The 1,153,433-nt window shown below is 38.8% G+C and overlaps 2 protein-coding genes, 1 long non-coding RNA gene and 1 pseudogene across 19 annotated transcripts; 3 read left to right on the plus strand and 1 right to left on the minus strand.

The window, feature by feature from the left end:
* Nucleotides 1-36,349: 36,349 nt before the first annotated feature.
* Nucleotides 36,350-57,577, plus strand: PACRGL (parkin coregulated like). 15 transcript variants are annotated; one of them, XR_011464480.1, is made up of 12 exons: nucleotides 36,507-36,644; nucleotides 38,254-38,866; nucleotides 39,712-39,779; nucleotides 39,897-40,051; nucleotides 41,316-41,383; nucleotides 44,105-44,195; nucleotides 47,686-47,820; nucleotides 47,958-48,005; nucleotides 48,286-48,393; nucleotides 52,390-52,470; nucleotides 53,079-53,146; nucleotides 55,983-57,577. XR_011464480.1 is itself a non-coding variant. In XM_070372192.1 (11 exons), exons 3-11 carry the CDS (start codon nucleotides 39,728-39,730, stop codon nucleotides 56,037-56,039), a joined length of 795 nt encoding a protein of 264 aa, XP_070228293.1. In that variant the 5' UTR covers nucleotides 36,350-36,488; nucleotides 38,254-38,866; nucleotides 39,712-39,727; the 3' UTR covers nucleotides 56,040-57,577. The 15 variants fall into 15 exon arrangements, 14 of the variants coding, with proteins under 14 accessions (XP_070228293.1, XP_070228300.1, XP_070228292.1 ...); XM_070372192.1 differs by lacking the exons at nucleotides 36,507-36,644; nucleotides 53,079-53,146 and adding an exon at nucleotides 36,350-36,488; XM_070372199.1 differs by lacking the exons at nucleotides 36,507-36,644; nucleotides 53,079-53,146 and adding an exon at nucleotides 36,350-36,488 and having other exon boundaries at nucleotides 38,254-38,350.
* Nucleotides 57,578-57,684: 107 nt separating this feature from the next.
* Nucleotides 57,685-637,322, minus strand: KCNIP4 (potassium voltage-gated channel interacting protein 4). 2 transcript variants are annotated; one of them, XM_005897072.3, is made up of 8 exons: nucleotides 636,833-637,322; nucleotides 164,515-164,639; nucleotides 79,441-79,510; nucleotides 71,410-71,480; nucleotides 63,218-63,325; nucleotides 61,320-61,424; nucleotides 60,605-60,667; nucleotides 57,685-59,133 (listed from the first exon to the last, which is right to left on the minus strand). In XM_005897072.3, exons 1-8 carry the CDS (start codon nucleotides 636,930-636,932, stop codon nucleotides 59,086-59,088), a joined length of 690 nt encoding a protein of 229 aa, XP_005897134.1. In that variant the 5' UTR covers nucleotides 636,933-637,322; the 3' UTR covers nucleotides 57,685-59,085. The 2 variants fall into 2 exon arrangements, with proteins under 2 accessions (XP_005897134.1, XP_005897133.1); XM_005897071.2 differs by lacking the exon at nucleotides 636,833-637,322 and adding an exon at nucleotides 306,131-306,255.
* Nucleotides 637,323-706,828: 69,506 nt separating this feature from the next.
* On the plus strand, nucleotides 706,829-731,728 carry LOC138988294 (uncharacterized). 2 transcript variants are annotated; one of them, XR_011464608.1, is made up of 5 exons: nucleotides 706,829-707,005; nucleotides 708,560-708,630; nucleotides 709,448-709,495; nucleotides 710,990-711,111; nucleotides 731,439-731,728. It is a non-coding gene; the product is annotated as an uncharacterized lncRNA (long non-coding RNA). The 2 variants fall into 2 exon arrangements; XR_011464607.1 differs by lacking the exon at nucleotides 710,990-711,111.
* Nucleotides 731,729-782,164: 50,436 nt separating this feature from the next.
* On the plus strand, nucleotides 782,165-782,264 carry LOC138988371 (U6 spliceosomal RNA; annotated as a pseudogene).
* Nucleotides 782,265-1,153,433: the final 371,169 nt, after the last annotated feature.

Genomic DNA, 1,153,433 nt, shown 5'->3' on the forward strand with positions numbered 1-1,153,433 from the left:
GTAAGGAAAGCGCCACGTCTGGAAAGACACCCTTGGCCTAAGAGGTTACTTTTTCAAGTTCCTTTTCCTCATCTCAGCTTGGATCGTCCTGCATTCACATTCCAGTTTAACGGAAGTGTGTATCCAACACTTGTCATCAGGATATACCAATATGCCCTCGTCCGTCTCATGTAGACACCATGACAGAGCTGCCAGAAACACTTCAGGACCAAAGGACCTACCCTGCCAGGGCCCTCTGTCATTGGACAGCCCTTAATTATCACACCACTTTGGTCTTACCTAACTTAAGAGAAGGCTGTTTTCCAGGGCTCCATATTCTTTACAGAGTGCGTGCATTTCTACATGCAGTGACTAGAGGGTGAGGGCATATACATGCTTCATCCCCTCTCTTCAACATAGGACGTGGAGGAAGGGCCAGCCCAGCCTCAGAGCTCCCCATGGGATTAGCCAAAGCATTCCTTAAGGCTCCATCACAATGCCACTTCTCCTTCTGCCCAAACCTGCTTCCTTCCCCCCCTTTCCATGGGTGGTGATTCGAAGAGCTCTATTTCATAAGCCTTATGCATACACTGTCAGCTTCCTGGGAATGCAATCAGGAATACACACCATCTCCAGGTCACGTAGTGAACAGGAAGATGCAGTGCAGCAATGGTGAACTTACACTTCAGGGAAATCGGGGAGGTAGTAGTTGTCATTTCTAAAGTGAGGTTCAATGGCAGAGTGGCAACCTGCTTGAGTGAGCCAGTCAGCACTGCTGAACCCCCACGTGCTTAGTGCCCCAGAATAAAGTGGTGTAAGTGAAGGTCTTAGCACTGAGTCAAGGTTACAACAAATACTCAAACAGCATCACAGTTCCCTCCTCCACTTGCTCCTCTATAGTGTTCATCTTAAAATACTATTCATTTCTTGAAACGTCAGTTTCTATATCTGAAATATTGCAGTAATAATAGTACCTACTTCATAGAAATAATGAATAAATCCATTCAGTGTGATCATTCCGTATTCCTTTGCTGAGCATGTACTTTGTGTCAAATACTACACTGATTTCTGGAGATCCAAAGATAATTAGGTGAGTTGACAGCCTGTGGGGACAGGGTAGGAATAAATGAAGTATGGCAAATAAATAAAGTGACCAGCACCATGCCTGTCACACAGAAAGCTTACATTCCAGCTTTCTGGAACGTACTGAAACGTCTTACTGAAAGCTTACTGAAAAGCTTACTGAAACATCTGTCTTCCTTTCCCTTCCCCTGTGGATCAGGCATTGCATCCACCATCAGTAGATTAAATGAGGAGGGAGACACAGGTCTCCAGCTCAGGACTTGGTTTTGAGATGTGGTTAAGAGGATAGGTCTGTAGAGTGAGCTAGGTTCGAATTCTTGTTCCCCGCTTACTAACTATGTAAATTGCTTACTTGCAGTGCCCAAACACAGAAGTTGAGACCAGATTTAAATGCGAGCAGTTTATTTTGGAGGTATGCCCATGAAGCATACGAGGAAAGAGGGGAATGAGAGGAAGAATGACAGAAGACGGTAGAGGATGTGTTCATCACAGGTTACTGCTGTGGACAGTTGCCAGTCGCATGGGGGGGGTGGTCTGCTGACTCTGTGGACTGCATCTCAGATGGGTGCCGTGGATGGATAGAAAGTTCTGGAGAACCACTGACTCTTGCACCCCACACTGATTGGTCTCACTCTGAGACTTTAGCTCTACCAGCTCTCCAGCTCCATCCATCGCTGGAAATCTTTCCCAAAGATTCCAGGAAAGAGCTATAGGAGCGGTCGATAGAGCTTTGTCTGTGGGTGTACACACAGGATGCCCCGTGGTGATTTAATCTCTCTGAGCCTGCCTCACCCCATAAAACTGAGTGAATAACTGTTTACCTGTATTACCTATATTTCCTCTAATGCTTACAATTCCTAGTGTCTGTTGAAGTCAACTCTTTTCTTGACCCATAGAAGAGAATTGTGCCCAGTGAGACTGCACTTCCCAGCTTCCTTTGGTTTTAACTCTGTCCATGAGACTAAGTTCTGACTAATGGAACATAGTGGCAGGATATGAGCCTCTTTCAGACCTAGGAATTAAGATATTGGGCATATCCTGTCCACGCTCTTCATTCCCATGTAGACAGCTGAAATGCAAATATGGCATCGATCCAGCTTTGACCATGCAGATGAGAACAGTACCCTGAGAATGACAGAGAAACCCAGATGCAAGGAACTGGGTCTCTGAATGGCCCACAGGCCAGAGCTGACCCAGCCACTGTGGACCCACTGATCAGGACTATCACAGAAGATGGAAATAAGCTTCTGTGTTGCTTAAGCCACAATGCTCTAGGGTCCTAGGTAACAGCATATTTCCTTGTCTTCATCATGCATTCCTTCATGGTGTGGCTGTAGATTGCAAATGAGACCACCCATAGAAAGTGCTTAGAACAATGTCTGGCACCTGGTAAAGTTCTCGTGAATAATTAGTTCCCATTACTATTACCGTTTGCTGAGGCATGATCTTCTCGGCAAGATCTTAAACTCAGAGTGGGGAGGAAGAAAATTAGAAGTGTTATAAGAACTACTGGAACTGGATTCAATTATAGGAACTAGATTCTGGATAAAGCAAAGCAAATGTTCTTCTCACATAGTAATGATGGCAATGTCTACATTATGGAGGGGCTATTCTATGCTTGGCCCTTCACTAGGAAGTTCACATAATTTTATTCATTCTTATAGCGTTCTAATGGTGTGTTTACCCATATTTTCCTGTTGAGAAACAAAGATCCATGGAGTATCATCCAAAAGGCAATCATCATTTGGGAAAAAGAAAAGAAAACATTCTTCCATAGAGATACTCACTAAACACTCAGATATTTGAAAATGCAACTGACTCTGAAGAGGACACAGCAAATGACAAACACGCAGGGAGTCGCAGAGCCATCTGAGGAAAGGTTAGGTAACATGCAACATTTTAATTCTGTTTTGTCTGGCTCCTCCACAGCTCACTCTTAAGGGATCCTAATCGTTAATCACCCAAAGACTTTGTGTCTACACTCAGGCTGCTGGGAAGTGATATATCTTGAATTTTAAAGTCACAGTAATGGTCCTCAAATGAGACCAGAGTACTGATTTTTACCATTACCCACACAAAGTGTCTAGACCTATGGGACATTAGCAGTCTTCTCTCCTGGGCTATGACTTTGTATAAGGATGCATGCAAACCCAATAGGACTTTGCATGGGAAAAGGTCACAGAATCACTGTACAGACTCTGCATTTTCACTAAGGATATATCCTGGGAGCAGGAAGGCAGATTTCAACTCTAGAGAGAAAATTCCCTGATATTTAGAACTCAGGAAGTGTTTTCTCAGAAAATAAATTATACCACAAGAGCAAATTTCTAGTCAACCTTCCCCTCTCCCTGACCACCATCAACCATCACTTTCCTTCCACTCATCCTTTTTTCTCTGGCCTTCAACCAGCCCAGGACAAACGGAACAGACAGCAAGGAAGTGGTCACTCCAGATTGCAGACTTAGTTTTCAAGAGAAGGGAGTAGGAAAAAGAAGAAAGGTCTCAGGTGGCGAAAAGCAAGGAGAGTTCAGGAGCTGTTCTTACTTCATGGTAGTACCCACGACAAAGACTCCTTCTTTGACCAAACTTCAGTCAAGCTCTTCTGAGTGTTCTTCTTAGCTAAGCCTTGTCTTTTCCAGCTGGTCTCAATTTTAACAAAGAATCCTGCTATGCCAGTTTATCAAGAATCCCTGCCCCTTAGTCAGGATAGCCATCATCAAAAAATCTACAAACAATAAATGCTGGAGGGGATGTGGAGAGAAGAAAATCTTCCTGCACTGTTAGTGAGAATGTAAACTGGTACAGTCACTATGGAGAACAGTGCTGAAGTTCCTTTGAAAAATGAAAAATAGTACCTCTCTAAGACCTAGCAATCCCACTCCTAGGCATATACCCAGTTGTTATTGTTCAGTCACTAAGTCACATCTGATTCTTTGCAATTCCATGAATTGCAGCACTCTGGGCTTCCTTGTCCTTCACTATCTCCCTGAGTTTGCTCAAACTCATGTCCATTGAGTCAGGGATGCCATCATCTCATCCTCAGTCACCCCCTTCTCCTCTGCCCTCACTCTTTCCCAGCATCAGGTCTTTTCCAATGAGTCGGCTCTTTTGCATCAGGTGGGCAAAGTATTGGAGCTTCAGTGTCAGTCCTTCCAGTGAATATTCAAGGTCGATTTCCTTTACAGTTGATTGGTTTGATCTTGCTGTCTAAGGGGCTCTCAAGTCTTCTCCAGCACCACAGTTTGAAAGCATCAATTCTTTGGCGCTCAGCCTTCTTTATGGTTCAAGTCTCACACCCATACAAGACTACTGGAAAACCAGAGCTTTGACTATATGGACTTGCATCAGCAAAGTGATATCTCTGCTTTTTAATATGCTATCTAGGTTTGTCACAGAAATAGAAATTAGTTATTTCTCATAATTCTCAGCTACTCTTATAGCAGTGCCTGTTATACTGCATTAATTAGAGCTGAAAGTTTGTTCTTTTCGTGTTCAGAGCAGTTCTGTGAGAGCAGAGGGTATTTTCTTCTCTGTGATATGTTCAATTCAAACAGAGAGTATAAGAAATAATACTTACCACACTGGGATAAGTGTTCAAAATATTTGTCAATTGTAAGGTCAACATATTTGATAAAAATGGAAATTTAATCAAAGGATCATTTCCTTAGTGGGATTGTGAAGCAGGTCAAAAGCTACCCAGCCAGGGTTCAAATCCCAGGCCTCTCCTTGCTGAAACTGTGATCTTGGGCACTTATCAAGCTCTCTGCACTTTAGTTTTCTCATTTGTAAACCGAAGAAAAGGTTATCAGCTGCCATCAGGGTCATTGTGGGATTACTGATTGAAATACCTAAAGTGCTTAGGTATTTGGTTCCTGGCTTGGATTCCTGGCACCCAAGTAAGTTTTCTTTAAGTGGTGGCTTTGATTTTGTGATATATTTAAGATGCCTGTACTTTCCCAAATCAGAGACACAGAACCTCAAACACGCCCTTGCCATCCGTCTTCCATTCCTAGCCTAGAAGTCTCCCACAGAAACCAAAAGCATAGATGGGAATACAAGGATCCTATGTAATTTCCCAACAGCTTCAATCATTTTCATCTTTCCAGTGCTCTTCGTAATGTAAGAAAAAAAATAAAGGAAATGCTGCCTCTATTTGGAGAGATTCTGGGTTAGTGAACGTGGGAGACTGGAAACAGTGGCAAGCTAGGAGAAGCCACCTGCCCTTTCCCCACACCTTCCTTTTGCTTCTCTTCATCTGACTGCTGATTGCATTCTTTTTTTTTTTCCTTTGTTGTAAGCCAGTAATCTGGTGAACTAATGGTTTTTCCTGAGTTCTGTGAGCCATTCTAGCAAATTAATCAAAGCCGAGGAGGGGGTCATGGGAACCTCTGATTCACAGCCATGTAATCAGTGGCACAGGTGACAACCTGGACTTGCAATGGCATCTGAAGCAGGGTGGTTTGGGGGGCAGCCCAGCGGGGGTCTGAGGCTCCCCCAGTGGCTCAGTGGTAAAGAATCTGCCTGCAGTGCAGGAGATGCAGGAGACACAGGTTCAATCCCTGGGTTGGGAAGATCCCCTGGAAAAGAAAATGGCAGCCCACTCCAGTATTCTTGCCTGGAGAATCCCATGGACAGAGGAGTCTGGTGGTTTACAGTCCACAGAGTTACAAAGAACTGGACACGACTGAAGCGACTGAGCACACATGCATGCGTGGGGTCTTGTGCTATCTCTGGCAGTGTCAGAATCACGTGGAATGGTAAGACCCCCAGCTGGGGTTGCAGAATTGCTTGGTGATGGGGAATCCTTCTTCCCCCTGGTCCCCCTACCCAACCTCTTTCTCCTTTCCCACCCCTGTCCACACTCACATATTGGAATTGGGTGTTAGAATCTTTAAGGTGGCAAAGTGGATGAAGGAGGAATGAGAAAGAGTCTGAAGAAGCAGGCTTCTGGCACACTGCCCCACTCACCAAACTTTAGTGAAGGAAATCTCACTTTTATTTCCTTCCATATCCCTTTATTGACGCTGCATGTGTGTGTAGAAGTCTTTTCCTTAAAAAGAAAAAAAGAATGATAATTATCACTCCACTCCTATTCAATTACCAGTTCAATTAGACAATGTGGTACTTGGGATTCACTTCAAGTCTCCATTGCAGACTGTGTTGACTTTAGGGTATTGTAAGCATTTATTACAGTGGTCCAGATTTATGGGTGACATGTGTTTCCAAAGAGGAACATTCTTAATGAATTCATCATAGACTGTGCATTACAGTTACAGCATAATTTTCAAAAAAGTAAATGCAAATCTTTCATATAAATATAAAATGAACACATGACAAAGATTTTATTTAACATAGTGGTTAATGAGGGAATCTATAAGATATTTTAAATATTCAGAAGCACATTTCAAGTACTCCACAACCACATGTGACTTATGGCTACAATATTGGACAGTGAAGATAAAGAACATTGCTGCCATTATAGAAAATTTTGTTGGAGAGCACTGCCCTAGGTAATGGTAAGTTCTGTGCATAACAGGCTGGTAGCTATGGAGGCTGCTCAGAATCTGGACAGATTGAGGGAACTCTCTGTGGTTTTGAGTGGGAGGAAGGAGCCTTTGGGTTGAATGAAAAAGAGTTCTGTTACCCCAATTTATAGAAAAGGAAGTTGACCACTATAACAACCCCAAATCTCAGAAGCTTTCCAAAAATGAAGTTAATTTCTCATTCAAGTAAAATGAAAAAGGATGTTCTTCCTGGCCAAGGAGTTATCCTCCAGGGGGCAGTTAAGGACCCAGACCCCTTTCCCCTTGTGGCTTTGTCATAGTCAATGGCAATAATCTACATCTTTCTGGAAGGAGGGAAGTGATCATTGCCAGGGAGTTTGAAGTGCCTACTCCTGAAAGCACTGCCAGTCACTTCTGATGACATCCCATGGGCTAGAACGCAGTTTGTGGCCACATCTGACTTCAGTGGGGCTGTGGAAGGAAGACTCACAGTTTCCACCTAAAGAAAAAATGAGTCTGGGCAAACAACAGCTAGTTTCCCCAGCATCAGGCAACTTTCCTTGCATCTGATCTAGGAATGTCAGAGGAGAGACTTGAAATGAGATTTTTTTTTTTGGTTCCTCTGGATTCCAGGATACTGCTTGAACACATATGTTTAACATTTGGGAGTTATTCAGTTTATAGATTTGTTGGTTTATCAGCCTCAGTTTCTAAAATGAACTTGAGGTAGGTTTCTTCACCTACAACAAAAATATGGAGAGAATAGTAGATTTGGAGCAAATAAATCTGTCTTACCTCATCTATAAACTGAGGAGAATAGTAATTTTTACTCTGTCAGTCAGTCAGTCAGTTCAGTCACTCAGTCGTGTCCGACTCTTTGCAACCCCATGAATCACAGCTCGCCAGGCCTCCCTGTCCATCACCAACTCCCACAGTTCACTCAGACTCATGTCCATTGAGTCAGTGATGCCATCCAGCCATCTCATCCTCTGTCATCCCCTTCTCCTCCTGCCCCCAATCCCTCCCAGCATCAGAGTCTTTTCCAACGAGTCAACTCTTCACATGAGGTGGCCAAAGTACTGGAGTTTCAGCTTTAGCATCATTCCTTCCAAAGAAATCCCAGGGCTGATCTCCTTCAGAATGGACTGGTTGGATCTCCTTGTAGTCCAAGGGACTCTCAAGACTCTTCTCCAGCACCACAGTTCAAAAGCATCAATTCTTCAGCACTCAGCCTTCTTCACAGTCCAACTCTCACATCCATACATGACCACTGGAAAACCATAGCCTTGACTAGACAAACCTTTGTTGGCAAAGTAATGTCTCTGCTTTTGAAAATGCTATCTAGGTTGGTCATAACTTTCCTTCCAAGGAGTAAGCTTCTTTTAATTTCATGGCTGCAATCACCATCTGCAATGATTTGGAGCCCCCCAAAATAAAGTCTGACACTGTTTCCACTGTTTCCCCATCTATTTCCCATGAAGTGATGGACCAGATGCCATGATCTTAGTTTTCTGAATGTTGAGCTTTAAGCCAACTTTTTCACTCTCCTCTTTCACTTTGATCACTTTCATTTTACTCTGTAGTAGTTACAAATACAAAATGCACATAAAGCAACCCCCAAATACGCCTGGTATGTAATGCAAATTCAATGAATAGTGGCTTTTCTAATGTGTTTTTCCTAATAAGATGAATACAGTAAGGTGAAATGATGTTTGGCTAACAAAAGAGAGTCAACATATTTAGTACATGAGTGTCTTAAAACTTTGAATAAATTGTAATTAGAGGCTGGAACATTAAATTCTGAGAAAACTAGCGGCCAAAACAGTGAGAAACATGATCACAGCCCACGTGCAGAACACGAATCAGTTGTCTGGAGAAACCCAGAATTTCCTGACACTGAAGCTTAAGAGAAATTTTAGGAAAGGGACAATGGTTTAGAAAGTGGGTCATATTCTCAACCAAAGACCTCAAATGAGTAACAAATGTTCTAAACCATCTCTTATTGTCATAACTTCCCTCAGGGGCATACGTCCAAAACCAAATTTGGGGGGGGGGAAACCCCAAACAGTCAATTTTATCAGAATCAATGAAATAAAATCCAAACAAGCAATATTCTAATGATTTAACTTGACCCAGGAACAACTTTAAGGATCCACAGGGATGAATGAACATATCCTTCCTCTACCCTTTGCTCACCCAAGGGTCTACTAACACTCCAGGATGTGTGCGAAAACCATCCAAGAGGTAAGGGAAGAAAATATGGCAAATTTCAGCTACGTTTATTTTTACCCATCCTATGAAGGGGACGACAGAGGACGAGATGGTTGGATGGCATCACCAACCCAATGGACATGAGTTTGAGCAAGCTTCAGGAGATGGTGAAGGATAGGAAAGCCTGGTGTGCTGCAGTCCATGGGTTCACAAAGACTTGGATATGACTGAGTGACTTAACAATAACAATTCTGGTTTTGTTTCACAAAGTGTATATTTTCTTAGTACTTTATGCATATAATCAATTAATAAATGAAGATACCTATATTTGCCAAATATGCTCAAAATGTTTTTTAACTAAAATCACTTAAAAAAAAACCCTCTGTTTTAGTTGATCATCCATGAATTTTGAATTAATTTTTTTGTCACAGTTCATCTTTTGATGAGAGTTGCCAGGCAGGCTGCTAAGGTTATGAACTCTAACTGATCAGAGTCTGTTAAGTTTCAATTTTCAGTTTCACTGGAATTTGGGAGGTGATAAGTAGAAAGGATGCCGATAATTGAGTAAATTACAGTGTTCACGTTCAAATGCCACCAAGGTCAAACAAATACAGCCGAGCTACAGTTATTAGAAGACGCCATCCCAGTTCTGTTTTCCTTATGGAGTACATGACGTCCCTACTAATATCGCTTGTGGCTACTGCCTTAACCTGGGTGTTTGATGCACAGGGTATGTGTGTGCTAAGTCACTCAGTTGTATCTGACTCTTTGCAACCCCACGGACTGTAGACCACCAGACTCCTCTGTCCATGGGATTATCCAGGCAAGAACTGGAGTGGGATGCCATTTCCTAGGTAGGAGATCCTCCCAACCCAGGGACCCAACCCATATCTCCTGCGCCTCCTGCATTGGCAGGTGAATTCTTTACCAGTGTGCCATCTGGGAAGCCCCTTTGATGCACAGTAGGTACTCTCAGTTGGTTACTTGACTCTCCTCAAAGGTTGTCCTTAAGGGCTCAACTGTTTTGTCCCAGATGCTGTCCCATTTGCTCCAGCTAAAAAGCCTGTTAATGAAAGTGAAAATGGAGAGTGAAAAAGTTGGCTTAAAGCTCAACATTCAGAAAACGAAGATCATGGCATCTGGTCCATCACTTCATGGGAAATAGATGGGGAAACAGTGGAAATAGTGTCAGACTTTATTTTTCTGGGCTCCAAAATCACTGCAGATGATGACTGCAGCCATGAAATTAAAAGACGCTTACTCCTTGGAAGGAAAGTTATGTCCAACCTAGATAGCATATTCAAAAGCAGAGACATTACTTTGCCAACAAAGAAAGGTCCGTCTAGTCAAGGCTATGGTTTTCCAGTGGTCATGTATGGATGTGAGAGTTGGATGGTGAAGAAATCTGAGTGCTGAAGAATTGATGCTTTTGAACTGTGGTGTTGGAGAAGACTCTTGAGAGTCCCTTGGACTGCAAGGAGATCCAACCAGTCCATTCTGAAGGAGATCAGCCCTGGGATTTCTTTGGAAGGAATGATGCTAAAGCTGAAACTCCAGTACTTTAGCCACCTCATGTGAAGAGTTGACTCATTGGAAAAGACTCTGATGCTGGGAGGGATTGGGGGCAGGAGGAGAAGGGGACGACAGAGGATGAGATGGTTGGATGGCATCACTGACTCGATGGATGTGAGTCTGAGTGAACTGTGGGAGTTGGTGATGGACTGGGAGGCCTAGAGTGCTGCGATTCATGGGGTCACAAAGAGTCGGACACAACTGAGCCACTGAACTGTACTGAATCATCCCTGGGGCTGATTGGATCTCCTTGCAGTCCAAGGGACTCTCAAGAGTCAGCTCTGCCACAAGGGAAGCCCAAGAGAGAGCAAATGTTTGGTCAAATTTAGCTAACACAATTCCCTTAAAGCAATCGCAAAGTCATGATATCATATCAGCACTATGCTAAGATCTCTAAGATCTTATCGGTCAATCCTAAAGGAAATCAATCCTGAATCTTCATTGGAAGGACTGATACTAAAGCTAAAGCTCCAATACTTTGGCCACCTGATGTGAAGAGCTGACTTATGGGAAAAGATCCGGATGCTAAGAAAGTTTGAGGGCAGGAGGAGAATGGGGTGACAGAGGATGGATGGTTTGATGGCATCACTGACTCAATGGACACGAGTTTGAACAAACTCAGAAAGATAGGGAAGGATAGGGAAGCTTGATGTGCTACAGTCCATGAGGTGGCGAAGATTGGACAAGACTGAGCAACTGAATAAAGGATCTCTAAAACCAGATAAATAACAAGATCTCTAAAATTTATGTTTCAGAAAAGAGAGGTGACACCAAGGAAAAATTAAGCATTATGACAAAGGATATTCAATTCTCTTCCTCACCCTGGAGTGAAATTCCCCAATCCATTGGAGGGAATTCGACTGAACAGAAACAGTCTGCATACACCACTCATCTACCATGCAGTGCCATCACCCAATATGGTGGCTGGTGGGTGACCTCTGATGTCCAGTGTCTAGTTTTTGAACCCAACACCTGCCATACATCCACTGTGTGACCTTGGGCAACTCAAGTTGACCCCTAGCGCCTGAGAATAGCACCTACCTTAAAGGTTTGTTGTTAAGAGTAAAATGACTTGCACTATAAGGAGTACATAAAATAAGCACTTATTAAACTTTCAGTCGGAGAAGGCAATGGCACCCCACTCCAGTACTCTTGCCTGGAAAATCCCATGGATGGAGGAGTCTGGTGGGCTGCAGTCCATGGGGTCGCTAAGAGTCAGACACAACTGAGCAACTTCACTTTCACTTTTCACTTTCCTGCATTGGAGAAGGAAATGGCAACCCACTCCAGTGTTCTTGCCTGGAGAATCCCAGGGATGGGGGAGCCTGGTGGGCTGCCGTCTATGGGTTGTACAGGGTCGGACATGACTGAAGCGACTTAGCAGCAGCAGCAGCAAACTTTCAGTAAATATTAGCTATTATTAAAAAAAATATAAGCTATTATTATCAGTGATTCTCTCTCGTGCAGTGTTTCTGCTGAAAATGGATTCTCTCTCTCTCTCTTTTCTTTTTTTGCAGATAGCTACTCATAGGGAGATTCCATACCCAACAGAACATGCGAGTGCTTTTATCCAGTGCTTTGGTTACTACATTGAAATCACTTGTGCTCACTGGTTTCTTGTAGAATCATGACCCTAAACCACCCTCCTGTTTTTCAGAGTTCATGGTCAACCAAGTTCTCCCTTTGACCACACAGACGTCTTCTTGCAGTCCATTCAGTACTTCCAATCCTGTTCCCAACCACATGTGCTGTCAATGATGATGTGGTGCGGGGGGTACTCTTCCTCCCTCCAGCTCTCTGGACCGCAGTTCCCAAGCCACAGAGATGCTCTTTTCCTTTCTAAACCTCATCCCAAACTTTCCACTCTGTTCACATGATGATGGTGGCTCAACTCTGCCCACTTGGACTCTGTGTATGTGTTCAGCTTCTTGCCTCTTCTCAGAATTGGACTGAAAGCCTGTTTTACTTTGCTCTTTTATAATTTTTCTTTTGCCTAGTTTGACAGTATTTAGAGCTGATTATTCTTAAAACCTTCTAAGTAGCCCATTGTCTTTTTCTCTGGGGGCCAGCATTAGGAAATACTTTCAATATGAAATAAGAAACTTAGCAGTCTATTAAGTGTGCTGCTGCTGGCTTCATTGGAGACACACCCAAGTCGGAAATCCACTGGGCATTCACATCCAGGTCAAGACCACAGTATTCAGTGAAGTGTCTTTATCTGACAAATTTTGAAAGACCCTTTTTAAAATATGGCTTTTTACTTACTGCTCAAATAGTATTTCCTACATCAAAGTCTTCCCAGTCTGGATTCTCAAGCACCAATATTCTAGCAACGTAATTAATAAAGATCCAGAACTTGGGCGAAAGGGACTTGAGATTCAAATCTACGTTACTAGCTGAGGAAGACAGACGATGAGTCTTTTGTTTTGAATCTGCAGAATGGGGATAAAAATGTCTTTCTCCCAAGACCTGGGAAAGATTAATGATAAGATAAATAAGATGCCCAGTACCATGACTGGCATATAAAAGATGCTTAATAAAGAGTTATGATTATTCTCAGTCCTTCAGGACAGTATAATTTATTTCCCAGCGATGAGTCTGCACTTTATTCCCTTTTGATTGGGAATTTATGAGCTCAGTGTCCTGACACGAGTTAGCTCATGCTGACCAAAAGCTATGATCAGCAGTTATATAGATGTCTGTATTTGAAATCAGGAAAATAAATAACTTGGAAGTGGAGAGTGGAGCAAATCTTTTACACAATGGAGTCCATGGGTGAAAAATTACACAAGTGAGCGATGACAAGTAGGTACTACTAAAGAACTTGGGTTTTGGAGTCAGCTGACCACAAGCAAGCTTTTGAACCACCATGAGGTTTGGGCTCATCCTCTGAGAATGTTGATAATATAGTGTGCCTTCCTGGGGTTATTGTGATGATGAAAATGGAGATAATATGTAAACTTCCTAGCACTGGCCCAGGACACAGTAGGTTCCCCACAAATGATCATTTTCAGCTCTTCCTTTATGGCCAAGCGGTGGGAACCACTGTTTTATTCCCCCATACACTCACCAATGCACACATGCCTGGGAAGAAGTTTTATTCCTAAGAATGACAGCCTCGTATATCATTACTAGCAGGTGATTAGGTTAGACTGCAAGCCTGAGCCTGGGAGATTCAGTGCTGGCTCCCATAGATCTAATTAATCTCACAGCTCTGTCCTGATTTCCTAAACAGGAGGACACTCTCAAAATTCCTTCGGAAAACAGATTTCTTTTTGTTTTATCTCACTCACGTTTTAACTTCTAAAATGGACTCTGTTGTATTCTGGCAGCCTTTGGTGGCCACCACCTCACCTCTCATCCTGATGGGCTCCTTAAAGCCTCGTGCAACTTTTTTTGTGTCCATCAGCATCTCAAATCTCCCCTTTCTGTCCTTGAGAGAAAAGTGCTTCTAAGAGCTGGGGGAGGAGCATGCTGGGGAAAAGCCTCAGAATCATCCTGGCTGAATCTGGTATTTGCTTCAATCTTTGATCTTGGATGCAGTAAAGTGTCAGCCAGACCAAAGTCATTTTATACATAGGCCTGCATAAATGAAGTGGAGGGACTTCATGGTTAATTGATTAAAACGTTCCATAGAAGGTGTGAGATCAAAGGGCTGCTGGCTGGTTTTATATTTCACTGGGGTCCCGCAGGCCATGTGGGTGACACAAATGACCTTGGGTGTGAAAGTATTCAAAGGCTGATGTTTGTTTGTTTTATTCCAAAATGCGATTTGTGTTTCCCAGGGCTGCCTGGTGACAGGTCGTATTGTGGGCTCCCTATAGACCCAGTCTGTGTTTAAGTGAGGGAGGGGCTCCATTGGAACAGCCACCGTAGACAAGAGGGCATGACCCTGTCATGTTGCCACCAGCACCTCTTTCTGCCAAACCCCAAGGAAACAGACTCCATTATGTTACTGGAAGGCAAAGACCACAGTTTCTTCTCTCTTTTTTCTTATTTCCAGTAAGAGTCAAGGAGAGGTTCACGAAGTCCAGGGTCAGTCCATAGACATAAGACAAAAGGGAAACCAGAAATTTTCCCGTTGTCCCAATTGTGCTGGTAAGAGGGTCAGTATCTGCTGGGCAGACATTTTTATTAAAGTCCTCTAGTGACAGGAAATTTAGCAGAGGAAGAAGTCACAGGAGAGGGTCTGCTGTCCAGAGAACCATCATCAACTATGTTTGGTGACATGGAGCCTTAACAATGGAACAGCTATCATTTATCAAGGAGCTGCCCTTTGCCAGACACCAGCTCCAGTGCAGCCTACCACCTGCAAAGTCTCATTCATCCTCCTTCTTAATGGACACAGTGGAGGCCAGAGTGTGGAGGTGACTCCCTGAGAGCACACAGTTTGGGCTGAGATTTGAATTCATGTTGTTTGGTCTCTGCTCTCCACACCTCCTCAGTCACCTGGTGATGGGGTGAATAGTGTCCATCACACAAGATTGATATGGGGAAGTTCTGGCCTCAGAGTGTGACTGTACTCCAGGATAGGTTCTTTAAAGGGGTCATTAAGTGAATGTGAATTTATTTGTTGTTGTGGTTCAGTTCCTCAGTCATGTTCGACTCTTTGCAACCGCACAACTGCAACATGCCAGGCTTCCCTGTCCTTTGCTATCTCCTGGAGTTTGGTCAGACTGATGTCCATTGAGTCAATGATGACATCCGACCATCTCATCCTATGCTGCCCACTTCTCCTCTTGCCCTCAATCTTTCCCAGCATGAGGGTCTTTTGGTGTCCTTATACAAAGCAGAGATTTGGACAAGGACTGTTAAGAGGGAAGACCGTGTGAAAACAGAGAAGAAGGACGCCTCAAGGCCTCAGAAGAAACCAATCCTTTTGACATCTTGATCTTGGACTTTCAGCCTTCTGTAGAACTGTGAAAAAAAAAATAGATTGCTGTTGTTTAAGCCACCCAGTCTATGACACTTGGTTATGGCAGTCCTGATAAATTAATACACACTCCTAGAGTTTGTCTGTTTCCCAAAGGAACAATCCAGGCAGGCAGATGCTAGACACATATCCCTCCAATGTGCTTTGTGTAAGATTTCCGCAGTGAACTTATCAAAGAGTTGCTTTTTAAGGTACTTGAGTATAAGTCCTGTTGAAAGAATATTGGTTCTTGTATAGGGAAGATTTGATCATGGTACAGAAGGTTCTGGATAAAGATTTTACATCCTTTGAGAAGCCTTCCCTAACCCCACACCTCCAGATCATCCCTTTTTTGTACCTGAAGAACTGATGCATACCTCCTTCTCAGCACTTAATATTCTTCTCTATAATTACTAATTTAACTCTGTATCCTACGCCCAAAATATCTTCAAATTCTGAACTTGTATTATTTGGCTTTGTGTTGTCAAGACAAAAAAAAAAAGAAATACTTAGTTCAGGATAATTAAAGGAATCAATGAAGGCAGACAGACACCCCTGAAGGAGGCTACCCTCCACCACGATTACCTTGGCAGGTACACAGTGATGTCAATGGACTCAGGCGAAACTTCTGACTTAGGAACAGAAACAGAAAGGAGGGATTCTCTTTCAAAAATGGAAGAGCCTGTGGCCTCTTGAGCTTGTCAGAAAGAATGCTGATGGAGGTGCTTGACTCCCAGAGAATAGGGAAGCTGGGGGCATGCACAGGATGTGGGCAGAAAGGGAATTGCAGGGGAGAAATCAGGCAAGGTGGGTGCAAAGGGCCCTAGTCCAGTGGACAGGGCCTGGGTGGGGTGGACGGGCTGGCAGAGCCCAGTGGTCTGGCAGGCTGGACCCGAAGCCTATGGGGCGCCCACCATGTGGCCCTGTCTCCAGTGAACTGTGGCTATAGGGACTTTTAAGCAGTTCCTTACTTCTTTTTCCTTTTCCTTTCCTTTACCTCTTAGTCCTGCCTTCTTTCTCACTTTCCTCATCCCTCTCTTTTTCCCTTGAATTTCTTTCCTGCTTGTATCCTTTAAAACTTAGCTGAAATCTGTAGCCTCTTTTACTTATGCAAAGATAATGGTGGGCAGGAGCTGTGTTGACAACATCCTGAGTTCTATACAAGGGCTTCCCCTTAAGGAGGGTGACTATGAGGAGTCCCCTTAAAAAGCAAACATCTTGGGCTTGCTTTTTCAACAACCATAGCCTAAGTTGTACCATTCTTATCAAAACTACAGAGTCTCATGTTTTGTCTTAAGAAAGGTGACTCTGTTCTTTTGTGTGACTCTTAGAGATCAGAATTACAAGCTCTGAAGAATATTATGTTGTTTTTAGTCATTCAGTCATGTCCAACTCTTTGCAATCCCATGGACTGTAGCCTTCCAGGCTCCTCTGTTCATGGGGATTCTCCAGACAAGAAGACTGGATTGGGTTGCCATGCCCTCCTCCAGAGGATCTTCTCAACTCAGAGATCGACCCCAGGTCTCCTGCATTGCATGCGGATTCTTTACCACCAGAGCCACCAGGGAAGCTTAGGAGGGAGCAGAGCTGTCAGCTAAGGGCTGTTGGTAGATGTATAGTAGATATTTGAGTGAGATCTCAACATGGCTCCTCGGATGCTGTTCTTTCTCATTCAACTCTCTCTCCCTGGTCATGCAAACTATAACATTTAAAATGTGCACTCCACCCTGACAGGCTGTTTTCTTCTTTATAGTCCAAGAATCTACCAAGGACGGGTGGCTTAAACAACAGACATTTATTTCTCACTGTTCTGGAATCTAGAAAGTACAAGATCAAGGTGTTAGAAGATCTGGCTTCTGGTGAGGGCTCATTTTCTCACTTGTAGGCAGTCACCTTCCCACTGTGTAGCCAAATGACCATTCCTCTGTGCATTTATGTTAACAGAAAGAGGTAGATACTTCTCTTTCAGTCTATTTTTATAGGGACACTAATCTCTTCATGAAGGCCCCATCATCATGACCTCATCTAATCCTAATTATCGCCCAAGGGCTCTGCTGCAAATATCACATTAGGGGTTAAAGCGTCAACATAGGATTTGGAGGGATGCAAACACTCAACCCAGAAGAGGTAGCAAAATTGAAATGGATTATATAATCTACATCCATACAGAGTAACACAGTGAAAACCTCAATATACTATTATCTATTGATGTTTTACCATAAATGTTAGATTTTCTAAAATAGAACACACAAAATGATATTTTCCTTTTCCCAACATTTTCACTTTTACTTTGTGTCGAAGGCAGCAAAAGCAGTAGAAGCCACCCTAGAGACCTCCTGTCTTGGAAAATGCAGGATCTTTTGGCTCTAAGACAAGTTACACTAGCAAAGAGAGAGTCAGTTGAGACACAGTAGAATAATATCAGTTGAAAAAAGAAGTTTGGCAGGCCAGGAATACATACTCACATCAGATTAAATTTTGACTGGTGTCCTGGGATAATTGTTCAACCCTTTCCAGACTGTGTCTTTGTGGGTAAAAACTTAAACTGAACATTTTAACAAGTGGTTAAAAAATCGGATTTTCAAATCTGTGAAGTCATTGCCTCTTCCCAACAGGAAGAGACTGGGAGGCAGCTCTCCTGTCACAGGCTGGCTGGTGAATTCCTCCGGGTTGATCTTACAGCTCACAGAGCTATTCATCATTTTAGTGAGCATCCTCGGAGGGGGCCCCTGGTGATTTACATGCTCCAGATAAATTATGATGCCTCTCATGATGTTATCATCATTTCGGCTCACGGATTTGAACACTTTCTGGGAGAGGACTTTTTTCACCCTTTCTTAAATGATGAACAACCCCCAGACAGATTATATTGTAGTTGTCAAGAAAAAAGATATAGGTATGTTTTCTTAAAGATAAACAACTTGGCCACCACAGCTAGTTGGCCCAGCAACAGGAAAACGTTGTCCACTGAGAGTTCACTGTTTATCCCACCTGGAAAAGATCATCAAACTTGGTTGGTGTCCTTTATTCCTATTCTATTTAATGATGAATTCTCTCCTGTAGTTTTACCAGGCTATTCCATCTCTAACAGTGGCTATCCTAAATAAAGCAAAATGGAATATGCTTCTCGATTCCAATACATTTACAAGGTGTCAATGTTCAGCTTTGACTTAATTTGACCTTGAGTAGACAGGGCTTTTCATTCTGCTCTGGTCACAAACCAGGTGATGGAAAAGGTATTTTCCTTTTCCTGAGCCTGTCCTGGGCCTTCTAATGGTGGTGTATCTCACCAAAATCTTTTGGTGCTAGACAATAAACTTCCAAGATGAGTGTGATGGGCAGAAAAATACCTGCCTACCCCCCTCCTCCTCAAAGATGTCCATGTCCTAATTCCTGGGACCTATGATTATACTGAAACTTCCCTGGTGACCCAGATGGTGAAAAACCTGTCTGCAGTGCAGGAGATCCAGGTTTGATCCCTGGGTTGGGAAGATCCCCTGGGGAAGGGAATGGCTACCCACTCCAGTATTCTTGGCTGGACAATTCTGTGGACATAGGAACCTGGCCAGCTACAGTCCATGGGGTCACAAAGAGTCAGACACGATTGAGTGGCTAACACTTATGAATGTGTTCCGCTATGTGTTTCTATATATTTTGCATATAAAAATATGCTATGTTTTATTGCTTTGGGAATTAAGGTTGCAGATAAAATTAAGTTTGCTAATTAGCTGATATTGAAATGGGAAAGAGGTCCTGGATTATACAGGTGGGCCCGATAGAATTATGGTGGTCCTTAAAAATGGAAAAAGAAGGCAGTGTTCCGTTTAGAGTGATGCAACCTGAGAGATGGCACTGGTGGTAAAGATCCAAGTGGCACTAGTGGTAAAGAACCCACCTGCCAATGCAGGAGAAATAAAAGACAATGGCTTGATCCCCAGGTCAGGAACAAACCCCTGGAGGAGGGCATGGCAACCCACTCCAGTATTCTTGCCTGGAGAATCCCATGGACAGAGGAGCCTGGTGAGCTACAGTGCATAGGGTAGCATGGAATCAGACACAACTGAAGTGACTTAGCACGCACGAACGTACAACTTGAAGGAAATCTGACTGGCCGTTGCTGGCTTTGAAGATAAGGATGGCAACCACAAACCAAGAAAAGAAGGTGGCCTCTAAAGACTAGAAAAGCAAGAAAATGTATATTTGCCTCAAGCCTTCAGAGAGAAATGCAACCTGCCAACACCTTGATCATAGTCCAGTGGGACACATATGGGCTTCCAACCTTCAGAACTGTGAGTTAATAAATTTGCATTGTCAAAAAATAAATAAATAAATAAATAAATTTGCATTGTCAACATTCACAGTATTTGTTAAAGCATCAATAGGAAACTAATCAAAGGAGACACATTTTAATTTTCTTTTACTTTGAACACCCAGCCCAATGCTGGTACATAACAGCCACTTAATAAATGCCGGGTGAATGAATGAATGATGTCCACATGTTACAAAGCAAACATCCTATCTCTCAAAATCTCTGATCCCACTGAAACGCTCTGAGTTCCTCTCTGTAGACGCCTCTAGTTTTCTCTCACCCGCACAAGAGTTGGGAACCGTTCCTTGGGCTCCAATGAGCCAATCTGCTCCCTTTGATAGCTCAGTCATAGCCCCCGGATACTCTTAGATGGTCCATCATCACTTCAAAGGGAAGGGTCACCGTGTTTCTCATCTCTGTAGCCTCATCCTGTTCTTTTGTTCACCTTGGTGTTCAAACCCCAACACACCTGTAACTTCCCAACGCACCACTGCACTGACACGATGTGACCATATCCACGATATGCAGGGGCTGTTTTGTGTTTTGTCATGTTTCCTGTTTTTTGTTTATCACGGGCATATCCTTATGCTCTTGGTGCAGGTGACAAACCCCTGTTTGCCGTTCAAAAATCACATCATACAGTATTTCCAGGAGACTTCTTTGACCCCTTGGATATAACTATTTAAATCTTCCCACTGGCTTTTCTTTTAAACTTCCTCACTATGGTTGTTGAATCATTTAGTTTTTACTGTAAAACTTGGCTTCCTCCTTTTCTTTCTCATCATTTTAGTATTAACAACCTATGCATAGTAACAGTATCTTATACACAGAAGGTTTTCAATTATTATGTAATAATTAATGAATACGTGGTAGTTAGGAATTTGACCTTTGAAATTTTAAGTAAAAGGATATTTACAGCTAAATTAGGAAAAGCAGACAGAATTTTCACCTAAAAGAGAAGAAGCTTCTATTGTATTATCACTGTGCCTCGAGATTTAGGAAGGCAAACCATTAAACTTTATTTTTTAATAGTATGTTTTTTAACTAATACAAATCACCAGTATATTGTCAGAAGGATTCTGTTTATTTTGGGTTGTGAAGTTGGGGCTGAATTACATAGTGTGTGGTAGTCAATTCAGAGCAGATGTTTTGTATGACTAAAATTTTATACTGTGTATTCTCGCTTAGGGTAAAGAAAAGGAAAAGGAAAAAACAAAAGGATTCCTAAAGCTGGTAAATTGTGTTTAATGGAATCAGTTAAAATTATTGGTTTGTCAGATGGCAAATTTTGAGAAAAGCATTACCTCCAAAACTTTTATTTTTTTCATGTCTGTTGAAATCTCTTTGAAATGAGCATAGATTGAGAGGAGAAGGTTAAGGTCAGGTTTATATAACTGAATCAACTGACTTGATGATTATTTTGGCTGTCCTCATGATTGATTTCTCTGTGTCATTCAGAATTAATCCGGAGAAAACTCAGGTAATCAGATCAGCTGAGCCTGAGTCTCGTTTGATGACCATATGTGACATGGCTAAGGAGTTATTTTCTTCTCATGCCATGACCACTGATCATCAACCAAAAGGGAAGCATTGGGTTTTCCCCATGGAAATGTGATTAAGGAAGGAGAGGGGACTGAGTTTTAGTTGCATTCGAGCATAAAGGAAATAGCAACAATGTTCTTTTCAAATGATCGGTATCATAAAGCCTGTTTTCAGGATATCGTGGGTCCATAATTTGAAACTATAATTCATCACTGCATTATTTTCAGTGATGTAAGCATTCCTATGGACTTTTGAATATTCTTTCATTAGAAGAAGAGTCCGTGAATCGCATAAAAAGGATATGGTCTCACTAACATCACTTAGAATGAATTCTGTATTATAGCAGCTTACAGAGATGTAAGCCCTTGGCAGAGAAGCACTAAGACTGTCAGATTAACAAAGTAAAATACAGGATACCCACTTAAACTTGCATTTCATATAAACCACAAAACTTTTAAAGTGTGTCTCACATATTGCAAGAGACATACTTACATTGAAGAAGAAAAAAAACACAAAAAACTGTGTATCTGATATTTAACCGGACAGTTCTATTTTATCTGGCAGGCTTCACAGGTATGCTCTGGTATATACTATCTTTAATGGCTTTAAACAACTGCAATTGTAGCAGCATGTGTGTGAGCCCAGCTAAATGTCATTTTAATGACCACATTTAATTATCTGATTAGTGGAGTTGTAATTTAAAGGATGATAAATAAGGACGAAGACTCAAATGTGTTTACTAAAAGTTAGTAAGTCTAGTTTGGAAAGAGGATGACACTAAGTAATGACTCTGGGAATTGTGCTGGAAAAATTTATGATAGTCACATAGTACTTTGTATTCCATTTGATATATTAGATGGGATTACTGCCATACATGGAGAAAAAAAATATACCTCTTGGATATTTTGGTAGCTAAGATGATAGAGTGAACTTGTTCAAGGAAGTGTGGGAGTGGAAGAAGCAGCTTAGGATTGGAGTTCATCTGAATAACAATTGCCCATATGGGTCAGTATTTTTAAGAAAATAGATTTTGATTATTGAAGTCCAGGAGGAAACCACATGGTTTATCCAAAATGACCTTCGAAATGCAAATGCCCAAGTGATTTGTGTCACTTTTATACTCTGGAACTCCAGTTAATCGCTACTCACTGGATTATTTGGGGGAAAACAGCTGGCTCTTGTAATTATTATGGGATTGGAATCGATATAAAGAAGACACTCTGTTCTTTTAAACATGTCTTATGCACCTTCATAAACAACCTGCTGCACCCTCCCACCAGCTCACCTCACTATCCCCTTTTAATCATAGGCTCTATCTCTAATAACTCTAAAAAACTCCAGCCAAAGAGACAGTCATCTGGATATTTGAAAAACAAACAAACATTTAGGTCTTTGGCCATGATCAAGCCAATTACATCTTTTTTGAAAATACTTGGCTTTGCATAGATAAATTCACAATACTAAAACGTGCCTAAAAAGATTATCTGAAGAGTCTCTTGCTTCTAAACAGGTTAATGCCTAAACCAGAGTTGCTACATAGCAGTATTCATGACATTTTGGACGGATAATTCGTTGTTTTTGGAGAGCTGTCTTGCACTTTGTTCCATGTGCAGCAGCATCTTTGGCCCCTACCCACAGGATGCAAGAAGGCCCTTCACCTCCCAGCCCTGACAACCTAGAAAGTCTCCAGACATTGCCAGATGTCCCTAGGGGAGGTCAGTTAAGAAACACTGACCTAAACTATCTAGTATTAATAGTTTCATTGTGTACCAACTAGCTGGGAGGGGGGTGGCGGGTGGCAGTGAGAGCTGAATTTAGACTAGGAATTGTAACAGAGTGGCACAGATGGGACGGGCAGGGATAGTAGACAGAAGGAGGGTAAGAGCAGTAGACCGGCAATAGCCATCACCGTTTTGTTCATTCGTGCATGTATGCGTGCATGCGGCATTCTTCATTCATTTATTTGTTCACTCAACAAATGTGTAAGTTGAAGGAACTGTGCCAAGGGCTGGGGATTCAGTAGGAAAGCAAATACAAATTCTCTGCTGTAAAGGAGCTTATATTCAAGTGGAATGTAGCAGAGAATGAATAAGAAAATCACTAATGTATTAGGTGTTAAATCACCAGGGGAGGATGTTAGTCTGTGTCTGGTTAGGAGAACAGAAAACACACCAGCAATTTTGACAGCAAAAATGTCACACAGAGAAAGGGTTGACAGGGTGTGGTGGTGGTGGTGGTTTAGCTGCTAAGTCGTGTCTGACTCTTGCAACCCCATGAATCCGCCAGGTAAAGGAGGACAACAAAGGCTATAAAAATGAAGAGAGGACACTAAGGTTACATAGATATAGAACTTTAGGAAGCCGCTGCTACCCCCAGGGCTGGGGGGGTAAAGGGAACAGGATGGAGTGACTAGAACCTGGAACCTAAGAAAAGGTGGTGGTGGTGGTGGGATCCAGGTCACTGAACAGGTGGTCCCGCTGGCTGCTGTTGATGCCTATGGGGCTGGGGTTAAGTTTAGAGGGAGCCAGGGGTGACTGGCTCATCCCTATCTCTGAGGGATGTGGTAAGGCTGCTTCTGAAAATATGGAACCAATCTGTTCACTGAAACCAGCAGCTGAGCTGGCTTGACATTGACAAGAAGGGCAAACCAACCAAAGGGGCGAGGCAGTGCCTTACCTTAGCAGCTCTCTGGCGCCCCCCTATTGGCAGCGTTTCATAGGGAGTCAACTGTGGCAGCGAAAACGTAGTCTGCAAAGACCCATCTCCAGCGTCACACAGGACGGTGTGGAACAGAAGGTTGAAGCTGAGTCAGAGCCACAAAATCCACGTAGGAAGGCTATTGCTTTACATAGGGGTAGCTTGGAGCCTACTCCACTCTCACCCAGAGACTGCCTTGTGCATGGATGTGCTTCAGAAGAATCATACACTCTACTATGGAATTATCTCCAATACAGGGGCAGCCTAATTACCTTTCTCATCACAAAATGTTTCTTAAGTGAGTAAATGAATGAATTCAATGATGCCTTTATCATAATGCTGTTGTTATTTTCTGAACTACTTCATTTAATCTCAAACTCCAGTTTTAAGTTGTTGTGCTTAAAATTGAACACAAGTGCCCTGAAAATTAAGCAGCTATTAGCTGAAATATTACTTGTCCACACCAGATAAGATTGTAGCATCAGCAACTTTTTCAGCTTATGTTCTTATTACCACGTGTGTGTGTGTGTTTGTATCTGTTTCAATCTGATTAAAAAAATATTAACTAGGTACCCAGTAAGTGCAAATCTGTGTGTCAGATGCTACATAGAACCTGAAAGAATTAAACCAGTCCCTAAAGTACTCAGAGTATTGATTTCTATGAGTGCCATCTGGCACTTATCACTATTTTTAAAAGGTCTTTTCTTTGATTTATTGAGGTACCTTGAATCCTATTCTTTTCTGTTTTTAAAGATATTAACAATGTATGTCCACCCCCACCTCACTTCAGACTCCAGCTTCATCTCTTTTATGAGTAGAATAAAGAGATTTCCTCCCAGAAGTAACCCTTTGGTAGTAATTCTCTAAAGAGAGAAATGAACTCTTTCAGACTCCCAGGGCACCATTGCTAAATGTTCTGTAAAACTCCTTCCTAATTACTACCTGGAGAGAGACTTGGCATCTGGAGAAAAGCACTCAAGGTGTATACACTTATTTCCTTCATTGTGATCTCAAAAAGGGGCATGAGTTCATCACTCTAAAGAGAAGGAAGCCTCAGACATGCTTATTCAAAAATAAGAATATGATGAGTCTATGCACCAGGGTTAATAATCCCCCAACATATTTTGGAAATTTGACTCCTCAGATAACCTGAGTATTTGTTATGGAATTGGTCGACAGGACATTTACCAAGGTTTTAACCTGTCTTGGACAGGAAAGTTCTTTTTCCAATTCACATATGCAATAAAGAAACTAATGATCGGCTTCCCTGGTGGTCCATCGTTTAAGAATCTGTCTTACAATACAAGAGACATCGGTTTGATCCCTGGTCCCGGAAGATTCCACATGCGCAGAGTCCTGCGCCCCACAACTACTGTGCCGACACAATGGCCAAAGAATGGAGACGGGGAGCCTAGTTCACAGGTCAACTTCTCAACCCAAGCTGGGTGGAGAAAGCAAATACACAAGAGGGCGGAAGTGAAAGGGAAGGATTTGGAAAGACTGGGAGGAATATTCATGACTTATCTGAGAACAGGGTGTGGTTTGGACTTGGAACAGATGCAGCTCTCCTTTCCAGTCCTCATATGGGCTTTTCCAGTTAGTGTCGTGGCAATTGTCACAGCCCTGGCACCAGTGGGTGTGTCATTTAGCATATGCTAATGTATTACAATGAGTGTATAATGAGGCTCAAGGTCTGCTGAAAGTTAGATCTCTTACCATCAAACTGAGTCTTGTTTTTTTCTCTCTGCAGCTTTCTCCTGAAACTTAGATAGGAATAGTTGGTTTTTATTTGAGGGAGGGGCACAGAATTGATTCTAGGGCAATAGCCTTGGTAATATATTGACTCCAGCACTGAAAGGATGCAGGGAGAAGGCTGATGGGTTGGGGGCTGCCCTGACTAGGGCTATTAGACTAACTTTGGTTGTTAAAGGTGACCTTCTTTAGCCCGCTCCGAAAAATACTGATACATACTTCAGATGCTGTTACATTTAATCTCATATCTCGCCTTCTTGGAGAAGCATTCTGGGGTTCCCCAGGTGGTTGTGTGGTAAAGAATTGGCCTGCCAGTGCAGGAGACACAGGTTCAGCCCCTGGTTGGGAGAAGCCCTTGGAAGGGGAAATGGCAACCCACTCCAGTATTCTTGCCTGGAGAATCCCAGTGGACAGAGGAGCCTGAGGGCCTACAGTCCATGGGGTCTCAAAGAGTCAGACACGACTGAGCACTCTCAGCACACGGGGCACTTGCTATCACTTCTACAAGGATTCAATTGTGTGCTGCTACTGCTGCCAACCTCCAATACTCCCTGATAGAGTTCAGGCGGAGAGTAGAAATGAGGCACTCTGCTCTGGGGAAAACTCGCAACTGGCAAGTTTTTGGTTTTATTACCCTTCTTTTGAAGTTTAAAACTTTCTTCCCCTGTTGCTTCAACATATTTTGTAGGCCCAATAATATCTTGTTCAACATGTGTGATTTTTCAATATTCTCTGGTTTAGGCTTTCAGGGAGGAAGGCCTACAGTGTTCTTTGTGTTGCTTCATTATTGATATTCTCCAAATCCTCACCACTTATTTTGCCAAAGATCTTTGCATTTTAAATTCAGAATTTTGCTTCTGAAAAGGTTTGAAAAACTAGTAGGTAGTATTATTCATGTCTCATGTGATTCCTCTACTTTGTAATCAGGCCATCACTGAAGGGCCATTATAGACCACAGTGAATGATTTATTCAGGCTAGACAAGTCTAGGGGTAAATATAATCCAAAGGGACAAGCAGAAATACAATTTAAATGCTGGGCCCCAAAGAAAATTTCTTACAGAGACGCTTTTTCTTTACTTTGAGGTAAAATTCTCCAGCAGAGAGAATTTCTCTTGACGTTTGCAAGTCCTACTCATGTTCTTGGGTGCAGGAATGATGAAAATGCAAATGGTCTATTATGTGTGGTCAAAACCAATTTTTCAAAGCAGCTCAGCAGATGTATTATGTTATAGTCATTTCCCTCCACTTGTCGTTTGGTCAAGATAAGCACTCCCATCAATGCTGATTGTATTTAGCCTGACCATATTTTTTGTCCACGTTTCAATGCTGATCCTAGTTCCTGCTTTTAACCGTACAGATATATGATAATAAAGAAAATAATTTTGCTAGCAATTGAATTACAAAATGTGTTCAGTTCTCCATTAATAAAACCTCTGTCTTGTTAAACATCATCAGTAAATAGCTTTTATATTTTTCCTCTTCAATTTACCAACTGACAATAGAAAACATTAGCTGAGGTGGAAGGCTTCGAACCAAAAAAAAATAGAGACACAGAGACAGAGAGAGACAGAGATGGTTAGTCAGCGCCATCTAGTGTCTAAAACTCAAAATTTAATCAGAGTTTTTGAATTTTCATTTCCCTTCCCCATATTAGAGAAATAAATGCTGGTGGTATTTTATCTAACATTTTAAATTAATTCTTTGAAAACTCAAATAAACATTCTAATTTTTAATAAATACATTAAATTTAAATTTATTTTAACTCCAGTATTCATAACTCAACCATAGTAAGTCAGATAAAACCATCTATGTGGAGCAAACAGTAAAAGCAAGAACTGGTAATTACCTGGTGATTTTCTCAGTGAAGACAGCTAATCAAGAAAGTTCCAGCCTAACTGTATTTGATGTTTATTATAAACTATGTAGACATCACTGATGAAGCTAACTTGGCCATTTGCCTTTACTCTATTCTTTGAATTTATTCCAGCACTGACCTTTCTCTAAACTAATGTGGGAACTAGAGAACACGCACAAGTATTTTAGAGACTGTGTGGTTGAAAGCTAGAGATTCGGATTATGTGCTCAGTCCCTTGGTCATGACCCATCTTTGTGACCCTATGGACTGCAGCCTGCCAGGCTCCTCTGCCCATGGGGTTTTCCCAGCAAGAATACTAGAGTAGGTTACCACTTTCTCCTCCAGGGGATCTTCCTGACCCAGGGACTGAACCCATGTCTCCTGTGTCTCCTGCATTGGCAGGCGAGTTCTCTAGACTGAATCACCAGGGAAACCCAGAGATTCAGATTATGGAGTACTTATTTTTATAGAATTTTGATACTGCTTTTCAAGGCTGCCTATTGAACAATTAGAAATTACCCCACAGCTTGGAGATATCTGGTGTATTATTTTACAAATAAATAAATAACCAATAAGATATGTATTTAAGAGACTGGCTGATGCAATTTTGAAAATGAGCAAGATTCACATCTTCAGGGTGGACCAGCGGGCTGAAAACCAGGAGAGAGCCATGTTTCAGTTCGAGTCCAAAGACTGTTACCACAGAATTTCCTTTTGCTCAGGGGAGGGCATTCTTCTATTCTACTAGGGCCTTCAACTGATGGGATGAGGCCCACCCATATTATGTGGAGCAATCTGTTTTATTCAAATTCCACTAATAAAAATATAATCTAAATCACCCTTACAGAAGCATCCAGAATACTGCTTGACCACATTCATAGGTCCTGTGGCCCAGCCAAGTTGACAGGTAAAATAAACCATCATATCAGGTGAAGTATGCAGAGGGAAAATTAAAGAATAAAGGAGAACTTGGGGAAAATTTTAAAACCAGCTTATTTTTTACCTCATAAAAGGACTGCTTTAGGTCAGAGGTTCTAAACACCATCTTTATTTGGCACTGACATCTCAAGTACATTGGATCTTCTGGGCCAAGTTACAGAATGGCCTGCAAAGCAGTCTGGACCCACTGCAGAGCCTTCTCTTGTCTGGGCCCTACTCAAAACTGGCAGCTTTTCAGTTCACTCAGTAAATGGCTTAGAGTAACACACCTTAATGACAAATATGTCGCCTCCACATTGCAAAGAGGCCCAGGAGGCATGGTATGTATTTTTTGGCTGTAGGAGGAGTCAGATACAATTTATTCCACTTTAGAAGGAATATCTTGACATGACCCATGCTACTGAACCCCTAGATATTCCACTGAGGTGGTTGCCTATGAATTTTATTTAGGTTAATTTTCCACAGTCTGACAAACAAATGCCTTACCCATAAGTCTAAAGTAGTTGGTATACTTTGTTCATTAGATCTTATCAGCATGATAATATCAAGGTAATAGAACAGTGCGATATCTTGTGAAAAGGAAAGGTGATCAAAATCCTTGTAGACTAAATTATGATGGAGGGCTAGGAAACTGATATATCTCTGATGTTTGAAAATATCAGTGTATATTGCTGGCCTGGCCAGATGAAAGCAAACTGCTTCTGGTGGGCATTATGGACAAATATGGAGAAAAGAGCTTTTGCCAGATAAATAGCTACAAACCCAGGTGTATGTTCATTTCCCCCAGCAATGAAACCATTTCTTGTCCAGCAGATGCAATAGAAATCACCACCTAGTTGAGTATATGATAATCTACTTTATCCAAGATACCTATGTTTTCCACATAGGGAAACCCCAAGAGCCACTTGGGTGAACTAAATGAGGATGCGGTGAGAACAATCACTGCTACATATAAGTTCTCGATGGTGTTATTAATCTCTACTATTCTACTAGGAACATGGTACTGATTGCACTTTACTATTTTCCTAGGTAGGGCTTGCTGCTGCTGCTGCTAAGTCGCATCAGTCGTGTCCGACTCTGTGTGACCTCATAGACGGCAGCCCACAAGGCTCCGCTGTCCCTGGGATTCTCCTGGCAAGAACACTGGAAAGGGTTGCCATTTCCTTCTCCAATGCATGAAAGTGACTAGTGAAAGTGAAGTCGCTCAGTCGTCAGCGACCCCATGGACTGCAGCCTTCCAGGCTCCTCTGTCAATGGGATTTTCCAGGCAAGAGTACTGGAGTGGGATGCCACTGCCTTCTCCGAGGTAGGGCTTACCTGGTGGCTAAAGAATCTGCCTGCCAATGAGGGAGATACAGGTTCAATCCCTAGGTTGGAAAGATCCCCTGGAGAAGGAAATCGCAACCCATTTCAGTATTCTTGCCAGGGAAATCCCATGGACACAGGAAATTGGTGGGCTACAGTCCATGGAGTCATGAAAGAGTCAGACACCATTTAGCGACTAGACAACAGTTTTCCGAGGTAGAGGCTGTTCTAGTGGCTTCCAATTCTACTACCCGTGGCTTCTCTCCATAGGTTGGAGAGTGAGTGTGTAAATTTTGCCATTGTCTGTCTCTTCTACCTATGCATTCTGGAATTGGAGAAATGACTAGCAATGGTTTGGGAGATTCACTGAGGCCACGATGGGCAGATCTGAAAACTCCATCAATCACCAGACTTTGGTAAGCCTCTATTCTGATTTGGTGGATCACAGTGATCTTTGCGTCTCCTGGAATTCAGTTCAGAGCCAGTGTCCAGTCATCTTTGAGAAGTATGCTTATTTCTTTTTTTCCTAATACACAGTCAGCCTGGAAAAAGGTCAGAGTTCCATTTGGGAAAAGATTTGGAGAAAGATTAACAGTTTAGATTTTTGTGAGTGTGGCAGGGTCTTCAAGATTCATGGATTCTGGGTTTATAAATTTCCTCAAGTTTGGGGATTCATTGAGGGCCTGTCACTCTCTTGGTATTTATGATTTAAGTTAAGCTTCTGTTCACTTGACCTATAGACACTTCCGCTTATACAGAGCTGGTAAGAATTGAACTGCTCATCTATATTCTGCCAGGGACACCATCATTAATAGCTAACTCCATAGATCTCTATGAGACAGACTATTCTCACTGCTGCTTTGATTCCAATGTCAACACAGCAACCATACCTACCTTAGCTTTGGTGGTTAAGTGTGGCCACATAGCCTCTGGCACCCTTAGACCAGTTTGTCCCCAGATACTTTAGGGACCCAACTTCAGTGGCAGCAGTTTCCATGTAATTTCTGACCAACAAGGAGTGACCACAGAGCTCTTCAAGGATTCTGAGACTCCCCTCACACCTTTATTTTTGAGCTGTGGTGTTGGAGAAGGGTCTTGAGTCCCTTAGACTGCCAGGTGATCAAACCAGTCAATCCTAAAGGAAATCAATCCTGAATATTCATTGGAAGGACTGATGCTGAAGCTGAAGCTCCAATACTTTGGCCACCTGATGTGAAGAGCTGACTCATTGGAAAAGACCCTGATGCTGGGAAAGATTGAGGGCGGGAGGAGAAGGGGATGACAGAGGTCAAGATGGTTGGATGGCATCGCTGACTCAATGAACGTAAGTTTGAGCAAGCTCTGGGAGATGGTGAAGGATAGGGAAGCCTGGCATGCTGCAGTCCTTGAGGTTGCAAAAAGTTGGACACGACTGAGTGACTGAATAACAAATGGTGAAAACTACCTTCCACTTGCCCCAGTGGCTTCCACCACCCTCCTAGGCTGGGTGAGCAGATTTCACATGGTAAATTCACTCTAATGTTCCAATATACCCCAGGCTGTGGATACCTTCCTCTACAATTTAGCCAGACAGTTCTGACATTTCAACTAGATTTCCTGTAGGCCACTTTTTTGGTCCATGTTTCAGCCAACCAAACAATTAGAGCCCTTTCTGGCCCCTCAGATTACAACTAGATTCAACAAATAACCCTGCAGTTAAGTGAGCAATGTTTTTTTTTTTTTTTTTTAAATTTTCTTTCCCAGTGAAACTATCAGTTAGCTTATCCAGCAATTATTTATTGGGTAGTTAAATGTGCACTTTGAACATACAGCCTGCTTTTAGGAAGAAACAGCAAAATTTATTCTTGCCTTCTGTTTTGTTTGGATAATGAGATTTTTCTATCACATAATATTTTCCCTCAGAGCCTGTTGTTTTTTGTGTTTTTTTTTCCCCATAATCTGAAATCTATTTCAAAAAAGGCTTACTTTTGAAATATGTAAAGTTCTTAATTGTTATATGCTGTTGGGCTGATTTTAAATGTTATCATAATGATCTAAGCCACCAATCATATTTTATGTTTACATTCTTAAAGTTTATTCGCCCCTTTCCTCTTTTGACAATACTTTAAAAAATTTCCTTTGCTGAATTCAGATCCCATAACCAGAATATAACTATTAGTATGTCTTTTATACCTAACCCAAACTATTTGGGGGGGGGGGCATCTCTTTACATCTCTGGGCAACACCAAGTATTTCCTTTCTCATGTTAGTAAGGAAGATACTAGAAAAAAGTTAGCATCTTCTGATTTTTAATTAGGTCAACCTGAGTATAGAAAATTAACAAAACAGAGTCTCAATTCCTTCTGGATTAATTATTATATATGCATGTAATTCTAAAATGTTGTCAGGATAAATACATTTCCGCAATGTGTCACTCTGAGTCTTCATAAAAGCCAATTTAAGGTCACATGTTCAAAGACTGGCATACACGTCAACAAACGTTGGTTTTATACGTGTCAACAAGTTGATCTGTTTTGTCTGAAAGAAATATTTTGTTTCTAGGTTTGACATATCTCTTCAACAGAAGACAATCATAACACACATTATTGGATGAGTTAGAGGGCTCTGAATGTTTTTCTGTGCTCTTGTATTAGTTTGGCAGGACTGCCATAACAAATCTGGTGGCTCAAAGCAATGGAAACGTACTGTCTCATGGCTCTGGAGGCTTGAAGTCTGGAATTGAGGTGTCAGCATCCTTGGTTCTTTCTGAGACTTCAGAAGGAGAATCTGTTCCCAAGCCTCTCTCCAAGCTTGTAGCAGTTTTCTGGAACTTTTCAATAACTACATCTTCAACAACCGTATTTCTAAATAAGGTCACACTCTGAGGTACTGGGGGTTAGTATTTTAACATATACATTTTGGGAGATAAAATTCAACTCATAGAAACCTGAATGCTGACAAAACGTTCCGTCTCTCAGTATAATATTTCACTGAATCACTATGAAATTATTATGCATGCACCTCAGTGGAGGATTCCATTCTCCTTCACTCCAGTATTATGGGTCTTATGACACTTCAATAGGAAACATTCCTTATCATCAAGAGGCAGTTTCTGTTTCTCCCTCACACATCTTAAGCTGTAAAGTACATTTCCTCATCTGGAGAATCTTGTGTGTGTGGGCACGTGCGTGTGAGTGTTCAGTCTCTCAGACGTGTCCGACTCTTTGCTGCTTCCAGGCTCCTCTGTCCATGGAATTTTCCAGGCAAGAATACAGGAATGGATTGCCATTTCCTTCTCCAGGGGATCTATCTTGGTTAAATGCAGAGTCTGACTCAGTAGACCTAGGTGGGGCTCCTAAATGATGATAATGATCTAAGAACCACTCCATGAATAGCAAGAACATAAAGGTATCTCCACAATCCATGAATTAGAAAGTAAGTCAAATGTCGAAAACAATTTCCTCAGCAAGACTGTACCAGGGAGTCTTAACCATTGATGTTTTATGGAATAGAGTCATTTGAACCTGTTTCCAGTATAACCTGACATCACCACCATGGACACCTGTCACAGTGAAAGTCAAGACATTCCATTTCTTTTAGGCTTGTTGCAAATGATTGTAAAAGAAGACTCATTAACTCAAGATCAGAAAAACAAGAATTAATCACCTAGGATTTAATGAACTGATTTAATTGTGGTTAATTTTCTGCTTTCTAATATTATATCTAATAGATATAAGAAACCCATTCATTTCCTGTCTATTTCTAGCCTTCAATTTAATAGTCTATATTTGAACTAAGTGGAATGAAAAACTCTTTAACTGGTATATCATTCTGACTGGTATCTCAAAACAGAAAAAATCCTATAGAAGATCACCAAATAGATTATAAACTAATACAATAAAAATGTTTCTACAAAAATAATATTTTCTGCTATCCCATGCCACTTCATGCCAACTGCAGCTCCAGCATTTTATTCTAATTCCCTCAGGAAGGGGCATGTCATGATAAAAAGAAACTGATAAGAGTCAAATTTTTGCTTTGAAATTTCAAAAATCATGTTCAGTGGATTAGTCATTATTTGGAAGATTTGGAAGAATAAACCATAACTCAAAGTCAAGGTCCAGATCTGAATAAAGAGACAGTGTCTTTTAATTCGTATTTCGCTTATGACTGTTTCTTAACTACATGCATTTGGTCACCAATATTTTAAAGAAAATACAAAAGATATTATTGGTTTGACGTAATTACTTTAAAGAAACTCTGTTCCTTTTTGTACAAATTACAGACCAACTGATCATCTCCAATCATGCTTGCCTAACCCTCCCTCCATATGGGTCCCAGAGCAATAAATGTCATAGAACTGATTAAGGATCCGGCTACCTCTGATCCCAGCAGGGTGCAAAATCAGAAGAAATGGACACATGGCATGTCCAGGCAAAACTCAAAGGCAGTTTCGCTAGATTTCCATGATCTCCACAGCATGGAACCCAACAGGTGGATTCCTCTCACTTCAGTTGGAAAGAAAAGAATATTTCCTGGGTTCTCGGGAGAAGAAAAAAATTAGCTCTAAATGAGAACCCTGAAGGAGAGATATGCACGTGCTATCCACAAGGATGGCAACTGAAGGACTGAGGACCAGAACGGTGAAAATACAGCTCAGCAGAAGGCAGCACCGGCAGATGACAACAGAGGGCTAGTTGCCCCACTGCCCTAGCATCACTGCCCTTCCACAGTGAGGGAATAAGTTCCTCCTCTAATCCAAGGACAAGATTAAATTTCTTCTACTGACAGAAAGAAAACCTGCAAAAGAAATTAAATTCAACTTTGAATTGAAAAGGGAGTTACATGAACTTATTCTAAAATCAGCAATTCATAATCAATTAACTTTCCTTTTATATTTTGCATTGATTTCCCAACATCTAATGGTATGTTCTACATACAGTGTGTACTTGTTAGGTATCCATTTACATTTTTCTATATTTGTACAACTTTCTTACACTCCAGGCAAAGAGGCTAAAATATCATGAGCTGGGTGCTGCCAAGGCTGCCACTGAAGATGCCAGGAGTGAAGAAAGGGGCGGTGATATAGTAAATCTTTAAGAAGCTAGAGAAGAGAGATGATAAGGTGAAAATAGCTAAGGAATAGGATTTTCTTTTCTTTTTTCTTAAAAAATTACTTAAATATGCATTGGGTTAGATATTGGGGATAGGAAAGTGATGGAAATAATTTCAGTCTGGTGGAGACCATAGGAAATCAATATAATGAATTTTAAAAGTGAAGATAGACTTGCATGCAAGTTTTGCAGAATATTAGAGAGATTAGATATGCATAGAATTCATTCGTTCAGTGCATTTATTTAAAGAGTATTTCCTGAGGCACCATTGTAATGCCCTAGAAATGGAGAAACAGAATGAAAAAAGGCACAGTCTGGTCCTGAAGAAACTCAGAGTCTAGTGAAAATGCTTCTGGGGCAGCCATTAAGAGAACAAGCATGGTGTATCAGGGGTGAGGAAAGATAACACTTCCTGCAGTGTCCAAACAATGTCAACTGTATAGTCAGATATTACCTGAGCAAAAAGTTAAGGCCATGGGTTGACAAAAAAAAAAAAAAAAAAGAGGACGCTAGAAAGGTACACAATAGACAGGGCTGAAAGGGTTTGGGATTTTTACTATGACGCCAAATGCTTTTGTTGTAGTTGCCAGGGGATACGCATTTTCCTGCAGTATTCATTTTATTGAAATAATCTGGGGGTACACAAACACACTTATTTTAAAATTAAAGTGTGGATGTATCATGTGCTAAGTCGCTTCAGTCGCGTCCAACTCTTTGCGACCCTATGGAGGCCACCAGGCTCCTCTGTCCATGAGATTCTTCAGGCAAGAATACTGGAGTGGGTTGCCATTTCCCACTCCAGGGGATCTTCGGGACCCAGGGATTGAACCCGCGTCTCCTACGACTCCTGCACTACAGTTGACTGCAACAGCATATGAATTAGTAAAATATGACAGGAAAGGAAATTCCACAGCTGGGCTGGCAGATGGCCCTGGCCTTAGCGGTAGAACACACTGGGGCGAGAGTTCAGGGTCCTCGGCTATTAGAGGATTTAGGGCAAAGATACACGGAGACCATAAAGCTAAGTGTGTGGGAGAAACGTACGAGTTAAATACATAGACTAGGGTAAGGCTGCGGCGCAGGTAGTACAAGGAACCTGTATTCTCCTTTGCTCCTTGACTCTGCTGCTGCTGCTGCTGCTAAGTCGCTTCAGTAGTGTCCGACTCTGTGCGACCCCATAGACGGCAGCGCACCAGGCTCCCCCGTCCCTGGGATTCTCCAGGCAAGAACACTGGAGTGGGTCGCCATTTCCTTCTCCAATAAGTGAAAAGTGAAAGTGAAGTCGCTCGGTCGTGTCCGAATCCTGGCGACCCCACGGACTGCATCCCACCAGGCTCCTCCGTCCATGGGAGTTTTCAGGCAAGAGTATTGGAGTGGGGTGCCATCGCCTTCTCTGGCTCCTTGACTCTATCATTCCGAAAACACTCTGCTCCTGGTACCCCTTTGTCATTGGAGACTGAGAGCCAAGTTCGCCAGCTGCCCTTTCAATACTGGGCGCCTCGTTGCCAGGGCAACCATTCCTGCCCGGCACAACTCGGCGACCTCCATGCTATTGGCTTGAGGACGCAGGGTGCGTGCTACGTCACTGCGCGGCGCCGCAAGATCCGGGAACCCTGCGAAACCTGATTTTTCCCGGTCCCCAGCGGCCGGCGACGGGACGGGCGGCTAGTGGCCCAACGGGTGCTGGTTGGCTGGTGTGCAGATCGCGGTGGGAGAGAGGAGCGGTAGGAACAGGTCCCTAGAGCGGTGAGCTGTACATGTGCGGGGATCCGCTGTGCCACCCTCATTCTCTCGGCGGAGGCGGCTTCCTGTCTGATCAGTTGCTATGGCCACGGGACCACGTTGCTAAGGAGCCTGGAGATGCTGAACGCCATGAGCGTACCCTTCCTGGTCTGGCTTTGGTTGAGAGTTGCCTTATTTGAAACTGGCACCTTTACCCACTCTTATCTGACCTTCTTTAAAAAAGAAAAAAAAAAAAAAGCAAAACACAACTTTTGTTTTTCTCCATTTTTTCCTCTCCATGTCCTCATTTTCTAACTTTCACAACATGCCGGCCCTGGACTGGTCTTAGGTATTGGGAAATGTGTGGTGTTAGAGGCGAAGAGGCTAGGCAAATGGAAAACAAATAGGAAGACCCTTAATACTGGCCCTTTGGATTTTCTTTACGGTGAAAAGGGTTGGGATAGGTGAATACTGGGCTGTGTCGCTGTTCTTTGAAATTTGAAGGAGCTTTAGAGATGGAGCTCACCTCATTTTGTGGGGCTCCTGTTAACACTTTTGGGACCTTCCAAACACCAGATTAGAGAGTAGGAAAAAAAGTGACCTCTGTCTCTGAGAATTTAGCAGGTAGTTTAGTGCAGTGGTCTCAAAGGCAAGTGCGGGAAGAATAGGTATGTGGAAAAAGAAAGAAGGTATATTGAGCTGGTCAAAACAATGAAAGAAAAGTACTCTTTCCTAGCATAGACCCAGATGCCTGTAACCCCTTGTAGATGATGACCCGCAGCATCTAAGGAAAGTAAGGTGAAAAATGAGGGGTCCACAGTGGGGCCTTGCTTAGTTTGTTTGCTTTCTTGATATTGTGACATAGTTTAGGTGTTGGGGTTAAATGGATTAATAGATTCTAGTGTCTACTTAGAATATATTGTTTTGTAAAAGATTGAAGGGTATTCTTTGTAATATTTATAACACAAAAGAGTTACTTTTTCACTTCTTCCCACCATTAACCCTTTACACCACCCTCACACGTTATTTAATGAAAAAGCTAGTGTAAGATGAATGAACCTTTTTTTCCTTTTACAAACAATTCATGCTCTGGATTTGTTGTCAGTGGTATGCTCCCAGGTGGATATTATCTTTTAAAAATTGAGTACATGCCATTTGTCTGTAAGGTAAAGGGTGATATTTTTAACAGTAACTGAAAAACTGTTTTGGAAAGAAGCTCTAACACAGGTGTTTTGGAAGTGGACAGGGAAATGTTTGCATCATTGTGTGTGTGTGTATGTTTTGGTTTTGTTGCTGAAAATTGCATAATTGTATCACACATAAAAACTGTCCTGTATACTTAAAACCTTTGGAAGCTCCATATTCTAACATGTTTTTCAAATGAAGAGTTTCAGTAGCCTTTGAACTTATTCAAAATCTAATATAGCACTTTCCAGTTAGTACCTTATAGAAACAGCTGTTTGACATAAAGGAACATAGAAATTGTGTCATTCCAACTTGTTGAATAATCACTGAATTGGCAGTATTAGGTTGCACTTTAAATAGGTCATAATTAAAGTCTGTGTTAGCTTAGGATAGGATCTAACAAATTTAATGAGCTAATAATTACCATATTTTTAGAAAATGCCTTGGGGATGAATGTGAACTGTGATATTGGGAAGTAACTCATCTGCTGGTACTAGGCTGAGAAAATTAGGTCAGCATATCAAATTAAGAAAGTTGAAATTTAAAATTACTCTGTTACAGAAATAATCTTACATTTAGTTTATCTTTGCAGGGTACTTTGATCTGGTCACGTGGTATTTAAAATATTTGGAGGCTGAATGGTACTACATGGAACTTTGCCCTCCTTGTGAAGACTTTTAATTTGTCAAGTAAATTAAAATAATCTCATGTTATTACTCATTTAAGAAGGCATCATTGTTTATATTGAAGAAGAGAGAACTAAAGAGTTGTGATTTGTGTCCCCAAATATTTGAAAAGCTGTCATTTACGAGTAGAAGACTACATCTATGTGGCCTTAAAAGAAGATCTTATAGAAAAATGACTATATTAAAGACTTAAAAGGGGAAGTACTCTAACGGAAGAGTATTTGGAGTGTCTTGTAAATGGGGAAATGGAGTAATCAAGGGGAAATAAGAAAGCAAGGCAGAAATCCAAGTGCTGTGGAAACGTGCATTTGAGAAACTGATGATCAGGAAAGCCTGCGTGGAACTTGGAATTGGAGCTAGACCTAGAAATACCAGCGGGCAGTTGAGTGTATAAGTCTGGGTGTGTGGTGGAAGATTCTTTGAAAATAATTTGATTCAGCAGGAAAACAAGGGCTATGAATTAGAGACCTGTTAGCAAAGTGGGAATTACGGGAGAGGCGGAAGTGAACCATTCACTGGGTAAGCTTGACATGTCATCTTCTTTAACCTTCAGTAACAGCTTTGATAGGATTAGTATCTCCCCCATTTTCAAATCTCAAGAAGTCAAGGCTTAGGAAGATTAAACAACCTGCTTCAGTTCATAAACCTGTGATTAGTAAAGAGGAGAGGCAGTCCCAAATCTGAGCCCAGAGCTCCTTCTACTTCATCATGTCACATTGATCATATCTGTAGGGTTGCGTGTGGGAAATGGAAGAAAAGGAGACATTAGAGATCCTAATTTTTCAGCCTGAGAGATCAGAAAACTGGTGGGGCTGTGAACTGACAGGCAGTTCATAACTTCAGTGTGAAAACCTCAGTTTGGGTGATGTTAAGTTTAAGGGGTCTATTTAATAGAGTTCATTACGTCACTGGAAATGTAGGACTTGATATGCAGATGTGAACACTGGGAACTCTGGAAATACAGAGGCCAGAGAAAGTGGAGACAATAGGGGATGTGCCAACCACTTTTCCCAGAAATCTAGTCTATATTTTCTGTATGTGGCCAGAGGATTACAATTGAGCTTCTAAAAGTGTATTTGGACTATTTGGATGTAAAAATGCATATTTTTATACATTTTGCTTACAGATATTTTTAAAAAAATTTTCATTGGAGTGACAGATGGTTTTTAATTTACTGTTATTGGTATTATTAAAGTTGATAATTTTCGTATTTTCTGACTGGCTTTTTAGGCATTTTGCTCCATATCATACCTTTTCTGTGGGACTTTTACTGTATTTCCTACTCTGTTAGGTTTGGTCTTTATATTGTTAATGAATCCTCCTCCCCAGAAACAATGTTGAAATCAAGTTTCATGTAACTGCAGGAGTAAAGGAGAAGCAATGCAGAAATCAGAGTGCCATAGGGGCGTACAGATGAGAAACAGACTGACAGGTACTAAATGTTGCTTTTTAAATGAAGAGGTGTATTTTGTTAATGACATACTGTTTTGTACAGATGAATGCAGGGTGTGCTTTCACTTCTTTTTTGTTGATGTTCTGTTTTTTTCAGATAACTGTGATCAAAGGACATCATCAAGTGCCCAAGTAAAACATGGGACCACAGTTCAACAAAGCAAATCTTCATCATCAACCAGTTCTCCAGAATCTGCAAGAAAACTTCATCCTCGACCAAGTGATAAACTGAACCCTAAAACAATTAACCCGGTAGGTACAAAAGAGATTCCTGACTCAGTAGGTTTTCCAAAGTATTAGACTTTTATATACTGTTGAGCCATTCTGAATGGTGTCCCGTTTCTTTTGTTAGTTTTAAACTAGTTGTGAAGGAAGGCATATGGTAATCATGATGAAGAATGGAGGTAAGAATATGAGTGTGGGAATGAGAAGGTGTAAACTAGAAATCAGTCGGCTTTGGTATGTCATATCACATTCATGGATGAGTAATGTGGAGTGTAAAATACATTGCATATCAACTTTCTTTTTTTAAAAATTTACTGTAATTATTATACTTCCCAATATCAATGAATAACCTTGTAATTCCGTTGCCTAGGATGAATTACGTGCTTTCATAGTTGCATAAAGACCTCTGACCATTTCTTTATGACCTGCAAATTAGCTCCACCAGAATTCCTAACTACAACACTAGCTTTCTTTTGCTTTCTCAAAGCAGATTAATCACATTTAACAAATGTAAGGTTTATATACATAAAAGTACATAATTGTAAGTTTCTAGGTCAGTTTGTCCACAAAGTAAACACACTTGTGCTCCAACACCAGACGGTGTCTGGTCCAGCCTTACATAGATGATGATGGTTTCAGCCTTTAAAGGGGATTATGAGAGTGGTTGAGACACAGTCTTCGATGGCAGGTAGAATCCAGCAGATACTTCAGCAAGGATACAATGAACTATCCAAAGGCAAGAGGAGATTGTCTGACTTTATAAAAGAAAAATGGAAAATAGTTTAAGCTTCTGTGTTTCTTTGCTTCTTTCTGTCATTTGCAGCATCAAGAAATTTTAGGTTCTTTGACCATCCAGACTGTACGTATTTGAATGGAGGACAAGTAGGACATACGTGATATGCAGGAATCTACTTTGCCTGTACACCTTTTCTCCATTTAGCTTTCAATTTGAAAGGTCACAGTGGAGGAGGGGTGGAAAGATATATTATCTTTATTGTATTTGTTTATAATATTTAGATTTAAAAATATTTATCATGGTATGTTTATTTTATATGTGGTTTCAGCTACCTCCAAGCCTCTGAAACAAGGGTTAAAGGAAATACAAAATGTGGAGAGGATTGATCATTTTTCTGAGTAGAGTGATACACTTGATACAAGCTTGGTGGGCTTGAAAGTCAGGGTGTCTGTTTGCCTCAGACCTCAACAGGATTGAAATTGATTAGGTATCACTAAGTGGAGATGATAGTAATAATTATTGTATTCTTGTCTTTTTTTTTTTTTTTAATTTTAGTTTGGTGAACAGTCACGAGCCCCTTCTGCCTTTGCAGCTATTTACTCTAAGGGAGGTATTCCTTGCAGGTAAGATCAATACGAGTTATAACTGACCATATTATTCAAAATAATTGAGTAAAATCAATACAGTTCTCATTTTAAATGTATTGAAAGTTTTATTTACTAGGGAGGTTGAAATAAAGGTGAATTTTTTCTTCATACTTTGTCTTTTGGATTGATATAGATCCTGGGACACTGTTGAAAAAAATAATTTTAATTCCAAAAGAGAATTACTGATAAATCTATAGTAAACCACCAGATAATTGAAGAAATTGACTGAAACAGTTTCTAAAACAGTTTAAGCATTCATAGGCTTGGGAAAATTTCAGGTAAATAATCCTCTTTTGTCTGAACTGGAAGTTGACAATTCAATGAAATTGTTTTGTTATTTTTTAATTATATTTCAGAAATCAGATATTTCAAATTTTATTTGAACTTATATTTCTTAATGAGTAGTATAGCTGTTTTCGTTTTCTTTTGATGTAATTTTTGTATTTCTGGGTAGACGTCAAGCTATTTTAAAGAAAGCAATGCAGGTTACTAATAGAGGGCTATCTTTTTAAGAGTTCACTATTGAGAAACATTAATTTCTTCTAAGTATATCCAGTTTTAGCCCGTTGTAGATGATAGAACATTTTATTTTCATTGTGGAAAGAAATAATCATAGCATTCTTTTTGGTGTTTGAAATTTAAAGAAATGTAGTTTTTAATGGTATTTTCAGATTTGGAGGGCTAGGAGTGAAAAGTAAGCTCAGGAGGCATTTTTTAATTTGTTATTGTTACTATTTTGTATTTACATTCTGAACTGAAACTATTTTAAAGGTCTTATACCTTCTCCCCACTCTGAGAATTTATTATTGCTAAAAATGTAAAAACAGTGCTGCCGAGGCTTCTTGGAATTATGAAAATAACACTTTAGTATTCTTTAGAAGATGCCAAGTTGAGAACATTACAGAAGGAGCGGGAAATAACAGTTGAGTGTAATGAATAAATTCTCTGCCATGAGTGTGGTGATGTTTCCATGGATGTACTCATACATCAAAACTTACCAAATTTTACACTGTATTAGCAGTGTCCATTTATATTTCAAGTTCTGCTTCACTAAAGACAAAAATATTAAAAAAAAAAAAGGCAGCAACAGCAGAAACTTTAATTCAAGGGGCTGACTCATTGGAAAAAGACTGATGTTGGGAGGGATTGGGGCAGGGGGAAGAGGGGATGACAGAGGGTGAGATGGCTGGATGGCATCACCGACTCGATGGACGTGAGTCTGAGTGAACTCTGGGAGTTGGTGATGGACAGGGAGGCCTGGTGATTCATGGGATCACAAAGAGTCGGACACGACTGAGCAACTGAACTGAACTGAATCACTTTTTCACCCTGCATGGGCCATTGCATATTCCTGGCCTTAGTTTTCCTCTCTTTAACAGGGATAAAACCTGGCTTTCCTTTAGATTATTTCTGTTTAGGTTAAATGATATATGAGCTTCCCACGTGTCATTAGTTGTAAAGAACTCACCTGCTAGTGCAGATGTACGAGACGCCAGTTCAGTCTCTGGGCCGGGCCCCTGGAGCAGGGCTTGGCAACCTACTCCAGTATTCTTTTTTTTTAATTAATTATTTTAATTGGAAGCTAATTACAGTATTGTGGTAGTTTTTGCCATACACTGATATGAATCAGCCACGGGTGTACATGTGTCCCCCTGTCCTGAACTGCCCCCCCCCACCTCCCTCCCCATCCCATCCCTCTGGGTCGTCCCAGTGCACCGGCTTTGAGTGCCCTGTTTCATGCGTCAAACTTGGACTGGTCATCTATTTCACATATGGTCATATACATGTTTCAGTGCTATTTTCTCAAATCATCCCACCCTTGCCTTCTCCCACAGAGTCCAAAAGTCTATTCTTTATATCTGTGTCTCTTTTGCTGTCTTGTATATAGGGTCATTGTTATCGTCTTTCTAAATTCCATATATATGCGTTAATATACTGTATTGCTGTTTTTCTTTCTAACTTACTTCACTTTATATAATAGGCTCCAGTTTCATCCACCTCATTAGCACTGACTCAAGTGCATTCTTTTTTAATAGCTGAGTAATATTCCATTGTGTATACATACCACAACTTTCTTATCCATTTGTCTGCCAATGGACATCTAGGTTGCTTCCATGTCCTGGCTATTGTAAATAGTGCTGCAGTGAACATTCACTCCAGTATTCTTGCCTGGAGAATTCCATGGATGGAGGAACCTGGCGGGCTACAGTTCCTAGGGTCGCAGAGTTGGAAACAACTGAAGTGACTTAGCATGCACAAATGATACCTGAAAATTAATATTGCTTATGAAAAAAAATTATTCCTAATTATCACATTTGTTTGCTTATTTTGTGATAGGTTTGCTATTGTTTTGTCTATGGTTTACCTACTTTGTTATAGTTATGACTGAACCATATGAAATATAACATTTGCATTAAGATGCAAATAGCACTCTAAAACTGTAGGCTTAACAAATGTGGAGATGTGTAGTTTAGTCATCAAACAATTTTGTTAAAAGGGTAGGAATTTGTAGGATTGAAGATATGCAGTTATTGCTCTATAAGGTGCCTTTGTAATATCTTTTACAGTCATGAAGTTCCTACATGTTACAAAATAATTCTAATATGGTTATGTTGAAGAAAGAGTATATCATGATTAATCACTGTTTAGTATATAAGTCTCTTGTTCTTATCACATTCACTGACTTTTATGTTTTAGGTTGGTCCATGGTTCAGTAAAACACAGGTTACAGTGGGAATGTCCTCCGGAAAAGCTTCCATTCGATCCTCTTCTTATTACTTTAGCCGAGGTAAATACTCTATCTTTCCTGAGTATTTTTTCTAATTGCATTAAATGTTATTTTTGTAACTCATCAGTAAATCTCATTCTTTACTTTTGAAATAAAAGCCAAGGAACAAATATTAAAACACCACACTTCCTTAGGAACTAATTATGAATGGTGTATGTTTCTTAGAAACTGATTAATCAGCTTTATAAACATGAAATTAATCTGCACAGGGATTTGTAGATAAGTAGATAAAGTATTCATACTTAATTTAAAGTGCTGGGAATCATATTGAACTAGTCCAATCGGGAGGATATCATCATTTAAACTCATACTAGAATCAGTTAACAGTGCCTGTTTGGTCTTTCCTTATAGAACCTTTATTAAGTCACCTTTAATATGATATGTTTCTTAGGGAACTGATATCAACTCCCTAAACGCTCTTTTGGGTAATTTTCAGGGCTTTTGCCTTCTTGTGCATTTTAAGTAAAATATCATAGAGATGGTTTTTGTAAAGGATTTCAGAAAAACTTCTCATATATTCCTTTATATTAACATTTGTGTCAGGAACAAAGTTGGCAGAGTATTAGCCTGAAGTGAGTCAGAGATATCTTTTGTGAATGTTATTATTTATAAATGTGTAGAATTAGAGACAGAAGTTGAGAAATGAATTAACCAGTTGTACTTAACCTTAACTCATCTTCTTTAAGTCTTCAGGATCATTTTTCTTGTTGCTGTTAAAAAGCAAGTCCTTACATTAGGTCCTTGATGGTATTAATCTGAATTGGCAGTGCCTCTGGGATAAGTCATACAGTAGTCAGGAATCCAAAAGATATGACACTGAAAAAATTCAGATTTTTTTTTCTTCACTCAAAGAAACATTTGCTTTTCCTGTAAAACTTGTGGGATGTGCCAGATGTCAGCAGAGCTGAAAAAGTAGACAGTTGTGCTGATTGAGATATCTTAATTATAGTGAATGCCTAGAATTTCTAATTCCTCCTTTAGTTTTCCCAGTTTATTTACTCTTTTAAATGGACATCTTAGTTACTACTGGGGCTTCCCACATGGTGCTAGTGGTAAAGAACCTGCCTGCAAATGCTAGAGATGTAAGAGATGTGAGTCCAGTCCTGGGTTGGGAAGATCCCTTGGAGAAGGAAATGGCAACCCACTCCAGTATTCTTGCCTGCTAAATCCCATGGACAGAGGAGCCTGGCTGGCTACAGTCCATAGTGTCACAGAGAGTCAGACATGACTGAAGCAGCTTAGCACGCAGACATCAATTACTAATGAAGACTACCAAGTTATCTTAGGTCTTAGCTTTTTTTAATTTGTACCTCAGCCTGCAGAATGTGTTTTGGTGTAAGAAGTAGTATATTTTTATGGATAGCCTATTTTGAAATTAAATTTTAATCAGTCTCTTTTAAACTTTGTGTTACAAACTAAAGATGTTCATATTTCATTAGTTCTTTTTTGAGCCTTAAACTTTTTATATATGGTAGCACACAATTTTTTAGATGAATCAAAACTATAGTGATACCTTTGAAAACATACTCTAGCTAATCATAAGACAGGGGCAGTGCTTTGACTTGAGGAATCCTCAAAGGAACTCTGAGTTTAGTTTCAGTTTAGTTCAGTTCAGTCACTTAGTCGTGTCCGACTCTTTGCAACCCCATGAATCACAGCACGCCAGGCCTCCCTGTCTATCACCAACTCCCAGAGTTCACTCAAACTCATGTCCATCGAGTCAGTGATGCCATCCAGCCATCTCATCCTCTGTCGTCCCCTTCTCCTCCTGCCCCCAATCCCTCCCAGCATCAGAGTCTTTTCCAATGAGTCAACTCTTCACAAGAGGTGGCCAAAGTACTGGAGTTTCAGCTTTAGCATCATTCTTTCCAAAGAAATCCCAGGGCTGATCTCCTTCAGAATGGACTGGTTGGATCTCCTTGCAGTCCAAGGGACTCTCAAGAGTCTTCTCCAACACCACAGTTCAAAACCATCCATTCTTCTGCGCTCAGCTTTCTTCACAGTCCAACTCTCACATCCATACATGACCACAGGAAAAACCATAGCCTTGACTAGACGGACCTTTGTTGGCAAAGTAATGTCTCTGCTTTTGAATATGCTATCTAGGTTGGTCATAACTTTTCTTCCAAGGAGTAAGCATCTTTTTCCAAACACCACTGTTTTTATTTCTGTCCTGTGTAAACTTTTCTCTTTCCCCTCTCCTCATGTAATAATGGGGAAGCAGTGACAGAACCACTACTATTGAGTCCATTTCACCTTGACCTAGGGTTCCTCATCTCTAAAATGAACAGGATGGGGTGCTCTGAAGACAATAGAACCTGTGTTCTGTGGTGCCAGTGTGCTTGGCAGCATAGTTTTCAAAAGCATGACGGCATGTAGGAAAAGAAGTGTTTCATCACCATTTAGAAGCAGATAGTTTTGTTTGGGGATTTTTTTTTTTTTTTGCTGCACGGCATGCAGGCATGAAGGATTAATTTCCTAATCAGGGATCAAACATTTGTCCCTTACAGTGGACTAAACAGTGGAAGCATGGAGTCCTAACCACTGGACTGCCAGGGAATTCCCCTGGAAGCAGATGGTTTGATCACAAGGACAAATTGGTTGAAAATTAGTATTTTTAGGCATGACCCTGCAGCTGGTTATACTTAATTCCAGATAATAATTAGTCAAACTGAGGGAGTATTGCTATTACTTTCTTTGTTTTATCTTTTCAAAAAAGATGGCTATTTTATCGTGACTCAAAGTAATAATTAAAAAGAGTGCATGTAATTGTTCCTAGTGCATTTAGGGTGAAAGGCTTTGGTGAGAAATGATTTACACAGGTTTTTTTTTTTTTCTCCCCATATTTTTGTTTGACTTTCTGATGTTAAAGATGGCATTTGAAATCTTACAATGCATTTTAAACATAGTATAAGATTTGTCCTCTAAGTATCTTAGTATTTAAATGTGAAGGAGATATAATATTTTAGAGGCTCATTAAACAGTTGTAAAGTCATCTTTAAGGTAGGGGGTCCAACAATTTTGCGCTTATAAAGTGGGATTTAGTAACATAGATTTTAGATTAATTTGTTGGGATTTCTGGCAGTGTTTAGGAGTATAAGCAACATGTTTTTGGTATCATAGTGAGTTTTTTTCTTCTCTTTCTTTTTATTTACCTTTCCTCTCTTTCATCCTCCTTCCTCTTTTTTTCTCGTTTTTTCATTTATTTTTCCTAGCTTCTCCTTTGCTTTTCCCTGTTCCTTTTATTTTTTCTTATTACTCTTTTTCCTTTCCTTCTTGGTTAAAGATCCTTTTTGTCTCATGCATATCCCGTGTTCCACAATTTCTTAGTTTAATTGAAATTGTAATTATTAAAATTATATTTCAAATAGGAAAATAATACTGAAACTAGATTTCACTTACATGAGTAAGGATTGCATTTTTTTCTATTATCATCACTAAAATGGGTAGTAAATCTCATTTGTGTCTGTTTGTTTGTTTGTTTTGGCAGGGTCTGAGAGAGACTAAACATCCGTACACCTTTGTGTCAAAGGAGGGTTTTAGAGAATTACTTTTGGTCACAGGCGCTCCTGAGAAAGCTGTGCCTTTGCTTCCTAGACTGATTCCTGTGCTGAAGGCAGCTCTGGTATGTCCTTTATTCCTTTAGACTTTCTGCAGTATATTTAGAATATTTTACATCTTTTTTTTCTTTCAAATATTATGCAAATTTGTTCTTTACCTGTGATTTCAATGTGTGTGCAGAATTCGGCCACTGTTTTTCAGGGCCAGATGATTCCTTACTGGAAGATACCTTTAGAAGATGTACTAAAGGTAAAGAGGGACATCTTGAGTAGTTAGAGAAAATAATGAACCTGAAGTCAGTCTTTCTGTAGGCTACAATGTATTTTATTTAATGTTTCCATCAACCCAAATTTAATTTTTGCTTCTAGATGTCCTGTACTAAAGATTATTTTTTAAATCCTGGGTTTGTTTGGTCATTTTCTAATATTGAATGTTCACTTTTTCTCCACCTGCTTACCCTTTCTCCTTATCCATCCTTTTCCCCTTTCCCTCCCTGCCTGTGCACCGTGAACCACCCAACCCTCCCCAGGTCCACGTGGATGATGAAGTGTTTGAAAGAGGATTGAATGCTCTGGTACAGCTAAGTGTCGTCGTTGGTCCTGCTCTAAACGACCACCTGAAACATCTGCTTACCAGTGTAAGTGCTGGAAAGATTGGAGAGGGCTTGTGTATGTGTATCGTTTTCTGATGTAATGGCTTCAAACTAATCATTAAAATGATTCAAAACCTTGAAAAAAACTTCATCATCGTAACCAGAAAGTATGAACATCAGACCTAGTTGTTCTTAAACATTTTTACATTAATGGGCGATATAGTCTCTTCAGTTTTTGTTTGTTTGTTTTTTTAATGGAAAGCATCTGCATGAGCAAATTTAGAGTTGTGATAAAAGTAAACAGAATTGAATGGACAAAAATTAATGAACAGTGTGAGGTCTTCATGCCCATGTGGATTATCTATGAATTCTAAGCAGAGCTTATAAGTATTCTTCCCATGGACGGAGGAGCCTGGAAGGCTGCAGTCCATGGGGTCTCTGAGGGTCAGACACAACTGAGCGACTTAGCTTTCACTTTTCACTTTCATGCATTGGAGAAGGAAATGGCAACCCACTCCAGTGTTCTTGCCTGGAGAATCCCAGGGATGGCGGAGCCTGGTGGGCTGCGTCTATGGGGTCGCACAGAGTTGGGCACGATTGAAGCGACTTAGCAGCAGCAGTAGCAGCAGAGCTGTGTTATTCATCTTTTTTCTTTGTTGTACATTGTAATTTTTTTAGTGAGTCTCTAGGATTCAGGTTGAGACATTTTCCTGTTGTGAGTAGTTTAACCCTGCCACAACCTAAACTGGGGCACTTTGCAGTTCAGGAGGTCCCCAGAACCACCCTTAGGTTTGCTGAAATGACTCATGGAACTTAGAGAAGCTGGTACTCAGTGTTGCAGTTTATTACAGTGAAAGGATACAGGCTGAAATCATCCAAGGGAGGCGCTGCGTAGAGCAGGCCCAGAAGAGACAAGGTGTGGAGCTTCAGGTTCTCTCCCGGTGGAGCTGGGGGGCCAGCGCTTGTTTCCCAGCAGTGGTGCATCACAAGACGCACGGAGCATTGCCAGGGTGGGAAGCTCACTCGAGCCTGAATGTCCAGGGTTCTCCTTAGACGTTTGTCACACAACATCACTGTCTGCCTGCCTAGTTGACCTTGGTCTCCAGCCTCTAGAAGTTGAGCTGGTACTTGGTGCCTGAGTCCCTGACTGTAAATCACATTGTTAGCACTGACTATCTGGTGTGGCCCAAGGCCCCAGGTAAACAAAGTCACTCTTACCTGGCAGGACCTTCCAAGAGTTTAGAGGTTTCCATCCAGGAGGGCAAGGACCAAACCTATATATATGTATCTCCCCTCTTTCTCGAGCCTCCCTCCTCTCCTCCCATCCCACTGCTCTAGGTCGTCACAGAGCTCCAGGCTGCGCTCCCTGTGTAATATAGCAAGTGCCCACTATCTATTTTGCACATGATAGTGTACATATGTCAGTGCTAATTTCTCAGTTTGTCCCATCCTCACTTCCCCTGCTTGTGTACAAGTCCGTTCTCTACTAGGTTCATCAGAGCCATTTTTCTAGATTCCATATATATGCATTAATATACAATATTTGTTTTTTTTTTCTTTCTGACTTACTTGACAATGTATGGCAGGCTCTGGGTTCATCCACCTCACTACAGCTGACTCAAATTCATTCCTTCTTATGGCTAAGTAGTATTCTATTTATATATGTACCACATCTTCTTTGTCCGTTCATCCGTTGATTGACATCTAGGTTGCTTCCGTGTCCTGGCTGTTGTAAATAGTGCTGCAATGAACGTTGGGGTACAGGTGTTATTTAGAATTGTGGTTTTCTCAGGGTATATGCCCAGTAGTGGGAATGCTGGGTCATATGGTAGACTTATTCCTGTTTTTTAAGGAATCTCTGTACTGTTCTCCATAATGGCTGTATCAGTTTACATTCCCACCAACAGTGCAACAGGGTTCCCTTTTCTCTACATCCCCTCCAACAGTTATTGTTTGTAAATTATTTTGATGATGGCCATAAAATCAATCAATGTTAGATTGCTTGGTTGAGACAATCAGCAGTTTCACAGAAATCTGCTGCTCTCTGCCCTCCCGTTTTGTGTCAGGTATTATTTGAGGCACAGGGAATATGATACTAAACAAAACCACACATGCCCCCTGCCCTTTTGGAGGTTGGTTTTGTTTTGGGGGAGAAATACATAGCAATGACATCTGCTGAGAGAACTGGCATGAGGTAAAGAGGAAGTGAGGTGTAAAGAAAAGGATCCTTCCCCTAACTGGAAGTGGAGCTTCCTACCAGCCTCCCAGCCCTGCCCACCATGGTGGAGGGAGGAGACCAGATCAATGGTTAAATTCTCTTAACTGCTTTTAGAGGTACTGTAGCATTTATCTTTAGTCACTCACATACCTCCTCAGAGCTCTGCTTTTCCTAAGACAAGGACTGACTGAAAGGGCCTCTTCCCTTCCTGGGGTGGCAACACTTTGGGGAGACCTAGCTACCACACTGGCCTTCACACCCTCGCGGGATTCTGTAGAGTAGAAGGCCCTGGAAACCGGATATGTAGGGGCTCATCCCTGGTCCGTAAACTACACACAGTGAGGACCACTGAGTTGCTAGACGCTCCTCTCTCCTCTCCCCACTTCACCCATTCAGCCAGAAAGGCTGCACTTTCACATCTCATAGACTTCTACATTAGACATTTATTTGAAGAAAGGGCTCTTCTAGGAAAAATATTTCAAAACCAGTTACTGAACATACATACAACTGATTTTCTTCATATGCGAAATAAGTCATATCCTTTGTGAGCTTCAACTCTGAGAGACTGTTCACTGACCCTGGGACAGTGATCCTCAAACTTGAAGAAATAAGTACGTCACCTAGGAATCTTGCTGGAAATGTAGAACCTGGACCTTTGTCCTGAGAGTCTGCTAAAGTAATTTGTGGAGCCAAGAATCTGTACTTCAGTGGGTATATGTGATGAGATGGTGGTGGTTTGTGGATCGGCCTGTGGTCATCTGTCCAAGGGTAACACGATCTAAAGAAAACAAACCTAAGATCTGTAAGAGGCACTTTTCCTTGTTCATCCCCAGGACATTGATAAGCCCTTCCTGTCCCCCTTTTAGAATTGCTTTTGTCACATTTTTTATCTTACTGGGAGTCTCTTCTGACCCTCCGTAACCTTCGATGACCTGGCTGAAAGAACCGGTTACTCAGTGCTCAGTGGTAGGAATTGTCCTGGTCACTTTCAGACCTGGGAAGATGAAGAACCAGAAACCAGCTCTAGGACAGGGGCTTGCTAAGTGTTTGGTGATGAGGAATTCTTGCCTGGGCTCCAATTATATCCCCAGAAAGTGGAGCCATGAGCAAGTCCTGCTCTGGCTGGAAGGTTCAGGTTTTTGGGTGAGTGTTGCGGACATTTGGTGGGAGAACACAGCAAGGAATTGTGTTGAGGGCCTGAACTGCACTGTTTCCCTCTCTGCTCCTGTTATTCTGACTCCTGTGCTCTCTCTCATCTCAGTCAGAACTCCCCGCTTGTCCAAGCAGGGACCTTCAGGACATAGCTGGGGGCTTTAGGTGATCTTGTGGGTTTTAGCCAGATTCTTCTGCCTGTCACTGTTACTGAATTATTCATGCAAATACTCTGTTCTTTGTTGTCTCTTCCATTTTTGACTGTAGGAAACACACGTGCTTTAGAGGCTTAGCTTTCCATCATTTTCCTCCAGATGGTCTTACAAATTACAGAATGGGAAAAAGTGTAATTTCTTAGAAACCTTACTCTGGAAAACTTACAGTATGGTAATACTGGAGCAGATTCTATAAGTTTGGTACTATATCAAATAATATAAATCCATCTTTTTAAACAGGTTTGGTGACATCTATTCTATGTAAGTTTTGATGAGATATTTCCTAAAAGAAGCCTTGCAATCTGAAACAAAATAAGTAGTGTTTATATACTTACTACATAGTGAAGACTCAATGGAATTATTTCTAGTTAGCCGATTAGTGAATTTTTACTAATGTTTCTGGTGAATAGTGTTACTTTTTCAAATCATTTCATTCTTTTAATCTTATTTTCCAAGCTTTCTAAAAGATTAAGGGACAAGAAATTCAAAGAACCAATCACCACCGCGTTACAGAAGCTGGAGCAGCATGGCGGAAGTGTAAGTGAGCCTTATTCCCCATAAACCATGGTTTCCAAAACTTTTAGTCGTGTTATGAAATTGATCCTATAACATGTTATCTCACTTCAGGCTCGAGTAACCATGTGGAGTTAATATGATTATTCTCTTTTAGAGCTCAGAGTTTCTGTCTTGCCTAGGTCACACAGTTTTTTGTTTTTTTTAAATGAAGTATAGTTGATTTACGATGTCATGTTTCAGGTGTACAGAGCAGTGATTCAGCTATATATCCCATATATATATATATATATATATATATATATATGTATATAAACTTTTTTCAGATGCTCTTCCCTTACAGCTTACTATAAAATGTAGTTCCCTGTGCTGTATATTAATAGTAGGTCACATGGTTTTTAAGCATGAGGATTCAGACCCGGGTTGTATAAAGGTAGGGCCTGTGCACTTTCCCTGTGTTTACCGTGCGGCACTCCTTTGTAGAACAGCTCTCCAGATTTTTTTTTTATTTAAAGTGTTTTGGATGTTTTTGCTTTTACCATTGGGAAGTTTGAAAAAAAAAAAAAGAACTAAGAGGAAGAAAGAGTCGGTTTTTTTTTTCCTTTTATTTGTCATCTTTTCTGTCTGAACAGTTTGAAGTCTGTCCATAATCAAAGGTTGAGATGAGGTTCCCAGATGGCTGGGTTGTTCTGTCTGGAAGGTACGTGTGCTCGCTTGAACCTGTGTACGCACACACAGAGGAGTGATTTAGCTGACTAGTCTACTTGCAGGAAGATACCGGGATGTGGGGGATTTCATTACTCTCTGTGTGTTGTCAAATAACTGGGGTGATTGAATTTTCGTCACTTGAAAGATGTATTCAAATATTTTAGTCTTGGAAATATTTCCATAATGCAGTGAGTCAACCATGTTTTGGATGTTACATTTAATCAGAGTTGCATGGGATTAACATTGCAGAACTCAATTTCGCTCTAGGTACTTGATTATAAAGAAAATTTACATGACCGATAGAATTTTAATATGGCAGGTATTTTAGTTTAAGCATTGCCTAAATTACTTAATTTGACCAATTTCAGTGACTTTTTAAATTGATTTTTTTTTTTTTTCATGACAAAGTTCTAGGGTAAAGTTTATAATGTGAAAGTCAGTCCCCGGGCTACTAGATAATGGGTTTCTTTGTTGTGTGAGTCGAGGCGGAGGGTTAACCCTCAGACACCTTGTTAAAATGCACAGAATCATACCCTAGTCAGTCCAGTATCCCTTCCCAGCACAGAAAGGAATTCTTCTTGCTTATAAATGTGTTTGCTGTTCTAAGAATTACAAATAATTTGCCCCTTCCTCTCTGAAATGCAAATAAACAGATGCTAAATAATGATAGCAAGACTTCAATCTGAAACTCTGCAGATGGTTTTCACACATCCTGTGGCCTGGTATGGGGCCTGGGCAACTAGAAAAGGGCAGCCCAGCACCTTAGATTTCATGGGTGTATGTGTGGAAGAGGGGACAGTTTGTGAGTAAATACAGGTTAGAAATGGGCTTCCCAGGTGGCTCATTGGTAAAGAATCCACCTGCCAATGCAGGAGACATAGGAGATGCAGGTTTGATCCCTGAGTCAGAAAGATCCTCTGGAAGTGGAAATGGCAACCCACTCCAGTATTCTTGTCTGGAAAATTCCATGGACAGAGGAGCCTGGTAGGCTACAGTCCATGGAGTCAAAAAGAGTTGGACATGATTGAGCACACACACAGGTTAGAAATAGCTCACTAGGATTTGGAGGGGGAATTACAGTGCACCTGATTTGAAGCAAGTATTTGACGAACACTGCCTTTAAAAGTCTGTCATTTACAATCTCCTGTTTCTCATACATAAATGTCTTCTTCTCAGGTAAATTTCCATTTGTCTTTTATGCTAACGTTTTTAAAGCAAAGATTTTTAACATTTAGCAAGTATTAGATAAACTTTCGGAGAAGGCGATGGCACCCCACCCCAGTATTCTTGCCTGGAAAATCCTATGGACGGAGGAGCCTGGTGGGCTGCAGTCCATGGGGGGCTCGAGAAGAGTCGGAGACGACTAAGCAACTTCCCTTTCACTTTTCACTTTCATGCATTGGAGAAGGAAATGGCAACCCATTCCAGTGTTCTTGCCTGGAGAATCCCAGGGACGGGGGAGCCTGGTAGGCTGCCATCTATGGGGTCATACAGAGTCGGACATGACTGAAGTGACTTAGCAACAGCAGCAACAGAGGATGTAGGTGACCAATTCAAGGATCCTAGTGACAGCTAGCAGTGTTCTTCTCTTATTGCCACTGAATCTTATTAGATTTTAGTCATGCTAATACAGAATAAAATGATTTTCAAGTTATAAAAACTATTAAGTGTTGTGTATTCCCTCAGACTTTTTCTGTTCTTTTTCCCTCCTTCTAATGTCTTATATAATATTTTAGTAATAGTTAATGTAATTGTAATAGAAAGTTTTGATCACATATCAAAGACTGTCCCATGACAATTATTATTGTACTTGCCTTCAGTTCAGTTCGGTCACTCAGTCGTGTCTGACCCTTTGCAACCCCATGAACCGCAGCACGCCAGGCCTCCCTGTCCATCACCAACTCCCGGAGTCCACCAAAACCCATGTCCATTGAGTCGGTGATGCCATCCAGCCATCTCATCCTCTGTCATCCCCATCTCCTTCCTAGCATCAGGGTCTTTTCAAATGAGTCAGCTCTTCACATCAGGTGGCCAAAGTATTGGAGTTTAGGTAATCATGAAATTAATGATGTTCTTCCTTTTCTAAAAACTTCAATGTTTATATCTTTTCTTTTAATATTGGAGATGGGTCTTTATGAGACAGTCTTCTCAGTATTATAGTTTCTTATTTCTTAGGGCTCGTGTATATTACAGTGATCAGAGGACTCAACTTCTGGGGAAAAAAAATATTACAGACAGCCATGACGGCTTTTTCTTAGAACTAATCAGTTTACTATATGCCTTAAATTGAAACTGGTTCATTCTTAGCCTGATTCAGTTTTCTTTTTAAATGATATATATGTATGTCTTGGGAAAGTACATTACAAATACACGTCCTGATCTTAATCAAGCAGGTAAGAACTTACTGCATGATAGGTACTCTATTGAGTACATTTTACACATTAGATTCATTTAATCTTTCCTACAGCTGTCAGAGGTGGATTTTGTTGTTATCCCCCTTTAAAGAGCTAGAAACTGAGGTATAGAAAAGTAATGAGCCCCAGATTTGATAGGGAAGTGATTGGCTAGAGATCGATTAAAAAACTGGTAGTCTGGTTTCTAACTACTTTTCTAGTTAAATATTTTTAAACCACAAAAAGAGACAACCTATATTTTATTTAACTCAGGAAAAAGGTTCTACTTCTCTTTCTATCATTCTGCTCCCATGCTATTTGGTTTGTTTGTTTGGAGCTTTGAACACTATTTTAGGCACACTCCTGTCAACATAGTACCTATTAGGGGAACCCTGCATGATAACAAATAAAGCTAAAATTTTTTTCTGTTGACAGGGAAGCCTTATCATCATCAAATCTAAAATCCCGACATATTGTTCCATATGCTGTTGAAGATAGGAGCCTGAACGACAGGTGTTAAATGCTGACCATGGATATCTGTAAAACCTGTTCAGAGTCACTTCGGTTTATTCTTTCGTAAATCACAGCCATCCTTCATTATTACTGGCCTTGGATGAGTATATACACAAGTCCACCGAATCATAGTACAAGTTATTCATCAAAAAGAAAGAATGGTTAATAATGGAAAACTATTAAAAATGTTCCATAATACTACAATCTTGTGGGGTTAATTTTTTTCTTTTTTTTGTGATTTGTGTGAACAGCAGTTACTGGGTTTACAGTGGATAGGTTTGTATGTATTTTCTGGTGCCTTTTGTATATAACATTTATACAGTCAGTTTGTACCTGTGTACTTACTTTTAGACATTCTGCTATTTCCTGGGTTTTATATTTATCAAGTCTATGGGAGTTTAAAATAGTGGACAAATATTTGTGAATTCACTGTTAATTATATTGTTTATAAGTATGTATTTTATAATGTAGAATGTTTGGGAAAAATTTATTTCCAGAGTATTCTACTTTAAGAAAAAGATTTTTAATGTGTAAATTCTCTTTTAAGTATGGTTGTTTATTATAACTCTTAAAATTACCTAAATTTAGGTGTTAATTGTATTTAAGTAAATATATGGTTATTTCATAGTCTGAAAATACTGGTATTCAATACATGAAGATATTCAGAAATTAAAATCTTAAAACTCGTACATGTATTCAGTTATTTTGTTGTGCTTGCTTATGTTTAACAATTAGCTTAGTTGAAAAAGCTATTAAAGCATTACTTATAAGTGTAGTTCTGAGTGTTGATGTAATAGAAGCTGATTCTAGATCTTTCTACAGAGAAAGGAGTAGAGGGAGAGAAACAGAAAACAAGAAGACCCTCCACCTTCTGGGCAGGAGGAGAGCCTTAGGGCCCTGAGTAGCCATACCAAGTCCAAGGCTGGCTGAGCCTTCTGAAGAGATGGAGTTTAGAGCAGCAGCTCCATCCCAGAAGGAGCTTCCTTGGTGGCTCAGACAGTAAAGAATCCGCCTGCAATGTGGGAGACCCAGGTTTGATCTCTGGGTTGGGAGGATCCCCTGGAGAAGAGAATGACTACCCACTTCAGTATCCTTGCCTGGAGAGTCCCGTGGACAGAGGAGCCTGGCAGGCAACAGTCTTGGAATCACAAAGAGCTGGACACGATTGAGCATGTTCACAGTTTCACATTCTGTCCCAGAAGGATGTTCACCCTTTCTTTATTCCTCAGATATGTGAGTGATCTCTTTGTGTAGATAGTTCTCATTTCAGGTGCAATCTCACAGATGTAATTTAAAATCTAAGTAACTTCTAAAGAGTTCTAACTGCAGAAATGCTCCTTCCCCCTCAGGTCTCCCGTCCTTCCTGGTCCCCTACCTCACCCAGTCATCCCTCAAGTCTCCTCTCATCGCAGCCTCAGGTCCCATCGGTCACACGCCTACCTGCCCACTGCCCTTGCTCAGACTCTCTTTCCTTGTACTTTAGCACCACCCAGAGACCAAGATCTCTACAGTTTAGAAAATCCCATAGGAAAAACTTCATATGTTTAGTCTAATTATAAAATTTATTGAAATAAAGACCTATAACATAGACAGTAGAGTTATAAACATTTTATTTGCTTTTATTTTTTCTTTTTGAAATACAAAATGTGCACATTGAGTTTACACAAACACGCGATGGCCAAGTTCAGTGTACATGTATTGTACTACTCTTAATTTCTACACTGGTGATAGCAGGGCAGCTTTCAACATCCTATGTCTACACCAGAATAGATACCTGATTTATTGTTGCAGAGACAGTTGCAAATTTCCTCCTACTCTAGCCTCGTGGTCTTGGTGATATTTCTGCAAAACAAGGAAGGTGTGTGTATCTTTAGTAATACTGTGGCAGCTTTACGATTTTGGCTTAAGGTCATTAAAAATAATCTGAATAATTGGAGTTTTATGATGAGCTAAATCATAATACAATCCAGAGGAGTTGCTTAGCATTTATATTCATTTTCTACTAAATTTTGGTATTCTCGTGCTTACTATAATGGAATCAGTGGTGCTTTCAAAATGAATTCTACTTGCTGTTTGTACCTAGTAGGCATTGGGGTAGCCAAGATTTCTTTGTCCCTGAATGGCACATAATGTAAAGGTGCCAGGAGGCAGTCAGAATGGAATAGGCCTTGAATGCGGTTAAGAATGAACTTGCTAAGCACTGCCATGGACTAGAGGACAGATGTCCTGACCCTTTTCATAAGCCTGTGGACATCCTCGCTTTGTTTCACACCTTCTTGGACTTCCACTTAGTGACAGAAAACAGTCAACCTATAGGATTGAACAAATCCAAAATTACATATATCATGTAGGCCTTGGCTATAATATGTATTATGAAAAATTGAGAAGTGCTTATTAAATAAGCTCTATTAGGCATATGCTGACATCTGGGATACACTAATTTGTTTCGTGTTATAAAAAATGCCAGATAAATGAAGGTTTTAACAGAAGGCAGCAAATCCAGAGAAACTGGGACTATGTGTGTGTGTTTTTTTTTCCAATTATAGTAATCTTGTTTTGTTTACTTAAAGTATAACTGGAATTACAGTATTCAAACATGGAAACTAATAGCTGGAAATTCAGTGCAGATGCTACTATTTTAGAAAACCATTTAAAATCCTGGGGCTGAATACATACAAGTGAGTAGCAAAAAACACTGATATTTTAAAATCACCAATAATGTGAAAGCTTCAATAATCACATGGCTAAAGAATGAATAAAACTATATGCCAGATTCTATTCCTTTTGAATATTCACAGGGTATGAAATGACTTAGAACATCCCATGGACTCAGTGGCATTATGAAAAGGATGCAGATTTATAAATGGACAACTCAAATCTTTTGGGGGTTGCTTTATATTAAAACAAAGCTTGTTTGCATAATGTGCCTCATTGTAAAGCTGAGCAATCTATGCTAAAAGTGGTAGCTCCAGCTTTGTGTGATAGAATCGTTCACGTTTGTCTATTTGAGGACGTATTTGACAAGCTAAATCACATTTTCGAAGAGCTGCATGGAGCGCATGATGTTTTCGTCCTGTAAGGGAGAAACAGTGGAATTAAATTCACCATATCTGTAAAGGAAAGTGCACTATTTTGCCTCTAAGGATCGCCAACCCCCACCAACCTCCTGTGCCAAATGTTCAAATACTGTGTCTGCAAATGTAAATACGCTTCTATCCATTTTCCACGCTGATACTGTGGAGAGCCCGTTTTATGTTTTGCTGAGTCCACCAAGCTTTAAAGACCTATTTAACTCTGACTTGGTGTTAAGAGAGGATATTTCTCCAATTAGAATGCCAGTACGGAAACTGGAGAGGTAGCACAGAGCGTATACAAAATGAGCAATGCAAACTGCCATATCTGGTCATCAGAGGCCAAATCACAGGGACTTGTACAAATGGAAGGAGACAGGGTTTATGTGTGAGCAAAGAGTCAACTTCATGAAGATTGGAAGTTGGGATTTAGGAGATGGGTTGGCAGTAATTACACCTGTCCTGAGTCTGTTAGAGATAAATCTCTGTTACCTTTAGGAACATTTAAAAATGAATGGTCTCTCAATGCCAGGGAAAGGATTGTTTGGAAGAAACCATTGCCCAGTATCTGAAGTTTAGTATATTCCTCTGAAACTTAAGGGGACAGATGATGGGGTACTTGGAGATTGTGATCATTTATAGTAATGGAAAATGGTAGCAGAACTGATGACATCCACTGCTGGAGGCCAGGTAACGACACCGCCATTAGCAGGTTGATGTCACCAAGCTAATTCAGGGAGACCGTGACATTGAAATATGAATTGAAAAATAAGCAGGCATCAGGAAAGGGAAAGTATATCAGTTTGAAAATAATGAGAAAGTAAAACGCCAGCAAACTTTTTGTCTCCAAAATTAGTTTTAAAACTCTTTAATTGTTCTACCCACATACCAAGTCAAATAATTCTAGGTATGCTAAATCTGGTCTGCCACCAGACGGCGGACAACCACATGGCCTTTTCCTCAGGATTTTCTGCTGTTTAATTTTGTGACTGACTATTTTGTTGAGCCAAAGACATATCTCGTTCACATACACTGAAGCAATGGTGTTTATATTAGAAATTGGATATAAATTTGGTCAGTGATACACTGCTGGCCATACTGGAATCCTAAATCTTTGGAGGATATGATAGACAAGATATATTCTAGTTCTGGGGAAAGAACAATTCAAATCTCACATATATTTTATCCTCAGTGATGAATATTCTAAAGGATTTGAAGAGCAAAAACACACTCGTACAACCTTCACCTCTCCAGGGCTTCCCTCACAGCCTGCCTCAAGGTGTGTGGACTAATAGAATGTGTAAATCGGTGATTGTTTCCACAGTGGTGGGCTTGTTGCATCTCAGTTGTGTAGAAGTGGTGATTTTAGGCATATGACCTTACACTTTGCTCAGTTCGTGGTGGCTAGCTGATAGTGCTCAGTCCAGCTGTTACAAAAGCAAAAGGGATAGTTCCTGTACTATCATTACTTACTTTTTGACAACTTTCGATGAATTCATCTATGGTGACGACTCCATCTTTGTTTTTGTCCATTTTCTGTTAGGGGATTACAGAACAGAAAACTTGACTCAGACATACCCCTCAGGACCCTCACACCTGAACTGAACAAGCTGAAGCAGATGAAAAGAAAGCCCAGCTGCTTATTTGATGGGGAGGAACTGCTTCAAAACACAAACTAGTAGTTTCTTGGTGATAAGACTCATATGAGGCTGACTGATTTTAGGCTGTTGCCTTTTTAATAGAATGTGGTGCAGATCTAGAGTCTCTCTGTTCTAGGAAAACCCCAGCTACCATAGAGTTCAGGCAACTTGACACAGAACCTTGATTTTCTCATCTTTAACATGGGGCTAATGACGATATAAATAAGCTCATAGAGTCTTACGAGAAATGAGTGAAAACAAACACCCCAAGACACATGAGACATGGCAATTGCTTGCTTAACTTAGTGTTCTATTGAGGATATGGTGAATGAGTTCAATAAGTGGAATTATCAATATTATGATAAATTCAAAACCAAAATTGCTAAATTAATAATGGTACTATTCCATGGTTGAATAGTAAATATTCTATAGTTTTGTCACTTTCAGTAAAAAATTATTTTCCTTCACATTCTTTTGAATTGTCATGATGCTTTGCAAGCATCAGGAAATTTGCTCTTAATTTCACTCCCTCTCTATTGCATTCCTACCTGGAAAAATGTTTCAACATGTTGTCTGGGAGCATCTTCTTTGAGGACAGGATATGTACATTTACCCATCATATCGTATATTGCTTTCATTATATCAAGCATTTCCTGAAAAGGAAAAGGCAGTTACATGAGGTCACAAATGATGTGAAAAGAAACCACTCTGAGAAGCCTTGACAGGTTATTCCTACTCAGTTTTCCAAGTTTCAATCTTGGTTGTCCCAGAGGAATAGCCTTATGCCTTAAAAGCAGCAGAATCAGAATGTAAGAATCAAGTCTGATCTTGGTTTCAAGATGAAGTAAATTCCTGTGTATCTAACATGATCAGAAAACACCCTGGTTTAAGATTTGGATTTCCATACAACTTCATACAAGCTATCTTTGCATTATAGGCTTATTATATAATTTATATGTTGACTATCAATTTCCATTTATTGAGAATAAGATATATTCCACATCATGAGAATTATACTAAAACTGATAAGTCTCAGAGCTTACTAGGGATTTCCATATGTTTTTCCTATTGTGACTTTAAAGTCACATATAGATTAGTCAAAATATTATGCTGGAAATGCTTTGAAATTTTAATTTTTATTAAAACCAAATCTAATTTTTGATTTGTGATTTCCAGTCTTAGTGAAAAAATATCTAGTTAACATAGACACTCAGATTTATTGTTCATACTTGTTTTCTTTTTGAAGTTTCCATGTAAGAGTCTGGATTAAGTCGATAATATGCATGTAATATACTTTTACTTTTGACAGTATTCAATTCCATTTTAAATGATAAAATTTGTAGTTTGTAACCCATAGGTGAACCCCTATGGTTTGAGTGGAAGATTGTTTAATATAGCATTCATGAGATGTATAAGATGTAAGTGCTAAGAACAGCATGTTTGTGTTAAACATAGAAAGGGATTATAAGACCAAGAGATACCTACTATCTTGGAGGCATCTGAGTACTAAATGTTTATTGTATACCAAACATACAGGAGGCACTAAGTATCCAGGAGACATGCTCAATGTACCTGAATACTTAATACTCATGAGGTCTTAATTCAGCCACCCGTTTGTGAGATCCATTCTGGCCCCCTGTGTCCTCTGCTCAACAAACACAAAACCCATGGACATTGATCAGGTTAATTGTTACATTATAACTATGGTCAGGTGAACTTGTCCCTGTATCTTCAACAGAGCCAGTTAATGTTTGTCCCAAGATACCTTCTATTTGAGGAGCCTTATGCTCAAAACACAACTCTGGGGAAAGCTAGTGAGAGAAAGAACAGGTAGACATTGAATCACATCCAGGATTCAGGTAATATGGTCCTTCAACCTACCTTCACTCCATCCTCAATTTGTTATCTTACCCCATCCTTCCCCACTTACTTCTCATTGTGTTTTAAATTAGTTTAATCAGCCATTTGATATGCACATCCTAATTTGGTCTGTGAGCCTTCTTAGATTAGCCCACCTGGAAATGTACTTGGAAACCTACAATTGCCTCAGGCCATTTCCCACATAATACAGGTCACTACATAATTCACACAATGTTAAAACTGCCTCTGTTCCCATGTGGACCATATTATACAGGAGAAAAAAAGGTTACAGGCCAAATATTCTAACATGGTTTGGGTATTTTTCTTCCAATCTCATTCCAACCACTCTCTTTATTCCATGTACAGCATTTATTAAAATGCTATTAGAAATCAAGATGTAATCCAGATTAACAATAAGCTATTTCTACCCATTCCAAATTTTTCATCAGTGTTTCTCCACCACCACAGAAAATACGTTAGATTCCTAAAAAAGTGATTTTAGAATGATAATTGCAATCATTTAGCATCTCAAGTTAAAAAATGAAAATGGTCCAAAGGCTAGCTGTGTTGGTGAGGCATTTCTTACTTCTTTAGTGATGTAGCCATCTTTATTTATGTCATACAAATTAAACGCCCAGTTGAGTTTTTCTTGTACTGTCCCCCGAAGCAAAATAGAAAGACCTTTGATGAAATCCTAAAAAGAAATAAAAATACAATTTGATATAGAATTTCTAAAAAAAACAAACTCTAATAAAATTCTTTGTCAAATGGTACAAATAAAGCTTTCAGACCTCTGGATTTTGAACCATTTACTTAGCAAAATGGTTCATGAATTCCTGATCGTCTTTTCCCAGCATTCTCTGTGGGCATAAGTACTCCTTAGGTTTAAATTTCATTATTTAAAAAATAATTATATTTATTTATGTATATGTTTTCATTGTGCTGGGTCTTCCTTGCTGCACAGGCTTTTCTCTGTTAGTGGCAAGTGGGGGCTATTCCTATTACAGTGCCCAGGCTTCTCATTGCGATGGCTTCTCTTGTTGTGTCTCTAGGGCACACAGGCTTCAGTAGTTGCAGTTCCTGGGCTCTAGAGCACAGGCTCAATAGCTGTGGCTCACGGGCTTAGTTGCTCCAAGGCATATGGGATCTTCTCAGACCAGGGATCGATCCTGTGTCTCCTGAGTTGGCAGATGGATTTTTTACCACTGAGCTACCAGGGAAGCCCAACATTCTCACTTTCTAATTGAAAACTGTGACTTAAGTCAACTGGAAATTGTGTCAGAACAGACACCCAAAAGCAAGACCCATAAGCAAGTGTTTAAGTGGTCTTACTTCCTACTGCTGCTGCTAAGTTGCTTCAGTCGTGTCCGACTCTGTGCGACCCCACAGAGCAGACCCCACAGAGCCCACCAGGCTCCCCCGTCCCTGGGATTCTCCAGGCAAGAACACTGGAGTGGGTTGCCATTTCCTTCTCCAACGCATGAAAGTGAAAAGTGAAAGTGAAGTCGCTCAGTCGTGTTCAACCCTCAGCGACCCCATGGACTGCAGCCCACCAGGCTCCCCCGTCCATGGGATTTTCCAGGAAAGAGTACTGGAGTGGGGTGCCATTGCCCTCTCCGTACTACAAGTGCAAAATATTCTTTTACTGAAAAGAATCTAATGACAATGTATCTTTTAAAATACGAGCACATACATGACACAATTCCCATGGAAAAGATCTGCTAACTAGAGATGTAGATTGTCCTTAAGATATGGGCCAAGTGAAGCCTTTACTTAGAAATCAAGTTGTGGGCAGTGGTTAAGAGAACAGAGCTGGAAGCCAGGCAGCCTGGATTCAGATTCCAGCTGTATCAGCTGATAACTCTGTTCTCTCAGACAACTTGACATCCTTTTATCTCAGTTTTCATGAATGGAGAGATTACCGTATCTAACTTCTCAAAAATTTTTATGAGGATTAAAAGTATTAAGCTGTGTGTAACTGTGTGGCATGGACACTGGCTATGTATTTGTTAAGTAAATGGAACTCTCAGTCAACATCAAGGTTAGGCAGGTTTGATTGAATTGCAGACAATCCAGATTAACTCTGTCAAGTTCATATATATTTGTTGCTCAGTTGGCAGGGTTAACATCACAGTATGGTGGATTCTGAGTTCACATGGAATCGACAATCTGCTGTCAGGCAGGAATGAAAGAGCAGAAGGGAGTTCCAGGAGTGGACTCTGGGCAAAGGTGTATTCTTGCTCTACATTCCAATATTTTGTAGTTGTTTTCCTGTCTCAACTTCTTCACAATTTTTTTTTAATAGATGAGTGACATTCATTTAATTAAAAATGTAAAAATATATAAGATGGTTCATGAAAAATCTTCCTCCCAATTCTGGACCCCATCCACCCTATTTCTTTCCTCTAGACAACTGACTTTAGTATCTTCTTGTGTTTACTTCTGAAGAATTTTTGTGCATATATGAGTATAAGGCATATTTATTTAAATATCTATTTCTTATCCTTTTACAAAAATGGTAGTGTAACAGGCTGCTTTGTGTGTGTGTGTGTTTTAAAAACTTAGCAATAAAACTTGGAAATAATTCCTGTCTTTTCCATTGTTGCATACATATGAATATCTCATAGTTTATTTAGCCAATATCCCATGGATGAATTATTTAAAGATTTCCAGTCTTATTATAAAGAAAGCTGTAGCGTGACTTTATATATACATAATATATATGTTGAATAAGTATGTCTACAGGATGAGTTCCTAGAGGTGGAACCTCTTGGTCAAAAGATTCGAACATTGATAAATTTTATATACTTATTTTCAAATTTCCCTTCCAATTCTCTTCTCAAAATCTATGCTTAAGAATATTATAGCTTGTCAATACTATATGGATCACAGTTCTGATCTTTCTCAATCTTGTAGATTAATATTTCTATCTCAGGTTATTAAAATTTGTATTCATTCTACTGTGAATAAATTTGAGCATTTTTTTGAAATGTCTTGATTTATAGAAACTCTTCACATATTAGTAAAACTATCCCTGGTCTGGAATATATCTTCACATATTGTTTCCCGGTTTGTCATTTCTTTCTTTTTATTATGCTGATTTTCTGTCAAGTAGGCATCTTTTGGTTTTTATATTCTAGAATTTGTCAGCCTTTTACTTCATGTCTCTTTGTTTATGTCATATTCACCATAAGTTTTAGAGCCTTAGGTAGAGCTGGGGTTCAATCCTGGTTCTGCCATTCATTAACTGTATGACTTTGGATAAGTCACTTAACATCTCTTAAGTCTGGAACACCTCATCTCTAACATGTGGCAAGTAATACAGGCCCTAATTTTTTTATCTGCAACTCACCACTCCCATCCAACAATATTTTTTAATAAACTGAAAAAGAAGAACCTTTATTGGGAAGATAGGGGTGGTGGTGAATTTTGGTGCCAGAACTTATTTAATGCCAAAATCTGAACTGAAATGACATGAAACTATTCTAATATCTATTTATCTGTTTATCTCTATCATTAATCAGCTATTATCAGTCACATTAATCAAAAGACATTAAATTCTATTTTAATATTTCCAAGTCATAGTAGCTTGACACAGTATAAGCTTATTTATCACTCACATGCAGTGAAATATGAGTGAGGATGGTGTTCTGTTCTGTGCAGTCATAACAGAGATCCAGGATTCTACTTTGCTTCAAGGCAAACCGAAATATGTAACCTCACAGTTTCCACAGATGGGAAGAGAGAAAGTGTGGTCACTTCCACCAGTCTCCTCCTGTTGGTTGAAATTCAGTCTTGGCCCCACCTATCTGGGTAGGAGGAGAGGCTGGGAATATGGACTGATCATGTGATCTTAAAGCAGAAGGCATGGACATTGGATCAATAGCACTCTCTGCTACATTTATTGTTGAGAGTCTCTTGGACAGCAAGGAGATCTAACCAGTCAATCCTAAAAGAAATAAACCCTGAATATTCATTGGAAGGACTGATGCTAAAGCCGACGCTCCAATACTTTGGCCACCTGATGCGAAGAGTCTTCTCATTGGAAAAGACTCTGATGCTGGAAAAGATTGAAGGGCGGAGGAGAAGGGGGTGACAGAGGATGAGATGGTTGGATGGCATCACTGACTCAATGGACATGAGTTTGAGCAAACTCCAAGAGATGGCTGGCATGTTGCAGTCCATGGGGTTTCAAAGAGTCAGACATATCTTAGTAACTGAACAAAAATAGTTTTACTGTACAAATGTTACACAGTTGATTATAGCATACAGCAGATCCTGCAGGAGACATTAATAATATAGAGTATATGCACAGTGTTGTGTGTCTAAAATCTGCAAGACTCTGAATGACAAATTCAGTTGGCTCTGAGGAATTCGGGTGAGGGACTGGGAATCTATATGTGCCTCGTTGGCTGGGCTGGATGAAGCACAAGCTGGAATCAAGATTGCTGGGAGAATTATCAATAACCTCAGATACGCAGATGACACCACCCTTATGGCAGAAAGTGAAGAGGAACTAAAGAGCCTCTTGATGAAAGTGAAAGAGAAAAGTGAAAAAGCTGGCTTAAAACAACATTCAAAAAGTGAAGATCATGGCATCTGGTCCCATCACTTCATGGCAAATATATGGGGAAACAGTGCAAACAGTGACAGACTATATTTTTGGGCTCCAAAAATCACTGCAGATGGTGACTGCAGCCATGAAATTAAAAGATGCTTGCTCCTTGGAAAAAGAGTTATGACCAACCTAGATAGCATGTTAAAAATCAGAGACATTACTTTGCCAACAAAGGTCCATCTAGTCAAAGCTATGTTTTTACCAGTAATCATGTATGGATGTAAGAGTTGGACTATAAAGAAAACTGAGTGCCAAAGAATTGATGTTTTTGAACTGTGGTGTTGGATAGGAGTCTTGAGAGTCCCTTGGACAGCCAGAAGATCCAACCAGTCCATTCTAAAGAAAATCAGTCCTGAATATTCACTGGAAGGACTGATGCTGAAGCTGAAACTCCAATACTTTGGCCACCTGATGTGAAGAACTGACTCATTGGAAAAGACCCTGACGCTGGGAAAGATTGAAGGCAGGAGGAGAAGGGGACGACAGAGGATGAGATGGTTGGATGGCATCACCGACTCAATGGACATGAGTTTGAGTGAGCTCCAGGAGTTGGTGATAGACAGGGAGGCCTGGTGTGCTGAGTCCGTGGGGTCACAAAGAGTCGGACACGACTGAGTGACTGAACTGAACTGAACTGGCAGGACAGCACAATTGCTAAGAGATGTATGCTGGGCCAGACTGCTTGAGTTTGAATCCTGACTCTCCTACTTTCTAGCTGTGCAACCTTGGGCAGCTTGCTTTAGTTCTCTGTGAATCTGTTTCCTAATTTGCTAAAATGACGATAATCATACCTATGAAGATTAAGTTACTGTATGTAATTCATTCATCATAATGCCTGACTGAGAAAGAGTGCTAAACAAGTCAGCTAGTCTTATTGTATGTAGGTATTATTAATACTATTTTTAATGTTATTTTCATATAGTTAGTACAGTGACTGACACAAAATAAGTGCTTGTTTTATAATCAGATTCAGAACTACCTCTCACAGCATTGCAGACAGAGCGATCATCTGGCCTGTGCTTAAATGTGTTCATTGTAAGATCACTGAGTAATAAGATGACCAATGTCATTGTTAACTGGCTTCCTTGGAAAAAATCTTTTTTGTAGTACCTGCTGTGGTTAATATCTAATAAATATTGAGCACCTATTTGGTGCCAGGCCCTCAGCCAAGCCCTTAAGTGACATCACTTTGTCATCCTTCTATTATCCTGTGAAGTAGCTTTGTTTGCTGATGTTTCACAGAGAGGAACACTAAGGCTCAGAGGGTCTCACAGGGTGTCAACCACATGATGGCAAAGGGATTTTTAGCTCCAGTCATATCTGGATCCAGGGCCCCTCCTGTCTTATCCACTCCACCCTTTGGGTTTAAGCAAATTAAGTAGGAAACTTCCATTTCCCTTAACCTTGCATCAGGATGGTTTCTGCTGTACCTCCCAGGATCTACTGCTACTCAAAATATGTTCATTTCTTAATCATTTCTACTTTCTAGAGACTTTTCACGTAGCTAATCAATTTTGAAAAATAACTACAATAGCCTAGTTTTAAATTTGATTTTGATTTAACCTTTATTAATTCATCCATTAGTTTGTCTTTAAAAAGACATTTTTTTACCACCATGCTTATAGTATATAGCCATTACAACTAATTTCCCAAATTATCATCAGCATTCATCACAATTACTATGATGAATATTACATAAATATTATAATAGCAACATTAGGCATGGTCTCATATCATTAACACCAGACTAAATTTACATGTGAAATTGGATACAATATGCTGTGAGTAATTGACGGTACATTTTTAATATGTAAGTAATTTTAAGTAATGAAATCACTAACAGTCTTTGCCTTACCCGTACCCTAGCTATGAAAGATTTTATTAGGTGAATTGGAACGTTTGATTTCTATGTTATGGCTAAACTAAGGCCATGCCGGAATTAATCTTGTTGGTAAAGTGCAGCAAAGACTAATAAGATATTGTCACAGGTGATCATCGGCTGCCAAAGTGGAAGAAATGTGACAGGGGACGGGTACCTATGATAGACTCATGTCTTCACTAATAGCTGTTGTTGCACTGGGGCCAACCCATGGACCACTGCTGGCTTCTTGGTCCACACCTTTACTGAGCCACTGCCAGGTTCTCCTCTTATTTTGTCAGCGATTTTTCTTGGTTACATTGTGAGATGACACACTGAGTTTCCTGGCCCAGAATAGTCATTTCAGTAGCGCTCAACCTGTGCGAGCATCTAGTGAGTGAGGAGGTACTTTGCTCACTCTGCCCCGGGGCCACTGACCGAATGACCTCTCAGGAGTTTGTGCCCCCTTTTGTCATCCTGGTGCCACAAGTGTTGAGATGTTAGTGTACCAGTTTACTTTTTATACCTCCGGAGCTTGTCACCTCCTCTCCAATGCCTTCCCTGTAGACCCAGCTGACATCAGCCCCTGTCAACTCTTGGGATAAAGAGCTGCTAATTGGACTTTTTGTTTCTAGGAACATACCTTAACTTCCCTGCTGAAAATTCTTCAATTCTTATCTTGTTCCTTTCCTCCTGCAGTTCAGCCTCCTTGGCATCCTGCCTCAGATGTGTGGAGATCTGCCCTTGGCCTCCTGAGCCAGCTCTCCTGTCACTCTCCCCCTTTTGCATTTCATCTTCTGGGTGACCTAACAAATGTTTTCTCTTCATTCCCCTGCCTCTGCCTCACTCTCCACTGCTCCCCATCCTGAGCCCTTATCCTCTTTAGCAGCTCCTGCTTGTCCTTCAGACCTAGTTCCTCAGGTCCATGGGAGGGACTCTCTGATACAGCGCACTAGTACCCTTCCTTGTTGATTCCACACCATCATCTGCTTTCCTTTATTCTGACACTCACTGAAATTTCTGTTCATGTGCAAGATGCACTCTTCCCAGTTTTAAAAAAATGCATACCTTCTAAATGATCTGGTTCCCATGATACATATTAACAATCTTCACACAATTCCAGTGTGTGAGTGGGGATTTCCTCACTCCAACACCAGATGTAATCAAGTAATCTCCAACACCAGATGTCTTACAGTTCAACTTACTTCTGATACTTTCTTCCTGGAGATACAGCCAGATTCTACATGACAGCCCTTTCCTGGCCCCCAGCTTTAGATGCTACTGCAAGAATAGGTTGTCACCCATGCTTCTGACCAATGGGCTACAGATTGGAGTTTCCAACAAACCTTTACTTGGGTTCAAGTAATTTGCTATTACTCAGCTCACAGTATTACAGCTCACAGAACTTCCAGAAACATATACTTACTAGATTACCAGTTTTTAAATAAAAGGATATTTAAGAGCTTTTAATAAAATTCCTAGATAGCTTACCAAGACTAATCATGAAGAAACAGAAAGTATGAACAGATCTACAACTAGGAAATTGATTCAGTAATCACAGACCTCCCAAAAGAGACAAGCCTAGTAGCAGATGGCTTCACTGGTGAATTCTGCCAAATATTTACAGAACTAACTGTTCCAAAAAATTGATGTGGAAGAAACACTTCCAAATTAGGCCAGCCTTACCTGGTGCCAAAACCAGACAAAAAAATCACAAGAAAATTACAGGCCAATATTCCTGATACGCACAGATGCAAAAGTCCTCAACAAAACACTAGCGAACCAAATCCAAGAGCACATTACAATGATTATACTCCATGACAAAGTAGAATTTATCCCCGGGGATGGAAAGGTGAATCAATACATGAAAATCAAGTAATATAATATTCCACATTGACAGAATTAAGGATACAAATCTTATGATCATCACAATAGATGCATAAAAAGCATTTGACAAGTTCAATACCCTTTCAAGATGTATACTGCCAACAAACTGGGAATAGAAGGACAGTACCTCAACATAATAAAGGCGATATATGAAAAGGCCACAGCTAACATCACACTCAGTGGAGAAAATGGAAAACTTTCTCTCGGTATTAGGAGCAAGACAAAGATGTCCACTCTTGTTGAGTATTCTTAATACAACAATAATAATGGAATAAAAGGCTCAAAAAGCCCCAAAAATTATACCACCAAACTCAAATTTTCACCCTAACAGCACTAAATCCCTTTCAGTGTATCCAAAGTCAAAGCATTATTTAAAAACACACACACACACACACACAAGAAACTTAAGACTTACCTCAAAACTTACAGCTCCATTGTGGTCCGTATCGAATGCATTGAACAGAAAATGCGCATATGTTGTAGAGTCTGAAATGTTGGAAATAAAATAATGATAAGTTAGCATTTCAATATTCTACAAAATATTTAGATAGCATGTCCAAGCCTCTTCTACTCAGGAGAATATACTTTGACTTGTGGTTTCTTTGCTTTCTTCCCAGCTGCCCATCCTCTCTCAGTAGAGGGTTGTAATTTGAGGTTCAGAGGCATGAATTACCTACAGAGACCATTGGTGACAGAAGCATCTCTAAGTTTCTGGATGGAATTTCTCTGAATACACGGGAGTCTTGGATGATGCTACTGACACTGGGATGAGTAATGTTACCTTAGGTGGGTGTGAGGCTTAAGCAAGTCAAATCTAGAAATTGATTAGTGCTTGGCAGGGACTATCTCTAAAAGAAGTGAAATAATAACATACTAATAATGAGACACAGATGAATTGCTATTATTGGTGGTGTAATTATTAGTTCATCATTTTACAACCCAGATAGGGATACTGGGATTCAGAGAAGTTGAAAAACTTGCCCGAAACTACACAGTCCATTAGCAGTAGAGTGGAACATCACTTAAGCACTTCTGACCAAAACACCATGCTAGCCCAGAGCCAGTAAGGTTGCCTGATGAAGTGGAAACAGGAGTGATTTGGGAAGCTTCTGTGGCTATGTTGAAATGGATTGTGTGGTCCTAAAGCTTCCCAGGTGCAAGCAGTGGGGTGCTCCTGCTTTGCCTGGGTCCTGGGTGGGATCGAGGCTCTGGGCAATGGCAGACTGCTTGTCCTGGGGTCGCAAGATGCTGCTTAAAGGACACTGAAGTTCTCTGAAATCCAACACTTCCTCTGAGTTTGCTTCTATATGTTATTTCCCTCTAGTTTTTTTCCTTCCTCTTCCCTTTTTTCCTTCGTCTCCGTAATCTCTGAACTTTCTGCCTTTTACTTGAAATGTGTTATATATATATATATTTCTTATTGTTTTCTTTCCTTAGTGCAGTTTTCATTTTTAAGTCCCTCTGTGCTTGACCCTTGATCAAATTTGTGTGATTATTTTAAATGTTTCATCTCATGGGTTTTAGCCTTTTATCTTAACCTTTTTTTATATTAAAAAATAGTAACCTTTTAGATCATTGGCTCTAGCCTTTTATCTTCTGTTTAAAATCTCATCTATTTCTATTTTATAACTTTTATCCTTTATTTTTATTGGGATTTAACAAAACTTCTGTTCGCCTTTACTTTATGAATTGCTTTTTGAAGGCTGTCAAGAGACTAAGTCATAGAAGCAGTGGAGAATTTCTCTCTCCAGATAAAGGAGGTCAGAAGTCGTGCAGACTCCTCTCCTAGCTTGCAGGCATCCATGGCTTTTGTAGGCATTATTTTTCCTGAATGCTTCACCCCGCTGGTTAACTCTCTTGAAGGCCATGTATTTCATGAGGTAAACGGTACACTCAATTTCTCAAAATAATGATGACATTGTTTTTCATCTCTTACCTTTAAATATGATATGGTGGTTTAGTTGCTAAGTCACGTCTGACTCTTGTGACCCCATGGACTGTAGCCTGCCAGGCTCCTTTAACTTTGTCCATGGGATTCTCCAGGAAAGAATATTGGAATGAGTGGCCATTTCCTTCTCCAAAATATGATATGAGGAACCACTTATCTTTAAACATATGAATTAATATGTTTTCAATGAACCAAACAGACACCACAATTGGGCCTAAGTAGTACATTAAAGGACTGTAAGTAGAGTGGATGTCCATCTAGAGTTGACAGGTTGCAGGAAGAAACCCTTTTGGGTATGGAGCCAGGATTTTAATTGCAATCAACTTAGTGCGATTGTTGGGAAGTTCCATTAGAATTATTAAGAATTGCCAGCCTTCTTTTTTTTTTCACGAACATGTTTTGCTCTCAGCAATATTTTCATAGACTTCTTGAACTATATAGTGCCCTATGGAGAAATGAGTTGACAGATGGAATGCTAAACTTATCTTCAGGAGAAAAAAAAAGGGATTTTGCCTATTTTAAAATGAGCTCATTAAGCAGATATTTTGTTACTTTATACAGTCAGGGTAAATGCCTTTACCTTAGCAAGCAGAACTCACCATGAATATAAGGCACAGAACAAACAATACTGGAAATTTTTTAAAATTTAAAACACCAAGATAACATAGGCATATAATAATTACCATTCTTTTTAGATGGGGTTGTTTAGTTTAAACCTTGACCAATGGGACCCACACTCTGAGGGTTTGCCCTAATGTGGTTCAGAGGACATCTTATTCCTCTAAATGTATCTTGGCAAGTTTCCTGGAAATGAAGCCAGTTTTCCAGCCTAGATAGGAGATACCAGGTGGAGAGATGGTATCATCTCTTAGATGGCCCAAATTTGAATCTCAGGTCAACCAACTATTAATCATGTGGCCATGGCAAATTGTTTAAGCTCTCTGTAACTCAGTTTCCTCACCTACAAAATGATAAGTGTACTTCATAGAGTCGTCATGAAGACATTAAATGAGATACTACATGCAAGTTCTTAGAACAGTCTTAGGCAAATGTTAAATGTTCACTAAATATCAGTTATTATTGTTATTCTTTCAGAGACAAGTCACTCTCATTTCAACCACCTCAAATAAATGTGATCATTTTGTTTACAGATTTAATATATTCCATTTGAAAAAGTTCCTATTGTGTGTGTGTGTGTGTGTGTGTGTGTGTGTGTGTATGAAATCTCTATTGTGAAAGGGTCTGAACTTCTAATTTAATGGAACTTTAAACTCTGGGCTTTCCTGGTGACTCAGATGGTAAAGAATCTACCTGTAATGCAGGAGACCCAAATTCAATCCCTGGGTCAGGAAGATTCCCTGGAGGAGGGAATAGCTACTCACTCTTATATTCTTGCCTGGAGAATTCCATAGACTGAAGAGCCTGGTGAGCTCCAGTCCATGGGGTCGCAGAGTCAGACACAACTGAGCAACTAACACTTCATGTTCAGTGAAGACTAGTATCATTATGTCATGAAAAGTATTGAGGTTCTGACAGAGCTTGAATTTCTTCAGCAGGCATTTGGAGATAGCGAAAGTTTTTAAAGGAGAATGATGCTACTAGCTTTAGAGCTAAGGCACTGGAAATGTCTGCTGGGCATAGAAATGGATTCTGCAGAGAAAAAGGAAATTGTCCACAAAAGGATCTCAGTCTGATTTCATCTGACTATGCTCTTCTTAAATACTCAGCAAACATCTGCTAAAAGGATGAGTAACTGGCATTCTGGAGTCTAGATTTCAGTACAGTTCGGGGTTCAAAATATGTAACAATGGTCTTTGTTCTTCCTGTATGACCTGACATGTCTCCTCTGACCACAACTCTTTCCAAACAATGAAAACAGTTACTGAATTTCATATGCTGACTTTGTTCAGTTTCTCATAGTTTTACTTGTGAAACTGAAAATTAAATGTTGAAATTTCACAGATAGGGGACAAAATTTATGGAGCCTTAGACTAGGAAGTGACCTTCCATACCATTTAGCTATTTATCTACATTTAACAAAAGTGGAAAATGGGTGTAGGTAATGTTAGGTACAGTGGCTATGGTCACCTAGTTAGCCAGTGGTAGAGTCAGTAATGAAATCAAGACATTTCAACACTTACTCTTATAAATAAAGATTATTAGGGAATTCCCTGGTGGTCCACTGGATAGGATTTCAGGCTTTCACTGCTGAGGGGCTGGGTTCAATCCCTGGGGGAAATTAAGATCCTGGAAGTCATGTGGCACAGCCCCCCCACCAAAAATAAAAAAAAGAATGTTAGACTAGAAAGAAAACTTGAGGATTCTTCTGTTCCACATTTGGTAAATGAACAACCTGAGGCCCAGAGAAATAAACTATTTAAGTCACACATCTTGGTGCTGGCAAAGTCTATCCATAAACTCAGGACTCTTGACTTAGTCCAGTACCTTTAACCCAACTGTACCCAGACCACAGTGATAATATCAACTGAACCCTTGATTGGAAAGGCCACTGATACACATATTTCAGAATATTTGAACAAATGCACTTGGTTATCATGTTCCAGGTCTGTGGGTTGAAGTCAATCTGGTTGATTTCTTTCTTCCCACCACCACCCCTACTCCCACCTGAATTCATGCACAAGATACAGAATTAGTTCATTGCATTTGGATATACTATTCACGGCACTGTGACTGCAGTAAGGCGGGTTCACTCACTACATGAGTGGTAGTTTCTGCTCACTACGTCCTCTATAAATTACTCTGAAAATTCCTAGAAATAGAAGTGTATTCGGTGGATGCAGTTATTTGGGAAAAAGTACTTAAATCTTTATGTCCATAAAACTCATCTAAATGCCTCAAGTGCCTTACACAGTGGATGTTCAATAAATATTTGTTTAGATTTTTCTGACTGAAACTCATTCCTTCAATAACTGTTGATCAGGTACCTCATATCGTCAAAGTAAGTGCAAAATTCCTACAATACAAGCAGGGGTAAACCAGGAGACTAAGTTTCATGAGCTTTAAAAATGCCTTAAGAGCTTCTAAGCTAAGGCTTCCCTGTAGGTGGCATTGGAAAACACTGCTATAATGATATAGGTAATGCGGTTTCCTCTTGGCTAGTTTTATAGGAGACATACTTTATCCCCTACAAACAGGAAGCCTCTGTTCAGTTCAGCTGTGCTGATATCCAAAACTCCAAACAAGTTGTGCTTGGTAAACCATCCTGCTAAGCCGTAGAGAAAACTCAAGAGCCTGACACAGTATAAATTGCAGGAGATTCTGGCAAAAAGACAAAGTCTCTTCCTGGAGGAAATGGTGAGACATTGTGATTTATGATCCCATCATTGCTACGACTCCTAATGAGAGACATCTGTTGCTTTCAGGCCATCAAACTAAATAAACGACTTCACACAAGTGTGAGGACGTCCTAACAGGGATTTGACTGCCACCAGAGAATACATTCTTTCTTAGGACATTTTCCCTTTTCTAGCGGCACTGCAAGATACAATTTGCATGCATGATATTAATTTTTAAAATTTCAAGTCATCATTCTTAAAAATATTTCATTTTGTTCAGTAATGCCGGATGCTTTTAGATTTATGCATTCAATTAACATGAATATTCAAAGGATTTTTAAGAGAGCAAAAGTGATTTTTCCACAAATCCCTTTGGACTTTGTAAGAAGACTCTCTTGCTAATTATTATGCTTAAGTAGATGTTCTCTAATGTTGAAATGTTATTTTTCAGATAAAAATACATTTTTAATGTGAAGTTGTATCCAATTTGTAGTATGTAATAACTTTCATTTGAGATAATAAAAAAATAGCTAAAAGATTTCCATTTGTGCTAAGGGCTTTGATATTAATGGTTGTAAATATATTGGCAGACAGTTTATAGTAAACATCATTCTTTTAAAAAATTCCATGGTTTTTAATAATTTAGAAATATGTATTAAACAAAAGATATTCTAAATTTGTTATTAATGCAGACAATAGACCCATTACAAGCCTGGCATCAGACCCAATACCTGTCTGTGGGTGGTTAGTAACAAGATGGACTGGGGGAGTTGTCATCCATGACATATGCAAATTCATGTAATAATGGGTCACTGTTTGTTTTCTCAGAATTTTTATTTAATTCTTTGAAAAGTTCATCTTAAGGGAGACTTTCTATTTTCATAATCCATGCACAAAATTGTCTTCAACCTACTGAAATACATAAAGCCAAAAGTGAATCGAGTTTTTGTATGAAATAATTAATATTCAAGTTTGCATCCATTAAAAATGGCTTTTACAGGTGTCACCCCATGATGAGGCCGATGTCATTCACTCATCCACACATTCACTCATTTTTGCAGCATTAGTGTCACTACTTGTCACTCAGTGTTCCATGACCTGTGGATATAGCAGTGAGCAAAACAGACAAAAAAATTCCATTCCCTTAGAAATGATATTCTAGTGGAAAAAGAGACAGTAAGCAACAACAAAAGTAAATAAAATATACATTATTAGATGCTCTTGAGTGCTAAAGAGAAAGCTAAAGCAGGAAAAGGGCATGGGGGATGTTTAAGGGGTTGAGGTTTAAGCCAGGGTGGCCAGAGGAAGCCTCACTGAGAAGGTGGCATTTGTATGAAAGCAGAGGTGATGAGATATTGAGATGGATGTTTGGGAGAAGAGAGATTCCAGACAGAGAGAAAAATGAATTCAAAGGCCCAGAGGCAGGACTTCTGTGGTGGTCCAGTGGTTAGGGCTCTGCCCTTCCACTGCAGGGGGCATGGGTTTGATCCCTGTGGGGAATAAGATCCTATATGCTGGGGCAGTGCAGCCAAAAAGTTTTTTAATGATAATAATAAAAAGCTCAGAGGCAGCAAACGGACTGGTGTGCTGGAGGAAGAGCAACAGGCCAGGGAAGCTGGAATGAGGTGAGCAAAAGGGAGGGTCAGTGAAGGACGAAGCAGAGAGAGAACAGGAGACAGTGACTGTGGCTTTTGCTCTGAATGGGTGGAAGACTCTGGGCAGAGCAGTGATGCAACCTACATTTTACCAGGATAACTCTGGCTCATGTGAGACTAAACCATGGTGGGGAGTAAAAAAGAGGGTGGGATCAGACGGACTACCTAGGAGAACATTGCAGTTATTTTGGCATCAGATGATAGTGAATCTTTTAAGTGGTAAAGAAGTAAAAAGATAATGACTGGGAAATGGATGGATTTCTGTGCACCTTGGTTTCCACGTGTAGGGAAAGGGAGAATCGTAGCTAGGGTTGTTGGAGGGTGATGGGTAACACATGCCATGGCCAGACATGTATTAGATGCCTGATGAATGGTGGCTCCTTCAGCTCAGGTTCGGTTTATCTGGATCGAATCTTTTCTATGTCCTCCCTGTCGTTCAGCTGGTCTAATTGTGCCTACATTGTGTTCTCATAATATTATGTTGTTAACTCCCGTCTTCACGTTTATTTTTCATGCTGGCACTGCCCATCTGCTACACTAGGCTCTACCATTCTTTGGGGCAGTCTCACTCCCTTTACATCATCAGCACCTCACACACTGCTGGAAACATGGAAGGTTGCAGGACAAGTTTGAGCTGGGCATCCTGCCGAGTGATCAAAGGAGAGAATGTAAGTTCCACTGGCAGATGTATCTCTTCACTCATCTCTAATATGTACACATTGTCGTTATGCTCTCTTTGTTTTCTTCCCAGTTAAAATAATGTCTAGAGTGGTATTGGTTTTCTTAGATGTGGGGGGAGGGGTGATAGTGAAGAGTTCCTGAAAGAGAGAGGAAGAACAGAAAGGAGCAGCAGAAAGCCTAGATAAGACTCCAGAAATATCTGGGTTCTAACCTAGTAGTAGTTAGCTGCTCAGTCATGTCTGACGCTTTGCAGTGCCATGGACTGTTGCCCACCAGGCTCATCTGTCCATAGGATTCTCCAGGCAAGAATACTGGAGTGGGTAGCCATTCCCTTCTCTAGAGGATCTTCCCGACTCAGGGGTCAAACCCAAGTCTCCTGCACTGCGGACAGATTCTTTACCATTTGAGCCACAGGGGATTCTAACCTAGATCTGCCATTTTAGTGAGTGTATGACCCTGAGCAAAACATTTAGCTTCTCTAAGCCCCAGATTTCAGATCCAAAAAATTGAGGATAATTACACTTTCTAATTTTGAAAGTTGGGCATTGTAATGCATGTGAAAGCTTTGCAGCTTTCAGGACCCATCCATCATAGTCAGAAAGTGCCATGCCTTTGACGGATGTGGCAACAGGCACTCGGTAATACTACTTGTATTCAGCTGAAGAGTGAACTCTCGGATATTTGATAATTTGTAAGTAGCTCACTTTTACGATGTATTGAGAATCACATGGACAGCATGCTGTGTGTTAATTCTTGGATGTAAAGATGAAAAATGTAGAGTCATGCCATGAAAGATTAAACCAAACTCAAGATTGCAAGCATAATTCTAGTTGAAAGTATGCTCACTGGTCCACATTTGTACCTACCTCCCTGTGGAAAGAACTGCGAGTAAATCTCTTTGAAGGTATCTTCATTAACAACCCCGCTGGGACATTCCTAGAGGAAGTGGGAGAGAAGCAATATGAGAGAAGTGTTCATAAAATGGATTTTTCTGCACATTTTGAAATAGGACTGTCTACTGTGCAAAGCTGAACCAAGAAAGTTATCCATCCATCCATCCATATCACAAAAAGAATAGAAGTGCACTATAAACTTCTCTTTGTTCCAGTTCTCATAGAATGAAAAAAAGTTGATGATGTAAAAATCTTTGCATAGTATCCACATCACAGCTGGTCTGACACATTAAAAAACACAGGGTTGTTTTTAAGAACATGTGTATATGTTATCTATGGGTAGGAGGAAATTTGTTTTTCATTCAGCGAGAACACTGCAAGAGGTTTCTGATATGGTCTTGACTGGACCTTCATGTTGTGTCCTCTGCAGATGTGCTGGACACACATCATCTTTAGTTTAATGTGAAAATGGTGTGCTCCCTTGGGTCTAAGGTGGCCCCACAAGCCTCCAGCAGGAATAGCTACAGATTGCTCCGGACTGCATAATAACAAAGGTAGAAATAAGTCACTTGAGTAAGGAAAGACCCCAAGATTTTTTTTAAGTTCTAAAGAGGAGGGTGTGAAAGGAGGATGCCTGAATATAATGAATTCCCACCTTTGTCCCGTGGTTGGAGTTATTTAAGACTGATGGATACTGACCACAGGAAGGCCACTAATGTTGGATTATTGACTTGATGGGGCCACAGAGCAAAGGTACCCCTCTGAAATGGAAATTTTCTATAAAAGGAACTGAAATCTAAAATGTCATACAAAGTGAAAGTGAAAGTGTTAGTTGCCTAGTTGTAGTCCATCTCTTTGTGACCCCATGGACTGTGGCCCACCAGGCTCCTCTGTCCATGGAATTTTCCAGGCAAGAACACTGGAATAGGTAGCCATTCCCTTCTCCAGGGGGTCTTCCCAACCCAGGGATCGAATCCAGTCTCCTGTATTGCAGGCAGATTCTTTACTGTCTGAGTCACCAGGGAAGCCCAATGCTATATAAGATCAGCCTTTATGCCGAGGTGAGGACTAATCAAGTGGACTCGACACTGATGTAAGGGCAAAAAAATGCTTTCACTCTTTGCAGTTTCAAAAACAATCTGGTCAGGAATCTGAACTGGAGAGGTCCCTGGAACAGTTGAGACTGACAATCACAAAGTAATTTGACATCAAACCACACGTGGGATGCTAACTGCATACTGAAGATGGGGAAGAGATAAGTTCTGTCTGGTCCTTCTGAGTAGCTTTTCAGGAACAGGCCCATTTTCTGTAAGCTCCCTCACTTCAGTTCTCAGAGAACCCCCCTGGTCTACCAGCATCTCCAGGATTCACTGGGGGAGAATCAGAGGTATGCTAATTCCCCTGACTTTAGACATGGATATTCTGTGTACTTTAAATTTGAGGCTATTTCTGGGATCTTCAAAAATCATTTGTGGTCTTTAAAACTCTTAACTCTTTGTCCCCTCCTGAATAAACTTGATGTATCCTTTTTCTAAAACTCAGTTACTCACAACTGTCATGTGCTTCACATGAGGAATTTTCTATTTTCTTCTTTGTTTGTTTGAAAGGTTATATCTTTGATACATTAACACAGCTTCAAATAGTAGTTGCCAATGTGAAGCTTGTGTTACAGGCTTGTCAATGTGTATTTTTCCCATTCGATTATTATAATGACATAGATATCTCCATTCACTGAAGAGGAACTAGGTTCTGTGGTCAAGTGCCCTGTTACTCAGAGATCCAGTGGAAGAGCTGGGATGTGAGCTTGAACCTTTCCAGCTTGTCACAAGGTTTTGTATTAAACAAGCCCTGTGGAAATAATGACCCTGAGGACCTAAGAGAATTGCAGCAAAGGAAAGACAGCCAGAAACAAATTAGGAAAAAAGAACCCAAGCAAGCAAATTATGATGTTTATGATATGTCAATTTGTCTGGGCCATGATGCCCAGTTATTTGGTTAAACATTATTCTGGATCTTTCTATAAAGGTGTTTTTGAATGAGATTTACATTTAAATTGGTGGATTTGGAGTAAAAGCAATTACCCTCTAGCATATGAGTAGGCCTTATCTAATCATTTGAAGACCTGAATGGAACAAAAGGCTAATTTCTCCAGAGCAAAGAGAATTTTCCAGCCTTGGGACTTGATAGGCAACACTGATTTTTCTTGATTCTACAGCAGATTGCCTTTGAACTTGAACTGCAATTCCTTCCTGAGTTCCTGGATCTCTAGCCTGTCTCCCTCTGTCTTCTGTCAGATTCTGGACTGGCTAAGCCTTCACAATCATATGAGCCAACTGCTTAAATAAATCACTTTCTGTATACATACACATCTATTGGCTTTATTTTTTCTGGAATATCCTGACTAGTACATAAATAAATGAACAGTCAAGAGTTACAACTCCAAGAGGAAAGAAGATGGTGTGTATATAGTTCATTACTCAAAAGTTTTGACTAAATGACTTTATCTAGTTGGCAGCAACAGAACCAATTTTAAGAGCAAATAAGCACTTTGTAGTTAGACCCTCTCATGCATGGAAATTGTGATTGATTGGCTATTTATCTCTGAGCCATCTGCTGGGGATAGTAAGGAGAGAGCAAATAGAGGGCTGTCTGCCATCAGGTGGCGAATATATGCAAGGTCAAAACCAGACACTTGCCTCGGAGTTCAGATGACTCTAGCAAGAGACAAAGATGGGAAAGGAAGGGATACCTGCAGTTAGTAAACTGGTCAGCTGTCTTTAGTCTCTAGATGCATTTGATAGATGTATCTTATAATGTGAATTGAAATTCAGAGATTGACAGTCCCATATGTGGTTTAATCATATGTCTGGGTCAGACAAAATCCTTTCTCTGCCAACTGAAAATTCCTGGCCAAGTTCTAGGGTGGTAAGACTCAGCAAGCTAATTGGTCTTTATTCATCCTTTATTTATTACATTAATTTACAGCTTTAGCCCATACATACTGTAGGTCTATTATTCTAGGAACTTTTCTAAGAAATGAGGGAGCAGTCGTAAACAAGTTAAATGTCTTATCTTCATGAGACCTGCATCCAGATGGAAGAAGAAAGGTAAAAAACAATAAATGAGATGATAAAAATAATCCAGGAGTGAAAACTAAGATCATGGCATCTGGTTCCATCACTTCATGGCAAATAGATGGGGAAACAGTGGCTGACTTTATTTTTATGGGTCCAAAATCACTGCAGATGGTGATTGCAGCCATGAAATTAAAAGACACTTACTCCTTGGAAGGAAAGTTATGACTAACCTAGACAGCATATTAAAAAACAGAGACATTTCTTTACCATCAAAGGTCTGTATAGTCACGGCTATGGTTTTTCCAGTAGTCATGTATGGATGTGAGAGTTGGACTATAAAGAAAGCTGAGTGCAGAAGAATTGATGCTTTTGAACTGTGGTGTTGGAGAAAACTCTTGAGGGTCCCTTGGACTGCAAGGAGACCCAACCAGTCCATCCTAAAGGAGATCAGTCCTGGGTGTTCATTGGAGGGACTGATGTTGAAGCTGAAATTCCAGTACTTTGGCCACCTGATGTGAAGAACTGACTCATTTGAAAAGACCCTGATGCTGGGAAAGATTGAGGGCAGGAGGAGAAGGGGACGACAGAGGATGAGATGGTTGGATGGCATCACTGACTCAATGGACACAAGTTTGAGAAGGCTCCGGAAGTTGGTGTTGGACGGGGAGGCCTGGCGTGCTGCAGTTCATGGGGTTGCAAAGAGTCGGATACGACTGAGTGACTGAACTGAACTGAACTGACGATCTATCATTTATTTAAAAGAGTTCTTATGGGAAAGCAATACATTTTACTAACTTCAGGTGAAAAAGATTAATCATATTTTTCAGGATGCTAGTGACTTACAAAGCAGTACAATGGTCTATTTTCTAACTCCTCCCTTACCAGTTTTGTTGAGTCATTTCTGCACAAAAGAGGTATCTCCACCTCTCCATCAAGAAGAGTTTGACCTGCCCATGCATACAGCTAAGTGTAAACCATAAACAATGTGGCTGTATCAGGTTAACTCTTGCTGTAACAAACAAGATCCTAAATACATAACAAATTTAAAAGAATGCAGTATATTTTTGCTTGTCTAACAGCAGTGGTGGTACTGATCTGAGTTATTAAGGGATGCGTGTTCAAACTACTGCACAACTGCACTCATCTCACATGGTAGCAAAGTAATGCTCAGAATTCTCCAAGCCAGGCTTCAACAGCATGTGAACTGAGAATTTCCAGATGTTCAAGCTGGATTTAGAAAAGGCAGAAGAACCAGAAATCACATTGCCAACATCCATTGGATCATCAAAAAAGCAAGAGAAAACCGGAAAAACACCTACTTCTGTTTTATTGATTATGCCAAAGCCTTTGACTGTTTAGATCACAACAAACTATGGAAAATTCTTAAAGAGATGGGAATACCAGACCACCTGACCCATCTCCTGAGAAATCTGTATGCAGGTCAAGAAGGAACAGTTGGAACCTGACATGGAACAACAGACTGGTTTAAAATTGGGAAAGGTGTACGTCAAGGCTGTATATTGGCTGTATATTGTCACCCTGCTTATTTAATTTATATGCAGAGTACATCATGTGAAATGCTGGGCTGGATGAAGCATAAACTGGAATCAAGATTGCCGGGAGAAATATCAGTAATCTCAGATATGCAGATGACACCACCCTTATGGCAGAAAGCAAAGAAGAACTAAAGAGCTTCTTGTTGAAAATGAAAGAGGAGAGTGAAAAAGCTGGCTTAAAACTCAACATTCAAAAAAAGAAGATCATGGCATCCGGCCCTATCAATTCATGGCAAATAGATGGGGAAATAATGGAAACAGTGACACACTTTATTTTTTTGGGTTCCAAAATCACTGAAGATGGTGACTACAGACATGAAATTAAAAGACGCTTGCTCCTTGGAAGAAAAGTTATGACCAACCTAGACAGCATATTAAAAAGCAGAGACATTACTTTGCCAACAAAGGTCCTTCTAGTCAAAGCTATGGTTTTTCCAGTAGTCATGAATGGATGTGAGAGCTGAACTATAAAGAAAGCTGAGTGCAAAAGAATTAGTGCTGTTGAACTGTGGTGTTGGGGAAGACTCTTGAGAGTCCTTTGGACTGCAAGGAGATCAAACCAATCAATCTTAAAGGAAATCAGTCCTGAATATTCACTGAAAGGACCAATGCTGAAGTTGAAACTCCAATACTTTGGCCACCTGATGTGAAGAACTGACTCCTTAGAAAAGACCCTGATGCTGGGAAAGATTGAAGGCAGGAGGAGAAGGGGATGACAGAGGATGAAATGGTTGGATGGCATCACCAACTCGAAGGACATGAGGTTGAGAAAGCTCCAGGAGTGGGTAATGGACAGGGAAGCATTACGTGTTGCAATCTGTGGGCTTGCAAAGCTTTGGACATGACTGAGAGCCTGAACTGAACTGAAGTCACTTCACATGAGATCTTCATTGCGTCTTGCAGGTTCTTTGATTGCAGCTCACAGACTCTGGTTGTGGAGCGGGCTTACTTGCTCTACAGTATGTGGGATCTTAGTTCCCTGACCGGGGATTGAGCCTGCATCTCCTTCACTGAAGGTGGATTCTTAACTACTGGACCACTTCCCCTGATATCATTTTTAAAGGATGATATTTTCAAATAAGTTCAGTAAGGGCTAAACACTGAAGTATGAATTTGTTAATTCGGCTTTCTTCACCATAAGACCAAGAAGCAAAAGAGTTCCCAGCTTTAGAGAAAGTGAGGAAAGCTCACTTATCTATACGGCGAGAAGTTACTATTGACCTTCTATAAGCTTTATGGCTTCTGTATTTTAGTTTCTAATGATATTTCATCTGATTATTAGCAAATGGTCATGTAGTGAAAATATGGTGTCTATAAAAAAAAGTAGATAAAAATCACCTATAATTATATTACTGTAAGAATATTTTGGTCCTTTATCTAACTGTATATTAATATGCTATACATATAAAATTAGAAGTTGGACATGACTTAGTGAATGAACAACAAACAATAATAAAATTAGAATAACACTGTAGCATTGCATCTTATTCTTTTTACCATAAAAAAATGTCCTGACTGTAACAGTTCATTATTATTAAAGGCTGCATAATAATGTGTCTGGTGCATTTACCATACAGTTGGGTATTTAGGGAATTGCAGCACATTTTTGAACTACATAGGAATAGTAATGTAATTAACATTCTAGTGCATACATCTGTGGTTCCACCTTTGGTTCTTTATGACTAATCCCAGAAGGAGGCTCATAAGACCAAAAGCTTTAAACCATGTTACGGCTCTAAACCATGTTAAGGCTCTAAACCATGTTAAGGCTCTTCGTATGCACAGTCACTTTGATTTCCAGAAGGGCTGTACCCACATGTGCTACCACCACTGGTTTATGAGAAAGTTTCACATCGAGAGGTGTTGCTGACCAGAATCATATGGTGATTTGATATTCACCAAATCCCATGAACAAACAACAATAATCTGCTTTCCTCATAAATCTAATCATCATTCTGAAAATTACTAGGGGATATCAAGGTGTGTGTCCAGATCCTCCAAGGGATAAAGTGATGCACAGATTTTCATGCAGACAAGGATGCTTTGATGGCAGGCTGCTGGACCACATCACCACAGTAACAGCTGTTTAATGAGTGTACATTCACTGCCTTCTTACCTACAATATCTCTTTTATTAAATAACATTTTCACTAACCCTGAAAAGTAAGGGTTAGTTAGAGATGAAAATGAAGCTTGGAGAGATGAAAATTATGTAACTTGTTGGAGTCACACAGTTTTTTACAGAGGCATACATGTGTTTCAGTCAGTTCAGTTCAGTCGCTCAGTCGTGTCCGACTCTTTGCAACCCCATGAACCGCAGCACGCCAGGCCTCCCTGTCCATCACCAACTCCCAGAGTCCACCCAAACCCATGTCCATCGTGTCGGTGATGCCATCCAACCATCTCATCCTCTGTTGTCCCCTTCTCCTCCTGCCCTCAATCTTTCCCAGCATCAGGGTCTTTTCCAATGAATCGGCTCTCCACATCAGGTGGCCAAAGTATTGGAGTTTCAGCCTCAGCATCACTCCTTCCAATGAACACCCAGGACTGGTCTCCTTTAGGATGGACTGGTTGGATCTCCTTGCAGTCCAAGGGACCCTCAAGAGTCTTCTCCAATACCACAGTTCAAAAGCATCAATTCCTCTGCACTCAGATTTATTTATAGTCCAACTCTCACATCCATACATGACTACTGGAAAAACCATAGCTTTGACTAGATAGACCTTTGTTTTCAAAGTAATGTCTCTGCTTTTTAATATGCTGTCTAGGTTGGTCATAACTTTCCTTCCAAGGAGCAAGCGTCTTTTAATTTCATGGCTGCAATCACCGTCCGCAGTGATTTTGGAGCCCAGAAAGATAAAGTCAGCCACTGTTTCCACTGCTTCCCATCTATTTGTCATGAAGTGATCGGACCAGATGCCATGATCTTTGTTTTCTGAATGTTGAGCTTTAAGCCAATTTTTTCACTCTCCTTTTTTACTTTCATCAAGAGGTTCTTTAGTTTTTCTTCACTTTCTACCGTAAGGGTGGTGTGATCTGCATATCTGAGGTTATTGATATTTCTCCTGGCAATCTTGATTCCAGCTTGTGCTTCCTCCAGCCCAGCGTTTCTCATGATGTACTCTGCATATAAGTTAAATAAGCAGGGTAAGAATATACAGCCTTGATGTACTCCTTTTCCTATTTGGAACCAGTTTGTTGTTCGGTGTCCAGTTCTAACTGTTGCTTCCTGACCTGTATACAGGAGCCAGAGATCAAATTGTCAACATCCACTGGATCATTGAAAAAACAAGAGCGTTCCAGAAAAACATCTATTACTGCTTTATTGACTATGCCAAAGCCTTTGACTGTGTGGATCACAATAAACTGTGGAAAATTCTGAAAGAGATGGGAATACATGTGTTTACTCTTTAAACAAATTGTCCTTTAGTGTGTTCTATGCATTGAGCACTCTCCTGGGCACCAAGGATACAGAGTGAATTTTTAAATGTTCCATTTTGGCTTTTATGGAATTTGTAGATTAGTGTAATCACCCTTACACCTTCCTGACTTCATTAATTGCAACTTTAACTTGTCTTTTGGATTATAATTTTTTAGGACTGAAAAATAAGCTGGATCTGGAGATCCAGCTATGGAAATACTTCTTTCGGGAAGACACACTACATTTATTTGCTTCCACATCTTCTTCCATTATGGGGGCTGTTTTGGAGAGAGCCACATGCAAAAGGAAGCCTTTCAACCCAAACTGCAGTATTGATTTAAAAATTTTTTAAAAATTAAAAATATATATATATATATATACACACACACACACACACAAAGGTTCATATAGTCAAAGCTATGACTTTTCTAGTAGTCGTGTATGGATGTGAGAGTTGGACCATGAAGAAGGCTGAATGCTGAAGAATTGATGCTTTTGAATTGCGGTGCTGGAGAAAACTCTTGAGAGTCCCTTGGATAACAAGAAGATCAAATCAGTTAATTCTAAAGGAAATCAACCCTAAATATTGGAAGAACCAATGCTAAAGCTGAAGCTGCAATATTTGGTCACCTAACTGACTCATTGGAAAGGACTCTGATGCTGGCAGAGATTGAAGGCATAAGTAGAAGAGGACAACAGAGGCTGAGAAGGTTAGATAGCATCACTGACTCAATGGACATGAATTTGTTGGTATCCCCAAAACACCAACTTTGGGACATGGTAAAGGACAGAGAAGCCTGGTGTGATGCAGTCCATAGGGTGTCAAAGAGTCAGACATGACTCTTTGTTAGTGACTGAATAACAACATATATAATTGTAGTTTGTGAGATTTGGGGAAAATGAAATGTTTTAAATTTCTTTTTTGAGAAATGATTGCCTTTAGTTCAGCAAGGACCTCTCCACCTCCTTCCTTACCACATACACTTTAATCTGAATATGAGTGGCTGGACACTAAAGTGCTTTGGGAAAAGTCCCAGATTTTAGGACAGGTTAAGTAAACTACTCCATCAACTGTTAAGTAGCTAGGATTTCCTGGTGCTGTGCTGGCTGGTACATTAATCTGTTAAGACCAGCGAGTTTCCTTCAGTGCTTCTTAGACCCTTCACAATGATATGATCATAATGTGATAAATGTAGAGTGAGATTTTCTTAGCATGTAACTGCCATGCCATTTTGTCAGTTGGTAAAGAGACACTTGCCTTGGGGCCTTGTGTTCCCTGTTGAGCCTACTCAGCTGCCTTAGGTAGTGTTATGAGACACGTGGCAAGGTCTGTTATAAATGAACTATGACTATTTTGCTACTACTAATATCCATACTAACTACTAATATCTACACTAATAAGTGAGAAACTTTTGTAATAATAATAATTAGCACGATGATGGTGATCATGATAGCGATGATGATGATAAGTTAATACATTGTGTTAAATGCTCTCCCTGGATTTTCTCATGGGAATGGATAGATGCTAGCATTATCTCCATTTTACCAATGAACAAACTGTTAGAGAGAAACTACCCATGTTCTCATAATTAGAATATAGCAGAGCCTAGTCTATTGACCACAGAGTTTGAGGATTTAAGCAACTTTAGAGCTTAAATGGGTTTCTCCTGCTCTTGAAAAGTAGAGTGCTCTTATAAAACCTCCCAAAAGCTGAAATGGCAGAAAACACAGAAGCAGTCACCATAAAGAAGAGATGCTCACAGACACAGTTCAAAGCTATGGGGGCTTGATGCTGAGATGCAGAGGGTAGTTCTTGGGGGAGAGGGCTTGATGGTGCCCGCTGGTGCTTGGGGTGTGCTGCCTCTGTAGCAGCTAAGTGTAAGAGGAATGCTGTATGCTATATTTCATTTTTTGCTTTTCTACATAAAAGTGAAAATCCTCTTCAGATTTCTTTTCATTAGCAAAAATAGGAGCTAATGTAGGTCTTTATCCCTAAAGCAGGGATACCTGTAAACTAGTCTAGTGGCATCATTTTTAAACTGAGGAGACTGAGTTTGAGGTTATAGGAATTGCCCGTAAAGCACATGATGGGCTGCTGAGCCTTACCTTGTGTCTGGCTTTCCTGATGTCTAGCCTGATGTGTGGACATCACAGACACCTTCATGTCCATTTAATAGCTGGTGCCCTTCTCTCGGGAAGCATTTAGAATCAACACTGCAGCAGCAGCAGTGAAATGCTTATGCTCCTGGGCTCTGGAGTGAGACAGAAGAACTGCACTGAACCTCTCTTCTGCTTAAAAGCTGTAGAGCTTCAGACAAACATTTCCTCGAAGTCCCCTTGTTCTCCTCTGTCACACGGGGATAACTATTGACACTAGAGGGCTGCTATGAGGATTAATAAGATAATTCCACATTATGTTCCTATCTTAGAACTCTTCTTTGCACATCATATTTGATCATTAAATATGAGCTGTCAGTACAATATTAATAACCTGGAATTTGGTAAACAGAACTCCATCATACAAACAGTAACCTCAGCATGGCTATCCTAGGGTTAAATGATATCCACCAAAGCAGTTGAACCCAGTACAGTACTGGACTGATATAATGCAATGAGCTTACAAAACAGATATGAGTTATGCCTCCCTGACTAGCTTTATAAATTGAATCTGCTCTCTCTAATATCATCAGAGTTTACCCTCAAAGACAGGGGAACACTGCAATTGTAAATGACAGCTGAGAAGAATAAAAGGCCACGTACTGGAAGTAAATGTCAGAGGAAACTCAGGAGCCTTTAATTCATTAAAGAAAAGTTTTCCCTACTAATGTTTAGGGGAGTACATTAGAGATACAGTAATCCATGAAAAGCGTTGGGAATGGGGCTTTGCAGAGAGATCCATGTATGCATAGGAAAGTGCTAAAGAAATTCTTTTTTTGAGGTGCATTGTGAGTCCTTACACTTTTACCTCTTCAGAAAGTCTTTTAGCATTTCCTGGAAGGTTGTCAGAACTCTGATGGAATTCTCTAGAAATGGTTGTAGTGATATGCAAATCAGATGTATTCTGTAGCTAATATTTGTCCACTCACTGGCTGAAATCTCCTCTTCCCATAAATCATTGTGGATCCAAAAAGAAGAATTAATACAAAAATATCATGGGAAAAATGAAAACTAAAAGTCCTTGTAAGATAAATAATTTCCTGGGGAGCCTTTTATAGCACATCTTTTAAGCATCTGTGGTTTTTCATCAACCCTCACGTCTATTCCTGTTGCCAAAGAAGGCATCCATGTGCTTAAGTTGAAAAGCTTGGGTTTCTACAAATAGAAATGTCATGGCATCCATGTTTTGTCCAAAGACTATTCTTTCAGGTATTCTTTCTGACAAAGGAAGTGGATGACACCTCTTTAATAAGTAGCACAGCATACTATGAGCAAAACAAAGACTGGACACTGGGCATTTGGTCCAGGGAAGAAAAAAGGGAGATTAAGATCACTCCCCCAAATAAGTAGAGCATCTCATCCTTCTAGCAAGAACTGATAACAAGCAAGTTGACAATTCTCAAAGGAAGCTATCTTCTTAAGCAATAAAATTGTCAGAAAGCACACTTAAAGTGAGCCAGCTATGAGTTCATAAGGAGAGACCAGAAAGCATCTAGAACACTTAGAAGAACATGTGGAAATAACCCATGAGATACACAGAAAGGCAATCGATGGATTGAACAAGGCAAGAACAGGTGTCTATAGGGCTATTTATCAACAATTTCTCCCTGCTTCCAAACCCAATGGAAAAGTATATTTCATGGTCCCTAATGGTTTGCTGGGACCAAATAACAAACTACCCAATGAATGGAAAGCAGAAGGGACCCTCTAATACTGTGATTTATAAGGAGAAATATATGTTTCTTCTGAGTCTCCATTTCTAGCACAGAGTTCCTAAAACTATGAGAGAGATAAAGGTATCTCTTGTGATGTTAATAAGGTAATTGTTGGATCCCATGCAAGATCCTCTTGATGAAACTGAAAGAGGAGAGTTAAAAAGTTGGCTTAAAGCTCAACATTCAGAAAATGAAGATCATGGCATCCGGTCCCATCACTTCATGGGAAATAGATGGGGAAACAGTGGCAGACATTATTTTGGGGGGCTCCAAAATCACTGTAGATGGTGACTGCAGCCATGAAATTAAAAAATGCTTACTCCTTGGAAGGAAAGTTATGACTAACCTAGACAACATACTAAAAAGCAGAGACCTTACTTTGCTAACAAAGGTCTGACTAGTCAAGGCTATGGTTTTTCCAGTAGTCATGTATGGGTGTGAGAGTTGGACTATAAAGAAAGCTGAGCACTGAAGAATTGATGCCTTTGAACTGTGGTGTTGCTGAAGATTCTCGAAGAGTCCCTTGGAGTGCAAGGAGATCCAACCAGTCCATCCTAAAGGAAATCAGTCCTGATTATTCATTGGAAAGACTGATGTTGAAGCTGAAACTCCAATACTTTGGCCACCTGATGTGAAGAACTGACTCATTTGAAAAGACCCTGATGCTGGGAAAGACTGAAGGCCGGAGGAGAAGGGAACGACAGAGAATGAGATGGTTGGATGGCATCACCGACTCAATGGACATGAGTTTGAGTAAACCCCGGGAGTTAGTGATGGACAGGGAGGCCTGGAGTGCTGCAGTCCATGGGGTTGCAAAGAGTCGGACAAGACTGAGCGACTGAACTGAACTGTACTGATGCAAGGATGAGGGATGGTTGTCAGGGGAGCCAACCAGGTAGTTAGAGGGTTAGAATTTTCAATCCCAGTCCTCTGATCTCCAGGGAGGGGAGAGGAGCTGGAAGTTCAATTCAATCACCAGTGGATAATGATTTAATCAACCATGCCTATACCATGAAGCCTCCACAAAACCCCAAAAGGACAAGTTCAGAGAGCAACTTCAGTGTTGGTGAACACATTGAGATCTGGAAATAGTGGCAAGGTAAAGATATATTTAAGATTCATCTGAGGACTTAATGTGTATGTAATATGTATATGTATATATTTGTTATAACATAAGTGAATGACAAATCTAGACAGTGTGTTGGAAAGCAGAGACATTACTCTGCCAACAAAAGTCTGTATAGTCAAGGCCATGGTTTTCCCGGTGGTCATGTATGGTTGTGAGAGCTGGACCATAAGGAAGACAGAGAGACAAAGAATTGATGCCTTCGAACTATGGTGATGGAGAAGACTCCTGAGAGTCCCTTGGATAGCCAGGAGATCAAACCAGTCAATCTTAAGGGAAATCAACCCTTGGAAGGATTGATGCTGAAGCTGAAATTCCAGTATTTTGGTCATTTGATGCAAACAGCTAACTCATTGGAAAAATTCTTGATGCTGGGAAAGATGGAGGGCAGAAGGAGAAGAAGAAGGAGAAGAAGGTGACAGAGGATGAGATGGCTGGATGGCATCACCAATGCAATGGATGTGAACCTGAGCAAACTTGGGGAGATGAGAGGGATACAGAACCCTGGGGTGCTGCAGTCCATGGGGTCGCAAAGAGTCAGACACAAATGGGCAACTGAACAGAAACATGAAATGCTTATTTTGAGTATGAATCCAACTGCTTATTAATTATTTACTATATTACAATGTGACTGGAGTGCCCCCAGATCAGATTTAAGGTCTCTTTATGCAAGGATGTTTAAGCAAATTGTATTGTTTGATTGTGTTATATGCTATAGCTGTATCATAATTGTTTGCATATATTTAAATTTAGGAAAGTGACTTTTATCTTCTTAGTTTTCAAGATATGAACATACCAAACTACTTATAGTATGATTACCTCATAACCAAGATAATTTTTTATCCTTTGAGATTCAAAAATATTTCCCATTCATTAATTGATTGAATTGTGAAAACAAAACACCCCACCACCTCCAGTAAGGATGACTTGAAAGATAGATGATGTGAATTTAGTGATACGATAAAGATGATGGATGGAGAGTCTGATTCTCAGAGACATATAATTGGGAAGCCTGACTGTCTTCACCTATTATTCCACCCTGTTTAATATGTAATGCAATTGGAAAAGCATAGGCTTTTGTAAATTAAATTTTCACTCCCCAGTTCTCTGGTTTGAAACTGGGGTTGCTTTGAAAAGTTATTCTCTTAGTTGCCTGACAATTTAAAGATACCTCCATATTCTACGCTAGTAGGAGAATTTTCAAAATTTACATGGTGCCGAGCCATGAACTTGTAGTACTCTTATCACTGGGTTCTGTTTGTGGACTTCTCTGTTGCGTTTAGAGTTGGTAAATACCTCAAAAGCAGGGACTGATTCTTATAGAGCCCAGCATTTTTTCCAACAGAGTATTAAAAACATCTATCCTGACTGGATATACACTCAAACAATTGCTGGCTTTTAAAAGATTAGAAAATAAACTTGCTCTGGCAGTTTCCTCTAAAACTCGTGTGCAAGATTTTAGAACTCCTTGCACTCCAAAACACTTTTTTCCCCTGTAATTCTTCTGCTCTCTTCTATCCAGTTTTGCTGAGGGACATTTTTGATGCCTTGTGCTATATTGTTCAAGGTCACCACTTTCTCTTAAATGCATCTCTGTCCTTGGACTTTCAAGATCAAAATCTTGGCTCTACTTCCCAACCCTTGTGACCATGTATCATTAATTACAATCATAGAAATTAAGGGGAGACCACCAGGGTCAAAAGAAAACACTTCTTAGTTCAATGCAAATTTTAAACACCTTACTGTATTTAACAATTGGATTGTTAAAAACTCATTTAAAAATAATAGGATTAGCCCTTCAGTTTTCATAGTATACAAACTGATCACTAAGAAGTAAAACTAATTTTACTTCTAAATTACTAAAACCAATTTAAATTTTAAATTTCTGTTCTCATATTCCCAGGTGTTTGAACACCTAATGAGTCATTTATTCTCTTTTAGTCTGTTTCATTTGTAAAATAACCTTTAAGAAATACTGATATCACAGGGAAATAAAACAAATGAAAATTAAAATAGATAATGTATGAAAAAGAAAAAAAAAAACCTGGATACAACCAATATATTTGGTATTTTGCTGCTTCCAAAGTTTGCATTAAGAACCTTCTGCATTCCCTGAACATACTCCTTGGAGCTCAAGTGATTAAATATGAATTTCAGATTGGAAAAAGAAGTGGAGAAAGACTTTCCTATGTAATAACTGGAAAAGAGATGAGCGCTGGGTGATACTCAAGATTCAACTCAGCTGCTTAAGTATGGAGATGCAGGCACATTCCCAGCCCCAGAAGGTTGCACCATCACCACAATGAAGGAGAAATACAAGTTATGAGGCACATTTTCTCCTCACCTTTGGCTCCATTCTCTGTTTGGAAGCAGCAAATATTATGTGAGATATATAGCCAAAACAGAAAACCCTAAAAACCAAAAACTAGGCTCAAGTTTCAGCTGTACTAACAGAGAAATCATTGAAATGTCCCAAGACTGTGTGTCTCAATCTATAAAATGTGAAAAGAAATAGCATCTTATAGTGAAGGAATGCTAACTCATTGATATTATGTATATAAAGATCCCAGCACTATTCTAAAAAATTGACAAATGTTGATTTCTTTTAACATTCTCTTTTCAGGTCACTTAGGTTGATTCTGCAAAATGAAGGTCCCCAAATTTTGCAGGAAAAGGCCTCCCAGCATGTAGGGAAGCTAAATAAATGTTATGCTATGTTATTTATTTATTTAGCTGTGTCAGGGCTTAGTTGTGGCACATGGGATTTTAGTTGCTATGGATGGGATCTAGCTCCCTGCTGCTGCTGCTAAGTCGCTTCAGTCGTGTCCGACTCTGTGCGACCCCATAGACGGCAGCCCACCAGGCTCCCCCGTCCCTGGGATTCTCCAGGCAAGAACACTGGAGTGGGTTGCCATTTCCTTCTCCAATGCATGAAAGTGAAAACTGAAAGTGAAGTCGCTCAGTCGTGTTCGACTCTTAGCGACCCCATGGACTGCAGCCTACCAGGCTCCTCTGTCCATGGGACCTTCCAGGCAAGAGTACTGTAGCGGGGTGCCATTGCCTTCTCTGACCAGAGATCAAACCTGGCCTTCTGCATTAGGACCATAGAGTCTTAGCCACTGGACCACCAGGGAAGTCCCCTAGTTATTTGATACAAAAAGTGAGGGTGAAAGTGTTAATCACTCAGTTGTGTCTGACTCTGTGACCCCATGGACTGTAGCCCACCAGGCTCCTCTGTCCATGGAATTCTCCAGGCAAGAATACTGGAGTGGGTAGCCACTCCCTTCTCGAGGGAATCTTCCTGACCTTGGGATTGAACTGGGGTCTCCTGCATTGCAGGAAGATTCTTTACCTTCTGAGTCACCAGGGAAATCCTAAAGAGCCTTTGAAAAGGGATTTTCCCAACTTTATGAAAAAGAGGGTTCATTTAGTTGACTCACTGTGTCAATTACAACACAGTTAAATTCTACAGGTACTCAAAACCATTTGAGGAAAGAAAAACCAAAGTGCCCAGAGAGCAGGCGTGTGTATCAGTTTTCTATTGCTGTATAACAATACCAGAAACTTGGTACTTAAAACAACACAGGCTTATTACCTCACAGCTCTGTAGGGAAAGTCTATCATGGTTTGGCTGTATTCTCCACTCAGGGACTCACATTCAAATGTCGTCTGACTCTGGTTCTCATCGGGACCTCACAATCTTTTTCTAAGCTCATTCAGCTGATTGGCAGAATTTAGCTTCTTTTGGTTGTTAAGACTGAAGTCCTTGTTATCTTGCAGGCTATTAGCCCACGTGGCCTCTGTTCACTTTCTTTTCACGTGTGTTAGTCACTTGGTCATCTCTGACTCTTTGTGAAGCCATGGACTGTGGCCTGCCAAGTTTCATGGGATTCTCCAGGCAAAATACTGGAGTGGGTTGCCAAGCCCTCCTCCAGGGGGTCTTCCCAACCCGGGGATTGAAATTTGGTCTTCTGCATTGCAGGCAGATTCTTTACCGTCTGAGCTATGAGGGAAGCCCTTTTCTTTTCACAGAAGTTCCTGCATCTTCAGGTCATTAAATGCGTGTTAAGTCCTTCTCACACTCTGATTCTCTCTACTTCTCCTATAATTTAAAGGGCTCATGTGAAGAGATCAAACCCAAGAGTGTCTCTGTATTTTAAGTTCAACTGACTTGGAGCTTTAATTACATCTGCAAAATCCCCCCCATGGCAATATCTGGATTGGTATTTGGTTAAATAACCAGGAGACAGGACTCTTGGGTGGGTTATCTTAGATCTCTGCCTACCATGCCTGATTTATCTCAGTATGGGTTGACTTTGGTTTTCTTAGCAGTTTCTGTTTAACAATCTTTTTAATAGTTACATTCACCGTAAATCAAACAATAGAAACTCTTCAGACTTGTACAAATACTGTACTATTTTGACCACAGCTAGCAACTATACTACTTGGAACCTTAGTCTAACTAGATTTGGAAGGAATATATCCTGTCAGGGCTTGCTCAGCAGTGTACAGGACCAGCTAAGACCACAAATCTGCATATCCTTATTACGAATGCTATGAATAGTATTCCATATGCAGAGTTATGCCCTGTCCTTACTTGTTTCTGCTCTATATCACCAAGGTCATTATGCAGATTTTATGAATTGATCAAATCACTTTCAAATTGGCATGCCATCAGCTTAATGATACTGGGGAAAAAACTGAGTTAAAATATTTACTTAAAAGAATCATGTAATTTTTCAACCAGAGAGAGTAAAACACTAAGACAATGATGTACATGTTCAGACAACAACACCATTGTACGATAATACATTTCCTGGAGCTTTGCAATAATTGTATTCTCTCTCAGTCTAATTTTCCCACCTACAAAATTGCCTAGATTCTGGCTCTTTGATAACTTCATTGTGCCTGTCATCTCTTGGCTTCTTATGTGAGAATATTTATTTTCCTCATTTTGTAGGCCCTTTTTATTTATTTGTTTTCAGTTCTTTATAGTTAAAGGCACTTTAACATAAGCAATAACCTGTTGTCATTTTATTACATCTCTCTATAGATTGGGAAAATGAAAATAAGTCCTCTTTACTGCTTGCTGACAAATATGATGGACATTCTACTCTACCCAAAACAAACTATGGATTGCAGTGATATGTGTGTGTGTGTGTAGTTGATTTGATTTGTCTAGGTCCAGATGTTTCAAAAACCCACTCTAAGGTATATCTAAAGAAGCTGTGAAAGACTGTAGAGGTTGGAGGATTAACAAAAGGGATGTTTAATGATCACCTGTGATCTGCTGAGCCTGGTCTTGAGACATGTCATCATTAAATCCTCATAACAAGCAGAGGAGGTAGATATTTTCTCACATGATACAAAAGAAATGAGCAGTTAGAGGAGTTTAAGAAAGTTCCTAAGATCACACAGATATTAAGTAGTAGTAGAGATCTGAACCTGAGTTTGACTATAAAGCTTTATACCTTACAAAGCTGTCATTGTGAAAGGCAAGTGTAACTATAGAAAAGAAAAATAAACCAATAGAGAACTAATTATCCTAATTTTTTAATCACTATTAATTCACCAAAAAATCATTAATCATTGATTCAACAAATATTTCTAAATCACCAAGAACAATTATCATACTAAGTGAAATAAGTCAAAGACAAATACATGATTTCCCTTATATGGGAATTTAAAAAAAAAAAAAAAGGATACAAATGAAGTTATGTACAAAACAGAAGCAGACCCACAGACTTAGAAAACGAACTAATTGGGGGTGGGGAGGGATAGTTGGGGAGTTTGGAATTGACAGAGTACCAAACTGCTATATTTAAAATGGATAACCAACAAGAACCTATTACAGTGCACGGGGAACTCTGCTCAACTCTGTAACAATCTAAATGGGAAAATTATTTGAAGAAAAATAGATACATGTGTGTGTATAACTGAATCACTTTGCTGTGCCCTTGAAATTAACGTTGTTAATTAATTGATACTACAATTGATACTACAAAATAATTTTTTTTAAACAAAGGGAGCAATTAGCCAGAGTCTCAAAAGCTGCCTGAGAGGAGAGTGTGTCTGAACCCACACTGCGTCTAGGCTTTCAAGGCTGGCACGGTGGCCCCTGAGACCCCTCGCCTGGTTACTGTCAGTCATAGCCCTCATCCAGGGCCCTCTGGAGCTCAGAGAGGAGCCGGGTGAGCAGCCTCACTCTCCGCGTATTTTATTACAGTGTTTAGGCACGAGGGGGCAGCAGTGTCCTCCAGGATCGCTAGGAACTCCATCTCTAGTACACTACACTCTGCCAGTTCTTTCCACAAGCTTGGTGCAAGTCTGGTTAGATTTCTTTCCAGAAAGCTATTTTCTCTTTATGAAAGGTGACAGGAGAGCTCCTGTTCCCAAATCAGGTAAAAACAAAATCAACTATTTCAGGGAAAGGTTCCCAGAGAATATCTCTTTTCTGGATATTAACTCCGGGAGTTGGTGATGGACAGGGAGGCCTGGCGTGCTGCGTCCCATGGGGTCTCAAAGAGTCGGACACGAGTGAGTGACTGAACTGAACTGAAGTCAACCTAAAATTGCAATCTCTTTTTTAGCAGTTGGGCCACTCTTAATTTTAGTCATCAAAAATTTGTAGATTGTAGGTCTAAGGAAACAAGTAAGCAAACAAGACAACCACAAAAATTCTCAAATTTGAGTCTGAAAGTCTTATAAATTTGCTTTTAAGTGTATACGGGCTCTGCTTATGGATATTTATTGGGGGAAAGTTTTAAATCCTCCACAAAACAGGAATAATAATAATAACACCTATCTTGAGGTTATTATGAGTCTTAAAAGTATAACCTATATACAGTGTTTAGTGTGGTATCGGGCATTAATTATGATGGGGATTATTTCTATAATGGTAGGAACATTCATTATGAACCTTTTCAGTTTTCGTTGCTTTTTCACTTAATCAAGGATATTAAATTTATCTTATCTTTATTATATGCCATCTGCTTATTTATCTCAAAGGTATCTTATAATCCCAAACCAATCTTTCATTTTCTTCGTTGCTCTAAGATACAGCTTTTGAAATTTGATGTCCCTAGCCTAAAATTCACTCATATCACTTACTAGCTGTGGGACTTTGAGTAAATTACTTAAAAGTTTTCCCATCCTTCATTTATTCATCACATATATTTGAAAATATAGTATACATCAGAGAGTGTAGTAAATGCTGGGGATAAAACAATCAAAAAGACACATGAAGGCCCCCACGGGGAGTTTGCAGTCTGTCAGAGAAGGCACACAGAAAGCCACGAGCTGAACAGACAATCATTTGCGGTTGTGCTAAATGCTACAAAGGGAGTACAGGAAGACCTACTTGAGGAAGTCCTACTTTTCAGCCGGGGTAGAAGCCAAGGACACATACATAGCCTGGGGTATGTTCAAGGACTGCAGTGATGACAAATGAGCCAGAAGGAATAGTCTCAGGCAAAGTTAGTTCATTCAAGGCCTGCCAGATGTGTTAAGGATCTAGGTCTTTGCCATTCATGTGATGGGAATAATATGCCGGTTTACAGACTCTGAAGAGAATTAATATAATTTATATACAATGCCCAGCAAAAGTCCCAATTATATTCTGCTGCTGCTGCTGCTGCCAAGTCACTTCAGTCGTGTCTGACTCTGTGCGACCCCATAGATGGGAGCCCACCAGGCTCCCCCGTCCCGGAGATTCTCCAGGCAAGAACACTGGAGTGGGTTGCCATTTCCTTCTCCAACGCATGAAAGTGAAAAGTGAAAATGAAGTCACTCAGTCATGTCCGACTCTTAGCGACCCCATGGACTGCAGCCTACCAGGCTCCTCCGTCCATGGGATTTTCCAGGCAAGAGTACTGGAGTGGGTTGCCATTTATTCTACATAATCAATATTGCTGTTTTTTTTTTTTTTCTTGTCCTACCAGAGCTGAATTTCTAACTCAGCTATAGTGTCTATTCAGCATATAATTATTTAGTATCTGTACTAGGCTCTCTGCTACAAGCTGAACAAACAGAAGAGGAAAAAGAGACACGGTCTTGTCCTTGCCTTGGGTCTTTCCATTGGTTAGATATTACGTTCCTTGTGTTACGTGACTTTATTTCAGCTGAAAAAGCGTTTCAACATAACTGAGACATGAAATCTCTTGCTCTCATCTCCCAGTACATTGCTGTGGATTACAATATAAATAACTCAGGATTATTCATTGTAAGTAGGAATTATTCCTATGTCTTCCTTCACTTTAGCTAATGATTAACAAAAATGATGATAATTTCTAGACTTCCCCGGTGGTCCATTGGTTAAGACTCTGACTTCCAGTGCAGGGAGTGTGGGTTTGATCCCTAGTTGGGGAACTAAGATCCCACATGCTATGCAGTACAGCCCAAAAAACGATGATAATTTCACAGTGCATACTTGTACATGGTGCAGTTGATTAGGTTGGATCTATATACTATTGAAAGGGCTAACATGGCCTCTGTGATATATTTGAGGTGCTAGCATGGAAGGCAATGGCACCCCACTCCAGTACTCTTGCCTGGAGAATCCCATGGATGGAGGAGCCTGGTGGGCTGCAGTCCATGGGGTCGCTGGGAGTCGGACACGACTGAATGACTTCACTTTCACTTTTCACTTTCATACATTGGAGAAGGAAATGGCAACCTACTCCAGTGTTCTTGCCTTCAGAATCCTGAGGATAGGGGAGCCTGGTGGGCTGCCATCTATGGGGTCGCACAGAGTCGGACACGACTGAAGTGACTTAGCAGCAGCATGCTTCTGGAGGGCTGGAACACTAGCATGCTATTAGATGTAGCTAACGCCTGTGTGGCTTTGTTTACTCTAAAACTGAAGTAGTCTAACTCTTACTCTTCTCTGCTTACCTGTTTTAATATATTTAGTGCATACATATTTATTTATTTAACATATAAAAATCTTGACTTCTCAAAAATATTCCAGATGTAGAAAAGAACCATCAAACCATCAAATCACAAAACTGTACCACTTTTACTCTTCATTTGTATCTACACTCTTTCATTTTTAGAGCTCAAAGATATTTAAGACATTTATTTGCAAATATGGTGAAGCCATTATTCCAATCAGCAAGAGATCCACTTCAAAATTCATGTTATATAAGTTTGTGAAAATTTTTATTCTCTCTAGTGAGGCATAAAGTTACAGGCTTTATGTTCTTGCCACATACTGAAGGAAAAACAAGGCATATTTTTTTCAGCATCTCACAGATATTTTAATTTTCTGGTTCATCAGCCTTAGGGCTTCCCAGAAAGAGATTAATGCTTAAATTTCATTATGATAACTTTACCTCATGTGTTTTGTTATTTTTGTTGAGAAATAAGAAGTCTCGAGGGCTTCCCAGGTGGCTCAGTTGTGAAAGAATCTGCCTGCAATGAAGGAGATGTGGGTTCGAACCATGGGTTGGGAAGATTCCTCTGGAGGAGGAAATGACACCCCACTCCAGCATTCTTGCCTGGAAAATCCTGTGGACAAAGGAATCTGGCAGGCTCCATGGGGACACAAAGAGTCAGACATGACTGAGCCATGGAGCATGGGTAGTCTCAAATGGTCTGGCCTGATACAACCTTTTGAAAACATTCCTGAAATCATTTGCATATTTTGAAGGGTGAAAGAGACTTAAGTTTAGAGGATACAGGGAAGCAGCCAGGAGAGAGAGGATCAGGAAAAATTACAGATACAGACAAAGAGGGAGCAAGATATCAGAGGGAATGGGATTAATAACACAGGGAAAATAGAACATTCTTTTCTTTTGTACTGGAAAGAATAAACCAATAAATAAATCTGAATCAAGTGCCAATGGTTCTCTAGACCCTGAGCTAGGAATTAAGGATGGGTGGTGATTGATAAAGACAGACAAAATACCTCAGTTCATAGCTCTCTGTGGGAGAAAAGATATTTCTCTAGACACATTGATTGATGCAATCAGGAGAGCTTTACAGAATGTGAAGGTATATAACTGAAGTTAAAGGTAGATGAAGAGATATCTCAGGCTTCCTTGGTGGCTCGGATGGTAAAAAATCTGCCTGCAATGTGGGAGACCTGGGTTTGATCCCTGGGTTGGGAAGATCTCCTGGAGGAAGTCATGGCAACCCACTCCAGTATTCTTGCCTGGAGAATCCCCATGGATAGAGGAGCCTGACGGACTACAGTCCATGGGGTCACAAAGAGTTGGACTTGACCGAGCAACTAAGCACAGCACACAGAAGAGATATCTGATCATGGAAAAAAAAATGAGACCGTCAGCTTGTGTGTGAAAATTCTAAATAAGCAGTGACAATTAGGCAAGCAGTCAGTGAGTGAAGAGAGATTATTGGTTAATCCCTGAGTTGGCTTTATGCCAAACGGGTATTGAAATAGGCTATAGGTGAAAAATCTACCCCCGCTCCTACCCAGCGCTGCCGAAGACTTTAATCCCTGGAAACTGCAAATATCACCTTATATTTTGCAGATGTAGTTAATTTAAGAATCTTGAGATAGAGAGATTATCCTGTATTACCCAGGTGGGTCCTAAATGCCATTACAAGTGTCCTCTAAAAGAGAGGCAGAGAGATTTGATACACACATAGGGAGGAGGCAATGTGAAGATGAAGCAGAGAGAGCTTTGAAGATGCTGGTCTTAAAAATCAAGTGGTGCAGTCACAAGCCAAGGAATGCTGGCCCCATCCAGAAACTGGAAGAAGCAAGCAGTATATTTTTTCCCAGAGCCTTTGGAGAAAGCACAGCCCTGCCAAGACTATGATTTTGGCTCAGTGTTACTGATTTCAAAACTGTTGCCCTCAGTCGGTGAGATAAAAATGTCCATTGTTTTAAGTCACACATGTTGTGGTGTTTTGTTACAGCAACTCTAGGAAACTGATACAGTATGATTATAGAGCAAAAGACAAAAGGTAAAGGAGTGGGGATGCTCAAGAGGTGTACTGAATGATGGATGCCAGACAGTCTAAATAATATGAAACTGGGGAGACCACACAGGAGTTGGTAGTAACAAAGCTCTGGTTTGCAAAGTTAATGGGCAGGATGCACTAGGCGATAGGGCCCAAGACAATCGAATAGATGGAAAGTTGTCAAAATGACAAAATTAATTAAAGATTTCAAGAGCTTCACATTTTCAGGTAAAGCTCAAGTTGTACCCATCAAAGTGAAAAGTGGAAGGGAAAAGAAAATAATGGTGTTTAAAAAGTCAAAAAAAAACTGAGGCTCAGGTGTGTGCCTGTTAAGTCAGTGTATCAAGAAGATTTTAAATTCAGAGATCAAAGTCTTGAATGAGTATGATAACAGTGATTCTGAAAGTGATAGCATAGGATACCCTGACTTTGGCTTCCTGTGGTTCTGTTCTATTCTACTGTCTTACTTGCTTTAGGTAGTGTCAATCCCCCATTTCATATGTTGCAGGTGGGGCTGTCTGTCTCAGTACATACCTTTCTCCCTGGCTACAGGGCCAGCTCATTGTTGCAAACTTGTCCAGGAAAAATTCTCCATCCCCCGAGTCACAGTGATTAGTTCAGGTATGTTACTGGACCAAAGTCAGGTCCTTCCTTATCAGGACTGGCAGAGTGCAGAGAAGAGACAGAATCCTAACGATATTATTAGAGCCTTGATCCAGCTTGCCTGATGCTATAATTATTTCTCTATTCCAGTTATATGATCCAACTAGAACTTTTAAAATTTTAATTTAAAATACTTCAAACTGTACCTTAAGGATAAGAAATTATTGAAGAAGACAAGAAAAGGAAATACAGATTGGGAAGGAAGGCATAAAATTATCTTTGTTCTCACATGACATGCTCATCTATGTACTAAAACTGAAAAAAATCAACCAAAAAATTCCTGGAACTAACAAAAAATTAGTTCCAAAGTTGCAGGATGTGAGGTTAATATGTGAAACTCAATTACTTTTCTATATGCCAAAGATGAAAAAGTGAAGACTGAAATTTTAAAAAATGATGTCATTCACATTGGCACCCCTGAACTGAAATATTTAGGTATAAATCTAGCAAAATACATATAATTTCTAAATGAGGGATAATGTAAAACTCTGATGAATAAAATCAAAGAACAGCAAAACAAATGGAGAGACATTCCTTGTTTGTGGAAAGACAAAAATTCAATATTGTCAACATGTCAGTTTTTTTCCAACTCAGTCCACAGATTGAATGCAACCCCAATCAAAATCCCAGCCAAGTTATGTTATGAATTTTGACAAGCTTATTCTAAAGTTAATGTAGAAAGGCAAAGGACCCAGAATAGCCAATAGGAAGGAGAAGAACAAAGTTGAGAGACTGATGCCACCCTACCTCAAGACCTAGTTTGGAGCTACAGCAATCAAATGAGTGTTGTGTTGGTGAAAGAATAGACAAACAGACCAATGGAACAGAATGCTGCTGCTAAGCCGCATCAGTCGTGTCTGACTCTGTGCGACCCCATAGACAGCAGCCCACCAGGTCCCTGGGATTCTCCAGGCAAGAACACTGGAGTGGGTTGCCATTGCCTTCTCCGAATGGAACAGAATAGTGAACCCCAAAATAGGCCCACATAATATAGTCAACTGATCTTTGACAAGGAGCAAGGGAAATAAAATGGAGTGAAAATAGTCACTTTAGCAAATGGGACTATAACAACTTGACATACAAAGGCCAAAAAAAAAAAAAAAAAAAGAATCTAGACACAGATGTTAAATCTTTCAAAAAACTAACTCAAAATGGATCATAGACCCAAATGCAAAACATAAAATTGTAGAACTCCCAGAAAAAGTAGGCAAAAACCTAAATGACCTTAGATATGGTGACATCTTTTTAAGTACAACACCAAAAACAAGAAATATTACATAAGAAATATAAGAAATATTTGATAAGCATACACAACCAGTCAATCTTTTCTAGCTCCCTTTCACTGCTCCTTTCTCTTTTGTGGCATCTTATGAGAACTGTTTCTTGTTTACTTATGTTTATGTATTTGAATTTATCCCTACTTGTGTTTTTATGAAATTAAAAGACACTTCCTCCTTGAAAGGAAAGCTATGATAAACCTAGACAGCATATTAAAAAGCAGAGAAATCACTTTGCTGACAAAATTCATATAGTCAAAGCTATGTTTTTTTCGGTAGCCATGTATGGATGTGAAAGTTGGACCATAAGGAAGGTTGAGCAGTGAAGAATTGATGCTTTCGAAATGTGGTGCTAGAGAAGACACTTGAGAATCCCTTGGACTGCAAGGAGATCAAATCAGTCAACCTTAAAGGAAATCAACCATGAATATTCTTTGGAAGGATTGATGCTGAGGCTGAAGCTCCAATACTTTGGCCACTTGATGTGAAGAGCTGACTCATTGGAAAAGACCCTGATGCTAGGAAAGATGGAGGGCAGGAGAAGAAGGTGGGTAACAGAGGATAAGATGGTTGGATGGCATCACTGGCTCAATAGACATGAGTTTGAACAAACTCCAGGAGATAGTGAAGGACAGGGAAGCCTGGCATTCTGCAGTTCATGAAGTGGCAAAGAGTCAGACATGATTGAGGGATAGAACAACAACAATGTGGAAACAGTAAAATGATCCATAATTGTCAGAGGTGAGGGTGGAAGGTGGATAAATAGGCAGAGTGCAGAAAAATTCTAGGGCAGTGAATATATACCATATGATAGAATGGTGGATATTTTATTATATGTTTGATCAAACACATAGAATATATAATACCAAAAGTGAATCTTCAAATAAGCAATGGACTTTGAGTGATTATGACGTGTCAATGTAAGTGCATCCTTGGGAACAAACGTACCATTCTTGTGAATGATGCTGATAATGGAGGAGGCTGTGCATTGGTGGGGGTGGGATTTATGGGGAATCTCTGTATTTTCTTTTAAATTTTGTTTTGAACCTTAAACTGCTCTAAACAAATTTGATCTTAGAAACTACCCAGAATTAGTTTTTATTACACATATGCCACAATATCCTAATCTATAATATGGTGTCATTTTTCTCCCTGCTTTTTGTTCTTTATAGGAATAAATGTAGTCCCTTGTTTCTCTTGTTGATGTGTTTTGGTGCTTCCGGAGATAACAATCAGATGAATGAGGAAGAGCACATATATTTCTTAGTTATTTCAATCTCTAACCCCAGGCACAAGAAATTATGTATTAGTTTATTTCATGAACTTAGTTTTCACTAACGAGGATTTGAGCTTCATAGAATTATTTCAAAACCCAGCAGGATGCTGATACAATGCAAAAAAATACAATGAAACAAAACAAATTAAAAGAACATTTGAAATTTTAAGAAATTCCAATATCACAGCTGTTCTTATTCATTCAAATCAAATCTATTCAACAAATACCTATTAAACCCCTACTGTAAGTCAGACACATATAAATGAGTAAGATGAACAATTTGAATTGACTTCTTAGTGTGACCTAATATGAACTTCTTTGAGGAGCAAAGTGTGGTAGAACACTGAACTAGATGTTCTAGGTCTACCATGAATTAGAGAGAAACATAGTGGGTATGAGTAAATATTGAAAATTATATGAAAATAAGATTCAGTAAAAATTCCTATTCAGAATTTGCAATTCCATACATTATCTGCTAATTAAGAGTTTGAGTGTTATTATTTGGAAACCATAAAGGATCTATTCCATTAACACTTTTTGAGTTTCTATGATTTATCTGAATCATAGGGCACTGGGGGAATACAGTTGTGAAAAAGATGGGTCCAGCTCTTGTTCCTTGCTCTTTTGTGAATTTCTGGGTACCTGCCAAGGCATCATCATTATAGTTATTATCCACTTCACTCTTGACATTTAGTAGGTGATAAAACTCACATTCAAACACCAGAGTCCTCAAACAGTACAAAGATCTCTCAAATATTTTCATTATTTTTATTTCAGTCATCCCAAAATAGAATTCTTAATTCCTGTCCAATTTGATATCTGAATAACTGATAATTATTCCCAGAACATTAGTTTGCTTGAGTTAGAAAGGCTCATTGTGTTCAAGTGTCTCATTTTTAATCTGGGTAACTTGAGACAAGGGATGCTAAGTGATCTGTTCAAGGTCATGTTTTGACAGAATCACTCTGGGCTCAGATTCATTCCACTAAACCATGCATGTCTGTTAAAAGACAGAAATCAATGAAGAAATACAAGGTTGCCATGTTTAAAATTTTCTTACATACTTCTTCAGTTGTACAAGTGATGATGAGAAATACTATTCTTACTATTTGTGGTTACTATAGTACCTGAGTGGTCAAATTTAGGATGACTTACTCAACAAGATTGGGATTCTCACTCTAGAAGTACTTTGAATTATCAAGAAAAAAATCCCCCCTTTCTTTTTTTCCCTCCCTGTTTGCCTTCATTTATCCTACTTTCCCTTCTTTTTCTGATTCTTTGGCTACAGTCCTTTATTCCACACACAGTTATTCAATGAGTAGGGTGTTTATGCTGGGACATAAACAGGAATAAGGCACACTCCCTGATCTTAATGGGCTCACAATCCAGAGAGAGGGAAGATGCATCAATGAATCATTACGAAACAGCGTGATGTGTGGGTTATGGTTCATCATAGACAGTGTTCACTTTGCTGGGGAGGAAAGGACTGAGAGCTGGAGGGCTGGGAAGGATTTGTAGGGAAAAAATGTCTGAAGACTTATTAGGAATTTACTAGCGTTTGAAATAAGGAAAGGGGATCCAAGGATGAGGAACTACCACCTACAAAGGCAGGAAAGGCTCTTTCCTGCAGGTTTCCCACTTCTTGCTTTGCAGAATCTGAAAGAATGTATCATTATGAAGAGATACACTTGGTAGACAGGAAACAGCATTGGACTACTCTTCTAACTTCTTTTTCTGAACTGTAAAGCAGGACTAGCAAAGCATCTTGCATCAAAAGAGGATTAGGATGGGCGAAGGGGGTGAAGGAAGACAGGGAGGGTGAGAAAGGTTGGTATCAGTTCATGAAGCTGAAGACATAGTCAAGACCAAATCTTAGCTATATAAACACATACCAATTCTTTTCTGGATTAACAACTAGCGCTTTCCTTCTTTGCTTTTTCTGATACCATGCCTCTTTGACCACTGATGCCAACTTGGGAATGGATTTATGATCCACTTGCTCCTCAAAGAGTTGCGTAGAAACCACTTAGGAAGCTTATATTAGTGTTTCCAGATGCAGGAGCAACACTGTTCAAGAATAATTATCTGGGATGATCTCTGCTGATATATCTAGCAATTAACTGAGATCATTAGAAGTTGATTTGATAACACATACAATTCTCAAGAGACCCTGGTTCTGAGTTGAGTGAGACAATTTCAGAGCACAATGAGGGTAATATATTTTATTTATTTAACCTGGCTTTGTATGAGTTTGATAAAAATGACAAGACTTTGGCTGGTCTTTCAAAGAAAATCACAGTAGAGGACAGAATGTAATTAGTGATTTTTAATTTTCTTCGTTATAGTCTTTTATATTTTTCAATCTTTCTGTAATGAACATGAATTAGTATTTTAGTTAGAAACAGATAAAAATGTCATTATAAAAAGAATAAAATCATCACCATCAACAAATTTACTTCAGTAAGTTTCCCTCATGTTCCTTTATGAAAGTCACACACATTAAAAAACATTATTTATTGTTCCTTTAGAATTTGCACAAGTTTCTAATATGTCTCGTCACTGGCAGTTTCTTGCAAGTTTTTTTTTTTATTCCCAGACTAGAGATGTAGTGGATGGGTTGCAACAAGACGTACCATGTGGTGGAGAGTAACAACTACAGGACTAGAAGTCAGGGGACCTAAATTATAGTTCTTTATCTTTTCCTATCTATTACATGGCCTCAGACAATTCCTTTACTATTATAATATCTGTTTTCTTAGCCTAAGGTGGGCCTAATAATACATCCACCATCTACCAGACAGAGGGGCTTAAAAGCAGTATACATAGTTTTCAAGCTGTAAGATGCCATGCCCATGTGAGTTGTTTTTAAGCACAGTTATTCATAGTCATAAATACGGCCTAGGACTTAGCTTAAGGAGTCTGGTTCTTGAGATCTGCTTATTGTACAGCTGGCAAAGAGTTTTTTTGGAAATGTTTATATATAGGTAGACAGTTTAGATATGGGTACTAGAAATGATCAAACTGTAATATCTACCCCCCGTTTTTATATCTGGAGAGGAAGTTTTCATGTTCATAATAATAATGGCATTTACATACATAAATTCTCTTTCAAATGCCTACATCTCCTAATTGATTTGCTGCCCCCAATTTGTATTTTAGTTTTATTCAGATGACAATAGTTTATTTTAACACTTTGGAGTTGCTGTCTTAGAATACTACATAAGAGTATTAAATTCTGTACTATATTTGTGATGCTTTTAAATATTTTCTTTTCTGTCTGTAAGTTAATTTTCTTTTCTTGAATTTTTCTCTTGCTCTTTTCATATTGATTTTATTTTATAGCACCATTAAAAATGTTCAGTGAAAACCCCTTTTGAAGTGAAGGTAGATAACTATATATCCACATGTACAGGCAATTTTCAGTGTGCTTACTTTTAGTGTAAAGCTATTATGTAAAGATTATTTTGCTATCTAAATTTTAATCCTGTTGAATCAATAAGCACATTTTATTGATGTTTGAGCATTTAGGTTATCAGTAGTTTGATGAAGGTTGTTGTAGCTCACGTTTAAGTTTACAGTGGTAAATTTACTTAAAAATCACTTACTTTTGTTTACAGTATAATCAGTTTTTAGTGGAAATTCTCACTTGAGTTTTTTTTTCTTTTACAAGTGATTGTGAGATAATTATCTGAGTATCCAATTATACTTTCTTACTTAAGAAGGTTTTAATATTTAATTATATCTTAAAATGGGCTATTCTGTAATAGCTTTTACCCCTTAGCTATAGGAATTTTTCTTCGTATTTCTTTCCACAGTATTTTATTTTTCCCTTAAACACGTTTCATTCAGTATTGTGATAGCTCATTTGCTTGTATATATTTCACTCACTAGATTGTAAGCTCTGTAGGAAAAGGACTTTCCTGTATATCATGTTAATTTGGTATTCCTACAGGCAGTATATCCCTGATAAGTAACAGACTAGTAAGTGTTCGAAATGAACTAATGAAGGAACCACATACTACATGAGACCAGAGATGTACATATGCATGCATGAATAGATAATCCACATGGTAATGGATGTGTTACATTAAAAATAATACTCTGAAATATATCAGACAACATATTATAAAGTATTACCTGGGCTTCCCTGGTGGCTCAGACAGTAAAGAATCTGCCTGCAATGTGGGAGACCTGGGTTTGATCCCTGGGTTGGGAAGATTCCCTGGAGGAGAGCATGGCAACCCACTCTAGTATTCTTGCCTGGAGAATCTCCATGGACAGAGGAGCCTGGAGAGCTCTAGTCCATGGGTTCTCTAAGAGTCGGACATGACTGAGCGACTAAGCACACACACACCAGAAAAAGTCAAGATTGCTGTTTTTCTACACAATGATGAATGCCCTGGGTCCCAACAAACCAGTGTTTCCACAAAAAGGAGAAGCATTTCATCCAATCTATTACTGTAGTGCATGGTAGAAGATGAGCACAGAACATGCTAGACTTACATCTTCTGGTGGAAACTCAGCTTTGAAAATACAGATGAAGAAGGCAGTCCCAACTCAGTAGGTCATTTTGGAATTCAGCATCTCATAGAGGATGTTGAAGGAAAACAAAGATCCTCAAACAACATATTTACACCTAATCTATGCTTATAGAGAACTTTGAATAAGTATGTAAGCAAAGACTGCAAATCTTTGACAAATTGCATAAAGCACTGATGAGACAAAGGAATACCCCAGTGTAATTATCAAAAAGGGGAGAAAGAGGTACCAGAAGGCAATCCAGTAAGTAGTTGGTGAATTCAGAGCAAACTAAAATGGAAAAATGTATTTTCTCACCCATACAAAACAAATAATTTCTAAGGATTTAAATTAAAAGTTCCCGAGTGAGGGGCTTCCCCAGTGCCTCAGTGGTAAAGAATTGGTAAAGAATCCGCCTGCAATGCAGGAGATGCAGGTTCGATCCCTGGGTCGGGATGATCCCCTGGAGAAGGAAATGGCAACCCACTCCAGTATTCTTGTCTGGGAAATCCCATGGACAGAGGAGCCTGGTGGGCTACAGTCTATGGGATAGCAGAGAGTTGAATGAGACTTTGTGACTAAACAACAACAGCAAGGGTAAAGGAGCAAATGTATGCAACTGATCCTCAAATAGTTCCGAATGAAAAAAAGGAGTTCCCTAGTGACGAGGAAGAGGGGTTGATCTGAGAATCCCTGATCATTGAATAAGATATTTTATTTCTCTAAGGACTTCAGTTAATGAACAAGAAGCCATTTGTTAAGGGCTCCTTCTGGAGTGTGAATTTAGTCCTTCTCAAAGAATCCATTGGATAAGTAAAAATACTTCAAAAATAATTTAAATGTCTTTAAAAGATAATCAATTGTTTAAAGTAAAATTAGTAACAATGTTTTTTAGTTATATTTAAAATAAAATGTATGAATACAAGCCAGGGACAGAGAAATGGGAGTATGCTGTGGTAAGATTTTTTTTTACTATATGTGGAAAAAATGGTATCACTTGATAATAGACTGTGATAAGTTAAAGATATGAACTGTGAACACTAAAGCAACCGCTAAATCATACAACCACTAATAACACAATTAAACTTTATAACTAATGTGATGGTTAATTTTCTGTGTCAACTTAGCTAGGTCACAGAAACCAGATATTTGGTAAACTTTGGTGTTTCTTTTTTAATGGGATTAACATTTAAATCAATAGACTTTGAGAAAGTAGATTGCCTTCCATAATAGGAGGATATGATTCAATCAGTTGAAGACCTTAAGGAAGACTGACTGCCCTTAAGTGAGGGGGAAATTCTGCTAGCAAACTACCTCTGGACTCTTTCCTGGATCCCACTCTGCTTAGCCTAACCTGCAGATTTTGAACTTGCTAGCCTCTATAATCATGTAAGCTAATTCCTTGAAAATATATTTATCTCTCTATCTAGTTGGTCCTGTTTTTCTGGGGAACTTTGACTAGTACACTGAAAAGTCAACAAAGGAGATAAAATTAAATAATAAAATTTACTGAATTAATATAGAAGAGTCATAAAAATGAGAAAAAATTCTTGAATCTTCTGTGAAATGGACATTAACAATTACTCATAGTGTGACTATGAAAATAGAGAGGTTACAGATCTGCTAAAATATGTTTAAACCCCTTTGCACTAAATAATGTAGCAATTCTTAAGAATATTTGCTTCATCACCATCAGTAACTATGTACTGGTTTCCATTCTAATCTTTTTTTTTTTTTTAATTTACTGATTTCCTATTTTTCTTCTCAATAGTGCAGTCTTTCTCTGAGTCATGGCTTTAATGACTTGTTCTTGATCCAGTGACTCAAGCCAGCATGTCTAATTTCTCAAATTTGAGAAGAGTTTTTGCTGCAGAGTGAACAAGAAAGATAGAAATAATTAAGAAATAAGCCCCCTCCCAAATTGAGGGCCCCAAAGAAGTGTTTTCAAGTAACTATATAACTTGCATAATTATACATGGACTAGTGATAGACAGAAGTAATCTGTATTACATGATAAGCTGATTTCCTAAATACCAAATATTTCAAAAAATGGCTATTTTAATAACCCAGCAGTTTGTACAAAAGCAGAATTCTGAAATAACAGCAGTTCTGTATTTTTCGTTTCTCTTAGTAAGTCATGAGATTACTACTACTGCTCTAATCTAGAAGATATGAGGACAGGTTCTTTAACCCTAGCTGGCTCTCAGTGTTTCCTTTTACCAATCCTTAAAATGAATGTAACAATCCAGTTTTAGTGCTACAACTGAGAAGGGCTCCAGAGTCACTGGATTTTTCTAAGGGGATATTTTCTGTTTTTGCCTACATTTATATTCTACTCATTTAATGGAAGGAAGTAATAGAATTTTTCTATCTGCTGTAGAAGCTATTTCAGAAGAACACAGATGCAAGGTTAGAAAATGTATTTTAAAAAACTGAAAAGGGAAAACAAAATGGTTTATTGATTTTGAACCCTGAGGTCTTTCAACATAATAATCAAGCATTCTTAAAATATCAAATAGTGCATTCGGAGAAGTACGGTGGTGTGCCCTGGCGCCACTGAAGTTATCTCCCATGGTATGGTGGAAAGAATTCTAAGATGGCCTCCAAGATTTCCTGCCCCTTGTTGTACACACCCTGTTTGAATTTGACAGAGTTTATTTTGTGATTCGGTAATGTTACCTGGCTCAGTTAATGTGTAAACTGTAAAATTTGTTGTAAAATTCAACTATGTTGAATAGTAGTGGTGAAAGTGGGCACCCTTGTCTTGTTCCTGACTTTAGAGGAAATGCTTTCAATTTTTCACCATTGAGGATAATGTTTGCAGTGGGTTTGTCATATATAGCTTTTATTATGTTGAGGTATGTTCCTTCTATTCCTGCTTTCTGGAGAGTTTTTATCATAAATGGATGTTGAATTTTGTCAAAGGCTTTCTCTGCATCTATTGAGATAATCATATGGTTTTTATTTTCAATTTGTTAATGTGGTGTATTACATTGATTGATTTGCGGATATTGAAGAATCCTTGCATCCCTGGGATAAAGCCCACTTGATCATGGTGTATGATCTTTTTAATGTGTTGTTGGATTCTGATTGCTAGAATTTTGTTAGGATTTTTGCATCTATGTTCATCAGTGATATTGGCCTGTAGTTTTCTTTTTTTGTGGGATCTTTGTCAGGTTTTGGTATTAGGGTGATGGTGGCCTCATAGAATGAGTTTGGGAGTTTACCTTCCTCTGCAATTTTCTGGAAGAGTTTGAGCAGGATAGGTGTTAGCTCTTCTCTAAATTTTTGGTAGAATTCAGCTGTGAAGCCGTCTGGACCAGGGCTTTTGTTTGCTGGAAGATTTTTGATTACAGTTTCAATTTCCATGCTTGTGATGGGTCTGTTAAGATTTTCTATTTCTTCCTGGTCCAGTTTTGGAAAGTTGTACTTTTCTAAGAATTTGTCCATTTCTTCCACGTTGTCCATTTTATTGGCATATAATTGTTGATAGTAGTCTCTTATGATCCTTTGTATTTCTGTGTTGTCTGTTGTGATCTCTCCATTTTCGTTTCTAATTTTGTTGATTTGATTTTTCTCCCTTTGTTTCTTGATGAGTCTGGCTAATGGTTTGTCAATTTTATTTATCCTTTCAAAGAACCAGCTTTTGGTTTTGTTGATTTTTGCTATGGTCTCTTTTGTTTCTTTTGCATTTATTTCTGCTCTAATTTTTAAGATTTCTTTCCTTCTACTAACCCTGGGGTTCTTCATTTCTTCCTTTTCTAGTTGCTTTAGGTGTAGAGTTAGGTTATTTATTTGACTTTTTCTTGTTTCTTGAGGTGTGCCTGTATTGCTATGAACTTTCCCCTTAGGACTGCTTTTACCGTGTCCCACAGGTTTTGGGTTGTTGTGTTTTCATTTTCATTCGTTTCTATGCAAATTTTGATTTCTTTTTGATTTCTTCTGTGATTTGTTGGTTATTCAGCAGTGTGTTGTTCAGCCTCCATATGTTGGAATTTTTAATAGTTTTTCTCCTGTAATTGAGATCTAATCTTACTGCATTGTGGTCAGAAAAAATGCTTGAATGATTTCTATTTTTTTGAATTTACCAAGGCTAGCTTTATGGCCCAGGATGTGATCTATCCTGGAGAAGGTTCCCATGCGCTTGAGAAAAGGTGAAATTCATTGTTTTGGGATGAAATGATCTATAGATATCAATTAGGTCTAACTGGTCTATTGTATCGTTTAAAGTTTGTGTTTCCTTGTTAATTTTCTGTTTAGTTGATCTATCCATAGGTGTGAGTGGGGTATTAAAGTCTCCCACTATTATTGTGTTATTGTTAATTTCTCCTTTCATACTTGTTAGCATTTGTCTTACGTACTGTGGTGCTCCCGTGTTGGGTGCATATATATTTATAATTGTTATATCTTCTTCTTGGATTGATCCTTTGATCATTATGTAGTGACCTTCTTTGTCTCTTTTCACAGCCTTTGTTTTAAAGTCTGACCTAATTACATGGTCCCTTTAAAAGCAGAGAGCTTTCTCTGGCTGACTGAAGAGGAATCAACCAGAAATGGGAAGTAGGAAAATTGGAATCATCTTTGCTGATTTAAGGATAGACAGGAGTAGATGGCAGGGAATGGATGCTGTCTTATGGGAGCTGAGAGCAGTCCTAGCTTGTCATCAGCAAGGAGATGGAAAACTTGGTAATCTAGCCCTAAGGAACTGAAATCTGCCAATAACAAAAATGAGCTTGGAAGTGAATTTTCTCACAGAGTCTCCAGAAAATACCTCAGTCTGACTGACACCTGGATTTTGGCTCTATGATTCCATTGGTAGAGAACCCACTCATTCTGTGCTGGACTTCAAACTCAGCCAACTGTCAGTTAATAAATGGGCATATTTTTAAACCTTAAATTTGTGATAATTCGTTATGCGGTCATAGGAGACTAATACACATAGTTTGGATTGTACCCAGACTGTTTTTGTTCATTATTTTATATTCATTAATTTACTTATACATTCAGTAATTTCCAAATATATTCATTAAATGCATATGGTGTGCCAGACTCTCAGCTTTCTCAGGAGTTTTAAACTTACAAGGCAAGTTCATGACCCAAAGCCTGAAGATGATACTATTAGGACACTGGAATGTAACATCACCCACTCTCTCCAAACATAATCAAATACAGATAATGGAGACACTGCAAGTTAGGAAAACAACAATTCAATATACAGTCTTGTGACTCATCTAGAAAGTTCAGTGGGCTTTGTGAAAAGCTGTAGATACTGTCCATGTTTTAACAAATGAATGCAGTAGATGACAGCATATCAGCCTAATTATTTTGGCCATCTCACAAGTTTTTGTTTGTCTAACAAGTTATTGAAATTTCCCCATAGCTTTTCAGATATCCAGTGACTGTCATGCCTAGAAGTTCCAAACATAGTGTCCCGGGCCACTTTACTTAATTTTTTTCCCCACAGTGGTGGGGAAGCAAACAGGAGCCTGAGTAGGGTTTGCTGTTGGATGATTCTTCCCCACTGTGCCAGTGTTTACCCCATCAGCAAGGCAAATCTCATGACTCTGGGGAAATGCAGTCCCTGGTCTCCTCTGGGTTTTGCTTATTAGACCATGAGAGGGCAACTGAACATACCTCCACTCAACATAAAGCTTTCTTCCTAAATAAGAGAAAAAAATTGGTGGCTAGACATTTCATGGCATCTGCAGGTAATGGAAGATACTAGTTGCAACCCGGTTCCTGCACTTAGGTGTTCATTGCTAATTGATTTGTACCCTATCTCTTCAGAGAAAGATGGAGTGTCTCTCCTTCTTTCTTTCTTCCCCTCATCTTTCCTTTCTCTCTTTTATTCTTTCTCTCTTCACTCCTTTCAATTTATCCTCCATTCCTTCCTTCTCTTTGTGTCCAATTTTCTTCTTTTATAAGGATATCAGTCATATTGAATTAGGCCTACCCTACTCTGATGTAGGGTCTTCCCAGGAGGTGCAGTGGTAAAGACTCTGCCTGCCAAAACAGGAGATGCAGGAGACATGGGTTCAATCCCTGGGTCAGGAAGATCCCCTGGAGTAGGAAATGGCTACCCACTCCAGTATCTTTGCCTGGGAAATCCTGTGGACAGAGGAGCCTGGTGGGCTACAGTCCATGGGGTTGCAAAGAGTCAGACACGACTGAGCAGCTGAGCACACATAAACACTAGTAAAATGTGAACTCATCTTAATTAAATATATCTGCAATTACTTTGTTTCCAAATAAGGTCATGTTCTGAGGTACTTGGGGTTATGACTTTAGTATCTGAAAATTGGGGGACACAATTCAACCCATAACAGTGCATACATATCAATTAATATTGTGAAGATATCATTATGCCAAAAAATGCAAATCACATAAGAATAAAAACAATATGATTCTGTTTACATGGAGTTTAAAATATACAAATCTAAACATATTATTTAGTATATATACATTTGTTGTGAAACTTTAAAGAAAATGAGAGAATTATAACCACAAAGTCTAGAAAGAGTGTTTACTTCTGGTGTGATGAAGGGAGCATGTGACTGGATAAGGGGCAGTTAGGGTGATGCTATCTTTCCTAAGATGGATGGTGGGTAGAGGGTATTTGTTGTATTACTATTCATTAAATTATACCCATGTTGTATACACTTTATGGAAAAGGCAATGGCACCCCACTCCAGTACTCTTGCCTGGCAAATCCTATGGACGGAGGACCCAGGTAGGCTGTAGTCCATTGGGTTGCTAAGAGTCGGGCACGATTGAGCGACTTCACTTTCACTTTTCACTTTCGTGCACTGGAGAAGGAAGTGGCAACCCACTCCAGTGTTCTTGCCTGGAGAATCTCAGGGACGGGGCAGCCTGGTGGGCTGCCGTCTACAGGGTCGCACAGAGTGGGACATGACTGAAGCGACTTAGCATAGCATACGCTTTATAAGATATCTGACATGTTTATGAGGACTGAGGGATGAGGCTTTAAAATGAATGATGGTGGTCAAAAGGTACAATCTTTAAGTGATAATATAACTAAAGCATGGAGATATAATACACAGTCTGGTGACTATAAGTAGTGACACTAAATTGTATATTTGAAAGTTGCTAAGAAAGTAAATCTTAAATTTTCTTATCATAAGAAAAAATATTGTAACTATGCATGGTGATGAGTGTTGACAAATTTATTGTGATAATCATTTCACAATATTTACATGTATCAAATCATTAGGTTTATACCTAAAACTAATGCAATGTTATGCATTAGATATACCTCAATTTTTTTCAAAGTAGGAAAAAAAGTAAATTAAATGAATTCAGGGACCAAAAAATATGACATATTTCATAATAAAATAATCAGAGGGAAGAAAACAACTTGACAGAGATGCTCAAATAAAAATACAGGTTTGCTTTTATGATTTCTTATATGATTCATATATCATAATGAATATATTCTGAAATGTTATTTTTCATTAAATATTTTTGGATCATACATGAATCTATGTAGAGTGCTAGATCATTCATTTTCAAAGTTGTTTATTTATTTATTTCTCTATCCCTGAGCATTCCTAATGTCCATCTTTCCCTATTACAGTTTTCAAGCTTTGATGATAAATTTTCTTTAACAAGTTCTTCTGGTTGCCTGGCAGGGACTTCAGCCAGCCACTGAAGCTAGTTTTCCTTTCGCTCAGTTTCTCTCTTTGAAAATTATTTATATGAACAATGTAGGATTTCAGTAATTAGCTCCCTTATGGCTCAGCTGGTAAAGAATTTGCCTGCAATGTGGGAGACCAACCCCTGGGTTGGGAAGGTCCCCTGGAGAAGGGAAAGGCTACCCATTCCAGTATTCTTGCCTGGACTTTCACTTTTCACTTTCATCTGCTTTGGTAAATATGTTAGATTCTGTTTTCCTCTATTTTAAGGAGAGAAAGAAAGGTCCTACTTGATTTTGTGAGTATACAGTTCAGTTCAGTTCAGTCGCTCAGTTGTGTCCAACTCTGCCACTCCATGGACTGCAGCACACCAGGCTTCCCTGGCCATCACCAACTCCCAGAGCTTACTCAAACTTGTGTCCATCGAGTTGGTGATGCCATCCAACCATCTCATCCTCTGCCATCCCCTTCTCCTCCTGCCTTCAATCTTTCCCAGCATCAGGGTCTTTTCAAATGAATCAGTTCTTCACATCAAGTGGCCAAAGTATTGGAGTTTCACCTTCAGAATCAGTCCTCCAATGAATATTCAGGACTGATTTCCTTTAGGATGGATTGGTTGGATCTCCTTTCTGTCCAAGGGACTCTCAAGAATCTTCTCCAACACCACAGTTCAAAGGCATCAATTCTTCAGTGCTCAGCTTTCTTTATAGTTCAAATCTCACATCCATACATGACTATTGGAAAAAACACAGCTTTAACTAGACGAACTTGTTGGCAAAGTAATGTCTCTGCTTTTTAATATGCTGTCTAGGTTGGCCATAGCTTTTCTTACAAGGAGCAAGTATCTTTTAATATCATGGCTGCAGCAACCATCTGCAGTGATTTTGGAGCCCCCAAAATAAAGTCTCTCACTGTATCCATTATTTCCCCATCTATTTGCCATGGAGTGATGGGACCAGATGCCATGATCTTTGTTTTCTGAATGTTGAGTTTCGCCCCGCCCCCAGCACACACACACTGGTACATTCTTTTGACTCTAGTCAAAAGAGTTTTTATTTTTTTTCTTTTTATTTTAATTGGAGGCTAATTACTTTACAATATTGTAGTGATTTTTGCCATACATTGACATGAATCAGCCATGAGTGTACAGAGTTTTAAGCCAACTTTTTCACTCTCCTCTTTCACTTTCATCAAGTTTTAAGGAATTAATAAGATTATCTTATTCAAAATCTCTCGTGAGTTATCTACAGTTCCATCTGGGCCTATTCTTCTCATTTTCATTTTCTCTCTCATTCACCCGCATGATTTCTGTCCCTTATATTAGAATGACTTTTTAAACTCTATTATTAGTCTAGACGTCTCTCCTTACCTGTCGTTGTTGTTCAGTAGCTAAATACGTCCGACTCTTTGTGACCCTATGGACTGTAGCCTGCTAGGCTCCTCTATCACTGGGATTTTCCAGGCAAGAATGCTGGAGTGGGTTGCCATTTCATTCTCTAGGGGATCTTCCCGACCCAGGGATTGAACCCATATCTGCCGAATTGGCAAGTGGATTCTTTACCACTGAGCCACCTGGGAAGCCCCTTTCCTTACCTACAGATGTGATTATCTGCCTTCTCAGTAGTTCCCCCTTCATGCAACATAATCATGCCAAAACAGTTCCCCAGGGGAAGGCATCATCTTACCTTTAGCAAATATTCTTTTCCCTCCCTCCCCTCCCCACCTCAAAGACTAAATATTGCAGTCAGAATCTGAAATGCAGCCTTGGATCCTTCCATCCTTCAGCTCCTCCTTTTCTACCTGCTTGATACCGAAAGCTGCTTTTTTAAAACCATTTTTACTACCATTTTTCTAATCCAACCTTTTTCAAAGTGTGGTCCCCAGGCAGGAGCATCCACAAACACTGGAAATTTCTGGAAATGCAGATTCTTGGGCTTCACATCAGACTTAATGAGTCAGCTACCCTGGAGGTGGGGCTGTGATCCCGGCCCCCTCCATCTCCTGTCCCACTCAGACCCAGTAAGGGGCGCCACATTGATCTCTCAGGCTCTGGAGTCTGCCTTCTTGTCGAACTACAGTTCTAATTGTACCATTCTCCTGCTTACAATTTGATATTGGCTGACCAGTATGTTCTAGATAAAATTAAAAAAGGCATCACTTCCAGACTACCAGGAATCTGGCTGATGCTTCCACCTCCATTGTATCTTATCTCACCTCTTCTTTCTCCCACCTCTGAGAACACAAGTTCATCCCACTCTCTGGAAGTAAAGTAAGATATGCATTTCCTGAGTGATCCGACTCTCTTGAACCTCTGGGAGCCTTTCAGAAGGCAACTCTCTCTCCTTCCTCTTTCATAGCCACCCTACATCAGGCTTGGGCTGCTCCTCAGGGTCCTCTGGCCCTCCAGGTCATGCCAAAATTCACTGTATTTTTTTAAATTAGCCCACTTGGGTTTTTGAAAGACATAAAGATATTTGGGAATGCAGAAATAAAGTATTTTTGCAAATGGAGCAAAATTTAAGGTTTCTGGAAAGAAGTTTAAGATAATATTCATGGAGTTTTCCTCTGGGGAGGGGATAGGAAACTGGGATTAGCATGATGAGGAGGTCTACCACCTGTACTCTGGATTTATTATCCTGAATGGGCTTTATTTTTATTACCTAAAAGTCAGCTTAAAAATGAACACACGTTTGTCACAGGATACATGGATGTGTGTTGCAGGGATCTGTGTGTGTGTGTGTGTGTGTATGTGTGTATCCTCAGTTGTATCCAAATCTTTGTGACCCCACATACTGGGATTTTCCCAGCAAGAATACTGGAATGGGTTGCCATTTCCCCCAGTGATGCTAAAGGGTAAGAAATCATGCAAATAAATAAATAAATAAATAAAAGCAGGGCTTCAAAAAATAAGAACTCGGAAAGGAGGAGAAATGCATATCCTAATAATTATTTTAGATTTTGTCCACCTTGAGAAATGTATAAAAGCCTTTTCAATGTACATTTTTCTCTTGATTCCCTTCTTAGTGTTTTAACATTCTTTTTATTATTCTTTATTTAATTATATATAGATAAACAAGGGATAGAGTGATGAAAGCATAATCGATTATGAGGATTATACACACACACACACACACACACACATATAATTTGTTAAGCTTAAGTAATTTACACAAAGGTAGGAAGTGGCAGAACTGGGTTTTGAACCAAGGAATCTGATTGTGCAGTCTGCAGTGTTTCTGTACAGTTATAAGACCAAATTAAACTCAATGAGTTAAACATAAACACATTAACAAGTCAGTCAATTTGAAACTAATAACATTGATTTAATAAGTGCTGCTATTTTGCTGAAACAAAATTGCCCCTCACAGTGTGAATATGGAACAGAATTCCACTCCACATGGAGCGAATTCACAGCCCTTGTGTTTGCACGGTTCTGCCACGGCTGTGGACTGTTGAGCTCATTCACTCTCCATCTTTTGAACGACTTGAAATCTTTATCTGTAGATTGACTTTCTGAGGTTTGGCCTTCTCTTAGAACAAACATGCCATTTACAGTTAATTATAGTTAATGCTAGCCTTCTTTATTCCCTCATTACCCCACATCAGTGCAAACAGTACCATTTGGCACCAGCTGAAACATTAGTGCAAACACAATCTGAAGACCCTGCAATTGCATGGCAGTTTTCAGAAATGAGGTCATCCAGTGGTGCTCAAACAGGGGTCAAGAAACTATGGCCTGTGGGCCAAATCTCATATACTGCTATTTTTGTAAGGTCAGTGAGCTAAGAGCTGTTTTTACATGATATTTGTCTTTCTCTGTCTGACTTGCTTCACTTAGTATAGCTTATATTTGGAATCTAAAAAAATGATACAAATGAACTTACAAAACAGAAAGACCCGTAGACATAGAAAACACACTTATGGTTACCAAAAGGGGGGAGGGGAAGGATAAATTAAGAGTTTGGGGTTAGTATATGGACACTACTATATATAAAATAAATAAACAACAAAGACCTACTATGTAGCACAGGGAACTATACTCAGTGTCTTGTAATAACCTATCATGGAAAATAATATAAAAAAGAATACACGCATACACATACATATAGCTGAATCTCCTTGCTGTATGCCTATCTGAAACCAACACAACAATGTAAATCAGCTATATTTCATGCATATTATTTTTTTTTAAAGCGTGGTCTTTATACTTTTAAATGGCTGGCTATATAATGGGGATAGGAAATTGGGATTAGCATGGTGAGGGGATATATCACAACGAACAAAGAACAGAGATTACTGTTGCTGTCAGTAGGTCAAACAGCAACAAAACCGTAGGCTCTGAATGTTCTGCCATCCCAACCCTAACTCTAACCTTACAATTCACCCATGTCATGTATGTCACGTGACAGGGAGGCATGCGGCCCACAAAACCTAAAATATTTACTATTTAGCCTTTTCACAGAAAAAGTTTTCTGATTCCTGTCCTCAAATATCCTTATATCTTAAAAAAAAAAAACATAATTAAGTAAAAACACAAACAGGACAATATTTTTTAGAAGGCTTTAGGACCCTTGGGAATACATTTTCAGAAAACCAGGAGGGAAACCCATTTCTACCTATTGGAAAATGTGATGTTACTCACTGTTGAATCTTTGTGAAATAAAAGTACAAACACACCATTGCCCAGGAGAAACACAGCCATTCTTGATACTTAGACCACACAGATATTACTCCTGGGATTGTGGAAAAGAGGACACAGTGGAATGTAACTATGTTCTCTCTGGCATACTTAACAGATGTAACAATAACAGACGTAACAGTACCAGTAGTTTTATATAACAATCCCATATATAGCCTGGTTGCTGCTGCTGCTGCTGCTAAGTCACTTCAGTCCTGTCCGACTCTGAGCGACCCCACAGATGGCAGCCCACCAGGCTCCACCGTCCCTGGGATTCTCCAAGCAAGACCACTGGAGTGGGTTGCCATTTCCTTCTCCAATGCATGAAAGTGAAAAGTGAAAGTGAAGCCGCTCAGTCGTGTCCTACTCTTAGCAACCCCATGGACTGCAGCCCACCAGGCTCCTCCGTCTGTGGGATTTTCCAGGCAAGAGTACTGGAGGGGTGCCATTGCTTTCTCCAATATAGCCTGGTTGCTGCTGCTAAGTCACTTCAGTCGTGTCCGACTTTGTGTGACCCCATAGACGGCAGCCCACCAGGCTCCCCCATCCCTGGGATTCTCCAGGCAAGAACACCGGAGTGGGTTGCCATTTCCTTCTCCAATGCGGAAAGTGAAAAGTGAAAGTGAAGTCGCTCAGTAGTGTCCGACCCTCAGCGACCCCATGGACTGCAGCCCACCAGGCTCCATAGCCTGGTTACATCATACCAAATGTGATCCAGGAAAGGTACTTATCAAGGGACTTTTGAGTGTGGGTCAGGTATTTGGCTTTCTATTGATGGCTCAGTGTGAGACTAGTTTGAGGCCTCTGGGGATATGGAGAGACTGGATGACCTTGGGGCAGATCTCCCTTGCTACCCTTTCACTTGGAGGAGCTCTTTGACCACAGGAGAAAACACCTTGCCACACAACACCTTGTCTATGTTGCCAGCTGAATTCGTACCTATGTTTTCACTGTGGAGGAAAACGTCATATACCTGAGAGCACTGGCAATGCAAAGTTCTGTGTTAGGATTAAACACATAAATAAAACAGTTAATTATGTCATGAAAGCAATAGATCTGCTGCTTGAAACACCTCTTCTACCTACATATTGTGAAAATGACAGAGGACCTCTGAGTGGTCACAGCCCAGCAGTGACATCCATGTCAACAGGTACTGAGATGAGCTCTCTGGTTTGATTTGGTAAGAAGCAACTATGCTTAGCTCTTTCAACAGACTGATCATTGTGTTTACTAAATTATATACTTTATTATTTTTTTTAATTATATACTTTAAAAGATATAATTATTTACACTTATTTATAAACACGATCATTTATATTTTATTACTAACTGTTGAGTGGCCTGGCTCATCATACTTTATGCCTGTTCGGTCAATATGATAAAGTCAGAGTGCAAACAACCCATGTGCTTCTCTTGAAAAGTGTCCTGAGAAACTCCAGGATAAAGAGTTGCAGTCATATGTGCCTGATAGGTTGATGATGTCGCCATCAGTGATTAAAGTCACCTATACTCTGCGTCTATGAGACAGATCCATATCCAGAGATAATAAAGATGAGCTCATTATAAGAGGATTTCAAATCACCATTTGGAAACACTCCCATCTCCATCTCTGCAGGCAACAATTTATCTTCCGGAAGCTTTATGCAACTTGGATCTTAAAATCAGTTTTCAATGATCTATCTTCCATCAGCTGTTTGCGATCTTGTCCTCTCTCCTGCTGCTGCTGTTAAGTCACTTCAGTCATGTCTGACTCTGTATGACGCCATAGACAGCAGCCCACCAGGCTCCCCCGTCCCTGGGATTCTCCAGGCAAGAACACTGGAGTGGGTTGCCATTTCCTTCTCCTTGTCCTGTCTAGTCCTCAGTAAAGTAAAGTTGATGAGCCCTTTAGGATCAGAGTTATTTGTATTTACAGCAGTCAGCCCATTGATGGAGTAAAGATGCATTCGTTCCCTCACACCTTCTATACTCGAGACACCCTGAGCTAAAAGGACTTATGTCTTTAGTAGCAGTCCTTTGGGGGTGACAAACTCACATTTACTTATTTAATTGTCTGACCTCTCCAGTGACAGGAATAATCTGGAAAATCACTGGGAATTGGGAATCACTTTGAGAGATTTTGGCCAATAACTTTTGTTAATGAGAGGAAAATTAGAACTGAAAACCACACATGTGACCATTCAGTGGGTGAATTGTGAGGTTAGAGTGAATTAGGGTTGGGATGGCGGAACATTTAGCGCCTACATTTTTGTTGCTGTTTGACCTTCTGACAGCAACAGTAATCTCTGTTCTTTGTGAACAGCAATCTCTTCACCCTCTGACTATGAAGTGCAAGGGGAACACTGAAGGAACTTGCACTCTGGCCCCTCTCTGCCTAGATTTGGACTTGGGCTGCTTTCCTTTCCTCTTTTCTCTCTGTTTCTCCCTCTTGCTCTCTTCACTTCTGAAATGAATTGATAAATTCTCATCATTCTGGTTCTGTATTTTCTACCTTTCCTGGCCATCAATTGTATGATCAGGATGAGTGTCAACTGCTGTCATGCTGCAAGTCACAGGGCATAGTATCCACCTTCTTCTTATCTGGAAAGTTTAGTCAGTAAACTACCTTCCAGTGTCATATGGAATTTTCCTTCAACAGACATGTACAAACATAAAACTTTACAAACATGCAGTTGCTCCGTGGAGGTGGCAAGCAGCCGCAACCCATCTCAGGAGTCCGCACGTATACACGCTCTTCATTCTATTCTTCCTGCTCCTCAGCAGGCTGAAACCCAGTCCTCGTTCCCGAATGACATATCCAAAGGCTCCTGCCTGCTGGAGTGCTGTCAAGCCTGCTGCTTAGAGCAGCTACTTAGAAGCCAAATCAGAGAAATCTGATTTCTTCAGCAGTCTTGCTCTGTGTGAACTCGGCATGACTCACTCAGGCCAAGGTGAATACTCTCATGTGTACAGCCAACTGCAGCCTTCAAGAATATTTTCCTCTCTCTGGCACTTGGGGCCAATCTGCTGCTTCCTAGCTCCCAGCATGGATGGTTCATCACTTGAAACAATTTTCTTCATTGTTGTGGTCCTTGGAGAACAAAGACTGCAAAAGCAAACCATTGTTCAAGGTAAAATTCATTTTGTGGAGAAAATGAGGTGCTTGGACCAGTCTCTTTGTCCTTTATTTTATCATCCCCTCTGGCATCCATTTATGGATCTGATTTGATTTCTATTTTCATTTTGAGTCTTTCCTCTATAACCTCAGGTCAGAGACAATATCAAAAGCAGTGTATTTTGGTGGGCTTATTTATCTGGGTCAATGGAAGAAGAGAGGGAACAGAAATGGTAGCTGGGAGAGAGAGTGACCAACTGAGACTAAAGCTACATCTGTATGAAAGGGAGAAATGACTACATTGGATGTGGAACTCTGACCACCTTCCCTGCTAACCCTGATGCTGTTTACAATGTTACAATCTACTTAAATCTTCAACATGGCTACAGTTGTCATAGTCCATCAATATTTTATTCCATTTACATGGTCACCAAAATGAATGGAAAGAGTTGGAGCTAGAAAAGGGAGAATGGGGAGATATCCAGCGTTAAGAAATAACACAATAGATTGTCTTTTTCCATTGAGATGGCAAAGTTTTATAGTAAGTATTTAAGATAACAAATGGCTTTCACAAATATTCTGTATTTGCTTTGTGTAAAATTTCATAAAACTTTCAAATCAGATTTCGACTGGAACCTTGGCATGCTTTCATTAAATGTATCTGTGTGCTCGTGAAATCCCCTAGCTTTCCAGCAATGTAGGAAATGGGCATGTTGGCAGCAAGGCATCAGTAGAGATGGCTGATACACAGAAAGTGAACATAACTCATGTGGGGAGTACACCAAGTGACCACCTGCGGCTTATGTCACATTTGATGCCACCAAACAGCTCAGGAGAAAGACTCCTTCCCTTAAGTTAGAGACGAAAGGTACACCACAGGCTAAAAGTTCTTTTCAAAAAGTGGGCACTCAAACTTCATCATTTCCAAAATATCTAAATGAGCAAACAAATGACCTAGTGAATTTTGTTCAAAGATGGTCAAAACATCTCCTTCAGGTAAATAAAACTGTTGACAAGAAAAAATTTTAATAAGCTTGTTGATGTAGTGATACTTGGTTCAGTTTTCCACTCTATTTCAGAGACTTTCCATTCCCATCCCCATTTACATGAAAAAATTAAATGGATAAATAAATGCTTGTTAACTGCTAAGTCACTTCAGTCGTGTCCGACTCTGTGCGATCCCATAGACGGCAGCCCACCAGGCTCCCCTATCCCTGGGATTCTCCAGGCAAGAACACTGGAGTGGGTTGCCATTTCCTTCTCCAGTGCAGGAAAGTGAAAAGTGAAAGTGATGTCGCTCAGTCGTGTCCAACTCTTCGCGACCCCATGGACTGCAGCCTACCAGGCTCCTCCGTCCATGGGATTTTCCAGGCAAGAGTACTGGAGTGGGGTGCCATTGCCTTAGAAATTAGAAAAGTGGGAGCATTCATATTTAATTGAACCTGTTTTGCTTATTAAGTATGACATAAGGCCATAACTTCAGACTTCAGTAAGTGTTTAGGACTGCCTTGGATGCACGTTGAAAATACACATGCCCAGGCCAGGCCACTTTAATGATTCTGATTCAGTTGGTTCTGAGTTGTTGCTGTTTAGTCCCTAAATCAAGTCCAACTCTTTGCAACCCCATGGACTGAAACCTGCCAGGCTCCTCTGTCCATGGATTTCACAGATAAGAATACTGGAGTGTGTTGCCAATTCCTCCTCCAGGGAATCTTCCCGACCCAGGGGTTGAACCTGCATCTCCTGAGTCTCCTGCATTGGCAGGTGGATTCTTTACCACTAGCACCACCTAGAGAGCCTGAGATCTTGAGTGTGGCTCAGCGCTTTTCTTTTAAAACAAATTTCCCAGGTGATTCTGATGATGGTGGTGCATGGACTTTGAGAAACAGTATTATATGTATGGTTTGTGTGTGTGTGCATATATATGTGTAGAGTGTGAATATAGTGGTAGGACTTCAAGTTAAAAAATTACTTTGGGTTGTCTTGTGAAAGAACTTGGTTGATATGCTAAGTTTATGTTTTTAACAAGGAACTAACGAGATCAAATTTGTCCTTTCAGAAGTGTAACTCTGATAACAATATGGTTTGGAGATGGTGGAGAGAAGAATCAAGGAAACAAGAAGTTTTGCCACAGATGAGCTTTAATCTAGAATTCTGCCCCACACATGATGTAGGTAATAATGATGAATAAGACATGATCACTTCCTCAAGTTACTTAAAATCTGGTGAATGAAGATCCAGTAAATGAGACAGAGGTGGAGAGGTCAAAGAACTGGCTGGCTGGGTGCACAGGCTGGGGATGAACAGACACTGAATTTTGCAGAGCTACAGGGACCAAGGGAGGAGTAAGTTCCTAGATGAGGATAGATCTTGAGAAGTCATTAAATTGGATCAGAGTTTGGTGGTGCTGTGTTCTTTTCACATGTGGGGCCAGAATCATGACTCTAGATTTGCAGGAGTGAATGATGAGAAAATGAAAGCACAGAATATTGATTACTTTTTGAAGATCTGGTTGGCAAAAAGAAAGAACTAAAATTGTAATTTTATGGCATTATAAAGCTAAAGAAGGCAAATTTTTTTTTTCTTTTTGTGCTTTTTTTTTTTTTGCTTTTGTTTGTATTAATTCATATCTGGAGCATTGACATATATTTGAAGGAAAAGGAGAAAGCCAAAACTGGAATGATCATTGATGGAGTAAAGTGAAAAGAATGGAACCAAGAAAAGTGGTGAGGTGGAGAATTTAGCCTTGGAAAGGAAGAAATCAGAAGGTTGAAGGAGATGCATGACTCCACGTGGCACATTGGAGGCAGGGAGGGAGCAGCAGGAGATGGAGGGAAGCCCTGAGGAGGGAAATGAGTTGCACAATATAGGTTTCCACCCAGTAGTGACATTACAGCATCTTTCTTAGTTTATAGGAACCACAAGTGTAAATTTTGTTCTCGTGGCAATGTGCTAAGGGAAGTTTTGTCCTACCTCTCAGTCTTGGAGGATGAATCACAATTGATCTAGACTCAGCATGGCTACCCCATTCCCTTCTGTTGGGAATTGATTTGGGGGTGAACAGAGGACCAAATATATATCAAAGAGATCTCTGCTGAGGAAACTTCCGGAAGTTATTTTGTGTGTGTGTGTATGTGTGTTAGTCACTCAGTGGTGTCCAACTCTTTGCAACCCTATGGACTATAGCCCACCAGGCTCCTCTATCCATGGAGTTCTCCAGGCAAGAATATTGGAGTGAGTTACCATGCCCTCCTCCAGAGGATCTTCCTGACCCAGGGATCAAACCCGGGTCTCCTGCATTGCACATAGATTCTTTACCATCTGAGCCATCAGGAAATTATTTTGCTCCATGATAAATAAGTTTCTTTCCTTGAACTTGGTAGTATGAGGTCATGATACTTGGAATGAGGGCGCCATCTTATAACCACAAGGCAGAACCTAAGGACCAAAAGTTAAACACTCCGATGGAGCAGGAGAAATCTGGGTCTAATGATAACATTTAGCTAGTGTGTTACCTCTGGAGCTGCTTACCTCCAGTTTCCTGTTTGGAGAGAGATTTATAGTCTTCATTGTTTAAATCACAATCACTTGAGTTTTCTGATATTTTAGTCAAAAATACATGTAAGTGACTTTAGAAAAGTTTGTCTCCATCATTACATTAAAGCAAGAGGAAGAGGGATAGAAAGCACCCTTTCTGCTAAGAGATAGAGACACATCTGGGATATGGGTTTAGGATACGTGGAAAATCTCTGGAACTACCATTGAGGAGACTGAAGATCATAGTTAATGAAATAAACCAAAGGAAGGTAGCAAAAATAGTACATCCACAATAAAGGGAGACTGGGTGTAGCCAGAATGGCTTTGCAACATTTCTAGCTTCCGCATGAAGGAGTAAGAGGAAAAAGTCTGTACTGAGGATGGGTTAAAAGTGGATACTGAAACACAGCATCAACCCAAAGTCAGACAGATGGGATGTATATCGGAGAGCAAGGGCAGTGTGGAAACATTCCACACAGGTGTCAGATCAGTTTTAGACAGTGCTGGGTCACCTCGTATAATGTATTCTGGGATCAGTTTCATCATTGCTAAAATGAATATAAAAATAGCGCCTAGCTCATAGATTTTTGTGAAAAAAAAATGGGACAATACATGCCATTGATTTCACATTGTATCTAATATATCTTAAGCACCCAATCAATATGCGGTGGTAATTAGGCTCTAAGCTCCTGTCAAAGCTGGGAAGGGGAGCGCCAAGAGCCTCCCCTTCACCCCATTAGAAGTAATGTTAAGTAATGACTTCTGAGTGCTTTAATTAGCAAGCCATATAAAAATTCCACTCACCATGCTCATTAGTAAGTTTCTCCAAAGTTGAATTAAGGAAAAAGGAAACCATTTCTGGCATAAAACAGCCTGGATAGCTTTACAAGACAAACTCCAAATAAATTGGCTGTTGTAGCCACCCACTGATTATTTGCCAACAATTTTTTTTTTTTTTTTTTTCAGCCAGCACATGCTCTTTATTTAGCTGGGCCAGCAAGCTGCTGTAGGTGTGGTTACTCATCTCATTGCTAGGGTCGGTGGAAATGTGGACACAGAGGAGTGAGCTAGCCAAGGAACCAGCTCTCCATGCAGCTATGCGTTAGATCCAGGAAACTGCAGAATTCTTATGGCTTGAGATCTTTTCATTTTTTTTCCTCTAAAACCTCCTCCATGGTACAGCATCCTCAGCATCGGCATCACCTGAGAATTTGCTGAAGACTTTTGGGCCCCCTCACAGAATAGAAGCAGAATCTGCCCTTTAATAAGACTTCCACATGATTCGTGTGTCTATCAATGTCCAGGAGGACACTGATCTTATGGACTTGTCTGAAGCCACTTTCTGTGATAGGCGAAGAATCAGTTTCTCCCAAAGACCTTTTCACTTCCTTGCTATATTTTCATGATGTTGGATGTGGGTGCTTAACCAAGGGCCAGCCTCACGGAGACCCTTGCTGTTGCATCCCACTGAGGCCAGCCCTGAGTCACCAGTGAGCACTGCCTTGGACTACTTTGATTAGAAAGTAAAAATGGTATGAACTTGGGTGCCACCCAGGCTTGGGTTTATTCTAGTTATTTGATGTGGGACAACTGAACCTCACTCTGTGACTGTGACTACCCCAGCCCAAGAGACTCTGCAGCCCTGCTTGTGACCATTCACTCTTTCCTGGTGGCTGGCACTGACTGGAACAGAAGAGGACACTCAGGGACAGGAGGGGAGGGAATCTAAAGGAAGACTGGCCAGTTAGCTTTGCTCTTGGAATACCTGGATGGGGAAATCAGAGACACCAGTGTCTCTCTCAGTGTTTGAGCAAAGAGGAATCGTAGGAACACTTCCTGAGATTACTTCTCTGATGCGGGTTCAGAGATATAGAAAAAGCAAAGACAGTATGGCTCTAGAAATATGAACCTTAATTACTGATAGTTTTGCAATTTTGGATCCTAATCTCTACTGAAATTCATTGGTACTTTCTGCTTTTGGGTTCCTTGAAATACCTTTTATTTATCCAGTAATCAATCTTTCTCTCTCATGCTCTCTCTTTCTCTCTCTCCCAACACTAAAAAAAAAAAAAAATTCTTAAATTCCCAAGTCCAGACCAAACAATAAATTTTAAAGAAATGAAAATTATTATTATTGCTACTTTAGATTATCAGCATTATTATTATTATTTGAATACCTCCTACACCAGGCTATATTTTCATTCAGAGGTAGTACCTGATAATTTCCAAAACTATAAGAAGGTCAATTATCTGAATATGGGAGAAAATATCACTGATGGATTGATGTTCAAAGAACTAACTAAAAAACCAATGACACCAACCATTAGGGAGCATCATGCCTTTCAAGAGCACATTTAGACATTAACTACTGTACCCGGGAGAGAGGTAGTTGTCTCACCCTTCAGGGCTGTGAGGCGCCAAACTTTTCCTTGGATTTCACAAGCATGCTAACTGAAGCCAGAAAGGTGATCTCAGTGACCTACATAACAAAACTAGCAAATTGTAAGTGAAGACTTGTAGGTTCCACTAGCCACTATTGTGTGTATATAACAGCTTTGTTTCAAGTCTGTAGAACTTTATCCCAGCTGGCAGCCAAATAGGGAAACTCATCTATTACACTAATCTGAATTCCTTCTTGAGTTACCGACTTCTTGAAAACTCCAAACATTCATTGAAAGATTGACCATTGAATGTGTAAAATATTCAGCATTTTCCCATGGAAGATATTCATCATTATCACTGTTAATGATAAAAAATAATAACCCACACTTGGATAGCAGGGCTTACAAGCCTCTTTTCAAAATATAACATTGTGTTAGTCATCTTATGTTTTTGTATGAAGAAGTGTGCCACTTGGAGAAGCAAAATAACTTTCCCAAGATTTCCAGCTCACCCTCTAAAATCACACTGTGTATGCTTAGTCGCTCAGTCATGTACGACTCTTTGCGACTCCGTGGACTGTAGCCTGCCAGACTTCTCTGTCCATGGAGATTCTCCAGGCAATAATACTGGAGTGGGTTGCCATGCCCTCCTTCAGGGGATCTTTTCAACCCAGGGATTGAACCCAGGTATTCTGTACTGCAGGAGGATTCTTTATCAGCTGAGATACCAGTTGAGATTCTTTATCAGCCCAAGAATACTGGAATGGGTAGCCTATCCCTTCTCTAGGGGATCTTCCTGACCCAGGAATTGAATTGGGGTTGCACCATTGCATACAGATTCTTTACCAGCTGAGCTACCAGGAAAGCCCCAAATCACACCATTGTGACAAATACAGATAGTTCTGCTGAGTGAGCTCACTTGGAAATGGTCTTAGAAATCACTGAGTTGAAGGCAGAGCCTTTCTAGAGATGCTGTCCAATTAAAGTTTCACATGCTTCTTTCCTAGAAAGTGGGAAATTGACTTTGGAAGTCTGGAAACTGCCTCTTATTCAGACCTGTGACTGGCCTTTACCTGCTTGAAAGTTTTAAACAAAACTGAAAGGGCTGTGGAGGTTGCACAAACCATTTGGGTTTTTCACAGGTTGGCATAGACCTACCAAAAGGAACTCCAGGATAAATTCTATATTTTCTTGTGAAAGAATCAGTTCAGATTCTGTTAGCCTTTCTCTGTTTCTTTGAGAAACTGAATGTGTTGGCCTGGGGGACTTAGAGGTTGGATTGTGTAATTCTATGGTGAAACAAAATTTCTTGCTCTGATAGGCCAATTTTATAGACAGTAGTAATTTAGAGGCATTCAAAGTCTCTTTCATGGAGAAGGAAACAAGTCAATATTTTATTTATTCTGAACCAACAGCATTAGATCAGAAAATCCTCCTGCTGAGAAAACAATGTCATGGAGGTTCAACCAATCACTAGAAGAGCAAGAAGTCTTCAAAAGAGACTACATGGTTTACATGTGCTGGCGGGAAATTCTGAGCCCTTGTTGAGTGTATGGAATTATCCCTAGCCTTAGGGCTTCCCTAAGGTAGCTCAGCTGGTAAAGAATTCACCTGCAATGCAGGAGACCCCGATTGGATTCCCATGTTGGAAAAATCCACTGGAGAAGGCATAGGCTACCCACTCCAGTATTCTTGGGCTTCCCTGGTGGCTCAGCTGGTAAGGAATTCACCTGCAATGCAGGAGACCCCGATTGGATTCCCATGTTGGAAAAATCCACTGGAGAAGGCATAGGTTACCCACTTCAATATTCTTGGGCTTCCCTGGTAAAGAATCAGCCTGCAATGCAGGAGATCTGGTTTTGATCCCTGGGTTGGGAAGATCCCCTGGAGAAGGGAAAGGCTGCCCACTCCAGTATTCTGGCCTGGAGAATTCCACGGACTTTACAGACCATGGGGGTTGCAAAGAGTCAGACATGCCTGAGTGACTTTCGCTAATGCCTCCTTTCCCCACACTTGACATAAACCCAGCTTCATGCTGCTCCCATCTGCCCATGCTTGGTCACCTGCCCTTCCAATGGCTGAAATGCTCCTTCCCTTCTAAGAAATACTCTGTGGTCTTTCAAGTCTTAATTCAAATTTCACCTTCCCCAGACTCCTTTTTCACTCCTTTTACCCTGCCTTGCAAGCTTAATAATTATCAATTCATTCTACCTTTACTATTGCCTTACTCTGGTTTATCTTGGTAACTCATTTTATTATTTTTCTCTCCCCTTTGAGTACAAGCTCTTTGGGGACTATTTATCTGCCTGGTCAGGGTCCAATAAACACAAAATGCTGGAACAACATAAATATGAATGATGCAATTACTGTGGATCTTAAAATCTAAGACCAAATTATTATGCACACAATATAATCATATGTTATCTTTGAAAAGTTATACTTTTTCTATTCAGTGGCTCCTTGGAGGATTGGTGCCAGGCAATGGGGACAATGGTGGTAAAATCAATCACTGGAATTGTGCAAAAATAAAACAAAACAAGACAGAAGTTACTCTTCAGATCCATGTCCATGCATTCATGCTGAGTTGATATTCACAGAAGTAACTGAAAATGAGTGCTACTTATTGCTGTGTAATACCATGAGTTTTATACAAGTTACGTGGCTTCCACTGTACAAGATGATATTAGGAGTGTAATTTCTAATGATCTCAATGCTGCATGAGACATTTCTTGCTCAGTTTGAGAGATGGGGAATCTGAGGTTTAGAAGTGTTCAAATGATACTTCAGATATCAAATGGCTAAATAAATGGTGAAATTAAAAGGGGAGTCCCTCAAAAAAGATAGCCTATATCTTACACATTTCAGGCTGCTGTCACAGAATACCACAGACAAGGTGGCTTAAACAACAGAAATGTATTTCTTACAGTTCTGGAGGCTGGGAAATCAGAGATCAAAGTGCCAGCTGATTCAATGTCTGGTGAGAACCTGCTTTTTATTTATGGGCTCTCTTGTATCCTCATATATTAGAAAGCAGAGAGAGAAGGTAAACTTTCTCATGTGCCTTCCTTTAAGGGCACTAATCTCATTCCTGATGGCTCCACCCTCATGACCTAATTAACTCCTAAAGGCCTCACCTTCTAATTTCCTTATATTGTTTTGTTGTTAAATCACTAAGTCTTGTCCAACTCTTTTGAAACCCCATGGACTGTAGCCCACCAGGTTCATCTATTCATGGGATTTCCCAGACAAGAATACTGCAATGGGTTGCTTTTTCCTTCTCCAGGGGATCTTCCTGGCCCAGCGATCAAACCTTGGTCTCTTGCACGGCAGATGGATACTTAACTGCTGAGTCACCTGAGAAGCCCTTCCTTACGTTGAGAGTTAGGATTTTAGCATAGGAATTTTAGGGGATACAGGTATTCAGTATCAGAAAGTCAGGGTAGTGGGGTAATTGTGTTAGTATCAATTCCAGTACTTGTAACTGGATATGAAAATGTCTGAAACAAAGTTATTGCAGGCTATTCTAGTAAATGTGCATGATGAGACTTGGGTTCCAAGTTACTGGGAGAAATGCAGTCCTCTTCAGAAGCAGCTGACTAGCCCTTGGTGTGCTTGTCAGTCGATTGGTTCAGCTCTCATAACCGTGGCATTTCATGGAGACACAGTTCTTGAAGGCTGAAATTCTTGTGACATAAGTAGTTGCCCAGGGAAAGCATAGCTTTTCCAAATACTAAGGGCTGATTTTCAAATTTCCCAAATGTAGAGTCTCACCAGAAGAATATCTGTAGCGTTGCAGTGAGGGAAATTATTGCAGTGCCCACCAGGAAGAACTCTTCTTGTGTTTCTGTCAGTTATAACATTAATCCAATAGGCTTGAGGCCTATCAGGAAATTAAATTGAATATAAAATTGGTATGGAGTGGGATTATTGCCCTTATTCAAATTAAGATTCATAATTCTTAAAAATGCATGATGCTTTCATGAACACAATGATGTTAAATGATCCAGAATAATCACAGGAAGATGGTCTGATATTTTTGGATATTTACCATGTGTTAGGTACCTGGATAATCTTTACATATATATTATCTCATTTAAACTTCTCAAAGACTTTGTGATATATGTAGGCACTATCATTGTCTCATTTTATAGGTGAGATGACAAAGCTACGCTGGTAGTAACTGATGGATCTACTGGTCAAACCACAATATAGTGATCTGTGTATTTATCACTGTAAATTCATTGAAGATTGAAGACTCAGAGATGAAGGGACACAGTACCACCCTCACAGTATGGTAAAGAAATGGACAGACTATCTACACAATATAACCATGTCATAAGCTAGGGGCACAGCATGGTCTGGGAGGTTGCTGGCAGACAGAAGGGGCTTCACAGATAACTAAGACTTGGAGTAGTAAATGGAGTACCTGAGTTAAAAGAAGCAGATTATGAAGCTGGCAAGAGAATGTATCACATGCTCTGGGAAGGATGGGTGTTGAGTTCTGTAGGACTAGAATACAAAATATGAGTCAGAGAGGAAAAGGTCAAATCCTAAAGATCTTCAATGTCATGCAAAGTAATTAAAATTTTACTTAACTAAAACATAGAGAGTAATTGAAGAATTTAAGCAGAATTAGCATCAATAGACTGAAAATTCGTTTTAATAAAAGCATAGTGGATGGATTGCTGATGGTGTGACTAGAAATAAGGAAGTTAATTAAGATATTGCAACAGTCAAACCCTTGAAACTGAGTAGGGAGAGTGGAAATGAAAAGCAGATAGCAAATTTGAGAGCATGGAAAACAGAGGGATTGTTGAAGAGCACATATTCTGGGCTGACTGCTTAGCTCAAGCCAAGCTCTGCCTCTTCCTCACTTTGTGTTCTTAGGTAATCCCCAAATCTCTGTGCTTGAGTTTCCTCATCTGTAAAATTGAGATAATAATGGTATGTATTTCATAGTGTTGTTGTGTATATTAGTATAAGGTACTTTGTATTTAATATGACACATTATTGTTGAACATTATTGTACAGTTAATGCCAAGTGCTTCAAATAATGTCTATCTCTAAGACAGGATTATACAAGAGACATTTGGCAACTGGAAGGAATCTATACATATGCTTGTTGCTAACCTTCACAATGGGCAAAATTAGTTATTTTTCCTTTTGTAAAATTGCATCTTAAGACAAATTTAATTTGCTTAAAATGAAATTCAGACAAAGCAAGCACAATAAATCAACCTGGTTTAGAATTGCAAATTTGTACAGAAAGCGAAAACATCATACTTCAGTAGTTTAATGTATGTGGTCCTTTTGTGGTCTTGCAGTTGCCTGTTCTTAGTTGCTCAGTCATGTCTGACTCTTAGTGACCCCATGGACTGTAGCCGACCAGGCTCTTCCATCAAGAACACTGAAGTGAGTTGCTATGTCCTGCTCCAGGGGATCTTCCCAACCCAGGGATGGAACCCAGGTATCCTGCATTGCGGGCAGATTCTTTACTGTCTGAGCCACCAAGGAAGCCTAAGAATACTGAAGAGAGTAGCCTATTCTTTCTCCAGGGGAAATTCTTAACACAGGAATTGAACCAGAGTCTCTTGCATTACAGGCAGATTCCTTACCAGCTGAGCTACCGGGGAAGCCTTTGCAGTTGCATAGTGTAATGAATTTGGAGGTTGAATTTACCAGAATAGGTAGCATTGTCATGTAATTACTTACTGGTTTTCATAATTGCTGTTTTTCTTATTACTACTCAGTGCACAGAAAAATGGCATATAACCACAGACAAGCCAGCTCTCAAGAATTTATATTATATTAATACATAATTAAATATATCATTATTTTTAATTTGGTTAGATCCTGTATTTGAAACTACTGACTTCTGCAGTCCATATACTCTGAGGATTTTAATTGGTTTTAAAGCAAAATATAAAAATCTGTATTAAAGAGTATTTCTCTTCTAACTATATGTTGAACTCAGACTTTCTATCTCATTTCATTCCTCAGGGTAAACTTCAGAAACAGACAAAATGCTTTAGCTCAAGTGCTTGAGAAATTTGGTTTCATTAACAGAAAATAGAGTCAGTAAAGAATTAATTTTGATAATGAATTGCCATGATTGGTTTTCTGTTTTACTTGTAAGATCTGGTGTTGAGATGGAGACTAAATTCTGAATAGAAGATAGAGGCACAAAGATGGATTTAGATTAAATTAGATTAGAACATTTTTTACTGCCTCATAAGACAGATGACATAGACTTGAGCTAAGGCATTCAGGACTGGGCTTGAAAGGAGGGGATACATTTGAGAAAATGAAATCTGACAGAACTTGATGACTAATTGGATATGGGTCATGAAGGACAAGAAAGGATCAAGGAAGATCCCTGATTTCTAGGCTGAGTAATTGGGTGGAAAATCAAGTACCCTAAAAGAAAATACAGGAACATCAAAAAGAGAAGTGAAGCTTAAGAGTATGAAGAATGGCATGCTTAGTTTCAGTTCAGTTGCTCAGTCGTGTCTGACTCTTTGAACCTCATGGATTGCAGCATACCATGCTTCCCTGTCCATCATCAACTCCTAGAGCTTGCTCAAACTCATGTCCATCGAGTTGGTGATCTCTGTCATTCCCTTCTCTTCCTGATTCTAGAGGCCTATGCTACAGCTAGGCAGATGTGACAAGTAGATAATTGGACAGGTTGAGTAAGACATGGGGTAGTGAGATTGATGTGAGATTTATTGGGGCAGGTGGTAGATGGTTCCATGAACATGGATGTGTTCCTCTTAGGAGAATTCTAATTAAAAAGAGCACTTGGTCAAGAACAAAACTCCAAGGAAAAGCAATGTTTAATAGATGTATATTGGAAAAAGAAGCCCTTGAAGGTGAAAGAATGCTGGATTAGAGACATGGAATGAACACAAGAGAAACCAAGAAAGAAGAAAACATTTTCAAGGGGGAGATATCTATTCTATAATAAGATCACCTCTTTAAAGACCGTCTCTGAATATGGTCACATACTGAGATACTGGGAGTTGGAACTTCAACACATGAATGTTGTGGGACACAGTTCAGCACATAACACCAGTCATGCACAGAGGTCATAGAGAGAGAGAAAGAGATGTTCTCAACTATGTCCTGTGGTTCCAAAGTTCCCTGCTGAGGAATCACCTTGTGAGTGAAGAGGCTTTCTCAGATACTCCATGCACAAAAGGATTTCCTGTTGGAGCCCTGTCCAGTTTGAAGAATGATGTGAATCTAAAGTCTAAATCTAGAGCACTCTCTTTATGCTTCCTTGGTGTTTTGATCACCAAATTTCAGGGAAATTTGTTATGTAGCAATAGCTAACTGAAACAAATACCAAAGCTGGCAGGAGCTAAGAAGTCATAGGACTGGTGGACAATGTGAAGATCTATCTGTCACTATTCAGTTGTATTTTCACAAACAAAATCACCCTTCACATGAGGCCATTACTGCATATAGAGTAAAGCTGTGCCAAACTCTTATTAATTTCATGCTGGAGGCACGCCCTTTTGTTTGAAATTCACACACAAACCCCCTTCATCAACATCTCTTGATGGACCTAGATTTGACACGTAAAAAAAATTAAAAAAAAACTCACAGAAACCTGGCTTGTGAGACTGTGCTACTTCACTGAGAATAATAAAATACTTGCTAACATCACTGGCTTCTGATACAGTTGTGCCATACAAGAAAAGTTCACTGAGGATATTTATTTTTCTTTGGATTATTTTAAATAATTTGTGGAATGGCAAGAATTGGAGACTGCAATTTCTCCTGTCTTTATAACATTCTGTACATCCCTTGGAAAGTTCACAAATCTGAAACTTTAAAATCTACAGGAAGTCAAACAATGCCAGTTTAAGTAATTTCATGAAAAGGTCTATATTATTGTAAGGGATTAATATTTAGTGATGTACTTTGGTCCAATATCCAAATAAAATCAGGATCATCTCCATCAAAGGGGAGAAGACTTCAAATTGTCCAGTTTACCCATTTCTCAGCATCCTAATTGAAACTCCAGTAAATGTTTTCCCCAAACCATCACCTGCTCCCTTTAATTCCTTTTGTTTTTCAAGCAACATATGTTCCAGTTTCTTCTGTTTTGTTCATTTTCTCATGCACCTTGTTCATTGAATTGTAACATAAACAAACATGCCCACCCCTACTCCCATCTCTCCACACATAGATTTATGATATATGAATGCTGGACACGAGGAATAAAGAATTATAATTAGGCACTTGGAAGAAGAGAGTGCTTAGCAATAAGAAAGATAGGCTTTTCTAATGCCCACATTTGCTGGAAAGGAGACAATATCCTAAAGACAGTACACATCAGAAATTTCCCTGACTGCCTCTTGTGTTGCTTTCTTTAAGTAGTTATGTTGGTAAGGGCAGGGATGGCGTGAAGGCAAAATCACTATGGGATTATAGTATATGTGCTAAAAAATATGTGAGAGTTCATCTTTAAAAGATAATACAATTTGTCTTTTCTGAGTTATAGGTGAGATCCCAGTCTTCCCCATTTAGCCAGTGGTACAAATTCCAAGAGACAAATTAATCTCTGCCTTCTATGCCTTCCAATCATAGAAATAAGAGGAGGGGCCTGGCCCTTGCAGCATTTTTTTATTTTTTACTATATTTTTACTGTAACTGGTATTATATTCATTTTCAGTACGCTTCCATCACATTACAATTCATTTTTTGTTATTACCATGGTTACTGCTCTCATTTATTTTCCTTGCTGATCTCAAGCTTGAACTACTGCAGCAGGTTTCAAGCTGGCCTAAGAGTGTCTTTTCTCATTCTTCTTACTCTGCTCTGTTGGAGCAACATTTCTAAAACATAAATCTAATCTATCTTGCACTTGTTCCCTTGGTGATCTCATCTAGTCTCATGGAGATAAATATGATTTAGATATTGAGGTCACTGATACTTATTTCCCAGCCTGGACCTCTCCCCTTGAACTCTAGAATCTATACGCTACTGCCTGCCCCATAAATCTCCTCGGATGACTGCAAGACATCCTAAATCCCCAAACAAGATGGGGGTCCTGATCCTCTTCTCCAAGTGTGGTCCTCCTTCAATCTTTTCAAGAGTCAATTCATTCTTCTGATTGCTTAGACAAAGCCTCAGACTCATATTTGAACAGGAACTCAGATACAGTGAGGCTAAATGATATCTTTAAGTTCATGGGTAAGTAAGCAGCGGAATGAGGCTGTGAACCTGGGAGTCTGACTCCAGAGCCCATGCTCTTTACCCTTCCACTAGGCTGCTTCTCTATCTTATCAAATCCTTTGCATGTGGTCTGGAATTTCATATGGCACCTGCATGACAAATATCAACTCTTCACCCCAGGACAGGCTTGCTAGATCAAATTAGAATTACAAATTCTGGTTCTACCTAGTTGTCATACAAAAGAGCTAAAAATTCCCTTTGTTCAGGGCCGAGTTTTTTTTTTTTTTTTTTTTTCCCGCCACTCTATTTTTTTAAAGACATTCTGTGTATTCATTCTTACAGGCTACTAGGCTGGGATTCTGGAATTGAACCTCAAATGTGTCTGTTACAATTCTGTCTCAGTTGCTAATCAGCTGTATGACCTTGGGAAGTTTTTAAATCTCTTGATGGTATGATTGGTCTGCCAAAAAAATGCCACACATGCATTAGATGATTCAGGCTCTGCGGTAATAATGTGGAAAAATAAAGAACAGGATACATGGTCCCTTTACTGGCTGGGGGCAAGAATCGTATCTATTTGCTTACTATCCACTTTCCAAGAGTTTATTGCAATCTGTCTTCTGCAGAAACTCAATAAATATGTGTAAACTGCTGGTTGAGGATCTCATGATTTAGTATGGACAAGGTGACTTAAAATTCCACAGTTAGTTTGGTAGAATGAACCCTGATTCTAAAGACAGAAGACAAGGTCTGAAGGCAAAAAAGGCAGACATTTACTATTTCATTGGCTATTTCACTGATTATTTGACATCAGGACAACCAGTCTTCACCTAGGTAATTTTCAGTATGGTCTCTGCAAAATTTGGAGAAGGTTGGATTAGTTCTTCTCAAAGTTGTATTAACAGAGCTCTGATCGTATAATTCACCTTCACCACAAAACATGGTGTCAGCATGGCACACTTTTGTTTGTGTTGGATCTATGTGGTAGAAGGGCTCAGGAACTCAGCATCAGGACCTATCTAGCACACATAAACATCTCCACTTACACATGATTTGTTTTAGACCCCTCACTGATATTGTGAGTAGATAATATTATCCCCATTTACAAATAAGGAAGCTGAAATCAGGGAGGTTTCCCAGGGTAAAACGACTAGTAAGTGTAATAGGCCGGACTGGAATCCAGGATGAGGAGGCTCTCAATTCTCCTTTTCCTTCCTAATCCTGGTGAGGCCTAATCCTTCTGTGCCTCACCAGTCCTGGTGAGGCACAGAAGAGCGCAGTGCAGGGTGCTCTTGGAGACGGCTTTCAACACCACTTTCATCTGACTCTAGCTGACAGCCCTGTGATCAGCTGAAGGATCTTCTAGTCACAGAAAACTCTAATTAATTAGGAAAATCCTGGTAATTAATTGCACACTCCCATTCTGTTTTCAATAAATGTAATCTATTAAGTCAGTAGCATTTATTCATGATAATACAAAGTGTGTTCAGTAATAGGCTTGCCTTCCATCAGGGAACTAATATGGGGTTTTATGTGGAGTTCCAGGAGAAATCAAGTAGGAATTGTTAACATTCGCTTCATTGCACAGATTACATGGTGCCTTGATTCTGTGGTTGACAAGCAGTAAATTGCTCAGTTGAGTATGGTGTATAAAATGTGTTTAATCTACTATTAGTTCCATGGAAAACAGTATTGCCTCTCCCACTCCCAGTCACCCTGGATAACATCTGGGGACTCAGAGTCTTAATATAATTACAGATCATGAGCTGTAACGATAAACCACAAAGGGACTAATCATATCCTTTTTTTGGAATTTGTTTATTTCAAATAATGTCCGGTTAACTTTTTTCCATAAAGAGCTCTGTATTGGACCACATTTTTGGTAAGATGATGGAAACATGGATTTTAACTACAGAAGTTATGCTATTTATTTTCTTAATGATAAGGCCACTATCTGCTTGGAATATTTTATGTTTTTCCTTTCTGGTAGATATTTCAACAAATATTTTTATGATCTCCTTTTGGGACAAGAAAAGACATAATAATATTTAGAAAGTTAAATGTTTAAACTAAATATCTAGATAACTGCCTAAACTTGAAGTGATATAACCTATGCTGAGGGGTCTTAGAAAGAAAAAAAATAATAAGATAAAGTGTCATTACCTGTTTATTCAGAACCAGTGCAAAAAAAAAAAAAAAAAGCTGAATAATTTGCTTCTGAGAAGTTAAGGACTAAATGTGATGCAAAATAGTACTACCTCTCTTAACCTACGCTTTTGGTAAGTAAGTTTTCTCCTTGGTGCTGTAGAATCTATAATATGTGTTACACCCATCATTTATGTATGTGTTTTATGCAAGTTTCCTTCAGAATTTTTTGGTGATCAGTAGGTATATTAAAATAGAAGTAGATATATTAAAAATGAAAATAGAAATTTGTTTGTACATGATCCTGTCTAGAGGGGTTTAAAATTCATATTGGAAAAAAAAGTTTTGTTTATTTCCTTGTTGAGCTCTTTGAATGCTTAAAATGTAAGATCCATTTATTTTTCTGGAGTTGAGCTGTAGGAGTTGCTTGTATATTTTTGAGATTAGTTGTTTGTCAGTTGCTTCATTTGCTATTATTTTCTCCCATTCTGAAGGCTGCCTTTTCACCTTGCTAATAGTTTCCTTTGATGTGCAGAAGCTTTTAAGTTTAATTAGGTCCCATTTGTTTATTTTTGCTTTTATTTCCAATATTCTGGGAGGTGGGTCATAGAGGATCCTGCTGTGATGTATGTCAGAGAGTGTAAAAAATAAATGACCCAATCAAAAAATGGGCCAAAGAACTAAAGAGACATTTCTCCAAAGAAGACATACAGATGGCTAACAAACACATGAAAAGATGCTCAACATCACTCATTATCAGAGAAATGCAAATCAAAACCACTATGAGGTACCATTTCACACCAGTCAGAATGGCTGCGATCCAAAAGTCTACAAGCAATAAATGCTGGAGAGGGTGTGGAGAAAAGGGAAGCCTCTTACACTGTTGGTGGGAATGCAAACTAGTACAGCCACTATGGAGAACAGTGTGGAGATTCCTTAAAAAACTTGAAATAGAACTGCCTTATGATCCAGCAATCCCACTGCTGGGCATACACACTGAGGAAACCAGAAGGGAAAGAGACACGTGTACCCCAATGTTCATCGCAGCACTGTTTATAATAGCCAGGACATGGAAGCAACCTAGATGTCCATCAGCAGATGAATGGATAAGAAAGCAGTGGTACATATACACAATGGAGTATTACTCAGCCATTAAAAAGAATACATTTGAATTAGTTCTAATGAGGTGGATGAAAGTGGAGCCTATTATACAGAGTGAAGTAAGCCAGAAAGAAAAACACCAATACAGTATACTAACGCATATATATGGAATTTAGAAAAATGGTAACAATAACGCTGTGTATGAGACAGCAAAAGAGACACTGATGTATAGAACAGTATTATGGACTCTGTTGGAGAGGGGAAAGGGTGGGAAGATTTGGGAGAATGGCATTGAAACATGTATAATATCATGTATGAAACGAGTTGCCAGTCCAGGTTTGATGCACGATACTGGATGCTTGGGGCTGGTGCACTGGGACGACCCAGAGGGATGGTATGGGAGGGAGGAGGGAGGAGGGTTCAGGATGGGGAACACAGGTATACCTGTGGCGGATTCATTTCAATATTTGGCAAAACTAATACAATATTGTAAAGTTTAAAAATAAAATAAAATTAAAAAAGAAAAAACAAAAAAAAAGTAAGATCCATCAGCTTAAATGATTCGGTAGGTGTTATTTGTGCTCACGCTGTGCATTTCTGTTTGCTAACCAAAGGTCTTTGAACAGTATTAGGTTAATGCATGGCCAAACCACTACAATATTGTAAAGTAATTACCCTCCAATTAAAATAAATAAATTTTAAAAAAATGAATAGTACTAGGAAGCGGTTCAAGATGCCAATGAGCTAATCTTCTGGAGTACTGTTATCTGTTCTAGTGAAATGGTCCTGTCATCTCCTCATTGGTTTTTAAAGGTGCCCTCTTATTATTTGTAGATGACATTGTTTAAAGTTTTCTTCATGATGAGTAGATGTTGCTCTGACAAAATGAAATTGACAAAAAGCTAAAACTTTAGCTGATCCAGATTCTGTCACCAAACACGTTGTAATTCTGAGTCATTCTTACAAATATGCTGCCCCTTGCTTACTTCCTCTTTCACAAAATGTTAACATTTCTCTTGATGTGGCTTTGAAATGATATGACTTAATGTATGTGAAGGCATTTTAAGATAATGTTTAGTGCATGCTATATATCAAGCTTTATTAACATTAATAACATACCTCATCTGGTGACATGAGTCTCTCTTTTTCCCTTAAGATATTTCAGTGATGGTTCTCAAAATCTTTGTGGGTCATATTTGCCCCCTGATAGTTCTCCAGCTTCTCCCTTCCATTCCTGAAGTTTTCCTATTAACTTGTTAATAGGAAATTAACTTCTTTAACCTATTAACTCTGGTATATTTCCACCCATTTCTGTAACATGGTATTTGGTACCATATAAATTGGGTATTTTTGCAAATTAATTTTATGGTGATTAACTTGATCAGACAAATATTAACTCTTTCCTCAAAGTTGCTGGGCTTCCCTGGTGGCACTAGTGGTAAAGAACCCACCTTCCAATGCAGGAGATGTAAGAGAGGCGGGTTTGATCCTTGGGTTGAGAAGATCCTCCGGAGGAGGGCATGGCAACCCAATCCAGTATTCTTGCCTGGAGAACCCCATGGACAGAGGAGCCTGGCAGGCTACAGTCCATAGGGTTGCACAGAGTCAGATATGACTGAAGAGACTTAGCAGGCAGGCAAACTTGTTAGCCTCAGCTACAATGAAGTTAAAATGTTTACAAATGGTGTTCCTAAAGTATTTTTTTGCAGACAGATCTTAGACTCAAGGTTTATTTTGTAATTAGCTTGTGAAGCATTTAAAGACAGACCATTACTTTCTTAATCTTTGTATGTCTTTGTTCCAAGCCATTTCCCAGAACCACTGAGCGAGAGAAGCACCCCTAAACTAGGTATTTGGTGAAGAAGGGGTATGTCCTGTGAAGGGCTACAGGTCTGGGGACACAAGAATACCTAGAAGGTAACTTGTGAGGGGATCCACAGTCTAGATCTCCACAGAGAGTTCACCTGAAAGGTTGGCAAAGAACCCAGAACCCAGGGATGGAGAACAGAGATACCATAACATGGTGAACAGGTTCTAAAGGGAAGAATTAGCCAAGACGAATCACTGAGGCTGAGACTGGCCCCCGGGGCCCTTCACAGAGTGCCCACAACCCTGCTCAAAGTTAAGGAGGGAGCTGTCTGAGCTGTCTTGAACATATTCATTTATTCAAGCAACACATACCTATTAAAAACCTATTCTGTCCCAGGAAAATTACTGGGTACTGAGTATAAGTGGGTGACCCAAGTGTCAGTGGTCCTGTCCTCATTAATATCCCATCTCATAGGGATTCAGAAAACAAATAAACAAGTTAATTAATTATTGAAGATGATCATAAATACGAGAAAGGAACAAGCTGGGTGCAGTGATAGAATATATTTGGGAGTAGTGATTTGACCTACACAGACCTGTAATATATAGACAGGTAATCAGCGGAGGCAAGATTTGAGATGCTATTGGAAGCATTAGGAGGAACCATCCATACTAAATAATAGGGAAAGTGTGTTTTAGAAAATAACGTGTGAAAAGGCTGCAAGAGCAGGAAAAAATCAGAAGCTCTTTACCACAAGTGATTTTTTCCCTGCAGTAATGTTAAAAAAAGAAATGCAGCCTGTAGACAGGGATTTGGAGAGGAAAGGAGAACACAGCCAAGGGCAGGGTGTGTTTTGTGCTCCCAACTCTTCCAACCAAGCAAAGGTCCGGCCTCCACATTTCTTCCTGCAGGGATCAGAATTTGGTTATTTCTCTGGAAAGAATTTGTACTTAGGAAACTGAAAGGAGTCCAACATGGCTAAAACATAGAAAATGAGTAGTGTTGGGTAGAGATGTAGATGTAGTTGTGGGTCGGTGAACACTGTGGTCACCATCACTACTTCACTCCTGACTACTTCCCTGGAGCTTCCCAAGTGCTTCTCTCTTACAGGGCTTGGGTGCTCGTGTCTTCATTCAATTCTCTGAGCTGCCTTAGATGCTGCCAAAGACTTCTTTTTTTACCCTTCTTCTTAGCCAGGCTAGGTTTCTGTTGCTTACCATCCAAGAGCCTTTACTGATATAGACACTTCCCTGTCTTTATCTTGTTTTCTTTCTTGCCTGCTTGGCATCATTCAACATATTTCCTACTTCCTAGAGGAGTATGGTCTCTAGGCTGATGTGATTCCATATTCTCCTGGCTTCATCCCCATATTTCTGTGCTTCTTCAATTTGTTTTTTTTTTTTTTTTTTTTTTGCTGTCTTTGCCTTGTTCACATCCCAAGCCTGAATTCTCTATTTTCTCTTTTCAGTCATTCCCAGTGGTTAAGAGCATGGGCTCTGAAACCAAAGTGTATTGGTCCAAATTCCAGACTTGTTCATTGCTGGCTGTGTGACCCTAGGAAAGTTACTTAACCATTCTGTGCTTCAGTTTCTTTATTATATCATATATTATAAAGCTTACTTTATAGGGCTATTCAGGGAATGAAGGGAATTAATTACCTCTAAAGTACCAACCTAGATAGCATATTGAAAAGCAGAGACATTACTTCGCCAACAAAGGTCCGTCTAGTCAAGGCTATGCTTTTTTCTGTGGTCATGTATGGATGTGAGAGTTGGACTGTGAAGAAAGCTGAGTGCTGAAAAATTGATGCTTTTGAACTGTGGTGTTGGAGAAGACTCTTGAGAGTCCCTTGGACTGCAAGGAGATCCAACCAGCCCACTCTGAAGGAGATCAGCCCTGGGATTTCTTTGGAAGGAATGATGCTAAAGCTGAAACTCCAATACTTTGGCCACCTCATGCAAAGAGTTGACTCATTGGAAAAGACTGTGATGCTGGAAGGGATTGGGGGCAGGAGGAAAAGGGGACGACAGAGGATGAGATAGCTGTATGGCATCACCAACCTGATGGACATGAGTTTGAGTGAAGTCCAGGAGATGGTGATGGACAGGGAGGCCTGGCGTGGTGCGGTTCATGGGGTCGCAAAGAGTCGGACACGACTGAGCGACTGAACTGAACTGAACTGAAAGTACATTGAAAAGAGTTTTTTCATCAAATGTGCTCAATACATGTTATTTTTGCTATAGTTGCTACTAATCATCTATTCTCATGACCCTATATGCTGGTGACTCTTAACTTTATATCTTCAGTCCCAACTACCAACCATAGTAATTTATAAAACTTTATGAGACAAACTAACTCTGAACTTTTGGTCCCTGACCCACTCAACATATTTATCCCAATTTTCTGTTTCTTAGCAAATCTTTTCCATTTGTGTAAGTCCGAAAACCTGGAATCATCTGTATTGTTACTCTTTTTCTACTGGTCACTTTCAATCCATCATCAAATTCTGTCATTTTTATTTTGAAAATAAAATGGTCAAACACTTTCACTTTTAACCTCCTTTACATCTGAAATACCACAATTTTCAGTCCATTTCACCATCATATTGTGTCTAGACTCCTGCAGTATCTTCCTTACTGCTTTTCTCTTCTTCATCCTTCCCCCTTGATCAAACCCTTTACTGCCAAATAGAGTGTTTTAAAAACACAGGTCATGTCAGTCTCCTACTTAAACCATCAGTGGCTTCCTATCATACTCAGAAACAAATCTAGCCTACAAGACTCTATGTGACCTGCTCTATGCCCACCTGGGGATGGCCTCACCTTATGAATCCCTCTCTCCTTCAACCTCAATCATGTTAACCTCCCCTTTCTTAAGACTTTCACTCTTGCTGTTTCTTCGACTGGAGATAACTCTTTCTTTGCTCTTTTCATGAATGATCTTTTCCTTAGGGCTTACATAAAACACCTAGAGTTAGTAAAGATCTTTTGTATCAGTCAGTGGAGTAGGACAGAGAAGGCAATGGCACCCCACTCCAGTACTCTTGCCTGGAAAATCCCATGGGCAGAGGAGCCTGGTAGGCTGCAGTCCATGGGGTCTCGAAGAGTCGGACACGACTGAGCGACTTCACTTTCACTTTTCACTTTCATGCACTGGATAAGGCAATGGCAACCCACTCCAGTGTTCTTGCCTGGAGAATCCCAGGGACTGGGGAGCCTGGTAGGCTGCCATCTATGGGGTTGCATAGAGTCTGACACGACTGAAGCAACTTAGCAGCAGCAGCAGCAACATTGGAGTAGGAAATGGCAACCCACTCTAGTATTCTTGCCTGGAAAATTCCATGGACAGAGGAGCCTGGCAGGCTACAGTCCATGGGGTCACAAAGAGTTGGACAGGACTGAGTGACTGAGCATGCATCCATGTATCAGTTAGTGCCCTTCATGGAAACAAAATTCAGAGAGTGAGACAGAGGGTGGATTTTAAAGTATTGGTTCATAGGATTGTGGGACTGGTAAGTCAGAAATCTACAGGCAGGCTGGTAGGCTGGAAACTCTGTTACAGTCTTGAGGCAGAATTCCTTCTTCTCTGGGACCCCTTAGATTTTGTTCTTGAGTATTTCAGTTGATTGAGTGATGCTAACCAGATTATCAACTTCCCTGGTGGCTCAGATGGTAAAGCGTCTGTCTACAATGTGGGAGACCTGGGTTCGATCCCTGGGTCGGGAAGATCCCCTGGAGAAGGAAATGGCAATCCACTCCAGTACTATTGCAAGGGTCATCCACTTTAAAGTCAACTGACTGTAGATGTTAATCACACCTACAAAAATAGCTTCACAGCAACATCTAGACTGGTGTTCGAGGAAACAATCAAGCACCTAGGCCTAATCCAGTCAACAAAAAAAAATTAACCATCACACTTTCCAGGTCCCCTATGCCCACATACGAGTCTCACTCACAGAATTCTGTCTGTCTCCTTCATGAAATATACCACAATTTGCCCTTAATTATTTTTTACCTTTCTTATTAACTACATCCTTCTTACACCCAACTCTAGTGTTGAAAACAATTCTCTTTTATTCATAAATACATATCCAATATTAGCAAAGTACCTGGCATATAGTGAGTATCCAGTAAATGATCAGTGCTTCAGACATGTTTATGGAAAGTATTTACAACTGGGAGGAGCTTGAGATGAGAAGTTTTGACTCAATCTCCTAAAATTCTATGGTAGTTGGAATGTCATAAATTAAGCATAATTCATTAGAATGGGCATAGTTAAGGAAATTACTGATTCTGTCTCATTTTCTTTTGACATTCCTTTGTAGTTCTCTCAAGCTAAATTATTCAGCACAGATTTCTGAGAATATATAATCTAACACACTCAACTCAAATGTAGCATTGAAAAGACAAAGTTTGGCAACGTTTTATTTTAATGAAGATTTGAATGCCTGCCAGGATCACTGGAATAATTGCCATTTGGGTTTATATTAATGAACACATTGAAGTGGAATTGTAAAAAATGGAAAAAGATCTGACTTTATGGGGTTGGTTAACCACTAGCAACTTGCAGTGATGAATGGTGCCCTGGATTTGTTGTTAGTTTTAGCCACAAGACACTCAAAGTTGCACAGCAGGCTCTTTAAGGAACATGTACTGAATTTGAAAAAATTATTTATTGGGCTCCCAGTGATTTATTTGTATGAATTAATTAGTTCATCCAAAGAGATGAGAAGGAGTAATACTGTTAAAGTTGATCCACATAGCATCTTACCACCACCGTGTGCTTGGGTTCTGGGTCATGAAGACTGGGTTTCTTGTACAACAAATAGTATTCATAAACCCTTAGAGGAAGCAGCTCCTGAATTTGCTGTGTATTCATTTCTGATACTGTGCTAAGTGAAGTAGCAAGCCTTGACACACTCAGAAGACAATTATTATTATTTTTAAAAATTCTTGATGCCTCAAGGGATATGTGAGTTTGAGGTCAGTAGACACATGACTCCCAGACTAAAAAACTTTATCTCAGGAGGATTAATTAAACTAACTTGAGAAATCTGTAGGGTTCTCTAGAAAAATTCAGTAGAATATTTTATTGATTTTTGCAGAGTACTGGTTGTTCCTCTAAACCAGATTCTCCCTCTATCCACATACACTGCTATCCAGGTAGAGATGACATTTCTTAGCTTCCCCTGACAGTTTATGTGGCTACTGAGCCCATGGGATGTAATGAGAGTGACATACATACACACATATATATACACATATATCTTTTTTGTTACGTCTAACTTGGCACAATCACCTGCCCCTGTCTATGACTCTTTCATCTTCTCTCAGGATAGTAACATGAAAATGACCTAGTTTTACACAATGCAGATGCGGCCAGTAGCCCAGCCAAGGGATGCAGGGCAATGTGCTGGAAGGAACCTGGATCCTTGAATGTCCTGATGAAAGAAAATTTCCCCATCAGCCTGGACCAGCCCTCCTGTGACTTGAGAGAAAAATAAAATTTGATCTTTTGTTATGGTAAAAAATCTAGAAGATTTTGGAAGTGTTTCTAGGAAATATTTGCTTTCTATGAGAGTTGTTCTTATGCAAGTTGTTTTTTAAAATTACGTGCATCTCTAGGTTGCATTTTATGTTTAAAACATTGCAGTTTATGTTACATCTTTTGATTTTTCACAAAATCTCAGTCAGGATGTCATTAGGAGAAATACTATGTCAGTTTCTCCAATAATTCAAAACAGAGTGAAATCAAACAAAAACAAAGTGCACTCTTTCCCAGTGCGTCCTCAGGGCAAGGTGCGGGCAAAGACATCTTACGGAAGAGCTTCTAGACAGTACCATGATTCAGAGAGACAGCAGGAGGACGGTGTTGCTAATGATAGTAATAATGATGGGAGTAATGATCATAAACCTGCTTTTGGATTGTCATCACGTGACAGGTTCTGTCTCTGTGTTTTACTTCCATTATCTTTGCAAAACATCTGTGAAACGATGTTTCTCCAGTTTTGCAGATGACATAAGTGAAGCCCAGAGAGGTCAAGTCTCTTGCCCAGTGGCAACCAGAACTGGCAACCAGAACTAGTCACATTGACATTTTACTCCAGAATACGTGCAGTTTTGTGCAGAGATGAGTTACCTCTCCAGGACTGAGAGTGCTGTCCTTAAGAGAACTTTGCTTGCAAGGTTGACCAGGAGACTGGGAGCCCATATGGTCATGCAGGTGAAAGATGGCAGCTGTGTGTGTGTGAAGAAGCAACCGTGTAGAAGAGAAGAAAGGGGTAGATATGAGATATGAAGACTGGACAACTGACTGAACGTGGAGATGAATCAGAGGCAGGAGCTTCTAAGGGAAGAGTTCAGGAAGATATTTGAGTTTCTAGGTGACCAGACCAATGGAGAGAATATTTATTGAGAAAAGATAGGTTTAGGAGGCAAAGATCAGTTAAATATCATGCATATGTATTTCACTTAATGAAAGCAAAAACTATTATTTAGATATTATATAGATGATACAGAATGAATTTTATCTGTGATTAAGGTCTAATACTTTAATTCCAAAATCAATTTCTGAGTGGTACCATGAGCCAGATGCCTGGAATTATGAGTGGAGAATATTGAGGTGCATCAAGCTCGGGACATGGTCTTTAGGAAGCTCACAGATTAAACAGAAATAAGAGTCTTAAGTCTACTTTTTATTTCTTTTTTTTTCTCGAGTTCTAACTTTGTTTGTTTATTCGTTTGTTTGTTTTGTTTTGTTTGTTTGTTACTTTCATAGAGGGAGAGGGGGAATGCTGGGTAGAGTTGTTATGGCCCTTCAAGGGTGAATCCCTCTTTGAAACAAGGATGGAATATCATGCAATCCATAAACTGCTGCCTTCCCTATGGGGACTCTCAAACAAACAAAGAGGAGCCTGAGAGTTGGAAAGTCAACCCACTAGACTGAAGTGTCCCCAAACAGGGAACTTCTGGTCAACATGGATATAATGGTTACTTGAAAGTAAAATTAAATGTTCATGATTAATTATTCATTGTCAGCTAAAAATAATTAATCTTTAGGATATATGTCAAAAGAATCTACCCCTGCTTCTGCCACACCCACATAAATACATGCCTATAAAAATTACCTAGAAGAATAAAGAAGAAAATTAATAGTTACCCCAGCAAGGTGGAATGGAGAGCTGATTGTAGATAGGATAGTTACATATTTCAATTTACACCCTGTTTGCATGGCATCTTATTAGGTTAAGATAGAAAAGAAACAAACCAGGAAGCATTCAGTTGCCCAAGTATATATGTCACATAAATGCATGTTTAATGCAATATATTTGATATCACAGGTCTACCTTATGAATTTTAGTTACCCTAGTACTTAGAAGAATGAGAGGAAAATACTAAAGGACTTTAATGTCTATTTTTCACATTCTAAATGAAAGGGATTATGCAGAACATTTCTCATTATCTCCTCATTTATATCAGTATTAATGTCCTGAATCTTCAAATTAAAATTTGATGCCCTGAGAGGCTATCTGCTCATGGTGAGAAATGGCAGTTGAAAGGTTTGAGCCCAGAAGAGCACACGGACCATGCCAGATTTGGGAGTCAGAAGGACAGCCATGTTTATCTGCTCAGACCTGTAGACAACCTTCTCCTCAGAAAGCCCTGCTTCTTGGAAGTCTGACAGGAAACTCTGCTAGGGCATAGAAAATAACATTTTCACTGTTCTTATACCTTGAATCTAAAGTACATGAGTAATATTTTGCACTTAAGGAAGAGTTTTATCTCACTCTTTCAAGAGCTGTACAAAACCAAGTATTACCCACCTCCCTTCATGATTGGAAGGGAAGATCTTAATCCCTAATTTGCTAACAGGGAAACAGAAGCTGCCAGGGATGAAGCGATTTGCTGAAGGTCACACAATCAGTCTATAAAAGCCTCAAGACTAACTCTGAGGGCTTGTAACAAAAGAGAAATTGCCTCATACAATTAGCAGCTTATTTTTCTACCCTAATCACCTGATTCCACTCTTTTCCAGGCATGTACAAAACTCCCAGCTTCTCCCTCTCCACCATAAATGGGATTTAGAGCTTTTAATGTTCATGTTCTTTGTAAAAATGTAGATCTCTATAATTTCACCCTCAGTTCCCTTAATCTATTTTTAAAGTGCAGAAGTTCTCAAATCCTTCGAGAAGGGTGGGGATGCCCCTTCAAAGAATTCTCCTCTCCTGCTGGTTCATTTGGCTATTACATCAAATCTTTTGTAGAAATCAGGAGGAAAGGCTAGTGCTACTTTTGGGAAAATACGTAAGATGTCTGGATTGCAGGCATAATATTGAGGGTGGGATTAACTGTGCTTGAAATTTACTTCAGACTGAATTTAGCCATTTTAACCCATAGCGGTTCCTCTTTCCTCACAAACACCACTGTGATGGACACCATGCAAGTGTGACTCCCTACAAATCTTGCCCTTTTTTATCCCTTTGCCTTGAGTTTTGGGATGTGCAAGGGTGATGGGAGATGTTAGGTCCCTGATTATGTTACTTTAAATAAGACTCTGATTTAGTAGAGTAGAGAGACTCTCTTACTGGCTTTGAAGAAGTTAGCTTTCATGTTATGAAAAAGTCTCTGATAGGGCCATTGGTAAGGGACTACAGACAGCTGCTAGGACAGTGGTCCCTAACCTTTTTGGCATCAGGGACTGGTTTTACAGAAGACGATTTTCCCACAGACCAGGGTGGGGGGATGGTTTCAGGATGATTCTCAAAAGAGGTGAGTAACCTAGATCCCTTGCATGTGAAATTCATAGCACGGTTTGAGCTCCTATGAATTTCACATTACTCAGGCAGTAATGTGAGTGAGTGATGGGAAGTGGCTGTAAATACACATGGAACTTCATTCACCTGCCTCCGGCTGTTTAGTCCAGATCCTAACAGGCCATGGACTGGTACCATTCCGTGGCCCAGGGTCATGGACCCCTGCACTAGGAGATGAGTGGTCCCAGGTTGACAGCTAGCACAAGAGTGAGGACCTCAGAAATACAATCACAAGGAAACAAACTCTGCCAACAACCATATGAGCTTAGATGAAGGCTCTTAAATCCGGAAAGAACCGTAGCTTTACCAATAATTGAATTATAGCCTTATGAGGTCCCAAGCAGAGGACCCAATTAAGTCATTTTTGGACTCCTGACCTTCAAAACTGTGACATAATGAATGTGCATTTCTTTAAGTCACTAAATGTGTGATAATTTATTACACACAGTAGAAAACTAATATAGACATCTTGTACTTTTAGACATAAAGAGTATTAACACAACATTTTTAGGGAAGAATGACATTTACAAGTATTAAAGTGATACCTCAAAGATGTATTTGAATTTAAAAGATACTTTGACCTATTAAAATTCAAAATAGAGCAAAGGAAGCAGGGAAAGACTTGGAACAGGAAGTAGCCAGGTGTCCAAAACATATTAAGTCTAACTAGTTGCAAGTATCTTTCATCCTGTGCCTTGAAAAATGGGAAGAATATGCTGCAAATTATTAATTAATGAGAGGAAATGTCCAAAAGTCATAGCCATATGAAAAATTAATGCTCAGAACACCATTCATTATCACCTAGTGCTGACTGAAATTATGCTTGATTTTGAAAGAGAACAGCAAAGCAAGCTTATGAGTTATGTATATAGATTCTTGTATGACCTTCTAGGTCAGTTTTTTTCAAATGCAGCTTTCTGTTAGCAGTCTATTAAAATGGGATCTTTTAAAAATTAAGACTTTAAAAAAAAGATTAGTAAGCATCAGCCGAGATTTAACTGAATCAGAGTCATCTGAGGTAAGACCACTTACACACACCATCCCACACACCAAAGGCTTAAGATTCCAAGTAGTCATTTTAACTACTAATATTTGCCATTATTGGGCTCATCACAAAGAGGTCAATTCAGTGTGTGATAGAAGCAACTTTATGGCTACAATCTTATATACCTTGTTCAGTGGTTCTCAAACTTGGCTGCACATTATAATTACCTGGAGAGCTTTATAAATCCTGATGCTCAAGCTTCTTCTGGGAGCAATTATATCAGAATCACCAAGCATAGTACCAGTTATTTGTAGTTTTTAAAGTTCCCTAGATAATTGTAACATGAGATTGCTGATGTGTAGCTAACACCTTGCATCTTTCCACATACTTTTTAATATATAATTATGTAGCTCAAAACCCAAAACCCTGGTGGGGGATATTTGGGTCAACCATGACTGCCCCACTTTGATGGAACATAAAACTGAAGTTGACTGTTTAGGGCCACACTATAATAATTCTTTTTTGCTGAACTTCATGTTTACGATCTTAATTTATTAAAAAAAACCCTCCAAAACATCAAAACAAGGCAAAGTCCATGTAATGAAGTTACATTATCCCGATTTGTAGAGACGAGGACAGAGAGACCACTGATTCGAAGGGATCTCCCTAGACAAATCAGATATGGACCTGAGTCTGAGTGACACCAATGTTTCTGATGTTTGAACTGTACTTGCGAATCTCAATGTATGGTCCCCATACCAGCAGCATCAGCATTGCTTTGAAACATATGAGAAAGGCAAATTCTCCACTCCAATCTCAGACCAACTAAATCAGACTCTTTTGAACTGGGGTCCAGCAATCTGTTTTAATAAACCCTTTATGTGTTTCCTGGCACAGTAAAGACTGAGAAGCACTGTACTGTATTCTTCATTTCTGTCAGTAGCCTGCTTTTGAAGACCCAGTTTAGCATGTGGTAAGAGAAATTAAAATGTGGGGATAAGATATGGTGAGGGGCTAAGGAATTCTCTCTCACTATCTTCTTTTACTCCGATTTCCCACTTAAATTAACAATATATTTTGGAGAAATGCTATCAGATATATAGGACTGGGAAAAGGCTGGGTGGGGGCACTCGCAATGTTTACTTTCAGGGATGTTCAACTACTTTCATATAAATACAGCTGTTTTAAGATGTTGATGAATAGTTTATCCTTTTAATCAAAATATAAGAGTTTTAAAAGGTTTCATTAAAAGTGAGTATCTTGGGTCTTTACCTTTCTATTCTACACACACTGAGGATGGCACGCTGACCCCCTCAACACCAGGCTCCTAGCCTGGACTGAGGATCATTGGCACTGCATTGGCATCCTGCTGGTGAGAGCCTGATTCTAAGATAGAATGTTTGAGAGCGAGGGGTAGAGATAGGGACAGACACGCAGACAGAGGGAGACATCTATCTTTAGGACTGACCAGGCGAAGCCCATTCCTCACCGTCTGATCCCAGCCTAGGCTGGCTCCAGAGGCCAAGGCTCTCATCACACTTGTTTGCACCATTGTCTTCAGTCTGGGTCCCCGCCCACCCCACCATGAGTTCCTTGAGGACCCTTTTCCCTCATGAAATGTTCCTGTGGGCACAAAGTATGGAAAGCACTGGTCTGGGAGTCTGGTGCCCCACAGGTCCTCAGAACATGTTTACCATCTTATGAGTGATGATAAAGTTGAAGACAGCATGGTCTCAGGGTAAGTTGAGATAATCTGCTATGAAGAACAGTACACAAAGGTACCAGTAGCTACAGAAGGACTTGTGGTAAGACTGTATATTTCTGCCTCCCAACTCCACATATTGCTGAAGCAATACGTGAACTGTGAACTTCCAGTTATTCAAGCTGGTTTTAGAAAAGGCAGAGGCACCAGAGATCAAACTGCCAACATCTGCTGGATCATCGAAAAAGCAAGAGAGTTCCAGAAAGACATCTATTTCTGCTTTATTACCAAAGACTTTTATGCCAAAGCCTTTGACTGTGTGGATCACAATAAACTGGAAAATTCTGAAAGAGATGGGAATACCAGACCACCTGACCTGCCTCTTGAGAAACCTACATGCAGGTCAGGAAGCAACAGTTAGAACTGGACATGGAACAACAGACTGGTTCCAAATAGGAAAAGGAGTACGTCAAGGCTGTATATTGTCACCCTGCTTGTTTAACTTCTACATCATAAGAGTACATCATGTGAGTACATCATGAGAAACGCTGGCCTGGAAGAAGCACAAGCTGGAATCAAGATTGTTGGGAGAAATATCAATAATCTTAGATATGCAGATGACACCACCCTTATGGCAGAAAGTGAAGAGGAACTAAAAAGCCTCTTGATGAAGGTGAAAGAGGAGAGTGAAAATGTTGGCTTAAAGCTCAACAGTCAGAAAACTAAGATCATGGCATCTGGTCCCATCACTTCATGGGAAATAAATGGGGAAACAGTGGAAACAGTGTCAGACTTTATTTTTGGGGGCTCTAAAATCACTGCAGATGGTGATTGCAGCCATGAAATTAAAAGACGCTTACTCCTTGGTAGGAAAGTTATGACCAACCTAGATAGCATATTAAAAAGCAGAGACATTACTTTGCTAACAAAGGTCTGTCTAGTCAAGGCTATGGTTTTTCCAGTAGTCATGTATGGATGTGAGAGTTGGACTGTGAAGAAAGCTGAGCGCCGAAGAATTGATGCTTTCAAACTGTGGTGTTGGAGAAGACTCTTGAGAGTCCCTTGGACTGCAAGGAGATCCAACCAGTCCATTCTGAAGGAGATCAGTCCTGGGATTTCTTTGGAAGGAATGATGCTAAAGCCGAAACTCCAGTACTTTGGCCACCTCACGCAAAGAGTTAACTCATTGGAAAAGACTCTGATGCTGGGAGGGATTGGGGGCAGGAGGAGAAGGGGACGACAGAGGATGAGATGGCTGGATGGCATCACTGACTCGATGGATGTGAGTTTGGGTGAACTCCGGGAGTTGGTGATGGACAGGGAGGCCTGGAGTGCTGCAATTCATGGGATCGCAAAGAGTCGATACAACTGAGTGACTGAACTGAACTCCACATTGGAGAATGTTCTAATATAGAAGGAGTAGCTTATGGTTCAGGGGAGAGGAGTGAAAATTGCAGGAGCAAAGTCCCTGAGAAAGTTTTAATAAAAGGCAGGAGATCCTGAACGGACGTGAGGGACTGAGTGCTGTTAGGATCATGTATGCAGAAGGGATGTTAAAGAATGCCTGGTCAAAGACAGGTAGATTAGGCTTGGAAAGTTCTGAGACATCTAACCTGATTACTTGCAACTTCTTCATGAATTATTGCAGGTTGCTCATTAGAATGCAGGAAGTTTGCTAGTGATTGTGGAGGAGTAATGTAGTAGTATAGGTAGGATGACAGTAAAAGTTGGAAGCAATTCTTTCATAGTCTTTAACTTAAGATAAATAATTTAGCATGATCACTTCATGACAAATAGATGGAGAAATAATGGAGACAGTAAGAGACTTTATTTTCTTGGGCTCCAAAATCACTGCTGATGGTGACTGCAGCCATGAAATTAAAAGACACTTGCTCCTGGGAAGAAAATCTATGACAAACCTAGACAGCCTATTAAAAAGCAGAGACATACTTTGCTAACAAAGATTTGTATAGTCAAGGCTATAGTTTTTCCAGTAGTGGTGTACAGATGTGAGAGTTGGACCATAAAGAAAGCTGAGCAATGAAGAAATGATGCCTTCAGACTGTGGTGTTGGAGAAGACTCTTGAGAGTCCCTTGGACTGCAAGGAGATCCAACCAGTCTATCCTAAAGGAAATCAATTCCAAATATTCATTGGAAGGACTGATTCTGAAGCTGAAGCTCCAAGTACTTTGGCCACCTGATGCAAAGAGATGACTCACTGGAAGACCCTGATGTTGGGAAAGATTGAAGTCAGGAGGAGAAGGGGATGACAGAAGACGAGATGGTTGGATGGCATCACTGACTCAGTGGACATGAATTTGAGCAAACTCCAGGAGACGGTGAAGGACAGGGAAGCTTAGTGTGCTGCAGTCCTTGGGATGGCAAAGAGTCAGACACGACTGAGCGACTTGACAACAACAACCTAGGGTTGGACAACCTCTTGTACTGGGCTATGGGTTGTTGCAGGAATAGAACTTTGACTTACTTTCCTGTGTTATCACACAAGTAATACAGTTATCATCCCTCTACATGACATGCCTACATTTGCAGGACTCATCATTTCCAGAGAAGCTTTGGGATTATTGGAATATTTGACATGGAGCTAAATGTTATGCAATTAATTTATTTACTTATATCAATTTTAACAGCTTTATTGGAATATAATTTACAAATCATACAATAGACTCCTTGAACATGAATATGCCAGTGATATTTAGTATATTCACAAAAGTGTGGCCACCATCAACACAACTTAAGAATTCTTAAGACTGTTTTAATCATCCAAATGAGAAACCCTGCTGCCACACCCCTACAAATGCACTGTCTGTCAATCTTTTCTCAGCATTTTACATAAATGCAATCATACTTTATATTGTTCTTTATGACTGGCTTCTTTGACTTAAAAAATATTTTAAAGGCTCATCCATGATGTATTTCATTTTTTATTATTGTTGAAAAAATTTGTATGAATGTAGCATATTTATTTATTCAGTTTTCAGTTCATAAATATTTCTATTTTTTGCACTTATTGGCAATTATGATTAATGCTACAGTGAACATCATATACAAGTTTTTTTTGAGTATACATAAGTTTTTATTTCTTTGGGAGTATATACCTAGGAGAGGAATTTCTGGGTCATATGGTCACTCTTATTTAACTTCTGAGAACCTGCCATATTGTTTTAGAAAGCAGCTGTACCATTTTATACTCCAGCCAGCATTGTATCTGGCTTCCGACTTCTCCACACTTGTTTTTATCTGTTTTATTGTAGACATCCCAGCGAGTATATAGTGGTATCTAATTGTGACTTTGATTTTCATTTTTTGAAACTAATTATGTTCAGCACCTTCTCATGTGCTCATTGGCTATTTGTATATCTTCTTAGGAGAAAGGTCTATTCAAGTCCTTTGCCCATTTTTAAATTGTGTTTCTTGATTTTGGATTGAGTTGTAAGATTTCTTTATGTAGTATGGATACATAGTCCTTATTATGTATATGATTTACAAATATTTTCTCCCATACTATAGGTTGTCTCTTCAAAAAAATAATGAATATCTCAATTAGTGACATGGAAATGACTTTTTGATCTTAAGGACTTGAGATAATTGGTGTTCAGGAACCCAGTGGTTAATTTCCTTTCTCTGATGCTAAGCTGGTTCAGATTGCTGTCATTCTGTAAAATAAGAGTGTGCTGCTTTAAGGCCTCTCTTGCTGTATATTAGACCACATTTGAGTTGTACTCTGACTATAAGAAAATGAATGAAAATTAAAGGGTCACTCTTCTTTTATTTATCAGAGACATTGATTAGTAATATTTTGAGCAAACTATGAAGCCCATTCATTTAAAGAATTATATAAAATATGCTTTGGGCACATTCAGATATTTTGGATATTTTTCTCATGGGATGGAGTAAGGGAACAAAAAGATAATGAAGAAAGAATAGAAAAATTAAAGACTGGAAGGAAGGGGAAGAAGTGAAAATAAGGAGACAAGAGTTGACATGAAGAAGAGATAAAGGAACTAAAAGAAGGAGAGATTGGAAGAATGACGAAATAGAGAAGGGATCAGGAGGACAGGAAAAGGAGATGAAAAGAGGCCAGGAAAAGAGAGGGAAGGGGAGCAAAGAAAAAGAAGACAGGCAGGCAAAGAAAAAAATAAAACAAAGCAATGAAACAATGCAGACTTCAGAGCCTGGCCAATTTTTCACGAAGGGCCACTTGTAGAGGATAGACTGCAGAGATGCTGGCTCCGAAGGTTGATGATGGCAGTAATCGTGATTCCAATTTGCAACAAATGGTATGAAAGGCAGCAGGACCCCAAATGGAGAGCCCTACACTGAAGGCAGTGAAGTGATAACACAGAAGTAGTGGAGGAATGCAGGGATGCTGAGAGGTTAGTTCTCTACTTGACAACCATTTTGCATCTGATGCGTATTCCACTGTTGCAAAGAAAAAGAAAAAAAAGCTTATTTATCACAAGATCTCTCATCTGGAACAAGGAAGTTTGGATGTTCACAGGAATGCCTTTAAAGTTTTATTCTGTGATGAGCTTTAACTTAGCATTTACTTTTATCCAAGACTTGGTCGTTTTCACCTCTTCTCTTCCTCGTCCTCACCACTCAGTGGGTTGCTGCTGTCAGTGGTCAGTGCAACTGACTCATATCAACTTCTTCCTCTCTCTGGTGTGGCTTCCCTGGTGGCTTAGACAGTAAAACGTCTTTCTGCAATGCTGGAGACCTGGGTTCGATCCCTGGGTTGGGAAGATCCCGTGGAGAAGGAAAGGGCAACCCACTTCAGTACTCTTGCCTGGAAAATCCCATGGACAGAGGCGCCTGGTAGGCTACAGTCCATGGGGTTCCAAAGAGTCAGACACGACTGAGAGACCTTAATTCTTGAGCCTAATTTTCAAAGCCCCTTTCTTTTTATACCTATTTATTTGTGTGCATCATCTTGATAGATTATATATTACAATGTATAATATAAGTCCTGCTTGTGTGGGGTAAGCACCTAGTTCCATTGTATCTTCTTCCTCACCACCCTAGTCAGTCCCCACAAAGGCTGTCAGAAGAACTGCATTTCAGAGAAGCAGTGGAAGGAAACATTTAGGAAGCGCAGGCAAGGAGAGTGGTGAGGAACGGAAATGGGATAAAAAGTCCATGGATTCAGAGAGAATAATGGTGGAAAGTTGCATGCAATATGCATGTTGGATCCTGATAAAAATATTCTGAAAAGGCAACTAGTTTTACAAATTCTCCAGGTAAATTTTTGTATGGATACTGTAGAAGAGGCAGGGTTTTTCATCTGCATGAGGTTGGACAGAGAGAGCATTGAGATGGATAGATTGAAAGAGGCTGGCATCATCAGAAACCTTTGGACGCTATAGATTCCTACAGACCATGGAATGGGGACTGTAAGGGAGAAGATGTGAGGAGGAATCAAGGTAATTTCATCTAGTTCCCAAGGGGCACCTGTAGCATGTGTAACTATGGTTTACATACGTGTAAGAGTGGAATACCTGTTGGGCTGCATATGCCATTTAATATAAGACCATTTACTACTTTGCAGGATGAATTACTTTCAAATAATTTCTTGACAGCAAGTGTTCTCTCCCTATTCATAACCAGCAGTATTTATCTTAATGCTAAGCACATAGCAAGGCATCCCTAAGACTGTGTACTTGGCAGATTGCCCAGTCCACTTCTTGACTCTCACCCTTGCCCTTTGGTGTGCAAGGAAAATCACAGCTCTTGAAGATGTTCCACTCAGGAGGGAGCATGATAGATCCACCTGGATCATAGAGAACCAGAAACAGGGACCTACAGACACCTGTGGTCCAGAGCCATGGTTAACATGGTCTTTCAGAAACTATCAAACTTATCATGACTTTTCTCCAATGCCAGGAACAGAGTTTTTTGATGGGCCCCAATCTACACACAACTAAACTTATAGATGTTAGAGCTTGTTGAAATTATGGCAATATAACTGAAAGGGAAAAAGAAAATCCTAACTAGGAATTGAATTGAGTAAACCTTTCTTCTGTACTCATCCTTGATTGATTGTATGAGAGATAGTGTACCAAAGTGGATCAAAGTCCAAATGGCCATCAACAATTTTCATATGTAGAAAAGATTGATAAGAAGTGTACATATGCTGAGATATCACAGAACTGCACATTTTCTACTTTTCCCTCTCATTTCTCAATGATCCTCTGAGAACTGTGTGAAAGCAGTCAGAAAGAAAGTTCTTACATTCTTAAATCCTCTGTAAAGAATCTGGAGCTCCTTCTTGGTAAATTTGCTCTGGGCTTCCAGAAGCTCGAGAGCCTCGGGCCGATGCCTGACGGTGGCCATTTCCAGTTCATCTTCCACGCTGTCTGTGGAGGAAAACCAAAGTCTTAAGAACAGTCACTGCTCACCAATGGGTATTCACAACAAACAGGAAAATGGAATGAAATGCTTACTGGATGCTTGTGACACTTCCACAGGAAGGATTCTCACACTGCCAATAAAGGTCTTTATATTTCCCAGGATATACAGTATTAAGCTAATTCTACAGAATAGTTTTTCAAACTTTCTAGTCATTAAATATCACAATATGAACATTTTTACAATATAGATTGAAAAGTGTAAAAATTATGAACAATCTTAAAACCTCAAAACACATTTGAGGTTTTTAATATACATATATATACACACACACATATATATAGACTTATATATAGATACATATATACACACTCTTGTGACCCCATGAGCTGTAGCCCACCAGGTTCCTCTGTCTGTGGGATTGCTCAGGCAAGAATACTGGAGTGGGTTGTCATTTCCTTTTCCAGAGGATCGTCCTGACCCAGGGATTGAACCTGGATCTCCGACAATGCAGGCAGGTTTTTTTAACCAACTGAGCCACCAGGGAAGCCCTATATATACTAAGTACTAGTGATAAAAATGGAATTTTGTTTAATAACAGTCAGTACCACACTTGTATCATGCAACTATGAGGCAGGACTCCACTAATACACTCTGAAGATTCCATTAAAATCAAGTATTTTGCCAGGGGCTACAAATAGGTCAATCAGATTAGGTGCTGAATTGAGTAAAGGACTCCATTGCTGGTTTGACTGGCATAAACCCAGCCTTCACATGGGATGGACTGGAGCCAAGGGGAGCTTCTGGCTATACCACACTGTGCAGCCAAGGGAATCCATACTTATGGATAAATGCTAAAATATTGTACTTTGCTTTGTGAAATATATATACATATAATTTCCCAAAGACTCTCTACACAAAAAAAGAATTTTGTGTCCATGTAAACTTGGGAGATTCTGTAAAGTTTAATGCTGTTTCAGAGCAAAGCACTGGAGAATTTTCAACAAAGAGTTCTATTTAACTTCGTTTAACCCATTGACCCCAAAGAGTATTTGTCCATTGAACCCCTTCTCTCCACAAGGAACCTCTGCTAAAATCTTCATATGGAATTAAGGAATAAGTGAATCAAGAAACAAATTATGTTGCCACTAAAGTTTCCCTTCCTCTGGAAAACTTTGAACCTTAGCTGCCTTCTGGAAAATTATTTCTCAAACTGAGGTTAGTGGACAGTTGGTGGATCTTGAATGTCTTGTTTGGAATTACAATGTTCTCTATGCATTTTTCTGAGAAACATAGACTGGGCAAAAGTAGAGGAAATTTTAATTACATTTTCTGAGCAGTCTCTCAATCATAGCATAACCTCCTCTGGACCCAACGACCCTTCCATTGGAAAGAAACAAGACAGAACATTAACTTCTCAACCTTTGCAACCACACAGCAAGCTGAACCACACTATCAACCTGGTTTCTCCCTCCAGCTGATGCAGATTTACAGATGTGCTGAGACTGAGACAAAAGACCCAGAGGATCAGTGTAAGTGCACTAAGTGTGATGATGAGCATCACATGCAGTATTCAAAGCATCACACTTGAAGAGTTTGCCTGCGGACTCTCCTTTACTTAGCTGACTGGTACCTCACTTCTTAATGACTCCTACTTGCCAAAGGGCTGTTTTTATTTCTAGAAGGCTGACAAGCTCTAAAAACATGCCTGAAATCATCAGCAATCACCAGCATATGAGAAGTTATAGCAGCAGCACAACCTAACCTAATCAAGACTCAGATTCCTGGAGGCAAACTCTGCAGAGAGCACAACATGACTCCAGAAAGGACTGGAAAATTCACAGTGTGACTCAGCTACTGTTTGAAAGCATGTGCTTTGGTTTTTTTTTTTTTAAACTCACTGTGCTGTGCTTAGTTGCTCAGTTCTGTCCAACTTTTGTGACCCTATGGACTGTAGCCTGCCAGGCTCCTTTGTCCCTGGGGATTCTCCAGGCAACAATACTAGAGTGGGTTGCCATGACCTTCTCCAGGGGACCTTCCCAACCCAGGGATTGAACCCAGGTCTCCTGCAATGCAGGCAGATTCTTTGCCAGTTGAGCTACCAGGGAAGCCCTTTCATTACACTACTTAGAATTTATTAAGTCCCAAGAGATGGGCTAGGTACTCTGCTGATGTAATTCTAATGCTCATAATAACTCCACAATGAGATAGAACTGTCCGTTTTTTACATAGCTGGATAATGAGTCGCATAGAGGTGAAGAAATGTGTGTCCCAGTGTCACATAGAAGAGGAGACAGGGGTTGAATTTATACCCAAGTTTTCGATGCCAAACCTTTTTTTTTTTTTGCCAAACTCTCTCAATACCAAGAGAAATACCATTGATTAAAAGGAGCATTTTTCTCCTCTCCTTTCCTGCACTGTCAACTGAGAAGTGAACTAAATCCACCAGGTCCGTCTCCTCCCTCCTGTTCTCTTTTTGTTGTTATTCATTCGATAGGTCGTGTCTAACTCTGTGACCCCATAGACTGCAGCACGCCAGGCTTCGCTTTTTAATCTACTGCAATCTGACTTTCTGTTCTTGTTATGGGTTAAATTATGACCCTTCCGATATGACTGAATTTGGAAGTATGACCTTTAAGAACATAATTAAAGTTCAAAGATGTCATAAGGGTGGGGCCCTAATGCACTGTGAACTCTTTCTTTACAAGAAGAGAGAAAGATAGCAGGGATACACAGGCACAGAGGAAAGGCCACGTGAGGACTCGGTGAGAAGGCAGCCATCTACAAATCAAGGAGGGAGGCCTCAGGAGAAACCAACCTGGTTGGCACCTTGATTTTTGGACTTGCAGCCTCCAGAATTGTGAGAAGCTGATTTCTGTTGTTTGAACCACTCAGTCTAAGGCATTTTGTTATGGCAGCTGGAGCTAATATATACACCTAAGTAACTTGTTCAAGTTCACACTGTCTCCAGCACCCTAAAGTCCAATTTTTTAAACATCCTGATGAGATTGTTAAAAAGAACCTTCATCCTCCAGAGAGCTTTTGCTCCAAGCCTGGCATATTTTATGTCATTTGAATACCAACAAAAAATCGTGTGAGACATATATCATTGTCTTTATCTAACACGGAAGAGAAAAGGACTTACAGAGATTTGAACCTGATGTGAACAGCCGACTCATTGGAAAAGACCCTGATGCTGGGAAAGATTGATGGCAAAACAAGAAAAGGGCAGCAGAGGATGAGATGGTGGGTTGGCATCACTGATTCAATGGAAATGAACTGGGGGTGAACTCCAGGAGATGGTGAGGGACAGGGGAGGCCTAGCATGCTGCAGTCAAAGAGTTGGACACGACTGAACGACTGAACAACAACACAGAGATTAACTAACTCAAGATCATGTAGCTACTAAGTGACAGAGCTGGGATTTGATCTCTGACTTTTCAATGTCAAAAGACCATGAGCTTAGTAATATGCTGTTTTAAGAGATAGCAACAGTTATATATATTAGTTAAAAATCTTGGAGACAAAGTATTTTAAATCAGAAACCAAGCAGCCAGGGAAACCCAGTGCTCTGGGAAAACATGCCTGGGTGCCTTGAGGAGATCACTGTGGTGGTGGCTGATGCCTTGTTGATTAGAAACACGTAGAATAAGGTTTGGAAGTGATGCGATCGCAGAGCTGAAAAGAACCCAAAATGTTGTTTGCTTTCCTGTATTTTGTTGTTGTTCAGTTGCTAAGTCAAGTCGGACTCTGCTACCCCATGGACTACAGCCCACCAGGCTCTGGTGGGCTGTCTTCCACGATCTTCCTCTGTCTTCCATTATCTCCTGGAGTTTTATCAAACTGATGTCCGTTGAGCCGATGATGCTATACCATATTTACCAGTGAGAAATCTGGGTTCAGATAGGCTGGGTGGTTTATTTGGGCATAAAACAAGAAGCAGGTGGCACTCTGGTTCCCTAAATCATCTCGAGGCTTCCGCAAAGGTGTAACTATGCAGAAGCCTTGCTGTCAGAGTAGCGCTGCTTATTCAACAGTGCTTTTGCATCCTGACAAATTGAATATAACTAGTGTTTTAACTCACATGTCTTCTAACAGATCTGTTTTTAATCAGATGACAGATTCCCAAACCCAGATACCCTTGAGCTTCTCTGTCTCTTTTTACTTTTTGTTCCTTAGACTTTAGTCTCTTAGGGCCAAGATGTCCTATGTCTGAGCCAACTGTCCCCTCAGGCCATGACACAGTTGGGCTAGAAATTGGAATTCAAATCACCTGGAAACAATAGTGAGTGTGTTAGTCTTTCAGTTGTGTCCAACTGTTTGTGACCCCATGACTGTAGCCTGCCAGGTTCCTCTCTCCATGGAATTCTTCAGGCAAGAATACTAGAGTGGGTAGCCATTTACTTCTCCAGGGAATCATGCCTACCCAGGGGTCAAACCCAAGTCTGCATTACAGGCAGATTCTTTCTTCTTAGCCACCAGGGAACAACAGTATGAGTTTTTAAAAATAGGTCTCTTTCTCTTATATATTTCAACTTCTCTTAAACTACAGTAGAAGCTTATTACAGCCTGATTCATAATTACACAAATTTGACTCTATCCAAGGTTGAACCATATTCCCAGAAACTAACTATAGAACATCTTGCTTTACAAACAAATCTGAGTGTGAAGCCAGCCTTCCTCAGACACACATTTATAAACAAAGCTTATAATGCTGAAATAAAACCTTTTTATGAAGAATAATGTCACTTCTTCCAAGAAGTTGGTTCAGAGATGAGCCCTTGCCTTATCGTAGCAGGGAACACTGTGAGACTGTTGGCATGTTCTTGCACCTGAGACCTGCCGGACTACTGAATAGCCCAACGGCATCTAATTTGGCAGACTGAAAATGCTCCATTTAAAATGATGTGAGATCAATGAATAACTACTTGAAGCATTCTAATCGTAATGGGTCTATCAATAGAAGGTCCATTTTTCAATATAGCGTGACCCTTCTTTAAAAAACGTATCCATTTTTATCATGAAAAATCACAAATACTAAAACTTAAAATTCTGTCTGAGCTGAAATTGATTTGTCTAGCAAAAAATTCAACTGACTTGACTTATATTGCTTTAGCTCATTTATAAAAATACCTTCTGAGTCTTTGCACCTAGTGTTTGTCCTTTATTAAATGAGCTTAAAAGTGATCTGATCTGTATGGCAATAACATGATGATGAGGATGATTACCTTCTAAAATTACATTGTTATTAACTATTTTGAAGCTTCATCCAGTGACACATTGGAAGAGGATTTAACTAATTTTGCTCCAGGTTTTAGCTTTCTACTAAGAGATTCTGGAAGATTCTTTACTATAGCATTGGAAACTGATCCTGAGAACTTCCAGAATAAGAGGGAGATGCTTAGTATTCAAGTCTGACATGTGTGTGCATGCTCAGTCGCTTCAGTTGTATCCGACTCTTTGCAATCCACTGGACTGTAGCTCGCCAGGCTCCTCTGTCCATGGGATTCTCCAGGCAAGAATACTGGAGTGGATTGCCATGCCCTCCTCCAGATCTTCCCCACATAGCGGTCAAACCCATGTCTCCTGAGTCTCCTGCACTGCAGGTGGACTCTGTACTGCTGGGCCACCGGGGAAGCCCATTCAAGTCTGACACATTGGGATAAAGATAAAGCTGCCTGGGAGGAGCTTTCCAAAGCTAATCTTCATGACATCTATGTAATTTCTTTCTTCCCTCTCTCCTTTAAAAACCTGTCCAAGCATAGATAAGATGCCATATATTCAGCATTCCGTTCTGTTCCTTAATTCCACGACTCCCAGTGCTCAAAGTGGTTGGAATTACAACCATTTGAGGAAACTTAGTTTCAGGGTTTCGGAGAAGGCAATGGCAACCCACTCCAGTACTCTTGCCTGGAAAATCCCATGGATGGAGGAGGCTGGTGGGCTGCCATCTATGGGGTCACACAGAGTCGGACACGACTGAAGTGACTTAGCAGCAGCAGCAGCAGCAGCAGTTTCAGGGGTTATGGAATTGGCTTAGGTTTGCACAGCAGGTGATAGCCGGTGAGCTGGGATGACACTTAGCCATCTTCTTTCATGTTTTATCATTTAACTTCTCTGAATAGAGAGTTCAAACCTGGGTCAGGCCCTAAAGCCCCTTTTTACATTTGCCAACTTTAAATGCTTAATCTCAGGAAAGTGAAGGCTTGGGAGCCCTCTGGACTCTTCCTGTCTTCACAACCATTCACCCACTCACCTAGTGGGAGCTATTTTCTGGTGCACAAGGAGAGTATAAACGCAATTATCTCGAAATTAATCATGCACAGCCCACAACAGAAAGCAATCTATCCATCTGAAGCAGTGTGGGGGTCATAGCACTTCCCAGAGCACCCTGAACAATTAGTACCCGCATATTTTTGTTAGTTGGACAAGCATTACTTCAATTCTGACCCTAAAAGCATGTTAGGACACAAAAAGCCCTTTATAATTAGCACTTTATCCTATTCATTATTCATATATCACATGGAAAATGAAAAGTATCGTGAAAACGGTCAATTATGTTGAATGTCCTCTGTTAGAGGTGGTTGTCGGCAATAACATTGCAGTTTCCATTCCAGGAGAACTTGAATTGCCTTGCAATTTCATGACTGAATTCAATCACTTATAAAACATCACTACTCAGAGGAAAATTGCTGGAGCTATTTCTCACAGCACTTATGAATGGATTGTCTCTACCTTATTTATAAACATAAATAACTCTTCAAACAAGCTTAGATTTTAAAATATAATCACCTAATTGGAATGCTTGTTATTAGCATGAACCATAATATTACCTTCAGTCATAAATAGCCCCTTATGATAGGAGCTATTGTTCCATAGGTAAGGTCTGGTTGTTTTTTTTTTTTTGGTAAACAAGGGAAATAAATATTGACAGTCATTATACACAGAGGAAAAAAAGTCTACAATAGAAATCCTGAGGTAGGGGGAAAAGGAACAAGAAATGTGATTGAACTTACACATAAAGGTATACCCAAAAGGTAGATATACCAGTTTGGAAAGTCAACAGCTGAGACAGACTATGATCAAAGAGAAAATTTAAAAAGTAGTGAAACAGAGATAAAAAAAATGATAGCCCATCATAATTCACTAAATTAAAAATGCCCCAATAAGAGTTTCTTCTGAACCTTGATAAACTTTCTCTTGTTTGTCCTAAAGTCTAATAATAATAGCAAACCATTTTTATAGCATTTGTTCTGTGCAAGCACTTTACACACAATAACTTATAAACTCCCCATCAGCATTCTCTGGATGTTATATTCTATTCTATAGATGAAGACACTGTCAGCAAGAGATTAAGTAACTTGCTTCCAATCACACAGAAGCAAAGCCAGGGTATGAACTCTGGAAGGACCTGCTCCAGGATCACATAATTACTAGTCTGCTGTTTTGTCTCCTACAGAAAATGAGGGAAGATGATGCTCTACACATCTACAAATGTCACACCCAACCCAGAATCGGCTTTACACAGAAGATAGAGTTATGTTAGAATTGAAAGTGATCTGGAATCCAGCCCCTCAACTGTATACATTTAAATACAGAGTCTTACATTCAGTGGTTGTAGACTAAGGGCTCTTGGGCACTTCAGTGACAACTGTTCCCATCCGCAGTGCATTCACATTCTAATAACTTTCTGACTCCACCTCAGGAGCAGGCTTGGATGTGGGAGGAGGGCCATTGACTAAAAGGAGCCCTGAGGCAGAGTAATAATATCTGACATCTGATGGCTAGCTCTTTGTAGGAAACAAAGTTATTTTCCTTTGTTACTAAAGCTAAACGTCATGATTATTCTGTGCACAGGTATCATCACCCGGTTTTTATAGATGAAGAAATCAATGTTGGAAGGAATGTTGTAACTTCTGAAGGACATATAACTTCATATATAACTTCTGGGATATATAAATAGGAAGTTATAGAGTCAGGACTTCACCTCAAGTTTACCGACTGTAAAGTCTAGAAGTAATGGCTGATTACCTGAGAACAAAGGAGGGAACATAAAGTTGAAAAGGATCTTGAGTGTATTATAGCAAATCATAATTACAACAAAAGACTCAGGCATCAAATTATGATCTTTAATCATTAGGGAAAAAGCTTTCTTCATTTTATGTCATTTCCAAAGGTAACGTGCAGGTGATACATTTCTAAAAGCTTCTTAATGAAAAATATTACATTTATAATGGGGAATGAACATTTGGAAATTTTATTTATGCCAAATGTAATGCCCAGTTCATAAGATGTTACTGTGTTGTGTGTCACGTTAGAAGGTGGAAGGTAAATAAATTGAATTAATTATCCAGGGGAGTTAAAAGCAGTTTGTATAAGTTTAGTGATGATAAATTCTTGGCAGTATACTAGGAGAATGTTTTCAAGCTAATGTCTGTGATGGTAGTAATATTCTGCCATAAAACATTGATCCATCATGGCTATGTTTAAAACAGAGTACTAGGAAGACTGAGCAGTGACCTAGGTTTTGTTATGTTTCTTCTAGGTTTATGCTATGGATAATTTCTTGGTTCAAAGAAAGTTAGACTGTGTAGTCGACATGCCAGCTGGACATTTGTTGTGTGACAAGGACAAGTTAGTAAAACATTCTGTGCCTGAGAGCTCCCATCTGTTCAGTGCTATAGAAATAAGCATAAAATTGTACCCAATATTAAAGCATAGGGTGACTCAGCATTAACTAAGATTATTTTAGTTACATAGTAACATAGTAAACACTCAATTGTAATGTTATTGTTAGATTTGTGTTAGTATTAATTACAATAACATCTGGTGTCACCCTTCAATGATAAAGCAAAATGGTATCTAGAACCCTTCATTCTAAGAAATTATTCGGTAGCTCTAAGTTTTTGTTTTTTCTTGAGTCTATTTCTCAATTCTGGCATGGACAATGTGTTTTACCACTCCAAGCTTTCACTTAAAAACCTCTAACTAGGCTTAACATTTGTTCCAGTTTCAAAAAATTATTTTGAGAGATTGCTGACATACATTAATCAATCAATAAAGGAGACAATTATGATTATTAATAGTTATTGCATACTTTCTAGTGAGGCCTTATTCTAGAGTCTTAAGGAATGAGGGTTCTGTTACTATACTTCTTCAGTTTGAATTCCTTTTCTGACTCCTGTTAGCCATATGACCTTAGGCACAGTGTATAGTCAGTTCATGCCTCAGTTTCTTCATGCACAAAAGGGGGAAGATAATAGGACTTGACAAAGAACTAGCAAGAGGTTGAAATAAAATAATGTGCAAAGAGCATTTAAAACTAGAGCCTAGCAGATGGTGTTTAAAATATTATTGTTTAATTATTAAAGAGTCTTTTGGGATGAGCATTATTTTGTCCATTTTAGATGGCTGAATTGAGGTATAGGGTCGTTGAAAAACTCATCCAAGAATACACAGCAAGGGTAATTCTATCAGTTGTCAAAGCCCTTGCCCTAAAACTTGCACCGTTTTTTTTTTCTTTTTGCAGAGACTCAGTGCTGAGCAATTGTTAATCATGGGATCCACCAGAAATCACAGCTTCCTTGGGGACCTTTTATCCTCTTCCAGTTGGGTACTGACTAGAGAATAAGGACTATTTTTTTTGGAATGGAATTTGAGGCAATAGCTTAGCTTTATTGCTTGTCATTTCCTCCTACATACAGTATGACCTAATATCTAGGATAATTTACTATTGTGTGGACAAAGCTGCATTATCAGCTTTAATCCTTTTGCTTACACTATCTCCTCTACACGGATCTGCCTTTCTTCCTCCTCAACCTCTCTCTTTTTCTTGAAGGCCCAGCTCAGAGGGTTTCACAGAGAAGAGGCCTCCTCACATTTCCATATAGCATGTGAACTGTCTGTTGTCAGCTCTGATGGTGTTGTATGTCATTGACCTGCTTGAATAGCTGTCATTTCTTCTGTACTATGAACATTTTGAGACAAGAGATCTGTGTTAGTTATTGTGCTACAACAGTGCACACTATTAGTACTATAGTGGTACTAATGCCTAGCATGGTTCTGGATGTTAGCGACAGTTCATTCTCTCATTCACTTAGTATTTACTGAGTGCCTCTTTTAAGCCAAGAACTGTTCAAGGTCTTGTGGAAACTTGAATGAATAAAAAAGACAAAAATCCTTGCTTCCATGGGCCTTAATCTCTAGTGAGTCACAAACAGGACATTGGAACAGAACTGTCAACTGAGCAGATGGATATATATGTCTGGGGGTGAGAAACAAACTCTGAGCTGAAGATGTATATATCAGAGTCATCACCATGCAAGTCATATTTAAGACCATAAGTTCAATGAGAGCATTAAGGAAATGAATGCTGATAGAGAAGAGTACGTCTTTCTTTTAATCACAAAGGAATTAGAATGTCAAGAGAGTAAGTAGGTAAGCCCAGGACAAGTCTAGCCCCGAAATGATCCCAGTTTTTAAGAATTACTTTTGATGGAGGGGGTGGTATTCCCTCCTGGGAGCATCTCTTAGAGCTTCCCACTCATGTTCATCAAAGAATAAAGTAACTGAGTTATATGTATGTTACATGTATGTGTAACATTCACAGAACACAGACCCAGTTTCCCCAATGGCCTTCACATATTTTCCATGTTTTAAAGCATTTATTCATGGTAAAGAGGTGTCTCTCTTTGAGTCTATTTTTCCTCAGCAGCCAAAGACAGCTTGGATGTAATCATGACTCTTAACTGAAGGTGCTTAAACTCATCTTAAGGGAACTGAGATGTAGCAATTGTGGCAAAAATCACAGAATCTCCCATTGCATCACCAAGTGGGAAAAGAGTTGGATGTGACCTCTGAGAACCAGGGAAGAAAGCTATGGAGCAACAATGCATGGGGTCTTGTTGCACAGGCTCTGTTTCATCTTTCCCACTAGAGTGTAAATTCCTGATGGATAGGCTCTATATTTGGCTTATTCGTGGTTGCACCCTCAGCACCTACAATAATGCCTACCATGTGATAGGTATTTATAAAGGTTTGTCAAAATGACTAAATGACCTGGGTTTGAGTTTTAGTTCGGCTGCTTAGTAACTATAGAATTTGGGGAGAGTCACTTAAGATCTCAAATCCTCAGTCTTCTCATCTGTGAAATGGAGATAACAATAGCACTTTAACAAAAACTTTGAAGATTAACTGGAATAATATACAGATTTTGCACAACGTATGATGCATGATAAAAATCCGCATTCATGCTTTTTGCTATTATGATGATGATTTTGCCATTGATTCCTCTAACAATCTGCTTATGTAAAACATTAACTAGTCATTGAGATAAATTAAATTTTTATTTAATTTATTTTTATTACCTCCAGGAACACTCACTGGAGAATGACTATCTACCACCAAGCAGATTCAGAGAACAGTACAAGTTACTTCGAATTGTTTTTCTACCCAAAGTCTCAAATGAGAGTGTTTTGCAAAAAGGTGAATAAGATTTTCCCTGTTAGCACATCTCCAGAACTTGTTTTTCTGTTATTCTTTTTTTTTTTCCCCCTGAAAGCTTACAAGCAAGGATGGTCATCACACTTGCTGCTCTATATCCCCTAGCAAGAAAGCAATTTGAAACTAGAAAAGTTAAACTTTAACCTTGTAATCTAAACAGATAACACAGCAATGCTCTGTATTTTATAGACCTGGTGGAGTGGAAAACGGAGTCTGCTTGAGGTGTTAGGCTCCCATTTTAGTATCTAAAGGGAACCAGCAGAAGCCAGACTGGACTCGTGTTCAGCCCAAGTATTACTTCTAGGTCAGTGCAAATGGAAAATAGGTATTATGACTCCTAATAGAAACTGCACAAGTGACCAATCATGAAGTCATTAATTACAAAAAGAGAAACAAATAGAGAAGACTTTTGTTTATCTAAACTTCTCTGTAGCTTCTTGTAAGTAATCATCACTCTACCCCTTTTGGAACAGATTAACAGCAAGGAAAATCATGGAAAGATCAAGTAGAAAGTAAAAGATTTCATCATATAGGTAATTTGAAAAAAAATACATCAACCAACAATAAAGGTTTTATTCAATAATGGTTTGTGTTCTTCAGACACTTTAAGCCAGTGTGTCTGAAATAAAAGTATCATCATCTTTTCTTAACCTGCTTTCCTGACCTTCTCTGTTTCTTATCTTGCTTACTGCCACCATTATTCATTTGGCAGAAGCATTTTGTCCCTTTGCTGTTTTTCACTTAATACCACCAATTGTTTCCTAATGTTTCCAGCTACACCTTCAAACCCATCCCTTCCCTCCCACCACTGTTGCTTTTGGTGGAAGCCTTTTTCCTCCCCTGGAGGTCTAGTGGTGGGGATTCTAAGCTTTGGCATTCACCCTGTCCAAGGTCAAATCCTTGTTTTGAAACTTGGTGATTGTGAGATCTTGGTTTAGTGATTTAATTTTTTTGTTTAGTTCTCCCATCTAAGTGGGAATTTTAATTGTGCTTTCCTTATAGGTTTGTAGGACGTGTTTACAATACTTGTTTAGGCTTAGAATACTGTTGTGCCCAGTAAGAATTAGCTGTTTATATTGCTTCTTGCATAAGTTTTTAAGCAGTTTCCTAGCTGATCTTCCAGTTTTTTGTTTTTTTTTAATCTCCCTCAACAATTTACCTGTCTTCTGATTTATTTTTGTCCTTTTCTCACTCCAGTGTTTGGTTGGCTCCTTGATTCAGAAACTAATACCCAGTTAGCTCTTGCTGACAGTTTTGAGACCTTATCTGTGTCTTGTCTTCAAATGTTGCTTTGATCCTTTGCTACTTTTTAACTTCAAGTTCACCATCAACCCTTCAGAAGTTGGACTTGTGTCCAGCTCCTTTGACTATTGGCTGCCTTTAGCCATCTCAAAACCTCATCAAGACAAAGAGTCATACTCTGTCTTGATCTAGCAATCCCACTTCTGGGTGTGTACCCAGAAGAAATGAAACTAGGGTCTCCCAGGTTCAATGCAGCATAACTAAGACATGGAAACAACTGAAGTGTCCATCAATGGATAAAGAAGTGAAGTAAGTCAGAAAGAGGAAAACAAATACACAAATTAACACATATATATGTGTCAGGCGAGTGTATGCTCCTCGGTTTTGTCTCATCACAGCAAAGATTTGGAGTGACGGACATTAAAGCCCTTGGTGTGTCACAGCTCTCCGGTCTTGGACAGACCGTGTTATAGCTCTCAGGTCTCGAATGGACCGTGTTATCGCTCTTAGACAAATCAGTGTTACAGCTCCGTGTTACAGCTCTATTTTATTTAGATAATAGCAGGAAAATCCATCTTTGAGGCGTGAGGACATGTCCACACAAAGACGCAAAGAGAAGAGTGCCCCAATGCTTGGGGGAGAGAGAGAGAGAGACAGACCTTTGGCTCCTCTTTTTACATGTTTTTTTCCTCTCCCTGGGCCTGCTCTATGTAAATTGGTTTAGCCAGGAGTGTTGTTTGTTCTACCTGAAGTCCTCACTCCTGGTCCTCAGACCTTCCTTTGTTCTATTTTCACGGGCTTTTCCCTTCCTTGTCTTTTGCTGCTGCTGCTGCTGCTGCTAAGTCGCTTCAGTCGTGTCTGACTCTGTGCAACCCCATAGATGGCAGCCCACCAGGCTCCCCGCCCTGGGATTCTCCAGGCAATAACACTGGAGTGGGTTGCCATTTCCTTCTCCAGTGCATGAAAGTAAAAAGTGAAAGTGAAGTCGCTCAGTTGCGTCCGACTCTTCGCGGGCCCATGGACTGCAGCCTACCAGGCTCCTTCATCCATGGGATTTTCCAGGCAAGAGTACTGGAGTCGGGTGCCATTGCCTTGTCTTTTAGCCACTGCCAATTTGGACTCCTGTTTTCTATTCTAATTACCTAACATATGAAATCTAGAAAGATGATACTGATGAACCTATATGCAGGGTAGCAATGGAAACACAGCAACAGTGAAAGGACTTGTGGACACAGCTGGGGAAGGAGAGGATGGGACAAATTGGGAGAGTAGCATTAAACATGTATATTACCATATGGAGAAAGACAATGGGAGTTTGTTGTATGACACAGGGAGCTCAAATCCAGTACTCTGCGACAATGTAGAGGGCTGAGTCGGAGGGAGGGCACTGGGAGGGGGGTTCAAGAAGGAGGGAACATATGTATACCTATGGCTGATTCATGCTGATGTATGGCAGAAACCAACATAATATTGTAAAGCAATTATGTCCAATTAAAAATAAATGCATTTAAGATTAAAAAGTAAAAATAATAAAAAAGAAGATATAGTATATATATTCAAGGAAATATTCTTGATCCATGAGAAAAAAGGAAACCCTGCCATTTGTGGCAATATAGGTGGACTTCGAGGGCATTATACTAAGTGAAATAAGCCAGGAAGAGAAAGACAAATATTATGTAGTACCACTTATACATGGGAATACTGGAAAGAGTCAAACATAGAAACGGAGAGGAGAACGGTGGTTTCCAGGGTCTAGAGGGTGGGAGAAATAGGGAGAGGTTGTTTAAAGGGTACGAATGTTCCATTATAAGGTGAATGAAGTCTGAGGAGCTCGTGTAAAACATGGTGATTATAGGTGATAACACCATATTATATAATTGAAATTTTATGAGAAAGTAGAACTTAAACAGTCTCACCAAACAGAAGATACCTGTGTTAGGTGACGGATGTGCTGATTAATTAAATGGGAGGGGGGAATCCTTTTACAAAGTTTACAAATATCAAATTACCATGATGTACGCTTTAAATGTCTTGCAACTTTATATGTTCAACTATAACTCAACAAAGCTAAAACAACAACAAAAAATAAATAAATAAAAACCTTGACCGGCTCTCTCTATTTCCTCCCTTTACTGCAGAGTAAAATCCAGCCTGGTGTTGGCTGTACGGACCTTCAAGCTCTGGTCCCAGCTACCTTTTCTGGCTGCTTCTTTTCCCTAGGTCTCATTCCTCTATCTTACCCTTGGTCTTTTCAAGTGCTAGAATATTCCTCCCACTTTTTCTCCCTCCAATGAAATAGTTCTTCTCCAAAGAGCGCTACTAAAATATCACCTCTTTGTGAAAAGCACCTGGGGGATATTCAGGCTCAACTCTGGGGGTGAAGGAAGCCATTGTGAACATCACGAGCAGTGACAGAATAAGAGTATTTGCAGCCAGCACATGAGTAGTCAGTCACTATTGTCAAAACTTCACATGCTCATTTCATCTTTTGATCAAGTGTGTAATACTCACTATTATTACCTCCACCTTGAAGATGGGAGTACAAAACTCAGAAAGGGTAAGCAACTTACTTAAGGTTTGTATAGCTAGTCAGTCGCTGAACCAAGACTTTAACCAAATCAGGTGGTCCCAGAGTTATCATTCTTAACTTCTTGACTCTAAAGCACTCCCTAGTATTGCTTCTCACAGCATTTCACTCGTGTTCACAGTATCCAGGTGATTTTTATACATGTTTATTTATTGCTTTTAGTGTCAGCTTTCAGTGTTCCCCTGTTCCTGGCACTATTACTGTTCAAACAGTTAGTGCTCCATAAATGTCTGCCACATCTAAGGGAAATCTAAACCTGCTAACAGGAAATAGTTGCCCTGAGAATTCTGCCTCTAGCTCTCCTGTATCAAGACTCATTCACAATTTAGTGAAGACTTCAAGTTGATAAAAGATGGACCAGAAAAAGGAATGTGTATCTTCCTATGTGTCGCTAAATACCTATGTAATTTTAGATAAGCCACTTAATCTCCCCATTTTTTAGTTTGTTCAATGGAGACTTTAACCCCTAGAATCTGTCATTCTCCCAGGAGTTCTGTGAGGGTGAAATAAGACACCCAAGAGGAAGAATTCTAAGACCTGTAAAAAGGCCATACAAAGAGAAAGGACACATTCTAATCAGTAAAACACATTGTTTACAGTAAGTAAATGATGTGTGTGGGTGCATGTGTTCAGTTGCTAAGTTGTCTCCAACTCTTTGCAACCCAATGGTCTCTGGCCCTCCAGGCTCCTCTGTCCATGGGATTTTCCATGCAAGAATGCTGGAGTCGGTTGCCATATCCTTCTTTAGGGTATTTTTCTGACCCAGGGATCAAACCTGTGTCTCTTGTGTCTCCTGCTTGGCAGGTGAATTCTTTACCACTGAGCCACCTGGAAAACCCCTAAATGATGGTGCCAATTAATCTTAATTCTTAGTAAGTGAAGTTTCTAACTTTTCCCACTTCCTATTTCTCATGGGCAATGAAGTGTCCTGAAAGAAGAAATTTCTGTGCTAGTTTTGAACATCCACCATTTGTCAAGACAGAAAAGAATCACTGACTCCCATAGCTCTGGAAGGAGACTTGAGACACAACCTGTGCTTCTCATTTGTTGATGAGATTGTCGTTCAGAGAGGGAACAACTCATTTGAGGGGCTACCACATCTTTCTGGACAATATGGACTAAACAAGGGTGTCCTAGATAAGTGAAAAAAGACTCTCTCTCTATTTTTTTTTTAAACTGAACAAAAACAAGGACACAACTAGAGAGCTGGCAAAGCGCAAAGGTTACAGAGCCCCATTTCTGGAGTCAACCTCTCACTCTTCCCCCACACTTACTAGGATGATTTGGGTGATTTAATTAAGCTCTCATCCCTTGGTTTTGTAGTCTATAAAACTGAAATAGTAAAGAGTGTCCATCTTTCAGGATTATTTTTAGGATATGATGAGTTAAACTGTGCAAAATTCTTAGACCTGCACCAACCACAGAGTAAGCCCTAGATGCTTGTTAAATAAATAAAAACAACATCTGAGAATTTAGCATTTTTGGAATTCGTATATATGATGAAATTGAAGGACTGTGTTTTCCACTTGAAAATTAAGTTTACAAAACTTCATGGGTTATGCTTCTGTTCTTCCAAAGATTTTCCTGAGTACATGCCCAGCCAGAGCTTTTAGCTAAGTCACCAGGAGTTACCATGAGATTAATTGTCAGAAGGTTAAATTTTTTTTTTCAATTTCCTGGAGGTTACTGCTGTATTTTTAATTGGCAGTATGTTGGCAGTTCAAGTCACTTTTGAAAACAAATTCTCCAACAGCCAACTGCTGATGGTTTTTCTGCCAAAAAAAGGTATCTAAAACTTTTCATGACCAATATGCTACCAGGAATAACAAATACACTGAAATGTTGTGTTGTATTTGATACTAGGAAACTGAAGTTAAGTTAGGAAATTATGTTTTGCAATTACCCAAGGTAAATGCTGATGGTGGCTTGTTGGTTATGAGTAGTCTGGCCTCAAAATAGCCCTGTTATATTTGCCCTCTTGCTCAAATCCACAATAAAAACTCCTGGATGAAGTTTAATTTAGTGAATCAATTATTTTGATTGAATAAGGGCACTGAGATTTTATTGGGTAGATGTTATTATGAAGTAAATTTAAATGAAAACACACATATAAACACATATAATCAAGTGCTCAATATTTTATCTTTTATATTAATTCCTAACTATTATCTAGTAAGCTTTTTGTCACCATAATGTCTTTCAAATAAATAGGGAAGTGATTACTTTAGGAAAAATTAACTGGGGCATAGAGAGAGAATGTGAATGATTTGGAATTATCTAAGGAAAAGATAACAACTACAGACTTCACAGCATTTATTTTTCAAAGAAAAAGTATTTGTGCTAACATAGAGTATAGTAGCTAGGGATTTCTTTTTATTTTTAATGCAAGTATAGTTGTTACAATATTATACTGGTTTTAGGGCTACAACAGAGTGATTTGATACTTTTGTAGATTGTATTTCATATGTTATTACAAAATATTGGCTATATTCCTTGTGTTCTACATTACATCTTTTACTATAATTTATTTTAAATCTAGAGTTTGTATCTTTGGTTCTTTTCCCATCATCCCCTCTCCATACCCCTCTCACCGCTAGTTTGCTCTCTATATCTATGAGTCTTCTTCTATTTTGTTGTATTTGTTTCTGTTTGTTCATTTGTTTTAATTTTTAGATTTCACATATAAATGAAAAAAGAGTATTTTTCATTCAGACAGAAAGACTGACTGAATTATTTCACTAAATATAATGTTCTCCAGGTCCACACTTGTTGTTGCAAATGGCAAAATTTCATTCTTTTTCAATGGCTGAGTAATATTCCTGTGTGTGTGTGTGTGTGTGTGTGTGTGTGTGTGTGTGTGTATGCACCACATTTTCTTTATTCATTCATCTGTTGATGAACACTTAGGTTGGTTCCATGTTTTGGCTGTTGTTAATAATGCTGCTTGATAGCCCTAGCACAAGAGATAGAAAGAAGTTAATTTAAAAGATATTTCAGAGAGAAATTGACCAGAGTTTAGTGGCCAATTAGATGGGGGCAGGGAACAGAAAGGGGCCAATCATTCTAACTTCAGGAACCTGGTAGCTAGAGATACCAATGAATAAATGATGGTGATCATACCAGTACATTTGGCGGGTGGTTTGATCTACATCCTGGCCTGAGTGTTCAAAGAGCAGTGGGCAACTGGCCAGCTTAGGGGACAGCTAATCCTTAACTCATGGTCCAGGTGTCATCAGCCACAGTTCTTATTTATTTCTCACTTTGATTTGAAAGTTATTAGAGTCAGAGAGAAGACATTCTAACTCCTAAATTAACTCTCAGTAGATCACATCTATCACTTTGATCAGTCAGTCAGGCCGCCCCACGGGAGGCCACTATATTCTTCTGTCACCTCCTTCTTGAAGCCTTATTTGTTATTCCCCAACACCTTTCCAAGGGACTTGGACTGATTTTTGTCTGACAGTCTTCTCAAACATCAAATTCAAGATGTGTGCTTAACAAGATTGGGACTTACTAATTTTACCTTTTGTTAAAAATGAGTAATACATTTGTTTTGCAAAAAAAATGTAATAATGTCTATTGTTTTTTATGCAGAAGACCTTTGTCATGTGCTACTTTTTTTAATGCTGTCATTTGAGGCACAAGCAGCAGAACTAATATTTCAACTCTGCATTTAATAAATGCCTATAAAATACATACAGTTTCCAAATATTGAGGATATTTAGCCTATGTTAAAAAACACTCCAGAGGTAATATGTAATGTGTTTAAATATTTGAAAGACTAACTCAAAAAATGATTTTCTAATATACATGAGGAAGCTTGCATTCACGTAATTTAATTCTTTTATCCAGTAATTTCAAATCTGGGACAAAATAATCTAAATTTGTAGAAAATAATTTAAATGTGTAGATATATATACAGAGATATTTATCTCAGTGCTATTTATATTATAAGTAAAAAAGAGCAAAGGGGGAAAATCTAAATATTCAAAAGCCAGGGAATGCAGTCAAATACAACATACTGTAACTATATAATGTAATATTATGATTGCCATTAAAATGATATTTACATTTTAATAATAAGGTTAGTACATATGAAAGTATTCGATGTAAGAAAAGGATAAATATTTGGCATGGTTGCAATTATTAATGAATGCACCTCTATGAAAAAAGATGTCACTTATTATTTGTTGTTACTTCAAGGTAGTGGAGGAGGAAATGGTAACCCACTCCGGTATTCTTGCCTGGAAAATTCCAGGGACAGAGGAACATGGCAGGCTACAGTGCATGGGGTCACAGAGTCAGACATGACTCAGCAACTGAGCACGCACTTCAAGGTAAAGGAGCATAGTAGGACTGTGTGTTGTGTAGTGTGAATATGTCACGTGTTGTGTGTTGTACTTTCCAGATGGCTGCCATGAACATGAGTGACTTTTATAAATAAAACACTCACCCTGTCAACTCCAAAGGAGAAAGAGGAGGAGGAGGAGGAGAAGGAAGAAGGAGTAGACACGCAGATTACTGTCAAGGGCAGAACCAGGATCCATACTGTTGGAAGTTAAAGGAAGGCTGCCTTTGGGCTCAGTGTGAGGAAGACTGCTCTGCAGCCACCTGCTTCCCTGAAAAAGCAGGAAATACCAAAGAGGTATTTCCTTGAAGAAGCTGCTCCCTGGTAATGACAGAGGGAGTCTGTCAGGGAGCTGGATGAGGCAAGGCTCCCTGCAAACTCTTGGGTTCTCTGGTTTGGGGGATCTAAGTGCTCCGTAACTCAGCAGAAGCTTGTTTCTTTTCCTACAGAAAACATTTTTTTTTCTTATTTTAATTTGCATAATACTGATAAATCTCACATTCCTGCCAAAGGAATGAAAACTCTTTCTTTTCTGCCTTCCTGAGAACATAAAATGAAATTTAGAATGAGTATTGGCCTCTTCCCTGGTGGCTCAGTGGTAAAGAATCCTCCTGCCAGTGTAGGAGATGCAAGTTCGATCCCTAGGTCCTGAAGATACCCTGGAGGAGGTAATGGCAACACTCCAGTATTCTTACCTGGAAAATCCCACGGACGAAGGAGCCTGGCAGGCTACAGTCCATGGGCTTGCAAAGAGCCAGACATGACTGAGTGACAATGTTGACTGAAAAGTGAAAGTGAAAGTCGCTCAGTTGTATCCGACTCTTTGTGATCCCATGGATTATACCATCCATGAAATTCTGCAGTCCAGAATACTGGGGTGGGTAGCCTTTCCCTTCTCCAGGGGATCTTCCCAACCCAGGGATCGGGCCCAGGTCTCCCGCATTGCAGGTGGATTCTTTACCAGCTGAGCCATAAGAGAAGCCCAAGAATACTGGAGTGGGTAGCCTATCCCTTCTCTAGAGGATCTTCCCGACCCAGGAATCAAACTGGGGTCTCCTGCATTGCAGGCAGATTCTTACCACCTGAGCTATCAGCGAAGTCCACAATATTGATTGGCCTCTTATTAAAGTAATTTTCAGCTCTCTAGCTTTGAAGCTGCACGGGATCTGGTGGAGAATATTTCTGCAGCCTCTGTGCAGGTGATTCAAGCCCGGAACTCTCTCAGTCAAGTCAGACTTCATCAAGGGGCTCTCTGTGACCCCCCTTGGAGATGTTTGGTGCCCTTGATTTTCCTCCTGGTGGCCTGGGGTTTGGGTCCTCTGTCACTCTGGTCCTTGTCCACAAGCACCTGCCTCCTGCCTCATGTTTTCATGTCATCTTTTCAGTCCTGTGCCCAACTGCTTAGCGCCCAGATCATGGTTAGGGGTCTAATAATCATATGAGTAAAATTTTTCTAATACAGCAATGAAATGAATGTGGTCTCCTTTTCAAGTCATCTACTTCGACATGCTGGGATTTTCTTTTCTTCGTGGCTAACAGGGAAGGTGGTGCCTGGTGAGGGAGGGAGTTTAAAATCTGCAGACCTTTGTGGATCAACAAATCATAGGCCATATCTCATATGGGTTCAATAAAAGTCAGTTTTATGACATCTCATTTTTATAAAAATATCAGCTTTTAAGTCAGGCTGCTGATTTTTTTTTAATGTCTTTTTTTTTTTTCTTTTTAACAAATGTCCTTTTTCTCACACTTAGCTGAAAATTGCACTGCATCCTCTGCGATCACTTCTTTAGGAATGTGGCTTTCTGCAATACTGGTTCAGGAAGAGTGTTAGCAGGACAGGGTGACTGTGTTCTTTCCTAAAGAATCTGCCTGCAATGCAGGAGACCCTGGTTCAATTCCTGGGTCGGGAAGATTCCCTGGAGAAGGGATAGGCTCCCCACTCCAGTATTTTGGCCTAGAGAATTCCATGGACTATATAGTCCATAGGGTTACATAGAGTCGGACACGACTGAGCGACTTTCACTTCACTTCACTTCAAGTGAATAGAGAGACCCATTGGAAAGTTTCATTTTATTTGTCTACTTTGTACAGATGACTATGTTTTTGGTAAATATCTGATAAATTGGCAATTTTTATTTAAGCTTCCAAGGGGCAAAGCAATGGCTCTAATAACCAACATTCACTGACAAATAGTAGCAATAAAAATGTCCACGGCTTCAATATCATGTAGAATTGAGGTTTTGTCATCATTCTGAATTGTGGCCTTCCAGGGTGCTGATGGCAGATTATGTTTTGTTTGTGAGATGGTGTGTGTGTACACACAATGAAGGAAACAAATCAAAGCAATGTATCTTAGCTATATAGTTTTTGTACATAGGATTATTATTAATAAAAATAATTTCATCCTGCTCACTTTCCCACAGAAGATTGTAGTAGGAAAATGCTTTTTTAAAGGTTGTTTTATTTACTGCTCTATCTCACAGCACAGGAACTGACATATAATAAATATATATTGAGTGAATAAATGAATTAATCAAATTTTTTTATTATGACATATTAACTTGGGTCAGTGCCGCTGAAATAAATTACTATTCTACTCTGGGAAGTTTGACTGCACATATTGGGTTGTTTGAGGTATTTCCATATTTTCTTTATTTGTGTTGTTGAAAATAGTGGAATTCTAGGGCATTCACATTTTAAAATCACTCACTGAGTTCACTATTCATTGAAATCGTGAAGGACAGGGAAGCCTGGCATGCTTCAGCCAGTGTGGTTGCAAAGAGACGGACATGACTTAGGGACTGAACAATAAGAATTGAGTTCATTAGTTCCTACAAAATGATGTGAGGGAAAAGAGAATAGGTGAAGTTATGGGTTATAGCCCTACACCAAGAATATCCCCTCTAGCTTCTTAATGTTTGGCTTCCTCACTGGCAAAGAACGCCACCTTCTCTATCTAATTCTAACACTTGTTTTGTGCTTGAAAAAACTGTGTATGAAAGACTGTAAACATAGAATGCTTGTAAATATTCATTATAAATAACTGGTGGCATATTTATGAAATAAATAGAAGGTATCCCTTTACATATCCTCTATATTTTACTCCTTAAGAATGCCACAAAGTTGGAGGAAAAAGAGGATGGAGAGTTGTCTGATGGTCAACTTGTCTAGCAATAACACCCAGTTATGCAATCAAACACTAATCTAAGTGTTGCTCTGAAGGTATTTTGGAGACCTGGTTAAGAAATTGCCCTGGAAATGTGAGTGGTCTCCATCCAATGAGTTGAAAGGCTTGAAGCAAAAACTGAGTTTTCTTGAAAAGAGAATTCTGCTTCAAGACAGCATCAAATTTGCCTGAGTTTCCAACCTTATCGACTGATCTATAAATATCAGACATGCATATTTATATGTATATGTATATACACATATGGGATTCCTGGTGGCTCAGACAGCAAAGAGTCTGCCTGCAATGCAAGAGACCTGAGTTGGATCCCTGGGTCAGGAAGACTGCCTGGAGAAAGAAATGGCAACCCACTCCAGTATTCTTGCCTGGAAAACCCCATGGACGGAGGAGCCTGGGGGGCTACAGTCCGCAGGGTTGCAAAGAGTCAGACATGATTTACCGACTTCACTTTCACTTTCATGTACACATATGTATGCATGTATGTATGTATGTACACACACATTTATTTGTGTGTGTATGCATATGTGTAGGTATATATGTATACATACATATATCTATCTATCTATCTATATGGCCCAAGACTGGTTTGACTTACAACTTTTAAACTTCACCAATGATGCAAAAATGAAATACATTCAGTAGAAGCTATACTTTGAATTTTGATCTTTTCCCTGGCTGGCAATAGGCCATCTGGTAGATCCTTTTTCGTGATGTGGGGGAGAGCAGCAACTGGTAGAAACCCATAGTCCCCAGTCAGCTATGAGCTCACGAGGCTAATCAATTGATACGCTTACTATTCTGCACCCAGACAACCATTTTGTTTTTCACTTTCAGCACTGTATTTAATAAATTACATGAGATATTCAACACTTTATTATAAAATAAGCTTTATGTTGGATGATTTTGCCCAACTAATGCAAGTGTTCTGAGCACATCTGAGGTAGGCTAGGCTCAGATACAATGTTCAGTAGGTTGGGTGTATTGAATGCATTTTAGACTTAAAATATTTTCAACTTACCCCACTGGTTTTATCAGCATGTAACCCCACTATAAGTTAATAAATGTATATGTATATGTATGAGATGGTTTTGTTTTTCCATGATACTGGGAAAGAATGGACAGAGAAAAGTCACGTTTGTGTAATTATTTTCGACTTTATAGTGTCTTTTCAGACCTAGTAACATTTTTTTATGTTTGCAGTATGACACAACAAATCCATGTATGGTGAATCAGAAAACTGACAAGCAATGCAATTTAAAATGTACAGCTGTTCCACTAACAGTTTTGGCAATGGGAATCCCAAGAGTTATCTGAGCTGAGTCCCTACACCTCAGATCAAGCATAAATTTCCAAATGTTTTGAAGCCAAAGCTCTCGACATTAACACTGGGCTGTCAGTCTGCCAAATGGGAAGTGGTTTGTAATTGCACAGACGTTCCCCTTGGTATTTAGGTAAACAGGAGCACATCAATAGAGTTTGTTTTGCGGAATATAATATATTGATCAATTCTCTTTAGAAGCAGAGAACTGCAATACATTCAGACCTAAACAAACAAAACAAAGAGTTTGAGGGAGAAAAACGAACAAACAAACTTGCTTTGAACAGCAGGAGACGACGTTTTGGCAGCTGAGCAGGGCAAGAGCTTCATGAGCCGCTCTTTAATGCTGCGCTTGGTGCTGTTCTGAGTGTAGAGGAAACCTAGAAGATATGGGATGGGTTCTGTTAATGCCAGCTGCAGAGAGAAACCTGGGGCATGCTGCTCTGGGTGTCAGCAGATGCCATGGCAGGCAGGATCTGGGTGCAGCCATATTTGCTCAGGCAATCACAGGCAGAGGGTTGGCATCCCAGAGGAAAAAAACAAAAACAAAAAAAACGAAACTAACTAAATCCTGGTTTTCCCTTTTAGGTTTATTTTATGTTGCATTAGATCACGATTACCCCATGAGCAAAGAATCATGCAAATAAATCTTTTGAGTAGCAAAAATAAGATTTGCTGACTTTTGGAGGTCTTAAATTGGGAATATAGCAAATATCATAAAAAGAGTGAACTGGATTGAAATTTCAACATTCAAAGCAGTGTTAATGGCCCACGTGACATTTTCTGCACTCATCACTCCCGTCTTTGCTTCCAGGGGAGTGGGTGCTCTGCATAAATCATTCACACCGCAATCACCTGTTAGTACCTTTTTGCCTTCCCTGAAAGTGAGAAAATTGATGTCCTTGATATGCAGCTTCATTAGCATAAGCTGATGTGCCCAGAGATGGGACATCCTTCAAATATGGACATTAATGGATGGGGCTTATTCAAGCAGAGTGATTCTAAAAGACACAAGGAGTATTCACAAAATGTTAACCCAGGAGTAGATGGAGCAGTATCTGTGACTTCAAGTAGTTAGTGAGGACTCAAGGAAAATCAGTAGTGACCCAATGGGCCAGCTAGCAAGTGCTTGAAAACCTGCTGGTGCCAGGAGCCATATCTGTCCAGCTTAGCATCAACTTGCCCATTCTGAGTGACCAGAAGCCTGAATCTTCACGTCACTATATAGATTACTGCCCCAAATCAGTTTGGAAAGTGTAGAATACAAAGCAAAAGCAAAAGGACCAATTTAAATCAAAGTTAGACCACCCTTAAAATATGAACTTGGCACATGGACCCCTTGTTGCTTTTCTACTTTGTAATTCCCTCCTTGGTGTTATAGAAAGTCCTGAGTGCAAGGCTACTGTTCTATTTCCCTTTGGAGCTATTCATCCTACCATTGGCTAAAAAGCCTGATAGATATGATAGATCTTGTGCTGAGATGACAGTAGATGACATAGATCATATTGGATCATTTCCCTACTTAAAAACCCCGCTAAAACTTTCCCATTGTCTTTCAAAAAAAAAAAAACATCCACTTTCTACCATGGACCCCAATCCCTGCACAATCTGGCCCTTCCTCACTCTGACAGCACTGTTCATCATCCTCCCTGCTGCCTGACCACCAGCCATTGGCCACGCCACCCTTCTTTCCTGTTCCCACACCAGGTCCCTCCTCTGCCCTTGACACTTACATGGTGTGAAATATCTTGCTTACTTGATAATGCCAAGTGCTGGTTGAGAGTCTGGCACATAGGAAGAGATCAATAAATGTCTGACAAATGAGTGAACAGAGTCACTTTCCATACCAAGAGAACACCCAATTTCATTTCCTAGATTAGCATCTAAAGAAGCTTTTAAACTTGTAAAATCAATCCGATTTACACACTGCAGACTCTGGCTAGCTTCTTCACACTACATTTCTAAAGGGACACATCTATCTAAGTATACGCTCCTTGTAAACCTGTCTGGGACATGGTGATTTTGCTTTAGCTTTTCAAGCAGGACATTCTGCTTCTTCCATTGGTGTCTTTTAAACTTTCATGCCACTATGTGTATAGTCAGGTGGGTCCTTCAACAATTACCAGCTTCTACCAAGGAGGAGATGGTTGGATGGCATCACTGACTCAATGGACATGAGTTTGAGCAAGCTCCAGGAGTTGGTGAAGGACAGGGAACCCTGGCACGCTGCAGTCCACGGGGTCACAAAGAGTCAAACATGAGTGAACAACAACAACACCTGCTCTTGCAAACTTCCAAACTGTTCAAACACACTCATCTTGATAAAAATTTCTTGTCAGTTTGCAGCCTTCCAGAGAGAGAACCCCCTCCCTCCTCTGCTCTATCTTCTCTGTTGTCCCTGATTCACGGCCCTGCCTCCATTGCTCTGGGCATCACCCCCTCTTGCAGAGACCCTCTGCTGTCAAGGAGTTAGAGAGGAAATGTTCTACTAACCTTCGGCAGTAGGAGACAGACTATTGTTACCTCTTACTCAGCTTCTGTGTTTCAGATTGGACTTCCTGATATCTAGCCAAATTTTTCATACTGTTCATAAGCTTCTCAAGGCAAGAATACTTTGTCCACCTGATGTGAAGAGTCAATTCATTGGAAAAGATCCTGATGCTGGGAAAGATTGAGGGCAAGAGGAGAAGGGGGCGATAGGGGATGAGATGGTTGGATGGCATCACTGACTCGATGGACGTGAGTTTGAGCAAGCTTCTGGAGATAATGAAGGACAGGGGAGCCTGGTGTGCTGCAGCTCAGTGGAGTCACAAAGAGTCAGACAGGACTTAGCAACTGAACAACAACAAGGCAAACTCTACAATCATGCCTGAGACTGGCACATAGCAGACTCTTAAGAAGTATTTGCTGGTTTCTCAGTTTCTTCCTTTTCCTTTAAATTCTGATATCTGTCAAACTCACTCTCTCTTTGACAGGTTCCTAGACCCTCAGGCCTGGGTGTGGAGAAGGGACCTTTATGCTTCTCAAGTACTAAAGTATTAATGTTTATCTCCCTTCCTTCAGCCCCATCCCCAAATTAGTAGTTAATGACATTCTTGCCTGGAGCATCTTTTGCACCCCCACGTGGGACTACAAAGTATACAGGTTTTTGTTTTCAATCAGTAGCTGGAAGTCTTAGTTTCTAGTCCCTGTTTTATTACTTCAAGCCAAGTGATCTTGGGCAGGTTATTAAACTTCTCAGTGTCATTGTCTTTTCTTTACAAAACAAAAGGCTTTATACTAAAAAGATCTTGGTTGTCAAAACATAGTTTTAAAGTCCGTTTTAGGAATATCAGTTCAGTTCAGTTCAGTCGCTCAGTCGTGTCCGAGTCTTTGCAACCCCATGAATCGCATATATTTAACTGTAAATTGTATACGATGACTACTGCTGCTGCTGCTGCTAAGTCACTTCAGTCGTGTCCGACTCTGTGCGACCCTATAGACGGCAGCTTACCAGGCTTCCCCGTCCCTGGGATTCTCCAGGCAAGAACACTGGAGTGGGTTGCCATTTCCTTCTCCAATGCGTGAAAGTGAAGTTGCTCAGTCATGTCCCACTCTTCTCGACCCCATGGACTGCAGCCTACCAGGCTCCTCCGCCCATGGGATTTTCCAGGCAAGAACACTGGAGTGGGTTGCCATTTCCTTCTCCAATGCATGAAAGTGAAAAGTGAAAGTGAAGTCGTTCAGTCGTGTCCGACTCTTTGCGACCCCATGGACTGCAGCCTACCAGGCTCCTCCGCCCATGGGATTTTCCAGGCAAGAGTACTGGAACGGGGTGCCTGCCTTCTCCATATGGTGACTACCTTATTTTTACTGTGTTTCTCCTTAGTGAGAGCTTTAGCTTCCAGCAGGTAGGATGTGGATATCATGGAATCCTCAGGCTCTCTTTCTCACTTTGTCTCTGTCTCTCCCTTCCAGTCTCTCCTTCTCAGCTATCAGATCACTCTGCACTTTTCCCCTTAGAGGGTCTGAGTGTTCAAGCATGGTAGTAAAAGAGCCTAGGTAGATCCTGGCACCATGGTCTTGGGTAACTTTATTTAATCTGAATCTCAGTTTCCTCATCAATAAAATGGATTAGTACTAGTATCTATCTTGTACTGTTGTTAGAATCTAATGAAATAATAGATGAAACATTTAGTATAGTGACTGTTCATAACATCCTTTCAATTAATGTCAGATATTAATTTTTCTCAGTCCTTTGAGCATACATCCCAGTCCTTTCTATATGCTACTATCTTTGTCTGAAATTGTGTTTTACCTTATTGTGGCTTTCTCTTCTGCCATCTTTGAGATTTCAGTTCAATAATCACTTACTAAGGAAAACTTTATCTGACAGACCAAACTAGATTATGAACAGCTTTATCATAAGCTCCTATAGTTTCCTATATTTCTCCTTCATAGCATTATCACAAATATAATTAAAACAATTGATGATGCAATTATGTTTTCGACATGTCTTCCCTACTACAATGTAAGATTGAAGATTTCTACTTCCAGTCTTTAGAGAATAAATAACTTACTGGAAGTATTGTCTCACCATAAACACTTAGCTGGACAAGCATACCTCAGAGATATTGCAGGTTCTGTTCCAGACTGCTGCAATAAAGTGAATACAGCAATAAAATGAGTTACATAAATTTTAGGTCTCTCAGTGCATATAGAAGGGCTTCCCTGGTGGCTCAGAGGGTAAAGCGTCTGCCTGCAATGCAGGAGACCTGGGTACGATCCCTGGGTTAGGAAGATCCCGAACTTACATTTATACTATACTGTAGTTTATTAGGTTTGCCAAAGCATTATGTCTAAAAATCATTGTACAAATCATAATTTTAAAAATATATTATCACTAAGAAATGCTGTCATCTAACAATACAAGGTTGCCACAAATCTTCAATTTGCTAAAAAATGCAGTTATCTATGAAGCACAATGAAGCTAAGTACATTAAAATGAGGTATGTCTGTACATGAGGCAACTGTTCTCAAGCACTGAATAAGCAATGTAGAACTATGGTACTGGAGAGGGAAGAAACCCTGAGATGAGCTCCGTGAATGCCCAGCTCCCTCTGCCTGGAGCATGTTCCTTCCATAGATCAGAGAGATAAGGCACAAGTTCAACATACTGAGGTAGAACTTGCAGGGCATGGTGCTGGAGAAGAGAGAACTGGTATGTGTGTCAGAGGAAAGGACCCATGTAAAGAATTAAATGTGGCCATTGTGATGTTTCATTGTATGTGTCAATGTAACTGGGCTAAACGTTATCTAGAGAGCTGGTGAAATATCATCTCTGTGTATGTCTGTCTGTGAGGATGTTTCTAGAAGAGGTTAGTTATTTAACTGGTAGATTGAATAAAAAAAGAATACTTTCATTAGTGCTGGTGGACATCATCCAAGAGGTTAAGGGGGTTGAAGAGAACAAAATTGTAGAGGAAGACGGATTTGTTCTCTGAGTTCAGACATCCATCTTTCTCACCTTCAGACATTGGTGCTACTGGTTCTCAGGTTTCTGGACTCTGACTGTGACTTACATCATTACCCTGGTTCCCAAGTCTTCAAGTTTGGACTGAAACTATCATCAGCTTTCCTGGGCCTCTAGGTTGCAGATGGCAGGTTGTGGGACTTAGCAGCCTTTGTGATTGTAAGAGCCAATCGTTCATAATAAGTGTCTTTCTGTTTACCTGTCTATATCCTGTTGGTTCGTTTTTCTGGGAAACCCTGACTAAGACAGTCATTGACCAAGGCCTGGGTGATGCATGATCAGGGACATCATAAAACTCAGCAAGTAAGCTGCTGCAAGACTGAGATGCAATCTCAAAAATGACAGAATGATCTCTGTTTGTTTCCAAGGCAAACCATTCAATATCACAATAATCCAAGTCTATGCCCCAACCAGTAACACTGAAGAAGCTGAAGTTGAACGGTTCTATAAAGACCTACAAGACCTTTTAGAACTAACACCCAAAAAAGATGTCCTTTTCATTATAGGGGACTGGAATACAAAAGTAGGAAGTCAAGAAACACCTGGAGTAACAGGCAAATTTGGCATTGGAATACGGAATGAAGCAGGGCAAAGACTAATAGAGTTTTTCCAAGAAAATGCACTGGTCATAGCAAACACCCTCTTCCAACAACACAAGAGAAGACTCTAGACATGGACATCACCAGATGGTCAACACCAAAATCAGATTGATTATATTCTTTGCAGCCAAAGATGGAGAAGCTCTATACAGTCAACAAAAACAAGACCGGGAGCTGACTGTGGCTCAGGTCATGAACTCCTTATTGCCAAATTCAGACTTAAATTGAAGAAAGTAGGGAAAACCACTAGACCATTCAGGTATGACCTAAATCAAATCCCTTATGATTATACACTGGAAGTGAGAAATAGAGTTAAGGGACTAGATACGATAGATAGAGTGCCTGATGAACTGTGGACTGAGGTTTGTGACATTGTACAGGAGACAGGGATCAAGACCATCCCCATGGAAAAGAAATGCAGAAAAGCAAAATGGCTGTCTGAGGAGGCCTTACAAATAGCTGTGAAAAGAAGAGAAGTGAAAAGCAAAGGAGAAAAGGAAAGATATAAGCATCTGAATGTAGAGTTCCAAAGAATAGCAAGAAGAGATAAGAAAGCCTTCTTCAGCGATCAATGCAAAGAAATAGAGGAAAACAACAGAATGGGAAAGACTAGAGATCTCTTCAAGAAAATTAGGGATACCAGGGGAATATTTCATGCAAACATGGGCTCAATAAAGGACAGAAATGGTATGGACCTAACAGAAGCAGAAGATATTAAGAAGAGGTGGCAAGAATACACAGAAGAATTGAACAAAAAAGATCTTCACGACCCAGATAATCATGATGGTGTGATCACTCATCTAGAGCCAGACATCCTGGAATGTGAAGTCAAGTGGGCCTTAGAAAGCATCACTACGAACAAAGCTAGAGGAGGTGATGGAATTCCAGTTGAGCTATTTCAAATCCTGAAAGATGATGCTGTGAAAGTGCTGCACTCAATATGCCAGCAAATTTGGAAAACTCAGCAGTCGCCACAGCACTGGCAAAGGTCAGTTTTAAATCCAATTCCAAAGAAAGGCAATGCCAAAGAATGCTCAAACTACCGCACAATTGCACTCATCTGACATGCTAGTAAAGTAATGCTCAAAATTCTCCAAGCCAGGATTCAGCAATACGTGAACCGTGAACCTCCAGATGTTCAAGCTGGTTTTAGAAAAGGCAGAGGAACCAGACACCAAATTGCCAACATCCGTTGGATCATCGAAAAAGCAAGAGAGTTCCAGAAAAACATCTATTTCTGCTTTATTGACTATGCCAAAGCCTTTGACTGTGTGGATCACAATAAACTGTGGAAAATTCTGAAAGAGATGGGAATACCAGACCACCTGACCTGCCTCTTGAGAAATTTGTATGCAGGTCAGAAAGCAACAGTCAGAACTGGACATGAAACAACAGACTGGTTCCAAATAGGAAAAGGAGTATGTCAAGGCTGTATATTGTCAGCCTGCTTTTTTAACTTCTATGCAGAGTACATCATGAGAAACGCTGGGCTGGAGGAAGCACAGCTGGCATCAAGATTGCCGGGAGAAATATCAGTCACCTCAGATATGCAGATGACCGCACCCTTATAGCAGAAAGTGAAGAGGAACTAAAAAGCCTCTTGATGAAGGTGAAAGTAGAGAGTGAAAAAGTTGGCTTAAAACTCAACATTCAGAAAATGAAGATCATGGCATCTGGTCCCATCACTTCATGTGAAATAGATGGGGAAACAGTGTCAGACTTTATTTTTGGGGGCTCCAAAATCACTGCAGATGGTGACTGCAGCCATGAAATTAAAAGACGCTTACTCCTTGGAAGAAAAGTTATGACCAACCTAGATAGCATATTGAAAAGCAGAGACATTACTTTGCCAACAAAGGTCCGTCTAGTCAAGGCTATGGTTTTTTCAGTGGTCATGTATGGATGTGAGAGTTGGACTGTGAAGAAAGCTGAGCGCCGAAGAATTGATGCTTTTGAACAGTGGTGTTGGAGAAGACTCTTGAGGGTCCCTTGGACTGCAAGGAGATCCAACCAGTCCATTCTAAAGGAGATCAGCCCTGGGATTTCTTTGGAAGGAATGATGCAAAAGCTGAAACTCCAGTACTTTGGCCACCTCATGCGAAGAGTTGACTCATTGGAAAAGACTCTGATGCGGGGAGGGATTGGGGGCAGGAAGAGAAGGGAACAACAGAGGATGAGATGGCTGGATGGCATCACTGACTCGATGGACGTGAGTGAACTCCGGGAGTTGGTGATGGACAGGGAGGCCTGGTGTGCTGCGATTCATGGGTTCCAAAGAGTCAGACATGACTGAGCGACTGAACTGAACTGATTAGAAATCATTCAGTACTATGAGATACTGGAGTTCTTGCCGAGGCCAAAAAAGATAAATACATAAATAAGAAGAAAAAGAAAAGTGAGAAAGAAGGACAGAAAGAAATTGTACTATTGCATTGAACCCTTCTGGCGTGCACTTGAGAGCTCAAATAGACTATGCTTTTAGAGTAGGATCATCACCCAGAGTAAGAACCACATCCTGTAACTAATTATGAAATAAAAATGGACCTATCCTAACATTTAATATAATAGAATTGTAGTTGGCAAGACCAGAAGTGCTAATAACTGTGGAATGCCTTCCAGAACATTACTCAAAACATTCTGAAGGAAGACAACACAATCTAAACTCCCTATGCTTTACTATAACAAAATCAATCTGTGCTAAAAAACATTAGCAGACATGTGAAGGACTAGAAAAATGTGACCCATACTCAAGAATTTTTAAAAAGCAGTCAATAGAAACAGACCCTAGGATGACACAGATGTTGGAATTTCAAGGAAAAAATAGCCATAATAAGTAAACGTGAAATATTTCAGCAGAAAAATTAAACCACAAAAGGAATCAAATGGAAATTTTAGATGAGAAAAGCAAAATATCTAAAAAGAAAAAAAAATTTAGATGGGCTCAATAGCAGATTGGGGACTCCTGAGGAAAGAGTTGAGAGCTTGAATGGAGGTGAAAAAAGACAAATCATCCAATCTGAATAACAGAGAGGAAAAGGGATTAAAAGATAAACAGATCCTTAGTGATTTGTGAGACAATACCAAATAGTCTAACATAAATGTAATTAGAGAACCAAATGAGACAGGAGAGAAAAAATAGAAAAATAAATGGCTAAAACGTTTCAAATTTGTTTACAAACATCAATGTACATATCCAAGAACCTTGAACTTCAATAAAGGAAAATAAAAGATGAATTACATATAGGTATGTTATAGTCAAATTGTTGAAAAAAGTTAAAAAAGTCTCAAGAAAAAGCAGACTAAAAGGACATGCCTTACATATAGTGGTAAAATAATATGATAATGGTTTTTGATCAGAAACAATAGATGACAGAAAATAATGGAATTATGTGCTGGAGAGAATGAAAAGACTTTCAAGCCAGAATTCTATATTCCGTGAAAATAGACTTTTTAGAATAAAGATGAAATAAAGGTATTTTCAGATAAACTAAAGCTAAGAGAAATCACAGATACCAGACCTGCCTTAAAAGCAATACTGAAGGAATTTCTTCAGGCTGAAAAGAAATGACATGATACAAGAACTTAGAGCTACACATAGAAATGAAGAACACCGGAAACTGGAAATATGTGAATAAATATAAAATGTTATCTCATTTTCTTATTTCCTTTGTTTAAAACAACCAAAAATATTGTGAGGTTTATTACATTTGCTGATATTACATTTCTGACAATAATAGCATAAAGTAGGGGGAAAATAAATGAAATTTTACTGTTGTACATTTTACACAAAGTGGGACAATATTAACTTTAAGTAATCTGAATAAGTGAAGGAGACATATTATAATCTCTAGGTGCCAGGAAAACAAATGAAAATAATAAAAGGAGGTGCAGTTAAATATCTAGTTGAGAAATTAAAATGTAATATCAAAAGTATTTGATTAACCCCAAAGTAGTCAGGGACAGAATAGAGAAACCAAGAGACTATATAGGAGAGTAGACTTAACATTCTTCCATATCATGAAAGCAGAAACTAAATTGTTCTTATTCATGACTGTATGCTTATTACTTTCCACAGTGCCTAATATATAAAGTGTTCAATCAATATCTAATGAAAGCATGAAATTAGACTCTTTATCTTACACGATGGTCTCAAAATGTGCACATTGGCGGCATGTCTGTAACTGGCAGATTCATTTGGAATCTGCAGGATATGCTTCCTCTCAGCATGGAAGCAGTGTCCTCTTCACCAGCTGGACACCTGTGTGTGAAGGCAATCTACTAAGGATGCTACTGAGTGCATTCTCCAGCCAATAACCCCAGAAAGAGATAACTGGTGAAGGTAGGTCAACCAGCAAGGTCCCTGAATATGGATGGCATTTTACCCCTATAGAAACCAAACACTCTTGGATAGATTAACTGTATCACATAAATATTTATTTACTCATTTATGTAAAAAGCACTTACAATAAATGCATATGTTGTAAATAATATTTGTTGTAGAATTGTGGATGCACAAGTGGTCATACAAGAAAAAAATCCCTGCTCTCCAGGGTCTAACCATTTACACTGATGGTAACCTCTATTATATCCCATGATGGATAATTCAGTTTCTTTTATTAAGCCTGAATTCTCTGAGGGGAGGACTCTGTTCACTGATTGCTATGCTATGCTATGCTAAGTCGCTTCAGTCGTGTCCGACTCTGTGTGACCCCATAGACGGCAGCCCACCAGGCTCCGTCGTCCCTGGGATTCTCCAGGCAAGAATACTGGAGTGGGTTGCCATGTCCTTCTCCAATGCATGAAAGTGAAAAGTGAAAGTGAAGTCGCTCAGTCGTGTTCGACTCTTAGCGAACCCATGGACTGCAGCCTACCAGGCTCCTCCGTCCATGGGATTTTCCGGGCAAGAGTACTGGAGTGGGGTGCCATTGCCTTCTCCAGTTCACTGATTAATACATTATTAAAAAAATTTATTGAATGTCTTCAGCGTGCTTTGTACTATCCCAGGTACTAGGAATAATTCCCGCTTTAATTGATCTTATAGTCAGGGAAGAAAAAGTAATAAAAATAAGTAGCAAAAACTAAAGTTTGCCAGATAGAAAGCAGGACTGAGACCTATTGGTGAACAGGTTGAGAGGTGGAGTGGGAAAGACATAATTTTCAGTGTGGTGGCCAGGGAGGTTTCACTGGAGTTACATATCAGCAAAAATACCTGATGAGCTGAGGAAGTTTCTTATCCTACTTTGATTATTAGCAACCAGCACATGTTAGGCACTAACACATATATTAGTGATTCATCTTACTCATTTATTAATTTACTCAATATTTTTTGACACAATGGACAGGTTAATACCTTAAATTAATTGGCTACATAAACTGCTGAATCCAATAATCTATAATAAATTTATTGCCTTACAAATAAAAATTAAGCCAACTCCCTTATCCCTGCAACTAGAAGTTAAATCAATGTGCCAGGGTACTAGTATTTCAAAAATCAGGAAAAAAGATAATACAGAAAAGAGAATAAGAAGTAAGTGTGCAAGTAGGCTACTTTAAATTGTGATATAACTGAATGAAAATTCATTCATGTTTATCAATCAATGTAAGGTTTCATCTTACAAAGCCTGACACTACTAAGTGAAGTGAAGTCGCTCCGTCGTGTCCGACTCTTTTCGACCCCGTGGATTGTAGCCCACCAGGCTCCTCCGCCCGTGGGATTCTCCAGGCAAGAATACTAGAGTGGGTTGCCATTTCCTTCTCCAGGGGATCTTCCCAACCCAGGCATCAAACCCAGGTCTCCTGCATTGCAAGCAGATGCTTTAACCTCTGAGCCACCAGGGAAGCCCTGACACTACTAAGAACACCACCATCACCTCAGTTGCTCTGTATTTCTGACCCCTCTTCATCTCAACAGTGTATAAACAAGTGGTCATTTTCACAGACTGCTTTCCAGTTACACACACAAAAATGCAATTACATGTAAATGGCAGGCTTCCGGGTGAGTGATGGGCCATGAATTATGAATTCAACAAGTAATGATGATAGTAATAGAAGTGGTAATTTCACCATAATGAGAATTACCCTTATCTTTCTCCTTTATCTAGGAGAGCTGATAGCAAGAACGAATATTTCCTGTGGCTTTGCATGGGAATAAAGGCTTCTGCTCCATAATTCACATCCCTGTTTAAGCTTCCATCTTGTGCTTCCAAATTATGACCAATGTTTTTCTTCCTAGATCCTAAACATCTTGATGTCTGTTGGAGAAAAATGGCTGATAATGTTTCCACAGACATGGTGTCTTCCATGAATCAATAACTATGACAAAATCAGTAGGCATTGCAGTGGTCCTGTGATCCTGTCTGGATCTCCTTTGAGTCTGTGACAAGCTGCCTTGTGGGCAGTGACTTGGTGCTGGAGTGACTGCAAATAGGAACTTACCACCAGCAGGTCAATTTTTATTTTTTTTTTCCTTTTTTTTTAAATTTTATTTTATTTTTAAACTTTACAATATTGTATTTGTTTTGCCAAATATCGAAATGAATCCGCCACAGGTATACCTGTGTTCCCCATCCTGAACCCTCCTCCCTCCTCCCTCCCCATACCCTCCCTCTGGGTTGTCACTATAAAACACTGGTGAAAGAAATCAAAGAGGACACTAATAGATGGAGAAATATACCATGTTCATGAATTGGAAGAATCTATATAGTGAAAATGAGTATACTACCCAAAGCAATTTATAGATTCAATGCAATCCCTATCAAGCTACCAACAGTATTCTTCACAGAGCTAGTCAATAGCCAAAGCTATCTTGAGAAAGAAGAATGGAACTGGAGGAAACCTGACTTCAGGCTCTATTACAAAGCCACAGTTATCAAGACAGTATGGTACTGGCACAAAGACAGAAATATTGATCAATGGAACAAAATAGAAAGCCCAGAGATAAATCCACTTCCTGGACACCTTATCTTTGACAAAGGAGGCAAGAATATACAATGGATTAAAGACAATCTCTTTAACAAGTGGTGCTGGGAAAAACTGGTCAACCGCTTGTAAAAGAATGAAACTAGACACAAAAATAAACTCAAAATGGATTAAAGATCTAAATGTAAGACCAGAAACTATAAAACTCCTAGAGGAGAACATAGGCAAAACACTCTCCGACATACATCACAGCAGGATCCTCTATGACCCACCTCCCAGAATATTGGAAATAAAAGCAAAAATAAACAAATGGGACCTAATTAAACTTAAAAGCTTCTGCACAACAAAGGAAACTATCAGCAGGTCAGTTTTTAAAATGGGCTTAGAACTGGGGCTTCCCAGGTAGCACGTGGTAAAGAATCTGTCTACCAAGGCAGGAGATATAAGAGACACAGGTTTGATCCTTGGTTTGGGAAGATCTCCTGGAGAAGGAAATGGCCACCCACTCCAGTATTCTTGCCTGGGAAATCCTGTGGACAGATGAGCCTGGTGAGCTACAGTCCATGGGGTCTTGAAGAGTTAGACACAACTGAGCAACTGAGTGCACACACACACAGGGCTGATAAATACACACACACACACACACACAGTTCATTTTACATTTTCAAATTTATTCTTGAAGAAACAGGACTCCAGATAATTTGGAGTATGTACTCTGATGATAATTCTTGCTGAACATTGCTATCAAACCACATCAATTGTTACTGGATGCTGCAGTCAGCCCCGAATTATAATGACTCATTTTGAAGGAGGGCACCAGCAGAATTAGTGGCCAAAAATCAAGGGAAAATGCCTACATTTAATTTTGCAGCTATGAATGTTGGAGCCATCACACTGACCTTCCTGTTTTGTTTTGTCTGATTGTAAACCAAGTTACCTCTTGATTAGTTAATCTAAAAGGAGGGAGCCAGAAAGTGCTTGAATTTGCTTGAAAGAATCTACAGACTCTAAATGCAAATAGAATAAATTTGACTCTCTTGAGAGTTGCCACTTGAAGACACCTGTTTCATGTAAACGAATGCTGGTCTGTCAGCCTCTCTGTGTCTTTCCTGTGTTTCTCTCTGCCTTTGTGTCTTTAGCTGTTTCTCTCACTTTCTTCAATCTTTCTCACTTCCTTACCTCTGTGTCCCTCTCCCTCTCTGTCTCTCTGTTTCTCTGGCTCCATGTCTGTCTGTCTTTCCCTTCTTTGTGTCTATTTGTGTCTCTCATTTTCCTGTCTTTCTCTGCTCTCTGTCTCTCTACCTCTGTCTCAGTCTCTCTCTCAAACAAGACAGGGTCCCATTTGATTTTCTTGACCTTTGTGTTGACTGCATACCTCATGAAACATTTAGAGAGAGCCTTAGTCAGCTTCCCTGGTGGCTCAGAGGTTAAAGCGTCTGCCTCTAATGTGGGAGACATGGGTTCAATCCCTGGGTCGGGAAGATCCCCTGGAGAAGGAAATGGCAACCTACTCCAGTATTCTTGCCTGGAGAATCCCGTGGATGGAGGAGCCTGGCGGGCTACAGTCCATGGGGTCACAAAGAGTCGGACACAACTGAGCAACTTAACTAACTAACTAACTAACTTTAGTCAGCTTAGGTATGGGATAATCACTGTAAACTACTGCTAGGTGAATGTAGGTAAATGGCTAGACTGTCAAAAGCTACAGTGCTTTCCAAACCAGTACTGAGTGCTCCTGTTCGTCCACATTTCTGCCCTGCTCTATTGGTAAAGCTCACAAGAGCATGTTAACAGAGAACAACAACACAGCAAAGGTGTCCGCTTTCTTTGGGATCCTTTAAGATTCATCATTGACAACAACACTGTAAAGCAATTTTCCTCCAATTAAAAAACAAACTTAAAAAAAAGAAAAGAAAGAAAATATTCATCACTGAAGTCTAATTTTCCTTTGCTCCTCTGTACGGATTGCCCAAACTACTTACGATACCTTTTGTGTGGGGTTGGGAAATTGTTTGGAGCTCCCTATAGGTATGGTGACAAGGTCTCCTGTTGGTCCAGGACAGTGCCAGTTTATGCGTTGTCCCAACATTCAGTTTGTTAGCACTCCCTTTTTGTGTTCAAAATGTTCTGGTTTGGATGGCAAATGATCTAGTCATGCTGTATTAGCAACTGGTAGGGTCCCTTCCCACAGAGTAATGTGCAGTCGTTGACTCCATTCAACTATCAGCAATGTAAATTGTACAACTTCATTTTAAAAATGGTATTTAAAAATAGCTATAATTAGTAGGCAAGATGAAATAAGGGTGAAAATATATGTATTTGCATAGGATGGAATATTATTCAGCTTTAACAAAAAGGGAAATCCTGCCATATGTGAGAACATGGATGAACCTAGAGGGCATTAAGCTAACTGAAATAAGTCAGTCACAGAAAGATGGAATTCTACTGAGAGGAAGCCTCCAGAACAGTCAAATTCATAGAAGCAGTGTTCCCCTGTATAAAGTTCAATTACATGAGATGGATTAGGTCTGGAGATCTGTTGTATGCAATACAACACAGCACTTCTAGTTAAGCAGACACTGCTGTGCACTCAAAATTTTAAGGGGGTAGATTTCATCTTATGCAACAAAACAATGTAAGTAATATAGCGACATAAAAAAATGCAATGTAACTTGGGTACATTTGTAGTGGAATGACTTACAGCTTTGGAGTCAGTCAGTACTGGTTTGAAAAAGTTCTGCCACTTTTTGTTCATGAGATTTTGGGAAAGTAACTTAAGCTCATTAAGCCTCTTTGATCTCAGCTGTATCACAGGAATGATAATAATTCAGCCTTTGCTATGTCCTGAGGTGTTAGGAGGTTCAAGTGAGTTTACATATACATAGCTCCTGGCGAGATAAATGTTCTCCTCCTGAAATGTGGTTAAGGCTTAGCACCCAACTCAAAAAAGAGTATTTCAAAATAGATAGCAATATCTTTTTTTTTTTTGATATAGTAGCAATTAAAGCATCCCCCAAATCTCTATCTTGCATGCTACTGCTAAGTCACTTCAGTCGTGTCCGATTCTGTGTGACCCCATAGATGGCGGCCCACCAGGCTCCCCTGTCCCTGGGATTCTCCAGGCAAGAACACTGGAGTGGGTTGCCATTTCCTTCTCCAATGCATGAAAGGGAAAAGTGAAAGTGAAGTCGCTCAGTTGTGTCCGACTCTTCGAGACCCCATGGTCTGCAGCCTACCAGGCTCCTTGGTCCATGGGATTTTCCAGGCAAGAGTACTGGAGTGGGGTGCCATTGCCTTCTCCACTATCTTGCGTATTGTCCCTTTAATAATAATTATATAATTATATTATAAATATGAATTAAAACTAAACCCAACTGCAGTATTCCTCCAAACTAAATACAAATAACCCATTAAAAATATATATATATATCACATTTTAAAATATATATTGTTTTAAGTGCTTTTAATAATTACCTATTTTATAATTTAAAATTTTCCTTTGGAATTAGTCAATCATGTATTTGAAAGTAGGAAGATAGTTATAATTGAGTAAGGTTGAGTCAATTACTTTGCCAACAGAGGTCTGTCTAGTCAAGGCTCTGGTTTTTTCTGTGGTCATGTATGGATGTGAGAGTTGGACTGTGAAGAAAGTTGAGCGCCGAAGAATTGATGCTTTTGAACTGTGGTGTTGGAGAAGACTCTTGAGAGTCCCTTGGACTGCAAGGAGATCCAACCAGTCCATTCTGAAGGAGATCAGTCCTGGGATTTCTTTGGAAGGAATGATGCTAAAGCTGAAACTCCAGGACTTTGGCCACCTCATGTGAAGAGTTGACTCATTGGAAAAGACTCATGCTGGGAGGGATTGGGGGCAGGAGGAGAAGGGTATGACAGAGGATGAGATGGCTGGATGGCATCACTGACTCTGTGGATGTGAGTCTGAGTGAACTCTGGGAGTTGGTGATAGACAGAGAGGCCTGGTGTGCTGTGATTCATGGGGTCGCAAGGAGTCTTTCTGCCCCTCCACTACCCCAGTCATATTCATTTTAGTATAATCTAGGCTATCCTGTTCACTTTATGATTGGCCAGTTACCCGACTACTCCCCTTTAATAACATGCTTGAAAAAATGAAAAAAAAAAAAGTTTCCCTTTATTCATTCTACTCAGCTCCTTTTAGTATAAAATCCTATAGAGTATCATAGTCTGTTATAAGAACTTTGGCTTTTACTTTGGCAGAAAGTGAAAGATTTTGAGCAAAAGAGTGAGGTAATCTAAGTTTCATTCTAAAAATATTCATTGCATACCTACTAAGAAGTGGCAAACAGAAACCTACTTTTTGCTCTCATTAAACTTTGAGGAGGATAAATATGAATAAAGAATTAAAAAATAAAACAGAAAATTTCTCTAAATTACACTTGAATATGACTTTGCCCTAAGAAATAATAGAGATAAATAATGCCTAAAATTCAGGCTTCTAACAATGACAGTAATAAGAACTTTCTATGTGCCAAGTACTTTAAAAGCACTGTATCATTTAACCTTTATAAGAACTCCATGTGGCAGATAATATTATGATAGACAAATCGCAGGTGAGGAAATTAAGCATACACAGATGTAGGCAGCTTATGAGGGGCAGTACCTGGATGTAACCACATGTCCGTCTGTTTGCTTTCTGGGTCTGACATTCTGACTTCCTTACTGTACTCATAATGGCTCCAATAAGTACCTAGACTACTTCGCTTACTGAATGTGTATAATTGTGTAACCTTCAGCTACAGGATATTTGTTTCACTTCGTAGAGTGATTTTTATTTCCTTCTATGCCCCTTCAGTTAGGTTTCTTAAAACTCATCTTATCTTGATGAGTATATATGTATATAGTACTGAAAACTTGGTGACCTGCATTCTTCTACCAGAAATATTGCCTCTAATTCCATTTTTTACAGGACATCCATCAAATTCCCAGTGGTATTAAAAAATAATAATGCAGTTGAAGAGAAAGCTGCTCTAGGAGATCCAATTTCTTCATCTGAAAAATAGGGGTAATAATATGTGACACTCACTAATCTCAAGGAAGTTAGGAGATGAATGAAATAATTGTCTCTGCAAAATTTCTCAAATGTAGAAGAAATAACATATAATCCATTATAACTTCCAATGTGAAACAGTACTTCCCTATCCTTTTGGGCCTCTGTGTTCAATCTTAATCTTTCACCAATGTATTTATTCTACAGAACTATTTGCTTATTAGTCTAACAAATAGTATTTGTTGAGTACATTGTAAGTAAGACCCTGTACTAGGCACTTGGGATAAAAATAAAATATGAAGTGAAGCTCATGTTTACTATTTTTTGAATAGCAATTACTTGGTCTTGGCTGCTCATGAGAATCAAGAGGATAGCCTAGAATAATTATCCCAGCCTGATCACTCCAGACTATCTAAATTGGGTAACTCCAATATGAAGCCAAATTTAAGAACCATTTTTCTGTTCTTAGCTGATTCCATACCAGAGAGATTTAGTTGTACATTCCTGATATCACAAACTAGCTCTTTCTACATGGACATTGTTCCAGGTTGAGAAGGGTCTCTCAGAAATTCATGCTCACTCTGAACCTCACAATGTGAGGCTTATTTGGAAAGAGAGTTTTCTCAGATGTAATTAGCTAAGATGAGGTCATACTGAATTAGGGTGGGCTTTAAATTGAATGCCTGGTGTCTTTATAAGAGAAAGAGCACACACACACACCACAGAAGAAACCATATAAAGATGGAGGCAGAGACTGGAGTGATGCAGCTATAAGCCAAGGAAAGCCAGTGATTGCTGTCAGCCACCAGAAACTAAGAAACAGGCATGAAACAATCTCCTTCAGAGCCTTCAGAAGAAACCACCCATGCTGATGCCTTAATTTCAGACTTCTGGTCTTCTAAACTGTCAGAGAATAAAATTTTGGTTGGTTAAAACCATTTACTTTATAGTTGACTTCTCTATAGCTCAAACGGTAAAGAATCTGCCTGTGATGCGGGAGACCAGGGTTCCATCCCTGGGTCAGGAATATCCTCTGGAGAAGGGAATGGCAATCCACTCCAGTATTTTTACTTAGAGAATTCCACGGACAGAGAAGCTTGGCGGGCTTCAGTTAGTGGGGTCGAAAAGAGTGGGACATGACTGAGTGACTAACACCCACACACTTCACAGTTATTTAATCCAGATGCTCTAGGAAAACTAATACAGACATCAATTAACAGTTTTTTAATTATGCCAGAAAAAAATCAAATTATACCATAGCTCTGTATTCATTCTCAACATTATATATGGAGTCCCTCAAAATATAAGAGGGAATCCTTGTCACTTGTGACATATTCTTAATAGTACTGATAGGTTGTGCAAATTGCTGCTAATCATATTCATTCTAGGTAAATTAATTCATTTCACACTACAATTGAGTGACTTTCTAACTGTGTGAGGGTGCCATGTTCTTTATTCTGTAGTTAGGGTTAGGTACATCTGTGTTGAATATAGGCATTCACAAAGAACTAACCCAGAAGTAAGGGTCTTCTCAACTTTGTATTTATTGAGTATCAGATGACTTTCCTCATCACTGAGACTATTGACCAGATTCCCTACAATAGCCTACAAAGTGGGTACAAGCCTCCCACAAAAATTCGTCAGCCTGTTTTATCTATTTCACTCTACTCATTCTGTCTGTGCCATCTGCTAGCACTGGTGTCTGAAATATCTTATCTCAAGTATCTTCAAGGTCACTTCCTCACCGCTTTCAGGTCTTTAATCCAACTTTACCATCTCAGCGAGAATTCCTCTGACCATCTTTCCTCACCACTCCCTGGTATTTCTTTCCTGCTTTATTTTACCTCATAAATTGCTTTATCTTGTTAGCTGGATTGTGTATTCTTTCCCCCAGATTCATATATAGAAGCCTTGGCCCCCAGTTCCTCAGAATATTTGACAATATCGGAGACATTATTGGAGCTTTTAAAGCAGCAACTAAGTTAAAACGATGCTATTAGGATGGTCCCTAATTCAGTGGTGTCCTAGTAAGAAGAGGAGGAGAGACACTGCAAATGTGTGAACACAAGGAAGGGCCACGTGAGGAGGTCACAGTGAGAAGGTGGCTGTTTGCCAAGGAGAGAAATCAAACTTCTAAGACCTTGATCTTGAACTTCTAGCCTCCAGAGCTGAGAAATTACATTTATGTTGTTTACATCACTCAGTGTTTTGTTAGAGCAGAGGAAACTAACACGGTCAGCCATAAAATTTATTTTCCAATCTGGAACACTACTGAGACAGGAAAGGGGGCACTATTAATATCAATACAAGGACAATTGGCATAAGCTATGACTTCCAGCGGTAGCAAGACTTTTGGTAGCCCTATCCAAAGAACTGGTCCCTATTATCATGTGACGTACTGTGTGTGTGTGTGTGTGTGTGTGTGTGCATGTGTGCTAAGTCACTTCAGTCATGTCCGACTCTTCCTGACCCTATGGACTGCAGCCTACCAGGCTCCTCTGTCCATGGGGATTCTCTAGGCAAGAATACAGGAGTGGGTTGCCATGCCCTCCTCTAGGGGAGCTTCCCAATCCTGAGATTGAACCCGCATCTCCTGTGTATCCTGCATTGGCAGGCAGATTCTTTACCGCTGAACCACCTGGGAAGCCCATCACACACACAAGTACCTCTTAATGCAAAAAAGATGCTACACAATCTACTGCTGCTGCTGTTAAGTTGCTTTAGTCGTGTCCGACTCTGTGCGACCCCATAGATGGCAGCCCACTAGGCTCCTCTGTCCCTGGGATTCTCCAGGCAAGAACATTGGAGTGGGTTCCCATTTCCTTCTCTAATGCATGAAAAGTGAAAAGTGAAAGTGAAGTCGCTCAGTTGTGCCTGACTCTTAGCGACCCCATGGACTGGAGCCCACAAGGCTCCTCCATCCATGGGATTTTCCAGGCAAGAGTACTGGAGTGGGGTGCCATTGCCTTCTCCGTACACAATCTAAGCAGTTAGCAAAAACATAAATGCAGAGTTTTAACTCATTAAATTCATTGAAATGATTAATACTAGTCACAATATTGTACATGTTGAGGTACAAATGATTCCCACAAATCATGTCAACATGGGTCCATAATGTCATATTTAACTAAACGGTATAGTTGGAAAGATCCATAACACTTTAATCCTAAATTTTCTAACAGCACTATAGAAAAATCAAGGACAGCAAATCAATGTCCCTAAGATAGATACAAGTAGCTCTTCCTTCTAATTTGACTTTTAGTAACTAACGCTTTAGGCTGACACACAATGTGAAATACTGGCCTTGAAGACAGGCAACTCTGTCTGCCTCTGGACATTTTTATTTATTAGAAACTGAGTCAGGAAAATCTGAAGTTAAAATTTATCACAACAGCTGAAGGGCTACATCTTGCTAAAGGAAATTAATTTTATGACAGTCTGGTAGGCATTGTCTGATACCTTTCCATAAATAACTAAACTGACCACATCAAAATATTGCCTAAGAGAATTTTTTGAGTTGCATAAAGTTATATTTTGAATGCAAATACAAAATAGTATCATATAAATAATAAAGTCTCATACCATGTGGCAATTTGAAAGTAATGCAATAGTCAAATGTTTGTTACATTTGTCAAGAAATTCATAACTTAGAAGCTGGCAGGCTGAATGAATGGCAAGATATGTAAAATATTGCTTTAAGGCAAATATCCCTTGAAGTTTGTAACAAAAACTCCAGCCATCCTTTTCAACATTACAGAAACATCCAATTAAGAACTTAAATTACTTGAGGTCGTCAAGAACATGTTCTTCAAATAAAACATAATCTCTCTATAACTCACACTAACTAGGCTTCACCCCAAATACAGTGGGACTAAAATTTTAATCCTGAAAATCCTTAACATCACTCATTTCAATGTCATAAATGTCTGTTGATGCTTTAGTTTGATCCTTGATGCCTTCTCTTCCCAGGGATCTTAGAGTTTTATTGCAGAGAGAGTGAACTTTTAAGAGATAAAAGTGAAAAAAAAAATAGAAAAACAAAACAAAACAAAACAAACCCCAAAACGCTTTATTCAAAGGCTGATTCTGTGTCCTCCTCTATCATTCAGAACTCCTTACACTGTATTGAAGTTATTAGCTTCTCTTGCTCTTCCAGGTCTCCATGAAATGAAATAGAGGGCTATTTAGGAAACCCCAACCATCCTATTTCAGACATCTGCTATGACTAAATATTATAAAAGGCACATTATAAATACTGTCTTGTATAAATTCCTTAAGAATCATTTTTCAAGGAAGAAACTGAACTTAGAAATGTTTTAGTGCACTCAAGGTCTGAAGTCTAAAAACTAATGAATGGAATGTGTCTGTGAACCTGGTCTGTCTGAACAGCAAGGCCACAATACACTATTTATATTTCATTCATCTCTGTCTCTCCAGCATCATACTTGATGCGTAGCATTGGCTGTTTAATACATATTTGTTAAATGAATGAATCAATCAATGTTGGTTGAATTCCAAAGGAGAAGGGAAGACTCCTTGTTAATGAATAAATCATGACTTTTTCAAGGTTTCCAAAACCAATTAGCATTTCCTTGGGACAATCTGAAATGCCAGATCCTAGCAAACCTATCTATCAATTGGACAAAAGGACGTTTGGAAAACTGAGCCTTGAAAACTTGTTGAGCCATTATTTCCTTATTCAGTGGCCTTCGGTGTTAGGCTGCTGATTACTGGGAGTTGTGGAAGCAGTAGGGAACCCAACATTGTCAACAAACTTTAATAGCCTGAAGTAACAGTGCCATTAAAGTATATTCAGTTTGTAAAAAGGAACAGATTAAAGTTATGAAATTGAGATAAGATATCCTTACAGAGAGAACACAATATTGTGTTCTCAGGCTAAAATTTCATAGGAAGCTTGTGCAAATGGTTTTCTGGTAAGAGAAACTGTTGTTGTATAGTCATTAAGTCATGTCTGACTCTTTTGAGACTCCATGGACTGTAGCAAGCCAGGCTCCTCTGTCCATGGGCAGAATACTGGAGTGGGTTGCCATTTCCTTCCCCATCGGATCTTTCTGACCCAGAGATCTAACCTATGTTTCCTGCATTGTAGGCAGATTCTTTACCGCTGAGCTGCCAGGGAAGTCCAAGGGAAATTATGGATCCTATTTTATACTCTGTATGAGCAAAGCTACTGATTTCAGCATGACCTCAGAATCGCATGTGTATAGAGCCAAACACGACAATTTGTCTAATGAATGTTTTTTAATAACCAAGATAGATCTGAGGTTCATGTAGGCTTCTGGGGACACTGAACTGAAAGAGTTTGAACTTCTTGTTAATGATGATAGTAACACATGCCTTTTTGGGAGTACTTTACAAAGCACAACCCAATTTGATCATCAAAACAGACCTTGTAAAATAAGCTAAAAGGGTATACTGCAGCACAGGGAACATAGCCAATATTTTATAAGTGTAAATGGAGTATAACCTTCAAAAAATGCGAATCACTGTCGTACACCTGAAACTTATATAACATTATACACCAACTATATCTCAATTTTTAAAAAAAATTTGAAAAGTAAAACAAAATCCAGTCCTGAGATATATATGTTTGGTATTATATTTTGCAAATGAGAACATTTAAGAAAGTTTAGGGAATGTATCGCTCAATTGCCATCTAGCTGAGACTCTATTCCAAGGCTTCTCACACTGGTTCCTCTTCTCTGTTCTAGCTACTTAAAATGGTACTCAGACTATCAGCCTCATCTGGGAGCTTGTTAGGAATGCAGACTCTTGGGAACCACCTATGAGCTACTGAATCATAATTTGCATTTTAATAAGATCTTCAGGTGATTTGTATGCACATTAAATTGTGAAAATCACAGTATACATCATGTCACATTAGTCATCTAGAATGCCTCGACTTTGAAAATCTCATCTGGAGTCGATATGAAGGAGGGGTTAGGGGAGGGCACTATCATTAAAAATAAGCTGGCAATCTCTGAATCTTCTCAAAACATAACCAGGTTTAAATACTGATTGCACCAATAATGTAGATATATTTAGTTTGGATGCATTCATGCTGAGTCACTTCAGTCATGTCTGGCTCTTTGTGACCCTATGGACTATAGCCTGCCAGGCTCCTCTGTCCATGGGCTTTTTCAGGCGAGAATACTGTAGGGGGTTGCCATGCCCTTCTCTAGGGGATCCTCCCCACCCAGGGATCAAATCTGCATCTCTTATGTCTCCTGAATTGGCACGTGCGTTCTTTACCGCTAGTACCACCTGGGAAGCCCATATTTAGTAATGGTTAAGATAATAGACTGTGAGTCCTGTTTTACCATTTCCTGTGTGGCTTTGGGAACACTCCCTAACTCTTGAGGCTTCAGTTTCTCGTCTGGAAATGAGGATAATAAGCACACCACTCTCAGGAGGCTGTTGTGAAGGTCAAAGGAGCTGAGGACTCTGAGCTGGTGCATGCTGAGCATGCAGCAATGCTCATTATTTTAAGGGTGATTCACAACAGAGATTTACTCCATATTACCAAGGAAAACTTTAAAATAGGTTCTCTTGGTTTTTCATTAAGTTAATCCTTTGAACTCTCCCAGAGACTCACTTTGTGTTAACTCTGACCTATAGAATTCTGTCAGGGGCACAAGGTCATCGTGAGTTTCAAAAAATTATCCCAGAAAAAACCCTTGACACATTTCCTAGACTTTTCCTCTCAAGGAGTATTCATTTTATCTATATTCTGATCCTAAGAGGCCAAAATCATTAGGTAATGGAAAGATTTGAGCTCCCACTTTTGTGGGGGACCTGCAAGTCTGGCCCTTAGAGAACTTTATAAACTTTAAAAAATTGTTTTTCTTTAAATCTGTGGAACAGCTGAAAGGAAGTTCAGATGAGTTCTCTTCTCTAGGGGTCTGCATAGAAGAGGATGAAGGAGAATAGTCACTGCTGAGCTGCTGGAAGACAGAGGGAAGCTGCAGAAATTGAGTTTTAGGGAAAGGAGCCGTTCACAGCAGGGTTAGCTGAAAATGAGGAACCATGGGGTCCTCAGTTCAGTCCCCTAGCCCCACCCTGCTGGTGCATTGGAGCATTTTAAATAAAGGAATTAATTTATCTTAAATTAATTGGATCTGTCCCCTCTGGTATGTGTAGAGGTAATATAAATACCGAACTTCCATTCCAATGAGCCAATGAATATGAAAAATGCTTTATCAAAACATATTGAATAGCAGTGTTATTAAAATAACGAACAAGGACTTACTGTAAAGCACAGGAAAATATACTCAGTATCTTGTAATAACTTATAATGGAAGAGAATGAAAAAAAGTATATTTACATATGTTTTGTAAAAAAGTATATATTTTATTTGTAAAAAGTACATATTTACATATGTTTGTATAGCTGAATCGGAGAAGGCAATGGCACCCCACTCCAGTACTTTTGCCTAGAAAATCCCATGGACGGAAGAGCCTGGTAGGCTGCAGTCCATGAGGTCGCTAGAGTCGGACACGACTGAGCGACTTCACTTTCACTTTTCACTTTCATGCGTTGGAGAAGGAAATGGCAACCCACTCCAGTGTTCTTGTCTGGAGAATCCCAGGGATGGGGAAGCCTGGTGGGCTGCCGTCTCTGGGGTCGCACGGAGTCGGACACTACTGAAGCGACTTAGCAGCAGCAGCAGCACTATAGCTGAATAACTTTGCTGTATATCTAAAACTAAGACAACTTGTAAATCAACTATATTTCAACAAAATTTTTAAAAATAAAAAAGAAGTGAGTTGGTGTTAGTTAACATTAGCTAACATTGTTTCTCACATGTGAAGAATTTCCTAGCTTCAGTATGTGTGGTATGTGATTTAAAATTAGGTATCGTAAACCACTAGGGTAAAGGTATATGAGGCTATGAGGCTAATAGCACTCTGCTGTTCCTGGATGCAGAATCATCGGTCTTTAAGGACTAACAAATCCATAAAAGGCAGATTGAAAACAAGGACCCCAAAACACTGCAAACTGTCAAGGGCATACAATGAACTTAACAAAGCAAAATGAAATGAATGATGTATCCTTATTCTTACTTCTCCTACTGAAGAACAATCCTATATCTTTCTCTGATTGTTATTTTGCACCATTATTTGACTTGACACTTCCAATACCTCACTGATTTCCACTGGGCAAATATTAAGGGGAGACTGGCCAGGATTAAAGCTGGTCTTCTCATCTTAAACGATCATTCAGTCCGCCTTCTATTCCTCCTGTTACAGGAAAGAAGCAATTTTTTTCTTCATGTAGACTTAAAGACATAAGTAAAAAATCATGGGTTACAGATTTTTACCAGCTCTCCGAAGTTAATTTTTTAAAAAATTTTCAAATGTAAAATAACTACTTTTCTTTAAAATATGAAGTAAAACCACATCAATCTTTAAACACATTTCCATATATATATATATATATTTTTTTTTAACTCTCTATTTTTTTCTGCGGACTCTGTGATGCCCGCCTGGTGTTCTTTTTTCCTTTTTTTATTAAACTTTTTATTTTGTTTTGGAGTACAGCCTATTAACAATATTGTGATAGTTTCAGGTGGACAGAAAAAGGACTCAGCAATACATATACATATATCTATTCTCCCCCAAACTCCCCTCCCATCCAGGCTGCCACATAACATTGAGCAGAGTTCCCTGTGCTATACAGTAGGTCCTTGGTGGTTATCCATTTTAAATAGAGCAGTGTGTTCATATCAATCTCAAATTTCCTAACCATCCCTTCCCCCATCCCTCCCCCACTACTTCCCACACCTCACAACTATAAATTCTTTCTCTGTGAGTCTCTTTCTGTTTTGTAAATAAGTTCATCCATATCATGTCTTTTTAAATTACACATGTAGGGGATGTCATTTGACATTTCTGCTTCTCATATTTTGAAGGAACTGGGAATCATCTTCAAATTATTTTAAATTAGTTGATGCCTAGTTTTACCTACACTATCATTCATTCACTTGTGGCTTCTTTAGCTAAATTTGAAAGATTTGCCTCTGTTTTTCATTAACTTCTTAAACTTTATTTATCTCTTCAACCTCATTGAGCTCTTTCTTTTGAATTTTGTCTTTTTTCTTTTTACTGATGAGTGAGTGCCTTTATTTTATCATATTTTATTTTTTCTTTTATTGTTTTATATGAGTATTTCTTTTGTCCAGTTTCTCACAAATTTTCAACATGTTTCATTCTGTTTGAAAAGTTTTGGCTCATTATTTTATTATTTCTTCAGTTTTTATAACTTGTAATCATCAATACTTTTTAATTCCACCTTGATTTTATTTTTTCTGTTAAGACCAGGCTTTTAGCCAGTTAAATTGTTCTCATTTTTATTGTGTTTTGGCTTGTTTATACCAGTTTAAATCAGTTTTCATCATACTAAAAAACTTTAAGTTAATCTTGTTTTGCCCACTGTTGTGTTTACTTTTAACTCTTAATTTACAACAGTAGTCAGAGAAAGTGGTCATAAGAGAGGCCTCTGGCCGTGGAACCTATGATCTAAACAATGGAGCTTATAATGGGGCAACATTACCTCCATTCTTTGGTTTGTTTTCCTTCCAGAATACAAGCTTTGTGAAAGTAGTGGCCCATATCTGTTTTGATCTTGTTGTATCTCCATTGTTGGGCTCATCAGAGATACTTAATGAAAATTTGTGAACAGTAATAATGATTCATAAGGATTACTAAGGATTATGTGAATCTATTCACAACAACAACAATTTATTAGCACTATGTATCAGACATTCTCCTGAGAACTTTCCACCCATTAACTCACTTAATCTTCACAACAACCATGAGGAAATCCTGCCCTGGTTAGTAAGTGGTAGAGTTCAAGTCTTGGACTTGAACCCTTGTACTCTATTGCTGGGTTTCTCAGGCGGCACAATGGTAAAGACTCCACCTGCCAATGGAGGAGACTCCAGAGACAAGAGTTCAAACCCTGGGTCAGGAAGATCCTCTGGAGTAGGAAATTGCAACTCACTCCAGTATTCTTGCCTGGAAAATTCCATGGACAGAGGAGACTTTGGGGCTACAGTCCATGGGGTCACAAAGAGTAGGACACGACTGAGTGACTGAGTACATACATACACACAATCTATTGCCAGCTCACAGTCCTTAAGATCACTTGCTCATCTGGCCCATCATGGGCCAACTGGTCAGTGAGAGGCAGGTACTATGGAAAAGGATACCCTTAAACAGACCTTTCTGCAGTTATACCTAAGACATAACTAAGGTATGCATCCTCTCATAAATCAATGTAGGTTAGCTCAAAAAAGAAAGAAAAGCCTGGAACTTATCTAGAAAATTCATGACAAGCTGGCAGTACTGTCATTGCCTGAGCAAACTGCTTTGAGTAGGTTCTCAACTCCTTCCTGCTCTGAGGCAGTCCTTGCAGTCTCACTCTATTAGATTATCAATTTTAAATCAAACACCGCAGGTGGGGCTGGGCTGTCCTTGATGGGCTCCTCTCAGTTTGCCAAAGATTTATGGAAGCAGTATTTTAAAGAATTGCATTTGCCCACTGAGCTAATTTTCTTCTCAGTTAGAATTCCATCATTCTTTAGCCCTAAGAGTAAAAATGGAATGAAAAACTGAATCAACTTAGAACTTTCTACATTTCTGTATGTGATATATTACCCTTCTCTAGCAGAATAATTCCCAGCTCTTATAGTCAAGCTGTTCACCCAGACTTGAGATTCAAGAGTTGAGAGAAAGTTTTCATATATGCTTAATTTTATAGGGTGTTATTGGTTTATTGATTTTCTAGGGTACTGCTGGTTTAAGACTACACTATTTGAAATCCTAGCCCAATCTTACAGACGTCAAAGCTTTGAAACTGTTTGTCAATTATGCAATGATGACTCAGAAGTTGTCTGTAATTTTCTGGGGGAAAAAAAAAAAAAAACAACAGTGTGGCTTTCATATTATCTTTTAAGGCAGGTGCTTATATTTTATTATTTATAAAGTTATATATTTCTAAAATTAATATAAAAGTATCTAGCTAATGCATGGCATTGAAACAACTCATCTATTTCTCTACACTCTTTCTTGATTACAGAGCCCTTAACAAAAACATTTTTAATTAAGCCTCAATTGTTTTTTTAAATCCTGATTAGAAAATGTTGAACTAATAATACACTCTTAAATGATCAAATTTCAAAATATATGAACTTTATGCAAGAACTCTTGCTTCAAATTCAATTTCACTTCTGTCTAAACAAATCTATGAGGTTGTAATTCTCCTCATGATTATCTTCTAGGCATTGGATTTAGCAACAGACAGTAGTCAGAGGGTGTTTTAGGAAGAAGGAGGAGAAGCGGGGAGAGGGGAGGAGGAGGAAGGAGTTCTCTTTGGAAGAATGTGTTTAAGGAAGACATTTTTTCAGCACAGCTCTAATATATTGGGTGATGTCATTAGAATTTAAAAATAAAAATATTCCCTTGGCTGACACAGCATTCTACATATAGGAGGCGTATTTGTTGACTAGGGGTGTTATAACAAAATAACAGACTGGGTGTTTTAAAGAATAGAAATATATTTTCTCACAAATCTGGAGGTTTGAGGTATGAGATCAAAGGGTTAACTTTTTTTTTTTTCCCTGAGCCTCTCTCTTTGGCTTGCAGATGGATGCCTTCTTACTGTGTCATCACATTGCCTTCCTCTGTGATGGAAAATCTCTGTGTCTCTTTCCCTTCTTACAAACACACATATCATATTGGATTAGGACTCCATCTTAATAGACTTTTCCCTTAATCATGGCTTAAAGTAACTCATTTCCAAATACAAATTTGGAAATGAGTTACATTACTTTCACATTCTGAGAAAGGGATGGAAATGTGGTTAAAGGATTTAACTTAACAAATTTTGCAGAGGATTTAACACAGCCAATTAAAAGGGGGCTTTTCATAAATGTTTGCTGATTCCAAGAGGTAAATGACTATCAACTGGGCATGAAAGTGATCATGAAGACTGCTATTCAACATTCTGCTGAGGTGGTGGCAAATGGAGCTTGTTAATGTTCTTCTGGCCATCTGAAGCTTCATGTCCCCCTTCAATTATTACAATAATGTTATAACTGGTGACCCAGACTCATCTATATTTCACACTTCCATGAGACCAGTCTTTCTACAACATAATTTCAACATAACAAGACAACATTCATTGACTAACCCATGCTTCAGAGTGTGTGAACTCCACTAAAACAGGAGATACTAGAGTGAAATCTTTCCATTGTTCTCATTGCTTACCATATAAATTCCAAATTCCATAATATGATATTCAAAGTCATTCAGTATCTAGACCTTATCTACTTTTCAGTGTCCCTTCCACAAATATCCCTATTATTGTATTCATATAAGGCTATTTTTTCCTCTTCTAAACATATTTTGCACTTTACAACCACACATCCTATACTCTAGCTTTTCATCTTCTCTCTTACCTGTAAGAAACCTACACATCCTTCCATTCTAGCTTTAGATCTTTACCACTGCATGCTGTAATGAGGCTTTGGGAATCCATAAGTTGAAGGAAAAGGATAATTTAACTGTTTCTAGATTGTGTGTCTGTGGGGAATGATGGAGGGCTCATTCACTGGAGACGGTAAGGCAAAAGACAGGGTTTGTTATTTTGGGGATGTTGAGTTCAGCTTTGGAAGCTCCATGGAAACATATGGATCTGATTTGTTTACTGCTGAATCTTTGGTGCCTAGAACAGTTTTCACCACACAGAAAAACTCATTTGACTGAATGAGTATATGCTTATAGACCATGGTAAGAAAGAAAATGATGCCACCTTAGAAATTATTAAGATTTAGTAAGAATCCATTTATTCCAATATAACAAAGTCCCAGAACCACAAAAAGAATAAAGCTTACTCTGGAGATTCATTATAATGAAGACTGGGTTGTAAATATTAACATAGGCTAAAATTAAGGTGATTTATTTTCTCATTATGTAAATTAAAAGAATTTTTAATATATTTTTGGTCAATTAACATAAAATAGTCAAGAATTTTGACTGAAAATTTGGAAGCCCTAAGTTTGACTGTTGATCCACTAGATTTGCAACTTTGGTTAAGTTACTAAAGAGATATCCTCAAATCTATATAAAATGCAGTCAAATAATACACCTACCCCATGTGATTACTGATTATGAAAAATCAAATAATAAACATTGAAACACATTAAAAACTGAAAATGTCATTGGATATTAAATATAGCCATGATAACCATGATAACATAGTTTTGCTGAGTAAACTCTATTGACAAATTCAAGTAGGAAACACATATTTAAAAGTATATTCATTGAGAATTTAAGAGAGATTGTTAGTTTGATAATTCAGAGATATGACTATCCACTTTGGTTTTTCTCTTTGTGATGTTAGAATTTAAGGAATTAAAAATAAATGAAATTTCTTTGAATAAGCAACTATTACCAAAATATCAACATTATTAAACTAGTTCCTCAAGTATATTTACTCATAGCTACTTTTTCTCACACATGAGACTCCTATTTAAAACATCATACATTTTATAATACTCCCAAGGACCTACTGTAGGGTATTAATCTAATTAATGAAATTATATAAATTGCTTCTTTATATCTATCGGGCATTTTGTCATTTTTTCTGAAAGTCTAATTGTTTGAATGCTACATATTGTCATTATGGTCTTTCCAGGCTGTTAATTGTGCTGAAAATTGATTAAGGTTTGTTTCTGCACATGGTTTGAAGCTCCCATCTAATATTTATTTATTGTAAATCTGGTAAGAATTCCCCTCAAATAGATAGATTAAAATTTATATTCAGCCATCTGTTTTCAACAGAGAATAGATCAGGGGTAATTTTGCAACTGTGACTAGGTTCTACGGACATTTCCTCAATGAATTTTTCCTTCATACCTTCTTTTGCAGAACTGACAGCTGCCGTTTGTGATACTCTTCATATACATGTGTGTGGCATGCAGATCTGTGTTTCTTGGGCAAGTTGCTTAAAATGCTAAGGCTCAGTTTCCTCATAAGTAGAGATAATATATATCTTAGGCAGAGATATTAACAGTGTTTGCCTCATTCAGTTCTTTGAAAGCTTAAGTGATACCATTAATAAAAAGTGCTTATTATAGTGCCTGCTACTTAGTAAATAGCTCACAAATATTTGGTATTGTTATTATTGGGATAGCTTTAACCGCAGCAAATTATGATAGTTGATAAGTGGAGACAATCTCATGCCCACAATCAGGGATTGAGTAAATTAATTATGATAACTCCAGATGACAAAAATGATATGTAGCAATTAAACGTTGTTATAGGAGAACAGGAAAATATGAATGTGCTCTAGATCCACTGAGAAGTGAAACAGTAGGCTACAAACAGTATGCTTGTAGAATATACTAGAAGACATCCACCCGAACATTACTAGTGGTTACCTTTGGATTCTTGCCTTTTATTTTTTGTTTGTCTTATTTTACTTTTGTATTTTTCTGCTTTCTTCCTAGTTTTTCCTAGAGTGCTATTTATGTACTAAAGAAAACTGCTTACAAGAAATCTATAGTCCTTATCACTCAGTGTACAATACTTCCCATTATTAGGTACTCACACAGTGACTGAACTGGCTATTCATCTCACTGTTGGCTCACCACACCAGCAGAGTGAGATTTTATAATGCATACAACCCTCCACCAAGTTCCTTACGCACAAGTACAGTGGACGCAGACCATCATCCCATTTAGGCAGCCCAGTAGGCTCTCCCGCTCAAGGGGCTGGGACTCACGAATGCCAGAAACATGCTCCCATGCTCTCCTTAGTAATTTTGTCAAGTAGGACACATTGAATTGGTCACATTTACACGTACTAATTCCAGCCTTCTTTTCCCTTGCCTGCCTCCACTGTAAAGACTGAAAAAAATTTATTCACTTCACTCGTTTTCTTTCCATTCACGGTGGAAGAGGAAGTACAATTTGGGCAATGAGATGTTTACCAATGTCTATTTTGTTGTTTCCATGGGTGGGTGGCAGTTTGTGCCTTAGGATAAGTTGACAGTTATGACTAACACATCATTTCCCTCCCACTTGCCTGAGAGTAGGTACCACTGGGCCATTGTACTTATTTTACACCATGAATGAAAGTCTAAATTGTTCCCTAAATGATGCTAGCCCTGACATTACTGAGGTACTAAATTCATACCAACAAAAACTCTCTGCTTCCAGTCTTCTCATAAAGTGAAGAAATAAACTCCTCTAGTCCTAAGCACCCACTAAGTTTTCCAATGATTGTAACCTTGAATTATCCCTAGTCAATACGTCATTTCTACGTAGTCCCACTGAGATCCAGATCCTGTTGGGTTTGCTGTTTTTTCAATTATTATTTTGTTATAATCATGTTTTTGTCTCTTTTTATTCAGATTTCCTGCACTGACTCACTTTCACTTTAAAATAGTAAACTTATCCCCCATCCCTCAAAGACTATTTCTCATTCAAAGAAGACAGAAAGAGTGTGTGTATGTGTGGGTGTGTGATTGTGTGACTGCATGTGTAATTGTGTGTTTATGCGTGTGTAGTATGTTAAGGGGAGGGGTTTTTGAAAATCACATACACTTTTTGTCAAAAGGATATGGCCAAGTAAAACTACCTTTGTAAGGCATCATCACCTTTCAGATCTACTTCACTTGGCCTAGTTCACTTCTTTCTCCTCTTCTTTATTTTAAATTGGAGGATAATTGTTTTACAATATTGTATTGGTTTCTGTCATACAACATTGCAAATCAGTCATAACTATATATACATCTCCTCCCTCTTGGGCTCTGCCTGGACTACCTCCCGCAACCATCATGCCCCTCTAGGTCATCACAGAGTGCCAGTCTGGGCTCCCTATGTTATATGGCAGCTTCCCACTGCTGCTGCTGCTGCTAAGTCGCTTCAGTCGTGTCTGACTCTGTGCGACCCCATAGATGGCAGCCCACCAGGCTCCCCGTCCTTGGGATTCTCCAGGCAAGAACACTGGAGTGGGTTGCCATTGCCTTTTCCAATGCATGAAAGTGAAAAGTAAAAGTGAAGTCGCTCATTCGTGTCTGACTCTTAGCGACCCCGTGGACTGCAGCCTACCAGGCTCCTCAGCCCATGGGATTTTCCAGGCAAGAGTACTGGAGTGGGTTGCCATTGCCTTCTCTGAGCTTTCCACTAGTAATCTATTTTATACATGCTAATCTATATATGTCAGTGCTACTTTCTCAATTCATCCCACTCTCTCCTTCCCCTATTGTGTCCACAACTTCTCTTCTTCCCTGCCTCCTTCAACACCACCCCAGGGTTAGGAAAGTAAGAAAAAGGGCTAAATTTGACAAGAATTGTGACCATAATCCAGGTCTCAAAGAAGAACTGAAGCAGAACAAATCTAAAGAAAATTTCAGGAGAAAGTGTTTTCCTTCTTTTTTCCCACTCCCATATTCTAACTTCTCTCTAGTCCTTTCCTTTAGAAGTTTAGAGATCTAAGAGTAGCCTCTGGTTTACTAAAACTTGGAGTATCTTACCCCAGTTATTGATATCCATGGTGTAACTCTTTAGTCCAATATAATTATCTCTTCTGATCTGATCTCTCCAATAAAACTCCCCTCCTCCTCTATTAGAGAAGCTGTCTGATGACACTGAAGACACAGTTGTTTTAGTTCTTGTTTTGAGCCCCTGCCTGGCTCAGACTCTTCTGAATGTGACATAGTTCCCAGGGGAAGCCTTTGGCCTCCTTTCTAAGAAAAGCTTTGCCTCCTACTTTAGCTGAGACTTTGGTTTTTTTCCTAGAAAATGAAATCATAGCTGTCTGAATCTTTTGATATCCTGAGAACCTCACAATGAAGACTTCTACTCGAAAAGAAAAAACGAGCTACAGTGCAAACTGTATTTCTAATTTGAGACAATCATATCAGATTCATTAGGAGAAAAACTTAGACTTCTTGTAGCAGGAGTTTTCTGTCAGTTTCTCACAGGGCTACCCTTTCCTCTGGTTAAACAAAGAAATGGCTTGTTTGATTATGAAAATGACAAATTATTCTTGTTTATAAAAATGACCTTATTTTATGACTAAGTTTGCGGTAGAGCACAATGATCATTATGAATATTATTAAACAAGTGTCCAATACTTGTTAAATCAGTAAAACAGGTTTACTTATTTTACATACTTATATAATGTCCTTTACTGTAATATGCATTTTGATTACTTACTCTGTGCCTTAACTCTGCATGTTTTCAGTTTCCATGGTTCATCATTCAAGAGCCATGTACTTTTGGCTTAAAATTTTGATAGACTACAGGGAACATTAACAAAATATGAGCAGAAATAGGTTTACTTTATTTTACTATTCCTGCTGCTTTGAGGTGGGATTAATTAGTTTTAAAAGATTATGCATGAAGAAGAGGAGGGTGGGTAATAGTTCATAACTTGAGTGTTTTCAGCTCCCATGACTCATTGTAAAGGTTAAGGGCAGTGAGGTTGAATCACATTGTTGTTCCATCCACCTGACATTTTAATGACCTGGGCTGGCAGTGATTAACTGAGGCTTTGCTCCTAAGACTTTTCTTTTTCTCTATTAAAAATAAATCAGTGTAGAAATGGCCTTCATATATTGCATTCACAGCCTTCTTTGACTTACAAAATAAATTCTAACCTTTTTTTTACTTTCAACTATTTATAAACAAGTTTATAAGCCTATCAAACAGATTTGTGAATGACTCTATTATCACCCCAGTTGCAGAAGCCAGAAAATCAGGAATCTTATAGAGGACTTTTGCCTTCAATTAATTGTCCAGGTAGACAGACACCAGATTGAATTTCTGAAGTGATAATCTGATCACATTCCAATCCAGATCACAATGCATCAATGCCTGCTTAGTACTCCTCTGCTTGATAACAAGCTCTTTCCTAGTTTCACCACCTGGTTACTTACTAAATCTCATCTTCTCCCACACCCTTGCCCAGACTGCTGCTGCTACTGCTGCTAAGTCACTTCAGTCGTCTGACTCTGTGTGAGCCCATAGACTGCTGCCCATCAGGCTCCCCTATCCCTGGGATTCTCTAGGCAAGGACACTGGAGTGGGTTGCCATTTCCTTCTCCAATGCATGAAAGTGAAAAGTGAAAGGGAAGTCACTCAGTTGTGTCTGACTCTTAGTGACCCCATGGACTGCAGCCTACCAGGCTCCTCCGTCCATGGGATTTTCCAGGCAAGAATACTGGAGTGGGGTGCCATTGCCTTCTCTGCTTGCCCAGACTAGGGCTTTCTTAATCTGGTACTATGGTTACAAGAAGGCAGATTATTTCATATTGGTGGCAGGGGGTGGGAGGAGGGGTGCAATTAGAGTCACTTCTCTGACTATCCTCCAGGTTAAGTCCTACATATATTTCAAAGTGAAAGAAAGTTAAAGTGAAGTCACTCAGTCATGTCCGACTCTTTGCGACCCTGTGGACTGTAGCCTACCAGGTTCCTCCGTCCATGGGATTTTCCAGGCACGAGTACTGGAGTAGGTTGCCATTTCCTTCTCCAGGGGGTATTCCAGACCCAGGAATCAAACCCAGGTCTCCCACATTGTAGGCAGACACTTTACTGTCTGATCTACCAGGGAAGTCACATATATTTCAAAACTCAGATTAAAGTATAACTTTAATCTGAAGTAAACTATCTCTGTATTTTCAGATGACATTATCTCACAGAAAAAATCTGAAGGAATTCACCCAAAAACACAGTTAATAAATGAGATCAGCAAGGTCATAGTATATGAAATCAAGATACAAAATTCAATTCTATTTCTCTAAAGTAGATATGAACAAGTCAAAAGGAAATTAGGAGAACAATTTCATTTACAGACTCAAAAAGAGTATCATGATTAGAAATAAATTTAACAAAAGAAGAAATTTTTACACTAGAAACTATGAAATGTTGAAAGAAATTTAAAAATACCAAAATAAATGAAATATTACCCATGTTTATGGATTACAAAACTATTTTTCAAGATAGTAATAACTCCAAATTGATTAGCAGATTCAATATAATCCTTATCAAAATCCCAAACAAAGAAGATTTTGTTTTAGGTATTGACAGGTTAATTATAAAATACAAATGGAAATATGAGGGACTCAGAAGCCCTGATAAAAATCTTGAAAAATGAGAACAAACTTGGAAGCCTCACGTTTCTTGATTCAAAACTTCAAAGTTATATAAATCAAGGCTGTGTGGTATTGGCCTGAAGACAGGCATTTAGAAGAGTCCAGAAATAAACCTACACAGTTATTTATGTTAGGTATAGCTTTTTGTTTTGTTTGTTTTTTAACAAGGATGCCAAGACAATTTAATGGGAAAAGAATCAGATCAGATCAGATCAGTCTCTCAGTCGTGTCCGACTCTGCGACGCCATGAATCGCAGCACGCCAGGCCTCCCCGTCCATCACCAACTCCCGGAGTTCACCCAGACTCACGTCCATCGAGTCAGTGATGCCATCCAGCCATCTCATTCTCTGTCGTCCGCTTAATATGTAAAAGATTGGATATTCATATATAAAAGAATGAATTTGGGCCCATAATGCATATCATAAGTAAAAATTAACTCAAGATAGGTCCAAAACTTAAATGTCAGAGCTATAATGATGAAATTCTTATAAGAAAATATAGCTGTAAATCTTCCTGACCTTGAATTAGGTTTCTTATATATAAAACTTAAGCATAGGCAATCAAAGAAAAAATAAATTGAACACCATCAAAACTAAAAACTTTTTTGAAGGATATCATCAAGAAAAAACAGCCCTCAGAATAAAAGAATCTTTTTTCAAATCATGTATCTGGTAAGGATCTACTATCCAGAATGTATAAAAAACTCTTATATCTTAACAATAACAATCTTAAGATAACCAGATTTTAAAATGGGAAAGAGATTTTGATAGAAATTTGTGCAAAGAAGATATACAAATGGCCAATAAGCATGTGAAAAAGATGTTTAAATCATTAGCTATTAGGGAAATATAAATAAAAACCATAATGAGATACCATTTTATGGATATTGCTGCTGCTGCTGCTGCTAAGTCGCTTCAGTCGTGTCCGACTCTGTTCGACCCCATAGACGGCAGCCCACCAGGCTTTCCCGTCCCTGGGATTCTCCAGGCAAGAACCTTGGAGTGGGTTGCCATTTCCTTCTCCAATGCATGAAAATGAAAAGTGAAAGTGAAGTCGCTCAGTCATGTCCGACTCTTAGCGACTCCATGGACTGTAGCCCACCAGGCTCCTCCATCCATGGGATTTTCCAGGCAAGAGTACTGGAGTGGGGTGCCATTGCCTTCTCCGTTTATGGATATTAGGATGGCTATAATCTAAAAGGTGGACAATAATGATTGTTGGAGAAGATGTAGAGATATTTGAACACTTATTTCTGATGGCAGGAATATAAAGCAGTGGAGCCACTTTGAAAAATGGTTTAGAAGTTCCTCAAAAATTAAACATAAAGTTATCCTACTGGCCAGCCATTCCAATCCTAGGTATATACCCAAAAGAGTTGAAAATATGCTTACAGAAAAACTTAGACAGAAACGTTCAAAGCAGCACTGTTCATAACTGACTGAAAGTGGAAACAATAAAAATATCAACAGCTAAATGGGTAAACAAAAGGTGATATATTCATTCAATGGAATATAACTCAGCCGAAAGAAAGAATGAAAGAGTAATACCTGCTACAACATGAATGGATCTTGAAGACATCATACCATGTGGAAGAAGTCAGACACAAATGTCACATGTTACATGAATCTTCTTATATGAAATGTCTTGAATAGACAAATCCATGAAGATAAGAAGTAGATTAGTAGCTAACAGGAGTCAAGGGGAAGAGAGAATGAGGTGTGAGTATTAATGGGTGATGGGTTTCATTTGAGGATGATGAAAATGTCCCAGAATTAGCTGGTGGTGATGATTGCACAACCTGGTTTATATACTAAAACTCACTGAATTATATATTTTTAAATGGTGGAATTTATGATAGGGAAATTATATCTCGATTAAAATAGAAACTCAGTTTAGCTACTTTTGCTATGCAAATCTACCTAACCTGTAAGTCCAATTCCTGCAATCTTTTCCCAACTAAACCAGGGCAGTTTGCAATTATAGGCAATCATGTGTAGTGGTTAAACAGGTAGGGAGCTGCCCCACGCCCAAGACCAGGGGCGGCGGCCGGGAAGAGCAATCCCATGTCCAAGGAGTGGTGGCTGCACAGGCGCTGGAGGGCCTAGAGGAGTTATTCCATATTCAAGGTCGGGAGGGCAGTGGTGAGGAGATACCCCTTGTCCAAGGTAAGGAGCAGTGGCTGCGCTTTGCTGGAGCAGCCGTGAAGAGATAGCCCACATCCAAGGTAAGAGAAACCCAAGTAAGATGGTAGGTGTTGCAAGAGGGCATCAGAGGGCAGACACACTGAAACCATAATCACAGAAAACTAGTCAATCTAATCACACCAGGACCACAGCCTTGTCTAACTCAATGAAACTAAGCCATGCCCTATGGGACCACCCAAGACAGGAAGGCATGGTGGAGAGGTCTGACAGAATGTGGTCCACTGGAGAGGGGAATGGCAAACCACTTCAGTATTCTTGCCTTGAGAACCCCATGAACAGTATGAAAAGGCAAAATGATAGGATACTGAAAGAAGAAATCCCCAGGTCAGTAGGGGCCCAATATGCTACTGGAGATCAGTGGAGAAATAACTCCAGAAAGAATGAAGGGATGAAGCCAAAGCAAAAACAATACCCACTTGTGGATGTGACTGATGATAGAAGCAAGGTCCGATGCTGTAAAGAGCAATATTGCATAGGAACCTGGAATGTCAGGTCCATGAATCAAGGCAAATTGGAAGTGGTCAAACAGGAGATAGCAAGAGTGTACGTCGACATTCTAGGAATCAGTGAACTAAAATGGACTGGAATGGGTGAATTTAACTCAGATGACCATTATATCTACTACTGTTGGCAGGAATCCCTTAGAAGAAATGGAGTAGACATCATGGTCAACAAAAGAGTCTGAAATGCAGTATTTGGATGCAATCTCAAAAATGAAAGAATAATCTCTGTTCGTTTCCAAGGCAAAACATTCAATTATCACAGTTATCCAGGTCTATGCCCCAACCAGTAACGCTGAAGAAGCTGAAGTTGAACAGTTCTATGAAGACCTACAAGACCTTTTAGAACTAACACCCAAAAAAGATGTCCTTTTCATTATAGGGGACTGGAATGCAAAAGTAGGAAGTCAAGAAACACCTGGAATAACAGGCAAATTTGGCCTTGGAATACAGAATGAAGCAGGGCAAAGACTGATAGAGTTTTGCCAAGAAAATGCGCTGGTCATAGCAAACACCCTCTTCCAACAACACAAGAGAAGACTCTACACATGGACATCACCAGATGGTCAACACTGAAATCAGATTGATTGTATTCTTTGCAGCCAAAGATGGAGAAGCTCTACACAGTCAACAAAAACAAGACCAGGAGCTGACTGTGTCTCAGATCATGAACTCCTTATTGCCAAATTCAGACTGAAATTGAAGAAAGTAGGGAAAACCACTAGACCATTCAGGTATGACCTAAATCAAATCCCTTATGATTATACAGTAGAAGTGAGAAACAGATTTAAGGGACTATATCTGATAGATAAAGTGCCTGATGAACTATGGATGGAGGTTCATGACATTGTACAGGAGACAGGGATCAAGACCATCCCCATGGAAAAGAAATGCAAAAAAGCAAAATGGCTGTCTGGGGAGGCCTTACAAATAGCTGCGAAAAGAAGAGAAGTGAAAAGCAAAGGAGAGAAGGAAAGATATAAACATCTGAATGCAGAGTTCCAAAGAATAGCAAGGAGAAATAAGAAAGCCTTCCTCAGTGATCAATGCAAAGAAACAGAGGAAAACAACAGAATGGGAAAGACTAGAGATCTCTTCAAGAAAATTAGAGATACCAAGGGAACATTTCATGCAAAGATGGGCTCGATAAAGGACAGAAATGGTATGGACCTAACAGAAGCAGAAGATATTAAGAAGAGGTGGCAGGAATACACAGAAGAACTGTACAAAAAAGATCTTCATGACCCAGATAATCATGATGGTGTGATCACTGACCTAGAGCCAGACACATCCTGGAATGTGAAGTCAAGTGGGCCTTAGGAAGCATCACTATGAACAAAGCTAGAGGAGGGGATGGAATTCCAGTGGATCTATTTCAAATCCTGAAAGATGATGCTGTGAAAGTGCTGCACTCAATATGCCAGCAAATTTGGAAAACTCAGCAGTGGCCATAGCACTGGCAAATGTCAGTTTTCATTGCAATCCCAAAGAAAGGCAATGCCAAAGAATGCTCAAACTACTGCACAATTACACTCATCTCACACGCTAGTAAAGTAATGCTCAAAATTCTCCAAGCCAGGCTTCAGCAACACCTGAACCGTGAACTTCCTGATGTTCAAGCTGGTTTTAAAAAAGGCAGAGGAACCAGACACCAAATTGCCAACATCCGCTGGATCATCGAAAAAGCAAGAGAGTTCCAGAAAAACATCTATTTCTGCTTTATTGACTATGCCAAAGCCTTTGACTGTGTGGATCACAATAAACTGTGGAAAATTCTGAAAGAGATGGGAATACCAGACCACCTGACCTGCCTCTTGAGAAATTTGTATGCAGGTCAGGAAGCAACAGTTAGAACTGGACATGGAACAACAGACTGGTTCCAAATAGGAAAAGGAGTTCGTCAAGGCTGTATATTGTCACCCTGCTTATGTAACTTCTATGCAGAGTACATCATGAGAAACGCTGGACTGGAAGAAACACAAGCTGGAATCAAGATTGCTGGGAGAAATATCAATCACCTCAGATATGCAGATGCAGATATGCAGATAACACCACCATTATGGCAGAAAGTGAAGAGGAACTAAAAAGCCTCTTGATGAAAGTGAAAGAGGAGAGTGAAAAAGTTGGCTTAAAGATCAACATTCAGAAAATGAAGATCATGGCATCTGATCCCATCACTTCATGGCAAATAGATGGGGAAACAGTGGAAACAGTGTCAGACTTTATTTTGGGGGGCTCCAAAATCACTGCAGATGGTGACTGCAGCCATGAAATTAAAAGACGCTTACTCCTTGGAAAGAAAGTTATGACCAACCTAGATAGCATATTGAAAAGCAGAGATATTACTTTGCCAACAAAGGTCCGTCTGGTCAAGGCTATGGTTTTTCCAGTGGTCATGTATGGACGTGAGAGTTGGACTGTGAAGAAATCTGAGTGCCAAAGAATTGATGCTTTTGAACTGTGGTGCTGGAGAAGACTCTTGAGAGTCCCTTGGACTGCAAGGAGATCCAACCAGTCCATTCTGAAGGAGATCAGCCCTGGGATTTCTTTGGAAGGAATGATGCTAAAGCTGAAACTCCAGTACTTTGGCCACCTCATGTGAAGAGTTGACTCATTGCAAAAGACTCTGATGCTGGGAAGGATTGGGGACAGGAGGAGAAGGGGACGACAGAGGATGAGATGGCTGGATGGCATCACTGACTCGATGGACGTGAGTTTGAGTGAACTCCGGGAGTTGGTGATGGACAGGGAGGCCTGGTATGCTTCGATTCATGGGGTCACAAAGAGTCGGATACGACTGAGTGACTGAACTGAACTGAACTGATAGAGATAGTGCCTTTCTTAAAATTCCTCTCTAATTTTATGATTCTGGGCAAGTTGCTTAATCTCCCTGGGCCTCAATTTCCTCATATGTAAAATATTGATATTAATACACCTAGTTCACAGGGTTTGATGAGGATCATCTGATTTAATATTGCAAAACACTTGGAGAAGTACCAAGCATTCAGTCATTCAATATGTACTCAATAAATTAAGTATTAATATTAAGGCAATTGTTATATATCTATTATTATTATTTAGCTTCCATTATTGCTGTTATTGTTATTATTAATATATGCTGAATGGCAGGTTGGAAACCTCATTCGAAAAACTCTGAGTCCATAGACAAGGTGGGCTCCATCTTTCCTCTCTGTGAACTAGAAGCATTAAAAACACACATAGTGATGTGCTACAAATAATTTTTGCTACACAAAAGGTTTCCCCCATTACTAAGTTAATGGTAGTAGGCAAGGACTGTGTATCCTGCCCGTGGCAATCCCTGTGGGAAGGGGTTCATTTGTTAAGCATCAGGGCCTCAAAACATTGCTGGTGCATTTGCAATGAACACAGTCTTTCTAAAGAATGCCTTAGTCATATGCATCACAGTTTTAAGTACATATACCCTTTGACACAGTGTTACTATTCCATTTTTAGGAATGTACTCAAGGAAACAACTGGATGAATATAAAAAGCCTAACTCATAGCAGTCCTAAAATATTGGTTGATGAACTCTGAGTTTATGACTATACAGTTAATATCCTTTGTTATTTTAATATGGAGAATTATACTGATTGATCTTCAAATGTTAAACCAAGCTTGCATACCAGAAATTAACCCCATTGATCATGCTGTATTATCCTTTTTACATAAAACTGCATTCAACTTGCTAATATTCTCTTAAGGATTTGTATACCTGTGTTCATGAGAGATATCGGTCTGTGGTTTTCTTGTCCTGTAATGTCAAGTTTGGTTTAGTTTTTGTGTCAGAGTAGCATTGATCTCATAAAATTAACTGAGAAGTGTTCTACCTTCCTATATTTTCTGAAAATGTTTGGTAAGATTAACATTATTTTTGTCTTTAAATATTTAATAGAATTCACTATGAAGGAGTTTTCTTTATGGGAATATTTTTAATTACAAATGTAGTGTAATAAACTTGTGCTGTGCTGCACTCAGTCCCTCAGTCACGTCTGGCTCTTTGTGACCCCGTGGACTGTAGCCCCCAGGCTCCTCTGTCCATGGGGATTCTCCAGGCAAGAATATTGGAATGGGTTGCCATGCCCTCCTCAAGAGGATATTCTCAACCCAGGGATTGAACCTAAGTCTCCGGCACTGTAGGCAGATTCTTTACCAGCTGAGCCACCAAAGAAGCCCAAGAATACTGAAATGGGTAGCTTATCGCTTCTCCAGGGAATCTTCCTGACCCACAAATCAAGCTGGGGACTCCTGCATTGCAGGCGGATTCTTTACCAGTTTGAGCTACCAGGGAACTTATTCAGATTTTCTATTTTTGTTCTGTCAATTTTAATAATTTTTGACTTTTAAGAAATTTATCCATTGCATCTAAGTTGCCAAATTTACTGCTTAGGGTTGTTCTTGGTACTTCTTTATTTTACCTTTATTGTGTGTAGCATCTATAGTAATGCATCCTTTTTCATTCAGACTATTAATATTTTGTGTTTTCTCTCATTTGTTTATCAGTCAGACTAACTATAGGTTTATTATTTTATTGATCTATGCAGACAGCCAGATTTTATTATTTTCCTCTATTTATAAATTGCTTTTCTATTTCCCATTTCATTGATTTCGCATTTTACCATCACTTTTTCATACTTTGGTTTTCATTGGCTTTATTTTTTCTGGCTTCTCAAAGTAAAAGTCTAGATCACCTTTAAATCTTTGTTGATACGTAATTACATTTATTAATTTAAAATATAAATATTACATGTTTTATTGTTATAAATTATATATTTTATTGTTACAATCAGTAATAGCTATTGTCTCTTCTGCACTTTGCCCAACGGTATCACTATAGACATTCAGATATTTGTTGTTTCCCAGTAACTGGTCCCAGGATTTATTTGGAGTCATACAATGCCTCTTTAGAGTCCATAGCTCAAATGCAGTCTGGTAATGATATCTTTGGCCAAACTGTGTAAAAATATTCAAGACAGTGACCAGCCTACTTAAGTTGGATGACGTACTAAGCATAGTGTAATCTGCTTCTAAAAACCGTGTTTGCCTGTGTGACCACAGAAAGAAAGACCTGCCTCTTTAGTAGAGTCTTTAGGAATCAAGAGACAGATCTGAGAGGTAATAATTCCCTGAGAAGTCCTGGATATTTTGGTTCCCTAAGAGACTGCTCGTACATACTAGAGAGTCAAAGAAAATTTTCTATGGTGGTTTATATTCCCTATCTAGTAGGGTTTTTTCTCTCTCCAAATGGTGACTTTACTCATCAGTTGATAACCTTCCAGCATGACATTTATTTCTTTTAAAGTGCCAAAATATTTATTCTTTACATGAATATTTGTTTTATATCTCCCAGGAAATAAAAATTACACTAAGTTTCTTGTCCTATACACCAGCCCTTGCAACCGAGCCTTAAGCAATGCTTTTTCAAGTTCATCTTCAGATCTACTCAGCACGAGTGCAAACAAGATGAGAAAATGGTTCATTACTTATTTTTAGGAAGGATGAGTTCCAGAAAGATAACTACGAAGATAGTTGCCTTGTGGTATATATTTTCAGATTGGGCAAAAGGAACAAAAGGAGATATTTTAATTTATGTATGCTTAACAGGCAGCATATTAATACACATCAATTAATACAAATTGATTTTCTGTCTGCAAAATTTAGAAAATACCTATATAGTCAGTAGGTTTTTTTCTAAAATAGCATTCCATTAAAATTAGCTTCAAGCCACTCTGGGAGACAATCACTTTTGTTGTTTGTCAGGCAAAAGATTTAATGTTTGTATACATACAAATACATTTGTTTGTATACATACAAATACAATTGTTTGTATACATACAAATACATTTGTATGTATACAAGTAAATGTACACAGAACAAACATGTAAAGGATTCAAAACGGAATAGTATCTAATCTACCAGTCAGTGAAGAAGTAAACATTTTGTGATTTTAGACGCAATATTTAGCACAGGTTTGGCATTGCCAACATGACTTTACTCTCATCTTCACACAGAAGCATGATAAAAGTGTTTCCCCTCAGTTTAACATTGCAAGGGATGAATAAGATTGAATGTTTCTTAATGCCAGAGAAGAAATATTTTTTCCTCTGGATACACTGGTGTGGAAAAGTCTTTTCAAACTGAATTTTTAAATTTCCATTTTTTAATTCTTCGATCATATGGCTGAATAATGGGGGGAAAATTGTTATGGCTCAAATATAAATATTATATATATATATTTCTGAGTTCATTTGTGAGAGGAACAGTTCAGGTGAACGGATGAATGAGTTCAGTTTTCGGTGTTTCTCAGTCCTGCCATCCATGAGGTTACTCCGTGATCCTACCACAATCAGCTCTGTTCTCCTCAGTTCAGAATCAACTCTCTTATCAAATGTTCTCTTCACTCCCTCAAGTCTTTTTCACCCCCAAAAGCTCTCTTCTCTGACATGCACTAACTTTTCCTGTCTACATGGCCCCAAAGTGGCTCTTTAGAAACTCTTTTTGTGGTCGTCATGATACACTTGGTTTATCTTATTAAAAATAGTAATTATATTGCTTATTTCTCTCATGAAATTTTCTGTAGATTTATCTACTAATAGAAAATACATATGTGGTCTCCATGTGCAACTCAAGGGAAAAATAGTAATATAAAATAGATGAGAAAAACAGCAGGGAAGGGAAAATGAATTTCCCATGAACTAAGTTCAAGAGATTTTAGAAGTTCACTTAATTGATAGTCCTTAGCATCCATTCAAGAAAAAAATCAGAAAGAATATTACTTATCATCATAGAATGTTCTGGATGCAGTTTATGTTAGCTAAACTGAAATCTAGTTTAAAATTTCTCCCCGTTCACCCAAACTCTGGAGCAAAGCCTTGCTCACAGAGTATACCACTGATCAGTTTTCAAACCATTTGTTTTGAATCTTAACTGTCCTGCAGCAACGGTTAGGCCAAATGCATAATCTGCTAACCTTTTTCTAATAATCTCTAATATGATTAGCTGCTCTAATGTTCTAAGCTAGACTGTTTTTGCTTAACCGCAGTCATCTTTATTTCCCTTCTCTTCTTTCCCTCCCTCCCTCACTCTTTTTTATTTTTTGGCTCTTCTACCATTAAAAAATGTTATGCTTATCACATATTTTTTTTAATTTAATTTTATTTTTAAACTTTACAATATTGTATTAGTTTTGCCAAATATTTGAAGGAATCTTGCCTCAGTTCTTTTCTCTAGAGGGGGCAAACATGTAATTATTTACATTTCTCCCCATTGTCTTAAGAAATCGCTGTCAAATACCTTCTGTACCAAACTCTGCTTTGCCCTGGAATGCAATGGTGAGCAAAGACTAAGTCTGGTCCTGCCTTCAGGAAGCTTATAGTCTAGTAGGAATGGGTGACTTAGTCACACTAATGTCTATATAACCACAAATGACTCAGTGTCCTGAAAGAAAGGAAATTGAGTTTCTAAAAAAGAATAAGAATGAAAGGGAGGAATAAGAATGAAATGGGATGTTGGGAAAGGGCAAAAGGACAGCTGGTGATGACATCTCAGGGATGAGCAAATTATGCTTGTAACACAAATCTGATTAAATTCTACCCTTACCTCAAATTCAATCTAACCCTTTCAGTGGCTTCCCATTGCTCTTGAGATTATATTCACAAGCTCTGCTTATTGTGAAAGGTTCTCTTGTTGCAATACCTCCTTCTTCTACATACTGGTCTCTTTAGCACTCTTTAGCACTCTAAGTATTGGATGTTTTATCTCCCCTCCTGACACAGGGCATTGCACCTGCTCTTACATCTTTAGTTCCTTCTTTCTCTTCATGTTCTGCTTCCTAAAGAGGTTTTTGTGGGCACAGTTTTAGGGCCTTATTGCTCTCAAAGACTGCCTCCAATCATTCTTTATCAGACTGTTTTGACTTATTTACTTCATAAAACTTTTCATGTAAAATTACACTTCTCTTTGGCTAACTTGTTTACTCTCTCATCCACTGGAATATGAACTGCGAGAGAGGCTACTTTGTGGGGTTTTACTTATCTCTTGGGGCTTTCCAAGATGGTAAAGAATCTGCCTCCAATGCAGGAGACCTCGGTTCAATCTCTGGATCAGGAAGATCCCCTGGAGAAGGGAATGGCTACCCATTCCAGTATTCTTGCCTGGAGAGTCCTGTGGACAGAGGAGACTGGCAGGGGTCGCAGAGAGTTGAACACGACCGAGCCACTAATGCTTTTGCTTATCCTCAATTTTAGGACTTGGAACAGTGCCTGGAAATGAATGAATGAATCAAAAAAAGATCTGTTTTTCCAATTATACCTAGACATTTAAATGACTGCATCTGAATCTGTGTTGTTACATAATATCTCATAAATCGGCTGTTAAAACATTTACTTCAATTCAACAAACATTTACTGAATACCTCTTATATTCCAGGCATGTGTCAAGCACTGGTGAGAAGGTTTGGCAGGAAAGTCACAGTTTGGTGAGAAAGAAAACCTGACAAATGCTTCCATATATTTTACAAGAGAGAAATGCCAAGACTTGCTGGATCTTTGCTATAACTGACCATGTGACCTTAAGGAAGGGGAATCATCCCAGGCAAAGCCTTACCTCCCTGAATCTCAATATAGAGTTTCAGCTCTAGAAAATGCATAAAATTACATTATACAATTAATTTTCAGGTAACATGACAAGAATAAGAAAACATTTGGAAAATTGAAAGATCTAGTCTTCCAGAAGGTATTTGCAGTCTTTGACAGAGGAGTGATGGGAGATGAAGGGGGAAACTTACTTACTGATCACATTGGGAAAAATTTTGCCTGTCAAGTCTGTAATTTAGAACTTAACCACTAGCAATAAAGGACTCTGGAAGATTGTAATAGGGCCAAGGTATGATTAGCCATGTGGTTTAGAATGCTCACTTTCGTAGCCATGCCCAAGATAGACGAGACAGAGTTACTAGTTGCTAGATTTTAGAAGGCACATGCTGTGGCTTCAATTGTGCCTAATACTCATGTCTCCATAAATTGAAGTACTAAAGTCCTAATACCCAATAGTTCAGAGAGTGACCTTATTTGAAGATAGGATCTTTACAGAGGTAATCAAGTTACAGTGAGGTCATTAGGATGGGCCCTCATCCAGTATGACTGGTCTGCTTATATAAAGAAGAAAGTTGGGTGCAGAGATATACACAGAGGGAAGATTATATGAACAAATACGGGAGAAGACCCCCATCAATAACAATCCAGAAGAGATGCATAGAAAACAGTCTTCTTGCTCTTTAACAGGAAATAAGTCTGTTGATACTTTGCTTTTGGACTTTAGCCTCGAGAACTGTGATGATAAATTTCTGTTTCTTAGGCCACCTAGGCTGTACTTTGTTACACAGTCATAATTAACTAATAGCGGGGTGAGTGAGGGTCTAACTAGCTTAGGAAAAATGAAACTTGCAGAGTCTGAAGAGGCAGAATGGTCCAGTGGAGATCATATACATTCTAAGCTGGAGTTTGAACCTTGGCACTGATACGTTCAGCACTTTGAAGAAGATAGGTAGTCTCTCTGAGTCCTGGTTTTTCAACCAGGGATAATGCCTATTTTGTAGGTTTGTTGTGACAATTTGAGGCAGTATTTAAATATCAATCACAATGCTTAGCATATAAGAGATGTTATGTAAATATTGTTGCTGCTGTTGATGGTGATGATGGTAGTATTATTAAAAATTATTACTTGACAGTTATGAGAAGGTACTGGAGAGTCTAGAGATATTAACCAATCTCCCAATCACTTGAGTGATTAAAAGGACATTACCAGGTGGGAAGTTTGTTAGCATGGAGGAACACTGGCTTTCACTTGGAAAAATGTCTCAAAATATTAAAGCTAAAAGTTGTTTCTTCTATAATCTCTAGGAATGAAGACACTCTTATAATCATTCTTTTCTGTGAACCAAACAGATTTGTCACTGAATGAGCTTATATTTGTTTATTTGAGTATGTCCTTTCCTAGACTAGTTGTTCCTGGAGGGCAAAAACCATGATTTGGTCTTTTTATCCCTGGAGGACCTAGCATAGTACATGTAGCTCTAAGTTCTCAGAAATATTTGATGGCTGTATAAAAAATGAACTAATGTAGAAGTCCATCTTTGTTTTCCATTAGGCACAAGAAAACTTGCAATGTCTGGGGAAGAAATTGAAGGAGGGGAGTGGTACACTGCTCAACAGATCACCTCCCTGAGTTCAAACAATCCTACACAAATTATAAACACTGTCCCTTAAGAAAACAATTAGCAATAAAGTGTGATTCTTCCATAAAAATCTGTTTTAGCCAGCTGGCTCATCTGAGTACAATCTAATAAATTGTAGGTACAGGGAAAAGACTACCATTTTGGGGCCCTTTTGTCTTAATACAACTGATACAACTTGTCCTCCTGTAACATGACATAGATCTAATTTTCTGCAGGTAAAATTTAGTTTTAGTTTTCCTCCTTTCTGAGAAAGTTCTCAGGCATTATTACAGGCAAAAGTACTGATAGATGTTTGGTACAAGTTTTCTTTTTTGTAGATTATTTATTTTTGGGTGAATTATTCAAAGTCACCAAGTCGCGGAGTCAAGAGCAATGGTAAACAAGTTCATCTCTGTTGTTGCCTACTCCTCTGCTCAGCCATCACACAGAGGGGAGGCTGATCTCAGAGAGGCATCTTCTGTCAAATATTTCAGGGCTTCACAGCCTCTCTGCTGAAAACAATTTGACATCTTACTTCTTTTTTGCAGTGTAAGTCTATATTCTTCTTTAAGTGCAGACGAAGAACCCTACACATTCTTGATAGTAATTGGTTTCTATGATATTAAAAGAATTCATAGGTACGTCTATGGGGTTGCACAGAGTCAGACACGACTGAAGCGACTTAGCAGCAGCAGCAGTTATAGCAGTGGTGCATCCCAGGTGGCTCAGTGGTAAAGAATTCTGCATGTGAATGCAGGAGACACAGGAGACACGAGTTGAATCTGTGGGCCGGGAAGATCCCCCCAGAGGAGAAAATGGCAACCGACTCCAGTATTCTTGCCTGGGAAATCCCATGGACAGAGGAGCCTGGCAGGCTACTCCATGGGGTTGCAAAGAGTTGGACATCACTGAGCGACTGAGTGCACACACACACACCTATCATCTCTGACTCCCTTCTTCTGTCACCAAACTTTAGTGAAACTGGCCTCCAAAACCTAATCTCAGGCTTGCACATCACTATATATGTGGTAAAAGGTATTCTTTACTTTCAAAGATCTTGCTTTAAAGTCTCGAGGAACTGTTCTCTACTTATTTCTATCATAGAAATGTTTTTTAAAGGGCTTTAGGCATTTTGAATAAAAGAATTACAAGAAATGAAAATTACAATGTCATTGTGCCATTCTTAACTAATTAAATTAATTCAGAATGTACTTTTCACACACTGAAATTTATAATATCAAATTATGTGCAATTATATGCAATGTCGAAGAGATATTAGAGAGAAGCCTATTTGAATTTTCTATTTTACCAAACTTATTTGGTTTTAAAAGCACTCATTTTGTAATATCTTTTCATTCTGATGGGCTAAATGGCATACTAGACTATTCCTTGACAGTTTTATAGATGGTTATTGGAAAAGATTGATTGTCATTGTATTTCCAGTGTAAGATTTATTAATATTATTAAGATTTGTACAATAACATTAATGATTTTATAGTGCAGTACTCCTCAACTTTAAATGCTTTCATTTCTATCTTTACATAGTCCTGTCACATTGAGAACATTCTGTATGGAAAGGATAACCCAGCATAGGCTTAAAATCATAAACAGGCATATTTGTGGAATAGCATGAAATCCAAAGTGGCTAAAGCAAAGGATGTGCAGCGGGTGAGGGAAGGTGTAGCTGGAATTAAGTTCAGCAGATTTTGATGGGACATGCATGATACACGGAGGAGTCAGTCCTTATTACTATGGAAAGTTGGGAGTTATAGAGAATGACAATGACGTATTTGTATTTTTAAAAAGAACTCTGTAGAAACTAATGCAACATTGTAAAGCAACTGTATTCTAGTAAAAATTAATTTTAAAATAAAAGCAAATGAAAATTTTTAAAAAATAAATAAAAAGAACCCTTGCATCAGGGTAGAGGGTGGATTTGAATTAAAAACAAAAAAAGAAACAGAAATGTTATACAAGATGTTGTTTCTATAGTTCCAAAAAGAGTAGATGAAAAGCTGAACATAGATATTAATTAGCAGTGGAAAAATACGGAGATATCAGATTCAAGAGACATTCCTGAGGCAAACTGATGAGATTGGAGGGAGAGGAATTGAAGACAAAACATAGCTGTAAGACATGGTTGATGAGAGTGCAATTGAGAGCACGGAGAGCATGGTTGCTTTGGCTCCAATTTACATTTTTTGAACAAAAAGAGATACACCATGGATTTATAATGACCACTGGTAAAAAGTCTAGATCCCTATAGTGCTTTAAGTTGTGTATATAATATTTTCAAACACATTGTCTTATATTAGAGCCATCTAATAACTCTGTGAAATAGGTAACTACACAGATAAGGAAACAAAAACCCAGAGAAGTGGATTTTGTTGGTAAGATAACCTGATAACAAGTGAAAGACTCTTATTTGTTTACCATGTTATTTTTTATTAAATACATCCAATGAAATACAGAAAGTTATATGTAGAAACAGAACTATTTCAGATTTTAAAACTTAAGACATATTTGGATGCTTTATATCTGCTATTTATTTTAAAAAGTGGAAATTTAGAATTGAAATTATTAAAGACTCTGGTGAAAAAATAAATTCAGTAGCTAGCTACACAATATTCTTTTTTATGTGTAAAGTTTTATGTGGAACATGTTATTCTTTTGAAATAAAGGCAATAATGAGTAAGTTTTGTTGAGTTGTTAGAAATAATTATTGATCAGTCAGTTAACAGCTGAATATTAATGAATGGCTATTTCTATCATATTTGTTCATGGAAACTTTTGATATCTTTTTGAGCCAAGAGTTACAGTATCAATAAATAGCCATCAGAATCCCAAAGACAATTACCACCATATATCCTGAGTCATCAGTGAGTAGTTCTACTAATAAGTTTATCTTTCTTTTGACATATTTATATACAAACCACATATTCTCCATGTGTCCATTAGAAGAAGAATTACTGTAAAACATCTTATTCTATTTCCTTACTTTTCAACTATTAGAATAATAGTCTGAGTATTTTTGACTGTAAGGAGATCAAATCAGAAAATCCTAAAGGAAATCAACCTTGAATATTCACTGGAAAAATTGTGGCTGAAGCTGAAGCCACCTGATATGAGGAGCCAATTCATTGGAAAAGATCCTGATGCTAGGAAATATTGAAGGCGAAAGAAGAGGGTAGCAGAGGATGAGATGGTTAGAGAGCATCACTGACTCAATGGATATGAATTTGAGCAAATTCTGGGAGACAGTGGAGGACAGAGGAACCTGGTGTGTTACAGTCCATGGGTTTCAAAGAGTGAGACACGACTTAGCAACTGAACAACAACAACGTCCTAAGTATTAAAATAGAATACTATGGTGAAACCCAAACCAGATGACTTATTCGAAATGGAGTATATTTGGCTATTAACTTTGTTTTAATACACAATTAATTTTCCTCAAATGTTGGACTGTGTGTTTGGACATCAGTCTTTGAAATTACTCCTTGTCTATTCTCAGAGAACTTCCAGATGTATAAGCTGGATTTAGAAAAGGCAGAGGAATCAGAGATTAAATTAGCAACATCTGCTGGATCACAGAAAAAGCAAAGGAATTACAGAAAAAACATCTGCTGCTGCTTCACTGACTATGCTAAACTCTGAGTTTGTGGATCACAATAAATTGTGGAAAATTCTTAGAGATGGGAATATCAGACCACCTTACCTGCCTCCTGAAAAATCTGTATACAGGTCAAGAAGCAACAGTTAAAACTGGCCATGGAACAATGAACTGGTTCCAAATTGGGAAAGGAGTACATCAAGGCTGTATATTGTCACCCTGCTTATTTAACTTATACGCAGAGTCTGTCATGCAAAAGCCCAGGCTGGATGAATCACAAGCAGGAATCAAGATTGCCAGAAGAAATATTAACAACCTCAGATATGCAGATGATACCACTCTAATGGCAGAAAGTGAAGAGGAACTAGAGTCTCTTGATGAGGGTGAAAGAGAAGAGTGAAAAGCTGTATTAAAACTCAACATTCAAAAAACTAAGATTATGGCACCTGGTACCATCACTTCATGGTAAATAGATGGAGAAAAAGTGCAAATAGTGACAGTTTTTCTTTTCTTGGGCTCCAAAGTCATTGCAGATGCTAAGTGCAGCCATGAAATTAAAAGACACTTGCTCCTTGGAAGAAAAGCTATGACAAACCTAGACAGTGTATTAAAAAGCAGAGACATTAAAAAACAGGTAAAGAATTTGCCTGCAATGCAGGAGACCTGGGTCTGATCCATGGGTTGGGAAGATCCCCTGGAGAAGGAAATGGCAACTCACTCCAGGATTGTTGCCTGGAGAATTCCATGGACAGAGGTGGGTTATAGTCCATGGGATCACAAAGAGTCAAACACCACTGAGCGACTAACACAGACCTAGGTACTTCAGATATATAATTTAGATATATAATACACGAAACACTATAATTCTGAGGGTTAAGTAATGTTATTATCCCATTTTATATATAGAAACTGAAACTCAGGGACATAAAAATGGTAAATATAAATGTAAATATTTTTAAATTGCAAAATTTAAAAATTATACAAAGAGAATATGAATACTACTTACTTCCTAGGGCCCCATGCTGAGGATCAAATGAGCTAAATAAAATGTCAAGCATCTGGACCCAAAAAACACAATGTGAGTTTAGATGTCATTATTGTTTAAGGCAACAAAATTTTCTGCACTTAAATACATACAAATGTAAAGGAAAAATGTGATTGATGTTGAGCCCATTCTTATTCTGGTAGCTAATATGAGTCTTCCATGGAAATGTGAACCACGGTACAACATTCCAATGAAACTTTGTTTTGTTTAAATTATTTTCAAAATTTGAAATGAAGTTTTTGATAAATAGTATACTATTAATGATTATCATACATCTAAATAGAATTTTTTAATTGAATTCCTAAAGCACAGACAATTAAAAAAACGAAATTGCAATTCATACACATACTTTTTTGTAGAGATATATGATGAGGTGATGAATAAAAGGCATATATATGATATGCCATAAAAAACATATATATTATAGTTAATTTTCTCTGGAAAAAGTAAAAAAAAGACGAACACTTTTGCCTCTTAAGAAAAATAATGAATATATGATGGGCATCAATTTTCTATAGCAGTTAGATGCAACTTAATACATTTAAAAGATGGATGAAGTAATTTATTTTAAAATATCTGTACTCAAAAATATACAAGCAACTCCTACAGCTCAACTCCAGAAAAATAAACGACCCAATCAAAAAATGGGCCAAAGAACTAAATAGACATTTCTCCAAAGAAGACATACAGATGGCTAACAAACACATGAAAAGATGCTCAACATCACTCATTATCAGAGAAATGCAAATCAAAACCACTATGAGGTACCATTTCACACCAGTCAGAATGGCTGCGATCCAAAAGTCTACAAATAATAAATGCTGGAGAGGGTGTGGAGAAAAGGGAACCCTCTTACACTGCTGGTGGGAATGCAAACTAGTACAGCCACTATGGAGAATAGTGTGGAGATTCCTTAAAAACTGGAAATAGAACTGCCTTATGATCCAGCAATCCCACTGCTGGGCATACACACTGAGGAAACCAGAAGGGAAAGAGACACGTGTACCCCAATGTTCATCGCAGCACTGTTTATAATAGCCAGGACATGGAAGCAACCTAGATGTCCATCAGCAGATGAATGGATAAGAAAGCTGTGGTACATATACACAATGGAGTATTACTCAGCCATTAAAAAGAATACATTTGAATCAGTTCTAATGAGGTGGATGAAACTGGAGCCTATTATACAGAGTGAAGTAAGCCAGAAGGAAAAACACCAATACAGTATACTAACACATATATATGGAATTTAGAAAGATGGTAACAATAACTCTGTATCTGAGACAGCAAAAAAGAGACACTGATGTATAGAACAGTCTTATGGACTCTGGGAGAGGGAGAGGGTGGGAAGATTTGGGAGAATGGCAATGAAACATGTAAAATATCATGTAGGAAACAAGTTGCCAGTGGATGCTGGCATGCTGGATGCTTGGGGCTGGTGCACTGGGACGGCCCAGAGGGATGGTATGGGGAGGGAGGAGGGGAGGAGGGTTCGGGATGGGGAACACATGTATACCTGTATGGATTCATTTTGATATTTGGCAAAATTAATACAATTATGTAAAGTTTAAAAATAAAATAAAATTAGAAAAAAAAATCTGTACTCACAGTATGTTGGGAATTACAACATTCAGAAGTCAGTCATTAAACTTGTGATGAAAACATTCTAATTTCAATTAAAAATATGCAACAGTGTAAATAGTTACTCAAAATTATTTTAGAAAGTATGAGCCAAAAAAAAGAAAGACTGTTTAAAGAACAGTATACTTAGATGCAGAAGACCCACATATCAGGCCTGGTTTAGTAACTTACTAGTTTTAGAATCTTAGGAAATTTACCTAATGACTCTGAACTTCAATTTTTTTTAACTGCAAAATGAGATTAGTTATGAAATTTAAATAAAAATATATGGAAAATTCTTAAAAACCCTAGACTACTCTGTAAGTATTAAAATATGGAAAAGGTCTTCCCTGGTGTGGCTCAGATGGTAAAGAATCCTCCTGCAATTCAGACCTGGCTTCAATCCATGGGTTGGGAAGATCCCCTGGGGAAGGAAATGGTTACCCACTCCACTATTCTTGCCTGGAGAATTCCATGGATAGAGGAGCCTGGGGGGCTACAGTCCCTGGGGTCGCAAAGACAACTGAGCAACTAACAACACACACACACACAGAAAAGCCAACCATGAAAAATACCTGGAAATGTTTCTTGCAAGATTCTTACAGCCTAAGATGTGGAATGCTTTCAAATGTGTTAAATGTTTTTTACAAATTTTGTGTATAGAAATTATTTTACAAGTTTGTTCTCCTGGTGTACAAAATGTGCCCTAAGTTATCTCTGAAAAACGTAAATATATATAATATTTTATGGTCCATAGTTGAACTTGTGCAATTTTTGTTAAGTTTGACCCCAAAGCAAGAGATAGATATTCCTCCTTAGATTGTAAACTGGCTCTGTAGATAGTTTCAAAAGGATAATTTATCAAAAGATTCTATCAGTATCATCAGAATCAGAGAACGGTTTTTTAAGGTCATTTCATTAAAAGCTAACAATCATCTGCGTGTATAAATCTGGGGTGTTTGCTAAAATTTGTCTTTACCTTACAGTTTTACAAGTTTTATGTTTTTTTTTCTTTTTACAAGTTGTATTTTTATATTCTCATTTACTTGCACAAAAAACACGTCAAGTCACACTTGGCATGAAATTAACACCATGAGCAGAACAGCTACATGATGATATTAGAAACAAATTTGAAATTTACTCAGGAAACTTAACTATTGTGTCAGCTTGTGAATTTCCACATCACTCTTGTTATTTCCTCCTGATTTGGAAATGGGATCTCTGCAGTGAATATTAAATCATTAGTATTTTCTTGATAGCATGTTGTCTAGATTCTTCATTGTACAGAAACATCACAATAACACAAATAGTCCATAATTTGTCAGAGTGACTCTAAAATGGCTTCAGTGAGAGACATTCACAGAATAGCAATTTGAAAGAATGGAAGGATTACACACGAGGGAACTACCATTCCATGAGTTAGTATTGGTTTTCAGCTCCACGTGGACCATAGCAACATAATCAAATAACTGTTTATTTCTACAAAGCAAAAGTGTAGAAATAGGAAGTTCAATTTAAACCTTCTTCTGAATTTGGTTCATTTAATCCATGGCTTGCTTTCTCATGCTTAAAGATGGCTGCTATAAATGTCTCTAGACATTCCATTTATTAGTACATTCCAATTAGAAAGAAGGTTGAAGGGCAAAAGGCAAGTGTCAATTGAGCCTGTTCCGCTTTCTCCTCTTCCTCTTTCCCCTCCTCCTCCTCTTCCTCTTTCCCCTCCTCCTCCTCTTCCTCCTCTTCTTTTAATCAGGAAGACTATAGTTTGTCTGGAAGTTCTACCCACTAGATCAGTAGATTTCCACTTGTAGCTCATTGTTTGCAATTGCATTATATGGCTATTTCAAATGCAAAGAAACCTGAATGATTGTGTATTTTATCTTGGCTCCTTGTTGCCCCAGTTAAACCTGGTGTTCTGTAAGTGAGGAAGAAAAGAGAATGCACAAAAGTAGTGTCTAGTCTTGTCTAACTCAGTTTTAACGATGCATTTTAAAAAAAGTTCTTGCAAAGGTTCACAAAATTCACTCCAATTAAACTCAAATAATTTCTTTGTATTTGTAGTTTTCCGACATCTTGTCATGTACTCAATTGCATATCCCTCCTCAAGATCGAATATTGTATTTTATTCTTCATTGTGTAGCTACTATAGTACCTAGCGGGTACTTGTGTGTATGTGTGCTTAGTCGTTTCAGCCGTGTCTGACTCTTTGCAACTCTATGAACTCTAGCCCACCTTGCTCTTCTGTCCATGGGATTCTCCAGGCAAGAATACTGGAGCGGGTTGCCATTTCCTTCTTCAGGGGATCTTCCCCACTCAGGGATCGAACCTGGGTCTCCTGCATTATAGGTAGATTCTTTACTGTCTGAGTCACCAAGGGAGTCCAGTGGGTACTTACCCATGACTTTTCTTATATTAGGATTGTATCATTCCAACTCTGGGATATATTAAAATGCCTGATACATTCCTAATAAGTTTTGAGTATATAATAGCTAAAACTGGGACTTCTCTGGTGACTCAGACAGTAATCTGCCTGTAATGCAGGAGCCAAGGATTTGATCTCTGGATCGGGAAGATCCCCCGGAGAAGGGAATGACAATCCACTCCAGCATTCTTTTCTGGAGAAGTCCGTGGACAGAGGGGTCTGGCGGGCTATAATCTGTGGGGTTGCAAAGAGTCGGACATAACTTAGCGACTAATGCTTTCATTTTTGTTTTTTTTTCAATAGCTTAAATTACTGGGGTATTAAGTGATGACCGCTAGGTAAACTGTCTCGAAGCTTCTGTACTTTGAGCCTAATTACCTTGATTTGATTGCAAGTATGGGATAGTCCATGTTATGTCTGTAATCAAATGAAAGTTTCTTTAAATTCTACAGTACTTCACAATTTTCAAAGGTTTTACACACAGGATTTCATATAATCTAATAATAACCCTTTTTTGTTTCTTATTTTGCCCTCCCCTTCTCCCTCTCCCCACTGGTAACCACCAGTCTGTTGTCTATCCGTGAATCTGCTTATTTTTTGTTTTATTCACTAGTCTGTGGTATTTTTTAGAATCCACATATAAGTGATATAATTCATTATTTGTCTTTGTCTGACTTAGCATATGCCCTCCAATCCATGTTGCTGCAAATGGCAAAATTTCATTATTTTTAATAGCTGAGCAATATTCCATTCTCTCATCTCTCTCTCTCTCTCTCTATATGTGTGTGTATATATATACACACACACATATATATATACATATATATATGTGTGTGTGTGTCTGTGTGAAAAATTAACTTTTTAATTAATTCATTCAAATAACAGAGGCTGCTCTAGACACTGGAAACATAAGTAGAAAAAAAAAGAATCTATTTTCTAGTAGATCATAGTCTAGTGTGAAAGACAGAGAATAGTATATGATAAATGCTTTAAGTCTGTCTCCTTACCTTTCAATTGGGTTAGGGCTGTCTGCTTCCCATCATTATTATACAAGTTCAGTCAATATGTATCCAAACCCACCATGTTTTAAAATGTTAATAGCCCAGAACAGTGTTGGCTGGGAGCAATCACTCAGCAAGTCTTTTCTCTCTCTTACCAATTCTCTTTAGAGGAAAACTGTACATATTCTTGAAGTTTTTTCTATAAGGAGATTCATGCATGCTCAGTCACTTCAGTCATGTCTGACTGTTTGGGACCCTGTGGACTCTGGGGGCCCACCAGGTTCCTCTGTCCATGGGGATTCTCCAGGCAAGTATACTGGAGTGGGTTGCCATGCCCTCTTCCAGGAAATCCTCCCGACCCAGGGACTGAACTCAGATCCTTTACATCTCTAGCATTGGCAGATGGGTTCTTTACCACTAGCACCACCTGGGAAGCCCCATCCATGAGGATGATGTAGAGACAATTTGGGGCTTCCCTGGTAGCTCAGCTGTTAAAGAAAATGTCTGCAATGCAGTGCTGCTGCTGCTAAGTCACTTCAGTCGTGTCCGACTCTGTGCAACCCCATAGATAGCAGCCCATCAGGCTCCCCCGTCCCTGGGATTCTCTAGACAAGAACACTGGAGTGGGTTGCCATTTCCTTCTCCAATGCATGAAAGTGAAAAGTGAAAGTGAAAAGTGAAAGTGAAAAGTGAAAGTGAAGTCGCTCAGTCATGTCCGACTCTTCGAGACCCCATGGACTGCAGCCTACCAGGCTCCTCTGTCCATGGGATTTTCCAGGCAAGAGTACTGGAGTGGGTTGCCATTGCCGTCTCCCTGCAGTGCAGTATCCTGGTTCAATTCCTGGGTTGGGAAAATCCCCTAAAGAAGGGAAAGGCTACCCACTCCACTATTCTTGGGCTTCCCTGGGTGGTAAAGAATCTGCCTGCAATGAGGGAGACCTAAGTTCGATCCCTGGGTTGGGAAGATCCCCTGGAGGAGGGCATGGCAACCCACTCCAGTAATCTAGCCTGGAGAATTCCAAGGACAGAGGAGCCTAACAGGCTACAGTCCATGCGGTCACAAAGAGTCAGACACAACTGAGTGACTAAGCACAGCAAAGCACAGCACAGGGACATTTCGGGAAGCTATAGCATGCAGAATCTTTCTCTGCCAGGCTTCTTCATCAGAACCATGGAACACAAAACAATGATCTGTGTGACTATTTTCTCATTTCTTCCTGGAAAGGAATAGAGCTAGTACTATGCTAGATGCACAGGAGAGAGTCTAATTCATTATATATTATATAAACACAGTTTGCATAACAAGTGCTTGTTTTGGAAGTACCAAAGATACCCCTGGATTTGATGATTCACTTTTGGAGAGGACACAGGACTCAGAATATGATTCTACTCATGGCTGAGACTTATTACAATGAAAGCATACAAAACAAAATCAAAGAAGGGGACAGGTGTATTAGGCAAAGTTAGGAAAGCAGGTGCACTCATCCAACAGTTCTCTCCCAGTGGAGTCTTATTCAGTTCAGTTCAGGCCCTCAGTCATGTTAGACTCTTTGTGACCCCAGGGACCGCAGCACACCAAGCTTCCCTGTCCATCAACAACTCCCAGAGCTTGCTCCAACTCATGTCCATTGAGTTGGTGATGCCATCCAACTATCTCATCCTCTGTTATCCCTTTCTCCTCATGCCTTCAATCTTTCCCAGCACCAGGGTCTTTTCCAATGAATCAGTTCTTCGCATCAGGTGGCCAAAGTATTGGAATTTCAGCTTCAGCATCAGTCCTTCCAATGAATATTCCGGACTGATTTCCTTTAGGATGGACTGGTTGGATCGCCTTGCAATCCAAGGGACTCTCAAGAGTCTTCTCCAATACCACAGTTCAAAAGCATCAATTCTTCAGTGCTCAGCTTTCTTTATAGTGGAGTCTTATGGGATACACTATTTCTCCAGCAAGAGTTATGACAACATGTTCAATTGTTGTCCACCATGAATGTTTATTAAATACACAGCACCCAAGGTTTCTATTGGGGTCAGGTTACATAGACATTCTCTGCCTAGAATGTACCATGGTTTCATATTCTCAGAAGGAAATAAGGTACTCACTATAAACCATAGGTTTTGAGCAAATAGTTTAGGAACAGTGAGCCACTCTTACCTGTTATGGAATACAGGGAATCCTCCCAAAATCCAAGTGCCCTGATTCCACACAAAGGTCCACCTTGCAGGCAGCCCTTTCTATGGATATCTGATTTAGTTGAGAAAGTTGCTTGGCCTTTTACAGGCTTGCTATGCTTGGCAAGCAAGTCACTTCAGGTGGTGACTGCAACCATAAAATTAAAAGGTGCTTACTCCTCGGAAGAAAAGTTATGACCAACCTAGATAGCATATTGAAAAACAGAGACATTACTTTGCCAACAAAGGTCTGTCTAGTCAAGGCTATGGTTTTTCCAGTGGTCATGTATGAATGTGAGAGTTGGACTGTGAAGAAATCTGAGCACCAAAGAATTGATGCTTTTGAACTGTGGTGTTGGAGAAGACTCTTGAGAGTCCCTTGGACTGCAAGGAGATCCAACCAGTCCATTCTAAAGGAGATCAGCCCTGGGATTTCTTTGGAAGGACTGATGCTAAAGCTGAAACTCCAGTACTTTGGCCACCTCATGCAAAGAGTTGACTCATTGGAAAAGAGTCTGATAATGGGAGGGATTGGGGGCAGGAGGAGAAGGGGATGACAGAGGATGAGATGGTTGGATGGCATCACTGACTTGATGGACGTGAGTCTGAGTGAACTCCAGGAATTGGTGATGGACAGGGAGGCCTGGCGTGCTGCGATTCATGGGGTCGCAGAGTCGGACACGGCTGAGCGACTGAACTGAACTGAACTGTGTTCCTGGGTCTTGTTGTGCATTGGAGTTTACAATGTAAAGTCAACCTCTGAAGAACAATTTGGCAAAGTGAGAAATTTATTTATAAGGCTCACTTCTTAAGTTGTTCATCCTATAAATTCAGAATTTAGTGTTTTGAGATTGTATAAAGTAAAGGCACAGTTACGTGACTTTTTTTTTTTCATGGCTGAGTTTCTATATGAATCAGTCCAACATACTAAACTTCTTTGAAGTTACTTAACTTAGAAGAGCTTCTCCTGGATTTCTTGCTGTGATATGGGATTTGTGCTTTCAACTTGATTTCTCGCTCAAATAATTTAGCTTTTGGCCACTGGAAATAATTGTACAGCCAAAAATAAAACCTTATATCTCTCTAAACAAAGCTAGAAATTATAAAATCAACAATTAGTATCAAAATATAATCCTTTTGTATTTTTCTTTTTTTTAATTTTATTTTATTTTTAAACTTTACATAATTGTATTAGTTTTGCCAAATATCAAAATGAATCCGCTGCAGTGTATTTTTCTTAAGATATTCTTGCTGGTATTATTTTGGAACTGTTGTTAGATGGCCTTTTTCCAAGAAAGTGAGTGATTATTTTAGGGAGCAGAAAAGGAGAAAGAAGTGTGTGGGAATAAAATATTTAAATTGCTGTTTTCTTTGTAGCTGTAATAGTGCCTTTAACTTGTGTGACTACAATATTTAGAACTCAATGGTATTTATCCCTATCTTAAAATATTTTGAGAAACATAATATTTTTCAGTTGTATTTCTTTGAAATACGATAACAATCGATTAAAAAAAAAAAAAAAAAAAAAAGCTTTTTCCTTGATGCAATATTAATATCTTCGTGGAATAGCTTTACTCAAGAAAGAGAAAATGGAAGATAAAAATATTTCTTTTATGCTAACATTTTAACTTTTGGAGGAGGATTTGAGACTGAATCCTAGTTGTTTGTTTTCAGTATTTATTACAGCTTAAATTAAAATGTGTGGGATTTAGTCATAATGTCTTAATACCATTTCAGTTTATACAGCTGAGCAGTTTCAGTGCCTTCAATACAACATTTATCTATATTTTTAAAAGGGTATTTTTAAAGCTAGAAAACAATACAACAGCATATACTTTTAAACTGTTATTTGTCTAAGCAGTATTATATTAAAACGTCTACTGTTTCTAGTGCTTCTTAATAATTGAAGACATGACTTATTTCCAGGAGACTAGCTTATTAAATCGGAGAAGGCAATGACAACCCACCCCAGAACTCTTGCCTGGAAAATCCCACGGGCAGAGGAGCCTGGTGGGCTGAAGTCCATGGGGTCCCTAGGAGTCGGACACGACTGAGCCACTTCACTTTCACTTTTCACTTTCATACATTGGAGAAGGAAATGGCAACCCACTCCAGTGTTCTTGCCTGGAGAATCCCAGGGACGGGGGAGCCTGGCGGGCTGCTGTCTATGGGGTCGCACAGAGTCGGACACGACTGAAGTGACTTAGCAGCAGCAGCAGCAGCTTATTAAATTCTAAGAGGAACAATAGAAAGAAGTATAAAAAGAAAAACTAAGAACAGTGTGTGTGTGTGTGTGTGTGTGTGTGTGTGTGTATAATTGGGCACAGAGAAGAATAATGAAAGTGATAAAATAAATTCAAAGACATGCATTTTTCAACGTACACTCTAATGTTTGGTATCAAGTAAAACTATATAAAAACTGTAGATTATATTATGTTTAGAAAATACCAGATTTCTAAGATTGTTCCAATTTTATCACATTTTATTCTTTTCTATCACAACTGACTTACCAAAATGTGCTTAAGTGCATATTTAATTTTAAGCTTTTAAATATTTTTAAATAAATTAGTTTTTAACATTTTGCTATGGCATACATTAATCTAAAGAAACAGAGAAAAATTGCCAAGTCATTATATGTTTGATTAATATTGTTGTTGTTTTAGTCTCTAGGTTGTGTCTGACTCTTTTGTGACTCCATGAACTGTAGCCCATTAGGCTCCTCTGTCCATGGGATTCTCCAGGCGATGCTACTGGAGTGGGTAGTCATTTCCTTCCTCAGGGGATCTTCCCAGACTAGGGATTGAACCCATGCCTCCTGCATTGGCAGGCAGGTCCTTTACCACTGAACCACCAGGGAACTGATTTCAAAAATCACGCACTTGAATCACTAAAATTTAGAGAAATTCTCAAATTCTCATAACTTAAGTATTCTCTGCTACCTTTGGAACTATTATTTATAAAAATACAGAGTAGAAGGACTTCCTTGGTGGTTCAGTGGTTAAGAATTTGCCTTGCAATGAAAGGACACCGGTTTGATCCCTGGTCCAAGAACTAGGATCCCACATGCTGAGGGACAACTGAGCCCTAGCGCCATAACTAGAGAGAATTCCAGGCACCACAGTGAAAGATCCTGTATGCTGCAACTAAGACCTGAAACAGCCAAATAAATACATAAATATATATATTTAAAAATATAGAGTAAAATCTAGCTAATTCTATCAGTATTTATTAAGTGACTAGGGATTCCTTGGTGGTGCTTGTGGCGAAGAACCTTCGTGCCAATGCAGGAGATGTAAGAGATGTGGGTTCAATCCCTGGGTCAGGAAAATCCCCTGGAGCAGAGCATGGCAACCCACTCCAGTATTCTTGCCTGGAGAATCCCCATGGACGGTGGTTGGTTGAATCTACCTACATGGATGAACTGAGGATATGGAGGAACTTAGTATTCAGAGCACCAACCATATATTACGTGTAGATTTCTTCTTCTTCTTCTTCTTTTTTTTTTTTTTTTTTTTTTACAGCTTGGAGGGTAAGATACAGCAACTTCCCATTGTTCGAGGGTCAACTGTACAAGGTATGACTGACATTACAGTGGATTAAAAAATAAAGACAAAAATCTCCACCATCATGGTGTTTAAATTCTAGTGAGGAGAGATGGACAATCTCCACAGTAAAAATAATACAAATAGATTATCAGGTGGCCCCAAGTACCACAGAGAAAATTAAAGCTTGGAAGAGGGCTGTATTATTTCTCTAAGGTTACTGTAAAAAATCACTTCAAGTTCAGTGGCTTAAAACAACAAAAATTAATTTTCTCACAGTTCTGGAGGTCAGAAGCCTGAAACCAAGATGTCTGCAAGGCTGTCCTCGCTTCTAGGACTCTAGGAGAGAATCGTTTCTTGCCTTTTCTGGTGGCTCTAGGCATTCACTGGTTTGTAGGAACATTACCTCAATCCCTGCCTCTGTGCTCACATGGTGTTTTACCCTGTGTTTCTGTCTCTTCCATATCTCTGTGATTCCAATTCTCCCCTATCCTTATAAGGATACCCATGGATAGATTTAGGATCCATCCAAATCTAATATGATTTCATCTTAACTTGATAACGTCTTCAAAGACTCAATTTCCAAATAAGGTCCCATTCACAGGTTCCAGGTAAACCTGGACTTTTGGGGAGACACTACTGCACTCACTATGGAGGCTAAGGAATGCTGACTGCAGAGATAGAGGGAGAAAATGAATAAATTATTAAGATTCATGGAAAGCTTGAGATTGGACCTCAAATCCAACATATCCAAAATGGAAGTCATTGTAATTCTCTCTTAAAACCAGCTTTGGAACTCTTGCAAATACTGATTCTGGTTCTCACCTAGAAAACAAGAAATCATCTTAGACTCTTAGGTCTTGCTCAGCCTACCTCCATTGCCTAACAATCTCTAAACCTGTTAATCTTCCTAAAATCTACCAAGATATCTCTATTCCTACTCTACTGTCTTTATTTAGGCCATGCTTCTGTCCAAGTTCCCCACTCTTATTCTCTACACTGCCTTAGAGGAAATTTCAATGAGAACAATGTTTTCATGTCACCCTCTTGCATAGTTTCCTTTAATAGCACTCCAACATTTGAGATAAACTATGGTCTCTCCTACAAGTACACAGACATTTCACCAAAACTCTAAATCTTTGAGACCCCATGGACTGTAGCCTACCATGTTCCTCGGTCCATGGAATTCTCCAGGAAAGAATACTGAAGTGGGTTGCCATTTCCTTCTCCAGGGGATCTTCCTGATCCAGGGATCAAACCTGGGTCTCCTTACTCACTCACTCACATGACTCAAAAACACTTTCTGTGATTTCCAAAGACTTTCTCATCTTGTATCAACCAACAACCCCCATTCCTCACCGACCACAATCAATCAAACAATGTGTAAACCAGTCATTCTCAACTAGTGGCTACCTGCTAGACAGCCATGGCTGTCACCATCATGCCCACCACTGAGTGAACAGCACCAGTGTATGTGACAGAGGTAGGTGATATGATTCATATTATAAACTAGAAAGTGGAAATATGAGAGCTTAATGTTTTTGCCGGGTCCTTTGTCATACACAGGATACAGTTTTGTTACATTATAAACTAGAGTTAATAATTTTTGCCTCTCAGAACTGTCATTTGGTGGATCATCTTAATTTAAAAAGATATTTAGTACAGACACTGGCACCCTAGCAGGTATTCAAGAAATGATAATAATGATGACATGCCTTATAATGTTCTGACAGAAAAGAAGGAGGTGTTCATAGGAAAGGTTTTGCCCAAGATAAATTTGGTCCTGAGCCTGTAACAGCACTGAAGAGTACTCTTTCCATCCTGACAGATATCTACCACCTAGACTCAGGGAGGATTACCTAACACAACCACAAGATAGGAAGAGTTTTAGAGTTGTTGTTGTTTTAATCATTAAGTTGTGTCCAACTCTTTTGCAACCACATGGACTGAGGATTCTTTACCATTGAGCCATCTGGGAGGCCTAGTATAAAGAGGATTGTCCCAATCAGTCATTAAACAAACTTGCTTTCAGGATCTTTTATGCCAGATTCTAAGTTTACATAGATTTATTTATTTTTAAAAATCCTATTCTAAAAAAATTTATCACACAAAAAGACATTGGTCTATGTATATATCTATATATGAATCAATAGTAATTTTCATTTCTCAACAAATATTTATTGAACACTTACTCCATACTCATGATCTAATCAGTATGAAAAATATCCCAATGTTCCAATCTACAAGGTAGAGGTTTAAAATGTCAGTACTATCGATGCCTACACTCTCCACCAAACAACAAAAAAAGTCAGTATTCAGGCTGCATAAAATATTGCCCAGATCCCACCTGTATCCACTCTTCTCTTAATCCTCCCACATTATTTGCATATGTCTCTATCATGAACTAGTTCATGAGCAATTATAGAAAAAAAAAATGTGTGTCTGGTTTATTTTTAATCCCTCACTGCTTCCTACTCAGTGAAAAGCAAAATAGTTAAAATTTAGCCCCAGGCTAGTACCTGAAAAATGGCTAGTAATAAAACCACAGTTATTAAAAACGGTGCAGATCACAAACATGAAATAATAGCTGTCCTTTCAAGCCTTCGCTGTGGATACTCTGGGACCTTTACTGTCTAGGGCTTGCTTTCAGGCAGGCAGGCCGGCCAGTGGACTCATCTGTCAGCTGAAGGAAAATGTCCTTTTCTCAGTGTCAGCTCCACTCCCTTGCATAACTTTGCTGCTATAAAAGAAGAGGGATAAAAGCCTTCTTGGGGGCAAGGGCTGGCTTGGTGTTGAAACAACCAACAGCACCTCGAGTGTGGGGTCACTTGTATGACTTGCATGGAATTTCTTTGCTTGGTTCTGGATATTCTCAAGCATCTAAACACATGCTTGTTATTCTTCAGTTGCTCAGCTGTGTCTGACTCTTTGCGACCCCATGGACTGTAGCCCACCAGGCTCCTCTCTCTGTGGGATTTCCCAGGCAAGAGTACTGGAGTGGGTTGCAATTTTCCCATTTCCTTCTCCAGGGGATCGATCTTCCTGACCAGAGATCAAACCTGCATCTCCTGCTTGGCAGGCGGATTCTTTGGGAAGCCCAAAGAACTACCAAAAGGTGATCCCAAAGTGTTTTTTTTGTAAGAATTTCATATTTGAAATTGGAAAAAAAAGCGTTTATGAAATCATAACAAAACTAGAATACAGTTTGATTTTCTTGTCTTTATTTGATCATTTGGAATTTAGTTTCAATACATTCAGTTCAGTTCAGTCTCTCAGTTATGTCCAAATCTTTGCAACCCCATGGACTGCAGCATGCCAGGCTTCTCTGTCCATCACCAACTCCCAGAGCTTACTCAAACTCATGTCCATGGAGTCAGTGATGCCATCCAACCATCTCATCCTCTGTCGTCCCCTTCTCCTCCTGCCTTCAATCTTTCCCAGCATCAGGGTCTTTTCCAATGAATCAGTTCTTCGCATCAAGAGGCCAAAGTGTTGGAGCTTCCGCTTCAGCTTCAGTCCTTCCAATGAATATTGAGGACTGCTTTCCTTTAGGATGGACTGGTTTGATTTCCTTGCAGTCCAAGGGACTCTCGAGAGTCTTCTCTAACACTACCAAGCATCAGTTCTTCAGTACTCAGCTTTATTTAGGGTCCACCTCTCACAACCATACATGACTTCTGGAAAAACCATAGCTTTGACTAGATGAGCCTTTGTTGGCAAAGTAATATCTCTACTTCTTAATGTGTTGTCTAGGTGGGTCATAGCTTTTCTTCCAAGGAGCAAGTCTCTTTTATTTTTTATTTTTTAGTTTCAATGCATAAGGGGAAATTACCAAAGAATTTTCAATTTTTAATGCCTCAGGAAATTTTCACCTGCCCGTGACTGGATTAAAGGTGGGATCTATTTTAGACAAGGCCACTCACACAACAAGACTCTTCCCTATTTATAGCCTACGTTTGGTCTGTCCAGGGTATTTCATAAATAAATAACTAGGTCACTGTTATTTATGCAAATTAGTAAAGTCAAGTCAAAGGTATATTTCTTCAGTTCACAGTCTTAACCACAATTTTTAATGTAATTATATTTTTCCCAATGATACCACACAAAAATTAAGCAGTCATTTAATATGAAGTACATGTTCTTTGTTTTTCATTTCTTAGGAAAATCAAATTTTTTAGATTTTTACCTAATCAAAACTTCCTTTTAACCAAGTATTTCATCCATATCATAACTCTTCATCCAGGAAGTATACTTATTACTATTTATTTGATTCATCTTTGACCTGTCTTTATCCATGTTGTCCTGCTTCCATCAAAGGCTAAACTTTAGAAGAAAAGATGGACGTGGACTAAATAAATGCCTGTTGTGGGAAGGCAGAGCAAGACTGTGGAAAAAACATGGGCTGAGACACAGGCTCACTGGATTGTATCATAAGCATTTAATGACTTGACTGCACCGAACAAGTTTCTCAACCACTTGGTTCTCATTTCGTCTCCTTTTGAAAGAGGAATAACAATACTAATCTACCTGAATTTTGTGAGATTATGAGTTGATGCCTTTAAAATATGTGGCACAAAAATTTGATTTTCTCTTTCACTATCTAGAGATGTTATGGAAGGACTAGATAGAAAAGTTTAAAAGAGATAAATAAATGTTTGAATATTCTGACTATTTGCATGCTCTCTATTCATATTAACATGCTGCTGTTGCTAAGTCCCTTCAGTCGTGTCCGACTCTGTGTGACCCCATAGATGGCAGCCCATCAGGCTCCACCGTCCCTGGAATTCTCCAGGCAAGAACACTGGAGTGGGTTGCCATTTCCTTCTCCAATGCATGAAAGTGAAAAGTGAAAGTGAAGTCACTCAGTCGTGCCCAACTCTTAGCGACCCCATGGACTGCAGCCTACCAGGCTCCTCCGTCCATGGGATTTTCCAGGCAAGAGTACTGGAGTGGGGTGCCATTGCCTTCTCCATCATATTAACATGCATAGTGAAAACAGGGCTTCTGGCAAGTACGATTATCAGTAAAATAAAATGAAAGTGAGTATGATATGAATTTTTTTTCTTTATGGATAATGAACTTATTTCTGTTTTGCTTCCTGGTTGACAAAGCTTTTTTCTTGACGATATGAAAGCAGAAATTGGGATGAACTTTTCTTAATTGGCCAATAAAAAAAGACAAAACCCTACCTCAAAGCAAAAGTTATGACAGAGAGATATTCTTAATAGAATGCTTAGCATAGACAGAAAGTTGCAAATAGAATGTTCTGGTGTCAAAAGGATGGAGAATGAAGAACAAAAAGAGACAAATTTTTAAAGATAGAAATGCTCTCATTATGAAGATTGATTATTTAAGCAAAGTTAGTTTTTTGAAGCTTATAGACCTGTTATGTTTAAGATGGCAAACAACAAAATGTTACTGCTAATTAGACATCCAATGAAATGTCACATGGAAAGGTTAACTATTTTAAAGAATGTTATGTATTCTTGTAGTTAAAATGTCATTGTTATTAGTTTCAAAACAGAGTTCACTCACAAAACAGGAAAGAGTACATGATCCAGAGAGGGAGACAGAGATATTTTACATTTTGCCCAGTATAGAAAAATATGAGAAAAAAAGATATATCCATCATTTGAAACATTCACACTTGACCATTTCTATAGTGACTTCGACCCAGAATTATTTTGGTTCATGCAGATCTGACCCCAGGCTTCCTTGGTGGCTCAGATGGTAAAGAATCTGCCTGCAATGCAGGAGACCCAGGTTCAATCCCTGGGTCAGGAAGATCCCCTGGAATAGTGAATGGCTACCCACTCCAGTATTCTTGCCTAGAGAATTTCATGGAGAGAGGAGTCTAGTGGGCTACAGTCCATAGTATTTCAAAGAGTCAGACATAACTGAGCGACTAACACTTTCACTTTCAGCTCTGACCCCAGGCAGACTTGCAAACAACAAAAAGTATATGTGTGGAGGATCTATTATTTGCCAAGTATTGCCCTAGACACTGAAGAAAGAGAATGAACAAAACTAGTGAGGTTCCTGGCCCCATGGAGGTTATATTCTAGTGGAGGACGACTTACAATAGGGAAATCATCACATACTCTAGAAAGAAAGTAGGGTTCAGACACTGCTATTTCCCTGACTGCCCACTACAGTAATGATGGGTGGTTAAATTTTCTCTGAGGAGAGGGAGTAAGCATGTGGCTATCTCACGCAAGTGTCTTGCATACACAGGTGACATTTGGCCATGGTGCCTGATCTTGCCTCCCCTCACTGCCATCTTTGGCCATCGCTGCTGTGGGCACGTGACTGGAAAGAGAATTAGGAATTATGTTCTGGGCACTGAGCAAACCACCTGAGGAAAGCCATCACATTTCTCCCTCCTAATCAGCCTGTGAGACAGCAGAGCTACCACCATCCTCCAGATAAAGCAAGAGGGATTCAGGAAACTGATGAACGCACATGGGTCTCTCAGCTAATAAACTCTTAATAATTCAGTCCCCAATCCAATCCCTGAGGATTCCCAAAGCTAATGATTTGCAGAAGTAACTGTAACACTTACCCTTTAGCGAGAGCGTGCTCAGCACCAGCGATTTTCTATGTATGAACTCATTTGGTCTCCACCACAGCTCTATGAAATAGAACTGTTCTCCATAGTGCTCATCAAGGAAACTGAGGCTACAGAAGGTTAAATAACATGTCCAAAATGTTGATGGTTCCATAATAAAAGTGAATCCTTGATATTTCCTTCTCTCTCAGGAGCTTGTATATTTTGCCTGAGGTTATTGATTTCAATCATGAGTCAGAATCAATATGCTTGATTAAGAAACGTATTTATGAAAGTAACAGAAATGTACAGATGAAATAAAGATGAAACAACACAGATGTAGAATGTATAAAGACAGACATTGCATTCATTTTTTGGATTTACCTTAGAATTTTTGTTTAGACATTTTATGCTGACATTTATTATAACATTGCCTTTCAAATAGAACCCACTGAATACAAGTGGTGAGAAATTCAGTGGTGTCATACTGGTCTCTATTCTTCAGAAAACAAGAGGCTATTGAGACATTGGTTTGTGGAGCCTCAGTGACAAATGCTCTTAGAAAGCAGCAGTGTGCTTGCCAACCGGTGCATATTCTGTAAGGCCTTTGTCTCTTAGGGATATTGAGCATCTATTAATAGCCTACACTTGCAATTTGTGGCAGAGGCAATATTTTAGTGATTAAAAGCTGAGGTTGCAATGCCTGCTCTGCAATTTACTACAACTGATGTGCTGCCTACTACAGCTGTTTTTGTTAATTGCTCATTAGGTTGCTGAGTGCTTATTATGGGTCAGGGACTATTCCAGGCACTTTGCATTTAATCCCCTTAATGGTTCCAAGATGGATTATTGATCCCATTTTATGGAGGGGAAAACTGAGCTCAGAGAGGAAAAACAAATTGTTAATGGCCATGCAATTAATAAGCTGCAAAACTCACATTTGAAGCCCAGATGTCCAATTTAACAGCCAGTGTTTCCTCCCCAATGTGACTCTGTAGAACTGAAGATGGATGGTAATGTGACCATGCAAGAGCTGGTATCAGCTTTGTCGTGAGGGCTAGGTTGGTAGATCCTATACAAGCTCCACGAGGCACTATTACCTCAGTCCTATCAAATTCTTAGAGGTTTAGATGAGTAGCCCAGCCTAAGACCGAATGTGCAAGGACATATTCTGGGGTATGTGAGAAAGACTGTGGATATCAGAGACAAGGGTGGAAAGGTTGATTCTGATAGATGGAATGGGGACTGAATTACAAGGTGGGTCAAGGTCATCAGGGGATGCCTTGGCCAGTTGCTTCACCTGAGGCTATGTTTCCTCCCTGTTCTATGAAATGGGAATGATCATACCTAACTCTCTGGGTGGTTACGATCAAACATGTGACTATAAGTCCAGCACCCAACTCCATTCCTGCGCATACACCAGACACTCCATCTAACACTCTCCTGGCATTCTCCATGGCAGTGGCCCTGGAGGGCCTTCTATCCAGGCCATGGTGTTAGGGAGAATAACAGACACACCTTGACATGATGGCAACAGTACTTCCATAGACCCAGGACTTACTTGCCACTGGAAACAACCCTGTCCATCTCACTCACTGTGACTGGTGGACAATTATGACAGATTAGGTCCTGACAAGGCACAATGGAAACTCCACCAGTGCCTCACTTGGTGGTGGTGGTGTTTAATCACTAAGCCGTGTCCGACTCTTTGGACCCCATGGACTGTAACTCACCGGACTCCTCTGTGCTTGGGATTTCCCAGGCAAAATAACGGAGTGGATCACCATTCCTTTCTCCAGGGAATCTTCCCGAGCCAAGGATCAAACCCATGGCTCCTGCATTGGCAGGCGGTATCCTTACCACTGAATCACCAGGGGAGCCCCTGTGCTTCACTAGATGATGGAAAAGCACTAAAATATAAAAATTCATGTTCTCTTTATAAGCCTAGATGTTTTCTTCTCAAATGAAATTCCCCAGAGCCTGTTCTACTATAACAATGCTCCTGACTCTTCATGGCCGAGACAAAGAAGGCCTCTGGTTGGCCCTGGGTGCTTCCCCCAGGCTTTGAGTGGCTCCAGGAAATCCAGGAGCCTGTCTAAGCCTCAGACTACTCATTTACGGCCAGGTAACCCTTCCTCTGTTTTCCCCCAAGATAAAACAGGATAAAGTTAAGCCAGGAATGTATGGGGACTATATCCAGTCACTCACTCATATGTAAAAATGCCTCCTATTTTGGGGGAACTCAAAATTGTTCCCAAAGCCTTTGTTTGCCAAATACCCCACTTCCTTGCTAAGCTTAAATTATATATTGCCTCTTTTAGACCGAGTTAGATCCCTACGAACCAGCTCAGTCAGACTAAGTGACTTTTCTGAAGATCACAGCTCAAACAGGGATGCACCTGAGGAGAATCTTGGTCTCAGAACAGCAGCTCATTAGAGAATGCTTCTCCAATTCTTCTCCAGGGCTTCCCTGATAGCTCAGTTGGTAAAGAATTCAACTGCAACACAGGAGACCCTGGTTTGATTCCTGGGTCAGGAAGATCCTCTGGAGAAGGGATAGACTACCCACTCCACTATTCTTGGGCTTCCCTTGTGGCTCAACTGGTAAAGAATCCACCTGCAATGGGAGAGACCGAGGTTTGATCCCTGGGTTGGGAAGATCCCTGGAGAAGGGAAAGGCTACCCACTGGCCTGGAGAATGCCATGGAGTCCATGCAGTCGCAAAGAGTCAGACATGACTGAGCAACCTTCTCTTCACTTCACTTTCCTCCTCACTTCTCCAGTTCTACCATGGGCCTGCAAATCCCAGGGGATCTCCATTCACCAAAAGTCTGATTAGCTCTAATGCCTCATTCTTTGGAGTGTAGTCCGTGAACCGGCCTTATTTGGAGATAGTTAATATTCATGAAAAATGCAGAGTGGCAAACCCTATTCAGACCTGCTGATTCAAGACAGAGATTCAACAAGAGCCCCAGGTGATCCACCGACACAATGAAGTTAGAAAGACCTACCATGGAGGACTCCTTTCATTTTCCAGGGAGGGAAACTCAGCTTCAGCCAAATGACTTTCCAGTGCATCCCACAACAGAATCCATTTTAGATTCCAGGATTCCAATTCAGCAGTTTAACTTCGGGCACTGTTGTGAACCTCTCAAAAGTAGGGGAACACATGTATACGTGTGGCGGATTCATTTTGATATTTGGCAAAACTAATACAATTATGTAAAGTTTAAAAATAAAATAAAATTAAAAAAAAAAAAGAAACACCTGGAGTAACAGGCAAATTTGGCCTTGGAGTACAGAATGAAGCAGGGCAAAGGCTAATAGTGTTCTGCCAAGAGAACACACTGATCATAGCAAACACCCTCTTCCAACAACACAAGAGAAGACTCTACACATGGACATCACCAGATGGTTGACACCGAAATCAGGTTGATTATATTCTTTGCAGCCAAAGGTGGAGAAGCTCTATACAGTCAGCAAAAACAAGACCAGGAGCTGACAGTGGCTCAGGTCATGAACTCCTTATTGCCAAATTCAGACTGAAATTGAAGTAGGGAAAACCACTAGACCATTCAGGTATGACCTAAATCAAATCCCTTATGAGTATACAGTGGAAGTGAGAAATTAATTTAAGGGACTATATCTGATAGATAGAGTGCCTGATGAACTATGGATGGAGGTTCATGACATTGTACAGGAGACAGGAATCAAGACCATCCCCAAGAAAGGAAATGCAAAAAAGCAAATTGGCTGTCTGAGGAGGCCTTACAAATAGCTATGAAAAGAAGGGAAGTGAAAAGCAAAGGGGAAAAGGAAAGATATACCTATTTGAATGCAGAGTTCCAAAGAATAGCAAGGAGAGATAAGAAAGCCTTCCTTAGCGATCAATGCAAAGAAATAGAGGAAAACAATAGAATGGGAAAGACTAGAGATCTCTTCAAGAAAATTAGAGATATCAAGGGAAAATTTTATGCAAAGATGGGCTCAAAAAAAGACAGAAATGGTAGGGACCTAACAGAAGCAGAAGATATTAAGAGGTGTCAACGATACAAAGAAGAACTGTACAAAAAAGATCTTCACCACCCAGATAATCACAATGGTGTGATCACTCACCTAGAGCCAGACATCCTGGAATGTGAAGTCAAGTGGGCCTTAGGAAGCATCACTACAAACAAGGCTAGTGGAGGTGATGGAATTCCAGGTGAGCTATTCCAAATCCTGAAAGATGATGCTGTGAAAGTGCTGCACTCAATATGCCAGCAAATTTGGAAAACTCAGCAGTGGCACAGCACTGGAAAAGGTCAGTTTTCATTGCAATCCCAAAGAAAGGCAATGCCAAAGAATGCTCAAACTACAGCACAATTGCACTATCTCACATGCTAGTAAAGTAATGCTCAGAATTCTCCAAGCCAGGCTTCAGCAATACGTGAACCGTGAACTTTCAGATGTTCAAGCTGGTTTTAGAAAAGGAAGAGGAACCAGAGATCAAATTGCCAACATCCGCTGGATCATCAAAAAAGCAAGAGAGTTGCAGAAAAACATCTATTTCTGCTTTATTGACTATGCCAAAGCCTTTGACTGTGTGGATCACAATAAACTATGTAAGATTCTGAAAGAGGTGGGAATACCAGACCACCTGACCTGCCTCCTGAGAAATTGTATGCAGGTCAGGAAGCAACATTTAGAACTGGACATGGAACATCAGACTGGTTCCAAATAGGAAAAGGAGTACTTCAACACTGTATGTTGTCACCCTACTTATTTAACTTATATGCAGAGTACATCATGAGAAACACTGGGCTGGAAGAAGCACAAGCTGGAATCAAGATTGTTGGGAGAAATATCAATCACCTCAGATATGCAGATGACACCACCATTATGGCAGAAAGTGAAGAGGAACTAAAAAGCCTCTTGATGAAAGTGAAAGAGGAGAGTGAAAAACTTGGCTTAAAGCTCAACATTCAGAAAACTAAGATCATGGCATCCGGTCCCATCACTTCATGGCAAATAGATGGGGAAACAGGGGAAACAGTGTCCACCTGTATTTTTCTGGCCTCCCAAATCACTGCAGATGGTGATTGCAGCCATGAAATTAAAAGACACTTACTCCTTGGAAGGAAAGTTATGACCAACCTAGATAGCATATTCAAAAGCAGAGACATTACTTTGCCAACAAAGGTCTGTCTAGTCAAGGCTATTGTTTTTCCAGTGGTCAAGTATGGATGTGAGAGTTGGACTATAAAGAAAGCTAATAAGGTGGACTATAAAGAATACATTTGAATAACTTCTAATGAGGTGGATGAAACTGGAGTCGATTATACAGAGTGAAGTAAGCCAGAAAGAAAAACACCAATACACTATACTAATGCATATATATGGAATTTAGAAAAATGGTAATGATAACCCTGTATGCGAGACAGCAAAAGAGACACAGATGCGTGGAACAGTCTTTTGGACTCTGTGGGAGAGGGAGGCGGGGGATGATTTGGGAGAATGGCATTGAAACATGTATAATATCATATAAGAAATGAATTGCCAGTCCAGGTTAGATGCAGGATACAGGATGCTTGGGGCTGGTGCACTGGGATGACCCAGAGGGATGGTATGGGGAGCGAGGTGGGAGGGGGCTTCAGGATTGGGAACATGTGTGCACCCGTGGCAGATTCATGTTGATGCATGGTGAAACCAATACAATATTGTAAAGTAATTAGCCTCTAATTAAAATAAATAAAAAAAAAGAAAGCTAAGCACAGAATGCTTTTGATGCTTTTGAACTGTGGTGTTGGAGAAGACTCTTGAGAGTCCCTTGGACTGTGAGGGGATCCAACCAGTCCATCCTACAGGAGATCAGTCCTGGGTGTTCATTGGAAGGGCTGGTGTTGAAGCTGGAACTCCAATACTTTGGCCACCTGATGTGAACAGCTGACTCATTGGAAAAGACCCCAATGCTGGGAAAGATTGAGGGCGGGAGGAGAAGGGGACGACAGAGGTTGAGATGGTTGGATGGCATCACCGACTCAAGGGACATGGGTTTGGGTGGACTCCGAGAGTTGGTGATGGACAGGGAGACCCGGCATTCTGCAGTTCATGGGGTCGCAAAGAGTCAGACACGACTGAGCGACTGAAATGAACTGAACTGAACTGTGAACCTCTCTGGGCCTTTGCTTCCACGTCAGTGAAATGAGGGTATTCACAACTGCTTACTTCCTTCTAAGTATAAAATATGATGATATCTGTGAAAGCATCTGATTAATGTCAAAGGCTAATGCAAAAAAATGTGTGTGCCATTATAGCCAATGAAACTATTTTGAATCTTCAAATATTGTGTGTGTGTGCGTGTGAGTGCGCACTTGTGTGCTCATGAGTTCTCAGAGCAGAACTGGGCCATGTATGACAATTTTTGCCCTACTTAATTGACAATGTAACCTAATTCTCAGACTAGTTCCCCAAAAAAGAATCCTTTCTCTTTTGAATCTCAGAAGGGCTCTTAAAATGGATGGGCCCTCTGGGACTCACGGATGTGTTTCCACTGCCACATAGTCAAAGAAGCCTAAAATCACAGGGATTTATATCAAATGGCATTAGATTTGGGAGCATGAGCTCAGGTGGGTGGCCTTTTATTTTTCTAATTCCTAAGAGCCACCCAAATCGAGTGCAGTGTAGAGGGGAGAGAGAAAGAACAGGAAAATAAAAAGTTGGGAGAAGAGAAAAAAGACAAAGCGGGGGAGGGTTCTGTTGACAGTATCCATCCATTCACTAAACAAATATTTACTGATCAGTTTCTATATGGCAGACATTGTTCTAGGTATCTTAGACACAGTCATGATCAAGGTCAGCAAAGATCCCGCCCTTAGATTGTCTCGTGGTAGTGGAGAAGGAGTCACCTGTAAAAGCAAACAAACGACCAGGACAACTCAGGATCATAAAATGTGTGCGAGGGGGACTTCTCTGGCTGTCCAGTGGTTAAGACTTGCACTTCCACTATGGAGGTCAGGGAACCAAGATCCTCAGTTCTGTGTGGTGTGACCAAAAAAAAAAAGGAGAAAAAAATAGTATTACATATTAAAAAAACCCAAAAACACTGCTTTGAGGTACATGGGGTAGAGATGGAGTTCTGCTTTTGATTGGGGGACAGCACCTTTTGGGTCACGGTCAGGAGTGTGGGCATCAGTCTGAGTGTGGTAGGGTGTCGCTGCTGGTCCAACTCATATTCTAAGAGCAGAAATTACAGTCTCAGGATCCCAGCACAGCAGCTCAGGTTCATAGACACAAAGCAAGGGGACAGCAGTGTCTTTCTTACTTTTTTCTAACTTTCATCCCCTTTTCCTTTGAGATGTTTATTAAACACTTACTACACATCAGTCAGGCTTCCCAGGTGTTGCTAGTGGTAAAGATGCTGTCTGCCAATGCAGGAGACATAAGAGAAGCAGGTTTGATCTCTGGGTTGGGAAGATCCCCTGGAGGAAGGCATGGCAGCTCACTCCAGTATTCTTGTCTGGAGAATCCCATGGACAGAGGAGCCTGGCGGGCTACAGTCCATAGGGTGGAAAGAGTAGGGCATGACGGAAGTGACTTAGTGCACATGTGTGTGCGTGCATGCACACACATGCATGCATGTGTGCACACACACACATCAGTTACTGTCTCTGAGAGTATGAACATTTGGTTCGCTTTCTTTTTTTTTTTAATTTTATTTTATTTTTAAACTTCATATAATTGTATTAGTTTTGCCAAATATCAAAATGAATCCGCCACAGGTATACATGTGTTCCCCATCCTGGACCCTCCTCCCTCCTCCCTCCCCATACCATCCCTCTGGGTCGTCCCAGTGCACTAGCCCCAAGCATCCAGTATCGTGCATTGAACCTGGACTGGCATCTTTCTTATCAAGTTTGATTCATCTCTGTGAATTAGTACCAGATACCTAATCAAGAGCAATCAGTGATCCCCATTGCCAAGAGCAACTCCGGTTTGCTGTACTGCAGAACCTATAACATGTAAAACTAAGATTCCATCCAGCTGTATGGAATCAGAATCTTTAGGGGTGGGCCTGCCCATGGGTGACAAATGATGCTGAGAACCAGGCAAGCCTCTTCTCTGGGGCTCTTTCTGTGGTACCAGCATCTCATCTCTGCTTCCTCAGTTGCCCTTAGTGTCTAGGGATCAGATCAAAGCCCCTCTCCTATACCAAGTCTCCTGAGCATCTGTAACTCACATTACTCTGAGTGCTATTCCTGGACTTAATCCTCATTGCCCCTCCCAGATGAAGGATACTGCCTTGAGGACTTGAGCTGATCCTTTAGCATTTTGCCCTCCCAGGATCTTGCCTCCCACTCAACAGAAATGTAACAAATGGTTATTGCTGATGATAAAAATAACCTCACTACAGAGAAACCTCAAGGGGCAAAGATGTCTCCACTATATTTCAGGATGGGAAGAAATCATCGTAAGGATAACAATGAATCAATGACACTGATAATGGTTAGTTTGTACTGAACAAACTGTGTGCTAGACACTGGGCCAGCTATTTGCACCACCTCATAATCTAAATTATTCTCTATCTAGTCTTTACCTTCATGACTCAGAATTTGATCCTAAAATTCAGGAAATTCCATTTCCTGGTGGGAAATTCTCTTAGTAAACCTGGATTCCTAGAGTAACACCGTGGTCCTTTTCAATCTCTCTGAACCTCAGTTTATATATTTGGAAAAATGGAATGATAAATCCTTGACTTTTCTCAAGGTTGTTGTGAGGATCAAATGTGACAAGTGCTCTGTAAACATAATAAGGAAGGCTAGACATAAAAATGAAGAAAAATATTATTTGTTTCTGGCGCAACACCAGAATTCCAAAAGAAATTGATTGTTTACTTCTGTGCTCCCGAATTGGATCTTATTTATTTGCAACACTGCCACTTTACTGGTTAAATCTGGACTTATCTCAGAAACAGGTCATAAGTGAAACAGAGTTTGATTCAATGTAATATTGGAAGGCTGAAAAGCCCAGGGAAACAAAAATTCAATAAGTATCGACCAAGGTCCGTCATTCGGAGCTCACTTTGACAATAACCTTTATTTTTCAATTAATTAAACCAGCATTTCTCCTACTCAAATAACAGGCTGGACTTGGCAGAGCCTGGTGCTCAGCTCTTGCCTCTGCTTCTCTCTCCATGCTAGCTCTGAGTGCCCTCTTCCATCCTGGAGTGGAAGGTGTCACCCACCCCACCTGGCAGGAAGGAGAATGTTCACCATGCTTCCGCAGCGTGATGGCCACCAAGGGAAAGAATTTCTCTTGGAAACAGCCTTTCTGCCTGGTGCAGCTGTGCCTGAACTCAGAGCTCAGGATGTGGCTCTGTGGGAGATAGGCTTGAGGTTCCCCAAGGAGAAATGGAGGCATATTAATTGAGTGGAAACAGGAAACCCTTTTGTCTCCCTGATAATATGAGCACTAGTATTGGAGATGGTTCATTTTTTTTCCTCTGGAGTTTTTTTTTTTTTTTTAAACACTGGTAATATTCCCAAGAATGGTCATCTATAAAGTATTAATACCTCAGTGTCAATTTGTCTATTAGATGTCTTTTCTGACAGGAAGGAAGTTCTGGGTTCATAGAATACATATTTACACATTTCAGGCTGTGTGTAAGGCCTTTTAACTGCAGCATCTGACTCTTCACCATGCCTCCGTATGGTTAAGAACTGAAGGTCAGAAGAAGACAGCAACTCCCACAGGTCGCACAGTTGGCAGGTGGCAGTGATGTTTTGAGCACATATAAATGTGGCCTTTATTCTGTTATTCCTCATAGCTGTATCAAACTGTATCAAATAAGGGAGAGTAGGTAGAGGAACCAGAGATCAAATTGCCAACATCCCCTGGATCATCGAAAAAGAAAGAGAGTTCCAGAAAAACATCTATTTCTGCTTTATTGACTATGCCAAAGCCTTTGACTGTGTGGATCACAATAAACTGTGGAAAATTCTGAAAGAGATGGGAATACCAGACCACCTGACTTGCCTCTTGAGAAATTTGTATGCAGGTCAGGAAGCAACAGTTAGAACTGGACATGGAACAACAGACTGGTTCCAAATAGGAAAAGGAGTACATCAAGGCTGTATATTGTCACCCTGTTTATTTAACTTCTATGCAGAGTACATCATGAGAAACGCTGGACAGGAAGAAACACAAGCTGGAATCAAGATTGTTGGGAGAAATATCAATCACCTCAGATATGCAGATCACACCACCCTTATGGCAGCAAGTGAAGAAGAACTAAAGAGCCTCTTGATGAAAGTGAAAATGGAGAGTGAAAAAGTTGGCTTAAAGCTCAACATTCAGAAAACGAAGATCATGGCATCTGGTCCCATCACTTCATGGGAAATAGATGGGGAAACAGTGGAAACAGTGTCAGACTTTATTTTTCTGGGCTCCAAAATCACTGCAGATGGTAATTGCAGCCATGAAATTAAAAGACGCTTACTCCTTGGAAGGAAAGTTATGACCAACCTAGATAGCATATTCAAAAGCAGAGACATTACTTTGCCAACAAATGTCTGTCTAGTCAAGGCTATGGTTTTTCCAGTGGTCAGGTATGGACGTGAGAGTTGGACTGTGAAGAAAACTGAGCACCAAAGAATTGATGCTTTTGAACTGTGGTGTTGGGGAGGACTCTTGAGAGTCCCTTGGACTGCAAGGAGATCCAACCAGTCCATTCTAAAGACCAGTCCTGGATATTCATTGGAAGGACTGATGTTGAAGCTGAAACTCCAGTACTTTGGCCACCTCATGCGAAGAGTTGACTCACTGGAAAAGACTCTGATGCTGGGAGGGATTGGGGGCAGGAGGAGAAGGGGACGACAGAGGATGAGATGGCTGGATGGCATCACCGACTTGATGGACATGAGTTTGAGTGAACTCTGGGAGTTGGTGATGGATAGGGAGGCCTGACGTGCTGCAATTCATAGGGTTGCAAAAAGAGTCGGGCACAACTGAGCGACTGAAGTGGAACTGAATAGTAATAGTAATAGTAGTGTTAGTCGCTTAGTTGTGTCCGACTCTATGCGACCCCACAGACTGTATCCCGCCAGGCTCCTCTGTCCATGGGATTCTCGGCAAGAATACTGGAGTGGGTTGCCATTCCCTTCTCCAGGGGATCCTCCTGACTCAGAACCTGGGTCTCCAGCATTGTATACTCTCAGATGGTCTCTTTACAATCAGAGCCACCAGGGAAACCCAGAGGAGAGTACACTCATTCTTGAAAGAGTGAGGAGGAACCCTGAAATCGCAGTGTCTCTTTTGTAGCACCTCAAAGTCCTCAATGGAAAATATTATGTTTGCACTAGTTTTAAAAATAGCACCAGTCCCCTTACACATTATTCTAACACACTTTTTCTGGCTCTGGGGTTTTTCCTTTGGGCTTTCTGTCCATGAGGTTTGCTAACTGGGTGAAGCAGATTTCCTCTGCCACCATTTGAAATATGCATTCTTCCTCCATCAGGGAAGGAGATTTCCAGGGACATGGTTTTTACCTGGAAGATCTATAGCCATTAATTAGCCTGCCTCCCTGTTATCTCAGCTCCTTGCCTTCTTACCTTTTGCTTTTTCTCTTGATTCTGAGCTATTATGTTGAGTAGAAAGTGAGAAACTAGCCCAAAGTTTCATTTGGTTCCTTTGCTGTGGATATTCTCTTTTGCCCATATTTTCTGGCTAGAATGAATAAACCTGGGTTCCTTTACAACTACATTGTTTTTCTCTGATATTGAAAAATATGCCACTGAACCATTCTGCAGTAAAAATTCCCAATCCATTGAGGAGAGATCTAACTATATTTTTGGTGGTAATTTAACTCCAAGTTAATGCCATCAATACTCAGTGCAACTGAGTGTGATGCCATTAGAAGCTTTCCTCCCTTTGTAGGTTCACAGATTTAGCTTTTCTAAGCATGTGGTGTTGATGCTAATGAGATTATGCCCCTGAATCAAATACTGCAGTTATTGATGCAATCATATATTTTTATCCAAGATTCACAAAACCCACTTGATCTCCCCAGATCAGTTTGATGCCTCAGTGCTTAAGAAGAAAACTAATATCAAATGGAAGGGGCACAACTTTGCTACTATATTCTTTGATGTTTTTGCTCTACTTTCTTTCTGTTACTCATTTCAAAATACTCACACTCATTTATCGAATACATTCCTAAAGTGATACAAGCTCTATTTGTTAGGGATTGAATATTTGTGTCTCCTAAAACTCACATGTTGAGGCCCTCTAACCCCCAATGTGTATTTGAAGACAGAGTCTCAAAGTGGGACAGAGTACAGAGACAAAGTAGGTAATTAAACAGTTAACCCCACTAGGGGACTCCAGGTGGTCCTAGTGGTAAAGAATACAATCCGCTTGTCAATGTAGGAGACATGAGATGCAAGTTCCTGGGTCGGGAAGATGTCCTGGAGGATAAAATGGCAATCCGCTCCAGTATTCTTGCCTGGAGGATCCTGTGGACAGAGGAGCCTGGCAGGCTACAGTCCATAGGGTTTCAAAGAGTCAACATGACTGAAGCAACCTAGCACATATCGCTAGGGGATTGTAAGTAAAGAAAAAAGTATGAGACCCTGTAAGTTAATGATCACTGAAGAAAGCAGGTTTGCTTAACCACAAAACCAAGCAGGCTTGCTTAGTAACAAAAGCATTCAACAGAAGTATGAGATATGCCCGAGGACAATAAAAGAATAACGGCATGAGACCCACATCCTGTCCAGTGAGCTCAGTAAGTCAACGGCCCTTAGGACATGCTCTCTGCATACATAAAATAATAATAACTTATGGAAAGGTGACATTATACTGAAACCTGAGATGATTCACCATTTTTAACACATATTACCACTTTTTAGCATATATTATCACTTTTGCCAGAGAAGGCAATGGCACCCTACTCCAGTACTCTTGCCTGGAAAATCCTATGGATGGAGGAGCCTGGTAGGCTGCAGTCCACGGGGTCGTGAAGAGTCAGATATGACTGAGTGACTTCACTTTCACTTTTCACTTTCATGCATTGGAGAAGGAAATGGCAACCCACTCCAGTGTTCTTGCCTGGAGAATCCGAGGGACGGGGGAGCCTGGTGGGCTGCCGTCTATGGGGTCACACAGAGTCGGACACGACTGAAGCGACTTGGCACCAGCAGCAGCAGCATCACTTTTGTGCCAGGACAGTCCTGGCTTGACCATGTAGGGACAAGAGGAGCCTGTCAGGCTACAGTCCATGTGGTCCCAACGAGTCAGACACAACTTAGCAACTAACACTTTCACTTTCACACAGTATATAATAATAATCCAATTTACTGAATGAATGGATAGAGTTAATGAGATTCATTTCTGTATTCCACAGTCACACATACTCTAATTTTTTCCATGTTCCCCCAAATTTGGTCTTATTCAATGAAGAGTTATCAAAACAGAATAATTATCAATGACTAAGAATGGATCAGCCCAGAATCATCTTCTTCTAGAAATGTGATTCAGACTTTGCTTTACTTAGGTCATACAGGTTAGCAAGTACAGTCACATGGAACACTTCCCTGTGTTTTTCTCAAGGAACAGACAGCCTTTCTGTACAGAAATATAAATCAACATCCTCATTTCAAAAGTCTATGCACATCGATTCTACTTGATATTCGTCTGCATACTCTTGGAGCAAAGCTATCTTTATGAACAAATATCAGCTCAAGTGAACACAGGAGCTCAAAAAAGTGATAAAAAGAACATAAAAATTTGATGGGTTTCAAGTAATAAACTGAGTCCACAGTCCATAAACAGGTGCACCTTCTATGGTGCTCCAAATTGACTTCTAAAGATTCTGTTAGTTGCTCAGTCATGTCTGACTCTTTGCAACCCCAAGGTCTATTCATGGGATTCTCCAGGCAAGAATACTGGAGTGGGTTGCCATTCTCCAGGGGATCTTCCTGAACCAGGGATTAAACCCTGGTTTCCAGCAATGCTGGAAGATTCTTCACCATCTGAGCTACCAATGATTCTGTACATATGGACAAAATAAGGTCTTTTTCTAAATGAGGCTTGGCAAGGATGCGTTTCAACCCCCTTAAAAACATGGGTTTTAGTAAGCCTGAGACTTTGACATATAATATTTTGTGCAAACTGAATCCTAAATGAATGTCTTTTGATGGAATGATTGAGATTTTAAAAATCAAAGCAATAGATACAAATTTAATATATATCAAGTTCTGTGCAGGGTGTAGAAATTATTAAATCCTCAAATAATTTATAGTTTGCTTTTATTCAATAAAGTATGATGATCATGATCATGCAAATAAGTCAATCAAGATATAATTAAACAGTGGCAACAACAACATCAAGAGTGCCACAGGCTTTATGGAATAACCTTCCAACTAAGCTGGTCAGGCAGCAGCTGACTTATGGGAAGTATGTGCTTTCACAGAGCTCTGATCACTTCATGCCCAAACTGCTGGCAGACATCACTAATCAGCCACCAGACTTTATCCTGCTGGGCCAAGATGCATCCCTCAAATCTTTCCCAATGCAGTGTTCTTGGCAGACAATTAGCTAGAGCTGGCTGGCAAGATGAAATCTGTTTGTTAACCCTGTCTTATATTATTCTTCACATGATATGGTTTGGGCCCCCTGATCTTATTTATCACACTCTCTTGGATTCTTGGCAGATGGTCTGGATTTTTCTCATTTAACATCTATGTCAAGCTCCTTCTGGAAAGTCACTCTTTGCTGTAGAAAAAAGAAAGTTAAATACTACTTAACCCAGACTCCCTTGCAGCTAGAGATCTATATTTTAGTTCCACTTGAATTTGGAACAGAGAAAGAGAGAGGCAGGGCTGGGCCAGAGTTCTGAGATCACAGCTCCTGAACATAGGGTCCCATATTGCAGTGGTCAGCTATGCTGACCATGGCAGAGGTGGGCTGAGGCTGGGAGTCAAGAGTTGTTCCCAGAACCCCCTCCTAGAGCTTTGTCTTTAAGTCCTTCCAACTAGTTTGTAAGCCACCAAATACTTGGCACCAAAATCTTTTTCTTTTAAATCTAGTAAAATGCTCCTGTTGTCTATAACTGAACCCTAATCTGTAGAGAATTTGTCCCTTAAAATAGCTATTAATATAAAGTCTGCCCTAAACCAAGTAGAATAGCTTTCTATTTTTGCCCTTATCCAGAAAACAGATTTCTGTGAATGGATACTGGTATCATGACAAGTACTGAAAAACTTGAGCCACCAGATGAGTAGCTAATAGTCTGTACAATTCTCTCAATTCCTCTGAGCCACAGGTTCCTCATCTGTGAAATGAGAGAAATGCCAGCCACTTCTATCTCTAGCAATCTTTACGCTTGATAAAATTATTTTCTACCATGGCTCTTTAAATAGCTAGTTATCCATGAAATTTTAAAAATCTACTGATCATCTACTCTGCATCTTTCTTGCATAAAGTGTTTTTTGTTTTATTTTGTTTTTTAGTAAATTATTGATCACTGTAGAGAGAGGTGACCTGAAGTTACTTCTAAGATAAGCACCTCATAGCTTAAGGAAATTTGGGGGTTCCTATTTCCATTTTACAGATAAAGAAACTTAGGATCATGAAGAAGAAATTACCTAAATTCAGATATCTATGGGATGACACTTGTTTCTTATTCTACAAACAGTAACATCCTCCTTTCATTATTTCAGTTTTACCAAAGAGAAAAGGAGAAGAACATAATGCAAAATTGGGTGCTTATTCTTTGAATGGAATGAAGGAGGTAAACTAATGTTTACATTTTTATTTCTCAGCAAAGCTCATTTAGTACATGACTAGCTCCTGAGTCATCTTTTTGATACTTATTCCACTTCAAACATCTAACATTTCATGTCTATACATTCTTGCATGCATGCTAATTCACTTCAGTCATGTCCAACTCTTTGTGACCCTATGGGCAGTAACTCACCAGGCTCCTCTGTCCATGGGATTCTCCAGGCAAGAATACTGGAGTGGGTTGCCATGCCTCCCTTCAGGGGATCTTTCTGACCCAGGGATCAAACCCCCATCTCTTAGGTCTCCTGCATTGGCAGGCAGGTTCTTTACCATTAGTGCCACCTCAGAAGCCCCTATACATGTTTATTCACGTCTAAATTTGATTGTAAGCTTTTTGATAAGTATCTGATTTTAACATTTTCAGTGAACTTTGATGCACCTTGTATCAGATAGAATTCAATAAATGTTTTTTTATTATTTACTTAAATTATATTTAAAAGCAAATAAACTTTTAGCTCCATAAGGAGTCAAGTGGATAAAAATTTAGGGTACTTTTTTTTAAAAGTCTGCTCTGACTCCATCATTATTATTATGTAGCTGTTGTGTTTGTTATTTTTACCCACTTCATTCAAGGTAATGTTCAAAATGTATATTCACTGTAGAAGAATAAAGTAACAGATTTAAAACATGAGACATGATTAAAAAATATAAAGATACGCATTATAATTCTTTTAGTCAATGTGAGTTTTAAACCAGATATTGAGCTTCCTAGTAGCAAAAGCAAGAAGTAGACCATAACATTTGACCCAAAAAACACTGAATACTACACATAAATTTATAAGGTGCTTAAGATGACAGGTTTTCCTAGAACTGAGTGGAAAAGACCACTTAACACAAGTCAGAATAACATAAACAATTACAAAAATTTGCATAACATCTATAATATAGAAACTATGTTATCTACATTACAGTTCACCTAAGCCACACAAAAATTCTGATGTATGTTTATGTTTACTAGTAGTGTTTCAATTTTTAAATGAAAGGAAGAGAAAGAGGAAGAAAGGATTGAAGAGAAAGGAGGGATGAGAGAGAAAGAGTGTGAGAGACTGAATCAGGTTTGTCTGGATTCAAAGCCCATGTTTTGCTGCTGAACCAGTCACCTCCTTGCCAACCAACATATGACCTGGAGCAGGTTTCTTACACTTTTCCCCATGACATTCATTGATCATGATCTTCAGATATGGAATAATGACCCTATCTTTCCTGCTATAAAGGGTCATGGAGACAAATAATGAAGTGCATGTGGAAGCCCTCTGAGGTACTATTATAGCTATTGAAAATCTGCTAATTGCACTACTAATAATATTAACAACTATTATTAAATTACCAAAAAGAATATAGAATTATCTAAAATCAATGGTTTGATTTGCACATGGTATAAGAGATATTGTTGATTATTCTCAAATTCTCATGGTGTTCTCTGATTTCTGGCTTCCTTTCCTTTCAGAGGTGTAGCCAGCATGGGGTGAAAAGAGGAAGGGAGGAGTTTGCCTAGTGACTCTGTTAAGAGAATACTTGCAAAATATGTCTCAGTGTTATCTTCTGAGGAAATTAGGAGTCTAGTCTTGCCTTGGGGCAGGCTAGGATTACAGTTGTACATGTCGTCGCCCTGTCACAAACAGCCACTACCTGGGCCTGCGGTTGCCTTAGTAACCTTTCTCAGTAAGCGTTTAAGGAAAGTGTCCTAATGTAAGTGTTGTAGAAAGAATCTATGTGACATTTACCAGACTAAGGAGATTCACTTTCATGGCCCAAAGAATGTGCTAGGTGGGGTTCCTAATGGCCAGTGAATGTCTTCCTTAGAAGAACACTAATCCAGTGTAACATCTACAAAACCTACCACCATGCTCATTTCCATGGAAAATAGGGTGCTTAATGGAGAAATGCATGGAAAATAAAGATTTCTACAAAATTCAAAGGGCAAAAGAAACCCACTGTACTACCTAATATCACACTATTGAGTAAGCCAAGAAAGTTACAAATTCCTCTGGAGGCAAGAATAAGGACAGACTTTTTATGTCTAACTCCAATATGCTACTGGAGATCGGTGGAGAAATAACTCCAGAAAGAATGAAGGGATGGAGCCAAAGCAAAAAGAATACCCAGCTGTGGATGTGACTGGTGATAGAAGCAAGGTCCGATGCTGTAAAGAGCAATATTGCATAGGAACCTGGAATGTTAGGTCCATGAATCAAGGCAAGTTGGAAGTGGTCAAACAAGAGATGGCAAGAGTGAATGTCGACATTCTAGGAATCAGCGAACTGAAATGGACTGGAATGGGTGAATTTAACTCAGATGACCATTATATCTACTACTGCGGGCAGGAATCCCTCAGAAGAAATGGAGTAGCCATCATGGTCAACAAAAGAGTCCGAAATGCACTACTTGGATGCAATCTCACAAATGACAGAATGATCTCTGTTCGTTTCCAAGGCAAACCATTCAATATCACAGTAATCCAACTCTATGCCCCAACCAGTAACGCTGATGAAGCTGAAGTTGAATAGTTCTATGAAGACCTACAAGACCTTTTAGAACTAACACCCAAAAAAGATGTCCTTTTCATTATAGGGGACTGGAATGCAAAAGTAGGAAGTCAAGAAACACCTGGAATAACAGGCAAATTTGGCCTTGGAATACGGAATGAAGCAGGGCAAAGACTAATAGAGTTTTGCCAAGATAATGCACTGGTCATAACAAACACCCTCTTCCAACAACACAAGAGAAGACTCTATACATGGACATCACCAGATGGTCAACACTGAAATCAGGTTGATTATATTCTTTGCAGCCAAAGATGAAGAAGCTCTATACAGTCAGCAAAAAGAAGACCAGGAACTGACTGTGGCTCAGACCATGAACTCCTTATTGCCAAATTCAGACTGAAATTGAAGAAAGTAGGGAAAACCACTAGACCATTCAGTATGACCTAAATCAAATCCTTTTTGATTATACAGTGGAAGTGAGAAATAGATTTAAGGGCCTAGATCTGATAGATAGAGTGTCTGATGAACTATGGAATGAGGATTGTGACATTGTACAGGAGACAGGGATCAAGACCATCCCCATGGAAAAGAAAGGCAAAAAAGCAAAATGGCTGTCTGGGGAGGCCTTACAAATAGCTGTGAAAGGAAGAGAAGTGAAAAGCAAAGGAGAAAAGGAAAGATATAAACATCTGAATGCAGAGTTCCAAAGAATAGCAAGAAGACATAAGAAAGCCTTCTTCAGCGCTCAATGCAAAGAAATAGAGGAAAACAACAGAATGGGAAAGACTAGAGATCTCTTCAAGAAAATCAGAGATACCAAAGGAACATTTCATGCAAAGATGGGCTTGATAAAGGACAGAAATGGTATGGACCTAACAGAAGCAGAAGATATTAAGAAGAGATGGCAAGAATACACAGAAGAACTATACAAAAAAGATCTTCACGACCCAGATAATCACGATGGTGTGATCACTGACCTAGTACCAGACATCCTGGAATGTGAAGTCAAGTGGGCCTTAGGAAGCATCACTATGAACAAAGCTAGTGGAGGTGATGGAATTCCAGTTGAGCTATTTCAAATCCTGAAAGATGATGCTGTGAAAGTGCTGCACTCAATATGCCAGCAAATTTGGAAAACTCAGCAGTGGCCACAGAACTGGAAAAGGTCAGTTTTCATTCCAATCCCAAAGAAAGGCAATGCCAAAGAATGCTCAAACTACGGCACAATTGCACTCATCTCACACGCTAGTAAAGTAATGATCAAAATTCTCCAAGCCAGGCTTCAGCAATATGTGAACCGTGAACTTCCTGATGTTCAAGCTGGTTTTAGAAAAGGCAGAGGAACCAGATATCAAATTGTCAACATCTGCTGGATCATCAAAAAAGCAAGAGAGTTCCAAAAAAATATCTATTTCTGCTTTATTGACTATGCCAAAGACTTTGACTGTGTGGATCACAATAAACTGTGGGAAATCCTGAAAGAGATGGGAATACCAGACCACCTGATCTGCCTCTTGAGAAATTTGTATGCAGGTCAGGAAGCAACAGTTAGAACTGGACACGTAACAACAGACTGGTTCCAAATAGGAAAAGGAGTACGTCAAGGCTGTATATTGTCACCCTGCTTATTTAACTTATATGCAGAGTACATCATGAGAAACGCTGGACTGGAAGAAACACAAGCTGGAATCAAGATTGCCGGGAGAAATATCAATAACCTCAGATATGCAGATGACACCACCCTTATGGCAGAAAGTGAAGAGGAACTAAAAACCTCTTGATGAAAGTCAAAATGGAGAGTGAAAAAGTTGGCTTAAAGCTCAACATTCAGAAAACAAAGATCATGGCATCCGGTCCCATCACTTCATGGGAAATAGATAGGGAAACAGTGGAAACAGTGTCAGACTTTATTTTTCTGGGCTCCAAAATCACTGCAGATGGTGACTGAAGCCATGAAATTAAAAGACGCTTACTCCTTGGAAGGAAAGTCATGACCAACCTAGATAGCATATTGAAAAGCAGAGACATTACTTTGCCAACAAAGGTCCATCTAGTCAAGGCTATGGTTTTTCCTGTGGTCATGTATGGATGTGAGAGGTGGACTGTGAAGAAGGCTGAGTGCCGAAGAATTGATGCTTTTGAACTGTGGTGTTGGAGAAGACTCTTGAGAGTCCCTTGGACTGTAAGGAGATCCAGGAGATCCAACCAGTCCATTCTGAAGGAGATCAGCCCTGGGATTTCTTTGGAAGGAATGATGGTAAAGCTGAAACTCCAGTACTTTGGCCACCTCATGCGAAGAGTTGACTCATTGGAAAAACTCTGATGCTGGGAGGGACTGGGGGCAAAAGGAAAAGCGGACGACAGAGGATAAGATGGCTGGATGGCATCACTGACTTGATGGTTGTGAGTCTGAGTGAACTCCGGGAGTTGGTGATGGACAGGGAGGCCTGGCGTGCTGCAATTCATGGGGTCGCACAGAGTCGGACACGACTGAGCAACTGATCTGATCTGATCTGATAACAAAAACTGATGAAGAGGACACAGGAAGTGCAGTTTCCTTTTAAGAAGATCTCAGTGAATGTATCAACTAAACTGAGAGAGAAAGGACGATTTTTGGGCCAATCATCTGTTTCCCTTGCTTTCACAATGTTTTATTGACATCATAGGTTGTTAGGGTTAAAAGCAGGGAGGCTTGTCTCCAGGCAACCATTCAGAGAACAAGGATGATGGCAGCTCTTTTATGTTTAATCTGTGATTTTAAAGGTTTCCCTGGGGATCATTATTCCAACAGCAGGAAGGGGAAATCATGAAGGAACCCACAGGAAGAATTTATGGCTGTGTTTAGAAGTGACCTCATCCATTTCTGTTCTCATTTATTGGCTGAAATTCAGGCACATGGGCAAATCTAAAGGCAAGGCAGGTTGGGAAATGTAGTTTAGCTGTGCATTCAGAAAAGGGAAAGAAGATGGAAATGGATTTTTCTCCGACACCTTAGGTTTCTTGCTACTAATATAATCTTAATTTTTTGGTAATTAAACTTCTCTTCTCACTTTAGGGATTGTCCTAGAGGTTTGACATTCCTTTGAAATGACACTTTAGAATAAATATTTTTTATAAAGGTCTCATCTATACTCATGCAAGATTTTCTGGATATTTGCAGATTTCTTAAGCCCACTATTTAATCATATAATTTTTCAATGGCACCTTGGGATCAGGAACCAATCATTTTCTAAATGCCACTTATTTGCAGAAGTAAGCAACAGCATCTTTCTTAGCAGTTCATTATAAGACCACTTCAATAAAGCTATTGGGAAGACAGGCACACCTCTAAAGTAATCTAAGCCAAATTAGCCGATACCTGCAGCTGACAAGAAGGATAAGAGTACTCAGTCCTGCTCTGTGTCTCTGACATCACACAGCGTCTGGAAGAGGCATGTTGATTTTCACCAGCATGAATATCAGCAGTTGCAGACACCTTATTAGAGGAGGAAAGTGATGGACAAGCAGGGCCTATAAAGAGATTGACATTGCTGGGCACGGTGCTGAGGATTAATCCTTCAAAACTGTGGGATGCCAAGCAAAACCGAAATCCAACCATCACGGAACACGTTAAAATCAGTAGGTCTATACACATCTCTAAATGATTACTTTGAGCAGAGGGGAAGTGTTCCATTTACTACCTGCTGTAGAGAGTTTAGTTGTTAACAGTGAAGAGGGAAGAAAAGTTTAAAATAAGCTGTTTTTAGTATGCTTTAAGACCATTATTCAAGAATAACATAAGAGGATAGTTGTAAAACCAAATGGATGACATGCTCCATTTCTTGTCTTCTGACAATAAATGACCAAAGTGACTTCTGTACTTAGAAGTAATTCTATTTAGCAGTGTGTGTTCACTGTCTTCTCTTATTACAACAACCATCCAATAATGTACACTTAGGCTTTAACTTGTTTCAGCCAGTGACTTTCAGGTTTCTTTACAGATGAGCACAGGTTAGGTTTGATCACTGGTTTCATAATGCTCAGTGCTCAGACTGTATCTGAAAGAAAGAGTATGGATAGGAACCGTTAAAAACTAGTATAAACTTATTCAAAAGGAGATTAATAAAATTCTTTATCCTCTTTTTTTTTCAGTCTTTGTCTTCTTCCTCCACCTGCAAATTCCTAGTCTTCCCTCATAGCCCATGATGCTCTCTCTCTGAAGCTTTTCCCAACTCCAGTAAAAAGAGTATGCTCCTCTGTCTTTTGTTTTTATCACACTACTTTCATTACATTTTATGATGTATCTCTTCTCATCTTGAATTCTTTAGGAAGGAAACCATGTCATTAATGGAATCAGCATATGGCTGTTAAAAACAGGGTCTTCAACCAGACAGCCTATTATCAAACACTGGTTCCACCTCTGTGCCACCATGAGTATAATCTTAGTATCATCTGTAAAATGAGGAAAATGGGAATACCTGCTTTGTTGTGTCATTGCAAGCATTAAGTGAGATAGTAATATACAAAATGCTTTGAATAGTACCAGATTCAGTTAAACATTAGCCATTATTTCTTTTTAATATCACCATGTCTTTAATGTCAAGTACAAAGTAGATGTACTCGGATTTGTATAAAAAAAGAAATTCTATAACAATTAAATACTCTAAGGTATTTACTTTTGCATGGTTCTTCAAATACTTGTGAGGAAATGGGAACACATGTGTTCAGGAACTGAGCTTGAATGCCCCCTTATTCCAAATCTTAGTTTCTTCAATAAGCTTCCACTTATTTTCCTAAAATATCTTATAAGAAATCAAGAGTATTTGTAAACATATTTATATTTTACGGAGTTCTAAAAGAGAATTCAGGCACAGAGCAGGGCTGTGGTTGGCTAGATTTATATTAGATGACTTTCTTCATTTTGACAAAATTAGGTATAACGTAGGAAGCAATAAAGAATCTGCTCTTCTCATTCACTTTCCATTAGCTGGCCCTCCTGTGGAGACATTAGGTGCTAATTCCTGTTCTGCCTCCTATGTGCACGTGTCTGACAGTGAATTTTTATCCATAAAAAATTTTTGCCATCTGAACAGGCAGTGGGAACTCAGGTATATGTGCAGGGCATGGGGATTCATGCAACGCAACGTCCATGTCCTGAGAACTCCATCTAGCAGCCTGAAGCGCTGCTCGAAATGCATTCATTCATTCAGCTAGTACTGAGAACGACGACATTATGGCATAATTTTAGGGGCTAGGAATCCAGTGGTGACTAACCTAAGAGTATAAACAACAGACAGACCATAAGCCAAATAAAGTCCATTGGAAATAATGATGCACTATGGGGATAAATGAAACAGAAAAGGGGGTCAGATAAGGTAGGGGGCATGCAGTTTCAAATGGGAGGATCAGGAAAGGCCCCATGGAGGCGTCTGAGATTTCTGATCACGTGTGCAATGGACTGAATAACTGTAACGTTGTCCCCACCTCCAGTTTATGTCAAAACTGTAACCCCAGTGTGATAGTATTTTAATATGGGCCTTTAGGAATAATTAGGTCATGACGGTAGAACCCTCCTGAGTGAGACTGGCGTAAGAAGAGGGCAGAAAGCCAGTTGGCTTTTTCCCACCACATAAGCGACTTAGCAGCAGCAGCAGCAAGGATACACTGAAAAGCTGTCAGTGTGTGACCTAGAAAGGGGTTCCTACCAGAACCTGACCCTGCTGGCACCCTCATCTCAGAATTCAGCCTCCAGAACTGTAAGAAGTGTTCGTAGTTTAAGCCACCCAGTCTATGGTAATTTGTTATAGTGGCCAAACGGACTAAGACAACGTTTACAAAGCACATATATGGAAGAGCTTTCATCTTTTTGAAAATAGAGTCTGTTCTTTTATGGTGTAACTTATTTCATGGAAAAGAAATGTTTTTAAACATTTGCCTATCTAATACATTTTGAATACTGAGGAAAGTGTTTTCATTGCCTTTTCCCTGTATAAATAGCAATGGATTTCTCAGGCAAAGAAAGAGCTCAAGAAAAAATAAAATAGAATTTTAAGAGGTCAGTAAAACTTAAGGTTATATTTATTAGCGTTCAATAACAATTCCCAAGACAAATTACAAAATTCAAAATAACAAATTGGCTTAACGTTTGGGATCATCTAATAAGCAAAAGGAATATTTTCTTAAAATTCTGTGATAGCTCAAATTAAAAATAACTTAAAGGTATTCAGCTCCATCAAGGCTCTGTCTCCATGTTGTACTACAGATGATGCAAAATTCTCTTTGTGCATAAAGACTCAACTTCTGGGACTTTGGAAGACACTTAGGGTTTTGAGAAATTAATACATTTATCTCCAGTGAAAAATAAGAGTCCTCAAACTCATCAGAAGCAACAATTCAAATTATTACTGAATATGAGCATAAAATGCACATTTGGAATATGCATGGAGTATTTTAAAAGATGGAAATTGATTTCAATAACTCAGATTTACATTAGTGCTTCATAAACGTAAGCTGCCTTGCAATCACTTGGGTGCCTGTTAGAAGTACAAAGCGTCAGGTCTGATCCCAAGATGTGAATGTGAAAGCAGAACCAGAGAATCTGCATGAGAATCAAGCACCCTAGATATTCGGGCCCCAGGGATCCCCAGATTGAAAACAGTGGTCCTGGATGCGATGAAAACAAAGAAACAAAAATCCACTTCTAATAAGGAAATATTAAAGCACTGTACATACATTTCTGAATATTTTCACACACTTTGATTAGTGGCTCAGCAATAAAGAATCTGTCTGCAATGCAGGAGACGTTGGTTTGATTCCTGGGTCAGGCAGATTTCCTAGAGGAGGGCATGGAAACCCAATCCAGCATTCATGCTTGGAAAATCTCATGGACAGAGGAGCCTGGCAGGCTGTGGTCCATGGGGTTGCAAAGTGTTGGACACTACTGAAGTGACTGACCATGCACACAATTTTATAATTAATGATCCATGTGTGCTTTGACTCATAAAATGAGCACTTTCTATTTGGAAATTATCAAAATATCAGTGTAAGGCTAAAGTATTCCATTCTCACCTTTCTGTCTTCCCTAAAGCATCCTGGCATCACTGGATCCTCACTTCTTTCCTTGGGGATGACTTAACTGATGGGTAAATATGAAAAGGATAACTTCCCTGTTCTGCTTAATTTCTCTCCATTTTCACTCTGGAAGCAAACTGCCCAATGAGAGCAGGTCTCTCCTGTGCTCCTCCAAGCCTAAGTCTCCCCAGGCAGCACCACCTTACCCAGGCTATGTGCGAGGGTCCATCCAGGGCAGCATTGCCTCTGACTGAGAGGTTCCCTAATTCTGGAGCAGTCAGCAGGACCACGTGGCTCTCATACCACACTGAAGCTTCTGACCTGGTTTCTATCATTAACAGACCACATTAACACACCACACTCCCACTTCTTTATATTAGTTCTTATTCCTTTAGAACAAGGTGTGGGTAAGAGGGGGTGATGCTTATCCTGCTCCTTTCAGAACCTTGAGAGTCAGAGTCAGAAGGGCTGTTGTCAGATACACATGTCAATATCACAGTAGGAATTTGGTCGTTGACCCAAAGATTGAAACCAACAAGCCATGTCTGTACCATTTTATTTAAAAAGAAGCCTATAGTGTTGTATTTCTTTTATCCTTTTATTTATTCCATACTATAAAAAGAAAGAAACTGAAGGTAAAAATTCATACTATCCAAATCACACGTTGAGGTGTTGAAAAATACTTAAAAATTTATAGGCAGCAATAACACAGGTTTATGACTAACTCTCAGTCTCAGCTTTAGGATGTTTACTTAAATCTCTAAAGTGTCATTCAACTCATCTATTATCTATCTGATTTGCACTTACAACAGGCATAAACATTTAGTTAGAATATACTGACAGAACAATATTGGAAAGTCATTTCATTTCTCTAACTTTCAGTTTCTTCATCTGTAAAAATTTTTTTCTCTTCATATATATTTTTGCAGTTTTTTTAAGTTTTATTTTTTGGGTACACTGTACAGCATGTGGGATCCTACTTCCCAGACCAGAAATCAAATCCATGTACCCTGCATTGGAAGCATGGAGTTTTAACCACTGAACTGCCAGGGCAGTCTCTTCTCTTTGCAAATTTGTGGCAAAAATATAATGGGAGTACCTATCATAGTGATTTATAAGTAATAAAAATCATTATGAATTATTACTTTTATGAATTAGTATTCCTATTACTCAGGAATTTTTCTTTTTTTTTCTCAAGGAATCAGGTAACTCTGCTCTATGCATGCAGTGTGCTCAGTCATATCTGACTCTCTGTGACCCCAGACAGTAGTCCACAAGGCTCCTCTGTCCATGGGATTCTCCAGGCAAGAATACTGGAATGGGTTGCCATTCCCTTCTCCAGGGGATTTTACTAATCCAGGATCAAACTCACATCTCCTGTTTCCTGCATTGACAAGCAGGTTCTTTACCACTAGCACCAACTGGAAAGCCTAAGGAAATCCTAGGTGCCCTGGGACAGGTGCTCTATATGCTGTGCCATGCTTAGTCACTCAGTTATGTCCAACTCTTTGTGACCCCATGGACTGTAGCCCACGAGGCTCCTCTGTTCATGAGGATCCTCCAGGAAAGAATACTGGAATGGGTTGCCATGCCCTCCTCCAGGGGATCTTCCCAACCCATGGATGGAACCCAGGTTTCCTGCCTTGCAGACAGATTCTTCACCAGCTGAGCTAACTGGGAAGCCTGCTCTATATGCTGCTGCTGCTCCTAAGTCGCTTCAGTCGTGTCCGACTCTGTGCGACCCCATAGACAGCAGCCGACCAGGCTCCCCTGTCCCTGGGATTCTCCAGGCAAGAACACTGGAGTGGGTTGCCACTTCCTTCTCCAATGCATGAAAGTGAAAAGTGAAAGTGAAGTCGCTCAGTCATGTCTGACTCCTAGTGACCCCATGGACTGTACCCCACCAGGCCCCTCCATCCATGGGATTCTCCAGGCAAGAGCACTGGAGTGGGGTGCCATTGCCTTCTCCAGTGCGACCCCATAGACAGCAGCAAAAACACACACACAAATATAAACTCATGTTTCCTGTGCTCAAGAAGCTTTTACTTAAAAGAAGAGATGCAAGAAACAGTGGAAGCAAAAAATAGTGAGAAAAAGAGAGAGGATAGGAGAGTGGATTTTGTGCAGTAAGAGTTACAAGGAAAAAGGAGATTAAAGACATGAGAGGAGAATGGGTTCAATATATATAAAGATATCCTAGACTTGCATGGATGGAAGGGGCAGGCAGGTAATTTCAGGAAGGCAGACACATGGGCAGAATCAGACAGGAGCAAACGTGCTGTGAGCGCTCCAGTAGTCAGGCAAGATGATTTCCTGTCCCTTGGCAAGAAGCTCACTAAGGATTGTTCTTCTCTTCAAGGTAACTTGGATGCATACCAACCTTTTAATTATGATTTTTGATAAGAATCAAATATGGCAAACATATGGTTTTTAAAGATCTCTGTAAAAAAGTCTCTGGATTATCTTTAGCCAACTTTTCTAGCTTTTGAAGGATAAGCAGAACTAACATGGACCAACTGGTGGTGAGACAGGACAAGAGCAAGTCCGATTTTAAGGTTCAGAATTCTCTCCTACAAAGTACACTTGTCATCAAGTTAGAAAATATTTGGAGAACATTATTTTAATTAGGAGGCATAGTACATAAATGGGCTTCCCCAGTGACTCAGTGGTAAAGAATCCACCTGCAATGCAGGAGACACAAGAGACATGGGTTGGATCTCTGGGTCAGGAAGATCCCCTGGAGGAGGAAATTGCAACCCACTCCAGTATTCTTGCCTGCAGAATCCCAGGGACAGAGGAGCCTGGTGGGCTACAGTCCATGGGGTCGCACAGAGTCCGACTCAACTGGGGGACTGAGTGCGAGCACAAGCACAAGCATTACATAAATGTTCTCTAGCCTCCTGAGGACTCCAGGGGAGAGAGGAATCTCTCATTTGTTTACTTTGTTTCAACTTTAAGTAATCTTATTTAGTCAAAGAGACAAAGCAGAGAAGGAAATAAGAATGTCATTAACTTTGTTGTACCTCTCTACCTGGGATTTGCTTTCACTCTTTTCCAGCATAGTTATGATATGGTCAGCACTCATCCACATTTTGGAGAAGGCATACAAAGAAGGAAATCAGTCCTGAATATTCATTGGAAGGACTGATGCTGAAGCTGAAACTGCAATTTGGCCACCTGATGTGAAGAATTGACTCATTGGAAAAGACCCTGACTCTGGGAAAGACTGAAGGCAGGAGGAGAAGGGGACGACAGAGATGAGATGGCTGGATGGCATCGCTGACTCAATGGACATGAGTTTGAGTAAGCTCTGAGAGTTGGTGATGGACAGGGAAGCCTGGCATGCTGCAGTCCATGGGGTCGCAAAGAGTCGGACACGACTGAGCGACAACAGAGCTGAACTGATGCGAAGAAGCAAAGCAAGGAAAGGATGGCTAATTAGTCAATTCCTATCCTACATCCTTGTGTATATCTGGAATTGTACTCCAGCCAATAATGGTACATCTGTGCCTTTATGATGCAAAACATAAAGCACATCCCAGAGTGAAGAAGATAGCACTGCAAGGAAGCACCACTAATGACATCATTTATAATGAAATGAGTGAAAGTTCTTTAAAAGGAGGTGACATGCTATAGATGGCATTGCATAAGATCTCAAGCAATTCCTGTTCACTTCAAAAATCTCCCTCCTTTCCTAGCCTGAGGAAATTCTTTTAAATGAGCTGACAGAATTTCCTTAAGTAATTATTCCAGCACTTAAACTGTTCCCTAAAGAACAGTCCTTCTGGAATTGTACTAGGGTGAGATTTGTTTCAAGCAAACATTTCTAGACTCACCTTAGATAGCCACTGGCAAGAATGGTTCTTATTGTTGTAAAATGTGTGCATTTGAAATATATTAGCTAGGCAGGTCACTTGAGAGGTTTACAAAGATTTTGCAACTATAGAGTTTCTTTGCTGATTCTGCATCTTCATTGAATATACCTAAAAAATACCAATAAAGTGCTAAGCTATTCGTTCATTTTACCATTGATGTATTCTAGGAGAGATATATAACAATACTGAAGCCAGTGTACTATTCTGATCATTATATTTTTAGTCTAAAATCTTGTTAGGGACCTACAGCTTATGTACAAATTTGTAATGGAGATATATTTTCTAAAAGATTTTAGCTTTGCAAATTTTGTTGTCATAAAGGAAGGCATTCGGGTCATTCCCCCTGTCTCTGTGAACATTTTCAATAACAGGAAGGAGTTAATTCTGCTTTTCACTGAGGTGATGTTTAAAAGGCTCTGCTAATTTCTCCTTCAATGCACCAGTGATATTTAGGAATTGCTGAATATAGTGAAGACAGATGTGGGATTTGGGTGTTTGTTCAGGTGCTTCTGGTTTCTAATTATTTTATCATTATCCATTTCCCCCCTGTAATTTGTTTAAATTTGGAATCACATCACCAATATATCTCATTGCTGCCAGGTCTTCAATATTCTCCTGTTTATTCATTACAGAGTTTCTGTTACCAAGTCATTAATAACCATGAATTTACTGAGATATAAAGTCACTCACGTACTTAGTTCTATTCAAATAGATGTCTGGAAAAGCACTTATTCCAAATATACTACCTTGACCTTTCTAATCCGGGAATCTTAAGAGTATTTCTTCAGTTGTAGAAACTTAAGGGAAAAAGGCTTCCCTGGTGGCGCTAGTGGTAAAGAACCTGCCTGCCAATGCAGGAGATGTGGTTTTATCCCTGGGTGGGGAAGATCCCCTGGAGGGCATGGCATTCCACTCCAGTATTCTTGCCTGGAGAATCCCATGGGCAGCGGAACCTGGTGGGCTACCATCCATAGGGTCACAAAGAGTCAGACACAACTGAAGTGACTTAGCACAGAGGAAAGAAAGAAAAACAACCTAGCACTTACAAGGAAGGTTGGAGAGAAAAAAACATGAGTTCTAGCTTCTGAAGTCTGTGGTTCATTCCGGTTCTGCTATTTGGTTGCTCAGAAATGAGACAAGTTCCTTAGCCGCTTTGAACAAATGTTTTCGCCTATAAAAGTGGTTATTGAAAATAACCTATGCACTCTCCGATATGTGGCAGAACCCGGTCTAGTATAAATTGCAACACAAAGTACTCAGAATCAGCATAAGGAAAATTATGTTTTTAGCAGTTCTGCTCTCAATGTTTAAGAGGATTTCTACCAGAAGTTTTGTTAAGAAGGGAGAGTGAAGCAGTCATTAAAAAATCTGAGTTACAAAAGGGTATGTGCCTTGTCTCAAAATTATTCCATGATTCAAAACCACTGTATGATTTTGAAGATCTACGAAGTTGACATTTTGATTACCTCGATCTTATGGATGAGGAAACTGAGGTTCAAGAACTTTGGTGACTTGCATAAAGCACACAGCCAGCATGTTTCAGGGGTAGCATTTGACCAGTGTGTGTCTGTTTTCAAGGTTCAGTGTCTCCTAGACTCAATATTGTCCTGCCCCTACAACCAAGTTCTACCATTAAGTCACAAAGGAACTCTGTGGAGCTCATTACTTCTTCACGACCTGTAATAGGGGGTTTGACTGGATGGGATTTCGTATTTGCCTACTCACAGTATCTCTGATTCTTGGTCTCAGACTTCGTCACATACACAGAATAGCCCACATTTCTACTTTAGATGGACACAGGCATACCTCTCAAAAGAGACATTATGTTCCCTCCCTACTATGTAAATGTGTCTCAGTAAAATGCATATATTAGTAACGCTCAGGAAATATTTATTAATAATAGTCATAATTTTATGTATTCTAATTTTTCTCCTCAATGCATACAGGCCCAGGAATTACTTCATCTAGGGAAAAAAGGTTTTTGTTCAATAAATAATCATATGCCTACTAAACGCCAGTCTTGATGGTTCAAAATGGTCATGATGATAGATAAGAGGTGGAAATCATTTCATAAAGGAAGTGCATCTTGATTGACAAAAAAGCAGAACAGAAAGAGCATCATCAAGCCACAATGAGGACTTCTTATCTGTAATTATGAGTCCTCATGTTAGATTACAAGGCCTTAGCAATTCAGCCCTAAGGCAGGGCTTCGTAACATTAAGCTTGCTAACATGATCTTTAGTGTCCACCTTCAGAATGTCCCCTAGTCCACAGCACACGGTGGCAGTGCAATGATCACAATGCAGAGAGCCCTGGGCACTCCTATGTTACCGCAGGGCAGGCAAACTTGTGCCATCACTTTGAAAACCAATTTGATCTCAAATACATATAAAGATACTCCAAAGAGTCCATTGTCTTGTTCCAATCATTTTTCTTCTAAGATCCCATCCTAAGAACATAATTCAAAATATATAAGTAATTTCACACCCAAAGATTTTATTACAGAATTTTTCAAATACTGGACAAATGCAAATAATTTGCATGTCCTAAAATCAGGGTAAGTAAATTATGTTACACACATTTATAGAATATAATGTAGGTATTAAAATATTTATGAAAGATCTATAATCTAATTAAAAAAACTTTACTCCATTGTTGAATTTAAAGCTACATCAAATTTTTTACATGCAGTATTATTAAGTTTAAAGAAACAAATCTATGTGTATAAAAATCTGAAAGTAAATAAGTGAAAATATTACCAATGGTTATTCTTTGAATGGTGAGATTATTGGCATTTTATTCATGTTTTTTCCTTTTGTGTATTTATAAACTTCTTATAGCAATTGTTTATTACTTTTGTAATGAAAAAACATTCCCCTTCAGGTTTGATTTCCAATGCTATAATCTTTTCATACTTAAATGCACTCTGCTGCTGCTGCTGCTAAGTCACTTCAGTCGTGTCCGACTCTGTGCAACCCCATAGACGGCAGCCCACCAGGCTCCCCTGTCCCTGGGATTCTCCAGGCAAGAACACTGGAGTGGGTTGCCATTTCCCTCTCCAATGCGTGAAAGTGAAAAGTGAAAGTGAAGTCACTCAGTTGTGTCCGACCCTCAGCAACCCCATGGGCTGCAGCCCACCAGGCTCCTCCGTCCATGGGATTTTCCAGGCAAGAGTACTGGAGTGGGGTGCCATTGCCTTTTTGACTTACAAATATATGTAAATAAAAAGACTTTATATGTATATAAAAACACAAATTGTGTTTGATTGTACCTCAACCCAATGGTTCTCAGTATGGTGGGAGGTGATTTTGCCTACCTTTCTTCCCCTCGGGGGATTCAACAGTGGTAGTGTGAGTCTCGGGACATGTGCTACTGGCATTTAGTAGGTAAAGGCCTAGGATGCTGCCAATAGCCCTATCTTGCAGAGGACAGTGTCCTCCACAAAAAGTCACGCAGCCAACAAATGCCAATAGTGAAGTTCAGAAACCCTGCCTTTTATACAAAATGGTTAAAAATTCAATTAGTTCAATACTATGATGGGAAATCTGAGTTTATTACCAGAACCTTTGAATAAACTTGCCTATCTATCACCTATCCATCCATCTACTCGCTCCCAGACACAGACAGTATGTAGATAAGTGCTCCTCTTATGTGGGGCTTGAAGTTTAGTGAAAGAGAAAGGCAGAGAAATCAAGGGCTTAATGTAGTTTGAAGTGCTAAGATGGAGTGCTTTGGAATAATAGGATATTATTAGGAACTCCATAGTTCCTAACTCCATAGGAACTCCATAGTAGGAACTCCATCCAGCTAGGCAGTTCAAGGGAGGTTTTCTAGAAGAGATGGTTCCTTAGTAGAGCTTAAAGAAGGAGTTAATCAGGTCAGGTGGTACTAGAGGTACGGAATTCACCTGTCAATGCAGGAATTACAAGAGACACAGGTTTGATCTTCCTGAATCAGGAAGATCTCCTGGAGGAGGAAATGGCAACCCACTCCCAGTATTCTTGTCTGGAAAACTCCATGGACAGATGAGCCTAGCAGGCTAGAGTCCATGGGGACACAGAGTCGGACATGACCGAGCGAGCGAGCACAAGTACAATCAGGTAAGGACCAGTAATGGGCGTTTTATTTTAGAAGGAGGGACCATCATAGAACAGGCAAAGGCATGATGCATGAAATAGCACAGGGTGCTTGGGAAATAATGAGGTGGGTGGTATTGCAACATAAAAGTAACGGTGGGAAAGAGGCAGAGAAGCCACAGGGCTGGAGTATCTTTTCTGCCTCAGGAAGTCAAGGAACATTTTTCAAAGAAGGTAGACTATGAGCTAAGAGTTGAAGGTTTAAAAGATGTTTTCAGGAATATGAGGAAGGAAAGGCATTCTAGGAGAGAGAATTGCAAAATTATGGTAGCTGGAGACAACACAAAATGCTCAGGGAAAGTCAGTATAGTGTTGCTGAAACATGAAGTTGAGAAGAAAGAGGAAAAGAAAAAGGAGAAATGGCCAGAGATGAGGTTGAACAGGAAGCATTGGTCTGATAGAGACTTTACTTTATAAACGAAATAGAAGAATCTTGAGCATCAGCTCAGTCACCAGGTCTAGAAAAACTTCCCTCTTGAGAATGTGAAGTCAGATTGGAATAAAGCGGGATGGGGGAGGAGTTCAGATGAGACAAGTGTACTGATTTAAAGGGACAAGCCATTAAAGATGCGGTGAGAAACCCACGGATGCATATTTGTTGTGCCTCCATGATATACTTTGTCTTTCTCTGGATCCTGTGGAAACACAGGGAAAATTCACTCTATGCTGGGGTGGCATTTCTCCTCTTCTCCAGCTGAGGAGAAATATAAATGAACACAAAGTTAAGACTTGGGGAAGGATTACTATTATCAAGGGTACATTGTATGACATACATCAGAACTGACAGAATTCAGATTAAGGAGGAAATGTGGTATTAGAGAGAGGGTAGGTTTTGATCTGGGCTGAAATGGGAAGATATGGGTGGCATTTGAATAAGAGAAGGTATTGTGGGAGAAAAGGAAAGAATACGAGGCAGAACTTAGAAACTGGGATCAACACGAAGCGTTCTTGAATATTCGAAACTAGATTATATCAAATGTCAGTGGTTCCCAAGGATGTACGATGCTGAATGCTTCCAAGTATCACTCAGATTCAGCTCAAAGGTCACTTCTGTGAGTCCTTTCTGATATTCCCCAGCTTCTGAATAGTACTGGTCAGTCTTTTCTAATGTCTCCCTATACCTTGTAAACATTTGAGACCAGGAAAATTTACTCAACTAATTTGTCTGTGTGTAAACCTCTTTAGCCAAAATTATGCCCTTAAGTTCCCAATTACCAATATCTTTAAGTTTCCAGTACACTGCCTGGTACACAGATCACTTAAAAAAACCTTTGTTTCATGGATGATTGAATGAACGATCATATTTAGTAATAGGTACAATGGAAGTTAAGCATAAAGGCAGCAATGATACTAACTCTTTAAGTCATACAATGTATTTGGTGATAATTTTAAGAAATATCAATTAATTTACCTCTCACAATAATCCTATTTAGTAGCTACTATTATTCTCCCCATCTTTGAAAGAATTGATGTTCAAGGTGGTTATAAATCTTGCCCAAGACCATATGGACCATCAAAATCAGAGCTGTGAACTGACTTCAGGTCTGTCACACTTCAAAGAACATGAAATTACCCACTATTTATATATTTTCCATTTTCAAGAGAATTCAAACTTATGGTGATTTTACTTAAAAAAAAAATTGTTGATTCAATGTATTTGTCCTCGACTCAAAAGACTCAGTATGTTAATAATATGAGGACCAGTTTACTTTAAAGAGTTGAAATGTGTTTTTTAACAGACCTACAAGATAAGGGTTTATAAACTCAATGAAAAAAGCAAAATGCCTTCTGTATCCAAGAGGCAATGAAACCTAAACAAAAATCAGTAAGAAGAGGGGACCCTAACTGTCTAGCCCCAGCATTGACTCATTGTGTAACACGATCATGTGGATGGCTTCATTTATATTATAGTCGTCAAAATTATCCTAGAAATTGGGAAATTAGGGGAAGGGAAAACATTGCACAAGCACATACATCCTATTTTAAATCACTTGCTAATTTGGCAGATAACTTCATCAACAGCAACCCCAAACAAAGGACTAGATATACATCTACTCAGTGAGACCAAAGGGCTCAAAAAACCTAGACAAGTTTCCCAAAGACAAGATCTCATCAACCTGAGATCATTTCTCAACCAGCTCTTTCATTGCCAACTCTCAGTGCAGGGGTTGGCACCTTAGAGCAAAAGGTCAAATTCACCCTGCTACCTGCTTTTGACCTTTCAGCTATGTTGTTTAACATTTACAATGAATAAAAAAAATATTTTATGACATGAAAATTATATGAAATTTGGATATGTGTCCATAAATATTTATTGGAAGACAGCCACACCCATTTATTTTTATACCTTTTGTGCTGCAACAACAAAGTTGAATAGTTAAATAGACCGCATGACCCACAAATACTACGATACTTACCATACAAAAAGTTGACTGGCAACTGTTCTAGAATAAAGCTTGCTGCTGCTGCTAAGTTGCTTCAGTCGTGTCCGACTCTGTACAACCCCAGAGACGGCAGCCCACCAGGCTCCCCCGTCCCTGGAATTCTCCAGGCAAAAACACTGGAATGGGTTGCCATTTCCTTCTCCAATGCATAAAAGTGAAAAGTGAAAGTGAAGTCGCTGAGTCATGCCCGACTCTTAGCAACCCTATGGACTGCAGCCTACCAGGCTCCTCTGTCCATAGAATTTTCCAGGCAAGAGTACTGGAGTGGGGTGCCATTGCCTTCTCCAAGAATAAAGCTTGGCAGGTGCCAAAGATCTCAGTGAAGAAATCATTGCAAACATCACGGATTTGGCTTTTTAGATTTATTGCTTAACCAAGTGGTTCTCAAAGTGTGCCCTGGATCCTCAGCATCCACTGCTGCTGCTAAGTCGCTTCAGTCGTGTCCGACTCTGTGCGACCCCATAGATGGCAGCCCACCAGGCTCCCTTGTCCCTGGGATTCTCCAGGCAAGAACACTGGAGTGGGTTGCCATTTCCTTCTCCAATGCAGGAAAGTGAAAAGTCAAAGTGAAGTCGCTCAGTCGTGTCCAACTCTTAGCGACCTCATGGACTGCAGCCCACCAGGCTCCTCCATCCATGGGATTTTCCAGGCAAGAGTATTGTAGTTGGGTGCCATTGACTAGGAAATGCCAATTCCCCAACTTCTCTGGTTGGTGCGGTTCCATCTCTGGTCCAGGAATTTCCATGTGCCACATGATGCAGCCAAAAAAATGAAAGAGATGTCAGTTCCCAGATGCTAACCAAGATCCACTGAATTTGAAAATCTTAGGGTGGGGACTGCTGCTGCTGCTGCTGCTGCTGCTGCTGCTACTGCTGCTAAGTCGCTTCAGTCGTGTCCGACTTTGTGCAACCTCATAGACGGCAGCCCACCAGGCTCCCCTGTCCCTGGGATTCTCCAGGCAAGAACACTGGAGTGGCTTGCCATTTCCTTCTCCAATGCATGAAAGTGAAAAGTGAAAGTGAAGTCGCTCAGTTGTGTCTGACTCTTCGTGACCCCATGGACTGCTAGCAATCTTTTATTCTAACACATCATCTTGGTGATTCTTATATGTGTGAAGTTTGAGAACTGTTGATACAATGCAGGAATATGAACATGTTATCCTATCATAATAACAAGAAAGGCATATCTTGGTTTCTATTTGTATCCCAAGCACAGAGCTAGATATTTCACTTATGTTTGAATTTCCTACTACAATCCTGAAATGTTGGGCTTATTAGCCTCATTTTACAGAAGGAACTCAAGCTCAGGAAGGTTAAGTAACTTGCCCTTCACTTTACTCTGCCCTCTCCCTTATCATGTGAGAGAAAGCAGCTCCTGAGAACCCTGGGAGGGGCCCTGGTTCACCAGCTAGGCTTTAGCATTCTCTTGCTGAATATAAAATGTCACAGAGTATCAATGTCAGAAAAGACTACTCTCTACCTGTGATTAATCAAGATAAAAATTAGACCACTCTAATCATAGCTGAGAAGAGGAAAAACATGAACTTTGTTTAAACCACAAATATAACCAAATATCCACCATCCTAGCTAATGTAGCTTGCTTTTTGCCAATTATAGTTTCAGCCTCTGTCTAGGGTTTACTACTTGTATGTAAGATTTACTAAGCCAATTACACTGGCTTTTTGACTTTATTTAACCCGGAACAAAGCCCTACTTCCTAAATCAGAGTCCCTTAACACAAGCTCAAATCCCATAAGTCATTTTGAACACTCTGTTTTGAGATGCCCCACAGTTCTCCATGTTGTGTGTTCTTGGCGGAAAAGAATGTGCTGTGTGCTAAGTCGCTTCAGTTGTGTCTGACTGTTTGTGATCCTTGGACTCTAGCCTGCCAGGCTCCTCTGTCCATGGGATTTTCCCAGAAAGAATATTGGAGTGGGTTTCCATTTCCTCCTCCAGTTGATCTTCCCAACTCAGGGATCAAATCTGCATCCCTTAGGTCTCCTTCACTGGCAGAGGGGTTCTTTACCCCTAGTACCACCAAAGTTTTTGGACCACAGGTGTGTTCCTGGTGACCTTTGGCTGGAAGTCATTGAAATGTACAACTCCTTCACCCCCATCCCTCTTCACTAAGATTCCAGCTCTCTGCTCCATAATGGAGTAGGAAATGGGTTCCCAATGTAAGCAAAACTAAAATAAATAGAATCCCCAAACCCATCAGTACCAAGCACATTGCCAGGTTCAGAGCAATAATTGACACAGATTGATTATATCTTAAGTGGATTAATGGGCTTTTTAGAGTCAACCTGATGACAAATAATGACTTTGGGAAACTGCCATTTTTCTTTTGAATTACAGTTTATATTCCTATTTTTAGCTTCCAGTCTTTATCAAAGTCTTTTGATCCCTCAACTCATCAGATTTCAAATGCCACCATCTTTGTGTAGCCTTCCCTGTATGAGATGGCTCTTCTGCTTGTGTTTTCTAAAGTCCTTGCTCCCTCCCACCAGACAATTTTTAAACTTGGGTTATTCAGGAGCTATTTGGTCTTTAAAATGAAAACTTTTTAAGGACAGTACAATGCCCCAGGTTGTCTATGGCTCTTCACACAGTAGGTGCCTAATAGATATTTGTTCAATTTCATTTAGAAATCCAAGGTCCTCCCCGCACCCAACACGCCTGTTATGGAATTGAAAGGGCTACTTTCCCAGCCATATCAAAGCCCATCTAAGCTGCGCTTTTTTATCTCTCTGCTGAATGTCTCATTTGAAATTATTTCCCAGGGCCATAAAATTCTAATGAACAGCTGCCTCTGATGCCTTTGGTGTGTGGCTATCTCTGCTTTGCAGGGTAATTCTGATGTGAAATCTTAATAGTAGAAAAAAAAGAAAGAGTTAAAAAAAGTCATAATCAACTAATCAATAGTTTCCAAGCTATTTTGGAGACTTGAAAGAGTCACTAGACGCTCTCGGTTACGTAGCACAAGGAGAAGTGCATTCGCACTATTACTGTATGGGAATAAATTGCACTCAGGCTCTCATTTTTTTTTTTTTTTTAGTATGTTCTACATATCAAGAATTGTGCTGGGGCAGGAAGTTTAATTATATAACTAAGGAGAGGAAATAAAACTATGTTAATTCTGTTACATTTACATTTTATCTGTTGTTGTCCCAGGACTTCTGCATTTTATACCATGTTCCTATGTTGATATTACCTCACCCAGTACCCCTCATACAGAACTTGTGCAAACACTTTTCTGGCATATGAATTTGACAAACTTCCCTTCATCCATAAAATCCCAGCTTTCACCTCCTCTGGGGAGTCATCTCTGATCATTTCTATCTCTTTCACTTGGGCTTAATTACTTTCCATTCTTCCTCTGTATCTTGGACTCATTTGTACTGATTTATCTACCATAATATATTGCATTTTCCTTGATTATATTCCCCATCCCTTTATATAACTTGAGAATTCCTTGAGGGTAGCAACTGAGTCTAATTAATCATTGTATCTTGGCCCTACCAGAGTACCTGGTATATTAAAGACAACTGAGAAACATCTGTAAATGTAAGCCATTGCTGAAATACAAATAACAATGTTGGTAATTATTGAATGTGAATGATGGATACATCAAAGTTTAATGCTTTTCTCTGCATTTTTGTGTGTAAAGTTTTCCAAAATAAAATGTTCAAAATAATTGAAGACCTTTTAAAATGTCAGGTACATCTTTAGGAACTTTAAAATTCCCACCATAAATGAAGATACTATATCAGTATCTTCAGGATTTCTCAGCTACAACCTCTGTGTGCCCTAGATTTCCTTCTTATCTCATCAGAAAAACATCTGAAGCCAAACAACATTGTCCTGAAATAAGAAAACAATTATGCCATTGCAGAATAGGTGCAGGTTAAGGATATTATATTAAACATGAGTTTCTAGAAAATCTGGAAATTGACAATTCACCTTAAATATTTTATTGATGAGGGCAATCAATGGATTCCTGCCTTTGTGGTTTCCCACCTGAATTGTCCCTGGTACCTCTACCTACACTCTCTTACCTCTGAACTCATCTTCACCTACTTCCAAACTGACCTATCTGAAACATGAATCTGCCATCCTGCTCATTGGTTCCCTAAAGCTGAAGACTTTGGGTCAATGGCTTTTTCTCATTGAGAAAGTATATGTGCCCTCTCGACATTCACCTCAATGGACTCCTTCAGACACATCTCATTTCAACATTCTGATGCCCACCTTCTATAAGCCACAGCTCTTGTCCATCAAAGCTACTTTCTGTCAGTGCTCAGGATCACAATTCAAACTCTTTGCTCAGCCTGGAATGTTATTTCCTCATTCTGAACCCCTTCTCACACTGCTAAGTCCTGTATAACAGTCTTTTTCTCAATGAAACCTTCCCTTTAGCCCTTTCCAGAATGTTCCACTCCATTTGTGCTTCTGCTGCCCATTTCTTGGGGCGTTTATGTTCTTCTGTCTTGTTAAGTGATTAGTTTCCCTTTTCAGAATGTAAGCTTACCGAAGGTTCATTCCTTCAACGTTTATCTTGTCCCTTTCCACCATCTCAATCAATGCCTAACAAAGGACGCTGCCTATACTTAGAATCCAATACCAAGTATTACATGAGACACTGTGAAATGAGATTATTCTTGTAAGTGTTCTTCCTTGTTCCCTTTATTAATGAAGGGAATATGTGAAACCTCAAATCATTATATTAAAATCCCATTAGTCATTTTAATCCTTCTTACAAATTGCTTTTGCTACCTAAACCTTAAATTTCAACTGAAAGAGAATTATTTTTTAACATAGGGCTTTACTGAAATAAGAATCTAATTTATGTGGGAGCAGAAATGTTTCCCTTTCCCTTTTCCTATTCTTGGCAAATTCTCATTAACCATTGTAGATGATAATAGTAAGGCAACACTGCTTTATCTTGAAACTAATACAGAAGGTCTCATCCATATAGACTCAAAATGACTTTCTAAGTTAATCAATGCAGAGTCACACTAGAGAAAATACTACAATGGTACCAGAGAAGAATCATTGCCCCACGAGGACGATATGAAGCTCCATGTTACCCAAAAGAAGCTCATGGTTCTGCTCTGGGCCTCAGCTTTACTTCTCAACCAAAATAAATGGCTAATTCTCTGGCCTTTTCCTGAGCTATATTTTCTAAGTGGTCAATCACAGGGAAATGTTTAGCAATTTATATTGGGAAAGCTCCTTTTGGCCTTTCTATCATTTGCTGGTAGAAAGGATGAAGGACTTGATAATCTAATATTTTGTGACTTGCTCTGTAAATGCTTTTTTCTTATATCTCCATTTGATTGGTGATCACAAAGCCTAAGTTCTGTTTCTTCTTGGACACTGCCACAATCTGAGAAAACACAGACAGGAGGCCTAGGCTAGATTTCTTATGACTTCATTGGGTCTCATTGTTTGATTGTACTTGGACTAGCCATTCATGGACACTGAATATGTCACAGATACATTCAAAATTCAGTGAGGATTTTAGAGTGAGGGGACTCAGGAGACCATTTGGCTTCCTTTTGTTCAGATCCTGCCTCTAAGGTATGATAGGGTATGTAGTTTGATTTAGCTTGCTTATAAACCATAATTGGGTCCTAGCCTTGGGTTGAAAAATTGTGTATATATTTTGTAATCTTATTTCCTATGAATGCATTTCCCTCAGATATCTCATCGGAGAAGGCAATGGCACCCCACTCCAGTACTCTTGCCTGGAAAATCCCACGGGCAGAGGAGCCTGGTAGGCTGAAGTCCATGGGGTCATTAAGAGTCAGACACGACTGAGCGAATTCACTTTCACTTTTCACTTTCATGCACTGGAGACGGCAATGGCAACCTATTCCAGTGTTCTTGCCTGGAGAATCCCAGGGACGGGGGAGCCTGGTGGGCTGCTGTCTATGGGGGACACGACTGAAGTGACTTAGCAGCAGTAGCAGCAGATATCTCATAGGGTGTTAGTGGACAGTTCCTCTAACCAGTCCATCCAAAAGGAAATAAGTCCTGAATATTCACTGGAAGGACTGATGCTGAAGCTGAAACTCCAATACTTTGGCCACCTGATGCAAAGAACTGACTCTTTTGAAAAGACCCTGATGCTGGGAAAGATTGAAGGTGGGAGGAGAAAGGGATGACAGAGGATGAGACGGTTGGACGGCATCACAGACTCAAGGATATGAATTTGAGTAAGCTCCAGGAGTTGGTGATGGACAGGGAAGCCTGGCATGCTGTAGTCCATGGGGTCACAAAGAGTTGGACCTGACTGAATGACTGAACTGAGTGAACAGTTCAGGACAAGATTCAGGAATTCAGGAAATTTCCCACCTATGTTTTTGTTCATTCTCTTCCCAATATTAGAAAACAGAAATAAGTGAAAATTGTTTGTAATAGGAAAAAGCACCGTATAGGATTCGGAGCTCTTTGGATTTGGTTCTGTCTCCATTCCCAATTAGTGTTGTCTTCTAATAAATCAGTTACCCTCTCTGGGTTGCAGTTGTCTCCCATGTAAACTGAGTCAGTTGGACTAGATCAGTATTTTTTAACATATACTTTGGAACAAAAAAGGAAATTTTCCCCTATATTTTTCCACTTGTCAAGGAAATATACCACCTGTATGGTGGTAACCTGCATCTTTGTTATCTTAGCACAACCAAGACTTACATATTGAACCCAAAGTTTGCCCAGTTTATTGGACATTTTGGGCTTCCCAGGTGGTGCTAGTGGTAAAGAATTTGCCTGCCAGTGCAGGAGATGAGGAGACGTGCATTCAATCCTGGGTTGGGAATATCCCTTGGAGTAGGAACTGGCAAACACTCCAATATTCTTGATAGGAAAATTCCATGGACTGAGGAGCCTACTGGGCTACAGTCCATGGAGTACAAAGAGTTGGACATGACAGAGAAACTAAGCACAGCACACTGGACATTTTACACAATATTTTAAATGTGTAGGCACATCATCTATATATGTGTGTACATAGAAACAAAGTGTGTATTGAACTGTGGAGTTGGAGAAGACTCTTAGAGTCCCTTGGATAGCAAGGAGATCCAACCAGTCAATCCTAAAGGAAATCAATCCTGAATATTCATTGGAAGGACTGCTGTTTAGGCTGAAGCTCCAATACTTTGGCCACCTGATGCAAAGAGCTGAATCATTAGAAAAGACCATATGCTGGGAAAGATTGAAATCAGGAGAAGGGGATACAGAGGACGAGATGGTTGGATGGCATCACCAACTCTATGGACATGAGTTTGAGTAAGCTCTGGGAGACGATAAAGGACAGGGAAGTCTGGCATGCTGCAGTCCATGGGGTTGTAACTGAGGGACTGAACAACAACAAAATTAGAAATAAAGATTCATATATGGACATGGGTATTATTATTTGGGTATGGATATGGATACCTACCCCAAGAAAGATGTTTCAGACTATCTCAAAATTCTCTGATTCTGGTTGGAAGAGTTAAGTTTACAATTTTACTTTTTGTATTGTTGGAACTCAAATTTGAAGATTTTGTCTGAAAATCTTTACGTGACATAAGAAAGAACTTAAAGAATAAAAGCTGAGTCATTTGCAAACTTGTGACTTTTGACTTTAAAAGTCTGTATTACCAACACTTGGAATAAAAGAACTGCGTGCTATCTTATAACCACTATAGGGCTGTGAGAGTCAACTTTCTCAAATATCTCTGTGGTGTTTTTCCTTTGTGCTTCATCTAGATCTGAAACAAGACCATCTTGAGTATAGCGCACTAAAACTGAGGGCTATGGCTCAACGGATTCCAGAAAACAAAAACTAATATGGCGAAGAAATGAAACAGAAGCAAACTATTCCAATCACATAAACTAAAATGATCTTATCTGTATTTTGTCACGACACCACTAGAAAGGGTTGAGGCCGACATCTCAAAATAATGCAAGATTGTTGTGCAGCACTTGGAGAAAAGTTTGTTCCTGTATTGCTTTCCTCTCAGGAGAAATGTGAGGTTAAATAAAATTATTCCCACAGTTAAATAAAATTACTGTGTAATATGAGGAAAAAAAAAACCAGAAATTCTATTTTCTGAGGGTTTATTTAATCCTATTACAATATTATTCTTATGTGTGCCTGAGCAGAACTTGTTACAGATTGAGAAGACTTAAAAAAAAAAAAAAAGATATGAAAATTGCATGAGAACTTCTGATGTTCTTACACTGGTCTAAACAGTAGAATCTAATGGACCCACTTGTAGAAGGAAAGACTTTCTAAAGATAAGATACACTGACCATTATTAACATATTAACAGCAACAACCTGTATACCGGATGTAGTTTGGGATGCTGTCATCTTAGCTAAGCTCCTGAACTCCGTCAGGAAGATTAGAAACACAGGCAGGCTTAAATATTTTCATCATCTTCCCACATTACACACAATATGAGAAGTGAATATGCATAAATAACTCGGCAGTAAAAGATCTTATCCTTATCCGGAAGGTATTAGCAAATGTCTCAGGAACACCATTTTTTCACTTGAGAATAAAGAATGGCTTGGATGTAGAACTGACATCAATAATTAGGTTTTAAATCATTCAAAGCATGTTATTTCAATGAAAAATAATATATACATATGTAAATATATATATATATATATATCACTATTAAAAAGAAGTTACAACGTTTTTTAACTTGCCAATCTTTGAATAGTAGAACTGATTTTTGGTAGTAAAATTCAGGAGGATAAAATATTAATTGATAGCAGCAATGCTGTCCTGGGCTTATATGGGTTTTCACTCAAGAGACAAATGAGCGAAGTGGCTCACTGGGAAATGTAAATGAAACACTTTTGCAAATTAAGTGTTCAAAGCACATTTTTGCTAAGCATTCATTAACTCAATTTTAAATCAAAAGCTTACCCGTTTTTTATCATAATCAATAACTCAGCTCCACCCGCACATCTCCTAACTAATGAGGCATGTACATATTTCTCTCACAAATCAGGGTACTCCTCCAGAGGATGGAATTACTAATGACATTAAGGCGTGGTAAACTTGACAACCAAAACAGCAACCTGTATTATCACCCTGGAGTAAAGAGAGCCCTAATTTCCCACCTTAGAAGTACATTTAACCCATAATATCACCCTAAACTCAAATAAATTTCAGATAGAAAGATAATGGCACAATATCCCTTCCTTTCCAATGTCAAATATCTGGGTACACAGAAATGAACTGTTCAGTGCTAGGGTGCTCCATGTCAAGCATGCATATTTTAAAACTTTTTGCGTATTTTAAGCCTCCTCAACTCTGCAGCGTCTGTATCCAGTTCTGAACCAGACCTGACCAACGGCACAGATGGGAGCGACCACTTTACCTTCTGAAAAATCAATCAGTCCCAGCAAATGAAGCAGCTTCAGAGATGCACATATAATCACAACAATACCCACTGTTTGCAGTCCTTCCGACTCCCACTCAAGAGTCAACATCCTTCAAGCAGGTAGAGGCATCCCAGCCTCCGAACTCCTTCGGAATGGAGGGAGTTAATTAGAGAATCCGAGTAATATCTCGCTTGAAACAAAGACTCGCAAGGGGGGAAAGTGAGCAGCTCCTCAAAGATGCACCGGGCAAAGCAGCGGCCCCCCGGGGTGAGGACCGACCTGGGCTGAAGTCCAGGCTCTCATACTGATGCTGGCATTTGCCTGGTGGGGTCCCTCCACCACAGCCCGCCGGCCCCGGGACTCTGCGCTGCAGCCAGCGAGAATTTGGACTTCAAAGCTGCGAGGGGAAGATCTGTTGGAGAACTGGAGACTTTGCAGTGTCCGTGGAGAGAAGGGACACTCCTAGGAAACTTGCCCGGGAGAGCACAGCGGCGCTCCGTGCGCTGACGCTGCAACCCCGGGCTGGGTGGGTAGAGCTGTCTGCGCGCTAGTTTGCTGCCTAGGAAGCTTGCGAATGTCCCCTTTTCCCCAGAGCAGCTGCTCTCTCTTCCCTGAGCTTGCTCGGCGAGGCAGCTCGACCCGCTCACTCTCGGGATGCTAGGAAAAATTCAATTTTGGTGGCTGGTGTCTATAGCCTCTTTAAAAAGCCCCATGGAAGCCCAGGGGCAGCTTTTCTAGAGAGAAAAGTGCAGAGGCAAAAATATTCATAATTCAGTGGCTTTTTTCAAGCGGGAGCATCCAAGCCGCCGCCCACCTGCCACTCCACTGGGGCTGTTCTGGTCCCTGCTGACACATGATTGAGAGCATTATTAGGGAGATTGATTTAGTCCTCATATTTACAAAAGTGGATGGGGGTGGGGTGGGGTGCGGCAGAGCAGGACCTGGGAAGAACACTGCTGTTCAGTAACTGTCCCCTGGAGGGTGAGCGCTACTATCATCCTTAAATTTTTGCTTTAGCCTGTCTCAGAGCAAAGTTTCACAAACTTCCCTGATGATAAACGTTACTCGGGTGCTTGTTAAAAGAATCTTTTGTGGAGACTCTGATTCCGAAGATTCTGGAGCTTATGTTCTTAAACTAGGAGTTAGGTGATTCTTAGCATCAGGTAAGCGTGGGTCGCGCTTGTCCTGAAAAATCCCACAGGGCGTTCTATTCCGAACCACACCTAGCAGCCTAGGGAGCTTTGGGGGCATGGATTCTGGGCCATGTCAGAACCACACCAGCTTAGTCATTCTGTGGGTTATCTCCTTTGTGCTGAAACCCAGCCCAAGAGTGGTGGTGAAAGGAATCAACTGGGACTCTGTATGTGAAAGGATTTTTAGCCTCTGAAACTCACTAGGAGACATAAGGGGTTTATCAGTAATGTCTGAGGCCCCAGGAAACATTTCCTGGTTCTGCCACTTCTTGCTGTGTGATATTTTGCAAGACATTTAACCACTCTGAAAACAGTTCTTGTTCTGTGAAGTTGTGCTTATGATACTTCAGTGCTTTATTTAAAGTTTTCTATTTAAAGGGAACTCTGGGAACTTAGAATGGTCATAATAATAATACTACTACTTACTGAGCATTTATTATGTGTTCATCCATATTGCTGCTGTAGGATCTTAGTTCTCCGAGCAGGGATTAAACCCATGCCCCCTGCAGTGGAAGCTCAGAAATGTAACCACTGGACCACCAGGGAAATCCCAATCCATATTAGTCCATTAACTCATCCCTACATCTCTATGTGGGCTTTTCAAGTGGTGTTAGTGGTAAAGAACCCACCTGCCAGTGTAGGTAGTTGTAGGAGACATGGGTTTGATTCCTGGGTGGGGAAGATTCCTTGGAAGAGGGCATGGCAACTCACTCTAGTATTCTTGCCTGGAGAATCCCATGGATGCAGGAGCCTGGCCAGCTCTGGTCCATAGGGTTGCAATGAGTCAGACATGACTGAAGTGACTTCATGCACACACGCACAGCTCTGTGTGGTAGGTATTATGGTCATCTTCATTTTACAGGCGAGGAACTGGAAGCGTAAAGAGGTCAACTTGCCAAACCTGGGGGTGCACTGTTTGGTAGGCAATAAGCATTCATTCTTTCATTCAGTTATTCTTTAACATTTATTAAGCTGCTACTCTGAGCTATGAAGAGGTCATGACAACTTACTCCAGTATTCTGGCCTGGAGAATTCCCATGGACAGGGGAGTCTGGTGGGCTGCAGTCCATGTGGTTGCCAAGAATCGGACATGGCTGAGCGACTAAGGACAGCACTGAGCTATGGATGATATGTGAATAATAAAATGAGAAATAACGTCTAATCCTATTCTTTGGGGACTTACAGGTTAACAGAGGAGCCAGACATGAAATGTGATCCATAAATGTTCTCTCCTTTGAGTAGATATCTTTGAAGATACAGTGGGAGCACAAGAAGGGAAAGTCAGCTCCACCTGGGGAAAGGTGGGTGGTAGTAACAGGACAAAGACTTTATGGAGGAGGTAAGGATCAATGATGGTAGCTTTCATCAGTATTGGAAATAATAGATCATATACAAGCTTCAGGGTAAGTAGGCTTGGGTTAAATCCTGATTCTGTCGCTTGCTTGCTCTGTGAGTTGGGGGAAACTGCTCCATCTCTGAGTCTCGGTTTTCTAAATCCAAGTTGGGGATGCAGCTGCCTCCTTGTCATGGCTGACACGAGAGTTAACAGAACATGGCGAGCTGAGCCTAGCTGCTGGTGCTCCCCTGCTCAGCACAGGGTAGTTGTGGGATTATGACAGACGTGCCAGCTCTTTAGAGGCTCTGCTGGGTCTAGATGGATAAGATGACTTTGCTCTTCTCTGGTCCTGCTGCTCCTAAGTCTAGTTCCAGTCTTTTTCCTATAAAGACTTTTGAACATCCCAGCCCACAGGGCTATTTTTCTCCTCTGGATTCCAAGAATATAACTGGTACACACAACTTTAGGTCATTAAAACTGGCTCTGAAAACAGTGCTTTTTGTTATGCATAATATGCTTATAGGAGATATTCTTTCTATCAATCTGCCTAACCATTTATCCATCTAAACAGGTTATTTACAGTTGTGTCACCAAGCCAGTGAAGCAGCAGTTCTCAGAAGTTGATGAGAAAATAAATGTTTTAAGTAACCATTCTCTGAAATTCCTGGCAACATATAGCTAGCTATAGGAAGTCAAAAGTTAAAAAAAGCTGCAAAAATTAATTAGGTCAGTCAAACTATAACTGTAATTTTTAATCCTACACAATACTATATTACAGTTGAAAAAAACTGAGGTACAGAGAGGTTAAATGATTTAGTCAAGACCACACAGCTAGAAAGTAATTGATCTAGAGTTTGAATATCTTTTTGTCTGACCTGCATGCATGCTCAGTCATTCAGTTGTGTCTGACTCTTTGCAACCCCATGGATTGTAGCCCACCAACCTCCTCTGTCCATGGAATTTCCTAGAGAATATTGGAATGAGTTGCCATTTCTTCTTCTAGGGGATCTTCCCAACCCAGGGATTAAACTCGAGTCTCCTGCATCTCCTGCCTTGGCAGGTGGATTCTTTATCACCGAGCCACTTGGGAATCCCTTAGTCTGACACTCAAATTTATTATTCTCCCTTTACACCCTTCAGTAGATTTCAACAAATATTTGTCAATTGACCTTTTGATTTTTAAAAAAAATTTGTTTTATTTTTAAACTTTACAATATTGTATTAGTTTTGCCAAATATCGAAATGAATCCACCACAGGTATACATGTGTTGACCTTTTGATTTATAGAGTTAGGCAAAGTATTTTAAAATTGCCATATCTCATTTTCTAGGAAAGAAATCCCAACCTTGCTTGAAATTCAGATAAAGCACCATGGGTTTGATTTTGTTAATTTCAGGCAGTGTTTCCCTTTAGGACAATGACATTCCTAGTGTAGGATTCACCAGCTGAGAGTCTTGGGGGCCCATCCCTTTCCTCTCTACATTGATTGCATTTGTCACTTGGTTTTCTGAACTCTTTTTGTTGGTTCCAGCTGTAGGATCCTGCAGCTCTCAAAGAATACAATGGTTCTTTCACATGCAGCCCCCAATGCAGGATTTGTAAGCTAACACCATTGAAGAGTTTCATTCTTCATCTGAGAAATCTAGGGAAATGGGGAACACTTGGAGAAGAGTTCAAAACGCCCCTTCTCCAAGGGGCGTTTTGGAAAAGAATAGTTGATTGCATATTATTAAAAAAAAAAAAAAAACAACTCCAGATTAGGGTCTATCATTTTGTTGCAGTAATTTTTCAGCCCCAACCCATGTTATTATATTAAAATATGCTCTGGCTTTTCCCCTCCATTCCCAGGCTCACTCCTTTCTTTACATTGTGAGGAGTATCTAGCATGGACATCCCTGGTGGCTCATCTGTAAAGAATCCGTCTGCCAATGCAGGAGACGTAGGTTTGATCCCTGGGTTTGGAAAGACCTCCTGGAGAATGAAACAGCTACCCACTCAAGTATTCTTGCCTGGAAAATTCCATAGACAAAGGAGCCTGGCAGGCTATAGTCCATGGGGTCGCAAGAGTTGGACATTAGCAACTAAACCACCACCACCACATCCAGAATAGGAAAGGTATATCAAAGGATTAAACTAACATTTCACACCCAGTTTCTCTAAGCTGGGCACCATACTATGTACTTTACATGTATAAATTAATTTATTCTTACCACAAACCAGAGTTAGATATTGTATCCCTATTTCAAAGAAAAATAAAAACCAAGGCTTGTTGAGATTATGGTATTTCCACAAAGTCACATTTAAAAAGGGGGATATTGAGGATTTATATTTGATATACTCCAAAAACTAATAGCCACTAGCATTTATGGATAACTTATAAATGTTAGACACTATTCTAAAATTTTTACACACATTAACCAATATAATTCTTTCATAATTCCCTGAGATTAATATTATTACTTTGGTTTCAAGGAGACAGAAGAGTTGAGATTTGAATTTAGGCATCCTGGGTTCCAGATTCTATGCACCTCACCATTCATCACTGCTCCAGTCTCAGTCCTCGTTGCACCATGTTGAAGGGTTCTTTCACTGAGGCTCCGGCAAGGGATTCTGAACAATTGCCAGAAACTTTTAGGAAAAGTAAAATGTACTCAAGGAGGCATGACCAAACCAATTAACTAGTCTGAAGAAGAGAGAGGATCAGGGAGTACATTTTTAATTTCCTTGCATCAATTCATCCTTTCAGTAATCTTGATTGAGTTAATTTCCCTGAAACATGAAATTGATCATTTCCTTTTCTTTTTTGTAGCTTCAGTTTGAAGTTTCATCAAGTGATATTCCTTAGGTAAGAAATGATCCTTGTACTATTGATATGCAAATATAAAAATAAATATAGCAAAGTTGAGAAAAATGTTAAAGTGAAAGTGTTAGTCATTGATTCGTGTCCTACTCTTTGCCAACCCATGGACTGTAGCGCATGGAATTCTCCAGGCAAGAATTCCGGAATGGATAGGTATTTCCTTCTGCAGGGGATCTTCCTGACCCAGGGATCAAATATGGGTCTCCTGCATTTCAGGCAGATTCTTTACCATCTGAGCCACCAGGGAAAGCTGTAAAAATGTTAAAGTTGGATAGATTTATTTACCTACCTATTTTATCTTCAAAAATACAGGTAGAATGACAATGCACATAGGAACAAGTGAAGTCAAATTTAAATTTAAAAATATTAATTTATATTTGTGTAAATATCTAGACAGCATATTAAACAACCTAGACAGCCTAGACAACCTAGACAGCGTATTAAAAAGCAGAGACATTACTTTGCCGACAAAGGTCTGGTCAAAGCTATGGCTTTTCCAGAGTCGTGTATGGATGTGAGAGTCGGACTATAAAGAAAGCTGAGTGCCGAAGAATTGATGCTTTTGAACTATGGTATTGGAGAAGACTCTTAAGAGTCCCTTGGACTGCAAGGAGGTCCAACCAGTCCATCCTAAAGGAAATCAGTCTTGAATATTCATTGGAAAGACTGATGCTGAAGCTGAAGCTCTAACACTTTGGCTGCCTGATGTGAAGAACTGACTCATTTGAAAAGACCCTGATGCTGGGAAAGATTGAAGGCAGGAGGAGAAGGGGACGACAGAGGATGAGATGGTTGAATGGCATCAGCGACTCGATGAACATGAGTTTGAGTAAGCTCAGGGCATTGGTAATGGACAATGAAGCCTGGTGTGTCCATGGGGTCAAAAAGAGTTGGATAGGACTGAGAGACTGAACTGAACTGAACTGAACTGAAATATCTGGAAATCATTTAGATATAAAATAATCTAATCTTTTTATCTTTTACAGGTTTAAAATTGAGGTGCTGAGAGCAGAATTAACTTGTTCAAGGTCAAAGGATTTAGGAAGTGGACAAAACTGGCTTAAAACAGCCCATATTTCATGATTCTGAAACTGTTAATGACAGGCAATATCAGAATGAGAAGTTTAAAAGAGAAGTTAAAAAGCAATTAAATTCTATTGGAAAATTTTTCTATTCTCAGTCAATAGGAGTTAAGAGAAGCAAGGCATCAGTGTGGTTAGCATCACTGAGAAAGTTCCATTGAAGAGAAAAACTAATCTAGGTCTCTAAAAATAAGTGAGAGAGGAGGAATGACTTTCCCAGAAGTGTAAATGGACACACACTAGGGCAACACTCATGATGGTGGTGTGGCTAAACTGAGGCCTCCTCAGAAGGCAGAAGAGAAAAATGGTCCTGGGAAGTTGTTGAAAAGACCCCTTAACTTAAAGGATCTTTTAGGGCAGATAATGAAGACAAGGTTGTTGTATGACCTTTAGAGTCTCTTCTAATTTTAAGATTTTCTCAGTGAAATAATGAAAACTATTAACCTTCTGATGTCATCTATTCTATTCCAATCCTTATTTCCACCCTTAGTATATCATATACCTCATTGATAGGTTTCCCAATTACTTGCAAAGATCTGTAAATGTTCTCTGGACAAACTTCCACTCAAACATGACAGAACTCAAGCTATTTTATTTAGCTGCAGGGCTTCTTCTGAAGGTTAGTAAATGTACCTAGAATGCTTTTCTTAAAAATATGTATGCAGCTACCCATTAAGCAATTAAATATCTAGTCTCCTGGTTTGAGTGTCCCATTGAATCCATGAATTGGCAGTAGAAGTGAAGAATGCTCACTTTGAAGATGCAGATCATTGCCTATCTTCCTGTTATGCCAATATTAATACTTTCTGTCCCCTTGCCAGATACCAGGATCATACTGCCCCACTGCTGCTGCTGCTGCTGCTACTGCTGCTGCTAAGTTGCTTCAGTCGTGTCCAACTCTGTGTGACCCCATAGATGGCAGCCCACCAGGCTCTGCCGTCCCTGGGATTCTCCAGGCAGGAACACTGGAGTGGGTTGCCATTTCCTTTTCCAATGCATGCGTGCATGCTAAGTCACTGTAGTCATGTCCGACTCTGTGTGACCCTATGGACAGCAGCCCACCAACCTCCTCTGTCCACAGGATTCTCTTGATAAGAATACTGAAGTGGGTTGCCATTTCCTGTTCCACACTGCCCCACTGTGTAGTGCTAATCTGTAACTATACTTCTCTGTTGAACTTTTGAAATAATAATCCCCTGCCAAGTTTGATGTTCTAGTAAGGTATAATACTATGCTAAAGCCATGTTTCAATGAAACATTTCTCAGAGCTGAGAGACTGTCTCCTGGGCTATACCTTCAGCTTGACTTGAATAAAACTTTTTCTTCACCTGAGTTATAGACTGGTTATTGCTTTTCCACCTGCACTGCTTGGCAGAGTTGACAGGGTATCAGAGAAACCCACTTGAGGTCACCTGGAGTCTTCTTTGAACTGATAACCAACACAGGCCCCTTGAGCCCCTCTGGCTTCCCATCATTCTCCCAGTGCTTTGGTGAGTTCTCCTGATATCCAGACCTCATTGATTTAAAAAAGTGGCAGTTCTGAGTTTTGCCTAAACCATTAAAATTTTAAGACTTGAAATCTTATGGGGTACCAGTATATTTCCTAGGTGGAAGGATTCTATAGGGAAGTTGCTAGACAGAGAAAGCAGAAGGAACTTTTGAATGGACACATGTATTTGTATGGCTGAGTCCCTTTGCTGTTCCTCTGAAACTATCGCAACATTGTTTGTTAACCAGCTATAACCCAATACAAAATAAGAAGTTTAAAATACACAAACAAAAGAGAAAGCAGAAGGAAATTCTGAGTCAACTGTGTTGGTTCAACTTTTTTAAAAAAATGTAGCTTTAAGTTGGAAAGATTTGTAGTTTATGGTAAAATGAAACAAAAAGGAGGAGGGGATTGTGCTGCTAAACCCTACCAGCTCCTGGATGCACAGCCACAGGTGGGAATGCCAGACAGCTTCATGTACAATGGATACAGTCAATACTTGCAAGTATTTATCTTGCCCCCAAATCACCAGGAGGGGGCTCTTTTGACATTCCAAAACTATTTTCTTACATACTCAGAGAAACTAACTTGATAAAACATCTTTTCACAATTCTGACTCTAAGAGAACAAAAACTGTTCCTGGAGAACAGCTTGAAATTATAACTCTTACCATGTCCTTGAAATGAAAACATAGCCAACACCACTTGAGACTACAGTCTTGGCTCAATTAGTGGGACCCAAAACTGAGAAGAAAAAGGAAACAAGGCCTTTTTAAATTTCAGCAAGAAAACCATGCAATCTCTGCATCTATCTGGATATATATATGTCTGTGTGTATATTAAAAATATAGTATGTCTCTACCTCTGGAATGTATTATCAAAATTATTCTGTAAAAGAGCTCTATTTAACTGATTTAAAAGTAAGCACTTACAAATAATTATTTCTAAATATAACATAAATTGGCCCCAAATTTAAAGGATCACATGATTAGGATTAATCTTGAATGAATAAAAAGAAGTTTGTGTTGCTGATTTAATTAAACAGATATGTCTTTAGAGTCATAAATGTTAAATATACTTTTATTGTACCTAGGGCTTCCCTGGGGGCTCAGATGGTAAAGAATCTACCTGTAATGCAGGCCAGCCAGGTTCAAACCCTGGGTCAGGAAGATCCCCTGGAAAAGAAAATGGCTACCCACTCCAGTATTCTTATCTGGAGAATTCTATGGACAGAGAAACCTAGCAGGCTACAGTCCATAGGATTTCAAAGAGTTGGACAAAACTGAGCGACTAACACTATGATCAGTTCAGTTCAGTTCAGTCCCTCAGTCGTGTTGAATTCTTTGCAACCCCATGAATCGCAGCACGCCAGGCCTCCCTGTCCATCACCAACTCCGGGAGTTCACTCAAACTCATGTGCATCGAGTTGGTGATGCCAACACTATGATACACCTACCTAAAAATAATTTTCCAATTTTTGGTAATTTGAAACTTTAAAGTTTCATTGAATCAATTTAAATGATGGAAATTCATTGAATTCTAGTTCACTTTTAAATAAGATAAAATACTGAAACTTTAATTGCTAAGGAAGTCTATATTTACCTACTTTTGACCACTTATTACAGCAATGTTAAATATATTTGAGACTATTAGTAAATACATTTTATGCTTGACTGAAATATACTATGAAGAGGAATATTTTCCTAAAAATAAATTTTTATAAAGGACTGTATGAATAGAGGAAGATGTATGATGTTGGTAAGAGAAAGTATAAAACATTGTTTTTTTTTGTTTTGTTTATTTTTTAAGGACAAAGAAAGTGATTTTGTCCTGAAACTGGCTATTTCTAAATGGAAAACAAAAGAAGGGACAAACTAATAAGAGTATAAAAATTTATGGAAAAGGAACCTTGAAAAAAGAGTTTTATGTGACATTAAATTGAATTTACTTGAGTTAGTGAATTTTAATACAATATTAAAGGTAAAATGGTAGAAAACTAGAATTTGCTCTTTGCCAAGCATAAAAAGGGATTTCCTGGTGGCTCAGGTAGTAAAAAGTCTGCCTACAATGCAGGAGACTTGGGTTTGATCTCTGGGTCAGGAAGGTCCCCTGGAGAAGGCAATTGCATCCCACTCCAGTATTCCTGCCTGGAGAATCCCATGGCTGGAGGAGCCTGGCATACTATAGTTCATGGGGACATGACTGAGTGATGTCACAAGAAGACAAAGTTTTCTTGAAATATTGATCTGCTGTTTTGACAACTGATTGTAAAGCTTCTTAATCTCTTATAACTTTCTGTATTTGCCTTTGACTATATTATCATCACTTTGGTTAAGTGAAACACTGCTTATGATCCTACTTCACTGAATGTTTAAAATCTTTTGGTATCTTGGACAAACTTCCTGAAGTCAAACTCTAAACAAAGTTCTTTTAGCTAGGGCGTAGCAGCCAGGATTTATAGCCTGATCTTTAGACCCTTAATTCACTGTACTTTCTACTGTAACAGGGAACCTAAGATGTCTACATAATCAGTAAGATATAAGCAAGGAAGGACAAAGCACTGTAGAAGAAAGAGATTCCTCCCAGTGAGATCAGACAAATCCTCAATAAACAGAAGCCATTTTAATTGGCCATGAAGGTCACAGATATCACTTCCCAGGTAATGCTAGTAGTAAAAAACTTGCCTGACAATTCAGAAGACCTAAGAGATATGGTTTCAATCTCTGGGTCAGGAAGATCCCCTGGAGGACATGGCAACCCATTCCAGTATTCTTACCTGGAAAATCCTATGGACAGAGTAGCCTGGCAGGCTACAGTCCACAGGATTGCACAGAGTCAGACATGATTGATGTGACTTAGCATGCATGTAGGCACAAATACCATTCATGAGTGCTAGCTGTTGCTAGGACCCCAAATCAGACAAACTGATGGCTAGTGCCAAGATCTGCTTCAAGTAGCAGCAAGTGATCCTGAGGGCTGTGTCTGAGTACATCTGTTAAGCAAAAAGACTAAGCCTGATTTTTTTAAAAAAAAGAGGTAAAGTAAATATCCCTGTAGTTTAAATGGTAAAGAATCTGCCTGCAATGCAGGAGACCAAGGTTCAATCCCTGGGTCGGGAAAATCCTCTGGAGAAGGGAATGGCAATCTACTCTAGTATTCTTGCCTGGAAAATCCCATGGACAGAGAAGCCTGGCAGGCTACAGTCCATGGGTTCACAAAGAGTCGGATATGACTGAGTGACTAACACACACACCTCAGCTCCATAAACAGAGGCCTGGAGAGTTAGAAAGGGAATCATTTCTCTTCTGAGAAGTACATGTTTCCCAGAACTCCTAGTCAATCAGTGTGGTAGCTCATCACCGCTGGAGATTGCTTGAGTTTTTAAATTTTTTTAAAAATCATTGTACTCATGTAATGCCAAAATAAGTCTGTAGTAGTTTCCTATTGCTACGGTAACAAACTATCAGAAAATGGGTGGCTTGAAACAACACAGATTTGTTATCTTACAACACTTGGAGGTCAGAAGTCTGAAATGGGTCTTACTGGGTTAACGTCCAGGTGTCAACAGGGTTATGCTCCTTTAGAAGGCTCTAGGTAAGAATTTGTTCTCTTCGTGTTTTTAGGTTCTAGAGTCTGCACACATTCCCTCTAACTGGCCACCTCTAACTTCAGTGCCAGCAATGGAGAGTTGAGTCTTTCTCAGGTAGCATCATCCTGAATCAGACTCTTTTGTCTCTTTCTTTCATTTATTCTTGTGAATCCATTAGCCTTGTCTGAATAACAAGGAAAATCCTTCTTTGTTAAGGTCAACTAATTGGCATTGCCCTGTTACCCTTTAATTACCCTGTCATACAACCTAGCATATCCATGGGTTTTGGAGATTCGGATGTGGATGCCCTTGGGGGAGCATTACTCTGGCTATCATACAGTTACAATATATAAATTACTTTTAACAGAAACACCCCTTTAAATAACAAGGGAAATGCTAACCCTAAACTGAAATCCACAAAAATAAACTGTATTTAACCAGGAGCAAGCCAACTGAGACATGTGTATGTATGTGTGTGTGTGTGTGTGTGTGTGTGCACGTGCATGTCTGTTTAATATACATAAAAAGAACCTTGTCTTTGAGAAGCAAAGAGAAGCTATAATTAGCATTTCTGTCTTTGAACTCCTAATTTTCACTAAGAAAAGACTCTGAAGAAAGTATATTTGAAAATATTAACAAGGAACAGCAAACAATTTAGAAAATTTAAGCTAATACTCAGACCAAGGGACATTCTACTCTCATGTTAGTGTCAGAAGCAATTAGATGCGGAGCAGGTGTTCTCTGTGAGCCCAGAGCTAACCTAGGAGGCACAGGAGATAGATCCTTAGAGTAGCAGAACTGGGATAGTGTTCCCCCTTTATAGAATTTCTAGGAGGATAACAGAAGATAGTAGAGGAAGAGGCACTTCTTAACAGGGAAAAGGCACTCACATGTAACACTCTAATTAATTTGTCCAGACACCCTGGATGGATAAGGCTAGAAATGAGCTAAGATCTGCATCTATGGAAGTTTTCATTTTTACTTAAAGCTGTCAGTCCTCTGGACATGAGCAAGTCACAAATCTTTAGGAAAGACTTTTCACTGCGATAACAAAGCTGTGGTAAATGAAGGGCTTTCTTCTTTGAAGATCTGTTTCATGCTTTCTCCTGAGGACACTGAATTTACAAGGATTGGTTCTTACACACTTGAGCTAAAAATCAATTCTAACTTTTTCCAAAAATCTACACATATCCAGGACTTCATTATAATTTTATGTGGACTTTCACAGACTTTGTCTCATTTATTCTTTTTATCAGTCCACTTTAAAAAGGAGAGCACTGAGGTTATGAGGGTCTGGCATATCCAAGGTCAAAAACAAGCACGAAAACTGGGTTTTAAAACTTAGTGTTTGGCTCCATATCCATATTTTTTCTCTAGTATTTACAGAATGTTTTCTCTGTGTTGGAAAGGTGAGAGCTTTTCAGTGATTTATATTATTTTTTAGTGATTTATAAAAGTGGAATAAAAGTGTATACCTCCCAGTATTGTCAGGAGCAATAAATGGCTTAGTACACAGAACAATTAAAGCATTCAGGACATTGCAGAGAATACAGCGACTGCTCTATTTATAAGAGTAATTATTAGTAATTTTTCACAAGCCATCTCTGACGTGTTGCTATTATTATATGCATTATATGGAGAAACTGCAATTTAAAGTGGTTATGACACTTAATCACTTTATCTGTTATGTGACCAAGTGAGCCTTGAGACTCCTCTCTCACATAAGCTAGCTTCATGTTGACTTTCTGGGCTTGGTTTTCGGAAACAGCCAGTCTCAATCACTCAGCTAGTCCTGGGCTTCCAAGTGAGGCAGAGCCTCAACTAGCCAAGCTCCACAACTGTTCAGTCTATCTGGAAAGGTTCTCAGATTTCAGATGCCTATAGCTCGGTGATAACTTCTGCACTTGAGAAATTTGACCTTCACATTATTCCGATTTCATATCATTCGTGTGTTTTTCTTCATGTAGTCTTCAAAAGAGCTGACACTAATTGTGTGCCATGCAAAATAAAAAAAGGAACTGTAGGGGGCAAATGCTACTAAGAACCTTACAGTCCAGAAGGGGAGGTAAGAAACACACATAAGTCACTAAATCCAAGCAAGAATATTAGTGAGAAAGTGTGCAAAAGAGGAGTGGGAGTTTAGAGGAAGAAAAGGAACAAGGAAGTAGGAGGGTGAGGTCCATTAGAGAATGCTTCATGAAGTCTGAATTTGAGGGTTCATCATTTTTTTCAATGAGTCAGTCAACAGCATTCATTGCTGCTGCTGCTGCTGCTGCTAAGTCTCTTCAGTCATGTCCGACTCTGTGCAACCCCATAGACGGCAGCCCACCAGGCTCCCTCATCCCTGGGATTCTCCAGGCGAGAACACTGGAGTGGGTTGCCATTTCCTTCTCCAATGCATGAAAGTGAAAAGTGAAAGGGAAGTCGCTCAGTCGTGTCTGACTCTAGCGACCCCATGGACTGCAGCCTACCAGGCTCCTCCATCCATGGGATTCTCCAGGCAAAAGTACTGGAGTGGGGTGCCATTGCCTTCTCGGATTCATTGTCTACTGCTTGCTAAAATATATAAAACCCATCAATTTAATCCAATCAACAAACCCTGTGTCTCCACTATAAAAAATATGTATAAATATAGCTTCCTTGTACAGCAGAAACTAACATAACATTGTAAAGCAACTATATGCTACTTAAAAAGAAACATTTAAAAAATATAACCTTTCTCTAATTCTCACTAATTCTGCTAACATAGCCCTAGACTCAAGCCACTATGTGACATATCCCCATCTGATTTTCCTGCTTTTATTTTCACACCTCTACAATCTATTTTAACACAGCAGCCAAATTAGTGTGTATTTTCATGTAACTTTCTGGCTTATCATATTCCAGTGGAGAGTTGTCCATTACATTGGGGATAACATTCAAACTCACCATGTTTAGGTCTCTCTTTGATCCTGAGACTAATCTCATTTGGCCCTCACCCTAGATCATACATGCTAGCAAAGTAATGCTCAAAATTCTCCAAGCTAGGCTTCAACAGTCCTTGAACGTCCAGATGTTCAAGCTGGATTTTAAAAAGGCAGAGGAACCAGAGATCTAATTGCCAGCATCAGCTGGATCATAGAAAAGGCAAGAGAATTCCAGAAAAATGCCTACTTCTGCTTCATTGACTATGCTAAAGCCTTTGACTCTGGATCACAACAAACTGGAAAATTCTTAAACAGATCAGAATACCAGACCACCTTACCTGCCTCCCGAGAAATCTGTATACAGGTCAAGAAGCAACAGTTAGAACCAGATGTGAAACAGTGAACTGCTTTCAAATTGGGAAAGGAGTACATCAAGGCTGTATACTGTCACCCTGCTTACTTAACTTATATGCAGAGTACATCATGCAAAATGCCAGGCTGGATGAAGCACAAGCTGGAATCAAGATTGAAGGGAGAAATATCAATAAACTCAGATGCATATGACATGAGATGACACCACCCTTATGGCAGAAAGCTAAGAGGAACTAAAGAGCCCCTTGATAAGAGTGAAAGAGGAGAGTGAAAAAGCTGGCCTAAAACTCAACATTCAAAAAAAAGAAGATCATGGCATCTGGTTCCATAACTTCATGACAAATAGATGGGGAAACAATGGAAACAGTGACAGACTTTCTTTTCTTGGGCTCCCAAATCACTGCAGATGGTGACTGCAGCCATAAAATTAAAAGACACTTGCTCCTTGGAAGAAAAGCTATGATCAACCTAGACAGCATATTAAAAAGAGACATTTGCCAACAAATGTCCATCTAGTCAAAGCTATGATTTTTCCAGTAGTCATGTCTGAATGTGAGAGTTGGACCACAGAAAAAGCTGAGTGCTGAAGATCTTTTGAACTGTAGTTTTAGAGAAGACTCTTGAGAGTCCCTTTTACTGCAAGGAGATCAAACCAGTCCATCCTAAAGGCAATCAGTCCTGAATATTCATTGGAATGACTGATGCTGAAGCTGAAGCTCCAAGACTTTGGCCACCTGATGTGAAGAGCTGACTCATTTGAAAAGACCCTGATGCTGGGAAAGATTGAAGGTAGGAGGAGAAAGGGATGACAGCGGATGAGATGGTTGGATGGCATCACCTACTCAATGGACATGAGTTTGAGCAAGCTCCAGGAATTGGTGATGGACAGGGAAGCCTGACGTGCTGCATGCAGTCCATGGGGTCGCAGAGTCAGTCGCAAAAGAGTGACTGAACTGAGCTGAACTGGACCATAATTCTCCTCTCATATAGTCTTTCAATTCTTTGAATAAACTAAGATTATTCCCAGCTAAAGGCTTTGGTGTTTCAGGACCCTCAGTGTGGAGTACTCACTCCTCCAAGGCTGTCTCCTTATTTCTTGCTCTTTCTCATCACTCATTTCTAGGCTCAAATGCTGTTTTCTCAGTATTGATAAGCTGTGTCTCCTGTCACTACTGCCAATCACGCTAGTAAATTGCTGTTTTATTTTCTCGATAGCACTCATCACCTTCCCTGAACTATTTTTTTTTTAACATGTTTGTTTGCTCATTCATTTCCTGTCTCTTTGCACTTGTATAGAATACTTCCAGTATGACCTAGGAGAGTGCTTGGTGACTCTAGGCTTTTCACAACTATTTTTTGCATGAATAAATAAGTGGCATAAGACAGTGCTCTTCACTCATGCAGGCATTTGGAACCACATGGATTGCCTCAGCAATAATCATAATCAGAGATTAGCAAGTAGACTTCATTTTATAGTACACTGAGTTCAAGAGAGAATTCATCAGACTGGAAATGTGGGGGTGTTCAGACTATGAAGAGTCATGAGTATCTATAAGAGAGTTGAATGATGAGGCTCTAATAAATTTTTCTGGGCAGTAGAGTGGCATGATTACAGAAGCCTGTAATCATGTTTGTTTCTGGTCATAATTAAAACAAAAGCAATCACAGCAGTGAGAGAAGAAGACATTTGAGTAGGCTACTGCAAGGGTCTAATTCAGAGGTCACATCAGTAGGTGGAAAGGGGACAGGGATGAGCACAGGCACTAGGAAAGGTGCAGAGATGAACCTGGAAGAACAGTGTGGAACAGATACTGAGAAGAGGAGGCATCAAAAGTGATCGGAACTGATTGTAAAACATGGAGATTTATTTGCTAACATTTTACTGAAACTGACTAGTGAGGGGGAAAAAAAGGTAGTGGAAATGTATTAAAAAGATGCAAGACTACTACGTGAACTTGAAGTCAAAACTAAACAACCAAAACTTAGGAAGGGACAGAAAGAAGGCAGCTTTAGGTGGGCCCACAGCAGCAGTAACTAGACTCTACTTGAGGAGGTAACGTTTAACTAATCTCATTTCCAGGCACCCTTGAGCATGGTATTTATCTATCTCTAAATTTCATATTTAAAAAGGAAAATCCTGCTTGGCTCACTTGGGTCAGGAAAATACCCATGGATCAGTCAGTTATAACCAGAAGGCACATCACCTAGGGCAGAAGAGCACTCTCCTGGTTGGTGGTATTTTTAGGAGACAGGAAACTCTTGAGTGTTCAGCTGGCCACACCAAGTCATCCCTGGGTGAAAATGGAAATGAGAACATGCAGGGAGATAAAGATAACTGAAGTTTTGATAGAGTTATGCTTGTGTAATGAGCAGGGTAGCCAAGGAGAGCTTTGAGTTGATAACTTAAAATGTGAAAGTATACCTTGGGAGAGAGGATAGAGCTAGAGATAAAAATCTGGGATTCATCCATTAAAGGTAATTGTTGAAGTGACAAGCGTGAATAAGATATTCAAGGAAGAGGGACATATATAGAGAGAAATAAGAGCAAAGAATCAACATTTTATAAGAAAGAGCAGCGAAGTGTACCAGAACAAAAATAGAGGAATCTAAGAAGATTTTGGAAAGTAATATTTTCATAAGAGTCAAGAGATGAGAGAGTTCCAAGGAGAGAATTGACCACCGTATTAAATGTGGAAACCCAGCCATTCTCCAGGTTAAAGTGTAGTCCTGTTTTGTTAAGTTGCTAAGTCGTGCCAAAGCCTTTGACAGTGTGGATCATAACAAACTGTGGAAAGTTCTTAAAGAGGTAAGAATACCAGATCACCTGACCAGCCTCCTGAGAAATCTGGATGCAGGTCAAGAAGCAACAGTTAGAACTGAACATGGAACAACAGACTGGTTGCAAATTAGGAAAGGAGTACATCAGGGCTGTATATTGTCACCCTGCTCATTTAACTTATATGCAGAGTACATCATGAGAAATGCTGGACTGGATGAAGCATAAGCTGGAATCAAGATTGCAGGGAGAAACATCAATAACCTCAGAAATGCAGATGACACCACCTTTATGGCAGAAAGCAAAGAAGAACTAAAGAGCCTCTTGATGAAATTGAAAGAGGAGAGTGAAAAAGTTGGCTTAAAGCTCAACATTCATAAAACTAAGATCATGGCATCTGGTCCCATCACTTCATGGCAAATAGATGGGGAAACAATGGAAACAGTGACAGACTTTATTTTATTTATTTATTTTTTTGGGCTCCTAACTTGCTGCAGATGGTGACTGCAGCCATTAAATTAAAATACGCTTACTCCTTGGAAGGAAAGTAATGACTAACCTAGACAGCATATTAAAAAGCAGAGACATTATTTTGCCATCAAAGGCCCATCTAGTCAAAGCTATGGGTTTTCCAGTAGTCATGTATGGATGTGAGAGTTGGACTATAAAGAAAGCTGAGTGCCAAAGAATTGATGCTTTTGAACTGTGGTGTTGGAGAAGAGTTTTGAGAGTCCCTTGGACTACAGGGAGATCCAACCAGTCCATCCTAAAGGAAATCAGTCCTGAATATTCATTAGAAGGACTGATGCTGAAGCTGAAACTCCAATACTTTGGCCACCTGATGCGAAGAAGTGACTTATTTGAAGAGACCCTGATGCTGGGAAAGGTTGAAGGAAGGAGGAGAAGGGGACGACAGAGGATGAGATGGTCGGATGGCATCACTGACTCAGTGGACATGAGTTTGAGTAAACTTTGGAGGTTGGTGATGGACAGCGAAGCCTGGTGTGCTGCAGTCCATAGGGTCGCAAAGAGTCGGACATGACTGAGGGACTGAACTGAACTGACTGAACTGATGCCGTGTCCAACTCTTTGTGATGCCATGGACTCCAGCATGCCATGTAATCCACCATGATTACAGAAGTGTCCTGTTCACTTTGTGTCCTTGATTACAAGTGTCCTCTGTCCTCCACTATCTCCCGGAGTTTGCTCAGATTAATGTCAATTGAACCAGTGAGGCTACCTAACCATCTCACCCTCTGTTGCTGCCTTCTCCTCCTGCCCTCAATCTTTCCCAGCAAGAGGGTCTTTTCTAGCGAGTCAGCTCTTCACATCAGATGGCCAAGGTATTGGAGCTACAGCTTCAGCTTCAGCATCAGTCCTTCCAATGAATATTCAGGTTTGATTCCCTTTAGGATTGACTGGTGTGATCCTGGCACAAATTGGTTTGTGGTTGGTCACAGTGCAAACATGCAAATATGTGTATATATGGGGAGGGGTATTTGTTAGTGTGTGTACATGTACAGAGGACTGGGGTGCAGGGGAGAAAGGAGAGAGATATTGCTTTAAAGGACTTTCAGCTATGATTATTATGTTTTTCCATTCAGTCCAAGACAATTTTATAAGTATAATTGGCCATTCAGTATATGCCCAACTTTGACACACGTGCAGGGGATACCATCTGCACAAATAAGCTAGGCTCTGCTCTCTTGGAGCCTACAGTCCAATGTCAAATGCAGAGAAGTAAGCAAGCAGTTATTAAATACTATAATGGGAGCAAGGGCTTCCCTGGTGGCTCAGCGTTAAAGAATCCACCTGCCAATTCAGGAGATGCAGGTTTGATCCCTGGATTGGGAAGATTGCCTGGAGAAGGCAATGCAAACAACTCCAATATTCTTGCCTAGGAAATCTCATGGAGAGAGGAGCCTGGCAGGCTACAGTCCACAGGGTCGCAAAAGAGTTGGAAATGACTTAGAGACTAAACACAGCAACACTGAGTCTTTTATGTAAGTTCCTAATCTCATCTCTCATTACTTCCCCCTTCCTCATTCACTCCAGGCACTCTGGTTTCAATGCACCTTGATCATCAAAGGCTGCTCCTGCCTCAAGGTCTTTGCATCAGGGGTTTCCTCTCAGTGGACCAATCTTTCCCCAGTTTTCTACATGATTCACTCCTTTGGCAATATCAGGTCAATATCCCACAATCCCCTTTAAAAGTATTCCCAATCCCTGCCCTGAGAACACACTTGACATGTAGTAGGTGCTAGATAATGCACTGATGAATGTTGCCGAATTCTGTACTCAAAGCAGCAAACATTCATCCATAAACACACACAGTTTTCCTCTTAACACAAATAGATGTAACATATCATCTTTAAATGTTTCATATTTAAATGTAACATTTAAATAGAGTAAATAGAGAAAAAAATACATATTTCCTCTAGAAGAAAATACCATGAAATTGTTTGAGACACTGCTTATGAAGACACTAAAAATGTAACAGGCACCTGAAGTTCAAAAAATGTTTGAGTGATATGAAAAGGTCACTAATCTGCCTTTTGAGTCCTGAAATGGAGAATGCTTAATGGTTTTTCTTTTGAGTGCCGAGACAGATCCAGGTATAAAGTTTGGGATTTGAACTGGCCTAGTGGAATTGCTCTACTTCATTGAGAAAGGTGGGATTTGAAGGGCAATCCTTCCTCCTGTTTCCAAGCTCTTTCATGCCTATGGTTCTGTGTGTGAAGAAAGGCATGGAAGTGAAGAGGTAGAGACAGAGCCTGCAGGCTCCTTAAGAAACAACCGTCATTTATTGAGTGCCTACTTTGTTCAAGATATGGGAGCAGAGAGGCCGAAAATATATCATCACCATTTAATTTTCAGAAGGGCTCTGTGAGCTGTATATTATCTGCTCTCAGCAGACAAGGAAACTGAGAGAGGTTTAAAGGGCTTTCATTTTTGCACCAAATTTGTTGGGCTGAGATTGAACCTAATCTACTGTAACACCTCTTTCTCCAAGAAGCGCTGCTTGTTTGTGCTTTGAACCACTCATTCCTTCTTGCTGCAAAAGTAGGAGACATTTTTTTTTTCCCTTAGAAATTGTTTTACAAATGGTAATTTGGTTTCTAGGTAAGTTCATTAAAACCCTTTGTAATGTATAATGCAGCCAGAAGAACATGATTGTTTCTATGGAAATATGTGCCAGGAGTGCTAAACTGCCAACTTAACAAATGAACTTTGGGGATGTAATCTGTTTTCTTTTTCTCGGAGGAGATAAATAGGCGGAAATGTTCCATTCCTCAACACACTCTGTATCCTCTTTGCAGGTACCTTTTGGTTGTGTTGCATTTTCTCCCACCACCGAAGTACAAAATCTGCAAGGTTTTCTATTGCACAGAAGTAAATGCTGAGCCCCAGAGCCAATTTCTCATTTCAGACACTGCAGATCTCAGTGTGCAATTGTAAGCTCCAAAAATGACTCTAAACACGTCAGCCAAAACAAACTGTAATTTGTATAAAATAAATCTTGGAAGTACGTTTTTCTGAACACTAATGCTCCTGTCTAAGAGTGTAGTTGGGGAAGTCAACAACGGGGGGACAGGGAGCTCAGACTCCATTCAGCAGCAGTGCTGTATCCATACAAAATACTAGTAGGGAATAATCAAGATAAACGGTCTCATCTTTCTCTCTTTGCCACTTCTAAGAGTGAGGTGTTAAAGAAAGCTAAGAACTCCTCCTAGCCAATTCAGAACAGAGTTATCTATTGCAGTGCTACTCAAAGTAAAGCATTGGCAGTACCTAGGAGCTTGTTAAAATGCAAATTCTCCAGCCCAACAAGTCTACTGAATCAGGACCTCTGGGGAGGGGTGCAGCAATCTGTGTTTTATAAGCTCTCTGGGTGATAGCAATAAAACTAAATTTTCAGAAACCTTAACTAAAAAGAATAGCTTAAACTATGACTCACAGAAGAGGGTTAAGTCCCTGTAGCATCACTTGATAGAGAATTCTTTTGGGATAAGTCATACAACCACTCTGAGTTTCATGTTCCTTATCTGTAAAATAAAGGATTGAACTAATTGATGTGATAGCCCTAATATCAGAGAAACTTGGGTTACCATTACACGAATCTCTCTTAGAGCTAATGTGATAATGATGATGACGATGATAAAACAATAATATCTTTGCCATGTGTGTGCCATGCACTTTGTGAATAGTCACTTTTGTTGACCTATGCCCTTTACTGGTAATTCTTTTGATTTTAGTACTAACAAAACCTAGAGAGGTTATGTAACTTCCCTAAGGTCACAAACAAAGTAAGTGACAGTGCCAGGATTTATCTGTCTTCCCAGAACTGGTATATTTCACTAGTGGAAGGAAAACCAAAAAATCACTGCAACCCACAAGATTGGGCTAGCTGGACCAGACAGTTTGTTTCCTTTAAGGTTATAATGCAATTACTTTGGATACAGTTAACACATATATTGACTTCCTATAAAAGCCACTTTACCTAAGAGTGATGAATAAACAAGGCTGCAGTTGTACTAAGCTGCTGATTTATCGACAACTCTGAGATGTATTGTTCCTGGTGAAAAGATGCAGAAAAATGGTAGCTGGAGAGAACTTTGGAAAGATTATAACTTTAAAAGGTTATTATAGGCAAAAGGAATTTAGGAGCAAAGCAGTTAAATAATATGTCAGAGGTCACATAGCTGCTTAGTGACAGAGATGTGACTGAAATATGTCTATCTGAGCTGGTGCTTTTGCTGTTGCTGTTTTATTAAATCAAACTGAATATTCCTTATTTTAGGAGTAGCCACATACTATGCACCCATGTTCAAGGGAAGTGTATAAGGAAAATGGGGTGCAACAGTCTTCAATGATAAGCATGGATTATTAAAACTAATAAGGTCAGAATGATAATTCTGGGCAAAGACAACATAAGCAAAGGTATGGGGTTCTGGAACCAAATGCTGTGTTTGAGGAGCTACTGGAACTCTTAGAAGACTCCACCCTACTAAAAATTACAAAGAATAAATTGGGAAGCAGTTGGAAATGAGGCTGGAGAGGTATAGAGTGACCAGGTCATGAAGGGCTATATATGTTATTCTAATGCATGTGAAATACATAAAAAGTTACTAAAGACTTCATGTAGGAAAATGACAGTCAGATTTGTATCTTAGCTCCCTCTGGCTGCAGTGTGGACTATGAGACATGTGGGGAAAGGAGGGAGGAAGGGGAATCTGAGACTTAAAATAGTGAAACTGGTTATACTTACAATATTCTAGGTAAAAAAAAAGGTAAACCTTGTGCAAGGTCAATTCTAGTAGAACTTAGTACTGGAGGAAGATTTAAATGATTTTTTCTTTTGAAAGGTAAAATGACCATGATTTAGTGCTTGATTAAATAAGAAGGTATAAGATGACTCCCAGATTTGTAGGTTGGGTAACTGATAGATAATGATGAGATGGAGAACAAAAAGGGATGCATTTGGTCATGTGGAAATAGTAAACCCAGCATTGAGGTCACTGTCATTAGCTCATCACTACAGGGATATCCTGGAGAGATAGTCAACATATATGCTGCAAAACATTGTAATGAATGATTCTGCTTAAAGCAAGGGGGTAGCATGGTCAAGGTCAGTATCCTGGAGCATATTCCAGAAGAGAAGCCTCAACAATTGCTATGTAGAGGGAATAGAAAAGTTGGAAGGAGAAAGGGAAGGCCTTGTAAAAAAAAAGAAAAAAAAAGTTTTCACACTTAGTGAGTGATAATTAAATGCATAGAAGCTGCCTGCAGAGCAGGAGACAAGGGTTTGATCCTTGGGTCAGGAAGATCTCTTGGAGTAGGAAATGGCAACTCACTCCAGTATTCTTGCTTGGAGAATTCCTTGGACAGATGAGCCTGGTGGGCTATAGTCAATGGGATCCCAAAGAGTTGAACACAACTGAGTGATTAACACTTTCACACTTCCATTAAAGTAAAAACAATTTCATCTTTTCTCAACATAGGTCATTCGTCCAGAAGAGCAATATGGATGGAAACTCAATCGAATGGGGATGTTGGATATGGAATTAAGAAAAGGAGTGTTTCTGTTTTAAGGGTTTAAAAAAATATTAAAGGGAGAATGTGGAATGGAATGACATTAGCCATAACTTATAAACATATTGAAGGGCCAGCAAAGTAAAGGAAGGTAAAGTCGAGAGAGAACAGTTGATGGGGTATCTCTGAAAGTGGAGGAATCAACAAATGTTATCTGGAAATGGCTTAGAGAAATTTTAACTCATATGAATAACTAAAGTATAGACCTTTTCATATCAAATGCTACTTTTATGGGAGTTAATTCCATACTACAGCTGGAGTCTCCTTGTAGAATACCAGGGATTTCAAGATGATAATAGTCACTGAAGATTGGATGTCTGGAAAGGCTTAAAATTTTTTTTCTGACACTCATATGGTGACATGGAGTGTCTCACTAACATCCAGAGGCACAATTAGTCTGATTTCACAAGCACATTGCATATCTCTCTAATAACCAGGAGAATATACCCTGGCAATACAGGTATGACAGATAAGACTAACAGTGATTATTGGGCTTTCCCATTTTCCTTCACTTATTAAAATGTTTTTTAAAAAAATATCAAAGGGCCTAATTGTAGAAGGCTTTGTTTAAACTCTGACTTAACAGATGGTTAAGAGAATTTATAGTTAATATTTATTTATTACATAAACTTCCTTGAAACATAGTGTGTATATGTTTGTATGTATAAGTAAATCCATACATTTCTATTATATATGTATAAACCTTTTTTTTCAATATTTAACTTGCCTGGAAGCTCAGACCAAATGGATTTCCAAATTGTGCTGACAGTGGAAAAAGTTCGATGAATTTCATGATGAATATGGTTTGGCAGAAATTTGTTTGCAAATATAGCAATCAAATTTGAGGCAGCTGGTCTCCAGCTTCCTTGCATGGTTTGAATATAGAATGACTTTGGATATACAGTGAAAGACCAGATCCTTGCCAGGTATCACCCTTCCAGGGAAGTTCTGTCCGATTATTGTGAACAGTTAGTGAATTAGTGTGATTCTAGAATATACAATTTCCCCTGACATTTTAATTTCTGAAATTTGCATGTAACTTTTGGTTAATCTGCTCATTGAAAATATTTATTTTTTTCCCTTAAAGGTGGTTATAGGAGAGCAATAAAAGCTTTAGAATGGAGGAGATTGAGGCATAGAGAGATTATGTATCTTGGCCATGGGTACAAACTGGGATGAATCTGTATTTAAATTTGTTTAATACAATTTATTAAAGGGACTTAAACCCAGGTCTATCTTACTTGAAAGCTGGTCAAGAACACATGTTTATTCACTATCCACCATGCTGATGGAGACAGTATTCTAAGTGCTAGCATATAACAGTAGTTAGAATAGACAGGTATCTGCTTTCAAGAAGCTTGCATTCCAAAAGAGGGAAATGGACACTAATCAAGTAGATTAAGGAAATTTAGATGCTATAAATGTCATAAAGCAGATGAAATACGGCAAGGTGGTAGAGACAGACTGGGGAGTTGCTTCTTTCATGTTTCTTCTAGAAGGTAACATTTGAATTTCTTCCTACCCTTGAGTGGCAACAACACATAATGTGTGAAGAAAGAGCAACTGCAAAGGCCCTGAGAGTTGAAGAAACTTGCTCTTGACCAATTTTCAAATCAGACACCTACTATTATTAACCCTAAGTGTCTCCCTTCAAATTGCCAACATCTGCTGGATCATGGAAAAAGCAAGAGAGTTCCAGAAAAACATCTATTTCTGCTTTATTGACTATGCCAAAGCCTTTGACTGTGTGGATCACAATATACTGTGGACAATTCTGAAAGAGATGGGAATACCAGAACACCTGATCTGCCTCTTGAGAAATCTGTATGCAGGTCAGGAAGCAACAGTTAGAACTGGACATGGAACAACAGACTGTTCCAAATAGGAAAAGGAGTACGTCAAGGCTGTATATTGTCACCCTGTTTATTTAACTTATATGCAGAGTACATCATGAGAAATGCTGGACAGGAAGAAACACAAGCTGGAATCAAGACTGCCGGGAGAAATATCAATAACCTCAGATATGCAGATGACACCACCCTTATGGCAGAAAGTGAAGAGGAACTAAAAACCTCTTGATGAAAGTGAAAGTGGAGAGTGAAAAAGTTGGCTTGAAGCTCAACATTCAGAAAATGAAGATCATGGCATCCGGTCCCACCACTTCATGGGAAATAGATGGGGAAACAGTGGAAACAGTGTCAGACTTTATTTTTCTGGGCTCCAAAATCACTACAGATGGTGACTGCAGCCATGAAATTAAAAGACGCTTACTCCTTGGAAGGAAAGTTATGACCAACCTAGATAGCATATTCAAAAGCAGAGATATTACTTTGCCAACAAAGGTCTGTCTAGTTAAGGCTATGGTTTTTCCTGTGGTCATGTATGGATGTGAGAGTTGGACTGTGAAGAAGGCTGAGCACTGAAGAATTGATGCTTTTGAACTGTGGTGTGGGAGACGACTCTTGAGAGTCCCTTGGACTGCAAGGAGATCCAACCAGTCCATTCTGAAGGAGATCAGCCCTGGGATTTCTTTGGAAGGAATGATGCTAAAGCTGAAACTCCAGTACTTTGGCCACCTCATGTGAAGAGTTGTCTCATTGGAAAAGACTCTGATGCTGGGAGGGATTGGGGGCAAGAGGAGAAGGGGATAACAGAGGATGAGATGGCTGGATGGCATCGCTGACTCGATGGACGTGAGTCTGCGTGAACTCTGGGAGTTGGTGATGGACAGGGAGGCCTGGCGTGCTGCGATTCATGGGGTTGCAAAGAGTCGGACACGACTGAGTGACTGATCTGATCTGATCTGTCTCCCTTCAAGAGCCCATGATCTAATTCTGTCACATGATAAATGATGGTGTTAGAGATCAAGAGCTGTGATGGAGATGTGTTCAAGATTCTACAAAGGAATGGAAGAGTGGAAGTTGTGGTTAGAGTTAAGGGTGCCAGGGAAGGAGATGTGGGTTCATCTGGGTCCCGAAGGAAAAGTAGGATTTTTCCTGGGATGCAGGACAGGGAGTGGATGTGCCTAGAAAGAACAGCATGTGAAACAGCAGTGAGGTATGAAGGAACATGAGGCTTCCCAGGTGGCTCAGTGGTGAAAAATCTGCCTACCAATGCAGGAGACACAGGTTCAGGTCCTAGGTCAGGAAGAGTCCCTGGAGAAGGAAATGGCAACCCACTCCAGTATTATTGCCTGGGAAATCCCATGGATAGAGGAGCCTGGTGGGTTACAGTCCATGGGGTTGCAGAGTCAGACACAACTGAGCAACTGAGCATGTATGAGGGTGCATGAGGAACATGGGGTATTCTGTACATAGTCAGATGAGCTAACTTGGGCTTCAAAAGGGAGAGTGGCAGGGGATAGGTCAACAAAACGCAGCACCTGGAAATTATTTAGCTTGACAAGGTCTTGCAACAAGTTCTTCTCTCAGTTTTTAAGGATAATGTCACTAAAAATGCTCTAAGTGAATTTCCTGGCAGTGACTGGCTTTCCAAGCTCTCTTAATGACTGAGATGAAAGATACTGTTAAAGTCAGTAGTTCTCAGCCCTGGATGCCCATAAGAATCACTAGTTAAATTTATAGTAAATATAAATTAAAATAATTTTTAATCCCTGAACAATTAAAATCAGAAGATCTGGAAGTGGAGTTTAGACTTTGGTGGTTTTCTAGGCTCCCCAGGTAAAACTAATGGGTAATTGGTGTTGAGACTCTGAAAGATCAGCAGAGAAACTGAGTTTTCCTAAAGACACTGGGCGTCTAGTGTGTTACAGAATCTATACAGAAAAAAGTCACCCACAAAAGAAGGAACCGGCAAGGATTGATTTGAGGACTTATAGTGTTCCAGGGTTTAAGGAAAGTCATTTTGAAAATTCAGCAAGTGAAAGAAGTGTAATCATTATGCAACCAGGCTCTGAAATGTAATGGAGAGATGTGAACTTAATGGTGCCCCCTAACACTCCTCGGTAATTATCTCAGAAGGAAACAATGATGCCAAAGGGAGACCCTGACTCTCCCAAACCTCAGTAAATGAGAAGTAATCTGACTGAGAAAGTGATTGTGAATCATGCCTTGACTTGCTTTTCCATAATGACACCTGAAGCAGGCTTGTTTGTTCTATAAACCTTAGTTAAGCAAAGTTACCCTCCAAGACACCAGGGGTTTTCCAGAGAACACTTACTTTAATTGGAACTCATCTGTTTTTGTTCCTAATGAGTCTCCCATTTTATACCCTGCTCCTAGTTTCAAATAAAATGCCCCTCGCCCCATCTGGGATGATTAAAAACCCATTTAAGCCTACAATATATGGTAGCTGCCAAAATGTTTCTACCAAGCAATGCTGCTCAGAACTGAGGCCTGCAGGCAGGATGGGAATACAGAAAAAAACTTGATTGCTCTAGCTTATAAAATTCACATCCAATTATCCCTGGTTTTTGTTGTTTAAAAAAAATCTTAGAATTATATTCACTTTCTAAGATTTGCTATCATACTCTACCTCCATCTCATCCTCTTTTTGTCTTCCAGTTGGTTTCTCATTAGGAAAGTATGATAAACAGTTTTGGGAGTCCATACCATTAAGTCTTATCAGTGTTTATGGCTAAAACTTGGTTGTCTATTCTGCTTGTCATAAGGCTGCTATGCTACAAAATTATTTCATTAAAAGTAAAGCTCTTATTTATGAAATTAGTCATTCTTATGGGTCAGAATTAAGGCAAGTTCTTCTTGTAGCTCTGGGCATTTTCTTTTTAAGAAATTGTAAGGTGCTAATCAGTTTCTTTAGGAGGAACATTTAAGTAATATAGTGTCAAGAACCTTTGTTCTCAGGCTTATAAATCTCTTTCATTCTCCTCCATAGTGTGGGATCTCAGGATTTCTGCTGTCTGTTTTGTACATTTTGAACACTGTTGGACTAGTGTACTAGGAAAAACATTCACAACTAATAGAGAAGCAGATGTTTCTTGGATCATAATAATCAACTAGAGTGAGCTAATTTGCTCATTGATCTGTGGTTCTTAATCATTTGAAAATCTGATTAAAGGTGTGAAACTCTTTGGAAAGGGCCAACACACTCATCCTATTTCACACATCAGGAACATAAATGGTGGGCTCCATGACATATGTACCTGCACCTGGCTCAGTGAATGGCACAAGGCTGATACTCAATAAATATTTGTTCAACAAGTAAATGAATAGTGAATGAATGTGTAAGCAGTTTTGGCAGGAAAGTCTTCTTTACATAAAGGATGTCACTTAATAAAGCTATATTTTAACTAAACTTAGACCAGGTACCCTCATGCTCTACTTGTTTCTGCTTCAAGCACACCTTTCAGAACTTTTGATCACACAATTACCTTTCCAGCTGGTTGGTTATTTGCAAGATCAAAGAAGTAGAAATGAAGAATAAATAATTAGCAGATAACCAGATCTCTACCCTAGCTTACGCTTCAGTAACTTTGCAAACAAACTGTGTGAACAGATAGCATCCAACAAGATCACGAGGCACCAACAAGCCTGCACACAGAGGGAGATGGCTACAGTCCAATCCCCTAGCTCAATGATTAACTGCAATTACTTCCCCCTTTCCATTTAAAAAAAATCATGGCTGAACAAAATCTTCAGAGTTGGTTTTGGGACATGAGTCTGTCTTCTCTCCATATTGTCGGCTTTTCTGATTAAAGCATCTTTCCTTTCTATAATGCTAATACTTGCCTCTAGATCATGGGCTTTTGAGTGGCAAGCAGCCGAATCTGAGTTAGATAATAAATGAAATTTCAGGATAAGTTTGGATGGCCATGAAGGCTAGTTTCAATAAATTCTGAATTAGGAGACTCCACTATGAATGAAAAGCCCTGGAGACTTTCTGGCCCTGGAGACTCTCTTTCCTTTTCTGTGTCAAGAGTTGATCATCTCCTCCTGGCAACACAATTTAAATCTAGAAAGAGCACGCATGTGTGATTAGGTTTCTAGGTAGAGAATATAATCATTTCCAGACTCTTTCATAGAAATTAACCCACATTTCCTGGATGGAATCTTCCATTGTTCCCAAATTCCTCTGTAATGCATTTAATTACCATCTCTTGTTTTTCTCCCCACATTATCTATTGCAATGCATTTTAATTTATCTTTATTCTCAGAAGACATTGTTTTTCCTCTATTTCCAAGTTCCTAGGGCATGTTAGTCATATCCTGCCAAAGGCAGCCGGAAAACATTGGCTCAGCTTCCTCTCTATGGCTGAGGCAGGCTGCCTGCTCTGAACTTCTTCAGACACATGCTCTGAAAAGGGTCTATTTATAGGAAAAAAAGTTCTGCCCACCTCCCCCTTCCCACTCAGTTGTCCTAACTGTGTCTATGCAATTTTAAAAGTCTTGTTTACCAACATCTTAGTCTGCTTGGGCTGCTATAATAAAATACCATAAACCGAGTGGCTTAAACAGCAGAGATGTATTTTTTAGAGTTGACTGTTTAGTCTGTTTAGAGTAGTCCCAAATCAAGGTGCTGGCTGATTTTGTTCCTGGTGAGAGCTCTCTTTCTAGCTAGCAGATGGTTGACTTCTTCGTAAGCTCTCACATGGCCTTCCTTGGTATGTGCACACACCATACACACACAGAGAGACAAAATCTTCATCATCTTATAAAGCCACTAAACTCATTATGAGGGCCCTGCCCTCATAATCTAACCTAATCCCAAAGACCCCATCCCCAAATACCATCACACTGAGGTTAGGCTTTGATATGAATCTTAGTATTACATTCAGTCAACAGTAAGTTTATAACACCTACTGACTGAGGAGAAGAGTAGTGCTGAAAGAAGAGGAAATAGGAATTCTTCTGAGAACCTATTGTGCACCAGATATAGGTCATGTGTAATTTGTTAAACCCTAACAACATTATTGGGTAGCAATATACACTTCAATTTTATAAATGAGGACCTTGAGGTTCAGAGAGGTTAAGTAACTTGTGCCTGGTCATGTATTAGGGAACAGTGATACAGGGACCCTCCCCTAGGTCTCATCACACTAGCCTTAGATGGATACAAACACCAATCTGAAGACTGGATGTGTTAGTCTCACATATGGGAATTTTCAAATAACACCAACATCTAAGACCCACCCTCCATTATAAAGATTCATCTAGACTGAGGATAGGATATCTCCACAGGAGATTCTGACTCACGGTCTGTTTAGAAAGCAATTTACCTCAACTCACTCCTTCCCAGGATTACTAAATACTTAGGTTGTCTTTCAGGTATGACAAGGACCTTTGACGTTCTAAGACAGATGGAATTTCAGGGATTATCCCTGCCTCCCTGGGAAGTAACAAGATTATACAGACCACAGAAGTTCTCTGTGAAAGTAATTATAGTCACATACCTACTGTTTCTTGGACATGTCTCTGTCACTAATTAAGTACGGAGGGTCTTGAAGATACTAGAGAAGCAATAGGAGACATAGATATCACCATCAACAGCAGCAAGGAAAAGCACCAGGCATTTTCTCTAATTCCTTCTGCAGAAATAACATTCACACTTCTTTTCTCCTCTACAGGCTATGGGGTCACAGAGTCAGATATGACTGAGCAACTAACACACACAAAGAAAGAATACTAGATATGACTATAAAGTCTTGTGTTTGATTTTAAAATTAAAACAACAACAAAAGGGTACAAGGAAAGTTTTGGAGGTGATGGATATATTTATTACCTTGATTGTGATGGTGCTAATGTACAGATTCTTTACCACTGGGCCACCAGGGAAGATCTTATATTAAGTATGTAGAATAGATGAAAATTTTGTAAGACAAGATACATTTGAAAATGAAAACTATGATTTTTTTCTGTACACAAAGGTCTGAATAATTCATCAAATTGTATGGGTTAATTATGTGTAGCTTTTTCCACACCAATTATACCTCAATAAAGCTGAAAAAAATCTGCAAACAGAATTATACATCTAAATCAAACATTGTACCATCTCTAGAGATAGCTTGGGGAGACATGTGTTTACTTTAATGGTGTAACTGAGGCTTGAACACCTTTTTAAATTCCCCATGCAAATGCTTACAGAATTTGTGGCATATTCTTTGAATATCCTTTGCCAGGAAAACCTCTGATCTTCATGCTATGGATTTGATTTTTGGAAATAGCAAAATTGTATTTGGAGACAAGTTCTGCAATCAAGTTAAATGATCACACCAGGGAATTCTGCTTTGAGAACAAAACTGGGACAAACCATCGACTAATAAGAATACCTTTACTACTAGGTTTGCAAAACTTATTTTGAGACGAATTAGAGTATGGGTATTTTCCAACTGGTTTTTAGCAAAAATGGCATAGTATATTGTGTGAAGGTGTTGTTGTTTAGTCACTAAGTCATATCTGACTCTCTGCCACCCCAAGGACTATAGTCCACCAGGTTCCTCTGTCTATGGGATTTCATAAGAAAGACTACTGGAGTGGGTAGCTGTTTCCTTCTCCAGGTTATCTTCCTGACTCAGGGATCAAACTCACATCTCCTGCATTGGCAGGCAGATTCTTTACCACTGGGCCACCAGGGAAGATCTTATATTAAGTATGTAGAATAGATAAAAATTTTGTAAGACAAGATACATTTGAAAATGAAAACTATGATTTTTTTCCTTTTAGTTTTTTAAGATTTTCTTTGTACACTTTGATTTTTATTTGCCATAAGATCAATTTCAGTTGATGTTAGGTAATTTGATGCTATCAGGTCAAAGTCTGATGAAACCAAACAGTTTTAGAGTTACTTTGGGCTGAACCAGCCTGTCCCACAATTCATCTTTCAGGAAAAACAATCTGGGCATATATCTCATTATTCTACTCAATATCTCCAGATATTGTAGCAGAACTTATGCATAATAGGGAAATAATTGGGCAAAAGATGAATAATAATTTTGATTATAATTAAAGCAGCAAGAGAGAGGAAATAAAATGCAGTCATATTAGATAAACAACTGGAAATAATAGGCATCTTTACCCTCTGGTGAAATAGCACACTAACCCAGCATCATGGTTTTTCCTCATTAACTTTGGAAGTGCTCCTTCTACCGTATTCACTTCCCCTGTGCATTGCAGGGGATCTGTATGCACTCTGACTGACTCAAGATTTCATACAATCCTCGTTTCTGAAATGTCTTCTGATCATTGAATCGTAAGGTTAGCCATCTTCAACTTGTCATCATTCTGATCTTTTAAGGGCCTGGGATTCTTGAACAAAGCTATTATTTCCCTCAGTACTTTTCCATCTTCTTGTTCATGGTATTATTTACAGTCAGCTTTGGAAAAATAGCACCAATCATCATAACAGCTTTGCATACTTACATTGCACCTGTTTCTGCACTATAAATGATTATTTATAATTTAGATTTATAGAAAATATTCATGGTAACCAGATCTCTGGGCACATATGTGCCTACTGAATGCTTCTATTTCCCAGATAGAACAACACATTTATAACAAAAAGCTCTTTTTAACTTTAAGCCAACAAATATTAAGGCTCTTTTATATTGGCTGTATAGATGATACATGGCTCTTTTACTGGCTGTAAAGATGACACTCTCAACTTTGGCCTTAATGAAGCATAACCAAGCCCATTAAAATCCTATTTCCAAAGTGCCTTTAGAAAAAGTTCCTTACTTTCTCAGTATCCCCAGATTCAACAGATGTCTTTTTGGATGTACGTAATGTTTTTGTTTGTTCATTTTAGAATCTAATTTCATCACGTAGCTTCTGTGGTATAATCGAAGCAAGCTGGATAAATTATCTCCTAACTGGTTCATCGTGAAAGAAGCCCAAACTGATCTCAAAATATTTTTGATATTTGGAGTCTTTCATAAAGAAAGAAAGAAGAATCAAACAGAAGCATGATAAGAATTTTCTAAGCTAATTTGTAAGTGAGCCAACTGTGGCATAACTGAACAAGGATTTCACATATTGATGCTACACAAAACTCCAACATCTCAACAGAACATGAGCTGATAGAGGGCAGAGATCAAGAGGCCTCATGGCTCTTGATGTGCTAAGCTCTTAGTATTATGCTCGGCATAGAGTAGGTATTAAGTAATTGTTTGTTGAATATAACTTAATCTTAGCATTTCTGTGTGTGTGAAGTTGCTAGGTCGTGTCCGACTCTTTGCGACCCCGTGGACTGTAGCCCGTCAGGCTCCTCTCTCCATGGGATTCTCCAGGCAAGAATACTGGAGTGGGTTGCCATTTCCTTCTCCAGCATTTCTAGGGAGAAAAAAATGGTCTGAAGTTTAGGGTGAAGACTCATCACTGGACTCTCCAAATACACAGGTGTTTTGCACGTTTGGCATTCCTTATCATAGAACAAGAACCTGGAGAACCAGATTAGGGTTTTAAAGTAGGGGTTTGGTTATCACACAGAAAGTAAGACTAAATCATGTCCACCTTCCATATTGGAAATGAAGTAGTCCTTGAAAGTACATCTGTCCTGTGTCCCTCAAGATGTCACTTGGTGATGGAAAAGTAACCAGTTTGTTATATAGTGTGATGTTAACAGGCAATGGCAGCTTAATGTGTTGGCTTTTCTAGGTAACACGTTCACCTTACAACAGACTTCTTTAATCTAAGGGCATGACTCATTCTACTCGTGGGAATTACAGCAACTTGGGGGTAGAATCTCATGGTCCAGGGCAATGTCTTGACTTCTCATTTTTCTTCAAACTTCATCATGTCTAGTCTCTCAAGTTCTGTTCATGTTGCTTCCACACTTTTTATGGATTGGGTCTCACATCTTCTCTCTCTCTCCTGGACTGTTGAATTGGTCTTTCTCTTGCCCTTCCTGCCCCAGTCATCTCCATAAACCCAGCATTCACATTCTATCCAAGGTGATTTTTTTAAATACAAATATACTTCTACCCCTGAATCACAGGAAAGCAATGGCTGCAACAATCAATGTCTGCAGGTTCCTCAAAAAATAGTGTCCGAAACTTCATGTCCTTCATTAGGGAAATGCAAATCAAAACAACGAGACACCACTTCATACCCACTAGGTCAGTTATTAGTTTAAAAAATGGAAAGTAACAAGTGTTGGTGAGGATGTGGGAATAAAATCCTACTTGTGCATTGCTGGTAGGAATGTAAAACAGGGCAGCTCCTGTGGAAAACCTTTGGTGATTCTTCAAAAAGTTGAACAGAATTACCATATAATCCAGCAAGTCTACTTTTAGATATGTACCCCAAAGAACTCAAAGAAGATACTGAACAGATATTTGTAGATCAATTACCCCAGTTGTGTGATTTACATGATAGCAAAATTGTGGAAACAATTCAAATGTCCATCAATAGATGAATGGATAAACAAAATGTAGTATAATATATATATATATATATATATATAAATATATATATATAATGGAATGTTATTGAGATTTTCAAAGAAATGAAATTCTGAAAACATTATGCTAAGTGAAATGTAAGACATACAAATGTTTGATTCCACTTATTTGAGGTACCTGGAACAGGCAAATTCATGGATATAGAAAGTAGAATAGTAGTTATCACTGACTATGGGGAGGGACTATTGAGAACCATTGTTTAATGGATATAAAGTTTCAGTTTGAGATGCTAAATACGTTCTGGAGGTGGACAGTGATGATGGATGCATATCACACATTTAATGCCACTGAATTTTAGAATTAAAATGTTGAAAATGGTAAGTTTAATGTTACATATTTTATCAGAATAAAAATAAAATTAATTGAATGAAAGTTCCTGCTTCACCCTTGGTCTTCAGCAGCTCTACAGTCACTAAAACAATCTTCCTTCGCACCATACACCCTGTCTGTGTTAACCTGACACTTGATCAACTCTCCGTGACTCCTTCCCTGCTCTCTCACAAGTTAGATGTGGGGCTCAGCTTCCTTGGCTTGGGTAACCTGCAATGCTCTACACATCCTTTATCCCAAGCAGAGTACACTGGAATGGTATGTTCTTGACTGCCACAAAGATAAAGAGCTTCTTATTGGAAAGAACTAAGTCTTTTAGATTCTGAGTGTTTTGAATAAAACATCTGATATGAAGTTGGTTCTCAATAAATACTAAGAGAACAAGCTTGGGAGAAAGCAGCTAATTTTCAAAAACATAAAATGTCAAGATTAAAAGAAATCTTAAAACTTATTTAGTCTAAAGTCCTTAAGAAAATAATTAAATGCTAATGACATAGGAGAAGGCAATGGCACCCCACTCCAGTACTCTTGCCTGGAAAATCCCATGGATGGAGGAGCCTGGTAGGCTGCAGTCCATGGGGTTGCTAGGAGTCTGACACGACTGAGCGACTTCACTAACACTTTTCACTTTCATGCATTGGAGAAGGAAATGGCAACCCACTCTAGTGTTCTTGCCTGGAAAATCCCAGGGACAGGGGAATCTGGTGGGCTTCTGTTTGTGGGGTCGCACAGAGTCGGACACGACTGAAGCGACTTAGCAGCAGCAATGACATAGTAGCTAAAATGTTGCCTTCCAGAGGTCTAATTTTCACTTGAAATTCAATAGCATTTTTTAATTTTATCATTGATTTTACTATTTAATAACTCATATCTGAATTATATATTCATCATGTCTATGTCTTCTAAACTTTAATGAGTCTTACAACATCTTCATAGGGTTTTCCCTTCCCATGGACTAGTTGTCCTACTGTCTAATTAAGTTCATGTTTAGCTTAAGCAATATTGTCAATTACATAGCAGTTTTATGTGTGGTTTCTTTTTTTCTACTATGTTAAATAAGTAATTAACTATAAACTAAAAAATCACCCACAGGCCACCTAAAGTCATCTTGCTACTTTTTATGTGCACCCAGCCTATAAATATTCAACCTGTACAAGCATCTTAAAAATAAATTCAAACTCATTTTTCATATTATGTAGCCCCCAGGCAAATTCAACTTCATCTGAGACTACTTAAAAAAATTGGTAGTGCAGAATGACAAAGCCATATAGATTGTGGAGGGGAAAGTCAGAGGTTAACATTTAAAATATTTTCAAGATAATTTTGATTGTTTTGACTATATATTCAGTGGTACTTTTCACTGACTTTGGCATCACCTAGCATAAAATGAACAGAGAAGGCAATGGCACCCTACTCCAGTACTCTTGCCTGGAAAATCCCATGGATGGAGGAGCCTGGTGGGCTGCAGTCCATGGGTTCACTAAGAGTCGGACACGACTGAGTGACTTCACTTTCACTTTTCACTTTCATACATTGGAGAAGGAAATGGCAACCCACTCCAGTGTTCTTGCCTGGAGAATCCCAGGGAAGGGGGAGCCTGATGGGCTGCCGTCTATGGGGTCGCACATAGTTGGACGTGACTAAAGTGATTTAGCAGCAGCAGCAACAGCAGCAGCAACATAAAATGAAAATCCACAGGAATTTAAACCTGGAATTAGATCAGCTGATCAAGAAAATTTGATTATTTTTTCTTTGATGCATGTCAGAAATAGCACATTTATAGTAATACAATAAATAAAATTCTAAAGTGTGTTAGTTGCTCAGTAGTGTCCGACTCTTTGCGACCCCATGGACTATAGCCCACCAGGCTCCTCTGTCCATGGCATTTTCCAGGCTAGAATACTGAAGTGGGTTGCCATTTCCTTCTCCAGGGGATCTTCCCAACTCAGGCATCAAATCCAGGTCTCCTGAGAGTTCCAGAAAAACATCTATTTCTGCTGTATTGACTATGCCAAAGCCTTTGACTGTGTGGATCACAATAAACTGTGGAAAATTCTTCAAGAGATGGGAATACCAGAACACCTGATCTGCCTCTTGAGAAACCTATGTGCAGGTCAGGAAGTAACAGTTAGAACAGGACATGGAACAACAGACTGGTTCCAAATAGGAAAAGGAGTTTGTCAAGGCTGTATATTGTCACCCTGTTTATTTAACTTATATGCAGAGTACATCATGAGAAACGCTGGACTGGAAGAAACACAAGCTGGAATCAAGATTGCCGGGAGAAATCTCAATCACCTCAGATATGCAGATGACACCACCCTTATGGCAGAAAGTGAAGAGGAACTAAAAAGCCTCTTGATGAAAGTGAAAGTGGAGAGTGAAAAAGTTGGCTTAAAGCTCAACATTCAGAAAATGAAGATCATGGCATCCGGTCCCACCACTTCATGGCAAATAGATGGGGAAACAGTGGAAACAATGTCACATTTTATTTTTCTGGGCTCCAAAATCACTACAGATGGTGACTGCAGCCATGAAATTAAAAGACGCTTACTCCTTGGAAGGAAAGTTATGACCAACCTAGATAGCATATTCAAAAGCAGAGACATTACTTTGCCAACAAAGGTTTGTCTAGTCAAGGCTATGGTTTTTCCTGTGGTTATGTATGGATGTTAGAGTTGGACTGTGAAGAAGGCTGAGGGCCGAAGAATGGATGCTTTTGAACTGTGGTGTTGGAGACGACTTTTGAGAGTCTCTTGGACTGCAAGGAGATCCAACCAGTCCATTCTGAAGGAGATCAGCCCTGGGATTTCTTTGGAAGGAATGATGCTAAAGCTGAAACTCAGTACTTTGGCCACCTCATGCAAAGAGTTGACTCATTGGAAAAGACTCTGATGCTGGGAGGGATTGGGGGCAGGAGGAGAAGGGGACAACAGAGGATGAGATGGCTGAATGGCATCACTGACTCGATGGACGTGAGTCTCAGTGAACTCCAGGTGTTGGTGCTGGACAGGGAGGCATGGCGTGCTGCAATTCATGGGGGTCGCAAAGAGTTGGACATGACTGAGCGACTAATCTGATCTGATCTGATCTGCACTGCAGGCAGACTCTTCACCATTTGAGCTGCCAGGGAAGCTGGGCAAAATTCTAAAGGTATTTTTCTAACCCTTGCTAGAACTGTCACAAAATAGGTCTAGAGTTTTTTCCCTCAAAAAACATCACAAATTATGGGGCCTAATGACTCTAAGGAGAAGGCAATGGCAACCCACTCCAGTACTCTTGCCTGGAAAATCCCATGGATGGAGGAGCCTTGTAGGCTGCCGTCTATGGGGTTGCACAGAGTCGGACACGACTGAAGTGACTTAGCAGCAGCAGCAGCAATGACTCTAAATTATGGGGTTTAAGTGACTAAATGATCTAATGGTCATTTAATATGTCTTATCCTGTTATTCCATAATTTTATTTCATATATACCCCCAAAAAGTAAATAAGAAAATTAATGCCTCAAGAAAGAAAACATCAAGACAATGATGAAGACATTAAGTATCAGTCATTAAAAAACATTCAAAGACCTAAAGGAAATCATGATCATAGAAGTAATGGAAGCTGTAATGACAATGTCTCATCAAAGAGAGTGTATCAATAAGGATATAGAAATTATTTTAAAAAAGACCAAATGGAAATGCTTTAATTAAGAAGTAACATAACCAAAATAAGTGAAAGTGAAAGTCATTCAGTCATATCTGACTCTTTGTGATCCCATAGTCCATGGAATTCTCCAGGCCAGGATACTGGAATGGGTAGCCTTTCCCTTCTCCAGGGGATCTTCCCAACCCAGCGATTGAACCCAGGTCTCCCACATGGCAGAAAGATTCTTTACCAACTGAGCTATCAGGGAAGCCCCAGTGAAGAAGAACTAAAAAGGCTTTTGATGAAAGTAAAATAGGAAAGTGAAAAAGTTGGCTTAAAACTCAACATCTTGTCCCATCACTTCATGGCAAATAGATGGGGAAACAATGGAAACAGTGAGAGACTTTACTTTTGGGGGCTCCAAAATCACTGCATATGGTGACTGCAACCATGAAGTTAAAAGATGCTTGCTCCTTGAAAGAAAAGTTATGACTGATCTAGACAGCATATTAAAAAGCAGAGACATTACTTTGCCAACAAAGATCTGTCTTGTCAAAGCTATGGTTTTTCCAGTAGTCATGTGTGGATGTGAGAACTGGACTGTAAAGAAAATTGAGTGCCGAATAATTGATGCTTTTGAACTGTGTTGTTGGAGAAGACTCTTGAGAGTCCCTTGAATAGCAAGGAGATCCAAACAGTCCATCCTAAAGGAAATCAGTCCTGAATGTTCATTGGAAAGACTGATGCTGAAGCTGAAGCTCCAATACTTTGGCTACCTGATGCAAAGAAGTGACTCATTTGAAAAGACCATGATGCTGGGAAAGATTGAAGGTGGGAGGAGAAGGGTACAACAGAGGATGATATGGCTCGATGGCATCACTGACTCAATGGACATGAGTTTGAGTAAGCTCCAGGAGTTGGTGATGGACAGGGAAGCCTGGCATGCTGCAGTTCATGGGGTCACAAAGAGTTGGACATGACTGAGTAATTGAACTGAATTGAACCAAAATAAAACGTTCATTATTAGACAGTGAAATGATTGGGAGAAAAATTTTGTAGATCACATATCTGATAAGGGACTTGTTCTAGAATAGGTAAAGAATTTCTAAAACTCAATAATCAAAAGAAAAAAAATTCTATTTAAAAATGAGGAACAGATCTGAATAGACATTTATTCCAAGAAGATATACAAATGATCAATAAGCACATGAAAAGATACTGCACATCTTTAAGTCACTAGGGAAATGAAAATCAAAATTACAATAAGATACAGTTTCACACCCATTAGTAAGGCTATAATCAAAAAGACAGATAAGAACAAGTTCTAGTGAGGTGTCTAAAAACTGGAATCTTCATACACTGATGGTGGAAGGTAAATTGTGTAGCCTCCTTAGAATGCAGTCTGATATTTCCGTAGTTAAACACAGAGTTACCTCATGATTTAGCAAGTAACTATAATTTTATATCATGGTTTCTGTTGTTCACTTTTAATTAATTCATTTTACAGATAAAATTTAATTTATTATACTAATAAAATCACATCTACATTTTTTCAATTTAATATGGTTTGAAATTAAGTAAGTTAATGCTTTTTTCCCTGTAACATTATTACCTGGTGTAATGAGTCTTTAAATACCAATTGGTATTATTCATCAACAGAGTCCTCTCTTTAACAGATTCTCTGGTTCAAGATGATTATGTGACTGACTCATGTGACTGACATGAAAGTTCAGCATAATTATGAGTTTTCTTCTGAACCATGAGCAAAAACACTGAATTATATTCAGTACCGTGTTTTTTCATTTTATTTTTGGAAAACTGGCAAGCCTTGAATAGAATGTATAGTTATTCTCTGACAACTAAAAGTCTGATTAAACCTATCAGATAGTAGAGTTTACAGTAGGATTTTCAAAGCTTGAATTTCATCTGAATATATTTCCAAAGAAATACCTATGTGTTGATACCTTTTCTAAAGTCTTCACTAAATACCAGACAATAAATCGATTATTATCTGTACTAATTGGCTATACTTAGACTGAGTAGAAAGGTTTCCTTAATGATTCCTTTAAAATTTCATCCCTACTGCTGGCATTTAGTGAATGTCAGAATACTTAATTCAAGAGTGAACTTTCTGTTTTTTTTTTTTTTTTTCAGTAAGATTCTATTGTTACTGACTTTATCTTGATAAAAATAATTACCTCATATCTTAGAAAATACATTTCTGGATCCAGTAAGTGTGTTACTTTCTTAAAGTGACAAATCCCTCATGGGACTTTTTTACGTTTGTTTGCTTTTTTGTTTTCAAAATTTTAAGAAGGGGGGACGGTCCTAAGATGGCAGAGCAATAGGAAGAGGAGACCACTTTCTCCCCTACAAATTCATTGAAAGATCATTTGAACGCTGAGCAAATTCCACAAAACAACTTCTGAATGCTAGTGGAGGGCACCAGGCACCCAGAAACTCAGCCCATTCTCTTCGAAAGGAGGTAGGACAAAATATAAAAGATAAAAAGAGAGACCAAAGAGTTAGGAACGGAGACCCATCCTGGGGAGGGAATCATGGAGGAGGAGAAGCTTCCAAACACCAGGAAACCCTCTCACTGGTGGGTCTGTGAATCTCAGAGGGCAACATAACCAGGAGGGGGAAAAAAAAAAAAAACAACTCTCAGATTACGTGCCTAACTGCAACTCCCAGTTGAGAAGTAGCCCAGGCACTCTTGCCCGCCACCAGCAAGTGGGAGCTGAACAGGGAGGCTTGGGCTACATGCTTAGGGTAAGGACCAGACCTGAATGCCCTGAGGACAATCTGAGAGACCTAACATGAGATAACAACCCAAACTGTGGGATAGCTACAGAGAGAGAAAAAAAGAGAGAGAGAACTTTCCCATGAAAAGCTTTAAGGCACAGCCTGGCCCGCTCACAGAACAAAGGATTGAGTGAATACCTGCTGTGGACCCCCACCCCCACCGCCCACCCACCCCTTACCCCCAGCCAGGGGAAGAAAGGCGGGCCACAGCCAGAGCTGCAAGGTGAGGGGCAATCTCGGCCCCAGAGACCGCATCCTTCACCAAACTGTGCGCAGGCTCTCAGTTGCTAACCAGGTCTTCTTGGGATCCTGGATGGTTGACATCCACCAGAGGGTCGCAGTCAGAGATCAGCTCTCCAGAGGAGACACATGGCACACTTGAGAGGGCGCTCTCACGGCTCACCCAGGAAACTGAGTGGCTGGGACCAGGGTGGTGATAAGATGCACCACCCACCTGGGAGAGTGCACTCACCAAGCACCTGATCACTTGAGCTGCTCGGACCTGGGAAAGGCACAAAACACAGGCCCAACTGAGTCTGTGCCTTTGTGGAGTACCTGAGAACCTGAACCTGAGTGGCTTAGACCTGGGAAGTACATGCAACCCAGGGCCTGCTTTAGACAGTTCCCTTGCAGAGCAACCTGGAGCCTGAGCAGTGTAGACCAGGAAAGCACACATTCTATGAGTGGAGGCAAACCCAGTGTGGCCCAGACACTGCAAGCACTCCCCACACACACCAGTGATATCTGTTTGCAGTGTTCCTCCCTCCCCACAGCACAATTGAACAAGTGAGCCTAAATAAATGACCACCTTCACCTCCTTGTGCGAGGGCGGAAGTTAGATACTGAAGAGACTTGCAAACAGAGGAAGCCAAAATAAACAAAGAGGTAACCACTTTGGAAGTGACAGGTGCAAGAGATTAAAATCCTGTAGTTAGCACTGGCTACATTGGAAGGGACCTGTAGACCTTGAGAAGAAGTATAAGCTGGAACAAGGAACTATCTGAAACTGAATTTGACCCCACACTGCCCTCAACAGCTCCAGAGAAACTCCTAGATATATTTTACTACTATTGTTTTTTACTTTTTTTACTTTTTAAATAACTTTAAGTTCTTTATTACTCCTTTAATTTTCATTTTTAAAACCTACTATTACCTTGTAAAAAAAAAGACCATATTTTTAAAGCAAATTTCATATTTTTAATAACTTTTGCGATTTTGTTTTGTTTTTTAATATTGTATTTTTGAAAGTCTAACCTCTACTCGATTTTTAATCTTTGATTTTGGTATTTGTTATCAATTTTGTACCTTTAAGAATCCAATCTTTAGTACTCATTTTTACTTATGAGTGTGATTACTGACTTGATTGCTTTCTCCCCTTTTGAGTCTCCTTTTTCTCCCCCAGGTCACCTCTATCTCCTCCCTCCCCCTCTCTTCTCTACCCAACTCTGTGAATCTCTTTGGGTGATCTGAGCTGTGGAGAACACTTAGGGAACTGATTACTGGCTAGATCTGTCTCTCTCCTTTTGACTCCCCCTCATCTCCTCCTGGTCACCTCTATCTCCTTCCTCCCTCTTCTATTCTCTATGTAACTCCATGAACCTCTCTGAGTGTTCCAGAGTGTGGAGAGCACATAGGGAATTGATTACTGGCTAGATTGCTCTCCCCGCTTTTGATTACCCCTCTTCTCCTCCTGGTCACCTCTATCCCTCTTCTCCCTCTTCTCTTCTCCATGTAACTCTGTGAACCTCTCTGGGTGTCTCTAACTGTGGAGAATCTTTTCACCATTAACCTACATGTTTTATCATCAGTGCTGTATGGATGGAGAAGTCTTGAGGCTACTGTAAGACTAAGACTGAAAACCAGAGGCAGGAGGCTTAAATCCAAAACTTGAGAACACCAGAAAACTCCTGACTCCAGGGAACATTAAACGACAAGAGCTCATCCAAAAGCCTCCATACCTACACTGAAGCCAGGCTCCACCCAAGAGCCAACAAGTTTCAGAGCAAGACACACCAAGCTAATTCTCCAAGAATGGAGGAACAAAACACTGAGTATTAAAATACAGGTGGCCAAATGTCACACCAAACCCACAGACACCTCAAAACTCACTACTGGACACTTCATTGCACTCCAGAGAGAAGAGATCCAGCTCCACCCACCAGAACACTGATGCAAGCTTCCCTAACCAGGAAAACTGGACAAGCCATTCGTCCAACCCCATCCACAGGGAGGAACCTCCATAATAAGAGGAACCACAAACTTCCAGCATACAGAAAGGCCACCCCAAACACACCAATCTAAACAAGATGAAAAGGCAGAGAAATACCCAGCAGGTAAAGGAACATGATAAATGCCCACCAAACCAAACAAAAGAGGAGATAGGGAGTCTACCTGAAAAAGAATTCAGAATAATGATAGTAAAAATGATCCAAAATCTTGAAACAAAATGGAGTTACAGATAAATCGTCTGGAGACAGGATTGAGAAGTAGCAAGAAAAGTTTAACAAGGACCTAGAAGAAATAAAAAAGAGTCAATAAATAATGAATAATGCAATAACTGAGATCAAAAGCACTCTGGAGGCAACTAACAGTAGAATAATGGAGGCAGAAGATAGGATAAGTGAGGTGGAAGATAGAATCATGGAAATAAATGAAGCAGAGAGGAAAAAAGAAAAAAAAAAAAAAGAATTAAAAGAAATGAAGACAACCTCAGGGACCTCTGGGACAATGTTAAACTACCCAACATTCAAATCATGGGAGTCCCAGAAGAAGACAAAAAGAAAGGCCATGAGAAAATACTTGAGGAGATAATAGTTGAAAACTTCCCTAAAATGGGGAAGGAAATAGCCACCCAAGTCCAAGAAACCCAGAAATCCCCAAACAGGATAAACCCAAGGCAAAACACCCCAAGACACATATTAATCAAATTAACAAAGCTCAAACACAAAGAACAAGTATTAAAAGCGGCAAGGGAAAAACAACAAATAACACACAAGGGGATTCCCCTAAGGATACCAGCTGATCTTTCAATAGAAACTCTTTAGGCCAGAAGGGAATGGCAGGCCATATTTAAAGTGATGAAAGAGAAAAGTCTACAACCCAGATTACTGTACCCAGCAAGGATCTCATTCAAATATGAAGGAGAAATCAAAAGCTTTACAGATAAGCAAAAGCTGAGAGAATTCAGCACCACCAAACCAGCTCTCCAACAAATGCTAAAGGATCTTCTATAGATAGGAAACACAGAAAAGGTTTATAAACTCGAACCCCAAACAACAAAGTAAATGGCAATGGGATTATACTTATCAATAATTACCTTAAATGTAAATGGGTTGAATGCCCCAACCAAAAGACAAATGGATACAAAAATGAGACCCCTATATATGCTGTTTATAAGAGACCCACCTCAATACAAGGGACACATACAGACTGAAAGTGAAGGGCTGGAAAAAGATATTTCATGCAAATGGAGACCAAAAGAAAGCAGGAGTAGCAATATTCATATTTGATAAAATAGACTTTGAAATAAGGCTGTGAAAAGAGACAATGAAGGACACTACATAATGATCAAAGGATCAATCCAAGAAGAAGATATAACAATTATAAATATATATGCAACCAACATACGAGCACTGCAATATATAAGGCAAATGCTAACAAGTATGAAAGGGAAAATAAACAGTAACACAATAATAGTGGGAGGCTTTACCATTCACAGAAAATTAGCAAGGAAACACAAACTTTAAATGATACAATGGAACAGTTAGACCTAATTTATATCTATAGGACATCACCCACAAAACAATGAATTTCACCTTTTCCTCAAGTGCACATGGAACCTTCTCCAGGATAGATCACATCCTGATCTATCCAGGATAGATCACAGCCTTGGTAAATTAAAAAAAAAAATGAAATCATCTCAAGCATCTTTTCTGATCACAATGCAGTAAGATTAGATGTCAACTACAGGAAAAAAAATAACTATTAAAAATACAAACATATGGAAGCTAAAAAACACACTTCTGAATAACTAAAAAATCACAGAAGAAATAATAAAAGAAATCAAATATGCATAGAAACAAATGAAAATGAAAACATAAAAACCCAAACCTATGGGATTCAGTAAAAGCAGTTCAAAGGGGAAGGTTCATAGCAATACAAGCTTACCTCAAGAAACAAGAGAAAAGTCAAATAACCCAACTCAACACCTAACAAAACTAGAAAAAGAAGAAATGAAGAACCCCAGGGTTAGTAGAAGGAAAGAAATCATAAAGATTAGGGCAGAGATGAATGAAAAAGAAACAAAGGAGACCATAGCAAAAATTGACAAAGCTAAAAGCTGGTTCTTTGAGAAGATAAATAAAATAGACAAACCATTAGCCAGACTCATCAAAAAAAAAAGGGGGTGGGGAGGGGGGGAAGAATCAAATCAACAAAATTAGAAATGAAAATGGAGAAATCACAACAGACAACACAGAAATACAAAGGATCATAAGAGACTACTACCAGCAGTTATATGCCAATAAAATGGATAACTTGGATGAAATGGGCAAATTCTTAGAAAAGTATAACTTTCCCAAACTGGACCAGGACGAAATAGAAAATCTTAACAGACCCATCACAAGCACAGAAATCAAAACTGTAATCAGAAATCTTCCAACATACAAAAGCCCAGGACTAGATGGCTTCACAGCTGAATTCTACCAAAAATTTAGAGAAGAGCTAACACCTATCCTACTCAAACTCATCCAGAAAATTGCAGAGGAAGGTAAACTTCCAAACTCATTCTATTAGGCCACCATCACCCTAATACCAAAACTTGACAAAGAAGCCACAAAAAAAGAAAACTATAGGCCAATATCACTGATGAACATAGATGCAAAAATCCTTAACAAAATTCTAGCAAACAGAATCCAACAACATATTAAAAATATCAAATATCATGACCAAGTGGACTTTATCCCAGGGATGCAAGGATTCTTCAATATTCACAAATCAATCAATGTGATACACCACATTAACAAATTGAAAGATAAAAACCATATGATTATCTCAATAGATAGAGAGAAAGCCTTTGACAAAATTCAACATCCATTTATGATAAAAAAAAAAACACTCCAGAAAGCAGGCATAGAAGGAACAAACACCAACATAATAAAAGCCATAGATGATAAACCCACAGCAAACATTATCCTCAATGGTGAAAAAATTGAAACCATTTCCCCTAAAGTCAGGAACAAGACAAGGGTGCCCACTCTCATCACTACTATTCAACATAGTTTTGGAAGATTTAGCCACAGCAATCAGAGAATAAAAAGAAATAAAAGGAATCCAGATTGGAAAAGAAGAAATAAAACTCTTACTGTTTTCAGATGGCATAATCCTCTACATAGAAAACTCTAAAGACCCCACCAGATAATTATTAGAGCTAATCAATAAACATAGTAAAGTTGCAGGATATAAAATTAACACACAGAAATCCCTTTCATTCTTATACACTAACAGTGAGAAAACAGAAAGAGAAATTATGGAAATAACTTCATTCACCATTGCAATGAAAAGAATAAAATACTTGGGAATAAATCTACCTAAAGAAACAAAAGACCTATCTATAGAAAACTATAAAACACTGATGAAAGAAATCAAAGATGACACAAATAGATGGAGAAATAGACCATGTTCTTGGATCATAAGAATCAATATAGTGAAAATGAGTATACTACCCAAAGCAATCTATAGATTCAATGCAATCCCTATCAAGCTACCAACGGTATTTTTCACAGAGCTACAACAAATAATTTCACAATTTGTATGGAAATACAAAAAACCTCGAATAGCCAAAGCAATCTTGAGAAAGAAGAATGGAACTGGAGGAATCAACCTGCCTTATTTCAGACTAGACTACAAAGCTACAGTCATCAAGACAGTATGGTACTGGCACAAAGACAGAAACATAGATCAATGGAACAAAATAGAAAGCCCAGAGATAAATCCACGCACCTATGGATATCATATCTTTGACAAAGGAGGCAAGAATATAAAATGGAGAAAAGACAATCTCTTTAACAAGTGGTGCTGGGAAAACTAGTCAACCACTTGTAAAAGAATGAAACTAGAACATTTTCTGACATCATACACAAAAATAAACTCAAAATGGATTAAAGATCTAAATGTAAGACAAGAAACTATAAAACTCCTAAAGGAAAGCATAGGCAAAACACTCTCTGACATAAATCACAGCAGGATCCTCTATGACCCACCTCCTAGAGTAATGGAAATAAAAGCAAAAATAAACAAATGGGACCTAATTAAACTTAAAAGCTTCTGCACAACGAAGGAAACTATAAGCGAGGTGAAAAGACAGCCTTCAGAATGGGAGAAAATAATAGCAAACAAAGCAACTGACAAAGAATTAATCTCAAAAATATACAAGCAGTTTCCAGAAAAATAAATGAACCAATCAAAAAATGGGCCAAAGAACTAAACAGACATTTCTCCAAAGAAGACATACAGATTGCTAAAAAACACATGAAAAAATGCTCAACATCACTCATTATCAGAGAAATGCAAATCAAAATCACAATGAGCTACCATCTCACCCTGGACAGAATGGCTGCTATCAAAATGTTTACAAACAATAAATGCTGGAGAGGGTGTGGAGAAAAGGGAACTCTCTTACACTGTTGGTGGGAATGCAAACTAGTATAGCCACTATGGAGAAAAGCGTAGAGATTCCTTAAAAACATGAAAATAGAACTTCCATACAACCCAGAAATCCCACAGCTTGGCATACACACTGAGGAAACCAGAACTGAAAGAGACACATGTACCCCAGTGTTCATCGTAGCACTGTTTACAATAGCCAGGACATGGAAGCAACCTAGATGCCCATCAGCAGATGAATGCATAAGAAAGCTGTGGTACATATACACAATGGAATATTAATTCAGCTATTAAAAAGAATGCATTTGAATCAGTTCTAATGAGGTGGATGAAACTGGAGCCTATTATACAGAGTGGAGTAAGTCAGAAAGAAAAATACCAATACTGTATATCAATGCATATATATGGAATTTAGAAAGATGGTAATGATGACCCTATATGCGAGACAGCAGTAGAGACACAGATGTAAAGAACAGAATTTTGGACTCTGTGGGAGAAGGCGAGGGTGGGATGATTTGAGAGAATAGCATTGAAACATGTATATTATCATATGCGAAATAGATCATCCATCCAGATTTGATCCATGAGACAGGGTGCTCAAGGCTGGTGCACTGGGATGACCCTGAGGGATGGGATAGGGACGGAGGTGGGAGGGGGGATTCAGGATGGGGAACACACGTACACCCATGGCTGATTCATGTTAATGTATGGCAAAAACCAGTACAATATTGTAAAGTAATTAGCCTCCAGTTAAAATAAGTAAATAAAATTTTTAAAAATTTTAAGAAGAAATAGAGAAGTGAAACATTGTTTAAATATACAAATTTCATTGAACTCCCTGAAAAGAGAAAGAGAATGTGAGATGGTACCAAGTAGAATCTGAGAGGAGATCTACAGGAAAGGCCAAAAAGAGCTTTGACCTTGACTTATGATTATGAACAATTTCCTCAGGAAATAAAAGCACAAGAATTTAGTGTGTTAATAGTTATATGAAAGTGAAAGTGAAGTCACTCAGTCATGTCCGACTCTTTTCGACCCCATGGACTGTAGCCTACCAGGCTCCTCCGTCGATGGGATTTTCCAGGCAAGAATACTGGAGTGGGTTGCCATTTCATAGTCACCATCATTTAATTTGCTGTCAATTGTCATAATTCATCATTTGTCATATAGGGTTTGTCTGATCTCTACACAGGAGGGGGAGGCAGGGGAGAAGAGAAAGGGCGGGTCCGTCTCTGGTGCCTGCTTAGCTGGTCAAAGCTTAGGAAGTGAAGGAGAACTAAGTGGCCAGTGGAGTTAGAAATCTTATCCTAGGATGAGCCAATTGTCATAGCAGTTGGAGTCAACTTTTGTTCTCAACTCAAAGAATTTAGCAAAGGACTTAGACACAGACAGAACTTGCCAGATGCCAAGCAGACACCAGTGTGGAGCATGGAATGAGAACAACTAAGGGAGAGAGTAAACTGAAAAAAGTTGATTTATTTTTTTTCTCTCAAATATTTAATAACTATTTATTGAATATCTTCAATATGCCAGGTCTACAGTAGAATTTGGTAATATAATTATAAGTAACACTGGCACAATCTTTGATATCATGTGGAATAGATTCTAGGAGAAAGAAAAATATTAATCTAATAGTTCTGAAAATAAAATCAAATTACAATTATAAAGAGTGACAAAGGAAAAAGTTGCTATAAGAACATATAAAGAGGAGATATGACTTCTACGTACTGCATCTCTAAGGATCCCTTTCCTTCTGGTTTTCAGTTAGATTCAATCAATGGTTGGTGCCGGTTCTAGGTAGCAATTTGTTATGGCAACAAGAGGAAATTAATACAGGAATCACTGGCTTGTAGGCAGCACGAGGCACCAAGGTAATTTTCCAGTAGTGGGAATGGTATGCCAAAGGATTGTTTTCATTGGAAGAGTGATATCTGTAGAGTAGATTTTTATAAATATTGTGTTTGATGCAGTCACTTATTCAGAGATGGTTTTGACAGTTGTGCTGATATTTCAGACAGGATCCCTCATCATTTTGAGTTCTAATCTTCTTGAATTTAGCACCAAATCATTCCAATGCCGAATAAGACTCCATTGCTCTTTTGTTAGTTTAATGGGAAATTTTAAAATAAATTCAGATTCTCCTTTGAAGAACAGTATCAGAGCTCTTTGCTGCTAAGTCGCTTCAGTCGTGTCCGACTCTGTGCAACCCCATAGATGGCAGCCCATCAGGCTCCACCGTCCCTGGGATTCTCCAGGCAAGAACACTGGAGCAGGTTTAATTTGATATAAAAAAAGGCCTTTTTATATACTCACTCCTTTTTTATCTTATCCAACCTCATGGATATAAGTAACTTGTATATGGAGAAGATTCACCTTTTACATTTCTAGCTCTAAGCCCTTAAGCTTTAGACTTATAACTAACTGCCTATTGGATATTCTCATTTGAATATTTAGTAGACGTCTCATAATCAACATGTGCTAAACTGAATTCCTGACCTCCCTCCTCCCTAACCAGCTCCTCCCAAGGCTTTCTCCTTTCCATTAATGAAATGCTTGAATACTTTTAGTCTTTTAAGTCAACAACACTGGAGTCCTCCTTAGGAACCCTGATGTCTCTACCTTCAGATCAGCTATCCCTACCTTTACCACTTCCCATCACCTCCACTGCTGCTACTCTGATCTGAAATCCTATCTTCTCCAGCTGGAGTTTCTGTAATAGCTTTCTAATAGGTATACTTGCTTCTATCTCTACTCTCTAGATGTTCTGTTTCCAAAGCAGCAGAATAAGCCTTTTAGCATGGAGTCAGAACATGTCACTTAGCTGTATAAAACTATGCAAGAGCCTCCAATTTCAGTTACTTAGCCAAAGTCCTTAAAATTGTCCATAAAGCCTGATGTAACCTGGCCACCACTTGTCCCTCTGATCCTTTATTCCACTGCATTCATGAGAACCTCCTTGAATGAATATGTTCCTACTTCAGATATACTGTAATACAGGAGTGGAAGTACATGCAACCCCCAGAGAGGGACTAGTGAGATGGCTAGAGGTGTCTCTCCTCCCTCTCTCCCTCCTTCCTTCCTTCATAACTTCCTTGCATAATTCATATGGTAAAACATTTGGTACCTTCTCATACATGTTATGTAGCTGATAGAAGCTAGAGATAGGAAAATCAATAAAATACCAGCATTCACAATTCAGAAGGGAAAACTCTTATGTAAACCAACCAATACAAAGCAATGTAATAAATGCAGACATAGAATTGTAGGGTGCAATTAAAGAACAGCATGTCAAAGTTGGGGACAATAATTCTTTACCATATAAGATCATTCTAACCAGTGTAGTGTGGAAGTACCCAAATATTCTACATTATTCAGTGATCTGAATGAAGCTCTACATGGTAAACATATTTCCCCAGTAGCCATGTCAGTGTTCTCTCACAAGGCATGAGTTAACCACTGAATTTTGTTTGTTTTGTCACAATGCTAGAACATTATAATTTCCTATATTTTTTTCTTTTCATGAGTTAGGGATGATGATGGTTATAGGGAGCACTGCCATTCTGAAATCATACTGAGACTAGAAGTCTGAGAACAGTTTTAATTAACACCTCTCTAAAATGCTTTGCTGAATAATGATAACTTGAGAACCAAATTGTAATCAAATTTTGATGACTTTCTCTATAAGGCAAAGTTCCCAAGAAAATGGAAAATGAAAGGCGTGTATACAGTATATTCCCTTCACAAACAACAAGATTTTTTCCTAACTCTTAGCATCTATGATAAAAGAGTGTTAAACATTTTATCTTTCTAGAGAATTGATGTCTAATATTCTGACATTAAAATCTGAATATTTTGTAAATTTTTTTAAAAAACAGGCTTCAAACAAATTTTGAGTGACTCTGTATATATTTCAAAGTATATCTCTAAATTATCTTTTCAGCAAAATTCATTCATATATAATTAGTCATATACCTGCGTGTGTGCTAAATCACTTCAGTCATGTCCAGCTCTTTGTGACTCTATGGACTGTAGCCTGCTAGATTCCTCTGGCCATGGTGATTCTTCAGGAAATAATACAAGAGTGAGTTGCCATGCCCTCCTCCAGGAGATCTTCCCAACCTAGGAATTGAACCCAAGTCTCCTATGTCTACTGCATTGGCAGATGGGTTCTTTACCACTAGCACCACCTGGGAAGCCCAGTCATATACCTACTCCATAGTAATAACTAAGGATGTGATGCATGAAGGCAAGCAAACACAGCCGATAAAAGTAGATACTGTAAATCCAAGAAGACTGAAATCATATCAAGTATCTTTTTACAAGAAGAAAACTGGAAAATTCACAAATATGTGGGGGTTAAATAAAATACTACTGAACAACCAATGGGTCAAACAAGAATCAAAAGAGAAGTCAAAATATATCTTGAGACAAATGAAAATAGAAATACAATATACTGAAAAATGGGTGGACTTAAGCACATTATACTAAATGAAACAAGCTAGACAGAGAAAATAAATACTGTATGGTGTCACACATGCGATATTTAAAAAGGTCAAACTCATAGAAACAGAAAGTATAAAAGTGGTTGCAAGGGCCTAGGAGTTAAGGAAATAGGGAGAGTTTGTAAAAGGGTACCAGCTTTCAGTTTATAAGATGAATAGGGTCTGAGAATCTAATGCATAGAATGCTTGTTATAGGTAATAACACTGTATTGTATAATTGAAATTTTTCAAAGAATAGAACTTGAATGTTCTCACTGAAAAACCAAAGAAAATGATAAATATGTGAGGTGATGGATATATTAATTAAATATATGAGGAAATCTTTTCACAATGTGTGTGTGTGTGTGTAAATATATATATATATATATAAAATCATCATGATATACACTTAAAATATATTATACCTTTGTCAATCATAATTTAACAAAGCCAAAATAAACAGATTAATGGAGAAAATATCAGAATGTCCTGCACATGGTAATAGTAAACACTGTTTTTTAAAAACTTGTTTTAGCTATATGAGAACACAGGCATATACATAGATGCTCACTGAATTTCCTTGTCAAATGTATTCTTATTGTGAGTTGAGACAAAAGAACTTAGAAAAAATATTTTTAGGCCCTGGTTTCCTCCACAATGCTACAAAGTCACCATTTCTCCAATAAATCCATACTTTGAGCTTCTTATTAATATGCAGAAATGTCTCGTGTTTATTAATCGGCAATAACAAAACACATGTAGTATCCTATATGGTATATGTATTAGCCACTCAGAAGGGGCACTGAAATAGAGAACCAGAGGTCTCCATCTCTACCAAATGCTAAAAGATAAATCAATGAATATAAATAAAAAAGATATAAAATTAGAATCATATGCCCAGATATTTGCATGTGGTAACAATGAGCTGAGATAAACAGGGCTAAACGACCTTTCAGAATTTGTCCTGCCCCTTTTAGTCCTTGGTTCTAAAATATATTCCTCATCTTAAGTCACAAACATTCCTCTAAGAGTATATTTGACTTAATTACCTATACCTTTAAAATGTAAATGCAGCCTTTCCAAGAGAAGCCTACATTTTAGTTAAATTATTCTATCAGATTGCCTTCCTTCTAAGATGAGGGTAAGTCTAATGTTGAAGTGAAGATGGTAGAGATGGTAAGGAATCTGCCCTAGGGCACACAAATGATGAGGGACCCTCACTTAATCTTTTTAAATGTTTGGTTTACTGAGTATTAATTTATTACATTTATTCCTACTTCAGAGGATTGTTTTGAGAACTAAATGTGATAATATCTGAAACATGTAGGACACTTTCTATGATGTATTAGTGACTCAGAAAAAGTTAGTCTCTCCCATGCCCCACAGCCAATCTGTTCTTTGCTGTAAATTCAAAGTTAGAGATTCTGCTTAAAATAAAATACATTTATCTATTTTTGGTTGCACTGGGTCTTTGTTGCTGTACATGGGCTTTCTCTAGTCGCAGAGCAGGGGCTACTGTCTAGGGTGGGGCTCAGGCTTCTTACTGTGGTGGCTTCTCTACTTGTAGACCATGGACTCTAGGCACCTGGGCTCAGTAGTTCTGGCTCACAGGCTTAGTTTCCCCATGGCATGTGGAATCTACCTGGGCCAGGGATACAACCTGTATTCTCTGCATTGGTAGGCGGATTCTTATCCAATGTACCACTAGATTCTTAAACAACCCACTCAAAACTGGACATAACTAATGATGCACTTGGAAATTTCCTTAGGGTTCTGAAGAGCAGAAACAGAAGTTTCTGTGTCCCACTGGGTGGATTGAAATGCTTTCCTTCTCTGTTAAGGTTGAGGTTTGCTAACCATGGAAACCAGATTGGAGGGAAACCAGTGAATCTCGTTCCTGCTGCTGAGCCTCCATTGTTAGGATCCTTCAGGAAGGTCACTGTCAAATATGCATCTAATTACACTGGTTGGTGAGCATCCGTAGGGAACATGAATGGGCCACCCTTCCCCACTTTCACACTTTTATTAACATATTGATGTGGGAGCCTTGAATTGCAGAGAGACCTCTCACTGGATGTAAATGATGACTTTTTCAGTCAGATTCACTCATTGTTATTTTACTTGAACTTACATCATATGAAAATTTTAGTCCTAATAGTTTACACAACTTCTATACCCAACACATTCATTATTCAGTTCTTTCTGTAGAATTAAAACTTAAACTTTGTTTTTGTTAAATGATCTGGTGGGAGATGTCATCTAATACCCAAGATTTAACAGTCTGTTTTTAGTCCAACCACACATGAATTGACTGACTTGCAAATGCTCTAACTGGAAGATTTCAGAACTTTGGTAGTTTGCTTTTATCATTATCATTTTTAATCTACTACTCTTGTTTTTTGGGGCTCCAGAATCACTGCAGATGGTAATTGCAGCCATGAAATTAAAAGACGCTTACTCCTTGGAAGGAAAGTTATAACCAACCTAGATAGCATATTTAAAAGCAGAGACATTACTTTACCAACAAAGGTCTGTCTATTCAAGGCTATGGTTTTTCCAGTAGTCATGTATGGATGTGAGAGTTGGACAGTGAAGAAAGCTGAGCACTGAAGAACTGATACTTTGAATTGTGTTGGAGAAGACTGTTGACAGTCCCTTGGACTGCAAGAAGATCCAACCAGTATATCCTAAAGGAGATCAGCCCTGGGTGTTCATTGGAAGGACTGATGTTGAAGCTGAAATTCCAATACTTTGGCCACCTCATGCGAAGAGTTGACTCACTGGAAAAGATCCTAATGCTGGGAAGGATTAGGGGCAGGAGGAGAAGGGGACGACAGAGGATGAGATGGCTGGATGGCATCACCGACTCAATGGACATGGGTTTGGGTGGACTCCAGGAGTTGGTGATGGACAGGGAGGCCTGGCGTGCTGCAATTCATGGGGTCGCAAAGAACTGGACACCACTGAGTGACTGAAATGAACTGAGCTGAACTATTAAATTACATATATAAATTGTATATAGTTATAATAAATGTGACAACTACTTCAGCTCAATAAAATGCATAGTTAATAATTGCATCTAGATTAAAATATTTGTTGACTAGAATTTATGTAACTGAACTAGGATAAAAGGAACTTACTTGTCTGTTCATTTACTATAACAAATACAGCCAATGTGTTAGCCATATTCCCTTGACTTATTCTGTAAGTCATCTAAGACACTACAGCTGCCTGAGGGTGCTCCTTCCTGGAACCCAGCAAAATGCCTACCCGGGAGGTAACGGCATGGGAGCAACAGTAACTCACAATCACCCAACAAGATATAGCACTGTCCTACTGGGCAGTCTCTGAGAGGTTCTCTGTGAGACTGAGCCCCACGCGCCCATTACCCTCTACTAATCTTCCCTTCTTCCTTGTCTCCCTGTGTCATTCCTTAAGATGGCTTCCTGGGGTGACTTCCCAAACAAACTCCTTGTACCCACATGCTTGTCTTGGCATCTGATTCAGGGGACCTGAACCAAGACATTTACTTGTTAATTTTTTTTGAGATTTATTGAATCCTTGTTCTGTGCCAAACGTCTTTCATTTATTATATCTGAAACCTCAGCAACAGTAGTTCTATTATTTTAATACTCATTTTACAGAGGATAAATGGAAATTTAAAGAGATTAAGATAACATATAAATCATAGTAGGTGGCAAAGCGTAGAATCAGTTTCTATTCTTCCACTGCTTCTATTGTTCCGTTGCCATCCTTTGCTTTTATGCTGTGATTGCTGATTCATAAAGTGAACATGGACTACATTGTTACACACTTGCATTCTCTAAAGCTCAAATTTCTGAGTGGGCTTTGATCTAAATGACACAAAGTTGTGTCTTTTTGCTGTGACACAAGCATAGAAGGCTCCTCTTGGCTGGACAAGCTTCCATTAAACTCTGTACCTCACATACTCACTGCTCATGGCTTCATTTTCATCAGATGGGGAACGAAAAGCCTTGATCTAAATGATCTTTGGGATCCATTAAAGAGTCAGTGTTATACAAACCTGAGTGATGTGTAGTTTAGTCCCTCTAGCCAATCCTACTGCTCTAGGTTTTTTTGTTTTTTGTTTTTTTTTTTTATGTTGAATTATCTTTAAAAACACGTCTAAAGTAGAGATCAGCAACACTTTCTGTGAGGTGCCAGACAGAAGGTATTTTAGGCATTGTGGTCCTTAAGGGGCCTGCTGCAATGACTCAATCCAGCAGCTGTAGTTGGAAAGCCTCAAAAGACAATAGGCAAACAAATGCGTTCCAAAGAAACTATACTAAAACAGGCAGCCAAGCCTCTGGACAGTCTCCATATAGCACACAGAAAACACTTCCCTGAGGCCTTCATGTCAAAAGATGCAGATGAGAGATGGCAGGAACATTCCAAATGTGGCTTTTATTTTCTGTCTTCCTGGTCTCCTAGAAAGTTTGGAGAGCCTTCTCATAGAGCTCCTCAGAGAAACAAAGGAAAAAGAATGCTTTTCTTCCTCGTCTGCGCCTATCTGAGTGGCTTTTATTTGACGGGGCGTGTTTTGTGTTTGTGTTTGTGCTAGGCTTAAAGGCTGAGAACAGTCAATATTCAATGTCGCTGTCATCTGGAGAACACATAAATACTGCATTTGGGATGTACTTTTCTTTTGAACAAAGTTTCTGAACAGGTTTGCTTGCTATGGGTCTATTATTGGCATTTTCATTATAACCCCTCTAACACCAAGCTGTGTCAAAGGACTGATGACTCAGAACAAACATTTTCTTGAGTTTGAATGTGGCATACTTAATGTTTTTCAAGAGATACATTTCTTTGTAGAAACTTTCCATGAAAAACTCCCTAAGCCTTTTTTAGGGAACCCATAGGACCCTATTAAAGAAATTGCTGCCTTTTAGTCAGCTCTCTGAGCTGACAATGAGTAAACATAGTCCAAAATTATTTCTGATCCAATGAGTATTGAGAATGTCTTCTAGACTAGTGACTTATAATTAATGATAGTTCAGGAAACCTATGTAAGTATCTTAGGACTATGGAACAATGAAACAGGCTTCCTTTTGAAGCCATGAGTTCCTTGTCATTAGATGTAATCAAGGAGAAGTTAAATATGAATGCACCAATGATTTTGTTTAGAGATTTTTCACTAGGTGAGGGTTTGAGCAAATAGGCTCCCAAGGCCCCACCTACTCACCTGTTAGGGAGATCTGAGGGAGGGGCCAGAAAAATCTGTCTGGACTACACACCTTGCCTTCCCTCCCATTTCCTCCTTGAATTGGAGAAGCTTTGCTTTTACACAATTTACATTTGGGGCATTTAGGATGTTTCCTTTGGAGAAGGAAATGGCAACTGACTCCAGTATTCTTGCCTGGAGAATTCCACAGAGAGAAGAGCCTGGTGGGCTATAGTCCATGGAGTCGCAAAGAGATGGACACGACTGAGCAATACTCACTCACTCACTATACTAATAATATTGTTTTTAAATAAAGAAAATACATTTTAAAGCAGAAGAGATTTCAAGTTCTTCTAACTCTTAAGATTTTAAATTTCCTACAAGTAGGCTTTGACACAGAGTAAACTTGAACTCTTCCCTTTCTGTCTTTCCCTGAAATGTCCCCTGATGTACACTTGGAAAGTATGAAATCTGTTTACTTTTGGTAAATTTTATAGTTGACTTCCAATGAAAGAGCAAGAAATTCCCTATAGGTCTTGCATTCATAGGAAATAACAGTCAGGTTTAAGGTTTTGACCATCATTAATAAGTAAACTCTTCAAAAGTCAAGCAGAGCTGTGTTCATAGAGAACACAGTCCTTTAGGAACAAAAGGAAACCTTTAGTTAATAACCAAGGCCTACCGCAGCCTTAGGGACACAGTATTTGTGGTATTTCCTCACCTGACTTTTAAATGTTTCTCCGTCTTGAAAGCTGAGATTCTCCCAAATAAAAATAGAATCGGCAAAAAGTCATGAGAGACTCTTCTCTTTTTTCTTTAAATGACAGCGATTTATTTCTCTCTTAGGTAAAAAAAATAAAATCAATTAAAAGTAGGAAGGTATTAGCATAAAGTGAAAAAACCCAAAATATTACCATCAAACATATATCAAGTAGGGTAGGAACTCAATAAAAATTTACTGAATTAATGAATGACTAAGGTCACTATTAAAGACTATTTATATTAAATCCTTTATAAAAAGAAACAATCTGAAACAAACATCTTCTAATTTAAATTTTGGGACTGTGTGTGTGTGTGTGTGTGTGTGTGTGTCTAATAGTAATTTGGGTAAACTGCTTCTACTGGTAAACTTTAAAGCAATAAGCAGGCATTCTGCTTATGTGGAAGCCAATACTGATGAAAAATATTGACTTACTTATTATGCAGGCTCTGAAGGAAACTACGGATGTTTTTCTGGCAAAAGCTTGTGAATTTATGGTGAAAAGAAATTTGCTTTGTATGGCAAGTGTCATAAACACATAGCTACATGGTAAACAAATATAATTCCATTTTTTTGAGTAATTAATGTTTTAAATGTTTGCACAGGGCCATAAGAACAACAACAAAAAGAAATCTGTGTTTGCCATGTAAAACCTAAACAGTTGGCAGGCGGGAAAGGGAGATATTTTTCACAAATCATCTCTAGGATTCAGTTCACACTTATAAAGGCGTCCCTTTGTTGAACCCTAGAGCTCTGGCATAGAATAGAACCAAACCTAATTATTACCACCCTAGAGCTTCAGCAGGAGAATCACTTATATTTCTTTACTGATCAGTATTAAAAACAAATCGGCCAGAGGCTTTAGTTGTCCTGGATGGAGACTGACTCTTCAATAACACAAACTGTGTTGAGTGTTCTCTCTGGGCTCTGTATGCTCTTTTGCTTTGTTTCCACTTCCAAATGCAGATTGAATAAAATTAGAATGACTTCTAGCTTCCGCCAAAGTCTCCAATGCCCTAAGATCAAGGGGTATCCCTGTCTTTACCCTGGTCATCTGGAGCACGGTAGCCTGTGATGCTTCTCAAAGTTGAGTTCTGGGTGGCTGGCACAGCCTTAGGGATCCTTAGTTCTAGCTATGGCTTCCCTGTGTCAGTCCACCAGCAGAGGGACACATTCATTTTCAAGGCAGGGTGTAAGTTCCATCTGTTATCCTAAGTGTTAGTGGGGATTACACGCCAGACAAAAGAGTTACTGAATGAATTAAAAGTAAATGTCACTTCCCCAAACTCAGATGAGTCAACACAGCTTGGGGAAATATTTCTTTTCGCCTGAGTTACAGCATTGGAGTTGGGCAACATGGCACTTTCAGACCTGGTTCACAGCTGGAGAACCTCACAGCTGCCCTGCCCCAGATGCTAAGGATCATTGGATGGTCATTTCTCACTGAAAAGTGAAAGTGAAGTCACGTCCGACTCTTAGTGACCCCATGGACTGTAGCTTACCAGGCTCCTCCGTCCATGGGATTTTCCAGGCAAGACTACTGGAGCAGGCTGCCATTTCTTTCTCCAGGGGATCTTCCCAACCCAGGGATGGAACCCAGGTCTCCCGCATTGCAGACACCCACTTGACCATCTGAGCGACCAGGGAAGCCCATTTCTCACTACCAGTTTACAGAGTATATAACGGGAAGCCTACACGAGATCCACATACAGCACGACACAGTCCAACACAATCAATAGGACAACCTCGTAATGGCCCAATGCAATTCCCTGCTTTTATCTTCGACTCCAGTTACATTAGCTTTTAATGGACATGAAACCGGGCTGGCAGTTGCTGAAAGTTTCTCAGATGCAACTTTTCATGTGAGTGCCTCAAGCTTCATTTCCCATCTCAGTGGCTAGTCGATTCCTCTCCTCATCTTTTATACACTGAAGAAAATTTGCCTCTCTGATAAACTTGTCAGAACTGCTAGTTTCTCAAATACTGAATATTTTACCTGGCCTGCAATTATTAAAGCTAATTTCAATATGTATCAAAATTTCCATATTTCCAAAGTTTCCATATTTCCAAAGTATCCATATTTCCAAAGTTGGAAATATGATATTCCATTGATCATTCAAATATAGAAAGCACAATGGTTGGAATTGCCATATTCTCTGTAACAACTACCAACAAGCAGTGATCATCTTTGTCGACCATCCCCATGTACCTCTGAGATTTACAGCAAAGCAGAAATGAATGATGACCTTAGTTTCACAGTTTATGCCTCATGTTCATACTCCTGTGGGCCCACCACTACTTAGTGCTGGTGATAGAGAGTCACTGGAAAGCCAAAAAATATACAATCTCTGACCCCAAAGCTTCATTAACTAGGAGGCTAGTTATGGTAGAAGTGGAGACTGTTTAGGAAGAAGAACATTTACTGATGCAACATTCAGAAAACGAAGATCATGGCATCTGGTCCCATCACTTCATGGGAAATAGATGGGGAAACAGTGGAAACAGTGTCAGACTTTATTTTGGGAGGGCTTCAAAATCACTGCAGATGGTGACTGCAGCCATGAAATTAAAAGACACTTACTCCTTGGAAGAAAAGTTATGATCAACCTAGACAGCATATTAAAAAGCAGAGACATTACTTTGCCAACAAAGATCTGTCTAGTCAAGGCTATGGTTTTTCCAGTAGTCATGTGTGGATGTGAGAGTTGGACTGTGAAGAAAGCTGAGCGCCAAAGAATTGATGCTTTTGAACTGTGGTGTTGGAGAAGGCTCTTGAGAGTCCCTTGGACTGCAAGGAGAACAACCAGTCCATCCTAAAGGAGATCAGTCCTGGGTGTTCATTGGAAGGAATGATGCTAAAGCTGAAACTCCAATACTTTGGCCACCTCATGCGAACAGATGAATCATTTGAAGAGACCCTGATGCTGGGAGGGATTGAGGGCAGGAGGACAAGGGGATGACAGAGGATGAGATGGTTGGGTGGCATCACCGACTCAGTGGACATGGGTTTGTGTAGACTGCGGCAGTTGGTGATGGACAGCGAGGCCTGGCGTGCTGCGGTTCATGGGGTCACAAAGATTCAGATATGACTGAGAGACTGAACTGACTGACTGACTGAGACTAGACTGTGTGTTATTGTAGTGGGCACCTTTTCTGCTCTGCCTAGATCCCCGGGGGTCCCTGTAACTGCCTTTTAGAGCCTCCAGCTGCCTCAGTACTTTCACTTCCTCTACTGGCTTGCATCTGTGACTCATCTTGGGTGAATGGCCCTTGGGTTGCTGGAGCCCTTGTGTCCACAGGGGCAGACAGTAAGAAGTGCCTTAGGTTGATGGCTCCACTGTACCCTGTAGCCACACTGATTAGTGAAGGAGAAAGGAGGCCCAGCTTTTTTTTAGGTCATGGCAAGCTCTGATGCATAATTTGCACAATAGAGTAACTCTCTACAGGGTCATGCTGAGAATGGGACTTTGACTGGAATCATATCCTTGCTTGAGTTTCCCTTCCCAACTTTCCCTCCCCCAACCTCCCTTCTCCTTTCCCTGGGGAGCACTTACTTTCTGAAGAAATCACTTGTCTCAGAACCCTTGTCTCAGGTTCTGCTTGAAATATACTCTGCAGGACATTTTACTTGTGTTCTAATACATGTTATGCTTTTTGTGTATATTACATATATGCCAGCAAATTTGGAAAACTCAGCAGTGGCCACAGGACTGGAAAAGGTCAGTTTTCATTCCAATCCCAAAGAAAGGCAATGCCAAATAATGCTCAGACTACCGCAAATTGCACTCATCTCACACGCTAGTAAAGTAATGCTCAAAATTCTCCAAGACAGGCTTCAGCAATATGTGAGCCATGAACTCCCAGATGTTCAAGCTGGTTTTAGAAAAGGCAGAGGAACCAGAGATCAAATTGTCAACATCCACTGGATCATGGAAAAAGCGAGAGACTTCCAGAAAAACATCTATTTCTGCTTTATTGACTATGCCAAAACCTTTGACTGTGTGGCTCACAATAAACTGTGGAAAATTCTTCAAGAGATGGGAATACCAGCCCACCTGACCTGCCTCTTGAGAAACCTATATGCAGGTCAGGAGGCAACAGTTAGAACTGGACATGGAACAATAGACTGGTTCCAAATAGGAAAAGGAGTACATCAAGGCTGTATATTGTCATCCTGCTTATTTAACTTCTATGCAGAGTACATCATGAGAAACCCTGGGCTGGAAGAAGCACAGCTGGAATCAAGATTGCCAGGAGAAATATCGATAACCTCAGAAATGCAGATAACACCACCCTTATGGCAGAAAGTGAAGAGGAACTCAAAAGCCTCTTGATGAAAGTGAAAGAGGAGACTGAAAAAGTTGGCTTAAAGCTCAACATTCAGAAAACGAAGATCATGGCATCTGGTCCCATCACTTCATGGGAAATAGATGGGGAAACAGTGGAAACAGTGTCAGACTTTATTTTTCTGGGCTCCAAAATCACTGCAGATGGTGACTGCAGCCATGAAATTAAAATACACTTACTCCTTGGAAGGAAAGTTATGACCAACCTAGATAGCATATTGAAAAGCAGAGACATTACTTTGCTAACCATGGTACGTCTAGTCAAGGCTATGGTTTTTCCTGTGGTCATGTATGGATGTGAGAGTTGGACTGTGAAGAAAGCTGAGCACCGAAGAATTGATGCTTTTGAACGGTGGTGTTGGAGAAGACTCTTGAGAGTCCCTTGGACTGCAAGGAGATCCAACCAGTCCATTCTGAAGGAGATCAGCCCTGGGAGTTCTTTGGAAGGATTGATGCTAAAGCTGAAACTCCAGTACTTTGGCCATCTCATGCGAAGAGTTGACTCATTGGAAAAGACCGATGCTGGGAGGGATTGGGGGCAGGAGGAAGAGGGGACGACAGAGGATGAGATGTCTGGATGGCATCACCGACTTGATGGATGTGAGTTTGAGTGAACTTCGGGAGATGGTGATGGGCAGGGAGGTCTGGAGTGCTGGGATTCAGGGGGTCGCAAAGAGTTGGACACAACTGAGTGACTGAACTGAACTGATGCCTTTTTATATTCAGTATTTTAATCTGCACAGTTCTAGGAGGAAATTGAGGATCAGTGATTTTATTTAACCTGTCCAATATCACAGAGCTATAAGATATTAGAGTATGTGTCTCCTGAACCTTAGTCTTATCTCTTTTTTTATTGCATTGCCTCAGCATGGCAAAGTGTATGGAATGCATAAAGGCTACTTTGGGAATAAGTGCATTTGGAGATAGATGGCTTCCTTGAACAGGGCCTGATAAAAATGCTAACTGTTTACCAAGAAGATATCATTTGAGAAGCAAAGGATAAGCACCAGTTTTGCATTCTGTGTTTGCTGAAAAAGCATCACACATATCTCTTGGCACTGGAAGCAAAATGAATCTTAAAAACTGCTACTCAAGTTGTTTCATGCCTACTTTTAAAAATAAAGTGCTTGAGATACAAGTTGCTGGATCCACTGTAACATGGTCTTTACTGGAGACAAATCTTTGCAAAAATTAGATCAATAATGTCGCCCTTTGCTCCATACCAAGGAAGTTAATAAGCTTGGCAGAAAATGATGAAGATCTAGAAAACCTTCATGTTGGATTTTTTTTATAGCAAATTAGTGCAAATTAATGACCTCAAATGGGTAGAATTATAGCTCCCATTCAGCTTGATCTTTCTCATTAATTACTTCCACTGTGTCTGCCACAATCAGTTTTACAAAATAGCCCTGAAAGCAAACAAAAGAGTTGCTTTCCACAACTTTCACAATAAAACATTCCTCTTCTACTGTCATTAAATGTACCCTAAAGATTCCACTGTCTTTTGCTTCCTTTTCTTCCTCAAATTTGGTTCTTGGGGAATTTAGAGATGCCTCAAATGCAGGGTAGCTGATGACTCACATGAGAAGCCCTGCCTACAGTCTCAGGGCTATGACTTTGAGCCTGGCCTCCTCCTCCCACTTTCTGGGAGCTTCCAGGCCAGACAAATAAACAGGCCCACTTTACCTTCCGTTGAAGGGCTTTGAACACCTTCACCAATGTTAGGTGATGGCAATGGGTGAGGGGTGGGGGGACACTAAGAGTTCTGAAGTCAGAGTCCTAATACACAGTAAAAGAGATGACTTATAAGTCATGAAACTCTCAGAAAATGGGTTGATAATCTCTAAAGGTTGATTGCACAAATGCAGATTCAACTAATAGACATGAAGTGCTAAGGATTTTATAAGCAGCTTTGTGAGGAAAGTGTGATTACTTTACAGGTGAGTAGTCTGAGGTTGAAAACTTGCTCACTCCAAATAGCAGAAGAGCTGAGACTCGAAGCCATAAATCTCCAGTCTGAACTCAAGACCCCAGCTCTTTCAGGATGTACCGTTGGCCTTGACTGTCCTAAATGGGAAAGGCTGCCTCAGGTGAGGCCGTGGGGAATTCTCCAGGTCACCATCCCATGTTTACCTGGGTGAGTTGAGGCAATTTTGCCAACTGCCTTAAAGTGAAGCTGAAAGTGGCAGACATGGGGGCAGATATATCTGCATAAACAAGCTTCAAGAGAGAGTGTAGCAGAAAATATTTTATAGGCATCAATAGGTTTATCATTTCTGGATCCTAGAATCCTCTATAAGAATCCAGTATTCCAATTTATACTATTCTATTTATTAAGCTCATTCTTTTGGGTGTTTCCACCTCTTTGCAATCCCATGGGCTGTAGCCTGCCAGGCTCGTCACTCCATGGAATTCTCTAGGCAAGAATACTGGAGTGGGTTGTCATTCCCTTCTTCAGGGGATCTTTCCAACCCAGGGATTGAACCAAGGTCTCTTGCATTGCAGACAGATTCTTTACCTTCTGAGCCACCTGGGAAGCCTATAAGCCAGATCTCTGACTTCAGAGCATCTACATTCTAATAGGAAAGAATAAACTAGATTATTTTAGGTAGTTATAACTGTTATTTTAAGGAATTAATGATACAATGGGGCATAACATTTCATGTCTCATATTTATTTTCAAGTCTGTTTTCACTAATAGACTGTGAACTCCTGGGAGTGGTTCTTTCATTTTTTATTCATCTTTATATACCTGATAGGCTTCCCAGGTGGTGTTAGTGGTAAAGCACCCACCTGCCAATGCAGGACAAATAATGAAATGCAGGTTCGATCCCTGGGTCAGGAAGATCTCCTGGAGGAGTGTATAGCAACCCACTCCAGTACTGTTGCCTGGAGAATTCCATGGACAGAGGAGCCTGGTGGGGTACAGTCCATAGGGTCACAAAGAGTTGAACACAACTGAAGCAACTTAGCATGCACACACATGCCTAATATCTAGCATGATTTTAGATACTTAGTAAGTGATCATTTAATGAATGGACAGACTAGTGAGCATAGGAAGCAGGCTATTCATACAATTCTCCAAAAGTTTGTTGGAGGAGGAAGAATAAGTAGCTCAAAGGAAGGCCTATTCTCTCCATTGAATTGAAGCCAAATGCTTTCAGACTTTCTGTCTTTGAAATGGTTGGTGTTCCCATAATATTAATAAAAGGAAGACTTGACTATCACGTTTTCCACTAGTGATCACTGTCCATGAACACTTTAAGGGGAACAAGGTCAAAACTGGCTATTAGACAGCAATGATTTAAAAATAATTATAAAGGAATATTGATTTAGGGCTTCTGGACCTAGGGGATTGGAGTTTCTTTGTTGGGTTTAGAAGGCAAGCTTACTGTAAAAATGTTGCAGCTGATTCTCTTACAAAAGGGAAAACAGTCACATTTTAAAAGTGCATTTTAACTTCTACCTACCACTTATCTTTTAAAAATTGTGTGAGACCTAAAATCAAAGCACTGCTTTCACAGTGTAACCATACTCTTCTTTACTACAAAGCTGCTTTAGGCAGGATCTGTATGAAAGACAAGTTAAAGAAAACATAGAATCTGCACTTCAGCTTAGCCTTGACCAAGTCAAAATTTGAAGTTACTAAGGACTAATGCATCAGATCTCAGGCACCTTGAAAATTCACACACAGGACTGCAGGTGTGTGGATGGAAATGGCTAGAGAATCTTTCAAATGCCTTGTTCAAAATGTATGGAGTCTTTTTTTTTTTAATAGCATGCATTTTCCTTTTTATCTATGTTACTATTATGATTAGTTTTCTTCATATGATAAAATAATTGCATTTTTTTCTTGAAATAAGACTGAGATTTGAAGAACTTAAAACATCCTATAAGGCCAGGCCAAACAATATCCTACATATCTTTATTTTCTCAGCTTGTCTTCTTCAACCTTTAACTACAAATATGCTTTTAGCGTCAACCCTAAAGTTTTATACAAAGGATACCTGATAATGTCTATGAATATCTACAGATACAAAAGAGTGACAGATGATATTGTAGAGTCAGGTAGTGAGGATTTAGGTTTTGTATACGAACAGCTGACACATTCGACATACATTGTTGATTCTTGGTGAACTGAAGCCTTTTTTTAATTTTTTTTAACTTCTCTCAGGCCTGTATATTTCATGAAAAATTGGCCCATTAGTGAGAATTAGCAATTATTATGTGTCCCCTCTCCACTTTCCTTGCCCAATGAAGTATTCTATCAGAGATTTCTCAGGCAGCCTCAAACTTAAAGATTTAACTTCACATTTCCAAAAATTAACCATGCAAAGCAATTTCATATTAAAGTAATTGAATTTGGATTATGGAGCAAGCAAGCCAGAAGAAGGGCCTTCTAAAATAAGTGACTATTCCTATTTTAAAAATCACACATCTGGGAAAGACACAAATACAATTTTACTCCCTGCGCTCTATTTGCTATTGACCACAATTTTGTTTCAACCAGCTAGAAACTCATCCTGCTGCTGCTGCTGCTGCTGCTAAGTCACTTCAGTCGTATCCAACTCTGTGCAACCTCATAGACAGCAGCCCACCAGGCTCCCCCGTCCCTGGGATTCTCCAGGCAAGAACACTGGAGTGGGTTGCCATTTCCTTCTCCAATGCATGAAAGTGAAAAGTGAAAGTGAAGTGGCTCAGTTGTACCCGACTCCTAGTGACCCCATGGACTGCAGCCCACCAGGCCCCTCCGTCCATGGGATTTTCCAGGCAAGAGTACTGGAGTGGGTTGCCATAGCTTTTTCTGAGGAACTCATCCTAGGGAAATGCAAAAAAGCCAGAAATGATAAAGTTTTTTGGTCTTCACCGTAACTAGAAAGAAAACAACTTCGGAGAAAACAAGGGAGCATAAGTAGACAGCATGTATACATATCTGGAAGGCAAACATTATTTATCTAAATGAAACATATTGTGGATTTGGCAGCCAACAGCTTCTGTGATGAAATCAGCATAAAGCAAAGGAAGTTGGGATCAGGAGAACAGGGTTTGACATTATCCCTGCCACTTGCCTCTGTGCCCTTACCTATAAAATACAGGCAAGATACCTAATCTTCTTGGGGAGCAGGTGAAAGGATTAGGTTAGATTATCCAAGTGCAAACAACCAGCACAGTACTGTGTAAGGCCACACTCTCAGTCTACATCCATGTCCATTCTCTGCCTCCCTCCTCCTATCTTTGGACTGCTTCAGAGCTGTCTTCACACCTGTGAAATGGGAACAGTTTTACAGGTCTTCTTTGTTGTCCTATGACTCTAAAATGAGGGTCAGAATGTGACTTCACAATGCTACTATTGTGCTTGGGAGAAAATAGAAAAGATAGAGATAGGTCTTATGACCGTAAAAAGAAGAGGGGAAGAATTTTCCTTAAGAAGAGAAATCAGAATTCTAACTGGCATAAATATATTTATAACCATGCAGAATTTACTATCTAGGCAGATTCATTCATTTCATACTCTATGTTTAAAGGCTTCATTAGGCTACCTGGAGGAACATTCAATGTATTTCTCTAGTCTGTTTACTTTGCAGAGATTATTTGGGAAGTAGTTACTGGAGGTATTTCGAAGCACCAAGAAAGAGCCGTATTATCAGGAAAGAAAGTTATCTTGGCCTGTGACAGTACAGTAGTCTCTCATCCTCAGATTTACCTAATGGGGGAAGAGATTCTTAACTAGTTCGATTAAAATAAAATAATACAAATGAATCATGACAGAGATAAACAATAGTTTTTAGTGGTATGTTTTACTTTGTACCTGTGTTTTTGCTTTACAGAATAGGAGAAAATAGAACCAACTTTTTTTGAAGACTGATAAGGAGAGGCAATGGCACCCCACTCTAGTACTCTTGCCTGGAAAATCCCATGGACAGAGGAGCCTGGTGGGCTGCAGTCCATGGGGTCCTTAAGAGTCGGGTACAACTGAGCCACTTCACTTTCACTTTTCACTTTCATGCATTGGAGAAGGCAATGGCAACCCATTCCAATGTTCTTGCCTGGAGAATCCCAGGGATGGGGGAGCCTGGTGGGCTGCCGTCTATGGGGTCACACAGAGTCGGAAACGACTGAAGTGACTTAGCAGCAGCAGCAGGTACTATAAACTGCTAAACTTTTTTCAGATTAACAATATAAAAATGATCATTTATGTATCAGGTACTGTGCCCTGTGTTTTGCATGTGTTGTGTCCCTTCATCCTCATATGCAGAGGAAGAAACTGAGGCACAGAAAGGGACATTTGCTAAGGGTAGCCAAAACTCAAATCCAAAGACACAAAACATACTACATCTCACTACTGTACTATGTTGTCCAGAACACTTATTAAAACTTTGAGCAAAATGTCATTGATCTCTATTGGATGAATTAAGATTATAGCTGGGTTAGATCATCCCATGTTTTATAATCCTGGAGCAGAAGTTCTTCACTGTGGTCCTGGCAGATATGACCTCTACAAACATCTGCAGATAACTTTATGACTGGCCCTGCTCACAGTTGGATGATCCTAATAGAGTTACAGAATCCGTAGCATCTCCTGGAAGGGGCAATTGGCATCTTCTTATTCATTTAACTCACTTCTATCTCCCCAACAATCTTTCTCCACATCATTGTTGTAAGATTCTTATTTGAATTCTCCAGTAAATGATCTTATTGCCTCTGTTTTCTCATCAATAACCTGCACCTGTGTTCCATCTCATCTCTTGTTGAAAGAAATGCAGACTTGCCCCCAAATGTCCCCATAGCAAGAACTCTAACCCCCTAAACTGCCAATATTTATCTCCAAATTCACTTGCCAGGATACATCTTGTCCTCCTTCTGGGACATTTTCTCTGCCCTCTTGCTCACACCTTTCTCTATCATCTAAGTCACTTTGATGAGTTTGTAGATTTCTCTTGCCCTGGGTATTCTCCCACTCCTCAATACTATTAAGTGATCCTTACATAGCTAAGGATTAGATATGGGACCATCATCTCTTTGACTTGGCTAATATTCATCTTGAAAACATTGGGATGATCATCACAACCCATACTTTCCAGGTTTTTGCTGAGGATAAATGAAATCATGCATTTGGAAGCGCCTTTGAAGGGTTATTAAACAAATATAAGACATCCTCATTGTTTATTTTGGGTCTTTTGTATTTTCCAATGAAGGGGATGCATAATTTTTGCTTTCAGTTTTATTCTGAGACTAGCACTTTATTTTACTTCATGCTCCTTTATGAATAAGAGCGCTATAGTGTATTCTTGAGGGACACAGAAATCCTGTTCTATTTTTCAAACTAGTAAGTTTTGGATTGAGCTGCAAAGAAGCAGCTGAGGATAGCAGAATATGCTCCCCCCAGATATCCCACTTTGGCATAAGGATTATTTTGAGCTGAAGGCAGTTGAGAATAAGCAGATACTAGTTATGATCTTGGGTTACCCTGATGGCTCAGCAGTAAAGAATCTGTCTGCAATGCAGGACACATGGGTTCAATCCCTGAACTGGGAAATCCTCTGGAGAAGGGAATGGCAACCCACTCCAGTATTCTTGCCTGGAGAATCCCATGGACAGAGGAGCCTGGCTGGCTGCAGTCTACAGGGTTGTATAGAGTCGGGCATGACTGAAGGGACTAAGCAGCGGCAGCAACAGTAAAGATCTCTGCCCTTTTCCTATTTACCTAAAAGCAGGACATACAGTTTTCAAGTGTCCTTCTCTACCAGGAAGAACAAAAGTTAATCACTGGAGACAACTTTTTACCCTACCAGCCAGGAGACTGCACCAGAGGTATGTATAAAACACATTTTACTAACTAGCCTTTGTCCTGCTCTTGGAAGCCTAAAACTGCTTTCCTCTGCCCTGTCATCTCTCTGAAAATTTATTGTTCTTTGATAAAGATGCTATACAAGCCAGAGTTCTAAACTACTTCTTTGACTTCATTTTTCCCTGGGTATCTCCACTGCATACATGAGGTATATATTATAAAATTCTGCTTGCTTTTGTCTGATTAATTTATCTTTTCATATAGAGATCTCAGATAATAACTTAGATTGGTAAAAGGAAAATTATTTTATCCTCTCCTACAGAAGTGTCTCTGTCTCTGAGTGGGGTTTTCCAGGCTTTCCAGAATTGTGCGCCCACCATGTCTATCTGCCTCTTATTCCCACTAATTTTTATTATACACAGATATCCTACTCTTATTATCCCTCTGAATGTCCTCTGTACAACTCCAGAGCATGCCATCTTTGGTCTTGGTAAGTTTTCCTGTTTCCCATGTGTAAATTTTGTGACTTCTTCCTCATTAACTAAGACAACTCTACTTTCTCATCAGTGTCTGGTTTAAATTCTACCTCCACTGAAGAGACTTTTATGATGACTCCAGACATCACTGATCAGGCAACTCAACAGGATTATTTATTATTCTGTCCTGAACACTAATTGCCTGTATTACATAATGAAGTATCATATGCATATCACATCATTAAATTCAACTGTCATTTCCAGGGGAAAATTATGCCTGAAAATGCTCTTGATAGGTTTAATAGTTCATGAAAAAAAAATAATGTATGGAGAGTACCTGTATATATGAGGGGTTTCCCTCATAGCTCAATCAGTAAACAATCTGCCTGCAATACAGGAGACCCAGATTCAATACCTGGGTCAGGAAGATACCCTGGAGAAGGAAATGGAAACCCACATTAATATTCTTGCCTAGAGAATCCCATGGACAGAGGAGCCTGGCAGGCTACAGTCCATGGGGTTGCAAGAGTGGGACACAACTTAGCCACTAAACCACCAGCTAAAAATGGCACAGAAAGGTGACTGAAAGATAAAATGACATTGTATATTTCTAACAACAAGAAAAAGTACAAAAAGTCAATTCTCATTATTTGCAGTAGCTATGTTCTATAAAATTGCTGTGAACACTGAATTAGAAAATATTGAACCACTGCTCTAGGGGAAATACAGGGTTAGGTTCCTGTGAGCCTCTGGTCACAAGATTTTCATCAACCCATCAATACATAACCTTATTTTATATGTATTTCTATTTAAGGTTACATTATTTCATATACATTGTTAATTCATTAATATTGAGTTCATAGCAACAACACTATAACTCATACCTGAACAAAACTTGTCTGCCATATGTATTTTCTCCAGAAGGTAACTCACAACCTTCTAAAGTGTAGAAAACTACTCAGCACTCTAACACTGTGTGAAGACCATCTAAAAGAGTGGAATCACCAAAAAAAAGCACAAAAATGTGAAAAACATGAAATTAAACAGATGGTGAAAAGGATATTTGTTGACAGTGTGAGAATGTAAACAAGAGCATTTCCATGTTCAACCTCAGCTAGGAATGCACGCATCAGACTCAAAGTTTTCCATGCTCTATGGATGTCCACAATGACCACAAAAGTGCCATGAATATCGATGGGGTTACAAAGAAACTTCAGTGAGCTGATGAGTTTGAAAATGTACACTATATGAAGACTGAGCATTAGATGTATGTATAAAGAAAAAAAATGGAAGGGATTGTGTAATTTCTTTAAAAATAACTTTTAGGGTCTTTTAAATTGCTATTCTTAAATAGAAAGTGAAAGTCGCTCAGTCATGTCCGACTCTTTTTGACCCCATGGAGTGTATAGTCCATGGAATTCTCCAGGCCAGAATACTGGATTGGGTAGCTTTTCCCTTATCCAGGGGATCTTCCCAACCCAGGGATTGAACCCAGGTCTCCTGCATTGCGGGTGGCTTCTTTACCAGCTGAGCCACCAGGGAAATCCAAGAATACTGGAGTGGGTAGCCTATCCTTTCTCCAGCAGATCTTCCCGACCCAGGAATTGAACCAGGGTCTCTTTCATTGCAGGTGAATTCTTTACCAACTGAGCTGTGAGAGAAGTCCATTCTTATATAGGCATTGCTTTAATACCCAGGAGAAATGTATGTTTAAAAAGTTTAAGTCAGGCACATTAGTTTCATTAACTAAATTTCAAAAGAAGAGAAAGAAAAACCTGCTCACAGGGATTATCAATACAATTATTTTCCAAGGTGAGATAGGTCAAAGGTCAAAGTGAGCTCAGGTCTGCATTCACATCCTACTTCCACCACTTAACAACCATCTAACTTTGGCAAGCCACACAGCTAGCCAGGTTCTAGTTTCCTTACCTTTGTGTGAAATCTTTCTCCTTGAGTTGTCCCTCAATACAGAGCACTTCCTCTCTATTTTATAACAGAGTTTTTGAAGTTTATGGTTGATGTTTGCATCTTTGGATATAGTGCTTCTCATGTTTAACAGGCACACAAATCCCCTGGGAATCTTGATACGATGTAGACTAATTCAGTAGGTCTGGGTAGGGCCTGAGATTCTCCATTTCCAACAAGCTCCCAGATGCTGCTGATGCTGCTGACTCATGGACCACACTTTGTGTAGCAAAAACAGAACAGTTCCAATGACTTCTAATATCCACGATCTACTTTGCTTTGAAATATTTCCTTTCTTCCATTTTTCAGTAGCCCTTATTTATTGGCAAAACTCGGAATCCTAAACCTAACAGGCTTCATGCAATTAAAGGAAGAATCACAGCCAAAAACTGCTAACAACTCTCTGGGTTTCTCTATGCTACTCTCCTCTCAGATCCACTGAGCATAGATTGTAGGTAAGTTTGAATGAAGGGCACATTTAAGATGTGTTCTTAGATAAGATAGCTGATGTGAAATCATAGCTCTCAAATGCATATTTTAACTATTAGGAAAATGGAATTGTGGAAAAATGAACAGAGAAATCGGAAGAGGAAAATAATATGAATAACAAATTAAAAATACAATTTGCCTTCCAAATATAAATAATATCTGCCATTTATTAAGCACTTCCCATGTGCCTGGCATATCATTACATGAGTAATGAAATTCTCTAGAAATGAGTGATTGATTATCTGAGTAATTTGATAAGCTCAGGCAGCTATTGCCTTTGTTTTGTGCTGTATGACATTGTTGAATTTTTTTTTTTTTCATGCCTGCAAAGTGGCAGGCATTTAAATAGGAGAATGGGGAATTTTAATTTGATGTGGTTGACAAGATGTTTGATGGGGCTGTCACAATGACAGCAAATTTTCAGTGCATTTATTGAGATTACCTGTGTTGACTGAAATTCAAAAAGCAGTCAAAAAGGTTTTCATTCACACTGACCTACTTTGAGTATAAAGCGAAGGAAAAGAATAACATAACGTGGAATTATCATGATTCCTAGTAAGAAAACTCTTGTACAACTTGTGTTGAGGAATGAGGAGAATCTCAAATAGAAGATGACTGGGCATATTTAAGAGATCCGAAATGGACCTCCTAAAGGAGCAAAGCCCCGGACATCAGTAGAGAGAGGGGCTGAACCTTTGGAATCTCTTAAAGTTCTTATTATTTTGCCGAAACATATCATAAAATATGGATCTTCACTTCTCCATTTTTGTCCTGGCTGTGAAGATGTTAGTTCTTTATACTTTGACATTTCTGTTCTGGGTTTCAAACACAGAGTAGTAAACAGCAGAAGAAGGTAGGATCTGGACTTTTAAATCAAGTCAGGATATTCTGTTTGAAAAATGAGAGATCTTTGAGGGAGAGAGTTCCTGGCTAATTTATTAAAGATAAAATATACATTTGATACATTTTTACTAAAACCTGACGAGATCCATTGTACCCTACCACTGTAAGAGCATGAGCCCTAAAAGAACAAAACATAAAAGGCACAATCTTAGGACTATCACTTTCTGTACCTGAGAAAGTATCTAGAATGGTTCTTATTAATAATACAAGAAGTGAAGTGAAGAGAAAGTCGCTCAGTCACGCCCATCTCTTTGTGACCCCATGGACTTACAGTCCATGGAATTCTCCAGGCCAGAATACTGGAGTGGGTAGCCATTCCCTTCTCCAGGGGATCTTTCTGACCCTGGGATCAAACCCAGGCTTCCACCATCACAGGCACATTCTTTACCAGCTGAGCCACAAGGGAAGCCCTATTAGTAATAATATATTTAAAATTAATAACATGAAGTTCCACTGGCTTTAGAATAGATTATCTTCTCACTGACAAAGTACATATTATCTCTATCATTATATTAAAATTTATTTAGAGCATCATGGCATCTCTTTTTCTAAGACTTTTCTTACCACTGCATTAACTTATATAAACATGGTTTTTTCTCTTATCATCTGTAACAAGACTTTGAGCATAAGGGTAAGGACTATGTCATGACTTTCTTGGGCTCGTGCAAAGTCTCATGAATGCCAAGCTACATTATTAGTTATAATAAAATGAGAGCTACCATTGTACTGAAAATCTCTATATGAAAGACATTCTGATAAATTTTGTACACATATAATTGATATTTCTTACAATAACCCATCTGAGACAGCTTTATTATTTGTTTTTGACATGTGAGTAAATTGAGTCTCAGAGAACTTAATGATGAGTCTCATGTCACAGAAATACTGAGCAAAAGACCTGGATTTTCTCTGACTCCAAACAGATCCATCATCACCATCAGTGCTGGACAAGCATTTATCGAAGAAAATAGTATTTGAGAAAATTTTATAGTGCTGACTATCTGCCATTTTTAGTCTGCTGTTTTGTCAATCAATTCTAATTCCACATGCCAAAGTCATTGCCAGATGTTATTGTAAAGGTACCCCCACATCCAGAATTGTGGGGTAGTTTCCAAATTAATTTGCTAAAAAATCCTGGACTAGGTAGTCTGGTTTTCAAGATCTTCCTCCATTAGGTAATTCCAACATTATATTTATTATTATCCTTTAAAAATTCAACAGACCAGTTTTTGTTTTTTTTTTAATACTAGTATCATGTGTATTCAAATATTCAAGGACATTTGCCACTCTCCAATGTATAAGGCAGGCAGTGTGGTGGGGTGGAAACAGTCTGGAACTGGGTTTGAAAGTTCTAGGACATTTTAATAACAACATGTCTTAATTCTTGTCTTGATCATCTGTCTACAACTGTACTCCTATGTCCACAGTCATTCAGTATCCCCTTACTTTAGATTTTTTTTTTCCTTTATAGCACTAAATATATGCATCCACCAGGTTAAGTAATGCTACATTATTCTATGGTAATATACAAACTCCAAACCTCAGTGGATTGTCAAAACAAAGATTTTTCTTGCTTCCTTCAGAGATTGATGTGGGTTAAAGGTCGCTTTTCTATCTTGTTGTCAAATGATCTAGCACATGTAAACTCTAAAGACAAAAAAGTGAAAGAGGTATATCACCTCGTAACTGGCTTGGCCTGATAGTGACATGCCTCGCTTTTGCTCAGTCCACAGACCAGAACTAGTCAGATGGCCCTAAAAAATTGCAGACAAAGCTGGGAAATGTAGAGGAGCTCATGTGTATTTCGTGAACACTATCACTGCCATACTACCTTACAATCAAACTTACATTTATTTGCTTTTCTCTTCTCTTCATCATAAGAAAATTTCATCCTATAGTCATAGATTTTATTTGCTATGGTAACAAGATCAAATAGAACAGTAGGTGCTATACAGTGGACACTCAATAAGTAGTTGTTAGATAATACTTATGATTGATTAAAGATGGCCACAAATTACTTGATTTTCTTTCATTGAGAAGTGGGTCTATGTTCCCTTTCCTTGACTCTGGACTGACTTATGATAACTTTGAGCATAAAACTATGGTAGACATATACTATGCCAGCCGCAGGCCTAGACTCTAAGACAGCTGACAGTTTTTACTTTTTTTCTAGTTGAGCCCTACAAAATAATGAAAGATGTCCGCTTATACTGCGGCAGTCATGCTGTCAGGAGGCAAAAGCTAGTCATTTGTGGAGGATGCATGAAGAAGAGAGAAAGATGTTCAAACAGCCTCCCCAGCTATTTCAGCACCCTTTTCTTCACTTCACTTCTTCTTAGCTAAGGTCACAGGCATTGCGAAACAAAAACACATCATCCCTGTCTAAATATTTTATCTACAAAATAAGATGTATAATGATAAATTACTTTTTTAAACTACCAGTTTGGGGGTTGGTTTATTATGCTGCTGTTGCTGCTGCTAAGTCACTTCAGTCGTGTCCGACTCTGTGTGACCCCATAGACGGCAGCCCATCAGGCTCCCCTGTCCCTGAGATTCTCCAGGCAAGAACACTGGAGTGGGTTGCCATTTCCTTCTCCAATGCATGAAAGTGAAAAGTGAAAGCAAAGTCGCTCAGTCGTATCTGACTCTTAGCGACCCCATAGACTGCAGCCTTCCAGGCTCCTCCGCCCATGGGATTTTCCAGGCAAGAGTACTGGAGTGGGGTGCCATTGCCTTCTCCGGGTTTATTATGCTACAGTAAGTAATTGCACTAATCTTTCACAATGACTGACTTTGCCTGTTCAGTCTCAATACCCACAGTCTCAGCCCTAATGCATGCATTCTCTCTCAGGACCTAGGGCCCAGCCTTTTAAAAAGATGCTATCTTTTGTATGTTAATGTACAAATAATTCTTTACTAAGACATCTTTACTTTCTCTCTGGTCTGATTTTGAGGACTGTCTTCTCTGAGATACTCTGAGAGCTCTGTATGAAAGTTGTGTATGTGAGCATCTCTCATAGCACTCAGGACATCTGATTACTTCCATAGGTCTGTTATTTATTTGCTATGATCTGCATAGCTGTGCTCACCATGTGACATTCCAGTGCACATTCTCAGTGCACAGAGCCCCTCCTTATTCCCCATCCCTTGTCTTCTATCCAAGGAGACAACTTGAAACACAAGCAAATGAGACTGATACTTTTTGAAGGGTAATTTTTAATCCATTCTCATGTATTAGAGGCAATGTTAAAAGCCAATCATTAACATTTGCTTTTATTAGTTAAAGTTTACTTGTGGGCACAATTTACAACTGAACATCATTTATCTCAGAGCTCATCCTGACATACCCACCTATCCAGCAGCCAGAGGTGATAGTAGCTGCTTTCTATGTGCATATGTTCAAAAACATTTCTGTTCCTATTGCTTCAAACCTTTAAGGATTTGACTCAATCTTTATGATTTATCCCTGAGTCACAGATACCCAGTTGAGATAACCAGCAAAACTAATATTTAAGCTTAAAAGTGAATAAATGCAAATAAAATTGGCAATGACATAAAAGCTGAAAATAATATTTTGGAGGTATTCTTAAATCTCTTTTTTAACTTTCAAGCCATTTGAAGCTATAATACAATCAAAATATCATTATTCTGGCAGTACAAAAGAATTGAATTATGGGGGCATTGTATTTTTTAAGTTTCTTTTTTTATGTGGACCATTATCAAAGTCTGTATTGAACTTGTTATGGTATTGCTTCTGTTTTCTGTTTTGGTTTTCTGGCCACAAGGCATGTGGGATCTTAGTTCCCTGACCAAGAATTGAACTCACACCCCCTGCATTGGAAGACAAAGTGCTAATCACTTGACCATCAGTCTCATATTTGGTACTATTTTAAATCTCATTTAAATATAAGAAAATATTATTATACATGGTCATAATTGCAATTTGATGGAAACTAACATGAAAAAATTAGGAAGAACATTTCTCTTCCCTCTCCCAAGTCAATGGCTCTGTGGCTTTTTGGTGGCAAGATAAAAAGAAGGTACACATTTGTCTAGCATTTTAGATATTAAGATATAAAGTAAATTTGGAAAAGTTAAATCAAAGTTCCCATAGGAAGGGAATAAAGCAAAAAGAGATCATTTCAAGCAAGAATCATACATTTCCTGGAATATTCTCAAAAAAAAAAAAATAGCAATCTATCTTAAAAACTAAGTGGATCATCAGTTCAGTTCAGTCACTCAGTTGTGGCTGACTCTGGGATCCCATGGACTGCAGCACTCCAGGCTTCCCTGTCCATCACCAACTCCTGGTGCCTACTCAAACTCATGTCCATTGTGTTGGTGATACCATCCAACCATCTCATCCTCTGTCGTCCCCTTCTCCTCCTGCCTTCAAACTTTCCCAACGTCAGGGTCCTTTCCAAAGTGTCAAATCTTCACATCAGGTTGCCAAAGTATTGGAGTTTCAGCTTCAGCACCAGTCCTCCCAATGAATATTTAGGACTGATTTCCTTTAGGACTGACTGCTTGGATCTCCTTGCTGTCCAAGGGACTCTCAAGAGTCTTCTCCAAGACCACAGTTCAAAAGCATCAGTTCTTCGGCACTCAGCTTTCTTTATAGTCCAACTCTTACATCCATACATAACTACTAGAAAAAGCACAGCTTTGACTAGATGGACCTTTGTTGGTAAAGTAATGTCTTTGCTTTTTAATATGGTGTCTAGGTTGGTCATAGCTTTTCTTCCAGGGTGCAAGGGTCTTTTAACTTCATGGCTGCAGTCACCATCTGCAGTGATTCTAGAGCCCCCCAAAATAAAGTCTGTCACTGTTTCCATTGTTTCCCCATCTATTTGCCATAAAGTGATGGGACTAGATGCCATGATCTTCGTTTTCTGAATGTTGAGCTTTAAGCCAACTTTTTCACTTTCGTCTTTCACTTTCATCAAGAGGCTTTTAGTTCTTTAATTTCTATCATAAGGGTGTTGTTATCTGCATATCTGAGGTTATTGATATTTCTCCTGGCAATCTTGATTCCAGATTGTGCTTCATCCAGCCCGGCATTTCACATGATATACTTTGTGGGAATGCAAACTAGTACAGCCACTATGGAGAACAGTGTGGAGATTCCTTAAAAAATTGGAAATAGAACTGCCTTATGATCCAGCAATCCCACTGCTGGGCATACACACTGAGGAAACCAGAAGGGAAAGAGACACGTGTACCCCAATGTTCATCGCAGCACTGTTTATAATAGCCAGGACATGGAAGCAACCTAGATGTCCATCAGCAGATGAATGGATAAGAAAGCTGTGGTACATACACACAATGGAGTATTACTCAGCCATTAAAAAGAATACATTTGAATCAGTTCTAATGAGGTGGATGAAACTGGAGCCTATTATACAGAGTGAAGTAAGCCAGAAGGAAAAACACCAATACAGTATACTAACGCATATATATGGAATTTAGAAAGATGGTAACAATAACCCGGTGTATGAGACAGCAAAAGAGACACTGATGTATAGAACAGTCTTATGGACTCTGTGGGAGAGGGAGAGGGTGGGAAGATATGGGAGAATGGCATTGAAACATGTAAAATATCATGTAAGAAACGAGTTGCCAGTCCAGGTTCGATGCACGATACTGGATGCTTGGGGCTAGTGCACTGGGACGACCCAGAGGGATGGTATCAGGAGGGAGGAGGGAGGAGGGTTCAGGATGGGGAACACATGTATACCTGTGGCAGATTCATTTTGATATTTGGCAAAACTAATACAATTATGTAAAGTTTAAAAATAAAATAAAATAAAATAAAAAATAAATAAATTTGTATAGAGAAGAAAAAAAAAATAAATAGAGTAAGCAGGGTAACTATATACAGCCTTGACGTACTCCTTTCCCAATTTGGAACCAGTCTATTGTTCCATGTCCGGGTCTAACTGTTGCTTTTTGACTTGCATACAGATTTCTCAGGAGGCAGGTCAGGTGGTCTGGTATTCCCATCTCTTTAAGAATTTTCCACAGTTTATTGTGATCCACACAGTCAAAGGCTTTGGTGTAGTCAATAAAGCAAAAGTAGATGTTTTTCTGGAACTCTCTTGCTTTTTTGATGATCCAATGGATGTTGGCAATTTGATCTCTTCCTCTGCCTTTTCTAAATCCAGCTTGAACATCTGGATGTTCACAGTTCACAAACATACTGTCGAAGCCTGGCCTGGAGAATTTTGAGCATTACTTTCTTAGTGTGTGAGACGAGTGCAATTGTGCAATAGTTTGAACATTCTTTGGCATTGCCTTTCTTTGGGATTGGAATGAAAACTGACCTTTTCCAGTCCTGTGGCCACTGTTGAGTTTTCCAGATTTTCTGGCATATTGAGTGCAGCACTTTCACAGCATCATCTTTTAGGATTGAAATAGCTCAACTGGAATTCCATCACCTCTGCTAGCTTTGTTCGTAGTGATGCTTCTAAGGCCCACTTGACTTTACATTCCAAGATGTCTGACTCTAGGTACATGATCACACCATCGTGATTATGAGTCATGAAGACTTTTTTTTTCTATAGCTGTGTGTATTCTTGCTACCTCTTCTTAATATCTTCTGCTTCTGTTTGGTCCATACCATTTCTGTCCTTTATTGTGCTCATCTTTTCATGAAATATTCCCTTGGTATCTCTAATTTTCTTGAAGAGATCTCTAGTCTTTCCCATTCTATTGTTTTCCTCTATTTCTTTGCATTAATCTCTGAGGAAGGCTTTATCTCTCCTTGCTGTTCTTTGGAACTCTGCATTCAAATGGGTATATCTTTCCTTTTCTCCTTTAGCTTCAAACATCTATAATCCTTTTACAAATATATGGCAATATAGCATTACAGAAAATATGGTAGGTCAACCCAGCCACGTAAACACTGAATAAGAATTAGGGGTGATGACAGTGATATTTTCCTTTGGCTTATCACACAGATTCAAAAATACCCAATTTATCTCGAGACATTCTAATTGAACAAAACTATTAATACTTGGTGCAGTGAGTGGTTGGAGATCAGAAGTATGCAGCCAATTAAAAATATCATTGAATGTTTTTAATTTATTGGCCTCTTCTGTTTTCTATAATTCAGTTCAGATTCAGCAGCTCACTGAAGGGCATCACATCCAGACTCAATTTATTCTCTAAAACCTGCTTATATGCCACCTACTTCAGAAATGGCTCCTGGGGTTCCTTCCTAGAACCACTCTTCTCTTCTCCTAAACTGCCATACAGAGCATGCATCAGGAATTCTATATTTTCCCCTCTGAATTGCAATTATTTCTGGGCATTAGTTTGTCTGCTAGCCTAGAAGCTCTTCAAGGAGCAAAGCACATGTTTTATTCACATTCGATCCTCTGTGGGGCACAGCACTTGGGCAGTGCTTATTTGAACACCAAAAGCAAAAAGTGCTATTTTCCTTTCACTTATTTTTCACATCCATGTCCTTTTCTAGATTAGATCTTTGCAAGGCATTTTGTTGTGTTAAAGAGAAAATGTTAAATTCTGATAGAGAAGTGAGATAAATGACAAGTCCAAGAGTAAACAGGCAACATTCTTTTCTGCTGAAGTATCTGTTGTATATTTCAGTTACTTGAATTTTCAAGTCCATTCAGTTTCATGATTGACAGATTTTTTAAAAAAGAATTAAAAATGGTAATTGTTTTCCCTAATGAAATATTACTACCGCGTACTTGTCACTAGATGATATAGCCAAGAAGTCAGATTGTAGAGAAAAAATACTCATTGCTTTGAATCATAAAGTGCAGGTGTAGAGTAGATGTTATCCAAATATTATTTAGTTCCTTTTCTTTTATATTATACATAGTGGAAAATGTTTGACCAGTTTCAGAAAAGCAGTAGGAACTGCAATTCCTCTACTGAGTTTTGAAATCCTTTTGACTCCAAAACATAATTTTAATTACAGTCTTTAACTTATTAAAGTATTGAGTTTCTGAACAACAATTAAGTTTCTACTAAAATGTGAGAGTGTATAAACGTGTAGTGCTGAAAACGCATGAAGATGATGATTCTCAGTTGCCAAGTCATACCCAGCTCTTTGCAAGCCCTTGGACTGCAGCATGCCAGGATCCTTTGTTCTCCACTATCACCTGGAGTTTGCTAATTGCCCTATGTATCCTATGCTCTGCCCAGTAGCATATTGGACATCTTCTAACCTGTTGGTGGTGGGAGGCGGGGACTCATTTTCTAGTGTCATATCTTTTTGCCTTTTCATCCTGTTCATGGGGTTCTCAGGGCAAGAGTACTGGAATGGGTTGCCATTTCCTCCTCCAGTGGACCATGTGTCATCAGAATTCTTCACTATGACCTGTCCATCTTGGGTGGCCCTGCATGGCATGGCTCATAGCTTCACTGAGTTATGCAAGTCCCTTTGCCATGAAGAGGTTGTGATCCATGAAAAGGGATTCATGGAAGTTTAAGACTGATTTTGCTCCCAAACTCTTCCAGTTTAATACCAATGGTAAGGGGTTTGAGAAAGGTACACTACATCTGCTTTACAACATGCAGTAAGATTTAGGTCACAAAAGAGCAGCGAGTTTCAAACAGAAAATGAGTTCATCTGCAGGAAAGACTGGCTCCAGAGCATATTAGAGTTGCTGGGATTCTAGACTATCTTGGATACTACATGATAGAGCTACAACTTAAATACATTGGGATTTGAATTTAGAGGGAACATCAGTCAAATTCTATTTCCTTCATATGTCTTGTCCCCATTTTTTCCTTTCTATTTTCCCTGTTTCCTTCCTAGTGTACCAACTTGTTATCATATTTCCTTCCATCAATAACCCTTATATTTTAGATAAATTTTCTCATACTTTCCAAGTTTTAGAATTCAGAATCATGCTCATATCTTTTGCTAAGAATTTCGAATGTCTTCACTTTAACCTTTAAATCCTCTTTTGATAATATCTTTGAACAAAATGCCTTTAATCTAGAATTTATACATGCAACTAAAATGCCAATGGACAGTCTTTCCAAGAAACCTTTGGAGCTTCTGAAATTACATACAAAATTTGTATGAATTTTTCTTTGATTAGTGTCCATGGCTTTTGTAAAATGCTCAAAGGGAGTCCTTGTTCTACTGCACTGGAAATTCTATTGCTTCTAGACCACTGTGAATAATGGTCTAATAATGTTTTAATGCTGTGAGAATATCTTTTTTTAATGCTGTGAAAAAGCAGCATTTAATGTTTGCAAATTTCCTGAAGGTATTTAGTTGGTGACCCAAAACAGGGACCATAGAATCACTCCTTTTATAAAGCTTTAACTAGTGAATAACTCCCTATCCCTTACCAGAATTTCAGCATTGAGTGAAAGTCTAACTTCCCCAAATTGTTATGCTTTCTGTACCTCCTTTGTCTTTCTCAGGCTTAAGAGAACCTTCTGTTGACTTAAATCAGAGTCACGTTCAGAGGTGTGATCATTGCTGACTTGACACTGCCACTTGTGAGTTGCCAGGACAGTTGCAAACTTCTAGGGCTGGGAGAGGTAAGGTCCACGGTGATTCATGTGTGTAGGTGACAGAGACAGATAGAGAAGAACAGAGACATACAGAGAGAGAGGCAGACAGAGAGAGATACAATCTCAAACGACATTCTCATCAGACTTCTCAAACAGGGGACCATGCAAATAAGCATAACTGAGTGAGACATCTAGTGGGGCCATTGGTAAACAAGAGGGAGGTCTAGCAGCTGCTTCTTCATTTCCACTGATCTCAATGATTGGACAAGAGATTAATGTTAAGTTACATACTTTCTGTGAAAAGCTGAGAGTATGAATTTGTGTGTGAAATTTTCTAAGATGTGTGCCTTGACAACTAATTAGAAACATTTAAAAGAACAAAGATAAGACATACCTTAGCTAATGCAAACTCTACAGGCCCAGGTTTATGAAATTTGGGGTAAAGTTAATCCTTTCAATTATTTTCTTCAACCATACTTGTAGTAAATTTGGCTATTTAGTATCCCCGGCAAGCACCTTGAGATTCCTTATTTTGTGGCTTATTTTCAAAGTTTCCTCAGTTAATAATTCATCATCTTCCCTTACCCATATCTTTACTCTACCAAGCCCAAGTAATTTACCTTCGTGAGAGAAATTTTCCTTCTAGAACCAATAAATATGCTGTTTTTACCACATCCGTGACTAAGTGTCATATATTTGCCAATAAGTTTTTTTTTTGATGTGGCTGTTATTTTTCCATGTTCACGTGTTTGTCTCATCTCTCTTCATTATTCATTTATTCACCCTACAAACACCTGTTCCCCACTTTGTATTATTGTATTTGGCACTGAAGATGAAACAGGGAATCATATGCTTTCTGCTCTTCCAGAACTCATCATAAATGTATGTCTAATATCCTGATATTTCATCAGAGGATTATTATAAACTATAGGGTGAGTGGAATTCTCAGGCTTTTTGTACTGACCTACATTATTGACTGACTGGTTGTGTCTCCTCAAAGTTCCTGCGTTGAAGCTCTAACCCCTATTAATGGTATTAGGAGGTGGGGCCTTTGGAAAGTCATTAGGCTGTGATGAGGACATGACCCTCTCTGGTCTATGGTATTTTGTTATAAGAGCCTGGGTTAATTAAGACAAACAGTATGTAGAGACTAATTTTTTATACTTGGTGAATACTCAGAAATATTTATTGTTTGGCTACTCTTTTTCACATGTAATCATTATAACTCATTAACAATATATTCTTGCATTTCACAGTATGAATGTTATTGCCACTGGGTATCTGTGTAGGGAACCAGGGACCAGTGATGATTTGTTCATTTGCCTACATTGCCACCATCCATGTAGAATATTCTTAGTGATTCAAAAGAAGCACATAGTTCTGCTGTGAAGTCGATTTTCAATCATTTTTTATTTGCATTTATTTGGGAGAGCTCTTGCAATGCCTTTCATAGTTTGTCATTTGTGAAAGAAACCTTTGTTAGCCTAAAATGTAGCTGTAACAATTATTTCTCAAAAAAAAGAAAGAAAGAAACCCTCAACACAAGGCTTTTAAACCTTATTTGATTACCTCAAAAATTTTCCCAAAGAGTGAATATGGACTGAAATCCACTTTTCACAAAAAAAAGATTAACCATTGTTTCTTATAATCTTAGTCAGTGAGAGTCGAACAATAGCATCTCCATTTGAAAGAGACTTTTGCTACGAGGTTGAAATTAACTTTAACTTCTTTTTAAATGCTTCAAAAATAACTCAGCATAGTGGTTATCTTAGAGGTGAGAATTATCTGTTTTATTAGCTCTCTTAGGCTGTATTTCACAGAAAAATTCTCATGACTCACTAATGTATTTCAAACCATTGTTTGGAAAGCACTGGATAAGAATTGCAATGATAACAGCTAAAATATATGAGGACATTGAAAACTGAGGTCCTCATTATTGTAGCATGTTGGTTATCTGTATCTCATTCAAACAGCATATTTTAAAAGTGTCACATTGACATCCAAACAAGAAAGAACAATTTGAAGAGTTTCAGACATTACATACTGTTTAAACCTATTGTGATAATGTTTTATATTCACAGACATTGAAAAGATAACCTAAGGAACAGAAAAGAGATAAAAGTGTGCATAAAGGTAGTCAGTGCTTGATAGATATATAGCTTAGGGCAATGACCTGAGTTCAAATAATAAAAACCTGTGTGTGTGTGTTTGTGTGTGTGTGTGTTTTGTCACTTAGTCACGTCTGACTCTTTGTGACCCCATGGACTTCAGCCCACCAGGCTCCTCTGTCCATGGGGATTCTCTAGGCAAGATTACTGGAGTGGATTGCCATGCCTTCCTCTAGGGGATCTTCCCAACCCAGGGATTGAACCCAGGTCTCCAACCCAGGTCTCCCACATTGCAGGCAGATTCTTTATCATCTGAGTCACCAAGGAAGCCCAAAAACCTACCTAGATCATCTGAATTTCTTTCTGACTGTTTAGAGGTTAGCTAGGTAATAAAGAGGAAAGAACAAAACTTCCAGTGTCCAATCAAGAAGCATAACTTGGAGCAGTAGGTATTGAGTCTAAAGACTGGTGTCCTAGAACAATAGAGAAAGAAGAAACCAAACTGGACAAGAAGGAAATGGATCCTCATTGCTCAGAATCCTATCTCTTTTACAAGTTATGGACACAAAGGAAGATAAATCTGTGAATGTTCAGAAATTAAATAGGTAACACATCAGAGTCACTAGGGTCAATCTCTAGAGTGGACCCATATGGGTTTCTAACACTGCTGCATAGGATATTAGTTTTGTCCACAGGCATAGGGCTTCCCTGGTAGTTCAGAAGGTAAAGAATATGCCTGCAATATGGCAGACCTGGGTTTGATCCCTAAGTCAAGATGATCCCCTGGAGAAGGGAATGGTTACCCACTCCAATATTCTTGCCTGGAGAATTCCAAGGACAGAGGAGCCTGGCAGTCTACAGTCCTTGGGGTCACAAAGAGTTGCAACATGACTTTAACACCCCTTCCTTGGGCTTCCCAGATGGTGCTATGGTAAACAACTTGCAGGCCAATACAGGAGACTTTAGCAAAGTAGGTTCTTTTCCTGAGTCAGGAAGGTCCCCTGGAGGAGGGCATAGCAACCTGGCCTATTGGGCTACAGTGCATAGGGTTGCAATGAGTTGGACAAGACTGAAGTGACTTAGCAAACATAGCACTCCTTTGTAACTCATTTCATCACCTGTAATGGGAGAATAATGGTACCTGCCACATAACACTAGCGGTATTTAACAAAATACTAAAGATACAATGCCTGGCATTTTCCAAGCCCTCATGCAATCCAATCATAATGCCCAATTATATTACTAATTAAATATATACAAAGGATTTTATCCATCTTTTGATGGTCAGTAAACCCCCAATTTTTTTTTTTTTTTCTGTAGCAAACTCTTTTCCTACCACTATCTATATGGATAACACCATCTATGTGGAGGGCCTGGGTTTATCAGAAGCTGGGAGAGTGGCATGAAACAGATTCTTTTTCACAGCTCTAAGAAGGAGCCACCCTGCTGACAGACCAACCTGCTTCCAGAACCACAAGACAATAAATCTCTATTGTTTAAGCTACCCAGTTTGTGAAACTTTGGAATGTCATTATGGCAGCTGTAGCAAAATTATGCATCATCTGTTCCACAATAAAAGTTGTGTTTTAAATTCTGGAGTGAGTAAACAAATCCTGCTACTCGATTAGAGCCAGGAGAGTAAGTTGTGCCAGTATTACATCAGTTTTTTCATCTGCCATTCAGCGATGTACCCCCTGTTCTTTCAACCAATGCTTATTGAGTAATATCTTCATCCATATTCTTTATATTGTGTCATAGAAAGTATGATAAATACCACTGAGCAGGAAATGCCAACCTCCGATTTTAATATGTGGTAATTCTTAGGGAGACACGGAACAATTACCTGAAACTAATTTATTTTCCTAAATGAAATTTCATATATTCCACCAAAAGGTAATGATTTCACTTTTAAGTACTCATTGAGGGACAAGAAGACCAAAAAGGCCAGATAGGCTATGTTAACTTAAATCACAAAATAAAGTAGATACCTGTGGGAGAGAAAATAGAAAATACAGTTTCTGATTATTTTAGAGTGCTTGGGAAAATGAAGAGAAGAGAGAATGGAAAAGGTTTTATTTATTTATTTTTTGTTTTGTTTTGTCCAGATTTTCTCTGAATAACTCCTGGATATATAATAAACAGTGATAGAAAAAGAGATATCAAACTTTTATGGACTTATCCTGTGAGTTAAGAATACCCTACTCCTTTTATCTCCTGCTGCTGCTGCTAAGTCGCTTCAGTCGTGTCCGACTCTGTGCGACCCCATAGACGGCAGCCCACCAGGCTCCCCCATCCCTGGGATTCTCCAGGCAAGAATACTGGAGTGGGTGGCCATGCCCTCCTCCAGGGGATCTTCCCCACCCAAGGATTAAACCTGAGTCTCTTATGTCTCCTGCATTGGCAGATGGGTTCTTTACCATTAGTGCCACCCGGGGAGCCCCAGTATTCAGGTATGATGTTCTTATTCACATGACCCTTGAGTCTATAGTAATGCGAAATATATTTAATTTTCATACAAACTGAACACATGTATCCAGATGTCAGTGTCAAGGAAACTACTCTGAGTTAAATTTCTACAAGTTTAAAGAGTTATACTACCATCTCAGAATTAGAAAACTGTAATTGAATAGAAGCTTGGACATAATTAATTTTTAAACCATAAAATTTTTCACTTTCCATTTCAAAGATTGTCACTAAAATAGTAAGTTTTTTTCCTTTCTTGCTAATCCAACAATTTCATATTGACAGCCTGTCATCATGGGAATTTACTATCACATTACAGCTTTACACACTTTAATACAAATACTTCCAAGCCAAAATTAGATACACTGACAAGAAATATGGCTTTTAATGATTTACGTTTCTGCTTTGGAAAAAGAACAGTTCTCTTAAATATATCATACTGTCAAGTGGCTTCTGAACTTTTTGTTGAAGCATTCAAATGGACTGCTTTATGATTTCTGATCAATAAAAATAGTTCTTTGACATTTTTATATCATTCTCCCCACAAAAATGAAAGAAAATACTAAAATATTTGGTCATAGCAATTAACAGTATGTGAATTGGAAACTGGTAGACCAGGATGTAAATCTTGGATTTTCTGTTAACTAGCTCTGTGGTTTAGGTCCATGGTTTACCTTCTTATGCCCTAGCTGTTTCAGCTCTAAAATGGGGTCCTGGAAGAGTTTCAAAAGAATAAACAATACAATCCATGGGAAACTAAGATGAAGAGTTCAATAATTGTTGAACTATGGGTTCAATAATTGAAAATATGGGTTGAAAATATGGGTTCAATAATTGTTATTTGAGGTTATGATCATTACTTATTGAGTACTACTGAAGAGCCAGGTACTGGGCTAGAGTGTGAGGCTATAAAGATGAAGAATTTACATTTCTCTTGAGACACTCACAAATTATGTTGTGAAGCAAAAAAGAGGGGGCATACGTGAAAGCACATCGAAAAATAGGAAACTCAACATAAATGAAAAAATTATTTGTCAATACAAGTGATTACCAATGTCCTCGGAAATAACTTAATACCCAAATGTGGGTCATCAGCTCACTTATGGTAGCCTGGATGGGAGGGGAGTTTGGAGGAGAATGGATACACGGCTGAGTCCTTTTGTTGTTCACCTGAAATTACCATAACAATTGTTAATCAGCTATACTCCAGTATAAAATAAAAAGATTTTACAAATGTTATGGCTTTTGCGTTAAAAAAAACATACTGTCAATAGTTTAATCTTAAATACATTGAGCTCTTGCTCATTAATTCAATAGTGCATTCAATTCATGCACTTAGCAAACATTTACAAGTGTCCACTCTATTCTGGGCACTCACTTTCTGGCCTTTATGTTTTTATAGCAGCCTCACGTTTTTCTTTTGGAGTACATAGTCACATATTTCTTCCCTTTTAATGTCAGTTTACTCCTTATTTCATGTTTGACCTTCTGGGGAGGGTTTATGAAGCATTCTGAGCAGAATGGTCTGTCGGTAACTTACAAATATTTTTCAAAAGATTAAGCTTCCCTAAGTCATCAAAGCACCAGTTCTAACTGAAGAGGCTGCCATGAAAATGAAAATAGGACATGGTTTTGGCTAGGCTTGAGAAAACAACCACTTGAGAGCCTAGATTTTGATAAATAATTACATCAAGATCTATTGGAATTGCTCTCAAATATTTCATACACATGGTAAGACCCATCATCCATCGAAATTGGTTTGATTTACAGCTCAAGATAACAGAGTTTCTCATGTTTAAATGCTAAAACACCTTGTTTAAAATTTTAATTCACTACTAATCAATTTTCTTAATGCTCCACTAAAGAAAACTTCTTCCCAATTTCCACAAGTGTGAGTAACACAACCATATTATTTTTCCAACTTACTGACTGTACAATATTGTGAAAGTTAAAGTATAACGAAAGGTTTAATGTTACCACTGAAATGAGAAATTATGTGTTCGTATTATTTGTAAAATCTCTATAACTCAAAAATTTTATTTTTTTTTAAAGTAAATGCAAACATCAAATGAGTTAAAGTAGATTTTATAATTTACTGTTTTAAAATAATATTAAAATGTAAATATAGATGAGATCTTTTTAGCATGACCCTGGAATAATAATAGTATATTTCAATATTTGTGACTTTCAGCATTTAGAAAGTCCCTACTTGCCAAGGTGCTTAAGAATATGGAAGGAAAATAGTATAATTTAGGAAAAATACATTAAAAGTTAATAATTAAAAACCTTTTCACTTTTATAGGATCTATGGGTTAGAAGAACCCTATTCTTGGCTTCATTTATTGTTTCTGTGGATTGCTTATAGGATAAACTATAATGAAGGGGAACATCCAAGAATTCATTTTATTGTGGACAACTCTAATGGTCCCAAGATTTTTCCTTCTGCTGAGCAGAAACTTATCTGTAGCTTCCATTCATTAAATTTTAGTCTTCATTTTGATGCTAAAGGAAAGAATCCTATTTTCCTTGTGCTTCTTAGTCCTTTAGCCACTGGAAGGCAGATACTTAGTCCCATTTTTCTCCTTATCAGCATAAACACTCAATTTCATCAACTTTTCTTTGTTAAACATGGTTGTGACTCATTATCTAGGTGCATCTCCTCTGAACATGGCCTAGTTTGATTTTTCTCAAAATTTTTTCATAATATGGCTCATCAGTATAATTTATCAAGCTTTATTTCCTATAGTTTTCATTATGAAAGAGGGGACTTTGGTTGTTGTTCAGGTAAAGAGAAACATTTTTAATGTTAAATTTATTAAATGTTAATATTTTATATTAAAATATAAATTATTTGTTAAAATATTTAAAATGTGATAGTATATATACAGAAAGTTCTCTGGCTGTTCTAACAGGCTCTCATCCTCACCCTATCCTGTCACTATCCTTCATGTAAATGATGCTAAGAATTGAATACATTGCTCTGAATGTAATTTGATCAGCAAAGAACTGAGCAGAACTGACAGCTACTTCCTTCTGTACCCAACTTCTCTCCATATCCTCTGGCACAATTCCTGTCCATGTCACAATTATCTCTCTGGACAACCTGCACAAGCTCCTATCTGGTCATCTCTTCCCCTCACGGTAGCGGTGGTGGTTTAGTCGCTAAGTCATGTCTGATCCTTGTGATTCCATGGACTATAGCTCCCCAGTCTCCTCTGTCTATGGGATTTCCCGGGCAAGAATACTGGAGAGGGTTGCCATTTCCTATTCCAGGGGATCTTCCCAACCCAGGAATCGAATTCACATCTCTTGCATCTCCTGCATTGGCAGGAGGGTTCTTTAGCACGAATGCCACCTGGGAAGCCCCTTCCCTTCATACATGCCTACAATTTGTTCCCCACTAAGTAGCCAAAGGACTCTTTTGAAAGTATAAAATAGATAAAGTCATCATCTGTTTGAAACACTCAAGAGACTTTCCATTTTAATAGAATGAAATCTAACTCCTTGCTCTCTGTTGTCTACATAATCTCACCTAGCTCAGTCTCTGTCCACCACTTACAGTGCTCTGGTCTAGTTATATTTTCCTCATGTCTCAATCAGGCCAAGCTGATTCTACCTCAGAGCATTTGCACTGCCTGTTCTCACATGGAATCTCTTTCACCACAAATTTGGATTGCTGCCTCCTTGCCATTCAGGTCTTAGTTTACCTGTGCCCTCCTCAGGAGGCTTTGCTTGGCCACTGAACACAGAATAGCTTCCCTCATTACTTTCTATCATGTCACCCTATGTTAATGATATAAATCTTGCCACCATTCACATATTATTGTTTGCTTACTGTCTATTTCTCTATGAATAAGACCCATGATAGCAGGAATCTTAGCTTCCCAGGTGGCAGTAGTGGTAAAAAGCCCGCCTGGCAATGCAGGAGACCCAAGAAACACGGGTTCAATCCCTGTGTCTGGAAGATCCCCTGAAGAAGGAAATGCCAACCCACTTCAATATTCTTTCCTGGAGAATGGACAAGGCTCCATGCACAGAGGAGCCTGGTGGGCTACATACAGTCCATGGAGTCACAAAGAGTCAGACACAACTGAAGTGACTTAGCACACATATATAGCAAACAGCAGGAATCTTAATCATTTTATTCCAAGCAATTCTTGGTACATAAGTATTGTTGAAGGGATGCATGTATGACTAAAGGATAGCAGATTTATGGCTGTGGATAAATCAAGTGTTTAAGATCTAAGAGTTTGGGTTTGAATTGCTGATCCATACTTATTAGAGGTGAGACACAGAATAAACAACTTAACATTTCTGTGTCTGAAGTTATATATCCAAAAAAATTGAAGATAAAAATGCTATTTTCCTCTTAAGTTTATTGCAAGGATTAAATAAACTGACTTTGTGTGAAATGCATATATAACTACTATATACATTTAATAATTAATAGTAATGCAGCCTAATTTTTAGTGTTTGACAGCTATGCTGCTGTTCACGTTATATTTGAAATATAATATAAAATTCTATGAGTCTTTTTGGTGTTGTTGTTGTTCAGTCACCCAGTCATGTCTGACTCTTTGAGACCCCATGGACTGTAGCCCACCAGGCTCCTCTGTTCATGGGATTTCCTACATTGCCATTTCCTCCTCCAGGATATCTTCCCAACCCAGGGATCGAAATTGTGTCTCCTGCATTGGCAGGAATATTCTTTAGCACTGAGCCACCAGGGAAGCCCCCTTTTTTCTGTGTACTGCTGTGTAATATCATCTCTACCTTTCTGGGCTCATGCTGTTGCCTTTTGGGGTCCAAAATATGAGATCGGTCCTGGGTGTTCTTTGGAAGGAATGATGCTAAAGCTGAAACTCTAGTGCTTTGGCCACCTCATGCAAAGAGTTGACTCATTGGAAAAGACTCTGATGGTGGGAGGGATTGGGGGCAGGAGGAAAAGGGGATGACAGAGGATGAGATAGCTGGATGGCATCACCGACTCGATGGACGTGAGTCTGGGTGAACTCCGGGAGTTGGTATGGACAAGGAGGCCTGGCATGCTGCAATTCATGGGGTCACAAAGAGTCGGACACAACTGAGCAACTGAACCAAACTGACTGAACTGATAGGATTTTGTATGGATTGGCTTTATTTTGTCTTATTATGTTATCTGAACCTGTTGAATGGAGAAGAAAATAGCAACCTACTCCAGTATTCTTGCCTGGAAAATTCTATGGACAAAGGAGCCTGTGGGGTTCTGGTCTATGAGGATGCAAGGAGCTGGACACGACTGAAAACTGTTGAAAATGCTGACGACAATTTTGTTATTCATTAAATGTCATTTTGGATATTTGGAACCAGGGCCTTCATCTAAAATCCAAGATACTCAATACCCTTTTGCAGTTTTCTTTCTCTTATCACTAGCAGAGGCCTGTGAATGCCCGACCTGGGTCTGCAAAGTATGTTGGAGGAAGGACAAGGGCTACAGGGAATTGGGCCAGAAGCAGACAAATGAAGCAATAAGGACACCTCAGCTGGCAAGGATCAGGCTTATGGGAGAGATGTGGAAAAACGGAACAGAGTTACTTAGCAACTTTTTTTTTAATGTCTCATTTTGAAATATTTGTAAATTCATAGGAAGTTGCAAAGATAGTGCAAAGAATATCCTTCCCCAGTTTTCTTCTTGATAAGGACTTTCACAGAGCAAATTTGTTTAACTTTGATGAAGTTTATTTGCTGGTTATTTTTTTTTAATGGATCATATCTAAGAACTTGTAGGTTTTAAAGATTTTCTCCAATGCTGACTCCTAAGAGTTTCATGTTTTACTTTTAAATCTATAGTCTATTTTAAATTAATTTTTTAAGATGTGAAGTTTATGCTGAGGTTCTTTCTCCTTGTTTTTTTTTTTTTTTTTTTTTTGCTTATTGTTGTGTGATTTCTCCAATATATTTGAAGAGATGATTCTTTCTCTATAAAAATTGCTTTTGCCCTTTTGTGAAAAATCACTTGAGTATAGGTCTATTTTGGGGTTCTTTATTCTGTTACATTGATTTGTGTGTCTATCTTTCTGCCTGTACCACAGATTCTTGATTACTGCTGCTATAAATCTTGATGTCAGGTAGAAAAATTGCAGCTACTTTACTCTTCTTTTGCAAAATGATCTTAGCCATTGTAGTTTCTTTGGTTTCCTATACAAACTTTAGAATGATCTTGCCTATGTGTACAAATATCTTGCTAGTATTTTAATAGAAATTGTGTTAAGCCTATATCAATTTGGAAAGAATTGACATTTTTGCTATGTTGAGTCCTGCCAGTTTACATGTTTCTCCATTTGTTTAGATCTTAGTTTCTTTTATCAGCATTTTTTTAGTTGTAGAGCCAAGTGGCACAGGGTGCCCAGGTTCCCTGTGTTATCTCCACTGTTACTGTTCGAGTTGGGGATTTCTGCTGGGCCTTCTGTAACATCACCCTGGTGTACTGGGGTGACTCGTTACAGCCAGGTGAGTAGAAGTCTAGACTGTCCACTAGTCCTTTGCTGTCAGGGCTGGGAATAGGGTCATAGTGGTTTTGGTGATGTTTGGCTGGAGTAGAACTATTATCTGAAATTCTGTTTTGCTTGGGTGCCCTGTCCTGGTCCTTTGGCTAAAGGGAGCAAGCTTTGCTTTGGGCTTCTTTTGTCTGCACCTATTGGTGGTTCCAAGTTGCTGGGTTCCTCATTTACCTGTGGTCCTGGGTTGCTTTCTACTCTACATCTATTAGAACATCTTACTTTTGTTTTATATATATATAAAATCTTCCAGAGTTTTTAGCTATGCCTAGCAGGAGGAATCGGAGAAGGCAATGGCAACCCACTCCAGTACTCTTGCCTGGAAAATCCCGTGGACGGAGGAGCCTGGTGGGCTGCAGTCCATGGGGTCGCTAAGAGTTGGATATGACTGAGCGACTTCACTTTCACTTTTCACTTTCATGCATTGGAGAAGGAAATGGCAACCCACTCCAGTGTTCTTACCTGGAGAATCCCAGGGATGGGGGAGCCTGGTGGGCTGCTGTCTATGGGGTCGCACAGAGTCAGACACGACTGAAGTGACTTAGCAGCAGCAGCAGCAGCAGCAGGAGGAATAGGGGAAAGTACAGGTAATCCATCTCTTTGGAAACAGAACTTAGAAATTATAGAACAAATATTATCTCTCTGCAATATGTGCTTCTGTTCTCTGCTTTACTGGGTTATTAGAAAAGGCTGGTATTAACCCCACTGCACTTCTGAGGAAGTGGGACAAGGAAGTACCCTATCCAGTTGCATCTGGTCAGTGTGTGTGTGTCCATAAAATGTGCACAGTTTTAAAGACTGAACTTTCTTCATGTGAATACAATAGTCATTGTTATTAAAAATCCCGCAAATGCCTGGGTTATACTGAATCCAGGTAGAAGTTAGAAAATATGCTAAGTTTGGTTTTACTGTCCATATAGCAATATTGCATGAAAATATGCCAGTTGGAGTCATGTTCCTGAGTTCTGACAGAATATTTAAGAGCCCTGGTTCTCCTAATGTCTTGCTATTTTTCTTAGAACTATGGCACTTGATTTTTCTGGATGTTAGTTTACAAACCTGCTCATGAGAGAAGTGATATATATATGTATGTGTGTGTGTGTTTATATGTGTATGTATATACTTGTGGCTGATGGGTGTGTTGTAAAGCAAAAACCAACACAATATTGTAAAGCAATTATCCTCTCCAATTAAAAATTTAAAAAGGAGGGAACATGTGTACGCCCGTGGCGGATTCATGTTGATGTGTGGCAGAACCAATATAATATTGTAAAGTAATTAGCCTCCAATTAAAATAAATAAATTTAAATTTTTTTAAAAAAAGTGCTGATAACACCTTCTTTGCTTATTTCTCAAGGTTATTGTAAAGATCTAACAAGATAACATATATGCAAATATTTTATAAATTTTTAAGCTATTTATAAATATAAAATGTTATTTTCATTTTCATCATTATTACTCAAATGGCTGTAAATATTCTCCTTATCCAGCAGAAGGGAAAGCAATAAAAATATGCTTTAGGATGGAAATATGAGCAATCACAAGTATAGGCAATGTACATATAATATATTCAATAAATTTGAGCTTATTTTGTAAGAATATGATATATACACAAAGATATAAAGAATTACATGTATTATATAAAACAATGAAATTAGTTATGAGATTAATTTTCCTGGAAATATAAAAATTAGATTTGTTGTCCAATGGAGTTTAAAGACACACCATGAAGAAGGAAAATTGTTCACTTTAATCCCCATTTCATTCCAACATAAGACATCTATTCCTATGAGGCCAGTCTCTTTAAATATACACTGTGCTTCCTACTCCATTATTCCCCTTCATTCCCTCCTACCCATTCTTCAGGATGCTACCAATATCCTCACCCCCTTCATGAACTTTCTCTGACAATTCCAGCCCACATTACTCATCCTTTTCTGAAATCTTATTGCTCTTATAGCCAGTATCACAAATTTAAGCATTTAATTATATATTGTCTTGCATTATTTTCTAATTGTGTCATGAGTATTTTTCTCCTATGCTAGCTTGTAACTTCTTAGCAAAGGACCAAGTCTCATGTATTTCTGTTTCTCCTTCAGCATTTAGAAAATACAGCATATAACAGGTGCTCAAGGAATAATTGTTAATTGACTAAATGACTTTTATAGGCGCATTATAAATCTTTAGCTCTACCATATTAAAGAAATACAGAGAACAAGACCACCGATGCCCTATTATGACCCCAAATGATGAAGTCATTCAATATATCTGGACTCTGACAGCTACTGAGATATCTTGTTGATAGAGTAAACAGTACTGGTGAATTAAAGGGCCATCCAAAATAGCTCCCATATATTTGAACTTGAGAGAGTTATCACAATCTACTGAGCAGACTAGTTTAAGAAAAATATTTGAATTCTATCCTACCATTTACTTATGTTAGCATCAACCTTTCAATATCTATTGCCTCAAAGTAAACCAAGAAGACCAGAAGGGTTAATTTGTAATGGAGTGTTATCCTGTTTCACACATGGATTGAATCCCTGGGAAATAGGACAAAAGAATTTTATTAGGAAGTTTCTGATTCTTGGAAAAATCTGTAATGTTCTTTTATTTCATTTCAAGAAAAAAAATGCACATCTTTGAGGAAGTTACTACCGGGATCTTGGAAATCATTTAATCTAGTCTTCTCACTTATAGACCAGAAGCCCTGGAATTAACACAACAATGTTTAATGTCACAACGTCCTTTTATCAGTTATAAAACATTCAAAAAACATTTTTTTTTTTACTATTTTTTCTTTTATCTACTAGATTTTCAGTAAGCACCTCAAAGTCAAAGGCCATATATTTTGTAATCAGAGTGTTGAGTCTAAATTCCAGATTTCTTACTTAGTAGATATGTGACTCAAATTAAATGTAATGGTTTCAGTTTTCTCCTGGGTAAAATGGACAAAGCAATATTTAGTTTTCAGGATTCTTGCTGAGAATTCATTGTCTCCTTTAAGAAATGGGCTTAGCACTATTCAAGAAAACACATAAAAGTATAAATAATAAGTAACTCTCTATATTGAGGCTTCCCAAGTGGCACTCGTGGTAAAGAATCCACCTGCCAAAGCAGGAGAAACAAGAGATGAGGGTTCGAAATGTGAGCTTGATCCTGGAGTAGGGACGATCCCCTAGAGTAGGAAATGGTAACCCACTCCAGTATTCTTGCCTGGAAAACTCCATGGATATAGGAGCCTGGTGGGCTACAGTCCGTGGAGCTGCAAAGAGTTGGACACAACTGAGCACACACACACACATATGAGAGCCATTCTTTTTTATCATAATATTGTAATAATCACTATTGTTTACCTCATCTTTAGAGGAGGGCACATATTATTTATTAAAATGTAAAAAATCATCAAATTTTAGAACTAGACTAAGATGCCTTAGTAGCATAGAAGAGGGAGCCTCACAAAACTCAATTATCAGAAAGTATACTTGAAGACACGCCTGGAAGAGGAAATAGCAACCCACTCCAGTATTCTTGCCTGGAGAATCCCATGGACAGAGGAGCCTGGTGGGATATAGTCCATAAGGCTGCAAAGAGTCAGACATGACTGAGCAACCTCGCATGCATACACATACTTGGAATAGAGAATTCTTGTTATGAGTGTTAGAGTTTAAAAAAAGTCACTCTTGGGGGCTCTGGAGACAAGGTGGTTGGGTATATTTAGATGTTAGATACATTTATCAGGAGGGAATATGGTGGCGAGAAGAGTATGACATTAGAACGTCACTGAAAGTTATTTCAGTAAAATAATGATGTATGTTAGGAGATATAGGGCAGATGGAATTCATATGAGAAAACGTCGGCCTTTATGTCCTTATTGACTGAAATGAGTCAGTTACTGAGGATGAGGAGTCAAGGATGATTCTCAAATGTCTAGTCTTGGAAACTCAGTACATAGTGAAATGATGAGTTTATGTTGAGCCAGGATGAACTTGAGATGCATTATGGGGAGATGTTTCTTGCTACTTCTCATATGTCCTGCCAGGAAGAGAAAATTCCTCTAGTATGATACTTCTGACTTTCTCTCTTTTTACACATTCTGCTCTTGGGGAGGAATGATTTCTTTGATTGGAAAACTGGGAAAAGACACATGGGCCAAGTTACTCCTCCATTATGAAGAAATCTGCCTCTGGATAGCATGATCTCTCCTGTTTTACTCCTTACTGTAGATTTGTAGGTTGTGTAGGAGCCTGACCTTTGGAGAACAAACTGCCTAGTCCAGATCAATCTGTGGTTCATATTAGCAGTCCCACTTACCCAGATTTGTAAGCTGTGTGTTATAACCTAGTCATGGCTTGACTTTCATCTTTACTCCTTGTTTGTTAGATTTATTAGTGCTGAGGCAGGAAGGAAATGTGTATCTTATTGAAGATTCTTCGGACACCACACGACAAAGCCATCTTCCTGAAACTTATCATGATTTTAAGTGCACATCTGACACCCTCTTGGGCATCTCAAACAACTGACTCATTTAAATTTGTAAATGTTGAACCAATTATAAGCACGCTGTATGTTTTATATTCCTCCAAAGTACATAATGAGTGCTTAATAGGTATCTATAGAGTTTACATATTTCACATTAAGAGAGAAAGTAATTATCCTGACTGAAAAGATACTTTTAGAGAAACTTAAAGATATTAATTTATTGAATTAGTAGTTTGTGAATTTCCCCCTTTCAAATTTTGACAAACTAGATTGGCTTTCTGTTATTAGATTTTTCTCTTTTTTGTCAAGGAACTTAAGCTCATGCTTTATATGGTAGGTGGGATAATTGATCTCTAAAGATTGTGCTGCTGTGCTGTGCTATCTCATTTCAGCTATCTCACTTCAGACTCTTCGTGAACCTAGGGACTGTAGCCTGCTAGGCTCCTTCCTGTCTGTGGGATTCTTCAGGCAAGAATGCTGGAGTGGTTTGCCATTTCCTTCTCCAGGGGATCTACCAGACCCAGGGTTCGAACCCACATCTCTTATGTCTCTTGCATTGGCAGGCAGGTTCTAAGCTCATGCTGTATGTTGTAGGTGGGATAATTAACCTCCAAAGATTACCACACCTTAATTCCCACACCATGTGATTATGTTGTTATATGGGAATTAAGGTTGCAGATGGAATTACAGTTGGTAATCAGCTGACTATAAATTAAGGAGACTTTTCTGGATTCCTTAAAGAAGAAGGCAGGAGAGTTAGAGTCAGAGAAGATGTGCTAACAGAAGCAGAAAGCAAAATGATGCAGTGACTTTGAATGTAGAAAGGAGGCAGAAGTAAGCGATGGGGTCAGGCTCTAGAAGTTGGAAAAGTAGCAGAAACAGATTCATCCACAGAGCTTTCTGAAGGAAATGCACATCAGTGATATCTGATTTTATAGCCCATGAGACCCATTTCGGACTTCTGAACTGTAGAACTGTAAGATAATAAATTTGTGTTGTTTTAAGCTGCTAAATCTGTAGTGGTTTGTTATAGCAGCAATAGAAAACTAATATACCCTGCAACTCACCCTACAAGTTCTTCTTCTCTGAGTGACAGTTTATAAATTGATTGACTCCCATCCAGACTGCCAGAGATGAACCTTGGCTCCTCCACTTCTCCACTTGCTCGTTCTGTGACCACAGGCAAGTTGTTCAATTTTGTGCCACTATTTCCTTTTTTCCTCATTATAGAATGGGGATTATAATAATACCTTCCTTGAGTAGATTAAATGTGTTAATACATGTGAAAGCATTTAGAACAGTAAGCACATAGTCAACACTATAAAGGGCTTCCCTGGTGGCTCAAAGGGTAAAGAATCCTCCTGCAATGTGGGAGACTGGGTTCGATCCTGGGTTGGGAAGATCTCCTAGAGGAGGGCATGGCAACCCACTCCAGTATTCTTGCCTGGAGAATCCCATGGACAGAGGAGCCTGGCAGGCTATAGTCCATAGGTCGCAGAGTCAGACATGACTGAGTGACTAAACACACACACACAGACTATAAAAGTGTGTTATTATGCAGTATTATATCTATCCATACAAATTATTTTATAGCCAGTTCAAGTCTCTCTTCTTCCATAAAAAAATGACTATCTCTTCTCTTCCTTAAATCCAGAGAAGTCTTTATATTTACAAGTTTTAGTTGAACTTGGCACTTTAATTTTTACTTAATCACTTTTGTACATATTGAACTCTCTCTCCTAAGATACAAGAGCCTACAAAAAGTCACTGATATGTGTTTTTGTTCATTTTACTTTAAATCAATCTTGTTATCCCATAGTTTCTGAGCTAGCATTTTGCATATCACAGATACTCAATAAACATATTATGAGCTGTGTGTTCATTGTTCAGTTGTATCCGACTCTTTGTGACCTCTTGGGCTGTAACCCACCAGGCTCTTCTGTCCATGGAATTCTCCAGGAAAGAATACTGGAATGGGTAGCCATTCCCTTCTCCAGGGGATCTTCCCAACCCAGGAATCGAACCTGGGTCTCCCTCATTGCAGGCAGATTCTTTACCATATTTTGAGCTACCAATGGTATTTTCCAATTGTACCAATTTCAAGAAGCAAACTAAATCACCCATTATTCAGCCAAGCAACACTCATATAAAGTATTAATCAAAGCCTGGATGTGTCACACAATTAATACAAAACATTATCTGCAGTTATTTGGTGGGGAGTGCAGAGTTTTGATGAGTTTACTCTAGATCTTCAGCTTTAATTTAAACCACATGTTGGAGCAAGTTTTTTTTTTAATTATTTGCCCATAAAGTCTGTTCTCTATAGTCCACTCTGAAGGCTATTTCTTTGATAAGCAAGTATGATGTACTGTGAGGGCTGAATTTAATTCTGTGCAAAGACATGCCTAAATTTAGCATTTCTGAAATTCTAGCATCTCTCCATTAAGACTGGAGTGTGTTGTTATAAAGTTGACTACAGAGGGTTTTCTGGTGGCAATGGTCAGCTGATTAGTGTTTCAAAAACAGAATTAAAAAAGTGCAAATGTTATTGCCACAGGTATCAATATTTTAAGTCCTAAAATGAAAATTCATATTAATGGCTGTGTTCATTTTCTTGGATTTATCAACAGTTAATCTCAAAACATTAATAATTATTGTAGGGTTATTAAATTCTGTCATGACATAAGAAATGAAATTCAACTGAGGTCAACTTGTCATTAACCTTGATGGTATTTTTTTATAATACCAAACAAGCACTCTTTAAACAGTTCTAAATTTTGTTAAAACTGGTGAAGAAAAAATTACTTATTGAGTGGAAGGAAAATTAAATCTTCTAAACACTATAAACTCTTATTTAGAAACTCTAATAAAAATGCCAGTTCACATGGTTCTGCTTTCGTATCATTACTTTAATTTTCCAATATAATATTTGAAAAAGTAATATAGATATCTATAAGGCAAAACTAAGTCTTTTTTACATACTTATGCTATGCTGAGGATAGAACATTCATTCACATGAAGAACTCACTGACTTTTGAGAAGGTACTTGGGCAACTTTTTATATAAAACAAAAAGATGGCAATGGGTCATACATTAAGATATTGAAGACAATATTTGAAACTTGCATACTTTATAAATGAAGGAACTGTGCCTTCAGTTTGCAAGCTTTTCAAAGCTCTGTGTCAAATGAAGAGATGCATCTTTACTTCTGATGCCACTAATTTCACACTCAAAAATTAGTTTTCCTTTCAGAAGGCAGACCACTGATGATGTCATGGATATGAAATCTACTCTTTTTGTTGTTGTTGTTGTTATTGAAGTATGATTGACTTACAGTATTGTATTAGTTTAAGATATACAACACAGTGGTTTGATATTCTTATATATTATGAAATGATCACCACTATCGATCTAGTTACCATATATCTCCATGTCACAATATTATTGACTATACTCCCTATGCCATACATTACATCTATCCCCATGACTTACTATTTAAGTCTACTCTTTTTAGTGGGTCTGAATTGATCTACTAATGCAGAGGCTGACTTTCTCAGATTTGTTTAGCCTTTGATGTGAGCAAATTTGTTTCAATTTCTCTTTTACTCTTTTAGAAATAACCATAATGATTTCTTCTCATGCTGACTTTTTAAGTGTTTAAAGGAAAACAAGGGTTGATAGCTCATCAAGGCACAGGAGACTCCCCTAAGAGTTGACAACCTCCACTTGGAGAATGCATTAGCCAAACACTTCCATTTTCACTGGAGGCTGTTATTAGATGCACTTAAGCAAAGAAAGCTACTAAGAGCAAAAAACACCCAGAGTTTTTTTTTTTTTTCTCCTGTAAAGGCATTGTTATACCTTTTGCCCCACCTTTCAAAACAATGTATCACTCAGAGACCAACTCTATTAACAGGTCATTTAGATTATGATGAGTTATGATGAACTCAAGCCTCTAATATTCTAGCCCAACAATGTGCTTTATCACAGCAATATCACAAACATATGCCCTAAAGAGTAGTCTTACTTCCTCTTCTCTTGGATACCACTAGGATTTACAGCATCTGGAGCAAGAGGCAGAAGTAATAAAGTCTTATAGGAAAAAAAAAAAATTGTTACATAAAGTCATTAACAGAGATGAAGAAATGATGAGCAGTGGGTGAAGCCAAGATTACTAGTTCAATTAGACCTGAAGAAGATGGCTCTAAATCTGGTGTCCCCTGGTGGAAAATTTGCTTAGAACTAATGTGCACTGAATAAATAAAGGACTGTGGAGTTCCTGTTGGCCACGTTTTTGTTCCCATTGATAAATAAGTAAAAATTAAAATTATAGATGTAGATGATTTCATGTAAGTGCTAAAGTAACGATGTTTAGACATTGTCACTGCCACTTGAAAAACTCCCCCAGAATAGTTTAGCTAGTAAGTCATATAGGTGGGATTTGAATGCAGTTCTCATTGGTTTCAAAATCTGTGGTCTTTATTCTACATCATATTGGTCAACCTTTTGTTCTCCTCTCTCTCTCTTTCTTATCCAGGGAAAGGTAAGAATTGATAACAGGTGAAGACTTTTTGCTTCATTAAATATTTTTATCCCCATGGAAGATTCAGATTCATTCTTTCTCTCAATCTCTTTCCCCTTACTTCTCCCTCTAAGTAGCTGGCCTTTGATTGAATCATGGCTTACCCAAAACACACACCGGAATCTTAACCCCAGAAGCTGTGGTTACCTTGATTCAGAAAATGGGTCTTTGCATATGTAATTAAGTTGAAGACCTAAAGAGGAAGAGCTTATAGTGAAATATCTAGACAGTCCCTATACGTAACCACATATACTCCTATAAGAGAGAGATCTGTCTCCCTCTGGGTTTCTTGGTCTAGAAGGGTGACATACACAGAAGATGGGGAGGTGATGCAACCAGAGAGGCAGAGCCTGGTGTAAGGCAGTCACAAGTCAAGAAGCACCTGAAGCCACTATGAGCTGGAAGGGAAAGGATGGATTGTCCCCAGGAGCCCCTGGAGGGAGTGTGGCCCTGCTAATACCTTGATTTCAGGCTTCTGGCTTCCACATCTGGTGAACAAATGTTTCTGTTGTTGTAAGCCAGCAAGTTCGTAGTAATTTGTTATGACAATCACAGAAACTAATATAACTCCCCTCTTTTCAAATTCTGAAATTGGTGGCAGGGGAAATTGAAGTGTAAACACAGCACAATGCTGACTTCTAGCCTGTGAAGAAATAGTAAAAACAGATAACTTTAGGAAATATAGGCACACTTTAGGAAATATAGGCACACTTTACCTCTGCATAAGCCTATAAAGCTCCTGACAGTTAGCCTGTCTTTTTCCACCTTCTGTCCCCCAAGGTAATCTTCTGATTGTTGGAACATAGCCCGTGATCAATAGGTATTTGTTGAGCAAATCAGCCTGACTTTGCAGTGGCTCCAGCAGAGCTGGAACATTTCAAGAAGGCATAAAAGGTCATTTATCCTGAGAGAAGAGTTAATTCTCATCTGAATTCTCTTGGATACACTAACGACTGCTCTGACTGGTACCGGCATGTTAGAACTAGCCAACCTTTGTAACTCGAAGAAAAGAAAAGGTAAGTGAGAGATGTAACACTGAATTTGGAGAGTCAGTTATGACTTAGTCATCAAAGGTAAACATATTTTAATATATTAAGTAACTCTTTAAAATATAACAAAGTAGATATTTCAGAAATCTTTAAAATGTGAGAGAAATGGGAATGGCAGGGCATATATAAATCTAGATGGTATTACATGGGAAAATTCTCCCACGGTATTTCTAAAGTTAGGAGAAACCAAATCAGATCCAGAAACAGACTGGGCGATTTTTAGTGTGGATCCTCCACACCCAGGAAGCTCGTTGGCCAGAATGCACCAGGTCCACCACCCTGGGACTTTATAGTCAAAGTCCACTCTTTCTAGTGGGTGCTGGCAAGACCAGCTGCCAAATGTTTTTAACATCATTTCCATTAATTTACTTTCTCTAGAACAGATATTCTCTTCTTTCCATCCCCAGTGTTGTGGCTCCAGTCCCTGCCTCTGTTTGGATATTTGCTTCCCACTTGGATGCCCAAAGGGCTTCCCTTGTGACTCAGCTGGTAAAGAATCTGCCTGCAATGTGGGAGATGTGGGTTTGATCCCTGGGTTGGGAAGATACCCTGGAGAAGGAAAAGGCTACCCTTTCCAGTATTTTGGCCTTAAGAATTCCATGACTGTATTCCATGCAAAGAGTCGGACATGACTGAGAGACTTTCACTTGGATGGCCAAAACAGCTTCTTCAGAGACCCCTCTTCCTACAGACATTCTCAGGACAAAATTTCTGGAAAATCAATCCAAACATATAACTCCTCTATTAAAATGTGTATATACATAAAGGTAACACAGGAAAACTGGGCATCCCAGGTAGCACTACTGGTAAAGAATCCTCCTGCCAATGCAGGAGATGCAAGAGATGCGTGTTCAATACCTGGGTTGGGAAGATCCCTGGAGTAGGAAATGGCAACCTGCTCCAGTATTCTTACCTGGAAAATTCCATGGACAGAGGAACTTGGTTGGCTACAGTCCATGGGGTTGCAAAGAGTCAGACACAACTGAGCACACATACAGAACAAAGGAAAAGTTATTTCTTGCAGTTTCCTATCACTCACAAGATTAAATATAGATCTCATTTTTATGTATGCAAAAATATGCAAAATTACACATCAGTTCAGTTCAGTTCAGTTCAGTCGCTCAGTCGTACATTCACATGTGTGTGTGCTTAGTTGCTCAGACATGTCTGACTTTTTGCAGCCCCATGGACTGTAGCCCTCCAGGCTCCTCAGTCCACAAAGATTCTCTAGGCAAGAATACTGGAGTGGGTGGCTGTGCCCTCCTCCAGGGTATTTTCCAACCCACAGATCGAACCCAGGTTTCCCTCATCGTGGGCAGATTCCTCACCATCTGAGCCACCAGGGAAGCCCTATATCTATATTAAATAAAGAATAATAATGTCAATATTATAACCATATAATCTATATATTAATTTGAACCCCATCTGCCTCTGCTGCTACCTCTGACTTGCCTTTGGAGTCTATTTTGTAGCCATACACACTTCTCATGTCTTTTTGAAATTACCAATTTCCTGACACTATAGCAAGATTTTTATATAAACTTATTCCAACCCTTCTCATTGTCCATAAGATAAGAAAGTGAATGTGTTAGTCACTCAGTCGTGTCTGACTCTTTGCGATCCCATGGACTGTAGCCCGCCAGGTTCCTCTGTCCATGGAATTCTCAGGCAAGAGTATTAAAGTGGGTTGCCACTTCCTTCTTCAGAGGATCTTCCTTACCCAGGGATTGAACCCCAGTCTCCTGCATTGCAGGCAGATTCTTTACCAGCTGAGCCACCAGGAAAGCCTATCTGTAAGATAAGACCCAGTACTATCTGGCCCCACTTATCTCACACCTTTGTATTTCATCACTCGCTCCCTCTCTGTGTTCCAACATTACTAACCTGTCCATTACTTAAAGATATCAGGAAATAGACTAAGTGTGTTCTGTATGGACACATTGGTGAGGCCAAACCTACAAACATATATTCTGATGGATCAGGGCATCTGCTCTATCTGATTGATGGGTTTGGGCTCCCCAAAAGGCAAAGTCTGAGATAAGGAATTGGAAACAACAAGTTTACTGGGGAGGTGACCCCAGGAAGCAGGAGTGAAGAATCAGGAAGAGTGATACATGGATGGAGAGAAACAGACATCAGTGTGCCTTGCCAAGATTGCTGCTGAGGAAGCAGGAGCTCACAGATGCTAAGACTTCTGAGATGCCTATGGAAAGCTCCCAGGTGTATCCAGGAAAATCAAGCTTTGGTCCTTCTATCAATGACTGAGTTGTGTAGACAAGCTAAGGGAGTCCCAGCGACATTACTGTACGCCAAGAGTAAGAGAAGACCCACTGGTTTCTGGCCCCATGCATCTGGCAGCCTCAACTTTCATCCCTGACTCTCCCTCTCTGTGTTCCAGCCCTGCTAACCTTCCCATTACTCAAATATGTCAGAAGACAGGCATAGAATGATTCTTTCTCCTCCATCTTCCACATTAACTCCTCATCTTACAGGTCTCAGATTCAATGTCATTTCCTCAAGACACTTTTCCTATTTTACCCAGACGTGATCATCAGGCACATATTTTTCTCCCCGCTATTGCAAGCTACTCTTATTCCCAGAACTCAGCAGCATTTATTATTTGTTCAATGTTTATCTTGCCAGCGAAACGAGAAGCTCCAAGAAGGTCACGTTCTGTTGTATCCCCAAGGGCCCTCTCAGTGCTGGGGATACAGCAAATATTTGTGAAATAAATGAATACATATTTGAAAACAGAAAGAATTTTGGACATTGTCACATCCTATTGTAACAGATATCTTGGTTAAAAATGAAACCATACAAAGGAAGGAAATTAAAGTCAATGTCCCTCATAAACTTTTAGCAAGGTTTACCATATTTTATTGAATAAGATTTCAATGATTGTAACAGTTCACATTATTTTAAGTACAACTAGAAAGAAAAATAATATTTGAAAATAAACCATGAAATGCCATGGACTAAAAGACACATCCAGTTTCCAGATGTTAAAACCAAAAAAATGGGGAAGACCACAAGGCAACACATACCAAACATATCTTAAATCTTCATAATTCTTTCCATATTCACCTCTCCCTCCTTGGTTCACAGAGCCACCATATCATCCCTGAGCTATTGAGGCTGCAGTTGGCTAACTGGTATCTTTTTTTTTTTTTTTTTTCCTAATTTTATTTTATTTTTAAACTTTACATAATTGTATTAGTTTTGCCAAATATCAAAATGAATCCGCCACAGGTATACATGTGTTCCCCATCCCGAACCCTCCTCCCTCCTCCCTCCCCATACCATCCCTCTGGGCCGTCCCAGTGCACCAGCCCCAAGCATCCAGCATCGTGCATCGAACCTGGACTGGCAACTCGTTTCCTACATGATATTTTACATGTTTCGTTACCATTCTCCCAAATCTTCCCACCCTCTCCCTCTCCCACAGAGTCCATAAGACTGTGTATCTTCCCTTGCATTTTTCAACTTCCAGCTCATTCTCCACTCAGTCAGAGTGATCATTTCAAATTGAAAACTTGATTATATAACACAAATACTGCATGAACATATGCTACTGTTACTTAGTCACTCAGTCATGTCTGACTCTGCAACCCTATGGACTGTAGCCCACCAGGCTCGTCTATCCATGGGATTCTCCAGGCAAGGATATTGAAGTGGGTTTCCATGCCCTCCTTCAGGGGATCTTTCCAACCCAGGGATCAAACCTGGGTCTTCTGCACTGCAAGCAGATTCTTTACCCCTGAGATACGAAGAAAGCCCGCATGAACTCATACCTGCTATTAAATATTTTTTCTCTGTTATATCACACACATTTCCTCTTACTTTATATTCCTCTGATAGGGTTTCTAAAATATGCCACCTCTTTCATTTACCTTCAACTCACTGTCCTCAATCTTTCTCCACTTCCTCATCTCACTGGTTTTAGTATAAATGTACCTTCCCCAGAAAGACATTGTGTGATCCTGCCACTGTAAATCAGCAACCCCCTTCCTCCACTCCTGACATTATTTTTTTTTCCAAACACATACCTCATTCTTTTCCTGTGTGGCACTCATCTCAAGCTTCAGTCTATACATACAAGTGTTTTAATGTATATAATGTCTATCCCTTTCACTGAAATTTGAGCTTCATAAGAAAAGCCACCGTGATGTCATTTGGCATCACATTCTAGAACATGACAGAAATCAAAGTGCTAAATGATTATTTGTTGAGTGAATGAGGCAATGGGATAGACACATTTTGCCAAAACAAGGACAAAAGGAAATCCAGTACATCATTTGAGACATTGAATGCTGCTTGAAAAGAGCAACATATTTTCCAAAAATTAGGCAGGGGTCAAACATAAACTTGCCTTCCAAAGGCTTTGTTTAAGGTTAATGCATATTGTACTATTTCAGGTAAATTTGGACCTTCCATTTAAGAAAAAGAAAGAAAGAAAGCAGTTTTTATTGTTTTAGTTTTCTCCAAGATGTTTTCTTTTTTAAAAAATTATTTATTTGGTTGTGTCGAGTCTTAATTGTGGTGCACAGGCTCAGTAATTTTGGCATGGGAGCTGAGTTGCTCTCTGACATGTGGGATCTTCCTGGACCAGGGATCAAACCCACATCTCCTGCATGGCAAAGCAGAATCTTAAACACTGGGCTACTAGGGAAGTCCCCCAGACAATTTCAAATTATTTTAATCATAGTTTTACTGTAATAATTTTATCTATTCTTATAAAAATATTAAAAAAACAAACACATTCATAGACCTCAGTATCATTTGTTATGTTTTATTTTGAAAACTAATCAGATTCAAAATAAAATGTGAATTATGAGACTAGAACATTACAAATAACATTTTTTCTCAACTGTGTTTGTGAAAATATTGGGTGAATGACTAATGAGAAAACATCACTATGCTAGATTTACAAAAATTATAGAGCAAAACCAGACTGATTTTAATAGAATCAGTGCCAATTACATCTTACGCGTCAATGGCAGTGAAAGTAAACTTGATTTTGACACATGTAATTGTGTTAGGAATAATTTCATATAGAGGAAAATGTTATTCATCTTTAATATCCTTGCGGACATATTGCTCAACCATCGTCCAATTTTCTAAGGCCTAGCTGCAGCTTGCATGAAATGAGGGCAGTCGTTCTATCCTTGAATATTGCTAATGCATTATTCCTACAAAAATATATGTATGCTTCTACCCATGCATTCATTCATCCCTTTATTCTTTCGGCATTCATTGGGCATCTTTTATATGGCAGGCACAGTTCTAGGCTTTGGATATGCAAAGATGAATAACTCTAAGGGTTATAGCCAAAAAACACATTAACAAGCAATTTATTTTTTAAAGGCAAGCACCAATAAAAAAGGAGTAAGTGGTAAACATATGTATAAATATTGGATACCATTTCATCTTGCTTTTCAGTTTCCAGAAAATGACACTAAGGCTTAAGGGAATAAAAAAGTTTTCTGAAGATTTCATAGCTAATGAATACAAAGACTGGGGCTTGAATTCAGGTCTTGCAATTCCTGTAAGGAGGAATTCCCTTTTCTGAGTTGTCTCTGGTACCATGCCATCCATTTTCTATAAATCTGATTACATAAACCTCATTTAATCTTCATGACCATGAAAATGAGTAATCACTTTTTTTTTTTTTACTTTTCACTTTATATTGGAGTATAGCTGATTAAAAATGTGTTAGTTTCAGATATACAGCAAAACAATTCAGTCATACACATACATTATCTATTTTCCAAATTCTTTTCCTATTTAAGTTGTTATATAATATTAAGCAGAGTTCCCTGTGCTGTCTAGATAGCCCTTGTTGGTTTTTCTATTTTCATTATGTGTTGAGGAAACTGAGATTCAGATAGTTTCAGCAACTGTTCAAGTCACAGAGTTAGTAAACAACAAAGCCAGTATTCAAACTCCAGTATTTCTCATCCCAAAACCTATGCAGTGTCTCTAATCACTAACTTCCTATCTATTCCAGTCCACTCAATCCCATGTATTTGTGGAATAATTTAATTATCATAACTAACTCAAATATTTGTACCAAGCACTCCTGAAAGAGATTTCCTATGAGTTAATTTAAAGGTACTCCCATGAATCAACTTATTTAACCCTCATAGAAACAATAGGTAGGTATTACCTGGGGCTTCCCAGATGGTGCAGTGGTAAAGAATCCACCTGCCAATGCAGGAGACATAAGAGTTGTAGGTTTGATCCCTGGGTTGGGAAGATCCCCTGGAGAAGGAAATGGCAATCTGCTTCAGAATTCTTGCCTAGGAAATTCTGTGGGCAGAGGAACCTAGTGGGCACAGTCCATAGGGTCACAAAGAATTGAGCACAACTGAATGACCGAGCACACACACACACATACACACACACAGGATTCCAATAGCATCCTGAGCACTATCTGCTCTCCTAAAGACGGCAAATTCAAGGACTAAGCTCTCTGTATTACTCAACAGAGGTCAGTCTAAAAAGCAGAGTCATCTATGTGTAATTACTGATCAGCCAAAAAAGTAATGCCATTTTCAAATCACATATACAATTCATTACCTGTTCCAAATCCAGAGCAGTTGACATTATTTTTCTTTTTTATCCACTTTGTTATGCAAATATTTATTATTGCAAAGAATGAATTTGAGTAACTGGAATCAGAACCATCTATTTAAATTTCCGCTGTGACTTCTCCCCTCTCATGGCCACCCTCAACCACCTGTAGAGATTTCTGGCAGAAGGAGAAAGAGCCAATGAGGGAGGAAGAAATGTGGTTTCTTTCCCTCAGCGTTAGGCCTCAAGATTCCACACGGCAAGTAGAGGCAGAGAGCATGGCTTCACAATAGAAATAAACAGCAAGGTTGCTCAAGTAATGACTAGCTAGGTCTCTGAAAACTTCTCAGGTAAGCATCAACTTGAAGCTTTGTCTGGAAACAGAGGTATAAATGACTAAATATAGTGTGACTTATGGGCTGAAATCATCTGAAAGCACTAGGAAAGAACTTATCATGTAGACATGTAGGATAGAGGTTAAAACTCATCAGTTAAAGGCATGAAAGCACCTTGCCACCAGAAAACACCTCAAAAACGGTAAAGGTTTTGAGATAATATTATAAGCAAAGTTAAGTGTTAGTCGCTCAGTCATGCCGGACTCTTTGCGACCCCATGGACTGCAGCCCACCAGGCTCCTCTGTCCATGGGATTTTCCAGGCAAGAATGCTGGAGTGAGTTGCCATTTGAAAAGCCTGTATGTACGTATGCATAGATGTTTGTCCCTGCACAAATCATTTGCTTTGTACTACACAGGCTGATTTTGAGGCTTTCTCCAGTAAAATTTTAAGATTGAGCAGACAGCACTATTTAAGAAAAACAATTTTGTGTTGTTTATGACATATCATCAGAGAAGACATTACTCTACATAATTCATGGGTGATACTGTGGTGCTTCCAAGGCCAGACATAACTGATATCAGATTTTCAGGAAAATGAGTTATTTTCCTAATGGCCTTTAATTAAAATCAGAATGTGACTTAACTTGTATTCTAACAATAAAAGTGTTGACTCTCATTTTCCTCCTGATTTAAAGGAAAACATAACCTGAATACAAAATGTGCTCCAAAATTAGAAAAGCAGTTAAACAAATGGTAGGCACTGTGCCCCAGGATGACATGCAGGAAATTTCATCACAACTAATATATCAGAATATACAGCAGAACCCTTCTGACTTCAAGATTTGTGAACTAACTAAGGGACAGGTGGGGAAAAAGAAAAAAGAACTCAGTCACTTGACCAAACTCAATCAAATACACATTTATAAACAGTGTTTACATTTTTTAGAGTTACTGAGTTAGACACACTATGTGCTAATCAGAAAGAAGATAATAGCACAAAGATGGGAGTATCATGCTGCCTGATGGCAAAAGTATAGTATTGGCACAAAAACAGACATAGAGATCAGTGGGACAGAATAGAGACTAGAAATAAACCCATGCGCACATGATCAATTAATCTATGACAAGGAGAAAAGAATATAATGGGTAAAAAGGTCTATTCAATATATAGTGTTGGGAAAACTGGAAAACTACATGTAAAGGGATGAAAATTTAGAATATTTTCTTACACCATACACAAAATACACTGAAAATGGATGAAATAGTTAAATATAAGAACTGAAAGCATAAAACTCCTAAAGGGAAGCTAGGCAGTACACTCCTTGACATTGGTCTTAGTGATATTTTCCTGGATCTATCTCCTTAGGCAAGGAAATAAAAGCAAAGGTAAACAAATGGGATTGTGTTTGTGCTAAGTCAGTTCAGTCGTGTCCGACGCTATGGAACCCTATATAGACTGTAGCCCTCTAGGCTCCTCTGTCCATGGGATTCTCTAGGCAAGAATACTGGCCTGGATCACCATGCCCTCTTCCAGGGAATCTTCCCAACTCAGGGATTAAATCCACATCTCTTACATCTTCTACATTGGCAGGAGGTTCTTTACCACTAGTGCCACCTGGGAAGCCCAAACAAATGGGATTATATCAAACTAAAATTGATCAGGAAAAGCTCTGGTGATGGCTAGAAGATTTCTGGAGCTCTTAGAGGCATAAAGACCTGCTCAGTTGGATGCACCCTGCAAGAGGAAAGGAAAGGAAAGCCAGATTTGGAGTGAGAGCACCACTGATAGGAACAGCTACCTGGGCTCTGCAGCTGCTCCAAGGAGCCTCACCTTCTGTTAATCACACCTTTGTGGGAGAAGTCCCACACTGACCTACAGAGCCAACAGGTTATTACATAGATGGCACTCTCTGACTTCTGAGGCTAGGTTAGAAAAGATACTGTGGCTTCTGTCTTATACTTTTATGATCACTTGCTCCGGAGGAAACCAGTTGCCATGTTGTGAGAAAAATCAAGCAGTCCCATGGAAAGGCCCATGTGGAAATGAAAGGAAACTTCCTGCCAACAGTTTACTCATTGCACAGAAGAAGGAACTGCGACACAGAGGATAAGAGTCTTGCCCAAGTTTACACAACTAGGAAGTGACAGGTCTAGAATTAGAAACCCAGAGTCTGTGTCCTTATCCGCTACATGATACTGCCTCTAAAGTGGAGAAAATGGAAGGAAAAGCGCCAGCAATTGTATGAATGTGACAACCGCAACAAAAAAGAATAATAAAATTCAGAAAACATTTGGATATGAGGGCTTTAGAGAGGTTGGGGGGAAGGTTAAAAATGAGTCTAATTTTTACATACGCGTAACAGGGACAATAGCAGGGTAATTAAGATGTGTTTCAGGTGCTAGCAGCTTCGGAAGTGGTGTGTGTTTACGAATGTATACAGGTATTTATTCACCAAGTCTAGAGAGTAATGTAGTGAGTGGAGTAGTCAGACAAGAAGAATTAAAAAGAGGTTTCACACCACTAACATATGATTAAAAGGTGGCTTCTCTCAAATGAAAATATTCATACTAAAGGCATTTCCTCATGCCACTTCTTTTTGACCATATCTTATCTTTACTAATCAGTCTAGGTGTGGACAAAATCTAAAATTTTTCAGAAAACTGACCCTTTAAAAAGAAATATTAAGTAAAATCCAATTAAACTAGGTCAGTGAAATAAAAATAATTGGACTGGTTGCTTTGCAATAGCTGGAATACAAACGAGTATTCCAAATGTATATCCCGTGCTTCATTAGTGTGTGAGAAAAAATATTCTAGTTGGAGAATTAATGTCATCTCCATGCTTCTCTCATAGCTAATAACCACGAAGAGAAATGTTAGCTTTTTATTTTTTGTGTTTTTTTCCACAAATGTATGTGACTTTATTTCATTTTAATGTGTCATTCACATTAATAAATAAGATGCTCTCTTTGGGGAGCTGTGAAAAGTAGATGTCACAGGTGTTATTTTTGAAGAGTTCTGTGTGTATTCATAGCTGCTTAGCTGAAATGCACCGCTGCAGGTAATAGCCAAGAAAATTCAGCACAGATGCTACAACAAAAATTCCCAAGAAACCAGCAAAAACAAAATCGGACAAATCCTAATACATAATGTATAACACGACAATATCCTATTTAATGTGTTTGCAAATTTGAATATGTCACTTGGCTTATCTTTGTATTTTACTAAAACAAAATTAAAAACTCAAAGATTCTCTGGGGAGATTTACATTTACTATACACAAAAACAAAATGCTCAAGGAAAGTTGAATTCCTTTTATGATAGAGGAACAAAATTTACTAAACAATGGCCTGAACAATGCACTTTACTGAACTATTGGTAAATGAATGGATACTCTTATTCTACTATCCTGTCTTGATTTACTGCCAATCTCATGATTTAATCTCATTTCTTACTGCCATGCCATTTTTGTTCCCATTTCACTTGCATAGGAGAAAAAAATTAGATTCTAAAAATCAATATGTTGATAAATCCTGAGTTAATCTTCAGTCACTGCTGTTTACTGTTTCCATATTTTATTAATAGTCACATTTTATTTCTAAATGTATCCTGCTGCTGCTGCTGCTAAGTCGCTTCAGTCGTGTCCGACTCTGTGCGACCCCATAGACGGCAGCCCACCAGGCTCCCCTGTCCCTGGGATTCTTCAGGCAAGAACACTGGAGTGGGTTGCCATTTCCTTCTCCAATGCATGAAAGTGAAAAGTGATAGTGAAGTCTCTCAGTCGTGTCCGACTCTTAGCGACCCCATGGACTGCAGCCTACCAGGCTCCTCCGCCCATGGGATTTTCCAGGCAAGAGTACTGGAGTGGGGTGCCATTGCCTTCTCCAAATGGATCCTAATGCTCACTATTATAATGCTCACTTATTATAGCTGTTTAATAAGCTATACTCATTTTAATCTTATTAAACTTTTATGCTATTTGTTACTATGTGTTGTCTTAATCAGGTATCTCCTCATCTGGACACCAAACTTAATAATTTTCATTAGAGAAACCACTAAGTATCATGATCAAAAGCACAGATGCTGGTTCTTCAAGAGTTAATCTGAAAATAGTTATTTTGAATATAAAAAACAAATTTCTTTGTATTTTATATTTTAGACATTAAATATATATACATTTATAAATATGTATTTAATTTTCTGTTGATATTCTCATCTAATTCTCAACTCAGAATAATTTCAACTTAAAAAGAAGACAATTTTTATTTGTTTAATAAAGCTTCTTACAGTTTTTACATTGTACAATAAATAAATAGCTATGAAACCTGACTGGAAAGTCTCATGAACAGGAATGAATGAAAGTCCTCAAAGGATGCTCTGTCTGTGCACCTGGCCAGTCTCAAGAACACACAGCCAATTCAAAGTTGAACAAACTACATGACAAAGTTCCAATTTTCTGTAAAGCTTTTGTCAATGTCCATTCAGGCATCAAACTCTGATTGCCTCAAAAGAAAAACAGAAAAATATACAATTCTACCAAAAAAAAAAAAAAGCAAATAGCATGTCTTAAAAAGTTAAACATAGACTTAACATAAAACCGTATGATGATTCAACAACTTCACTTCTACGTATCTTCTCAAAAGAAATGAAAACACACATCGAAATGAAGACACTTATGCAAAGTTCATAACAGCTTTATTCTGAGTGGTAAAAATGTGGAAACAACCCAAATGCCCATCAACAGGTGAATAGATAAACAAAATGTCCTACATCTACACAAGAAAACATAATTCGACAATGAATAAAGCAAAATCTTAATACCTGTTTTAACACAAATGAACCTCAACAATATTATGCTGGGTGAAAAGAAACCAGGAACAAAAGACTACATATTTATGATTCCATTTATATGAAATGTCAAAAAAAAAGGGCAAATACATAGAGACAGAAAGTAGACTCATGGTTGTTTGGAGCTGGGAAAGATCGAGGAGTAGATGTAGCTAAATACACATGAGGTTTCCTTTGTAGGTGATAAAAATGTCCTGTTTGTAGTGATAACTAGATAAATATAATAAAAATCCATTGAATTATACACTTAAATATGTGAACGTTAAAGTATATACATTATAACTCAGCAAAGTTATTGAAAACATATAGTATAAACATAAAACTAACATTACTATGGTTATAAAAATTCTATTAATATAATCTGAATATGGCTCAGATCATAGAGAGAGGTGGCCGAAACATAGAAACTGTGGTTTATGCTGATCTTTAAGTGACTGAAGTTAGGCTCTCTTTAAAGATGTTTGGTAAAAGAAAATGAAAGAAAATCTTTCCCTTTGAAAGGTAAGGGAGGTCAAAAGGTGGGGGGCACAAAAGAAGACCAGGGTCAAGAGTCCCAAGTGTACCTAAATCATAAGAATGAGCTTCATGACTCTTGGGGACCATTGCCTGTGTATACCCTCGTGAATAGCAGTTAGAAAATCTCTTTAGGAGGGAGGTTTACAAACGTTAATGTTATACTATATGGGGTTTGTTTGAAATATGTAGTAGGAGATAATGAGGTTAGTTTTGGATATGCTGAATCTAAGAGGACCTCATCCCATAGAATTGAATTTGCTTAGCATGCATCTCTATGTAGCATTCTGGAGTGCAAATACAAATTTGGAAGTTTTCGGTGTAGTTTAACTCATGGGTGTCCATGACTTAAAAATCAATAACAAATCAAATTCTTTTAAGTGTTACACAAAATATTCCCAAGCAGTTTGTTCAGTCTGGGGCTCTGATTTTAAATCTGAATCAAAGCCTACCAAAACATAATGCATCTCCTTTAAGAACATAGTATCTGTAAACAAAGCTGTCTTTGTTGACTTGAGACTATTTGCTGTTCTCTCCAATTACCTTCAACCATGTGAAAATTCCTTTGAGACACAGCCTCACCCTGCAGTTATTAGTTTCTCCTTGGTTACCTTTCTACAATACACTCCTTTTAAGATACCCAGAATCTGAAAAAATTGAGTCAATTTACAGATGAACTTGTAGGAAAAAAGAAAAATAGTATAACTATTCTCCTTTATTAAATGTTCATTCAATGTAAATTCACTCAATCCTGTTTTGTAGTATTTGAATATTCATCTAATTTGTAGGGCTGTTAAAATATTATCAAACAGGGGTAGAGAGATTATGAGGGGATAAAACCATGATTTGGGGTCAAGTGAACTTTGACTTAACAGCTTTTTCATTTACCAACTTTATGATTTTAAATTTAAATTACAGAATTTCTCTGAGATCCAGTTTCTTCATCCATTTAAATATATTTATGTCCTCAGTATGGTTTTGGTGAGAGCTATGTGAGATAATATATATAAACCCAAGTAAATTGGTTGCTGACTATATACTTAGTATATGGTAGACAGGATGATTATGGTGATTTCTTTTAATTACACCATTGTTTTCGACATCTAATGAGATCCTAAATCAAATAAGACATTATTCAGATAGATTTAAAATTTCAATATAGCTAAGTTTTTTGGAGCAACTCGAAATGTGTTTTTTCCCTACCATCCTCTCTGTGTTATTTCCTTCTAGTCTTCTCTTCTTTGATCTCAGCTGCTTTTGGAAACACTGCTTACTTATTTGAAACTACTCTTATTCAAAGTAAGCAAGAATTTAATTTTTTAAGAAAAAAGTATATAAGGAAAACAGATATTGTTCATATCTCTGTATTGGTATTTAAAATACACATTCATCATTTATGGAAAACACCAAACATTCTTGAACCTAATGAGGTCTTCCAGACATAGCTTCAGCTCTACCGATAACTATGTAGTTTGGGGTCCTTTTTGTGTATGTGTGTGTGTGTTTCATAATGACCTTTATCACAGGCTTTCTTAAAAACTGAAGTATAGTTGATTTACAGTGTTTCAGGTATATAGCAAAGTGATTGAGTTATGCATATACATATTTGTATATATATGTATTCTTTTTCAGATTCTTTTCTATTATAGATGATTACAAAATATTGAATATGGTTCCCTGTGCTATGCAGTTGGTCTTCATTGTTTATATATTTTATATACACATATAGTAGTGTGTATCTGTTAATCTTACATTCCTAATTTATCTCTCCCCCTCTCATCCCCTTTGGTAACCATAAGTTTGTTTTCTATCTGTGAGTCTATCTCTGCTTTGTAAATAAATTCATTTATATTCTTATTTTTATGATTCCAGATATGTGATACTGTATGATAATTATCTGATTTACTTTACTTAGCATGATAATCTCTAGGTTCAATCATGTTGATGCAAATGGCATTATTTTGTTCTTTTGTATGGCTGAGTAATATTCTCTCTCTATATATATACCTTATTTATCCATATATACATTCAGTTTAGTTCAGTTCAGTCGCTCAGTCATGTCCAACTCTTTGTGACCCCATGAACCGCAGCATGCCAGGCCTCCCTGTCCATCGCCAACTGCCAGAGTCCACCCAAACCCATGTCCACTGAGTTGGGGATGCCATCCAACCATCTCATCCTCTGCTGTCTCCTTCTCCTCCTGCTCTCAGTCTTTCCCAGCATCGGGGTCTTTTCAAATGAGTCAGCTCTTCACATCAGGTGGCCAAAGTATTGTATATATATAAAAATATATATCTTTCATCCGTTTATCTATCAGATCAGATCAGATCAGTAGCTCAGTCGTATCCGACTCTTTGCGACCCCATGAATCACAGCACGCCAGGCCTCCCTGTCCATCACCAACTCCCGGAGTTCACTCTGACTCACGTCCATCGAGTCGGTGATGCCATCCAGCCATCTCATCCTCTGTCCTCCCCTTCTCCTCCTGCCCCCAATCCCTTCCAGCATCAGAGTCTTTTCCAATGAGTCAACTCTTCGCATGAGGTGGCCAAAGTACTGGAGTTTCAGCTTTAGCATCATTCCTTCCAAAGAAATCCCAGGGCTGATCTCCTTCAGAATGGACTGGTTGGATCTCCTTGCAGTCCAAGGGACTCTCAAAAGTCTTCTCCAACACCACAGTTCAAAAGCATCAATTCTTTGGCGCTCAGCCTTCTTCATAGTCCAACTCTCACATCCATACATAACCACAGGAAAAACCATAGCCTTGACTAGACGAACCTTTGTTGGCAAAGTAATGTCTCTGCTTTTGAATATGCTATCTAGGTTGGTCATAACTTTCCTTCCAAGGAGTAAGCGTCTTTTAATTTCATGGCTGCAGTCACCATCTGTAGTGATTTTGGAGCCCAGAAAATAAGGTCTGACACTGTTTCCACTGTTTCCCCATCTATTTCCCATGAAGTGGTGAGACCGGATGCCATGATCTTCATTTTCTAAATGTTGAGCTTTAAGCCAACTTTTTCACTCTCCACTTTCACTTTCATCAAGAGGCTTTTGAGTACTTTCTGCCATAAGGGTGGTGTCATCTGCATATCTGAGATTATTGATATTTCTCCTGGCAATCTTGATTCCAGCTTGTGTTTCTTCCAGTCCAGCGTTTCTCATAATGTACTCTGCATATAAGTTAAATAAACAGGGTGACAATATACAGCCTTGATGAACTCCTTTTCCTATTTTGAACCAGTCTGCTGTTCCATGTCCAGTTCTAACTGTTGCTTCCTGACCTGCATACAAATTTCTCAAGAGGCAGATCAGGTGGTCTGGTATTCCCATCTCTTGAAGAATTTTCCACAGTTTATTGTGTTTATCTATATATCTATATGTATCTTCTTTATCCATTCATCTGTTGATGGACATTTAAGTTGTTTCTATGTTTTGGCTACTGTAACTAGTACTGCTGTGAACACTGGCATGCATGTGTATTTTTTGTCTTTTCCTGATGTATAGCCAGTAGTGAGATTGCTGTGTCAAATGGTAACTTTATTTTTAGCTTTTGAGGAACCTCCTTGCTGTTTTCTATGCTGGCTGCACCAATTTACATGTCCACCAACAGTGTAGAAGGGATCCCTTTAGATTATTACAGATTATTGAGCAGAGTTCCATGTACTATCCAGTAGTCCTTTTTGGTTATCTATTTTAAATATAGCAATATGTACTTGTCAAAACAGAATTTTAGACCTGGGGCTTTAATTTTGATGACTGTGCCCAAAAATTATAAACCTAATATGTATCATCAGAATGACCACTTGAATATGGTCATCTGATATCAATCTTTATGACCACCTTGGTAATGCTACTTCCCTTAATGGGGGCTACTATGGAATGAAAGAAAACAGACACATATAAATAATGTATCAAAACAAGGAAGCTTAAATATCATCACAGCTCCCTGTATCACTGAAAGTTTCATTGGAGTTTGTGTTGCATGTCAGTCGCTCAGTTGTGTCTGACTCTTTGCGACCCCATGGACTGTAGCCTGCCAGGCTCCTCTGTCCCTGGAATTTTCCAGGCAAGGATACCGGAGTGGGTTGCCATTTCCATTTGTGAGAAGAAAAATGATAGAGGAATTGAGTTAAAATACGACCTATAGCAATAAACACGTCAAACTTGAACCTGCTCTTGGCAGTCAGTACCATAACCTTCTGTCTCATTAATGCCAGTTACTTCAGGTTTCTCTGGCCTTGCAGTTTTGCTTACATCATTTCATTTATAAATGATTTTAGGTTTGTGGGATGTTTGAGATCTGTCAATATAAAGAGTTTTGTTTTCTCTCTCTACAAACTTAAATAACATTTTGTTAGGTATAATCTCATATTTGCCTTTCTAGAGGACTTTAAAAGGAAGTTTGTACTTTGCTGAAGATTGAGAAACACTCAACTAAAAAAATTTCAAGATTCCTTTCACCTCTAAGTAGCAACTCCCTTTAGGTGCAATGATTTTCTTGCCTTTTTCTAAATAATTCACAAAAGACTCGGGAACCACATAATCTTGTTTTCTTGTGACTCCTGCCTCATATCTTGTTGGTGAAATAGTAGATACCAACTTTGACCTAAAAATATAGCACAGCTGTTAGAAAATTACAGGAAAATATTACAAGGTGCTCAGAATATAAGTACATTTTTAATAATATAGCTAATATTATATTAAATGTGTTCTAGAAACTTTTGACAATGCATATATTTCATGGCTTCACAGCTCTTAGGCTCCACACACTCCCTTACTTCTTTCTGCTTAGTGAGCTCTGTTGTTCAAGAGAGATCAATACTAACCTCTTCTGCAGAGAGTTCTCTGTGCCCCTCCCACCCCATTCACATGAAGCGTCAGATCAATTTCTCTTTGCTTACAAACTTTTACCACTAGTGGCACTGATCATAGCTCCATACATTTATCCTTCCCATGTCATCTCTGTCACTCTTTTATCAGTTTTCTCATGGCAAGCATGGTGTGTTATAACTATCTTCCTTCTCATTACCTGACGTAATGCTATGCACATAATAATGTCCAATAAATACTAGTTCACAAAATGACATACAACCCCATCTTAAAAGTTATTTGCAACTGCTTCAAATATAACTTCCCCAATTGAAATGGATATAACTTAGTCATTTACTCATTGTGGTACCAGGGAATGAGCTCAGACTGTAAAGCCAGGTTGACAGATCTGAAATTTAATTCCATGTCTAATGCTCTTAGTAGTATGATCCATGATGGCTCAGTGTTTAAAGAATCTGCCTGCAATGCTGGAGACAAAGGAGATGTGGGTTCGATCCCTGGGTTGGGAAGATCCCCTGGAAGGGTGTGGCAACCCACTCTAGTATTCTTGCCTGAAGAATCCCATGGACAGAGAAGCCTGGCGGGCTACAGTCCAAAAGATAGCAGAGAGTAGGACACGACTGAAGCAACTGAGCACACATGCATGCAGTGTGACCTGAAGTGAACTACTTCCTGTTTGGTGTCTCAAGTATGCCATCTCTGAATTGGGAACAATAGTTAGAAACCTTGCAAGTTTGTTCTGAAGGTTAAGAGAAATCATTAACAGATTTTAATTTCTTTACACAGTACACATCATAAGGCAAAGTAATCATAAGGAAGTGTTAGTTCTTTTGTTCCTTTGAGTCTGATGGACTTTTTCTGTTAAAATGATTCCAATCATCAGAATTTTCAAATCTCTTTTATTTGCTGGTATCTTAGTAATTACCACAGAGGGAGGATATCTTGATTTATGAATCAATTCTGTTTTTCATTCCCAGCATTTCACTATCCCTAGATGTTTCCCCACTTCCAGCAGCAGCCAGAGAAGAAAGAACACAGGAGATAGAAAAAAAGAATCAATCGATTCCTGGCTTTGAGTTTCGAATAGCTAAGCTCCAACATAGACAAAAGACTTAGCAGAATATATGATTAGAGAAATGTTTACCTGCACTCTCGTCCCATCCTCAGATAAGACCAAGATTCCACAGGGCTGAATTCAAAGGTGGGAAGTAAGGGAGAGAGTATAAATCCCTGACAGATTTAGGGAATGAGCTTTAGGGGCAGTGTGACCTTCACCTTCAAGTCAAGCCCAGGGAACTGGCAATCCCCTGGAGGTCTTTTCATCTAGCACAGGCGGGAACAGGCACAGGTGGGCACAGAAACAGGCTCCTGCCCTGGGTTTGCCCGGGGACTGGACTGAATCAGTTTCTCAGAGTCTGTGGCACCAGAAGAGTTATCTGATGTCTGAAAGGGGCTCAAGGAAGGGTTTATTACAGCCCACCATGGAGTCAGGTGCAGTAGAGTGTTTCCTGTCTACTCTGCAGTGGGGTGATGTGGGGAAGTGGCTTAGAGAACTGTGGTCCTGAAGAGCTCCTACAGGCAGGAATGAGGCAGGACAGAGTAGGGACAGTGCAGAAAGGTAATTAAGGCCCAGACATGATCCACACCCCATCCCATACCCACAAGCCCCCACCAGGTCCTTACACAACATAAGCTCCATATAAAAAGAAAGAGGGGGGGTGTGCTGATTCAATGCAATCACATTTCTAATACCTAGTGGGATGAGAAATTAAAGCAGAAATAAAGTTTCTTACAAAAAACAAAGTAAATATGCTGTCCTAGGTCAGGTGTCACTAGAAGCTGAGTCTAAAAATGGAATTTTGGTGCATATGATTTCTTAAGGGAGTATTCTCAAGAAAAGGGGAGTGAAGAAAAAGAAATGATACAAATGGACTTACTTACAAAACAGACTAATAAACTTAGAAAATGAACTTACAGTTGCCGTAGGGGAGGGACAGTTAGGGAGTTTGGGATGTTCATGTACACACTGCTATATTTAAAATGGATAACCAACAAGAACCTATCATATAGCACATGAACTCTGCTCAGTGTTATGTGGCAGCCTGTATGGGAGGGGGATTTGAGAGAGAAGGGATACTTTATATTTATGGCTGAGTTCCTTATTTGTTAACCTGATACTATCACATTGTTAATTGGCTATACCCCAATACAAAATAAAATGTTAAGAAAGTAAAAACAAACAACAACTCTATCTCTTTTTCTATCCATATATCAGAAGTTGTGATGGACCAAGAATTACGAGGAAATTAAGCCTGGACTGGAGTTTAAGATACTAATTTTCTTTTAGAATGGGAGAGGAAAGGATAAAATGAACAAGGAAAGAAGCAGCTTTTAGAGGGATCCAAAGATCAACATCTTTAAATCTATCTTGCCCTAACTATCTCCAAATTTTCTACAGTGTTCAACTTTTGGGCTTTAATCCTGATAATACTGAAGAGTCATCATGTTGGAGTTCTCATGAAGAAACACAGGTGCACTGGTTCACTGCTCACAGCTTTGATCATGGATAGTTAGAGGGGATAAACAGAGAGCCAGGAATGGGAGGTCCAGATTTCCAGTATCTCTAAATAAGGAGAAGCATTTGTGTCACTTAGAGAAAGTAATATATGAAGATGAACTGCCAGAAACAAGAAGGAAAGGGAGAAGGCTTTGTTTATAATCAAGAGATCTCCAAGTAAGGAAACAATGCTGGGATTCTTGATACTGTCTGTCTGCTGGTGGGTGGTTCCTGAATTACTGAGGTTAGAATCAGAGCCAGCTGAATTTAACCAGGTCTATATACTTCTCAGTTATCTAGAGACACTGAGACTATCCACTAGACCCTAAATGCAACCTACAGTCTTCAGTTCGGTTTCGTTGCTCAGTCGTGTCCAACTCTTTGTGACCCCATGAACCGCAGCACGTCAGGCTTCCCTGTCCTTCACCAACTCCTGGAGCTTATGCAAACTCATGTAGCTTTGAGTCAGTGATGCCATCCAACCATCTCATCTTCTGTCATCCCCTTCTCCTCCCTTCTTCAATCTTTCCCAGCATCCGGGTCTTTTCAAATGAGTCAGTTCTTCACATCAGGTGGCCAAAGTATTGGAGTTTCAGCTTCAACATCAGTCCTTCCAATGATTATTCAGGACTGATTTCCTTTAGCATGGACTGGTTGAATCTCTTTGCAGTCCAAGGGACTCTCTAGAGTCTTCTCCAACACTACAGTTCAAAATCATGAATTGTTCAGTGCTCAAAATTTTTTTATAATCCAACTCTCACATCCATACATGACTACTGGAAAAACCATAGCTTTGACTAAATGGACCTTTGTTGGTAAAGTAATGTCTCTGCTTTTTAATAAGCTCTCTAGCTTAGTCATAGCTTTTCTTCCAAGGAGCAAGTGTCTTTTAATTTCATAGCTGCAGTCACCATCTGCAGTGGTTTCAGAGCCCCAAAATATAAAATCTCTCACTGTTTCCATTGTTTCTCCATCCACTTGCCATGAAGTGATGGGACCATATGCTATGACCGTAGCTTTCCAAATACTGAGCTTTAAGCCAACTTTTTCACTCTCCTCTTTCACTTTCATCAAGAGGCTTTTTAGTTCCTCTTCACTTTCTGCCATAAGGGTGCTGTCATCTGCATATCTGAGGTTATCGATATTTCTCCTGGCAATCTTGATTCCAGCTTGTGCTTCTTCCAGCCCAGCATTTCTCATGACGTACTCTGCATATAAGTTAAATAAGCAGGGTGACAATATACAGCCTTGACATACTCCTTTCCCAATTTGGAACCAGTCTGTTGTTCCATGTCTGGTTCTAACTGTTGCTTCTTGACCTGCATGTAGATTTCTCAGGAGGCAAGTCAGGTGGTTTGGTATTCCCATTTCTTGAAGAATTTCCCACAGTTTGTTGTGATCCACACAGTCAAAGGCTTTGGCATAGTCAATAAAGCAAAAGTAGATGTTTTTCTGGAACTCTCTTGCTATTTTGATGATCCAGAAGATGACGCCAATTTTACCTCTGGTTTATTTGCCTTTTTCTAAATCCAGCTTGAACATCTGGAAGTTCACAGTTCATGTACTGTTGAAGCCTGGCTTGGAGAATTTTGAGCATTACTTCACTAGCATGTGAGATCAGTGCAATTGTATAGTAGTTTGAACATTCTTTGGCATTGCCTCTCTTTGGGATTGGAATGAAAACGGATATTTTCCAGTCCTGTGACCACTGCTGAGTTTTCCAAATTTGCTGGCATATTGAGTGCAGCACTTTCACAGCATCATCTTTCAGGATTTGAAATAGCTCAACTGGAATTCCATCATCTCCACTAGCTTTGTTTGTAGTGATGCTTCCTAAGGCCCTATAGTCTACTTGCCTCAAACTGATTAGGAAAACAGAAAAGGGAAGCTTGTTTCCATACTCCTTTGACCCCTAGGTGTTGATATAAATGTTCTTCCCCTTCTTTTCTTTTTCTCCAACAGCCATGGAAGAAAACCAGAATCTCATCCTACTGATAGTAAAATAACCAATCTGCTGCCATTTTTGAGATCTGTGTTTGCTTTTCTAATGTTTCTCTGATTGTAACCCTTCCATGCTTAATGTTATTCTGTAAATGTTATCAATACTTAAAACATAAAAATAAAGATTTTTGACATACTTGACAGTATCTCTTCCACTGAGTCTAAATTCAAGGGAAATATATATCTGGTAATGTACAAAGGAGCTGCAAAAGGAACATGGAAAATGAGGCTTGCTGACCACACGTGGGGATAAGAAACTTTGCGGATGGCAACAGCACAATCTAGTTCTAAGTAGGACTCTCAAGAAACAGGTTCTTTCAGCACCAGTGACAAAGAAAATCTCATCAAGTTGGATTTCACACAGACACAGGTCTGTAATTCAGCTGAGGCAAACAGCAGGGAAAGTCATTTCCCTGCCTACTTCAGCTGACAAAATGATGCCTCTTTTCTTGTTTATGGTTTGATGTTTCTCTTTTGCTTTTAAAGGCTGAATGAAATACAGAGATTGCATCTATCTCTAAAGAAAGGGAAAGATGTGTTTGGTTGGAGAGACTGGAAGAAACACTTCAGTTAGCTTCTCTGGGTCCTAATCTAGACTAGGTTCTAATATCACAATTTGCTCTATTGTTGAGGGAGAGATTGTTCAACATGTCTCCTGTAAGTAGTAAAAACGATTACACAGCTTCAGCCCACATGTGGGCCCGTGGAATGCCCTAGGGTTGAATTCAAACACGTGTTAAGACATGAGAATTTTCAGTAATGCTCAATATTTGTACAGGCAACATCTAATTACTGGAGTTTTTCATTGTTATTGTTGTTTTAAGTAAAAAGTTTGCAAAATCTAATACACAAGGTAACATCCTAAACCTTAACTGGATTTTCAGTCTTATAACTTGAGCAATCAAATCAATATTAAATCATTCTTATATGATTTTTCCCCTATTCTGAAACCTTAGATGGTTTGAAGATTCTAATTCTCACAGTTTTTTTGCTTTTTTAGTTTGATGCTGGTGGATTTTTCTAATCAGAACCTCTTATGCTATGCTACAACACTTTGGCTTATTCTTGACTCTACTTTGGTTATGTTCCTCCTATCTCACCTATTACCGATTTATCCAGTTCAAATAAGATGTAAGGGCAAGCCAAACTCCACAGTAATATTTTATCTCTTATCAGAGTCACTGAGCTGGTCAATAATTTCTAGGTTCTTAAGCATTAATCTATTCCTACTAAATTAATAGCTGAGGTTTGTCCCCAAAATCTGCGTTTTTAAGAAACTCTGAAGTTCTACATACATGAAAAAATCTGAGAAGCCCTGCTTGTAAGCTCTTTAGAGAATTTATCTTGTACTGCTGGAATGTGCCTGGCTACTGAATGTTTGATTAATACTTGCATAAAATGAAATAAAGTCACACACTAATTCATTTAAACAAACACCAAATAGACACACTATCATGTATAAAATAGGTAAACAAGGACCTGCCATATAGCATAGGGAACTGTAATCAATACCTTGTAATAGCCTACAATAGAAAAGAATTTGAAAAAGTATATGCACACACAAGTGGCTGAACCATGCTAAGAGATTGCATCTATTTTTTCCTTCATCAAAAAATCGAAGTTAGTCCATTTTGATCTAACTCTAGACTTGAGATTGCTTTCTGACTTTCTTTTGGCTAGTCATACAAATCAGGATAAAATGGGGAAGCCAGACAGTTTGATATGGTCCAGAATCATCTGTAGTCTGTTTCCTATCCCCGCTTCGACCTTGTCAGATCTCTGTCCATAATCTGTAAAACTACCTTCTCACCTTCAGAATATGAAAGTACTTGGACAGAAGTGCTGTGTCCAACGTATAATCTCCTTCTTTGTCTTTCTTAGCATAGATTATGCTATTCTCTGAGCTAATGTGATCATCCAGATGACTTATCTTAAATTAAAAGGCACAATTCATCTGTGTTTTCTAAGTTGCAAGCAAAAGTACAAATTGTGACCAAGATTAATTTGCCAAGTGTTAAATTCCTTATTTCCCTTTCATGTGTATATACAACATGCAAATCTATTGTACCACAGAGTAGTCTGGATTGTGTGTGTGTGTGTGTGTGTGTGTACGTGTGCACGCGCTCAGCCATGTTTGATTCTGTGACCCCATGGACTGTAGCTTGCTAGGCTTCTCTGTCCATGGGATTTGCCAAACAGGAATACTGGAGTGGGCTGCCATTTCCTCTCCAGGGGATGTTTCTGACCCAGGGAAGATCAAACTCACATCTTTTGCATCTCCTGCATTGGCAGATGAATTATTTACCACTGCACCACTGGGAAGCCCAGGACCTAAATAAAATAATGTGACTTTAAAAATGTATATATTGCTTTTATTGACGATATCTAATTCCACAATTTTATTTTTATCTTAAACTCAATATATTTTAAAAACAAAAACAAACTCTTCACTGTCTCCCCTTTTAGGTGATGATCAGCACTGAAATATTAACCACAGTAGATTTCTAACTTAGTAGTTATAACAAAAGTTATACTGATATAACAAAAGTTATGTCATATACTGAGTATTTCCTATGTCCCCAGATACAAATACTAAATATTTACTAGTTGTTATTTTATTAAAAACTCAATTCTACAGAATACTGAACCATTAATACCACCATTTACATATGAAGATAATCAGGTTTAGGAAGGTAAAGGAACTTGCCCAAAGTTACACAGCTAACAATTCTCAGAGACATGAATTGAACACAACTCTGACACTAAATTCAGAGCTATTAAACCTTGGAAACATAGCAAAATCATTCCTCCAATCAAGAATCATCAATGGGGATAAAACTTAATATTAGTCAGAATCAACATGTCAAAAACAATCTGAAATAAATGAGATTTTGGACCTTCTGAAATTAAACTAAAACAGAATGTTAAAATTTTAAAAAGTCACACATTTATGGTTGTGTACTTTGATGGGTTGGAGAAGGCAGTGGCACCCCACTCCAGTACTCTTGCCTGGAAAATCCCATGGAGCCTGGTGGGCTGCAGTCCATGGGGTCGCTAAGAGTCAGACACGACTGAGTGACTTCACTTTGCCTTTTCACTTTCATGCATTGGAGAAGGAAATGGCAACCCACTCCAGTGTTCTTGCCTGGAGAATCCCAGGGACCACGGAGCCTGGTAGGCTGCCCTCTCTGGGGTCGCACAGAGTCGGACACAACTGAAGCGACTAAGCAGCAGCAGCAACTTTGATGGGTATGTGATATATTTAATAATGAAAAGATGTATAAGAGAGAAATACATTTGCACCATCTTTTATATATTCTACAATAATTAAGTTCATATATACAACTGAAAAAAAAATCATGAAATAATTTTAAAAAATCATCAATGATTTCATGTCCTATGTCAGGGGAACAAAAAACCCTTAAGATTTAGTGATCTGGCTGCTTCTTGTTAATTTAACCCTTATTTTCACCAGTCTCTCACAGGGCTCCCCACACTCCCAGGCCATTGTCCCTAAAGTTGCTACCACAGCTCAGTGAGCTTCTGTCACCTTCCTTCACGTGGTTTTCTGCAGAATGCTCTCCTGAAAAGCATTTCCTGTCTCTCTTCCCGTAATCCCACTACTACTTCACCCTCATGATACCTTCCATATCCTGACTCTAACCACACACAGTTTAATATAGTTGCAGAATTAATATCCATACTTTAGTTCCTATAGGTAATAGTTTCTCGTTGGGTGGACTCCGGGAGTTGGTGATGGACAGGGAGGCCTGGCATGCTGCGGTTCATGGGGTCACAAAGAGTCGGACACGACTGAGCAACTGAACTGAACTGAACTGAAGTTTGCATTCATATTTTATCTAAAGTAAACTTATTCATTGAAAACAGGGTCTGTGGGTTCACAATTTGTCTTTTACCTGAAAACAGAATATAAAACTCATAGAAAGCTCTGAATAAATTCTTTTCATATAAGTGATAATAAATGAGAACTAATTTTAAGCATAAAAAATGACTACATGAATTTTTAGAAATTTCATATTGGTTTAAGTTACTTCAAAATAGTAGAAAAGGGATCAAACACATATTTTTCCAATAGTTATTGAGATGTTTGACAATTCAGCTTCAGTAGGAGTTTAATTATAAAACGAAAGTAATAAAAGATGAAAAAAATCTAAAGCAAAAGATTTCTGCACTATACTGAAAGACAGATCAATAATAATAAATTGGGTTTTTAGCCTTTGGGAATACATGGGTACCAAAAAGAAAAAGCAAACCTTAGAAAAGATATTCTGGGCTATCTCTAGTGAATGAACAACATTAGTTTAAAATCAATGTTATATTTCACTGGAATGAAATAAGATGTATTAGAACCTCAGCAAGATAAACAAATGCTTGATGTCTAATAATAACTCTAATAGATAAAAGTTTTTTAAGGGCACATGTGTGACCAAAATATTGGAAGGAGGGCCAATTCAATGGTTAATGTCATTAAGTTATTTAGAATCACTGACAAAAATATAACACTTCCCAAACTCTTGGCCAGGGTCAAGCCTAGGTGAACGATGAAAGAGATGACATATGAATACTTCATTTTCCTTTTCACTCTCTTCCCTCCACTTTATACCACAGTCATCATGAAGCTAGTGAAGCCAAGCTTTGTTGTAGTTTAATCACTAACTTGTGACCAACTCTTTTGGGACCCCATGGACTGTAGCCCATCAGACTCCTCTGTCTATGGGATTTCCAAGGCAAGAATACTGGGGTGGGTTGTCATTTCATTTTCCAGAGGATCATCCCATCCCAGGGATTAAACCTGAATCTCCTGAGTTGGCAGGAGTATTCTTTACCACTGCACCACCTGGGAAGTCAAGCTTTAGGATCTCCATTTGACTCAGGCCCCATCTAATTCTCTACATTTGTATCCAGTAGGTCAGTGTATTTAAATTCCTTTTCTTATGGAGGGCCCTCCAAACTGTTTAAACTTCAGGTCTCACAATCCTTGGTTAGTCCCTTGACCATAAGCAAACACTCTCTTGGAATGTAAGAAACTTTTAAGATTCTGTTTGGCAAAGATTTCCTTTATTCTGATTATCTGAAGGTCATTTATTTATGTTCCAAAGAACAGAGACAAATTCTCCTTATCTCCTGTTATGTGGGGAGGAGGAAGGACATTTGAGGGAACATGGAAATAAACAAGACAGTCTCAGGCAGTAAAGGTTCAGGTTGCATTGGAATATCTGTAGAGTTTTCAGGGTATCGACCTAACTGGAAGTTGAAAGACTGAAAAGGGAAGCTTTAGGCATCAAAATATTTAATTTCTTCCTTGGCAGTAGAAATATTGATCTTTTACTTCTAGAATGACTGTAACTTCCTATCTCTTGTTCTATGACTTCTGTCACTAATAACTGAATATATCACACTTTCCTTTGGGTATTTTTTCATTACCTATTTCTTGCAACTTTGTGGTTCCCTACATTCATCTTACAATTTTTGCTGTAAGTAGTTCATTCTATCTCGGGTTTACCATTCCCAAGATAAGCAAGTGATTGGTTCTAACTGATGTTATTCCTGTTGAGTCAAAGCTTGCAGAGTAAATCATCTGGGAAATCATTTTCTAGCCATAAATTGGCTGCCCATGGATAACATGTCCTGCCCTAGCCAAATGGATATCTGGGTGTGAAGAGATGAGGACAGAACCAGACTACTTGTGCAGAAAATGTCATTGGCAATTATAACTCCCTTGGCAGGGACTGTGGATAGAAGAGTTTCCTTCAGAAAAAAAAAACTAGATATGGCAGTCCTTGAGCTAGTCAATATAGTCTTTCATCTTTACTTAGGAAGCTAGCACATTAGGAACTTAACCAATTTTGCTTTTCTCTTCCGGGATTTTCCAAAAGTATAATAGAATCCAAGATTTCAATATATCCTCACCTGCCCATTTATGCCCCACTCACCAAGGATAAAACTGTATTCACAAACAAAATAAAACAAAACTAGTTAGTTCTTTTTGGTCTGTTTAAAGTTGTTTTCAACTCAGTTATTCACAAATAAAGTTTTCTTCTTCCTAGATATCAAATAGCTTACCTGGTGGCTCAGATGGTAAAGAATCTGTCTGCAATGCCAGAGACCTTGGTTCAATCCCTAGGTTGGGAAGATCCCCTGGAGAAAGAAATGGCAACCCACTCCAGCATTCCTGCCTGAGAAATCCCTGAGACAGAAGAGCCTTGCAGGCTACAGTCCATGGGGTCACAAAGAGTCACACACGACTGAGTGACTAACACTAGATATTGAATCATCAGAAGAAAAGACTTGAGACCCTATTTCAAGTCTTTGAAACATCTATTTGATGTTGATGAAATCATCAAAGATTTGATGAAACTTGAGACATCTATTTCAAGGATGCCTTACATAGATCTACTTTTACATTTTTCTTTTTTTCTCATAGCACATGATTTTATCCTTATATCTACATAAAATGTAATTCTTCTCAGTAATATAAACAGTTGAAAACATATTTTCTTATATTTTCTTATTTTTTTAATTTTCATAGGCTTAATGATAATAGAAATAACAATATTTTGTGATTTATTAAACTAATAATAATGCAAGTATACAACTTGCTATTTGTGTCAGAAACTGTACTAGCATTCCCATGTATTATCTCTCTTGCTGCTGCTAAGTCACTTCAGTTGTATTCGACTCTGTGTGACCCCATAGATGGCAGCCCACCAGGCTCCGCCATCCCTGGGATTCTCCAGGCAAGAACACTGGAGTGGGTTGCCATTTCCTTCTCCAATGCATGATAGTGAAAAGTGAAACTGAAGTCGCTCAGTCATGTCCGACTCTTTGCAACCCCATGGATTGCAGCCTCTAGGCTCCTCCATCCATGGGATCTTCCAGGCAAGAATACTGGAGTGGGGTACCATTGCCTTCTCCGATTATCTCCCTTAATCCTCCCTAAAACCTCTGAGGTAGATTCTATTCATTTTATCATATTACAGATGAGGAAATGGAGACTCAGGGCTATTAAGCAATTTGCTCAGTTAATAGGCAGAGTTGTTGTGATTTAAACCAGGACGCCTCATTCTATAGCAGCAACTTTCAAATCTGGCTAGACACTGGAATTACCTGAGGAGCTTTAATACCCTGGGTCCCTCCCCCAGAGTTTCTGATTTATTGATCTTACAAGTATTTTTTTTTTTTCCCTCTCCCTAGGTGATTCTAATATGCATCCAAGCATGTAACTACTGCTCTACAGCCTAAGTTATTAAACACTAGGCAATAAATGAGTTAATGAACAAGCTATCTCCTCATTGTCCATTTTTTAAAATAAGTATGGACTGACAGTTCCATTTAAATAAAAATAACAATAATATTTAATTGGCCACTCAGAGAAAATAATGAAACCAATTTCGTCAAAATTGATTTACCCTGACTAGACCACTTGTCAAAGAGTTAATGCTATTTCCCAAAGAGAGGCAGGGAGTGGATTCTGTAAATGGCCAGGTCAGTCTCATTCACTTTTTCATGTGGACAGGGACTGAACAGGGAAGCTACAGACGGCATCAAACTGACTTTAGCTGTTCAAATGGGCCCCTTGGTCCATTTCTTTGTTTTATGCTTTCCAGTTCCCTCACCCTATTACCCATAATGCCTCGTTCCTCCTTGCTTTGTCTCTGCTGCAGAGTGGGAGCCGCACTGCTTTCAACAATTAACAGAGTAGGCTCTGGAGCCAAATCTTTTCTATTAGTCACAGTCAATCTGAAGATACAGATAAAAGAACCTAGACAAAATTGTAAATACTAATCAGGCACTAATTCTCTACGTGTTAGTCACTAAACTGATAGTAGAAAATGAGTAAGAGAAATTTCAAAGCACTAATAACCTTGGAGGGAAAATGTGAAGACAAATGGGGAAGGATGAGTTGTAAAGTTTTAACTTGTTTCTTGGTGTGTGTGTGTGTGTGTGTGTGTGTCTATCTCCTAGTGTTTGTAATTCAGTATGATCAAGCTAAAGTTTGAGAACCACTGCCTTCTTCAACTAGTCCTACCTGTTCCTCAGAGGGCTGAGAAATAATGCATAAACAGACAATGGTGAGACCACGGGTGGTGATGAAACTGACCCACACATAATGCAGCCGCAAGTATAGGCAGCCAAAAAACAACCTCTGCAGCAATCAACCTAGAGGCAGGACTTGGAAAATGACTGTCAGTTTCCCTAACTTTTATCCCTCAAAATTTGGTTTGCAACTCAGAACGAACTAGAAAAAAGATAAATATGCTTCTTGAAACAGTCACGGGAGATAATCTGCTTCTACTTGGCCCACCCTCAACTTTCCCATACCAACAACATGCAACCAGAGCATATCTCAAGTTTTACGCCTTCTCACTGTAAAGCTTTCCCACTCTGCCTGCTTTTGAGTCACCGTCAAACACAAGTGGGGTGGTTGACACCTTTACAGCAAGATCTGAATAAATAACCTCTATTTGTTCTTCCTGACGAGTCTTCACTTATTTCCACAGAGCAAGAGGAGGAGGCATCTGTGCTGTGCTGGAAATTTGAGCCCATCCTCTCCAGACAGGTGAGCTTTCCTGTATATGTTTCCTTGAATCCCCTTGTCTCTCCCCATTAAGATGTCTTCAGGGAGGCAGCAGCCATGACTACAGAAGGGGTGATTGAAACCTGCATCGAGTTTGGAAAGATCAGCTTGATCTTCTGCCAATGTCACAGTGGTGTTTGAGTAAGAACCTCAGACCTCAGCAACAGTCTCAAAAGAGGGATGAACTCCTGAATTTAATCACCTTTACACCTGACATAAGAAAAACCATATCATCCATAGAATTGACCTGGAAATTATGAGTCATTTTTTTCTTCTTCTTAGCATCATGCAGAAGGAGGCTTCAAGATAGAAACCAAGTTCAGCTAGGGGAAAATAAAGTTTTATTTTGATCTAGTTCACCACTTAAGTGGTGCTAACTTGAGTTGGCTACTCAAAAATTTGGAGGAAAGGGCATATTTGCTCTGATAGAGGGAAAATCCCACACCTGATTCATGGAGAAGACTATATTTTAAGCAAGAAATTTGAGAAGAGGTTTGATATATGCACGTTTGCTGCTGCTAAGTCGCTTCAGTCGTGTCCGACTCTGTGCGACCCCTGAGATGGCAGCCCACCAGGCTCCCTCGTCCCTGGGATTCTCCAGGCAAGAACACCGGGGTGGGCCCCCATTTCCTTCTCCAATGCATGGAAGTGAAAAGTGAAAGTGACCTTTACCTTCCCTCTAAACCCCAGAGCTATTAGCACAAACACCTTGTTAAGTTAACCGCAGAAGATAAGACAACAATAATACAGAAATCACCATGGTGACCATGCCCCAAGCCTTCACTGGCTGAACCAGCTCAGTGGTGAGAATATGATATTATGATATAATGCACCCCAGTCATTTCATACCAACCCCGAGACATCACTTCACTCATAACTTCCTAGATGTGAAGATGAGCTTCTTTTGGATTTCTACAATTATTAAATATGTGTCTGAACAATTTTAAAAGGGCATAACCAAATACCAAAAGAAACTATTTCTTATTAAGGCTGACTAATAAAAAAATGTCTTTTCCTACTACCTAACCTACATTTCTTGAACAGAAACTGGGTCTTTTACTGAATTCATTGTTCCTCTTCATCTACAAAACTGATGTTTTAAAGATTTTTTTTTTTTCTAGAAGAATGAAGCAGAATTAGCACAAGTAATTAGCAGGTTTAGTTAGAATTTAGAAACTGAGAGGCAAACGAAATTAAAGTTGGGCAAATAAACTAGTAAAAGGTGCTAGAGTAGTGTGTGCTTGTTAATTAAGTGTTGTTATTCAATGTGTCAGCAATACCAACCCAACACTTTGTGTAGTTTAGAAACACAGAGGAGGAAAGGCTGATGCCCAAGGGAGCAGAATGGGAAGGTGTTGAGTGTGGTGTGAACTTCCTGGGACGGCATGAAGAAGCAGGCATCTCTGGGATTGTTCCAGCCTTCCCTTACAGTGACCTGCCTTTCCTTTCAGTGAAAGCCCCAAGGTGGCATGGGAGAGGGAGTCTGAACTGCTTCTAGACTTTGGCAAAGCTATGCTTGGGAGCCTTAGATGTCAATATCCGGTTATAAGAGGTTATCTTAGCCTGTTTGGACTCTAGGATAAAGTACCACCGAGTGGGTGGTTTATCAACAACAGATATTTATTTCTCACAATTCTTGAGGCTGGAGATCTGAGATCGGGGTCCCGGTATTGTTGGGATGAATGAAGGCTCTCTTCCAGGTTGCAGACTTCACTGTGTCCCCATATGGAGGAAGAGCTAACTTCCTAGGGCCTCTTTTATAAGGACATTGATCCCATTCAAAAGCACTCTGCTCTCATCACCTAATCACCTCTCAAGACCTGACCTCCTGACACCATCATTGTGGGCATTTGGTTTTCAGCATAGAAATTTTGAAGGCACACGCACTCTGACCATAGCAGAGGCCAAAGTGTTCATAAAAAAGCTAAGCTTATTGATTAGTGTGCCATAACAGCTGCCGTAAGTGCCCCGAACAGGGTGGCTTAAGCAACTGAAATTTCTCACAGTTCTAGTGGCTGGAAAACAGACCTAGGTGCTGGCAGGGTGGTTTCCTCTGAGGCTTCTCTCCCTGGCTTAGAGACAGCGTCTTCTCCCTGTAACCTTCACATGGTCTTCCTTCTGTATGTGTCCTGATCTCACACTATAAGGACATCAGTCATATTGGATGAAGGACCATCCCAATGACCTCACTGAACTTTAATAACCTCCTTAAGACTTGATTTTATTTTTTTAAAGTCTTATTTGAATTTGTTAAAATATTGCTTTGGTTTTATATTTTGGTCTTTTGGCTGTGAGGAGTCTGGGATCTTAGCTCTTCAGCCAGGGATTGAACCCACATTCCCTGCACTGAGGGCAAAGTCTTAACCACTGAACCATCAGGGAAGTCCTGAAACTCAATTTTAAATACAGTTACATTCTGAGTTACTGGGGGGTAGGCCTTAAACACATGACTTTTGGGGCACAGAATTATGCCCATTCAGCCTGCTGGAGAATTTTGTATTTTTAAATAAATGGAGAAGGAAACCATTTATTTAAAAATAATAAACTAGCTTCTCATGAATACACATGTCATCTTTCCTGGAATTGTTCAGATGCTTTTATAACCCCCACTTTCTAGCAAAACTGGTCAATGAAGGCAAGAGAAATTACAATCACTAAAGTGATTAAATCTGTATTCAACCCAGGTATCCCCTGCTCACAATTTTTCCTCTGTTCCACTCTTCTCTTGCCCTGTCCACAGAAGATAGAATAGAAATGCAGAAATTTGTGGTGTCTATACTCAGAGATTGCATTCTAATGATTCTTTTTCTTAAATTTTTAAAAATTTATTTATTTTTGACTGCACTGGGTCTTCACTGACGCTAGGACTTTTTTCTAGTTTCAGCAAACAGAGGCTGCTCTCTACTTGTAGTGTGCAGGCTTCTCACTGCAGTGGCTACTCTTGTGGAGCAAGGGCTCTGGGGCACATGGGCTTCAGAAGCTGTGGCACATGGGTTCAGTAGTTGCAGTTCCTGGGCTCTACAGCACGGGCTTGATAGTTGGGGCACACGGGCTTAGTTGTTCCACAGCATGTGGGATCCTCCCGGATCAGGGATCAAAGCCGTGGTTCCTGCATTGACAGGTGGATTCTTTACCACTAAGCCACCAGGGAAGCCCTCTAGTGATTCTTACTGTGTGTTAAATACTAATTTTCTTGATTGGTGGATGATTTAATTACTTAAATGTTTGAAATCATTCTTAGTTTTTCTTTATTTCATTATTTGATGCTGGGTAATCATGCACCCAAGTTTAAATCACTGTCTTCTTGTATGTGTATGTGTGTGTGTGTGTGTGTGTATATATATATATATATATATATATATATGTATGTATGTATGTACAGGAGTGGATTGCCATTTTCTTCCCCAGGAGATCTTCCCAACCCAGGGATTGAACCCAGATCTCCCGCCTTGTAGGCAGAAGCTTTACCATCTGAGCCACCGGGGAAGTCGTATATATATATAGAAGAATTTTATACCTGGAAAGGTAATATTCCTTTTGAAGGTATTCATCATTTTGAAGGTACTATCTTGTAATGGAATCCACAAAGAAAGAGAATATATCTTAATAAAACACTGTGTGACCTAATTCTAATTCTGGCTGTGTGACCTTTGGCAAGTCACTTAATGTCTCTGAACTGCACATTCCTTGTTGGTTAAAATGTGATAATGTAAGAGAAGAAGTAAATGAGATACTGTATGTAAATCAAAAAGCATGCTGCCCAGTATATTGCTTTTCTCTACTCTAGGTTAATTATGCAAGTGAAATGAAACAAAATTTGTAGCCTAAGGAAAATAGAACAGGGTGTAATTTTTACAAATCTGTATTTTCCCCAGTTGTGCAGGGTCATCTGATAACTCTGAGCACAATAAAAATGGAAATGGGGCCAGAACTTCATATTTCCTAAATTATAATTTTCCAGGTCACCTCTCTGCATCTTAAGATAAACCTGGTACTCAAAACAGAATTGTGTGGAAGATGGGGAGGCACAGGGAAGCAGAGACAGGAACGCAGGTGAAGAGAGGCCCTAGCACACCATCTTGGGACTTCGTGCTTTATGCTGACTTTGGCATATCAGGATGTAAACTGAACTTGAGGTATCTGCCACCAATTCTAGCTTTTACTTCCAAGACTAGATGTGGGGCAGTTTCTATGAAAGAATTTTCTCTCTGAATTATTTTAAAACTATGTTGAATACTTACTGTTGATTTTGTGTAAAATATATTTTCTTTTATTTATTTTTTGAATGCCAGGCACTTTAGATTTAAGGACTTGGGAAACAGTTCTAAGCAGATAAAGACAAATATGCCTGCCCTCACAAAGCTTATAATTTCAAAATTGTCTTTTTCGAACTGTGTTAAGATTCAGTCATTTGTTTTTAATGCCATGGTAGAGTGTAGCTGCTCTTAAACATTATGACCTCTTAGCACTCTTAAAAATTTTAAGAACCACAAAGAAATTTTGTTTATATAGGTAGGTATTTTAACTATTAGGGTTTACTATATTAAAAATTGAAACTAAAGATTTTAATATATTATTAATTTATAAAACAAACCTAAACCCATTATGTACCCCAAATAACATATTTTATGAAAAAGAAATATATTTTCTAAAACAAAGAAATAGTGAGAAGAGTCACATTAGTTTGCATTTTTGCAAATCTCTTTTCTGTCTGGTTTAACACAATGACTGGATTTTTATGTTTGCTTCTTTAATCTGTTGTATCTATAGAATGCAGTCTTTGGAAAAACTTCTCTGTATTTGAGATTTTGAGAAAAAAAAAAAGGCAAATCACAATACTGTATGGCTGATTCCTTAATTTGAACAATTCCTTTTCAGTAATTGCAGTTCAGTACAGTATTAGGAGTGAATATGTGGCTTCTGTTCATGATTCAGACTCTTTGAGTTTATAAATTCCCTGCAATTGTCTTGAGCAGATGAGCCTGTAGCCTTTCCAGTCTAGGTTAACTTCAGTTTTCCATGACCTTTCACCAAGCATAAACACATCAAAGATGCTAATGATTAAAATAAATGTGGCCTGTTATGTTATCTAAACAGTGTTCTTTCTTTGGAAGCCCAGGATGGCAGTCAAAGCACTTCCTGGAGACCATCATGGCCTTGAGGTAAGCTTTCACTGGCCTTATAAGGCCAAAGATGGGTTGCTAATAAATCAGGTAAGTGCTGGGTGTTGGAGTAAGTGGTTTCATATATAGTATTTCATGTCATGCTAGTGATTTTTGTTAAGAGAAGCACTGCCTCCAGTTCTTTGTTGCAAGGCTTGCATTTGTACCAACCCAAACATACAGTCATTGTCATGACTCTCTTTATGTTTTCATAGCACTTTTTTCTATCTAAAATTACCTTATTCATACTTTGTGTCATCAAATGTTCAAATTACCACACAATTGCACTCATCTCACATGCTAGCAAAGTAATGCTCAAAATTCTCCAAGCCAAGCTTCAACAGTATGTGAACTGTGAACTTCCAGATGTCCAAGCTGGATTTAGAAAAGGCAGAGAAACCAGAGATCACATTGCCAACATCCACTGGATCATCAAAAAAGCAAGAGAGTTTCAGAAAAACATCTACTTCTGCTTTATTGACTATGCCAAAGCCTTTGTGTGGATCACAACAAACTGGGGAAAATTATGAAAGAGATGGGAATACCAGACCATCTGACCTGTCTCCTGAGAAATCTGTAATGCCGGGCTGGATAATGCACAAGCTGGAATCAAGATTGCTGGGAGAAATATCAATAACCTCAGATATGCAGATAACATCACCCTTACGGCAGAAAGCAAAGAAGAACTAAGGAGCCTCTTGACGAAAGTGAAAGAGGAGAGTGAAAAAGTTGACTTAAAACTCAACATTCAGAAAACTAAGATCATGGCATTGGGTCCCATCACTTCATGGCAAATAGATGAGGAAACAATGGAAACAGTGAGAGACTTTATCTTTTTGGGCTCCAAAATCACTGCAGATGGTGACTGCAGCCATGAAATTAAAAGACACTCACTCTTTGAAAGAAAAGTTATGACCAATCTAGGCAGCATATTAAAAAGCAGAGACATTACTTTGCCAACAAAGGTCCATCTAGTCAAGGCTATGGTTTTTCCAGTGGTCATGTATGGATGTGAGAGTTGGACCATAAAGCTGAGCACAAAAGAATTGATGCTTTTGAACTGTGGTGTTGGAGAAGACTCTTGAGAGCCCCTTGGACTTTAAGGAGATCCAACCAGTCCATCCTAAAGGAAATCAGTGCTGAATTCTCATTAAAAGGACTGATGCTGAAGCTGAAACTCCAATACTTTGGCAACCTGATGTGAAGAATTGACTCATCTGAAAAGACACTGATGCTGGAAATGATTGAAGGTAGGAGGAGAAGGGGATGACAGAGGATGAGATGGTTGGATGGCATCACCGACTCAATGGACATGAGTTTGAGTAAGCTCCAGGAGTTGGTGAAGGACAGGGAAGTCTGGCATGCTGCAATCCATGGGTTCACAAAAAGTCAAACTGAACTGAACTGATACTTTATTTATCATCTGCACAGCCATCTTATCTGACCCTCCACCTTCTCCCCAACATTCTCCACACCACCAGAGGTCCAGGAGTTCTGTTCCCTGAAGCATTCCCAGAAATTAGGATATCTCCCAGCAGAATAGGTGCCCAACATATGTTTGTTGAATAAGTGAAGTGGTTAATTAAGATGCTGAATATAAGGGACTCTCCAACTTGTCATTGTAGGGAAACTCTGGCCTACAGGTTATATTCTTTAATTACCAAATCATTGGCACTCTGCTTTGGTGTTATTCCCATTTTTGTAGCCTCTCCTTGATCAATTACTTTTTGTTAAATGAGATGTCCTGCATAATGAACATTTTACAAAGTTACATAAAGATTAAGGGTTTCCCAGGCAGCTCAATGGTAAAGACTGTGTTTGCCAAACAGGAGGTGCTGGTTTGATCCCTGGGTCAGGAAGACTCCTGGAGGAGGAAAGGGAAGACCCCCATTACAGTGTTCTTGCCTGAGAAATCCTATGCACAGAGGAGCGTGGAGGACTTACAGCCCATGGTGTTGCAAAGAGTCAGACACGACTGAGTGACTAAACAACAGTAAAGCTCATTCCAGGCTTTGGAGGCCTAGAAATTCATCATCGACCTCAATCTATATTTATAAGAGTATGCTGAAGACCACCTAAACAGACGTTTCTGTTCCTTTGGCTCCCATCACATATGCCTTGCATAACCATCTATGTTTATTGAAAGAACTCCTGGTCTGTTTTTGTTAAACACTGACCTTCAAGTGTTTGATTTAATAAGCTGGGGAATTAGAATAAATTGTATTGGCTTGTTCCATCATCTATATTACAAAGAGCTTTAAGGAGTGGCTAGAACAACATAAAAACTCAGGGCTCCAAACATCTATCATAGAGATGAAGAGGGAAAGTCAAGGGAAAAGATTCCAGTCTTAGAGATCTGCATGTGGAATGAAGAGAACAGAAGCCCATGACTTTTAGGATCTTTCCCCCGAGTTTTAAAAAAAAAAAAAAATTGTCAAAGGAAAAATCAACTTAGTACTTGCTTTAAAAGCAGGCAATGTTTCAAAACATGATGAAGTATACTTATGTTAACAATTTTTATAAATACCACCCAAGAAAGAAAAGAGCATTTGTGGCAGTCTTTTTCCCTCTGCTGCTGCTGAGGGTGCTAAGTCGCTTCAGTCACGTCCGACTCTGTGCAACCCCATAGACGGCAGCCCAACATGCTCCCCCGTCCCTGGGATTCTCCAGGAAGGAACACTGGAGTGGGTTGCCATTTCCTTCTCCAATGCATGAAAGTGGAAAGTGAAAGTGAAGTCGCTCAGTCATGTCCGACTCTTTGCGACCCCATGGACTGCAGCCTACTAGGCTCCTCCGTCCATGGGATTTTCCAGGCAAGAGTAGTCGAGTGGGGTGCCATCGCCTTCTCCGTTTTTCCCTCTACCAGGTCATATAGAAAGCTGGATGGAGGATAAAGACCCTATTTCCTGAAATGTCCTGCCCTCCAAAGAGACTACAGTGTACTGAATATGGGTATTTCCCCACCCCTTCTCATACACATGCCTAGAAGTGGACCTGGCACACAGTAGGTGCAGACATAATCATTGACATTGTTTCTGGGAGAAATAATTCTCACCAGCCACATTCTCAAACCAGTGTAGCCCATCTTTTGCTTATATCATGATCAGCAAGGGGCACTATGACTGAGGGCTGTTTTTTACATATCCTGTTGCCTCCAAAGAAACAGAGAATATGCCATTTCTTGATATATTTTGTGTTAAGAAGAGAGCACTATGCGGTAAGTAAAAAAGTCAGGATTTGGAGTCAGTCACTTAAGTTTTAAGCTTCCTTTTCCTGATATGTAAAATGGCTATCAAAGCTAATTACTTCATAGTAAAAGCAAATTTAAAGAATCATGCCTGGGACAATGCTGCAAAGCTTGACAGATGCAGGGGCCCTGGTAGAACATGGCTTTCTTCAAAGGGCTGCCCTCTTTTCAACCTATTCCAGAACTAGAAAGCTACCTGCTTGTGTGGGAATCTATCTAGTAGGAACTCTACTTTCTATTCATTTGGGAAACCTACAAACCCTCAGGTCTCTCTTGCTTCCTAGTGATGCAGAAGCAGGGGAATGAAAATGGCAGGGGCAGGAGTCGGGCAGCAGGCACTGCATAGCTAGTCTATAGGGGAAATTCATTCATTAGGGGATCATATAATGTGCTTGTTGAAAGCATATGTGCAATGTTTGGGAGAGAGTTCACACTCAGTAAAGTATCTGTTACCTTTTCATTTTGCAGATGAGAAAATGTTGGTTCCATAGGATCACATAACTGTCTCCAGGCTCACCTCTCTGGGAACTGATGAAAGTGCGATTTCGGAAAACAAGAAGTCAGAGCTCTCTAACCACAGAAACCCTAGTTTTTCTCCACACTCCACTGCTTCTGGTGCAAGGAGCATAATTCAAGTATAAACTTGGCATATCTTCACTCTGACTCACTCACACATGGCAGCTGCTGATGTTCAAGCAGTGAGCAGGCTGTTGTTGACCTTGGAAATAGCAGTGAATTTACAGAAATTCTCAACACTGGAGAATTTTCCCACTACACAGACCTGGGGTTATTATAAATGCAAAATATTTAGGGGCAGATTCTCTTAAGTTTGCTATTTTAAAATGTGTTTGTTTGGTACAAGTTGATGTTCTTGGGACAAATGTGTCAAAAAATGTGAGATAATGCAACTTGTGTTGAAGCAGAAATGCTAATTAAATCAGTGCGAATGTAAATGATGTTTTACACACTACTGACTTGGAGACTTTGTAAACACCACTCCCCTACCTATTCTCTGTGCTGTGTTACATAAAATGCCAATGTTGTATTGATAGCCTGCTCATTGATCCTCAGTTCTAAGATTTTTTACTACTATTTCCTGCCTCCTACTATGCATAAGCTGTATAAAACAACTTGAAGTATTGTAAAGCCACTAAACCAGTGATTGTCAATCATGACCTTACATTAGAGTCACCTGGCAAGATTGTAAAAAATTACAGATATCCTGGCCTTACCTGCAGAGGTAATTAATTCATCTTCGATGGATACCAAGCATCATATTTTTAAAAACCTCATAGATGATTCTAATGTGCAACTAGGTTTGAGAATCGCTGCACTGTTTTTCTGCCTCTGAGCCATTGCTCAGCTAAAATTGCTTTCTTTCTCATCTATGAAACTCCTGGTAATTCTTCAAAATGTAAAATTTGGAAGCAGCAGTTCCAAGAAGCTCTCCATTGGGTAATGTAGGTCCTCATCCTTTTATTTAAAAATTGCCTTATGTACTAATGAACTTGTCTATGGAACAGAAGCAGGCTCACAGACACAGAGAACAGACTTGTGGTTCCCAAGGGGGAGGGATGGTGGGAAACGGATGGAGTGAGAGTTCAGGGTTAGCAGATGCAAACTAGTATATATAGGATAAAAAACAACAAGAGCCTATTGTACAGCATTGGGAACTATCTTCAATATCCTATGATAAACCATAATGGGAAATAATGTGAAAATAAATGTATATATATATATATTTGAATCAATTTCCTGTATAGCAGAAATGAACACAACATTGTAAATCAATTATATACTTCAACTAAAAAATTACTCTGTGGTTCATCCTAATCCTTAATAGATTTCACCCTACTGTTAATTCCTTGAAAGTGAAGATAGGGGACGAAAGTTATTTTTTATTTATATCTATGGTGCCTCGGAGAAGGCAATGGCACCCCGCTCCAGTACTCTTGCCTGGAAAATCCCATGGGCAGAGGAGCCTAGTGGGCTGCAGTCCATGGGGTCTCGAAGAGTCAGACACGACTGAGCGACTTCACTTTCAATTTTCACTTTTATGCATTGGAGAAGGAAATGGCAACCCACTCCAGTGTTCTTCCCTGGAGAATCCCAGGGACGGGGGAGCATGTTGGGCTGCCGTCTATGGGGTCCCACAGAGTCGGACACGACTGAAGTGATTTACCTTACCTTACCTTACCTTATGGTGCCTAGATTATCCATATAAGAGCTATATATAAATATGTTAAAGAATGAATGCTGCTGCTGCTGCTAAGTCGCCTTAGTCATATCCGACTCTGTGCGACCCCATAGACAGCAGCCCACCAGGCTCCCCCATCCCTGGGATTCTCCAGGCAAGAACACTGGAGTGGGTTGCCATTTCCTTCTCCAATGCATGAAAGTGAAAAGTGAAAGTGAAGTCACTCAGTTGTGTCCGACTCTTAGTGATCCCATGGACTACAGCCTACCAGGCTCCTACATCCGTGGGATTTTCCAGGCAAGAGTACTGGAGTGGGGTGCCATTGCCTTCTCTGAAAGAATGAATGAGTGAATGATAAAAAGATTAATAGAATGGAATTAATACTCTGGGTTAAGGTTAGATTTGATGCTTTTAAACTGTGGTGTTGGAGAAGACTCTTGAGAGTCCCTTGGACTGCAAGGAGATCCATCCAGTCCATCCTAAAGGAGATCAGCCCTGGGATTTCTTTGGAAGGACTGATGCTGAAGAGGAAACTCCAATATTTTGGCCACCTCATGCGAAGAGTTGACTCATTGGAAAAGACCATAATGCTGGGAGGGATTGGATGCTGGGAGGGATTGGGGGCAGGAGAAGAAGGGGACAACAGAGGATGAGATGGCTGGATGGCATCCTGACTCGATGGACATGAGTTTGAGTGAATTCCGGGAGTTGGTGATGGACAGGGAGGCCTGGCATGCTGCGATTCATGGGGTTACAAAAAGTCGGACATGACTGAGAGACTGAACTGAACTGAATACTCTGGGTACTTGTCCTGATTCTGCTATTTGTAGATTTTTAGTATAAATGATGTCATATCAACTGTAAATAGATTTAAAAGGCCATAGTATATAAAGTTGAACACATGCGTTTTTGACCCACTAGCATCACTCATATTTATGTGTCCCACAGAAATGCATATGCATGTTCACAGCAGCACATTTTCATAGCCACAAGCCAGAAATAACCCAAATGACAACCAATAGTAGAAAAATTAAATAGCATAGATAACAGACTAGCTAAAATGATTATGACCTAGAGTTCACACATAGAATACCATGATGCAACAATGTGGATGAATGCATAAAGATAATTTTGAGCTGATGAAGCCAACAACAAAGGAATACACAGTGTATGTTTTACATTTACATAGAGAACCAAAAGTAAAAATGTCATCTCTGCTGTTAGAAATTAGGAAAGTAGTTGCCATAGAGGGAGGGCATAATGAATGGAATTGAGCATGAGGGTCATTTCTGGGGTGCTGGTTATATTCTCAGTCTACTCAATGGTTACACAAATGTGGCCAGTTTGTAAAAACCCATCAAATTGTAAATTCCTGACATGGGTATTTTGATGAACATAGATTATGCTTTAATTTTAAAAAGTTAAAAGGTACTTTGGCATAAATGATATGATGTATATACTTATACATTAAGTAACTTCTGTCTAAAACTCAGGAACATTTGGTTCATATGTTGGGCAATCTACTTTCCAGATATGGTTTCTTAGATGGAGTCACTGGATTACATGGCAGTGTGGATCAATGTTTATTTGTGATTCAAAAAGTGGGAGGGAAAAAGAGAGAGGAGGAGGGAGGAAAGGAGAGAATAAGAAAGGAAGGAGGAGAAGAGGACCATAAAGAAGGCTGAGCACCGAAGAACTGATGCTTTTGAACTGTGGTGCTGGAGAAGACTGTTGAAAGTCCCCTGGGCTGCAAGGAGATCAAATCAGTTAATCCTAAAGGAAATCAATTCTGAATATTCATTGGAAGGACTGATGCTGAAACTGAAGCTCCAATACTTTGGCTACCTGATGGGAAGAGTTGACTCTAGAAAAAACCCTGATGCTGGGAAAGATTGAAGGCAGGAGGAGAAGGGGACAACAAAGAACAGGAGTTTTGGATGGCATCACCGACTCAATGCACATGAGTTTGAGCAAACTCCAGGAATTGGTGAAGGACAGGGAAGCCTGGCGTGCTGCAGGTCATGGGGTCACCAAGAGTCAGACATGACCAAGCAACTGAATAACAACAATGGGGAAGATAAGTGAAATAAAGGATGACTTTATGCTGTTATGGTAGTCTCTCTAAGTTTGAAAAGATTTAAAAATAAATCATTTAAAATATAAAATGAGAGCATTTTGTTGCATGTGCTTTTAGGACTTTCACACAAAATGTTTATCAAGATGGATAAAAGGCCAAGAGCAGGAACTTCACCAGGAGTATAAGGACAGCTTGTATTCCCTCCCCTTGTTCTTACAGCACTTGCTATTAGATGCCTGTACATGTGGCAGAAGTGGATTTGCCTCTTGCTTTTGTAACCATCCGAGACTTCCAGTGTTTACCCGTATCCTCTCACTTGTGGACTAGAGACACTGGATTAGGATAACCCTCTTACCCTCTCCGAGCTTTCATTTCTCTTCCATAGAACAAAGGGTTGTACTAGATGACATTCCCAGTCTTTAACTGAAATCTGCTTAATAATTGAGAGTGTTCCCTTCCTCTTTCAAAGGTGTTGTGGTTTGGAAAGCAAATGAAACACTGCTCACTGCTCCCAAGGACTCTCCCAGCATTAGCTTTCTAGACCTCAGTAGCTCTGAAGATGTGAGGCTGGACTCCACAGGACTCGAAACTACACAGCAGAGGCAACTGACAGGATGGTAGAATAGAGTTGTTTAAAATGTCAAGATAATCCCTTTTTAGGGATGGGAATTCATTAATAGCCTCATTGGTAATTATTACTTTTCTCTTTGGGTGGTGGCTGGGAGTGGGGCAGAAGGGAAATGTGGTTAAGCTATTTCAATTTTAAATGTCTCTAGGTTTTTCCTTGGAGAAGGTGATGGCACCCCACTCCAGTACTCTTGTCTGGAAAATCCCATGGACGGAGGAGCCTGGTAGGCTGTAGTCCATGGGGTCGCAAAGAGTCGGACACAACTGAGCGACTTCACTTTCACTTTTCACTTTCATGCATTGGAGAAGGAAATGGGAACCCACTCCAGTGTTCTTAGAGAATCCCAGAGACGGGGGAGCCTGGTGGGCTGCCATCTATGGGGTCGCACAGAGTCGGACACGACTGAAGCGACTTAGCAGCAGCAGCAGCAGCAGGTTTTTCCTCAAAGGTGCTTATTTTCTGGCATATACAAATTTAATATTTTATTTTAAAAATGGTCTGTGTTTAACAGTAATTATCAACTTATGTAGCAATATGTATTATCTTCTATGTGCCAAGAACTAAAAATTATCAAGGCAGATTTGTGAAACAAGTAGAAAAGGACAATATCTTCAATCCTTCTGCTTCCCATAATCTTACGGATCCCAATGGGACTCTCATTCTCTCATACTCGTATTCCGCAGTACATCATGGTGCCTCACTTATTCTTGCTTTGTATTCTGCCTAACCTCCCAGGTTATGCAATTCAACCATTCTTTCCTTGGATCCATTTACCTCCTTGATCTTCCACCATCCTGATCAATGCTACTGACTCAGTAAATCTTACCACCTACTATCTTCTGAATAACAGAAGTCTCAAGTAATTAAGGTAGTATTATTACATTTTTTTTCTGATTCTACAATAACCTTATTTTACATGATCTCAGCTAAACTCATGGGACTTTTCATCATTATTTTTAATAAGTGGTACTTCATTTTCTATCTACTACTCTCATGCCACCAACAAAGAATCAAACTAACATACACAGGAAAGCTATGGCTTTTTCCTTTAATAAACAGATCGATGCCATTCATGTCCTTTCCCATTTAAAGTCTCTGTATCATTTTTCATACCTTTCTACTTCCCTCCTACAGTGGAGGGGAAAAAAAAAAACCAAAAAAACATCTTTCTTCTTTCCCAAGTTGCTTTAACACCAACTTGCTTCTGTGCAATTTTTCCTTAAACCATTCCCTTCAACACCATGTAATCTAGCTGGCGTCCTCAAAATGAAACCAAAGGTACCCGAGGTTCCCCCAAACCATGTGTTCCCAAAGTCAATAACTTGTCTAAGTGCACTTTCACTATCACCAAAGGGAATTAAAAACTGGACAGCTTGTTCTTGAAATTACCTTTCTTCTTGGCTTCTACTCACAAATTCTTCCTTTTTTATAGGTTCCTATTCTATCTCCTCTACTCTCGTTTTCTGAAAATATATACCCCTGAGCTTAGGTTCTCCGTCTACTCCCTTCTCAAGATGATCACTTCCATTATCCTCAAAATCCATAACAGCCTTTTTCACAGGAAGGCCACATTCTGACTCAACATAGAGTACTGTACAACTCCGTGAAGCACCGCAACATCTGGCCTTGAACATAGCTGGGCTATACAAACAGAAACTACATCATGGATGAGACTTCCTGACCCAGGCATCTGGCCCCTGCTGGCAGCACCAGCAGGCAAAGCTGTAAGCAGATGCTGATGCTTCTCAAGGCACCAGTAGGACTATGGGATGGAGACCTAGGCCAGCAGGAACAACCTCATACACTGAGTTCAGGGACTCTCCAGGATCTTTTAACAATAAACTACTCAAGACAGAATCTGTGTTGATCTTACAAGGTGGACCATTTAGAAAAGATGGTCAGGTTCCCCAGACTTACTCTTATAAAGTATATCATTGCTGCTCTCTGCTGGTCAAAAGCATTATTCTTCTCAATTAAAATTAGCAGAGATGTTATGGGTCAAAGAGGGAAGAAGTAGTGCTTTCAAAATGATATGGATGGGTGCTAGATAACTACTGTCATTGAGATGACTTTATAGGCTATGATACACATTCTCATGTAGAAAAACTAATTCAGTGAGGATCTATTGAGCCACTATGGCAAGGATGTTCAATTAATCACCACTTTTCTCATTGTGGTAAGAACAGTTAACATGAGATTACCATCTTGACAAACATTTAAGTGCATAAGACAGCATTGTTGACTACAGGCACAGTACTGCACAGCAGATCCCTCGAATGTGCTCATCCTCTATAAAGGAGCTACATCCTCATTAGGCACAGCTTTCCTCTTCCTCTCCCCACATCCCCTGGCAACCACAATTCTACTCTTTGTCTCTATGAGTTTATTTTTGATTCCTCATATAAGCTCAAATCATGCATTTGTCCTGTGACTGGCTAGTTTCACTAAGTAATATTTATATTTATAGATCTTTAATTACTTAAGCATATGACCTATATCACATATTTCAAGCAATTAGTCACCATTTTTTAGTGCCAAACTTTCTATTAACCATCATATTTGCATTTTTGCAGGATCATTAACAAGGAAGATTATTATCTTGATATAGGGAAAAATCCTAAAATGTTCTCTGAATCCTGAAATAAGATTAAATTTAATTATATATATTTGTACAATTTTTTAATTGAAAACTTACTTTTGAAAGTATACCAGTAATTGCTTTTGCTTACTCAAGAATATTTGCATAATAAATGGACTGCACAGTGAGTGACAAGGTTCAAAAGCCCTAACACAACAGGTTTTGCCTGGGCTTCTGTCCCTTATTAGCCTTGGATGAATTACTGACTATCAGTGACCTCAAATTTCTCTTTTGTCATATAGGAAAAGCAATAATACCTGTCTCATGTTGTTTATAAATAGTTATTAAAATATCCCATATTAAGTGCTTGATAGTCCTTGGCACAAAGTAAATGGTCAGTAAATCTTCACTGTTATTGTTAATTTTACAATTCAAACTAAGTAGAAGAATTTATTATATTTTCAAAAAGAAAGTTGTTTTACCACAGGTTTAAAATATACTCTGTAAGTATCTGGAGAAAGTTGTTTTTAGAGAACAGCCTTAGCTCTGACACTAACTGTGTAATTTAAAGAAATGTCTTAAATTTTCTAAGCCTTGAAAATGTTTGAAGATGCTTGCTTTGCCCCAAGGTCCCAAGATATCTCTGGGGTTTAATTTTATTTACAACTGTTTAATGGCCTATGGTACAAAGTGTTTTGTCTTCTGACCTTCTGTACCCCACCTAATAACTTGCCTGAAGAACAAATAACCACTGGAGGAAGAGAGTAATCTTTTGGGAAAATGAGCAAAGAATAATTTTTGGAAGGAACAATGGGAGCAGAAAAATACACAGACTCAAGCACGCATCTTCTTTTCAAGCATCACCACACTGAAATTAGTATTAGTTCAGTAAACAGGGGTTGGGCCATCACGGGGTTTGTGAGCTGGAAGTTCAGTGTGCTGAGTCTTGAGAAGACTGTCCAGCCACTAGAGATGGGTTCTAACCAGAATGTTTCACTTAGTTTCTCTCCTTCCCTCCCTCCCTCTCTTAGAAAGTATCTTAGAAATGCTAGTCTGATGTTTAACCACCTAGTCTGATTACAGTTCTCCTGGGATGCAGTTCAGTGAACCAAACATCTAAGAGACATGCTAGGGACTCATTCCAATGCAAGCTAACTCATGAAGTTCTGTGCCATTGCTGGAGGGTTCCAGCAGTTTGGAATCTATAGTAGATTCTATAGAGAAAGCAGCTTCAGTCAAACCCCTGAGTCCTGATACCACTCAGGGAGGAGTGGTTCAGGCCTAACTCATAATTTGGCAAAATTGTGTCTTCAGCAGTGACTGCTCCTTCTTTTTGAGCACATTTTCCAAGAATCCTCCTAACTTCGTTCTGTTCATCTATAGAACCTCAGCTATATCCATGCTCTGCCCAGACCCATCTTCCTTAGCTGACTCCCTGTGAACCTCTCATCCCTTCTCAAAACTGACTCTATGTTCCATCCTGTTGACCATCCTATTAAACTATCAAATACATTAGGTTAATGTCTCCTGTTTCTGTCCTGTTTTCTTGGTGAAATAGTCTAGCAGTAAGGATCAAGGTGGAACATGGTAAAGGATCAACTCTCACGGTTAATTTTCAAGGGCAGAAAGACATCTGAGTCCCTTTAAAATTTTGGTATCTGAATACTCACTGGTACACTAGAAGATCCAACTATCACAATTGCAAATCACTGTATCTTCATAGCGGAGAAGACAGTGACACCCACTCCAGTACTCTTGCCTGGCAAATTCCGTGGACGGAGGAGCCTGGTGGGCTGCAGTCGATGGGGTCTCTAGGAGTCGGACTCAAGAAATAACCCTTTTGGCCAAAAGAGAGCAGCAGTGAGTGCCTTTTCCTGATGTGATAAATAGCCTAAGCCCTTAATGCCTATAAGAGGCATCTCTCAGCTCTCAACAGTTGACTCTTCAAGCTTTCTAATCAGGAGAGTCAGAAGGGATTCTTTTTCTTTCCTCTCAATTTTTTTTCTTTCATTTATTTTTAATGCAGAATTACAAATTTGAAGATACCATATCTTTAGGGGGAAAAAGAGCCTTCTTTTGATTCTGTATTTTATCAAATTGGCAAGCTATTAATTTCTTATATAGTCTTATAAATTATTTTTAAAGAAATATCTTGTATCTCTCTTTGTGTAATTTAAAGTAATGCTTTATTATGTCACACCCTCTGTTCTTCATCTGTTCAATGGGGATAACAATTCCTAACTTAGCACTGAATGCTATATTGGTAGTGTAAGAACTCTTTCAGTTCAGTTCATTTCAGTCCTTCAGTCATGTCCGACTCTTTGTGACCCCGTGAACCACAGCATTCCAGGCCTCCCTGTCCATCACCAACTCCTGGAGCTTACTCAAACTCATGTCCATTGACTCAGTGATGCCATCCAACCATCTCATCCTCTGTCCCCCTTCTCCTCCTGCCTTCAGTCTTTCCCAGCATCAGGGTCTTTTCACCTGAGTCAGCTCTTTGCATCAGGTGGCCAAAATATTGGAGTTTCAGCTTCCACATCAGTCCTTCCATTGAATACCCATGACTGATCTCCTTTAGGATGGACTGGTTGGGTCTCCTTGCAGTCCAACGGACTCTCAAGAGTCTTCTCCAACACCACAGTTCAAAAGCATCAATTCTTCTGTGCTCAGATTTCTATATAGTCCAACTCTCACATACATACATGACTACTGGAAAAACCATAGCCTTGACTAGACGGACCTTTGTTGGCAAAGTAATGTCTCTGCTTTTTAATATGCTATCTAGGTTCATCATAAGTTTCCTTCCAAGGAGTAAGCGTCTTTAATTTCATGGCTACAATCACCATCTGCAGTGATTTTAGAGCCCCCAAAAATAAAGTCAGCCACTGTTTCCAATGTTTGACCATCTATTTGCCATAAAGTGATGGGACCAGATGCCATAATCTTAGTTTTCTGAATGCTGAGCTTTAAGCCAACTCTTTAAAGGATAATTATTATTGGATTATTGACGTTGTTTTGGTCACTATGAACTATATAGCATGCCAGGTTTCTCCATCTATAGAATTTCCCAGGCAAGAATACTGAAGCAGGTTTCCACTTCCTTCTCCAGGGGATCTTCCCGACCTAGGGACTGAACCTGAGTCTCCTGCGTTGCAGGCGAATTCTTTACCACTGAGCCTGCAGGAAAGCCCACGATTATTGACATAATAATGGGAAAAAGTAGTGAAAAACTTAGTAACAGGAAAAATTTTCCATATTAATGGGAAAATTTCAAAGTTGGTATGAACATGTTCAGAAACAATACTTAGAGAAAAGTGTATTTTCCCCAAATGAGTCTTTTCTTCTATCTTACCTTTTTGTTTTTGAATCCTGAAGCATCAACTTTGAGACTAATAGAAACTCTGGATGACCTTATTTCCTAGTACATTATTTGCGTTCCCTAGGATGGAGTCAAAATGAATATGCCCAGTCATTTCTATTTCCATGACTCTGCTGGTAGTGTTTCTGCCACCTCCTGGAATTCTCTCTTTATTTCCAATTTCCTCTAACTTCTGCTTCCTTTGGATCCCATTCCAATTGTTTAAATATTACTATTCCCTCAGAACTCAGTTCAGATGCCCTCTTTTCCATCTGATTTTCCCATCTAATTTTTTCTTATTGTACTTATATCTTGCTTTGAATGACAAAAGTAATATATTTCTGTATTTCTCCAGACACACATGATACTTTTTCATGCTGTGGTCTTTCTGTTGAGAAAGTCTGTCTTCATTTGTATTACCCCTAGGAATCACTCACTAATCCTAAAAGCTCAAATCCTGAAGTCTTTCCCAATACTTCCCCAGGCAGAGGTAAATCACTTCTGTTTTGTTCTCTCACAATTGGTTTGCATCCCTCTGGCAAGTAGAATAATTGCCTACTAAAGACATCCAATCCCTAAGGCCTGTGACTCTGTAACCTAACACCACAAAAGGGACTTTGCACATGTGATTAAATTAAGAATCTAGAGTTGGAGAGATTATTCTGGATTGTCTGGGTGGGGTCATCAAATTCCTGAGGGTCACATGTGAAAGAAGAAGGCAGGAGATTATCAGAGTCATTGCAGGTTTAATTAGTTAAGATGAGTTTACTAGAGTAAAGTGGTCTCTAATCCTATACAACTGGTGTCTTTACCAAAGTCGACATTTGGACAAAGACATGCAAACCCAGGTAGAATGCTATATTAAGGTGAAGGCAGAAATCAGGTCTATGATGTGTTTATGAACCAGGGAATGATAAAGATTGCCAGTAAACCACCAGAACCTCGAACAGAGGCAAGGAGTAGCTTCTCCATCACTGCCTCAGAAGGATCCAGCCCTGCCAACACCTTGGTCTTGGTCTTGTAGCCTCCAGGCTGTGAGACAATACATTTCTTTTGTTTAAATCCCCTGGTTGGTGTACTTTGTTATAGCAGTTCTAGGAAATAATAGAACCACTAGGGTCTGACTCATTCACTTTTCCAGTCTTCTTTCTGACTTTCCCCACAGCAATGTTCACTAACCTAGCCAGTTTAACATATGCCTTCCAGCAAGAATGCATTAGCTCAAGTTAGTTTGGTGAGAAAGTTCCTCTTTAGCCTCAATCACTTTTAGCCCCTTGGAGTTCCAATTTTCTCCAGGAAGCCTTTCCTGCCCTCCGGAGCCAGCTTCCCTCTCTGCCCCCACCAGCATGTATTATCTGGAACAATCATTTGTTTCTTGCTTCTAAAAACTGCATAACGCTATTGATCTTTTTGGTCAAGTGAAGTATGTATGTCAATTAACTCTGAATGCCTTAGGGACAAGAGGTCTGGTTTTTGCCCCTTTCCCATAGCAAGGAGTATGTAATTATTCTTATCATACACATTCAATGTGCTAAGTCATTTCGGGCATATCTGACTCTGTGACACTATGGACTGTAGCCCACCAGGCTCCTCTGTCCATGGAGATTCTTCAGGCAGGAATACTGAAGAGGATTGTCATGCCCTTCTCCAGGGGATCTTCCCAACCCAGGGATCAAACCCAGGTCTCCTGCATTGCAGGAAGATTCTTTAGCATCTGAGCCATCAGAGAAGCCCCAATACATTCCATAACTAGATATTAATTTTCATTGAATGGTAGTACTTACGTAATGATATTTTATAGTAAAGAATCCACCTGCAATACAGGAGGCCAGGGATTGAAGTCTGGGTCAGGAGATCCCCTGGAGAAAGGCATGATTACCCACTCCAGTATTCTTGTCTGGAGAATTCCATGGACAGAGGAGATGGGGGCTACAGAATTGGACACATCTGAGTGACTAACACTTTAGGTGAAACCTTGAGTTTTCTTTGTAAAACCCTAAGCAGAGAAGCTAGTTGCGCCATGCTGGATTTCTGACTGATAGAACTATGAGCGACAAATGGCTATGTTTTAAGCCACAAAGTTTGTGGTAATTTAATACACAGCAGTAGAAAACTAATACACTGCATATCATCTTCTGGATTTTTTTTTATTATTATTCTATAGGGTATCTGTGCCTTTCATTTTCTTTGAATTATTTTACAGCTCTGTAAGTCATAGATAACTGATAATCACACAGATGATTTTTGTCCAGTTACATGCAAATGAATTTTATTCATCGGAAATACAATCTCCCTCTACCCCATGGCATAACAAGTATTGCATCTACTTGTAAATTCATTACAGCATTCTTGATATGCCTGTACGTGGGTGGTATTTAAAATTCTTTTTTGATCCAGTTGTAACATCCTGCTGGTTTTCATATTTATTAATGAGTTTAATAAAATATTTGACATGTGTTCATTTTATATCTGTATAAAAGTTATGTTTTTACCCTCTTTTGGAAATGTTAGTCTCTCAGTCTTTTCCAACTCTTTGCAACCCCATGGACTATAGCCCACAAGTCTCCTCAGTCCATGGGATTCTCCAGGCAGGAATACTGGAGTGGGTAGCCATTCCCTTCTCCAGGGTATCTTCCTCACCCAGAAATCAAACCCAGGCTCCAGCATTACTATCTGAGTCTTTACCATTTGAGCCCTGAGGGAAGCCTTTATCCTCGTCTAAAAGGTATCATTTAACAGAGATCCATTCAGGGATATCCAGAAGATACAGGGCAGGAACAAATATCTATCTCATAACTTAGGTCAAGAAGAGAGTTAAATGCCATACTCAAATTCTCATCTATTCCTCACACCAAACTCCTGGTCCTGGTAAAAGGCATTCCCATTTAAAATAAGGAAATGAAGACTCAAACGTATCACAACTTTTATTGAAGGACACAGTGTTTGGAATCTTGAAGCTGAGACTTCAACATAATATAATTTTGGTTACTTCTCATTCCCTTTTACCATATAGTTTTCCAGTCTAACAGGCTCACCTGCTTTTACCTAATCCCATACCCCTTCCCTATTTCCTTAGTCCATACTTGATGTCAACATTTTCCTGATCACTCAAGCTTCACAACATAGAACTAGTCTGTCCTTTCATTTCCCTTTATCTCTGTATCCAACTGGTTATCAAATGCTGTGAATTCAGCATCTGCCATCTCTTCTGTAGCTACCTCCACTTTCTATTTCTGCTTCCAATCATCCTCATTCTTTCTCACACTAACAACGGCCCAGACCCAACTGTTGGTGCTTGACACTTCTACTATTTGAAGGGCCATCTTCAGGGAAAATATAGTCATGTGTTATGAATATAAAGTTAGATATTTCTTTAGAATGAGAAAAGAACCATAGCAACTATTGCTTATTCTTCGTTTTATTTCTATTGGACTACAATTGCTTTAGAGTGATGTGTTAGTTTCTGCTACACAATGGAGTGAATCAGTTACATGAACTTCCCTCCCATCACCACCATCCCACCCCTCTAGGACATCACAGAGCACTGAGCTGAACTCCCTGTGCTATAAAGCAGTTTTCCACTAGCTATCTATTCTAAACATGGTGATGTGCCTATGTATACTAATGGTCCAATTCATCCCACCCTCTCCTTCCCTCTGTGTCCACACATCCATTCTCCACACCTATTCCTGCTTGGAAATAGGTTCATGTGTACTATTTTTCTAGATTCCACATATATGTATTAACATATGATATTTGTTTTTCTCTTTCTGACACCTCACTCTATATGACAGACTCTAGGTCCATCCACATCTCCACAAATGACCCACTTTTGTACCTTTGTTTTGAGATCTCTTATGGCAATTACCAACCTAGACAGCATATTAAAAAGCATTACTTTGCCAACAAAGGTCTGTCTAGTCAAAGCTATGGTTTTTCCAGTAGTCATGTATGTATGTGAGAATTGGACTATAAAGAAAGCTGAGTGCCAAAGAACTGATGCTTTTGAACTGTGGTATTAGAGAAGACTCTTGAGAGTCCCTTGGACTGTAAGGAGATCCAACCAGTCCATCCTAAAGGAGACCAGTCCTGAATATTCATTGAAAGTATTGATACTTAAGCTGAAGCTCCAGTACTTTGGCCACCTGATGCGAAGAGCTGACTCATTTGAAAAGACCCTGATACTGGGAAAGATTGAAGGCAGGAGGAGAAGGGGATGACAGAGGATGAGATGATTGGAGGGCATCACCGACTCAATGGATATGAGTTTGAGCAAGCTCTGGGAGTTCATGATGGACAGGGAAGTCTGGTGTGCTGCAGTCCATGGGGTCACAAAAAGTCAGCCACGACTGAGTGACTGAACTGACTGATGGCAGTTTACCAGTAATGTTCACATAGTAATGGTTTCTGATTGTAACCTGGCCCCTCCCCACTCCAACCTTCCTGCAACCTGAGAAGTCACTGGGGCCAAGAAAATGACGGTCCCTAAAACTTCACACTTCCTTCCAGCCTACTGTCAATTCTTCCCCCATTCTTAGTAAAGGAAATAAGTTATGCAATAAGAGATCCAGAGAATTATCTGGGCTTCATGGAGATGGGGAGAGGTTACAAACCCAGGAAATTTTAAACACTCAGATTCCTGAACTACAGCCCAATCTCCTGAATAAAACTTCAGAGCATCTGTGTTTTTCTACAGGTAAAATGGATGCAGCTGGCCTATGAATTAAGAGTTTAAAAACCACTTCTCTAGCTCACCTGAAAAGTGACCCTATGTCCACTAGGGCTAAGTTCTCCAAGGGCAACGGGATCCTCCAACATTTCCTGGGCACAGTAGGGAATGCAGAAGCCATAAAAAATGCAGGCGAAAAGGGTTCTGATTAAAATCTGAAATTGAAGCAACTGTTTTTTTCTTTCTGAAGTAACTACATATGCTTTGATTCCAGTAAAGTAATGTGCTTGACGAGGATCATCACAGCACAGAAAATACCCTGGTACTCAGAGATGAGCAATGAGTCTCAAGTACAAGGGAAATCAGATAGGACCCCCAAAAATGTTTCCAATAGTGATACCCAACTAAAGATTTCACGGGGCTGGAAGAGATTGGACCATACTGCAAATATGTCTGTATATTATTTACAATTTTAATATCACTATGCTTAAATTATGCTGTTTAATTCAGTACATATAATCCATTTTAAATTGTGAATTTATCCTCAGTTATACATTGGCTTTATAAAATTCATTATTAAAAGAATTATTTCAGGAACTGTAAAAGAGAAAATTCCTTAAAAGTGGGACAGTGAAATGAAGACTCAAGACTCTGTTATATAGAGAGGGATTACCTGTTACCAGTACTATATTTACATTCCCATCACATATGCCCACCCCAAATGAAATACAGGTTGGAGAGTCCTCTATATTTCTACAATGATGAAAATAAATCTTCCTATACTTTATGTCATAGTCTCAGAATCCCTGAATAACCACCCACAGATAGAAAACCAAGCAAATTTTTTAGCAGAGATGTGTGTCTACACATGGCAAATCTCTGAGAAGTAAAAAAAAAGAAAGAAAATGTTGTTAGTGAAAGAATGATTTTCCTTCCAGAAACTAATAAAAGATTTTAAAACATAGTAGAATTTTTAAAATGTATTGAATATATTGAATAAATGCAAAACAAGCCAGGCAGTGGTTTAATAGTAAGCACAATGGAAGTGAAAGTGAAAGTTGCTCAGTTGTGTCCGACTCTTTGACCCCATGGACTCCATACAGTCTGTGGAATTCTTCAGGCCAGGATACTGAAGTGGTAGCCTTTTCCTTCTCCAGGGGATCTTTCCAACCCAGGAATCAAACTCAGGCCTCCCACATTGTAGGTGGATTCTTGACCAGCTGAGTCACAAGTGAAGCCCAAGCATACTGGAGAGGGTAGCCTATCCCTTCTCCAGCGGATCTTTCTGACCCAGGAATTGAAGTGGGGTCTCCTGCATTGCAGGCGGATTCTTTACCAACTGAACTATTGGGGAGGGCCACAATGGAAATGGTTGTAAGTAAATATTTTTTTGTTCATTTACTCTATTGAAACGCATTCCGTTGTTTCTCGTGGTTACTGGGAAGTTCATCTCTGTTTGCCCCTCCCTGCTCTCTGTTTCAGGAAGTAGACTGAAGTATTAAATGTTCCTACGCCCTCTGGTTTCTGGTTGGGTTCAGCCCCTGAGGTGCCCAGGCCTGATTTGATAGGAAGGAGGAGCCGGAGATGGGGTGTTTTAGGCTCCTTCCCTGAATCCTAGCTGCAGGTGGGTGTACTTCTTGCCTGGAGGTCACCGTTCCATCTGTTGTCCTCTGCAGACAACCCCTACTTCACCACCCACCAGCTTCCAGCAGCTGCTCCTCCTCACTTCTCCGGGTCTCAGGCTAACCACTTGGTCCTGCTGTCACAAGCCTAAGAGACTAAACTATTTCTTGTGGCTTCCATATATGCTTTAGAAGTAGTTCCTTTATTAAGCTCCTCTCAAATTACCCACTGCCTGTGTTACTCCCCTCCCTGACTTTTTGATTGATATATTTACTCCCTGATTGATATATTTACTGAATATTATAGTCACCAAAAGCCTTTCGCTTATGAACTGCCTGAAAATTAACTGCCCACATGAAGGTTTTCTTCTATTATCGAAGTTTTTAAAGATGTACTTATTCCTAATTTGTTCCAAAATAGATTTATGGGGGGATTCTTTTTTGAGGTTATAGACTGAATCATTAAAAAAAAAGAGGAAAGGGAAAATCAAGTAATATTTCTATGAATCTGTTATTTTAAGTAGATTTATGCCCATACAAGGAGAAGGCAATGGCACCCCACTCCAGTACTCTTGCCTGGAAAATCCCATGGACGGAGGAGCCTGGGTAGGCTGCAGTCCGTAGGGTCGCAAAGAGTCGGACACGACTGAGTGACTTCACTTTGACTTTTCACTTTCATGCATTGGAGAAGGAAATGACAACCCACTCCAGTGTGCTTGCCTGGAGAATCCCAGGGACGGGGGAGCCTGTTACGCTGCAATCCATGGGGTCGCAGAGTCAGACACGACTGTAGTGACTTAGCATAGCATAGCATCCCAAAATAACCTTCAGAGAGCAAAAATAGAATATATTTGCATCAACAATTTGAGATATTGGGCAAGAAGGTGAGTAGTGGAGCTAATAACCTGGAAATATGGAATACTGATACTACCAAAACCACCTTTGGATGATTAATAACACACTTTTCTTCTGCTTGTATAATGTGTATATGTTTACTGATGTAGTTGTGTTTATTTAATATTAAGGCATGCTTACACTATTCTTCCATATAATGATTTTACCAAATGCTAATTATCTTCCTAATTTTTAACATATTTAAATTCAAACAATAAACTTCTGTCAAGATGTATTGTTCATAGCCTTTTCCTTTTTTCGGTAAAATGTGTTTTTCCTAAAAGAGAACTGGACCAAATTCAAAATGTGATACTCTGGGGGAAAAAAAGTATCTGAAGTAAACAACATTAAGAAAGGCCAAGTAAAGTGACAAATCACAGCAAACAATAGACAATTTATCCCTACTGAGAAAGATAGCACAATTCAATTTGCTAAATTATTTTTTCTCTGAGCAGTAATATGAATGATCTATCTGTTTTGATGAACAGTCAAACTTTGCTGAATGGAAAATTGCACCGCTTCTAACCTGTCAAATTTGGATACAATAAAAGAAGATGTGAATTGAATTGGCTTTGAGCATGCTGCATTAAAAGATGAATTGTTAGCTTAGAAATATCTTTCCAGTAGTTTTATTTGAACCAAAATACTTTGCTTAAGAGGAATTACATAAGTGCGAAAACTAAAATAGTAATTGATTATGTCTTGGTCCCTATATTTGAAATGTTCTTGAAATTCTAAATACAGTAAAAAGAAAAGAAGATTATATAAAGAGAAAGATCCAGTTTGATCAAAGACATTGACAGTGAATTAGAAAAGGTTTTAGAATTTCAGACTAAACAATTTAGCAAAACTTTGAATTTCAGTGTCTTCATGCATTTATGCATTTTACTGTTTATTGAAGTACTCTTATGTGCAAAGTTTGTTCAAGGAAGTGGGAATTAGATATTGAAACCTCCCTGTCTTCAAAGAAAAGTATTTGGAGTGTTCCATCTAGTAATTGGAAGTGCCATGTATTTGAACGTGCTTTAAGTGACTACTTCAGAAACACATATTTCTGCCTTAATTTTTTTTTTTTTGGGTCCACATCCCATGATATATGAGATCTTAGCTCCCTGACTAGGGATTGAATCCTTGCCCTCTGCACTGGAGTCATAGAGTCTTGACCACTGGACTGCCAGGGAAGTCTCTGTCTCATTCTTGTGGAACCTGAGAGATGAATTCTAAGTTGAGACCTGAAAGATGAGGAGGAATGATTTAGGTGACAAAAGAAAGGTCACAAGGGAAGGAGTTTCCAAGGAAACATAGCAACATTTTCAAAAGTCTAGAGACGAGAGCACCCTGGACCATTCCAGAAATTTCAAGCAGTTCAGTTTGACAGGAACAAAGATATGAAAAAAGTTGTGAAAGAAGACATTGTTTATGTAAACTAAGATTAGGAAAGAAGTTTTAGAAAGCTAAGGTGAAAAAAATATATATATATCTTATTACTATTTGGCCCCAGAGTCTCTGTTAAGATTTGTTTATGAACATATTCAAGTTTTGGATTGGGATATAAGAATCTGAAGAAAGCTGGTAGCAAACAATGAAATCAAGAAAACAGAGAGCTAATTGACCTGCACTGGAAATGAACAGAATTTTATGGTTTGAGGATATGAGAAAGATAAGAAGGAGAAAATAAAAGAGTAGGACTAGAAATATTAAAGGAGGACAAAGTAGGAGAGTGGGGATTTTAATTTGGTTATTTCACTGTTCTGAAAATGACCTTTTATCACCCCTCACTCCAAACATTCACTATTGTTTTCTACAAAGACAAAGGACATGTTTAGGTTGTAGTGTTTTGTTCTGTAGTTAGGGAATTCAAAGAAAGAATCCAAGTTCCATATGGGTTGTGATATCAGGGAAGAGAGAGATTAATGGAATTGCTTGTTAGAATCAGTACATAGACTAAGTAGTGTTTTTAGTGGACGGAGAACTCAGGAGTGAGAGATGACTCTGGGACCTGCAGAAACCTTGGAGAAGGCAAGAGACTTTCCACAAGGCAGAACTGGAGGCCAGTACCATAGGTTTCAAGGAGAACCAAGCTCCAGTCAATACCTAGGATATGTAAAACTTAGGGATTTATGATGCAAGGATGATAGAAGTGTTAGGTGGGGGTAGTGCTTGAGTCTATTTGTGCTCTGCATATACTGTGGAAATGGGTTTGGAGGCAGGCATGACTGTAAGAAGGGAGGCTGGTTAAGGAGGTATCTAGCTGGGTCACTTGCAAAGCTACTCTCTCTGGGAGGGCTTTCTGAACTATAATTTCAGCTAGCCTAATGGCACCCCACTCCAGTACTCTTGCCTGGAGAATCCCAGGGATGGGGGAGCCTGGTGGGCTGCCGTCTATGGGGTCGCACAGAGTTGGACATGACTGAAGCGACTTAGCAGCAGCCTAATCCCAACCAGGGTACTCAGACCAGGTACTAGACCTTCATAAAATACGTTATTCCTTGTCTTGGAGTAATGTGCAATATAGTTAGATGATTCTGTGTGTGTGTGTGTGTGTGTGTGTGTGTGTGTGTGTGTGTAAGCACTGGGGAGGAAATAATTATAAAGAAAGCAAAAAATAACAATACAATTAAGCTGCTTATTATGCCAAAATAATTTGTGAGTATAAAATTGTGTTATTTACCCATTTAGAAAGAGAATTGTCAAGAGTTCAATTGAATCATATCAGAAACTTATTTTCTGATAAATTTTTTTAATTCTTGTAATTCTGTTCTGTTAGAAAATTAGAAGTAAATCCAGAGACTATCAGTCTTAATAAACAGTTAATGAAGGAGTTTGAAATAAAGGCAATCTGTTGAATTGGTGCTTTGCAAAGATGGGCCCTGAGCTAGCCATTACTTCTTGTTAATCGACACAGAAGCTAGTGAATATAAAATTTATATCCCTGTTATCAAAATGTTTAAGTTACATCTCTCCATTCATTCTGTATCTTGTCATCACAGAGTTATGTTTCTATATAAAAATGTACCTCCTAAAAGGACAGAGAGCCTTCCTGTAATATTGAAAAGTTTCTTTTTAAATAGTTGCAAGGACTATGGACTTCAAGACTAGTAGTGTGTGTTAATGTGCTTTTATTAGAACAATTGCAGTGGAAATCTGTGTTCCTTAAAGGCTTACTTGTAGTTTGGCATGGGAGATTGATTTTAATATGAATCCTAATGACATTGACATTATTGATCAAACTCTCAGTAATTTAATTAGTATGAAAAAACTATGAAGATTTTAGTAAAATTAGAACTATAACTAATGACTTCAACAGGCTTCCACAATCACATCTGGCCCTTAGCTCTCTGTCTTAGTCTACTCAGGCTGCCAATACAAAATAACATAGTCTGGGTGGCTTAAACAACTGAAATTTGTCTTCATAGTTCTGGAGGCTGGGAAGTCTGAGATCAGCGTAGCAGCATGGTCAGGTTTCGGTGAGGACTCTCTTTCCAGCTTGCGGACAGCTGTCTTCCAGTTGTCCTCAATGATGTAGAAATAGGGAGGAAGATCTCTCTGTATTTCTTTATAAGGGCACTAATTCCATCATGACGGGATCATCCTCATGACTTCATCTAAACCTAATCATCTCCAGATGGCGCCATCTCTAAATACCATCACAGTTGGAGTCAGGACTTCTATGACATAGGAATTGGTCAGGGTGTGGGGGTGGGGCACAATTCAGCCGGAAGCAGTCCTGCTGTGCTTGTTTGACAGCCTTCCCTTCCTGCCCATGAACAGTGAGGGCTCCTGTCTAAGGCTACACACACCCCTCTGTGCCCTGGCTCTCGGGAGCTCTTCTTGCACAAGGACATCCCTCCAAGGATTCACACCCTTTCTCTTCTACATCCTTAATATCCCCCTTCCTGCTGGATCAGTATACATAATACTATGTTGTTCCTTTAAATATGAAAATAAAATAAAAATTCAAGACCTTTTGACTATATCCTCCTCTGGTTTACTGATTCATTCCTTTACTCCCCAATTCAACAAATCATGCCAGTTAATATGCTTAACTCACTATCTCTAGCTTCTCTCTTTCCATTTTCTCATTTCTAAAGAGAAATAACTCCATGGCTCAAAATTCAAGAAAGGTAGAAAGCTATGTATCTACAATCTAACATTTCTCACCACTAGCCTCTCTACCACCTTCCCCCTGCCACTAGAGACTCTTCTCATTCTATTGATCTCCCTGAACCTCCTCTGTGTTCTCACTATAACAACCAGAGTGAATCTTCTGAAACACCAGCAACATTATGTTATTCTTCTGTACAAAACCTTCCAGTGGTTTCCCTTGAAACTCAGAATAGAATTCAAAGTGTTAATAGTAGCTTACAAGGTTTCACATCACCTGCTAACTTTTCACTATATTCTTTCTCTCTTCTTTTGCTTTAAACATGCCAGCAGTCATCTTGCTCGTCCTCCAACGTGTCATCATGTTGAGAGACTTACACTGGAAGTCTTTGCTGTCCTGAGTACTCCTCCTCCAGCTGTCCACAGGGCTTTTGTCCTTCCTCCTTTGCCTCTTTCATATCATACCTTATCCTTAAGGCCTTCCCTGAACATCTCTTTAAAATCATTAATCCTCTGTCCCCCACCCCTACTGAAAATTTCCTATCCTGCATTAGTTTGTTCTGCTTTAGTATTGTGATAACATTTGTCTTCTAACGCAATATTTATTTAATTATTTATATATGTATTGTTTCTCTCATTGCAGTAGGATGTAAGTTCCAAGACAGTGGCAATTTTTGTCTGTTGTATTTTCCGCTGTACCCCCTGGGTACATTAATCATTAATCGTTTCTTAATGAACAGTCACATTCTTCCTTATGGTATAGATTTTAAAGTAAGGTGACTCGGTGGATTTACTTTAAAACAAAAATCCAGAGCTCAACTTTGTCTCTACAATAGTTGTAGTACACTAGAGATGCTATGATAGATGAGATATGACCTTGCCTTTAAAGGAATTCAGAGTACAGTGGGACTGTTGAACAAGAGTAAATGAATATTTATACATGAACATTAAAAATTCTGATTTCCCAGATGAATCAGTGTAAAGAATCCACCTGCCAAGCAGAAGACTCAGGTTCCATCCCTGGATCGGGAAGATCCCCTGGAAAAGAAAATGGCAACCCACTCCAGTATTCTTACCTGAAAAATCCCATGGACAGAGGAGTCTGGTGGGCTGCAGTCCATGGGGTCACAAAGAGTCAGACACGGCTTAGCAACTAAACAAGAGCTAAGAAATTCAAAGTAAGTTGGATCTCAAAGGATATGCTGAACCATCATTATGCTTTCAACTCATTTCGGAATTGTGATCAACCTGTTAAATTAGAGTTTACATTAACAGCACAAGCACTGTATGATTCATTACTGCTACAACTCTTAATTAACATTGAAACAGCAACCTAGAGAATTTAAATGAGTTATTCTCAGATCTGCAACAGAGATAGGTATCTGCTTATCCAATAGCAATCTTTGTTAATAAGACAATGTTGATGTTCTTAGTAGTGATAGCATTCTCAGCTGAAAGAATCTGTTTCCGCATTTTATGCAGCTTGATCTGACCACATAGTAAAGTTTAGTCTCGTGTGGTAGTAAAATGTGATGTGTAAGAACTACAGGGCTGCTCCTTCCTCTCTGCCTTCCATTCTACGGAAGGCATGCTCTTCTTGTCACTTACTCTTTTATCCTTTCTGCTGTTTGGAATGAGAGAATGATGGCTGAAATTCCAACAGCTATATTTGACAATGAGGTGAGCATATAAATGAAAATTATGCTCTATGGCAGGAGTTATCAAACTCTGTAAATGGACAAGAGAAATTTTAGGCTTTATGGGATACATCTGGTCTTCACTGCATATTTTTCTTTATTGTTTGTTTGCTTTTTGTTTTATATTCCTTTAAAATATAACAACCAGTTTTAGTTTACAAGCCATACAGAAACATTCTGTGGGCTAGATCTGCCTGTGGGTGGTAATTTGCTGAGCCCTGCTCTAGGCTGGGGAAAGAGAAGGACTGAGGGTTCCTCTCAATGGTGGAGCCATCATGCCAGACATTTTTTACCTGCTTCAAAGTTCCCTTTACATGAGAGAGAAATTAATATCCAACCATTTGAGCTACTGTTGAGTTTTCAATAATATGCAGCCAAAAAAATTCTAACTGATAGATCTCCCTTGAAGAAATGTTCATACTACTTCTGCCTAGCAACCTTAGAAGACCTTCTTTTGGGGAGAAACTCTGTATACAAAACATGTTGTTGGGAGCAAACTACAAGGAAACATTTAGGAGAGAAGGTTGAAGTGAAGAATTGGCTGTGGAGGTTACAGAAAGACATTTTGATGCATATTTTTTCATTGATAATATCAAGCAGAGACAGTTGATTGCAGTCCTGAAAGTCAGGCTGAATAGTTTGAACTTGATTCAATAGGTACTAAAGAGTAATTGTAGGACATCAGCAAGCCATGTTTCAGAGGGAGTCATTTGGTAGTGATGTATTCTAGGGCTGGAATATTGAAATGCCATGCTGATGATTCTGGAAAACTAAGGTTTAAAAGTTTAAAATGACAATGGGAAGTAAAAGTTGATTTTGAGAGAAGTAGCATGGAGAGGGACAGAATATGCAGACCAGTATTTGTTAAATAAGTGTATGTAAGCTTTAGGTCAGGACTCCAATACACCTACTGGTAAAAATTCTGATCTTATATCTCCTATAACTATTTTTGGCTGCCGTGTTCACTTATATGTTATTTCCTATATTTAGTCATTTCAACAGAATAATTATTGCAAAACCCAGAAAATCAGGTGACCTGACATAAGTTTATATATTTTAGTTGAATTTCCTAATCTCTTTCAATAAATAGTTTAAGAAAACTCAGTTTCTGCCTAAATTTTATTATATCCAGATCAATAGATTCATTCAATAATACTTCCCAAATTTTTAAGAGGATTGTTGTTATTTAGTCACTAAGTCATGTCCGACTCTTTGTGACCCCCTGAACTATATAGCCCACCAGGCTCCTCTGTCCATGGGATTTCCCTGTCCACTCAAGAATACCTGAGTGGGTTGCCAATTCCTTCTCCTGGGGATCTTTCCAATTCAGGTATAGAACCCGCATCCCCCACACTGGCCAGCAGATTTTGATCACTGAGCCACCAGGGAAGCCCTTTAAGAGGATAATATATGCCAAATGCTAAGATCTCTACATATTATTCTTTCTTCAGTTGTCATAACAATCCCATGAAAAATGTGTGAAAGAGAAGATTAGCTTCTCACAAAAGATTCAACTTCACCTTCAATAGTGTAAAGTGGTTACTGGAGAAAACCTAGCTAGGAACTGTATTTCCCATACATATAGCATTTTAGTGATGCTTTGTGGCTGGATTTTACCAATGAATGTCAGCAAGTCACTGATATCAACATCACTTCCTGGTCAAAATGGTCAGGAAAATGCAGAAGATATTTTTTGAATTTTCTTTGATAACTAGGGGGCTTCCCAAGTGGCTCAGTGGTAAGAGAATCTGCCTGCCAATCCAGATGTGGATTTGATGCCTGGGTAGGAAAGATATCCTGGAGAAGGAAATGGCAACTCACTCCAGTATTCTTGCCTGGAAAATCCCATGGACAGGGGAGCCTGGTGGGCTACATCCCAAGGGGTCACAAAGAGTTGGACACAATTTAGCAACTAAACAACAACAACAACAATAGCTGAATCTAAGATGCCCTGGAGGTAGACTCCAAAGCTATTCTAGGGGATGATGAAGCAATTAGTTGGGGACATAGTACTTCCCTGAAAGATTACACAGGAAAGAGCTACTCAGGAGAGCTACCTGATACACCCCAATCATGACAAAAATGAGAAATATACATTCATTTTCTCAAGCCACTGATACTTTTGAATCAAGTTCAAAAGTATGAACAGTTTGGTCTGTTCAAACTGACAGAGACGGTCTTATTAACATTACCATTTATACTCATGGAAATAAGATTTGAGAAGATTGAGTACCTTACCTAAGATATTAAATGGCAGAATTGAGATTAGATCATGGGTTATATCATTTCAGAGTCCATGCTGTTAACCGTAACTCAATTTCACCACCATTTTATATAAATTTATGAACATTCCATCCTATTTTTTTTGTAAGCTAGAAATAAATTACAAAACCCTGCATTTTAAGGTGTGCAGTCCGTGTTCACAAGCCCCACAGCCAGATAATATGATAATATGTATTCCTAATGGTAAGACACATTTCACTTAAAAAGTAATCTTTTCTTTGAGGGACTGAATTATCTGGGATTTGACATTTTGCTCCGTATTTTTTATAATTGCTCTCCAAGTTTTTCTCACTGCTGGTATAATATGACTTTGAGGAAAGTATAAGAGCTAAGTAGTTAGAACTAACCAGACCAGAACATGACTTATATGATCTTGAGCAAGACAAATAACCTCTCTGAGCCTTAGTATTTCCTCTGAAAAATCAGCTTTGTAGGATGATTCTAACTATTAGAAATAAATGATGTAAATCCTAATGAATTACTCAGTGCACACTAGATGGCTATTTAATTTAATCAACAACTATTTATATAAAGCCAACTATATTGAATTAGAGCTTCCCTGGTGGTTCAGTCAGTAAAGAATCCACCTGCAATGTGGGAGACCTGGGTTCTATTCCTGAGTTGGGAAGATCCCCTGGAGGAGGGCATGGAAACCCACTCTAGTATACTTGCCTGGAGAATCCTCATGGACAGAGGAGCCTGGCGAGCTGCAGCCCATGGGGTCACAAAAGGTCTGACATGACTGAGCAACTCAGTACCACACAACACACATAAGACAGTATTTCAAGCACTAAGACTAATGGAAAAAACAGGCCAAAATATCTGCCTCTCTGCTTGCAATATATTGCATTTCGTTATATATTTTTTTCTAGCAGTTCATAATAAAGAAGTCACCATTTAACAATTCAATGACCAAGATGGAATAATAAGCTAAGATTTACACTCCAATCTAAAATAAGGAGCAACAATATAGAAACAGGCAAAACATACTCCACAACATTTTAGAAAACATTTGTTATGTTGTTAGTTTTCCCAAAGATGACCTATCAATTCAACACAATCAAAATCAAATTCCCAGAGATTTTTTTTTTTTGGTAGAAAGGAAAAAGCTATTTCCAGATTCATATGAAAATTCAAAGAATCTATAATATCCAGGAAAATTTTAAAATAATAAAGTTGGAAGAATAACAGTATCTAATTTCAAAACTTACTATATAGATACATTTCTTGGTACTGTGTGGCATGGGAATAACAGCAGACAGATTAATGGAATAATAAGAGATCATTGAATAAATAAAATTTGATTTTTAATAACAATGCAGGCAAATCAATTTAAAAAGATAGTGTTTTTGACCAATGACATTAAAAAATTAGCTATCCATAAGAAAAACAATATCTTTAATTTTTACCTCACAATAGATAAATATCTAAAATTATAACATTTCTAGAGGGAAAAAAATCTTAGTGATGATAGATTCAGCAAAGATTTTCTAGATATCAAAACAGAAACATAACCCATTATAGAAAAAATGTTAATTTGGACTTCATAAAATCAGAAACTTTTGCTCTTTGAAAAATATTGACAAAAGAAAATATATCTGAAGCTTATACAGGGGGGAACAAAGAAATTGTGCCCAGAAATGTAAGGAACTCTCAAAACATAATAATAATACAACAAACAACCCATTAAAGAATGATAAAAAGCTTTGAGCAGGTACTTTACCAAAGAGATAACACAGATGGCATAAAAGCACAGGTAAGATGCTCAATATTCTTAACCATTAGGAAAATGCAATTTCACACCACAATGAGATACATTTACATTCCCAGCAAGCAGGCTAAAACTAAAACTCTGATCATACCAAGTGTTGGTGAGGAGGTAGAGAAACTAGAATTCTCATAATTTGCAAGAAAAACTGTCAGAGAACAGTTGGAAAACACTTTAGCTGTTTTTTGTTTTGTTTTGTTTTTAATAGGTTGAACATATACCTACAACATGATCCATCCATCCCAGTCCTAGAGATTTACCCAAAAGAAAACATGGGCATACAAGGGTTGGTACACAAATATTCATATTGGCATTATTCCTTACAGCACCAAATTGGAACAATCCAAATATTCAACAAGAAGTGGAGGGATAAAATGTTGTTTATCTATACTCAGCATTAAAAAGAAATGACCAACTGATACATACAACAAGGAATCTCAAAATAATCACACAGAATATAAGAAGCCAGAGAAGTGTACATACTTCATAATGCCATTTATTTAACATTACACAAAAATGAACTGGTATAGTGTATATGGAAAACTGACCTGTAGTTGCTTAGGGAAGGTGGTGAGGAGGCTGGGAGTAAGAAATTACAAAGATATATGAGAAATCATTTGAGGTGATAGATGTACACGTTCACTATTTTGATTGAAATTATTTCATGGGTATTTATCATATTATAAAGATGCAAGAAAATTTATCATATTATACACTTTGAAGATGTTCAGTTTATTGTATGTCAATATGCTTTAATGTAAAAGTATAAAACAAAAAGAATTATTATTTAGGATATTTTCCTGATTCAAAATATATCACAGTTTCCTCGCTTCCCACCATTCACCACTCACTTGCACGAGGGCTAGAGATCACCTTGATGATCAGTAACAGGCAGTGTCCCTCTACTTCCCAGCGCTAAAAATTCTCTTTGTAACATAAACAGATATGTTAAATGTTTATCTGCTGATTTTTACTTCCATGTTGACATTCAAAGCATTAATGCCCCTCAAAGATTAGTGCATCACAGTAATCACTTTGGTTCAAGCATATTTACAAAATTATAAGTTGATCACATGCTCATGACGAAGAAAAACTCAAATTATACCCAAGAGTACAGAATGCAAAATGAAAATCCTCTTGCTTACCTCCTACTTCTAAGTACCTCTTTAAGATTCACAGTGAGGCCAACAGTGACAAAGATGATGACCTGCCATTTCCAGTTCTAACTGACAATTGCATTCACTTATTTTCTTTTGTGAACAGGAAAGTACTTAGATGGAAATTATGCGGTGATTGATGGTACCATGGAAGACTGCTGTTACTTTGATGAGGCCACCTCTTCATCCTCAGGAAATCAGTGTCCTGTCACTGTGTAGCTATTATCATCACACAGCTGGGCTGCTTTAAACCACTTTGCCTTTCAGGAAGTAAATGCTCATTTTGTTTTGCTTTGTTTTGTTTTAACAAAGGGTGTTCTTCTAAGGGATGCTTTGGCCATTTGCTTGATCAGAAGAACATAATTTTCTTCCAGAAAAAGAGAAAGAATAGAGAGAGAGAAAGAGAGGAAGGAAGGAAACAATGAAGAAAGGGAGAGAAAGAACAAAGGGAAGAAAAGGAGGGAGGAAGGAAGGAAGAAAGAAAGAGAAAGGAAGGAACACTAGCTTCACATTCTAGAGCAGTTTGCATTTAAGCATGCCTTTATCCCAGTCATGTCTGGTAATGGAATGGTACAGACTGGGAAGCCTTTATCTATGGGGACAGACTATAAAGAGAGTCTTAGAAGCAGTGTCAGAGAATCAAGAGTTTCGGGCCTTAGTAGCCCTCCAGGAAGGAGTGTTGAATTCTATCTGACACCTCCTGAAGGTTGATGGCTGTGGTGGGCTCTCAGGTGCCCCAGAGAGAGATGCCCATACCTTGAAAAGGCTATGCAAAGGTAGGCGGGGTTTCTGGGCTGGCCAGGCTATAGAAATGGCTATGCAAGGAGAGGAAAGCCAGCTTCACAGAGACCATCTCAATGTTTCTCCTGTATCCTGAGGTCTATTGTCCTAAAAGAGATGGAGGCTTAATTTCCAACATTTGCAAAAAATAACTGAACAGCTTCTGACAGATTAGAAAGATAACAGTTTTTATTGAGTTCCCATTATCTATTTTCCCTAGTTCCTACTGTCTAAAATCCCTAATTCTAAAACAATTAGGAAGTTTATATTTGTAAGCATTATATCTCAGGACCACATTAACCTGAAAAGAAAAAGAAAGAAAGTTGAGTCAAGGCAAGAATTATCAAACAGCCTATCTGCCTCAGCCTTCATTGTCTTTTGTAGGAACTCAACACCACCACTTTTAAATATGAATTTCTAGTATTCATGACATTGTACGGAAGGCAGTGATCAAGACCATCCCCAGCAAAAAGAAAACCAAAAAGGCAAAATGGCTGTCTGAGGAGGTCTTACAAACAACTGAGAAAAGAAGAGAAGCTAAAGGCAAAGGATAAAAGGAAAAATATACCCATCTGAATGCAGAGTTCCAAAGAACAGCAAGGAGAGATAAGAGTCTTCCTCAGCGATCAATGCAAAGAAATAGAGGAAATCAATAGAATGGGAAAGACTAGAGATCTCTTCAAGAAAATTAGAGATACAAAGGGAACATTTCATGCAAAGATGGGCCCAATAAAGGACAGAAATGGTATGGACCTAACAGAAGCAGAATATATTAAGAGATGGCAAGAAAACCCAGAAGAACTATACAAAAAAGATCTTTATGACCCAGATAACCATGATGGTGTGATCACCCATCTAGAGTCAGACATTCTGGAATGTGAAGTCAAGTGAGCCTTAGGAAGCATCACTATGAACAAAGCTAATGGAGGTGATGGAATTCCAGTTGAGCCATTTCAAATCCTGAAAGATGATGCTGTGAGAGTGCTCCACTCAATATGCCAGCAAATCTGGAAAACTCAGCAGTGGCCACAGGACTGGAAAAGTTCAGTTTTCATTCCAATCCCAAAGAAAGGCAATGCCAAAGAATGCTCAAACTACTGCACATTGCACTCATCTCACACACTAGCGAAGTAATGCTCAAAATTCTCCAAGCCAGGTTTCAACAGTACTTGAACTGTGAATTTCCAGATGTTCAAGCTGGATTTAGAAAAGGTAGAGGAACCAGAGATCAAATTGCCAACATCCATTGGATCATTGAAAAAGTGAGAGAGTTCCAGAAAAACATTTACTTCTGCTTTATTGACTATGCCAATTGCTTTGATTGTGTGGATCAGAACAAACTATGGAAAATTCTGAAAGAGATGGGAATACCAGACAACCTGATTTGCCTCCTGAGAAATCTGTATGCAGGTCAAGAAGCAACAGTTAGACCCGGACATGGGACAGCAAACTGGTTCCAAATAGGAAAAGGAGTACGTCAAGGCTGTATATTGTCACTCTGCTTATTTAACTTCTATGTAGAGTGCATCATGTGAAATGCCAGGCTGGATGAAGCGCAAGCTGGAATCAAGATTGCTGGGAGAAATATCAATAACCTGAGATATGCCGATGACATAACCCTTATGGCAGAAATTGAAGAAGAAATAAAGAGCCTATTGATGAAATTGAAAAAGGAGAGTGAAAAAGGTGGCTTAAAACTCTTCATTCAGAAAACTAATTTCTGTGGCATCCAGTCCCATCATTTCATGGCAAATGAATGGGGAAACAATGCAAACTGTGACATACTTTATTTTGTTGGGCTCCAAAATCACTGTAGACGGTGACTGCAGCCATAAAATAAAAAGACACTTGCTCCTTGGTAGAAAAGCTATCACCAACCTATACAGCATATTGAAAAGCAGAGACAGTACTTTGCTGACAAAGGTCCGTCTAGTCAAAGCTATGGTTTTTCCAGTAGTCATGTATAGATGTGAGAGTTGGACTATAAAGAAAGCTGAACAGTGAAGAATTGATGCTTTTGAACTGTGGTGTTGGAGAAGACTCTTAGGAGTCCCTTGGACTGAAAGATCATTCAATCCTAAAGGAAATCAGTCCTGAACATTCTTTGGAAGTACTGATGTTGAAGCTGAAACTCCAATACTTTGGCTACCTGGTGGGAAGAGTTGACTCTTTGGAAAATACCCTGATGCAGGGAAAGATCGAAGGCAGGAGGAGAAGGGGACGACAGAGGATGAGATGGTTGGATGGCATCATCGACTCGATGGACATGATTTTGAGCAAGGTCTGGGAGTTGGCGATGGAGTGGGAAGCCTGGTGTGCTACAGTCCATGGAGTCGCAAAGAGTCAGACATGACTGAGTGACTGAAATGAACTGAACTGCCAGTATTCTGGGGGTTTTCTAAGAACAATACAAAAGAGATTTTAATGACCCAGATAAACACAATGGTGTCATCACTCAAAGTTTCCTGGTGTATCACATATGCTCACAAATATAATCCTCTCAGATGCCAGGAAGCACCTGACAGTTTCTTACTTGTAGCTCAGGTTCCCTTTCAACCATGACTGTTATTAGAGCTGGTGACAGGAAACACAGCTAAACCACTTCTATCCTGCCAATAGCATCAGGAATGTTGGATGCACAAGTAAATTTATGTAAAAGTTCTTCTTTACATAAAGTGATGTATGGATGTGTAAGTCAAATTGTATCTATAGTTTTGAACACCTATGGCACTCTAATAAGGAATTAAAACCCCAGAGGTAATGACTTACGCTATTCATATACTGTTATCAAACTCTATACCAGATCGTTTATATGCAAAATAGATATTAGAAAAAAATTTCCATTCCATATATGCTAGCTTAATGCTACCAAGGGCTTCCCAGGTGGCGCTAGTGGAAAAGAATCTACCTGCCAATGCAGGAGACTTAAGAGACACGTGTTTGATCCCTGGGTTGGGAAGATCCCCTAGAGAAGTAAATGGTAATCCACTCCAGTATTCTTGGCTGAGAATCCCATGGACAGAGGAGCCTGGTGGGCTGTCGTCCATGGGGTTGGAAGAGTTGGACATGACTAAAGTGACTTTGCACAATGCTACCAAATTTGGTCACAGACTTGAAAGGTTTTTGTTTGGTTCTATTTATTTTTCATGGTATTGTCTTATACTTGCTTTTTTACTGCAGTGTTCTTTTCATTGGCTTCTGATACAGGAACTTTGTTCTAAACTGAAAGACCAGAATGGCTGCCCCAATGTGATACTCAAACACTCTCTCAGTCTCTGGCCCTGATTTTTCAGATTCAAAGTTTCTTGTGTATCTCTATGCTTTCTTAATTTAAGAGTTATTTTCTAGAAGAATCCTTGTTGTCTTAAGGAATTAGACAGGTAGGCCTATTCCATAATGCCGGCAAATATTCTACCACATACCAGAGAAGAATATACCTACTCTATTTCTATAGAAAGAAAAATAGAACTTGTCTTTATTTAGAGTCTAAGTGACGAGGAGTTCAAATAGAATGTTTGTAGGAAAAGAAGGAATATTGAGACTTAAACACCTTCAAGGAAATAGTAAATTATATTTAGGAGGGCTTTACCACTGAGATTTATTTTTACTAACTGCCCTGATTGCCCATTCATGGAGTTGTGTGTGGAGACATCGACAATCATAGGTTAAACATGGTAAGTTTTTCTTTAGCAGCAATTTATCAGCTACTTCTGGCAGGATAAAGGGAAAATTTTTGTTTCATTTTGTTTTGTTTTTAATAAATATAACCATGAGTATACTATGGAATAAAATACATAATTTGCTTGAGATGTCTTTGAAGATATTTTGCATATGTGGTCAGTCACTAGTGTAAGCCCCTAGGCTTCTCTGGAAAGTTTAGATAAGCATGAAAATGTCATATTTGGGATTGTCAGGATGCATAAGAGCATTTTACCCAAATGTAAATTTTCTATATTTTAATTTTTAAACATTATACCCTGGGACTCAAGGCAGAGTTGGAGCAGGGGAAACAAAGAGCATCGGTTTCAAAGACTAAACAGGCTACGCTGTTATTATTATAAAACAATATTATAATAAGCGCAGTTTAGACATCCAATGAAATCTGAAATTGACTTCACTATGATCACTTGGTCTGTATTGTAGCTATGTGTGTTTTAAACTTAATTGCCAAGATCTTATTTCACACATGAAAAAAATAAAACACAAAAATATAATTTAAAATATATTTCTAATATTTATGATAATACATCTATGGCTTATATATAATGTTTTCTCTACTTAAAAGATAAATTTCCCCTTTTATGCATAGGAAAATTTGATTTGTCGTTCTAATTCTTCAACTCCCTTTGTCAGATATTTCTTGTATCTCCAACTGCTATATTAAATTGAGAGTAGATTTTATATCTAAGTGGAAAAATGGTTTGAAGTAGAAATAAGTTTTGATTTAATATGCCAACTATTTTGCTTTCTTTACCTTTAACTTGCAATTCTGAGAGATGGTAATATTTTTCAATTCAATTGCCCTTAACAACAGAGATAACAAGTAGTCTAGATTTAAGTTACACATAAATCTACATAAATGCTTCCATATCATTTATTGATTCTTTTTTGCAAACTTCTAATTGTGCTTTCAGGTAGCTAACTGGCCAAATCCAACTGCATGTACTGCAAAGTGAGTTTTGCTAAACCACTGGGGTAAAGGGGTCCTATCTGAGGAAATAGTCAATGTTTTCCTAAAACAACTTCTTAACAAGCTCCTAGACAAATGGTGACCTATGTAGACTCAATAAAAGCAAATTTTGCAAAACAGCACAGTACTCTGTGCTGACAAAAGGATTCTTTCTCTTTGTTAGAGACACTTAGAGAGCCGTAAAGCTGGAACACTCTTGAGTAACTAACTATAGCCAAGCAGGAATCCTCTTAGTGGGCAGTTTCCAAACCATTAAACTTTCTAAAATAATTAGTATGAACATGTGTCCATATACTATATAAAGCTAAATGCATTTTTAGAAGGGTTGAGAGGATCAAAATTCACTCAGAATCACTTATAAGGAGAATCCAGGACCCTCACAAAATTTAAGTGTAGTGATTAAGAACATGGATTTAAGGTCAGAAAACCAGAACTTGAGTCCTGATCCTTCATCTTTCTAGCTTGGCACCTTTGGCCAGGTTACCAGCAATGGCTTATTTGTAGAGTAGGAACAGCCAGTGTGAGCTCCATGATTCCTGGGAGGAATAAATGCACTAATGCACGTGCAAAGGGCTTAGAGTGCTTGACTTTCTGTACATGCTCAGCGGTAGCTCTCACAAGTTTCTGAGACTCCAGGAACTAGCTGAATTCCTACAAGGTCTTGTCTCAGTTCTTTGGGCAGTGGGGAACTTGTGCTCTGCAAACTTTGATCATGTAGTCAATATAACTTCACTTAAAATTACTATATAACTTTCCTAAGAGTGAATATCTTGTGAGCACTTACCATGTACCAGGCTCTATTGAGAATGTTTTAATTAACTCATTTAATAGTCACATTAACCATTATAAGGGTGGAACTGACACTCATTTTACAGAGAAAAACAACACAGGTATAGAATTGCCTTGTATTGCAAAACTAGTGGGAGATCCAAGAGCTCCAAAAGATGGGATTGGAATACAGATAATCTAACACAGGAGCACATGTTCTACTATCTCTCCTACTGAGATGTTAGGTCCTTAAGGGAAAGATTATTATAATGTTTCTTTGAAGCCCCCTAAGCACTCAACATGGTACGCTAGTATAGCATACATATTGGTCTTTAAGAAGCTCTCCATTTCTTTGAGGAGACTGAATATTCAAAGATAATAAAGCACAATACCATTCACAAGGGTTTTACTGATGGCTCAGTAGGTAAAGAATCCACGTGCAATGTGGGAGATCTGGGTTTGATCCCTGGGTTGGGAAGATCCCCAGGAGGAAGGCATGGCAACCCACTCCAGTACTCTTGCCTGGAGAATTTCATGAACAGAGGAGCCTGGCAGACTGCAGTCCATGGGGTCACAAAGAGTCAGACATGACCGAGCAACTAAGCACAACACACAGCACATACCATTCATAAAGATGCCACTTTGATGCAGGTATTAGGTTCAGTGCAATGCTGACCTTGTTTACTCTTCAAACTGACTTTACACCAAAGGTGTTCTAACATACAACACTCAGTGTTTTTAGTATAAAACATAGACCCTGTCCTCGTACTGAGTTAGAGCAAAATGGAATTCATTAGAAGATATTCATTCATTAGCTCTGAGAATTTCTGAAAGTAGAAACATCATTCTAGAGTGATTGTTGGTCAGACTCAGTGCCCATCCACACCTCCAGGACTGTTGATGGGAGCAGCAGGACAGCTTGCTCACCTAACACTGGGCATCTAAAAACCCAACGCTTCTCTCCTTGGAACTTAAGTGACTCTACCACCACCCTTAACATAAAGGCACTCTTAGCAGTCCCTGTTTCCTCACATTTAAATCAAAGCCTTGTGATGGTGCATGATTGATGGCCAGAGGATTAGGCTGGATGTCTGAGCCCTAGCTGCAAGGGAAGCTGAAAAGTGAGTTTGTGGATTAAATTTGGAGAGGGATACTCATAATGTGGGGGTTCTCCAATTACTGGAACAGTATTTTAAAAAGTGATAGGCAAGGGGAAAAAAAAGACACATAGAAAATATCTACTACACCTCCATTTTACAGATGAGGAGGAGACTGTGGTGGAGGTTAGACCATTTATCCTACATCACACAGATAGCAAGCAGCAGACTGAGCATACAAGTGTAGATCTGCCTGTCTCTGACTGTTGTTCCACTGCACCAGGCTGTCTCCCACACAAAGAACTAACTGTATATCTGAGAGGTCTAAACAGTCAGCAGGGTGGGGCTTCAGAGAAGGAAGGCTCTCTTCCGGCTAACAAGTATTAGTTGCTCAGTCATGTCCAACTCTTTGCAACCGCATGGACTGTAGCTCACCAGGCTCCTCTTTCCATGGGGATTCTCCAGGCAAGAATACTGGAGTGGGTTGCCATGCCTTTCTCCAGAGGATCTTCCTGACCCAGGGATCAAACCCAGGTCTTCCAGATAGGGTGATCCTAAAAGACTCCTGGAAAGAAACATCATTTGAACAGTTTTCTAGAATCCTAATTACAAGATAGTAAGAAACCAGTTTTAGGAATGATTTAGTTTACATTCTTCAGTGAAGGAGGTAACTGAGGCTTGGGGAGAGGGGTGGTGGAAACTGTTCTGTCCATGGTCATAAGTTCTTACTGAAAGTAACTTAAAACCCAACCCTGTGACAGTACGTTCAGTACTCTCCTCAGAGAGCTGCTGACCTCAGCTGGGTGAGATCACTTGCTAAGTCACATCTCCAGCAGAATTGTTGAATAAACTTCCCTTGAATTGATAGGCAGAGTGGGAGAGAAGAGAAAGTCATATGCTGTGATCTTAGCAAAAAAAGAAGAAAGAAAGAAAAACTTCTATTTTGTTTGTGGCTCCTCAAACACTTCTTTCCTAACTGTGCATTAGAAGGTAAAAGGTTCTTGCTTATGACAAAGAAGTGTCCTTGTGTCTGCACTCTCCACTTCTTTCCTGCTAATGCCAAGAAGGCAGGGAAAGAAATTGTCACCTGACATCTACTTAATGGGGCACTGATGTCCTTGAGTGCCCACATGGCCTGTCCCAGAAAATGTCAGATTGTACCCTTAATACTCTTAGTTGGCAGTTAGTTGAATAGCTCTATTGTCTGGTCAATGGGTCCACTCAGTCTTTTGCCTCTCAACAAACTTGGGAACAAAATAATGGAAAGGTTGACCATTCTGTTTTCTCAACAGGGTGACTATATAAAAGGTGTGTCTTCTTTGGCCTTAGGCATGATGAAGTTCCTGAGAAGTTTAGTCCTTTAGAAGAAAACAAAGGCTTGGAGTTTAGACAGTACTGTGGTCAGATCACAGCTCTGCTGCTGCTATGTGACCTTGAACAAAAGATTTAGAGTCTCTGAGACTTAATTTGTTTCTCTGCAAAATTAAAATAATGATAAATTTGTAGGAGATTAAATAAATGTAGATAGTTGACATTTATTAGGGACTTGTTATACATGAGAAATGACCCATCTTACCCTTTTTCATTTAGTCTTTTAACCAAAGCTGGTCTCCTCTAATAAACTCTCATTTGCTCCCTGGTATTTATTTGTGTGGTATTAAATTCTATGTGTAAAATGCATTGGTAATATTAACCCATGTAATTTTCATAAACTTTCTTAAGAGATAGCTTTGTTACCTTCTCTTTGCAATGAATATCCCCTCAGTTATACTAAATTTTAGACAAATGTCTTCCTGACGACAGGCTCCTGACCTCCCTTTTCTTAGAGTACTGGTACTATACAAAACTTAAGATTGTAAATTTTCTCTTTCACTCTTTGAGATGTAAATCTTCTACAACCCAGAAATGTCTTTCTCAAGGACTTGATTATATTTTCTCTGAAATGTAATCAGCAACAAAGAGAAGGCTTCTATTTCCAATCTCTGCGGGAGAGGAGGAGCCTGACTTCCATCAGCAACAATTACCAAACACAGATGGCTTAATAATACTGACCAACTACTCCCTCTAATATCCTGTAGTACTTTTCCATTAGCTCACTCCAACTTTTAAAAATCCTTCCGCCTTTTATCTCAGAGGAGTTGCGTTTAATCTCTCTCCTCTGTTGCAGTAGTCTTGACCCTTGTTGCAATAGTCTTGGATAAAACTTACCTTGACTGTTTAATTTGTCTGGTGAAATTTCCCTTTTACACTGGCCCAGAGTCACCCAACTAGACAAGGCAAAGCTGGGATTTATATCAAATCATTTGTGCCCCTTTCATATGGACTTGAGAGAGGATTCAAGTTTAAGATGGTAGCCTGAAGTCTTATCCTAAGAGGAGCGCTATGTTGCAAACATAATCTAACTCAGATGGCTTTGAATTTTGCTTTTCTAAAAACTGAGAAAATTGGACTACATTCCTGGCTGCACAGCTGAACCTGGCAGATGTCTCATAAGCCTCCAAGCACAAGAGAAAGGGGGTCCATGAGCAGCCTACATGGGGGTTTCAAGGTCATCTATATTTAACAAACAAAAAAGTGGAGTTCTGTTCTGACCTTATTAGAAAGAGATGGGTACTGCTGCAACCAAAAACAAGTGAAATTACTGCATTCTGACATTTTTAAGAGCTTTCAGTTCTAATATTTTCAGGTTCTCTCTAAACTTCAAGCCCCCTTCTAAGATATTAAATTCAGCATTTCTCTCCTTCTCTCAGGGTCTGCTTTCAAAACTCTGCTGTCTTATATCTTAATCTAACAGTATGGCTGATAAACAGTTATCCAGTGAGCAGATACCCTAAGACAATACATAGTTACGTTTTAATAGACTCCACTTTGAATATAATTTTCAAGTCTATAAAAGAAAATGATTTCATGGTAATAATTCCAGATCCCTGGACCAGAATGACTGGTGCAATTAACCTTATTATTCAAGTTACTGATTGCCTACTATATGCATTTCAGTGCAGAGTAAAAATAAATTAACCCTTGATCTCCTGGGCTTATACCTAGAGAAAACTGTAATTCCAAAAAAATACATGCACCCACAATGTGCATTGCAGCACTACTTACAATAGCTAGGGCATGGAAGCAACCTAAATGTCCATCAACAGGAGAATGGATAAAGAAGACATGATACATATATGCAACAGAATATTACCCAGCCATAAAAAAAGGAATGGAATTGTGCCATTTGCAGAGACTTGAATGGACCTCAAGACTGTCATACAGGGTGAAGTAAATCAAAATGAGAAAAAAAAATATTGTATAATATTGCTTTTATGTGGAATCTAGAAAAATGATACAGGTGAACTTATTTGTGAAGCAGAAATAGAGACACAAACCTAGAGAATGGACGTATAGATACTGGGATTGAAAAAAGATGAATTGGAAGACTTGGATTGACATTTATATACTACTATGCATAAAATAGATAACAATAAGAATCTACCATATAGTGCAGGGAAGGCTACTCAATGTCTCTGGTGCCCTAAATGGGAAGGAAATCCACAGAAGAGGATATATGTGTATGTATAACGGATTCACTTTGCTGTACAGCAGAAACTAACACAATATTATAAAGCAACTATACTCCAATAAAATTTTTAAAAAGTATACAATCTAGTAGAAGATATTTGCCATTCTTCAGAATCCTTAGAATTCTAAATTTTAAAATGCAGAACTGCTGGTTGGGTTCCTTGGAGTTCTAGTTCATTAGGAATGCTTTAAGCATAAAGTGTGTGAATGGTGTCTTACCATATCATATATTATGGGTAACTTGTGATTATGGGATTCCCAAGGTCAGGGGAGCTATCACTCAACTTTATATCTCTTCTCTCTGACCCTCCACCTTACAGGCAGCTTGAACATATTAGGGTTTAAAACATGGCTAAAAACATTACTAAAACTACTTCCTGTGTTAGCATTATAGCACATTTAAAAGGGCAAACTTTAAACAAGGTTTCCAATAATTCTGCCATATTTCATAAGTTATCACAATTTTTCAAATTAAATTCAGCATTCAACTGTTAAACTCAGCTTGAACAAGTCCTGTCTATTAGCAATACAGGGAGGTTTATCAAAAACATCTTTTCACTATTAAAGCTTCAATCTAGTTCAGCTACAAATCCCTGAGGACTTATTTAGCATAATAAACTATCATTTCTATCTTCATTACAACATATTTTAATTATCTTCCTTAGAAATAAGGTCTTACCTCTTAATGAAAGTTGTTAGTCTGGGGGCTCCAAAGGGCATAAGCCAGTTTCAAGACTTACTTTTGATTATATATGCAATTATAAGTTAGAAAATATGTTTCAAAGTCAATGTAAGTTTTTCATCATTTTCTCTAGTTGAAAAATAAATATGACAGAATGAAGATTTATTGTTTCAATTTCACCTCTTGTCCAGAGCAGTGTTTTTCAAACTTGATGATGTCATCTCCACATGTTACCTAGTGTCCTCTGGTGTCAGTTCCATTACTGCTACTAGCGTTTGTATGAGGGCAGTAGATTCATAGACCTAAGTTTATTTTCAGGTATAGTAACCATTTGTCTTTTATAGTTACCCAAGTTCTAGGAGCTTAATTTCTTCATCTATGGTCCTATTTGGGGGAGTTGGTGAGGCAATTAAATAACAATACAATTAAAGTCCCAGCCCCATTCCTGGCCCGTGATTGGTATTCAGAAAGTGTCAGTATTTTTACTGCATTGTTTACTTTCCCTTTCAAACACGGATTATTCTAAAATTTTCTTTAAGTCTTTGCATTTCCAACTTCTCATTCTCATGAGTGTATTTCCTGTGTCGCTGAAAAGAGGGATTATGAAAAGAGTAGGAGAAGAGGACTTTCTCTACTTTCCTTCTTCCAACATCAAACATCTATATTTTCCACCATTTTCCCCTCTTCTTTTCTATCTTAGAGGAAGTAGATCATGGAGACTTTTAAAGACCCATTTTTCATGTCAAGGTTTACCCATGTCATTTGATCTTCCACCAGATGTTGCTGCATTATTTACTCTCTTCTTCTAGTGAAATTTCTAAGTTTCTGTTCACCCTAGTTTATTTCCTTCAACCCTGAAAGTAGTTTTAGTTTTATTCAATGTACAAATCATACTTGCATTAAATCTACCCTAAGGAAATAATAGAGATGTGTCTAAATATTTTTTTGCTCAAGGATAGCCATTGTGGAAATATAGTAGCAAACACTGAAAAATGCCTAAATGGCCAAGAATACAGGTTGGTTAAATAAATTAGGAGATAAAGAGATAGAATGGGGGAGGGAATAATGTAATGTTTTAGATAGATAACTAATGACATGGGAAAATGTTGAGTCATGAGTAAATATCTCAAATTTGTTTTTAAGAATCATATAAATTAGTATGTGTGTGTGTGGGCATGTGGGTATATACAACAAGAAAAGATTAGAATTATCATAGAAATGATAATTCTTGAGAGATAAGGGGTGCTTTAATTTTCTGTGAGTTTCTTTGAATTTTCTATAACAAATTCATGCTGCTTTTATAATAGATGAGAAAACAATGGTACTTATAAATGCTTTTTTTGGGGGGCGGGGACCATGTCCTCTTCTAAATGACATCTCATTTTTTTTTTTTTTTTTTTTTTTTTTTCCTTTTAGCTATCCACCGCCTTGAAGCAAGGGCTTCCCAGGTGGTGCTAGTGCTGAAGAGCTTGCCTGCCAGTGCAGGAGACTTAAGAGACGATCCCTGGGTCTGGAAGATCCCCTGGAGGAGGACATGGCAATCCACTCCAGTATTCTTGCCTGGAGAATCCACTGGACAGAGGAGCATGGCTGGCTACAGTCCATAGGGTTGCAAAGAGTAGGCCATGACTGAAGTGACTTAGCACTCACACACACACCCCTTAGAGTCTACAACATCCACCTTCACTTCTTTCAGCTCATTTAATATTCATGCCAATACCAATTCATGAAGCCCCCTCTTGAGTCACACACTGCACAGTACAGAGCAGGTCACTGAAGTGATAATGATGTCAGTGGCTGAGGATACAATTGAGACAATAAATAGTTTTGTTCCATCAAGGACTTGTAACAGGCTGCTAGGACACCAAGTACTCTTTCTATTATACCTAATTACTCAAGCAGGAAGTCCACAAAGAACATAAACACACTGAAATGTTTATGATGACAACATTTTAAATAAGTGCCTAAAAACACAATTGCCTAAGGCCTTATAAATCTGTCTTCTGTATCCTTCCAGAATCCATAAACAAATACTTAAAATGCTCTTAAAGTAATTCCAGATTAATTATGTGAATAAGACTTCCAGTTCCAGAGTTTATGACTAGAATTCCAACACCATATTTTCAAATTTGTGTTGCTTAAAAATAAGCAAATCTGATTGATACAAAATAACAGCAAGCAGTAAGACAGCTGTGTACTTAGAGTTCTACTTTAGAAACATTAAAATATAATTTTTTCTAATGTTTCAAGTTGCAATGGTTTCTCTCCTTCAAGTGTTCTCCCATATCGCTCCCACTCTGAATGTGTTCACACATGCTAAGTTGCTTCATGCATGTCTGACTCTTTGCAGCTCAATGGATCATAGCCCACAGGCTTTTCTGTCCACGGGATTCTCCAGGCAAGAATACTGGAGCGGGTTGTCATGCCCTCCTCCAGGGGTTCTTCCTGACCCAGGGATCAAAACCGCATTTCTTACGTCTCCTGCATTGGCAGTCAGGTTCTTTACCACTAACATCACCTGGGAAGCCCCACACAATGACTACTTCCAGGCAAATACAAAAAAGAAGGACTATATTATGTCTTCACAGATATCCTCTGTCAATTAAAATGCAAATGTCTATCTATCTGCTTGTCTACCTATTTATCCATCTGTATATTTACAGTATCTTATGTGGTAAATACAATGCTGACCACAAAGTGATTACAGCAACAATTTAATCTCCTGATTACAGGGATACATTTAAAGGTTTATGGTGGAAGAAAGGGATCTGTTTTATGTTTGAATTACAACTAAACTGACTTCTTCCACTAAGAAGCAACCTCTTTGCTAATTTTAGCATACACTAGGTTTCAACCACTGAGGTTGTAACTTGAAATAATGTGGTGTAACATTTACATAGAAATTACAGTATATTCCTGTACCATAGAGGGACTTGGATAGGCATGCAAAATGCCTGGGAGCTTAGGAATATATTGCTGAAAAACATGACCTAAAGAAATCTTATCTGAGACAGACAGAGTTAGCCAGTCTAAAAGAGAATCAGGATAGATTTCAAGTTTTGTCAATATCATTTGATTAAATGTCCTTGACTTGCCTGGCTCCACTCTTGGAAACAGTAGTGATAAAAATCAGCTTTTCTCTTGATATTAAAGTTGATACTTGTCTAAAACTGATAATTGGTAATTTTTCAGGTTATATGTTATCTCATCCAGTTTGATCATTACCAAGTTTCCCTTGTTTGTACAGGGACCATCCTTAGACTGTGCTCTGACTCTCAAGATCTTTGAATTCTCATTTATCTATTCACCCACCCATACATCCAAACCAATCACATGTATCTTGTAAATTACAAGTCATCAAGCTTGATGTGGTGGAATAAAAAGCTGTAAAGCTACTCTATTTATGGAGTTTTCAGTCTAATAGGTAAGCCTAAGATAAAGGTACAGGCAGAATGCTGAGGAAGTTCAGACTGCATGTATTTGAAGAAGCTTGTGTCTTGCCTCCTTCTGAAAACTACACAGTTGGCTTCTGTTCTCACTGCATTCATTATATACATTACTACAGACAACATAATTCTTTTCTTTGGGCCTTTAACATTCATTGTGGGAACATTATTCATTAGATAGTAAAGTCCTGAAACTTAATAAAACAAACATAGAAGAGATTCATGACTAACAGTGGCACACTAGTGCCCTTGGGTCAAACATTTGCTTTACTAAATGCCAAACAGTCTCCAGTTTCTAGCAATAAAACATGATTTCATTTGCTTTCAGCACTGCTAGAATGCATCTACTGTAGTTCTTAGTCAGAGGAGATACAATTATGGCTATGCCTTCACTGATATTGGATACTGTAAGTGGACATTTAGACCAATTAGAAAGAAGAATGTCTGGATAATAATACTCAAGAGAGAAAAAGTTGTTGGTCTTTCAACAAGAAAATAAGCTAAGGACAGTTGGAATATTAGACACAGCTCACCTACGTACCTGGTGAGATATCCAGGTAGAAGCTATGAATAGAGAAAACATTTTTAGCAGAAATGATCTGGATAATGGAAGGGTTTGTATCATTTCTTTGTTCAAAGCCACCCAGTGACTTCTTGTTGTTATTAGAATTTCAGAGGGCCTGGCAGAGACGTGGCAGTACCAGATGACACATTTTCTTACTTTTTGCCTTCAGATTTAAGACTCTGCAGGATCAGGGGCCTGCTACTTCTGCAGCTTCTTCCCCTCTAAATCCCTTTCTCTACACTCCAACTGCAAGAGCTATCTTTCTTCTCCCTGAACCTTCTCAAGCATCCCTCTTGCCTTTGCACTTACCATTCCTTCTACCTGTTAGGCTCTTCCCCGCTGATCTTCGCAGAATGGATTCTTTCACATTCTTCAGATCTCAGCTCCTCAGAGACCTCTCTGACTACCCAATCTGTAGAAGCCCCTCTATCATCCTCCCTTTTCTCTTCCCAGAACACTACACCCTATCCATACTGTTACATTTGACTTTCCTTATGGCTCATTTTGTAGAGTAGAGTGATGCTGCAGAAGCATGCTGGACCCATAACCCAGAGGCTGATGGATTGAAACCATCATTTGCTTAGTTCAGCTTTTGGGGCTTCCCAGTTGGCACAGTGGTAAAGAATATACCTGTCAATGCAGGAGATCCAGGGGTTGTGGGTTCAATTCCCTGGGTTGGGAAGATCCCCTGGAGGAGGAAATGGCAACCCACTCTAGTATTCTTGCCTGGAAAATTCCATGGACAGAGGAGCCTGGCAGGCTACAGTTCATGGGGTGGCAAAGAGTTGGACACGATTGAATTACTGAGAACAGCAGCATGGCTCATTTTGCTACTGTAAACTGTTTTACAATGATAGTAAATTGGAAAGCAATTATTTTTCATTGTAAATTACTATAAATCTAGTTATTAGTAGGCTTGTTTATTGTTTGTTTTCTTGTTTTTTGAGAGGTGATGGAAAGCAGTGGTGAAGAGCAGACTCTGGAGTAGGCTTGGGTTTTGAATCTCATCTCTATCACTTACTGTTTGGATGATCATGGGCAAGTTACTTAATTTCCCTGTGCTTCAATTCCTTCATTAATAAGTTGGGCTAAAAATAGTACTCCCTCATAGGGCTGTTGTGAGAATTAAATGAATCAATCAAAATAAATAACTGGGAACAGAGCCTGGCATAAAACAGTGCTAAATAAATTAATATTAGTAGTAGTAGCAATAGTAGAAGTAGTAATATTAGTGAAAGTAGTTGTCTCCTTCAATTAGAACAAAAAAAGAGTTGAAATTTAGCCCTTTAGCTCAGTGTTAAATCCATAGAATCTAGAATAGCATTTGGCAATAGTGTATACTCAGTCAATAATATTTGAATAAATGTTTTATAGGAGGGTGCCTTGAGGAAGATAAGAAATTTTCAGGGAACTAGATCTAAAAACCAATTTAAGCCAGTAATGAGAAAAAGAGTCATTGTTACATAACGATGGGGGAGAGACTGGAAAGTGTTGTTAGCACAATTAAGTGTAACCTGGTATTAACGAGGCCAAGGTGATAAGTTTGACACCTTTGCATTTGTTTGGTTCTCTGCTATGCTCGCTCATTCACTCGGCATTCCTACTGCTAGTCTATTGTCTGATGCATCAATGCCTGAAATCAAGGAGAAGGGGAGTGAAAAAGTAAACATCTATGCATTATGGCTAAATAAAATTCCTCAGAAAACACTTCTTTATAAACAGTGGGGAGACTCTTGGCATTGGCAACATGACAAGACACGTCAGTACTAACTCTCCAGTGAATTCAAACCACTGAGCACACATTACCCCATACAAGTAATATTTCTAGGACTTAGCATCTCCCTCCTGAGACTGCAATTGGAATTTGAGAAACTAGGAATTAGTTTTCTCCTTTCCTGAAATATTTTTAGCTGCCACCAGGTGGTACTAGGTAAGCACATCCAAATAGGAAAATGCAATTTTATTATACACAAAATTGCTAAGAGTTGCAAAAAATTGTTTTTCTTTAGTGTCTAGAAACATAAATTTTGTGTAACTCAGAGTACACATTATCCTTGGTTTGGACTTTTAAAACAATGTTTGGTTTGGTTTTCTCTAAAATTCAAATTGTACTCAGATTTCAGGGAAAAACTTCATCTTCCTGTGACTCAGACTCTCATTTTAAGAAAGCTTCTGTTTTCCTCCGTAAGTCACACAGATTTCTGGGCTCCCAAAAAATCTTTACATTTTCCCTTGGACATTTCCCTGGCTTTTCCTTCTGCTTTTCCTCCCTGATTCACAGCTTCATGCTTTTGCCTGCCTCAGTTTACTCAACACCAGTAAAAAAGAGGATAGAAATACATACATTACCAATTTCTACAAACGTGACAGCTTGTCAAATCTCTGAGTAAAAGGTAGGTAATCATGATCATGAACACCCTCGCAGACCTTCCCAACTAATCCTTAGTGGCAAAATACTTCCAGTCCATTTTTACTATCTGAGAGGAGTTTATTCTTTCCCTTCATTTTCTCAAGGCAAATGGGTCCACGCTAGCCATCTGTGACACCAGCTGACAGCAATGAGAAGCATCATAGAAAGAATAATTTCTACGGGTTGAATACAAACTTTTTGTCACTTTTCTTCACTGTCTTTATTTCTGATCCTTTAGCTGCACTGCTAATTGCTCAGAGCTCAGTAGATCTTTGAATGCAGGCTCAAAATACAGATTTTCTTTCTTGTCTAGAGTATTAAGAGATGCCGTTTCCCCTGGATTTCAAACACAAATAGCCTCTTATCTCCAAATGCATAACTATCTACCACTACTTGCTTTCCTGCTCACATGTCCCTTTTATCAAGTATAACTTTAATGCCTTTTGAAAATATTTATTTCCTCTTTCCTTTTTCTCTGCTATTTTCTTGAAAAGTGAAGTCACTCAGTCACGTCCAACTCTTTGTGGCCCCAAAGACTGCCAGGCTCCTCCATCCATGGGATTTTCCAGGCAAGAGTACTGGAGTGGGTTGGCATTTCCTTACCCTTTCAGTAATTTTCTGCTCTAAACTTTCATTATCCTAAAGATGACAGCCACATTATTATAAAGAATCAATGGTTTTTATGAAGGAAGAATATACCTAACCCAGCTTGCACTGAAATAGACCTAGCAACATCTTCAAATATTACTATTTCCAGCAAAGCTTCCTACTGTGGTCAGAGAACCATTGCAGTATATTGGCAGATCTTTAACATCCATCACTCTGGGGAAGTGGGTAATGGGCCCAAGATAGAGATAAGGGAGAGATGCGTGAGTCTGTGCTCAGTCGTGTTCGACTCTTTGTGACCCCATGGACTGTAGCCCACCAGGCTCCTCTGTCCATAGAATTCTCCAGGCAAGAATACTGGAGTGGGTTGCCATTCCCTTCTCCAGGAGATCTTCCCGACCCAGGGATTGAACCCACATGTCCTACGTCTCCTTCATTGGCAGGCAGATATAACGTATATAAAATTGATTCTCCTGAAAAACACACATCACCTATCAAGCATAAAATACAATTAGCTCAAATCCTAATCTTGCTTAAACATTCATTTATTAAAGCAAGATTTAGATAATATTCAAACCAGCACCACTTGAGGCACTTAGATGAAACATAATTTTCCTTCCTGCCTTTCTTAACCCATTTTTTTTTTTTAATAGCCCAACTCAGGTTTTGGAAAAAAACAGCCACCAAGCATCATATTTTATGGTAGCATGGGCTTTTAATTTTCTTTCCAGACACCATATGTTTGACTTAAGGCAACATAGGTATTTTCTCATTTCAGTTTCTTCTGGGCAATATGGCAATAAATAGTTCATTTCTTTTGTTATATCTCTAAGGGATAGCTCAGCTGGAGCCAATAAAAGTCAAAGTTATCATTTACATGGGTGTATGGTCCATTTCTGACAATCCTTAACCATAGGATTATATTTGTTTAATTTTTAAATAGTGATCTTATATATTTATTTATACAAACATTCAAATTTCTCATTCCAAACTAAGCAAACATGAAATTCCAGGAAAGGTAACCATGTGTGACTGCAGACAGTAGAATTCAAATGGATCGTCTAACGGCAGAGGTAGTAAGTATATAATAAGATCATTGATATTTATTAAGGGCAAAGAAACACCCAAGAGACTGTTGCAAGTTGCAAAGGGCACAACCTCTAAGAGTAAGACCTACTCATTCATCCGCATGGAGAAGATATCTATTTTATTGAAATGCATTTTATATTTAAGTATGTGCGCTTGCCCTTTGCTAGGGACAGAGAAAACGGAGTGAGAAATGTTATAGGGTATTGATTACTTAAAGAACAAAAGAGAATCATTTTTCAGGAGCACATCGCCTGCAGGTCAATCTTTACCAGCAACCTGATGACCCTAACATTAGAACAGGTAGATCTTCCTTACTCTTTCTCTCACATTTCCTTCCTCTTCAGGTTTTTAGCTCTGTTTTCAGGTCATGCACTCTCTATGCTTGATATACCCCGACAATATACTGCTCCTATTTTAATTGCCCTGAGACAAAATGACAACAAATATGGAATAACCTCCTGACTAGGGTAAAACAGAGGAAACTGGCAGGCTACAGCCCATGGGGTCGCAAAGAGTCAGACATGACCGAGCAACTAAGCACAGCACAGCACAGGGCAAAATGAGACAGGCTCTATAGCCAACAGCCCCGGAAGCAAAATCTGACCTTGCACCTTCTAGCCTTTGACTTTGGGAATTTCACTCAATTCTTCTTAGTTTCAGTGTTCTTATCGGTCAAATTGGCCCAACAATATTGGCAACAGTCAATGGCACTGATTCTGGTTCATCAGGTTGGTGTGACAGTAATGTAAGAAAATATTACAAGTCATGTGGCACTTAGCACTTGGTTAACAGCCTTGAAATATGAACATTACCACTATAGCTGGAGGAAAGGATCGTCATATTCAACAGCTCTGTCAGGTGTTTATCTTCACGATGAATTTTGAGTGGCAACAACACTGTTCCAAAAAATTCCTGCTGCAATTGCCTTATAGACTCAGTTTTTAACAGGGGACAATTTTTGTTGGATGGAAGGAAAATCCGGGGAAAAGCAAATCTACCAAGCAAAATCTTTTTGACTAACTGATCCTGCTTTTACTCACTCAAACTGCTAAATCCACAGCAGAAAGCAACCACAGAGATTCCAAACAAGCATTTGACTCAAGTAAGACACTGGGTCCCAGGATGGCTTTTTTCTCTCTTCTCAATTGGTATGGAAATATGTTGAAGGTGATAACAATAATAATATTTCATATTAAACAGTTATGTTATTTCTGGACATCACCAGATGGTCAACACCGAAATCAGATTGATTATATTCTTTGCAGCCAAAGATGGAGAAGCTCTATACAGTCAGAAAAAACAAGATCAGGAGCTGACTGTGGCTCAGACCATGAACTCCTTATTGCCAAATTCAGACTTAAATTGAAGAAAGTAGGGAAAACCACTAGATCATTCAGGTATGACCTAAATCAAATCCCTTATGATTATATAGTGGAAGTGAGAAATAGATTTAAGGGCCTAGATCTGATAGATAGAGTGCCTGATGAACTATGGAATGAGGTTCGTGACATTGTACAGGAGACAGGGATCAAGACCATTCCCATAGAAAAGAAATGCCAAAAAGCAAAGTGGCTGTCTGGGGAGGCCTTACAAATAGCTATGAAAAGAAGAGAAGCAAAAAGCAAAGGAGAAAAGGAAAGATATAAACATCTGAATGCAGAGTTCCAAAGAATAGCAAGAAGAGATAAGAAAGCCTTCCTCAACGATCAATGCAAAGAAATAGAGGAAAACAGCAGAATGGGAAAGACTAGGGATCTCTTCAAGAAAATCAGAGATACCAAAGGAACATTTCATGCAAAGATGGGCTCGATAAAGGACAGAAATGGTATGGACCTAACAGAAGCAGAAGATATTAAGAAGAGGTGGCAAGAATACACAGAAGAACTGTACAAAAAAGATCTTCATGACCCAGATAATCACGATGGTGTGATCACTGACCTACAGCCAGACATCCTGGAATGTGAAGTCAAGCAGGCCTTAGAAAGCATCACTACGAACAAAGCTAGTGGAGGTGATGGAATTCCAGGTGAGCTATTTCAAATCCTGAAAGATGATGCTGTGAAAGTGCTGCACTCAATATGCCAGCAAATTTGAAAAACTCAGCAGTGGCCACAGGACTGGAAAAGGTCAGTTTTCATTCCAATCCCTAAGAAAGGCAATGCCAAAGAATGCTTAAACTACCGCACAATTGCACTCATCTCATACGCTAGTAAAGTAATGCTCAAAATTCTCCAAGCCAGGCTTCAGCAATATGTGAACCGTGAACTTCCTGATGTTCAAGCTGGTTTTAGAAAAGGCAGAGGAACCAGAGATCAAATTGCCAACATCTGCTGGATCATGGAAAAAGCAAGAGAGTTCCAGAAAAACATCTATTTCTGCTTTATTGACTATGCCAAGGCCTTTGACTGTGTGGATCACAATAAACTGTGGGAAATTCTGAAAGAGATGGGAATACCAGACCACCTGATCTGCCTCTTGAGAAATTGTATGCAGGTCAGGAAGCAACAGTTAGAACTGGACATGGAACAACAGACTGGTTCCAAATAGGAAAAGGAGTTTGTCAAGGCTGTATATTGTCACCCTGTTTATTTAACTTATATGCAGAGTACATCATGAGAAACGCTGGACTGGAAGAAACACAAGCTGGAATCAAGATTTTTGGGAGAAATATCAATCACCTCAGATATGCAGATGACACCACCCTTATGGCAGAAAGTGAAGAGGAACTCAAAAGCCTCTTGATGAAAGTGAAAGTGGAGAGTGAAAAAGTTGGCTTAAAGCTCAACATTCAGAAAATGAAGATCATGGCATCCGGTCCCATCACTTCATGGGAAATAGATGGGGAAGCAGTGGAAACAGTGTCAGACTTTATTTTTTTGGGCTCCAAAATCACTGCAGATGGTGACTGCAGCCATGAAATTAAAAGACGCTTACTCCTTGGAAGGAAAGTTATGACTAACCTAGATAGCATATTCAAAAGCAGAGACATTAATTTGCCAACAAAGGTTCGTCTAGTCAAGGCTATGGTTTTTCCAGTGGTCATGTATGGATGTGAGAGTTGGACTGAGAAGAAGGCTGAGAAACAAAGAATTGATGCTTTTGAACTGTGGTGTTGGAGAAGACTCTTGAGAGTCCCTTGGACTGCAAGGAGATCCAACTGGTCCATTCTAAAGGAGATCAGCCCTGGGATTTCTTTGGAAGAAATGATGCTAAAGCTGAAACTCCAGTACTGTGGCCACCTCATGCGAAGAGTTGACTCATTGGAAAAGACTCTGATGCTGGAAGGGATTGGGGGCAGGAGGAGAAGAGGATGACAGAGGATGAGATGGCTGGATGGCATCACTGACTCGATGGACGTGAGTCTGAGTGAACTCCGGGAGTTGGTGATGGACAGGAAGGCCTGGAGTGCTGCAATTCATGGGGTCGCAGAGTTGGACACAACTGTGTGACTGATCTGATCTGATCTGATATTATTTCTAAAAATTGTGACTATGTTATCTATCAAAGACTGCTAAGAAATTTAATTCAGTCCTTGGCAAGTCAAACGTACAATATTGAAAGAATATTTTGAATTGATGATTTTTGAAATTAAGTTTTTTAAAAAAATTTCTGACATATATAATGCTCATCCCTCTATATGTATATTAAAGGCAAGTCGCTCAGTCGTGTTTGACTCTTTTCGACCCCATGGACTGTAGCCCACCAGGCTCCTCCATCCATGGGATTCTCTAGGCAAGAGTACTGGGGTGGGTTGCCATTTCCTTCTCCACCATATGTATATTAGGAGTTCTTTATTTTGATCACTATCTCCCTGCCTATAATAGCAGCCTGGACTTTCCCTTCATAGCATTAACCATTGGTAATGAGTAAAGTACTAACATAATTTGAGATCTAACTCACTAACTAAAGAGGAATATCGCTAAAACCAGGAGTCATAGCTCTTCACTACTTTGTCCCTGAAATCTGGAAAGAAATTGAGCATGCAGTAGACCCTCAAGAAAAATTTTGAGAGGCAGAATGGGCCAGGGGTTGAGGAGACAGCTTTAGACTTAGACCTAGATTTGAATCTGGATATAACCCTACCCTCTGCATATTTGGGGAAAATTGTTAAGTTTCCTAATCAGTTCCTATTTAATAAAATGAAGAGAATAATTCTTATGCTGTAGAACTATTGTAAAGAGTAAAAGGAAACATGCGTCAAACACACAGGATTGTACTTGATACAATCAGTGTGTGTGTGTTAGTCTCTCAATCGTGTCTGACTCTTTGCGACCCCACGGACTGCAGTCTGTCAGGCTCATCAGTCCATGGAATTCTCCAGGCAAGAGCACTGGAGTGGGTTGCCATTCCCTTCTCCAGGGGATCTTCCTGACCCAGGGATCGAACCCTGGTCTCCACATTGCAGGCCACTTCTTTACCCAAATGTTTCATACATAATTGCTGTCAATATCATGACTATTACGTAGTTAATACATGTAAAAGCAATTATTTAATGTAATGATGAGGACCAGGCTTTCAAAGGTATCATCCCCTCCCCACCACCCCCTGTACAACTCTATCCATATGCCTTTTTAAAATGTACATTCCGCTTCCTGGTCCCTTTTACTCTTCAGCAGAAAGAAGCACCAACATAATGTCAATGAAATACAATATTACTAAGTCTGTTTGTTTAAGACTACATCCCTGTTATCAATTAATATTTTGATGAACAGAATATACTGTTGCTTGTAGCAGTTCATGTCCTTTAGAAACATGAAAATGCTTTTCATAATATTGTATGCAAAATGTACTTATGTTTTAAAAGCCCAGTGATAATTCACTAAGGACAGCACTGTCTTCAGTAAGAAGTTGTCAGCTGATAGTTACATAGAAAAGCAAAGCACACAAATACTTGTCGTGTAAAGTGAAAATGTCCCTTCAGAAAGCCAATTAATTCAGCTCTTCCATTCTCTTTCGTTTTTTTTTTTTTTTTTTACAACCACTTGAGAGAGAAATATTATGTTCACAGAAGTTATGCTTTTTAGAAATTATTTAGGTTTATAAAAAGTTTATTCAAATACCAGAAGTCTAATAAAACACAAAATTCAGAGATTTCATTTTCCCCTTCATTTTCTTTCTAAAATTTGCATTTCTTTTTGCGCTTTATGCCCTCAACTATACCAATGATGATTCGAACATGTTCATCACCAAACTATTGGTGTGCCTGAGTATCTATAATTGTGCAATTCAAGTCCATTCCCATTGTTAAATACTAAGGAAGAAGGGGGAAAATAAAAGTCCAATATGATCTGTGTGAGGAAACATGATTCACAAGAAGTATGAGAAGAGTGTCAAAGATTTCAAAATTTCCATGTCAGTGTTAACAACTTTGACCATTTCAGATTTTCAATTCTAGGGCTTTTTCATAGTGCTTTAAATCAGTTATATTGTTGTGGTTTCTTTTACTAAGAACCATCTCCTAAACAACCTTGGGACCTGTCAATAACAGTGCTCATGAGCTATATCCTTCAAGTAGCTAATCTCTCTTTAGCCCTTTTGCAACATAGGAAACATGACTTCAGGTCTATGGGAAGGCTCTGCCCAACCAGAATGTGGTCTTTGTGATACTTATCTTACCATTGTAAATTAAGTACAACTTCTCTTTGTTTCTTTTTTAGGGGACTGGGGGCGGGGGTAGACAATTATGTTTCAGACATGGGAGCAGGTGCTCAAAATTCAGTGATAAACCAAGAAAGAGGAACAGTAATCTGAAGAGAAAGGTTAGCAAATAGTTACAAGCAAGGTCCTAAACTTCACAGGCTTTAAAAATAAACCTAGGCACATTTGTACCTTATATGGTATCCTTAATAAAAAAAAAAAAAAAAACTAGAGAAAAGAAATCCTACTGGTCGATGGAGTTGTGAATCTATTTACATATTCTTCTACCTACCAAGTCTCATGCAAATTAATATGTGGTTACATTTAGATGGCACAGCTGCTCTGGGCCTCTTTCCTCACAGCATTTAATTGTGCATTTCAAAGGTTTCATAAGGAAACCTTGAAAGAAAAAAAGTAAATATTTTGAAAAGGAGTTACAATTTGTCAGCAGTAATCCTTCCCTGGGTAGGGAAAGAAAGGCAAATCCTAGTAAATCAGAGAATTGTGGCTTTCAAAAGTAATAGCATTACCCTGAAATTCAATCTGCTAGTATCATTTTTCCAAGCAATCCCTCTATACATTCAATTTTTTTGTCATTTATTACAGTAAGAAACAAAATGATTCAAAAGAGAATTGCTTGCAGTAAGCACAGAGATATTCTGAACAAAGAATTTGATATCAGGCACAAACATGGGGGAAAAATAACACTTTACTTATCTGGCATGCTTAGTCACCTTCTCATCAGAGAGCTTTGTGTATTTGACAGCAGAGGAAGAAGAAATCATGTTTATTGAATGTTAAAATGTGTGATAAGGTGCACTTGATATTTTAAAGAGATCTTATGCTCCTATACAGGAAGCCTGGAAAGAACTCATAAATGATCAGTTACATACAGCTTAATGATGGAAGGTGGACACAGGTCTTCTAGAGCTTTTTAAACTATCAGGAAACCACGTACTGGGGGCTGGCATAGGCTACTTTGTTTTACTGGTGCCATATAATCTCTGAGCACTCTGGGAGATGTTCTCTAGCGCTAAAAGATGGTGGTTGCATGTGTGATAACAGGATGCTAGTTAACTAGGAAATGAAGATCAAGGATCCACATTGCCACGGCCAGTGCACCCCATAATGAAACACAGCTGTATCACTCTTGGAAGATGAACAATCCCTCATGGATAGGAGGCAGATTTTCCCAGAGATCAGTTAAGGTTTTTAAATGATGGATGGAACCAATTTAAGAGTGGCAGACTTAGTCTCAAATAATAAAGCTTAAAATATTTAAAAGGAAGCAATGTTTTTATTCCTGATTTATTGGTTTCTTTATACCCTCTTCCTTGATTATTTGGGCACTTCTAAAGCAGAGTGTACACACCCTGGCACACAGTAGGAAAACAGTAAATGGTAGAAATTTTCACTTCTGTTACTGTTATGATTATTTTTCTTACTAGAAAGACGTGGCTTAAACACAATTAATTTTATGTTTTTTGTATAGAGATCTTAATTATAACTCTTCCTAACATTCATCCATTACACACTTTTATATTATCCTTAAGGACATGAATGGATTTTGAATCCTTTTTTCTATACTTACAACTTACAAGCAGCCATCCAATTATATTCAGAGGTAAAATTTATCATAACTTAGGAGAGGAATTTAACTGGAAGCTATCCCCCCAGTGTGGGCTTTTCAGGTGGCTCAATGGTAAAGATCCATCTGTCAATGCAGGAAATGGTGGTTCAATCCCTTGGTCGGGAAGATCCCCTGGAGAAGGAAATGGCAATCCACTCCAGTATTCTTCCCTGGGAAATCCTATGGACAGAGGAACCTGGTGGGCTACAGTCCATGGGGTAAGAAGAGTCACACATGACTTAGTGACTAAACAACAGCAACATTCCACCAGTATATAATGTCAGCATTTTCTTACCAGTAAATAGTTTCATCAAAATGTTATATTGCTTTAATTCTATGATGATGTAAGTTTTGATCACATCATTGCTTTAGTTTCAACTTTTTTCTCTTCTGAGAAAAACACGCTACTGAATGTACAGATTAATTATAAATAATACCTTGATTTTAGAAACATTCTAAGATAATAAATTGCTTCTTTTCCACTGAGGAAAATGATATAGTAACTTGTGAGCAGCAATGAAATGTATAGAACCTTACATACTTTTATGTTCTGTTTATGTAACTTAAAATTATAGTACAAAAGAAAAATTAACATTAAGCCTAATTACATCTATTTTATTAATGACATCTCTCATCTTATTCAATCTCCAGTTGTCTCTTGGTCTGTTCAAGTTGCTGTAACAAAACATACCCTGGGTATCATAAACAATTAACATTTCTTCCTTAGAGATCTGGAGGCTGAAAGTCCAAAATCAGGATGCCAATATTGCTGGGTTCTTGGTCAAGGCCCTCTTTCTGATTTCCAAGGATGGTCTTCTCATTTACATTACAAAGAGAAAAGAAGAGCCAGTTCTCTTCCTCCTTTATAAGGACACTAATTTCACCATGGGGGCCCCACCCTCTTGACCTAATTACCTCCTGTGTTCCACCTCCAATTACCATCACATTAGCACTTCAACATATGAATTTGTGTGTGGGGGGCGGGGTAGGGGTACAAAAATTTTATCCATAACATTCTGGTGAAATGCTGTGGATACTCCTTACTCCCTGAAAACCCATGTCTTTTTCACATGTAATATTCATTCCAACCTAATAGTCCTAAAATCTTAACTTTTTCCAGCATCAACCCTAAGTGTAAAGTCCATAGTCTTACTTCAGTATCATCTAAATCAGATATAGGTGAGACTGCAGGTACAGTTGATCTCAGGTAGAATTCTTCTCTAACTGTGAGCCTATGAAATCAAACAAATCATGTGCTCCCAAAACACACTGACAGGAACAGCTCAGGATAGAGATCCATTTCAAAAGGGAGACATAGGAAGGAAGAAAGGAAACAGGAAAGAAGGAATAGGAAAGACAGGCCCCAAGAAAGTTTAAAATTCCATGAGATATTATAGTTGGAAAAAATCCTCTTTGACTTGATGCTTTGCCTTCTAAACTCACTGGGGTGGCAATGCCCCCCTTACAGCTTGGAAGGATCCTGCTGCTCTCTTCCTAGTAGGAATGACGCCCTGATGGTTCTAAGTGACTCTTCCCCCACCACTACTGTTGCAGCCAGCTTGGCCTGTTGAAACCTAGGCTATGACCCTGACGATCTCTGGATCACCTTATAGGTCCTTCTTTTCTTTCCTTGAAGGATTGACAGCACATGTTCCAGCCTCCCTTCATCAGGTCCCACCAACCTCCCTTTCAGTTCATACCAGCCAGTTTCCTGCTGGAGTGGCTGATTAGTTCTGTGGTTCACACCCACATGAATATCCTTATCAAAAAGTCAGTCTTCCATACCTTGGGTCTTGTCTTCTGAACACACTTCCTCATTTTTTGGTAATGTGGACAGTCTGAGATCTTTAAGTTCTGTTTCCTTTCACTTAACAATTCTGTCTTCAATTTATTTCTCTCATACTGTATTTTGCTATAAGCAGTCAGGAGGAACAAAGCCATTCCTTCAACACTTTGCTTAGAAATCTTCCCACTTAATATCCAGTTTTATCACTCATGAGTCCTACGTTTTACATCAAATGTGACCTCTGCTTCTCCATAAGCATTTGTCTCAGGTTCTAAGGAAATCAACCCTGAATATTCATTGGAAGGATTGATGCTGAACCTGAAACTCCAATACATCGGCCACCTGATGCAAAGAACTGACTCCTTGGAAAAGACCTTGATGCTGGAAAATATTGCAGGAGAAGAAGGGGATGACAGAGGATGAGATGGTTGGATGGCATCACTGACTCAATGGACATGAATTTGAGCAAGCTCTGGGAGATGGTGAAGGACCGGGAAGCCTAGCGTGCTGCAGTCCATTGGGTCACAGAGTCGGACACACTGTGCAAATGAACAACAAAAGTAATACAAATGACAGGGCTGAGAACAGGGTTGGCTTCACGGGCAGGCAATCTGTTCAGTTGTTCAGGGTCCCATGCTCAGTAGGCCTCCAGGCTTAATATACCGCTCCAAAGTTGCCATTTTTAGATTCTTAATAGTTTTTTTTTTTTTTTTAACATGGATTCTGCATTTTCATTTTTCAATGGGTACACAGATGATTTAACTGGTTCTAGCTATGATAGGGGAATAATGGGAGGCTATGGAAGCCCAGAACAAAAGTCTAAATGGATTCTTTGAAAGGCAGAAGAGGTGGTATGGGAATATTTTTCATGAGGGAATAATGGGTAATCTGTTTATTGATATTGGGAGGACTGCACAGAGGAGCAGGTCCAGGTAGATGGAACAAGAAAAGGAACACAGTTAAGATATAACAGCTTAAAGAAGGCCCAAATGATCCAAGTACCAATGAAAATTTGAAAATTTCTTTTTTGTCTAGTTGTTTGTAACAAAAAGTAACAATAAAGACCCATACATGATTATAGCATTGCTCCAAAAAATGGCTGCAATTATGCTATTGGTGTTGGGTAAGTACTTTTGGCCATCTCATGCGAAGAGTTGACTCATTGGAAAAGACACTGATGCTGGGAGGGATTGGGGATAAGCCATCTCATCCTCTGTCATCCCCTTCTCCTCCTGCGCCCTCATACTTAGGAAAGTGTGTTATCAGCCAACTGACCCCAAATAATCAAGAAAATATGGAGGAAAATCTCACATTTACCCCTACTTGGGTAACTTGTGAATCTGCAAATCCCTCTCTAGTAGACATTCAATACTGATCATATACTGCGGCTTAAATATTTATTTCAAATCTATAAGAAAGGACAAGCAAAGTTATTACATGTTTCTTAACATTTTATTTAGCAATTTTAGTAAACTTTTGAGCTTTTCAGAGCATAAAGGGGTGGTTTATGTACGGTAATTTGAATGACTATTCCTGGGGCATCTAGTAGCACAGAAAAAAATTAAAAGAATGGAGCAATGGAAAGGCATTAAAGACACTTTTACAAATTTTAGTTGAAAAGTGCCTCTTTCAAGAAAAATAATAAACTCCCTACTATAAACTTTCTCCCTAATTCTACCCATTCTGCATTGATAAGAATTTAAGCACCAATGAGCAATGACATTTTTCTCCTTAAATGATTACTGAATATATGAAATTAAAAGTTTTCCCATGTTTCATTTCGATATTTCTTTTTGGAACCTTGTTCACACTATTAATTTCTGCGTGAAAATAAGGTTTATTGACTACTTGGTATGGCACAGCATACATATCTGATAAATGTCCCAAGAATAAATGGATAAAAGAGTGAACAAATGAGTAAAGGAATGAGCAGATATTTCAGCTCAGCCACAAGTGATAAACCATCTTGGATTCTAAAGGTCTCAATTATAATCTATAAAAAGTTTCTAAACTCTGCATTATTTGCTTAAAATTGCAGTTCCTCTGTAGATTTGGCCATCCTTTGTGGGCAGTTTTTATTCCAATCCCAAAGAGAGGCAGTGCCAAAGAATGCTCAAACTGCTGCACATTTGCACTCATCTCACACGCTAGCAAAGTAATGCTCAAAATTCTCCAAGCCAGACTTCAACAGTACATGAACAGTGAATTTCCAGATGTTCATGCTGGATCTAGAAAAGGCAGAGGAACCAGAGATCAAATTGCCAACATCCATTGGATCATAGAAAAAGCAAAAGAGTTCCAGAAAAACATCTACTTCTGCTTTATTGACTATGCCAAAGCCTTTGACTGTGTGGATCACAATAAACTGTGGAAAATTCTGAAAGAGATAGGAATACCAGACCACCTGACTTGCCTCTTGAGAAATCTGTATGCAGGTCAAGAAGCAACAGTTAGAACTGGACATGGAACAACAGACTGGTTCCAACAGGAAAAGGAGTACATCAAGGCTGTATATTGTCACCCTGCTTATTTAACTTATATTCAGAGTACATCATGAGAAATGCTGGACTGGATGAAGCGCAAGCTGGAATCAAATTTGCAGGGAGAAATATCAATCACCTCAGATATGCAGATGACACCACCCTTATGGCAGAAAGTGAAGAAGAACTAAAGAGCCTCTTGATGAAAGTGAAAGAGGAAAGTGAAAAAGTTGGCTTAAAACTCAACATTCAGAAAACTAAGATCATGGCATCTGGTCCCATCACTTCATGGGAAGTAGATGGGGAAACAATGGAAACAGTGGCAGACCTTTTTTGGGCTCCAAAATCACTGCAGATGGTGACTGCAGCCATGAAATTAAAAGATGCTTGCTCCTTGGAAGAAAAGTTATGACCAATCTAGATGGCATATTAAAAAACAGAGACATTACTTTGCCAACAAAAGTCCATCTAGTCAAAGCTATGGTTTTTCCAGTAGTCATGTATGGATGTGAGAGTTGGACTATAAAGAAAGCTGAGCACAGAAGAATTGATGCTTTTGAACTGTGGTGTTGGAGAAGACTCTTGAGAGTCCCTTGGACTGCAAGGAGATCCAACCAGTCCATCCTAAAGGAAATCAGTCCTAAATATTCATTGGAAGGACTGATGCTGAAGCTGAAGCTCCAATACTTTGGCCACCTGATACAAAGAATTGACTCATTTGAAAAGACCCTAATACTGGGAAAGATTGAAGGTGGGAGGAGAAGGGGATGACAGAGGATGAGATGGTTGAATGGCATCACCAACACAATGGACATGAGTTTGAGTAAACTCTGGGAATTGGTGACAGACAGAGAGGCCTGGCATGCTGCAGTCCATGGGGTCACAGAGTCGGACACGACTGCGTGACTGAACCGAACTTGTGGTCACATTCCTGTGATACGAGTGGGAGAGTTATATTCCCTTTCCAGACCTGGCTCCAAAGAACTCCCCTTACTATCCCCCTTGCTCTTTCTCTTCCCTCTGCAGCGGGACTGTCAACACACAAATGGACATAGCAGCTCAAGCCCTGATGATCGTGGAACTTCAGTCAGCCATGGTTCCTGAATGACTATGCGATGCAGTGCTCCCTGTTGCAGTTTTGGACTGTGAAAGTGAAAAATAAGCAGCTACTATGTTAATGACACTGGTATTTCAGGGGGGTTGTTTTGTTTTCTGCTCTTATAGCAGCCATTTTGTTTTCTTTAACATATTCCCCTGTCCACACCAAGCTCCCTTCCATGAAAGGCTTTTCCTCCTCTTGTTCTGATGTCACCTTGTTAATTCCCACATATCCTTTAGATCTCAGTGTAAGTGTTGCTTCTTAAGGGGATATTTTCCCCTCCCTGCCTGGGGCATATCTCTTCTACATTCTTCTTAGTATGTGGCTCTCCCATTTGGCACTTATCCAGGGAATTTTCAATAACACAATGTCTCCTTCCCCAAGGTCACTGATAAGACGCAGACTTCAAAGTGGCCTCAGGATCTGTGGGCATGCAGCCAGGGGCCAGGGCAGAAAGGCAGGTGAGTGTATGTCTTAGGAGAGAGACTGAGCATAGTCGCTTCTGCTGCTGCTGCTGCTAAGTCGCGTCAGTCGTGTCCGACTCTGTGCGACCCCATAGACGGCAGCCCACCAGGCTCCCCCATCCCTGGGATTCTCCAGGCAAGAATACTGGAGTGGGTTGCCATTTCCTTCTCCAATGCATGAAAGTGAAACGTGAAAGTGAAGTAGCTCAGTCGTGTCCGACTGCAGCCTACCAGGCTCCTCTGTCCATGGGATTTTCCAGGCAAGAGTACTGGAGTGGGTTGCCAGTGCCTTCTCCATCAGTCACTTCAGTCATGTCTAACTCTAAAACCCTACAGACTGTAACCTGCCAGGCTCCTCTGTCCATGAGATTCTCGAGGCAAGAATATTGAAGTGGGTTGCCATGCCCTCCTCCAGGGAATCTTTCTGACTCAGGGATGGAATGCACATGCACATCTCTTATGTCTCCTGCATTGGCAGGCAGATTCTTTACCACTAGCGCCACCTGGGAAGCCCGAGAATATGTCTTAGGACACCCAGAGATAACAGGGAGATGATTGCCAGTACAATGCAGGTGAGGATAAATTCAAATGCTAGTATATATAAAGCCTCGTTTATGTGGGCAGCCTTCTAATTCCTTGGAAAGTTCATGCTACAAATGTTTGCTGAATGGAAAACTTTACTGTCAGTACAGCCAACCATTAAGGAACAGTGAAGAGATTTACTAAAAATCTTAAGGTCCACATTCACTTCTGTATCCAAGCAGCTCAGAGTCATCACACTTTAATTTTAGCAGTGTGCTTGCTTTGTGCTACTGGATCTTCAAAAAGTTCTTATGAATCAACTACGCAGAAAAAAAGAGGCACTGATATACATGTGAATATTAGTTACCATTCAAGACTCTGAAGTAATAAATTAATAATAGTTTTTAGTTTAGATTTGATTAGTTTAGTTTTGTTATGCTTTCTTTCTCAAAGCTAATAGTCATTCGTCATCTACAAATCAACTTCCTTCACTTGGATTCCAACAGAGAATAGCCAGCTTGCAATGGCTTTTCAAGGATGATGTGACTTTCTTCAGCTCAGGTATCCTCTCATTCTCTCCCACTGGAGGAGGGAATGGTAAACCACCCCAGTATATTTGCTGTGAGAACCTCATGAACTGTATAAAAGGACAAAGAGATAAGACACTGAAAGATGAGTCCCCCAAGCCTAAATGTCCAATATGCTACTGGGGAAGAGTGGAGGAGAATTACCAATAGCCCCAGAATGAATGAAGAGGTTGGGCCAAACCTGATACGACACTCAGTTGTGGATGTGTCTGGTGATGAAAGTAAAATCTGATGCTGCAAAGAACAGTATTGTATAGGAACCTGGAATGTTAGGCCTATGAATCAAGGGAAATTGGATGTGGTCAAGTAGGAGATGGTAAGAATAAACATTGGTATCTTAGGAATCAGTGAACTAAAATGGATGGGAATGGGCAAATTTAACACAGATGACCATTATATCCACTACTGTGGGCAAGAGTCTCTTGGAAGAAATGGAGTTGCTCTCATAATCAACAAGAGTCCAAAATGCAGTACTTGGGTGCAACCTCAAAAATGACACAATGTTCATTTCCAAGGCAAGTGATTCAACATCATAGTAATCTAGATCTGCGCCACTTGATACCAAAGAAGATACTGAAGTTGATCAGTTCTATGAAGACCTAGAAGACCTCCTAGAACTAACACCAAAAAAAAAAAAAAAAAAAAGATGTTCTGTTTATCATTGGGGATTGGAATGCAAAAGTAGGAAGTCAAGAGATATCTGGAATGACAGGCAAGTTTGGCCTTGGAGAACAAAATGAAGCGAGTCAAAGGCTAACTGAATTCTGCCAAGAGAACACATGGGTCATAGCAGATACCCTTTTCCAGCAACACAAGAGATGACTTTACACATGAACATCACCAAATGGCCAATGCCAAAATCAAACTGATTATATTCTTTGTAGCCAAAGATGGAGAAGCCGTATACAGTCAGCAAAAGCAAGACCTGGAGCTGATTGTGGCTCAGATCATCAGCTTCTCATAGCAAAACTCAGGCTTAAACTAAAGAAAGTGAGGAAAACCACAAGGCCAGCCAGGTACAATTTAAATCAAATCCCCTATGAATATGCAGTGGAGGTAATGAATAGATTCAAGGCATTAGAACTTGAAAACGGTGTGGCTGAAGAACAATGGGCAGAGATCTGTAATACTGTACATGGAGCAGTGAACAAAACCATCCCAAAGAAAAAGAAAAGCAAGAGGCAAAGTGGTTATCTGGGGCAGCCTTACAAATAGCTAAAGAAAGAAGAGAAGACGATAGCAAGAGATAAAGGGAAAGATATATCCAACTAAACAGAGATTTCCAAAGAACAGCACAGTGAGACAAGAAGGCTTTCTTCAGCGAACAGTGTATAAAACTAGAAGAAAACAACAGAAGCAGAAAGACTAGAGATCTCTTCAGGAAGATTGGAGATATCAAGGGAACATTTTGCCCAAAGATGGGGACAATAAAGGACATAAATGGTAGAGACCTAGTAGACGCTGAAGAGACCAAGAAGAGATGGAAAGAATACACGGAAGAACGGTACAAAAAAGATACAAATGAACTGGGTTACTATGATGGTGTGGTCAGCCACCCAGAGACAGACATTCTGGAGAACGAAGTCCAGTGGGCCTTAGGAAGCACTGCTGCTGCTGCTAACAAAGCTAGTGGATATGACGGAATTCCAGTAGAACTATTCAAAACCCTGAAGGACGATGCCATCAAGGTGCTGCATTTAATATGTCAGCAAATCTGGAAGACCAGAAGCAGTGGCCACAGGACTGGAAAAGGTCAATCCTCATCCCAATTCACAAAAAGCGTAGTACTAAAGAATGTGCTAACCATCAGACAATTGCACTCATCTCCCATACTAGTGTGGTAATGCTTAAAATCTTGCATGCTAGGCTTTAGCATTATGTGAACCAAGAACTTCCTGATGTAGAAGCTGGCTTTAGAAAATGAAGAGGAGCCAGAGATCAAATTGCCAATATTCACTGGATCATAGAGAAAACTAGGGAATTCCAGAAAAACATCTACCTCTGTTTCATTGACTACACTAAAGTGTTTGACTGTGTGGATCATAATAAAATTGTAGAAAGTTCTTAAAGAGATGGGAATACCCGTCTCCTGAGAAACTGGTATGTGGGTCAAGAAACAACAGTTAGAGCCCTGTATGGGACGACTGATTGGTTCAAGACTGAAAAAGGAGTATAACAGGGCTGTCTGCTGTCACCCCATTGTTTTAACCTATATGCTGAGCACATCATGAGAAATGCCAGACTGGATGATTTACAAGCCGGAATCAAGATAGCGGGGAGAAACATCAACAACCTCAGATATGCAGATGATACCACTCTACTGGCACAAAGTGAGGAGGAACTAAAGAGCTTCTTGATGAGGGTGAAGGACGAGAGTGAAAGAGCTGGCTTAAAACTAAATATTATTTTTGAGATTTTTATTTCCAAAAATAATATTTAGTTTTAAGCCAGCTCTTTCACTCTCGTCCTTCACCCTCATCAAGAAGCTCTAACATAAATACAGTATACTAACGCATATATATGGAATTTAGAAAGATGGTAACAATAACCCGGTGTACGAGACAGCAAAAGAGACACTGATGTATAGAACAGTCTTATGGACTCTGTGGGAGAGGGAGAGGGTGGGAAGATTTGGGAAAATGACATTGAAACATGTAAAATATCATGTAAGAAACGAGTTGCCAGTCCAGGTTCAATGCACGATACTGGATGCTTGGGGCTAGTGCACTGGGACGACCCAGAGGGATGGTATGGGGAGGGAGGAGGGAGGAGGGTTCAGGATGGGGAACACATGTATACCTGTGGCGGATTCATTTTGATATTTGGCAAAACTAATACAATTATGTAAAGTTTAAAAATAAAATAAAACTAAAAAAAAAAAAAAACCTAAATATTAAAAAAAACAGCAACCCTAAGATCATGGTATTCAGCCCCATTCAGTTCAGTCGCTCAGTCCTGTCCAACTCTGCAACCCCATGAGTTTCAGTTCGCCAGGCCTCCCTGTCCATCACCATCTCCCAGAGTTCACTCAAACTCACATCCATTGAGTCGGTGATGCCATCCAGCCATCTCATCCTCTGTCATTCGTCCCCTTCTCCTCCTGCCCCCAATCCCTCCCAGCATCAGAGTCTTTTCCAATGAGTCAACTCTTCGCATGAGGTGGCCACAGTACTAGAGTTTCAGCTTTAGCATCATTCCTTCCAAAGAAATCCCAGGGCTGATCTCCTTTAGAATGGACCGGTTGGATCTCCTTGCAGTCCAAGGGACTCTCAAGAGTCTTCTCCAACACCACAGTTCAAAAGCATCAATTCTTTGCTCAGCTTTCTTTATAGTCCAACTCTCACATCCATACATGACCACTGGAAAAACCATAGCCTTGACTAGACGGACCTTTGTAGGCAATGTAATGTCTCTGCTTTTCAATATGCTATCTAGGTTGGTCATAACTTTTCTTCCAAGGAGTAAGCATCTTTTAATTTCATGGCTGCATTTGGCCCCATTACTTCATGGCAAATAGAAGGGGAAAAGTTGGAAGTAGTGACTAATTTCCTCTTCTTGGCTTCTAAAATCGTTGTGGATGGTGACTGCAGCCATGAAATCAGAAGACATGATTATTGGAAGTAAAGCTTTGACAAACTTGGACAGTGTGTTGCAAAGCAGAGATGTTACTGTAGTGACCAAGGTCCATTTAGTCAAGGCTATGATCTTCCCGGTGGTCAGGTATGGTTGTGAGAGCTGGACCATAAAGAAGGCAGAGCACTGAAGAATTGATGCCTTTGAACTGTGGTGCTAGAGGAGACTTCTGAGAGTCCCTTGGACAGCAAGGAGATCAAATCAGTCAATGTTAAGGGAAATCAATCCTGAATACCTGTTGGAAGGACTGATACTGAAGCTGAAACTCCAGTATTTTGGTTATCTGAGGTGAACAGCTGACTCATTGGAAAAGTCCCTGATGCTGGGAAAGATTGAGGGCAGAAGAAGAGAGCATCAGAAGATGAGATGGCTGAATGGCATCACCGACGCAATGGACGTGAACTTAGGCAAACTTTGGGAGATGGTGAGGGATAGGGAGGTCTGGTGCGTTGAAGTCCATGGGGTCGCAAAGAGTCAGACACAACTGGGCAACTGAACAACAACAGACTCTCTCATTCTCTGAATCCCCTATACTCTAGGTACCTGTTTCTGAAAGGCAGGGCACTGTATCATCATGCCTGCTGGTTGGCTCTCATTCAGTGGGGAGTAAGCATCACTCCTATAAGGAAACAAAGTCAGTAACTGGCTACCTGGGCATTCCCAAGCCTCTCTGCTTCCTGTACTTTGTTTTCACTATCTCTTAATCTCACTGCCTAATGTCATATACTTCACCTTGGAGGCACGAATTTTTCAAAGAATTTCAGTATATTTATTGATTGTTATTGCTCTTTAGTTACTAAGTCATGTCCAACTCTTTACAACCCCATGGAGCAAAGCCTGCCAGGCTCCTCTTTCCATGGGATTTTCCAGGCAAGAATACTGGCGCGGGTTGACATTTTCTTCTCCAGGTGATATTCCTCTCCCAGGGATTGAACCTGCAGCTTCTGCATTGGCAGGCAGATTCTTTACCACTGAGCCACCAGGGAAGCCCCTATTTTATGATTAAAGTAATATAAATACAGTAATAAAAATTTCAATCAGAGAACAATAGTTATTACTAATATACATGCTAGTCAAAGCTATTCCTTTTCCAGTAGTCATGTATGGATGTGAGAGTTGGACTATAAAGAAGACTGAGAGTGGAAAAATTGATGCTTTAGAATTGAGGTGCTGGAGAAGACTCTTGAGAGTTCCTTGGATGGCAAGGAGATCAAACCACTCAGTCCTAAAGGAAATAAATCCTGAATATTCATTGGAAGGATTGACGCTGAAGCTCAAATACTTTGGCCACTTGATGTGAAGAGCTGACTCAATGGAAAAGTCCCTAACGCTAGGAAAGATTGAAGGCAAAAGGAGAAGGGGGTGGCAGAGGACGAGCTGGTCAGATAGCATCACCAACTCAATGAACATGAATGTGAGCAAACTCTGGGAGACAGTGAAAGACTGGAAGCCTGGCATGCCGCAGTCCATGAGGTCACAAAGAGTCAGACATGACTGAGAGACTGAACAACAACAATACACATGCTTTTCTATCTTATTATCACTGTACCATTTCCATGTTTCTTTCCTGGCATGGAGAGCACTACACTTTTCATTTTAATAGAACACACGTTTTCTATTCAGAAGCCTCACATAAATTTTTCCCGCTTAAGGCATCCTATGTAATCTCAGTTTTCGTGTATTTTCCATAGTAAATATTTATCCTATTGCCTTTTCAATAGAGTAGAACCACACCTTGGTCATCTAGCCCAATAAGACAAGACCCTTTTAACTCAAAACTATGCTTTCCTGGAAAAATGAGTAATCTCTAACATTCATTTTATCTCATGCAGATGCCAGATCTTAGCAAGCCTTTCTTGCTTTTCAGGATAATTTCTGAGTTATCTCTGTGCTGGGCTGGCCTCGTGGGCATGCATTATGGCTCAAGCTTAGATGATTCCTACACTTGGCTTAATGTTCTGCTCTTGCCATCATGAAATTCTTAATAATATTTGAGTAAAGGAATTGTATTTTTATTTTACACCAGGCTCTATATTTATGCAAATATTGATACTTAATGCAAAGCAAAGACACAGGCCCAAATTTTACATTGTGCTCATTATTCAGTGAAGATAGATATAGTCTTGTCTGTGTTTAATTTAATATTGAGGCAGAAAAGATATAAAGAAAGCAAAGCTTAAGTAGACATTTTGATGAATTTTTATACACACACACACACAAAACTACCAGCTATTTCAAGATAATGAAGATTTTCAACTCATTGTATGACTACCTTATACTTCTTCCTAGTTAATATCTGCCCATATCAAGGGTAATCACCATTCTGACATATAACCAAAAATTAGTTTTGCTTGCTTTTGAACATCATATTAATGGAATCACACATAAAGTTGTTTAACGTGCTTGGGATTTATTGTTTGCCCTTTGCATTTTTCAATCTCATAACCTTTTGAGTTAATAAATAACTCTCCATGTTTACATATATTTTCCCATATTGTGATTTAGAGAATTTACAAACAGACCAAGGTCTCAGAGTTAGTAAATGGCATTGAATCTAGTTCTGATACTAGTTTAGTTTCTGTTGATATGCAACCTATCTGTGTTTGTTGAACTTACATATTAAAGAGCAGTCATGGAACAGAAGTCATAGAAAGGTTCAATAGAACATTGATTCAAATGTCTGGTATATACTAATTGTTTAATAAATATTCCATAAATATATATTGAACTGTGAGTATCCTATTAGTTAGAAACAAAAAACCTATAGCAAACCATACAGCAAAAAATATAGCAAACTATATTTTTCTATACATTTTTATTAAAGTTATTTATTATTTATTGTTCCAAGAATAGCTTTGGATTCGGTTAGAATCATCATCCCAGGAGCACAAATATGCTTGCGTTTCACTAGTAAGTAAAGAAAACATAGTTATAAATATATTGCTTCAAATATTAGAGTGAGAAATCACAATTTCAACAACTTCAATGAAAAAGTCAAGATACTCTTGTAAGACATTTTTAAAAGAAGTATTAAATGATATATGGAACTCTACAGAGACCTCTCTCTCCTATATATGTATACATAAATATATGTGTGTGTGTGTGTGTGTGTGTGTGTGTGTGCACTCATATGTATATGGCTACGCATTCTAGTACTCTTGCCTAGAGAATCACATGGAGAGAGGAGCCTGGCGGGCTACAGTCCATAGGGTCACAAAGAGTCCATAAGGTCGCAAAGAGTCAGACATGACTAAAGCAACTTAGCACGAATACTTGCATGCTTCCCTGGTGGCTCACAGGTTAAGAATCTGCCTGCAGTGTGGGAAACCCAGGTTTGATCCCTGGGTTGGGAAGATACCCTGGAGAAAGAATTGGCAACCCATTCCAGTATTCTTGCCTGGAGAATTCCATGAACAGAGGAGCCTGGCAGGCTACAGTCCATGGGGCTGCAAAGAGTCAGATAGAACTGAGTGATTAACATATATCATCATCAAAATAGTATTTTATTTTACTTTTCATATATATATATATATATATACACATACACACACACACATACATATATATATATATATATATATATATATATATATATATATACTTTTTCTTTTCTCCAGAAAATCCAAGTAAGCATGGGAAAATCATTCAGTCGTGTTGTGTTTGACTTTTTGTGATCCCATGGATGGTAGACCTCCAGGCTCCTCTGTCCATGGGATTTCCCTGGCAAGAATACTGGAGTGGGTTGCCATTTCCTTCTCCAGGGGATCCTTCTGACTGAGGGATCAAACCCGCATTTCTTGCATTGCAGAAAGATTCTTTACCATCTGAGCCACCAGGAAAGTGGGCAAGTAAGCATATTAAGGTCAAATTACTGCATAAAAGAGACATTTAGCATTCCAAGAGTAAAATTTTCCAATAATGTTGTCCTTACTTTTCAAACTAACTTCAGGTTGGCAAGTTTCTTCAACCTCCCTCAGAGTCCCACTCATGTGGTTAACAGAAGGAATTAATCACTGAGGGCTTTAACCGGAATAGCCACTTCTATTATGAACACTCCTTTCTATCCACAATTGATGAGAACATAGAGCTCAAACTTAATCAGAAAAAATTCTCAAAATTGCTAATTATTAGACAAATATTAATTAAAACCACAGTGAGGCATCAATTCACTCCAGTCAGAATGGCCACCAACAAAAAGTGTAAGTAATAAATGCTAGAGAGGGTATAGAGAAAAGGGAGCACTCTTGAACTGGAAAGAGGGTTGCTGGAAATGTAAACTGATATGTAAAATCAATAAATTGATACAGCCACTGTGGAGAACAGTACGGAGGTTCCTTAAAAAAACTAAAAATATAGCTAACATATGAGCCAGCAACCCCACTCCTGGGCATATATCCAAAGGAAACTATCATTACAAAGGTTGCATGCACCCCAATCTTCATTGCAGCACTATTTACATTAGCCAGGACATGGAAACAACCTAAATGCTCATTGACAGATGAACACATAAAGAGGTCATACGTATATACAATGAAATATGATTCACCCATAAGAATAATGAAATAATGCCATTTGCAGCAACATGGAGGGAACTAGGGATTAACTTACTAAGGTAGATTAGACAAAGACAAGTATCATATGATATTACACAAATGTGGAATTTGAAAAAAAAAAAAACAAACTAAAGATCTTATTTACAAAACAAACATCGACCCACAGACATAGAAAACAAACTTATGGTTACCAAGTGGAAAGAGGTGAGGGGGGATAAATTAGGAGGATGGGATTAACATATATACACTACTATACATAAAATAAATAAACAACAAGGACCTACTGTATAGCATGGGGGACTATATTCAATGTTTTATAATTCATAAGGGAAAATAAAAATAATCTGAAAAGTACATATATACATATGCATATATATAGTACATAAAAGTACATATATACATATATATATATTGAAAACACATATATGTATTATATATAATTATAATATATATAATTACATATTATAATTACAAATATAATAAAAATAAAAATATAGATATATATATATATATATATATTGAATATATATATGGGCTTCCCAGGTGGCCCAAGTTGTAAAGAACTCACTTGCCAATGCAGGATACATAAGAGATGCAGGATACATAAGAGATGCAGGTTGACTTGGATACCTAACTTGGAAAGATCCCCTGGAGAAGGAAATGGGAACCCACTCCAGTAGTTTTGCCTGGAGAATCCCACGGACAGAGGAGCCTAGTGGGCTATAGACCCACGGGTCACAAAGAGTCAGACACAACTGAAGCAACTTAGCACGTGTGTAATTATATATATATATATATATATAATATTCATATATATATGAATTGAATCACTTTGCTATGCACTCAAAACTATCATGACATTGTGAATCAATTATACATCAAAAAAAATACAGGCAAGTGGAATTGCAGAATATTTGGGGATATATGAATGCTTATTTATTCAGGGTAACCATATTGAGGGCTTTCTCACTGTTCCAGATATGATGTTTAGCACTTTATAAACATTTAAAAAAATTAATCTTCACAACACATCTATGTGCCCACTTTACAAAAGAGGAAACTGAGTTAAAAAGTGGTTAAGCAACTTGTCCAAGATCACTAGTGAGAGAAGGGCTCATACACAATATGTTGCTGCTGCTAAGTCACTTCAGTCGTGTCCGACTCTGTGCGACCCCATAGATGGAAGCCCACCAGGCTCCCCCGTCCCTGGGATTCTCCAGGCAAGAACACTAGAGTGGATTGCCATTTCCTTCTCCAATGCATGAAAGTGAAAAGTGAAAGTGAAGTCGCTCAGTCGTGTCTGACTCTTAGCAACCCCGTGGACTGTAGCCTACCAGGCTCCTCCATCCATGGGATTTTCCAGGCAAGGGTACTGGAGTGGGGTGCCATCGCCTTCTCCACATGTTAGATCTTTCTCATTCCAAATCTGGGTTTTTCCACATACTCTTCTCCTACAAACTTCTGTTACATAACATCATTTTACTAGAGAATGTACTTTGAGGATTTATTGAAGATTGCAGATGCTGATGCAACAGTATCCAATATGAGGTTGCACAATTCTTTGTGCAACCCTCTGTCTTAGCAATTATCTGTTATTGACCAAGTGCTTTTAAGTTGAGGCACTAATGCAGTATAAAGCTAACTCAAATCTTTTAATTATTGTGGAACAGAGGTTGACGGGCTTTGAAAACCTTCATGTTAAAAGGACAGTGAAGGATAACGAAAGAGAAAAATATGAAAATGAGAACTAAAACATGATTAAAAGTCAGGAAAGGTTCAGAAGTGGCATCTACAGGACTCCTAAGTGCTCACAAAATTTCATTAATTATACAGTTGCCCAATATTGTGAATTGTGAGCATCTACTGCTCATTTATTATAGTCTTTTTAAAAAGAGGAAACTGCTTTTTGCTACTGCTAAGTCTCTTCAGTCGTGTCCATCTCTGTGAGACCCCACAGACGGCAGCCCACTAGGCTCCTCTGTCCCTGGGATTCTCCAGGCAAGAATACTGGAGTGGGTTGCCATTTCCTTCTCCAATGCATGAAAGCGAAAAGTGAAAGTGAAGTCGCTCAGTTGTGCCCAACTCTTAGTGACCCCATGGACTGGAGCCTACCAGGCTCCTCCGTCCATGGGATTTTCCAGGCAAGAGTACTGGAGTGGGGTGTCATTGCCTTCTCCAACTGCTTTTTAGTTGCATTAAGAAATTAAGCAAATTAGTTTTCTCAAAACAGAAATATCTCCTCTGTTAGACAGTCAGTGGATGTCACCTTCCAATTAATCTTGACCTTTCTGAGGTCAATAGTCGCCACTTCATCCTAGGTTCATTTCTATGTTGTAACTTCTATTAATGCTTCCTCATTACCCTGAACATTGGTAAAATAACTACCTTTATAAAATGCCTACTGTGTGGGTGAAGTATCTCAGTGCACGTTATTGCTGTTGTGGTTAAGTTGCTCAGTTGTGTCTGACTCTCTGCAACCCCAAGGACTGTGACACACCAGGCTCCTCTGTCCTCCACTATCTCCTGAAGTTTGCACAGATTCACATCCATTGAGTCAGTGATGCTATATAACCATCTCACACTCTGCCGCCCTCTTATTTTGCCTTTAATCTTTCCCAGCATCAGGATATTTTCCAATGAGTTGGCTCTTTGCATCAGATGGCCAAAGTATTGGAGCTTCAGTTTCAGCATCAGTCCTTCCAATGAGTAGATATGGTTAGTTTCCTTTAGGATTGACCAGTTTGACCTTCTTGCTGTCCAAGGGACTCTCAAGAGTCTTCTCCAGCACCACAATTCGATAGCATCAATTCTTTGGCACTCAGTCATCCATACATGACTATTGGAAAAACCATAGCTTTGACTATACAGACCTTTGTCATCTAAGTGATGTCTCTGCTTTTTAATATGTTGTCTAGATTTGTCATAGCTTTCCTTCCAAGGAGAAGACATCTTTTTATTTCATGGCTGCAGTCACTGTCCACAGTAATTTTGGAGCCCAAGAAAAGAAAATCTCATTGCTTGCACTTTATCCCTTCTATTTGCCATGAAGTGATGGGACCAAATGCCATGATCTGAGTTTTTTTTCAATGTTGAGTTTCAAACCAGCTTTTTCATTCTCCTCTTTCACTCTCATCAAGAGGCTCTTTGGTTCCTTTTTGCTTTCTATTCTGCCATTAGAGTAATATTATCTGTGTATCTGAGGTTGTTGATATTTTCCCAGGCAATCCTGATTTCAGCTTGTGATTCATCCAGTCTGATATTTCACATGGTGTTCTCTGCATAGAAGTTAGATAAGCAGCCTTGTACTTCTTTCCCAATTTTGAACCACTCAGATGTTCCATGTCTGGTTCTAACTATTGCTTCTTGAACTGCATACAGGTTTCTCAGGAGACAGGTAAGGTAGTCTGGTCCTCCCATCTCTTTAAGAATTTTCCAGTTTATTGTGATCCACCCATTCAAAAGCTTTACCATAATCAAGGAAGCAGAAATAGATGTTTTTCTGGAACTTCCTTTGCCTTCTCTATGATCCAACAAACGGCAGTTTGATCTCTGGTTCCTCTGACTCTTAGGAATTCAGCTTGTGCATCTGGAAGTTCTTGGTTCACACATTGTTGAAACCTAGTTTGAAGGATTTTGAGTATTACCTTGCTAGCATGTGAAATGAACACAACTGTAGGGTACTTTGAACATTCTTTGGCATTGCCTTCTTTTTGATTGAAATGAAAACTAACCTTTTCCAGTCCTGTGGCCACTTCTGAGTTTTCCAAATTTGCTGACATATTGAGTGCAGCACTTTAACAGCATGATCTTTTAGGATTTTAAATAGCTCAGCTGGAATTACATCACCTCCATTAGCTTTGTTTGTAGTAATGCTTCTAAAGCCCACATGGCTTCATACTCCAGAATGTCTGGCTCTAGGTGAGTGACCACACCATCATGGTTATCCAATTCATTAAGACCTTTCTTTTATAGTTATTCTGTGTATTCTTGCCACCTCTTCTTAATCTCCCCTGCTTCTCTTAGGCCTTTACCGTTTCTGTTCTTTAGCATGCCCAGCCATGCATGAAATGTTTCTTGGTATCTCCAAGTTTCCTGAAGAGTCTCTAGTCTTTCCCACTCTATTGTTTTCCTCTGTGTCTTTGCATTGTTCACTTAAGAAGGTTTTCTGATTTCTCCTTGCTACTCTCTGGAACTCTGCATTCAGTTGGGTGTATCACTCACTCCCTTTCTCCCTTGCCTTTTGTGCATGTTACTCACATCTATACCCTTCCACTATAATTCTGCAAGGCAGGTAAGAATTTAAGCCTTATTTTGGAGGCATGATTTTAGACAGGTTCAGTTCTTTGTACAAGTTCCCAGATCTAAGAAGTGTCAGGTCAGGGTCTGGTGCTAGATATGTCTCACTCAACCGCTGCTCTTCCCACTGGTTTACATTGCTGCTTCTATCATATTCGTTCACGCTCCAGGATTTTAATAGATTTCTATGCATTTGCTGATAAATATAGTGAGCCAAGTAAGTGCCCTGCTGCTACGTCACTAAATAGAAAACAAAAGGCCAACAACTCAAGAAGCTGCTGGGCCTGCTCTTTACCTTTGTGAACCATGACAAGAAGGTACACTGAAGCTCTCAGAGGATGACCTATACTCTGTCTCACTGCTTTCTCAATTCTGCGCAATAAGTAGCCTTGTATGCTTAGGTAGGGACACTCCGGGTAGTATGTACAAGTTCACTCCATACCCTCCACAAACAACACTTGGCTATTCTTCCAGGCTAGAATTACACATACTTGTGTACAGTCCATCATTCAGAAGTTAGACTTGGTAAAGTGGTTACTGCAGGCCCTGAAAGCTGACTTGAGCCACTTGGGTAAGAGATGCTGGGACCCTGGGTACATAGAATGTGGAATAAAAGGGCAGAACATGGAGTACAAGTGGTCAGGTCTCCTTAGCCCTGTGGATAAGGGCATGGCTGGAATAGATTCATAATAAACCTCTCAAAATCCTATTACCCATGAGTCTTATGAAAGTGGGTTCTGACTGGACTGTTGGCAGGAAAGAGGACCATCGTGCTAAGTGGGATCATTCCAAGAATCGAAGAAAGAGCTATAATCATCATTTTTATTTTTCTCTTTGGAGTTGCTAATTATTCACCATCTACAAGACAACTTCAGCTTACTCTACTGTGATTCCAACTGAGAACAGCCAAGTTGCAATGCCTCATTAAGAATGTTATGATTTTTTTCTGCCTGGGTAAACACACTTCTCCAGCTTGCTGAACCTGAGTACCAGCCCGAGAGCTCCTGCCTCTGCAAGGCAGACTGCTGCCCTGTCCACACCCTTGCTGGCTCTCACTCTGTGGGGAGTGGGCCCTACTTCTACAGGGAAGAAAGGTAAGTAATCATGCCTCCTCCTAAGAACCTTATGTCAGATAGTCTATCCACGAATCAACCTCATATATCATCCTTCTGAATTTCCAAAAGAATTTTTCTATATTTTAATAATGCAAGTGAGATGAAGATAGTAGGAGATGAAAAATGGTGTACTAATGTAAATTTTCTAAGATAGATCTCAGTTTTTGGTAGGAAAAATTATCCAAAGTTCAATTTCCTGCAATATCTGGTTCTCTTTTTCCTATTCTTCACCCCTAACACTCGCTAGATAGAGGAAGATGTTATTTTTCTCATGAATTAAGTGAAGGGGAAACTTGCTTTGTGCTCATCCTGTTTGATAAGAGGAGACCATAAGAAATCCTTTTGACTCTGACTATCACCACTCACTTGGTTGGGATACATTTCATTCTTCGCATTTTTTAAAGTATCTCCATTTTTATGTACCTTTTCTTAGTGGTCCACTGGAAAGAAAAAAAGAAGTGAATTGAATCTGAGGACCTGGATTCTCTTTCAACTTTATCATTCTCCTGATGCAGGGTGTCCCTGAGCCTCTTTGAGCCTTTGTTTCTCTCTATAAAACATGACAACATGATGCTTATTCTTACAATAAATATTTAATGACCAAAAAGCTCTGTCTTTTGTAACTTAAAGGAGCTTTGTAAGTAATTCTCTGTCCGGTGGTTAGGACTTGGTGCTTTCATTGTCATGGCCTGGGTTCAATTTCTGGATCTCTGGTCAGGGAACTAAAATCCTACAAGCCATGCAGCACAGCCCAAAAAGAGCTCTGTAAATTGTAAAGGGCTTGCAGAATGGGGCAGTGGAAGTAATGTGATATTAATTAAGTCAAGCAGTCCCAGCCTTAAGACCAGGCTTGCTGAAGATTGGTTTTGGATTCCCACTATGTAAAATGACTATACAATTTTTACTTTCTTTAGAGGTTCATTAAATTAAAATGTCAACTATTTAAAAACAATCTAAGTTCAACTCCGAGCCAGGAAATGAAAACTGATCTCTTTAGATTTTAAAATTTAAGATATAATAATTTATATGTAAATAGAAGGAAAGATTGAAGGGAGGGGATGTTTTATTTAAAATAAGCTATATTCTCAGGAAGGAAATGTACCTTATCATTTAGGAGATCGTTAATCATTTAATTCATTTGCTCAATAAATACTTACCGAGCATCTACTAGGAGCATAGATATACTTCACGTGGAATTGGGAGATACAAATATGAGTAAGTTAGTGATTTTTTACCTATTACTGACTTACCATTCAGTAATGGAGACAGGCTCAAGAACAACCACAGTAAGTGGGATTTTTAGTAGTATTACCTATTTTAAAAGTGATCTACTTAATGTGACATCTATTCTTAAAAGTTCCACTGGAATATAAGAGAAAAAAGAATATATTTACTCCAAGAAAGACTTAATTGTGGATTGTTGGAAGTTTCAATGAAAGGCTAATGACTATCTGTCAAGGATGCAAAGAGAATATTACTGTGTTGGTAACTACTAAATTGAACTTAATTTTTTCACAGTTTTCTGAGTCTAATTTGTCATATCTTGTACATCTTAGCAGATGTCCATGTGAAACTCCAGTACTTTGGCTACCTCATGCGAAGAGTTGACTCATTGGAAAAGACTCTGATGCTGGGAGGGATTGGGGGCAGGAGGAGAAGGGGACGACAGAGGATGAGATGGCTGGATGGCATCACTGACTCGATGGACGTGAGTCTCAGTGAACTCCGGGAGTTAGTGATGGACAGGGAGGCCTGGAGTGCTGCGATTCATGGGGTCGCAAAGAGTCGGACATGACTGAGTGACTGATCTGATCTAATGTGATTCTTTTCTGAGGACACGTCCTAAGTTTGAACATGAATGACTCTGTGCTACATGTACATAGAGTATTTTATCAGTGTTTTTCTATCTTTTTGCTCTTTTACACACATTAATACAGAAAGTCCAGAGGTGGACCCAGGGAACAAGATAGAGCAAGGCAGACCCAGAGAACAAGATAGAGCGTTTACTTCAGGGAGCTTCTGGTCTGGTTGATGAAGTAAATACCAAGATATGAATTATGTAACTTCTAAATGCTTTGCATGCATCATCCCATTCAACTTTCACAATTTTGTAAAGCAGTTCCACGTTTAGACCCATTTCTCAGATAAGGAGCCCAAGGCTTAAGAGGCTAAGTAACTTCTATTAAGAGTGTAGCAAGTAAGTGATTCTTCTGGGAGGCAGGACTGTAGTTAACAAATACTTAAACAACACTTACCATGTGTTTCACAAATAGTAACTCCTTTGCTCCATCTTCCTAACTACTATATGAATAGTTACTAGCATCATTCCCCTTTTACCGAAGGAAAGATACAGAGGCCCAGTGACTTGTCTGAAGGCATGCTTTTAGTAAACTGTCCATAGCTGTGTTTGAAGCCAGGCAGTCTGCTTCCCAAACACAGGTGATGACCAGTCCCTGAGCTGCTTCTCAAGGCCAGCTAGATCTGACATCAGAGTCCTTCCAGTTACCGCTGCACTGAATGGCCCCTTCCACGGTGTGCTCTCTCCTGAGGACAAATAGCTGTAATACAACTTCCCTGACACCAAGAGCCGATAATTCAACTGTTTATATATATATATTTTGCCCTTTTGTGCTCACCCAACTTTCTTAAAGCACCAATACACCCTTCTCTCCACTGTCGACATACACTTTGCCATTCTTTTCCTGTGTCTTTAATTAAATGTTAACATTCATTTGCCCTTTTCCATTGTATTAAAGATGATAACCTTTGCTTCCTGTGGCATCTAGATAAGCTTCACTCAGGAACAGGAACCACACAGGTCATTGTGATAAAAAGTAAAGAATGGGAGCTCTGATCCATTCCACTGACATATTTTAAAACAGCAGTTTGAATGTTTGTTTTGCACTTACTTCTTTTATGTAATGTCAGGATAATAAATTATTTCTGAATACTGTGATAATGAAAAGATTTGAGTTCAAATTAGTCAGACTAAGTAGCTGTGACCCCTCCCAAGAGTCAAACAGAGTGTGTTGAGAAGTGGTTTGTTTGTTTATTTCTCCTTTAAATAGTTTTGAGTACATTATAGAGAGGGGTCCTGGTTGGGAGTTAGATACTCATAGTTCATTGATTTGGGGGAATGGCATAAGGAGATTGACTGTTTTCCTGCAAAATCCATCTACTGGGAATGGAATGGTTTCTTGCTAAACTGGGAGGATCCTGGACTGAGAACCAGGCCTTGATTCAAGTCTCATTTTTGCACAGATGCATTACGTGACCTTGAGCAAGTCTCTTATGTTCTCAGAATCTCTGTTGCTTTATTGTTTTAAGGGTTGTCATGCATTAACATGGCACTGCTGTTCTGATATAAATGAAGGACGATGTTGTGACAGGTACTTTATATAAATTATCTGATTTACTCTTGAAAACAAATTTCTGAAGTCTATGTTTTTATTTACATTTTAGAGAAGAGAAAACTGATCCTTAGAGAGGCTAAGTAACATGCTCACCCTCATGACGCAGTTGGTAAGTCAGACTGAGGGCTATCCATCTGGGAAAGCTGCACCCTTAACCATTCTGGGTTCCTTCCAGTGCTGTTCAGCTCTGCACTTTAATATCGTACTCACTGTTCCTTTTGACCTGGTTCATTTTGTTGTTGCTACATTTCCCATTTATCTCCTAAACATGTCAAGTGGGCATGGTTTTTAGCAGCCCATTGCAACCTGAGTGACTCTTTCTCAGACAACACTTGCTTTCCCAGACTCTGGAAATTAGACATATTCCTGGTTAGCCAGATTGTGTGGCTGTGTCTATAAGCATCTCTTGAATTGTTGTAGAAAGTAGGGAATTCTCTATGTTTTTATACTGTGGAACTAACTGAAATGTTATGATTTTATTTTTAGAGGTTATGATGTGTTAGAATAAGTGTATTTAAAAATAAAAAAATGCAAAGAGAAAACAAGAGTTAAAAATAAGCCAGGGGAGGGAGAGATGGTAGAAGGAAGATTACCCTTAGAAATGCTTATGAAACCCTTAGAAATGTTATAAAGAAATATTTCTTTATAACAAGTAATAAAATTGAGGATCTAGAAGAACAAAATACTTCAAAATGCTAACACTATTCATGGATGGTGGGATTTCAGGATTTCTCATTTCTTTTGAAACTTTGTTAATTTTTCCCAAATAAATATTCATTATTAGTATGCTAAAAAATTAATATATACACAGAGCACACTCTGGGAAATAGTGAAGGACAGGGAAGCCTAGCATGCTACAGTCCATGGTGTCACAAAGAGTCAGACATGACTTAGCGACTGAACAACAGCAAAAATATATAGACCTGAAAGGCAAGTGAAAGTGAAAGGCACTCAGTTCTGTTCCAACTCTTTGTGATCCCATTGACTGTACAGTCTATGTAATTCTCCAGGCCAGAAGACTGGAGTGGGTAGCCTTTCCCTTCACCAGGGGATCTTCCCAACTCAGGAATCGAACCCAAATCTCCCATATTACAGGTGGATTCTTTACCAGCTGAGTCACCAGGGAAGCCCAAGAATACTGAAATGGGTAGCCTATCCCTTTTCCGGGAATCTTCCTGACCCAGAAATTGCAATGCAGAGTCTCCTGCATTGCAGGCATATTCTTTACCAACTGAGCTATCAGGGAAGATACATACAGACCTATAGTAAGAAATCACAAATCATCAAGTAATCTTTGGCTAGCTAACATCCTAGATAGTAATTTGTGTGCAAGCGTGCTGAGTCACTTCAGTTGTGTCCGATTCTTTGCAATCCTATGGACAATAGCCCACCAGTCTACACTGTCTATGGGATTCTCCAGGCAAGAATACTGGAGTGGGTTGCCATGCCCTCCTGCAGGGGATCTTCCTGACTCAGGGATGAAACGTGCAAATCTTATGTCTCCTGCATTGCCAGGCATGTTCTTTACCACTAGCGCCACCTAGGAAGCCCACAGATAGCAATTTGGGGCGAATTTCTAAACTAGGCTAACTTCCCAGGCAGTGGTGACATCAAAAAAATATATGTCCCTTTGTTAATATCTCTGGTGTTGTTCATTATTTTCTGCCTCGTTTCGCATTAAATCATCACTGTAACATTTTCCTAAAGTAATGTAACTCCTAAGTAACTATATGACAGGAAGTGTTTGGGGGAAGAGACTATTTCAATGTTAGCTATTTCCATTTTTTAAAACTGTATTTACTTCCTATCAATTAAAATAGATCATTTAAAAACATGCAATTCATGAATTGCATCCTCCTTTATTATTCTTATTTTGTCCTCCATTCCGGATCCCTAGACTTCTCCAAATTTCTGATTTATTACAGCTTCTCAGATTCCCTTCTTTCTTCTCATTATTTTTAGCCATAGACTTAATGCCACCAGACTAGTTAGTCCCTCAGTTTTGAGTACATACAGTAATTTCCATTACCTATAGGGTCTTTCCAAGATAGTTACAAAATAATCTCTTCTCCTATCTGGTTCTTTTACTTTCATATCAAACCACGTTTCCTTGGAGTCTTGCCCCGACTTTCTGCCCCATGTTCATGCCTTGCTCAGCCTCTGGTCTTGTGCTTTGATTCTTATCTTTTTCTGGTCCTTGACAGTCTCCTTCTTCTCTTCTGCTTATCTTCTTTCTTGTGGGATCTCTTTCTAATACCTTCTCCAATTACCATGCATATTGAATGCATTATTTTAAATTATCTTTTAATAATGCAAATCCTTAGCACTTATCTTGTTACTTAGAAGACTTTTAAAATTATTCTCTAGGATATATATATATATGTAGCTCCTCAATAGGAGTATAAGATTTTGAAAGGAAGAAATGTGTGTATTTCCTTTATATCTCTATCAGTATTTTATACAGTGTTGAGAATATAGCAGATATTTGACAAAATTTCTCTAAATCATATTTAGGTTCATGATAACTAATTGAATTGAATTTTCCACCAAATAAATGCAATCCCATCATTTGTAAATCAAATTTTAAGCACGAGATTTTTCTAATTAAACAAACTTTAATAATTAATGTTTCATCTATTTTATGTTTTTATCTCTAAATGGAGCAGTGCTCATGCTCAAATGCTGAACTAGTTGAAAGGAGCTCTTCCTCTGACAACTTCCTGTCAAGTGGTTATTTAAAAACTCTGAGGTGTGTTGCTTTAGGAGACTGACACATTGGTGATTTAATATGGAGTGAAGCCTAAATAATGGATGACAGGGGAGCTATTAATAAAGGAACCTATATTGTGGTGCCCTCAAAGACTTGTGAATAATGGGAGAGTTATCTTAAGTAGACTAACTGTCTGCTAGAGATTATGGACTCATAAAGAATCATTGCCCTTTTTTTTCTTTTAGTGCTCTAACTATTTCTGGGAAGTTTTGTACTTAGCTGCTGTTCTTATTAAAGTGCCGAATCCAATATGGAAGGCGGGGTTGTGCTTTTGTAATTTAGTATTCTGATCTGCATCCCCTCTTTCTGAGTTTTTTTACCATCAAAATAATCCAGAGAATTAATATGCAGATTTAAAATAAGCTCTGAATGCTATCAAAAAGCTAAAAGTCTATTATTTGCAGAAATCCAGGCATAAAAATGAAGACACTCTATATAATTACTGGTTATATTCCTATTAGCATTATCCTTTAAAGTAAAATTATTTTAAAATGGTATTTGCAGAAAAATGGCTAGAGGTAGGCTTCATCTAATAACTTAGGTTATAAAAACAAAAAAAATCAATTTTATCACTATTGCCCAATATTGCATCTTGTGTGCAAAACTTTGTATTATTATAAAAGTTTCTTTCAGTATTCCTTCCAAGTACCTGCCAAAAAGGCTAAAATTTTCAGTCTTTCCACATTGCTGCTACTGCTGCTAAGTCACTTCAGTCATGTCCAACTCTGTGCGACCCCATAGACGGCAGCCCACCAGGCTCCCCTGTCCCTGGGATTCTCCAGTCAAGAACACTGGAGTGGGTTGCCATTTCTTTCTCCAATGCAGGAAAGTGAAAAGTGAAAGTGAAGTCGCTCAGTCGTGTCCGACTGTTAGCAACCCCATGGACTGCAGCCTACCACCTTAAGCTGATAGAAAAAAAAAAAACCGTTTTCTTCAATCCTTTGTTCAATGCAGAATTAAACGGAATTTCAAGCATTATTCAAAGACCTAAAGAGATCTCAGCAACCCACTCCAGTATTTTTGCCTGGAGAATCCCAGGGACAGGGGAGCCTGGTGGGCTGCCATCTATGGGGTCGCACAGAGTTGGACACGACTGAAGCAACTTAGCAGCAGCAGCAGCAAAGAGATCTCAATGAAAGTTAGGTACAGCAAAATAAAATGCACAAAATTTAAACTTTACCAATGGAAAGTTAACAAAATTGAAACAAAATGAATCCTACTTACATATTTTTAAGAACCTTAAAAATTCAGTAGATGTTATTGCTTGAAAAGTAGGATTTATAAGCAATATTAAGCAATTGTGGAGTTGAGCTGTATTTAGAATCAGAGAAATTGGATTTGAATTCCAGCTATACAATCTATTGCTATGTGACCTTGGGTTGGTCATGTGATATCTGAGTTTTCTGACTTTTATATAAAATAAGGATAATAATGGGTTTCCCTAGTGGCCCAGCAGGAAACAATCTGCCTGCTATGTAGGTAGACCCAGGTTTGATCCCTGGGTGGGGAAGATTCCCTGGAGAAGGGAATGGCTACCCATTCCAGTATTCTTGTATGGATAATAACGGGAACAGAGGAGCCTAGTGGGCTACAGTTTATGGGGTCACAGAGTCAGATACAACTGAGTGACTAACACACACACACACAGAGATAATAATGTCATTCCTACCTATTTCACCAGTGGTCTTACAGAATAGGAATGTGAAAATATTTCACAATTATCAAATACTCCCAAAATATAAGTTATTATACCCTCACATTTTCTGCTATGCAAAGTATGCATGTTTTGAATGATGCTAAAGCTGAAACTCCAGTACTTTGGCCACCTCATGTGAAGAGTTGACTCATTGGAAAAGACTCTGATGCTGGGAGGGATTGGGGGCAGGAGGAGAAGGGGACGACAGAGGATGAGATGGCTGGATGGCATCACTGACTCGATGGACGTGAGTCTCAGTGAACTCCGGGAGTTGGTGATGGACAGGGAGGCCTGGCATGCTGCAATTCATGGGGTCGCAAAGAGTCGGACATGACTGAGCGACTGATTTGATCTGATCTGATCTGTGTATGGAATAATTGTACTCTGTGACATTTCAGAGAATAAAGCTGCTTAAAGAGTAACTTACATTGGATACAATGCGCTAGACATTTATACAGACATTGATTTAATTTTCAAAATAAGCCTCTAATGTATGTTTGTTTTAAATCCAGTATACAGATGAGGAAACAGCTTAGATGGGTTAAATACTTGTCTAGGTCAGAGCATAAATAGTAGAGTTAGCCTGATCCTAGAGTCTCTCCAAATACTGTCCTCTTCTCCTCCACTGGGCATTGAAGATCTCTTCCACCCAGGACTGATAAAAGTGAGAGTCCACTTCTGGTTGGCATCTACCCCCATGATAAAGACTTGGGTATTTCCTTTATTCGTGTAGACAAAGGATAGAGGATGCTGACTCATTAGACAACCCAGGCAGTATACCCATTCCATAAGTTTTCCCAACACGATGTATTGCTATTTTACCGTGTATTCAATCTTTTCTGTGGTTACTCTGCCTTCTTCCTTGTATCTTCTCAGACAAGGGAGCAAATGGGAAGATGAAAAACAAACTATAAAGGCTGAGTTTGAAAGAAACTACACCACAAAAACAGAAGAAAGTCATATTCTCTAAGTTCCTATTATGTCTTTGCGTCTAGGTTATCTGTTCATAGGACTTCCTGAGGTATATATTATTATCACCGTTTCTTTAACAGAATAAATTTGCATGCAGTCAGTTTAGGTAACTTATCTTAGAAGCTAGTTTGGTTCCAAAGTGTTTCCACAATTCCCCATTTTCCTTTTACAACAGAGGAAACTAGAGAATGTGGCATAACGTAAGCTCATCACTGTCACTGGGGCTGCACACAGTCCCAAGGGAAACAAAACTAGTTCACGGTGAAAAGATTTATCCTTTTTATGTGTAAAGCAAAGATACATGTATGGTATATAAACAAATATACAATATATCTGGGGTATTAAAATTCCATCAATGGTGATTAGGAAATAAAAAAGGCTACTTAGGACAACAATATTATATTTACACTGGCTGGTTCTTGTCAGTGTCAGAACCAGGTCAAAATCATTTCTCAATTGCTTCAACCATGGATCTGAATGCATTATATATTATTCTAGAATACATGGAATAGAGTAGGTGTACTTTTCAACCTCTGGACTGGAGTGCTGAAATGACATCCAGTACAACAAAAGTCCAGAAGAATCAGCAAGATCAAACTGCCATGATTCTAAACCATCAGAGGATCAGAGGGAGACGTGAGAGCAAATCGTCTTTGATGTGCTCACCTCTCCACAAAAAGTTTCCTACCATCATCTCCTGGAATCCTGCCCTCTATCCATCTTCCAGGGGTCAGTCCTACCACCACTCTTTCAAGAAATCTTTGCTTTATCCAGGTTACATCTTCTTTTTCCTCAGGAACAGTCTAATGTTCCTGTACAGGGTGCCTTACAACCAGATGCTGCATTTACCAAGATTCAGATTTGAATCCAGACCCTGCAACTTATGACTGGTACAACTGACTCATCCTCTTTGTGTGTCTCAGTTTTTCCATCTGGAAAATGAGAATACTGATGCGTACCCACCTTACAGCCAGGAGGAGAAAATATTTAAAATATTTAGCCCTGTGCCAGGCTGGCAGAAATATTTACTTGATGAGAATAGTTAATACTTTCAACAACTAACTCAGTCTCTCCTTAGATTTGTGATATTACATAGTATGTGCCCAATAAAAATCGTGACTCACAATTCAGATGTCATCTGCAAAAGTCCCAGCTGTACCCTTCCTCTTCCCATCTAACTCTGTCCCTGGTTCATGCTTCTTTCGTTGTGCTATTTATACAAAGATTTTTGATAGATTTCTGTTAACCGATGAGTATAGATAATATCTACAAGTTCAATTACTTGTGTTGTATGAACATAGCCCCTTTTCCCATCTATATATGCAAAGAGAAACAGCATTGTGTTGACATATCTGGAAGCTAAGACAAAAATCCTTACCATTGTAGACAAATTTATTTTTTATTCATTTAAACTTGAATGCCCTGCAAACATTTTGATATGAAATCTACCTTAAAAATTAAAATCCTATGCCAGGCTCTGTTTTCCACAGTCTACACTTGTTGCTTTTTTTCATACTGTTTTCTCATTTGTTATCAGCCTTTCTCACACACTGAGACTGAGCTCTTGGGACAGTCAAGCAGGAGGCGATGCATTTACAGTCTTTCCAGTGCTCCAGGGCTAATTTTCAGCAAATGTCCTGCGCAGACTTTTTGAAAAGATTGATAGTGATTATCGTGTAACCTTGTATTATGAGTCCCAAGAGCACCAGATTCCAAATAACAGTGAGAATAATATGCACTGATAGCCACGCAGTGTGCTCTGGCGGCCCTTATCTACAGAAGTGTGATAGTGCTTAATCTTATAAGCACATATTGACAGCCAATTTATCTAATTACTCACATTCACAAATTAACTGAAGTGATAACAGAATGTATTATCTTCACTTTGACATATTTTTGGAGATCTTCAGGGAGACCTCTTTGATCATTTCAAGGATGAGCTTGAAACAAAGGAGCTTCTCAGAGTTGTTTAAAAGGATCTGATTTATAAAAGCCTGGCTTATAAAGCATCTTCATTCCCTTGGTGTATTTTTTTTTCAATTAAGGTATGTACTTCAATTAGCAAGTGAGGCATCTTTGTTGTCATGAAAAATGTGAGCTTTTTTATGGTTAAGTTCAATAGCCGATGCTATCATCTACATTTCTTTGAGATTTAACTAAAAGACACATTCATTGATGCAACCTAATGAGTATTCTTTTCTTAGTAACACTTTCTTCTCCTTTATCTTTTGAAATTCGGTGCATGCATCAATTCATCAGAAAGCCTCTCTGGGCTCCTTACATCAGTAGAGGGCTCCTTACATCTGTTGGCGGGGAGGGGATGCTCCTCCTCTGCTTGCCTGAACTCCACACACGCTTTGGTCATTACAAGTCACCACGATCTTCCATCTCCTCAGTTCTTGGAGGACCACGGCCTAATGTTGGCACATTTCTGCAGGCAAGGTGCTGTGTCAGAGACTAGGAGTAGAAGATGAGCAAGAGGGGAGTCTCTCCTTGAGGGGATTCCATTTAATAGGAAATGCGGAAAAGTAAAGAAACAATTATAACTCAAGGGTTAAAGTTTATGAGCAGGGTATCTTCAAAGTATGAGGAATAGACTAGTGAGAAATCACTTCACAGCGGTGAGGAATTCACAAAGATTAATCATCCACACTAGCTGTTTGTAAGTGATATTGTAAGAGATAACCCGAGGTATAATTCTGATATGCAGTTATTAATTCATAATAAAAATAATGCTATAGCAGCCACAAATGCAGCTAATAGATTTATACTGCAATGTGTCCTTGTTGTTTATATGGCCATTTGTTATCACTGGATGTAGCAGCAATTTAATTTGACTCAATACTTTCTAAGCACTGCATATTTGTAACAGAGTGTGCTAACTTCTGTGAAGAATACGAAGTAGAGTAAATCTGTCTTCCTGGAGAGAATGAAGAGGAGAAATTTATCCTGCCTCTAGACCCTGCCTACATGCCAGGCACTGTTATTAGGTGCTCTTTCTATACCAGAGTATTACATTTTCATCAACAACCCAGAAGAAAACTATTATTGCTCCCATTTTAGAGATTAGAAAACTGAGGACCAGAGAGGTTGAATAATTTGCTGCATGTCACACAGCTGATAATCTGTGTTCAAAATCGGGTCCTTTTACCCTATGCCTTGCTTTTTTTTCCTGTCTATAATACATTGTTTCCAAAACTATCCAATTCAAGAAGATAAAGTCCATTTTTAATATCCCTATTAAATATCCCTATTTAATATCCTAGGATGAAGAACAAATAAGAAAAATGATATTTAAAAGGGGGAATCAATTAAAGACTTCCTGGAGAAGGTTCCAAGGAATCTTCATAATTTCTGATATAATGAAGTGAGATGCAGACTATCTAACAAAAGAATAGATAGTATCTACCCTTCTGGTAAATCTCACACAGAAATACAAATAATGATAACTATTTTGAATACCTGTTATGAATTTTAATGATAATATTAATGATCAACATTCACTGAGTGATTTCTGCACATCAGGCAGGCAAGAAGATACATTACCTTATATACTCCTCCCTACAACCTATGGAGTGAGTTTATTGTATCTTATTCAATATCCCAGAAAACTGAGGTGTAGAATTTAAATAACTTGCCCAAGTCTCACAGCTAAATAGGTTGCAGAGCTGACATTCAAAACCCACACTCTTAGTATTGTGTTGCATGACCTGCCATTCATAATTGGAAAGTGCTTAACCCAGTTCCAGAACCACAATAAATGCTCAATAATAATTATACAGGCTGCTATCACTTATCAGTCAGCTTATTTCCGAAGACATATAGTGAGACTACCAAGAATGACTTTAGGGAAGCCTTCATGGTGTTTAGTGCTGTGGTGGTTGGAGGTATGTATGCACAGGAAAGTTGTGAGCACTAAGTGTGCACACATCAAGGTCAGAAGGAGTCTGACCTGGGTTTAAGAAGTGATCATTAAACAATAAAGCTTTTGTAGCAGACCAATAACCTAATTACAACCCAACTTTTAAAATGCACATTTAAAATTCATGTTTCGTAATGAGAGATCATTGAGCTAGACTCGGTAAATGATTGACTTGGAAATTTGTGTGCCTGAGCCTAGCCCTTCAGACGAAAAATAAATTAATAAAGGATTATTAGGATTAATAAATAATAAAGGTTATGGAATGATCCAGAATTGCATAATACAAAATCATTTGATGTTTACTCAGTGTATCTAAAGTAGCTTCTGGCTACTACAACTTTATATAGATTGATTGTGTGATGGGTGGAATTTTCAGTAAGTGAAATTATGTATGCCATGTACAGTCAGCTTAATCTTGATTACCAATATCCTTCACTCCATGACGATGGGGAATTTGTTCAACTGGTTCACTGCTGTCTTCCTAGGTTTCAGAGTAACGTGCAGCATGTAGAAGGCACGCAATGCATATTGCTCATATGAATGAATGCATCAACGAAGAAAAGTGTCTCAGTTTTTATATCCATATTGAAAAACTTGTTCTTTAATAGGGCATTGACACTTCTAGGAAACTGAGGAAATTTGTGAATTATCTGCTTAGAAAAAGGCACACACACTGCAATGTCTCATACAACTATGAAAGAATTCACAGATGTCCTGAGAGCCATGGATTAGACTCCATAGAATCTGGGATAAAATGTGTGTACTCTGTCAATGTTTTTCTCACTGAAAATTTAGGGTTTCTGCTATATTTCTTATAATTGATTTTTAAATATCTCAATAAAATATCTCATATATATGTGTGAAAGCTAACTCTGATTTACACCCTAGAGAGGTTAATGTTTGAAGTACCCAAATCAAGAGTTCAAATTCCAGAGATGGCCATTGCATATCTTGACAGTGTTTTTAGGTGTCCTGCCCGGAGAAGGCAATGGCACCCCACTCCAGTACTCTTGCCTGGAAAATCCCATGGATGGAGGAGCCTGGTGGGCTGCAGTCCATGGGGTCGCTGGAAGTCGGACACGACTGAGCGACTTCCCTTTCACTTTTCACTTTCATGCTTTGGAGAAGGAAATGGCAGCCCACTCCAGTGTTCTTGCCTGGAGAATCCTGGGGACGGGGGAGCCTGGTGGGCTGCCGTCTCTGGGGTCGCACAGAGTTGGACACGACTGAAGTGACTTAGCAGCAGCAGTAGCAGTCCTGGAAGCACTTTTTTCATTGACATGATAAATTGGTTTCAAAAATTGTAGTTGGATTGACACCAGCAAATGCTGGTGAATGTAGAACAATGGGAATTTTCATTCACTGCTGGTAGGAATGCAAAAGGGCACAACCACTTTGCAAAACTGTCCAGTAGTTTCTTGCAAAATTAAACTTACTGTTTCTATATGTCAGCAATATTTTCCTTGGTATTTACCTAAAGGGACTGAAAATTTTATGTGTATATGAAAACCTGCACCTAGATGTTTATAGCTGCTTTATTCATAATTGTCAGAACTTGGAAGCAACTAAGATGTCCTTCAGCACATGCGTGGATAAATATAGTATGGTATATCCATCCAATGGAGTGTTATTCAGTGCCGAAAAGAAGTGAGCTAAAAAGAAGTAAAGCCATGAAAAGACAAGGGAAAAACTTTGGTTTTAAAATTAGAACACTGGTGACTTTCAAGAAAAAACAAAACAGAATGGTGAAGTGGAAATTTTTGGAATAAGTAATGATAAAAACTTACTGAACGTTTGTTTTATGTAAAATGTTATGCAATAAACTCAAAAGGTTTTGTTGAGAAAAATACAGTATTTGACAGACTTTCTAAGTTTAAACAATGTTTGAGTTGGAGATTCTTGCAACTGCCTAAGAAGATATTATGGCAAAATACTGTCCAAGAATGATGAGGCTAAAACAAGTGATTAATTATTTATCTGGTTTTTAATTCTTTCATTCACTTCTTACTGTCCAGTATATTCATTCTTCGTTTGGTAAAACAGTAAGAAGTTCTTCCTTTAAGTAAGTACTCTTCCCCAATTTTCACTATCAGCTAGTAGATGACACCACCATCAACTCTAGGTATGGGTCCAAATTAAGTTAGGACAATTGATACAATGTTCCAGAGACAATAACTGATTCATGAAGCAGGGTATGGCTCAACTCAAGTCAATGAAAATAAGGTTCAGGAACTGTGTTAGCCTTTTAGGGAATTGTTTGCTTTTTTGCAGATGACAGTAATAGGTGAGGTCCTAACTAAGCCCTCTTGCTGCTACTTGAGACTAAACCTAGAATAGCCAGGAAGGCAAACTGGTTATAGAATAAATCAGACTGGAAGGCATAGAAAAGAAGGAAATCAGGACTCAGGTGTGATAACATCTTAACTGGTAGATTAAGCCTCACCTGAAGCTTTACTTTTAGATCATTGCCAAAAGTTTAGAAGTATTTCTGAATGAGTTAATATATTCCCATTACTATTTTTACTGGAATCATGTGAATTTTACAAACTTGCCTTTCAAAAAAGTCCTAATGGAGAAGTCTCTAGTAGCTTGTAAAAAAAAAGGGCAGAGATGTAAGTTTATGAATGCAGAGAATGGGCTAAATCTAGAAAGACTGAAACCGGAAACAAAGGCTCTTCAGAGGTACTTTATTTAGCTAGAGCTTGGGCTCTTAAATAATTAATTCTTTATTCCTCTGTGCTCTAGAAGCTGGTTTCTTAGACTCCAGTTGACACTGATGTCATCCAACCCTGTATTAGAACTCATTGTTCAAATGTTTCTTTTTTCCAACTAGATTTGTAAAAGGAAAACTTTCCAGCCCTTGCTGAATGCCTGTCACATAGTAAATACTTATAGATAGCATTATGTTGACTTCTTGAGCAGGGAGGGGTGTGGTGAGAGCATTATTTGGCAGATTACTTTGGCAGCAGTGGGTTGAAAAGACTGGGATGGGTTAAGGAGGAACAGAGAGGGAGCCCAATTAGGTATGCATTTCAGTACGCCAGGGGAGAATGCATAAGGGCTCCGAGAAATAAATCATCAAAATGTTAAGATCTAAGTCTAGACAGCCATATGAATAAAATGGACAAAGCCACACAGACAAATGTTCAGTATTTTTTATCCTGTTCTCTTTTATTCATATAAAGTTCTTAAAACTGTTGCCCATGGTAACATTCAGTGGAGAACTGACCGGCATTTGGAGGCATCTATCAGATCAAACATTGATGAAAGAGCCTGTTTCCTTTTTCTACCCAGTCAATTGTTCTAAATATAGACTAGGATGTTTCTCAGAGCAATAGCAGTGGCTAGAACTGGATTCCAGTAAGGCAGTGTCATTCCCATACACAAAATATAAGCAAGCTTGAAATTAACGAGTATAATCTGAAAAGGTTAAATATTTAGAACATTCCAAGTATTTTCCAATTTTTGTATTTTAGAGTGTTGACTTTGCACTTTCTGACATGGTAGCATGATGCTGAATAATAAGAGGAATTTGTAATCTAAGGAAGTACTGGTTGTAGAGAAAACTTTAATGCATTTGAACGAGAGACACTGTCTTCTAGAACAAACTTCAGAAACAGGTCTGGCATCCATTTTGCAGCCGATTGAGGAAACTTTCTACGGATTCAATCTTAAAGGCCAACACACACACCACTCCTTTCATAAAACACTGTTTCTTTCATTTTTCTAATTTAAAGTAATAGTTCATCATTTAGAAAATTAAGAGAAGAAACAGAAAGAATGATGGAACTACCCCATGATTTAATCTCTTATCAGAGCCACTATCAATACCCTTTTAAAATCATGTCAAATATTGGATGAACACACTATATACTTTTTTCGTCATTTGGGTTTTTGTTTAAATGCTACTTCCTTAGAGAAGTCTTCCTTGAACTCTAATTTGTAATTTTCTTCTCTGTCTTTCCTGTTTGTTTCCATAGTTCACTGTTTTTTGCTTTGTGATTATGTATATGTCAGTACCAGTACTGCACATGAGCTTAGGATCATAGATGTTTTGTGCAGTATCATATGCCCAACATGAGGCAAATTCTTGGCATATAGCACACACTCAGGTAAAATATATGTTGAAATGTTTTCAGCTACTATGGTTCAGTAGTTTACAGCAGTATCTTCTGCAGCCACACTTAGGCATGGACCCTGCTGTGGAAGACAGAATACTATATGTCAATTTACACAGTGAAAGGAAGTTTACAGGTATGACTAAATTACTTATCATGAGATGGGATAATAATCCTGGATTATTCAGTGGGCTCAATGGAAGCAACAGCAGCAGCAGGTGACATGACGACAGAAAACCAAAGAGAGAGAGATTGGAGGGTGCTCTGCTACTACTGGCTTTGAAGTTGGAGAAGAAAACCATAAGCCAAGGATTGTAGGTGGCCTCTAAAATCTAGACAGGACAAGGAAACATATTCTTCCTGGAGCCTGTTTCCATAAGGAAACAGCCCTGCCAGACGTCTAAGTCATCTTAGATGTCTGATCTCCTGAACTATATATAAGAGAATAAATGTATTGCTTTGTGCGTGCCTGCTAAGTTGCTTCAGTTGGGTCTGACTCTTTGTGACCCTATGGACTATAGCCTGCCAGGCTTCTCTGTTCATGGGGATTCTCCAGGCAAGAAGAGTGGAGTGGGTCGCCATGCCCTCCTCCAGGGGAACTTCCTGACCCAGGGATCAAACCTGTGTCTTTTATGTCTCCTGCATTGGCAGAGGGGTTCTTTACCACCAGTGCCACCTCAAGTCACTCTTTTTATGGTCATTTGATTCATCAGCTGTGGGAAACCAATCTGCCCACTCTGCAGGAAAAAGAAAAAGTCTCAGACAAGTTAATCATCATCTCTAGACCTCACTTTCCTAGTCTGTAAAATGGAAAACAAAGCAGAACCTGCCTCACAGAACAGTTTAATTCTGTAGATATATACAGAACATGGAGAGCAGTATTTGGCATGTCCTATGGCTTCACCAAATATTAACCGTTGGGAAAGTACAAATGACCAAGCAAATGCAATGAATATTACTGATCCCTTTCTTATTTTTACATTTGCAAATACAATCTATTGGTGATACATTTCCCAGAATTACTTAGTTGACCAAAATCAGGTATGAATATGTCCTTTCTTTTTATAAGTTTTCATTTTGCTGTTGGGTTAGCTTACTTGCTGGGAGAAGGGACAGTCCCTAGACATCTTTATTCTCTGGTTTATATTTAGGTGCCTATTAGGTTATCTATATCTCCCCCCACCTCTCTCTTTCTCTCTCTCTGTCTCTCAGACTTGCCTTTCAGTTGCCTTGTCCTCAGTTTTAAAGATCTCCCTAGGCCTTTATAGTCACGCCTTAGTAATTGGTCTTGTCTTAGTTTGTGCTGCCATAACAAAATACCACAGACTGGATGGATTGATCAACGTAAATTTCTGACAGTTCTGGAGGTGAGGAAATCCAAAACCAAAGTGCAGAAAGTTTGAGTGTCTTTTGGAAAGCCTGCTTCTTGTGGAGACTCACCTTTTCCCTGCGGCTCACATGACTTGATTGTGGTGCTTGCAGGAAGATAGAGGGAGAGGTGTCATGTCTCCTCCTCTTTTATAAGGACATTTACCCCGCCATGAGGATCCTACCCTCACAATCTAATACGAACCTAATTACCTCCCCAAAGCACCACCTCCAACTACCATTATAGTGGGTGCCAGTGCTTCAACATATGTATTTGGGGGACACAAGCAACATTCAGCATATAACACCTTTCTTGATTCTATAGAAGCTCCAGAGGACATCGATGCCCTGACCACTGTATCCACTTCAGGTTACTAGATTCTCACAGTACTATCCCAGTTTTCACTTGTATTTGGGTTCTAACCACCAGCCCAGCATAATACAATCATAACAGGGAAGATCTTTTTTCCCATCATTGTAGTTAAACACAGGACTTAGGGGATGTGTTGTGTTTGGGATCTGGCCCCATAACTTCTTTTTGGCCACAAGGAAAGTGGCCATATGCCCCTGATCTTTATCTGAAACAGTTCTAATTTATAACTATTGATCTAGAATAATTATTTATTTTTTAAGTTTCGGTTTAATGGCTGCGAGGCATGTGGAATCTTAGCTCCCTGACCTGGAATCAAACCCATACCCCCTGCACTGGAAGGTGAAGTCTTAGCCACTGAACTGCCAGGAAGTTCCCCTGCCAGAATAATTCATAACAATGCCCCCTTTTTACTCTGGAAAGTGTCCTGGTTTGTACAATAAATTGCATGCTCACTCTGACTGGGTCTTTTGATGAGTCAAAATCTCTGAGGATTTATTCCTCATCTATAAAACGCAATGACACTATCCCCCCTCATAGACTGCCGGATAGACCATGTAACGTGACTGATGATCATGGCATACAATACATACTCCCTCTGGGTTAGTTTCTTTCCTTTTCAATAATGACTGAGCACCTTTTAAAACCAAGGCAAGAAATGCAATCAGACCGGGGTCCACTGATTAATTAGGTTTGAAAGAAGGTATTTAAAAATAGCATTTTTCTGGAGATAGAGACACAGGCTTAGTTAACTTGCAAATGGCCTAATGATAGGAAGGACCATCAAAGTAAAAAAAAAAAAAAAATCAGAAACAGAAAAGATCTTATTCATCATCAAGTCTAATCTTCCCTCTTATATACTGAAAACTCCTTGCAGGACTATCTGTTAATTATTGTCAGTGGTTAACATTTGTAGATTTCATACCATGTCTAGAACATCACGTCAGCCACCTTACAATTGTTACCTTGAATGATCTCTATAAGAACTCTAGGAGGTAGGTACTATGAACACCTCACTGTGTTCACACCATCACTGTGAAGATGAGATTTGCATATTCATGTAGTCAAAATCCAGTCTCTTGCCTTCTAATGTACTTTTGGTGGCCATGTGGACTTTTGGTGAAACAATTAAAATCCTAAAATTTGCATCTGGGAAGCAGAGAGCTCAAAATGTCAAAAATTTCTAAATAATTTACAGGTGTTTCTTCATTGTAAAGGTAGCTTTATTTTATGAACTTTATTCTGCAAATGTTAAATCCTGTTTGTTAGCGGTTCTGTCCTTAATCATCATGGAATGCTATAGTATCTTGAAACACAGTGAGGTCCTCCAAGTTCCTGGGGAGTAGCAAAAACCACACAGAAATTTTTTTCCAACCATCAACTGATTTCAACGTTTGGGAGTTTTGTTATTGTTGTTTTAACCAATGGTAAAATCATGATGTGATAACTGAATAGTTGACAGAGAAGCACTGAAGCATACTAGAAATTGTTCAGGGTCTTGCAGATAGGAAAACTTCATTCTGCTTTATCTGAAATAATTCATTATGTAAGCTTGAACTAGTTATTTTATTACTTTGTGAGTAATACTTCTATTACTACAAAATAGAAGCTTAGCTAGACTGTCACTATCATCCTTTCAAGTTTGACCAGGCTCTCTGGTCAGACCAGATTCTCTGAAATATGGCCTAGATTCCATGCAAACTGTTACTTTGGCAACACAGCCTGGTGCTTAGAAAGAGTTCAGGGCATTCAGAAGGATTCGATTTTGTATTTTGCAGATGGAAACTAATTGAAATTCTGTAGGTAGATCAAGTGAAACAACGAAAGCATGCACAGACACCTGTAGCAGACCCTGAGCCCAGAACGACTTCAATCTGTCCACAGCACCACACATGTTGCTGTGCGCCGAGTAATCATCTGTCTTTCTTCAGGAAAGTCATCACCAAAAGCAGAGATTTGTTGGGTCAAGGACACTGGGCTGCTTATTTTGGGATGGATCATGTTCAGGACCTTGGAAACTGGAGCACTTTTCCCATTCTGCACTAATAGATTTTTAACTTGATCCAGAGCAGAGGCAACAGTCTCAGAAGGAAAGTGTGTTCATCAGTCGGATCTCACTGTGCCCTGCGATTCTGAGGACAGTTTCAGCCTCTCCTCTCTGTTCCCATCTTTGGCCCATTCTTTTCCAAGGGTTTCTTCCCCAAAGTTTGAAGCACACACAACTGGTCAAACTTTTCTAGCTCCTTTTCACTGCTCTTTTTTGCCGGGAGCCAGCATGAGGAACTCCGCCCGTGGCAAAGGTCATGAGAAAGGAGGCTCGGCACACGCAAAGGTGGGATCGAGCCTCAGGAGTCCTCCTGGAAATTCTCGAGCATCTACCCCCAAAACCAGAGTCTGCCTATTTTACGGCTTTGTGCTCTCACCTACACCTCTGACTTTACGGGGGCTGTCCCCCACCACCTCTCTCTGACAAAGAGTTAACTTACAGCTCCAGTTAATAGTAATTCCTGGGCATGACAGGAGTGTTTCAATCTACAAACTCCTCTGAAGGTTTTCTAGCCTGCCTGACAGGTTTGTGCGGCCACATGTGATTGTTCACAGCCTCCCAACCGTGAGAGGCACGAGATGCTTTAAACCTTCTAAAAACAGATTCTTTTGAAAAGTTAGGAAATTATTAGTGTAGTATAGTGGGCTGATTAAAAATTTTATTGGTGAAGGGTTTTTCATTTGTTGAGCCAATGTTTGCTGCTAAGTCTCCACATCCCCTGCCCTTATACACATTGATGAATATATAGAAGAAATAAGTATTAACCTTTGATATTAATCACGTTAGACCTTAGGCTAAGCAGATTATTTCCTTAATTAAAACCCACTGCACCTTCACCCTATAGGAATGTAACTTTATCTGGTGCCTTCAGAAGGTGGTGTCTGTTTTAAGAATAATCACTCCTGGAGAAATAAGTGTTCTGGTTGACTGACCGCTGTCACAAGGAGAGGGTCATAAATTGTCAGCAGGCCCCCTGACCAGAAGATGATGTAACAGCCCTAAGACCTTTGTATACATCTGTATGAAGCACCTGATTTTGATAAAAGTCAGGACTTCTGACCCCACGTGACTTTTGTATTACATCTATGTGTATAAAAGTGGACCCTGGAAAATAAAGAATGGGATCAGTTCCTAGAAAGACTGGTCTCCTCATGTCGTTCTTTCTCTCACTTTCTGGCTGAATTCCCATCTGGAGCATGGAGGATCGTCAAGCCTACTAATTATGCCTGGGCTTCTAAGATCTGACTGGGGAGGCCTTAGTGTCTCCTCTCCTTTGGGAGAATGGAAGGATGCCTGTGGCCTACTTAGGTGACGCAAATTTCTTGTCTTGAAATTTTATTGGCTTTCCACATAAACCAAGTTACTCAGCCTCTTTTCTCCACTAAATTTTCTCGCTGAGCTATCCTTATTCAACCACTCTTTATATCTTTAATTCTATCATATCCTGATCGCCGAAGCCATCCCCCCTTCGAATTCCCTGGATCCACATGGGCTGGACCCCAGCACTTTTTCTTTCTGTGGCATCTTATGAGAACTATCTCTTGCTTACTTATATTTTTGTATTTGAATTTATCACTACTTATGTTTTGATAAAAGTAAAAGACACTTGCTCCTTGGAAGGAAAGCTATTACAAACCTAGACAGGGTGTTAAAAAGCAAAGACATCACTTTGCTGGCAAAGGTCGATACAGTCGAACTATGGTTCTTCCAGTAGTCATGTATGGATGTGTGAGCTGGACTATAAGAATGTCCATCGTTGAATAACTGATGCTTTCAAACTGTGGCAAATACACTCGAGAGTCCCTTGGACTGCAGGGAGATCAAAGCATTCACAATCCTAAAGGAAATCAACCCTGAATATTCATTGGAAGGATTGATACTGAAGCTGAAGGTCGAATACTTCGATCACCTGATCTGAAGAGCTGACTCATTGGAAAAGACCCTGAGGCTGGGAAAGGTTGAGGGCGGGAGGAGAAGGGGGCCACAGAGGATGAGGTGGTTGGAGAGCATCACTAATGCAGTGGACATGAGTTTGAGCAAACTCTGTGAGATAGTGAAGGACAGGGAAACCTGGCATGCTGCAGTTCATGGGGTCACAAAGAGTCAGGCACAACTTAGCAATGAACAACAACAATTGTCTGTGTCTATTTGTGTCTCCTAAGTTTCATTTCTATAACTTCTACCCCACACAATCAACCTGGACCTGTTCTCTCAACAGGAAAAAACGATTAACTCGCTATCAAGATCAATTCCATTCTATTTATTGAAGATGTGTGTTGTGCTTTCACTCATGCTTGAAAACTGAGGTTTACAAAGGATGCAAACATATTGCTTCTTCTCCACTGAACTGGCAAGCTACTGGAGAAATGGACAGATAAATTATGCTTTATTTCAGTGAAGTTGGTTTTACAAAACAAGAGCTTCTCAAACAGCCTATGGCAAAGGATCAGTTTTTGTTTTGTTTTCCCCAGTCCATAGTATACAGATACAGTATTAAAATACAAAACAATAGTTATGGATATTGTGACAATATCAGATTGCCACCAGTTTCTATAAGTTTGTGCTCAATTTCTATATTTTATCCTTGCAAATGGGCAGCTAATAGTTTACAAAATAGCCTTCTCCCACAGACTACAGTTTGTGTAGCATTTAGTTAGAAAAGCTGAAAGAAAATACTGTTGGAATACAGATGAGTGTGCAGTTCATCCTGGCTAGGGCATGGGAACAGTCTCACAGAATCACTGGGATCCACTTTTTAGTTCTCTTCTTCCTCCCTCTTTGCTTTTTAAAGACGAATGAGTACATCTGTCTTACAAGTCCAGTTTCCCTTTACTTTTTTCTAGATCTTGTAATGTATACCTTTAAAATGACTCTTCTGCTCTTCATTTATAACAATTTTCCCCTGCCCCTCATCCAGAAGCATCCTATTCCTCAGCAGTGTGCCATCTTTACACTCTACATTGACTCCCGCATGTGCTTCTTCTGTATATGTCTACAGATTTGGGCAGTTAGGGTTCACAAAAGCAGACAGAGCTCTGAACACACCCTTCTTCCCTTATACTCCTGTAACATCTCTCTGTACTGTCACTTAAATCCTCTGTGATCTAGCTCTCATCTAATTTCCAGTTGTTTTCATCACAACTATCTAATTATGTTTGCAGCCCTGCATCACAGCTGAATTATTTACTGGTTTTCAATGGATCCTAGATGTATACATCTTCATGCCCTCAATCATGTTTTCTTTTCCCTTCTGCCTTAAAGTTCTCCTACCTTTCATGATTCCCCAGTAGCCTCACCTGCCCCACCAGACCACCTCCACAAGAAAGAGCTATTCCTCAATGCTTAGCTTGATTCCCACACCTATCCTGAAATCTCCAGAGACTGTACTACAGTTAGTTAGAATAAAGGCCCAATTTGCTAATTTTCTGATGTATTCCATTTTGCTTTCTTTCTGGTGTTAGAGACTGTCTCCTCAAAATATGGTGATATGCAGGCACATCACCCATCATCCATGCAAGCTTGCCAAGGGCAGAATTTATACCTTGATCACTCTCAAATAGGGACCTACAACTGTGCCTTGGTTTGTCCCTATGTCAATTATTTACTTATTCATTTGTCTACATGGAATTTTCTGAACCATCTCAGCCTTCCATGAATGCACAGTGTATCGGGAGAAAGCAGATACATTAACAGGTAATTACCATGCTATTTGGTAAATGCAAAGAGAATGTTTTGCACTGAGCAATATAGTAGATGGAGAGGGGATGTCCAGTTCAGGATAAAGATAAGAACAGTGTCTGGGGAATCATTCTTTAGGAAGTATCATGTGAGATGAGAAAAAAAAAAAAGCCCAAAGGAAACATGCAGGAAGGGGCCCAGAGGGAAGTATCCAGTCTGAAAGGACAGCCTGGACAAAGGTTCTAAGGAAGGAAACAGCTATATAATGTACACAGGAAGTAAAAACAAGAAATCTATAGAGAATGAAGCTTAAGAGGGGTGGCTACTCAGGAAGCGGGCACATAAAATTTACAAATGTAAAGAAGCAAAACACTTCTTGCAAACAAAACTGTTTGATAAGCCAACATAAACACTAACAATATTGAAAAGTAAATGATGACTGATCTATAATGCTAATATTCAAAAAATCGATTTCATGTACTGATACTTTATACCTCCCTGGGTCGGGAAGATCCCCTGAAGGAGGGTATGGCAATCCACTCCAGTATTTTTGCCTGGAGAATCCCATGGACAGAGGAGCCTGGTAGGCTGTAGTCCTGAGGGTCACAAAGAGTCAGAAACGACTGAAACACCTTAGCATGCACATATGCACTTTACACCTATCTGATTGTTTTTCCCTTTTGATTCTGCTACTTGACACAGTTCCAAGAGTGGAACTGTGGCTTCTTCTCTTGGGCAGCTGAGGTCTACTTGTTGTGCATGGTTAAGAATCATTTAACCAACCATTATTTCAAATAAAACAATCTAGCAACTGTACCAGAATGAATTAAGTCCAACCAAAATTTATGCCCATCTGGACCTTAGAATGTGATCCTATTTGGAAATAGGGTCTTTTAAGATGAAATCAGCTAAGATGAGCTCATACAGGAGCTTCCATGGTGGCTCAGTGGTAAGGAATTGGCCTGCCAATGCAGGAGATGAAAGTTTGATCCCTGGGTCGGGAAGATCCCCTGGAGAGGGAAATGGCAAACTACTCTAGTATTCTTCCCTGGGAAATTCCATACATAGTGGAGTCTGGCAGGTTACCTCTCCATGGGGTCACAAAAGAGTCAGACATGACTTAGTGACTGAGCATGCTTGAATTTACACACGAGCTCATGCTGGATTGGAATTGACCCCAAATCCATCTGGTGTCCTTACAAGGAGAAAATTTGAAGGCAGAGGTGAACACAGAGAGAAAGAGAAGATAGCCATGTGAAGATGGAAGCAGAAACTGGGGTGATGCAGCCACAAGCAAAGAAATGCCAAGGATTTCCAACAACTGCCAGAAGATAGGAAGCAATGGGAGAACTCTACGTGGGAGTGTTCAGAGAAACCATGACCCTGCTGACACCTTGATTTCAGACTTGTAGCTTACAGAACTCTGAAATAGCAGATTTTTATTGTTTTAGGCCACCCAATTTGTGGTCATTTATTGCAGTAGCCCTAGGAAACTTATATAACAATCTAAATAGATGAGACATACACACTCTTTCTTAGTTTGGCCTAATCTTCTCAGAAATGTCTTCTCCCTTACTGTCCTAGACAATTTCATTTCCACACAGTGTTATGCTGAATTTCACAAACTGATGTATGACCAGATTCTCTTAAAGGTCTATAAATTTATTCTTGCTCTTTGAATGCACTAAAATTTGCTAAATGAATCTCATTTAATTTTAAATAAACTTGAACTTCCTCATATTTTCCATGTACAAAACTTTTAAGTTCCTTGTATAATAGTATCTTTCTCATATAAAGTCACTCCAGGTTCAAAGCATATTTGTTAAATGTTTCTCAAAGTACTATTTCCCAAGGCATATTGTTTATCTAATCAAGGAATGCTACTTATGTAGGAAAAACATCTAAGTCTGTGAATAGGTATGATATGCATTTTACTAGTGTGTAAGCTTTGATAAAGATGAAGGCTCTAGGGTTCCAACATGTCTTGGAAGGGTATCTCAATATTGAGTTGGCTCGGTAAAAAACACTGTTATTACTCCTCTTTCTGATAATGACAGGCAGCCAGTGAGTTCTACTTAAAGGGCTAACCATGTGTATTTACAGGAAGATTTGCAATGATTATACTTCCCCTTAGATGTCTCTGCCCAGACTTGAGAGTGCCACTTGAGCATTCATTTCGTTTGATAAAGATGGGAAGCCATTTGTCGGGAGGTGAGAGAAAGGGTGGCATGGCACTTGAAGCTGCAATAACATCAATAATTTGTGGGATCTCAAGTCTATTTATCTCTAATGTCCAAACCTTGTGCACAGATGCCTGACTTTCCCAATTGTGGTCAATGTCAAGACACAGATAAGCGTACGCACTCAATCAAAGGAAAGAAGGAAGCTGCTGATAGACAAGGGCACGCATGAAGAATATGAGCAAGTTAATGATGTTTTCCTCAATGAGGGGAAATTACCTGTTCTTTACCCCAATGCTTGCATTTGACAAGGGGACCTTGATTCACTGCTGCTGATAAATTGCTTGGTAGCATGAATACCTCTGTGCTCAGACTCTGTCATCTGTTGGAGATACAGTTTTTGTTCTTTCTCCTGGTAAGCTAAGGTACAAATTCCCTAGCAACTTCAGTGGTGTAAAGCATAAGTGTCACTCTGAGCATAGTATTGTGTGCACAGAAGAGCAATGAGATATACTTGTTGAATTACAAATTTGGACTTACACATATAATGCTTTGATTAAGACTTATTTTAACCTGTTTATAAAACAGTTCTTTATCCATGACTATATTATAGATAAATAAGGAAGAATTTAATAAAAAAAGAATTGGGTAACAAGAATTGGTTATAACAACTGGCTACTGGGCGTATGTCTAACAGTCAATGTATATATAAACTTAAAAATTATTTCCTATATATCATTCAATAGTTTTTATGTCTATTTATTTGAATTAAAGATATTTTATTCATTAAATTATTATTGAGAACTTACTATGTCTTAGGCACAGCTGAAGATCTGGGGTTTAATTCATTGTTGAAGGAATAGTAGAAGAATTTAACTAGTTCACTCATTCATTTATATATTCACTCATCCATACATTCACTCATGAACATTCTCAAGAGTACACATCCTCTGCAAAGCATTGTGTTAAGAGTTATTACTTATCTTCATGGAAACTCCCCATTCTAGTATAGAAGGTGGATAAAAAAATAATTGCTTGAAATGCAATGTGTGTTATATATATATACACATATATATGTATTATATATTGTATATACCTATATATATGTAATGTATGTTGCATATATATATATGTATATATGAACACATGAGGTTTGGTAATAGAGATAATGAGGTGGTCACTTAGCTTAGGAGGAACGATGTAGGGATGAGTGAAAGGGGCAGATGAGGCAGAGAGCTTACTGAGGAGGAAGCACTTAATCCAGAATTTGAAAGTTGATTAGATTTTTGCTAGAACATCTGAGAGAAAAGGCATTCCAGGGAGGGGTGAGGGGATGTGAGAAGTGAAAGAGGGAAAGGAAACAGAAAATTGTGGTATGTTATCACTGATAGGAAGGTATGAGCCTAACAGGTGTGGAAAACAGAAAGAGAGAGAGAGAGAGAAGAGTCAAGTAAATTGAAGACTAAAAATGTTCCTTGAGTTTGGGATTTAGAAAGTCACTGGTGACATGATAAAAGCTATTTCTGTGAAATGAGGGCAACGATGCTGGATTATAATTAGTTGTAAGACTGCCCCAGGAGACCAGGCGTTAGCTCATGACGCCTGAACACAGATGGTGCCTAGTAAATATTTCCTGACTATTGAATGGATACATTCATAATATTTTAATATAAATACAAGAAAGAAAACAGTACAAGGCTTCAGGAAAGAGGGTCATGATTTGAGGGAGAATCAAAAGTATATTTATAGACTCATTGACAGGGAAGAAGCAGAGACTCAAGATTCAGAAAAGAGAGAGATGAATACCAGAGAACAAAGCCCAGTGGAAGAAGGGGAGACAGAAGGAATCAGACGCACTGGAGAGGGTCAGCCTTGAAGCAGAAAGAACAAACTTCCTCTTAGCTCAGTTCATCAAGAAACCTGTATGGGGCACTTCTATGTTGCAGGGACTAGAGTTTCACAAATGTATCCAGAATCATCTTACCTTTTGTCAACGTTGTTCCATCTAATCTGTTAACCTTCAACATTTTTTATTATGATCCACAGAAAGAAACAGATCTTATGCTATGACTCCCGAAACACTCATATACACATAGATAACTTATACAAAAGTTTCACAAAACTTATTCCTAACATATGTTTATATTATGTGTCATGCCCTGAGATAGATTGCATTTTATTCCATTTTATTTAAAAATTTTCTGATTAAGACTACAATACCTATTTCACTGCTGTAAGAATTCTTAACTGTTTTTGTACTCTGGACATCTTTAATAGTCTGCTCGAGCCTGTGGACAACTCAGAAGCATTTTTTTATTATTATTATATAAATAGAAACATATGTGGTTACAAAGAAAATCAATTCTATTTCAATGCAGTTATCAAAACATTAAAATGACATTAACAATGGGTCTAATTACTATAATTTCAAAGTAGTGAAGAACACAAAGAGTATTTGAGATATCTATTATGTGATATGAAAATATTTTAAAGTCTGCTGCTACTGCTGCTGCTAAGTCACTTCAGTCGTGTCCAACCCTGTGCGACCCCATAGACAGCACTGGTTATGAAGTCACAAAAACTACAACTAATAATGTAACTTTGTTGTTTCCTCTTATAACTAAACAAAATGCTAAATTTCTCTTAGGGTTAATGAAAATAGAGATGAAGTGTCCTTTGTATCCAGTTTCATAGACCCCCTGAGTGTTCTGGCCCACCTACCCCAGGGTAAGATCTTTGTGCTAATAGTGGTTTGAGGTCTGACTCCTGGTTCTCCGCATCACTTCCTACATGCTTATCCTCACACACTCTGCTCTTGGTCATAGCAGTCTCCTCACCTTTTGTTAGGCTCATGGGGCATGCTTTGCCTCAGGGCCTTTGCATTTGCTGTGGCCTCCTCTGGGCTTCCCAGGCGGTGCAGTGGTAAAAAAAAAAACCCACCTGCCAATTCAGTAGACACAAGAGATGCGGGTTTGATTTCTGGGTAGGGAAGATGTCCTGGAGTAAGAAATGACAACCTACTCCAGTATTCTTGCCTGGAAAATTACACTGACAGAAGAGCCTGGCGGGCTACAGCCCATGGGGTTGCAGAGTCAGACACTGCTGAGCATGCACACATAACCCTGCATGCTCACATAACCCTGCATGCTCACATAACCGAGCACGCACACATAACCCAGCACACACACATAACCCAGCACGCACACATAACTGAGCACTCACACATAACCGAGCATGCTCACATACATGCCTCTATCCGCAATGTTCTGCCTAGTGCTCTTCATCTCAGGTCTCTGATCAAATGAGACCTCCTCAGAGATCTCACCCTGACTGAAGGCCCTAGAATGCTGCCCTCACCCTATCAATTCTATATTCCTTTACCCTGTTTTATTTTTCTTTACAGTATTCATTTATTTAGCAGTGTATCATAGAACTATTTGGTTAGTGACACCTCTCTGTAAGTTCTCTGATGCAAGGATTTCATTTTTTTTTAATGTTTTTGTGTTGTAAAATGCACATAATATGAAGCATACTATTTTGACCATATTTAACTGTACAGTTCACCAGCATCAAGTATATTCACACCACTGTGCAACTTTCACCATCAGCAGGAATTTCTTTGGTTTAACCACATCACAGTGTCTGCCATGTAGCAAGTGCTCAGTTAATACTTGTTGAAAAAAATCATCTCATTAGGCTGATAGGTGCTTAAATATCAGGCATATCCAATGTGCAGGGGGCTCCAAGAGAAGAGAAGGCTCCCAGGGGGAGGTGTTGTCTGGTTACAGTCAATGTCATCAAAGACTGGAGGAAAGGAGAAAATCAAGCACTTGGAGAGATGCTTAGGTTTCTATCTAGATAGTCTGAAACCATGTTTATTGAAAATAAATTATTTTTTCAGTCATACATTAATGGCCTTCTTTCAAGACTATTTTTTGCATTCTGTCTTTACTCTCTAAGCTCTGCATTAATTAAGGATTTGAGTAAGAAGCAACTCAAAGTAGGCTTATAGAAATAACACATATGGCAAGGTAAATATCATGCAAGTGTTTGGAAAGATGCATTCCATTAACAAAGAATGGGGCAGGTAGGATCAGCATAGCATTTCTATTGATATAACCATGTTACTTTCCATAAGGAAGATTAATTTTTTATTAAATATAGTACAATGATTTAAATCCATCAAGAGGGAAATGTGACATTTGTCTTAGCCTGCCACTCATTGATTTTACTGACTTTTTCCTTATTCAAATGTTTTTTCTCCTCATGCAAATTTTTATATTAACCAGGCTTGAGATAGGCATGATTTTATGATGATTGAAAGAGTATTTCAAGACAAAATGTCACCAAGTCTTATCTGAAAATGCCAGATCCAGTAAGTTATAGTATCTGATACTGAAATCAGAAATTGACTTTTTTTTTTTGGCCCTGCTGTGCAGCATCCTTGATCTTAGTTCCCTGACTAGGGATCAAACCTGTGCCCCCTGCTGTGGAAGTGCAGAGGTATTTTTGCTTTTTTTTTTTTTTTTTGGCTGCATCACCCAGCTTGTGGAATCTATTCCTGGTGGTCCAGCAGTTAAGATTCTGTGCTTCGGCTGCAGAGGGCACAAGTACATCCCTGGTTGAGGAACTAAGATCCCATCTTCCACCTTCCAGGCTGCTGCACAGCTTGGCCAAAAAATTAAATAAATAAAATATAAAAGGAAACAGAGTCTTAAACACTGGACCACCATGGAAGTCCAACATAATTTTAGCCTCCAGTTTAGTGAACAAATATTTGATAAATGTCATTTAGTTGGTGCAAATTCCCCTCTACATTATGTCCCTTAGTCCTTCAAGAGCATCCTATAAAGCTATAAAGAAAATGTACATATGTGGTGAAATTACCTGATGCCATATGCAAAACAAAAAATAATTAGTAAATAATTTATTATATACTAAAAATAAGAACATTCAAAGGGTGAGAAAAATTCTTTCACTCATTTATCCTGCCAATATTGAGTTCAAAATAGTGCTCTCTGCTGGGCTTGGTGCTGAACATACAAAGGGAAGAAGTTAGACAGGTTTATCTTCTTGGCAACAGACAATGAATAAGGAGATAATGACAAGTTCACAAAATCAGTGAGTTTTCAACTACTTACAAGTGTTATGAAGACAATAAGATAGAGAACAGGATTTGGTACACATAGATTTTCAAAGTCCCTTAGAGTAAAGGCAATCTAATCTAATTCTTGGCCCTACCAAGCCCTCATACTTCTAAAGAAGCTTCCCAGAGAAGCAAGGAGAATTCCTACATTTCTTTACATATTCAGGCTATCTGTAGCAGACAACAGATCCCATGGAGCAAACATTACTTTCTGAAATCCAGTCTCTACCAGGAAGTTACTCATGCCAATAACATTCCTCACAAGCAGGATTTCCCAAAGGTCATTCATCCCCTTTTGTCTGTTGCTATTGCTTCCCGATGCCTAGCCTCAAGCCCTTTCTATTTACTTAGAGATACCAGGTGTGATATGATCTGTAAGAAAAAGCCTCCTGGCTTCCATGTAAGTCAAGAAGGTACTGGTTAATTACACTGGAGGATAGTATAGCTGAAAGGGAAGAACGGAGGGAATGAAAGGGAAGTGAGTGAATGAAAAATCACTTCCAAGTGGTTGCCACTTCCAAACTACCGTCCCCATTATTCCTCACAGTGCAAGAATGCCACTTCATAGATAGCCATTCCTTGAACATTACTGAGACCCTTTTCTCTTAAAAGTGTATATTTGCTTGAATGTAGCAATTTTTCTTGTCAAAGCCTACCCTAAGGATAGAACAAGAGATGTAACCAAATATTTATTCAGGGGATGTTCAATTCATTGTTATTTATAGTATTAAAACACTGTAAGTAAGAATCTAAATAGGTCAAAATAAGGAGCTGGTTAGACAAGTTACTGCATATACCTACATATTTATGTGTGTGAAATCCTCCAGAGCTATTACAAATGATATTGCAGAATATTTAATGAGAGTAGGTGGGCATAAGAGCAATTTACATACAGCATATACAGTGTGATCCACATTGTATGTGTGTTCAGAGAAAGATTACTTAGCATATGTATCACCAAAAGTTAATAGCAGTGCAGGCATGGATGTTTAGTTGCTCACTTGTGTCTGACTCTTTGCGACCCCATGGACTGTAGCCCACCAGGTTCCTTTGTCCATGGGATTTCCAGGCAAGAATATTGGAGTGGGTTGCCATTTCCTCCTCCAGGGGATTTTCCTGACCCAGGGATGGAACCCAGTTCTTCTGCATTTCAGGGGGATTCTTTACTGTCTGAGCCATCAGGGAAGCTCTCAATAGTAGTATATTGGGTAATTTTCAAAAATTGAATTATGCTTTCCCAAAGATTTTTCAAAATTTTCTGAAACCAACATGAGTTAGCTTTTATAATCAAGAAAACGTGCTACTTTGTCAAAGCCTCTCCTTCTGAGTGGTGAACACCGCTTGAAGAAGCCACAGGTTCATCCTCTGACACTTTCAGGATGTTAGAGTCAAGTCAGAGGTTACGGCTGGGTCTATAGGTGAAAAGTGTACAGACTAAAGGCAGAGCAAAGAATGGAGCTTATAGCAAACTTTGGTCTTTGCAGACACATGATCCAGATGTTGTGAGAGGGTCTCTGTTAAGAAATAACAGGAATGAATCAGAATCACAGCGGCCTTGGAAACCAGCTAATGGGGCTTTTATTATACTGTGAGGAAACTGTGCAGCACGTGTCACTCTCTGAGATGGACTCAGGCTTTATGTGTGTTTTGCATTGTTTTGGTTTAAGTTCCACAGTAGGCCTTGAGGTACCAACTAGGGCTGCAGGTACTGAGCTCTAGGTTTCCTACCAGGGATACAATACAAGATGTGGTGCTGTGCATCTAGCCACGAAAACTGCAATGTGTCAATTGGTATCATGGGCAGGATGTAGGGGTGGCTCCCCTACAGTCTCTTATGGTTTTTGGAAGGGACAGAGAAATGTGAAGTGCTCTTCTCAATCTATATCACACATCACAAATACAAACAACTAACATCACTTCCCTGGGTAAGGAAAAATTTTTGCAATTTGTAAATATTTCACTTAGGTGAGAACTTGAGCCAATATTATACTGTTTTTGAGACTCTGTGATATTATCTGTAAAGTGAGGATAATAGTCACTGCCTCACAGATTGGTACAATGATTGAATGTGTCTGTGTATATAAAACACTAAGCAGAGCGTCTAGTATATGTTAGTGCTTATGGTTAGTCATTAGTAGTAGTAGCAGTATTACTGTTATGAGGCTTCCTTGATGGCTCAGCGGTAAAATTCCACCAGCAGTAAGGAGACACAGTGATGCAGGTTCGATCCCTGGGTTGGGAAGATCTCCTGGAGGAGGAAATGGCAACCCACTCTGGTATTCTTGCCTGAAAAATCTCACAGACAGAGGAGCCTGGTAGGCAATAGTCTAAAGGGTAGCCAAGAGTCAGACATGACTGAGTGACTAAGCACAGCACACATTACTGTTATCAACATCAATATTACAGCCTTTACTCTGTGCATTTGTCACTGTTCTCAGGGTGATTCATAGAACTGTATTTACTGCCTCAGTGTATTTATTCTCTGAACAAAAATAACTACTTCATAATAGAGACCACTCTTTATAAGATAGTTTTACTAATTTATGGTGACAATCGAAAGTACAATGATGATTTAAAAATAGAGAGCCCTTAGTCATGTCAATGGCACCCCACTCCAGTGCTCTTGCCTGGAAAATCCCATGGACGGAAGAGCCTGGTAGGCTGCAGTCCATGGGGTTGCATAGAGTCGGACATGACTGAGCGACTTCACTTTCACTTTTCACTTTCATGCACTGGAGAAGGAAATGGCAACCCACTCCAGTGTTCTTGCCTGGAGAATTCCAGGGACGGAGGAGCCTGTTGGGCTGCCATCTATGGGGTCGCGCAGAGTCGGACACGACTGAAGCGACTTGGCAGAAGCAGTCATGTCAGGACCTTTCATTTCAGGACCTATAGAATAGCTTTGCATGTGGACAAAACGGATATTTTTACAGAACAAAATCTGTAAAAACAGAGACAGAAACAATGAAAGAAATTTATATTTATGTGGAAATGTCTTTAATTACAATTACTAAGCAAAAGGTATTATACATTAAAGCTGCAAACAAATCTGTGAAGAGTGTAGGTTGGCACCCCGTAATGGGGTCTGTCCCAACGCATCACAGAGTGGTCAGAACCTGCAAGTCTCAGGGTGAGAGTGGGCCATGGAAGTCATCTGCAAGCTTGTAAGAGCTGTGTATGGAATCATTGCAAGAACTAGAAACTCTCCACCTGTAATTATTTGCCTTAAATATTTTCTGCAATACGAGAAATTACACACAAGCAAAAACAATGAAACCCCTTTCTTATTCTGGTCCTTCAGTAACTGGTTTAATAAACCTGTCCATTATCTTGTTATTGTCTGAACATGGAATCACTGATGATTACAAAATCAAAATCAGAACACTGTTCTTTAGAGTGATTATTGTGTGAATTGCTAGAGGCCTTATTGGTTGGAGAATATCAGCGGTCAGTTTATTGGAGAAAATTACATGTGCCAAGCCCTTCAGGCAAGAAGTGTAACTTTTCCTGCAGGATCACTAAATTCATTGAGTTAGGGAGAGCTTTAGCGAATTGTAACAAACATGGATGAATTGTTACTGAGGCAACCATTTGCTGAAATGGCTTTCCAGACAAGGGAAAAACAATACTGGCCCATTTAGTTAGCTTAATTATTTTAATAAACAGTTCATTTTAATTTTCATTCACTTTCTTTAATTATGGAAGATTAACAAATACTGGTGAATAGTTTCTCTCTATACCACTTTCCACCAAAACCAGGCTGTGGATAGCTAAAGATCAAAGTCATTCCTCAAATAGCTTCCTCATAAATTGTTCAGTAATTTGAATACTTAATTTTTGCTTTTTGAATAGACAAATGTTTACTAGCCATAATGCTATACCACAATGACATATATCCTATGTTTATACCAGTAGAAAAATATAATTTTGGAAAAAGCCATTTGCAATTGGCTATGGATCTATTCTATTTATAATATTGAATATAAACACAAAAATCCAACAGAGAGGAAAATGTCTTTCCAGTTGAATTCTCTATCAAACTGAGACATAGAATGCTAATTCTGCACCAGTGTTGATGAGTTCAAATTCTAAAAATATTCCTTTTAATGCATCACCAAATACTTAAGTTTGAGGTTAGTTGAAACTATTAGAATATTTTTCAAATTTTAGAATAAATGCTTTATTAAAATGCACATTTAAATGAGACACATCTCCGAGACCTGATTCCTTAAGTTGCTAAGTCCTCAATAACAATAATTAAAGCTTCCATCTCATTACTAATAAAATGAAAAATTGAATATTGTTTATGTACTACTAAAATTAAGATTTATTTTTGAAAAAATCTTGAATATTACTGAATCAAAAGTCAACATAGAATGATACTTTACTTAAATCTATTTCATCTATTACATTTATTTCCAAAATAAAGAGAAAATAGACAAAGTAACAAATTCCTTTCTATCCTGTATGAATAACATTCTAGAGCACTGCTATGTGTGGGGTGAAGATCTGGTCACAAATCTTACATTTATGGCTTACAATCTATTTGACCTATGACTGCTTTATTTAACTCAGCTTCCTTTCTTTATTAAATGTGGCCATGAATACTAACTTATTAGTTTTCTGGCAGTTACAATGAGAAGACAAATGTCTTTCCCTTGCCTTTTCTGGGGAATGAGGGGTGGATTGGTTTTCCAGAGATTCATTCTGCTCCCAGGTCCCCACTGACTGCCCTACTATATCACATCTCTTTATTGTACACATCTTATAGAACCAGAAAGAATTATATTTGCTCTTTTGATTATATTCATCTATTACTTGGATAAGCAGATAGGTATCCCAAATTAAAGAAACTCCAAATGTGAGTTCTATGAATGTAGTATTTTCATAGCTTTCATCTTTGCTTTGTTGTATTATTTTTGCTCCTTTCTGTGTATTCCATGTTTTTGCTATAACTAAGACCTTTTAAAACTAACACCCAAAAAAGATGTCCTTTTCATTATAGGGGACTGGAATGCAAAAGTAGGAAGTCAAGAAACACCTGGAGTAACAGGCAAATTTGGCCTTGGAGTACTGAATGAAGCAGGGCAAAGGCTACTAGAGTTTTGCCAAGAGAACACACTGGTCATAGCAAACACCCTCTTCCAACAACACAAGAGAACACTCTATACATGGACATCACCAGATGGTCAATATTGAAATAAGATTGCTTATATTCTTCGCAGCCAAAGATGGAGACAATCTATACAGTCAGCAAAAACAAGACCAGAAGTTGACTGTGGCTCAAATTCAGACTGAAATTGAAGAAAGTAGGGAAAACCACTAGACCATTCAGGTATGACCTAAAGCAAATCCCTTATGATTATACAGAGGAAGTGTGAAATAGATTTAAGGGACTAGATCTGATAGAGTGCCTGATGAACTATGGATGGAGGTTTGTGACATTGTACAGTAGACAGGGATCAAGACCATCCCCATGGAAAAGAAATGCAAAAAAGCAAAATGGCTGTCTGAGGAGGCCTTACAAATAGCTGTGAAAGAAGAGAAGTGAAAAGCAAAGGAGAAAAGGAAATATATAAGCATCTGAATGCAGAGTTCCAAAGAAAAGCAAGGAGAGATAAGAAAGCCTTCCTCAACGATCAATGCAAAGAATTAGAGGAAAACAACAGAATGGGAAAGACTAGAGATCTCTTCAAGAAAATTAGAGATACAAGGGAACATTTCATGCAAAGATGGGCTTGATAAAGGACAGAAATGGTATGGACTTAATAAACAGTTGTTAAGTAGACAAACATAAAATTCCTATAGAACATGTGTGATAAGGTTTTGAGTGAGGAATACTATTTAAAACTAATAACCAGGGTCAGAGGAGAAAAAGTAGATTATGTCAGATTTGGAACTGGAAATTCAAGAAGAATAAGTTCTGCGTGCTATGTGGCTTCAGTCGTGTCCAACTCTTTGTGACCCTATGGATCGTAGCTTACCAGACTCCTCTGTTCATAGGATTCTCCAGGCAGGAATACTGGAGTAGGTTGCCATGCTGTCCTCCAGGGGATCTTTCTTACCTGGGGATGGAACCTGCAATCTTATGTCTCCTGCATTGGCAGATGTGTTTTTTACCACTAGCGCCATCTGGGAAGCCCAAGAAGAATAACTAAGGCCAGAATATAACAGCAAGTGAAGTAACAATGAGGCAGATACTTGCTTCAGGTGGTGACTATCCATGACTCCCACCTGCTGAAGTTCATGTCTTCATGTAATCCTCTCCCCTGAGCGTAGGCAGGATGCATTTTTTTGATTCTACCACAGAATATGGCAAAGGTGATGCAATGCACATGATTCCATTACATAAGACTGCAATGTCTGTGTTGCTAGAGTATGTCTCTCTTTCTCTCACTGGCTTTGAAGAAGCCAGCTGCCATGAATGCTATAGTTACAAGGAACTGAATGTTGCCAACAACCATATGAACAGTGAAACAGATTCTTCCCTCATCACATCTCCAGATGAGAACCCTTCCTAGCCAACATCTTGATTCCTACCTCGTGAGAACCTAAGCATAGGACCCCTCAAACTGTGCCCAGACTCCTGACCCACAAAAACTCTGTCATAATAAATGTGCATTGGTTTAAGTCAGCAAGTTTGTGTTACTTCATTATACAGCATTAGAAAACTAATAAGGTTAAGATATAGAAGCAAAGAAGAAACAAAACTAAAGTTTCAAAGATGTGTAGGTACAGAAAACGACATTCATGTCAGATTTTTCTTAAGTCATAAAGTATTCATGAAGTGATGTCTTCATAAGATCAGCTCCAACTTGTCTCAAAGGGGCCAGACCTAGGGGCCATAGGTAACGATAACACAACAGCAAGTGCAATCTTCTTGTGAACCACATAACACAATTCTGTTTCAGAGTCACAGCCTTCTACTCACTGCCCAAACAAATGTATTAAAATGTATGTTTGATCACAAGAGGTGAACAAAGATTAGTGCAAATCCTTCATCACTAATGACTAAAGTTTTAATACATATAACATCACTTTGAGATCTAAAAATAATACATAGCTTGGATGTCATAAGCAAGTAGGAGTATTTTCTCTACTCATATTGTGAATTATTACATAGAATCAGCAAAAGGGACACAAGGATAGAGGTTTTTCAAGTATCTTGAGGAGTTTTCTTCATGAAGAGGAAGGGTATTTACATATGGCAGAAATCTCATATGAGATGGAGGTATCATTTAAAGTGGAAGGATTCTAGCTTAGGGAGTTACAGCTCTGTGGGACACGGTACCTAATTCTACCGCACATGAGACAGCCTGGGAATTTTGAGTTTTCCAGTCTATATGTGGGTCATAGTCACCTTTGCAGGTGTCTGTCAACCAGAGTTGCAGACTTAGAGCAACAGCTGAGGGAGACCCTACAGGTGGCAGGAATTTGCAACCCTGACTTTCTGGAAGTTCTCAGTCTTCAGACATCCTCGTGTCCTCTCTCCCAGAAGGTCCAGATGGCAGGCTGCCTGGCAGCTTTGATCTTAGCTTCCACCATCTCAGTCCAAAGTGGAAGAAATGAATACCCCTTCCTCCAAATACTTCCAAGCTGAAGTGCATTCTGTTAACTAGGGTTTAGTTTTGGAGCATTTGTCATTTGAGGCATCCTGTAAAATTCTTACAAGAGCTAAATCAAAATGTGTGAAGACATAACAGCTAAAATTATAAGAGGTCCATCATCAATTTAGGCCACATAGTTGCCACGAGTTGTCTTCTGTTGATACAATTTTTGCTTTTCTTCCTTCACTCAAGTGCAGGCAACTTTGATGCACTTGTGCATGCTAAGTCACTTCAGTCGTGTCCAACTCTTTGTGACCCCATGGACTGTAGCCCGCCAGGCTCCTCTGTCCATGGGGTTCTCCAGGCAAGAATACTGGAGTGGGCTGCTATTTCCTACTCCAGGGGATCTTCCCAAACTCAGGATCAAACCCGCATTTCTTATCTCTCCTGCACTGGCAGGCAGGTTCTTTACCAGTGCACCAACTAGGAAGTCCAACTCCTCGTCAGGTACTGTTAGCCTTTGGGAAACTAGGAGGGATAAGAATATTACATACCCTTTATTCTCATGAAATAAGAATGCAGCGTTCAGAGATTGACTGTAACAAATCCATTGGTTATAAAAAAAAATTATTGTAAAAGATGAAAAAATTAAAAGAAAGGAAAATTACTTCTTCAGGGAAAAGGGAATGTAAAACTAAAACTAATTTTTTATAAGCACTAATTGCTTAATTCTGTTATTAAGTGAAACACAGATCCACAATTATTACCATTTAAAATGCAATTATGAAAATATAATAAGTTCCCATTTCTTTTTTATCTTTAATCTTCTCCACATTATTTATTAATTAGTTCTTGCAGTAATCCCAAGAGATAAGGGTAATATTACTAACATCCCAGTAGTACAGACTTCAGTAGCTTACCCCAAATCAGTAAAATTGAGCTTAAAATAGAAACAAAATGAACAAGGGAGATTAGGTATTTCATTGGATCCAAGAACTGAAGAATTGGAAGATGCCTAATCCAACTTTATATTATATATAAAGTGAGACCTGAGGGGATGAATGACTTCCTATAAGGTCTCACAGCTGTCACCAATAGGTCCAGTTTCTAAACCACCTGCACTCTATTTCCCATTCCTTCCCTTAGCCATTCCATATCAATTATGCCCGAACTGTGCAGAACTAAGTACCGGGCAAAATGCTGTGGTTCTGTGAGCCAGAGCTATGGTTCTTGCTCATTAGGACTCTTTGGTCTATTAGTGGGTGTACTAAAGGGTTAAAGATGCTGAAACAGAAGTGAAGGGACCTACAGGTACTAAAGGAGGTTTGGTATAATTCTGGCATTCTCTAGAAATTGGGTCCAACATGCATGGAGAGCAAAGGTATGGGCCAAAAGACATTTACAGCAGGGCTCAGTGGTGAACAATCAGCCTGCCAATGCAGGAGACACGCATTCGACCCTGGGTTAGGCAGATCTCCTGGAGAAGGGACTATCAACCCACTCTAGTATTCTTGCCTGGAGAATTCCTTGGACAGAGGAGCCTGGTGGGTTACAGTCCATGGGCTAGCAGAGTCAGACACAGCTGAGAGACTGAACTGGCACCATGCACACATGAACTCTAAGGGGGTTCAACACACAAATGTCTGCATGGGCTGAGAATTTCCAACCAAAGGGTGAGTCCAGCATGGTGTGGGTACACATGCAACACTGTGAGTGGGGAGGGCTGTGATCTCTGGAGGTTGGGTCCCACTTAAAAGGGGCAGCCGTACTCAGACCTGCTTCAATATTCCTTGTTTATGTGAGCCCAGTGCTGCTAGAGTCACTCTTTTTTTTTTTTCTTTTTCCCCCTCAAAGACATCACAGCATAGATTTTGTGAAATTTCCTGAAGCTCCTAACTTGGCTACTGGCCTCATAGGAGCAGAGCTAGAATAAATTGTCCAGCCAATTAGCAAACATATAACATATGAAGGACATCTTTAAAATGATTTGTGCTTTAATTCACTCCTTTGCCCTTGAGATCTTTGTATAGTCTTGTTACGTTAGTTTTTTTCTGAATATCTGGTTGTGCACTAGTAATGGTTTAGACTGCTCAAATCCTTGAAAACTGAGGAATTTCCAAATGCTGCATTTTTTAAAAATCCAGCCAAATGCCATGGTATGGTAAATGTGAACTTATGGTCCCTTTTGTAGCAGTGCTTGAGTATCTAATATACCTTCTGGGATTAATCTATCCCTATTACAGGTGTTAAAAGAGCCCATTTCTACAAGTAGGATATTCAGCAGTTCTTGATGCCATGTACCATTTTAACAGGTTTAATGCAGGTCAGACACAGTTGCAAAGGCTTTGTATAGAGTATCTCATTTATCCAAATAAGCAGTCTATGGCATGGGTACTATTACTGTTGAAATTCATCTGCGAAACTGAGGCTCAAACAGTTTAAACAACTTTCAAAGTCACACATCCATTCCGTAGTTCAGTGTCATTCAGTTCAGTTCAGTTTAGTCGCTCAGTCGTGTCTGACTTTTTGTGACCCCATGAATCGCAGCACGCCAGCTAGATAATAATAATAATCTTAAAGTCAATGCTTTCGTTATCTCCCTATAATGCCAGCACAAGAGTTCAACTAGTGAAAAACTTAGTAAGTACCCAATACTTTCTCTATACAACAGTGAACAATCTAGAGCACATATTTTGTTCTGAGTTTAGGCTGCAAATCATATTTTCTTTTGAGTCTAGAGTAGAAGTGTTTAGATTTTCTGATACTCTGTATGCAGAGGTTAACACAACAGAAGGAAAAAGGCTGAGTTTTCAGCCTCTTTACAGGCACCATAAATTCCTTGGGGTAATTACTATTATAATGAGTATCCCACCATTATGGTTCTATATATGTGTGTGTGTGTGTGTGTGTGTGTGTGGAGAAGGCAATGGCACCCCACTCCAGTACTGTTGCCTGGAAAATCCCATGGATGGAGGAGCCTGGTAGGCTGCAGTCCATGGGGTCACACAGAGTTGGACATGACTGAAGCGACTTAGCAGCAGGAGCAGCAGCAGTGTGTGTGTGTATGTGTGTGTGAGTTAGTGTGTTAGTCACTCAGTAGTGAGTGAGACCTTTATACATATATATGTATATATGTGTATATACACACACACACACACACACACACACATAAAGCAGATCAGCACAGTAAAAAACTAACAGGGAAAAAAAGCCCATAGTTTTAAATGGAAGGACAGTTCCTTTCACTACCAATTTGTGATGGTGTTGGAGATGCATTGGGTTGGAGCAGAGTAAAGTCAATTGTATGTGAATACTGAGACTTTCCTTCCAACCTTGCAGCCAGCCTAAGTTTCAAATACTTGCTCCATACCCTGTTAACTTCATGAACTTTGGCAAATAATAACCTGTTATAAGCCTTATTTTCTTGGCCTTGTAATGTCAGGTGAAAGATTACATGAAATGCTTATTAAGTTCCTAGTGGAGTGTTTAAAACATAGTTCAGTTCAGTTCAGTTCAGTCGCGCTCAGTCGTGTCCGACTCTGAGACCCCATGAATGGCAGCACGCCAGGCCTCCCTGTCCATCACCAACTCCCAGAGTTCACTCAGAGTCACGTCCATCGAGTCAGTGATGCCATCCAGCCATCTCATCCTCTATCATCTCCCTCTTCTTCCCCCAATCCCTCCCAGCATCAGAGTCTTTTCCAGTGAGTCAACTCTTCGCATGAAGTGGCCAAAGTACTGGAGTTTCAGCTTTAGCATCATTCCTTCCAAAGAAATCCCAGATAACCATAAATACCACTTTTTCCCTTTATTGTTTGTTTTCTCATATTGTTTCTCTTCCTTGTTTCAGAGACAGGGGCTGGGGACAATTCTCTTAGAGTTAACTAACCACATCGTGCCCAAGGATGGATCCAATTGGTGAGAATAATGATGAATGTTTCCTAGTATTAGATATTGTGCCAAGTCCTATAATGGACTTGCATTAACTTGTCTAATAAATTGTAGCATTTGAACATGAACTTGTTTCTGTGCTAAGAAGCCCAGACTTGGGCACGGTCATAAAAAACAACAGTAGCTGGCCACTTAACCTCAGTCAAAGTAACTAGAAGCACCATAAACTCTTTTTTTTTTTTTTTTAAATACACATTTATTTATTATCTCACTGTTTCCATGGGTCATAAGTTCAGACATAGGTAGGTTCTTTTCTCAGGGTCTCACAAAACAGCAATCAAAGTACTGGCTGGGGTTGTGATCTCACCTGTGACTCTGGGTTGTCTTCCAAGCCCACTGGTTGTTGATGGGATTCAGGTTCTTGCAACTATAGAGCTCATGGCAGCTTGCTTCTCTGAAACCATTAGGAAAAGGTCTCTGAACTCAGGGAAGGTCCATGTTCTTTTTAAAAAGTGTCAACTAATTAGGTCAGGCTCACCTTGAATAATTTCCCTTTTAAAGAACTCAATGTCAAACTGACTACATCTTGATCAATGTGCAAAATCCCTTCACTTGTGCCATAGAACATAACCTGATCATGAGAAAGACATCCATAATGATTACAGAATTCATCCACATCTGGGAGAAAGGAGATTACATAGGATTTATGTTAGGACCCTGTAGTAAACAGAATTCTACCATAAATTCCTGATTTTGTGTCCTCATTTTTTGACAGTGAAACATGAAATAATACAGGATTCCTTCTCAGATGATAGTCATTTTTCCCCTTTGCTCCAATATTGCACCCCTAAATATTTTTTCTTTAATATAGTATTCATGAAATAATGTTTAATTTAATATATGTTAACATATTAATATAATAGGATTATATGAAAATGTCCATTTAGAATATGCACACATGTTTTTATTTAAATATGAATGCTCTTTAACTTCATGGTGTTCCAAAGTGTAGCAACATTTTGGGAATGAAAAAACTGAATATGCCAGTAGCATGAATTATGTTAAGGCTTGTGCAATATTTTTGTATGAAATGATTTTTTTCTTCCAAGTATTCAGTAAGCTCATAGTCAGCAGTTTAATTATTCTTTGCAAGCATAATAACTTCCTGAGAACCAAGAGCACTATCTTGTGACAAAGCTGGTTTCCACATTTTTTTTTAATAAGGAAGGGTTCAGAGTGGTGATTTCTTGATATCCCTGAAGGTTTTTTAGGAGCGATCTTATCCAAGCAGTACATTTTCTAAAGATATAAAGGGAGCCGTAAACTGTTCAGAAAGGCTGAAGCATCTCATTTCTTTCTTACATTTCCTTTTTCTAGGGATAGTTCTCTGCAAGACCACAGGTAGTCATAAAAGCATCCAGACAACCTCCTGCTCCAAATCCCAGGCCTGTTAAGAAATATTCATATCTGCACAAAATTGCTGATGATAATAAAAATAATGAAAATAAATTCTACAGACTTGGAAAGTCCCATGAAAATTCCTCCCTGTAGTTTTAGCACTGTCTTTGCATATTCAGCTTTGAAACTTCCATCTGCAGTAATGCTGAGTGCTCTGCTTGAGTGAATACCTAATCCTTCCAATAAGTTATAGTCACTAAAAAGTGCCTGTCCCATGAAGCAGAAACTGACTATTTTGCTGAATTTTATTGCTGGTTATCAGGAGCAGTGTGCAGGACAAAACAATTTCATACTGACCTCTCTACTGTATCAAATATATACAAATAGATCTGTTCCTTATGATTTTTAAAAGTTAGATTTTTACACTGATTAGAGACTGGAAAGAGACCTTTATGATTTTGGCTGATACTCCTATAGGATGGAGAATTTAATCTGTAATTCAGAATTAATTATTTGGTTTTAAAAAGAAAAAAAAATTATATTCAGGGAACATCCTAGGAGATTCTGATCTAGTAGCTACTTTATGCTGGGGCTTAAAAGGCTGTGTTTCTGTTTTTAATATCCTCAGGAAAAAAAGAAGCAATATATATCTAGCATATGTTAAAGTATATGACTATATTGAATATATAATATGAATCTTAAATATATATTTAGTCATATTATATCTATATGTTATGAATATGTACATATTTTAAAAGATATAAATATAAACTCTAGCTACATTTTATCCTAGAAATTCCTTATCAACAAATGTTTTGACACATTCTCTGTTTTGACACATAGAATTGCTTCATGTTCAAGACTGTTCAGTACCTACAGCTTTTTCTTTTTTTTTTTAATTATTGAATAACTAGAAATAACTTAAATGTCCACACTAGGAAAATGAAGGTGAAAGTGTTAGTCACTCAGTCGTGTTCAACTCTGCAACTTCATGGACTGTAGCCCACCAGGCTCCTCTGTCCATGGGATTTTCCAGGCAAGAATACTGGAATGAGTTGTGATGCCCTCCTCCAGGGGATCTTTCCAACCCAGGGATCAAACCTGGGTCTCCAGCATTGCAGACAGATTCTGAGCCATCATCTGAGCCACCAGGGAAGCCCTAAGAACACTAGGGGATTTGATTGAATAAATTATTAATATTATATAGCCATACAATGGAATACCATGTAATAGAAACAAATGTTAGATTTACACAGTTGAAATTGACTAATGATAAATTATCCAAGATATACTGTTAGAATATGGTGTATTTGTAGTATAATCCTGAAAATTTAGCAAAATTTTATAGAGAAGAGGGTGTTTACTTTTCATCTTAAGTTCTCTCTAAGCTAAAAACCTCTACACACAAAATTCTTTTCATTTCGTATTTGCATGTATTAATTTTATAATTTAAATGATAAAACAAATTAAGAATACACACAACAATTCTGATGTTCTGATATTTGTCCTGTGTTAAGAACACTCTAGTTCTCATATGATATTGATGTCCTACAATAAGTTTTAATGACTAGAGTGCTGAACAATCAAATCAATATTACTATTTAAAATTTTGCCCTATGGGAAAAGTATTTATTTTGCACTCAAAAATAATCACACCTCAGTTATCCTTTAAATAGACTACATGCACGATGTTGCTTTATAATACCCTTTCTGTGACAGTGAAATAAAATATGATAAAATATACCAGATATACCAGATGCTCAGGAGTGCAATCAATGGGTCACATGGTAATGTTATTTTTAGTTTTTAAGGAACCTCCCTACTGTTCTCCATAGTGGTTGCAACAATATATCCAGAGAAAACTATAATTAGAAAAGACGCATGCACCCCATGTTCATAGCAGCACTCTTTACAATTGCCAAGACATGGAAACAACATATGTGTGTGTGTCTGTGTGTGTGTGTAATATTACTCAGCCAAAAAGAAGAATGAAATAATGTCATTTTCAGCAACATGGATGGATATAGAGATTATTATATTAAATGAAGTAAGTCAGAGAAAGACAAATGCCATATGATATCACTTATACGTAGAATCTAACAAAATGACACAAATGTACTTATTCACAAAACAGAAATAGACTCACAAACAGAAAACAAACTTACAGTTATGAAAGGGGAAGGGGGAAGGAATAAATTAGGAGTTTAGGATTAACATATATACACTATTAAATAAAAATAGATAACGAAGAGGGACCTACTCTACAGCACAGGGAACTATACTTAAAATCTTGTAATAATTTCTAACAGAAAAGAATTTGAAAAAGAAAAAAAAGTATATATATATATAAAATCACTTTGCTGTACACCTGAAAGCAGCACATCATTGTAAACCAACTATACTTCAATTTAAAAAAAGGAAAATAAAGTCAGAGGAAAGAGGTGTCCAGAGCATTAAAAGAAAAAAAAAAAGTGTACTATTTCACACCACCGCTTAAAGATAACACCTGATGGTATCTGATGACATACTGATGATGATAATGCAACTGTATTATTTTCAACAAATAATAATAATAATAAATAAATGTGAAAATTTTGCCCACTTGGTGAATCAATAATGATATCACAACCCTGATAGAAGGCTCAATTCAGGCAGTTGACAGTACTAAATTGAAAATATCCATCTTCTACATTGGCAGATTTTTTTTTCTTTTAGTACTATTATACGTTAACCTTGTGATGAAAAGGCAGGGAGGTGACAGGGCCAATTGTGAGGACTCTGGAAGTTAGGAGCCTTGAGTTTCATCCTAGAAGACGGAAGGACAAACTTGACCACACTATTTAACCTCTCTGCATTTCAACTTTCCTATCCTCTGTGAGGTGAGAAGAACACTTGCCATCCACCCCATAAATGGGTTGAAAGGACTGTGAGGGAGTTCATGGAAAGCACTTTGAACTGCTCAGAAGTAAGCTTTTACAGAAGTACAAAGCCTCACATCAAAGGACTCGTTCTTACCTTTCTGAGGCAATAGGGAGCAGTTCCTAGAAAGGATAATGTATAGGCCTGACAGTGAGTGTTCCTTTTCATTCAAATAATTGCCATGGCAATTTCTTTTCTTTCTTACATGGACATTGTTCACGTGCAGCCTTGACAAAACCCGACGTCCCTTCTCAGATCACTGTGAGGGGTCTCTGAGGCTCTTTTTTTGGCTCATTCAGCTGCGTTATTCAGCCGACAGGTATAAAACATGCTACCCTCTATCTCTTTCTTTAAGCGTTGCTAGAAATCAGTCTTCTGGGGGAAAAAAAGTAGAATACATTCCAGGAGGTTATTTATGCCTCCACTTGCTGTGGCCATATTTGAGGCAGGACAGAGCTAATTCACTCATGCTGATTGTTCACCCCGACTTGTTCTAGAATCACAGCTCTTTCTCCAGCTATCCATCCTGCATTCTTGGGTACCATTTGTGCACTGAGGCCAATAGAAAAATGTTACATCGGTCCTAGAAAAGGAATTTGCCTGCTAAATAGTGCTGAAATTACACAGCAATTTAAATCTTTCTTCAGATCAACACCTTGTGCAGTTTACAGTACTGTACTGGTCCCACATTAAAATTACCTGGATGATTTTAACAAGATGAGTTAAATTAGAGTCTCTGAGGCTGCTGCTAAAGCCTCCGCAGAGAGATGTTTTAAGACTGGTGAATATACATTGCAAGTGTAAATGAATGTAAATGAATGAATGGATGAATAAATTGTTTTCCAGGTATTTCCTGAGGAAGAACCCTGATCTAGAGAGTCAAACATGGCTAGGATACCAGTACCCCTGTAACTGTGAAATACTGGCTCTGTTCTATGCAACTCCATCAATGACCACTGCATTTCTCAAGGGTCTTCTCAGAGTGACTCATGGATGGCTTATAAGAGTATCAACTAGAGGGATGGCTTATTAAAAATTCGTATTCTGAGGCCCAACCGCTGAACTGCAGACTCAGAACCTTATAGGGGGTAGATAGGTCACGTTTAGGCATGTAAAATCATTTTCTCAAGTGACTGGTCCTTGCATATTAAGTTTTAAAACAAGAACTAAAACTCTCTCTGGACCTTTCCTTTTGTATCTTTTTTTGAGCTTTCTCAGGACCCAGATCCTCTGCTAAGTGTTTAGGGCACATTACCTCTATTTTATCTTCACAAATGACAGCAATTCTTACTCAGAGAAGAGGAAATTAAGGCCAAAAGGAGAGAAATGACTTGCTCAAAATTTCATGCTTAGACACAGGTAAAAGCAGTAACCAAACTGATGTTCATTTTTTCTCAAAAACTCAGTAACACTTTCATCCTTGACACTTAACATTATTCCCTCCAGTCATCAGGTCCTGGCCTCTCCTTATCCCATTGCTCTACCTTTTAACATAGTCTCTGATATGCCAAACACTCATTTCATACTCAGAGGTTCATCTTTACTTGTTTCTGGACTCATCAACAAATGAGCCGCTATTTTCAATGGTTCTTTTCTGAAGGTTCTAGGCCTTCTGATGGCCCTTCAACTTTGCTCATCACATCTCACTGAAATCAGGTCGGCCTTGTTGGATGAGCTCCTCTAATTCTGCCCTATTGGCTACATTACCTTCTCCTGCCTGCGTCTCTCCATCTTTGCCACAACTGTAGAGGGAGAGACAGCCTTTGCTGGGACCTCTACCTCTTCCCACCTCCTGAACTCTCTCCTGCCCAAACTCAGCCCCACCCTGGACTCCCCCTCTCCACTGGCTTTAATCTCACCTTTGTTTAAATATGTTTAAATTCCCACTATTTTCAAGTAATAAAAGTTTGTGAGTTTGAAAAGAGTTTTCTTTCTGTTTTCCCATGCAATCTCTCCTACACCTCTCCTCTGTTTTCTCAGTACTACTTTCCTCCTTAACTCCACTCTCCCCTTGATGTGGTTCTCTTCAAAGTTATCAAAATCCATCTTCAGGCCGAATCCATTTGTCAATGTTCAGTTCCCTACTCAGCATCTGCTCACCTGACATTTAATCTTCTTTAACTCTCCCCACCCTCACCCTCAGCCTCTGGGATGATCAGTCTTTGTCGTTTTATTTTGATTTTTCTTCTTCTTTGCCTCTACTTAAACAAGTCTCTTAAACTTTTTTGAACCTCAGAATCTTTACCTCTAAAACAGAAAACAAAATATTGGACTCAATATGTCATACAGAGGCACAAGAAAGTGAAATGTCTATTTTATTTATTGACTTATTCAATAAACATTTATTAAGCATCTACTATATGTATATGACTAAACACTGGAGTGTAAAGATGAAATTGGCGTGGCCATTAATGTCAAGGAATACCAAAATGAAGACCTTGACAATTAATCACAGTGCTTCATTTATTCATTCACTTATTTATTCAATTAATTTTAACTGAGTATCTATGATATGTCAAGCAGTTGTCTAGGCACTAGAGACATAACAATAACAAGTCTGAAAAAGCACTGCCCTCATGAAGCTTGGGGGAATCACCCATACAGCTAGCTAGCTAGGTAGTATCAGTGAGAAGTAACAGATATGAAGGGAAAAATGAGTAATAAATAATTGTGGCAATAAAGTGTGCTAGAACCATGGTCAGAAACTACTTCTTTGTGGAGGTCACATTTTGGTCTAAGGCCTAAATGATGAAAGGAGAATCAGATATTTAGAAAGAGCATATGGAGATGGTGCTGCAAGTACAAAGGGCCTGAAATTTGAATGAACTTAGTATGCCAGAGAGGCATAAAGAAGGCCAGGAGACTTTATGAAGGTGAAGAGAGTTTGGAGAGGTCTTATATGCCGTGTTAATTAAAGCATCTAATTTTAACACTACATGCCAAAGAAAGTCACCAAGAGGTTTCAGGTAGGAGAATGCCATAATCTAATAAACATTTTAAAGAATCATGTGAAAACTGTGAGAATAATTGATTGGGCTTGGGAAACAGTGGAAGCTGGAGAAGTAGTTATGAGTTCATCTCAGTAGATCAGGCAAGAGATTAGTTGAGATGGTATAGGTAGTGGCAATGATGATGGTATGACGTGGTCATATTTTGGTTATAGTACATGCTTTATACTAATATTCATTTGCTTGGTGTTTTATATTTTACCTACCAGAATTTTAGTTCTTTGAGCACACAGATGTCGTTTCAGGCATTGTTCTACCCTCCAGCCTCTGGAACATTTCCTGACATACAGAAGGGGCTTAAAAAAAGTAATCATGTGTTGAGTAAATGAGTAAATAACTTGGGTGTGGGTGATGAGATAAACCCATCAAAGTTTACACTTTCAGCATTTGGGCTGAGAGTGTGTTCTCAACCAAGGACTGGGAGAAAGAAGAGGTTTGTGGGTGGAAAGTAAGAGTTCCATTTTAGGAGCTCAGGGCTAGGATTTTTTTGTTTTTTAATTCATTCAAGTTTTATCTCCCCATTTGGTTTACAACTCAGCAAGAGCAGGTGTTCCCTTCAATTCTCCAAGGGTGCTCTCCGGGACCAGCAGTATCAACTTAACCTAGACTTGTTAGAAATTGCCAATTCTTGGGGCCCAGACCAACTGAATCAGAAGCCTAGGGGGAGTCCAGTGATTTGTATTTTAACAAACCTTCCTCCAGATTCCGATGCACTCAGGTTTGAGAAACACTGGTCTAAAACACTGTTAGGTATATACAGTTACCAGGAAGAATTAAACAGCAAATGGATAGTTTGAGGTAACTGTTCAAATTAGCACACTTCAGATATTTTTTTCTTGCCTCTAGTAAAATTTCCTTTTATCAGTCAGCCTTCCTTAGCTGCTTTAATTAGTTTGTCCACAGAATCCAGTGTTTTCCTATTTTAAAAGATTACATAGCAATAGTAACAATAAAGCTTCCCAGAAACACTCATTGAGCATTTAATTTTAGCTTCAGAGGAGCTATGGAACAGCAGAGATGAGAGTTCATATCACATATGGACATATTTAGCCAAAGTTCTGTTAGATGATTTATTGATGATCACATGATGAGGTTAGGCAGATCTGAGACTGTATTCTTTGGTAAATATGAGAATAAGCCTCAATTTCAAGTTTTCCTCATAATATTCTGGTACTATCTATGTCATAGAAGCTCAATAAATATTTGTTGGCTAAATGAATAATTCCTGAAATATTCTGTATGTTGCAAGAAAACACAGACAAACCTTAGCAAGACAAAATCAAGCAGGAGAGAATGAGAGAAACAGAGAGACTGAGCCAGACACACACACGCACACACACACACACATACACATGCACACACAAGAATAATATATAATCCTGTTTCCTTTAATTGGAAACTCACTAAGCATCTGGCAACTCACTCACATCTGGCAACACTATCCAGACCCACTATCCAACAACATGGGAATTTTGGAGGAGATATAAATTATAATTTGACATTGACTATCATTTTCTTCCTTATCTCTTTAAGACTATAGTTGATATTAACATGATATAATTTTTGATGCTCTTTTCTTCTCATACTATCAGTTAATTGTGCATTTGGAAGTGTTTCATTATTCCTGTATTTTGACCTCTGTTTTGAATTACCCAAGCAGTGCAAAAAACTGGCAACATCTCCATCTCACTGAGATTGCTTCTTGCCAACATTACCCATCTCTCTTTATTTTAAATCTAAAACACATTCCTTCTCTCACTAGAATGCTTTCAGTCTATCAGACAGATGATGATAATGAAACATTCCTATATTTGCATAAAGATGTAGAATTTTAAATGTGCTTTCAAAATAGGTTGTCTGACTTAGCCTAGTTTAGAACACTCTAGACACAATTGTTTGGTTTTTATCCTAAAAGATATTTTAAACCTAAGAAGGAGCATTATTGCATTCATAGTTACATTCATTCAGTACATCCATTTAGTAACTTACTGAAAATTAATGATGCTGATAATGATACCACTAGTAACAGCAAGCATTTTTTGAGTGTCTACTGTGTACCAAGCACGTGGCTATGTTTTAACACGGCTGGTAACATTTATCCACTCCATGAGCAGTACTGCTGTCCATACTTTACAGGTAGTCAAACTACAGCTCAGAGTATAAATGACCTCTCAAATCATACTCATAATTAGTAGTTTGAGATTTGAGCCCAGAAATTTCAGACTCTAAAGCCTGTGGTATTAATCCCTTTTCCACTCCCATCCCCTTAACACAATTACCACCACACCCTGAAGCCTGTATTCAAAGTTAATGGTTCAGGTAATGACAAAACCCATTTTAGTTCACATAGTCAAATGCAATGGGTCTATCTGAATTAAATCGATGCTTTGTTGGGCCATCAGGGCATAAATACACCTGGTTGAAAAGTGAAAAATCCCTTCGATTTCCAGGTTCCAAAGTTAGTCACAGCCATGCCACACTTCTTCCATAAAGTGTGTTGACAATCTCAAATTTTCACACCATTTAATCACATCTCTAATTTTCACCACTGCTGTCTTCCCCCACATCATTTTCTGCCTTTCGCTACTGGTTTTGACGTTGGAACTCTTGTTATTTCAGAAAACATGTGTTCAGCTCCTATTACACAGCAAGCCCATTTTAAGCATGAGAAATACAGAGACGAAGGAAAGCAGTCCTTTCCCTAAAGTTTCTTACAGTCAGGTGGGGAAGGGAGCATGTAAATAAATAAGGCATTTGTTCTTTTTATATTTTGTTCTCAGCTCTTTGCAACTTGTCTTAGCTGTCATCCTGGGTGTCAGTTGCCGTGGTTCTTTCTGGGGAGAAAAAAAAGAAAGTCTCCTGCTTCTACTTCTAGTTAAGGGAATACCATCCTGATGATCAGACATTTGGCAGAGTGCTTAAAGAAAGACAAATGTGTGTGTGTGCATGCACATGTGTGCAAACTATGTAGAATTGCTTCTTTCCTACTAGATCTCAGTATAAGCAACCAATCTGAAGCTATGAAGCAGAAAAAAAGACCTATGGTGATTATGTATAATTTAAATCAAGAAGATAAGAGGCCATGAATTTAGTGCTGAGATTTTGACCTCGCCTTCAATAAGGGTTAGCTTGTGTGGATCCCATTCCCGTTTAAGGATTCTCTTGTTTTAAGAAGCTGTGCCTAACTGTGCTTAATTAGAAGGTCTATTTGAAATATTCTGGAGCTTCAAAGTATTGCTTAATTATAACAAAAAGCCTCTATCTTAAAACTATGAAATCAAGATTACATTTTTACTTTTTTAGGACAGCTTGTAGAGGCAAGGCCTTCTCTAAAGGACCACATATAGCTATCGATAAAGTAGATGGTGTGGATTGCTTTATGCTATAATACATTGATTTAGACCAGGCATTTTAGTTATCATCAGTTTAACATTTAATACTTTTGAACAGCATGTACAATATTCAGTTTCTGAGAAAAGTCAAACGTTAGATGTAAGGACTGAAATGAACTTCAGAAACTTCTAGCTGTCACATGCTCTTCTGAATGCCCATGGTAAATAGAGCTTATTTACAAGGATAAATTATTTTTCAGAATCCAGAAGTGGTCTAAGAATCCTTCTCTACACAGTGCTTCAGGCATTCACTGATAACGGGTATGAGTGGGCTCATGACATTGGACCTACTTGCCAATATCACTGTAAATCAAGCTCTTTCATTTACAGAGGACTACAGTCCATAGGGTTGCAGAGAGCCGGACCCTACTGAAGCGACTTAGCATGCATACACACATGCAAAACTGATTTTCAGAATGGTACTGTGACTTATCCAAGGCCAAGCAGGTCAGTAGCCAAGTTGCTTCTATTTCTAAGATTACATGCTACCTCTACTCATTAACCCAACTACTTGGTATGGAGATTGTGTAAGGCAAGGGGATGATTTTTGATTGAGTTCCCAGTTGCCTTCTCATCAACATTAAAATCAACAGGTTTCTACTGACAGGGCTCCTTCCCACCCCCACAGTGTTTCTAGAATTTAACTGCCAATAGTCCAGTTCCCTGTGTTTAAAATTGTCTGCTCCTATTTCTTTTCTTGCAGAGACTATTCTTTCCTTCTGTTTCTATGTAAGACTTGATTATAATATCAAACAAAGGAAAAGAAAATGTTAAAATGCTTCAATGAATACCCCGAGGGACTCTGGCTTTAAATCAATGCTTATATTTAAGTGGGGAATTAAATGATATTGCATTAAAAGAAACTGAAATATGACCCATTGTTGAGAGAAAAGAGAAACATTTTTCAAAAAGGATTTGTTCAAGATGATGTTTAATATGGATCTGCTTACATATCACATAGAGATTTAGAATAGCTCCATCAGTGTCCTTTCAGAGGCAGATTAGAGTAGATGTCAAGAAGAAATCCCTTGTGTTCAGGTCACCACCTTCCACTGAACCAATTACACTCCTTTGTCATGAAATCACTAAGATTTAATACAGCATTGTCACAAAGCTTGAAGGTCATTCAATGACCTTAGCATTATCTCCGTCTGACTTGTCATATTGGTTCTTATTCTTCGCAGTCTTAGTAAGCAACCACCTCATCCTCCCAGTTACTACACCCAGAAACTTAAGAATTATGCTAACCCCTTTTCATGTTCTCACTTGCACATCCCATGCATGAGCAAGGCCTACTGGCTTCAAGTTCGCAACATACGCTACCTCCATCCATCTCTCCTTGTCTTCACTCCTCCCAGCCTAGTTTATGCTGCTCTCCCCTCTCACATCAACTACAATAGTAAACAACAGAATCGTGGCCCTGCGTCTGCTCTACTTCCCCCACTACAGTCTATATTCCATATGTGGTCAGGGAGATTTTCCTATCACTAGAACCACATAATGCTACTCCAAGCCTTGAAACCTTCCAACAGAAATCAACATAGAATAAATCCTAACTCCTTTACACGGCCTGCAAATTTCTGGAGCCTGCATTTTTCCTCAGTCTTATCTTGTAATCTTCTTTTCACTCATTATGCTCCGGAATTCAAGTCCTTTCAATTCATTAAAAATGCTTTTCTCTTCCCTATCTCATTGTCTTTCCACAAGCAAGTCCTTTTTCTGGAAAATGCATTTCCCTGTTCTTCACAAGGCTGAATTCGTCTTATCTTTCTGGTCTTGGTTTAAACATTTTCTTAGCACAAAACACCCCCGAAGCACAGTCTGTTAGTACTCTTCCCACATCACCTTGGGTCTCCCTTTTATCTTCATGAACATGAACCCCCATGTACTTTTCACTCCCAAATGCCGGCACCTGTGTCTCTTTGTCAGAGGATGAATTTCAGGCTGCCAAAATGGCTTTGGCTATACTTGGAGAGCTGAAAGTGCCTATTGATTTATATTCTTCTCCACCCTAGAGTACAGCCTTAGCCAATGCCTGATGGATGAGGAGTATAAATGCTCCAGCTCCCTCGATTCATGACTGGTCCAACTTCGAAGCTGAACTTCCATTCCATTACAGCTCTCTTGCAGGACTGAGCCAAAGTTGTCCTCTGAGAGTCTTTGCTTCATATTGCTGCCTTCCTTTCCTGGACTTATTTCCATTTCTCAACCACATTTCCCTGGAATCACCTTCTGATATTTCACATTGACACAAAATTGAATCTGAAGATCTGCTTCAGGAAAGGAAAGCAAAGAGACTACCCCAACTTTTACCCAATTGTTCTCCAATAATTCATTTTCTCTGTAGCATGTGTCAAAAGCTATTCTTATAGATTGAGTCACTTGTTCAGTTGTTTATTATCTTTATCTCTGATAGACTGTGAACAAATTGAAGGCAGGACTGTATCTCTCTCTTTAGCTAGTATATCCCCAGCACCTAGAACAGTGTTTGGCTCACGGTGGTGGTGGTTTAGTCACTATGTCATATCCAACTGTGACCCCATGGACTTCAGTTCACCAAGCTCCTCTGTCCATGGGATTTCCTAGGCAAGAATACTAGAGTTTGGCCCATTCTAGCTGCCTAATTAATATTTTTAATGATGAATAAATAACAAAACCTTTACCAATCCTCCTCTTCATTCAGGCTGAATTACACCTGTCTCCTCTCTGGTTTCCATAGCTTCCATCAAATAGCTTATTATTAGGCTCCAGGTTTTCATGGAGCTTGACTAAAGGGTAACGTGTCTTAGTCCTGTTAACATAAGTACTCTATGTGTAATTCTAGTTGTTATAACATACCATTATCTTTTAAGAATTTATGATGTGCCAGGCAGAACTAAGGTAGAGACATATTTTATTAAATGTTAGCAAACACCTTTGTAAGGAAGATGCATTATCTATGGGTTTCAGAAGAGAAAACTAAAGTTTATAACTAAAGAATGTGCCCAAGGTCACCCAGCTCATCAGTGATAAAGGTGCTATTAGAACCCAGCGTGAAGTGTCAGTACTCAGTCATGTTTGATTCTGCAACCCCATGGACTGTAGCCCAACAGGCTCCTCTGTCCTTGAAATTCTTCAGGCAAGAATACTGGAGTGGATAGCTATTCCATTCTCCAGGGGATCTTCCAAACCCAGGGATCAAATCTGGGTCTTCCTGCATTGCAGGCAGATTCTTTACCATCTGAATAACCAGGGAAGCCCATTAGAACCCAAGTTGACTGCAAATTACATTCCCTTAACTCTTATCATGCTGTCTCTGTGGGGTTTGCTTAGCTTCAGCCATCTTGTTGGGTATTAATCAAGTGAAAAGACTGAGGTTCTGGGCCTTCAGAGTAGACACCAAATCCCAGAAGGCCATGACTTATTCCAACAACTATTCAGCTCCAGCTGGCCTCGATGCCTAAAATGCCACTGCCATTTTCTGCTCTCAGCAGAGCAAGTACTCTAGCATAGGATTGTTTGACCCCAAAATTATAGCCCATTTCCTGCCAAAGATAAGGGGTGTTAAAGATAGGGAACTTCTTTGCTTTCTATGCCCTAAGTAAAATGGTAAAGGCTCAGAGCCTAGAGAGGAAGAGTATGAGTAGAGGGGAGTTTTGGAAGAGCTGTTGTAAAATTGAACCACTTCACAAAATAAAGTTTGGTCTTGTTGTCCAAGGAGATAATCTGGAAGAATTGAAAAGCCCAGGGAATGATGTAGAAGTAGCATTGAATTATTTAATGTATTCAACTACTTCTATGTATCCAATGTGTACATATAGCTAGTATGCACTTCATATGAGAAAGACACACCAAAATAGGAACCAAAAAGAGTCCTTCCAACACCAGTGTGGGAATAGAGATGGTTAGCATTGTGGTTGAGAATGTAATGCAGAAGTTAATGCTTATGCTTAGGCGGTTTATGCTAAACTTAAATTCTGGCTTTATGTCTCACTTATTAGCTGTGTTTTTTAATCTCTCTGTGCCTGAGTTTCTTCATGTATAAAGTGAGGGTAAAAATGCTATACCTACCTCAGCATTTGCCTGAAGATTCAATGAATTAGTATTTCTAAATTTCTTTGAACAATGCCTGACACACAGTAAGCACCACTGAAGTTTGTTCAATAAAGAGATAAGAGCTAGAATAAAACAGATACAAGCTATTATAAGCATACAGAAGGGAATTCTTAACTCATCTTGGAGTGAAGCTACAAGGACAAGAAAAGGATCACAGAGATGTAAGATGTGAGGTAAGTCTTAAGCAATGATTTAGAATTCACCAATGAAAGAAATGAAGGCAAGAGAAAGGGGGCAGACAGGCAGAGGAACAGCCCAGGCCAAGTCTGGGAGATGAGAAGCTGCTTGTTATATACCTGATATATACCTGAGTGTGTTTGAACAGGTAATAAGAAAAGAGGAGTGGTGAGATATAATAATATTAAGAGGAATCAAGCCAGCAAAAGCCTTATAGGATAAAAAGGGAGTTCTGACTTATGTCATTCATGAAGTATTTTTAGAGAACACTAAGCAAGAATTTCACAATCAGATTTGTAGTCTACAAAGATCACTTTGACTACAGTGTGGAGGATGGATTTTATTGAGTGGAGCCGGGAACATGGAAACCACTTACTGACCTGCAGGAGTGAGCCAGGCAAGAGTGGCAAGAACTGAAAATAATAAATTATTATGGGAAAGGTGATTTCTGGGAAATGATAGCAAAAGAAAAACCAATCTTGCTTGTGATGGTCAAGCTTGTAGTAGTTTTTTTTGAGTGAAGACATTGACCTCTGAGGCAAAGAGACAGAAGCACAATGTAAAATAACCTTCACAGTGAGAAATCAATGCTCCAAATTAAAAGCCAACAGTCTTCACCCATTTGATGGGTGGAAGGGCAGTTAAGCACATGCCATTTGCTTCTGACTTTTGAACACTTGGAATAAGCCATCACCTTTTATGCTGCCTGGAACATGGAAGAAACCACTATATATTTTAAAGGGCTGAGGAACTGTATAAAGTGTCTATAAGTAAGTATTGATGAATTACTTCAGTAACATTGTAATAGGAATTTCATGACCACTTGGTCATTTCCACTATGCTAGCAAATTACATATATTATCTCAGTCCTCTCAATAATTCAATAAGATAGGTATTATGAGTACCATTTCACAGATGAGAAATAGAGGTTTGCTGCTGCTGCTAAGTCACTTCAGTCGTGTCCGACTCTGTGCGACCCCATAGACGGCAGCCCACCAGGCTCCCCCGTCCCTGGGATTCTCCAAGCAAGAACACTGGAGTGGGTTGCCATTTCCTTCTCCAATGCATGAAAGTGAAAAGTTAAAGTGAAGTCGCTCAGCCGTGTCTGACTCTTAGCGACCCCATGGACTGCAGCCTACCAGGCTCCTCCATCCATGGGATTTTCCAGGCAAGAGTACTGGAGTGGGGTGCCATCACCTTCTCCGAATAGAGGTTTAAAGAAACTTAAATATTTGTTTAAAGCCATAGGAATATCAAGTGGCAGGGCAGAGAATTCACATTTTCAAAGGTTAGGGAGTTCATACTGATTACGTTTGTGGGGTTAGCTTCTGTCATATATGTATTGAACTTAGGCATCCTTTTTAGGGAAATAAACATACAACTTAATAATGCATGCTGCCAACAAAAAAGACTGCTTTTCCTATTTCAGTCTCTTTTTATATACATTATTCCTTGGTTTTCAAATAATATTTTTTTTCAGTTAAGGCTCAGCATCTGACTTACACACAAATGAGTTATGCCAAACAAGCAAAAATCTGAAAAAAAAAAAAAAAAAATTGGGAGTAACCCAGACTGACCATCTGATAAGAGTTCCTTGTTAATAGAAAGAGACATAATACAGTTATGACAGGTTGGATGATGTGGAGTCAGTCAGGATGGAATTCAAATCCGAGTTCTGTCTGAGCCACCAGGGAATCCCTATCATTTACTACTGGTGAGATATTAAACAAGTCACATAGTCTCTCTAAGCCTCAGTTTCCTTATCTGTAAAATGGGGATGATGGCTATTGTAACACAGGTTATGAGATTAAAAGAGGTAATATAGGCAAAGTGCCGAGTTCAGCTAGATGTTACAGATCAGATAACACAATGATGATGAAAATAATGAATATTGGCTCATTTGGTTATTTTTTCCCAAATATAACAAACTCAAAAATTTTGTATTATTGGATTTGTCTAGGTAGAATAATATTCATAGTGTCAGTTTCTCATTGTTTTGTGTGTGTTTGTATGTGTACTTTTAATTGAATTTGTTCTTCATTGAAGAGTGCATTAAGCTGCCTTTTAATTCTCTCATGAGGATAATGTCATGCCCTATCTTTGGCTAATCTCAGGCCGTGAATGGGAAAGGTGAATGTTTAAAATCTCTACTAGAGTTATTTTTATACCATGTGCCCTGTGTACAACACAACAGTCCTGCAACTAAATCTCACAACACATTTTAAAAGGTCACTTTTAATGAATTGGGCTTTTCATGTATCAATCTTTCTACATTTACATTTTCTGAAACTTCAGCTGCAGAGTTTTCTTAAACTAACTGAATAAATATTCAAGTCTCAGTGTGTATTTTGAAATGACTATTTGCATAATAATGTTTTTAGATGAAAACAGAGTCTCTGGCTGCACATAAACAGGTTTTACTGATCTTTTAATGGGACCAATTGAAACACACAGGCCTTTAACATCAAACAGTGCTCTCAATGTTTATGAATGCTTGTATAGAGATGCCATTTTCCCTTCTAACCTTTTCTTCCTTTAATACAAATGCTACTATGTTTTTTTTTCACTAATTAGCCATTAATGTTCCACAAAATTAATTTGGAAGACATAGATCACTTGAAAGAGTTCTAAATTAATGAGCTTGACTTTATCTTGAGGGAAGTAGGGGAGAATAGAAAGTTATAGACATGTGTTGACTTCTGCTTCCATTAAGAAGAGTGTTTCTTACAATATCTTTGAGCCTGTGGGCTATTTGAACTAAGGAGCAACTCACTCACCAATGATTTCTTAACACCAGTTTTATGTTAGGCAGTGTTTTAGGCATGCAGTGGGGATGGGAAAGCATGAAATGAAGAGAATGCATAAGATAACACTTGACTTGAAGGGATTTACATTGTAGTTGAGGAGTCTGAACAGGAAACAGGTGGTTAAAGTCTGGTTAGGGTTCCATGGGAGGACAACCAAGAATCACTTTGTCAAGTCTTGAGATTGGTAGTCAGGGAGAGCTTCCTGGAAAAAGTCATGGCTAGAGCTAAGATGTGAAAAATGAGAAAGATAGTCTTAGGGAATGGGAGGAGGAGGTGATGAATCGTGTCTACCAAGCAAGAGAAACTATCTAGAAATGCTCCTGTTCTGACAAACAAAAGAAACAATGGCTACAAATGCCTCAGTTCTGGTGCATTTTATCTTGATTAGTAATCTACTAGTATTTCAGTATGGCTAGAAAGTAGAGTTCACAAGGTGGTGTATCAAAAGGTAAATCAAACAATGAGCAGGGGACTGGCGTGCTCTGTTAAAGAGCCTGGCTATGGTTTTATAGAGAAAGGTGGTATAGTCGTAAATTGGCTACTGTGAGGAAGGAGGACTAGAAAGCTGCTAAGAAGAAGATGGAGAAACATCTTAGAAGGTGGACTTAATGATCTAAGTGCAACATGGCTTTCTAGTGATGGAAGATGTATTGGATCCAAAGATAATTTGTATAACTGATAGAAAGTGTTTGGTGATTGACAAGGTATCACAAATTTCACAAAATTAGGGGACTGCCTCTGAACAAATTCAGTGTATCCATCTATAACTTTTTCACTGACTTCTTCAGTCCCATTCATTTTTAAGGGTGGCTTGGGTGAACATTGCCATGAATCACAATAAACTAAATTAGAAAATTTCAAGAAGGGAAGAGAAAATAGATGGATCAAAAGTTGGAGGAAGGAAAAAGACAGAAGAGGCCTGGAAAGACCTGGGACTCTGGGAGTCAAAGCCCAAATTAGACACCACCTGGAGCAGCTGCATAACATTCAGAATTATCCTGGGTTTTGCATGGGACCTAAACAGAAATAGTTTGGCAAGAGAAACTAAAAATTAAATGCACCTTAGTTCTGCCTATTGTTGTTTAGTCTCTAAGTCATATCTGACTCGTTGGCGACTCCATGGACTGTAGCCAGCCCAGGCTCCTCTGTCAATGGGATTTCCCAGGCAAGAATACTGGATTGGGTTGCCAGTTCCTTTTCCAGAGGATCTTCCTGACTCAAGGATCTCCTGAATTGGCAGATAAGATTCTTTACCACTGAACCACCAAGGAAACCCATGAGGTCATAAACTACTGTTTATTTTTTCATCCACAATGTCAGGAGGTCATAGCCAGACACTAATGGCTCAGAGTCTATGAGATTCATGGCATAGCATTTCATTCTTGCTTTGAAAAATCAGATGAATCTGAGACATTTTGATGAGCTCCCATTCTGCTCTTGTCTTTCCAGGTAAAATGGAAACCATCAGCTAAGAAAGAATTGCTTTTTATTTCTAAATATTGAGCTTGCCATCTAGACAAAGCAAAAGCTGTTGGTAGTAAGTCAAAAACACTGATTCATACTTTGAGACACAGAATCTCAGAGGATATGACATTACTTGTGTTCATACACTCTGAACACATGTTATTTATGATTTACAGGGTGCCAGTGCTTATAAATAGTTCTTGGAAGCAACTATACTAACATCATCTGAAGGACTTTTGGAGCCAAAAGGAGAGACTTGAAAGGGGCTTTTTGTCTTTGATAGGGGTAGAAGGGGTAGAAGCAGGAGGTATAAACGTGTAAGTGGTCTTGGCCTCATGATCACTGCATGATGCTTTTAAGCAGTATCTCTGGAAGCCTAAGATCAATAGGAGAAATAAAATCCTTCCGTAAATAAAGCAGCAGGTTGCTAAAAGACTCACAATTAAAGAAAACAGGACAGAAACTATTGATAAAAACAGGAAAGGAAAAGAAATCATGTAGTTTGGCAGTAATTTATTGAGAATGGGAAAGCAAATTATTTAGCAATCAAAAATGCTCTTAAGATAGGGTGAGACAGAGAGGTAAAACTCTTAGAAGCACTCACAGAGAGTATTTAGTGTTCATGCTCTTTCTCCACCAGCACTCCATACATTTGCCTTACTTTACTATTCTTTAAAGAACCATCATTACCTAACTGTAGAATATGAAGAATGCCTCTTCTTAGTCAAATAACATTACTAAATTACTAGCAATTTATCTTGAGGCAGTTATCATATAGTGGTCAGGCACATAGTCTCAAAAGCAGACTGCTAAGTTCCATTGCCAACTAGATACTTTTTGACATTTTTCTTAAGCTTTCTGTGCCTTTTTTTCATCACGTATAATTCAGGATAACAGTAATACTCACTGCATAGGTTGCTGGAAGAGTAATTGAGTTATTACATGAAAAATACTGAGAATAGTATCTGGCATATTATAAATACTGTATTAGATTTGGCTTTTATTATTTATTCATATGTAAAAAGAACACTGAACTATGATAATAACTAATATTTCTGAGTGCTCTCTGATTCAGATATCTTGCTGAGGATTCTGTATGCAATATACCTCATGGCAACCTTTTAGATAGAATTATGATCATTATTATTATTTTTTGGCCATGCCCTGCAGCTTTCAGGATCTTAGTTTCCCAGCCAGGGATCAAACTTCGGCCCTGGCAGTGAAGGCTCTGAGTCTCAACCACTGAACCACCAGGGAATTCCCTAGATAGAATGATTATTAACCCCAGTTTCCAGATTAAGAAATGCAGCAACAAAATTCAAGCTGGAAGCTCTTTCTTACAAGCACAAATTTTGTATACCCTTTTCTAATAATTTCAAATATTTTCTTCATCTTGAAGAACAATTAAGTAAATGAATATATTTTTTGAAAAGGGCTATACCAAGGAAAGAAGAATTAAGGCAGGCTCTTCTTATTTAGTTCAGTTCAACAATTCATATTGCCATAAGCCATGACACTGCCCTCATTGTATTTCACTTTAATGTCACTATCTTACTAGGCAACTTGTATGTATAAATATTTTATACAGATTCTTCTTTTATACCATTAGAACGATGAAGCATATATATGCTAATGGAATTCCAAGGTCCTCTGGTTTTTCCTCTAGGGCCAATTATCAATTATCTACAGCACAGTTATTGTAAGATTAAGCAAGTCTCAATTCCATATTTTCTTAACAGTATCACCTTTTTTAGATGAAGCATTTTAGTGGCAATAGCCTTATGAATAACCTGGATAGATAACAGCGTCTCATCACATTGTGACATTGCCAAGGACAACATGGGAAGATTCTTATGGTGCTGCTTTGTTGACAATACAGTTGCCACTATTTTCACTCTTAATTATTAATGATAGTACAACAAATGTTGAAAAGAATAATTGAATAAGCACTCTCCTTATTGATCTGACCTCTTCTAAAAAGCACACGATCCCTTCGACTTCATTTCATGTAAGCGTCTGCCTTACTACACCCTAAGAGTCTGCTTAATCACCCCATTTATAGAGCTACTTCTAGAGAAATTTATTTCTACTGTGGATTGATACTAATGGAAAGTATGTTGGCTGGAAGCAACATGATGCAATGGAGGGATTACGTATCTTCAATGGGAAGGAATGCAGTAGGATTCTGTCTTTCTTTCCTCCCTTCCTCCTTTTATTCCTTGCTTTCTGTATTACCCTATCTGTATTACCTACAAGGTGTTACTTCCTTACTGTGTTACTCTATATTGGTGAAAGCCATTTCCATCCAACCAGTCACTCAAGCCAGGATCTTACAGTCATCTTCTGTCAGTGACAGTGAGAATGGATGTTTAGTTGCATCAGCATACTCTCCATATTCTGTGACTTGGATAACTGACATTTCCCCAATCCTACATGGAATTCTTTTCTAACAGATTTAAGACAAAAAAGAAATGTAGCATCCAAATCTATCCAAATTGCAGAGCAACTAAGCTCCACCTTTACTGAAAAGCTAAGGCTGCTACAGATCTTATAACTTTTTCTCATAATAAATCCAAACCCACATGGAAAGTGGATTATCATTTCTGTATTCTACAGCTGTGCCTTGTACATACTTCTACTGTTAGTCCCCACACTGTCTGTATGTATATGTGTATGTATGCATGCATGTAGTGTATGTGCATATGTGTGTATATGTGTTTCTGTTAGACTGGAGCTCTCCACAGGCAAGGTCTTATTTATATATGAATTGCAAGTGTATAGCAAAGTTCCTGGTATGTGGTAGGACAGAAGGTGCTGAATAAAGCCTTGTGGAGTAAAGAGGTGATGGGTAACCTTGGAGATAGATTTAAGGGACTAGATCTGATAGACAGAGTGCCTGATGAACTATGGACGGAGGTTCGTGACATTGTACAAGAGACAGGAATCAAGACCATCCCAAGAAAAAGAAATGCAAAAAAGTAAAATGGCTATTTGAGGAGGCCTTACAAATAGCTGTGAAAAGAAGAGGAGTGAAAAGCAAAGGAGAAAAAGAAAGATATACCCATTTAAATGAAGAGTTCCAAAGAATAGCAAGGAGAGATATGAAAGCCTTCCTCAGTGATCAGTGCAAAGAAAGAGAGGAAAACAACAGGCTGGGAAAGACTACAGATCTCGTCAAGAAAATTAGAGATACCAAGGGAACATTTCATGCAAACATGGGCACGATAAAGGACAGAAATGGTATGGACCGAACAGAAGCAGAAGATATTAAGAAGAGATGACAAGAATACACAGAAAAGAACTGTACAATAAAGATCTTCATGACCCAGATAATTATGATGGTGTGATCACGCACACTCACCTAGAGCCAGACATCGTGGAATGTGAAGTCAAGTGGGCCTTAGGAAGCATCACTACAAACAAAGCTAGTGGAGGTGATGGAATTCCAGCCAATCGATTTCAAATCCTGAAAGATGATGCTGTGAAAATGCTGCACTCAATATGCCAGCACATTTGCAAAATTCAGCAGTGGCCACAGGAAAGGAAAACGTCTGTTTTCATTCCAATCCCAAAGAAAGGCAATGCCAAAGAATGCTCAAACTACTGCACAATTGCACTCATCTCACAAGGCAATGGCACCCCACTCCAGTACTCTTGCCTGGAAAAATCCCATGGACGGAGGAGCCTGGTAGGCTGCAGTCCATGGGGTTGCTAGGAGTCAGACACGACTGAGCGACTTCACTTTCAAATTTTCACTTTCATGCATTGGAGAAGGAAATGGCAACCCACTCCAGTGTTCTTGCCTGGAGAGTCCCAGGGATAGGGAGCCTGGTGGGCTGCTGTCTCTGGGGTAGCACAGAGTCGGACATGACTGAAGCAACTTAGCAGCAGCAACAGCACACGCTAGTAAAGTAATGCTCAAAATTCTCCAAGTCAGGCTTCAGCAATACATGAACCATGAACTTCCAGATGTTCAAGCTGGTTTTAGAAAAGGCAGAGGAACCAGAGATCAAATTGTCAACATCCACTGGATCATCAAAAAAGCAAGAGAGTTCCATACAAAACATCTACTTCTGCTTTATTGACTATGCCAAAGCCTTTGACTGTGTGGATCACAATAAACTGTGGAATATTCTGAAAGAGACGGGAATACCAGACCACCTGAACTGCCTCTTAAGAAACCTGTATGCAGGTCAGGAAGTAATAGTTAGAACTGGACATGGAACAACAGACTGGTTCCAAATAGGAAAAGGAATACATCAAGGTTGTATATTGTCATCCTTCCTATTTAACTTCTATGCAGAGTACATCATGAGAAATGCTGGGCTGGAGGAAGCACAAGCTGGAATCAAGATTGCCAGGGGAAGTATCAATAACCTCAGATAAGCGGATGACAACACCTTTATGGCAGAAAGTGAAGAACTAAAGAGCCTCTTGATGAAAGTGAAAGAGGAGAGTTACAAAGTTGGCTTAAAGCTCAACATTCAGAAAACTAAGATCATGGCATTCGGTCCCATCACTTCATGGGAAATAGATGGGGAAACAGTGGAAACAGTGGCCGACTTTTTTTTTCTGGGCTCCAAAACCACTGCAAATGGTGATTGCCACCATGAAATTAAAAGACACTTACTCCTTGGAAGGAAAGTTATGACCAACCTAGAGCATATTAAAAAGCAGAGACATGACTTTGTCAACAAAGGTCCATCTAGTCAAGGCTATGGTTTTTCCAGTGGTCATGTATGGATGTGAGAGTTGGATTGTGAAGAAAGCTGAACGCTGAAGAATTGATGCTTTTGAACTATAGTGTTGGAGAATAGTCTTGCGAGTCCCTTGGACTGCAAGGAGATCCAACCAGTCCATCCTAAAGGAGATCAGTCTTGGGTGTTCATTGGAAGGAATGATGTTGAAGCTGAAACTCCAATACTTTGGCCACCTGATGCAAAGAGCTGACTCATTTGAAAAGACCCTGATGCAGGGAAATAATGAGGGCAGGAGGAGAAGGGGACGACAGAGGATGAGATGGTTGGATGGCCTCACTGACTCAATGGATATGGGTTTGGGTAGACTCTGGCAGTTGGTGATGGATAGGGAGGCCTGGCGTGTTGCAGTTCCTGGGGTCACAAAAAGTCAGACACAATTGAGCGACTGAACTGAACTGAACCTTAGAGAAATCACCTAACTTCTCTCTGCTATTTAAGCATTCTTAAATGTATTCTTTCATTAAAAAATGAACATTTATAATAATGCATGCTCTGTGTAACAAATGGTCTTGTAAAAATAAAACTACTTGTTAAATTTTTCTATATACTGGGAAGCACCATGCCAATGTGTGAAAGATTAATAATATATTGAAGATCTAATTAAGGAGGAAGAAGGAAGGAAAAACTATACCCTTGAAAACTCTCCGAGATGTGTACTTCAGGGAAACCATGTCTGTTAACAATCAACAATTTGAGGGAAAGTTTAGGAATATAATCACAAGAAGAATCTTTGTTTCTCCCTTTGGGATATGACATTTAACAAATTAATTTAGAATACTTTAAAACCAACAGAGCTAAGAGGAAATTGAGAACACTTGTTCTAATCACTTCCAACTTCAATGTGGAAGGCTATATATCTAAAGGTTACTACAATGGAAAAATTCAATTACTAGAGACTCCTAATGGTCTTTACTTAAAGTAGCACAGAGCTCTAACGTCTTCAGTTACTAATGAAAATCATTATATTTCCTCAAATACTGTGAATGATTTAGTAAATACATATAGTCTCTCTAAACACAATTTCCCAGTATCTGCAGAACTCAGGAGCCCCAAGTTTAAACACTCAAACATCACATCATGAGTTTCACATTTGTTATCCCAGAAAGTTCACTCACCTGTGGTTTCTGTTCTTAGATATCTCATTTCTGTTTAATTTCTAGAAAACAGGGAGAAGATTTTGCTTCACAGTCACTCTGAAGATTGTTAATTTTCTTTTTTCCTTCTTTTAACAAATGAATTTTTTAGGAACTTTTGAAAAAATAAGTGTGACAGTCTAGATCCATTGAATGCCAAAATTTGAAAGAAACTGATCATCACATCCCATTGCACTCAATCCTAGAGCATTTACTAAAATAAAGTTAGTCTGGCCCCTACCATTAATATTCAGAGTCTGTTGGTCTAGGATGAAGCCCAGGATTTTGTATGCTTAACGTGCAAAGATTTCAGGCTCATGGATCAGCATTTGTGTCTACAAATTTCTAATTTATATATGAGAACATTTGGGATCCTAATAAGAAAAATGCTTTCCCCAGATTCACCTCCCACCCTGTCCCCAGATTCTCACAGTTGGCTTATGGTAGAGTCATGATCATAATCTAAGTCTTTTGACATCCAGTCTTGTGCTCTTTATTTTATGAGATACTGCATCCTAGATGATCATACTCTTGGGCATGCATATTCAACATACAATTTTTTGAGACCTTAATAATCCCCAATTGACCACATTAGATCACAGTTATGAACAAATGCATAAAATAGGAAATCTGAACTCACAGAATTCAGCCAAGTAGAATAGAATGAACAAATGGGCACTCAAATCCTACAAGTATTCATATTTAGACTTAGGAAAGTTGTCCCATATATCAATGATCTTAGTATAGGCCAGGTCCAAATGAAACACAGGAATTCACACAACCCTCCCAACAATCCTGTGAGTGGTCATAGTTGTTATTCTCATTTAAATATAAGAGGGGGTCTGAGCAGGTAACTCTAACATAACTTGCAAATAATACATGGCTGGGGCAGAATTCAAACTCTATTCTCTCTGATGTTTTTACCATCCACCTTGTTTCCTTCTCCCTCCTATTATAAAACAACAAAAACAGAAGCAGATAATTCATAGCTGGGCATCTTTCATGAACTTTGTAGAATGCCAAGTGCTTAAGCCTTCTATTAATGCACAAGGGAGCAGTTTGTGACTAATGATCTCCTCCATCATCTGTGAGTGGTGCCACTACACTTAGCCCAACTGGGCAGTACAATTCCCCAGGAAAGTAGTCATCACTATTAGCAGCACATAGCCACTCCCCGCCATGATGCTCGGGAAGCCAGAGAGTGCTGGCGTACTGCCTCACATCGGTCCCTTAGCTCTTCTGGAGACCAGCAGTGAAGAAAGAGTGAGGAGTACACAAGGTTGTGATATCTTATGGTACCAGGGAAGAATTTTCTGTTTAAGTTGGAATTATAAAACAGAATGAACCTGGCATTTACAAGTGAACATATATTGGTAGGTCTTCATCCTAACCCAACAATCCTATGAGTGAAAAATTTTTTTTCCTATCCAGAGAAAGTAAAAGATGTTTATGTTTCTTCTCCAAATGTTATTTCAAGTAAGAACAAATCAGATCTGAAAGGAAGGCTGGAAGAAGCACAAAACAGGGGCTGAGAGCTGAGCTTGCTCCAGGTAGTGGTGAGACCTTGAGTTTGATGGCCTTGGGGAAGGCTCTGAGGGCAAGCAACTTCTCTCATCCCATCCCACTGCTCCCCTTCCAACACCTGCTCTGGAAGATTTCCTGGCCTGGAGCCACATGGACCTGGATCTCAGTCCTTAATAGCCTTGGGCAAGTCTCTAGAACATGTACCATAGGGTTGTTATAAGGATTAAACAAAATGTAAACAGTTTATTATGCATTTACTCCTGAAAGTCTGTATTATACCTTTCATTATCATGTTATAATTATTATGTATCTGAAATCACAATTAATTATACTCTATGAAAATACTTCTTTTTGTTAACATATGAATTAAGATTTTAAATATAAAATATGTCAGTGATTATAAAAATATTTAGCAGTTCTTCAAAAGCAAGTGTAAAATTTATTCCCTAAATTCATAGGAGAGAAATATTTAGACATAAATAAACATCAAATAAATGACATGGTAGAAAATATGGGTCTCATGTTGTATCAAGCACAGCTGTTCTGATTTTGTAGATGTGAACACTGAGGCACAGAGAGGATAAATTAACTTGTCCAACTCTCTCTACTAGCAGGTGCCAGAGTCATGGTTTGCATGCAGGCAGTCACACTTAAAGGTCCATACTCATGGCCACTCTACTGCACAACTCTTCTGAAGAGAAATGCTGTCTACTGCACAGGGTTTCCTCAAAATATTGCTGGCCAATGGCATCAGACGTGTCATTAACTAGACATTATAAATATCAGGCTAAATGGATAAAAAAACCTCAGGCATTAAAAAAAAAATTGTTAAGAATTCTTTCTTCAAAATTGAGTTCCACTCAATGGAAGAGGTAAATATCAATGTTGGATTAATATCAATAAAACTGACTAATTCCAATCAATTAATTCATTCAAATAGAGTGATTAATATCCATAGATATCTCTTACTGTGGAATAACAAAGTGCCTGGCACTGTGTAGTAATGCATGGTAACTAGCTTCAGTCGTGTCTGACTCTTTGCGATCCTATGGACTGTAGCCTGTCAGGCTCCTCTGTCCATGGGATTCTCCTGGCAAGAATACTGGAGTGGGTTGCCATTTCTTCCTCCAGAGGATATTCCCCACCCAGCGATCGAACCAGCGTCTCTTGCATCTCCTGCATTGGCCAGTGGGTTCTTTACCACTAGAGCTATCTGGGAAGCCAGGCACTGTAGTATGTGCCAATTTAATCTTCTCACTCTCATGAAACAGGTAATATATTTTTTTCTCATTTCACAAGTAAGGAAAGCAAAGACAGACAGAGATCATAACTTATCCAGAGTCATTCTGGAAATAAGTGATGGATCTGGGATTTAGGTCCAGTTTGGCCTAAGTACAAAAAAGATCTTCATGACCCACATAATCACGATGGTGTGATCACTCACCTAGAGCCAGACATCCTGGAATGTGAAGTCAAGTGGGCCTTAGGAAGCATCACTATGAACAAAGCTAGTGGAGGTGATGGAATTTCAGTTGAGCTATTTCAAATCCTAAAAGATAATGCTGTGAGAATGCTGCACTCAATATGCCAGCACATTTGGAAAACTCAGCAGTGGCCACAGGAAAGGAAAAGGTCCATTTTCATTCCAATCACAAAGAGAGGCAATGCCAAAGAATGCTCAAACTACCGCACAATTGAACTCATCTCACACGTTAGTAAAGTAATGCTCAAAATTCTCCAAGCCAGGCTTCAGCAATACTTGAACTGTGAACTTCCAGATGTTCAAGCTGGCTTTAGAAAAGGCAGAGGAACCAGAGATCAAATTGCCAACATCTTCTGGATCATCGAAAAAGCAAGAGAGTTCCAGAAAAACATCTATTTCTGCTTTATTGACTATGCCAAAGCCTTTGACTGTGTGGATCACAACAAACTGTGGAAAATTCTGAAAGAGATGGGAATACCAGACCACCTGACCTGCCTCTTGAGAAACCTGTATGCAGGTCAGGAAGCAACAGTTAGAACTGGACATGGAACAACAGACTGGTTCCAAATAGGAAAAGGAGTACGTCAAGGCTGTATATTGTCACCCTGCTTATTTATCTTATATGCAGAGTACATCACGAGAAACGCTGGGCTGGAGGAAGCACAAGCTGGAATCAAGATTGCCAGGAGAAATATCAATCACCTCAGATATGCAGATGACACCACCCTTATGGCAGAAAGTGAAGAAGAACTAAAAAGCCTCTTGATGAAAGTGAAAGAGGAGAGTGACAAAATTGGCCTAAGGCTCAACATTCAGAAAACTAAGATCATGGCATCCAGTACCATCACTTCATGGGAAATAGATGGGGAAACAGTGGAAACAGTGTCAGACTTTATTTTTCTGGGCTCGAAAATCACTGCAGATGGTGATTGCAGCCATGAAATTAAAAGATGCTTATTCCTTGGAAGGAAAGTTATGACCAACCTAGATAGCATATTGAAAAGCAGAGACATTACTTTGCCAACAAAGGTCTGTCTAGTCAAGGTTATGGTTTTTCCAGTAGTCATGTATGGATGTGAGAGTTGGACTGTGAAGAAAGCTGAGCACCGAAGAATTGATGCTTTTGGACTGTGGTGTTGGAGAAGACTTTTGAGAGTCGCTTGGACTGCAAGGAGATCCAACCAGTCCTCTCTAAAGGAGATCAGTCCTGGGTGTTCATTGGAGGGACTGATGTTGAAGCTGAAAGTCCAATACTTTGGCCATCTGATGTGAAGAGCTGACTCATTTGAAAAGACCCTGCTGCTGGGAAAGTTTGAGGGCAGGAGGAGAAGGGGACGACATAGTGTGAGACGGTTGGACATGGGTTTGGGTGGACTCTGGGAGTTGGTGATGAACAGGGAGGCCTGGCGTGCTGTGGTTCATGGGGTCGCAAAGAGTTGGACATGACTGACTGAGTGACCAAGTCCCAGAGTTTGCTCAAACCCATGTCCATCAAGTCGGTGATGCCACCTAACCATCTCATCCTCTGTCATCCCCTTTTCCTCCTGCCTTCAATCTTTCCCAGAATCAGGGTGTTTTTCAGTGAGTCAGTTCTTCACATCAGGTGGCCAAAGTATTGGAGTTTCAGCTTCAGCATCAGTCCTTCCAATGAATATTCAGGACTGATTTTGTTTAGGATTTACTGGTTGGATCTCCTTGCAATCCAATGGACTGTCAAGAGTCTTCTCCAATAACACAGTTCAAAAGCATCAATTCTTCAGCACTCAACTTTCTTTAGAGCCCAACTCTCATATCCACACAAATCATAGCTTTGACTATATGGACATTTGTTGGCAAAGTAATGTCTCTGCTTTTTAATGTGCTGTCTAGGTTGATCATAACTTTTCTTTTAACAAGCAAGCGTCTTTTAATTTCATGGCTGCAGTCACCATCTGCAATGATTTTGGAGCCCCAAAATATGAAGTCTGTCATTGTTTCCCCATCTTTTTGCCATGAAGGGGTAGGACTGGATGCCATGATATCAGTTTTATGAATGTTGAATTTTAAGCCAGCTTTTTCACTCTCATCTTTCACCTTCATCTAGAGGCTCTTTAGTTCTTCTTCACTTTTTGCCATAAGGGTGGTGTCATCTGAGTATCTGAGGTTATGGATATTTCTCCCAGCAATCTTGATTCCATCTTGTGCTTCATCCAGCCTGGCATTTTGCATGATGTACTTTGCATATAAGTTAATTAAGCAGGATAATAATATACAGCCTTGATATACTCCTTTTGAGACTTGGAACCTATCTGTTTCTCCACGTCCAGTTCTAAGTGTTGTCTCTTGACCTGCAGGAGATCAAGATTTCTCAGGAGGCAGGTAAGGTGGTCTGGTATTCCTATCTCTTAAAAATTTTTCCACAGTTTGTTGTGATCTACACAGCCAAAGGCTTTGGGATAGTCAATAAAGCTGAAGTAGATGTTTTTCTGGAACTCTCTTGCTTTTTTGATGATCTAACAAATATTGGTAATTTGATGTCTGGTTCCTCTGCCTTTTCTAAATTCAGCTTGAACATCTGGAAGTTCACGGTTCACATACTATTGAAGCCTGGCTTGGAGAATTTTGGGCATTATTTGCTAGCATGTGAAATGAGTGTAATTGTGTGGTAGTTTGAACAGTCTTTGGCATTGCATCTCTTTGGGATTGGAATGAAAACGGACCTTTTCCTTTCCTGCAGCTACTGCTGAGTTTTTCAAATTTGCTGGCAAAATTGAGTGCATCACTTTCACAGCATCATCTTTTAGGATTTGAAATAACTCAACTGGAATTCCATCACCTCCACTAGCTTTGTTCATAGTGATGCTTCCTAAGCCCCACTTGATTTCACATTCCAGGATGTCTGGCTCTAGGTGAGTGATCACACCATCATGATCATCTGGATCATGAAGATCTTTATTGTACAGTTCTTCTGTGTATTCTTGCCACCTCTTCTTAATATTTTCTGCTTCTGTTAGGTCCATACCATTTCTGTCCTTTTTTGTGCCTATCTTTGCATGAAATGCTCCCTTTGTATCTCTAATTTTCTTGAAGAGATCTCTAGTCTTTTCCAGTCTATTGTTTTCCTCTATTTCTTTGTATTGATCACCAAGGAAGGCTTTCTTATCTCTCCTTGCTATTCTTTGGAACTCTTCATTCAAATGGGTCTATCTTGCCTTTTCTCCTTTGCCTTTAGCTTCTCTTGTTTTCTCAGCTATTTGTAAGGCCTCCTCAGACAGCCATTTTGCCTTTTTGCATTCCTTTTTCTTGGGGATGGTCTTGGTCACTGCCTCCTGTACAATGTCACAAACCTCTGTTCATAGCTTTTCAGGCACTCTATCAGATCTAGTCCTTTGAATCTATTTATCATTTCCATTGTTTAATCATGAGGGTTTTGATTTAAGTCATACCTGAATGGTCTTGTGGTTTTCCCTACTTTCTTCAATTTAATCTGAATTTTGCAATAAGGAGTTCATGATCTGAGCCACAGTCAGTTCCCTGTCTTGATTTTGCTACACAGTCAGCTCCTGGTCTTGTTTTTGGAGGTATCTTCATTACCTCCACCATAGTTTGGTCTCAGGTCAAACAAAAGGGAGGGAACACAGCCACACCCATCAACAGAAAATTGGATTGAAGATTTACTGAGCATGGTGCCCATCAGAACATGATCCAGTTTCTAGTCAGTCTCTCCCATCAGGAAGCTTCCATAAGCCTCTTACCCTTATCTTTCAGAGGACAGACAGAAAGAAAACCACAATCACAGAAAACTAATCATACTTATCACATGGACCATAGCCTTGTCTAATTCAGTAAGCCATGCCATGTAGGACCACCCAAGATTGATGGGTCATTGTGGAGAGTTCTGACAAAACATGGTCCACTGGAGAAGGGAATGGCAAACCACTTCAATATTCTTGCCTTGAGAACCCCATGAACAGTATGAAAAGGCAAAAAGATAGGGCACTGAATGGTGAAATCCCCAGGTTAGTAGGTGCCCAATATGCTGGAGAAGAGTGGAGAAATAACTCCAGAAAGAAAGAAGAGATGGAGCCAACATGAAAACAACAACCAGTTGTGGATATGACAGGTAATAGAAATAAAGTCTGATGCTGTAAACAATATTGCATAGGAACCTAGAATGTTAAGTACAAGAATCGAGGCAAATTGGAATGTTAAATGTTAAGTACAAGAATCGAGGTCAAACAGAAGATGGCAAGAGTGAATACTGACATTTTAGGAATCAGTGAACTAAAATGGACTGGAATGGGTGAATTTAATTCAGGTGACCATTATATCTACTACTGTAGGCAAGAATCCCTTAGAAGAAATGGAGTAGCCCTTATAGTCAACAAGAGTCCAAAGTGCAGTACTTGAGGGCAATCTCAAAAACACCAGAATGATCTCTGTTCGTTTCCAATGCAAACCATTTAATATCACAGTAATCCAAGTCTATGCCCCAACCAGTAATGATGAATAAGCTGAAGTTGAATGGTTCTATGAAGACTTACAAAGACCTTCTAGAACTAATACCCAAAAAAGATGTCTTTTCATTATAGGGGATAATTAGTTTTTATTTTCTTAAAAGAATAAAAGATCCCATTAGATATTTTCTGAGAATAAAATCACATTTTTCACTCAAAAGAAACCTAATCATCAACAAAAATTAATATTATTTTCAGGAGCTGAGGATCCTTCACTTTGTGTTTTTTAGGAACCCATGGTGCTAAACAGTCTAAGGACAGTCTATGGATTCTTAGTAACTGGGTGCAAATCCCAGCTCGCTTACTAGCTGTATGACTGTGAGCAAGTTAAGATTCTTGTGAGGAGTGAGGGGGGTAAACTTTTCTCATACTTAAGAAAAATCACTGAGTAACTGTAACATAAAAATAACTATAAAATACATTTACTTATTATTTTATATATCTCTGTGAAATCTTATAATTCCAAATCCAGCATTCCTCTTCTTCCACTCCATTCTGTTGTGGAATATTTTTTCTTTCTAATTTTTCCACCTATTTCATATTTTTCATCTCCCTCTGTGGAAGAAAATGACATGTTACACCAACTTTTCATGAATGAAAATATCATAGTTTCCAGGGGGTGGTTGTATATAAATTTTGGACCAAGGAATCAGAGAGAAGTAAAATTTTCTGCCTAAAAGCGGAGAAAAGAGCTGGATACTTGGGGATAGAATTGGTGAAAATCTAGGAGTGAGGATAGACTAAGAAAAAAATTCCCTCAGGTACAAGGTTGATGCTGGGAAAGATCGAAGGCAGGAGGAGAAGGGGATGACAGAGGGTGAGGTAGCTGGATGGCATCACTAACTCCATGGACATGAGTTTGAGCAAGCTCTGGGAGTTGGTGATGGACAGGGAAGCCTAGCTTGCTGCAGTCCATGGTGTCTCAAAGAGTTGGACATGACTGAGCAACTGAACTGAACTGACTGAACAGGGTCTGAAGAACTTTTAGTAAAGTCTTCACAAGTTATGTCCTGGGAACTGTATGTTGTGTATTAAAAATTCTCCCTACTCTTGAAAAATTTTTCAGTGGAGCCATCATTGTTCACTGCTATTTTTTGTGTTGGTGGATCATTTTTGAGGACCTGATGAGTTTCACATCTGTGTCAGTGAGGCACAGTAAAGCTCACAAGGACACAGTGGTCTGAGATCAGCAGAGCCAAAAGAACAAAAGCGAGTAGGAATCCACAGGTGTCATTCTGCGCTTAGGACTTACCAACTCCATGCACTGCTCAAAGGCTACGAGGCACCAGCTGACATCTGGGTTGCATGCAGATTTAGTGAAAATATTAGCTATGGCTTCATCTAAGTCATGCTTCTTATATCTTGAATCCCTTCCCTCAATAAACACACATCATTATATTGAAGGTCTAACCCCCAGTACTCGTGAATGTGACCCTATCTGGAAATAGAACCTTTGCTAGGATCAAGTTAAGATGAAGTCGCTTCAATCATGTCTGACCGTTTGTGACCCTATGGACCATAGCCCACCAGGCTCCTCTGTCCCTGGGATTCCCCAGGCAAGTATATTGGAGTGGGTTGCTGTGCGTTCCTCCAGGGGATCTTCCCAAACCAAGGATCAAACCCCGCATCTCATATGTCTCCTGCATTGGCAGGCAGGTTCTTTATCACTAGCGCTGCCTGGGAAGCCCACAAGACTTAACACACATGCGCTTGCAAATGTCACCTTGTTTGGAAATAGTCTTTGGTAGGAGCAAGTTAAGATGGGGTCTTTCAGGTGGGCACTAATCCAACAAAACTGATGTCCGTATAAAAAGAGAACATTTGAGCATAGGGACAGACATGGAGAGGGAAAGCGATGTGGAAAACACTTGTGTCCTGGAGACACAAGTCCAGGAATCCCTGAGTCTACCAGAGACACTAGAAGCAGATCCTCCCAGAGTCCTCAGACGTGAATAAGCTCTTTAATACATTAATTTAAGTCACCCAGTGACTTAATTTAATAACCACACACCCAGTGTGTGGTCTGTGGTTATGGCAGATTCAGAAAACTATAAATCAATGTTTTGATACATATGAAAACAATACCTGAGGGAATATAGGGCCCACTGGGACTCAATTACAGCTGATAATCATGCAAATTATCCCTTTTTGTATATAGTTGTTAAATTTCTTATTGAGTAATCTCATTGCAATATTCTTTGTATCCATATTTTTAAAAAATAGCTAACTTTTATCATTTGGCTTTCTTGGTGGCTCAGATGGTAAAGAAGCTGCCTGCAATGCAGGAAGCCCAAGTTCTATCCCAGTCTGGGTTGGGAAGATCTCTTGAGAAGGGAATGGCAACCCACTCCAGTATTCTTGCTTGGAGAATTCCATGGACAGAGGAGCCTGGCAGGCTACAGCCCACAGGGTAGCAAAGAGTTGGACACAACTTTGTTGAGTGAGTAACACTTGCACTTTTCAGTTTCTACTTTTATCAAATGCTTACTGACCAAAGATACTTATATATGTGGGCAAGTCATTTAATCCACACAACTGCGTGAGCCAGGAATTATTACTATTCCCATTTTACAGGTGAGAAAACAAAGAGATAAGAATATTAAGCAATTTGCCTAAGGTTGCAGAACTAGCAAGTAGAACAACTGGGGTTGTACCCGGGCAGATTGATATCAGAGTGTGTAAACTCACACAGTACAGGATGCTGTTTCAGCAGGAGATGAATCAACTCCTCCATTGCATTTCTCTTAACTTTAATTCTAATGGCCTTTCAACTGAAGACTATGGGATGTTAAGATTTCCTTTTTAAAATAAAACCATGTTGGCTGCTAGTGATCAAAATTTTCTTACTTCCTTTGTCTTCTTTTCTTCTCTTTCATTTTATTCTCTTCCTTCCTTGCCTCCTTCCTTTCCCCCCTTCCTCTTTAAATGCTCAATGTAAACAAAAAAATGAATGATCATTTACACAATAAAAAATTTAGTCATATAGCAATACCATCAGAGAAGGCAATGGTACCCCACTCCAGTACTCTTGCCTGGAAAATCCCATGGATGGAGGAGCCTGGTAGGCTGTAGTCCATGGGGTTGCTAAGAGTCAGACACGACTGAGCAACTTCCCTTTCACTTTTCACTTTCATGCATTGAAGAAGGAAATGGCAACCCACTCCAGTATTCTTGCCTGGAGAATCCCAAGGACGGGGGAGCCTGGTGGGCTTCCGTCTATGGGGTTGCACAGAGTTGGACACGACTGAAGCAACTTAGCAGCAATACCATATTTTGATGCGTTCATTTTACTTACCAAATAATCTTGGCCAGAAAAAAAGTATTAGATGCTAAATTTATAATTATGAACAGATTTTATATTTAAAGATATTAACAGTTTAGTTATAGTATAATCTGCTAACTCTAAGGAGAGCTGGGAAGCACAATGGCGCACCTAACAGAAGCTTGCCTGGATAAATGCTTCCTAGTCTTACTATTAGAGTAAGCACACAAATACACTCATGTCCTTTAAATCTTATCTTGTATCATTTGATTTTAAGATAATAATGCACACACAGTGTATTGAGTGTGAAGCTCTTTAATTTACCTTGGACAGTGTGTTTTATCTGTCTTCTTTTACACAGTGAATACTGCTAGTTTTCCTATTCAATATCCATCCTTTATTTTTCCCAGTAGAAGCCTGACTGTGTTCAGGATAATAGTGGTCCAGCCATAAGCCTTAACTTCCCAGACTCTTTTTCATCCAGAAATGGATTTATGGTATAGTTTTGACCAAAGATATCTGCTAGGAACATCAGGTATATTTATTCACTCATTCATTCATGTATTTTAATATAGGTGCTACTTTTCCCTTCTTCAATGTTTCTTCTCCTTCCTCTCCAAAATATGAACATGAGGTTGAAACTGGAACAACCATGTTGAAACTATGAGTGAGAAATGTGGATGATCAAAGCCATAAGCTGTGTGGTGATGGTTAAAGATACAGCTTGATCAGGCCTTTAGCCTTTTATTGAGAGGGAAGGGAAAGAAGTCTCATAGGATTAAGCCGCTGAAGTTATATTTCTGTTCCCTAAGCCTAATCCAATTATTCAACTGATAAATGATAGGAAATCAGCTCTAGCCCCAGAGAAAAGACCCACAGATGGGAACATGTCAGGATCCTCTGATGAAATGGCTGGATTTTAAACTGAGAAGCTGAAAACAAAACCACTAACATACAAAGTCTGCTCAGTCACACAGGTGATGCAATCAGCATGTTATTATCTCACTCTGGAATATTCACAGCAGACCAGGATGGCAAGACAGAGGCCAATCCAGTGATAAAAGGGATTCAGAAGAAACATTCAGTACAGGGAGAAAAATAAAAATAAATTTTTAAAATATATTTGATAGCGTCAGATAAAATTTTTTTAATGGTCACAAAAATGGAACAAGCAGACATTGTAAAAGAGGCGATAATTAGAATAATAATGAACTCTGGGAAACTTTTAAAAAGGATTAGCATACATAAAAAGAAATATTAAAAAGAGTGATAAATTTGAGAGATTCTTACATAGAGATATGGGGGAAAGGTGCTGGGAAATAAGAGAGAAACAATTTAAAAATTACAAAGTCAATTCAGAAGACCCAATATCTGACTAATAAAAGTTGCAAAAAGACAAAAAGAGAATCACTTGTGGATAAATACATTTCAAACCAATAGAATGAAAAGATTCTCCAGAACTGACATCTTAGATTTTCAGATTGCAAAGGCCTAAAGAAGGCACAAAACAGCGAGAGGCAAGGAAGCCACACAGAGACACATGATTTGTAATTTCAAGATAACATGCTAACAACATCCGGAAGTGGAAAAAGAAACTATTTAGATTAAAGAATGACAGTGGGCTTTTAAACAGGATGCTGGAAATGTGAAAAAGTAAAACTCTTAAAAATCCTGAGGGAAGTTTTTCTTCACTCTACAATTCCAACAAAAACTATAGGTCACATGGATAGCAAAGCTTATCAGAAAATTGAGGATGAAAAATCTCTGAAAAATCTCTAAAAGAATCTCTTCCTTCTGACCTAGGAAGGGACGGAAGGCACACTCCACTAACTGGAGGAAGTGAGTGCTCAGTCACTTCAGTCGTGTCCAACTCTTTGTGACCCTATGGACTGTAGCCCACTGGGCTCCTCTGTCCATGGGGATTCTCCAGGCAAGAATACTGGAGTGGGTTGTCATTCCCTTCTCCAGGGAATCTTCCTGACCAAGGGATCGAACCTGCATCTCTTATGTCTCCTGCACTGGCAGACAGGTTCTTTACCACTAGCAAGGAGACTCCATAGGATGCAACCCTAGAGAAAGCAAAGAAAATTCTAAGTGAGTCTCCAGAGGAGGCTTAAACAGCAGACCTAGAGAACAAGAGCTGTAAACTGGAGCAAGCGGAGAGGATCAAGGAGGGATTTCCCAAGGGGGAAAAAATGGATTTAGGAGATCTTTGAACATGTCGAACTGTACTGACAAAAGAATTACAGTTTGAGACTGAGATTAGGAAATCACTCCTGCATAGAATGTTTAGTAAATTAGAAAGAAGACATTATTAACTCCAGGGAAAATGAGAAAGTAAAGCAATTGCTGCTGCTGCTGCTGCTGCTGCTAAGTCGCTTCAGTCATGTCCAACTCTGTGCGACCCCGTAGCAGCAGCCCACCAGGCTCCGCCGTCCCTGGGATTCTCCAGGCAAGAACACTGGAGTGGGTTGCCATTTCCTTCTCCAATGCATGAAAGTGAAAAGTGAAAGTGAAGTCACTCAGTCGTGTCGGACTCTTCGAGACCCCATGGACTGCGGCCCACCAGGCTCCTCTGTCCATGGGATTTTCCAGGCAAGGGTACTGGAGTGGGTTGCCATACTGCTATCTTGAAGAGCTTTGAACAGTATTACATGGCAAGCCCTTCCATATGGAGTGATGACTCCAAGAGAATGGAGGGGACTCGCATGTAGAAAAAGGGATGTTATAAGAAATGGTCATCCTCATTTTCTAAACAAGGAAGACTATAGGTAAATGTCTGAAGTTGAAAAGTCAAGAAATGTAAGAACAAATTTATTATAAAAGTTTTTAGTAGAAAAAACCATTCAAGGGTTCAAAGAGGTTGCAGCCAGGGAGAGGAATTCAGAAGTAAAGTGTCTCAAGTGGGCAATTTTTGGCTTTCATCTTGTGTTTTTCTATTATGAGAGAGGGCCATAACTTTAAGGTACACTTTTATGATATTTTAGTTCATTTACCACTTTGATGAAAATGAATATGAAACTATTTGACTTTAAATTCACCTTTTGAAAACTGAAAACTTGATATGGTCTATTGTTTTACCATACAGAATTTTTTAAAAATGTGATATGTATTAACTACTAGGTCCCTTGTGGCTCAGATGGTAAAGAATCTGCCTGCAATGTAGGAGACCTGGGTTTGATTCCTGGATTGGGAGGATCCTCTGGAGAAGGGAATGGCTGTCCACACTAGTATTCTGGCCTGGAGAATCTCATGAACAAAGGAATTTGTCAGGCTACAGTTCATGTGGCCAGAGTCAGACACGAGCAAGCGATGAAGCATACACATATTAATTACTATTTCTAGTGTTTCACCACTATGGATATGTGCAGAACATATTTTCTATACCTTTACCAAGTTACTACCCTTCTAGTATTTTAAGTTAGGTCTTTATTATAATCTTGGTGCTGTGACTTGCATTTACCTACTCTTTTCAGTCAGTTGCTCTTGAAATACTTACTCAGCCAGCACAAGTCTAAGCACCAGGGATACAACAGTGAACATAATAGACAAAGCTCTGCTGATGTCAAGCTTTTGTTCTGAATGTGTCGGGATTGTGTGACCTTAGCCAAGTCACAAAATTTGTTTGTGCTCTGGGTTCCTCCTTGGAAAAATTAGCATATTTCTTGCCCATTCTTTCAAAAGTGAATTTTGAGGACGTGTTGACATTAAAATTTTGCTATGCTAAAGAAATTATCTCCAAAAGTACCATTTTAATACTCAGAGTTAATTTCACAATTATTTCTAGCACCAACAAACTGAAACTTTTAGGGATAAGGCCATCAATAGCACAGAATGACTACACATTGTCTTTAGTGCTACCAGGCAGATTGCTGAATTCTGCGTCTAGTCACTTGGTTTTGTCTAAATATTGCAGGTTTCTGACAGTGTTATTAGCTGAACATGCAGTCCATATCCATTCCACTCTTTTTCTCTGCCTATATTAAAATCTAATGAAATTATTCAAAATAAAAATGTTCCCAACTGCATATGATGCAAAAGTATGATTCTGCTGAACACAGCAACTACATAATGTACCCCATTCCCTACCCATCAGCTTGAATATTGAGACGGCTTTGTAAATATGCAGAGACAAGCCTTTTTATATTTATTGGTCAGTCAAGAGCTTGGAAAGTGTGGAGGTATAGGCATATAGGAATATAGTATCATTCATTTATTAAACAGTACATTGAAAACAGAAACATACCAGGCATGTTGCAAAATATAAAACCAGCACCTGTGATCTCTACCACCTAGTTTATGCCACCATGACTTCTCCCATCTTAGTTACTGAAAAATCCTCCAAACTGATTTTCCCTACTTCTAATGTATCCTATCTCCATGAAGACATCGTCTAGAGTGATTCAGTATAAGCCACATCATACCATCTGCCCAAACCTTTATCATCTTCAAAAGGCCAAAGTCCCTGCAATAAACTACAAAAGGTATGCACTGAATAAAAGAATCAATCAATCAATCATCAGTTAGACTTAGGTCACACATATGACTCAATTTTTGCCCTCACTGATTTGTTAGGTGTTAAAATTGACATAAAAAGCAATCAGGGCATTGTAAAAAAAAGTCTATTCCTGGGATCTAGGACAAATGGCATGAATGAGGACTTTGGGGGAAGTTAGGAGGAGGATTTTATTTTGGCCATAGTGGTTTGGATTCCTTGTACAGCAAACACTTAAACATGAATTAAAGACAAGGATGCCCTGGTAATTATGTACCTAGTTAAACACAAGACTGAAAATTCATCCATAATTCTAAAGTCATACCTATCATCTCCTTGACTCTATAAGATCCAATTTACATTTTCTGGAATATCCTAAACTATCACTCTAATCACAAACCAGTTACTTATGCTGATGTAGTAGGAGCCCCAGGATGTAGACAGATATAAAGGACACACACTTGGCACTGAATTAACATACTGACTTGAGGTATCAAATTTAGAGCAGTGACAGGCCCATCTCAAAAGTGGTAGACACCCTCATGCTCGGATAAACTCTTGCCTTACATCCAGTAAACTGCAACTTGATTGAGTGGTGGTATCTTTGCACACATATGTGCTTTCCAGGTGGTGCTAGTGGTAAGGAACCTGCCTGCCAATGCAGGAGATGTAACAGATGTGGGTTCGATCCCATGCACATATGTGGTATAAATCCAACTGATACTGTCCATAGTCTTTAGACCCTGAATTCAATTATGATTTAAAAAGGAGAGATCAAATTATGCTTATCATCAGGAGTGCATTGAATCTATTTTTATTACATTTTAATTACTTGAAAATTGGTAGTCTGTGTACATATGGCAACATCCCATTGATCTGAATATTGGATTAAGTGAAACACCCTGGCATTGCCAACTAACTGAGTTAATTACATCTAATGAGACAGAGATGTGGAGACAGCTATGGGTCCTTCATCACAGGCTGCAATCTTTCTGTAGATTCTTTGGCAAAGAAAGAAGAAAAACAAATGTTATAAAAGAGTGGTTTTCAAGTCAAGCCTGTCTCTCTCACCTCTCACCTCAAACCTTCAGTTCTACACCAATGCATATTATTTATTTAGCTTACTTCTAAATTAGACTGGTTGATTCCCAGGTAACAGAATATGATCATCACAAAGACATGAAACAATTAAAAATGTTTTAAATATCAGGGGAGTTCTCATAAAGAAAAGATAGTCTCAGGATAGGTAGAGGTTAGAACTGTATTTCCCAAATTTCAGTTATTCACAAGCATCTTTAATATCTCTACCAATATCCATAGTTCACTTATACTATTGTTATTTTTCTTAAAGTGATTCACTTAAATATATATTTTAAAGGAAGTATTACATCACTACCAGATTGCAAATACATATCAGTTGCCATAACGCGGCAACTATTACAAATATATATATGATGTAACAACGTATTTACAGGTTTTAGATCTGAGCTCAGAACTTTCATCTCTTCAAAAAAGATGCAAACAATTGTTGTTTTAAAGACCTGTACCAAAAGGAGACTGTCTCATTTCTATAATCAAAGGATTGAACAAGGATGAGGAAGTGTATTAATACAATATTTATGTATTGTCCATACGTCACCTAAAAGCATCTTGCATCATCATGATGCTTTCCTTAAACTTTGGAAAGTATGATCTAGGGAATGATTTTCTGCAACTCACTAACCATATATTGGGATGACACAGAGACAGGCACAAGTACACACACAACTGAAACAAAATGTTATGAAACAATAGTTACCTTAACCACATCGGGAACTTTTTTCTACTTCATTGTAAATGCTGATAAGGCCCCACAAAAATTATTTCTCAGTCAATAATGGCATATGACCATTAGTGTATAAAACACTGTCTTGGAGGAATGGGATAGAGTGATGTTATCCTCATTTTAGTAGCTGAAGTACTAAAATAATGCAATTTGCCTTAACAGAAGTGTGAATTACAGGTTGGAGACTAATCAAAGAGCTACAGTAATTTCAGAAATGTCTCTATTATCTTTTCTATAAAGTAGTTTTTAAATAATTCCTATCCTGTAGCCTTCAAGGCAGAACCTTGTATGCATCTGTTTTATATGCATTAACAAAAGTATATTCACAGAAAATGAGGCTAATTATTAAAAACAGAATCGGAGCTTAATTGTGTGTGTGTGCGTGTATATGTGTGCATGTGTGAAATGCCAGGTTAAATGAAATTTAGATGTTTTTAAATATATTTTAAAAATTGATGTTTTTGCTACAGAACTTCTAAGAACCATTAAAATGCTAATAAACACTTCCCAGAGGGGCATATGTTAGACAGTGTTTTGCAAAATGTTTTGAGCATGAAATATTTTCTGGGCAGGATATATTGGAAGATACATTTCTCTTGATGTATGTTGGTAAGTTGTGTTGTTGCTTTCACTGCTTTTCATAGTCCTCCACGCCTCCGAGATGCTCTTTGCTTCTACTAAATGAGTACTCACCCTGGTGACCACAACACAAATTTTCGTCTCTATTCCTACCCATAGCATTTCCTTCACTGCTTGCTCATATCCAGCTGTTAAAACGCATTTATCCTCCAGACAGACTTGCACAAAAAAGTAGACAGAAAGTGGAAACAATCTAAATGCTCATCAACAAGAGAATGGTTAAACAAAATGCACTACATCCACACAACAGAATACTATGTAACAATAAAAAAGAATGAATTATTGATATATGCTATATCAATAAATCTCAAACATTAAACAAAAAGCCAGATACAAAAAGCCACATATTCTATGAACGCATTTCTATGAAATTATCACCAAAGGAAAACCTATAAAGACAGAAGTAGATTAGTGGTTGCCTGGAGCTATGGATGGAATAGAAATTAACGGTAAATGGGCAGGAGGGATCCTGTTGGGATGATGGAAATGCTCTAAAACTGGATGGGTACAATAGTTGCACAACATGGTGAATATACTAAATTTTGTTGATTTGTGTATGTGAATTGGGTAAATTTTGTACAATATAAATTATCCCTCAATCAAATTATTAAAAATTTAGTTGCTCGGCCAGCCAATAATCCATTTGCTCCCCCAACCTTCTTCCTTTAAGTGTCTTTTTCTTCTGCCTCAATCTGAACATGGTCTGTCCTTGTTTTGAAAGAATATACCATTTTGTTTTTAAATATGTTGGACTCTTGGCATTTGCCCTTGAACCTGTCCTTGTATTAATTTGAATACTTGTCCAATATCCTTATTAGACTGAAAGTTCTTGTGAACACTAACCACTTTGGACCATGTAAAATACCTATTGTTGAATCTAAGTACAAGAAGCAAATTTTACATAAGGAAGGTTAATCATAAAACAAACACATGTGGACATGCCCAGTAGTGGCTATTATTAAATTGGCTGCTTTGAAATCTGAAATGTACCTTTATTACTTAACTTTATATACTAGTTTAATATCACAACATAACAGCTACTAATTCAAGGAATAATAGCAGCAGCAAAGCCAGCACCATCAGGAGCAACTACCTTCAGTGAACAGTTACTTTGGGTTGGTGATGGTGCTAGGTGCTTATCATTCTGTGGCTATTATTGCAGAGAAAGAAATGAGGCATAATGAAGTTAAGCCACTTTCTTAGGTCTTGTGACCTGGAAGCAGAGCCTGAGGCAGATATCCCCTATAAGTGGCTTATTTATGGAGGGAGTTCCTTTAAGAGAATCTAGAAATGAGATGTAGAAAACAAGAAAGGAAAGAGGAAGGAGCTAGGGTATCTCTGGGGAAATACCTGCTATAGTCTAATCCAGGGGGAGCTCAAGGAGATAAACAGGAGAGCAGAGTCTATCCTGTCTTGAGGATAAGGGGTATTTATCAACAGTAGGTAAATACACCTACTCTCTTAGTGTGTGTGTGTGTGTGTGTGTGTGTGTGTGTCTGTGTGTGTGTGTGTGTGTAAAACTCCCAGGCACCTTGGGTGCCCCCAGAGAAGGTCACAGGTGTGAGCCCTCAGTGAGTGCTCACAGCTGGGGGATGGACATGCCCACCGGGAAGAGGGTTCCAAGAGACCTGAGCAGACACCAACAGCATTTGCTATAGCTCTTGACCCAAATCACACCCCTAGAAAGAGAATACCTCAGCTTAAAACCCCCAAATTCTGTCTGACTTACTTCGCTGTTTGTGACAGGTTCTAGGTCCATCCATGTCTTTACAAATAAGCCTGTTTCATTCCTTTTTATGGCTGTGAAATATTCCACTATGCATATGTATCACATATTCTTTATCCATTCATCTATCAGTGTACATTTAGGTTGTATTCATGTCTTGGCTATTGTACATAGTGCTGCAATGAACAGTGAGGTGCATGAGCCTTTTTAAATTATGGTTTTCTCTGGGTATATGCCCAGTAGTAGGATTCCTGGGTCACATGGTAGCTCTATTTTTAATTTTTTAAAGGAACCTCTCTACTGTTCTCCAGAATGGCTGTATCAATTTAGAAAAATGATGCAGATGAACCTATTTTCAGGGCAGGAATAGAGATGCAGATGGAACAGAGGGAATAGACATGTAGATATCAGCTAGGTAGAGGGTGATGGGACGAACTGGGATTGGGATTTACATATACACACTTCAGTTCAGTTCAGTTGTTCAGTCGTGTCCGACTCTTTGCGATCCCATGAATCACAGCACGCCAGGCCTCCCTGTCCATCACCAACTCCCGGAGTTCACTCAGACTCACGTCCACCGAGTCAGTGATGCCATCCAGCCATCTCATCTTCTGTCGTCCCCTTCTCCTCCTGCCCCCAATCCCTCCCAGCATCAGAGTCTTTTCCAATGAGTCAACTCTTCCCATGAGGTGGCCAAAGTACTGGAGTTTCAGCTTTAGCATCATTCCTTCCAAAGAAATCCCAGGGCTGATCTCCTTCAGAATGGACTGGTTGGATCTCCTTGCAGTCCAAGGGACTCTCAAGAGTCTTCTCCAACACCACAGTTCAAAAGCATCAATTCTTCGGCGCTCAGCCTTCTTCACAGTCCAACTCTCACATCCATACATGACCACAGGAAAAACCATAGCCTTGACTAGATGGACCTTTGTTGGCAAAGCAATGTCTCTGCTTTTCAATATGCTATCTAGGTTGGACATAACTTTCCTTCCAAGGAGTAAGCGTCTTTTAATTTCATGGCTGCTGTCACCATCTGCAGTGATTTTGGAGCCCCCCAAAATAAAGTCTGACACTGTTTCCACATCTATTTCCCATGAAGTGATGGGACCGGATGCCATGATCTTCGTTTTCTGAATGTTGAGCCTTAAGTCAACTTTTTCACTCTCCACTTTCACTTTCATCAAGAGGATTTTGAGTTCCTCTTCACTTTCTGCCATAAGGGTGGTGTCATCTGCATATCTGAGGTTATTGATATTTCTCCCGGCAATCTTGATTCCAGCTTGTGTTTCTTCCAGTCCAACATTTCTCATGATGTACTCTGCATATAAATTAAATAAGCAGGGCGACAATATACAGCCTTGACATACTCCCTTTCCTATTTGGAACCAGTCTGTTGTTCCTAGTATATACACACTACCATGTGTAAAATAGATAACTAGTGGGGACCTATTGTATAGCACAGGGGTTCAGCTTGGTGCTCTATGATGACCTAGACGGATAGGATGGGGGTGGGAGCATGGGAGGGAGGTTCAAGAAGGAGGGGATATAAGTACACATATAGCTGATTCCCTTTGTTGTTAGCAAAAGCTAACACAAACTTGTAAAGCAACTGCTGCTGCTGCTGCTAAGTTGCTTCAGTCGTGTCCGACTCTGTGCGACCCCATAGATGGCAGCCCACCAGGCTTCCGCATCCTTGGGATTCTCCAGGCAAGAACACTGGAGTGGGTTGCCATTTCCTTCCCCAATGCGTGAAAGTGAAAAGTGAAAGTGAAGTCACTCAGTTGTGTCCAACCCTCAGCAACCCCATGGACCGCAGCCTTCCAGGCTCCTCCATCCATGGGATTTTCCAGGCAACAGATAACCCCTCAAAATCCCTCCCCTCCAACCAAATCCAATTATTCTGATTTCTATATCAGTGCTTCACTCTCCACATTTTTTCTTCAGTATCACATTGTGTTATGTTTTGCCCTTAAAGCACGCACACACACACAAATGCACAAATGCCTCTGTTATGGTTCAGGCTGATCCATTAGCATCTATTTTTAAATTAAGTATTAATTTAAACTAGGATAACAAAGTCAAGCCTATTTGACACCCTTCTTTAATCTTGCCTTTGATGAATAGATAAAAATAATTTTTAACTACATGCATTATTTAAATAGCATCTGAGGAACTTGGAGGTTGCATGAAAACAGTTGACTTCTTCCAACATTTTAAATATTCTCCATCCCAAATCTTTGTTAGACTAACGCATTTGCATTCTCTATGAATAAAAATTTGCTTAGAACCTCAGTTCAGACAGTGCTCCATTCACTACACGTTCCAAATGACTCAGTCTGAATTTTGGAGAAATTACTATGCAGCTTCAATTTTCCTTTTATCAGAGATAAAATCATACAGGCAAGTGGAACTTGATGTTAGAAATTACAACCTAAAAATCAAACAAACAAACCAAAGCATAACATGATGCCTGCCATCTAGCACTGCACAAAAGAGCTGGCTTCGTTCCAATGATTGCGTGACTTATTGCAATAATACAAAGTGCTGTTTATAGGGAAAGACAAACTCTAAATGAAAATTGCTTGTCTGAGCCCCAGGAGCTCATCCATTTCTCTCCTTCCCCTCAATTCAGCATCCCTTCCATTTAAACACAGATATACAGGGGATTTCTACATCCTCCACTCATCTTGCATCCCTCTCTTTTCCTCATATCTCTCCTATTTTACCTATTCTTAAAGCCAGTTTCAGAGCTCTCAACTTTGGAATAAGTAGCAGAGACTGCCATGGACGGAGTTCCTCACGCTGGCTCCCGGCATCCAGTGTGAGGAACTCCGCCCGTGGCAAGAGAGGTCAGGACATTTGGAGTAAGAAGAACGTTTGATTGGATGACACTGTGTATAAGCATTTCATGTAGAAGAAAATGCTATGGTAGAGGGCTGCCTATGATAAGGCCACCATGCCCTGTGACAATGACACAATAATTGATTGAGCAGGTGAAAATTAACACGGCTTGGGCATATTATGTGATAAATGGTATCCCAAACTGGCTACATTTTAAGCCTTGGGAGTGACAAAATAGGGAAATAAGGTATATTGCTTTGGGGTACAGGAAGTATGAGTCAGAGACCAAGTTCCTGGAAGTATTTTCTCTGAAAAGGGAATCACATAAGAGTGAGGCATCTCATATCTTATTTTAAACCATACCCAGAAACATTTCTCCTCAATGAGCAATTTGCAAAACACTTCTCTAGGGATTTCTGATGTCTGTCAGAAACATCTCTGTACATTTCTTTTTGCTCCTTGGAGAGAAAGGAAGGGAGGTAATATTTGTGACATATGTTATGCCCTTCATCTGTTATTTAGTTTTCACAAAGAATTTTGAGGAGAAAATGTTACTCTTCTTTGCTGACAAGAAAACTGACAAAGAAGCTAAAAAGAAAGCAAAAGGAAATGAAAAACAATAACACAGATTCACTAAAAGAAAGAGCTTGGATTTCAATCCCAACATTTTTGAGCCAGATGTTCACACTCTTTCTACTCTTTCATGCTGCCCAGAGCTTATTACATTTCCTAAATGTGTTCTGTTGGATGTTAATAGGAGTAAGCTTCACTTAAGGTGTAGTAAAAGCAGGCCAGTCTGCTTACAAGACTTGTCAACACTTCTAATACATCCAAGTATGTTCTGAGTCTCCAAACTGACCGACAGCAGTGTTTCCAAAATTCCATGGTCATTGGGGCCTTTTCTTACCTGACCTTTGACTCTACCGAAAACACTTCCTTGGCGGCTCAGACAGTAACAAATCTGCCTGCGATGGAGGAGACCTGGTTTCAACCCCTGGGTCAGGAAGATCCCCTGGAGAAGGGAATGGCTACCTACTCTAGTGTTCTTGCCTGGAGAATCCCATGGACAGAGGAGGCTGGTGGGCTCCGTGGGGTCACAAAGAGTGGACATGACTGAGCAACTAGCATACTTGGTTGCAAGATTTCTCAACACTTCTAATATGTCCAAATATGTTCTGAGTCTCCAAAGGGACCTACAGTACAGTGTTTCCAAAATTCCATGATCAGACAGGCCTTTTCTTGCCTGACTTTTAACTCTACTGAAAACACTTTATAAACTAGTGTTACTCTGGTACTGCTGTTACTCTGGCACTTATGTTATTCTGGTATTACTGTTACTCTGGTAGTACTCTACAACAGGAGATGGGAGAGAAGAGCAAGCTAAGGGGCTTAAGTTTTTTTTAATTTCTCAGACTTCTGCATTGCCTGAAATTTTATGAGCTTGCATTAATTTGGGAAAGAAAAAAACAACTTTTTTTCACATTCATTTTAATTTATATGAATTAAAATAATACTATAATAATAATACCAATAATATTATGAATGCTCCCATTAGAAAGTGTTCATAAATACATGAAAATAAATGCGTTCTAATCAAAGTACCATAACTCTTCTAATCACTATGTAAAAGAAAAAACTAGACTCTATTCATTTAATACCTGATGAGTGTTTCAGCTGGCCCTCCACATCTTTGGGTTCAGCATCCATGAATTCAACAAACTGTTGATGGAAAGTGGTTGAAATCTCAGATGCAGAACCTAAGGGTAAACTGGACTAGTGTGATTTTATATAACGGATTTGAGCATCCTCAGATTTTGCCATCCAAGAGGATCCTAGAACAAATTCCCAGAGGTTACCAAGGGAAGACTGTATAATGGTAAGTCAATAATAAACACAGTTATGTATGGCCAGATATTGTTCTAAGTGCCTTATACACATATACTAATTCATTTAATCATAACAATCCCCTGACATAAATATTATTATCTCCACATGATAGATGAGGTACAAAGAATGTGGACATTTTAATTTACTTCTCAAAAGACCTACTAGTGCCCAAGCAAGTGTGTGGCAGAATCTGGTACCAGATATGTTTTATTAATTCCATACTGCTTCTTCTTGTTCAGTCGCCAAGTTGTGTCCATGACCCCAGGGACTGCAGCATTCCAGGCTTCTCTGTCTTTCACCAACTCCCAGAGTTTGCCCAAGTTCATATCCATACTTATCAGATCAGATCAGTTGCTCAGTCGTGTCCGACTCTTTGCAACCCCATGAATCGCAGCACGTCAGGCCTCCCTGTCCATCACCAACTCCTGGAGTTCACTCAGACTCACGTCCATCGAGTCAGTGATGCCGTCCCGCCATCTCATCCTCTGTTGTCCTCTTCTCCTTCTGCCCCCAATCCCTCCCAGCATCAGAGTCTTTTCCAATGAGGCAACACTTCGCATGAGGTGGCCAAAGTGCTGGAGTTTCAGCTTTAGCATCATTCCTTCCAAAGAAATCCCAGGGCTGATCTCCTTCAGAATGGACTGGTTGGATGTCCTTGCAGTCCAAGGGACTCTCAAGAGTCTTCTCCAACACCACAGTTCAAAAGCATCAATTCTTTGGCACTCAGCCTTCTTCACAGTCCAACTCTCACATCCATATATGACCACAGGAAAAACCATAGCCTTGACTAGACGAATCTTTGTTGGCAAAGTAATGTCTCTGCTTTTCAATATGCTATCTAGGTTGGACATAACTTTCCTTCCAAGGAGTGCATCTTTTAATTTCATTTTGCAAAGGAGTCTATATGCCGTTAGAGGGTTTCTATGGCTTATGTAAAAACTAATAAGGGCTCCTACCATTTTGAGTGCATGCTCAGTTACTCAGACATGTTCGACTCTTTGAGAGGCCATGTGACCCCATGGACTGGAACCTGCCAAGCTCCTCTGTCCATGGGATTTCCCAGGCAAGAGTACTGGAGTAGGTTGCCATTTCCTCCCCCAGGGGATCTTCCCAACCCAAGGATCAAACCCTCATCTCTTGTGTCTTCTGCACTGGCAGGCAGATTCTTTCCCATTGAGCAACCTGGGAAGCCTCCTACCATTTGACTTCCTCTCTTTAACTTTTCACCCCCACCTACTCCTCCTTTTGAGTTTTGGGGAAATACAATATGTACATAATATCAAAAATATTTTAGAATCAAAAAAACTATAAAATTTGATTTAGCAAAGTAAAAGTAGTAGTATTTTACAGTTATTTGACTCCCTTATTCATAGCCACTTGCTGAGTTCATATTAAGTACTGCTGCAGGGGATATAAGCATGAGTTACAAACTCTTTCTCTCTGAAGCGCTGCTTGGCTTTACCGAGGAGGAAAGATGTTTAACTGCCAGAAGTTGGGCTTGTTCCTCCAGTGGCAGGGTTATGTTTTGATTCATGCACAGCCTCTCCTCATGAGGTCTTCCTTATTACCAGGGGCACATGAACCACAATATGATGACCAGTCCAGGGGAACTGCAAACTCAACACTGGCTCACAGCACAGCTATCCCCCAAGGTGCTAACCGTCCAATGCAAAGTGTGAGAGACTTGAGCTAAAACAGAAGCCACTATCACTATTACCAAAAAAAAAAATTAACAGAAAGAGAAAATGGACAAACTCCCTAGACTAGGCTGGAAAAAAAATCAATAACTATTGAAAATAAGAAGGAAAAAAAAAGGAAATAAGAAGAGATGCTTATACGGTGCTTACCTTGGGCCAGGCACCGCAAGTGCTTTACATATTTTAGCTCATTTATCCTCAAAGTTCTATGATATCAACACCATTATTACCTCCTTTATACTGATGAGGACACTGGAGCAAAAGTGTATAGTAGTGATAAATAGTGCGCGAGAATCCAAAGCAGGTAAGACCCAAGCTAGGGTTCAAACTCAAGTTGTCGGACTCCAGAGTACAAGCTCTTAATACCACCTGACCAACCATGATACAATGTGTAACAAGTACTGAGTGGATGACCGCACTTGTTGACTAGTGCCATTAATGTTGTCACAAGAATGCTAAGGGGTCAGGATTATCCCCACTTGTCAGAGAAGGAAAAGTAACATCGGATAACTTGCTAGTGACTGAGTCTAGACAAAAAATAAGAGTGTTTGAAACCAACTTAGTGTTCTTTCCATGATACTACTGTTTCAGAGGAGTTGTTTTGGGACTTAAGTTCTTCCAAAGTGCAAATCATGTATCACTTATATTGTATCCCCAGATCATAGCCTAGAATTGTAATGTAGAGTTTTATCCTACCCCAAATTGCATTGATTTGAAAAGTTAACCTATTGCTCTTCACATTCATTATTTAAGAAAAAAATCTAGTAATGAAAAAGGAAAATTATGTGGATCACATGTGTGTGCATGTGTACTCAGTTGCTGACCCCATGGCCTGTAGCCCACCAGGCTCCTCTGTCCTTGGAATTTTCTAGGTAAGAATACAGAAGTGGGTTACGATGCCCTCCTCCGGGGGATCTTCCCAACCCAGGGATCAAACCTGTATCTCCTGCATCTCTTGCATTGCAGGCAGATTCTTTATACACTGAGCCACCTGGAAAGTCCTATATGGATCATTTCTACAGTCAAATTTTATAAAGGACTTTTGAAAAGAAAAAATGTATGTGAGGTATTTAGGGATTTCCTGGTGCCGGATGGTAAAGAGTCTGCCTGCAATGCAGACTGGGGTTCAATCCTTGGGTCAGGAAGGCCCTCTGGAGAAGGAAACAGCAATCCACTCCAGTATCCCTGCCTGGAAAATCCCATGGCTGGAGGACCTTGATGAACTACAGTCCATGGGGTCACAAAGAGTTGGACACGACCTCACAAGAAGACAAGAAATATGAGGTTTTTAGAATTCCTTGCTCAGGAGCCATTCAAAGGGATCTTTGCAATGGTCTTTAAACACTTCCTTCTAATGCTGAAAGCCCCTTTCTATCCCCCTTTCCCTTTCAAACTGCCCCCAGAATTAAATAATTTGTACCTAGGTTTTCTCGTGAATGGTGCCCACTCTGATGCAGGCAAGGTGCTGTTTGAGAAAGAAAATGATTGAAGCTCAGAAGTCAAGGAAGCCAAGAACTGCCAAGAAGGAGACAATTTCCCTCTGTACTCTCCTTTCTCACCCCACACTTTCCTCACATATCACACTCCCAGGCTGATTTTCCCTTTCAGAGGAAATGAAGCAAAACACATAAATGGAGTGAAATGGTTTATTCCTCAGAGTTGTAAAACCACAGTTCCTTGTAAAAGGTGAAGAAAATGAGCTCCTCTTATAGATAAGTGAGGCTTTTAGGTAAAATGTCAATATCCCAGGCCCTCGATAACTTCCTAACATATGACTTTCTATAGAGACAGCTTTTTGTCAACCACCATGGAAACTGTTTGACTTGAAGCAGAAAAATGACTTCAAATTATGAAAATCTGACCTTCAAGTATGGAGATGCTTCCTCTGAATGATCTTATTTTGAAGATAAACAAACATAGACCTGCTCAATTTTAAATATGTGTTCTGGATCAAAAAAAAGTTTTTCATTTTTTAAATTGATAAATGACTATGTTTCAATGGGTACTGCATTTTCTCCTATTGGAAAAAATACTGTGCATTTCATATTAATATTCTTTTCCTTTTAAAAGTAACCTCTAAGATGTTGTATAAACACATGCCGAAAATGGACAAGTTCAAAGGAGAAGTGAAAAATGCTGGTGTTTGTTCTCTCTGCACTCTGTGTGTACTTTTTAAAATGGGATCATCATTTTGCATACTGCTTTGAAACTTGTTCTTTTAACTTAGGAAATATATTCTAAACACCTTTTCAACACAGTGGTATTTGACAGTCTCAGAGGACATATGCTAGGCAAACGCAGGGATTGATCAGTATGAAAATGAAATAGGGCTCTTGCCCAAACTGAATGAATTCAGAATTGAAGCATGGCCAGGAGAGATGACACTGATCAGGAAGGAATCCAAGCTTAAGAAGGGCAGCAGGTTGGACCCAGAAGAGGCATCCAGGAAACCACAAGATAGGGCCTTTCTTCAAGGAGGGAGGTGTAAGATCTGATGAGCAAGAACCAGGAAAGCTAAGAACACATACATATTGGACACTTATTAGCTGTCAGAACTAGTCATTCCAAGCACTTTATGTCCATTAAAAATGTTTTGCTTTCAGATAGTATTCTGTGAGCTAGATGCAGTAGAGAATTTTATAGAATACATGGAGGATCAGGAAGCTTAAATAATTTTCCTGAGATCACATAGCTAGAGTACAGATTGCAGTCAGAATGGTTTTAATCCAGACATATAGCATATTCCGCTTCAGTCAGTCAGTCAGTCCAGTCGCTCAGTCGTGTCTGACTCTTTGCGACACCATGACTCGCAACACACCAGGCCTCCCTGTCCATCACCAACTCCCGGAGTTCACTCAGACTCACAACCATGGAGTCGGTGATGCCATCCAGCCATCTCATCCTCTGTCGTCCCCTTCTCCTCCTGCCCCCAGTTCCTCCCAGCATCAGAGTCTTTTCCAATGAGTCAACTCTTCTCATGAGGTGGCCAAAGTACTGGAGTTTCAGCTTTAGCATCATTCAACCCACAGTCAAATTTCATTCTCTCTCCAGTGCTCTTTGCACTGTGCCTTTGTTCTTACATATATGGTTAAATATAAGTTCACCTCCCAAAGAATCTTCACAGATCTTGATGCAAAAGAATTAAGAATCAGGTTCTTTAAACTGACAAAGAGTTTATCAAATTAACTGATGAAGTTCATCGTTTATGTTGCTGGAGACTATGTGCATGTGATGTATCTAAGTGTGGGCCCTCATGAGTCTAATGTATGCTTATACAAATACATATTTGCACACAAGTTTGTACATGTGGAGAGACATACAAAATTGCATACCTCATTGTTTTAAATAGTCCTTGAATCACAGTTTTGAAGACAGGTCACAGATTAGTAACTACTAGGTATTGATTTGGAGAAGGCAATGGCACCCCACTCCAGTACTCTTGCCTGGAAAATCCCATAGATGGAGGAGCCTGGTAGGCTTCAGTCCATGGGGTTGCACAGAGTCAGACACAACTGAAGTGACTTAGCAGCAGCAGCAGCAGCAGGTATTGATTAGTAACTGCTAGGAATTGATTAGTAACTACTAGATACAGATTAATAACAACTAGATACAGAATTGAGAAATAAAATTTTCAATCACTGATCCCTGCCTCATCACACAGCTGGAGGACATAATGCCCACCTAGTTCCATGTCAAATCTTCTGTAGTTGGACCTCTATAGTCTGAGTCACTATATCTGTTTTTGCATATTTGGAGGTTGTATTAACCATATTCTCTCTAATATTTCCCAGCTACTTTTCTCATTCTTCCAACTTCCTACCCAATTTTTCCCTTCTCTTTGAATATTTCTGGAAAGAATGATCTAGCAGTAATGTACTTAAGAAAGTGCTTACTTTATCCCAGTCAGGGAGAGTCTTCTTTTATTTTATTTATTTTTTATTTTTTAAAGATTAGATATATTTATTTTTGTTTTTGTTTTTAGTTTAGTATTTTTTATTTTATTTTATTTAACTTTACAATATTGTATTGGTTTTGCCATATATCAAAATGAATCTGCCACAGGTATACATGTGTTCCCCATCCTGAACCCTCCTCCCTCCTCCCTCCCCATACCATCCCTCTGGGTTGTCCCAGTGCACCAGCCCCAAGCATCCAGTATCGTGCATCGAACCTGGACTGCCGACTCTTTTAAAATGATGATCCCATACCTCAAATGGGCACTAAAGCGGTGCCTAGCAATGGTCTCACATTTGCTCAGTAAATTCACTCCCCCAAGTTCTAAAAAGGCTAAACTGTACTTTCTCTCTCTTTAAAACATCCATTACTCCCTACTCCACAAATGCTTTTCACCTCCATTTCATAGTAACAGAAGAAGAGAGCAATCACACATGGTGTCTCTCAACTTCCTGTTATGAATGTACCAACATTTACACTGGTATCCTCTGCCATCTGTAGCTTATAATACAGGGAGAGAAAGTCTCCACTGCAACCAAGGCCAACTCCTCTGTAACAGCAGGGACCTCAGTGTTTTTGTCCTTGTATAGCCCCTAGAACAGCATACAGTAAAACTTTGGTTAAGTATAGGTTAAATGAAAGTATGTATGATGAATAAATACCCATGAACATGGAAACGTTCATCTGTCATAGACGAAGACAAGGGAAAAGGTGAACACAAAGATTTCTATGGTGGTGCTCCAAATTTATAGCGTACAGCTGTAATAGGTAATCATAAATAAAACAAATTATAAATAAATGATAAATTCATTATTTATGTTCACCCATGCCTCATTTTCTCAGTCTTTGTCCTACCTGGATTTTACACTGTATGTACAATAAATGGCCACATTTATTCCAATAGTCATGTACAGATGTGAGAGCTGGGCCATAAAGAATACCAAGCACTGAAGAACTGATGCTTTTGAACTGTGGTGCTGGAGAGGACTCTTGAGAGTCCTTTGGACTGCAAGGAGGTCAAACCAGTCAATCCAAAAGGAAATCAACCCTTAATATTCATTGGAAGGACTGCTGAAGCTCCAATACTTTGGCCACCTGATGTGAAGAGCCAGCTCATTAGAAAAGACCCTGATGCTGGGAAAGATTGAAGGCAGGAGGAGAAGGGGAAGACAGAGGATGAGATGGTTGGATGGCATGACTGGCTCAATGGACATGAGTTTGAGAATACTCCAGGAGATGGTGATGGACAGGGAAGCCTGGCATGCTGCAGTCCATGGGGTCACAAAGAGTTGGACATGACTGAGTGACTGAACAACAAAAACAAATGGGGATCCCTAATGGGAACTTTGTATCCAGCTTTCTGTTTTGGAGGATAGACCTTGATTTCTGTGTCCCCAGCCATAGACTTCACAATGCCAAAAAATGCAAGATTTTCTAAGCTCACAGTAGGAACAGATCTTGGTTAAGTCAGGCCTGAATCTTATATAATTTGAAATATGTGCTAGGTCGTTTCAGCCATGTCAACCCCATGGACTGTAGCCTGCTAGGCTCCTCAGTCCATGGGATCCTCCAGGCAAGAATACTGTAGGGGTTGCCATGCCCTCCTCCATGGGATCTTCCTGACCCAATGATCGAACCTTTGTCTCTATGTCTCCTGCATTGGCAGATGGGTTCTTTACGACTAGAACCACCTGGGAAACCTGATTTGGAATATAAGAACCTGTTTAAAAAAAAAAGAGGGAAAAAACACCTATACAAGATTTGGTGTGGAAGTTAACATTTATTTTGAATGGGAATCGGAGGAGGTCCACACTCAAGGGAATTTGCAGTTTAACCTTTATTTACCTCAAATAAATAATCCTGACCATGACTCAGCCCTACTTGAGAAGCAGACAGGGTGGGAACATGATGGTTTCAATGTCAATGGTATGAATTTTAATCCCAGCTAGACCACCTCTATGTACCTCCAAGTGACTGAAACTTCCAGAGCATATACTTTCTCATTTCTTTAATCTTCAGTTATATAACTGGTTCATAAAAATTGTCAACAAGTCTAATTCATAGACAATGCTGACTGCGGTGCCTGGCATAGACTCAACAAATTTCTTATTCAGGTGTTATGGTGTTACTAGCATGTGATGGTACCTTTTTGCTCACCAGCTCTGGGACCTCCCTGCTTGAGGCCTTACTTCCGTATTCATTTGATGTCTTCACCACTGTGGGTCATATTTTGGCATAATTCATTAGTTTTTTAATGAGCTTTGTTTCTGCCTGTGCACCAGAGACCTCCTCCTACCCCCTATCTTCCTGAGCATAAGCCTAAACACTAGAAAATAGCAATATAAAAAAAATACTCATATTAAGTAAATAAGGAGCCAGAATTCCTACAGTTGTGGCTAATACAATTATTCTTACAGGGTTCTGTAAAAATTAGATACTATGAAATGTAAAATTATTAGCTTCTCACTCAGAATGTAATTTATCACACCGTCATAGATGGTGTACTTATTATGGTATCTACTGCTACCGGTTAGTTTTATAAATTTTAACAAGTCAATTAACCTTCCTGGGCTTCAATTTTGTCATAAAATGAGGGGGTGGGACTAAAGTCTCTTTATTTCTTGTTAGCTCCAAAATAATGCTATTAGTACAAATATCTGGTATATTATTCTCATCTCAACTTGGAACATGCCCAATTTGAATATTTATCTTTGGAGTTAATATGTGGGGGAGGAGGAGTTACTCAAAGGATAACAACACGGCTTTCCTTTTTGTGAAATTCTCCTCTTTGCCTCCACTGTCTTAATACTTTCACTATAGTAGGTGCTCAGGAAATATTATTAAATTTTTAAAATATCTTCTCTAGTAAAGTCTTACTAAGACAGTTTACATTGCTCCTGTAGATACAATTAAGAGCAGGCTTTGTATCCTAGGATTTTGAAGTAGCCTGGTAAGGAGAAAGGAAGACTAGACCTGCTTACCTACTAACCCTCTTGGGCTAGTAGAATGGTAGATCTAGCTTAGCAAAGGGAAATTAATATTGAGGCCTGAACACATGCTAAAGATGGGTCATGGGAAGTAGAGGGAATTCTTCCATGTAAGGGAGGTCTGGCAAAAGGTAATGAGTCAATGTCCTGGTGGTTGTCCAGGGTAAGGCAAAGATGTGTCTGCCCTTGCTGAGACTGGAGCAGGCAGACATGGTATGAAAAATGATATCAGAGCCAATAAAAGAATCTGGAATATGGGATTCATAGAGACTTCCAGCAGAGAATTCACCTCCCAATGCAGGACACATGGGTTTGACCCCTGGGTCAGGAAGATCCCCTAGAGAAGGAAATGGCAACTCACTCCAGCATTCTTACCTAGGAAATCTCACGGATAGAGGAGACTGGTTGGCTATAATCCATGGGGTTGCAAAAAGTCAGACACAACTTAGCGACTAAATAATAAAAAGAGACTTCCTAGTCTAATCTTTTAGTGGCTTTCAAGTATACAAAGAACAAAACCCAAAGTTGTGGCTATGATCCTGGAAGGTGTGCCCTTGACCATCCCTCTGCTATTACCATCACCCTTCCAGCTTACTCTGCTCCACTTCCACCAGCCTCCCTCTGTTCGTTGGACACAAGAAACAAACTTTCAACCAAAGGCCCTTGTACTTTCTTATCACTTTGCTTGGAATTCTCTTGTTCCAGACTTTACAATGTTATACACACTCATTTCTTAAAAAGTATTGGCAGAAGTCACTTCTTCAGAAAGGCCTTTTCTGATCACTCTATTATAACATCCCTGATTCTCTCCTCTTGTTGTATTTTGTGTCTGCCTCTATTAAATATCAGATTATATATTCCTTTGTTACTATAGCTTTTTGTCTTGCCTCCCTGATAGGATGTAAATTCCACAAGGACTTGGACTGCACTCATTACTGTGCCTAGAACTGTGTGTGAAACATAGTAGAGACACATATTTAGTGAATGAATGAATGATACTACAACTACTCTGTCTCCCATACATTTCTGTGGCATTTATAGTATTTTCATCTCAAAATTTAGCATATCAGCTTACAAGAGCAAAGGTTTTGTTGCTTTCCTTAAGTCTGAATCTCCAGTGTCTAGAACAGTGGCTGATATTTGGGAGGTGCTCAACAAATAATCCTCAATGTTGTTCACTGTGAAAATAAAAAGTTCCTGTACTGTAGATTCACAAAGGGAAATGAATGATCATTTTTCGAATATAGTAACAAGTAGCCACAGAACCAGTTTTAAACCCAACCCAATTGTTCAATGACAACTTCCCATTAATAGTAACCACTCTTTGGAAAGCCTCAAATTGCATAAAACATTAGCAGTGTTTTCCTCTGAACAACTGTATCCTAGAAGCTCAGCTCCCACTTGCTTAGCAAGCAATAAATTCAGTTTTTATTTCAGATATTGAGTGGTGGCCTCCTTTTTTTAAGAAAGAAAGATGATGGTGCCTAACCATAATGGCAAAACACAGAAATTATTTATGATATTCTAGAGCTGGCTCTAAGCAAACATAAATACTAACTCATTTCAATCTGTACAACAAACGAAGGTGGCAGGTACTAGGATTATTCCTATTTAAGATATAAAGAAACTGAGGCACAGAAGACTGGGGTGCTTATCCAGAGTCATACAACTAATACATATTACATATAGGATTTGATTGTTGTCCAGTTACTTTGGCTTAGAGGGTATTCTTAGCATCTATATGCTATGTCCTCTCTGTAAGAACTGATCCATACGATTGGTGTATTTTTAGCAATGAGATTCATCTTGATGATGTTCAATGCTTTTCGAATAATTGCTTCCAACAGCCTGGACAGTGGGGGTAAATTTCAAACAGAGAGGTCAAGGTAGGCCTCTGTGAGATGATGCAAGTAATGAACAAGGTGCTTCTTGCTATTAATAATCAGTGTGATGAACAATTAGGATAAATACCCTTGTGATTTGTAAATGTATCCACTGGCTACTAATCCTGGACCTTCCAAATATCCATCCATTGGCACCACTGAATGGCTGCCAGGGGGTAATGACTCTCTACCACTAATATGCAGACAAGTCATCAAGGTGGAAACCATATCAATTTATGCACAAGTCCCTCAGCCTGAGGATATTTTGTAAACAGATTTCATCATCTACATCTTAGAATTCTTGAACTTTAGAGTGATTGGTCCAGCAGCAAAATATTTAAGGAGTGCTATAATTTAGATAAATATTTGCCAGAACTTAGATTATGTTTGAAGTTTATTGTCTGGGCACAATAAATTAGATTTTTTCTCTGCAGAGAACAGTGTCAAGATCAAGTCATTGAGTAAGTAATTTACTCTTTCTGGGACTCAGTTTGTTCAACTATGAAATGATTGATTTGGAATTGGTAATTTCTAAAGGATTTCCCATTTTATGAAGCCTTGATAAATCAGAGCTTCAATTACGTGATTTACAGATGTATCTTTCCTTCTTTTTCCCTCTTCCTCATTTTCTTTTTGTTCATTATCATAGCTGTGATTTTACGTAGAATGCCTCTACAAAGTAGAACTAAAACAAAAGATAAAAGTCAAGTGCTTAAAAAGCAACTATTTTTAGGCATAGTTGTAAGGAGATTTACTTTATGTTATGGCCTTTATCTGTGTAAACTTTATCTCATTTCTAAATATTTATCTTCTATAGTCATTTTGAATGTCATTTGGATCAATGCCACTATGAAGGTATTGGAACTAATCCAGGTTCCTTCCTTATTCCTCTGTGACCTTGAGCAAATTATTAATCACTCTGAATCTCCATTTTCTTCCATCTGCAAAACAGAAATAACACCTACAATCTCAATTGGTTGATAAGATAATTCAGGGCACAGAATATGTAATACTCCTCTCACCCTGTTTGTCCAACAGTGAATTCTCAACTCAGTTAAGCTTTCTTCTTTCCCTTGAACTCTGATCCACATAGCTAGAACTATTTGGGTTCCTTCATGCTTTACACCTTCTGATAAAGGCTGGAGTATGTATTTTTGTTGATGACCATCTTATCAAGCCTAAAACCTCACTGAAGCTTGTGCTACACTAGAAATCAATGCTAGATGCACTCGATCCAAAATTCTAGTGTGGATCATCTTACTACCTTTGTCTATGCTCCAATTCTTAGACCCCTTTATAAAGACAAAATAAAACAAACAAAAAGAACCCTTCTTGGATTCAGAGTTTCATCTCTATACTATAACACCAGATATACAGTTTTCTCCCTCACCACCCCTCCTCTGTCCCATCTATTTCCAGATTTCCCACCTGTCACCTTCAGACAAACTAGACAGAAATGGGGCTCTGTCTGAGGATGAACACATATATCTACTTTCTTAATTTTTATCCCAGAGTTCACCTGAAGACTATCTTTGATTTGACTGAAATTTAATGCAGATTCATTTACAGTAAAACATTTTGCCTAGTTTATAAGATAGAGGATTTATACTCTTCTCTCTGCTGTACTTAGAATAGTATAGACAGCATGTCAGTACAAATATTTTTGATTATTAAACAATGTTAGTGATTGAGAGTGTCTCACACAGAGAATGTGGTCCAAAAAGTCTTATAGAAAGAGTTAGTGGATACTTGACTTAACACTTTCTCCTCTTCACCAAATATTTGCCATTGCATCATGCTGTAATGTCTGGGAGATGAAAATTATAGAATAGGATATAGAACCTGATGGCCTGAGTTTGAATTCCAGCTCTATGACCTACTGGCTGAGTAACCTTGAGCCAAGTTAGTCTCTGAAGCTCTATTTTTTCATCTTTAAACCGAGAACAGGACCAGGGTAAAGATTAAATAAGACTATTACCTACCTCAGGCCTAGTGTGAGGATTAAATAAGATTGTTAGTATACTAATAGTGATACTATTTATATGCTAAACTATAGAACACTTTAGTACACAGCTTAATAGTATACTATGTCCAACACAGGCCTTGCACTTTGGTAACCCTTAATAAGTAAGATATTAACATCATTTATCATTATTTCATTGTATGGATAAAATATGGATTATAGACGTAAAGTAATATCCCAGAATCAAATGACTATTAAGAGGTGAAACAGTGATTAGAATCCAAGCAAAATAATTCTATATCCTCTGAGAAATCTCTGAACATAATAAATCTCTTCTTCTAATAGTCCCTTTGTAGACATTAATGTTTTTGAAATATTAACTATAAAAGATCCTAAATAAGATCAAATTGTCTAAGTATTCTCTTTATTCCACTCCTAGATAAAAAAATTATTTACACTTTCTAATATCTCCATAAATGATTTTATCTTTCTTAAACATTTCAGTTTAGAAAGACCTTTCTGATAGTTCAAATACACACAGCTTTAACATTCTATTGCATTTGGAGAAGCAAAAATGCTAAGAGAATTTTAAAAGAGTCTGCTTTGTAAATTTCAATTAAGCTATTTGAGATAGAAATTATAGGTCCTTCCCTATCAAGTCCTCATTAAAGATCACAGAATGGTCACAAAGTCAGTAGAGTTTTCCAACTGGCCCAATTTATTGACAGACCCAGCAAACCTACACTTCTGTCAACAACAAAGGAAAATTAAGAAGTTGGGTTCTGAACATTCATGTTTGAGTATATGGCTAAAGTCTTGTTTAGCTCTCATGGGAAAGCTGTATTACAGTATCATAGATATCTGCTAAATAAAGTGAGCACCAGAAGTGCTAAAGAAATCCTAGTGCATACTCTACAAAGGGCTTAGCAGTTGGTTTCCTTTTTGTCTTTTTATGAACAGGATTATAAATAAAAGATACTGTTTTTCAAGTCATGTGTGTTATTGCACTTTTGTAAAATTTTGCCTTTTATCAAGGTTAGTAGTAGGAAGAAGGATGATTCTTTCTTAATTCAGTAACTACTTCAACATGATTTAATACATATTTGTGTGAAAAGTGGATATTTTCACAGCCCAGTGTTGCATACTGAGATAATGAAATAGCTTTGCCATTGAAATTTTGATTCAATTTCTCCTTGGAACCTGTTAACAGAAAACCACTTTCATTTTTATAGCTGGAAAATAGATAATTTACTCTTGTGAGGTTTTAGGAATATTACAGACCAGCATAACTCTTGAGCTTCCCAAATTCCTCACTATGTAGAGAGAACCTGTGAATTCAAAACCCTGGCCATGTGTGTTATCCTCAAAACTTTGCTCAAGGTAAAAATATTATTTGCATGCACCCTGCTCGTGCTCGTGCTCAATTACTTCAGTCATGTCCAATTCTTTCCAACCCTATGCTTGCATACTCACCTGGTATTAATATTTCTTTTTTTAAAAAAAGAAACACTGAACTTTGAATTGCAAAAAAAAGAAAAAGAACCGGACTATGAAACATTAATAAATTATAACATGATGTATTTATCTGTTGTTGCAAACCCATATAAGTTTTGAGAAACTCTATCACAAGGATGCCTAAAATAGCAGCCCCAAATGTCAAATTCTAAAGCTACAGGGAAGGACATTTCTCTCTTCTCCTGAAATGCAACGAAAATCTCCTTGAGGTTTGATGAATTAGCCCACTATGGAAGAGAAGGAAAGATGAGCCGAGTAGCAGCACTGTCTGTCAGTCCCAAAGTGGGACATTAATACCCATTTCCTAAGAAAGAATACATGCTATATAAATGATTGAATCTGGATTACCTGACAGACTTATAGAACTTTTGAAATGGAAATTCCCGTGTAGATTATCAAGTCCAATTTTTTCATTTTAGACAACTGAAGAGGTAAAGTGGCTTACCCAAATTTAGAAAGCAAGGGAGTGGCAAAATGGAAGTACAAGTCTGTAGTCCTACTACTGTTTCATTTTCTCTTGCCAAAGAACCTTACCTGCTAAATGCCACTTTTTTATTTATAAATACATGCCATGCAGGAGATGAAAGTGATGTGGGTTCAATCCCGGGGTCAGGAAGATCCCCTGGAGTAGGAAATGGCAACCCACTCCAGTATTCTTGCTTGTAGAATCCCAAGGACAGAGGAACCCAGCGGGCTACAGTCTATAGGGTCACAAAGAGTTGGACATGGTTGAAGCAATTTAGCACATGCCATGGATCTATGTGTATATGTGTTTCTGCATATCATCCATAGACTGGAAGAGGAGGACCCAGGACATCCTGGACCCATTCTACAGGCTTGTGCAAAGAAAGGGAGCTCAAAGTACTCAAAGATAAGCAAATACAAATATTTCATATTTTAATGTTATCAATTTATTTTGAAGTACATTTTTTCCCATACATACTGAGAGCAAGATAACTACATTATGCAAACACAGTATTGCACATGCCCTTGAGAACATACTGCATACTGCATATACAATAAAACAAAAAACTACATTCCGGATGATGACTACACTATAAAACATTTGTAAGTTTAGATGAAAAGGTTTAATTGCTTAGGGAAAAAGAAATTTCAAAATCATCCTCATAGGGGTTTAACCCAAGTTCAAATTTTTCTGTCTAATATTCAAATTTCTTTACTAGGTCACTTGAGCAGACAGGAATAAGAAAGGTGAAGGAATCATTATCCCCGGCTTAGATATGTTAAATGATGGGGAGAAAGAGAACTCTTGTTTGAAAATGAAATGAGCATCAGTGTTTGCTTTGAAAACAGCTTTAGAAAAATCTATGAAGATACTATTTTAAATGCTGTTGATCCTTTTTATTCACTAAAACTAGGTTGTAACTTAAAAGTGTGCACATTCGGAGCTACATATTCAAACTATATACAATGAAATATAGCATATTAGTGTGTTTATTTGTTCTATATCTCCAGTAAGCAAACTATGCGGCCAACTTAAATACTGTTGAAGGTTTTCTGACTCTAGCTTTGACTTTGGAGATAAGTCTTAAACTTCACAATGGAAAGCACTACTGCTCTCTTTCTCGGTCAACTTATACATATTGAGTATAATCTGCCTTGATATGGTCATTAACATTTTACTATCTCAAAATACTTTCTAAAATCTGGAATGAAGATATGGGCTTACGTTGAAGTTTATGAGAAAGCACATTCTCTCCACAGTATTAGTACAATGTTGCTCTGGAAAATGCTGATATTGTAAACTATAAAATACAAGATTGAAACTGTTTATACAAATTAGTACAGTTTGAAATATAACAAAGAATAGGGAAACAGTTTCATAAAGGGTAGCAGTCCTTAGCGGAAGGAAATGCATGTTATCATCTGGTTTGTACTCCTGAAACAAAAGCAGTCCTAGAGAGGTATCATCACAAAATGCCGAGTAACAGCTCTCAAAAAAAAGTGTTTTAAGAATGACCACAAATCATCCATGAAATCAGATAAAAAAGAAAGTACCTCAACAGAGCTAGAAATACTGGCACTACTCTAAGGAACTGTCAGTCTTAGAGAGAATAAAAACCAGGGCATTAAAATGGGAGGTCCCAATCACATTTGCCAGGAAAATAACACACACCAAAAGGCAGAGAAGCCAAACCAAGTTATTGGTGTCACAACAATGCATAAGGCAAAGTCAATTTTAAACAGCAGTTACTACTTCCAGATTTTACGGTTTTATCCTCTTCTTCAAATGGTAAATATTGCCACCAGAGAGGGCTTTCAAAAAGCATTCCGTAAACTTTAAAATCTCCGTAGCAATCCCTGCTTTATACCATCTCCCCCCACAAGCAGTTACAGATGTAGGCTTCTGTAACCTACATCAGAGTGACACACTTGCTATAATTTGACGTTTGCTGTTTGTCAAGGCAGCTTTATTTATGTCACATGTGGCAGTCATTCTCTGGGGGACTGGATTAGTTATGAATGTAAATACATTTACAAATACCTGCATTTTTTATTCGAGTTTAAAATTTGAAGCAAAAAGCATATCAAGCACAAATACGTCAACCGTCACCTAGGGATGCTTTTAAAAATTGCTCTGACAACTTTATAGAAACAATAACTGGCTGTATGCAAAAAACTCTGTGTGTTCTGCACAGTAAGCAAATAATAATCTGAATTTACTCGGATTCTCAAAGAAACATCAAATTAAGGAAAAGATGCAGGCAAGTACACACCTTAGTTTTTTAAAGCAACGAGTCGATTGTTAAGGAAAATAGGGGAATGAGCGTCTGATGAACATAAACAGCAACACTTGGAAAACAATTGGCTCTTCGGAATCTATGTTAAAGTCTGTCATATGAGTTGGGGACTCTGCCCCTTAGAGTCTCCGTTGGGATGTAAAATAGGTAATGTTATAAATACTGCTTGAGACAACCTTATAAAAACCTTGTCATTCTTAGGCTCCAAACTTAAACCGTAAGAAATTATAATCAATGTATAACCATCTCCATTTGATGAATGCATTTACACAGCAAGAAACAAGTGGACCACACAATATATCCAAATAAAATTTGCTTATACAATAAAAGGGGATATTAGATAAAGTGAAATAACATCAATATGGACTAAATGCTCTCAATACAAGCAGATATACCGGTTATAAACATTTTATCTCAGTTTAAGTGCTAACATTCGGACTCAAAGTGTTTCTCATAGTTTTAACGTTCTTTTGCTCTGAAAACGTTACTGAAACTTACCAAAAAAGTTTATTTTATTAATCTTTCCTACCCTGAAAAACCCACCTCTCCTGAAGTCCACCCCGGAGTAACATTTCTCTGATCTCATTCCAGGTGCCTCTTACGCTCCCTCAAGAAATTTTTATTGCAAAACAGAGAATTTTTAGAAGTCACTAAAAAGCACTCCCTTACCTTCTAAACCTGCTTCAATCAGCCCAAACTGTTCCAATAATTTAACAAAAAGCACAATGACGATCAGAACTGCTATCATCTCAAGCCCTTCCAAGTTCATGGTCAGCTAGGTCATGGTCCGACCACAGCTACTGGAAAGTGCTCCTCTGCCTGGCTCTCTTTGTAAAGCCATTAAACTACATTAAGAAGGCTACTGCCAGAGAAGGGGAGGAGGAGAGCTAGAGAGAGAGGGAGAGAGAGAGGGAGAGAGAGCGCAAGGAGACGACGAGATGGAGAGAGGGCGTGAATGAGAGAAAATGCATTCATCCTGTCTACTGTAGCAGAGGCCAGAAGTGGCAGCCGGATAAAGTCGGGCCTGTCGGAATTATCGGCTTCCTCTTTATCACTCTTACACAGAAAGACAGCCACGCATGAAGTAAGGCGCAGATCAATCGAAGACTCGGGAGGTTACCAGGAAGGTCCCCAGAAAACAGGACGCCCGGCAGTGATGGCTCCGCAGCCCCGGGACCAGCGCGCCCCGCGCCGCCGCTGCCGCCAGTGGCTTTGTTGGGCTGGTCAGTTGCCTTGGAAACGGAAACTAACCAGGGGCTGGACTCCCGCTGCAGACAGGGACCAGAGCATCGAATTTGAAATAAGAACAATCTGAAAATGCCGAAAGGCGAAGTGACAGCTTAGATTCAGCTGCTTCAGAAAGCCTGTTTACAAGTCAGGAAAAGCGAAGTGTGTATTTTGTCCCAACTAGCTGAGCGCAGAGAGAAATGAGGCTTAAGGGACTCTCGTGCAATATTGACTTTATTTTTTCAGTGAGTTGCCTTATCCTGGAGCTCTGTGTGAGTCATTGTGAACTAATATTCCGGTTTGAGTGGTAATCATCACATCGTTTCAAAGCATGGGTATGATAAACTAGTAAGTATTCTTAATATTTGTAAATCTTAGAGTTTAGAGTTACCTTATGCATTAGCTCATTGCCGTTCAAAACACCAAAATATATAGTTAGGTATATTCTTTCATTGTGTACTTTCTATGCTTGTTTGTATGTTTTTAATTGATTTGAGTAAATCTGGAGCCAGAGAAAGTTTAAGAACAGTCAATCAGAAACAAAATTTTTTGGAGTTTCTGTCTCTAACTTACACAACCATTTCACGTTTGTGTCTCCCCTATTACTGACCAAATAGATCAAGCTCACATTAAAATACAGAATTAAAAAAAAAAAAAAAAAAAAAACAAGAGTTAGAAAGCATCTCATAAGCAAAATTCAAGTCTCCTGTTTCAGAGGTGAGCAAACTTAGGAGCAAGAAGGAAGAGGAAACATCAGGCAAAGGCAGGGCAGGGTAGCTTTTGAAGAAATAGAGCAAAATGATTTGGAGGAGGGACTCCAGAGCCTGACTTTCTGTATTCAGGTCTGACTACTTACTAGCTGTGTGATCTTGGGAAAGTTACTTAACATCTCCATGCTTTAATATCCTCATCTGTAAAAGGGGACATGGTAATAGCACTTAGTTCATTGGACCTTTGAGGGAATTAATGAGTAATACTGTTAGGACAGATTAAGAGCTCAGTCACTACTAGCTCTTGTTTTTATTACACGTCTCTCCATGCTTATGCATACCACTCAGAGCTGGCAGGGAAATTACCCTGAGATACAACGCTCATCTTATCATATGTGTGTGTGTGTGCTAAGTCACTTCAGTTGGGCCTGACTCTTTGAGAGCCCATGATCAGTAGCCTGTCAGGCTTCTCTGTTCATGGGATTCTCCAGGTAAGAATATTGGAGTCAGTTACTTATTACCTTCCTCAGGGGATCTTCCAGACTCAGGAATCAAACTCACATCTCATTATGTCTTCTTCATTGGCAGGCAGGGTTTTTACTGCTGAGCTACATGGGAAGCTCCAAACCTTCCATGGCTCCCCATCTGCCTACTGAATAAAGTCTATGCTCCTTGGAGCACCATCTTGGTTTCTACATGATCTGGTACCAGCTTGAGGATTGTATCTCGTTAGCCTTCTGTTTATTCACTATACCTGACAGCTCAGCTTCCTTCCTCCAAACTCATTCTGTGCTTCTCCATCATATAGACTTCGTTAAAAAAAAAAAAAAAAAAAAAAAAAGCATGTATTTTGAAAATCCTTTCCACACCAACTCAGCCTGTCAGGCTCATAAAACTTTTCCATGAAACTTCTCCAAGCAGAACTGAAACAACTCTATCCCTTTTTTTGTGTTTTTGTAGTACTTTTTTTTTTTCTGTCTTACAGTATATTATAGCCACTTGGGTGAACATCTTCACAAATTAAGGGTAAGTTTCTGGAAGGCATAAATCATTTCTTTTTTATCTTTAAGCTCCCCACATGCCTCCACGGAGGGCAAATCATACTTCATTGATGTGCAGTATAGGTACTTGTTGGATAACAATAGTCACTACTAATTATGTAATTACCACATACCAGATGCTTTATGTGTTCTGCTTTTCCCTGTTAGTCACTCTGAAAACAGATATAATCAGAGGAAATTTACAGAGGAACACTGCACCTCCTAAAATTTAAATAACAGGCTCAAGGTCATGCTGCTGTTGAGTGATGGGACCAAGATTCAAACTCTGATTTGTTCAACCCTAAGTCCCTTATTTCTTCTCATTATTCCACACAGTTTTAAATGAATTAAAAAGCCAAGCATTGGCACAAGTACTTATCAGCCTAGGAATGAATGTTACACCCAAAATGATCCTCCCAAAATGTTTTGTGGCATTCTAACTAATCCATTAATCCCTATAACTTTGCAACATGAGAAGTTTTCAAACTAGTAGTTAACTGAATCCATGGCGCTTCCTTCCTGCTCATTCACAGGATTCTTATCACTTACTTAAACACACATAACCTGTGGTCTCCAGATGGGGTTTTTCTTTGTTTTTCTGCCCTAGGTAACTCAGTGCAGCCCTTCAATTTGCCCTATAAATAAAATTCAATGATTACTTTTTTATGTTCACAATTAAAATTGATATCTTGGCCATAAAAGCAAAAATAAATAAGTGTAACTACATCAATCTGAAAATCTTCTGGGTAATAAAAAAAGAAGTCAACAAAATAAAAAGGCAACTTATGGGATGCGAAAAGTATTTGCAAACTATATATCTAATTCTGGGTGGAAATGTCACCCTGTTGACTTGTGAGCTATAAATGTTCACCTTTTAAAAATATAACTTAAAAATATATCTAATAAAGGGTTAATATCCAAAATATATGAGGAACTCATGCAACTCAATAGCAGAAAAAGGCAAATAACTTGATTAAAAAATGTGCATAGGTCCTGAATAGACACTTTTCCAACATGACATACAAGTGGCCAGCAGGTTATGAACAGGTGCTCAACATCATTAATCATGAGGGAAATGCAAATCAAAACCTTAATGAGATACCACTTCACACCTGTTAGTATAGCCATTATCAAAAAATAAAAGATAAATATTAGCAAGGATAAGGAGAAAGGGTAATTTTTTGTGCTGTAAATTGGTACCATCATTGGGGAAACATTATGAAGGTTGTTCAAAAAATTAAAAGTAGAGTTATCACCTAATTTAGAAATATATACTGAGTATATATATATGAAGTAAATGAATTCAGTACTTTGAAAAGTTTCCTGCACTTTCATGTTCATTACTCATAACAGCCAAGATATGGAAACAACCCAAGTGCCTGTCAGTGGATAAATGGATAAAGAAATTGTGATACACACACACACACACACACAGGAATATCATTCTGCCTTGAGAAAGAAGGTAATCCTGACATTTGGGACAACATGGATGAACCTACAGGACATTATGTTAAGAAAAATAAGCTAGACTCAGAAAGACAAATACTGCATGATCTCATTCAAATGTGGAATCTAAGAAAGTTGAGTTTGCAGAAGCTAATTGTAGTTACCAGGGGTGGGGAGGTGGGGCAGATGTTGGTCAAAGCATATGAAGTTGCAGTTATGTAGGATGAATAAATTCCAGATATTTAATGCATAGCATGATGATTATAGTTAATTATATTATATTGTGTACTTAAAATTTGCTAAGACAGTAGATTTCTGGTGCTATCACGACAAAAAAGGGTTACTCTATAAGGACACATATATGATAATTAGCTTGACTGCAGTAATCATTGCACTATGTATATCAAAATATCATATTGCACATTTTAAATATATATAATTTTATGAAAATAAAATTGATGTTCCTGGACTGAGAACTGTGTATAGGTACTATGCTAGTGAAAAGTGCTAGAATAAGGATCTGTCCACTAGGTCTGGGTGTTACAGTGATGGGTTCCTTTGGACCTGAATTGTTCTTCCCAGTGCAGATGTTTGGAAGATTCTCTTGTAGCTCAGTCAATAAAGAATTCACCTGCAATGTAGGAGTCTGCCTGCAATGCAGGAGATGCAGATTGGATCCCTGGGTTGGGAAGATCCCCTGGAGAAGGCAATGGCAACCCACTCCAGTATTCTTGCCAGGGAAATCCCATGGGCAGAGGAGCCTGATGGGCAACAGTCCTTGGGGTTGCAAAAGAGTCAGACAAGACTTAGTGACTAAACCACCACCCCTGACCCCAGGGGCAAAGAATAAAGTGCAGATGTTTACCACAGACTATTTGGCTCATAAGCTCAGGCCTTTGCCCTTGCTGTTCCCTTTAATAATGCTTATTCCCAGAATGCTCTGTGAATAAGCGACTTTTTTTAGGTCTTAGCTTTTAAGCCCCAAGACAGAGAGGCCCTTGTTAACCACAACATCCCCTGGAATCACTACTCCTTGAACAAGTGCTCTTTTCCTCCAAAGCATCATCACCACTTGATAGGTATATCTGTCTAACTATTTATAGAGTATCTCCTCCTGTTAGAATACAACCTCCTACCTATGAAGGCAGAGATTTTTATCCATCTTGTTCACTGGGATATCCCTTGAACTTAACATTGTGCCTGGCACATAAGAGGCATGCATGTATGCTAAGTCACTTCAGTTGTGTCTGATTCTTCATGGACTGTAGGCTGCCAGGTTCTTCTGTTCATGGGATTCTCCAGGCAAGAATACTGGAGTGGGTTACCATGCCCTCTTCCAGGGATCTTCCCATCCCAGGAATCAAAGCCATGTTTCTTACATCTCCTGCACTGGGAGGCAGATTCTTTACCACTAGAGCCACCTGGGAAGCCCTCATAAGAGGCAATGACTAACTTTTGAGTGAATACTGTAGCTAACATTCTCACCTTCCCTAAAAGCCACCTGCTCTCTCACTGATCTTCCAAAGCCCCACTCCCTGTTATCTAAAGAGTAAAGTCCACCTGGGGATCCTTGCAAGGTTTCTGCATGCTCCCTCTCAATGCTATCACAGCATGGTGTTCCTGGTATCTCTCCTTAAGGGGAGCCATAAGCTTGCACATTCAAATGTCTTGGCTGTGTTCTTTTCTCAGTAAGATTTGCATTTCCTGATGATGTGACCAAGGAAAGCAATACAAGGAAGGCATCAGAGAAGGTCTCTCTGTCCAAAATACCGGAACACCATTGGTATGGAGGGTGAGAAGACCCTGGTATGGCTTCCACTCCCATCCTTGGATTGCAGTTGGAAGGACACTGAAGTCTAAATGGGAGAAGTGACCTTGTCAATAACTCTTAACTTTGAGTCATGGCTTGGACTCAAATTAAAACATTAATGCGATGTCTTTTCTTCCAATAGAGCCTGGCCTTCTCTTAAAAGAGAAATACTAATCAGGTGATGCTAGTGGTAAAGGACACGTCTGCCAATGCGGGAGACATGAGAGACATGGGTTCAATCCCTGGATTGGGAAGATCCCCAGGAGGAGGGCATGGAAACCCATTCCAGTTTTCTTGCATGGAGAATCCCATTGACAGAGGAGCCTGGTGGGTTAGAGTCCATATGGTTGCAGAGAGTTGAACATGACTAAAAAGACCACGCACCCATGCAGAGTAATCAGTATAAAGAAGGGACCTGGGCACAGACTCCAGAACTTCTACCCCATTCAAGTGACTTCAACTTTCTAAGCCTCCGTTTGCTGGTCTTCAAAATGGAGCCAATATACCTTTCTTGGGGGTATTATGATGATTAGGTACAATAATATTTGTGAATGATACTTACGCTCCTGGAGCATATAATTTGCTAAACACAGGGCTAAGCACAATGACTGTCCCACCCTCCAAACCACTCTGAAGAAGATAAAGATTTTTATTCTCACCATACAGATGAAAAAGTGGAGGCCTGGGAGAAGTAAGTAAATTGCCTGATGTCCCAAAGCATCAGAGGCCAGTCAGGCTGCCAGCTGTCACTGACAGTGGCCAAATATACACTAATCACTTGATACATGCTTTCCTTCATTAACATACAAGCTCCACAGGGAAAAGTAACCAACGCTTCATTGTGACTTTTTAAAGATGGCTTATCCTTTCTGGCTCGATGTGACTTTAGATGCAGGAAAGTTCCATCCCCCACCCTGGGGGTGGGTGGAAAGGAAGGATGAGCATGAGGTAGTGGTGAAAGAAAGGGGGTGCTGTTATGGTTATTTACCAAAGCTTTACATGAAGTACTTTTAAGAAGCTAATGAGGAGGGTTAGAGGCAGGTCTGGGTTTCTGCTTAAAAGAAGCATCAACAAAGAAACTTTGGGGAGTCGCTCAGGCTCTGCTGCCACTAGGTCTCCTTGGCCTGTTCCCAGAAAAAGGAGCGCACTTAATTAGAGACACTCTGACTCTTGCACTTCAGGGCATATCCCTAAAGTGCTGTTTATTCAAAATCACCAGTTACTGGCAGGAATAAACCCATTTCTGCTTCGTTTTCAGCAATAGGGCTTTTGGAAGGAAAACAATGTTTCCTTCCAAAATGAGAGATGAGCCTGCCCTTTGATGAACTGAGGCAGGGGGGCAGGGAACAAAAGGATTCTAGTTATGTGTATCTGTGCATTTTTGATTCCAAGTTGGGGATGATATTAAATAGGGTGAGGTGGGAGGAGTGGAGGAACTTTCTCCAGATCCTACTCTTAGAGTCTCAGTTAGTTAGCCTGGTCAAAAACTAAACTTCATCTCAACTATTTCTGATTATTCATCATTTATTCACGTGTTAGCTTTATGGTCCAGGTACTGTGCAAGGTGGTATGGGTAATAAACACCTTTCTTCAGTCTTTGCAAAGCTTTAAATCTATTAAAATGAAATTTATCTGATAGTAGCTAATATTTTTAGGATAATCAGTATTTGACAGATAAGCACTTTATATGAATTCTTTCACTGCATCCTCATGTAAACCCTATGAGGCAGATGCCATTATCTCCATTGTACAAGGTGAAGCTGAGGAACAGAGGGCTTAGTAGATGACATCAGGAAATAGCCAACCCAGGATTTAAAACCAGGTCTGACTCCAGAGATCATGATCAGATAGTATTTTAGATGCACAGCTGCATCTGGTGATAGCCTTTAAGCAAAGTACCATAAGAGTGGAAAGTCCCACTTAGGTTGGATGGCAGAGGTAGGAAGGAGAATGCAACCAAGATCAACTTCATTGCATTGGGCTTATACCATATAAACATTAAGTAAGAGGCTTTCTTTTCTTCATAGCAAGGGCAGTCTGCATTATATGATTGGTGGAGAAGGAGGCTAGTCTTCCCAGAGAATTTGACCGGTGCCTGGAAAATACTCTAAGCCAGCTAAATCAGTTGCACTGACACCTCCATTAAGTGTCTTCCTTATTTTCAGGCCATCTCCCATTGTGACACATAAAATGAGCCTCAGTTGCCTGCTTCTTCTAGTTCCTCCCTCTTCTTTGATAATTACTTATACCAAAAGAATCTTGCCTGAATCCCATGATTGAGTGAACAAAGGAGGATATTTGGCCCTTAAAAATGAATTGAAATATAACTAAGCAGCAATGCATCACATGAGAAATGTGTCTTGGTATAACGTGAAAAAATAAACACACTTATGGAAGTGGCAGGATAATGCAGACATTAGGAACATACTCGGGTTCAAATCACCCTTCTGCTACATTAAAGCTTCCTGGCTTTGGGCAGGTTCCTCAAATGATTCATTGTAAAGCACTCAAAACAAACTGTCACATAGTAGATGCTCAATGACTGGTACCTGTTACTGTAATTAATTATTGAGCCCATTGCTATACATCAAGTGCTGTGCTCATTGCTTTACATGAATTATCTCAATAAATCCAAATAACTCAATTAGTTAAATACTGTTATTATTCCCAGTCACCATGTGGATAAGAAAGAGTAGGGTATCTTCAACTGATTTGGGATTCTAAAATGGATACATTGCTCATACCCACCCATCAAATTTACCATCATCTTCACCACAAGTGACACGAGAATAATTTATTTATAATGACCTGACTTTTAAATCATTCTTTTAAAAAAAAAACAAAACAGAAATCTAGCTCTCCCTGTTGCAAAGAAAAATACAGGTAAATAGCATTAAAGTAACTTTTCTGGGCACTGGTTTTTGAGAACATGTTAGTCACTTTCTATTCTAGAACATTCCACAGAATGAAAAGATATGATGAGGTGTTAATGTGGCATCAGACTACACAGACTCAGGTTCAACTGGATTGTCAGAGTCCCGCATCTGCCAAGGAAATTCATCTTCAAGGACATATTCCGCTGTCCCACCAGTCTCATAGCCTGACCTATGCATCACATTCACATCCCATGAACAGACAATGTCCTGATGGTAAGAGACTTCCCTGGTGGCTCACTCGGTAAAGAATCCACCTACAGTGTGGGAGATTGAACATTGGTTCAATCCCTGGGCTGGGAAGATCCCCTGGAGGAGGGCATGACAACCCACTCCAGTATTCCTTCTGGAGAATCCCCATAAACAGAGGTGCCTTGTGGGCTACAGTCCATGGGGTTGCAGAGTCAGACACGACTAGGAGACTAAACACAGCACAACACAAGAGACCAACACTGCACCAGGCTTCACCAGGCAACCTTGTCCTTGGGATAAATAGCAAAGGCAATCTGCTCAGTGGATGAAGGTAGTTAAACAGAGGAACAATAGGCAGTGACTCAGACACACTTTGAAGCTGTATTTTAGTGCATCCTTACAGGACTGAAGATAAATGGGAAGAACTGTAAATAGTAGCAATATTATCCAGGACTGGCAAGAGAGAACAGAAAACTGTTATACATATATATTAACTGGCAGTGCTTAAAGTTTAGACTGCATCAGAATTACCTTGAGATCTTCTTCAAAGTGAATCCTCAGACCTCCCCAGAGATTCTGATTTAGTAGGTCTCAGATAGAGCTCATGAATCTCCATTTTTTTATCAAACATTTCATGATTCTAATGCAGGACTTCTCTGGACCACACCATGAGAAACACTGCATTAATCTGCTCAGTCTTATCCAGTAAGTAACATAGCCTTCAGGGAGACATTTCCCCAGCTTATTAAAAACTAGCTGAGAGTCACACATTTTATAAACTTGACAGGGTTAAGAATAGATAGGGGCTCCATCAGTTTCTCAAACTTCTCTAGAAAGCCTTTTTTTTTCCTACTAGAAGTAAGATATTTTTAAATCATTTGTGACTAGATACAAGTTTCCATACCATATTGTCAAAGTATTTTTTGGTGACTTATCCCCAGCCTCCATCACAACTTCTTTCACTAAGAAGCTTCAGATGCAAACTTCAGTGGAGACACTTCTCTTCATTGCTACATATCCTAGTTTCCATCTTGAATCTATCTCTGTAGCATCGTCTTTTTAGCTCTAAATGTAGTCACTTAAATGAGGGACAACACTGATATGCAGCCATCTCAATAACCAAGCAAAGTGAAGTAAATAGCAACTGATGGATGCCAATGTTCAGAAGTGTGAAGCTGATTTAGATAAAGTAGGCATTTCAGTTTGAGATCTAATAAAAAACAAAACAGCAGTCACAAGGAGCCTTTTCCCATTACTCTGCTGGGGATAATCTTTATCTAAATCAATATTGTAAAAGTAACAAAAGGCACAAAGTTGTCTGCTGCATAACTCATTTATTATGAAATTATATAAGACTCAAACAATTGAAACAGGATTATTTATGTGATCATTAAACCCAGGGCAATTTCTACAGATTTTTCATCTTGTTAATGGAAATCTTAGTCACAGATATATATTTAGCCAGGTTTCATTACAAATATTGTTACTTCCAACTAAGTATTCCTTATTACAGTTGACATGCTGTACTTCCTTACTGTGAACCAGTGAAGTAGCTCAGTCATGTCTGACTCTTTGAGACCCCATGGACTGTAGCCTACCAGGCGCCTCCATCCATGGAATTTTCCAGGAAAGAGTAATGGAGTGGGTTGCCATTTCCTTCTCCAGGGTATCTTCCCGACCCAGGGACTGAACCCAGGTCTCCAACATTGCAGGCAGACGCTTTACTGTCTGAGCCACCAAGGAAGCCCTTACTGTAGCAGAGTTTAAAAATTGTTTATTCTTTTATTTTACTGAACCAAAGAAGTAAAAAATATGAAAAGTAATATAGAATAATCCCCTTGACAACTTTTCATGCTACTCATATGTTGTAGTTTAATTACTAACAACTCTAACTTAATCACTTTTTAATAACTCTACTTTTCAACAGGAATATTTCAACTATCATAGCCATGATACTCATATCATGCTAGAATCAAATTTTGCATAATAACTAAGCTTATATTTTATGTGAAACACACATACCAGACTTACATTTAGGAGGACCACACTGACAAGAAAAAATGATTACCAGCACAATGGTATTATAACTCGTTAAATAACAGAAAGTGGCCTCAAAGAGGTAAAAGATAAACTTTTATACAAATTGAGGTATAATATGTTAAATTTAGCTATGGAAGCCATGAACAGCTTAAAACATTTTTGGAGGGTCATGAGAACCAGCTAGTCCAGTATGACCTGCTGGTTTGATAATCGAGGGTGTCACCTCTCTGCACTCTGGCATCACTGTAGTTATTATCTACTGCTACATAGCAAATTATCACAAGCTGAGGGACTTAGAAAAACACGAATTTCATATTTAGCAGCTTCCATGAATGAAGAGTCTGGTTATGGGTTAGCTGAGTCCTCCACTCAGGCTTAATCAAAGTGTAGCATCAGACCACAATCACTTCTGAAGCACTGGGTCTGATTCAGCAAACACTGGTTGCTCACAGAATGCATTTTCTTGTGGCTGTATGACTAAGGTCCCTATTTTCTTATTAGCTGTTGGATAGGGATCACTCCCAATTCCTAGAACTTGTTTTTAGTTCTTTGCCCTCTCTACAGAAGAAGGCAATGGTAACCCACTCCAGTACTCTTGCCTGGAGAATCCCAGGGACAGAGGAGCCTAGTGAGCTGCCGTCTATGGGGTTGCACAGAGTCGGACAGGACTGAAGCGACTTAGCAGCAGCAGCAGCAGCCCTCTCTACAACATGGTAGTTTGTTCCTTCAATGCCAGTGGGAAAACATCTCTTATGTTTCAGATCTCTCTGACCTCTTTTCAGGAGTGACTTGATTTGGTCAGAATCACCCAGGATTGTCTACTTTTGATGAACTCAAAGACAACTGATGGGGAACTTTAATTATGTTTGCAAAATCATTTCCACCATATACAGTCCCATAATTATGACATATCAGAATGATAAATCCTACTTAGAATTTATAGTTACCACAGATCACTACCACAGTTACAAATCAAATCTTACATACACTCAAGGGAAAGGAATTATACAGGGAAGGTACACCAGAGTGTGGAATCTAACGGCCATCTTAGAATTCTGCCTACCACAATGTATTCCTACTCTAATTGCTGAGTTGCCAGGGGTCCCATGGTTATGGGTCACTGAAAGATAATTTTTATTTCATTATTTTGATTCAAACTAAATTTGGGAGGATACTCGGCAGAGAGCTACAAGGCATTTGGCTGCTGAATGTACAGGAACAGACAGACAGATCTGAAGTCCTGGAGCGAAGCTGCCCACCAGCCACTCACAGCAGCAAGAGGAGAAAATGGCTAGAGAAAACCACAGCTGCACTATGGTTGTCCACTCTGGCACGGACTGCATATTGACCAGCTGTCTTCATCCACCTATGTGTAGAAAGCAAGAGAATAATATAGGAAAGGGTGAAGGGTAGCATGTTTGGTGCCATACCACGATAGCTTCCAGACTGCATTCATTATAGATTAGATTCTCTAGAGAGTAGATTTTGTCTCCTGCTTCTTATTACAATAGCAACTGCAGCCTAGCCCTCTTCTCACTATGGTCATGACCAATTTTACGGACATCTGTTTTACTCCCATCACAACAGATCACAGTGAAATCATTGTCTGAGTACAAATCCTAATTCCTTAACCTTAGTTACCTCGCCTATAAAATATACATGGAAATAACGTCTCAGAGTTCCTGAGTTGAACTTTCAACAAGTGAAGCAACCCAGATGAGTGCCAAGTAAAAAGAAAATAAATGTTATTGGTATTGGTATTTATAATTAGAATGGGTGGGTGTTATAGTTACTTTGCTCTCAACGTATACCCAGCTGTGTCAGAATTACAGCATCCACTCAATGAGTGCCTGCTAAAACTCTGTTAAGCCAGGTTCCCCCGTCTGATGTACCTTCAGTCTACACTATTGTTGGAGTGATAGGAACATGCCATTCACCATCTTCAACTCTCAGTGGTATCTTGCTGACTCCAGAATGGAATTCCCAAACCATATCAAGGCATAAAAATTTCCTTCCAGTCAAGGAGATCTCTAGCCTCATTACCCAAGAATCTGTCTTCAAGTCATGCTGAACTACTGCTGTAGTCAAAATATCAGGTTTATTTTTCCAACTGCTTCCTTTTACTTCTGAGAAGTCAACTTAAATATTTTCACTTGGGTGGGATATTTCACAAAACCCTTTCTCCAACCATACAATATTGACCTCCTTCTTTCTGCTTTATATTCATCTCACCTATGATCCTTTTAAGATTTATTAACTGGTTGGCATAACTAACTGCTCTATGAAACTATGAGTCCTTGAAAGAATCATATCTTATTTATCTTTCCAACATCAGGAATTATCCACGTGCATTAGTTGATCAGTAAATGTTGTGGTAAATGAAGAAGGGTTGGAAGAAAGGTCACAAGGGGAACTTAAGGCAGATGAAAAACCCTTCATGCGTTCATATCACCATGCCTAGAATCCCACCATTATTTCATTTTTCATTCCTGTAAATAACTTGAAAGGCAGAAAACATTAATCACTGACACCTTGGTGTGAAAGAGTTTTGTTTATCACTTTTGTGCAGGAAAAGTGGGACCCCTGGCAACCTGGCTATTTGACACCTGATTATACTATGCATAAAGGAGATATTCCTAAGAGCCAGTTTGTTAGCAGGTAAAAAAGCTCATCCAATAGAATAGTTGAACTGGAAAATCTAGAGTGATTCTAAGACAATCCAGTATATTCTAAGACAGTCCAGTGTTTCTAAGACAATCTCCAGTCTGCAAAATTGTGCCTCCCTTCTTTCCTATTAACGTTTTACTATATTGAACATTCACATTTTTGGGGGTTGGGGAAATAATAAGTAATGGTGGTTCAGATGATAAAGAACCTGCCTGCAATGTAGGAGACCTGGGTTCGATCCCTGGATCAGGAAGCTCCCCTGGAGAAGGGAACAGCTACCCACTTCAGTATTCTTGCCTGGGAAATTTTAGGGGCAGAGGAGACTGGCAGGCTATAGTCCACAGGGCTGCAAAGGATTGAACATGTCTGAATGACTGATCGCACACATACATTTTTGTTAGATGGAAATGCTTGTCATTAACAAGAGGAAAAAAATCATCATTTGCTCAGGGGAACCACGTGTGTCAATTTGCTTTTACAACATCTTGGACTTGATCAAACTCTCAATTCACATGTCAACTGTTCCTTTTTCATAATTTATAAACCCTAATGATTTTAGCATAATGTTAATCAACACATTTGCATTAATGAACATACAAATGATTTTGATTAATTAACATAAAATTGTGAAAATTTGCTTGTTACTCAGTGTCCAAAAACATTTTCCATCATTTTTCTATGACTCTCTACACTTTGAGGGGTTGGAAATGCAATAAAATTCATGGAGAAATCAAAAGGGCAAATGTATTTATATCAACTGCATTTTTTAACAATTCCATTTCAAAAATATGATAAAAATATCCATTCCTATAATATATATATATGTATATATATATGAAGTCACAAGGTATAGAGAGGTATATAGAGTATGTGTATGTAAGAATATTCACTGTCAGAACTTATGTATCCAAATGGGTCTTTTACCCTTTAAAGCTGTGTATGGAAGTTATGCAGTTGTTCCAATGGTGCTGCCCTTGCTCAAACATTTTCAAGCTCCCCTTTTGGGAATTCCCTTTAGATTCTGGCTACTATCAAGTTCAAACCTTCCACTCCTCTGCAGCAGTGAAAATGAAAATGAATGAGACTTTCATAACTGTCTCCTCATTGGTAAGCATTTCTGAAAATATTTAATGTTTTAAATATTTAATAATAACAAATTGAAAATATTTAATAGAATATATTTAATATTATATTAGAATACATTTATTAATATATTTATAATTTATATAAATATATTATGATATATTTCTAACAATAGAAAACATTTAATAATAGTAAATGACTCCCATGGCAGATGCCTTGTGAACCCTGCTGATGTGATGAGTACCTTGGTAACTGCTTGAGCTTCCCATGGTTGCATCTCTCTCTCAGCAGGAGTGTCATATCTAGCTAACCAGCAAATGTGGGCTCCTGAAGCTTGACATGGCTGGCCAAGATTCCACCTGCATATGGATTCCTCATGAAGTTAATAGAACCTAAAGCTTGCCTGAAGCCCGTCTGTGTCCTCACTGTCATTAGCATGAAAAATAATTCAAGCTTTATCCAACTCATAGAAAGGCACAGCCTCTTCTCATCATGTTTTAACTACTTTGTCTTATAAACTGCATCACTGAAAAGGGAGATACTCAAAGAAGGGAGTAACGTGGCTATTTTTTATTGACTTATGGCTACCCACTCCAGTATTCTTGCCTGGAGATTTCCATGGACAGAGGACCCTGGGAGGCTACAGTTCATGGGGTCTCAAAGAGTAAGACATGACTGAGAAACTAACCCTTTCTATGCACAGGTTTGCTAGGAAAGGAGGTTTGAAATCCAAGATTAGAATAAGCCTTTCATGTTTTCATTGAATTTCAATATATACTATCCTTGTCTACATTTCCAGGATAATTAGAAGTTCACAGCATCATTATCAGTCACAGTAATCCTAATAATTTCTTGCTACGCAGGATAGAAATGAGTCTCAACGATTCTATTCCATTTGGAAAAAAACATCTTGGATTCACCATTCCCTTAAGCTCCTGACGTTGAAAGTTTGAATTAGGATTTTGAAAAGGTCATTTTTCTATATATTATATCAGTTATTTACTTTTATATTTTGAGACTTATGCACTGTGTATCAAAGTACTTTTTTTTACTATTGTACCACTAAATAGCAGGAAAGAAAATGATACAGTAGTCTGTGCTTTCTTTTCATTCTAAAATCCTGTTATTTGTGTAGTGCTCACTGATATATGCCCCTAATAAGTGCAAGTTTCTACGTGAACTTCGGATTCATTTTATTAAAGAGCCTAGGCATAAAAAGAAGCTTATTTTTCTCCTTGTGGACTTAATCTTGTAATTTTACAAGGTTAGCACAAACCCTCTTGAGCTTATATTTTTCCCAGACATCAGAAACATGCAGTCATTCAATCAGTAATTGTTTAAGAAAACAATATATTTAAGCCTTAAATAAGCTATGGAGAAAAGTCAACATAATTCTTCCTGTTAAAAAATGAACTCTGCTCAATGTTATGTGGCAGATTGGATGGGACAGGAGTTTGTGGACAATGGAAACATGTATATGTATGGCTGAATTCCTTCGCTTTTCACTTGACACTATCACAACACTGTTAATCAGCTATATCCCAATACAAAATAAAAAGTGTTTTAAAAGTGAACTCTGGAACATTGCTATTAATAATTTGACAAGGGCTGTGCACACCTGTGAAGAATGAGGTGCTACACTAAGTAGATAATAAACCTGACATATTTGAAGAGAGAACTTATGAAGTAAGTGCAAATTCTAATATGGTACTTAGAGCTCACGCTCTTCCCAGGCAAAAAAAGGGAAATGCCAAAGATAAGTTTAAAGGGGGCCAAGGCCCTTCTTTCTGCTTGCCAAGATCTACCAGTCTGTCCATTCTTTCCATCTTCAGACAGGCTTTGCTAGCAGCTATGATCCTCTGGTCCCATTTACATGTTGTTGGATCAACCATACGTGAAGTAGGAATAGACTTAAGTAGCAACAGATACATTAATGTAGCATGGAATGAACCTTGCCTGAAGCCCTGCAGTGAACTTAGGATCCAGTGCGTAACCAGTTTTTGCCTTACATTTAAATCCACTGTTTACCTCTACTGCCTGCCTACCAATTACCAGAATGTCTCTTTTTGCTTATAAAGTCCTGGATCTCTGGAGATTGTCTTCTCCTCAGTGACTCACTGTGGTAATCTAACTTTTCACCCACTATGAGTCTACTACATCTTGCTGAATTTGTCTGATCCTTGAGTCACCTAGTCACCTCTTAAATATCAGTACACACGAGATAATGATAGCCCATCAAAGTTAACACCCTTCTACCCACGGTGAAGTCAGACAAACTTTGTCTTCTAACACCCTACACAGAAATACACATGTATGCACACAATCATATACACAATCAGTTAAAATTCTGCTCCCCAGCAATCCACTGAGTTCCACTGTATAATAATCCTTTTGAGGGTTTTATTATTGAAATATATTTGATTTACAATGTTAGTTTTGGGTTTATAGAAAATTATACACATATAATGCATATTTTAAAAGTTATATATATCAGAGAAGGCAATGGCAACCCACTCCAATACTCTTGCCTGGAAAATTCCATGATGGAGGAGCCTGGTAGGCTGCAGTCCATGGGGTCTCTAGGAGTCGGATACAACTGAGCGACTTCACTTTCACTTTTCACTTTCATGCATTGGAGAAGGAAATGACAACCCACTCCAGTGTTCTTGCCTGGAGAATCCCAGGGACAGGGGAGCCTGGTGGGCTGCCGTCTATGGGGTCGCACAGAGTCGGACACAACTGAAGTGACTTAGCAGCAGTATATATATATAGATAGATATAGATATAGATATATATACACACATACACACACACATATACATATATATATATACATACACACACATATTCTTTTTCAGATTCTTTTCCATTATAGGTTATTACAAGACAGTGAACATAGTTCCCTGTTCTATATAGTAGGTTCTTGTTTTTTATCTATTCTATACATAATAGTGTGTATCTGTTAATTCTAAACTTCTAATTTATCTCTCACTCCTCCTTTCCTCTTTGGTAACCATAATATTGTTTTCTAAGTCTTTATTTTTTTTGTTAATTATTGTGTCATAATAGCAACATCAACTTAATAGTTTCATAGTCAACAATTTTTTAAAAATAGAAAAACTAATGTAGAATTGAGGACACTAGAAAAAATGGAATAGAAGTCATTCTTTAGGATAAGAGAAGAGAATAGGTGAATGCTCAGCAAATAGAAAAGGTCAGTAGTATTTGGTGGAATTATTTCCTAATTATGTTTATGTGTGTTTTTGTGTGTGATCTAGGTTATGACAAAACATATATTTCTTATTGCAGTTCATGATCAAATACTTTTATAAACTATATATTAGAGCACCTGGAGAGTAAGGCATCATATCTACAAAATACCTAAAAGAAATTGTAAATTTGTCACCTTCATGGATTGCACATTAAGTTGGTACTTCCCTCTAGATGCAACAACAAATGCAATTTCATCTGATAAACTTTTGTTATTTTCAAGAAAGCAGATAAGCAAATCTCTGAGGAAATGGGAATGCAGACAAGTAACTTTTGATGGCAGAATAAAGAAATAGTAAGTCCTGTGTATGAAGAGTATAGTGGGTGAGTTCTGGGCTGGAAGTGCCTCGGTAGATAGGATCCAGTGTAATCAGAGCAGCCCCGTGAATTTGGACAAGTGAACAAGCGACACTAGAGAGAAGGGGGCTCCATGTGTGTAACTGGGCTCCACATGTGTAATTATTCCACTTTTAACAAGTTGTGGTGAGCTGAACTGGTTGTGTTGAGGTGAAGAACAGTGATGGTGATACCTGATACCTGTTTATATCTTTACAGTTTTCAGAGCATTTTCTCACCTATTATATTATTTTATCATCATAAGAAGAGCTGGAATTAAGAGGAAGCAAGTGAGGCACCAAGGGGGCAAACTTTAAGGAGGTGCTCATTCTTGGTGTCTTGTAAATGTCCTGAGCACTTCGTTCACAGCACCCTGGTCTTGGCTGTCGTCATGAGAAGAGATTTCATTAACTCTGTGTTATTAGATATCAGTAAAGTTAGGTACACAGAACTTAAGTGCAAGTGTCACTAACAGTGTTGAATCTTTAAATACTTTTCCTCCTGACTCCTGGGGAAAAAAATGCAATTTTCATCTACTTCAGACAACCTCAGTAAGGATTTATACTGCTTGAATTTGCAAAATCATAAATTTGCAAGATAAAAAACCATAATATCTTTATTTGCTATGAAATGATTGTTCAGGAAGAATGGCAAACTGAAGCCAGTAAGATTTCAGCTTTGGATCCCTGAATTATGTTTGAGACACATCCATTTCAGAAAGACGCAGACAAATTGGAAACCATTTAGGGAACGATTTAAAAAATGATTAGAGAAAAGAAAGATTTGATTTATGAGGCCAGATTAAAGCAGATAAATGCCTTGGCTAAGTGACAACCAGGAATATGGTAAGAATCTACAAATATTCAGTTCAAATATTAGGAGACTGTAAATATATGTACTGGAAAGGGCTTTTAAGTGTGCTATATGATAGAACTAGGAATAAAATGTAAAATTGTAGACAATAAGAAGAGGACTTTGGGAAAGGGGATTCATTAAGTTGAAAGGTAAAACATAAACTAAGTAGGGGAGAGGGGATAAAGAGGGGAAAAGAAAAAAAAAAAAGAACGGGAGCATGAAGAATGAGAAAGAAAGAAAAGAAAAGGGAAGGATGAAGAAAAGAGAGAGATAAAGGGAAAGTGGTGGGGGAGAAGGAGAGAGAGAGAGAAAGATAGGGAGGAAGGGAAGGATCTACTCCCTTTTTCTATAAACTACACCAGAGATATTAATATTGATCTCTGAATAGAATTTTAAAATATGAAAGGCATGAATCTTTATCATAACTTTAATAAATAAATGCTCATTGGTCCCTTACTAAAATATAGAATCCAGAAATTGTAAGGAATGCTTCTGTAAAATGACTCTGTTTTACAAAAGAAATTACCAAAAAGAAAGAAAAAAAGAAATAGGAAACCATATCTTATTCCACCACATCTAATAATAGGAAATATCAGAAATAAATTTCTGGCAGGTCTCAGGAGGCATAAATATCTCTCCAGAAACCTGAGCCAGTCAACGAGATGGCATCAACACCCTACCTCAGGGGAGAAGCCCCCTGGTAAATCAAAAGGAGACAGTAATAGAGAGCTGATGAAGCTGCTCTGAAATTCAGGGCCTGGGCACAGGGCACTTGCCAACCTTTGGCTAGCTTGCTACACATAAGTTACCATAATTGAAAGTGAATTATAAACCTGCCCTGGCACACATTCTACTTCAAAATCCAACAACAGATAATAATGCTATTAAAATAAAGACAACTGGAAATAGCCTATAGTCCCATTTTCTCTCTATAACTGTCATCTGCCTTCTTAAGGTGTCCTTCATGTTTCCTCTCCTATAAACAGCCAAGTGGTGAAACAGGCACTCCTTTCAGGTGAATTACAAGGTCAACATGGGTTGAGCACTAACTAGGCTCCAAACACTGTGCCAGCCATGTCTCTTTTATAAGCTCCTATGCCACTGAAACCCTTACCCTCCATTTCACAGATTAAAAATCTGAGGTCAAAGAAGTTAAGTAATTTGCCCTAAATCACTTATATAGTAAGAGAAAGAGTCAGGAAGGAACAGAATTCCAGACTGCATATAGCCAACACTCAGCAAGTTGCCCAGCGCATAACACATAGTAAGCATTTCTATTATACCCAACACTCAGCAAGCTGCCCAGTGCATAACACACAGCAAGCACTCAGTTAATAGTATTAATTTGAAGAGAATTGATAATATAATTGAGATGTGAAAAGAATCTCCAACAAGTTTGGCCATGACTTGTTGAATTATATATGAGCCAATTACAGCCATATCTGTAAATGAAAGTCACTCCGTCATGTCCGACTCTTAGTGACCCCATGGACTATACACTCCATGGAATTCTCCAGGCCAGAATACTGGAATGGGTAGCCTTTCCCTTCTCCAAGGGATCTTCCCAACCCAGGGATTGAATCCAGGTCTCCAACATTGCAGGTGGACTCTTTACCAGCTGAGTCACAAGGGAAGACCAAGAATACTGGAGTGGGTAGCCTATCCCTTCTCCAGCACATCTTCCCAACCCAGGAATTGAACCGGGGTCTCCTGCATTGCAGGCAGATTCTTTACTAACTCAGCTATGAGGGAAGCTCTCACATCTATAAAATGGCATCTTTTAAGGACAAAGTATCTTTTGCCTTCTTTGGTACTGATATCACCACAAATATACCAGATTTCCTCTGTATCAAATAAACAGAAAATGGACCTAACATCTAGATTAGCCTTTCAATAAATGCTAAACTTTTATAAAACAACATATATGATCACGTCATTCTTTGTATGGTATTAGACTGACAAAAATAAGACTGATAATATGTAGTATTGATTACAAATAAATTTAAAACAGTATAGCTTATGGGTTCCCAAGATCATATAGAAAAATAGAGAAACCCAGTCTATACTTAGAGATCTTATAATTCCACTGGAAGACAAGATATAAATGCATGGAAAGGAAATTAAATTGAGCTTTCAATAGCCATTTGAGATTTTTTCCAATAATTTCCATTCAACTAATATTTAGGAAATGCCTACTATGAACCAGAATGTGCTTTAGGCATCAGCCTACAAAGAAAGACTAAGATGGGATCATTGGTCTCAAGAATCCTGTGGTCCACTTGAGGAGAAAACTTGCACAGTTTTAAAACAAAATGATTAGCACTTTAGAGAAAGGCATATGGTGCTAAGGAATACAGATGAAGAAAGGTTTAATTCTGGTGACAGTGAGCTTTATGGTTTTATCGAGGAAGACTTCCCAAAGGAGGTGAGGCCCAAGCTGGGTCCTGATGAAAAAGTAGGAGTTTTGTAGGCCAACAAGGGAGAACACCCCAAGAAGAGGAAACATCATACAACAGTCTATGCAGGTATAAAAATTATCGAAGACTATGGCAGATATGGATAGGGAAGTCTTACTAGCAAAATTACTAATATTTGGTGGGGGAGGATTTTACTTAAAACTATTCAATTTCAGTTTTTTTTTGTTGTTGTTGTTCCCCAGGTCCACTTGAATGCTGACAAATACTGAGATGAGTTCAAGGCCATCTCAGTTAGGACCTTAGCATCCTGACCAGCATATTGGAACGTTTCCCTCCTTCACTATATTCAGACTACATAAGCTAAGGCATTATCTATTGTTTAACTTAGCATATCTAATATATGAGGACCATCATTAACATTTTATAAATCATCTATTATATAATTTCAATGTTCAAATAGTGTTCAAGAGTATATCCACTTTTTGGAAACTAAACAGAATTGCAGAAGAGACATCATGAAATACATGATTAGTTAAAACCTAAGAAGTGAGAGTCATTTCTTTTAAATGCAAAATTACAAAAGTGTATACATTGATCAACATGGATATGTTAGATATTTTGGAATCTAAGTAAGTCTTAGAATCTCATGAATACTGCTATGAGACATTCTTTTGAAGCACGGACTGTAAGGAGCACAGTGCAATCAAAGTTGTAAAAATTATAGACAATAACATTTACAGTTACAGAATTCTGATGAGAATTCCAGGAATTAAACAGTTGCACTCTTCACTTTCATACAAAAATAAACTTGAAAACTGAGTGATGACATTCACCTTGCCCATTTCTAAGGTTAAGGAAAGCTTTATGTATTAATTCTCTCCAAGTGAAAACAAGGAATAAGTTCACATATAATCCTGGAGAAATTTAATTGAAACCTCATAAAACATTCTGCATGAATGGTTTTCAACAAAAATGTGATGTCCTTAAAGAATAATGAGCTCCAGAACTTCCTCTTCAAACATAATCAACATTGTCGTTGAACTTGGTCACTCCTTCCTCCTGTGAATGATTGCCTTTTGCAAATGAATTTTAACAGAATCTCCCCTCTTAATTTTGCTGCTTCTGGAAAACAGTCTACTTTTTTCTTAGCCATGTCTCACCCATCACTTTTGCCAGGAATTAATTGCACCTTGAAGACATTGAGATGTTCCTTCAGAAAGCTAAGACCTACCCCTTCCAAATCAGACCTCTATCAGGCACTGAATTAAATTAGATTAACTCCTGATTTAATACTTTAGCCACCTGATGCAAAGAATCAACTCCTTGGAAAAGACTCTGATGATGGGAAAGATTGAAGGCAAAAGGAGAAGGGGGCGGCAAAGGATGAGATGGTTAGACAGCCTCACCGACTCAATGCAGATGAATCTGAGCAAACTCCAGGAGATGGTGAAGGACAGGGAAGCCTGGCATGCTGCAGTCCATGGGTTCACGAAGGATCAGATATGACTTAGCAACTGAACAATAACAAATGTGGCTCCAGGCCACAGCTTCCTACTGACTACTGTTTTTCCAGTTCTGATAATTCGGCCTGATTCATGTATAAGACTGTATCCTACTCTTCCTTGGTTGATAGATTCTCTCATTTTTGACTTCCTACCACAAGCTTTGACTGTAGTCTTTGACTGTCTTGATCCCTTGATGTGGTCTTATGAGGCCTTTCTCTAATCTCCTCCAGCCATTAACAAGTCTTACGGAGTCTTCATCCAAAATAAACTCTTCTGTCTCCTGTAATGTACTGTACTAGTAATAATCCCAATTACTTCTTTTTTTTATCCATGAAATTATTTTCAATTTTTTGTTCAATTTTTATAATGTTGTGTTGGTTTCTGCCATACAACAACACAAATCAGCCATACTTCTGACTTCAGTACTGAAACAACTTCTCATTTGTCCTCCCTACTTCTTCTCTTATTCCTTCCAATCAAAGGGGTTTCTTAAAATATATATATATATTGGATCCCCTTATCATGCACACACACAACCATTCAGTGGCTTCCCATTTTATCAGAATAACATTCCAAATGCTTTTTATGACCTATTAAGTATTGCCTCCCTCTCTAATCATTCTATAAGGGCTCAGAATTTTGCACCTGTTTTTCCTTCTTCCTGAAATGTTCCTCCCTATTACTCTTTTAATTGTTGGTTTCTTCTGAGACTTCTGACCTCTGTTCAAATATTACTTTCTTACAGAGACCTTCCCTGACCATGTTATTTAAATAGCTTTCCCCTCAGCTCCATAGAAACATGTAATTTAAAACCTTCTCAACATCTTGTTTGATTCTTTAACTCTTGACACAGTGGGTAACTGTAAAAATACTTCTCTTTATGAGGGTCTTGTCTTTCTCCCAGGAATATAAATTCTTTGAGGCAAAGATTCTAACTTTTTGACATTTTATTTCCAGGGACTAGTATCAAACAAAATACCTAAAATAAAATAAACAAATGCAGTAAAATAATTAAAAATAAATAAACTCAACAGACCTAGTTGAGAACGAACTCAGAACACAGGTGTATTCACACATTCACATACCTTTAATATACACAATAGCACTAGAAGAAAAGTAAGTTTCTCCAAGTATTTGTATCATTATCAGATTTTAACAGAAATTCCCGAATCTAAACCCAGTGCTTTGCTTTTTTCATGATCTACATTAGCAAAATCACTGTTTCACTTAAAAGTTTGCCTCTTGCTGACATTTCACCATGCAATTTTCTTCTACCATGTAAGTTATTTTTTAAAAGTCAAGCAAAAAATATAACCACACACATTGGCTTTATGTCCCTAAAATCAGAACAAAGCACTCATTAATAAAAATCTCTTCCTCAAAACTTGTCACATTAAATTAAAGATGGGTTAAAGAAAAAGAATGGATCTTTCTAGTGATAATACCAATGGTTAGAGGCCAAAAGGCAATTATCTGCTTGTTTTTTGATAACTTAGTCCCAAAACCTTAGGGATCTTTATGCCACTACTTCATTATATCACATTAGAAATAAATTGCAGCACACGGTAAAGGCATTATTTTCCTAAATGTACTAAAAACTGTGCCATAAGGAGTTTGCAACACAAGTGATAACTATCAGTTGCAAAGCTAGTGCAGGAAGGCAGCCAAAACTCATCTTTCTTTCATCCAATAACCTTTCATAGAACATCTGACAGTCATAGTGACTGAGATCAGGATCTGAGGATGAAGGGTTCAAGACTTCAGCTTTGTACAAGCATGTGGCATTGAACCACTCAGTTCATTTATCCTTAAAATCCGGTTAATATAACATCTATCCCATAAGGTTGTGGTGAGAAATAAGAAGAAAAAATGAGTAAAATTTCCACTACATAGTAAGATCTCAAGAACAATCTTAGTTTTGCCACAGAATAATGTATCCTGACGGGCATACATTTAAGATATCCTGCATCCTTCAGGAAGGATGAAAGGGTACTTGGTGGAATGGTTGGAGTTAAATAACTTTAGGTTTTTTAAGAACAAACTGTGCCCCTTCCCCATTTTTAAAACAGCATTACTGAGGTATAATTTGCATGGCTTTGAATTTACTGATTTAAGTGTACAATTGAATGACTTTTAGCAAATTTCATAGTTGCATGCGCATGCTCAATTGCTTAAGTCATGTCCAACTCTTTGCAAACCTCTGCTCTCTAAGGTATTCCCCGGGTAAGAATACTAGAGAGTTGCCATTCCCCTCTCCAGGGATTCTTCCCTACTCAGGGATTGAATCCATGTCTCCAGTCTCTTCTGTGTTGTAGGTGGATTCTTACCACTGAGCCACTGGAGAAGCCCTCATAGTTATACAACCATTGCCAAATTCCAAAGTTAGAATATTTTTGTCACCCCCCACTCCACCAAAGATCCCTCATGCCCAATTATAACTGCTCCTCTTCACACACCCAGCCCCAGGCAACCTTTAGCTTAGTTTCTGTCTCTGTAGATTTAACTTTTCCTGAAATGTCATATAAATGGAATTATACAATATGTTGTCTTTAGTTTCTGTCTTTATCATGTCACATAAGGTGAAAGTCAGCCTTGTGGTACCCTGCATCAATAGTTAGTCTATTTGTTAATAGTATGCCATTCCATGAATATGCAGTGCTGTTCTATTCACCAGTTGACTGACATTTGAATTGTTTACAGTTTTTGAATACTACCAAATGCCAGGCTGAATGAAGCACAAGCTGGAATCAAGATTGCCGGGAGAAATATTAATAACCTCAGATATGCAGAAGATACCACACTTATAGCAGAAAGCAAAGAGGAACTAGAAAGCCTATTGATGACAGTGAAAGAGGAGAGTGAAAAAGCTGGCTCAAAATTCAACATTCAAAAAACTAAGATCATGGCATCTGGTTCCTCACTTCATGACAAATAGATGGGGAAACAATGGAACAGTGATCGACTCTATTTGCTTTGGCTCCAAAATCACTGCAGATGGTGACTTCAGCCATGAAATTAAAAGATGCTTGCTCCTTGGAAGAAAAGCTATGACCAGCCTAGACAGCATACTAAAAGGCAGAGACATTAGTTTGCCAACAAAGGTCTGTCTAGTCAAAGCATTGGTTTTTCCAGTGGTCATGTATGGATGTAGAGTTGGACTATAAAGAAAACTGAGTGCCAAAGAATCGATGCTTTTGAACTGTGGTGTTGGAGAAGACTCTTGAGAGTCCCTTGGACTGCAAGGAGATCAAACCAGTCAATCCTAGGGGAAATCAGTCCTGAATATTAATTGGAAGGACTGAAGCTGAAACTCTAGTACTTTGGCCACCTAATGGGATGACCTGACTCATTAGAAAAGACTCTGATGCTGGGAAAGATTGAAGGCAGGAGAAGGAGACAACAGAGGATGAGATGGTTGGATGTCATCACCCACTCGATGGACATGAGTTTGAGCAAGCTCAAGGAGTTGGTGCTGGACAGGGAAGCCTGGCATGCTGCAATCCATGGGGTCTCAAAGAGTCAGGCATGATGGAGTGACTGAATTGAACTGAATAATGCTACCATAAACATTCTCTCCCTGGAGAAGGAAATGGCAACCCACTCCAGTGTTCTTGCCTGGAGAATCCCATGGACGGAGGAGCCTGCCAGACTACAGTCCATGGGGTCACAAGAGTCGGACATGACTTAGCGACTAAACTAAACATTTTCTTACAAGTCTTTTTGTAGACACATTTTCATTTCTTCTGGCATGTTCCTAAAAGCCTTCCTTCCCCCATTTTAAGTGAAGGATCTGCCCCTGACTGTCTTCTGTGCACCTTGGGGAGAGTAATGGAGTTCTGATACCAGCTTGTAACTTGTAATTACTGAGGCAGCTCATGTGACAATATGGAGAAAGGACAACAACTCTTGTTTCTGCCCCTTTTCCTATAAATTTCCTTGTGACCTAGGGAGAGAAGCAGCATGCCTCTCAGCACCGAAGTACTAACCAAAGGCAGGAACTAGATGTTCTCTGAAGTATCTTCTACCTTGAAAAGTGTAGAATATTTTCAGTTACTAAAGAATTTAAAAGCAAACCACAAATACAATCGCTGAATCATCTCCCTTGCCTCTGGCATTTTGGGGATTGGCGTTATGTGGGAGGCCAGCACTAGTTCCAGAAGAATGATACAGAAAGTGAATGAGAGAATATGGGTATACTCTCCCACAGCATGCAGAACCCAGGATTCACAAATTGGTGCTCTAAATAGACCTCTTATGCTTTTGAGGTTCCTCTTGCATCTCACTATCTTTTTCTGACCATATTTTCTAAGTTGGTCATTTCATTCAAAGTTACCTGGGCACACACACAACATGGACCTAACATCTGGATTAGCATTTCAATAAATGCTAAAGTTTTTTAAAACAACATATATGATCACTTCATTATTTGTATGGTATTAGACTGACAGAAATAAGACTGACAATATGTAGTATTGATTACAAATAAATATAAAAATAAATATAAAAATACAACTTACAGGTTCCCAAGAGCATATAGAAAAATAAAGAGACCCAGTCTATACTTGGAGATCTTATAATTCCACTGGAAGGCAAGATATAAACACATGGAAAAGAAAATAAATTGAGTTTAAATAGTCATTTGAGATTTTTTTCCCAATAGTTTTCATTCAACTAATATTTAGGAAATGCCTACTATGTACCAGCATGTAGGCATCAGCCTACAAAGAAAGACTAAGATGGGATCATTGGTCTCATGATCCAGTTGGGGAGAAAACTTGCAAATGCACAGTTTTAAAACAAAATGACTAACACTTTAGAGAAAGGCATATAGTGCTAAGGAATATAGATGAGGAAAAGTTTAATTCTGGGGACAGTGAGCTTTATGGTTTTATCAAGGAAGACTTCCCAAAGGAGGCTGAGGCCCAGGTTGGGTCCTGATGAATAAGTAGGAGTTTTGTAGGCCAACAAGGGAGAACACCCCAAGAAGAGAAAACATCATACAACAGCTATGCAGGTATAAAAATAATAGAAGACTATGGCAAATAGGGATAAGGAAATCTTACTAGCAAAATTACTAATATCTGATAGGGAGGATTTTACTTAGAACTATTCAATTTCTGGCTACAACAGAACAGATAACTTATTTTATCAAACCCTTTTAAAAATTATAAATCTAAGTAACAATCATTACCTTCAAAGCTGTTATCTCAATGATTAGGCTTTTCTTTTGTTGTTTGTTTATTCTGACATTTCTCAGAGCGCACTGAGATATTTCACTTTGGAATTGCCCTCCAAGATTGTGGCAGAGACAATTTTCAAAATTCATTTTTAAAACTTATTAAATTTGTAACATATAGCAAAACTTATAAAGAGTTTAGTGAACATGCACGTACCAATCACAAAGCTTTAAAAAGTTCACTGTCAATGCAATGGAGACTCTTTGTACCTCTCCTCAATCACATATACCTCCTGTGGACCCCTCTATCCTTACCCTGCGTTTGATCATGGCTATTCCCACATATATTTATGCTTTCCTACATATGTATGTTGTCCTAAGTAATATATGACGTTGTTTTTCACATGTAAATATTTACATAAAAACATTTATATGATGATATTACACTATATGTATTCCTTATCAATTTTCAATTTTCACTCAATATTTTTGTTAGATTTATCTATAGATATTTATCTACATGATATGTGAGTTCTTCACCAATATTCACAGTGTAGAATATCACATTATTTTAAACATTATTTTAAATAAGCCTTAATTATTTATCCTATTTCCTACTAAGGTATAGTTAGGTGGTATCCAATTCTTTCCTTTATCAATAAACATCTGTTTATCTCTTTTGTGAACATATCAATGTATTTCTGCAGGGTAGAAACCTAGGAATGTTATTTCTATATTGTGACAAATGGAGTATTTGTTCATATGTACTATTTGTTACTATGGAACTTCAGAAAACTAAGATCATGGCATCTGGTCTCATCATATCATGGCAAATAGATGGGGAAATAATGGAAACAGTGACGGACATTTTTTGGTGGGGGGGGGGAGGGTTCCAAAATCACTACAGATAGTGACTGCAGCCATGAAATTAAAAGATGCTTGCTCCTTGGAAGAAAAGTTATGAGTAACCTACACAGCATATTAAAAAGCAGAGACATTACATTGCCAACAAAGGTCCATATAGTCAAAGCTATGGTTTTTCCAGTAGTCATGTATGGATGTGAGAGTTGGACTATAAAGAAAGCTGAGTGCTGAAAAATTGATGCTTTTGAACTGTGGTGTTGGAGAAGACTCTTGAGAGTCCCTTGGATTGCAAGGAGATCCAACCAATAAGTCCTGAATATTCATTGGAAGGACTGATGCTGAAGGTGAAACTCCAGTACTTTGGCCATCTGATGCGAAGAACTGACACATTTGAAAAGACCCTGATGCTGGAATGATTGAAGGCGGGAGGAGAAGGGGATGACAGAGGATGAGATGGTTGGATGGCATCACCGACTCAATGGACATGAGTTTGGGTAAACTCCGGGAGTTGGTGATGAATAAGGAGGCCTGGCATGCTGCAGTCCTTGAGGTGGCAAAGAGTCAGACACTACTGAGAGACTGAACTGAACTGATGGGATTCCCAGGTGGCTCTGTAGTAAAGAGCCTGCCAATGAAGGAGATGAGGCTTCAGTCCCTTTGTTGGGAAGATTCCCTGGAGGAGGAAATGGCAACTCACTCCAATATTCTTGCCTTGGAAGTACAAGGGACAGAGGAACTTGGTGGGCTACAGTCCATGGAGTTACAAAGAGTTGAACACGACTGAGAGAATGAGCACACATGCAGTATTTGTTACTAAATTTTCTCCAAAGGATTTGTACCAACTTCCATCCTTCCCATCAGAGTATAAAGTTCTCCTTTCTCCACAACCACCCCAAACCTTCTGTTGCATATTTTAATTTTTCAAAATTACCAATTTGATTTTTAAAAATCAAATTTAATGATCATTGAGTATCTACTCTGAAGAGATCTCTGTGCTTGGTTCTGGATCAAATGGCAAAGCAAGATGTAATAGAATTGAAGGAACCTAACATACAGCCTTCACTCCTGCCACCTGTGAAAAGCAAGGCAATCACTTAACCCTCTCAACCCTAAGTTTCTTCATCTGTAGTATTAAGGGCTGGACAAGAAAATTTCTCAGGTCCCTTTCATCCTGATCTTGACTCTATGGTGCTCCATGGGGGCATACAAACCCATAGGAGAAACAGCATATACATGCAGCTAAGTTGCTTCAGTCATGTCTGACTCTATGTGATCCCATAGATGGCAGCCCACCGGGCTCCCCCATCCCTGGGATTCTCCAGGCAAGAACACTGGAGTGGGTTGCCATTTCCTTCTCCAATGCATGAAAGTGAAAAGTGAAAGTGAAGTCGCTCAGTCGTGTCCAACTCTTAGCGACCCCATGAGCTGTAGCCCACCAGGCTCCTCCATCCATGGGATTTTCCAGGTAAGAGTACTGGAGTGGGGTGTCATTACCTTCTCCTGCATATACATGAGAAACAGTAATACCAACAAACTATACAAATAAGGCATACAGAGAGTACAGAAGATGGGACCCAAACAAGAAAGAAGGGAGGGACTGGGAAGATTTTATCAAGGAGATTGAAAAAGATGTATCAAAGATGGCATGGAAAACACACTCAAGAATAATGGAGGAAAGGAAATTCAGAGAGAGGAAAGAGCCTGGTTGGAAGACTCAAGATGAGAGAGTGAAGGGAGCAAAGATAGATGGATGGTGAGGTTATGGCACAGGAATGAGTGCTGGGGGGATGAGGCCATGCACAGGGAATTTTTATTATGCCAAAATGTAATAAATCTTCATCATTTCATTGATGATTTTATTTTTAAACCCCCCAAAGCAATTTGGAATCAAGTCTGTAACTAAGGCAGATGGTCAATTTATTTTCATTTGAAAATAAAGCCATAAAACTAATTTCTGTGAGGCTAATCAACTGACTGGATAGTCACTTCTCCAAGATTGTCCAAGGGTTTTGAAAAACAGGAAGAAGCATTGGAGAAATAAGAATGTAGCCTCTTTAACTTACTACTCTGAGTAAACATGTTCCTTTGGATTTTTGAATTCTGGTGGGTTTGTTTAAAAGAGTCAATTGTTTATAGTTATATCTGACTAAGAAAATTCTCATACCTTATGGGATTCTTAGCATTCCCAGACAAAATTTTTAAAGTACAAAATAAATTTTATTCCCAAGAGGAAAAAAAAAAAATCCCTTCTAAGGAGCTATACTTTTTATACTAGAATGGTGGAGAACTTCACTTTGAAAAGTAACCCATGTATCTGATTCTGAATAAACTAAGTTATCATTGGCTAAGAACATGGACACAACAGGTAAAATACATAGGTACAAAGTTTGACTCTCCCATTATAAACTAGGATATTTATTTAAGCAAGCTATTTAAACTCTGTTTCCTAGTCTTAGAATTGTCTTAGAATTGCATTTAGCTGCTTCCCGGGTAGCTCAGCTGGTAAAGAATCTGCCTGCAATGCCGGAGACCCTGGTTCTATCCCTGGGTCAGGAAGGTCACCTAGAGTAGGGATATATAGGCTACCCACTCCAGAACTCTTGGGCTTCCCTTGTGGCTCAGATGGTAAAGAATCCACCTGCAAAGAGGGAGTCCTGGGTTCAGTCCCTGGGTGGAGAAGATCCCCTGGAGGAGGGCATAGAAACCCACTCCAATATTCTTGCCTGGAGAATGCCATGGACAGAGGAGCCTGGTGGGATATAGTCCATGAGGTTACAAAGAGTGGGACACAGCTGAGTGACCAAGCACAGCACATGTGGAGTAAGAAATGGTAACCCACTTCAGTATTCCTGCCTGGAGAATCCCATGGACAGAGGAGCCTGGCGGGCTACAGTCCATGGGGTCACAAAGAGTCGGACACAACTGAAGTGACTTAGCATGCATCTGTAACAAAATACCTGCATCGATCTCCATGTGTTTATGTCACTACTATTTTTCCCATACAGTGAGAAATCAGAGGCTGGCAGCTCAAGGCTTGTACAGTGGCTCCATTTTGTCATCAATAAGCCAATAGCATTGCCTAGCTTTCTGACTCAACATTATATTTTCTTCTCTTTTAAAAATACTTCACTTTGTAGAGCAATGTTAGGTTCACAGCAAAATTGAAAGAAGGTGCAGAGATTTCTCATATACTTCCTACATCCATACCATACAGCCTCCCCAACTATCAACACTGCTTCAATGGGAGTGGTGCATTTGTTACCAAGAATGGAACTGAAAAGACACATAATAATCACTCAAACACCACAGTTTACCTTAAGTTTCACTCTTAGTGTTGTATATCCATGAGTTTTGACAAATGTATAGTGATGCATATTTATCCTCTTAATACATACTCTTTTATAGACCTAAAATCCTGTGTTCTGCCCACTTATCCCTCCTCTACCCAAGAAACCATTGATTTTTCACCATCTCCATAGTTTTGTTTTTTCCAGAATGTCAGATAGTTGGAATCATACAGTATGTAACCTTTTCAGATTGACTTCCCTCTGTTAGCAATATGCATTTAAGTTTCCTTCATGTCTTTTCACAGCTTGAAAGCTCATTTCTTTTTTACCTTGAATAATATTCTGCTATTTAGATACAGCATAGTATGTTTATTTATTCACCTACTGAGGGACTTCCTGGTTGTTCCAAGTTTTGCCAATTTTGAACAAAGCATCTGTAAACATCCCAATGCAGGTTTTTGTGTGGACACAGGTTTCAACTCATTTTAGTAAATTCTAGGGAGCATGATTGCTGGGTGGTATCTAAGAGTTTATTTAGTTTTGTAAGAAATGCCAGTCTCCAAAGTGGCTGTATCATTTTGAATTCCTACCAGGAATATATGGGAGTAACTATCGTTCTATATCCTCACTAGGATTTGGTGTTGCCAGTATTCTAGATTTTGACCATTCTAATAGAATTGTAGTGGTATCTCAGTGTTGTTTTACTTTGGGTTTTCCTTATGACATATGATGCAAACATTATTTTCGTATGTTTGTTTGCCATCTGTATATCATCTGTTTTTTTGTTTTTTGTTTTTCATTTTGGCAACAGTAGAAAGTTATACTATCTTGGCAAGCTTGAATTATACAAAACAGTATCATCAACTATATCCACTACGTAATACATATGATCTTTGGCCATTATTCATTTTATAACTGAAAGTTTATGCCCTTTCGCCAAACTTTCCCCATATTCCCCATTCCTATGGACCATAGCAACCGCCATTCTACTTTCTGTTTCTATGAGTACAGCTTTTTCTTTAGAGTCATCATGCAGCGTTTGCTTCTGTGTCTTATATCACTTAGCATTCTGCTCTCCAGATTTATCTATATTGTCACAAACGGCAGGAGATTCTTTAAGGCTGAATATTAGTCCATCATAGTCTACATTTTCTCTATCCATTCATTAACTAATATACACTTAGGTTGTTTCTGTACCTTGACTATTGTGAATAATGATGCAATGAACTTGAGAGTGCAGCTATCACTACAAGATAATGATTTCATTTTCTTTAGACAGCCAGAAGTGAGATTGCTAGATCATGTGGTAGTTCTGTTTTCAGTTTTTATTGAGGACACTCCATACTGTTTTCCATAGACTCTACAGAGTTTACATTCCCACCAACAGTGTAGAATGTTTCCCTTTTCTTCACATTCTCACCAGCATCTTTTATCTTTTGTTGTTTTGATAGTAAACACCTTAACAGGTGTGCAGGAATCTCACTCTGGTTTTGCTTTGCATTTCCCTCATGATTAGGGATGTTGACACTTTTTAATGTACCTGTTGCCCATTTGTAGGTTTTTTTAGGGAAAAAATGTCTGTAAAAAAACTGAGTATATTTGTCTACATCAAATTAAAAAAGCAAAACTTCACAGCAAAAGAAACCATCAACAAAATGAAAAAGCAACCTATTGAATGAGAAAATATTTCTAAGCCACATATCTAATATGGGGTTAATCCAAAATATACAAGAAATGCATGCAACTCAATAGCAAAGAAATGAGCAAAGGATCTGAATGGACATTTTTAAATCATTCTTGATATGCGGCAGCTCAAGGGAAAAGGGCACAAAATATTTCCCTTTGCATTTTTATTCAGAAGGACACTCTATTCAAGACCCTGTTCCTATTGGCTAAAACTTAGAAACATGGTCACACCTTGTTGCATGAAAAACCAAATACTTTTACTGAAAACATGGTTATCCTAAACAAAATCAGTGATTTTTTAGTGAGAAAAATGTCAAAATAAAATTTTTGTAGGCAACTAACAGAGCTTGCTAATGCCATCATTAAAGAGTTACTTTAGTGAAAGTTAAAAAAGGAATGAATGTAAGTCTTGACATACAGTAAATATCTAATAACTCTTGCCCCAAAATAATTATATTAATGTATGATTGATAATGTTATATCTGTTTTTTCAAGGGCACGTTAATCCTTCATGGCACAGATCAAAGGCCACAGCTACTAAGATCCTTCTCTTATTCTGCTCCTTAGATGTTTTTCATTATACTCAATGAAACAAACTAATACGACAAACAAGTAGAAAAGGAATTCATTGAAACTGTAGAACTGAGAAGGTAGCTAGGGAACTAGTTTTGGCAAAACTCAGGAACCTAAGGCAACTTCATGGAAGTAAATACCACGAAAGGTGTATTTTAAGCTCCATGAACTATTATAGGAGGGAGTAGCCCTTTGCTTTCCACCAGGGTCTATTTAGGAATGATTGTTCCTAAATAGGTAAAGTGTTTCACTGATAGATGGATAAAGCATGATTGCTGTGCGTTATGAAGTCAGAAGCACATACGTTGTTGACTTTGGCCAAATGACAGTATGATAGCTCAGTGTTACTTAATTACAAAATAGATATTTGTTCACGTTAATGATGCTGAGTATCCATAGTAAGAATGAGAGGGAAATTACTTGAGAGTAAATGGGGTGAATCAATATAGAAGCAGTAATGCATGGTTCTAATTCATAGAATGACAGGTAGAATGCTTTAGTTTGGACATAGTATATGGAAAGGCAGTTACTAGCAGCTTAGGAAGCAGGAAACTAAGAAGCATTATCGAGAGATGAATATATTTAAGTATTAACATGACAAAGTCAAAACCATGCATCTGGGAGTCTAATCTGGTATGTTGAATGAAAAGGAATGCAGAAAGACTGACTTCTTGTATATATGGGTAATATATCTAAATATGGGATCTGAAGTGAAGATGGACAGAAAGGGAATAGGTGAGAGAATTAGGGAGGCATAAAGCTCAACATTCAGAAAACGAAGATCATGGCATCCGGTCCCATCACTTCATGGGAAATAGATGGGGAAACAGTGGAAACAGTGTCAGACTTTATTTTTCTGGGCTCCAAAATCACTACAGATGGTGACTGCAGCCATGAAATTAAAAGACGCTTGCTCCTTAGAAGGAAAGTTATGACCAACCTAGATAGCATATTCAAGAGCAGAGACATTACTTTGCCAACAAAGGTTTGTCTAGTCAAGGCTATGGTTTTTCCAGTGGTCATGTATGGATGTGAGAGTTGGACCACAAAGAAAGCTGAGCACCGAAGAATTGATGCTTTTGAACTGTGGTGTTGGAGAAGACTCTTGAGAGTCCCTTGGACTTCAAGGAGATCCAACCAGTCCATTCTGAAGGAGATCAGCCCTGGGATTTCTTTGGAAGGAATGATGCTAAAGCTGAAACTCTAGTACTTTGGCCACCTCATGTGAAGAGTTGACTCATTGGAAAAGACTCTGATGCTGGGAGGGATTGGAGGCAAGAGCAGAAGGGGACGACAGAGGATGAGATGGCTGGATGGCATCACTGACTCGATGGATGTGAGTCTGAGTGAACTCTGGGAGTTGGTGATGGACAGGGAGGCCTGGCATGCTGCGATTCATGGGGTTGCAAAGAGTCGGACACGACTGAGCAACTGATCTGATCTGATCTGAGTAGAGAGGAAATGTCAACCGAAATTATTTTTAGAAAGCCAGATAGAAGTATTCAAGATCCCCTGTGAATTCAACCTTGACTGAATTGTTGCTTCCGAAAAGTAGTAAGATGATGAAAAGTAGTAAGATGATAAGAGGCAATACAGCCATAAGAAATAAGATAAAAAGTTGTGTTTTATATAGTATGAAATGACAATAGAATATCTCTTAGAAAATATTCAGAATTTGGAATTATATATCGGGTGCCAATGAGAGAACAGAGCTGATGGCATAGAAAGTCCTTTGTCATTTTTCATCATATTCTATACCTTCCTCTAGTCTTTTCATACACCATAGTCTCATGTTTATCAATTAGTCAATTACTTTGTGTATGTCTAATTCTATGAACTTTCTATGCCCTTCTGTATAATGCCATCTCACATGACCTTTTTAACCACAAATCATTCTACACTTTAGGCAGTATTTTTCCTATTTTAAAAAAGGAAACTGAATTTCAGAGACAGCCTACATCCTTTCCTAACTTTTTCCTTTACTTATGAATAAAGGAAACAGTTATTATTGCATTTTTGTTCCTATTCAGTGAGTTATGGATAAGACCATTTTGGGTCCATGCAAAATCATTACTTTTTTTAACTGTAATTCTTTTTACAGATTTATGACCTGCTAAAATTTTCCAAGATCTATTATCTCACGTGTTGGCAGATTTTTTTTTTTTAAATGAATGACTTCTCATTTGAAAACAGTCCATTCACATTTCAAAAATCTTATCAGTATTACCAGATTATTCCTTCTAATTATTCTGGTAGGACTGATCTCAGAAAACTATTTGAATCCATCTGTTATTTAAATTCAAATTTGTTGCACATGAAAGGGCAGAACTTGATTTATATTATCTCTGGTTAGTTCCACTATGTATAGAATAATAAATTGGCAGGCTCTCACACAGCAGCAATAGTAGGTACAAGTCTACAAAATAACTGTCACTGAGATTCAAGATCACACACCTTTACTAAGGGCATCTAAAGGGCATAAACATTTCAGAATTCTAATCAGTACACAATCTGCTAATATACAACCAGTAAAACATTCTTTACTCTTTGGGAAAAAGAAAATATGTATCTCTGCTTTACATACAGTGTAAATGTACAGACAAGGGTCCAATCCAGCATGAGACAGTAGCCAAGTTTGTGGGAACTGAAGCTTCAGTAGAAAAATATTTCCGTGTATTCATCAGGTTTGCCTCAACCTGGGTAGCTCCATGTATTGCACTGGGTACATTACATGTACACAGTGCAGATAAAAGGGTGCCTGTTGGGCTGGGTAAAGTGTTAGTCACTCAGTTGTGTCTGACTCTTTGTGACCCCATGGAGTGTAGCCTCCTAGGCTCCTCTGTCCACAGGATTCTCCAGGCAAAAATAGTGGAATGAGTAACCATTCTCTTCTCCAGGGAATCTTCCTGGTGCAGGGATTGAACTCGTGTCTCCTGCATTGCAGGCAGATTCTTTACTATCTGAGACACCTGGGATAATATCCCCCCAAATTCATGTCTATCCAGAACTCGTTAAGATGAAGTCATCTGGATTAGGGTGGGCACAAACTTCAATGACTGGTATAATTTTAAGAATATATGAAGACACGAAGAGGGAACGAGGCCATATGACAGTAACAATATAGTTATGAGCCAAGGAACGGGAAAGATTCCTGGCAACTACTAGAAGCTAGAAAGAGGCAAGATAATATTCTTTCCTAGAGCCTGTAGAAGGAACATGACCCTGAAAACCTGTTGATTTCAGACTTCTTGCCTCCAGGACTGTGAGAGAATAAATTTCTGATTTTTTAGGCCACCCAGTGAGTGAGGGTATTCTAAGGAACTGACATAGGCTCTCGGTGACACAATGACCACTCTGACTTGATTTGTTTCCCTTACATAAGCAGAGACTTACTTAGAGTTGCACCACCTTCACACTGACCTCTGCCCATAGACTTGATAAGTAATTGTATAAGGCCAGGATAAAGTACATGCATTTTGTTATTCCTAGGCAAAAGTGTTTCCAAATGAAAAATAATTCAAAGGAAATAGTAATCAAGTTTAAAAGGCCATTTTAAACAGTTTCTTTTAATTCACAATTCTTATTGCATCCCCAGATGTGCAAATTTTCAGCACCCAAGGGATCAGTAAGAAGACATGCTGACACTATTTCCTTCTTAAAACACTTAATTTAATTCTAACACTGAAATCTTCTGCTGCTTTTGGTCCACTCCTCTCCCTCAGTGCACTTCCGCAGTGGCTCAGTGGTAGAGTCCGCCTGCAATGCTGAAGATGCAGGAGACGTGGGTTTGATCTGTGGGTTGGAAGATCCCCTGGAGGAGGGCATGGCAACCCACTCCAGTATTCTTGCTGGAAGAATCCGATGGATAGAGGAGCCTGGTGGGTTCCACTCCATGGGATCACAAAGAGTCAGACAGGACTGAAGTGACTTAGCACACATGCATGGACTCCCTCAGTGCTTCTAGTTCCTACCTGCTCTGGGGTATAAACCTTTCTCTAATTCAGTTCTTGGTTCTCGGCTTTTTGAGCTTTCTTGGGTGGGCTTGCCTCCCATGTGGTTTCCACTAATACCACAGTTCTGGTGGCAACAAATTCACAATTTTCTTTGATGCTTGATCTGATCTGTAGTCTGATATCTTCACTTGGCTTTAGTCAATGGCTGACATGTTAGCTCAAACTTAACTTTGGGAAGAATGCAAGGTCTACATTCAATAAGCTACATTTCATAGTATTAGATAAGATTGTTTACATTGTGCTTTTGCTATCTGTCACCAATATTCAAGGACACGTTTTCCTCCTCTGCCTCATGCCCATCAAAGACAAGAATTCAGAGAAACCATCTAAGTGAAATCTTGGAGGCATGCTTGCAAAGCTGGTATTTTCCCTTACAAAAAAACCCAAAAAACAAAAAAAAAACCCTAGCTAAGACTATATAGCAGAAAGAGAAAAGGAGGCAAGAGTGGTGACTCCAAAGAGTAGAAGGATCAACCAAAGAGACAGACCTAGGAGGGTGTAGTCCTCAACAAGTTAGTAGCATTCAATCTCAGGAGAGATCCAGTAATATGGGAGTCAGAGGACTGACCCATCACTTCAGTTCAGTTCAGTTCAGTCGCTCAGTCTCGTGTCCGACTCTTTGTGACCCCATGAATTGCAGCACGCCAGGTATCCCTGTCCTAGACATAAATAAATGATTTGTTTCACATTTTTCTATATATAGGAGAAAGCATTATTTTAGCATATACAAAGGTGCCTTCCCCTTATTTCACTGAATTCTCGAAACAACTTATGAACAGAGCAATGACACTATTTCTTACTTGAAGAAATTGAAAGCTTAAATAACAGGCCCAAGGACACACAACTACTAACTGCTACTGTTAGAACTAGAACACACTTCCTCTGACTATAAATCCATTATTCTTTTTTCAATTTGCTTTTACATGTGAGCCTTGGTTTATTTTTTTTTTTTCTGCCCTCTGAGCACTTGATGAGTAAAATCACAAACACCTTACCAACCACTCAATGGTTTATGTGTGCTAAGTCACTTCAGTCATCTCCAACTCGTTGAGACCCTATGGACTGTAGCCTGCCAGGCTCCTCTGTCCATGGGGATTCTCCAGGCAAGAATACTAGAGTGGGTTGCCATTTCCTCCTTCAGGGAATCTTCTCAACCCAGGTCTCCTGCATTGGCAGGCGAGTTCTTTACCACAAGCACCACTGATTTATAATATGAGCTAAGATTTTTATTCTTTTGTATTCTCTACTAATCGCATATATGAAACATCTAACCATGTTTTTAGATGCTGAAGAAATATTCTGAGCCTTCTCTGAGCCTTGAATATTCCTCTTAAGGTCTAGTTCTTTCCATTACTTTAATAAGGCAATGCTTTAGCCAGCTTGGAACCAGCAAAAGGTGAATAAGAGAAAGAAAAGGTTTGTGTGAAAGATGGACCCAATTATAGCAGTCTGCATTTTCCTATAATCCTGGTGACAGCAGGGAAGTTGAGAAGCTGCCTTTAAGTCTATGATAAATAGACTTAAATAAAAGCATTTTGCAGGTCCAAAGTCAATAACAATGTATATAATGTACTTGGAATTAAGATGGTAAATGAGGTCACAAATACACTGAAAGCAGAAGTATTGAAAAGTCAATGGCATATTTAGGTAGACACTCCTAAAAAAAGTAGAAAGAGAGGCCAGAGAAATTTCAGAAAGAAAGAAAAATCCATGTACTTGATATACCTCTAATTTGAACAGGGAATGCAGCTCTTCAGGGAGTTACACATCCCCTAATTCTATTATCTCCCTTAAGTTGGTAAAATGGCTTGGTCTTTCCTTACTTTCCACCACTTCAGGGTCTCTCTCCGCACAATCTATGCACAGTCATCAGCAATATTTCCTTGGTGAGTAACGGTGACCCTTGGATTTATGTCTTGCAACAGCAGTATGGGCTACAACAACAAACAGCACTCGTCACCCAGGATGCAACCTGGAACTCATGTTACCCACAAAAACCTCCCACAGGCACCAAGCCCACCCCTTCAAGGAGGGGATTTTTGCAGTGTCCAAGGTCCACCCACACGGTTACACTTTTCTAAATCTGAGGACACAGCCTTTACAGTACATGGTCCTAAACCTATAGCACAGGACACAGCCTTTACAGTTCAGTTCAGGCAGTTCAGTCGCTCAGTTGTGTCCAACTCTTTGTGATCCCATGGACTGCAGCACACCAGGCCTCCCTGTCCATCACCAACTCCCAGAGTCCACTCAAACTTATGTCTATGGAGTCGGTGATGCCATCCAACCATCTCAAACACTGTTCTAAATCTTTAAGAGAGGACACAGCCTGTACAGTAAAATCTCCATACAAGTCAGCCCACATTTGCATTCACTTTTACCTGGATGAGACTTGGTCCCTCTTTGGGATCTTCACAGTCCTGACACCTTTTGCCCACCACTGCCCCTCTAACCACCATCAAGGTCACTTCATAGATGGGGTGCTCCACATACAGCACAAGAATAACAATCAGGGGTTCAGAAGTGGTAGACAGGGCATTGTTCAAAATGGCATAGCACATGCCACCCATAAAATGCTTATCATCTGGGCCTCAGGTAATTTGGGCTAAATATTGATGGTTTTATGCCCAATTCTCTCACAACTTGAGTCAACTTGCCATAGGTATACCATTTAATCACAGTATCTGGGAACTCTCCAGAATTTGCTCACACTGTGTGGATGGCAGCATTAATCCATTCCATCAGGGTGTGTGTCTGATTAGGCATCCCCTCTATGAGTCACCTAGTGTTCTGCAACCTTTGTCTCAATGAGGGTTCAGTGGTTATAGACACCAATCATTCTGTTTTGTTCCCAGAACAAATTATACCATCCACCCCTCTGTCCCAGAGTTGCAAAAGCCCATGCTGCCAAAGGTTCCCCTTGCTTTTGCCAGAATTGCTTACCTGAGTTGATCAACTCCGCCTGAGTATGTGGTCTGTATGTCGTGGACCCAGTCACACTGGGGGCCCCTTGAGGATGCCCCACCGCACAGTTTTAGGCTGCTGATCCTTCACTTCCTGCTGTACAATGGGCTTCACTGCCAAGTGGGGACCCGCAGTCTCACAGTGTTCCTCATCACTGTCCTTATTACCTCACTTTCAAGGCACTGGGTTCATCAAGGCCACACATTTCTTGCTCCAGCCTATGCGGTTCTAACTCTTCCTCCCATCTCTGCAGTTCATGTACTTGCACACCATCACGCAGGGCACTCTCCATATCAGCTTTCAGGGCAATCAGAAAAATCCACCCCCTGGTGCCAGTGGCAGTACATGCCACTTTGTCTGGCAAGCGGGAACTCACCACTTGTAATGCCTTTTCAGTGCTATCCAGTGACCCATCTACTGCCTCCCAGTCTTCTACTGGGACCCACACAGAGAGGGCACGGCTACCAGGTACCACATACTATGTGGTGGTCCCTGGCTTCCTCCTTCCATTGGAGCCTCAGGGTCCTCTACCTGCTGGGTATCCTGCAGACTATGCCAATTGTCTTGCTGTTCACACTGTGCACATTGTTCTCTGAACCCAGCAAAAGCAAGGCATGAGCAGGGAAGCTGGAAGAAAACTCAAGGAGTCATAGGAACTGCAGACATGTTTATTCTCTCCGGGTGGGTGCAGCAGCTGTATTGCAGCCTTACTATATTCTCTTGTAGTTGACCCAGGGGACGTAGCAATGATGCAGCTATAACACAGCTGCAAGGGCTTTTCAGGTGGGGTTTATGTGTTTACAGAACAAAAGTGGCCCGTGGCCAAGCAGGTACATCATGACACACAAGCACAGTACTGTAAGTGATCTCAGCTGTTACACAACCATGTATTTACAAAACGTGGGGTGAGAGAGAGAGAGGCGGTAGAGTGAGAGAGCCTGACCACTACCATCTGAGCTAATTTGCTCTTTCCCTACAGGAAGCATGAAACCACTTCTTAGAACATGCATTGACAAAGGACCAGAAGTTGCAGTCAGTGAGAATAAGAAGAAAACTTTCCCACAATCACAGAACCTAGTAAGTCTAAAGGATCAGTCTAAGTCAGGAGGATCAACCTACAAATGGAAGCTGGGTGATGAGTAAGCACCTTATTATTAGAATCCTCACATGGACTATTGAACGGAACATTAAGTTGCCAAGAAGAAGACTAAGTATGGCTTTTCACTATGGAAAAATGAAAGGTCAAAAGAACTATGTCAAAGTGTAAGAAGCAAAGTAAGCCCTGAAGCCATCTGGCATGTGGCATTAGATCCATAAATATATTCCTTACTAGGATTTCAATAGCTTAAGGTCTTGGGCTACAAACTGTAAAAATTGGAAGTTTTTAAAAATAGTGGAACAGCAAAACTATGGAGACACTAAACATGTCTGTGGTTGCCAGGGGTGGAAAGTGAAAAATAATAGGCATAGAAGAGAGGATTTTTAGGGGAGTGAAAATACTCTGTATGATATTGAATGATGGATATATGTATACATTTGTCCAAACTCATAGACTGTTTAGCATGAAGAGTGAACCCTAAAGTAAACTATGGGTTCAGGTGATTATGATGTCAATGTAGGTACACCCTTTATTATAAATGCAACATTCTGTTAAATAATGTTATGTATGAGAGAGGATAGAGGATATGTGGGAAATCTCTATACTTTTCTCTCCACTGTGTTGTGAAACTTAAAATGCTCTTCAAAAGGAAAAAAAAAAAGAGAGAGAGAGAGAGAGAGAGACTTGGGAAAAACAAAACAGTGAGACAGGAAGGTTTTGTTTATTGAAACTTAAAGGAGAAGCCACTAATCAAAAGGATAAAATAGGCAATTTACTAAGCCTCGCTAATCCTGAGATATAGTTATGACTCAAAAAAGCAGAGAAGATGAAGTAAAACAACCCCAGAACTGATGCTGACCTGCCATATTCTAAAGTATGTTCAAATCCACTTTCTCATTAGAGCATCACAAAGTTACTGATGTGTAGGCAAATTAGGCATCAATACCTCCAATTTCCAGAAAAGGGAATAAGAATAACATCTTCTTTAACTCCAAAAGAAAATGGGTAATTTTTAAAATCATATTGCTGGTAAAGTTAGTATGTGGGACTAACTGCAGGTCCTGATTCCTATGACAGTGCTGTATCCAAATATCAACACAGTAGAGGCACAAATGCTAAAGAATTCAAAATCTGGTAGAAACATCTGGTCACTGAATTCAATTATTATGTAAGTGTGTTGGTTTTAAACATATATCCACACATTTTTTGATACTCCTGTCCTTAAGAGATGCAACTTAATTCTTCTCCCCTTGAGTGTGGGCTTGATTTAGTTACTTGCTTGTAGAAAGTGGAATATTAAGAGAAATGATGAGATATCACTTCTGAGGTTAGGTTATAAAAAGACTGTGGCCTCCATGACAGGGCCCTGTTTCTTGGTCACTCTCTCTTGACTCCTGGCTCTGAGAGAATCTGGCTGCCATGTCATGAATCAGCCTTTGAAAGACAGAAGCAAAAATCCTTAACAAAATTCTAGCAAACAGAATCCAACAACATATTAAAAAGATCATACTTCATGACCAAGTGGGCTTTATCCCAGGGATGCAAGGATTCTTCAAATTCCACAAATCAATCAATGTAATACACCACATTAACAAATTGAAAAATAAAAACCATATGATTATCTAAATATACGCAGAGGAAGCCTTTGACAAAATTCAACATCCATTTATGATAAAAAACCCTCCAGAAAGCAGGAATAGAAGGAACATACCTCAACATAATAAAAGCTATATTTGACAAACCCACTGCAAACATCCTCAATGGTGAAAAATTGAAAGCATTTCCTCTAAAGTCAGGAAAAAGACATGGGTGCCTACTCTCACAACTACTATTCAACATAGTTTTGGAAATTTTCGCCACAGCAATCAGAGCAGAAAAAGAAATAAAAGGAATCCAGATTGGAAAAGAAGAAGTAAAATTCTCACTGTTTGCAGATGACATGATCCTCTCCATAAGAAAACCCTAAAGACTCCACCAGAAAATTACTAGAGCTAATCAATGAATATAGTAAAGTTGCAGGATATAAAATTAACACACAGAAATCCCTTGCATTCCTATACACTAACAATGAGAAAACAGAAAGAGAAATTAATGAAACAATTCCATTCACCATTGCAATGAAAAGAATAAAATACTCAGGAATATATCTACCTAAAGAAACAAAAGACCTATATATAGAAAACTATAAAACATTGGTGAAAGAAATAAAAGAGGACACAAATAGATGGAGAAACATACCATGTTCACGGATTGGAAGAATCAGTATAGTTAATATGAGTATACTACCCAAAGTAATCTATAGATTCAATGCAATCCCTATCAAGCTACCAATGGTATTTTTTTACAGAGCTAGAACAAATAATTTCACAGTTTGTATGGAAATACAAAAAACCTTGAATAGCCAAAGCAATCTTGAGAAAGAAGAATGGCACTGGAGAAATCAACCTCCCTAACTTCAGGCTCTACTACAAAGCCACAGTAATCAAGACAGTATGGTACTGGCACAAAGACAGAACTATAGATCAATGGAACAAAATAGAAAGCCCAGAGATAAATCCATGCACCTATGGACACCTTATCTTTGACAAAGGAGGCAAAAATATACAACAGAGAAAAGACAATCTCTTTAACAAGTGGTGCTGGGAAAACTGGTCAACCACTTGTAAAAGAATGAAACTAGAACACTTTCTAACACTATACATAAAAATAAACTCAAAATGGATTAAAGATCTAAACATAAGACCAGAAACTATAAAACTCCTAGAGGAAAACATAGGCAAAGCACTCTCTGACATAAATCACAGCAGGATCCTCTATGACCCACCTCCAAGAGTAATGGAAATAAAAGAAAAAATAAACAAATGGGATCTAATTAACCTTAAAAGCTTTTGCACAACAAAGGAAACTATAAGCAAGGTGAAAAGACAGCCTTCAGAATGGGGGAAAATAATAGCAAAGGAAGCAACTGACAGAATTAATCTCAGAAATATACAAGCAACACCTGCAGGTCAATTCCAGAAAAATAATCGACCCAATCAAAAAGAGAGCCAAAGAACTAAACAGGCATTTCTCCAAAGAAGACATACATATGGCTAACAAACACATGAAAAGATGCTCAACACCACTCACTATCAGAGAAATGCAAATCAAAACCACAATGAGGTATCATTTCATGCCAGTCAGAATGGCTGCGATCCAAAAGTCTACAAGCAATAAATGCTGGAGAGGGTGTGAAGAAAAGGGAACCCTCTTACACTGTTGGTGGGAATGCAAACTAGTACAGCCACTATGGAGAACAATGTGGAGATTCCTTAAAAAAACTGGAAATAGAACTGCCGTATGACCCAGCAATCCCACTATTGGGCATACACACTGAGGAAACCAGAATTGAAAGAGACATGTATACTCCAATGTTCATCGCAGCACTGTTTATAATAGCCAGGACATGGAAGCAACCTAGATGTCCATCAGCAGATGAATGGATAAGAAAGCTGTGGTACATATACACAATGGAATATTACTCAGCCATTAAAAAGAATGCATTTGAATCAGTTCTAATGAAGTGGATGAAACTGGAGCCTATTATACAGAGTGAAGTAAGCCAGAAATAAAAGCACCAATACAGTAAACTAATGCATATATATGGAATTTAGAAAGATGGTAATGATAACCCTTGGAGAAGGCAATGGCACCCCACTCCAGTACTCTTGCCTGGAAAATCCCAGGGATGGAGGAGCCTGTTAGGCTACAGTCCATGGGGTCACTAAGGGTCGGACATGACTGAGCAACTTCACTTTCACTTTTCACTTTCATTCATTGGAGAAGGAAATGGCAACCCACTCCAGTGTTCTTGCCTGGAGAATCCCAGGGATGGGGGAGCCTGGTGGGCTGCCGTCTATGGGGTTGCACAGAGTCGGACACGGCTGAAGTGACTTAGCAGCAGCAGCAGCAACGGTAACCCTATATGTGAGACAGCCAAAGAGACACAGATGTATAGAACAGTCTTTTGGACTCCGTGGGAGAGGGCGAGGGTGGGATGATTTGGGAGATGGCATTGAAACATGTATATTATCATATGTGAAATGAATTGCTAGTCCAGGTTCGATGCATGAGACAGGGTGCTCGGGACTCGTGCACTGGGATGACCTAGAGGGATGGGATGGGGAGGGACGTGGGAATGGGGTTCAGGATGGGGAACGCATGTACACCTGTGGCAGATTCATGTCAATGTATGGCAAAATCACTACAATATTGTAAAGTAACTATCCTCCAATTAAAATAAATAAATTTATATTAAAAAATAGATTCCAGGTGAATTAAACACATAAGAAACAAAAATTAAAAAAGAAAAAAAGGAAGACAGAAGTGAGAGACCATGTGTGAGAAGGTTCAGGCAAACTCTGAAGAGGTCATGTGGTAAGGAACTGGGGCATACCAGCAACTTCAAGTGAACATCAAAGTGAATCCTCCCTAAGTCAAGAATTAGAAGAACTAAATTAACTGCTGATCCAGGCAGCAGCTTTACAGCTGCTTCTTGAGGGACACTGAGTCAGAACCAATCAGCTAATTCACAAAATCTGTAAGATAAGAGAGGTTTGTGGTTTTAAGCCATGGATTTGGGGGTATTTTGTTACAGGGATGGATAACGAATAGAGTATGGAACAAATCGATTGACCTTTGCATTACAGATAATCTTGAATTGTAAGCAAATCACATATTTAGATAGGAAATCTTTGTCCTATACCTTGGGACCACTGTCAAAAGAAAAGCAATGGCAACAATGAAGTTAGAGTAGATGAAGGAAAAACGTGGTGTGTATCAAGGAAAGTTAATGGGGCAGTTCTCAAGGGTGTGCTCCCAAGGAAAGTTGGTCCCTCACCAAGTCACTTCCATGTCTTGAACTTTTTTTCATTCCATTTATTCAGTCAGTTCAGTTCAGTCACTCAGTCGTGTCCAGCTCTTTGTGACCCCATGAATCACACCATGTGAGGCCTCCCTGTCCATCACCAACTCCCGGAGTTCACCCAAACTCATGTGCATCAAGTCAGTGATGCCATCCAGCCATCTCATTCTCTGTCGTCCCCTTCTCCTCCTGCCCCCAATCTCTCCCAGCATCAGGGTCTTTTCCAATGAGTCAACTCTTCACATGAGGTGGCCAAAGTATTGGAGTTTCACCTTCAGCATCTGTCCTTCCAATGAACACCCAGGACTGATCTCCTTCAGAATGAACTGGTTGGATCTCCTTGCAGCCCAAGGGACTCTCAAGTCTTCTCCAATACCACAGTCCAAAAGCATCAATTCTTCAGTGGTCACCTTTCTTCACAGTCCAACTCTCACATCTATACATGACCACTGGAAAAACCATAGTCTTGACTAAATGGACCTTTGTTAGCAAAGTAATGTCTCTGCTTTTGAATATGCTATCTAGGTTGGTCATAACTTTCCTTCCAAGGAGTAAGCATCTTTTAATTTCATGGCTGCAATCACCATCTGCACTAGACTTAACTGAGCTAATGACTACTCCATTATAAATATGTAAATTCCTCTGAGGGTGTTTAACTAGTTATCCACCCATTAGTTTGAATTGAAGTTCATTACTTTCATAATAACTCTTTGCTAATGCAACCTGTGTTGATAAATGAAGGGACTGATTAAGGTGACATGGTGTAGCTTCATTTGGAGTACTTTGGGGACATAGGGAGTCTGGGTAAGGGCCATTGAGGGCTATACCTGGTAGAGGAATTATCAAGTGGGAAAACAGTACCCTGGATGGAGTAGAATGATGCCAAAGCATATAACACAAACAAAAAACTTCATAGGCAAGAAAAAAGAGATTTTACTTTTATTCCCTGTTAAAATAAACCTGATACTCACCACAATATGATTTAACCTAAGATCTAATGGACCAGCCTGTATACCTAATTAAGATCCATAATGCAGTTCTTATGAGGAAATGATTCCCAACATTGTACCAACAACTAGAATGTAGAACATAACTCATCTGTAAGCTGGGATAAAGGCTAGAACATAGTGGCTCTTAAATTTGGAAAAACAAAGACAACTTTTTAATGGTATCAGCCTTTAAATTTTAAGGATGCTTTTGTTTTATTCTTTACCCATATCACATGCTTTTAGTAGTTTCTCAAACTTTATTGTGTATATAAATCACCTGGGGATCTTGTTAAAACACAGACTGTGATGAGACCCAGCATTCTGCATTTTTCTAAAAAGCTCCCAGGTGATATTAATCCTGCTGGAACTAAGACCACACTTTGAGTAGCAAAACTTTCTCCCTCACAATTTAAGAAAGCAACTGTAGATTTCTATGCTGCAAAAGATGACTCAACACTGAACCTCAGGGCTTTGGGTTTTAGCTACAATTAAACCTCACCAAATTAGGATGATATTTAATAGTAAAATTCATACATCTAGGCCTAACAGCTAAATACTATTTTACTTATTTTTAAATATAAGTTCCAGGAGATAAGTAAGTGGGCTAAGAACATAGGTATGAATTAGACACACATGGATTTGAATTCTAGCTTTGTAATCTTCTAGCTGTGTGACCTGGGACAAGTGCATCAGACAGAGGCCAATAAAGAAAAGAAAACATTTGGTATTTTAAACCAAAAATATTTAACATAAGGAATTTATTATACATGTTAATTGCTGTGCTGTTCTTAGTCACTCAGTCATGTCCGACTCTTTGTGACCCTAGGCTCCTCTGTCCAGGGAGGTTCTCCAGGCAAGAATACTGGAGTGGATGGCCACTCCAGTATTCCCAACCCAAGGATTGAACCAGGGTCTTACACATTGCAGGCAGATTATTTACCATCTGAACCACCAGGAAACCCCGAGAATACTGGAGTGGGTAGCCTATCCCTTCTCCAGGGGATCTTCCCATTCCAGGAATCAAACCAGGGTCTCCTGAATTACAGGTGGATTCTTTACTAGCTGAGCTACCAGGGAAGCTAATCAGCATTTTTAACACTAATGTTGATGTTTAGGAGCCCAACAGTGAATATCAGGGCTAGGGAGAGGAGAGCAACAACTGGAGGGAGAAAGTCAGTCTTCCTTATGACCTGGCACCCCAGAGGGAGGGACTGCCCAAGGGGAGCTGGAGCCACACAGAAGATGCCACTGCCAGAAACACTGCTTAGCAGGAGTGGGGAGGTACACTGACTACATCTTCCCATTGTCCAGTCCCTTCCAATATGTTCCACAAGCTGAACTTATCCATAGGCTGCCAGCAAAACATCTGCTGAAATGCAGATGTAGGTCAGAGTAAGGGAAGAGAAAAAAATGGATCTGACAAATTGGCCAAGCACCAGCACAACAAATTACTGAGGCTCTAATACTCCATCTAATGTTCAAACACACATCTGTAACATAGGTGTGTTATTTAAATGAGATATGTTACATACAGAGCTCTTAAGTAGGGGCTTGGTACTTCATTTTTACAATCATCATCTTCATCATCATTTTGTGATTTGACAACATTCTCTTCATCCCTTTCTTTCCTATCACTGATTTCTCATTGGCATGTGGAGTCTTAGAGAGATTAAAAACAATATTAGTAATACAATAATAATCCAAATTATGCTATTAAAAATTGTCCGTATTAAGTGGAGAAATATCTATTTGTTTCATTTACATGGTAGACTCAGAAAAGCTTACAATTTTCTACCAAGCATGCTGAAGGACCCAACATTTCTCAGTGAAGTGGACTCTAGAACATTTTGAGGACCATATTTTGGATTAGGCTCAAGACATGAGATGTGGGGTTGAAAAAAATGGAAGGTTTAGGGGAGAAGGAGGAAGAAGGAGGGAGATGAAAAGAAAGCTGCTCTCATCCCCCCCATGAAGGTCAGCTGTGAGTGACTATGAGGTTAACCAGTGGAATTTACAGATACATGTGTTATCCTTATCTGGATTTCAGGAGTGTTGATATGGACTGCTAATTTAGTTGTGTTGTTCTCTCAACTGGGACCGACCCTGCCTGCCTTTCCAGATGCTGAGGCCCTAACTGTGAGGTTACATTATCGAGGCACTAGCAATGCTCAGTGATGAAAAGAACAGTAGACCTCAGTAGACCTGTTCCCCAAGTGAAGTTATCAAAAGCTTACAAAACAGACGCAGATGTGTCTGCTAGGTTATATTGCAAAGAAATCAGAGTGTTAATGAATAGCCCCTCTTGTGGAAGAAAACAGCCAAACCCATTTATATTCTGGTCTATGTTTTTGTGGTGTAGAAAATGCAACAGTCTGTCTAGTGCTTCTCTCCTGGCTCATCTTGTTTGGGAGTCAGCAAGCCAAGCCTATGCTGAACACAGTCTCTCCCTGCTAACAACCAGCACTGCCTTAGCTAATTCAGTCCAACCTTAAGTTAATTCATTTGAAGATGGAGCTGTTTGAACAGCAAAGGCTATATAGAAAAACACATTAAGGTATTTATAAATGAGAAGCCAACATGTATACTTCTGGGATATATCAGTGCTGCATTGTAATGTTTTATTTATTCATTCCACATTTATTGAGTTAAAACATAGTACAAAGCAATGATCTAAAGACTTTACCATCTGTCGTATGCTGGGGTCCAAAAGAATCGATGCAGAAAATGAGTGACTTCTGGGGAAGGAGGGTTAGCTGGGGGTTGAAGAATTCAAGATGTCTCCATGGTAGAGTAGGGATAAAGCTGGGTTTTGATAGGCTGGTTGGAGTTGGCCAAGTGGAATGAACAAGTATTTCCTGCTGAGATAGTAGCTTCCACAAGGCATTGCGGTAGGATTGGAGAAGTTGGCTGAGCACCAGGAGAGTAAGTATAAGAGAGTGTTCAAGAGCCTTACTCTACAGGTAGTGTGACAAAGTTAGAGCCTTGGCTTTGAAACTTGTTAACTTAATAAATAATATTAACTATTGGACTATTGGCCAGGTCACTTAATCTGTTTTATTAAGTGCAAAATAGGAATAATAATACTACCTGACACATGAGTTTATTGCAAGTCTCAAAAACACAGAAACTGCCTAACATATAATAAACATTCAGTCAATATTTGTTGCTCTGTTTTATCATTGAAGAATAGAATGTCTTTATTCTTTCTGTAGATATTTAATGAGTATCTGCTGTACAGAAGGCAGAAGAGTAAACTGAGTCAGAATATGAAATGCTTTGATGGTAGGCCAAGGTGCAGACATTGTCTGGCTGAAATAGGAGAGTTGTTGGAGGGACTGGGGCTGGGGAGGGGCAAAATAAGTGCTGTTTTTAAGGATTAATCTAGAAGTATAGTGCATGCAATGTGTCGTCCAGCAACTCCTTTTATGAACATTTAATGAAGCAGTGAATGTGAAGAAAGCTGAGTGCCGAAGAATTGATGCTTTTGAACTGTGGTGTTGGAGAAGACTCTTGAGAGTCCCATGGACTGCAAGGAGATCCAACCAGTCCATTCTGAAGGAGATCAGTCCTGGGTGTTCTTTGGAAGGAATGATGCTAAGGCTGAAACTCCAGTACTTTGGCCACCTCATGAGAAGAGTTGACTCATTGGAAAAGACTCTGATGCTGGGAGGGATTGGGGGCAGGAGGAGAAGGGGATGACAGAGGATGAGATGGCTGGATGGCATCACCGACTCAATGGACATGAGTTTGAGTGAACTCTGGGAATTGGTGATGGACAGGGAGGCCTGGCATGCTGCAATTCATGGGGTTGCAAAGAGTCGGACATGACTGAGCAACTGAACTGAACTGAACTGAATGAAGCAGTAGATAAAATTGCAAAGAGGAATGTCTTGGCACCAGAAAATGCATTTAATTCCCCAGCAATAAATATGGAAGTTCTAACATGTAACTGAGACTCTCATCAATGACTGACTGCACCATGTGGAATGTATGGACTGCTAACATGGCCAGCCACCAGACCTTGGGGACCTCTGGGTTCCTAAGGATGAAGGGGGAAGGGGTAGGTTACCCATAATCCTCCCCTGACTCAAAATGGCAGAGGGTGATGGGGCAATAGATTGCAATGACAAGTAGCTGACACCACGGGAAACATTTCTATTAGTTCTCCAAGGTCATAAAGTGTGAGGGAAGCAAGTACAAGGGATGGAATTCTCAGGGACATTAACTTTGCTCTAAAGAGCCAGAGCAGCGGTTCTCAACCTGATGTTTCTGTGCTAATTTACATAATGAAAGAGTTTCTCCTCTAGGAAATACTCCCATGGGTGTGTCAGGGTTATGTACAATACCCAGCAAGGTGCCTATAACTCCACCTCCTTCTCTCTCTCAATAACATTTATCAAAATGAAAGTGTATTGTGGTTAGAGAAGTAAACACTCTTATTTATGTAAGAAAGTAAACTATTCATCAACTTTGGTGTTTTATTATTAGTAGAAAACTCTTGTGGGGAACTTAGAGAACTGATATGAACATACCAGGTTATTAGTAACATTTTAGTAAAGAAATATAAGTTAAAGACTACTTGAGTTATCTTCTATCATTTCTTCTCTATTACCTACAAACCAGATGTCCTTGTCCCATGCTCCAAACCAGTTATTTATCTAAAAAAAGTATAAGTAATAAAACAGATTTTTAACCTCTGCCCTCTTTGAACATGACAAATATAAATGGTGAATGTAATTAAATGTTCCAGAAAAACTCAGAGCTGTAGAAAGATTATTAGAACCAGCATATGCCCACTGGTAGAAGTGGTACATCCCACTTGGCCTGAGGGACAACCTTTGCTGTTGTTGTTCAGTCACTAAGTCATATCCACCTCTTTAGGACCCGATGGACTGCAGCACATCAGGCTTCCCTGTCCTTCACCATTTCCAGTAGTTTTCTCAAACTACTGAGTACTTTGAATAGTTTTCTCAAACTCATGGGAGAATGCTCTGTTGCTCCCTTTCCCTCCTGCCCTCAATCTTTCCCAGCATCAGAGTCTTTTCCAATGAGTCCATTCTTTGCATCAGGTGGCCAGGGTACTGGTGCTTCAGCTTCAACATCAGTCCTTCCAATGAATATTCAGGGTTGCTTTCCTCTAGGATTGACTAGTTTGAGCTCCTTGCTGTCCAAGGGACTCTCAAGAGTCTTCCCCAGGACCACAGTTTGAAAGCATCAATTGTCCAGCACTCAGACTTTTTTATGGTCCAGCTCTCACATATGTGCATGACTACTGGAAGAATCATAGATTTGACTTAGTTGGCAAAGTGATGTCTCTGCTTTTTAATATGATGACTAGGTTGGTCATGGCTTTTCTTCCAAGAGGCAGTGAAAGTGAAATTCTCATAGCCATGTCTGACTCTTTGCAACCCCATGTGGACTGTACAATCCATGGAGTTCTCCAGGTCAGAACACTAGAGTGGGTAGCCTTTCCCTTTTCCAGGGGATCTTCCCAAACTAGGGATCAAACCCCAGTCTCCTGCACTGCAGGCAGATTCTTTACCAGCTGAGCCACCAGGGATGCCCTCCAAGAAGCAGTTCAGTTTAGTTCAGTTCAGCCACTCAGTCATCTCTGACTCTTTGCGACCCCATGGACTGCAGCATGCCAGGCTTCCATGTCCATCACCTACTCCTGGAGCTTACTCAAACTCATGTCCATCAAGTCTGTGATGCTATACAACCATCTCATTCTCTGTTGTCCCCTTCTCCCACCTTCAATCATTCCCAGCATCAGGGTCTTTTCCTGATGAATTTGTTCTTCGAATCAGGTGGCCAGAGTATTGGAGCTTAAGCTTCAGCATCAATCCTTCCAATGAATATTCAGGACTGATTTCCTTTAGGATGGACTGGTTGGATCTCCTTGCAGTCCAGGGGACTCTCAAGAGTCTTCTCCAACACCACAGTTCAAAAACAGCAATCCTTCAGCACTCAGCTTTCTTTATAGTCCACCTCTCATATTCATACATGACTACTGGAAAAAACAAAGCTTTTTTGACTATACGGACCTTTGTTGGCAAAGTAATGTCTCTGCTTTTTAACATGATATCTAGGTTGGTCATAACATTTCTTCCAAGGAGCAAGTGTCTATTAATTTCATGGCTGCAGTCACCATCTGCAGTGATTTTGGAGCCCCCCAAAATAAAGTCTGCTACTGTTTCCATTGTTTCCCTACCTATTTGTCATGAAGTGATGGGACATGATGGATGATCTTATTTTTCTGAATGTTGAGTTTTAAGCCAACTTTTTCACTCTCCTCTTTCACTTTCATCAAGAAGTTCTTTAGTTCTTCTTTGCTTTCTGCCATAAGTGTGGTGTCATCTGCATATCTGAGGTTATTGATATTTCTCCCGGCAATCTTGATTCCAGCTTGTGCTTCATCCAGTCCAGTGTTTCTCGTGATGTACTTTGCATATAAGTTAAATAGGCAGGGTGACTATATACAGCCTTGACATACTCCTTTCCCAATTTGGAACCAGTCTGTTGTTCCATGTCCAGTTCTAACTGTTGCTTCTTGACCCGCTGGGTGCTGAAGTTGGTTTCTTGACCTGCTGGGTGTTGAACTTGGGCAGATGATGGCAGCAAACTGACTCAGTTAGATAACGGCACTCAGCCCTGGACGCTTGGACCCATTGGTACACTGCCCAAACCTCCAGGCGACTGGAAGAACTTGAATTTTCTGGGCAACCCAACACATGACATGACAAGTTTTCAGATTTTCATTGACTGTTCTGCCATTTGCCAGAGTAAACTTTTGAGATTTCCCAAAATAAATGATATTGAAAGGAAATAGGCAAGTCGATGAAGGTCCTCCAGAGCATTAGTTGAAGTTTCTCAGCAGAATGAAATCAAGTCACAGGCTTTTAAGGAACTTCTGATTGGCTGTTGAAATACAATGGTTATAATTCAAGAGCCCTGGCATTACATTAAATAGACACAACCCAGGGGAAATTATGACATAAATGAAATGAGCAGCTCCTGGTGGCTGCAAGGCGCTGAAGTGACTGAGGAGATAGCACATGTCCAAGGACAGAGAAGCCCCAGCAAGACTGTAGGAGGGGCGAAATTGCATTTAGAATCAAATCCCACAACCACCAGAGATGCTCAGACAGCTCAAACAAAGCTTGTGTGTACCAGGACCCAGGAGAAAGGAGCAGTGACCCCAAAAGAGACTGACCCAGACTTTCCTGTGAGTGTCCAGGACTCTCTGGTGGAGAATTGGGTCAGTGGTGGGCTGTTGCAGGGTTGAGGGCACTGAGTGCATCAGTGTTTGCATGGGATCTTTTGAAGGAGGTCACCATTATCTTCATTACTTCCACCATGGTTTGACTTCAGGTCAAACAACAGGGAGGGAACACAGCCCCGCTCTTCAACAGAAAATTGGATTAAAATTTACTGACCATGGTCCTGCCCATCAGAACAAGACCCAGTATCCCCCTCAGTCTCTCACATCAGGAAGCTTCCATAAGCCTCTTATCCTTCTGCATCAGAGGGCAGACAGAATGAAAACCACAATCACAGAAAACTAACCAACCTGATCACATGGACCACAGCCTTGTCTAACTCAATGAAACTATGAGCCATGCTGTGTAGGGCCACCCAAGACAGATGGGTCACGGTAGAAAGTTCTGACAAAACATGGCCTACTGGAGAAGGGAATGGTAAACCACTTCAGTATTCTTGACTTGAGAACCCCCTGAACAGTATGAAAAGACAAAAAGATAGGACTCTGAAAGATGAACTCCCCAGGTCAGTAGGTACCCAATATGCTACTGCTGCTGCTAAGTCGCTTCAGTTGTGTCCGACTCTGTGCGACCCCATAGACAGAAGCCCACCAGGCTCCCCCATCCCTGGGATTCTCCAGGCAAGAACACTGGAGTGGGTTGCCATTTCCTTCTCTAATGCATGAAAGTGAAAAGTGAAAGTGAAGTCACTCAGTTGTGTCTGACTCTTAGCGACACCATGGACTGCAGCCTACTAGGCTCCTCCATCCATAGGATTTTCCAGGCAAGTGTACTAGAGTGGGGCCCAATATGCTACTGGAGATCAATGGAGAAATAACTCTAGAATGAATGAACAGACATAGCCAAAGCAAAAAAAAAAAAAAAAAACAAACACCTAGTTGTGGATGTGACTGGTATGGAAGTAAAGTCTAATGTTGTAAAGAGCAATATTGCATGGGAACCTGGAAAGTTAGGTCCATGAATCAAGGCAAATTGGAAGTGGTCAAACAGGAGATGGCAAGAGTAAACATCAACATTTTAGGTATCAGTGAACTAAAATGGACTGGAATGGGTGAATTCAACTCAGATAACCATTATATCTACTACTGTGGGCGAGAATCCCTTAGAAGAAATGGAGTAGCCATCATAGTCAACAAAAGAGTCCAAAATGCAGTACTTGGATGCAATCTCAAAAATGACAAAATGATCTCTGTTCATTTTCAAGGCAAACCATTCAATATCACAGTAATCCAAGTCTATGTATGCCCCAACCAGTAACGCTGAAGAAATTGAAGTTGCACGGTTGCATGAAGACCTACAAGACCTTGTAGAACTAACACCTAAAAAAGATGTCCTTTTCATTAAAGGGGACTGGAATGCAAAAGTAGGAAATCAAGAAATACCTGGAGTAACAGGCAAATTTGGCTTTGGAGCATGGAATGAAACAGGGCAAAGGCTAATAGAGTTTTGCCAAGAGAACGCACTGGTCATAGCAAACAGCCTCTTCCAAAAACACAAGAGAAGACTCTACACATGGACATTACCAGATGGTCAACACTGAAATCAGATTGATTATATTCTTTGCAGCCAAAGATGGAGAAGCTATATACAGTCAGCAAAAACAGGAATGGAAACTGACTGTGGCTTAGATCACGAACTCCTTATTGTCAAATTCAGACTTAAATTGAAGAAAGTAGGGAAAATCACTAGACCATTCAGGTATGACCTAAATCAAATCCCTTATGATTATACACTGAAGTGAGAAATACATTCAAGGAATTAGATCTGATAGACAGAGTGCATGAAGAACTATGAATGGAAGTTCATCACATTGTACAGGAGGCAGTAATCAAGACAAACCCCAAGAAAAAGAAATGCAAAAAGGTTGTCTGAGGAGATCTTACAAATAGCTATGAAAATAAGAGAAGCAAAAGGCAAAGGAGAAAAGGAAAGATGTACCCATTTGAATGCAGAGTACCAAAGAATAGGAAGGAGAGGTAAGAAAGCCTTCCTCAGTGATCAATGCAAAGAAATAGAGGAAAACAACAGGCTGGGAAAGACTAGAGATCTCTTCAAGATAATTGGAGATACCAAGAGAACATTTCATGCAAAGATGAGCACAATAAAGGGCAGAAATGGTATGAACCTAACAGAAGCAGAAGATATTAAGAAGAGGTGGCAAAAATACTCCGAAGAACTGTACAAAATCTTCATGACCCAGATAATCATGATGGTGTGATCACTCACCTAGAGCCAGACATCCTGGAATGTGAAGTCAAGTGGGCCTTAGGAAGCATCACTACGAGCAAAGCTAGTGGAGGTGATAGAATTCCAGTTGAGCTATTTCAAATCCTAAAAGATGACACTGTGAAAATGCTGCACTCAATATGCCAGCAAATGGAAGACTCAGCAGTGGCCACAGGACTGGAAAAGGTCAGTTTTCATTCCAATCCCAAAGAAAGGCAATGCCAAAGAATACTCAAACTATTCCACAGTTGCACTCATCTCATATGCTAGCAAAGTAATGCTTAAAATTCTCCAAGCCAGGCTTCAACAATATGTGAACTGTAAACTTCCAGATGTTCAAGCTGGATTTAGAATAGGCAGAGGAACCAGAGATCAAATTGCCAACATCCACTGGTTCATCAAAAAAGTGAGAGAGTTTCAGAAAATCATCTACTTCTGCTTTATTGACTAGGCCAAAGCCTTTGACTGTGTGGATCATAACAAACTGTGGAAAATTCTGAAAGACATGGGAATACCAGATCACCTGACCTGCACCTTGAGAAATCCGTATGCAGGTTAAGAAGCAACAGTTAAAACTGGACATGGAACAACAGATTGGTTCCCAGAGGCAAGCATCCCTTAATTTCCTGGCTGCAGTCACTATCTGCAGTGATTTTGGAGCCCAAGAAAATAAAATCTATCACTGTTTCCACTTTTCCCCATCTATTTGCCATGAAATGATGGGACCGGATGCCATGATCTTAGTTTTTTGAATGTTGAGTTTTGAGCCAGCTTTTTCACTCTCGTTTTCACCCTCATCAATCTTTGTCAGTTACTTTCCCTCAAGTGAAGGGATTAAAGTCTCTTCCTCTTTGAGATGACTTCTAAACCCTCCAGCTGAGGCAATGCCACTTCATCACAATGCGTTAACGATAGTCTCTAAATGTTCGTAACATGAGAGAAACGAATTCACACTTTCTCTGTCAGCTTCATGCACTTTTAGAGTGAATGCATATTGCCATATTTCACATATAGCTAGTGTTTAACAACAAGCATTTTCATACAACATGACCCCAATGAAGAAACAGTGATATATTTTAATGCAAGGAAATCTGGTTGTGGAGCAACCACTGAAGAAATAGCATAAGCGCATTATGTTTTATAGGTGATTTTAAAGGATTTTCCAAGATTATTTTGACTATAGGTAAAATAGTCATGTAATTTGCCACACAAAACGGAAAGCTTTTGAGTAAGACAGGAAATGAATGAAAATTACACTGAGACAACAGGCGTAAAGGAAGACTGTCCTGGTGAATCAAAATGGAATGTCATCTTAATTGTTATGAGCTAAATTTCAAGGCTCCTCAAATTCTTATTTTGAAATCTTTGCTCCCAGTACCTCAGGGCTTGATTGCATTTGGAGACAGAGGCTTTAGAGAGGTAATTTTACCTTTATTTATTGAGGGTATAGATATGGTTGGCCCTAATCCAGTATGACTGATGCCATTAAAAGAAAAGGAGATTAGGACACAGACACATACATGCACGGGGAAAGACCATGTGAGGACACAGCAAGAAGAGAGTCATCTGCCATTCTAGGAAAGAGATCTCAGGAGAAATCAAATTTGCTGACACTTGACGTCTTGACCTTGATCTTTTCTAGCCTCCAGACTGTGATAAAGTGGCTAAGCCACCCAGTCTGTGGTATTTCGTTATGTCAACGCCACCAACAAGTATATTAACTCTAATGATTTCATTAAATATTGGCCTCATATGCTAGCAAGGTTATGCACAAATTCCTTCAAGACAGGCTTCAACAGGGTGTGTACCAGTAACATCCAGATGTACAAGATGGATGTAGAAAAGGCAGAGGAATCAGAGATCAAATTGCCAACATCTATTGAATCATACAAAAGAACAAGGGAATTAAAAAAAAAAATTACTTCTGCTTCATTGACTATGCCAAAGACTTTGACTCTGTGGATCACAACAAACTGTGGAAAATTCTTAAAGATGTGAGACTGCTAGACCACTGTACCTGTCTCCTAAAACCTGTATGCTGGTCGAGAAGCAACAGTTAGAACTGGACATGGAAGAAAGGACTGGTGCAGACTGGGAAAGGAGTATGTCAAAGCTGTATATTGTCACCCTGATTACTGAACTTATATGCAGAGTACAGCATGCGAAATACCAGCCTCAGTGAAGCACAAGCTGGAATCAAAGATTGCCAGGAGAAATATCAATAACCTCAGATATGCATACCACCATATGATACCACCCTTATGGCAGAAAGTGAGGAGGAACTAAAGAGCCTCCTGATGAAGGTGAAAGAGGAGAGTGAAAAAGCTGGCTTAAAATCCAACATTCAAAAAATGAAGATCATGGCATTCAGTCCCATCATTTCATGGCAAATAGGTGGGGAAACAAAGGAAACAGTGACAGACTCTATTTTCTTGGGCTCCAAAATCTCTGCAAATGGTGACTGCAGCCATGAAATAAAAAGATATTTTCTCCTTGGAAGAAAAGCTATACCTAGACAGCATATTAAAAGTCAGAGACATTACTTTGTCAACAAAGGTTTGTATAGTCAAAGCTATGTTTTTTCCAGTAGCAATGTATGGATGTGAGAGTTGGACCATAAAGTCTGAGGCCAAAGAATTGATGCTTTCGAACTGTGCTGTTGGAGAAGACTCTTGAGAGTCCCTTGAATTGCAAAAAGATCAAACCAGTCAATCTTGAAGTAAATCAACCCTGAATATTCACTGAAAGGACTGATCCTGAAGCTGAAGCTCCAATACTTTGGCCACCTGATGTGAAGAGGACTCATTAGAAAAGACTCCAATGCTGGGAAAGATTGAAGGCAGGAGGAGAAGGGGACGACAGAGGATGAGATGGTTGGATGGCATCACCGAATCAATGGACATGAGTTTCAGCAGACTCTGGGAGATGGTGAAGGACAGGGAATCCTGGCATGCTGCGATACATGGATTCTGAAATAGTCAATCATGACTGAGTGACTGAACAACAACTTTTTTATAAAATAACTTCAAATGGAAAAAAAAAAAGTAACTTTGTATCTGAATAAAGTGTGCCAGCAAAAGTAATACCAGACATGATACCCACTAGGATCATTAAGAAAAGTAACCCCTCCAACTTACATGGTGGTCCACAGCTAAGCCTGTGTGCCACAACTACTGAAACCCAGGCACCTAGAACCCCGTGCTCTGCAATAAGGGATGCCCCCAGATTGCTGCAAGTACAGAAAGCTCAAGCCCAGCAAGAAAGACCCAGCACAGTCAAAATAAAAATATAAGCACATTTTTCTAAAAAAATAAAAGTAACTCCTCATCTCTAAAAATGACCTAACTTCATTTCTTTTTATAACTAAGTAATATTCCACTGCATATACGTACCGTGGCACATCATCGTCTTTATTCATTCATCTATTGATGGACATTTAGGTTTCTTCCATGTCCTGTCTATTGTGAACTGTGCCGAAGTGAGTTGCTCAGTCGTGTCCATCTCTTTGCAAACTCATAGACCATAGCGCACAGGCTCCTCTGTTCCTGGGGGCTCTCCAGGTGAAAATACCAGAATGGGTTGCAATGCCCTCCTCCAGGGGAATCTTCTCAACCCAGGGATCGAACCCAAGTCTCCCGCATTGCAGGCAGATTCTTTACCATCTGAGCTACCAGGGAAGCCTGAACATTGAGGTACATGTGTCTTTTTGAATTATAGCTTTCTCATGATATAGGTCCAGTCATGGGATTTCTGGGTCACATGGTAGTTTTGTTTATAGTTTTTTAAGAAACTGCCATACTGTCCCCATATGTAAAATAGAAAGCTAATAGGAGCCTGTTGTATAGCACAGGGAGCAGCTGGGTGATCACCCAGATGGGGTCGGGGAATGGGGTTGTGGAAGGGAGAGTCAAGAAGCAGGAGATATATGTATACATATTTTGTATTCACTTCATTGAACTGCAGAAACTAACACAATATTGTAAAGAAGCTATATTCCAGTAAAAAAATATAACACTTAAAATCTGGACCACAAAAAGAAAGTAAATCATACCTTTTCATATTCATTCTTTCATTCTCAACCTCATTATTACTGCTACAAAGCATTTCCATAGACATATTTATAATATTTATATCATTGCCAGCTCTTTTATCCAATGATTTTTCTTCAAATATTTCTGTTAAAGTCTACCAGATATTGGCTTCAGTTTTTCAATATGATTTATATATTTTAATTTTCATATCATTAATATCCATCTCAGACTAAAAGAATATTTTATTGTTTTCATATTTATAGCAACTTCCTCTATCTTCAAGGTGAGTTTGACCTTGTTTTGCATTTTTTCCAGTGCACTCATCACTGGACAAGGAAATTATGCCAACTAAATTCAAGAGCAGGCATTTACTATTGGTTCTCTATTTCAAAGTAATATTCACGTATGTGGTACACAAGATCTCTGACATAGCCTAACCACTGAAACCATGATTGTCTGGCTGGATTTTTGTAGCGTGAGGATCACATATTTGGTAAAGGCTATATTTCCATCAGAAAGTGTGTGTGTGTGTGTGTGTGTGTATTTTAAAATATAGTGTATTATATACACCTCTTCTGATAGGAGCCAGTGATTGAGGGTCTTATAGAAAATAAAGACTCTCCACATTTAAAACTGATTGATGATGGTATGTGATGACATTTTTCATTTTGTGGGAAGGCCACATATTAGACAGGTTTCCATTACTGTACAAGCATCAGAACCCTCACTTTCCTTCCATCTTACACTGAGGAATACACTTGTGAATAAGTCAGTTAACTTTTCTTATTTATTTGCTCAACAAATGTTTATTTGTGAATGAATTCTGTGCCAGGCACTGTTTTAAGTGCTGGAAATATAACAGTGAATTATTATATGAAAAGCCATGCTCATGTGGGCTATATTCTGTAAAGACAGGGTAGTGTAAAAGCATATAGATTTTCGGCCTGGATTTCAATCTTGGTCCTTCACTAGTGGGTGTGTTTATCCTAATTATTTGATTTTTCTCAACTCCACATTTCTTATTTGTTGAAATGGAGATGACTGCTACCTTATCAGGTTGTCAAAGGATTGAGTATAATAACCTAAAGTGCCTGGTATATGATGAGCATTGTTCTTTCTGTACTATCTTTAGGCATATCCCTTTAAAGGGTGTATTAAGTTAAATTGTGTCTTTTCCAAAAAAGACGTGTTGAAGTTCTACCCTCTAATACCTCTGAATGTGACTTTATTTGAAGATAGGAATTATTTTTTTGAATTTTTGAATCTCGCAGTTTTAATATCAGTATTAAGTCTGCAACACTGACTAAATTATTTAAGTGGGAAGTATTGTCTGGGCATGATTTTTGACTGTGAAAGATCATGGGAAGATAGGAATTTTATATAAGTAATCAAGTTAAGATGAAGTTATTAGGGTGAGCTTCAGATGGTCAACACCAAAATCAGATTGATTATATTCTTTGCAACCAAAGATGGAGAAGCTATATAGAGTCAGCAAAAACAAGACCGGGAGCTGACTGTGGCTCAGATCATGAACTCCTTATATTGCCAAATTCAGACTTAAATTGAAGAAAGTAGGGAAAACCACTAGACCATTCAGGTATGACCTAAATCAAATTCTTTATGATTATACAGTGGAAGTGAGAAATAGATTTAAGGGACTAAATCTGATAGGTAGAGTGACTGATGAACTATGGACGGAGGTTAATGACATTGTACAGGAGACAGGGATCAAGACCATCCCCATGGAAAAGAAATGCAAAAAAAGCAAAATGGCTGTCTGGGGAGGCCTTACAAATAGCTGTGAAAAGAAGAGAAGCAAAAAGCAAAGGAGAAAAGGAAATATATAAGCATCTGAATGCAGAGTTCCAAAGAATAGCAAGGAGAGATAAGAAAGCCTTCCTCAGCGATCAATGCAAAGAAATAGAGGAAAACAACAGAATGGGAAAGACTAGAGATCTCTTCAAGATAATTGGAGATACCAAGGGAACATTTCATGCAAAGATGGGCTCGATAAAGGACAGAAATGGTATGGACCTAACAGAAGCAGAAGATATTAAGAAGAGGTGGCAAGAATACACAGAAGAACTGTACAAAAAAGATCTTCATGAGCAACATAATCACGATGGTGTGATCACTCACCTAGAGCCAGACATCTTGGAATGTGAAGTCAAGTGGGCCTTAGAAAGCATCACTACAAACAAAGCTAGTGGAGGTGATGGAATTCCAGGTGAGGTATTTCAAAAGCTGAAAGATGATGCTGTGAAAGTGCTGCACTCAATATGCCAGCAAATTTGGAAAACTCAGCAGTGGCCACAGGACTGGAAAAGGTCAGTTTTCATTCCAATCCCAAAGAAAGGCAATGCCAAAGAATGCTCAAACTACTGCACAATTGCACTCATCTCACATGTTAGTAAAGTAATGCTCAAAATTCTCCAAGCCAGGCTTCAGCAATACGTGAACCATGAACCTCCAGATGTTCAAGCTGGTTTTAGAAAAGGCAGAGGAACAAGAGTTCAAATTGCCAACATCCGCTGGATCATGGAAAAAGCAAGAGAGTTCCAGAAAAACATCTATTTCTGCTTTATTGACTATGCCAAAGCCTTTGACTGTGTGGATCACAATCAACTGCGGAAAATTCTGGAAGAGATGGGAATACCAGACCACCCAACCTGCCTCTTGAGAAACCTATATACAGGTCAGGAAGCAACAGTTAGAACTGGACATGGAACAACAGACTGGTTCCAAATAGGAAAAGGAGTACATCAAGGCTGTATATTGTCACCCTGCTTATTTAACTTCTATGCAGGGTACGTCATGAGAAATGCTGGGCTGGAAGGAGCATAAGCTGGAATCAAGATTGCTGGGAGAAATATCAATAACCTCAGATACGCAGATGACACCACCCTTATGGCAGAAAGTGAAGAGGAACTAAAAAGCCTCTTGATAAAAGTGAAAGAGGAGAGTGACAAAGTTGGCTTAAAGCTCAACATTCAGAAAACGAAGATCATGGCATCTGGTCCCATCACTTCATGGGAAATAGATGGGGAAACAGTGGAAACAGTGTCAGACTTTTTTTTGGGGGGGCTCCAAAATCACTGCAGATGGTGATGGTAGCCATGAAATTAAAAGACGTTTACTCCTTGGAAGGAAAGCTATGACCAACCTAGATAGCATATTCAAAAGCAGAGACATTACTTTGCCAACAAAGGTCCGTCTAGTCAAGGCTATGGTTTTTCCAGTAGTCATGTATGGATGTGAGAGTTGGACTGTGAGGAAAGCTGAGCGAGGAAGAATTGATGCTTTTGAACTGTGGTGCTGGAGAAGGCTCTTGAGAGTCCCTTGGACTGCAAGGAGATCTAACCAGTCCATTCTAAAGGAGATCAGTCCTGGGTGTTCTTTGGAAGGAATGATGCTAAAGATGAACCTCCAGTATTTCGGCCATCTCATGCGAAGAGCTGACTCATTGGAGAAGACTGATACTGGGAGGGATTGGGGGCAGGAGGAGAAGGGGACGACAGAGGATGAGATGGCTGGATGGCATCACCTACTCGATGGAGGTGAGCTTCAGTGAACTCCAGGAGTTGGTGATCGACAGGGAGGCCTGGCGTGCTGCAGTTCCTGGGGTCGCAAAGAGTTGGACACGAGTGAGCAACTGAACTGAACTGAACTGAACTTAATCCATTATGACTGGGGTGTGTGTATTCAGATGTGTTATGTGTGTGTGCTCAGTCATGTCCAACTGTTTATGATTCCATTGACTGTAGCCCGTCAGGCATCTCTGTCCATGGATTTTCCAGGCAAGAACTGGAGTGGGTTGCCTTTACCTTTTCCAGGTGATCTTCCCAACCCAGGGATGGAATCCACATCTGCATTAAGAGGCATATTCTTTACCACTAGCACCACCTGGGAAGCCCATTATGGCCAGGGTCTTTATAAAAAGGGGAAATTTGGACACAGAGACACATATAGGGAGAATCACATGTGAAGAAAAACCAAAGAATCGGTGTGATGCTTCTATAAAGCTAGTACAGTTCTATATTGCCAGTAAACTACCAGCCAAGGAAGAGGCATGGAACAGATTTTCCCTCACAGCCCCCCAAGGAGCCAACCCTGCTGACACTGATCTCAGACTTCCAGCCCCCAGAGCTGTGAGACAATACATTTCTGTTTAAAGCCTCCATGGTATGGTACTTTGTTAAGCAGCAATGCAAATTAACATAAATTGCTTTGCCTTTAGGTGTGAGTTCAAAAAGCACTTTTTATTCTATTTTCTTAAAGATAATAGATAATGTGATAATGTGATAATCTTAATCACTACAAATAAGGTGAACACACTACAGATAAGGTGAACAAATTGAAGGTCAGAGAAGGCATGCTGTTGTGTATGTACGCTCAGTCGCTTCAGTCATGTCCGACTCCTTGAGACCCTATGGACTGTAGCCGACCAGGCTCCTCAGTCCAGGGGATTCTCCAGGCAAGAATACTGGAGTGGGTTTCCTTGCCTTCCTTCAGGAAATCTTCCCAGTCTCAGGGATTGAACCCATGTCTCTTACACCTTCCGCTTTGGCAGGCAGATTCTTTACCACCAGTGCCACCTGGGAAGCCCCCAGAAAGGGCATAAGTATTTATAAACTTTTCAGGAGAATTATTATTCTGCAAGCACTGTGCCCTGGCTCTCTCTTCAGATAATAAATAAATCAGGAAAGCATATAAAATACCACTGTAAACATTCAAGAACCTTTAAAGTGTCCATTGTGTTGAAGGAAATTGACCTGTGAAACATCTGCACAGACTGTTTCCAGTGATATAAATTTATTCTTGTGATTTTTAACAACATCATCAGCTCATGACACACACATATATAGCCAAACTATGAAATAGTGTTCTTGGCAATCAAACTGGTCCTAGGGTTCAAACATTTCCTGAAGGATACCATGATGAAATCAGATGAGTGAATCACTTCTGTTTTATGCAATTTACTTTAGATGAAGGGATAAAAGTTGGAAAATTGGTCATTCTTCTACTAGTCACCAACACTGGGTTATCAAGAAAATAAAGACAATGAGATTTTATTCTGCAAAAAAGGCTCAGATTTAATTCATAACCTAATTTATACAGGAACACGAATTTGCAAATAGTTTGCATTATAGATTCATTCACTCATTCAACCATCTCAACCATTCAACTATCAACCACTCATTTAAAAATATTTATTTAGCCCTACTCTGGTAACCTCTGTCTCAAAATGTAAACTGATATTTCTTCAGAATTAATTTTTTAAGGAGTTTGATTCAATGAGCATTTTGTTGATACATACCATATCAGTCCTATCAAGGGTACAGGTAAGATTCCTGCTCTGAGGAATTTAGAAGGATGAATAACACCATGGCAGGTGCACACACACACACACACACACACACACCTACAAGGTGTTTGGGTTTGGGGAGGAGGATCAGGAAAAACACTACAAGTAGGTGGTATGTAAGCTGAGCTTTGAGGATCCCATAAAATTCCAGGTAAACTGAGAAGGAAAGGCACTGCAGAGGAAGAAAACAGTAACAGAGGCAGGGGAGCACAGGGATGCTGAAAAAATTGTCTCCTGGCTCAGAGAAGCAATACAGAGTCAAAAGCAGAGAGGCTATATTTAAGCCTTGAAATACAAAGCCTTGAAAGCCATTCTAATAAGTTTGGCTTTTATGAGGAAGGCAATAACATAATTTGACCTCTGTTTTAAGATGAGAAGTCTAGACTTGTAAAACCTAGATATTTATGGCAGGTAAACCAGTTAGGAGGCTGTGGTGGTCCTTTAGGTCACAGAGGTCCCCATCCTTTTTGGCACCAGGGACTGGTTTCAAGGAAGACAAGTTTTCCATGGACCAGTGTGGTGGCGATGGCTTTGGAATGATTCAAGCATATTGCATTACTGTGACATTATTTCTATTAACACATCAGCTCTACCTTAGATTATCAGGCATTACGTCCTGGAGGTTGTTTGGCACCAGGGACTGGTTTCAAGGAAGACAAGTTTTCCATGGACCAGTGTGGTGGCGATGGCTTTGGAATGATTCAAGCATATTGCATTACTGTGACATTATTTCTATTAACATATCAGCTCTACCTTAGATTATCAGGCATTACGTCCCGGAGGTTGGGCAAACCTGTTTTGTGTGCTTAGTTGCTCAGTCCTGTCTGACTCTTTGCGACCCCACGTACTGTAGCCCACCAGGTTCCTCTGTCCATGCAATTCAGGCAAGAATATTGGAGTGCGTAATCATTCCCTTCTCCAGGGCATCTTCCTGACCCAGGGGTCAAACCCGGATCTCCTGCACTGCAGGCAGATTCTTTACCATCTGAGCTTCCAGGGAAGGAGGCTTGATGTAAATGGATGAAACAAGAGAGTCACTGAAATTCAGGTAGGATATAGCAAAGTATGGATGTATCTTTTTAAAATACATTTCTGAATATTAAATTTCATAATTAATGAAGCTGACATTATATCATATTTGTAAATACCAGTTAAACATTTAGTTATTTATATTTTGCAATTATCTTGTTTTCTGCAGCAAAAATATTGTTTCAGATTTCAAGTTTCAAATATCTTAACAAGTTTTTGAAAAGTTCTTCAGTCCAAGGCCTGTGATTATGTTTACTGAATAAAATAGCCTGGGTACTTCTACACTTGATATGAAACCCAGATGCCATAAAGAAAATTACTGATAAATATGATTATATAGAAACATAAAACTGATAGATTTGAACACATAAAAATTTAAAACAGCTATAATACACACACAAAAATACTCTATACAAAAGTAAACCGTAAACTGGGAAACATACTCACCTACCTAGCACAGATAAGAGCTAGCATTCTTAATATTTAAAACAAACAAAAGAGTTAATAAATCAATCCAAAAGAGCACAGGCAAAAGAATTAGAAGAATCAAATATGTTGCCTATGTTTCTAGTCTGGGACAACACATACATGTTGGTGATATTATTTCTAAAATAAGGAACCAGAAGAAGGAAGAGCAGGAGTTTTTGGAGGGGAACAAGAACAGAAAACTATAGAAGGGTAGAAATAATATTTGTTTGGGAGATGATAAATATGTGGTGCTGGGATTATCTATACTGATAAGGTCACCAGGGAAGTAAAATTGGAATCTGAAAAAAAACATGCCATACACATTCCTATCTTCATTTTTACTGTATTATGTGACTTTTTGAAGACATATATTTTGGGTTTGATATTTTTAGCAATTTTTCTGGATACTCTGTTAAATATATTTATACCACAGGACTACCCAAAAAGCCTAAGGTAGTCTCCATTACCATGCTGGAGAAATATGTTTGAAAGAGACATACAGATTATTGAAAATTCCTAATTGTGTCCTTACCAGTAAACACATTTATGTTGCTGTGAAATAAGCCACTGAACAGAACTGAAGAGGCAAAAATTGTTAACGTCTGCTATTAAATTTCCACTTGTATTTTTTACTACAATTTATATTCATCCACTTTGTTTTTGTTGTTATTATTGATCACTGAGCATGTTTTATTAATTACTGTTTTACATAATCTGTACTGGGGTTTCCTCTCCCTATAAACAGGCTTTTATCCTTCCACATAGCTCTTTTAAAAGCACCGTTATCAAGTCTGCTTATAATGACTGTCCTTTGCCACACCTGCCTTATCTCTTCACCAAACTTTCGATAAACTACTGCAGAGAGCCTGCATCAGAATTACCTGGAGGGCTTGTTAGAACACATACTGCAAGGTGCCACCCCCACAGGAGTGATTGGTAGTTTGGGAGCAATCGAGGCTGGGAATCTAAATTTCCTAACAGGTTCCCAGGTGATGCTGATACTGCTGATCTAGGACCTCACTTTGAAACTCAGGGCTCTACCAGAGTGCTGTGTGTCTCGTGCCTCGAACCGATTGCATATGTTCACAGCTAGAGGCACTTAACTCACATGTGTTGATTTTGCGCCCTGTAAGTAGGCAGGAATACAGGCCTTTCATTGGTTCACGGTCCGTATGTGTCACGTGACGTAAACGTAACAGAGCAATTTGGTGTGGGTAGCAGAGCTGAGCCTTTGCTGAGTTTTCCAACTCCCAATACATCCTGCTTTCCTAGATTCCTTGCGGGACGTGCTATTTCCTGTGGAACCAGGACACGGACTTCCCTTGCTAAGGTTCCTTCTGGAAGCTGAAGATGAGCAGGTAAGTTCACTTCCCATATCTAGGAATCTGCTTGGTTGCCGTCTGGACATTTGTGACAGAGTTGGTTTTCCTGCGCTGACTTCTTTCGTTGCCCCTTGTTAAGGACCTTGAAGTTTGCCTTTTTGTGCAGGTGAGTCTAATGTCCTGGGCCTGGCATTCCCCAGACTGACTTCAAGCACCCCAGGTTACCTTCTCTGCTTTTCAAACATGGATTATTTATTCAGTTGAACAATGTTGTTGCTATTTCTATGACTGCTGCCCATTTGTTCCCTCTCTTGATTTCTGTATGAGTTTCCAGACCCCTCAACCCCCAGCTCTGTCTCCCACATGCTCTGAGACTCAGAGTGAGCATTCTGTTTTGGTCTTTTTCCTCCGTGAATGATTGTTTTTTTCTGGTAAAATCGTGCACCTTGGCTGGAAGGTTCTAATGCCACCTACACGCATGATTTAGATCTAAGTAAGTCAACTATATCATTTTTCCGTTTTGAACCTGGGTCAACATGGTCTGTGGGCTTGCTAGGCAAAGTGTAGTCTGAGGATCAGGCTTTCAGGCTGTTAGGGAAGCTTGTTAGAAATGCAGAGCCTCGTGCCCCACTTCCTATGTGTTGAGTTAGAATCCAAGGTGTAACAAGAGCCCCAGGTGATTGTCATGCGCATTGAAAAGAACTGATTTATAGGATGAACTCCTCCTACCTGTGACTAATTGTGACTCTCAGCATTACCAATCACTATATTTTCCGACTTGGTCACGCCACAGATGTAAGTTTACAAAACCATGCTCGGTGAGTTTCCCACTGACAGTGTGAACTACCACCAATAACCTATGATTCTGCAGAAATCCAAAATGTCTCTGTGTACATCTCACACTTGTTGTTTCTTGGTGTATCTTTTGCACAAGGCCTTTTCAACTATGTCAGTAAATTCCTTCATGCTTTTGGCCATGATTTGATGTGGGTGTGGATGACAGGCAGCCCAAGGGTCCCGGGTGCTTGAGTACCACTCCAGTTCAACAATACATTTTAGGTTCTTAATGTAATGCTGGCCCACAGTAGGTGACCATCCAGACCTCTCTCATCAGCATTTATTATGAAGAAGGTGTTGAAAATAGATCAGGCTGGGTGGACTTAGGTTGTGGTGTTCACCAGAGCTTCTGTGGTGGGTGAGGCCAGCAGTGCTGGGGCTGTCGGGTAAGTCTGGTTCAGGTACCTATGAAGTCAGTGCTTCTGCTCTGGGTGCTGATGTGCATGTGGTCTTGTGTGTGTCCTCCAAGAGTAGAATCTCGATTGCCCCATCCTATGGAGTTCCTGAAGTCAAGCCCTGCTGGTCTTCAAAACCAAATACTCTGGGGAATTCTCCTCCTGAGGCCAGACTCCTAGGCTGGGGAGCTTAACATGGGAATCAGAGCTCTCTCACCCTGTGGGAGAACTTCTGCAATATAATTGGTCTCCAGTTTGTGGGTCACCCAACTGTTTGGTATGGGAATTTATTATATAAGTGCGTCTCTCCTACTGTTTTGTTGTGGTTTGTGCCTTTACACACACACTTTTTTGCTAGGTATCTGTGTGTGTGTGTATAAAATCGATGGTTGTTCAGCAGTTGTGATTTTCCTGTGCTCATGAGAGGAGGTAAGTTCAAAATCCTTCTACTCTGCCATTTAGTCCCTTCTCTTTTTTCAGAATTTAGAATTAAAATATATCTAATCTTTACAGTTGGTGGACACAATCATATTTATTTCACTTTACTACAAAATATAAGCAATAAAATGATTTTGATTAATTACTCTATATCCTGAGTATATTCAGAAATTAGAACAGTTTCATAATAAGTTTGTTTATGTCTCACCTGGTTTCAAAAAGGGATGTGAAAAGGCTTATCTAGCCAAGGAAAAGTCATTTGAAGCTTTAAAAGAATATTGACTTTGGCATTTGTTTTCTTGAGGCCTTCTTTTTGAAGAATTGACATGCTATGAAGAAAATTTTGTTAGTTTTTTGTTTGTGTGGTTTTTTTTTTGTCCAGAAAATATTCCTAGTCAGTGCATAATTACCTTTCAAAAGTACAAGAATACATTGTAAACTAATGGATTTCCTTAACAATGAACCCTCTCTATGTACTTTGTTGTGTTTTCCATCACAGCCTTTAAGAAAAAGAAGATAGCTATTTCTAAAAATTCCTCACAGTATAAACCCCATTTCCTTTCTATGTTAAAAATATAGTCAAAATAATATTGTTAATCATATAAATATACATGAAGCAGTCTAAAAATGAATCCGAATTTTTGAATTGAATTTATGAGTCTCTGCCTATAAGGTTTTGGTTAATAAAAAAAAAAAAGAAAGGCAATTATCCTCACATTCTGTCAAGTCGAGGGCCAAGTTTCAGTATTCTCCAGGATCAGTCTCAAGTTTCAGGTCCATAAATCTTTTAAATTTTGCTTTAAATCAGCATCCGTTGCTGGATCTTGGCAGCCCAGAGGTGGAAACTGGCTCAAAGGTATGTTTTTCTTGGCTATCACACCTTTCTTCTTCATCCTCCTCCTCATCTTACTTGCTTTAGGGAGATGTATACTCTGCAGTTCACACTTACTAAATTACTTATTTCCATGTTTCTCCTGGATACTTTGGACAGGAAGAAGGGAAAGCTTAATGTTGAAGTCAAAGACGCTTGGGTCAGATGTCGTAGTTTGCAACCTTCCTCCAGTACTGGTTAACTGTTTCACTCACTTTTGAATGCTCCAGTTTCTCCATCTATAAAATTAGTATAATAGTCCTGGCTTCAGTTGCATATAGGTAGGACTGGGTGCAGTGCTCCTTACAAATGCCTCAAACATTATCTGGCATGTAAAGATGCTCAAGAAGTGTTAGCCATTATTCTTATCTGCTCCCTGAAATTTGCATCTATAAACCATCCTACAGAGGACTTTACCCAGAGAGGGCCAATAAGACCGTTAATATTAGAAAATGTTAACTCTTTTTATGGTCTGGCTCCTAAAAAGATTTGAGTTGTAATTGCACCAAAGTTTACTTTATCAAAAGAACTAAGTACAGCTTTTAAAGTGGCTGTGACCTCAAACACTGAAGTCTCTCGAATTGTGTTATTCTACTTCTCTTTCCTTTTGTCCCACTTGTAAGTGATTCATGTTCTAAAAATCACAAAAGTATTAAAGAATGAACTATATTAATAAGTAAAATGTATAAGAAAGTATAAGAAATAATTCTTGTATATGTTATTTACCCTCACCTACTTTATTGTAATGGATAATAGTAATAATAGCAAGCATTTATTGAGCTAAAGTGCTAAACACTATATGTGTGTGTGTGTGAAATCTCACTGAATCTTCTCAGTTGCTCTTTGATTCTTTGACATTTGTTCTCTTTCCTTTTTAATCTGCTTTTTGAAAATTAAATAGAGACTAAGAGAAGCAACTTGCTCAAGACCACACAGTACTTGGTGAGAACTTGCTTACTAGCTAGTGAGTGGTGAAGCCCTTGTTTTGATGCTTGTCCATCTGATTCCATGTTTTCTCCTCTTATACTCATGTTTCCAGTCCCTCTGATCCTTGGGTGTTGCACTCTGAAGACTGTCCCATCCCTGCAGCCCTCCCTAATCCATTTACTACCCAGTTGGATACACTCAAGTTGTAGCTCTGAGCCCTCTCCTGAGCATTATGTCAGGCTTGCTTTCTGGTCCAAAGTCCCCACCACTGTGAATAAAAACAGTGCTTCTCAAGCCTTGCCCTAGCCATGGGGGCCTGACTTTTCAGGATAAATGTATCTACAGTGAACCAGGAGTGTTTGTCACCCTGCTTTTATCACCAACAGCACTAGCATTAGGAAATTCACCAGGTGCCTACATTTTTCATCTGTAAAATAAAAATCCACATTATGCTTACAAGTTATATAGCTCTTCTGGAAATGAGAAAATTGAACTTTTCAAATTCTTGGTTGCAAGCTGTGCTGTAAAACATCATTACTGATTTTTTGATAGGTACTTTCTGGTCTTTGCAATTCAAAGGTGATGGTTTTGACTGTCATCACTCTCCATGTGAACAGCAGGCGCACAGAGGGACCAAAGTTTGAGGTAGCCCTGTCTCTCACCTGAGGGCTGAGGTAAAATGTTTTCTTTGGGAGCAGAAGTGCATAATTAGGAATTGTCTCCATTCTGTCTTCATATTATTTAGGAACCTGTAAGGATATAGTGACAGAGACCCTAAATGCTGTTACACTGGTTTCCCAAATCAGAAAGTACTCATGGCTCAAAGTACTCTCCTGTTGGCCACCATTTTGAGACCAGAGACTAGATACCTGATGAGATGTGAGTGGTTTTGGTTGTGGTGGCTGGGAGGATGAGGTGGGGCTAGGTTTGCATGGCAGGAGTTACTCATCTTTAGACCAAAAAAATGTGACCCCCATTAGACTTCTATGTCTTGATGATGCTTCTTTTGCAATTCTCATTGTTAACATTAATTTAAATAACATTATAAGTATTATACCCTTAATTGGACTTTTGCCTCCAAACACGTTACATCCATAGTTACTTATACATGAAATTTTTTTTTATGTATTCATTTTTCTACCTATCAATGCATTCAACCTTATGTTATTAAATAGACATTTATCTAGAGCCTGTTAAGTGCTAGGTGCTGGGAGATTAAAGCCGCATGGTTTCTGTCAAAAGATATATATTACTAATTCATGAAAGGCAGAATACTATTATATAATGTGATGAGAGTTATAACAGTGATGGGTAGAAATTGTTCTGAGAAAAACCATTTGGACAGAGTACTCATGTGTGTGTGTTAGTCACTCAGTCATGTTCAACTCTCTGTGACGCCATGGTCTGTAGCTTTCCAGGCTTCCCTGTCCATGGAATTCTCTAGGTAAGAATACTGAAGCGGGTAGCCATTCCCTTCTCCAGGGGATCTTCCTGACCCAGGGATCGAACCTGGGTCTCCTGCACTACAAGCAGATTCTTTACTGTCTGACCCACCAGGGAAGCACTTTCACTCATATATAGGAACCATCAATAACATGTGTTGGCTTCAACAACATATAATCCACAGGTTGTAGATGGAAGGATTTTAAGATAGTACCTATTATAAACTTAATTTTCACAATATAACATGTATTTTATATGATAGGAATGAATGAATACATGAATAACAAGCAAATGCATCCATGTTATGGGAAAGGAAGATACCAGAGAAAACTAAAGAGAATCTCAATAATTGTATAAGCAAGTAGATTGTGAAGTGTGAAGGGACACTAACCAAATTAACTGCAATAAAAAATAACGAGGGAGGGGACATGTGTATCAGTTCAGTCAGTTCAGTCAGTCGTGTCTGACTCTTTGCAACCCCATGAATCACAGCACGCCAGGCCTCCCTGTCCCTCACCAACTCCCGGAGTTCACTCAAACTCATGTCCATCGAGTTGGTGATGCCATCCAGCCATCTCATCCTCTGTCGTCCCCTTCTCCTCCTGCCCCCAATCCCTCCCAGCATCAGGGTCTTTTCCAATGAGTCAACTCTTTGCATGAGGTGGCCAAAGTACTGGACTTTCAGCTTTAGCATCAGTCCTTCCAAAGAACACCCAGGACTGATCTCCTTTAGAATGGACTGGTTGGATCTCCTTGCAGTCCAAGGGACTCTCAAGAGTCTTCTCCAACACCACAGTTCAAAAGCATCAATTCTTTGGCACTCAGCTCTCTCCACAGTCCAACTCTCACATCCATACATGACCACTGGAAAAACCATAGCCTTGACTAGACAGACCTTTCTTGGTAAAGTAATGTCTCTGCTTTTGAATATGCTATCTAGGTTGGTCTTAACTTTCCTTCCAAGGAGTAAGTGTCTTAATTTCATGGCTGCAGTCACCATCTGCAGTGATTTTGGAGCCCCCCCAAAAAGTTTGACACTGTTTCCACTGTTTCACCATCTATTTCCCGTGAAGTGATGGGACCGGATGCCATGATCTTCATTTTCTGAATGTTGAGCTTTAAGCCAACTTTTTAACTCTCCTCTCTTACTTTCTTCAAGAGCCTTTTTAGTTCCTCTTCACTTTCTGCCATAATTTGATATATGGCAAAAACCAACATGATACTGTAAAGTAATTATCCTTCGATACAAATAAATTTTTAAAAGTTTTTGTTGAATTAAATAACATTAGACAATGAGAATCATATAAATTAAAGGTGGATGATTTTATAGTATGAAGAGTGCTATTGGTCAGGGGCATTTATCTTGGGAGGTGGGAAAAATGTATGTGTTGGACTTTGAGGGTGTGAAGCTTTTGCAAAGGACCAAGTCAGGAAAGGACATTGTGAGTGGATGTAAGATAGCACAGCAAAGGAAGATGGTGGGTAATTAATTATACACTGAATTTGGCAGAAGTGCCAGGATGAAGGGAGCTGGAAGGTAGTTTGTACCAAAGGAGAAAGGACTGTTCTCCCAAGGGTTTGGACTTTATGGTGAGTAACAGGAGAAAGTTCAAGTGCTTGGGGCCAAGAACCATCATGACTCTCTCTAAAGTTCAAATACACCAATAAATACTATGTTTATTTTCCACATTATATTGAGAAAAATTAAACCCTTTCCTCAAGCAGTTGTATTTTCTCAATCATATTTAGGTTTGACTGATTTGAAACGATCTGCAATTTGTTTCTTACTCTATTTTGTTCTTTCACCCAACAGCTATTTATTCTGTTTTTGTTGGTGTTATTAACCTTGGCAGTGAACATTTATCTAAAACACCTTCAGAATATAAATTACTCAGATTAGCAATAATTTGAAGCCTGGAGATCTGGATAATGTATTTGTGTTCATTAAGGAAATACTCATACCTCAGTTTTAACTAGCTCATATCCATCATACTCAAGAAGACCCACATTCTGAAATATCTGAAATTACAGATGTTAATTTTTATGCAGATTATCCTGTTATTTTTCTCATGTTGACCATTCTGCCCGAGCCTAGCCTCAGTGATTGGTGTAAAATACCTAACTATATTCGTGTTCTCAAAGGTTGCTTGACCATTCTATCATGAATAGACAGTCCTTTGATATAAGCAATAAATTTGAGGCTTAGGAATTAAATTTTCCACACATAGCAAGAGAAATGTAGTCACCATCTCTCTCAATGCTTAAATGCACCTTCAAAGTACAAGGTTTAAATGTGTTGGTGAATACTTTATGCTCAGCCAGCTAACGCAGAGGTGACAAGGAAGGAACATGGTCTGGCAAAGAGTCACCCCTTTCTCAACGTGTTAAAGCACTCCAGCTCACAACTGGCAGGGGATGCTACATTACAATGCAATTATCATGAATCCTTCCATATTTCAGCCATTCATGCAACTGTGTCTACCTCATATGGAAATCTCCCTTGTAGCCTTGTCTTTAGAAGAGAAAGCAAAGCCAGAGGGAAAACAAGGAACTCCTTGAGGTTTGAGAGCTCAAGCTTCTGAGAGTCATGGCCAGGGCACTACAATGAGAGAGAGTTTATAAGTACGTGGGCTGGGTAGCTCAAGAAAAGTGATGTAAGGTATGTTACATAGCTAGCCCTTGAACTACAAAAGATTGATTTTATCATGAGGTTGAGGAAAATCCCACTTTTGCTCTCCAGTACATAAGCCTTAACTCTAGAGGTGAGGAGGGGAAAAGATCAGTCCCAATTCCACTGTCCCTGGTATTTACCCGAGGGTGGGGGAATGAGAATTAGAGAGAGGGGAGAGATGGTTACAGTTGACTCTATCTCAATCATTTCTCAGATAAAACACACATACAAATATTCAGTCTTACTTTGGCTGAGTGACCCTAAAGTGGACTGGGGAAGGGGATTCATCACCTGGCTTTTTATACCAATTTTATCCTCCTGGTACCTTGTATACCCACTCTATCCTACCTTGTTTTGTTTTAACTACATCATTTAATTATCTGCCTATATCTGTTTTATTCTTTTTGTCAGGGTCTTAGCCAAGCATTGTTCTGTATACTAGAAACCTCATAAAATCGGACATATTTCTTGCCCTTTCAAAAGAGCTCAAAAGAAAGTAGTAACGAAAGATGGTGATACTCAAAGTCAAGGCTGGGCCAGGATATTCATTTCTAGAAAAGTCAGGCATTTTATATTCAGAAGCATTTTATAACTTGCAGAGTATTTACCATTACTAAAAGGTTGTCATGAAAACATCCCCCAACCAGGGCCAGCTGTATGAGAAACTAGACACATCATGAAAATACTGGGCTCCAGAAAGAGCTTGCAGTACTGGAAACACACCTCTGTAGGAATTCATTTCAAAAGAAGACGCAGAGCTACATTTTACCTGTCAGGAAAATTTTAAGTCTACATATGCAAAGTCAAGGCTGTTAGCCGCCTGTAAACACCGAGTCTACTGGGAACATTCACAATCCTGACATCTTTCCATGTCTGCTGCATTTGATCTGAGATAGCAAAAATGCCAGCAAGTCCCCAAAGACTCCATATATAAGCAGGCTTGTAGCTATTGTTTGTAATTGGCAGAGATCTGAAATCAAAACATTTTTAACCCTAAACACCTCCTCCGGGGCTGAGATAAAATGCCATTTCAAACTGGTCAGCCTGGGTGTTGTAAAGAAGGCCAGATTTGAATTCAGAAAGATGTGAGTTTGAATCCAGGCTCCTTTACTGCCAGTATGAGAATGTGTAAGGCCCACTTTGATTGGGGTAGCGGTACCTGCTGAGCTTAGGGTGATGAATGGAAACAGTATATAAGAGAGTATTATTAGAATAACTAGAATTTTAGAAGTTTTCAGTAAAGAAAAAACATGGTGAATTACAGTAGCAGTGGTCTGACTAAACAATACAAAAGAATAAAGCTCATATTTGTGGTTAAAGCTGCTTCTCCTAGTGATATCTAAAATTATTTGTAATTAAATAAAGCATGTCTAATATACATGCATTAACGAAATGTATCCAAAGGAAGATTAGGCAAAATATATAATAAGACACATACTGTACGCCAGGACCTGTTCTAAATAATTTACATGTATTAACCATTTTTATTAAGTCTAATTATTATTTTCATAAGACACATACTATAAGCCAGGATCTGGCCTAAATAATTTACATATGTTAATTCAACCATTTTTACTAAGTCCATTATTATTTAAATATTATCTTCACTTTGCAGCTGCGGATACTAACCCTCAGTAAGGTTAAATAATTGGATCAACATTACACAGGTAGTCAATGCTGTGGTCAAGTAGACTGAAACAGTCTAGTACTAGAGCCTGTGCATTTACTAATGGTATTATACTTCCTTTACCATTCCTAAATAAGGTGACAACTTCTTCTAAAGAAGAAAGGAGCACTATATAGGGTCAATTTAATTATGATCCTTATCCTGTCGTTTTAAGATGAAACGAAAAACTGATAAAATACTCTAGTGTCTGTGTGGTTAATTGGTGAAATACTGTAGGATAATCTGTATGTGGGAGAAGGCAATGGCACCCCACTCCAGTACTCTTGCCTGGAAAATCCCATGGACGGAGGAGCCTGGTAGGCTGCAGTCCATGGGGTCACACAGAGTCGGACACGACTGAAGTGACTTAGCAGCAGCAATCTGTATGTGCTCCAGATTATATATTAAGATAAGAGTGTAAACTTGGAATGTTTAAGAACAGTCTTCATTTGCCTATCCACCCACTCATCCATCAATCCATCCATTCTGGTTGTAGAAAAATGATGCAGAACAAAGTTTTAAGCTGGTTAGACTTCACTTCTAGTTCCACTTTTACCACTCACTAATTGTTTGACCTTGAGAAAGCAAGATTATCTGATTGAGTCTTTCCTAAAGTATTCTTCAATGGGGTATTATGAGAATCAATGATACAATGTTTTAGCCCTCTAAGCACAGTATATGGTACAAAATTAAACTCAATAAATGATGGTTATTAATATTAGTATTCAGAATTTTATATGTTCTGAGCCTATAAAGATGAATAAAACACACTTCTTACCCTCTACAAGATCTAGTGTTTTAATAGGGACATGACATAAGTGTGATAAATGTGGAATGGTAAATTCTATGAGGGTTTAGGTACAGAGGAGTTAGGAATGGAAAAAATGATTAATAATTTGAAATTTTATAATGTGTCAAGCATTGAGATAAGTGCATAGGCCGTTCACTTGCCATCTTCTTTAATTCTCTTGATGACCCTAAGAAATAAGAACTATTATCTCTGTTCTACAAATGAAGAAAATAAGTTTAGAGAAATGAAGTTATCTGCCCAGAGTATATACTCAGGAGAAAAGAGTGGAGACCTTAACCCAAGTTATCTCTAACATGAAAAATGAAGCCTTTAAGCTGAGTCTTCAATGATGGCCAGGTATTCTTGAGCACACAGGTATTCTTGAGCACACCAGTAGCAAAGGATATTCAAGGCACTGGAAGCAGTAAGAAAAATGGCGAAAGGAAATCAAACTGTGTGATGTATTTAGAAACTTTGGGTAATTCAGTGTTCACTTGAGGACTACTTATTAAGGGTCTGTGATGTGCCAGGGGCTGTTTTAGATGCTGGATATATGAAGCCTAAGAGACACAGGCTGAAATTCCTATTTGGACTTTATTCCTTTGGAGAAAGATACCCAAAGTAACACGTACTCACATAAGTTCTTTACAAAGTAAAATATAAAAATACAGTAAACTGTAAAACCTCTGTTCTAATTACTGTTGAGAAAAATGAAGCAGGAAAGAGGTCCAAGTATGCTGACAGCAGGAAATATTTCTGATTTTCAGGAGACAGGGAAGGCTTAGTGAAGCAGAGATATGAGTGTTGCAGGAACCAAATCATGAAGGATCTTCTACACCAGGCTCAGAGGTTTGGACTTTGTCCTTTTGAAATGGGTGTCTTTAAAAAAAAAAAAAAAAGGGACTGGAATGAGCTTCACGATGGTGAGAATGTGGCTGAATTTGAGGCGTTTATAGGGTTGGAAGAAATGAGAGGGTGAAGGAGAGAATATTCCAAGGAAGAATGTCAACACGTCACGGTTTCATGAATTTATTGGAGATGAGCTGAAATGAGAATGAGTTTGGTGTATGAGAAACCAGTAGATAACAGGCCATTCTGGGGAAAGCCTGGATCAGAGGAACTACATCTGGAGGACTCTGCAGTTAGCTTCCTGGGAAACTGAGCATGATACCTAACTTCTCTTCCTCTAGTCACCCCTTACAAAAGTTAGGGATAATACAGCCCCTCCCTCATAAAAAGAGTTACACTAAATAATACAGATGAAATATTACTTTTGTGCCTGCTGCTGCTACTGTTGCTAAGTCACTTCAGTCGTGTCTGACTTGGTGTGACCCCATAGACGGCAGCCCACCAGGCTTCCCCGTCCCTGGGATTCTCCAGGCAAAAATACTGGAGTGGGTTGCCATTTCCTTCTCCAACACATGAAAGTGAAAAGTGAAAGCGAAGCCGCTCAGTCGTGTCCAACCCTCAGCGACCCCATGGACTGCAGCCTTCCAGGCTCCTCCATTCATAGGATTTTCCAGGCAAGAGTACTGGAGTGGGGTGCCATTGCCTTCTCCGACTTTTGTGCCTGGTACACAGTAAATTTTCACAAAAGGTTAGCTGTTACTATATGCAGTATCTTGGGAGCTGGGAGGGTATAGCAGAGATTGGCCCCAGGTTTAGGGATTGTTATGGAAGGAAATATGATTGAAAGTACTGTGATTTCAGGAGGCTGATTATATTACATAAATCTAAATATTCATCTCTAATATGAAAATTCATAATCTAAAAGGCCAAGGCTTATAACAGTTTAATGTAGACTAACCCTTGAGATAATACAAAGGTCAAAATAGCTCTAATAAAATTTAATAATTAGGAAGTTTGAGCTTTGGAAATGGAAAGATATATGAGTAACTCAAAAAAAGTGTCATTTTAAATAAATGCAATGTCTATCTCCATACTGCTGCCAAATTTTCATTTTTTTATGAATTCAAATAGGCTAGGAACAAACTTCAGTGCTTCAGAAGAATGTCTGATTGATGGTCATTTCTCTGTAATGAGAGTTATTTGAATGTGACAGCAGGCACCAATGTGTTGGATTCAGCAAGAAGAACATGCATTGTACCATCACCTGTCTTGGAAGGGGTCTTCACATTTGCCAGAAACCCAAATGATAAATAGAATCTTAGTCTCACCTATCACAACAATAAATTGCTACCTACGTGTATCTTAATTTTATCTTAAAATTACGTTTCTTTAAAGTCAATGTCTGCTTAATGAATCAAATTGGACAGAGTTCTTTTTTTTTTTTTTTTTTTTGAGATTTCCAGCTCAGTAGAAATAAATACCTTGCTTTCCCCAGAAACTGCCTCAGATATCACTCAGTTCTGGTTATGCATTAAAGATCACAGCAAGTAGGCTTTTAAAATGTAATCATAAAGTTCTGTTTAGGGCTACTTGTCTGCCACTAAAAGTAGGAAGAGAAACTGATTTGGTTTTATGATAACAGATTTAACTCTCAGTATTAAGAATTTTTGTCAAAAGTGATGTTGGATTGTAGTAAATTCATGAAATGTCACCCTTTGATCACAAAGAAAACTACAAGGAATTTGAACTAAACAAATCTTAAGGGGCCACCAGAGGAACAACTAGATGGCAGTTATCAGGCAGAGATCAGCTTTTATGTTCAGTTCTCAAAATAAATACCAGCTCTCCCAAAATGTTAAGGAGTAAATATGACAGCTTTAATCAAGTTTGCAAAATAAATTTCATTCTCAAGTTGACAGGTTCCTGGGTATAAGGGACACTTAACTTCTGAAAATTGTACTTTGTATGGTTGTGTTGAGAAGACTCAGTTTAAGTGAATTCAAGCCTACCAGATTATTGGGCATAACAAGTAATTTAAACATAATTTCTCCATTAATTAGTCTTAATGTATTGAATAAAATGGTTCATTAAACAGATTATATTGAAGAGCAATTCTCTTGGTAGCAAATACATCTGTGAGAACATCCTTAAAATACAAAGATGTGATATAAGAAATTTTTGGTGAAATTTTAGAAAGTAGAGATAGAACAGCTGGTTTAATACAACTTGTAGTCAGAATGGTCTGGGGAACCTAGACGCTTGTATGATGAACATCTAGTGTTTGGTTCTTTTCAGCATATATATACTTTTCTTTTGAGAACAGATGCTGGGTTATCCTTTGGGGAACTGCCTCAATCCCATGACATTGCACACTCATGTTATCTTGGTATCAGTGTGACTTAAGAGAAAGATCAAGGGATACAAGGCCAGAAGACTGAGATCCATGGCCAGGCTCTGGTTCAGTGTAACTCTGGGCAAGTCATGTAATCTTTATGAGGGTCTGGTTTCTCATTTTTAGCATGAAACCAATACTATTAATAGTACTGATATAAATACTTTTCAGGATTATGTTAAGGATTACATAAGTCAGTCATGAAAAAGCATTGCTGCACAGATATTAAAAATACCCAGGGGGTGCTTGCTAATGTAGTTCAGTGTGACCAACCTTGACTGGCAAGCTTATTACAAGGTTAAAAAAATACGAAAGCAACAATTAGTGCATTTTACAGTATGTACATGATACCTTAATCGATTGTTGTGTAAACAGCTTATTTTCATCTGGGAGTTGCCTTTTCATTATTGACATGAGGATAATAAATGTATCTTATGTAAAATGAGGCATCCCATTCATGCCCATTTGTCATTCCCCACAAATCAGATTGACACTTGGGAGACATCGGTCACCCCAGGTGTACTGTGTTGGCTTTCGCTTCTTTGGAGTGGAGTGCAGCCTGGTGAGGGGCTTGAGCAGAGAGCCCCAGGCTGCTCACCATGAAGGTCTAGTGAGCACGATCATGGATATTTTTGTGGAGTTATTTATGCCATCAAGGCTAATTCTGTTTTCCTTTTGTAAGTGAGATAGAACCACTTGCCCATGACGTGTTTACCTCAGGATTGTACAGTACCCTAATGACAGAAGAAATACTGCTTATTTTATATTCATTTTTTTCCCCTTAAACATCGTACATACAAAAGAAGTGGCACAGAATTCAGAGGTAATGGGGAACCAGAAGCACTTAGTGTGTTAATTTAAGGAGTGTGTATAAACTTCATGCAGATTGAAATGTCCCAACAGCTTGCAAATGGGTTGTTCATGTATTCAAGGCAGCAGTTCTGAAGGTACATTAGTCATAAAGACCACAGAATGTAGCTTTTTATGTTTGTTGTTCGCTTTCACAGTCTGTCCCACCCTGAGTCTCATAGTCTAAAAGGGTGGTACACGGGTGCCTGATTGCCTCCAAGAATGTCTGTGGGAACTGAGCCCCTCCGAGTGGAATAAGAATAGGGCTTCGAAGTAAAAATAGCCTGCGCTGAAATACCAGTTCACCACTTCTGAACTAGGGTGGCCTATTGCTCTTTGGCCATTACTTTTTATTTTCTGATCCTGAGTTTCTTATCTGTAAGCTGAAGGACTAACAATGCTCTCAGCACAGCGGTAAAAATAACATGGGAAATGTATGCAAAGGGCTTCTTTGGTCCAGTGTAGAGAATTTTATTAACTGAATTAAATAAGAGTTATTAGTATTGACCTTCACAATAAGAGTGCGGGGCAGTTGAAAAAGTCTCGCATTCCAAAGGTATTTCACCCGCTGAGTCATATCTCCCCCTGAGAGAGAAAGGATTCTAAAACCAAGAAGTTTACCACAGTGTCTCATCTCCTGGTTGTTCAGTTGCTCAGTCGTGTCTGACTTTTTGTGACCCCACGGACTGCAGCACACCAGGCTCCCCTGTCTATCACCAACTCTTGGAGCTTACTCAAACTCATGTCCATCGAGTCTGTGATGCCATCCAACCATCTCATCCTCTGTCGTCCCCTTCTCCTCCTGCCTTCAATCTTTCCCAACATCAGGGTCTTTTCCAATGAGTCAGCTCTTCACATCAGGTGGCCAAAGTATTGGAGCTTCAGCTTCAGCATCAGTCCTTCCAATGACTATTCAGGACCGATTTCCTTTAGGATTGACTGGTTGGATCTCCTTGCAGTCCAAGGGACTCCAAAAGAGTCTTCTCCAACACCAGAATTGAAAAGCATCAATTCTTCGGCACTCAGGTTTATTTAAGGTCCAACTCTCACATCCATACATGACTACTGGAAAACCCACAGCTTTGACTAGACAAACCTTTGTCAGCGTTTTAATACACTGTCTAGGTTTGTCATAGTTTTTCTTCCAAGGAGCAAGCTCTTTTACTTTCATGGCTGGAAATCATCTCCTGGAAATCAGTCTGATTCTTCATGCTTCTGTTCAGGAATATCTTAATACCTCAGGGAAAAAATTTTGTGTACTTTTCACTAAAAGTACAGATATATCTTCTCTCCAAATTATTGTACCATTTATTTTTTCTTCTTTCAAAACTTTTGTTATAGGTAAAAATTCATTTTAAAGGACTTTGAGATAATGAAAAGGAGGCTTCCCTAGTGGTTCAGATGGTAAATAATCTGAGCCAGCAGTTCACATTCTTTACCATCTGGTAAAGACCTGGGTTTTACTATCTGCAGGAGACCAGGGTTCCATCCCTGGGTTGGGAAGATCCCCTGGAGATGGGAATGGCAACCCATTCCAGGAGTTTGAGATAATGACATTGCCAAAAAATCTCCACTTGCACAATTTTGCTAAAACTAGATTACTTCTTCCCACACAGCAACATGTTACTTTTCCCTAAGGTAGAAATGCTTCCCTACCTTCAAAATGAAACTGAGGATCTGAGGACAGGATTATGCAAGTTTTTTCAGATTCATGTCCAGCTTGGATGCTAGATCATACAAAGCATTTCTCCAATCCTTTCCACCTATCTATCTGTAGTTTCTCAAACACAGCCTGGTCTTTCAGGAATCCCTGCCTTTTCAAACAGTTTTCCTTCTGGCCATTTGTCCTTCCACCACCTCACCTGGCTCGCCAGTTACGGCCTGTCCTTCAAAATCACTTCCTCAGTAAACTGTGTTCTGAGTGTCCCCGCCTGCCTCATCTTGCTGGACTTCTGGCTCTTCCTCTCTTTCCCTAAGCCTTCCCTGCAGACCTGCACCATTCAGCTTATTTCTGTGTTAGATTTGCCTCTTTGCCTCCCTCCCCTCAGTGTGTTCATTCATGCCTAAAGAACAGGTGTGTGTCTTTATCTCCTCACAGGGCCAGGAGCACAGTGAGACTCAGTAATTATTCCTGTTTGGCCCTGTGGTTTACATCCAAGCAAAGCTGTTGTAGGCAACATTAACACTGAGAAATGCCGGAGTAACTGAATAAACGCATACAGCAGATTACTATATCCACAGCAGAAGAGGTTATTTTAAGAACCACTGCTTGTTTTGCGTCTAAGATGGAATAGCAAACGTAATTTCTTTACCATCAAAAGAAGCTACCTTCCAAGATAGGAGAGCCTCTATTTTTTAAAGAAAGGAATTAAATTAGAGGAAGCATTTGCATTTGCACATTAGTCTTCTCTGAATATGCATGGCTGGTTGAATTCTGTCTGACACCTTCACAGAACTCCCTCAAGTAAGCTTTCCATTACTAAATAAATTGCATCCATTCTAATTAAAGATATGCAGAATACTACCCAGACAGAAGAAGTAAGATAGACTGGAAAGCTAGAGCTTCCATGGTAACCCTGCCAGGGACAATGTAATTGATTCATATGGTCCCTTTGCCACGTATTGATTCCATGCCAACGAGCCTTAAAAACTGTCCATCATTTCACAGAGCTATTTATAGATGAAGTCCACCTGTGACAAATGTGACAGAAATACAGGGATAATTACTAAAAGGAATAATTAAAAAATTCCTGCTTTCTAGCTCCCCTCTCCATTAATTATCAACAAGGTTTAAGTAATCATATAGTAAGTATAAGGATACTTTATGGAAATAAAATATTTGTATTAGATCCTTTTGTACAAAGAATCTGCTGAAGGAGGAAAAGAAATAAAAACTCAAGTCTGATGTTACAAGCACCACATCACTGCACAGAATTGGTACCTCATTCTGCCTTATTGTTGGTTGTTAGCATTCAGGTTTATCAAGCAACTTGTCAGAATATTAACCACACATAAAAGGAAGTGATAAATTAATGCCACATGGACACAAAGATTCAGAAACTGAGACAAAGCTACAGTGGCACGATCAGTTTTCATGCCCTTGAAAGCACATCACGACTCCTCTGGTTGGGGTCCTGGTGAGAGAGAGAAGTGAGTTGTGCACTGTCCATTTATTTCTATAAACCAGACTTCTAAATTATAATACCTCACAGTCCCAGAATTCAGTGTGATGGCTGAACTTGCCAATAGCACCCAAGGCTGAGCAATTGGTTTTCACTCCCATCACTGAGAGATGGGAGTTTGTGGTGGTAGCGATGGAGTGGTGATGATATTTGTTGTTTGAACAGGAAAACACTGGTATCAATAGCCTGGTTTAACTAGCTTGTTCAGACATTTGCTCCAAGTATTCAACATGCTTTAAACTTGATCTTGAATTGCTGCCTGGGTTATACTTGCTAGTAATAGTAAATTCCTAAAGATGATTGCCAAATTACCACATAATTATTTTACCTTAAACCTAGTAGAAACTCAGATTGAGCTCTTTCAGCTGTTTTTTGAAAATTTTCTTAAGATTTCAGACTTTCATATATTTTACTCCTTGGTTAATGAAAAAAGTTAGTGCTATTTATTTTATTTTTTTATTTTTGCTTTTTTTTATTGGAGTATATTTGCTTTACAGTGTTAGTTTCTGCAGTACAATAAAGTGAATCAACTGTATATACACATAGACCCCCTCCTCTTGAATCTCTCTCCCGTTCCCACCATCCACCTCTCTAGGTTATCACAGAGCATGGAGCTGAGCCCCTGTGCTATAGCTTCCTACTAGCTATCTGTTTTACACATGGTAGAGTATATGTGTCAATAGTACTCTCCCAATTTGTCTGATCTTCCCTTTCCCCTCAAGTGTCCACATGTCTATTCTATGTCTGTGTGTCTATTCCTGCCCTGCGAATGGGTTCATCTGTACCATTTTTTTCTAGATTCCATATATATATATGTTAATATATGATTATTTGTTTTTCTGTTTGACTTCATTCTGTATGGAACCCACTCTGTATGACAGACTCTAGGTCCATCCACATCAAATGACCTAACATCCACTGCAAATGACCTTACTTTGTTCCTTTTTATGGCTGAGTAATATTCCATGGGATTCCGTGGTGGCTCAGCTGGTTAAGAATCCACCTGCAATGCAGGAGACCTGGATTTGATCCCTGGGTTGGGAAGATCCCCTGGAGAAGGGAAAGGCTACCCATTCCAGTATTGTGGCCTGGAGAATTCCATGGGCTGTATAATCCATGGGGTTGCAAAGACTCAGACACGACTGAGTAACTTTCACCATTCTCTCCCTCTCTCTCTCTCTGTCTCTATCTAGTTTTATACAAATAGCCGGGACATGGAAGCAACCTAATGGACATTTAGGTTGCTTCCATGTCCCGGCTATTGTAAATAGTGCTGCAGTGAACACTGAGGTACATGTGTCTTTTTGAATTATGATTTTTTCAGGGTAGATACCTAGTAGTGGGATTGCTGAGTCATATGGTACTTCTATTTTTAGTTTTTTAAGGAACCTCCATACTGTTCTCCATAGTGGCTGTATCAATTTACATTCCTACCAACAATACAAGAGTGTTCCTTCTTCTCCACACTCTCTCCAGCATTTATTGTTTGTAGATTTTTTGATAATGGCCATCTGACCAGTGTGAGGTGATACCTCATGGTATTTTTGATTTGCATTTATCTCTAACAGTGAGCAATGTTGAGCATCTTTTCATGTGTTTGTTGGCCATCTATATGTCTTCTTTGGAGAAATGTCTGTTTAGATCTTCTGCCCATTTTTTGATTGAGTTATTTTTTTGTTATTGAGCTGCATGAGCTGCATATATATTTTGGAGGTTAATCCTTTGTCAGTTGCTTCATTTGCAAATATTTTCTCCCATTCTGAGGGTTGTCTTTTCTTCTTGTTTATATTTTTCTTTGCTGTGCAAAAACTTTAAAGTTTAGGTTCCATTTATTTGTTTTTGTGTTTTCTTTTATTTTCATTATTCTAGAAGGTGGGCCACTTTTGATGCCTTATTTTCTAGTATATCTGGGTATCTACAGCCATAATAAATTCCTCTAATAAAAATACTCCAAAGGATGCATTAAAAAAATTATTGTACAATATTATCTCTTAGTGGCAGTGATGGAAGTCAGTTCTCTCCTTTTAGAGGATGTGGGTATAGAGTCTGCATCAGTTGAGTCTAGATTCTATAAACTGAAAGTCAAGGCTCTTTCCAAAAGTTGGCCTGTGATTTCCTGTCTTTCCTCTTATTTTTGTTTGACAGAATGGCTCTTTTGCATTTTTACCTTTTGAAATACTACCAAGTATTTATTAATCACCTGAAACCATCTGTCCTTGCCCCTCTAGATTACATTTGATCAGGTCACATCTTCAACCCTCATAGCATTTAGAAATAATTTCCAGATATCTCTTCAGATGAATTGCCTTGTATTATCCTTAAGAGTTTATAAAGATTTAGCCTTATTGATCTCTATAGTCTTTAAATTTTCTTAAATTTAGAAATGTAGCAAACTACTTGTGTACATACTACACAGCTGCCCATGTAATATTTATTAACAATTTTTTAATCTTTTTCAAGATATAAAACAATACGTATAGTTGAAATCATTCTTTTTTCCTTTCCTCCTGTCTAATTTCTTCCCCCTTTCTACTCTTCCCATAGGTAAGACCACTCGATGAATTTATGGTTTATCCTTATAATCCATTTTTCATCTGTATAGATATGTGTCTATGAATATATAGTACTTTGAGAGGTTTCTTGATTCATAGAGATTCTATCAGATTAGTAATAGTGTATATATTATTTTTGGTGTTCAACTTTGAGATTTCTAGAATCTTTAGATTATCAGTCTGCCACATTCTTTTTAACTGCTGAATAGTGTCATTGTATGAATTTTAGGAATTTTCCACAGTATCATTGGCTCTATCTTCAAAATGTATATACAGAATCCATCTACTTCTCGCCATCTCTACTGTTATCACACTGGACCAATCTAATCTGCATTATTAAACATTCTTTTAACTAGTCTATCTGTGACCTCCTTGGAAGACTCAGCGAAACCTACTCTCAAGGTAGTCAGAGGTATTCTTTTAAAACGTAAGTCATATTGTGTCACTCACCTATTCAAAATCCTCAAGTGACTTTGCCTTTCACTGACACTTCAGCAGCAGACACTTCAAAAAATGCTGCATTGAGTCTCCTTTTATTGTTATCTAGGGTCAAATTCCAATAGAGGAAATTCTGCTTATTGACACTGAGTCACACATTTTTTCAATATTACTACATTCGTCCTTGCTAATTTCTAAGTGGTTATACCAATTTATGATCACACCAACAATACATAAACCATTTTTATGCTTTCGTAACACCCTGGCATACAGCCTTGTACACAGCAGATGTAAATACTTAACTATTTCCTCCTTTAAGGGACAGTTCTTCAACACCCACCCAACCTTAACTCTTCTTCTATAATCCACTCAGAAGGATCATACTTGAGCTTCTGTGAAAATTTTGTAAATACTTTTACTATTGCATCTGCATTTCATATCATAATATGTATTTCTACTTCCTCTTCCCCCTCCTACGTATAGATCTATTTGACCACAGGGACAGGGTCTTCATTGCATCATAGTACCTAAGAAGAGAGAAAGAAAAGTCTCTAATTGCGGATCATCTATGGCCAAGCACAGGGAACTTTCCTTGTACACATAATGCTTTCATATTTATAGTTATTACTGATAACAGATACTGTTATTATTCCCATTGTACAGATGAGACAATGGAGGGCCATGATTTTCTCACTGTTAACAGAATTAGAAGAAGGCAGAGCCTGTGTCGTAAAATTGCCTGACTCTACAACCTAAACTCATCCCATCACACTATGTGCTTCTTATATCTCCTTGTCCAGTATACAGGAGGTGCTTCAGATATAGTTGCTGAATAAATTCCTTAGATGATACTATAAAAATACTGACGGATTCTGTTCTGTTTGCTAAGTCACTTCAGTCGTGTCCAACTCTGTGCGACTCCATAGACAGCAGCCCACCAGGCTCCCCCATCCCTGGGATTCTCCAGGCAAGAACACTGGAGTGGGTTGCCATTTCCTTCTCCAATGCATGAAAGTGAAAAGTGAAAGTGAAGTCGCTCAGTTGTGTCCGACTCTTAGAGACCCCATGGATTGCAGCCTAACAGGCTCCTCCGTCCATGGGATTTTCCAAGCAAGAGTACTGGAGTGGGGTGCCATTGCCTTCTCCATCTGTTCTGTTTAGCCAATATCAAATTTTGTGAATGTTTTATTTACTTTGATCTTAAGTACTTTATTGAGATAGCCTCAACAACTAGAAAAAAATTAGTTTTTCTGTCAGCTCTTCTGTGTGTGTGTGGGGCGGGCGGGCGGTGGTATTGAGGGATTCTGAATATTGCTTCTACATCTAAGGTAAAGTATAGATCACTTTTAATTTGAGGATTTCTTTGATGATTATTGATGAACTGCTTTCCAAGAATGATTCACTGAAATGCTAAGATGGAACATCTTAAAATTTACTCTGACCAAGTTGTTACGAGTGAAGACATTTTTTAACTTGAATTAACAGTTAACGTTTTAGATATAGATTAACCACATATTGTTTACCATACTGGACATATCGATTTCATTCGTATATAATCTCTAAAATCCACTTTTTCCCATCATTCAGTGCCTTCCCCCACTAGTCACATATGTACCATATTCCTGTTTTTGTTGCTGATACACAGATAACATTGATTGACTGGAGGGACAGCCCACTGATTTTTACAGTGCAGAAAGAGGCATTTGATAGACTTGGCAAAAGGCGCCTGTTCTAACCTCAGCCCTCTTAAGCTTTGGATGCAAGCTCGGTGTGTTTGCTCTTCTGCTTCTTTAAGTCTGAGGGTCAAAGCTCTTGTTTACTGGTAGTGAAAGGGGGCTGTGGGTGAGATCTGCCATGTCAGTGTCTACAGATTTGGCAGTGAATTTAAGTAAACAACTAAGAGGTGTTCTGAACATTCATTAATAACTAAATGTCAGCTTGGGGGAAGGTACACGATGTCATTTCTCCCAGCTATCCCACTGGCTTTATTGAAAACCCAGCTTTAAACAATAATTCTCTGCTCTTTTCACTGTCACCCAATTAAGCTTGAAGCTTTTATTTCACTTTTTCAAGATCTCTGTATCTCTTCAGGAGGAAAGAAACACGAAATGGATAGTTTTCATAGCATCACAGGCAGAGAATAGATTTGTAATGATCAGCAATGACACGTGCTATTTTGGGGCTAGATTTGTCATTCATATACATGTGCACTCCAAGTAGAATTTTTCCTTAGCTTTTAAAAGTCCTTAGGATTCTTGGGTGATTCATGTACATAGAAAAGAAATTTACATTATTCTCACTAAGATATTTTAAAGTTACTTAAATTTGTCACTGAAATCACTAAGAATTTTAATTTCATTCATCTTATTTCCCCACCCGACAAAATAAGGAAAAATGTAAACCTAGGGGAAAATCATGTGTCATGTGTAGTAGAGCTTTCTTCTTGAGGATTAGTGCAGGTAAGTTAAATTTTTGAATTCACTAAAGTTGATTTATTCTTAGTTTTAAAATCTTACTTAGATTTCATACTCTCTCCCAAATTAACTACTTATAACCATATCAGAGGGTGCAATGGAATTGAGAGATTGGAGTTTCAATCTTCTTACCATTTTGGAATTACCAATGAGTAAGTTAATGTTTCCATGTCTGCCAGATTTATTTTCTGTTAATAGCTGTTCATTGAGTACCAACTAATTGTTCAAATAGATAAGTCCTAAAGATACAGCAGTGAACAAAAAGAGACCCAGAAACTCCCATGTGGTGTTGACCATCTAGCATGGAGGCATGATTAGTCAAGCACTGACAATTATTAAACATTAATAAGTCAGTTAATAATTGAAAGAATCACAGTGTGTAAAGGGTGAAGGAGAATTAGCTGGAGCTAAGGTAGCCCAGACCAGATGGCACAGCAGTAGTTTGAGGGAAGGGGCGATATTTCAAAAAGTTACCTTAAGGAAATGTTGTGTAACCTTAGATGAATGTAGGATGAGAACATTCCAGGTTCCCATGCAATATTGCTCTTTAGAACATTGGACTTTACTTCCATAACCAGTCGTATCCACAACTAGGTGGTGTTTTGCTTTGGCTATGTCTGTTCATCCTTTCTGGAGTTATTTCTCCATTGATATCCAGTAGCATATTGGGCCCCACTCTAGTACACTTGCCTGGAAAATCCTATGGATGGAGGAGCTTAGTAGGCTGCAGTTCATCGGGTCACTAAGAGTCGGACACAACTGAGTGACTTCACTTTCACTTTTCACTTTCATGCATTGGAGAAGGAAATGGCAACCCACTCCAGTATTCTTACCTGGAGAATTCCATGAACAGAGGAGCCTGACATGCTACAGTCCATGGGGTTGCAAAGACTAAGATACGGCTGAGTGACTAACACTGTAGTTTGTATTGGGCTTCCCTGGTGGGTCAGATGGTGAAGAATCTGCCTGCAATGCAGGAGACCTCCATTCAATCCCTGGGTTGGGAAGATTCCCTGGAGAAGGGAATGATTCCCCATCCCAGTATTCTTGCCTGGAGAGTCTAATGAACAGAGGACCCAGATGGGCTATAGTCTGTGGGGTTGAAAGAGTCAGACAAGACTGAGCAGCTAAGCATGCATGCATAGCTTATACTGACAGATTCAAAGGATGAGTATAATGACTGAAAAGGACCATATGAATAAATTCAACTGAATTCAAAGTAAAAATTAAAATCATAGTGTATCTAGTAGAGTTAATGGGTACATTCTCAGGGTGTGACTAACTGTGAGAGTATATGGTTCAGTCTATTATTCAAAATATAGACCAATGCTCAAACTTTAGAAACCTGCTCTAAAAATGGAGCTAATGGAAGACTTCCGGATTTAGTAACATCTTCACCCACAAGAATCCTTGAATCTTGGTAATAAAAAAGCTTATTGCCACTTAATGTTTATTGAAAAGGAAGCTGAACCTATGGTTCAAACCCCAGATCATCCAGGAATGAATATTCTTGGAGTATATTACCATATACCCTTTGATATAATTATTATTAAGATAATGAAAAAATAAGATAAAATTCATCAACATATACTTATTAAGTACCTACAATGTCCCAGATACTGAGAATACAACAATGACTAGTATGGGCTGAACTGTATCTCCCCAAAACTCATATATTGAAATCTTCACTCCCAGGATCTCCGAATGTGGACTGAATTTGGAGATAGGATGTTAAAAGAGGTAAATAAAGTAAAAGGAGGTTATAAAGGTGGGGCCTAATCCAATGACAGATGTCCTTTTAAGAAGAGGAAATTTGGACACCAAAATAAACACCAGAAACAAATATGACAAGAGAAAGGCCAGTGAAGCTACAAGAAGGCGACCATCCACAATCCAAAGAGAGAGGCCTGAGAAGAAATGAAACCTGCAGACACCTTGATCTTGAACTTCCAGTCTCAGAACGTGATGAAATAAAATTCTATTGTTTAAACCTCCCAATCTGTGCTATCTCATTATGACAGCTTGAGTAAACTAATTACAGTGACAAAGCTGTGGATCTTTCTTCATGCAGTTTACAGTTTCATGGGGAACAGATAAACAAAGACACAGAGAGTAAGTTTCATGATAAGGGGGGGTGCAGGTTGCTATGAAATAACTCATCTTAATTTGGGAGTTAGGGAAGGATCCCTGGATAAACTGATACCCAGGGTGAAGGCTAAGTAGAAGTAACAAAGGCAAGAAAGAGGGTAGCGGTGTGTTTCAGAAAAAGAATACAGACAAGAATGTGTGCAGAGCCCAGAGGACAAGTGGAACACCCGGCATTGCTCCAAGTCCCTCTGTGCGTATTTGCTGATTCTTTTATAGGCTTATCTACTGTACTGTGGTTAAAATATCCTCATACTTCATCCAGATTGATGCAAGTTCCTAAAGTTTGTTTTCACTGATTTCATTCCTGCTCTATATTACCCTGTCCCACCACACCAACCAGAAGAGCCTTCAAAAACCCCAATTAGGTAAGGTCTGCCCTTTTTAAAGAGAGTTGGGGACTTCTCACATTACTCAGAAGTAAATAAATAAATGACTTCTTACCTGTGAAGCTCCTTGTGATCTAGTACATGCCTACCTCTCACACTTTCTTTAATTCCAGTCTCCATCCCTCTTTCCCATCCCAGGCCACACTGGCTTCCTGTCTCTCCACAAGAGCTTGCTGGATTTACTCCTGCCTTAGGAATAAACTTGCTCTTCCCTTTATCTGGAATCCTCTTCCATCAGGTTTTTGCATGTTTATCTCATCTTTCAGGTCTCACCTGAAACATTACACCCTCAGAAAAGTCATCTCTAACTTAACTAACTGCACTTCCCTCCTGCTCTTCCACGGTGATATCCACCATATGACTCTTGTTTATTTCTTTTTTATAGAACTTATATTAAACCATGATAAGTGCTTCCCCTGACTTTCCACTGTCCCTTCTCCCCACACTATAAAACTTCATGGAAAAGGAGACTCATCTATTTATCCACTCCTCTCCTCAGCATAGTTACTGGCACACTGTAATTATTTTTTGAAAATTTTTGAACATTTTTATCGGGGTATAGCTGATTAACAATGTTGTGATAGTTTCAGGTGAACAGTGAAGGAACTCAGCCATGTATATACATGTATCCACTCTCCCCTAAACCCCTCTCCCATCTAGGCTACCACATAACAGAGCAGAGTTCCATGTGCTACACAGTAGGTTCTTGTTGGTTATCCATTTTAAATACAGCAATGGCACACTGTAATTATTAAATACGTGCTTAATGAATAATGTCATTCAAACTCACTCTGATCGTAAATTCACATCATCTGTCTTTAAAATAAAACAGCAAAAAGTGGGAAAATTTTGAACCACACCTAGAGAGTAGAGACACATTTAATCCCCGGGTATAAGAAGATAGAAGCATCAGTAATACCCAGATTGACATGTAATAACATATGGTAGATTGTTAAGTCTATGCCTGTTATAATGCATTGACCATTTCTTGTCTGTCCACAAATCATAGTGATCCAAAGGGACAGGGATTGATCCAAAGGATTTGCCAACTGGCATTGTCATTTGACTCTGAGAAAGGCATGTAACCATATAAAGTAATCTGTGAATTATAGATGACAATAACTGGCCATGTCCCTGTCACATAGAAATAGTTTCAGGGGTAATAGAATTTTTGTTTTAAGTAGCTGAGCTCCCTGAGTAAAGGTGGGAAGAAGAGGTGAAATAGACTGCAGTCAAATTGTTAGCTCTATATATCTGCAACATAATTTACACTGATTTACTGGGTTATTCCTAGCACTAGGAGGGGTGCTTTGGCTCCCTCCTGAAGATAAACTTCATATATTTTCAATGCCATAATAAAGCAGAGCTTGCTGGGACATCATTGATAGATACCCAGACCCTCCAGGTTAAAAGACAGTACTGGGAGCAACTGGATGGAATGGTGTAGGAGTTGGGTAAACAGTGTTCCACCAGTGTCTGAGGCTCCCTAAAGGATACTGGGTCTAGAGGAAATAAGACCACCAGAATGAAGGGCATGTAGTGCAGTGGTAAGAAGGGTGGGCCCTTGTACCAGAATGCCTGCATTTGAATTTCCGTTTCATAGGGAGCAACCTCAAGCAACTGACTTGATTTCTTTGAGACTCAGTTTCTCCATCAGGGACCAATGCTGGAACATATAGGATGGTTGTGAAGATTAAAATGATTCACATACTTAATGTATCTAGATTGGTTTCAAACTTATAACAAGTGCTCAGTAAATGTTTTTCATTATCATCATCAAGTACTGGATTGATATGGTGGAGATTAGAGAGGGTGCTTAGATGGGTCAAGGGCTGGATAACACTAACCAGAAATGTTGCAATCAGATGCCACAGGATTTATGTGTGGAATGTTAGATTTAAAGAATCTGCTGGAGAAATGATTTCATTCCAAATATCACTAAACAATTTTCCCCATTCCCTCATAATTTTCCTGGACACATCAAAATTGGCTCAAATAAGGAATAAAGTATATACACCTTTGGGAGAACTGGAACAAACCATGCCAGCGGAACTTGATGATCTAGTACTTGTCAACCAAGGAAAGAATATACTCTAATTTCCTTCTCAAACTGTATTTTAGTTTATAATAGATGGCATAAATTTTGGGGAATGACTTTTTAATAGCAGATGCTCTAGAAACAACAAAGAAGCTGACTATGAACTTTTCAGAACCTGGCGGTTTGTATGTAATTGCATTTTTTTCATTATGGTTTTGTATCCTCCTTCATTCTTGAAATGGAATCGACTCCCCTCTTAGACAATAATGGGAAATTGAACAACTGCTGAGACAATGAATTTCCCCCCATAACAGACATGAAGCTCCTCAAAGAGTACATGAGAGAGATGCTCTCTTTTCCACTGCTTGCTCTCAATCACCTGGTCCCTAAATTGGACTACAGTTAGGACTACAATTTGACTGCTATTTATATTCCTACCAGATTTATGAGTGATTTTCTTAAAAAATGAGGGGAAGTACTCTCCATATCTTCTATATTACTTGTTGGGAAACCACACAATTCCGTCTGGTGAGATATACCTTGACATAGAAACTCATTAATCTATTCCTTAATTAATATGTCTAAGCATTCCTAATAATAAAATGTGTCTAAGCACACTGTTATGCAATTCCAAGGCTGCAGGCTGCAGTGATTAGAAATACTTAGTCTCTACCTTCATGAATCCTACTTTTTTAATAGCTTCAACACAGAGTACCGAGTTCTATGTACTTCTTTCACCCTTCAGGTGAGGAAGGGGAGATAGATTATCACTTCTTGAACATTTATTGAGCTAGACATCATGCTACATACTCTACATATCTTTGGAGGGACCTTACCTTCTGACAAGTATACCCAGGCAACTAGTTTGCTACTGTGGCTGTCCATCCGGTCTCATTATCTTCAAAAAATAATTTATACAAACTTTAAAAAGAAACGAATATTCAGCAAACTCATTTCCTAGACACTACCCCTGGAGGAGGAAATGGCAACCTACTCCGGTATTCTTGCCTGGAAAATTCCATGGACAGAAGAGCCTGGCAGCTATCGTCCATAGGGTCCCAAAAGAGTAGGACACAACTGAACACACACACACCCACACACACACCCACCCCTCTCTTACACATCTTAAACTTTAAATTCTCATTTTAGTGGAGAACCCCAAAAAGAAATAACTTCTCTTTGGTATGAGATGTAGGAATTGCATTTTGGAGACAAGAGCCTGAAGATTAATTTCATACCAAGACTCAGACTATGTTATCTTTAAATAGAGCAGGCAAGAGAGGAAGGGAAGGAATATCAATTGATGCCACTGCTTTCTCAAGTCCTTTATGGACAGCTCAGTAGGAACTAAATAATTGGTAATAGCTATTGTGTTTTCCTGTATCACTAAACCAGAAATGAGTGTTCATGGAAATGTCACTCTATATCCAAGAGAAAAATAAGGAACAATGATCAGTTTGACATTTTAAACAGGAGACATTTTTCTTTGGTTCAATATAAAAGTTTCTATGGAATGTGTAATTATAGTTTATACCAGATTTCAGGTGTGCTTAATTACTCTATCAACTCTTTTGTTGATGTATCCTAAAATACACTCGGTTACTATTCAGAGAATGTCTTTAGCCTCTCTTCATGAAGCTTGGTAATCCAATCAACAAATGATATGTCATCAGAAATAACTTGTAAATGGGGTAAGAATTAGAGGTTGCACTTTCATTTTGTTTTTGAAGAAGAACAGTGCACACTGTCAAATTCCTTGTTGAGAAGGTTAGTCCATGTGAATCCTCTCTCCGGGATGACCAAGCATTTTGGTTTGCCTGGCACTAAAGCAGTTCTGGGGCCGTGGCTTTTCAGTACTAAAATGAGAAAGTCCCCAGCAAACCAGGATAAGTTGGTCACCTTACCTCTCTCTTCATCAATTTGTTGTAATGATTAAGTAAAACAATGCTTAGTAAATGCATATTGTTTAAAAAAATGCTTAGTATTTATAAGCATTAAAAAGGCCAGCTATTGTTAAAGGGCTTCCTATAGACAGGTGTTATATGTTAAACAGTTATTTTTGCATGAAGTTTCTCTGCTCCTGAATATCTCAGCTAGCATAACTGACGTTAGAGACAACTCAGAAAGTGAAATGAGTAGAGGTCAGTATATCCCTTTCTCTGAGGTGAGGATGGGGGTCTTTACATACACAAAAGAAGTGGAAGGGAGGGTTAGAGAGGCCATTTGTTGTCTGAAAATAGGTTCCTGAGCAAGAACAAGGGGAGCTAGGAGGTTAGCCACAGGTGAGAAAACTATGATGATGACAACTATATAAAAAAATATTTTTACAATATATTTTTAGTATAGTAGCATATTATATGGAGAAGGCAATGGCACCCCACTCCAGTACTCTTTCTTGGAAAATCCCATGGATGGAGGAGCCTGGCGGGCTGCAGTCCATGGGGTTGCTAAGAGTCGTCGACGACTGAGCGACTTCACTTTCACTTTTCACTTTCATGCACTGGAGAAGTAAATGGCAACCCACTCCAGTGTTCTTGCCTGGAGAATCCCAGGGATGGGGGAGCCTGGTGGGCTGCAATCTATGGGGTCGCACAGAGTCGGACAGGACTGAAGCGACTTAGCAGCAGCAGCAGCATCAGTGGGTGTGAAGTGGCATCTCCATGTGGTTCTGATTTTCCTAATAGTGATGTTGAGCATCTATTCATGTTTACACTGGCCATTTTATATCTTCTTTGGAAAAATGTCCTTTCAGATTCTTTGCCTTTTTTAAACTTAGAATATTTATGTGTCAACTCTTACTAAAATGAATTCATTCCTATTCTCTCTCAGTATTTAAAGAGCGCTTACTATGTTTCACGTACTTTACAGTCTCTAATCTCATCACTTCGTGGCAAATAGATGGGAAAACAGTGGCTAACTTTATTTTGGGGGGCTTCACTGCAGATGGTGATTGCAGCCATGAATTTAAAAGACACTCCTTGGAAGGAAAGTTATGACCAACCAAGACAGCATATTAAAAAGCAGAGACATTACTTTGTCAAAAAAGGTCCATCTGGTCAAGGCTATGGTTTTTCCATTGGTCATGTATGGATGTGAGAGTTGGACTATAAAGAAAGCTAAGCCCCAAAGAATTGATGTTTTTGGACTGTGGTGTTGGAGAAGACTCTTGAGAGTCCCTTGGACTGCGAGGAGATCCAACCAATCCTTCCTAAAGGAGATCGGTCCTGGGTGTTCATTGGAAGGACTGATGTTGAAGCTGAAACTCCAATACTTTGGCCACCTCATGTGAAGAGTTGACTCATTGGAAAAGACCCTGATGCTGGGAAAGATTGAGAGCAGGAGGAGAAGGGGACAACAGAGGAGATGGTTGGATGGCATCACTGACTGACTAATGGACATGAGTTTGGGTAAACTCCAGGAATTGGTGATGGACAGGGAGGCCTGGCGTGCTGCGGTTCATGGGGTCACAAAGAGTTTGACATGACTGAGCGACTGAACCCCTCAAATTAGTATTGTAATCCCTTTAGGTTAGGATACTAAAGATCAGAGAATGGAGTATTTATCCAGCTAAAACTGTGGCAGATTTGGATTTAGCTAACATGAAGCCTGCATGCTTATTTTTCTGAGGCTAGGTGGCCACCTGAGCCTTTTGAGGTATGTGAGCTTGTCCTCTGTTCTGCTACCTTCTCTGGTCCTTCTGTTTCTATTAGGAATGTGCCCTGAAAGTACAATTTTGATGGCTTCTGCAACACAGCGAATAACACTTGAACTCCTTATCATGCCACTCAAAAGCCTTCACATTCTTGGCAACCCCATCATCCCAGCCTCATTCTATGCCATCCCTTAGCCCTGCACATAATACATCTGGAAAACCACAAGATTCCTAGTTTCCTAATGGAGATTTGCACTCTTATTTCCTAGAAAGACTCTACTCATTCTGTGGGCTCAAAACGTGTCCTTCATTTTGACCCTGCAGTCACATTACTCTCCCTCCTTTGGGCATGTATCTCTTCTTAATCCAGACAACACCGCTTGTGTAGCTGGTATGTTCTTGATGTATGCAAAGCAGTGGAAATATCATAGTGGACATGATCCAGTCCCTGACCCTAGAAAGCTTAAAGTCTGATCTGTGTCTGTTTTCACCACTATCCTACAAATGATCCGAGCCCAGGGACTGTACCATTAATCTCACCACCAAACACAGTCCCTGAAAAATTTGGATTTTAAGGAAAATAATTCCAATATTTTACTGGAACTACTAATCCTCATATATTGCATATGAAGAAAGACTCTGGCTAATGACAGTAAATGGGGAGAGAATCCAGCATTATATTGCTGAGAGCTGCACATCAACACTTCCAACTATTTGCTATGTGAGTTTTAGGACAAAACAATGTAACCCAAATGTGAAGGTGTGAGTGCACAATGAATATGCAAAGCTGTAAACTAAGTGATAATTTTTGCCTTGATTGTGTGAGCTAACTACTAAGGTCATAATTAGGGTGCATTTCTTATAGTACCAACAAGCATCTTAATCAACCTCTATAGCATTAACTCCAATTACAATTAGTAAACTATGAGGATTCTGTTTTAAATTGCAATGAGTCAGTAAATTCCAGATGGCATTTTGGGAGTAAATGTTAACAAAACCTTATCATTTTCCTGAGCGGTCCTTTAAGACATGGGTGGGGGCTGCATTGAGGCCGAAGCAATAATGGGAGGCTGAAGAGTTATTCGATTTCACAAGTGGTATTTGTACTCTGATGTGAAACACACAGTTATCCTTAAGAACTGTTAATGATTATTTTATAGATGAATTTTAGCTTTATAGCTTTAAAGAAAGACATTTTGTTTAGCTGAACAAACTAATAGACTAATAAACTCAAAATAAAATCTGATAAACAGGGTCCTTTGAAACTCTCATCATTAAATTACAATATTTGCATAAATTTGAACAAAGATGGATGGCTTTAAATGACTGTCAGTAATTAAGAGACAGAAACAAACAAAAAAAACTAATAAAACATTATATACAAAGACAGGGACATTAGCATATTCTATCCATATCTCCATTGCAGTGACATGAAGACAAATATTCCTGATTACACCTGAAGCAATAATGTAACTGAGGCAATAAATCATTTAAAGAAAACTAAGGGGGCTTCTTTTTAAACACATTGATTTAGGTATTAAGCCTGTCACTGAAATATAAATATAAAAGGAAATCAAATTTGTTGTGATGATATATTATTCAAAGATTTGTCTCTCCTTCCTGGAAAAATTTAATCAGTAGGTGGACATATGACTGTATCCCAGATGTATTTGTTAGAAAAGATTGTCAGATCATTATCAGAAAACTTCTTTCAAATGTCCGTTAGTATAGATATATATCATTGGCAGGGCACATCACAAGGTCTAAAATCAAGACAAAAGTAGTTTACCTTGAGTGTTGCATTCTTTATTTCTTTCTTTCCCCCCCCCTTAAAGAAGGTTTAGAAAATACTTTTCCAATTAATGTAACTCTGAAGTCTTATCTTCAAAATGTATAACAAAGTTCACATTACAGAAGAAAATTCAAGTACAGAGAGGCAAAGGAAGGAAGGGCAGAGTCATGCTGTAACAATATGAGATGCTCTACTTGTTTTTATTTATTTTTTAATTTGGAGTATAGTTGATTAACAATGATGTGTTAGTTTCATGTATACAACAAAGAGATTCAGTTATACAAAATATACATATATCCATTTTTTTTCAGATTATTTTCCCATTTAGGTTATTACAGAATATTGAGCAGAGATCCCTGTTCTATACAATAGGTCCTTGCGGGTTATCTATATTAAATATAGCACTGTGTACCTGCCCATCCCAAATTCCCCATTTATTCACCATTCACCCCAGTAAGTAACCATAACTTCATTCTCTAAGTTTGTGAATCTGTTTCTATTTTGTAAATAAGTGCATTTGTATAACTTTGTTTAGATTTCTCATATGCTGTGCTGTGCTTGGTTGTGTCTGACTCTCTGCAACCCCATAAACTGTATCTTGCCAGGCTCCTCTATCCATGGGGATTCTCCAGGCAAGTACACTGGACTGGGTGCCATTTCCTCCTCCAGAGGATCTTCCCAACCCAGGGACTGAACCCAGCCCTCCCACATTGCAGGTGGATTCTTTACCATCTGAGCCACCAGGGAAGCCCAGATTCCTCATATAAGTGATATCATATCATATATTTGTCTTTTTTCTGTCATTTCATACTGAATGACTTACTTCATTCAGTATGATAATCTCCACGCCCACGCATGTTGCTGCAAATGACATTATTTAATTCTTTTTAATGCTGAGTAATATTTCATTGTGTGTGTGTGTATATATATACACACACACATATATATATATATATACACACATCAATCACATCTTCTTTACCCATTCATCTGTCAATGGATATTTAGGTTGCTTCCATGTCTTAGCTATAGTAAACAGCACTGCAAAGAATGTAGGGGGCATGAATCCTTTTGAACCATGTTTTTCTCTGGATATATGCCCAGGAGTGGGATTGTTGGATCATGTGGTAGCTCTATTTTAGTTTCTTAAGGAATCTCCATACTGTTCTCCATAATAACTGTACCAACTTACATGCCTATCAGCAGTGTAGGAGGGTTCTCTTTTCTCCATACCCTCCCTAGCATTTATTGTTTGTAGATCTTTTTTATTATGGCCATTCTGACTGATGTGAGGTGATACCTCATTGTAGTTTTGACTTGCATATCTCTAATAATTTGTGACTCTGAGCATCTTTTCCTGTGCCTTTTGGCCACCTGTATGTCTTCTTTGGAGAAATGTCCATTTAGGTCTTTTGATTGATTTTTTTTTTTTAATTGAGCTGTAAGAGTTTGTAAATTTTGGAGATTAATCCCTTGTCTGTTGTATTGTTTGCAAACATTTCCTCCCATTCTGTGGGTTGTCTTTTCATTTTGTTTATGCTTTCCTTTGCTATGCAGAAGCTTTTGAGTTTAATTATGTCCCATTTGTTTATTTTTATTTCCATTACTCTGGGAGATGGATTGAAAAAGGTATTGCTGAGATTTATGTCAAACATTCTGCCTATGTTTTCCTCTAAGTGCCACATAGTATCTGGTCTTACAATAAAGGTCTCTAATCCATTTTGAGTTTATTTTTTGGTAGGATGTTAAAGAATGTTCCAAAGACAGTATCTTCAATAAATGGTGCTGTGAAAACTGGACAGCTACATGCAAAATATGATACTAGAACATTGTAATGTTTTTTTAAAACTCCATCACAAAGAGTGAAGAAGGCCCTTTATCCAGTAAGCCCCTGAATCCTATGCTTTATTGATATACAAAACAGAGTGGTCCTGTAGACCAATGATGACTATTGATTTGAACCCCAAGAAGTTCAACTTATTAAGAATTGATAGTTTTATCAAAATCTTGTTTTAACTTTTGAAACTATTTGACTCATGCTGTAATGTTATCTTTAGAGTGTTTTCGGATTTTTTAGTTGAAATTATCATGTTCCCTACTGCCATAATTGAATTTTTCCACTGAATTAATGCATAATCTCTTTTACAGTTCAGTGCCTAATTTTAAAGGCATCTTACTCCAGTACTCTTGCCTGGAAAATCCCATGGATGGAGGAGCCTGGTGGGCTGCAGTCTATGGGGTCGCTAAGAGTCGGACACGACTGAGCAACTTCCCTTTCATTTTTCACTTTCATGCATTGGAGAAGGAAATGGCAACCCACTCCAGTGTTCTTGCCTGGAGAATCCCAGGGATGGGGGAGCCTGGTGGGCTGCCGTCTATGGGGTCGCACAGAGTTGGACACGACTGAAGCGACTTAGCAACAGCAGCAGTAGTATAGTGTTGAACTGAATTAGTCATTATATTACCAGAATCTACAGAATCTATATGAAAACTTATGGCCCCACATCCGCTGATGAAGATGTCTGGGTAATCCATTTAATCACCAAATAATGAAATTTTGGTTGCCTACTCTGTGAAGTGCGATTAATTTATCTTAAATTTCTAGTTTTTGTTTATCTACTGAGCAGTTTTTGGAGGAATAATTATGAACCTATAGACAGTCTCAGATTCTTTGAACAAATTTAGGAAAAAGAAAATAAAGATCTGTGGTCCCTTAGAGACAGTGGATTATTTCAGCATTACCACTATTTGCATAAAGCAATGTCTCTTTTATTATATGAAAAGGAAAAATATATCTTAAATTTAAAAAACATTGCTAGTCCTTAACTCTTATAAAAGACCATAGTAACTAGTGCATTCGGAGAAGGTAATGGCACCCCTCTCCAGTACTCTTGCCTGGAAAATCCCATGGATGGAGGAGCCTGGTGGGCTGCAGTCCATGGGGTCGCTAGGAGTTGGACACGACTGAGTGACTTCACTTTCACTTTTCACTTGCATGCATTGGAGAAGGAAATGGCAACCCACTCCAGTGTTCTTGCTTGGAGAAGCCCAGGGACGGGGGAGCCTGGTGGGCTGCCGTCTATGGGGTCGTGCAGAGTCGGACACGACTGAAGCGACTTAGCAGCAGCAGCAGCAACCAGTGTATTATTTTTTCTTTCCATTTCCTCTTTTCTTTTGGAGACAATTCTACTGTAATTCTTCAACTTCTCCCTATCTCAACATACACAGCTGTAGAAATCATGTGACCCAGAAATGACCAGAGGATTCCATTTTCCTTATATCAGTGATTCACAAAAAGAAATGAACATATTTAAAAATCATGTTCAATCAGTGTTTTTCTTTGGGATTACTCATATGGACCCCCAAGTAAATATCCTTTCTTATTCTGTAAGGATGCTAACTGGGGAATATAGGATTTCTCTGTACAATACTACTAAAGAAGGCTAACTAGAGTAGTCTAGGGTGATACCAAAATGCAATGGGAAGCAGATAAAACAAAAGATAAGAGACTGATGGAAAGAATCCTGCTGTTTCTGAGTCCCAATTCTAGTGTCTAGATTCCTCATCTATGTAGACCATCCTTGGATGTGAACTAGCCACAGTGTGCTTCCTAGTAGTATAGGCCAATCAGTCTCCTTTGTTTCAGTGATTTATTTTTCCCCTATAACTGAAAAAATAGTCCTGGCTTGCACTTCTTTAATGTTGCTGAATAGACTTGTCAGGGGAAGCACACTGACTGAAACCAGCTACCGTGGCCAGGCACTGTAGTAACCATTTGCATGAGTTGCTTTATGACAGGAGGTCCTGGTAAGAAACCTGGAACTAATAAGCCACCACCAACCGAAAGAGTTCAGGAAAGGTCAAAAGGAGATGCCACATGTCCAACCACCTCCTAGAATCCTTCTCTCTGGCATCCATCTTGGCTGAAGAAGGCTTGCACCACCGGGAAGGACTCTGAGTCAGATGATTGGCTAAAGACAACCCAGAAACTAATCCCATCACCATAAAACTCAAGACTACAAGCCACGTGGCAGAGCTGTTCTCCTGGGTTCCCTTACCCTACTTCTCTCCACCTGGATGCCCTTTCCCAATAAAATCTCTTGCTTTGTCAGTAGATGTGTCTCCTCAGACAATTCATTTCCCAGTGTTAGACAAGAGCCCAGTTTCAGGCCCTTGGAAGGGGGTCCCCTTTCCTGCAACTGGTTTGTGTGCTATAACACTCTTATTAAAATTACATTTATTGAGCATCTACTATATGCCAAGCACTAGCCTCACAAAAACTAAAGCCACAATCCTTATATTTAGGAAGTTCTCATTCTGTGAGAAACTTACGACACATAAAACATTAACTGTAATAAAAACTTCTGTGTTCTACTAAAATATATACAGTATGCTCTCTGAACATAGAGAATTGCTTTGCATTTTTAGTCTGTAAATGAGAGTTAGAAACTGTACAGAAAAAACGTCTACAGAGAGTCATAGACACATCTATAGAGGAGGTCATATACACATATGTTGTCGCCATCATCATCATCATCAAAGAATCTCATTGTAAATGCCACGAGGGTGGAAGTGACCTTCAAAGCATTTGAATTTCACACTTAAAGTCATTTCAAAGCTCTAAACTACCTATTCAGTCTAAAGTTTATTTTGCGCAAACTGTCACTTCAGTTCCTCCTTATCTAAAACTTCTCAAAGTGGAAAAATGCTTTTATATTTTGATATTTTGTCTTATGTTGATAGCTAATATATATATATATATATATTCCACATTCCCTCCATGGAAAAGACTGGTGATAAATACTGTCTGTCTGTGATTGCACATCTTTCCCAAACCATATGAGACACATTCTTATTATCCTAATCTCAAAAGTGAGGATTCTGATACAAAGTTGATTCAGCACCCCATTGAAAGTTGTATCGATAGTAAAGTGTAGAGCCGGGTCTTGTCAGATTCACCAGTGACCCTGTATGGATCAGCTTGATGGGTCCAAGCAATCACATGGTTCTGACAGGAGGGATGCAGAGGGGCTTAGGGTCAGAGAAGGAACTGGAATGTTGGAACAGGGTTTGGAGTAATGAGGGGTGTAAGCTAAGGGATGTGGGAGGTCATTAGAAGCTGAAAAGAGACAGTACCAGATTCTCCCCTGGAGAATTCAGAAGGAGCCTCGTCTGACAGACAATTTGATTTTAGTCCAGTGAAACAAATTTGAACTTCTGATGCGCAGAACTATAAAAAATAATTTTGTGTTGTTTTAAGCCACTCAGTTTGAGGTAATGTATTACCATGACAATAGGTAACGAATACAGCTTCACATGTTTTCCCAGCAAGGGAACTAAAACAATATTTACATGGCATCTGCCTCTGCATCTGTGAGGTGTTCTTTTAGAATCTTTAGCTGAGGCAACTAAATAAAATATGCACATATTAAAGGAATGTAGAAGACAAAGCCAAGTGTTCATAGTCAGGAATCATTAAAAATTAAATCTGAAACAAAAGACTTTACACTTGATGTGTGTATGTATGTATGGTCTGTTGTGTCTGACTCCTTGCAACCCTGTGGACTGTAGTCTTCCAGGCTCCTCTGTCCATGCGATTTCCCAGGCAAGAATAATGGAGTGGGTTGCCATTTCCTCCTCCAGGGGATCTTCCCAACCCTGGGAAGATCAAACCCACATCTCATGCGTTGTGAGTGGATTCTTTACCTGCTGAGCCCTTGGTGATACTTGATACTCTGTTTAATAAGTTATATCCAGGTAGCTAGGGGACAACTTCTGGAAAACAGCAACCTATCTGGCTCTGCAGTATCTATTTCAAAGTCTCCCTTGGCGTTTCAATCATTACAAAGGATCTTGGGAACATTTGAAATGAAAGAAACATTGAGATTCACATTTCTATCATGAAATCATATCATCAGAGTTCATAAATAGTTTATTTAAAATACAACATTGCCTCTGCCTTACCCAATGATCTAGAGTTACTTTAATGAATTTGATGCTCTTAACGAAAAGCTAAAGATGGCAGTAGATCGATGTTAACTTTAACTCTTAAAGAATAGAGGCTGTCAGTCTAAATAGAAGTGGGAGCTCCTATTTTCCATCGCTCTCTGCCCTTGGGCATGTCATTCTTCCAAAAAGGGGGCTGTGCTTTGCACCCGTCCATTGAAGGGAGGCATTGGACTACGTGAGTAAGTCACAAAAATAACATGTTATTCAAGATGGCTGGGTACAGAAAAGCCCGTCAGCTCTTACTTAAGCTACTTTTCAAAAATTGGAAGCAAACACAATCACACACACCATGGGGTCACTCCCCACAGGGATGATTTGGGAAGTTAGAGGAAGGGAGGCTGAAAAACCAGGCCTCACAAGTTTATTACAGGCAGCTGCAATTTTAACTGAGGCCCGGGCCTCTCGGACTCAATTTTTTTTTTTTTTTGTTGAGGTTAAGTCCGGCCAAGTCTATTCAGGTCTGTTTTTCCAGAGTTTAAGCCAAAGTGATGAAAACTGCCTTTGAACTTGAAGGCTCTGTGGTAAGAGAACAAATTAAAAGACATCTGAAGACAGGAAAGAGGAAAACTGACTTTTTTCTTCAATTGACTGTTCAGAAAAACCAGTAATTAGATTTGTTATTTTAAAATCTGACTTAATTTCTTTAATCTGAACATTTCAAAGGGCTTTCAAAAGCTCACAAATCACTATTAATCCCATAACACAAAAATGATCTATGTCATTTTAATGGTATGCTATGTTGTAATAAAATCACAAGTTTTGATCGTTCTTCTGACATTTCAGTTTCTTTTCCCCTTTTTTAATAAATTAATCTGGAGAGAAAAACCAACTTAGTGTCAGTGATTGAACAGTAATTTTAATGCATACACACATCACATGCAGATTTTCATAGAGTTAAATTTATTTTTTTAATTGCCACAAAAAGCAGAGGATAGTCTAGAGTAAATAGTAAAAACTTATATTCTGTTTATACTGACTATCCCACCAGCACTTTGATCCTAAACACATAAAATGCACAGGGATTCCTCTTTCTGTATATTTTTCTCTCACAATCTTCTTGTTACCATTCATGGTACAGGGAAATAGACTAGAAAAAATTTCAGAAATCACCTACTCCTATCAGCTCCTCCTTTTACATATGTGAAAATTGATCCACAAAATTAAAGCAACTTGAATGGGTTAGTACAATAACTAGAATTCATGGTCAGAGCTTCTGCTGTTGTCTCTTGTTTCAAAATTTCTTCAAAAAATAATTATGTGGCTTAGGAATATATAATGAATGAGGTGAGTGGGTTTTTGTGTTTGTTTTTATTTTGCTTCTGTCACCCAGCATCCATTTTCCTTCAAAAAAAAAAGAGAAAACTTAGTCACCACAATTTACTTTGTAAAAAATGACTCCCACTGTCAGCCCAGGCACACCCAGTAGGGCTTAAGGGTGGGGCATGTGGCCCAAGTCTGAACAACTGGAGTAGGCTGTTGCCCTCACCAGAGTGTAGATTCAGGATGGGGCATGTGATCAAGAGTGGGCATGAGGAATCTTCTTCTGGGTCTGCCCAGTGGGCAGGAAGCAGCTGCTCTTACCCACTTCGATTGGCCCTAGCAGGATATAAGGCAAGCATTGTTAGAAATCACCTAGCACCATGGAAAGCCAGAAAATAAAGCCATTAGGGTAGAAGCCAAAGCTGAGAGATTAAATGGATTTCTGATGACATATTAAATTAAGTGCCACCTGAAGCCCAGAATTACCACCTGGGCTTCAGTTATGTGCACCAATAAATTGTTGTTGGGAAGGCATGTGGAGCTGGGTTTTAGGCCACTTGAGTCTTATCTAAGAGTGCTAGATAAAATACAGGTGGTCTCATTAAATTTGAATTTCAGAAAACAGCAAATAACTTTTCATTATAATTATGTCCCATGCAATATTTAGGAAATCAGACAACTTTAATCCTAACTCCTGGAGCAAGCTATTTCTAGACATGGAGCAAGGCCAGAGAAGAAAGGAAAGACATCTGCGACCACAGCACAAAGACAAATAACTGCAAGGCGAGGTAGTGTACACTTCTCTTTAGAGGAATAGGAGTTAAGAGAAGGCAAGGTATTTATCAGGCTGATGTTCCAAATGCTTTCTTTCCCATCCTATCTCTCTGTTGGTTTCAAGCCAAGGTCCTGGAATTCAGCCATTAAAGAAGGAGGCACTAAGTTATTTTAAATAGGACTTTTCTCGGAGTTCAGTTTCACTCACTCTGTTTCACCAGTCACTCACAGAGGATTGCCTGTGCCTCAGATATGCAAGGCATTGTTGGAGAAAGTGGGTAAGAAGATCTCAAAACTTCCATTTCAAAGGCCTTAATCTGTCCGAAGGAACAGACAGAGGTGGAAACATGATAACATTGGTACAGAGAGAATAAGAAGGTCAATTTTGCAGGAGATTGCATTTGAACTGGACTTTGGTGGAGAGGTATTATGTATTGAGGAAAGGGGTACTGCTCATCTGGAAAAGAAAAATGCCCTCTTAACAATTCCTATCTTCTTCCTTCTCCTTCTGTTCCCCCCCCAACCCACCCCCCGCCCCACGCTTTCCTTCTGCTTTTCTAATAATAATGATGTTGTTTAGCAAATTAGCACTGTCAAGGGCAAAGCTAAACACTAGGGAGGAGTCTAGTGGGCTCAAGTGGTTCTGGCTTGGTTAGGGCTCATGAATAATCCTGCAGCCCTCAAATCCATAGAATTTAAGAGCTGGAAAAGGCCTTTACAAAATCCTGATTGTATAGGTGAGAGAACACATGGGAAATCAGACAACTGATGACAGTTGTGGATCTGGGACTATCACTAGAACTCAGTGAGGTTGACTCTCAAATCCAGGCTTGTCCTGCCTTACATGAGGGCATTTAACCAGTAGGTTCTGTGCTCCAATAAGAGTGCCTCTCAAAGATTACCAAGTGAAGATATATACCTGAGCTTTATTTTCTAACAACTTAGAATGATCTCATTTAGAGCTTTAAAAAATCAGGAAAAGCATGGACTTTCTCTTTAAGGAATAAAGATGTGTGAGGACTGGCCCATTTTACAAATCTCCTATGCCCGTGCTCAAAGGGAAACCCAAGGGGCTCCCCAAACACATCCACTTCTCTTTTTCTGGGGCAGACCTATTAAGGTGTCACTGTTCAAAAAACTCGGCAGCAAGTGAACTTGCCTGTATTGAATATGGGTCTGCTGAACTTGAGACAAACCATTTGCCCATTTCAGATGTGAGGGTAGCAAGAAAAGTAATCATTTTAAGTTTCTTAAAACTAGACTAATGTACTTAAGAAAGGTTGGCAGCAGAGTAGTGAGGCACACAGCATCCTGCCTGCTTTTACTTATGGCAATAAGATGCACACTGTAAAACCAGGTTACCAGTGAAAATGAGTCTGATGTGCTAATTCATAGCTCATTCTCTATACTTATGTCATGGGTTCGTTATATAATTTAGCAAGATTCTGGGGCCTTTCTCTAGGGAGGGCAAGTTCCAGAACATAAAGGTGCTAGACAGGCATGAGGATAGTCCTTTGATGAAGGGAGATTTTAGGTCTTTGTTTTTCAGAAGCTCATGCTATATATACCTCCAGCCTCTGATACCTTAATAATGAAAGAATGGTGCAGATTTTTACTGTCCTCAAAGTATACACTTCCACATGCATGGAAAGGATCCTGTAGCATGTCATGGATGAAAAGGCAAGAAATGACCTATTAATTTAAAATGAGGCATTAAAGGGTCTTTGATGTAATTCATCTTTTAAAAAGCATATACTTTATCCTCCAGGTTACAGTGGAAAACTTTTTAACTGCTCTGGAATGCAGAATGAGGAGGAAAAAAAGATTCGTCGTCGTCATGTTCACTGGCTAGATGAATTCTCTGGGTTTACTTCAGTTTCCCCAAATCTGAAGGCTACATTTTTTAAGAAAGCAGAGTTATTCAAAAAAGATAGTTTTCTCATGGTTGCAAATTCATATTTCTTCAATGGAAGCACATGTGGTTATTTCTTCCCTGAAAAGTAAATGAATCACAGCAAATTCTCATCTACTGCTCTGTCTCTTCTTATTACCATAGTCATGAATATGATATGGTCATATCAAACAGGAATATCTCATCATGGAATTCTGTTCATAGAGAAAACCAAAGCAGTAAATGGCTAATAGGCCTTGTCAATCCTCCAGCGCCTCCTGGTAGGTGGGCTGACTACCTTCTTATGCTGGTTTCCTAACAAAGCTCGTTGAGACAGAAACAAAACTCTCTTCCTCTTCTTTTACTGCTGTTTCTAAAAGTTTTTAGCCCTGCAATGGAACCTTCATAATGAAATGCACACATAGTCCCACCTGCCAGTCTCTCCCCTGCATCCACTTGTGCAGGGTTCTCTTTAGTTTCAGATAAAACACAACCAGGCTCAGATCTTAGAGCTACTCTTCTACTCATTCTGTGGATCCCCTTAGCTCTCCAGGAAGTACCTATTCTCTCTTACATCATCATTTCCCCTCTTCACTAGATTATTAGTATATGAGCATTCTATAACATATCCTAGGGCTTCTGTGGTGGATTAGGTGGTAAAGAATCTGCCTGCAATGTAGGAGACCCAGGTTCGATCCCTGGGTCAGGAAGATCCCCTGGAGACAAGAATGGAGACCCACCTCAGTATTTTTGCCTGGAGAATTCCATGGGCAGAGGTGCCTGGTGGGCTACAATCCATGGGGTCGCAGAGAGTCAGACATGACTAAGCAACTAATGCTTTCACTTTTCATAACAAATCCTACTTTTAATAAAGCCTTCCTTAGGCCCCTCATTGATTTTAGGGGTTTCCTGTGCCCCTTTGAAATGAAACCCTTTGCTTCAATATCCATTGTTACTCATTCATGAATCCATAGGCCCATTCCAATCAGAATTTAGTCTGTACCACTCCATTGCTATGGTTATGCACAAAACCCCTTTGTGAAATCCAGTCGTCTTTTCTAGTTCTCACCTTGATGGATCAGCAGCATTTGACACAATTGGTGATTTTCTCCTCCTCGAAACATTTTCTTGCCTTGGCTTCAGTAAGATGTTCTTGACTCTGCCTCCAGGCTGTTCCTTCTCAGGCTCCATTTTTAAACAGTTTATTGATCTTTAGACACTGGAAGGCCCCAGGATTCTGTCCTCCAATCTGTCATTGTCTATGTACATTCCACCAGAATTATGTTGGCTCTGCATTTACGATATACCCAGGAGCTGACTATGACTCAGGATTTTCACTGTCGTCACTCTAGTCCATATCCTTGTCTTCTCACCTCTGTACAACTGAAGTGTTGTTCTAAGAAGTCACCAAGCTGCCACTTTCTTAAGAATGCCACCGCCTTCTTAATGGTCCAACTCTTACATCTGTACATGATTACTGGGAAAACCATAGCTTTGAGTATATGGATCTTTGTTGGTAAAATGATGTCTTTGATTTTTAATATGCTATGGAGGTTTGTCATAGATTTCCTTGCAAGGAGCAAGTGTCTTTTAATTTCATAGCTGCAGTCACCATCTTCAGAGATTTTGGAGCCCAAGAAAATAAAGTCTGTCACTTTTTCTGCTTCTATTTGCCATGAAATGATGGGACCAGATAACTCAGATATCACCCAATAAATTTATACCTCTTGCCCCATCACTCTCTATTCCCTTCAACCTTCTTTATTTTTTTTAAAGTACTTACTATAACAAAAAATTGTTTATTACTGTTTTCTGCCTCCATAGAGATTATAAGCTCCTTGATTACAGGAATTTGTTTATTCTCTTCTGTTCCCACAGAGTCTAGAACAGTGCTTGTCACCTAGCAGCTACTTAGTAAATATCTCTGGTTGAATGACTCTGTATCCCTGCTGTATAATATCATTTGTATCTGTCTCACTTCCTAACCCAAAATACTTGTGAATCTCATTCAGATTTTGAGTAATTATTTTATTTCCAAATATCCTAATCTCAAACACAATTGAACAAATAAATGTTGGTTTACATACATGCACACATATATAAAATATAAACAATTTTCTAGTGATCAAACCAATATCTAATATGAAAGGTTTTACAGATATATTTTTAAAATGTTAAAGCAATTTCTAGCTATTGTGTATGGACCAAACAATAAATGAATTATACACATTGTTTGAAGGGAAAACATTTTTAGATTTAGTGTAAAACATTAGATCAGTATGTATGGTAATTGCAGTTGATTTATCAAACATCAGAACTCACTGGTAACTAAACTATGAAATAATTTTTAAGGTATCAAATTTTTGGTATAATTTCATAAATAAAAATAGAAACTTCTGATATTATATCCTCTAAACTAGAACTTTTTAATGAAACACCAGTATTTATTTCTTTTCTAATACTGGAGCCCAATGTCTTAGGCAAGGAAGTGCTTGGGGTGGTGGGGTAAAGCAGTTTCTGAAGCTGCACAAACACAAATTCAGATCTTTACTTTGCCACCTTCTAGCTCAGCAACTTCTTTCTTTTCTGTGCTTCAAGAGAATTAAAATGAAATAATGTATGTAAATCACTATGCATCATGTATAACACATGAAAAGAGCCAGTAAATGTCAGTCACTATCTTTATTATTCTAATTACTCTCAGTCCAAGTATTAGCTGTAAATGTGTAAACTGCTTATAGTTTGTTGTTTCAGCCCCAGATCCTATCACCTAATTATCAGGGAAGTCGCAGACCATCACAGCTACTGCCTGTCCTCTTTTAAGTCTTAAAGATAGAAAGCCTTGCTCTCTATGCAAAAGTCAACATTTCTCAACCTCTCTTGCAGGTAAGTGGCTGAGGAGATGAAAACTTAGAGAACTTTGTGAAGATACTTTATTTGGTTAGAAAAACTTCCATAAAAGGGCACACTGAGACCTTCTTTTGCCTTTTCCTCCTAATCCAAGGTACTGAATATGTAAATATTATCATTGACAAAATAGACAAAAATGTTTTTGTAGTTATGCTAAATGTTCCTGGCTTTTTTCCACTGAGTTGATGTTTGTACTAATAGTAGAAAGTCAGAGGTGGGTAAAACAACTAATGTTTTAGCTGTGGCGTCAAGCATTTTAGTAGCCACTGTGTTCTCCATCACACACTGGCAGAGAACTAATAGGCCAGTTTCGGTTTATAATGTACTGAATGAGCGATAAGTACACTTATTAAATCTCAACTCTTGAGCACACGTCTGTTCAATCTCTGGGTTAGGAAGATCCTGTGAAGAGGAAATGGCAACCCACTCCAGTGTTCTTGCCTGGAAAATTCCATGCACAGAGGAGCCTGGTGGGCTATATAGTCCATAGTATCGGACATGACTGTGTAGACACACACACACTGTACTTCTGTTGCCTACCTAAGCATATTTATCACAAGAAATGGTACTTGTATAATTGAACTGTGAGCTCAATTAGTCACCTTTTTACAAGGGCCAGTGTTTTTACTTGAGAGAACAACTGAGAAACTATCATTATTCTTGGGAATGATCAGTGGGCCTACTCCTTCAGGAAACAACTGACTGTATTTGAAGTTAATGATAAAATCTGAATTTTCAAGCAGAAATTAGAATTTCAGAAAACTCCAATCTTCCATCCTGAGCTTGGAAGTTCTGCAATACTTCTATCTTTTCTGATGAGATTGGTGGTAATATTAATGAATGTGATTTTTATATTGTATAATAAATGTGACAACTTTTGAAAAATGAGCATAACTCTTATGATCCAGTATTTTCCAAATGACCAATGCATGATGTTACAATACCATGCATGAGTAAAAGATCCATGGTTCATGGTGCATCTAGTAGATTTTTAGAGTGACTGCAATTCTACACAGTTGTGACACATCTCTCCTCTCATGTACTCTTTGTTCACTGCTTTCCAACAAGGCTGAACTCTTTTTTTTTTTTTTTCATTAACATGTCTCTGGGCTCTGCTCATGGTACATCCTCTGTCTGGAGAACAGAGTTACATAGCAGATCTTAACTTTATTTAGTTGTTCAGTTGCTGAGTCATGTCTGACTCTTTGCATCCCCATGGACTGCAGAACCAGGCTTCCCTCTCCTTTCCCATCTTTCAGAGTTTGCTCAAACTTATGTCCATGTGACTTAGTGATGCCATCCAACCATCTTATCCTCTGTCATAACCTTCTCCTGCCCTCAATCTTTCCCATTATCAGGGTCTTTTCCAGTGACTCAGCTCTTCGCATCAAGTAGCTATTGGAGCTTTAGCATCAGTCCTTCCAATGAATATTCAGGGTTGATTCCCTTTAGGGTTGACTGGCTTGATCATCCAAGGGACTCTCAAGAATCTTCTCCAACACCACAGTTCAAAAGCATCAATTCTTTGGCACTCAGCCTTATTTATGGTCCAGTTTGCACATCTGTACATGACTACTGGAAAAACCATAGCTTTGACTATTCAGAATTTTTTCAGAAAAGTGATGTCTCTGCTTTTTAATATTCTGTTTAGATTTGTCATAGTTTTTCTTCCAAGGATCAAGCATATTTTAATTTTATGACTGCAGTCACCATCCACAGTAATTTTGGAGCTCAAGAAAATAAAGCCTGCCACTGTTTCCATTTTTTCCCCATTTATTTGACATGAAATGATGGGACCAGATGCCATGATCTAAGTTTTTTGAATGTTGAGTTTTAAGCCAGCTTTTTCACTCTTCTCTTTCACCTTTATCAAGAGGCTCCTTAGTTTCTCTTCCTTCTTTGCCATTAGGTGGTATCATCTACATGCCTGAGGTTATTGACATTTCTCCTGGCAATCTTGATTTCAGCTTGTGATTCGTCCAGCCCGGCATTTTGCATGACGTGTCCTGCATGTAAGTTAAATAAGGAGGGTGACAGTATACAGCCTTAACACACTCCTTTCCCAACTTTGAAACCATCCTTTGTTCCATGTCCAGTTCTAACTGTGGCTTCTTGACCTGATACATGTTTCCTAGAAGACAGGTAAGGTTGTTTGGTATTCTCAACTCTTTTAAAATTTTCCACATCTTTTTGTGATCCACACAGTCAAAGGCTTTAGTGTAGTCAGTGAAGCAGAAGTTTTTCTGGAATTCCCTTGGTTTTTCTATGATCCAATGGGTGTTGGCAATTTGATCTCTGGTTCCTCTCCCTTATCTAAATCCAGCTTGTACATAGGAAGTACTTGTTTTACATACTGTTGAAGTCTAGCTTGAAGGAATTTGAGCATTGCCTTGCTAGCATGTGAAATAAGCACAATTATACAGTAGTTTTAACATTTTTGGCATTGCCCTTCTTTGGTATTGGAATGAGAACTGATCTTTTCCAGTCCTGTGGCCACTGGTAAGTTTTTCAAATTTTGCTGGCCTTTTGAGTGGAGCACTTTAACAGCAGCATCTTTTAGAATTTGAAATAGCTCAGCTGGAACTTTATTTCAGATCTTTCCACAATTGCCCCTTTTTATAAAGAAACCATCTATAATAGCCCTATTCAAATCAGCTTCCCTCCCCTATGTTCAGATTTCCTCACTGTAATAGTTAATAACTACTAGCCACTCCCTAACAAATTAACCAAGTGTTTCCAGTCTTGTCCAAGGGAATGCAAGCTCTAAGGAGCAGCAAACTTGTCTTTTTCACTAATGTTAGCCAGAGACTTGAACAATAACAATGTCTAGGGTAAATTATGTACTCAATAACTGTTGGTTAAATGAATGGATCAATGAGTGAATAAACATTTTAAAGTTTTTTATTCTCAGGGTCAGAAGAGTAAATACCTGGAATAGACTCACATAGATTTTTGGTGACAAAGCTAGAATTTATATCAGCTTAATGCCAGAATTGAAGGTCTTAAATAGTACCATTTTCTACATTTTGAGTTCTCTAAATTTACAAGTACTTATCTCTCCATTTCCCTTGCAGCCATTTATTTTAGACAATATAATACAACTTAATTTAAAAATACCATATTTTTTGGTTAGGAAGTTTTTCCTCTTTCAAGTAATTTAATTAAGGAGAGAAAGAGTAAGATGTATAGTCAGTTATAAGAAGACTTTCAGACTATACATACATAGGCCATCCAGAATGTTGGAATAAAGCTATTTAATAGATGAAAACTTGCAAAACTGATCAATATTCACAGGGAAAAAAAAACAACACAATCTCCCTGGGATATGATTTTGGTTTTCTATGGATAATTTACAGAATTTTAAAATACTCAAAACACAGAGACACAGAAACTTCATAGAATCAAAAAACAAAACAAAATAAGACAACATCTTTAGACATCAAAGATATCCAGTAATTGTTTTGATCCATTTCAAAATCTTTTGCAATTTTTAATAACAGATTTTTCATTAAAGGGCAATGAGTGTCTTTCAGACCTAATAACAACATGTTAGGATGTGCCTTGTATACTAATATGATAGTGTAAAACTATTGCCGTTCAGAGACTTCCCAAATCCTTTGTCTTGATTTCTGTCTTCCCTATCCAGATAGAATTGAATGCTGATCTGCTCAGGTTTGGGGAAATAGCTTGTTTTGCTAACCATGAGAATGTGTGAAGAGACCAAGTGCAAGAATGGTATTTGGATTGACTTACTTTATAAAGCATCTGGAAGAGAGCAGAGAGGAGGATAAACTGGCAGAGTATACGCTGAGGATTTTTGAGGAGGGCTTCAGGAGGAGACTTTGGGTATAGCTCTCATGATGTGCAGGTTTGTAGTTCTCATCTCTCTCATGGAAAGAGATGTTTAAAGGTATCTGGAAGAGATGTTTTGCTGTGTTCATTGCAACATAATTGTTTGGGTGCAATTGTTTCAATTCATTTGTTTCCATACAATATAATTTAATCCTTTAAATCCTTTTTTGAGAAATGTTATGAAAGCCAAATTACTTTGCTATTCTATTTTGCACCTGGAATTATTATATTTTATTTTATATGTAACAAACAAGATATGGATCTTTGCATAAGGAAACTCAGTCTAATTATTGCTATAGGAATTTGCTAACCAAATTTAATTTTTGGAGTTTGGTCATATAAAGTGTTGATATGAGCTATATTTCTTTTCACTTTTTCACTTACAGGTATTGCTTTAAGTAAGGATTAGTTTACAGCCCACAAACATGCCAAATTTGCTTCTTTCTTCTCTGATTTTAGAGTTGCACTGCCCAATATGGTAGTCATTTGTCCTATACTACTATTTACCACCTTAAATATGGTTATTGAAATTGAGAAGCTTAATTTTTATGTTACTTCACTTAAACTTTAAAATGGATACTAAATTTAGTTCTTGGAAAACTTTTAAGTATTTTTACAATAATGTGTATGTGGATCTACTTTTTTAACCTATATATTTTATGAATTCCATATACAGATCAGGTATTTCTGATGAAAATTTAGCATATGAATAACAGACATATAAAAGACACAGGATTTTGGAAAACTTAGTACAAAAATAATGTAAAATATCTTTTTTATATTGATTACAAGTTGATAAAATATTGAATAATGATTAAAGTCTTTTAATCTAATATTGATTGGTTCATTCAACAAATATTTAATGAGTATTTGCTATGAACAGACATTGTTATAGAAAGAGATGTGGCAAAGATAGTCATAGGAAAAATGAGACTCGAATTTGTCATAAGAGGGTTTAAAGGACAGAACAGAGGAAGGAGGAATAGTCTCAGTAAAACCCTGAAGGCAGCAATAAAAGTCACAAGCACCGGAGGAGTGAGAAGACCAACCTGGTTGAACTGGAATATATTTTTCAGGAGTGAAAGAAAAGGTAATGAAGCACACTTTTAAATGTGGTTGATGTGACTCCTTTTATTGGAGTACATTAAATACACTATGTGTGTTACTCGCTCAGTCGTGTCCAACTCTCTGCAACCCCATGGAATGTAGCCCTCCAGGCTCCTCTGTTCATAAAGTTCTTCAGGCAACCATACTGGAGTGGATTGCCATTTCCTTCTCCAGGGGATCTTCCCAAGTCAGGGATTGAACTGGGTCTCCTGCATTGCAGGCAGATGCTTTACCATCTGAGTTTCTGGGGAAGCCCAAAATACACTAAATATACTATAGCACGTTCAACAAGCCAGGAAACATGAAGAAAATAGTACATTTACTATACTTTGTTCAGATTAACAATGGAACTTATTTCTTTACATTTACAGGTATTTTACCTAAAAAGGTATGCTGGAGATTGAAGAGAATTATATTGAACGTATTCCTGGTAGTGGTTTTAAAAGAGGTCTGCAAATTCTTTGACAGTTCTCCCTTCCAAAGGCAATACTTAATTCCTTTCCCTGGGAATGTAGGTTGGACTTAATGATTCCTTTCTAACCACAGAATGTAGAAATGACTTGCTATGTGACTTGCAAAGTCATCAAAAGGATACAGCTTCTGCCTATCTCTCTTTTGCATCCATCTCTCTGAGGGAAGCTGGCTTTCATGTTGTAAAGACACACAAGTTGCTCCATGGAGAAGTCACATGGAGAGGAACTGGGCCCTGCTGATCAAAGCCAGTACTACCTTACCAGCCACATAAGTAAACTATCTTCAAAGTGGGTCATCTATTCATAGTTAAGCCTTTAGGTGACAGAAGCCTGAACCAACATTTTGACCACAACCTCATGAAATATTGAACCAGAATCATTCAGCCAAGCTGCTTTCAAATTCTTGACACCAGGAAACTGAATTATAATTAATGTTGACAATTATAAACCAATAAGTTGTGTGCAGGAGAAGGGGGTGACAGAGAATGAGATGGTTGAATGGCATCATCAACTCAATGGACATGAGTTTGGGCAAACTCCAAGAGATGATGAGGGCAGGGAAGCCTGGCATGCTGCAGTCCATAGGGTCTGAAAGAGTCAGACACAACTGAGTGCCTGAACAACAAAGTTTTGTGGTACTTACTTAAGTAGCACTAAATAACCAATGAAAGCATACTGTTTATAAATAGATTCTGTGTTTTCTGACCTTTCAGATACTCTGTAGGTATGTGCAATAGGGAATGTCACGATGATGGTGTCATCTTGGCTGTACCAGTTTGGTAACATTGACAAAAAGATTAGATGGCCAAGAGACAGACAGCACTGAAAGGTGACTGGGTCTATTTTAGTCTCCCAGAGTAGAGGTGACCTCGAGAAGGGCAGCAGTAGAAGAGAGAGAGAAATGAAAGGTGGAACCTACAAATGTCAGAAATTATTCATTCAAAGATGACACCACATTTTTGAGCTAGAGTACCTTAGTGATTGACACTTCCTTAGGTTAAAAGCCATAGGTGTTTAGGGAGATGGGTTCAGTTTTGGACAGAGTAAAATTCAGGGTTACAGATGACTTGAGGCTGGAAGAGGGTAAAGAGTCTATGGTAGTGAAAAGTGAACTTTAATAGAACTGTCAATTTAAAAAAAAGCAGAAAAGTTAACTTTTAGAAGTGAGGAAAATCTATCAATATTTGAGTAGTTAAGTCCTGTCTCTATTAATTCATTGTCATCATGGGCCTCCTCCTCCTTTTCATCTTCATTAGAGGAGAAATCAGAAGAGCTCTGTATGTTGATCACAAATTACCTCTGTGTATAGAGAATTTGTATGGGGGCTTCCTTTATGGCTCAGCTGGTAATGAATCCTCCTGCAATGCGGGAGACCTAGGTTTGATCCCTGGGTTGGGAAGATCCCCTGGAGAAGGGAAAGGCTACCCACTCCAGTATTCTAGCCTGGAGAATTCCATAGACTGTATAGTTCACGGAGTTTCAAAGAGTCAGACACAACTGAACGACTTTCACTTCACTTCACTTCATGGAGCATTTGATATACTCAGCTTTTCTTAGCTCTTAATCATGTGACTGTCAAAGAAGAAAATGCTTGTTATCATGTGCAAATGAGATAATTGAGTATTAAAGAAACTAAGTGTCCAGAGCCTGGGCTGAAGATACTAAAGCCCTTGGTCTTACCATTCTATAGCTCTTAAATGGTTGCTCATTATATACACTGGAGAAGGCAATGGCAACCCACTCCAGTACTCTTGCCTGGAAAATCCCATGGATGGAGGAGCCTGGTAGGCTGCAGTCCATGGGGTTGCTAAGAGTTGGACACGACTGAGCAACTTCACTTTCACTTTTCACTTTCATGCATTGGAGAAGGAAATGGCAACCCACCCCAGTGTTCTTGCCTGGAGAATTCCAGGGACGGGGGAGACCGGTTGGCTGCCATCTATGGGGTCACACAGAGTCAGACACGACTGAAGCGACTTAGCAGCAGCAGCAGCAGCATTATATACACAACCAGCACCTTTTCTCTTCTGTTCATAAAATGTTCTTACCTAACCTTCTCTCCTGAATATCCTGATACACTCTCACAAAGAATGTCTTCTGCTCTTTTCCACTTATTCCACACGGACTCATTTTCCATAGTTTCTCCACATTCTTGCCTCTTCCTTGAAATCTTCCTCTATATGCCAGTTCCTAAAGAACTTTATCTGACCTCTATATGAGAGTTAGTGCCCTATGGCTTGACAATGAAGCACTTCACTTTTTTTTTTTTATTGAAGTATGGATGATTTACAATGTTGTTAATTTCTGCTGTACAGCAATGTGAATCATATGTATATGTACACACACATTCTTTTGCTATTCTTTTCCACTACAGTTTATCCCAGGATATTGACTGCAGTTGCTTGTGCAATGAAGCACTTCAGACTCCTGTTAACAACTTGATTGTCTCCATGGCTTTTGGAGAATAGGGGGTATAATTTCTGCTTCTGTGACTGCCTCCATATCTTGTTGATTATTGGTAATCAATCATTTTCATATATTTATTTGATTTTAAAAGTCACAAAGGAGCCATTCTGATCTGTCTATAGCCTCATTTTTGGTTTTTCCAAAATTCCCAGACACTTCATCTTCCCTTACATCCAGCACAGTTTTCCCATAATGGCACGTCCTGTTTTCTATTTTCATCATTTTTCATATGATGATTCTGTTCCTTCTAACTTTAACATTATTTTTCTCCATCTCCCTGGAAAGTCCTTACTCATCCTTTAAGATCATAGGGCATGTTGAAGTTGCTATGCAAGGTTTCTGCTTTGTGTAGCTGCTCCGAGTTGGGGTAGCAACAGCTGCAACACTCTGCTTCAAAGATAGATCTTCATTGTCAAAAGCCAGAGACCCTAGTTTATCCCTGCTCTAACAGTGGGTATAGGGCTGGGCAGGGAATTCATACATAGGTCAGTTAATCCATGACATTTCCTGGGTACAATAATTGGGGAAACAGTGGGCAGTGGCTTTAGATGAACCAGGTAGATTAACTGCTGCAGTTTTATTCCGCAGTTGGGGAAGAACCAACTATTGATGTGGATAACATGGGGAGAGGGTAGGCAGATATGAAATGTGGTGCTGGTAGTATCATTTTCAACTGGTGAGAGAAGCCAGCCTGGGGCTGAAGCTGCCACAGGGAAAAGACCAGACCTGAGGAACAGAGAGATGGCCGTGGAGATCTGATCTGTAGCTCTGAATCCTCTCTACCTCTGGCTCTTTTTAACTACTTGAGTCAAGATATTTCTTTAATTGCTTAAGCCTAATTGAGTTTCCCATTACTTATAAATGAAAGTATCCTAAACAAAAACTAGATAAAACTTTAGCTTCCTTTGTAAGGCTTTCCCAAATCTCTATAGGCAGGTCAACTTATCAACCCTTTTCTTTCCCAGAACTTTGCTTATACAGCACTCATATTATTGAAAGTGTTGAATTGTAATGAACTGTTTTATTACCTGTTTCCTGGGTACACTATGAGCTCATTAAGAACAGAGACCAGATCCTATTCAGCATGATATCCACAGAGCCTTGCATACTGCCCCGTTTCTTGCCTTAGAAGTTATCAATATGTGAATGAATGAACCTTTGGCTCCTTTTCCTTGTTCCTTATGTCAGCTTCTGAAAAAAACCAGTATGTTCAATAGTTGGGGAAAATTAGAATGTTAAGTTAAGTGTATGGACTAGCAAAATGCAGTCTGCAGTGATTCAACCTATTTATCACAGAGTTATTAGTCTCTGCCCCAAGTCACCTTTATACCAATCCCGTTAAGCTCAATTTCATTTTGAAAGTACTTACAGCTTCTGCAGAACAGATTGCTTTCATGTACATTCATTCATTTATTCAACAAGTGTTTATTTCAAGCTTACCTTGTATTGGTCACTGGTCTGGGGATGCAATAGTAAACAAAGTAATTTCCCTTAGAATTCTAGCATAGGGAAGCAAACTATAAAAAAGTGTATGAATACAATGTAGTATGTTAGATGGTGAGAAGGTCTGTAGAGAAAAGGCGAGGGAAATGGGACAGGGAATGGTGAAGGTAGTTGGATCTCAGTTTTAAACAGAGTGATCAGAATAGCCTCACTGAGATGGTGACAACAGAGGCGAGGGAGATGCATGCACATCTCACAGAAAAGTGTTCAAGGGCAGGAAATGTTAAGTATGAAGATTTCAAGTGGATACCTGGTATATGAGAGGAAAAACCAGGAAGCCAGGGAGATGGGGGCAGAATGAACCCAAAGGAAATCACTAAGGAATGGAGGGAATGATAATATCAGAGAAATCATGCAGGTTGGTAAAGCTACTGAACTTGTCTGACTGGCTTTTTAATCAAAGTAAATTGAGAAGCTTCCGGAAGGATTTAACAAACAACACAGGATGACAGCATCACCATTAGAAGGCTGGAAGGCATAGCCATGAGGATTATTCTGAGGCTCAAAGAAGCATCTGCCTAGCTCCATGTAGGGAGGCTTTATCTAATTAGTATCTGAATTTGGTATCAAGTTGCTCTGTTTCCTTCTAACGAAGCACAGCATATTTAATTCTTATTAAATATTTTAGCTAACATGTCAGTCATACACTTTTTAATATAAGGGTGGTGGCATATAAGTGGAAATGAAATACACAGAGTTTCAAATTATGTGTAACGTGATAGAGGGATTAGAAGGCATCTTGTAAAGAGATAGTGTCTAATATTTCACTTTGTTTTTCCTGGGAGAGGACAGCATAATAGAACCACCTTTCTATTTTCTCCTCTTGCAGGCCTGCTGCCTGTGATTGATAGCTATTAAATTAGGTTTTACCTCCCCAGTTTGGTCGAGATTAAATACATTTATAGCACAGCAAGCCACTGAGAGACAAAGGAACAAGTGGCAATTACTTTGTCTATTTTGGTCTTCTTCATAGTTAACCATCATTTAAATATGCAAAGGAAAATGTTTTGAAGACAGGAAAAAGGGAAAATGAATGAAGTGCACTGAGCATTAAACACATTTAAAGCTCCCCAAATCTACAAATATAAGCTAACATGAGCATTTATTTCTTTTTTCCTTTTTTTAAATAATAAAAAACATTCTTGTCTTTTTTACTTATTTTTAAATATGTATTTATTTGGCTACACTCAGTCTCTTAGTTGAGCATGTGGAATCTAGTTCCCTGCGCGCGTGTGTGTGTGTGTGTGTGTGTGTGTGTGTAAGTCGCTTCAGTCATGTCTGACTCTTTGCAACCCCATGGACTGCAGCCTACCAGGCTCCTCTCTCCATGGGATTCTTCAGGCAAGTATTCAGGAGTAGGCTGTCATTTCTTTCTCCATATAGTTCCCTGAATGTGGATCAAACCCAGGTCCCTGCATTGGGAGCATGGAGTCTCAGCCGCTGGACCACCAGGGAAGGCCCGTAGCTAACTTCAAATTCAGGAGCAAGGGAGGAATCCTGCAGAATGTGTAAGTTCACCGAGACTGATTTGCAGTATATAGTCCTCTTTCCCACCCCCTCAGGGGAATATATGTCAATCCTATTTGAGGAGAGTTGATTTGGGAAGAATTCCACATCTGCTGTATAAAGGACAAAATCACATGTTCTTTAAACAGTGATGCCAAGGTTACTACTTTGAAACGAGTAGGTCAAAGTCATACTAATAGGAATTTGTTTTCCCATGTGAAATTGTGTTGCCTTTAGAAAAATGAACCATATTTGCTATAGTGAAGTGCTTTTGCCTTTGGTATTTCATAAGGAAACAGATGGCGGCTTCCACTCTTTAAAAGTCTGAGCTCAGAGCGTAGCACCCATTATGACTTTGTCCCTCAAGAGATCGGGCCCGCACTCCCTCTCACCAAAGTCTATATGCAAGGAAACCTTGTCTGACATCCTGCCTAAACATTTAGGGAAGCACTTGCAAAGTGCGAGAAAGTTGAGAGACTGAGACCTGCATTAGAGTTCCTTAAAATGTAGCAGAAGGAGGGGACACCAGACAAGGGACTTGAGCAGAGATTGTGGTAAGATAAAATGCTGGGACTGTCTCTAAAGATTTGAAATGTGTGCCTTGCTTCTTAGTTTTGTGGGATTAAGAAATAAATTAAATATAATAGCATTCTCAAGTCCTTCTTCTCTCTTCTGTGTTAAAAAGGGGACATAGAAGAGCTCTTGATCTCCTGAGGGACCCAATCAGAGCAGGATCTAGTCAGGTCACACTGACCCATTCTATGTGACACAGCCACAGAACAGCAAGTCCTTCCTTAGCAAGAGAGGTCATGAAGCAGCTTTCCAGTTTTTCTTCTGTCTTTAGGGAGGCAAGTAAGTTCTTTCTGTATCTGCTCACAGATTATAATGGAGCCATTGGACCAGGACATATATTTCAGGGATTTTCTCTCCTTTCCAGAAAATTGTTTCTCAGTGTGACCTAAGTTAGACATTAGAACAGATGATGGAAGTGAATATTTAAAAGTGAAGGCAGAGGCAGGAACCAATACCCTTTAAAGGCAGAGTTAGCTCTTGTTTAGTTGCTAAGTCATGTCTGACTCTCTCCAACCCTGTGTACTGTAGCCCACCTGGCTCCTCTGTCCATGGGATTTCCCAGGCAAGAATTGTGGAGCAGGTTGCCAATTCCTACTCCAAGGATTCTTCCTGACCCAGGGATCAAACCCATGTCTCCTATGTCTCCTGCATTGGCAGGCAGACTATTTACTGATGAACCACCAGGGAAGCCCCAAGAGTTAGCCCCTGTAATTTTTGAACCTCCATACAGAAACTCAAAGACTAGGAGAACAAAGGAATTCCTCTAGAATATAGTAATAAGAACATGTTTTTTAGCCAAGAATTATCTGGATAGTTGTTAAAACTATGAGGGGTCTGTGATGTTATGATCTGCATCTTTCTAAGAGTACATGCACACACACACACACACACACACACACACACACACACACAGTAGGAACACTGGACCACTGGATCAGGAATTGGGCTTTTTTATTTACTCACAGAGCAGCTTACATCAGTTCTTCATGCCCATGTATTGCAGTGAGAGCCGGGTGTGCCCTGTGCTTATGTTGGGGTTTGTAACTTGAAAAAGGAAGCCTAAAATTATGAACTTATAGCTCATATAGGGTGGCTTTCTCATCTGTCCCTCTGCCCTCTGGTGACAGAAAAAGCAACTTTTGCTCTGCAATGTAAACATTGATATTTGTGGAGGAAAGGGGAAGGTCCCTACTTCAGCATCCTGGGATGTAATCAAATGTCTCCAGGGAGAGAGCAGTTTTATTTCTCTCTGGAGTGCTCCACCTTGAGGGCTGCTAGTCAATCATCCTTTAGCCCATGTGCCAGGGTTCTTTGTTCAGAAAGCCCCAGTTGTTCAGAAACATGAAAATACTCATGGAGAGTTGTTTCCCCACAAGAGTGGGGATAATAAGAATTCTTTTCTTCCGAGGATGGTTTGAAGCTAGAATGAGATTATATAGATATAGAGACAAAAAACAAAGGGAAAAAGGGCAAGCCAGGAAAGAGATGGAGACAGTGTGTGCTTCCTTCAGTGTCTGAGGGGGAAAGCCGTGCCCATGCAGGCAGGGCCTTCCACTGGGAAGTTTTCCTGTACTCCACATTGTACCTTCCAAGACTGGGAACCAAGCTGATGCAAATTGCTGTACTTATATTCTGCCATGGTAGTTTTCCTCTTTTCCACTCTATTTTATAATGAGATAGAGACTTGTTCATAATGGTATTTCTAGGTTTAGTACCAGATACAGTACCTGTAAATGTGAAAAGTATTGAAAAGTTAGTGACCCAGCGTACTATACCTTTTCATCCCAAGAAACAGCTTCCTGTAGCATATTCCTGATTTCAAGGTATGATACACACACACACACACGCGCGCACACACACACACACACATACACACATACATATATAGTAAGATGACAATTTTGGTGGAAAAGAATGAAGAGCATAGGTGTACAATCAGTTACACTGAGTCAAAGAGGGCTGTGTTTAATACTGTTTCCATCACTTATTTTTTTTAGAAGCCTTTGTTTGTTCATCTACATAGTAGGAACAATGATAACGATAAGAACATCTATTGTATCCAAATGAGTGTATCTATCTTAGGATACCTAAATGAAATGGTGTATATACAGTCCTTAACATTGTGTCAAACACTTAGCAGGGCTCAAAAATATTACTATTATTAATTATCATTACTGATTTATTTTTTAAAGGCAATAAAGAGCATAGGAAGGCAAGCAAGCAAAAAAGTAAATGAAATTTTTTGATTTGATTCTATTTGGCTTTGCTCCCTGCCAAGTCATTGTTACAACCAATCTGAAAAAGAGATGGGTTGTGCAGAAGAGATTTAGAAAAAACTGAGACCAAACAACTCTCAGTTCAAGCAGAAATTACATTGCCTACAGCTATTAGATTTGGGCAGAGACGAATGAATAATTATAAAGGAACTGTAATTTTGATTTTCCTTCTGAATTTGTACAGGGGTCATTCTGACATCAAAGTAATTATAAGCAACGAGCCTTCAGTTGTAGCTTTGACATTATGCACAAGCTGGGTCAGACCTTGCACAAGTGCCACAGACTCACTTTTTTCTATCACGTCTTTATCATGTCTGCAAATGTAGCTTTTTTCCTCATCGATTTTTCAGTTTATATTAGACTTTTGAGGGTGGGGATAAAAAACAAGTCCTGGTTTTACAGTCGTAGCCTCCCATAGTCTCCCATACCATTTTTGCATTTTAGTTACCTTTGTTTCCCTAGCTCTAAGCATATGGATACCTATTGTTATTTAGTCGCCAAGTCATGTCCGGCGCTTTGCAACCCCATGGACTGTAGCCCTCCAGGCTCCTCTGTCCATGGGATTTTCCATGGCAAAAATACTAGAGTGGGTTCCCATTTCCTCCTCTAGGGCATCTTCCCAGTCCAGGGATCGAACCTGCGTCTCCTGCATTGGCAGGTGGATTCTTTACAAAACACTGAGTCACTAGAGAAGTCCATGCCTTACTATACTATACTATACTATACTATACTATACTCTACATTATACTATACACTATACAATACACTGTACTATACTATACACTGTACACTATAATGTACTGTACTATATACTGTACTGCACTATCCGTCTGAGCCACAAGGGAAGCCAGTCGTACTGTACTATACTACAACTTTATTGAATTCATTAATTAGCTCTAGTAGTTTTCTGGTGGCATCTTTAGGATTGTCTATCTATAGTATCTTGCCAGCTGCAAACAATGATAGTTTTACATATTATTTTCCAATCTGGATTCATTTTATTTCTTCTCCGATTGTCATGGCTAGGACTTGCACAACTGTGTTGAATAATAGTGGCAAGAGTGTGCATCCTTGTCTTTTTCCTGATCTTAGAGGGAATGCTTTAACTTTTTCACCATTGATAATAATGTTTGCTATAGGTTTGTCATATGTCAATAAATATACCTTTACTATGTTGAGGTATGGAGAAGGAAATGGCAACCCACTCCAGTATTCCTGCCTGGATAATTCCATGGACAGAGGAGCCTGGAAGGCTACAGTCTATGGGATTGCAAGGAGTAGGTCACTACTGAGTGACTAACACACACACAACATGTTGAGGTATGTTCCCTCCATTCCCACTTTCTGGAGAGTTTCTTCTTTTTCTATCATAAATGGATGTTGAATTTTGTCAAAAGCTTTTTATGCATCTACTGAGATTACCATATGGTTTTAATCCTTCAATTTGTTAATATCGTGTATCACACTGATTGATTTGCGTATATTGAAGAATCCTTGGATCCCTAGGTTCAGTTCAGTTCAGTCGCTCAGTCGTGTCCAACTCTTTGTGACCCCGTGAATCGCAGCATGCCAGGCCTCCCTGTCCATCACCAACTCACTCAGACTCACATCCATAGAGTCAGTGATGCCATCCAGCCATCTCATCCTCTGTTGTCCCCTTCTCCTCCTGCCCCCAATCCCTCCCAGCATCAGAGTCTTTTCCAATGAGTCAGCTCTTCACATGAGGTGGCCAAAGTACTGGAGTTTCAGCTTTAGCATCATTCCTTCCACAGAAATCCCAGGGCTGATCTCCTTCAGAATGGACTGGTTGGATCTCCTTGCAGTCCAAGGGACTCTCAAGAGTCTTCTCCAACACCACGGTTCAAAAGCATCAATTCTTCGGCACTCAGCCTTCTTCACAGTCCAACTCTCACATCCATACATGACCACTGGAAAAACCATAGCCTTGACTAGACGAACCTTTGTTGGCAAAGTAATGTCTCTGCTTTTGAAAATGCTATCTAGCTTGATCATAACTTTTCTTCCAAGGAGTAAGTGTCTTTTAATTTCATGGCTGTAGTCACCATCTGCAGTGATTTTGGAGCCCAAAAAATAAAGTCAGCCACTGTTTCCCCATCTATTTCCTGTTAAGTGATGGGACCAGATGCCATGATCTTCATTTTCTGAATGTTGAGCTTTAAGCCAACTTTTTCACTCTCCATTTTCACTTTCATCAAGAGGCTTTTTAGTTCCTCTTCACTTTCTGCCATAAGGATGACCCCACTTAATCATGGTGCATGATCCTTTTAACATGTTGTTGGATTATACTTGTCAGTGTTTTGTTGAGGAATGTTGCATCTATGTTTGTCAGTAATATTGTCCTATAATTTTCTTTTTCTGTCCTATCTTTGTCTGGTTTTGGTATCAGGGTGATGGTGGCCTCAAAGAGTGAGTTTGGGAGAATACCTCCCTCTGCAATTTTTTGGAAGACTATATGGGCTTCCCTTGTGGCTCAGCTGGTAAAAAAATCTGCCTGTAATGCAAGAGACCTGGGTTTTATCCCTGGGTTGGGAAGATCCCCTGGAGAAGGGAATGGCTACCGACCCCAGTATTTTGGCCTGGAGAATACCATGGACTCTATAGTCCATGGGGTTGCAAAGAGTCGGACACAACTGAGTGATTTTCACTTTCACTTTTCACTTTCATGAGAAGGATAGATGTTAGCTCTTCTCTAAACATTTGATAGAATTTGCCTATGAAACCATCTGATCCTGGGCTTTTGTTTGTTGGAAGATTTTTAATACCGTATCACTCTTTACATTGTGTTATTTGTGTAGCTTGGGTAGTCTCTGACAGACCCTGTGAAAGACCATATAATAGTATCAATTCTTTGAACCTAACCTCCATCATTAAACAGAGAGGTTAATCCTATAGGTAAGACTAGAAGGCATAAAATGAAATTTTTGGTTTTACAAACACTAATTTGAAACTCAGAGCCTGAACACAATCATGAAAGCCATGGTACTGAAATTATGGGAAGGTTTTTTTTTTTTTTTTAAATTTCTCCAGTATATTTTTATAATAATGTTTTATTATAAGCCAAAGTTTGGAGAGAATTGGCAGGATTTAAGAGAAGGTCCCATAAGACCAAAAGAAGAATTAGAGTCACCTGCTATCAAAAGAGAAGCTATGTAGGATACAGGAAATTAAGTTATTTTTCCCCCTTGGGGTTAATGCACCAAGTGAAAACAATATGAACTCAGTTGTATGTAGTTTCTAAATTTTCATTTTGCTCAACTTACAGAAGCTGTGGCTCTATGCCTCATTTTTTTCCTTGCATATTTAACACTGTGCCTACCACCAAAGACCTTTTGTAAACATGTGTTGAATGACAAAGTAACTTGGTAATGCTAATTTAGTGATTAATTTCTAATATGTTTCCTTAACTGTTTCCCACATCACTCTTTCTGTACACTTTTCCATCCCTGCACTTCATGTCCAAATCACATTTTTTACCTAATTGATTTTTTTTTTAAGTTTCACAGACTAAAGTTATACTGTTAGCTTTGCACTTTATTTGAATGTATAGCATCCTATATTTGAGCCATGGGATTTGTGTTTTTTTGTTTTTTGGTTTTTTTTATTCAGTGCTTCCTTGCTTTGCCAAAGCTGGATGGAAGACAGGTAAAGGGATATGTAAAAGTACATTTATCTTTTGCATAAGGAAAGGAATGGAGTCTCTACATTTGGATTATTTAATTATAGTAGATATTCAGTAAAAATAGTGAAGGAAGTTTCTTTTTTAGACCCATCTCACAAATTTCTGCTAAAAATTCACCTAAGATTTCTAAAATATAAGAGAGAAACACAAGTATGTAAAAAAAAAAAATAGAACATTAGGATATTATAGATTTTCCATTTTTCCCCTATTGCATAATTTTTAATTTGTCAACATTGCATGTATTCCAGATAGGATACCCAGTACCATATTTTAGGGGACACAAAAGCTGGATAGACTAGATCTAGCCCTCAAATGTGCATAGGATCTCTTATTTTTTAACTACTCTTCATAAATACCCTGCCTTTCATAACAAAGTTTCTTTGTTTTGATTTGTTGGTAAAATATAAAAGAGAAATTTATCCAGGTCTAAGATGAGACATAAAAAATTTTTTAATGTGGAAAGAGATACTGAATAAGAGAAGAATGAAAACTCAGGAGAGATAAATGAAATATAAGAATCCTCAGCAATGTGTTTTCACTTGACCTTTGAAGGATTCTGATTATATCTGGCCTTTTCTCTGTCTTGCTCTAACTCTTTTACATTATTAACGAAATAAAATGAATTTACATAAAATGCTTCCTTTTTCTAACATAAGTGTAAGTTCAATGTTATAGGATTAAAAAATGGCTAATTTTTCCAGGCCATCATTTCTCAGTTAAGCACTATCATTAGTCTGTCTTGTCAAGAGACAAGTAAAACTTCTGTGATAATAACACTGCAGTTTCTTTTTGCTTTATATGAGTTAGTAAGATAAAACTTAACTCATCCATATCTTTCTATCACTCATATCAGAAGTGTTTATGTGTATTAAGTTCAGAGGAGAATTTAAGTAACAGTAATATTTTTTAAAGTAATATTTAAGGAATTAATTATGAATGGGTTAAATAAATACACAAGATTTAGGAAGGTTTTGCCATATATTCAGATTTTATGCATATATAATTTATGGATTATTAACATTTACTATAATTATTTCATAAGTTATGACATAAATTACATTAAAAACTAGAATTTAGTTAAAACACATTTGCCTTTAGTGATGTATTTCATGTTAATATATATTGAAGGCAGTGTATGGAAATACCACTCAATTTTTAAAACATGCAGTATTAATACATGATAAAGCATGGATGAACTTCCAAAACATTATGCTAAGTGAAGTAAATAGGCATAAAAGATACACGTTGTGTGATTCAATATATATTAAATCTCTAGAAAAAGCAAAGACAGAAAATATTTTAAGGGTTGTCAGTGTTGGCCCAGCAGTGAAGACGAGAGATTGCAAATGGACACTAGTGATCTCTTGGGTATGATGGAAATGTTCTAAAATCAGATGGTTTTAATGGTTGCACACCTTTATAAATTTAATGAAAAGTATTATACACTTAAAATGACTTAATCATATTATATGTAAATTACCCATTAATAAAGCTATTAAAAGTCTGTACTTCATTCTTGGAAGAAGTAGTCAAATATTTAGACTAGCACAGAAAGAAAAGTGTATGACAAGATTTTAAAAGTCTAGAAATACTCATTGTTGTATTATTCTTTTAGAACAGACTCTTTTTTTTGTTTATTTTTATGAATTTCCTATGAGTTATTTTAAAATGCAAATCCTTTTGGTTAATATATGGAAAAAACATATCATTTGATAAAAATAAATCAACATACTTTAAGACATGAACTGGGTTTATTTTCTGTAAAATCCAAAGTATTTTTAAAAAAAGAAACATTTTAATTGAGCATTTAAATTCATTTTTTCTTTTTTCCTCAATATGTTTTACATCAAGTTACATCCTTAATACCTTTCATATTGATCATTATCTTTGTGTTCTCACAAATGCAGTCTAATTCATTCTGAGAGCAAGACCAACTCTTTTTTTGCTTAGGGATTAGGGTTTTCCTAAACTGGGGTTGAAATTTCCAGTAGCTAAGAAAATGTCTGGCTTAGAAGCCAGACTAAGAAAAGTGGGCCTTAATATAAGGACTTTATGCTAGGAAACAAGTATGCCCATGAGGAAATTTTAGGTAAAGACATAGTTTATTTCCCTGGAATAGTTGTATTTGACATTTACTGATTTAACAAATGTTTACTGAGTACCTACTATGAGACACCTGGGAAGCCTTACCTGGGTCAGGCAATGCTTTAGGCGCAGAGGATAAAACTGAACAAAAAATTTAAGGTTTTTATCTTCAATTCATTAATTCCATATTTTCAGTAAATAATTATTTAGTGGCTTCTTAAGAAATGGAGATAAAACTGACAGATAACATCATATTAGTTTTCAATGTACAACATAATGATTTGATTTATGTTTATGTTGCAAAATGATTACCACAATAAGTTATCATCCATCACCACATGTAAATACTGAGTGACTAACACTTTCACGCTTTTAAGGTCTCTCTCTTAGCAACTTTCTCAGTGTTTTTTTTTCAGTTTTATTTTTTATCAAAGTATAGTTGATTTTAAAAGTTGTGTCAATTTCATTGTACAGCAGTGATTCAATTGTATATATTTTTCAGGTTCTCTTCTCTTATAGGTTATTATAAAATATTGAGTATAGTTCCCTGTGTTATCTATTGTTGATTATCTATTTTATATATAGTAGTGTGTATATGTTAATCCCAAACTCATAATTTATCCCATTTCACCCCACTTTCCCCTTTGATAATCCTAAGTTTTGTTTTCTATGTTTGTAGGTCTGTGTCAGTCTTGTATATAAGTTCATTTGTATCATATTTTTTAGATTCCACCTGTAACCCATATATTTGTCTTTCTCTGTCTGGTTTACTTCACTTAGTATGATAATCTCTAAATCCATCAATGTTGTTTTGAATGTTGCAGGAAGGGGAGCCCCTTTTAGGGCTGAAAATGGGTTCTTGTCTAACACTCTGAATTGTCTGAGAAAACACATATGCTGTGTATCTGAAGAGACACACTTCCCATCTGGAGTGCCAGAATTGATGCTGAAAGCTCAGCTCCTCCGGTGCCAAATTAAATCTCGGAGACAAGAGTTTTGGGTGAGGCAGAAACGGGTAGCTTTATTACTTTGTCAGCCAAAGGGGGCCACAGCAGGCTAATGCCTTCAGAACCATGTGTCCCAATTCGAAGAGGATAGTGAGAAATTTTATAGAAATTGTTCAAAGAGGGCCTGATCAGCTCGTGGACATTCTTCTAATGGATTGGTGGTGAGGTAAGTAGGAGTCTGCATCACCGACCTTCAGGTCCATCTGGTCTGGGGTCTATGTGCTTATGGGCAGCCTACCATTGTTAATTGTTAACTTCTCCCACCTGGGAGGGTGTTTATCTGCAAAATAACTCAAAGGTATTGTTGTGTGTATCCATCGATGGGGAACCAGGACCTTGTCCCGAGGCTGCACTACTGTTTCTCTTGACTATTTCCCCCTGGTCTCACGTCCCTCCTCTTCCCTAATTAACAACTGTTGAATCTGTCATTGGAACTCAGGGAAGGTCACGGAGGCTGAATGAGGGCTATTTTCTGTCATCAAAGAAATAGGAGACACAAGCTTGTGCCCAGGAGCTCCACAGGCCCTTGCTCAGTATCATGAATGGCATTACTTCATTCTTTTTTTATGACTGAGTAGTATTTCACTATGTAAATATACCACTTCTTTTTTTATCCATTCATCTGTCAATGGACATTTACACTGCTACCATGTGGGCAATTAGAAAACCTATGCTTGGCAAACATCAGTGAAGCAAAACACAGCCTTCCCTACAGTGTGCCTCCTCTGTGGTTCTCCTCAGTTGAGGAGTACAGCAGTCTAACAAGAGAGTACAGTCATCAGGAATTTCTAGGGGATTCTCTGCAGGGCAACAAGCTTGGTCTTTAGCTGGAGTCCAAGCTTTGAATAAGAGTAACTCAAGGGAAGTCTCACTGAAGAGCAACGGTTCTCAAATCTGGTGTCTGTAAAAAAGCAACTGCAGGTTCACCAAAATAAAGATTCCTGGAAATCCTGAGGCATATGGCTGGGGAAATGTTACTTTAGGGTTTATAAGGAACTAGAGAGTCCCTTGTACAGCAAGGAGATCCAACCAGTCCATCCTAAAGGAAATAAATCCTGAGTGTTCATTGGAAGGACTGATGTTGAAGCTGAAACTCCAATACTTTGGCCACCTGATGCATAGAACTGACTCATTAGAAAACACCCTGATTCTGGGAAAGATTGAAGGCAGGAGAAGGGGATGACAGAGGATGAGATGGTTGGATGTTATCATCGACTCAATGGACATGAGTTTGGGTAAGCTCCAAGAGCTGGTGATAGACAGGGAAGCCTGGTGTGCTGCAGTCCATGGGGTTGCAGAGTTGGACACGACTGAGCAACTGAACTGAAGAGGAAGGTGAATGCACTAGGAGTAAGCTAAGTCTTGCCCTTATGTGGATAAGAATTATCCAGGAAGGACAGAAACAGGAAAGAATTTTCAACAAAGAGTTTGAAATTCTTTAGGAAACTTACAGCCTGACACTAGCCATAGCCAACGTTAATTCTCATTCTAATGTAAGCATAAAACAAACTAAGGTATGGGGAATAATAATAATTTTCCATTTTCATGGTAAATTGGTTACCATGCTTGAGCAGTAATGGATATGGTAAGCTACGGCAAGAGACTGGTGCTGGGAAGTGTTTGAGTGAGGCTTTCTATGTGTAGGACTCAGACAAATGGGTGTCCAAAACAATTACAAGCACAAGGCTGTCTCTATTATTTTCTCATGCTACTGCTTCTGAATCAGAGAAGGGCATTGTAATATCATTTTTAAAGAGGATATACCAGAGGGTTCTGATTTTACTTGTGTACATTCCTTTTTAAGTGTAATATTCTATTTTGCCAGTCACATAGTTGTCCAGTAGTGACATTAGGCCACTGTGATACTAATAAGTTACAGTGAGATAAGGCATAACGTCAATGAAATAAAAGTTGATATTTTTTCATCAGGAGAATTCATGTAACTTATGCTTACTTTGCCCAGCATTAAAATCAGCCTGTAGCCTCAAAAACCACCATAGCTGACATGAACAAATGAAACGCATAATTATATTTAGTGGTGGAAGGAAGCCATCATGGAATCCACAGTATTATTTAGACAATTTACACATGAGATCCCTATAAAAATAATTCAAACTGACAGCATCTAAGTATCATGTAAAGTGGTAAATGCCTTAAATGTCTGCTGGCTAATTGGCCAAGATAAAAGGTAGAAATGGTGGGAATTAAAGCACGCATTTTCTAGCATGAATTTAAACTCAGCCTCTGAAATAAGGTAGACTAGAATCACTGCTAAGATCCCTTTTTTATTTTGATCATTTATAATTCTATAAATTTATTTGCTTAACCCACAAACTGGAAAAAAATATTTTTAAAAAATTCATATCTCTTATTATTTGACCATTCTTCTTAACAAAACAATATTTCTAACATTTCTTCCAATCCAGCTACCTCCAAAGTAACATTGATTAAGCCTTTTCCATTTGATCTATCATTCATTCAACCCAAAATGCACTCAACAGCCATCCTTTTTCAGTCACTGTGAGGGCTAGGAAAGGAACTTCCATTTCAATGAGACTTTCTCCTGACAAAAATTGTCATTCTTGACAGTCCTGAAACACTTTGGTACCACTAACAAACCTAAAACAGCATCCTGCACAGAATTTGCTCTCAGTAAGTCTTGGTAGAGTTAACTTTTTCTTTTCTTTTTTTCTGCTTTTCTCATCTCTCCTTTCAGGCTTCCTTTTTTACTTAGTACAAATTATCTCCCTTTTGAAACATGTTTTATCCTAATGAACTTAAGTAAAAATGACTTCATAGTAGCCACTTCTTGCATCACAATGCATCCTTAGTAGCATATATTTTAATGATTTGCACAAATATTTCAAAGTGGTAAAGGCTCTTATGAATGGCTTTTCTTTAAAGGGAAGGTATCCAGAAGAGCTCAATAGGGAAAAGGCTATCAGCAATATTCTATTATAGAAATAGAAAGAGATCAGCATGGTATGAAGGAGGTCTTGCTTTTACTTTCAGGGAAGCGTGCCACATCATCATTAGCAGCATAGTGCAAAGACGTTAAAGAGAGCATCAATTAAATCAATTTACCCCAGATTAATTCTGTGGGTAATGACTCAGAATTTTCTGAGTATCTTTCAAGCAGATGTCAGCATCATTTAACCATTGTTTACAAAGGGTATACCATTTGTCAGGTATTTTTCTTTATCCTCACAACAGCCTGTGAGGGTTAAAGGCAATGCAAAGGAAACCAGAAGGCAAGTTACCCAAGGTCACATAGATAGTTAAGTGGCTGACCTAGGATTCAAAACCTTAGACTGAGTATATCCAGCTCTTTATAATACACCATACTGCTTCTAAATTGGATCATGAAATATAAGTGGAGTCAAAGATAAAAATAGTCATGCTATTCCAAATAGATTCAAAGACCTTCAAAAGAAAGGCATTGATTTAAGATATTATTTACAGAATAAATTTAAACAAAGCATCAAAGCAATGTAAAAGATGGAATGGAATGTGCTTCTCGTGTTCACTTCTTACAAGAACAACCTCATTAGATGTAAGGAAATGTGAAGGATGAGGCAGATTGTTGTCAACTTTCCATGAGCATCTCTTTAATAAAATATATTAAAGAACAGAGGATAAGAGCCACGATACCCAATAAATTCAAAGAAAGGAAGGGCAAAGAATTCAGAACTGTATGTAAGAAGATGCAGAAGAATATCAGAGAGAACTATGAAAAATTCAGTAAAAAGTTGAGTGCAGAACAAAAAATTCTAAATAAATGAAAGATCTATCTTAGAATATTCCAATCACTAAAGTGTAAAATTAGAAACAAATAATAAATACAAGAGGATATGGATGAAATACTGATCTTTTTAACCCCATAGTACCAACCAGAGAGTACCAGTTCTCTGGTTTGCTTTGACTCTGATTTTTCCCAGACTAAAGGTTTTGAATGTATATGTACTATACAATGATATTGAAATGCACTCATAAGATGTCAAAAAATGATATTCAGACATATATGAATTCATAGCTGGTCCCTAAAGGTAATTTTGTTATAGATTATGTACTGTATGCTACTCAGACAGCAACCAGGAAAGAGTGATAGAGTCCCAGAGAAGTACAGAGCAAGAATCATCACAAAGATGATACAGAATGGAAATGTTCAAGAAAATATAGGGGAATGCTTTAACTAGAGATCAAATCTCAAGATAGATTAATATTTTGTATATGTTCATTTGATTAACATAATTAAAAATTGAACTATAAGCTGCTAGGACAGATTAGTGCCTACAAGCCACTTTCTCAGAGTAGTAAGAAATACAATAGGAAAACTTATAGACAAAAATAGAGTGACTAATGTTTGAAGTCTTGATCATATAAAGTTTATTCATTGTGGTTTTGGGTGCACCATAACAGTCATTTCATAAAATGTTATTTTACTGTAAGTACTGGGCACATATGAATAAATGCTTTGTACCTACCATATTATTCTCATAAGTTAATTAGGGAACTGAGATAAAAGAATATTCATAATTCATTCACAGTGATATAAAAGTGTACACACACACACACACACATATTTTGTTTAGTTGCTAAGTTGTGTCAGATTCTTTGCTACCCCATGTACTGTAGTCCACCATGTCCCTCTGTCTATGGGATTTTCCAGGCAAGAATACTGGAGTTGGTTGCCATTTCCTTCTCCAGGAAACCTTCCTGATTCAGGGATTGAACCCGCGTCTCCTGGCCTTCTGCATTGGCAGGCAGATTCTTTACCTCTGAGCCACCTGAGAAGCCCATGTTTCAGTTCAGTTCAGTCACTCAGTCATGTCCGACTCTTTGCAACCCCATGGACTGCAGCATGCCAGGCTTCCCTGTCCATCACCAACTCCCGGAGCTTACTCAAACTCTTGTCCATTGAGTTGGTGATGCCATCCACCATCTCATCCTCTGTCGTCCCCTTCTCCCCCTGCCTTCAATCTTTCCCAGCATCAGGGGCTTTTCAAATGAGTCAGTTCTTCGCATCAGGTGGCCAAAGTATTGGCATTTCAGCTTCAGCATCAGTCCTTCCAATGAATATTCAGGACTGATTTCCTTTAGGATGGACTGGTTGGATGTTTATTACATACATATATTTATAATAAGGGAGCACAGAAATCTGAAAGCAGGGAGGTTGTCCTCAGTTACTGCTGGAGAAAACTATATGAAGGCATTATGCTGGGTGAGACTGCATAACTCTAAGCAAACTCAGAAGAAGTCTAGATTAGGCTCAAGCTACACAATGAAATAATCACAGTCATTTCTCCCGAGAGCCAGCAGAAGTTCCCAGCAAAATTTAGTCTAAGTTGCTTCTCATGCTTTGACCATAAGAAAACATCTCAATTTAACAAACATAATGGTACCTGAAAAACACTTAAATCAGAATTGATTCCACATATATTGATTTTGGGGGAAGATATGCACTGTAAATGTATATCAAGGGATGATATTTTAAAGCTCTAAAGAGCACATCAATTCATAAGCACAAAACAAGGAGATAAAATCTTATCGAATCTTCATTATCACTGTTCAAATTAATCAGTTGGGAAAAAGCCCAGGACAGTGGTGAAGCAACTGGTTTTTTCTGCATTCTGTACAAATGCAACTCAAGAAATGGAAAATAAATAGTTAGACATGAAATTCCTGGAGAAAACAAATTAGGAAAGCAAATAGATACGTAATCAATAGCTCTATTAATGTGTACCAGCATCCTTGATAAAAGCAAACAAATGAAACCTTAAGAACCAAAGCAAAGCATTTGAGAGTGGGGCATACCACAAACAGAAAATTACATGGATCAGGTCAAAGACTTCAACCACAGTCACAATCAGGCTGATTTGTTCTTTTACTCATGTAATTTTCATCCAGTTTCCAGAATTGACAACTCCCAAACCAGTCTGAAGTTTCAGGTCTAAATTCTAGAACAAGTCTGCAAAGCAGGCTGGAGAATCTCTGGATGAATAGCTGAAAGGTTTAGCAATTTCTCAGTTTTGTATGTTAGATTAATTTACTGATTGTAGTTTTTCATTCCCCTGTAATAAAATTGTCTGTCCATATTATTTATTGTCTGATGGTGAGTTGAATATAACTCACTATATGAAACCATGTAATTTGCTTTAGCCAAACTAGATATTAGAAGATCTGATGAAAGTTGAAGCTTAAAATGTACCTGTATAAATGAGCTTTTCCTGTTATGACTTAGTGATTTCCTATGAAAAAGAAAACATTCTCTAAAAACTGTTACCTTTTCAGCCTGAGCATCAGAACAAAAATTCATGGAATGGATCTAAACTGAATCTTCAGTCTTTAGGCAAGATAGGCTGACCCACGTTATGAAGCAGAGATATAGCTGAGCCCATTTTAGATAAGACAAAATGAGTGTGAGAATAATTATTCTTGTAAGCATTGTATTTTGGAGTTGTTTTTCAGCATTATAGTGGCAATAGCTGACTGATACAAATGCTTTTGAGTGTTAGTAATTGCTGTCTTAATTACCTTGCTCTTTTCAATCAAGCTCAGCCTTCTACTTTATCTCCAGTAACCAGATTAATGCTCTACTACAATCAATTTCCTTTCTAATCGGAGTCTCTCTGGTTGGATTTTTGTTACAGGCTATACTATGTCCTTGCCTGGAGAGTCCCAGGGGCTGGGGAGCCTTGTGGGCTGCCATCTCTGGGGTTGCACAGAGTCGGACACGACTAAAGCGACTTAGCAGCAGCAGCATACTATGTCTGGATACTCTGCCTAACTGAAACCTACTGTCCACCTGCTTCTGTATAAAAATATCATTATATGCTTTACACATGTGAGACACATAAATGATAATAATTAATACCACCATTTATTAAGAAACAGTTACAGGTCAGGCACATTTAGAAATATATTTCAGTTGATTCTTTAAAAATTTTTTTTAAATGCAAGGTAAATTTTATATTTGCCATTTTCTGGGTTAAATTCACTCATTTTTATTATTTCTATATCCCAAAGGCCTTAAACTCAGAAAAGGTAAGTAACCTGCTTAAGACACCTCAGTTCAGTTCAGTTGCTCAGTCATGTCCGACTCTTGGCAACCCATGAATTGCAGCACGCCAGGCCTCCCTGTCCATCACCAACTCCCGGAATTCACTCAGACCCACGTCCATCAAGTCAGTGATGCCATCCAGCCATCTCATCCTCTGTCGTCCCCTTCTCCTCCTGCCTCCAATCCCTCTCAGCATCAGGGTCTTTTCCAATGAGTCAACTCTTCACATCAGGTAGCCAAAGTATTAGAGTTTCAGCTTCAGCATCAGTCCTTACAATGAACACCCAGGACTGATTTTCTTTAGAATGGACTGGTTGGATCTCCTTGCAGTCCAAGGGACTCTCAAGAGTCTTCTCCAATACCACAGTTCAAAAGCATCAATTCTTTGGTGCTCAGCTTTCTTTACAGTCCAACTCTAACATCCATACATGACCACAGGAAAAACCATAGCCTTGACTAGATGGACCTTTGTTGGCAAAGTAATATCCTGCTTTTTAATATGCTATCTAGGTTAGTCATAACTTTCCTTCTAAGGAGTAAGTGTCTTTTAATTTCATGGCTGCAATCACCATCTGCAGTGATTTTGGAGCCCAGAAAAATAAAGTCTGACACTGTTTCCACTGTTTCCCCATCTATTTGCCATGAAGTGATGGGTCCGGATGCCATGATCTTAGTTTTCTGAATGTCGAGCTTTAAGCCAACTCTTTCACTCTCCTCTTTCACTTTCATCAAGAGGCTTTTGAGTTCCTCTTCACTTTCTGCCATAAGGGTGGTGTCATCTGCATATCTGAGGTTATTGATATTTCTCCTGGCAATCTTGATTCCAGCTTGTGCTTCTTCCAGCCCAGCGTTTCTCATGATGTACTCTGCATAGAAGTTAAATAAGCAGGGTGACAATATACAGCCTTGACGTACTCCTTTTCCTATTTGGAACCAGTCTTTTGTTCCATGTCCAGTTCTAACTGTTGCTTCCTGACCTGCATATAAGGTTTCTCAAGAGGCAGGTCAGGTGGTCTGGTATTCCCATCTCTTTCAGAATGTTCCACAGTTTATTGTGATCTACACAGTCAAAGGCTTTAGCATAGTCGATAAAGCAGAAATAGATGTTCTTCTGGAACTCTTACTTTTTCCATGATCCAGCGGATGTTGGCAATTTGATCTCTGGTTCCTCTGCCTTTTCTAAAACCAGCTTGAACATCTGGAAGTTCACGGTTCACGTATTGCTGAAGCCTGGCTTGGAGAACTTTGAGCATTACTTTACTAGCATGTGAGATGAGTTCAATTGTGTGGTAGTTTGAGCACTCTTTGGCATTGCCTTTTTTTGGGATTGGAATGAAAACTGACTTTTTCAGTCCTGTGGCCACTGCTGAGTTTTCTAAATTTGCTGGCATATTGAGTGCAGCACTTTCACAGCATCATCTTTCAGGATTTGAAATAGCTCAGCTGGAATTCCATCACCTCCACTAGCTTTGTTCGTAGTGGTGCTTTCTAAGGCCCATTTGACTTCACATTCCAGGATGTCTGGCTCTAGGTGAGTGACCACACCATCGTGGTTATCTGGGTCATGAAAATCTTTTTTGTACAGTTCTTCTGTGTATTCTTGCCACCTCTTCTTAATATCTTCTGCTGCTGTTAGGTCCATACCATTTCTGTCCTTTATCGAGCCCATCTTTGCGTGAAATGTTCCCTAGGTATCTCTAATTTTCTTGAAGAGATCTCTAGTCTTTCCCATTCTCTTGTTTTCCTCTATTTCTTTGCAGTTGATCACTGAGGAAGGCTAAGACACCTCAGACAGTAAATATTACAACCATGATCCAAATTCAGCTTTGCTTTTTAGGCTGTTTCCTGTCACACATTTAAAACAGAGGAATCATGAAGTTTTGAAGTGATAAGATACATGCCCATGTTATGTCTGAATAGTTTCCAAGGGATAAAAATTGCTTACTGTTGTGCTTGCTTCGCTAGCAGATATACCAAAATTGGAATGATAAAGAGATTAGCATGGCCCCTATACAAGGGTGACACACAGATTCACGGAGCATTCCAAAGTTTTTGTAAATCAACTATACTTTAAAAAAACTGTCTACTGTGTAGACCTTAGAGTACTGATAAAATTTCCTTGGCTTGTCTAAAAGATGGTGTGTACTATGTCACTTGGCAATATGGTCAGAGAAGTGAGGATGGGTTGGATTAGGTGATGCAATTTTTATTAAAAAAAAAAACAAACACAATACTATTCACTGTAGCCATTCTAAGAAAGATTAATGGTAAAATTTTAGTGTTTGGACATTTTCCAAAAGTTTTAGTGTTTGGACATTTTCCAACTGAGTGTCCTGATTCTGTTTTTAAGTATAGACCAGCGCAAGTCTGAACATAAGAGTTCATGCTTGAGCTCTAGAACAATATAGAACTGAGTTTACATCCTGAGTCTAACTTTTTCTGGCTTATTAAAGTTACTTATATTCCTGAAATCTCAGTTTTATCATCCGTAAAATGGGGCTAACAGTAATAATGATGTCATAGAATTGTTGAGGGAATTAAAAGTATCTTATGAAAATAATTTAACACTATATCCGGATAAATATATTGTGGTTGCCTGAAACTATATATATTGAACTTCTATATCAGGCTTCCCTGGTGGCTCAGATGGTAAAAAACAAGCCTGCAATGCGGGAGACCCTTGGCTTGATCCCTGGGTTGGAAAGATCCCCTGGAGAACGGAATGGCTACCCACTCTGGTATTCTTGCCTGGAGAATTTCATGGACAGAGGCTACAGTCCATGGGGTTGCAAAGAGTCAGACACGACTGAACGACTAGCACTGTCACTTTTCTATAATATCACTGGGAATGGGAATTATTCTTTGCTAATGGAGAATGGATTTTTGTAAGGGCAGAGAAAGGCAGGAAAATAGGCACACAGAAGGGGAGGTGGAAAAGGAAAGTGCAAGAAATTTAAACTGATTTGGTAGCTGGTGTAGAAAACTCTAAACCAGGGCATGATGGAGAATACCTGGACAAACACAAATGCTGTCCGAAGCAGCATAGAGGGTAAAAATCTTTGAAAGGTATGACTATAGATTACATTTCACATAAGCTACCTAATGCCGGTATAGTCAGTAGGACCAGGAAATGCCATTGTTTAGAGCTGAATAGAAGCAATTTAAAGTGCAGCCCCTTCCACTTTGTACTGGTGAGATTAATCCATGTTTTGAGCTGCTGTTTTCACCTCTTCATTGTTTATCGGCTTTGAGTCTAATTGGCCTTGATTGGAATCATGGGAAGCCACTAATTAAAATGATTAACAATATCAATAATGGCAAAGGGGATAGAAAAGGAAGCCTCCTATTTTTAACGGGCTGAACACAATTTCTTGCGGGCAGAATGAATAGAAGTTAATTGAAGAGTGACAGTGGATAGCAAATTTCTAAAATGTCTGTTTTCATGTTGTAACAAAGGGCACATTTTCTAGAAGCTATACCACAATCACAAATACGGACAAGATTTTTCTCCTCCCCCACTAGCGAAATTAAACCCAATTTCTAACCTCAGATGCTTTCAGGCACATTATTATGGAGGATGTCTTCTTTTGAGTTCTGTGTTTAACACTGCAAATAGTTCAGCTTTGCCATTGACCTTTAAGTTATTCTAATCTGCTTCTGTTTACAAACACAATTTCTGCAAATAGGCTTTGACTAGAACAGATTTTAGATGCAATAGCGGGACAAAATCTAGACTCAAGCAGAAACGGGAAAGGCCTAGCCCTCAAGCATCTTTTTGCTACTGGATCTCGACAATGCCCAGTGGCTTGTTTCTAGAACATAAGTGAAACCATTTGGATAGTACATTTTCACCCTCTACCTCAAAGGGGTAGTTTCCTTGCTGATACCCAGCTCCACTTCTTCCTTGGCACGGGTGAACTCGATGTCATGAAAATCATATGCAGCTACATCTGGATTGTCTTGCTGGCTGGGAGGATGAGATTTACATAGTCAGAGCCTGAGAAATACCCAGCTCTTAATTTCCTTCCTACCAGTATTTAATCCAGGATGGACTCTGATGGCTCAGGAACACTTCATAAGAAATTACTTATATTCTAGAAGCCAGGGGTGGTTCTTCTTAATAACCCTGTATTTCTTTGCATCTTTACATTTTGGGTGAGGGAAACACTTCCAGTTGTGACTTATTTAACTTTTAAAAGATTGTATTCTTTATTTTTGGCGGTGCTGGGCCTTTGTTGCTGTGTGGGGACTTCTCTCGTTGTGGTGAGTGGGGGCTACTTTCTAGCTGTGGTGTGTTGGCTTCGCATTGTGGTGGTTTCTCTTTTTGTGGAGCACAGGCTTTAGGGCACATGGGCTTCGGTAGCTGTGGTGCGTGGGCTCATGACTTACTGAACTTTTAATTCATTTATCTTTCCTTGATTTAATAATTACTCACACTTGTACAGAACACTGCTTCCAAAATGCACTCACAAAACCACTACTATTTCCTTCTTGATCTACTACATTCAGAGTTTACAAAAGAATTCCAAGAACTAAGCTCAGAGACATCTCTGCACTTTGAGGGCAAGTTATAGAACTGATAGATGCCTCATTTCCATACCTATAAGATGGGAATCCACATATTATGTACCTAGTGAGATTGCCATGAAGATGTAAAAACTAATCCTTATAAAAGTGCTTGGAACATTGCTGGGCCCAGAACAAGTACCTAATAAATGTTTCCTGATTTACTGTTCAGTGACTACTACTGTTCTGTGAGTTCTTTCGGGGCAGGACAGCAGATATCACACTTAAAGTAAAAGTCATTCAGTCGTGTCCGACTCCTTGCGACCCCATGGACTGTAGTCCATTGAATTCTCCAGGCCAGAATACTGGAGTGGGTAGCCTTTCCTTTCTCCAGGCGATCTTCCCAACCCAAGGATCAAACCCAGGTCTCCTGCATTGCAGGCGGATTCTTTACCAGCTGAGCCATAAGGGAAGCCCAATCACATTTAACTTACTGTTGAATCCTCAGGACATGCAGAGTACCTGGCACATAGCAGATGCTCAACAGTAACTGTGACAAGTCACTTCTAAGACAAGTGACTGTGGCCTCCAATCCTTCAGGTGGAGTCAGTAGAGAAAACCAAATTTCCGATTTAAGTGCACTGTTCTTCCTACCTCAGTCCCTTCATAAATTACTTATTTTGTCTCATTCCCTGAACATACTAGTGTTAGGCAGTGGAGATGCTTAGTCATAACTTGCTGGACTGAATTTTCTCTTTTAGGTGATGTTTTCTTGTATTTTAAAATAAAGCATAGGATAATGGGTGGTTTCACTATGTCTCACAATAGTTTCTCAGGCCTTTTTTTTCTTTTTCTTCTATCTGTTTTCCCTTGGCACAATTGTTTTCAACAACAGACAAACATTTTAAAACAAAACACACTTTCTTCAAACAAAATCTTTTATAGAAACCAAATTAGACAACACAGTTCTGAAAGAGATCTCCAGGGAATTCAAAAGCAAGAATTCTGGAACCTTGGCCTCACCAGGCAGTTGTTCCTCTTCCTAGTTTCTCTCTCCCTTCTCCTAAGTCCTGGAGGCAGTTTTGCTTAACCTTTAGGATTTCGGGGAGCACCACCTTAAATCTACTTCCTGTGGCTCAGTAATCGTGGATGGTGGCTCAGAGGTTAAAGCGTCTGCCTGGAATGCGGGAGACCTGGGTTCAATCCCTGGATCAGGAAGATCCCCTGGAGAAGTAAATGGCACTCCAGTACTCTAGCCTGGAGAATCCCATGGAGGGAGGAGCCTGATAGGCTACAGTCCATGGGGTCTCAAAGAGTCTGACAAGACTCAGCGACTTGACTTTCACTTTCAGCTCCCATTAACCTAACTTCCTTCTGTTTCCAGCTATAGGGCTATACATAAGGACATAAGGGTATTGTGGATCTTCCAAAGTGGCTTAACTAAACTCTCAGCAATAGGGTTGCTAGCAAGACAGCAAAGAAATGCTAACTCCTTTGTAACAAAAAGGGCTGATAAAGCTTTCATTACTTTCAATCTTCTTTTAATTAAAGATTCTGTGGCTAACGTGATTAGTCAACATGAAGTAAATGAAACTGAAGCTTTTATGTCTTTTTATTTTACAAATGGCTCTGTGTGTGTGTGTGTGTGTGTATTTGTTTGGTTAGTGGTCTGAAGAAGAGCACTGATTAAATTTTATGCTCTTGTTATTTTTGTTCATACTTGTTAACTCTGTTATCTGACAATAGGCTTCTAGAGTCTTTTTTATGATGATGAAACATTCTGCTCTCGGGCTGCTCTTAATAGACAGTCCTCCTTGCCAGAAATTTTCAAAGTGTTTGTTCACCTAAAAGCAAAGTTTTTTCTATCTTAAACTTATCTGTTTAGCCCTCTGATTGAAGATGACCTGCCAAAAGCAGGTTACTTACACCTCAAAGTTCAAATAAGGCCCAAGGAGATATGACGAGGCCATTTTGGTGCTGGTGAAGGCAGTATTTCTTTTCTCGAGCAAAAGTTCTCTAAGTATTCCAAACGTACTTTTATGTAATATGCTGTTGTTTAGTGAGTGTAAAGTTAGCTTTATGTAATGTGTAGAGACATGATTTTTTTAAACTTAAATCAAGGCAGAATTTTTGTCATTTCTATAAAGCATTTAGCATAAAAATTGCATATAATAATTTCTGTGCAAAAGTATGACTCAAATATTTTTTGGGGTACTTTCTGTTTTGAAGAATGGCTAGTTGTAAATGTGAGTGAGCTGGTATATGCACAATTGAGTTACCAATATTGTATATGAAAAAAACCAGGGGATTTTCATAAAGGACCTAGATGGTTATATGAAAAAATGAGAAAGGTAGTTATAAACTATTAGTGAAATATCATAAGTAGATATTTAAACTAATGTGGACATGGGAATAATATAAATTCAAATTGGGGTTCATTTATGTAGGAATTTTATTAATTATAGGTGTTTCACATGTTTATGCTAATTTTAAATACGCATTTGAGGTTATAACTTAGAGAACGTTGCTTTTTAAAACAAAAACATGGTTTCAGGAGAACTCCAGGGATACAGCTAAGTTATGTGAAATACTAGAAATGATCAAAAGAGGAGAAAGAAACCAAAAGAGGGAAGTCTGCACCCTGACCTGACCTAGACTTGTTGGTGGCTCTTATATCTTGTAGGGGAGTAGCTACTACTTCAAGGCCATGTTCACAGATATCCCTTGATAACTGCATTAATAAATCTATTCTTAAGTCCTAGAGGAATCTTAAACAGAATTAGGTATAGCAGACCAATGAAACCCTGGGTTCGAAATTCTTTCATCTAATCCACTAATTGTCCCAGACATGGTTGGCTGACTAGTTAAGGAATGCTCATTCCCAAACTCACTTCCTTGCCTGCCTCTGCTAGAAAAACTGTGAAAATGACATCTTCCCAGACACCCTTGCAGGTTGGGATGGTCACGTGACACAGTTCAAGCCAATGGGGTATAATCTGCAGTCTGCTGGATTACTGGTAAATTTAGTGCTTTCTGATAGATGGGACTGACAAGCTCAGTGCTGACGTGCCCCTTCTTCTCCTTGCCTTGAGCTTGGATATTATGCCTGGACTTGAGGCATTTGTCTTGTGAGTATGAATAAAAGATATAAGAGATACCAAATCATGGCTCAACATGGTTGATCCACAAAACTACTTCCAAACTTCTTGGTGTGAGAGGAATTTAAGGTCTACTTGATTAAGGGAGCATTTGTTTGGTGTTTCATTAGAGAGGGAGCATGTATCTAATAGACTTGGTGACAGGGTATTCATTTCACAGTACATCCATTTCACTTTATAAGCAAGTATCTTGACTACTTCTAACTCTAACATGTTTCTCTTTAGAAAATCAGAATCCACACTTAGACTTTTCAAACACTCAGTTTGGAAAATCCAGTGAACTTACTTATTTCTCTACTGAAATTACAGAGAAAAATGAAAGCATTAAATTCAGAACCCTAGCCAAGACAACTAGAGTAGAAGAAAATAAAGCTTCCAAATTCACTAATATTCAACATAATATTGTTGCAGTAGTGTTAACAGTACAAGCGATAGAATTTCCTATATGGGTAATACATTTAGATCATAAATTTGAAATCATAAAATAGGTATATTTATAAGTACAACCTTTGCATGTGTTCATTATTATGAGAATAACCTTCTCTCAGGTAACCTGAATAGAAGTACAGATCAATAATCTTAATGCAGAAACCATTTCAGGAACTAACAGAAGCTACCAATTGTCAACTAATTGGGATATTGTTTTTGTAAGTGAATATATATAAAATTCCAACTACTCAAATCACTGTAATCATTTTATTTGTCTTATTCTCTAGAGGAATTTCAAACAAAGCCTGCAGTGATTGCTTTGTTATTTCAAATCTGCCCAGTAATTTTCCGGTGTATTAAAAGACATTCAGTGTTGACTCTGGTAGGGGAAAAAAATTCGGTGTCTGCCTGATGGAACTGCTCATTTTCAGTCAACATAATTATTCTGTATTAACACATCTGCAATTTAAACAATATCACACTTTCATTTTTTTTCTTTCTTGCTAATAATTAACTTGATGGAATCATACATCTCTATTTAACTTGACTAAATACCCAAATCATTTCTATATTGTGAAAATTATGCTGAGCCAAATGAGATAATTGGGTTTAAGCTAATAAGTATCAGTCACATAACTCAATTGCATGACCTCCTGAAACAAAGCAAAACAAATCAAAACAAAGAGTCTGATTCCTAGAATATATAGCAATTTATGTAATAGTAGAAATTTTTTTTTAATCAAGGGATATAAAATATATTCCCCAAGGCCTCAAAAACTGTTTTAAAAATATGAAATTTCAGATCAGTACCAAAGGCTGTCAAAATAATCTTCCGTGCTCATAGTTTTGACTGCATGTTTCCATTTCTCAAACCTCCAGGGCTGCCTGTCACCTTCTGTATCAAATTTAAATTATTCTCAGTGCTTCGGGGGCTTCCATCTGCCCTTGTTTACAAGGCCTTTCTCAATTTCCCTTTCCCCATTGTCCATTCACTAGAGTCCATCTAATTCACAGGACTTTCCATACTGCAGTATAATTGATTAAAAGAATGATACACTGAGAATCAGAAAGCACAGAACTTGAGCAAATAAATTATATAACCCCCCTGAATCTTTTTTGTTATCCCCTCCCCCCAAACAAAAACAGATCAAGGGCTACTAACAAGTTGGTTTTCCCTTCTCTGTCTTTCTGTTATGAACATTCATCCTTCTATGATGACTTTCAAATCTACCACACATTCCTCTTCATTTCAAATATTTTGTCAGATATACTGGAGACAAAGGATCTGAGGGAGAATGTAGGTGCAGAGGTCCTGGAAAAAGATATATTTATTGAACATCTAATATACTGACAACTTTACTTCATTACTTCATTTAAGAAGTACCTACAGATATCTACAGAGAAAAGTAAGATACTCAAAACAAGTTTTACTTTCCGTCACTCATTAACTTATATTTTACTTTTGTGCATTATAATTCATGGGGTCGCAAAAAGCTGGACGCGACTGAACTGATTATAAGTCTACTTGCTCTCAGGTTTTCATCTTTAGCCCCTCTCCCCACTTTTTTCTTTTCCATTATTGCAGAGATCAAGAAATTACTCTCTGTAATACTGTCTTCAACTCCAGGCCCTGCCAATGAGAGATTATAACTGACAAGTTAGAGGCAGCTATGGATACCTTATCCTCCAGGGCTTACAGAGATTTCCCCAGGAGAGAAAAGTGATGCCTTTAATAATTCTCCCTTCCTAGCACTTGTGGTTCACATCATCAGTGATACCAAAATCCCTGACTGATTTTATCCACTGAGGACTAACAGATCAGTTAAGCTTCAAGTAAAGAGCAAAGACTCCTTAGACTTAGTCTTTAGACCCTTAGTCTCCACCCTTTATTTTACAGTAGAATTGTTTATATTTGTTGTGTCCAGTTCCTCTCCTTCCATACTCTCTTGAATTTATTCTAATCTAAAACTTCTCTTAGTAAAGTCCATAATGACTGCTGCATCACCATATATAAGATGTAAATTTCAGTCCTTATCTTAATTGGCATATTGTATCAGCTGACCACATCTTTTCCTTATAAACTTTTTCCTATCTTTCAGGATACAATTTACTATTTTTCCACTCAATACCTCTGAGTATTCTTCTTTGCTGGTTCTTTGTTATTTTCCTACCTCTGAATGTTGGAGTGCCTCAGGGTTCAGTTCATCTCTCATTCTTTTTCTGTCTTTACTTATCCTCTTGATGACCTCATCCAGGCTTATAGCTTTAAATCCATCAATATCCTAAAAACTCCCAATTTCATCTCAATGCCCTGGGCATCTAAGGATTTATATAAAACTCCTCTTAGATATCTAATAGGCACCTATAACTTTATACGGCCACTGTCAAATTCTCAATTTTTCCTCTAAATCACATTTCCATTTGATTTTTCCACTCTGATACCTGATAGCTGAATGGATTTGAATAAGTCACTTCTCATATCTGTGCTTCTACTCAGCATCTATAAATCGAGCTTAAAAAATATTTCCCTTGCCTACTCATAGGAGTATTATAGGGATTAAATAAAAGCACATGACAATACTTTACAAATTTTAATTGCTTTCAATGTAAGTTATTTTTCATGAAGATGTTTTATTGTGATTCTACTACATGTGATCATTATTTTCAGTAATTTCAAAGTCATAAAGTCTGGAATTTGCAAAAGTGAGAATTCAGGGCATTAAACTTTGTATATTCTCCTTACAGATATGAGGACAAATGGGTGGGTTTAAACACAGAGCAAAAATGACATAAAATTGAATGTAATTGGCACAAGAAGTATTCCATACATTGAAAAGAATACTCTGTTTTTGATCATGGAAATTCAATATCCTATTCACAGGCAGTAGGATAAATCCTTAGACCTGTAATAAGAGCTACTGGTTGTTTGTAATCTGAAGCTAGTTTTCATTCCATAGTTATTGCTGTTCCTGAGTAATGAGTTAACAAGATCACTTTTCCATCTGGCATTCTGTAGCTGAAAATAGCAGTAGCATAAGGTGAAATGTCAGTGGTAACAAAGAGTGGTTTATGTCATTTGTAAAATATGATCACAGACCCAAACATCAATGGTGGTATAAAATCCCAGAAAATATCCTAATGCTAGTGAAGCCAAGCCTGTGGCATAGCAAAAGAGATTAAACTCAGAAAAAAATGGTTTTGAGTCCTGGTTCCAGGACTCAAATGTCACTTAATCTCTTATTCCTGATTTTATTTATAAAACAAAATGATAATCCCTATTTTGCAAGATTGTTTGAAGAATCAAAAGCATGTGAATGCCCTTTAAATTCTACTAGACTATGGTTATCACCATTTCTGTTGCAGGGAAGATAACTCAAGAGTAATTTTTTCCCCATCAATGACAAATGAAGGATTCCTTAATGAAGCCACATCATGCAGTCACAAGGTTATCAAATATATCAGTGGTGTGGTAACAGTAATCAAAATGTGGTCTTGGTAATTTTCACCAAAAGACATGTGAGAAAATGTGCAAACATCTTTACTAGTTACAGTGTACTGAAATTTCAAGTCCATTTTCTGGTCCAAAGTTAAGAGAAGATTGAAGGAAAAGGAAACTAGAAGAGAGCAATTCTTAGGGCATCTGAACAGTTAAGATGGTTGAGGACTGTCACTCACTTAAAATACGATTCCTTATAAAAACTAAGCTAACTGAAATAACAGTTTAATATGTTAACAGCTAAATAAAAAGAAAAAAGTATTTCTCCTTTTACTAACCTTCCAGAAAGCTAGCAGGGAGAATCTACCTCCTGAACTACCACTGGGGATTTAGACATTGAGCAAATCTGTGATAACTGCACAGGTTGGGGAATAAACCAGAGAATTTCAAAATTTAACATTCTGAGAGAAGAAAGTAAAAAGCATAATTCTACGAATTAATGCCACGGCATTGGAAATATTTTTTTTTTTAATTCTCTAGTAAGCAGCTAGGAGTCCTTATCTAAGATCCAGCCTACATGGAAAGAGAGGAAGGAAGTCAGAAGCTATTGAGAGAGGAGAATCCTGGAGAGTAGAGGGTAGAAATTTCTGGACTGGACCGAGTCTGTCTTATGTGAGCTGGCACTGCTCTGTAATTAGGGGTTTGGGCTCTGTCATCACTCTATCTAGGTTCCCATCCTGGCTTACTCATTTACCAACTACCTGGTCTTGGGCAATTTTATTTAACCTGAATGAGGAAAACAGTAATAACATTTCCCTCATGGGGTGGTCTTAACAAATACTTAAAGCAATAAAGTATTCAAAAGAGCACCTAACACAAAATAAGCACATGATAAATATTAGTCACCATTACTGTAACTACTACCCAGATGACAGATGCTATAATTATCATTATCATTGTCCTCATTAGAACTATCATTTGTCCTGCATGTGGAATTGTGTTTGCATGTGGAATTGTGCATGAAAAGAAAGCCAAAGCTTCTGCTATCTTGGCAGGTAGGAAGAAGGAAACCATTTTGCAAGGCCTTTTAAAACCTGATTCCCTGTTGGCTCAGGCAGTAAAGAATCTGTCTGCAGTACTGGAGATCTAGGTTCAATCCCTGGGTCAGAAAGATCCCTTGGAGAAGGGAATGGCAACCCACCTGCTCCAGTATTCTTGCCTGGGAAATCCCATGGACAGAGGAGCCTGGTGGGCTACAGTCCATAGGGTCGCAGAGTCAGACTTGACTGGGAGGTTAACGTTACTTTTAAAAAAAGTACCATGAAAATTTTTAGTGTAAAGAGAGTCTGTATGCCTTAACAAAGAGAATATACACTTCCGTTGTTATTTGTGTGCTTTGCTTAGTCACTCAGTCATGTCCGACTCTTTGTGATCTCATTTTATAGGTGAGGAAAATGAGATACAGTTTGATCAGCAGAACTGGAATTCCCATCCAGGTTTCTCAGACTAAAAAAGCTCACTTTCCACACTGTGAAACTTCCCTGCATCCTCAACCATTCTAGTCCCACCCTCAGCCCTGCCCTTTGCTGCAACAGCGCTATGAGGTAAGGTGTAGCATCCACAGGTCATAGGTAAGGGGCCTGAGGCAACACAGAATGCATACATCAGAATGCATTTCCCCAGAAAGCATATGTCACTCAGCAGCAGCAGTACACAGTAAATGAAGCCTTTTAGCTTTTGATTTTTAGGCTTTGTAGACTATCTTCCCTAAACTGCTAATTAAACACAGTTCCCATCTCCTTTCACCTTTGCAAACCTGTTTGCCTTGGTCCACAATGTATGTTATTGCTTAGCTGCTGCTGCTGTTTAGTTGCTGAGTCATGTCTGACTCTGCCACCCCATGGACTGTGGCCCACCAAGACCACCTGCCTTTGAAGCCAGGTCCCAGTCACTCACCTGCTGGTGAACTGGGGAACTTCTTTTTTTTAGAGCCTCCATTTCCTCATCTAAAAATAAGGACCTCTAGGAGTTCATTAGGAGGATTAACCAAGCTAAGCCACAGTAAAGCACTAGAATAATCCATGGGGCATAATTAGCACTCAAATACATTAACTTTTGCTGTTGACATTATTCTTGGACCACTGCCTCAGAATCTTCTAGGCCAGGATGGCTCAAACCTTATGCTATTTATTAACAGTAGGTCTAGTGTGGGGTCCCTGGGACTGCAAGGAGATCCAACCAGTCCATCCTAAAGGAAATCAGTCCTGAGTGTTCATTGGAAGGACCGATGCTGAAGCTGAAACTCCAATACTTTGGCCACCTCTTGCAAAGAACTGACTCATTTGAAAAGACCCTGATGCTGGGAAAGATTGAAGGCAGGAGGAGAAAGGGATGACAGAGGACGAGATGGTTGGATGGCATCACTGACTCGGACATGAGTTTGAGTAAACTCTGAGAGTTGGTGACAGACAGGGAGGCCTGGCGTGCTGCAGCCCATGGGGGTCACAAAGAGTTGGACACGACTGAGCAACTGAACTGAACTGAGTATGGGGTCTGTGATTTCACTTTTTTCAGAGATGTCCAGGTAGTGCCAGTGTTGCTGGGCCAGTTCATACTTTGATTAGCAAGGAACTAGTGCATGCTCGGTCATGTATGACTCTTTCCGACCCTATGGACTGTAGCCCAACAGGCTCCTCTCTCCATGGGATTTTCCAGGCAAAAATACTGGAATGGATTGCCATTTCCTACTCCAGGAGATCTTCCTGACCCAGGGATTGAACCTGTGTCTCCTGCATTGGCTATTTACCACTGAGCCCCCTGGGAAGCCCAGCAAGGAATTAGAGTACAGTTTCAGGGGCTCTGCCTCAGACTCTGGGGAGGAGGTCCAAGAGACTAAGTGTTTACCTTGCTCTCAAAGAGATTCTAAGGCACTAAAACTTGAGAATGCCGTGAGCAAGGTTTCAGTTGGTTCTATTAACATTATTTGACAGTGCAATTCACTGGAGACACAGCCTGATTGAATTCCTGATTCATCATCATGACTTCAGGGTAAAATGCTTCTGATTCTAAGACACCCTCATCCCTTTCTGTAACAGAGGTAATGAGTCAATTTTCCAAACAGAATAAGTAGATAATCCTTCTCAGTTTACTAACATAATTCCCCAAATATTAAGGAGCATTAGAAAAGGCATCCTTTTTGCAAGCTCAACTAAGCAGTAGTTTTCTAGCACACATATTTGGGGGAAATAAAGACTTCTGTTCAAGGTTGACAGCTTGAGTTAACAGATTCTATTTTACATTGACATTCTCTTCTTTTTCCTGTTCTTTCGATATTTTTTCTTTTTCACATAGCAGTTTCTTAAAAGACTCTTTTGGTTCAATTCTGGGGTAGAAATTCAAGGGAGATTTGAACAAATCAATCTTTAAATAGGGTAGTGACCAAGGCAGCTCATAGGGTGACCAAGCACCCTAGTTTATCCAGGACGGTTGTATTGTTAGCATGAGAGTCTCCAGGTCTGAAGAATTCCCTCAGTTCCAGACAAACTATGACAGTTAGTCACAGCTAATGCAGTTAATGTGAATCTGATTCAATTTTTCCTATTCTTTGTCTTTCAACAAATTGGATTGGCTTGGGTCAGGTGCATCATTTTGTAAATTCAAATAATTTAAAGAAGAAAGTTTGCTTGGTCTAGGGGAACTTGATATTTACTGCTTTAATTTTTAAGTCACTCTTGGGATATGTTTGAATCATCAGTTTCCAAGAGAGGGAGGTAAGCTCAGTACATTCCTTTGTGGATCAGCTAGTCTGATCCATCCATCGAACTCCATGTAGATTTGCTGCTCATTGATTACTCCTGTGTAGCCCTCATCGCGTCCTGATAACCAGAGCAATCATTCCTTTACAGAGTTACATTTAGTTCCTTTCAGAGGGTGGATTACAGAATATGATGCTATTCATGAATTTTCAGACTCCGAAAGAGCTCAAGATATGCTATGTAAGAACTCCAACGGACATCTCTTCCTATGACACTCTTTGCTTATCCAGAAGATCCAGGCTGTCCTGAGCATTTCCTACATCCTCCTCTGATGAAGCATTGTGAATAAGTCAAATTCTGAATCTGGTGATCTTTTTGTGGCATTTGTACATTTCCTCTTCAGGCATGTGAAACACCATTGTGTCTATTGTATCTATAGATAAAATAAAAAATAACATTTTTATTCTCCCTCTCTGTCCATGTTACTAAGGTTGCCTTATAAAATAAATCTTTCATTTAGTGAGGTCCAGGTTTCTTCCTTTGCTTCCATCTTCACTTCCCACTGAATGAATCAGGTTTCAGCTTATGATCATTTGTTATGTGCTGCTGCTTCTGCTGGACCACCCCTAGCAGCCTGACAGAGCTCTGGGCTGTATTCCATGATCTCCTTTAATTCCTTGTTGGCAGCTTGCTGGCCCTTTCTCTACCTTCCTACCAGGTTTAATGCCTTTTAGCATGCCAGCTATGTTTTTTTAGAATTTTTCCAAAATGAGACCAAAAAAAAAAAAAAAGAAAGAAAATCAAATCTCCAGCTCCCAATTTTCAGTGAGCAACTTTTTTCAGACAGTATTTCACCATCATTTACTATCTTAATTCTTCATCTTCTAAGCTTCTCCCTCTAGAAAACAATTGGTAATGCCTTCATTTTAATGAGAAAGTTCTTCTGATACTGCAGAGTTATGGGGCTAGAAAACAGTAGAAGGTAAGCAAGACATACTAGTTCGTTCATGCAAATAAAAATCACCCAACCTGGCCAGCATCTCTCTTTCCTATAGACCTGCCTCTTGCAGAGAGTAAAGGCAGGTGGATGATGCTGTGGTCTGCAGAGTTGGCATATGGCAGTCCCAGAACAAGGTTAATCAAAAACACATGCCAAAACCATCTTATATACAGGACTGTTGGGAATGTACTCCTTCATTGCTCTGTGGAAAAAGAGAATACCTTCTTAAATATGACATTCTCTGAATCATATATATACACAGACAAAAGAATCTCTACTAATCCTCAATTCCTGCCTGACTGTCTCAATAGCCTATTACCTAAATTTTTCACCTCCATCTTATCCCCTAGGAATCCATCCTACATACTGATGCCATGTTGACCCTCTACTATGTAAATTTGATCATTTTTATATCCTGCCTAAAACTGTTCACCTATGACCTAGAGTAGCATTTCAGCTGATTGGCAAGAGGCATTGCATGAAAAAGGGTGGTGTACTTCAATTACCCAGCCACACTGACAGGTCTCACATTACGACAATGGTCACTAACCTAAGTGTCCTCAAGGCTGCCTAGCCAATAAACCACATTATTATGGACCATTACTTCCTCACTCTCCTGACAACTGGTTCATGTTGACTCTCACCTTTTTTGTATCTGCCCTATCCTCATTCTCAGCTTAAAGTCTCCTGAAAAATACAATCAATCAGAAAAAGAATTACCCACCACTATAGTCACCTACCTAGATTTATCTACATTCATATACCTCCCTCCTTTCTTTAATTTTTATGTTATACTGGAGTATAGTTGATTAACAATATTGTGTTAGTTTCAGGTGTACACAGTGATTCAGTTATACATATATGTTTATCTATTCTTTTTCAAATTCAGGATATTACATAATATTGAGCAGACTTCCCTGTGCTATACAATATGTCCTTATTGGTTATTTTAGATATAGCAGTGTATATGTGTCAATCCCAAACTCCCAATTTATCTCTCTCTTTCCCCCCATGGTAACCATAAATGTTCTTTCAACAAATCTGTGATGCTATTTCTGTTTTATAAATAAGTTCATTTATATCATTTTTTTGATTCCACATATAAGCAATATCATATACTTGTCTTTCTCTGACTTCCTTCACTTAGTATGATAATCTCCAGGTCCGTCGATATTGCTGCAAATGGCATTATTTCATTCTTTCTATGGCTGAGTAATATTCCATTTTATATATATGCTACATCTTCTTTATCCATTCAGCAGTCTATGGACATTTAGATTGCTTCCATGACTTGACTATATAATCAGCACTGCAGTGAACATGAGGTACATGTACCCTTCAAACCATGTTTTTCTGTAGATATATGCCCAGGAGTGGAACTGCTGGATCATATGGTAGCTCTATTTAGTTTTTTAAGGAGCTTCCATACTGTTCTCCATAGCAGCTGCACCAATTTCCTTTGCCACCAACACTGTCCATTTTCTCCACACTCTTCAGCATTTACTGTTTGTAGACTTTTTGATGATTAACATGCTGGATGTAATTTTTATTTGTATTTCTCTAACAATTAGGGATGCTGAGCATCTTTTCATGTGCCTCTTGGCCATTTGTGTGTCTCCGGAGAAATGTCTATTCAGGTCATCTGCCAATTTTTTGATTTTCTGAGCTGCATGAACTGTAAATTTTGGAGAAAAATCCCTTGTTGGTCTCATCATTTGCAAATATTTTCCCCCATTCTGTGGGCTGCCTTTTCATTTTGTTTATGGTTAATTTTACTGTGCAAAAGCTTTTGAGTTTCACTAGGTCCCATTTGTTTGTTTTGATATCCATTACAGTAGGAGATGAATTGAAAAAGACATTACTTTGATTTATGTCAAAGAATGTTCCATGTGTTCCTCTAAGAGTTTTATAGTATCCAGTCTTACATTTAGGTCATTAATCCATTTTGAGTTTACTTTTGTGTATGGTGTTAAAGAATTTTTTTTTTTTTTTTTACACATAGTTGTCCAGTTTTCCCAGCACTATTTATTGAAGAGACTGTCTTTCCTCCATTAATGGCACCCCACTCCAGTGTTCTTGCCTGGAGAATCCCAGGGACGGCGGAGCCTGCAGGGCTGCCGTCTATGGGGTCACACAGAGTCGGACACGACTGAAGTGACTTAGCATAGCGTAGCATAGCATAGTCTTTCCTCTTTTATGGTAGATCAGTTGACCATAGGTGTGTGAGTTTATTTCTGTGAGTTCTATCCTGTTCCATTAATCAGTATTTCTATTTTTGTGCCAGTATCATACTGTTTTGATGACCTTTTAGTATGATCTGAAGTCTGGAACCCTGATTCCTCCAGTTCTGGGTTTTTGTTTTTCCCGCAAAATTGCTTGGCTGTTTGGGTCTTTTTTGTCTCTATATAAATTTTAAGAGTTTTGTTGTTGTCCTAATTCTATGAAAAATGCCATTGGTAATTTGATTGGGATTACATTGAATCTGTAGATTGCCTTGGGCAGTATAGTTGTTTTGACAAGGTTGATTTTTCCAATCCAAGAACATGGTATATCTTACTGTCTGTCGGTGTCATCTTTGATTTGCTTCATCAGTGTCTTATAGTCTTTGGAGTATAGGTCTTGCATCTCATTAGGCATATTCCAAGGAATATTACTCTTTTTGAGATGATGGTAAATGAGACTGTTACTTTAACTTCTATTTCTGATCTTCCATTGTTAGTGTATAAAAACACAACAGATTTCTGTGTCTTAATTTTGTACCCTTCAACTTTACCAGATTCATTGCTGAGCTCTAGTAGTTTTCTGGTAGCATCTTTAGGATTTTCTACATATAGTGTCATGTCATCTGCAAATAATGACAGTTTAACTTGCTTTCCAATTTGGATTCATTTTTTCTTCTCTGATTACCATGGCTAGAACTTCCAAAACTATATTGAATTAAATTGGTGAGAGCAGACATCCTTGTCTTTTTCCCGATCTTAGAAGAAATGCTTTCAGCTTTTCACCATTGAGAATGTTACCTGCAGGTTTGTTGTATATCGTCTTTATGATGTTGAGGTATGTTTCCCTTATGCCGCTTTCTGGGGAGTTTTTATCATAAATGTGTATTGGATCTTGTCAAAAATTTTCGGCATCCATTGAATTGATAATATGGTTTTTAATTTGTTGATGTGATGCATCATGCTGATTTGAAGATATTGAAAAACACTTGCATTTCTGAAATAAATCTCACTTGATCTTTATGTATAATCTTTTTAATATATTGTTGGATTCTGATTGCTAGTATTTTGTTGATGATTTTTGCATCTATATTCATCACTGATAATGGCCTGTAATTTTCTTTTTTTGTGGTATCTTTGTCAGGTTTTGGTATTAGGGTGATGGTGGCTTCATAGAATAAATTTGGGAGTATTCCTTCCTCTGCAGTTTTTTTTGAAATAGTTTCTGAAGGCTATGTGTTAACTCTTATCTAAATGTTTGACAGAATTTGCCTGTGAAGCCATCTGGTCCTGGACTTTTGTTTGGGAGTTTTTGAATCATAGGTTCAATCTTAGTACTTGTAGTTGGTCTGTTCATATTTTCTATTTCTTCCTGATTCAGTCCACTTTCTAAGAACGTGTCCATTTCTTCCAGGTTGTCCATTTTAAAGGCATATAGTTGCTTGTAGTAGTTTCTTATGATCCTTTGTATTTCTTACCTCTCCCCTTTGAAAGTTGTTCCTAGATAAGACCAATTAATTGCTCCACCTCTGCAAAAGACTACATTTCCTCTTACCTGATCAAACACATTGTTCTGCTTCCCCTACATTGTCACTTTTTTCATCAGCATATGAACATGTTGTTATTACTTTCTCATAACCACCATCACCATCATCAGCATCATCAAAACCCCACTTACACTCCTTTCCCATCAAGGAACTATCCCAACTACTCAAGAGTTTCTGTAGTATCTCTTCAGTTATTTTACTCCAAATCCTTCTTTAACACACTTCAATCAGACTTTCATTTCTAAAATCACCAAAACTTCTCTTGCTAAAGTCATTGATGATGTCCATTTTGCTAAGCCTCACAACCTCTTCTCAGTCTTAGACTTACCAGATCATCAATAGTATTTGATAGAGTTTAACACTCCTTTCTCCTAAAAACATCTTCTTTAGTTGGTTTCTAAGACATCAGACTGTATTGGTCTTCTTATTTCTTCTCTAGCTTCTCTTCCTACCTAATTTGCTATTTCTCCTCACTTCTTAAGCTTTAATGAGGCAATACAGCAGGGAAGACTTTGTATTTCTATTCTCTATACTCATATCCATGGCAGTCTCATCCAGTCTTATGGCTTTAAATACCATGTAAAATGTTGTTAACTCTAAAAAGTATATCTTCCTCTCAGACCTCTGCCTTACCCTCCAGACTCATATGTTTAATGGCCTACATGGTACCTCTACCTGACTGTCTACCAGTCATCTCAAAATTATCACATTGAAAACTGAGCTCCTGATAGTCCTAATTTCGAATCTCCTCCTCCTCCTCCAGTCTTCCTGCAGTTCAGTACAGGTTGTTGTTCTGTTGCTAGGTTGTGTCTGACTCTGTGACCCCAAGAAAAGCATGCCAGGCTTCCCTGTCCTTCACTATCTCTGTGAGTTTGCTCAAACTCATGTCCACTAAGTCAGTGATGCCATCCAACAACCTCATCCTCTGTCATCCCCTTCTCCTCCTTTCCTCAATCTTTCCCAGCATAAGGGTCTTTTCTAATAAGTTGGCTCTTCCCATCAGGTAGCCAAAGTATTGGAGCTTCAACTTCATCATTAGTCCTTTCAACAAATATTCAGGGTTGATTTTCTTTAAGACTGACTAGTTTGATCTCCTTGCTGTATAAGGGACACCCAAGACTATTCTCCAGAACCATAATTTTATTTTTCTTATTTTTTAATGCCAAAAATATTTGTATTGTGATATAGCCTAATAACAATGTTCCAGACCACAGTTTAAAAGCATCGATTCTTTGTCTCTCAGCCTTTATGGTCCAGCTCTCACATCCATACATGACTACTGGAAAAACTACAGCTTTGACTATACGGACCTTTGTCAGCAAAGAGAGGTCTCTGCTTTTTAATACTGTCTAGTTTTGTCATAGCTTTTCTTCCAAGGAGCAAGCAGCTTTTAATTTCACAGCAGCAGTCACTGTTTGAAGTGATTTTGGAGCCGAAGAAAATAAAGGCTGTCATTGTCTCCATTGTTTTCCCATTATTTGCCATGCAGTGATGGTACTGGATGCCATGATCTTCATTTTTTGTATGTTGGGTTTTAAGTCAGTCTTTTCACTCTCTTCTTTCACCCTCATCAAGAGTCTCTTTATTTCCTCTTTCTTTCTGCCATTAAAGTGGTATCATCTGCATATCTGAGGTTGTTAATATTTTTTCCAGCAATCTTGATTCCAGCTTGTAATTTATCCAGCCTGGCATTTTGCCTGATATACTCTGCATGTAAGTTAACTAAACAGGGTGACAATACACAGCCTTGACATACTCCTTTCCTGATTTGGAACCAGTCTGTTGTTCCATGTCCAGTTCTAACTGTTGCTTCTTAACTTGCATACAGATTTCTCAAGAGGCAGGTATGGTGGACTAGTATTCCCATCTCTTTAAGAATTTTCCACTGTCGTGATCCACACAGTCAAAGGCTTTAGCATAGTCAACAAAACAGAAGTAGATGTTTTTTTGAAATTCCCTTGCTTTTTCTCTGATCCAATGGATGTTGGCATTTTGATCTCTGATTTCTCTGCCTTTCCTATATCCAGCTTGTACATCTGAAAGTTCCTGATTCCTGTACTATTGAAACCTAGCTTGAAGGATTTTGAGCATTACCTTGCTAACATGTGAAATGAGTGTGGTTGTGTGGTGGTAGTTTGAACATTCTTTGGGATTGGAATGAAAACTGACCTTTTCTAGTCCTGTGGCCACTTCTGAGTTTTCCAAATTTTCTGGAATATTGAGTGCAGTCAGTACTTTAGTTAGCAGTATCTTTTAAGATTCAAAATAGCTCAAATGGAATTCCACCACCTCTACTAGCTTTGTTCATAGTAATCCTTTCTAAGGCTCACTTGACTTCAGAAGGCAGAATGTCTGACTCTAAGTGAGTGACCACACCATTGTGGTATTCTGTGTCATTAATTAAATTTGTCTACTTACTGAGGTTGAACACTTTAGTAGCAATATTTTCTTGTCTTATCTCACACTGCACATCCAATCTATGAGCTAATCCTGTTAGAACTACCTTATAATATGTAATACTATATTCACAATCCAATCACTTTAACCACCTCCATTTCTTATACTTCACCCTAAACTTTGTCCATCTTAAGCTTGTGTTTAGTCACTCAGTGTCCAGCTCTGTGTGACCCACTGGACTGTACCCTGCCAGGCTCCCCTGTCCATGGGATTTTTCAGACAAAAATACTGGAGTGGCTTGCCATTTTCTTCCCAGAGGTTCTTCGCAACCCAGGGATTAAGCCTGAGTCTCCTGTGTCTCCTGCATAGCAGGCAAATTCTCTACCTACTGAGCGATCAGTCTTGAATTACTGCAATTTTTGGAGATAATCTCCCTGCTTAAAGCTTTGTTCCTTTAATACCTTCTCTACAGAAGAGCCAGAATTGGTCCTATGAAAACACGAGTTGGATGATATCACTCGTCTGATCCAACCCTCCAATGGCTTCCAATCCTAATCAGAGTAAAAGCTATGACCTTACAAAGGCATACAATGTCTTGCATGATCTGGCCCCCTCTTACCTTCTGACACCCTCCAATCTCTCTTCCCACACATTTTGTTCCAGGTCTTGCTAAAATTTATAGTAATCCACCTGCATCAGGGCTTTTGTACATAATTCTCTCTTTTTAATCACTCTCCTTTTCACATCTACAGAGCTTCCTTTCTCACCGTTGGTTTTTACCCACATGTCATCTCTTCAGTGAGAACATATTTAACTGCAACACCCCTTCTTGGACACTGTTTTTGCCTCATTTGTCACCCCAGGATTTATCACAACCAAATTCACTCTAATCTTCTTTATTAGTTTACTGTCAGTCTCTCTACTGGGACATAAAGTACATGAGAGCAATGACTTTTGTCTGTATCCTCAGTGCCTAGAATGTTTCTGGGCAAAGAGTAGGCACTCAACAAACATCCAATTAATGAAAGATAAAATGAATGTATTCATGAACAAATTAAAACATGAAAAAATTGTAATGCCAGTTTAAGCAAATTTAAGTCAGTCTATTTACTGCAAGATTTCTTAGGGCTTTCAAATTCAATAATGCAGTTTATGCATCTCCTGGGGGAAGATGTAGCAGATAAAATTCCTGATGATTTTTATACACATTTGATCACTGGTCTCTCAGGATATCTTTTGAGATATGTTTCTTAGACCTGTGCCGCTCAAAATGTACTTTGTATACCAGTGCTCATTCAGAATAAATTACTTATATGCAATGAGAAAAATACAAAAATTAAGAGTAAAGATTTAGAAAATTTTGTTGTTTGTGTGTGTTTTTTCCCTCAGTTCATTTTTCTAGTAAATCATCATCTTGGTTTTTTAAAAATTATTTTTAATAGAGTAATTGTTTTACAATGCTATGTCAGTTTCTGCCATACAATAATGTGAATCAGCCACAAGTACCCACATGTCACTTCCCTCCTGAACTTCCTTCTCACCCTCCCTATTCCACCCCTCTAGATCGTCACAGAGCACTAGGTTGAGCTCCCAGTGTCATATCCAGCAGCTTCCCATATCTGTCTTACATATGATAATGTATATGTTTCCATGCTGTTCTCTCAATTTGTCCCATCCTCTCCCTCCCCTGCTGTGTCCACAAATCTGTTCTCTATGTCTACAGAGAAAAACAAATATTGTATAATCATACATATGGAATCTAGAAAAATGGTGCTGATGAATCTATTTACAAGGCAGGAATCGAAACATAGATATTACTATATTTTTTAAACACTATCCATTCATGACAGATTGAAGTGAAGAGAACTGAAAGTCATTCAGTTGTGTCCAACTCTTTGTGACCCCATGGACTATAGAGTCCATGGAATTCTTCAGGCCAGAATACTGGAGTGGGTGGCCTTTCCCTTCTCCAGGGGATCTTCCCAACCCAGGGATTGAACCCAGGTCTCCCGCATTGCAGGCAGATTCTTTACCAGATGCGCCACGAGGGAAGCCCATGATAGATTAAATATAACAATAAAAAGAAAAAGCCTGGTCCTTACCACAGACATTTGAGAAGCAATTTCTTAAAGTACACATTGGGAAACATGTTCATGTCTAAAAGTGTTTTTATAAAAAGCTCTTTGAGATCCAGCTGCCACTTTTGTTTCTGGGCTACTTTCTTGCCACTTCTCCAGTTGCATCCTGTATGTCAACTGAGTCAACTTGCTTCTCTGTGCCTCACATTTATCCAGGCTGTTTATTTGCATAATAAGCCTTTGTCCTCCTTACCTGCCTGGTGCACTTTTCTTTATCCTTCCAAACCCAGCTCCAAAGGCTGGTTCTATAAAAGAAATCCTCAGGTTCCCATAAACACATCTGTGTTGCCTCTCTCTGCTTCCATGACATTCTGGTAAGCTTATCACAAAGTTGATTCCACTCTCTTGAATTATTTTCTTTCCCACAGACATGCACTGATCACCTGCAGTGTGCGGTCTATAGCAGCGTTCCCCAAACTCTGAGGATGCCAGATGATCTGAGGTGGAGCTGATGTAATAATAGAAAGAGTGCACTAAGTGTAATGTGCTTGCATCATCCCTATACCCGGAGAAGGCAATGGCACCCCACTCCGGTAACCTTTTGCCTGGAAGATCCCATGGACGGAGGAGCCTGGCAGGCTTCAGTCCATGGGGTCGCTAAGAGTCCAACACGACTGAGCAACTTCACTTTCACTTTTCACTTTCATGCACTGGAGAAGGAAATGGCAACCCACTCCAGTGTTCTTGCTTGGAGAATCCCAGGGACGGGGAAGACTGGCCGGCTGCCGTCTTTGGGGTCACACAGATTCGGACACGACTGAAGCGACTTAGCAGCAGCAGCATCCCTACACCATCCCCCCACCCAGTCTGTAGAAAAATCATCTTCCATAAAACCAGTCTCTGGTACCAAAAAAATTGCGGACTGCTGATCTATAGTCTCACTGGTAGAAATAAATCCAAATTCTTGCTCTTGGGAATTCACTCTCTAGCAAACACGACATCATCTACTAAGTAAGTATTCAAAATTTATTGTTTAACAGATTTAGTAAGATATAATTCTCATACAATTCACCTGACTAATTCCGTGGTCTTTAAAGTATTCCCAGAGTTGTATAACCATCACCACAATCAATTTTAGAGCATTTCATCATCCTCTAAACGTGGACCCATTAGTAGTCTATTCCTTTCCCTCCCACCACACACCCCCTCCCTGGAGGTCCACTAATCCACTTTCTGTTTCTATAGGATGTTCTGGACTTCCCTATAAATTGAATTATACAATATATTTTTTTGTGCCTGTCTTATTTCACTTAGAATAATATTTTCCAATATTCAACCACATTGTAGCATGTATCAGTACTTTATTCCTTCCTACTGCCAAATAATACTCCATTGCATGTGTATGCCATATTTTATTTATTCATTAATGAATTGATGAACATTTAGTGTTTCTAATTCTTGGCTAGTAAAAATAATACTATTGTGAACACTCACATACAAAGTTTTGCCTGGAAATGTGTTCTCATTTCTCTGGAGTATATACCTAGGAGGGGAATCGCTGGGTCACATGATGTAATGTCCCCCTGCCAAGATATATTGATGGCTAACTCTTGGAATCTATGAATGGGAATTTATCACAGATGTAATTAAGTTAAGGATCTTGAGATGAGCTCATCTTTTAACTGGATGGGCCCTAAATCCAATGACAAGTGTTCTTCTGAGACAGGAAAAAATGTTGATGAAAAGGCCATGTGAAGATGAAAACAGAGACGGTAGTTATGTAACTAAAAACTATGAAACACTTGGAGTCACCAAAAATGCGGAGGCAAAGAAGTCTCACCTAGAGACTTCAGAGGAAGTGTATCCCTATCAATGGATTTTATTTAGTCTTCTGAAATCCAGAACTGTATAAAGGTACATTGCTGTTTTTTAGGCTACCAAGTTTGCAGTCATTTATTATGGCACCCCTAGAAAACTCTTGCCTGGAAACTCCCATGGACGGAGGAGCCTGGTATGCTGCAGTCCATGGGGTCGCTAAGAGTCAAACACGACTGAACGACTTCACTTTCACCTTTCACTTTCCTGCATTGGAGAAGGAAATGGCAACCCACTCCAGTGTTCTTGCCTGGAGAATCCCAGGGACGGGGGAGCCTGGTGGGCTGCCGTCTATGGGGTCGCACAGAGTCGGACACGACTGAAGCGACTTAGCAGCAGTAGCAGAAAACTAATATATACTGCAAGGCTATTTTAATGCTTTGAGGAACTTCCAGACTGTTTTTGAAGGCAGTCTGTACCATTTTACATTCCCATTAGCAATGCATGGAGTTCCAGTTTTTCCATATCCTCGTCAATACTTCGTGTTATCTGTCTTTTTTTTTATTACAGCCATAGTATTGAGTGTGGAGTAGTATCTCTATTTTTTAAATTGAAATATAAGTGACATACAATAGTATGCTAGTTTCAAATGTACTAAGTAGTGATTTGACATGGGCACACATTAAGTAGTTGGATAAACGTAGTAACCATCTGTACCCGTACAAAGTTTTTACAGTATTCCTCATCATATTCCTTATCTTGTATATTATATCCCTGTGGTTTATTTTATAACTGGAGGTTGTACGTCTTAACCTCCTTCACCAATTTTGCCTCCCAGCCTTCTCCTCTGACAGGCACTTGTTTGTCCTCTGTATCCACGAGCCTGTTTTATTTGTTTTGTTTGTTTTGTAATTTCAGTTAGTTCAGTTCAGTTGCTCAGTCATGTCCTACTCTTTGCGACCCCATGAACTGCAGCTCTAGGCTTCCCTGTTCATCACCAACTCCCAGAGCTTGCTCAAACTCATGTCCTTTGAATCGGTGATGCCATCCAACCATCTCATCCTCTGTCCCCTTTTCCTTCTGCCTTTAGTCTTTCCCAGCATCAGGCTCTTTTCCAAGGAGTCAGTTCTTTGCATCAGGTGGCCAAAGTATTGGAGTTTCAGCTTCAGCATCGGTCCTTCCAATGAATATTCAGGACTGATTTCCTTTAGGATTGACTGGTTTGATCTCTTTGCAGTCCAGGGGACTCTCAAGAGTTTTCTCCAACACTACAGAGTTCAAAAACATCCATTCTTTGGTGTTCAGCTTTCTTTATAGTCCAACTCTCACATCCATACATGACCACTGGAAAAAGCATAGCTTTGACTAGACAGACCTTTGTCAGCAAAGTGATGTCTCTGCCTTTTAATATGCTATCTAGTTTGATCATAGCTTTTTTCCAAGGAGCAAGTGTCTTTTAATTTCATGACTGCAGTCACTATCTGCAGTGATTTTGGAGCCCAAGAAAATAAAGTCTGTCACTGTTTCCATTGCTTCCCGACCTATTTGCCATGAAGTGATGAGACAGATGTCATGATCTTAGTTTTCTGAATGTTGAGTTTTAAGCCAGCTTTTTCACTCTCCTCTTTAACTTTCATCAAGAGGCTCTTTAGTTTTGTAATTTAGATTCCAAATATAAGTGAAATCACACAGTAAAATTTGTCTCTCTCTGACTAATTTCACTTAGATAATACTCTCTAGGTCCATCCATGGTATCACTAATGGCAATATTTCATTTTCATTTTTTTATGTCTAATATTCCATTGTGTGTATATGTATGTATATATGCCACATCTTTAACCATTCATCTATCAGTGGACACTTAGGTTGCTTACCATAGCTACTGTAAATAATGCTATAATAAACATTAATGTGCATATATATTTCTGAATTAGTGTTTGCTTTATTCAGGTAAATAACTAGAAATGAATTGCTGGCAATTCTGGTTTTTAATTTTTTGGAACCTTCACACTCACACTGTTTTCCATAGTGACTGCACCAACATACAGTCCCATAAACAATGCACAGGGGTCTCATCTACATCCCCACCACTTGTTGTTTGTTGTCAACTAAGTTTTGGTTTGTATTCCTCTCATGGGTAATCATGTTTAGCATCTTTTTCATGTGTTTATTGGCCATTTATATATCCTTGGAGATATGTCTATACAGATCTTTTGCCCATTTTTCAAATTAGACTGTTTTCAGTATTGGTTTATGATTATTTTGTCATCTATACAAATTGTCCTGATCTTATATAATAATGTGCAAATATTTTCTCCCATTCTGTGCGTAATGTTTGCACTTTTTGATGTTGCCCTTTGAAGCAGAAACGCTTGTGGTTCTAATGCAGACCTAATTTATCTTTTTTTGTCACTTGAGCTTTTGGTGTCCTGTCTAAGAACCTCTCATCTAACCAAGGTCGTGAAGATATACTCTGTTTTCTTATGAATTTCATTTAGGAATATAATCCACTTGAGTTCATTTTTATGTGCATTATAAAGAAGAGATCCAATTTTATTCTTTGCAGGTTGATGTCCAGTTTTCTGGCACCCTTTGTTTTGACGCTCTTGTCAAAAATCACTGACCATAAATCTGAAGGTCTATTCACTGCACTTTTTACCTATATGTTTATCCTTATTTTAGTTGTGTCCTTTCTTATCATATACTTTTTTGATTACTGTAGCATTTTAGGAAGCTTTAAAATTGAGGAATATGATTTCTCTAACTTTGTCCTTTTATAAGATTGCTCTATTAGTCTCTAATTTCCACGTGAATTTTAAGGCCAGCTTGTCAATTTCTGTCAAAAAAAAAAAAAAAAATGCCAGCTGGGATTATGATAGAAAGTGAACAGTGACAGCGTTAGTCACTTATTCATGTCCGACTCTTTGCAACCCCATGGACTGTAGTCCATCAGTTTCCTCTGTCCATGGGATTCTCCAGGCAGAATACTAGAGTGGGTTGCCATCCCCTTCTCCAGGGGATCTTCCTGACCCAGGGATCGAACCTGTGTCTCCTGCATTGCAGACAGAATCTTGACTATGTGAGTCACTAGCAAAGCAGGGATTGTGGTAAATCTGTAGATTGCTTTGATAAGGATATCATTTTAATAATATTAAGTCTGCTGATCCAAGAACATGAAATATCTTTCAATTTAGTCTTTCACAATATTTTGGAGTTTCAGAGTATAAGCTTTCATTTTTTTTCTTAAACTTATTCTTAAGAGAATTCCATTTATGACAAAATAAAAAAATATATATTACTTAATTTCATTTTCTGATTATACATTGGTAGTACATAAAAATACAATTGATAGGGACTTTGCTTTTCAATGCAGGGGGTGTGGGTTTGATCCCTGATCAGGGAGCTAAGATCTCACATACCTTGCCTCACTACCAAAAAAAAAAAAAACCATAAATGCAATACTGTAAAAAATTCAATAAAGATGAGAAAAGATGAGAAAAAATACAACTGATAGTTGTATATTGATATTTATACTTCAAGCTTTCTGGACTTGTTTATTAGCTCTGATAGTTGTGTGTGTGTGTGTGGATTCCTCAGGATTTTCTAAATATAAAATGACATTATCTACAAAAAAGAGATAATTTTATAAAATGACATTATCTACAAAAAAGAGATAATTTTATTTCTTCCTATTCAGTCTGGATGTATTTCTATTTTTTTCCTTGCCTAACTGCCCTGGTTAAAACTTCTTTAAAATATCACGTTAAAATGGCAGCAGTAGACATCCTTGATTTTCCTTATCCTAGAGGGAAAACATTCTGTCTTCCATCTATAAGTATGATGTTAGCTATAGGTTTTTTGTCTATATAATCTATTCTTAGCTTCTTCCATAGATTATGCATTATAAACAAATGGGATTTTTATCATGAAAAGGTGTTGTGTTTTGCCAAATGCTTTTTCTGTATTTACTGAGAGGATCATATGGCTTTTATTCTTTATTCTATAGAGTTTTAAAATTATGTTAATTGATTTTTGTATGTTAAAATAACCTTACATTCCCGGGACAAATCTCATTTGTTCATAGTGTATAATTCTTTTTATATGTTGCTGTCTTCAGTTTGCTAATATATTTCTGGCAGTTTTTCTCAATATATAAGAGATATTGGTCTTTTGCAATGTCTTCATCAGATTTTGGTATCAGGTAATAATACTGGCCTCCTAAAATGAGTTGGAGTTTGTTTCCTCACCTTCTAATTCTTTAAATATCTGGCAGAACTCACCAAAGAAGCCATTTGACCTGGAGCCATAATAAATTATTTTAAAATTACTTATTAAATATCATTTCATGTTACAGATCTATTTAGATTTTCTATTTCATTTTGAGTCAATATGGGTAGTTCATTTTTCTAAAAATTTGTTATGTCATCTAATCTGATATTTAATTTTGTAGAATGCAGATTTTACAGTGTTCCCCTTATTTCCGTAAACTCTAGTGATGTCTCCTCTCTCACTCCTATTAATTTCAGCCTTTTTTTCTTGATCAATGTAGATAATTTTTTTTCTTTTGCAAAACATTTCATTGATTTTGTTTTCCTATTTGACTTATTTCTAAATTTCTTATTTACTTTCTTCTGCTTTGGAGGGTTTAACTTGCTCTTTATACATGCTGCTGCTGCTAAGTCGCTTCAGTCGTGTCCGACTGTGTGTGACCTCACAGATGGCAGCCCACCAGGCTCCCCGATCCCTGGGATTCTCCAGGCAAGAACACTGGAGTGGGTTGCCATTTCCTTCTCCAATGCATGAAAGTGAAAAGTGAAAGTGAAGTTGCTCAGTCATGTCCAACTCTTAGCAACCCCATGGACTGTGGCCTTATATATATACATATTTAATTTTTTTTAAGTTGGCAAGTCGTGTCATTAATTTGAGATTCTTCTTTTTTATAATATGGACACTTATAAATTTCCTTCTAAGCACTGCTTTAGCTGCATCCAGTAAGTTTTAGTATTCATTTTATCTCAAAGTACTTTCTAATTTTGCTGGTAATTTTTTGACCCATTTATTATTTGTTTTGTGCCTAATTTCCCATAATTATAGATTTCTAAGTGTCTTTTTGTTATATATTTCTAATTTCATTCCATTGTAATCTAAGACTATGCTTTGTATGATCTCAATCCTTTTAAATTTATTGTGGTTTATGTGCTAACATATGGTTTATCCTGGAGAATGTTCCATGTGCTCTTGAAGAATGTATATTCTCTTATTTATAGTGGTGTTTAAGTCTTCTATTTTCATGATCTTTTGACTAGTTGAGAATTTATTTTTAATTTTAATAAATACATTTAAACTATAATACATTAATTCTGTTTTTCCATTTCTCATAAAAACAGTAAAATAAGAAATAATTTGGCAAAGTCAACAGGTGGATGACTTTCCCTTTTCCAGATTAAAGCTGGACTAATGGCTGCTTTCTACTCACAGGATTCACCACATATCCCTTCCCTTGCCTCAGTCAATCAGTTCTAGGTCTAAGCACAAAGGACTGCTTAACTGAATACCCCAGTGTACAAGTCAGTGGGAATCAGAACTCAGTTTACTTACTTTTCATCAGCAATCTAGGTTAATGTCCAGTGTCCTGGGGGGCTTAATTGACATTTATAGAACATTCCATTGAAAAGCAACAGAATACACATTCTTTTAAAGTGTACATGAAACATTCTCCAGGATAGATCACATTCTGGGCCATAAAGCAAGTCTTAGCAAATTTAAGAAAACTGAAGTCATAAACAAGCATCTTTTTCCAACTACAATGCTATGAGATTAGAAATCAACTACAAGAGAAAAAACTAAAAAAATAAAAACACACGGAGGCTAAACAGTATGCTACTAAATATCCAATGGACCAAAGACAAAATCACAAAAAAGCCTAGAGACAAATGAAAGTGAAAGCATGATGATCCAAAATCTGTGCGATGCAGCAAAAACAGCTCTAAGAGGGAAGAGAGCAATATAATCTTACCTCAGTAAATAAGAAAAATTCCAAATAAACAACCTAATCTTATACCTAAAGCAACTAGAGGAAGAAGAGCAAGCAAAACCCAGTTAGCAGAAGGAAAAAAAAAAAAAATCACAAAGCTCAGAGCAGAAATAAATGAAAGAGATATGAAGAGAATAGAAAAGATCAATGAAACTGAAAACTCGTTTTTTGAAAAGATAGAGAGAGCTTGAATTAATAAAATTAGAACTGGAGAAAAAAAGTTACAACTTACACCACAGAAATACAAAGAATCATGAGACTATTACAAGTAACTATATGCAATAAAATGGACAACCTGGAAGAAATGGACAAATTCTTAGAAAGTGACAATCTCTCAAAACTGAACCAGAAAGAAACAGAATATATGAACAGGCCAATCTCAATTACTGAAATTGAAACTGTGATTTAAAAATTCCCAACAAACAAAAATCAAAGACCAGATTCACAGGTGAACTCTATCAAATATTTAGAAGAGTTAACACTTAGCCTTCTGAAACTATTCCAAAAAAAACTTCAGAGGAAGGAACACTCCCAAATTTACTCTATGAGACCACCATCACCCTGATACTAAAATCATAAAAATTACAGGCTGACATCACTGATGAACATAAATGCAAAAATCTTCAACAAAATATTAGCAAACCAAATACAATACATTAAAAGGATCATACACCATGACTGAGATTTATCCCAGGGAAGTAAGTACTTTTCAGTATCTACAATCAGTGTTATACACCACATTACCAATTTGAAGAATGAAAACCATTTGATCATCTCAATAGATTCAGGAAAAGCTTTTCACAAAATTCAACACCCATTTATGATAAAAACTGGACTTTAGAACGTACAAGTTATGTGATATTGAACAATTTGCTTACCTTCTTTGTTCCTCTTTCAATCTGGAAGTCAGGCATGAAAACAAATCTTATAGGATTGTAATAAATGTTAAACTATATGGCATATAGTGGCACTCTCCTCGAATAGTAGATTACAATGTACAAATAACAATCCTTACCTTCTTACTCTGATTTCTTTTTACTGTCAAACTCTCAGAAGAAAGAATTTGAGCTCATTCTGAAGCCCAAATTGCTGACTTTGTCTTCTCAACCTGTCCAGTACCTGCAAACAACTGGTACTCTTTTGGTAGGCAAGGATGGGTAAGGATGGAGTCGAACATCTTCCTGTTTCTTTGGCTATCAGCTAGAATTCCACCATGAATGAACTGATCACCTGGTCCCATACAGCTGCTCGACATTAGCATCTTATCCCTGTAACACTCAAGTTCTCCATGATGTTTTGTATTCTAAGCACCCCCTCTGCATGTACTGCTACTTGAAGCCAGGCTCACTCTCCTGCCTCTTTCTGTTGCTGCCGTACTTCTTCCATTTATTCAGGTTACTGAAATCCCCAAATCCTTAGGATTCACCCAGCTAAATCATGTACAGTAAACGCTGAATTCCAGGGTCATATTGACAGTGTTAATAATATGCAATAGATATATCTGACACTTCAGGGAACTTCGTTTCTCAACGGTGACCCAGACAGTTCCTTAATCTAGGTCAGATAACAGATCGATCATTAACCTAATTCTTATGGACTTGTTCTTCCCCAAAATGAGCTATTATAAATAATTATCTGGCATTTTATCAACAAATACCATCCATTAACTAACATGTTCACTGCTAGTTCAATGATAATTATCATAGTGATAACCCATATCACTAAAAGATCTTGAAATTACTTCAGAATAAAAAGTGGGAGAAAGTAAGAGTTTAAAAAAAAAGTATGAGAGACAGTGAAATAGATCAAATAATACTCAGCATGTTTTAATAATAAAGGTACAACACATTTCTGCAATGTCCTCAAAACTCCATCCCACTTACAGAAAATACCCCATGTAATATTTCCAAATGGAGCTCCTATATTACATCAGGAAAATCAAAATACTTGAGAGTTGGCTGGGTCTTCCCAAAATGTATGCTGTCAACCCACCCTCAAGTCATAATGTGGAACCATCCAGAGCATTGATCAGTAGAAGTGGAACAGATTTATCTAATCCTGAAAGAGAGAACATGTCAGTGTCTATTATTATATTTACCACCCTACACGTTAAGGAAACAACCCCCCTTTCCTTGACCCTGAGACTTTTCATAGTCAGAAATCTTTTCTGACACACAGCATGGCAAAGATCTAAACATAAAATAAAAGAAAACTGATACAGTAACTTTTCATTTGGGCTTGATATTATTTTTCTTGTTTAAAGATGATTCCACAACAGAATTGCTGCTCTATTGGGCACACAGTATACATTTTGGTTTGATTAAAAAGGCTGAGGAAATGTGACAGATGCCTGAAAGAAATATCTGTTCAACCTGACAACTTTCTCTGCCTTTCTCTCTCTTTAGATTTTCTGTGGGAGCTTATATGTCTATAGACACTCTGCCTTAATATGTGCAGCTTCCCATGAGAACTGGTACCCCTTCCCTAGTAATGGTGGAACCACTTGCAAGTTACTGCACTAGAATGAATGGGTTGCAAAACCATGACCATCTTATTCCCCAAAATGATACGTGAAAAGAAGCAACACGAGATGTTTATCTTCATGAGCCTGTGCTCAAATGGAGGACCACATAGAACTCATAGGAGACATGCCTGAGGAAGATATCAGAATATACAATGAAAATTGTGGAACTGGTTTTCTGCCAATACGGTACTGGCACAAAGACATATAGATCAATGGAACTGGATAGATAGCCCAGAAATAAACCCACACACGTATAGTCAATCTACGACAAAGGAGGTGACAATACACAATGGAAAAAAAGATAGTCTCTTCAAGAAGTGGTGCTGGGAAAACTGGACAGCTACATATAAAAGAATAAAACTAGAACATTCTCTAACACCACATACAAAAATAAATTCAAACTAGATTAAAGAATGCAAGAGCAGGTACTATAAAACTCCTAGAGGAAAACATAGGTAGAACTTTCTTTTACATAAATTACAGCAATATTTTTTCAGATACATCTCCCAAAACAACAGAAATAAAAACAAAAATTTTTAAATGTGGCCTAATTAAACTTAAATTTAAAACTTAAATTTTTAAATGTGGCCTAATTAAACAATGGCAACCCACTCCAGTACTCTTGAGCTTTTTCATAGTAAAGTGAAAGAGAAATCGCTCAGTTGTGTCCAACTCTTTGTGACCCCATGGATTGTAACCTACCAGTCTCCTCAGTCTATGGGATTTTCCAGGCAAGAATACTGGAGTGGGTTGCCATTTCCTTCTCCAAGGGATCTTCCTGACCCAGGGATCGAACCCGGGTCTCCCACATTGTAGGCAGATGCTTTACCATCTGAGCCACCAAGGAAACTATAAATAAAATGAAAACACAACATACAAACTGGAGAAAATATTTGCAAACAGTGTGACCAACAAGGGATTAATTTCCAAAATATACAAACAGCATATACAGCTCAATTAAAAAAATAAATCATAAAATGGGCAGATCTAAACAGATAATCCTCCAGAGAAGACAAATAGATGGCCAACAGGCACATGAAAAGATGCTCAATATCACTAATTATTAGAGAACTGCAAATCAAATCTATAATGCGGTATTACTTCACACTGGTTAGAAGTAAAAGTGAAGTCACTCAGTCGTATCCAACTCTTTGCAACCCCATGGACTGTAGCCTGTGAGGCGCCTCCATCCATGGAATTTTCCAGGCAAGAGTACTGGAATGGGTTGCCATTTCCTTCTTCAGTGGATCTTCCTGACCCAGGGATCAAACCCGGGTCTCCTGCGTTGCAGGCAGCCGCTTTACCATCTGAGCTGCCTGGGAAGCCCCCAAATATCTATTTGGCTGTGCTGGGTCTTAGTTGTGGCATGTGGGATCTTAGTTGCTCAACTAGGGATCAAACCTGGGCTCCCTGCCTTGGAAGCACAGGGGTCTCAGCCACTGGACCACCAGGGAAGTCCCTGGCTGGAATGACCATCAAAATGTTTACAAATAATAAATGTTGGAGAGGGTACGGAGAAAAGGAACCCTCCTGCACTGTCAGAGGGAATGTATTAAAAAATCGGTGCATCCACTTTGGAGAACAGTATGGAGGTTCCTTAAAAACAACTAAAAATTGAGTTATCATATGATCCAGTGATTCCACTCTTGGGCCTATGTGGAAAAGTTGAAAACTATAATTCAAAAAGAAACACGTACCCTTATGTTCATGCAGTACTATTAGCCAAGACATGAAAGGATTGAGACTGCCATTTACAGCAACATGGACGGACCGAAATTATCATTCTAAATGAAGTCAGAGAAAGACAAATATCATATGATGTCACTTATTTGTGGATCTAAAAAATGACACACAAGAACTTATTTACAAAGCAGAAATAGACTCATAGACATAGAAAATAAATGTATGGTTACCAAAGGGGAAAGGGAGAGGGGGGATAAATTAGGAGTCTGAGATTAAAATATGTTGTTGTTGTATAGTCGCTAATTCGTGTCTGACTCTTTGTGACCCCAGGGACTGACTGTAGCCTCCTCTGTCCATGGGATTTCTCAGGCAAGAATACTGGAGTGGGTTGCCATTTCCTTCTCGAGATTAAAATATACACACTACCATATATAAAATAGATAACCAACAAGGACTACTGTAATCACATAGAACTGTATTCAGTACTTGTAATAACTTATAATGAAAAAGAATCTAAGGAATCTAAAAAAGAATCTAATAAGCTATAATGAAAAAGATTACACATAAATAATTGAATCACTTTGCTGTACACTTCCAGGTGTACAGCAGGTGGCGCTAGTGGTAAAGAACCCGCCTGCCAACGCAGGTTAGACATAAGACATGCTGGTTTGATCCCTGGGTCAGGAAGATCCCCCTGAAGAAGGGAATGGCAACCCACTCCAGTATTCTTGCCCGGAGAATTCCATGGACAGAGCAGCCTGGCGGGCTACAGTCCACAGGGTCGCACAGAGTCGGACACGACTGAAGCGACTTATCACTGCAGCTGTACACCTAAAACTTACACATTATAAATCAGCTATATTTCAATAGAATTTTTTTTTAAACGAAAATTTTGGAATTGAAATTTTGGGACTCCTGGAATCCTTCTGTGTTATAATTACTATGATTTTTGAATAAAAGGAGCATGGCATTTTTTGAAAATTAGAAGACCACCGTGATGAATTTTTGACGTTTCTGAGGACCTCTTCCACTTTGTTGTGTCAAATGGGCACGCTACACTGGTCGGGTCATATTCTGAAAGCTAGGTGGCTCAGGGTCACTGAGGGTGTGGCCATACTGACAAACGAGAGACATAAAACTTTAGGAAACCTCCTGATATCTGCGTGGGCAGAGAGGCTTGGGTAGCATCAGCAGATCTGGAAAGATCCTGCTATTTTTACAGATGGTACTGATGGTAACAAACCCAGAAAATCTGCTCCAGAGGATCCCCTGTGAGAGTTATGAATAGGACAGATTGATGAGCTTCCAGTTAGTTTACTGGAGAAAGTACAGGGCTACATAATCACATGCCTGATTTCTTAAACCCAGGTTCTAAAGAGGTAGAGAAGATAGATTCCAAGATGAACAGCCAAAAAGGACAAGAAAGCCAGAAGACAAGGATTATCAGACAGTTACTAAAACCATTAAAATGTACTAGGAAGGACAATATGGCAGAGCCTGGTAGGCTGCAGTCCATGGGGTCGCTAGAGTCGGACACAACTGAGCGACTTCCCTTTCACTTTTCACTTTCACTCATTGGAGAAGGAAATGGCAACCCACTCCAGTGTTCTTGCCTGGAGAATCCCAGGGACAGGGGAGCCTGGTGGGCTGCCATCTATGGGGTCTCACAGAGTCGGAGACAACTGAGTGACTTCACTTTCACTTTTCACTTTGATGCATTGGAGAAGGAAATGGCAACCCACTCCAGGGTTCTTGCCTGGAGAATCCTAGGGACGGGGGAGCCTGGTGGGCTTCCGTCTATGGGGTCACACAGAGTGGGACACAACTGAAGCGACTTAGCAGCAGCAGCAGGAAGGACAATAAACATCAGAAAGGCCAAGTGTGCGAGCAAATCCTGAGCTTACACTCTTGTGTAGCAATGGGATATAATCTGGGCAAACAAGGAACAAGCCTATTGCAAAGTGCAAGCTCTGGGCTTCCACTGCAAGCACACTAGCTCTGAGCAACACCCGCTGTCACCAGTGCAGAGAGGGCAAGAAAGACCCAATCCCCAAAGGAAACATCACAGATCAAGAGAAAGCTCGGTAGGCTCTGCCTTGACCACTCATCCCACACAGTGCATTCTTGTTCTCCTGCATCGGAGACTTGCAGTGATTCATACCTGGAACTGTCTAGGTTGTGAATGTGGCTCTTCACACCTAACAGTGTCCCTCTTTATGGGAACTGGAATCACAGTGGTGGCTGTGTGCCTGTGGATCTGGGGTCACCCAGAAAGCAAAAGGAAATCCAGGCTGAGCATCATTTCTGGCTTAAGAAAGACCTTGGAAAGTGCTTTTTAAATAATTTTGCTTTCAACTGTATGATGGCTGAATTCAGATATTGTGAGTCTCAAGGTTTGGACAAAATTTGATTTAGTTAAGTGAACTCTAACTTTCCAACCAAAAAAAGTAAGTCCTGTTTAAGGTGTTTAACGTTTTTAAATTCTTAAAGCAAAATAGTTTTCTTATTACCTTTGAAATTCATATTTTTGAACACATTGTTCAATATTAACTCTTTACACACAGCCACCAGTTTCCAAAACTATTTTTGTCCTACTAAACTTATATTGTAAAATATGCACAGAATAAAACATTTTAAAAATAAACTCTATATCATTTTGTTATAGTCAATAATTCCTTTTTAAAATGTTTTGAATTTTTTCACAATAATTTTTTCAGAGAAAATAAATGTCTCATATATGAAATATACTACAATTCAGTCTCTTCTTTAAAAAAATAGACTACAAGCACATTTTAAAATATAATCCTTTACTTTTCTTATAAAGATAAAGCTTCATAGAAGTAACACGGGAAAGCAAAATGTTTTTCCTGGTCAGCTAGGGATTCTTCATACAGTTCCTCTACTGCCCTCTAAAGTTCAACAACAACATGACAACTCTCCTTGGAAGGCAGTAATTCATTTATTTGAATACCAGAATTATTGAGACCCCAATGAGAATCAGGTCCATTAGTTCCCAGTCTCAGTGCAGTGTGGCGAGGCACATCTGCTTAAATGCAAGGTCTACAGCTGAGAAGACTTGATACAGAAGAGAGAACTTAGAAGATAGGCTGTCTTATCCCTGATGCCAGCGTTATTAAATGGGTCCCTATTTTTCATATTTTAATACATGACCTCATCACACGAGTAGCCAGACATGTGCATTTTTAAAACATTCAGTTCTTTGGGATGTTTCTAAGTTGTGTTTTTGTGCTTTTATGTAACTTATGCCATAATTATGACAGTGTTGCATTACAAGGAAAGAATTAGAGACAGTGCAGGTAATACTGAGAATGTACATAAAACATAGTTCATAAAACTATGTTTCAGAACATGTTCTATGTTGCTTCACAGGGTCATCTTACTAGTGTATGCTGGGACATGTGAAGTCTGGGGTCTTTAAGTGCGGTCAGACTCCAGAGACGGAAAACAAGATGTGGGCAAAAAGAAGGCCTTGTAGAACCATCTGGGAGAGGTAGGAAAAGGGGGGAATCTCCCTCTTGTTTGTTGTTTTTTTTTCACACTGAAAGTGTGGCAGGGAGTAAAGGAAGAAAGACAGGAATAAAGGAAGGGAAGAAAAAGGGGAAAGCAACAATTCAGGGAGTATAAGCAATATAGAACATTTATTGTGCTCCCACTTTTCACTCCGACCTTCTGTTTGTTCACATAAACATGTAAGGTGTTACTTATACTTTAAGAGATGAAAGCTAGTTTGTTCCAGTCGTATGGGTGTTAAGTGGCAGAGCCAAGTGCCGAAAGGAAAGGCAACTGGATGTGGCTTATCTTGCATCTCTCAATGCTTTGACCAGATAGCCTCCTGGGTCCCAGAGAGCAAGGGTAATTACGAACTCAGAGAGTCTTTGTTGACACACTGAAAAGTCACAGGGAGGAAGTGTGTTACAAGAGAATTCTTGGCCAGATTCCTGATTCAAGCCCCAGGTACTAATAAAAAAGATTAACAAATAGATTGCCCTCTCTGGAAGCCTGTACTTGTTGGGATATTAACAAATCTAGCTGTCTATCAGCAGGTTGACACAGATGAATAGCTAGGGCTGAGTATCAATGCTTTCAGTTCTGTGATTCTCAAAATGTGGTCCCTGGACCAGCAGCATCAGCATCACATGGGAATTATTATAAATATAAATGTCAGCACTTCTCCACTCTCAGATCCATTAAGTAATAATTTTTGAAGTGAGGCCCAGAAACCTGTGTTTTAGCGAGTGCTGCAGGGGACTTAGGGGCATGCTCAAGTTTGAGAATCAGGTTTGGACAAGTCCTTTACTTTGTGTAGCTCATGCTCTGGGTTCCTTTTACCATCAGTCCTGCTGTAGGTACTGAGGGAAAACTTTCACCTTTCAGTTCAGTCGCTCAGTCGTGTTCGACTCTTTGCGACCCCATGAATCGCAGCACGCCAGGCCTCCCTGTCCATCACCAACTCCCAGAGTTCACTCAGACTCACGTCCATCGAGTCAGTGATGCCATCCAGCCATCTCATCCTCTGTCGTTCTCTTCTCCTCCTGCCCCCAATCCCTCCCAGCATCAGAGTCTTTTCCAATGAGTCAACTCTTCGCATGAGGTGGCCAAAGTATTGGAGTTTCAGCTTTAGCATCAGTCCATCCAAAGAATACCCAGGACTGATCTCCTTTAGAATGGACTGGTTGGATCTCCTTGCAGTCCAAGAGACTCTCGAGAGTCTTCTCCAACACCACAGTTCAAAAGCATCAATTCTTCAGTGCTCAGTTTTATTCGCAGTCCAACTCTCACATTCATACATGACCACTGGAAAAACCATAGCCTTGACTAAACGGACCTTTGTTGGCAAAGTAATGTCTCTGCTTTTGAATATGCTGTCTAGGTTGGTCATAACTTTTCATAGGCCTAATAAAATGTTCTGTTCTCCTGGAGAAAGGTAACTCAAATACCCTTTCCTCGTGTTAGCTGTGGGCTGATTGAAATTAGGACAGTAAACTACCATTTCTAAGGTCCTAATTGATTTCTTAATTGGGTAGAGGAAAGAGATTAGGCAGTTAGGGAATTACAAAGAAATGGAAAGATATCCCATGTTCTTGGATTGGAACAATCAATGTTGTTTATATGGCCATACTACCTAAAGCAATCTATAGATTTAATGTGATCCCTATCAAATTACCCATGGCATTTTCCACAGAACTAGAACAAATCATCCTAAAGTTTATATGGAAACATGAAAGACCCAGAATTGCTAAAGCAATCCTGAGGAAAAAGAATAAAGCAGGAGACATAACCCTCCCAGATGTCAGATTATATTACAAAGCTACAGTAATCAAAGGGCTTCCCATGTGGTACTAGTGGTAAAGAAACTGCCTACCAATACAGGAGATTCAAGAGATATCGGTTCGATTCCTGGGTGGGGGAGATCCCCTGGAGGAGGGCGTGGCAACCCACTCCAGTATTCTTGCCAGGAGAATCTCATGGACTGAGAAGCCTGGCAGGCTATAGTCCATAGAGTCACAAAAAGTCAGACACGACTGAAGTGACTTAGCATGCACGCACAGTGATCAAAACAGTGTGGTGCTGGCACAAAAACCATCACATGGATTGATGGAACAGAATCGAGAGCTCAGAAATAAACCCACACTCCTACAGTCAACTAATCTTCAACAAAGAAGGCAAGAATACACAACGGGAGAAAGTCTCTTCTCCAAGGGACTATGGGAACGTTGTAAATCAATGAAATTAGAACGCACTCTCACACCATACAAGAAAGAAATAAAGAAAGAAACTCAAAATGACTTATAGACTTAAACATAAGATAGGACACCAAAAACTCCTGGAAGAGAACACAGGAAAACATTCTCTGACATAAATCATACCAGTGTTTTCTTAGGGCAGTTTTCCAAGGCAATATAAATAAAAGCAAAAATAGCAAATAGGGTGCAATTAAACTTAAAAGCTTTTGCACAGCAAATGAAAGTATAAACAGAATGAAAAGACTACCTATGGAATATTTGCAAACAATGTGGCTGACAAGGGCTTAATCTTCAAAGAGCTCATACAGCTCAACAACAACAAACACCCAGTTGAAAAATGGGCAGAAAAACTAAACAGACATGTCTCCAAAGAAGATGCATGAAAAAGATATTCAGCATTGCCAATTATTATAAAAATGCAAATCAAAACTATAATGAGAAGCCACCTCACACTAGTCAGAATGGCCATCATCAAAACATGAACGATAGATGCCCATTGACAGATGAATGGGTAAAGACGTTGAGGTACATATAGACAATGGAATACTACTCAACCATAAAAGGGAACAAATTTGAGTCTGTTGAAATGAGGTGGATTAACCTGGTCATATAGAGTGAAGTTAAGTCAGGAAAAAAAAAAAAAACCATCACGTCAATGCATATATAAAGTGAAGTTATATAGAGTGGTCATATAGAGTGAAGTTATATAGAGTGAAGTTAAGTCATATACAGTGAAGTTAAGTCATATAGAGTGAAGTTAAGTCATATAGAGTGAAGTCAGGAAAAAAAAAACATCATGTCAATGCATATATACGGAATCTAAAAAAATGATACTGATGAATCTTTCTGCATGGCAGGAACAGAAACACAGATGAAGAGGATGCTCTGTGGACACAGCAGGTGGACAAACCAAGAGTGAAGCTTTGGCATACATATACCACCATCTGTCAAACAGAAAGCTAGTGGGAAGCTGCTGAACAACACGGGGAGCCCAGCCCAGCATTCTGTGACAACCCCGAGGGAGTAGGATGAGGGGGTAGGAGGAAGGTTCAAGAGGGAGGGGATACACACACACACACACACACACACACACATATACATACTTATGGTTGATTCACGTTATATGGCAAAACCAACACAGCATTGTTAAATAATTATCCACCAATTAAAAACGGGAAAAAAGTATACAAATGATAAATGCTGGAGAGGGTATAGTGAAAGCAAACCCTCCTACACTGTTGGTGGGACTGTAAATTGGTACAAGCACTATGGAGAATAGTATAGAGGTGCCTTAACAAAATAAAAATAGAGCTACCATATGATCCAGCAATCCCAATCCTGGGCGTATACTCAGACAAAACTGTAATTCAGAAAGATACATGCACCTCAATTTTCACTGCAGCACTATTTACAATAAACAAGCTATGAAAGCAACAGATCACCATCAACAGAGGAGTGACTAAAGAAGATGTAGTACGTATATACAGTGAAATACTACTCACCTATAAAAATAATGAAGTGATGCCATTTGTAGAAATGTGGATGAACCTAGAGATTATTAAAAGTGAAGTAAGTCAGAAAGAGAAAGAGAAAGACAAATCCCGTGTGATATCACTTATCTGTGGAGTCTAAAATATGACACTAATGAACTTATCTTGAAACAGAAACAGACTCATAGACACAGACACCACACTTGTGGTTGCTGTGGTGGACGGGGTGGGAGAGGGATGGAGTGGGAGTTCGGGATTAGTAGATGCAAACTATTATATATAAAATGGATAACAATAAGACCCGAGAGTCCCTTGGACTGCAAGGAGATCCAACCAGTCCATTCTGAAGGAGATCAGCCCTGGGATTTCTTTGGAAGGAATGATGCTAAAGCTGAAACTTCAGTACTTCGGCCACCTCATGCGAAGAGTTGACTCATTGGGAAAAGACTCTGATGCTGGGAGGGAATGGGGGCAGGAGGAGAAGGGGACGACAGAGGATGAGATGGCTGGATGGCATCACTGACTCAATGGACCTGAGTCTGAGTGAACTCCGGGAGTTGGTGATGGACAGGGAGGCCTGGCGTGCTGCGATTCATGGGGTCGCAAAGAGTTGGACACGACTGAGCGACTGATCTGATCTGATATAGAATAGGGAACTATATTAAATATCCTGTGAAAACCAAAAATGTCTAACTGAATAACTTTGCTGCATAGAAGAAATTAACACATTATACAACTATAAGTACTTCAATTTTAAAAATTTATTGTGAGCACAGGTGATGTTTTCCCATATGGTGACAGAGATGGAAAATTTAGAGCTTAAACTAGTATTTTAAATTTACTGTTAACACTTTTGTATTATGTGCTTAATTGAATTTTTAATTCTCTGAAGTATTCTAAATTGATAAGCCATGTAATATACCTTTAAATAAAATATTAATTAAAACATACAAAAAATTTAAGGAATTAGGTAAAAATAATGAGAAAATTACTGATGGCCTTTATCTCTAAAGTTTTAGAAGTTAGGCATTTTATATATTGTCATGATTATATTAATGGAGCTTTCCTTGTATTTTCACTTTGTGCTCAGAAACATTTGTATAAACTAGTTTCTACAGGTTGTGGAAGAGGGACACTCAATCCGCTTGATTTGCTTTTTCACAAAGGCATTATGATCACTACATAATTTTAATCCCATATTATATTTGCCAGACAGGTATGTCATTGTTTCCATTTCACATGTGAGGACATAGGTTCTTACAGCTACTGGCTCAGCTGTGGGATGAGATTCAAGCATTCAAATGGGAGAAGTCCATGACATCATTTTGGAGGCAGACAATGTATCATACTTGGTTTTATATCCCTAGAAATATCTAGTAAAGCATCTGATTACCTGATATGGAAGATCATTAAACAGATTTCCTGACAAAAAACATGTATATTTACTATTATAGTTTGCATTTAGAGAAAGGAAATAGAAAACACAAACCAACCAGTTACATGAATGAGAAAACCAATTTTGTTGTGTTCATCTGCTTAAATTTGTGGGTTTGTATGAGCTTCCCAGGTGGTGCTAGTGGTAAAGAATCCACCTGCCAATGCAGGAGACACAAGAGGTGGGGGTTCCATTCATGGGTTGGGAATATCCCTTGGAGGAGGAAATGGCACCTTGCTCCAGCATTCTTGCCTGGAGAATCCCATGGACAGAAGAGCCTGGAGGGCTACAGTCCATAGGGTCGCAAAAGAGTCCGACAAGACTGAGTGTATGCATGCAAGCCCACACACACAATTAATACCCTTATTAATGCACTTAATTTCCTCTCTGAGATAATTTTACTGAGAATAATTTCTATGTTTGGAAAAATGTGGATTATATAGTTTCAAGAGCTGCATTCTTTCCTCATTGGTTTTGAGACTGAAGGGTTTTCCCCCTCTTTGTTCCTCTTCAAGGAGAGTACACTATATGAGATGTGACTCAGACAGATCTGGATCTAATTAGGCTCTTCCACTAAATGTATGAACCTAGGCAAAATGATGAGCTTTTCTCCACTCCTGGCAAAGTAAGGATTACAAATCCCTATACTCTGATTATTACAAATATTAGAATTAATGTCTGTTAATGCCTAGTGTAATGCCTGTCTTACAGCTAGTATTAAAACAATTGATGGCAGAGTTTGTTCCTTCCCATGGGAGAATTAAACTTTTCTGCTCCATTATCCTTGGGTTTAGCCATATGTCTTGCTTTGGTTAATGAAATATAAGTGGAAAAGATGTGTCACTTAGAAGTTTAAACTTGGCCTCTCTTCTTTGTGACATGATGACTGACACTATTCTAATTAGAAATTGCTGCATAACTCTGAATCCTGAAATGAAGATGACACGGAGCAAAGCCAGACATGCCTGACAATGGAACAAATGACAAACCTTTGATGCTGTAAGACATGAGGATGTGGGGGCCATCTGTTACCACAGCATCCCAAACTTTTATGACAAATGCATGTGTCTCAACCAGAGAATATGGGAATTCTTATAAAAATTTTCTAACTCCCCACCAAGAACCAGGATATCTAGCATTTTCCTTGTCCCTCCTTCTATGGATAAGTATTTTACAATAAAAACAATGTAGGCTCTGCCCTGTAAGAGGCTGTATGATTTACAGAGAATGAAGTATTTTCTGACAGTAGAAGAAACGTTAAACATTTTCAGAAAATGAAGATGAGATCTGATTTCTGTGATGTCCTTTGGAAGTTCATATTTAATAAATAGAAATGAGGTCTTTACAGAAATTCAAATTATACTATCTTATTAGACTGTGTAACTTTAGGGAGTACAAATGAAACCTTGGATAAGACCATCATACTTTACACTGTGGCAAAGTCACTGCTTGGGGAATAACACAAAAGACTTGGAATTCTTAACAGGGCTGTGGAGTAACAGAACTTGATAGAAAATTGACATCTCTCTAGAATACTTCTGTATCGCTTACTCAAATGGCAAGAAGCCCAGGATTTATATATATAGCCAGGGACGGGGGAGCCTGGTGGGCTGCCATCTATGGGGTCGCACAGAGTCGGACACGACTGAAGCGACTTAGCAGCAGCAGCAGCAGCATAGCCTTTAATTATTTCTATCAGGAGTTATACTGAAGAGAAATAGCTTAAATTCTACTTAAGAGCAGGCAAAATGAAAAAAAAAAGTGTTGCTTATTGAGCATTTTGTCGATAATTATACATTCCTCATTACTTTTATTGTCATTAAGTTTTGGAGGGTTGGGGGGAACTACCAGTGTAAACCTGGCAATTTGCTATTCCACAGTCCTCTTAACTCAGAGTCTGCAGATGGGGAAAAAAAAAGTGTTTTCATGTTGATATTTCTGTACTAATAGTGAAATATAGAAGATAAGTTCCCTGAACTCCTGTGGGCAATGCATGCCACAGGCTATGTTCTTACTTTATGGGATGGGCCATTCTTTGGAAAACCAAAGAGCTGGTTCAGAACTCCAGTGTTGTGGAAGCCACACCCCTCTTTCTCCTTCAGTTGCTAAGATTCCTTAAAAACAGGGCATTTTTCAAATAACATCATCTATAATATTCATACCTTTATGCAAAGGTATGGATCAGGTAAGGGTAAAGGAAAGGACAGGGCAAGAAAAGCAGCAGAGCCTGTGTGTAAGGAGGAAACAAGCATATTTTTTAAAAGCTCTGCCCTATGCTGTCTTACTTATGTTTTTCAGAGCTTTCCTTTCGCACTCTATCATTACAGAAATCATTAGGGGCTTAACTGACAGAAGGGCCAACCTCTTCTCTCTCAAATATTATAGAAAGGCACACTATAGAATACATACTTCTGTATGCTTATTTTAAAGATACTTTATAATTTTCCAAGTGTTAAGGGTATCAGATTGCACTTTAATCCAAATCATCACGGAGTTGCATTCATAACTTCAGCATTTGGTTGATGTTTACTCTCATCTTGCATCTGGAAGGAAGCTTGGAGAAGACATAGCAGATGTGACATGGACCTCAAGCCACTGCATCCCAGCCCATAACATGCTGGGAAGGGCATTAGCTACATATGCAACCAACTGAAAGCTTGATGAGTCTCAGTACTCTGCTAACTGCCCTTTCCTAACAAATACAAGTTATGGGGTAAAATGATTAGAACAAAAACATAATTTAATAAATTTTCCAACAATCAAGAAACACTTAGACCATATATTGAATACTGACCACCCTTGGTATATTTTTCAGAGACATTTTGGGTGATAAAAAATAAGTTTCAGGGCTTGCAAAACTATACCCCAGTATATTCTGTGAAATGAGAATTCTATATTGCAACTACACAGATGAAAGCTCTGTGAAATGCTGATATTACAGCTAAGGAACTATTAATCTCCATTTCACCAGTGATTTCTGACATTGACATGTAAAAATTACATGCATATTTTTACCCAGTTTTAGAAGATTAGGAATCTAGATGATGTAGCCATGTTATTTAATTTTTAATTTCTATAAACTCAATTTAAAATGCATAAACCATTTTATCATGAAGAACATATTTCTCTTCAATGCTATGCTATTAAATTCTTATTCCTGCAGCATCTTCTCATAGATTAATTTCTAGAGGGGGAATATATATATACATATATATATATATATATATATATAATCTACTTTCTTTTCATATGAGGACCCAGAATCCTGCCTTCTACATTAATGGAGCATAGTTCAAATCTGGTATTAATAAATAAACATCTCCAACCCAAAAGCAAAAGGAAAGAAAGGTTCACCTCAGGTGTTTTAATCTTCACTTGAGAGCCAACAACATTCTATATTTCAAGGAGGTAAAATGAGAGGAAAGATTCAAAATTATCTGTCATTTATCTAAATTTCTTATAACGTCATGAAAGTAGAGTGTATTAGCCCTATTTTTAAAAGTTTCTGAAACACAGAGATGAGTTTGCATAGCCTATGTGTTAGAACCCAGAAAACGAAGAATCAAACTGGAGTTTCAGCCTCTTGCACTTGAATACTCTTGTGTTTTCCACTAGACTCTAGGACCAAGTTCTTCCCTCTTTCTGAAGGAGTTCTGCCCTTAGAGTACAGGGCAATGTTTCATTCTCTGTGTTCCTACTGCCAGGCAGGACTCTGCACCAGGCATTGCTCTAGGGGCTCAGGATGCAACAGCAGCAGCCTGAACACAGCCCCTGAACCCCAGGGGCTGTACTAACAGTGCTTCTCACCAGCAGTTTCTCACTTGAATAATATGTGCTGAATACATTTTTAAAAATCAGTGTGTGTTTTTAAAAGTCCAGTGCTACAGCTCTGATCTATAGTCAGAATATAATGAATTAGAGTCCTATTATTTATTTTGACTGTATCCCTAGAGCCAATTACTCTTTAGCTTGTCTATTCAGGTTCCTTTTCTTTTGCAAACAACTATCTTTAAACTTTCTGCAGCTCCCTAGGGCAGCTGCATTGCCAAGCTATTTTTCAAGGTTGTACCTGACACCACCAACTTAGTGTCAGAAGCAAATGTAATGAGCACATATTATAGTCTCTCCTCTAGGTCTTGATGAAAATATTAAATCTAGGCACCAAGAATTATTTTCACTGAATGCCACTGAATTTTCTCACATTCTGAATTAAAAAAATAAAATAAAAACAGCCACTCTCTAGGTAGAACGTCCCAGTTCAGCAATATATCAACTAATCCATGTATCTTTGGGACCACAGTTCCACAGCTTACTGAAGCATGCCATGGGACAAAACCAGCAGCCTTGCTGTGAAGGAAGGTGAACATTAATAAGGCTTTCCTTGACACTCCAAACTTGCTCATTCATGACAGTAAGAGGCTGTGCTATTTGAAAAAACCATTAAGTTAGTTCTCATCAGGATCTCTCAAAACATTAGTAAATCCATGTTGTGATTAATATCCTATGAGTACACTGTGTATAGAAGTTTAGTAAATCCCACTGGGACTCATTCCAGGTGCCAAGGCAATCTGAAGTATCTCCTAAGTGTCAAAATAACCACAGTATTTTTGTCCAAGGAATACAAGCCTGCAGGTGTATTACTACATAATTTATTATAAACTCCATTCACATTTTATTTACTTATTTTTCCATATTTGAAATGTTATAAACAAACTCATTAAACAACACCTGTCTTCAGTGTCTCTAACCTTTTAGTATCAATTTATCAACACATCCTCCTAGCATTCAAATATCCCATTTTAATGTAAGTTGATGCAGCCACAATGGAAAACAGTATGGATATTCCTCAGAAAACTAAAAATAGAATGACCATATGATCCAACAACCCCACTCCTGGGCACAGATCCAGACAAGACTGTAATTCAAAAAGATATACGCACCCCTATGTTCATAGTAGCACTATTCCCAATAGCCAAGACATGGAGACAATCTAAATGTCCATCAACAGATGAATTGATGGAGAAGATGTGGTTAAGTATATCCAGTGGAACACTACTCAGCCATAAAAAGGATGAAGGTACATCATTCGCAGCCACATGAATGCAACTAGAGATTATCATACTAAGTCAGAAAGACAAGTACCATATGATGCCACTTATATCTAAAATACGACACAAACGAACCTGTCACCTAAACAGAGACAGACTCACAAACCTAGAAAACAGACTTGTAGTTGCCAAGGGGAAGGAGATGGAGTGTGACATTGGGTTAGCAGATGAAAGCTACTAGATAGAGAAAAGATAAACAAGGTCCTACTATATACAGCACAGGGAACTATATTCAATGGTAAAATAATGGAAAAGAATATTAAAAAGAATGTATATATATGCATAATTGAATCACCTTGCTGTACAGCAGAAATTAACATTATAAATTAACTATACTTCAATAAAATGTATTAAAAAGATAAAAAATATCCCACTCTTCTTAGAAAAACCTTTGCATTGTCCTCTTTGTAAGTGATATTTGGTTTACTATTTTTTTTCTTTTATTATTTCTATTTGATGTGTCTTTTTGTAAATTCCATAATCTGGTTAACTTTCCATTTATGAACCATTTCAAATCATCATCAAGAGACTCAGGGCCCTAGGTGTGTCTCACTGTTTATTTACTTATTGAGTCCTTTGTTATTTCTTAGGCAGTCTTTGTCTCAATAGAGATTCCATGACCTCTTTCTACTTAGCACTTGAACCTTCAGAAATCTCAAAGGTGGTTCTCCTCTTGATGTATCCCAGTCTGACACACATTACTTTTGCTTCATCATCCCAACTAAGACCTAAATAACTACTTCCAGCTTTCTGCTCCATTAATAAAATAGGATGAAATAGTTTCATAGTATGAAATAATAAAATAGTTTCTCTAAAACCTAGAAGTACAGTTTTCTCCAGTGTCTTCTACAGTTGTAGGACCACAAAAATCTATATTGTGTAGAAAAAACAATTATCTGTAAAGCAGTAAAATTCTCCTCAATAGAAAGAAAACTAACAAAGCAAACCAAACCAAAACCACATCAAAGGGTTTGCAATAAAAGTATGTTTCAGAGTCATTGAAGGAGTGAAGATAGAAAGAGCAGCTGGCTCCTCAAGTTGCTACCACTCAGATTCCAATTGCACAGTTATTTTGCCCCTTTAAATACTGTGTGTTCAGTAGCCTCAGTCATGCCCCACTCTTTGTGACCCTGTGGACTGTAGCCTGCCAGGCTCCTCTTGTCCATGGAATTATCCAGACAAGAATACTTGAGTAGGTTGCCCTGCCCTCCTCCAAGGGGTCTTCTGACCCAGGGATCAGACCCGCATCTCCTGTATTGCAGAGGCAGTTTCTTTACTGCTGGGCGACCAGGGAAGCCGTCTAAAACCCTGACGCAGGGAATGACCTTGATTTTAGTCATCTCTCATTCCCTTTTAAAGAATAGGAATGTCCAGGAGAAAGCAGGACAGTGAATGCAATAATAATAAACAATATCTCTTTCAGCACGTGTTTCTGATCTCTCTAGGTTGATCAATCTAGGATTTATCAGTTCAATCATAATCCTTACATATTTCTGAAGGAGAGCTTTTCATTAGTATGTTCAGCAGAATTGATCTAGATGGCAATATCCTATAGGAAAAAAAAAATGGATTTCAGAGTTAGGTAAGTTTCCACTTACCCTGCTCAGTTTTCTAATTTTAAAGTGAAATTTTAATTAATTACAAATACATAGTGACTACAATATGCAGGTCACCTTGTTACATGCAGTAGATGATCTTTTAGGTGCAATGGATAAACTTTAATGCCTCTTGCCATTTCCTTTTAGAGGCTGTTGAACCAGACCTCTGAACCTTTACATAAGTTTCTGTGATTAAAAAGGAACAGAGATGTGGAAAAGCCCGTTTCCATAGGGCTCAGGTTGGCCAGAAGCCAACGCCTGCTCTTTACATTATCCAGTCAATTTCATCCTGCCACCACCACAAAAGAACAAAAAGTGAAGCGAAATATAAAATACCTGAAGGTAAGGCTGATACGAGACACCATAGTAAATCATGACAATAAATCAAATAATTTGCTGAGTATTGGCCATGTGTTTAACTCTGTGTAAAGGCAAATGTGTCTGGCATATCTCTTGTTCTCAATAACAATATTCCACTACTCACATGGAATCAGTAATGCATGTTAAAGGGGACAAAGGATTGATTATAAGTAGTGTGGCTAAGGGGTAGGGCGTGCTTCCCAGGTAGAGCTAGTGGTAAAGAACCTGCCTGGAAATGCAGGAGACCTGGGTTTGATCCCTGGATTGGGATGATCCCCTGGAGAAGGGAATGACAACCCACTCCAGTATTATTGCCTGGAGAATCCCATGGACAGAGGAGCCCGGAGGGGTCACAGTCCATGGGGTCACCAAGAGTTGGACATGACTGAAGCAACTTAGCAGCAGCAGCAGCAGCATAGCTAAGACTCTAAAATGGTAAGATTTAAGAACAGAGGACCACATGAACCAGGGTTGATTCATAAAAAAAGACTATTTGTACAAATTCTCAAGCATAGGATTAGTCTATAAAACATATACACACATGCATATATCTACATGTACATATATATGCATATGTAGATTTATGTAACCTAAATATGGTCATCATATAAAATGAAAAAAAATATGAAAATATTAAATAGGGCAGTGAGTAAAACAATTCAGAGTGAAAGATACAGTTTCACACACATTCGTAGAAAACAATATTGAAATGTGTTTAAATAACAGACAACATTTACAAAAGAAGAATATTTTAAAATATTGTTAATAATATAGAAAATAAAATAAATTCAGAAAAGTTTAATTATATAAAAAGCCAGTTATTTGAAATTATCAATAAAAAACACAAATATTTAATATTAGCAATAAGAAAGCATACATAAAGAGAACTTGGACATAGACTGAACAAATTTTATAATAAATATACAAACTTAAATAGTTAAATTTGAAGATGTAGATTAAATTATTTGTTTTTTAGGAACAAAATGACTCAAAACTTTAGGAAACCAAAACAGGCTAAGAATCACAGAAGAAATTTTAAAGTAGTCATACAGTCACATCCTGCTGCATCCTAAACACCTGGGTAAAATATTTTTAAGAGGAAAACAAAATCAAATTTTCCAAACTCTACTATTTCCTAGGTTTCCTATTCATTTTATCCTGCTGCTGCTGCTAAGTCGCTTCAGTCGTGTCCGACTCTGTGTGACCCCAGAGACGGCAGCCCACCAGGCTCCCCCGTCCCTGGGATTCTCCAGGCAAGAACACTGGAGTGGGTTGCCATTTCCTTCTCCAATGCAGGAAAGTGAAAAGTGAAAGTGAAGTCGCTCAGTCGTGTCCGACTCTTAGCGACCCCATGGACTGCAGCCTACCAGGCTCTTCCGTCCATGGGATTTTCTAGGCAAGAATACTGGAGTGGGGTGCCATACCAACTACTAATTCTGACACTAAAAATAAAAATAAACCCAAATAAAAAAAGGATAGTTAAAACAACAAATAAGTAGAAAACCAAGTATTTTTACTATAGATAAAAACTCTATGTAAAATAGAAAAAAAAATCTTAGTGGGGTTATGAAATAAGGAATCTTCTTTAACTTGATAAAACGGTAATTAAAGAACCTCATCAAAACATCATACTTTACAATGAGTCACCACAAGCAGTCAGTTCCACTAAAATATGACAAGAATACTTGCTTACATCAAACCAGGCAAATAAAAAACTTAGAACTAATAAAGCTGGATAAGGTAGTAAGGTACAAAATAATCATTCAAAAAGTTATAATTTTGTGTACCTCAGCAATAATCAGAGAACATATAAAATCAGAGAATATATAAAAATGTCCAGCTTGCAAAATAACAAAATCTATAAAGCATGTAATATAAGCTTATTTAAAATAAAGACCCATATGCAGAAATCTGTAAGACATAAATGGAGAACATTAAAGAAGACCCAAGTAAGTGGAAATACATGAATTATTCCTATTGTGGAGATTCAATGTTATAGAGATATTACCTCCAACCTAGTAACTTATAAAATTTTTCACAAACCCAAAATCCCATGGGATCTGTATCATTGCATAAGACATGTCAATTTAAAAATAGGACTTATAGAATAAAGTGAAAAGCAAGAGAAATTTAATAATAACTGGCAAAAACCTATACTACCAGCTATCAAAATAATATTTTCAGCAGTGGGATACTGGTACAAACACAGATAACTTGATCACTGGAACAGATTTAAAAGTTCTGAAATAGAACAATAAGTATTTGGAAATCAAAATTATTGTAGAAAGTATAAACTTCTCAATATATATCATTGGGAAACTGGCTATTCAAATTAAATTTTAAAATATTAGATCCTGTAGAGAGTTGAAGAGATTTAAGGGGAGGTCAAAGAAAGATAAGACTAGGAAGTGGTGCTGTGCTGTGCTCAGCTGCTCAGTCATGTACAACTCTTTGTGACCCCATGGACTGCAGCCCACCAGGCTCCTCTGTTCATGGAATTTTCCAGGCAAGAATACTGGAGATGGTTGTCATGCCCTCCTCCAGGGGATCTTCCCAACCCAGGAATCAAAAACCCAGGTCTCCAACATTGCGGGTGGATTCTTTACCATCTGAGTCACCAGAGAAACCTGTAGAAGCATACAACATTACTCGGGGCAGTGCTTTGACTAGATTTGCAGGAAGGAGTGTTCCTACCAGCATGAGATTTTCCTGAGGTAGTGATGTAAAGTCACAGCTCAAGAAGGCAGGAGGGCAGGGGAACTTTCTGGAAGGAGAAGTGGGAGAGTGGTTTGCCAACATAATATTGCTGAGCAGCACTGGGGGTCTCACTAAGCTGAAGGACTGCATGGTTTCATGTCCTGTAGCTCTGCGGTTTGTCTTATTTATGTCTCACAGAGGTGGGTGCAGTTTTGTGGGGTCTGCAAAGCAAACCACCATTAAATGGCTAAAATCTGCTCACTGGGGTTAGGTTTGAAACAATTGGATGTGTAAAAATTTGGTGCTGGTGAGATTTTGAGCTGATGAGTCTCAGCTACTGGAGTAAAAAAATATTGGGGCCAATCTAAAGAGAAATGATACAAATGAACTTACAAAACAGAAACCGACTTCAATAATGAACTTACCATTTGCAGGGGGTAAGGATGGGGATAAAGGATAGTTAGGGAGTTTAGGATGGACATGACACACTGCTGTATTTAAAATGGATAACCAACAAGGACCAACTGCTATATTTAAAGTGGATAACCGACTGTATAATAGCACATGGAGCTCTGCTCCATATTGTGTGGCAGCCTGGATGGAAGCAGAGTTTATGGGAGAATGGATACATGTATACGTATGGTTGAGTCCCTTTGCTGTTCACATGAAGCTGTCACAACATTGTTCATCAGCTATACCCCAATGCAAAATAAAGTTTAAAAAATTCTCAGTGCCAATCTGTAAGAGCCATCTCTACCATACTTTTTTCACATATCTATGTATTTATGCACACCTCTTAGACAGAATTGATATACATGAAAAAAATTAGAAATATAGGAGAATAAATTTATAATATTGAACTGGATAAAGCATAAACCTAGAAGACATATTTTCAAAAACTAAAGTTGAATTTTATGTATAATATATTTAAATATTTAAATATGTTTAAATATCTATATGGGGATAGATAATAACTGATATTTATATAGCATTTATCCTTTATTGTGCCCATCTTTGCATGAAATAGATGGGAACAATAAAGGATAAATTCCAGTTGAGCTATTTCAAATCCTAAAAGATGATGCTGTGAAAGTGATGCACTCAATATGCCAGCAAATCTGGAAAACTAAGCAACGGCCACAGGACTGGAAAAGATTAATTTTCATTCCAGTCCCAAAAAAAAGGCAATGCCAAAGAATGTTCAAACTACCGCATACTTACACTCATCTCACATGCTAGCAAAGTAATGCTCAAAATCCTCCAAGCCAGGCTTCAACAGGACATGAACCATGAACTTCCAGATGTTCAAGCTGGATTTAGAAAAGGCAGAGGAACCAGAGATCAAATTGCCAACCTCTGTTGAACCATCAAAAAAGCAAAAGAGTTCCAGAAAAACATCTACTTCTGCTTTATTGACTGCACCAAATCCTTTGATTTTGGATCACAACAAACTGTGGAAAATTTTTAAAGAGATGGGAATACCAGATCACCTTATCTGCCTCCTGAGCAATCTGTATGCGGGTAAAGAAGCAACAGTTAGAATCAGACATGGAAAAACAGACAGGTTCCAAATTAGGAAAGGAGTATGTCAAGGCTGTATATTGTCACCCTGCTTATGTAACGTACGTGCAGAGTACATCATACAAAATGCCAGGCTGGATGAACACAAGTTGGAATCAAGATCGCTGGGAGAAATATCAATACCTCAAATATGCAGATGACACCTCCCTTATGGTAGAAAGCAAGGAAGAACTAAAGAGCTTATTGATGAAAGTGAAAAAGGAGAGTGAAAAAGTTGGCTTAAAACTCAACATTCAAAAAATGAACATCATGGTATCCAGTTGCATCACTTCATGGCAAATAGATAGGAAACAATGGAAACAGTGAGAGACTTTTTTTGGGAGGCTGGGGTGGGAGGGGCTCCAAATCACTGCAGATGGTGACTGCAGCCATGAAATTAAAGGACGCTTGCTCCTTGGAAGGAAAGTTATGACCAACCTAGACAGCATATTAAAAAGCAGAGGCATTACTTTACCAACAAAGTTGCATCTAGTCAAGCCTATGGTTTTTCCAGTGGTCATGTATGGATGTGAGAGTTGGACCACAAAGAAAGCTGAGCCCTGAAGAATTGATGCTTTTGTACTGTGGTGTTGGAGAAGACTCTTGAGAGTCCCTTGGACTGGAAGGAGATCACACCAGTCAATGCTAATGAAAATCAGTCCTCAATATTCATTGAAAAGATTGACTTTGAAGCTGAAACTCCAATACTTGGGCCACATATTGCTAAGAACTGACTCCTTGGAAAATACTCTGATGCTGGGAAAGATTGAAGGCAGAAGGAGAAGGGGATGACAGAGGATGAGATGGTTGGATGGCATCACCAACTTGATGGACATGAGTTTGAGCAAGCTCCAGGAGTTGGTGATGGACAGGGAAGCCTGGTGTGCTGCAGTCCATGCGGTTGTAAAGAGTTGGACACAACTGAGTGACTGAACTGAACTGATCTAGCATTTATAATATTGCTTCTATATATTGACTCATTTAATTTTCACTCCAACTTATGAGCTAGCTGTTGTTATTCCTATTTCACAGTTAATCACTTAATTATATAACACACTAACATTAAATTGATATGCATGATGGCCATGTAAAGTTGTATAGTTTGTATACTGAACAGCTTCACTGGCATGAATTTTTTTCGGGGGGAGGAGTGGCATTCTCACAGACTTGGATGTGAGTCATACCCTCCAGGGTGGTACTGCACATCAGCTGTATAACTGAACTTGGTAGCTTTCCAGAGTTCCTAAATTCATTGAGGTCCTGCCACCTTCACCCTTAATATACTACAGTCCCTAAAGAACTGTGTTCCCACATCAACATCATGAACAGGTGCTTAGCGTTCAAGATCAATTCAAAGGCACTTTCTCTAAAAGGTCTTTCCTGGTCCAGTCCTGGCATTTAGAACAAGGTGATTCTGACCTCTGTCTTGTCTATCCTCCCATCATTCCTTCAACATACAACTCTTACCATAATGATGATTCTTCATTCATCTTGATTATCTATTTACCCTCTTGGTCTCCCTACTAAATTGTAAGCTGCTTGAGATCAGGAATTCTTACTTATCTTTTTATAAATGGTTCCTGGCACTGGATTGGGTACATGGTAAGTATTTCATAAATCTGTTGAATACATAACAAAGTCCAGAGATAGTCTACCACTGCTGCTGCTAAGTCGCTTCAGTCGTGTCCAACTCTGTGCGACCCCATAGACCGCAGCCCACCAGGCTCCCCCATCCCTGGGATTCTCCAGGCAAGAACACTGGAGTGGCTTGCCATTTCCTTCTCCAATGCAGGAAAGTGAAAGTGAAAGTGAAGTCATGTCCAATTTTTAGTGACCCCATGGACTGCAGCCTACCAGGCTCCTCCATCCATGGGACTTTCCAGGCAAAGTACTGGAGAGTCCCATGGATGGAGGATACTGGATGGCAAACTGCAAGATATCATTTTTTTTGCTTCTATTTGGAGGTATTATCAAACATTTCCTTGAGGGCATATAGTTGTCTTATCACACATTAATTAGCAAAGAGGCAGTTCTTGGCTATGAAATCTTTACAGTTAGGAAAACACCCCTATCAGCACTTACTATTAAACATTATAGATAAATACTGCAACATTATGTTTTGTGGCAGTGCAAATAAAAGTGTTAGCAAGTAACATAATTATCACTATGTTTTTTTTTAATTATTCAATGCTAATATGTACTCCATTTAAACCCTTCAAATACTCCTCCCTGGGTAACACCCAAAATTCTTAATATGGCCCAGAACACTATTTATAACCTGGTCCTTTTCTCTCTGAGTTTCTCTCCTCCTATCCCCTCCACTCTCATGATTGCCACACCGTACATGTGACACACAGTCAGACACTTTGCAACTTGAAATTGCCCTGATCCAATCTCAGCTCCTTAAATCATCTCTCAACTTCATGCCCTGTCATATCCTGTCACCTCAGCCAGGAATATCCTTCCTACTCTTGTTAGACTTAATGCTGTTACTCATTGTTAGTTTCGGCTTAAATGCCACATCAAATCCTCTGTGAAACCTCCTCCCACAAAACCAGTGGAATCATGGACGCCTCGCCTGCAATTGTTCTGGTTCTGGGAAATAAAACTCCACGGTATTTACCACAGTATTTGTAATTGTCTATTTGTCATATTTCTTGGCTATCTTCTACCTCTTTGAAAGCAAGAATTGAAATTTGCTTATCTGTGAATCCGCAGTATCCAAGATAAGTACTGATGGCAATCTCATAATAGCTACTTAACCAGTGAGTGGTGAAGGAACAAACAGGAGAATCTGGTTTAGGTCTGTCCCCAGTTTTTTTCCCTTTGGAAAAAGCTCACTGCTGCCTTCCTCTGCTGGGCCAGGTGGGGATTTGATTTTTACCTTATTGTTTGTTTGTTTGTTTGTTTTTTAATCTCTGACATAGGGAGGAAACTCACAGAAAGAATTCCAGAAAAATTAACTTTTCTCTATTTTCTCCATGCCTGTGTATCACACAGCTGACCATCTCAGAGCAGCTTCCTGGAAACTCAGCAGCAGAAATGAGCTGCAATTATTTATCTTTCTTTTTTTTTTTTCCTTTCCTGTATTAGTTCTGAGGATTTTGATTATTACAAAGAACCTTCTGGACAGTATAGCACTGGAATGGCCCGATGTGTGTCTCCTACTCTTGTTTACAGTGAATTATTCAGTTCCTTTCTGAATTCTGTGGCTGGGCATTGCAGGCAGAGGCTTAGAAGTATGCTTTGGGCTTGGATTAGGACACACACTTAATAATTCCACAACTCAAAAGCAACCTCCAAGATAAAAGCTGAATTTATAAATTGAAAGATGCTCTGAACATAGGAGATAAGAAATAAGTAACGTATGTTAGATAGTTTCAGTGTTTTATCTCTCTATCCCCCAAGATCAAAGGAAATCGAAGGATTCATCTCAAGAATCATCAGCAGAACTATGAATTTGGCTCATATTTGTCTTTTGTATAATTCTAGCTCTACCTGAATTTATTGACTGAAAAATTAAGAGACAATAAAAAAGACTTTTTTTTTTTTTTCCTTTTTAAGAACTCTACTTCACTTAGGACAGAACTTCTCAATATTGTCAATCAAGCTCTCATTCTAAATATTATCCCCAAACGTTACTTTCTTCCCATATGTCATTTCCTATCAGCTATGCCATTTTTAAGTAAAATTTTTTAAAAAATTTAGAAGTTTTATATTTATATAAAAAGTTGTGAAGATGTACAGAGAGAGCCCATAGACATGCACTCAATTTACCCGATTACTTTAGCACATTTGTTCCAACATTTAACATTCATGCTTTACTCAAATTTTTTACTTCTCTAAAGCCTTTTTCTGTTTCAGAATCCCCTGTAGGATACCAATTCATGTGTACTTGTCATGTCCATTGAAGTTCCTCTTGTGACAGTTTCTCAGAATTTCCCTGTTTTGGATACTTGGAGGAGTACTGATCTGGTTATTTTATACAAACTTTCTCAGTCAAGATTTGTTATCTGTCTGATAATTAGTCTAGGGTTATATATTTTCATCACATCGTATCAAGGGTGCATACTGTCCACATGCTTATCACTGTAGATGTTAACCTAATCACCTGGCTGAGGTAGCGTCTGTCAGGGTGCTTCACTGTACAATTATACTTTTCCTCCTTTCTCTATGCTGTGTGCTTTGAAAGGAAGTCACGATGTACAGTCCAAACTTAAGGAATAGGGAGATATGGTCCATCTCTCTGAGGGCAGAGTATCTATAAAATGTATTTGGAAATTTTCTGCATGGAGATGTATCTATTACCTCCATTAATTTATTTACTCATTTATTTACTTCAACATGGAAATTCATATGTTAAGTTCTAATAAAACATCACATGATTTTGTTGCTCAAATTACTCCAGCTTTGGCCCTTGTGAGATAATATAGTTGGTTTTTGTGCCTTTCTTAAAGCACTGTGGTTTGTTTATTTGTTTGTTTAATTCAGCATTTTCTTACTGTCTGTCATGACAAAGTGATCCAGCCTCATTTTGTATATGTTCTGCTCAGTCTTAGCATCAACTCTTTCTCCAAGGAGCCCTGGTTCCTTTTATTGAAGAATGGTATTAATAACCAAAGTCTAGGCAGTAAGTGTGCTCATTGCTACTGGGGTGCTGCTGCATCTCGGCCCAGTCAGTTGACAGAGCAACGAAATATATGTCTGAATACTAGTCCAAATATATATACACACCCATATCTATAGAGGTTTCTATATTTAATTACCTGTACCTATATTAGGGTAAATATGAGTTCATACTAGTACATCTGACTGTAATCCTTTACCACATGGATTTTTCTAGCCTCCTCTGTTCATGTAATTGCTCAATTCCAGTGTGTGTACACACACACACACACACACACACACACACACACATACATGTTGCTAACCCATATCCCATATTTTTTTCAAACTACATTTCATTTCTAATTTTTATTTTTTTGGACCTTGAAAGAAATTGTGTAAGAAAAAGAGGGAGCTAACGTTAAGACAAGTTAAATGAAGCAAAACCAAAGTATTTCAATGTGGTAAAGAAGCGCTATATTAAGGCAGTTGCAGAATCAGGAAACTTGATTAAAAATAAGGAAGAAGGTACTTGAATTACTGTTATTTTAAGGTACGTTTTAACAGTAAAATAAAACCAATAAAGCACAGTCATATAGCAAGCAGGAATTAAGATATACATAAAGAGAAGAGCATGAGTGTTGGCAGTGGGCGAATGAACTCATACCAGGAGAATACAGGTTCCAGAGAGCTGAGAAAAGTAAAATTGTAATGATCAGTTAAATAGACAGTGGCTAGGAGAAATACTGAAAGTAAAGAAGTAGAGCGAAAGGGTTGGAATATCAGAATGCAGTTATCAGTAACAAGGGAAGAACTGTTGATATGTGGAGAAACAATCCCATTACTTTGTTTCAGGGACTTTACATGGGTCAAATGAGGAAAAGTCTAAGTATGGATGAATTAAAGCTTATAAAAAAAGAAATGCAGAGCATTTGGCTAAACTTAAGCACTGAATAATATCCTTTAGGACCCTATATAGTCTCGGAGAAGGCAATGGCAACCCACTCCAGTACTCTTGCCTGGAAAATCCCATGGACAGAGGAGCCTGGTAGGCTGCAGTCCATGGGGTCGCTAAGAGTTGGACACAACTGAGCGACTTCACTTTCACTTTTCCCTTTCATGCATTGGAGAAGGAAATGGCAACTCACTCCAGTGTTCTTGCCTGGAGAATCCCAGGGACAGGGGAGCCTGGTGGGCCTCCGTCTATGGGGTCGCACAGAGTCAGACACGACTGAAGCAACTTAGCAGTATAGTCTTCCTAAGAAGCATTCTGAGGCTCGTGGATAAGGGTTCCTCATTTATATCACACAATAGAATGTTCATGCTCTTATAGTTCTCATCACATATTGTAATGATTTGCTTATGTTTGTGAGCTAGAGATTGAAGTCTGTAAGGACAAGGTCAATGCCTTAGTTCCCTTTGATCATCATCACTTGGCACTGTGCTTGGCAACAAGCAGTAACTCAGTACGTGTTGAAGAAATAGAACAAAGAGAAAGTGAGGATCCCAGACACTGAGGGTTTATGAACAAAGAGTTCAAGTAAACTCCCTCCAGCACTAAGTCAGTGCCCTTCCAGTTGATTAAGGAGGTGGGCCCTTGGCATGATGACTTTTTCAATGACATTTTAAAAAATCTTTTTTTATAATGCAATGAGAGGTAATTCAATAATTTGTTTGAAATGACTAAAATATGATGAAAATAAATTATATTAGCACATTTCATCAATCCTATTATTTAGCAGTCCCTTTAATGGGTAGCTCACTAGAGTCCTACATCTTTCTTTTTCAGGAAATAGAGCTAAGATATTATACTATATCAGGCATTTCAGTTGTATTCTAATTTCCACTTGATGCATTGAGAATGTATTTCATTGCAATATCCTTTACTGCAGACAATTCCATTTTTAGAAATTTCTTTGGTGAGGCAAAGGACTGGAGGGTAGATATTCTGAGTTTGTCCTCTAATTAAAAGATGTCACAAGTTTTCTGTACTCTCAGAACATGGGCAACTTTTATCACTGGGAGCTTTTATTCTCAGGCTGCTCACAGAATGAGCTAGTATAAACACTGAGATTTTGACATTCTTCCAGACTGAATGAAGAAAAATATGACATCCCAAAGTTCTTTGATTGGGAGAAAAGGGGAACTTTGATAAGTTTAGTAAGACTTGCAATTTCTTGGCTGACTACAGTTTATTTCTCAAACAATTTAACTTGTATAATCTCCTGTGAAATATCTGAGGGTGTAGAATACATGGGAAAATGGTCTGTTTTGCTTAGAAATATGTTTTTAAATTTTAAGTGGGTAGGTAATGTACATAAAACTTCTGAAGTATTTCCATTCTCATAAACTTACAGGTTTTGGGTTGGTAACATTGGAAAAGTCATTTTGCTCCCTGGGCTTTTGCCAGCTCATCTGTGAATAGTGGATAATGTTAAAATGACTATATTCTTTATTTGCAGAAAGAAAGGTTTGAACAGCAGCTGAGATTTCTTCGAGCACTTAAATTTGATAGGAGAAAAATCAGCTAATGAAACACATTTATTTACTTTCCTGAAGCACAAATACACCTGTGCTTACAGTCTCCACAAATATCCATGCTTACCCCATTATCACCCCCAAAACTCATAAAGAGTTTTTCTCTCTGAAGAGATTAAAAATCCTACCAAAGCAGTAAGGCTGAAGGAAAAAAAAAATGGAAACAACTATGGATATAGTTGAAAATATTACAAACATGAATTACCCAATACTCATGTTATACATCTCATTTAGGAAACAGAATTCCTAACAAATAGATTAATTCATTTGCAGTCATTAAAAAAAAAAAAAACACTACAAAAGTCAGTAGTATACACTTTATCCATTTAATATTTGAAAAGTTCTTTGTAAGAAAATATTTTTACTTAACCTAAAACATATTGTTCTTAGCTTTGGCGAGAAATAAATTCCAGTTTACAGTCTGAGGCAAATATAAGGAACTGGCATTTATCACAGGCTTCTCATTTCCTACATCAGATCAGATCAGATCAGATCAGTCGCTCAGTCGTGTCCGACTCTTTGCGACCCCATGAATCGCAGCACACCAGGCCTCCCTGTCCATCACCAACTCCCGAAGTTCACTCAGACTCACGTCCATCAAGTCAGTGATGCCATCCAGCCATCTCATCCTCTGTCGTCCCCTTCTCTTCTTGCCCCCAATCCTTCCCAGCATCAGAGTCTTTTCCAATGAGTCAACTCTTCGCATGAGGTGGCCAAAGTACTGGAGTTTCAGCTTTAGCATCATTCCTTCCAAAGAACACCCAGGGCTGATCTCCTTTAGATGGACTGGTTGGATCTCCTTGCAGTCCAAGGGGCTCTCAAGAGTCTTCTCCAACACCACAGTTCAAAAGCATCAATTCTTTGGTGCTCAGCCTTCTTCACAGTCCAACTCTCACATCCATACATGACAACAGGAAAAACCATAGTCTTGACTACATGCTCTACATATATATTTAAGATGAAGGAAAAATAGAGTGTGTATTAATGTGTGTCTGAGTACGTGGGAAGTTTGATCAACCTGAAATTTTAGGAAAAGGCCTCTCTGAACCAGTAACAATTGAATTGAGACCTAAGGATCCACAGAAAGGTTATTTAAAACAAAGAAAATAGCAGGTGCAAAGGCCTTAAAAGGGGAAAATATCCCCCAATACTCCCCAATTTATAGTGATGTTTATTTTAAAAAAGTGATTACAAAAAGGATGGTTTGAATGGAGACAGAATATGCCAAGTGTGGCAGAGACTGGCTAGCTACGGACCAAGCTCTTTCTGTTCTTCCTCCTGGCACATGTTAAGTAAGACAAGGCAGCACATCTCAGGTACTCAGGTGGTCAAGAGTCTGGCCTTGTGAATAAATGATGACCAGTGGATTCTGGCAGAAGTGATGACAGCCAGACCTGGACTATGAAAACTTCCCAGCATGATCCTCCATGCTTTTCCTCCTTTGGTGACAATTTTGGAAGCCATGTGTTAAAGACCACAGAGTCCCATGATGAAAGAAAGCCAGGTCCCTGGAACAGAGCTCTATACTGATCAGAAACACCTAACAGGACATTACAAAGGACTAGAAATAAACTTTTGTTCTGACTGTCCACCTCTGTTTGCTTTTGGATTTGCTTGTCCTAACAATGTTGCCTCAACTAATATGCTAAGTGCTACCTTAACTAATATACTAAGATGCACTGGCTAGAGGTTTGGGTGCTACTTCAAATAATATAGGCGTAGTTAAACTGCTAGCAATTCCAAAATTAAAAACCCAGGGAGAAATAGTAAATGCAGGGCAATAACTGATCAAATAAAAAAATAAAGATTATGTAATTTAGGAGAGTCATAGAATCATAGATTCACTGGGTAAAAGTTAATTTTTTCTAACTCCCTGCCACAGGGAGAAGTAATATAACCTGAGAAGTAGCCATTTTACCTCCAAGGATAGATTACCTACTAAGGACAACAAATTGTGTTTTGAAAAAGACTGTGATAGAAAGTTTGCTTTAACAATTGAAATCTGATTACTATAATTTCCAACCTAAGTAGATGGCTATTAAAAAAAAAAAAAGGATTGAAATGGAAGTATTAGTACAGATAGTTCCTGATTTATGATGATTCTACTTATAATATTTTTTTTCAATTTTATGGTAGTACAAAAACAATAAGTATCCAGTAGAAATTATACTTCAAAAAAAAAAAGAAATTATACTTCAAATCTTTTATCTTTTTAGGGGCTAATTATATTCTCTTATGATCCTAAGCAGTGGCTGTGAGCCAGAGCTCCCAGTCATACAACCATAAAGGTAAAGAACTCATACACAAACAACAATTCTGCACCCAGGCAACCATTCTGCTTTTCACTTTCAGTATTGTATTTAATAAATTACATAAGATATTCAATACTTTATTATAAAATAGGCTTTGTGATTATGCCCAACTATAGGCTAATGTAAGTATTCTGAATGTATTTAAGGAGGACCAGGTTATGATGTTTGGGAAGTTAGGTATATTGAATGCATTTTCAACTTATGATATCAGGGGGTAACTGTAAGTCAAGGGAGGTCTGTAAATATAATGTATTCATTGATGTATCATTTTTATTCATTCCTCAAGGATTTCTTTGAGCAGATATTAAAAACATCATTATTGATGATATGCTACCAGTCCTTCGGCCAGGATTCCACTTTGTGAATTCTCAGCATTGAGTGGATACATGTGGGACTGGTTAATTAAATGGTCTTAACTTCATGAGGTATAACAGGAAATCAATTGATTTTTCTTCAAGGACTGCCTTTAAATAAATGTTCTGTAGAATATCTCTTCCCTATCTTTGGATAATATCTGGGAATCATTCCCAGCTCTAGAGTCACTTACTCCTGAGGAAAAGTTTAAGGTCTCCAAAGCACTGTATCAGCAGACCTAACACTACCACCGTAGTAACAAATTCCATCTCCCAAAGGCTTTGGCTTGTTTTTAATAGGGTAGAGTGTATGTGTGATAGTCACGCGTCGTGTCTGACTCTTTGTGACCTAAGGACTGTAGCCCATCAGGTTCCTCTGTCCCTGGAATTCTCCAGGCAAGAACACTGGAGTGGGTGGCCATTCCTTTCTCCAGGGCATCTTCCTGGCCCAGGGATCGAATCCAGGTCTTCCACATTGCAGATTCTTTACCATTTGAGTCAACAGATGGCAGTTCAAATGATCGCTTATAAAACGTCTTAGCAAGTTTTGGGGAGGGGTTGTCTGGCAGCTACAGCCAAAGCCCCAGTATAAAGATTAACAGAAAAAAGGTTCATTCTACTTCCTATTAAATATTTTAAAGAGAACACTTATTATATCCTCTGTATGAAGGATTTTGCAATCATTATCACCTTTAATCCTTATAACAATTTTATGAGGTAGAGAGAGTTACTCCCCAATGTCACAGATGATGAAATAGTAGAGTAGTAAATTGGTCCAGATCATCAAATACCTTGTAAGTGACCAAGCCAGAACTCTGCTCCACAGCTGGGTGGTACCATTTTAACTGCCTCAGTGTTCAAAGATTCATAAGAATATGAATAGGAGAGACAGTTATTTCTCATTAGTGAGTGCTGGCCTTAAAAATCTTGGCCAATTAATTAGAAGCCTATTAGAAGTCATAAGGGATGAACTTCAAAAATCGATAATCTTCTAAATACCAATGACAACAAAATAGAAAATAAAATAGGGGGAAAGATCTAATGCAAAACTACCACTAATAATATACTAATAATGTACTATCACCAATATTAATAATACAACTTAAAATATTTAGGAATACATCTAACTAAAAATCTGAAATTCTTTTATAAAAAAGTAAATCCCAATAAAAGTTTAGTAAGACATACAATGGCTTCCCTAGTGGTTCAGTTGGTAAAGAATCCACCTCAAATGCACGAGACCCAGGTGTGATCCCTGGGTAGAGAAGATCCCCCGGAGAAGGGAATGACAACCCACTCCACTATTCTTGCCTTATTAAATCTATTAAAGAGAGAGAGGTTATATATTTATTTGCCAAGTCTGAAAAAGGCAAGGTTAACACATTTTTCCATATTAGTTTATAGATTTAACACAATTCAACATTAAAGTATTCTAGGGGAAAATAATTTTGATCCTGACACAATAATGAATTCCGGAAGAAAATGTGAATTAAAAAAAATCAAAAAGATAACCAACGTGAGACATTTGCAAAAATATGAAAGCAAGTTATAAATCTTTAATACATTAAAAATATAAATGTGTATGTGTGCTGGTTATTGATTTATTGACTTTCAACTCCATATCTTTTTTTCTTTAGCGTTATTTGAAAACAAAGCTAATCCTCTTAAATATTGTTTGTTTGCCAGTTGGTTGGATGATAAGTTTAGTCACTAGAGGGCTGAGTAGGCATTACAGAAGGAAGGTCTTTCCATTCCAGTTCTGGTGTGCTTGCTTGATGGAATACTACAGTACACATGGTTTCTCCAGAACCATCTCTCTTTGGGCACAGCAGCCAGCAGCTCCTCCTGATAATCAAACACCTTATAAGTGATCAAGGTGGGACTCTGCCCCACAGCTGGGTGATGCCATTTTAACTGCCTCATCATTTAAAAAGTCATGAGAAGACAGATAGAAGAAACAATTATTTTAGGCGGTTTTAGTGAAGAGGAACTAAAAAGCCTCTTGATGAAAGAGGAGAGTGAAAAAGTGGGCTTGAAGCTCAACATTCAGAAAACGAAGATCATGGCATCTGGTCCCATCACTTCATGGGAAATAGATGGGGAAACAGTGGAAACAGTGTCAGACTTTATTTTTGGGGGCTCCAAAATCACTGCAGATGGTGACTAAGGCCTTGAAATTAAAAGACGCTTACTTCTTGGAAGGAAAGTTATGACCAACCTAGATAGCATATTGAAAAGCAGAGACACTACTTTGCCAACAAAGGTCCGTCTAGTCAAGGCTATGGTTTTTCCTGTGGTCATGCATGGATGTGAAAGTTGGACTGTGAAGAAAGCTGAGCGCCGAAGAATTGATGCTTTTGAACTGTGGTGTTGGAGAAGACTCTTGAGAGTCCCTTGGACTGCAAGGAGATCCAACCAGTCCATCTAAAGGAGATCAGCCCTGGGATTTCTTTGGAAGGAATGATGCTAAAGCTGAAACTCCAGTACTTTGGCCACCTCATGCAAAGAGTTGACTCATTGGAAAAGACTCTGATGCTGGGAGGGATTGGGGGCAGGAGGAAAAGGGGACAACAGAGGATGAGATGGCTGGATGGCATCACTGACTTGATGGACGTGAGTCTGAGTGAACTCCGGGAGTTGGTGACGGACACAGAGGCCTGGAGTGCTGCAATTCATAGGGTCGCAGAGTCGGACATGACTGAGCAACTGAACTGAACTGATAGTAGAGTGTCTCTAGTAATTGCCTCTAGTGTCTCATCAGTGGCTTTCCCTAGAATCACTGCAGTGCCCTCTTCAATAAGGTCAGGACCCAATACTTGTGGTAGGGGCACTCATTTAGTAAGTATCTCAGAGCAGCCGGGGTTTTTCTGGAAGGAGAGAGACAAACTTTGAAAGTAGCAGTCAAGGTGAAGGAAGACACTCCACTGGTTCTGTGGTTTTGATGGAGAGGGCTGGAGAGTAGCACCATTTGACAAGACTGGAGGAGAAGCTGAAAGGAACATTAGGAGGTGTAGTCTTACCGGATTTTGCCAAGGACAGGCTCTGCAATCCAGTGGATGCAGTGGAAGACTCTGTAAGGTTGGAGAAGAGCAGGAGATAGGATCAAATCAGAATATGGAACCAACCCCTCACAACCAACCAGAATGTGAGGTTAAGACTGAAGATGATAATGAATGATGGGGATACTTAGGAACCTGGAATGGGTATGATGAGTGGCAACAGTGTAAAACACTGATTTTTGTTGTTGGTGGTGGTGGTTGTGGCACAGCCTGGATCCCTATGCAATCCACAAATCAGTACAACCTTTGCATTTCCCTGTACAGAAACTTCATTCTCCACCAGTTCTGATTATGACTAGTACTGGAGGCTGCTGAAACAAATAGATGTAATTTATTTCCTGTTTCTTCCATAAGAGGAAATGTGTGCTACACAGAGTTAGAGTTTAAATAAATTGTTGTTAACAAAATAGTGTTTCAGTACTGCTAGGCCCAAGGTTAGTCTTTTTCAAAGTAGAGCCTGTTGACTGCCAACACTGGAAATAACTGGGGATGCCAGTTAAAAGCAAATTCCCACTTATATCCAGAGGTCTGTACACCGTTTAAACCCTCAGCTGACTTTGATGCACATGGTCCAAGGGCCACTCTTTTGAGAACTACTTCTAAGATAAATTATTGTTTTCATATGTTACAAGCTAAACCAAAAAGATGTTACAAGCCAAAATAAAATGAACAAACAAGGAGAGAATTTTTTATGCTCTCACACTATCCAAAACCTTTGGATTATACTTCAAATGGAAGTTTATGTCTGTAGAAGGAGCCAGGATATTGGGAGTAAGACTACAGATAATCAGAGAAACAGGGAAGGGATGTCTTGGTGCTGGATATAGGCTGACACATGTTGCTAAGAATCAACAAAGAAAAATCATAGGAACATAGGAAAAAAGCAAGATTTGTGACAGGAGTAAATCAACAGCTTTCTTTCCTTGTTTAAGGATCCAGTGGGACAGCTCAGCCTGGGGATACAGACTCAGAGCCTGGATTCTTAAACCCTAAGGAAACAAAAGGACCTATCCCAACTCTGGCAATTGACAAACACCCAATGCACTCCCAACCAGTGCTGCCATCTTGATCATGGTTTGACCTTCATCTGCTCTTGACTGAACCAACATCACTGGTCTCTTGCCTCCAGGCTCACCCCAATTCAGTCCTCTCAACACAGCTTAGCCAGATATGACTTTCTTTGTATCTAGTCACTGTAGTCCATATCAAAATATTTCAGTTCCCATTGCCAAGAGAATAATATCCAGTTTCCCTTTAATGGCCATGTAGAAAGGATCTTCTGTCTTTTACCTAAAGTAAACTCGTTGAGGTCAAACCTGGACTTCATACTTATAAATATGCAATACTGGACAAGTTATTTAACTGCCTTGTGCTGAAGTCTTGTCATCTATAGAACAAATGTATTAAATTACATAGCACATCATTCAAACAAACTGTGATGTAAAAATCACCCCCTGGAGCAGGACAATGGAGCAGTCTGAAGATACATACCTCACATAATTAATTGTCAGAAAGATGAATAATTTGATGCATAGGAAGTATGGGCCTTTAGGAAGAACAGTTTCTATTTTACCCTTCTGTCATTTCTCCACATGTCTCTCATTTTCCAACATTATCAAGTTTTTTATCATTTTATAATCAGTACAGGTGCATACCTCATGCTTTAGCACAATTACCTTTCAGCCCAAATGCATCCCCTCGCCCAAGTGATGAACAGGTCTGTCACGTCCTGGCTTAGATGTCTCCTTTCTCCCAAACTGCACCCGGTTTTTACTCCCAACCTTTCATTAAACCCTACATCAAGCCCACGCCTCCACTGTTATAGTAAATCCTTCCACTGTCATGAGTCTTTCACATTTATAGTCCCAGGTGGCGCAGTGGTAAAGAATCTACCTGCCAATCAAAGCAGGAGATACAAGAGATACGGGTTTGATTCCTGGGTGTCTGGAAGATCCCGTGGAGTAGGAAGTGGCAACCCATTCTGGTATTCTTGCCTGAAAAACTCCATGAACAGAGGAGCCTGGTGGGCTACAGTCCATGGGGTCACAAAGATTCAAGCGACTGAGCACAGCACGGCTACAAGAAGAATATGCCCTCAAGTGATGCCAGGAATTATACCATTTCCAAAACTGATGCCACACCCTCCTAAACCTTTACCATAATTGAATACCTTTCTCTAAATCAACTTGCAATTTCACTCACATACATTTATTTCAAAGGAAACGTTTTATGACTATCATAAATGAGAAAACCAGTGCAGAGATTATGCTACAATAAATAATAATTGCAACAACAACAAAAAATCCTTGTCTGTCCATCGCCAGCAAAGCAACCATTAATCTCCAGAAAAGAGAGATTCTCAGTAATAAAATAAAGTCTAATCTCTTTTTCTTTTCCTTTGTGCTTACTCTAGTGTCACTTCCTCCCAGGGGTCATGGAAAGAGATTGTGCACCGGGCAGTTTAGACCAGACTTTTCAGCGCCAAAAGGCTGAGCCAAGGCCGACACCTCAGCTTCATGAGGACTTTTGCAGAAGCAAAGCTCGACGTCCAGCACCTTAATTCAAGATGAAGGCTGCAGGCCTTGCATCAGAGATGCTATGCCTGGCACTACGATCTGAAGCTGTGAGCAAGCACAGTGGTGCCACGGCTTAAGAAGCCCACCCCCTCCCCGCTAACAGGTTCCAATAAGGCGGCCCCACCCACAGCCTGTCCAGAGCGAGTTCAAATCTCTCCATTCTTTGATCAAAGTGTAAGCTTTCCTGGACCTCTGTGGTGGCACAGTGGATGAAAGTATACCTGCCGATGCAGGGGACAGAGGTTTGATCCCTGGTCCTGGAAGATCCCACATGCCACAGAGCAACTAAGCTCCTGCATCACAACTATTGAGCCTGTGCTTTAGAGCTCAGGAACAGCAACTACTGAGCCCATACACCCTAGAGCCTGTGCTGCTCAACAAAACAAGCCACCACAATGAGAAGCTCGTGCGCTGTGGCTACAGAGTAGCCCTCACTCGCTGCCACAACTAGAAAAAGACTGTGCAAAGCAATGAAGATCTAGCACAACCAAAAATAAACAAAAAAAAAAAAAATAGAGAAGAATACCTTTAAAAAGAATTAAGCTTTCCTATGCTTCTAAGTCAAACTCAGAGTCCCTTAATTGGCACAGGTTAATTGATCCAGGCAGTAGGACCCTTGTTTGGGGCCACTCAAAAGGGTAGGTAACATAACTACCAATGGCACCCCACTCCAGTACTCTTGCCTGGAAAATCCCATGGATGGAGGAGCCTGGTAAGCTGTAGTCCATGGGGTCGCTAAGAGTCAGACACAACTGAGCGACTTCCCTTTCACTTTTCACTTTCATGCATTGGGGAAGGAAATGGCAACCCACTCCAGTGTTCTTGCTTGGAGAATCCCAGGGACGGGGGAGCCTGGTGGGCTTCCGTCTGTGGGGTCACACAGAGTCGGATACGACTGAAGCAACTTAGCAGCAGCAGCAGCAACCCATCTGATCCCAGCACTCTGGTGGGAAATTCTGTACTAATATAGAACAACTCTTTGGATGTGGCAAGCTCTCTCTTGATATCCCTAGCGTCTATTATAATGCTGGGCAAACAGCATGATCCAAGCACATGATTCGTGAATTGCTACAATCTTTCAGAAAGCCCTGGCTTGAATCTTGACATTAAAAAGGAGGGTGAGGACTACAGATTTTTATAAATTTAATTTACTAGTAGAGTGAGGCTTTGTGGGAACAAATTTATCTGAATATTACTTGCCAATGGAATCAGAATTTTCAAATCTAAGGAAATGGCAACCCACTCCAGTCTTCCTGCCTGGAGAGTCCCATGGACAGAGGAGTGGGGCGGGCTGCAGTCCATGGGGTCACAGAGAGTCGGACACGACTGAGTGACTCACAACAACAACAGTTGAAGGTACAGGTTGTCTATATGAAGGTAATGAGATGAAAAAAAAAAAATCAATGGATTAAGTATTAAAAGAAATGTTGGTTACCCCTAAGGAATTACTACTTTTTCCTTCTGGATATGAACAACTGTGAAATTATCTTTGGCTAGAAGATATCATCAGAGAAAAATGTGTGCACAGGCCCTAAGAATACCCCAGAGACTTATACTGCACTACTTCTACATTCTTTTTATGTTAGTGTTATTTCCCTTTTGATTTTCTCTTGTCCCTATTTCAGGTTTTGTTTTATTATTTTAACATATTTTTCTTATAAGTTATCTAACATTTCTATTGAAACAGATAAACAATTACATTAATTAAATAATCAAATTAATGGATAAATGAACTGCTGGACAACAAAACAAGATCCTGATCCATAGTGAGACATCCTTTTATGTTTAACTAGTTCAACTGGAGCACAATTAGTAAAGAGAGTGACAATTGGGTAAGACACAAATTAAAAAGCCCCTCAATGGACAGTGTTTTTCTTTCCACTTAGTCTCTTGTTTGAAGGCAGAGACTCTTGGCACCAGTCAAGGAAAAACAGCTATGCAAAAGAGAGGTGCTAGAGGTGGGCTGGGTGTTTTAGTCATTCAGTCCTGTGTGTTTTGCAACCCCATGAACTGGAGCTCACCAGGCTCCTCTGCGCATGGGATTTCCCAGGCAAGAAGACTGGAGTGGGTTGTCATTCCCTTCTCCAGGGGTTCTTCCTGACCCAGGAACCAAATCCAGGTCTCCTGCACTGCAGGCAGATTATTTACCATCTGAGCCATGGGGGAAGCCCTAGAGATGTGCAGTAGGTATGGAATAAAGTAGACCCCACATCCTGTCTCACAATGAAGTTCAAAGTACATCGAATCACTAAAGAGTAAACAGTGACTCTGATGAACAAGGAAACAAGAAACCATAACCTAGCTGGCAGACCCACAGCCAGGAAAGGAGCAATTGGTTTTCTCTGCTGCTTAAAACAGTAAAATCACTGTTCCTGTGGGGAACTGGCTTACTTATGAGGCTACATAATATTATAATTACCTTTCTTAAAATATCTTCCACATATATCAATTACAAGTCAAGGGCATATTGTACAGCAATGTATGTATTGTACATACCTAACAGAATATGTTATGATAACTTTGAATGGAGTATAATCTATAATAATATTACATCACCATGTTGTATACCCAAAACTAATAATATACTATATAATATACTAATAATAAATAACTATATTTAAATATTTAAAGTCTTTAAAAACACTATATAAGCATTGGTAATTCAAAACTAATGGAATTATGTTATAACATAAATGGTATACTTTAAAGATCAAACAAATTATTGGCCAAAAAAAACTTGAATAAAGTAGTTTCTATTTTCCTTCCTAGAAATCTCTTAATAGATTATATTTATTTGACAAATATATGGAATATATCTTTATATAAAGTAAAAAATAATTTGAATATAGCATAATAAATCATATCTTTGAGGATACAGAAGGATTCTAGTAGCATATGTGATAGAGTTATTTCATTTTCAGAAAGCTTATTTAAAATGACAAGTATACAAGCAATTTGAAATAGAATATTATAATGTATGCAAAGACTTTGATTTCAGAGTTGATGAATATAATCATTATTGTAAGAAGTTGACTGTTTTCCAAGTACTTTATGTTAGGCTGTTTCTTGAATTTCTCTCTTTGCCACCCCCCTCCCTTACACACACACACACACACACACACACAAACAAACACAAATCAATGTTTACAAAGAAGGTTTTATCCCTGAAATTTTGGAAAATGAAGTATCCAGGAACACAGACAGTAATCTACAGTTTGGTTAAACGTATTTGACATAATCAGAAATTCAAGTTCCTACCTGGAGTCTTTTAGAAACCCTAACAGGTAGGTAGCACACTAAAAGAGGTACCACAACTACAAAGACAGCAAATAAAACCAACTAGAAGGCATTTAAGCATTCAGTCCCTGTAGTCCTAACATTTCTATGTCTTTCATCTTGGAAATTCTTGCTTTTAAAAGACTGTCATGGAAACTGCCAAGACACCATTTCACTTAACTCTTAACTTGCACCACCTTAATCTGAGGTGTCACAGGTGATAGAACTGGCTGGGGAGCCAAGTGACCAGGGTGTCAGTAGTGTCTGAAATTTACCACTCATTAGCTTACTTCATGTTTAGCAACTCCAACTTAAAGACTTAAAGAAATCCCTTAGTTAGTTCCTAAAAAAAAAAAAGAGAGAGAGAGAGAGACGTACCTCACCACTTCTAGAGAGAGAAGGGACTTCTTTGTGGAATTCCCCCTGCTGAATAGCCTGGACACAGACTCAGAGTCCTCAGTATACTGAGAGTTAAATGACTTAAATAAGATATTCAACCCTACTGACAGAAAGGACCACCTAACTGAAGGAGCCATAAAGATCAATACCCCTGACTTAGCTCAAAGACAGAGCAGTATCTGCAACTCCATCCAACAAGGAGTCTGTCTTGAAGTTCCCTCCCAGAATGGCCTCTCAGGGTCAACAAGAGAGTCACCTATTGCTAATCCGACCTGATTATTATATTGCTGATCTGCACATTTTTAAGAAGCACATCCAGGAACACTGATTCCTATAAACTAACATGGGTTGTGTCTTCTATCATACCCTATTATCTCACAGATTCGCATCGATGCTCTTTGTCGAAATATAAAAGACAATAAACTCACATTAAACATTGGGTCAAAATAAAACACAACAATCAAAAAACTTTAACAATGATCTTTGTTTCAGAGGGATTAAATTAGACATACTATATTGAATGTGCTTCCCTTGTGGCTCAGCTGGTAAAGAATCGGCCTGCAATGCGGGAGACCTGAATTCGATCCCTGAGTTGGGAAGATTCCTTGGAGAAGGGAAAGGCTACCTACTCCAGTTTTCTGGCTTGGAGAATTCCATGCACTGTATAGTCCATGGGGTCGCAAAGAGTCGGACACAACGGAGTGACTTTCACTTCACTATATTGAATGGATATAGAATTGATTCATTATTCTGGTAACTAAAAAGTATAAGCAAGTATAAGGGAATTGATTTACTAGAGATTTATAAGTTTATCACAGTATTAAATCCTGTTTTAATGTATGGAAAAATAAATTCAGGAAATGAACAAGTGAGTATTTCTTTTAGTTCAGACTCAGCAATAAAATTACTCTAATGGGTCCTATGTAAAATGCCTGTAAGTCTTCATCTGAGCTTATTCTTGAGGCTAAAAATTTTACTTGAGACTTGGTCAAATTAAAACTATTGACTGTGAACAGTTGAAAATTATATCATGACTCCCAAATGATGACCCTAGTCACATTTTTGCCCCATTCTCAATGTGCATAGTGGTTCTCATTTTTTCTTTGCTTCATCTTTTTAACTCCTATGTTTCAAGCTTTGTCAATACAGAAAGGTCTTTAAGGCAAAAATTTAGGTAAGGTCTCTAAACTTTAACTTCTCAATTTCTTATAATTCAAGGTATTTTGGGATTCTTTACTGTCTTGCCACACAACCTCATGTTCTCTTGCCTTCCCAAGATGTTAGGACTCTATAGTTAATCGTGGGATTATGTCTAGTCAGTGACAATATTTAAGTTTAAAAATACTAAGTTTGAAACTGCTTTACTGCCATAATTCAGTGTCCATGGATACTGATGGCAGAATTTATTACTAGATTTCTCTTGCTCTAGCATATCTACCCCATACACACCCCTTGCCCTAACTTGAGCAAATCACAGTTTCAAGAATCTGCAAACAAATAACTTTTCATGACTTTGCACATGTAAGGAAAAAAGTTACAGAAATCACAGTTGGAAAGGAACATAGCACTATACCCTTACCTTTGCTTAGTTTTATTTGGATGAAAACAGTCACCATCATATCCACAATCTTCTCATTCATGTCTGAGATGTCTCCATTTGCCCTGTGAGCCTTATATTAAGCTTTACCTAATTTCCCATTTGGAAAAAAAAAAAACAGCCTGGCAAAATGAATGGGAAGGTTTTGCACCTTTCAGAGGTCTTCAGCAGTGCTCCTAGTCCTGGATGGCCATGATCTTCAACTTTGCTGCAACTAAGTGCTCTGCTTTTCAAATTTCACATTTTGGAAATGCAAAAATATGCTTTTCTGGAAGAGGCAGTCTACACAATACCTTGTAGACCTATTGTCTGTAAGCACTAGATTAAGCAAGCTCAAACACTGCTGTCAGCACTGCCCCAGTATTTGCAATGCAATGTACCTCCTTCCTTTATATTAGGTTCAGATTTTCCCTTGCTGAAATTTAAAAAAAAAAAAATTCTGTCTCTGTCACTTTGTCTCCCTAGATAGATACACAAATAGATGAGAGAGAATTTTATATAACACACACACACACACACACACACACACACACACTATAGCCTAAGGCAGATCACTTGCTGAAGATTATAATTCTAAGTATGGTATCTATCCATTTCTTTCTGGATCCCCAAACTAAGATTCAAAATAATGAAGGCAGCATAAAAGAGACATTTTCTTTATGAAAATTATAACATTGTAGTAACCCAAATCCCTTTACTATCAAAATGAAGCTGAAAACAGGGCAAGCACATTCATCTCTATTTCAAGGTCTGATACATGTTCAAATTGGAAGTGGAAATTAGCATTTTTTCCCTAATTAACAGCCTGGTCTAGAATGAGAAAACTGGAGTGAAGGGGGAGTTCTCTTTTTATAAAGGACTTAACCACCAGACATAAAATAGGTTAGATCTTATCTAAATGAATTGATACTGAACAATTATCATAAATGAGAAATTTTCAAACAATTCTTTGTCATTGCCAGTTTTTTTCCCAAGAACCTATAAACACCAGGATCTCAGTTTTTGAGTGAGAAGATTTATTTTCAATTTTACAATTTTTTTTTTACTCAAGTTCAGCATTGCCTCTTCTATGTTCTCTAAATCCATGATAATCTTTCCTTCTGCCAAAATTTTCTCTAAAGTTTATCTTTATATCTGAAATTTTATTACTTCTTTTCTCTAATAATGTCTCTTTCGGGAATAAATTATTAAGCTAGAAATGTGATTTTTATCTTTAATGAAGGGATTCATTTATTTTTATTAAAAAGCCTTGAAATTTGGCATAGTTTAGACTAAAAGGTACAAACCAGATCATACTTTTCACATCATATATGGCTCAGTATAAGCCTTGGTTTGTCCTAAGAGCATTTTCACATCTTTATGTAAAATGACATAGTTTCTAATACATTGTAATTTTTTTATAAGAAATATATACCCAGTATTAGCTTGTGGAATCTAATATTGACCAGTTCTTCTTGATAAACACCTTTTCTTTATTATTAAAAGTGATTTTACAATCATATACATCAGTTGTATCATTCTGTAGGCATGAAATTAATGTGGTCTGGAAAATTGGGACTTATTTAGTATAATAAAATTCTAGCCCACTGTCTTAGCTTGGGTTTATTACAACACCTTAAAAAGTACAGTGCATCTATATTTCATTTCTTTAAAGAATATTATATTTGATGGGAATGAAAATTAAAGCAAAACATAAACTGAGCTGTAACATTTCATCCATTTTACTCCAGTAGTCTTGTCCTGTATTTTCTTGCCTCTAATACTAGTCTTTTAGACACATTCTCCCAAATATTCCTTTCTCCATGTATACAGCAGTCTTGGAGGGCAGGGTGAAGATGGAGAGAGGCATTCAAAATAAACAATCAAATACCTAACATAACCTAAAGTTCCTTGAGGTAGATACGCAAGCAAAACTGTAATTATATACTTCAACCATCTCAATAAATTATAAATTACATAGCAATTATTGTTATAATAAGAAACATAATCTGCTACACTTTACATTGAAAATATCAGGAATGCAGAATGGATCTATCTAATTATTGGTCAAACAGGAAACTTTAGATGAAGTATTCATTTCAGATCATGTATTGAAATCATATATTTTTTTTTCCAGAAAACAGTATTTATACTGAGGGACTGAAAAGCCTTTTACTTTTTCTTTTTTATTTAGATATAACTGATATATAACATTATATTAGTTTCAGGTGTACAGTATGACTCAAGGTTATCTTCCCAACCCATGGATCAAACCCATTGCAGGTGGATTCTTTACTGTCTGAGCCACCAGGGAAATCCCAATAAACTTATATATCACAAAATAATCACCAAAATAAGTCTAGTTAATATCCAGTAACACACAGTTACAATTTTTTTCTTTGAATGAGAACTTCTAAGACTCTCAGTATTTTTTTTTTTTTCCTTCATGGCAAGAAAATGACTGATGGAAGGCTTTCCAGGATGGCAATGGAGCAAGTCACCAGACAGACGGTGTAGCTTTAATTCCCTAGAATGCTGAATGAAATCAGACTGAATGAACAGCATTGACCAAGCTAGGCTTCAAATTTCACGTTAGCAGTGTTTCAGAGTTTGCTAAGGGAGAAGCTATATTAGCAATAGCTCTCAGCGCTTGATTTTTGGAAAAGTAATCAGTGAGCATCCCATGGAACTATGACTTGTACTCAATCACACAGACCATCTATAAATCACAATCTGATTCTAAGCTTCTCAAACCTTCAGTTCAATTCAGTCTCTCAGTTGTGTCCGACTCTGCGACCTCATGAACTGCAGCACGTCAGGCCTCCCTATCCATCACCAACTCCCAGAGTCCACCCAAACCCACGTCCATTGAGTCAGTGATGCCATCCAACCATCTCATCCTCTGTTGTCCCCTTATCCTCCTGCCCTCAATCTTTCCCAGCATCAGGGTCTTTTCCAGTGAGTCAGCTCTTCACATCAGGTGGCCAAAGTATTGGAGTTTCAGCTTCAACATCAGTCTGTCCAATGAACACCCAGGACTGATCTCCTTTAGGAGGAACTTTAGAAAGCACTAAAGTCATCTAGGACTTTTGTTAAAAATACTAATTCCCATGCCCTACCCCACTGACTTGCATTATCTGGTTCTATAGGGCTCAAAGATCTGCATTTTAAATATCACTGGGGTGATTCAACCTGCCTATCATCAGATATTATACCTGTTTGTACCCAGCCCTGGGCCAATGCCATTAGGACGACAGAATTGCCTCTGTGTTGCTGATCTACATGAGAGGGCTTTTTCTTTTTTTCTCTTTTTTTGGCTGTACCACAAAACATGTGTGATCTTAGAACCCTGACTAAGGATCAAACCCACATCCCTTATAGTGAAGTGTGGAGTCTTAATCTCTGGACCTCCAGGGAAGTCCTGGGGCTATTCTTTAGGGAGGCAAATTTACCTATCATCCAGTTGGAAGGAAGTCTATGCTGTCTTTCAAGTTCCTCAAGTTGATATTAAAATGATTGCTGAGGTTCAGCTTGCATATTGTATATATGCATAGGTGATATATGTGATACTTAAGGTCCTTTTAAAAATGTCATGAACAAGACCAAACTGTGATTATTTTTAGTCTTGTCTGCACACATACATATGCATTTTGACCATTTTAACAAATTTGCTTTTCATTTTAGTCAAAATCAAAGTAGCAATTTGTCGTGACCTCAAAAATCCTCAAAGAAAACCTATCACTGTTAGAGTAATGTAGTCAATAAAAATTTTTTAAATATTCACTATAGTCACCTAATAAAATGAATATCCAAAACTTCTATTTTAAAAATAATGGTCCCTAGATCTTCAAGTGACTTCATTGATTCAACTCCCAGATGATGATAACCATAAAACCTACACCTATGTGGCACTGTTTCCATTGTTTCCCCATCTCTTTGCCATGAAGAGATAGAACAGAATGCCATTATATTAGTTTTCTGAATGTTGAGTTTTAAGCCAACTTTTTCACTTTCTTCTTTAACTTTCATCAAGAGACTCTTTAGTTCTTTGCTTTCTGCCATAACGGTGGTGTCATCTGCATATCTGAGGTTATTGATATTTCTCCCGGCAATCTTGATGGAAACAGTGAGAGACTTTGTTTTTCAGTTCAGTTCAGTTGCTCAGTCATGTCCAACTCTTTGCGACCCCATGAATTGCAGCACATCAGGCTTCCCTGTCCATCACCAACTCCCAGAGTTCACTCAAACTCATGTCCATCTCCAAAATCACTACAGATGGTGACTGCAGCAATGAAATTAAAAGACACTTTTTCCTTGGAAGAAAAGCTATGACCAACCTAGACAGCATTTTCAAAAGCAGAGACATTACTTTGCCAACAAAGTTTCATCTAGTCAAATCTATGGTTTTTCCAGTAGTCATGGATGTAAGAGTTGGACTATAAAGAAAACTGAGAGCTGAAAAATTGATGCTTTTGAACTATGGTGTTGGAGAAGACTCTTGAGAGTCATTTGGACTGCAAGGAGATCCAACCAGTCCATTCTAAAGGAATTCAGTCCTGAATATTCATTGGAAGGACCGATGCTGAAGCTGAAGCTCCAGTACTTTGGTCACCTGATGCAAAGAATTGACTCATTGGAAAAGACCCTGATGCTGGGAAAGATTGAAGGCAAGAGGAGAAGAGGATGACAGAGGATGAGATGGTTGGATGGCATCACTGACTTTATGGACATGAGTTTGAGTAAGTTCTGAGAGTTAGTGATGGACAGGGAAGCCTTGTGTGCTGCAGTCCATGGGGTCGCAAAGAGTCAGACACGACTGAGCGACTGAACTGAACTGATGTGGTACTGGGCTGTTTTCAAAGTGATGTCAAATACATGAGTTCATTTGATCTTCACAAGGCCTAGAAAGCATTCAAAGTTTAGAGAGACGTGTTCTTGAACTACTTCTGTGACTTCAGTTTCATAGGTTTTTTCCCCCCAAGGCACTCATCTCATCACATAGAAATTGCAATATTAAAGTGAAAAAATTAGATCAAACCAAAGTCAGAACTTATCATCTTCCCTACAAAATCATTTCTTCTGCTCAGGTTGGCAGGCTGCCATACTTCTGAGTTCAGTCTGGGGGTGAAAAACACCTTCACATCTGGCCTAGTAGAAGAACACTTAACTTCTCTCTACAATGGTAAACACAAGGAATATGGAACCATTTCTAGTTTGCCACTTGTGTCACACTGCTTCATGATCATATAACTGTGCCCAAAAGGTCCCTTCTGCATGGGAACCCTGGATTCTGTCTTCCTTTCTGCCTGACAAATCCTAGTTTTCCTCCAAACTCTGCCTAAGTGCCATCTCTCTTGGGGACCTTCTTTTTGCATACCTCATCTATGTTATTTATTTATCGATGCAATTTCCTCCAAGTCTAAATGCCTGAAAGGTAAATCATGGGTCTTAAACATTTTAGGATCCTCATGCCATCTCTCAATTGCAGTGGCTGCTAAATAATTCATGGGCTACCTGAAACATAGTATTTAAAATTACTACATTCCTAACTAAATCTATTGGACTTTTATTAATAAGAATACAATAACTGGGCTTCCCAGGTGGTGCCCAGATTCTAGTGGTAAAGAATCTGCCTCCAATGCAGGAGATGTAAGAGAAGTGAATTCGATCCCTGGGTTGGAAAGATCCCCTGGAGAAGGGAATGGCAGCCCACTCCAGTATTCTTGCCTGGAGAATCCCTTGGACAGAGGAGCCTGGTGGGCTATAGTCCATAGGATTGCAAAGAGTTGGATGTGACTAAAATGGCTTAGCAGTAACTAAAAATTTGGCAGCAGTCATGAATGACTACTTTTAATGTTGGGGTAAATGTGCTGAAAGCAATTTCCTACAGCCGGCGTCATTTTTATTTTTCATCCACATTTTGTCTTCAGCAAGAGGATAGTAGAGCAGTTAGATATGTAGACTATAGAGCCAGACAGATTGTCAAATCCAGTCTCTACCTCTTCACAGCCATGTGACAATGACCAAGGCATTTCCATCCAGGGCCTCACTCTATTGTGTATAAAACTAGAAATATAACAGTAATTGCCTCACAGAATTTCTGTGGGGATTCAGGGAGCAAATGCATTCAGAATTCTTAAAACAATGCCTGGAACCAAGTGAATTCTCAATACAGGCACTTTAAGAGTCATTAAATCTAATAGCATGATTAATTCCCTGGATCAGAATTATACATACAAAGCAAAGCTAGATATATTTATTCCTATCTCCTCTGTTCATGGTTTTTTTTTTTTTTTTGAGTAAATTCGATGGTTTACCTCCATACTTCTGCCAAATGTCCTCTTTGAACAAAATTACCCAATTAAGTCTCTAAGTAAGCACTGTATCATGGAAATATAATGCGAACTATGAGTGTAATTTTAAAATTTCTAAGTATCACATAAAAATATTAAAAATATAAAAGTGAACTATGTTTTTTCTTTAAACAACTATGTCTAAATATTTTCATTTTAACACACAATCAGTATAAAAATTATTCATGGCATCCAATGTGTATTTATACTTACAGCAAATCTCAATTAGAACTAGTCATGTTTTAAGCACATGATCAATGACCAGTGTGTCAGAAAAATGTCTAAGATGCCATCCAACTCAATAACATGCAGTTCTTAGATTTGTCACTGGGTGGTGCTGGAGCCAAATACTGTTCTTGAATAAAGTAAAGGTTCTTAAAAAGATGTGGTTTAGTCTCACTAAACTTCATTGCTTAGTGCCTTGCTCCATTGTTATACAGATTTTAAATCCTACAAAGATAGACATGATGAACTAATGAGATAAAAATCATCACAAGAAACCATCAATGCTAAAAATCAGGCAAATCCCAATTCTCTTCAAACAGATATTGTGAGGTTTGCCAGACTCATTTTATGGGCAAGGTTATGAGATTTTAAAATTTCTGAGGAACTACTTTCTATAATATACTCATTTTTATCAGATATATCACATATAATGGGATCTCTTTTTATCCCTATAAGCTTAGAACCACAGTTTAGAGCCATGGTTCATGTAGCCAAATTTATTTTTCAGTTAAAATCTTGAACAACAGTTAACATAGCACCTCAACATTTTCACAGCTGTCCTGGAGAGTAGAGTTGATGAAATTTAATTTGTTGTCAAAAAAAACTTGGATTAGGAACAATGTGATAGTTTTACTTAAGGATGTAGGCATTTGAAAATGCATGTATTATTTTTCTAACATCTACAGCAGAAATGGTTTGCAAGGGAACTATTATTTAAAGCAAATTTCTTACTCCATCCCTTTAATTCAAAATTCTCTCAGTCTCCATCTATCCTATTATACTCTTTGACTCTCAGTCCAAAAACACATGCAAAAATAATTTAAGTTCCCAAGCTCACTGTTAATGCCATCATGCTTACTATGCTACAAAGTTCCTATACCTTTAATTGAGACTAGTCCCCAGCTCTGAGAATTGCACTGTGACAGGTACTACTAGCTACCCATGTGCTAGATGCTAAGTTGATTCAGTTGTGTTGACTCTCTGCGACCCTCTGGACTATAGCCCGATAAGCTCCTTTGTCCATGGGATTCTCCAGGCAAGAATACTGGAGTGGGTTCCCATGCCCTCCTCCAGGGGATTTTCCTGACCCAGGGATTGAACCTGCAGCTCTTATGTTTCCTGCATTGGCAGGTGGCTTCTTTACCACTTGTGCCAGCTGGGATTCTTCACATGTTCCTTGTTGACAGAACTCAGATTTCTGCTAGGAGTAGCCACATGCCTCATTAAATATGCATTTTGTTAGTGTTGATTGCAGCCAAGAGTGGTCATCTGATATACTCTGCCCTTTGAGATACAATAAAAAGTTTGCCAGGGATTCTGGGAAAGCTTTTTGTTTCTTTGTAAGCTGAGCGCTGAAGAATTGATGCTTTTGAACTGTGGTGTTGGAGAAGACTCTTGAGAGTCCCTTGGACTGCAAGGAGATCCAACCAGCCCATTCTAAAGGAGATCAGCCCAGGGTGTTCTTTGGAAGAAATGGTGCTAAAGCTGAAACTCCAGTACTTTGGCCACCTCATGTGGAAGAGCTGACTCATTGGAAAATACTCTGATGCCGGGAGAGATTGGGGGGCAGGAGGAGAAGGGGACGACAGAGGAAGAGATGGCTGGATGGCATCACTGACTCGATGGATGTGAGTTTGAGTGAACTCTTGGAGTTGGTGATGGACAGGGAGGCCTGGCGTGCAGCGATTCATGGAGTCACAAAGAGTTGGACATGACTGAGCTACTGAACTGAACTGAACTGAAGGGACAAATTGGGCTGGTACCACTCCTTTCACCTGCTTCCTGCCTTGACTGTGGATAATGGAGTTGATGAAGCTATCTGCTGCCACAAGGCAATGACCATGTGGATGAAAACTATGAGCAGAGAATCAGAGAGATTCTCGTTCTCAGAAGGCAATGCTACCAGCTGATCCAAAACCAGGAGACTACCTCCCTTTAAACTTACTATATGAGAAAACTAGTTCATTCATTTAATTGACTGTTAGTTGAATGCTGTGTTATTTGTAGCCAAATAGATTCAAGGCTATGGTTTTTCCAGTGGTCATGTATGGATGTGAGAGTTGGACTGTGAAGAAAGCTGAGCGCTGAAGAACTGATGCTTTTAAACTGTGGTGCTGGAGAAGACTCTTGAGAGTCCCTTGGACTGCAAGGAGATCCAGCAAGTCCATTCTAAAGGAGATCAGCCCTGAGTGTTCTTTGGAAGGAATGATGCTAAAGCTGAAACTCCAGTACTCTGGCCACCTCATGCAAAAAGTTGACTCAATGGAAAAGACTCTGATGCTGGGAGGGATTGGGGGCAGGAGGAGAAGGGGATGACAGAGGATGAGATGGCTGGATGGCATCACCAACTCAATGGATGTGAGTTTGAGTGAACTCCGGGAGATGGTGATGGACAGGGAGGCCTGGTGTGCTGCGATTCATGGGGTCTCAAAGAGTCGGACACGACTGAGTGACTGGACTGAACTGAACTGAACTGAGATTCCTAATATAAGCACTTTCCCTGTTTCTGCTCCCTAACCTTCATTTTCCTCTCATCCAATCAATATGAATCTTTCTCTTTGTCCTCCCCTCCAAGCCCAAGTTGTCACCTGGCTAATTTCAGAGTTTTTTCCCCTCATAGTTCAGTATTCACGGAGGAGAGCTAGAAAGTTAATCCCAGCTAGTAAGTATATTTTATATTATTGTGTTATTAAGATTATTATTACCATGAATCTGACTCATTAACAACCTTAAAGATGAGACGTCTATGAAAACCAGAAAGGAATAGAAAGAGATAATGATTACCAGCATTTGAGTAATTCTTTATAGAGGGCTTTCACAAATACTCTTTCATTTGACCACAAAACAGCTTGTCACCATAGGTGTGATTAATATTCCATTTTTATAGGTATGGAAGTTGAACCTAATAATTTATTCTTAAAGGTGACATGCCCCTTATGATTTAAACTTCTTCCTGGAGGCCTAGTATGACAATATCATGGCTTAGATCATGCCTGCTTAACACCACTATCTGTAGGGACATGATGATAAAGATGAACATTTATCAAGTAGGTGCTCTGTGCTAACGGCACTGTTGCATCAAGAGTTTTACATATATTGGCTTGTTCAGTGCTCACAGTGATGTTATGGCCTTGCGCTGTTATCATTTTCATAACATGTGAGGAAAGTGAGGTTCTGTCCAGGGACAATCCACCAGCCTTACCCTTGTATCAAGCTGTTCTCATCTTAATCACTATGCATAACATATTCCTACCCTTCTATCCAAGGAGATTGGATTTTTATCTTTGAGCCCAAATCAAGCCATTAGACCCTCCCCACCTACTGCATTTGTTTGTTTTTTCCATTGCCACTGGATTAGAAATTTCACTTGTATTTAAGAATGGCAACCATCTGTCTCACACCATGAAAAAATTCAGCATTAAATTATTTGACTTGATTTTCCCATTGAATTAATGTTAATGAATTTTGGCTCTGAAAACCTGTGCTTCAAAAGAACTCCATGGATCCCTAACTTTTAAATTAGCTTAGAGTTTCCTTTCACTTCCAAGAAGAAGGCTTTATTTAAAATGTACTTAATAAAAATGTGTGCACTTCAAAGATAAGCAAATATATTTTCATATGGCTTAAAACAAGGCCTTTGTACTTCATCTCATGATATCATTGATACCATATTACTCTTAAAAAGTAAACTCAGACAATTTAGATAATGCACATTTTCACTTGGACATAGATTTATAAATGCTGTTTTTGTTTCTGATAGTGGAATGGGACATCATGGATCTGGTTTTATCCAAAGTTCTGTCAGTTACTAATTATTAGACCTTGAGCAAGTTTCTCATATTCTCTAAACCTCAGTTTCCTAAGCTCTGAAATGGAGCTAGCATATCAGGCTCCTTTTTCTGTGTGTGTGTGTGTGTATGCGTTTTTTTTTTTTTTTTCTCTTTTGAGTATTTAAATAAATAAGTAGATATAAATTGGCATATGTCTTTGCATAATATACACTTAACCAATATTAATTCACATTCTTTCTTCCTTTAGCCTCTCCAACATGGACATTTTAATCTTGCTCACCAGGTTTGTTAAGCCTTAAATCAGATGTGGGTATTTCTTGGCACTTGAAACTGAGAAATAGTATATTAAGGAAACAATAAATAAAGGTAATTTTTAGGATAAAGCTACAACTTTCATGACCCAAAGGAAAAGTTGAAACTGAATATCGTAAAACCATATTCTATGTTCTTTGAAGTAAGACTTTATTGACTTGCATTTTATCTTTAAACCCTGGTGTATTTCCTTATTCTTAGGTGTTGCTTCCTTGAAATGCTTAGACCTACATAAATAGTGATACTGCATTATGTAGATGATAAAATACATGTGTACAAAAAGCAGCATATTTCTGTGCTGCTCTACCTTTAGGAGCTTTACCTTCCTATCTAAAAGCTCTTTCAATTATTTTGAAATGACACTGATTAAGTTATAGAGAAAGGCTTTGTTTGATGATACCCTGCCTTAATCCCTATCCATTCCAATTGCCTTCCACCAAAGATGGCAGCCTGGAGGAGGGCATGGCAGTCCACTCCAGTACACTTGCGTGGAGAATCCCATGGACAGAGGAGCCTGGTGGGCTACAGCCCATAGGATGGCAAAGAGTCGGGACATAACTGAAACAACTTAACATACATAAACACAGAGAGGGCAAACAATCGCTCTCATTGTAAGGAGGCTAACAGGAGCTCACGGTATCTGCAGATAGTAGTTGACACAGTCATTGGATGATACGATTTCTGACTCTCAGAAGAGAAAGTGTCAGAATTTTGCTGCAAATAATTCAAACTGTGGCTTTGGAGGCTGCTTTTTTTATAGTCTCATGACATCTTGTTCATAACTCTCTAAAGTTGTTTTTATATTCTAAATTTTCATTTTATACATGTAAAGCATGTCCCTATTGAGATTTTGGGACAATGCCTAATTTGATTTTATATATGTCTGGAAGAGACTAGTAGATTCTCAATAAATTTTAGTGGAAGAAGGAAAGGGGAAAAAAGGATGGGAAGAAGAAAAATTGCAAGTATAAGAAAAAGGAAGCCTATGTCATTAATATAATTAGAACCAAAAATTCGTATTTGTTTCACTACACCAAACAACCTCTCTTAAAGTAACTACATTTTGAACTGAGCTCATTACCCAAGTAGTCAATAAAGCAACTCTATTGATAATAGTACCATCAATCCCCCACTCTGTAATGACTTTAGTTAACATCATCCTTTATCTGAAAGTTCTTTTTAGCTTTTATGCTATTTTTCAAACTGAATTTGAGGCACTGTAAATGACCATGGCTCCTTGGTAAAAAGATGACAAAAATATGTAAGCTAATGTATTGTTCTGTGTTTCCCCACAGTGTGGCAGCAGAGACTTAAGAAGTGGGAAAAGCCACCAGTGTTTGGGGGAATATTCATGCAAGAGTCTGGTTCAGGGAGACCCAGCTCACAGAGCAGTTCTCAGCTAGGATATGCATGGGGATCAAAATGCCAATCAATTTTTAGTGCTTCAAACTCTAACAAAAGAAACTATTGGTTAGTGAGCTTCATATGTTTACTGTAACATACTCAATGACTTCACGGAGGGATCAAATCCCTTTTCAGTTTTTAGCAGGTAAAATTTGTTGGAAATGTTACTATTAGTGTTGGAATAAGTAAAGGTAAACACAGTAGGCTGACTTACATTATATAAATCTATTGAAAGAAGATCTAATTAATTGTAATTAGACAATGAAGCACCCTCTATGACAGATTAGTGAAATGAAAATAGAAGCAATTCAGAAAGTGTGCTGTGGTTCATCTGGCAAGTGGGAAGTGAATGGTAGATAAAAAACAGTATAGTATTACCATTCATTCCACAACCATCACCTTCCCACCTCCACTGCTATGGCAGTACTCTATTCCAGGTAGAGAAATGCAAATGGCTAGGAGGGAGCCCTGATGTGGAAGAGTTCATTCTTTAGCTGTAGAGGTGAGCAGGTAATTAAATCACCTGGTTAGTATGTGAAATGAGACCAAAACCATTCAACTGTGTATGTAGGTTGTACACTGAGGACTGAAATTACTTCTTCCCCTGTAGATACACTGTTTATGTTGCACTGACTTACTATTCTGCTGTCTTCATTAGTGTATCTTTACTATGCAAGAAATTCTTCCAGGCAAATAACTTGATAGTTAGAGGAAATTCAAGAAATTAAAGGAATTCCCAGAAATACCCACCATGCTGGCCATATCATCTTGCCTTGGGGAGTTTAGAGAGCTGGCATAGGATAAATAAGTACTATAAAATAGCATGTATATAAAATGAGGAATAATTGTCCTTGCAATGTCTTTATTTTCAGATTTGTGAAAGCATTTCTACATTTGTATCTCTCTCATTGGAATAGATATCTTATGCTCAAATCTTGTAATAAGATAAATGACAATAACTTGAGGACATCATTATGAATACAGTTCTGTATTTTTCTTTGTAATTCCAAAAGTAATAATCTTCACATTAATGAAATAAATTGCTGTGTAAATATACTTACCAATTAATGATGTTATTTTTAAAGATTCATTTCTTTTACAAAGAGACATTCGAGCCCTTAATGCTTTCAGAAGAGGAAGTGAGACTCAGAGGGTTTATATGCTCTATTCAGTACCTCACAGAGAGCAGGAGAAAGATCAGGTCTACAATTCTGGTGTAAGAAGTAGCATAGTATAAGCATTTTTTCAAACTTAAGTAGTACATACTGTTGTTTTAGTCACAAAGTCGTGTCTGACTCTTTTGCAGCCTAATGGACTGTAGCTTGCCAGGCTCCTCTGTCCATGGAATTCTCCAGGCAAGAATACTGGAGTGGGTTGCCATTCCCTTTTCCAGGGATCTTCTCAACTTAGGGATTGAACCAGAGTCTCCTGCGCTGCAGACAAATTCTTTACTGTCTGAGCCACCAGGAAAGGCCATAGATCTTATTTAAATGAAAAAAATGTTGAGGGGTCTTTATGATACACCTGTGAATCCATAATCACTTATATAATAGAGTCAGAAAAACATGGGCTTGAATCTTAGATATTTCTCCTAACATCTGTGGGATTTTGTTCCGTTTATTAAACACATTCAATCCCATTTCTTCATTCACTAATAGTATTCATCACAACAGTATGTTGTGAGAATTGAATATCAGAACATAGGCAGATCATTTAGCCTTTATGGGGCATGCACTAAATGTCCAATATGTTTTTATTATCACCTTAATCATTTCTATCTGCTAACTACTTGTTAGCTAACAACTTGTTCAGCTTTGCTACTTGGTTGTTCTCAGTTAGATCTCATTTAGATATCCACAAAAGGAATAAAAAGAAGCAAAACCTTTGGCTTGAACAAGGATACAGGAAAACTTTGATTTATTCTGCCAGATCTATCTATCAGTCAGACCTGAAGGTAGGAAAAAGATTTAGGAGAGCTAGATTTACTAATAAGTTTAACTGAGGTGCAAAAGTGGCACCTCATATCCAAGAAAACAGGTTAAAAATTGTAAACAGATCCAAGTATGATTTCCTCTCATGAAATAAACATAGTAGGTCCTCTCAAAAAGATACTTCATAAATCATTGAGGATAATGAAGTCCCTGAGAAATTGAGGACATTAGCCTTGTGTTGTCACTCAGTATTTCTAATGTGAGACAGTCAAACCTGGGAAACCAGAAAAATCTGAACTGTAAGATGCATCTTTACCTTTTAAAGATAATGAGATTTCCTTGAAATAACCTTAAAAACAAACCATGAGTGATTTGCATATTCTGATACTGTTCCTAAGTTGTATTTATGCTTTCAAAAATGACAGTAACATGATATCTTCAGTTATATTTCCCAAGGCAAAAACATCTTCAGTTCAGCAGAGAAAAGCATGTTGTCACTAACTCAAGGCAATTGGATCCCTACAAACCTGATGTTTTTTCCACATGGCACACAGAGGAAAAGGACAGATATTTTAGAAAAGACATCATCAGATTATTGATTTCCACACAATAAAACATAACAACTTCAAGCCAAGTGTATATTTCCATGGAGAATGTAGAGCCTACAAACACAGCCCTAATGGGAAAAATAGTAACTAAATGACTGTGGCTTTTATTTCTTAAAAAGAATTAAAATTACATTTGTGGGTAAACAAACCCAATCAGCCCAGGGTCATTGGAGGGTTAGAGAAGGGAATCAGACACAAGGACAAAAAGAAAGAAATATTAAAGTAAAAGGAGGTAACAGAATGCTAGCAAACAGAATCCAATAACATATTAAAAAGATCATACATCATGACCAAGTGGGCTTTATCCCAGGGATGCAAGGATTCTTCAATATTTACGAATCAATCAGTGTGATACACCACATTAACAAATTGAAAGATAAAAACCATATGATTATCTCAATAGATGCAGAGAAAGCCTTTGACAAAATTCAACACCCACTTATGATAAAAACCCTCCAGAAAGCAGGAATAGAAGGAACATACCTCAACATAATAAAAGGCATATATGTTAAACCCACAGCAAATGTTCTCCTCAATGGTGAAAAATTGAAAGCATTTCCCCTAAAGTCAAGAATCAGACAAGGATGCCCACTCTCACCACTGCTATTCAACGTAGTTTTGGAAGTTTTAGCTAGAGCAGTCAGAGAAGAAAAAGAAATAAAAGGAATCCAGATTGGAAAAGAAGAAGTAAAACTCTCATTGTTTGCAGATGACATGATCCTCTACATAGAAAACCCTAAAGACACCACCAGAAAATTACTAGAGCTAATCAATGAATATAGTAAAGTGGCAGGATATAAAATTAACACACGGAAATCTCTTGCATTCCTTTACACTGACAATGAGAAAACAGAAAGAGAAATTAAGGAAACAATTCCATTCACCATTGCAATGAAAAGAATAAAATACTTAGGAATAAATCTACCTAAAGAAACAAAAGACCTATCTATAGAAAACTATAAAACACTGACGAAAGAAATCAAAGATGATACAAATAGATGGAGAAATATACAATGTTCTTGGATCAAAAGAATCAATATAGTGAAAATGAGTATACTACCCAAAGCAATCTATAGATTCAATGTAATCCCTATCAATCTACCAACAGTATTTTTCAGAGAACTAGAATAAATAATTTCTCAATTTGTATGGAAATATGAAAACACTTGAATAGCCAAAGCAATCTTGAGAAAGAAGAATGGAACTGGAGGAATCAACCTGACTGACTTCAGACTATACTATAAAGCTACAGTCATCAAGACAGTATGGTACTGGCACAAAGACAGAAAAATAGATCAATGGAATAAAATAGAAAGCCCAGAGATAAATCCACACACCTATGGATACCTTACCTTTGACAAAGGAGGCAAGAATATACAATGGAGAAAAGACAATCTCTTTAACAAGTGATGCTGGGAAAACTGGTCAACCACTTGTAAAAGAATGAAACTAGAACACTTTCTAACACCATACACAAAAATAAACTCAAAATGGATTAAAGATCTAAATGTAAGACCAGAAACTATAAAACTCCTAGAGGAAAACATAGGCAAAACACTCTCTGAGATAAATCACAGTAGGATCCTCTATGACCCACCTCCGAGAGTAATGGAAATAAAAGCAAAAATAAACAAATGGGACCTAATTAAACTTAAAAGTTTTTGCACAATGAAGGAAACTCTAAACAAGGTGAAAAGACAGCGTTCAGAATGGGAGAAAATAATAGCAAATGAAGCAACTCAAAAGAATTGATCTCAAAAATATACAAGCAGCTCATGCAGCTCAATTCCAGAAAAATAAATGACCCAATCAAAAAATGGGCCAAAGAACTAAATAGACATTTCTCCAAAGAAGACATACAGATGGCTAATAAACATATGAAAAGATGCTCAACATCACTTATTATCAGAGAAATGCAAATCAAAACCACAATGAGGTACCATCTCACACCAGTCAGATTGGCTGCTATCCAAAAGTCTACAAGCAATAAGTGCTGGAGAGGGTGTTGGAGAAAAGGGAACCCTCTTACACTGTTGGTGGGAATGCAAACTAGTACAGCCGCTATGGAGAACAGTGTGGAGATTCCTTAAAAAACTGGAAATAGAACTGCCATATGACCCAGCAATCCCACTGCTGGGCATACATACTGAGGAAACCAGAACTGAAAGAGACACGTGTACCCCAATATTCATCACAGAACTGTTTATAATAGCCAGGACATGGAAGCAACCTAGATGCCCACTGGCAGATGAATGGATAAGAAAGCTATGGAACATATACACAATGGAATATTACTCAGCTATTAAGAAAAATGAATTTGAATCAGTTCTAATGAGGTGGATGAAACTGGAGCCTATTATACACAGTGAAGTAAGTCAGAAAGAAAAACACCAGTACAGTATATTAACACATATATATGGAATATAGAAAGGTGGTAATAATGACCCTATATGTGAGATAGCAAAAGAGACACAGATGTGAAGAACAGATTTTTCGACTCTGGGAGAAGGCAATGGTGGGATGATTTGAGAGAATAACATTGAAACATGTATATTATCATATGTGAAACAGATCACCAGTCCAGTTCTGATGCATGAGACAGAGTGCTCAGGGCTGGTGTACTGGAATGACCCTGAGAGATGGGATGGGGACAGATGTGGGAAGATGGTTCAGGATGGGGAACATGTACACCCATGGCTGATTCATATCAATGTATGTCAAAAACCACTACAATAAAAAATAAAGTAAAAAGAGGGATAGATATAGAAAGTGAACATTAAATTATAACTTAAAAAAAAAACACTAAAGAAAAGGCTTTCTCCTCATCAGAGTCTTTTCATTTATCTATTCCCAAATGTCCATCCCCACGTCCTACATGGAGAATGGAGGAGAAAGTAGGGTGATTTTACTCTTTCCCACTGGAAGCATCACTATCTAAGCCTGATCTATCCATTCTTTTGGGGAAGATTTGTTCTTGAAATAAGATTGTTCACTCATTTTCTACCCTTTCAATCACTCATTCATTCATTTTTACTTCCATTCTAAACATGATCTATGAAGTCTATTTATTCAGTACTAACTTCCCAATATTACCTAACACAACTCATTCTCTATACTATTCCATCCATCTTAAATCTCTTTCAGTGGCTTGAACATGTACCTTGTTTTGTCAGAAACTGTTCCCTTCTTTGTCTCACAGAAAATCTTTCTGATGCAGGGATTGAATTCAACCAGGTCTCCCCTCATTGCAGGAAGACTCTTTATCATCTGAGCCACCACCAGGGAGCTCCCTTTACCTCACTAGCTTTCACTTATCCTTTGGGTCCCTGCTTAAACCATCACTTTCTCTAAAGAAGATTTCCAGAAACTCATCAACTTGGCTTGCTCTTAGTGACAGGTACCCCTGCTCTGGAAGAACCCTCTTCATTTCTAGTATCATACTCACTGCAGAGGTAAGTGTCTCCTTCAGTGAGCTGTATCTGTCCTATTCTCTAGCATGCTGTGCTGTCATCTTCTTGCAGACCAGTTGCACAGAGTAGCAGCTCAACAGATGATTGTTGCATGAGAGAATAAACAAATCAAGACTCTGAATGTTGACAAAAATATCAAGCATAAAGACCTACAACAAGCTGTAAGTTTGAGCAAGGTGCTATGTGAAGCAAGGGAGTATTTATAGGAGGAACTAAGGATCTATGTATCTTCAGAGAAATTAGTTACTTTTACCCTTCATTGCCATAAAGAATGATACTTGTATCTGCTCTATGATGTTGAGGGCAGGCAGTTTGTAGCTCAGCTGGTAAAGAATCTGCTTGCAATGCAGGAGACCCTGGTTCAATTCCTGGGTCAGGAAGATTCCCTGGAGAAATGATAGGCTACACACTTCAGTATTCTTGGGCTTCACTGGTGGCTCTGTTGGTAAAGAATCCACCTGCAATGAAGCACAAGCTGGAGTCAAGATTTCCAGGAGAAATATCAATAACCTCAAATATGAAGATGACACCACTCTTATGGCAGAAAGCAAAGAGGAACTGAAGAGCCTCTTGAAGAAATTGAAAGAGAAGAGTGAAAAAGTTGGCTTAAAACTCAACATTCAAAAAACTAAGATCATGGCATTCGATCCCATCTCTTCATGGCAAATAGATGGGAAACAATGGAAACAGTAACAGACTTATTTTCTTGGGCTCCAAAATCACTGCAGATGGTGACTACAGCCATAAAATTAGAAGATGCTTGCTCCTTGGAAGAAAAGCTATGACCAACCTAGACAGCATATTAAAAGCAGAGACATTACTTTGCCAAAAAAGCTCCATCTAGTCAAAGCTGTGGTTTTTCCAGTAGTCACGTGAGAGTCATGTATGTGAGAGTTGGACCATAAAGAAAGTTGAGCACTGAAGAACTGATGCTTTTGAACTGTGGTGTTGGAGAAGACTCTTGGGAGTCCCCTGGACTGCACGGAGATCCAACAAGTCCATCCTAAAGGAAATCAGTCCTGAATATTCATTGGAAGGACTGATGCTGAAGCTGAAGCTCCAATACTTTGGCCACCTGATGGGAAAAATGGACTTATTGGAAAAAGACCCTGATTCTGGGAAAGACTGAAGGTGGAAGGAGAAGGAGATGGCAGAGGGTGAGATGGTTGGATGGCATCACTTACTCAATGGACATGAGTTTGAGCAAGCTCTGGGAGTTGGTGATGGACAGCAAAACCTGGTGTGCTGCAGTCCATGGGGCCACAAAGAGTAGGACATGACTGAGCAACTGAACCGATGATGTTGAGACTGTTTCTTCTAATAGCCCAAAACTGAGTCAAAGTGCTAACTAACTTTGACTTCTCCTTCTCCAGGGGATCTTCCTGGACCAGGGATCAAACCTGTGTCCTTGGCACTGGTAGGTGGGTTCTTTACCACTGAGCCCCTGGGAATTCAATTCTAATGAATTATCTAAAACCGAGGTCCAGTGCCACTCCAAGTGCAGATCAGAAGAGCTGGACAGGTCCTACTGACAACAATCCCTCCTTCACTTTTATCCATAGAAAACTGATGAGATGACTTGGAGAAAACAGCAGAGATGAGATTGGTAGAATTTCATCCCTCTTTTCTCTCAGAACCCTCTAAACTAAACTGGTTGGTAACACCCATGAGTCACTTGTAAACATCTGGGCTGCCCATAAGAAGGAAAGAATTGCATTGATTTCTTCTGCTATATTCTGCTTAGACACAGAACACTCAGGTCCTCCTTAGCACAACCAGCAAATCAGACAAGAACCTGGTTATTTGTGCCTGGGAAGATCTACAGCTTAGGAACATATGCGTTAATATAGACTGATGCCTAGTTACAGTCTAAAGAAAAATGAAAACTGGAGATTGCTGGAACAGTCCAGCTGTGCAAAGAATGTGGTGTAGTGTCCTTAGGGAAAATAGTTTCAACTTTTCCTAGTCCATGAGGCACTAATAGGATGTAAGAGAAGATCCCAATGATGTCTATGCCTCCATGTGGAGGATAATGATGGAACTGGGGCTGCCTGAACAGATAGTAAGTCTAATATAGCTAAAGAGTTCTCAGTGGAGGCAAGACCATGGAAGTTGAATAACAACACCCAGGAAAACCATGAGCACCACACACTCAGAAAGAGATATATTACAGTGGAATCAGGGACTTTCTCCCCATAAACAGTCATTAACATAGGAATCATGTAACTTTCTTTCCCCTTCACTCTGCCTCATGTACTAGAAGAGCTTGGTCATAAATGAAAGGGGAAGGGAGGTAGAAAGTTTTGAACCAAACATGCAATAAGAATTTCAAGGTACTAAACTTTAATATCTGAAATTAATTAAGAAATTCTAGAAGATTCCCAAGATGTCATTAAGGGGCAGAAAGGAGGATGAATATTAAAATGAGGTGGCTATCGAAAGAAATAAAAGCATCTCACATTTTTGTTCTGAAGAGCTGAGATTTTTTTCAATCAACAAGCTATGTTTCTATCTATTCCAGAACTTTATCTTACCCAGTATAAATTACTCTGTTCCTACCCACCTTCATAGTCAAGGACTTTTATCTAATTTCTTTACCTACAGCACTTAACCCCTGTTGCTGATACATTGATTAACAATCAGAAAGCACTTGTTGAAATGAAGAACACTTCACATCAACTCAAATTCCATTTAACAGAAGGATGAGGAAATACCCAGTGATGTGATACAATGCCGCCACCAGTGCACTTCACTTCACAGTTACACTCTCTGCATCCACGGGCTTCTGTGACCCACCATAGAAGACTCAAACTACAAGACTTCTGTACCAACCACTACCATTTATTGTGGGGTTTGTTATCTACTCAATTACCGTTTATTCCACATAAGATTCCATTTATTCCACATAAGATTCCATGCCTAGGTATTACTATTCCCATCTCACACAGAGAAAAACTAAAACTTTGAGAAGTTAGAAGCCTGTCCCATGGACATGTAGCCAACAAGATATGAAATGAGATTTCTCAACTCAGGGCTTTTTTTCTTCCAAACCTTGTGCCTATTCCACTCTCCCACATATTTCTACAGTGTCTCTTCTCTGAACTTTCATTACAATCAAATATAGCACACCCACTCACTCTATCAAATATTCAGTGACTTTCCACAGAACCAATTAAGTGGCTTGAGCAAATGTATAAACAATTGTGAACATACAATTCAAGTTCAATACTACTGTGAAGAATAAGTCAAAAGAAAATATGATCCCCCATTTATTCTTTCTTTTTCTCAGCAATTAGTTCTAAGACATTAAGATAAACCACTGCATTTTCTTTATAATGGGAGGAGACATTAATCTTCCCTTATCATCAAGAAAACACAAATAGGCTTAACAGAAACTTTGATGGGAGACACAGCTGAGGTGGTAGGGAATCCCTGGGTGGTGGGTAGCAGGTAAGGGTGAGCAGAAAGAAGAGGGCAGAAGAATGAAAAGATTGAACCCAACAGTTCTCAGTTCATGTTCAGCTCTCAATCTCTCAACTCAGTGAGGTGTCGGGATGTAGAAAGGACCTGAAAAGATGTACCCCAACCATATAGGGTGGGAAGAGAGACCACCAGAGGAACCTGTCAATAGACAGTATTTCCAATGGGGCCATCAGCAATGTGCCTGACCAGATTCTATAATGTATGGGAGTGTTCCTACTTCTTGTGAGACAGATATGATTTCCTTTGTAGAGCATAGGTCCTTAAGGGCTAAGCTTGACAAAATACCAGAGCACTTCTTTATATATATGAAGCACTTCTTCATAAATAATGACAGCACTTCTTTACCTCCAAGAAGAGATTCTTAAAATCCTTATAGGTTCTACAAAGTTTTTTGCAGAAAGTATAGTGGTCATTTGTCTAGATCATCAAGAAGGTTCTAATAGGCTCGTATCTGAAATTACACAATAGAATCCCCTTAAAGTTGTCGAAGTGGACAGAGTAGACCAGCCAGTCCCAAGTGATCTCTCAGGGTATATTTGGAGACACTAAAACAGATACCTAAAAACCTCTTAACTTGCTTGGAGCCCAGGAAGAAAGACTATGAACCCTGGCCAAAATCAGATATAATTTCTTTTATATCATTGAGTGCCTCTTATGGACCATGCCCTGTTCTGAACACTTGACATATTTATTAATACACTTAATACACAAGACCATAAGAAAATACCATTACTGCATTTAACCTACTGAGGAAAGTAGAGGACAGAGAGACTGAATAATTTGTCCAAGGTCACAGATCTACAAATTACTGGGGCTTGAATATGAACCCAAGGCACCTCAAGCTCTCACTTTAAAAACATTTTTTAAAACAATTTAAAATGTCTATTTATTTATTTGGTTGTGCCAAGTCTTAGTTGCAGCATGCAGAATCTTTAGGTGCAGCATGTGGGATCTAGTTCCCTGTCCAGGGATCGAACCCAGGCCCCCTGCATGGGGAGCATGACGTCTTAGCCACTAGACCAGTAGGGAAATCCCCCATCATATTCTACTAAAGAAAATAGTGTTTCTGCTCTTATAGATCCAATATGGAACTGACAGAATCTTTACCTTCTATGGGGCACTTGGTTTGAAGTCTTAGCAAGATACTTGCCACTCAGTAAATAATATTTTAAGAAAGTCAAAAAAGGAAATTTTACAAGGCAATTCATTCATGTTTTTATCTTTAACTCAGTTCATTTTTTAAATGAGAAATGTTGTTTACCTATCTGAGAAAATACCTTGGAAAAATATTTCCACCAACTTTGTTTCAATATACTTTATCTCAAATGTGTGATATTTATAGACTGCTTCAATTTGGGTAAGAAAGATTCCTGGGTTGACTTTTATGAGGTGAAAATGTAAGCTCTTGAGGCATACAAAGATACTGGAGCATTCTTAATTTATTCCATTATCTTTTAATTAAATTGCCCTCTATTATCATTTTGTGAAGTGGAATTGTGAGCTTGTTGGACCGTAGAATTTGGCATCCGGTTCTTTTGTCATAATCACTGCATCTTCTTCAATTAATTTGTCTTTCTGAGCTTTATCTATTCTGTGCCTCTAATTACCATCTACAATTGCACCCAGGTTTGAAACACACTGTTTGAAACACTTTTTCAACAAGTAGGCATCCAGCAGCATCCAAAATATTATCAGTGATTGCTCTAAATAAGAAACTTATTGCATATATTTTTCTGAGAATTTTCTTAGTGCCTATCACTGATCTTTGTACTTTAACATAGATTATTTAATTTTATTCTATGAGAAACTACCTTCACAAGTATAATGGGAATAACAATAATCCCTCTAATGACCACATATGGACCTTGTAAGGGTTAGATGAGTTCACAATACAAACTCTACGAACAGACTTGGAACATAGTGTGTTCTATGCAATGTCAGCTCTTATTCTTTTTCTTTGTTTTTTACTTTGAAGTCACACAAGGATCTCAAAATTATTGTATCTAAAGCTAGTGAAGTGAAGTGAAGTGAAGTGAAGTGAAAGTCGCTCAGTCATGTCCGACTCTTTGCAACCCCATGGACTATTCAATCCATGGAATTCTCTAGGCCAGAGTACTGGAGTGGGTAGCCTTTCCCTTCTCCAGGGGATCTTTCCAACCCAGGTCTCCTGTGTTGCAGGCAGATTGTTTACCAGCTGAGCCACAAGGGAAGCCCATCTAAAGCTAAAATCATCCTATTTCCCAAGGTTATTTGCCACAGCCCCCACTCCTATCTTCCTTTACTCAAATATGGTATTACCATCATCATCTACCTCATATCAAAAACTTGAGTGTAGGCTGGGAATGTAAGTTGGTGCTGCCACTGTGTAAAATAGTATGGAGGTTCCCCAGAAAACTAGAAATAGAATCCAGCAATTCTACTCCTCTGCATATATTCAGACAAAACTGTGATTCAAAAAAAAAAAAAAGAAAAATAGATGCACCCCTATGTTCTTAGTAGCACTATCTACAATAGCCAAGCCATGGAAACAACCTAAGTGTCCGTCAACAGATGAACAGATAAAGGAGATGTGGTCCATACATACAATAAAACACTACTCAGCCATAAAAAGAGTGATATAATGCCACTTGTAGCAACATAGACACAACTGGAGGCTTCTGGCACTAGTGGTAAAGAACCTGCCTGACAAGGCAGGAGACATAGGAGACGCAGATTTGATCCCCAGATGGGGAAGGTCCCCTGGAAGAAGGCTTGGCAACCCATTCCAGTACTCTTGCCTGGACAATCCCATGGACAGAGGAGCCTGGCAGGCTATGGTCCATAGGGTCCCAAACAGTCAGACACGACTGAAGCAACTTAGCAGCAGCAGTAGACACAACTAGAGGTTATCATACTAAGGGAAGTAAATCAGATAAAGACAAATACCATATATCACTTATACGTGGAATCTAAACTATGACACAAATGAATCTATTTATGAAACAGAAGCAGAATCGTGGACATAGAGAACAGACCGCTGCTGCTGCTGCTAAGTCACTTCAGTCGTGTCCAACTCTGTGCGACCCCATAGACGGCAGCCCACCAGGCTCCCCCGTCCCTGGGCTTCTCCAGGCAAGAACACTGGAGTGGGTTGCCATTTCCTTCTCCAATGCAGGAAAGTGAAAAGTGAAAGTGAAGTCGATCAGTCATGTCCGATTCTTAGCAACCCCATGGACTGCAGCCTACCAGGCTCCTCCGTCCATGGGATTTTCCAGGCAAGAGTACTGGAGTGGGGTGCCATTGCCTTCTCTGAGAGAACAGACTGGTGGTTTCCAAAGGGGAAGATGTTGGAAGAATGACCGAATGGGAAGTTGGGGTTAGCAAATTAAGCTTTTATATATAGAATGGCTAAACAACAAGATCCTACTATATAGCACAGACAAATATATTCAATATCCTATGATAAACCATCTAGAAATGAATATAAAAAGAAAAGAATACAAAAAAGAATATATATGTATAATTGAATCACTTTGCTGTACAGCAGTAATTAATACAACATTGTAAATTAACTATACGTCAATTAAAAAAAAAACTGAGTATAGGGATGCCTTCTAATTCTTCCATTCTTGCATTGACCAATCTATCAACAAGTTTCAGAGTGCCTATTAAAAATATATCTTTACTCACTCTCTTCAGCACCATTACTCATGTCTGAAGTACTGACATAGTTTAAGCAAGTGCACCCTCTACTTTCGATCTTAATTAACTTCTACTCTTCTCTTTAGAGCAGCCAAAGTAATTTCTACTCATGAAGTGGATGGAAGTTGTTTCAATGATATGTCTTTCTTAAAAGTTCCAGACAATCTGGAAAACATATGTGAATTGCAAAGAGGAAAATAAAAAGACACACCTATAAGGAACATTACAATAAAAAAAAAAAAAAAGGCCATTTAAATAGCTCTTAGAAGCCTGCTATCTATCAAGACAATGTATAAACACATCTACCTCCTCTAGGGGATGATGGGGAAATGTAGCACAATTTTGAGAGACATTTTAAACACTAATTATTTCACCCTGTGTCTGTCATCCTTAAAGTTCCATTAATAGAGGCAAATGAGTTGACAGGTGATTGCAAAATAAAAGACTATCTTAACATAATATGAATTAAGATATTTTACTTCAGTCTGCATATTATACCCCAAGCCAACTGACTTGAGTCGTGTTTAACCCTTCAAAAACTCCAGGAAAGAAGTAAGAGTAAGCACTGCATTTAAAAATCTCTTCATAAATGTTTTCTCAATGAATAGTACTGTGATACAATTTTTTTAAGCAATTTATGAATAAAGCAAAATACATTTTCACTTGTCATGGTATTTTCTTGTTATGACTAGTTCTTTCTACCCACGACTGCTGCTGCTGCTGCTGCTAAGTCGCTTTAGTCGTGTCCAACTCTGTGCGACCCCATAGACGGCAGCCCACCAGGCTCCCCCATCCCTGGTATTCTCCAGGCAAGAACACTGGAGCGGGTTGCCATTTCCTTCTCCCATGCATGAAAGTGAAAAGTGAAAGTGAAGTCACTCAGTCGTGTCCGACTCTTCGCAACCCCATGGACTGCAGCCTACCAGACTCCTCCATCCATGGGGTTTTCCAGGCAAGAGTACTGGAGTGGGGTGCCATCGCCTTCTGCATACCCATGGCAGCGAAGCGAAAAGTAAAGACCAGGAAAATACAAACAATTCTTTAAATTCTCTCACCTCCACCCTATTCATCTATAGCAGAATGGTTAAAATCAAATCCTGTCTTTACTAGTTACTACCTGCTTGATCGACTAAACTTCCAAATCTTTTAATGTGAGATCTTTTAATCTTTTAATCTCTAAAGTGAAGATGAAAAATCATAATTCTTACTTCATTAGGTTATTAAAGTTCATTGAGTTAATATATGTAAAGAACCTGGAATATTGCCTAGCACACAGGAAAAGATATCTTGCTTTTTATATTTACTTCTATGATCTTTTTTTGCAATGTGTCAGTACCTCTGATGTTAGAGATGATTAATTATCTAATTCTATAGGGCTTTTTTCTTTACTCTTTCCTCTGTCAGATGCTACATTAAATGTGAAATTGCATTGGTAATGGTGATCTGATATGATTAGTTCTAAATAATATTTATGATCTTTCTCTAACACAATTATATCAAGCCCCTGAGGGACAGTTGACCGTTGAAAAACACAAGTTTGAACTGCATGGGTTCACTTATATGCAGATTTTTGTCAATAATAATGCAAAATTACACAGTCTGTCATAAGATGGAGGAACCATGGATATGGAGGGACAACTATAAGCTACATTCAGGTTTTCAACTGCTGAACTGTCAGTGCCCATAACCCCTGCATTGTTCAAGGGTCATCTTTACTCTTTTAACAACATAGACTGACCGGATCATGTATATCTTCTTTAAAATCTTAAAGTGGACTGAGCATCCATGTTGCATAATATTCCTGCCTTACTTCTTTGCCAGCATGATGTTTCCTTCCTGTGAAGGACTCAGGTTTGGTGTGGGTCACCTCCTGCACTGCTCCTTAATTCATGCCACCCTCAAGAAGGTGAAGTGTGCAAAGAAATAGTTGGCATGCTCTGCCATGCTTAGTCCTCTTTTTATCTGTCCCCCAGCTAGGCCTGCCTTGGTCCAGTCATTCTAATGAATGGGTTGGAAGTGTTCATCATTTTGTCTTCCATACGTGAACCAATTTGGCTCCCACACTAGGCTGATCCCAGGTAACTCAGTGGGAAAGAATCCTCCTGCCAACGCAGGAGATGCAAGTGATCCTTAGAGGAGGAAACGGCAACTCACTCTGATATTCTTTCCCTGAAAAATCCCATGGGCAGGGGAGCTTGGCAGGCTGCAGTTATTGGGGTCGCAAAGAACTGGACATGATGGAGCACTCCTAGGCAGATGGTTTGGCTTCCATGTTTACCCTGGCATTCTATCACTTTGTCCACATTCAGATAGGAATAGGTGCCGGTTGATAAGCCCTTTGAGATCCCCCCAAATGTTTACCTAACTGTAAAATACACTGTGCACTTGAATTTTTCACAAACTTTGTCTAATGCTCCTTTCTGACTTATGCTATAGCCACTACAATTTAGTTCAGTTCAGTCACTCAGTCATGTCCGACTCTTTGCGACCCCATGAATTGCAGCACGCCAGGCCTCCCTGTCCATCACCAACTCCCGGAGTTCACCAGACTCACGTCCTCTTCCAATTTTGTGAATACATCACATTCTTTTTCATTTTTGGCTTTTATATGTTTTATTCCTCTGTCTTCCTATTCTTCACATACTTAACAATTTTTTATTCTTTGGATTTTATTTCAAATACCACCTTTTGAGAGAAACCCTCTAAGTAAGTTCCTTGTTATTCTCTCATAGCATCTCATGTTTTTCTATCACTTATGTTTTGAACTGTTTGCTGTGTGTCTCCCTCACAAGATTGCAAGCTTCATGAAAACAAAGATGTTGGTTTTCCTGCCAGTGGATTATTTGGCATCATGTACTGGGCCTAACAGGGGCTTCCTAGGTAGCACAGTGGTAAAGAATCTGCTTGCCCATGCAGGAGACGTAGGAGACACAGGTTTGACTCCTGAGTCAGGAAGATCCTCTGGAGGAAGAAATGACAATCCACTCTAGTATTCTTGCCTGAAAAATCCCATGGACAAAGGAGCCTGGTAGGCTACAGTCCACAGGGTCACAAAGAGCTGGACATGACTGAGCGACTGAGTACACACACACACACACACACACGGGGCCTTATATATAATAAAGTCAATACACACTTGTTGAATCCATAAATGACTTCTGTCTTAACTAAACAACCATGAATTCATCACATACTATGTGAAAAAATGCATTTTACTAAGTTAATCATGTACCCTTGCCCTCCGGAGTACTGTTTTCCAATATAGCCAGTAGCTATCCAGCTTGAAACTATTAAATATCCATGTTTTCCTTTCATTAGCTTTGTGAATTTCCATGCCCCATTTGACAAATAACAACTAACAAAAAGAACATCAGAAAGAACTGCTTATTAAAAGAAGGAGCAATTTAACTCCACAAAATATCTCAAAGGAGACTTCTCTGCCTAATTATAACTGCATGTAAATCTTACAAAGCATATGGAAAAACACTTATGCTGTTATACTAATTTGTTTTGTGTATCTTGTCTTTCAAATGATACAGAAAGATTCTGGAAGTCAAATGTTCTAACTTTTGCTCTGTATTCTTTAAAATGCCAAGTAGTAGTTGGACACTTTATAGGTATTCCATAAATAAATGCTGAATTAATTTTTGAGTTCTTATATTCCTCTTACATTATGTATAATACGATCTTAGATGCTGGCAAAGTAAAATATGTATGTTCTAGTACTTATGAAGTCAAATGTGAAGGAAAAGTAGAAAGGCTTACATTTTTTACTTCAGAGAAAATATTCAATCACTTCTCAAATCCCTATAACAATTTTTAAAAATGAAAGACGCTTGATAAAGTAACTAGTATCATAGTACTCACTGACATAGAAGTGCTTCATTCCCCAGGACGCAGAAGACCATTCTTCTTTCCTTTAGGCAGTAAGGATACAACAGTGTTCATATTATCACTCAAATAATGATTGTTGTTGAGAAAAGCACACTTCTATGTTTGTGGCTGCCCTAAATCAGGGATTTAGAAGTGTCCAAGGCATCAGAGAATATGATTCTGTGCTTAAGCAAGAGCAACAATATACAACTGAATTAATTAATAGCAATTCAATCCTCAAGTTATTGTGACATATTTTAGTAAATCAACAGTTAATTATTTCCTGTATAATCTTTATAATCATTAGTAATCAGGAAAGGGCTGTACTTGATTTGAAAATTAAATTATATTAAGCTTATAAATGATATTGAAACAAAGAAAAGTAAGGCTATCATAATATTGCTAAATCAAGAAATTAACAAGTGGTTTTTTTTTTTTACTGACATATTTCTTGGATGTCAGATATATAGAATAGATGTGCTGTGCTTCTTGTTCAGTCATGTCCGACTCTTTGCAACCATATGGACTGTAGCCCGCCAGGCTCCTCTGTCCATGGGGATTCTCCAGGCAAGATTACTGGATTGGGTTGCCATTCCCTCCCTCCAGGGGATCTTCCCAACCCAGAGATTGAACCCAGGTCACCGGCATTACAGGCGGATTCTTTACCATTTGAGCCACCAGGGAAGACAAATACATAAATAAGTATCGGAACATAAGAAAATGGAAACTATGTGCCTTTCCTCAATCTGAACATATAATTTCAGTTCATTTTAACAGTTATGAATCACCGATTGTCCCAAGCATCATGGCACATGGGGCACAAATATAAATAAGACTTCTATGACATCTGAGGCTCATATGTTAGCGTCAGTCAGTTCAGTTCAGTTCAGTCGCTCCATCGTGCCCGACTCTTTGCCACCCCATGAATCGCACCACGCCAGGCCTCCCTGTCCATCACCAACTCCCGGAGTTCACTCAGACTCACGTCCATCGAGTCAGTGATGCCATCCAGCCATCTCATCCTCTGTCATCCCCTTCTCCTCCTGCCCCCAATCCCTCCCAACATCAGGGTCTTTTCCAATGAGTCAGCTCTTCACATGAGGTGGCCAAAGTGCTGGAGTTTCAGCTGTAGCATCATTCCTTCCAAAGAACACTCAGGACTGATCTCCTTTAGAATGGACTGGCTAGATCTCCTTGCAGTCCAAGGGACTCTCAAGAGTCCTCTCCAACACCACAGTTCAAAAGCATCAATTCTTTGGGGCTCAGCCTTCTTCACAGTCCAACTCTCACATCCATACATGACCACTGGAAAAACCATAGCCTTGACTAGACGAACCTTTGTTGGTAATAGTGGAGGTCACATTTACAGAGATTAAACTTACAGCCTGATTCTCAACTCTACGAATTTTTTACAAACATTAAAATTTTACAAAGAAATGTTACTAAAGGATGCACAGAGGACTCCAAGTGCCTAAAAATGTTAGCAACTCACTCTTCTACTATTAGATGCATTTCAGTAAAATGATGGAGCTACTTGGGAGATGCTTTTTTTTTTTTTTTTCCTTATACTGATTATAACCCACAACAAATCACAAAGGGTTCTTTTTAATGTGTTTTCAGGGGACAGGGTGATGTTGCTTTATGCTTTTCCTACATGCATCTGTGTATCTTAGAACTTGGTCTACAGCATTTTGAACCTCATTAATTAGGATATCACTCTTCAGAGGACTGTGGTATTCAGCAAATGCCTAGGCTGCAGTTTCCTTCCAAGTAAAATTTCCATCAATGGCAGTAAATGAGTATATATTTCCCAAGGCAGTGATAAATACGTGTAACATGATATGCTGAGTATACTAAAATTAAATACAAAACTGAAAAAATCTTTCTAAGATAGTTTGGAAGGACTGATGCTAAAGCTGAAACTCCAGTACTTTGGCCATCTTATGTGAAGAGTTGACTCATTGGAAAAGACTCTGATGCTGGGAGGGATTTGGGGCAGGAGGAGAAGGGGACGACAGAGGATGAGATGGCTGGATGGCATCACTGACTCGATGGACATGAGTTTGAATGAACTCCGGGAGTTGGTGATGGACAGGGAGGCCTGGCGTGGTGCGATTCATGGGGTGGCAAAGAGTCGGACACGACTGAGCGACTGAACTGAACTGAAGACAGTCCCTCACTTATTCTGATATTCCTCTATCCTATTCATCTTCTCACCCTGATATTAAAAAGAAAAGAAAGGGGCTTCCCTGGTGGCTCAGTGGTGAAGAATCTACCTGACTATGCAGGAGACACAGGTTCTATCTTGGGCTGGGAGGATACCACATTACCACGGAGCAACTGAGCCCGTGTGCCTCAACTATTGAGCCTGTGCTCTAGAGCCTGGGAGCCATAACTGCTGAAGCCAGAGCACCCTAGAGTCCATGCCCCACAACGAGAGAAGCCACCACAGTGAGAAGCCCTTACACTGCAACTCGAGAGTGGCCCCCACTTGCCACAACTAGAGAAAAGCCTGCACAACAAGATCCAGCACAGTCAAAGGTAAATAAATAAATGAAATTATACAAAAAGAACAACAAGAAATAAGAGAAAGACAAGAGAATCAGTGCTTCCTACCACTTGAAGTCATGGACTCCCTGACATATATTACACTCCAGCTCATAGAAGCTAATACAGTGCAATGAAGGTATGGACTTGAGCAGCAGAGAACTGGTTCAAATCCTAGCCCTGATAATACTAGGAGGGTAACCTTGTAAGGTTAACATTGTAATGTTAAGTTTTTTAATGGTAAACTTGAGATAAAACCTAACTCAAAGGATTATAATGAATGTGAAATGAGATGGATACAAAGAGACTACCACAGTAGTTGTCATACAGTAAGTGATCAAAAGTGTTAAATTACTTTTACATCACATCAGTGGTAGAGAACATTTGTAATGAATAGAAAATATTCATTATGCTTCGAAAATGTCTACCATGTCAGATTTTAAAACCAAATTTGTATAGTCATAATATGTGAAAGCAGGATAATACATTAAATATTACACATCTTGACTTCTCAAAATCAATCTGTGCTTGTCACTAATTAGTCAAAATTAGGGAGACTACATTGCATTTAATCCCAGTACCACAGGGTCCAGACATTTCCTGCTTCTATTTATGTGTGTGTTTTTCCATGAAGATATCTTCCCAGGTATAAGTTACATCAGTGGGGCTAAAAATTGCCTAAAGAATAACATTTTAAAAACTTGCTAAAGAAACTGCTATGGGGTCAGTCCTAATCAGAACTTAATTTTAATACATTATCATCAAGTGTGAAGGATTAATTTTATAATGATTAATGAAAGCACTTAATTGAATAGCACTCTCTGCTGTCTCCAGCTATATGGGGCATTGCTGTCACTGATTCCAGATCAATGGTTCTTCAGATTAAACCAGCAGCTCTGCATTTCTCTTTCATTTAGAAACTCATCTGTGGCTCAAATCAAATGTTTTGGGAATGATTATACAGTCTTTGTTGACTATTCAGAATCTGTGTTTTGCTCCTCCATCGAATCCAAAGCTCAGTTTGGGGGGTGTGGCAAAGATGTCAGTGACACTGCATGTTTGTTCCAGCTGCTCTCTCAGGAGGTCATGTGACACACTGCTCAAGCCAATGAGTACTAGACCCTGCTTAGGATTTCTGCAAAAATTATGCTCCATTTTCAGAGGTTTTGTTCCTTCCTCCATATGGCTTTTGTTCCTCCCTTCTGTCTAGAATTGGAAGGGAGGTGCAAGTGCAGTGACCATTTGTACACTTTATGGATAAAAACCAAAGAGACTGGGACAGGATGAAGAATCAGAGGCTCACAAGCATTGACTAGTGATATTGCAGACAAATGGGTTAGATTTAGGTCACAATCGGTCTTGGAAAGGGAAGGGAAGTGACAAAACTCTGTAAGCACAGCAGAAAGGGAAAGGGTACACTGAAGCTTCTTAGAACTCCAGCATCCACTGGTCCAAAGATGGGACACAGAGCATCAGGAATATATACAAGTTCAAGACAGTGGTTAAAGCACACTTCTTCAAGTTAAGATTAGTTCAGAAACTAAAAAATGTCACACCATAACTGAGACAACTTGTGAGATGACAGGAGTGACTGAAAGTCCAAACTAGAGAATGAGCTACATAATTTTATAGGAATCAATATTCCTAGTCTTCATTTTCTTATATTCTCTTGAAGAAGGTTTATTACGATGAAATATTCTCAGTTCTCCTTCAAGGCTTGTCACACTATTGAATGTTACCCTGGGAAGTAGTAATACCTTAGATTCTTTTGCAGGGTTCTAAGCGGAAAGAGTTGGGAACAACTGTCAAGAGAGACATTATCATCCACATTATAGTCTCAGATGCATGATCCCAGGTGTTATGAGATAAAAGACAAGACTGTTAGAGCTTTGTGAATCTGAGGGTGCCTTGTCTTTCTAGACATTAAATGCATCATGGCATGTGCTAGAAACTTACATTTTGATCATCTTCAATGAGTAGAAACTATTGAGCTTTTGCTCAATGCACAATTCACAATAGTCAGGTAACTCCAAAGGCTTTTCTTTTAGTCATCATTCCACTATGCAATAATGAATAACTAGCACATATTGATCATTTATTGGCTATCAGGCAATGTGAAATGAAATGTCTACAGTTGAGCTCATTTAATCCTCCCAAGTCCAATATGAGGTTTCATTACCATCTTTATTTCTCAGACATATGGAATCATATGCGGCAAAGGCTAAGTTCCTTAACCTCTTTTAGACTCAGTTTGGGTGAGACACTGAGATATCTAAAAGAGTACTCATTTTTCTCACTGTAATTTTTGGTATAAAAAAATCTGCTGGCAAATATATAATGTACCTTGGGCTTTGAGGTCATATACCCTATGTGCAAGTATGAAAAGTGAAACAAAGTGAAGTCACTCAGTCGTGTCCGACTCTTTGTGACCCCATGGACTGTAGCCTATCAGGCTCCTCCATCCATGGGATTTTCCAGGCAAGAGTGCTGGAGTGGATTGCCATTTCCTTCTCCAAGGTATCTTCCCAACCCAGGAATTGAACCCGGGTCTCCCACATTCCAGGCAGACTCTGTACCATCTGAACCACCAGGGAAGCCAACTACACAAATCTGAAATTGAGAGCAAGCAATGCCACAAATATGACTGCATTATTCTTTAAAATATATTATTTACATTTCATTTTTGGTTTCATTTAAGTTCAATTCAGTGGCTCACTTGTGTCTGACTCTCTGCGACCCCATGGACTGCAGCACGCCAGGCCCCTCTGTCCATCATCAACTCCCAGAGCTTACTCAAACTCATGTCCATTGAATCAGTGATGCCATCCAACCATCTTATCCTCTATCATCCCCTTCTCCTCCCACCTTCAATCTTTTCCAGCATCAGGGCCTTTTCTAATGAATCAGTTCTTCGCATCACATGGCCAAAGTATTGGAGTTTCAGCTTTAGCATCCGTCCTTCCACTGAATATTCAGGACTGATTTCCTTTAGGATGGACCAGTTGGATTTCCTTGCAGTCCAAGGGACTCTCAAGAGTCTTCTCCAACACCACATTTTTAGTTAGTAACTACTTCTAAAGATGTTATTCTTTTAATGTTTGTTTTTTTATTTATATATTGTGATACATCAATGTCTAGGATTAAGTAACTACTGTCTGAATGAAAATAGCTTTGAGAAAATGTTTTGAGAGACTGGCAAAAATTTTGGTAACAATTTGATAAAATTATTATTGGTGCTATAATGAATGAACACATAGGGGAGGGGTACATGGAACATAAGATCTCTCATCTTTTTATAAATGTCTTAAAAACTGCAGAGGATTCATTGTGTAGGCTATTTCTAGATCATTGAATAAATGGTTATAAAAGCTTCTAAGGGAATTAAAATATCATGGTAAGATGAGTAGATTCATGAATTTGTTCTCCATTCAATAAATATTTATTGATAATTTTTAAGGACCATGCTAAACAAGACAGAAATCGAGACTCCACTTTCTTGGCAGTTTTACAACTGTAGAAGTTGTGTCCACATTCAACAAATTAAAGACAGCCATAGAGGTCACCAGAGGAAAGCAAAGGCATGAGATACACTCAGAGGGAAGAAACATGCCTTGTGGGCTGGACAAAAACAAAGACCCCAGAGATGGCTTCCCAGAGACTGCCACGTAAGTATACATTCATGTCTAAATTCTAAAGGTTGGGGTTAAAACCCTTAAAATGTGATTTGAGGGTTCACTTAAAAGTATATCATATTGGGGTATAAAACCACTGGCAGAAAAAAATAAAATCTGATCCAATTCAATGGTTTTGACAGAGCCTGGAGACTCTACCTGCTCTTTGAGCTCCTTATCCTAGGTTTCCAAGTGAATACCAACCTGCTTGCCTTGCTTCATCTAGAAATAGAGGCTAAAGAGAAGGGGTATTGGAAGTGGTTTTTGAAAACGGCAATTTTTAAAATTTGTTTTTGCTGTAAAGTTAAAAGAGGGCAGAGTCTTGCATCTGAAAAAATAATTATCTCATGTTGTGGTGAGCTTCACAACATTTACAGTGATGTGATTTTTCCCATTGTTAAAGTTCATACAATTCTGTTACTACAAAATATTATTTTAATAAAAATAATGTTATTTAAAAATGAATGGATTCCTTTTTCATGCAGGCCATAAATGTAACTGGGAAACACATGAGGAGGGAAATATTTGAAATAGAAACTAGATATCAGATACAGCAGTAGCATTCTATTCTCATAAGTCAGTAGATGCATTCTCTACTAGAAATTTATTTCAATAATTAATATAACTTCTTTTTTGAAAACTTCTAAACTTGAGAAGTTAAAATCAATCTCTGTGTATTAACTTGCTAACAGCTAATTTAGCACTTTGTCCTTATGTGGTGTTGTTTCTTTTTTTCCCCCAGTTATTGATGGGCAATCAACAATATTAAGACTGCTGAGTAATTGAAACATTTTCTAAATTACATGGATCTCTGGAGATGATGTATTCTATTTAACCTTGGCATTTGATTTAAATTACAGGAATATACCAGATTATGTTATTGAAGATTTAAAAATCAGCTTTTATTTATCTAATTTGTATCTCAAGATTGTTAGGTGTCCCATTAAAAAACTAACCAATTAAAGAAAAAGAATTCTCCTCTATACCTGCCAGCCAGAACCAACAATAATATTTAAACCATCTTCTTAAGGAGTTTAAAATCCCTTTAGATTACTAATCATTGATGTTTAAAGTCCTGGAAATCACAGAGATAGCTAGGCATCTAATATCAAAACAGAAGCCATGTAGTAGTGGCATATTGTGAATGTGAAAGTGAAAAGTGTGAAAGTATTAGTCACTCAGTCATGTCCAGCTCGGCAACCCCATGGACTGTAGCCAGGCTCCTCTGTCCATGGAATTCTCTAGGCAAGCATATTGAAGTGGGTAGCCATTTCCTTCTCCAGGGGAATTTTCCAACCCAAGGATCAAACTGCAGGTAGTTCTTTACCATCTGAGCCACCAGGGAATGTGGGTTCCTTCATTTAAACTGGTTGCTAGAATGTTCTCTAAGGAAACTCCTGAGTAGTGCTGGTAGACCTGGTGGCACGTCCTCAGACCCCCTTCACTGGTGGCACACCTCTGCTCCCGGGCACAGTGATGCTTTTATCAGTGCACAGACATGCCCCTCTCCCAAGAAAGGCCCTTGGTTAGAAATGCCCAACTTGGGGAGGAGGGGCTGAAGCCAATGCCTGAATAATGCAACATACAAACGGCCAGACTCATCCCAAAGTGTGATAATTACATGGTGCCATAAAAGGCCAGAATTTTCTACATAATCAAGCTGAGGCTAAACTTCAGCCAAACTGATCTCAGTTCTAGTGCTGTCCTCTCTGCTTCCCTCCCTCTCTCATGTGTCTGTCTGAGCACATTCACCATAAACTACCTGCACATGAATCTGACTCTGTGAAATCTAACCTAAAATAGAATGTTTCCATCACAATATCATTAATATTTAAATGTCTTCAAAGCCCAGTTTACAGGCACTTTACATTGTCATCTCACTAAAGTCTTACAATTTTGCAGGGTGATCAACTATCACTGCATGGGGCTGAGGGGTTCTCTGGGATATAGGACTTTCAGTGATAAAACCAGAAAAGACTCAAGCAAATCAGGAAACATTGGTCACCCTATCCTGTCCTCAAGTCTCCCCTTTGCCCTTTTCTGATGAGCTGAAGCTAGCAAAGATGAAAAATGAGCAAAGTCTCAAAACAGCATAAGTGAGACCCAGGACCCCAACTCAACTGTGTCTGATTCCAAAGATAATGCTTATCCCAATGCATTAGATGGTTGCCTACTGTTTGCCCTACTCCCTGCAGTCTTGTTTGCACTCCGAAGTCTTCCTCTTTAATAAAGTGCTATAAAAGCAAATTGTGTGTTTGCTTGACAGATTAACTGACTTTAAAGAACAAAAGAGGCAAACAGAGAAAGAAATCAAAATGTGGTCCAAACCAATAGCTTGTCTTGCTTGATAACTGACTTAATTGCCTTATCCTATTTTAGACTATTTTCATTTGTTATATTCAAGCACAAATTTAATATCCGATAGGAAGATATCATGATCAGTAATGACTTTCTACAGATAGCCATGTTGATTTTACTGAAACTGATTTGGAGTTTACTAGGGATAGATAATAAAGAGAAATCAGAAAAAAAAATTTTAATAAGTGCCTCATTTATTACAGGTACTTTGTGAGCTAGGTATTTGATTTTCTCTTTCTCAGTGAATCTTATACAACTAACATCTTATGAAATTGAGGTTGGACAGACAAAAGTGGTGTAAAAGAAATACAATCTGGAATGATTTTCACAAGCACTGGGAAGTTAACAAGAAAAAGACTCAAAGTAAAACAAATGCTCTGGAGAGCCACTGAGCTTTGGAAAGTCATGAAAGTGGACACATAGGACATAAGATAGATGACTCCTGTAGAAGGCTTCAGGCTTCAAAAAAGCCTGCTGCTGCTGCCGCTAAGTCACTTCAGTCGTGTCCGACTCTTTGTGACCCCATAGACGGCAGCCCACCAGGCTCCCCCGTCCCTGGGATTCTCCAGGCAAGAACACTGGAGTGGGTTGCCATTTCCCTCTCCAATGCAGGAAAGTGAAAAGTGAAAGTGAAGTCGCTCAGTTGTGTCCGACTCTTTGCGACCCCATGGGCTGCAGCGTACCAGGCTCCTCCATCCACGGGATTTTCCAGGCAAGAGTACTGGAGTGGGGTGCCATTGCCTTCTCCGCAAAAAAGCCTAAAGCTCCTTAAATGACATTCACAGTTATATATAAAAGTATTTGAATATGATCTTTGAGTCTAAACTGATGAGTTTGAATTACAACTTAGCCACACACTAAGTATGCGACTCTATATAAGTTATTTACTATCTCTGTTCCTCAGCTGCTTTATCTATAAAATGGGAATGTTACCTACTAGATAGAATCTATGAAAATTAATGACTAAATGCATGTAAAGCACTTAGCATAGCCCTATGTTTACAGTAAGCATGTATACAATGTTGTGTTCAGTCACCGTGTCTTGTCCATTCTTTGCGACCCCACAGACTGCAGCACACCAGGCTTCCCTGTCCTTCACTGACTCCTGGAGTTTGCTCAAACTCATGTCCATTGAATCAGTGATGCCATCCTACCATCTCATTGTAGCTGCAATTATTTCTGTGAAGACAGATTCCTTGTCGTTTTGTAGTTTAAAGAGGAGATCTATATTGTCTTTAGAGATGGAGAAGGTGGGATGATTTGGGATAATGGCACTGAAACATGTATAATATCATATATGAAACGAGTCGCCAGTCCAGGTTCGATGCACAGTACTGGATGCTTGGGGCTGGTGTACTGGGATGACCCAGAGGGATGGTACGGAGAGGGAGGAGGGAGGAGGGTTCAGGATGGGGAACACGTGTATTCGTGTTGATATATGGCAAAACCAATACAATATTGTAAAGTTAAAAAATAAAATAAAATAATAAATAAAAAAAGAGACACTAAAGTACATTGGAATATCACATCAGCAACATTTGACCCTTAAATAATTATTAACATAGGATTTAGTAGGAAAAGGGATTTTGCTAAGGGCTTTGCATGGATTTTATTTTCATTTAATTTTAACAACATTTTGATGTAGAGAGCTGTTATAACCATTTTACAAGCGAGGAAATAAAGGTTCAATGAACTTTAAGAACTTACCTCAGATCACAGCTGTAGTGTAAGAGCCTATATTAAAAATGAGATATTCTGGGGCTTTCCTGGTGGTACAGTGGTTAAGAATCTGCCTTGCATTGCTGGGAGCACCAGTTTGATCTCTGTTCCAGGAAGACCCCATGTGCTGTGGGGCACTGAGCCTGTGAGCCACAATTACTGAAGCCCATGAGCTCTAGAGCCTGTGCTCAGAAACAAGAGAAGCCCATACACCACAAACAGAGTCACCCCCGCTCGATGCAACTGGGCAAAGCCTGTGCACAGCAGTGAAGATCTGGCATGGTCAAAAATAAAAATAAATAAATAAAAATTAAAAAAACACACACACACATGTATCAACATGTTAAGTTTATACTCCTGACAATCACATAACGGTGCCTTTTTAGGGAATAATGTCAACAGGTATAGAATGATGACAATGATAACTGCAACTTTGCTGTGCACTTCCAGCTCTTACAGTGCTTGATAGTGTTCCAGTAGCTAAAGTGACTGCTGAATGCCTGCCTGTTGGGAGTATCAGCCCACAGCACATTTCTTAGCAGAGCACAGACCAGAAGAGCCAGGGGGCCAACTGAGCTTCTTCCCAGCTGAAATATCAGAGACAGCTCAGGATCAGCAAGTGTGGTGCTGTACTGTAGGCAGGGTCCCAAATGAGGACAGAAGTTGAGTGAAGTATCCCTGAGTAGAGTCAGGTCCTTATCTTTATGTCCCTGGGACATAATGCCATCAATTCATCCAGAGTTGATCCTAGTCAAAACTCAGGTACATCCAATGTTCTGCATGCGGCTTACTCCCTTCCATACCATTCCATATTCCATCCAATCCATCCTTTTCTATACCATTCCATTCTGTTCCTTTATATTCCACACTACTCTATTCCAGTCCATTCCATTTCAATGTATTGATTACTTATTCCAAGTTACATTCTAAAAAAGAAGTAGTTATTGCTACAAAGGTGAAAGTGATTAGGTTTTTCTCTCAAGGAGCCCTCAGGCTGACCATGTTTCATTCAATACATAGGTTCATAAAACCAAACACTTACGTAGTAACTTACAGCATATCTCAATCTGTGAAATGGAATACATGATAAAATAATCTGGATATTTTTTAATACTTCTGGCTTCTAATATAAGATTCAGTCACATGGTTCTTCCTATTCCTAGACAAGTCTACTTAGAAGATTTCATTCTTGGGAACTTCATTGTGAGAGTAAAAGAAGTCATTTTCAAGATATATTTCCAGTGAACTGTGAAAACTGGAAAGGCAATTTTCACTATTCTGGAACCATTTCCAACTAAGACCCAGAGTCTACAATCCTAAAGTTCTCTTTTCTTTTGAACCTGCTAAAACATCACTGCTAGATTTTATACAGATCACACTTTTCTGTGATTTTTGCCAATCCCTCCTTTTTGTAAAGCAGCATGACCACAGGTAGCTAGAACAAATAGAGTGTAGGTGTCATTTTATTTGCAGGAATTCTAGACTCTATTTTTGAAACAGTCTGCTTAATTTCTGCAGAGATTTGAAAATCCCCCTCGTTTCATTAACTCTATGTTTAAAAACTGTATTTCTATATAAATTGACTGGAGAAAGAAAATGCATTCAACACTTTATGTATTGCTTTGGGGGACAGAGTTTAATCTTTGGGTTCCTCATTCTCTGCTACATGTTACTCTTGCTTTTATTCTAGAGTTTTTCAAAGATAAGCCTATGTACTATCTAAATCAGCAATCCCTGGGGTGCTTTTTAAACATCTACTTTTGGATTCTACCTTATTCCTAAAACCTTGGCTCTTGGAAACTAGTATGCCAAAGTCTCCAAATACTCCCTCGTTGCATCTTAGCCTCTATAGGCTTTCCAATCCACTGGAATAGTTATTAGGTCCAGTGATTGTGCCATGGCCTTTCCTTAATCTATCTGATGGAGGCTCCTGGCAGCTCACCCTTACAAACTCATGCAATTAGGCAACATGAGAGCAAGGAAGGCTCAGGTGGGGACATTCCACTGGCTCCAGCATGCTTCATTTACTTCCAGGAAGTCAATAAGAGAAAACAGGGCTGACAGAGCATAAATGCTAACACCCAGGGGCCCAGCTGATGTTCTGCGAATATTTGAGATTTTGCAAGTTAAGCAATGTTACAAGTTAACATGCTATACAGATTCTGATGTATAGCTGCATTTGTTAATCCTGCTTTCTTAGTGTGGTTTTATTTGTTTTACTCTGTAGTTTATGTTTCATCTCAATAAACGACAACAATAACCAAGAGGTAAAAGAAAGGAATGTTGTCTATGCGCCTGCTAAGTTATTACCTCATTAATCTGCACAGCACTCCAAGGACAGGATACTTCTGTGTTTATAATAAAATAAAGCAAATAAAACAAAAAGAGGCTATTTATTCAAATTTAAGAACACTCAACACTGGATGTGAAGCCCTATTACACCCAGTGAAAAAGTCTATGTTCTCTTCTGCTGCACCATATACTTCTATTCCTTCCCCTCATATATGTACCACTTAAAGAGAATGACTATGAAATTACACTGAGGGTATATAGTATTGAGACAGAAATTTCTATAAAGTTACCCAAGAATCTCATTTCCTCATGGTCACACTCCATATCCATTTAGTGAAGAATCAGGGTCTACTCTGGGTACCACTCATTGAGGATTAAATTGGCAAAGATATTCCAGATAACCTTTTATTCCCCAAACTCTACAGTAGATGAAGGTTCTAGCCATTGTAAACACTACTCAAAGTTTTTATTGGCATTTTCGAATTTGTATTTTGGACCTCAAAGTTCACTGTTGAAGGTTGCTTTTAATGTGGCACTTACTAGCAGCTTATGAACAGTACTGCACATCCCTGAATATCGTTTATGTGCTGAAGTCCATGGTACAAAAAGAACAGTAGGAAAATTTTAAACATGAATCGCCATGGGATCCTCCAGGAAAGAAAACCGAAGTGGGTTGCCATTTCCTTCTCCAGGGGATCTTCCTGACCGGGGATCGAACCTGGGTCTCCCACATTGCAGGTAGATTCTTTACTATCTGAACCACCAGGGAAGCCCCATATTCTAAAGCACAGAAACTTATCAACTTTGTGTGTTAGATACAGCTCTTGGCACAGTACAGAAACAAACAAATTACCATCTGAACTGGGTTGAATAGTGTTGCCTAAAAATTTCACATCCGCCTAAGACAGAGTTAATGTGACCTCATTTGGAAGTAGGGTCTTTAGAGATGTAATCAACATAGAATGGGCTCATTCTGGGTTACAGTGGGCTCTAAATCTAGTAAGTCTGGAGTCCTTATAGGAAGAGGGAAATCTGGACAAGAAAGAAACAAAGAAAAGAAGGTTGGGAGAAGCCAGAGGCAGAGACTGAAGTGTTGCATTTATAAGTCAAAGAATGACAATGATTGCCCTCCATCACCAGAAGCTGGAAGTGGCAAGGAAATATTCATTCCTAGAGCCTGCAAAGGCAGTATGACTGTGGGATTTCTAGCTTCCAGAATAGTGAGACAATACATTTCTGTCTTTTTAAGCCACCCAGTTTACAGTATCTGTTTTACAGCAGCCCTAGGAAATGAATATGTCATCCATAAATATCCACCTATGACATGCAAGCCACAATGCTCAGTGTTGAAAGTATTGTTTCAGTCGCTAAGTCGTACTCAACTCTTTGCGACTCTATGGACTGTCGCCAACCAGGTTCCTCTGTCTGTGGGATTTCCCAGGCAAGAATACTAAAGTGGGTTACCATTTCCTTCTCCAGTTGAGAGTATGGACCAGTGGAAAAATGAGCCTGACTCATGAAGCCCATATCTGTGCCTGTAGGTGTAGAGGAAGAAAGCAAATGAGTTTCTCTTTCTTTTAGCTCTAGCCTATCACTTCTAAAGAGCCAAAGACCATTATTTCTCTTCCTCTTCCTCATTCTTCAGCTCACAAACTGCTACCTACACAGTAGAGTTCCTAGTATTTTCTTCTCTCTCCAATATGTTATGCCTTGTGCTTATGTTTTCCCTGCAATATAATAAAAGGGTACAATGTATAATACACACTCCACAGGGAACACATATTAATGTCAGCTTTATCAAGCCTTGGGTCCCAGCACACCTGAGCTAGGTCCTAGCACACCTGAGCTAGGTCCTAGCACACCTCAAGCTTCTACACACAGGTGTGTGCCTGTGAGTGTGGCAGGACCCAAAGCACAAAAACATTATTATAAAACTGTGACGTCCACTGCAAAACAAACAGCTTTACAATCCATACAGTGCATGAAGAGGCATTGGACTCCTGCAAATGCATCAGACCTCCCAGGCTTTCCTATTTCAGCTCTCCCATCACATCAGCTAAACTGTCTTTTGTCAAACTTGAAGACCATCTTTTATAAGGTGATCTTTATAAAATGTAGTTCTCCCTAAATTAAAGGAATCAGCAGATAATGCTCCATTTAGAGAAACAAAGGGAGGGAAGTGAGAGAGACAGGGAGGGAAAGAGGAAAGGGAGAAAGGAAGAAAGAGGGGGAAGAAAGAAAGGAGAGATGATAAAAATGGAAGGGAAACAAAAATAATGAGTGAATTTCAATGGCTCTTCAAATTCTTAACATTGGTTTCCTTGGTGTCAAAAATCTTTTTAACTGTGACTTTGTTTATAGATTTATAAAAGACTTTATAAAAAATGGAAAGACCACTGAAATATTCATGTCTGAACTGAGCTAACATTCATCGAGAACCTACTCAGTTTCAAATGCTGCACTAGACACACTTTTAAAGAACCCTATTGGCATTTTGAAATTTATATATGATAAAATCAAGGCTCACAAATTGTTATAATTTGTGTACAGCCATACACTATCATAAGGGTAGAGATATCCGGCTGTAAACTTAATCAGGTTTTCCTGTTTGAAAATCTAAATGCTCTTTCCACCAAACCATATGGCCTTCCCAAATATATTTTTTGCATGAATCCTAGGGCACATGTTATCATGAGAGGAAATATTTTTTTAGCTTTTATAGAACAAGCACATGGCCAAATAAGATAAGAAGTCTTCCATTTTATAGTTAAAAATCACACTGCCACATGATGACCCTTAATAACAAAAATAGACAATCTCACAGGAACACAGCATTTGAGCAGCACTTTCCCAACAATGAGCAACAGCTAAAATTGTAATTCAACATGAAGACTCACATCAGGTGAGTATGTGCAAGAGAGTGGTTGCTCTCCATTAGGGATCATCAGAAGTCTAAAGCTATGTAAAGAAGTAGCATCCACCAGAAGTTCCCCATAGAAATTAAGGCCTTTCTGATATAAATACAATATAAACAAAGCACTGACCTTCAGGAGAAGCTTGGAACACAGAAGAGACCCTGAAGGTAGTGGGGTTGAAGGGTGCAAGAGAGGTACCTGGACAGTAACTGGATGACCACCTCAGATCTGCCTGCCTCAAGAGTGCTCTGGGAAACCTAGGGTCAAAGGCTAAGGAGCTAGTTGTGTACATCTGATTCCTCCTCAACAGAAAATCACTGTGGTCAAATAAATTTTAGAAACTGCCTTCTCTATCATTCTATCAGAAATTCACAACATTCTTTAGCTGAATAAAGGCTTTGAAAAGCCATGGATTAAAGGAAACAAAGAGCTTCCAATAGTAATTTAGCCAAAGATTCTGTTCTATTTATTTGCTTTAACATTAATTAGCATATCTGATGGAAAAAGACAGATTTGAGTAACACTGATCTAAGGTAAAATCAGTTGATACTAAAGAACATTGGATAACTCTGCCCCCAGGGGCAAGCTTAGCTTAAAGTGATCATTTCCCTCAAAGTTATCAAAAAATATGTTTACATTCTAGAACCACAAAGCTTCCAACTACAAAATTATTTGCAGGTGGATTTAAAATGTACTTTGTCAATGGAACAGGAAAGGATTTTAATTAATGCTGTTTCTAATCTGTATTAAATCGTCCACTTTCTGGAAGCAAGAATAATGCTTCTTTCTGAACTGCTGAGTCCCAGGACCTGAACAAATTTCCAATACATGGGAGGAGCCCAATAAATACTCACCGAGTAGTTGAGTGAATGATTAAGTGAATACATAAATGCAATTCAGTTATACTGTCGATTCTCATGATTCATAGTTTCTGTATTTGTAAATGAGACTGCTTGCTAAAATTTGCCTATAATTCCCCAAATTGATCCTTGTGATTGCCATGTGGTCATTTACAGATGTGTGTATGTGAAAGCATCCAAAATTTAAGTCACCTGATAGTCACATTCTTAGCTGACTTGAAACAAGGTGACATTGTGTCTTACTTCCTTAAAAAAAAACAAAATCCTCCCTAACTTTTCTATGTCACACTTTCTGTCATGTCTCTCAAACTTAGGAGCTGAGGACATTTTTAGAATCCAGGAAATGGAAAGTCCAGATTCATTTATGTGATTCATAATCCCTTTTTATGTACAGTCAAGTTATGGATGGCTGTCCTTGGGGAGGAATGGCTTCCACAGATGTGACTATTACCTAAAATAACTCACTTGGTATCATGATTTTTTTTTAAGGTGACCCATGAATATCTCAGGCAGTCCCCAACCCTGACAGTATATGGATAGAGGATGGATGGACTTCTGTTTATAAAACTTTTCAAATCTGTAACTTGAGGTCAAAGATACCTTAGGTATAAAAAACATATATCCAGGGACTTCCCTGGTTGGCCCAGTGGCTAAGACTCCTTGACTGAATTCCTTGTGGAGGGTCTCAGAAAGCTGGAACTCAAGTGTCAGCTGACTGGGCTGGAAATTCTAGAGATGAATCCATATCCAACTTCATTCAGGTTGTTGGAAGAATCCAGTTCCTTATGGCTGTCAGTCTGAGTGCCCAACTCTGCTTGTTGCTCTTGTCCCCTCAGGCTGCCCTTTTCTCCCAGAGCATGTTCTGCATTCCTTCTCCTATGACTACCTCTGTCTTCAAATTGTTAATAATACACTGAATCCTTTTCATACTTCAAATCTCGCTGCCTTGTTCTTCTGTCCCTAGTTGAAGGATCATGTGATTAGCTTAGGTTCACACAGATAATTGCCTAACCTTAAGGTCAACTTTAATATGTAATAATTGCTGGAAGGATATTTCAAAATATTAAAAGATTCTATCAACACTCAAAGAGGAGAGGATTACACAGGATGAAGGATCACTGAAGGCCATTCTTAGAATTCTGCCTACCACATTGTCTTGTGGTAACATGATTTCATTTTGCATGTGCAGTCCAAGTCAAGAGGAGTCAAAGTTGACAATTTTCCCCAGCTTAAACCCTGGTCTATATAATGCTAAAGAAGTAAGGCAGAGAGAGTAAGAGCAAGAGATAGAGAGAAAAAAAATTCAATAGAGCAGAAGAGAAAGAAATAGAGAAACAAGCTTACCAGGACCCCATATATTGACCATATTCTTTTTCCTCTCTGATTTGCTAATGTATGTTCTCTAAAAGAAGACATGAAACATATAAAATGTTTGTTTTTCTCAAGTTATCTGCATCTCCTAATTGGTATGTCATTTCATAATTACACTCTGGTACCAAATCTGAAGTTCTGAGCTATTCTTATGTCTTCCTTCCTGTTAAATTGTTTATGCTGTGCAATGTTTGAGTCTGTAATTAAATTATTGTCTAAAACAAATTAACCATATCCATGCATACATTAGCATATCATTAAGTGTGGGAAAACATAGACATGCCATAGAACGTCTGGCTGAACAGTGCTCTGCACATCTGGGCTTGAGTTTCTAATAATTGGCCTCGATTCTGGAGATAGGAGGAGGCAGAGAACATAATCCCAGGAAAAAGAGACAACACTCCCTTACCTGAAATAAGGTGAAGGTGTAATAGTTGGAAATATTTTCAAGCAAATATCAACTCCAATCCCCCTTCTTTTCTCACTATGGGAAAAAATACATTTTTAGTTTCTTAATGTTGGACTTGGCCACATGTCATGCTTTAGCCAACAGAACTCTAGTGAATATGATGTGACAAGAGGCCTTAAATATATTTGAGGTTTGGCATGCCTACCATGCTCTGTGACCCACTATGACAAAACTAAGCCCCTTGCAACTGCATACTGCTGCTGCTGCTGCTGCTGCTGCTGCTGCTGCTGCTAAGTCACTTCAGTCGTGTCCGACTCTGAGAGACCCCATAGACGGCAGCCCATCAGGCTCCCCCATTCCTGGGATTCTCCAGGCAAGAACACTGGAGTGGGTTGCCATTTCCTTCTCCAATGCATGAAAATGAAAAGTGAAGCTGAAGTCGCTCAGTCGTGTCCGACCCTCAGCGACCCCACGGACTGCAACCTACCAGGCTCCTCCATGCATGGGATTTTCCAGGCAAGAGTACTGGAGTGGGGTGCCATTGCCTTCTCCGAACTACACACTAGGATACATAAATACCAAGCAGAACTGACAAAGCCTGCTGATCAACTGAGTCTCCCAGTTGAATCTGGTCTTGATTTTTTGAACCAAAGTCACCTGCAGACCTGTAAGTTTCAAGACAAAGACTTGCTATTGCAAGTCTATTGATTTTGGGGATGGTTTGTTATACAGCATTACTCTAGAAATAGCTAATAGAAAAGAGAAAGGGAGGGAAAAACCTAGAGATACACATTTTATTTAAAATCTAATTCAGTTAAATATATTCCCTCTCTCCCTCTCCCTAAACACACACACACACATATATGTATATTTCAGAGAAAGAGGGAGGGAGAGAGACAGCACATGCCTATATATATGTGTGTAGTGTTTTCTTAACAGTGTACAACACCTATGAAAGTACTCTGGTTGGTAGATAATTTATACTAAAATTTATATTTAAAGAGGTCCTTATATAGTAATACGGAGAAGGCAATGGCACCCCACTCCAGTACTCTTGCTTGGAAAATCCCATGGGTGGAGGAGCCTGGTAGGCTGCAATCCATGGGGTCGCTAAGAGTCGGACATGACTGAGCGACTTCACTTTCACTTTTCACTTTCATGCATTGGAGAAGGAAATGGCAACCCACTCCAGTGTTCTTGCCTGGAGAATCCCAGGGACAGGGGAGCCTGGTGGGCTGCCGTCTATGGGGTCCCACAGAGTCAGACACGACTGAAGTGACTTAGCATTAGCATATAGTAATACTGTTCAGAATGAAATGTAACAACAGTACAGTTTGAACTGTTATTCCTGCTTGTTAGACTTATCAGCCACTGTATCTTCCTATTCATTCACAATTTTAAAGGGATATCTTATAATTCTATAAATGCAGGCATATGTAGAAAACTTCCATTTGATTACTAGAAAGCTAGAACCTTCTAAATGCTCCAAATATATATTACATCTAATTTTTTGAGATGTTTGATTTTTATATGTAACAGAAAAATATTTGCAGATTAAAGGTCACAACCATTACCCTTACATTCCCTTGCATCAAAGTAATATCAGAAGAAAAACAATAATAGGGCAGAAAGAACACTTCAAAAACACTGTTGAAATAAATTTAAAAGGATGGGAGAGCACATTACTGGCTATAAAGACTTCTGACCATAAGATTTCCTACTCAAGATGAAAATCAAAACAATGATGCATGATACAGGATGCTTGGGGCTGGTGCACTGGGATGACCCAGAGGGATGGTATGGGGAGGGAGGTGGGAGGAGGATTCAGGATGGGGAACACATGTACACCTGTGGCAGATTCATGTCAATGTATGGCAAACCAATATTGTAAAGTAATTAGCCTCCAATTAAAATAAATAAATTTATATTTAAAAAAACAATGAGCAGCAATACTACATAATCCCAGGGACTAAACAATAGGGAAAGTGTGAAATGTATACATTCTTGTAGACTTTTGTGTTTAAAATATTTGGGATGGTTTCACATTGCTGAAGTCATAAAAACCAATTGCTGGAGCAGAATGAAGGGTGCTGGCAATGAATAAGTACATCTTACATTTGGTCCTTCGACGGTAGGGACAGCACAGTATGCAATGACATGTGGCTGAAACTAGGAAATCTTCTTTCATTTATAAAATTATCATTTAGACACCATCATTTTTAAACTCCATTTTAATTCATATTCCAGATTCAAATGTTATATCTTCGGTTTTAGAACAGGGCTTCTGAACCTCAGCATTACAGACATTTTTTGCTAGCTAATTCTTTGCTGTGGGGGTAGACCTGCTCACTAGCTGTTCAGCAGCATCCTTGACTTCTACATATTAGACGCCAGTGTGTGAGTGTTAGTCACTCAGTCATATCCACCTCTTTGCGACCCCCATGGACTGTAGCCCACCAGGCTCCTCCGTCCATGGAATTCTCCAGGCAAGAATACTGAAGTGGGTTACTATAAGCACCATTTATTCTGGAGCTCTGACAATCCAAGATGTTCTCCATACACAGCCACGTGTCCCCTGGGGACAAAATCACCCTTAGTAGAAACGTAATGCAGTTTGCTCCTTCTTCTAATACTGGATGTTAATCATAAGCACTGAAATATCCACAATTTTTGTGATATTTACTCTTTGTCAGATGCATAGTAACTCATTTTGCTCCTCACAAGAGTGAAATGCCTTCTATATTATTATTATCTCCATATTATTAATGATAAACTGAAGCATAAAGAAGTGACTTGATCAGGTAGTATCTGAGCCTGGATTTGTACACAGGAATTTCTCCCCTTATGCAGAGAAAGTCCTATAGGAAATGGGCTTCAGGATATCAGGATTCCAGCAAGACCTTGGACACATGAGCAGTGTCCCCTAGGAGCTATTTTGCTCATCTGTTATATATGGGAGCTGAGCTAGATGACCTCAGAGGATCTGTGCGTCCCTAAATTATAGTCAGATCTATTTGGCTGGATTTATTTCAATAAAGGCAAGCTAACCACACGTTAGATAATGTGCAGCTACAGCAGCTCACTTCCTAATGGCATCCATCCATCTTCATTGATTGAAATCCACAATGCTTTAGTACATACATTTCCTAAAACCTGTCTGCTAGGAGAAAACTCTGTAGGGAAGAGAGACTGCTCACAAAACAGTCTTCAAATTTCTCCATGGATCTCTTCACAAAGTTGTCAAGGTCACAACCAATCACAGACATGGTTGGAAAGAATACACTTAAGTTTTTCCTGCATAGTCAATGGGAGAAAGGAGTTAACTGCTGGCCAGATGACAGTGAAGATTAACATTTCAATTAAGTGCCAGAAAATGTGATCAGCCTGAAAGTGTCAATTAAATTAATAATGAATACTGAAAGAAGCCAGTTTCCTCATCTGAGATGACTACTGTTAAATGCCATTCTCAAAACATTCTGGAAGACTACCCAGCATGTTCAGTTCAGTTCACTTGCTCAGTCGTGTCTGACTCTTAGTGACCCCATGAACCACAGCATGCCAGGCCTCCCTATCACCAACCCCTGGAGTCCACTCAAACCCATGTCCATCAAGTCGGTGATGCCATCCAACCATCTTATCCTCTGTTGTCCCCTTCTCCTCCTGCCCTCAATCTTTCCCAGCATCAGGGTCTTTTCAAATGAGTCAGCTCTTCACATTAGGTGGCCAAAGTATTGGAGTTTCAGCTTCAGTATCAGTACTTCCAATGAATATCCAGGACTGATATCCTTTAGGATGGACTTATTGGATCTCCTTGCAGTCCAAGGGACTCTCAAGAGTCTTCTCCAACACCACAGTTCAAAAGCATCAATTCTTCGGCACTGAGCTTTCTTTATAGTCCAACTCTCTCATCCATACATGACTACTGGAAAAACCATAGCTTGGACTAGATGGACCTTTGTTGGCAAAGTAATGTCTCTGCTTTTCTATATGCTATCTAGGTTGGTCATAACTTTCCTTCCAAGGAATAAGCATCTTTTAATTTCATGGCTGCAATCACCATCCACAGTGATTTTGGAGCCCAGAAAAATTAAGTCAGCCACTGTTTCCACTGTTTCCCCATCTATTTGCCATGAAGTGATGGGACCAGATGCCATGATCTTAGTTTTCTGAATGTTGAGCTTTAAGCCAACTTTTTCACTCTCCTCTTTCACTTTCATCAAGAGGCTCTTTAATTCTTCACTTTCTGCCATAAGGGTGGTGTCATCTGCATATCTGAGGTTATTGATATCTCTCCTGGCAATCTTGATTTCAGCTTGTGCTTCTTCCAGCCCAGTGTTTCTCATGATGTACTCTGCATATAAGTTAAATAAGCAGGGTGACAAGATACAGCCTTGACATACTCCTTTTCCTATTTGGAACCAGTCCATTGTTCCATGTCCAGTTCTAACTATTGCTTCCTGACCTGCATATAGGTTTCTCAAGAGGCAGGTCAGGTGGTCTGGTATTCCTACCTCTTTCAGAATTTTCAACAGTTTATTGTGATCCACACAGTCAAAAGCTTTGGCATAGTCAGTAAAGCAGAAATAGATGTTTTTCTGGAACTCTCTTGCTTTTTCCATGATCCAGCGGATGTTGGCAATTTGATCTCTGGTTCCTCTGCCTTTTCTTAAACCAGCTTGAACATTTGGAAGTTCATGGTTCACATATTGCTGAAGCCTGGCTTGGAGAATTTTGAGCATTACTTTACTAGCATGTGAGATGAGTGCAATTGTGCAGTAGTTTGAGCATTCTTTTGCATTGCCTTTCTTTGGGATTGGAATGAAATCTGACCTTTTCCAGTCCTGTGGCCACTGCTGAGTTTTACAAATTTGCTGGCATATTGAGTGCAACACTTTTACAGCATCATCATTCAGGATTTGAAATAGCTCAACTGGAATTCCAACACCTCCACTAGCTTTGTTCATAGTGATGCTTTCTAAGGCCCACTTGACTTCACATTCCAGGATGTCTGGCTCTAGGTGAGTGATCACATCATCATGATTATCTGGGTCATGAAGATCTTTTTTGTACAGTTCTTCTGTGTATTCTTGCCACCTCTTCTTAATATCTTCTGCTTCTGTTAGATCTATACAATTTCTGTCCTTTATTGAGCCCACCTTTGGCATGAAATGTTCCCTTGGTATCTCTAATTTTCTTGAAGAGATCTCTAGTCTTTCCCATTCTGTTGTTTTCCTCTATTTCTTTGCACTGATCGCTGAGGAAGGCTTTATCTCTCCTTGCTATTCTTTGGAACTCTGCATTCAGATGGGTATATCTTTCCTTTTCTCCTTTGCTTTTCTCTTCTCTTCTTTCAACAGCTATTTGTAAGGCCTCCTCAGAGAGCCATTTTGCTTTTTTGCATTTCTTTTCCATGGGGATGGTCTTGACCCCTGTCTCCTGTACAATGTCTCAAACCTCCGTCCATAGTTCATCAGGTACTCTATCAGATCTAGTCCCTTAAATCTATTTCTCACTTCCTCTGTATAATCATAAGGGGTTTGATTTAGGTCATACCTGAATGGTCTAGTGGTTTTCCCTGCTTTCTTCAATTTAAGTCTGAATTTGGCAAAAAGGAGTTCATGATCTGAGCCACAGTCACCTTCCAGTCTTGTTTTTCCTGACTGTATAGAGCTTCTCCATCTTTGGCTGCAAAGAATATAATCAATCTGATTTCAGTGTTGACCACCTGGTGATATATATATGCATATATACATGAATAAATGTATTTAAGAGTAAATTGTTATGTATATAATGTATCCTTTAATTGACATGTGTAGATATGCTCAGTCACGTCTGACTCTTTGCGACTCATGGACAATAGCCCACCAGGCTCCTCTGTCCATGGAATTTTCCAGGCAAGAATACTGGAGCAGGTTGCCATTTCCTACTCCAGGGGATCTTCCCAACCCAGGGATTGAACCCTTGTCTCTTGCATCTCCTGCCTTGGCAGGTGGATTCTTTACCACTAGCACCACATTTAATTGTTACACAAACCAAAAAATGCTTTTTACATCTTTACTTCAAACCCTGAAAATTTTTCCTCAGGGCATGATTATATTTGGAAAACGTATAAACATATTTAGCTTATTCAAGAGGAATCCAATGAGGCAGATGATACGGTTGACAGATGTCTCATTAGCACTCTTTGGTTCTTCCAGCTTTTAATGATAAATCTTTCCATATTGAATAATTTTAATTTCTACCTGAACCAAATCCACAGCCAGTCACAGTGCCTTACTGTTATGATACTAACAACTTTCCATACTTAATTATTAAATGATCTTTAGAGTTGGCTACAGTTCATAAAAATGTGACAGTCCAATGTGTCTTAGTGCTGTGAACTGTTACCAAAAGACTAAACATCCTTGACAGCCTGATAAAAAATTAATTATTATTCTTTCAATGGAAAGGATGCAACTCTGCCAAAAGCTATTAATTGTGGAGATTTTAGAGTTCTCAATTTCTCTCTTGGAGAAGACACATTGGCAGGCTGGTTCATGAGGACTGAATAGCATATACAAAATATCTAGCCTTGCCTGGCACACACTGTTTTTTTTTATACCTTAGTTTCTTTCACTGGTCCTAAATTTTTTTTGTCTTCCTTCCTCCCTCAATAGCAATTCATCTTTAAAGAACAGAGGTCATATGGCAGTTCTATTTCCAGATTTTTAAGGAATCTCCACACTGTTCTCCATAGTGGCTGTACTAGTTTGCATTCCCACCAACAGTGTAAGAGGGTTCCCTTTTCTCCATGTCCTCTCCAGCATTTATTGCTTGTAGACTTCTGGATCGCAGCCATTCTGACTGGCATGGAATAGTACCTCATTGTGGTTTTGATTTGCATTTCTCTGATAATAAGTGATGTTGAGCATCTTTTCATGTGTTTGTTAACCACCTGTATGTCTTATTTGGGGCGTTATAACATGGATATTATCAGATGTGAAATGGATCACCAGTCCAGGTTCGATGCATGAGACAGGGTGCTCAGGGCTGGTGCACTGGGATGACCCAGAGGGATGGGATGGGGAGGGAGGTGGGAGGGGAGTTCAGGATGGGGAACACGTGTACACCCATGGCAGATTCATGTCAATGTATGGCAAAACCACTGCAATATTGTAGAGTAAATAGCCTCCAATTAAAATAAATAAATTTATATTAAAATATATCAAAAATAAAGAAAAGAGGTAACAGTGAAAATCAAAGAATGGAAGAAATATTGGATTGTGAGATATGAACTAAGAGATACTTAGATACAGTTAAAGTATTCAGGTATTCCAGGCAAGTTCAAATGGCTTAAGTATTTCCAGTTTCAGCTGCTCATTGGGTTACTGTGTAGGTTGACAGGGGAGAGCTTTCTGAAAAGCCTATTTGTTGCAAAATAAAGGTATTCTTATTCTTACAGCTAATAAATATGGACTTCATGTGGTAAAACTTTATTAGTGAACTGTGTGATTAGGAAAATGTCCATTAAAATACTTATTTCCCAAATCCCACTCATTTGAAGAAAAACAAGCTTTTAATGTTACAGTTTAGTGATAATCCCTTCAAACCACAAACACAAGGTGCTGCAGTCAAAGTACTGAGTAAATTAATTAAGTTAGGATACAGTACTGGATAGAGCAGAAACGTAGGTACAAATTTAAAAAAAAATACTAATAAAATACCTTACTCTTCTTCCTTTGAAGTCAACTTAGAGGATTGATGTTGTTTGCCAATTTTGCATTAGATGAATTATTTTAAGCATCTAAAATTGATCACTCCAAGACTGAATAAGTATACTGTGCAGAGATCACTTTGCTGTTTTCTTCTGTTATTATAAAGCATAAGAAATCCCTACCTATGGAATATTTCTTCCCCATACCCTGATCAAATGTAACTACGGAGTCTGAAAATCTCTAGGACTGTTAATACTTTCATTTTCAAAGGGGGTAGAGGTTGAGGAGGATGTGGAGGACAGAGTGTTATCTGTACTTGCCGAAGCAAAGCCTATTTTTAAAAATATCTCATTTTCTAGACTTCTTTTGGCAGACTGACCTTTCTGTAGAGTAGCTTATCTTGCTGTGATGCACTATTCCCAGGCCTCCTGGCATTCACACAGCTATGAAGAAGCGGAGTCAGAAAATAAAGGGATTGTAGGAAAAAATGTATACAATTAAAATAAAGTTTCTGCTTAGAGTAGGATGTTGAAGAAACTCTGAAACATCAAAGGTGGTTTTTCAGCTTCCTAACTCACATCCTACACAGCTGTCTTGAGAAAAGAAAGTCACAAGAAGCTCAGCCTCCTGCGAAATAAGCACGAGGGGCTGACTGATGGGAAAAAATAAAATCTTTCCTACAAGGGCAGAGAGCACTGATGAAAAAGGCCAATCAATGCAGTATAGTTGCAGAACTGTAGAAAATAACCCCTGGAAGCTTAAAATGGGGCATAAAACAGTTGAAATAATTTGTGGCAAGCACAGGTATGTGTGGCCTAAAACTTGTTTATTGTAGAAAGATTGGGAACTTGAGTCAGCCACTGCAGCTTCAAAATGCCATCCATCTCTCTCCAGCTGTGTGCCAGTCTCCACTAGCATATCTGTAAACTGAAGCCAATAACAGCAGTCTTGCAGAAGTGTGGAGAGGACTGACTGAGATAATGTGTATGAAAGTAGCTTTTGTAATATTTGCATATCTTACACCTGCACAGAAGTTTGTTTCTTTTTCCTAGGACTAATGTCAGTGCTAGAAGACATAGCTCTACAAGGAACACAGAAACAAAGCCGGGGACATCGGAGATGCAGGTGCCCCACCTGAGACCCCTATTCTGATTGAGAAAGCACCTAAGTAGGTATGTGATCTCAGGGCATGCTATTGAGATTTTTCTGAGCTTCAATTTAGTCAGCTATAAAATGGGACCACAGCAATTCCCCATCTCATGTGGTGGTTATGAGCATTAAGGCAGGAAATGAAGGCAAATTTCTTTGTGTGTTAAGTTCAGCCTCCATTATTATTTCCATCATCATTAATATGGGGCTCTATCTTCTCCCTTTCTCTTATAAGGACACTTGTCACTGGATTTAGGGCCCACCCTAAAGCAGGATGATTTCATCCCAAGATCCTAACCTCAATTACAGTTGCAAAAACTCCTTTTCCCAATAAGATTACATTCATAGGCTCCCCAGGGTTAAGAGGTGGTCATATCTTTGGGGGAACCCCAACTCAACCCAAACGTGAAGAATATAAACTGACATATTATGTAATGCCAAGTAATGACAGTGCTCCAGAGAACAAAGGTTAAGGATGAATGGGGGATGATTTTTGGAAAAAGCAATGAGTAAAATCCTTCTAAAGGTGATATCTGAGCCAAGAGCTGAGTGATATCACAAAAGAGTAAGACATGGAAATACACGGAGAACATATGCCCTAGGCAGAGTGAGCAGCGAATGCACAGGGAGACAGGAAAACCAAGAAAGTTGGGGAGGCTGGAAGCACAGCAAGGGAGCAAGGCAGTAGGCAAAGATATGAGGAGAGTGGTTAGGAACTAAATGTGTCCCCCAAATCCATATGCTGAAGTCCTAATCCCCAGTGTGGTAGTATTAGAAGGCTTTGGGGAGGTAATGAGTTCAGGAGGGTGGAGCCCTCAGTCATGAGGTTAGTGCCCTTATAAGAAGAGCCATGAGAGAGCTTCCTTCTCGATTCTGCTCTCCACATGAGAGGACGCAATGGAAGACAGGCATCTGCAACTAGGAAGACTGTCACCAGAACCCGGCCATGCTGGTGCCCTGACCTTAGACTTCTAGCCTCCAGAGCTGTAAGTAATAAATTCCTGTTGTTGACCAGCCACCCTGTCCATGGTATCTTGCTACAGCAGCCTGAACTAGAAAGCATACAGCTCATAAGGGGGATTTTGCATTTTATCCCAGGTTTGATGGGGTGCCAAGGCAAGGCTGACAGCAGCAGAGCTGCTTCATCTTTAAGGCAGACATTCTATTTTAAGCCAAACCTGTGGCCTAGCCCTAAACATTTAAATAGTATGTTCTCAAATATTAGCTCTAATAAGGAGCCAATACTCCAACAGCAATTCTTTGCTAATATTAAAACTAAATTTGAGATTTCCTACCATTTCTTTCACCATCTTGCGCTTCACTGAACATTTCGTGCGCCCACATAAAGGATTCCTTCTGCCTGTCTGCCCTTCCCCTGAGTGCCTCCTCCCTCTGCTCTGGTTGGTCAGAGGTCACTTACCGTCCATTCCACGCTCCAGGGCACCTATTCCCCGGGCACTGCCTTCACTGCACTCTCACTATCTGTTTATAAGCCTAACTCCCCCGCTGCACTGTGCAGTGCTTTATGGTCACATGAATGTCTTACTCATCCTTGGAGTCCCAGAAACTAGCACATTGCACGATGGGTGCCTAATAAATGTCTATTAATTATGTGACTGAATCTTGGTCTTATTTAATTTGATTCTGCCTGGATTTATTTAGTCCATCCACCATTTAATTAAACGTAGACTCTCTTTTGGTATTTAATGATCTTGCAGAGGGTACGTGCCAGGACACAATCTAAACATTTTTCTAAAGGTTCACTAGAATTGCTCTCAGGTATGGCCTATTGTTCTCGACTTGCAAATGCCTCAAAAAGCAGATGCACTGTAGATACTTTCCCTACATTAAGTTTGAGATAAAAGGCAAAGAAGGATGAATTCATCTGTCTGTGTCCACCCACCAAATCCCTGCCACAGAGAAGCCAATTATGTGATTCAAGGAGCTGCTTTCTTCCATTCCTGTTGTGTACTGAGCTCACTGAGCTGTGCTGTATTTTCAGGCACTGAATTCTAAAAAATCAACGGAATCTGAGAACCATACACTCTCCCCAAATACACACACAGTAAAGCGGTGAAAAGAGTCTGCTCCCTTCAATTACTCGATCATGAATGGACCCACCAGCCATGGCCTTCATGGTACTGCACTTTGGAAACCTTTGTTTTTTGATGAATCAAATTCTCCAAATTGAGTGAATTTTCTCTAATGAAATCTTCAAAGTGAGTAGGTACAGTTGTGTTAAAGCATGAGAGCTGTGGAAATAACACAGAACCATAATGGGTACATCTTACAGAAGAAAAAGACACCTGAACCATTTGAGAAAACATAGGTTCTCAACTATCAGTGAGAGTAAGAAATATTTCATATAGATTTCTCTTTCATGTTTGAAAATGTCTTTCTTCACATAAATATTGAAAGTATCCACTTAGCCTGAGCATCTAAACAGAGAGGCCAACCCAATACATCTAGGCGAAAATAGAATCACTGTGACCAGCCTCCCCTATTATTCCCACGGTTGTCGGAGTTCATATTTCAATTCCAGACCCAGGTCTAGTTCTAGTCAGTCTATCAGAGGCTAGAAGCATGCTGACCCAGGTGTGCCTGTGGACACAGCTGTAAAAACACATGCTTAGTTAACCATGGAATGACTTCAGATCTCAAATGTTGCAGGGAAACAGTATCTTTTTTGGTTTGTTGCATCACAATATACTACTGATATAAATGAATTTTGCTCAAAAAGTTTGTAAAGTCACCAGATTTTGTTGTTGTTGTTGTTTTGTTTTTTCCCATAGGGACAAGAAACATTTTAAAATGAATTTTGAGAACATTGAGAAATGTTCATAGATTAATGGCTTTCAAGTTGGGGAGCCTTCAAGGGAGCTTTCAATGATGCTGATAGATGGTAATTCTTTTTTACATAATTCTTTCATTTTATGGAGTGTTTTCTCAACAAATGTGTTAAGTACATGGTTCAGCTATCACTATATTCATATTTAGAAGTTAGGACCATCTAGTCTAGAGGAGTTAAATAATTTGCCCCAGTTCTCCCAGTCGACTTGTGTCAGAGATGGGACACAACTCAAGTCTTTCATCTCCTAACTTACATAGGAATAAACAGTCAAATCTCCTGAGAAGGGTTAGCCTTCTCAAGGATGGAATGGTGTGTTTTCTTTCTTCCAAGTGATTTCAGAAATGGTTGCCATTACTGACTTCTCAAACTGCCAGTTACTTTGAAATAAGGCTTGGACAGTTTACTGCAAAAGATCTTCTGGGGAATACTAATTCCAAAATGAGTCAGTAGACATTACTGAAAACAACATTAAAAAGTTGTCAAGGAAAATTCTGGGTTAAGCTATGTGAAACAGATTTCTTTGTGCAACACTTACTGCCACCTTAAATAAAAACATGTGCATCATAAACCTTCCAGCAGTGGGTACACAGCACTTTCCAAATATGCTTGACCACATGACTGCTTTATTATTTTAACCCTAGATAAATATTAAGGAATACTCTGCTGATGGAAACTTTAGTGCCATATAGTAACAGACTTTTACAGATTTAATATATACCACAGAAAATGCTCACAGGGTAAATTATAGAGTGACAACACTGATGTAATTACCTTGGCTATTTTCACCATGGATATTACTAGAATTGCATCTTTCACAGTCATTAAAATAGAAAGATCAGAAGAGTAAAATATACTCTTGTGTAAAAAAAAGAAATATAATGAAAATTGCCCCATATATTCTTGATCTTTAACATGGTTATAGAAAAATGTCCTGTACAAAGAAAAAACTTTTTACTCTAATAATATTTCATTGGGTTTGCATTGGTGATTTTATGAAAAATTTGAGCTTTAAACTCCCTGATAATCAATATTTTGCATCTTAATGTCAGAAAAATAGACAGAACAATGTGTCCTGTCCAGGTGACATGGAATGGGGAGTAGGAAACTGGTTCCAAGAGGATTCAAATCTACCACTCAGGTCTCATCAGCATCATTTGCTGATCCAGAGTAGTACTAGGCAGTGCTGTAAGTGTATCCTTGACATCACTGCACATCCTATTTTTCAATTTTGAATCCAAAGTCAAATGTTTCCCAATTAGCTTAAAAGTAACAAATTTAGGTCATAGTGAGCTCACTTTCTTTCCTGGATTTTGTAACCATAGAAAAACAAGGGGGAAATGAGTAAAGGTGTCAAAAGGTACAAATATGTAGTTATAAGTTCTGGAGATGCAACGTACAGCACAGTATAGTTAACATTGAAAAGAAAACAGTGAAAGTGTTAGTTTCTCACTCTGTGACCCTATGGACTGTAGCCTGCGAGGCTTCTCTGTCTGTGGAATTTTCCAGGCAAGGATACTGGAGTGGGTAGCCATTCCACTCTCCAGGGGATCTTCACAATACTGTATTGCATATCTGAATGTTGCTTAGAGGGAAAATTTTAAAAGTCCTCACCACAAGTAAAGCGAACTTTAACTATGTGAGTGATGAATGTAAATTAAACTTACTTTGCAATTATTTTGCATTATACACATGTATCAAATCATTATGATGTATACCTTAAACTAATCCAATATGATATGTCAATTATATATCAATAAAACTAGGGAAAAATGAGAAAAAAATAAGGTACACAAAAATAAGGAAGGAATGGGATTCTTCTACAAGTGGTCAGGTGCTAGACTAGCAATGAAGAGATGCACATGGGCCTTACAGATGAGGAGAAAGGGGAAAGGTTGTGGATGTCCATGATGAAGGTTCTGGCTGAAAGCCTGAATAGAAGCTATTGTAAAGGGATCTGGTTCTGATGCTTTCTGATTTCAAAAGTAGCTAGGGAGGTGTGCTGTGGCCAGAAACTTACCATAAACCAGAGTGCATCACTTCCAAGGGCTTGGCTACAAATCAGCTTTAATTTGGATATCTGTAGGCATCATGCCTGTTACCTTAAATGAGGTGCAGTCCGTGTACCAAAGCAATACAAACCATACACTGCTAGCCCCATTAGAGAGTTCTGCCATATTGAGTGACATTAAAAAGCTCTGTCTAGGTACACAAACTAAGCACATCAACACCATTTATTTAGAGAATACAATCAAAAGTGAATAAAGAAAAACAGTGATCTCTCACCTATTTAGAGCCATGCCATGATAATAAATTAATTGGAACATGAAGCAAAAATTTTACTGATCATGCTTTACCAGATGCTATGATGTTAAGACTGTGGAGATTAAAAAGAAGTAAGCAGCTTGCGAGGTTATAAGCAATTCTTACTCTGGCCATTTACTCTTTGATGATGTGACTTCCTAATCCTTCTCAATCTGTTCAATGTACTTCACTGAGTCACTAAGTTAACCCATATGCATAAGGATCTTCTCCTATACCTTTTTACCTAGTGGATGAGAGAACAGGCTTTGGAATCAGAGGGACCTTAATTTACATAGAAGCTCTGCCATCTGTTTTGAACAAAACAATAAAGTTTTCTAAGCCTCTGCTTTCTCATGTGTAAAAATCAGGATAATAAAAGCCATCTAAATGGATCTATTTATGACCAAATGGAATAAATATAAAGCTTTAGAACAGCAGGTAGCACATAATCATCAGTAAATAAAGGGTGGAAATAATTATAATAATAATTATCACCTACTTTTAAGGGTGATAAAAGGGAACTCAGAGTTCATTCAATCCAAATCTTTCACTATTTGGATGAGGACACATTGAATTGCTTAGTTATAAATAGTCTCAAAGAAGCTTTTTAATGTATTTGGCAATATAGTGTAGACCCACCATGTGTTAAGCTCTGTGGCAGGCACTGGAAATCCAAAGTGCATACATTTTCCATGAGTGCACAGATACTACTTGTCCATACCAGATTTATTCAAGAAATAACTGATGGCAGCTGCCTCTTCAGAGGGGAATGATGCACATGATGCTTGATGGAGGTCTCAACAGTGTTGATGAAAGAAAAGAAGCGATGACTCTGCCATAAAAGTCAAAGGTGGCAACTTATTGGGTCCTGAAGAAAGAAAAGGAGCAGGGTGGACCATATCCTTGTAGGGTGAGAGTATCAGCTCCATTTTATTAATTTGAAAACCAAGAACTTGAAACAAAACTACATCAGTTGTCCATGGTCACCTAACGGATTAGGGGCAGAATTGGAACTGAAATTCAGATCCTATGACCCATATCTACTAATACTTCCATGCTTTATAATTCAATTTCTCCTATTTTCCCAAACAAGTAATATGTTTTCAGGAAGAAGTAATTTCAGCATTTTAGTTCTACTGTGATACCTTTTTATTTAATTTGTTCATTTTTCATGGAATTGTTTTCTCTTACTTGACTTATACTTGCTTTTATTTCATTTCACTTTGACTTTTTCCTTCTTAATCAGGTGCTTCTCATTTGAGAGTATTTCATTCTTTGTATACAGCAATCTGCTCCCCAGCCTGGGAGTTAATTAATGTATATTCTAAAAATAAGCAAATAATGTAAATGCAAAGAGCTTTCAATGATACTTCATTGATACTTTGCTTCACTTGGTGTGGCCTTACTTACAATGTCCTGAACTTAAGGGCATGTTCCCATAGGTTATTTGTAAAACCAACTCTGCATTTGATTTTCTGATTTCTCTATGGTCCTGTTTACCATAACTCTGATTAGAGGCCGCTGCAGCAAATGGACCATAGCTGTTTTTGCAATCGAGCCTTATTAAAATTTAAAGTGTATCCATAAATACATAAGTGCCTATTATAGATAAAAGTTCTAAAAATTAAATATTCACAGATCAGCTCGGTTTACAAAACCACAGACTCAAAATTACTGAAAGCCAAATAATATTAGTACTTAGTATCAAATTATCTTAGTTATGTGTACCATAAGTATACTCTATTGATGTTAAGCAACTTCTTTGGTAGCTTGAGAAGCCATTTTATTTTATTTGGGTAACTCAGCATATATAGCTCTCATTCTTGGGACACTGTTGAAATGTTAATGTCTAAACAATGATAAGATATCATCTAATATTATATTATTAATGCATTTGCAAAGATACTATTTTAGGCTTATGTACTTCACTGATTGACTTTATTCTGATGGACTTTAACCTTTGAAAAGGTTAGCAAATGTGGGCATATTTCTTTTTATGACTATTCACAGATGATAGCAAGCTTTAATTTCTATAACTCTCTAGGAAGGCTCAGCCAGAAAGTACAAAACCGTTTGCCGCTGTGAAGTGTCTAGGTGGATGCCCCCACAAATGAACGATGAAGCCTTGTTCTCACTGATACTAAGATTGTACTATATAATTAAAATGGAAAAATCAATGCTTGAAAAAGAAAACAAATGATACAATTAGAACCACATTTTGATTTGTCTTGGAAACATTTTTTGGGGGTATTAAAGTTACTGGTCTATTAAATTGCATGGGAAAAAATAATAGAGCTCATTGCATGGAGCGTTTCACTCTGCCATAGTTGGAGTTGCACACTTATTAGTTAGGTGCACTGGAACAAGTTGAGGAAAGACAGATTAGTAAGGAAATAACCTTTCCCATTAGTAGAGCTTCAATGTCCTTAGGACCTTTTGGAGAATCAATGGGGCTATAAAGAAGAGTGAAGTAACCATTTGCTACCCATTTTCCAAAGTGAACACCAAGAACTAGAAAATGATGGTTTTCCTTTCTGCACCCTTTTCTGACTAGGAAAGAATGAAAGAGGGAGTGACAGGGAGAAACCAGTCAGGACGAAAAACTGAAGGGATAGAACCGCAATGTCCTTACACAACACAGACAGGAAAGCCTGTTTGATCATTTCCTCAGACCAAAGCCTAAACAGAACTTCAAATCTCCCCTTATCCCTCAAAAGTGATATCAGAAACAACTCATAGGACTTGTCCTCTTAATTTTGATCATTTAAACTTTGATGAACAGCGATGATTTCACTGGTTTTCCTCATTTGGAGAAATATGCCAGTTTGATGCACATTATATATCATCAGAAACATCAGACCAAAAGAGTTAGAGAAGCCAAAGTTAAGACAATTGTATTACTTACTACCATTATGAAGGGAAGGATTATAATAGATGCCGTGAATTAAACATGTACTATTTACTAGGAACAGTATGTTGTGTTTCAAATACTTAATACAACTGAATCATATATGTCAGTCTGCCTCAAATCAGTTTTTTGGTAACAGAGACCATCGCTTTTTGCAATATCTTGCTGCCTTCCACTCTCCATTTATAAGGAAGATTTCATCCCTTGGTTCATGGGTGAGCATACAATCCAAGGCTGGTTAATGAGAACTCTATAATGATGATTAGTTTAGGAGTAAACACATGATGACAAGTGTCTGACCAGAGTGACAGAATCCTGGGACTTTTCCTAAAAGTATCCAGTTTTGTGAAAAACCTCTGGTCATCTATTGCAGATCTATGACTAGTAAAATATTTCCTTTACTTTCTTTCTTCCCATTTGTCCTCTCCTGTCCTTCTTAGTCAAATTAGTAGTAAGATCATTCACCATGAAAACTACTATGGAAAGGTAATTTTTATATGCAAAAGAAATAAAATGAAGCTTTAACATACTCATTGAAAAGCTGCTAAACCCTGGGATATGTAAGACTATCAAAGTATTATTGAAGCATATAAGTAATTCTAGAATAGTCAGAATGAATGATTAGAGTTTAAGTGGCTATCATTAACATTTAATTTACAGCGGTGGATAAGCCTTTCACCATGATATTAAAGAGCCATTAGCAAGAATAAACATATGTGCACATTATATCCAAATGATTCCTCCACTTCTTGGGATAGTTTGGGTTCACTTTTCACTAAGACAGCATTCATTGTTTATGTCTAATAAACATTCATGCTTAAACTCCTCAAATCAAATGACATGTAATATTTGGAGATTTAATAATGGCTTGATGACTTAATATCAGAACCAATAATGAATTACATGTTTATTGTGTATGGAATAGAAATGAGAAAATTTTTTCTAACAAACACAAAAAGAAAATATTAAAAAAGCATTTGGTGAACTTCATATTTTATACAAGGTGAATAATAACAACAAACCAAGTTTAACCAGAATTTTGTTTGAAAATATTAGACTATGTGCATAGATGAGATTGCAGCAATAAATTTCAGATTTTACCTCAGCAAGAAAAAATGTTGTAGTCAAAAAATTATTTTAAGCTCAAGATACCAAAGTGAACAAAAATACTCTCACATTTATATTCCACCTTTCAACACTTGCGCAAATACACAGAACCCAAAATATCTTGCAATTATCTTAATTACCATTACCTTTGATTTATCTTACAAGGGTAATGCATTTGAAATTGTAATTTCTCATCAATGTCAGCTAGATTTTACTGGATTTTTAAAATATTACTTCTTTGTTGGTTGGTCTGGTATTTTAACTATGTTTAATTCAATGAATACAGATAGTAAAATAACCAGTTTTCACTTCAAAGGAATAATTTTTGTAGGGCTGTAATTTTACAGTGCTAATCATCATTAGATTCTATTAAAGACAGATATGTTTTGCCACAAATATATTTGTATTCTTTGGTAGAAAGAATTGGTATATTAAATACTGATCCAAACTCATGATGACTTCTATCCACCTAGGGCTTTGTAGTTTCCTGTGTTTGAAGCATGTCTCCAGATAGGACAAAAAACATAATGAAATGTACACTGGAAAAAGAATCTGAAAAAAATCATATATTTATTTCAGGTTTGTAACTAGTTGGCTATGTGACTTTAGGCCTATTGCTTAACCTCTCTGTACCTTATCCAAATTGAGAGGGCTTTTACTTGCATTACAGATGTCCCAGAATTAAGATGAGAAGTAAATGGGATGGTAAATATAAAAGGCAATGAAAGTTACAAAATGCCAAATTAACAGCTGGCCCTGTCAGTCCTTGACTAATCAAATACTTAATAAGAAACTACCATAGAGAAGATTCAGAAAAAAAATTACTCAAATTGGATAATGAGAGAAAAACATAAATTATAATCAACCACTATAAGAAAAGATCCATTCAAATGCTATGGGACTTCAGAGGAGGGGAAAGATGACTAAGAGGGAAAAGGAGAAAAGAATAGAATGACGCTACTAAAGTGGGTTTTGGGAAATACAAGGACCTAGATTTTAAATAAGATATGTGGCACGTGGGGGAGGAGGTTATGGGTTTGATAGGATTTGGATTTGATTTGATAGGAGGATATGTGTTTGATAGCTAGAATAGGATTATCTATGGCAAGTTTTGATCATATACATGAATGTCAACTCTTTAGTTAACTGAGGGGATCCCCTAAGGCTTTTGAAAGAAAAGGAGGATAAGAAATAATATAACCAAATACCTTTTACTGAACAATCAATATATCTAAGATATTAAGGTTTTTATCTAGTACCTCAATATTGTGATATAATTATTACTGTTAAGCTCACTTATAGATTAGAAAATTGAAAGTAAGCCAAGAATTATCTGAATATAAAATCCTATCTTTCCATTACATCCTACTCATTATACTCTTTTGAAAATAGATGATGGTTCATTTTATTTCATAATTTAAATATTTGTACATTGATGTTTCCAATTGTTGAGTACATAAATATGGTGCTTGCTCCCAAATAAGAAGTAGCTCCTTCTCCAGTAGACTTCATCAGAAATCAGAGACCAGAAATAAGCACACACATATGAACTGGCTCAGCCTTTCAAAGAACTACTGCTTAAAATGCTAAATATTAATATTTAACTTAGATGGAAAACCACACATCTTTGAGAAGGATGAGCGTTGACTCCCCTTCCACATGGCCCCAAATCATAGGTACTTGAGTCCTCCATCTGCCCCTCTCACACGTAGGCACCTGCTCATTTCCACACCTGTTCAGGGTTTAATAAGTGAGGCATCAGAGTATATTCATTAACAGGGTGAGCTTTAATTCAGACAGCTGTAGAGGAAAGCCATAATTCTATCTGCTAGCTGTGGGACCTGAGGCAAGTCACACAGAAAATGGAGATAAAAATATCATAGAATAGTTTGAAGCTTTCATAAATATAAGTATGTGAACTCTCTAGCCTCAAACCTGGAATTTTGGCACTCCAAAATGGGCACGATTTGTGTTATACAACTACTTATGTTTTATGTCCACATCAGTACCATCCCCCACCATATGCACTAAAGTCTTTGATTTGTATATCAATAGCATTCATTACAGTTTCATAGCTATTCAGTAATCATTTAGAGAGAGCTCTATGTATCAGGCACTGTACTGCATACTGGAGAGAAAAAAGGATATACAATAGGTGTGAGGTGAAGCCCCTATTCTTGAGAAGCTCTTAATAGAGTGAGGAGTACACAGAATTCTAAAGAGATTACTGGAAAATAAGATAGGATAAGAACACGGGGAAATTTGTGACTAATTCTGTCCAGGCAAATTATTAAAAGCTTCAAAGAGGAGGGAAATTTCAAGTGAATCTGGGTATCCAAGTAAAATTTCTCTACCAGCTAACACAAAGGGGTTAGGGTTAGAATTGGGATGCTGCAGGTAGAGAGAATACTAGCTGATGTGGGGGAAAGCAAAATAATTTAAGGAAACTAAAAGACATTAGAGGTGACTGAAGCATCCGTCACATGAAAGGAAAGGTAAAGAAATGAAATGATAGAGAGAGTTGATCTTTAGACTGTGGGAGGTCTCTTGGACCACATAAACAGACTGGAAAAACCAAACAATATTTTTCAGTTAATGCTGGCAACAGTGGGAGGGATGGATTGGTGTCGGGAGAGAGTGGGCGCAAGAAGACCAGTTAGAAGACAAGTATCACAGTCTCCATACAAAAGATGGTGGACGGATTGATCCAAGACCATGGGGGTAAAAAGGAAGAGGCAACAGTAATAGCATCTGGGGGCAGAAGCAGCACAGGTGACTGAATATGAGGCAAGATAAAGAAGAAGATGATACGATTTCTAGCTTTAAAAAGTAAGCATGTTAATGAAATAAAAGATGGAACCAAGAAATACAAAGGTATAATTATTTACAGTTATATTAGCCTTCTTCTCATTTTTCTCTGACCCCTAGCCCAATCCATACTAGCAAAAAGAAATTGGACTTTTTTGTTATACTTTTATTACACGTAAATTATGCCTGTCTAATTCAAACTTGCAGAATTCTAAGTTATGCTAGGATTTAATTTTCCACAATTAAATATGTGATGGCTCTTACAACTCAACTCTAAATTTAAATAGTCATTCAGATAGTGGTATTAACACATATCTAGCAAGATTTATATATATATATATTTTAGCAAGATTTATATAATAAAACTTGTCTACAGAAAGATCTTGAATCCATTTCCTTGATGATCCTCTCAATAAACTAGTGAATTGCATAAGCAGACCTAAAAGCCCCCATTTTTAGGTAGATTAAGAGATTTAAATCTAATGAGAAAACAGGCAGACACTGGTTGCTAGGGTAGAGTCAGATTTTTTTAATATAACATCAGAGAATCCACAAATGTAGCCCTACAGATATATAAGACATGAATAACTGCAAAAGATCATGCATCAAAATATCTCCATATTATGTAATATCAGATTTGTGCATATCAATAAGGAACTGCCTAACTTACCAACTACCTCCATGATGACTATCAGTATAAGAAACTAGCATTCCCAATTATAATGTTCAAAAAATTTAATTATGAAAGTGAAAGTGGAGAGTGAAAATGTTGGCTTAAAACTCAAAATTCAGAAAATGAAGATCATGGCATCCAGTCCCATCACTTCATGGGAAATAGATGGGGAAACAGTGGGAACAGTGTCAGACTTTATTTTTTGGGCTCCAAAATCACTGCAGATGGTGACTGCAGCCATGAAATTAAAAGACACTTACTCCTTGGAAGGAAAGTTATGACCAACCTAGATAGCATATTCAAAAGCAGAGACATTACTTTTCCAACAAAGGTCTGTCTAGTCAAGGCTATGGTTTTTCCAGTGGTCATGTATGGATGTGAGAGTTGGACTATGAAGAAGGCTGAGCACCGAAGAATTGATGCTTTTGAACTGTGGTGTTGGAGAAGACTCTTGAGAGTCCCTTGGACTGCAAGGAGATCCAACCGGTCCATTCTGAAGGAGATCAGCCCTGGGATTTCTTTGGAAGGAATGATGCTAAAGCTGAAACTCCAGTACTTTGGCCATCTCATGCGAAAGTTGACTCATTGGAAAAGACTCTGACGCTGGGAGGGATTGGGGGCAGGAGGAGAAGGGGACGACAGAGGATGAGATGGTTGGATGGCATCACTGACTCGATGGACTTGAGTCTGAGTGAACTCCAGGAGTTGGTGATGGACAGGGAGGCCTGGCGTGCTGTGATTCATGGGGTCGCAAAGAGTCGGACACGACTGAGTGACTGAACTGAACTGATGGACACTTATTATATTTGAAAATCATTGTGACATAAATAGTGAATTGCCTACTCCATACTTATTCTTGCTTCTATTTTAAGAACAGAACATTGATTTTCTTAAGACAGGAAAAATACCCTTTTTTTTTCCCTTCTTTATTCTCTAAAGAAACTAGAAGTGGTCATTGAGATACAAATGGAAGTCACTGGTGGGCCATCTGGGGAGATATTTTAATGGGAGTTAGACTTATGTGGAAATCGAGCCCTCTGCCCTTGCCCCATTCCTTTTTTTTCCTGTTTTTTTTTTTATTTTTTTGGATTATATCTGTAAGGGCCATAGCTCAAGAATCAAAATACATACAAATCCTTGTAGAACAAAAAGGAAGTGCTCACCTCTTCCATATCAGCCCAGCTCAGCCTACAGCTGATCTTACTGTGCACAATAAAAAATAACACTAATTTCTACAGTGTTATGTGGATTTTCTGATATGTGCAACCAGAACTGATTAATATGTGGTACAGATAGCTATGCTTAGAGCTAGGGAAAGCAAAGATAAGAAAAATGCATAAGTGGTATGAGAGACTATTATAGGATGATATAACCCTAAAACCAGTACTTTTTTACCCCCACCCCAATAGTCTAATATAAATTGAAAAACTGATGAGGAAAAAAGTTACATTTTCAGTCATGGTAATCTTGAGTGTTATGAGGAGAGGAATGAACACTCGATCACATGAATTCTAGTGATCAGTCATGCGGTAGCTTGAAACCGTATATTTTTCTAGGTACCAGTGGGGAAGAAAGATAGGATTCTTACTTCCAAACAGTTTATAAACCAGAAGGAGAGATGAAGTAGTACTTGACGATAAACAACATATATTATAGCCCCAGAAAGTGCTACTGAGCAGCTTTCAACTCAACAAATATTCTTCCATGAAGAGATGCCCTGGGGAGAGATGTGAGTGAGAAATGATGTTACAGTAATTTAAATCCTAGCTTCCTAGGGGGAGGAGAAACATAATTCAAGGAGTATTAGAGTGTGAAGACTTGTGTGAATTCAACAGTCATGGTTTTTCAACTTTCCAGAAGTAGCATTTTATCAGAGAAGGCAATGGCATCCCACTCCAGTACTCTTGCCTGGAAAATCCCATGGGCGGAGGAGCCTGGTGGGCTGTAGTCCATTGGGTGGCTAAGAGTTGGATACGACTGAGTGACTTCATTTTCACTTTTCACTTTCATGCACTGGAGAAAGAAATGGCAACCCACTCCAGTGTTCTTGCCTGGAGAATCCCAGGGACGGGAAGCCTGGTGGGCTGCCGTCTATGGGGTCGCACAGAGTCGGACACAACTGAAGCGACTTAGCAGCAGCAGCAGGATTCCCCTAAAATTCATCTGTTAAAGTCCTAACCCTAATCTAACCTTGTTTGGAAATATTATCATTTCATATATAATTAATTAAGATGAGATTATTCTGGAGTGGAGTGAGCCCCTAAATCAAAACAATTGGTGTCTCTCTACAAAGGAGAAACTGGCCACACTTGTGCACACAAGAATGCCAGAGGAGAGAGGCTGAGATATGGGAGATGCTTCTACATGTCAAGAAATGTCAAAGTCTGCAAGCACACCACCAGAGGAGACATGGAACACATTCTTCCTTACAGCCCACAGAGGGATCCAAACTTGTTGGCACCTTGATTTCAGACTTCTAGCCTCCAAAACCATGAGATGATTTTTGTTGCTGAAGCCAAACACTGTGTGGTACTTTGTTATGGCAGACTTAGCAAATAAATACAAATCTCAACGGTATCTACCACTTTCTTGAGAGACATTTCTGAACCACATGTATTAAGAGACTGATGTTCTCGGCAACTTCAGTCATGAGTAAACCCATCTTGTTAAATATTTCAACATGACACTTGAGAGAAAATAGGGGAAAACTTTGCTTTTTGAAGAGCCAACAGCCCTCTTCAGAAATTGCTTATAGTGAATGCAGAGAAGGAACTGAACAGAAAAGAAAGAAGTTTAATATACTGGCAGTACAGTAGTACAGTATTGGGGGATTTGGGAATTCATTATCAGGACACATTTTCAAAAACTGAGAAAGGGCTTTTGTACAAAGCAAATAAGATAAAGTTCAGGGGTTAAAGGTGGAAAGAATCCTTGTGGGGCCAGAGAAGGAGCTAGCATTAGAGAACTTAAAGATATTCTATCCATCAGGGTCCAGTCAGGAAAACAGAAACCATGACGAGTGTTTCAGACAGAGGAGGTTTAATAGTGGGCAGTGGTTACTCAGGTGCTGAGATGGCTAAAGCAGAACATGAGGTCTTTCACAGTGTGTTGCAGCAACCCAAAGCTCAACAGGGTTTCCTTATGAAATAGCTACCATTCCTCAGGCTGATTAAAAAAAAAAAAAGTCTGGAAGAAGGGCATACCAACAGTTGGTGCTCAGATCTCTCAGAGGATGGGGGTCACTGGACCACTGAGGGGGCCTGGTTGCTTTCTCAGACCATCCTGAGGGCCATGGCTGGGTACTGGAGGGAGTGGGGTGGAACTGTCTGGTACCTTCTCCTGCTTCAAGTGGAGTAAGGTTTGATCTGGAAGTTTCCACACTGGTTGGAAGCTGGAGCCATAGCTCTCTGCCTCTAATGGAGAGCCAGACCCAACCTAGAAGCCAGAAAAAAGTTCTTCCTCCAACCTGTCTCCTCCTACCCCCCTGCCAGAATACACCCAGAAATTGGCTGGCAATAAAGTCTGGGAAATTGAGTTTTAGGTGTTTTAATCCCAGCTTCTCAGAAAAGAGAAGATAAGGAAGTGGCTTGGAGCTAGGAGTCCACAGGCAATAGATGCAGATATGTAAATGTTTTGATTTTTAAAAAGTATGGTAAAACGGGGTACTTGAAGTACCTGGGCACAGAGAATGAATCTAAAATGTATGGGAAGGTCAGTCAATGATTGTGATCCCCTGATATGTGCAAGGAATGGATCTAGATGCTAGAGATAGTGAAGTGAGCAAAAAAGACAGTAGTTATTTAAAGACTATTTAACTTGAGTAATGAGTGTATATGAGGGAACAGTAGGAAATTAGACTAAAGAGAGAATAGAGGTCTAGAACAGTATCCTAGGTCACATGGGACACCAATAAGAAGGAAGTACAGATAATCCAATAAACCATGTTTAATCTTCAGTGTTTTTGAAAATGGGTCTGCATATCTGTCAGTGGGTTAGTAGCATTAATTTAGAGTGCTTCATAGAATATATCTAATTTTCCTAATAGTCAAAACTTGTTTAGTTGCTCAGTCATGTCCAACTCCTCGCAACCCCATGGACTGCAGCACACCAGGCTTCCCTGTCCTTCACTATCTCCCAGAGTTGCTCAAACTCATATGTCCATTGAGTCAGTGATGCCATCTGACCATCTCATCCTCCATCATCCACTTCTCCTGTTGCCTTCAATCTTTCCCAGCATCAGAGTCTCCTCCAATGATGACTCTTTGCATCAGGTGGCCAAAGTATTGGAGCTTCAGTTTTAGCATCAGTCCTTCCAATGAGTATTTAGGGCTGAAACTTATTCAAACTTATTACTTTATCATTATTAACATCAACATTATCACTATTATTGATATACTATTTATCAGGTGCTGCTCTGTGGCAAGAATTGATCAGTTTTCTTACATCATATCAAACCCTCAGACAACACTATGGAGTGTGTATTATGACCCCTGTTTTATGTAGGAAGAAACTGAAGATCAGATTTAATGCTATTTGGTCAATGTCATGTGGAACCTAGATAGGAGAAGCAAGTCTGACTCCAAATCCATTTCTCTTAAGCACTGAATTCTACAACATCTCAGAAAAGTCACCAGACACACACATTCCTTCAAGACATTCATCAGCAAGGTCACTTCAAGACTCAAGTAGTACCTGGCAGCTTGAGTCACTTCCCCAAGTTCTTAACTCAGCTCATTTATAATCCCCTCTGAGTATTACTTCCCCTCCTTCTCACTTCTTAAGTTTGTCACAGTCCTCTGAGATGACAGGCTGAATGATGGTGATGAGAATGTGGTAATGTAAAGTCCATAAACAGGAGCGGCTGCCAGGAGTGGGCAAGAAGAGGTTCACAGAGGACACATCTGAGACAGAGCAGCCCCAGCTGTTTTAACATTTGTGCAAATTACCACTGGTGCGCCTGCATGCCCATGCAGACCTGATTGCAGTTTTCAGAAGAAAAGACAGTTAAACTCAGAAATGGAAACGTTATGGCCAAGAATTGCTCTATTTCCTCTATTTCCTTAATGGCTTGGCTCTTTATCTTACACATATAAACACCATAGACAAAACCTCCACGTAAATAAGCAGCAGGTGCACTGGCATTTTCTTGCCAAGATATTATGCGAGTATTAAGCCAAGCTGATCAGCAGAAGCACACATCCATCGGTTTCACTGCAGAATATAGCTGGGTAGACGGGAGCACTGAGCAGGCAGGTTAAATTAAACCTCATCTGGCTTATCGAAGGGCCACTTACTGCCCAAAGCTGGAAGGTGTCCAGGGGTACAAGAGGTGTAATTGCACTGAAGGAAAATCCAGAGCTTGTGAAATTCTGTAATGTTTAAGACTTAATGGAAATGCAAAATGATTTAGGATAAGACATGGAATTGTAAGGATCCTAATAACATTTATCTAGCACTGTGCTGACTGTTTTGCTTATATTAACAATATAAGTTAAATATTATTAACTCATTATTGCCTCAAACATATACAATATGTATGGTGGACTATTTTATTGATATAGAAACTGAATCCTGGAGATGTAAAGTTACTTTCCTAAAATAAAGATATTTTAGATATATAGGGATACATACATATTATAGATATAGAAAACAAGATGTAGAAAGAGAATTTTAATCTAAAACTGCCTAAGTTAGTAACTATGATAACAAATTGCTATAACTCACATCTTAATTGCTGGAAATTCTTCTATTTGAAACAGCCAGATTACTTAAAAGCACACACTTGTACTCAAAAATAATTTCATCTATTGCTAAAAGAGTCTATGCATTGTGAAAATTTCTGACAAGTGTGTGTTTGGGGGCTATGATGGGGTATGTTTTGGGGCTATGACCAGTTTGACCTCTCCTTTTTTAACAAAATTTGATGCTTATGTGTTTATTTTTTTTTAATAGATCAGCAAACCTTGGTTTGTTCTGCCTGAAGAGTTTAAAGTAAATTTACCATGGTCTTTTTTATTTATCCTATAATGTATGCAAATTCTAGGGTAAAAGAAATTTAAAGCATGCAGCCAGGCCAAATCGTTTTCAAATTCTGTATAGAATATCATGTAGATAAGCCCAAAAAACCCATAATAAGATAATTTTGCCAAAATGAGTCTTAATATTTTAATATATATGCATCTCAATTCATGCATTCACTTCATTTCTTATCATCCTCCTTTTAAGCCTGCATGCATATTTTATAAAACAACAGTATTGAAAAATGTATGAATTCACCAAGATTTCTTATTCTAATGTGACTTTATGTATTTGCTTTTCTCATTTCATTCCCTCCATTTCTTAGCTGCACTTCAAAACTCAATTTGGTCCTCTTCTCTCTAGCAAACCTTTCCTGACGTCTCCAGCTGGGTCAGGTATCCACCTCAAATGTTCCAAGAACATCCTGGACAAATGATTATCATCACCATTGTTTAGCTGGGCAATAATACTATGGACAGTCAACAGTAGTAATAAATACAAACAGTTACTAGCAATAGGAGCAGTAGAACAGTGATGCTGACATCAGAATTTACATCTCCAGCAGCAGCAGTATTTGCTATGATCTGAATGCTTCTTATGTGCCAGGCACAGGATCACCAGCTTTAAATATATTAACTCTAATCCACTGAAGTCCCATGGATTAGCATTAATTAATTAAACTGAATTTCTTTTAATTTCTCCTTTATCTTTTACTATTGCTCCCTTATTACTTTTTATTTTCTGCCTTAATGCCACCCTTTTCCCTTCCTTAAGTAGTTTATATAACATATATATATTTTTTTTTTGCAAGGAATTATCTTTTGTATTTATATCTGTTCTGTTTTTCTGATTTCTTTTTTTTAATTTTATTTTATTTTAAAACTTTACATAATTGTATTATTTTTGCCAAATATCAAAAAGCATTGATTTCTGAGTTTTCCTATTAAATTCCATCTTTCTTTTCTTAAAGTTCATTTTTTTTAACAGTTTGAGCCTAGATACTTAATAGATATAAAAATTAAATGAATTAAGTATTTAAGTCTATGAACTTACCTGGTGCATTGCCTTAGTTGGGCCCCATAATACCTAAATCTACTCTCATCAATCCTGAGACATACTTTTCAGGTTATTTCAATTTGTAACACTTCTTAGAATCAAGAGAAGCCTTCACCAAAGGATGTATATATGCATATATTAGTACACTAAGCTCCGCTTTGATCAGATTCCATTGGATATCAGCCAGGCTGCAGTTTTGAAACAGTGGCTACTCTCAGAGCCTACACAGTGTGGGGAATGATGTTCCTCCTGGAATCACTCTAGTTGAGTTATCTGCTTTACTGGTGTGTAAGAACTGAGTTTAGTTCCTGTTTTGAATATCTTCTTCTTTTTTTTTTTTTTCAATTGAAAATATTCTACAAACACTTTCTGGGAAGATCAAGGAAGCAGTACTGTAAAATATAACAATGAATCAGAAGACAATTCTAAAGAAAACCATGGACCACTCTCCTAGTGGATCAGATGGTAAAGAATCTGCCTGCAGTGTAGGAGACCTGGGTTCGCTCCATGGGTCGGGAAGATCCCCTGGAGGAGAGTATGGCAACCCACTCCAGTATTCTTGCCTGGAGAAACCCCAGGGACAGAGGACCCTGGTGGGCTACAGTTGAGGGGTTGCAAAGAGTCAAACAGGACTTAATGACTAACACGTACACTTATTTTCACTTCATTTTTCTCTTAAGTAATGTACTTGGTGTAGAGTGGAAGATATTTTAAAGCATAAAAAAAAAGAGTTGTCATAATCTATTGACAGAAACTTTCTTAATGATCATAAAATATGAATACCACAATGGATATTGTCTTACATTTGATGAAAAATTTCATTTAGTGTCTTTCAGTCAGTTCAGTCCAGGTGCTCAGTCATGTCCAACTCTTTGCGAGCCCATGGACTGCAGCACACCAGGCCTCCCTGTCCATCACCAACTTCCGCAGTTTACCCAAACTCATGTCCATTGAGTTGGTGATGCCATCCAACCATCTCATCCTCTGCCATCCCCTTCTCCTCCTGCCCTCAATCTTTCCCAGCATCAGAGTCTTTTCAAATGAGTCAGCTTTTTGCATCAGGTGGCCAAAGTGCTGGAGTTCCAGCTTCAACATCAGTCCTTCCAATGAACACTCAGGAATGATCTTTAGGATGGATTAGTTTGATCTCCTTGTAGTCCAAGGGACTCTCAAGAGTCTTCTAAATACCACAGTTCAAGGGCATCAATTCTTCAGTGCTCAGCTTTCTTTATAGTCCAACTCTCACATCCATACATGACTACCTGAAAAACCATAGCCTTGACTAGACAGAAGTCGGTTGGCAAAGTAATGTCTCTGCTTTTTAATATGCTGTCTAGGTTGGTCATAGATTTTCTTCCAAAGAGTAAGCATCTTTTAATTTCATGGCTGCAGTCACCATCTACAGTGATTTTGGAGCCAAAAAAATAAATAAAGTCTCTCACTGTCTCCACTGGTTCCCCATTTATTTGCCATGAAGTGATGGGACTGGATGCCAAGATCTTAGTTTTCTGAATGTTGAGCTTTAAGCCAACTTTGTCACTCTCCTCTTTCACTTTCATCAAGAGGCTGTTTAGTTCTTCTTCACTTTCTGCCATAAGGGTGGTGTCATCTGCATATCTGAGGTTATTGATATTTCCCTTGGCAATCTTGATTTCACCAGGCAAGCGTTTCTCATGATGTACTCTGCATATAAGTTAAATAAGCAGGGTAACAATATACAGCATTGACATACTCCTTTTCCTAATTGGAACCAGTCCGTCATTCCATGTCCAGTTCTAACTGTTGCTTCCTGACCTGCATACAGGTTTCTCAAGAGGCAGGTCAGGTGGTTGGTATTCCCATCTTTCAGAATTTTCAACAGTTTATTGTGATCCACACAGTCAAAGGCTTTGGCATAGTCAATAAAGCAGAAATAGATGTTTTTCTGGAACTCTCTTGCTTTTTCAATGATCCAACAGATGTTGGCAATTTGATCTCTGGTTCCTCTGCCTTTTCTGAAACCAGCTTGAACATCTGAAAGTTCACAGTTCATATACTGCTGAAGCTTGGCTTGGAGAATTTTGAGCATTACTTTACTAGTGTGTGAGATGAGTGCAATTGTGTGGTGGTTTGATCATTCTTTGACATTGCCTTTCTTTACGATTGGAATGAAATCTGACCTTTTCCAGCCCTGTGGCCACTGCTGAGTTTTCCAAATTTGCTGGCATATTGAGTAAGCACTTTCACAGCATCATCTTTTAGGATTTAAAGGAGCTCAACTGGTTTACAAGTGTTACCGGGAAAACTGGTCAACCACTTATAAAAGAATGAAACTAGAACACTTTCTAACACCATACACAAAATAAACTCAAAATGGATTAAAGATCTAAATGTAAGACCAGAAACTATAAAACTCCTAGAGGAAAACATAGGCAAAACACTCTCTGACATAAATCACAGCAAGACCCTCTATGATCCACCTCTCAGAGTAATGGAAATAAAAGCAAAAATAAACAAATGCAACCTAATTAAAATTAAAAGCTTTTGCACAACGAAGGAAACTATAATCAAAGTGAGAAGACAGCCTTCAGAATGGGAGAAAATAATAGCAAATGAAGCAACAGACAAATAATTGATCTCAAAAATATACAAGCAACTATGGCAGCTCAATTCCAGAAAAATAAATGACCCAATCAAAAAATGGACCAAAGAACTAAACACACAGTTCTCCAAAGAAGACATACAGATGGCTAACAAACACATGATATGATGCTCAACATCACTCATTATCAGAGAAATGCAAATCGAATCCATAATGAGGTACCAGCTCACCCTGGTCAGAATGGCCGCGATCCAAAAGTCTACAAGCAATAAATGCTGGAGAGGGTGTGGAGAAAAGGGAACCCTCTTACACTGTTGGTGGGAATGCAAACTAGTACAGCCACTATGGAGAACAGTGTGGAGATTCCTTAAAAATCTGGAAATAGAACTGGCATATGATCCAGCAATCCCACTGCTGGGCGTACACCCAAAGGAAACCAGAACTGAAAGAGACACATGTACCCCAATGTTCATCGCAGCACTGTTTATAATAGCCAAGACATGGAAGCAACCTAGATGTCCATCAGCAGACGAATGGATAAGAAAGCAGTGGTACATATACACAATGGAGTATTACTCAGCCATTAAAAAGAATACATTTGAATCAGTTCTAACGAGGTGGATGAAACTGAGCCTATTATACACAGTGAAGTAAGTCAGAAAGAAAAACACCAATACAGTATACTAACGCATATATATGGAATTTAGAAAGATGGTAACGATAACCCTATATGCGAGACAGCAAAAGAGACACAGATGTATAGAACCGTCTTTTGGATTCTGTGGGGGAAGGCGAGGGTGGGATGATCTGAGAGAATAACATTGAAACATGTATATTATCATATGTGAAACAGATTGCCAGTCCAGGTTCGATGCATAACACAGGGTGCTCAGGGCTGGTGCACTGGGATGACCCAGAGGGATGGGATGGGGAGGAAGAAGGGAGGGGGTTTCCCATGGCTGATTCATGTCAATGTATGGCAAAAAACCACTACAATATTGTAAAGTAATTAGCCTTCAACTAAAATAAATAAATTTTAAAAAGAGAAAGAAAGAAAAAAAATAAAGTAGCTCAACTGGAATTCCATCACCTCCACTAAAATCATGATTTACTAGAAGTTTATACTTCTGTTTTCATTTCCATTTTGATCAATGTGTCTTTTAAAAGGATTTTGAAATATCTAAGTTATACTGACATTTTGCTTTCCAGTTTCATTTTAATTTCTATCTTTATGACATGGAGACCAGAGAATGGTCTCTATATTATTTATATGCTTAAATAATTGACTAAGGTTTTATAGTAGCTCTCAAAATGGTTGGTATTGCCTATGTTTCATGGTCATTTGAAAATAACGTAGTTTTACTTCTTTTGAGGGAACAGAACACTTATACACTTGGTAGAATTTAATTTAAATTGGCCTATAAATGAAATAAAATTCTGTAATCATAGTCAGAGTTGAAAAATTAAAGAAGCAATATGATTTGAAGGAGAGTATCTTTAGTTATTGAAGGTGAACACTCAAACCAGGAGTCTAAAGGCAGAAAATGTACTTGAGGAAGTAAATAAAATAAATGGTGAATAATGGATGAGACTAGATTTGAGGATGGAATCAGAAAAAATTGTCTCTAAAGCAGAATGAAGACTTAGGCCCATTCCATCCTTTCTCTTCTCTCTGTGTTTGCCTTATTTCAGCATTTTTGGTATTTCTGTCTTAAATGTTTGTCATTTCTGAGACTTTTGTGAATTATCTCTAGAATTATTAACCTAAAAACTTTCTTTAAATCTATTTTGTATTAATTCACTCTATATACCATTGCTTTAAGTAACACTATCCATGAACTAATGGAATGATACAATGTATGGCATTAAATATGACAATTGAAAGAGTTTGCCTACATATGTTCCAGAATAATTTCACTTATTCTTTGCACACAAGACTTTAATAACACTCAGTCTTACACTGCTGGTAGGGCTGGTATTGCCCTCAAACTGACTGCAGGAGGTAAGTCATGGAGGTGACGCTTTGGCAGCCAGGGGGCTTAAATTAGGAGTCACATGGACAAGTAGATGACAGGTCAGAAACCTAACACTGAATTAAGAGTCCAAGATGATTTGGAAGTCTTAGGAAAGTTTGGGATAACGTCACTTATTTTGTCTTGAGTTAAAGTCAATACTTTCTATATTACAGGTTAGATTTTCAAGAACCTAAGAAGGAAAACATATCTCCTTATAGTTTCTTATACCCTCCAAATAATCCGTCTATTGAAAGAGAATAATGTCCAATACCTTGCTTTATCTTTTCTTTCCTTTTTTTCCCTACAGCTTACTTCTTAGTAGATATGTAGGCATACATTAAGTTTTCTGTGATACACACGACTTGTCATTTCCAAAAGGGATTACAGTTGAAGAGTTCCTAGATTTGTTGTTCTGCCTTTTCTTCCTTTTGTGCATGAAGCTAGCATTCATTTACCAGTCTTCTAAAAGTGACCACATTACTGAATTCTGGCTGAAGGCATATGCATAGATGTGATGTATGCCACTTTCAGAAAGGCTCATGAGAGTCTCCTGCATGAGATCTTCCAGTGCAGGTTACCTGTAGAATGGCCTTGGCAATTCACCTTCTGAAGATGGTGGAGCCACAAGACAGAAGCTGGAATCCCTGAGCTACCACGTGGAGGAAAGCTGTTTAATTATGTAAACTTTTTATCCATAAACAAGCAAGAAAATAAACTTATATTTGGTTAAACCCATTGACATTTTTTAGTTTATCTCTTACAAGAACTGGCCTACTAGTGTTAAGTTTTGGATGTCCTCTGATTGGAAATAATCTAAAATCCTTGAAAAATTGTGAATACCAAAGTAGAAACATTAGACTGGGCTTACACACTGACTAAAACCAAAGTTGTAAAAATGTATTAATGCACTCAGAATTATTTGAAATTTTGCTGAAAGTTATTTCTGAAAATATATGTCAGAGATATACTAATCTCTGACTAGTAATTAATAAAATTTTAAAATTCTTATGTTATTTAATTTTTATTATTCATTTTATTGAATTCTTACTTTCCTCAATAATACATTTTCTCTAGCTCTTAAATAATAACAATTGTGCTATGAAGATAATTATCTTACATTAATATGCTAATTTCTTCAGAGATTATACTCAATTGAAACACTTCAGGTTTTAACCACTGAAGATTTAATTAGGTTAATTAAAATATCATTGTATTTTATTTTTACTTTAAGACTGTTCTATTATCATTTAATGATCTTGATAATAGCAATGGAATTTATTATTTATTGAGCGTACTTTCCCTCTAAAATATTAACAACAGACTGGTTCCAAATAGGAAAAGGAGTACATCAAGGCTGTATATTATCACCCTGCTTATTTAACTTATATGCAGAATACCTCATGAGAAATGCTGGACTGGAAGAAACACAAGCTGGAATCAAGATTGCCAGGAGAAATATCAATAACCTCAGATATGCAGATGACACCACTCTTATGGCAGAAAGTGAAGAGGAACTAAAAAGCCTCTTGATGAAAGTGAAGGAGGAGAGTGAAAAAGTTGGCTTAAAGCTCAACATTCAGAAAACGAAGATCATGGCATCCGGTCCCATCACTTCATGGGAAATAGATGGGGAAACAGTGGAAACAGTGTCAGACTTTATTTTGGGGGCTCCAAAATCACTGCAGATGGTGACTGCAGCCATGAAATTAAAAGACGCTTACTCCTTGGAAGGAAAGTTATGACCAACCTAGATAGCATATTCAAAAGCAGAGACATTACTTTGCCAACAAAGGTCCATCTAGTCAAGGCTATGGTCTTTCCTGTGGTCGTATGGATGTGAGAGTTGGACTGTGAAGAAGGCTGAATGCCGAAGAATTGATGCTTTTTAACTGTGGTGTTGGAGAAGACTCTTGAGAATCTCTTGGACTGCAAGGAGATCCAACCAGTCCATTCTGAAGGAGATCAGCCCTGGGATTTCTTTGGGGGGAATGATGCTGAAGCTGAAACTCCAGTACTTTGGCCACCTCATGCGAAGAGTTGACTCACTGGAAAAGACTCTGATGCTGGGAGGGATTGGGGGCAGGAGGAGAAGGGGATGACAGAGGATGACATGGTTGGATGGCATCACTGACTCGATGGACGTGAGTCTCAGTGAACTCCGGGAGTTGGTGATGGACAGGGAGGCCTGGTGTGCTGCGATTCATGGGGTCGCAAAGAGTCGGACATGACTGAGTGACTGAACTGAACTGAACTGATGTTTAACTTCATTAAAAAATTAATCAGCTACATACCTGCTGTGTTTCTTCGTGTTTTTTCTTTAGGTTGATAAATTCTACACCATAACTAATGTCAACTTATTCTAGTCATAACCTGCATCACACACAAGCAAAACCACTTTAGCTAGAAGGTGTTAACTTGTTCCTTGTATGTGCTTTGCTGGTTGTTACCTTAGGACTTCAAGCAGTTGGCCACATCTGGAAAACTCTTGACTCTGAGCAGGAAAGTCAAATGTCAATTCATAAAGAATGTGTAGACTTCAAGACCCTTAATGATATGAGGTCATGCAATTTATATATATATTTGTATGTGTGTGTGTATATATTATATGTAAATATTTACACACTCATACACATACATACATATACATATATGAGCAAGAAAGTCAAAGAGGAAAGAAAGAAAAGAGGAAGAGCCAGAAACTAAGACAGCAAAATGAAAGGATTTAAATATGGCAGATGCTTCAACACACCATCCTTCTCATTAGATGAATGATCAAGAGTAATTGAACAAGAGAGAGGGAGGTGACTCTACTTCTTGCTCATGTCAACTTCTGGAACCTCACAGAATGTGTCTTCCAGTTTTAAGTATGCTTCTAGTCTTTAATCCTTTCTTCCCCTAACTCTTGTCACTGAAGGTCAAGCCAATGACTTCACCTTGTATCAACCAAAGAAACAGTAGCTAGCTTTATCCAGCATTGGGATGATACAATCCACAATTAATTAATTCAAAGGTGATCTCTGTGTCTGTAATGTTGCACCTTCTTAAATTATGTTTACCTTGAACACTGACTTGAGAATATTACTATTTTGCCTATTGCAGGTGCTCAGTAAATTGTAGAATGACTTACTGAGTCAATAAATAAATGCTACTACTTATTAACATTTGTCTCTGCTCCTAGAAGGCTACATATTTTTAGCATTTCTTCCTTCTCCAACTTAAACAGATCTATATCAGAGATCCTGAGGGATGAACTGATTTAAGGCTATTTCATATAAAATCTATTTACGAGATGGAAACCCAAGACACATGAAAATCCAGTGCTCTGCTTTGCTGCTTATGACAGCTTCCCCACTAAGCCAGAACACAATGTCTTATATTTTCAGAGAATACAGAAAAACACACTTAAAGCTACAGTGCCATCTGAGCATCACACAAACACATGATGAGTTGGCAATGTGTCCAAAAGAAATAAAACTACCTCAGATGAAAGTTGACACATTAAATTGATTTCATCCCCAAAGAATATATTAAGAATATCATTTGCATCCTTCCCATGCCTTACTCTCATTCAGATTCCTTTGTGCCACATTAAATATTGATTTAAGCTTATTTATTCATATATTTGTAAATTGCTTGCTATACAGCCTATTAATTTCTTTTGTGATTGAATTACATATATTCATTCATGTATTTGTTTATCATTCAATGGTTATTTTTTATCATATATTCCACATTCAAAATTCCAGATGCAGTAACCTACTCGGATTAACTACACTGAACAACCCTGCTTTTCATTGCTGAAAACCCTTGAAACATATTGAGTGCAAATTCTATTGATACTTCCTATATTCTCAAAGTCCATAGATAAATCAATGCATGTTGAATACAATGGCATTCTATTATTATTATCCATAAATTGCTTTTTGGTCTAGAGATAAAAATTTAATTTAACTAAATGTTTCCATCAATCGTGACTCATGTAGCAGAACAAGAATATATAGCACAGTAAAATTACTTTTGAAAAATAATTTTTTTAGTTAACTGGGACACCATCCAATAAAACCATAGTTTTTGATACAGGAGCACTTAGATAAGTTGAAAGCCATTACATTTTACCATAAGAACTATCAAACTGACCTCAACTATTACACTACTAAATATATCACTCCCAATTATAATAGCAAGAGCCCCAATCTATGCAATAATAATATATTTTTATTGATGTAATAAAGTGGCAGTATCTTTTTATCATGGAATTTTACCTAGGTAACTTAAAAACTGCAAGAGTTTTCAATATATTAGTTCATAATGTTTGAAAAGAAAAGGTAATGAATCTTTATTGAGGCTTGATCTTGAGCCAGGAACTCTTTTAGGCCTTATTTATCTCACTTAACATCCACAGTACTGCCTTTAAGTATTATTCCCTATGTTGCAAGTAAAGAAACTTCAGTTCAGAAAATTTAAATACTACATCCAAGATTATACAATTTACAGGCAAGAAAACCTACATTTAACTCTAGATGTCTTATTCCAAAACCAGCCTCTATTGAATAAGGAAGTTTTGTTCAAGATATTTTTTAAAGTCATTCTCTATGAAATGAAGAATTATTTCTTGATGGGAATGTTTAATATTAGCTAGAGCTTATTTTTTAAAGATAAACTAATAAGTGTTACTGAATAAAAATGACATTTAGCCTAGCTTGGCATCAAATAGGCACTCTCCTCTGGGTAATTATGTAAAATGCCTCATGTAAAATATAAACAAATGTTTAAAAAGTGATCATTCTCAGTATTTCCACAAACTCATCATCTCACAATTGCCAAGTATACATTTAAAAAAATATTATTCTATAAAGGATGGTAAACTCCCAACATGCGTTTCCTTTCCTCTAGAAAATCAACTCAGCCACTGTGTCAGCAAGGGGCCATTTATACACTGTCAGGAGGGGCCATTAAAGATATGGTACACAGAAATTTGATTTCCTTTCCTGAGTATGGAAGGAGAGAGAAAAGGAAACCTGGTAACATTTATGCTTTTGTAAGGACATGTCACCCGTTTCAGGAGCAAATGACCAAGTTCAATGAGTATGCTGGGAGTTTATCCATGGCAACTGACACTCAACTGGAGCTCAATTTAGAAACCCTAGAACATGTTCAATTTATTTTATTTTCTGCGCTGTCACCTTGCATGATGACATTAAGTATATACCTGCAGAGAAAATAATACCTGTTTGTGAAATGTTTAAGTGAAACATTATTATATTTCTAAACAAACAGAAATAAGCACCTTGGTAGAATGGCATAATACAAGGCTTACAGGAGGTTTATTCTGTGATTTGACAGCCTGAATCGACAACTTGACTAATTCACAGTTCTAAATTTGAAATACCTTTCTTGTTAGAAAAATTCCATGACCCGTCTCCTGAGAAATCTGGAAGAGACTTCAAACATTTCTTTGGGTGTACATCATTTATCCATAACAAAATGTACTGAACTCTGCACAATAAAATACAAAATATTTTTGAGAGGAAAGGATATAGGAATGAAACGTATAAGAGCTTGGGCCTAGTCATGTAAACCTACAATCAAATTCTGGCTTTGCCAAACACAAACTATAAGTACTTGAGAACATTTTCAAAGTCTCAGCTCTTAAATCTGTAAAACAGTAATAATAAATAACATAACAAATAAAAATATTTGTTTAAGGATTTAACTGGAAAATAATAGAATGCACTCAAATCTAGCTTTTCATAGGGCACTCAACAAGAAATGCTTCAATAAATGTTAACTCTCATTATTAATTGTATTGGTTGGTTCAGACTCTCATCATCTCTCTTGGAGAGCTGCCTCCTTCAGTTCAGTCTGTCCATCTTAAATGCTTGGCCAGACTTTCATGATCATATCATTCTCCTGTTTATTTACCTCTTAGAATTGCCCACCATTTACAAATAGTGTTTTTTAAACTTCAGGTCCTGATCCATTAATGCATCATGAAATCATTTTAATGATGAGTCAGGATGAGAATTAAAAAGAAAAAGAGTGGAATTAGAATGTAATGGGATAGACCAGATACTAATAGAGCACATTACGCAAAGGATAAAGGTTATTTTTGAAAAATTTTAGACGGTAAAGCGTCTGTCTACAATGCGGAAGACCCTGGTTCGATCCCTGGGTTGGGAAGATCCCGTGGAGAAGGAAATGGCAATCCACTCCAGTACTATTGCCTGGAAAATCCCATGGACAGAGAAACCTGGTAGGCTACAGTCCATGGGATCACAAAGAGTCAGACACGACTGAGTGACTTCACTTGAAAAATTTTATTACAGTTAAGTGTATATATGTGTGTATGTCTGTCTATTTGTGATTGTATGTGCATACATAGGCTGCTGCTGCTGCTAAGTCGCTTCAGTCGTGTCCAACTCTGTGCGACCCCATAGACGGCAGCCCACCAGGCTCCCCCGTCCCTGGGATTCTCCAGGCAAGAACACTGGAGTGGGTTGCCATTTCCTTCTGCAATGCATGAAAGTGAAAAGTGAAAGTGAAGTCGCTCAGTCATGTCCGACTCTTTGCAACCCCATGGACTGCAGCCTACCAGGCTCCTCCATCCATGGGATTTTCCAGGCAAGAGTACTAGAGTGGGGTGCCATTGCCTTCTCCAATACATAGGCTAGATTATAGTGAAATATATTCCCTGGTGGCTCTGTTGGTAAAGAATCCACCTGCAGTGTGGGAGACCTGGGTTTGAACCCTGGGTTGGGACGATCCCATGGAGAAGGGAACAGCTACTCACTCCGGCATGCTGGCCTGGAGAATTCCATGCACCATATAGTCCGTGGGGTCACAAAGAGTCAGACACGATTGCGAGACTTTCACTTTCTTGTCCTATTAGATGATAATCAAAAATGTCTAAGAAGCACTGGGTAATATGACACCCAAACTCTGGAGCTCTACTGCCCACATGGTGACTAGCCTTGGTCACTCTCCACAGTCACTCTGTTTATGACCCAGTGACCAGAAAGTAAATACCACGTATTTCGCCTCTTTTATAGTTCTGAAGTGGAATGAGTAATATAATAAGATGGGAACTTGATTATATAATATGTAGGATTGAATAAGTTGGTGATTTTTTACATTTATTTATTTTAAAATTTTACTGGAGTACAGTTGATGTACAATGCTGCATTCATTTCAGATGTTTAGTAGGTTACCAGAGGGGAAAGTTGCTGATTTTGGTAACTAAATTTACTGGTTCACTAAATGGAAATTTACATGATTTAGACTACAAATGGTAAGAGTATCATATCATGGCCTTTCCCACTCTAACTGTACAGAAAAATGAATATAATTTACTCATTGCTGAATATATTATATACCAAAAATAGCACAAAAATAGTAGTCTGAAATTTTCTGTTGCCTGGAATTGTATAAATATTAGAATAATAATTTTCCTTTTGTTTGATAAAAATATTTCTCTACAGATGAATTTTCAAAGAAAAGATTTCCAACACAAATCCATGTATCCACCTTATAAATAAACAATGAATACATGATACAAAGAATGCAAACAGGGCACCTGGTACATAATGCCCCTGAGATAACTGAGAAGTCTCCAATTTACATTTAGACAGCCACTCAAACGTGATGACAATGGTCTTTGGGGAAGGATGAGAAGAAAAAGGATCATATACTTTAAAATTAATGTGTGCATCCTTCCCCAGATAACAGTATTCTTAGTTTCAAAGATCCTCATTGGCCTTTCTCCATAATTTCAGAGAAACCAGAGTAATGTTGAGGACTATTTACAACACTAGACATTTCCCTAAGTAAGGCCCTTAACTAAAAATCTATAACTGATCCAGTTCTAAGTAGGAAAAGAAAACTCACCTGTGAAATCAGACTCATGTACATGTCAGTGGTATTTTCTTTATACCTTTGAAGACCTTTCCCTTTGAAGAAAAACTGCCCTCAGAACAGCCAAAAGTGAATTTGTAATGCATACCCATCATCTTTAAAAACTGAGTTCACAAATCAAACACTGTGAACAATTTATAAGCATGCTCATTAAAGGCTGTACAGCAGCAAGAATGGCCAACAATTTCAGAATTTAATAAATTGCAGTGTCAAAGTCTGAGTTCAAATGCCAACTCAACTATTTTCTAGCTTTGTGACTTTGGAAAATTTTACTTAGGCTTTCTGTGCCTCAGTATCCTCATGGGTAAAATAAGGTAAAATATTGACTTTATACAGTAGAAGAGATGCTTAAATAAGGCAATATATATAAAATGGTTATGCCGGGACCTGACCTATAATAAGTACTCAATAACTGGTAGCTATTAAGGTGAGAATAGTCATAATCACAGGAACTAGTATGCAGTACAATGCCAGGGATATATCCTTGGCCTTTCATAAAATAAATTATATTAAGGAAACCATTTTAACATTAGCATTTAAAGTTATGGTGTACTATTTTAATGCCGTTCTAATATGAACTTATATATAAAAGATAAATGTTCATGGCTAAAATCTGAACAAAGCCCATCATAAAAATGGTTTTTATTTTACCCATTTCTTCTGAGTTCCAAACAGAGAAGAAATGAGGAAGGAATAGAATGAGTGAACAATTTGACTTTATGAACTTTAGAGAGACAGACATTGTGCTGGCATGACACTGAAGAGTTACTTAAGTATTTCATTGTAAGATGATTTTTGTGGTGTTAAATTTCTTTTTCTTCACTGGAGCAGTAACAAACACAAAATATTTCTCAGTCATCCTCCTATCACCAGAATATCCATGATGCCTGGCAGATAGCTGGCCAGTCATTAGACTTACAATGAATGATAATGATACATGACTTATACAAATAAATAAATAAGGGTTTACCACTGAGCAATCTACCTAGCCCATGGTTAGTAGACTACTACTACTACTACTACTACTACTACTACTACTAAGTCGCTTCAGTCTTGTCCGACTCTGCGACCCCACAGACGGCAGCCCACCAGGCTCCCCTGTCCCTGGGATTCTCCAGGCAAGAACACTGGAGTGGGTTGCCATTTCCTTCTGCAATGCATGAAAGTGAAAAGTGAAAGTGAAGTCGCTCAGTCGTGTCCGACTCTTAGCGACCCCATGGACTGCAGCCTACCAGGCTCCTCTGTCCATGGGATTTTCCAGGCAAGAGTACTGGAGTGGGGTGCCATTGCCTTCTCCAGTTGGAGAATAAATCATTACTTTCACTTTTTTATCTTCTCTTCCCTTATCACTTAGACTTCAGTAAGAGTAAATTTAAATGAGTGTACTTTTCCGTCTGGGCTTCCCAGGTAGCTCAGTAGTAAGGAATCTGTCTGCAAATGCAGGAACTGCAGGAGCCTCAGGTTCAATCCCTAGATCTGGAAGGTCCTCTAGAGAAGGAAAGGTAACCCATCCCAATATTATTACCAGGATAAACTCATGGACAGAGGAGTCTGGCAGGCTACAGTCCATGGGATTGCAGAGTCGGACACAACTGAGCACGCATGCACTACTTTTCCTTCTAGAATGTTTAGATGTTAGGCCTAAAAAGTTTGCTTTCCTTTAAAAATAAAATAAATTTTAAAAGACATAATAGGCTTTTATTTTATTTTTTCTAAATTCACTGAGGACAAACAGTCACCCCAAATTATTCTAGTCATGAAGAATTCACATGCCATAATGGAAACTTAAAATCCAAACCATTATACATACATGAAGAGATTCTCATAAAATGACAGGGCAGAATGTGTTGAAGTGACAATTTATATAATTTAGACAGCAAATTACCTGAATTAACAATAAACACCATTTATCGAGCACCTACCATTATTACTGATCCACAAAATGAGCAATTATCTAACCTTCTGCTCAATTTAGAAAATACAAGGCTTAGGCTCCAGACCACACACTACTGAAGGGAGAATCCTAGATTCAATTATAGGACTGTCAGCCTTCAAAGCTTGATTTCTTTCCATTACACTTCACTGCGGGGATAACAAGTTGGAAGGAATAAAATAAAAACTTTTAGAAAAGGAAAGAATGCCAGTGAGACAGAGAGGCAGGATTTCAAGGAAAGATAAAATAATGTATCGAGCGGTCTGAACTTTTGTAGCAGAGCAAGATGCATTACTTTTTCCAAGCAAGTCTGACCATTTCCTATGATTGACTGAGTTTCATTTTATTTCATTTTTAAGGAGAAAACAAAAGGGCATGGAGAAGGAAAGTAGCTCAAGGGTAGAAGCAGCTATTGTTAAAAAAAAAAAAAAAAAAAAACTTAACATAGTGATTCCTTACATTTAGCAAGGACTTGGCAAATATAGGTGCTTCATAAATATTTCTGGAATACACAAATGTGCACTGATTGCTTACCATGTACCATGTGTTAGGGACAGAATAGGAAAATTATACAGGTGGTTGTAGAATTCCTGGTAGGGGATTATAGAGAGGGAAACCCAGGAAACTTTGGGAGACCACTGCAAGTTAATAATGGCTCATTTCATCCTGAAATGAAGCAGGTTTGCTTAACAATAAAGCCAAAAATAACAGCATGAGATAAGCCTCAGGTTATTAAGTGAAAGAGAAAAATGCTACCACCCTTCTATTGATTTAAATAAGAGCTATGATAGTCCTAGCTTTGACCTCGTACGGTCAGATACCATCCTGCTCTATACGAAGGAGGAGCTCGTGATGTAAGTCTGACACCTATTGAAGAATGAGGAAGAAGACAGTCTTTTCCTCCTCCCACACTTTCCTCTGATTATAAACAAGTAGCCCACTTAATCCTTGGGGCAGAGCCCCCTCACCTGCCAGCTTTCATCTCTATATTAATAAATCTACTTCTTGCCTATTACTTTGCCTCTTGTTGAATTCCTTCTCTGCTGAGACACAAAGAGTCTGAGCCTCAGCAAATCAAGTCACCAGGTGAATAATTCTAATTTAAAACTGTGGGTTCAAGTCCCAGTGTGGTTTCAGGCTGAGTCTGAGTTCCAGCGCATGGGCTCAAGTGCCACGCAGAGGTACACGGGTTCACAGTCACTAGGCAAGTAGTCTCCTCATATTACCTGACATGTCACAACAAGCCTGCAGGGTAGTTGCTATTCTCATCTACATCCCTTGTGAGGGATGCAGAAACCGATGTGTGGAGAGAGTATGCTTTGTGCTCACCTCCAAGTCAGAGGAGAACCTTGCCTCACCCAGGAACAGATCTTACCCACTGGGCTTCTTGAATGACTGGAATAATCAGGGCTTTCTTAGCTGATTCCAATTCCAGCATATGAAACTAATTTTCAGTTTAAAAGTTGATTATCAAGACAGAAACTGCCCTAATAACATAAATAACACTTATACTACTGAAATGAAGTATACACAATAGAAATGAATTGTACTATATTTCACTGTATTATAAGAATGGGAACCGATGACCCCAATAGATCTGAAGCTTCCTCTTCGCTCGTTACAAATCATGCTAGTTAGGCTGTCAGGAAAAATGGAAAATGCACTTGAAAACTCATCAGTACCCACATATTACAGGAAGCCTTTTCCATAAAAACAACTGTGCTTGAATACATAATAAAAGTCTGTAGAGTCCATTATTCCCCAAATCATAAAAGGAACTTTCAAGAGGCTTAATTTACTGACTGTTATTTTTATGAAATGAGGGTGTTGGAGAGAGAGCAAAACTTTGAAACAATGGAATAGAAACTCATAAGGAAGAAATATGACGAAAGAATGTCACTATGAAATAATGCAATGGACCATGATTTTGATTTAATCAAATGATTACCAATGAATACTTACTGGTAAATTTAACATTTAATCTTAAAGAGGGTCTTCAGCTTTTTGGTGAAGCAGAGAAACTGCTTCTTAAATTCATGGATAACAAAAGCATTGATTAAAGATAATGCACATTTGTGACACTGTACTAGTATTCATTCACATTTCATAATTCACTCACATTTTGTCACATCTCTGCAGTGAGGTGAGTATCAATGTCTCCCTTGTGTAAAAGATGGGACTAAGATGGGGAAGGTAAGAACTTGGTCTATTCTATCAGCATTCTGTCATATTTATTTGTAGTGAAACCCAGCAGGACCATGTGGGGCCCTCCTGGGCACAAAAGCCTCTGTGTAGCATTATTGCTGCTGCTAAGTCGCTTCAGTCATGTCTGACTCTGTGCAACCCCATAGACGGCAGCCCACCAGGCTCCCCCGTCCCCAGGATTCTCCAGGCAAGAACATTGCAGTGGGTTGCCATTTTCTTCTCCAATGCATGAAAGTGAAGAGTGAAAGTGAAGTCACTCAGTCGTGCCCGACTCTTAGCAACGATGCTGCTGCTAAGTTGCTTCAGTTGTGTCCGACTCTGTGCGACCCCATAGACGGCAGCCCACCAGGCTCCCCCGTCCCTGGGATTCTCTGGGCAAGAACACTGGAGTGGGTTGCCATTTCCTTCTCCAATGCAGGAAAGTGAAAGTGAAGTCGCTCAGTCGTGTCCGACTCTTAGCGACCCCATGGACTGCAGCCCACCAGGCTCCTCCATCCATGGGATTTTCCAGACAAGAGTACTGGAGTGGGGTGCCATTGCCTTCTCCTAGCAACAATGGCTTGTAGCAAATAAGCTTCATTCAGCCTCATTGACTTTCCCTGGGAAATTCAAATTCAAAGGGTAGATTCAAATAGTTGTTAATCAGGGTAGGGAGCCAACACACAAACAAGGGAGGAGCAGTTAAGAAACAATAGTGCAGCCTTTGGAACCAGGGTCCTGGTTCCTCCTGAAGAAATATATACAACAATGTCTTTGAGTTCTGCAGGAACTAAGGTTCCCACCTCAGCAGGTGCTGAGGCTGAACTTCAGGCTGAACACAGGATTCCTGGAGCACCTCCCTGTTAGCTCAGTTCAGTTCAGTTCATCACTCAGTCGTGTCCAACTCTTTGTGACCCCATAGACTGCAGCACGCCAGGCCTCCCTGTCCATCACCAACTCTAGGAGCTTACTCAAACTCATGTCAATCATGTCAGTGAGGCCTTCCAACCATTTCGTCTGTCGTCCGCTTCTCCTCCCACCTTCAATCTTTCCCATTATCTTTCATTATTTCCCTTCAATCTTTACAGTGAGTCAGTTCTTCACATCAGGTGGCCAAATGCAGAACTTCAGCTTCAGCATCAGTCCTTCCAGTGAATATTCAGGACTGGTTTCCTTTAGGATGGACTGGTTTGATCTCCTTGCAGGCCAAGGGATTCTTGAGTCTTCTCCAGCACCACAGAGTTCAAAAGCATCAATTCTTCGGCACTCAGCTTTCTTCACAGTCCAACTCTCAAATCCATACATGACCACAGGAAAAACCATAGCTTTGACTAGACGGACCTTTGTCGGCAAAGTAATGTCTCTGCTTTTTAATATGCTGTCTAGGTTGGTCATAGCTTTTCTTCCAAGGAGCAAGCATCTTTTAATTTCATGGCTGCATCACCATCTGCAGTGCCAGCCAGTCAAGAAAGTCACATACCCTGCAGCCGTCACTCCAAATTTTGCCTGTAAAAGTTCTCCCTCAAAACCATCTGGGAGTTTGGTGGTTTTGAGCATGACCCATTCTCCTTACTTGGCCTTGCAATCAACCTTTCGCTGCTCCAAACTCCAACATTTTGGTTTGTCTGGGCACATCAAATTTTGAACTTTCATTCAGTAATAGTTAAAACAAATTTCCAATTGTTAATATTTAAATATTTATTTGTATAAAGTCTTTATTCATTTTCGATTATGTGTACCATGAGAAGAGGAATAGTGGCTTTCATTTATCTCTATACATCTGGTGTCTGACTCATTAGAGGTGTTAACTCAAGTTAATGTTCCCAAGGCAGAGTGAGGCCAAATGAACTGAAACACAGGAGTTTGAAGCAGAGAAAGGTTCTTGCAAGGTCATACAAAGATGACCTTGATGGCTCCTGCCCTCAAAAGCCTCGTGCTCCCCAAAGCATTTTTGCAAAACATTTTTAAAGGGCTGGTTACATGGGGATGGAGGTTGCAGAGCCTCTGATCAGCTTGTGCTCCATTCTCTAATTATCTGATGGTGAGGCATCAGGGTGGTATCACAGGGGTTATCAGGGCTCCAGGAGGTCTGGGGCTATGTGCTCATGGCCACCAAGTAATTCTTCCAGGTGGAAGGTTGGGGTTGGTGGTGGGGTTCACATCTGCAAAACAACTCAGGACATTTGCATCAAATAATATTATTAATATCCATATAAGTATTTTAGAGAGGAGCTAAAGCAGAGGATATGGGGGAAGGCCTGTCCTGGGAGACCCCATAGGGTCCTGCTTGGTTACACAGGTGCTCAGAACATAAATGTCAAATAAATAAATGAAGAAAAGAGGGAAAGCAGAAGTTCCAAAATGCATCATATATGCATAAATCATTCTAGGCTCTTACATCTCCTGGTGTCTCGCTTTGAGTGAGTATGTGAGTTAGAAGGTGATAAGAGTTAGAAACAGCATTGAGATAACAGAACTGATAGGGAGAGATGAAAAAAAAGTCTAAAGAAGGTGTGACAGGAACTAATTAAATGGCCTCTAAAAAGAAAACCTTCAAGATATGAGATCTCGCCTTTGATACTAATCAACTTATTGGAAATGCTTAACAGAAAAACAGAGAGAAGGCTAAAAAAAACCTGATACTATGGAGCTTTCTAAAGCATTAGCCACTTTGGTAACATTTCTTTAGGATTGAAGAGAAAATACACCTAGCTTTAAAGTCACCATATAAAAATGTGATTCTCCTGATTTTAAAATAATCCTTGGATTCTTCCTTAATATAGAAAACCATCATTTACGCAAGCTATTTGTTAGTTAGTATAAGCTATCAAGTCTCAGTATCATTATTTTCAAGTAGTAGTTCCCAAGAGACATTGTTTACAACATCATTGTTTACAACAAAAAGCAAAAGCTGCAGACTTATTCTCGCTAATCAGGAATCCAATATTATTTACTCATCAACAAATTTATCCTTGGGCTCAACTTGAAACTGTCACTGTGATATAGTGATTTACAATAAGAAGTATATAGTTGGTCTTTGTGCCCTTTTCCCCATAGGCAAGAGCTCCTAAAACCCTCGAATCCCACAAATGGTGAGAGCAATCGAGGTGTCTTTTGTTATGTTAACGAGGTTACCTGGGGACTGCACTTAAGATTGAGGGCGGTTGCCAGGAGGACAAATCACATGATTAGAGGACTGACAATTTCAGACTCAGTCCTCAACTTTAAAGAAGGGAGAAAGGATGAAGCTGATTTAATCACTAATGCCCACAGATTTAATCTACCATGAATATGTAATGAAGTCTTCACAAAACCCCAAAAGGACAAGGTTCAAAAAGCTTCTGGGTTGGTGAACACATGAAGGTTGGGGCCTAGCGGTGCTCTGGAGAAGCACAGGAGCCCCATGACCCTTTTCATGTACTTTGCCTTGTGGTTGCTGTTCAGACCCTGAGTTATGTCTGACTCTTTGCCACCACGGACTGCAGTACAGCAGACTCCTCTGTCTTCCACTGTCTCCCAGAGTTTGCTCAGATTCACGTCCACTTAGTCAGTGATACTGTCTAACCATCTCATCCTCCACCACCCCTTCTCCTTTTGCCTTCAGTCTTTCCCAGGATCAGGGCCTTTTCCAATAAGTCGGCTCTTACATATCAGGTGCCTTCTATCCCTGGTGGCTCAGATGGTAAAGGAGATACAGGTTGATCCCTGGGTGGGGAAGATCCCTGGGTGGGGAAGATCCCCTGGAGAAGGAAAGGGCAACCCAGTCCAATATTCTTGCCTGGAGAATTCCACGGATAGAGGAACCTAGTGGGTTACAGTCCATGGGTGGCAAAGAGTCGGACACTACTGAGTGACTTTCACTTTCACTATGTATCAGGTGGTCATTGGTTCACTCAACTGAGTTGACTGATTGAATCAACTCAGGGCTGATTCCCTTTAGGATTGACTAGTTTGACCTCCTGGCAGTCCAAGAGACTCTCAAGAGTCTCCTCTAGCACAATTCAAAAGCATCGGCCTTTTGACTCTCAGCATTTTGAGCGCTTTGGCACTCAGCCTTTTTTATCATCCAATTCTCACATCTGTACATGACTACTGGAAAAACCATAGTTTTGCCTATACAGACTTTGTTGACAAACTAACGTCTCTGCTTTTTAATATGCTGTCTAGATTTGTCACAGCTTTCCTTCCAAGGACCAAGCATCTTTTACTTTCATGGCTGCAGTCACCATCCACAGTGATTTTGGAGCCCAAGAAAATAAAGTCACTGTTTCCATTTTTTCCCCATCTATTTGCCTTGAAGTGATGGGGTCAGATGCCATGATTTTAGTTTTTTTAAACTTTGCCGTATACATCTTTTCTATCTAGCTCTGCTGCTGCTGCTAAGTCACTTGAGTTGTGTCCAACTCTATGCAACCCCATAGATGACAGCCTACCAGGCTCCTCCATCCCTGGGATTCTCCAGGCAAGAACATTGGAGTGGGTTGCTATTTCCTTCTCCAATCTAGCTCTGAGTTATATCCTTTTCTAATGAACTGGTGATCTAGTAAGTAAAATGTTTCTCTGCCTTCTCTGAGCTGCTTTAAAAATTTTATCAAAACCAAGAAGGGAGTAGGGCTTCATAGGTGGTTCAGTGGTAAAGAATCTGCCTGCAGTGCAGGAAACCTGGGTTCAATCCCTGGGTCAGGAACATCTCCTTGGAGAAGGAAATGGCAACCCACTCCAGTATTCTTGCCTGGGAAATTCCGTGGACAGAAGAGCCTGTCAGGCTACAATCCATGGGATTGCCAAGAGTCAGACACAACTTAGCATCTGAGCATGCACTAATACTATATCTTAAAGTAGCTGCGGCTGCTGCTGCTAAGTTGCTTCAGTCGTGTCCCACTCTTAGCGACCCCATGGACTGCAGCCTACCAGGCCTCTCCGTCCATGGGATTTTCCAGGCAAGAGTAGTGGAGTGGGGTGCCATTGCCTTCTCCAATCTTAAGGTAGACCATGTCATCCAGCTGGTAGGACATCCAGCTGGTATCACAGAATTGCACAGATGTGTGGGGATGTTGGAATTGGTGCCAAGACCTTTACCCACCAAGCATTATTTTGTATCTGCATTAAGCAACTAAGGCATTTACTCCAATTAAAGATAGTACAATATGGCTTGTCTTGTTGCTACCTAAACTGTTAAATCTTAGAATAAGCCTGGGATTTACCCACTAAGTACAGAGGACTTTAAACCTTGCACTATTTGTTATGAGTGACCTTGTAAATTCCACAAAAGCACCCGGATTCTCAGTTTTTTCAGATTAAACCGGATAATTCCTAACCTATCTCATGGGGCTGTTAGAAGGACCATAACTATAACATAAAAACACACTTAAACCATAAAGTGCACTTTTAGAATCAACCAGTTCTCTTTTTTTTAAATCATCCCACCTCATTCCTACATCCAAGTATCAATCTGGGAGCTAGAAAGACACTTTTCCTCAGTGGGGGCAGCAGACCCAGCTGAGGAACTGGAGAGTTAGACCTTTGGGGAGCAATATCTGCCCTAAAAATAACAACAAAAAACACAACTTTAATAATGGCTAACAAATAAGAGTGGTTATGCTCCATCAGAGATTTCCAAACCATCACACGTAATCTGTACTAAGACAAACCTATCTTGTTCCAGGTCTAGTATTGACTACTACAGAAACGATCTAGAGCATCATTCTGCTTGACAGGCTCACAGAAACAACAACCTCACTAATTTGAGAAACTGTACAAAAGCCATTATGTACTAGGGTGTGAGGAAATGTTATTAAACAGTAACAACACATGCTTTTCCCAAAGAGTGTACATCTAACCCAAGTAAAAGTTCACATAACCAATATTTGAAACCTTTCAGTATGGGGCAACTTCAGTTAAGTTCAGTCACTCAGTCGTGTCCGACTCTTTGTGACCCCATGCACTGCAGCACGCCAGGCCTCCCTGTCCATCACCAACTCCCGGAGTTCACTGAGACTCACGTCCATCTAGTCAGTGATGCCATCCAGCCATCTCATCCTCTGTCGTCCCCTTCTCATCCTACCTTCAATCTTTCCCAGCTTCAGGGTCTTCTCAAATGAATCAGCTTTTCACATCAGGTGGCAAAGTATTGGAATTTCAGCTTCAACATCAGTCCTTCCAATGAATATTCAGGACTGATTTCCTTTAGGATGGAATGGTTGGCTCTCCTTGTAGTCCAAGGGGCTCTCAAGAGTCTTATCTAACACCACAGTTCAAAAGCATCAATTCTTCAGTGCTCAGCTTTCTTTATAGTACTACTCTCACATTCATACATGACCACTGGAAAAACCATAGCCTAGACTACATGGACCTTTGTTGGCAAACTAATGTCTCTGCTTTTTAATATGCTGTCTAGGTTGGTCATAGCTTTTCTTTCAAGGAGTAAGCGTCTTTTATATTCATGGCTACAGTCACCATCTGCAGTGATTTTGGAGCCTCAAAAAATAAAGCTTCTCACTGTTTCCCCATCTATTTCCCGTGAAGTGATGGGACCGGATGTCATGATCTTCGTTTTCTGAATATTGAGCCTTAAGCCCACTTTTTCACTCTCCTCTTTCACTTTCATCAAGAGGCCCTTTAGTTCTTCACTTTCTGCCATAAGGGTGGTGTCATCTGCATATCTGAGGTTATTGATATTTCTCCCAGCAATCTTGATTCCAGCTTGTGCTTCATCCAGCCCAGCATTTCTTATGATGTACTCTGCATATCAGTTAAATAAACAGGGTGACAATATATAGCCTTGATGTACTCCTTTTCCTATTTGGAACCAGTCTGTTGTTCCATGTCCAGTCCAACTGTTGCTTCCTGACCTGCATACAGATTTCTGAAGAGGCAGATAAGGTGGTCTGGTATTCCCATCTCTCAGAATTTTCCACAGTTTATTGTGATCCACACAGTCAAAGGCTTTGGCATAGTCAATAAAGCAGAAATAGATGTTTTTCTGTAACTCTCTTGCTTTTTCAATGATCCAGCAGATGTTGGCAATTTGATCTTTGATTCCTTTTCTAAAACCTTTTCTAAATAAATGCCTTTTCTAAAACCATTGAATATCTGTAAGTTCATGGTTCATGTACTACTGAAGCCTGGCTTGGAGAATTTTGAGCATTACTTTACTAGTGTGTGAGATGAATGCAATTGTGTGGTAGTTTGAGCATTCTTTAGCATTGCCTTTCTTACTACTTTGTCAGTCAACTACATTCTATTTTTGTGGTTTTGACTTCTAAAATGCCATTTTTTGCATTGTCTTGAAGTCTAGTTTCCTGTTTTCTCTATTCATTAATCAGTCTTCCCTTTTGAGGTCAAACTGTATAAGTCAAATTACTATTCCTTGTGACTGCCCTTAAATGTTTAGAGATAGCTAGTATATCTTAGCTAAGAGTTTTTTTCCTCATTCAAATGAGCAACTATCACCATTATTTCTATTTTCTGATATAAAAAGAATACAAAATAGAATTCACGCAGATAACTGCCAATCTCTACCAACAAAAAATTACTGATTATCTATTGGGTTGGCCAAAAAGTTTGCTTGGGTTTTTCCATAAAATGTTACAGAAAAGCTTGAATGAACTTTTTGGCCAATCAATATTTAATTTTAAGGAAACTAAGAACCCTCTCTCTACACCACTCTCCTAAAGTCTTATTTATCTACAGTGTTTATCTACCATGCTAAGGGTGCAGGTAATTATCATATCAAAGTCAGGTAAAATCTTATTTATCTACAGTGTGTATCTACCATGCTAAGGGTGCAGGTAATTACCATATCAAAGTCAGGCATGGTGAAGCAAATTCTCTAATAACATTTAATTCCCAATAAGTTGTCCTAACCTTCCTTCCTCTCTCAGTCATGGCAACTCTCAAATCATAGAGTGAAGAGGAGAATTTCTGAGGCTGATTGGGTATTAGGGCTTTGTCTTCTTTTTCCCTGATATTCTATGATATGTAAAACCCACCCAGATAAGGCAGAAAAAGAACACTAAATATCTCAAGCCTTATATTAGACAATGAATTTCAAATATGCAGAATATTTCAAATTTTTATAGCTTCACTTCAGAGAGCTGTAATCTTAAATGTAACCACCTACCAAAGCAGCTTTAGAAGAGGTACTCTAGAAAAATAATCTGGTAATGAAAGAAAATTAAAATACATTATGCAATAATTATCATTGAAACTCCCCTAGTTCCTAGGAAATATTGTCAAATATCTAGCCAAAAATGATGTTTTATACTTATGGGGATACTCTTACTTTTTGTTTGTAAGTTATAGTACCAGATACCTGAAATATCAAAATTTGGCAATCATAATTTGGAATATTCCTAAACTTTAAGTTCATAATAAGCATAGAAGACTTAATAGAACTAATCATTTTTTCATCCATGCAGAAGCTGTTGAGCATCTCTTTATCCAATCAGAGCTGTTGGATTTAGTGCTATGCCAGCACTGAGAATGAGACTAAAAATGGTCTCCAGTAGAATTAATGCACAAACATACAGCATTCAGGGTGGCAAGGAAAGCTAGGCAAGGGTTCCAGAGAAGGTAATAGCTGGTCTGAGTCTTGAAGGACCAAGAAGCACATGAGGCTTAATCTAAACCACATACTAATTGAGGAAAGAAGAAATAAAATATTAATGAAAAGGGATTGAACTAGACAAGCAGACTGTACATACAGTAAGCCAGGGAGAGAAGTAACAAGAAGCTACATGCAAGAAGTAGCCATTTATCTGGATTTTGAACTATGTATGAGACTTTAATCATTGAAGGAAAGAAGGCAATTATGTTCCCTTTAATTTTCTCCCATAATTCCTAATTATTTCATGTCAAGCTTTCTTCAACAAGTAGGTAATTACTTACTAAATATCTCTATCCTGTTCTAAACTGTGAATTACATGAGGATAGAGGCCAAGGATATTTTATTCTGTTTCTTTGCTGCCATTTCTAGAACATTAGATGATGTTGGTCACTCAGTAGTGCCTGACTCTTTGAGACCCCATGGACTATAGCCAGCCAGGCTCTTCTGTCCAAGGAATTCTCCAAGCAAGAATGCTGGAGTGGGTAGCCTTTCCATTCTCCATGGGATCTTTCTGACCTAGGGATCGAACCCAGGTCTCCTGTATTGCAGGCAGACTCTACCATCTGAGCCACCAGGGAAGTACTTGTCAAAGTCTGTGTGTTTAATAAATATTTGTTAAACAGCTGACAAATTAATAAGTTGATTTCTTAAAAATTATAAAAATGTATGATATTTTATAACATATTCATGTTTTAGTGAATTGATAATGCTCCACTGACTAGAAATAAAACTAGGAAGAGCAGCAGGAATTAAGAAAGGATTAATCAGAATGTAGCAACAGATAGATTACTGTTTGCTGATCATGCAAAATTTAAACTCAATATTATTGAGATTTTCTGAGTATGAAAGTGATAAAAAAATATATATATATATATATATATTAAGAATTTGCTCAGGTTCCATGTGCCAAATGAGTTAAAGGAGAAGTAACTGTAGTCAATCTACTTGGAAAGAAACAAAACCCTGTTCTAATGTATTTCACTGACGGGTGGAGTGGGAGAAAAGGAATGGCTACCAAGTAAACAGCTGTTTGTCAATAAGAGGGTTCAAACTTGTTTGGTAAGCAGAAGTAGCTACAGAACTTGCTGGGCCCATGACAGAATGAAATTGCAGGGAACCATGTTTAAAAAGCACTTATAATTTCCAGACAGCAACAACAGTACATTAAAACAAGTACTAGCCTCTTCTAAGCTTGGACAAGGACTGCACATCCATGAGGCTGGCCCTGTTGACAAACATCCCATATTAAGGAAGGAAAGAAAAAATAAAAGAAGGAAAGAAAAGAGGGATGGAAGAGAAAAGGTTTTGAGAATTTATGTGACCATATACTCAAGTTGCACTACACAGAAATGCATAAATTCAAAACAACCTTAAATTGCATGGTCTGCCATAGCCTTCAAGTTCTACTAATATGTAATCCCAATAGGATATGGCTCTCTTCAATGCATCTAGTGATGTTATTAGTTTATTGTTTTGTAGAGAAGGGAACTACATAACATCTTTGGACTACTGTATCAGTAAAACTACACTTACAAAGAAAATTGGTCCCGCACAATTGCACTCATCTCACACGCTAGTAAAGTAATGCTTAAAATTCTCCAAGCCAGGCATCAGCAATATGTGAACCGTGAACTTCCTGATGTTCAAGCTGGTTTTAGAAAAGGCAGAGCAACCAGAGATCAAATTGCCAACATCCACTGGATCATGGAAAAAGCAAGAGAGTTCCAGAAAAGCATCTATTTCTGCTTTATTGACTATGCCAAAGCCTTTGACTGTGTGGATCACAAGAAACTGTGGAAAATTCTGAAAGAGATGGGAATACCAGACCACCTGATCTGCCTCTTAAGAAATTTGTATGCAGGTCAGGAAGCAAGTTATAACTGGACATGGAACAACAGACTGGTTCCAAATAGGAAAAGGAGTACATCAAGGTTGTATACTGTCACCCTGCTTCTTTAACTTATATGCAGAGTACATCATGAGAAACGCTGGACTGGAAGAAACACAAGCTGGAATCAAGATTGCCAGGAGAAATATCAATAACCTCAGATATGCAGATGACACCACCCTTATGGCAGAAAGTGAAGAGGAACTCAAAAGCCTCTTGATGAAAGTGAAAGTGGAGAGTGAAAAAAGTTGGCTTAAAGCTCAACATTCAGAAAACAAAGATCATGGCATCCGGTCCCATCACTTTAGGGGAAATAGATGGGGAAACAGTGGAAACAGTGTCAGACTTTATTTTGGGGGCTCCAAAATCACTGCAGATGGTGACTGCAGCCATGAAATTAAAAGACACTTACTCCTTGGAAGGAAAGTTATGACCAACCTAGATAGCATATTAAAAAGCAGAGACATTACTTTGCCAACAAAGGTTTGTCTAGTCAAGGCTATGGTTTTTCCTGTGGTCATGTGAGAGTTGGACTGTGAAGAAGGCTGAGCACCGAAGAATTGATGCTTTTGAACTGTGGTGTTGGAGAAGACTCTTGAGAGTCCCTTGGACTGCAAGGAGATCCAACCAGTCCATTCTGAAGGAGATCAGCCCTGGGATTTCTTTGGAAGGAATGATGCTAAAGCTGAAACTCCAGGACTTTGGCCACCTCATGCGAAGAGTTGACTCATTGGAAAAGACTCTGATGCTGGGAGGGATTGGGGGCAGGAGGAGAAGGGGACGACAGAGGATGAGATGGCTGGATGGCATCATTGACTCGATGGACATGAGTCTGAGTGAACTCCGGGAGTTGGTGATGGACAGGGAGGCCTGGCATGCTGCAATTCATGGGGTCTCAGAGTCAGACACGACTGAGCGAGTGATCTGATCTGATCTGATCCTTATTTCAGCAGCAGGACATAACATCTGATGCTACATAAAGAGAAATAGCATTCAATAAAATAATTATCCCACTATCCTATTGAATATTGCTTAGCTCAGAACCACTGTGGCCAGGTACTGTATTCTACTGTAAAACACGCCAAGTTTTAGTTTTTCATTTTAGCTTCAATGGTTTTCCTCAGACAATGGAGGATAATGATTGATTGATTGACTGGAATTTTAAAAGGGCTGGATATATGTTAGGATTGATAATCACTACTGGCAAAAAAGAAATAGAACTTAGGTTTGTTGACTTCTGTTGAACAGAGCTCTCAATAACTTTGTTTTTTTTTTTTTATTATTAGTAACCTGTTAACATTTTAATTGAAGTTTTTGGCCTTGGATCTTTCTAAATGCAGGCAGTGTGTGTTTGAATTCTAGATCTTCAGGAGAGCAGAATTAAGATTACAAATTATTAATGATAATCATTATTATTTTTCCCATTTGCAACAGGAGAAAAAAGACACATTTCTTTGTGGGCAACTATTTTTCAGTCAGAATGGGCTATATAATGCTGCGTAACAAATGACTCCAAGTGATTTATACCACACTCACAGTGACTTAGACTAAAAGAGTTAATTTCTTGTACAAAGTCTGATTGGGTCCAAAAAGCTCTTTAGGGAAGTTGTCTTCCATGCAGTGGTTTAGAACATATACTACTAAAAAACAAATAAAACACATACACTAGTTTAACTGTGATTTTTCCAACTTAACGTGATACATCAGAATTTACTAAAGCAGTAGAAAAGAGCTTGGGGGAGTTAAGCACCAAGAGTTCTACATGAAATGACAAATGTCACTTTCATCTACAACTAATATCTACCACTCTTTTAATTGGCATTGGATTCTTTTTCATCGATTTACATTGTCCTAGCTTAATGCAGAAGACTCAGATGTAGCTCCCTGACTTTGTAGAATATTCCCAGGTGGCACTAAGGATAAAGAACCTGCCTACCAATGCAGGGGATGTAAGAAACACAAGGTTTGATCTCTGGATCAGGAAGATCCCCTGGAGGAGGGCATGGCAAACAGCTCCAATAGTCTTGCCTGGAGAATCCCCAGGGACAGAGGAGCCTGGGGGCATTACCATCCATAAGGTTGCAAAGAGTCAGACATGACTGAAGTGAATGGAGAAACAAAGTAGCAAGCAATGCTGCTGCTGCCAAGTCGCTTCAGTCGTGTCCGACTCTGTGAGACCCCATAGACGGCAGCCCACCAGGCCCCGCCGTCCCTGGGATTCTCCAGGCAAGAACACTGGAGTGGGTTGCCACTCACTACAAAAATAAAGACTTCCCTGAGCCAAATACTGATATGAAGAACATAGAATTTAGGAAATTAAAATTTGCGTGCCACAAATAGATTAAGCTATAGGATTCTACAAGGTTGTGCTAAGTCACTTCAGTCTCAATAACTTTGTTCATGATTATCTGCATTCCAGGAATTCCTGAATCTGAATTCCTGGAATTCCTCATCCCTTGAGTTCCTCTTTTTTATAAGGCACAGAGCTGAATCTTCAATTTTACATTTCACTGAAAAATGTATAATTATAGCAAAACAAACATTCAGGCACAATTAATAGTTATCATGTCTGTTTAAGGATCCTGAAAAGAGAAACTACTGAAAGAGCTGACTGAAAGTCAGAGTTTTTTTTTTTTTCAGTATTTGGGATGGAGAAGGAAGGTAAGATAATCCATGGCTATGGAGCTTCTAAATTTCTTTTCAAAGAGACAATCTCATGATTGCATGCAATGGCAACTGAAATGAAATGAATAGGAAGGAAAAATACTTGAGTTTCTTGAAATCTTCATATCATAAGATCCCAGAAGTTCTGAGAAGTCATGCCCAATCCCTCTTGAATACTTTTCAATCCTTTTCTAAAATGCTGCTGCTGCTGCTAAGTCGCTTCAGTCGTGTCCGACTCTGTGCGACCCCAGAGACGGCAGCCCACCAGGCTCCCCCATCCCTGGGATTCTCCAGGCAAGAACACTGGAGTGGGTTGCCATTTCCTTCTCCAAAGCGTGAAAGTGAAAAGTGAAAGTGAAGTCGATCAGTCGTGTCTGACTCTTAGCGACCCTATGGACTACAGCCTACCAGGCTCTGCCGTTCATAGGATTTTCCAGGCAAGAGTACTGGAGTGGGGTGCCATTGCCTTCTCCGCTCTAAAATGCTACACTGCCTATATTCATCTTGCAATTGAAATAATTTTTGCTACTTTTATAAAGTTAAAAAAAAAAAAAAAAGCCCTGCCATTCTATAGTTACTGGGGCAAGGAACAAATGAGTGTTTGTATAATCACGTTGGAACTATAAACTCAAGAACAGAATTTTTAACTCATGCAGCCATCATTAGGCTGGATGCCCATATTCATTAACTTTATCCTAAAATTGCAGGAATTAAAGACATGATGCATTTATTACCTATCAAAGGGCAAAGGAAGAGTGGGAGCCTTCAGTGGTTTTGCGGTCTGGGCTCCAGGTTTGTATGCTGACAATCTGTCAGTGTCCTATTCTTTTCTTAACCTTAATTAGAATTCTCCATTCAGAGGTTGCAGTTCTGTAGTGCTCTTGACAGTATGGGCTCCAGAACTGGCACAAACATGGCTAACCTCATCCTCATAAAAGGATCATTACATTCTCCTGCTGTTCGCTTCAGCACTGCCGATCTGCTTCAATCCCCATGCCAGGTCATATTTCCCACTGCCCCACAGCACACTTGAGACAGCTGGTGAAAGTTTGCAAGCCTGGCTGAAGAGGTTATTTTTTGACAGATCAAGGCAGACACATGTCCTTAAGTGGAACTATGCCAAGACCTGAAACAGGGCAATTTGTGCAATTCTCTGAGTCGTGAAGATTTTGAAAATTCTTATTTCATAGCAGCATTAATACCATATTAACAAAAAGAGAAACAATGCAAGGAATTTTCACCAAGTGAGCCATGACTGAGGCTGCTCTTTCAAGGTGAAGAATCATTTTCTTCTATTGTTGTCAAGGTAACATAGGAGGTTTTTATTTTATTTTATTTTTTTATTGGAGGATAGTTGCTTTACCATGTTGTTAGTTTCTACTGTACAGCAAAGTGAATCAGCTATACGTGTACATATATCCCCTCTTTTTTAAATTTCCTTTCCATATAGGCCATCACAGAACATTGAGTTCCCTGTGCTATACAGCAGGTTCTCATTAGTTACCTATTTTATATGCAGTATCAATAGTGCATATATATCAACCCCAGGATTTGTATTTAAAAACACTTTAAAAAATTTATCACCCAACAATTTTCTGACTTGATATATCTTGTAGCCTACAGATGCCTGCTCTGTTGAAGGATAGGAAACAAGGCTTATGGGCCAGTTGAAAGAGAAATAACACAAGTAAGTTGAAAGAGAGGAAGCCAAGTTTCTTGTGATCTAAAGTGAGTTCATAGACATAATGTGAAGGCAGTTACATTTGCTCTATGAACAAAACTATTCTGTGCTGTGTGTGTGCTGCATTATGGAATCCTCACAGCTACACCATGTGTTAGGATGCTACCACACTACATACTACTCTACAGATGTGGGAAAAAACAATTCAATATCGTTTTAATGAGCTATCAGTCAAGGTTGCAAGATAATTCCATTGACAACAGTAAAAACAACAAACAAGAAAAACATCATAATTGCTTTGAGCAAAAGTTTTGGATTGGGAAACATCTGATTAATTACTTCATGACCTTGAGCAAAGTTTAACCTTTATGAGAATGATACTTATATCAACTGCAGAGCTGGTGAGCAGACTATACAAGACACAATATGCTGAGGGCCATATCTGGCAGGGAGTGAAGCTTGAGTAAATGCAAACCAGTGTTAGAAATTATAATGAGGAGATCAGGAGAATTAAGGAGGAGAAGGAGGAAGAGTAAAATGCAATCAATCAATTTGAACAGCACAAAATAATGGGTGAATATTTTATTTGACCATAGGAATGAAATACGCTACATAAGCTTAAAAGTATTGATAATAGAAGAAATCATAAGTGATTAAAAATCAACAGAAGTGTCTGGATACAAATTTAAAATTTTGCTCATAAGGATTAACCATAAACAGAATTAAAAGGCATGGTGCCAGTTATTTGAAGAGGAAAGGAGAGTAATTAGAACAATAAAGTATACCATTTCTGCTCCCATGGTGTTCAGAATTTAACTGGAAATTGGGATCACATTCACATAAAATAACGTATAATTTTGGAACATCATAAATATGCAAATATTAGAAGGAGTTAATCATATGTATACATCTGGGAAAATAATGAGACAAAGAAACAAGCTTCACCAGATGCGATCAATGCTGAGTGGCTTCCAGAATTGAGTACATCTCATTATAACATCCACTTAGGTACAAGGAAACTTGTAGGTTATTGATCCATGTATATTGCACAGAATTCCTTATTGTCCTACCAGACTGGGCTTTATAATGTCATAGTGAGGTCTTAAATTTAGAGTTCTTCTTCCTCTTCTATTCAAGGTTGGTTAGCTAGTTTTTCAATGTTCTAAATGACATACCTACATTTAATGAAGATTTGGGCTTGAAAATGCCTAAAGTCACAGACCTATAATTATACCTGATCTCTCTTTACACACTTAGAGGTAGTAGTACATTAGAACACAAATGCACAATTCTAAGTGTCTCTAGGGCAAGACAGTATTTATAACAAGTAGATTGCTTTTACTAACATACTTTAAAAACTCTTCAATGCATTTTTGCCTACACAACACTTTGTGCTTTTTAAACTAATTTTCTAAATTTACAGTCTGATCTACCTGACAGTTCTTCCTAAATGGTAAATAGTTTACAGTCTCACGGTTCCTTGCTGGAATTATATTCATGTCCAGGTCTTCATTATGTCCCCACTTCCAAATTTGTTTTTGCTCCTCTAGCTCTGACTTATGAAGCAGGTTCTCATATTTGGACGGGTTTACTATTTTAAGACTATATATATCTCAATGTTTCACTTAATTAAGAGAATTTTGTTACCAGTAACATTCAGACCTAAGCATTCTGCAGACTTTAAGCTATAAAGCTTTCATGGCAGAGTACCTCTCAGTGTACATACTACAAGTACAGCTTCAGAATAAGGATGTGCATGATCATGAACCTGCCATGTGGCTTATGCGTCTCCTTGAGACCAGTGAATGATAAGATATTGTGATCTTAAATTGAAACATAAATCATAGCTGTAAGAAGTTGCCCATACTAAAATAATTGTGCTGATATCTCTGAAAACTGATTAGCAAAACTAACAGTAAATGTTTAATAAGAAGGCAATGGCATCCCACTCCAGTACTCTTGCCTGGAAAATCCCATGGATGGAGGAGCCTGGTGGGCTGCAGTCCACGGGGTCTCTAAGAGTCGGACATGACTGAGCGACTTCACTTTCACTCTTCACTTTCATGCATTGGAGAAGGAAATGGCAACCCACTCCAGTGTTCTTGCCTGGAGAATCCCAGGGATGGGGGAGCCTGGTGGGCTGCCATCTATGGGGTCACACAGAGTTGGACACGACTGAAGTGACTTAGCAGTAGCAGTGCCATAGGTAGCATGCCTACAGATTAGTGGTGCCCATTGTTCGATGCTACTAGCATCCCACAGGTGAGATTTTAAAACAATACTGGTGTCCTGGTTGCAAGCCAATTCTAAGGGGTGACTAGTGTTGGATATCACTAACTCAATATATGAAAGAGAAAGGGCCAATATGAGGAGATAAATACAACATATCCTTATCACTCTGACAATCACTGCTCACAAATGGCTTCGGCAAGAACTATGTGGTAACAGTCATGAGATTCTCCTTAGCTGAAAGGAAGCTGCAATGGAAATGGTGAATTTGTCCTTGGAAAGTAAATTCTAGGTCCAAACAGGAAGGTCAGCAAAATCATACTGCACAGTATCACCATGATCATGACTCAATACTTCATTCCCTGATGAGTACCCCATACCCTTGGCACACTGTTTACTGTTAATAGAGAAGGAGCTCTTTTGGTTTTTTTTCCCAACACTCCTGGCAGCAGAATAGAGACTTTTTGGGGAACTCAAATAGGGTAGAGGTTGAACTTTAGGGAAAATGAAAAGGGGCTTCTTGGCTTCCCTCTTCCACAGAGTAACAATACATGCTTTCATCTAAAAGTTCTTAGCCTATTCCCAATTTCTCCCTGGAGTATCTTGTTATGGGAGCCTCATTGACTCAGAATAATTTGATATGGCCTGTTTTGTAATGAGTTGGCTGCTACCATGATCACCATGGCATAAATGCCTAATGAAATGAGAACTGTCTGTCTCCTCTATGCCCAGCCAGGCTAGCCAGGAGACTATCCTGGAGGAAACTGTCCAGACAGAATGTCTTCTGCAAGAGTTTATGTTAATAGAGTTTAAACTAAGAATATATATATTTTTTTCAGTCTCAAGAACTATGGCATTAACAAGGATGCCTACTTTTGTCTAGTATTCTGCTAATGAAACACTCATTAGCTATGTCCTTCAGGGTTTATCACTTATAAAACTATTTCACCAGCTGGGCAACTAGAATAAAATCAAAGGCTGAATGCAGAAAAATATCTCTATAGTAACACAAAAATTGGAGTCCATTGTTTTTGGTCAAATGCTCCACACTGAAGTCTTCTATTCAGCAAGTGTGGCAACTGTCAGATATCTTCTAAGGAGATTAGTTCTCCTCTAAAATACAGACAGATTGCAATGTGATATTTCACATGCCTTTCAGCAGGTGACTTTACTTGCACACCACAGTAACAGACTGGCTATCTAACTAGAAAAGAAATTGACTGTTTGCATTTTGTATAGTACACTGGTTTGATGGGAAGATCGGCTTGTAAACAAAAGGTAGGAGTTAAGGCAAGAATGAGAGTGAAAGTACCATAAACCACTGGATAAACTTGTCAGATGCCACCACTGGAATAAACGAGCTCAAGTATGTTTCTCCCTCTCACTTCATGGTGGCAAGTTGACTGTGGCAGCTTTAAACTTATATTCTCCCAGTTCAAGTTCAGCAGGAAACAGAACCTGTTTTCCTGACACCATTAATGTAAGTTTCGTCATGTGTCATTGACTGCAAGAGGCAAGTGTCTATTCCTGAAGTAATTACTGTGATCAGAGGACTGAGTCCTCTGATTGGCCAGGCTTCTCTTTTTTGCTCACTTCCAGAATAGGGGAAGAGACCTAATCAACTCCAACTGACACCTGGAATTGTTGAGAAGGTATGTTTCTCCCCCCAGGAAGTTTTCAGAGTACTGTTACGAAAGAGCAGTACATAAATGCTAGAAAGCCACAAAAATGTGCACTGTCCCACAAAAGATAGCCTCCACAAAGGTTTGGAAGTAGAATTTTAAAATAATAAAAGGCAAAAGGGTACATGGAAAGATGTTCTACATCCTATGGCATTAGGGAAAGTGTGTATTAGTCAGTTGTGTCTGACTCTTGCAATCCCATGGATTGTAGCCCACCAGACTCCTCTCTCCATGGAATTCTCCAGGCAAGAATACTGGAGTGGGTAGCCATTCCCTTCTGCAGGGGATCTTCTTGATCTGGGGATTGAACCCAAGTCTCCCACATTGCAGACAGATTCTCTAGTATCTAAGTTACCAGGAAAGCCCTGTCATTAGGGAATTATTAATTAAAACAAAAATGAGATATTACTACACATCAATTAGCACAGTCAAAATCTAAAACACAGACAACACCAAATACAAAACACAGACAACACAATGGCAAAGTCTTAGAGCAACAGAAACTCACATTCATTGCTGTTGGGAATGCAAAATGGTACAGCCACTTTGGAAGAGAGTTTGGCAGCTTCTTACAAAACTAAACATTTTCTTATCATATGACCCAGTAAACTGAAAATTTATGTCCACTTGCACATGGATGTTTATATCCGTTTTATTCATATTTGCCCAGACTTGGAAGCAACCAAGATGTCCTTCAGTAGATGAATGGATAAATAGACTGGTACATTTAGACAATGAAATATTTTCAGTGCTAAGAAGAAATGAGTTATTATACCGCAAAAAGACATGAAAGAAATGAAAATACATATTACTAAGGGAAAGAAGACAACTTGATAAGGCTACTACTGTATAAGCTTCCAACTATATGACACTCTGGAAAAGGAAAACTACCCAGTAAAAAATTAAATTAAGAAACGAGTGGTTGCCAGTGATTGCTGGGGGGTGGGAGATGAGTATTTAGAGCACAGAGGACTTTTAGGGCAGTGAAAATACCCTGTATGACATCATAATGATGTATACACGTCATTATACATTTGTCCAGACTCATAGAGTGTATGGAGCCTAGAGTGAAGCATAATGTAAACTATGGACTTTGGGTGACAAGGATGTGTTGATGCGGGTTCATCAGTTGTAACAAACATACTACTCTGGTGGGGGGTTTTGATAGTAGAGGAAGTTTATGTGTGTGGAGGTAAAGGATCTATGCTCTCTGTACCTCCCCCTCAATTTTGCTGTAACCTAAATCTATTCTAAAACTAGTTTACCTAAAAAAAGGATAAGGTTCCAGAAGCCAATACTCCTGACTTCATTCTCGCCCTTCTTAGCACCAAGGTCCCTGGCAGATCAGAAGGAACCAAGGTTTTGGAATTGACACAGGGTTTTAATCCTGCCAATCACATTTTCAAAACAGTTTGATCTTGAGTCAAATGCCCAGTCTTCAAAATCTGGATTAAAAAATGTAATAATCTGTATAAACCACATGGTTAAGCATCCAGTAATCTTAGCAAACACTGATCACTATGTACCAGAAGCTGAAATAAACACTCTCGATATTATAACTTATTGAACCATTATTTAACACTCAGATAAGCACTATTGCTTCCCCTATTTTAGAGATAAATAAACTGAGCCAGAAAGTGCCTAGGGAAGCTGCATAGGGTAACATGGCTGTTAAGCACAAAAATTTGAACACAAATCCAGGTAATTTCGATCAAGCAGCTTTGTTTTCACCAATATCCCTTTATGTACCATATCCATACACAGTAGGGTTTATAACTCTTAATTCCCTTTTTTCCTTCTATCTATTCTCTGCCTACGCTTCTATCTACATTGGATAGTAGGTGTTCCACCAACTATATGACAGTTTCCTAAGTTTACAAATAAGTGGGCAAGGGAAATAAAGTCAAATGAGAAATTATAGATTCTAAATAATTTCATTTTGACTATGTTCTAACTTTGAATAGATTTTAGTTTCTGAGTAAGGAGCTACCTAGCTCAGCTAACATATCTGAGATTCATATCAGACCAGTATTTCACTTCCTATTTAATTCCCTCCATCTCTCCATTTTTGCTCATCTTCTCTTACAAAAGTAAGACGGGAAGAGTAAAAATAATATCTAACTCAGGCTTTTTGTATGAGACAATTTCAGGTTTTGAAGGGTGATCCATTTATGGAACAAAAGAGTCTTAAGTGAAATAGAACAAAAACAGAAAGAAAAATAATACAACATTAATCTGAAAGTAATGAATATTCAGAGGATGATCTTTAGCTTCAATTACAGAAAAAAATAAAGTAAAACAGTGCTCTTCTCATCTGCTTCTAGATGCATCTTGGTTGATGGAATAAATTATTCCTGAGTCAAGCACATCAAATGTTGGTTAACAGTATTCACCCTCTGAGTTTTCACCTTAGATAAGGTGAGCCCATTTTATAAGATCAATCAATTCTTCTAAAAGGTGCAGGGTTTTTCTGTTGTTATTATTTTTTTTTTTTTTAGAACTCATTTAATGAAAATAGTATCTGTCGTTAAAAAAAAAAAAAAATCCAAAGGAAGTATTACAAATCGCAAAGTTAAGACCCGAGCAGGACTGTGAAGATGCTGAGCCGTCTATGCTGGAGACGGCGGCCGAGTCCCCGGCGAGCGCACTTCCGGTGCCCGGCTGGCTTCTCAGCACAATGTACCTTTCAGGTGCTTATTCTCCCTCCGCAGGGCCTCCTGGCTCATGGTACCCTCCTCGTAGCTGTGCCTGAGCTCCAGGAGCTGGATGCTGAGGGCGCGGGCCTCCTTTTTTGAGGCATCCAGCATCGCCTGGGACTCCTCGTGCTTCCGCCTCCAGTCGTCCAGGCTCTTGTCAAAATGCTGCTGCTTCTGGTTGAGTGCTGCAGCCGCAGACCGCGCCTGCCAGAGATCAGACAGGGTGTCCCCGAGCTCAAGCTGCAGTCGGAGCCTGGCCCTCTCCAGGGAGGCGTTTCTGGCATTGGACACCCCCATGGCTTCCGCAGCCTCCTGCAACCGAAGTGCCAGCTTCTTCTTGGCATCCTCCAAGTCCTCGGCACGCTGGATGGTGTTATCCTCGTACTTGGTTCTCCACTTCACCATTTCAGCATTGCCTTTGAGCAGGGCCTGCAGCAGGGCCTGTTGTTATTTTTTTTGTTGTTTGTTTTACGATTTCCTAGCTATTGCACAGAGCTTCTTTCAGCTGCTGAATTCTCAAAGATTCAACATGACTCCTTCTCTTCCTTCTTTCACTAACATTTTTTGAGCACCTATTGTGAACAGTACTTAGGCCTTGTAGATATAAAGGTGAAAAAGACATGATTCTTAAGAGATCATAAATAGATCTAAACATAGTAACATTAGGGAGTTTATTCACTGCACCAATGATATTGACCAGTGTGCTCAATGAATATTCATAAGGGTGCCCAGTTCAACTCTGGCCATCAGGCTGTGAGCGGAAGTAAGACAGGCCAAAGTATTTAATTACTGGTTTGAGACTTTTCAGCAAACTTCTTGTCTAGATGAGAAGAAGCAACATGGTCTAAATTGTACTGTTTCAAAGTGGGTAAACAGTCATCAGCCTGGGTTCACAGGAGATTGTATAGAAATCAGATCCCCACTGAGAATTTCTGTTGCTGTAAGAAACTTCAGGGCTAATTTGGGGCATGGTAAAACCTATCCTATTCTGATTAATACCTTCATAATGTGGGTTAGAGACAGGACATAATGACATCATTTCGGGTCTTACTATGGGGGCTTCCCTGATGGCTCAGCCAGTAAATAATCCACCTGCAATGCAGGAGATCTGGGTTTGATCCCTGGGTTGGGAAGATACCCTGGAGAAGGGAATAGCTTACCCACTCCAGTATTCTGTCCATAGAGGAAAATCTCATGGAGATAGGAGCCTGGTGGGCTACAGTCCATGGTGTCACAGAGAGTTGGACATGACTGAGAGACTGACACTTTCACTTTCAAGGGTTCAAAACTATTTTTAAGTATTTACCACATACCATCTCATTACCTCTTCACAACAATCCCATGGTGTACATATTATAGTTATCCTCATTTTACAGATGTGTCAACTGAAGCACAAGTAGGTAATCAACTTTTCCCTGAATAACGATAAATGTTGGGATAGGAATTAGGCCTAGATCATGTGTCTTCAAGGTTCATGTCTTTGAAAGTGAAAATGTTAGTTGCTCAGTCGTGTTTGACTCTTTGCAACCCCATGGACTGCAATCCACCAGGCTCCTCTGTCCAGGGGATTCTCCAGGCAAGAATACTGGAGTGGGTAGCCATTTCCTTCTCCAGGGGATCTTCCTGACCCAGGGATCTAACCCAGGTCTCCTGCATTGCAGGCAAATTCTTTACTGTCTAAGCCACCATGGAAGCCCACATGACTTTAAGGACTATGCAACTGAAAATTTAAATATGTGTACAATTGTACAACGGAAGTAAAAGACTTCAAGGTTTCAATTTTGAATATTTGTATTGCCTATCCCTTAAGAAAATACTTATTGAGAACCCACTATGTGCTGGCCACTGTATTCAGTGATGAATTTCAATCCTGGCCAGAATCCTCAAGAACCCATGGGAAATGAGGCAGCTGCAGGGACCACTCTAAACCTCCTGCTTTCCAGAACAATCTGGGCTGAGGCACCGAGGAGGTACCCCAGAATGCTTGCTGGCTCAACAAATCCCCAAATATAAAATTGTCATTAGAAAACGGCAACAGTTTGTCGTTTGGTTCTGCCAACATGTTGCTTCACTGTCGCTACTTTCCTAACAGTCCAGCTCTCATTTTCTGCTCACTGTTTAACACAATGGTCTATACCTCACAGAGTTTCAAATGATGATAGGCTGTTTTGTTATACTGTAAGTCCATCTATGATCACAGTAGTGCAATTGATATTTATATTTTATAGTATAATACTAAAACTTTCCAAGTGTTTAGATTAATTCTAATGGGCAAATATTTTAGTAAACCATAATTGTCTCAAAATTAATTTTACTAACACTTCCTGTATATATAACAGAAGACATCTACTGACTCAATAAATGGTGACAGCTATTAAAATTACATTTTTATTTCTACTATTGCTTTCAAGAGTTGTCCATTTTCTGAGATAAAGATTGTCTCATTTAACTTGAAATGTTGCTAAAGTCTTAGCTACATCAAATATGTGTGAAGGTTTTGAAATCCTCCCATTCCTATTACCTACCCCTCCGGGAAGAAGAAAAGAAAAACAAACAACAAAAAAAAGAAAGCCCAACAAAGCTGCCTCTACCTGGGTTTAAGCCAGGAAAGAAGAACAAAGCTTTGGTTATTATGATTACCTATAGCCCTGAATTACTCTGTTAGAAAGATGGACCCTAATCAGGGGACAGTCTTTTGTTTGCTTAGAAAAACATCTTCACCCTCAATGGAGTCCTTACTTATGACAATACTAAGGAGAAGCTGGAGGTATGAGGTAAGGATCTACAAGATGGGAAAAGACCAAGATATTGTAAAGAAATGAAGAATGACTGAGCTCCAGGCTGATTCAGAAGCAGGAAATGGCAGCTGAGGAGGTAAAGAGACTGTGTTTGGCGAAGGTCTTCTAGCACCAGGAGCCTGCAGACTGGGTCTGAGGAGTCTGAGGGGAAAAGAAGTGTCTAATGACACATTGCATCAAGTGACTCATGATGAGGGCTAAGTGTAAAGCCATTCCACCTACACTATCTTTATAAAATATTGCTCATGAGTGCCTCAGTGCACCTTTCTAGGAAGAGACCCTGCTTCCTGACACAGCACAGGATGAAAGCCAGGCTTCTCTCGGAAAGTTGAGGTGAGGGCTATGCCAACAAACCCTGCCATCAGAGGCCACTTCCCTTCAGCCTATAGTCTTTATCAAAGGATGCAAACTTTCCTTTGGATTGGTTCCTTCATAATCCACACCTCACCTGGGCTCTGTCCAGTTCTACTGTATTCATCCAGCTAGAGTTTTCCTTTTCTGAGCAGATTGGGAAGGGGGGAAGTGAGCAAAAATAAAAGTTTGAGGGAATTTTCTTCAAAAAAAAAAAAAACCCACTGTTATTTCCACTGCTTCAACAGCAAGACATCTAGATATTACATACTTTTATGACATTGTGTCTTTCAGAAGAAATGAATTAGACTCTTTTGTGCTCAGTTGCTCAGTTGTATCCAGCTCTTTTCAACCCCATGGACTGAAGACTGCCAGGCTCCTCACTCCATGGGATTTTCCAGGCAGGAATACGGGAGTGGGTTGCAACTTTCTTCTTCAGGGGATATTGCTGACCCAGGGACTGAACCCACGTTTCCTGCATTGCAGATGGATTGTTTACCACTGAGCCACCTGGGAAGTCCTAGACTCGATGTGGTAAATATAAAAATAAGACATATGATATATGGGAAAACAAACATTTAGCTTAAAAGGAGAGAAAGAAATAGGGCAAGAAAAAAAGAAAAAATGCATCTTGATTCAGGACAGTCATAGATAATTATAAACCATTGATTCAGTTGGGAGAGTAAATTATTTCTGTATGGCTGAAAATCTAGAAAGCTGTCAAACTAGCAGTTAGCATGCCACTGACTATTCTAGATTAAAACAGCACCTGCCACCATTAAGTGAAGGCATAGGAGGAGGAAGAATGAAACACTATTTTTATCCATAAACCATATTCTAAACAGCATATTAGAAGAGACAAAAATTTCCTAGGGTGGGTATAATTATGTCCATTTTAGCATTGAGGAAAACTGGGTCTTAGGGAGATGAAACCAGCTTGCCTAAGGAAAGCAGCTAGTTACTTTTCAAGAGTTACTGAACTCTTACTCTACGCCAGGCTATATACAAGATCGGGGTCAGAAAACTTTCACTAGAAGGTGCTGGATAATAAATATTTTAAGCTTTGCAAGTCATACCGTCTCTGTTGCAACTACTCAACTTTGCAGCTATAGAGTGAAACCAGCTGTAGGCAATACATTAAAGAATGAGAGTGGCTGGCTCCAATAAAACTTTATTTAGAAAAGCAGGCAGCAAGTCAGATTTGACCAGGGGCTTATCAATGTACTAGAGGATGGGGACACAACAGTGAGCAAGTCACCTCACTAATGTGTCAGAGTCTGTTTCTTAAAGGCACTGTTTTTCTTCTCTCTGCTTTGCTTAGACAATGCCTCCTCTCCCTTCCACCCCCTCAAAGAAGAGCTGAGATTTTTTTTATTTAGAAAGGTTTAACTGAACACATTAAATATTTGTAAAATCTCCCCATCTCCCCATCTGGTTCTTTTTCATTCACGCACCACTGGAGCCCTGTAACTCATCCAATTTATGGATTTTCACTTTCTCTCTGTCTCTTCTCACAGTTTCCCATCCAAGTGCAAATATCCTCCTAGACCATTTTCTATTAACCAGAGCCATATTACAGCTCCTGGAAGACACATTACAGTGCATTTATTAGACGTCTCTTCAGGGGACAGTGATCTCAGAACACATCAGAATTTATGAGGTTGATGTATTTGATTAAACTGTACCACACTTGCAGCCCCAGGCCTGGATTATCATTTCACTGTCAACATTCTTCAAGTCTTGATTTCGACATCCCTGTCACATAATTGCCCATCTTTGAGCTCAGCTTCTCTGTGAGGATAGGGACACCTTAGGGAATTTTCTGGTATCTCTGAGGTCCTATTTTGAATATTTATTCCTTTCCCCATGTTAAAACATATAAAACATTTTGAAATTAATATACTTTTTTTTTAGGAAAATTATGTTTCAGTGCTCTACAATCTTTTATCTATAATTTCCTTTCTTAGAAAGGGAAACATAATCAAGAGGGATTTTTTATGAAGTTTCTATTATAACTATGATTTATTATTTGTATGATACTTTAATTTCAGAGGTTTCTTAACTTACTTCCCAATTTCACAACTTCCCCTGAGGTGGGGGTGGAAACACAAATAACAATAACAATATGAAGGAATTGATGAAAGAATTGATGAAATAACAATATGAAAGAAGTGATGGCAGCTACCATGTATTAAGTATTTAATAGATGCTACAGACTATATTTAGTACCATAAATATACTGATTTTTTTTAACATGCAAACAAAAACAGTAGAAAATTCATGAGCAAAATATAAGAACAATAACCAGCTTGGATGGCAGAGCTGTGGAGTAGGACAGCACAGACTTCTCCACTGCCTTCCACAGGTGCTTCTCACATAAAGTAATACCTAGGGTTTGGATTTTACTAGCATGGTTCTTGTTTTTAGGTGTGGGGTCAGTAACTATTTTGAGCAGACTTTGTCTGGCCACACTGACTGCTATGCTAACTTTCCTCATTTACCTATGAAAGGTGAATTGTTTATCCAAGTCTCCCAAGGATCCACTTCTATTTCTTGGTTTATCTTTTTGATTTAGTCCTTGGGTCCAGTTTCTTCTTATGCCACTTGTTTTTCTAGGATACCAGAGATTATGGATAGAAAACTGTAGGAAATACAGATAACATTTTCTTCTACTAATAAAGCTAATACTTCTTGCAAAATTAAAAAAAAAAAGGTGTATTGTTTCAGATGCCAGGACACTTGACTTTTAGAAATCAGAATTTTGAGCTAACCTATTAAAACTGGGGGCAAACTCAAAGCAGGTTCTAGAAGAGAATACTAAATATATGACTTGATTACAAAGGAAATAAAACTTCATTCCTAGAGATTTTGAATAGATGTGGGTGGGATTCAGGAGCATACTTTTTTTTCCGTTGTTTTTTTTTTAAACAGAAATTTCTAGTGATTCTGTTTTAGGTGGTCCTTGACATCACATTAAAAAATATGAATCTAAACAGAACTACTGAAACTGCCTTTCTTCATTCTTTTACTCTCTGCTAACCAGGTCCTCTGATTCAGTCCACTGGGAGGGCTTGTCCTGGTCGTGTCAAGGTACCGCTTCCTTCCTGAAGCTGGTTAACAACATAAAAGATATCAGGTTGAGACAAGAGGCTGACTCAATATCAACATACAACAACCTTTTGTATTTTTGTACTTGGACTGGAACCATCTAAGTTTTGACCGATCTTAATGCTTCCTAAACTTTCTGAACTATCGACTTTTAAGGTTCATCTTTTTTCCAGTCTTGCCTACATTCTTGCCCAAATACTGGAGCAACACTTATACCTTGCATGTTCTCATACTATTGGGTTGGCCAAAAAGTTCATTTGAATTTTTCCATAAGATGCAATGGAAAAATCCAAACAAATGTTTTGGGCAACTCAATACTTTTATTTTTACAGGATTGTGAGTTATTCTTTACAATTTGGTATCTGAGTAGACTCCCTCCAGACTACCATATGCTCCATCCATTCCCAATGACAGCATTGTTCACAGGTTCCTTCTCAAATCTAGAAATAGCCCTTATTCCCAGCCTTGAATTATGTTTCCTTGCTTGTCTACTGGCTAATGGATATCTTCCCTTGGAAGTCCCAAGAGATCTCAAACTCATCATATCAATACCTCAGACCTGAGCCCCTTTCTGAGTTTTTTTTTCAATTCTATTTAATTTTGCTGTCACTGATTCAATTAGCAATATTAACCAAACAGAACAAATACCAGGTTCCATCACATAGTTCTTATTTTTTCTTTTGCCCAGCATCCACTCACTCACCAAACAACACTGATTCTATATTATTTTAAAGCTAACCCTTCTACTTTATGCTTACCACAGATGCCTCAGTTCAAGCTCTCAATATTTCTCAGGTTCCAGTGTCAAAGTGTTCTCTCTGGTCTTTCTCTCTGGCTCCAGTCTCCCTCCTTACAATTCTTTCTTTACATTGCAGCCTGAATGATGTTATAAAACCCAAACCTCATCATGCTGTGCTCTCATTTTCTCCTTAAGACACATTATGTTTTTATACTGTGAAAAGAATAAATTTCAATATCCATACCATTCAAAAAAATAAATATATGGCCTAGACTCTGGCAGTTTATCCAAACTGACCTTCATCTCCACATATATCTAATATACAAAAATCCGGTTATAATAAGCACTTAAAGTAACCAAAATGTTTCTAGCCTCTACCAGTCCAACTCAAACTACCATTGTATTTTTCTAACCCTAAGCAAGATCCTCTTCTTTCTTCCTTCTCACTTCCTAGTAGAGATATTCTCCACTTGATTCCCCTCAAAGTGAATTTTAAAAGCATAATTATCATGCCAATCCTTTGCACGATTCACCAGTGGCTGAACCAGGAATTTAAAAAAAAAAAAAAAATCCATACTCCATCTTTGGTCTGTAAAGCTCCATATGATCTGACTCTCACCCACTCTCTGTCCTCCTCTTTCCAATCTCCCATTCAAATAATGCCAATCAAACTGATATTCTTTCTGATCCTCAAACGAACCAAGCTCATTTCTGCTTTAGGGACTCTGCACTTGGAACCTTCTTGTAGCTTTCCCTTCATGTATATGCATGGCTGGTTTCCATTTATAGAGGTTTTGATTGTCACTCTATTAGAGAAGCTTTCCTTGACCATACCAGCATATGTTGGCTGTGCTCACAGTAACTTCATATTACATTATTTTGTTTATGGCATTTCTCACTATAGAAAATCACCATTAATTAATTAGCTTACTAATTTATTTATGCCCCTCCTCCCACCCAACTATAAGCTTATCACAGACAAGGCACTAGCTCTATATTTTTTGTAGAATGTCTCAACAATTTTGTATATATTACTTTTCTGTTTGGAATATGATTCTCCAACCTGTCCACTGATCACTTGACAGGCTCTTTCTTGGTCACACTTCAGTCCTTGGTTTCAACAGCTCTTCTGTAAAGAAGTCCACTCTTTACCCTAAACAGAGTGGCTCTCACCCAGCACTGACTCTGCTATATATAGCCCATGCCTTTGTAACAGCACTAAACTGCTTCATAATTGCATGCATGCCCTTCTTTCTAACTAGATCTCCCTGATAACTGTATCTTGTTCACCATAGTATTCTCTGCATAGTACAATAAATTTGTTGCCATAATCTATACCATAGTGTAGAAAGACTTTGTGACACTGTGATAATCAGAGTGACACAGGCTTAAAATTAAAAAATAAGGTGAGTTCAGTCTTACTCTGTATGTATGTGTTTATGTACATATTGGTATGTGTTTCTACTTTTAATATAAAGATGCACAGATATGTAAAACATGGACAATCCTCAAGTACAATCATTTAAAGAAATTCTGTATAATTGTTTTCATTATTTAGAATATATTTTTAAACATATCTGATCATTTACTGCTGATTCTAAAATTGGTTGTAATTTATTCATCTTGCTGAATTTGATTTGTGAATGTATATACTCTTCTAAATTGATATATTTAGTATGAAGAAGGAAGAGTAAGAATCAATTAATATATAATACCTAGTTCATATAAGGGGCTTTAAAATACTTCCTAATTGAATAAATGAATAAAAAGATTCAGTGGGGAACTAATCACTGGATTTCAATTATTTCAATGTTTATGAAACCTATTAATGGATAAAAAATAATGTCTGTCTATAAGCATTTATATAAATGTTAAGTGTACCCTTGTATCTACATATCTATTAAGCTTCAATTACCTTTTATTTTTGGGAATTGCATTTAATATATTTATTTTTGGGAAAAAACAACTTTAACAATCCTTAAGAGGCTCATGATCAAGTCTCTCTGTTGGTGACGCCAAAGAGCTGTAAAAAATCTTTTATCACCTCTCATTATAAGGATGAATAAACTTATTTCGACATTTATTTACTAACATTTACAGTTTCTTTAGTTTTCCAAATTCTGTTTTGAATCCCTCCACTGTGTCAGCAAAATGACCTTGGAGTGGAGTTGCATCTGCAAGTTTGATAAAGCCATAGAGATTACTGCAGTTCATTCAGGTATTTTGAATATCTTTAAGAATATTTGGTAGAAAAAGAAGAGAACAATAAAGAAGAAGAAATGTAAGACTTCAAGAAAGAAGAAAATGAAAAATCCAATCAAATTGTTTACTGGTTGGAGACTGAGAATAGATCGGGAATTACATTACATAAACAAAGAGGCCAACCCTCTTCTTAAAAATTTTGCAGCCCATGACCTCTGCTGCTCCAGCACCCTGTCAGTTGAGCTAAAATCACTGGATACAACCAAAATTAATGGAAAAGAAATTGGTTGAGTGGCCATTTATGGTCCAACTCTAAGTAAATTAGAATTAAGTAGTAATGATTGAAAAGAGTCCCAGATTATATACATGACAATGGTGTCTCTGACTAGGAATGCAACTTTCAATCTCAAAGAAGACATAATTCAAGAGTAAAAGGACTTAATAAAATCAAAATTATAGTAGTTGTAATTATCCCAATAGATTCTAAGAATTTGCACATTTGCAATTTGTGTCCCTGAAATGCTGAAAAGAACTTAGTCTATTTATGTGATAGTCTTGTATAACTTCAAAACTGAAATTAAGTAATTTACATGTGATTTTAGGCTGAAACTTGAGACTTATGTGCAGTTATAGGAGTCCAAAGAGCATATTTTGGTTCACTGATCATCAATGTCTAGTTTTTCAGCTTCACAGTAATTATTTTGTGCAAAGAAAATTTTAGTTAAGTCAGTGATCTAAAAATGAAGTCAACTGTATTACTTTTATAATTATATATCTTCTATGACACTGCATAATTGTGGCTAATGAAATTATCTATTCCTACAGTACAGCAGTGGAGTCCTTCTTTGCCTCAAGTCAAATAACTTGCCCAGAAACTTAAGAGTGTAAGTGCTTACCTACTTTTCATTCCAATTTTAGGTGATAATGACATTGACTATAGCTAATTTTTAATGCTCTTATTCTATGCTAGACAGTGTTTCAAGTGATTTTATATATATGTGTGTATATATATATATACACACACACACACATATATATACACACGTTCACACACACACTCATCCTATAAGATAGAATGCCTCTATTTATAGTCATTCTTGCTGCCTCTATTTCTAAATGAAGAAACCAGAGGAAAAAGGAGGTCAAGTAATCTGCTCAAGTTTACACATCTAACTAATCATTTTGGGAACTGGAAATTTTACTCAATAGTTTTGTGATTTCAGAGTAAAATGCGTATCCTTTGCAATCCAACAATAAATGGTAATGCCCCTCAATCTTGTTTATCACAAAAGCATTTCTCTTCAAATATCAGAAAGAAATGGAATTTAGCAAATCAAATTAAACTGAAGATCTATTTGCTATTGGACTTCTTTTTTAACAGTGAATAATAGCCCTCTTTTATCTTTTATTTCAATACAGATTTTCATATGTTAGCTGTGGTTAAAATAAACCCAACATGGAATGCCTTTGAAAAATAGAAACTGTTATTTGGTCTTAAAAAATTAAGATATACTTTGATATTCCTTTTGCCATACTAAATTTAGACAAATTCATGCAATTCCTTTGCAAATCACTAAGGGACAAAGAGATTGGAAGATAAACTCAAGAAAAGTAAAGGAGTTGAGTGGAAACAGCTTTCACTTCAATCAGTTACTCCCAAAGCCTCAAAGCTGTCCAATTACATCTCTCCAGATCTCCAGTTGTGTCAGAACATTCCCAGTGCAAATGAACATCACAATCCAGTTAGCATAGTTTTAAGTGTTGTGCCTTGAGCATTCTCTAAATTTGAAAGGACACAAGAATGTTTCTGGGGACAGAATATTAAGACTTCTTTGGTGGGTTTTCAGGTGGGCTGATCCCTGGAAGGCAAATGTAGTTCTGATTGAAATGAGGAAACATTGTCTGCCTATGGCTCAGAACCTCAAGAGAGCAAGGAACCAGGCATGTCATAAACACAAACACCAACCCCTCCAGGGGACAAGGCCATCTGGTTTACCGCAGACGCATTTGTCAGAAATTACAGATTCCACAAGTTCTCATTTACTCTGTTGGTCTGTGCTGTGTTTAGAATGTCATACTGTTCAAGGCTCGCAATATGGCTCAGAGGGTCAGTAAGCTTTCCTAGGGCGCTCCAGGCTCTTTCCCAAAGTCAATGAGTAAAAGGCAGTAAATGAGGCAAGTGAATTTTAGAACAGAGTCCTTATGTGATTCAGTCCCACATCCTGGGCTGCCCTGGGCCATGGCCAAAAGCTTCATGGTGTGATCAATACACCTGGTCTTAAAACGCTCTATTTTTAAGACTCCCTTTAAAATGCTTATTTTACCGACTTTAAAAACCACTACAAATTAGTTTCCACATGGAAACAGAGATACCCACTTCCCCACCAAAAATATAACAAGTTTGTTTTTGTAGGTAAACAAAGATAGTTACCTAACCCCTGCCTCCATCACCATCAACTCACAAGGGTCAGAGGACAGTGGCCATGGGTGGGTGAAGGGGAGTGAGGCCTCTCCCAGCCAGATGATGCTACCCCTCTGCTGACCTAGAAATGCTGCCCAGTACGTTTCCCACTTTCCATTATCTTCTCTTTTGGCAGGAAACTACATACAAAGAATAAGACATGCTTTCAATATTAAAACCAGCACTTTGGACAAGTTTAGGGGGGAATTAAAGCCATGCATGAATAGCTAAAGAAAGTATTATTTGAATGGTGGACTGGGGCCTTGGTCATCCAGATGTGGGAACTCAGAGAAAGGAAATCCCAAGATGTAACAACTTCATAATTTCCAAATCATGGTACTTGATTTGAGAGTGCAATACAACATTAATCTTGAAACTCCATGTATACAGGACACACTTTTAACACAGCCCTGAGGACTGGTGCTGATTAAGGGAGTTTTCTTTTTGAGAAACACATAACTTGAGAACAGTAATTAGTAGATGTATTAGTTTTCTATTACTGCTGTACCTAAACCTAATTATCACAACTTCAATGGTCTCAGTCAACACAAATCTGTTTCTTAGGATGCTATAGGTCAGAAGTCTAATGTGGGTTTCACTAGACTGAAATTAAGGTGTCAACAGGACTACATTCTTTTCTGGAGGCTCCATGGGAGAATCCCTTTCTTTGATTTTCTTGCTTTCAGTGGCTGGCTGTCTTTTTTGGATTGCTATCTGCTGCCATCTTTGAAGCCAGAAATGGTGGTGTGAGTTCTTCCTATATCACATCATGCCAACATTTTCTTTGGTCTCCCTCTTTCACTTTTTAGGACTCTTGTGATGACACTGGACCCACACAGATGTTCCAGGAAAATATCCTTATTTTAAGGTCAGCTGGTGAGCAACCCAAATTCTTTTTTGCCATGTAACATAACACATTCATATAATATGTTCCAGTCCATTAAGTCTGCATATATCTTATCTACTTGGTGCTAATACATTCCCACAGAGTCCCTGATTCTCAAAGAACACCAAGGCATATGACTGGGAATCTTTCCGCATTTCTAAATAGTATGTGACAGCTAAAATACAGTCCAAGAAGGTATCAATTGAAGTTGGTTCACTGCAGAACATGTAGACTGGTAGTGGGTGGTGCTTTCTGACAATCAAAATTTAGCCTCACCACAGACTTTGCCAAAGGCTATCTGTTTTATCCATATTAAGAGATACACAAAGTACTGGAAAGACAGATGAGAGATAAACTGGTTTTCTTGGATTTTCTTGAATTAAAGGAAAAACTTCTACAAGATTATGTTTAATTTAAGCTTTGAGATATGTAGGAAGCTCAGCAAGATGAAAAGGAATGGGTAGGAGAAAATCATTAAATAAAAGAGAAATACCCAACTCTCAATGTTGAGAAAAATACATTTTGATCAAAAACATACTTAAAAATATCTGAGGTATTTATGCTTGAATCAGGCACATTGATATTATCAACTGGGTGGTCTCAATAGAGTGAAATAAATAGAGATGTATCCTTTTGGTTTTCCCCATAGAGTTACAGATAGCCCTCCCTTTGCACAGCACCAGCACTATATTAAATGAAATATATTCACTTTGACCAATTCCTAATTTTACATGAGTTTCAGTTAACATGGTTCTGTACAAAATAAAGATTGCCTGTATGTCCATTTTTAATCAAATATTAAAATAATGACTAAAGAATATACTCATTAATTCAGAATTGTTTGAAGACCAGAAAATTTATGAATAGTAAATAAAAGAGGATTAGATTTAAAAGTGATCCTGAAAAACTAGAGCAATATATAATCAAAGGAAGATGATTTTCCTAACAAAATATGTGTGTGCATGTGCTCAATTGCTCAGTTGTGTCTGACTCTTTGCAAACCTACGGACTGTAGCCTGCCAGGCTCCTCTGTTTATGAGATTCCCCAGGCAAGAATACTGGAGTGGGGTGTCATTTCCTTCTCCAGGGTCTCTTCCCCACCCAGGGATTGAACCTAGGTCTCCTGCATTGACAAACAGATTTCTTACCACTAGCACTACCTGGGGGGCATGGTGGTAATCAAAAGTAAGATGATATTTCTTAACAAGATACCCTCAGGGTAAAATAGGGATAGGAAAACACTATCACATCAAAATACAGACTCTGATCAGTTAGGGATAATAATAGAAAAATGATAGATGAATTTTACTGTCCTACACACAGACACAAGAACAAGGAAGACATGCAGTGAGCACCCTACTATGTGCCCAAACTGAGCTAATCTAAATACACTTGTGGTCATCACACTTAATACCTGAAAAATCTCTACATGATAGGTTTTACCATGCTCATTATTTACATTTGAAAAACTTGAAATCCAAAGGAGTTAGATAAATATCTTGGTGCTATTGGAGATGGGCTTTGCATCTAAAACTCTCTGACCTGAAAGATTATCCCATGCCTATAATTTCCCACTTCATACCAAGAACACTGACACGCATAGAGTATGATGTACAGTAGCCAGGCAGAAACTGTTACACCCTGCAGATAAAATATATTGAGTAGATACCACCATTGCCATATTACAGATTTCCTTTAGATTATAAAACCATTTGGACTACAAACTACTTTTCTGCTAAAAGTTATGATTGGTCATACTCTTTGGAAAATTTGCGAGTTTTGGAGACTGGGTTTCCCTGTCTTAACACTGCAAATACAAGAATGGTAAAAATGTGTGAGACAAAGATTGGTAAAGATGCTTGCATAAGGAGGCAGATGAATCTGAAGAATGTACTAAATACACTAGAATTTTTGTCTGAGAGAATGCAGAGGTTTAAAAACACAGTACATTTTTTTATTAGGGCTACCATGACAAAGTATCAAAACTGTCATGATGAAGCCACACACTGAGTGGCTTAACCAACAGAAATTTATTTCCCCACAGTTCTGGAGGCTAGAAGATCAAGATCAAAGCAACAGTACAGTTAGTTCCTTCTGAGGACCATGAGAGAAGATGATGCTCCAGACCTCTCTCTCCTTGGCTTACAGATTGCCATCCTCAACCTGAGTCTTCAAACTTTCCCTCTAGACATGTCTGTGTCAACATTTCTTCTTCTTATACGGACACCACTATCCTGGCTTGGGGCCTATCCAAATGACCTATTTTAACTTAATGACCTCTATAAAGATCCTATCTCCAAATACAGTTCCATTCTGCAGTATTGAGGGTTAGAGCTTCAACATATGAGTTTTGGAGTGAGAACACAATCCAATCTATGACACAGAGGGGAAAGAAATCATATTAGGGACTTTATCCCTATGAAATCAAATGTGCATATAATACACAAAATACCAGCAGGAATATAAAGTCATTTATATAAACAAGCAATCAAGGAATTAACAGGGTACTGTTATAGCCTATTAACATTATTGATGAAGATAAATCTGTAGCCCCTAATATCTGTATCTTTACAGATTTACACGGTTTATGCTCCCCTACCCCACATTAAGACGTGCTCTAACTTTTCATTCTATAATCTCAAGAATAGGCATGTAGGTGTACCACACATATTTATTGGGAAATAACATTCTTCAAGGTCATGTGACTTTGGTGGGATCCCTTCATGCCTAGGCATATTGTTAGGGAGATTGGAAAATCAAGAACAGAAGAATCTAATGCCTCCAAGCATTAAATCTAAGATAAAGACCAAGATCACTGTTTGCTTTCTTAGAAAACTAAACTAGAGAAACTGCATGCTTTGCATTTTCTCAATGTTTTAAATTCTCCTCATTCAACAGCCTTCACAAAGGCCACTCATGCAGTAGAGTGGTGACATTATTGCTTTTTTAAAAATAACTCCTCAAAATGTATGATTCAGACCTGTCAACTCAAAGTTAGAATTGAACATTCCACTTTCCTTCCATATATTTTGTGAGAGAAAGAAGATTGATTTTTTTTTTAAAGCAGCCATTTTCTCTGTTTTGTTTTAGGCTGAAATTGGTTGTCAGGATTGAGCATGGTTGAAATATTATGTTCACTAAATGAATGGAACTGGGTTGTATTCCATAGTATGCCCTAAAAGTGAAAACAAAACAAATTGTTTTTGTGCAGAAAACTAGCATACTGATAATGGGCTGATTTGAGCCGAACCCCTGAATCATTGAAGCATTAACTTTCAAAGCTGGAGGCTGACTTTTTGGGTTGTCTGTAGTGGGCACTTAATTTAACTAAAGAGACAGTATCAGATGGAAACAATTAAGCTCTATTGGTATATTTTAGATTGACATCTTATACACCATTGCTTTTTAATGAAAAGCTCAGTATTATGTTTGACAGATCAGTTGTTCATTGTGTATAGATGGGGCAGAAAGGGACATGCAATATCAAAGCTGATTAACTCAGCAAAGTAGTCAATGATACTGTTGCCTTTTATCAAAGCCAATGGCTTCAGGTATGCCGGCTTGATAGAGGTAAGTGCAACCACAACACAATCATAATAAATGGTAACTGCAAATCATAATAAGCACTATCAAAGGGTATTATTAAAAAAAAACACCGAGGGAGTATATTTTGCTTTGGTGATACCATGAAAGTCTCCTAACAGACCTAATACTGTTCTTAATTTTTAAAAATGGCAAGCAAAGAACATATAAGTCATCTGTTCAAAGATCTGCAGGAGAAAAAAGGTTCATTTCAGTGTCACAGGTCCTGTTTCCATCAGTTTAATTTTGAAAGCCTTCCAGCTCAGGGACTACTCTACCATGCTGTAAAATAAAGGCTAATTGAGATTTCTTCCTCAATCTAGTATATCTTATAACTACATAGGTAGACAGTTGCAGTCAGTGAGTCACCCACCTTATACTCATGTCCTTGGTTAGGCCTCTGCCACCTTGAATAGGGATGATATAGGCTAACTAACAGTATATTACAGAAATGAGTGTGTGGTGTCAGAGGTAAGGTTATACGAGAAACTGCAGCCTCAGGCGTGCTTTTCTCTTGGCTCACCCTCTCTGGGTGAAGCTAGTAACCATATAAGCGGGCATTTAAGCAGCCCCGTGGAGAGCTCCACAGAGAGGAACTGAGGCCTCCTGCCAAAAACCAGCACCATTCACTTACCATATGAATGAGCTACCTTGTTAGAGGATGCTCCAGGCCCTGTGAGTGCTTGAAATGACTGTTAACTTGAGAAATCTCAGCTAGAAAACAGTTCAGCTGCTGGATTCTTCATCAACAAAAGCTATGAAATAACAAATGCTTATATTTTAAAATTTTAAGATTATATATTATGCACTAATCGATTAACTGATACACTAATAAACTCTAACTCTGAAATAATCTCTTAGAATCCCTCAGTGTTGCCCAAGTATTACAAGTAAATATGGGCTGGGTGAGGCCACCATTTCCATAAATGGTGAGGAGTGTTCCATGGACATATTTACAGGAGAGAATGGTCCATAGGGAAGCAATTCATCCATTTGTCAGTGGATCCAGCTAGGACCCCAATGACACTTTCATTCCTCCTGCTGTTCAGAGAAAATTAATTCAGCCTTGAGCTGAATAGAATAAATACAAACTAAAAAGATTATCAGAGTGTGACTCTGTATTCATGCAGACAGCACTCTCCTTGACATGAAGGATGAAAACTGTTAAGGCATATGATATACAACCTGCCAGGGTATAAAACCACACCAGCAAAACATATTCTGGTCAAATAACCTCACCAGCTTAAAAGCAACTCTTCTACAGTTGACATAAAATAGATGTACCTTCATTAGTGACTATTTTTACCCTTCCACATAGAGAGATATGGGGTAGGGGGACACTTAACTATCTAAAATCATCTCTATATACATCAGATCAGATCAGTCGCTCAGTCGTGTCCGACTCTTTGTGACCCCATGAATCACAGCATGCCAGGCCTCCCTGTCCATCACCAACTCCCGGAGTTCACTCAGACTCACGTCCATTGAGTCAGTGATGCCATCCAGCCATCTCATCCTCTGTCGTCCCCTTCTCCTCCTGCCCCCAATCCCTCCCAGCATCAGAGTCTTTTCCAATGAGTCAACTCTTTGTATGAGGTGGCCAAAATACTGGAGTTTCAGCTTTAGCATCATTCCTTCCAAAGAAATCCCAGGGCTGATCTCCTTCAGAATGGACTGGTTAGATAGACATATACAATATTAAAGCCCATCAAAACAGCTAATATGTTATAATTAATTTTAGGTCAGCTATGTGTTTATTTTGGTCTTCTCTGATGGCTCAGATTGTAAATAAACTACCTGCAATGTGGGAGACATGGGTTCCATTTCTGGGTTGGGAAGACCCTCTGGAGGAGGGCACGGCAACCCACTCCAGTATTCTTGCCTGGAGAATCCCCAAGGACAGAGGAGCCTGGTGGGCTTAGTCCATGGGGTTGCAAAGAGTCGGACACAGCTGAGCGACTAAGCACAACAGCACATGGGTTTATTTTGGAAAAGGAATCTAAATCATTGAGAAGCAAATTCCATGGTGCCAACTGCTCTTAAAGGAACATAACCACTGGTTTTAATATACATCTAGCAGCCAACCTACATCCCTCTGAGGTGAAGCACACCTGTAATGTTCATGGAAATAGAAAACCAGGCTTTCTTTCTCTGGGTGTGGCCACCTCCATGGGATGGACTTCCCCAGTTAAAAACTAGTTAGTTAAAAACCATGAAATTAAGAGTAACATAGGTAGAAATAATGAAAAAAGGGAGGAAAGGATGGAGGGAGGAAAAATACATGAAAATTAAAGCCACAGAAAAAGAAAGGAAGCAAAAGGGAAAGTAGGGGGAAAAAAGATTAATGATTGGAGTAAAATAAAGCAAAAGAATAACATTAAAGGTGGGCATTTTAGAAACAGAGGGAATACTCCTAACTCATTCTATGAGGCCAACATTACTCTAATACCAAAACCAGACAAACACATTACAAGAAAAGGAAACTACAGACGAATCTCTCTTTTGAACAAGCATGCAAAATCTTTGACAAAATATTAGCAAATAAAACCAAACAATTTGTTAAAACAATTATACACCAAGACCAAGTGGGATTTATCTGAGGTATGCAAGGCTGGTTCAACACTTGAATATCAATTAATGTAATCCATCAAAACAACACCCTCCCCCGCAAAAATCATAGGTCATACCAACAATGTAGAAAAAGCACATGACAAAATCCAATACCCAGTAAAATACTCAGTTAACCAGATACAGAGGGAAGTTTTCTCAGATTCATAAGGACTATCTGTAAAAACCCTGTATAACTCACATAATGGCAAGGAACTTGAAGTTTTCCATCTAAGATCATGTACAAGGAAAAGACGTCCCTTCTCACCACTTCTTTTCAACATCATATTGAAAACTGTAGCTAATGCAATAAGATAATAAAAGGGAATAAAAGGTATACAGATTGGAAATGAGAAACTGTCTTTGTTGACAGTTAATATAATCATATACAGAAAATTCTAACAAAATAAGAGCAAACAAAAAATTACTGGAACTAATAAACAATTATAGCGAGGTTGCAGGATACAACATTAATTTACAAAGGTCAATCACTTTCTTATATGCCACCAATGAACAAGTAGAATTTGAAATTAAAAGCATAATACTATTTATATTCAGCATTCCCCAAAATGAAATACTTAAGTATAAATCCAACAAAATATGTACAAGAGTTATATGAAAAAACTACAAAACTCTGATGTGTAAAATCAAAAAAACTAATTGAATGAAGTATTAGTTCATGGTTGTAGATAGAAAGAATCAATATTACCAAGATTTCAGTTCTCTCCTATTTAATCTATAGGTTCAATGCAATCACAATCAAAATCCCAAATTATTTTCTGTATATCAACAAAACAATTCTAAAGTTTATATGAAGAAGCAAAAGACCCAGAATAGCCAACATGATACTGAAGGAGAAGAACGAAGTCAGAAGACTGATGCTACCAACTTTGAGACTTACTATAAAGCTACAGTAATCAAGACAGTTTGATACTGGCAAAAGAACAGGTCATTGGGACAGAATAGGGAATTCAGAAATAGACTTACATAAATAAACCCAATGGTTCTTTGACAAAAAAGTCAAGTCAAGACAATGAAGCTACAGTCTTTTCAACAAATGGTTTTGGAACAAGTAGACAACCACATGGAAAAAAAAAAAAAAAAAAAGAACCTAAACACATGGATGAAAATTAACTAAAAATGGATAAAAAAAAAAAACCCTAAATGTAAAATAGCAATCTATAAAACTCCTAGAAGATAATATAGGGTAAATCCTAGATGAGTTTTGGTAAGGTGCTGAGTTTTTAGATATAACACCGAAGGTAAGATCCATAAAAGAAATAAGAGATAAGCTGGAATTCATTAAAACAAAAAACTCTGAAAGACAATGTTAAGATAATGAAAAGACAAACCACAGGCTGAGAGGAAATTTTTCAAAAGACACATCTGATAATGAATTGTTATTCACAACAGGCAAAAACTCAAAACTTAACATTAACAATGTGATTTTAAAAGTGGGCCAAAGATCTCAATACACATTGCATCAAAGAAGATACATGTGCATGTTAAGTCACTTTAGTCGTGTCTGACTCTTTGCGACCCTGTGGACTGTAGCCTGCCAGGCTTCTCTGTCCATGGGATTCTCCAGGTAAAATACTGGAGTGGGTTGCCATTTCCTCCCCCAGGGGATCTTCTCGAACCAAGGAGTGAACCTACATCAGGTGGGTTCTTTACTACTAGCCTCACCTGGGAAGCCCAAGGAAGATATACAGATGGCAGAAAAGCATATGAAATTATGCTACATATCACATGTCATTCAGGAAATGTGAGTTAAAATGAGATAACACAAATTAAAATGGACAAACTCTGAAACACTTACATAGAGTATGGATGTCGAGCAACATTATTTGAAGCAACTTCATTATTGATAGTGGAAATGAAAAATATCACAACTACTTTGGGAGACAGTTTGGTAGATTCTCACAAAATAAGAAAAATATTTCTTACAATACATTCTCTTGCTAGATCCAGCATCCATGCTCCCTGGCATTTATACAAACGAGCTGAAAACAGAAGTTCACACAAAAACTTAAACATGGGTGTTTATAGTAGCTTTATTCTTAATTGCCAAAACTTGGAAGCAATCATGATGTCATTCAATAGGTGAAAGGGTAAATGGATTACAGTACATTCAAACAGTGGAATATTATTCAATGCTAAAAAGAAATGAGCTACCAAATACTGAAAAGACACAGAGGAACATTAAGTGTATATGACTAAGTGGAAAAAGTCAGTTTTTCAAAAGTTTTTTTTTCAAAATGTTACTATCCAACCATATGACATTCTGGAAAAGGCAAAATTGTGAAGACAGTAAAAAGATCAGTGGTTCCCTGATCAGGAAATCTTGCTGGCTCCCTATACTCCAACCATTGTTTATCCCTCCCTATTGCTACCTTGGACTAAGCATGATCTCTTGTCTAGATTGTTTAAAGAGCCTAAGAATTGGTCCTCTGGCTCCTATCTTTATCCTTTCTCATCAATTGTGAACACAGACACTGTGATTCTCTTAAAAAGTAGGTCAGGTCATATCATGACCCTGATTTAACCTTCATTGTCTTCCCAGTTCATTTCACATAAAACCACGCCAGGTTCTAGAACACTGGTTTCCCAGCTACTGCCCTAACCTTAGCTCCTTTATTCTTTCTCTTGCTCAGTCCAGACAGTATGATTCTTGGCTGTTCCTCCAATAGAATGGGCAAGTTTCAGCCCTAAGGCTTTGCATTCAGGGCTTCCTGCTCCTGGGAATGTTTTTTCCCAAATATTTTTACACTTTCACCATCTTCACATTTTGCACATTTATATATGGCCACTCTTTTCACTGTAGCGTTCTTCCCTTCCATCCACCTCTACTTTGCAATACCAAAATTCATTACTACCTAACTTACTGTCCAATTTACTTATTTTTTCCCGCTGGAGAATAGAAACCCCACCAGGGCAGAAATCTTAGTTTGCATTGTCAACTAATTTCAAATATCCACAACTGTTCCTGAATACATAGTTCATGCCTATATCAGTTTCCAAGGGTTGTCCTAACATATTATGGCAAACTGGGTGTGTTAAAAAACAGAAATTTATTGTCTCATACTTATGGAGGCTAGAAGTCTGAGATCAAGGTGTCAGCAGGGCCATGCTCCCCAAGATACCTGTAGAGGAGGATCTTCTCCCTAGATTTCTTGTAGTTTTCTGACAGTCCTTGCTGGTTCTTGGCTTTCAGCTCTTCAGTCTCTGTCTCTATGATCTCACAATGTTCTCCCCATGTGTCTCTGTGTCTTCTAAGGACAGTAGTCATATTGGATTAAGGGCCCACTCTACTTCAGTATGACTTCATCTTAACTTAGAATTTTAGTTACATCTAATTAATCAGTTAACCTAAGTGATCAATGACCCTATTTTCAAATAAGATCACATTCTGAGGTACCAGTAGTTAGGATTTGAAAAGATCTTTTGGGGGGACAAGATTCATCCCCAAACAGTGTCCCAATATGTTTTACAATAAGTCAGTTGAAGTCTGAAAGTGACACAGGGGCTCAGAAATATTGTTTTGCTGAGGATGATATGGAAGGTCCATTATGATGGTTAATATCTCTGAATAAAGATTCATTAAAAACATAAAAGTAGCTGCTTTCATAATTACTTTTGAGCTTATAAATTTTTACCCTGTACCCTTTTTGATGGGCTCCCTGGTGGCTCAGTGGTAAAGAATCTGCCTGCCAATGCAGGAGACACATGTTTGGTCCCTGGGTTGAGAAGATCCTGTTGAGAATGAAATTGCAACCTGCTTCAGTATTCTGCCCAGAAAATCCCATGGACAGAGGAGCCTGGAAGGCTGGGGTCCATGGAGTTGCAAAGAGTCAGACATGACTTAGCAACTAAACAACAAAACCAACAACGTTTTTTTGATAAACATAAAAAATGTGTATTATCCCCTTTTTAAAAAATATGCCTTCATATTACAAAATAAAGCTAGTGATTCTTTAACATAATCTTCAATCATAATATTGAATATGTTTAAAATACACACAGCCACCCCACATTCTCTCTCCTTTGAAAATCACAATGGGTCTTAGTTTCAGAAAATAAGATAGCAAGAAAAATAAGTTTATTATGTCTGTAGTGGAAAATACCAACATGATACAATAAATATGACAATTATTGCTATTTTTTTTCATTGGAAAAATATGCTTTTCTTTTAATTTCCCTAAAGGTCTATAGCTTATTTCTAGATCACATGCTATCATAATTTCTTTTTTGGAATTTTAAACAATAAACCATTATTGTATCATAAATAAACAAATTATAAAATAATTCTTTTCCTTAAAAGCTCAATAGAATTTTTCTGCTTTAATGCCTCCTATGCCTCTTTAATTCAGTATTTATATTTATGACAGGAACCAGTTTTCAGTTAAAAAAAAAAAAACAACTCCTGTGATGTAAGGATGGGGAATACATTATTCCACCCTCCTTTGAATAAACATGTTCAGAAATTGATCTCCTCTTTCTAGATTTGTGACTTTCCAAACTCCTCCAGGCAAGAAGAGGATGCTCCAATATGACTTCTGATCATTGGTTTCAACTTTTCTGACATTAGCAAAGTCTTGGGGGAAATCCAAAATTCATCTATCCCTTCCGGTCTCTGTGAATTTGAATTACCTGACAGATAATAAGAAGATGCACTTATTTTGCTAACAAAACTTTTAGAGAAAATATACTAAGGACAGAAGGGACTCCAAAAGAAACAACTTGTCTAGAATTTTCTAAATCATGATGGCTTTGGTGTCAGTGGTGGAACATGAGATGTTTTTAGGTAGTAATACACTATTTTACAAGTTGATTTTAAGAGGAATGTATTGTATTTGTTTTGTATGTGTATTAATTCAGTTTGCTGAGGTAAAAGACTCAAAGAGCTATTATTCTTAGTTTGGGTGGGGAATTTCAGCAAACTCAAACTAGATGTGTCAAGAAGAAATAGCTATTTTAGCTTGTGATTTCATAGATATTGCAGTTTAAGAGAATGTGCATTTATTTTAAAAAAAAAAGGTCAACTAATTTAAAGTCTATTGAGAGGACACAAATAGCATGAAAGCAGTCCTTAGATCTATCTAAAATATGAAGATGATACCAAAAATCACTGAAGTTTAGGAAACATTGATGTAGCAGGTAAGCAGACTAGAGAAAGGGGTAAAGTGACTCCTCTGCTCAAGAGTTACTGCTCCAGTTGGAAAATAATTCTTTCCTTGGCTCTTTCGTGCTCTCTCTTTTTTTCCTCTGCTTATCCCTCTGCTTTTACTTCTGTCTCTGTATATATGAATTTATACATTTTCTATATTATTACCACTTGTTCACTGTGGTGAAATTCAGTAGTAGTTATGGTGACTGTTTATTTAAACTAAAAACATTGATAATATACAAATCTGTTTTCTCTTTTGATTGAAAGGGCTATAAAATTCAACGTACTGACAAAGGAAGCAACATAATCACACGAGTGACACCTCTGCTAAAGGCCTTTAGTGTCCTCCTTCCTTGGAGGAGAGCCTCATGTTCAACTACACAACTTTTAGACTGCACGATGACCTCAAGGCTTCCTCTAGTAAATTGTGAGCTGCTTAGGATCTCACTTCATTCATCTTTGTGCAACCATCAGCTGGTAGGATGCCCAGCACACAGTAGGGTTAAATAGATGTTGAGTAACAGCAGAGCTGGGGCTCAGTCTTCTAGCGTCTGATCTCCGTCACTAACTCTCCTGCCCGCTTTCACCTAGCCTAGAACTATTTCTGCTGTACCATCCATTCTACATTTATTGCTTGGATAGTCATTTCCAACATCAGAAACTAAAACAGGGATAATGATGTCCTCCACATTTTAAAAAAACAAGAGAAAAACTGTAAATCAATATCCAGTTAAATATTTCAATGTAGAAAAAGATTTCCAAAAATTTAGTGCTTGATAAACAAATGGTAAACAGGGCAGTACCACTGATTTAGAGCAAGTAGGAAAAACGATAATCAGTATTTATTATTTACATATGCTTTGATCATATCCTAGATGTTAACCTGTATTGCATGCAACATAAGACATGTAATCAGACAGTCCAAATTCTGATTGCAGCTCTGCTTATTACTTCTGTCTGGATTTGCTCAGATCATGAACACCAACGAGAAGAAAAGTAACAACCTCAGGTGACATGTGCCTAAAATAAACCAAATAAGGCCTGGGTCCCAAGGCCAGGCTCCTTCTGTTGATTGAGTTAATCAAATACATAGATTAAAAAGCTATGAATGATTTTATTCATTATCTATTCAATAATTAATCCCCTACTCAGTAACCAGAACTTTACCCAGTATGAAGGTGAACGTATTAATTGCTCAGTCAAGTCCAGCTCTTTGCAATCCCATGGACTAAAGCCCACAAGGCTCCTCCATCCATGGCATTCTCCAGGAAAGAACACTGAAGTGGGTAGCCATTCCTTTCTCAAGCAGCTCTTTCTGACCCAGGGATCAAACCCGAGTCCCCTGCATTGCAGGCAGATCCACTGTCTTTAAGTTTTTCACAGTGTAGTGCCTCCAGTACTGCAGTCTGCAGTAAATCAGAGCTATTGCAAAATGTTAAGTTCTATAATAGGCAGATACATTCATACTTTAGAGGTGTAGAATAAGCAATTTGCTCTTGAAGAGCAAATAGAATCAGAAGCCTGCCCGAGAATGATTACAACTTTGGAGACAGAAGATGAGAGTTCAAGTTAGGAGGTGTATCACTCTGGGCATTTTATAGTAAACTATAAAATTTATTTATAGGCTATCTATAAAATTACTGTTCTCAGAGACTGTCTTGTCCTCTGTAAAATGGGTACATAGTACCTACTTGCTGAGATGATGATAGGAAGAAACAGTAATATAAAGGGTATAGTGTTCAATGCTTTTTTGAGTAAGCAAAGATAGGCAACATGTCTTCTAGGCTAGGAGGCAGTGTGGGGGACATATTAATAATCAACTCTGGAGATCCAGGAAGAAAGTCAGGAATTAGAAAGTGAGTTTTAAAAATACTAATACAAATCAAAAGAGTAGAAATCAGAAGTAAATAAATCACAAGAAAAAGATGGGTAGGTGAAAAATTAGTCAGGCTGTAGAAAAAAGTCTTAGTGCTTTCCCCCTTCTTTCCAAGGCTATCCTCAAGTGCTGTTATTTGAACAGAAAAAAATAGAAAACAACAACAAAAAGAAAACAGGAAAAACAGCATGAATGACTACTAGCTACTACTAGCGACCTAGCCCTAACCACTGTTCCAGCTAGTTCCTCTAACTAGTTCCTCTAGTCCCTGTATCTGTTGTCCATGGGCTTGGCCAACGTTTTGGCCTCATGGCCTTGATTTATAACCTTGACCCCTTGTCCTTCAGGCCTGGTTTCTGACCTGTACCATCAAAGTTCTCCATACCTCCTTTGATATTCAGCCAGCCTTCTATGTGGTTACTGATTACTATTTTCCTGAGAGCTTGGCTCTAGCAGTTTAATAAATGTCCTTCCTTTCCCTATTTATGTGAGATATTCCAGGCTCTAGAAAGGAAATCTCACCAGTACTCACAGTATTAAACTAAGAACACAGACAACTGCCTTCAGTAAATGTGAAGTAGGCCAAGGAAAAAGCAGTACATAGGAAGTTTCACAATTGTGGCAAACAGCTGCCATGCACCAACCAAAGATACTCAAATTCAAATTAAACAAAGAAAGACACTATTCTAGACAAATAATATATGTCTGCAGGCTTGGGGGGCTGAATCTGCAAACCCTAGATAAATACTTAATTGCTGCCCAGATATCTCCAGCTAAATCTGCAGCCACCTCTAACCCTGGAGGGTACTTTTCATATGAAAACATGCCATAATTTTATCATCTTACAATTTCTCTAAAAATATAAACTAAGACTTAAGTTGGTTTTCACAATAGACTAAAAGGCTTAAGCTGGTTTCCTTAAGATCCAACCTACTAGGGCACAGTAGATAGCATATTAAAAAGCAGACATTACTTTGCCAACAGAGGTCCATCTAGTCAGAGCTATGGTTTTTCCAGTAGTCATGTATGGACCTGAGAGTTGGACCATAAAGAAGGTTAAGCGTCAAAGAATTGATACTTTTGATCTGTGGTGTTGGAGAAGACTCTTGAGAGTCCTTGGACTGCAAGATTAAAGGAGTCAATCTTAAAGGAAGTCAGTCCTGAATATTCATTGGAAGGAATGATTCTGAAGTTGAAGCTCCAATACTTTGGCAACCTGATGTGAAGAGCTCACTCATTAGAGAAGACCCTGATGCTAGGACAGATTGAAGGCAGGAGGAGAAGGGGATGACAGAAGACAAAACGGTTGGATGGCATCACCAACTCGATGGACATGAGTTAGAGCAAGCTCCGGGAGTTAGTGAAGGACAGGGAAGCCTGGCATGCTGCAGTCCATGGGATTGCAAAGAGCTGGACATGACTGAGCAACAACTACTAGGGCTCAGAGGCCTGAAGCTTGCCCACTAGGGTTACATCATATAAAGGAAATTGCCGTTTGATTTCTCAGAGTCTTTGTCGATACACAAGAACGTTCTGAGGTTACAGCCAGCACTTTTTTCCTACTGGGCAAGCAAACATAACAATTAGAATGACCTGTGTATGTGTGTATGTCCTAAGTCGCATCAGTCCTGTCCGACTCTTTGGGACCCTATGGACTGTAGTCTGACAGGCTCCTCTGTCCCTGGCATTCTCCGGGAAAGAACCCTGGAGTGGGTTGCATGCCCTCCTCCGGGGGATTTTCCAACCCAGGGATTGAACCCATGTCTCTTATGTCTCCTCCATTGTCAGGCGAGTTCTTTACCACTAGTGCCCTCTGGGAAGCCCTTACCTAAGAGGGTATAAACCCCCTATAAGAACAGCAAAGGGCCTGCATTTAAGAAGACTCTCAAGGAAAGCTCATCTTAATTAGAGACTTTGAACTAGGGACTTTCATTGGCAACTGGACACCCCAAAGATTTGGAAGCCAGGAAATCTGACCCCTCAAATGCGTGTGCTGGTGCATTCCCAGCTCTGGTTTGCTGTCTGCACGCAGCTGAAGTTCTTGTATTCACTACTCATATTAGATGTTTTCCTTGCCTGGTAGCTTTCAATCAACCACTGTCACCCAGGTAGCAATTTCTAGGTAATTATTTGCAGATGTACAAATAGTATATAATTAAAATCCATTTGCTATTCATCTCGTAATGACTTTACCAAAAGTGTTCATTTTCTTTCTGGGGCAAGGAAAAAAAAAAAAAAAACACCTTACAAACATGATAATCCAGGTCACAATTGATTGATATTTTCAATGCTTCCATGTGTTTCTCAGCATTTCACCCACCTACCCTGCAACTTTATCCCAATTAAAAAACAAGTTTATTAAACATATGTATTCTTTTTTCCTAGTGAAATCTGAGTCCCCAAAGTACTATACAAAAGGGAACATGTCCCTATTTTTCCCATCATTACTGAGGGAGATCTATGCCTTTGAGTCACTGTGCAGAACTTTTATGAAATAAAAAAAATGTATTCATATTGTCTTAATTTAATATTTTTATATATAAAACTGGAGCATGACTCCTGCATATAAGGGAAAACAGTGTTTGTAGTGGAAAAAACATTACAGATTATTAATGCAACTATGTATCTCTTTTTAAAATAATTTTTAAGATACCAGTCAAGGTTAAAACTAGTTTGAAAATAATTTGTATTAAGGAGGGAGTGACCTGAATCTCCCACAAGAGATTCATTGGGTTGCACATGAATTGTCAGGATAGGTTCTACTTAAGAAAATTCGTATCAGTTTCTGCATATCACTTGCATTTTATATATCTACTGCCCTCACTTAGAAAACTTCCAAACACAATATGCAAAAATACATAATTAATTATATTTTTATAAATGTTTAACAATCAATGCAATAGGTTGTCTATAATAATTTAAATGGGTAAAGTAAATTTGTGTTTAGCCAAGTACAATACAAGCAGTAAATGCTTCCTTATGTCCTATGAAATACTATAGCTTCCAATACAGTTTTAGATAGATATTTCCCTTGATTCATTTGAAACCACAAAATCATAAACATTCTAAATTAGACGGCACGGGTCTTTGTTTTAAAGATTAGGAAAACAGATTTAGAAATTGTGAGTGGCTTAGAGATGATGAATTATAATACACACCAGATCAAGTCTGACTTCTAAACAAGTATGAATTGATCAGTGAATGGCATTATTAAATATGTTAGAAAAGGTATTAAACATAAGACGTGAATTATATAAAAGGAGACCTTTCCTTTCAGGGGAAAAATGTTCTATTTATCTTTCATATTTATAACCCTGTAAAGTATAGCTCAATATTTTACAAATAGTAAGGACTCAACAAATTTTGAATGGAATAGCACTTTAAATTCCTACTGTCAAACAATTCAATTTCTTTCTCCCCCTTTTCCTCTTACTACCACTTCTCTCTCTCTCTCTTTCCTATTCTTGGCTCCTAAGTATATGATGGTTCTCAAACTTTAGTTGTTCCAATCGCTTTAGTATCACTTGAGAGTTTAAATTCTGCTACCCTCTACTCTCAAATTCAAACTGTGGAACTGGAGAAGACTATTGAGAGTCCCTGGGATTCCTAGGGGGTGAAACCAGTCAATCCTAAAGGAAATCAACCCTGAATAATCATTGGAAGGACTGATGCTGAAGTTGAAGCTCCAACACTTTGGCCACCTGAGGTGAAGAGCTGACTCACTGAAAAGACCCTGATGCTGGGAAAGACTGAAGGCAAAAGAAGAAGGGAGCAACGGAGAATGAGATGGTTAGGAGTATCACTGATTCAAAGGACATGAATTTGAGCAAACTCTGGGAGATAGTGAAGGACAGAGGAACTTGGTATGCTGCAGTCCATGGGGTCACAAAGAGTTGGACACGACTTACAGACTGAACAACTACTCTCAAAATCCTTTGCAGTTGGTTCTGGAGAAACTTAAGAAGTGGTAGCCTATGGACTTGGAAATACCTCTTTGGAGTTACCAACAGGTATTTCTTTTTGGAGCAGGGTTCAGAGCCATTCACAGTGTTCATTGAGTCAGAGTGGAATCTGAAAAGTAGTCTTTCTCTCCGCTCCATCCCAGTGAGGTGCAGAGAGATATGCTTACATATGTGTGCATACCACCCTAGAATCTGTACAGAAATAGCAAGTGTCAACCTTTCCTTTTCTCCCAGAGAGGCCATGCATGATGGGAGGGAAGGTCATGGCCAATGCATCAGACAGACCTAGGGACTTCAAATCCTGCCTCAGTGATTGTGGGCAAGTAACTCCTAAGTCAGTTTCCTAACATATAAAATAAAGAGAGTAAGAACTAGTTCAGAGGGAGTTTACACAGCTAGAGTAAATTATTTTTCCTAAAATGCCCTTTCATAGTAGATGTTTCAGAATTTCAATTTTTTCCCCATTTTTAGACCCTAACTTAAGGGAAAAATACCTTATTATTAACTTCATATACCTGTTTGTACACTAGCAGAAAATGTTCCTGTGGCTTCAAAAAATAAGTGAGTGTCAAATTGATTATCTGTAACATTCATTCTTAATCCGGGACTGGATTATTCTGATTTATACTGACTTGTTTACTACTACAGACTGAATATTTGAGCCCCTCCCTGCCCCTAACATTCAAATGTTAAAATCAAATCCACAACATGACAGTATTAAGAGGTGGGACTTTAGGAGGTGATTAGGTCGTAAGAGTGAAGCCTTTAAGAAGAGGATTGTGTGTGCTCAGTTGTGTCCGACTCTTTGTGACCCTGTGGGCTATACAGCTCGCCACGCCCCTCTGTGCATGGGATTCTCCAGGCAAGAATACTGGAGTGGGTTGTCATGCCTTCCTCCAGGATCTTCCAGACCCAGGGCTCAAACCCATGTCTTTTAAGTCTCCTGCATTGGCAGGCATGTTCTTTACCACTAGTGCCGCCTGGGAACCTGCCAGTACTTTGACCATGGACTTCTGGCCTCAAGAACTGTGAGAAATAAATGTTTGCTGTTTAAGCCACCCAATCTGTTTTTGGGGTTTTGTTTATAGTACCCTGACATCTGCCTATTTATAATTTGCTATAGGATTTTGCAAAAACTGTCAGTTGAACATACATCATATGACATGACAAAGTTATATTTCATATTTTAGTAGATATCAAATTGACTTTTAACATGTCAGTACAAAATCTTTGGAAATATTCCTTTTCACTAAATCTTAAAAATAATAGATTTTTTCCGTTTTTTATAAATAAAAGGAAAGTATAAAATCTGAAAATTGTCACTATTTTTCAACAATTGAGGAGGAACACTGTAAGAAGATGACTTTCTGACGCTGAAAATTGAATGTCAACTTTTTTTCACCACTTATTCTTTCCAACTTAATATATTCTCTCACAGGCTTAGAATGACTCCAACCTGCCAATGACTTCATTAAAACCTGAATATACTCAAAGTAACTGAGACTGGAGTTTCCCCTGCTTACCCCAAAGCTGCCTAACTTTATGACAAAGTAACAGACAGAATGTAGCAGTTAAGCCAGCTCACATAGACAGGGCTCATCATATTTTTTTAACCTAAATGATTTGAAGTTCCAATTTATTAAGCAGCAAACCAACAGTATTTTCAAGGACAAACGGAATTTTAAAACAAATGATCATGGCTTTGTTGGTTCTCCTTCGCTAAGCACTAAAATGATGATAATAAAAATATTATACATTAAACAATCTCTATGAACCTGTAAATACTACTTAATGGTTCCATATCTTCCATATATATAAAACTGAGATCATTATAGCACCAACCTCCATAGGGTGTGCTGAATGTTGCTGCTGCTGCTAAGTCGCTTCAGTCGTGTCCGACTCTGTGGGACCCCATAGATGGCAGCCCACCAGGCTCCCCCGTCCCTGGGATTCTCCAGGCAAGAACACTGGAGTGGGTTGCCATTTCCTTCTCCAATGCATGAAAGTGAAAGTGAAGTCGCTCAGTCGTGTCCGACTCCTAGAGACCCCATGGACTGCAACCCACCAGGCTCCTCCATCCATGGGATTTTCCAGGCAAGAGTACTGGAGTGGGGTGCCATTGCCTTCTCCGGTGCTGAATGTTATGTAAGTTAATAAATCTGTCCAGCTTGTCACACTGTAGATGTTATGAGAATGTGTGTTATTACTATCGTACCATTAATAAAATCTAGGGATTTCATCCCAAGTTTCTGACCCCATGTGCTCTTGCCCTAACTCAGAGCCTTTTCTGGGGAGGTACAGGAAGCTGCCTGGGCCATCCAAGCACAAGCATGAATTACCTTGACTCTGGTGGCTCAGATGGTAAAGAATCAGTCTACAATGCAGGAGACTCTGATTTGATTCCTGGGTCATGAAGATCCTCTGGAGAAAGAAATAGAAACCCACTCCAGTGTTCTTTCTTGGGAAATCCAATGGACACAGGAGCCTGGTGGGCTACAGTCCATGGGGTTGCAAAGAGTTAGACATGACTGAGCAATTAACACTTTCACTTGACAAAGGAGGTCCTAAAAAAGGATTGGCCTGCCACTGTCCATAAGTCAGGTTAAGTGGAAGAGAGAGAAGAAAATATGACATGCCTTTCAGTTAAATGTACTTAAAGCAAAATCTACAGGCATTTCAAAGACTAAATAGAGGAAATGATGAGCATCATCAATAGTCAATATGAGATGCTGAAAAATGACTGTCCCTGTAACACAGCAAATTATCACAATTACCCAACAACAGTTTACAAAACCAGAGTGATCACGGATGTCAGGGTCTGTTCATCTTAGCTCTCCCTCTGTCTGGAGTGAATAATTGGTTGATTAGGCCAGAAAAAGCCTCTGGCCTACAAACAAGGAGCTAGGGTTGCCAGATTTAACAAAACAAGAAAACAGGCTACACAGTTAAATTTTATTTTCAGAAAAACAACAAACTCTTTTTTTAGTATAAGTGCATTCCAAATGGTGCATGGGTCATATTTATATACTAAAACATTATTTGTTAATTATGACAAGCAAATTTAAGCAGGTGTTCTGGATTTTACCTGGCAACCTTAGTAGAAACCTACTTTCCAATGTTCCTTTCCAGGGCAGATTATTTAAGAAAGGAAATTGTTATGGAATGAATATTTATTTGTATCCCCACCTCCCAGATTCATATGTTAAGGCTCTAACTCCTAATATTATGGTATTTGAGATGGAGACTTTGGGAAATAATTAGGGTGAGATGATGAGTGTGAGACTCTTACGATGGGATTAGTGCCAGTTTAAGAAGAGATGTAAGAGAGTTTGTCCCCTCTTAGGGCAACACAAAGCAGAGGCCATGGGGGCACACAGCAAGGGAGTGGCCTCCTAAGAGCCAAGGGCAGAGGCCTCAAGAGAAGAAAGCTTCCTGGCCAGCCCTTGATCCTGAACTCTCATGCTTTTAGAACTATGAGAAATAAATTTCTGTGTTTAAGCCATCCAGACTATATTTTATTACAACAAATGAGCAGACTAAGCCACTGAGCGGGTTTCACCGCTGAGCCAACTGTGGAAGCCCTCAGCTTCTACAGTTTTCCTTTCTAATTAATTTCACTTTTCTGCCATTCCTGGCCTCTTTTCACTCCAGTCTCAAACTCACTGCCTTTCCCAAACTGGGTTCCATTTCACTTTTCCCTAGACCACACTCTTTCAGGTTCTAGGCACTGTTGTACAGCACCCTACTTACAAACTGTCTTCACTTAAAGTCTCACCAAAGCAGATTAAATAAAGCCCTTGTCTATCCACTGTCAGCCCCCTTCTCTGTTGCCCGTTGAATGTTATTTTTACCACACAGTGGTTTTAGTGGATTCAGGCAAGACTGAAAACTGTTACACTAGGCCGGTGACTGAATGCTGAATTTCCATTTTATTTTCCACTTCAGAAAAATATTTGTTACAGATCACTTGGAAAACTCAGCCTAGATTTAACAATTCTTCTACAAGTTTTGTGTGCAACTTCTAAAATCTCTACCTTGTTAAAAAATCTTTACTAATTGTTTTAGCATACACAAGGGCTTCCCTATTGTCTCAGATGGTAAAGAATCCATAATGCAGGAGAGCTGAGTTCGATCCCCGGGTCAGAAAGATCCTCTGGAGAAGGAAAGGGCTACCTATTCCACTATTTTTGCCTGAAGAATTTCATGGAAAGAAGAGCCTGGTGGGGTCCATGGGGTTGCAAAGAGTTGGACATTAGTGAGCAACTAACATTCTCACTTTTTTTTTTTTTTTCATTTTATCACACACATGTTCACCCACACCTATTTGGATTTTTATAGTTCAATCTCCATTAGGTAGCTGAGCTCTTGACTGGAACCTAAAGCTTTTTTTTTCTCCCATTCCTGACCTCTTTCCCCCTCAATCTCTAACTCACTATTTCTTCCTGTCCCTCTACCTTCCCCCTACTTGTCTCCCAAACACACACACAGTATTAACTCTTACTCATTTTTCATTCACCTTTAAGCATAATTAAGACAGTGCTATATACACAGCAGTTACTCAATACATCAGCTGTTGTTTTCTGACAACACTAACCTGGAATTATGCTCAATTATTTCTGACTTATGAAATTATTTCTGAGTTATTCTCTTTTATTAATCTCAGAGGAAAACAAGAGAAAGATTCTGCCTGGAAAATAGTGCAATTACTCTCAAGGAATTTCCCATAAAATATTCTCAAAAATATAATATAAAAAGAATTGTGGTTTATGAAATTTACTTTAGGCCTCCCCATGTTGATCTTTTCACTCTAAAGCTTATTTCATTTTGATCCTTAGCTTAAGCACAGAATAATTTGCTTGCTTGGATTACCATTGAGTCTAATAAGTGTTGGTCGTTAATAAAACTTTTTCAGAACATGATAATGGCTTAGGAAAAGTACACTTATATAGTAAAAGTTGAAGGGAAATGATTCTTGGGAGGAAAAGCTTTCTGAATTATGCAAAGAATGAAATTTACTCAACTTTTAAAGATCCAATGGGAGAGAATCTGTATGCAGTTATGCTTGTTTAACTGACTTAAGCTCAGCTTTTCCACCCAAAATAGACACATTTTACATAAGAATGTTATATATTGGTTTATTATAAGTTGCATGAGCCTGGTTTCCTCTATAAGTATTGCTTACTTTATTTCATTTCAAATTCATTCTTGAATTCATGTCTCCTTTGTGCTTTTTTAGAGAAAAGATATTTCCCCAATGGATGAATTTTACTTCCTTTCAGTCTGCTTCTTCAACTCCTCCAAAATTCTAAATTCTGACTATCAAACACAATTTAACAAGCTGAGAGTAGGTGTGTTCCTAGCCTGTGATTACCCAATAACCTATGCATACCATTATCCTGCTGAGTTGCAATCATCTCTTTGCTTGGCTGTATTCCCTGCTAAAGCATGAGTTTTTCAAGACCACAGCTTGGTTGTTATCCCATAAGGCACATGATTCCCAGCACATGGCTGGGACTTGATCTATGGCCCAATAAACAAACCAATAGATAAACAGGGACTTCAAAATAGGCATGATGACTCAGGCACTCAAAAACGAAGTAGTAAAGAGGTTGAAAGCAAATAGTCTCTGGAAGAGAAAATGAAAGTCACTCAGTAGTGCCTGACTCTTTGCGACTCCATGGACTATACAGTCCATGGAATTCTCCAGGGCAGAATACTGGAGTGGGTAGCCCTTCCCTTCTCCAGGGTACCTTCCCAACCCAGGGATTGAACCCAGGTCACCTGCATTGCAGGCAGATTGTTTACCAGCTGAGCCACAAGGGAAGCCCAGGGATACTGGAGAAGGTAGCCTTATTCCTTCTCCAGTGAATCTTGTGACCCAGAAATTGAACTGGGGTCTCCTGCATTGCAGGCGACTCTTTACCAGTTGAGCCACAAGGGAAGCCCAAGGATACTGGAGTGGGTAGCCTATTCCTTCTCCAGTGGATCTTCCTGACCCAGAAATCGAACTGGGGTCTCTTGCATTGCAGGTGGATTCTTTACTAACTGAGCCTCTACAGACAGGTTTTTAAATTCCCATCAAAAACGTTTCATTCTATCACCAGAAATATCACCTTGAAAAGCTCTGTTAGTTTCTGGCATTTGTTATTGTTTGAAGCTAACCACAGTTATATTTGAGCCTTCCCTGGTGGCTTAGACAGTAAATAATCTTCCTGCAATGCAGGAGACCTAGGTTTGAGCCTTGGGTTAGGAAGATCCCCTGGAGAAGGGAATGGCTACCCACTCCAGTATTCTTGCCTGGAGAATACCATGGACAGAGGAGTCCATGAGGTCACAAAGAGTTGGACATGACTGAGTGACTACACTTCAATTTACAGTTTTATTTATCTTTTTCACTAATATCCTCTGTGCTTCAATGTTTAAGGTGATTTCTATGACAATAGAACAGAAACAAATGTCTCCCTACTAATATAATGAGTCACACAGAGGAACGGTTTTAAGTAAATAGAAAATTATACTATACTGAATCACCATTGAATTTTATACTATCATAACTACATGATTTTCCACTTACATTTCATTAGCACTTGCAAATTTACAGTGCCTTTTCATATAAATGATGTTATTTAAAAAAACTATAGCTTTTAGTTATACAAAGCACTACAGGACTTTGTGGTTTTTTGAGAAAATCTTAAGTACAGAATTATAGAAATTAAAAAGGTGGAGTTCCAGCTGATTTAAGCTAATAGAATTTTATTTCCTCATTGTCTCCCCAAGTGTTATGTGGATCACAGTTCAGAAACCTAAGTGAGCCAGGATGTTTATAGGCTAGAGGAATTTACCAAGAGAGGCAGTCCCCATAGGGGTGCAAAAAAGAACCCTGGGCTGGAAATAGAGCATTAATTTTCAAAGAAGACAAATTGTGTCAACAGTCTTCACAATATGACTTTCAAGTTAAAGCACCCCAGAAGAACAATAAATCAATAATCAGCTCTATCAGATGTAACTGATTGTATTTCAACACTGAAGCTAATATACAAGACAATTATCTGGAGGAATTAACTAGCCTAGTTTCATGACTCCTAAAGGAAGCAATAATACTAACTAGTCTCAATGCAACAAGAGCACTGTCAGTTATAAGCACGTTAATGTAGAATGTCCTTATTTGATGTCCTGCTAGAGTCCAATTCACTGCTAGTATCATCGGTCTAAATATACCATGGACACCATAGGGTTTTGTTACCATATCTTAATCAGCAGAAAATGCTAAGGTGTCCTTTTAGGTGACATTAAAACTGAATGAGGCAATGGCACCCCACTCCAGTACTCTTGCCTAGAAAAGCCCATGCATGGAGGAGCCTGGTGGGCTGCAGTCCATGGGGTCACTAGAGTCAGACATTACTGAGTGACTTCACTTTCCCTTTTCACTTTCATGCACTGGAGAAGGAAATGGCAACCCACTCCAGTGTTCTTGCCTGGAGAATCCTAGGGACGGGGAAGCCTGGTGGGCTGCCATCTACGGGGTCGCACAGAGTTGGACACGACTGACGTGACTTAGCAGCAGTAGCAGCAGTGACATCATAACTTAAAATATATATATATTCTTTTAAATTTGGAGAAAACTGGATACTTGTAGAGAATTCAGAGAACATTTCAGTTCTGGGTCCTATCTGCAAAGTGTATGCTACATTCCTGGGCAGTTTGACATGAAAATTACTAATGTTCTGATGTCAGCAAAACATATATATATTTTAGACACCCTCCAAGCTCACTGCCTTTTTTCTAACATTACCATATCCATCTTCATACCGTTTGAATCTTCATCATAACATATTGAATGGTTATCCTGTGTCAAGAATTGAACTGCTTTCTCCTTCCCCTGATTTTGTTCATTTGCTTTCAAATTATCAAGTGTCTGGTTTATTCCAATCACTTCCTTATGGTTTTTCCTCAAACTTCCTTCCTTACTGCAGACACAATGATTACAATACAGATAAACAAATATGACTGCAAACCTTTCCTATTTCAAATCTTTCAGCTATGCCCTTTTCATTCATCTAGAAAACATTTGCTTCCTCACTAGGCTTCATGCACCTGCAAAAGGGTCCAAGCTTCTTGGCATGGCATAAAAGGTATTTCTGGTTTCTATCTAAGGTACTGAGTATCATCTTCTAGTATTCTCCTCACATTTACCTTTCAGAAATAGCAAGTACACGACAGTGCCCTGAAGACAATATTCTGTTTTACACACCCGTGTCTTTTCTTATGCAGTCCATTCATCCTGAAATGTCTCAGTTTCTAGGGCACTTGATGACTTTCTATCCAGCCTTCAAAGCATGCTGTAATATTACCCTGTGAGGCTCTCCTTTCTATCTTCAAGAAAGTAAATGTACTACTCTGTATTACATTAAATCTGCCCTTATTGCTCACATCATAAGCTATGCATTCATCTGTTACGTGTTTGTTTCCCCCAACAAAATATGAAATTCCTAAAGGCATGAGTTTTGTCTTATTTATCTTCATATACCTATAATTCAGTATAAAATCTACCTTAAACACACAGTAGGTATTTGTAGACTGCAGAAATGAACTTAAGAGAAAAAGTTAACAATTCAATAGAAACCATGTTTTATTTGGATTACTGGTACTTTTAACAACAAAAACCCCACAAGCACGGATGATGATGCCATTTCCATAGGTTATTATAATTCACTTTAATTTTATATAACAGAATCCCCCAATTCATTTTTATTACACCTTGGAGAGTGTTATTTACCTATTTGTCTGTTTATTTAAATAGTAATATTTTACTAAGAAAATAAGTAGTTATGTAAATATTAGCTAAAGATGACCTATCAAACAGGGACTCTGCAAAGAAATTATTTTCTTCTTAGAGTCAAGAGATAAATCAATAGTAACTTAATATTTAAGATGAAAGCCTGGATACTTTATGCCAACATACCAGTATTTCAAATTGAAAATTGCATGTAGTTAATTCTAGAAACACTTCATAAACTGACTTTTCCATTCCTCTAATATTAACATCTTTTAAAATAATTTCTGCAATTCCACAGTATGTGAAATGCTTTGCTACTTTTTATCATAATATCTCCTCAATCTAGGTCAACTCAACTCTATCTGCATGCACCCAACTTCTGGACCAATCGATTCCATGATATTCATGCTTTACTTAGAATAAAGCTCTCCTAAGTTCCTAGCTTATGAGACACTATTCATTTCATCTGCTCTTGTTCAGTGATAATTAATTTTTTGCTGGCACCATTTGTCTCAAGGGACCTAACAGAAGCAGAAGATATTAAGAAGAGGTGGCAAGAATACACGGAAGAACTGTACAAAAAAGAGCTTCACGACCAAGATAATCATGATGGTGTGATCACGGACCTAGAGCCAGACATCCTGGAATGTGAAGTCAAGTGGGCCTTAGAAAGCATCACTACGAACAAAGCTAGTGGAGGTGATGGAATTCCAGGTGAGCTATATCAAATCCTGAAAGATGATGCTGTGAAAGTGCTGCACTCAATATGCCAGCAAATTTGGAAAATTCAGCAGTGGCCACAGCATTGGAAAAGGTCAGTTTTCATTCCAATTCCTAAGAAAGGCAATGCCAAAGAATGCTCAAACTACCACACAATTGCACTCATCTCACACGCTAGTAAAGTAATGCTCAAAATTCTCCAAGCCAGGCTTCAGCAATATGTGAACTGTGAACTTCCAGATGTTCAAGTTGGCTTTAGAAAAGGCAGAGGAACCAGAGATCAAATTGCCAACATCTGCTGGATCATGGAAAAAGCAAGAGAGTTCCAGAAAAGCATCTATTTCTGCTTTATTGACTATGCCAAAGCCTTTGACTGTGTGGATCACAAGAAACTGTGGAAAATTCTAAAGGGATGGGAATACCAGACCACCTGATCTGCCTCTTGAGAAATCTGTATGCAGGTCAGGAAGCAACAGTTAGAACTGGACATGGAACAACAGACTGGTTCCAAATAGGAAAAGGAGTACGTCAACGCTGTGTATTGTCACCCTGCTTATTTAACTTTTATGCAGAGTACATCATGAGAAACACTGGGCTGGAAGAAGCACAAGCTGGGATCAAGATTGCCAGGAGAAATATCAATAACCTCAGATATGCAGATGACACCACCCTTATGGCAGAATGTAAAGAGGAACTAAAAAGCCTCTTGATGAAAGTTAAAGTGGAGGGTGAAAAAGTTGGCTTAAAGCTCAACATTCAGAAAACGAAGATTATGGCATCTGGTCCTATCACTTCATGGGAAATTGATGGGGAAACAGTGGAAAGAGTGGCAGACTTTATTTTGGGGGGCTCCAAAATCACTGCAGATGGTGACTGCAGCCATGAAATTAAAAGATGCTTACTCCTTGGAAGGAAAGTTATGACCAACCTAGATAGCATATTGAAAAGCAGAGACATTGCCAACAAAGGTTCGTCTAGTCAAGGCTATGGTTTTTCCAGTGGTCATGTATGGATGTGAGAGTTGGACTGTGAAGAAAGCTGAGTGCCAAAGAATTGATACTTTTGAACTGTGGTGTTGGAGAAGACTCTTGAGAGTCCCTTGGACTGCAAGGAGATTCAACCAGTCCATTCTGAAGGAGATCAGCCCTGGGATTTCTTTGGAAGGAATGATGCTAAAGCTGAAACTCTAGTACTTTGGCCACCTCATGCGAAGAGTTGACTCATTGGAAAGACCCTGATGCTGGGAGGGATTGAGGGCAGGAGGAGAAGGGGATGACAGAGGATGAGATAGATGGCTGGATGGCATCACCAACTCGATGGATGTGAGTTTGAGTGAACTCCGAGAGTTGATGATGGACAGGGAGGCCTGATGTGCTGCAATTCATGGGGTCGCAAAGAGTTGGACACGACTGAGTGACTGAACTGACTGACTGACTGACTGAAGTTCCTAACTTATGAGACACTATTCATTTCATCTGCTCTTGTTCAGTGATAATTAATTTTCCCCTGGCACCATTTGTCTCAAGGGTCAAGCAATATAATAAAATGAAAGGTGGTATTTCATCATCTATACATCTACCAACATCTGCTCATTCAACAAATATTTGAGTTGCAACTTTCCAGTCATTATTTCATTATAATTTCTCAATAATTTCCATCTCTTAAGATGGATGCCATCTTATCTCAGCCTCTATCAATTTTTGTCCTGTCACTAGAAATTCCTAGAATCATTAATGATTTTAGGATATGAATCAATTTCCCCTTTCCTCCCATCCTTTTTCATATCCTTAGGTTACTTATATGATCTTTCATAGTAATGACTCTTCAAACATGTGGATTCCCTGTGTTTTAATGTGGTACACTTTTGTTACTTACCAGCCTATGCTGGAATCAAGACTGCCAGGAGAAATATAAGTAATCTCATATACACCGATGATACCACCCTAATGGCAGAAAGTGAAGAGGAAGTAAAGAGTCTCTTGATGAAGGTGAAAGAGGAGACTGAAAAAGCTGGCTTAAAACTCAACATTCAAAAAAGATCATGGCATCCAGTCCCATCACTTCTTGGCAAATAGAAGGGTAAAAAGTGGAAATAGTGACAAATTTTATTTTCTTGAACTCCAAAATCACTGTGGACAGTGACTGAAGCCATGAAATTCAAAGATTCTTGGTCCTTGGAAGGAAAGCTATGACAAACCTACACAGTGTATTAAAAAGCAGAGACGTCACTTTGCCAACAAAGGTTCACGTAGTCAAAGCTTTGATTTTTTCCAGTAGTTGTATATTAATGTGAGAGTTGGACCATAAGGTAGGTTGAGCACTGAAGAATTGATGCTTTCAAATTGTGGTGCTGGAGAAGACTCTTGAGAGTCCCTTTGACAGCAAGGAGATCAATCCAGTCAATCCTAAAGAAAATCAACCTTGAATATTCATTGGAAGGACTGAAGCTGAAGCTGAAGGTCTAATACTTTGGCCACCTGATGTGAAGAACTGACTCATTGAAAAAGACCCTGATGCTGGAAAAGACTGAAGGCAAGTGGAGAAGGGGACGCCACAGGATGAAACGGTTGGATGGCATTTGATTGAATGGACGTGAGTTAAAGCAAACTTAGGAAAGCGGTGAAGGACAGGGAAGCCTGGACAGTCAGCACAAAATCTGACAGGGCATCAGTCTTGAATTCTCAGCATCCAGAACTGTGAGAAACAAATTTCTATTGTTTATAAGCCACCCAGTCTATGGTATTTTTGTTATAGCAGACAGAATAGACTGATACACTACAGGTGTCATTCAGTGGCAGTTAAAAACTATCTAGGGCAGATACTGTGTCTTTCATTTTTTATCTCCCATAATATTGAGAACCATACACATTATATTTTATATGATTTTAATAAATATATACTAGAAAGAAAAAATATTAGAACTGGAAAGTTCTTTAGATACCATATTGTTCAAATGTTTCGTTTTTACATTCAGACTTTGAAAACCTGGGAAAGGTAAGTGACTCCCACAAGGCCACAATGAATGTGATAAACGTGTAACAGGGAAGAACAAAGCTGAGTCCCTATTAGATCTGTTCCTTTTGCTTTCACCTGTGTGCTCTGCTGCCTATGCTTAGTCATGCTGGCTCTGCACCTTTTGTAAAAGAATGTTGCCTACAGCCTGAAATACAGAGGCTAGCTTATCCTCGGGGCTCTGACCTTTAAGAGTCAATTCATACCAAGATAAAAAGTTGCAGAACAGAGAATAACATTTGTCTTGTTGGAGGTTTATAGGAACATCCTGACCTGACCTTTGTGGACAGCTGCAACAACAAAGTATTCCTAGACCAAGCAGTTTGCAACAACTAACCACACCCCTCTCTCACCTTGCCTTTAAAAATGCTTTGGTGAAGCCCTTTGGGGAGCTCAGTGTTTTGGGGGCATGAACCACACCTTCTCCTTGCAAGCCATACAATAAACTTCTCTGCTCCAAATTCTGATGTTTCAGGTTTTTTTGACCTCATTGTGCATCTGGCACAGGAACTTGCAATCAGTAGCAAACAAACAATGTAGAAATAAAAATACAGTTTTCAAAAGCATCACACATCATTTATTCATGTGACAGCTATTTAAAAACCTTAAGTGATATAAAGTTATGTTTTCAAAGAGACAAAAAAGATGAATAGAGTTTTAGAATTTTAGAACTTAAGGAGACAGAGTTCATCTACCTAAACTAATCTCATTTATAAAAAAGCTACAGAGTCTCAGAGGGATAAAATTCCTTTGCTAAATTCACAAAATGGTAAAGATCTGGTTTACCAACTCTGAATCAAGTTTTATTACCACTACATCAATATTGACTTTAAAATAACTCACATTATGCTATAAATTTCAATTCCCATTTTTGAAGCAAATTAGTAAAAACAGCAACTAATAAGCTATATTCAAAAATTAAACAAAACTTCAGAATATACCACAAATATCCAGGTTGCAAATTTTATTCATGTTGATTCAGCTTCTCTCAACCTAAAAATGTAAGAGGGCTAAGTCTGGAGAATCAGTAATCTAAAATTCCATTTTCTTTTGTCAAAGCACTACAACACATGTATAAAGCGATTTTAAAATAAATTGTTCTGGAAAATGGGGACTTTGACACAACAAGGAGGTCATGAAATCCACAGCTTCTTCATACTTCATCAAAATTTATTCAAATCACTGTAATAGATTTTCTGCTCTTAGGAAATGAGCAATAAATGACAGCGTCCTTCCCAATGGCAATTCTTGACATTCTTATTAAAGTTTTGTGTTAAGTGCCCAGATATATTAAATCAATCCATTGTTTTCCATCCACACAGACAGTCCAGAGTTCTAAAGGAGAATGAAAGCTGAAAGGAAATCAATCATCAGAATGTGCTTCTTTTAATACATTATGCTGTTGGTTAATTGGGTTTTAAAATAATCTGATATAAATTCGAACTTGAATTCAAAGTCCTTGAGAAAACTATTGCCAAGAAATGAGAAAGTAATATTTTCCTAAAACTATTCTTTGAAAACAGTGAAAGAAGTACTTATCCATAAGGATTTAATATGGTTTCCTATTTGAAAAGCTGCAAGAGCCCAGGCAGCACCTGAAAGTGAAACATTATATTGTAGATTTTACTTATTCTTCTGGTATAGGGTCTATATTTTTTTCCTGCTGAGCAGCAGACAATGAGATGTAACACTGACATTCTCTTTGAAATTCTCCAGGTTCTACTAAAGAACTCCCTCTGTAGAGGTAGAAAGTTCATCTGAGAACCCCAGAAAGGTACATAACTTCAGTAAAGTCTTTAGATCAAATCTTACTTTTTCTTCCAGCAGAAGCTGACAAAGAGAAAATAACTGATGACTTCATGATGAGCAAATAAGAAATAGTATTATGGAAACCATTATACATGGGTCCAAAGCAAAAGCTACAAATTATTTAACACTAAGCAATAACAACCCCGGATAACCATGATGGTGTGGTCACTCACCTAGAACCAGACATCCTGGAGCGTGAAGTCAAGTGGGCCTTAGTTACTACATTACTACAAACAAAGCTAGCGGAGGCTACAGAATTCCAGCTGAGCTATTTCAAATCCTAAAAGATGATGCCATTAATATAATGCACTCTATATGCTAGCAAATTTGGAAAACTCAGAAGTGCCCACATGACTGGAATGGTTCAATTTTCATTGCAATCCCAAAGAAGGGCAATGCCCAAAGAATATTCAAACTACCATACAATTGTGATCATTTCACATGCTAGCAAGGTAGTGCTCAAAATCCTTCAAGCTAGGCTTCAACAATGATCTGAGAATTTCCAGATATACAAACTGGATTTAGAAAAATCAGAGAAATCAAAGTTCAAATTGCCAACATCTGCTGGATCATGGGAAGCCCCTGTAGCTCACATGGTAAAGAATCTGACTGCAATTCAGGAAACCTGGGTTTGATCCCTGGGTCAGGAAAACCCCTAGAGAAGGGCATGGCAATCCATGCCAGTATTCTTGCCTGGAGAATAGAAAAAGCAAGGGAATTCCTGAAAAATATCTACTTCTACTTCATTGATTACACTAAAGCCTTTGACTGTGTGGATCACAACAAACTGTGGAAAATTCTTAAAGAGATGGGAATACCAGACCACCTTACCTGCCTCCTGATAAACCTGTATGCAGGTCAAGAAGCAACAGTTACATCCAGAGGTGGAACAATGGACTGGTTCAAAATTGGGAAAGGAGTATGTTAAGGTTGTATATTGTCACTCTGTTTATTTAACTTATATGCAGAGTACATCATGCAAAATGCCGGGCTAGATGAATCACAAGTTGGAATCAAGATTGCCAGAAGAAATATCAATAATCTCATATATGCAAATGATATCACCCTAATGGCAGAAAGCAAAGGAGAATGAAAGAGCCTCTTGATGAAGGTGCAAGAGGAGAGTAAACAGGCTAGCTTAAAACTCAACATTCAAAAAAAAAAAAAAAATGATGGCATCCAGTCCTATCAATTCATGGCAAACAGATGGGAAATCAATGGAAACAGTGACTTACTTTATTGGGCTCCAAAATCACTACAGATAGTAACTGCAGCCATAAAATTAAAAGATGCTTGTTCCTTGGAAGAAAAGCTATGATAAACCTACACAGCATATTAAAAAGCAGAGACATCACTTTGCCAATACAGGTCCAGCTAGTCAAACCTCTGGTTTTTCTAGTAGTCAGTTATGGATGTGAGAGTTGGACCATAAAGAAGGCTGAGCACTAAAGAATTCATGCTTACAAATTGTGGTGCTGGAGAAGACTCTCCAGAGTCCCTAGGACAGCAAGGAGATCAAATCAATCAATCCTAAAGGAAATAAACCCTGAATATTCATTGGAAGGACTGATGCTGAAGCTCCAATACTTTGGCCACCTAATGCAAAAAGCTGACTCATGGGAAAAGACCCTGATGCTGGAAAAGATTGAGGACAGGAGGAGAAGGGGGCGACAGAGGATGAGATGGTTGGATAGTGTCATCAACTCAATGGACATGAGTTTGAGCAAACTCAGAGAGACAGTGAAGCACAGGGAATCCTGGTGTGCTGTGCTCCATGGGATTGCAGAGTCAGACAGGACTGAGCAACTGAACAACAAAATAGCAACCTAGAAATTTGACAAAACTGTGAATTTGTACCACTGAATCATAGCATCATTTTCGTACCAAAGCAATGGTGAGTGACTGTCTTTTTGTAGGATATACAGTGACTGACACTTGAAAAGTGTTTAATAATAGCTCTGGTTATTGTTATTTTGTTGTTGTTACTGAAGTGGCAGTAAAGAAAGGAGCAAACTAGTGTATATAAATCAGTTACTAAATGTCAAACTCTTGACAATTTATACCAGTTTTAACACTCAATGGTTCTGCAGTTTTAACACTCAATGGGCATTCTTATCTTCATTTTTAAACTTAAGAAAAAGGAAGTAAATAGTAAATACTTCGAGGAAGTTCACTCAGTAATTGCTAAAACTGAGATTCAAACAGCATAAATAATTGTCCACATGGATCTCTGATATGTCAAGCCCTGAGCTAAGCAAGTTAGCTGGGCTGTCTCATTAAACACACAGGTAGTAAGTGGCTGAACAGCAATTCAAACCGAGACTGTCCAGTGCCAGAATTTCAAGTTTTTAACTACCATTACACAGTGCTTATTAATTTTAATGTCCATGTTCTTTCCTCTACACCAATCAGGGGTTAAAACACAGAGGAAAATTCACACTTTTTTCTTCTCTTCCTGTCCTACTATTCCCCAAACCATAAGACAACATAACACACCAATGCCTTTGGAGATTCAAAAGATGCTAATGATCCTTTAGCTGAACTAAAAGGTCCATTTCAATTGTCAAAGAAAATGCTTTCTAGAAGGATAAAAGAGCTTTACAGGGAGCAGAATTGCACATGTCTTAATGGATACTTGTGTAATAAATTCTCCAATTAGGATCAGTCATTGAGACCAATGATATTCATCAGCAACCCAAGAGACAGTCAGCATGCAGTTAAAAGCAATTTAAAAGCAACTCCAAATGTGTTCTAGATTTGTGCCTTTGCTTTAGATGGCCTTCAACGCACTACCCAGGTTCAATTTTTTTTTTTTTTTTTCTTTTCTGGCTGTACTTGGTACAGGCTGTTCAGATAATTTTTTTTTGGCATCCTTTGGAAATACAAAATTTTGTAACCATGTAAAAGAGAGTGAGTGCTGTAACATTCCCTCATTTCTAATGTTTCCATATTTTTATTACAGGAGTGAAAACTCTACAAGGCAAACTGCAACATGATCTTGGCAACCTCTCCTACAAATACAAGCACAGTCCCAGACAACTGACATTCCTTGGGCACCAGATATTTCAATTCTTGCACTTTGGATTTTGGAAACTCTGTTCTAGCTTGTCATAATTGAGGCTTTGACAGCCAAATACATCTGCTGTACATTTTATAGAAACATTCCATCTAAACACATATTTTCTGTCACAGCCTCAATGTCTCATTGTGCGAACATGAGAGAGAGAGTAAGTCTTGAAAGAAAAGATCCTCCAGAGAGACTCTTTTTGGCTTAAGAGAAGTCACTTGTAATAATGTAGCAAAGTATGAGCATATAAGGTATTCCCGTGGAGAAGGAAATGGCACCCCACTCCAGGACTCTTGCCTGGAAAATCCCATGGACGGAGGAGCCTGGTAGGCTATAGTTCATGGGGTCACGAAGAGTCTGACAGGACTGAGCGACTTCACTTTCACTTTTCACTTTCATGCATTGGAGAAGGAAATGGCAACCCATTCTAGTGTTCTTGCCTGGAGAATCCCAGGGACGGGGGAGCCTGGTGGGCTGCCGTCTATGGGGTCCCACAGAGTCAGACATGACTGAAGCGACTTAGCAGCAGCAGCAGCAGCAGTATGTTCTGATAACATTTTTTAAAAAATACCCTAAATTCATTGATGAACTGGTTAATATTGAGTGAAGGATTATCTTAGAGAAAAAAGGCAAAATAATTACATGGGATTTTTTAGGCACTGATATAAATTATTCTGCTGATTAATTGGGTTTTAAAAGAATGTGATATAAATGTGTACATGAATTCAAAGCCCTTGACAGGACTACTGCCAAGAAATGAGATCGTAAGAAGTCTTGGATGTTCAAGATTTTCCAGGATATGAAATGATTGAATTTTTCCATCAACTACATTTATTTCTATTTCTCTATGTTGCCAATCAAACAAAGGCATCAGGAAATGCAATCCATTAGACTTAATCACATTGAGTTCAAATCATATTTAACTATTCAATTGAAGAAAAGTATCAGCAAAGCTAATTTGAGAGCTGAAAAATAGCAATAATCAGATTGAAACATGATAATAGGATAGGAAATGCCTAAGAAATGGAGAATCAACAAGTGTATATAAATGTCAGTACAAGAGGCAATCTATATCATTAAATAATTTTGAGGAGGATTTACCTTTGATCAAATTTTTTTTTATATTGTATCTCAAAACTTTAGAATTCTCCTTCCTAAACTAGACAAAATTGCAAATGAAGAAACATCAATCTGACAAGGATATTGATAAATCATCAATAAAATTTCTTCTTGTTCAAAGATAACACAATCAAATTTTAGGAAACTTTATAAGAAATTTGAGAATTGAATATACTTTAAAAATATTGTGAATCCCATTATACATAAATGGGAAAATGTTTGTGTCATTCCTTAGTTTATGGGTTGAGAGTTAAATACAGCACCTGACTCAAATTTGGGGATTTTGCCGGTTGTTGAGTATGCCTATTCTAAGCATTTATTCTGGACCTGAAGAAAAGACCACAAGATGAGTTTCAGGACCCCCTGAACTCTCTATGAGATGGGCCTGAGTGAAAACTCCATTCGTCGTAAGCCCTTAATATGACTGGGGGACCGAAGAGACCTTTAGGGTCTCCTGAAATTAGTGTCAGTTCATAGCCAGTCCTCAGGAATCCCTGGAAGATCTCTTTCTTTCCCCCCACTGCCCGCCCCCGCCACACACACACAATTACCTTGGTAAAAGATCCAAATCACTCTGGGAAAGGATGGGAGATAGATTAAAAGCAAACATTTTTGGTAGAAGGGCAGAATCCTTTCTCAAGGGGATCCAGCCTCCCCTTCATTCAAGGGATTCTGTAAACTGGCTCAAGCCTGAGAATTGACTGGAGGGTCCATGACTCTATAATGGTTCACATTAGACTTTTGTTCACTTGTCCTAGAACTCTTCCATTTCAATCAAGTAAGAATTTAGCAGGCTTCTCACTTTCTAACTTCTACAAACACCGTGATCAACAAGCCAGTGTCAGGTAGGTATCTGTGAGTCTGCCTACTCTGATCACTGCTCTGACTCTGATTTTCATGATGGTAACCACACTCCCTTGCCTTGGGCAACTGAGCACTCCCATTTGCCTCTGCCACTTTAGAATCCAATTACCTTTTTTTTTTTTTTAATTTATTTATTTTAACTGGAGGCTAATTACTTTACAATATTGTATTGGTTTTGCCATACAGCAACATGAATCTGCCCCGGGTGAACACGTGTTCCCCTCCACTGCATTTTGGTTTCCCAATTCAGCAGTAGCAGTTCACATGGTGTTTTCTGGCTTACAGAGAAAAGTTATGAGAGGGCTCTTCAAGATTGCTGGTACTCCCCTCACAAATTTATTTCTCACAGTCATAATTAAACCCTGATGGACCCTCCTAGGATGGATGAGTAGATCTAAGTGACAAACCCACTTTAACATTTCTACCTTCTTAAACCTTTGAATCTCTTCCCCTATAGTATATCAGAGCAGGTCTAGCGTTTTAAGTTAATTTTACTGAGGATCACATTTTGGTCCATGTTTTAGTCAACAGGCAATCAAACAAACTGTTAAGAGTTCTCTCCAATTCTCTGAGCTGCAACATTAAATCTAGAATCTCTGCCTAGTGGGTATCTTTGGATTTCAGAGGTAAAATGTTCCTGATTTGGGTGTGTAACTCTGACTCATTTACTAAATGACTTTTTAGTTTGAACAGGGCCCAGAATAAGTGAAGGTTCTGCAACAGGTCTGGGCTTCTGCACAGCTGTTCTGACACTGGGTCAAAATATTTTCCCCTAAATGTAAGTATTAGAAAAGAGACTTCTAAGCTGTATGGGTCTTCACAAGGATTCTGTCCTGGTTTCTAAAAACCAAAAAAATATTGGAAGAACTATTGAACGCTATAATCTTTCCATTTCCCAGTATCTCCATGAACTGAATCTATGCAATGCAATTACCATCTACAGAGATCCAGGGTCACTATGGATTCCAGAATAGTAAATACAGAAGCAGAATGAACTTCTGCCTGATAAATCACAAATCAAATCTAATATTACTTTTGGACAAAATGGGGTTGACGAATTCTAATGGGATAAATAAATATAGAATTCTTATCCAACCCATGCTATAGAACATATAATGAGTAAACTCTGAAAGATCTAGGCTTATGGGAAGTGCAGCTTGTTCAATGGGAAGGGAGGTATACTGGGAGAAGTGAGGCCTGGGTTTAAGCCAGGTCTGAACAGCAAATAAATTATATGCTTATTAGCAATAAGACTGTCCATTTCTTAGCCTTCGTTTTCACATCTGAGAGCTGATGAGGTTGCAGCACATAAATCCAGTAGAGAATATCCACATTCAAAGCTGTACTGATACCCACACTATTTTTGCTTTGCAGATGTGGTCAAGGCCTAGGTTTACTGTGAGAATATCTGAGTACTCTGGAATCTTCAGTTGATCTTGTAAATTGTCCTGGAGTTGTTTTAGTAGATTTAGCCAACTATGTGGGTCTTAAGTTGTTTTATATTTTACTTTTTGTTTTTGTCTTTTGATTTTAGTCTTTAAAATGGAATAATAACTTGTATTTTTAAGATACTTTATTTTTTTGATTTTTGAATCCTATGATTTATTATATTTCCTTTAAACATCTTAAGATTTGAGGAATAAGAATACAAAGATCATATATAAATTGGCCAAGACAATTCATTTTGCTGAGTATGCTAATTGGTAATTAATTTACTAATAGTCTTCTGAGACTGTGGACTCAGAGAATATTTCAGTTAAATATTAAAATTTTCCTACAGTACTACAGCTAACATTTATTGAATGCTACTATATGCCAGATACTGTGTTAATATTACTCTTCTTTACTCACAAAAACAATCCTTAAAGCCATAATAATCAATAATTATCAAATATCTTTTGCATAACAAGCATGCTTATATTTACTACAAGCCAGGAAGTTTTGAGGTATATTAAACATACTATTAAATTTAATCCTCAAGATAGCCATTATCATCCCCAACTTGGAGATGAACAAAGAGACAGAGCAATTAAATAAACTGCCCAAGTCATATACTTAGTAAGCAGCAGAAATTCAAACCAGAGACTCGTTCTCAATTCTGTGGGTTTAACCATTGTATTAATTCATTAATACAAGTTAATAAAATTTGGCCATCAAGTTCACTTAGTACCTTGCCAAAGTCATAGATTCTAAATAGTAGAGGCCAAATTCACATCCAGAACAGTCTAGCGCCAAGGTCTAAGATTTTTACCACCGTCTAACACTACCTTCTATGCTAAAGGCAAAAAACAAACAAGAAAGCAAAACTGAAGTTTTGAGAGGCTGATGAAATTATTAAGACAACTAGAAAAATGTTGATGAAGTTACCACAATAAAAATTAGGGGAAAAAAAAGAATATCTAGTATCTGAGACACCAGTGCACTTTGACTCTGTTACAAAAACCTTGAAATGCCAATGTGCCCACAGGAAAGCTCAGTTTAGTTCAGTTGCTCAGTCATGTCCAACACAGGAAATCTATTTAGAATCAAAACAGAGTCCAAGAGCTCACAGGCTGGGATCAGCAGACCTGTCATGCTCTGATGTGCGACAGATTACAATCTGAGACCTTAAATCTGCCTTTTTCCCCATGCTGTTTTCAGGTCCCAAGCCTGTCTGCCACTGTTTCACGTTGCCTGGGATGATCTGCTAGGCTCGTACTTAAGTGTGCCAACATGCCTTCTTCAAAAACAGAGACTGCTCCTCTGTCATGGGCAGTAAAGATGACAACTACCGAACTATTTTGCCATTGTGTACTAAGATAAAAGCATAAGACTCTATGATGAGATCATTAATTCAGATATTCTGGTTATACAGTTCAGTTCAGTCGAGTCTAACTCTTTGCGACCCCATGAACCACAGCATGCCAGGCCTCCCTGTCCATCACCAACTCCTGGATTTTACCCAAACTCATGTCCATCAAGTCGGTGATGCCATCCAACCATCTCATCCTCTGTCCTGCCCTCAATCTTTCCCAGCATCAGGGTCTTTTCCAATGAGTCAACTCTTCACATCAGGTGGCCAAAGTATTGGAGTTTCAGCTTCAATATCAGTCCTTCCAATGAACACCCAGGATTTCTCTCATTTAGGATGGACTGGTTGGATCTCCTTGCAGTCCAAGGGACTCTCAAGAGTCTTCTCCAACACCACAGTTCAAAAGCATCAATTCTTCTGTGCTCATCTTTCTTTATAATCCGACTCTAACATTCATACATGACTACTTGAAAAACCATAACCTTGACTAGACGGACCTTTGTTGACAAAGTAATGTCTCTGCTTTTTAATATGCTGTCTAGGTTGGTCATAACTTTCCTTCCAAGGAGTAAGTGTCTTTTAATTTCCTGGTTGAAATCACTATCTGCAGTGATTTTGGAGCCCCCCAAAATAAAGTCAGCCACTGTTTCCCCATCTATTTCCCATGAAGTGATGGGACCAGATGCCATGATCTTAGTTTTCTGAATGTTGAGCTTTAAGCCAACTTTTTCACTCTCCTCTTTCACTTTCATCAAGAGTCTCTTTAGTTCTTCTTCACTTTCTGCCATAAAATTTTGCATTAAAACATGCCTGTGGCTTGCTGTCAGTTTCCACATGACTTCAAATCCCCCTTCTCTCTATCTGTTGCACTATCATTCAATCTCTTGAATATGGCAAATTTACTTACTCCATGAAGCCTCTTCTCATTCTTCCAGCCATATAAAATAATGCTTTGTATTCTAGTAAGCAGGTTCATATCATGATCTTTATCACTGTAATCTGCTGTTTTTCTTGATAGCTCCATCAAGTTGGTAATCTATTAAGGACTACATCATAATCCCTTAATGGGACTTGTGTATATTAATCTCTAAAATGACTGAGCCAGCAGTGAAGCCCACTTTCAGTCTCTAAAATATTGCCCATTCTGAACTGAACTCCAATTTCCCTGAGTTGTCAATCTAGTTCTAACAGCCCAGAGAGCATCTTATCTGGTTAAGTGTCTTTCTTGCTATCTTGTTAAATGTACCCTCCTACTCCAGCTAAGTCCAACTCCTCTATAGCTCTATCCATCTCATTAATGAATCTAAGTTGTTGCACAAGTTGGCATAAGTAAAAAGTAAAAGGAAGCACAATGTAAATCTGTACAATTATTAGGAATACTGAATCCTTACGCTAAATTACTGTAGGAATAATCCCCAAAGACAACTTTATATTTCCCATCAGATGTTCTTTTTAAAAAAACAATATTTTAATGAGATAGTTTCAACTTGACAGTCATTGAAGAAGCTAGATATGCAACACTGTGCCTAGCACCGTGGTCACTACAAGGGCACGGGACATGGTAATATGATATGTGACATGTTCCTGTTTGTCCAGCTGTGACTGCCCTCACTTTCCCTTTGAGTGACACTCCCTCCCGCACCGGATATAAAGTTACTTAACACAAGTTACTGATTATAAGTCAATCATCATTCTATTGCCCATTGCTTTAAACGTAAACAACTTTATTCTCTCACTGAATGGCAAACTGGGGAATCATTCCTTGAAAAGGCACAGTCTCCCGTGAGATGGGAAAGGTTAAATTTGCAATTTCATTTTCTCCCAACTTCTTCTCCTCATTCCAATTTGTTTAGAATCAAAAGAGCTGGGAATTTTTAAGGAGAAACAAAATAAAATGGAAACAAAAAAAGCAATTTAAAGATGCTCCAGAATTGTAAAGTATATTCTAAGAGAAAAATGTAAAAACACATTTAATATTAACTCTGTCTTTCAATCTAATTCTCTTTAAGCTGCTATTTGTTTTACATCTTAATCATGCCTTAGTTTAACCATGTCATGTGGAAACACAATACAGATATCCACACATACTTTGCATTGAAGAATATACATAAATGTTTCTACAATTCTCCAGGAAAAATGTTTCCCATAATTTTTCTTTCCCGTAAGAATAAAACTCTCATAATTATTTTTTTTTTCAAAATTATCAATCCATTTCTCCCGTGTCTGCATGTTTAGTCACTTCAGTCACGTCCAACTCTTTGTGGTCCTATGGGGGCTGCAAGCCTATATAGCCCTCCAGGCTCCTCTGTCCATGGGATTCTCCAGGTAAGAATGCTGGAGTGGGTTGCCATGCCCTCCTCCAGGGGATCTTTCTGACCCAGGGATCAAACCTGCATCTCCTGCATTACAGGTGGATTCTTTACCACTGAGCTGCCAGGGAAGCTCCATTTTCTTCTATCTTTATCTAAATGTGAGGACAATATGTGATCCTGATTTCGATGGGGTAAGGATAAAGGTGGGCACTTTTCAGGGACCTCTACTCTGTGCCTGTTGTTGTTGTTTAGAAACTATGTCATGTCTGACTCTTTGTGACCCCCTGAACTGTAGCCCACCAGGCTTCTCTGTGCATGGGGTTTCCCAAGCAGGAATACTGAAGTGGGTCACTATTTCCTTCTCCAGGGAATCTTCCCAACCCAGGGATTGAACCTGTGTCTCCTGCATTGGCAGGCAGATTCTTTATCAGAGCCTTAGATCATAATCCTCATTTTATTCTATTTTCTCAAAATGATATAATCTTACAAATGACTAGTAAGAAGTGGACAGCTGACTGAAAAACTCATGAAAAGAAGAAATCTTCTTAAGTTCACATTACATGTTATAGAAAAGAATCACCACATTCCTCTTTAAGGTCTCAGTTCTAGTGGTCAGTATCCCCCATCTTCTAGCTGGCTCTTCATTTCTCTTACCTTCACCTGCACAAAATACAGACTAAAAATCTCTCTAATTGCTCTCAGCATTTCAGCTCTGGCTCTCAATCTGTGCACCTCACTCAGCCACACCAAGATTCACACCAAAAAAGCCATCTTCTGTTCCTCAGGCATTTCCCTTGAGTGGTATCGTTACCACAACAGATGCATACATTGATCTCGTCATCCCCAATCCCTGAAAAATCTCTAATAATTGAAGAAAACCCTATGAAATATATTCCAAAAGATTAATTCTTCAAGCCATTCCTCCTTTATCATGCTGTAATGTCACATTTTTTTGTAGGCAACACATGTTATAATTTATCACCTAAAAATGAGAATTTAAATATGCAAAGCAGTGGTAAGAACTTATACTGAATATTACCTTTTGGATAGGAGAGATTCTGCAACTATCTGAGGCTCTTTAGAAATGGTTCAGTAATTTCTCTGCTTTTGTAAATTATGGGGAAGATGCAGTTTATATGCATGGTGATACCCTACCTGCAGTGGAAAGAGCCACCAGACACACCTTCCTTATTCCCAAGGTGTGAAGCACAAATGTGTGATGCCAACAGTTCACATCAATTTCTAACATGAAGAGCAGAAATTACAGGTAAATTCAATAAAAAATTAAAAACTGAATAATTTTTTGCCAATATTTTGATTTACACATAGACCATTTCAAGGAAAAAAACTCATGGCAATCATTAATTGCCCTAACTCTACATAGTAAAGTATGGGTATATGTCATATTTATCACATTTATTTTCCATGTACATCCGTGAAGACAGACAAACCCTGTCTTCATGTACATCACAGGAAGTCAAACATTTGTGGTATGATTTTAAACTTCCTTGTGTTTGTTCAGTGACATATACTGCCTTCCTGATTAAACACTTTATGAAATGCTACTTTAGTTGTAATTAATATACTCCAGATCTTTTTTCAGTATTGATTTAATAATGTCTTAACATTCTTAATCAATTTAAATGAACATAAGGAAAGACAGGAGGTTGCAGCCCCCCACCTTGGCTTAATGGCTTGCATTTAAGGCTGAAACACTTTGTTTCTAGGTAACCAGATACCATAACTCACATTTATTTCTGATTAGGCATCAGGTATATTAGAGAGATAATTATAAAACTGTATTGGAATGGGCTGGAGGAAACACATCAGAACAACAAAAAAAAAAGATCATGCAAATAATATTAGTACCTGAACCATGTGCTGCTGCTGCTGCTAAGTCGCTTCAGTCGTGTCCAACTCTCTGCAACCCCACAGACGGCAGCCCACCAGGCTCCGCCATCCCTGGGATTCTCCAGGCAAGAACACTGGAGTGGGTTGCCATTTCCTTCTCCAGTGCATGAAAGTGAAAAATGAAAGTGAAGTCGCTCAGTCGTGTCCGACTCTTCGCGACCCCATGGACTGCAGCCTACCAGGCTCCTCATGTACACAGGGCTAATTTTCTACTATCATTCTTAAAGTCATGTGAGTGATAAGGAGACAGTATCTAGGAATACCATCAATGAAACCACGGTTTCATTGAAACTTACATTAAAAAAATACACTAAGTGCCTACAAACATTCAACATATAATACCATCTAGTGAAGATTCAAGGAAGAGACAAAAATGAGAAAGAAATATAACAAAGTATGACAGCTATAATGTAAGTATGTTCAAAGTAAGCATCTCTCTCTCTCTCGGGCAGTAAAGGAATCATAGAAAGAATGGGATGTCTTATAAGCTGGTTAGTTCCCTTACATTCAGGATGCTTTCAAGCATATGCTATAGGACTATTTTCTTATCAATTATGTAAACAGAAGTTCCTATACTGTGTAGGCCTGAAAAAGTCCCTTCTAGGCTAAAAATTATGATTATTCATTGGTTATTTATGTCTTGTTTTTTGATCCTTTTCAAAGCCCCTTTGGCATATGCCTATGTTTCTCTGTAGGTAAGATAAAGAATAGCCCTTCTTATTTGTACCTTTGCAACATTTTTCTCCAACAGCACTTTGTGAATTTTTTATACCACTCTGAACTATAGAGCTGAATCAATTGTGGGGAATGTGCTGAATGTCCATCCATAAAGGGAAACAAGATTAATGACCTCTAAATGTGAATGGGCAAAAGCAATTTACAAGAGTGAGTGAGGGTCATATTTTATTGCAGGCAGGTGCCTTATTCCAACTTTGCAAACAGTTACCAAAAATGCACACAACCACGAATCTTTAGCCTTTCCCTCCCCATGCAAAACCATTGTGTGTTCTGGACAAATGATGTCTACCAAGTTTTAACCCTTCAATCTTCATATGTTAATAAAGACTAAAAGAGATTGCTAGAGTGCGCCTTGTAGTAGAAACCAACAGCAAAAGCATTTTCCTTCCTAACACACTCTACAGCATCTGTACTGCATCCAGCAAGAAAAGGAGCATCAAATTGTGTCTCTCACTTCTTGGAAAACCCTTAGTGTGTGGGTTAACTAATCATGCATTTGAAAATTTTTCTTTCACCTTGGACTTTGTCCTTGTTCCACTAAACTGTGAATTTTAATCAGTGTATCAGATGGTGTTTTGTTTTCATATTTTGGTAGTCATAGTAGGGAGTGGTAAAAGGTATGTGATACGTGAAAACTCTGGTAAAATCTTTCTAGTACAAATTGTAATATAATAAAAATAAAAACACTTATGGTATGGGACCCTATTTCTCACCTTGACGGTAATGCCTTTAGTATAGTTTGGGTACACTGTATAGTATGGGGCTTCCCTGGTGGCTCAACTGGTAAAGAATCCACCTGCAATGCTGGAGACTTGGGTTTGATCCTGGGTTGGGAAGATCCCCTGGAGAAGGGACGAGCTATCCTCTCCAGTATTCTGGCCTGGAGAATTCCGTGGACTGTAACAGTCCATGGGGTCACAAAGAGACAGACACAGCTGAGTGACTTTCACTTTCAGGATAGTTTGAGCAAAGCCAATAGTGAAAGTGAAGTCGCTCAGTCGTGTCCGACTCTTTGCGACCCCATGGACTGTAGCCTACCAGGCTCCTCCGTCCATGGGATTCTCCAGGCAAGAGTACTGGAATGGGTTGCCATTACCTTCTCCAGGGGATCTTCCCAACCCAGGGATTGAACCCGGGTCTCCCACACTGGAGGCAGATGCTTTAATCTCTGAGCCACCAGGGAAGCTAACCTGGGTGAGTTAGTCTACTTGTGAACCTTTAAGGTGAGGGCAAGAGATTAATGTCTGAAACTAAAGCCTAGATGTATAAGCTACCTTTTGCTGCATAACAGATAACATGAAACTTAATAACTTAACACAACATGAAACTGTTATCTCTCAGTTTCCATGGGTCAGGAGTCCAGGCACAGAATAACTAAGTTCTCTGCTAATAGTCTCACAGGGCCAAAATCATAGTGTCAGCCAGGCTCTCTCATTATCTCCAGCCTGGAGTCCTTATGCAAGCTCCTGTGGCTGTAGAATTCAATTCCTTGCAGTTAAAAGATCAAGATCCTATTTTTCTCCAGGCTGACAGCACAGGGCACTCTCTGCTCCTTGAAGCCATCCACAGTTCCTTGCCATGCATCCCATTCCATCTTCCAAGTCAGCAATGAAGAATCCCTCTTTCACTGAATTCCTATCACATTCAAATCTCTATGGCCAGAAAGAGTCTTGACTTTAAAGGTTATTGTGATTTAAAGGTTAGGTTAGACCCACTGAATGTAAGACCCTTGTAGCTCAGTTGGTAAAGAATCTGCCTGAGATGCAAGAAACCAGGGTTTGATTCTTACGTTGGGAAGATCCCCTAGAGAAGGAAATGGCAACTTACTCCATTATTTTTGCCTGGAGAATCTCATGAATAGAGGAGGCTGGCAGGCTACAGTCTATGGGGTAGCAAGAGTTGGACACATTTTAGTGACTAAACCACCACCGCTTAATGTAATCTCCTTGGGATTCCCAGGTGGCACTAATGGTAAAGAATCTGCCTGCCAATGCAGGAGACCTAAGAGATACAGGTTAGATCCCTGGGCCAGGAAGATGCCCTGAAGAAGGGCATGGCAACCCACTCCAGTATTTTTGCCTAGAGAATTCCATGGAGAGAGGAGCCTGGCGGACTACAGTCCATAGGGTTATGAAGAGTTGGACACAACTGAAGTGACTTAGCACATTCTTAAAGTTAACTACGCTAAAAAAACAAAACCTAATTATGGAAATGACACTGAGATATGACATCATCATCACAGGTCCCTCACACAGTCAAGGGAAGGATATTATATAAAGGTGTGTGTCTTTGCAGGGAGGGTCATCTTAGAATTCTGCCAAATACATAAGGCATTGAATGGAGCATCATGAAACCAGGGCATAAGCCAAGACAAGTTAGTTGTTATCTTTAGTAGGGCTTTCCAGAAATGGCAGCAAGATAGCATCTCTGAAAATAGGAGTGAGGACAGAATCTTAGTTAAGATTAAGGGTTAAAACAGGATATTTTGACCAAGTAATGACATTGTTAAAAGTATTCTATTCATAATAGAGGGATATGAATATGTGTAACTTAACATTCCCTACCTGAAAAGATTCTAGCCTGTATCCTTCTGTGCAATTGGGTGATTGAGCTAAACCCCAACAATCCTGGGTAAAACCAAGTTATGAAATGTGATGAATGCTAAATGAATTAAAGGGTTCAACACAATTGGAAATATCAAAAGAAAATTCTGGATTTTTTTAAAGAATCAAATAAAACAAAAAACAAACCAAAAAAAAAAAAAAAAACAACCAGAAAATAGCTAAATGGAGCTTCCTCAGTATCCTCACTATGGATTGCAGATTAACAGATTAACAGGGCTCAGGACTATCTAGGTTTGGAATCCCAGTTCTCTAACTCACTAGTTATTTCACCATGGGGCAAGTTATTCAACTTCATTTTCCTCACATAACTTCGCTGTAAAAACATATAAAGTCGGTGTGCAATATATATGTACCTAAATATAAGAATATATAAAATTATATATATATTATATAACATAAATAATTTTTAATGCCTGACTTAGTTAATATGTAATAAAGATCAGCCATTATTGCTAGCATCAGTGTTCATATTACTCTTAATATTTGACTATTAGAACTAAAATTTGTATGCCTCTGTCCTACCACTGATAACTCAAAGCTCCAATGCACTTGCCTCTAGCACAGCACTCTGTAGTTATTTGCTTGCACATCTATCTAATTTTTGGGGTGGCAAGTTTTCTTAAGGGAAGAGAGCCATGCTCCCACTGATGTAAACCTCAAGACCCACAGTAGACAATACATATGGGTTGCTGAATATCACATATGCCTTAGTAGGAAATCACTTTTGCAGTATGAGTTTTCAGTTATGGCAGACACTGCCAGCTGCCCATTTTACATTTATACTTATGACTAATAGAACTTGGATTTGTTTTGGCCAGCCTCATTGATCCACTGTCCTTGTGGTATAGTTCTGTCCAAAAGATGTCAGGGTAAGTACTTGGGATTCCCCAGTCTAGAATGAGTTTGTGAGGTAGGAGATGAAATGGCCATTTTTTGCTTTGGGGGCATCAACTAGAAGAGGAAAAGACACAAATGAAGGACGGCAGTGTGGAAGACATAAGGAGTCAGGGGCATTGAGGACTTAAGAATCTGTAGCATTAATACTGGACAGGGTACTCTTGTACTTCCTGAATTGTGAGAAAAATAAACGCCTACTTTGGAAGCTACAGTAGTGAGATCTCTGTTAAATGCAGCCAGGCACAAGTTTCTAACTGATACATCATTTGATTCAGCACTGAAGGGCAAGGATCACCAAAGAGCTTGCAGAATATAATTAATCCATATTAATGCCATCCTTCTGCCACGAGATGACATGTAATTGGATATAGAACCGCTGTACAAGTCACTTGAGTCAGGGTGAGAGGAAGTAAACAAGGAGAATAATGCCTAAGGATATGCTTAACTCAAGCAATGTGGAACAATCATCCATTGCTGGGCAACAGAGAAAGGTTTCAATTTAGCATCTCATTTTGCATCTCATTTTGCGTATGATGTGTCTTATAATTCAGCCTGTGACGGAAAAGTGTAAGTGTGGCTACAGACCTCAGAGAATAATAGAGGAAGATTTTTCTACAGTGTCATGATGCATTAGCATTTTTAGGCAAATACACACATTTGTGTATTGTAATGTATAGGTTTAAACTATTTATCAATGAAATGTGTAATATCATTGATGTTAGAAACACTTGAGTTGGAGCAGATTGCCTAGGTTGCAATTGCACCTCTGCAGCTTATTAGCTACAGACCTCATCTTCGAGTCTCAGTTTTCTCATCAGCAAAATGGTTATAATAAAATCTACCCACAGCAGATGACCGTATAGTCTATTATACAGAGTGAAGTAAGTCAGAAAGAGAAAAACAAATAATGTAGTTTAATACATATATCTGGAATCTAGAAAGGTGGTACTGATGAAGCTATTTGCAGGGTAGCAATGGAGACGCAGACATAGAGAACAGACTTATGGGCATGGGGTGGCAAGGGGAGGAGGAAAAGGGTGGGATGAATGGGGAGAGTAGCATGTTCATATACACCACCACCTGTTAAATAGACAGCCAGTGGGAATTTGCTGTATGACTTAGGGGACTCAAACCAGAGTTCTGTGACAACCTAGAGGGGTGGGGTGGGATTGGCTGGGAGGTTCAACAGGGAGGGGACATATATATACCTATGGCTGATTCATGTTGATGTATGGCAGAAACCAACACAATAATGATAAGGCAATTATCCTTCAATTAAAAACAAACAGATAAATAATAATAAAAAGAGAAAAAAATCTACCCACAGGATTAGAAGGATGCTATGAGTTTCTTAATAGGAAGTACATAGCAAAGGGTGTGGCACAGTCATATATGCATTAGCCAATATTATTTTTACAATGTCATAAAAGTAAACATGCTCTCAACTGTCCAGGTGCAAAACAGTGGGCTTATCACACCTATTTCCACACATGTATTCCATTTAGATACACAGAGAACCCATTGTTCTGGTATATGCAGTGCTCGTTTACATGTTGCAGATCCTTCTGAATTTTAAAAAGCACCAGCAGCATCAGCTATAACAGCTACCACTTATTGAATATTTACTATGTGCAGGGGCTGTGCTGCACACTTCACTGGCATTCTCTCTTTAATCCTCACAAAGAATGTAGTATTATTACCAGCCCTCTAAAAGGATTAGCAACTTGCCCATGGTAACAAAACAAGCAGGCAGAGGAATTAGAATCCAAATCCATATCTCTGTTTCCAGAGCCTGTATTTTTGGTTTTGGTGCTGTTATTAGCTTAGATGACATGACATTTCTGGGGGAAAAAAAATTAAAAGTCCATGTTTTGGAGACTCAAAGAAGTTTCTATTGATATGGGAAAAATACTCTTGAGCTAACTTCCACAAACAAACATCGTATTTGCCATTAATCTTTTCTACTTATATTCTAGAACAGTAACACAAGAAAAACAAATATTGGAATAAAGAACAGTTATTTTTAAAGTTTAAAACCTGATATACTTGCTCAACTAAGTACTGCAGATAAACCAATACTGTCTACTCAATCACATAATGAAGTCAGTTAGTTAGAGGGTACAGAAAGAAATCTAATAAATGTCTCCAAAACACACGTGTCCCCTAAACCAAGCAGTCCTCAGAGCATTCCATAGCCATCTTGCTTGTTATCCGCTGAGCATGCTCTTTAGGAACTGTTGGTTCAATTGCCTGAATCGTGTGCCTAGTCCAATGACACCTAGTCAAGAGGAAGCAAGTTGAAATCCATTCCACACTCCATTTGCAATGGCGGGTATCCTGATTTACAGCTTAGTCAGCCTGGAGAAAGGATGTGTGTTTTCCTAATTAGCACTAAGGGATGATCTCTTCTAACAAGTACCTTGCATCCAAGGCAGTGCCATCTTGTTCACCACCATCCAAATACCTGGGAAAAGAGCTGGTGCATGCTGCTGCTGCTGCTAAGTCACTTCAGTCGTGTCCAACTCTGTGCGACCCCATAGATGGCAGCCCACCAGGCTCCCCTGTCCCTGGCATTCTCCAGGCAAGAACACTGGAGTGGGTTGCCATTTCCTTCTCCAATGCATGAAAGTGAAAAGTGAAAGTGAAGTCACTCAGTCGTGTCCGACTCTTAGCATCCCCATGGACTGCAGCCTACCAGGCTCCTCCATCCATGGGATTTTCCAGGCAAGAGTACTGGAGTGGGGTGCCACTGCCTTCTCCGGAGCTGGTGCATAGTAGGTGCTAAATAAATGTTTGATTAAAAAAAAAAAAAAAGCAATGACTAGCATGCAAAAGAAGGAAGGGAAAATTACTCCTCACACTTCGCTCCCTTCCTGCACCCTGCACAGTTCAGGGCTGATGCTACTGCCTAGAATATTCTCACCCAGAGTATCTATGCATTGTTATAAAAGGGAAGGCCTGGGGCTTAGTGCGTGATTGTATCCAGAATGCATATGTAGATGTGTGCAGCATAACAAATAACAAGATTAGATCCCATGTGAGCTCTCTTGTGCATAATAAAATTCCACATGTTAAGATGCAGATTTATTTCAAGCCCTGGAAGTGCTGACCATATGCCTCAGTGGCTGAGAAGATGGCTACTTAATAGATAATCTGAAACGCGCGCCAGAGAACTAATCACAGCCATCTGATCATCACGCCCCATCAAAAACCAGAAATGAGGAATCAGGGAACACAGCCAGCAACTGACAATACATCTCACAGGCAGGGAGAGGCAGGAGCATAAAGGGATGGGATAATAAAATGAACATCTCCCCATTCTAATAATTACAAAATAACAAAAATAACAGTAACAATAATAATAGCACAGCTCTATTATAGTGCTGCTATTGTTCAATTGCTCAGATGTGTCTGATTCTGTGACCACCATGGACTGCAGCATGCCAGGGTTCCCTGTCCTTCACCATCTGCCGGAGCTTGCTCCAACTCATGTCAATTGAGTCAGTGATACCATTCAACAATCTCGTCCTCTGTCATCCCCTTCTCCTCGTGCCTTCAAACTTTCCCACCATCAGGATCTTTTCTAATGAGTCAACTCTTTGCATCACTTGGCCAAAGTACTGGAGCTTCAGCATCAGACCTTCTAATGAATATTCAGGATCAATTTCCTTTAGAATTGACTGGTTTGAACTCCTTGCAGTCTAAGGGACTCTCAAGAGTTCTCCAACACCACAGCTCTAAAGCATCAATTCTTCAGTGCTCAGCCTTACTGGGAAACATGAAACTGAATAAACATGCTATTACTGTAAACTTTTTTTTAACTTTTCATTTTATATCAGCGTATTATTAACAGTATTGTGTTTCTTATAGTTTGTACAGCAAAATGATTCAGTTATATCTATACATCTCCTCTCCCTTGGGAAATTGTTCAGGATATTGATATTCCAGATGGCAGTATATGTTCCAAAATCTACATCCTAAAATGTGGAGTCTCTATACATAGTTCTGTCGACAGTCCAAGCTTTTGACTACTATCCTACAGAACATGGAACATCATAGATGCCAAATACTTCTTCACTGAACAAGCACATAACACAGTGTTATATGGTTATTAACTGAATTTAATAGCTCATAGCATATAATTTATAACCCTACAATATATTCTTAATATATTGATCATTATGAATGGAAATGTTTTAAAAGGTCTTGAGTGTTTCTCTGCCATCTTACTCAGAGACAGAGAAACTGTTACTAGAGAACAGTTTCCCCTTTTTTAATGACTGAGAGTCATGATCCAAACTGCATGTCTTTGAATGGCATGCCTCTTAGCCTCTGTATGAGTTTGCTACAGTTACCATGACCAAATGTGTGGCTTAAAGAACAGAAACTTATAGTCTCACAATTCTGGAAGCTACAAGTCCAAGATCAAGGCATCAGCCTAGCTGACTCCTCCTGAGGGCTGTGAGTGAGAAGCCATTCCATGCTTCTTCCCTACCTTCTGGCGATCTTTGGTGTTATATGCCTTCCATATGCGTCACTCCTATCTTTGCATAAATCTTTACACGGCGTTCTCCCTGTGCGCATCTCTGTCTAGTCAAAGTGCAAGTCACTCAGTCATGTCTGACTCTTTGTGACCAATGGACTATCCAGTCCATGGAATTCTCCAGGCCAGAATACCGGAGTGGGTAGCCTTTCCCTTCTTCAGGGGATCTTCCTAACCCAGGGATCAAATCCAGGTCTCCCACATTACAGGCAGATTCTTTACCAGCTGAGCCACAAGAGATGTCCAAGAATACTGGAGTGGGTAGCCTAACCCTTCTCCAATGGATCTTCCCGACCCAGGAATCAAACCGGGGTCTCCTGCATTGCAGGCGAATTCTAAGTTCCCCTTATATAGTCACCAGTGATATTAGATTAGGGGCCCACCCTACTTCAACATGACCTCATCTAAGCTAATTACATCTGCAATGGCCCTCTTTCCAAATAAGGTCACATTCCAAGGTACTGGAACTTAGGATTTCAACATATGACTTTGGGGAACTCAATTCAACCCATAACAGTCTCTTATCTATGTGCCTTTGTACACACTCTTCTCCACACTTAGAACACTCCCTCAACCATTGCATCCCTGTTTCTCCCATACCCTGTACAATTGGCTAATTAATCACTCAGGTCAGTGCTACTATTTCCCTTCCTTCAAGAAGCTTTCCCTGATGTAGCTTAAAGAATCTCAGCTAATATTATGAATAATATCAGATAAATATAAATCACATTCAGCAGTCATAATACAATGATAGCAATGCTGAGTTTTCCTAAACCTGCTCAGTGATCATTTGCTTTTTAGTTCTCTCATAATGTTTTTAATCTGTTTTTTAATTAAAGAAAATTAAGGTTGCTCATGAGTATTAGTTTATTACCTGTGTTGGTTTATTATTTTCTGGTGCATACTTTGCTGCGATAACAGATCTACTGGTCTGTTGTCAGATTAACTCCCTTTCTACATTCTACACTTTGTGATTGATCTCAAGCGAGGCAAAAATGATCTAATCCTCATTTCTTCATCTTGAAAATCAAAATACAATTCTTAGGTTGTAAAGCTGATGTGAGGATTTAGAGATACACCTGGGATAGTGCTTGACTCATGACTGGTACCTAGATACTCATTATTTAATAATTATCATAACTAGAACTGTCTTTAATATATGAACTTAGTATTATCAATGTTTCATTTAGGCTATATTTTTATTTTCCTAGTCTACAGGGCCAAAAGTATAAAAGTTTATCTTTTGGACCTATCTGTAACAAGAGAATAACTAAACTCTGAAGAGGGTTCTTTCTATAAGCCAGTATGTCATCTTTGGTACACAAGCCTGTGAAATCTGAGATCCTTCAGAAACTCTTCTGGTTTATCTTTGCTCATAATTTGAGTCTGATTAATCTGTAGCACAGTGTTACTAAGGTGTCATCAAATATCTTTAAATATCATTTAGTTATGATACACAATTACAGAGAAAAATACTGAAAACAAGGAAACTCCTCCTACTACCAAATAGGCTTTCCAGAAGCAAAACATTTAAAAATCTCATAAAACACATTTATGTCTATAGGAGGTAAGTAGATAGCTTATTTAACGTGAAGAATTCACTACTTTATCTTAAATAATGTAACCAGTGCTATATCAGACACAGGAAGACATAACAAAGCTCCAGAGTATCACATAATATGCATTCTTAATATAACACACTTTGGTCTTGGGAGGGAAGGAGGGGCAGCAGAGTGTCATGAGCACCAGATTGAGGGTAACAGGCCTATATTCCCTTCCTGTATTGCATCGTGACCTTCTCACAGCTTTAATACTTTCATGATTCTATAAGTGCTCTCCAATAAGAGGCTAGTAATGTGTGGAATGACAACACTCAGTGTGCAAATGTATCCTATTGAAAAAACTGAATCAGTAAATAGACCAGTTTAAAGTCTCTCAAAATTATATGCATAATTTATATGCAGTTTACAAAGTAGTCCACTGATTATTAGATTAGCTTCACAAATTTCACCTGAAAATCTATCTGGGAAAATTTAACTTTAGCTCCTTTGCAATCAGTTGGGTAGTTTAATATAATGAAGTGTGGATGTAAGAAATGGAATAAAACCTATTTACCTAATGTCTTAATTTTTCAGTGAAAAAAAAGATATCATATAAATGTTTTGGATGCTATATTTAATACAGATATTTATATTAATATTTAATATGAACCTAAGTAAAAATAGGAATCATCTAGACATTTTAGCTTGGACTAATAACACATATGACAGTTTATGCCTTAAAATAGTTTAAAAATACTGCTGATTTAATATTAAGTCAAATCTAAGGTTCTTGGAAGCCTGAACATTTCATCAGTATGATACACTAGATAAAAATAATTTTTTTAAAAATCTACCATTGCGTCTTTTATGAATTCATTTAATTGGTTTGGTAACTACAGAAATATAAAATGGAGTTGTCTAAAATATAATTTTCAGCAAAGATAATAACATATTTATGTTCCAAGGTATTGATGATACCTCATCTTAAGCTGAGAACAAAGTATGGCTATTCAGCAAATGATAATCATTAGAATCAGTGATTGATTGATTCACCCACTCATTGATATATTCAATCAATGACTTTTAGTGAGAGCCTACTCTCCTTGTGGCTCAGCTGGTAAAGAATCTGCCTGCAATGTGGGACACCTGGGTTCAATCCCTGGGTTGGGAAGGTACCCTGGAGAAGGGAAAGGCTACACTCCATATTCTGGCCTGGAGAATTCCATGGACTGGATAGTTATGGGGTCACAAAGAGTCGGACACAACTGAGCAACTTTCACTTTCATTCTACATCTGAGATAAAGACATGGATATCAGAAGTTAAACTTCCAGAAATGCTAAGATCTTACATCCTCAGGAGGCCAGATAGCTTACCATACTTTAAACTCTGGGTAATTTGTATGCAACTGGCACTCAAAAACTGGTTATGGAGAAAATAATGTACTACATTTTCTTTAAAAACTGATGATCTGTGTATGATTGACATTTTAGTGCACTAGTGCACACATTTATTTTACCAGAACATCTCATTGCCTAATCATATTAAGACAGGAAGATAATTTTTAAACATATTTTAAACCTGAATAGTGGCTGAAATTTGCTTCCATTCAACTTTCAACCATCACTTTTTAATTCCATTTTAAAAAATTAAGACTTGTTTTTAGAACAGTTAGAGGTTCACAGCAAAATTGACTAGAAAATAATAAATTTCCCATATACTGTCTACCCCCCAAACAGCATAGCCTCCCTCTTTATCAAAAGCCCCCACTAGCGTGCTACCTCTGTTACAAGTGATGAACCTATATTGATACAATATAATCACCCCAAATCCATCATTTACATTACAGTTTACTTTTGGTGTTGTACAGTCTGTGGGTTTGCATAGACACACATATATCTACTTTACCATACAGAGCATTTTATTTGCCCTAAATATCCTTTATGCTTTGCCTAGTCATCTCTACCTAGTTCCCAAATCCCTGGTACTGATTTGTTTACTGTTTTCATAGTTTTACATTTCCCAGAAAGTCATATAGTTAGAATCTTACAATATGTAGCCTTTTAATATCAACTCCTTTCAATTAGTAGTATGCATTTAAGATTCTTCCATGTCTTTTTGCAGCTAGATAGCTCACTTATTTTTAGCTCTGAATAATATTCCATTGTCTTGATTACCACAGTTTACTTTTCTGTTCATCGACAGAAGGATACCTTGATGGCTTCCAAGTTTTGATGTTTATACATAAAGCAGTTAAAGACATCCATGTGAAGGTTTCTGTATAGACATAAGTCTGTAACTCCTTTTGGTAGATACCAAGGATGATGACTACCAAAGATCCTTACTGATGAATAGCATGGTAAGAGCATGTTTAGTTCTGTAAGAAACTGTTGAACTGTCTTCCAAAGTGTCTGAACCATTTGCATTTCCACCAGCCCTGAATGAGAGTTCTTGTTGCTCCACATTCTCGCCCACACTTGATGTTGTCAGTGTTCTGGGTTTGGGCCATTCTTACAGGTGTTAGTGGTATCACATTGTTGTTTTAATTTGCCTTTCCCTGGTAACATTATGTAGAGTATCTTATCATATGCTTATTTGCCATCTGTTTATATTCTTTATGAGGTATCTATTGAATATTATAGTCTTTGACCCACTTTTAATCAGGTTGTTTTCTTATTGAATTTTAGTAGTTCTTTGTGTATTCTGAATATTAATCCATTTAAAAAATTTTACTAAGGATCTTTCATTTCTTCATTTAGTCCTGAGAAAGCTAGAAAAATTTACCAAGTATTGAAACCTATCCCATTTCTATCTATATTTCTTTTTTTCAATCTTAACTTCCATTATTTTATATATCAAATACATTCTCTGAGTTAATTTCTGCACATGGATATCTGTATAATAATTGTTACATTTTATGTACTTTAAAAAAAGGAAAACTGTGGCACCCAGTAGGGACTAAATAAGTCACAATATTTGGTACTACTATTGTTATTGCAAATCCACTGCAGAAAAAGTATGTTTACTATAACAGAAGAAAATCTGATGTTAGATGTTTAACATCTAACATTTAGGATGTCATATCCTAAATGTTTTAGCTAGTTGTTTTCATTCAGATAGATGAATTAATCTCCTTGGGCTCTGGTTTCTATATTTGTAAGCTAATGACAGTATATGATTGATTAGAGGTAGTATTAGATTAAGTAATTAATGAGGGTAATCTAATTAAAAAAGCAAAGAGACTTTGTTTTCATTCTCTTTCATCTTTTATCTACTCTATACTCTAGCTTCAGGCTAGTCACTTTATTTATTGTAGCTGTCCTTTCCTGCCACCAAATTTTTTCTTGGGCTAGTCCCTTTAACTAGAATTTCTGTAGCTTCATCTTTACTCAGCATATAAGACTCATCTAAGATGTATCTTTTTTTAAAAGTCCAGGGAAATTTTACTAAGAAATAACCTCAAAACCCTCTCTATCCCCCTATATCATATCAAATACAATCCTTGTATATATTGTCCTTATTTATATATACCTCTTCATCCCCTCATCTAGACTGTAAGCTATAAAAAGCAGGTATGGACATGTTATTCTTCTTCATGTCTCTTAAATTACCTACTCCAAATGCCCTGCATATCAGAAATATTCAATAAACTTTGGTTGAGCTAACTATGTTATGATTTTTATGTATATTTTAGACCCTATTATATAACTCTTTACTTTCCATTTAAAGTAAGTTCTATTAATACATTCAGGAGCATTTCACATCAAGCAGCATACATAACAGTATTTAACTTTCTATTGATTTGCCCACACATCTTTTCAAAACTTCCCTGAAGATGTGGAATCATGGGTTAGGACAGTTACCGAGGACAGTTGGAGAAGACGGGAGTATGCACAGCTCAGAGGAATTTCCACAGTGAACTGGTGTGCTCTGCTTCTGACATTAAGAACAAAACAAAACAACTCAGCAGAAGGAAAGAGGCTAGCACCACCAATTTGGACACAGAGGTCAGAGCTGGCTCACTGTGCTTAGGGTTCGTTCTCCAACCACTTCCCTAACTTGCTCAAGCAGTCCCTAGCCAGAAGTCCAAATAAGGCCTATTCTTGAAACCTAGTGCCATTTTCCAGTAGTGGCTGTAGAGATGAAAACATAATAGCAATACTCATTATTCTCATTTACATAGCATTCTCACTTTCTTACTTGTACTGCAACCCAGTTCTGTGAGATTGTTGTTATCAAATCGGTCCTTTCTGTGAAAACTCTGTGGCTCAGAGTGACTAAATAAACTGACCCCAAGTTACTAATAGATCCATTATTCTCTGACAACCCCCACTCTCCTCCTAGTACACCACACTTCACAGATTCTTTTTATCCTTATTACTCAACTGATAGCCCTGGAATGTTGAGAGGAAAATAACAACAACAAAAAGAAAGTAGCAGATATGCAATACTACCTTTAAATCAGTGCCAAAAGGCAAAGGAAAATATATCAAACAATTTTGGTATAAGATATTACTGAGAGCCTTTATTTCTCAAGGGGGGAAAAAATGAATGTTTTAGGTCTGAACTTAAGGCTGACGAGAGCCTTTCTAGCTGTGAAGGAGAACTCTCCCATCTTGGGAGGGGTGACATAACACAGTCTTAGTAGTCTGCAGGCACTTCAGAAAGAAGTCGGAAGCTCACTTTCAGAAGTGTGCTAGGGCTTCCTCTTTCGGACCAACGTATATTAGCCAGAGTGTGACTGCTTCTGGTATTTTAAACACCCTGTCACCTTCATCCTGAAATTGAAAAGAACAGAAAGCAGAGGTGGGAATGCCCTGAGATATCTCTGACTCTGCATGCCTATAGAGCTTGGGGAGACATTGACAGTTGTTATATTTTTGTTTAAAACCTTTTCCAGTCGTGGAAAAATACAGCTGCTCTTTGTTTTTTCTACATAGTCATTTTTGTTTATTTCTGTCCATAAAAATTTTTCCAAAGTCACATGCTTTACTCTCTGAATATACAGTGTTTCTCCTGTTAAAATCCACAAAATATATTCTTCCCTGACCAGTAACACCATGGAATAAAATAACTGTTGCCCACTGGCCTGAAAGATAGCACACTATAACATCTGCCTATAAACTGACTTGCTAAACAGCATTGGGAACTTCTCTCCCATTATAAATGTAGCATTATGTAATCCACCCAGAAAACTGATAATAGCACAAAGGCAGCATTAATTAGGACCCTATTTCTTTCAACTTAGGCCTCCCACATAACATTATCTTCATGTAATTTTGGTTTGTGGTCTAAAATAATTGTTTCTATATAAAAATGATTGTAACAGCTTTGCAATTACATGTGTTCACTCTCAAGAACCACAGATCCCATACACAGAACCTACAGAAGGACTAAAATATTAACCAAGGAAAAGATACAAGCTGGTATTGCACAAATAAACAGTTGTTACACCTGAGAAAAAGCAGGAGAAATACAAAATCCCCTAGTATATTCAATGAGAAACTTAAGCAGTAGCTCTAATAATTGGGTAAGGGCTATTTGAAAAAGAAAATCAAACACAAAGTTCAGTTAGTTCAGTCGCTCAGTCATGTCCGACTCCTTAAGACCCCATGGAATGCAGCACACAAGGCCTCCCTGTCCATCACCAACTCACAGAGATTACTCAAACTCATCTCCACTGAGTCAGTGATGCCATCCAAACATCTCATCCTCTCTTGTCCCCTTCTCCTGCCTTCAGTCTTTCCCAGCATCAGGGTCTTTTCCAATGAGTCAGGTCCTCACATCAGGTGGCCGAAGTATTAGAGTTTCAACTTCAATATCAGTTCTTTAAATGAACACTCAGGACTGATCTCCTTTAGGATGGACTGGTTGGATCTCCTTGTAGTCCAAGGGACTCTCAAGAGTCTTCTCCAACACCACAGTTCAAAAAGCATCAATTATTTGGCACTCGGCTTTCTTTATAGTCCAACTCTCACATCCGTACATGACTACTGAAAAACCATAGCCTTGACTAGACAGACCTTTGTGGACAAAGTAATGTGTCTGCTTTTTAATATGCTGTCTAGGTTGGTCATAGCTTTTCTTCCAAGGAGCAAGTGTCTTTTAATTTCATGGGTGCAGTCACCATCTATGGTGATTTTGGAGCCCAAAATATTAAGTCTGCCACTATTTCCACTTTTTCTCCATCTATTTGCCATGAAGTGATAGGACAGGATGCCATGATCTTAGTTTTCTGAATCTTGAACTTTAAGCCGACTTTTTCACTCTCCTCTTTCACTTTCATCAAGAGGCTCTTCAGTTCTTCTTCACTTTTTGCCATAAGGGTGGTGTCATCCACATATCTGAGGTTATTGATATTTCTCCCAGCAATCTTGATTTCACCTTGTGCTTCTTCCAGCCCAGCAAGTCTCATGATATACTCTGCATATAAGTTAAATAAGCAGGGTGACAATATACAGCCTTGACATACCCCTTTTCCTATTTGGAACCAGTCTGCTGTTCCATGTCCAGTTCTAACTGTTGCCTACTGACCTGCATAGAGGTTTCTCAAGAGGCAGGTCAGGTGGTCTGGCATTCCCATCTCTTTCAGAATTTTCCAGTTTGTTGTGATGCACACAGTCAAAGGCTTTGGCGTAGTCAATAAAGCAGAAATAGATGTTTTTCTGGAACTCTCTTATTTTTGATGCTCCAGTGGATGTTGGCAATTTGATCTCTGGTTCCTCTCCCTTTTCTAAAACCAGCTTGAACATCTGGAAGTTCACAGTTCATGTATTGCTAAAGCTTGGCTTGGAGAATTTTGAGCATTACTTTACTAGCGTGTGAGATGAGTGCAATTGTGTGGTAGTTTGCCTTTCTTTGTGATTGGAATGAAAACTGACCTTTTTCCAGTCCTTTGGCCACTGCTGAGTTTTCCAAATTTGCTGGCATATTGATTGCACCATTTTCACAGCATCATCTTTTAGGATTTGAAACAGCTCAACTGGAATTCCATTACCTCCACCAGCTTTGTTCGTAGTGATGCTTCCTAAGGCCCACTTGACTTCACATTCCAGGATGTCTGGCTCTAGGTTAGTGATCACACGATCGTGATTATCTAGGTCATGAACATCTTTTTCGTACAGTTCTTCTGTGTATTCTTGCCACCTCTTCTTAATATCTTCTGCTTCTGTTAGGTCCATACCATTTCTGTCCTTTATCAAGCCCATTTTGCATGAATGTTCCCTTGGTATCTCTAATTTTCTTGAAGAGATCTCTAGTCTTTCCCATTCTATTGTTTTCCTCTATTTCTTTGCACTGATCACTGAGGAAGGCTTTATCTCTGTTTTTTTTTTTTCTCTTTGTTATTCTTTGGAACTCTGCATTCGAATGGGTGTATCTTTCCTTTTCTCCTTTGCTTTTGGCTTCTCTTTTTTCACAGATATTTGTAAGGCCTGCTCAGACAGCCACTTTGCTTTTTTGCATTTTTTTTCCTTGGGGATGGTCTTGAATCCTGTCTCCTGTACAATGTCATGAATCTCTGTTCATAGTTTATCAGGCACTCTATTAGATCTAGTCCCTTAAATCTATTTCTCACTTCCACTGTATAATCGTAAGGGATTTGATTTAGGTCATACCTGAATGGTCTAATGGTTTTCCCTACTTTCTTCAATTTAAGTCTGAATTTGACAATAAGGAGTTCATGATGAGCCACAGTCAGTTCCTGGTCTTGTTTTTGCTGATGGTATAGAGCTTCTCCATCTTTGGCTGCAAAGAAAATAATCAGTCTGATTTCGGTGTTGACCATCTGGTGATGTCCATGTGTAGAGTCTTCTCTTGTGTTGTTGGAAGAGGGTGTTTGCTATGATCACAGCTCACCACTCCCGCACAGCGCAGCCACTGCTCCAGCACCATGCAGCCGCCAAACACAAAGTAGATGTATTTTAAATTGATAATTAACACTATATGAAAAAGAGACATATTGACTATTTTAAAAATGTTACTATAATAGCTATTTACCAAGGAACTGTTTCAAAACAATCTTATTTGAGGTAGGCAAGTGGGAGAAGGTTAAGACCTAGAGTGGGGGCCATTTTAGAAATATCAGTGAAAAGGATAAAGCAATTCTTCTCATCAAGACTTATAAAATGATTTTAAATGAGTTTTTTAAACTGTTAATGTGTCTTTGTCAAAAGTAGTTTGAAACTCATTTTTATTCTTGATCCTTTTAAAAAAATAAAGTATACACGGGTGACATTAAAAATACATATCCTATCAAGGAGACTGCCACCTTCTTTTTTAAAACCTTTTTGGTGAAATGTAAGGTGGAGTTTCATGACAGTCTCAATTATGAAAAGCTGACCCTGGCCCACAGTAGGGAATAGGGGAGAGGGAGGTGTGAAAATTTGGGAGCACTGAGATGGCTGATATATCCTGTCTACTCAGAGGCAGCCAGGATTACATCAAAGCTATTGTATCTGCTTTCTGTATGCCTTCAATGGCACAGGACTGGTCTTATAAATAGCTTCTAGGTGTTGTTAATTGAGTCATACAGATCTTGAACCTGGGATCATGACCTTGCTTGTGCTAAGGCCTAATACCTTTAGTTGAGATTAACACCCCTTCACTTCTGAAAGATCCTTTAGAATCCACCAATCTTCCTGCAGGTACTTGCACACACACTTTGGGACCACCTCTGACCAAATCCATTCCAGAAGAGTTTGACATCAAATACACCGATGTCTCTGTGTTATTGATAGAAACATTTATTCAGCTTCTGAAATCTCCCTGCTGCTACTGCTGCTAAGTCGCTTCAGTCGTGTCCGACTCTGTGCGACCCCAGAGACAGCAGCCCACCTGTCCCTGTGATTCTCCAGGCAAGAACACTGGAGTGGGTTGCCATTTCCTTCTCCCTACAACACCACTATTCGCAGGTAAGAAATCCAAGGCACAGAACACCAGAATGAGATTTGAGCCCAGCTTCTCTGGATTTCTATCCATTGGTTAGTGCTCCTAAACCACACTGGTCACATGTAAACTACCCCACAAATGCTCTTTGGTGGGTCTACCTGTAAATAAGAAACAGAGGTCATTAAAAGCAAAAGAAGTGTCCTCTATAATCTAGTACTTAAACAGTCACAGACATGGTAGGAAACTGAGAACATACTTATTCTCATAATATATTTAATCCAAAAAAATACTTCTTTTCATCTTCTTGCTATCTAAAAGCTTGAAGAGTCTTACGGTGAATAAAAGTGTTCAGATGTAAACCTACCTGGGCAAACAGTCTAGCAGAGCCATTAAAAGCATAGACTCTGGGGTCAGACACCTCAGTTTATCTTTTGGCTTTGTTATTTACTAGTTGTGTGACTAAGGGCAGTTTACTTAATCCCCTGTATCTTAGTTGCTTCTCAGAGATACACATAAGAGATTAAAAAAGGACATTTATAATATAAATATAAGTCCTGTTCCTTTATCTAACCATGCCATGTATAATATACTATGGATTAATTTTTAAAACATGCACATTGTGAAGATTTTGTGCATTAGAAACTTTTTTGCATTGTTTTTCTGTTAAGATTTTTATTTTGTTATATAGTTTCAAAATTTCATAATGACTTTTGTGACTCTATTTGGTATTTCTTAAATTTTTAATAGTCAGAAAAAAAAACAAAAACAAACACAAATGAACATGACACAGCTCTCTAGTCCTTGGAAGATCTTGACTTAAACACACTGATGCTTACTTTCTTCATCTATAGCATGGGCTGGATACTAATGGTTACATATAGTGTTTTTTGGTGAATATTAAATAAAATAGAAAGGACCTCAATCAATCACTGCCATTGTTATTTTTTCAGCAAGGAAAAATCACTCTTTTAAGAATCTATTACTGGTTCTCTGATTAGCCAATGTACTGTCAAATTTCAGGTAAAGGATCTGAAGTAAGAATTTTATAAACTTCCACAGACTCTTCCATGTCCTGAGCCTCTCTGGTTAAGACAGAGCAACATTAATTCTCTTTTTTTCCTCAGTACTAGAGACAGTGGAAAGAGAAAGCATAAAAAACAAGAGTGTGGGACTGAACATATTATAGTAGGTAGTACAGTTATAAACCTAACTCTAAAAATAAAATTGCAAACTAGGAAAGAAGTCAGGAAAAGCTGAAGAATGGTCACTACTGCTTTTTCCTTCACAGTCTTGCCCCTCCCCTACTCCCATGTTTTAAATAATTATGCACACTTTCTTAGTAGAAGCCTTATTGATCCCTGGGTCAGGAAGTTCCCCTGGAGAAGGAAATGGCTACCCACTGCAGTATTCTTGCCTGGAGAATTCCACAGACAGAGGAGCCTAGTGGGCTACAGTCCATGGGGTCACAAAGAATCTGACACAACTGAGCAACTAACACTTTCACTTTTCATTGGAATGAAAGCCAAAAACATGTCATGACACTAAGAAGAATCACAAATATGGAAATTTAAAGTGGAGTATCCACTAGACAAACAGGCACTTAGCTGATGACCCTTCACATAATGAAATTTCTTTTAGGGGCATTATGAATTGCTGTTTGCAATGGGCAAGAAGGTAAATCATAAAGGCAGATTAACCATGTTGCAAAACTTGTGCAGGGATGCTGAATGCAGAAGACCTGAGTTATCCAGGTCTTTATTTCCTATGTATGAGCTCAGTTGCAGCAAACTATGCATATGCCTTGAAGTCCTGATCTGGCCCCTAACCACACATGGAGTCCCTTTGTCTTTTGTCATCTTCAATTATTATAAATGAGGAGGGTAAAAACTAACTTTAACATCAGCTGTAGCAAAATGTAAATAAAAGATAATTTATTAAAATGTATGTAGTAAAGATACTCACAAGTCAAAACGATCATTGACAAAAAAGCCTCATTATTTTCTTTGGCCGACATTTTGCTCCAAGCATTTCTCTGACTGTACCTACACGGCACTCATTCCTGCCTCCAGGAGAATATCACAGTCTTTTCAAACATTTTCTTGGAGCCAAAACAAGAGAGTACTTTTCAAAGGGAATGCATAAAAATAAAACTGGAATGTCTCAGCTTTGTTACTTTTTTAAGATGAGAGCATAACGCACTGAGGTAACACTGCCTCTCTCTATTCAGAGGAACAGCTTGATGATAAGATATATGGTATTTTGTCCATAATAACTTTTGTTTTCTTCATGTCATCAATTAAGCTTGGTCTTTACCTCATTAGAGCATTTGCAAATGCATCACTGCAACAGATCATCTCTCCGCATTACTGTATCCATTATCTATAGAGCAAGTTCATCCAATTTCCCCAGCAGTTTATGAGAAAAAAACAAATCAAAAAAGGCCTCCTTTCCCATATATCAGTGTAATTTATGCCAATGTTAGAGCCCAAGTGTTTGTATTTTCTCTGGCTTTTCTATTTGCTTGACATATGAAGTAGCAAAGTTAATATTCTTTGGGAAAAAAATTCTGTTCTGGTCTCTACTGATTTAAACATAAAGTTCAAAAGGAGATGGTATCTTATAAAGACTCTAAGCTCACTGCATTAAATTAACAATACTAATCTCTGTGTTTCACATGGTACTTCTCCAGAGCAGTTTTATAGACATTAAGTGAAAATGCCAAAGCTGTCTTTTAGATAAAAAACGATAATGGAAACTCCTTTCGACATTCCTTCAGGTCTTTCATAGAATAAAGAGGTGCCAAGACATGAAAAGGAAAAGCTGCAGAAAGCTTCCATGATTTCATAGGCCTGTCTTAGTCAATTTGAGCTGCTGTAACAAAATACCACAAACAGGGTCGCTTATAAACAATATATATTTATTTCTCAGATTCTCGAAGCTGGGAAGTCTTAAAATGATGGCACCGGCAGATTGGCTGTGGCAGCTGGCAAGGGCTTACCTCCTGGTTCATAGTTGTTGCGTCACATGGAAAGGGCTAGGGAGCTTTCTGAGGTCTCTTTTATAAGAATATTAATTGCACTCGATCCTCAAGATCTAAACTTCCTCCAAAGGCCTGCCTCTTAATACCATCACATTAGGCACTAAAATTTCAACACATATTTGGCAAGGCCACTAACATTCAGACCTCAGTGAGACTTTCATATAATTCCTGTTCATCTCACTTGAGCTTTCCAATTCTCCTCTTCACACTTGTCCAGAGGGAAGGTACACATTTCTCTGGAGTCCCAAGTACTTCTATTCTTGATTGTACATGTTTAGTAATTCAAAAATGATCTTCTGAAAATCTATGATATGCTCTGCTAGAATTAGAGATACAGTATATAAATAATGGAATCACTAGCCTTACTGGACTCTGAATCTTGGGGTTGGGTTTCATGAGGGAAGATGCTGGAAAAACAGCCAGGGATAAAGAGAAAAAAAAGCAGCACTATGATAAGTGTTTTCACAGGGTGCTCTGCTGTTCCACTCAGTAACCATGTGCCCAGACATGATTTAATGTTTTTGTATTAAGTTTTCAAATCCATGATGCTTGCCTATGTGCCCAACACAACTAAATCTTATTCTGCCAAAAGATGAGATGACAATTAGTTGCTTCTTTATTCCATAATTTGGTTGTCTCCAGAATGGGTGTAGGAAGAAAATATTATTAAATAACACTATGAAAATTATTTTTTTAAGAGAATGAAATTGCATTAACCCTTTGTGGGCACATTGACTGTATGTCAGTAAAGCACAGAAGTACCTGATAGGAGAGAAAATTCTACAGTGGCACAGGCTGTGCCTGAGACACCCTCACGCTGCAAAGTCTGCTAGTCTGCGTGTGCCTGGTTAGGCAAGGTTTACATATCACACTATTCAATGCCATTACATTCCAATTCACACTCACAAAAGAGACAGAGAGAAATAAATTATCTGAAGATAGAAGCTTGGATTACAAACAATACTATTTCTGCATAGGCAGAACAAGAACATGGCCAAGGTTACTCTTCTGCTACCTGGCAAGATATTGCTTTCAGTTAGATGGCAAGGAAAATGAATCATTTATTCAGATCAGGCATGAATGCCTAATAATGTGAAATTATCAAGTCTTGTATGGATGTGAGAGTTAGACTATAAAGAAAACTAAGCACTGAAGAATTGATGTTTTCAAACTGTGGTATTGGAGAAGACTCTTGAGAGTCTGTTGGACTGCAAGGAGATCCAATCAGTCCATCCTAAAGGAAATCAGTCCTGAATATTCATTGGAAGGACTGATGCTGAAGCTGAAGCTCCAATACTTTGGCCACCTGATGTGAAGAACTGACTCATTTGAAAAGACCCTGATGTTGGGAAAGACTGAAGGCAGGAGAAGGCAATGACAGAGGATGAAATGGTTGGATGGCATCACCAACTCAATGGACATGAGTTTGAGTAAACTCCGGGAGTTGGTGATGGACAGGGAAGCCTGGCGTGCTACAGTGCATGGGGTCTCAAAGAGTCAGACACAACTGAGCAACCAAACTGAAACTGATGGATAGGGTTTCCCTGATGGTCCAGAGGTTAAGAATCCACCTGCCAGCGTAAGGGACACCAGTTCTATCCTTGCTGCAGGAAGATCCCACATTCCTCAGCACAACCAGGTCCAGGCCCCACAACTACTGAACCTGCATTCAAGAACCTGTGAGCCACAACTACAGAAGCCCACATGCCCGAGAACCCATGCTCTGAAACAAGCGAAGCCACCACAATGAGAAACCCATGCACAACTAGAGAGTAGCCCTTGTTCTCTGCAACTAGAGAAAGCTTGCATGCAGCAATGAAGACCCAGCACATCCATAATTAAAAATAAATACATCTTTAAAAAGATGCTATGGATATGAGAGTTACATTCTGTATCTAAAAAATGAACTTCACCCTAAATGTGTGATGTGGATGGACTTTTAACAACTGCTGTATGAAGGCATGGATGCAAGGGGAAATATGCATTATGTTCAGTAAGTGAAAGTTATGCTATTCCATGACAGAATTTGTCTACGCTAAAATATTTGTTAGTTTTCTGTAACGATTAGGCATAACTGATAAGATTCCATTTTCCCCCCCATTGGTAGTAAAATAATCTTCACTCAGGATGTGCTATCAGGACAAACAAGGCACACATCTGAAAGCAGACTGTAACATATTAAATATATTTCTTAATGCTAAAAGAAAATCAATTCTATTTAATCTAAATTTTGCACCTCAATCACATCTGATAAAATAAGTAGACAGAACTTTATGAATAAAAAGTTCTTTAAAGATTTTAGTGGCTTGTTATGGTTCCCACTGGTTTAATCATTCTTTTTCTTTTAATAAAAATGAAATAAAAATGGGTTACTCGATGTCATTTTGTTTCTACTGTTTCTTACAGGTCATATTCAGAGTTGACTGAGCACCATAAGTGTTCAACAGACTTTGAATTTTTTTTTTATCACATGCCTCATAAAACTAATTTAGAAACCTAAAAATGTGTCACTAAGATTTTGAATTATGAACAGTCAGAGCTTACTGAATTTCCCAAATCTAACAAGAATGGTTGGCTATGAAAGCAAACAAATACTCTTCAGCTATAGCCAGCCACATTTAAGAAACTCTTACAGGGATCAAGAAGATTCTGAACTGCCTTGACTGATACCATGCCAATTTTTCAGAAGGCAATAACATGTTTTTGGAAGACTTTTCTTTCTGCATGGGTGCCTGATATAATTCCCATCACAGTGATTGGGATCTACTTTAGAATTATAATGGAGATCAAGTAACTGTGTGGAAAATTCCCACCACTGGCCCATTTTGAGTTATTTTTTACATGGATGTTCTTCCTATATTACGTCTCTCACAGAATCTTCATCACATCTCAACTGTCAGCAGAATCTACTTGTTCAGTTGGCTATACTTCATCATTTTTCCATTGCTATTAATGGATCTATATGATTTATGGTTCCCCTTCTGTTAACATTACTCAGCAGGTGTGCTGCAGTACTTTGAGCTCTACACCAGAGTACTAAGCCTGATACTTAACACTGTAATGCACAAGTCAGGGAGGAAGGACAGGGAAAAAACCCAGATAGCTTGCAAAAGTAAGCATTGATTTTAAAAGTCTAATGATTTCCAGAAAGAAAGTTAGATACTTACAAAATTGAGTGATACCCCAGGAATGCCCCTCTTATTCAAAGGCCAGACTTCAAGCAAACACATTCCCTTGGGGCCGAGTTCTGAAGCTTGAATTAAATAAAACAAATTCTTTTGGATGTACTAAGAACCCTGCAGTAAAGCTGTGTACTTAGCTGACCTCTTAGAGCTTGAGTGATGCTTACTTAATATACAAAGTAGCCATAGGAGAGAGAGGTGATTTAGGACACTGTATGTAGACCAACTCTGCCCTGTGATCATTTCTTAACCTCTGCCAGCTGTGGCTTCCTCTTTTGAGAAGGGGGATAATAGAATCTATTCCTAGAATGCTTGGGGACTTTAACTGAGGTAATAACCTTCTGATCACAATTTATCACTTGGAGAGGAAAAAAAATGGTCACTATATATTAAATACATGTTTTGTTTTTAATCAGCCTTGCATATATCTGTGGGTAGGGATAACTGTTTTCTCAGTCATGTCCAATGCTTTGTGACCCCCAGGCTCCTCTGTCCGTGGGATTCTCCAGGCAAGAGTACTGGAGTGGGTTGCCATTCCCTTCTCTAGGAGATCTTCCCAACCCAGGGATCAAACCTGGATCTCCCGCATTGCAGGCAGATTCTTTACCCTCTGAGCCACCAGGGAAGCCTTTCTAATTTGTTTCTGTCTAGTTCAGATACAGTAAGTTTTCTTACAAGGGTAAGAGGGAGGGGCAGGTGACTTTTGAAATAAAAACAATGTAAGTTAATTAAATTAGAGTGTAACGGTAAGAATGCTTTTTTTTTTTTAATGAAAGATTTTAAAGAGAGAAAAAAGCTAATTCTTTCTTTAATATAACAAGTGTATTGGGCTTTATTCCAAATCCTACATTCTAAAAATTTAACTTACACCTCTGGCAAAATTTTTTAAACATATTTAAACAATTTTATATTTGAGAAGTACACTCTCTTTAAAACCATTATTCTAATCTTGAGTCAGCAATTAGTATAGTACTAAAATATTGTATATACTGAACTGCTGCTGCTGTTAAGTCGCTTCAGTTGTGTCTGACTCTGTGCGACCCCATAGATGGCAGCCCACGAGGCTCCCCCGTCCCTGGGATTCTCCAGGCAAGAACACTGGAGTGGGTTGCCATTTCCTTCTCCATTGCATGAAAGTGAAAAGTGAAAGTGAAGCTGCTCAGTCGTGTCCGACTCTAAGCGACCCCATGGACTGTAGCCTACCAGGCTCCTCCCATGGGATTTTTCAGGCAAGAGTACTGGAGTGGGTTGCCATTGAACTAGCTAATGAAAATAAACTATCCCCTTACATTATATTCCAAGGAAATAGCCAACGTTAAACAGTTTTTTTAAACAGCTGTTTAGCATAAGTTTTAAGCATTATCTAATTATTACTTGATTAGGTAGTCCATCATTTCTACTTGACTGAGTTGTAGTCAATGTCACAGAAGAATTAAGTTTTCATGAAGGTTAACCGACAAGTTACTGTACACATGCTTTTATAGTTTTAAAAATCTCAGCTCATTTTCAGATTGAGAGGCACTAGCATCTATTCTATGCCTTGCAGGAAGTATTCGAAAACATAGACAGAAATGAAGATAAAACTTCAGTTGCTAAGTCGTGTCCGACTCTTTGTGTCCTATCAAAATAGACTAAATCTTTTAAACACTTTAGCATGAAAATTCTATCAACAAATAAGATTTAGAATGAAGAATATTAATGACTTGTCAGCAGAGGTCAAGTAATACAGCTTTTTGTTATACTCGTTGAGTTAAATCCACATCTAAATTTTTTCTGAGTAGTAACCAGAAATTTGGCCCTGGCAGACATGGAAGTCCACAGACCAAGCAAGATTCAGTGTGTGTGTGTGTCTGTGTATGCACACATGTGTACTTTCTACCTTTTCTAGAGGATCATATGGGTGGTTGTGGTTTAGTCGCAAAGTCGTGTCCTACTCTCGCGATCCCTTGGACTGTAGCCTGCCAAGCTCCTCTGTCCATGGTATTCTCCAGGTGAGAATACTGGAATGGGTTATCATTTCCTTCTCCAGAGGTTCTTCCTGACCCAGGAATTGTAGGCAGATTCCTTACCAACTGAAATATGAGGGAAGCCCCTAGAGGATCATGGATGCTGGTTTTTTCTACATGTAATTCATATAAGCTTTCTGGAGGGTTAAATTGATCTGTATACTTCTGAGTAAAAGTAACTTTGAAGCAGTAATAGTGTATTGTGATTATTGGGGCAATTTAGTCCCTAATGGTTATGATGAGTGATTAATGTTCCCTAATTATTTTGAATATTACATCTTGGAAAAAAAAGTGGTGTTATCACTTTTGCAAATTATTTTAGAATGCAGAACAGCAGTATACTTAGCTCTTCCCAACCGTAATCTCCTTTATTATACCTCTGAGAACTGAAGCTTGGATTGTGCATCCTTAACTAATAAATCAAGAACTGGAACATGTTTTCTTGCTCTTTTCCCAGAGGTTTTCACCCTATCCTATACTACCTGCATCTCTAGATATGACAGCCTTGGTCATGTCTGGAAAAATGTCTCTAATGCTTGGTTATCTGTGGACCCCATTCAGAGTTGTATAGCGTATGTATTCTACCTACTACCTCCTTCATGAGTTTTACTGTATCTGTGTAGCCTCTGGATTGATGTTTTAAAGATAAATCATTTTTAGTTACATAAATGTATTATAAAATACAAATTTAATTTTCATAAAATTATTATTTTGCCATAATGGAATAAATCCATAAAATATCTTCTAAACAAAATGAGAGTATATTCTCAAAATTTAGATTTACCTTATTGTCTTGTTCTCTTGTTAAAATTACAGAGTAACAAGTTTTGGCATGGTAATGAAGACATATTTGCAGTTAACTCAAAGCTGTCCGCTGATGATACAAAAAGACTGAAATATAAAACAAAAAAGGTCAGATACCTTATGATGTGTTCCAACTGCATTTTAATGCCAAGTTTGAGAGTCATGTAAAGTCAGCTTACATCTACTAATGTAAGTAAAACACACTTGGAGGACATGTAAATTAGACTCTAAAGATTGAGAAAGGGGTTCCTAGCCTGAGAATGGAATTTTATCCTGAGTATGAACACTGAAATGTTACGTAAATTTGGTCCAACAGCAAAGATATACTGAGACAACTATGCCAAGAATCAAGGCACTCAATGAAGTTGGCCTCCTGGGACCTCAGGTTCCTCTGTCAAATGAAGGGAGTGGATTGGAAAGTCACCGCCCCTCATTTCTGGACTCTGGAACTCATTGTCTTCACTGTCTCATTTCATTATCAACATTTGTGACACTTCTGTCTATTAGTTCCCAGAGTTTGGGAACTTCTAATACATAAGAATCCCTCTCTTCACAAAGATAAACCAGGGCATGTGAAATAAATTCTATCATCTTCCTAATTCAATCATCTGCCTATAAGCTTAAGAGTGGCATTTTCAAAGTTACATCATAACCTGGAGAAGTCATCCTCAATTCTTGTCTGGAAAATGACTTTTCTCTTGGAAATCCTAGTAAGGACCCTTAAGTACCTCTTAAGGGTTTTTTGTAAACAATGATTATTTTAGATGAACAGGAGATCCTCCTATCCTTTCCTCATTGCTGAGGAGATATTTCATGCTTCTTTCAACTAGTCCAAATTCAGAATATAGCTATGTGTAAGAAATTCTGTCAACAGAAATATATTCATTCAAGGAATGCTATACTCCTTCGCTTATAAATAAATCATCTCTGAGTCTGAGGTCTATTTTATGCTTTGTAACTTTTTATTTCTTAAAGAAGATTTATAAGGTATTATCACACTCTATTCTATTTGAGTGTTTCAGATTTGGCCTTACTTATCATCACTTGCATTTGGGAAGATGGGGCTCAATAAACTTGGAATATATATGTTAGAAAGCAAACTTGCACAACTTTGGACATAGTGCATGAAATACTAGCATTTCTTTAAATATTCCAGCTGGGATTATATAGTTAACATTGCAATCATACTTTATAACAATAAAGGATTATTTTTAAGGAAGAAGCAAATTTCTCTGTGCATATATATGATTGAGATGATTCAAGGGACACATAAGATTGAGTTAAATGTCTTTTTACCCATCAATCTTCAAAAATACATATTGGGGGGAAAAATGACTCAAATAGGCTTAGCAAAGATAATGGATATCTATAAAAGTACTTTAAAAATACAGTTGAGAATTAGATTATGAAAGTAACTCATAGAACAAAACAGAAAAGTAAAGACAAAGATTTTTCTTTGAACCAATAAATAATCAAATAAGTTGGAAATGCAGATTGGGAGTTTCTCAGGCTACAAACAGATTACCGATTGATTGTTTTCTCTTTCAAATCCACATTTTCAACATCACTCATCCAAAGGCTTAAATTGTAAAAGGCATCTGGCCTGACTCACTTGAAGAACTCTATTTTAACTCAACGAATATATAATTAGAATACTAGTATTCTAGCACTTCAATATATTTTTAAAGCTGTTTGAAAACTACTATATTATTACAGAAGGTTCCTTTCTGGCACAGAAAATGGAAAAGCTGCTCAATGTGTTCATCGTGCTCTTGAATCTACCTTTTGATTGCCCTTTTCTCTCCATTTCCAGGCCATCAGTATCTCTTGACTGTACCATCACAGTCATCTGTAGCCATCTGTTGCCAAGTAGCCTTCTTAAAACACTGCTACGTAATGGTGCATCTCTATTCAAGGGCCTGCAGGATACCCTGTTTCACTGTAATATGTTCAAACCTTACAACTTCTCCCCAGTGCATATCCAATAATTTCTCCCCGACACTTTGCTTCACTAACAATGCTGTCCAACTCCCACTTTGGCTTCCACTGCTTTAATCCTGATTGGAGCAATCACTCTGTTTATATCCGTGACCACATTCCACCTATTTCTGTTCTTGACTCTCCCTAGCAGGGGGCACAGACTACTCTGGATGGGTCGGAGAGTAAATACTGGAGGCTTTGCAGGCCTAGCACTTTCCCTTGTGTGTGTGTGTGTGTATGTGCTCAGCCACTCAATCCTGTCCCACTCTTTGCAACTCCATGGACTATAGCCCACCAGACTCCTCTCTCCATGGGATTCTCCAGGCAAGAATACTGGAGTAGGTTGCCATTTCCTACTACAGGAGATCTTTCTGACCCAGGGTTCGAATCACATCTTCTGCATTGGCAGGTGGATTCCTTACCACTGAGCCACCTGGGAAGCCCTAGCAGTTTCCCTTACAACCACTCAACTCTACCATTATAATGGAAACAACAGCCATAGGCGGTGTTTAATGAATGAGCAAAATTCCACTAAATCTTTATTTTTAGATACTAAATTTGAATTTCACATAGTTTTCCTGAGTCATGAAATACTATTCTTGTGATGTTTTCTTTTCAATAACTTAATGCAGAAACACTTCTTAGTTAATGGACCATACAAAAACAGGCAATGGGCTAGATTGGTCTATGGACTCGAGTTTACCAACTCCTATTCTATTATATATCTCAAAAAAGCAACCAGTTGTTAGCATGATTAAATTTAACTTCCACTCAATTCTGCCATGGCTCCCAGTTCCACTCAGAGCAAAGGTCCAGGTCTTCACAATGGCCTATATAAAACCTTTAAATTCTGATCTTCCTTCTCTGCCTTTATCTCCAATTACTCTAGCTACCCTCTGGTTTTGCTCTGCTCCAGTTAACTACCCTGCTTTTCATTCTTGAACACACACAACACAAGCCTGCCCCAGGGTCTTTGCACTGGCTGGTCTCTCTGCCTAGTATCTGTTTTTCCTCATATGTTTCCGTGGAGCTCTTGTATGCTTTAAGATTTTGATCTAACATCATTCTCTCCAAGAGTCTATCCCGACCACTCAGTTTAAATTTTAACCACCTATTGTGCATTGACTGTGTGCTCCTAAAATTGATATACTGAAGCTCTAATGCCTAGTACTTCAGAATGTGGCTGTATTTGTAGATAACGCCTTTAGAGAGGTGATTCAGTTAAATGAGGCCATTCGAGTGAAACCTAATCCAATTTGATTAGTATCTTTAGGAGATGAAATCTGGACACATAGGAAGATATCAGAGGCTTATCCTCAGAGGACAAAGGCCATGTGAGGACACAGTGAGAAAGTGGCCATCTGCAAGCCCTGGAGAGAGTCTCCGAAAGAAACCAAACCTGCAAAAACCTTGATCTCAGACCCCAGGCTCCACACATGTGAGAAAATATATTTCTCTTGTGTAAGCCACCAAATCTATGATATTTTGTTATGGAAGGTGTAGCAAACTAACACACACCATAACTTCCACAGCCCTCCCAAACCTACCTCACCTTGTTCTGTTTTAACCCAGAACACTTATCTCTCACTAACATACTATTTAATTAAACAACTTAGCATAATACCATCTCCCTTTTACATGAGGGCAATGATCTTTCATTTACGGATGTATTCCAAATTCCCAGAAGACTGCCTACCAAAAAGGTAGGCATTTCACAAATATCTGCTGGATATATGATATCTAACAACACATTATCTTGATACATCTCCTTCCTCTGTTTCTGTCTTCTTCTTGGAAAGGCCAAATTGCCAATTCAGCATCTCCAAATGCACAGCTACTAAAACCCAGTTCAAAAGTCACTACTGCTAAGAGTGTCTCTCTAGACATCAGCAAAAAAATGGACTCCCTCTTTGAATTCTAATACACAATCTATACCTCTCTCCTGCTACTTCACAATTCAAGTCTGTAATAAGATTGTTATATATGTTTTAACTTCTCTACAAGCTTCTTTCTGGTGCGAGCTGGTATCTCACGCATCTTCAAATTCCTCACCATACCCACTGAGTGTGCACATGAAGTTGAAGCATAAGAAATGTTCAGTGAACTTACTGCATGCATCATTATTACAAAAGCATCTGCTACCGAACAATAACACTGTGCCAGGCTCTATCTTGTCTTCAAGTTATTTGCAAAATTAGCAAACCTGTATGAAGGTGGCATTGTCATCCCCGTTTATAGATGATGTCGCTGAGCCTAAGAGAGGTGAAGTAATTTGCCCAAGGTCACCCTGCTAATGAGTGGTGAAGCCAGATTTTAAACACAGGTATACAGTCTATTAAGGTCAAGATCGGAAATATACAGATTCACAAGCAAAAAAGGAAAATAAAATGTTTCCTTTGAAATAAAAATTTCAGTATCATGTTAAATGAAATGAAGGCAAAGGAAGGCATATCATTACCTAAATTCTTAGAGGCTTGAATGAACTGACTTCACATTTGCAATGACTACTTTTCTTCTTCTGAATTCTAAACAAGTAGTGGCTGTACAACTTCTGAAGTTTATATAATGACTCAAATTTTAAAAATTCAAATTCATAATGGCATACCTCTTCAGATGAATCTTATTTTCTTTGTAATGACTGAAGTCTTAAAACATAAATGAATGGGTTATGTGAAATATATATGACTCTCTTAAAGATAGAATTTTCATACCTACGCATACCTCCCATCACCTTATAACATCTCATTAAGAATTGTAAAAATCAGCAAGTTCTTAATACTGACTTCCGAAGTAGACAAGTCCTACTTTTCATTGTTGTTTTTAAACTCTATTATACTTTATAACCAGGAAATAGGCAAGATGGATATATACAATTATTAATTTTGGTTAGGAAAAAAAGGCTTTACTTACTAATTTTTAAAAATTTAAGGATTTAGACTCATGAATTTTCAACAAAAATATCTCTATTACACATACGAAAGCAATACACAATGCTGTGGCCTCTTTTTAGACAGAAGACGATTTTTTTATAAAAGAACACTAAAGCATAATTAAGCAAGTATAGAGCTCTTACATTTTATTATTTTTGAAGAATGTCTTTGAGTTACATATTTTATTTGCTTTTCAAAAAACTTAAATTGATATAAATGGAACACACTTTGACCTTTTCTGAGGAATTGAATACAACCGAATGATGTTAGTTGCCATGTTTTGCTCTGATATTATTAGTATTCACAGGGGTGGGATTGATGGTGAAGCTGAAGCTCCAATACTCTGGCTACCTGACGCAAAGAATCAACTCACTGGAAAAGATCCTGATGCTGGGAAAGATTGAGGACAGGAGGAGAAGGGGGCAAAAGAGGATGAGATAGTTGGATGGCATCATCGATTCAATGGACATGAGTCTGAGCAAACTCTGGGAGATAGTGAAGGACAGGGAAGCCTAGTATGCTACAGTCCATGGGGTCACAAAGAGTTGGATATGACTGAGTAACTGAACAATAAAAGGGTTTCCCAGGTGGTGCTAGCGGTAAAGGATCTCCCTGCCAATGCAGGAGACATAAGAGATGTGGGTTTGATCCTTGGGTTAGGAAGATCCCCTGGAGGAGGACATGGCAACCGACTCTAGTATTCTTGACTGGATAATTCCGTGGGCAGAGGAGCTTGGCTGGCTACAGTTCATAGGGTCTCAAAAGTCAGACATGACTGAAGTGACGTAGCACGCACACATTAGTATCCAAAACAGGGTTTAAGACAACTTGACTGAGTACTGATCCCAACTACTGTCCTAGAAAATGCTGTCTTTAAAAAGTACCTGTTAGCAGCCTGAATTGGGATCACCCAATTCTTCGGATGAGGAAGAAAGTGTCATGGGAAGAATGTAAACTTGCTCAAGGTCACCTACTTAAATAACATGGTGCTAAGATTTAAGTTCAGGTTTTTTTGGCTGCCAAGACCAAGTATTTCTATCAGAGCAAGACATCACCGTAGGCACTTATCACAATGTAAGGCTAAGAGAACAATGTCTTCTGGAATAGTAATGTAATGGACCAGTAACGGGACTAACCAGCTCCCACAATCTTGAGAAAAATCACTCGAGTAACTCTGACCTTACATTCTCTTCTGAAAATAAAGAAGTCAGACCTAAAGATTTTTATGATCCACTGAGATTTTACACATCAATGATCCAAGAGCATATTTCAACACAACTGTTTATATAAGTAGCATAATCTACATAATGTTTCTATTACTGTCATTGTGTTGTACACTTTTCACTGTATTGAAACAAGCTCCTTAACCATTCAGGATCACAGACTAAGGCTTTACTTGGAGATGGGCTAGGAGGGCATCAATGGATGACACATTTGCATGTATTTGGGTATTTGCCCAGCCTGGTAGGCTGCAGTTCATTGGGTCACTAAGAGTCGGGCACGGCTGAGCGACTTCACTTTCACTTTTCACTTTCCTGCATTGGAGAAGGAAATGGCAACCCACTCCAGTGTTCTTGCCTGGAGAATCCCAGGGGCGGGGAAGTCTGGTGGACTGCCGTCTATGGGGTCGCACAGAGTCAGACACGACTGAAGAGACTTAGCAGCAGCAGCAGCAGCAGCAGCAGCAGCAGCTGGCTATATAGTTTCCCTTAAGGAATCTTAAGGGGTAATCTTAAGCATAAAACTGATCTTTAAAGCCCTTTATAGAACTGGCTTTATAACTCTTTGAAGGCTTTTGACTTTTGTTTAGCTTGGAGAATTATAAAATGGTGAGGAAACTCTTGTATGCGTACCTTGAAATAAAATAGGCTGTATGTATTGCAAGGACGTATTACAGAATAGAAGCACAACTGATGTGGTATGTTTTAAATCTCTTATCCTTACCTGGTAACTGTGCAAAATGGAAATCTTTCCGTTGTAGAGGTGGCAATATGGAGCTGGTGGTGGTAGTTTAGTCACAAAGTTGTGTCCAACTCTTGCAACCTCTTGGACTATAGCCTACCAGGCTTCTCTGTTCATGGGATTTCCCAGGTAAGAATACTAGAGTGGGTTGCCATTTCCTTCTCCAGGAGATCTTTCTGACCCAGGGATCAAACTAACATCTCTTGCATTGCAAATCGCAGGCAGATTCTTTACTGCTGAGCCACCAGGGAAGCCTAGCAATACTAAGCTAGGAGAACGTAAAACTTTTTCAAACATATATGCAAACTGGAGAAGAAAACCGTAGACACAAAACAGATCAACTGAAATCCTGATTTTATATCTATATCTATCTATCTAGTTACAGTACATTCAAAGCGGTATCTTTTTTTGTTCTAGGAGGTTTATCATAGTTTCAGATTGAAAGAATCTAGAAACGTCTATATTATTATTTTAAAAACATTAAAGTACAATTATTACATATATACTATGTTCATTGTACACAGAAAATACAAATACACAGAACTTTATACATAAATCACTCGTAAGATATATGATTTTGAAACAAATGGGGAACTATACATTACCTACCCCTATCTTAAAATGTGTAGTTCTATCTCCTTTGTGTACAATTAGAGAGAATTCAGACTTGCAGGGCTCTGGATTATCTACAGCAGTTTCTACAATGGGAAGAAGTACAGGGCAGAGATAAGAAAGCAGAAGAACTACAGCAGAGATTAGAATGAGTAGCTGACATGGCTGAGATCAGAAGCGATACAGGCAAACAACTACAAGCCTACCAACTTTTCGGAAATCAAGTAGTGAAACAGAGGTCTAAGATGTTGTAGCTTTGTTCCCTAAAAAGTACTGGTATGCAATTTAGTCAAACACCCAATGTCTACTGATTAAATATTTAGTATGTGCCAGGTATGATCTACACACTAGATTGCAACAAAGAACAAAATGAACAGGATCCTTTAAAAGAAGTTCACATCCCATATTTTTAGACAATTATAAATAAATATTTAAGATCATGGTCATTTCTATGGAGATGATGACCATATATTCTGTTTGTCGGGAACTGCCTTGGTTTGTGCCCATATTCCTGCTGTGGATTATTAAGGTCACCTCCTTTTACCCTCCAAAGTGCCCCTGTTTTGGTCATCTTGTCTATAAAAGAAATTTCAAAAAGGTGATATAAAAGAAAGTCATTATAGGAGGGGTTATTTTGGATTGGATGATCAGGAAATGATTGAATAAGATAATGTTTGAGCTGAGAAAGTCATCACACAGGTCTTCAGAATGTGTCTGAGCTTGAGGAGAGAGAACTGTATAGTGAAAGAGAGATGCAGTTTGGGTTCTTCCAAATCTAATTTTCTATCTTAGTCCCACCACATCCTGGATTTGGCTAGGTTTCCCATGGGATGCTCAAGTGGTATCATTTAAGTCCAATAATGTGAGTCAGAAAGGAACACATTAAATTATATGGGGAAAGAAACTGATACTTATTTATAATATCCTGCCACAAATCTATATTTTTGAACAGATATGCAATAAACACTGTGTAAGGGTAAATGCTAGATAATTAAATATCTTTATGTCACTTAGAAGACTCAGGTCTACTTGAAATACAACTCCAACACCAGAATCTATAAAATAATACAAGGTTGATGAGTAATTAAATGACGAACAATGGAGGATAGACAACTTGTACTGCTACTGCGGCTAAGTCACTTCAGTCATGTCTGACTCTGTGTGACCCCATAGACGGCAGCCCACCAGGCTCCCCCATCCCTGGGATTCTCCAGGCAAGAACACTGGAGTGGGTTGCCATTTACTTCTCCAGTGCATGAAAGTGAAAAGGGAAAGTGAAGTCACTCAGTAATGTCTGACTCTAGTGACCCCATGGACTGCAGCCCACCAGGCTCCTCCGTCCATGGGATTTTCCAGGCAAGAGTACTGGAGTGGGTGGCCAATTCCTTCTCCAATAACTTGTACAATGAGAGCTCAAAGGGGAATGAAATCAGTGCATATCAGAGAGTGAAGACAGATCTAAGAGAGTGGAGGAGAAATAGGATGTGAACAGGTGCTTAACTGATTCACTGCCTAATTGCTCAGTAAGTCACAGAACCACTTACCTGGACAAGGAACAGAACCTTCTGACGGGTTTGGTGGTAGTTTTTGCAGCAATCTGGTACTGTGGGCAATTTAGCTTTTCAGCAAAACTTCCTTCTGAAAATAATCCCCCAGTTTTTCTCCTTCCCAGATGCTTTCTCACCTTCCTTGTTTGGTTCTCCTCTCATTGGCTTCTCTCTGTCTAATTTTTTCAGCAGAACATATTTTATAGGCTTAATGCCTCATCTAGGTTGCTCATTGTCCTCACCTCTCCTTGGCTAAAACCTCAGGAGACAAGAAGCTGCTCTCTTCTTTTGGAAATTTTAGCACATGGGGGTTTGTGGAGTTATCTCTCCTGCATTTATTTGCTGCACTAGCAGAGTAATGCAGGGCAGGCAAGAATCACAAAGAAACAGCTTACAAAAACACAAGCTCCTAACCACCATTAATACATTTTAGTTGAATCAGTAAATGGCAAATATAGTTACTGAAAACTAACATAATAAAAGGCAATATTTTAAAATGCAGTCATTTTATTGGTTATCTTATATTTATTCCTAATTACCAGATAGCATAATAATGATTAGGCATCCAATTACCTTTAGGGAAAATGTATTTTGAAAACAGAACATCCTATGGATATCAGACCAGTGACAATGAGAAAAGTTACTCATTTATTGAATGTTTGCCAGCAAGAGAAATATATGTAGGAATATCTCCATTTACAGGGAGTTGACCCTGCTCAGAGCAGCTGGGTGACCTTCATAATTGTAGCAAAAAGGAGAGAGCTGCAAGTCCAACACAAGGTTCCTAACTCTTCCCCTAGGCATGCCGCTGCTCTCCAGAAGCACAGCTGGAGGTTGACCAGAGAACAGCTCTCCTGGAAACACATTCTAAGAATTATTATTTTTTGTTTTAATGTAATATAGTCATTAAGACTATGATGAAACAACATTAGAGGAAGTAAAACAGAGCCAGAGAGTGAGCCAGACATGAGATACATGAAGAAGGATGTCAAATAATGGAATGCCTTCCACAAGTCAATGCTTCTAAGCAAAACTTGGCATAGTTCTCCTCCTACCTTGGCCCCTCATTCAGTTCTCTTGACTCACGCTCAGCCCCCCTCACCTATTAATATATGTTGATCTGCTGCAGAGTCCTATGAATTCACTTTTTAAACATATATACACTAATCTATCTAAAATAGATAACTAATAAGAACCTACCATACAGGGAACTCTGATCAATATTCTCTAATAATCTATATGCAAAAAGAAACTAAAGAAGAATAGACATGTGTATAATTGATTCACTTTCCTATACATCTGAAGCCAACACAATATGGTACATCGACTATACTCTAGTAAAAATTAATTTAAAAAAGTAAAGTGAACACTGGTCCCACATAAAGAACATCTTGAAACATTTTTATGGTATTAAAGTATCTTTATCAGGTAGAAGAAATGGAGAACAGTAGGCACAGAGCAACTGTTTGCAAAGAATGATCAAAACTACTTTGTCAAATTTTTTGGCATACACTGAAAAAAACATATCAATGTTGATTTCCATCATGGGCAGCTGGACTTTGCCTTCTTACACAATAAAGGACAGTTCCTCATTGCTTAATCCCTTCCCTGCAAACCCACAATGTATCCCCATGCTGGAATAAGAAGCTTGGAACGAAAATATACTTTATGAAAGAAAATCCATTATTGTGTGCAGCAAGCACCAACCATAACCATACCATCCTGGGGGTGTAATACTATCTACCTCTAAGAGAAACATCGCATTGACTTCAGGTGTCATTTAACATAGCTGATCATGGGGACATCTCCTCAAAAAACGTAGTCCATTTGTTTAAAGGTGTAGGTTTACATTACTTCTAAAGTTGAAGAGACACAGAGAAATTTTGGACAGAAGCTATATGGTCAAAGGAAATAATAAACAACTATAGTGAAAGATGTGTTAGATTGACAGGAATCTTACGAGTCACTCCAAGCATATGAGCTTGCTTGCGCCTCTTTCAATATCTTTTGTGGGGCAACAACATGACCAGTGTTAGTAACTTTAAACAAAGAAAGCCTTGTCAGTGTTGGTGAATATAAAATCATAAATATGGCCATGAGCATATTTCTCCTACTTAGAATAGTTTTCCCACTGGCTTGTAGGATGAGGTCAGCCAGTGGAAGCACAAGCAACAATCTGAAGATTGGAGAAAGACCAGCAATTTTTTTTTTCCTGTGTTCCCTTCCTGTCAGGTCACCATGCATTGGCTGTGTCCCTGGACTGAAGGCCACATCTCCTGTCAAGCCTTCTGCCCACAGATTCCCTCTCCCAGCTTGAGAAACATTTTCCGTCCCTTGGCACTTCTGCCACTCACTGTTTCTCCAGTACCCCATCTCCCCTTGTTGATTTCCTTACTCTCCCCACACACATGGCCTCTTCATTAAATTATTTTTTGAGATCTCTTTCCTGCCAGGAACATAATTGATACATATCATAATCAATGTATAATATCCTCAACAGCCTGTGTGTGAAATTTCAATATTTCTTTGCATATTTAAATGAGGCACTGATGTGTAACTTTTAAAGCTGTGGCTCAGAAATCTCCGATTACCTTAACCAATAGGGGCAAATACAGCTCCTTCTATGAATGTGAGCTCTTCCCTTGAGACCAGATGATTAATTTTGTCCACAAGTCAAGAAATGCATTTTAAGAGTTTAACATGACTATGACTATAAAATCAGATCATTGACTACTTTGAAGTTCTCACAATGATCAAAACAATCTCTTTTTTGGAAGTCTTCAAGCCCTACAAGTCTTACCTAACGCACTAATTAAGTGGTAAAGAATCTAAAATACAAAGTTATCATTAATATGCAGATTTTCTTAAGAAATGAAAGGGGCAACCAATATTCTGCATATATGGGTTGTTTACCCATTGAACATAGGGATCTTCTAACCAGATCTGGCAGGAACGGAAGAATTTGAGATTAGGCAATAAGCTGCAGGCTTCAAAATATCCCATAAAATCAAATTTATTATCAGAGGCCAAAATATTTCTTCCGATAAAAAGTTTAAAATGTAAACCCTAACTAGGAAAAGCAAGACAATTCATACATTCTTTGACAGTCAAGATAAACATCATCCTTTGCTTTCTTCTCACTTAAGTATAGGTTTCAATAAAAGAAGTTCAAGAAAAGTGAACAAAAATTGGTAGCATTATATGTACATTTCAGTAACGCAAATTTTACCAGTGCTATAAAAAATATGATCTCCCTTTATCAGCAAAGTTTGAATGAGTTAAAAAATATAAATGTAATCAAGAGTAGCATAATTTCAAAGCAGGCAGGCCAAGTGAATATGAACTGTTTATTCAACTGTCACATGTCAGGGCCACGTGAACTGTGAAATAAAAACTCTTGTCACCTTGCCAGGAAGAAATTTGAGTTTTATGAATTTTTAATTATGTGATATTTTCAGGAATGCATCCTTTGCATGATATGCATCAGATGAAAACAGGGATTAAAAAAAAAAGAGGTCAGAGGAGACTGAAAACATGATTCTGTGATTTGTAATCATGAGGGAAAAGAAGGAAGTGTGTATAGTAGCTAGAAACAGGTTTGTCTTAAGTGTATTATTTGGCTAAATATCGCCCTTTATTTTCTCTTCACACTTTAAAAATGTAGCATAAAAAAAGCAAAAATCTAAATCTTTAAATCACTAGCATTGTGAATGGCTTGATCCACAGTCCCTTCAACAATGATAAGACTAGAAACAACTCAATGCATATTTGTAAAACAAACTGTTTCTCTCTCTCTTTAAAGTCCTCTGCTTGAAGAAATGATGAATGCTTATGTCATGCTTTTAGTAATATAATTTTATTACATCTGAAGTACTGTAACCCACTACTTAAACAGCAATTCAAAGTTTAACAGAATGTTTTGGTTTGAACTGCCTCTGTTACCCTCAGGTGGGGAGTTGAAGTTCCACCACACCTGTAGCCTGTCATCTTGAAGCCTGAAACAGAACTCCAGGCAAGAGCCACCTCACATGTATGTTTTGGGAATTCCTGCTAATAGAAAAATGTGTTCAGGTCTTGAGTTTTCAAGAAAACTACGTGCAGAGAATTGATGTGCCCAAACAACCTCCCCAGAAGAACCATAAAACATTCCAATATTAAATTTCACACATATAGAAGAACCAATTTAAACTTCAGTGTCTGTAACATTATTTACCCTTTTAAATGGTTCAGCATTTATATGACAGGGTGTTTTTTTTTATTCCTACAGTATACAAATTGCCCATCAATAGAGTTAAGTCTCATACTAATAGACTAAAATCCTCATAAATCATCTCCACTTCTTTAGATGCACAGAAACATATTGCTCTTCAAATTTATTGTGAGACTCTTCTAGATTAGAATATAATACTGTACACGAAGATAGAGATCTTAAACTGAAAACAAATTAGGATAACTGATCTTGTATCACACCTTACTACACTGAACATGGTAGCCATTAACTTTTAATATTTTCACATGGATTTCTGAGATTTATTATATACAAAAGAATCATTCAAAATTTTTATATTTTTCATTATAAGTAAGGCCAATACATGTGTTTATAAAATCCACTCTTTGGCAAATGATTCGCCATGATAAATATATGTAAAAAGTTTCTGGTAAAGTGAAAGCATCTTATTTTATCTGGACAAACCTTTATTACTGAATTGAACTCTTTAACAAAGAATATTTTTTAAAGTAATTCACTGCTTTTGAATTATTTATTTGTAAGCCATCCCAGGCACTGCCAAAGTTGTATGAAAACCTCCCAGAAAAGGAAACGGCTTTCCTGTAACTTGTGATAACACTAATAAGACACATCAAAGGAGAGTTTGTGTCCGTGAAAATTTCCTTGCTCTTCAAATTTTCTGTTTGTATAAAGGCATGGGCATTTTGATATCAAATGCAAGGCAACTGCCAACAATACAGGTTATGTGTTATAGAAGTAACCTGTTTCCAAATGTAAACCAAAATCACTATTTTATTAGATCACATCTTCAATTTAAGAAGTGAAGATAAAGGCCTTGTTGTACAATGAAAAAAAATAAAAAGCATCCAAGGCATATTCATATCTTTTTAAATTTTTGATAACTACAAAGACATATGCTGATTGTTCAGGATACAATTAGCAACTGCTTGTATAGCCAACCTTAAAGCAAAATTTTTAAGCTAATTCAACTCTGCTTCCTACTTCTTCATTAATTACTAGCTAAGGGACTTGGAAGTGCTCTAATGAATTTTACATTAGACTCTCCAATATGAACAGTGTATATTATCACAGTATCTAGTAAATGCATAAATTGGCTTTTCCAAGTTGCATCTTGAGCAGTTGTAAAGATTCTAGCTAGATTTTTACAACGTTTAGTATTAGACACTGTGCTGAAAAGAATTTTTACAAGAAAAAAGTTGGTGTAATCCCATTTCCTAGGTCATAAATCTAACTACTTTATAATAATCTATTTCTCAAAGTTCTTATGCTTTTCTCCTGTGGTTCAGAAAGAAGAAATTCTACCTATATTGATCTCTAAATATGCATTAAATAGGCTTAAAATATTTCTGCTATACTAGCTTTCCATAAATTTCATATTATAAATTACCACGCAGTCATTAGCCAACCACTAGATTTTGGATTCAATGCTTACGGTTTAAGACGTCACAACCATCTACCATCTTCATAAAATTCTTTGAAATCAGAGTTTCATGAAACTACTCAGACTGAGCAAGAAAAGGCAGAGCACTGCACCCAAATCCATTAAGAAACAGGTAGAACCTTAAAATTACCTTATCAAAGTACATACTATGGAAATCTTTCTTTTATAAAATATTTCTCTAATTTTATAGCAAGATGAAAGACCCCCCTATTGAGCACCTTTCAATAAGACACAGTCTCATAAATGGCACACCATCCATAACTGAATGTTCACAGCAAATACATTGATACCATTGATCACAATAGACATGATACAGCAAAGTCATATTGCGACTAAGAATAGAAGTGTAAAAACTGGGTAAAAAAATACAACAGAGCTCCTGGTTCACCAGAGGCAGGTACAGACTCTCAATGACTATTTCTTAAAATCGTCAAAAGCCAACACAATTTTCACTGCTTAAAGATTAGTATCTGATAACAATCTGTTAAAAATATTTATGAACATTTAATAATACTCTCAGAAATCATTTGATTTTCACAGTTATCCCCTTAAAACTGATTTTTCCTGATCAGATTGTCAACATAATTATATATGCAGTTCTGCTATTCACCATAGGAGTACTTTCTAAAGAAAATGTTGCTCAAGTTCATCTCTCAACCTTGCACCATGGTGTATAGGCATTTTTACTAACTCTTCTTTCTCATGATTTAGATTTAAGAAGATAAATGTAAGTTGAAAAAATAAAGCTAACAATAGTTCTTTATGGCCAGAATTAAAAAGAGGTATTATATCAACCCAGCTTTGCTCCACATAAGTTTGACGGTCTATTAAAAATATCTATTATCAAAGCCAAAGTAGTTTTGGTCCCACCTGTCACTATATTAATGACAGCATTGCTTAGGAATTTCTTGGGCAGCAAAACTGCTGGTTTAGGCTAATAATTTTGGAACATCTTAAAAATATTTTCTACCAACACTTAGATTTAAATAGAGTTTCTATTTCAATCGTGCAAGTTGTTAAACATTAAAATCCATTGCAATGAAACAAATATCAAAGCTCTCATGGACATTATACTCTTCAGCTGTTTTCACATTTTGCAAGGAATTCAGAAATCCAAAAGAAATGTCCTTAACTCTTTCACTGCTAAGCTCTACAATCAAACGCTAAAAATGATCTATGGATTATAATGATCAAAGAGTTCTAGAGAATTTCTAAATACCTGCAGAAAGACTAGTTTTGTGATTTTTCAGCAAACTGCAGCAAGCAGGAGAGAGGGAAAAACCCCTCACACAATCATGCTTTAAAAAAAAAATCTTCCCACTCTGCAGACACTGCTTCCTTAGATTGAAGCACATTTAACAGCGACACTGCCAAAAAGACATAAAAGATATATCCACAGATTCCAGTTCTATCCCCAAATTAGAGCTGCACTGCACACATTTTTAGAAATGTGAATCTCAGCAAACACTCACGATTGTATTTTATTGACAACATTAAAAATAAACACAACACAGAAATAGTGAGCCTTTCCTCTTTCATTTCAACTTCAGTACCATGCTCTATCAGCCTCTATTTAAAAAAAAAAAAGTCATTACCTGTATGAAGAGAACCTGTTAATAGTCTGAGAAGGTACTGGGCAAATTTCAATATTTCACGTTTACATCGTTTTCTACAGCCACTCATCTTAAGCAACAAGGTATTCCTCTGAGAAGAGCCAGAAGTCTTTGCCAATAAAAAAAAAAAAAAAAAAAAGACAGTCTCTGAGGGAAAACTTCTGTCTCAGTTTATGTCACAGGCTGCCTTACAACTCCTGTGGAATTAGCTGTTAGTGCCTGAATCAGAAATTCCTTTAAAGAGCTAGAGAAGCCGGATACAGATAGCACAGTAACAGGGTGGTAAGAAAGGGCTGCTTCTCGGTTTGGTCACCAAGTTCTTCTGTGGCAACAGATAGGCTGCCGATTCACACTTGTAGTAACCCACTGTGGCTCAGCTCAGCGTCCCCTCTCCAGCAGCAATCGCAACCTCACAGACCATTCAGAGGGAGGCGGGGCCTGTGGTGCCAGCTCATCAATGAATCAGCATGTAAGCAGGTGAGGGGACAGATGACAGGTCACTGGGGCTGAAACCCTTTGGATATCAGTAAAGGGAGCCTGCTAACGCAACTGAGCCTGCTGGAGAGGGATCTCAAGTCCAAGACTGTGCAAAATGATCCCCACTCCCTGCAGAAAAGCAACTAGGAAAGCATGCTCTTCAAGGTCAGACACCAGACAATTCCCTGATACAGTGTTAACCAGATTCAGAAAGCCTAAATGGTGAAAAGGCTCATTTGAGAAGCTGATCCTGATTCTAAACAAGCAGAGTTGAAGATTTACCACCAAACAGAGACAAAGTTCCCTTGTCACCGATAAACATATTCCACTTCACAGGCACAGGATTGAAAAATAAGCAGTTACCTAAATTTGGCTGTGTTTTCTGCACTGTGCAGGCTCAGGGATTTGAAAATTAGGGGGGAAAAGTCACCGTTTATTTTAAAATACAGTAGACTGGAAATCACTACTCTTAAGCCCTTATGCTTGTATCCATGTAACAGAGCTCAAACACTAATTAACTGCATTATCCTAAAAGACTGCCTCAGTTTCCTCACATTTCTAAAAGGCAAAATGCAACTTGTTAGCTCCTTACCAATTGTACTTAATAGTAGAACAGTTGTGAGAGCTCAGAATTCTCACAAAGTACTTTTTTATTAAAGACAGTGTTACAAAGGTAGGAAGTTGCTATGAAAGCTAGAAAACTACAGGCTTGTCTTCTTTGAATGTGCAGTTTGGGGGATATTTTGTTGTTGTTGTTGCTTCTTATTCCTGATTGCCTTGAGCAGTTTCTAGGATTTGTTCTGCACTCTGATATATTTTCTCATGGTATTTGCTTATTTGGTTTTGCTTGTTGTGTGTATGTATGTGTGTGTGTATATATATATGCTGCTAAGTCACTTCAGTATATATATAATCTCCTTGGTATTTAGTATATGTGAACGTGCACCCTCTTTATTTTAAATACACAGGCCATTTTTTTCTGACAATTGTCATAATTCTACTTGGAACTAATATTTCACAACAATACTATACATGAAATGATATCTTTCTACAATAAAGAAAGTAGTCCTGGAACCATAGACATAACCAGATTTAGTAGAAACTCACTCTCTTCTATCGGAGAAGGCAATGGCACCCCACTCCAGTACTCTTGCCTGGAAAATCCCATGGACAGAGGAGCCTGGTGGGCTGCAATCCATGGGGTCACGACTGAGCAGCTTCACTTTCACTTTTCACTTTCATGCATTAGAGAAGGAAATGGCAACCCACTCCAGTGTTCTTGCCTGGAGAATCCCATGGATGGGGGAGCCTGGTGGGCTGCCGTCTATGGGGTCACACAGAGTCAGACACGACTGAAGCGACTTAGCAGCAGCAGCAGCACTCTCTTCTATAGCTCTCCCACAGTCCCACCAGACTCAGTGATAGAATCATCTGAATGAGATAATGAAGCATGCTTTCCAAGAATTTTCAGAACTTTAGTTGAAAGTATCTGAGATTGTTTAAAAAAAGGATAGGTTTATACACAAAAGTTAGCAATATACTTTATTTAAGGTTCTTCCTCCCAAGCATTTGCCATGAGTGTTAGTATCCCAAAGTTTGAAAGATGCAGAAGAAATATACCATTGTAGTTCTATAGCTGGGGCTAATTATTTTAAAGCCCCACTTTTTTAATCTATAAAATGGATAATAGGACACTTTGTTCATTTGTTGGAAAGTTAGATGTGGTGGGGACTTCCCTGGTGGCCCAGTGGCTGAGACTCCACACCCCTAACAAAAGGGGCCCAGGTTCCATCCCTGGTCAGGGAACAAGATCCCTTGTGCTGCAACTAGGAGTTCATATGCCATAACTAAAGATCCTGCATGCTGCAATGAAGATCCAAGATTCCAAGTACTGCAACTAAGACCTGGCACAGCCAAACAAATAAATCAAATAAATATATATATTTTAAATGATATAATGTAGATGGCATTAAGCACAGCACTTTCATTCATTTATACAAAAGTTATGTATTGAGCATTTGTTATGATCTATACATGGTTTTAGATTTCTAGGTGCTGGAGACACAGCAGTAATGAAGAAAGGCAAAGCTTCTGCATACAGAGTTTACACCTCAGATCAGAAAACAACAAATTAACAAAGAGTAAATAAGAAAATATCACATATGAATGAATGCTATGGAGACTGTTCAAACCAGATTAACAAAACAGAAAGTGAGTAGTATGTATACAAAATTTGAGATATATTTTTCAATTAACTCATTCACTTAAGCATATCTATTTAAAAGAAGAATTTCACTACAGAGCCTTCAGAGATCAACGGATAATACGAAAATACTAGAGATCAAAGGATAATAGAAAATGTAACTCTACAAACATAAATTTGCAAATGTAGGTGAAATGAATAGTCTTTAAAAATAAAGCTACCCAACAGGAAATAGTTTGAACAGCCCTAAATTGTTAAGTAAATTGAGTTTACAATTTTAAAAGTCCCCTAAAAAGAAATCTTCAGACCACATGGTTTCCTTGGAGAATTCTACCAACAATGTGAAGAATAATTAACATCAATTCTCCAAAACATCTTCAAGAAAATAGAAAGGAGGCAACAGTTGCTAATTCATTTTATGAACTCAGTATTAGCCTAATAAAGGCAATACCAAAAAAGGAAACTAGAGACAAACATCTCATTAATATAGACTCAAAAATCCTTAATAAACATTAAGAAAATAATTTAGCAATATATAAAAAGAATTATCTGCCACAGCCAAGTAGGGTTCAGTCTAAGGCTATGAAACTGAGAGAGTTAAGGAAAACATAATCAAAATAATTTACTGCATTAACAGACTAAAGAAAAACAATCATAGTCATTATCTACTGATTTAGAAATAATATGTAACAAATTTAACATGCATTCATAATTTAAAAAAATCTCAATGAAATAGGAATAGAGGGCAACTTTCTTAACTTGATAAAGCACATATGTCTACAAAAACCTACTAGTCACAGTATACTTAATGATGAGGGACTGAATGAAATAAAATTATCCCATTGGAGAATGGCGTGATTGTCTACATAGAAAATACAGGAAAAAATCTTAAAAAAAAAAAAAAAAAACAACTCCTAGAATGAATAGTGAGTTTAGCAAGGTCACAGGATGCTAGCTAAAAATTAACTGTACTAATGGGTAGTCATCTATACTAGCAATAAATACAGATGCTGAAAATTAAGACATGGTACCACTAACAATGGCTCAAAAAATGAATGCTGAGGTTTAAATCTAACAAAACATGTAGCAAATGTATCTGCCCAAAATTACAAAACCTTTGCTGAAGGAAATAAAATATTTAAATAAACAGAGAGACACTGTGTTCATGTATTAGAGCACTCAACATAGTAAAGATGCCAATTCTTCCCAAATTGATACACAGGTTCAACACACTTCCAATAAAATATGAACAAGATTATTTTTAATACAGAAAAGATCATATGGATTAAATGGAGAGAAAAAGGAACTAGAATAGCTGAAACACTTTTTAAAAGAAGATTAAGCCTTGAAATAATTCTACCTGATTTCAAAAGTTATGCAGCTTCACTAATCAAGACTGTAGTACAGGTAGAGAGATGGGCACATAGTCCTATGGGACAGAACAGAAAACCTAGAAATAAATCTACACAATTATCCACAACTGATTTTTGACAAAGATACCAAGAGAAAATCAATGTAGGATAGAGAGCTTGTCAACAGGTGGTGCTGGGGCAACTGGACATCTACAGGCAAAAACTTCACCAAGATCTCACATCTTATACAAATATTAGCTCACAATGGATCACAGAATTAAATGTAAAACTGTAAAAGTTTAAAGAAAAGTAGAAAATATCTGCAATTTGGGACTAGGCAAAGATATTTTTTAGGCTTGACACTAAAATCATTATCTATAAAAGAGAAATTTCTAAGCTGGATATCATCAAATTTAGAAACTGTCACTCATTTCAGATTTCATTAAGAGGATGAAAACACAAGCTCCAGAGTGGGAGAAGATATTTGCAAACCACATTTCTGACAAAATGTCTGACTACTATTTAAACAAAATATATAAAGAATATACAACATTCAACAGTAAGAAGCATACAACCCAGTTAGAACATGAACAAAAGGCATGAAGACATATCACCAAAATAAGATATATGAGTGGCAACAAAGCACAAGCAGAGATGCTTGATACCATTAGTAATTACTGAAATGCAAAACACAACTACAGTGAGGCATTATTACAAATCCAATGTGTAATGGCTGTGAAAAATTATTGTCAAGACCAAAGGCTGGTGAGGATGCAGAGATACTGGATCATTCACACACAGCTAGTGGGAATGCAAAATGGTGTAGCCACTCTGAAAAACTGTGGTAGCTTTTTAAAAAAAAATTCTAAACATATATCAGACATTTAACTCAGCAATTGCACTCCTGAGCATTTATCCCAAAGCAATGAAAATATATGTTTAGACAAAAATCTTTACATAAATTACTATAGTGTTTTTGCCAGCCCCAAACTGGAAATAATCTATAAACAGACAGTGGAACACCCATACCAGCAAGAAAAAAGGAATGAAATATTGGTATCCACAAGCTGGATGAATCTCAAGAAGATTATGCTGACAAAAAAAAAAAAAAAAAAGCCAATCTAAAAAGGTTACATGCTGCATGATTACATGTATGCAACATTCTCGAAATGACAAATTATAAAAATGGATGACAGATTCAGTTCACCCAAACTCATGTCCATCAAGTCGGTGATGCCATCCAGCCATCTCATCCTCTGTCGTCCCCTTCTCCTCCTGCCCCCAATCCCTCCCAGCATCAGGGTCTTTTCCAATGAGTCAACTCTTTGCATGAGGTGGCCAAAGTATTGGAGTTTCAGCTTTAGCATCATTCCTTCCAATGAACACCCAGGACTGATTTCCTTTAGAACGGACTGGTTGGATCTCCTTGCAGTCCAAGGGACTCTCAAGAGTCTTCTCCAACACCACAGTTCAAAAGCATAAATTCTTTGGCACTCAGCTTTCTTCACAGTCCAACTCTAACATCCATACATGACCACTGGAAAAATCGTAGCCTTGACTAGACTGACCTTTGTTGGCAAAGTAATGTCTCTGCTTTTGAATATGTTATCTAGGTTGGTCATAACTTTCCTTCCAAGGAGTAAGCGTCTTTTAATTTCATGGCTGCAATCACCATCTGCAGTGATTTTGGAGCCCCAGAAAACAAAATCTGACACTGTTTCCACTGTTTCCCCATCTATTTCCCATGAAGTGATGGGACCAGATGCCATGATCTTAATTTTCTGAAAAGTGGGTACCAAAGAGTAAGAAAAGGGTAGGGGTCAGAGGGAAGTGAATGTGCAAATGATACATGCTGATGGGAACATGTTAACGGATATTGATTATTGTCAATGTCAATATCCTAGTTATGATATTCTGCTAGAGTTTTATAAGATGTTACCATGGGGAAAAACTACTTTGCCACGTATCTCTCCATATCACTTCTTACAATTAATTGCTATGAATTTATAATTATCTCAAATAGTTCACTTAAACATTAAATTTTAAAAATTAAATACCTTTTTAACATCTATTATAGGTTCTGAATATACACAACCAAACAAAACCAGTGATTCATTGAGCTTACGTTATAATGGGGCTTCCCTTGTGGCTCAAATGGTAAAGAATCTGCCTGCAATGTAGAAGACTAGGGTTCAATCCCTTGGTCATGAAGATCCCTTGGAGAAGGAATTGGCAACCCACTCCAGTTTTCTTGCTTGGAGAATTCCATGGACAGGAGAGCCTGGCAGACTACAGTCCATGGGGTCACAAAGAGTTGGACACAACTCAGCAACTAACACACACACACACACAGACACACACACATTATAATGGTGTGGGGGAGACAGTAGAATTGGGCAAGGAGAATTTAATATGCTGAATGGAGGGAGGGAATGGTGGTGCAAGTAAAATGTGGTGATCATTGAGTCCTCACTGATGTGATATTTGAGCAAAGATTTGAAGGAGGTGAAAAAGGGAGCCACATGAATACCTAGAGCACACATATGGGTGCCATCTCGGTGTATGTAGCTTTATGCAACCTCTGGACAGTCAGTTAATATACTCTACAAGTCACTCTGTTAGGGAGCTTTCTTGAAATCAGCCTTTAAGTCTCATTTTTGATGTTAAAGCACAGAGCACCATCTGACCAATTTTTCCTCTAGGAAAAGCAACTATAAATCACCAGTTTTGTTGGTGAATCCACTGCCTGTGTCTATTTACTGTTGGAGTATGTAAGGAAAATATTGTTGCTTAATGCTATCCTCAGGAACACATGAAACATAATTAGGAAAATAAATACAAAATGTCACAGAGCATTAGAAAGGAAAAAAGAAAAGTGTTCTTAATTATCAGCTAATTTGGGTTAATATAACCATTACCTCCCACAGTATCAATAATCAAGGTTGCACGTTCAAAAACAACAGATGTCCTTAATGTTTCAGAAGTGCTTGAGTAAAAGCCACTTTATTTACAGAGAAATGTGAGCAAACTTTACAACAGCTCACAAGGGCTCAAGGATTTTCTAGATGAACAAACTAGTTAACAGTTATAGCACGTGGTACAGAGGATACTACAGCTTCTTGCAGTTTAGATACAGTTAAATTTAATTGAAAGGCAAGTGGTATATCATGTAGTAAAAACCAAACATCTTAAGATGACAGATGACTCCACAACCAACCACTGGTCTTGGTAAGTTACAGGTGACTGTGAAAATGCAGGCTCATTTCAAGATGCATCACTCCTAGCTATATGTTGGAATTTTATTTACTTTTCTGGCCAGCTCTTCTTGAAAAGCCCAAGTTCAGGTAGAGCACGTCTTAAATGCACTTGGGTGACCCTCACTGATCCTTAAAATTGAAAAATAAACATGATTTATTGGTTAAGGGAAAAATGTTGGCTTTCCTTCAAGGAAGAGAGAACCCAGTGATTCCCTCCAGTGATTCCCAAGAAGACTTTTGCCCCAGTGAAGTTTTTCCCCAAATGCTACTCCCCTCAATACATCTTGGTGTAGTCGGTGTTTCTCAGTGGGAATAGACATTGTTATGCTTTTCAAATTGTCACAAGTTACAAATTAAACATGTGCAGCTTAAAAATAGCTCACCATGGGGCTGCAGAGAGAAGCAGAGCAGAGCCTTGCGGCAAAGTCACAGGTTTTGAAAGTGGGTCTTGATAAAATATCAGACTAGCTAGTTGTCCATCAGAGAGGACTGTGCCAATGCCAGGGCCATTATTATTCCAGAAACATTGCTATTCACCTACTTCAATGAATATAGAACATATCAACACACTATAACTTTTGCATCAACTTTGGAAACAGCTTTGAGAATACAAAGCATGCCAAAATCAAACATGCTGGCCAGAAATATACCCATTTCATGTGCCCAGGGCTAAACCAATGAAAAAAAACCCCACTGAATTAATATTGTAGGTAATACCTAGATAATATAATAATACACTAAATTATCCATAATTTGGGCTTCCCAGGTAGCACTAGTGGTAAAGAACCTGCCTGCCAGTGCAGGGAACATAAGAGATGTGGGTTCAATCCCTGGGTTGGGAAGATCCACTGGAGAAGGGAATGGCAACCCACTCCAGTATTCTTGCCTGGAAAATTTCATGGTCAGAAGAGACTGGTGGGTTACAGTCCATAGGGCAGCAAAGAGTCGGACACAACAGAGCACACATACACACATACATAATTTACCACCACACAATGAGACCAAAACTACCGACGTGAGAATTCTGCATCACACTGGAATATAAAGGAGGTGATACACTACAAATATTTAGATGCAAATAAATCCATAAAAGTATGCATTTAAGACAAATTATAGTTTGTCTTAAAAACCCAGACAGCTGAATTTCCAGCTATTTTTTGTCTTGTTTTTAAGAGGGAGAGCCATAATTTTTCATACCTGAGACTTGAGAGGTAAGTATAAAATTGTTTACGACATACTTTAGGGAAATAGTCCATTGTAAATATGTGCCAGCCAGAGCTGAGTGAGGACTCCCTTACTGGGGCTCCATCCACCCAGAGCCCTATCTGAAAGCCTGATTATTATTATTATTGTCATGGGAGCTGGGAATAGATGTGTATTGCTGTTGCAGAGCCCTGAAAGTCCAAGTCAGAGGCATGTGTCATACTTCAAAGAAAATAAAAGCACATTGAAGAGTCCTCATCAGCAGAGACATGGCTGAGGGCGTGGGCACAGAAACGGGTTTCTGGGTCAGCATGTAGAACTGGAAGGCTGGTAGACTGAGGTGCTAGCTGCATGAAAGTTGCCACTTTCTCAGCCACAGATTTACTCCCAGATTATAAAAAGGACAACATGAAGACTCCTAAGGCCCATTATTCCACAAAATTAGACTGAAAAATACAAGCTGGAAAAAATTCATATTAGCTTCTTTTCTTTATGATAGATTCCATCATCACCACCACCACACACACACACTCACCACCCAGAGTTTCTAATGGGCCATACAGAGTAAGGAAAGTGAAAGTTTTAGTCACTCAGTCATGTCTGATTCTTTGCAACCCTAAAGACTATAGCCACCCACGCTCCTGTGTCCATGGGATTTTCTAGGCAAGAATAATGGAGTGGGTGGCAATTTCCTCCTCCAGGGGATCTTCCCAACCCAGGGGTTGAACCTGGGTCTCCGCATGCAGGAAGATTCTTTCCCACCAGGAAAGCCCATAGAGTAACAAACTGGGTTCTAATTTAGCACTTGAATTAAATATCAAGTTATTTACTTTTACTCAAACTCATTTTACTATTAAGCAGCTGTGTAATCTCTGGCCTGAAAAAATATATGTTGGGATTATAAAACAATACACTACAAGTATATATCAATTTTAAAGTGTTCATTTATAAATGCTTTTATTTATTGAGATCCCTGGAACTTATTTACTTCAATTTTATCTACACTTCTCTACAGTTTTTCTCAAAGTACGTCTTTGGCCTATTTTCATCAGAACTAGCTGGAATGCCTGTTTAAAACAATTCTTGGCCCTCACCTTCAACATACAGTCATAGAATCCTCGGATTCAGGCAGGAAATCTTACAAACTTAGTATCTCCTGAGTCCTCAAAAACAGAATTTTGATAATCAAAACAACTTAAGCCGACTTCTACCCTAGAATGAAGTCAAAGAAGAGCCAATTACAATTTGAAGATGATAAAATTATGATTCTATGAATGTTTCAATAATCTACCAGGCAGCCTAAAGCCATCTGCAATTGTTGAGAGGCTTGGATATAGTCTTGGTAATCCATCCCCTGATTTTCATTTCAAACAAATTACATGTGAGTGAAGGAAGCTTCATTTTCTCTCATATCAGAGACAATCAACAAGGTGGGTTAACACAATTAGGTTGCTTATTTTGGCTTCACCAAAAGTCATCAACCACAAGCTGTCCTAAATCTAATGGACACACATAGGCATGGTGACAATGCCTATATACAACATTTTATTAGAATGGCCAATGTAATTAAAAAACAATTAGGCCACAAAGATGATTTGCATTAGGATAAAGCATGCTAGTTCTCTTCCCTCCTGCCTACTATTATATTTTTTGAATATTAGTCTTTCTTTTCCAATTATCATGTGTTTTTCTTTAATTTGGTGAATATAATTATGAGTAAGCTGAATCCAGTCAATATTTGTTTTTGTTTCATAAGGAAGAAGCACAGGACTTTCTGATTCATTCTCCTGTGAGGTGAGATATCAGAAAAGATAATTTTGAGTCTCAGGTAACAAGCTAAAGAGCAGTGTATAATTTTTTAAAAATTGAAAGGAGCAATAAATGTATTGGCCTCGTCCTAACTCTCAACTAATACATACAGATGATGAGCTGATTCAGGAAAAAAAAAAAAAAGAGAGAAAGAAAAAGAAATTATTGAGTTTCTACTACTTTCCACGCAGAGGTCAGTAATTAACTCTTAAATGATGTTAAGGTACATACTGGGCATTTAGAAATGTGAGCTTAGCTGTCAGAAGAAAGGTCAGGGTTGTGGGTTACATGTGGAAGTCATCCATGTAGAAGTGACAGTTAAAGCTGACTACAGATAGAGCTCCTCAAGGACACAGAAGTGACCTACAAGGCTGTTGTCACAACATCTCAGTTATAAATGGCTTTGCCCTATTTTTCACTCAAGATTGAATTGCCTTGCACTATTTATCATAAAAGTTTATTTTTAAAAGAGATGTAAACTTAAAAAAAAAGTCAAAGAAGAACTTAGAATAAAAACAAGAAAACAAAGAACTAAAGATTATGAGAAATAAGTGATAGTAAATCTGAAATTTTCTTGATTTGTTCAACAAAAAAGAATTTCTCACTTATTTGAGTGAGTGAGTGAGTAAAGTCGCCTACTTGTGACTGACTTTTGCCATCCCATGGACTGTAGCCCACCAGGCTTCTCTGTCCATGGGATTTTCCAGGCAAGAATACTGGAGTGGGTTGCCGTTTCCTTCTCCATCTCACTTATTTAAACAGCTAGAAACATATGTAATGGCATTAGACAATCATTGAAACATATTTATTCATTAATACACGTTTATGATTCTCCTTTGCAAAATTCCTGCTAAAGTTTCCATTGATGATTTTATAACTACACTAATACTACAGGCCAAATGCCAAAAAAAAAAGCACATATTCTAGTCCTGAAGCTAATAATCACCTCCATCGTGCTATGATAACCACTAGAGCTGCCACAACATGCCACTTTCAGATGAAATTGACAGGACAGCACACACTGCACACCATTATGGGAAAGCAAGGTCGCAACAACAGAACACAGCCAGTGCTGTTCTTCCCAAATTATGTATTCCTGCTTTCATTCACATAAGCAAATTATATTATACTCAAAATTTTAAAAATGGTACAGATGAACCTACTTGTAAAGCAGAAATAGAGACACAGACAGACAAACATCAACACCAAACGGGGAAATGGTGCAGGGGGCTTGGCAGGTAGGATGAATTAGGAGCTCGGGATTTATATATACATGCTTCTATGTATAAAATAGACAACTAATGAGAATCTACTGTATAGCACAGGGAAAAAAACAAAGAAGCTACAATCTGTTTGTAGGATATATATTAAGTTAACCTTAAAAATGTATTCCAATATACATTAGTGAAAGTGAAGTTGCTCAGCCGTGTCCGACTCTTTACAACTCCATGGACGGTAGCCTACCAGGCTCCGCCATCCATGGGATTTTCCAGGCAAGAATACTGGAATGTGCTGCCATTTCCTTCTCCAGGGGATGTTCCCAACCCAGGGATCGAACCCGGGTCTCCTGCATGGGTTTTTACCCGGGTCCTCCCGGGTAAAGCACAAAGACGCTTTACCATCTGAGTGAGCCACCAGGGAAGCCAAAAACTGTTTGATTCTACTTATATAAGATACTTAGAGGAGTTAAATTCATAAACTCAGAAAGTACATTGGTAAATGGCAGGGGCCAGGGGCAGAGGGCTGGAGAGTGGGGAGGAGGTTAGTGTTTAATGGGGATGGGATATCAGTTTAGGACAATGAAAAATTCAGGAGATGGATGATATTATGTGACTTTTACCACAATAAAATAACATTTTCTAAAAAAGATTTCTTTAGGACTTCAGTTCTAAGTTCAATTTTGACTAGCTGAAGGAAAAGAATGCCTCAGAATCTGCTGTGCCTCTTGAATGTCCTTGAGTGTGCTCCACGGATTCATTTCCAAACAGCAGTCAGAAGAGAATCACACTGCACAGACTCCCCTGGAACTTGCTGCCAGACCCCCCTCTCATCAGAGCAGCGCAATTAAATATTCAGGATCCTGTCACAGTGGTGTCAGAGTAACACAGGACTCTGACCTTCTGCAGGAAAATCAGTCAGGGAACAAATGCATGACAATGGGTGACACTAACCGTGCGCTGTAACCGAAAACCACCTAATGCAGTTTTCATGTAACAAACTCTCCAGGACAGTAACTGTACTATTCAATTTTCACTGCAGTAGTCACACTAAAAGCCTTTTTAATGCATGCTGCAAATTCATCTTCAGATCCATCCATAGCTGACCCCCTGCTCCATGTTTAACTCCAGAGCTCATGCGGCAAGAGAGGGAGGTTGTGAGACAAGCACCGGACTGAGAGTTAGCAGGCATTCTGGATTTCTCAAAGCCCAGAGTTGAGTGAGTTGCTTCAGGTTTCAATGCCCTGTTGTGTAAAATGATGGCACTGGATTAAATAATCCCTGTATTCTTTTCTAATTCAACAAAATTAATGACTATACAAAGAGATCTAAAAAATAAGTATTTTAATAGCCATATAATGTTTCATAATATGAATGTAATTCAGTCTATTTACCATCCTTCTACTGACAGCTATTCAGGACTTTTCAGGTGTCCTATGTTATCGCAAACAATACTACGATAAATAACTTTATAGATACATTCTTATGATATGGAGTTTTTATTGCTGTAGATTTATATCATTTATTTAGATGCATGCCTACTACATTATGTTCAGATAGAAAACACGTTACAGAGACATGTATGTAATATGACGCATTCTGTGAAATAAAGCTACATGCTCTAGCTGTGTGTATATCATTTGCAAAGAATGGTAACCTACATTGTTGGTGGGAGACAACAGAAGACACACAAAAAAGGAGACTGTCACAAAACAGTTGCTCTCATGGTATAGTGCTAACATTGGGAATATACCACTATAGAATTTATGAAAAGATGAAAGATTTTAATATATATATATGAGAAAGATATGCAGATTAAAAGAAAAATTCATTTCATGAAGTTATAGGAAACATAGGCGAATTTTTTCTGCTATTTTTATGTACTGTTTTTGGACAGAAGTAACATATAGACAAAAAGGGAAAATAATAAATCTGTAATATGAACTTCTCTTACAGGTTCTATGCTTGCAAAATGCCAATGACATCTATTAAACACTTTTTATGGGCAGGCCATCACTGTGAAAATTGTGTCCAGTTATCTAATCTTCACAAGAAGCTCCTGAGGTAGGTTTTCTAATCTCCACAAAAAGGATGGAGGAACTGAGGCTGAGATTCACTAACTCTCCTAAATGTGCTGTGATATTAAGTATCATGAATGAAAGTGAAAATCACTCAGTCATGTCTGACTCTTTGCAACCCCATGGACTGTACAGTCCATGGAATTCTCCAGATCAGAGTACTGGAGTGGGTAGTCTTTCCCTTCTCCAGGGGATCTTCCCAACCCAGGGATTGAACCCAGGTTTCCCACATCGCAGGCAGATTCTTTACCCTCTGAGCCACTAGGGAAGCCCAAGTATCATATCCTAAATATATTTCACCATTTGCCTGACCCCCAAATCCATGCACTGAAGCATCATGGAACATCAGTGTCCAACTCTCTGTCTGCTATGGAGACTGACAAACCCACATGCATCACTCCTATGACTTACAGCAAAAGTACCACGGTTTTCTACAATGGGAGCACTGAAATGCAACAGATAAACCCTATGTGTGAGAAGTACTCAAAGCAAAAGTTAATAAAATTGCTTAGAAAAATAACAAATATTATTGAATAATATAATCTTTACTATTCTGAAATATTTTTAATGAATACTATAGTTTCATAGAGGGACCTATATACTATATTACACTTAAGGAATTTTATAAGGTAGAGCTTGGCAAACTGAACAGCATTTAATTTCAACTGAGGTAGGTCCACTGTTAGTCCTATAGATTAACTACTTGTGTGTCAGTGAAGTAGGTTTACAGGAAAAAACCTTTTCTCCCCAATCTTTAATCAGTCTGAGAAGTATGTTTTCAATATTTTATAATTTTGCCTTTAATAAAATACTGTTTATCTCATGAGCATTTGGGCACATTTTGAAAATTCACTCATCATCTATGAGCACAGATGGATTTTATCTTTTACAATATGATTCCTGAGACCTTTCTCATATAGCTTTCTCTCAAGAAAAATTCTCTCCATACCCTTCTTCTGAGATTAGCCTAGAATCTACATTCTGCTGCCAAAACACAGATTCATTTCTACAACGTTCCATACAGGGCCATGGATGGCTGCTATCATGTAGGATTTAAGGGCAATTTCTCCATTTAGAAACTTGAAAAAAAATCTGGCCATAGCAGCCATCAGTCAACTCAGTCTTCATTCTCATCTTTTATTTCTCAGCATTCTTCACACAGAAAAGAAGGTCACATGTGTACTTACTCTATTGCTGGACATCTTGTAAAGAGCAAGAAACAAGGACTTGGACCATCTGAGATTCCTATGCAAGCTCTTTGAACATATTATCCATGATTTTGGCATGTCACTTTAGAATGTCTATGCCTCATTTTTATCATGTGTAATATACAGATGACACCACCCTTATGGCAGAAAGTGAAGAGGAACTAAAAAGCCTCTTGATGAAAGTGAAAGAGGAGACTGAAAAAGTTGGCTTAAAGCTCAACATTCAGAAAACTAAGATCATGGCATCTGGTCCCATCACTTCATGGGAAATAGATGGGGAAACAGTGGAAACAGTGTCAGACTTTATTTTTGGGGGTTCCAAAATCACTGCAGATGGTGATTACAGCCATGAAATTAAAAGACGTTTACTCCTTGGAAGGAAAGTTATGACCAATCTAGATAGCATATTCAAAAGCAGACATTGCTTTGCCAACAAAGGTCCATCTAGTCAGGGCTATGGTTTTTCCAGGGGTCATGTATGGATGTGAGAGTTGGACTGTGAAGAAAGCTGAGCACCAAAGAATTGATGCTTTTGAACTGTGGTGCTGGAGAAGACTCTTGAGAGTCCCTTGGACTGCAAGGAGATCCAACCAGTCCATTCTGAAGGAGATCAGCCCTGGGATTTCTTTGGAAGGAATGATGCTAAAGCTGAAACTCCAGTACTTTGGCCACCTCATGCGAAGAGTTGACTCATTGGAAAAGACTCTGATGCTGGGAGGGATTGGGGGCAGGAGGAGAAGGGGACAACAGAGGATGAGATGGCTGGATGGCATCACTGACTCGATGGACGTGAGTCTGAGTGAACTCCAGGAGATGGTGATGGACAGGGAGGCCTGGCGTTCTACAATTCATGGGGTTGCAAAGAGTTGGACACGACTGAGCGACTGAACTGAACTGAACTGAATTCATGATACCCATAGAATAAGCCTACCCAATAAAATTCTTAAGAGAATTGAATGACATAATGTATATTGAACACATTGGAAAGTATCTGGTATATAGCAGATATCACATCAGTGAAGTTGCTGCTGGTACTTTTATTTTTAGATCCAAAATTGAGAAGGAAATCTTTCAAAGCAAATATTAAATAGAGTTGGAGGAAGCATCTAAAGTTCCTCAGAGTACCTTAGGAGAACCGTCTCACATACTGCTATGAAGATCATTTGGATAATAATAAGAGTTAATATCAGTTTATAAGCAATATAGGAATATATCTGCATTCTATCATGTAAACATTGACTACAGTGATGGGAAAAAACTTGCTGAAACAATTGTACTTCACAGTTCAAGAGCATGGACAGACCCATGGAGGGACTTCAAAAGATTACAAAATGGTATGAGTACATGCACATTTTTGACAAAAGAGTTTAGCGCTTCCATTCAATGCTGAAAAGTTTTGAACAGTTTAGAAATAGGATGTGATTCTACACTAGTTATACTGAGGTAAACAATTTATGTCATCAGATTTTGTTCCCTCTAGACAACTGAGGAACATATCAAACTATAAAATACAGTCGAGTGCCATGTTTAGTCATCTTTTGGGCAGGGGGTGACTGTCCCCTTTGATAGCATCTGAAAATTACAAACTTCCTCTTAAGATGAACTGTAGTTGACTGTATCGTCAATGGTTCCTAGTGGCAGTTTCTCCCTCACAGAGGCTGGAAATGATCCTTTCTCTCCCTTTCTGGATACAATCTCTCCTGGCATTGATCTCCACCCCCTCCCATACCTCCCCTGTTCTCTGTGAGGTCATAAGAATAAGCCCTTCTTTATCACTGGCCATCTAAGGCATGGAAAGGGAAGGAAAGAAAGAGGAAAGGGAAGGAAGGAAAATGGGACAGAGAGGCCAGATTCATACACAGGTGTGAAGAGAGGGGGAGGAAAAAAGAGTGGAAGGGAAGGAGAGAGAAAGAAAGAAAGGGAAGAGAGATTATGACTTGGTAGTTTCTGGCATGTTAATATTTAATATGTAGGTTTCTGAGAGACAACGCTCCCAAACCCCTCAACTCCTTTACCCACTCAGCACATTTTCTCTGAAATAAAGAAGTATTTGATCTACAGCTTTTAAAGCTACCTATGAATCACATTTTAAAATCACCTATGACTAATACAGCAATTTTAAAATAATTTGCCCTTTTAAAGTATTATATAGTATCAAATTACAATACTATAGTATCAAGCTACTTATATATCATACATCAGTGTAGAGTGTGCTTCTTCTTTCAGATCAGATCAGTTCAGTCACTCAGTCGTGTCCAACTCTTTGCAACCCCATGAATCACAGCACACCAGGCCTCCCTGTCCATCACCAACTCCCGGAGTTCACTGAGACTCACATCCATCGAGTCAGTGATGCCATCCAGCCATCTCATCCTCTGTCGTCCCCTTCTCCTCCTGCCCCCAATCCCTCCCAGCATCAGAGTCTTTTCCAATGAGTCAACTCTTCGCATGAGGTGGCCAAAGTACTGGAGTTTCAGCTTTAGCATCATTCCTTCCAAAGAAATCCCAGGGCTGATCTCCTTCAGAATGGACTGGTTGGATCTCCTTGCAGTCCAAGAGACTCTCAAGAGTCTTCTCCAACACCACAGTTCAAAAGCATCAATTCTTCGGTGCTCAGCCTTCTTCACAGTCCAACTCTCACATCCATACATGACCACAGGAAAAACCATAGCCTTGACTAGATGAACCTTTGTTGGCAAGGTAATGTCTCTGCTTTTGAATATGCTATCTAGGTTGGTCATAACTTGCCAAACTAGTTATTTGTTGCAGAATGGATGAGAAGACCACATTCTCCTTGGTGAACTAGAAAAAAAAAATCCCTTCTATTCCACTATTGCTCTTTTGAATTGATAGAACTTTACATGGTGTATCATTGCCCTTTCTGCTATAAGGTAAGTTATTTTCAATTCAGTTTAACAAATGTGAATTGGGTCATAATGCTTTCCTTATATCAGGCCCAAGAAGTGCATGAATTACATCTGCTCTAGAAATTGTATAGGACTACCAATGTCAGGGGTTAACTGCATCAGTGAAAAAAGTACTAACTGAGAAAAACTTATTGTGTTAAAATTCATTTGCTTTCCTCTTGAAAAGATTCACAGTTTTCATAATAAGTATTTTTTAATATTTTCTTTGTGCTTCAGGTGCCATCATTGCAAAATATTTCACTTGACTTTTACATTATTCATTCATTCATTCATTCCAACATTTATTAAGGAAGGAACTATAAAATCAGATTACTTTGATATAGTTCTAGTTTCTTTAAGATCAGCATTAAAGTAGAGGGATCCATCTAACTGGAGGGAATTAGGGTGCAAAATTTAACACTGCCATGCAAAAGCCTCTTCTATAATTACCTCAATCTTATGGGGAATAGCTAAGGCTAAGAATAAGTCAAATCATTCTTGGTCAGATTTGATAGTAAGATAGTGGTCTAAGAGACCCCCAACTTACTAGCCAAAATAATTCAGTTCATATATGGGGGCAACATGGAATAGTGTCAAGTTTCTGATAAAAGGCAGAGACATTTGGTTCCTTGAAACTATAAAAAGGATTCATTATTAGGTGACTTTAGGGAACTTACAGAAAAGTTCCCTAATGGGAATGGCACCCCACTCCAGTGTTCTTGCCTGGAGAATCCCAGGGATGGGGGAGCCTAGTGGGCTGCCATCTATGGGGTTGCACAGAGTCTGACACGAATGAAAAGACTTAGAAGCAGCAGCAGGGAACTTAATCATAAGATGACCCGACAGACATACCTTAACAAATAAATCAGTTGGGAACACATTCTCCACCTCCCAGTCTGATTAACATTCAAATTTCCCTACCTCCAATGTTGGTCCTGACTCATCCCTGCCTCCTAAAATGGCTTGTTGATAGGACTAAATAGCTATGACCAAATATTGCTGTCTCTCAGTTAATAACAGCTATTCCTCCCTTCTCAGGTAACTGACTATTAAGAGCTCAGAATAAGTTAGTTTAGAAAATCTTGTAAGAAATCACTTCTCTACAAACCCAGATAAAGGCAGTGAGGCAAGATTTTGTGTTGGGTCAGTTTGCCTACTGTCCTTCCAAAGGAGATACTACCAGATTGGAGTTACTTAGTTTATGTCACCCTGTACCTCTAACACCATTTAGTTTTACAGGCTTCAAAGGGTGCTTGCAGATTCCACGTTCTTCTCTAATACTCAGTTTTCCTAAGCCAGTGTTTCTCAATCTTGATACTAATTTGGGTCAGATAATTTTTGTTAGGGACTTTACTGTACATTGTATATTTAGCTGAATCCCTGGCCTCTACCTACAAATGTCAGAAGTCCTCCCTGAATTGTAACAACCTCAAATGTCCCCAGACATTACCTAATGTCTCCTGGGGAAGCAATACCCCTACTGAGGAAGGACCATTGGTTCATGGCTATGACTTGATTAATGAGATCTCTGTGGATTCTTGCTTACAGCCAAAGTGACTCAGATTTTACATTTGATTTTGACAAAATTAATTGCATAACTTACTATATATTAGCTAAATAGCTCCCTAGAATTTAATAGGTGATAAGCAGAAAGTTAAATGCACTGAGCATCGTATGACCCTCTAGAAAAGCTGAGTCTTTATCTTTGCAAGAGTTTGACTATATCAGAACCAATGGGACTCTCCCTGATGGGAAACCCACCTTGCAAGTTTTTGGCCACCTACACTCTACCAGACGCCTAAGACTGAGACAGAGAAGCAATAGTCTCTCATTTCACTTCTGCTACGTTGCTTACTTTTCTTGACTGGGTTAAACTGATGAGAGTCTGCACATATTAACTTATTAACCTGATACCTTATTTCCTTTGTTTTCTGATTTCAAGACCCTTGATCAGTGTTCACATACATCAGCCCTCTATTTCTGCTTATAGTTCTTTCTTTAATATAGTTTCCATTTGAAGTTTGTTTTGTACTCTGAATCTAGGATTAACAAATTGCTTCTTTGTGTTGTAGTGTATCATCAACATTACTTGGGATCAGTTCAAGTCTTCTCCTAGTTCTGGCATCTTTTTGTCTCTCTTGTCCTGAATCTTCACATACTGTGGCATGACAGATACACTCAGAACACACAGATGTCAGAGAAGTTTACTAGTGGGGCAAAAAGATAAAAACTGTAAAAATCCAAGAACACATCCATTTATGATAAAAACTCTCCAGAAAGCAGGAATAGAAGGAACATACCTCAACATAATAAAAGCTATATATGACAAACCCACAGCAAACATTATCCTCAATGGTGAAAAATTGAAAGCATTTCCTCTAAAGTCAGGAATAAGACAAGGGTGCCCACTTTCACCATCACTATTCAACATAGTTTTGGAAGTTTTGGCCACAGCAATCAGAGCAGAAAAAGAAATAAAAGGAATCCAAATTGGAAAAGAAGAAGTAAAACTCTCACTATTTGCAGATGACATGATCCTCTACATAGAAAACCCTAAAGACTTCACCAGAAAATTACTAGAAATAATCAATGACTATAGTAAAGTTGCAGGATATAAAATCAACACACAGAAATCCCTTGCATTCCTATACACTAATAATGAGAAAACAGAAAGAGAAATTAAGGAAACAATTCCATTCACCATTGCAACGGAAAGAATAAAATACTTAGGAATATATCTACCTAAAGAAACTAAAGACCTATATATAGAAAACTATAAAACATTGGTGAAAGAAATCAAAGAGGACACTAATAGATGGAGAAATATACCATGTTCATGGATTGGAAGAATCAATATAGTGAAAATGAGTATACTACCCAAAGCAATTTATAGATTCAATGCAATCCCTATCAAGCTACCGACAGTATTCTTCACAGAGCTAGAACAAATAATTTCACAATTTGTATGGAAATACAAAAAACCTCGAATTGCCAAGGTGATCTTGAGAAAGAAGAATGGAACTGGAGGAATCAACCTACCTGACTTCAGGCTCTACTACAAAGCCACAGTTATCAAGACAGTATGGTACTGGCACAAAGACAGAAATATAGATCAATGGAACAAAATAGAAAGCCCAGAGATAAATCCACGCACATATGGACACCTTATCTTTGACAAAGGAGGCAAGAATATACAATGGATTAAAGACAATCTCTTTAACAAGTGGTGCTGGGAAAACTGGTCAACCACTTGTAAAAGAATGAAACTAGACCACTTTCTAACACCATACACAAAAATAAACTCAAAATGGATTAAAGATCTAAACGTAAGACCAGAAACTATAAAACTCCTAGAGGAGAACATAGGCAAAACACTCTCTGACATACATCACAGCAGGATCCTCTATGACCCACCTCCCAGAATATTGGAAATAAAAGCAAAAATAAACAAATTGGACCTAATTAACCTTAAAAGCTTCTGCACATCAAAGGAAACTATTAGCAAGGTGAAAAGACAGCCTTCAGAATGGGAGAAAATAATAGCAAATGAAGCAACGGACAAACAACTAATCTCAAAAATATACAAGCAACTCCTACAGCTCAACTCCAGAAAAATAAATGACCCAATCAAAAAATGGGCCAAAGAACTAAATAGACATTTCTCCAAAGAAGACATACAGATGGCTAACAAACACATGAAAAGATGCTCAACATCACTCATTATCAGAGAAATGCAAATCAAAACCACTATGAGGTACCATTTCACACCAGTCAGAATGGCTGTGATCCAAAAGTCTACAAATAATAAATGTTGGAGGGTGTGGAGAAAAGGGAACCCTCTTACACTGTTGGTGGGAATGCAAACTAGTACAGCCACTCTGGAGAACAGTGTGGAGATTCCTTAAAAAACTGGAAATAGAACTGCCTTATGATCCAGCAATCCCACTGCTGGGCATACACACTGAGGAAACCAGAAGGGAAAGAGACACGTGTACCCCAATGTTCATCGCAGCACTGTTTATAATAGCCAGGACATGGAAGCAACCTAGTTGTCCATCAGCAGATGAATGGATAAGAAAGCAGTGGTACATATACACAATGGAGTATTACTCAGCCATTAAAAAGAATACATTTGAATCACTTCTAATGAGGTGGATGAAACTGGAGCCTATTATACAGAGTGAAGTAAGCCAGAAGGAAAAACATCAATACAGTATACTAATGCATATATATGGAATTTAAAAAGATGATAACAATAACCCAGTGTACGAGACAGCAAAAGAGACACTGATGTATAGAACAGTCTTATGGACTCTGTGGGAGAGGGAGAGGGTGGGAAGATTTGGGAGAATGACATTGAAACATGTAAAATATCATGTAAGAAACGAGTTGCCAGTCCAGGTTCGATGCACGATACTGGATGCTTGGGGCTAGTGCACTGGGACGACCCAGAGGGATGGTATGGGGAGGGAGGAGGGTTCAGGATGGGGAACACATGTACACCTGTGGTGGATTCATTTTGATATTTGGCAAAACTAATACAATTATGTAAAGTTTAAAAATAAAATAAAAGTTAAAAAAATTAAAAAAAAAATCCAAGAACACATTCTCAGATACACATCTTCAGACTTCAAAGCTTTTGAAAATATTACATCATCACACTAGATTATGATTAGAATATTTGTAGTAATAATTCGGGGCCTCTGATAAAAGAGTAAGGATATTCTACTTGGGAAGAGAGGAAAGTAGGTACTGTGCTTAGAGTTCCATCTCATCTGGTTAACAGAGAAGTTATAACATGAGAAGGGAGCTCTGGTTATCTGAAAAATACACCTATTTAAAATATCACCTTACTTAAATATTTATTATCAAATTTGTATTTATATCTATTAGGTTGAATCACATAAAATGGATGTTTTTACAGGCAAAAATTGATTTACATTTTCAACCCAAGTAACTCGAAGAAGTTCTGAAACACAAGAAAACACTTCATACAAACTAGGAGAGCTTCCTTCAAAGAAAGTACATCTAAACTTTCATAAAAAAATTTTACTTCTCTTTTGCTAAGTATTTAAAAAGTTCTGTCTTTGAACATGGATATTCTTATGATCACAGGAATACAAGAATGATGAAGGAAGTTTGTCGAATTACTCTAAAAACTTTCCAACCAAGGTATAAATAAAACTAAGCAATTATGTTAATGAGCAAGCCTATTTGCAATGAACCCTTCCTGAATCCTCAAATTTCAGTTTTGCCTAGGTTCAATTCAGTTCTTTTGTTCAGTCGCATCCGACTCTCTGAAACCCCATAGACTGAAGCATGCCAGGCCTCCCTGTGCATCACCAATTCCCAGAGCTTGCTCAAACTCATGTCCCTCATGTCGGTGATGCCATCCAACCATCTCATCCTCTGTCTTCCCCTTCTCCTCCCGCCTTCAATCTTTCCCAGCATCAGGGTCTTTTCTAATGAGTCAGCCCTTCACATCAGGTAGCCAAAGGATTGGAGTTTCAGCTTCAGCATCAGTCCTTGCAATGAATATTCAGGACTGATTTCCTTTAGGCTGGACTGGTTTGATCTCCTTGCAATCCAAGGGACTCTCAAGAGTCTTCTCCAACACCACAGTTCAAAAGGATCAATTCTTTGGCGCTCAGCTTTCTTTATGATTCAACTCTCACAATCATACATGACTACTGGAAAAATCATAGCTTTGACTAGATGCACCTTTGTCAGCAAAGTAATATCTCTGCTTTTTAATATGCTGTCTAGGTTGGTCATAGCTTTTCTTCCAAGGAGCAAGTGTCTTTAATTTCATGGCTGCAGTCACTATCTGCAGTGTTTTTGGAGCCCAAAACAATAAAGCCTTTCACTGTTTCCATTGTTTCCCCATCTATTCACCATGAAATGTTGGGACCAGGTGCCATGATCTTAGTTTTCTGAATGTTGAGTTTTAAGCCAACTTTTTCACTCTCCTCTTTCACTTTTATCAAGAGGCTCTAGTTCTTCACTTTCTGCCATAAGGGTGGTGTCATCTGCATATCTCAGGTTATTGATATTTCTCCTGGCAATCTTGATTCCAGCTTGTGCTTCATCCAGCCCAGCATTTTGCATGATGTACTCTGCATATAAGTTAAATAAGCAGGGTGACAATATACAGCCTTGACGTACCCCTTTCCCAGTTAGGAACCAGTCTGTTGTTCCATGTCCAGTTCTAACTGTTGCTTCTTGACCAGCATACAGATTTCTCAGGAGGCCTGTCAGGTGGTCTGGTATTCCCATCTCTTTAAGAATTTTCCAGTTTGTTGTTGCCTGGGTTAGTGCATCTTAATTTTACATGTCAGAATTTGCACTTTTCAGATTCTAATCTCTTGCAGCATCATCAGTGATACAAATAGCATTAGTCATTTTCAAGATGACAGCCCTCAGAAGTAAGAACTTAATAAACAAAACATGCCAAAGATATATACTAAGTTTCACAACACAACTGCTATCCTAAAGTCAAACTGAAAGTCATTCAGTTGTGTCTGACTCTTTGCTACCCCATGGATTGTAGCCGACCAGGCTCCTCTGTTCCTGGAATTCTCCAGGCAAGAATACTGGAGTGGGTTGCCATTCCTTTCTCCAGGGATCTTTCTGCCCCAGGGGTTGAACCTGGGTCTCCTGCACTGCAGGCAGATTCTTTACCATCTGAGCTATCAGGGAAGCTAATAAGGAATCAATAAAGAAGCAATATTTTGTAGGGAAAACCCCATAGTCACTAATCATTATGGTACCTAACGCTGGAAATCAATGAAAGAAACCATATTCAATATAGGAGACGGAATGTAAGAAAGTCAGAGAGGAGAAGGAAAGGAGATAGAGGGAAACTTAATTATATAAGATACCCTGGATACTCTGAAATGAACTCCATTCATCTCAGAGGAACATGAAGACATATAAGGGAGTCAATTTAAACTTATTATCTGCCTGCTGCCACTGCAGCTGCTGCTACCAGATGCTCCATAGAGAACCTATGGGGAAAAAAGCTTATAGATTCTCCTTGCATGAACTTGGAGTGATGGTCGTGAGAATGGATGTAAATGTGAAAATAACAGTACTTCATAAAGGCCAAGGTTTGTATTACCAGCTCAATGGATCTAGTAATTTGGAGCTAGTTCACTGAAAAAAAAGCTCAACAAACATTTGCGAAAAAAATGAATGAATGTGACTTTCCATCAGCCATCTAGAAATCGATGGTGCAATAGAGGTCAGCACTGCACCATGACCCTTTATCAGCAGTGGAGAAAAGAAACTTCCGTGACAGGAAGAAGAAACAATAGTAGGAGGACCAGTTACTTGATACCTTTTCTGTACCTGTAACACCAGTTTATTCACCAACTGGTGATAAGAGTTCTTTTCTAATATTCAGGGCTCTGTTTAAACACAACTCTATCTTTCATTCTCAAGAAATGTACATTAGGATATTTCATTAAATATCACATACCACATAAGTATGACATAAAATATCACATGAAGTATTTTCCGTATTTCACTAATGTCCCCATGTAGAATATAAGTAGAATAAAGGGATCAAGAGAATAAAAGATAGTATTCAAACTTCAAAAGACAAATGGAGCCTCAAAGCTGATAGATGTCAAGAAAATTTAAATTCAAACCAGACTCTCCCATCTTGATTTTCATATCCAAATGCTGGAATGTGTGTCTGTTCACTCATTAGAACCTTCCTTCCTCTCCTGTTTTTCTTCTTCTTCTTCTTCTTCTTTTTTTTTTCAGTTAGAAGAATCTATCCATGATTACCAAATTATTCTCATAGGTTTAAATAATCATGCTGCACAATAAAAGGGAATGATTCAAAGTTGTTATGTAACTTTAAAGCCTTGATTCAATGTTTCCTTCAATTGTTCAGTAAGCTAATTCCAATGTTTACATACAAAGTAAGTGTTCAGTGAAGGCAGTGTGGTGTAATGAACAAAATAAGTGTTTGGTGAAAGCAGTGTGGTGTAATGATTTAAAGTTTGGATGCCTGGGAATGCATCTTTATCTTTACTAGCTATGCATCATTGGCCAAATTACTTCTGCACTTGAGGGATTGACAGTGATTTATATTTTCTTCTTTGTGTTTTTATTTCTCAGTATTTGAAAATTCCAACAACGAACAAAGTAACTCTATTGACAAGGCATTAAGTAAAAAGGAAGCATTAGACTAGGTACCACCTTTAGTGATACACTTTACAAAGTTCAATGTCAGCTTTAATCAACACAGTTTGCATATTTTAATCAGTTAAAATAAAATATATTTCAGCCACACAATTTTTGAAAATAAGTAATTTTAGGGGCAAGTAAGTATCAGAGCTGAAGTTCTTGATCAACTGGCAGAAAAACCACATAGAAATTCACCCACCTTCTAATTATCAAACACTTTTTGGTTTTTAGCATTATGTTGTTGAGCTCAAGCCTCCAGAAATAACTCTAATACATCCAATAACACTTTTTCTGCCATACCGATAAAGCCTAGTTATAAATTCTGCACTTACTATTCACATGGTCTACACAATCATTTCCTTCTTCCATAATAATAAACCAACATAAAGTCATACTCATGACCATATTAAAGATAATTTCCTCCCAATTACATGTCATATTCGTAAGACATGACTTTGCATTTAGATAATGCTTATCTTTGAAGGTACTCTAAGCACAGCCTATGTGTTTTATTTATGCGAGCACATCACTGGTGTAAAAAGAGACAGATTATTTTATCTCAAAGATATCCATTTTCTGATTTGCACTAAAACCTAAGAGTTCTTAAGATCGTAAATGTCATATTTGGTAAAATTACTATTCCATTGAGCTCATTATTCAGTCTTTCATCAGAAAACAAAACAAAACAAAAAAAACCAAAGATATTTGATGAAATACCACTCATTTATTCATTCGATGGCTAGGCACTGAAAAAGGTATAAAAATGCATTGAAGCCAGCTCTGAATTTTTGAGTCTTAGGGTCCAACTGAGAAGAGAGATGTGAAAACCACTCCAGTGCCTCAGAGGCAGTTAGATCCAAGGTTTGGGGATGTGAGATGGAGAGTGGAGAGGAAGGACCATGTGTTCAGGGTAGGCGTTACTAAAAGGAGCTTGCAATGAATTTTAGGAAAATGAGTAGGCTTTTTCCAAGTGGTTAAGAGAGAAAGCAAGAACACCCCATATTCTGAGGAGGGAAAGAGCAGCACCTGAATAGCACAGAGACATGAGTGAACCTGGAGGGGAAAGGGAACTGAGTGCCACGGGCTCCCTGATGCCAAAAGCGCTCTTATTTTTCATTAGCTTATGCAGGTTTAATCCTACATACCATTTGGTTAACCACCAGAATTTTCAATTGAAAATTGAGAAATCACAAGTCAGTTCAAATTGTGAAAGCAGATTTGGCAAGACTGCATTGTTGGCTGCTGCCCTGCATTTCCCTGATTCGAGAGAGGATGGTGGCTGTCTGACTGTCTTGAAACCACCCCCGTGCACCTCACCCGCACCCCACATAGGCTGTTACATCTCTGTGAAGTCTCATGAAACCATGCTACTGTGGCCATTTTACTGCATATATCACATTTTGCTATTTTCACATCCCATGGTAATATTTTTGTGCCACTTGATGATTAAACATTATTTCAATTATCATAACTATAAACACATCTGCAGTATGTCTAATGTCAAAGAGAGGAGGCCAAAGGATTTCAGTGTTAGCAACATGTAAGAAAAGGGCCATCTTCAGACAGAATAAGTTCCATAAGGATCATTACATCTATATGTCTATGTGTGTGCTAAGATGCTTCCATCAGGTCCAACTCTCTGGGACCCTATGGACTGCAGCCCACCAGGCTCCTCTGTCCATGGGATTTTTCAGGCAAGAATACTGGAGTGGGTTGCCATGCCCTCCTCCAGGGGGTCTTCCTGACCTGGGGACTGAACCTGCATCTCGTATCATCTCCTGTATAGATAGGTGAGTTCTTTACCACTAGTGCCACCTGGGGAACCCATCTATATGTCTATGTATGCATGAATATGCGTCTACTCACCTACCTATGTACTTACCTACATCTTTACTTTATATACATTTCATTAAGCAAACATAGAAAGATCTAATGGGTCATCCGCTGCCTTAGTTCCCGATCTCATTTATTTTCCAGGGGTCATAAGTTCACATAGATGGTAAAAGTTCTTCAAACATGCTGATTCAGACCCCACTTACTAAAAAACTAAAAAAAATTTACTAAAACTAAAAATTTTTTTTTTTTTTCTGTGCTATTAAAATTCATCTATTTCCCAAATTTCTCAGGCAGAGTCTGTGGGACCCAAATGAGTAAACAAGAGCTGCAGGAGAACATTATGCTAATAGCCACTGCTGCTTCTCCTTTTCTGTATAGTAATTTCTCTTTTGACAAGTTTTTAACTCCACAGCAGGTGATATTAGGTGTAAGTCTTTAACTTGGTGTATTTATGGAGAAATAGCATGTTGGGAAATGGAGGAAACAAGGTTAAAAGAAAAAAAAAAAGAATTCACAACACATGGAAATTCACAAATATAGTTATAAAATTTGCACATATAAACTACTGGCCACTCATACAAGCTCCTCTCCAAGATAAGTGCAGGTCTTCCCTCCTGACTCTTCCATCAACTTCAATGTAACAGACTCCCCAGAGAAATTACTGGGTTGTTGCCCTTTTGATATTGAGTCTACACTATGAAAAACACACTGCTTCCCTTGAGTTTACATTTTCAAGGCCTTTTCTCTGTGATAGCGTTAAGGCCTATCAAGGCCTTTTATATTATGATCCATAGGAAAGGAGCCAAGGATATCACTGACTCAATTTCATATTCAGGCCTTGTTCTAGACTGCTTCAAATTTGGGAAAGGAGTACATCAAGGCTGCATATTGTCACCCTGCTTATTTAATCTATACGTAGAGTACATCTTTCATGCATTGGAGAAGGAAATGGCAACCCACTCCAGTGTTCTTGCCTGGAGAATCCCAGGGACAGTGGAGCCTGGTGGGCTGCCATCTCTGGGGTCGCACAGAGTCGGACACGACTGAGCGACTTAGCAGCAGCAGAGTACATCATGTGAAATGCCAGACCGGATGAAGCACAAGATTTCTGGGAGAAATATTAAAAACCTCAGATATGTAGATGACACCACCTTTACAGCAGAAAGCAAAGAGGAACTACAGAGCCTCTTGATAAAGGTGATAGAGGACAGTGAAAAAGCTGGCTCAAAATTCAACATTCAAAAAACTAAGATCATGGTATCCAGTCCCATCACTTCATGGCAAACAGATGGGAAAAAAAAATGGAAACAGTGACAGACTTTATTTTCTTGGACTCTAAAATTACTGCAAACACTGACTGAAGCCATGAAATTAAAAGACACTTGATCCTTAGGAGAAAAGCTATGACAAACCTAGGCAAGTATTAAAAAGCAGAGACATCACTTTTCCCACAAAGGTCTGTATAGTCAAAGCTATGGTTTTTCCAGTAGTCATGTAGCTTTCAGAGTTGGACCATAAAGAAGGCTGAGAGCTGAAGTATTGATGCTTTCAAACTGTGGTGCTGTTGAAGACTCTTAAGAGTCCCTTGAACAGCAAGGAGAGCAAGCAAGCAGTCAATCCTAAAGGAAATCAACCCAGAATATTCATTAGAACTGATGCTGAAGCTGAAGCTGCAATACTGTGGCACATGATGCAAAGAGCCAACTCACTGGAAAACACCCTGATACTGGGAAAGATTGATGGCAGGAGAAGAGGGTGACAGAGGATGAGATGGTTGGATGGCATCATCAACTCAATGGACATGAGTCTGAGCAAACTCCAGGAGATAGTGAAGGACAGGGAAGCCTGACGTGCTGCAGTCCATGGAGTTGCAAAGACATGGACATGACTAAGCCACTGAACAGTGAACAATACTGGAAGGGCCAGAAGAATGATGCAACTTCTAGGGAAGATCATCAGGATAGGGGAATGCCTCATGGGTTGGAGAAAAGATTCAAAGGAGGTCCTGAACTGGGATAGAATGTGTATAAATGATGATAAATGGTTTTGAGGATTCAGAAGCCATGCATCTCTTCTCTTTGATCAGACATACCTGAACCAACTGTCACAGAGCCCAGGTAATAAGTGATTCCTGAGAACCAATGAGATGTAGAAATAGGAAAAAAGGGTTTTGTAATCATGAAAGCCAGAGTTTGAATTCCAGCTTTCCACCTTATTAATACTATTTACCCAAAGAACATTTTCTTGGCCTTTCTCAGTCTCAAGACCACCTATATATAACCCTGAAGTGCTGTGAAAAGAGTTGTAAATAATGCTTGTGAGATAAACAGTGCATGCTTGGCATTCATCATACATGAATTCTCATTACATAAACAGCAGCTAAAACTTTAGCTAAACTGTGACTATACAATGAAGTGTTGCATTTCTGCATATAGCTGCGAGAAAACATCATTTGACAGTGCCTCCCCTATGTAAACTCTGTGAGGCCCATTTTACATCTCCAGTTATCTTCAAACTTTTAGAGTTCCAGGGGAAAAAAAAATACTCTTTTCTGTTGGCCTAAGGATTGCTATCAAATTATTAGATTTAGCACGCAGGCTTGTGTTCCCTTAGTAAAAATCGCACCTCATACATAACATTTCCCAGTATTTTTTTTTTTTTGGAGTGAAGGGCTAATGAAGACTTCAAGGTAGCCGTAAATATCTGTCACTCATAGAAGAATAAAAGACACATCAGCCCCATTTGAGAGCTCCAAGGAGCGAGTGGCACAGCTTGCTTTACATCTCAGCATTTGGGTAGTATGCCAACCACATCATATCAAAAGCCAAAGAAAGGACTTTGTATTTCTGGCCTAATCTTTTCTCCTCTACATTATCTGCTGAGCTTCCTCTTCTCAGTCCTCATTCCTTCCTTTTTGGACATGCTTTATAAACATCTTAGCTTCATAAAAGTTCCTGTGAGACATCAAAACACTCCAACTCTGTATTTACTCAACCCCATTCAGCCTCCAAACATATTAAATCTTAGTGATTATTTGTTTGACACCTCTGCCTTCAAGATACTCTGATACCTAATATTATTGTTAAGGAATTGCAGGTTTCTTGTAAGTCAATAACTCTCCATCAAAACACAGATCCAAAAATCAGACTTCTCAGTAAATATTTCAAAACCATCTCTAGAGAAAAACTCCAGCTCTTTTTTTTTTTTTTTTTTTTCCCTTAGACTGACTGTCACAACATTCACACAACTTGTGAATAAAATTCTGGAACTGGTGTTTTGGAGTATGGCTGGAAAACTGTATTTTTCAAACTCACACTTAGAAGTCATCCATAAAATGCTCAAGGTAAAAAAAAAAAAAAAAAGGCAAGAAACAAAATCAGCTGCAAAGCTGGCAAAATGAAATTAGCTACAAAGCTGGCAAAATGAAATTAGTAGACCACTTGAGGAGGAAGAGACACTCAAAGATAGAACCACTATCTCTCACATGCTCACTCTGGCAGAGTGGTAGACATAAGCCTTCCAGTTTCTGACAAATGTGGAGGGTTACTTTGGAACAAAGTCCAGCAATCTCTGCTTTATCAGAAGTAAACAGATTATACGTATAGCCTAAACAAACAACTTTATCATTTTGATATTTCATCACATTTTCTCTAAAAGTGAAATCAGAGGACACCAAAAATCTTTTTTTTGCAATAGTTTCCTTCTACATAAGGATCTTTTTCCACCTTAAAACTGTACAATAATCATCGCTAAATTCTGACAAAAGCTGTGTTTTTCCTAAATTGTGGATTTCCAAGCAAAGCACCTGGCACGTAGCAAGCACATAATAAATTATACAAAATAACTTTACTAATTAATTAATTAATCAGAGATCTGCTGTACTAAAAAGGAGCTCCTACTTTAAGTGGAAGAAAATAAATTCCAGTTTGAACATTTCTAGAAATCATTACAAGAATTCCTCCTGCTTTGGCAATATGTGTTTTCTTAATCTAGAGCAAACAAATGCTCTGTGTAGGTTAAAAATACACAAATGGATAGAGTTTGATTCCTATCAAGTGCATCTGCATAAAATCTGCAAACTATAGAGTAAGAAGTCTATGCATAATGGTGCTGTTGTCTCATAACTTCATTAATTTTGATGCTTAGATCCAAAGAAGTTAGGACATCATTATACCATTAGCCTGGAGATGTTTACCTCTCCTTTCAGACTCTTCTTGGATAAATAATATGGTCCTACTGAAATGACTTGCTCCTGGGGCAAGCAATGAAGCAGTTGTTCCCTCAATAGCCAGACTCAACAGCCTTTACATTGTCTCAAAGAAGCATGTCTCATGCTTACTAATAAACTGCATTTTAAAGAGCTAAAAAAAAAAAAAAAGAAGCAGCAGCATACGAAACACTGAATGTGGAAGTGTCTAGGCATAAAGATGCCTTTCATGTAGCAAAAGAGGTTGGGCATCATTTTTGCCCAACTGTGGAATGGTCTAGAGCAAAAGTAAGGAAAATCATCATAAGACAAGAATTAAGAAAGCAGGAATATATGCATTTAAATGGTCCTGAGAAATGTTGGTATTTAATGCCAGTGTTTGAACTGTTTTGGGGGAAGTTCTTGCTTAGACTTTAAGATTAGATCTAATGTCCCTGATATGAACATCCTTTGTTCCTTTTACTTCCACAAATAAATCACTTCTCACACTACCCTGTTCCCCCAAAGCTTGCACACCAAGAGATTATCCTGTTCACCATTGCTCATTTAATGGCACTCACAGTGCCAGACACAATATATCAATCCTGATTTTGTTCATCATATGTGAGAATACTGCTATTAAATTCCATGTCCACTTTGCAGTGTTGGGGAAAGCCCATTGCTTCATTTAGAAGTAAAACCAAATTCTGTCAAGCCATATTTTCAATCTGCCTAGGGAAGAAGGATCTAAATATTGTGTTTGGTGCTCCACATTGCCAAGAATATGGTAAGCTGATAATGTTTTTTTCCTCAAATTTGTCGTCAGTCAACACTCTACCACTTGGAGCACACAGAATGAGTTACATGCTATGTTAAAAATGGTCATTTGCCTTTGTCCAGCATGTTTTGCAGAACGGTAGCCTACACAAAAGCCACAACCTGAACATCACCAGTAAAGAGCCGAGGCATCACCCTCATACTTCTTTACTTGGTGTCTATGATGCTTCATTCCTGGTTTTGCTCTTACTCAAAATAGCCCCACCTTCTTAGTCTCCCACACTGTGGCCTTTCCTTCAGTCTCAGAACGTCTCTCCTCTGTGTGCACTCACGTTCTAGGTAAGCTCATCCCAGGCAATGTTGACAACTTCCAAACACACATCTCAAGGCTAAGTCTCTTCCCTGTACTGTAGACTCATATATTAGCACAACGAATTTTATGTGCAATGGGCACCTCAAAAGCCATCAAAATCAAACTCCAAATCTCTTGCTGCAAAGGTGTTCACACCTTGCAGTCTTTCCCATCTCTGTGAATGACAACATCACTTTCCCATATGCTCAGCTAAAAATAAAATCAAACCTGTTCCCTCCCACTCTACGTCTAATCCTTCAGCAAATAATGTGGATTCTGTGTTTACAAATTGAAGACTTTCCTACCACTTGGTCCAAATTGCCATGATTTTTGGCCTGTTTATTGTAATAGCTTCTTAACTGATTTCTCTGCATCTACCCTAATACCTAGTCTATTCTTAACTGGTCACCGCTGCTGCTGCTGCTGCTGCTAAGTCGCTTCAGTCGCGTCCGACTCTGTGAGACCCCACAGACGGCAGCCCACCAGGCTCCCCCGTCCCTGGGATTCTCCAGGCAAGAACACTGGAGTGGGTTGCCATTTCCTTCTCCAATGCATGGAAGTAAATAGTGAAAGTGAAGTCGCTCAGTTATGTCTGACTCTGTGCGACCCCATAGACAGCAGTCCACCAGGCTCCTCCGTCCATGGGATTTTCCAGGCAAGAGTACTGGAGTGGGGTGCCACTGCCTTCTCTATAACTGGTCACCGTGATCCTTTTAAAACAAATCTGTATCATGCCACACCTCTGTTCCAGTCTCTCCAATGATTACCTATCCCATTGAGAGTAAAGGTGAATCTTTAGGCCACCTTCACCATTTGTCTCCAATTCCTCTTTAACTTCATCTCACTTACTAGTCCCCTGCTAACTCTGGTTTCACACAGAGATGAAGCTCCTTAAAACAAACAAACAAACAAACACACACAATGAACATGTCTTGCCTCAACAGTTCTGCCCCTGATGTTTCCTCTGCCTGGAACTCCTCCTTTTAAGGACATGTCTGGATCTCATTGTCTTAAATCTTTACTTAAAAGTCAACTTTTTGATGAGGCTTTTCCAGTCAATCCTATTAAAAATAAAATCCTTCACACTGCACACTCTCTATCCCCTTTGTTGCCTTATTTTATTCCTGGGTTTATTGCAATATGACACCACACACACACACACACACGCATGCTTGCTTCTTGCATTTCTTTATTTATTTGCCTCTCCCCTCTAGAACCTGAGTGCACAAACTCTTATCTCTATGCTTACATCATTATGCTGAGCACCTGGTAAGCTGCCTAATCCGTATAAAGTGAAAGTGAAAGGCCCTCAATAAATACTTTTTAAATAAACAAACACTTGAAAATTTATATCTGGAAAAGAATTATTAGGGTCCTGACTGCCTTTTGTTTAGTCATATACTTTTGACCAAGGCATCTTACTAGATACACAATCTTTTAATTTCATTATTAGACACACTTTAGCACTTAATCTGCCATGCTTAGCCTAAATTAGAAAGGAACAAGGAATACAACAATGACCACTTAGAAGAGATATTGTGGTAAATCTTCAGATCCCAGTGTTAATCTAGGGAATATAATTTGTTAGCTTATAATTATTCCACTAGAATTTCTTAAAGGCAAAGTTCAAGACTTCTGTGATTAGATTTCAACATGCCCACTCACATTAAAGCAGATTAAAGATTTTGGCTGTGTTCTATGAAGCCACAGTACAGCTTACTAATTAAAAACAAACTATTTTAATAAATGAATGGATTAAATAAACATTAATACTGCTGGAAATAAGGATAAATATAGGAGAGATTTTTAAGGCTCATTCCATCAAAAATTTCCTGGAAGAATAAGAGATATCAGAAGGCTTTTCAAACTTTAATCTTAATCAAGAAAATATTTAAATGGCAGTAGCTTTATCGGAGAAGGCAATGGCACCCCACTCCAGTACTTTTGCCTGGAAAATCCCATGGACGGAGGAGCCTGGTGGGCTGCAGTCCATGGGGTTGCGAAGAGTCAGACACAACTGAGCGGCTTCACTTTCACTTTCCACTTTCATGCATTGGAGAAGGAAATGGCAACCCACTCCAGTGTTCTTGCCTGGAGAATCCCAGGGACGGAGGAGCCTGGTGGGCTGCCGTCTATGAGGTCGCACAGAGTCGGACATGACTGAAGCGACTTAGCAGCAGCAGCAGTTTTATTTATAAAATAAAAGTATTTTATTTCATTGTGAAATAAAATAAATGTATTTTATTATGAAATAAAATAAATGTTCAGGATGTGGCTTTTGTGCAGGCTACCATTCTGCAATACATGTATTTCACACACTAAAATTTTCTACTTCCATTTGAATACAATACACTGCTAATACATAAACATCTATGCATAATAGTGGTACATTCTAAAAGTTAAATGCTGTTTGAAAACTATTTAATGTATTAAATTTAATAAATCATAAATTAGATACAATGTAAAGTTTGCTGACAAAATTGTTTCAGAAAACCCAGCCTGAGTCAGACATTTTTAGTTTACTTCCCATCTCCCAGGATCACTTCCCTCTATAGTCTGATGCCCTGTTTTGAAAACAGTTATTTTATAGTCTAGCTTGTTTATCACTTGTTTCAGTTGGGAGGTAAATATGGTCCCTGTTACTCCATCTTTACTGGAAGCAGATGCCAAAAATATCCAGTCTTTTATAATATGAACATAAGATTATTTCAAAATGAAAAAAGAGATGCCTTACTGAAGATCACTCAGTTATTAAATTGAGGAAGTGGATTCAAATCTAAGTCTTAGCACTCTTAACCACATTGATCTTTTAACTCTTCATTGGCATTTGCCACTTAGTATTATCATCTTCCCACTTAAAACCTTTTTCTCTGGACAGTGAACTTCTTAAAGGAAAGAATTCTGTCTTGTGTTTACCTTGATGGCCACTGTAGCACAGTGCTGGCACACAGCTGACATGCCCTGAGTGCTCAGGTGCCTCCCAGGTGGCTCAAATAGTAAAGAATCCATCTGCAATGCAGGAGGATCCAGGTTCAATCCCTAGGCTGGGAAGACCCCACCCTGGAGAAGGAAATGGCAACCCACTCCAGTATTCTTGCCTGGAAAATCTCTTTCATGGACAGAGGACCCTGGCTGCCTACAGTCCATGGGTTACAAGAGTCAAACAAGACTTAGTGACTAAACAACAACAAGCAGCTTTTTTAGACTGGTTCAGGTGGAGCCTAACACACCAGTGACAAGATAGGATACTTGCTAATAATGCCTACAGTCTTTGCAAGGAGGGCTGTGAGTCTTGGAAATATTAAGATGCCTCAAAGAAAATAAGTTTTTGCATGAAGGAAGAAATAAAAAATTAAAATATTAGGATATCCAACCCTATGGGCAAAGAGATTTATAGAACAGCTGGAGAACTTTGTCTAGGTACCCGCTCACTGAAATTGTGTTTTGATTCTAATTTGCTTTGAAATTAACATCTGTTCAGAATCACAACCTTGTAAGTAGAAGGAATCACATATGTCACCCGGGCCTTTTTCCTACTCAGTTTAGAAATATATCCTGATGTCGGACAAACTTGTGATTGAACCCCCCATTATTGTTTAGACAGCCTGTCCTACTGTAAGGCAATATTATTTGTTATAAATCTTTCTAGTATAAGCTAGCCTCCTGCACATGTTAAGAGAAGGTACATACCACACACACAGAGCTACTATTTATAAGAGAAGTAGCAGATCTCTGTCTGTAGGTTTAGACATAAAAATATACTTTCAGCATCATGGAGGATGAGGGAAGAAGCAGAGGAAGGGGAGGGAAAAGAGTTGGATGTAAAATATAGATATGAAGAATAGTTTATTTTTAAACACATTGCATTTTAGGTAGGCTAGAAAGTTCAAAGGATTTAGGGCAAAAATAATGTGCCACAAATACCATGTTCATTCTCATCTCTATGTTATTCTTGAACCACAACATTTTTGGTCACCATACCAGTCCTTCATCCATGACATCCTAAATGTTAAAAAAGTATATATTTACTTACAGTTAATATTCAAAGATGTGAACAACTATCAGGTCTTTATGGGAACAAGTCTCTAACTAGCAATGCTTTGCACAGTCTTCTGATATCCAGGGCATAAATCATGATCTACTTTACTATCACAATATTATCATTTTATTTTGTCAAAACATTAACACAAAAACCAGAAAGATAAGACAGCCCTGTATTGGCACACTCCAGAGGCAGGACAGACCCCAGCACTTAATGAGAAACTCGAGAATCAAGAGTTAACCAGTATTCTTTATTTCTTATATAGAGAGTTGACCCTTGAACAATGTAGGGGTTAGTGGTGTGAGGCTCCATGCAATCAAAAGTCCACATATAATTTATAGTCAGCCCTCCATATCTGCAGGTCCCCTGTATCCACAGTTCCACATCTGAAGATCCAAACAATCTTGGACTCTACAGTACTGTAGTATTTACAATTAAAAACAAAATCACATATAAGTGGACATACACAGTTCAAACCCATGTTGTTCAGGTCAACTTTATTTCAATTTTATATATATATATATGTATATATATACTCACACTAATATGTATAAATATATATGTATATACACACATAATTTAATTGAATAACCTTGGTTTTATAAACCTAGCTTAGTTCTTAGTTACAATATAATCTTGTCAATTACTTCTTGGTTTTCCATTTTGTGGCATATGCAAAATCTATATAGTATATGACGGGAAGATAAATAATTTACTTCAACTGAACTCCATTTATTAATGATACTAAATTACACTTGAAGACCTTTCCAGTGCCACATTCTAGGATGAAATGGTGTACAACAGGGAAAATACTATGAAATTTATTCAAATAATAGCTTCATATTTTTAAGCATATTTCAAAACATATTAAGTAACTATTTTGTCTTCCCTTAATTACTAAATTCATTTCCAGAGAAGAAGGAAGAGAAACAACATTGATTATTACTTATTGTGTTCTTTCTGGCTACTCTGAAGGTCTGCTTTTTAAAATTTATCCCTCGCAGTAGCTATAAAATATTTAATCTTGCCCAAAGTCAAAGTACCTATTTCATAGCAGGCAAGAGTTAGCCCAGATCTGCACCCAAATTCAGAGCTTGGCAATATCCTGACATTCAATGGCACCTCCCAGATTTCATCCCTAAAAACAAGTACCTTCCCCTACTCCCCTTGTTCCCTTGCAACATTGTTGCCTCAATATATTCACCTCTTAGGTGGCATCAAGGGAAGGTGGACATCAGTGTTGAAAAGTCATAGTCCATCTACTGCTGTCTGCTCTGACTTAGTATTACCAGGATTCATATCATATGATAGTCAATGGGAGAAATGAACTTAAAACAAAAAGTTTTAAAAACCTATCCCAAAATAATCTATTCCAACACATTGCTTTTCTATTTCTATGTGATTTCATTTAACCAAAAATAGGAAAAAACTATATTGATATTAAAGATAATATGTTTTCATAGAAAATGGTTAACTTTCAACAGCTCCACAACCCCCCAGTGCAATCTGGATCTCAGCCTTGAGGAGGACGATGAGGCTTACTGTGAAAACTTTTATCCCCAGGGCCACAGCAGCTCCTTATATCTGCAATGCACACAGTCTTTGGAGCTTTCCTTACTTTTTAGAAGCCAGCCTGATTTTTACTCCAATCTTGCTATCATGAATAATCGAATTCCTTAGGGTGAATTACTGGGTAATTTTTGTTCCCTGAGTGGACCCTGTTTGGGAAGTAATAGATTGAATAAACACAATTTTTCCTGGAGGATTTCTCAGAGACTCTAAAGTATATTAATATGTGTTACTGACTTTTTAAAAGGGTTAAATGATATACAGAATTTCACAAACCTACTAATATAGACACTCCCCCCACATCCCCCAATCCCTGCCACACACATACATACACTGGCACATGGAAGCATTCTGTTGGGGCATCTTTGGAGACACAACTACAGGTTTTAACTTATAATACAGCTGAATTTTACATGGCAGGAATTTGAGACCAATGCCTGCTGATGGGGAATAATAAGGTCAATTTTTATAAATTTTTACAAACCTGTAAGATAATGATTTTTCTTTTTATTTTTTTGATAAAGAACTACAGCATACTGTCTTCCCTTCAGGTCCCCGTCTGCCTCAGACAACACCTGCTCATGAATACCCATGGATTTCAGCAAGCACTCAGGAGAACAAGACTCTCATCCGGGAAAGGGCAGGACAGCCTCTCGGCGGGTGTGGCCATGTCTTGAGAGGAAGGTCGAGGCTGAAAGCTCCCTCCCCTCCTCATCCCTCAGGGTCTAGAGATTCTATTTCATACTGTCCATTTGATCATTCCTGAGGCCAAACATCTGGACTTTCCCATAAATGTGTATGACATCCATGGAAAGTTGCAGACATAATCTAGTTTTTTGACTCCTTGCAGCTTGAGACAGTAGCCTTTGGGAGACCTTGCAGAGGCCTCTGCTTTTAGAAATATATGACTTAAACAATAAGTGTCAGACACTATCAGAACCCGGGGCTGTGACATGCTGCAGGACAGAGAGCTGGTGGAAGCAATTATTACCTTTTATGTACATTCGCTAAAATATTGTTAGGGAAATGCAATTACTGACTGGGAGGTTCATTTATCCAAATTATTCTGGGCTATCAAAGAAACTTGACATGTAAACAATTTAGATAAGGAGTCTAATAATCTAGCTATAGCAAGTGTCTGCAATTTGTCACGCTGTGCACTTTTGCTCTTAGCTGCAATGGTCTGCTGCGCTTGCAGTGCTAGTTCAGCTGAATGTACACTGGGAAGACGACTTTAAGTCAGTGTCAAGATACCGAGTGAATCAAGGTACAAACAAAATCACAACACAATGAGATTTTCACCTACTAAACTCAGAATGCAATGGCATTCCTATAATAAAGATATAACTAACTCATTACATGGAAACTATAGAAGATAAATAAGGGGCTTCAGAAAGTAATATTAGATTTATTTTACCTGGTATAGAAACAGTCAAATCTTAAATAGTTTTAGTCACTCTGATATGACCAATAATGTGCCAGGTTAAAAGGATACGAATAGAGCATAATACAGAACTACTGTTTTGAATAACATCTCCTTTGGGAGACCAAAATAAAATTGAAATGATTATATATAGATTATTGACATAGGAAAATATAATAATAAAACTCCAGAAAGAACAACAGAATTCTCTAAAGCTACAGTCCAGGTCTTGAACACACATTCACCTTGAGATACTTTCGAAAGAAACTGGCACTCACCCAAGGAGCAAATCCAGGCTCGAAGATATTTCTTTTCAACAGTTGAGGATTTGCAGGTAGGGAGTGCTTAACATAAGAGCACTGTGTGGAGTGGCTCTTTCTTAATAAAATGAAATGACTTGGCCCCTGCAAATAGGGGTCAGTGAAAAAAAGAAACCACTGATTTGCTTACTTCATGAAAAACATGTTTTCATGTATTCATTATCTCAACTAGTATTTACTGACTTTATTCTGTGTACCAATTACCATGTCAAGCACTACAGCCTTCCACAGTGGGACAAGACACTTTGCCTTGAGGAGATCACTGTCCAGTGTAGAAGACAGATGGGTAAATGAATAATTAAAATAAAGCTGATAAAAGCAATAACGGAACAAGTAAGGAGTGTCATGTGAGTGCGGAGGGAAAAGCTGCAGGAATGTGCTGTAGCCAGGCTGTGAGCACTTGTGACAGCCAACTACAAACTTTTCAGAATTTTTGAAAACCAGTCACTGAGTACAGTCATTATTAAAAACTAATTTAGGCACAGTTACAATTAGAGTTAAAGCAGAGGTAATAAATACTCAAAACTCTATAACTTCCTAATTATTTCATTATAAATAGCAATGTATCACTGAAAGTGAAAGAGGATGAGATGGTTGGATAGCATCACCAACTCAATTTCACATGAGTTTGAGCAAACTCTGGGAGACAGTGAAGGACAGGGAAGCCTCAGGCATGCTGAGGTCGATGGGGTCACAAAGAGTCTGACAGGACTTAGCGACTAAACAACAACAATATCTGCATCTGAATGCAGAGTTCCAGAGAATACTGAAGGGAGATAAGAAAGACTTTTTAAGTGAAAGAAATAGAGGAAAGCAAAGAAATAGAGGAAAACAATAGAATGGGAAAGACTAGCAATCACTTCAAGAAAACTAGAGATACCAAGAGAATATTTCATGCAAAGATGAGCACAATAAAGGACAGAAATGGTATGGACCTAACAGAAGCAAAAGATATTAAGAAGACGTGGCAAGAATACACAGAAGAACTATCCAAAAGAGATCTTAATGACCTGGATAACCATGATGGTGTGATTACTCACCTAGAGCCAGACATCCTGGAATGTAAAGTCAAGTGCGCCTTAGGAAGCATAACTGCAAACAAAGCTAGTGGAGGTGATGGAATTCCAGTTGAGCTATTTTAAAACCTAAAAGATGATGCTGTTAAAGTGCTATACTCAATATGCCAGCAAATTTGCAAAACTCAGCAATGGCCACAGAACTGGAAAAGGTCAGTTTTCACTCCAATCCCAAAGAAGGGCAATGCCAAAGAGCTTAAACTACCACACAATTATACTCATTTCACATGCTAGCAAAGTAATGCTCGAAATCCTTCAAAATAGGCTTCAACAGAACGTGAATTGAGAACTTCCAGATGTACAAGATGGATTTAAAAGGCGGTATACCTGTGGCGGATTCTTTTCGATATTTGGCAAAACTAATACAATATTGTAAAGTTTAAAAATAAAATAAAATTTTAAAAATAAATAAATAAAAAAATAAAGGCAAGGGAACCAGAGATCAAATTGCCAACATCCATTAGATCATAGAAAAAGCTAGAGAATTCCAGGAAAAAACATCTACTTCTGCTTCACTGACTACACTAAAGCCTTTGACTATGTAGATCGCAACAAACTGTGGAAAATTCTTCAACAGATGGGAATTCCAGACCACCTGACCTGTCTCCCATGAAACCTGTATGCAGATCAAGAAGCAACAATTAGAACCAGACATGGAACAGTGGACTGGTTCTAAATTAGGAAAGGGGTATGTCAAGGCTGTATGTTGTCACCTGGCTTATTTAACTTACAAGCAGAGTACATCATGTGAAATGCTCAGCTGGATGAAACACAAGCTTGAATCAAGACTGTGAGGAGAAATATCAATAACCTCAGATATGCAGATGACATCACTCTTATGGCAGAAAGCAAGGGGAATTAGAGAGTCCCTTGATGAAACCGAAAAAGGAGAGTGAAAAAGCTGGCTTAAAACTCAACAGTCAAAAAACAAAGATCATGGCATCTGGTCCCATCTCTTCATGGTAAATGGATGCGGAAACAATGGAAACAGTGACGGGCTTTATTTTCTTGGGCTCCAAAATCACTGTGGATGGTGACTGTAGCCATGAAATTAAAAGACATTTGCTCCTTTGGAAGAAAAGCTATGACCAACCTAGACAGCATATTAAAAAGCAGAGACATTACTTTTCAACAACATCTGTACCCTCAAAGCTATGTTTGTTCCAGTAGTCATGTATAGATGTCAGAGTCGGACCATAAACAAGGCTGAGTGTCACAGAATTGATGCTTTCAAACTGCGGTACTGGAGAAGACTCTTGAGAGTCCCTTGGACAGCAAGGAGATCAAACAAGGCAATCCTAAAGAAAATCAGCCCTGAATATTCACTGGAAGGATTGGTGCTAAAGCTGAAGTTCCATTACTCTGGCCACCTGATGCAAGGAGCCGACTAATCGGAAAAGACCCTGACCCTGGGAAAGACTGAAGGCAGGAGGAGAAGGGGACAACAGATGATGAACTAGTTGGATGACATCACTGACTCAATGGACATGAGTTTGAGCAAGCTACAGGAGATAATAAAGGACAGGGAAGCCTGGCATGCTGTAGTCCATGGGGTTGCAAAGAGTCGAACGGGACTGAGTAATTGAACAACAGCAACAATTATCTATGCACTTGAGTTTATTTATTTCTGCTGCACACATATGGTAGAAATGTCATATAATGGCATCCTTCTGGGCATTTCTTACCAACTTTATGTGTTGGCATCACATTGATAACTTGAGGCTTGCCATGGTGGAAATATCTATACCAGGGAATTCAACAAATTTTATTTGTTGAATATATTCAACATATTCAACAAATATACTACCAAACATCCCCCCCAGAAGATAGCCAATTATTAAACATGTGTCAGCATATCAATGAAGACATCTAACCTTGGCCCCCTATCTGTGATGTGCTTAGTTGCTCAGTCATGTCTGACTCTGGGACCCCATGGACTTCAGCCCATCAGGCTCCTCTATCCATGGAGATTCTCCATGCAAGAATACTGGAGTGTGTTGCTATGCCCTCCTCCAGGGAATCTTCCCAACTTGGGGATCAAACCCAGGCCTCTGCATTGCAGTGAATTCCCTACTGTCTGAAGCCCTTCCTTACTGAAGCCCTGGCCCCTATCTAGTCATGGTAAAGGAGAGCTTCCTGGAAAAAGAGGGAATACAGAGAAGTAAAATTTGTCACACACAGAATAAAGACCAGCCTGCAAAAATAAAAGTCCAAGCTAAAAATATCTAAGTTGCCCTAACTTCTCTCATCCTGTTTCCTCCAAATCCAATTATTTGCTATTAGAATTAGTTATTAGAATTGCTCCTCTAATTCTAGCTCTCATTTCCAGAGCCCTATAGGATTGCACTTTGATACTCCCTTGAAGTTCATCATGACAATTGGACTTCCCAGGTGGGGCTAATGGTAAAGAACCTGCTTGTCAGTCCTGGAGAAGTAAAAGATGCAGGTTCTATCTCTGAGTGGGCAAGATCCCCTGGAGAAGGAAATAGCAACCCACTCCATGATTCTTACCTTGAAAGCCACACGGAGAGAGGAGCCTGGCGGGCTATAGTCCATAGGGTTGCAAAGAGTCAGACGTGACTGAAGTGACCTAGCACAGCACAAATGAGTTGAATTGCTAACAGTATGTACTGTATACAGAAGTGAAGTGGGTCATTTCTAGGTTACAGCTTTTATACACAGTGTGTGATGTGCCCTGTTTAAACCTGATGTGATGACTGTGGAACCAGTCAACTGAAGTCCCTGAATGACTATGGAGAGCAAAGAATTTCTGAATACCTCCCTCTAAATTCCTACTCGGATTGTTTATGTATATTCCATGGGAAATACACTTTTGTTGTTTTAAGCCCTAATATTTGACACTTGTTCATTATTCCAGCAAAACCCAAACCATCCTGATTCATACAACTGCCAAATACTACAGAACCTTTGAAATAGTTCTTTCATGACTTTTATCTCAGTTCACATCCCTATTCTATTAACCCCTCACCTGAATGACCATAACAGCCATTCAACTTCTGCTGCCAGTCTCAGCATCCTTCAACCATTTCTATATACCCTAGAGTTGGGTGCCCCAAACACTTTTCTATTTAAACATCTTTAAAATATCCTCATTTTATACAAGGTAGATCTAAATACTATAAAATGCTATATTCAAAGGGCCCTCATGATTTTTATCCTAATATTGATGTTCCAATCACACAGAAATAATAAGTTTCCCAAACAAGCTTCCTCGCCTCAGAACATTCAAACATTGGACCTTCATGCTCTCATCTCAAATCTTCCTCTTGATAAACTCCTGCTCATATATCAAGTACTTATTATGTGAAACCTCAAGCTAAATGGGTGCCTTCTCTTTTCTGTATGTTTCAAAGGCACTTTGCTTACATTTCTATGGCAGTGATGATCTTATGACACTACAGCCAATTCTGTATATTTCTCTATCTGGACCTTGCTTTCTGGGATCTATTTCTGAATCCCTCTGACTATACAGTGCTCATAAAAAGCCTGAAAGAAATATATCCAGACTTCTCTTGTGGTCCATTGACTAAGATCCAAGCTTCCAATGCAGGGAGCCAGGGTTCAATCCCTGGTCAGGGAACTAGATCCCACATGCTGCAACTAAAGATCTTATGCGCCACAAACTAAGACCTGGTGTAGCCAAAAAAAGAGAAAAACTAAAAATAATTATTGGGCTTCTCTGGTAGCTCAGCTGGTAAAGAATTCGCTTTCAATGCAAGAGACCCCAGTTCAATTCCTACGCCAGGAAGATCCTCTGGAAGAGGGATAGGCTACCCATTCCAGTATTCTTGGGCTTCCTTGGTAGCTCAGATGATAAAGAATCTGCCTGCAAGGCAGGAGACTTGGGTTCAATCCCTGGGTTCTGTATATTTCTCTATCTGGACCTTGCTTTCTGGGATCTATTTCTGAATTCCCAGGACTTGACACAGTGCTCATTAAAAACCTGAAAGAAATATATCCAAGGAGTTAATCTTTGATTTCCTAAACATGTTCAACTAGGGCAGAACTTTCCCTTTGGTTTTGTTGATGCTGATTTAATTAAGATTGTATCTTGGACTTCTCTCAGAAGCAGAAAAACAAGTTTGATCATTTACTCCAATCTCTTCATTCAAGAGATGAAAATCAAGGCCCACAGATATTTGACCTGCAACTGATTGATTGAGTCTGAATAGAAAGAATCCCAAGGCCTTCTTACTCTGAGGAACTGCCACTTACCAATCCTGAGTGTCACCTTACATAATAAGGTTATCTTAATGTGCACTAAAATGTACATCATTTATTTGCTAATACTTTTCAATTTATTTTTACAAGCCCTGTTTCCATATATTGATCTTACCTCTCAACCAGTCTTTACATTTTTTGATTCCCTAAAATATTTCTTGAAGTGGTCACCCAATGAAAAGGGGAAACAATTTAAAGTCAATTTTAGAATCTCGAAGTGATCAGAAGAGACCAGAAAAGTAACATGATTTAATTAAAGCCACATAGCCAACACTGAATTAAGGCCATAGAAACCAACACGAGAATATACTCAGATACCTCAATGCCAAGACAAGGGTTCTTCTTCCTTTAAAACACAGGTTTTATTTTGATGTTCATTTTGGTCATTGTTGCCTTTCAGCTCAGGGTCTCATTTCTGTTGCTTCGATTAAGTAATACAAGTGACATAAATAAAGTTCCTCATATGTTTTTTTTAGGTAAATACAAGTAAAAAGTAAGAGAAAATAAAGGGAAAATATCCTATAAAATCTAAGTACCAAAGTTAATGAAAGGTGAAAAGATTAAAAGTTAAACAAATTTATTAATGTTAGAAGGCACATGTATGTTAATAAAATGCACTTAAAGAAACATAAAAAAGGAAAGAAAATATGCTTCTTAAATCTGTCTTTTTATTTCTCCTTCTATAACCTATTTACAGAATTTTAAAAGCAAACCTTATACTATTAAGATGATCACTTTAGATGAAACATGAGAGGCAAAGGAATTGAAGCTTTCAAAATGAAATGGAACTACTTGACCATCCACTCCAGGTAATTAGGCAAGGGATTAGAGTAGAATTCTATATATAGCTACACATTAGAAATAAATGGAAAACTACAGATTTAATAATTTACAAAACAAAACAACTCTCAGTCTTCTAAAGAGAGTCCTTCAAACAAAATCTCTTAATGGCTGAAAAGCATCACTGAATGGAATTAACAGCATTGCCCTAGATTTGTGCTACACTGATGTTTAACAATTAAGAATGCATTTTATCCTCATTCGTGTTCTGCTTTTCAAATTAATGTAAGCTTTGACTGTGTTCTCTCTCATTTTTTTGCCTCCACCTCTACCCGTTTAAAAAATTTTTCATTTTTGTAGCTGCTCTATCAGATTAATAAAATGCTCTATTATTTCTTTGTTATAACTTGATTTTTTATAAATTTTATTGTGATAAGAACACTTAATATGAGCTCTCCCCTCATAACAGATTTTGAAGTATACAATGCAGTATTGACACAGTATATGCATGGTGTAATAAAGAAGGCCTCTAAAGTATATTCATAACTGAATCCTTATTCAGTTAAGCATTGAACAAGTTATGAATAACAATCCTTACTCATAATCCTTATTGATTACGCCCCCTCCCTACCTTCCTAGACGGTGGGAATCTCAGTCGGTAAGGAATCTGCCTGCAATGCAGGATACCCAGCTTTGATCCCTAGGTCAGGAAGATCCCCTGGAGAAGGAAATGGTAACCCACTCCAGTATTCTTGCCTGGACAATTCCACGGACAGAGGAGCCTGGCAGGCTACAGTCCATGGGTCACAAAGAGTCGGACATGACTGAGCAACTAGCACTTTGACTTTCATTTCACAGTCCCTGGAAACTACCATTCTTCTCTCTGCTTGTATGAGGCTGGGCATTCATCTCCTATGAAAGGAATCATGAGGCAACTGGCTTCTTTCACTTAGTTCCCCAGGTTCATCTATGCTGTCATGTCTTACAATATTTCCTTCTTTTTCTAAAGGACAATAACATTTTATCCTACATATAAATCACATTTGCTTTAACCACTCATTCATCACTGGACATTTAGGCTGTTTCCACTTCTAGGCTATTGTGAGTAGTGCTGCAATAAACATGGGAGTGCTATTGTCTCTTTGATACAGTGAACAATGAAGAGAGTGAAAAGGCAACCGATAGAGTGGAAAAAAATATCTGCAAATCATAATAAGCAGTTATCTGCCAAATATATACGGAACTCCTATAACTCATTAAAAAAACTCTAATAACATAAGTAAAATATGGGTTAAGGACTTGAATAGACATTTCTACAAAAAAGACCTACAAATTATGTCTTAAAATAATTTCAATAATTGTATGAAAAGATGCTCAAGGTCACTGATCAGAGAAATTAAATAAAAACCACAATTGGATATCATCTCACATCTATTAGGATAGCTGTTATAAAAAAATAAAATACGCTATGTTGGCCAGGATGTGGAAAAGTTGGAATCCTTGCTCACTCATTTATTATGGTCAGCCAAGTCCAGTATATCTGGCATGATGCTTTTCCAACTATCAAGGTCAGCTCTTTGGTCTGGTGATTCCTTGTCCTCCCCTCTTTCTCCTCAGTTTGTAGCAGCATGTATCACATAGGCTGTTGAAATGGGACAGTATTTTGTAGTCAACAGCTCTGGATATGCAGACATATGTGATGGTCTGCCACTAAATACGAGCTTCCTAGGTGGCTCAGTGGTAAAGAATCTGCCTGCTAATGTAAAAGACTCAGGTTCGATCCCTAGGTCAGGAAGATCCCCTGGAGAAGGAAATAGCAACACACTCTAATATTCTTGCTTGGGAAATCCCATGGACAGAAGAGCTTGGCAGGCTGCAGTGCATGGGGTCGCAAAAAGTCAGACACAACTGAACAGCTGAACAGCAGCAGCCACTAACTATGAAAGAAAGAATCAAAGGGTTTGAGGAATATAAATATTTTGAGATCTTGGAATTATTGAGAACCATTATTAAGTGATACAAATAACCTTGATTCAGCTTTGATTAAATTTACAGTGAAATCACAGGCTACACATTTTAATAAGAAACAATTAGGGAGTTGAGATTATTGACCCAGGTACTTTAGACACACAGAGCACTAGTATATATTGCTCAGAAAGGGAAGGAAAGGTAAAAATACATACAGGAAGTTACAAAATTTAACTTGCTTGGACTTCTCTGGTGACATAGTAGATAAGAATCCACCTGCCAAGGCAGGGAACATGAGTTCTATCCCTGGTCTGGGAGGATTTCTCATGCCCTAGAACAATTAAGCCCATGTGCCACAACTACTGAGCCTGTGTGCCTAGAACCTGTGCTCCACAATATGAGAAGCGACCACAATGAGAAGCCTGTGCACCACAGTGAAGAGTAGTCCCCGCTCATGCAACGAGAGAAGGTCTACACAAAGCAAGAAAGATCCAGTGCAGCCGAATATTAAATAATAATAATTAACTTGCTCATCATAAAAAGCTGAATGCTTAAGTCTGTTTTATAAATGGAGGAAAGAGTTCTATAATATTCAAAAGTCTGTTATCATAATCTTCCAAGAACTATTAATGTATAGCCTGAAGATCTGAAGACAATGAATCATTGTTATAAAAAATTATACTAAAATTCATGTTCATGATAAAGGTTCGTGTCACTTCACTCTGAAGTTTATATATTGTGTTTATCATAATAGGATCAATTTTATTACCAATTTGTGATGATTACTCTTTGATAATGAGCTTTTCATCACAATCTCATTAAAATCCAATACATGTAAAGTGTACATTCTCTTAGTATTTCAGGGACTGAATGAAAGTGAAAGTTGCTCAGTCATGTCCAACTCTTTGCAACCCCATGGACTATACAGTCCATGGATTCTCCAGGCCAGAATACTGCAGTGAGTAGCCATTTCCTTCTCCAGGGGATCTTCCCAACCAAGGATCAAACCCAGGTCTCTTGCATTTCAGGTGGGTTCTTTACCAGCTGAGCTTAAAGGGAAGCCCAAGAATACTGGAGTGGGTAGCCTATCCCTTTTCCAGAGGATTTTCCCAACCTAGGAATGGAACTGTGGTCTCCTGAATTGCAGGTGGGTTCTTTACCAGCTGAGCTACCAGAGACTGAATAGAATTAAAAAATAAAAGAGGCTAAGTAACTTGTCAAAGAAAGGAACACTACTTAGTAAGCAGCAGAGCAAGGGCTTGAATCCATGTTAGCCTGACTCAACAAATTGTGTTCTTAATATACTACTTTTCTCTTGGGCTTACAATGTATTTTTTTCACCTGCTCTTGACTCCATAAAAGTTTTAAATGCTCTAAAATGTATGTTGAATATTTATCATAATAAAAGTTTTATGCAATTGCCTTTTAAGGTAAAATATAAACTCTAAAAGCTAACTTTGAAGTTTGAAAATTAAATCAATGTTGCCAAAAAGACAATTTTTCAAGCTGGCAGCTTTCAGATTGCCTCATATACATTTTTCTCAAAATAACTTAGACAAAATTATTTACAGATTAGTTGCAACATGTTTTTCAAAAAAAGTATCAGGAAAATTTATACGGAAAAATGTGCTTGCCAAAAACATATATGACAGCTTACAATTGTTTCAAATGAGTATATTATAAAAATTTCTTCATTACTTCATTTCTTCATTACAATTGTTTCAAATGAGTATATTATAAAAGAACTATTGTTTTCTTCATTACTTCATTTCTTCATTACTATTGTTATCATGACCTGTGAAAACAATAATACTTGTCAAAATTCAGTTGTGTCCAAAAATATTTTCCTTTTTGTCTTGAAATGCTTCTTTGAAGTAAATCCTTTACCTCAAAGCCAATTTTCAGTTTCTTTCATTAAAATCTAACTAGCATTGTGATAAAGGAGAAAAAAATGAATAAACAAAATGTTCAAACCAAAGCATCCAATAGCAGATTCAGGGCAAAACCAAAACGGTATCTACAAGAAAACAGGGATTTGTGATTTAATTTGCTTTCATATTCACTCAATCATTAAAGCAAATGGTTTTAATCTTCACATAGGAGATTAGCCAGAGAGTGTTTCAAAAATATGGATGATACTGCATATACTTGAGTAACCACAGTTAAGCAAATTTTCAAATACTCAAGGTTCTAAATGCATAATGCCATCCAATATATATTATATACACACACATATATTCATATATATGGGCTTTCCCAGGCAACCACTGGTAAAGAATCTGCCTGATAAGGCAGGAGACATAAGAGATGCTGGTTTGATCCCCAAGTCAGGAAGATCCTCTGGAGGAGGAAAATGGCAATCTACTGCAGTATTCTTGCCTGAAAAGTTCCATGGACAGAGGGGCCTGGTGGGCTACAGTCCACGTGTCACAAAGATAGGACATGACTGAACACACACATACATATATATGCATATGCACACAAATATACATACATACAGTGATGCTTTTTCAATAGTTATTTACATTTATACACTAAGCAAGTTTACAAATTCCTTATATTCTATAGTAGTGATTCTTGAGCTACCTGAAGCGAAACAGTGTTTTCACAGACCTTCCATCTTTCTTCCTTCCCCACCATCTTCCTTCACTCTATTTTCTATCCATTTCCTTTTTTCCTTCCACAAAAAATTAATTATAATCACATATGTTGGGAACTGGAATGTACCAAAGGTCCAGTAGTGAATAATTACAGAAGGACCCAGCTTTTATGGATCTGTAATTATACTGTATGTACATTTCTTGACAGATAAAAAACATAGGATTTTTTATAGTTGTTTTTCAATTGGTGTATAGTTGCTTTACAATGTTTTGTTAGTTTCTGCATCTCCTCCTTCTTGGTTCTCCTTCCCCAAAACCTCATCTCACCCCTCCAGGTCATTACAGAGCACCAAGTTGACCTCCCTGTGTTCTACAGCAGCTTCTCACTACCATCTACTTTACACACGGTAGAGTATATATGTCAGTCCTAGTCTACCAATCCATACCCCCACCAGCCTACCCCCATGACCACATATCTGTCCCCTAGGCCTGCATCTCTATTCCTGCCCCGCAAATAGGTTCATTGGTACCATTTTTCTAGATTCCACATACACACATTAATATATGATTCACTTTCTTTTTGTTTTTCTGACTTATTTCACTCTGTATCACACACTCTAGGTCTATTCAGACCCTTGTTCAAATCATGATGCTGTCACTTATGCACCTTTGGGAAATTATTTAACTTCACTATGCTACCATTTTCATAAAACATCAGCCGCTCAGTCATGTCTGACTCTTTGCAACCCCATGGACTGCAGCACACTAGGCCTCCCTGTCCATCACCAACTCCCAGAGCTTGCTCAAACTCATGTCCATCAAGTCGGTGATGACATCCAACCATCTCAACCTCTGTCATCCCCTTCTCCTCCTGCCTTCAATCTTTCCCAGTATCAGGGTCTTTTCCAAAGAGTCAGTTCTTCACATCAGGTGGCCAAAGTGTTGGAGTTCCAGCTTCAGCACCAGTCCTTCCAACGAATATTTAGGACTGATTTCTTTTAGGATTGACTGGTTTGATCACCTTGCAGTCCAAGGGACTCTCAAGAGTCTTCTCCAACACTACAGTTGAAAGCTAAATGGCAATAAATTTAAACTTATCCTGTATCTTGTGGTTTAAGTAAAATAATTAATAGGAAGAAAAGAGTGGAGAATTTGACATATAATAGATGGTTTAATAAATATAACACATCTGCTCTCCTCACATACATTTAAACAGGAATTTGCTATTAAACCCAAGCTTCACTTTTACAGGTTTGCAAATAGTCAAAAAAAAAAAAGAAAAAGAAAGAAAATATGCTCAGGGTTTTATATTACTCTAAATAAATATTTACAGACTGGTTCCAAATCGGGAAAGGAGTACATCAAGGCTGTATATTGTCACCCTGCTTATTTAACTTACATGCAGAATACATCATGTGAAATGCCGGGCTGAATGAAGCACAAGCTGAAATCAAGATTGCCAGGAAAAGTATCAATAACCTCAGTTATGCAAATAATACCACCCTTATGGCAGAAAGTGAAGAACTAAAGAGCCTCTTGAGGAAAGTGAAAGAGGAGAGTGAAAAAGTTGGCTTAAAACTCAACATTCAGAAAACTAAGATCATGGCATCCAGTCCCATCACTTCATGGCAAATAGATGGGGAAACAATGGAAACAGTGACAGACTTTATTGTTTTGGACTCCAAAATCACTGCAGATGGTGACTGCAGCCATGAAATTAAAAGACGCTTGCTCCTTGGAAGAAAAGCTATGACCAACCTAGACAGTTTATTAGAAAGCAGAGATATTACTTTACCAACAAAGATCCATCTAGTCAAAGCTATGGTTTTTGCAGTACTCATGTATGAATTTAGAGCTGGCCTATAAAGAAAGCTGAGTGCTGAAGAATTGATGCTTTTGAACTGTGGTGTTGAAGAAGACTCTCAAGAGTCCCTTGAACTTCAAGAATATCCAACCAATCAATCCTAAAGGAAATTAGTCCTGAACATTCATTGGAAGGACTGAGGCTGAAACTGAAACTCCAACACTTTGGTAACCTGATGTGAAGAACCGACTCATTGCAAAAGACCCTGATGTTGGGAAAGACTGAAAGTGGGAGGAGAAGGGGACGAGAGAGGATGAGATGGTTGGATGGCATCACTGATGTGATGGACCTGAGTTTGAGTAGGTTCTGGGAGTTGGTGATGGACAGGGAAGCCTGGCGTGCTGCAGTCCATGGGGTCGCAGAGTCAGACACAAGTGAGCGACTGAACTGAAAATAAATATTTTACTCAGAAGTACTTAGACAGTGATTGAAAACTATGTTACCAAAAACAGGAAGAAAGAAAGAGAGAAAATTTAAGTATCAATGACACAGAGAGTATAGGAAAATAAATAAGCCCACGTGGGCATAAATATAGGTTTTCCTGATGGCTCAGCAGGTAAAGAATCTGCCTGCAATGCAGGAGACACAAGTTTGATCCCTGGGTCAGAAGGCCCCCTAGAGAAGGAAATGGCAACCTACTCCAGTATTCTCGGTTGGGAAATCCCATGGACAAAGGAGCCTGGTAGGCACATTCCACGAGGTCACAAAGAGTCAGACACAACTGAGCATGCACACACAAGCATCAGTATGTTAGATTAAAAGGTATGAACATGAAAGGATATACTGATCATGTTGCAGAAACCAGTACTCGAGAAACCGAGCACCACACTCAGAATGTTGGAGAACTCAGGTTTATTATGCCAGCGGACCCAGAGGAGTTAACACTCCAAGCTCTGAGCCCCAAACAAAGGGATTACAGAGTTTTTATAGACAGACTGTAGTAGGCAACACTAGCTGTTAATAGGCTGGTTTAAACTAAGGGGTTTCGCGCGTGTGCAGGAGCAGTAGTCAAAATGGGGAGGGGGATGCCTGGCCTGATTAAGCAGGTTTGTAGGGGCTGGGCAATTGCAAACAGCAAGACAAGGGTGAAAACGTGTCCAGTCTCTAGTATTGCAAGTCCCCACTTTCTGAGACTATATGACCTACATGATCTAGACTTGGCAAGGGGCAAAGTTACACAGGCAGAAGGAGAAGGAGGTTATATAAAATTTTAACTTTTCCTCTTCAATCACAAGTGGCATCATTACCCAATGTTGACTTGTAACTTTCTCAACCCCAATTTTATTATCTTATTTTTACACAGGAAGTGCTCTCACTCACTAGGAAGGCAGCTATAGCAAGTAGGCCTCCAGCCATGGTGGGCAATATTCTTTGTCTCCACGAAATAAGTTACCATGTGAAAAGATGAGCTGGAGAGGGATGTAGGTCTGTTGGATACTCAGTGATGGAAACAATTAAAAATTGAATATTATCAACAGGAAATTACTACCTAGGGGCATGCTGAGTACTCCAGAAATGTAAGTCATGTCCTGCTATCTCATTTACTGAGAAACCCTCATCACTGGAATAGACTGGATAATTCTAAGTGGGATTTGAAAGCAGTCGGCCTCAGTGGAATCCAGCATCCCTTAGATTTTAAGTCTCACCACTAGCTTGCTATAAAATTCTGGAAAATCTGACTCAATCCAGATTGTCTCCCTATTGTATTATTTGTATTGTTACCCTAATTGTATTAATTTTAAATAGACAATTTAATGAATACAATGAAACAAAAACAGGTGCAGATTTATGGTTAGAATAAAGGACTTTCAAAACTTGGTTGTTAAAATGTAAAATCAACTCCTAATTTAAAAGCACCAGAGAGAAAACCAAAGCTTCTTTGCCATAAATAAGAAACTCAAGTGCAATACTGAAATGGTGTTATTGTGTCTAATAGAAAATGTATTAAGGAAAAGGTAGATTGCTTTGCAGAGTTGTTAAAAAATGACAGTTTCAATGTGCTTTCCTTGTTCAACCAAGTACTGCACAGGAAAAGGTGACAAGACAAAGGAACACCCTGACGGGGACAGTCTTCTGTTGCACATAGATGTTCCAAACAATTCAGTCAGGTTGAGCATGAAAACAGTTAATTTCACTCAGAGTGATTCATGTTTGTCGAGCCATCTTCTTGATTATGATTTGGTTCCTTACGTGGATTGTCCACTGTGAGTAAAGGAGAGACAGGCTGATGGAAACCTATGGTATGATGATTTTATTTCTCTGTAAGGTAAGAAGTTGATATTCTACCTCATCTTCCTCAGTCTCTTGTGAGATTTCTAAATATGAATCATCATCCCCAAGTCCAACACTGAAAAGATGGAAATCTTAAGATGGAACTTTTTAACTCATATAAGAATTAGGGGCAGATGCCAATGCCGGTAAATTTGCCAAGTAAACTGTATGCATAAAAATCAGGACTCAAAAGCATTGAAAGCATTGAGGGAGACACAAAGGAGTACATTCAGACCTAGTTCCTACTCTCAAGGTGTTTTCAGACCAGAGGAGGAGGCTATTAATGAAACACTACTATGAACTCAAACATTGTGAGGTTAGGGTCTGACTTTTGTTTGAGGGGGTTCTGACTCTTAAAACCAACATTTACAGAACTATGCACATTAAAGTTGATGATAAATCTAATGGAATAATCTATAATGGAAAAGATTCTGAAAAATAATACATCCATACATAGACACATACGTATAAGAATACATATGAAAATGTATATGAATCACTTTGCAGTACACCTGAAACTAACACAACACTGTAAGTCAACCATACTTCAATTAAAAAAAAAATAAGTAAAGGGAGTATATGCTTTACTTCTTCAGAGAGTTATCCAAATCCTTATTTAAAGTAATATAAATGACATCTTTTACTATTTAGCATTGATATAAAGACAGGTCAACTCAGAAGAAATCCTACAATGGTCAGATAATTTTATCTCACAAATCAAGACAACTCTATATATTTTGAAACGACAAAGAAATGACAATGTATTTAAGAGGCCAAGTACAAAATGAAAAGAAATAAACATTTCTAAATAAGCTCTATGAAGATCTTAACAAGAAAGAAACAGAAACATTAGATAAAATGATCCATAAAACAGTAGTTTAATTTTTTTTCTTAGCATAAGAATCATAAGTGAAAACATGGAAAACAGAAGAGACTGTTTCTTTCATCTTATAAGACAATATGCCCTTCACCTGAAAGAATATTTCAGTAGAATTTCAAAGACATTGAACAGAGTTCAGAGAGCTACAGCTGTTGTCTACCTTGAGATTCTTTGTCTTTATAACTGTTGATCTTAATAAATGTGAAGATTTCAAAAAAGAGGTTATTATTCCATTTGACAATGCAAGTTTTCAAAATGAAGTAAAAGCCACTGAAAATAACTGTTATCTTAAATGGGTCATTTCAAATAAAGATGAGTGGGTATTACACAGGCATAGAAATCTTACAGAAAGCTTTGCTCTATAAATTTGAAATTCACCTACTTTTGTGAGTCTGAGTTCTCAAACATGGAGAATAGTTATACAGGTCAACATCAAGCCACAGAAAAACTAACAAAAATAGAATGGACAGTGTGCCAAATTTCTTAAGGGAGACAGATTTCTAAGCTTTGAAGTACCAGGAAGAAAAACATAAGGGAAAATATGAATAATTGTGGGAAAATATTAAATACACACGTAGTAAGCTAAAAAATAAGACACTGTGAAAAAGCAAATAGGAAAAAAAAATTTAAGCTAAAAACAGCCTGCACAAATTACTAAGAAAAGTTCCAAGACCTTAATAAATAAATTGACAAGAAACATTATTTTGCTAGAGGTGCCATAACAAAATACTACAGACTGGAGGGCTTAGGAACAGAAATGTATTGTCTCACAGTTCTAGAAGCCGGAAGGCTGAGATCAAGGTGCTAGCAGGGTTGGTTTCTTCTGAGATTTCTCTCCTTTTCTTACACATGCCTTCTTTCTGTGTCTTCACATGGTTCTGTCTTGGTCTTTGTGTTATTCTGATCCCTTTGCATCAGGACACCAGTTATATTGAATTAAGGCCCACCTATATGACCTCATTTCCCCTTAATATCTCTTTCAAGGTCCTATCTCCAAATATAACACATTCTGATGTAAGACTTCAATGCAGGAATTTGGGGGCGGGGGGAGAGATACAACCGAGCTCATAATAGAAATCAGCAATTCAAAAAGTACTGTGCAAAAAAAAAAATTAAAATGTTATCTTTGCTAGCAAGTAAAAGAATGTTAAATAAAGGTAAAATATGATTGCATTTCTTACTTGTTCAAATTAGTAGAGACTGAAACAAACATTTTAATGCTCTTAGCATTTTAATGCTGGCAGATATTCAGTTCAATGAGGCTACTGAATGCTCTACAGAGCAATGTAAACTAGCAAGCTATTTTGGAAAACAAATTTGCAATATAGATCAGGAATATAAAAAATACTATTTCTCAATATAGATCAATATAAATAAGAAACAGATAATAAAAATATATCTAGAGAGCAGTATGCTTCTTTCTGGGAGATATCCTCAGTGAAATATTACTCATCTGAGTGTTATTTACAATACCAAAATTATTTGAAACAATTTATATGCCCACACTGGGGAAACTCTTATGTAAATCCAACTCTTGGTAAGATATTATGCAGCTACAAAAATATGTATAAAGATCAAGAAAAACATAAAATATCTGAAATTTTATATTTTAAAAATAAAGCTGGATGCAAGGACTATGTTAAATGGGTATACAGAATAAAAGAAGGCAAGAAATAAACCTATAGTCAGTCATTACTTTAGGATAATAAAACTGAAGGTTTTTTTCTTTCTGATTACATATTTTTTTTTATTTCCAAAAAGCAATACACATTTGTTTCTATAATGTAAAACAGAATTTAGGTAAAATTTGATTGAATTTGTAAAAGTTCAGTTTCAATTCTACCACACTTAGGTTAACATGTCAGCTGCTTACTTAAATGTTTTGCTTTCATACTGTTACCTGGGTTTTAACCAACTGTTCTATTGATATGAGTGACACCTTAATTTAAGACCTCACTGCCAACCCCACCTTGTTCTTCCCCAGTCACTACTGACATAATAAAAATGATGAGAGCTCACTTATCTCTTGTATGGAAGAAGTTGGAGATTCCTATAAGAAGGATTTGAGAATCACTAGTTGATCAAGTTCACTTTCTGCGGAACTGATGACCACTCTCTATTCAGTCTGTCAACCTGAAAATATTCATTGCATAGGTCTGATATGATGATCAGAGCCATGTTTTATAAGTTCTTTAGGCATTTCAATAACAGAAGACAATATCTGCTGTCTCTCTATGACTGAGAGGGACACACACAGCAAGTTCTGACAAGTTCCAAAATATGGGAACCAACTCTAGTAAGTACAGGGTACAGAATACTGTATCATCAGAGCTAGTGAAATAGTATATTTTACTCTTTGGTAAAATACAGAGAATCAAAGCACACACAATCATGAAAAGTCTCAAATTTTAAACTTTGGGCAATCAATTGACCATCTGAAATATCAGGACCTCAACCAAATTTGTTAATTTAATATTAATGTTAACCAATATTTTAATTTTCCTACTAGATTAGAAATAAGAAATAAAATAGGTTGAACAGTTTTCTTTCAAAAATTTACATACCCCTAAAACCTGAGATCATAACCATATCTGGAAATAGTCTTTGCAGATACAATTAAGGTAAGGTCCAAAGTGAGATCATACTAGATTAGAGCAGGCCCTAAATTCAATGAAAGTGCCTTTCTGAGAGACAGAAAAGGAAACATGGACACAAAGGTAAGAAGACATGTGAAGACAGAGACAGAGATTGGAGTGATTCTGCCACAAATCAAGGAATACCAGGAGCAGCTGCAAGAGTCAAGGAAGGATTACTCCCCTAGAGTTTTCAGAGGAAACTTCACCCTGCCAACACCTTGATCTTGGACTTCAAGCCTGCAAAACGGAAGGATAATCAATTTCTGTTGTTTTAAGCCACTTCATTTGTAGTAATTTGCTATTGAAGTTCTGGAAAATTAAGTGATTTACAGTGGTTTACAGAGAGAACAATGCCACATCTCACAAAAGCTATCTCCTTAAATACTGGAAGCAGACTGGTGTGATGGAAAGAGCACACACAAGAGCGGGAGTGAATAGGTACAAATTCCATTTTGCAGCTTTCCACTGGGCAATCCAGTTAGCCTCCCTGAATATCTATTTAACCATCTTCAAAAGACACAATCATAATATCAATCACACCATTCTGTTGACAAGGTTAAATGAGACGATTATGAATAAGCATTTGATAAGCTGTCCAGTGGACAGAAATTTTTATTTTTTAATGTTGTTGGCAATGGCTCAGCATAAATGTCAATTTTGTACTATATATGTATTTAGGAAATATGACAACTGAATATATGAAAGAAATTTATAAAAGTGCATGCTTAGTTTGTCTTCCAGTCCTTTCTCTATTTCAGAATCTTTTTACCTTAAGTGTGGGCTTATCTCCTGAAGACTGACTTTGGACCCAGGTATGAATCATTTATCATATAAAGAGGTGAATTACTGGGGATGTTTCAAAAGAGGAGTAACTGGGGGCTGAGTTATTTTTAGAGTTGTTGTGCTGTCACAAATAATCATCTGTTGTATTTTCAGTCATTTGAACTTGGATAAGAAAATAAATAGATGACCCTGACCGTGATAAGACGGTTTTAGCATTGGTGATGAATAAAAAGCACAAAGTTAGCAACAAAGAATCCTGCTGCTCACATGCAGCTCTTGGGTCTTTACAGCTCTCTCTGAATTTGAGAAGAGCATCAGATGAATGGTATCAAAGGCAAGAAAACTGATTGCAGTTAGTTCAGTAATAAACATAGTTCAATACTGCTTCTAAAAAATTCAAGACTTAATAAATGACTCAATTCTTTAACAGCTTAGAATTGCTATTCAGAAAATTAAATTTATAACTCTTGATTGTGAATCACTTTATGCAATAAAAATATCAGTGAGGCAAATGACTTCAAATACAGTCTCTCAGAACTGATGTGATCTAAAAAGGTTTTCAAAACTACATGGAAGATATGATCCAAGCTCCTGGTGTTCCTGTTTTCTTCCCTATCAGAGCAGAAAGCAAGATTCAGTTCCTCAGGGCTCATTCCCCAGTGGGAAATCACCAGTGTTCCTACCAAAACAATCAGACAGCAAATAATTTCTCCAAAATCCATATCTTCAATGAGTATTTTGTCAAGATTGGATCATGAGCTATTTTCAGTGAACGCTCACCTTGACCTTGACAGCTGTGACTGCTCTCCTGTTGTTTTTTGGGGGTTCAAATGGAGGACCAATGAGGCAAGTGCCAATTCCTCACTGCTCTGACCTTTCTTAACCTCTCCTCACTAGACACCACCTTGAGACATGCAAGTAATAATAATGAAGAAAAAGTACTTGGCCACTCCCAAATTTCTCTATATTGCCATTCATTCTTGGATACATCATTGCAATATTCACCAATGGGGGCCTTCATCACTTGACCTCTGTTTCCTTCTGTATCTACATCTCCCATCACTGACCTCCCACGTGCTATGCTACGATCACACGGAGGGCCTGGGCCTTTCATCCTTATGGACTTTTGAATAAAAGAATTGCAGGGCACGACTGCTTGAACCACAAATCCTGCCTAAACCCTGGGTCCTTGATGAATTTCCTGTTCTCTTTTGCCCCTCTTTGAGTATACCTGCCATCACATCATATTTCATACTTCTAGTCAGTTTCTTTGGCAGAACTCTACCTTCTACCTTGATACTCTATGTAACCATAAAACCAGAAAAGGAGGTATCTAAAATATTTTTAATAAACAGAATTAGAAACAGACTTTATTTCCTACTCAATAATGTTCAACAAGTTGTCTAAATTCTCCATGCTTCATGTTTATTTTTTATTGTGCATAAAATTATTTAAAACTACATTGCTTAAGGATTAAATGATATATAGAGTATACAAATCCACTTCATATACTTTAAAGTTTTTTTTATATAAATGAAAAGATTATGACCATTATTTTCACTTAAAGAAATTCTAAAGACTCACCAAAGCACACCTGATTCATGAATACTATATGGAATTAGACACAAAAATCACCTCCTAGGGTACAAGTCCACGTAATTTTGAGGGCTCATACAGAGGAGCCTGGAGGACTACAATCCATAGGGTTGCAAAGAGTCAGACATGACTGAGCACAGCATAGCAGCATAATATTCTAGGGCTGTACATTCCAATCCAATCAAGGAAATTTGGAAAGGAAGACGCAGAAATAAGGAGGTATGATGCTAATGTGAAGGGGAATCTTCCTAATGATTTCAGAGCCTGGAAATCTTCATGGTCAGGGTCAGCGTTGAGAGCAGCACTTTGGTTCCCTCCTGATCTCTATGTCTGAGGCTGTGCTGGGAATCAGGGTGCAGTTATTGAACCTAAAGATGGCTTTACTATCAAATAAGTGGCATCCTCAGAGAAAAGTGGCTAATTATAAATGTATTTTCAAAATAAATGCTAGCATTTATTCAGCACTTACTGGGACCAAGTATGAAGTAAGCTATATACTTTACATACATTTTTTTTCATCTGATTTGAGTCATGTGGTTGCCTTGAGAAGGCTAATATTCTACTGCCCTTTCAAATTATATTCTCCAAATGCCTAACACTGATTTATATTGAAAATACAAGCTGTAGAGAGAATGCATATTGGGGGTATCAGCACTCTATTTTCCTGTAGGGCCTCAAACAATTCAGCCCTGGCTACGAATTTATGATCCCATTAGGTACATAAACTCAGTTAAATGGAGTCACCTACCTCTTAGTATGATAAGACTGCTAGCATCTACCGTTAATTAAGGCTGCCCCTTTGCGCAGAGTAAGGTGCCCCATCTTCTACCCCAAAGCAAACCACAGAGAACAATTTCCTGAATGGCAGTTCTGGGGAACACACTGAATTTCATCTGCCTCCCAGGAACTGCTGCTGGGTTGGTTACCCAGGACTTGAGAACTGATTAATAATCAAGCTCTACAGGGGCCAAATGAACAGAGGGTATGTGAGTAGAGATGCCATGAGGAAGCCCTCAGCCAAGCCCAGGGTGCAAGATATCATCCAAAACATATGGTGAGATTCTCAAACTCAAGGCCTGAATAAAAGGGAAAATGGAGCCAGTATTTTATATTAAAACAGACCTGAAAAACACAAAGGCCAAACACAATATAAAGGACTTACGTACAAAACAGAAGTGGAGTCACAGATGTAGAAAACAAACTTATGGTTACCAGGGGATAATGGAGGAGAGGCATAAATTGGAAGACTGGGTTGGATGGACATATACCTACCACTATGCATAAAATAGATAACTAATAACAACTTGCTATATAGCACAGGGAACTCTACTCAATACCCTGTAAGGCCTATATGGGAAGAGAGTCTGAGAAAGAGTGGACACGTGTATATGCATAACTGATTCCCTTTGCTGCACGTCTGAATCTAACACACCATTGGAAATCAGCTAGACGGCAATAAACATTTTTTAAAAACTTAAAAAAGGACTTTGGACTGATGTGATAAACAGTATTTAAAAAGTTCTTGATACAAATGAAGAAATGTGAATATGTAAATATGATCCGAGTATTAACTTTTTAAATAGTATTAGTTGTGCTAAGTTTGATAATTACATGAGGCTTATATATAAAAATGTTCTTTTCATTTGGAGATGCTCATGTAAGAATTTGTAGAAAATAAGCATTATGTCTATCATTTATTTAAAAAAGTGCTTCCCCCATCAAATAACAGCTGAAACAAGGTTGCAAACTGTTGATACTCATGGAATCTGGATAAAGGGTACATGGAGTTTATTACACTGTAGCCTCTCTCCTGTTTACATATGAAATTTGCATCATAAAAAGCTTTAAGAAAAGTAAATGAACTGATTTTTTTAAATCTCAAAAAGGATCATTTGCATTTGCCAGGTAATGTGTCCAAACTTCATTAATGTAACTAGATACCCAAATCCATTTAAATTCATATGAAATCATAATTAGGTTGAACATGGGGATGGAAAAAAACCAGTAGAGCCATGAGGATAAGGAGCCTTAGGGAGGAAGGTTATTAGCATAATATCAGATGGAACAATCAATAATTATGTGCATAATCACAATGTGAAAGATGTAAATGAACTCCAGGTAAGAGACGTTCAAGGAAAAGCTGGCAATGCTACTAAAATGAGACCACTCTCTGCGGCATAATCCCCCTCTTCCCTGAAGACCCATCTCAAAAGTTACTGTGTGGCTTTGACCAGCTCCCTAGGGCTGTTAGCTATTCCCTCCTCTGAGATTCCACAAAACTTTACTCATATTTCTCAGGTTTTTTTTTTTTTTTTCTACCAGCAAATCTTCTTTTAAAAAAAGAAGGGATATTGACTAGCATAAGCTTTTGAATGTGGTACAAGTATGTATTTAGGAAATATTAATAGAAGGGATAGATGGATGAATAGATGGAGGTAGGAGGGAAGAATAGATGGAGGAAATGAAAGAGGGATGGATGACTAGATGGATGGATGGATGAGTAACAGAGAAGAAAGAAAGAAAGGGAGGGAAGTGCTATTCCTTCCTGGGATGAAAAAATCAATGGGGTCAGTGTGGGGACTCCAATTTAAGAAAAGCTTTCATTTAAATAATCCCAAATCAATCAGAATCAAATACATAACTTTTCTTAGTAGCCTACTACCAGGAATTTATTTGTTTTGTTTTAGCTAGACTAAATCCACACATTCTCTTTGTGCAAGCAATTCATCAAATATGCCAGGCTGGAAAGAGCTGAGGTTTTTTATCTCTTGCTGAGAAAAGAAACTTTTCATTGAGCTATCACATGCACAGTTATTTTTATTTGACTCTCAGTTGAAATACCCCTGCTGCAGAGCATGCTGAATACTTTATTGACCATAAAATGTGCTGCTGCAATTAGAGGTGTTTTTTTTTTTTTTCCTGAGCATTTTGCCTTTCTGGAGGCATTTGGAGGCTCATTCCTGTTTATCAGTTTTTCAAAGATGTTTGCAATTTAGCAAAACTGAACAAGAAATTGAGTTAAATGTCTGGCATCTTTGAATAAGTGTTTCCAAGATATGCAATTAAACAGTACATGGTAAAGTGTGGTGAGGTTTCTAATGCATAGTCTACAAAAGTCTTTTACATTAGTTAAGATCCTGGCGGGGAATGTACATTATATTAATTAGAAGCAAATTCTCTTAAGAGTTGTGGTTTAATCACTCAGTCCTATCTGACTCTTTGTAACCCCATAGACTGTAACCCACCAGGTTCCTCTGTCCATGGGATTTTCCAGGCAAGAATACTGGAGTGGGTTGTCATTCCCTTTTCTAGGGGATCTTCTCGATCCAGGGACCAAACCTACATCTGTTGGCAAGTGGGTTCTTTACCTGGGGGAAAGAACACAAGGGAAGCCCCCAACTTTAAGAGACTGCTATATAAATCATTCAGTTTTGTCAAATAGTCTATGGGTACACAAGATGCTAGTTATCCTCAAGTTATTTAGAGACAATCATTTCTATTCTATACTAACAAATAAGGACTTCCTAGGTGGCGCTGGTGGCAAAGAACCTGTCTGCCAATGCACGTGACATAAAAGATGTGGGTTTGATCCCTGGGTTAGGAAGATTCTCTGGAGGAGGGCATAGCAACCCACTCCAGTATTCTTGCTTGTAGAATTCCATGGACAGAGGAGCCTGAAGGGCTCATGGTCACAAAGGGTCAGACACGATAAAGCAACTAAGCATAGCATAGCACATGACCAAATAAAGCAGCAGAGACCTTGTGACAGATACCAATTTTAAAGCACATAAACTTTAAGATCTCATGTCTTATGCACAGTTTGGAACAAGGAACTGAAGACCCAAAAAACTCTGTATTCTGCAAGTCAAGAAGCTGGACCCATACATTTGCCAGGAAATAGTAATTGAATGGATAAAAGGAAGGAAGATTCTTTTGGGTCTATGGAATATGCCTTGGCTCTACACAAGTCAGTATGGGATGCTTGAGTTGAACAGGAATAAAGCTTATGCCTTTTAAATCCATTACTGTGCATTTCCCTCCAATGTGCTCCGCCAGGTCAGTGTGGGAGTCTGGGCTTATCTCCCGGTCTCAAGGCCTAACCTGTGTTGTTTTTTGGGAGGTTACACAGCTGCTTTGAAGGAAACTTACTGAAGCATCATATCTTTTCTGAAACTAGAGTGAAGCTCATGCCCCCAAAACTTCTGGGTCTGTATCTCTGCTGACATTCTGCTGGGGACGCAGGCAGAAGGGACTACCACCTCAGAGCTGCCTGATCCTCTCAGCATCTTCCCCTGCATCCTTTGACCCTTCTCTCCCTACTTCTGCTGTCTCAGTGTTGTTGAGACAAAACTTTGTTGAAAAAGCCTCAGCTCTGTTGTACTCAAAATCCACCCAAGCATTGTGAGTGCAGGGCATGCAGCAATGAACAAGACACAAGTCTCCCCTCTTCTCAGGGGGCTCACTTTTCTAAAGACCGAAAATGGGATTCAATCAGTATCAAGTTTCAGTTGTGTGAGATAAGTTACACAGATCTGCTGTACAATATAGTGTTTACAGTTAGCAATACTGGATTGTATACTCAAAAATTTAAGAGGGTAGATCCCATGTTAAGTGTTCTTATCATGAGATAAATGTATATAAATATTAATAATTAGGTTAAATTAAATGAGCATGCAGCAACAATCTGAGACTTCCCACAGCTAGTATCATGCAAACCACTCCATATGTAGTTTCCCACCCCCCTTTGATTCTTTGAGTAGCATTTCTTTCAGATCTCTGCTCAACTGTTATAAGGGAAGCTTCCTTAGTTAACTTATACATCCCCGCTGCCTAATCATCCTTTCACTTCTCTTACAGCTGTGTATCACTCTTACTTTTCTGTGTATTTTTCCAGAACCCTTACCACTACATAATTTGTTAATAGCTTATTATCTGTCTTCCCTTGTTAAACTATTTTAAGACAGGCAACTTAGTTAACTCATTACTGAGTACCTTAAGATGGTGGAGTAGAAGGACAGGCACTCATCTTCTCTTGCGAGAACTCCAAAATTGCAACTCACTGCTGAACAACCATTGACAGGAGAATGTTGGATCCCATCAGAAAAAGATACCCCAATTCAAAGAAGAAGCCCCACCAAGACAGTAGGAGGGGTGAAATTGTATTTAGAATCAAACACCATACCTGCCAGAGATGCTCAGAGAGCTCAAACAAAACCTTGTGCACACCAAGACCCTGAGACCCCACAGAGACTGAGCCAGACTTGTGTTTGAGTCTTCTGTGGAGGTGCAGGTCAGCAGTGGCTTGCTGCAGGGGCAGGGACTCTGGGTGCAGCTACCTGGATCACACAGCCTGTGGCATAAGCCCTCTTGGAGGAGGTCACCATTAAACTCACCATAGAGCCACCAAACAGAAGACCTACAAACTGCAGAAATATTATACCCAAGAAATTCTCTCACTGTTAAGAAAGTTCTAGGACCCACAACAGATTTCCCAACCTGGGGATCTGACAAAGGGACTGAGAACCCCCAGGGAATTTGACTTTGGAGGTCAGCGGGATTTGATTACAGAACTTACACAGGATTGGGGAAACTCTTGGAGGGCACAAACAAAACCTTGCACATACCCAGGACCCAGGAGAAAGGACCAGCTTGAACATCTGGAAGTTCACGGTTCATGTACTGTTGAAGCCTGGCTTGGAGAATTTTGAGCATTAATTTGCTAGTGTGTGAGATGAGTGAAATTGTGTGGTAGTTTGAACATTCTTTGTCATTGCCTTTCTTTGGGATTGGGCTTCCCTTGTGGCTCAGCTGGTAAAGAAACCAGCCCTGCAATGCAGGATACCTGGGTTCAATCCCTGAGTTGGGAAGATCCCCTGGAGAAGGGAAAGGCTACCCACTTCAGTATTCTGGCCTAGAGAATTCCATGGACTATATAGTCCATGGGGTCACAAAGAGTCAGACATGACAGAGCGACTTTCACTTCTTTGGGATTGGAATGAAAATTGACCTTTTCCTTTCCTGTTGCCACTGCTGAGCTTTCCAAATTTGCTGGCATACTGAGTGCAGCACTTTCACAGCATCATCTTTTAGGATTTGAAATAACTCAACTGGAATTCCATCATCTCCACTAGCTTTGTTCATAGTGATGCTTCCTAAGGCTCACTGGACTTCACATTCCAGGATGTCTGGCTCTAGGTGAGTGATCACACCATCATGGTTATCTGGGTCTTGAAGATCATTTTTGTATAGTTCTTCTGTGTATTCCTGCCACATCTTTTTAATATCTTCTGCTTCTGTTAGGTCCATACCATTTCTGTCCTTTATTGTGCCCATCTCTGCATGAAATGTTCCCTTGGTGTCTCTAATTTTCTTGCAGAGATCTCTAGTCTTTCCCATTCTCTCGTTTTCCTCTATTTCTTTGCAATGATCACTGAGGAAGGCTTTCTTGTCTCTCCTAGCTATTCTTTGGAACTCTGCATTCAACTCTGCATTTTCTCCTTTGCGTTTAGCTTCTCTTCTTTTCTCAGTTATTTGTAAGGCCTCCTCAGACAATCATTTTGCCTTCTTGCTTTTCTTTTTCTTGGGGATTGTCTGACTGCCTCCTGTACAATGTCACCAACCTCTGTCCATAATTCTTCAGGCAGTCTATCAGATCTAGTCCTTTGAATCTATTTGTCATTTCCACTGTTTAATCGTGAGGGATTTGATTTAGGTCATGCCTGAATGGTCTAGTGGTTTCCCCTACTTTCTTCAATTTAATCTGAATCTTGCAATAAGGATTTAATGATCTGAGACACAGTCAGCTCCCAGTCTTGTTTTTGCTACTCAGTCAGCTCCTGGTCTTGTTTTTGGAAGTATTTTCATTACCTCCACCATAGTTTGGTCTCAGGTGAAACAACAGGGAGGGAACACAGCCCCTCCCATCAACAAAAAATTGGATTGAAGATTTACTGAGCATGATCCCCATCAGAACAAGACCCAGTTTCCCCCACAGTGAGTCTCTCCCAACAGGAAGCTTCCATAAGCCTCTTATTCTTATCATCAGAGGGCAGACAGAATGAAAACCACCGTCACAGAAAACAATCAGATTGATCACATGGACCACAGCCTTGTCTAACTCAATGAAACTATGAGCCATGCTGTTTAGGGTCACCCAAGATTGATGGGTCATGGTGGAGAGTTCTGACAAAACGTTGCCCACTGGTTAAGGGAATAGCAAACCACTTCAGTATTCTTGCCTTAAGAAACCCATGAACAGTATGAGGGCTCAATAAAGACCTGTTTAATGAGTGAATGCATAAATTACCTTGAGCACAGGTATGACCATTACTTCAGTTTTCCAGATGGGGAAGTCAATATTCATGGAGAATAAGAAAGTTGCCCAACATCACTCAACTGATAAATGGTCAAATATGTGGTTAAAAAATGTGGAATTAATGAAAGATCTTTAACACTCAGTACACAGTCACCAGAAATTTAGCATGTGGGTTTATATTAACACACTTCTCCGAAAAAAAAAAAAAAATTTACTGATGTGCTAACTCTGATGTAGTCACATAAATTTATCTTCTCGCAATTTCTATAGTTGCTGATGGCAGAGTAGTAATGATCTTCTGGCATGTTATGGTTGAATTGATACAATAAATTTCATGTTTTCCTTTGATTGTATTAGAAGCTATGAATGGTTCTATCATTTCTAAAACAGCCTAAGGAATATAACATATTTTTAATTTTATGGGCCTGTCTCCCTTTTTAGAATCAGTATATTTACTTGACAATCTAAAAATTCTTGTCAACCTTAAAGGAATATCAATTGGCATTGTAGCTGAAAACATGGATTTTTCTCTACTTTTTCCCCAGTTCCTGGAGAAATACAGAAACATTTCTCCTATTTGCTCAGTTTGGAATCTCTAGATTGGTGTGGTTTGTTTTACTGTTTTTGTGTTTTGTTGGTTTGCAGTTCAATGCTTCTGAATAGATAACTTTTAAAAATAGTTGAGCTAAGCATTATATGAAAGAGCTTTCCTCCCTAAAATTTAACTGCAGCCTTTCTTTCTAGTATGGGAGAAGCCAAAATGCATGTTTATTAGTTTAGTAACTATCTGACTTCTTTTAAAGGGGCACAAATTTGCTTTGATACTTCTGAATTACTCCTGAAATTATTCTTTATCCCAAAAGCAAATCAATGAGAGCTCCAGAAACTTGTCAATTTCCATTTAGGGGTACAAAACACAAAAATTCATTTTTAGGAAAAGAAAATTATAAGAAAATCACTCAGGATATCTCTTTTTGTAAGTTAGATTTCTGCCCAAAAAGAATCAACTCATGCATAGAGATTGGACTAAACATCCATCAAGAATCAATATTCAATTGTTATCGGCCCCAAGAGAGCACTTTTTAGGAGTCATAATATTTATCATGCAGTAACTCTTCCTTATCATTAAATAACACCTTACCTGCCTCCTGAGAAATCTGTATGCAGGTCAAGAAGCAACAGTTAGAACCAGGCATAGAACAATGAAATGGTTCCAAATTGGGAAAGGAGTACATCAAGGATGTATATTGTTCCCCTCCTTATTTAACTTATATGCAGAGTACACTATGAGAAATGCCAGGCTGGATGAAGCACAAGCTGGAATCAAGATTGTTGGGAGAAATATCAATAACCTCAGATATGCAAATGACACCACCCTTATGGCAGAAATTGAAGAAGAACTAAAGAGCCTCTTGATCAGAGTGAAAGAGGAGAGTGAAAAAATTGACTTAAAACTCAACATTCAAAAAACTATCATGGCATCCGGTCTCATCTCTTCATGGCAAATAGATGGGGAAACAACTTTAATAAAGTGACAAACTTTATTTCTTTGGACTCCAAAATCACTGCAGATGGTGACTGCAGACATGAAATTAAAAAAAGATGCTTGCTCCCTGGAAGAAAAAGCTATGACTAACCTAGACAGCATATTAAAAAGCAGAGACATTACTTTGCTAACAAAGGTCCATCTAGTCAAAGCTATGGTTTTTCCAGTAGTCATGTATGGATGTGAGAGTTAGATCTTAAAGAAAGCTGAGCACTGCAGAACTGATGCTATTGAACTGTGATGTTGGGGAAGACTCTAGAGAGTCCCTTGGACTGCAAGGAGATCCAACCAGTCAATTCTAAAGGAAATCAGTCTTAAATACTCATTGGACAGACTAATACTAAAGTGGAAACTCCAATACTTTGGCCACCTGATGTGAAGAACTTACTCATTGGAAAAGACCCTGATGCTGGGAAAGATTGAAGGCAGGAGGAGAAGGAAACAGAGGATGAGATGATTGGATGGCATCACTGACTTGATGGACATGAGTGTAATCAAGCTGTGGGAGTTGGTGATGGATAGGGAAGCCTGGTGTGCTGCAGTCCATGGGGTCACAAAGGGTGACTGAGCAACTGAACTGAACTCTTTCTCTTAATATGCTGCTGCTAAGTCACTTCAGTCGTGTCTGACTCTGTGCGACCCCATAGACGTCAACCCACCAGGCTCTTCTGCCCTTGGGATTCTCCAGGCAAGAACATTGGAGTGGGTTGCCATTTCCTTCTCCAATGCATGAAAGTGAAAAGTGAAAGTGAAGTCGCTCAGTCATGTCCGACTCTTCACAACCCCATGGACTGCAGCCTACCAGGCTCCTCCATCCATGGGATTTTCCAGGCAAGAGTACTGGAGTGGGGTGCCATTGCCTTCTCCTTCTCTTAATATATCATTTGAAAATAATGGAAAGCAAACCTATAGCTGATGATGCTATTTGTCTTTAGTATAAGACAGAATGAACAGGAGACCTGGAATCTACAGGCCCGGGTTTGTATTATAGATTAACCACTTGCCAGGAGTCCCAATGTCACTTACTTGAATTTCCCATTTTCCCCTTGTAAAGGGAGACTAATGATGTTTGTCATACCATCTGTGAGTGTGTTCAATAAGTGTTAGTTGAATTTACATCTTGTCTACAAAATTAGTAATGAAATCACATAAATATCTGTTGAGAAAACCAACCAAGGAGTAGATCATATCGTGCAGGACATTTTGCAGTCACAGGTAAGAGCTATATTGGGTTTGGTCTCTATGAGTTTGCTTGTAGCTCTTAACCACTAGGCATGTGTTCTTATGCAAGTAACTCAACCTCAGTATGACATATTTTCCTCAGGGAGTTGACAGGACCAACTTCCTAATTTTACTGTTAGAAATAAATTCAGAAAATGTGCACTTAACACAAAACAAGACACAAGGGAAACTTAGTCAATAAAAATTTGCTGATATTGGTATTTTTAACGAGGAGAACAAAATGCATCATTTTAATAACAAGTTTAAGTTTGTGTCCCAGACACTATCCAAGTTTCTGGCGATGGAGTGGTCAACAAAACCACAAGCTCTCTGCTCTTAAGAAACTATTTCCTGGTAAAGAACAGATAGGACAAAATCAAAGTGATAAATGCTCATAAGAAAATAAAACAAAGTAATTGAACAGAGAGATGTGTAGATGTGCGTGAGCTTATGTGGGAGAGGGGATTCGTATGTTTAGGAGGTACTGTAAAAGCACAATGTAGGGTGAACATAGAATCTCTCTCCGAGAAAGTAACCTTTGAACTTTGACCCAAATAATAATCAGCCAGCTATGCAGGGTGAAATGTCTGCAGGACTGTGCACATGCTTATTCAAGATGAATTTCCAGACCTTCTGCAAGTTATAACTCTGTAAACCTAGAGTAGTGACTGGGATCCAGATTTCAATACCTGTACTTTATTCACTCTGCTTTAGCAAAAGGAATATCCACAGATGTATAACCACACAGAAGACAGGCCTTTGGGGAAGGGGGATGAGATGAACTGGGAAATTAGGGTTGGCATATATAAGCTATTGATACTATGTATAAAATAGTTAACTAATGAGAACCTACTATATGGTTCAGGGAACTCTACTCAGGGCTCTGTGGTGACCTAAATGGGAAGGAAATCAAAAACGAGGAGATATATGTATACATATAGGTGATTCACTTTGCTGTATAGTAAACTAACACAATATTGTAAAGCAAACAATTGATTTAGAAAAAGAAGAGAGGCCTTTAAAGCACTGAATCCATCATGTTCTTTGGAATCAGAGGTTCTCAACTATGAGACTCACTAGTACTCTTGCCTGGAAACTTCCATGGACAGAGCCTGGTAGGCTGCAGTCCATGGGATCACAAAGAGTCAGATATGACTGAGCAACTTCGCTTTCCCTTTCATGCATTGGAGAAGGAAATGGCAACCCACTCCAGTGTTCTTGCCTGGAGAATCCCAGGGACAGCAGAGCCTGGTGGGCTGCCATCTATGGAGTCGCACAGAGTCAGACATGACTGAAGTGACTCAGCAGCAGCAGCAGCTGGGTGAAGGTGGACCCATTACTTAGCCAACCTGAGGCTCAGTTACCTCATCAGTAGAACAGACCTGATACAAGTTCATCAATGGGATGCTTGCAGTGTAGTGCTTAGTGCGAGCAGACCTAAAAAATTGTAATTATTGTCACTATCAGGCTAAGGGCTCTGCAGTCTACCAGCAATATGACCCTGAGTAGACTCTACAGTTATTCCGTGCCTCAGTTTCCTAATTTATAAGAATGATTGTAAAAATAATAATACAGATTTATTAGGCTTGTATGAGCAATAAACTGCATTGTGTCAAACACTTTGAATGCATCCTGGCACAGAGTAAAGCTCATTAAATCCTAGTACTAGTATCACCTATGGCTTTGACATCCGTCATGACAGAATATAATTATAGGTTCCTAGACTACTGTGAAAGAAAGGACTGCTGACTTACAAAGTACAATGGACTAAGTTATCCCCAGCTCCAGTACTTTGTCCACCTCATGCGAAGAGTTGACTCATTGGAAAAGATTCTGATGCTGGGAGAGATTGGGGGCAGGAGTAGAAGGGGACGACAGAGGATGAGATGGCTGGATGGCATCACTGACTCGATGGACATGAGTCTGGGTGAACTCCGGGAGTTGGTGATGGACAGGGAGGCCTGGCGTGCTGTGATTCATGGGGTCGCAAAGAGTCGGACACGACTGAGCAACTGAACTGAACTGAACTGAACTGAAGAATAATCACTTGCACCATTCTTGTATTTTACTCCTGATGATTTTTAAATATTAATTACATTTACCATGCTGATAATTAATCATTATTTAATAGAACATCATGGTCAGTAAGAACCCTTGCTTTGGATAATTTTAGACGGGTTTACACATTTCCCTAAGATTAAATCTTACTGTCACTTCACAGCTTTTCAATCAACACTGGCTCTATTTTATGTGCCATTTACAAAGCACACAAATAACTTTAATACATTACTGATTTTTTTTAAAGAAGTGAAAGCATTCAACTGAAACTTTTTAGTTTCACATTAGCAGAACACACAATCTTCTGAAGTCAAAAAATAACAATATTTAACTTAGAAGGTGATCTGAGATGGTTTTGTTTAGAGAGAGCAATCACATTACTTTTCACAGACATTAATTATTGATCAGGACACTTTTATCCCTTAGCTCCCCCAGATATAGTTTAAATACTGAATTTTAGGAAGTTATTCCCAAGTATCAAGTTATAGAAGAGAAGACATATTGACTTGCCCTGACCTGGGCTCAGCCCCCATATTAGAGTTGACTTCTGAGGAGTCTGAAGTCCTCAGAGGTTAACTTATTTTCCTGACCTGCAATGACAACCTATGTTTCCAGAATCCTCATGTCCATGCTTTGGCCACCGCTCCTTGCTACCTGCTATTTACTACCCACCTGAACAGGGCTGAGGACCTGGGAGGAACGGAATTACAGCATGGGTTAAAATCCTCATCCTTCTTTTCTGCTGGAGCTCAATACACTGCTCAACTCAGGCTTCCTGCTCTTGATTTGTTTCCCTTTCCATTTTCACTGACATCCATATCCTGTTACATCTAACCTGAAAAGGAAAGGACTAGAGGCCTTATACTCATCCATTACACTGGACTCATACTCAAGAACAGCAACCCACTAGCAGCAATGCTGACTATAAATATGAGTGATGGTGTCCTCGCCCATAACCTTGCTCTGCATGTCAATTACTCATGGCTTCCCCTGCTGAAAATTTAGCACAATCACTCCCTCCCCCACAAGCTTCTTTCTTAATATTTCACTTCCACAGCCCAAACTTAGCCAGAGTCAGTGACTAGAATCTAGTGGTGCAGCGAAAGATTGTTTAGTGCTCTGCTGACATTTATAATAAGCCATGACAGCACAAGAAAAATTCTGGTAGCAACTCTGCGACTTAAAAGGCTGAAAACACTCATAACACAACCATGTACAAATAATAAAAATTATTAATAATGGAAAAATTGGCTTACATTCAAGTGCTAATTAAATACATGTTTTTATTAAAGTAATATTATATTTGGTCAGTAAGTAGGAGAATGATGGGCTTTGGTAGACTGATTTTATTAATAAATATTTGTTCTGCTGGCAGCACAGCAAAATGAAAAAGAGAACTAGGAGACACAAGGTCTTAATTATTCTAATTGTGAAGAGCATTCTATAACTTTTCAACAATATAATTTCTAAACTGAAGCATGGCATTTACTAGAATGTGATACATGGTCTTTCTTTTTGTACTTTTTCTTAAATGCCCTACTGAGACTTGTTCAGTGAACAACTGGAAATAATCTAAATGTTGGAGAAAAAAAAATTACATTATATGTAACTGTCCAAAACAGAATTCAGCCTATAAAGCTAACAGCAAAGGAAAATGATATATTCACTCCAAAGAATATTGCACAGATATTACACAATCTCTTTCTCTTTTTACAATAACTTATAAGAAAATGTAAAATAAAATAATTACATTCAAATAAAAAAGAATGAAAATTCAATATATAAGTTTGTAAAACAGGAAATTGAAAAAAGGAAAATGTAATCCATCATAACATTAAAGTGTCTGCTTCCTATAATGAAGTTATTTAATTTTTAATGATTTCTTCTAGATTTATCTTTTCCAAATTCACTCCAATGAAGCCAGAGAAGAAAAATGGTATTAGTTAAAAACAGATTCATTTTCAAAAAGTCCTTACTTCGCAAATTGGAAATGACCTGAATGGCTAAATGGGGACAAAAGAGGATGCTGTGGTCAAACATATACTGGCCATTCATATGATGGATAATTATGAGGTTATTAAAAAATCATGGCTTGAGAAAAAAGATTTAATGATACAACCTTAAATGAAAAAAATAATAATTATCAGTCATTCCATACAATAATCCCTAAAATGACTAGTGGAAATCCACTAGAGCCACACTGTCTAATGGATATATAACATGTACTGCATAGACAATTTGAATTCTTCTAGCCATGAAGAATTCTTTGTACTTTTTTAAAGTACAAAGAAACAGGTGGAATTAATTTTAATGAAGTGTACTATAAATAAAGATGAAAACCACTGACCAACATTTAAATATTTTATCCAAGTTATCAGTGGACTGAGGCAATGAGATTCTTCTACCAGTAATCAAAACTCTCTCCCAGTCATGATTCTTCTTTCTTTGAATGAATGCTCATAGAATCTTTTTATAAGTGTGAAATAGGTAGAGGGGCCTCAGAAGATTGGGAGGAGGTACAGAGAGTGTTCCCTGAAGTACAGAGAGTGAGGCTTCCCTGATAACTCAGTTGGTAAAGAATCTGCCTGCCATGCGGGAGACCTGGGTTCAGTCCCTAGGTTGGGAAGATCCCCTGGAGAAAGGAAAGGCCACCCACTCCAGTATCCTGGCCTGGAGAATTCCATGGACTATAGTCCATGGGGTTGCAAAGAGTCAGATATGACTGAGCGACTTTCACTTTTCACTTTCACAGAGAGTGTTGGAACTGTAAGGGGTGGATTAATGCCATAATTGGAGAAGTGCTCTAACGTTCATCCACAGATGAGAGAGAGGGTATAAGTCTTTTTGTCTAGGGCAGTGCATGGTGCACAGTGAACCTGTCATGGGACACTCAGGAACGCATTCTAGACAAGGAGCACACGTTCACTGAATAACAAGTCCTGAACCCTGCAGGGTTGAGTTCATTTGGTTCCCCAAATGATCTACTTCCATTAGGATTTTAACTACCCTTGTTGATGATGTATAATAGATAAAGCCTATGGCTATGTAACTCTCTAACAAAATAGCACAAGCCCTGTCCCTGTTATACACAAAGTGGTGATCATTGTGATTCTGCACAAAATAGTCTATGAGGTCAGCCTAGTTGTAACTAATACACTTAGCTTTGTTCTTTTCTCAGCATGAAGGTTTATCTTTTATTTTTTTTAAACTGGGAGGCCTGGAGTGCTGCAGTTCATGGGGTCGCAAAGAGTTGGACACAACTGAGCGACTGAACTGAACTGAACTGAATATAAAGAACTGGTTTAAATTTTGAATTTCAGCCATTGAATATTATTCCACTAAAAACAACAGTCCATTCAGGGTTGTGAAGCAAAGCCTTAAAGAATCTGAAAGGATAAACTCACTATTTTTTAATGTCTTCTGAGAGCCAGGATATTAATTGGAAGTGGTAAGTACAGAAGGACTTGGATCTGTCTGCTGAGCTGATTAATCTTGGATAAGTTACTTCTCTAAGTTTCGATTTTCTCAGCAGAGGGGAATAATGAAAAGTAAATCTCCACAGTTGGTTATTTTGAGGATTAAATAACATAGGTAGAGTGCTTTTTCTACAAAGATGCTAAGTTTTCCTTTCAACCTTGGTCCAGGCATCCTCCTTTTTGTGGAGAAACGAGGGTTGGCAAAAGGAAGAAAACAATCTCTGATTTATTTCAAATTGTAAAAATTCTCAAGTTTGCTTTTTATGGTTTGAAAAAAGAACCTGGAGCCAGTGCACATAATTTGGAAGCGGCCTGTGAGTTGTAATAGGTTTGCTAGGAAATGGTCTGAGTGCCAGGAACTCTGGATCAGAGGAAAATTTATGCAATTAGATCATTCGGTCTAAATGTGATTATACATTTTAGTAATGAACCGTGTAATTCTGTAGGTAAAGCCAGAATAATAGCCAGAAAACAGTAAGAAGAGATGTGATTTATTGCAGAAGTTTCACAGACCTGCAGAACTGGAAACCATGTATGTATGATAAGCAAGAATTTTTCCCATAATGGCTAGAGATAACAAGTGAATTATTTTAGACAACTGTATGGTGAAAAGAGAGGGTATAGACTGGCAATTCTAGGAATGTGGCTATAATGCCAACCTGGAGACAAATTTTGAAGTTTAGAAGAAGAAGATGCAAAGATGCTCAAGGTGGCAATGCTGAGTGTGTGCCAATTAATGGGCTTAGCTTGCCACTCAGAACAAGACGAAAAGCCCAATGAGAAAGCTTATAAATGAGCTAGTCTGATTTGGAGATAAAGAGGAAGCAGACAGAGCCTTGGGCTATATCATGACACTAGGACATTTGTTTCAGAAATGTATTTATATAAAAATGAAATAAAGTGTGGTATATTTGAACCCATAGTTGGTGATGATCAATCATATCTGCCCAGAAGCAGAACTCTGAATATAGAAATCACTGTCAACTACTGCCCTGGCTTCTAGAAGATGCCAGAACATGGTGAATGTGCTCTTTAAGATTACCTGAGGCTTTGCTCCCCACCCTGAGAAGCCTGGTCCTTATGGGAGCCTCTGCTGCCCTCTCCATGGAGGGTTCAGATGGGGATAAGTTGGAAAGACCTCCCATCCTGTCCTCTTTTGTTTTGTCTGATGCCCCTTGTGCTTCTTAGAACTGGTAACAGCCCAGACCTCTTCTAACCACCTGGCCTGCTGGAAGGGAAAACATGGAAAGCACAGGAGCTAAAGAGTAGATTTTGCGAAGGTACGAGGAAGAGTTTTTGCCTGAGCAGTTCAATGCATAACCCCTTCGCTCCTCTCCATAACAGCTTTGTAATGACACAGTAACTCTGGGAGACCCAGGTCACAGCTGCGCCTACTTGTGATGGAGCCTAGTGTTTTCCCGTTTAAGCTGAATGACCGTCACAGAATATTCACTACCACTGTGACAGTCAAAATAAGAACAATATTAACAGGAATGTTAAAGTCAAAGCCTTTGACTGTGTGGATCACAACAAACTCTGGAAATTCTTAAAGAGATGTGAATAACAGACAACCTGACCTGCCTCCTGAGAAATCTGTATGCAGGTCAAGAAGCAACAGTTAGAACTGGACATGGAACAACAGACTGGTTCCAAATCGGGAAAGGGGTATGTCAAGGATGTATATATATTGTCACCTTGCTTATTTAACTTATATACAGAGTACATCATGCGAAATGCCAGGCTGGATGAAGCACAAGCTGGAATCAAGATTTCTGGGAGAAATATCAATAACTTCAGATACACAGATGATACCATCCTTACGGCAGAAACTGAAGAACTAAAGAGCTTCTTGATGAAAGTGAAAGAGGAGAGTGAAAAAGTTGGCTTAAAACTCAACATTCAGAAAACTAAGATCATGGCATCTGGTCCCATCACTTCATGGCAAATAGATGGGGAAACAATGGAAACAGTGACAGACTTTATTGTTTTGGACTCCAAAATCACTGCAGATGGTGACTGTCGCCATGAAATTAAAAGACGCTTACTCCTTGGAAGAAAAGCTATGACCAACCTAGACAGCAAATTAGAAAGCAGAGATATTACTTTGCCAGCAAAGGTCTGTCTAGTCAAAGCTATGGTTTTTCCAGTAATCATGTATGGATGTGAGAGTTGAACTATAAAGAAAGCTGAGCACTGAAGAATTGATGCTTTTGAACTGTGGTATTGGAGAAAACTCTTGTGAGTTCTTTGGACTGCAAGGAGATCCAACCAGTTAATCCTAAAGGAAATCAGTCCTGAATATTCATTGGAAGGACTGATGCTGAAGCTGAAGCTGAAGCTCCAATACTCTGGCCACCTGATGTGAAGAACTGACTCATTTGAAAAGACCCTGATGCTGGGAAAGATTGAAGGCAGGAGGAGAAGGGGACAGCAGAGGATGAGATGGTTGGATGGCATCACGGACTCTATGGACATGAGTTTGAGCAAACTCCTAAGAGTTGGTGATGAACAGGGAAGCCTGAAGTGCTGCAGTCCATCAGGTCGCAAAGAGTCAGACACGACTGAGCGACTGAACTGAACAGGAATGTAAGATCAGCATGTTATTGTTTCTGTTGTTTTGCTATCAAAAGAATCTAATTTTTTTTTTAAGAATTTTTTTATGTGGACCAATTTTTAAAGTCTTTATTGAATTTGTTACAATATTGCTGTTGTTTTATGGTTTATTTGGCCGTGAGTCATGTGGGATCTTAGCTGTCTCATCATGGATTGAACCTGCACCCCTGCATTGGAAGGTGAAGTTTTAACCACTGGACTGCCAGGCAAGTCCCTTTTTATCTTGTAAGGTCATTTGAGCAGTCTTATTAGTTATGTAAATGAATGTACACTGCTCTGAGAGAAGGCAACAGTAATTGTACATCTGTATTGTGATTCGGAGAAGGCAATGGCACCCCACTCCAGTACTGTTGCCCGGAAAATCCCATGGATGGAGGAGCCTGGTAGGCTGCAGTCAATGGGGTCGCGAAGAGTCGGACATGACTGAGCGACTTCACTTTCACTTTCCACTTTCATGCATTGGTGAAGGAAATGGCAACCCACTCCAGTGTTCTTGCCCAGAGAATCCCAGGGACGGGGGAGCCTGGTGGGCTGCCGTCTATGGCGTCACGCAGAGTCGGGCAAGACTGAAGCGACTTAGTAGTAGTAGAACTGAACTGACTGTGTGTATGCACATGCTTGTGTCATAGAGCAAAAACTAATACCTTGTTCTGGAGAATTGGTTCTTATAGGGAAAGTGGGCTGCCTAACACAGAGGAAATAACTCCCCATAATGGTGAGTCAAGATCAGACATGGCCTCAGGGGTTACTCATTCTTGAGCAAAGCCTGTGGATGACACTAGAAGTCCCTCAGGATCTGGAGACCATAGTACCCTTTGTGTAAGGACTGAGAGCTGTCACCCTTGAGCCGAAGCACGGTGGTTTTCCTGGGAGCTGGTTAGCAAAAGGCACAAAGTAAACAAGAGGCTTTAGGACTATAAAGGAGCCATCTGCAACAGTGACACCATGTGGCCATGATCTGTAGTAGCAGCTATGGGCTAGGATTGTAGTTTCTGTCTCCACTAACCCTATGTGGGTGACACTTCTTGGATTATACAGACTGAGAGGAGGCAGGGCAAGGACACGAACACTCAGGTCTCTTCCCACTAGTGGAGCACTTGGTGGTCTGAACAGAATATCATTTTAAATGAGAGGATGTGATCTTTGGGTGCTGCAAAGTTTGTTCCAGGTCATCCCACCTGCAATAATAGAGGACTGTGCTTGACATGCATCAGTCTCATGTAATATCCCTATAATAACCTCAAGGCAGCTCTGGTTGCATCATTGTACACAAGGAAAACTGAGCCAAGAGTATCTGAATAATCTGCCCAAAGTCACTTAGGCAGCAAAGGGCAGAGCAGGGACTGACATGCAAGTTCCTTTGTCTTCAGAGTCTTGGGCTCCCAATCCTGTTCTCACCTCCCTCACAGCTTGAAAATAAATGCCCCCCAGGTTTCCCTTTACTGCCAGTGCTACTGACCTAGCGCTTGTGCCAGATTAGCGATTCTAAAATTCTCAAATAATTATTCTCTGCTTGATTTCTCACAGATAGCAAGATCTCATTAAAAAAAATTCTTTTTTGATCTTCCTATAGTTTAATCAAGAAGATAAAGGAAAGATGACTGTTATCTCATCTTATAAATGAAACACAGAGAGACAGGAAGACCCTCTGACTTACCCTAGAGCAAAGGGGCACCCCTTCAGGTGCTCACTGAAAAGTCTGGTGCTGGCTGTAAACAAAATCTTATTTCATCCCTTGGAAACTGAGGAGTGGAGTAGTGAACTGAGAGTCAAAGCACAGGTTTTTATCTCTTCATTCAATTACGTAAATAAAATTTCAGAGTGTCCACCACCTACATACTGCTCTAGGCTCTGAGATACAGTAGTGATCAAAACAAAGGCCCCGCCTTGTGGGGACTGTAGTCTAGTGAAAGAGACAGAAAATAAACAATGAAACAATGTATTTTGCATGGAGAGTCAGGTAGTAACC

The sequence above is a fragment of the Bos mutus genome, chromosome 6 (genome assembly GCF_027580195.1).
Source record: "Bos mutus isolate GX-2022 chromosome 6, NWIPB_WYAK_1.1, whole genome shotgun sequence".
In the NCBI taxonomy this organism is placed as follows: domain Eukaryota; kingdom Metazoa; phylum Chordata; class Mammalia; order Artiodactyla; family Bovidae; genus Bos; species Bos mutus.

Bases quoted from the DNA above. Each gene is read 5' to 3' on its own strand.
- KCNIP4 (XM_005897071.2), bottom strand. From the start codon at position 306,242: ATGTTGACTCTTGAGTGGGAGTCGGAAGGACTGCAAACAGTGGGTATT. The intron at 164,640-306,130 runs GTAAAGTGGTCG...TTTCCTCCACAG, and splicing joins ACTGATTGATTTTTCAGAAG to ACAGCGTGGAAGATGAACTG. The intron at 59,134-60,604 runs GTAAGTAATGAT...TCTCCCTTACAG, and splicing joins TCATCGAAAGTTGTCAAAAA to GACGAAAACATCATGCGCTC.
- PACRGL (XM_070372192.1), top strand. From the start codon at position 39,728: ATGCAGAAATCAGAGTGCCATAGGGGCGTACAGATGAGAAACAGACTG. The intron at 47,821-47,957 runs GTATGTCCTTTA...ACTGTTTTTCAG, and splicing joins CTGTGCTGAAGGCAGCTCTG to GGCCAGATGATTCCTTACTG. The intron at 52,471-55,982 runs GTAAGTGAGCCT...TTCTGTTGACAG, and splicing joins TGGAGCAGCATGGCGGAAGT to GGAAGCCTTATCATCATCAA.